Raw genomic sequence first — 1,153,433 nt, 5'->3', positions numbered from 1 at the left:
CTACATTAGGTATTTCTCCTAATGCTATCCCTCCCCTAGTCCCTCACCCCATGACAGGCCCCAGTGTGTGATGTTCCCCTCCCTGTGTCCATGTATTCTCATTGTTCAACACCCACTTATGAGTGAGAACATGCGGTGTTTGGTTTTCTGTTCCTCTGTTAGTTTGCTGAGAATGATGGTTTCCAGCTTCATCCATGTCCCTGCAAAGGACATGAACTCATCCTTTTTTATGGTTGTAGAGTATTCCATGGTGTATATGTGCCACATTTTCTTTATCCAGTCTATCATTGATGGGCATTTGGGTTGGTTCCAAGTCTTTGCTACTGTGAATAGTGCTGCAGTAAATATACATGTGCATGTGTCTTTATAGTAGAATGATTTATAATCCTTTGGGTGTATACCCAGTAATGGGATTGCTCGGTCAAATGGTATTTCTGGTTCTAGATCCTTGAGGAATCACTACATTGTCTTCCACAATGATTGAACTAATTTATACTCCCACCAACAGTGTAAAAGTATTCCTATTTCTCCATATCCTTTCCAGCATCTGTTATTTCCTGACTTTTTAATGATAGCTATTCTATCTGGTGTGAGATGGTATCTCATTGTGGTTTTGATTTTGTTGTTGTTGTTGTTGTTGTTTGATGGAGTCTCGCTCCGTCACCCAGGCTGGAGTGCACTGGTGTGATCTTGGCTCACTGCAAGCTCCCCTTCCCGGGTTCATGCCATTCTCCTGCCTCAGCGTCCCAAGTAGCTGGGACTACAGGCACCCACCACCATGCCCGGCTAATTTTTTGTATTTTTAGTAGAGATGGGGTTTCACCATGTTAGCCAGGATAGTCTCGATCTCCTGACCTCGTGATCTGCCCACCTCAGCCTCCCAAAGTGCTGGGATTACAGCCATGAGCCACCACACCCAGCCTGATTTGCATTTCTCTAACAACCAGTGATGATGAGCTTTTTTTCATATGTTTGTTGGCCACATAAATGTCTTCTTCTTTTGAGAAGTGTCTGTTCACATCCTTTGCCCACTTTTTGATGGGGTTGTTTTATTCTTGTAAATTTGTTTACGTTTCTTGTAGATTCTGGATATTAGCCCTTTGTCTGATGGATAGACTGCAAAAATTTTCTCCCATTCTGTAGGTCGCCTGTTCACTCTGGTGAGTTTCTTTTGCTCTTTAGTTTAATTAGATCCCATTTGTCAATTTTGGCTTTTGTTGCCATTACTTTTAGTGTTTTTGTCATGCAGAGGAGCTGGTAACATTCCTTCTGAAACTATTCCAAACAATAGGAAAAGAGGGACTCCTCCATAACTCATTTTACGAAGCCAGCATCACCCTGATACCAAAACCAAAAAAAGAAAATTTCAGGCCAATATCCCTGATGAACATCGATGTAAAAATCCTCTATAGAATACTGGCAAACTGAATCCAGAAACATATCAAAAAGCATATCCACCACGATCAAGTCGGCTTCATCCCTGGGAAGCAAGGCTGGTTCAACATATGCAAATCAGTAAACGTAATCCATCACATAAACAGAACCAATGACAAAAACCGCATGATTATCTCAATAGGCGCAGAAAAGGCCTTCAATACAATTCAACACCCCTTCATGCTAAAAACTCTCAATAAACTAGGTACTGATGGGATGTATCTCAAAATAATAAGAGCTATTTGCAACAAACCCACAGCTGGTATCATACTGAAAGGGCAAAAGCTGGAAGCATTCCCTTTGAAAACTGGCACAAGATAAGTATGCCCTCTCTCACCACTCCTATTCAACATAGTATTGGAAGTTCTGGTCAGGACAATCAGGCAAGAGAAAGAAATAAAGAGTATTCAAATAGGAAGAGAGGAAGTCAAATTTTTTCTGTTTGCAGATGACATGATTGTATATTTAGAAAACCCCATCCTCTCAGCCCAAAATCTCCTTCAGCTGATAAGCAACTTCCAGGATACAAAATCAATGTACAAAAATCACAAGCATTCCTATACACCAATAATAGACAGAGCCAAATCATGAGTGAACTCCCATTCACAATTGCTACAAAGAGAATAAAATACCTAGGAATACAACTTACAAGGGATGTGAAGGACCTCTTCAAGGAGAACTACAAACCACTGCTCAAGGAAATAACAGAGGACACAAACAAATGGAAAAACACTCCATGCTCATGGACAGGAAGAATCAATATCATCAAAATGGCCATACTGCCCAAAGTAAATTATAGATTCAATGTTATCTCCATCAAGCTACCACTGACTTTCTTCACAGAATTAGAAAAAACTACTTTAAATTTCATATGCAACCAAAAAAGAGCCTGTATAGCCAAGACAATCCTAAACAAAAAGAACAAAGCTGGAGGCATCACCCTACCTGACTTCAAACTATACTACAAGGCCACAGTAACCAAAACAGCATGGTACTGGTACCAAAACAGATATATAGAACAATGGAACAGAACAGAGGCCTCAGAAATAACACCACATATCTACAACCATATGATCTTTGAAAAACCTGACAAAAACAAGCAATGGGGAAAGGATTCCTTATTTAACAAATGGTGTTGGGAAAACTGGCTAGCCATATGCAGAAAATGGAAACTGGACTCCTTCCTTATACCTTATACAAAAATTAACTCAAGATGAATTAAAGAATTAAGTGTAAAACCTAAAACCATAAAAACCCTAGAAGAAACGTAGGCAATACTATTCAGGACATAGGCATGGGTGATATGCCTTTTAAAAGTATTTTTCTCTTTATTTTACTCTTAGAAATATTTATAGAGCTTTTTCCAAGACTACAGGGCTGATAAAAACCCAAAAACTCTTCCTGAATGTTAAATTGCACAAAATCCTTTGGCCATTACTTAAATGAGTCAGAGTATAGATCCTAAGAAGAAAAGTTATTTTATGTTACCACTGGCAATGCTGTTTAATGTTGCCCTTAACCATTTAAAAACCACATTAATGGTTTATCAGACTTCAGTGAAGAATGAAGGTAAATGTATTGAATGGCTACATTGCCTCCTTGTCACTTTCTAAAGTCTTCAAATGTAAATAAGGTATCTTTTTATTTTTAAATGAGTTTGGAAATGAAAAGTAACTTATAAATCACTTTAAAAAAATATGTTCCCCAAAAGAATCGCAAAGGAAAAAAACCTCAAACTTAACTTGTACAAAACAAAGAAATGTACAAATAACAAACAACACATTAGATACATGAGGCATTACTTCATCTGTTTCCGATAATGGACTCCCCAAAAAACATTTCTATGGTGTACAAATCCAGATTCATGCTTTGGCAGGCTCAGCCTTGAATAGGATGAGCAGCAACACATGCAGGCAACTTACAGGGTAAAACAAACTAGATTCCACCAGCTATTCCTAAAAAACAGTGAGACGGGTGCTTACATACAAACAAATGGCCCAAAACCCCAAGTCCTTTTTCCTTTGCATAAATTTCTCAGGTTGCCTCATGCCCTTCTACAGTTTCCCAATCACTTTCAACTCTGTTCATCATGTTCATTTTTGTCATGCTAATACCTGTTTCTAACATTGAATAGAATGGACTAAGCTATACATTATGATTTATCCCAAGCCCTGCACTCATCCAAAAATAATCCTATAACAAACTCCACTCATTCCTAAAAGTGATATGGCCAAGGAGAAGCATATTTTACTTTTATTCCAGAATACTGACTTCAAATCACCCACATCTGTTATTTCCCCATTTTTGAAATCAGTGGATTCATTTAAACTCTCTTTTCTGGCTGTTTAAAACCTGTGGGTAACAAGTTCTATGATAATATCTATTCATTCAACACTTAAGTATAAAAGACACTTAAAACTATAACTTGGGATTTTCCCTGCCGCTCCCCACTCAAAGGTGGACCATTCATGCGTTGGCTACAAATGTTTGCAGAAACATATGGTCAGATCATATGGTTCTAATAATGTTCCCTTTAGTACTTTGTAGCTTTGACCAATTTCAATATTTTTTCTGGAATTGGAAATTCTTTCTTGTGGTAATGTACTCATTCATCAAAAAATGAATATGTGGTTGTGAAGAATTTTTTGGCTTATTGCAATGTGGAAGACTCTAAGAAGTTTTTCTGAGAACTACAACGTTACATAGATTGATAGTCCTATTATTACACAAATGCTTCCTGTTTGAAGTGCTTTCCATGAGTTTGAAGTGGACACAGGTCATGTTGTTACTATTTTTCTGAGCTACCTCATCCAATATCTCCTCCATTCTGAGTTTCCACTCCTCTGTCTACTCGATGGACAGTGATTTCCATGCCCAAATGTAATTCCAGCCCAAATAAGACTGGGTGAGTGGGGGTGCGTAAGAGAGCTTCCGTCTTGCTCTGTTGTCTTCCCTCTGCCATGAGTACCTCTGTTGTACAGCACCATTAATTTCTACCAAAAGTAGCAAGCACTCATTTATGAATCACTATAAATCATTCAACACGTGGGGCTCTCAGTGCCTCCAGGAAAACTTGTAGTTTTGCTCACTTTATTCAAATGGCAGTCCAACATAAAGGAGGTTGTCCTTGGTATTTTAAAATTTGGATTGTTTGGTCGATTGTTCAACTGAAGAATCTAGAGAAACTTTTTGTCTTGAAACCAGATGTACAGCAGTGACACCTATTAGCATTGTGAATGTACTGTCAAAGGAACAATGCTACTCCCACAGATGTGGAGGCCTGGGAAAAATTACTTTGTTCTTTCCACATGCTGAGGAAATATTTGCATTTTTAAAGTTTCTTTTAAAATAGCCTTCTCTTAGAATAGGGATCTTCAGGATCTGTGTTTTTTCTGTTATAGCCTCTATCATGGGAAAGATTGCATTCTCATATTTTTATAGGATAACTGAAGTTCTGCTTTAAGACAAACTGGTGTTAACATTTTGAAAGGCGTCATTTCACATTTAATTAATATGGGTGGAAAATAACCCACAGAATTTTAGAATATGGAGATTTGTTAATAGCGTTCCCAGTTATACATAGTTTTATTTGAAAACAAGGAATTATGTTTTCTTTTGAAAATGTTTTGATTCTTAAGGAGGCATTAAACCAAAGGGATCTGAGCCTGAGATTTGAATTTGAACATTTTAAACCCCAGCCTACTGCTTTCTAACTTTAACTTATGCTCCCTAAAAGTTTCTTCATCTAGACAATGAGGACAGTAATACCTCACAGAGGTCTGTGAGGATAAAATTAAATAACAAATTTACATCATAAGCATTTGCAAATGTAAGCTGTTACTCTTTTTTTTTTTTAACTTATTGTCTATGCTTCTCTATACTATGTTAGACTCAAGATTCTTACATTTTCCCTTTGAATATGTTAAGCTAATGTTTTTAAAAACACGATCCAGTCTTAATATCCAATCCACTTTCTATCAGACCTTTACAAGTGAAATTGAGATGTTAAACCTGGTAGTTCAGGGTTTATGAAAGGCTTTTAAAAATTTTTGTAAGCATGGAGATAAGTTTATCTTTAAATACCATCTGCAATATGAAATAATGTTCTTTCAGCTACTTACAGTATAGAACAGATCAACCATTCTCTTTAATACGGGCTGAAATAACTGACTCTGGAGACACTGCTGAATCAAGGGTAAGTTTATGTCTGTTCTGTAGTTTAAGATAAGGCTGTGCATGCATAACTATACTTATGTAATAATGAAGATATATGAAGTATTGCTATGCTATAGATAAATCTGATTAATAAGGCCCATTTCTCTTATTGATTAAAAAATAGTATGATATGCTATTAAAGATTAACTATTCCCAAATGTAGTATTTTTGTACACTTAACATTAAACCATAAGTATCAAAGCCAAAACTGAAAAGGCATTTAGTATGGCAGCATAAAAATTTGGACACATTATGCTTCCACATTATACGTTAAAACTTGCATTGTTAAAGTAAGCCAGTCTTATCTCTTTGTGTGTTTTTAATCTGCTCATTTAAGCCTAATCAGGATTGAATATACATTGGAGACAAAGACATGACCCAAAGATTAGTCTTGTAAAATAAGGATCGGATTTCCAACTCAATGTAAACTCCTATTGCACATCCCTAAACCAAGCAGATTCAAAGTTATAGTAGTAATGTAAACAATTTGGTTATAAATTCAATTCCATCAGAGGATGGTAGTACTTTAGCAGATATTCATTCTATGGGTAAGACGAGGTATGTTCTTCAAGTGCTGTGAATAACACCACTTTAAAAAACAAATCTCAGATAACCAAATGTAGTTAAGATTTTTAAAAATGTTTTCTCAGTGTAATAGAGTGGTTAAGAATGTAAATGATGCAATGAGGTCATTTGGATATCAAATTCAACTTCTGCCTTTTTGTAAATTCTGTGATTCTGAGAAAGTTACTTAACTTCTCTGTGCTTTATTTTTGTGCAAAACGGGGAAATGATACCTAACTCATGGGGTTAGGGGTTAGTGGGTTAAATGAGTTAATTCATATCAACCACTTAAAATAGTGCCTGGCATGATGTAGTAGCTCCTTAAGTATTAACTAACAACAATAACCATAAAGATGATAAGGAAATATTATTAATGTAGATACTACTTTAAAATTAGTCCTTTATAAGAAAGTGCAGGATCGTGCATTATTCCAGCATTAAATAATGTAATTAGATGTTGAACATTTTCCCACTTCATTGTTTAAATTGTCCGATGATAGCTAGGCATATGAAATTTAAACTATAATATTCCTATTTTAACATCATGAAATACTGTGGTATCATAGTCCCTTAGCAACAAGAAATGCTGCACTGCTATGGATTTTATAAGGTGAGTTTCAATATACATTCAGAGGAAATGCCATTTATAAGCATACAGTTAATTCAGTGCTCACAGGAAGAACGTAGTTAAGTACTATTTCTTTGCGGGCTGGTGAATTACACCTTACAATTAATACTTCTCTACGGGAAAAAAATCGAGCTTATCTTTCTTCCAAGGAAGGTAAAATTGGCAGTATGGGAACCCTGAAAAGTTCTGGCAGGGATGTATATTTTATTATTTAAAATTTACTTTTCCCAATTGGAAATGTAATAAATATTTTGTAACAAGGTTTTGTTCCATTGTCTTGACTGATAAGAAATTTAGACAAGAGAGTAAGCATAATCTTATTTTGGTAGTGGAGACCAGATGATTTGAATTATTTTTCAAATATGGTTTTCTCTTTTATGGTTATGCCCTATCATATCCATTCATATTACACTCTTATATTAGTAAGTTAGGAAATTACCTCGTCACTTATTATATGTGTTAATTGAATATAACCATCACCCACATTCCTCAAAAATAGCTCACTTTGATTATTTTGTTCATTGTTATATAGCACACCAAAAATCAGATATTATTTTTAAACTTATTAAATGAAATGATTCTCTTAAACTATGAAGATGTTTGAGAATCTGAAGTCTGAAATGATTGTACGTGTACGTGCAAATGTGCTGTGTGCCAAACGGATTGTTTCTGATGTTTCTGGATTTACTGAAGGTGGTTTTTATAACTATTGTTGGCAGTCTTATTGATGAAAATGAGATATGTTCCAGAGATATTTTTAATCCAGATATATCACTTGTACCTGAGTAATCAACATCCCACAGCACAGTCAATACTTTGTTCCAACCTGCAGCTACCTGGGAAATCTCTGTTCCCAGGGTGTTGTAGCTATTTGATTTAACTGAGAGTTGAGGGGTGCGGCAGGGACAGTGGGCCTCCAGAACCCTATTGAAGCACTAACGGTCTTCTTCCGGCAACATCACAGCCACCTAAGGCTGTGCTTTCAGATGGGACAAACAAGAGTCCGGCTAGGAACTTAACGGGAAACCCTGGAGAAGTAGAAAGGCATAGGGAACTTTGAAAAGCTCTCATATACTCCTGGGGAATCTGAAAGGTTGCATGCATGAATAAGTTGCTATACATGCTCACAGAAGATAGGGAAGGGAGAAGGCCCCAGCCAATCACTCCGGCTGACTTTGAGGTCCTACACAAGTAAAAAGAAAAAGGCTGTCTCATGAACTGCTTAAAGTTTGAAGGTGGACCTTCAAAGGATATCCTTGAAAAATAATAGAAGACCATTTTAGGTAATCTGATGGTCCTTAGCTGATCACTAAGTTATAGTGACCCAGAGGGGACCACTAGAGACCCACGCTTAAAACCAAAAACAAGAATAAAACACACACACACACACACACACACACACACACACACACACACACACACACACATTCAGGAGAACTCAGTGGCAGGGAATAAAGAATCTATACAATCAGTTCAAGAAAACCTTGGGGAGAGATGGACCAAATACTGGAGTTGTTACAATGTATTATCTAAAATACCCAGTTTTCAACAACAAAAAAAATGACTAGCTATGTAAATAAACAGCAAAGTGTGCAAAATACACAGGGTAAAAAGCAGCCAAAGAAAATGGCTATGAGTGGGCCCAGATTTTTTATTTAATAGAACACAGTGATTTGCAGGGATTAAGGAGGGCGTACAGATAGAAGGGAAGAAGGTGTGGCTATAAAAGGGCAACATGAGAGATCTATGGGGTGATGGAAATGTTCAGCTTTTTGCTGTTTCATTGTTAACAGCCTGGTTGTGATATCATACTACAGTTTTGCAAGATATTACATTGGGGGAAACAAAAACAGATGCTAATTGAAATCTCCAGAGCAACCATTAAAAAATTTAAAAGTATGGTAAAAGAAACAACAAAGGAATTTGCATGGTACACTAGAAAATACCTAGGAGGAAGAAAGATCATAATTGATAAATAGAAGAACAAAAGATACTTAAGTCTTAGAATATAAATAGCAAAATGAGACACATAAATCCTACTTTATCAGTAACCACATAAAATGTAAATGGGCTAAATATGCCAATCAAGAAACAGATATTAGCAGAATAGATTTTTACAAAACAATCACATATGCCTTCTACAAGAGACACAGTTTAGATTCAAAAACACAAATAGATTGAAAGTAAGAGTATGGAAAAGGTAAGCTATGCAATCAGTAATCAAAAGAGTTCTTTCAAAACTTCAACAAAAGTTGACATTTAGCTATCTTGATTAAAACAAAGAGTCAAATTATTACCATCCTTAAAGACATAAAAATGATTATTACTGTGAGCAACTATATGACAAAAAAATAGATAACTTAGATGAGGTGGACAAATTCCTTGAAAGACACAAACTACTGAAACTGACTCAAGAAGAGATAATCAGAATAGGCCTACAACTAGTGAAGAGATTGAATTAAGAATTTAGAACCTTTCCTCAAAGAAAAGCCCAGGACCAGATGGTTTCACTGGTGAATTCTACATATAGTTAAAGAAGAATTAATATCAATCCTTCTCAAACTCTGCCAAAACACATAAAAGAAGGAAACATTTCCTGACTCATTCTAAGAAGACGGTATTACTCTGATCTCAAAATCAGACAAAGATAACACAAGAAAACTATAGACCAATATCCCTCATAAATTTAGACACAAAAATCTTCAATAAATACTAGAAAATTGAATCCAGCAACATAAAAAAGATTATATCCTATGACCAAGTGAGATTTATTCCAGGAATGCAAGCTTGCGATCATTTAATTCAGTAATCAATTAGTGTAATACACCACATCAATAGAATAAAGATTAAAACTACATGATTATTTCCATAGATGCAGAATAAGCATTTGACAAAATCTGGTATCTTTTCATGAAAAAACAATAAACTAGAACCAAAAGGAAACTTCCTCAAGCTGATAAAATGCATCTATGAAAACCACACAGTTTACATCATACTTAATGGAGAAAACTGAATGCTTTCCCCCCTAATATCAGGAACAAGATAAGGATGTCTGCTCTTGAAACTTGTATTCAACATTACTGGGGATTCTAACCAAGGCAGTTAAGCAAGACAAATAAATCATTGAGATTAGAAAAGAAGAAACGAGCCAAGCTTGGTAGTTAGTGCCTGCAATCTTGGCATTTTGGGAGGCTGAGGAGAGAGGATTGCTTGAGGCCAGGAGTTAGAGACCAGCCTGGGCAACATAGTGAGATCCTCATCTCTAAAAAAAAATTTGTTTTAGAAATGGGCAAAACCAAATAAATTTTCTTTAAGTGGCCAAGCATGCTGGTGTGGCCCATAGTCCCAGTTACTCGGGAGGCTGAAACAGAAGGATTACTTGAGTCCAGGAGTTCAAGGCTGCAGTGAGTGATGATCATGCCACTGCACTCCAGCCTGGGCAAGAGAGCATCTCTAAAAATAATAAATAAATAAATAAATAAATAAATAAAGTAAAACTTGCAGGTGACATGATCTTATATATAGAAAATCTTAAAGAATCCACTAAAAATTTAAAATCAATAAATACATCAATATGGAATATACAAGATCAATATACAAAATTCAGTTGTATTTCTGTAGAGTACCAATGAACAATTCAATAATGAAATTGAGAAAACAGTTTAATTTGCAAAGCATCAAAAAGTATAAAAATACCTAGAAAAGAATTTAACAAAAACATCTCACATTTATGGATCAAAAGATTTATTATTATTATTATTTATTATTATTATTTTTGAGACAGAGCTTTGCTCTTGCTGCCCAGGCTGGAGTGCAATGATGCAATCTCGGCTCACCACAACCTCTGCCTCCTGGGTTCAAGCGATTCTCCTGTCTTAGCTTCCCAAGTAGCTGGGATTACAGGCATGTGCCACCACGCCCAGCAAATTTTGTATTTTTACTAGAGACGGGGTTTCTACATGTTGGTTAGGCTGGTCATGAACTCCTGACCTCAGGTGATCCACCTGCCTTGGCCTCCCAAAGTGCTGGGATTATAGGCGTGAGCCACTGCACCCAGCCTAGATTTAATAATATTAAGATGGCAGCACTCCTCAAATTGATTTACAGATTCAACACAACTATCGCACTTTCCATTTCTAAACTTATTACACAACTACAGTAATCAAGACAGTATTGTACTGCCATAAGGATAGATATATAGACAATGGAATAGAGTCAAGAGTCCAGAAATAAACCCATACATTTATGGTCATTTGATTTTTGACAAGAGTGAATGACAATTCACTGGGGGAAATAGTTCAACACATGGTACTGGGACAAAAAGATATTCACATGCAAAATGAGGAAGGTTAGACTCCTACCTTATATATAAAAGTTAACTCAAAATGCATTCGAGACTGAATTTAGGAGTTAAAACTCTTTGAAGAAAACAGAGGTAAATCTTCTTGACTTTGGATTAGGCAATGGTTTTTAAAATACAGACTTTATTTTTTTTTAGAGCAGTTTTATGTTCACAGCAAAATTGAGAGGAAAGTACAGACAGTTCTCATATACTCCCTCCCATACACATGCAGTCTCCTTCACCATCAACATCCCACACCAGGGTGGTACATTGTTACAATCAATAAATCAACATTGACATCATTATCAACCAAAGTCTATAGTTTCCGTTAGGGTTCACTCTAGATGTTGTATGTTCTGAGTTTGGACAAATATATAGTTGCATATATCCATCATTATAGAATCATGTAGAATAGTTTTACTGTCCTAAAAATCCTCTATGCTCCACCTATTTGTACCTCCTTCCCTTATATTTATGACTAGTGTACATCCTCTTTCAAAAATCACTATACCACTTCATGGGTAGTGCACGTATAGCAACAGAGTATTCCCAATTTGTCCCTCCCACCACTTATCACATTGCTGTCATTCATTTCACTTATGCACAAGCTATAATCACTAAATATATTGCTGCTATTATTATTTTGAACAAGGATATGTTGGATCAATTAAGAAAAATAAAGATAAAAGATTTTGTTTTACCTTCATTTATTCCTTCTCTAATGCTTTTCCTTTCTTTATGTAGATCTGAGTTTCTGGCAGTTTGCTAGGGCTGTTAAAACAAAATACCACATACTGAATGGCTTAAACAACCAGAATTTATTTTCTCACACTTCTGGGAGCTAAAGGTCCATGATCAGAGTGTTAGCAGGTTTGATTTCTCTCTCCTTGGCTTGTAGATGGTAGCTTTCTCCCTGTGTCCTTACATGGTCATCCCTTGATTTAAGTGTGCATGTGCTTGGGGTCTCTGTCTGTCTGTATCTTAATTTCTTCTTATTATAATACTACTTGTCACAATCCATCAGAGTCCACACTAATGACCCAATTTTAACTTCATTACCACTTTAAAGGCTCTACGATGAATTTTGAATTTTGAAAAAAACCCAGGTTAGCCCACAACACTGATCTATATAATTTTCTGAAGAATTTCTTCCAATTTTTTTTTTTTTTTTTTTGAGACGAAGTCTAACTGTCACCCAGGCTGGAGTGCAGTGGCACGATCTTGGCTCACTGCAACCTCCACCTCATGGATTCAAGCAATTCTCCTGCCTTAGTCTCCCGAGTAGCTGGGATTACAGGCACACACCACCATGCCCAGCTAATTTTTGTATTTTAGTAGAGACAAGTTTTCACCATGTTGGCCAGGCTGGTCTCAAACTCCTGACCTCAAGTGATCCACCCGCCTCGGCCTCCCAAAGTGCTGGGATTATAGGCATGAGCCACCATGCCTGGCCAATATTTCTTAGAAGGTAGGTCTACTAGTGACAAATTCTCTCAATTTTTGTTTATCTGAGAAAGTCTTTATTTCTCCTTCACAAGAAGTGTAATTTAGCTGGATACAGAATTCTGGGTTAGTGGTTTTTTTCTTTCAATACTTTAAATATTTCACTTCACTGTCTTTTTGCTTGCATGTTTTCTGAGAAGTGCAGTGTAATTCTTATCCATGCTTCTCTATAGGTAACATGATTTTTTTCTCTGGCTTTCAAGATTTTCTCTTTGTCTTTGATTTTCTGAAATTTGAATATGGTAGGTATGCCTAGGCGTAGATCTTCTCAGGCTGGAGTGCAGTGGCGTGATTCTGGCCCACTGCAACCTCCGCCCCCTGGGTTCAAGCAATTCTTGTGCCTCAGGCTCCTGAGTAGCTGGGATTGCAGGCATGCACCACCATGCCTAGCTAATTTATTGTATTTTAGTAGAGATGGGGTTTCACCATGTTGCTCAAGCTGGTCTCTAATTCCTGAGCTTAGGCAATCCACCTGCCTCAGCCTCCCAAAGTGCTAGGATTACAGGCATGAGCCACCATGCCAAGCCCTAGGTATAGATCTTTTGGTATATATTCTGCTTGGTGTTCTCTGAGTTTTCTGGATCTGTGGTTTGTTGTCTATCATTAATTTTGGGAAATTATCAGTCATTATTGCTTCAAGTATTTCTTCTGGTTCTTTCTCTCTTCTCCTGGTATTCCCCATTACACATATGTTACACCTTTTGTAACTGCCCCACAGTTCTTGGATATTATGTTCTGTCTCTTTTTGTAATTTTTTTCTTTGCGTTTCAGTTTTGGAGATTTCAATTGACATTTCTTCAAGTCCACTGATTCTTTCTTCAGCTGTTTGTCCAGTATATTAATGAGTTTAACAAAGGCATTTTTCATTTCTGATACAGTGTTCTTGATTTCTAGCACTTCCTTTCCATTCTTTCTTAGGGTTTCCATCTCTGTTTACATTGTTCACCTATTCTTGCACATTGTACACTTTTTCTACCAGATCCTTTAGCATATTATAGTTGTTTTAAGTTCCCAGTCTGATAATTCTAATATCTCTGCCATATTTGAATCCTCTGCTGATGCTCGCTCTATGGTTATCAAATTTTATTTTGTCTTTTAATATGCCTTATAATTTTTTGTTAAAAGTTGGACATGATGTACTTGGTAAAAGGAACTGAATAAATAGCTTTATTGTGAGGTTTTATGTTTATCTGTCTAGAGGTTAGTTTGTGTTTACTATTTGCTGTACCTGCAGGTGTCGCAGGCTACAGTTTCCTCTGGTATCCTTGCTTTTGCCTCCTCTGCTATTTTTGGGTTTCCCTACAGACTTTTTCTTAAATAATGTCTGAGATGTGCAGTTCTTTAAGTTATATTCCCCTGTTATTATGTAGGTGATGTGGTAAGGTTTAGTGGGAGGGAAAGCATTCTATGCTCTTACAATTTGGTCTCAATTTTTTAGTAAGCCTATGTATCTGGCTTCTCAAATTCTTCTCAGTTTTATTTTGTATTGTCTTCTCTGTTAGGTGAACCAGGAAGGATTGAGGGGCCTATGGTTGGACATTTCCCTTCCCCCATGTGAAAGGCTAGAGGGAGCTGAATTTAGGTACTTCCCTTCCCACAAATTGGTTGGGCTCTAATAAAATCCCAGTTGGCTGGGCTCTGATAAAGTAGTTTCTCTTGAGGACAGGCCTTGTTAAGAACAGAATGTTCTGGACGTATTTTAAATTGGCTACTTTCCCGCTCCATCACCTGGAAGCACAAGGGGATATTTTTGTGATTTTAACAATGATAACCTAGTAGGGCTCTTGGAGGTAAAACTCACACAAGTGTGGGGATCCTCCTCCAACTGGCTCCCTGTGAAGTCTTTAACTCTCAAATCATCTATCCTGTGCCCCTGGCAATTTATCAATAACAGTTTAAGTTTTCTTACCCCAATGTGGTTCCCACAGAGATTTCTGCTGGTGTAAGTTGTGATTCTCTATATCTGCCCATCTCTCTCTCTCCAATTTTGGGGGCAACAGTTTGCATTATGATCTCAATTCTCTGTCAGCATTCCTTGTTGTCAGGATGGGAAAGATGACTTCCAAGATCTTTGGAGACAGAAGATCTGCTGTCTCTTTGGACACCAGATCTCACTTTCATTTTTGAATGAAATTTTCACTGGATATAAAATACTAGACTGGCAAGATTTTCCCCCCAAGAACTTTGAAGATGTTGTCTTCTGGCATCTGTTGTTATTAAATAAAGGTCTGCCATCATTCTTATCATTCCCCTGTGTATAACTTTTTGCTCTTATTGCTGTTAAGACTTTTTCTCTTTACCTCTAGTTTTTATCAGCTTAACTATGATGTTCCTAGGTATGATTTTCTTTGTAGTTATTTTTCTTGGTTTTGGCTGAGCTGCTTAGGTCTGAGGGTAGATCTTTTAAATAAAATGGAAACCATTTTAGCCAATACTTCTTCAAACTTTGCCCTATTTTCTCTCTCTCCAGTTGACCCCCCAGTTACATATATGTTCGACCACCTGATATTGTCTCACAGGTCACTGAGGTTCTACTCATTTCTCCTCAATGATTTTTTTCTTTGTACTTTAGTTCTTATAGTTTCCATTATTGTATCTTCCAATTTATTGATTGCTGTTTTTAATCTGCTGTCAAGCTCATCCAGTAAACATTGTATTTCAAGTATTGTATTATTCAGCTCTAAGAGTTCTGGTTTTGTTGTAGTTTTCAAATATCTCTTAAAATTCTCCCATGTCTTTACCCATTATATTTATCTTTTCCTGTAACATCTGTAACATGTTTATAATAGTGTATTTTTTTTTAAATTTATTTATTATTATTAAACTTCAAGTTGTAGGGTACATGTGCACAATGTGCAGGTTTGCTACATATGTATACTTGTGCCATGTTGGTGTGCTGCACCCATCAACCCGTCATTTACATAAGGTATAACTCCCAATGCAATCCCTCCCCCCTCCCCCCTCCCCATGATAGGCCCCGGTGTGTGATGTTCCCCTTCCCGAGTCCAAGTGATCTCATTGTTCAGTTCCCACCTATGAGTGAGAACATGCGGTGTTTGGTTTTCTGTTCTTGTGATAGTTTGCTAAGAATGATGGTTTCCAGCTGCATCCATGTCCCTACAAAGGACACAAACTCATCCTTTTTTATGGCTGCATAGTGTTCCATGGTGTATATGTGCCACATTTTCTTAATCCAATCTGTCACTGATGGACATTTGGGTTGATTCCAAGTCTTTGCTATTGTGAATAGTGCTGCAATAAACATACGTGTGCATGTGTCTTTATAGCAGCATAATTTATAATCCTTTGGGTATATACCTAGTAATGGGATGGCTGGGTCATATGGTACATCTAGTTCTAGATCCTTGAGGAATCGCCATACTGTTTTCCATAATGGTTGAACTAGTTTACAATCCCACCAACAGTGTAAAAGTGTTCCTATTTCTCCACATCCTCTCCAGCACCTGTTGTTTCCTGACTTTTGAATGATCGCCATTCTAACTGGTGTGAGATGGTATCTCATTGTGGTTTTGATTTGCATTTCTCTGATGGCCAGTGATGATGAGCATTTTTTCATGTGTCTGTTGGCTGTATGAATGTCTTCTTTTGAGAAATGTCTGTTCATATCCTTTGCCCACTTTTGGATGGGGTTGTTTGTTTTTTTCTTGTAAATTTGTTTGAGTTCTTTGTAGGTTCTGGATATTAGCCCTTTGTCAGATGAGTAGATTGCAAAAATTTTCTCCCATTCTGTAGGTTGCCTGCTCACTCTGATGGTAGTTTCTTTTGCTGTGCAGAAGCTCTTTAGTTTGATGAGATCCCATTTGTCAATTTTGGCTTTTGCTGCCGTTGCTTTTGGTGTTTTAGACATGAAGTCTTTGCCCATGCCTATGTCCTGAATGGTACTACCTAGGTTTTCCTCTAGGATTTTTATGGTATTAGGTCTAACATTTAAGTCTCTAATCCATCTTGAATTAATTTTCATATAAGGAGTAAGGAAAGGATCCAGTTTCAGCTTTCTACTTATGGCTAGCCAGTTTTCCCAGCACCATTTATTAAATAGGGAATCCTTTCCCCATTTCTTGTTTCTCTCAGGTTTGTCAAAGATCAGATGGCTGTAGATGTGTGGTATTATTTCTGAGGACTCTGTTCTGTTCCATTGGTCTATATCTCTGTTTTGGTACCAGTACCATGCTGTTTTGGTTACTGTAGCCTTGTAGTATAGTTTGAAGTCAGGTAGCGTGATGCCTCCAGCTTTGTTCTTTTGACTTAGGATTGTCTTGGAGATGCGGGCTCTTTTTTGGTTCCATATGAACTTTAAAGCAGTTTTTTCCAATTCTGTGAAGAAGCTCGTTGGTAGCTTGATGGGGATGGCATTGAATCTATAAATTACCTTGGGCAGTATGGCCATTTTCACAATATTGATTCTTCCTATCCATGAGCATGGTATGTTCTTCCATTTGTTTGTGTCTTCTTTGATTTCACTGAGCAGTGGTTTGTAGTTCTCCTTGAAGAGGTCCTTTACATCCCTTGTAAGTTGGATTCCTAGGTATTTTATTCTCTTTGAAGCAATTGTGAATGGAAGTTCATTCCTGATTTGGCTCTCTGTTTGACTGTCACTGGTGTATAAGAATGCTTGCGATTTTTGCACATTAATTTTGTATCCTGAGACTTTGCTGAAGTTGCTGATCAGCTTAAGGAGATTTTGGGCTGAGACAATGGGGTTTTCTAAATATACAATCATGTCGTCTGCAAACAGGGACAATTTGACTTCTTCTTTTCCTAACTGAATCCCCTTGATTTCTTTCTCTTGCCTGATTGCCCTAGCCAGAACTTCCAACACTATGTTGAATAGGAGTGGTGAGAGAGGGCATCCCTGTCTTGTGCCAGTTTTCAAAGGGAATTTTTCCAGTTTTTGCCCATTCAGTATGATATTGGCTGTGGGTTTGTCATAAATAGCTCTTATTATTTTGAGGTACGTTCCATCAATACCGAATTTATTGAGCGTTTTTAGCATGAAGGGCTGTTGAATTTTGTCAAAAGCCTTTTCTGCATCTATTGAGATAATGATGTGGTTCTTGTCTTTGGTTCTGTTTATATGCTGGATTATGTTTATTGATTTGCGAATGTTGAACCAGCCTTGCATCCCAGGGATGAAGCCCACTTGATCATGGTGGATAAGCTTTTTGATGTGCTGCTGAATCCGGTTTGCCAGTATTTTATTGAGGATTTTTGCATCGATGTTCATCAGGGATATTGGTCTAAAATTCTCTTTTTTTGTTGTGTCTCTGCCAGGCTTTGGTATCAGGATGATGTTGGCCTCATAAAATGAGTTAGGGAGGATTCCCTCTTTTTCTATTGATTGGAATAGTTTCAGAAGGAATGGTACCAGCTCCTCCTTGTACCTCTGGTAGAATTCAGCTGTGAATCCATCTGGTCCTGGACTTTTTTTGGTTGGTAGGCTATTAATTATTGCCTCAATTTCAGAGCCTACTATTGGTCTATTCAGGGATTCAACTTCTTCCTGGTTTAGTCTTGGAAGAGTGTAAGTGTCCAGGAAATTATCCATTTCTTCTAGATTTTCCAGTTTATTTGCGTAGAGGTGTTTATAGTATTCTCTGATGGTAGTTTGTATTTCTGTGGGGTCGGTGGTGATATCCCCTTTATCATTTTTAATTGCGTCGATTTGATTCTTCTCTCTTTTCTTCTTTATTAGTCTTGCTAGTGGTCTGTCAATTTTGTTGATCTTTTCGAAAAACCAACTCCTGGATTCATTGATTTTTTGGAGGGTTTTTTGTGTTCCTATCTCCTTCAGTTCTGCTCTGATCTTAATTATTTCTTGCCTTCTGCTAGCTTTCGAATGTGTTTGCTCTTGCTTCTCTAGTTCTTTTAATTGCGATGTTAGAGTGTCAATTTTAGATCTTTCCTGCTTTCTCTTGTGGGCATTTAGTGCTATAAATTTCCCTCTACACACTGCTTTAAATGTGTCCCAGAGATTCTGGTATGTTGTATCTTTGTTCTCATTGGTTTCAAAGAACATCTTTATTTCTGCCTTCATTTCGTTATGTACCCAGTAGTCATTCAGGAGCAGGTTGTTCAGTTTCCATGTAGTTGAGCGGTTTTGATTGAGTTTCTTAGTCCTGAGTTCTAATTTGATTGCACTGTGGTCTGAGAGACAGTTTGTTATAATTTCTGTTCTTGTACATTTGCTGAGGAGTGCTTTACTTCCAATTACGTGGTCAATTTTGGAGTAAGTACGATGTGGTGCTGAGAAGAATGTATATTCTGTTGATTTGGGGTGGAGAGTTCTATAGATGTCTATTAGGTCTGCTTGCTGCAGAGATGAGTTCAATTCCTGGATATCCTTGTTAACTTTCTGTCTCGTTGATCTGTCTAATGTTGACAGTGGAGTGTTGAAGTCTCCCATTATTATTGTAGGGGAGTCTAAGTCTCTTTGTAAGTCTCTAAGGACTTGCTTTATGAATCTGGGTGCCCCTGTATTGGGTGCATATATATTTAGGATAGTTAGCTCTTCCTGTTGAATTGATCCCTTTACCATTATGTAATGGCCTTCTTTGTCTCTTTTGATCTTTGATGGTTTAAAGTCTGTTTTATCAGAGACTAGTATTGCAACCCCCGCTTTTTTTTGTTCTCCATTTGCTTGGTAAATCTTCCTCCATCCATAATAGTGTATTTAATGTTCTTGCCCAATTCCAACATTTGGTTGTCTCAGGATCTCTTTCAATTGACTGTTTTTTCTCTTTAAGTCTAATTTTTATGTTTTTTTATACATCTCGTTTTTATTATATACTGAAAATTGTGAATAACATATTCTAGATTCTGTTACATTCCTCTGAAGAATTTTGAATTTTATTCTGGAAGGCAGTTAAATTACTGGAAAATAGCTCTAATCTTGTGAAGGCTTGATTTTCAACTTTGTTAAAATGGGTTTATTTTGATTTTGCTCTTAGTCCTGTGACAGAGTCCTTATGTGTAGAGTAGCCTTCCTGGGGTTTAATAGGAAAGCTCTAGTGTTCCTCTAACTTAGTAGAACTTGAACTCCAAACTCTATTTTCCCAGCAATAAGCAGATGCTGAAGTCTTCTCAGCTCTTTCTACCTTACAGCTACAGCTTTCCACTGGGCAGCTGGAGACATGCCTTACCCATGTACAGTAGTTCGAGAGTCAACCAAGGATTGGAAGGATATTTATACTTACATTTTGGGATTCCCTTCTTTGTGGCACAATCATGCTCAAGATTTCTTCCCTTCATTTCTCGTCATTCTAGCAGTCTCAAATTCAACCTGTGTTTCCTCATTCTAGTAAGACTGCAACTTTCTGCTTGAGCTTTATTCCCTGATACATTAACTGGGGCATTCACTGAAGGGAAAACTAATTAAAGAAAGATCTCTCCAAATGTGTTTCACATCTTTCAAGGATTGTGTCTCCTGAAGTTTCTGTTTTTGGTCGCTCTCTAGTACTTCAAAACTGGTTTTATTAAAAAAATTCAAAATTTATAATCGTTACTGGTAGGAGGAGTGATCTAATAGAAGCTACTTCACCATTATCAGAAATTGTCCTTTCATAAATAGTATGAAATCTTTAAGGTTTTAAAAATTTTTGAATTAATTAGGATTCTAATAAGGTACCTACATTGAGATTTGTTGGGGGGCCTTTTTTTTTTTTTTTTGAGATGGAATCTCACTTTTGTTGCCCAGGCTAGAGTATAATGGTGCAATCCTGGCCCACTGCAACCTCTGCCTCCTGGGTTCAAGCAATTCTTCTGCCTCAGCCTCCCGAGTAGCTGGAATTACAGATGCCTGCCACAACACCCAGCTAATTTTTTTGTATTTTTATTAAAGACAGGGTTTCACCATGTTGGCCAGGCTGGTCTCAAACTCCTGACCTCAGGTGATCTGCCTGCCTTGGCCTCCTAAAGTACTGGGATTACAGGTGTGAGCCACCATGCTTGGCCTTGATGTATCTTTTAAGTCTCTTTTAATCTATAGATTCCCCCTCCATCATCTGTTTTATTTTTTATTTTTGCAATTTATTTGATAAAAGCAAATCAAGGTATTTGTACTACAGAGTTTTCCAGAATCTGGATTGGGCTGTTTGCTGTCCTATGGTATAGTTTAACATACTCCTCTGACCTATATTTTCCATAAATTGACAGTTGCATCTAGAGGGTCGTCTAGATTCAGGTTTGACTTTGGCAAGACTACTTCATAGGTGTGTTCTTCCATCAAGAAGCATTAAAGAGTATCTCTTTTTTCATGATGTTAACAGCCATTGATTCTCAAAGCCTATGGCCATTAATTCATCAGAGTTGCAAAATAGTGATATTTTAATTCTGTCATCCCTTATGTAGCTATATAGAGTACTCCTAGAAGAGATTTTCCCTTTTCTACTATTTGGTTCCTCAGAGGTACAATTTAAATAGGAAAGTCAGGATAAATTCTTGATATCATCCTTTAACCTAATTACTATCATGAGTTTCTTCACTAGCTTGCAAAAAAGCTCAGAAATTTAAACATTTAGATGTACAGATGCTCCTCAACTTATGATGGAGTTACATTCTGATAAACTCATCATAAGTTGAAAATATCATAAATACAGAATTCATTTAATACACCTAACCTACAAAACACTATAGCTTGGCCTAGCTTACCGTAAGCTCAGAACACTTACATTAGCCTGTAGTTGGGCAAAATCATCTAACACAAAGCCTATTTTAGAGTAAAGTGTTGACTATCTAATGCAATTTATTAAATACAGTACTGAAAGTGAAAAACAGAATGGTGTATGGGCACTCCAAGTACAGTTTCTACTGAATGTGAATCACTTTCACACTGTCATAAAGTTGAAAATTTTTAAGTCAAACTACCGTAAGTCAGGGACCATCTATTTCAGTTTATGTCAGATTTCCAAAAATAGAATAAAAGCTCAGATTTTATTTACTTGCTGGTTAATATAACCACATTCAGAAGACATTACAGTTTGGCATGGAATACAAAATGTGGACCAAAGGCATGAATAGAACCTCACACAGAAAGGTGTCCTAAATGGCCAGTAAATGTGTGAACAGACACTCAACCTCAGTAGTCATCAGGAAAGTGCAAATTAAAACCATAATACCACACCACTATACAACCACCAGAATGGCTAAAATGAAAACAGAAAATGCTCAAGATTCACAAGAAGGTAGAACAGCCAGAATTCTCATTACACTGTTAATGGGAATATGGGTTGGTATAACCATTTTGAAATACCGTTTCATAGTAGCTACTAAAATTGAACATACATATGTCCTATGCCCCAGCAATATTCCTGGATATATACCCAACAGAAATGCATACATATGTTCACCAGAAGACATACAAATTTTTTGTGGCAGCACAATTCATAGTAGCTATAAAATAGAAACAGTCATAGAAAGGATAAATAATCCCAAATCTTCCACTAGCAGTAATTGAGTTTTGAGTAGATAGACTTAGATGGTTACCTTTCATATTTCCTGAAGGGAAGGGTATTTGTGATTTTATATTTTTCCAAGGTACTGGATCTTCTCAAATTCATACATTTAATGTTATACTAGGGATGAGCTATTGTCAAGCATTTTATAAATACTTATTATAGGTTATAAAAACTATTTCTATAATATGAATTTTATATAGACAGAGATACTCAATAAATGTTTGTCAAGTAAATGATACATCCCCCACAGCCATGAATGAAAATGAACTCCAACTACACTAAAAAATATTGAAGAATCTCACAAACATGTTGAAAGAAAAAAGTAGGCACAAGTTCAAAAACTAGCAAAAGGCTGGATGCAGTGTCTCAAGCCTGTAACCCCAGCACTTTGGGAGGCCAAGGCAGGTAGATCATGAGGTCAGGAGTTTGAGACCAGTCTGGCCAACATGGTGAAACCCCGTCTCTACTAAAAATACAAAAATTAGTCAGGCGTGGTGGCATGAGCCTATAATTCCAACTACGCGGAAAGCTGAGGCAGGAGAATTGTTTGAACCTGGGAGACGAAGGTTGCAGTGAGCCAACATCACACCACTGCACTCCAGCCTGAGCGACAGAGCAGGACTCCATAAAAAACAAACAAACAAACAAACAAAAACTAGCAAAATCAACGTTTGGTCTTTATAGTCAAGTTAGTGAGCTGGTAGGGAGGGATCTAGTGACTGCACTTCTGGGATGCTATTTCTTGATGTTCAGTTTTTTTCAATCTGGCTACAGATTAATGGGTATGTTCACTTAGTGAAAATCTATTGAGCTTTTAAGTTACTATTTGTGTACTTCTCTGTATGTTTGCTATACTCCAATAAAATGTCTTAAATATACAATATGTGGGTTTGGCGTGGTGGCTCATGCCTATAATCCTGGCACTTTGGGAAGCCGAGGAGGGTGATCACTTGAGGTCAAGAGTTCAAGACCACCATGGCCAACATGGTGAAATCCCATCTCCACTTAAAAATACAAAAAGTAGCCAGGTATGGTGCCGGGCATCTGTAATCCCAGCTACTAAGTAGGCTGAGGCAAGAGAATCGCTTGAATCTGGGAGGCGGAGTTTGCAGTGAGCCGAGATCGTGCCTCTACACTCCAGCCTGGGCAACAGAGCAAGACTCTGTCTCAAATAAAATAAAACAAAACAAAATAAAATAAAATAACATATGACATGATATGATATGTGATATCCTTGTCTGCTTCCATACTTTATTAAGAAATGCTTATTTGTTTGTTTTTTGTTTTTTGTTTTTTTTTTTTTTTTGAGACGGAGTCTTGCTCTGTCACCCGGGCTGGAGTGCAGTGGCCGGATCTCAGCTCACTGCAAGCTCCGCCTCCCGGGTTTATGCCATTCTCCTGCCTCAGCCTCCCGAGTAGCGGGGACTACAGGCGCCCGCCACCTTGCCCGGCTAGTTTTTTGTGTTTTTAGTAGAGACGGGGTTTCACTGTGTTAGCCAGGATGGTCTCGATCTCCTGACCTCGTGATCCGCCCGTCTCGGCCTCCCAAAGTGCTGGGATTACAGGCTTGAGCCACCGCGCCCGGCCAAGAAATGCTTATTTGTATAAGTAACAATTCTTGAACTCCATTGGATGCAAGGCATTTTAGGAATATGAGTGAAACAGATTCCTTTCAAGTTGCTCACATTGGATCATTGGTAGAAAAGCAATGGAACTGAACTCCTAAGTCTCCTGTGGCCCAATTTTATCACATTCCCAGTGTTTGGAGATCAAAGCAAATTAATTTAAAACCATTCTAAAAAATTAAACATATGCAACCCATGAAAAAGTTGAGTCTGTTTTTTCATAACTGATCAGACAAGTCAGCTGTTGCAAAGGAAGCCTTTGTATAATAGGGATTTTGTGGGTTTTTTAGGGGGATTCATGTTAACACATTTGATAAACTTTTATCTTAATGCGCCTTTCTGGAATACCAGTCTGACCTCAATCTGAACAAAGCCTTAGTTGATGATGTTTGCAGGAGGTAGCTTGGTCATTTTCTCAGCCTGTATGTTTATTATTGAATGTTAATCAGATTCATTATTAAAGATTTCATCTGCCACACAAATGCATAATTGGCTATGTCTGAGTGGCTACCTTTTGTCTTGAGCAGATTGCTAAAACTGCATTAAGCATCATTAGACCAAAATGATGACCTTATTAATTTGCCCTTTACTTGTTTTCCAACAGATTGGGCCTTATTATTATGCAAACACACTGTAAAGAACAGTCTTAGAAAAAGCTCATGAATTTCTCTTAATTCATAACAGGCTTTTATGCCTGAAGTATGTGTGAAATGATTGCCAATCATGTTTATTAAGTTGTTTTTTGGGTGTCTATTATAGAACACCATTCAGAAGCTGTGACTTAAAACTAGTACAAAAGTAAGAAAATTATAAATTAAGAATTGCCCTTCTACCTTGGTTTATTTTATCATCCACTTTTGTTAATAAAATGGTGCAGAGGAAATAAAGATTAAATATACTATTTAAACTTGCATGTTTTTTAAAAAATGAATCAATGACATAAACAGAAAATAATCGTGAAAGTATAATTTTTAAGCAATATATATATTACATCTTTTTTACAATATATATATTACACATTTTTATTACAACGTATTTTTTCTTAAACTCACATTTGTTGAACTTCTTGGTATGTGACTCACAGAATGTTAATATCCATCTACGTTTAAATATTCCAAAAGAATGATATGTAATAACATCTTTCATGTTCTACTATTATTGTTATGATTAGGTGAACTTGATGGAAACGAAATGCATGAAATTGGCTGTCAGCTGCAATCTGACAATTTCAGCATAATTGGTTTAAGCAGGATGTGCTTCATACTGATCTCCAGAATGTCTTTGGTAATCTGTCTGCTCTTGGAGCTGAGACTTGGCCACAAATGAAGTTATTGCAGCCTTAGAATGAAATCCTCACCCATTAAGGGTTCAGGTGGACTTAGCTTTGTAATCTGGTTGAAAAGTTTTGAGTAGATATATTGAGATGGTTACCTTTCATATTTCCTGACCAGTGAGTTTTAGGGAAGGATAGTTATGATTTTATATTTTATCAGGAACTGGAGCCTCTCAAATTCATACATTACACATTAATTTAGGGATAAGTTATTGTTAAGCATTTTATAAATGCTCATAATAGATTGTAAAAACTATTTCTATAGTATCTATTTAAGAGGGAAAATATTTGCCCTTTAATGGAAATATTTTTATAGTATCTGAACTAAACTTTTATACAGCACTATAAAACAGACTGGCTTATGGTACAGGTGAGTGATAGTCTAAGTGGACTTAGTTACTATAGTGCCAAAATAATTCTTATGAGTTGACAAATGGCACAACATAAATTTAATGAACTATCATTCATTTATAAAAGACAGCAAATATTAGTCAATATAGCTTAAATAAAACACTGCTTTAATAAAGATGATCAGTTGGTCAGTTTTGTTTCGATGCTAGATTTTTTTTGCAGAAGTTGTTTCTTGACCCTAAAACACTTCTTTCCATCATTTTGACTATCTTGCCTTTCCTATTTAGGACTCATCTCCATTGTGAAGCCTTCCCTTAACCTTGTGGCCACAGGAATCCCTCACTTTTCTGATAATGCTTCCTGTCTCTTGTACACATTTAACCACTGAATCATAAATAGCTTTTGACATCTGACTGGTGTAGATCTTCTATTCCCCTTGAGACATGTTCTTCACAAACAGCGACTCTAACCAGGAAGGAAGGAAGGAAGGGAGGGAGGAAGGGAGGAAGGGAGGAAGGGAGGGAGGGAGGAAGGGAGGGAGGGAGGGAGGGAGGGAGGAAGGGAGGAAGGAAGGGAGGAAGGGAGGAAGGGAGGAAGGGAGGAAGGGAGGGAGGGAGGAAGGGAGGAAGGGAGGAAGGGAGGAAGGGAGGAAGGGAGGAAGGGAGGGAGGGAGGAAGGGAGGGAGGGAGGGAGGGAGGAAGGGAGGAAGGGAGGGAGGGAGGGAGGGAGGGAGGGAGGAAGGGAGGGAGGGAGGGAGGGAGGAAGGGAGGAAGGGAGGAAGGGAGGAAGGGAGGGAGGGAGGAAGGGAGGAAGGGAGGGAGGGAGGGAGGAAGGGAGGAAGGGAGGAAGGGAGGAAGGGAGGAAGGGAGGGAGGAGGAAGGGAGGGGAAAGAAAGGAAAGGAAAGGAAAGAGAAAAGAAAACAAAGAGAAAAAGAAGAAAGGAAGGAAGGAAAAGAAAGAGAGAGAGGGAAAGAAAGATGCTCAATAAATGTTTGTCAAAGTGAACAATCTATTTTTCTTCAGCATCTCTAAGTTAGTCACACTTCTAGTCATTCCTCTCATTCCTGGTCCTACTACTTTTTTCTGCTTTTTAAAATAATTTGTCTAATTATAAATACATATCAGGTGTAGGTGGGAATGTGTATATACTATGTATACAGTGTATTCATACAATTTGAATTGGTCCTAACAATAGTGTAATTTTCTCAAAAGGCAAAGACTCCTTATATAACATTTAGCAGACAATTGGTAGGTGTTAAAAGAGTCTGATTTTTTTTTTTTTTTTTCTTTTTTTGGTGGGGACAGGATCTCACCTTTTTCTCGTGCGGACAGGATATCAGCCCATCATGTTATTTTCATCATTAGTGTAGTGATTATTTTTTACCTCATCATCTAAATCTTCTTAGAACTCAGTGGATCTTAACTCCTGGCCTGTATGTACTTGTACTGCTGAGTTAATACTCCGTTTGGGCATTAGAAAGAATACTGGATTAGGAATTTAAAAACCTGAGTACTAGTCTTAGCTTTACCTCTGTAATTCCCATAAAATCCAAATAAGAACAGCATGTGAAAGATTAATTCCTTTACCCAAGATTTCTGTGAATCTGGATGGTGGGATTGGTATGTTTTCTTCTTTACCATGAAGTTCAAGCTTATGCTTCTGTTGATTTTATTCAGATACAAATTATTTCTTCTTTCTCCATATGCTGTCCCTGTCTCACACTGTGCTAACCCAGATATGGAATTGAATAAATATTTTTTAAAAAAGAGAAGGAGAAAGAGAGAGAAAAAGGAAAAGGAAGGAAGAAGGAGAAGAAAAAGAACGAATAAAAAGATAGAAACTTACTTGAATTTATGTCTGTAAATACATAAACTACAAGGTTGACTGCACATTTGGAAAGAGGGAGATTTAAATGGGAAGAATTACACATCACAGTGTATATTACCTACTATTCTTTTTTTTTTTTTTTTTGAGACAGGGTCTTGCTCTGTTACCCAGGCTGGAGTGCAGTGTCATGATCTCAGTTCACTATAGCCTCAACCTCCAAGGCTCAAGCGATTCTCCCACCTTAGTGTGCTGAGTAGCTGGGACCACAGGAATGTGCTACCACGTCCAGCTTATCTTTTATTTTTGTGCAGAGACGAAATTTTGCCATGTTACATAGGCTCGTCTCAAACTCCTGGGCTCAAGGGATCCTCCCGCCTCGGCCTCTCAAAGTGCTGGGATTACAGGCATGAGCCACTACACCTAGCCAAATACTCCTCCCATTCTTTAAAGGTACTTCGGTGACCCCAAAGATTGCTAACCATCCTTTTCCTTCCTCACTCTGTTCTATTTTTAATTCTACACTATGCTAATGCCCGAATTCCCGCTCATTTAGAATGTGGAGCAGTTTATCTAGCTCTTACTTCCTGTCTCCAGGTGTCCATGTTCTCAGAATCTCACTTTTTATACCCCAGGGTCACATCGAAGTGTTTTTCTAAGCAAAATATGTTTCCGTTACCTCCCTAATAGAAAATAAATTCTTCTGATAACAGTAAAGACAATGATTTTGCTACAACAGGATGAATTTAGGCAAACTGCTGATACTCTCTAAACCTTAATTTTGTCATCTGTAATTGGAGGTGTTCTCTCTGCTCTTCCTGTGGCTCAAAGTAATAACTATCTATCTATCTATCTATCTACACACACACAGACACACACATAAAGTGTTATGTGAACTGTAAAGTTTGATGCACATTTAAGAGCAATCATGTGGGAGAAAGTATGGTGTAAGTAACACTGAATTTCAATTGGAAAGGATATAAGCTTACTCTATACATTATTGAATTTATTCCTGACAATAGTGAATAATCATTACCAAAGTTATTACAAAATTAAGACGTGAAGAAACTGAGACACAGAAATGCCAAGTAATTTGCCACTGTCAAATAGTTATTGAGTAGGAGAGCTAGGATTCAAATCCAAGTCTAATTGCTTACAAAGCCTGTGGACCTGTTTGTTTGTTTTTCATTATGTCTTACTGATGAATTTCAGTTACTACATGTACACTCTTTGAAATGGTCTATATTTTTGTTTTGCCTTTTAAGAAGCTCAAAGCTTTTCCAGATTTAGAGAAGGATGTCTCTCACTATATAGGTAACATCAACAGAAACTTAAAGGATTAGAAATCATTGATATAGCAAATGCTTACAATCATGAATGATATACATTGTACATTCCAAACATCAATGGTATATCTTAATCAACATTCTAAATTCTAACAAGGCTTTTTAATATTAACTCAATTCTGATGATATGTTACCAATTTGTTTGAGATTTGTAGGTAAGCAGATGAGCATTAAATAAATTTTATAAACATAAATGTATGTGCAATTTTTCTTTGGTTATATTCTGACTTAAGAAATTTACAAGAGTGTGCATACACTTTTTATTAGCTAATTGATACATAGTTGTATTTTGTGCTACTGGTGGGCTTCAGCCATCATAAATTCATTTATAAATAAATTTTCTGTAAACTGTATGAAAATAAAGATGATAAATTTTGCCATATAATAATATTTTTTAATTGTTGTTTTTTTTTTTAATTTTTGGAGGTGGGGTCTTGCTCTGCTGCCCAGGCTGGAGTGCAGTGGCATGATCATAGCTCACTGCAGCCTCAAACTCCTGGGCTCACGTGGTCCTCTTGCCTCAGCCTCCCAAGTTAGCTAGGACTACAGACATGCACCACCGTGCCTGGCTATACCTACTTTAGTTAAGGTACGATGCAATTTTTAAGGAAAAAACTCATTTAGTTTTGAAAATTTGTCACATGAGATTTGAAGGTTGCATGCATACTGCAAGAGTGCCCTAAAAGTTTTTTCTGCATACTGTCATTTTGTAAATGAATGTGTCTCTGCCTTCCTGAATTGAAACTTTAAGGTTGTATAGTCCTAAGCAGGAAATCAGAAGACAGCAAGAACAGCTTGAACAGTAAAAATAGGAATTAAAGATTGGATGTTGCATATTGTAATAGAGTCATTAAAGTAGGATTGTATTTTATGCTGATTGTGCTGCCACTGACCCTTCTTTTAGGAGTCACCAAACATAAATCACTTCTTTGTTATTGGCATGTTATTTGACTTTATAGGAGTGAATTCAAAACATCAATCAAAAAAGAGAAAAGATTATTGTACAATAATCTTTATTGTACAATATTGTACAACTTTTATAAATGATATAATTTAGTTGTTTGATTTCTCTGTGATCAGTTTTTCAAATATCAGCGGCATTAAATAAGCTTTTAGAAATTTTTAAGTTGCAGATAGATTTGTCCCAAGAATGTTAGTTATAGAGTATATGAGATAAATGAATAGCTTTAACAATAATTTGATTTACTAAATAAAACTCAATGTGTAAACATATAATAATATATTAAGAAAATTATAAAGTTATATGAAACTTGCTGACTTTTTAAAACTTTAAAATACTTTAATGACTTTTAAGTTCCTCCTTTAAGGTGGGCTGAGCATTTTCTAAGTAGTTGTATATGAGCACATCATCATTTTATCTCCTTTAAAGGAGGGTGTATTAGTTTGTTCTTGCATTGCTATAAAGAAATACCTGAGGCTGGGTAATTTATAAAGAAAAGAGGTCTAATTGGCTCACGGTTCTGTAGGCTGTACAGGAAGCACGATGCTGGCATCTGCTTGGCTTCTAGAAAGGCCTCAGGAAACTGACAATCATGGTAAAAGGCGAAGGGGGAGCTGGCACACATCACACGAACAAGAGCGAGAGGTGCGGGGAGATGCCACACGCTTTTAAACAACCACATCTCATGAGAACTCACTTACAAACTTAAGGACAGTACCCAGCGGACAGCACTAAACCACTCATGAGAAATCCACCCCCATGATCCAATCATCTCCCACCAGGCCCCACCTCCAACACTGGGGATCACAAATGAACATGAGATTTGGATAGGAACACAGATCCAAACCGTATCTGCGGATTTAGAGCTTTTATTCTTTTTTCAAACCTGTATCTTTAAAAAATGTTTTTCTGTGGGTACATAGTAGATGTATATATATGTATGTATGTATGTGTGTGTGTGTGTATGGATGGATGGATGGATAGATAGATAGATAGACAGATAGATAGATAGATAGATAGATAGATAGATAGATAAATTTTTTCGAGATGGAGTCTCACTCTTGTCGCCCAGGCTGGAGTGGAATAACATGATCTTGGCTCACTGTAACCTCTGCCTCCCAGGTTCAAGTGATTCTCCTGCCTCAGCCTCCTGAGTAGCTGGGATTACAGGTGTGCACCACTACTCCTGGCTAATTTTTGTATTTTAAGTAGAGATGGGGTTTCACCGTGTTGACCAGGCTGATCACGAACTCCTGACCTCAGGTGATCCACCCGTCTCAGCCTCCCAAAGTACTGGGATTACAGGTGTGAGCCACCGCACCCAGCCATTAGATGCATGTATTTACAGGGTACATGAGATATTCTCCTACAGGCATACACTGCATAATAACCACATCAGGGTAAATGGGGTATCCGTCACCTTAAGCATTTATCCTTTGTGTTACAAACAATCTAATTACACTCATTTTAAATGTAAAATAAATTATTGTTGTGCAGTCACCCTGTTGTAATGATCAAATACTACACTTTATTCATTCTATCTAATTATATTTTTGTTATTAGACCACCCTAACTCCCCTCTGCCCTCCCCTCCAACCCCCTCTACCCTTCCCAGCTTCTGGTAATCATCTACTCTCTATCTATGACTTCAATTGTTTAATTTTTTTTAGCTCTCATAAATAGAACGTGAGACGTTTGTCTTTCTCTGTTTGACTTATTTTCACCTAACATAAAGACCTCCAGTTCCACCCATGTTGTCGAAAATGACAAGATCTCATCCTTTTTTATAACTGAATAGTACTCCATTGTGTATATGTACCACATTTTTTTGATCCATTAGTCTGTTGTTGGACACTTAGGTTGCTTCCAAATCTTGGCTCCAGTGAATAGTGCTGCAATAAACATGGCACTGCAGATGTCTCTTTGGTATATTAATTACCTTTCTTTGGGGTATATATTTAGCAGTAGGGTTGCTGGATCATATGGCAGTTCTATTTTTAGTTTGTTGAGGAACCTCCAAACTGTTCCTTATAGTGGTTGTACTAATTTACATTCCCACCAACAGTGTATGAGTGTTCCCTTTTCTCCACATCCTTACCAGGATTTGTTACTGCCTGTCTTTTGGATATGTCATTTTAACTGGGGTAAGATGATACCTCATTGTAGTTTTGATTTGTATTTATCTGATGATCAGTGATGTTGAGCCCCTTTTCATATACCTGTTTGCCATTTGTATGTCTTCTTTTAAAAAATGTCTATTCAGGTCTTTTGCCTATTTTTAAATTCAATTATTAGATATTTTTCCTATTGAGTTGTTTGAGCTCCTTATATATTCTGGTTTCTAATCCCATGTCAGATGGGTAGTCTGCAAATATTTTCTCCATTCTGCGGGTTGTCTCTTCACTTTGCTGACTGTTTTCTTTGCTGTGCAGAAAGTTTTTAACTCGGTATGATCCCATTAGTCCATTTTTGCTTTGGTTGCCTGTGCTTGTGCAATATTACTCAGGAAATCTTTGCCCAGTCCAATGTCCTACAGAGTTTCCCCAATGTTTTATTGTAGTAGTTTCATAGTTTGAGGTCATAGATTAAAGCCTTTGATGCCTTTTGATTTGATTTTTCTATATGGCAAGAGATAAAAGTCTAGTTTCATTCCTAAGCATATGGATATCCAGTTTTCCCAGCATCACTTATTGAAGAAACTATCCTTTCCCCAGTATATATTCTTAGCACTTTTGTCAAATATGAGTTCACTGTAGGTGTATGGATTTATTTCTGGGTTCTCTGTTCTGTTCCATTGGTCTATGTGTCCATTTTTATGTCAGTACCATGCTGTTTTGGTTACTATAGTTCTGTAGTATAATTTGAAGTCAAGTAATGTGATTCCTCCAGTTTGTTCATTTTGCTCAGGATAGCTTGGGCTATCCTGGATATTTTGTGGTTCCAAATAAATTTTAGGATTGTTTTTTCTGTTTCTGTGAAGAATGTCATTGGTATTTTTATAAAGATTGCACTGAATCTGTAGATTGCTTTGGGTAATACAGACATTTTAACAATATTGATTCTTCCAATCCATGAACCTGGAATATCTTTCCTTTTTTTTTTTTTTTTTTTTTTTTTTTTTTTTTTTTTTTTTTTTGAGACAGAGTCTTGCTCTGTCACCCAGGCTGGAGTGCAGTGGTGCAATCTTGGCTCACTGCAAGCTCCACCTCCCGGGTTCCCGCCATTCTCCTGGCTCAGCCTCCCGAGTAGCTGGGACTACAGGCGCCCACAACCGCGCCCGGCTTATCTTTCCATTTTTTATGTGCCCTCCTCAATTTCTTTCATCAATGTTTTACAGTTTTCATTGTAAAGATTTTTCACATTTTTGGTTAAGTTTATTCCTAGGTATTTGATTTTATTTGTAGCTATTATAAATGGTATTATTTCCTGATTTCTTTTTTAGATCGTTTATTGTTGGCATACAGATTTTTACATTGATTTTGTATCCTGAAACTGTACTACATTTATTAGTTCTAATAGCTTTTTTGTGGAGTCTTTATGCTTTTCCAAATATAAGATCATATCATCATCTGCAAACAGGGATTTCCTTCCTTCCTTCTTTCCTTCTTCCCTTCTTCCCTTTCCTTCCCTTCCCTTTCTTTCTTCCCCCCCCCCACTTTTTTTTTTGAGACGGTGTCTCGCTCTGTCGCCCAGGCTGGAGTGCAGTGGCCGGATCTCAGCTCACTGCAAGCTCCGCCTCCCGGGTTCACGCCATTCTCCTGCCTCAGCCTCCCGAGTAGCTGGGACTATAGGTGCCCGCCACCTCGCCTGGCTAGTTTTTTGTATTTTTTAGTAGAGATGGGGTTTCACCGTGTTAGCCAGGATGGTCTCGATCTCCTGACCTCATGATCCACCCATCTCGGCCTCCCAAAGCGCTGGGATTGCAGGCTTGAGCCACCGTGCCCAGCCTCTTTCCCCTTTTTCTTTCTCTTGTCTGATTTCTCTGGCTAGGATTTCCAGTACTATGTTGAACAACAGTGGTAAACCTGGGTATCCTTGTCTTGTTTCAGATCTTAGAGAAAAGGCTTTCAGTTTTTCCCCATTCAGTATGATACTAGTTGTAGATCAGCCATATATGGCTTTTATTGTGTTGAAGTATCTTCCTTCTATACCCAGTTTTTTGAGGGTTTCTATTATGAAAGGATGTTGAATTTTGTCAAGTGCTTTTTCACCATCAATTGAAATTACCATATGATTTTTGTCCTTCATTCTGTTAATATGATGTATCACACTGACTGATTTTCATCTGTTGAACTATCTGTGCATCTTTTGAATGAATTCCCCCGATCATGGCTAATTATCTTTTTAGTCTGTTTTTGCATTTGGTTTGCCGATATTTTGTTGAGGAGTTTTGCATCAATGTTCAGCCGGGATATTGGCCTATAGTTCTCTTTTTTTAAATTTGCCTTTGTCTGGTTTTGGTATCAGAGTAATACTGGCCTCATAGAATAAGTTTGAAAGTATTCTCTCTTCCTCTGTTTTTTGGAATAGTTTCAGTAGGATTGATATTAGTTCTTCTTTAAATGTTTGGTAAAATTCAGCAGTGAAGTCATTGGGCCCTGAGCTTTTCTTTGCTGGGAGACTTTTTAATACAGCTTTGATCTCATTACTTGTTTTTCAGTTTGTTTGCTTTTGAGACAGAGTCTCACCCTGTCACTCAGGCTGGAGTGCAGTGGTGTGATCTCAGCTCACTTCAAATTCCACCTCCTGGATTCAAGCAATTCTTGTGCCTCAGCCTCCCAAGTAGCTGGGACTACAGGCATGTGCTACCACACCAGGCTGATTTTGGTATTTTTAGTAGAAGTGGGGTTTCACCATGTTGGCCAGGCTGGTCTCAAACTCCTGACCTCAAGTAATCCACCCGCTTGGCCTCTCAAAGTGCTGGGAATACAGGTGTGAGTCACCATACCTGGCCTGATCTCATTACTTGTTATGGGTCGGTTCAGGTTTTGGATTTCTTTATGGTTGAATCTTAGTAGGCTGTACGTGTCTAGGAATTTATCCGTTTCTTCTGAGTTTTCCAATTTATTGGCATATAGTTTCTCATAGTAGTCTCTAATGACCCTTTGAATTTCTGCAGTATCAGTTGTAATGTTTCCTTTTTTGTCTCTTGATTTATTTATTTGGATCTTCTCTCTTTTTTTCTTAGGCTAAAGGTCTTTCTATTTTGCTTATCTTTTTAGAAAAACAAATTTTTGTTTCATTGGTCTTTTGTATTTTTTCATGTAGATTTTATTTATGCTCTGATTTTTATTATTTTATTTCTTCTACTAATTTTGGCTTGTTCGCTCTTGCTTTTCTGGTTCTTTAAGACCCATCATTATGTTGTTTATTTGAAGTTTTTATACTTCTTTGATATAGGAGCTTATTGCTATAAACTTTCCTCTTATTACTACTTTTGTTGTATCCCATAGGTTTTGGTATGTTGTGTTTTCATTTCCATTTGTGCAACTTGCTAATTTTTAAATTAATTAATTCAACAAATAGTTTTTAAGTATACATTCTATAGCAAGGGCTGTACTGGGTCCTGGAAATACAAGGGAGAACAAAGCCAGATACTAAAGATCATAGTCCAGTGAAAGGAGCAGACAAATTTTTAAATTATGCAAATGGTTAATTAAATAAGTAATAAATGTAATCAAGGAAATGAAATATCTGTACATTGAAAACTATTAAACATTGATGAAAGAAATTGAAGAAGCCACAAATAAATGAAAAGAAATCTTACGTTCATGGATTGGAAGAATTAATATTGTTAAAACATTCATACTAGCCAAAGAATCTACAGATTCAATGCAATCCCTATTAAAAATTCAATGACTTTTTTCACAGGACTAGAAAAAAACAATACTAAACTTTAGGACCACAGAAGACCCATAATGGCCAAAGCAATTTTGAAAAAGGAGAACAAACTGAAGACATCACATCCCCTGATTTTAAACTATATTACAAAGCTATAGTAATTAAAACATTATGAAATGGCATTAAAAACACATCTACTAATGGAACAGAAAAGAGAGCAAAAAAAAAAAAAAAAAAAAAAAAAAATCAATGCATTTATGGTTAACAGACTTTGGGCAAAGATGCCAGTAATACAAAATGAGGAAAAGACAGTCCCTTCAATAATTGATGCTGGAAAAGTTGTATATCGACGTGTGGAAAAACAAAATTAGAATAATGAACGTTTGTGACAGTCAAGACAACCCTGGGCTTAAGGCGCCATCTAGTGCTGAAAATGAGGCAGCAATCTAGGAGTAAAGGGATTCAACAAACTGTAAAGAACTTCTTAGGAAACATAACCTAGAAAGACCAAAACAAGAGATCCAGTGAAGATTGGTATAAGTAACTAATCCTCAAAGCATAGTAACTAATCCTATGAAGCCATAGATGTACATCCACAAGAAACAACAGCAAACAGAACTGTGACTTCCCCAAGTGAACAAAGTAAGGAGCCAGTGATCAACCCTATCATAATGGCAGTGTGTGAGCTCTCAAGTCAAGCATTAAAAATAGCAGTTTTAAAGAAACTCAGAAAACTCCAGGGTAACATGAAAAAGCAATTCAGAAATTTATCAGAAAAATATAACAGAGATTGAACTAATAAAAACAATCAAATGGAAATCCTGGAACTGATAAATACATTTGCTGATTTGAAAAAATACAATAGAGGCTCTCAACAGCAGAATGAATTGAGCGAAAAAAAAGTGTCAGTAAGCTTAAAGATAGACTATTTGAAAATACACAGTCAGAGGAGAAAAAAGAAGAAAGAGTAAAAAAGAATGATGAATACCTACAGGATATACAGAATAACCTCAAAAGAGCAAATCTAGGAGTTGTTGGTGTTCAAGAGGGAGTTGAGAAAGAGCAAGGTGTAGAAAGCATATTCAAAGTAATAATAATAACAGAAAACTTTCCAAACCTAGATAAGGATACAAATATCCAGGTACAAGAAGTTCAGCGATCACCAAACAGATTCAATCCAAATAAGACTATCCCAAGGCATATAACAATCAGACTCTCAAAGATCAAGGACAAAGAGAAGATCCTAAAAGCAGCAAGAGAAAAGAAGCAAATAACACACAAAGGAGCTCTGATTCATCTAGCAACAGATTTCTCAGTGGAAACCATACAAGTCAGGAGGGAGTGGATGACATATTCAATGTGCTAAAGAAAAAAAACCGTCAACTGAGAGCACTGTACCCCACAAAGCTTTCCTTCAAACATAAAGATGAAAGTCTTTCCTAGATAAGCAAAAGCTGAGGGAATTTATCACCACTAGACCTATCTTACAAGAAGTGCTCAAAGGAGTTTTCAATATAACAGAAAGTGATGCTAATATGCAAAAAGAAAACATTTAAAGGTATAAAATTCACTGGTAAAAGTCAGTATATAGACAAATTTGGGATACTCTAATATTGTTAGAGTTGAAAGAGCTGAAAAAAAGATATGCTATGCAAATGGAAACCATAAAAGAGCAGAAGTAGCTAAGCAGAAGTAGCTATACTTATATTAGTTAAAATAGATTTCAAGTCAAAGACAGTAAAATAAACAGGGTATATATAATGGTAAAAGGATCAGTTCAGCAAGAGGATTCAGTAAAATATATGTACCCAACACAGGAGCACCCAAATATATAAAACAAACATTAATAGATCTGAAGGGAGAGATAAAACTATAATACAGTAATAGTAGGGGACTTCAACACCTCACTCTCAGGAACGAACAGATCATCCATACAGAATATCAAAAAAGAAACACTGGAGTTTCTACATTCTAGACTAAATAGACCTAACTGACATTTACAGAACATTTAATCTAACTGCTACAGAATACACATTCTTCTCATCAGCACATGGAATATTCTCTAGAATAGGCCATCTATGAGGCCACAAAACAAGTCTTAACAAATTCAAAAGAATTAAAATCATATCAAGTATTTTTTCTGACCCCAGTGGAATAAAACTAGAACTCAGTAACAAGAGGAACTGTGGAAAATATACAAACACATGGAAATTAACCAACATGATTTCATGAAGAAATTAAGAAGGAAATTTAAAAATTTCTTGAAACAAATGCAAATGGAAATGCAACATATCAAAATCTATGGGATACAACAAATGCAGTACTAAGAAGAAAGTTTACAGCAACAAACACCTGCATCAAAAGGGTAGAAAGCTTTCAAATAAACAGCCGAATGATGCACCTCAAGAAACAAGAAAAGCAAGAACAAACCAAACACAAAATTAGTAGTAGGAAAAAAATATTAAAAATCAGAGTAGAAATAAAATTGAGACTAAAAAATATTACCAAAAGTCAACAAAACAAGAAGCTGTTTTTTTGAAAAAGATAAACAAAATAGACAAAGCTTTTGCTAAATAGAAAAAAGAGAGAAAACACAAATAAAATCAGAAACAAGAAAGACATAAAAATTGATGCCACAGAAATACAAAGAATCATTAGAGACAATCATGAATGACTATGCCAACAAATTGAAAAACTCAGAAGAAATGGATAAATTACTGGACACCTACAAACAACCAAGATTGAACTATGAAGAAATAGAAAACCTAAATAGACCAATAATGAGTAACAAGATCAAAGCAGTAAGAACAATTTTCCCATCAGAGAAAAGCCTGGGCCCAGATAGCTTCACTGCTGAATTCTACCTAACATTTAAAGAAGAACCAATACTAATTCTGCTCAAACTATTCCAAAACATTAAAGAGGAGGGAGTACTTCCAAACTCATTCTATGAAGCCAGTGTTACACTGATACCAAAACTAGATAGGTAAGAACAAAACTAAAAAAAGAAATCTGCAGGCCAATATCCCTGATAAAAATAGATGCAAAAATCCTCAACAAAATAACAGAATACAACAACAATTTGAAAAGATCATCCACCATGATCAAGAGAGGTTCATCCCAGGATTGCAAAGATGGTTCAACATATGTCAATCAATAAATGCAATACATCACATTAAGAGGATAAAGAACAAAAACCATATGATCATTTAAATAGATGCTGAAAAAACAAGCAGCAAAATTCAATATCCCTTTATGATTAAAAAAAAAAAAAAAAAACTCTCAACAAACTGGATTTAGAAGGATCATACCTCAAAACAATAAAGGCCACACATGACAAAGCCACAGCTAACATTGTGCTAAATGAAGAAAAATGGAAAGTCCTTTAAGATATGGAACAAGACAAGAAAGCCCACTTTCACCACTTTTATTCAACACAGTGCTGGAAGTCCTAGCCTGAGAAATTAGCAAGAGAAAGAAGAGCCAGGTGCAGTGGCTCACGCCTGTAATCCTAGCACTTTGGGAGGCCGAGGCGGGCAGATCATGAGGTCAGGAGATGGAGACCATCCTGGCTAACACGGTGAAACCCCATCTCTACTAAAAATACAAAAAATAAGCAGGGCGTGGTGGCGGGCGTCTGTAGTCCCAGCTACTCGGTAGGCTGAGGCAGGAGAATGGCATGAACCCGGGAGGCGGAGCTTGCAGTGAGCCGAGATCATACCACTGCACTCCAGCCTGGGCTACAGAGTGAGACTCTGTCTCAAAAAAAAAAAAAAAAAAAAAATGAAAGAAGTAAAGAACCTTCAGTTGGAAAGGAAGAAGTCAAATTTCTTGTTTGCAGATTACATAATAGTACATTTGGAAAACCCTAAAGACTCCATACAAAAAAAAGTTTAGATTTGATAAATGAATTCAATAAAGTTACTGGATAGGAAATCAACATACAAAAATTAGTAGCATTTATGTATGCCAACAAAGAACAATATGAAAAAGAAGTCAAAAAACAATCCCATTTACAATAACTACAAAAAAAAATCTATTATTTAACTAAAGAAATAAAAAATCTCCACAAGGAAAACTGTAAAACATTGATGAGGCCATGCATGGTGGCTCATGCCTATAATCCCAGCACTTTGGGAGGCCAAGGATTGCTTACAGCCAAGAGTTCAAGACCAGCCTGATCAACATGGTTAGACACTGTCTCTACAAATAATAATAACAACAACAAAAATAAATTAACCAAGCATGGTGGTTCATGCTGTAGTCCCAGCAACTTGGGAGGCTTAAGAAGGAGGATCACTTGAGCCCAGGTGTTTGAGGCTGCAGTGACCTATGATCATGCCACTACATTCCAGCTTGGGTGACAGAACAGGATCCCATCTTAAAAACAAACAAATAAAAAACACTGTTGAAAGAAACTGAACAGGACACAAAAAATGGAAAGATACCCCATGCTCATGAGTTGGAAGAATTAATACTGGTAAAATGTCAATATTCCCCAAACTAATCTACAGATTCAATGTAATCTCTATCAAAATATCAACAGCATTCTTCACAGAAAGAAAAAAGAACCCTAAAATATGTATGAAACCATAAAAGACTTCAAGTAGCCAAAGCAATCTTGAGCAAAAAGAATAAAGCTGGAGGCATCACACTAACAAACTTTAAAATATACTACAAAGCCATAGTAACCAAAACAGCTTGGTACAAGTGTAAAATAAACACATGAGTCAACGGAACAGAGTAGAGAACCCAGAAATAAAATTGTGCATTTATGGCCAATCCATTTTCAATTGAGGCACTAAGAGTAGACATTGGGAAAAGGTATCTCTTCAATAAATGGTGCTGGAAAAACTGGATAATCATATGCAGAAAAATTAAACTAGATCACTGTCTCTCAGCACATACAAAGTCAAATCAAAATGCACCAAAGACTTAAACCTAAGACCTGAAACCATGAAACTAGTAGAAGAAAAACATGGAGGAAAAGCTTCAGGACATTGGTCTGGCAAAGATTTTTTTGTTTAGGACAGCAAAAACACATGCAACAAAAGCAAAAATAGACAAACGGCATTACATCAAGCTAAAAAACTTCTGCACAGCCAAGGAAACAATCACCAAAGTGAAGAGATGACCTGCAGAATGGAGAAAATATTTGCAAACTATCCAGTTGACAAGGGACTATATATAAGGAACTCAACAGCAAGAACAAAATAAAATTGGAAAAAACTCTAAAACTCCCAAATAATCTAATTAAAAAATGGGGAAAAGATCTGGGTAGACATTTTTCAAAAGAAGGCATACAAATGGCCTATAGGTATAGGAAAAAATGCTCAAAGCCACATTGAGATATTGTCTCACTCCAGTTAAAAAGGCTTTTATCAGAAAGATTAAAAATAACAAATGCTGGTGAGCATAAAGAGAAAGCTGAACACTTGTACAATGTTGGTGGGAATGTAAATTAGTATAGCCATGCAAGACAGTATGGAGGTTCCTCAAAAACTAAAAATAGAAATACTATATGATCCAGCAATCCCACTGCTGGGTATACATGCAAAAGAAAGAAAATTAGTATGTTGAAGAGATATCTGTACTCCCATTTTTATTTCAACACTATTCACAATAGCCAAGATATATAATCAACTTAAGTGTCTATCAATGGATGAATGGATAAAGAAAATGTGATGCAAATATACAATGGAATATTATTTGGCCATAAAAATGAAATCTTGTCATCTGTAGTAACACAGATGGAACTGGAGGTCATCATGTTAAGTGAAATAAACCAGGTACAGAAACACAAATAGTCCATGCTCTCACTCATATGTGGGAGCTAAAATGGCAGATCTCATGGAGGTAGAGAGATGACTGGTGGTTACCAGAGACTGGAAAATGTTGGAGGAGGTGGGATGTAAAGAGAGGGTGGTCAGTGTGTACAACAAACAGCTAGAAGCAATAAGATCTAGTGTTTGGTAGCACAGTAGGTTGACTATAGTTCACAATAATTTGTTTTATAGTTCCAAATAGCTGGAGGAGAGGAACTGGAATGTTCCCAACATAAAGAAGCGGTGAATGTTTGCGGTGATAGATATCCCAATAGCTCTGATTTGATCTTTACAATTATATGCATGAATCACAATATCACATGTATTACTAAAATATATACAACTATTATGTAGCTATTAAAAATTGTAAAAAAATAAGTAGGAGGTAGAAAAATATACCATGTTTTGCTTGATATAAGAAAAACCAATTTTTAAAAATGTTACCCTCATCACAATACAGAAAATTTCTGTGATCAAAATATGTAGGGATTTCTCCCCACAGCAAACAATTCTTCAGCAGACATTAACTGGGTGTCCTACAATTCAATTTACTTCTGACATTGTCTACCTGCAGTTAGAGTCAGGCCCAACGGGCTCATGGTTCAGTTCCACAAGCCTGCTCCACACTTCAAATAGCAATTGCAAGTAGTCGGTTGTCATCTATACTTCTGACTGACTAGCTATAAGCTGCAGTTCCCAAAATCCCCTCCTCAGATCTGATTAATTTGCTAAAATGGCTCACAAACCTCAGAAAAACACATTTACCAGTTTATTTTATTAATAAGAGATATGATAAAGGATACAGATGAACAGCCAGATGAAGAGATATATAGGGCAAATTCTAGAAGGGTTCCTAGTGCAGGAGCTTCTATCCCCATGGAGTTGGGGTGCACCACCCCTCCTGGTGCATGGATGTGTTCACAACTGGGAAGCCCCTTGAACCCTGTAGTTCAGGGATTTTTATGGTGGCTTCATCATGTAGACATGACTGATTATTAACTCAATCTCCAGCCTTTCTCCTATCCTAGGGAATGGGGGCTGAAAATTCCAAGCTTCTAATCATGGCTTGGTCTTTTAGGCATCTGCCCCCATCCAGCAGCCCACCAAGAGTCGCCTCATTAGAACAAAAGATGCTCCTGTCATCTGGACAATCACAAGAGTTCTAGGAACTCTGTGTCAGGAACTAGGGACAAATATGAAAATATGTGTTTTCTTATTATAAATCACAATATAAAACTTGCCAATAATAACCAAACAAACCTGAAATGTTATATTAATTCTAAATGAAGTAGATATCAGAGCAAAGGATATTACCATTGATAAATATGGTATTTTCATAATAATAGAGGGATCAATTCATCAAGAAGATGTAATAATGCTAAATGTTTTTACTCCTAGTAACAAAGGTTTCAAAATACATAAAGCAGAAACGTAAAGAACTTCAAGCAGAAATGGACAAGTTCACAATTATATTTGAAAATTTCAATACCTCATTTTCATTAATTTATAGAACAACTGGACAAAAAAACAAGCAAGATTTTAGAAGACTTGACTAATACTATCAGCCAACTTGACCTAGTTTAATTTATTTAAAAAACTCTAAGCTTTAGACAAAGGTGCACAACAATTAATTGGAAAAGAATAGTATTTTCAACAAGTGGTGCCATGACAACTGAGTTTCTGAATTTTGGTTGGACCCCTACTTCATACCGTGTGGAAAACATAATTCAAAATGGTTTGTACACCTAAATATAAAAGATTAAATTATAAAACTCTTAGAATAAAGTTATGGAGTTAATTTTCATAGCTTTGGATTAGGCAACAACTTTGTAAATACAACACCAAAAGCATAAGCAACATGAGAAAAATAAGTTGGTCTACATCACAATGAAAAACTTTGGTGCTGGCCGGGCACGGTGACTCATGCCTGTAATTCCAGCACTTTGGGAGGCCAAGGCAGGTGGATCACATGAGGTCAGGAGTTTGAGACCAGCCTGGTCAACATGGTGAAACCCCGTCTCTACTAAAAATACAAAAATTAGCTGGGTGTGGGTGGGCGCCTATAATCTCAGCTACGTGGGAAGCTGAGGCAGGAGAATTACTTGAACCGGCTGGGTGCAGTGGCTCATGCCTGTAATCCCAGCACTTTGGGAGGCCGAGGTGGGTAGATCACAAGGTCAGGAGGTCAAGACCAGCCTGGACAAGATGGTGAAACCCCATCTCTACTAAAAATACAAAAATTAGCTGGGCGTGGTGGTGGGCGCCTGTAATCCCAGCTACTCAGGAGGTTGAGGCAGAGAATTGCTTAAACCCGGGAGGTAGAGGCTGCAGTGAGTTGAAATCGCACTACTGCACTGCAGCCTGGGCGACAAAGCGCGAATCCATCTCGGAAAAACAAACAAACAAACAAAAAACAAAAAAGAAAAAAGAAAAGAAAAAGAAATAAAAACACAACCCACTTTTGTGCTACAAATGGCTGGGCACAGTGGCTCACAACTGTAATCTCAGCACTTTAAGAGGCCAAGGCAGGCGGATCACTTGAGGTCAGGAGTTTGAGACCAGCCTGTCCAACATGATGAAATCTTGTCTCTACTAAAAATATAAAACTTAGCCAGGCGTGGTGGCACATGCCTATAATCCCAGCTACTTGGGAGGTCGAGGCAGAAGAATCACTTGAGCTTGGGAAGCAGAGGCTGCAGTGAGCCAAGATCACACCGCTACACTCCAGCCTGGGTGACAGAGTGAGACTCCATCTCAAAAACAAAAAACAAACCCAAACTTTTGTGCTGCATACGGTATTATCATGAAATTTTAAAAGGCAACCCACAGAATACAATCAAATATTTGCTAATATCTATCTATTAAGAAATTCATATTCTGAATGTATAAAGAATTCTTACAATGTAATAATTAAAAAAAAAACCAATTTTAAATGGGTTAAATGATCCAAATGGACAGTTCTCCAGAGGAAATGTAAAAGTAGCCAATAAGCACATGGGAAGATACTAACATTACTATTTATTAGGGAAATGCAAAACCACAATGAGATAACACTTCACACCCACTGGGATGGCTGTAACTAAAAAGACAAACAAGTGTTGGTGAGGATGCAGAGTGACTGGAAACCTCCTACATTGTTGGTGGGAATGTAAACGGTGCAGCTGCTGTGGAACACAGTTCGGCAGTTCTCAAAAAAGTTAAACACAGAGTCCCTATGTGACTCAGCAATTCTATTCCTAGGTCAATACTCAGAAGACATAAAAACATGTCCACACAAAAACTTGTACATAAATGTCTGTAGCAATATTATGCATAATAGCAAAAATGGAAACAACTTAAATCTCCATCAACTAAAGAATATATAAATAAAATGTATATCAAAGTAATGGAATATTACTCAGCAATAAAAGGAAATAAAGTATCAATACGTGCTACAACACAGATGTTCCTTAAAAACATTATGCTAAGTGAAAAAGCCAGTTACAAAAGACCACACATTGTATTTCATTTATATGAAATGTCCAAAATAGGCAAATCCATAAAAACAGAAAGTAGTGATTGCCCAGGGCTGGGAGGATGAGAAGGAAATGGGAAGTGGCGGCAAGTGGCTGTGGGGTTTCTTTGGGGTGATGAAAATATTCTGAAATTAGATAGTGGTGACAGTTGCACCACCTTATGAATATACTAAAAACCACCAAATTGTACACTTTCAATGGGTAAATTTTGTTTTTGCATAATATGTGAATTATATGTCAATTTTTAAACTGCAGAAACAGAAGTTAAAATAGTGGTTGCTTAGGACTGGGATAGCCAAGGGAATTGGATGATAATGGGTATGGGATGTTGTTTAGACGGGAATGAAAATATTCTAAAAATTAAATTGTGCTGATGGTTACACAACTCTGAATATAAACATTAGACTCTAAATGTGTGATTTCTATTGTTTATGACTATACCTTAATAAAGGTATTTTAAAAAAACACTCACCAAGCAACAGCAGGATACACTTTTTTTTTTCTTTTTCAATTTCACATGGAATATTCACCACAGTCTAGACCATATTCTGGGCCATAAACAAATCTCAATAAATTTAAGATTTCAAATAATAAGTTTGTGCTTTGACTATAATGGAATTCTATTAGAAATCATTTTAAAAGATACTTTTATAATTCCAAGATGAAACACCTTTCTGAAAATGTATTCTAAAAAATAATGGCTGAAGAATTTCCAAATTTAGCAAAAGACATATACATTCATATTCAAGAAACAGTAACCCTCAAGCAGGATAAACCAAAGATCCATGAAGACATCATAGTAAAACTTCTGAAAACTAAAGAAAATAAAAGAATGAAATGTGTAAGAAATTATGCTTACTCCATAAGAAAAGCAATTCAAGTGAGAACAGATTTCTTATCAGAAATTACAGAGGCTAGAAGAAAGTGGAACAATATTTTTCAAGTACTGAAAGAAAAGAACTGCTGATTCAGAATTCTATATCCAGGACAATATTATTAAGAAAAGAAGGATAGCAGAAAAAATATAGCAATGTGCTATCAGACAAAGTAGACTTTAGAGTAAATGAAATTACCAGGAAAAAAGAGGGAAATTACACAATAATAAAAGGGTCAGCCCACCAAGAAGACAGAACAATTCTAAATGTGTATGCACAAAGCTATAGAAGGGCAAAATATGTGAAGACAAAACTGATAGAACTAAAAGGAAAAACAGACTCACAGTTATTGGTGATTTCAACATTACACTCAGCAGTTGATAGAATACCTAGACAGAAAATCAGCAAGGATATAGAAAAGCTAAAAAAAACATGAACCAGCAGGATAAGCATTTGTGGCAGAGAATGCATTTTCTTTTTCTTTTTTTTTTTTTTCATGAGATGATACTCTATGGCAAACTTTATGTACTTAGGAATTAATACCAACTCATTATTAGCAAGAAATAAACATCTTAACATCAAAAGTAGTTTTTCCTTTAATAAAAAAAGGTGCAATATGTATAATGGACAAGGGATAATCAAAATTTGCCAAATGAGGCTAGTAAGACAATCCCAACAATTCATAATCATTATTCACTGGTCCATTAATCACAGGACAATACATACAAATGAAACTTACCTGGCTGGGCGCGGTGGCTCATGCCTGTAATCCCAGCCCTTTGGGAGGCCGAAGCAGGCAAATCATGAGGTCAGGAGTCCAAGACCAGCCTAGCCAACATGGCGAAACCCTGTCTCTACCAAAAACACAAAGAATCAGCTGGACGTAGTGGCGGGTGCCTGCAGTCCCAGCCACTTGGGAGGCTGAGGCAGGAGAACCGCCTAAACCCAGGAGGTGGAGGCCGCAGTGAGCCGAGACTGCACCACTGCACTCCAGCCCGGGCAACAGAGTGAGACTCCATCTCAAAAAAAAAAAAAAAAATGAAATAAAAATATTACCTACATATTAGAAAAGCATCAAAATTCAACCATGAATCCAGCACATTATCAAATGAATGGACAAAAATTCTACCAACAAACTTAAGAAAATATCATTATCTATGAAATTCAAGTACTACTGCTTAAAGAGCATTTACAGAACTCTCACCTCAAGGTTTCCCTACAAAACAAGGTGAAATGCATACTCAAGACTCTTTAAGAATGAGCCACTGATAAAAACAATATACTTGTAACTTGTGTCACATTTCATACATTTTTTTCAAGCACTGCAGGATACTTAATTTGCATCAGGCTTTCCAAATTAGAAAAGTTTCACTGATAGAACTTCTTTCCAGTGGGAGTTTTCGTGACTTTTCAAGTAAATGTGAAAACTGAAAATATTCTTGCAGTTTCTAAACTATTAGAGTTTTAATCCTCTGTACGTTCTCGTATTTACAAGGTCCAGCCAGCTACAGTGTGCATGTTCATATGTCCTTGAGAGGGGATGAGAGAAATGAAACGTCCCACATTCTGGACATTCATAGGGTTTTTCTCAGGAGTGAGCTGATGTCTTCAAATGGAACTAACACAACTGAAGGCCTTACCACAAATTTAAATTCAAAAGGCTTTTCTCCACTCTGAGTCCTCCCAACTCTTCAAAAACAGGAACATCTGAAGGCTTGACCACCTTCCCTGCATTCTTAAGGTTTCTCTGCAGTGTGAGCTCTTTCATGTTTATGAAGGAATGGGAAAGCGTAAATGTTTCACCACGTTTCTTACATTCAAGGGGCTTTATGTATTTATTTATTTTATTGACATGGAGTCTCACTCTGTCGCCAGGCTGGAGTGCAGTGGCACAATCTCTGCCCACTGCAACCTCCGCCTCTGGGGTTCAAGCGACCCTCCCGCCCCAGCCTCCCGAGCAGCCAGGACCACAGAAGCATATGCCACCACACCCAGTTAATTTCTGTATTTTTAGCAGAGACAAGGCTTCACCATGTTGTCCAGGATGGTCTCGATCTCCTGACTTCGTGATCTGCACGCACAGGGTTTCTCCCCAACCCCCCGTGGCTTTTTATGTCCTTGAAAAAGAACTAAGACAACTGAAATGTGCCACCATGCCCAGCTAATTATTTTCTTTTCTTTTTTTTTTTTTTTTGAGATGGAGTCTTGCTCTGTCGCCCAGGCTGGAGTGCAGTGGTGCAATCTCAGCTCACTGCAAGCTCCGCCTCCTGGGTTCATGCCATTCCCCTGCCTCAGCCTCCCGAGCAGCTGGTGTGAGCCACTGCGCCCGGCATTATTTTATTTTTTGTAGAGACAGGGTTTCACCATGTTGCCCAGGTTGTTTCACATTGTTTTAATCCAGGCTGGCTATGAACTCCTGGGCTCAAGCAATACACACACCTTGGCCTCCCAAAGTGCTGGGACCACAGGCTGAGTCACTACACCCAGCCTCTATATCATGTCTTCTTTCATGGCGAGTAAGATGACTGGAATGAGTGTAGGCTTTACCGCATCTCTTATATTCATAGGGTTTTTCTCCAGTATGAATTCTTTGGTGGAGGTGAAGGGAACTGAGGCGGCTGAAGGTGTGGTCACATTGTTTACATTCATAGGGTTTCTCTCCAGTATGAGTACTTGTATGGTTACAAAGGGAACTCAAACGACTAAAGGCTTTGCCACATTGTTTACAATCATAGGGTCTCTCTCCAGGAAAATGCTTCCATGGTAATGAAGGGAAGTGGAACAGCTGAAGGCTTTATCACATTTGGTACATTTATAGGGTCTTTCTCCAGTGTGAGTCCTTTCATGGACTCACTGGAATTGAGGAATTTCAACCTTGGAGGTTGAAATTCCTCAACTGCACTCCAGCCTGCACAACAGAGCGAGACTCTGTCTCAAAAAAGAAAAAAAGAAAAAAAAAAAAAAGAAAAAGAAAAAAGAAAAAAAATCAAGAAGGAAAGTTTTTAAAGAAAGATCAATAAAACTGACAAAACTCTGGCACGACTGACAGAGAAAGAGAAGACACAGGTTACAAATGTCAATAATGAAACAGAGATATCACTACAGAGCCTGCAGGTGAAAATAAGAGAATACTAAAAACAACTCTACATATAAATTTGACAGATTGAAGGCACCAATTCTTTGAAGGGCACAAATTACTGCAACTCATCTAATATGGAATAAATAATTTGAATAGCTTTGTAAATATTAAGGAAATGGAATTTACAATTATAAGACTCCAGAAAAAGAAATCTTCAGGCCCAGATGGTTTCACTGGAGAGTTTTGCCAAATGTTTCAAGAACTAACATCAATTCTACATAATCTTTTCCATAAAATAGAAGAGAAATGAACACTTCTCAATTCATTTTATAGAGTTAATATACCCACTACCAAAACCACACAAAGTCCATCAAAAAAAAAAAAAACAGAAAACGACACATTAATATCTCTTATAAATATAGATGCAAATATACTCAACAAAATATCAGTAAGTCAAATCTAACAATATGTAAAAAGTGTTAACACCATAACTATGCAAGCCCAGTTCAACATTTGAAAATCAGTGTAATCCACAATATCAACAATCTAAAGAAGAAAAATCATAGTCATGTCAACTGGTGCATAAAAAAGATTTGATAAAATTTTATGCACATTCCATGATAAAAACTCTCTGTAAACTCCTCAACTTGATAAAGAACATCTAGGAAAAAACTCTTCAGCTAATATCATACCTCATAATGAGAAACTAGATACTTTTTCTCTGAAGACTGGAAGAAAGGTAAGGACATCTTCTCTTGCCATTTTATTCAAGTTCATACTGGACATTCTAGCTCTATAATAAGATAAGAAAAGGAAATAAAATCAACCTGCATACCTTTTATTAGAAAGGAAAAAACAAAACTGTCTTTATTAGCTAATGACATGAATATATAGCTATGTAGAAAATCCCAAGAATTGAAAAACATCTGCTGGAACTGATAAGTGAATATAGCAAAGTTGAAGGATTCAAAGTTAATGTACAATAGTTGATTGCTTTCCTATATGCCAGCAATGTACAATTGGAATTTGAAATTTTAAAAACCATTTATAATTGTGTCAATATAATGAATTACACAAGGATAAGTCTAACAAAGTATATATAAAATCTAAATGTGGAAAACAATGGAACTCTGATAAAAGAAATTAAAAATCGAAATAAATAGAGAGTTAGTCTATGTTCATGGATTGAAAGAGTCATACTGTTAAGATGTCAGATCTTCCCAGCATAATCTATAGATTAAGATGAAATCCTGGTCAATATCTCAGCAGGTATTTTGTGGTAACCAACAAACTGATTCTACAGTTTGTGTGGAAAATACAATACCATTTAAAATCACTTTAACAATGAAATACCTAGATGCAAATTTAATAAAACATGTACAGGACTTGTATGTCAAAAACTACAAAATACTGATGAAATAAATCAAAGAAGATCTACATAAAGGGTGAGACACATGTTCACAAGATAGGAAGACTAACCATAGTAAAGACGTCAGTTCTCCTCAAATTGATATATAAATTTACTGTGAATCCAGCAAGAGTTGTCATAGATATAGACAAAATTCTTCAAAAAGGCAACAGACTAGTAGCTTAACAAGAGCATAAAATGGGAAGAATCACTTTACCATACATTAAGACTTATTATATAACAATAATAAGACAAGACAATATCTCTCATCTCAGCAAGACAGAGAGATACTGCTGGAGGGATAGACACATAGATCAATAAAATGGAATGGAGAATTCAAAAATATATCCACAGAAATACATTTAACTGATTTTTGACAAAAGTGTTAGAGCAATTCAATGGAGGAAAGATAATCTCTTCAACAAACGATGCTGGAGCAATTGAACATCTTTAGGTAAAAATATAAACCTTGACCTAAATCTCATACAAAAATTGTACAAAATTAACTCAGAGTGAATCATGAACTCAAATGTAAAATAAAAAGCTACAAAACTTTAATGAAAAAACATAGGAGAAAACTTGGGATCTAGAGCTAGACAAAGAATTATTTGACACCAAAAGCAAAATCCATAATAAAAAAATCAATAAATTGTTTCTCTAAATTTGATTTCAATTAAAATAAGACTTTTGTTCTTTGAAAGCTCACATGAAGAGGATGGAAGAATTAGCTACAGCATACGGGGTTGGGGGATATTTGCAAACCATGTGTCTTTTAGAGGACAGGTATCTAGAATAAATAAAGAATTCTCAAAACTCAACAGTTAAAAAAATTGAACAACCCAATTAAAAAATGTGAAAAAGACATGAAGAGACATGTCCCCAAAGAAGATATACAGATGGCAAATAAGCACATGAAAAGATGTTCACCATCATGAGGAATTAGGGAAATGCAAATTAAACCACAATGAGATATCACTATACACCTATCAAAATGACTACAGTAAAAAATAATGACAATATCAAATGCTAGCAAGAATGCAGAGAAACTGAATCTATTATACATTGATGGAGAGGATGTAAAATGTTACAGCTACTTTGGCAAATATTTTGGCAATTTCTTTTTTTTTTTTTTTCTTTTTTTTTATTTTTTAATTTATTTATTATTATTAAACTTCAAGTTGTAGGGTACATGTGCACAACGTGCAGGTTTGCTACATATGTATACTTGTGCCATGTTGGTGTGCTGCACCCATCAACTCGTCATTTACATCAGGTATAACTCCCAATGCAATCCCTCCCCCCTCCCCCCTCCCCATGATAGGCCCCGGTGTGTGATGTTCCCCTTCCCGAGTCCAAGTGATCTCATTGTTCAGTTCCCACCTATGAGTGAGAACATGCGGTGTTTGGTTTTCTGTTCTTGTGATAGTTTGCTAAGAATGATGGTTTCCAGCTGCATCCATGTCCCTACAAAGGACACAAACTCATCCTTTTTTATGGCTGCATAGTATTCCATGGTGTATATGTGCCACATTTTCTTAATCCAATCTGTCACTGATGGACATTTGGGTTGATTCCAAGTCTTTGCTATTGTGAATAGTGCTGCAATAAACATACGTGTGCATGTGTCCTTATAGCAGCATAATTTATAATCCTTTGGGTATATACCCAGTAATGGGATGGCTGGGTCATATGGTACATCTAGTTCTAGATCCTTGAGGAATCGCCATACTGTTTTCCATAATGGTTGAACTAGTTTACAATCCCACCAACAGTGTAAAAGTGTTCCTATTTCTCCACATCCTCTCCAGCACCTGTTGTTTCCTGACTTTTTAATGATCGCCATTCTAACTGGTGTGAGATGGTATCTCATTGTGGTTTTGATTTGCATTTCTCTGATTTTTTGGCAATTTCTTAATAAAGCAAACATGTACTTACCATGCAGCCCAACAATTGCACTCCTGAGACTTATCTCAGAAAAATGATAACCTATGTCCACACAAAAACATATACACAATTGTTCATAACAGCTTTGTGTGTAATAGCCAAAACTAGAGGCAGCCAAAATGTTCTACAATAGGTAAATGGTTAAACAATGTGTGCTACCTACATACCATGGAATACTACTCAACAATAAAAAGGAATGAACTATTGATACATACCCAATTTGGATGGATCTCAATGGCATAAGCTGAGTGAAAAAGAAGCCAATGTCAAAAGGTCACATACTTTGATGATTAATTTTGAGTGTCAACTTAACTGGATTAAGGGATACCCAGATAGCTGGTAAAGCATTATTTATTCTCAGTGCTTCAGTAGGCACTGAGCCCATCTCTCTTCTGCAGAAAGGGAAACTAGGTGGTTTCGCTTTTAATTAGAATGATTGGGCTTATCCAAGTGTGTGTGTGAGATGTTTCCAAAAGAGATTGGCATGTGAGCTGGTGAACTGACTGAGAAAGATCCGCTCTCACTGTGGGCGGGCATAATTCAATCAGCTGGAGGCCGAGATGGAACAAAAAGGTGGAGGATTTCAGCAAATTTCCTCTCTCTCTTCTGGAGCCAAGATTCTCTTTTTCTCCTGCACTTGGACATCAGAACTCCACGTTGTCTGGCTGTTGGACTCTGAGGTTCACACCAGTGCCTCCCCCAGGCTCTTGGGCCTTTGGCCTTGGACCGAGAGTTATACTATTGGCTTATTTTGTTCTGAGTCTTTTAGACCTGGACTGAGCTGTACTACTAGCTTTCCTGCTTCTTCAGCTTGCAAACAGCATATTGTGGGATTTCTCTGCCTCCATAGTCAAGCAAGCCAATACCCTTAATAAATTTCTTTTCATATCTCTCTCTTTATATCCTATCACTTCTGTCTCTCTGGAGAACACATACTATGTGATGCCATTATATAACACTCTTCAAATGACAAAATTATAAAGATAAAAAACAATCAGTGGTCTCCAGAGGTGAGAAATGGTGGCAGGGAGGGAAATGGGTATAAAGAGGTAGCATGAGGAAGATCTTTATATTGATGGAATTGGAATCATTCTGTATCTTTATTGCAGTGGTGGTTACATGAATCTACATATGTTATAAAATGGCATAGAACTATACATACACTTCATGTCAATGTCAGTGTTCTGGTTTTGGTATTTTACTATAATTACATAAGATGTAACTCGGAATCAGTTTGTTAGTAACCACAAAATAGCTGCTGAGATACTGACTGGTATTTCATCTTAATCTATAGATTATGCTAGGAAGATCTGACATCTTAGGAGTATGACTCGTTCAATCCATGAACATGGACTCTCTCTCCATTTATTTAGATCTTTGATTTCTTTTATCAGATTTCTGTGGTTTTCCACATTTCATATTACAGATGAAACTGTAATAGAGGAATGTGGGATATACACGACCTCTGTGTATTATCTTTGCAAATTTCTGTGAATCTATCAGTTTTTTAAAAAATCTATGATTATTTAAAAACTAATCAATGTAATCATCCTATTAAATAGTCTAAAAAAGAAAAGTCATGCATCTATCTCAATAGATGCAGAAAAAGCACTCGGGCCAGTTGCAGTGGCTCATGCCTGTAATCCCAGCACTTTGGGAGGCTGAGGCAGGCAGATCACGAGGTCAGGAGATTGAGACCAACCTGATTAACACAATGAAACCCCATTTCTACTAAAAATACAAAAAATTAGCCAGGTGTGGTGGCAGGTACCTGTGGTCCCAGCTACTCGGGAGGCTGAGGCAGAAGAATGGCATGAACCTGGGAGGCAGAGCTTGCAGTGATCTGAGATCACACCGCTGCACTCCAGCCTGGGCAACAGAGCGAGACTCTGTCTCAAAAAAAAAGAAAAAAAGAAAGAAAAAAAAAAAGCACTTGGAAATTTCACCATCCATTTACTTTCAATAAACAAGGTGAAAAAGGGATTTATGAAAAACCTATAGCCACTAGCATGCTTAATTATGGTGAAAGATTAAATACTTTCCCCTTATATCAGAAACAAAGTAAGATATCTGCCATCATCACTTCTATTTAACATTGTAGTGGAAACCATAGCCAGTGCAACAAAGGAAGGGAAAAAAAGTCATACAGATTGGAAAGCAGTAAGTAAAACTATTTTTATTCATAGGCAACATGATCACCTATGTCAAAAATCCTAAGGAATCTGCCAAAAAGCTACTAGAACTAATCAGTGGGTTTAATAAGGGCTCATGATACACAGTCAATGTACAAAAATAAATTATGTTTTTTATATAGTATTTATTTCTGTGTTGGACTGCTGGTAATCAATTCTTCCAGTGTTTAATTGTCTAAAAATATTCTTTCACATTCATTTTTGAAAGATATTTTCACTGAGGATAGAATTCTAGGTTGGAGTTATCTTTAAGCACTTTGAAAATAACAATCTATTGTCTTCTGACTTCCATTGTTTACATTGAAATGTCATGTGTCCTTTCTTCTGACTACTTTTAGGATTTTCTCTTTGTCTTTGATTTTTAACACTTTACTATGATTTTACTAGAGTATCATTTTTTATGTTTATTGTTCCTGGGGTATGTAGCAGTTCCTGATTATGTGGCTTGATATAGTTTCTGAGTTTCTAAAATTCTCAGGCATTGTTTCTTCAAACATTGTTTGGGCCCATTCTTCCTCTCCTCTCCTTCTGGGACTCCAAAATGAGTCTGCAAATCTGTGTACCTGACTTATTCTTGTTCACTGGAAGAAACTGACTCCAAATACCCTTATCTCTCTATATTAATATTTTGTAGACCTTTATGCCGTAAATGTGCTCTATATCATAAAGAAATTAACTCCTTTCTTGAGGTTGGGCACTAAAGTTTCTGAATAGTTTTCAAAGAACAAGTATAACATTTCTTTATTTGATTTTTACTTTCTCATGAATTAAACAAATGCTTTTGCTTTAAAAGAAAAAGCATCAATCTCAAATACTGTTTTGGTACTTAAACTGTATTTTATAAGCATTAACTTCCATTCACCCACACTTATGGAAAAAGTCTGTATCCTTCATTTATTACTAACAGCCAGAGATATATGGTTGTGGATGCATATTTCTGTTTCAACTTTTGTTTGAGCAGCTTCCAAAACATCATCCTATAGGTTTTTAGAATCTGTGCCAAGTTCAGTTCAGATTAAGTTTCTTTGTTAGAATTGCTTTTTAAAGCATCTGGATCAGAAATCATATACTTCTGCTGCATAGCAAAGAAGCATTTGGAAATCATCAGGGACATTATAATAGAGGATGAATAGCATTGTATGTTTTTTCTCAGGATAGGTAAAGGCTACAAGAAAAAATAATTTTATTAAGAATTTAGAAAATGCTAGGTTGATATTGTTAAAATATTTTAAGCAGCTAATAGCTTGCTTTCAAAATAATACTGTACGTTTTAATTTTCCTAAAGCTACTACGGCATATTTCTGAGTAAAGGTAGTAATTTCTTCCCTTTACCTATTTTCAGTGCTACAGACACAGAGAGAGAGAGAGCCAGAGAGAGAGAGAGAGAGAGAGAGAGCGATTAAGAAGGTATATGCAGGTTAAACATTTTTAGCTTAACATGATAATTTTGCTTTTGTTTTTGTTTTTCTCCAAATTTGAAGCAGAGACCTAAATGATTCTTTATATCATTTCAACAAACAGCAGTTGTTTGAGTAAAGAGGTTGTCTTGGGTTTGGTTTATATTTCGCTGGACAACAATAATCTATGTATTTCTCTAAATAGAAAGACCTATCTTAAAAAAAAATCTCCAAGAGAAATCTTCAGTTTCTAAAATAGTAGTACATTGTGTCATATTCCTAAGTGGGCCAGAATTTCAAAATGAATCTCAGAACTGCTGTACTTACGAAATAAATCTGAATATATGGTTTTTAGGCTCTCTAATAGTTTCTAAAATGATTGATAGGTTTTGGAAGGATCATTTGATTATGCCATAGATAGCCATGAGAAGATACATTTAGGTTGTGGTCTAGAAACCCAAATGATTTAGTAAGCTCCAGACTGTAGAACTAGAAGAAAATATTTCTTTTTCTGATTGGAGGGTAACCTTTGTTATACTCCTTTCTGTGTTATTCTTAAGTTTAGAAATAACTTTCTCCTCCATGTTCACCTCAAAAGGTGAGCCTATGAAATCATCATGGTACAGCACAACCTAAATGTACCTTCTCTTGCCTATATGTGGGATAATAAAATGATCTTTCCAAATTTCATCAATCATAAAATCATACATTAACCATCTGGGTGCTAATTAAACTATTTGTAGCTTTCATAAACCAGATCCTTCATATTGGTAGAGCTGTTTTTCCAAAATCTCTAATATATATTTATTTCTCTTTATCTCGCTAGCAAGAAGATATTAAACGAATGGTGGACAGATTCTTTGAGGGGTAGGTAAGAAAATGCACTTTTGCTTCTTTATAGCCTATCTTATCTGCACGTTAAAGACAGAGCTAAAATGTGGTGTCTGAAATATATGTAGCAATGAAGTTTTTATTGATTGATATAAATATGTATGGCTTTGTGCAGCTGAATACTGCTGGTAGGAGTTACTGGCGTATGTAATACATTATCTTATTACACTCATTTTATGGAAGCTGATCCTGATGGGACAGTGGAAGGAGAGCTTACTCTGGCTTTCTGGAAAAGCAATTAATCCTACTGCTTATGTAGTAACCATGTCTTGGATCGCACTGGTGTGCTGGCACCCTTTCTCCTTTTATTAAAACAAAAATGCAGCTGCTGACCAGAAGTGCAGCTCTACAAGTGGGGCTTTCATCATGTTGGTAAGAGATTCATATCCAGGGTTGACATCATTTCAGTTATGGCCTTTTCATTATTAAAGTTTGGAATTTCAAGTTTGTTTATTAAAGATTTAAAGCTATAGGTTAAATCACCAAATTGAAATCCACTTATTTTCCTATACTATGATAAGTGGATAAGGTGTGCTGGAAAATATATTTTTCAGATTTTACCACCAGATGAATTATTTGAATTGTGAAATGCATTGTATCAGAAAGGAACTGACCTTTATTTTTTCCTGAATCTTCAGCATTTCTTCTTTATAAGTAACTTTCACATCCCTCAGTTTCTAGTAAGTGCATTTAGCAAATGTTTTAGAACTGCTGACTATTAAGTGTTAGTAAAAATAGTGGTGAGGACTTTTACTTAGTCCTTGTGGCAACTTTACTGTACATTTCATCTGTTTCTCATCCATCTTTAAAATTGATAATTATTTGAGACACGTGGAATTCACCAATGTTTATGATGATTTTTAACTCTCAGTACAGTCTTATGTTCAAGGGCTCTCTTAATTCGTAATCCGAACTTTTTCATGCTGGCACTGCATCTTTTATTGAAAAAACAAAAATTAGCAGAATGCTTTTTATCTAGGTGTCATGTAAATTCTATTTTAAATAGCAGAATTCACATTGTATAGTTGACAAAGACGATTTTATAAAGACATTCATGAAACAGAAAGTTCATATTCTAAAATTTCTAGTGTTTTGAGTTTTTGGCATTTTAGCTCTTGCTTTCCCATTAAATCATAGTCTGTTTGGTTTCACTTTTGACCTCTATAAAAATTATTGTAATAAAGACCTTTGAATAGGTACACAATGGCTTTTATTTTCATGCCCTGTGCATTCTGCATATATATTATTACTAGGTAATAATTTGGGTTTTTTAAATTTTGTTTTGTTAAAATGAAACTAACTTTAGAAAAAGCAATTGGTATAATGGCTGTGACATCACTGACATCTTTTCTTTAAAAACTATTTAAATTATTTAGTTACACATTGCGGGAAGCAGAGTAGAAATAAATCCAAAAGCTTACAATTCTTGAAATAAAAGTGTGTGTTGCTGTGTTTCCACACCCAGTTACCTGATGTCAACCAGGTGTCCTCCAGTTCAATTCAGTTCTAACACCAACTACCCAGAGTCACCATCAGACACCACAGGCTAAGGACAAAGTCCTTCACCGCCTCCACTTCAGGTTCCAGTCATAAGTTTTGGGTGTTACCAAAACTCCCACACTTCTGCCCAGCTGAGGCTTTCCACAGCTCCCTTGTGTTTTGTGGTTTGCCAGAATGACTCGCAGAACTCAGGAGATCACTGTCCTTGAAATAATTGTTTTATTATAAAGGATCTAAATGAACAGTTAGATGAAGAGACCTAGAATAAAGTCTGGAAGGATCCCAGGCACAGGAGCCTCTGTCTCTGTGGAGTCAGGGTGTGCCACTAGTATATGGATATGTTCACCAGCCAGGAAGCTCCCCTGAGCTGTCGTGTCCTTACATAGGCAGGACTGATTAAATCACTCACCTGATTGAACTCTCCAGCCTCCTCCCCTCTCTGAAAGTTGGGCTGGTCCAATGCTCCAATCTTTTAATCATGATGTTATTCCTTCTGATGACCAGCCCTCATCTTGAAACTATCTAGGCGCTTTGCCCAGTCATTTCATTAGCATAATAAAGACACTCCTATCACTCAGGAAATTCCATGGGTTTTTGTCTGTGCCAGGAATCCAGGACAAAGGTCAGATATACATTTTTTATTATATCACAGTTGCCTGTTATAATGGTTACAATGACAAATACTTGTCATTGGGGAAAAAAAACAAAGAGATAGTTGACAATTCTGATGGAATTTCACACACAGTGGTAATCAGTAAATTAATGACAGTCACTCTGGATAAATCTCATCGGGGAGTTACTTTTTTTTTCTTTCTGCACCTACCTTTAAAGTAAGTTTAAAGATTCATAATAACTAGTTACTTATTTGATACAGAATCATGGAAAGAATGTTCTGGCCTATTCTGGGCACACAGCCTATGGGGTAGTCCTACTCCTCAAGGAGCAGTTAAAAATAAATAAATAAATAAATAAAAGATAATTTTCTGGGCCCAGCATGGTGGCTCACACCTGTATTACCACTACTTTGGGAGGCTGAGGCAGGAGGACGGCTTGACTTCAGGAGTTTGGGATCAGCCTGGGCAGCATGGTGAAACCCTATCTCTAGAAAAAATACAAAAATTAGCCTGGTGTGATGGTGCGTGCCTGTGGTGCCAGCTACTCGGGAGGCTGAGGTGGGAGAATCTCTGGAGCCCAGGAGGTTGAGGCTGCAGTGAGCTGTGATCACACCACTGCACTTCAGCCTGGATGACAGAGCAAGACCGTCTCAAAAGTGATAAATAATAATAATAATAGTAATAATATTCTGATTCCAGTTTAGATTTTTTTAAAACCTTATATTTCACAAAGGCAATAAACACCATTCAGGTTAATTGACATAGGCAGTTTACGCCCATAGAAAACTATTACCATTAGCCAACTTGTATTTAAAATACCTATGTTACTGCAATTTACTAACACACAGATTAATTTATTTCTTCAGCCACACATTGTTAATGCCAAAATCTCAAATCTGAATATTGACTTTCCATAAGCCTTTGCTCAAAGTACCTATCCATAGTATAGTTCAAATTACAGAATAAAATTTTCTCTGAAATATTTGATGTTCAAATGGTAGTATAATAATTGCATTACATATATCATATTACTATATTTTATTTACCTTTTGTTAATATAACTCTAACTGGCACAATAAATTTCTTTATGAATAATGAATGAATGACACAGTTCAAATCTTACAGATATGGAAACTGAACCACCATTCTGTTTTTATTATGAGGGCAGGAATTGAATTTAGGTTTCCTACTAAGTTCTATACGTAGTATCAATTACTATCCTAGATGTACTTCTCTGTGTATCAATTATTATAGTAGATGTATTTCTCCCAAAATAATCAGAAATCTCAAAGCTTTATAACCTAGGAATGGCTGAGCATTGAGTGGAGATAGGATTGCTAACGCCACTATAAGAAATCAAGAATGATTTTTAAAAATCCTCTTTTGTCAGTAACAACCACTTTCTTCCAACGGAACTGGCAAATGCTGCAAAATACAGCTTTCAAGAAATTAGTAAAATTAAATATTTTAAGTAGAGAATGTGATACTTGATTGAAATTATTGCTGTATTTTGGGATAATGTAGACAAAGCATTAGAAGAAAGGATCAGTTATTTTAGGGAGAAAAATCAATTTAAGATAACCTAAAAAATCTTTATTTAGTTTTCTAGCATTCTTTTTTTTTCTTTCTTTTTTTTTGAGACAGGGTCTCACTCTGTTGCCCAGGTTGGAGTACAGTTGCGTGATCTTGGCTTACTGCACCCTTGACCTCCTGGGTTCAAGCAATCCTCCCACCTCAGCCTCCTGAGTAGCTGGGATTATAGGTGTGCACCACCGCCCACAGACTAATTTTTATATTTTTAGTAGAGACAGGATTTCACCATGTTGGCCAGGCTGGTTTCTAACTCCTGACCTCAAATGATCCACCCTCCCTGGCCTCCCAAAGAGATGGGATTACAGGCGTGAGCCACTGCACCCAGCCTGTTTTTTAGCTTTCTTTTAAACCAATAAGATAGGAACAAAGTATACTTATCGTTTATATATAAAACTCTAAATTATTAATATATAAAATTATATTACATAATTTTTAAAAGTACATTGCATATTTACAATTGTGTGTGTACATATATATGTACTTGGAAAAATATATGTACTTGGATATACATATGTGTATGTGTGTGCGCGCGTGTGTGTGTGCACGTGTGTGTGTCTATATATATATATATGTACTTGGACAGATAGTATCTCCTGGGAGTGGGAAGAGAGAAAAAGAGAAGTTCAGGGTGGTGGGGTGAGTAACAGATAAAATGAAGGAAAAATGAGACTCAGAACAAGTCATAAACAGAAAAGGCAGACAGACAGCTAATAAAATTGGACTATGAGGGTAAAACAAATACAGCTAGATTTTGCTAGATTTTTTTTTTTTTTCTTTTTGAGATGGAATATTTGCTCTTGTCCTCCAGGTTGGAGTGCAATGGCATGATCTTGACTCACTGCGACCTCTGCCTCTCGGGTTCAAGTGATTCTCCTGCCTCAGTCTTCTGAGTAGCTGGGACCACACTCTCCTGCCACCATGCCCGACTAATTTTTGTATTTTCAGTAGAGACGGGGTTTCACCATGTTGGCCAGGCTGGTCTCGAACTCTGACCTCAGGTGATCCACCTGCCTCGGCCTCCCAAAGTGCTGGGATTATGGGCATGAGCCACCCACGACCAGCCCAATACAGCTAGATTTTTAAAAACAGATAAACATTGCTAGAATTTCATGATCAGGTGTTTACTGAGTACACACTATTTGCTTAGCATTATGCTAATAAGGGAATAAAGAGGAAGTTTAAGCTATGGCCCCTGGTTTCAAGGAATATAAAATCCAGTTGGGATGACCAAATTAACATACATAAAAAACCTGGAGAAATAAGTTATATGGTTTTCGTGTGGAACGAGTTTGCTCTTCAAAGGAAGCAGAATTCACAGGTTTTAAACAAAAAGCATGTAAATTCCTTCCTAAAGTTTCATACAATCATTCCTGAAATCAGGTCTTTTGTGTTTCCACTAGGAAATTGTAACTTATTTGCTAAAAAGTATATAAGAAGCAGGTCAATGTAATGTTATAACATCACTGTTTTATTTTTTTCTAGAATGTAGCTACTAAAGATTTAAAGCCACAATTTTGCGACCCTTCCAGTTACTGCTCTAAGAGCCAGATAAAGTTAAGCTGCTGTTTTGACTCAAACCCCGATATCAGGCTGGAAGTTTTCTTTCTTCTTTTGTTCCTACCCTTTATGCACTATGTAAAGAAAAAAATATTAACACAAATGACCTACAGAATTCCTTAACTTATCAGTGAGGATAAATTTGCAAGACATAATTTTCTCATGTTATTTCAATACTATTAAAATTATTTCAGATACATCAAAATTTGATAAAGAATTTCAACTAAAATGAACCTCCATTTGGTAAATGGTGTTGCTACTAGCATTGTGTAGAGCAAGATTTTTTTTACAATAGAGAAGTCCTTTGTGGTCAGTGGGGTATAAAATATGGCTTTAAATGCCAAAGTGTAATGAAATTAAATTTATGTCACTCTATTTTTGCTTTCTTTTCTGTGAACTAATCATGAATCTACTGCGTCACTTGAGTTTGCTTAACAGCTGGTGTTGATGAAAAGATACTGGTCTTAATATATAGTAAGGATGGCTATAATAAACCCAGTACAATATGCTGAAAATTTTTATGAGTCAATTCATAACGTACATGCGAACTTGTCAGAAAAAATCAATACCTTGGTGAACAATAAAGTCGGGGGGGGGGATTCTGAGATCAGAGTTTTTAGACTATTCACCATTTAGGTTTGTAAAAGGTAGCTATTTTAAAATTATATGTGAATTGCATTTGCATATTTTAGCTAGTTATTTTGCCCCCAAAACAAATCAAAGATTTGTTTACTAATTTTTTTCCAATTTGATAGCTTCTGTTAGGAAAAATTGGATATGATGATATTAATTTGCTGTTAACTAATGTTGTACAACATTGCTAAATGACAGTCCATCTGTCAAATTAACGTCATGACATCCCACTTGTTATTTTAATATGTTATGAAGATGAAATGTGTTTTTTAGATATGTTTTACATTTGTACTAAGTAATGGAAAGTACGATATATTATGTGCCTGTGCCCTGAGGAAAGTTTTGAACAAAAATAATTGAAGGTAATAAATCTTACCCCCTTTCCCTCCTTGTTGCCCCTTTCCTGGTATACCTGCTGTATGACTGACTGTATCTCCTGTGTGTAGCAAGTCTTCTAGATAGCGGCAAAGACTGAGACCTATTGTGTGCATTATATAACAAAACCCAGCCTACTTCCCAAAAGTTTGCTTTGCCCTGGAACACAGACTTAATAAACATTCTCTAGGATCAGTTTCATGACTGGATTCCCTTTCCTAAGATTGAACTGTGCTCTTGAATGATGTTGCTATTGAACGTCAGACAAGTTTTTCGAATAATTAGGAACATCTACAAGCTAATAAATCTCTCCTACAGTTTTAATTTGATTGTATACTTGGTAGATGTTTTTGCTTAAGAGGGTGTGTAGGGGGGTGCATGATTTATAATGTGTTTGGGTGTTTTGTTTAAATTGTCATAGGCAGCTGTGTGGTAAAATTTGGTGCAGAGAAATGATGCCGTTCACATTTGATATATAACTTATTATTATCTTTAATAATGCCTTGATCTTGCCAACATTCCCCGGTGTGAATTTTTACAATTTGAAGATGATTCACCTTGAGACGCATCACTCTAACAACTAGCATTCCTTAGAGCGCTTTGTTTTCATGTGTAAGCATACAGCACAATTATTATACAGCATCCTTTCAAAAATGATTACAGTTTCACAACTTTTGTGTAACATTATCCAGAGTGTGTTCGATGTATATTTAAATATGACAATATCTCATGAAAGCAAATTTTTAAACTATTTAAATGGAATACTTTTCAACAAGAAATAATGATGTGAATATAAACTAATCCAATATATATGAATGTAGCCCAGGCTTGCAATATTGGTTTATCCATTAATTTTCGTAGCCCAGGTGTTTGTTTAGTGGGAAGTCATCTCACGAAGTGATGATAGATGTATTTTACTCAGAGCTGGTTATAGAAGCTCTTGTACTTTTCATGCTCAAAACTGTTTGGTTAGGAACCATTGCCTAGAAAGCAGGGAAAAAAATCACCATTCAGGAAAATTATTCCTGACTTTTCAATAGAAGCAGCACTTTCTAAAAGCTTTAATGAACAAATTAGAACATTAAAAAACCCAGGTAGAAATGAATTTTATTACAAAATTCTTTTTCTTTGAGATGAAGTTTCACTTTTGTTGCCCAGTCTGGAGTGCAGTGGTGCGATCTCAGCTCACTGCATCCTCCTCCTCCTGAGTTCAAGCTATTCTCCTGCCTCAGCCTCCCAAGTAGCTGGGAGTACAGGCATGTGCCACCACACCTGGCTAATTTTTGTATTTCTAGTAGAGACAGGGTTTCACCACATTGGTCAGGCTATTCTCAAACTCCTCACCTCAGGTGATTGACCTGCCTCGGCCTCCCAAAGTGCTGGGATTACAGTTGTGAGCCACCACGCCTGGCCATAAAATTCTTATTGAATAATTTTAGATCAGATTTTTTTTTCTCTAACATGGGGGATCTTTTACTATGCAGACTTTTTTTTTTTTTTTTTTGAGATGTGGTCTCCTTCTGTCGCCCAGGCTGGAGTACAGTGGAGTGATCTAGGCTTTGGGCTTACTGCAACCTCCTCCTCCTGGGTTCAAGAGATTCTCTTGCCTCAGCCTCCTAAGTTGCTGGGATTACAGGTGGCTGGACCACACGCAGCTAATTCTTAGTAGAGATGGGGTTTTGCCACGTTGGCCAGGCTGGTCTCAAACTCCTAAACTCAAGTGATCCGCCCGCCTTGACCTCCCAAAGTGCTGGGATTATAGGCGTGAGCCACCAGACCCAGAGAAAACCATTGTTATTAATAACACTCTGCGGTACATCCTTCCAGGATATTTTTTAAAAACTACTTTTTAAATTTAGTTATACTTATCCATAGTACTTTTTTCACTTAATAGATATCTTTCCAGGTCAATAATATAGCTCTTCATAATTTGTAATGATGACATGGCATTCTGGTCATAGTGAAACAACATAGAGGTAAACATGACAGTTGTTTCCAATTTGGAGTGATTATAAACAAAATGTTTGGTGATTTTGTTTTTTGGAGTAAATTCCTAAAAATTGAAATTATTGGATTTAAGTGTTGAGATATTTGATAATTTTATGTATCTTGCCAAATTGCTGTGAGAGTAATACGAATCAGTATGCAAATTTCCATGGCTACCAACAGTGTGCAAGAGTCCTCCACACTTTCACCTGCTCTGTGGACAATCTGTTTCCAATATTTGCCAGTTAGATAAAATACAAATTCTATTTTATTGTTACAAGTTAAATATCTTATGCCAGGTGTGGTGGCTCATGCCTGTAACTCCACCACTTTGGGAAGACGAGGTGGGTGGATCACCTGAGGTTAGGAGTTTGAGACCAGCCTGACCAATATGGTGAGACCCCATCTCTACTAAAAATAACAAAAATTAGCTGGGTGTGGTAGTGAGCGCCTGTAATCCCAGCTACTTGGGAGGCTGAGGCAGAAGAATTGCTTGAACCCAGGGGGTGGAGGTTGCAGTGAGTTGAGATCGTGCCACTGCACTCCAGCCTGGGTGACAGAGCAAGACTCTGTCCAAACAAACAAACAAACAAAAAAACCTTCTATTACTGATGGAGTAACACATCTTATACATTTAGTGACAACTGTAATTTTCTTCATTTGTGAATTACCAGGAAATGTATGCCTTTTCCCTGTTTTTCTATTTAAGTATTCATCTTTTAAAAATTAATTTGTAAGAGCCCTTTATATAGTGAAGATACTAGCCTTTTGCATATCATATGTTGAAGTTTATTCTTTTTTTTTTTTTTTTTAAGATGGAGTCTCACTCACTCTGTCTCCCAGGTTGGAGTTCAGTGGCGCGATCTCAGCTCACTGCAACCTCTGCCTCCTGGGTTCAAGTGATTCTTCTGCCTCAGCCTCCAGAGTAGCTGGGATTACAGATGTGTGCCACCACGCCTGGCTAATTTTTGTATTTTTAATACAGACGGGGTCTCATCATGTTGGCCAGGCTGGTCTCTATCTCCTGACCTCAAGTGATCTGCCCGCCTTGGCCTCTCAAAGTTCTGGCCTTGAAGTTTATCTTTTAACTTAGTTTATGTTATGTGGTAGATTTGTGGTCAATTATGTGGTGAATTATATTAGCCTTTTTACTGAGTTTCTAGCTTTAGTGAGTGCTAAGAAAGGTCATCTTCACCCAAGAATATGAAATAATATCTTTTCTTTTTTTCTTTTTTTTTTTTTTTTTGAGAGGGAGTCTCGCTCTGTCACCCAGGCTGGAGTGCAGTGGCGTGATCTCAGCTCACTGCAAGCTCTGCCTCCCTAGTTCACACCATTCTCCTGCCTCAGCCTCCCTAGTAGCTGGGACTATAGGCGCCTGCCACAACACCCAGCTAATTTTTTTTTTTTTTGTGTATTTTTAGTAGAGACGGGGTTTCACCATGTTAGCCAGGATGGTCTCGATCTCCTGACCTCGTGATCCACCCGCCTCGACCTCCCAAAGTGCTGGGATTACAGGCCCGAGCCACCGCGCCCAGCCATCTTTTATTTTCTTCTAGTGCTTCAATAGTTTTGTTCCATTAATTTTTTAAATTCATTTTAATTGATAAATAATTAAAAAAAAATTTTTTTGAGACAGAGTCTTGCTCTGTTGCCCAGGCTGGAGTGTAGTGGCATGATCTCGGCTCGCTGCAATCTCTACCTCCTGGGTTCAAGCGATTCTCCTGCTTCAGCCTCCTGAGTAGCTGGGACTATAGGTGCACACCACCATGCCCGGTTAAATTTTGTATTTTTAGTAGATATGGGGTTTCACCGTGTTGGCCAGGCTGGTCTTGAACTCCTGGCCTCAAGTGATCTGCCCATCTCGGCCTCCCAAAGTGCTGGAATTACAGGCATGAGCCACCGTACCCGGTCTGATATATAACTAACATACATTAAATTGTACATATTTAAACTATATAATTTGACAAGTTTTGACGTATTTGTAACCCATGAGGCCATTCATCATCTTAAAAAGTTGTCTCATGCCTCTTCATAGATATCCCCTCCCACCTCTTTTTCTGCAACCCCTTACCCCTAGGTCCCCAAACAACCACTGATCAGCTTTCTGTCACCATAGATTAGTTTGCATATTCTAGGATTTTATATGAATGGAGTCATACAGTCATACAATATGTATTCTTTTTTGTCTGGCTTCTTTCACTCAGCATAATTATTTTGAAATTTCAAGTTGCACATAACAATAGTTTACTTTCTTTTATTGCTCAGTATCATTCCATTGTACGGATATGCAAAATTTGTTTATTTGTTCACATGTTCATGGACATTTGGGTAATTTCCAGTTATTTGTTGTAACAAATAAAGCTGCTATGAACGATCATGTACAAATCTTTGCATGGATGGATCCTTTCATTTCCCTTGGGTAAATACCTAGGAGTGAAATGGCTGAATCATATGGTAGGCATATGTTTGACCCTTTTAGAAACTGTCAAACTGTTTTCCAAAGTGATTGTACCATTTTACATTCCTGTCAGCAAGATATAAAAGTTTAAGTTCCTCCACATTTTTGTCGACACTTGGTATGCACAGTCTTTTTGATTTGAGCCATTCTAGTGGGTATGCAGTAACATTTTATTGTGATTTTAATTTGCATTTCTCTAATGACTAATGATATCGAGCATCTTTTCATGTGTTTATAGATCATCCATAGATCTTATTTGGTGAAGGGTCTGTTCAAATCTTGTGCTCATTTAAAAAATTGGTTTGTTTGTTGTTGAGTTTTAAGAGTTCTTTATATATTCTGGATTCAAGTTCTTTATCAGATATACGCCTTGCACATATTTCCTTCCAGTTTGTGACCTTTCTTTCTATTAACAATGACTTTCAAAGAACAGAAGCTTTTAAGTTTGATGAATCAAATTTGTCAATATGGATCATACTTTTGGTATCATATCTAAGACATTTTTCCTTCACTCTAGGTTACAGAGATTTTTCTCCTGTATTTTTCTCCTGTATTTTCCTTTAAATTAAATGTAATTTAAAGTCTGTAATGCACTTTGGGGTAATTTTTGCATGCGATATGAGGTATGAGTCCAATTTTATTTATTTTTTAATCCAATTATTCCAGCAACATTTGTTGAAATTAGTATCCTTTCTCCACTGGATTGCTTTCGTGCCTTTGTCAAGAATAAGTTGTGCAGGCTGGGCATGGTGGCTCATGCCTTTAATCCCAGCACTTTGGGGGGCTGAGGCGGGAACATCGCTTGAGCCTAGGAGTTTGAGACCAGCCTGAGCAACATGGTGAAACTCTGTCTCTACAAAAAGTACAAAAAGTTAGCCAGGTATGGTGGTGTGTGCCTGTTGTAGTCCTAGCTACTCGGTAAGCTGCGGTGGGACAATAACCTGAGCTCAGGAGGTCAAGGCTGCAAAGTGAGACCCTGTCTCAAGATAAAAAAAAAAAAAAAGGTTGTCCTTGGCCGGGCGCGGTGTCTCAAGCCTGTAATCCCAGCACTTTGGGAGGCCGAGATGGGTGGATCACAAGGTCAGGATATCGAGACCATCCTGGCTAACACAGTGAAACCCTGTCTCTACTAAAAAATACAAAAAAACTAGCCGGGCAAGGTGGCGGGCGCCTGTAGTCCCAGCTACTCGGGAGGCTGAGGCAGGAGAATGGCGTAAACCCGGGAGGTGGAGCTTGCAGTGAGCTGAGATCTGGCCACTGCACTCCAGCCTGGGTGACAGAGCGAGACTCCGTCTCAAAAAAAAAAAAAAAAAAAAAAAAAAAAGGGTTGTCCATATATGTGTGGGTCTATTTCTGACTCTATGTGCTGTTCCACTTACTTGTCTATACTTACAATACTGCACTATCTTGACTATTATATCTTTTTAAGTCTTAAAATCAGATAAGTGTTAATCCTCCAATTTGTTCTTCTTTATAAAAATTGCATTGACCATTCTGGGTCCTTGACATTTCCTTATGAATTTTAGAATTTGTTTATCTATTAATACTAAAATGCTCACGGTAATTTTGATTAAGATAACATTGGGAAGATTGATATCTTTAAAATATTGGGTCATCCAATGTATGAGCAAAGTATATCTCTCCATTATTTGGGTCTTAATTTCTGTCAGCAACGTTTACTTTTATTTTTATTTTTTTGAGACAGGGGCTCACTCTGTTGCCCAGGCTGGAGTGCAGTGGCATGAACACGGCTCACTGCAGCCTCCATCTCCCAGGCTCAAGCAATCCTCCCACTTCAGCCTCCCAAGTAGCTGGGACTACAGGTATGCACCACCACACCTGGCTAGTTTTTTTTTTTTTTTTTAATTCTTAGTAGAGACGAGGTCTTGCTATGTTGTCCAAGCTGGTCTTGAATTTCTGGGCTCAAGCAATCCTCCTGGCTTAGCCTCCCAAAGTGCTGGGATTACAGGTGTGAGCCACTGCACCCAGCCCTCTCAACAATATTTTATAGTTTTAATAGTATAGGCTTTGTACATTTTTGTACACCTTTTGTCACATTTATTCTTAAATGTTCCATATTTTTATAAATATGCTGTATTTGTGTTACAAATATGTTGTTTTTCATCACAATTTCTGATTGTTATTAGTATACAGTAATACCATGGATTTTTGTATATTGCTTTTGTGTTCTGTCACCTTTCTAGACTCACGTTAGCTCCAGCAGAGCTGTGTATATTGCACTGGATATTCTACATGGATGATCATATCATCTGTGAACTTCCTTTCTAACTGGATGCTTTTTATTTCCTTTTCTTGTTTATCGCACTAGCTAAAACCACCAGTACAAATGTTAAATAGGCACGGTGAGAGGAGACAAACTCCTCTGGTTTTTAATTCTAGGGAGAAAGCATTCCATCATTCTTCATTAAGTATGATGTTAGAAGGATATTTTTTGTAAATGCCTTTTACCAAATTGAAGAAATTTTCTTCTATTCTCATTTGGTGAGAGTTTTTTTTTTTTTTTAAATCAGGAATGTGTGTTGGATTTTGTCAATTGCTTTTTCTGTGTCTATGAGACGATCTATGGTTCTTTTTCAGTTTGTTAATATGATGATTCACATTGATTTATTTTTTAATATTAAACCATTCTTGCATTCCTGGGATAAACCCAACTTTATTGTGATGTATTCTTCTTACATTGATGGATCTGACTTCCTAATACTTTGTTTAGAATTTTTACAACTTTGTTCATGAGGAATATTGGTCTGTAGTTTTCTTTTCTTTTCTTTTTTTTTTTTTTTTGAGATGGAGTCTTGCTCTGTGCCCCAGGCTGGAGTGCAGTGGCGCAATCTCGGCTCACTGCAAGCTCCGCCTCCCGGGTTCACGCCATTCTCCTGCCTCAGCCTCCCGAGTAACTGGGACTACAAGCGCCCGCCACCTCGCCCGGCTAATTTTCTTGTATTTTTAGTAGAGACGGGGTTTCACCGTGTTAGCCAGGATGGTCTCGATCTCCTGACCTCGTGATCCGCCCGTCTCGGCCTCCCAAAGTGCTGGGATTACAGGCTTGAGCCACCGCGCCCGGCCTAGTTTTCTTTTCTTATGGTATCTTTGATGGTTTTCATATCAAGGTAACACTAGCTTCATAGAACGAGTTGGGAAATATTCCCACTCTTCACTTTCCTGAAGAAATATGTATAGAATTGATATTATTTCTTCCTTAAGTGTTAAGTAGTATTTGCACTGGAGTTTTCATTATGAAATTATTTTTAACAGCTTCAGTTTTGTGGATAGATAGAGGGCTATTTAGATTACCTATTTCTTCTTGAATGAGCTTTTATAGTTTGAGTCTTTCAAGGGATTTTTTCACTTAATTTAAGCTGTAAAATTTATGGGCATAAAATTGCTCATAATATTCTCTTATTATTCTTCCAATGTCTGTAGGATCTTTAGTAATATATTCTCTTTTATTCGTGATTTTGGCAATTTGTATCTTTTATTTTCTTGATTAGAGTGGCTACAGGTTAATCAATCATATTGATTTTTATAAAGTACAAGCTTTTGGTTTTACGAATTTTCTTCATTACTCTCTTTCATTTTGTAGATTTCTATTCTCTTATTGTTTCCTGTCTTCTTCTTCCTTTGAGTTTAATCTGATCTTACCTTTCCAGTTTCTTAAGGTATGAGCTGAAGTCAATATTTTGAGATCTTTTTTCATTCCTAACATAGGCTATTAGTCCTAAAAAGTTCTCTCTAGTCAAAATAATTTCTAATTTCCTTTGTGATTTCTTCTTTGATTCACTGATTATTTAGAACAATATTGTATAATTTCTAAGTACCTAGGCATTTTAAATACCTTTTTCTATTACTGACTTCTAATTAAATTGCACTGTGGTCAGAAAACTTACCTTCTATGACTTAAATAATTTAAAATTAATTGAGACTTGTTTTATGGGCCAGAATATGGTCTCTCTTGATAAATGTTTCATGAGCACTTGAAAAGAATATTTATCCTGCTGTTGTTAGTCGGACTCTCCAAGTTGGTTGACAACGTTATTTCAGTCTTCAGTACATTTTCTGCTTTTCTGTCAACTTGTCATATTGGTTACTGATAGAAGGGTTTTGAAATATCTTATATAATTGTGGGTTTGTTTATTTCTCTTTTCAGTTTTATCAGGTTTTGGTTCATGTATTTTGAAGCTCTGTTATTAAAGGTATAAATTTTTAAGATTTTTATGTCTTCCTGATGAATGGAAATAATCTGGGCCTTGAAGAGTAAGAAGTCAGATAAGCAGAAGAAATCATGGGCTCACTGAGGTTAGGTTTATTCAGACACATTTGCTTTCCCCTCTACATCATTCCAAAAAGATTTAAGATGGGTAGTTATTTAGCTCCTTCCATATTCTAGATATTAGAATAATGTTCTTCAAAAAATAAACTTTTACTGTAATCTTATGGCAAAAATACATTGTACATAGGGACCTAGTGCATATGCTTATTTATATATATTTTATATATGTATGTGCATATGAAAAAGTTTCAGGCCAGACACAGCGGCTCACACCTGTAATCCCAGCACTTTGGGAGGCTGAGGTGGGTGGATCACTTGAGGTCAGAAGTTTGAGACCAGCCTGACCAACATGGTGAAACCCTGTCTCTACTAAAAATACAAATTTAGCCAAACCTGGTGGTGCATGTCTGTAAACCCAGTTACTCGGAAGGTTGAGGCAGGAGAATAGCTTGAACCTGGGAGGCAGAGGTTGCAGTGAGCTGAGATCGTGCCATTGCACTCCAGCCTGGGAGACAAGAACGAAACTCCTTTCTCGAAAAAGAAAAAAAAGTTTCACACATACACACCCACACACACACACACACACACACACACAATTACCCTTACTATATGTGGTATAGTCTGAGACTTTCTCTTCTCTTCCACATAATTTTTAAAAACTAATACTAGCCATAACTCACTAATTTGATTTAATGACCAATGACTAGATTGCAACTTGCAGGTTGAAAAAGGCCCTACAAGGATAATAGAAATATGAATAACGCATAGTTCATGTCCTCAAGGAACTTTCATTGTAATGACAGAGGCAGATACATAAACAGATACAGTTCAGCACAACATAATAAACTGTGCTAGGACACGGGGTGCTGTGGGATATTAGAGTTGGTGAGGTGAAGAACAGTGTCACTCGTGTCCTAGGCCAAGGGAACCACAAGGGAAAAGAAAGAGAGCTTCAAGTTAAAAGTAGAGAGTAATGGGGGAAAGAAGCTACAGATATATAGAGAACCAAGTCACTTAGGGCTTTGTATGAGGAATTTGGCCTTCATTCTGCAGGTGATGAAAAGCTATCAAAGCACTGTAAGTAAAGAGGTGATACAATCAGATTCGCGATTTCAGGAGATCACTCCAGCTGCAGTGTGAAACGTAAGAGAAGGACAAGACGGGGGACAAGAGGACTAGTTAGGAAGTTATTGCAAAGGCCCAGGGGAGAAATGATAAGAGTCTGAACTAAACTGTAGCAGTGATAAGAGAGGCATATTTTAGAGACTGAATGAAAGACTTGCTGATTGAGTAACTGATTTAGTATAGGAAGTAATGGTGAGGGTAGGAGAAGAAATTATGATGTGATGACTCCCATCCATTCATTCAGCCATCTGAATTGAGATGCTTCTTAAAGAACTTTTATAAGTCAGGCACCCTACTGGGTGCTAGCAATCCACCTAGTATGGAGTGGTGAGCAAAGCAGATGTGATTCCCATTCTCTTGAAGCTAACAAGCATTAGGACATCATCTGTACCTTGTCATGTACACGGACAGACATTATCTGAATAATTTTAAAAATAGGTATGTAAAAATTATAACTATTCCGAAGGAAAAGAGTAGTGTTTAGATTAGGAGATAAGAAAAGGCCTCTCTTTTTTTTTTCTTTTGAGATGGAGTCTCGCTCTGTCACCCAGGCTGGAGTGCAGTGGCTCAATCTTGGCTCACTGCAACTTCTGCCCTCCTGGTTCAAGTGATTCTCCTGCCTCAGCCCCCCAAGTAACTGGGACTACAGTCCCCACCAGCACACCCAGCTAATTTTTGTATTTTTAGTAGAGATGGGGTTTTGCCATGTTGGCCAGGCTGGTCTCCAACTCTTGACCTCAAGTGATTTGCCCACCTCAGCCTCCCAACGTGCCGAGATTACAGGCATGAGCCACCATGCCAGGCCAAAAAGGCCTCCCTTAGCAACACTGTAGGTGAGACGGGAAGAGTAGACAGGCAGGCAGATAATTGACAGGGTGGAAGTAGCCTGGGTGGAGGGAGTTGCATTTTTGAGGCCCCGAGATAAGAAAAAGCTTAGTGTGTTCAAGAAATGAAAAGGGGCCGGGCACGGTGGCTCATGCCTGTAATCCCAGCACTTTGGGAGGCCGAGGTGGACGGATCACAAGGTCAGGAGTTCGAGACCAGCCTGACCAACATGGTGAAACTCTGTCTCTACTAAAAATACAAAATTAGCCAGGCGTGGTGGCACGTGCCTGTAATCCCAGCTACTCAGGAGGCTGAGGCAGGAGAATCGCTTGAACCCAGGAGGTGGAGGTTGCAGTGAGCCGAGATCGCGCAACCGCACTCCAGCCTGGGCGACAGAGCGAGACTGTCTCAAAAAAAAAAAAAAAAAAAAAAGAGAGAGAGAGAATGAAATGAAAAGGAGGCCAGAGTTGCTGGAGCTCAGTGAGCAGGCAGGGAGAATATAGTAAAACAAGGCTGGAGGGATGACCAGAGCCAGATTATGAAATGTGTTACAGGCCTTCTTAAGGATTTTTAATTTTCTTCTAAAAGCAGTGGGAAGCAAGAGTTTTAGACTGAAGAATATCATGATTAGATTTGAATTTTAAAAGATTGATGTGTTTGCAATATGGAAAATGGGTTAGATTTGAGGATGACAACAGTGGAAGCATGAACGCTCTTGCAGTGGTCTGGGTAAGAAAAGATTGCATATTAAAAAAAAGCTTGGCAGCCGGGCACGGTGGCTCAAGCCTGTAATCCCAGCACTTTGGGAGGCTGAGACGGGCGGATCACGAGGTCAGGAGATCAAGACCATCCTGGCTAACACGGTGAAACCCCGTCTCTACTAAAAAGTACAAAAATCTAGCCGGGCGAGGTGGCGGGCGCCTGTAGTCCCAGCTACTCCGGAGACTGAGGCAGGAGAATGGCGTAAACCCGGGAGGCGGAGCTTGCAGTGAGCTGAGATCCGGCCACTGCACTCCAGCCTGGGCGACAGAGCCAGATTCCATCTCAAAAAAAAAAAAAAAAAAAAAAAAAGCTTGGCCAGGTGCAATGGCTCATGCCTGTTGTAACCCAGCACTTTGAGAAACTGAGGTGTGAGGACTGCTTGAGCCCAGGAGTTTAAGACCAGCTTGGACAACACAGTGAGATCCCGTATCTAAAACAAAACAAAACAAGAAACAAAAAACTGGTCGGGTTTGGTGACGCACGCCTATGGTCCCAGCTGCTTGAGAGGTTGAGGCGGGAAGATCACTTGAGCCCAGGAGCTGGAGGGTGCAGTGAGCTATAATTGTGCCACTGCACTCCAGGACCAGAGCGAGACCCTGTCTCAGAAAAAAAAAAAAAAAAAAAAAAAAAAGCTTGGCTTAGAGGTGATGTCAAAGTAGCTGTATACAAAGTAGAGTCAAGCTCTGTTCTAGATTAAAATACACAGGACTGAGTGAAGAGGAAAATGTGTGGGAAAAGGGATATTGAATTAGAGCTCTTTGGTTGCTAATAATAAAAATCAAATCTGACTGACTTAAACAAAAAGGGAATTTTAAAAATAAGCATATTGGACAACTAAAAAAACTGGGTGGAGAACTAGGCTTAGTAACGACAGGGGCCAAGTCAGTAGTAGCTAACTGACAGTTTCACTGGGCTACTGTCACTGGAATGAAATAGGTCCTACTGATTTTTCCTGTCTCACTGCACTTGTGACTCAAGTGGGAGGAAGGAAGAACCTTGTGTAGGAAGGAAAGAAGTTTAATATTGAGTTTGATGGGGCAGAAAACAGGAAACTACTGTCTAGACTTAGAGATTGCTGGGAAGCTGAAGTCAATTGCTTTGATAATAGGAGAACTAAAAAGAAGTCCCAGAAAAGGCACTCCCAGCTAGCTGAATTTAAGCCGTATGGTTGGCTTTTGATAACCAAGACAGTAAGAGTTATAGATCTTATGGAAGGAGCATATAATTGCATCTGAGAGCCCCATCAGCTTTCATAGAGCAAGGACAAGGTATCTTGATTTATAGTACTCAAAATTTAGTAAAGGAAATCCTCACCCCCCAAATGTTAAGGTGATGTTAGGGAGGAAGATTGAATTTGGGATAGCCAAAGAAACATCAGATGCCCAGTATAGAGGGGGAAGTCTAGGATGACTCCCTTTTTTTAATTTTTTATTTTTATTTATTTATTTATTTATTTATTTATTTGTTTGTTTGTTTATTTATTTGGAGATGGAGTCTCGCTCTGTCGCCCAGACTGGAGTGCAGTGGCACGATGTTGGCTCACTGCAAGCTCCGCCCCCTGGGTACCCGCCATCCTCCTGCCTCAGTCTCCTGAGTAGCTGGGACTATAGGCGCCCACCGCCACATCTGGCTAATTTTTTGTATATTTAGTAGAGATGCGGTTTCATTGTGTTAGCCAGGATGGTCTCGATCTCCCGACCTCGTGATCCGCCCGCCTCAGCCTCCCAAAGTGCTGTAGGGTGACTCCCTTTCTCAGACAATAGAGCTCTTGGACTTGACAAACACAAATATCTGGTTAACCCTCTTTAACAGTTAAGAGTCCGAATGACAGAAACATAAAAAACATCTTTACTCAAGGACCTGAGCTCTTGGCAGACTTTCTAGCTGAAAACAATTCAGCTATTGGGGGGCGCCCTTCTACAAATGAAAAATCAATTTTGGGACAAGATAAAGTATGGTTCCAAGTGCATACTAATGGGTTGGCGGCCAAGTACTTCTAACCTTCCGCACTTAGAGCCCTATTTAACTCTCTTAAAGACTGAAATACATCTTCTTTAGTTCTATGATCAAAACTATTAAATTCAGCTACTCAGCGACCTCTAAGTCTAGACAGCATTTCCCTGTTTGTTGTCTGCTCCACCAAACTCATTATTAAACTTCTTGCCTTCCTACACAATGTCCTCCCTCTCTCCCTTCCTTTCCTTCCTTCTCTGATCCAAGTAAGCAGTACTGTAGAAGTTGAGGTCTGAAGCATGTGGTATTGCATAGTGGTACACCATTGAGAGGGATAACTTTTAGACTTAAGGACCTGCCATCTGCAACCAAATAACATCTAGAGAGTTGTGCATCTAATGTTCCGCTTAGTGAGCATTAAGGGCGAATGCTATTGGTACTGTGGTCAAAAGCCCAACCATTAGGAGTTCCAGAGAACAAATTCAATGTGGGAAATCCTGTAGTGTTTAGAAAATTGGAATTGGTTCTCTAATTAAGTGATGATTAAATCTGTGATCCTTTTTGAAGACATAGCACTACTATCTTGACACAGCTCTGGAAGTTGAAGATTTGTGAAGATGAGCCTGGATACATGGGAATTATTCTAATAAGCTGAGATCTTTTAACAAACATCTTGGGACAAAACGAACGTGGAAAGACTTATCCTTCCTAGTTAAGAGACTATGATCTTTTGATCTCCGATCCCACAGTCACCTGTCAATGCAACACTTAGAAGCCATTTCAGATACCTTCTTAAGATTGCAGCTATCTGTGGATGGGGTCTGAACCATGCTTCAGCCTGCCCTATTCCCTTACCTTGTATTGATCTTGTCCCTAATTTTGTGCCCCAGTCTGCCTGCTGCTTTAGTGAGTTCCAATCTAAATCAATTCCATTGTTTGTACATTTTTTGATTTTGCTGTTTTGCAATTACCTTTTTTCTGGTCCCTGCCATTTGACCATGCCACTTGCTTAATTTTATCACAACCCCAATTTATCTACACCATAGAGAAACTAATTTAATGTCTCTTAGTATTTGTAGGCAGGACTAAGAGCGAAGCCTACACTGGTTAATAACTTCCCACCGGTTTTGAAGATCATCAGTGCAATTAAACCAATGAACACTTTTTAAAGGATGTAATGCCTGAAAGTAATATGACTGGCATTGAAGCGGAAGACAATACAAAGAAAAGCCATGGTTCTTGCCTTCAAATAGCTTACTGTCTAGTGAGGGAGACAGCAATAGAAGCAATTAAATACAATGTAAGTTTAAATTGGAAAACAAGTCCAAGAAGCACCTGGTTATACAGAGAGAGGAGTGCCCAGATGAGAATAGGGAAGACTTCATAAAGGAGTTGGAATGGGAGGCCAAGGCAGGAGGATTGCTTGAAGCCAGGAGTTCAAGACCAGCCTGGGCAATACAGTGAGACCCAGTTTCTTAAAACAAACTCGAAATAAGAGCAAATGTTTATATAGTATCATATACCAGGTACAGGTACTGCTCTGAGTGCTTTACATATATTAACTCATTCTAAACTATTTTAATATATAACTATAGAGGGAAGAGCATAAGTCAAACACAAAAGCCTAACTCATAAATTCTTTCTCATCTGTAAAAGGGGTTAGACAAATATTATCTCCTTCTCAAAACTGATCAGAAAACTATCTAGAGTAGACTGATTGGAGAAGTAAGCCAGGTGGCTGAATAGAGATACCCAGAAACAAGATCTTTTACTATGTTTATTCTCTGTACTACAAAAAGTTAGATTATGGATCCACTTTACCTACCTACAATTGTGCACTTACATTATTTTACTTATAAATCTCAACAAGTATACAGGATTTGTTTCCCATTCAAACACGATAAGTATTTGAGAGTGTGTTGCTATAGACACAAGGAAAGTATAAGAGAAAGAAAGGGCTACTTTCCCCAGCCACAAGCACAGGAAAAAGCCCTGAGCTCTTGGGTAGAGGCAACAAAAGCAGGAGTTTAGTATTTCATCACAGAATCCAAGAGAATAATCTCCAATTATATAGGTAGGGAAGACAAGACACTTACACCATTTGTCTAATGCTATGGAAGGAGCTGGTATTGAGCAATGGATTAAATCTAATTCAGCTAATATATTTGATCAGATGCAGTTAGAAGAACTTTTCAGGTTTAGACTGAGGGACTCAGGTTGCTAAATAAGCAGGAAGTAGAACGCTTGGCTCTGATAATTGTGGTTAATTTTGAACTACTGTATCCTGCCTATAACCAAGCAAGCTGTCATTTTGAAACCAGGGCCAGCCCTTCATTTCCATTCACAATGCTGTGAACCCCTGAGGCATACAAATTAAAGCTGGCCACTTATGGAGATCTCTTTGGGACCACTTATATGAAATGACGAACAGGGTTAAATTCTAAAAAATTAAATCCAAAGAGATTTCCCAGAAGTTATGCATAAACCATCATTAGGTACATTTTCCATTTTGAATTCTTGTGGATAGGAGCCAATAGGATGGTGAGGCCAGCATCGCATACTGCAATATGCTCGGTACTTAAATGCTTTGTATTTGAATCTTTCATATTTTTGGCTGGGCATAAAGCAGCATCTTTCAAGCCAAGTAAGAAGAACACCGAAAGAGAGAAAACTTAGGTTAAAAAAATGCCTATTTTATTTTTTATTATTTATTTCTTTATTTTTAGTAAAATCTTTAATTTCAAATTAGAGAAATTTTCTAGACAACGTGAAGGTTTAGCAATTTTCTAATGAAAATCAGAAATTCATTTGGGATAACTGAAACTTTAAAAAAATTCACCTAATTTGAGGATGGTGAAATATGACAATGTCAAATAAAACAATCCTCTTAACTTATGCTACATGCCAATGAGCCAGTTCTATGGAAGTCTGTTTGTTGGACTTTATTTTGTTAAAAGTTAGTTAGAACCTTCCTCTGATTATAGTTCTAAACAATTTTTAACATAATTATCTGAAATTGAGTAAGGCAGAGAGCTTTTGAGATCTTTTTTTTTCCCTGATGTTGTTGAATCTTAACAGATTATAAAAGATTTTCAAAAAAAATTTAAACAAAATAATCAAAGCAGAATACTCCGATCAACCAATTCAGTAGCCTTTGCCACCAGCTTTAAGTATGTGTCTCTTCTTCCAGGTAGACATAGCTGGCATTGAGAATGAAGAGAAACGCTACTGTCTATTCATGGAACTCCTGGGATCTAGAAAAATACCAATTTTAACAAGACACTAGAATCATGTGATGCTTTGACACCCATCCCCAATATTTTGTTGCTTGAGAAGAAAACATATGTCTCTTCTGCTTTGGAAGAAATATATATATTTCTATGCTTCAGACCTAAGCAGTTTTGCAAAGAGAGATGATATTAATACATACTTGCAATAGCTTAAAAGCCAGTTGAGAAAGTAATATAAATTGGAAGGGATGGAAGGGTGATGTGCCTTCTTTCTATGTTGCTTTGTTGTTGCTCACTCTGAGAAAGCGAGACCTACGTAACGTCCTTGGAAGGGTGATGAATTGAGAAAACTGTCTTCTGGTAGATTTCTGAATTTCAGTGTAATCATGCTGGGGTGGCGGGGAAGCTTTCCATCAGCAGTCACTTTACAGACCCAGTGAGTTATCAGGACACAGACTCTGGCATCTCCTTAGATAGACATCCAGGAAACAAACAAGGGATAAAGAAAAGCTCGCAAGCAAGCACTTCGGATGCTAGCTGCCCCGGTCCAGCCCTTATTCTATTTCTCCTCACTGGTTACGTTAAAGGAAAAATCGGATACCACTGAAAAACAAAATCCTCATGACCTTCATACATTCAGACTTCATAAACAGAGGTGGGGATTTCAGAGCAATGACAGGAGTTTTAATAAAGGAAAACAGAATACCAAACTAGGAATTTTAAAATCGAGGAAATGCTCAGTGTTGATGAAAGGTACGGCTGTGGAGATTTAAGGAACTGGAGGGAACTGATTTCCCATGGAGAGTCCTCGAGCCTCTGGAAGCATTCTTTCCCTGGCATCGATGTTGAACACGATCCCATTCTTTTTTTCCTTTCTTGAAATTCCTGGCAGAAATTCTGATTTGGCAATTGGGACTAATTACATTCTCTTGTTCATTGCAATTCAAAAACTGCGTTTCATTTTAAAACACAAAACTTATGCCTATCCAGAATTACTGTATTCCCACTATGAACCAATTTGCTGTCATTAGGTTTAAATCAAAAGATATCTGAGTCATATAATTTTAGTTCAAATAGAAATGTCGTGACTAAAGTTTAATTTCTCAAAAGATGATGATGCCAATCAGTTCTCAGCTCCTGGAATTCAAGAGACAGAAAATTCACTCGGCCTGGCTACAGCTCACTGGAAAACGCACAGGGATTTTGATTCGTTTTGTTTTCTTTACTTTCACATTTGCCCAGGTCAAGTTAGGCAACATGGGGTAGGAAGAAGAGAAAACAGGGAGTCAGGGAAATGTGGGCTTTCTTCCAAAGTTTCCAAAGTTTGTCACTTACTTAGCCAAGTGACATTGGACAAATTAACCTTACTGAGCCTCAGTTTTGAAGTTCATATAATGGAGATAATAATACTTATTCTACATTCTTCACAGGCTAATTGTGAGATCAAAACAAATCATGTGATGGAAAGTTCTATGTAAAGAATAAAGAAGAGTCAGGCTGGGCATAGTAGCTCATGCCTGTAATCCCAGCAGTCTGGGAAGCCAAGTCAGGAGGATCACTTGAGCTCGGGAGTTTGAGAACAGTCTGGGCAGCATAGTGAGACCTCCTAGCTACTTAAAAAAAAAAAAAAAAAAAAAAAAAAAAATTAGCTGTGCATGGTGGCTTGTGCCTCTAGTCTCAGCTTCTCAGGAGGCTGAGGAAGGAGGATTGCTTGAACCTAGGCGATTGAGGCTGCCGTGGGCCAAAATCAGTCCACTGTACTATGGCCTGGGTGACAGAGTGAGACTCTGTCTCAAAAAGGAAAGGAAAAAAAAAGAGAATAACGAAGAGTCCAGGTAAAAAGTCTACTCCCAGACACAAAGGTAGAGATGGCTATTAAATAATCACTGCCAGGAAAACAATCTATTAGTGCTGTTTCTTTACTTATTAATTTCCAATGACTTCTTTTTGACTAGAGGATAAGTTGGAAACACTTTATCAGGGCATAAAAAATCTTCAATAAATTTTATGGCTTATCTTTCACCTTTTTCACCTCCTACACAGATATTCATCAACCTTCTTAATCTTCCGCAAGCAAACCACACTCATTCGTGTTGCCAACTCTTTGCTCATGCCATTCCTTCTGCCTGCCAGGTATATTTTTACTGTCTGTGAAGACTCAGATGGAAGACTGGGTAAGAAAAGATGGCATTTTAAAAAGCCTGGCTAGGCACCGTGGTTCATGCTTGTAACCCCAGCACTTTAGGAGGCCAAAGCAGAAGGATCACTTGAGCCCAGGCACTCAAGACCAGCCTGGGCAACACAATGGGACCCCATCACTACAAAACCAAAATACAAAACATTAATTGGGCATGGTGGCAAGGGCTGGTAGTCCTAGCTACTTGAGAGGCTGAGGTGAGAGGATTGCTTGAGCTTGAGAAGTCAAGGCTGCAGTGGATCATAATGGCACCACTGCACTCCAGCCTGGGTGACAGAGTGAGAGTCTGTCTCCAAAAAGAAAAAACAAACAGACTCAAATGGAAGGCCATAGAGAGTAGTGGCTCCTCGTGGTTGGAGTAAACTAGAGGTATTTCAAATTTCTGATCTGTTTCTTGCTAGATTGCGCAAGTTAATTTATTTATCTGGACCTCAGTTTCTTTATCTGAAAAACTGGAAGTATAATGTCTAGCTCATAGGATTGTTGTAAAAATTATACGAAATGATATAAGAGCATATTATAATGTCCCATACATAGTAAGTGGTCAATAAATGCTAGCTATTTTTATTACTATATTGAAAGGTCTCCTTTTCTATGAAAACTTTCCTGATGCCCCCAGGCAGAGTTGTCTCTTTAGCTTCATAGCACTTTTTAAAAACATACTCTAATAACACGATGGGAACATCATATATGGCCCTTGAAATGCCATGCCTGTTCTTTTACTGATTGATTGACAGTCTTTTTATGAATTATAATAACTTCAGAAAAATGCTGAACTGTAAATGCACATTATCACAGATAATTATAAAGTGAAACTCCTGAGACCACCTGTGCTGGATCATTTTATTTCAAACTGATTAACCTGGGAACTGTGTTTCCCTGAGTCCCCTTCCAGGCATGGCCAAAAGAGCAGCTTGTGTGAGATCTGGGAGGCGGAGGTGAAGCAGCAGCCCTTCTCTCTGTAAGCTGCAGTGGCGGGTGTGGACACAGACAGACGCACAGGTCTCACAGGGTCCAGGTGTCCTTGCTCTTCTCTGTGCCACACGCAACTTTTCTTCCCAACAGCGGTCCCAGGCTCATGACCGGATGTTTGGTTGCAGACCCACAGAAGCAACAGCTGCCCACAGACTCCTTCGCTAGCCAAAGGAGTCTGTGCAGTCTCATTTCGGCAGCTGGATGCCCTTGGTTTCTCAGCTGGATCAATTGGTGACTCCACTGGTCCTCCAACTTCCTCTTGAGGTGTTACTTCCCCTGCTCCTCCCACAGTTGTGTAAGGTCTAATTCCTATAATAAATCCCTTATCCTATGACCCAAAGAGGTTCTGCTTCCCTGATTGAGCTGCAACTAAATACACCATTATCCAGGTCAAAAACTAGAACATCACTGGCACCCCAAAAGTCCCCTTTATGTCCCTTTCTGATCACACTCCTCTCTTTTCTCCTAGAGGTAATCATGATCTGACTTTTACGATAATCATTCTCACTTTTTCTTTCCTTCTCTCTTTTTAATTTTTTTTTTTAATTTTTTTTAATTTTTTTTTAAATTTATTATTATTAAACTTCAAGTAGTAGGGTACATGTGCACAACGTGCAGGTTTGCTACATATGTATACTTGTGCCATGTTGGTGTGCTGCACCCATCAACTCGTCATTTACATCAGGTATAACTCCCAATGCAATCCCTCCCCCCTCCCCCCTCCCCATGATAGGCCCCGGTGTGTGATGTTCCCCTTCCCGAGTCCAAGTGATCTCATTGTTCAGTTCCCACCTACGAGTGAGAATATGCGGTGTTTGGTTTTCTGTTCTTGTGATAGTTTGCTAAGAATGATGGTTTCCAGCTGCATCCATGTCCCTACAAAGGACACAAACTCATCCTTTTTTATGGCTGCATAGTATTCCATGGTGTATATGTGCCACATTTTCTTAATCCAATCTGTCACTGATGGACATTTGGGTTGATTCCAAGTCTTTGCTATTGTGAATAGTGCTGCAATAAACATACGTGTGCATGTGTCCTTATAGCAGCATAATTTATAATCCTTTGGGTATATACCCAGTAATGGGATGGCTGGGTCATATGGTACATCTAGTTCTAGATCCTTGAGGAATCGCCATACTGTTTTCCATAATGGTTGAACTAGTTGACAATCCCACCAACAGTGTAAAAGTGTTCCTATTTCTCCACATCCTCTCCAGCACCTGTTGTTTCCTGACTTTTGAATGATCGCCATTCTAACTGGTGTGAGATGGTATCTCATTGTGGTTTTGATTTGCATTTCTCTGATGGCCAGTGATGATGAGCATTTTTTCATGTGTCTGTTGGCTGTATGAATGTCTTCTTTTGAGAAATGTCTGTTCATATCCTTTGCCCACTTTTGGATGGGGTTGTTTGTTTTTTTCTTGTAAATTTGTTTGAGTTCTTTGTAGGTTCTGGATATTAGCCCTTTGTCAGATGAGTAGATTGCAAAAATTTTCTCCCATTCTGTAGGTTGCCTGCTCACTCTGATGGTAGTTTCTTTTGCTGTGCAGAAGCTCTTTAGTTTGATGAGATCCCATTTGTCAATTTTGGCTTTTGCTGCCGTTGCTTTTGGTGTTTTAGACATGAAGTCTTTGCCCATGCCTATGTCCTGAATGGTACTACCTAGGTTTTCCTCTAGGATTTTTATGGTATTAGGTCTAACATTTAAGTCTCTAATCCATCTTGAATTAATTTTCATATAAGGAGTAAGGAAAGGATCCAGTTTCAGCTTTCTACTTATGGCTAGCCAGTTTTCCCAGCACCATTTATTAAATAGGGAATCCTTTCCCCATTTCTTGTTTCTCTCAGGTTTGTCAAAGATCAGATGGCTGTAGATGTGTGGTATTATTTCTGAGGACTCTGTTCTGTTCCATTGGTCTATATCTCTGTTTTGGTACCAGTACCATGCTGTTTTGGTTACTGTAGCCTTGTAGTATAGTTTGAAGTCAGGTAGCGTGATGCCTCCAGCTTTGTTCTTTTGACTTAGGATTGTCTTGGAGATGCGGGCTCTTTTTTGGTTCCATATGAACTTTAAAGCAGTTTTTTCCAATTCTGTGAAGAAGCTCGTTGGTAGCTTGATGGGGATGGCATTGAATCTATAAATTACCTTGGGCAGTATGGCCATTTTCACAATATTGATTCTTCCTATCCATGAGCATGGTATGTTCTTCCATTTGTTTGTGTCTTCTTTGATTTCACTGAGCAGTGGTTTGTAGTTCTCCTTGAAGAGGTCCTTTACATCCCTTGTAAGTTGGATTCCTAGGTATTTTATTCTCTTTGAAGCAATTGTGAATGGAAGTTCATTCCTGATTTGGCTCTCTGTTTGACTGTCACTGGTGTATAAGAATGCTTGCGATTTTTGCACATTAATTTTGTATCCTGAGACTTTGCTGAAGTTGCTGATCAGCTTAAGGAGATTTTGGGCTGAGACAATGGGGTTTTCTAAATATACAATCATGTCGTCTGCAAACAGGGACAATTTGACTTCTTCTTTTCCTAACTGAATCCCCTTGATTTCTTTCTCTTGCCTGATTGCCCTAGCCAGAACTTCCAACACTATGTTGAATAGGAGTGGTGAGAGAGGGCATCCCTGTCTTGTGCCAGTTTTCAAAGGGAATTTTTCCAGTTTTTGCCCATTCAGTATGATATTGGCTGTGGGTTTGTCATAAATAGCTCTTATTATTTTGAGGTACGTTCCATCAATACCGAATTTATTGAGCGTTTTTAGCATGAAGGGCTGTTGAATTTTGTCAAAAGCCTTTTCTGCATCTATTGAGATAATGATGTGGTTCTTGTCTTTGGTTCTGTTTATATGCTGGATTATGTTTATTGATTTGCGAATGTTGAACCAGCCTTGCATCCCAGGGATGAAGCCCACTTGATCATGGTGGATAAGCTTTTTGATGTGCTGCTGAATCCGGTTTGCCAGTATTTTATTGAGGATTTTTGCATCGATGTTCATCAGGGATATTGGTCTAAAATTCTCTTTTTTTGTTGTGTCTCTGCCAGGCTTTGGTATCAGGATGATGTTGGCCTCATAAAATGAGTTAGGGAGGATTCCCTCTTTTTCTATTGATTGGAATAGTTTCAGAAGGAATGGTACCAGCTCCTCCTTGTACCTCTGGTAGAATTCAGCTGTGAATCCATCTGGTCCTGGACTTTTTTTGGTTGGTAGGCTATTAATTATTGCCTCAATTTCAGAGCCTACTATTGGTCTATTCAGGGATTCAACTTCTTCCTGGTTTAGTCTTGGAAGAGTGTAAGTGTCCAGGAAATTATCCATTTCTTCTAGATTTTCCAGTTTATTTGCGTAGAGGTGTTTATAGTATTCTCTGATGGTAGTTTGTATTTCTGTGGGGTCGGTGGTGATATCCCCTTTATCATTTTTAATTGCGTCGATTTGATTCTTCTCTCTTTTCTTCTTTATTAGTCTTGCTAGTGGTCTGTCAATTTTGTTGATCTTTTCAAAAAACCAACTCCTGGATTCATTGATTTTTTGGAGGGTTTTTTGTGTCTCTATCTCCTTCAGTTCTGCTCTGATCTTAGTTATTTCTTGCCTTCTGCTAGCTTTCGAATGTGTTTGCTCTTGCTTCTCTAGTTCTTTTAATTGCGATGTTAGAGTGTCAATTTTAGATCTTTCCTGCTTTCTCTTGTGGGCATTTAGTGCTATAAATTTCCCTCTACACACTGCTTTAAATGTGTCCCAGAGATTCTGGTATGTTGTATCTTTGTTCTCATTGGTTTCAAAGAACATCTTTATTTCTGCCTTCATTTCGTTATGTACCCAGTAGTCATTCAGGAGCAGGTTGTTCAGTTTCCATGTAGTTGAGCGGTTTTGATTGAGTTTCTTAGTCCTGAGTTCTAATTTGATTGCACTGTGGTCTGAGAGACAGTTTGTTATAATTTCTGTTCTTGTACATTTGCTGAGGAGTGCTTTACTTCCAATTACGTGGTCAATTTTGGAGTAAGTACGATGTGGTGCTGAGAAGAATGTATATTCTGTTGATTTGGGGTGGAGAGTTCTATAGATGTCTATTAGGTCTGCTTGCTGCAGAGATGAGTTCAATTCCTGGATATCCTTGTTAACTTTCTGTCTCGTTGATCTGTCTAATGTTGACAGTGGAGTGTTGAAGTCTCCCATTATTATTGTAGGGGAGTCTAAGTCTCTTTGTAAGTCTCTAAGGACTTGCTTTATGAATCTGGGTGCTCCTGTATTGGGTGCATATATATTTAGGATAGTTAGCTCTTCCTGTTGAATTGATCCCTTTACCATTATGTAATGGCCTTCTTTGTCTCTTTTGATCTTTGATGGTTTAAAGTCTGTTTTATCAGAGACTAGTATTGCAACCCCCGCTTTTTTGTGTTCTCCATTTGCTTGGTAAATCTTCCTCCATCCCTTTATTTTGAGCCTATGTATGTCTCTGCGTGTGAGATGGGTCTCCTGAATACAGCAGACTGATGGGTCTTGACTCTTTATCCAGTTTGCCAGTCTGTGTCTTTTAATTGGAGCATTTAGTCCATTTACATTTAAGGTTAAGATTGTTATGTGTGAACTTGATCCTGCCATTATGATATTAACTGGTTATTTTGCTCGTTAGTTGATGCAGTTTCTTCCTAGCCTTGATGGTCTTTACATTTTGGCATGTTTTTGCAATGGCTGGTACCGGTTGTTCCTTTCCATGTTTAGTGCTTCCTTCAGGGTCTCTTGTAAGGCAGGCCTAGTGGTGACAAAATCTCTAAGCATTTGCTTATCTGTAAAGGATTTTATTTCTCCTTCACTTATGAAACTTAGTTTGGCTGGATATAAAATTCTGGGTTTAAAATTCTTTTCTTTAAGAATGTTGAATATTGGCCCCCACTCTCTTCTGGCTTGAAGAGTTTCTGCCGAGAGATCTGCTGTTAGTCTGATGGGCTTCCCTTTGTGGGTAACCCGACCTTTCTCTCTGGCTGCCCTTAAGATTTTTTCCTTCATTTCAACTTTGGTGAATCTGGCAATTATGTGTCTTGGAGTTGCTCTTCTCGAGGAGTATCTTTGTGGCGTTCTCTGTATTTCCTGGATTTGAATGTTGGCCTGCCCTACTAGGTTGGGGAAGTTCTCCTGGATGATATCCTGAAGAGTGTTTTCCAACTTGGTTCCATTTTCCCCCTCACTTTCAGGCACCCCAATCAGACGTAGATTTGGTCTTTTTACATAATCCCATACTTCTTGCAGGCTTTGTTCATTTCTTTTTCTTCTTTTTTCTTTTGGTTTCTCTTCTCGCTTCATTTCATTCATTTGATCCTCCATCGCTGACATTCTTTCTTCCAGTTGATCGAGACGGTTACTGAAGCTTGTGCATTTGTCACGTATTTCTCGTGCCATGGTTTTCGTCTCTTTCATTTCGTTTGTGAGCTTCTCTGCATTAATTACTCTAGCCATCAATTCTTCCACTTTTTTTTCAAGATTTTTAGTTTCTTTGTGCTGGGTACGTAATTCCTCCTTTAGCTCTGAGAAATTTGATGGACTGAAGCCTTCTTCTCTCATCTCGTCGAAGTCATTCTCCGTCCAGCTTTGATCCGTTGCTGGCGATGAGCTGCGCTCCTTTGCCGGGGGAGATGCGCTCTTATTTTTTGAATTTCCAGCTTTTCTGCCCTGCTTTTTCCCCATCTTTGTGGTTTTATCTGCCTCTGGTCTTTGATGATGGTGATGTACTGATGGGGTTTTGGTGTAGGTGTCCTTCCTGTTTGATAGCTTTCCTTCTAACAGTCAGGAGCCTCAGCTGTAGGTTGTAGCTGTAGGAGATTGCTTGAGGTCCACTCCAGACCCTGTTTGCCTGGGTATCAGCAGCAGAGGCTGCAGAAGATAGAATATTTCTGAACAGCGAGTGTACCTGTCTGATTCTTGCTTTGGAATCTTCCTCTCAGGGGTGTACTCCACCCTGTGAGGTGTGGGGTGTCAGACTGCCCCTAGTGGGGGATGTCTCCCAGTTAGGCTACTCAGGGGTCAGGGACCCACTTGAGCAGGGAGTCTGTCCCTTCTCAGATCTCAACTCCCGTGTTGGGAGATCCACTGCTCTCTTCAAAGCTGTCAGACAGAGTCGTTTGCATCTGCAGAGCTGCTGCGTTTGTTATTATTTACTGTGCCCTGTCCCCAGAGGTGGAGTCTACAGAGACAGGCAGGTTTCCTTGAGCTGCTGTGAGCTCCACCCAGTTCGAGCTTCCCAGCAGCTTTGTTTAGCTACTTAAGCCTCAGCAATGGCAGGCGCCCCTCCCCCAGCCTCGCTGCTGCCTTGCCGGTAGATCACAGACTGCTGTGCTAGCAATTTGGGAGGCTCCGTGGGTGTGGGACACTCCCGGCCAGGTGTGGGATATGATCTCCTGGTGTGCCTGTCTGCTTAAAGCGCAGTAATGGGGTGGGAGTTACCCGATTTTCCAGGTGTTGTGTGTCTCAGTTCCCCTGGCTAGGAAAAGGGATTCCCTTCCCCCTTGCGCTTTCCAGGTGAGGCAATGCCTCGCCCTGCTTCAGCTCTCGCTGGTCGGGCTGCAGCAGCTGACCAGCACCGATCGTCTGGCACTCCCCAGTGAGATGAACCCAGTACCTCAGTTGAAAATGCAGAAATCGCCGGTCTTCTGTGTCGCTCGCGCTGGGAGTTGGAGACTGGAGCTGTTCCTATTCGGCCATCTTGCTCCGCCCCCCTCTTTTTAATTTTTTTTAAAGACAGAGTCTTGCTCTGTCACCCAGGCTGCAGTGCAGTGGCGTGATCTCAGCTCACTGCAACCTCTACCTCCTGGGTTCAAGCAATTCTCCTGCCTTAGCCTCTTGAGCAGCTGGGATTATAGGCAAGCCACCACACCCAGCTGATTTTTGTATTTTTTTTAGTAGAGGTGGGGTTTCACCATGTTGGTCAAGCTGGTCTTGAATTCCTGACCTTGTGATCCTCCTGCCCTGGCCTCCCAAAGTGCTGGGATTACAGGCGTGAGCCACCACACCTGACCAATAATAAGTTTTCTAAGATTTATTAATGTGGCTGTGTGCAACCTAGTTTACTAATTTTCACAATATGCCACAATTTATATCTTCTATTCTTTTTAAATGGTTTGTTTATATGTCTCTGTTTCTCATTTGATGAACAGAAACTGTGTCTTACCTATCTTTGCATGTTCCTCCCATTTAACCTGCTCAACCCAGCATATAGCACAGTATTTGCCTATCTCAGCTAGGACTTCAACACTGAATTACAACTCTATTGTGTTTCTTTAGTGAGCATTTTCTTCCTTCTATGCAGCACCTATTCCAAATCTTTTCCATCATACATAAACCTTTAACTCTCTTGCCTTCCCCTCACTGTCAGCAGACGGCTTCTCTAACCTCTTAGAAAAAAATAAATGTCACCAGATAGGAACTCCTTTGACTTTGTGCTACCAAACCTAAAAACCTACCTGCACCCAAATCCATATTTTTCTTCTTTCCTCCTATTACAATGAAAAGGATGTCTTTCTTGCTATTCAAGATTAATCGTTCTATATGTGCCATGGATTTCATTCTTGCGTCCTTGGAACCTTCACTGATCAACTTCCCTCTTTCATTTGTATTTAACTACTCCTTCTAGAATTTAAACATGCTCAGGTCTCTTCTTAGGAAGAATATATGTTTACCTATCTGCCAACTATAATTATGTCTTCAGCTACTGCACGGTCTCCTCCCGCACAGTTAAACTTCTTGTAAGAGTACTCTGATTTAATCCAATCTTTCCATTTCTTCAATTCCTACTTCTCAGCTCACTGCAATCTAACTGCCTTCTGAACCATCCCCTGTAACTGAAGCAAAAACTCTCTTAACGTATATTTAGCTAACATAATACAAATTGACTGATACTGTCTGTTGCCTTTATAAAACATATAGGCAGTAGCACTATAGCTAACGTGCTACTGCCTAGTACATACATGGATTTTTGTTTTTTGGTTTTCTTTTCTATGGATTTTTGTTTTCTCTATGTAGTTATAGGCTTACCAAGAATCAGTTGTGTTTATTTAACCTATTTATGCCGGGCATTCTTATTACTATAATTATGTAATTTAACTGATTATTACACATACTCATTATATAACTGTTATGTGAAATGTAAATAGAAAAAATAAAATAGTTGTTTCTGTACAAATTAAATTGAATGGTTTGGAAAGATTTACAATTTTCCACTGAATTGGGGTGAGCAAGAAAAGATGGAGGGAACATAAACATCTAGGATTCTGCATTCAGACTGCTTCATGAGCACCTTTGAGCTCTTGGTCTATTTAAAATAAACTATAAATATCTAGGATTCTGCATTCAGACTGCTTCATGAGCACCTTTGAGTTCTTGGTCTATTTTAAATAAACTAAAACAGGGAATGAGAGACACTACCTTTATGGATATGATTTATGTGAGAAAACCGAGGCTGAATTCCAATAAACAGATCATACTCAAAGAAAGGTTTAGGGCTCCTATCAAAAGATTGGCAAATAAAGGTACAGTGATATGTTTTCAGTTAAAATAGCATGTTAAATAAGGTAAATTTTAAAAAATGATTCCCCAATGTAGTCACTTTTTCAATGAACTGACCATTAAACAATTCCCAAGTGCCACTCACACCACACCACTCAGACCATGTAACTTACAGTTTCTAAATCCAATAGATCCTTTTCCATTCCAACTTGATTTGACCTCTTGGCAATATGTAACACCGTCGACAAATGTCTTTTTAAATGCTCTCTTTTCGCTTCCCTCTGCCACAGGCGCGGCTCACGCTCTTGCTCTCTCTCTTTCTGCCGCCATCTTACTTCCGCGTTCCCTGCACAAAATGCCGGGCGAAGTCACAGGAACCGTCCCTGCTACAGAGCAGGAGTTGCCGCAGCCCCAAGCTGAGACAGGGTCTGGAACAGCATCTGACAGTGGTGAATCAGTACCAGGGCTTGAAGAACAGGATTCCACCCAGACCATCACACAAAAAGCCCAGCTGGCGGGAGCGGCTGAAATTGATGAAAAACCAGTCAGTAAAGCAAAACAGAGTCGCAGTGAAAAGAAGGCACGGAAGGCTATGTCCAAACTGGGTCTTCTACAGGTTACAGGAGTGACTAGAATCAGTATCCGGAAATCTAAGAATATCCTCTTTGTCGTCACAAAACCAGATGTCTACAAGAGCCCTGCTTCTGATACCTGCATAGTTTTTGGGGAAACCAAGATCCAAGATTTATCTCAGCAAGCACAACTAGCAGCTGCTGAGAAATTCAAAGTTCAAGGTGAAGCTGTCTCAAACATTCAAGAAAACACACAGACTCCAACTGTACAAGAGGAGAGTGAAGAGGAAGAGGTCGATGAAACAGGTGTAGAAGTTAAGAACATAGAATTGGTCATGTCACAAGCAAATGTGTCGAAAGCGAAGGCAGTCCAAGCTCTGAAGAACAACAGTAATGATATTGTAAATGCAATTAAGAAAGCAACTTTTTTTGGTGTCTCAAAGGAGTAACTGCCGCTTGGTTTGAAATTTGTGCTGTTTCTATCATAAAGTTATGACTTCTTACTGGAAAAGAAAAGACAAGACAAGAAAAGAAAAGAAAAGGAAAGAAAAGCTCTCTTTTTTTGGTCTCCAAGCACCGTACTCTCCGGATCTACCTTCTTCCCTAGCTTATTCTTCAGTTTCCCTTGTGGTCATCTTTTCTCCTACCCAGTTCTTAAATATTAGTGCATCTCAGGGGTCTTTCCGAGGCCTTGTGTTCTTTTCACTCTGCACACCCAACATAGGTGATCAGATTCATTCCTCTTGCTGATGATCCTCAAATGGTTTCAGTCTCATCTTTGTCCCAAGACACAGACTTGGATATCCAGCCACCTACATACCATCTTTCCTTGGATACTCTCCCAGCACCTCAATCACAGCATAGCCAAAAGTATACTCATCATCTCTCCTCCACTGGATAACTAGAGCTCCTTCTGCAATGTCCCCAGCTCAGTGAAAGCCACCATCACACCCTTCATTCCCAAACCAGCTACTCAATACTCATCCTTAACTCTTCCCTATCCTTTAAAATCTCTGACATCCAATAAATCTTCAAGTCCTATTACTACTACCTCCTAAGCATTTCTCAGATTCATGCACTTCTCTGTATCTCTACTGCCATCATCCTCTCCCAGATTTTCCTAATAACCTTCTAAACCATCTCTCTACCTCCAGTCTCTTTTCTCTCTGATTCAATTTGCAACCAGAATTGCATATCCCTTCTTTAGTGTATGAGCAACTGAAATAGTCTGAACTCTTCATGTGGCTTATTAGACCTCGAATGGTCTGGCCTCTGCCAGTCTTCTGCTATTCCTGTAAATGCTCTGGTCATACTGAATGTCTTTCAGTTCCTGCAACATCATGCTCCCTTGCCCTCAAGCGTTTACACATGTTGTTCCCTCTACCTGGAACATTCCTAGTCATCTTTCAAATCTCAGCTTCAAAATAATTTCCTCAGGAAAGTTTACCCTAATCCCTAGACTAGGTTAGGTCTCTCTGAAATACGTTCTCATTATGCCTCTCTTTGCTGCAATTGCTTGTTTAGTATTTGTCTTCTTAATTGGATGAAGTCTCTACGAGAACAGTGGCCATGTCTTTCCTATTCGCTGCTGGATTCCTAGCCCAGTTCCTATCGAGTAATAGGGACTCAATAATTGTTGAGCAAATGAATGAAAGAACAAATCGACAATAGCTAGCCCTCAATAATTGTTTGTTGGATGAATAGTCTTAAAAACAAATATACTATTAAATATAACTTGCTGTCCAGAGGAGAGTTGTCCTCAGCAAACTCACTGCCATGAGATATGTTATTCCAGAATCTGAAATTCTAGAGTTCTTTTTGGAATTGCCTTCATAACATGTGATATGTTCTCCTAAATACTCTAGATAGTGGCAAATATTCACACTTTGAGATTGGATTTTATTTTGGAAGCAGCAAAATCATTCAGAGCCAAAATGGGTGATCAAGCTGGGTAACTCCACCAGAGGTGAAAAATTAATTATGTGTGACTATAAATTAATGAGTCTGAGTTTTCTATATGGCTCATAAACTAGGTCATAAGGCAATTCCAATAGAGAAGTTCCCAAAGTGTTTTGATCTAATGCAGGATTGTTACAATGTTTGTACAGCTTCCTAAGGGAACTCCTTTGTAGGGGGTATTGCTCATTTGATGTATACAGTCAGACATTTTTCAAAAATCTTGTTTCTTTTAGACACACTTTTATGTACATATGAGCTTTCTCCAAGCTTCAGCAAAAGCATAATATGGTAGAGCCCATAAAATAGAAGCAAATGTTACTTATCATCTTCATTATTGTGAATTCTTACAATAATATGCAAATTATTGATCATCAAAATTTGGCCACAGGTCACCACAAAACAAAGTTACTTTAGCCCACCTACTTCAAATACCTCCAACTAAATGTTATGAAATGTAGATAATCCTGTGCCAACTAAGATAGTTCTCCAGGGTACCAACCACTGTGAGATTGGGTTGGCACTGTTCACTGAAGTTAATGAGTGAGTCCAAGGTTCACAGCACTGATGATGCCCTCACACTCTGGTCAGAAGCCTCGAAATAATGTATTAATGGTCATAAGGGAAATCATGGGCAAGAACAGAACTAGAGAAATAAATCTACTAAAAGCAATAATAGATCTCATTTAGATCCCCCACTATGAGCAAGAAATTATGCTAAGCTAAGCACTTAATATGCAGGTGTTATTTTTCATTTTAGAACACAAAGCTAAGAGAGGTTGATGAAACTCATTATCATACATCTCTCAATTAGAAGAGCTAGACTGAGAACCCATGGTCTACATGATTCCAAAGCCCATGTTCTTTCCACTTCACTCAAATTATGTAATGAACTGGAACGAGGCCACTCTCATATGCAAAAATGGTACATTTTTAGATCCCACCTCTATCACTGTAATTCTTTTTGTGCCCATTTTTTCAGCAGTGTCTCAGTCTTCTGGCAGCTTTACCTTCTTCAAAATGAGCATCAAAGTTTTCTGTTGGGTACCTTTTCCTCAACTTTTTACTATAATGTTGAGCATTTTCTGGCCATGTTCTTGACTTTCCTTGAAGAGCTATGCCAACCTTCTAACTTCATTGCCCCCAAAGTTGTTACTCCCCATCCTTCTCAGATGATCTTCCCCATGGAAACCGATTTTCCATGATCTTTACTTCTTGTAGAATGGCAGGCACATTCTTGAAGGAAGGCACCAAGCCTTCCCTAAGGGGAATTTTTCTTGCCACTTAATAATTGAGTCTGTTATGGGGAAGGGTGGAGTGGGAATGAGGGCCGATGGAATATTTCTAGTTACTAAATCTGATGTCTGTATCTTGTTCAAGTACAGACTCCAGTGTGGATCTGGACCTTGCTACTGGACTCTGTCAGTCTCTAGGGAAGGCATCAGCTGCCATAACATTTTTATCATTTCTCTGTCTTGATTATGCCATTATGTAGATGGAACCAAATTCAGTTACCACTTTTAACTAGGTGCCCTCGATGAGGTTCTTGGAGAGAAACATGATTCATCTTGTGTAGGTAGGCTGGCACATTATCTCTGTTTTCTGGCTTAATAGTAGCAAAAAACTATGATGCAAGAGTCTTTAGTGCCCAGTGATAGGGAAGCATCCAGCTAAAGAAATTAGTAAGACCTTGTGTCATGAAACTCTGTGAATCCATTTTTTCTACCTGTTTACAAGTTAGCATGCTTTAACCTCATCTCCTTGTGCGTTGGACTTCATAGAGTTTATTTTAAGGTCCGTAGAGTCTGTTTCTAGCTCATCATTAATTTTAATCCTTTGTCTATCCCTTGCCATTCATCGTGATTTATTTAATTATGTATTATAAGCATCTCTTGAGTCACCTCTGCTCATACGGATCTTTTTTGGGCCCAAAAAATAATATATAATTTTACAAGCCATACTCTATTCTCAAAGATCCTCTTATATTGTAATGAGGAGGGTAAACACATGAAAAAAAAAAACTTACCTAAGATAAATATTTCAAAGGATATAAGAAATAATTAGAAAGAACACATCCAGGTGTGGTGGCTCACACCTCCAATCCCAGCTCTTTGAGAGGCTGGGTGGGAGGATCAGTTGAGCACAGGAGTTTGAGACAAGCCTGGGCAGCATGGCAAAACCCCATCTCTACAAAAAATATGAAAATTAGCTGGGGGTGGTGGCATGCACCTGTAGTCTCAGCTACTCGGGAGGCTGAAATAGGAGGACTCCTTGAGCCTGGGAGGTCGAGGCTGCAGTGAGCTGTGATTCAGCTGCACTCCAACCTGGGTTAAAAAAGTAATAATAAAATAAAGTAAAAATAAAAATAAAGAAAACATGCAAAGAAGAGAATTATTAGGAGCCTCAAATTGTTATTTTAGCAGACCTCTTTTTATCCATGTATTTATCTAACATTTTGCTCAGAGCAGCTTACACTATTATTAGTCTACTAGTACTAATTTTCCAAGGTTTCCGCAAAGTGATTTAGTAGCAGGAATAATTATTCTCATCAAATACACAAGGGAAATAATCAGAACAGGATTTGTACAAGGTCTCATGACAATTATAGAAAAGATATTTAGATGTCTTGACTCCTAGCAATTTACTAAAAATAAATAGATTTCTAGGGAGATTTGGCCACATGTTTCTTCATTATCTGTTAGTCTACACATTTCTTCCTTACATCTGTAAAGCTTTAAGTGTGGAAAACAAATTCCAGGATGTGATAATTAGTGATAAAAGGGCTAAGGATTATCAAGAAAGAAACCCAAGAAGAGAAACATGCACAAAATGTTGAAAAAAACTAGCAATGATTTTTATACTTGTTTTACTCTAAATCATCATTTTTTGAACTTTTAACCATGACTCACATTAATAAATACATTTGATCTTAAGACTCAAAGTTGCTATCTTCACTGTGTGAAATGTACCTTTGCCGTTATATCTATTTCAATTTTTAAAATTCTGGTCAGGACCCAATAAATGGGTCAAAATCCATAGATTGAAAATTCTTGCTTTAAATTGTCCACAGCTAAAAAAAAAAAAAAAAAAAAAAAAAAAAAAAGGATGAGTTAAATGATAATATAGGTTAGTCCAAGCCAACTTTAGTAACTTGACATGATCATTTCTATTCCTCACTGACAAATATATACTTTAAAAAACAGAGAAACCTAGTGTGCTTGAATAATTTTTTTCTTTTTTCTTTCTTTCTTTTTTTTTTTTTTGAAACGGAGTTTCACTCTTGTTGCCCAAGCTGGAGTGCAATGGTGTGATCTTGGCTCACCACAACCTCCGCCTCCTGGGTTCAAGTGATACTCCTGCCTCAGCCTCCCGAGTAGCTGGGATTACAGGCATGCGCCACCACACCTGGCTAATTTTGTATTTTTAGTAGAGATGGGGTTTCTCCATATTGGTCAGGCTGGTCTTGAACTCCTGACCTCAGGTGATCTGCCTGCCTCGGCCTCCCAACACGCTGGGATTACAAGCATGAGTCACCGTGCCTGGTCTAATATTTTCTTATAAGACTCATCTGGGAATGTAGAACATTTTGTTTGTCTTCTATGAATCATTACAAGAAATGCTTTTACTGAATTTTGCACCCATTTTTTAAATAAAGGAAATGATACAAATGGTATTCTAATTCCATTTTAAAAACTTTCAAAAGAAGGAAGTTATTAATAAATGTGTTCAACATTACATATTTTTAGGATATTGATGAGTTTTTGCTTAGGTTGCCTGTTCTTATTTTAATGTAATAGTCCAAAAAGAATAGACGGATGTATTTGTTGTTTTTGTTTTAAATCAACTAGTGTGAACTTTCAACAGAAGATTTCTGCATTCTCAAATAAATCATTTATATCAGATTCATCTGTTCCTTTTCATATGGTTTATCACAAGTGGGTTGCAGCTGGCAGCCTTACAAACTGGAATTTGGGTTCTATTAACAGCTCCAGTGAACGATTTCTCTCTGGTATCTGGGCTTCTTCATTGCTACACACGCTGAAGATGGCTTTAGCACAATTACTTAAAGCTCTCTCAATTAGAAATTGCAAGATAGCTGTCATCAAACTCATGTAACGTGGACCAGCCAAGTGTCTGGCAGAATTCATGTGTGCAACAGATTAAATACCTACATTGTTTTCTCATCTTGAAGCAAACACATCGCTTTTATAGCTAATGGAAAAATCAGAAGTGTTTCCATTATCTTAGTTTTAAAAATATATATACAACAAAGCAAATCTCAAAGTAAAATGCATGTTTTTAAAATATCACATTTAGGAAGTGGATAAAATAGCTTTCTTTTTCATCAGAGTGAAACTTTAGCATCATTTTTAAGATGTGAAATGTAAAAATAATGAGAGATTGGTAGCTTTTGAGTAAGTAGCATAGTTGCTAAACACAATGAATTTTACTGTCTGGAAAGTTCATTTAAAATTCACTCTACTTCTAAGCAATATTGTATCATACAGTAGAAAATGCATTAGGCTGTATAGAAGGCCTGGGATCTGGGCTTAACCATTTACTGACAGTGTAATTTTAGATCATTTGCTTAACCTTTCTAGGCCTCAATTTCCTAATTTTAAAAATGAAGGTGTTGAACCACATGGTTTCTAAACTCTATAGTATCTTGGGAATAGTTAGGGTTGAGTTATGTATTTAGTATATGAACATTAACAGACAAGAATTATGACTCTTTTCTTTCCACATTAATTAGTTGGTACCTAACATCACACATGTAGGAAGTAAAACAGTGTCTTTGTTTGAATGCCATAAAGTTTAATAAACATTAAAAAAAAAACTCTGACCCCTCTTGGAAACTAATAGAAAAGAGTTTTCTAAAAGTCTATTCTGGGCCATGCACAGTGGCTCAAGCCTGTGATCCTAGCACTTTGGGAGGCCGAGGTGGGAGGATCACTTGAGGCCAGGAGTTCAAGAGCAGCCTGGGCAACATAGCGAGACCCCATTGTTACAAAAAATAAAAATAAAAAAATTGTCTGGGTGACATGGTTTGGATGTTTGTCCCTGCCAAATCTCATGTTGAAATGTATTCCCCATTGTTGGAGATGGGGACTGGTAGCACGTGCCTGTAGTCCCAGCTACTTGGGAGACTTTGGCAGGAGGATCACTTGAGTCCAGGAGTTCAAGGTTGCAATGAGCTGTGAACATGTCACTGCACTCCAGCCTGGGCAACAGAGCAAGAGCCTGTCTCTCTCTAAAAAAAATTTAAAAGCCCATTCTTCTTATCTAGGCAAAGCTAGTGATTACTATCCTAAAACAATAAATGCTATAGAAAAACCATTAACGAAGGCTGAGAGAGTAATAAAACAGTGTGCTCATCCACTCATCTCAGTGAAGAAAGGCAGTGTGTTTTCATACAATTGAATTCAACAAAAATTATACTTACTTATGAATACCAGGGTTACCAGAGACGGGGAATGGTGACCATCTGGAGCTAAGAAGTTTCTTCTTCATGTAATCACAGTAATGACATCATTCATACGTGGCAGAACATAGTAAAGCATTTATCTTTCATTCGACAAGGTGGTGTGTTTTCTGTTTAGTTGGGTGTAGTATTTGTATTCTGAATCTAATGATGTGCTTTTTAAACCGTTTTCTTATTTTTGCCTTGTTTGTAGTACATCATTTAGAATCTTGCCTCTGGGTCTAACAAATTGCCCGATGTCAATGCAGATATGTATAGTTGTTCCCAAATGGATAACATATGCCAATATTTTCTGCTTTTCCCTCAATAAACACACTTCTGGGCATATTCTTGACCCTGATCCCGATGAGAAGTCTAAATGTATTCTCTCTCAGCAAGATCAGCTTCCCCTGTGGGTTTTCCCCTGTGGCTGTGATTTCAAAAATTAAATACACTTTAGAGAAATAATATGATCCTTTACCTGTAAATATTATTTGCATAAATATAGACCTGAATGAAGTTTGTGAAATAATATTAGAAGTTATTCAGAACAAAAAGTTAAGGATTATTGGCAATAAAGTCCACCAACTTTAAACTCTCTAAGTATCTACTTAGGGACATCCAAAAACCTGGGATTCTGCCTTTTTCTCTCTTCCACAATAACTTCTTCAACTGAGCCTACTCTCAAATACTTACTCTGAAATGAATTCTAAGGTTAGTTTCAAGGAATCCAGGTTAAAGATGTTTGATTTCTGATTATTTGTTTGCCTTCTAGATATTTGTTTCAAATACATCTGTAAACTGAACATCTGTGGTAAGCAAATGTTGGCCATTTAGCCATTCATTCATTTATTCTCTCGCTCATTTGTTAAATATTTATTGAGTGCCTTCATTGTTGTAGGCATTGTGTTAAGCATTGAGGATGCAAAAATGGAATGAACTCTCCCCTAAGAGTAATATTAATGATATCATTAAAGCTAATATTCAGCAAAGTAAATGAAATTTAATAACTTTTTATTTAAAAAATAATCCTTTATTTCAAGTGATTTTCTCTATTGTTTTCTATTATTGATTTGAAGTTATTATTTCACTTATTTTTTGCTTTCTTGTCTTCAAAACAGTTTGGCTAAGAGTTATTTATGGCTTTAACACCACATCTTGCCAGAAAAAAAAAAAAAAGATCAGTAAATGCATTTAAACATTTTATGAATTTTAGCTGGCTTCTAATTATTATTTGATTCTAATTTTTGCTTTAAAACAAATTTATATTTTCATTATATGCTTGGGTCCTGGAATGTTAGAAAAATGGCGGGAAATCTCTCCCAGCAGGTCTTTGGGGAATGGATCTCGAAGGTTATGTATTTAGAGAGGATTATAATAGGTCTGAGCTCAGAGATCAGGAGCCAGTACACACCACAAAAGCAAATATAATTATTAATAGGACACATAATGGAAAGTTTAACTGTGTATAAGAGAAATCAATAGTCTCTTTCCACTCTAGGAGGGGCTGACTGTCATGTTAAAGAGTGTCCTGGTTCAAATGCAAAACAAAACTCGTGATCGAATGCCTTCCCAAAATAGAGGATAAGTTCAGGTGTTTACCTTTAATAGTCTTTCTGCTCAGGGCATTAAAAATGGTGGATTAAAATGAAAAACATTCTGTATGTGGAGAGAAAAAAATACTGCTAAATGGTAAGGTAATTCTTATTCAAACTAAAAACATCTCTTTTTCTTTCACTCAAATTGAGTCATCAGAATGTGTAGTATTATGCTTAAGCCAATAAAAGGAAGAAAGAATAAAATACTCAGAAGTAAAACATGTCCATACGTACACAGTTTCAAGTTAGAAGTGGTTGGCTAATTATCTTACTAGGTTGCTATCCAACTACAATGCTTCGGGCTTTAAATCTCTAAAGTGCTGCGCAAATATTAATGAATTGATTCTTACAACACTTTTTAAAATGTGTGTGTTGTCATTGAGATTTCTAAGACAAAGAGAGAAATTTCAAGTCATTGCAGTGAGGGTACACTGGGCTGGAAGGACTGTGGCAAGTTTAAGATATCATTAAATAAGTTAGTCCTGTTCCAGAGGCAAGAGAGGTACTTCTGGAAAAATTAGGGAAGAATTCAAGATTGGACGTGATTACAGGCCAAAATAAACAATAATTGCTACAGATCAGAGCAGAGAGGTAAAAAGCCATATCAATCTTAGAGCAATGGGCTATTTTGCTTCTTAAGAAACGGGAGGCCTTAACAGACTATGATTTCATCTTACATCCATACGACTTCAGCACTGTAGCTGGTTTGAGATGAGAGGAGGAGTTGCTCTTCCTCGGCTAACTCTGAACACATATGTAACATTAACTATCCCTACACTCAAAGGCCATTTCGTCAGCATCTAAGATGAGTGCAATCTTGCTTGTCAAATATTCCCAAAACAAGAGGCAATAAAAACCAGGCATTCTCCAGGAGCAAATCTTAGAGAATGACCAGGAATGCGGAGGGTGGGCAAACATGATGCACTTTTCCCCATGAGTTCTCTCTACCCTGCCTTTCCCGCCCCCCCCCCCCCCCCCAATAAATGAGCTAATTCATGAGATTTCCAAATGCATTCTTTTGACATATGGTAAGAGTGTAAACATACTGAATTTATTTCAGAGGAAGAAGTAACCTGATTGATTCAAACAGTACCTCAGAATTTATTCAGTAATGTCAAAAGTCACAACTTCTTTTTATCACTTTGGATTCACAAAATTGCATCAGAGGAAGATATATGCTTGAGTGTGATTGCTCCCAGACATGCATTTTTCTTCCATTGAGGATCTGAAATAATACTAAAAGACCAGCTTGCACTCATGTGGGTCTTGGTGGCACCCCTCCAGCATGACTTCCCCTGAACACTATGCCAAAACCTGTAAAACCGTGAGGTTATATCCTGACACCAGTCATTTTCTCTCTGGCATTTAAATTGGGACTCTTCTGTTGATATAACTGTACTCCAGGTTTAACTAGCTATCTTGTATTGCTTTTTTGAGGGGAGGGCAGGAGTGATGAGCGGGCCAGTATGGGAGTGAACACGTGAAACATCAAAAGGATGTGAGAAGTTGCTAAATAATAGAAGAGCTCTAAAACTAGAGATAATGATATTCTTACACTTAGAAATGAGCAATGTGAAACTCAAAGCCCATTTTAATTGCATGTAGAGAAAGCACACACTGGAATGAAGTCAAGTCTGGCGGAGGATTAAGTCTTCATTCCTTTTCAGGAGGGAGAGCCCCTCCTACGCACGTGTGTCACCACGCTAACAGGCGGCAGGAGACACTGTTGCACTGTGCTCTCTTCCTCAAGCGAGAGGCCTGGGGATGAAATCAGAGATCACTTGCTTGTGAATATGGGGGAAAGAACCCATTTTTACTGCAAGGATTTAATGTGATGTTGATGGTAAGTGACATGATCACTGAAAACAGATGCCATATGGAGTCTTATTGATTGATGTGCAGATCTCTGACAGCAGAAGCACAGGTTGTCAGTTTGCCTTCATGGTTGTCTTCCTGAAATCTAGTCAGGAAAGGCTCATCTTCATTTCAAATGCTGGAACGTGAATCACGCTGACAGAGGAAGACAGGGTTCTTCTAGCTGGCCTTTTAATTTCTTTTTTTTTTTTTTTTTTTTTTGAGGCAGAGTCTCGCTCTGTGGCCCAGACTGGAGTGCAGTGGCCAGATCTCAGCTCACTGCAAGCTCCGCCTCCCGGATTTACGCCATTCTCCTGCCTCAGCCTCCCGAGTAGCTGGGACTACAGGCGCCCGCCACCTCGCCCGGCTAGTTTTTTGTATTTTTTAGTAGAGACGGGGTTTCACTGTGTTAGCCAGGATGGTCTCGATCTCCTGACCTCGTGATCCGCCCGTCTCGGCCTCCCAAAGTGCTGGGATTACAGGCTTGAGCCACCGCGCCCGGTCTGGCCTTTTTATTTCTAAGTGTAAGCAACAGGCGGAAATTTCTCTAAAGGTGAGACTGGAATTTTGAAATCCCCCTTCACAAAGTCTCATCTTTAAATGAAAATTTCCTCTTAATAGTTCACTAGGACCTGTTGTTTTCTTTTTGTTTTGTTTTGTTTTGCTCAAAACAATGTTTTATTATCCTTTTAGACAGTTGCTATTATCTTTAAAGAGTTGCCATCTTTCCAGATCTATGTGTGACAACTTTGGTTAACTTGGGGTTTTGTGGAATGAGGGATTACAGCCCCTTGTGCTTTTGTGTGAGTTTAGATGATTACATAGTCCAAAGAGATAACACAACTTCACCATGTGTAGTAAAACAGGGACTTAAATTAGGAAACCTCGCAGGAGGCAGCTAGAAGAGCCCCTTCCCCTGAACTAAGTTTGGGAGACATATGCAGTTTGCTTTTAATGGGTGTGGTCTGATCAAGCAAACCAATTGAATGAAATATATTCTTTAGACTCTCAAAGAATGATGTATATATTATTAGCTACTAATTGTGTGCGATTCTGTAAAAAAAAAAAAAAAAGCACTTGGCAACAACATCGGAAATTATGGCATTGGATAACATGATACAGAGTTAAGGCATCGGAAGCCAAAGCCCTTACATACTTTATTCCAATGATAGATTCTAATTATATTTTCTGGATTTGTTTTTGATCAATTAGCTCATATTATATTTGTTTTAACAATATGTATCATTTTAAATAATATTTATTAGATATTTTTCTACTATAAAAGCATACATATTTTTCATTAAATGCATGGATAATATAACAAAAACCACCCATATTTTTACACCCCAAAGACAACCAATAAATTTTTCTGTGCATGGGTTTTTATATTTTTAAAAAACGTACCACATATACAATTCTACATTCTGCTTTTTAAACTTCACACTGTCACATAAAAAATGTTTTGTGTTAAATTCTTCTCAGTTTCCTTTTGTTAGCCTACAGTGGTAATTATCAAACGAATATACTGTGGTATTGTTAGCTATTCCCTCGTTGATGTTTATCACTTTATCATGAGTACCATTGCAATGACCATTTCTTGGCAAACTTGTATCTCTGCATCTTGGTTTACGTTTGTATAATTGGCTACCAGACGTAGAATTATTAGATTATTTTATAAGAACATTTTAAAGGCTTTTGATAGAAATTGTGCATTTTCCAGGACTATTGTTTCAGTTTACACTCTCTAACAGAGCACGATCGTGTTCATTTCATGGCTCAATCACATGGCTGATTTTTGAAACTCTCTTGAGATTTCATGAGGTACAGTGGAATTTGGAAGGAGATGTGGCTGCTGTTTGACCTTTTCCATAACTCCCCTTAACTCTTCCCTGTCCAATTTTCTTCATTATGAGATTAATTACAAAATATCTCGCAAAACTGTTGTGTAAAAAAATCCAGTAAAAATAGATGGAAGATCATTCACAATTTTAAAATACTTCTTAAGCACCTGCTGTATGTGGGATTATGAAGAATACATTTTTTTTTGATTGGGGACACCTAACAAATTTTAATTTTCCCCAAATGATACTAGGGAATGAGAGGATGAAAAGTTTTGGTTAGGGAATTAGGAGACGTATTCTCGATCTGGCTCTTTCACTAACTTGCTGTGTGACCTTGGGTAAATTACTTAACTTCTTTGGGTCTCTATTACTTCATCAAGGACAGCATTGGATTTAACCAGAGTATCACTAAAGTGCTTCTGACTCTAAGATTCTTTGATACAATCGGAACCATTTTTCCAGAAAAGAATGAATCTTCTAACTACTCCTTCTTTCAAAATCCAAATGGAGAGTGCATACAATGTTTATTTCTGAAAATTTTCGGTGAGTGCAAATCTGTATTGCTGTACTGGGGTACCTTTCATGTTTCTATCCAGACTTTTTTTTAAAGAAATATCATGACCTTCACCCAATCTTTTTGTCAGTTAAACAAAAACAGATGAACGTTGTAACAAAGAATCCTTTAAAAATACAAATATACTGCAGAAAGTGCCAAATTATACCCTAAGCTATGCAGTGTAATGGTCACTGGTTTCAGTGGGAATTTCACACAAATCATTGAAATCAGAATTTGAGGCTTGTAAATACAGCACAAAAAACATCCTACTCTGAACAGATAGCATCACTTTATCTGGGCTGCAATGAACACTTTGTTTATTTCACTTTTGTGTCTACTCTAAAATACGGTGCTAGCAAGGAAAAAAATCATGTATTATTTCCTACAGAATATTTAGCTAGATGTGTTCTTTAAAATAAGTTTTGCGACTGAGTACAGTGACTCACGCCTGTAATCCCAACACTTTGGGAGACTAAGGCAGGCAGATCACGAGGTCAGGAGGTCAAGACCATCCTGGCTAACACGGTGAAACCCTGTCTCTACTAAAAATACAAAAAATTAGCCAGGCATGGTGGTGGACACCTGTAGTCCCAGCTACTTGGGAGGCTGAGGCAGGAGAATTGCTTGAACCCAGAAAGTGGAGATTGCAGTGAGCCCAGATCACGCCACTGCACTGCAGCCTGGGTAACAGAGCGAGACTCTGTCTCAAAAATAAATAAATAAATAAATAAATAAATAAATAAATAAATAAAATAAGTTTTATTGAGATATTATTCATATACCAAAAAAGGTATACAATTCAGTGGTTTTTAGCATGTTCAGAAATTATTACTGAATATCTCTACCACCATTACTAGAGATATGTGTTAAATACATAAAATGAAAATATCTGGACAGTGTAACCAGTGCTTGTTTCTGTTTTTGGATCTGGTATTATGTATAGGTCCTTTTTTTTGATTCAAGACCTTGTTCGATTGTAAACATTTAAACCATTCAGAGCTAATAAAACAATTGGATGTATGTTATAGGCACAGTTTTTATTTAATTTGAAATCTACCATCTACCAAATCCTACTTGGAAATATTTTGTTTACATGACAAAAACAATTTTAAAATGTGTGTTTGGTGATTTTATAATACAATGAAAGATAAGTAAGATGCTTGCAAAAGTTTATATGTTTCTGAATGTATTTTTAGTATTTAGAGTTATTTGAAATTTACGCTTCCCTCTATACACATAATTCTAATGGATGATTAAAAATATCATGCCTAGAGAAAAATACCTGAAGGTGATAGAAGGATAATAGTTGTCTTTTCTTTTCAAGGCAAGGGAAAAAACTTGCTTATATCTTGAGAAAGCATAGGTTTGATTCAAAGCAATAAGTAATAATAATTAAGATATTTCTATTTTATCCTGAGTATTTCAAATGATTGATTATGAGTTAACCAGATTTTTCTACTTAACCTTTTGCTTTGCAATAAAATTGCTACCAATTTTTTCTTAACTATTTTATAAACAAGTTGAATAACTTGCTTCTGTACTGAATGACTTTCTAGTAATATGTACCACCAAAGCTACAAAAACATAAAGCTACCGTTTTAAATTTAGATTTTCTCCTTAACGCTAAGTAAGCTTTCCAATTTGACATCTCATTTTTCTTCTCTAATCCATCTCTTAGGCGCTAAATGGGTTGTCACAAATTATTCTCCTACTATTCAATTTGAGAAATTGAGACCCATTTTACAGATGAAAAATTTGAAGTACACCTCTCACTAGAGAGGTAAAAAGAGGAGACTAGTGTTCTTGCAATGACCTCAGTACAGATCTGAACAATAAGAATCTCTAAGTGTCTGCACAGATTACTTGAGATGATTTCGAATAAGTCACTTAACCGTTACATACCTTATTTTTCTCATCTGCCAAATGAGAGAAAAGAGTGGTTTAGTTATATGGCTTATGATGACTGAAAGTAGTTGTATAACCTCAAGTAATTGTGTATGTTCTGTTGCTGGGAAGGGTATCAATATACTAATAGTTTTAATATAACCTATACATTTTCTGTGGTATTTTTATTCACATTTGGGAAACTAGTCAAACTCAATGTAAAATACACTGAGACGCTATGAAGGTATAAATAAGATAATTCAGATGATGATATTTTAAGGAGATTATGAACATTGATTTTTATTATTTTGTTCTTTGATGAGCATTGAGATATAGGAGGAGCAAACTTACCTTGCGGAACATAAGACGACTCATAATGAGACAAGAAACATTTTTTTAAAAATGTGGGACAGAAGAGATTAGATACTTAGCTGAAAGAAAACACATTTGGAAACAAGTTAAAGATGGAAATGGTAGGCATGAGTTTCACTTTTGTAAAATTGATTGCTTATTTCTGGAAGTGTTGCATGTTTTATAAATGCAGTTTATATATTAGTTGGATGCTAATTGTCCAACTGGAAAAAAAATTGTCTTCTAGAAAAAAGATCGATGCCCTCTGGTGTTATCTTATTTCCTTCTGCCTCTGTCAGAACAGAGGGAAAGGGCAAAACCCAAGGCAAAGTGGTCAGGGGGCAATCCTGTGAGTGACATTTGGAGCCAGCACCCCCGGGGGCTGAATTACCTGCCTATGAACGACTGTGCCACAGCTTCACCCAACCGCCCTCTGAAGTGAGTGCGTAGCATCATCCAAGTACACGAACATCATTCTTCTGAAAAAGTTCCTGTAGTAATACCGGGTTATGGAAACGTGTGCCATGGAACCTCAGGAAAACTCTATCAAGTGGAAGCAGCTTCTGTATGAAATTCCTCTTGAAGTGAAACGAAAATGGGTTCCTTTGTAACTGGGAGAAATGTCCGCCAAAAATTCTTTTGGAGCTAATGAGTACGTCCATCCTCAGGGAAGCAACTTGAAAGACCATTTAAAACGTATGCTGGCCGGCCGGGCCTGAATCAGTATTTGTTCATGTTATCAAAGCATATGGAAAGTCCTGGCTGCAGATGGCAGCATCGCACTAATGCATCCTTTCCAAAGCCTCCCAGGGCCGAGTCGTGAGAAAGAGCTATAAAAGCTCTTTGGTGCCCGGAGGACTACAGTTCACTCACTTTAAAAAATAGCCAGAATTTTTCTTTGTTGGGAGTAAAAACTTTCCTCGACTCTGCGAGCATCCATTTCTAAAGTCACTGTGATCAGACTTATTTGTGGGGCTTGGGAGACAGACACGATGAATGTGTATATTATTAGAGCTTCTGAAAATACCAATTGTAGGGCCCTTGAAAACACAGATTTGTCAGCGTTTCACATTAATAGGCTTTTTATTTGTTTGTTTTTCTTCCTGATTTATAGACAGCACCCCATTATAGAGGCAATATATCTTCATTTAAATAACTTTCAAGTTATTTATGACTGGCAAGGACTTTGAGGCTGGGGTGTTTTACTTTGTTTTATTTTTATTAAGAAGTTCATTCTGGTTCTCAGGATAACAGTAGAAATAAAAGCGATTTAACAGAGTTCCCTGGATGATTGGAATAGTCTGAGTTAATTGCATGACGGATCCAAATTTTTCAAGAGAATGTTTTCATTTCCAGCTATATTCTAACTTAAATTTATAATGAAAGTGATATGTAATCAATGAATTATGAAAAGTCATTATGTGACAGATACTATGTAAGATTACATTATGTCCTATTTCATTTAACTCTTGCTACAGATCCATAATTATTCTCACTTTGCATCTGAGGAAGCAAAGGTAAAGAGAATCAATGACTTGCCCAAGATCTCACATCTCATGATGGTGGAGCCAGGCTGAAACTCAGGAGTTTTCATAAGATCAGTTCCTTCAGAGCCATGCCAGCTTCTTCTCTGAGAAAGACAGGCTAGTAAGTAGGGCAGGAGAGCTTCAAGATGGGAAAGTGGATGTGACTTGTAAGCACTTGAAATGGGTGGTGGGTGATTTTTAAAATTTGTTTCTTTATTCAACAGATTTATCAAATGTTTTGTATGTACCAGGCCCAGGATAGGAATGGAAGAAACGCCAAGATCATCTATAATACACAGTTCTTGATCCTTTGTCATCCACAAGGGGAACCCAGCACACATACAGATCACTGAAATACGGTGCACTCTGTCACTGCATTTAGTACATTGTATTATACAACAACACGAGGACCCAGAGAAGGCAGACCTTACCTGGGGTAGAGGAGAAAAGAGGCTTCCTAAAGGAGATGAGGCTTCAGTTGAGCCTGGTGAGCTAACCTGGCCTATTGGAAGGGATGGAGTAAGAGCATTCCAAACAGAGGGGCAGCAGAAACCAAAGACAGCATGGCATGCACCTTAAATGTCAACCAGCTGCCACACTAAAGTGCACAATATAGAAAATAATTGTGTCAAGTTCAAAGGGAAGCATCAGAGTCACTATTCTCATCAACCCCTTAATTAACCTAAAAACTGTTATAATAATGCTAAATCTCAAGGTCAATTACACAGCACCCTCAACCATCAAAAGTATAGTGAAGAATCTGGGAGGGGGAGAAAAATACAAAAACTAACATTTATTGAATACCACTCATATTATCTCAATCACTGATTCCCATTAACCCTGTGATCTTAATATTAATGTACTTTGGCTGGGTGCTGTGGCTTGCGCCTGAAATCCCAGCACTTTGCAAGGCTGAAATGGGCGATCACTTGAGGTCAGGAGTTCGAGATCAGCCTGGCCAAAATGGTGAAAGCCCATCTCTACTAAAAGTACAAAAATTAGCTGGGGGTGGTGGCGCACACCTGTAATCCCAGCTACTCAGGAGGATGTTAGGGAGGAGAACTGCATGAATCTAGGAGACGGAAGTTGCAATGTACTTGTTCTATGATAGGTCTTTACAATGCTAAGGAACTTGCTCACAGTTGAGAAACTAAGAAATGGCAGGATCAGGGTTGAGACCCTGGTGACTCTAAAGCCCATGCTCTTTTAATGGTTTCTTTCCTCATAGGACCCCCCAAGATGAACATCTCAAAATCTGTGTACTATGACTTTCTTATGCACTTTATGCATCAGAAAGTGCCTCAAACTCTAACTCAGGTGCTTTACTTTTATAAATCACAAACCTATTCCCATTGCCGAGTACTCATCATCTCACATATTGATTAAAAATCAACCTCCCAGCTGGATGTAGTGGAAGTGGCTCATGCCTATAATCTCAGCACTTTGGGAGGCCCAGGCAGGCGGATCACTTGAACCCAGGAGTTCGAGACCAGCCTGGCCAACATTGTAGAAACCCCGTCTCTACAAAAAACACAAAAATGAGCCGGGCGTGGTGGCACGTGCCTGTGATCCCAGCTACTTGGGAGGCTGAGGTGGGAGGATTGGGAGCCAGTGGGAGGATTGCTGGAGCCTGGGAAGTTGAGGCTGCAGTAATCTGTGATCACACCACTGCACTCCAGCCTGGGTGACAGAGTGAGACCCTGTCTCAAAACAAGAAAAAAACCATTAACCTTTCAACTCCCTCTGGCCTCAGTCTCACCACTACCAGTTCAGTTTTTTCCTAAAATAGAACTAATCACATCATTTTCCAAATAAAAATCTTTACTGACTTCCAGTTGCCTTCATAATAAAGCTCAAACTTCTTAGCATAGTACTGTGCTCAAGGCTGTTTTCTTAACCCTGAGCTCATCTGTCTGTCTGTCTCTCTCCTTTTTATTTTTTATTTTTTTATTTGTTGAGACTGAGTCTCGCTCTGTCACCCAGGCAGTGCAGTGGTGCAATCTTGGCTTGTTGCAACCTCCGCCTCCCAGGTTCAAGCGATTCTCCTGCCTCAGCTTCCTGAGTAGCTGGGATTATAGACGTGTGCCGCCAGGCCCGGCTAATTTTTGTATTTTTAGTAGAGACGGGGTTTCACCATGTTGGCCAGGCTGGTCTGGAACTCCTGAGCTCAAGCGATCCACCCACCTCGGCCTCCCAAAGTACTGGGATGATAGGCTGAGCCACAATGCCTGTTTATCCCACTGCCTTTTACTATGACTGTAGTGACACTAGGCTACTTACTGTTGCCTGAATTACCATGACTGTAGTGACACTGGACTACTTACTGTTGCCTGAATACGGTATGTTTGCTTTCCCTAAAATGTACTTCCCATCCTTCTTAACCCGACAGGATCCGACAAAATCCAATTAATCTTTCAAGGCCTAGTTTAAATGTCACATCCTCTATGAAACCTTCTCCTATCTCTTTGCATTAAATGAATGCTTCCTTCTTTATACTCCCATGACATGATTCCCATCTTTATTAGTGTATTTATCATTTTGTTTTACAATGAGCTGTGTACATGTACACCTGTTGAATTGAGAGTGCTGTCATACTCACCATCCTGTATGAAAGTCACTTGCAATTCCTCATAAGCCAAAATAGTAGACACTCAAAGTTCTTATTGAATGAATAAAATTCAGTTATCTGAATTCACAGAGGCATTAAAGATAATGAATTAGGAAGGGAAAAATGAGATTGCAAGTATGACAGGCATGCTGATTGTAGGGCAACATACAACTCTCAGCAAGAGAAAGACAGCCACATAAAACATAATCAAACTCTATACCAGTTTGGTATTATTTGCTTTGAAGTTAAATAACCCATTTATTTTGGTAGACCCTGAGGTGGCATTATTACTGCACAATACAATTGATACTAACAGTAATGACCCAGTATCACTATGAAAGCATTTACAATTTGTTGTACAGGGTGTGTACATCCTTATTCATGGTGGCATGAGGATTATAGCTCAATGTAATAAAATTTAGAGTACAGAAATAAACCCATGTGTCTATAGTCAATGGACTTTTGAGAAAGGTGCCAAGAACACTCCAATGGGGAAAGAATAATCTTTTCAACAAATGGTGCTGGGACAACTGGATATCCACATGCAAGAGAAGTTGGGTCCCTACCTCACACCATATATTGAAACAAACTCAAAATTGATCAAAGGCCTAATTGTAGGATCTAAAACTATAAAACTCTTAGAAGAAAACTTAGGAGTCAATATTTATGACTTTGGATTTGGCAATGGATTCTTAGATATGACACCAAAAGCACAAGCAACAAACAAACAAAAAATAGATAAATTGGGCTTTATCAAAATTCAAAAACTTTGTACATCAAAGGACACAATTAAGAAAGTGAAAAGTCTGGGCATAGTGGCTTATGCTTGTAATCCCAACACTTTGGGAGACCACAACCTGGGCAACATAGGGAGCCCCCATTTCTATAAAAACTAAGAAATAAATTAGCTGGGTGTTGTGGTAACACATGCCTGCAGTTCTAGCTACTTGGGAGGCTGAGGCAGGAGGATCACTTGAGCCAGGTAGGTCAGGGCTGCAGTGAGCCATGATCACACCACTGCATTCCAGCCTGAGCAACAGAGCAAGACCTTGTCTGTCACACACAAAACAACAACAACAACAAAAGAGAGAGAAAAAAGAAAGAAAAAAAGAAAAAAAGTGAAAAGGCAACCTAAAGAATGAAAGGAAATATTCGCAAATCATGTATCTGATAAGGATCTAGTATTTAGAATATATATTTTTAAAAGTCTTAACACTCAACAACAACAATAAACCCAATTTAAAAACAGGCAAAGGACTTGAATAGGCAGTAGCCAATAAGCACATGAAAAATACTCAGCATCACTTGTCACTATGGAAACGCAAAGCAAAACCACAAGGAGGTACCACTTCACAGGTATGATTTTTAAAAAACAGAGAATACAAGGGCTAGTGAGGGTGTGGAGAAGTTGGAACTCTTGTGTATTGCTGCTGGGAATATAAAATGGTGCAGCCACTGGGGAAAGCAGTTTAGCATTTCCTCAGAAAGTTATAGAACTTCCATGTGATCCAGCAATTCTGCTCCTAAGTACCTACCCAAAAGAATTGAAAATATGTAATCAAACAAAAAAATTGTACACAGAAGTTCATAGCAACATTATTCATAATAGCCAAAAGGTGAAAACAACTCAAATGTCAATCAACCAATGAGTGGATTTTACAGATATTAACATTTGGGTATACTGGCTTCAGCAAATTTGGTGTGTATGAATCTGTCCCGTTTATTTTTATATATTTATAATATGTTTGAATTTATAAAAAATATTTAATATTGCTTTACATAATTTTAAAATTTTTGACTGGGTGCAGTGGCTCATGCCTGTAATCCCAGCACTTTGGCAGACCGAGGCAGGCTGATCACCTGAGGTCAGGAGTTTGAGACCAGACTGGGCAACATGGTGAAACTCCATCTTTACAAAAAATACAAAAATTAGCCAGGTGTGTTGGCTCGTTCCTGTGATCCTGGTTACTCAGGAGGCTGAGGTGGGAGGATCACTGGAGCCCAGGAAGTCAAAGATGCAGTGGGCATGATTGCACCACTGCATTCCAGACTGGGTGATAGAGCAAGACCCTGTCTCAAACAAACAAACAAAAAAAATTGTATGAAAGACATCATACCTATCTCACTATCTCACTGTATTTTGCTTTCTTCCCTCAATATTTTACATATATTGTAAAATTGTTATGTAATTGTAAGCCATCAAAAGACTTTCACAAATGTCTCCTACCTTGGTCTCCCTCCCTTGATTGCCCTGCCATCTCCTGTTTAACTGTTTGAGCAGTTGAAAATTCTAATAATCAAGATCATATATGACATAGTTCAAAAACATAGTCATAATGCCTTCTACATGTTTTTCTGTTACAACTAGGATTACAGAATTTAAGCTGTAAGACACAAAGCATTAAAAAGTATGGGCAGGATCATAAACATATTTAGTATGTACACACTAAATCTGTAGATATTTAGTATCATTAGGTCAGAACTTACAACAGTTGTATTCTCAGACCAGTCCTTAGCCTTCAACAATATTTGCTTGAGAAACTAATTTTATCAAGGGTAAGAGTAGGTGTTTGACAGTTTTATACATCCTTCAGGTACCCCCATTTCCCACCCCAGTATAGCTACTTTTCATAACCTGTGGACTTCACAAAGGCAACCTCTCTTTTGATGCAGGATGGACATTTGTTCTGTCCTCGAGCATGATGCATGTCCCTGATCCTCTCCCTTCCTACATTCCCACTTTTAGTGCTCAACATTGTCATTTACAAGGCCTCAAGATGGATTTGAGGTCTGGCTCCAATTAGTATTCGCTGGCACCTGAGCCATTAGATTAGCAATTCGTTTATGCATCTTTCAGGCTAAATGCGCCTCATGACCTCACTCGTAACAGTATTTCCCTGGGTGGTATTTCTGTTGTTGATCTTTATGCTTAAATATGGGTTATTATTTTTCTCTGTGAATCACTATGTCCACATAGGTGTGGTTAGTTAGGTAAACACAGAGGAGATACATGATCTAAAGCTGAACCTGTAGAAACATTCTATTTTCAGTGGTTGCAGTAATGACTTGCACATTTGTAATATCTCTTTCTGGCATCGTTTTGTGGTGGGTATTGAGTATGGAAGAAAAAAAAAAATGGAGATAGGTGGAGGTTGGTGAGGAATATTTCCCACCAACAGATCAAGTCATCTAAAGGCCTGGCATGGTGGGTGAACCCTGTCTTCCTAGCTCTTTGGGAGGTCCAGGCAGGAAGATTGCTTGAGCCTAGGAGTTCGAGACCAGCCTGGGCATTATAGTGAGACCTCCATCTCTACCAAAAAAAAAAAAAATAAATTAATTAACGGGGTATAGTGGCATGTGCTTGTAGTCCCAGCTACTTGAGAGGCTGGGGTAGGAGGATAGCTTGAGCCCAGGAGTTGAAGGCTGCAGTGAGCGGTGATGGTACCACTGCACTCCAGCCTGGACAACAGAACTAGACCCTGTCTTGGAAAAAAAAAAAAAGAAAAAAAGACATCTCAAGTATAGGTTTGCTTTTGCGTAACAAAAATGCACATGAAACACTTAAAAGAAAACAAAGTTACCCTCAAAGATAGTTCTCAGGTAGATTAGCAACCGTAACTTTGTAATACCTTCCAAAATGTGTTTCTTCTTTGAACTTCTAATTGAAATGAAACTTGACTTAATTAGTGTGTGGCTTCTTGTGTCAGAGATCAACACGTTTAAAAACCAGGTAGAGGAGTCAATTTCAATGTTAATCTAGGGTGTTTGAAATTATTTTTAGCTTTAAAATGCTTCAAAGTATCCAACCTATCAGATCTATAGAGAAAGAGATGTTTGTTAAGGAACTTTTCAGCTTGTTTGCACTTCATTTTCATTTTTAGTTTGCATAGACAAAATAGTTCCTAGTAACAATTGTTTCCAGTGAAAAGAAGTTCAAGGCAAATTGAAAATATTTTTTGAATGAGCTCAAGCGATTTACAATTTATATAGAATGCAGTATTGTTCATTCTGTACTCTTACTCATAAGTGATGTTGTTTGATCATTGTTAACATGTTAGGTATTAGATCAATGATTTTTGCTTGATAATACCTTGTACTGAAAAGTGTTTTTAGTGTTTATTTATCATCTGGTTTTAATGTGGTGGAGTCACAATACATAAAAGAGAATATTCACTAGACCCATCTTTTGGGTTACACCCATTAACACAAAAGTTGTAATGTTTTCTAAAATGCCTTCATTTAATTGCCAGCTATGCTGAACTTTTCACAAGTTGCATCAATAGTGAGTCACTTAAATAAAAATTCACCAGTGTGTACAATAGAACAAAAGAAAGACGCAAAAGAAGTTTCAGCCTCTAGACAGATGTAGAATTTTCAAAAGGCACAAAGAGATAACTTTTTGTCAACTTCTCATCCTATAGAAGAGCTGTAAGAAAAATACTAAAGAGTCTAATACCGTGTAAACATGAATAGAAAACTAATATTTCAGCAGGTGTGCGTGTTGCTTTTAAAACTGAACACGGTAATCCTTTGATCATGTCTCTGAAAAGGTTTTCTTTCCCAGAAATGTTGCAGCAACTTTTCTTAAAGGTATAGCTTCACTTTCTGGAAATTTCTTGATATCTTTGTTAGTTTTTGCTGTTTAAAAAATTCCATAAAAGTAATTTGGAAAGTAATTATTTGCCACTGTAAGAATAATTGTTTTGCTTTTAGAATTTCTCCTGTTTAGATACATTTACTAACATCTGTTATTAACTATATCATACACTAAGATTAAGCTTTATTATAGTCAGAATTACACTTTTTCTTATAAGATATTAATATAATAATTAAGCTTCACTAATCAACAAATATTTATAGTATGCCTATTACATACTCAAGACTGGGCCATGTACTGTGTTACATAAATATAAGAAAAGGTACTGCCTTCAAGGAGCTTACAGTTGATTTGAGTTAATATTTGCATCTATTATTATAGTATTAGGATTATACATGTGTTTGATGCCAAAATAATAGCCAGGTAAATTGTCTACAGTTGAAAAAGTTAGTTTTTAAAAAAGCTATTAAATTGGTGATATATTACTGTGTATTATTGTTGCAAACTGTGTGTGTGTGTGTGTGTGTGTGTGTGTGTGTGTGTATTTTTTTTTAAATTTTACTTTAGGTTCCGGGACACACGTGCAGAATGTGCAGGTTTGTTACATAGGTATACATGTGCCATGGTGGTTTGCTGCACCTATTGACCCGTCATCTAGGTTTTAAGCCTTGCATGCATTAGGTATTTATCCTGATGCTCTCCCTCCCCTTTCCCCCTACAGCCTGACAGGCCCTGGTGTGTGATGTTCCCCTCCCTGTATCCATATATTCTCATTGTTCAACTCTCACTTATGAGTGAGAACATGCAGTGTTTGGTTTTCTGTTCCTGTGTTAGTTTGCTGAGAATGATGGCTTCCAGCTTCATCCATGTCCCTGCAAAGGACATGCCACACATAGATACCATGGAATACTATGCAAACTGTTTTTAACAGTTTCACTTTTCACCAGGTTTCAATGCCCTGTAGACATAGCCTAAGGGCAAACCTCACCATCCCTACTACTAATGCTAATTCAAACGTGCATTCTAGTCTGCCTCCCAGCTGGGCTTCCTGTCGGTCTCTAACCTTGCCTTCTCTTACCTCTGTTACCCACAGTGTCCCAGAAAACAATCTGCCTAACACTTCCTGCTAAAAAGTCTTGGTGGCTTGTCATTACTAACTGAATAAAGTCCAAGCTCCTTAATGTGCATGTAAGAGCTCTCCCCCTCCCACTCCCGCGCCTTGCTCAATCTTATCTTCTGCATCTCTCCATCTGCTATAGAATTTGATGCTCTAGCAATATTGGATTTTTTTAAAAAAGACTGTAACGTACCCACAACATGCTGTTTCATACCTTTGGTGTCTTTTTTCCTCATGTGTTCCCTCTGCCAGTGTGGCCTTCCCATCTTTGCCTGAATAATTCTTCCTCATTCTTTAAGACCAATTCAGGCATCATTTTCTCTAGAGGTTCTAGGTTGAAGTTAAAAGTCCCGGCCAGGCGCGGTGGCTCATGCCTGTAATCCCAGCCCTTTGGGAGGCCGAAGCAGGTGGATCGGTTGAGCTCAGGAGTTGGAGACCAGCGCCACCAACATGATGAAACCCTGTGTCTACTAACAATACAAAAAATTAGCCGGGCGTGGTGGCGGGCGTCTGTAATCCCAGCTACTCAGGAGGATGAGGCAGGAGAATCACTTGAATCTGGGAAGGCAGAGGTTGCAGTGAGCCAAGATCATGCCATTGTACTCCAGCCTGGGCAACAAGAGTGAGACTCTGTCTCCAAAAAAACTCTCTATTGAGATTATGCATGTGTAAATAGAGGACATATCTTCATTTTTGTATCATCAGTGGAACTGAACAGAAAGCGTGCATTGGTAGGTATTTTTGAGTAAACATATATAGTTCGGTAGGTATATTTTCCTGTTTACAACTTTACTACTTTTCAGTGGAGAGCCATTGGGCAAATCTTTGAAACCGTTTCTTAAATCTTTTTTTTTGAGACGGAGTCTTGCTTTGCCGCCCAGGCTGGAGTCTGGAGTGCAGTGGTGCAATCTTGGCTCGCTGCAACTTCCGCCTCCCAGGTTCAAGGGATTCTCCTGCCTCAGCCTCTCAAGTAGCTGGGATTATAGGCACCCGCCACCATGACCGGCTAATTTTTGTATTTTAGTAGAGATTGGGTTTCACCATGTTGGCCAGGCTGGTTTTGAACTCCTGACCTCAGGTGATCTGCCTGCCTTGGCCTCCCAAAGTGCTGGGATTACAGGCATGAACCACTACGCCCGGTCTTTTTTCATCTTTAAAATGAAGGTAAAGGCACTTTGGGAGGTCAAGGTGGGCGGATCACCTGAGGTCAGGAGTTTGAGACCAGCCTGACCAACATGGTGAAACCCTGTCTCTACTAAAAATACAAAATTAGCCCGGCGTGGTGGCGCATGCCTCTAATCCCAGCTACACGGGAGATTGAGGCAGGAAAATTGCTTGAACCCAGGAAGTGAAGGTTGCAGTGAGCCGAGATTGTGCCATTGCACTACAGCCTGGGTGACAAGCAAAACTCCATTTCAAAAAAATAATAATAATAAAATAAAGGTAATAATAATATCTAACATTCATTAGTTAGAATACTATAGCAGTGCAAGTATTCTTCTAAGTAATTTGCATGTGCACGCAACAATCCTCTGAATGTTTATAGGAACATTATTCGTAAGTGCCAAAAATTGAAAGTAAGCAAGATTTTCAATGGGGGAATGGATAAACTGGGACATCCATAGAGAGGAATATTATTCAGCAATTACTGAAAAAGAACCAGGAGATATACGTATCTTCCACTCAATCTTACTGTGAAACTAAAACTACTGTAAAAAACAAACTCTGTTAAAAAAAAAAAGAAAGAAAGAACAGAAAAGAGCTATCAAGCCACCAAAAGACTTGGAGGTATCTTAAATGCGTATTGCTAAGTGAAAGAAGCCAGCTGAACGTGTGATTCAGCCAGCTGTATGATTTCCCACTATATCACATCTGGGAAGGCAAAACTGTAAGATGGTAAAAAGATCATTGGTTTCAGTTGAGGGAGGAAGGGGTTCACAGATGGAACACAGAGGATGTTTAGGTTAGTGAAACTATTGTGTGTGATACTGTAATGGTAAATGCATGACACTACGCATTTGTCAAAACCCAGAGAACTGTACAACAGAAAGAGTGAGCCCTAATGCAAACTATGAATTTTGGTAATAATGGTCAATATTGATTCATCAGTTTTAACAATGTGCCACACTGGGTGCAAAATGTTAATAATAGGAGAAGCTTTGTGCATCTGAGGCAAGGGGTGGTGGTGGTATACGGGACTCTGCACAGTTTTTCTGTAAACCACGATGCTATGCTGCCTCTCAAATATTATTATACGTATTGTGGCCTGGCATAGTGGTTCATGCCTGTAATCCCAGCACTTTGAGAGGCCGAGGTGGGCTGATCGCGAGGTCAAGAGTTCGAGACCAGCCTGGCCAACATGATGAAACCCTGTCTTTACTAAAAACACAAAAATTAGCTGGGCATGGTGGTGGGTGCCTGTAATCCCAGCTACTCAGGAGGCTGAGGCAGGAGAATCCCTTGAACTTGGCAGGCAGAAATTGCAGTGAGCCGAGAGCCTGGGTGACAGAGCAAGACTCCGTCTCAAAACAAACAAAAAAATATTGTTTCTGTGTCCTCGCTAGAGGTGAATTTTGTCACAAAAACCTTCCCACTTACATCATTTGTGTCTGAAACTGTATTTGGCTTAGTCAAAGTGGGTTTATTGGCTCACACCTGTAATCCCAGCACTTTGGGAGGCCGAGGAAGGAGGATCACTTGACACCAGAAGTTCAAGAACAGCCTGGACAACATAGGGAGACCCCATTTTTACAAAAAGTAAAAATCAGCTGGGCATGGTGGCCTGTGCCTGTGGTCCCAGCTACTCAGCAGTCGGAGGTAGAAAGGCTCACTTGAGGCTGGGAGAATGAGGCTACATTAACTTATGATTGCACCCCTGTACTTCAGCCTGGGCAACACAGCAAGACCTGGCTCAAAAAGAGAGAGAGAAGGAGAGGGAAACAACTCCTCCCACCACAAAAACAAACAAACAAACAAACAAAAAAAGTGGGTTTATTCCAGTTGGAACCAAAGGAAAGTGTTACAAAGCAAAATATACCTGTCATGCAAGTGAGGATGTTCAGGATTGGTACCTATAAATAACCTGGCAGCCTCCTTAATATGCATGTGTTTAACAATAGAAGCACACACATATACTGAGGGTACATGTGTACGTACATGAATGCTGTAATCAGTATAAGACACCAATGAAAAAATTGATTGTGATTTAGAAGTTGAAGCATCCAGTTTCTTATTAATTCATTACTTTTTAAAATAAGAAACCCCAGAATTACATCCTCTTCTGAAGAATTACGGCATGTGAATTACAGCCAGAGATATTTTTTTAAAATCTTAAATTGGGAACCACAGCTTAGCGGAAATAGAGAGATATGAGTTCCAAACACCCTGACTGTGGTGAGGTTAGGTGAGAAAATAGAGTGATTTCATTTTAGTGCTGGTTTGTAACATTTCATTTCCTTTTATAAAAGTAGTTTGACCTTTGTGGAACACGGGAAATGTAAAGGGACTGAAAAAAAGACCCAGGGGTTCTTTCCCACCCTTCCAGAACCATCTTCTCCAAAGGTCCTTAGAGCAGACCACCTGTTTTAGTATTACTCAGATGGATGGGCTTATATCTTCTAACAGCAAAAATGCTAAATGAGGGAACTGCAAGATAATTGTGTCATTAGCCGCTACGTACTTGGCATAATCTGGCGTGTTTACCTAACAGCTTGCTGTGTGCTTAATATGTGAAGTTCCTTTTCATGACTGTTTGTTTCTGTTGGACTGCATGTGTTAAAAATAATATAAGGTCAAATTCCATAGGAAAGCATGGTTCTGATTGAATTTCCAGTCCCCAAATCTGGACCTAAGCCAGTAGGATCTGGGAATGTGGCAAGGATGGTATGCCTTACATTGCAGCGCTCAAAAGTGACTACTTAGGGTGATTAACTAGCGGCGAGGATAGGTTTGGAGAGGTATTTCAACCAGACTGATTAGAAAATGGTCAGATGGGACAGGAGCGTGGGTAAAATACCTGCACCCTCTCTGGAAGGGAGCTAAAAGAATGCCGTGAAAAAAGATGAAAAAATAAATCAATATGTGTTCTTAAAAGTTATCTGAGTTAAAAAGTCCAAGCCTTAAATGTAAGTATTTAGCCATATAATTTGGGGGCAATTTATTATAAGGTAATGTTGCCTTTAAGCCTATTTTTGACTACCAACTAAGAATTAAAATCTGTTTTTTTATTTAAAAAAAAAAAAAAAAGCTCTATGATGTCCCTAATACTACATTAGTCTAACTTTGAGCTCTGAAAGGATCAGTTTTGTATCTTTTAAATTTCCTTTGTAAAATACCCCACAAAACACATGTCTGCATGCTGACACTTTTGGAATTAGTTATTGTATAAACAATCTGCCCAAGGATGTCACTCTTAAAAAATACATTGTGATTGTTAATGTGATTGTGAAGACGGTGGTTTCTCAAACAGTCAAGATTTCAACCATTGCTCGCTCACCCTCCTACTCAATTTTTATCTATGGGATTTTGGTTCTCACTTTTATTTCTATTCTCAAACACTTTCTTTCAGTCTTCTGCCTGGAGCTTTTCTTGCCTTTTGAGCTTAATGAAATCTTATTCATCTTTTAAGGTATAACTGACAAAAGATCTCCTACTGAAAATCTCCATTCTCCATCCTTCATTCTTCCCAAGCAAAATTATTCCCCCTATTTCATGGTTCTATAGGACCTAGTACTGTACCTACTAACCATACTTGTCACATTATATCATGGTTAACATGTTTTTATGATTCTTTCAAATTAATTATAAACTTCTTGAGTACAAGAATTGTCTTCTTTTTCCTGGAACACCTACTCCCCATGCTCAAGGAATCAGCATAAAGGCTGAGTACAGTGGCTCACGCCTGTAATCCCAGCATTTTGGGAGGCCAAGGAGGGCAAATCACTTGAGGCCAGGAGTTCAAGACCAGCCTGACCAGCATGGCGAAACCCTGTCTCTCCAAAAATATACAAAAATTAGCTGGGTGTGGTGGTGCGTGCCTGTAGTAGTCTTAGCTACTCTGGTGGCTGAGGTGGGAGGATCGCTTGAACCTGGGAGGTGGAGGTTTCAGTGAGCCAAGATCGTGCCTCTGTACTCCAGCCTTGGTGACAGAGAAAGACCCTGTCTGAAAACAAACAAACAAACAAACAAAAGAAATTAACGTAAAGTCTTACACGTGGTTCACACTTAAATTTTTTTTTTTTTTTTTTGAAACCAAAGAATCAAAAATAGAAATCTTTCTCTGAGGGGAAGAAGCATTTTTCCACATATTCTCTTGCTCTGTTATTGAACTGGGCTTCCTGTTTGCCCATGTTCCCCAACAATGTGGATATGAGCTTCCCCCCTTTATATCTGCAAATCTGTTTATCAGTTTTCTCATTGTGGAATTGGACATGTTCCTTTGAATCCATTTACTTATTTAAAAAGTATGTGTTGACCATCTACTATGGCGTGCTGAAATTTTCATCAACATTAACTCTTCGTTTTCTAAAAATGTTGATAAATAATATCTATTACTACCATCAATTGCATGGCATTTTATAGCTTATAAAACACTTTCAGCCAGGCGTGGTGGCTCATGTGTATAATCCCAGAACTTTGGGAGGCTGAGGTGGGCCGATCTCTTGAGTTCAGGAGTTCAAGACCAGCCTGGGCAACATGGCGAAACCCTGTCTTTACTAAAAAAGTACAAAAATGAGCCAGGTATGGTGGCACGTGCCTGTAGTCCCAGTTACTTGGGAGGCTGAGGTGGGAGGATCGCTTAAGCCTGGGAGGCTGAGGCTGCCATGAGCTGTGATCTCTCCACTGCACTCCAGCCTGGGTGATAGAGTGAGACCCTGTCTCAAAAACACAAAACAACAACAAAACCACTTTCACAGCCATCATTTCATCAAATCTTTTCAATATGTGTGAAGTGGATATCATTATTATGTCAACTTTTAAGGCATTTCTTAGATTCTCAGCTAACTTTACTGAAGAATGCTTTCATTTTACCATGTTGAATCATAAAATATAAGATCTCTAAGGGACCTTAAAGATCATTGAGTCCTATGCCTTCCTTTTACAGATAAACAAACAGAGACAGTCTTACCTTAACAGATGACTAAAATGAGATCTGGACTGGCGAAGTGACTTAAGCTGTGACATATTCTTAATAAATGTCAGAGTTTAAGTTGTAATAGAATCTGCCTTCTGAGTCCTAGTTTGATATTCTAGCCACTACCCGTAGTGCCTCTAGGACAAAAAGTGTGAGTAACCATCACCCTCATTTTTGAGGAATTCTATTTATTCACTTTTCAGAAGGGTCAGTTCTGACACCATTTTGCAAATCTCTTGTTCTTGTCATTGTCTTCTTCCTGATATGTATTCTTGTTTTCTCCTTTGCCTTCACTATCTGTAGTAAAACTTATGCATACCTACACCATGCACACAACTTTTACCATGTAATTTTTTCCTTCTGGAAGATTTCATCTATCTAGCTCACTAACCTTCATTTTTTCTAATTTCTTAACATTTACTTCTTGTTCTGAATATTCAGATAGTTAGTTGGATAGATTAATAACACTTACCCAGAGGTCTAATGAGAGTCCTGAGTAACATGATCATGTGAGCTTTGTCGTCCAGTACACCTCCTTTCCCAAGGATTCAGAGAATTTTAAACTGGAATGAATTCTTGAAGATACATGGTCTAATTCCATTGTCTGACAGATGAGGAAAATGATCTCCAGGGAAAAGAAACTTGCCTAAAGTGACTTGGATTCTTGATCAAAATCCAGGATTCTAACCACGGTCTTTCCACCACATTGTACTGCTTCTTTCCTGGAAATAAAATCTCTGGACAAGGGCAAGGGCATTGGCTGAATACAGAAAAGGGAAGCCAAAGCATTTAACTTGATATCATAATAATATCCACTTCATACATATTGAGAAGATTTGATGAAATGATGGCTGTGAAAGTGGTTTTGTTGTTGTTGTTGTTGTTGTTGTTTTGAGATGGAGCGTCACTCTGTCACCCAGGTTGGAGAGCAGTGGCACACTGCAACCTTTGCCTCCCAGGTTCAAGCAATTCTGCCTCAGCCTCCCAAGTAGCTGGGATTTCAGGTGCATGCCACATCTCCCAGCTAATTTTTGTATTTTTAGTAGAGATGGGGGTTTCACGATGTTGGCCAGACTGGTCTTGAACTCCTGACTTCAGGTGATGTGCCCGCCTCAGCCTCCACAGTGCTGGGATTACAGGCATGGGCCACTGTGCCCTGCCTGTTTTGTTTTTTTGAGACAGAGTCTCACTCTGTCACCCAAACTGGAGTGCAGTGATGAGGTCCCCAAATCAGACACTCCTAAACTGGTCAAAATTTTAAATAATTTGAAATTTCTGTTTATAAAAATTGACCTTAATTTGTAGCTAAACCTGGAGGAGTCTTCTGAGCAGCCTGGGAAACCTTATCTCCCTATTCCAATTTATCAAACTATTAGAAATACATATTTTATCTGAATGAAAAGTGATCATTATGTGACAATTTTCTAGCACTCCATGCTATTCTATCTCTAAATGCAAGCCCTATTATTCATTTCTTCGTACATTATAGGGAAATAATGATAGCGCCTCAGCTGAAACTACCTGAACTTAAAACATAGTATGTGAACCCTTTATAATTTATTAACGAGATTTGAGCATAGAGCCTGATTTTTGTAAAATTTGGTCCTGTGAAGCAGTCTTTTGCGTTGATTTAAGATATCTAGATTCAGAGTGAAACTTTCCAGACTTGAGAGTGTTCACATTTTCGTAGCTCAATTGTAAATCATCTTTCATTTAGAAGATTTAAAGACAGACTCAAGATCTAAATCTTTTCAGTCACCTTCCTAACTAGGAACAGCCTCTAGATGAGCCTTATTATGGTTTTTCCTAATGGATTAGAACAAACAGTTTGATAACGTTCAAATAGAACAAATACTATCACAAGGAAAACAACATTTTCCTCTAAGAGTTAAATGTAAAATTAGGTGTCATTATAGGGCATTTGGAAGATGTTTGAAAGCGCCCAGCCCGAGCAGGCCAAACCACTCCAATGTAATGGGCAGCAAATCAAAACCAGAGTGGTAGGCTTGTTTTTCCTGTATTTGTTTTGCTTCATCCTGCTTGATTATTTTGGCAAAGCCAAGCTGAAACGGCAATGCTCTGAAGTTCTGTAAATTTAAGCTTTTAATTAGGTAAAAGATTCTTTTGCAGCTCTTGTTGGGTGCTCATTTTGTGCTTGGAATGCTTTATTCTCCATACGTTGCTATGTTTTGCAAAGAGTTGTGGTGCTCCGAGCTGACTCGCTCCAAAAGCCCTGAAAACCCTCCTCCACGGAGCGTCCCTGAGTTTCACCGGCTTAGAGGTTGCTCTTGTAGGTGCGTGCTGCATTTGAACATCTCTGGAATTTTCTGTATAGTTGCGCTGTGAAAGCGAAACTCAACTCTGTTCCTTTGCTTAAAGTTAAATCTGATGAAAAGTTTTCTATTTAAAAATTATTTTAAAATGAAAAAACATTTTAAAATTATCATTACCTGTAAATAGTAGGTTTTTCCCAGAAGAGGGTCTTTTCTTCTTTCCTTTTTCACTAACATTTTCTCAAATGTTTAACTGATTTGCACATGTTTTTCTATCTGTGGTTGTAACTAAATAGAACAGAGGAGAAAAATAGTTATCAAATGATGGAACAAGAGTGTGGCTACATTTCTTTTTCTTTTAAGCAAAGCAAATTTTATAGTCTTTAAGTTGATATTTTTCATTTAGATAAAAAAAATCTTGAAATAATATTCTCACATACTAGGATTTTTAAAAGGTTAGAATCTGCCTTACAAACTATCCATTTAAACAATGTAGGTACAGTCCAAGTAATATAGAAATTAAAAAATTTTTAAAAATCAATATACGATTTGAGAGGGAAACCTTGATTAGAATCAAATTGGACAAGTGTGTGTAAGGAAATATATGTCATTTTTAGCATTTTGGGGTAGAGTTAAAGGAAATTCCTAAGCCAGTTTCTTTCTGAAGAGTAAATGTATTGTGTATAATTAGTAACCACAGTTAGAGGATACTCTGTTTGTTTTCAATTAGAATTGGGTCTGCTTTTTATCTGGAATATAACATTCATCTACATTATACAAAAAGCAGCCACTTTTATGAAAATGAATCCTAAAGTATGTGTGTCAATATTCAACGATTAAGGATGTCCACATGTTTTTCTATCTGTGTTTTTAACTAAAAAATGGAACAGGGAGAAAAACAGTTATCAAGTGATGGTACAGAAAAAAAAATTGCCACCCACAGATGATCTTATCGCACTGATTCTTGTGAAACAGGTGTCTGAACTGATTTGGGAGCTTTGGTTTTATTTTTGTCAGTATTTAATTTCCTGCCATGCAGCTGCAGTTGGTGTTATGAGATTTATGCGATTAAGTGTGCAAAATGACACACAAGGCTGTCTGGTGCTCGTCTTCCCTCTTTAGTCAACTAATCACCTTTGGATTCTGGGCTCTGTCAATGAGTGAGTCCCTCACATCAGTAAGCCGCATTTATCAATCTAAACATTTGATCTGCACTGACCGCATTAGTTGGAGGAGAGGTCTAAGATAAAAGTTGCAGTTTGGATTTAGGTAGGCGTTTTACAATCCCAGGTTGGAAGTAGTTTCCTTGGTTAAAGTAAGCATCTTTCTTTCTGATTACATTGACCCCACAGTCCTGCCCATGCGCTTTGGCTTTGGTGGGAATCATAGCAGTGCTGGCAAGATTTAAGGCCTCAAGAGTGGTAAACTGGTCAAGACCATCTCATCTTGCAGTAATGAGGTTACTTGGAATTCAGAATCATTTATGCTTGGAAGCAAAATGTTCACAGTGAAGGCTCAAGGCTTACACAAAATCACTCTGAGGTGGTTTGGGGGCAGTGGATCACACCTGTAATCCCAGCACTTGGGGAGAGCAAGGCAGGTGGATCGCTTGAGGTTGGGAGGAGTTCGAGACCAGTCTTGCCAACATGATGAAACTCTGTCTCTACAAAAACTACAAACATTAGCCGGGTGTGGTGGCATGCGTCTGTAATCTCAACTACTTGGGAGGCTGAGGTGGGACCTGGGAGGATTGCTTGAACCCAGGAGGCAGAGGTTGCAGTAAACTGAGATTGCACCACCACACTCCAGCCTGGGGGATAGAGTAGACTCCGTCTCTCACACACACACACACACACACACTGGGGGATAGAGCGAGACTCCATCTCAAACACACACACACACACACACACACACACACACACTGGGGGATAGAGCGAGACTCCATCTCAAACACACACACACACAACATACACACACACACACAACAGACACACACACACACACAAAACCACCATGACACCAGTACTGTAGTTTGCATATCTTTCCCTTGCCCTTTACTTGACACACTTGAGGGATTTGAGGTGATTAACAGCTCTCTGTGTTCAAGGTGATGCCTGCCTTCCTGCAGGTACTATCATCTTAGTGTATTAGTGTAGTAATGACTGGGATTTAGGTAACACTGTCTTAAGGAAGATTGCTATGCTTATTATCTCCTCCCCTTGAAGCACAAGCCAGGATTGTACTTTAGAGCATTCTGGTGGGGAAACTGAAACACTATTTAGAGGAGAGGACTTCGCCTCGGTCCCACAGATACACGGTGGGAGGTATTTTGGGTCTCTGATCTCTCAGTTGCTAACCTGCTATTTCTTCAACCCGATTATCATTTCCTCTTCTTTTTTCACAGTGAATAGGAGTCATTAGCTCTTACATTTCACTCCAAGATTTTGTTTTTTGCAACAACAAAATCTCTGGACAGTGGGAAAATGCATTTATGTGTGCCGGCTTGCATTTGTATCATAGTATATGGGTCTCTGCATATGGTTTGACTTTATTTTATTTATTTATTTATTTTTTGTGACAGAGTCTTGCTGTGTCACCCAGGCTGGAGTGAGGTGGCACGATCTTGGCTCACTGCAACCTCCACCTCCCGGGTTCAAGTGATTCTCCTGCATCAGCCTCTAGAGTAGCTTGGATTACAGGCGCCCAAAACCAGGCCTTACTAATTTTTATATTTTTAGTAGAGATTGGGTTTCACCATGTTGCCCAGGTTGGTCTTGAACTCCTGACCTCAAGTGATCCACTCGCAGCATTCCAAAGTGCTGGGATTATAGGCGCGGGCCACTGCTCCTAGCCAGTTTGGCATATCTTTTTAACAAAACGGCATGTGACAGGATAGCCTCACTCTGAGTCTTGGAAGGTAAGGCATAGGAGCTGCTGAATTTTATTCGTATGGAAGCCCAAATGCACAATACTGCTATGTTGCGAATGTGATTGGATAGTGTAGAGATGATGTGAGCCTTCTTTACAGTTAGGGCTTCGCTTTCTCTTGTTGTCAACTTTCATAGAATCCTTTCCTTCACTTGTCCCTGCACCAAACCTCACAACTCACATATGACTGTGGGAGTTGACTAAACTCTTTGTAATTCTTTAGAATTCCTTATGCAAAGCAGATTACGGCTTTGGCGCTTTGTGTACGACCAAGCCCTCTAACACCCAATTCCTTTTGTCAGCTTAAACCCTAATTTGAGAACCTTTCTTGTGGTAAAAACACAATCGGATGAAGACACCAATTTGGTCTGATTCACATTTGGCTTGGAAACATGTTGTTGATAAAGGATCCGCCTTAAGTGTATTTTTAAACGCAGATATTTCTCACTCTGAATTGATTTTTTATAAAGCGAAGGGAAAGGGAGAGAAGGGACATTAGGAACATTGAACATTCATTTTTGTATGTGTCTCTGTCTTACATGTTTTCACAAATCTAACTTGTTCAAACATTAAAAAGAAAAAAAAGTTATTTCTCCCATTCGAACAGAGGAGAAAATTGAGTGAGAGGTCAAGTAACTTGAACAAGTTCCTTGGTAATAAACTAATAAATAGCAGGACCTAAATTCAAGTCCTAGCATGCGGGACAGTTACTGGCCAAACCGTACCAGAGAGGCCCTTGGGTCAATTTAAACACTGACAATAAGTGTCATGGAAATACAGGAATTAAATCTCACTTAAGGATCAAGTGCACTACATACACAGCCATGGCCATCCAGATACTAAATATAAACAAAAAACAAATCTCTTCCAATCCTATAGCTTGTGGCATTTCAGATTACATCTATAATCCCAGCATTTTGGGAGGCTGAGGTGGGCAGATCACGAGGTCAGGAGATTGAGACCATCCTGGCCAACATGGTGAAATCCTGTCTTTACTAAAAATACAAAAATCGGCTGGGCTTGGTGGTGGGCGCCTGTAGTCCCATCTACTCAGGAGGCTGAGGCAGCAGAATCGCTTGAACCCCGGAGGCAGAGGCTGCAGTGAGCCAAGATTGGGTCACTGCACTCCAGCCTGGCGAGAGAGCAAGACTCCATCAGAGGAAAAAAAAAAAAAAAAAGCCAGGCACAGTGGCTCATGCCTGTAATCCTAGTACTTTGGGAGGCCAAGGCGGGCAGATCACGAAGTCAAGAGATCAAGACCAACCTGGCCAACATGGTGAAACCCTGTCTCTACTAAAAATTAAAAAAATTAGCTAGGCATGGTGATGCAAACCCATAGTCCCAGGTACTCAGGAGGCTGGGGCAAGAGAATGGCTCGAATCCGGGAGGCAGAGGTTGCACTGAGCCGAGGTCATACCACTGCACTGCAGCCTGGTGACAGAGAGAGATTCTGTCTCAAAAAAAAAAAAAAAAAAAAAAAAGAAAGAAAGATGGGAGAGAGGGAGGGAAGGAGAAAGAAAGAAAGAAAAAGAAAGAAAGAAAGAAAGAAAGAAAGAAAGAAAGAAAGAAAGAAAGAAAGAAAGAAAGAAAGAAAGAAAGAAAGGAAGAAGAAGAAGAAGAAGGAAGGAAGAAGGAAAGGAAGGAAGGAAGGAAGGAAAGAAAGAAAGAAAGAAAGAAAGAAAGGAAAGAAAGAAAGAAAGAAGGAAAGAAGAGAAAGAAAGAAAGAAAGAAAGAAAGAAAGAAAGAAAGAAAGAAAGAAAGAAAGAAAAGAAAGAAAGAAAGAAAGAAAGAAAGAAAGAAAGAAAGAAAGAAAGAAAAGAAAGAAAGAAAGAAAGAAAGAAAGAAAGAAAGAAAGAAAGAAAGAAAGAAAGAAAGAAAAGAAAGGAAGGAAGGAAGGAAGGAAGGAGCAACAAAGAAGAAAGAAACAGAGAAAGAAAAAAGAGAGCGGGAAAGAAAGAAGGAAGAAGGAAGGAAAAGAAAAGAAAGAAAAGAAAAAAGAACAAAACAAGAACAAGAAAAACCTGTAGTAATCAGGCCCAATACAGACTCAAGCCAGAAGACAGGGCTGGACCCTGGGCATACGGAGGTGGAGAAGTCCAGAAGGTGAGAGGAGACCTAAATTCTACCTCATACGCATTCCTGCGTAGGTTCCAGTGACACAACTCTCCGTGTGCATCTGCAAATAACTTAATGTACTTTGGGCAGGCTATAGATTGCCTATGCCTGGTTGATGTTTATTCTGAAAATTTAATCCTAGCAGTGAAGCCATTCATATTCTCAACAGTAGAGGTCCTCAGTACCATAGTTCTTCAGCAAAGAGGCTGAAAAAAATTCTCCAACCTTGAATTATTTGGCATTTATGGTTGCTTATGGAACTTAAGTCATTTTATGGATACAATTGTCTATTTTTTATGTCATTAATAAACAAAAAATGTAATCCTCATGGTCTGATCTTGGCTTAAAATTTCACAGTCTTTTGTAACACCTGAAATTATGCGTCAAAAATGAGTTGAGTCAACAAGTGAAATAATTGGGAAAAAAATACATAAAGCATTCTCTTAAAGTTTTGGGATAAAAAGACCATGAGAAAATGTTTGGAGAAGATGTTAAAATTTATCGTGATGAAAGAAAACAGTGATTTTTGGGGAAGGATGGGGGTGTTGGTTCTGTTTTTCTAAAAACTGTCAATTTACGTCTTGTCTATTGTGTTTAGAACTATAGAGCTATAAGATACTTAGGGTGTTTTGTTTGTTTTCTTCGTTTTTTGTTTTTGTCCCAGGGATTTTTATTTGAATTTTCTACCTGTAAACACAATTCGCTAAGAACAGCTCCATTTACCCTTTCTTTTCACCAAAACTTGACATTGTTTTTAATCTTCCCAATTCTTTATTCTCCATATAACAATCAGGAAATCTTATCAGTTCTACCTCCTATATATTGCATGTCCCATTTTCCATCTCTCTGGCCCCCATTGCCCTAGTTTGGGTCCTTAACTTGGTTGTTATAATTCTCTTCTATCTAGTCTTCCTATTTCTAGTTTCATATCTTTTTAAACCATTCATTGCATATTTATAAAACTGCCTTTCTAAAATGCCATTTCCCTGCTTAACACTTCCAGTGGTTTTCCATCACTATTGAACAAAGCACAAATTTCCTAGCATAGCCTACCAGTTCCTTTAAACCTTGTCCCTAACTACCTCTCCAGCTTTATTGTTTCCTTCCCTTTTTACCATAGCCCTCAAATCTATGTTCCAACCACACACTGAACTGAACTACTAAGAGTTTCTCAGATGCATCAAACTGTTTCAACCTTTCTGTCTTTGCATGCTGTTTTTCTCCTGAATATTACTATTCTTTCTTCTCTCATTCCTTGTTTACCTGACCAATACCTAACTCTTCCTTTAAGATCCAGGCCAAGTATCTTTTGCATTATAAAACATTTCCTGAACCTCAGGCAGGGTTAATAGTTACCTTCTTTGTACCAACATTCTGTATATTCTTCCACTCCCATAGACCCAGTAGTATACTAGCTATTTCTCCTGCTAAACCAATGATTCTCAGTGGTGACAGAGAGTGTGTTGGGGTCAGTGCAATTTTGCCCATCAGAGGACATTTGGCAATTACTGGTTCTATTTTTTATTATGACAGCAATGGGGTGGTGGTGGTGCTACTGGCATCTATTGGGTAGAGGCCAGAGATGCTGCTAAACATCTTCTAATGGCCAGGACAACCTCCCACAACAAAGAATTATCTAGTCAAATGTGAGTAGTACCAAGGTTGAGAAACTCTGTGTCAGACTATAAATTTGCATCTTTAGAAAAAACTTTGAATCTTTAGAACCTAGAACAATGCCAAGCAAAAATTAGGCACTAAATAAATATTGGTTGAAGGAGTGAAAACTTCCATAGGGTTATCTAAAGGGAATCCATTCAAGGATTTAAAAATATATATTATTTGGAAAAATAACGAGAGCCCAAATTCAATCACATTCAAAAGTATAATTTGACATTTACCTTAAAATTTCCTTAATAAGGCCGGGCGCGGTGGCTCAAGCCTGTAATCCCAGCACTTTGGGAGGCCGAGACGGGTGGATCACGAGGTCAGGAGATGGAGACCATCCTGGCTAACATGGTGAAACCCCGTCTCTGCTAAAAAATACAAAAAAAAACTAGCCAGGCGAGGTGGCGGGCGCCTGTAGTTCCAGCTACTCGGGAGGCTGAGGCAGGAGAATGGCGTGAACCCGGGAGGCAGAGCTTGCAGTGAGCTGAGATCCGGCCACTACACTCCAGCCTGGGCGACAGAGCGAGACTCCGTCTCAAAAAAACAAACAAACAAAAAATTTCCTTAATAATGCATAGAAAGACTAGATTAAAATTTTGATCTGATTATATGCCTGCTCCTCCCAAAAATGTCATAAAATGTCAAAAAACAAGAAAAAGTCCATCAGATTAGATATTTTGAAGAACTCCTGAAAGAGACCATAGCTGATGGAAGGGAGGAAATAATCAAAGAAATAATAGAAGAAAATTTCCCAGGTCTAAAGGAAGATTAAAAGGGCCTGCATCATGTGCTTATATCAAAATACCAAGAATAAAGAGAGGAAAAACCATCTACAAAAGGATAGATATCACATTGGCATTTCATGTCTAATTACTGGGTCTAGATACCAAAATTATATTGAGATGAAATAATATCTCAATATAATGAGGGAACATTATTTTAAAACTAAAATCTTATTCCTAGTTAATTAATATTTACATAGTGGGACAAAAATTAAGACATGTTCAGACACAGTAAGACTTAGAAGTTTATCACCCACAAATTTTCTCTTTAGAGAATTACTAAAAGACATAACCCACCTCAACCCCTGTCAAAAAAGGAATTCAGAGGAATATAAGAGATATCAGAAACAAATGATAAGCAAAGAAGTAAAACCTAAAATAAGTATGATGATATTAATGCATAATGAAAAATAGTTAACAACAACCTGGAACTAAGGTCATAATGACAAATAGTTAACAACAACCTGGAACTAAGGTACCAGATGACTTCAATGTGTGAGGTAGAAAAAGAAAGACAAAAGTACAAGAAAGAAAATGAATGTTTGCTAAGACTCATGTTGGGGTCAAGAGATGTCTGGATATATACACAAATGATTTTAAAAAGAGAAAAATTAGAAAACTTAATGTTAAAATGTAAAAGAATCCATTAAGAAAATGGAATATATAGTTTCCAAAACAATAAATAAAGGGAAAAAGAAGAAATAAATCAATCCAACAAAAGGCAATATAAAAAGAAATAATAGTAAATAGAAAACATAAAGTGAGATAGCAAGATTAAGTAAAAATATACCAGTATTCTTAATAAATGTAAGCCAGTTAAATTTTCCAATGAAAAAATAGAATATCCAATTAGGTTTTTTAAAAATCTTGTCATATGTTATTTGCAAGAGACATATATAATATAAAATGATGAAGAAAAGTTTAAAGTGAAGAAATTGAAAAAATCTATCCCAGATAAATGTTAAAATAAGGAAGCAGATATAGCAATATTAATTTCAGACAAAACACTAGTTTTAGTATAAAAGATTAAAAACGGCAAAAGGGACAAAGATTTTTCATTTTGATAAAAATACAATCCATCAAGAAGAAATAAGAATTTTGAACTTTTATGAACTAGAACATAGCTTTAAAATATACATTATTCAGTAACAACTGATAGAAATACAAAAAGAAATTCACAAATCCACAATTAAAGTGGAAGAGTCGAACAACTCTAAGAAATCAGATGCTCATGTATACAAAGTAAAGACATAAGGGATTTAAACTAACAATCAAACAAACAAACAAATCTAAACGATACACATAGAACATTATACCCAAGAAAAGCACAATACGTTTATCTTCAAACATCCATGGAAGATTCTGAAAATTCAGCCACATATTAAATTATAAGGGAAATTTTAACAAATATCAGAAAAACAGAAATCTTATGTGACATGAATTTCCAATCACAATTCAATAAAATTAGTGATTAGTAATTAATAAAGGATATTTCCCCAAAAATCTCTCTATTAGAAAAAAATTAAACTTCTTTAATGTTATTCTATCAAATTACAAGCTATTTGGAAATGAAAATCAAGAAAAGCACAATATACCAAAATCTACTGGATGCAAACAAAGTGATATTTGGAGGATACTTTTAGAGTACTAATAGAATCTAGAAAGATTCAAATGAATTAATTAAGCATTTGACTCAAATAATTAGGGGAAAAAACAATAAAATAAGCCCCCTAAGGAGTAATGAATTAATCAAGATGAAAGCAGAAACTAATGCAAAACTCAAACTATTTGAACCAATGAATAAAACAAAAAATTGAAGTTAAAACAATCAGTAAAATATACAAAGTTCTTGCAAATCTGATTAAGAACAAAGAAAGCACAAATAAATACATTTAAACTTTATCTACATACCAATAAATTTTAAAATCTAAAATAGAAGACCTTCTAGAAAAATATAACTTAACAAAATCTATTCCATAAGATAAACAATTTAATATATTTAAAAACATGTTAAGTGAGAAGTCTCCCTCTACAAAATCTATAAAATCTCAAGGAATAATTTTTTCTTTTACTAGATAAAATGTTCTAGAACACAGTGAGCTAAAACTTTCTATCTCAGCCTCATAGGTAGAAACCAAATCCAGACAAGGGCAGACTACACTTACATATAGACTAATGTCATTTATGAAAGATCAAAAATTTAAATAATATATTCACAAATCAAGTCCAGTGATATATTAAATAAATGTATTATATCAAACTAGGATATATGTCAGAAATGCAAAGATGATTTAATAGTCTATAAATTATTTAATTAACAGAGAAAAAAGATAATCTCAATAGCCTCCACTTTTAAAAAAATTTAATAAAACTTGGCACCCATTCCTTATGAAATAAACAACCATTTTTAGTAAATTAGAGATAAGGGTAAACTTCCTTAACTTGACAAAGTTTATCTATTAGAAATCTATAGCAAATATATAAGCATTTCTTTAAAAATCTGGAACCAGATAGGATGTCCTTTATAACCACTGTTTAATGTTATCCTGAAAGCCAATGCAATATGAAAAGGAAAGTAAATGAGAATAATAAATATTAGAAACAGACAAAAGTATCATTGTTTGCAAACCATGTGCTAGTCTAATTAGAAAAATCAACAGCTCTAAGAACTCATAAGGGAATCTTGCAAAGTAACTAACTAAAGATCAGTGTAGAAACATCAATAGATTTCTTATATCCCAGCAATTACAAGAAATAAATAAATTCCTAGGAATAAACTTAACAAGAAATGTGTATGAACTACATAAAATAAACTATTGAACCTCAGCGCAAGTTTTAAAAGAAGAATCAATGGAGATAAATACCATGTTATTGGATTGGAAGACCCAATATTGTAAAGATGGCAATTCTCCTCAAATTATTCATAAATTTAATGCAATCTCAAACAAAATCCTGATAAGTATTTTCATGGAACTTGACAAGCTGATTCTCAATTATTTACTAGAAAGAAACTGAATAAAACCATAACAGAACTACTTAATAAAGAACAATGAGGGAGTAATTACCTTACCATCTCCAAAAACTTGCTATAAAGATATAATAATTAAAGTATTGTTTAAAAGAATAGAAAGTATGCAATGTCTGCTCTAAGACTTCAACAGAATTAAACAAGAAATCAGTAACAGAAAGATAGCTGGAAAATACCAAAATACTTGGAGATTAAACTATACACTTCTAAATAACATATGTGTCAAAGAAGATATCTCAAGAGAAAATTTAAAATATTTCTGAATTAAATAAAAATAAAAATACAACTTATTAAAATTTGTGGGATGTGGCAAAACCAGTGCTTAGAGGAAAATCTATAACACTGTATGCATATACTGGAAAACAAAGATCTAAAATCAGTCATCTAAGTTTCCACTTTAGGAAGTTAGAAGAAGAAGAGCAACTTAAATCTGAAGTAAGTAGAAGAAAAGAAATAATAAAATCTGGAACAGAAATCAGTAAAATTGAAAATAAGTTATCAATAGAGAAAAATCAATGAAACCAAAAGCTGGTTCTTTGAAAAGATCAATAAAATTGATAAGTCCCTGACCAAGCTAACCAAAGAGAAAGGACACAAATTACTAATATCAGAAATGAAAGAGGAAACATCACTACAGACCCTATGGACATTACAAAGATAATATAGGAATACTATAAACTATTTTCTGCCCACAAATTTGATAACTTAGATGGAATGGACCAACTCCTTGAAAGATGCAATCTGCCAGAAGTCACATAAGAAGAAATGCTCTTGCCTAGATCTATTAAAGAAGTTGAATTAGTAATGAATGACTTTACAAAATAGAAAGTACCAAGCCCAAATGGGTTCATAGGTGAATTCTACCATATTTACTTTCAGAAGATAAAAGCATTACCCTAATGTCAATGCCAGACAAAGACATTACAAAGAAAGAAAACTACAGACAAATATTATTCATGAACACAGATATAAAAATCTTAAACAAAGTATTAGCAAATTGAATCCAAGAATGTATAAAAAACTCTACACCATTACCAAGTGATTAATGTAATTCATCACATCAAAAGAAGGCTAAAGAAGAAAAATCACTTTATTGTATTAATAAATGCAGAAAACAGCATTTGACAAAATGTAATGTCCATTAATGATAAAAACTCTCAGTAAATTAGAAACAGAGGGGAGCTTCTTCAACTTAATAAAGAACCTCTACAAAAACCTACAGCTAATATCATACTTAATGGTGAGAACTTCAAAGCTTTCCCACTAAGATTGGGAACAAGGCAAGATGTCCCCTCTCACCGCTGCTTTTTAGCATCAGACTAGAAGTTTTATTTCATGCAATAAGACAACAAAAGGAAATAAGAGAGGTATACAGACCATGAAGGAAGAAATAAAACTGTCTTTGTTTGCAGATGATGTGATCATCTATATAGAAAATCTGAAAGAATTGACAAAAAAGCTCCCAACACTAATAAGCAATTATAACAAGTTTGCAGGATATAAGGTTAACGTACAACAGTTAACCACTTCTCTATATACCAGCAATAAACAAGTAGAATTTGAAATTAAAATTCTACTTATTTTATTTAGCACCCAACAAAAATGAATTGCTTAAGTATAAATTTAACAAAATATTTACATGATCTCCAAAACTCTAATGAAAGAAATCAAGTAACTAAATAAATGGAGAGAGATTCCACATTTATGGATAGGAAGATCAATATTGTCAAGATGTCAGTTCTTCCCACACGACCTATAGATTCAATGCAATTCCGATCAAAATCCCAGCAAGTTATTTTGTGGATTTCTACAAACTGATTCTAAAGTTTATATGGAGAGGCAAAAGACCCAGAATAGCAAACACAATATTGAAGAAGAACAAAGTTAGAGGACTTCCACCACCCAATTTCAAGACTTACTACAAAGCTATATTAATCAAGATATTCTATTAATAGTATTGGTGAAAGAATAGACAAATAGATCAATGGAACAGAATAGAGAGCATAGAAATAGACCCACATAAACATACTCAACTGATCTTTGACAAAGGAACAAAGAAAATACAGTGGAGAAAAGTTAGTCTTTTCAACTAATGGTCCTGGAACAACTGGACATGCAGAAAAATACATCTGGATATAGGCCTTTCACTCTTCACAAAAATTAACTCAAACTTTATCACAGACCTAAATGTAAAACACAAAACTATAAAATTCCCAGAAGACAATATCAGGGAAAATCTTGATGACCTTTCGTTTGGCAAAGACTTTAAATATGACACCACTGCAGAAGTCTGAGGTAGGAGGATTGATTGCTTGAGCCCAGAAGTTTGAGAGTTTGAGAGCAGCCTGAGGAACATAGTAAAACCCCGTGTCTACAAAAAACACAAAAGCAATTAACCAATGCGGTGGCATATGCCTGTAGTCCCAGCTACTCAGAAGGCTGAGACAGGAGGATCACCTGAGCCTGGGAGGCAGAGGCTGCAGTGAGCTGAGATCATGCCACTGCACTCCAGCCTTGGCGTCAGAGTGAGACCCTATCTCAATAAATAAATAAATAAATAAGGCGGGCGTGGTAGCTCACACCTGTAATCCCAGCACTTTGGGAGGCCGAGACGGGCAGATCACGAGGTCAGGAGATCGAGACCATCCTGGCTAACATGGCGAAACTCCCATTTCTACTAAAAATACAAAAAATTAGCCGGGTTTGGTGGCCGACGCCTATAGTCCCAGCTACTCAGGAGGCTGAGGCAGGAGAATGGCAAGAACCTGGGAGGCGGAGCTTGCAGTGAGCTGAGATCCCGCCCCTGCACTCCAGCCTGGGCGACAGAGCAAGACTGTCTCATAAATAAAGAAATACACCAAAAGCATAGTCCGTGAAAGAAAGAACAGATAAGCTGGACTTTATTAAAGTTAAATTAGTCTGTGACAGACACTGTAAAAAAAGAAAAAAAAAAAAAAAAGGCAAGCCGCAGACTGGGAGAAAATAGTTGCAAAAGACATATCTGATAAAGTACTGTTTTCTAAACTATACGAAGAACTCTTAAAGCTCAAAAATAAGAAAAACAACTGATTTTTTTTTTTTTTTTTTGAGACAGAGTCTCACTCTTGTCGCCCAGGATGGAGTACAATGGTGTGATCTTGGCTCACTACAACCTCTTCCTCCCAGGTTCAAGCAATTCTCCTGCCTCACCCTCCCAAGTAGCTGGGATTACAGGCACCCGCCATCACGTGTAGCTAATTTTTGTATTTTTAGTAGATATGAGATTTCACCATGTTGACCAGGCTGGTCTCGAACTCCTGACCACAGGTGATCTGCCTGCCTTGGCCTCCCAAATTGCTGGGACTACAAGCATGAGCCACTGCACCTGGCTAAATTTTTAAAAGAACCAAAGACCTTAACAGACACCTCCCCAAAGAAGATATGCAGATGGAAAATGAGCATATGAAGAGATGCTCTACATAATATGTAATTAGGGAAATGCAGATTAAAACAGCAATGAGATACCACTGCAATTATTAGAATGGCCAAAGTCCAGAACACAGACAGCACCAAGTACTGACAAGGATGAAGTAATAGGAATTCTCATTCATTGCTGGTGGAAATGCAAAATGGTATAGCCACTTTGGGAGACAGTTTGGCAATTTCTTACAAAATTAAGCAAATGCTTACCATGCAATCCAGCAATTGCTCCTTGGTATTTACCTAAATTAGTTGAAAACTTACGTTCACACTAAAACCTACACACAGATATTTACAGCAACTTTATTCAAAGTGCCCAAACTTGGAAAATCAAAATGTCCTTCAGTAGGTGAATAGATAAACAAACTGCTACATCCATACAATAAAATATTATTCAATGCTAAAAATAAGTGCACTATCAGGCCATGAACAGATGTGGAAGAAACTTAAGCTGCATACTACTTAGTGAAAAAACCTAGTCTGTAAAGGCTGCATACTGTAGATATGCCCCAGAGAGATTGTGGGTTTAGTTCCAGACTACCACGATAAAACAAATATCACAATAAAGTGGGTCACACAAATGTTTTGGTTTCTTGATGCATATAAAAGTTACATTTGCACTGTACTGTAGTCTCTTAGGTGTGCAGTAGCATTATGTCTAAAAAACAGTGTGGCCAGGTGCAGTGGCTCACGCCTGTAATCCCAGCACTGGGAGGCCGAGGCGGGCGGATCACGAGGTAAAGAGATGGAGAGCATCCTGGCCAACATGGTGAAATCCTGTCTCTATTAAAAATATAAAAATTAGCCAGGTGTGATGGCGGGCGCCTGTAGTCCCAGCTACTCGGGAGTCTGAGGCAGGAGAATTGCTTGAACCCGGGAGGCGGAGCTTACAGTGAGCCGAGATCACGCCATTGCACTCCAGCCTGGGTGACAGAGTGAGACACTGTCTCAAAAACAAAAACAAAACAAAACAAAACAAAACAATGCACACACCTTAATTAAAAATATTTTATTTCTGGCTAGGTGCAGTGGCTCACGCTTGTAATCCCAGCAGTTTGGGACACTGAGGTGGGCGGATCACTTGAGGCCAGGAGTTTGAGACCAGCCTGTCCAACATGGTGAAACCCTGTCTCTACAAAAATTACCTGTGGTCCCAGCCACTCGGGAGGCTGAGACATGAGAATCGCTTGAGCCCAGGAGGCAGAGGTTGCATGAGCTGAGATCAAGCCACTGCACTCCAGCCTGGGTGACAGAGGAAGGCTCCATCTCAGAAAAAAAAAACCCCAAAAACTTTAATGCTAAAAATGCTAATAATCATCCAAGACTTCAGCAAGTCATCCAGTGAGGGTTGAAATTAACTTCTTCCAAACTCCTGTTAATATTGATGTTTTTATTTCCTCACATGAACCACAAATATGATTGCATCTAGAAGGGTGGGTCCTTTCCAGAAAGTTTTCAATGTGCTGTGCTCAGATCCATCACAGAAATCACTATCTATAGCAGCCATAGACTTACAAAATTTACTTCTTAAAAAATAACTTGAAAGTTGAAATTATTCCTTGATCCATGAAGTATAGAATGCATGTTGTTTTAGCAGGCATAAAAATAACAATAATCTCCTTGTACATCTCTATCAGAGTTCTTGACGACTAGGTTAATTGTCAATGAGCAGGAATATTTTGAAAGGAACTTTTTTTAATGACCAGTAGGTCTCAACACTGGGCTTAAAACATTCAATAAACCATGTATAAAAGTGAGTAACATTTCTATACACCAATAACATTCAAGCTGAGGGCCAAATCAAGAATGCATTTACAATAGACACACACACACAAACACCCAGGAATACATCAAAACAAAAAGAGGAAAGATTTCTACAAGAAGAACCACAAAACACTGCTGAAAGAAATCAAAGATGACACAAACAAACAGAAAAACATTTTATGCTCATGGATTAGAAGAATTGATATTGTTAAAATGGCCAAACTGCCCAAAGCAATCCACAGATTTGACTCTATTCCTATTAAACTACCTATGTCATTTTTCAGAGAATTAGAAAAAACTATTCTAAATTTCACACGGAACCAAAAAAGAAACTGAATAACCAACACAATCCTAAGCAAAAAGAACAAAGCTAAAATCATCACATTACCTGTCTTCAAACTATACTGTAAAGCTATAGTAACCAAAACAGCATGGTACTGGTGCAAAAAGAGACACATAGACGAACGGATCAGAATAGAGAACCCAGTGTATAGTCACACACCTACAACCATCATAGCTTTGATAAAGCTGTCAAAAATAACCAATGGGGAAAGGACTCCCTAGTCAATAAATGGTGCTGGGGTAACTGGCTAGCTATGTGTGGAAGAATAAAACTGAACCCCTACCTTTTATCATACACAAAAATTAACTCAAGATGGGTTAAAGATATAAGTGTAAGACCTCAAACTCTAAAATCCTAGAAGAAAATCCAGGAAATAGCATTTTAGACATCAGCCTTGCCAAAGAATTCACGACTAAGTCCTCAAAAGCAATGACAACGAAAATTGACAAGTGGGACCTAATTAAACTAGAGAGCTCCTGCACAGCAAAATAAACTATCAACAGAGCAAACAGACAGCCTACAGAATGGGAGAAAATATTTGCAAACTATGCATTCAACAAAGGTCTAATATCCAGAATATGTAAGGAACTTAAAACAATTCAACAAGCAAAAAACCAAATAGCCCCATTAACAAGTGAACAAAGGACAGACACTTCTCAAAAGAAGACATACATGCAGCCAACAAGCATATGAAAAAATGCTCAACATCACTAATCATCAGGGAAATGCAAATCAAAAACACAGTAAGATACCTATCTCACAGCAGTCAGAATGGCTATTATTAAAAAGTCAAAAATAACAAATGCTGGCAAGGCTACAAAGAAAAGGGAACATTTATACACTGTTGGTGGGAATATAAATTAGTGCAGCCACTGTGGAAAGCAGTTTGGAGATTTCTCAAAGAACTTAAAACAGAACTACCATTCAACCCAGCAATCCCATTACTGGGCAAAGGAAAATATCCAAAGGAAAATAAATCATTCTACCAAAAAGACACATGCACTTGTATGTTCATCACAGCCTATTCACAATAGCAAAGATGTGGAATCAATCTAGGTGCCCATCAACAGTGGACTGAATAAAGAAAATGTGTTACATAAACATCATGGAATACTATGCAACCGTAAAAAAGAATGAAATCAGGTCCTTTGCATCAATATGGATGGAGGCTATTATCCTAAGTGAATTAATGCAAGAACAGAAAACCAAATACCACCACATGTTCTCATTTATAAGTGGGGGCTAAATACTGGGTCCACATGGATATAAAGATGGGAACAACAGATGCTGGGGACTACTGGTAGGGGAGAGAGTTGAGAGGAAAGGGTTGAAAAACTACGTATTGGGTACTATGCTCACTACCTGGGTGATGGGATCATTCATACCGCAAACCTGTATTATGCAACATACCCATGTAACAAACCTGCACATATATGTACCCCCAAATCTATAATAAAAGTTGAAATTATTAAAACAAACAAAACAAAACAAAACAAAAAAAGCAATTCGGACAGGCAAAGTGGCTCATGCCTGTAATCCCAGCACTTTGGGAGGCCAAGGTGGGTGGATCACCTGAGGTCAGGAGTTTGAGGCCAGCCTGGCCAACATGGCGAAACCCTGTCTCTACTAAAAATGCAAAATTAGCCCAGTGTGGTGGCGCATGCCTGTAATCCCAGCTACTCGGGAGGCTGAGGCAGGAGAATCGCTTGAACCCGGGAGGTGGAGGTTGCAGTGAGCCGAGATCATGCCACTGCACTCCAGCCTGGGCAACAAGAGCGAAATTCTGTCTCAAAAAAAAAAAAGAAATTCACTAAACAATCTAAACAATGTTGTAAATAGATGTACGCTTAATTATTCCACCTATAGTACACAGGCAGGGTCGATTAAACACAGTTCTTAAGGGCCCCAGGATTTCCAGAATGGTAAAAGAGCATTGGCTTCAACTTAAAATCACCAGTGGGCAGGGCGCGGTGGCTCACGCCTGTAATCCCAGCACTTTGGGAGGCTGAGGTGAGTGGATCACCTGAGGTCAGGAGTTCAAGACCAGCCTGACTAACATGGTGAAACCCTGTCTCTACTAAAAATACAAAAATTAGCTGGGCATAGTGGCGGGTGCCTCTAATCCCAGCTACTCAGGAGGCTGAAGCAGGAGAATGGCTTGAACCCGGAGCGGAGGTTGCAGTGAGCCAGTCGTGCCACTGCACTCCAGCCGGGGCAACAGAGCGAGACTCCTTCTAAAAAAAAAAAAAAAAAAAAAGTCAACAGTGACATTAGCCTGTAACAAGAGAGTCAGCCTGTCCTGTGAAGCTGTAGTGCAGTCATGGACTTCTCCTCTCTAGCCATGAAAGTCTCAGATGGCATCTTCTTCCAACAGAAGGCTGTTTTGTCTACAGTGAAAATCTGTTGTAGTGTAGCCACTTTCATCAATGATCTTAGCTCGACTTCCAGATAACTTGCTGTAGCTTCTACATCAGCACTTGCTGCTTCACTTGCACTTTTATGTTATAGAGACTTCTCTCTTTAAACTTCATGAACCAACCTCCTATAGCTTCAAACTTTTCTTCTGCAGCTTCCTTACCTCCTTCAGCCTTCATAAAAGAGAATTAGGGCTTTGCTCTGGATTAGGCTTTGGCTTAAAGGAATGTTGTGGCTGGTTTGATCTTCTGTCCAGACCATTAAAACTCTCCATATCAGCAATAAGGGTGCTTTGCTTTCTTCTTTTCTTTTTTTTTTTTTTTTTGAGGCAGAGTCTCACTCTGTCACCCAGGCTGGAGTGCAGTGGCACAATCTCGGCTCACTGCAATCTCCGCCTCCCAGGTTCAAGCGATTCTCCTGTCTCAGCCTCTTGAGTAGCTGGGATTACAGGCCCCCGCCACCATGCCCAGCTAATTTTTGTATTTTTAGTAGAGAAGGGGTTTCACCATGTTGGCCAGGCTGGTCTCGAACTCCTGACCTCAGGTGATCCACTCACCTTGGCCTCCCACTTTCTTATTATTCATACATTTTTAGGAGTAGCACTTTTAATTATCTTCAAAAACTTTTCCTTTGCCTGAGGAGAAGGAGAGAGACGGGAATGACTGGTCAGTGGAGCAATCAGAACACATACAACATTTATTGATTAAATTTGCTCTGTTAAATGGGCATGGTTTTGGTTCCCCAAAACAATTACAATAGTAACATCAAAGAACACTGATCACAGATCACCATAACTGATACAATAATAATGCAAAAGTTAGAAATATTGTAAGAATTACCAAAACGTGACCCAGAGACACGAAGTGAGCACAAGCTGCTGGAAAAATGGTGCCGATAGACTTATGTGATGCAGGGTTGCCACAAACCTTCCATTTCTAAAAACCGCAATCTTGGTGAAGTGTAACTAAAAGAAGTATGCCTGTATATGATTTTAATCATATGACATTCCGGAAAAGGCACAGTGGAGAGAGTAAATCGATAAGTTGTTGCCAGGAGTGGAGGGGGAGGGAGGAACAAATAGGTGGAGCACAGGGGAATTTGGGGGCAGGGAAACTACTCTGTATGGTACTATAATGGTGGATACATGTCCTTATGTTTGTCCAGATGCGTAGAACGCACAACACCAAGAGTGAACACCAATGTAAACTATGGACTCTAGGCGTGTTGATATGTCAGTGTGGGCTCATCAGTTATAATAGATGTGCCATGCAGGCAGGGGATGTTAAAAGACGTTTTGAAAGGCAATTCGAAACACCCACTCTCATCAGCCTATTACTTAAGTTTCTTGGGTTTTATCCTAGATAAATACTTACACCTGTATACACTGACATACATATGAAGATGTTTAGTCCAGCATTGTTTATAATAGCAAAAAAAAAAAAAGAGAGAGATAAATAACATAAATATTCATGGAGCTAAGTAGACTATCATTCTATGGATTAAACAACATTTTAAAATCAAAATGGAAATATATTTATGCGCACATATATATACACACACAAAATATATAGAAAAATTATCAGAAAGGATAAACCAAACTATTAATAGCAGTCACATCTTGGAAAGGGTGTGGAATTGGGAATAGAGATGGGAAGGAAGTACTTTCAATATTTATGCTCCCTACTTAGATATTTTTTAAAACTTGGAGAATATATTTCTTGTATGAATAATTCAAAATTGCACAAGTATTTGAAATCATGTCCTTATTATCAAAGCAAAACATGTTTATTTTAGAAAATTTAGAAAATTAAGAGATGAAAATATGAAAATAAACATTAGCCTATAACCCAGAAATAGCCTCTATTAGCATTTTGATGTACAGATGGTCCCTGACTTATAACAGCTAGACTTTTGATATTTCACCTTTATGATGGTGCAAAAGCAATATCCATCCAGTAGAAACCATAGTTCGAATTTTGAATTTGGATCTTTCCCCAGGATAGGGATATGTAGTATGACACTCTCTCATGATGCTGGGCAGTGGCAGTGAAAGTGAACAACCAACACACCCACTCTAGCTTTCACTTTCAGTACAGTATTCAGTAAATTGCATGAGATATTCAGCACTTTATTAGAACATAGGCTTTGCGTTAGATTATTTTTCCCAGCAATAGGCTAATGTCAATGTTCTGAGCATGTTTAAGATAGGCTAAGGCTAAGCTATGATGTTCATAAGTCTAGAAGTATCTGTATAGCCTACCAATTTTTCTCCACATCTTTGCATTTTAAAAATAAAAATAGTGGCCGGGAGCAGTGGCTCACTCCTGTACTATCCCAGCACTTTGAGAGGCGGAGGTAGGTGGATCACTTGAGGTCATGAGTTCGAGACCAGCCTGGCCAATATTGTGAAATCCCATCTCTACTAAAAATGCAAAAATTAGCCGGGCATGGTGGCGGGTGCCTGTAATCCCAGCTGCTCAGGAGGCTGAGGCAGGAGAATTGCTTGAACCTGGGAGGCAGAGGTTGCGGTGAGCTGAGATTGCACCACTACCCTCCAACCTGAGTGACAGAGCAAGACTCCATCTCAAAAATAAATAAATAAATAAATAAAATTTTTTTTAAAAAAATGGTATTATATATTAAGACCATTTTCCCTAACACATTTGATTATCAGTAAAGTTTAAATTAGGGATATTAACCCATTGACAATATGTTTCAAATATACATAACACAATATTTGTGTACACCATCCTTTTAAAAGGGATATAGATATTGCTTTGTTTGTTCAATAGGTATGAGTGATACAATTGTGAGTACAAGTACAGTGTATATAACCAATCCTTTGTTGAGGTACTTTTAGTTTTTTTTCCCAATATTTCACTGTTAGAATCAGTGTTGAAGGATCTCCATAACTAAATCCTTACTATGATTGTTTCCTGAGACTAGACTCCTAAATTGCTAGAACTGTTATTGCTGGATCAGAGATAACGTACATTTTCTAGGCTTTTGATATATCTTTCCAAAAGCCCTTCAGAGAACTAGTATTTAATACCCACCGGCAGTGCATGAGAATACCAGTTTCCCAGTGCCCTGAACAATATTAGATATCAGAATTTTTTAAAGTTTGAATTTGATAAGTAAAACCTGGCATTTTGCTTTTATTTCTATTTATCAATTCTTAGATTCTAAATAAAGTTTAAATGAGGGATTTTAACCCTTTGACAATATGTTTCAAATATATGTAAACTTCTTAGCCCCCAAACCATAAACTGAGATTACATTTGATTGTCTTTAGAGGTCTCGGTTGCTTAGTTGCTTAGACATGATATTAAGCACATAGTTTATATTTTGTGTGTGTGTCTGAAAAGCATCACACTACATACCAAAAATAACATTACGATTTTGGCTTGTGATAGACTCTCATATTTCCTTATAGAAAAATAAATTTATTTTCAATCAATTAATGATGTTTTAAAAATGAAAATGTTTTCTGGAAAACTCCATTCTTTGAGAGAAAGCTTTCTTTATGCAAGATTAAAATCTGTTTTAGAGTTTTATGTGGATTAAGTTTTAAATTAACATAGAAGAATAACAATATGAATCAATTTGATCAAAGAAAAAGTGTCACTAATTATTTAAACAAGACACTTACAACGGGGATTTAAAGGCAAAGAAGCGGATTTCCCTTGCATGTGGATCAAATCAGAAGTATCCCATAATTGACTCTTTACAAGACCCTGCTTTAGTGTAATGGACTAGATATTAAAGCTCTAAGTATTTAAAGCTAGTTTCCGTCTTTCTCTAAATGGAGGCCCGCCACTAAGAGCTATTTTACAAGTCTGACACATTAGTTGCATCACGAGGCAAGACCCTGGTTCTGCTCCTATGGTCCGGAATTTCAAGTGCTTTCAATAGTTAAATGGTGTGAAATGGGTAACATTGAACCTGTGAGAAGCAATGAGCATCTTAAAAAATACATTCCAGATGGGAAGGGATATAGATACTGTAATGGTTCTTTTCAATGAATTAATTCCAAAAAGAGCTCACACATCTTTTGAATTTTCAGCCAACTTATTTGTGAATAACTTTGGGGGGAAAAATGACCATTATTTAACATTCTCTGGGAACAAAGGGGGTTTTGTAAACTTCTACTGTCAGATTAAACACAGTAGTAGAAGAAGAGGAGTCAGATACCGAATGTTTTATACCTTTCTTACAGCACTATAGTCAAAAGGGTCAGGTCAAGACCATGGATCTTCCTTAAAGTGCTATATTACACTAAGTAACCTTTTCGTATTTTAGTATTCCCACTACAAAATGGAGTTCTGGTACTTTCCACTATACAGTACGTCATTCAGAGAGACACAATGTGTTTTAACATACTCAAAGGTTTCCATTTCACAGCATCTTTAGTAGTTCACATACAAAATAACTCTGAAAAAGCATTACAGTGTATTGAAAAGGAGTTTATTGTTTGACCAGATGTGGACTCAAGTCCCAAATCTGCCACTTAGTAAAAGTGTGACTTGAATCAGGTTACTAAGTCTCTCAGGGCCTCAGTTTCCTCATTTATAAAACAAGGATAATAGTCATATCGTTAGGAATATTAGAAGGATTACGCAATTCAATGTCTGAAAAGTCCTTGGCAGAAGGCTAACTTATAATGCCTCAAAAATCATGGTTATCATTATTATTATTCATAGTGAATGCTTGTTGAATTAAATTTCTTGTAATTTTTCTTCTCCATAATCAAAATATAGTACTAGACTAACACTGGCCATTCTTTCTTTTGTATGGAATACAGACTATTGAAAAATACATGTCTGCTGCTACCATCCAATATAACACATGGAATAGGGCCAAAGCGATACCCTCAGAATGGGCCCCTGAAGTTCTAGCTTCATATCTTCCCACCACAACTGCGCCAACCAGCAGCTCCCAGGCACTACCGCGTCCCATTAGGGTGAGAGTCACATCAGCCCATATGAACGGGGACTCACTCTGCAACTTGCCAGTGCTCCGTTTGGCAGTAACTTCTTGTAAGTAGAAGGTGCTGGAAGAGACAGAATGGCAATCTGGCCCTGACTCTAGTAAAAGTTCTCCGTGTTTTCATTACCAACTCCATTTTTATGGTTTAGGTCTTGGCTATAGTAAACTCCAGATTGAATAGATGCCTCAAATATACATCTGAGACCAGCATTTTGCCTTAAATAGCAGTCGAGTTGCCTGCAGATGCATTGTTTTTTGAAATGGAGCATAGAAAGGGTTTTAAAAAAAATGTCAGGCGTCAAACGGCCTCACAAATCATTTTTATGTGGCTTCCTGGACCTTTGTTTTTAGCAAATCCCTTAACGGGGGATTGACTCATTTGTGTATTTCTTCAAAGGAAGGATTTTGCAGGTAGCTCTTCATGAGGCCTGCTGCCTTCTAGGATTTGGGAGAAAGAGTTTTAAAAGAGCAGATATGTTTATTTTTGAGAGGTCATTGTTTGGTACCTGCAGCCATTAGCTTGGTGACTAAAGCGCTGGCAATCTCTGGGGTAAACGGATCTGTGTACTCCTGTAACTCAGCACCACAGGCCTGAGATCCCAGGGCCGAGCTGGAGGCCAAACTGTGATGTTTCAGGATCTCATTAGCACAATGAATAAATAGACTTGATTGTATGCTAACCTAAGAACTGATTGGGTCTTATTTTATAAATAGAAATTCTATCATAGGATGTCTGTTTTTGAAGGCAAAACCACTTAAACATTATAAAATTGTTTTTTGTCCCTTTGTGTTGTGCTTTTGAAATGAAAATAAATATGTAATTTAGATGGCGTGTGCCTCTAACTAAGTTAAAACATAAGCAAATCTACTTAGCCAAAAAACCAAATTTATTCTCATTTTATTAGGCAGGTGGTGTACATATTAGATGATTTCCCTCTCGGGTTTTACATTTATTTCATGTGTTTTTCTCCAAAGAACAGGAGTTATTCTGTCAAAAGTGGGGAGGTGAAACCTCGGTTAAGGGGATACTGCAAATTCTGCCCTTTCAGCAGAAGTAATTTATAGTTTCATAATATTCCAGAGTTTCTCTTTGTCTTTTACATGACAATTTATGACCAAGGTATTTTCATGTTTCCCTTACTCCTTGCTACAAGCTTGAACAAATAAACTGCGGGCATACAGGGCCTGTTTCTCCATGCTATTTTCCAGATATGGTTATTTCTTTTTTCTTCCCTTGACCCCATGTGACATAAGCTAAATTCTGCACTGCATTATTTTAATCCAGAAGGCATATACTGTGAAACTTAACAGGCAAGAATGAGTTTTTCTGTTATTTTGTCTGAAACTATGCCTTAAAGTAATCCAACTGATAAAAAAAACAATATTCTGATAAAAAACCAATAGAAGAAAAAGGTTTGGCTGCCCAGAGAAGATATATATCCTTGAGATGCCTAAAAAAATATTTTTTAGACATTTGTCCTTGGGTTTAAAAAACATTATGTCGTAAAAAAAAAAAAAATGTAAAAAAGAGTGTGGCAAACACCTCTCTACCCACAGCCTAACTTAAGAAATTAAACATTAGTAATAAAATTGAAGCTGTCTGTGAGCACCCTTCCCTAGCTGCAGCTTCCTTCCAATCCGCTAGATGAGGGAATCTAGCATTTTATCATTTCCAGGCACTTTTGTATATTTTACTATATATGTATTGTATCTTTAAACAATATATAGTATTAATATCCATTTTTAAACACTTTATAGAAATGTTATCATCTGTGTGTATGCTTATGAAAATTGCTTTTTTTCTGTCAACGTTCTGTGTCTTACAGCGATCCACACTGACGCCTGGAGCTCTCACTCACTAATTTTCACTCCTCCACGTTATTGTATCGCATGGTTATACCACCATCTACTTACTGAATTTCCTGTGAATGGACATTTAACCTACCTATTATTTTTGACTATTATTAACATTGCTAGTGCGAACTTTTTTTTTTTTTTTTGAGACGGAGTCTCGCTCTGTTGCCCAGGCTGGAGTGCAGTGGTGCGATCCTGACTCACTGCAACCTCCGCCTCCCGGGTTCACGCCATTCTCCTGCCGAGTAGCTGGGACTACAGGCGCCCGCCAGAACACCTGGCTAATTTTTTGTGTGTTTGGTAGAGAGGGGGTTTCACCATGTTAGCCAGAATGGTCTCGATCTCCTGACCTCGTGATCTGCCCGCCTCGGCCTCCCAAAGTGCTGGGATTACAGGTGTGAGCCACTGCACCCGGCCTTGTGTGAACATTCTTGTGTGTATCTTTTTGTGCACATGAATAAGAACTTCTCTAGAGCATATCCCCAAAGTGGAACTGGTGAGCCGTGGCATGAATGCATAATCGCTTCTTCTATTTATTATCAATTTATTTTCCAAAATCATTGAGTCAAATGACATTCCAACCAGCAGGTTCTGTTTCCTTATCTTCCCAACACTTAGCATTAAAAGACTTTTTAATTTTTGTTAATCTGATGGATGGGAAAGATCTCATTTCTCTGCCTACTTAGAGAGGTTTGATATCTATTTATTTACCACCCATGCATGTTTCAGCTTCTGTGAAATATAATTTTCCATCTTTTATCCCTTTTTGAGGGATTATTTGTCTTTTTCATACAGATTTGTTGAAATATTTTGTGTATCCTGGGCACTTATCCTTTGTGGGTTCTCTAGATTTCAAATATCTTTTTCTAGCCTGTGTCTTGTCTTTCGTTTTTTCTATGGTACATCATTTGATAAACTTAAGTTTTAACTTCCAAAATAGTCAAATTCACCAATCTTTTTCTTTTTAGTTTATGATTTTTGTTTCTTAAGTACTATAACTTTATAGTATCAAATGTCAAAATGTTAGATTTCTTTTGCCAGGCGCGGTGGCTCACACCTGTAATCCCAGTACTTGGGGAGGCCAAGGCAGGAAGATCACTTGAGCCCAGGAGTTCGAGACCAGCCTGGGAAGTATAGTGAAACTCCTGTCTCTGCAAAAAAAAAAAAAAAAAAAAAATTACTCAGCACGTGTGTGTGGTGGTACGTGCCTGTAGTCCAAGCTACTCGGGAGGCTGAGGTGGGAGGTTCACCTGAGCCCAGGAGGCAGAGATTGCAGTGAGCTGAGATTGTGCCACTGCACTACAATCTGGGTGACAGAGTGAGACCCTGTCTCAAAAAACAAAACAATTAGATTTTTGGTGGGACAAAGTTCCCCACCTTGTTTTATTTTGTTTTTTAAGATTATGCCCTGTATGCTTACTCTTCTTTTCTAATAGTAAGACTTTGAATATCAATTTCTAGTCATCTGATGATTTCCACAAATGGGCTGAATGTCGTTTCAGAGTTTATACCATCACAGCCTCCTCACCCCCCAACCCGTCTCTGTCATAGCTTCTCTTCAGCCCTCTCTGATTTGCAGAGAAGTGTAAAAAATTATGGTTATCAATCTCGATATAGATTGCTGAATAATTGGTCAATATCTCAATAAAGAGCCAAGAATCATAAACTCTTAAAATTTTAACGTGCCGAAAGGAATCAGAGATCATTGACCTGAACCCGTTTATAAATATGAAGATAAGAGAAATCGTAACTAAATCAAATTTCCCTAAGCAATAGAAAACAAACCCATGATTGAGTACAAAGAGCTTTAGATACAAACAGTTCTTCTTACTACCTACATTTTTCACCCTCTCTAAACTATAAAATTAATTTGCACAGTTTTTGTAAGCATTAAATGTTAAGTATCCAGCATGATGCCTGAAATACAGTAGGCACTTAATGTTATTCTCCTCTCCCTTCTCTACTAATCCCTGCCCATGAAGATAAGCACAATGCAATGGGAATTTAGTCTTAGGGGATTTGAGAATGCTTCCCAGAAGAATGCACAGAATTAGGAGTAGGAGATGGCCAAGGGACCTTCTAGGCCCAGGAACAACATACGTTCGGGAGCAGTTCACAGAATCTAGGTTATTCTATTGTAGGCCACAGATATCTTTTCATAATTAATAAAGAAAAAGGCTTCCTTGCAGGTTTATACTATGGTGATGAGTTGGAATGAGAGAGTTATCCCTCTTAATGAGGTTTAGGCTTGAGTTTCTTGTTAAGCATTTCAGCTGGTTCTGAGGGTGTTAGAGCAAAGGTGGTATAGGGCAGTGGATCTTAAAGTGGGGTCCACAGACTCCTGAGTGTTCCCAAATCCTTTCAGGGGGTCCAAAGGGCAAAACTATTTTCTTAATAATCCTAAGGCATAATTTGTCTTTTGCACTATGTTGACAATTGTGCTGATGGTTGAAAATTAATGTTGGTGAAACTGCTATCACCAAACTGTACTAGTTAGTAGTCACTGCATTCTTCATCACAATGCACTCACATTAAAAACAGAAACAAAACAACGAGTAAAAATAGCCAGTTTCAGGCCGGGTGTGGTGGGATTACAAAGTGTTCATAATCTCAGCACTTTAGTAGGCCAAGGCAGGTGGATCACGAGGTCACTAGTTTGAGACCAGCTGGCCAACATGGTGAAACCCCCGTCTCTACTAAACATACAAAAATTAGCTGGGTGTGGTGGGCAACTGTAATCACAGCTACTCGGGAGAATGGCGTGAACCTGGGAGGTGGAGGTTGCAGTGAGCCGAGATCGCTCCACAGGACTCCAGCCTGGGCCACAGAGCGATACTCCATCTTGAAAAAAAAGAAAAAAAGAAAAGCCAGTTTCATTTGAAAATATCCTTGATGAAGCAACATTTATTTTTCTAAATCTCAACTCTTGGTACAGGACTTTTTAAGGATCACTGTGGCAAAATGAGAAGCATACATAGGCACTTCTGCTGCATACCGAAGGACAATGACCATTTCAAGGAAAACTATCTTGTAATCATTTGAGCGGCAAACTGAGTTTGCTGCTTTTTTCATGGCACCTTATTTTTACTTGAAAAATGACTGACAGACAAGTTTTGATTACTCAGATTTGGTAGACATTTTCTTGATGATGAGAAGACGAGCCTGCCACTTCAACAAAGCATATAGTATTTGTTGCCAACAATAAAATTCCAACTTCCAAACAAAAACGGAATTTTAGAAAACTTTCATTTTTGATCATGTGAATGATGACATTAACAAATATCATAAATATTAACAAATGTGATTTGTCGATAATGTATAAGGAAATGTGTCAACATTTGGAAGATCTGCATGACTTAGTGAACTAATGTTTTCCAAATTGCCAATGAATTATGTGACAAAATCATTCATGGGGAAGTAATCCACTCAAAGTACATGAGATGCCAATGATTTTAATATAAAGGAATACAAAAATTTTATTAATGAGGTTTTGCATTCTACACTGCAACTTATCATTAAGAAACTATCAATCTTTTCAAAGAAGTATCAATTTTTGAAAGAAATATCAACTTTTTGGTGTAACATTTAAAAATAGTCACAATGATCTCCAAAGGTGACTTGAAACACTCCTTCCTTTTTCAACCACATGTCTGTTTGAGACTACTTTTTCTTTTTCTTTTTTTCTTTTTTTTTTGAGACGAGTCTTGCTCTGTTGCCTAGGCTGGAGTGCAATGGCACCATCTCAGCTCACTGCATCCTCTGTCTCTCCGGTTCAAGTGATTCTCCTGCCTCAGCCTCCTGAGTAGCTGAGATTACAGACACCCACCATCACGCCTGGCTGATTTTTGTATTTTTAGTAGAGCTGGGGTTTCCTCATGTTGGCCAGGCTGGTCTCGAACTCCTGATCTGCCCACCTCAGCCTCCCAAAGTGCCCAGATTACAGGTGTGAACCACAGCACCTGGCTGAGGCTACTTTCTCTTCATACACTTCAACCAAAACAACATTTCACAACAGATCAAATGCAGAAGCAGATATCAGAATCCCCTGTCTTCTATTAAGACAGGCAATAAAGAGATTTTGCAAAAATAATAGATAATATCCATTACTACTCTTCTTGATATTTTTGTTTTGGAAAATATACTTTAAAAAATTAAATTTGTTATTTTCTTAACATGTAATGGGCTTATTTTTTCATGAATTAATAAAAAGATATTTAAATTTTTTCTCAATTGTAGTTTCTAGTACACTAAATACTGAGAGAGATAATTCACATACATAAAGAATTCTTTGGGGTCATCAATATTTTTTAAGAATAAAGGTTTCTGAGGCTAAAAAGTTTGATAACAGCCAGTATAGAGGGAGAATAAACTTCAGGATCTAAAGAGGAAAGTATCAGAATTAGGAACAATGAAATTAGAATTAGAGGTGGGCAGGTGATTGTAGATACCCAAGCTGTGAATTAGCATGGGTGATGAATTATATTGAATTAGAGCGGCACTATGATGCATTAAAAGGTAGCACAGTGTAGTAAAAAAAAGTTTACTGGACTCAGAACTGATTTCTCCTTCTAATTTTACTATTAAGCACAGTTACTTCAAGTCAAGTAACTAGAAGTCACTTCCTTTTAGAGTTGCCAGACTCAGCAAATAAAAATACAGGACGCCCTGTTAAATTTGAATTTGAGATAAACAACAAATTATTAGGGAGCATAAGTATGTCCAGAATATTGCATGGGATTCAAATTTAATAGGGTGTCCTGTGTTTTATCTGGCAGCCCTACTTCCTTTTCCAGGTCTTAATTTTCTCATAAGTAAAATAAAGGTGTAGGCTAAATTCCTATACGTCTGCCTGTCTACTGAAACTGGTCTATGATGATAAAAGGAGAAAAACTAGGGAAATATAGTGTGTTTGTGTTTGTGTGTGTGTTGATATAAAGTTGCAAATGGTTCTTTATTGAGGAGGACTACCGTGTATTTTGAGGTTGTTCTTCCTACCTCTTTGGCGTTATAATATCCCTGCTTTCATGGGATAACAAGTACTGTTTTTCTAATGTCCTTTTGGCCAAATGTATAGCTAATCCCTAAAATGGTTTTAAAATTTTACTTGTATATAAAACCACTGCACTAGATGGTATCTAAGTTTTCTCCCAGCTTTCACGTTCCATGGATTTTGTCTTTGCAAAGGCAAAAAGGCACACAACTCTTTCACCTAACATCTGATGTGACTCTAACATCGTTTTTTTTCTAGGACACTTTTCCTCAATAAGTAATATATAGAGAATAGCTCTGCTCTTCTCTCTCACACTGTTAGTTGCAGGGAGAGTAAATGAAGTCATGTCTGGAAAGTGCCCCGAGTTCTTCAGAGAAGAACCTAGAAGGGTAGGGAAGTGCCATTGCCCTGAATTTGGAGCAATCGTTGAGTTTTAAGAATGAACTGAAAAGCTGAGAGTATGTTTAAAGTATTGTTTTTGATTTGCACATCTTCAGTTTGATCCTTAACAACATGTTTGCTATGATTCCAGGAATTTTGTAATCTTAGTTCAGTGTTGACATTTTACATCCTTCCCAGGACTCTAAGTACTCTTTAAGGAATGTGTGGTTAATGTAGTAGAGAGAAAAATCCAAAATCACACTGCATCCGAGAGCCAAGAAGTCCAGCCTTTTTATTGGCCACCAATACTGGCCTTAAATAAACATGACTCGTTTTTCTGGAAACACCTGTTAACCTAAAACATGCAAGGACAAAGCCAGAATCTTCAAGGCTCACTGAATAGCTAAGACAGACATCATTTCTATTCTCCAAAGATTGTGATTGTTTGCTTATTTTTTCATACAATTTCTTAGACTAGGCTTTCACCAAAAATGAAAGTTAAATATGATGCATCATGGGCAGAGATTCTTAATCCAAAGCCCCAGAGATAACCTGACTTGATTATTCCACACACCCTGTATTCTCAACCAAAATAGACTTCTTTTTAAAGAGAATCCAATTTCCAATGGGTTTAACCTAGAAAAACAGCAAAAAGCTAATAAAAGCTCGGAGGCTCTTCCAAGGAAAGCACTGTGGCTGCTACACGTTTTGAGTCCTGGTCTAGTGGAGAGGTTTGGAAAAGCTGCCAATTCCTCTAGTGAATTTGCTGTTCTCTGGGATGTGGGATGGGGCATCTGGTAGACTCCTAGTAAATTCTTGACCAGGAATAAATTATCCTTGACTGCATTCCTGTATTGCCAAAACCTGGCCTAATGAAGATGGTGGAGTTGTTAACAGACTTAATCTTTGGAAAGAGAGAGAGCGTGAGTGTGGAGACAACTTCTCCAGCTTCCTCCTACTCACTCTTCACCACTCTTTGTGTTCCTATTTTGTGGCACAACTGAGAACCAACTTTCTTCAAAGAAACATAGCTTAAATGCCTGGAGTAATGCCTGCCATTTTCCCATTCATTCTCTACCATAGTATCCTATGCCAGGGATATTATACCAAGAGGTGCTTTACCCTGCAATCACTATTCACACCTGAGTTGATTCTTCAAGCATCAGTAGCTGGATAACCTCAGGAAGCATCAGATGACCTTCCTTTCCTTTTTCCACCCAAAAATGACCTTCCCTGTCCTCTCCCATATTTATAGATCTTTAAATTTGGTGCCGTGAGTTCTATTCTCAGATTTGGCCACTCCTATTTCCAGATATTGCATGGTCTTGATGGAGGACTGGCAAGCCCCCAAATCAAGGTTTAACCTGGGAGGGTCCTTGGCTTCACCCAGTAAAGAATTCAAGGGCAAGCTGGTGGTGTTAAACAGCAACTTTTATTGAAGATGCAGTGTACCAGTCCTTGCAGAGCAGGGCTACCCCACAGGCAATGTGCCCAGAGCAGCAGCTCAGAGGCAGGGCTGTACTATATTTATACCCACTTTTTAATTATATGCAAATTAAGGGGCAGCTTATGCAGAAATTTCTAGGATGAGGGTGGTAACTTCCAGGTTGTTGGGTGGTTGCCAGGGAAAGGGGTGGTAACGTCTGGGTGTTGCCATGGCAATGATAAACTGACATGGCACACTAGTGAGCATGTCTAATGGGAAGGTGCTTCTGTCCTGGACATTTTAGCTAGTCCTCAATTTGGTCCAGTGTCCAAACCCCACCTCCAGAGTAGAGTTCCACCTCCTACATCAGTCTGATGGAATTTCTTCTTTCTTCTTCCCTGCTGGGTTTCAAAATCGATCTTGTTTCCCTTATGTTCAGGTGGAGTGACTGAAGACAAGGAGCTCAAATAAATTAAAATGAGAGGGTTTATGGGACTGGATTTTTAGGACGTACCACGTCCTAATGCTTCCCCGAGACCCAAGTTTCTCTGGCTGCTTCTCCATATCTTAGAAAACTTGATTACACACCATGTAGGTGAGAAGTTCTACCTAGCATGGAATTATAAAGCAAATAGTTGTGAAATACCATGATCTCTGAAGAGGAAAGTAGACATCAAGTACAAAACAGAAAATGTCACTTACGTAAGAAGCCCCACTGAGGCTCAGATTGGTGCTAGGATGAAATGCCTCATTCTAGGGTATTATAAACACGGGATCCTAAAAGTGGATCACAAAAGTGGGCCAGCACAAGCCACATCAGTTGGTGGCTTTGGGGAGCAAATGCCAAACAGATAAGTTTTTGTATGAGGTGAACTTAGCCTGTTGTGTTATGGTGGGCCATAGGATAAACAGACAATTTTCATCATTGAAACAGCAACAAAACTCATTTATTGAAGGGCTACCATATGCCAGTTATTACGCATATGTTATTCTATTCTTAAAACAACTCAGGAAATTTAGGTATTATTATCCTCATTTTAGAGATAAGGAAACTTCACTTCAGAGAAATTAAAGGATTTATTCAGACTAGTGAGGGAATTGGGAATTGGATTTTTTTTTTTTTTTTTTTTTTTAGATGGAGTCTTGCTCTGTCACCCAACGTGGAGTGCAGTGGTACGTCCTCAGCTCACTGCAACCTCCACCTCCCAGGTTCAAGGGAGTATCCTGCCTCAGCCTCCCAAGTAGCTGGGATTATAGGGCTCACCACCACACCCAGCTAACTTTTATATTTTTAGTAGAAATGGGGTTTCACCATGTTGGCCAGGCTGGTCTCGAACTCCGGACCTTAAGTGATCTACCAGCCTCGGCCTCACAAAGTGCTGGGATTACAAGCGTGAGCCACTGCACCCAGCTAAGAATTGGAATTTAAAACCAGTCCTGTAGCCTTAGAAGTCTTCTAGTCTAAACTGGTCTTCTTTATACAAATAGGGACACTGAATCCCAGAGAGGGAAAATGGACATTCCAAAGCCATATTGTTGCTAAACAGAAAAGCTGGAGTTAAAACCCAGTTTGATGGTGCTTCTTTCTATCATATTCAGACTCTTCATGATCTAAGGAATCTGCAGCTATAGCTTAAGTGGACCAGCATAAACCGTATGCTAGACCAGGATAAACCATATGCTAGACCATAAAACAAGCCTCAATAAAAATAAAAGGATAAAAATAACACCAAGTTTGTTCTCTTACCACAATGAAATGAAATTAGAAATCAATAACACAAAGAACTTTGGAAAACTCTCAAGTATGGGGAAATTAACACACTCCTAAATAACCAGTGGGCCAAGGAAGAAATCCAAAGGGAAATTACAAAATGCTTTGAGATGAAGAAAATGAAGACATGACATACCAAAACTTATAGGATGCAGCTAGAATAATGTTTAGAGGGAAATTTATAGCTGTAAATGCCTATATTTTAAAAAAATAGAAATCTCAAGTTCATAAGCTAAGCTTCCACTTTAAGATATTGGAAAAAGAAGAGCAAATAAGCCTTAAGCAGGCAGAAGGAAGGAAATAAAAAGATCAAAGCAAAATTCATGAAATAAAGAACGGAAAACAGAAAATTAAATAAAACAAAAAAAACCTGGTTTTTGAAAAGATTAACAAAATTAGCAAACCTTTGGCTGGACTGACCAAAGAAGAAAGAGAGAAGATTCAGATTACTAGGATTGGAAATGAAAGTGGGGACTATAAAGGAATACTATGAACAATTGTATGCCATTACATTAGATAGCCTAAATAAAATGGAAAAATTCCTAGAAACACAAAAATTATCAAAACTGACTCAAGAAAAAATAGACAATCCGAATAAAGTGATAACAAGTAGGGACTGGATGAGTAATTAAAAAAAAAACTACCCACAAAGAAAAGCCCAGAAAGAGACGTCTTCATTGGTGAATTCTACCAACCATATAAAGAAAAATTATTACCCATTCCTGACCAACTCTTCCAAAAAATAGAAGATTAAAGAAGAAGTAAATCTATCCATATTTGCTGATGATATGATCTATGTAGAATGTTCTAAGAAATCACTAATTATTAGAACTAATAAATGAGTTTAGCAGGGTTTCAGGATACACAATTAATATACAAAAATGCATTTTTTTTTTTTTTTGAGATAGAGTCTCGCTCTGTCGTCCAGGCTGGAGTACAATGGGGAAATCTCAGCTCACTACAACCTCTGCCTCCTGGTTTCAAGCAATTCTGCCTCAGCCTCCGGAGTAGCTGGGACCAAAGGCACACGCAGGCATGCCCAGCTAATTTTTTGTATTTTAGTAGAGATGGGGTTTCACCGTGTTGCCCAGGCTGATCTTGAACTCCTGAGCTCAGACAATCTGCCCACCTGGGCCTGCTGGGATTACAGGCATGAGCCACCGCGCCTGGCCTAAAAATGTATTTCTATGAACATTTCTTGCAATGAACAATTTGACTAAAATTTGAAAAGAATTTCATTCACAATAGCATCAAAAATAATTCATATTTAGGAATGAATTAACAAAAGAATTATAAAACTATACTCTGGAAACTACAAAAATTTTTTGAAAGAAAAATTTAAAGATCTCAATAAACGAAAAAACATCTTGTATTTGTGGACCAGAAGACATATAGCTTAGATGGCAAGACGCAGCACAATCCCTATCAGAATCCCAGCTGGTTTCTTGGTAGAAATTGACAAGCTGATTCTAAAATTCATATAGAAAGTTGATGGACCCTGGAATAGCCAAAACAATCTTGAAAAAGAAGAACAAAGTTGAAGGATTCATGCTTCCCAATTCCAAAACTTATTACAAGGCAACATTAATCCAGACATCGTGGTACTGGCAACATTAATCCAGACAGCGTGGTACTGGCAACATTAATCCAGACAGAGTGGTACTGGCAACATTAATCCAGACAGAGTGGTACTGGCAACATTAATCCAGACAGTGGTACTGGCATAAAGATATACCAGGCTTCATAGGATTTCTAGATTTTCAATTATATTCCACTGATGTATATTCATGATGTAAATATTGATGTAAAATATTGTCTCATTTTATTCTCCCACAGAATGGGAGAATATCCTTGCAATCATATTTCTGATTAGGGATATATATCATAATAATAAAAACAGAACTCAAAAATGGGAAAAGGCGGCCAGGTGCAAGTGGCTCACGCTTGTAATCCCAGCACTTTGGGAGGCTGAGGCGGGTGGATCACGAGGTCAGGAGTTCAAGACCAGACTGGCCAACATGGTGAAACCCCATCTCTACTAAAAATACAAAAATTAGCTGGGCATGGTGGCACATTCCTGTAATCCCAGCTACTCAGGGGGCTGAGAGGAGAATTGCTTGAACTGGGACCCGGGAGGCAGAGGTTGCAGTGAACCGAGATTGTGCCACTGGACTCCAGCCTGGGCTACAGAGCAACACTCCATCTCAAAAAAACAAAAAAAGGGAAAAAGATCTGAATAGACATTTCTACAAAGAAGATATACAAAAATGGCCAATAAGCCCATGAAAAGATACTCAACATCATTAGTCATCAGGGAAATGCCAATCAAAACCACAATGAGATATCACTACATCCACTAGGACGGCTAGAATAAAAAAAGACCCAGGAGTGGAACTGCTGGGCCATTTGTTAACTACGATGACTGAGGAACTTCTAGACACTTTGCCAAAGCAGCTGCACCATTTTACATTCCAAACAGCAGTGTGTGAGGGTTCTAATTTCTCCACATCTTCAACAACCCAATACTTGTTATTGAATGTTTGTATCTGGTTTGTACTTGAATGTCTGTAACAATATTATTCATTATACCCCAAAAGCAGAAACAATGCAAATGTCTATTAACTGATGAATGTTTAAACAAAAGTAGTCTGTGCATACAATGGAATAGTATTTGGGTATAAAAAGGATGCAGCACTGATACATAGCACACCATGAACAAACCTGGAAAACATTACGCTAAGTGAAAAAAGCCCGTCACAAATCACATATTGTGTGATTGCATTTATACGAAATGTCCAAAATAGGCAAATTTATAGAGACAGGAAGTAGATTAGTGATTGCCTAGGGCTAGGAAGTGTGGGGGGAAAAGCGGGTGGGAGAGAGAGCTAAAGGGTATGGGGTTTATTTTTGAGGTGATAAAAATGCTCTAAAATTGATTGTGATGATAGTTGCACAACTCTGTGAATACACTAAAAATCATTGAATTGTACACTTTAAGTGGATGAATTGTATGGTATGTGAATTATATCTCAATAAAGCTGTTAAAAATGCATTAGTGACAGGCAGTATTATAATTAAAGCAATTACTCCTGTTGTTACAAAGTTAAACAAGGAAGCATCAAATAAAAGTTCTCCAAAGGTTTAAAAAAGAGAGAGAAAAGACAAAGCTTAATCCTAAAATAAATACATAAATAAAGTAAGTAAGGTGCAAATCTGAAAGCTCACTACATCAAGGATGGCTGAAATCAAATCACCTAACATAGGTTCTCACCCTCTGTGTTGAGACCTTTGTATATATCACAAGGGCTTCCTTTGTCAGTTTCAAGTCCTGTGTTTCTTCACACTTTAAGAGTTTTTGATCAGGAGTTAAGGAGTTTAGTTAGTGAAAACAATGAGAGAAGAGGGTGAATGTCTTCTCTGTGTAGCGGCAGAAGGCAGAAAGGGCAGTTAAAATCCACAAAGGTTTACCGAAAGCCTACTATGTATTTTTGTACTAGGCTTTGTAGGGAAAACAGGGATGTATAAAATACGATATCCTTGCTCATAAGGAGCTTACAGACTCTCTGAGAAATTCAATAGAGTAAGTGAACAAGCTATTTTGGCTGGAGAGATGGAGAGAGGAGAGAAGAATATCTACCCTGCAGGTTCCTGGCAAGTTTGCATGTTTCACAAGATTAAAAATACTGGAAAATACTAACCCAACTAGTTAGGTTCGCTACACTGCGTGACAGATGACCACTCTTCACTTCTCTGGTCAGGTCAATCTATAATTTTAGTATTTAGACTAGTCTTTTAGAAGATGACTACTTACTACTTACCTTTCAACCTTTAAGGGATTTGAAGGATGATTTATAACTACTTTCCCCTCTGACAAGATCATTAGAAAGATGTCACGAAAGATACTGCTCCTGCAGCCCACAGATTAGTATTCATAAAATGTGCTTTTATGAATAGTACTTCACAAATTCTGTGTATGTGCAGATTCTACTAATGAATGGTGGTTCAATAAAGGCATTGCCATGGAGGTGTGACAATGCACATTTCAATTGAAAATTGTACCATTCTCTTCTCTCTCATCTCCAACAAATGCAAAAATCTGTCTACACGATATGGTTTCTCCTTACCCCCCTCCCTTTTATTCTGCATTTTGTGGTGATCTCCCCACATCTCAAATGGAGGGCTCAGAGCAGAGTTCTGGAGCTTGATGCTATCCAGCCCTGTCTCCCAGGACAATCACAGTCTACTCATGGAGATATGCATTGTTGCATACAAGGTTTCTGTTGATTTTTTTTTTTTAATGGAGCCAGTAATGTTCTGGATGAATCTGAGCTTAAATCTAGTCTGACCCTGCACCTCAGTGGTTTTATTAGCTGTGTGTTTGGCTCTGGGAGCCTCTCTCTAGCTATTGTCATTATTGAGACTACTTGTGTCTCCAGAGAATCTCTCCTAAATCCCTGGCTGTTATCTGGACTGGGTATGTGTGTCTACGAACTGAGTGCATTCTTGTCTGCAGTATGTCCTGACTGTCTCAGATAGCAGCCATTGCTGACCTAACTTTACTAGGTACTCAGATTGATATGATTAAGATTAATGAGGCCCACTCTCAGTCATGAACCTATTCAAGGATAAACTTGTAAATCCAATGAGTTCTGAAGATGACTAGTTACTACTTACCTCTCAACCTCTAAGGGATTTGAAGGATGATTTATAACTGCTTTCCCCTCTGACAAGATCATTAGAAAGATGTCATGAAAGATACTGCTTCTGCAGCCCACAGATTATTATTCATAAAATGTGCTTTTATGAATAGTACTTTATAAATTATGTGTATGTGCAGATTCTATTAATGAATGGTGGTTCAATAAAGTCATTGCTATGAAGGTGTGATAATGCACATTCCAACTGAACATTGTATCATTCTCATGCTTACTAAGTAAGTACATCTTCAAGAAAGAGACATGAAAATTACAAAATTACACTCATATAAAGGTAAACTTGGGAAAGGTGTAACTCCCCTGTTATTATGTATCTGGACTTTCTAAAGAGCTCAGTTTCCCGGGTAGCTGGGTGCTTGCCATTTAAGTACACTTTTCCACCAGTTTAAGCAATGTAATTTCCCTGGCTTCTTAAACGGTTATAAGTTAACTTTTTTTAATGACTCAGCGCCATCCCTATAAATGTGGAGGCAGCATGACAGTGGAAAGAACACAGACTCCAAAGTCAGCAGATCTGTGTTGGAATATTGGCTCTGCTGTTAATAGTTACGTGACCTTGGGCAAATTTCTTAATGTTTTTCAGCTCCCATTTCTCATCTGTAAAATGGGAGTGCTAGAATCAAACTTCACAATGATGATTTGAGAATTATGTGATAAAAGGCAGTTGTTTTTTAAGTACTGTTTACCCCAAAATTCTTTTTACAAGTGAAATTAATGCAGAGGCCCATTGTGAACAAATGAAAGTGGAAATGCTCTGAGTTTTAAAAATCATTGCGTCTAGCACAGAGCCTGACACTTAGTAGGTACTATTTAAATGATAGCAGTTTTGAGTATTAATATCACTCAGTGTGAAGCTTTTGTTAATTTTTATGCTTTTATTCTTATATATGTTTTTTGGTTTTCTTCCTTTGGAAACAGAATCTCACTTTGTCACCCAGGCTAGAGTGCAAAGGCATGATCACAGCTCACTGCAGCCTCGACTTCCCCGGGTTTAAGCGATCCTCCCCCCTCAGCCTCCCTAGTAGCTGAGACTACAGGTGCATGCCACCATGCCCAGCTAATTTCTGTATTTTTTTTTTTTTTTTTTTTTTTGTAGAGACAGGGTTTTGCCATGTTGTCCAGGCTGGTCTCCAACTCCTGGACTCAAGCAATCTGCTCACCTTGGCCTCCCAAAGGGCTGGGATTACAGACGTGAGCCACCGTGCCCAGTCATATCTGCTTTTGAATGTGGTTTTTTCTTACTATCAAGTTGCCATCTGCCTCTTCTCACTGGAGTCAGTGCACTTGCTCACAAAATCCTCCCTCATCTTTTGATTTGCTACTTCTTTCTAATTAGCTCTAGGCTTAGGAACCAGACAACTGTGACTCACAAGTTCTATGTGAGGGTTTTAGATTACCTATATGAGTCAAATACATCATCATATACCTTGGGCTCGTACTTAGCAACACAAGTCTTGATTATTCAGAGAAAGTTTTGGAAAGCAATGTGGTGCAGTGGAAAGAACATTAGTGTTGGAATCAGACAGATCCAAATCTGTATCTTAACTCCTCTGCTGTTAGCTGTGTGACCTTGGGCAAGTTGTTTAATCTCTCTGAACCTCAGATTCATCATCTGATAAAGAAAATAAGACCGCTATCATAGAGTTACAAAGATTAAATGAGGAAATATATATAAAGTATATAACAGAGTTCTAGACACACAGCAGGTGATACATAAAGCTTCATTTTCTGTCTTTACTTAACCCTTCATTTTCCCTTTCTTCCTGGTTTATAGCTGTGTTTCTGGAGAGACTGAGCTCTAACTGGCTCAGGGGAGATATATGCCCTAAAATATGGGATGTATTAGGAAAGGAATAATGGTGAGACCATAGGAGTCTGAGATCATGAGAAGCTGAGAAATGGAGGATGGCTATAATTTCTTACCAATGAAAGAAAGAGGGGCCGGGCATGGTGGTCCACACCTGAAATCCCAGCACTTTGGGAGGCCGAGGCGGGTGGATCACCTGAGGTCAGGACCTCGAAACCAGCCTGGCCAATATGGCAAAACCCTGTCTCTACTAAAAATGCAAAAATTAGCCAGATGTGGTGGTGGGTGCCTGTAATCCCAGCTACTTGGGAGGCTGAGGCCAGAGAATGGCTTGAACCCAAGAGGCAGAGGTTGCAGTGAGCCAAGATTGCGCCCTTGCACTCCAACTTGGGCAACAGAGCAAGACTCCATCTAAAAAAAAAAAAAAGAAAGAAAGAGGGAAAATCCCAAGATGAGAGAGAAATGTTGTGAATGCCACAGCATAAAGAGTCATTAACACAAACCTGACCACATATATGCCATTGCAAGTATGGTTCATCCTTCATCAGGCACGATTCTCAGCTATTCTGTCTTTCCTGCCAATTTTTGGCATCAAAATCCCAACTATAGTTGCGAGCTGGAATCCACTTGGTTCGAGTATTATAAGTAGTTAAAAGGTTTTGTCTGTTTGAACTCAAGACTTCATAAAGACCTTTTTTTAAAAAAAATTATTATTTTTATTTATTTATTTTGGAGTGCGGTGGCGCGATATCTCACTGCAACCTCCTAGACTGGAGAGCAGTGACATGATCTCGGCTCACTGCAACCTCCGCCTCCCGGGTTCAAGCGATTCTCCTGCCTCAGCTTCCCAAGTAACTGGGACTACAGGAGTGCGCCACCATGCCCAGCTAACTTTTTTATTTTTAGTAGAGACGGGGTTTCACCATGTTGGCCAGGCTGGTCTCAAACTCCTGACCTCAGGTGATCCACCCGCCTCGGCCTCCCAAAGTGCTGGGATTACAGGTGTGAGCCACCACGCCCAGCACATAAAGACTTTTAAAAGGATCTCATTTATCCTTTTAAAGGCTTGACTAAATTTATATTATATAATAAAATGTGTGTTATAGGACAAAGTGTACATGGTAAAATAGGCTATATTTTATTATTTAATTTAAACATAAATCTCTAAACTCAACTATAATCATCAGTTCTTTTATACAATAATACAGCTTCAATATTAAGCACCAATCATTTTACACTAAAGAACTGGTGGGTTGTTTCTCTCCTAGTCCTACTCTTTCGCTGTGTACATTGTCTGCCGACTTCCTGAGCTCCATGCTGTCTTATATTCCTACTGGTCTACCTTGTCCAGATGCTTTTAACTATTTGCAGAAAATTCTCAGCTTCTCTGTCTGCATTTGCTGAGAGTTTGGTCTGTAATTGTAGTCCTTCGAACTGTATTTCCATAGCACTAGCAAAATTGTTCCCCATCTGCTCCTGAACAGAACCATTTAAAGCTCTTACAAATGAAAGTTCCCTTTCTTTCACTCTGCGCCCTGCAAAATACATGCCACAGCCACTCTCTCTCGCACAGCTTTGATATCTCTTGCTCTCTTGCTTTTTTGTCTTCTCTCCATTTCTCTGTTTCTTTCTTTCTTTCTTTTTTTTTTTTAGGAAGAGAACAGAACAACCTAAAAAAGTCTTCTCCAATATGCAGAAGAAATGATAGTTCTTGGGTTACAACACACCTTCCTTTGTGACTGTAGCAAACTAGAGTTTTGTTGCTTAATTATTTCATGCCCACATTTATGTGGGGGTCAGATATCTAAGCAAATTTTACCAAATTATGAAACACCTTCTTTTTTTTTTTGAGACGGAATCTCGCTTCTGTCGCCCAGGCTGGAGTGCAGTGGTGCGATCTAGGCTTACTGCAAGCTCCGCCTCCCGGGTTCACACCATTCTCCTGCCTCAGCCTCCCGAGTAGCTGGGGCTACAGGGGCCCACCATCACGCCTGGCTCATTTTTTTGTATTTTTAGTAGAGACGGGATTTCACCGTTAGCCAGGATGGTCTCGATCTCCTGACCTCACGATCTTCCCGTCTTGGCTTCCCAAAGTGCTGGAATTACAGGCATGAGCCACTGCGCCGGCCCCATGAAACACTTTCTTAAGCAGCTTCCATTATTTTTATGCTGTTTTACTCTATTGTTTTGCAAGTAAATTCTGACCATGGATGGAAAGGTATTATAAGAGTCTCCAAGGAAAAGAAAATTATTGAAGCTAAAATTGGAGAAAGTATAAAAGAAAGAGAAATTAAGTTAGAAAACTCAATTTAATTCCATTTTATGCTCAGCTGGCCATGGTGGATCACCTGGGGTCAGGAGTTCAAGACCAGTCTGGCCAACATGGTGAAACCCCGTCTCTACTAAAAATTCAAAAATTAGCCAAGCTTGGTGGTGGGCGTCTGTAATTCTGGCTACTCTGGAGGCTGAGGCAGAAGAATTGCTTGAACCTGGGAGAGGGAGGTTGCAGTGAGCTGAGGTTGCATGATTGCACTCCAGCCTGGGCGACAAAGAGTGAAACTCTGTCGCAAAGAAAAGAAAAAAAATGCTCATTGGAGCCTTATTTGTACTAATTCCAAGTTACATGTTCTGGAGTCCTTAGTGATAAAGAAATGGAATACACTTTCTTTAAATAATGAGTCATTTTTTGAAGGTATAAAATCAGTCTTTTTAAATTAAGAACCCATAAGGTAACGAGGACTCCACTTTTTTTTTTTTTTTTTTAAATATATACAGAGTCTTGCTCTGTCACCCAGGCTGGAGTGCAGTTGCGTAATCTTGACTCACTGCAACCTCAGTCTCCCAGGTTCAAGCAATTTTCGTGCCTCAGCCTCCCAAGTAGCTGGGATTACAGAGGTATGCCACCATGCCCAGCTAATTTTTGTACCTTTAGTAGAGACAAGGTTTCACCATATTGGCCAGGCTGGTCTTGAACTCCTGGCCTCAAGTGATCTGCCTGCTTCATCCTCCCAAAGTGCTGGGATTACAGGCATGCCCGGCCAAGGAATCCACTATTACTACCACTCCTTCTAGTTCCGTGAAATCTGTGAAACAGAAGAAATCTATGAAATCGTGGAAAGCCCACCAAACTTAGAATCAGGACATGGTTCAAGCCCTGGCTGTTCATTTACTGCCTGCATGACCTTGTCCAAGACACTTAACCTCTCTGAGACACAGTCTATAAAATTGAGATCATCTTCCCTAGAGGGGTGTTCTGATTAAATTATGAGATTATACACTAGGAAGCACTGCACAAATACAATTTTATTTTGAAATCATCAATTTCCATTCTTCTCTCCCTTATGTTCACTCATGTGCAGGCCTCCCAGACCCAGTCCTCTCAGTTCTGTACCCTGTCTCTTGCTTCAAGATAGAAGACTACTACCTTCACTCAATACTTGCCTAGGGCGTGTCACGTACTTTGCGTATATCACTTTTATTTGTTTATTTGTTTTTTTCAAGACAGAATCTTGCTCTGTCACCCAGGCTGGAGTGCAGTGGCATGATCTCGGCTCACTGGCTCACTGCAACCTCCACCTCCCGGGTTCAAGGGATTCTTGTGCCTCAGCCTCCTGAGTAGCTGGGATTACAGGCATCTGCCACCACACCTGGCTAATTTTTGTGTTTTTAGTAGAGACGGGGTTTACACCATGTTGGCCAGGCTGGTCTTGAATTCCTGATCTCAGGAGATCTGCCTGCTTTGGCCTCCCAAACTTCTGGGATTACAGGTGTGAGCCACCACTCCCAACCAACCACATTTAATCTTCAAATCAATCCTGTGAGGTAGGTACTTGGAAGATTTGAATCCAGGCACTCAGACTCAAAGTCTATATGCTTGAAGCCAAGCTGATCTAGAGTAACTTTCAGACAGCAATCACTATCTGTCACTTTACTGCCACGAAGAAAAAAGTTCTTAATAGAGATTTTCCTTTCAGGAGGATATAAACTCAGCACTCAGCAAAAGCCACTAGTAAATCCAGTAGCAGCCCTGGATGCCTCAGGAATGGTTCCATTCTGCAGTCATAGAAGGATTCACAGGAAGCTGGTGGCTGGCCCTAGAAGGAACATAGCCCCACGCAGTGCCTTTCAGGGGCACTTGGAAGGTTTGAGGCCAGGAGGGCCTGGTCAGCAGTCCAAGGCAGCAACAGAGAGCTTGAAACCAGTAAGGCTTCCCCAGGCTGGACTCCGCAGCCAGCTCAGAGCCTGACCCTGAACATCTGCAGATGGGCTTATATCTGAGCTGTGTTTTCTAGCCAGGCCAGAGGGAGGCTTGGAGAAGTCTAGAAGAGAAGCAGAGGCCCCAAAGTAAAGAAAACTGGACAGGAAGTTTCCTAGCCCAGCAGGGGCCAGCAGCAGTGAGCAGAGAGTGCTACCCCCACCAGCACTTGTTCTATGAAGTGCAAAGATTGTGTCAGCATTTCCATTTTAAACCCCTAATTTCATAGGTTTACAGCGCAAGTCGTAAAAATTCACTCTGGGCTGAAGTTTGGCATCCAGTGTCTTAGCTTTTTTTAAAGCTGTGTGCTCAGAAATGGAGACATGTCCCGTTTTAGACATTTTGGGGACTCCTATAAACATCCCCAAAGCCTTGTTTGGGAAAAATGGGCTTCTAAACTGTGATTCTATGATGCAGCAAAGCCCTGCCTCTGTGAGTCTGTAGAAAATGTGTTATGAAAAAGTAATATTGTTCCTCCAGAAATACAGATTCCCTACTCACTGAACTAGGGCAGTGAAAATAAGTAGAATCTAATGTTGTTGCATCTTCAGAGCAACATGTCACATGACCTTTACTGTTACCACCAGGGCCTGAAGCTGTTCTTGCTTGAAAAGACATTTCAATTTCCAACTGGAGGCGGCTTCCTAGAGGACTGGAATCAGCAGCTGATTCAGGTTTTTACAGGTTCTGTGACCTTGACCAATATGTATTTAAACCTCCATTTCCTTTGTTATTAAATTAGAGATAATTATACTCTCCTTGCAGGTTTTCTGTAAACAGGAGAGATCATATATGTCAACACATGTAATAGACTGATTTTATGGGTAGTAACATATAGGTAACTCAGAGACGTGAAGGTATCTACAGTGATCATTAGTGGAAAGCTCTCTAACCTCTTCATTTTAAGATTTCCACTCATTCCACATCCTCTAATACCGCTCACTGGCCACTGAGGCTGGTAAAGACATTCAAAATATGAGCTACATTAAAGAATAAATCCCCAGGGGAAAGCTCCCAAGAGTGACGTTATAAATCCCAATGTTTGCGTAATCGGATGTGGCAAGAAGCTGGTATTTAGTAATTCTGCAAGTATGGCAGGGGACCTTGAAAGTTGTGAGAGCTTGAACCACGTGACTTAGCTTGGGTAATTAATACTCAGGCAGCCTGGCACTCGTACCAGTCTGCTTGATCTGCAGGAAGTTCAAAGAGCCTCATCTTCCCAAGTGCTGGAGCTTTGACAATTTCAGGGAGAGAAGCAACAATAGTAGCTCAGGCGTATGTCCCCCAGAAGGAAAGGCAGAGCAGCAACAGGGCAACCACCCTATGGGACCTCCCTATTCCTGAGCAAGAGGTTGCCCCTAGATCCCAAATAGGCCAAGAGACTGGGGGAGTCGAGGCTTATCTCAAGGGAGCAAGGAAACGTCTGGTGCCGGCGCCTGGTTTGGGAGCAGGGAGAGGAATCCACAGCTCTGAGCCCAACCCCAGGCTGCCAACATGATTTCTATCTCTGGAAACAAGAATTCTGTTAACAGAGGGATTTTCAGAAACATCTTCATTAATACTGGTACCCCTGAAATGCCCATGGAACACTTAGGGGTCAGTCAAACCTGAGGTCTAACTTTTCCTTTTTAAATGTCAACAGCAAACTGCTGATCTACCAACAGTTAACAATTTTACATGCTGCTGTTTAATCCTTTAATCCACCACAAATCCATTCCAAAGGGAGTCAGTAAGGCAACATAAAATTGTTCGATGAATATTAACTGATTAGAAGGAGAAGTTAGTGAAGTTCCTCTTAAAGCCAGTACATTTCCAAGCTCTTAGTACTGTTTTGTTCTCCGTGTTTTAAAACTATACAAAGGAATAGAATAGATAGAGAGTAAATATTAGGCAAAAGAATAATAAGATAAACACTTATGCACCCAAAACACAGGCTAGGAAAAAAGTCACTCACACCACCAAATAATCTTATGCATTCCTCCCCAACTTCAAATTCTCCTCCTATACTTTGGAGGCTGCACTGTCCTTATGGGCATGTTTATTACATGTGGCTCACCTATGTAAGTCTACTTAAGTATGTAATCCTAAACTACACTGTTCAGTTTTTTGTTTTGAGCTTCATAGGCTGGGCGCAGTGGCTCACACTTGTAATCCCAGCACTTTGGGAGGCCAAGGAGGGTGGATCACCTGAGGTCAGGAGTTCAAGACCAGCCTGGCCAACATGGTGATACCTTGTCTCTACTAAAAATACAAAAATTAGCTGGGCGTGGTGGCAGGCGCATGTAATCCCAGTGACTCAAGAGGCTGAGGCAAGAGAATCACTTGAACCCGGGAGGTAGAGGTTGCAGTGAGCCAAGATCATGCCATTGCACTCCAGCCCGGGCGACAGTGCTAGACTACGTCTCCAAAAAAAAAAAAAAAAATGATATCATACTGTATGTACCCTTCCGCAACTTATTTCATTCAACATGTTTGCAACATTCACTCATGTTTAATATTCTATTGCTTGACTATACTAAAATGTATTTAACAAGTCTCCTCTTGATAGATACTTGGATTGATTCCAGTGTTTTGCTATTGCAAACAATACTGCTTTGAACATTACTGTATCTGCCCCCGGGCAATGTGGCAAGAATTTCTCCAGGGATTTCTTTCTGCTGGATTTAGAGTTTGTACATCTTCAACTTCCCAAATAATGCCAAATTGTTCTCCAAATGGTCGTATACAACCACCAACAGTGTGTATTTGTTTCAGTTGCTCTATGTTCTTTTAATTTTTGGTTTTATTTGACGTTTTAAGTTTTGGCAATCTAGTAAATGTGAAATGGTAACTCTTTGTGATTTTAATTTGCATTTTCCTGATTTTCAATGAGATTGAGCATCTTTTTCATACATTTATCAGTCAGTCCTATTTGTTCTTCTGTGAAGTACATATTTGATATGGTTTGGCTCTGTGTCCACACCCAAACCTCATCTAGAATTGTAATCCCCATGTGTTGAGGGAGGGACCTGGTGGAAGGTGATTGGATCATGGGGCGGTTTCCCCCATGCTGTTCTTGTGACAGTGAGTGAGTTCTCATGAGATCTAATGCTTTAAAAGTGACAGTTTCCCCATCCTCCCTCTGTCCTGCCACCATGTAAGACATGCCTTGCTTCATCTTCACCTTCCACCGTGATTGTAAGTTTCCTGAGGCCTCTCAGCCATGCAGAACTGTAAGTCAATTAAACCTCTTTTGTTTATAAATTACCCAGTTTCAGGTAGTGTCTTTATAGCAGTGTGAAAACAGACTAATACAATGTTCAAGCCTTTTGCCCAACTATTTTTTTGTTTTAGAGACAGGGTCTTGTTTGGTTGCCCAGGCTGAAGTGCAGTGCTATGACAGGCACGATCACAGTACACGGCAGCCTCAAGCTCCTGGGTTCAAATAAGACTCCCACCTCAATCTCTTGAGTAGCCAGGACTACAGGTGCATGCCACAGTGCCCATCTTTTACCTGGTTTTCTATGGAATTGTTTGTCTTTTTCTTATTAATTGATAGAAATTCTTTACATGTGGTATATCTTTGTTAGCTAATGTGTTGCAAATATATTACTAACTCATCTTTTCACTTACTTATGCTGATTTTTGATAAGCAGAAGTTTTAATATAGTTTGTAATTACTGTCTTCATTCTTTTCTTACATAATTGTTTCTCACAGGAGGAAAAATAAGCAGGGATTTAGTTCACCCTTAGTGAGTGCCTCCCCCGGTGCCTCTTGGGTAGTGTTGGTTGGGAGGAATCTGGAGTTGATTCAGTTTATTTCACACACATTTTTTTTCAAAGCAGGAGTCCGTCTCTAGAGGCCCCCAAAAAGCACAGGCTTTGGTTGATAACTTTCACCTGTTCTAGGGGAATTTTGCTTAGTGTCAAACAGCTATCAGAGTCGCAAAAAGATTATTTATTCCTGAGAGTCAGTACGAAATTGTAAAAAGAAACCCTTACCCTTGCTTAGGGTTCACTGTGGAGCTGAACAAAGCTGGTATCTAAACCAAGTTCCAATCCTTATCCACTATGTAAGTTCTCAGGCCCTCAGTCTCCTGTCTGCTAAATGACGATAATTGTACCTGCCTCAGTCGCTTGTGAGAATCTATAAGATGATCCAGATCAACTGCCTACAAGGCACACAGCTCTCAGCAAATGCTCCCTTTGCCTTAGGAAGCGTAGCCCTTTGCCAGCAGTCAAACTGCTCAGCCCATCTGTGATCTCTGCCACAAATCTGTCCTCCGCCAGTCTCCCCCAACTCACATCCACACATTTGGCCCGTGTGAAGACTGCAGCAGAGAAATAATTGTTGGCCCGGGGTCTGATTCTTTTCTTTAAATACTCAGAAATATTAGCACCCTGTGTTTAACCATTCTAACTCAACTCACCATGTTCCATGTATTTGTCAAATGAAAAGCCAATATTATTATTTACAAGCACAAAATTTTAGGCCAGGATTGTACAAAGTACAATTAGGCATCCCAATTTTTATTTTGTTAATCACAAAGTCTCATGCAAAAATGCCCCCTAGACCTTCATTCATATTATCCTTCCCCATCCCTGTTATAGCACACAGACCCAAACCCCAAACACACATGTGCGCACACACACACATACACACACACCCTCCTGCACAGGTTTTTCTCTGTTACTTTAATATACTCAGAGTAGCCAGCTATGATCAGAATGAATCAGGAGGCAGTTGTAGTGGTGTTTGGATTCACATCCTCCAATTCTATCTTTACTGCTCTTCAGTGCAGAATTTAAGAATTTTTCTAAGGTTTTTTCCCCTCGGTTGATCTTTTCATCAGTTGACCTTGGTCCGGCTAGCACTAGGTACATGATGTTGGTAAAGTAATTAGATGCCCTAGTGTTTATGCTGCTTATTTCTTCATTAGCCAAATTTATTTTTCAGTACACATACAAATTCAAGATCTCAAACATTCCTTGTAAGCCATTCATTCCTTTATTTTACAATCTTTCCCACCTGATCAGCAGCACTGGTTCATTTATCACTTTCCCATTCTGAATTACTTTAAACAGATTCTTCATTCATTCATTCAGTCAGCAAATGTTGAGCATTGTTTTACTTTTTAAAATGTGCTCTTAAAGTTGCCAAAGCCATTGTCATAGTGTTTAGTAACTCATAGCCCATTGATCTGTGTTTGTGTTGTTGGTGTGCACGTTGCTTTTGTTATTTATATTCAGATCATTGTTTTTATTTTATTTTATTTTTTAGAGATGGGGTCTCACCCTGTCACTCAGGCTGGAATGCAGTGGCGTGATCATAGCTCAGTGCAGCCTTGAACTCCTGGGCTCAAACAATCCTCCTCCCTCAGCCTCCTGAGTAGGTGAGATTGCAAGTGTGAGCCACTGCACCTGGCATTATTCAGATACTTCTATCTCATTCCATTTTCATTAATATCAAAGGCCTCCCTGCACCTGGTGATTTTCAGTGTTTCTGTTTTCCTCTAATGAACTCCAACTGTCTTTTGTATGTACCACTCTATGGCGCCTAGCTGACACTGATTTGTAACACAGTTACAAAATGCACTAGAGTGAAAGTGCATTCCAAGTGTTTCTGCCTGCCCCCTTTCAAATGTCACTTTTTTTTCCTGGTATCCTTGAGGAAAGGGGGTTTTGTTTCAAGGGCACAGTCCTAAACCGTCCTTCCTCACGCGGTGCTGCTACCAGCCACACTGGCCTCAGGGAGGGGTGATGTGGAGGAGGCTGTACTTCTTTTTATTGCCCTCACCCTTCGTTTCCTTCAACACCATCTACACAGGCTGTTAGGGATAGTATATTTTTATGGGAGTCACAGAAGGGCTAACAAGGTGGTAGAGCAAACAACTTGGGAGTGAACACGAGAGAGCAGGCTCCGAAAATCCCCAAGCCCTCCCCACGACAGAGAGTTTTTCCTAGAAAGAAAGAAAGAAATTCTTCTATCCTTTGGTTCTGGCTTACTGCCGTCTTCCTAAGCCCTCTTTTTTTCCCTAATTCTTCTCATATATCCTGACATCTCTGTCATCTGTGATGGCCACCCATCCCCTTCACACTGATTGTCTGCAGAAACTCAAGTCGTCTCACTTTATTCCACAGGGAAGTTCAGCTCTCTCTCTGTCTACTACATCTCAGCTGTGCCTTTCTCAGCCAAGAAGTTCCATCAGGTGTTTTCCTAAACAATAATGTTATCTACCCTGAAAATCAGTTTTGTAACTTTCCTACAGGAGTGTCTGCTATCAAATTTTTGTTTGAAATAGCAGTTTCATTTCTTACTACTACAAATGTGGGGACCATATCTTATTTCACATCATTCATAGCAACTTGCACATGAAAGCTTCTAATTTGCTGTTCCACTCTTTGGACCTTGTTCAACAAAAACTCTCGCATTCCAATCATATGTGAAAAGAAGAGGGAAGAAAAAGAGGAAGACAACATTGACTCTGAGGTTTCTCGCTTAGATGACCAGGTGAATCATCAACCTCTGCTTAAGACACACAAGAGGAGGACTTTTTTGTTTTTGTTTTTGGAAAAGAGTTCAGTTTAGAACACGTCAAGCTTGAGTTATCTAGAGGACATCAAATAACAATACCCAGAAGGCAACAGGAATACAGAGGTTGGTACTGGAGAGACAGAAAGACGTGGTTTGTCTCTTGATTTGTACATCCTTAGTGTCTAGGTTAACCTAAAAGAGAAACCACTCAGAATGCCAAGGGAAAAAAAAAATTAGGAATAAGATGATAGATGTAGAAATCAGTAAATAAATAATGTTCTTGAAGATCAAATGGAAACAGATGCAATCATCAAACATACAATGAAAGAAAATATAATAATAAAACACTAGAAGGATTTCCAGAAAAGAGTCAAGACAAGAAGGTCAACTATCATTGCATTTATTTATCACTAGCATTAAAGTAAGTTTCATCTGACAAAAAGATAGAAAGGAACAATGGAATGAAGAGGGGAAGAGAGGAAGGAAGGAAGCAGAGAGGTTGAAGTATCAATACAGTTGACATTTCAGTCAATGACCTACTACATATGCTACGAGGTGATCCCATGAGATTGTAATAGTGCTGCAAAATTCTACGTTAGGTAGCCACGCTAACGTCTGAGTGCAGCACATTACTCAGGTGTTTGTGGTGATGCTGGTGTAAACAAGCCCACTGTGGGGCCAGTCATATAAAAGCATAGCACATGCCATTATTCACAGTACATAACATTTGATAATGATCCGCTATGTTATCGGTTTATGCATTTACTACACTTTTTATCATTATTTTACAGTATAGTCCTTCTACTTACTAAAAAAGTTATTACAGAATAGCCTCAGGCAGGCCCTTCAGGGTTATTCCAGAAGGCATCGTTATCATAGGAGATGACAGCACCCTGTGTGTTACTGCCCCTGAAGACCTTCCAGTGGGACAAGACGTGAAAGTGGAAGACAGTGATGCTGATGATCCTGACCCTGTGTAGGCCTAGGCTAAGGTGTGTGTTTGTGTCTTCATTTTTAACCGAAAATGTTTTAAAAGCAAAATAAATAAATAATTTTAAAAATAGAAAAAAGCTTATAAAAATAGAATGAAATAAAATATTTTTGTACAGTTGTACAGTGGGTTTGTGTTTTAAGCTAAGTATTGTTTATTACAAAAGAGTCAAAAAGTTGAAAAAATTAAAAATTAAAATATCTACAAAATAAAAAGCTACAGTAAACTAAGGCTAATTTATTATTAAAGCTGGGCATGGTGGCCCACACCTGCAATCCCAGCACTTTGGGAGGCCGAGGTGGGCAGATCACTGGAGCCCAGGAATTCAAGACCAGCCTGGGCAACATGGCGAAACCCTGTCTCTACAAAAAATACAAAAATTAGCTGGGTGTGGTGGCATGTCCCTGTAGTCCCAGCTACCCAGGAGGCTAAGGTGGGAAGATCACCTGAGCCTGGGAGGTCAAGGCTGCAGTGAGCCATAATCTCGTCACTGCACTCCAGCCTGGGTGACAAAGCGAGACCCTGTCTCAAAAAACAAAATTATTATTAAAAAATAAATTTAGTGTTGCCTAAGTGTACAGCATTTATAAAGTCTACAGTAGCGTATAGTAATGTCCTAGGCCTTCACATTCACTCACCACTCACTCACCCAGACCAATTTGCAGTCTTGCAAGATCCATTCATGGTAAGCGCCCTACACAGGTGTACCATTTTTTAAATCTTTTATACTATATATTGACTACACCATTTCTATGTACAAATATGTTTAGATCCACAAATATTTACCATTATATTCCAATTGCTTATATTATACAGTACAGTAACATGCTATACGGGTTTGTAGCGTGGGAGCAACAGGCTGTTCCACACAGCCTGAGTGTGTAGTAGGCTATTCCATCTGGGTTTGTGTGAATGCAATCTCCAATGTTTGCATAACAACACCTTTCTCAGAATGTGTCCCATTGTTAACTGACATGTGACTATAATTTGAAAATGACAAGATTAACTAGACAATCTAAAGGAAACAAATAAAAACTTCTAGACTCAAGGAAGTCATAGTAGTCCTTTACAAAATAAAAACCGTTTTCCTACTACATCTCAGAAATAACCACTTAGAAAATAAAGTGGAAAAGTATTAAAATAAATACCATGCACCATAAAAACAAAGAATGAACTAAGTTTGGAGATGCAGAGGAAGGAAGTCAGGGGAATTTCTTTCATATGGCCAATGTTGTGAGTGGTAATTATACCCCTCATTGTTGCCATTACTGCTCACGTGCTACTTCTGAGTGCCCAGTTAAAGAACATGCTCCTAGACTACAGGACCATGTCCGCCGTCTGTTTCCCATATGAAATATACTAGAGAGCTCAGCACAGAGGCAGAGGCCTGAAACTACCTGATTCATCCTGTTTTTGGACATTTTTCTCAATTTGACTAAAACTTTAGAGGCTCAACAGAAAGAAATAATCACTTGGTGAACTAAAGAGAAAATATCTCTGTATCAATATTAATCTAACCCTCTCCCTGCCAACCTGAAGACTAACAGTTCCACAAGATTCTGTGTCCATATGCCTATTAAATTTATTTGCTCCATCTCAGCACATTTTATCATCAGACCTTTCAAAAATGGATCTGAACCAGCATTCTCAAACACACTATGGCCAAAAGACAGAGAAAGCAAACTCTTTCAAATCAGAGTTCCCTCTCTCCTATCATTACTTTCTCCCCACGTTTGGCTGACAGATAAAACAAGGAAGGCACTTGGCTCATCTGTGAGTCCTGGATGACGTTTAAAGAATCATTTGTGAACTGAAGACTATTCTAAATCACCAGTGTCTTTTGTCTCATGGTTGACTCAGCCTAGATCCCTGTTTCAGTTAGAACAGAGCCATTTGGGAAGTAAAAATGCTTATGGAAATTTTTAAAAACAGGGGTATAATGGTATGCATTGTGGCTATAATTTGTATTTCCCCGATGACTACTGAAGTTGAGCACCTTTTCATAGAAAACTTCTGATTTTGGCAATATTGTGACTTAGATAACCTAAAAATACTGCTCAGAAAACTCTTGGAAGATGGATTAAAAATATAGCAACGTTCACTTAAATACACAACTGAACTTGCAGGAAGGTAAAAGAAACCCTCAAAGACCAAAAATGTACAAACTAAAGGTGTTGTGCCTTTAAGCTGATGCTGTGACTACCTGGGGTAAGAGAACCTGTGTTATTAATAAAAGGGCTTAAATTCTGTTTTTCTGTTAATAATTGGTTAAAGATTATGGTTATTATTATTGCTATTATTTAGAGACAGGGTCTTGCTATCACTCAAGTTGGAGTGCAGTGGTGCAACCATAGCTCACTACAGCCTTGAACTCCTGGGCTCAAATGATCCTCCCACCTCAGCCTCCCAAGTAGCTAGGACAATAGGTGCGTGCCACTCCGACTGACTGTTTTTAAAAAAATTTTAGTAGACATGGGGTATCGCTATGTTACCCAGGCTGGGCTTAAATGATCCTCCTGCCTAGGCCTCTCAAAGTGCTGGGTTTACAGGGGTAAGCCACACCACCCAGAAGATTATTTTTTCAAAATAAACTTATTTTGAGTAAAGCTTTTTTTTTTTGTTTTGTTTTTTTTCCCCGAGACAGAGTCTTGCTGTGTCACCCAGGCTGGAGTGCAGTGGTGCGATCTCAGCTCACTGCAAGCTCCGCCTCCCGGGTTCACGCCATTCTCCTGCCTCAGCCTCCCAAGTAGCTGGGGCTACAGACACCTACCACCACGAACGGCTAATTTTTTGTATTTTTCGTAGACATAGGGTTTCACCATGTTAGCCAGGATGGTCTCGATCTCCTGACCTCATGATCCGCCTGCCTCGGACTTCCAAAGTGCTGGGATTACAGGCATGAGCCACCACGCCCGGCTTGAGTAAAGTTTTTTTAAGTGTAACAAGCATTCAAAAATTTGCTCAAGTTAAAGTTATACACCTGGATGTATTTTCACAAAGTGAACACAACCGTGTAATTAGTACCTATACCAAGAAACAGACTTTTACCACTACTCCAGAGCCCCCCGCTTGTAACCTATTCAGTCACTACTCATCCCTCCAAGGAAATCTCTATTCTAACTTCTAACAACATTGAAGGAGCTCTGCCTGTTTGGACTCTGTATAATGAAAACATGAGGTGTGTACTCATTTAAGCCTGGCTTCTGTTGCATAACATGATGTTTGTAAGATTTAGCTATGCTTTTGCATTTAGTTGTAACTGATTTCATTCCCACTGCTGTATGAATTCCACAATTTATTCTTTCTACTGCAGATAAACATTTGGGTTGTTTATACATACCTTTTGTAAAGAACATGTATGCATTTCTTTTGGATATAACTAAGAGGGAAGTTGCTTGGCCATAGGATATGTTCCTACTAAACATAGTTATAGGATACTGACAGTTTAGTAGATACTGACAAACAATTTTCCAAAGTGGTTGTACCGATTTACATTCCCACCAGCCGTGGATGAAAATTCCACTAACACTCAGTATTACCTTCTTTTATTAGCTATTCTGGTGGGAGTATAGCAGTATTGCAGTCATAATTTGCAATTTCCAGATGGCTATTGAAGTTGAGCACTTTTTCATATGTTTCTTGGCAAGTTGAGTATCCTCTTTTGCAAACAGCCCTTACAGGTCTTTTGCCCATTTTTCTATTGGGTTGTCTGCATTTTTCTTATTGATTTACAGAAGTTTTAAAAAATACGTTCTGCATTTGAGTCTTCAATATCTTCTATTCTGTGCTTTCTTGTTGTTATCATAGCGGATCTTTTGATACACACATATTTTTATTTCAATATAGACCAATCTGTCAGTTTTCCATTATGGTAGTGTTTTTTGTGTCCTCTTTAAGAAAGGTCTGCTTAGTCTAAGGTCATGGAGATATTATTTTATGTTTTCTTTTAAGTATTTTATTGTTTTCAGTTCATATATAGATCACAAACAATCTGGAAGTTATTTTTTGTGTATGGTATGAGTCAGGACTCAAACTTCATTTTGTTCTATAGGGATATCCGATTGACCCAGCACCACCTTTTTCCACTGCAATGCCACCCTTTTCCTAATTCAGGTATCATATGTGTATGCATCTGTTTCTGGACTTTCTGTTCTGTTCAGTGGCCCATTCATCTACCTTTGCACCAGCCTTAACTGCTATGGCTTTATGATAAGTCCTCTTGTAGTGTAAGACCCCTCCAGTTTTCTTCTTCTTCAAGATAGCCAGGAGCTTGAGTTTTAACTGACATATGGGGACAAGAAATTAAAGGAGTTGATACTGAGACTTATGAATAGCTGAAACCCCCCCAAAACTCCCACGGCAGCCAGGAGCAGTGGTTCACGCCTATAATCCCAGCACTTTGGGAGGCCAAGGTGGGCGGGTCACTTGAGGTCAGGAGTTGGAGACCAGCATGGGTGACATGTGGTGAAACCCTGTCTCTACTAAAAATACAAAAATTAGCTGGGCGTGGTGGTGCGAGCCTCTAGTACCAGCTACTTGGGAGTCTGCGGTATGAGAATCGCTTGAACCCAGGAGGCAGAGATTGCAGTGAGCCGAGATGGTGCCACTGCACTCCAGCCTGGGCAACAGTATGAGACTGTCTCAAATAAAAATAAAAAATACAAATAAAAAATAAAAATTAAAAAAACCCTCTCACTCAGCACAAGACAAAGAAATTTTGTCCTCTGTTGGTTTTCACATCTGAATTTATACTTCCTGCATAGTCTAACAATCTCCAAACTAAAAATCAACATAAGAGGTTAATCTTCAAAAGCAAACAAAACTTTTCTGAAGGAATCTGACAGGAGATAAAGCCTAGCTTAGGATGAATTCTCACAAAATTATAAAACAATAAAAGATAAATATCTGTTGTGAAATATCAGTAGACCCAATAAATGGCAGTTAGATTAGTCACCTCCTCCCCACAAGAACCTCAGAGAACAGAATTATCATCTAGAGATTATTTTAAAAAATTGTTTACGATAATTAAATGCAAAAAAGAAGAGATTGTGAACATCAGAAAAAGCAATACTTTTTAACACTAAGCTGACTTGAAAAAGAATCAAATAGAGTTTCAAGGAATGAAACATACAATTGTCCTTGAAATTGAGAGTATTCATTGATTCCATAAAAGTCTCAGTTAAGTAAATGACTGGTTCTAACCATAGAAGCATAAACATGACCCCTGGTTAATTGTCCTTTTGTATTGCAGCCATCAGACAACCCTCCATCTTGGGTTGGGATGTGCTTAACACCAGCAGACATGGAATAAGCAGGAATGTTCTGAATGGGCTGGACATCCCTACCAACTCCTTCCCAGGGTGTTTGTCTGTCTGCCTTAAATACTAAATGTGGCATTTTTAGTGAAATATCACCAAAAGGGAATGCTGAAAAATGACCCAGCAAAATAGAAATTCAGAGGGAGCTTCCTGGTGGCTACACAGTTACCATTGGAGGGTTTTTTAATGCCACCTACGCAAAATGAGCTCCATCTGGCTTGGTTCAGGCTGAGGCTGTGTTGCAGGCAGCTGGCATAATTCCCCATGTTTAATTTCAACACTTTCCCCAATCTGCATAGTGGAACCAGCCCTTGCAGATCTTGGAGTCAGATTGGAATTTAAATTCTAGTTTCATTGCCTACCGCTGTATCTGGCCCAGAGTTGACACTCAGTCTCTGAGACCTTCTTTCCCCTCCCACCTCCAGAATCCTTATCAAAGGCTCAGGACACACAGTGGCTGTGCTTCTGCCCATCTGAGTCCTAAGGACCCTCAGGAAATGGAGATAGTAGCTACTATTTACAATTACTCTTGCCAGTCATTGCCCTCGGTGCTTTATATACGTTATTTCATTTCTATTTCTTTTTCTTTTTCTTTTTTGAGACGGAGTCTTGCTCTGTTGCCCAGGCTGGAGTGCAGTGGCACGATCTTGGCTCACTGCAGCCTCCGTCTCTCAGGTTCAAGTGATTCTTCTGCCTCAGCCTCCCAAGTAGCTGGGATTACAGGTGCCTGCCACCAAGCCCAGCTAATTTTTGTATTTTTAGTAGAGATGGGATTTCGCCATGTTGGCCAGGCTGATCTCGAACTCCTGACCTTAGGTGATCCACCTGCCTCAGCCTTTCGAAGTGTTGGGATTACAGGCATGAGGCACCATGCCCAGCCACGTTACTTCACTTCAATTCTCATAACCACCCTGAGACATATACATATATAATTTCCCCCATTTTTTAAAATAAAGAACTTGGTACTATTTTTATTTTTTTTATTTTTTATTTTTATTTATACATTTTTTTTGAGACGGAGTCTCGCTCTGTCGCCCAGGCTGGAGCACAGTGGCCAGATCTCAGCTCACTGCAAGTTCCGCCTCCCGGGTTCACGCCATTCTCCTGCCTCAGCCTCCCCAGAGGCTGGGACTACAGGCACCCGCCACCACGCCCGGCTAGTTTTTTGTATTTTTTAGTAGAGACGGGGTTTCACCGTGTTAGCCAGGATGGTCTCAATATCCTGACCTTGTGATCCGCCCGTCTCGGCCTCCCAAAGTGCTGGGATTACAGGCGTGAGCCACCGCGCCCGGCCCAGAAAGGAGATTTGAATCCATGTCTGTTCTAGGCTTTTTCCATAACACTAAGTAGCCTGACTTGTGGCTTATGATAATATTTTCTAAATCCAGCTTCTTTCCGAAAAGACAATTCATTTTCATAAAGGTTTAAACACTGGCAAGGAAACAAAAGGAGCTGGCTCTGTGGTCTTCACGACAGCCATGTTCCCGCTACAGGCCTGGCTGCTCCCTTAGCTGGGAGCTGCTGCCCACTCTTATGGAAACCGCATCCAGGACAGGCTTTATTGATGCCGCCTTCAAAGCCAAGGCAGCCATCTGAGAGGATGGAAGAAACCAGTAAAGTATGGGCCGCTGGTGAGCCATCCCAGGTACAGTCGTGTTTTTATGCACCAGCACATTCGTGGAGCAAACTTGGTGTCCTCATAACGGCAGTTAATGAGTACAAGCGAGGTTCAGTTCTTTGTGTAAACAGGGGAGAACGCCTGTGTCTGAATATAATTCCGACTGCATCAAGGTCATTTTAGAGCTGGTGGAGCTCTATTTGTCTTAGGAAATCTCGAAAACTTTTATAGGGAATTCGGAAAATATTTTCGGCCAGCAGGAAAGATAAAATCCCTGCACACAAAGTGCAGGCATGGGCCCAGAGACTGAACAGACAGACTGCTGTAAAACCCCTGTTTAATAAGGCATTAAAATGCCATCGACCTGGACACATTTAAAAAAAAAAAAAAGAGCTATGAAAACAAATACCATTCAAATAATTAGGATCTTATGCCTGAGGCCAGCCTTGATGCCAAGCAGGGACTTCCCTGCAGGAATCGGAGCTGAGCCCGATTCCCAAAAGGAGGAATCAGCCAAGACAAAGGCAGCTCTGGGCCTGGGTTTTTCAGCCCCCTTCAACCGCCTGCCTCTAGATGCTGTAGGCAGGGTATCTGCAGTCGTTTCCCTCCCGACATCTTGGGTAACTTTCTAGTCCAGTAGTTCCAGTGGGGGTCGTGTGCCCCTGAGGCTGACTGACCTGCCTTCAGGAAGGCCCGCAGGGAAGGCCTTGAAGGCTGAGCTCTTGTACCTTTCTGCTCCATACAGGACAAGGAGGCATTTGAAGGCCTGCTCTGTTGGGAACTATGTGCCAAATGGGAGTGAAGGTTGGATAGTGAACATTTGTTTATGAACGTAGCTGTGAGGGGGAAAAAAGATGTCTTTTCATTAGCTCCTGCAAACACGGAAGCTGCCGCTGAGCTATTTCCTGCCACCGTAGCTTCTGAATAGTTGAAGGCCAGGTGCCCAGTGGCACATTGCTTTACCACCCCTAATACTGCCCCCCCAGGGTAGTTTCCAAAGGCTCAGCCTCAGAAATCTGAAAAATAAAGAACATGTCATTTTATTATTTCTGGAATGGTTGTTTGTTTGTTTGTTTGTTTGGGGGCACCGGTATTGCACAAGGTTGATGCTTAGCAGGTCTAATTGAAGGAGCTTTCTTTCATAAAATTGAATGTTAAGTCCAATTGTGTCTCCGGTACAATTTGAGAGGACCTCTTTATTTTTTTGCCTTTTCATTCTCTACTTTAAAAAATTATCATATGTGCTTGTATCAGTGATGGGTAACTCTGCTTAAGGAATCCCATAGGGAAAGCTGTAACTATCTGAATATGTTTCTCATGTTTGATTTCTTCTTCCTCCTGTACGTTTCCTTTTTTTCCAAGAGACTGTAACCACAGAAAAATTTCAAAATGAGAGAGCAGAGAAAGAGAGAGAGAAGAAGGGTGGGGGAAGAAAGAAATATAAAGCCTTCACATTTTCTGGGGTTAATTTGAATTGAACCAGTTGGTTTCATTTTGCGATACAAAAGAAAAATTCAGGCTTTAGGGCCTAAGACTTTCATTAAATTCAGCTTTGGCAAGTTCTAATAATACAGGGGTTTATTAAAAGCGTGAAAAATGTCATTGCCGAAGCCCTTCCTAAACCGCGGCCTCACCTCTCGAGTGTGACTCACGCTTCCTCCATGGCCGCCTGAGCTGTAAAGTTGGGGGCAGGATATCTGAGGTCCAGGGAACCGGCTCCTTGAATCTCTCTTGCCATTTGGCCGGGATCATGTCCCAATTAGCGACCTTGCCATACAGAGCAGTAGCTGGACAGCAAGAGTGAGAGAGGGGCTGAGTGCTCAGGGCTGTTGTAAGTGATTAGTCCAAAAGAGTAGCACAAAACTTAGAACCGCTGTCCCCGGCAGGAGGAAATGAAAGGATCAACACGAGAGGAGCACTGTGGCCAATTGTTCCCGGCCACAGCCACAGGCTTTTCTGTGTGTGCCGGAAATTGTCCTCCCCAAAAGCTGAGGATGCAGGCAGAGCAGGGAGATTGATAAGGCAGGTGATGCTAAATCATCCCCCTCTCAGAGCTAATGGGATTGGTCAGTGCCTTGCCAATCATTCCCCCTCCTTATCCTATAAAAAGCAGTGGGTCTTTTCATGAAGAAATGAGCATGGACTGGCACGGATTGGACCAACAAGAAGCTTACTCGTCACAATCCTTTTCATTTCTTACTATGTATTTTCATTCAGAAGCATCTCGTTTGGCCTGTGGACCAAGGCCAGGAGGTTGGCAACACAGCTATTACTCATCCCTCTTTATAACAGAGGACATTGAAGCCAAGAAAGATAGAGGGACTTGCCCAAGGCCTCCAAAAAGACAGCAACAAAGCTGGGACTTTCTTTCGACAATAGATGTATCCCCAGTGTCACCTAGTGTGACAACTGACTTGGAATGAGGGAGCAAAGCTCAAGCCATCCCGTCCTGGGGGCACTGGTGAGGATGACTGGCTGACCTGCTGGAGGCACACTCTTTTCTTGTCCTTGAATGTGTCCTTGAATGCTATCCTGCATCCTGGATGCGTCCCAAACCCCTGGCAGTGGGGGGCGCTCAGAGGGCTGGGAGGACCAGGCAGGATTCCTCCAGCGTCGCTCGCCTGCTGCTGGCCTTGTGCACCTAACCACACGTAGATCTGGACTTTGGCATCTGGTAAAGGAGGCTTAACTGTGAGACAGGAGACGCAATAAAGTCAATAAATAGAATTTCCCAGAAAAGAAAAATCTCACTCTTTTAGACATCTAAAATGAGTCCTGTGCAGACAGGCAAATTATGTGGGGGGAAGGGGACAACTTGAACTGAGCACACGTTTCATCTCTATCATCTCATTTAATCTTTTCTATAACCTTGAAAGATAGGGAGTATTTTATTGCCCCTAATTAACGTGGGGAGGCAGACTCACAGAGATTAGGCAGACATCTAATGAGGAGTGAAGCTCCAGGCCTCTTCTCTTTCTACTCCTGGGCCTGGTGTCTCCACCCAGAGCTCTGGTGATCCACCTCTGGGAGGACGGTGGAGAGCCCAGAGCATGACAGGAGTGGCAGAGGTCCCAGCCTGTGAGCAGAGCCTCATGGTGACTTCCCCATCCCTCTGTGGGTCTCCACACTTTTTTTAAACCTCCCCTCCCTTCAGCAAAAACCTTAAGGCTGGACGAAGTAGCTCACACCTGTAATCCCAGGACTTTGGGAGGCCGAGGCAGGCGCATCATGTGAGGCCAGGAGTTCAAGACCAGCCTGGCCAACATGGTGAAACCCCGTCTCTACTAAAAATTTAAAAATTCACTGAGTGTGGTGGTGCACACCTGTAGTCCCAGCTACCCAGGGGGCTGAGGCATGAGACTCGCTGGAACCTGGGAGGCAGAGGTTGCAGTGAGCCGAGATGGTGTCACTGCACTCCAGCCTGCTGGGCAACAGAGCGAAACTCCATCTCAAACAAACAAACAAACAAACCTTAAAGCACGAGCTACCAATATCTTATTTACAAATTGATTTACAAATTATACATATGTACTACTATACAAATATAGACATTCGATATTTGAACAGTGTGAGAATAAGTTTAAAATGTAAGATAAATAGAAAAAGAAGTTCTAGCTCCTCCATCCCTAATTCTGCTACAGAGAGGTCTGCTATAGATTCAGCAGAGCCCTGCCATGGCTGAGAAATTCGTGATTGTGAACGTGATTTGGGAATCATCGAACTTTAGTGCTGCAAGAGTTGTGAGGAGCTGTGTGGAAGAGGAAAAGGAGGCTCAGAGAGAGGGGAGACATGGCCAGCATGTGACAGATGCAACTAGGACTACATCTCCTCATGCTGAGTCCCCAGCTCTGTGTTCTCCTCTACACTGATAGAAAAAGAAGCCAAAGATTCATTTTTTTGGGTCAGAAAATTACATTTGGGTCTCTCATGGGACAGGCTGGAGCTTAATGCCTGAACCTCCTATGCTGTGTCCCGAGTACATTCAGGTCCATCGCTGCCCTAAAGAGACAGCCACTGTCTTTTCAGTCTGGGCCACAGAACATGTGGGCCAGGCTACCAGCACGTGGGGGCTAGGGAGAAGGAGGACTGTGCTGTGCCATATTTGATGCTATTAAAAGCAGCTCACATAGTTTCCATCATTCCTAATGGAGCTGCGTCATTTCACAGACCCAGCCCTTGCTTCAGGCACCCTGGTTAGGAATTCTGGAAGTTAAAGAAAAGTGATTCTCAAACAAATCTCTTCTAAGTCATCCCAAGGAAGCATATTTTGACCAAGAGTTGGAAAGGCAAGGAAAGGACACCCTAGCTTTGTTACCCATGCCAAGTGGGGCTTGGGGACATCCCCAAAACACTTTATTTTCCCCCAAACACTTTAAACAGTTGTTTTCGAGGTACCTGAACTATTTCCTGACTCTACCAGCTTGGGCCGAGCTGATTCACCCACATGGGGAGGGCGAGAGCTGGTGCAATGACAGCCTTCCTTTGATCAGCTCCTTCTCTGTGAAGTGGAGGGCAAAAGACAACACAACTTCATGGCCCAGTGGGGATGGGTGGTTGGAGTTGGTGGAGGTGACTGTAAATTATCATCCTCTAAAAGGGTAACTCTCTGCCATTTTGTACGCTTCATTGCGCAAGATTGATGCTTAGCGGGTCTAATTGAAGGAGCTTTCATAAAATTGAATGTTAAATCTGATTGTGTCTCCAGTACAATTTGAGAGGACCTCTTTATTTTTTTGTCTTTTCATTCTCTCCTTTAAAAAATTCTCGTATGAACTTGTATCAGTGACTATTTAAAAATAAGTCATAAACTTATTTTAAAACATGTTTGTTTCCTTTTTGTTAATAAGCTCAAAGTCACTAAAAATACACATCGATTGGGTCCAGTGGCCTCAGAGGAAAAGGGAAGAAGGCAAGACTGGCACAGAATACGCAGTGGTAGTGGTGGTAATGGCAGCAGTAGTGGCATCTTAGAGAATAAAGTGAATGCTTCGGGTTAGAGAGACCTGAGTTTGAAGCCAGTTCTGACCCTTAGCCCATAACCTCAAGCAAGTTTCTTCACCTCCTTGAGCCTCAGTTTCCTCCTCTGTGAGGTAGAGGTGATAATGCCTCTCCTACCAAGCTGTGGGGAGGATTAGAGATAATAATCCTAATATAGTAGTGCCAAGTCCAATGGCTGGTGGCTGATTACTAACAAACTCAATGTAAATGTCTTTTTCTTTTCTCATTTTATAGATGAGAAAACTAAAACTCCGTTCAGATTCAACCCTCCTTTTCTGAATCAGAAATCTAAAGCAATGCCCTTCCATAAGAGGGGAAGGAAGGAGGGTGGGAACCAGCATTTGTTGAGTTCCTGTTTAGTTTTGGAACATCAGGGACAGAGAATGTGCCAAGCCCTCTCACATATGTTATTTTAATCTCCATGATCCCAAGAAGCAGATGTTATTTGCAATATTATCTCCATTGCATTGACAGGCATAGAAGGAGTGGCTATGCCTACAGGCACAAACCAGAAAGTGACAGAGCCAAGTATTGAACCCAGGATTTCCGGCTCAAGAGGCAGAGTTGGTGCCACTACCTCACGGATGCTGAGACATCTACTTCAGTGAGATAGCATTTACTTCTCAGGGGAAAAGGGGAGATCAGAGTGCAAAATTCAGACCATGCCGGCCAAGTCATCAACTCTTAAGGCTGCAGGTAGCTAGCAGGCGTAAAGAATACCTGACCCACGGGCACAGCGGCTCACACCTGTAATACCAACACTTTGGGAGGCCGAGGTGGAAGGATCTTCTGAGGTCAGGAGTTCAAGACCAGCCTGGCCAACATGGTGAAACCCTGTCTCTACTAAAAATACAAAAACCATCTGGGGGTGGTGGAGCATGCCTGTAACCCCAGCTACTCAGGAGAATGAGAATCGTTTGAACCTGGGAAGTGGAGGTTGCAGTGAGCTGAGATGGTGCCACTGCACTCCAGCATGGGTGGCCGAGGGAGACCTTGTTTAAAAATAAATAATAAATAATACCTGACTCAGACTCTGTCAAACCTGATGCTGGAGGATCCTCTACAGAACTCACCAACCGAGCCTCCAAAGACCTTCTGGCCTTGGCCTCCTTATTTTTGATCAGCTCCCAATTCCAAAGAGCCCTACTTGGGACTGTCCTGCCTGGCCTGGAAAAGGAGGAGGCACACAAAGCTGCCTTACACCCTCAGAACCAAGGGGTCTCTGGTGGCTATTGCTGGGATGAGCATTTCTCCTGTTGAGGGTGTTTCTAAAAGAAGAAAGCATGACAGCTGGGAAGAGTCTGAGAGGAGCCTCCATGTGCTCAGTTATCAAATAGGAGTACACTTTCCACCTTCCCATTAGAGCGGTGCTCTCTAAATGCCACAGATGATTCGCTCAATTATATCTGGAGGAGTCTCACAAATCCTTACACCCGATGCCAAAGGTTTATATTAGCACATGCTGAGAGACTTGTCTTGCTCAATAGCTTATCTGCAGGCAGGTTGGCGAGTGGCTGGCTCCTCCTCTGCTGTCTGATGGTCCGTGCAGGTACCTGCTAGGGTTGGAGAGAGGGAGAGAGGTCAGGCTGTGAAGGGATGAAGGATGCAGGAGCACTGTTGTTTCCCAAGAGCGTGCCCTGTGCCAGGCCCTGGGCTGGAGGTTTTACACGAAGAGCCATATTTGGAGGCTTCTTGGCCTTAATTTGGTTTGTTTCAGGTTTTTTCTCTTCTTAAGAGAGAGGGAAGGCCCGTCCCATCTTGGCATAGACTGAGTGGCCTCCCATGGAAGGGTTTGAAGGAAGAGACCATTTGGAACCTTTGAAGGAGAAAGAGGTGTCGGGTCAGATGCTGGAAACCCCTGATCCAGTACTCCCAGGCCCACCTGCCCCTAGGAAGCAACAGGTCTTTCCAGCAGCCTGTGACTCTGGTGGATGGCTGTAGCAGTGCCCTGCTTCCTCACCACGCACAAGGTGGCAGCCAGAGTGCAAGATTCAGGTCACGCAGAGCTGAAAGCAGGGTCACCAATGAAAGCAGCAGTCTTCTCGTTGAGTGGCCTCCCATCTTGGGCCGTTCCCTGGCTCCACATGTCAGAAAACCATCACTCCATGAACAACAGCTTAGGGCCCAGGAAGACTATTCACAGCGGCCCCAAGCTCCATAGCCTCACACAGCTGACATCTTGGTCAGCCCAGACCCGGGGATTTGCCGTTATAGCAAACACTGCCAGGCCTGCTGGAAGAGAGGAAATGTGTAGAGATGTAGAGGATCTTTGGAGGTAGAATCTGCAGTTTGGTGAGCATTTGGGGTGGGCAGGTAGGGAGAGGAGGGAGTTGGCACTGAAGCCCAGGTTTCTGACTTGAGCAACTGGATGCTGGCTGGTGGTGCCATTACCAAAATGGAGGACATGAGGGAGACCTGGAGGGAGAGTCTGGGTTCCAGTCTGAATTGGAGGACTTAACATCTCTTTCTGGCAGAAACATCCAGAAGACGGTATCAGGAGAGAGAAATGAGATTGGAGTTGAGCTTCGTTGGCATATGTTGGTGAGAGAAGCCATGCGAACAGATGTCATCACCCAGGGAGAGGACCTAGGGAGGAGTGGAAAATGCTAAAGCTCTAGCCTGAACAACAGCAGCATTACAGGACTGGGCAGCAGCAAGGTGTCTGAAGGGGAGAGCCAGGGAGGGGAGGAAAACAAACACGGGGAGGAGGCCCAGAAGTCAACCTTCGTCCACCCAGGCAGCAATTCAGCAGATCCACCACTTCCTGAAGTTACTGCTGTTAGCACTGGACACAGTTTCTTTTAGCCTTTCTTCTTTTTCTTTTCTTCGGGTACTTCTATAATCACAATTTTTTTTTTTTTTTTTTTGGTTCAGTGAAATCTTTTAATTGCAGAAGTAATGCATGCTCATTGTAACAAGTTAAACAAAACAGAGATATATGAGGGAATCATCATAAGCAGTTTCTTCTAAATCGCGTCTGTGTCCCTAACACACACACAAATACACGTACACATACACCGTGCACGCATACATCATATACACACAAATGCACCCCATCTCCTGGACATTTCTGCTTAATCGATGTTAGGACCTCCAGAGTGGTTTTTGGTTTTGTGTTGCACACACATGGGAGACCACATGTCAGGAACTTTTTTTCGCATAGTATTTCATGTATATACAGAGATAGTTCATCTGCTTGTTCCCTGCTATTTAATGATCTATAGCTTGGCTACAGACCAATCTTTTTGTTTTCACTTCAAATGTTCTTGAAATTGTACTCTACATTAGGATCCTCTTTTTTCACTTAGTTTTAAATCAAGTCTCATATCATTAAGGGCCCTTTGTAAACATGATTTCAATGACAGCATCATATTCCAGAATGTGAGTATCTCATAATTTACCAATTTACTTTCAGCCAGTTTGGGGCTATTGAAAAGTAAAACCACAATGAATATCATACAGTATTAAACTATACCCATATTTCTGGTTATTTTCTTTAGGATATGAACACTTTTAGAGTCTTTGTCCACGCTACCAAATTGCTCTTTCCAGAAAAACCATATCAATCTGTATTCCCACTAGCAATGACTGAGAGAGGCTCCCAACACTTTTTCTTAAATGTTTACTAATCTGGTAGATCAAAGTGGCATGTTATCACTTCAATTTGCATTTTAGATGACTAGTGAGGTTAATTCTCCATTTGCAATTCTTCTAAGAATTATCTGAATATGCACCCATTGCTCTAGTTTTCCAAAGAGGAGGTGGTTGGCCTTCCTCCCTCCCCACCCGCCCAGTCCCAGCCCTGAACCCTCCTGCCTCAGAGGTTTGGATCCACCCTTGGCTCCAAAATGGCCCTTTTCCTCCTGGTTCTGCATCCCTTGCCATCTGTTCTCAGGCATCTTCCATCCCCTCCACATTCCCATGGCTGGCCTCTCTCTCTTGGCTTCTATGCTTGTGGGTGCCCCTTTCTCTGCACCCTAAAACCCTTGCACAGAACAACCAAACACAAGCCTAGAAAGCTCAAGCAGGCTGCCAGGGCCTGCCATCAGACTGGGACCAGTGCTGACAGGCCAGCAGACACAGCAGGGACCTCTGATGCCCCGACCTGGGCCAGGGAGAAATGGGCGGCCACCACTGGGACTTCCCCTGCAGGGACCGTGCACAATCCCCTCATCTTTTCCTTTTCCATTTTTCCTCCTCTCCCCATTATTCTGACTCAGGCTGTAACTTTCATAAATGATGCAGTGTGCTGGTTTGGGGTTTCTGCAGGAGAATTTCTGCACTCCTCGGGGCACTGGGGCCTGTTCGCCCTTGTTACAGAAGAGGAACCCTCGATGCTCTGCAGACCCCGTCAGGCTGCGGTGATAAGCAGGGCTGTTTGAGCTGCATCATGTAAACCTGGCCCTTCCGAGTGAGACTTCGCAGAAATCCCACTGGAGATTCTTCTGCCCCTGTGCTGTCTACTTTCCTTCATAATGATAAATGGCTGAAAAGAAAACTATCTAATCTCCAAACTGCTTGCTTTTTTTCCTCCTCTTTCTTCAAGGAGAGGAGGAAGAACACAGTCACATAAAACAGAGTCCTTCATCGCCTCCTTCTCGGGAGACGGTTCTTTCCCTTTTCATCCCAGGCCTGTTTCTGATCTGTGATGGGCTCGCATTGAAAGCTCCAGCCTGGCGCTCCCTAATCAGCTGCGACAGCCGCTGTGGTTGCTCGGATCGCCCATTGAAATTGAATTGATTACCCGGCCCCTTTGCCATTTTGTTTGGCGCACAATTGCTTAATAGCTGTCACCTTGGCTTTCAGTCCAGCCCGGCTTCAGGCTGACTGGTTCCCATTACTCGGGATGGCCAGTGCAAGTTCATCACCTTGACAGGATGTCCCTGATTGGTTCCGTATGCCTTGGAGACCTGTCATAGATTTGGCGGGGGGAGAGGGGGCTTGCGGGGGGACGGCATGGAAATCTCTTGGCTGCAGGAACAGTCAGGTTTCACTGCAGGGCTCACCACGTTTGAATCATTACCAGGTCTTCTTGTCAGGAGTGTGGCCTCTGCTGACATAGCTGCTAATGAATTTGTAAATTTTTTTAAAAATACAAAACAACCCAGCCTGTTCTAACCTTTGCTGTCGCCACCTGCCGCCTGGGTGGGGGTGGCAAGCAAGCAGTCGCTCCCCTTGCCCCACCCGTTTCCCCTGCCGGCTGAGCTGGAGACCCGGGCTGGGAGTGAGGCATCTTTCAAGTGAAATCCTTTGCGCTGGGAACTACTTCAATTAGACAGCAGGGGGAATGTTAACATGCCCTCCGGCCTTTTAAGTGGGTTTTAATTTTATGTTGTAAGATAAGACACTGCGAGGCTGGGCTGCTACTCCTCCAGCAGGCTCCATTAGTGGGGCGAGCCGAGGCCTCTTGACCCCCTGAGGCCCAGCCAAGGCTGGAAGTTGGTTTGGTTTTTTAACAATTTGTCAGTCTGACCCAGCTTCTCTTTCCCTTCTCCCTTTTGTTATTCCAGGCTCTTCTGCGGTTGAGGGCCAACTGTCGGTGGCTGAGTTGCTGCTGAGAGGCCTGCCCCAGCTTCCCCCCAGGGGCCTGGCCCTGGGCTGGAGAGCACAGCCCCCAAGGCTGCCTTCCCATGGACACGCAGCTGAATGTTAATTGGCTTTTGTTCCCTTCCCAGGCAGGGCACAGCAGAAGCAGACCCTTTTCATGTGGCAGGTTTCTGGCCGATGATGTATGACCTGTTGGCGCTCCTGAATGGTGCCCTTTGTTTCAGGATATCCCATGTGCCCCCTTTTTATTGAGCTGTTGATTCAGAGGGGCAGGAAAGTTCCACAAATCCCACTGCAGGCCCGGCTCTGGCCATGCCCAGGTGGGGAAGCCCAGGGACCTCAGGCTTCCCAGCAAGCTGGCAGGAAGCCGTGGGCTGCCTCGAGGCAAAATACCCCTTTAAGAAGTGGCTTTCTTCATGTCAGACTCAGCCAACCATGTGTTTGGAGAGAACCTGGGAACATCCGCATTGCCCCTAGCCCTCCGCCTGGGCTCTAGAAGGTGTGGAGTGTCCCAGATGTGCTGTCTTCAGCCAGAAAGAAAAGAGCACAGCAGGTGGGAGTTAGGAAGATTCCCCCCTTCCCTGTCCCCTGAGCCAAGCTCAGTTAACATCTTTCTCCATGACCAAGAAGCCCAAGGTGTGCACCAACAGCCAAGGGAGGATGGAGCTTGGCTTCCTCTTCTGCAGGAGGAAGTCCAGCCAGAGAGCAGCCTAGAGCCACAAAAGGACTCTGGGGAAATAGGAGACAAGGTTGACTCTTTACCCAGAAGGAAATCTCATCTCAGTCCTGACAGGGCAAGGATTCAAGGGCACACCTCCCTTGACTTCTCTTTTCCTGGGTTCCCAGACCAGCCTGCAGTGGAGATGGTGGATGCGGGTAAGCAGCTTTTGGGAAGGAGCCATGAGGGGCACGGCAGGTGGCAAGGTCATAAGGAGGGAGAGCCAGCAGCACCTTCCTATGCCTGCCTCTTCTAATCTAGGGTAAACCTGGGCTGGATTTCACCTCTTTTTTCCTCTCTCCATCTTGTGGCCGAGCTTCAGAGACCTGGCCAAGGTGTGGCGAATGGGTACTTTGCCAGGCCTTGACTCACCCTCTCTGGGGTGATGGTGGTGATGAGCTCATGCCCCTGACTGCTCCAGGAAACCCCCGGCACTGACTCGAGCCTGCTCTTCAGTTCCTTTTCTGAAGCAGCTGCATAAATCCCACCAGGAATTCCCTACTTATGAGACCGCTTCCCTCAAATGGCCAGCTTATGTGGTCACTGCTGAAAGGAGACAGATTCTTGCTCTGCTGCCTGGCCTGCCCTTCTGGGGTCTTTGTGGACCCTGGAATCCAGATTCATAACCCAGGGAGTAGCATGAGATCAAAGGTACAATTGCTCTGTTGGTCCTAAGTGACTTCACTCTGAGCTCAGAGGCTCCACGGTACAAATGTTCAGAGGCACTGAAGGCCTCACCTGACACTTGAGAAAAAAAAAATACCAGCGAAAAAGAGGCAGAGGCCATTGCAGAACCAAGAAATAACAAGTCAGTAATAAAGAGCATCCACACACTTCACAGTTGTAAAATGGCTTTATGTTCCGATATGCAAAATAAAACGTCCATGCTATATAACAAAACACTTGAAGTTCCATATCACCTGTTAGCTAATGTGTTTTCTAAAAAAGCTTTATCTGTAGTGTGTGTGTGTGTATATATATATATTTATTTATATGTTTTATCTAAACCATTCTTAGTTTTTAATATCAAACATGTAATAAAAATTTAAATAGATGTCTTTCCAAATACCTCCTCCAACGTTTATTTTTATTAAGTTCATTCATTTGTAAAAAGCAAAGCTGAATTTGACATGTGGCCTGCATTTGTGAGATATATATATATATAAAATATATTTATTTATTTATATAATATATAAATAGCTATTCAGCATGCAAAGTTTAGTGATTTCCCAAGTTTGATGGAGAGTTCACCCCAGCCACACGGATGGCCTGGTGGTGTTCAATGCTAAAACGCAGGGCTGAGGACTGTGTGAGTGCCACACTGGAGAATTTTCTTTGCTCCTCTGAGCTCACCAGCTGAGTTTACTGGAAGAAATGAATTTTTCTCAACTATCTTTATTTCTGTTGGGCTTTCTCGTTCCAGAAGCGTAGATGTTCTGCGAGCGGAACCGGCCCTGGAGATGCCAGACATCAGCTGCAGTGTGGCTTCCTGGGGATGATGCCAGCTGAGGCGTGTTTCATAATTGCCCGTCATAGGATGCAGATGGGATGATGCCTGGGAGGCCGACTCTCCGCACACCAGCGTGAGAGACTGTATGTTGGGGACCTAGGGGGAAGGGCTCTCTACTTTACTACAAAACCTGAATGATGACAGAGATGCTACTGGTTGCATTTTCCCTTCTCTTGAAGGAAAAAAAAAAAAACCTTTAAAAATACCCCTCAGGGGACATTTAGCACATGACCCTTTCCCAACGTCATCCCTCAGACCTCAGAGTTCCAGTCATCAACGTCTAGGCCACTAACTGGGCAGCCAGCTGTACTATCAAAGTACATGTTGTGGCTGAGCTGAGCCCACCTCTCAGGCAGTCTTACAGACTCTCCAGAAGCCCAAGGAATGGGCCTCCTGCTACCAAAACCAGATTCTCAGCTCCCCTTGCAAATAGAAGGCCAGGAACTCTAAGGTGTGCACAGAGCCGTCACACCCCAGCAGCAAGAATCTTCCTACCCCAGCAATGAGAATCTTTCCCCATGGGACAGACCTCCCCACCTGGCCCCTGAGTAAATCAACAATTATAAAACCCTTCCAATAACTCATAAGAACCCTCCACTCCCATCCCACCCACGGGCATGTCAAGAGATGTCAGATAACAATGGACCCAGGTCCTGCAGCCAAAATCACTTCTTAGATAAATGTGCTGTTTTTTTTTTCCTTGTCATGACCTCAGTTGTATGTCAGAAGATGGATGCTCTCCAAATACATACGTGCTCGCGTGCAGACACACACACACACACACACACACTCCCTCTGGAATACCTTCCTGTGTTTCTTGGTAGTGCAGGCCACCCACAGAGGTTAATACTGGAGCAACACGGTCCCGGGGCTGTGGAGGAGACGTGAGAGTCATCCATCAGTCCAGTTCTCCACAGTCCCCATTCCTGAATGGTACTGTAAGGAAGACTCTCGGGACAAGGAGAAGGTTTGAGAGTAGAGAAACTCATTGGCAGCATTTAGATGTGGTGAGGGTGGCTTCCTCTCACATCCTGGTGGAAGGCCGCGCTCTCTTGCGAATGAGGCGCTGGGCCCCCGCTCTCGGACCTGAGACTGGGAGAGCTGATTGTAGACGCTGAAGTGGGCGTTTCCTGGTGGCTGGGAGCTCTGAGCGGAGAGGGTGGGCAGCCGCGGCATCATGGTGGTGGCGGTGAAGTGGGTGGGGAAGGGCTGGTATGGCACAGTCTCCATCGTCTGCACGCTATAGCTGGTGTACGGCGACACTGAAGTCCACATGTTACAGCTCAGCGGAGGTGGGGGCAGGTCGTCCACCCCAGACACCCCGGCAATCTCAGGCCCTGAACCTGAGTACATACAGGCTTCTCTGGGGGTCACCTCACTGCAGTAGGAGGGGCTCAGCATCTGCTGGTCGTAGGGAGGGGGAGAACGGAAATAGTGATCCTCCCCCACCGAAGAGGGGGCTTCCAGATAGGATCGCTTGCAGGGTAAGTCCAGGTGTCGGGCACCGTCTGCTGAAAGACAAAGTAACACTCAGGGAGAACCATTTCCACCAGCCCAGGCCCCAGGGCACCCTGCTGGATGCTGGGACAGCCTGTCCTTTTCCCTCGGCGCCCGCCCTCCCCATGTTGCCATGGCACTCCCAGAGCCATTTCAATCAGCCACAGCTTTTATAGGGTGGCAGCCGCCAAGAAGTGGTCAGATTACGGACCCTACTCAGAGGCCACGGGGGACACCACATCACCGGACACTGAGGGCCGGGCTTAGCCAGGCAGCACTCGGCTTTGATCCTTCGCCAGCCTGACTCTTGAGAGACTAAGAAGCCTTGGTGTGCAGTGGCATTCTCAGGCTAGGCCCGCCCTGGCCAAGGAAAGTGGAGGCCCTTGCCAGGCCAGCCCAGGCCCAGAGGCCACATCTGTCTGAAGGAGCCAGAAAATGAAGGCCATGAGGTTTCTACCTCCATCCTCAGCTCCCAGGAAGACCTCAGGGAGCCAAAGCCGCTTGTAGGCATGTTTCTGTTGTTTTTAGAAGAGGAACTAACCTCACATGTGTTTAAAGAAGAGCCATCGGATTTTTACTACACAGATTCCAACATAACAGTGTCTACAAAATTAAGAAATAGAACTGATAATAAGTGAAAAAGGTGACACACTTCTCAGGCTAAGCAGATACTCTGGAGGAAGACGACATCGGATGCCACAAATCATGTATGTGCCTTTCGACATCCTCCACCAGGAGGGTCTAACTATCTGGAGTGGCGCGCCCTCCCCTGGGATCCAGGGCTGACCCAGGCCTGAGGGTTTGGGGAGCAGCCCACTGAGCCAATTTAAGAACACTCATCCGGGCTGGGCACGGTGGCTCACACCTGTAATTCCAGCACTCTGGGAGGCCAAGGTGGGCGGATCACTTGAGGTCAGGAGTTCAAGACAGCCTGACCAACATGGTGAAACCCCATCTCTACTAAAAATACACAACTTAGCTGGGCGTGGTGGCATGCACCTGTAATCCCAGCTACTGGGGAGGCTGAGGCAGAAGAATGACTTGAATTCGGGAGGCAGAGGTTGCAGTGAGCCCAGATTGCACCATTACACTCCAGCCTGGGAGACAGCGCGAGACTCCATCTCAAAAAAAAAAAAAAAAAAAAAAAAAAAAAAAAAAAAACCACACAAACCCCACCCATCCATGGCTCATCTTGGCCTCCCTCCTCTTGTTTTCTCCAGGGATTCATTCTGGGAGTTCTCTGTGTGTGCACACACAGGGCTGGAAGCAGAGGGGCTGAGTGGGTGTGAAGGCCTGTGCTCACCTCTCTCCTCTGCCCCTGCTGGTGGCATCTGCCCTTTCCAGGAAGACCTGCTTCTCTCCCTGGCCCAGCTCTCTCCTTTGCCCCTCACTCAGCTCTTCTCCCTGCGCTAAGCTCTTGATCCTGGCAGGTGGCCTACTCACTCTAGGTCAGGAGTTGGCAAACTTTTTCTGCAAAGGGCCAGATAGTAAATATCTTAGGCTTTGTGGGCCACAGGGTATCTGTTGCAACTACGAAACTCTGCTGTTGTCCCATGAAAGCAGCCATAGACAACCCGTAAGTAAATGAGTATGGCTGTGTTCCAGTAAAACTTTATGGACACTAAAACTTTAATTTCACATAATGCTCACATTTCATGAAATATTCTCCTTTTGATTTTTTTCAATTGTTTTGAAATGTAAAAACTATTTTGTACAGGTAGCAGGCTGGGTTAGGTCCGAAGGCCACAGTTTGACGACCCGTGGTCTAGGTCACTGAGTTCTGATGAGACTTATGCAGGGGATCTCGGAGCTCTGCCGGGCTAGTCCCTAGGAGCAGGGCTGAGGGAACATTCTGGATGGCAAGCAAAAGTCCCCAGGCTCATTCTGAAGGGAATTTCAGCGGCCCCGTGAGGTCTTCTGGTGGAGTAACATGAATCATCGCAATTCTATCCATGGAGGAATCAAAACCTGGCACAGAGCACAGACGTGATGGTGCCCAGCTCCGGGTTCCTCCTCTTTACAAAGAGGCCTGGCACCGAGGGTGCTGTGGCTTGTCTTCCCAGCTCCCATCTACATCCACAATAGCTCATCTCAACTCTCAAGCAGCCACTGCAGATCCTGGAAGGAATGATCGAATGGAAGGCCCTGCACGTGAGACACCAAGTCCTCCCTGTTCTGGAATTGAGGTTGCTTTGACAAATAACAGCTCCAATCCCAAAACCTCTGGACTGGGAAGTGTCAGCCTCTTCCTGCACTTCCAGGCAGAGCCCAGCTCACCCCATGAGGCTCTCAGAGCAGTGACTGCAAAGCAACACTTGGAAAGGCATCTGGGGACACCAGGGCTACAAGCTGTCTGTGAGGGTTCCAAAGGCAGCATTAAAGATGAGAACCAGCATCCCTGCACTGGAAAAGATGGCCCTGCGCCCAGCTGTGATCCCTAACCCTTCAGGCCCACTCTCCCAGGCCACACAAGCACCAGATGCGTGTGTGTGTTTTGGGAGGTCGGGGGGCTGCAGAGTGGTGTCGGGGAGAACCTCACCCCTTCTCTGACCCCCTAGGGCTTCTAGACCAGGAGAGCACTACCTCGTCTTTTCAGGCAGTGATAGAAGAGGCTTGAGTCCCTCTGGGCAGGAAAGGTGCTGAGGGGCAGGTCCTGCGGTTCTGCGAGCTGCGAGTGAGCACCGTTCTCGTGCTGGTAGTGCTGGAGCGCCTGGTGGGTGCCGAGCAGGGGGCCCACATCCGGTGTGGCCGAGAGTTGGGGGGAGATGAGCCTCTGCCTCATGATGCTTTTGGAAATCACAGGGTATTCTTTGCTGAAGGGGTGGGGAGGACAGGAGGAGAGACAGGAAGAGAGTGAAGATGCACTGAGGGTCACAGAGGCCATGTGCCTGAATCCCATCTGCCCGCCCCACCCCCCGGGCCGCGCGGCCCCACCTCTGCAGCCGGGCCACACGCAGGTCACTGTCATCACTGCCCCGGAATCCCTTGGCAAAAGGGTTGTTCTCAATTTTCAGCTGGGTGATCTGTGGGGGGAAACACACAGGGTCGCCGGGAGGAGGGCGAGACTGGGCTGACCTCTGGCCCTCCCTCCTCCCCAACCCCAGGCAAAGTCAGAACTAAGGCAGGTCTGGGGAAGTGGGCCTTGCCATTCCCACCTGGTTTGTTCCTGGCTCTGATCCCTTCTCCTTGCTCTCCACCCTCCGATTCTTTCTGCTGCTGCCCAGCCCTCTGCACTGCCGGGCTTCTGTCCCCACGGGTCTCTCCTGGGGACCTGTAACAGCTTCCCAGTGAGCATCCCAGGCCTGCCACCTGAGTCTGTGCAACTACCACATCAGGCTCTGAGTGACTGTTCTAGATGCAATTCCCACTCTGTCACTCTTCTGCCTAAAATCCACCACAGCCATGGGCCTTCCCCAGTGACCCCTGCCCACCTTGCCAGTCCCTGTGTGCATACTGTGGAAAGCAGATGGGTGGCAGAGCATGGCTGTCAGTGACTGGGACACAGTGGGGGTGGCTGGGCTGGGCAGGGCAGTAACCAGGGTGGGAGGTGGCCGACCACAGCCTGGGAAGTGCCTCTGCTCAGGCTCTACTTCCACACCCCAGCTGACAGCACCCCAGGGCTCCTCTCCCCATTCCCTACCCCTCTCTCTGAAGGCACCAGGAGATGAACCAAGAGAAAGAAGATTGTGGAATGAAAGGGTCCAACGCTCAAACCACAAGGCAGGCTCCAAGCTCCTGGTTTTTACAGTTGCCAATTTTCTCCATTCCGCAAAACACAGAGACCGTAACTCCTCTGCGCTGGAGATGGACGTGTCTAGGGTCCTTTTCTGTTCATCATTCGATTTGCTCATGGTTCTGAGGGACTCTAGGCTTCTGAGGGCCCTGCACTAGGCCTGCCCAAGCCCTGCTGGGACTCTGGCTTCATACTCTGCCTCTCTGCATGGTGGAAGGAATGCGGGATGGTTTTAAGCGGGGTCTGTGGGGCAGTGGCTGTACCTTGTGATTCTGGTAGGAGGTCACAGAGATGAAGGAGGTCTCTGGGAACACGTGGGTGCAGAAAGCGGTGTTTTTGGAGCCAAAAGCGTTGTTCTCATCAGCCTTAACGATGTGGAGCCGCGGCTGGTACTTGTGCATGGAGTTGAGGATGATCTGGAAGAGAAGGATCTCATGCTGAGCTCCAGGGCCCCATCTGCAAACCCCAGGCCCTTGACCTCATTCATCTGGCCCTGGCCTGGTTTTTCTCATTCTCCTCAAAGCACAGGATCCAGGGCCTGCGGACCAGGACTGGAGCTCCCAAGTGAAGAACCAAGCCCCTGGGCCCCAAACTCTCTCCACCCCGGCCCCACTTAGCCTCTCTGCACCAGCACTAATGCCCAGTCCCAGGCCCTCCCTGATGTGACCAATTGATTCACTGTGGTAATGGAGAACTCGAGTAAGCCCTTAACAGTGTAAAAGCCCACTGTGAACTCAGCACAGTGTAGCAGGTGGAATTCTGAGCTGTCAGCAAAAGTCCAGGGTGCCACCGACTCACTGTTTGATCTCAGACAAGTCACTGGGCTTCTCTGTGCCTCAGTTTCCACATTTGTAAATGGGATCATAACACGTAACCTCCCCTCAGGGGTCCCCCTCCAGCCTCACCTCTTCTCAATACCCTTCTTACACATGGCCTGCCTCTTCTAGAAATACTTGGTTTTGCAGGATGAGGGAGAGGGAGGAAGCTGAGGAAAATGTCCCACTGTAACTTTTTTTGTTACATTGCTCATTTGTTCTTTCTTTTCTTTTCTTCTTTTTTTTCTTTTTTTTTTTTTCTGACAGTATCTCACTCTTGTTGCCCAGGCTGGACTGCAGTACCCCAGTCTCGGCTCACTGCAACCTCCACCTCCTGGGGTCAAGCGATTCTCATACCTCAGCCTCCCAAGTAGCTGAAATTATAGGCGTGCTCCACCATTCCCAGGTAATTTTTTATATTTGTAGTAGAGACAGGGTTTCACCATGTTGGCCAGGCTGGTCTCGAACTCCTGACCTCAAGTATCGGCCCACCTCAGCCTCCCAAAGTGCTGGGATTACAGGCGTGAGCCACCGTGCCTAGCCTTGTTCATGCATTTCTCAATGTTCACAGAGGCTGGCTGAGGATGTGCTGGGAAGACCCAAATGTATCCTGCCTTCAGACCTGCCCAAGGCCACTCCCAGCCCTCAGGGAAGCTCTTCAAGTGTTCAAGGTGCCAAGGTAGGAGATGGCACAGTTCCTAAAATAATGCCATAGAAGGCAAGAGGCCCCCAATCCCAAGGGCCCTTGAGGATGCCATGGGCTGGGGGAGGTGGGTTGCCGTAGCTGGACAAAGCTTAGCAAAGCGCCCTGGAGGCGCGGCCGCCAGAGCCCCTGGGGCCGCTCACAGTAGTTGCTGCTCCAAACCTGCTTCATTTGGCTGCGCCCCACGGTAGCAGCTGCATCATGTGCCATTAAAATGTATTTTTTATCGTTGACATTTGCCAGACGCCCTCCCCATTGAAGGCAGGACCAGGAATTTGGGGCATTTTATCAGCCCTGCGGCTTCTGTTAACCCTTTGGTTTCTGTCCTGGCGGGGCCAGACGGATCCTCGGGTCCTCTTCCCCTCTGAGCTCCCTTCTCTGTAGCTGGGAGTGCCCTTTCCTTGGGTTGGTGGTTGGGCTGCCGCCGTTGTAGGTTTCCAGGGATGGGGCCTTGTGCTGACGCTTAATGAAAGGTTTAACCCATTAGTGACCAGAGTGCCACAAGAAAGGCCAGAGTCAGGCTCTTCCATGGCAAGTCTTGGCCAAAGTCTTAATCTGGGAAGGCTCTGCTCTCATCGTGCCCTGGGGCACCGGGATAACTTAGAGAGCCAGCTCAACTGAGGAACGGGTGGGCCAGGACCTGGCTTGTGGGTACCGGCCTTCCCTGGGCTCCTCGGTTGAGCTGGGTGACTCCATCCAGCAGGAACCACACTTTCTGCCTTCTGCACTGGCCACACCCCCACCAGCCCTCAGTGACAAACCTCTGGACCCTCACAAAGCGAGTACATAACTCCCCAAACCCCAAAGCAGGTCCTGCAGCTGGAGACCTGCCGTCCAACTGGGGGCCTGCCAGGTGAGGAACGCAGAGTGAGGCTACAGGACACAGGTCCCGCTTAGAGAGGCCTTGCTATTTGTCCCTTTCCAGGATGCTGGGGATGCTTCTGTGGTGAGAGGAACTGGGCCTGGAAAACACCTCCCAGCCCTTTTAGGTGACTCCATCACCCTGCACTATTCACAGAGCTGCAGGTACCCACAAAGGACCCACGTTCCCAGAAGATCCAGCAATGGAATACTTGGGAGGTGCCCCGATGGCTCCAGGAATGCCCAGTTTCTACCTGAGCACCTTTGCACATGCAGGTCCCTCTGCTGTCTTGATCTTCCTTTCACATTTTCTTCTCACCTTCTGGGCCTAACATCTCTTCTAGGAAGGCCCACCTCTTCCAGGAAGGCTCAGGTTCAAGGGCCTGCTCTGAACACCCAGTTCTGAAACTTGCTTCTCATGCGTTATCTACCTGGCTGTCATTCTGCATCCTAGTGGCTTCCTTTCCCTTCAGTTACACTCTAAACTCCTCAGGAGAAAGGGCCATACCTTTTATCCTTTTGTACCTCCGGGCTCCTTTGCCCCCAGACAGGATCTAGTGAGGGCAAGGTTGGGTTTGAGAGTGGGAAGATCTGGGCCACGGCCACAAACCCTCCATGGGAACGTGGGCAAGTCCCCTCCTCTCTGGTCTTTGCTTGCTCACTAAAGACGAGATCATCTCTAAGGCATTTTCCAGGTCAAAAGTGGTAATGAAACATGCACAGAGACGATCTCCCATGAGCTCTATGTTCCAGCTCCTTGGCATGAAGGCCTCTCCCAGTCACTCTAGCCCTCCAAAGGTGGCAGCACAAAGGGAGAACAGAAACTGGACTGAGAGAACCCAGGATAGAGCCATAGGCACCAGCACCTCATGAAGGTTGTGCAGGACACTAGGACACGTGGCAGCAGCCTCCCTGCTCCTGTGACACCTGGACAGTCATGAGCAGTCGTGGGCTGATCAAAGCACTGGGTATCATCATTAACTCCCTTTCTCCTCACTGTCATCCACCTCCAGGTGCACTCAGTGACTGATTCCTGTGACTCTATCTATAAAACAAAAGCCCCTCCATTCCCTTTGCACACCCCTGCTTCAGGCCCCACCATCTCTGACTGGGCTGCGGGGACAGCCTCCCCCTACTTCCGTGTACTTTCTCTTCATTTCATCCTGCAACACATCCCATCAGTTCACTCCCCTGCTCAGAATCTTCTGGGAAATTCAGGAAGATGTGCATTGCTTAAGAGCAGAGCCTTTTGTATTTCCTCCTCTTCCCCCAACATCCCCTCCTACGACTGCTGCCAGTATATAGGGCTCAATAAATGCCTTATATCCACAATCCACCTTTGATTGTTCCCGCTTGACTCTTGGAATAAAGGCCAAACTCCTTAGCCCATCAGACAAAGTCTCTGATGACTAAGGTGGAGAGACTGCCCAACACACCTTCCGAGGCAGGGAACCAACCAGGCTCACAGGGAAACTTGCAAAGAGGGAAGCTTCCAGTCCTACAGGGGCAGGTGGGAGCCACTAGGTGAGGGTAACCCCAGTCATAGAGAAGTCAAGAAGGGTGCAGACGCCTTCATGATCTCTGTTCACCAGCGTCAAGTCCTGAGCAAGCTCTTCTCCTTCTCCAACCATTGGGGTCCCCATCTATAAAGTGGGGACTTTGACTAAGTGGTCCCAAAAACCCCTCCTGACTCCGACAGTCTAGAACCTCAACAAGTATCTGGAAGAAAGTCCCACCCATTGAGCCAAGGCAAGTATAAACTAGAGCCTTAGTCCCATCAGCCGGGAGAATGTGAAACCAACTCAGTGACTCACACACCTGGCTTTGCTCGGAAGTTCCTCAGGCGCCACATTAAACTACTTTGCCAGAGTTTCACATTTATATTTGCTGCAGAGGATATGGGGCCAAATGGGCCAGCCACGTCAACAACCCCACTACATGACTGGTTCCGTCATCATCATCATTTCACAGAAATGGGATTCATTATGTTCTGGCCACAATTCAGAAGCCTGTTCTATTTTAACAACTGCAATTGCGCCAAACATCCCTCTCCTCAAGAGATCGCCATAGCGTGCTTGGCCAATAAAGCCCAGATCTATCTACATTGGAATCACAGAACATTAGGGCATGGAGAGGCAGGCCATTGAGATCATTCGTGTCCAGCTCTCTAATTTTACAGATGAGGAACAGAATGCTGGTAGTGGAGACGTGACTCGCCCAGGAACACACAGCTGGTTGGAGACACAGTCTGCAGCAGGATCCAGATGGCCTGTGAGAGAGCACACACCACTCTAAACAAGCTCAGAGTTCATGAGAAGGTGCCAATTAAACACTGTAAAGGACTTGGGTCAGCAGGCCCTACTGTCCATCACAGAACACACATTATGTGGATGCTAGCCCCTCAACAGTGTGGCTAATGTCCATTTTGTCAGATACTAAAACCAGATTTACCCTGTATCATAATTTTACTTTCTGTGACTACCTTCTCCATCATCCTTCTGATCCTCCCCAGCCCTACCAAGAGGTTAGGACAGTGACAGGATCTCAGCTTAAACACCAAAGAAGAAAAGAAAGAAAACTGAGACCAGAATGATAAGAGGTGCGTCCAAGGAAAATTCAAACTGGAACGAAATCAGGGAACCCATCAGCCCACTCCAGAGGCCTTGGCCAGAGGAACCTCAGGCCTCATGCCCAGGGAGCAACACTGGGGTGGTACCATGGGGCCTCCAAACCTTCCTGCCCTCTGCCACAGCAACAGCAATCACAGCTGGCACGTACTGAGCATAGCCTGTGTGCCAGGCCCTGTGCTAAGTCATTTACATGCACCATAAAATTAGTCTTTACATTATCCGTATAAAGTAGGCATTAATTATTATTGCCCTTATTTTAACGGGCTAAGGACTGAAGGTCAGGGAGGCACAGGCATTTGCCCAGCATCAGACAGCCAGTTTCAGGCACAGCCAGAATTGGTACTAGTTTCCAAGCCTGAGTTCATACCTCAACCTGGCTGGGGAGGGTAGGACCTGATCTGGAGCTCAGGGCTTGGCACATTGTCAGGGATCAGCAAATGTGGAAGGAAAGGAGGAAAGAGGGAGATAAATAGCTCTCGGTTCCCACTGGCAAATCTGCAGCATAAGCTTTGCGGGGACATCCAGCATAAGCTTTGGCAGGGGAAGTGGCTTTGCTGTCTAACTACCACCTCCTTCAGGAGTTTCTCATGCACTTACCATCCACCAGCACCCACTGGCTTGCCAGACACGATGGCTAGGCACTAGGATGTCACAGTGATTGGAAACCTCATGGTTTACTATCTGGTGGTGAAGTCACATAGTAACCCCGAAATTGAGCAGAAATAAGCAGTGAGAAAATGTAGTGAAAGAAAGGCTGCATTTATCATGGTAACAAATCAGGTGACACACCTAACGAGAAACGTGCAGGGTCACTTCAAGGAAACCTGAATACGCTTGAAGGACCAGAAAACCCTTCAGCAAATAGAAGAGGATTCCTATCAGTCTTCTCTAAGTAAATTTATAATTTAAAGCACATCCAATAAAAATACAAATAAAGTCCCTTTTTTTTTTTTTAAACACTACAAGCTTATTCTAAAGTTCATGTGAAAAAATAGACAAGACTAGCCAAGAAAACTCTGAAGAAGATCAGGGAGGCCCAGTCCTGCCAAACACTAAAACCTATTATCCAGTCTCAACAGTTACAAGACTGGCGTGTGAACAGGCACACATTCATATGGGGATTTAGTGTTCAGAAATAAGGCACCTCAACCAGGGGAGGAAAGTGGACGACTCAATTAGTGATCCTGGGACAACTGGATAGCTCTCTAGAAAAAAATAAAAATTGGATTCACACCTCAAATCAAGGCCAGGATAAATTCCAAAAGGATCAATGGTTTAAATGTAAAAATAAATCCATAAAATACTAGAAGAAAAGTCCCTTATAAGTAAAGAGGGGATTAGGGCTTTCAATAACTCAAAATCCAAAATCCAGAAGGAAAAGATTGATCAATTCAATCAAAAGCATTGGCGTGGGAATATCACTACAGGCAAAACCAAATGACAAATGATAAGCTGGACATGTGTAACTCATATCACAGATAAAAGCTACATCCTCCTAATTTATAAGAGTTCTTAGAAATTGATATCAAAAACCTACAAGAAAAATGAGCAAAGGATGAGAACAGCAGTTCACAGGAGAGGAAATTTATTAAAAGAAGATGCTTAACCTTACTCATAATAAAGGAAATGCAAATTAAAGCAAAACTGATATCCACTTTTCACCTGTCAAGCCGACAAAAATCCAGAAGTTTGTTCTCCCACCCTTATTGGTAAGGCCATAGTCAGTGGTGGAAATATATACATCAGTACAGCTCCCATGGAGGGGAATTTGGTGATAGTTTCAAAGTTACAAATCCGCGTACCCTTTGAACAGGCCATTTATCTCGCAGATATACTTGGCACAGTGTAAAATGGCATATGTACAAGCTTAATCAGAAGAGCAAAGAATAAAAAAAATCGAATTCCTTCAATAAGAGCTGGCTACATGATTTCTAAAACAATCATTCGATAAAATTCTATGCAGCTGCAGGCCGGGCGCGGTGGCACATGCCTGCAATCCCAGCACTTTGGGAGGCCAAGGCAGACAGATCACCTGAGGTCAGGCATTTGAGACCAGTCTGGTCAACATGGTGAAACCCTGTCTCTACTAAAAAAGGAAAAATACAAAAATTAGCTGGGCGTAGGGGCAGGCACCTGTAATCCCAGCTATTCAGGAGACTGAGGCAGGAGAACTGATTGAACCCGGGAGGTGAAGGTCGCAGTGAGCCAAGAGCACACCATTGCACTCCAGCCTGGGTAACAAGAGCGAAACTCCATCGCAAAAAAATTTTTAAATAATAATAATTCTGTGCAGCTGCAAAAGGGATGAGGAAGCTCTCTCTGAATGCACTATTCTCTAAGAGATATTATTAAGTTTACAGAGCAAGATGCAAAAAATGTTTCCATAGTATGCCACCTTTTGTGTGTAAAAGAGGGGATTCCAGATTACACGTTCTGTCTGTGTGCAAAAACAAAACAAAAATGCTGAAAGGAAATTAGTAACTGTGGTTGCCTGTACTGGGGGTTGAAACAAACAGTGGATCAGGAACAAGTAGAAAGAGATGTCGTATTGTAGACATTTTAATTTATTCAATGATTTATGTTTAAAGCTTGTGAAAGTACTTCCTATTCATAAATAAAATTTTAAGATGCAAATAGGTACAAAATTATAACTTTGGCAAGTACTAGCATGAAAAGTTGCATAGTGCTCTGACAGCATAGAATGAGGACCCCAACCTTTCTCTCTGAAGAAGGTGCATTTGAGCTTGGATCCGGCAGCTCAGGAGTAGCTACCTAGGCAAAGAGAGTGGGAAGATAGTCCCAGGGCTAAGGGTGGGGCAGTCAGGCCTATGCCAATTATGAAGCCCAGTGGCTAGAGGAGGAAGTCACATATTTATGTGGGGACTAATGAGTGCTACTTTGTGACTGAGGAACTGCAGTCCACACCTCTAGCCCAGGGACTAATGCAGCCCCTCCCACAGTTGAACTCACGGGGTCAGAAATCATAAACTGGCCCTCCCCTCCTCAGCAATCTGGGATACCCACATGCCACCATTTCCACATGGTGCTGCAGGATACAGGTCCCACCTAGGCCCCAGTGAGGCCGTCCCCGACTTCCTGAAGTCCAGGTATTTCTAGAAGCTTATTCAGAAGAGAAGAAGAAGAAAGCTGGGGGAAGCAGCTTCCCTTCCCATCTTATGGTTGCCTGGCACAGGACCCTGCTGGGTGTGGGAGGTAGTGGCAGGCAGGAAGGAACAGTGGGCACGCAGCTTCTGTGGCCAGAAGAACAGCAGAAGCAAAGCTGAATTCAGGCCACCTGGAGGCAGCGCAGCCAGCCTCAGCCCTATGGTCCTTTCTGCTCCTGCCTGGCCCATCCGCGGGACTGGAGCTGACTCCCTCTGCCCTCCTGAACCTGCCCTCCAAGGTTCAGACTGGAAAATTCCTTGTGGGCTTCTGCTGTGAAGGCTTTCCTAATCCCACAACAAAAACCCACAAGGAGTGTTCTAGTCAGAGCTCAGTCCTGTCTTTTAGGAGGTTCTGGCCATGTGGTCTGAGAGGTTCCTGTTCCAGGGCCCCATCTGCCACACAGGACAGGCTACTAGACCCAAGACTTCAACCTAAGGTCCTCAGACTTCAGAGAAGAGAAGCATTCATGGAAGAAGGGCATCTTGAATTACAGGAAAACCCAGATTATCCCAAAATGACTGTTCCACACCCCCGACCCCAACAGTCAGGGCTTCCTGCTCTTTGAGGCCTTAATGCACCCACAAGCAGACACATGGGCTCTCAGCCACCCTGCTCATCTCCGGGGATGAGGAAATGGGGTGGCTTGGGCCCAGGGATCTCCAGGCTAGAAGGACACTGAATCTACCTGTTGGACCCCAAGATGATACCGCAGCCACTCTCATGGGCTCTCAACTTGCCCTTTCGCGAGGAGAGAGCCCACCCCTTTGGGCAGGAGTTGGGGGTGAGGGCTGCTGATAGGAGGCAGCTGCTCAAGCTCCTGGGATACGATGAGGATCCCCAGGAAAAGTCCAAGCTCATGTGGCTGGAGAAAGTCCCTTGAGGCCTGGAAGCTTTCAGGGCAAGCTGAAAATATAGAAGTGGTTGTGCAGATGGAAGGGCCATTCCCAATACAACGCGGCTTTTCCCCAGCCTCTTGCACTGAGAAGCCAAGAAGGGTGACTCCTTTACCCTTCAATGGGAGCTCACCACTCCCACGGGCACGGGCCAAGGGGCAGAAGAAAGTCAACATCCAAATGGGTTGCTGTGCCCTGATATGTCCCTCCACAGCCTTTGTCTGAATGGCCAGAGGCTGTTCCCTCTTCAAGGGTGCTCTAAATAGGTGAAGATACCGCAGCAAGAGCCCTGGGTACGGAAAGGCAGTGGAGAAGCCCAGGACACTGGACCGGGAAGCAGAAGGCCTGGGTCCAAGACGGTACCTGGGCCCTGCCACACCCACAGGGCTGTTGTAGCCAATAAACTGCAAGTACTTGTAAGTGTGAGGATGAAGGGAGAAGGAAGATGCTCTGCGTCCCACTCGTCCAGGGAGAAAGCTGAGTTCCCGTGGGTAGTATCCCTGTGGCCAAAGCAAGGGAAGCCCCAGGCAGGCATGACAGGTGTAGCCAGGGGCACGTCCAGCATCACAAGCCCATCAAGCAGCCTCACTGGCCCTGACTTCTATGCAGGTTATCACCAACCACTCATAGACCCAGGGAGAGCCACTGAAGAGGTTAGCCAGGCTGTGAAAAGCTACTGCTAGGCTGTGAAGGCCAGACCACTCTCTCCCACTTCCTATAGAAGGCCCAGTTTTCCATCCCTTAACCCTCTCCCCTCTCACTTTCTAGAGGTTGGGGAAAAGAGGGGTCCTCTGAGACATCCCCACAGCTGGTAGCCCTGACAATAAGCTGGCGCATCCAAAACCTCTCCAGGCTTGGATCCCTAGGGACAAATGGCCACCCAAAGATGCAGCTCCCCCCAAGCTCTGTATTCGCCCCCCATGGGGTCTGTGTGTGTGTGTGCAGTCATGGGCCAGGTTCCCTAGCCTCCCAACACAGAGACCCTCCCTATCCTCTGAGGCTGGTGCCACAGCCTGGCCAAGCACAGGAAATTAGGTAGGAGTTGACTGGGAACAAAGTCTTGACCAGGATGGTGCCCTGGGAGACCCAGGAAGCCCCTCTGCCTCTAGGCTGAAATGCCCTGGGGCTCGGGGAGGTGGGAACTTGGCTGATCCTCCCCACTGGAAGTCTGCCCGCCCTGTATGGGAAACCCAGTATAGGGACTCACAAACCAGATAAGTCGGGAGTTGACGGCGTTAATTAAGCATTCTCCTAGCTGCTTGTTTATAGCTCACCAATGACTCAGAAGAGAACTGAACAGATTCTGAGAAATTAAAACTAGAAGTTCATTGCCAGTTACATACCCATCACTCAGAAAAGAAACATGGCTGGAGTTTTCCATAGGAACTATGCTTCAGAGCTGGGGCGTAAAAGCGGGACATACCTGCACACCTCGTAACCTCAGCAGCCACACCTGCATCTCGAAGCCTCCACTGCCCCTGCCCTGCACTTCCGCAGTAACCATGGGCAGTCTCGAGGGGTGGGGCCTGTGCCCTGGCGGATAGCACCAGGTCCCCAGACTTCTGTTTGCCACACACTAGAGCTAAAAATTTCCACATAAAAATCTCTTTTTTGTGGACTTGCCAGGGCCAGATGGGGAAAGAATGAGCTTGGGCAGCCTGGATGGGGCGTCAGCAGCATCCCTGGGGCTTCAGAACTCTTCTGTAAGGGCCAGGCCGAACCCAGCAGGAGCTAACACGGGAGCCAGAGCAAGGTCTTTCCTTCCAGGAGCAGGTGGCTGTCGGGCCAGGCAGATGGTACATACCAAAGAGGGGCTTCGGAATGCATCTGTGACTGTTGCTCGAAAAGGCTTACTCCTCTTGTGTTATGTTCCAGCAAGGGAAGATTTTGGGGAACTGAAGCTGAGACCTGACCTGTCACCTTTATCATCATAGCTGCCATTTATTTAGCACCTCCTATGTGCAAAGTGCTTCCTGTATACCCTCTCATTTATGTCTCACAACCACGAAAGGTACATATGGTCATCTCCATTTTCTACACAAGGAAAGTGAGGCTCAAACAGTCTGAAACAATTGCCCAGAGTTACCCAGCCAGTAAGTGGTGGGGAAGGAAGTCCAGCTCTCTGCACGCCTTAGAGGCTTGAGCTCCTTCCCTAAACTGGTCAGTGAGTGCCAAAGCCTGGAGCTGGACCCTGGAGTGGATTCTCCCCATCCCCATCCTGGCCTTTCCCACCCCTAATACTGCCCCAGACTTGCCTCCCGAGGCCAGGCAGCCCCCATCCTTACATGGCCAAAGGGGTCCAGGTGGTTGTTTGTCAGCTTCAGCTTCTGGAAGGAGACCAGCTGCCGCATCCAGTGGGCCCCTGTGGCAGGAGAATCTGGGTGGACATACAGCCTTCCTGGCATGGCGGGCTCAGCCTTCCCTGCCACCATCCTGCCAACAGAGCAGATAAGAGCAGGCGATTACTCCAGGGGTGGGTGAGGCCAGATTCCCTGTCCCCTCTTGGAGCAACCCCCATTGACCAGAGAAAAAAATAGCTGCTGGTCCCACCACATTGTCAAATTAGTACTTCAAGGGTAGGAGTGAGGGACAGAGGAGAGAATGCTGAGGAGGAGAGAGCAGTTCTGAATCTCCTTGATTTTACTGCAGTAGAAAAAAAAAGGGAGGTTACAGGGAAATGGGATCATTTAATTGAAGGACGGGGGCTAATCGCAAAGATATTGTGAGGAGATTTAGGCACTCCTATGTATATTTACACTTATGATTTAAAAATTTTTTTTCTTTTTAAGAGACAGGTTCCCACTCTGTCACCCATGCTAGTGGTATGATCATAGCTCCCTGCAGCCTCCAATTCCTGGGCTCAAGCAATCCTTCTGCCTCAGCCTCCCAAGTACCTGTGACTACAGGCGTAGAACCCATGCTCAGTTAACTTTTTAAAATTTTTGTGGCGACAGGGATCTTACTATATTACCCAGGCTGGTCTCAAACTCCTGACCTTCAAGTCTTCCTCCTGCGTCTGCCTCCAGAGTAGCTGGGATTACAGACATGAGCCACCACACCTCGTTTGATTCTGATTGTCACATGTTATAAATTATATTATTTAGAGGGAGCTTCTCAGAGGATCTAGACAACTCTCAAACGGCTAGTCCCCAAAACAATGGTAAGAACTTCATTGGTAGCTCTCCCCGCAGCCAGAGCCTGCTCTGAGTTCTAGCCCAGAGAGGTAGAAGAAACAGAAGCATGACCCTTGCCAGGACGTGGCCAACAAATCCTGACTCCTCAGTCCGATCTCTCCAGCTCTGTGGCTCACCTGCCACGGAGCGCAGTGTCCTGGCTGGCTGCTCGCTCCTGGAGCGCTGTTCTGAGCTCCCAGGCAGTCAGGGACTAAGGAGTTGTCCTCACGAAAGGTAGCCCAGCGTTTATTTACCTGGCCCCTTTTGGTTTTGTCCCTTCATCTCTCTATGTCTCCCAGTCCCTTGCCACAGGTTCCTATCCAGCAGCCCCCTGGTGGAGCCTCACTTTGTCTGGATGGCTGGAGGGGCCTGAAGCCAAGGGGAACATGGAGAAACAGGAGAGTGCCTCCACACACCGGGTAATGGCCCTGCTCTTAAAGTCCCCAAGAGAACTGCTCCCATCTTCCCCACAGTGAAGCACTGACAGAGTCTAAATCTGGCCAGTGTTAATGATTTGTCTGTCACCTGACAGCATAGTCACCAAGTCCTGACTGTCCATGGCCATAAGGAGAGTACAGACCCTTGCAATCCACCACGCTCCCAAACATGCAGCTGGTTTTCAGCCCAACCCCAGCCCCACCTGCAGCAGGCATGCAGACATTCGCTGACCACCTCAGCCTCTGCAAGGCCAGTTCCAGGCAGTGAACTCCAGCCTGCAGACCTGGGCAGTGACTCAGGTAGCTAAGAAATCCCCCAGACAAAACACTAGGTGGGGGCATGCGGCAAGTGGGCAGTTGAGGGAAGGCGGGCCATGCGGTAAGGGGCCACTTACCATTTGTTGTCACAGAACTTGTAGCGATGGTCATCAGCAGGGACGATGTCAATCAGCAAGATGTACTTGGTCTTGGGGTTCATGCCTGTGACTTTTACCTTGTAGCTGGGGAACATCCTCCTGGGGGAGCCGAGGGGTGAGGCGGAGCATGTGGACAGAGCACCAGGAGAGGTGGAACAAAGTGAGCAAGGGGGCAGAAGGCCACTAACAGGTGCTGCCCTTTTGGCCAGCGATCCTAGCATTGGTCACAGCTGTGTGACCTGCGCAACTCACTTCCCCCCTGCCCGCGCTGCACAGGGAAAAGGTGGCACTGGCTGCTGTCTCTGAGCCCCTGCAGCTCTCAGTCTGTGTCTAGCAGGAGAGTTTACCCCATTTCCCAAATTCACTTATCCCCTCCCCCATGATCCCCTAAGACTTGGGGCTAGTGCCTGTGAGCAGCTGAAGCACAGAGACCCCAGTCAGGATTGTGGGAGCAGATTCTGACGCCAACCTTGCTGCCGTAATTTCCCTCCTGTCCTTTGCCAGCCCAGACACAGCTGAAGTTCTGGGGTGCAATTATAGGGGACTGGAAACCCCCATCAGCTGCTTCCATAAATAATGGGCAGCCTCCTCTGGGTCATGCCTCTGTGGAAACCCTTAGACCTAAAACCAGCTCGCAGGAAAACAGGAGACTGCCGTCCAAAACCCTGTTAGGTTTGGGTTCTTTCGGTGTATCTGTCAGGGGTATTTCTCCCTGTGAACACCTCACCTGGACCTGTGCACCCTGAGTATCAGGGGAAAGTCGGTCCAGGAGCCTCATGGATAAGAAAGGGCAGGGATTCTGAAACCACTTGCCATGGTCACAGCCTGGACCCCATTGACAAGCCTTAGGCAACTTACTTGAACCTCTCTGTGCCTTGGTTTCCTTATCTCTAAAACAAGGATAACATTACCACCTATCTCATAGATTGCTGCGTGAATGACCACGGACCCCTGCTGCACTGCACCCTCAGCAAAGTAAATGGAGAAGTGGTGTGACCTACTTCTATGAAAATGGGTTCACCAAAACCCAGAAAGTTTGCCATTTCCTGCAGCCCATGCTGAGGCTGTCCAAGGCCTTGAGGTTCAGGGTACATTCCAGACGGGGCTTCCGCACACCCCTCAGCACATATGCACACACAACAGCACAGTGCATACACAAACGCGCTGGGCACAGCTCCCTCCCCTGGTCACTAGGTCCCTGACTTCAGCAGAGGGAAGAACGGAACTTCCTCACCATCCTCCTCAGACTCCATCCCCCACCCCCAGCTGATCTCCCACAAAGGTGTTCCCCAAGAGAAACAGGATCCAAACCTAGCTGAAGACACAATGAAGACACTAAGCCCCACTGAGCTGTGCCACTGCCCGGCTGGTCCACTCTGGGACAACCAGCAGGTGGTTCTCTGCCTCTTACTAACCCAAGACAGTATGGGACCCTGGAGAAGCTATCCAAGATGCCACAAACAGATTATCAGAGGCCCCTATTTTGTCACCAGGGGCACCAGCTTACCTGGACAGGACAGAGCTTCCAGAAAGGATCAAGGACTCTATACGCTGGCAGGCCCTAAGCCCAGGCCAGGACCCCGACTGAGGCAGAGGGTTCACTTCCTTGCCAGCCCACGCCCCGCCCAGCCCCACCTGTGCCCCTCTCTTGCTGGAGGAGAGGCCTGTGCAAGCACTGCAGGGCGGGGAGGCGGGGAGGTGGGGATGTGGGGTGTGTGTGCCCAGGCACATGTGAGCGGGTGTGCGAGTGCGCATGTGTGGCTGTGTGCGTGCCTGGAGGGAGGAGGGAAGTTCTAGCTGCAAGTCTAGGGACTTATAAACCGTGTGGAAGAATTTGTCTCAGATGTCAATTGAAAGCATTTTCAAATGTCCACCCCGCCCCCTCTCCAGGAATGGGGGAAGTGAGGGGCTCAGGAACCCAACCCTGCCTCCCACTTACCAGCCCCGCTATGGGGCCTGGGGGCGCAGCTGGAGCTTGCACCACCCTTTCCCGGCCCTGCCTCTCTCCTGGTGGGCCTACAGCTGAAGCAGGAAGGGCAGCAGCTGCCTCGCCTCCTCCTTCCCTGGGGTGAGGCCAAGAATCCTGCCCCCTCCAGGCCACCATTTTGTAACTGCCACAGAAACAGCCACAAAATGGGGCAGTTCTGGCCATACTTGGGCTGGTCTGGCACCTGGGGCCTGCACTCAGCTTGTCTCCTGTCATCATTCCAGGTGGCAACAGCAGAGGGCAGCCATGGCTTCCCTCCAGGGCCAGTGTCCACACAGGGGGCCGGGAGCGAAGGGCTCTCTGCCACTTTGGCAGGCATCATAGCCTAGGCTGAGAGGAGGCTAAGGGGCCCTGGCCTTCCCCTCTCCTTCTCCCTGCTGGGCTTCATCTCCACAGCCCAGGAAGCCAGGCTGACACTGACTGAGTGGTTTCGGCAAGGCCTTTGAGGAGGCTGCTCTCTGCAGCCCCAGCTGGTGTCTTGGGACCTGGCCTCTCCTGGAAGCTGATCATAGGCCAGATTCCTGACTGATAAGGAGATGTGGCATCCGTGCAGGGAAGGGGAGTACCTCCCAGCCTCGCCTCCCCTGTCCACCAGTTCCCCTCTATCTAAGGCAGCAGCGCTCAGGAGCTGAGGGACTAGGGTGTCTGGTCTGAGTGGGGAGTTCAAAAGCCCTCTGCTCGGGGCTGAACTGCCTCAGGCAGTTCCATTGCCTTCAATGCAACAGACGTCTAGGTCTTGGCACGGTCCAGTTGGGGGACTGCTTCTGAGCCATGCAGAACCCACTCTGGGGTGGGGTGGCGGGCCCTAAGCACTATCATTTCCCTGCCTAGGTGGCTCCAGAAGGAGGAAGGGTCCACCCAGGGTTGGGGAAGGGCTGCCTGTGAAGGTGAGGCCCCCTCTGTCCCCTCCATCGGCTTCCTGCCCAGGTCGAGGGGAGAATTCAAGGCCTCATGGGCATCTGCCCCTGGGTTCCTGAAGGGACTAAAGTTGGTGCCTAGATGCCTGACTTGGGGTGTTCACCAGCGTGTCATGCCTCAGGCGACAGAGGCCAGCTGGGTTTGGGAGCTGTGACTTCCTATGAGCTCTGCCTCTCTATTGAAAGGTTTGAAATGATGGAGTGAGATGTAAATTGTTTCTGTGATTTATGGCACAGAATGTACCTGAAAACCAACACCCTACGGTGGAAAGCAACGCCTCCCTGTTTGTGTGTTGGGGTGGGGGAGGTGACCAAGAAGGAAAGCACTGCGGGTGCAGCCTGTCTCCACACAGGCCCTGCCACCAGCGCTGGCGGTGACGCCCGCCTGTCCCCAGCACTCTGCGCTCTACCTCTGGGTCCGCCCCGGCGAGCCCTGTCCCTGCGCGTTCCTCCGCTCCCCTCCCTGCACCCTCTCTCTACGCCCCCCACCCTCTCCCTGCTCCCACCCCGTCCTCCTGTCCCTCCCTCTTCTCAGCCCCTAGCACCCTTTCCACTTGCCCGGCACCGTCTCTCCGCGCCCCAAGCGCCGTCTCCATGCTCCCCTAGTTCCCCGCGCCCCGTCGGGATCCCGCGCCCCCAGACAGATGGGGGCTCCCCCCGGCACACGCGGAAACGGCTCCGCCAGGGGAATAAACAAGCCGCCTGCTCGCCGGCCCGGGAGGAGATGAAAGCCCGGGGCTTCTCCTCTGATCATGAAACAGGCTCTGAAAGGGTGCGGGGCTGGAGCCTTTATCTATTCATACTCGGAAATGGCTTTAGAATGAACTGCTAAGATAAGCTTCCTCGGACATTTCTCGGTGTTGGAGGCGCGCGGGGCGCGGGGCAAGGGTTTGGGGCTTTTTTTGTTTTGTTTTGGTTTGGTTTTTTTTGAGAAGGAGTCTCGCTCTATCGCCCAGGCTGGAGTGCAGTGGCCGGATCTCAGCTCACTGCAAGCTCCGCCTCCTGGGTTTACGCCATTCTCCTGCCTCAGCCTCCCAAGTAGCTGGGACTACAGGCGCCCGCCACCTCGCCCGGCTAGTTGTTTGTTTGTTTGTTTGTTTGTTTGTTTGTTTGTTTAGTAGAGACGGGGTTTCACCGTGTTAGCCAGGATGGTCTCGATCTCCTGACCTCATGATCCACCCGTCTCGGCCTCCCAAAGTGCTGGGATTACAGGCTTGAGCCACCGGGCCCGGCCGGGGCTTTTTTAATTCTGGCAACAAACCCATAACTGCGAACTCACTGCTGAGAGGGAACACACAAGTTCTAGCTGCGCTCCGAGAGCCCCGGGAGCTCCCCGGCCAAAGCGGTGGCCAAATTCAAGGCGCTTATTCGCAGCGCGCTTCCTGGGGAGAGGGACAGAGACTACGGGATACCCCTAGATTCTCTCCACCTGGAGGGTCCCCCAATCCCCAACCCTCTGCAGCAGCCCCGACTTTCTCCGAGGTCCCTGGGGACTCCAGTAACAGCTACACGGACCCTCCCTTAATGTAGGGGAACACCAGCCGGAAGGGATCAGAAGTCTAGAGAGTGATTTCAAGGGTGGGGATGGCGCTGACTGGGTAGGCACACACGGATTCTGGGGCGGTGGTGGTGATCTATTTCTTTATCCGGATGAAGGTTACACGAGTGTGTTCATTTTGTGCAAGTCTGTAAAGCTGCATCCTTAAGACGCGTGGACTCTTCTGTAGGAATGTTCCACTTCAATACATTTAGGTTAAAAATTATATATGTGTGTACACATACATCGGCGCCTTGGAGCCCAGAGTCTGAAAAGAACCCTACAGCAGTAAAATGGCAGGGGTCCCCTGAAAACCCTTTGTTTCTCCAATCCTGATGTGGGGGCGGGGGCGGGGGCTCTTCAGGAGGAATCCTGGGTGTGCAGGGAAGAGCCCAGGGCCCAGCGTCCAAGGCTGGGGTTAGGAGTGGGGCTGCTGGTGCCACCTACACTGAGACCAAGCCTTGAAGCTAATAAATCGATTTCCACATTTCACACACACATACACAGAGGCATACACACACAGTTTTCTAATTCACCCAAAGCATATTTAAGAAATCTTTTCCCTGAGGGAGGGGCAGGGGTGAGAGTGTGTGGAATGGATGTTGTTTTGGAAGATCAGTTGCTTCTCTTAGATTTTTTTTTAAGGCACTTCCTTCTGATAGACTTTTGCTTTCAGAAAATACTTTAAAAAGAGATCAAAGCACTCTCTCCCCAACCCACTTTCCCAGTGTCTTCAACCCTTACTTCTCTTATCATCCACGCCACTGGGCTCTGACGCTCTGTATACAGAGTGAGGGCAATTGGCTTTGAAGCCCCGGATTAAGCTGGGCCAAATCCTTGCCTCAGAATAACAAACAATACAGGTTCAACAGGAGTTCTCATCGGTAGTTCATTTTTCAAACGCAAATTCACTGTCACTAACACAAGCAACATTGAACTCAACAGGCTATGAAGGCTGATAGTGGAGATTTATCTGGTGGCAAAACCATGACCTAGGAGTAGGGCAGTGAGACGGTTAGGCAATTTTCATTTCGGGGAGGTTTATATTTAAATTTTTTTGTGGAGCTCACTTTTATCTATGTTTGGGAGAAAATGCAGTTTCTCACATGTATCAAGCTTGGCAGGGATGTGGGGAGGCCGAGAGAGGGATCCGCTGTCTGCGGTTATCAGCACGAACCCTCTGGACACAGAGATCCAAGAGACTGAGACAGGCTGTGGAGGGCTGTGTCCCCCATTTCACACCTAACATGGAGGTTGCTGAGTATTCAGAAACTGGTGGCTCCCACTGTGGTTGGCATTTTATCCACCAGGCCAAATTGTTTGGCAGTTCAAAGTCACTATCCAGTGAGAGGGATTCTTCTCTCCATTGACCTTCAAGACTCTCAAGGACCCAAAGGGCTAAGGTAGGAAGAAAACTTGTGACCCGAGAACTCAACCTGGCTTGAGAGCATTCTGGCTCCCCTTCTCCAGGGCCTGCTCCTGCCCAGCCAGATGGCAGTTATCATGTCCCTAATCAGCCAGGGTCTCTAGGGCAGAGCCACAATCCACAGGGAATAGGACCCCGTAAAAAAGCAATCAAGGGAACTTATCAAAGTAGGGGTTGTGTTCTGGGGGTGGGGTGCCTCATCTGTTTTCCTGTGTAGACATGGTAACTGCCTCTTGGTTCTCTTGGTTCTCCTCCAGCTCTATCTATCTAGGAAGCTATGATTCCAGGTTTAGCAGCAAGGCCCAGACTGACAAATGGAAGTGTACCAAGAAGGGTTCCAGTAGAGGCACACAGAATTTGGGGAGCGGGGAGAGGCACTGGATGGGATGTTGAAGAACCACAGCTCAGTAAAGTAAATCAGAGTAAATCAGAGCAATACAGTGGTTGCTGAAGGAGGGGGCAGTTATGAAGGAGGAAATGGGGTCTGTGAGGGGTGAGGGGTTGGGGGCATGAGACTAGTGATTTTCTTAAGAACCAGACCCAATGCAAGGATAAGTTTCTGCCAGAGAAGTGAAAGGCTGTGATGGATCCATAATTGGCCAACATCATCACAGCCATTTTAAAAATATTATCATAATTCCCTAAGGTCCATCTCTAAGCCTCAACTAGGATCAAGCACAAACATCTGCCTGAAGCTGGCCACCTCTGGAAGTGTATGTATAAGTGTATGTGTTGAGAGAGGGAGGAGGAGGACCTATGCAGATGCAGGAAACACCACTGAGGAAAACCATAAAATACCTTTTGTTTAAAATGCCAGAGGCCAGACATTCCCGGAGAACATGCTGACCAGTTATTTTCAAGAGACAAGGTTATTTCTGCTGCCTAAAAATGGAAGTTCTGAACCTTTCTCTTTGTTACCTTCTTTCCACACCAGCAGGCACAAGGAATAGCCCCATTCCCCTTCACACTTGACCAAGTGGATTACCCATTTACCAACCATCATCCATGTGATTCCCTGGTTTGAGTCTCACGGTGATAGAAAAGGAAAGGACAGCAGATAGGTCTACAGTCACCGTTTCCCTGACACCACTGAGCTACAAGGAGACTGTGACTTGCCCAAGTGCACTCAGCCAGAAAGAGGCAGGGCTTGTGACACCTGGATTCCACTGTCCTCAATGCCTACTCCATGTGGCACCTCTGCCAGCCCCTTCATGAGTCTTCCTTCCCTATCTCCATCCCCAAAATGCAGCAAGCTCAGGCCCTAAAATAAACCTACTTTCTCCCTGATAGAGGCCCTGAGTGGTGATGCCACCTCCCTGGCTAAGACCTGAGGGTGGCCAAGTGCCCAGGCCTCCACCCTCAACAAAATAAAGGAAATTTTATAAGGCCTGCCAGTGAGCAGAGACAGGAAGGACCATAGCACCCCACACACTACACACAGCAAACCAACCGACTTTTTGTTTCCTTTGAATAGTCTATCATTCCCTAAGCGGTTCAGCAGAGCTGAGTTCTCTAAAAAGTAGAAGAAAATACTGAGTGGGATGCCAGACACTTCTCTAATTATTGCTAATGTTATTCACTAGCACTTCTTGTGTGCTTGAATGTGACAGGAACTCAGTGCTTTACATACAATGTATGAGGCAAGACCTGTTCTTCTACAGATGGAGTGGGGAGAGTACTTAAGCAGAGACCCTTAAGTACCTTGTCTGAGGCTGCACAGATGAAAGTAGCTGAGTTGGAACTGGATCCCTCACCCACTGTGTTCTGACTCCCAATTCCTGGCACTCGAGGCTTCATCATCTTATTCCTTCAAAATCTCAATTATGAGACACATCCAGGCAAAGGGACATTTTCACACCTAATCTGTCCCCAGGGACCGAAATCAAGTGTGTGTATGTGGAGGGGACAGAGTGGGTGGGGAGGGAGTTCCTGAACCTGAACTTGCCAGCGTCTCTGTCTACAGCAATCCGCCTTCACCTGATAACCGCTCTCCTCCACACTCCTGCCCCCTCCCCACCAGTCCCAGTGAATCTCTCACTTAACCCCCTGTGAGTCTTCCTCCTCTCATCCTCTCCTCCCTGTTCTCTCCCACAGACACCAGCGCATTTTAAAGATGTTTCCACTTTATAAATCATCCTTTTCTGGCAGCCACCGAGAGCCGCTCCCCCAACACACAGGGAGCCCAACGTGGTGCTTTCCCGTTGGCCAGAGATGGGGATGGAAACAGAAGAGCGGTGCCCCTGGGATGAGAAACTTGGGGTTCGAGTCACTCACGAAAATGTATGAAAACCGAAGGGCATAGTCTAGTTCCCTCTCCCCATCTGCCGAGAGGCATCTCTGGGTCCGCAATCAATGCATTCCTGAGAAACCTCCTCAGGTCCTCAAAGAAAGGAGAGCAGAGTAGCCCCCCAGGGGGCCAAAAGTGCTGGAGCTGGGACTCTGGGCGTCGCGATCCCTGTTTGGATTCATTTGCATAGCGCTGCCCCTCCCCCTCGGTCTTTCCCGCAAGCCCCGGGCGGCTGCGGTGGCCCCCTGCGGGCTTTGGCGGCCCAGTCCCAAGCTGCGGCGGGAGGTGGCACTGAGGCCCGAGGAGGCAGAGAGGACTCCCACAGGCCACCAGGCTGGGGCCGAGAGGACTTCTAAGGGACCCCCCGGTCCCCATTGCTCCCCACCGCCATCCCCGGAAGTAAATCTCGCAGCGCTGACCTGCCCGCCTTGGTGATGATCATCTCGGTGCCGGCCTCGTGGAACTTCTTCCAGAGCTCCTTCTCATGCAGCCCCACCTTGATGTTCTCGATGGTCTGGGGACGGGAGGGAGAGAAACTTGTGTCTGCCTGGCCCAGGGCTCCACGCGGAGCCTGAGGAAAGATGAACCAGACCCGAAGAGCTGTGCGGAACCCTGCCTGCCCGGAGCCCACGGCTCCAGATTTCGTTTCACAGAATGATTTTGAACTATTCGTGAATTTAAAAGAATTAATCGGTGGCTAAAACTCCCTCCTTTGAAGCTGCACCTACGGAGGAACCCGCAGAGGACACACATAGTGGCCAGCGCAGGTTAGACGACACTCTTGCACACTCATGAACATTTCCGTGGCGGGCCATCACCACAGGCTCCCCGGGCAGACACAGACAGGGAGAGGCGCACGCACCCTCGGCCAGGTGCGCGCCTGCAGATAGTGCACACAGATCCCCAGGCGGCATCCCGCGCGCTGTGATCGTCGGATTATCACTGTGAAGCCCTCGACGACGTCCCAGGGGCCTTGGAGCCCCGCAGCGGCTCCCGTGCGCACCGGCGGGGTCGCCTTCTCTTGCCCGCCGTTCGGTCCCAGGCCCTCTATGGGTTGTTGGAGCTGGACACTTGGTCAAGGCTCGCTCCGATGCTCCGGGGGTCTCCTTCGTTCTTACTGCCCCTCTCCTCTATCTCTAGCTCTAACTCTTGCTTGTCCCACAGTAACCCCGAGGGCTCAAAGTGGAGAAGGACCCAGAAGGCAGATAAAGCAAGCCCTGTTCAGTGGAGAACTAACAGGCAGACCGTCCTGAACGTAGCCAGGTCCCCCTGAAAGCGAGTCCTGTTGATGATCGGACGGAATGACGGACACAGGCGACCCCGCAGACAGACCGACGCCCGACTTCTACCCGACGGCTGGCGCAGCCCTACCTGCTCCGCGGCGGCGGCGGCGACGTCGGCCCCAGGGCCAGGGGTGCTGCCTAGCGCGGCTCCGCTGAGGCCGGGTGCTGCCAGCGCGGGCTCGGGGGCGTTGGCTGCGCTGGCCTCGCCGAGCGCTGGGCCCGGGGCCCGGAAGGCCTCCTCGCTCTCGGACAGGCCCTTATCCTGCAGCATCTCCTGCGGGCACAGCACACAACGAATCACTCGCCCAGGTCCACACTCGCCAGAGGCCCCGCAGCCCTCTCCAGCCGATCCCGGGACTTCGTGCGGGGCGCGGAGGCCGCCCTGGAGCACGTGGACCCCGCCCCCTCCTGAGCTGGAGGAGGGAGCCCGCACGGAGGGCAGGTCCCTCGCCTCCTCCCTTCAGGCTGTGGACCTGGGAGGGTCTGCGGCAGTTCAATGTCTGCCTGCCCCTGGGTGTGGGGTTCTGTGATGAGTAGGTCTAGCGGAGGGACCGCCCTCTCGGCATTGCCACAGCTGCACCCCGAGTCCCTCCCTCCTACTGGGCTCCAGTGGAGCCCGAGGCCTGGGTCTTCTCCGTTGTTCCCCAATAACTGGGGTCCAGGCCTCTCTGTGGGCCCAGGACAACCAGGACACTTCCTGGCCATGCAGGAAAGGAGAGCCAGGCTGGAGGGTAGGGCCCAGGCTCCTGCAGCTCCACACCTGTGTGCAGAGAGGGCCTCGGGCCCTCAGGCCCAGCTCACCCATCTGCCCTCACCCAACCCCTCAGACAGCACTGAGGTAGAGACTTCCTGAACCAAAGGCTTTCACTCCAACACAGTCCCCGTCCACACACATCCTCTTCCCATTCTGGCACAGACATGCTCACACCGAAACACAGCCCCTCACACAGCATCCCACCAGCCTGAGCAGCCACACTCTCCTGGGTGACTGATCAGGTTCTGCCCTCCGCCCAGGCCTCCCCTGCCTGGCCCTAGGGTTCAAATTCACAGGCTCACTCGGGCACACTTTAGCGCCACAGGGCTCTGCTTTGGGCCTAAAGACCCACACCCTTCCCAGCGAAGGACCAGGCCAGTAGGCTGGGCCCATTCACAGGAACCTCTTAGCCCTGCCTGGCACAGCTACATTTCTTCGGGTGTCTTGGCTGATTCTCTCGCCTAGGCAGATGGCTGCTCCCTGCCCGAAGCATCCCTTAGGGGTGTGCCCGGCTTGCTCCGCTTCGCCTTTCCACCTCCCTGCTCTTCCCCATCCTGCTGGACCTGGGCGCTCCAGCGGGGCTTTCTGTAGGTCTGGCGGCCCCTCTTGAGGTGGAATGCTCCGCCTTTCTCTTCCTACCTTCTTCCCGTTCTCCCGGGGCCCTCCTGGAGCATCCCCGGGCTCAGGCCTCTCGCCCATCCTGTTCAGAGGCCTCCTCATCCCGGGCTCAGACTTCGACTCCCAGGGCCTCGCAAAGTAAACAAGCCAAGTGCAACCGAGGAGATAAAAAGGGGCCGGGGCCACTCCGGGTTGGGAAAAACCCATAAAGATAAGGCTGACAGGCGGGCCGGTCTTCGGCCACAACCCGCAGAGAGTGAGACTTGCTGGACATGGCCAGCGCCAGCACCCGCCTAGGGCCACGTGCGAACGCGGGGCCGAGCCTCGGAAACCCAGGAGTCCCCACACAGGGGGCCGCTGCCCCAATAGGGTAGCTGCCCACTCTGGCCAGCGCGCTGGGTCCAACTATATCTAGGACCCCGGCGGGATCGGCGCCAGCGAGCGAGCGATCGGCTGGTCCCAGATGTGGTGGCCTGCGGGGTCGCAAGGAGGGGCCGTCTCGCGCTTGGCCCGCATGGCCAAGGGGTCCTCTGCTGGGCTCTCTCACACCCGGAGCCGTGCAGCGGAGCCCTGCGGCTCGCGCCCTGCGCTCTCAGTCCTACGCGCTCAGTCCTGCCGGGTGAGGAGCTGGTTCACGGCCCGCGTCCACTGACTCGGGCCCCACAGGTCGGACTAGGGACAAGGCCTGCGCGGTGTTCTCCTTCCGAGGCTCAGGGTTTGCCTCTTCCTTTTCTCTCCGCCACGAAGCCACATCCCGACCTCGCGACAGCTTGCCCCCTTCCCACCAATTTCCTTTTTTCCCCACCCGGCTGGCCCGGGGCGGCCGTCCCCGTGGTCCTCTCGGACCTCGAGCTTGGGCGCGCTCGGCCGCCCACACCGCGGGGTCCCGCACTCAGCCACGGGTAGCGGTCCGCGCTGGTCTTTCACATCCACCCCTCCGCGCCGCAGCCTCCGCTCCCTTTGCGATGGGGTCTATTGCTTTCAGTAGCCTCGTTTTCCAAAGACGACAGCATTTTTCTTTTCACTTTTAGGTTACTGGGGGTATGTTTCTTGCACTAGGGGAATTGTTAATATTTCGTACTTTTTAAAAATATTTTAATTGTCCTTATTGTAAGAGTAGTATTTTGGTCAGTAGTATTTTGGAACTTTGAGAATATCCTATCGCGTGGATTATTACTCCTTTGTATCTTTAATACTGTATGGTTAAAGTCCTGGTTTGATTCGTTAGCTTACTGTTACTAAATTTGTTGTTTTCCTGACACATTTCAGGGTCGCCTGGCACGTTCATAATACTATTACCAATATCTAGTTGACATAGTGTACAATAGGTCACGTTAATCTATTATCATTTTTTAATTTTTGCTTTATATCCCTAATACGTTTCCGTTGCTTGCTTTTCATTTTGTTTATACTTTGCCACGCTATTTCAATAACTTCTTGTTTACCATAACTTGTCATATAACTGTTCTGAAAATTCATGTTAATTTTCTTCACATCCTTATAATACTTCTTGTTATCTAACCACAATTTGTTTTGTTAGGCTTGCTCATAACACTCCAGGTATTATTCTTCAACACACCCTGACAGTATCTTGTTACTTTGTCATTATTTGTAATGTTACAGATCTTAACTCGCTAGTTATTTTTCATCACATCATTACTTCTTGCTGTTTTGTCATACTTTGTAATATTGCTGTAGCTCTTAATACTCTGATTATTTTTCATCACATTGGTACAATACTTCTTATTACTCAACCATTATTTATAATGTTCTTGTGACTATTAATACATTGGTCATAAATTGTCATATTACTCCAGCAATTCTTGTTAATGTGTCTTTATTTACATTACTATTGCTCCGAAGATTTTAGTTAATATGTTTTAATAGTTCGCTATAGTATCAATAATACATTATATTATTATATCACTACCACTAATAATATTTCCCCTAATAGTATTTTCATTGTTCATCTTTCTCCTACAGTTTGTTTCCTAGTTTCCAACAGTTCGGTAATTTGTTACACTATTACTATACGTTATATTAGTGCAATTGGCTTTAATACAACAGTCCTTACATTGTTCCTCCATTTAGAATTACTTTGCTTTAATCTTTTTAAAAATCGTGATTACTATTTTCACTTGATTCAGCTTGACTCTGAAAGTTACTACGATTGTATTATTTGAAAGTTCACGTGTTATATCAGTTATGCCATTAGCCCTTTCTTTGGTAATTATTCACATTCTAATAATATTTAATCATCGATCATTATTTATATATAATGTTCCTTGTTTTAATTTTAACTAGTCTTGCATCAAAGGCTCTGAGTCCAGTGTTCTGATCGCTCACATTTCTACATGAATTTTCGCTTCAGTACGGGGGCCCTCTTCCTTGGCCTTGCATATTCTGCAAACACCAATTTCCAGGCCACCGCTCCGCCTGTCACGGCCCTGTTCTTAGGGTGCTGGCGCTATCGATATTTCCACGCTCTTGGGTCCTTAGACCCAATTCGTTGCGTTACACAGAGAGGACGGCTCGTGCCCCAACAACTGGGTGTCTGGCCGAGGCGGCGGCCCGACCCAAGGCACTTCGCGCCGCCTTCCTGCAACTTTGACCGCCCCTGAAGTACTTCTCCGGGTCGCGAGACTCGCCCCTTTCCAGCTTCTCCTCCTGTCCGACACCGCAGCCTAACCCTGAGCCCCTGTGGACCTAGCCCCGCACGCCCAGCTGGTCCCCACTCGGCTGGAACCAACACTCACCCTAATTGCGGTGCCGCATGCGGAGGCGCCAGCGGCCCGAGGTCCCCTGCAGGTTCGGGTCCGAGGAGCGCGGGACGGCCGGGGCTCCGACTCCGCGCCGCTGGGTCAGGGTCCAGCTGCCCGCCGTGCCCTCGGGGCTGGACACATCCCGGCTCTGGAGCGGGCCCTTGATCTCCAAGGCTGCACTTTGGGGCCTCAGCTCCCTCCCCCTCCCTCCCTCCCTCTGGGGCCGCCCCCCCTCCGCGCTGACGTCGCCGCTGTCAATCAGTTCGCGCCCGCTGTCCCCCAGGGAGGGGGGCTCCAGGGTTCCCCGGCGTCGCGGTCCCCAGGACCTCGAGCCCCACGCGAGCAGCCGGCTCCTCCACTGCGCGGCCCAGTGCCCTCCTCTTGGCCCTCGGGCCCCGCGAGCCGGGTAGGGGCTGGGAGCCCCGCATGGTTTAGATTAGAGAGGCGGGAAGCAAGGGCGAGCAGCCCGGCTCAGCCGAGGCTCGACAACCAGGAGGGCTCGCCCGGCCCCGCCGTGCCCGAAGACTAGGGCGCACCACGACCAGGCCTGGCCACCCGCTGCCGGCGCCCGCTTCCAGGCAGCGGCCTCCACGGACCCCCGGCTGCGGGCTCCTCGCCCGCAGAGCCCGGCTCCCAGCCGTGCGCGCCGTTCATTTGGGAGCCCCGGTCCGGAGGTCGCAGGCGCACACGCGCCTCACAGGCCCACGCTCGGCTTCCCGACCATGCCCACCACGCGGCCTCGCACCTTCAGGTCCTGGGTACAGCCCCTCTGCTCATCCGCCCTCCTTGTCCTGGCCCAGGGGGCCGCGGGCGCTGGACCCGGCCTGGAGCGCCTCGAAGTCGGCCGCGGAGGTCAGGGGTGAGGACAGGGAGGAAGCCCGGTGGCCGGGTGCGGGGCGGCGGCGGCAGGGAAGTGTTGGGCCGGCCTCTGAGTTGGAGCCGAGTCCGGTTCGGGCCTTGACAGAGCCCAGGCTGGGCTGCAAGGTGCCAGGCTTGGCAGAGCCTCCCGGGGAAACTGCGGCCCAGGGCCAGGATTCCGCGGCAGCTCCTTGAGATCCTGGAGAGCTGAAGAGGAAGCCCAATGCTTGCCCTAGGCTAGGAAGTGGAGACTGGGGAGCGTCCTGCTCCGAGCCACCCAGTCCTTCCTGCCACAGAAAGGGAGGCCTGCTCAGCGCCCAGACCTCCCTGCCCAGCCTCTGAGCTCTCTGTCTCCACTTACCTCTGTTTCTCTCTGTACCTCCCACAGGACCCAGGCTTTCCACTGGCAGACAGACCCATGTGGACCCCAGCCTGTGCCCCAGGCTCCCGGCCTGTCACATGCCCAGAATCCTGGGGCAGGAACAGGCCTGCCCACCCATCTGCAAAGGCTGCAGAATCCTTATCAATAAGGATCCCCAGAGTGGTCCCTTAGTGCTTAGCATGGGCTGCATCCCTCCCTCCACCTGTGTCCTCTCTGTCCCTTTCCAGATTCTGACCTCCAAAATCAGCTTGAAGGGAAGAGGACAGGGAAATGCTTTTCCTGGATGGGTCTGTCCCTGTTCTAATGCTAGGAAATGGAAAGCCAGCATCAATGCCTCCTTTACCACTCTGCACTCAAAGGTGGAAGCAAAACACCAACTCAGAAAAGCCAGTCGCTGCTGCTGTCAGGAGCCTGAAATCCAGCCCAACAGTGGGCCGCTGCTCAAGTCCCTGTCACCCTTGCAGTACAAGATTCCACCACCCCATCACCATTCCTCTCACGGAGTCTCAAACCAGGGAGGAGAAATAATATCTAAGAGGAGTGGAGAAGTGGAATCCTTCCCCAATCCTGTGGACTCCTGGAATGGAGAAAGGGAAGGCCCTGGCATTTCAGGAGATGCCTTGGGAGTCATGTTTCCTGTGTTAGGGAGACCTGGATGACATGCTTCAGCTTCTGCTGGCAAGGCCCCTCCCATGACCCCTCCAACAGCCTGTAGGGAAATCCCTTGCAAATAAATAGTATACAGACTAAGCAACCAACTACTGTGCGGAATGATGAACAGGGAGGGCAGTGAATCAGCAGGTACTATGGGAAGACCAAAGTTAGGCCAGACTCTGGAAAGAATTTGTTGACAGTCATTGGAGGAAGTTCATACTTAGAGCTTATAGTATAATTCTTTAATTTAAAAAAAAAAAATCTTAGACTGGAACCTTCCTACAAGTGCAAGGCTTTCTGGAGACTCATGGCAGACAGTCTAAATTATTATCAACAGGTTCATGATGATGTGGAGAAATGAGATATGGAAGGGACAGGTAAGCTTTTGGCAGTGAAAAGGAAGGGACAAACCAGTCAGCAAGTGAGTAAACGAGAGAGGTTCTGAACGCACATTCCCCATTATTAGAATGGAATACCTCATTTAACTGACTCTGAGACACACATTTTTCACATTCTGATATCTCTGAAACTGAGATGCATCTGATAGTTAGTGGTGTGTCACAGCTTAATTAGCAGCGTTTTTTCTTCTTAGTCGTAAGTAAAGTAATAGAAAAGCTTATAATGGATGCTGCCTAGTATTGGCTGAAAAAGAGCCTGTGTAGAAGAGGAAAAGACCAATTTTTTTTTTCTCCAAAACTACTTTGAGGAGTTCAAAGTATGAAAACCCTCCTCAACTAGCTAAACAAATAACTGACTGTACCACGCATCTGTCACACTGATTTGAGTTGGCTTGGGGGAAAGTGCTCAGGTTTGGTAACAGGCTCATCTTGGTTTTGAAACCTGGCTCTGATTCCTGGCTCACCATTTTGCAGCTATGTGACCTTGGACAAGTCCCTTAATGCTGATATAAAATGGGGATAATTATATCAACCTACTAGCTTATTGTGAGGATTGCCTATATTAATGCATGGTTGATAAAGGCTAGCTCCCAAGTATTTAAAAAATTTATTCTACTTTTCTCTTTTCCCCAAAAGGCTTGAGGTGGTTTATAACCAAAATTAGCTCATAAAAGCACAAGTAGAAAAACACATTAGGATCAAGGAAAAAGGGGTAAGCATATATGCTATCACTAAGTGCTAACAAGGTTGCTATAATTGAGAATAAAATCTGGCTTATGAGCAGCAGAGCAACATGGTAGTTCTCTATATCAGAAATGTGGAAACAGTAACTCTTTGGTGAATGGTGAAGGAACAGACTTTGTCCTGGCCCTAAATTTTAAAAAGTAGTTTCTCAGCTGGGATTATAGGCACAGTGGCTCATGCCTATAATCCCAGGACTTTGGGAGGCCAAGGCAGGAGGATCAATTGAGGCCTGGAGTTCGAGACCAGCCTGGCCAACACAATGAAACCCTGTCTCTACTAAAAATACAAAAATTAGCCAGACATGGTGGGGCATGCCTGTAGTCCCAGCTGCTCGGGAGGCTGAGGCAGGGGAATAGCTTGAACCTGGGAGGCAGAGGTTTTGGTGAGCCAAAATAGTGCCATTGCACTCCAACCTGGGTGACAGAGTGAGACTCTGTCTCAAAAATAATAATAATACATAAAATAAAAAATAAAAGTAGTTTATCATATAAATGTTTATTGCTGTATTTGTACAGTGTTTTACCATTTACAAAGTGGTTTCACAGCTGCCATCTCATTTGATACTGTATTAACTCCATTTTTTTCTCTATTTTATGGATTCATTCATCCAAAGAAATATTAAATGCTTACTATGTGTTAGACACACAAACAGGAGGAAAGGCCAACTGACCATTCTGTTAGTTACCCAACCGCTTAACAAACCCGTCACTAACTGCAAATTCATTAATGAATGACCTGCAAACTGACTAATTAATCACCTAATCAGTCTCAGAGATAGCAAGGGCTACAGGATAAGTGGGGGACGCCTGTCAGCACAGTAGGGTGGCTCCCTAGAGCCTGGGGTGGCTTTGGTTGAGGATGACCTTTTGGTGGAGGATGAGCTGGCACCATAGTGTAGTGAAAAGCAATTACAATTTTTAAAAAAAAGGTTTTTGGAGCACTTAATAAATGCTAATGCCAAGCTCCAACCCAGACCAACTGAGTCAGAATCTCTGCTCGTAGAGCCAAAGCTGGACGTGGTGGTGCCGCTTGTAGCCCTAGCTACTCAGGGAACCAAGGTAGGAGGATAGCTTGAGCCCAGGAGTTCCAGGCAAGGCTGAGAACTACTGGTCTATGAAAATCCTGTTCTCTGCTTTCCTAGTCTCTCTTGTAGCTAGAGTTGTCCACGTAATCCAGTGTTGGCCAATGAGACCTAAACGGAAGACTGGCGGGGAGAAAGGTTGTGGGAAATATTTTGCTTTCTTGATAAAGGAGAAGATGTGGTCTTCCTTTCCCCGGCAGATGAGATCCTTGAAGTTCTCACCCTCTAGAGACCTTAAGGCCGGAAGGATGAAAGTCAATGTGTTAAGAATAGCCGAGGAAAAAAAGAAAGGGCCTGAGTTCCTATGGCATCATTGAGCACGTAAATCAGTGCCAGCCTGCTTCTTATAAATAAGAAAAATAAACCTTATTTCTTTTCATCATTGTTAGTCTGGATGGATCTCTGTTACTCAGAGCCAAATATGCTCCTGAAGTGTATGTAAAAGTTCCCAACTCAGTGTTTTTGTTTGTTTGTTTGTTTGTTTGTTTGTTTTTTTAAAGAAACAACATCTCACTCTGTTGCCCAGGCTGGCATGCAATCATAGCTCACTGCAGCCTCAAAGACTCCTGGGCTCAAGGCCATCCTCTTGCTTCACCAGTTCAGTGCTGAGTGCCTTCCTCCCTAATGAAAGATACCTACCTGAGAGTGCATGTGCTCGTGCCTTCCCATTCAAAACCAGGAAACAAAATCCCTCCTCAATTCTTTCCCAGCTACGTTTTTCCATGTATGCTGTGGTCTAAGGCCTGGGATCCTTATTAAGCTCCAAAAGGGAAAGGATGGATGAGGCAGCAGGGAATTGATCTGTCCCCTGTAGCTTTATTGTCACCCAGTAGCCCCAAGTCTTGGTTCCAGATTCCTCAGCCCACATCCCATTCAGATTAGCAAGCTCAGGAAAGCTGTGGGGCAGGAGCTTGAGCTCCCTCTGGGAGGTTGAAGAAGGACCAAGCAGGGGATAGGTAGAGGTGGCAGCTGCTGCTGCTGCAGGTGCTTCCCCTCCCACCACAGATGCAGGTCTGCTTACCTGACCTCTCACCCTGCTCTCCCAGGCCTTCTCCTATCAGGGAGAAACAGAAACTTCCAGGTAGAAGGAACTGAGGACTGGGCTGCCTTGATCTCTGAGCTGGCTAAGGCAGACTGGTCTGAGCCCCTTTGGGACTGAGGACAGAGACAGTGATTCACCAACAGCACGCAGGTGGATCCCTCCTTTAACTCTCATTTGAGACACTACGGAGGTAAGGAATGACTGATCAAGTCTGGGTTTTGCATAGCCTGAGCGATCTAGACCTACTGATTCAGAGACCTTTTTCTTCAGTGGATTTTCTGGAGGTCAGCTTCCCCCTCCCCCGTCCATACACTACGCTCCTGAAGCCTCACTTCCTTCCATTTCCTCCAGTAAGACTTCTCTGAAATATATGCTTATTTTACTACCAGAGGAAGGTATATCTGCTAGCGTTGTGCTAGGTGAAAAAAATTCCTAAATCAGAGATAATATTTAATTGTTCAACACCTCCCTTTTTTTCCTTTCTCTTTTGTATTCTTCCTAAGCATAGATAATCCAAATTTGGCTTTAAATTCGGCTTCTTGGGGATATTTCTGAATGAGGGCGCTAAAATAAATTAGAATTCAAGAATGGGAGAGTATCAGAAAACGCTTGCAATTTGAAGTTTAAAGGCCTGAACTCAGGTCTGCTTACAGAGGGATCTACAGCATGTTCTAGGTCAGAGTTTTAAGGCTAGAACAGAGTTTTAAGGCTCTGCTTCCTCATCGATAAATGAATTTAATAATAACAGCCACCTCATAGGGTAGTAGAAAGGATGAAGTGATAGCACATAGATAAAAGTGCTTTGAGGGCTCACAATTATAGCTAACATTTATCAAACACCTACAAAGTTCCTGGCAGAATTCTAAGAACTTTATGCACATTATCTCATTTCAGCCTCACTACCTTATCAGGTGGTTACTATCATAAACCCAGTTTTACAAATGAAGAAATTGAGGTCACATAATTTGCCCAATGTCATACAACCAGGAAATGAAGACAAGATTTAAAGCCAAACTAGTTCAAATCTTCAGTGCCTATGCTTTTAAGTAAACTGCTCTCCAGTCTCTTAACCTAAGCAGGTTTTATTTGTTAAACAGGGATAACACAACCTCCTTCACGTTGTTGTTGTAAGAGTGACATGTCTAGTGCCTGGCACATGGTAACACTCAAATACACATATCATTATAAATAGGACTTGACCAAGGTCTCACAGTAAGTAAAGAGGTCATTGGACCTATAGGGCTCGAGAACCCAAGATCATAACCTATTCGTTATGATTATTGTTCATTTGCTAAAAAATAAAATACTCACCCAGGGACCAAAAACTTAATCATCTCTCTCTTCAGATTTCCAAGAGAGGGCACTTCCGGTATCCCTGATGTTCCTAAGAACATCGTTCTCTGTCTCCTGCGGACTCCTACCACGTTAGCTACTGGAAGAAAGCCAGCAGGACCCCAGGAGCGGGCTGCTCATTCACCAGGACACATTGCTAATGGAATGAAGAGCGCTGTACACACAGACTCTGCTGCAAGCTTTTCATGTGCAAAGATGGTGTTGATGGCCCCTTCTAGCTGAGAACACAGCCTTGGCCAAGAAAGGCAAATTAGGCCAGGACAATGGCTCAGGCCTGTAATCCCAGCACTTTGGGAGGCCAACGTGGGAGAATTGCTTCAGCTCAGGAGTTCAAGACCAGCCTGAGTAATATATTTAATAGCAAGACCCTACCTCCACCAGGCGCGGTGGCTAACACGTGTAATACCAACACTTTGGGAGGCTGAGGTGGGTGGATCACTTGAGGTCAGGAGTTGGAGACCAGCCTCGCCAACATGGTGAAACCCTGTGTCTATTGAAAATATAAAAATTAGCCGGGTGTGGTGGCGCACGTCTGTAATCCCAGCTACTCGGGAGCTGAGGCAGGAGAATCGCTTAAATTAAATAAATCGCTTAAATCGCCTCGGGGAGGCGGAGGTTGCAGTGAGCTGAGATTGCGCCACTGCGCTCCAGCCTCGGTGACAGAGTGAGACTCTGTCTCAAAAGCCAAATGAACAAATAACAAACAACAACAACAAAAAGATCCTATCTCTACGAAATACAAATTTTTAAAAAGGGAAATTTTTGACTACATCAGAAACAAGTGACGATAAGGAAAATTGTGCTTTCATCTGGAATAAAATCCTTTATAACAGGCCACTGGGCAAAGAACCCTCTGCTCCTACCCCACACCCCACCTACTTGGCTGCAGACCTACTGCCCCAGAGGCAATTCAGCCCTGGGTATGGAGGGACACATCACAGGGTTGCATGGGGGGCTCAGAACACCATTCTCTCTCCTTCCTTGAGTCTGATGTATTACTATGAAGGCACTATATAAACACAAAGCCAAATGACTCATGGCAACAAAGCTGAATGAAACTCCAACAAAAGGCATGTCCTTGGTGCCTTCTGCTCCTTCCCCACATCACAGGGCCCTTCTATCAGTCTGTACCAAGCTCAAGTCTCTTTTCCAATCGCCGTCCCAAGAAGCTTCCTGAGTGCCCCTAACCCATGTCACCAAGGTCCTTTTCTCCCTGCTGCCCTCTTCCTCAAACGTCTCCCATCTGCTTCCGGCCCCACTCACCCAGAGTTGCTCTCTGTGCTTGAGTTTTTCAATTCCCAATTCTAAATAGACAGGCACAGTAGAAAAGGGAATGGAAGGAGGCTTGATGTGGGCATCACTGGGAAGATTTGGAAGAAATTGGAGAAGGGACTTTGCTCACTGCTCAGTCACCAAAACTGTTCTCTAGCAGATTTCATGAAGAAAAGACACTCAGCTGAAGGCCTATGGGAAATTTCCTTGCCTCCAAGGCCCAAAAGCTCTGTCCATCGATCTGTTTGGGAAGTGCCTCCTCACATCTAGCTTCAACCCTTCTTGCTGCAGTTGGTCCTTTCTCTAAGGAGTCAGAGGCACGCTGGGGCTCTGTTAACTGGTTAGGCCTCCACAGTAAGACTTTCCATTCCCTCATCCAGTCTCCAAAGCCGGGGGTATGCAGCTGTCCAAGGAGTGCTGTGCCCTGGAGCTATGCCAACACTGGCACGGAACAGGGTGCAGATCCGAGCCTGCAGGTTCGCGAGAGGCAGGCCCGGGGCTGTGGCTCCTCTGGGAGATTCAACAGGCCCCCTACGGGAGGACAGGAAGGAGTCCCTAGGCCCGACCACCACCCCCCCGCCTCCTGCGTCCTTGGGTTTTCTGATGTTTCTCCTTTGAACACGTTCCTTTATTTATTGGGCCTCGTTTAACCTCAGCCATGTCCTCCCAAGATCATTTATTTGGTAACTGTCACTCAGCCTGCTCTGGCATTAACCTTGTAATCCTATTGATTTCCTCCAAGGTAGTTGGAGGTTTTCCCGTCTTCTTGCTGGACAGGTAGGGACTGATTCTCAGTTCTATTATCGAGGAAGACGCCCCAGGCTGGTAAGGGGCCTGCCCAGAGGCCGTCTGGAGTTGCCTCTTTCTCACTGTGGCTCTCACCAGCCTGCGGGAGACCGATTCCTGAGGTCACCTCGGTTGCTTAAGTGTAAGGTAAGGTGACTGAGTACACACCACCATCACCAGCAGGAGCTCCCTGAGTGGCTACTGAGGCTGTCCTTCAGCTCAAAGATACTGCATTCCACCAATTGACGCTCTGATAGCCCTGGAAACCCGCCCCCCTCCACCATCTTGGATGCCGGAGGGGGAAGGGGCCCAATCAACAAGGGGGAAGCGGGTGAGGGTGGGGCCAAGGCCCAAGCTCGCGCCCACGTGGCCACCAGGCCTGCGCCTTCCCGCCACCTGTGGCTGGCAGCCTGGCCCCTGTTGAGCTGCAGCTGCAGCTCCCAGACACTAGCCCAGTCCGTCGCCAGGGGATTAGTGTCTGTCTGTCGGTTGGGACAGCCTCAGTGGGGGTTGTCCCGGCCCAGACAAGGGCCTCCACCTCGCCTTTACCCAGGACCACCCCCCCTGAGTCCAGCATGGGCAGAAGGGATTGTTTTGGGGGGTCTGACTGCCTGGAGTGCTGATCTCTCCCAGAGCTGAGGTGTGGGGTGACCAGAGTCCCCCTCCCTGCCAAGGCTGAGCCACATGTGCTGGGAAGTTCATTTCCCCTTGTTTTCCAGAACGGGCTCCGGGATTGACCCCGGGAGTGACCCCAGTGTCAGGAGGCATTAATGATCTCCATACGGGCAATAAACAGGCAGACCGGCTGGCTGGGTGTGGAGGTGCCCTGGAATGGGGCCGCCTTATTAGCTTCACATTCACTCGTGGGTAGAGGCTTAATTAGGAAGGGCTCCCTCCTCTGTCTCCCCCTCCCCCAAGCATCCCTGACCTCCCTGGGAACTGAAGTCTTCTCACTGGTTCCTCTGCTCCTCAAGGGCTTCCTCAAGAGGCAGCTTCTTCAGATGTCAGCTCAGTCATTTGTCCGCCTCTAACAGGACTTTCGACTCAGCCCTGATAATAAGGTCTATCTTGTTTGTTAAAGCCTCCAGAGGCAAAACGTGCACAAACGTTCTGAGTCAGCTCACTTTTTTGTCTACCAGAGCCAGGAACAAGAAGGTCTTTCTCTTCTTTAACTTAAATCCCTCTTGACCATTTAAGTTGGAGCCTGTTGAGCCTTATTTTCTCTAAGTGCAAAGGGAACTAGCTGGTGACCACCGTTTACTTCCAGTCTTTAGCAACTGCCTAGATGATTACAAAGCCCAATCTGATCACAACTATCTCTCCAACTTCATTGCCATTAGGGAGGCTGCTCATTCTAAGTGTGCAACTTGCTCTCTTTGGGCTTCAGTTTCCTCATCTGTACAACTCACTTAAAATTCATCAAGCACCACATGCTAGGCACAATGGTAAGCACTAGGGCAATAAAACCGAGGAAAACTCAGGGCCTACTTTAGGGGAGCTCCCAGTCCAGTGAAGGAGACAGACTTGTAAACAAATGCCATAATAAAATGTGCTCAGGGCTATAATCTTAAGTCCTTACTGAGTGTGAAGAGAATACAAAAGAGGGATTAACTAACTCATCCTGGCTTGTTTGAGGAAGTCTCCATGAGAGGTGACATCTGATGCTATCTATGAAAGACGAATATGAATGGGATCCCTTGAGACAGAGAATGTGGGAAAGGCATCCAGGAGAAAGGAAAAATACATATGCATAGAGGCCTGTTTGAGGAGTAGTGGGGCTGGAGTGGTAAATGAAGCTTGTGGAAAAATAAGGCTTGGGAAGGACCTTGTAAACCATATTAAGAACTTTAGTTAATGGCTATGGGGAACCATAAAGGGTTCTTTTTGCGGGAGGGGGAAGGGAAGGAGAAGCTTGGACTGATCAGATTTTATTTCATTTTATTTTATCTTTTTGAGATGCAGTCTCCTTCTGTTGCCCAGGCTGGAGTGCAGTGGCGCGATCTCTGCTCACTGCAATCTCCGCCTCTGAGGTTCAAGTGATTCTCCTGCCTCAGCCTCCTGAGTAGCTGGGATTACAGGCGTCCACCACTATGTCCAGCTAATTTTTGTATTTTTAGTAGAGACAGCATTTTACCATGTTGGCCAGGCTGGTCTCAAACTCCTGACCTCAAATGATCCGCCTACCTTGGCCTCCCAAAGTGCTGGGATTACAGGCGTGAGCCACTGCGCCCAGCCCAGTTTGTATTGTAGAAGATGACTGATAGTGGGGCAGATAGATTTGCAGGTAAGAGACTGGCAGCAAGGAGTTATGAAGGCAGGGAAGTTATTAGAAAGATATTTAGGAGAAGTGGAGTATGGAAGAGGCAGGAGTTAAAGATGTTTCTGGGCCAGAGTATGATGGACACTTGTGATTTGTTTACACACAGACTTCATACCCCCCTTTTCAGGTTCAGAATGTTGGTTGAGTTTTAGGAGAAAGAATCATTCTCTAGAGGCATTTAAAAACAAGATTGGCAATATCAGGATTGAGTACAGTTTGGTAGGACCATCACTGAAGGGGTTGTGCTTACCCCCAGCTAAGACTATGTGACCCTAGTTAGCGCATTCAGATGCTTTCTTCCTGTAATTCTAATCTCTAGCCTAATGGCAGAAAGAATGAAGGGATAGAAGTTGAATCGTCCTCTTTGGGTCTCGGCTTCCTTAACTGTACAGTTCATTTTAGATTCAACAAACACTACATGGTAGGTAATGTTCTTCTACTACATTCTTCAGTCTTCATTCCCTAGGGAAGCCATTTGCTTGTATCCACTGTTCAGCTTCCCAGAGCTGCTCTGGCCTTCATTATTTTTGAGGCTTGACCTTCAAGACTTTTCTTCATGTCAATGAATTGCCCCATGCTTCCAAAAAATCCCCTTTCTGCTAAAGCCAACCAGGTACATTGTCACAGCTTTGACACAGAACCTTTTGTGGTTGTGATGACATTAAGTGAGAAAAGAGGCAGTGGGTATGGGCAGAGATGAGTTTCATTTTAGTCATGATAAGAAATACAGGGTCTGGAGATCATGATTTGAGACACCTGAGTACACTGTGGGCCTTCATACTGGTAGTTGATGAGGCCACAGAGGGAGAATTCATTGAAAAAGAAAAGGAGACCAAGGATGGAATCTTGGAGGGTGTGGAAAAGAAAGGAAATCAGCAAAGGGGCCTGAGAAGAATCAGTTAAAAAATTGGCTGAGAGAGTACAATCCTGGCAGCAAAAGAACTTTTTCGGGGCAAGGGAGAGGTCAGCAATGTACAGTACTGGCAACTGTGTTAAGGAGGATTCAAGGAGGAGGAAGTTAGAGTCACTGGGGACATTAGGAAGAGCAGATTAGTGGAGGGAAGATAAGAGTTCATCTCCATTTCAAGCTGTTGGAGGATCAAATGAGCTGGCTACCATAAATTGGAAGGAGCCACCAAATGGGAGAGGCTCACACTCTGGTTTTCCTGGGCTCCGGAAAGAACCATAATGCTGGCCTCCTGTGCCAGCTTCCCTCTCATGGGCATTGACTAAAACTTGCCAGCAAGTCACTGTACACCACTGGAGGCCTCACCTGCCCAGAGGGCCTGTCCTGGGGAGCTCCCTCTCTCAGACTCACTCAGGAGTCAGGCCTAGTGGCCCAGCAGAGTGGCTGAAGACAATCCTGCAATCATGCTGTATTTTTGTGGTGGATGACCCTTCATAGCCCACCCTCCTTATTTCACTGTCAGTAACATCCCAATGCATCACCTGACATTAAAGGCCTCCAAGATTTAACACCAAACCTGTTTCTACCCCAGTCCCACTGCCCCTCCCCAGGAACCAAATTCCCTTTCACACAGCTCCCTCACAATGGCCTTCACAGTCCTTCTAACGCACCTTTGTTCACACGGCATCCCTTTGATATCTCTCCCTTGATTTCCTGCCTACCTGCATCCTTCACAGTTTATGTAACACTTTCACATATACCTGAGCTCATAACAACCCTGAGGAGTAGGAAAGAATACAGATGGTATCACACACATTTTACAAATAAGGAAACCAAGGCGTAGGGGAGGTAAGGGACTTTCCCAAAGTCACACAACTAAGAGGTGGCCTCTTCAGACTTTTGGAGTTTTATGGTTTCCAGATTCCAGGCTTCAGAGTCATAAAGCTTAGTGCAATTGTCACCTCCTTGTCAGCCTGGGACAGACTGTAAACTACATACAGTTTGGCCCAGAGGGTTTGGGGACAGCATGACATGGTGGTTGAGATTGGCCACTGGGTCCATACATCTCAGGTATTATCTTGGGTGATCTACTTAGCTTCTCTGGTCTTCAGTTTCTTCATCTGTAAAATGAGCAAAATAATACTGATTTACTTCATCAAGTTATTAAAGATTTGGGAAGCATTTACAACACTACAGAGTAAATAGATTTACTTGAAAGTGAAATGAACTTGGTTGAAAAAGATTAGACTTATTCATTGTCCATGGTATTACTACTGCTTTAGAGTAAAATGTCCTCATTGGAGAGAATCTGGTAATTATGGCAGAGTGCAAAGAAAACAAAAGAGATAACCACTTAACATTTTTACCAGAGTGATGACAGCAAGATGGTGGAATAGGAGATTCCAATCCTCATACTTCCATAGAAACATCAATTTTGACAACTATCCATGGACAAGAAGAGTACCTCAAGTAGGAAACCAGGAGTCCAGTGAAGCAATTATAAAACTCTGTTTAAGTCAAAAAAAAAAAAAAAAAAAAAAAGAAAGAAAGAAAAGAAAAAACAATTAAGACTAGATGCATTGATGAATGTAAGAATGTAGTGGCTCATGCCTGTAATCCCAGCACTTTAGGAGGCCAAGGTAGGCAGATCACCTGAGGTCAGGAGTTTCAGACCAGCCTCGCCAACATGCTGAAACCCTATCTCTACTAAAAATACAAAAAATTAGCCGGGCGTGATGGCATGCGCCCGTAATCCCAGCTACTCGAGAGGCTGAGGCAGGAGAATAACTTGAACCCGGGAGGCGGAGGTTGCAGTGAGCCGAGATCATGCCACTGCACTCCAGCCTGGGTGACAGAGTGAGACTCTACCTAAAAAAAAAAAAAAAAATTAGCCTGTCGTGGTGGCAGGCGCCTGTAGTCCCAGCTACTTGGGAGGCTGAGGCAGGAGAATCACTTGAACCTAGGAGGTGGAGGTTGCAGTGAGCTGAGATTGCACCACTGCACTCCAGCCCAGGCAACAAGAGTGAGACTCCATCTAAAAAAGAAAAGAAGAAGAAGAAGAACAGTTTCACTTAAGCCACAAAACCCCACTCTCAGGCCTCATGGTTCAGTGCCCAAGTCCACAGTTTCTTCTATGGGAGATAGTGAGAGTGAAGTGAGTGTCCAGCTTCCCCAACCTCATAGGTTGTTACCCAACAAGCTCACTTCTGCCTCACCCCACCCACATCACTGAGGAGATCACACAGCTAACAGTCTTGGGGGAACTAGGAGCAACCACAAAGTCTCAAAAACCAGCTGTAGACCCTATTAATTGGCTTGAGACTCCACTAGGAGTCTGAAAACCTTGAAAACCCTGTGGGATACCTCATCTCCAGCACCTTCAATTGGATGACTCACACCCTCAGCACTCTGCATGTGCCCCTGAAATGGCACATGCAAAAGTCCTCAGATGGCATTTGTGCACTCCTGAGACAGAGCACCTGAGCCTACACAGACAGTGAGTGCAAGCCACCACAGAGGACACATGCAAATCCCCACAGACAGCATGTAGATATCAGCGGCTATCTCAACTTTGCAGTGTTGAGAGAAGGTGCACAACCTTGAACACTTCAAGGCACTACCCTGGAGAAAATTAAGAGGAAGCCCTCAACACCTGTCCTGACTTTACGGGATTGAGAGTAGGCATACAATCCTAAGACTTACCCCCACAAGGGGGAATAAGAGAGTGGGGCAGGTGAATCCATAGAAAAGGCCTGAAAGACCTCAAACTCTTGATTGGTGAATGTCTTTCTCTTCCAAAGCCAGTTAGTAGAGACTGGAAGAGGAGACTGCTTTTTCAAAGACAGAAATGCAACAGTTCAAGGAACATGAAGAATTAAGAAAACATGACACCACCAAAGGAACAAAATAAAGCTCCTGTGGCTGATCCCAAAGAAATTGAGACCTATGAATTGCCAGATAAATAAGTCAAAATAAGTGACTTAAAGAAGCTCACTGAGGTACAGGAGAACACAGACAACTAAACAAAATCAGGAGAACAATACAAGAACAAAATGAGAAATTCAACCAAAAGATAGAAATCATAAAAAAGGACTAAACAGAAATTCTGGAGCTGTAGAATATGATGAATCAACTGAAAAATTCAATAGAGAGCTTCGACAGGAGACTCAAGCAGAAGAAAGAAGCAGTGGACTCAAAGACATATCATTTGAAATTATCCAATCAGAGCAACAATAACAAGAAGGGATGAAAAAGTCCTATGTGACTTACGGGACAACATGAAACAAAACAACATTTGCATTATGAGTTGATGTTGTAGCATATTCAAAGTGCTGAAACAACAAAAACAACTGCTAACCAAGAATACTCTACCCAGCAAATCTATTCTTAAAAAATGAAGGAGAGATAAAGACTTTTCCAGCTGAGGGAGTTCATTACTACTTACAAGAAATGCTAAAGAAAGTTATTCAGGTTGAAATGAAAGGACATCAGCCAGCACTGGAAAGAAGAAGAAGAAGGGACAAGGAAGAAGGAGAGGGAGAGGGAGAAAAGGAGAGAGAGAGGGAGAAAAGAAGAAGGAGAAGAAGAAGGAGGAGGAGGAATGAAAGGACAGTAAATATAAGAAACATATGAAAGTATAAAACTTGCTAGCAATGGTAAATGTATAGTCAGATTCAGAATAGTCTAATTCTGTAATGGTAGTATGTAAATTACTTTTACCACCAGTGTAAAAGTTAAAAGACAAAAGTATTAAAAATGACTATAGGGCTGGGCGTGGTAGCTCACACCTGTAATCCCAGGACTTTGGGAGGCTGAGGTGGGCAGATCATGAGGTCGGGAGATCAAGACCATCCTGGCTAACACGATGAAACCTCATCTGTACTAAAAATACAAAAAATTAGCTGGGTATGGTGGCTGGCACCTGTAGTCCGTGCTACATGGGAGGCTGAGGCAGGAGAATGGTGTGAACCCACGAGGTGGAGCATGCAGTGAACCAAGATCACGCCACTGCACTATAGCCTGGGCAACAGAGTGAAACTCCAACTCAAAAAAAAGAAAAAAAAAAGTATAGCTGCAATAATTTACTAATGAATGCACTTTATAAAAATGTAAACAGTCATATTAATAACATGAAATGTAGGGGAAAAGAAGTTAAAGTTTATGTCATCAAAGTTAAGTTTTTATCATGTTAAAATAGTCTATTATAACAATATAATGTTTTCTGTAATCCCAAGGTAATCACAAAAGAAAAATTCTGTAGTAGATACACAAAATACAAAGAGAAAGGAATCAAAACATAATACTATAAAAATTATTAAATCACAAAGGAAAACAGCAATAGAGAAAAGAGAAAAGGAATTGCAAAACAGAAAACAACTAAATGGCAATAGCAAGTCCTTACCTATCAATAATTACCTTAAATACAAATGACTTAATTTCACCAATCAAAAGACAGAATAGCTGAATGACTACAAAACAAGATCCTGCTATATGCTGCCTACAAGAGGCTCACTTTAGCTTTAAGACACTCACAGGCTGAAAGTAAAGGGGTGGGAAAAGATATTCCACTCAAATGGAAGCCAAAAGAGAGCAGAGGTAGCTATACTTGTATTAGGCACAATAGACTTTAAGTCAAAATCTGTCATAACAGTCAAGGAAGGTCATCATGTAATGAATGATAAAAGGGTCAGTTCACCAAGAATGTATTACAATTGTGAGTATACATACACCCAACATTGGAACACCTAAATATATGAAGCAAATAACAACAGAACTGAAAGGAGAAATAGACAGCAATATAGTAATGGAAGACTCCAGTATGCTACATTCAACCTTGGACGGATCATCCAGACAGAAAATCAATACACAAACAGCATTCAGTGAAATATTAGCAAGCTGAATTTAATAGCACATTAAAAGGATCATACACTATGATCAAGAGGAATTTATCCGTGGGATACAAGGACAGTTTGACATATACAAAACAATAAGTGAAGTACACCACATTAACAAACAAAGGATAAAAAATGTATGATGATTTTAATATATGCAGAAAAAACATCTGACAAAATTCAATATCCTTTCATGATTAAAAACTCTCAACAAATGAGTTATAAAGGATTGTACCTCAACATAATAAAAGTCATATATGACAGCCCACATCTAACATCATATTCAACGGAGAAAATCTGAAAACTGTTCCTCTAAAAACAGGAACAACACAAGTGTGCCCACTCTCACCACTTCTATTCAAAATAGTACTGGAAGTGTTTGCCAAAGCAATTAGGCAAGAAGAATAGATAAAAGAAATTCAAATTGGAAAGAAAGAAGTTAAGTTGTATGTTTGCAGACTATATGATCTTATGTAGTGAAAATCCTAAATACTGTTAGAACTAATACACATCTTCATTAAAGTTGCAGATTGAGTGTCAACATGTCACCACAAGTGGAAAATTCTACATCTAACCTCATATGATTGGTCATAATGAAAATGCAGGCACACAACACACAGTTTATTCAGCATCCCCAAGGGGGAAAACCACCCCAGCTCCCTGCAGCTGTGATATATCTTTTCTGCACATGTCCAGATTTCCCCATGTAAGCACATCCACCAAGGGTTATAAAATGGCGTAACCCATTTAAAAACCCATTTTTAAAATAGTGTGCAGGCCAGATGCACCAATTTCAGGCCCCACATGGAGCCAATACCTATGTGCATTACTTACTGTGGGATTTTTTTTGGCTTATTGTCTGCTCTGTGGTGTAACGATATTATTGAAAATGTCAAAAAGGACTACAGATACTCCTGTGGGTAACAGTGGTGAGAAAAAGAGGATGCAGTTATCTTTATCTATAGCACAGAAAATCAAGCTGTTGGAGAAGCTGGACAGCAGTATAAGTATGAAATGTCTTACAGAAGAGTATGGTGTTGGAATGACCACCATATATGACCTGAAGAAACAGAAGGATAAACTGTTGAAGTTCTATGCTGAAAGCAATGAACAGAAGTTAATTTAAAAAAAAAAAAAAAAAAAAAAAAAACAGAAAAACAGGCTGGGTGCAGTGGCTCATGCCTATAATCCCAGTACTTTGGGAGGCCAGGGCAGGCAGATTGCTTGAGCTCAGGAGTTCAAGACCAGCCTGGACCACAAGGCAAAACCCCATCTCTACAAAAAAATTTTAAAAATCAGCCAGGCATGGTGGCTCATTTGTGTAATCCCAGCACTTTGGGAGGCCAAGGTGGGTGGATCACTAGAGCTCCAGAGTTCAAGACCAGTCTGGCCAACATGGTGAAACCCCATCTTCACTAAAAACACAAAATTTAGCTGGGTGTGGTGGCATGTGCCTATAATCCCAGCTACTTGGGAGGCTGAGGCACGAAAATCACTTGAACCTGGGAGGGGAAGGTTGCAGTGAGCCATGATTGCACCACTGCACTCCAGCCTGGGCAACAGAGCAAGACTCTGTCTGAAAAAACAAAGTAACATGTGTGGTAACATGTGCTTATAGTGCCAGCTACTCAGGAGGCTGAAGTGGGAGGATCGCTTGGGCTGGAGAGGTGGAGGTTGCAGTGAGCCGAGATTAAGCTACTGCATTCCAGCCTGGGTGATATAAACACTGTCTCAAAACAAAACAACAACAGCAACAAAAAGAAAAACAGTGCATAAAGTTAATAATGAAGATCTCAGTAATGTATCAAAAGAATGGGTTCAAAAGTGTTGCAGTAAATACTGGCTACAGATCATGAAACAAGCAAAGATCTATCACAGTGAACTGAAAATTGAAGGGAACTGTGAATGTTCAATAGGCTGGTTTCAGAAATTTAAGAAAAGATAGCACTAAATTTTTAAAGATTTGTGGTAATAAAGCATCTGCTGATCATGAAGTAGCAAAGAAATTCATTGACAACTTTGCCCGAGTCATCACTAATAAAAATCTGATGCCAGAACTAGTCTATAATGCTGATGAAACTTCACTGTTTTGGCATTATTGCTCCAGAAAGACACTGACTACAGTTGATGAGACAGTAATCAAGGATGCCAAGGATAGACTGGGCATGGTGGCTCATGCCTGTAATCCCAGCATTTTGGGAGGCCAAGGCAGGCAGATCACTTGAGGTCAGGAGTTTGAGAACAGCCTGGCCAACATGGTGAAACTGTATCTCTACTAAAAATACAGAAAAAATAGTAGGACCTGGTGGCACACGCCTGTAGTCCCAGCTACTGGGGGAGGCTGAGGCACGAGAATCGCTTGAAGCTGGGTGGTAGAGGTTGGCAGTGAGCCGGGATCACGCCATTGCGCTCTAGCCTGGGCAACAGAGCAAGACACTGTGTCAAAAAAAAAAAAAAAAAAAAAGGCCGGGCGCGGTGGCTCAAGCCTGTAATCCCAGCACTTTGGGAGGCCGAGACGGGCGGATCACAAGGTCAGGAGATCGAGACCATCTTGGCTAACACGGTGAAACCCTGTCTCTACTAAAAAATACAAAAAACTAGCCGGGCGAGGTGGCGGGCGCCTGTAGTCACAGCTACTCGGGAGGCTGAGGCAGGAGAATGGCATAAACCGGGAGGCAGAGCTTGCAGTGAGCTGAGATCCGGCCACTGCACTCCAGTCTGGGCGACAGAGCAAGACTCCGTCTCAAAAAAAAAAAAAAAAAAAAAAAAAAAAAGATGCCAAGGATAGAGTAACCCTGCTGGGATGTGCTAATGTAGCAAGCATCTGTAAGTATAAACTTGCTGTGATTGGCAAAAGCTTGCATCCTCAGTTATCAAGGAGGAGATCTCTTTTTTTTTTTTGAGACAGAGTATCACTAGCTGCCCAGGCTGGAGTGCAGTGGCGTGATCTGGGTTCACTGCAAGCTCCGCCTCCCAGGTTCACGCCGTTCTCCTGCCTCAGCCTCCTGAGTAGCTGGGACTACAGGTGCCTGCCACCACGTCAGGCTAATTTTTTGTATTTTTAGTAGAGATGAGGTTTCTCCGTGTTAGCCAGGATGGTCTCGATCTCCTGACCTTGTGATCCGCCCGCCTTGGCCTCCCAAAGTGTTGGAATTACAGGCGTGAGCCACAATGCCTGGCCAAGGAGGAGATCTCTTACCAGTCTGCTACTATGCTAACAAAAATCATGGATCATCAGGGACATCTTTTATGATTGGTTTCACAAACATTTTGTACCAGTGGCTAGTGCTCACTGCAGGGAAGCTGGAATGCATGATGATGTAAGACTTTGTTATTCCTTGATTACTGTTCTGCTCATTCTCCAGCTGAAATTCTCACACACAAAAAATAATGTTTATGCCATGTACTTTCCCCCAGATGTGACTTCATTAATTCAATGTGACCAGGGTATCCCTAGGTCAATGAAAAGTAGATGTAAAAACACTTTATTGAACAGAATGCTAGCAGCAGTGAACAGAGGCATGAGTGCAGAAGGTTTTCAAAAGGAGGTGACTTGAAGGATGCCACATATACTGTTGCCAGTGCTTGGAACACAGTGACTGAAGACAGTTGTGCATGCCTGGTGTGACCTCTGGCCTTCGACTATGTTAAATGATGATGATGAACAAGGTGGTGACTTTGAAGAATTGTGTATCAAGTGAGAAAGAATTGGTGTCAAGTGAGAACAAAATGATATCTGACCTTCTTTCATGTGCAAAAAATATACCTTCAGAGTCTACCAATGAGTTAAAAGAACCAGATATCAAAGGGGTTTTTGACATTGATAATAGGGCTCCAGTTGTTTACTCATTGGCTGATGGTGAAATAGCCAAATGGCTCCAAATGAAAGTGATCATGATAATAGTGGCAATGAAGATGACATTGTTAACATTTTTTTGCAGAAAAAATGTCTATAGATGGCCTGGTGAAAATGTATGATGGGCTTATTGAAGGACTAAAGCAGCATACATTCATAACAGAACAAGAAATCATGTTCGTTTATAAAATCAAAAAGACACTTCGAAGACAAAATCTGTTGTTGGCTGGGTGTGGCAGCTCATGCCTCTAATCCCAGCACTTTGGGAGGCCAAAGCAGGAGGATTGCTTGAGCCAAGAGTTCGAGACCGGCCTGGGTAACATGCTGAGACTCTGTTGAATAAGAAATAATTTTAAAAATTAGCAGGTCATGGTGTTGTGTGCCTGTAATCTCAGCTACTTGGGAGGCTGAGGCGGGAGGATTGCTTGAGCCCAGGAAGTCAAGGCTGCATTGAGCCATGTTCACACCACTGCCTTTCAACCTGGGCGACACAGTAGTGAGACTCTGTCCCAAAAAAAAAAAAAAAAAAAGTATGTCATACTTTTACTGTTAAGTACTTATGTGTGAATAAATGTAAGAAAATGATTGTTTAATTAGTAGCATATAAATTCTGATTCAGGCATGATGGCAATGCCAAACAACCACAGATTATCCACATTGGTAGCAGAGATCATGGCACCTTTGCTTTCTGATGGTTCAGTGTACTTTGTTTCATGCACAAAATTATTTAAAACATTGTATAAAATTACCTTCAGGCTATGTGTATAAGGTATATACAAAACATAAACAAATTGTGTGTTTAGACTTGGGTTCCATTCCCAAGATACCTCATTATATATATGCAAATATTCCAAGCTTTAAAAAAAAAATCCAAAATATGCGGCCAGGTGCAGTGGCTCACGCCTGTAATCCCAGCACTTTGGGAGGCCGAGGCGGGTGGATCACGAGGTCAGGAGCTCAAGATCAGCCTGGCCAACATGGTGAAACCCCATCTCTACTAAAAATATGAAAATTAGTCAGACATGGTGGTGGGTGCCTGTAATCCCAACTACTCGGGAGGCTGAGGCAGAGAATTGCTTGAACCTGGGAGGTGGAGGTTGCAGTGAGCTGAGATGGCACGACTGCACTCCAGCCTGGGCAACAGAGCAAGACTCCAAATCAAAAAAAAAAAAAAAAAATCAAAAATACTTCTGGTCCTGAGCATTTCAGATAAGGGACACTCAACTTGTATTTAAAAAAAAAAAGATAAGTGTTGGTGAGTGTGTGAAGAAAAGGGAACCGTATGTATACTGTTGGTGGGGATATAAATTGGTATGGCCATTATGGAAAATAGTACGAAAGTTTCTCAAAAAATTAAAATAGAAGTACCATATAATCCAGCAATCCCACTTCTAGGTACTTGTCCAGAGGGATTGAAATCAAGGTCTTGAAAAGTTACCTGCACTCCTATTTTCAGTGCAGTATTATTCAAAATAGCAACGATATGAAAATAACCTAAATGTCCATGAACAATAAATGAATAAGGCTGGGCGCGGTGGCTCACTCCTGTAATCCCAGCACTTTGGGAGGCTGAGGCCGGTGGATCACTTAAAGTCAGGAGTTCGAGACCAGCCTGGCCAACATGGTGAAATCCCATCTCTACTAAAAATACAAAAATTAGCTGGGCATGGTGGTGGACGCCTATAATCCTAGCTACTCGGGAGGCTGAGGCAGGAGAATCACTTGAACTCAGGAGGCAGAGGTTGCAGGGAGCCAAGATTGTACCACTGCACTCCAGCCTGGGTAGTAGAGTGAGAATTAGTCTCAAAACAAAAATAAAAAATGAAAAAAATAATGAATGAATAAAGAAAATGTGGTGCATACATATACAATGAAATATTATCCTACCTTAAAAAAGAAAAAAAAAAATCTTGTCATTTGCAACAACCTGGATAGGCCTGAAGGACATTATGCTAAGTGAAATAGGCCAGACACAGAAACGCAAATCTGTAAGATCTCACTTGTATGTGGAATCTAAAATAGTCAAACTCATAGAAACAAAGAAGAGAATGGTAGTTACCAGGGGCTCGGGGAAGGGGAAGAGAAGAAGATGTTGGTCAAAGGGTGCAAAGTTTCAGTTATGCAAGATGAATGAGTTCTGGAGATTTAATATAAAGCCTGATGACTATAGGTAACAGTACTGTACCATATGCTTGAAATTTGCTAAGAAGGTAGATCCCAAGTTTTCTCACCATGTATACGAAAAGGTAACTATGTGAGGTGATGGATATGTCAGCGGTCTTTATGGCAGTGATTATTTCACAATGTATATCGAATCAAGTGGTACACCTTAAAATATACAATAAAAAGGATAAAATGATGCTCTCAAAATAGACAAATAAATACTTTTTAGAAAGAAAGCACAGGTAGGGATAAAATGCCTACACTAATCCATTGAGCAAATTTAGCTTTTTTTAAAAAAAATTATCATCATCATAAATAAAGTTTTTAAGCTCTAAAAACAAATTTTGCCAGGTAATCTTTCCCTCTTTACATTTAAAAAAAATTTTTTTAATTATGAAATAAAACAGATCTAGAAAAGAAAAGTCAGCCATCGGATTTTCTGATAAGGCCATTTGATTAACTACTGAGCATCCTCTGTGCTTATTTCAGCATTAGTGTCAGGTTTTTATAATTTTTCAGGGTTTTCGTTTTTCTTTCTAATTAATGCTTAGTCCATTATGTACTCTTGCCTATTTGTGAAAGCAAAGAGTTAGAACAACCTAAATATCAAATAATTTGTAGGTTACTTAAATAAATTATGACCATTTACTGAACTGTATGTATGGAGTGATCCAAGCTTTATAAAAAATAAAGACACCTCGGGAGGGATCCACAGCAAGGTGTGACCAGTGGTTGTCTCTGAGAGTGTAGGGTTGTGGTTGTTCTTCTTTGGCTTATGTTTTTCTTTGGCTCATTTGTGAATTTTTCTGTAATGAGTATACATTGCTATTGTAATAAGAAAAATAGAAATAAGAACAATAATGATAAATAATAGCTAACATTAAACACCATATATACCAGTGCACCAAATGCTTGATATAAATCACTTATTGAATGCAGCAACATAATGTAGACACTATTACTTACTTTTAAAAATAAACTCTTAATTTTAGAATAGATTTATAGAAAAGTTGCAAAAACAGCACATAGACTTCCCATATTCTGCCTCACACCCAGTTTCTTCTATTGTTAACATCTTACATTAATATGGTGTGTGTGTGTATTAGTCCGTTCTCACGCTGCTATGAAGAAATATCTGAGACTGGGTAATTTATAAAGTAAAGAAGTTTAATTGACTCACAGTTCTGCATAGCTGGGAAGGCCTCAGGAGACTTACAATCATGGTGGAAGGCACCTCTTCACAGGGCGGCAGGAGAGAGAATGAGTATAAGCAGGGGAAATACCAGATCCTTATAAAACCATCAGATCTCGTGAGATTTGCTCATTATCATGAGAAGAGTATGAAGAAAACTGCCCCCATGATTCAGTTACCTCCACCCGTTCCCTCCCACAACACATGGGAATTCAAGATGAGATTTGGGTGGGGATACAGCCAAATCATATCAGTTTCTTACAACTAACATCCATACTTCTTTCAGACTTGCTTAACTTCTTTTACTGAATGTCCTTTTTCTGTTCTAGGATTCCATCCAGGAGACCACATTGCATTTCATTATCATGTCTCCGTAGGCTCTTCTTGGCTGTGCCAGTTTCTCAGACATTCCTTGTGCTTGATGTCTTGAACAGTTTTAGGAAGTGCTGTCAGGCATTTGGTGGAATGTTCCTTGATTGGGGTTCGTTTGGTATTTTTCTTATGATTAGGCTGAAGTTATGGGTTTGGGGGAGGAAGGCCAGAGAAGTGGGATGTCCTTCTCATCAATCATATCGAAGACATGTTATGACTTCTCACTAATGATGCTAGCCTTGGTCACCAGAGTGAGGTAGTGTTTGCTAACTTTCCACTGTAAAGGGATTCCTTTTGCACCTTTCCATACTGTAGTAGCTGGAAGGAAATCACTGGCACAGCCCACGCTTCAGGAGTGGGGAGTTGCACTCCACCTTCTTGAGCAGGGAGTATCTATATCAATATTTGGAGTTCTTCTTCACAGATTTGTCTATTCTCTCCCATTGATTAACTTATTTTACTCAATCATTTATTTGTGTCAGTATAACTCCTGGATCTTTGTGTTATATGTTGGGTTACAATTCAGTAGTATGTTATGTATTTTGTTGTTGGAATTGTTCCAGCTTTGGCCACTGGGAGCTCTTTCAGTGGGCTCCTGCATTCTTTTGGCCCCATCATTATGATTCACCTTCTGTAAATGAGAAAACTGAAGTAGAGAAAAGCTGAATAACAGCCCAAGGGTCACACTGCTAGTCAGTGAGTGTCTCTTTCTAAGTTCTGGGCAGCAAGTGTGACCTCTGTTCTCCAATACCTCCTCTAAAAAAATTACACACCTGTAGTCCCAGCTACTCAGGAGGCTGAGGCAGGAGAATCGCTTGAACCCAGGAGCTGGAGGTGGCATTGAGCCGAGATTTTGCCACTGCACTCCAGTCTGGATGACAGCAAGACTCCGTCTCAAAAAACATTACAACAAAAATTTAAAAAAAAAAAAATTTAATTAAAAATTACACACACACACACGGATGCTTTTGGGACTTTCAAATCTTTCTAAGTTATCTTTTTTTTTTTTTTTTTTTTTAATGGTGTCTCGCTCTGTTGCCCAGGCTGGAGTGCAGTGGTGTGGCCTTGGCTCACTGCAACCTCGACCTCCTAGGCTCAAGTGATCCTTCTATCTCAGCCATTCCAGGCTGGGACTACAGGCGCATAACACCACACCCAGCTAATTAAAAAAAAATTTTTTTTTAAATAAATGGGGTCTTGCTATATTGTCCAGGCTGGACTCAAACTCCTGGGCTCAAAAGATCCTCCCACCTTAGCCTCCCAAAGTGTTGCGATTACAGGTGTGAACCATAGTGCCAACCTCAACCTGCTTTTGGCCAAATACACGGAGCCCACCTGCTCCAGCACATCGTTCCCTGCACTAACCTCCAGGCATGAGGCCTGGGTGCACATCCAGACTCAGGCAGGCCTCCTGCTCCCTCTGTCTGAGAGCTACAGGGGAAAGCAGCGCCGGCAAATGGGAGTCTCCACGTGCTGCCTGGCACTATCTTGCCAGCCAGTCCGTTTCTGTGCTCCAGGCACACCAGTTGTCTGCAGGTCACTGTAACTAGAGAGCACGCACTCCCAGCGTTCCACTCTACAGTCTCTCGGCCCAGCCCTACCCTCTCCCAACCTGCCAGCCCAGCTGGGGTCCTCCTAAGTCAGCATACACAGCGGGGACTCCACAAGTTGCTGCTGCCCAGCCTTAGTGCTTTCCACAACCCTGTCCCATCCTTCCACTCCCTAACCCTCACAATAACCCTGTTTAGAACCTGTGCCCAATGGGCAGAGGAGGAAACTGAGGCACAGAGGCTAAATGGCCAGGTTAGAGGCGGAGTCAGACAGAGCTGGAGCCCGCGCCTCTCCCTCTAAATCCAGTGCTCCTTCCCACCCTCTTGCTGCATCCAGTCTCTGCTCTCGTCTCCCCAGTGGGAGACGCTCACTCAAGACACCCCCTGCCCCTTGCCAGGCTTGGGTTGGTACCTGAGGTACCTCTTCAAAGGCAGTCATCTCCCTGCATCTGCCAACAAAAAAGGAAGCAGCAGAGAGTTGAGGGGTTCCAAGCCTCCACCCTCTGACAATAGTGTCACAGACAGGACCAAAAGTAGATATGAAGTATGAGGAAAAAATCAAGGCTGGGCTGACACCCTGGGGTGCACAGGCACAGCCCCAGAAAGCCGAGAGCAAGGTTTCCCAAACTTGACACTACTGACATTTGGGGCCTGAGAATTCCACGTTGTGGGGGCAGCCCTGTGCATTGTAGGATAGTTAGCAGCATCCCTGGCCTCTACCCACTAGATGCTGGTGACAGGTTGTGAAAACCAAATATGTCCCCAAACATTGCCAGATGTCCCTTGGGGTCCAAAATTGCCCCTGTTTAAGAACACCTGGCCTCACATTTCCAGGACAGAGTCACTTTAGCTGCATTCTTTTCAAGAAATGTATTCAATATGTAACTGATTTGACTTGGATACCTTTAAAGGACTTTACACATCAATCAATTCACAAATTATTTATCAGGTCTGCTGTCCTGATTTAGGATTTTAAAATACGATCCCAAGGCATATGCTCAACTAGAAGACAGCTACCCTCTTCTAGGTGGGGAAGAACAGCTGAGGCCTGAACTCTTGCCCTCTGCCCAAAGGCCTGGCATGCTGGGGACACCTAAGTCAGTGCCCAACCAGCCTTAGGGAGGGGTCTAGTGGCTGACCCCAAGGTGCCAGGTGATCTCTGGCTGAGACACAGACCTTCTCTCAATGTCTCTGCCTACTGTCCACATATGCCTTCCCCATTCCAGGGCTTGGCCCATGAAAACAAAATGGGTGCCCAAAGAGTAGCAGGTGCATGGTGACCTCAGCTCCTGAGGCCTGAGTGAGCAGAGGGCAGAACTTCCCCCACGCACCCCCACACCCACCATTCTCAACATGGGGGATGTGTTCGCTAGGGGTACTGGGTTAGCGTTGAGTTTTCAGGCCAGAGGAGCAGAAATGCCATCTACGCAAACGATCGGTACTTTGCCCAAGTGGCAGAAGTTTTTAATAACCCTTTATTCTTCTGAAAGATGGTGGGATGGAGAGGGTGGGAGAGCTGTTTTCTGTTTCTCCCAAGATGGACGCAAAGTCAGGAGCTTCTCCTGAAGGAGAGTTTTAGACAGGGCCACTTCTGGCAGCCAGGGCGTGAGGCTCTAGGAGCGGAGAAAACAAAGTTGGTGAATCCTCATTGGCCATGGGCAGGAAGGAAGCTGCGCGGCCCTTCTCACTCCCTCCTCGTTCAAGTCCTCTGGCTGTGGAATGAAGATCCAGCCGAGCACGTTCAGACGCAGTAGGTCAGGATAGAGCTCAGATGACTTTAATGCTTTTAATCAACGCCCTGGGCAGTTTGGAAACACTGAGGAGGCAAATTCACGTTCTTTGCTCCCAACATGTCCTTCTCATCCAGCTCCCCTCTCTCTCTGAGAACTTGGCAAGCTCTGCTGCAGTCCCAGGTCCCCTGAGGGCACAGCTGGGTCATGGACCACCCAGTGCCAACCAGATGCCTGCACTGAATGCTTGCTCAATACATATTTGTTGGAAAACAAATTGTCAAGTAGACCTATGTGCAAGATGCATATCCTTTCAAAATTTTTTAGAACAGTTTTGGCTTGACCGCAAAATTGAGAGAAAGGTATTTGTCTCTTCATACACATTTGTTCATTCATAAGAGGTTTTCCCATATTCCCTCTGCCCCCCAACACATGCACAGCCTCCCCCATTTTCAACATCCCCAACCAGAGGGGTACATTTGTTACGTTCATGTCCTATTTTAATTTGAACTTTATTATCATTATTTATTTTTTATTGATTTCACTCTGTCACCCAGGCAGGAGTACAGTGCAGTTGCTCACTGCAACCTCTGCATCCTGGGTTCAAGCGATTCTCCTGCCGCAGCCTCCCGAATAGCTGAGATTACAGGTAGCCACCACTACTCCTGGCTAGTTTTGTATTTATAGTGGAGATGGGGTTTCACCATATTGGCCAGGCTGGTCTCAAACACCTGACCTCAGGTCATCTGTCCGCCTCAGCCTCCCAAAAAGTGCTGGGATTACAGGTGTGAGCCACTGCGCCCAGCCCCTATATTTTTAAAGTTGGGACAAAATACACATATACAACATAAAATTTCCCATTTAAACCATTTTAGGTGTACGGTTTAGTGGCATTAAGTACACTCATATTGTTATGCAACTATCACCACAATCTGTTTCTGAAACTTCTTATCATTCCAAACAGAAACTCTGCACTCATTAAACAATAACTCCTCATTCCCCTCTCCTCCCAGCCCCTGGTAGCCTCTACTCTCCTTTCTGTTTCCATGATTTTCCTATTGTAGATATTTCAGTCAAGCACAATCATACAATATTTGTCCATTTGTGTCTAGCTTATTTCACTTTAGCATCATGATTTCAAGTTTTCTGTATATTTTATAGCATGTATATACAACATAGAGCAAATAGCACGTATCAGAACTTCACTCATTTGTATGGTTGAATAATATTCCATTGAATGTATGCACCACATTATGTACCACATTCATCTGTTAATGGACATTGAGATTGTATTCAACTTTCAGCTACTGAGGATAAGGCTGCAATATACATTGGTATACAAGTATCTGTTTGAGTGTCCGTTTTCAATTCCTTTGGGTGTATACCTAAGAGTGCAGTTGCTGGACCATGTGGTAACTCTGTTTGGCTTTGTGGAGAACCACCATACTGTTTTCCACAGAAACTTCACCATTTTACATTTTCAACAGAATGTACATGAGTTCAAATTGCTCCACATCCAGGGCTGGTGTGGTGGCTCACACCTGTAACCCCAGCATGTTGCAAGGCTGAGGCAAGAGGGTCACTTGAGTTCAGGAGTTTGAGATCAGCCTGGGCAACACAGTGAGAACTTGTCTACAAAAAAATCAAAAATTAGCCAGGAGTGGTAGTGCACACCTATAAAGCCAGCTATCTGGGAGGCTGAAGCAGAGGGTCACTTGAGTCCAGGAGATTATGGCTGTAGTGAGGTATAATAGTGCCACTGTCCTCCTGCCTGGGCGACAGAGAGACCTTGTCTCAAAAAAAAAAAAATCTTGCCAATTTGTTTCAAATTTCTTTCTTTCTTTCCTCCTTCCCTTCTCTTCCCTCCTCTTCCCTCCCTTTCCCTCTTCCTTCCTTCTTCCCTCCCTCCCTCTCTCTCTGTCTTTCTCTTTCTTTCCTCTTTCTAGTACAGATGGTGGTCTCACTATTTTGCCCAGACTAGATTATAAATCCTGAGCTTAAGTGATTTTCCCTCCTCAGCCTCCCAAGTAGATTGGATGACAGTTGTGTGCCTCCATTTCTGGCTTGCTCTCTCTCTCTTTAAATTCTAGCCATCCTGGTGAGTGTGGAGTGATATCTCGTGGTTTTGGTTTGCAGTTCCTTGATGACTAATGATGTTGAGCATCTTTTCATGTTCTTACTGGTCACTTGTGTATCCTCTTGGGAAAAAGTGTCTATTCAAGGTCCTCTGCCCATTTTGTAGTTGAGTTGTCTTTTTGTTGTTAAGTTGTAGAAATTATATGTATATATATATATATATATATATATATATATATTTTTTTTTTTTCCTTTTTGAGATGGAGTCTCGCTCTGTCGCCCAGGCTGGAGTGCAGTGGCCGGATCTCAGCTCACTGCAAGCTCCGCCTCCCGGGTTTATGCCATTCTTCTGCCTCAGCCTCCGGAGTAGCTGTGACTACAGGCGCCCGCCACCTCGCCCGGCTAGTTTTTTGTATTTTTCAGTAGAGACAGGGTTTCACCGTGTTAGCCAGGATGGTCTCGATCTCCTGACCTCGTGATCCACCTGTCTTGGCCTCCCAAAGTGCTGGGATTACAGGCTTGAGCCACCGCGCCCGGCCGAAATTATATATTTTTGATATTAAATTCTTATCCGATATATTATTTACAAATCCTTTTTTTTTCCGTTCTGTGAGTTGCGTTTCTACTTTCTTGATAGTGTCTTTTGGTGTACAAAAGTAATTTGATTTTGTGAAGTTCAATTTATCTATTTTTTCTTTTGTCATCTATGCTTTGAAAGTTATATTTTTTAAACTATTGCCAAATTCAAGGTCATAAAGATTTTCCCCTGTGATTTCTTCTAAGAGTTTTATAGCTTTAGCTGTTAAGTTTAGGTCTTTGATGCATTTGGGGGTTAATTTTGTATATCATGTAAGGTAGGGGTTCAACTTCATTCTTTTGCATGTGGACATCCAGTTTTTCCCACACCATTTGTTGAAAAGACTGTCCTTCCCTCACTGAATGGTCTTGGCACCCTTGCCAAAAATCAAACCTTGTTTGGATTGATGATTCAGTATGACACCTGGAGTCAATGACCAGAGACCCTTTCAACCACGGAGATCTGGTAAAGGATCTTGTCTGAGAGTGCGGCCAACCCCTCCTCCCAAGCAATCCTCTCTGCGGCAGTTGCTGCAAGGGGTGCTGGGAATGATATGGCTGTCAACAGGAATCTACTTCTTCAAGGGATGTTTTAACTCAGCACTTTAAAAGGAGGCAGGGTGGTTTTCTGGGAAGAGATGACAGAAGTGCGTTTGAATCCTGACTGTGTCTCTAGCTCTATGGTACTGGAAGTTACCTTATCTCTCCAAGCCTCATCTGTGCAATGGGAAAGTCATATAGCTGGTCACATCCAATCAGTCTGCCCTGTTCCTGCTCCGGTGGCATTACTCCTCACAGCTCTGTCTCATCCTCTTGCTGCAGGAGTAGGCACATGACCTGGCCTGGCCAAATATGGTTGTCTTTGTCCTGTGCCCTAAGTAGATATTGGACCCTATTGGGAATAAACCAGTCCCCCGAGATAGTTTGCTCTGTGCACAGAAAGCAGTCTCCCTCTTCCCCTGGGAATAATGGTTCTAAAGACCATCTGAGCCTAGGCTGCCCTAGTCATTTTTTCCTGCTGCTTGGGTAGGATGTACCTGAGAGCTGAGCCAATAGAGAGGGAAGTCCAGCTAAGAGCTGGAGCCAGTAAGAGCCCAGGCTTATTTGACTCCCTGGAACAAGCTATGCCTGAAGTCTACCCCTGCTTTTATCAATTATGTAGAGTAATACATTCCCTTTTCAGCTTAAGCTAATTTGAGTTGGGCTTTTGTCAGTAGGAGCTAAAAGAGCCCTGACCAGTATATATTTCTCCAGGGCAGTTGTGTGGATTAAGAGAAATGAGGCCAGGCGCAGTGGTTTATGGCTGTAATCCCAGCACTTTGGAAGGCCCAGGCAGGAAGATTGCTTAAGCCGAAGAGTTCGAGACTAACCTGGGAAACATGGCAAAAGCCCAGTCTCTACAAAAAAAAAAAAAAAAAAAAAAAAAAAAGGCTGGGCATAGTGGCATGTGCCGGTAGTCCCAGCTACTTGGGAGGCTGAGGTGGGAGGATCACCTGAGTCCAGGAGGTTGAGGCTGTGATGAGCTGTGATCATGCCACTGCACTCCAGTCTGGATGACTGAGTGAGACCCTGTCTCAAAGAAAAAAAGAGAGAAGAGATTGCGAAGTACTTGGCAGTCAGCACGCATTTTGAGAGAGAGAGAGAGACCAGCAAGCCTGGTTTTTTGGTGTAGCCACAACTGACAACAGTGGCAAAGGAGAATGGGTTGTTTGTATGGGTGGAGGAGGGAGGTGGGCATATGATCCCAGGGGGGCCAATCTGAGTGTTTCCCTGTGATTGTTCTAAGTAGAAGAGCAGAGTCATTTCCTTTCCTTTTAAGCCACTAAGCTGGATTTCTGTAACCCACAGCTGCCTGCAGCCAAGCTCCCTGTGGTAGAAGAGTGAAGAAGCCCATCTGTGGTAGGAGAGAGTGATGCCAACACACAGAGAAAAGAAATGAGAGAGAAAGCAGGCAGACAGAGACAGCGAGCATTCTGAAGGCCGGCTGCCCCTCCCCTGCACCTCCCAGGTCCTGTGCTTGCCAATAAACTGCCCTTTTTCTTCAGCTTGAGTTTGGATTTCTGTCCTTACGACTGAAGGATTCCTGACTAATATGTCCAGAGGCCAGCTGAGGTGAAGCCATAAAAGACCCACTGGATCGGCTGGACAGCCAGGACTGTGACCCTCACGCCTGGCATGGGGAAAGACCAGCGTCCTTCCCTGCTGAGCAGCTCTCACATCTGGGTCTCCAAGGCAGACTGAGACCTGGATGGGGACAGACAGGGCTGACGCAGGGCACTGACACACTTGAATACCCTCTCCACTTGCCGCCCTTCAAATCCTTTCACTCAGCGATGGCACTGTCTACAGTGTCCCAACAAATAGACAGAACTGTCATGACGACTACGCGGCTAACTAACCTGTTACCCCACCTCTTGCCTAGTTTGAGGGAGGAGGGCCAGTTCTTCTTCTCTGCTGGTCTGATGAGGGCGAGAGCATAGGTGGTCCTGAACCCCCATGGCCGACTCAATAGGTAAAGAAATGTCCAGGCAGGAGGCCTCGGTGACACACAGTTTACCTCCCTGTGGCCTCAGTAACACTTGGTCTATTTCCATGGGATCTCACCATGCTATGCCCTGTGTATCCAGCTTGGCACCCTACATTTCTTCACTCATGTTACTCAACAAACATTGATTGAACACCTATATGTGCCAGGCAATATTCTAGGAGCAATGTTAGAACAATGAACAAAGCTCCATTCTAGTGAGGGGAAGCAATAAACAAAATAAGTAAGTAAAATAGTCTCGGCACGTCCAATATCAACAAGCAAAGAGAGGGAGGAAGGGAGCGAGAGGGCGAAAATAGGCTCCTGTTTTACATCAGATGGCCAATGATGGCCTCTCCAAGAAAGAAGTCAGGGACCAAGGACAAGTGTGTCTGGCACATTCAAGAAATGGCAAGGAATTGCTGGTGGGAGGGTACCATGGTACAGGCACTTTGATAAACAGTTTGGTGGTTCCTCAAAAAGTTAGCATTAACTGCTGGTGGGGAAAAAAGTGAGAGTTATCATTTGATCCAGCAATTCCACTCCTAGACATACCCAAGAGAAATGAAGACGTATGTTCACACAAAGACTTGAACATCAATGTTCAGAGCAACATTATTCACAATAGTCAAAAGTGAAAACAATCTAAATGCCCATCAACTGACGGTGAATAAATAAAACGTGGTATCGCCATGTAATGGAATAGGATTCAGCTGTAAAAGGATGAAAACATCAGTATGTGCTACAGCCTTGAAAACATTAGGCTAAGTGGAAGAAGCCAGTCACCAAAAAACACGGACTATATGATTCCATTGATACGAAATGTCCAGAGTGGGCAAATCCACGGAGACAGAGAGTGGATTGGTGGTTGTCAAGGGCTGGGGAGTGACAGTGGCGATTGTTGCACAATCTTGTAAATATAGTAAAAACCAATTAATTGTATCCTTTAATAATACATTTTATGCAAATAATATCTCAAAAAAAATTTTTTTTGAGACGGAGTCTCACTCTTGTTGCACAGGCTGGAGTTCAATAGTGCAATCTCGGCTCACTGCAGCCTCCACCTCCCAGGTTAAAGTGATTCTCCTTCCTCAGCCTCCCGAGTAGCTGGGATTACAGGCACACACCACCATGCCGGCTAATTTTTGTATTTTTAGTAGAGACGGGGTTTCATCATATTAGTCAGGCTGGTCTCGAATTTCTGATCTCAGGTGATCCACCTGCCTTGTCCTCCCAAAGTGCTGGGATTACAGGCATGAGACACCGCTCCCGGCCTCCATTTTTAAAAAGAAAGAAAAAATGGCAAGGAGTCCAGAGCATGTGAGAGAAAGAGGGAGGATGCGAGGCACATGACACTGTGGCCATTGCTCAACACATACTTGTTGCAGTGATGTGAAAGCAAGAAGAGTTAACCCCTTCTAAACCTCTGTCTTTCCACCCTGGGGAAGAGACCTCTGGCTCCCAAAGGGATGAGAGTTGGCGAGGGCAGCTCCCTGTGGGCTTGGCAGGTTCTGGTGTCTGAACAGATGGGGACTGTCATACAAATCCCTCCTATGTCAGGGGAAAGATCAGTGACACATAGGAGAAGGGGACACCTGAACCAAGGTGACCAAGACCAAGACTGGTGACTTAGAAGGAACAACACTAACCTCCATGTTCCCTTTCCCTGGGCCAACCCTTCCTTTTTTCCCCACTGATAGAACCTGTCCTGGATTCTCTGAACCTCAGTTTTCCTGCCTGTGAATGGGAGAGAAGGGAAATTATCCCTCAGCCCTGGCCCAGAGCCTGATGGATGAAGAAGAGGCAGGGCCCTTGTGTGAAGGGCGTGGGAAGTGGGGCGGCGGGGGGACATCTGTGCCTCTGCAATGGTGCCCCTGGGACCCAGGCCAGAATCTGGTCCCCCACCCTGGCTCGGATGGAAGCTGCAAGCACAGCACCTGGAAAGGCAGTGCATTAAGTCAGATGGGCTCCTCTCTCCCAGCAAGGTCCCCAGGGAGGAGCCCTGGGACAGGTAAGTTTCTATCAGTGAGACAGGAGCACGAGGAAGTCTTGGAACACAGGCGCTGTCTGGGTTAGCTGTCCTATGTGAGGGCTTAGAGGACACAGAACGCTGTCCATTCCTCCCACTCTGGGTGGCGATCAGGGCAGCCATATTTCCTCCTGCCCTTTGCAGAATAAGTAGACGAGTCTATTTTAGAGATGAGGAAAGTGGAGGCCTAACGAGCCAAATCCCCAGAACTAAAGGTGCAGCTGGGATTTGAAACCAGGCCTCTCTGGCTGCACAGTCCGTGTTCTCATTCATTTCCCTCAATGTTATTCCCCGGCAGCAGGACCTAGCTAGAAATGAGAGTGGAGGCACAGGGCGCGGGCCAGCGCCGGTGAGGCGGCAGTCAGGCAGGCTGGGAAACCCTGGCTGGCGGCAAGAGGGCGAGGGGCTCCAGGCCTGAACCCAAGCAAGTCCCGGACTCCTGGTTTGAACGACTCCAGAGCCCCACCTAGTGGTAGGAGGGAGCCACTGCTCGCACAGCGCAGGCAGTCCACAGCTGACATTAATCCAGCCGGGTCACCAGCAACCATCCTGCGGCAAGAAGCGCCCCTCCCCAGGCCGCGCTTCCCTGGGAGAGGGAGGAGGTGTCACCAGCGCGCGTGCGCACGGAGGCTCATTGGCCTCAGGATTTCGTCGCCCTTCATCTGCAGACACCCAACATGCAGGCCTGTCGAGCACCCCTCTAGTCTAAACCCCCGAATTTAGGGCACATTCAGGCAGGGGAGTCTCCTTGGCCCGCGCCTGGCCTCCAGGGCAGGAAGGGGGCTTCTCTCTGGCAGGCCCAACCCTGGCCGCCGCACTGGGCTGAGGGGAATTTCCCCACTCGCAGAGCGCCCCCAGACCCCATCCTCAACCGCCCTTAGGGTCCCCCAAAGGAACGGGAACCATCACTCACTGGTCGAGGCTCCTCGCCGGCCCCACTGTGAACCACCGTGAGCTCTGCAGCAGTGATGGAGGAGAGGTAAAGTAACTTGCCCAAGTCCACATATTGGTTGACTACCAACAGGAAACAGGGTGTGCGTGGGCACCCAGCTCAGGAGGGAGAAGGCAGAGGAGCAGCTCCCTGAAGAAGGAGCCAGTGTGCTGAGTGTATCGGAGGAAGGCAGGAAGAGCACTCCAAGCCCAGGAAAAAGCATGTGCACATGCGGAGGAGGCCGAGGCAAGGCCAGCAAGATTAGCCTAGAGGTGGGTAGTGGGGGTGGAGTCCTGGGGAAGAGGGCGAGTAGGCAGGACTCACACAGGCCCCACTGCCAGGCTGAGGAGGCTGGGCTTGACCCCAAGAGCAAGGGAAACTTTGGGAGGCTTTAACCAGGGGCAGTGACTTCATCTCAGCTGCATTTCAGGAAGGCCTTCTGCTCCACAGGAAAGACTGGGGGGCAAACATGCTAGGAGCTTCCCCAAGGGACTCATATGGAGAGGTCTGCCCTGGCCATGGGGGACAAGGTTGTTGCTCCAGAGGCCAGAAGTTTCCAGAACTTAGGGAGCAGAGAATCCCTGGCACAGCTGGAGAGCAGGGTTTGAGGGCTTGGGAGTGTCTGTGGATGGCCTGGAACTTTCTCCTGCAGAGGCAAGTCCTCAGGCAAGACACACACACTCTCTGGGCCTTAGTTCCCCAGGAGACACAGGAGGCCCAGCTGGGGAGACCTGAAGCCCTCCAGAGCTCTCTGCAGGGGACTAAAGTGTACTTGGAGGAGGGGCCTCTGGCCCAGGACCTGGGGGTGGGGGCTATCCTGGAGGGACCAGGTGCACTTCATTCACTCATCCAGCAAGGGCTTTCTGCACACCTGCCATGTGTTACACACATACACCTACCACACACACACACACGAACACACAGAGACATGCCCATGTGAAGATGCTTGGTGGGGCAGTTTCCTTGGAGAAACCAGGCCAGTTGCCAGCTCCCCAAACCTCTCTAAGGCTCTGCCGCTCCTCTCTGCCCCCAGGTTGCTGGGGCTAAGCCTTTTCCCACCCCACCCCTATACACCACTCTGTCTTCTCTTGGGAGGGGATATATTCCTTGGATGTCTCTATCTTCTGCCAGATCATTGGCTCCCTCAATGGGGGTGCTGGTGTCTGTTTCACTCATTGCTGGGTCTCCCAGCCCAGTAGGGGTATGTCTGTGGGGATGGCAAGGTGACCTACTGGGTGACTTGCTCAGAACTGAGGGGTCTTCCAGAATTCAGGACGCCAGTACTCAAACCCGAACTGTCATGGGCAACGGGGACAGTTATGGGCAGGCAAAGCATGGAAGTGTGTGGACAGACCCCCGAGAAGGAAATAAATAAGACCCAAAGTGGGAGCAGGATGAAGGAACTGACTAGCCAGTCCAGGGCTAAATGAAAACCAGTCCCAGGATAGTCCGCCACAGGGCTGAGCCAAATGCCAGGGGGGACTCTGCGGCCCGGGGTGGTGGAGTAGGAACACCAGGCTCCAGGAAGGGACACAGGCCTGGGGTTGGCCACAGTCTGGTGTGGGCCTGTGACCTGCTTCTTAGATGCTCTATGACCTTGGGCCATTTTCTCCTCTGTAAAATGGAGATAATGATACCAACCGCCCAGTGCTGAGAATTAAATCAAATGTCTGCGTGTATGTTAAGCACACAGTGGCTATTCCACGGCTGCTCCTGTTGGGCTGAGGAGCAGGCACCATGGGGCCAGAGGACATCCTGCTTGTTCTCTTTGGGAGAGAAATAAATAATATTGAGAGGGAACATGAGCCACGCCCTAAGCTAAGCACAGGATGCACCCCCCTCCCCCGGGTAATCCTCTCAATGCCCCGTTAGTGTTTTACGCTGAAAAGCCCCTGCCCTGACCAGGGGTCCCCACAGGCCCAGCTGGGCTGACTGGAGCCATGAGGCCACCCTCCCCCCCTCCTGCTGGACTTGGGCTCTGAGCCAGGCTGCTTCTCCCACGGACACACCTCCTGGCCAGGACATCCGGGCACTCCTCCCCTGCCCTGTTTGCCCTTTTCCTGCTGCAAGCCTGACTCTCACCCATCATCACTTCATCAGTTTCCAAGGGCCAGGCCCAAGGGATTGCGAAAGAGCTTTGTCCTTTATTTACTGGATGGCCTCGGGCACCTCACTTCATTTCTCTGAAACCCAATGTCATGTCTGTGAAATGGGGACTCACGGTCTCCACCCCGCCAGTGAGGGCTGGGGAGAGGCCACATGTGAAAGTGCGCTGGCTGTCATGAAGGCTTCCTCACAAGAAAGAAATTAGCCTGGGGGACCCGCTTAAACATGGGTGCCTGAATGGCCTTCACTGGTATCCCTTTCTCTCTTTGGGGTCTCTCTTTAGGGAGAAGTTACACACAGTCAACAAATTGTGGTGCTGGGCAATAAAGTCACCCCCCAACCCCCGCCCACAACCCACTAGTCTGCGTCTCTCCAAAAGCAGCTTGCTTGAGGTAGAAGGCCAAGCTGTGAGTGACAACCACACCCCACAGGGAATGGAGGCAACTGGAACCTAGAATGCAATTTCCTAATTGAGAATTCATCCAGGCCACCAACCCAGTCCCCCACCCCAAGAATCTTGGCCAAGGTCCTCAAGGCCTGTGACTCTGCCTATCCCTCTGGCTCAGGTTCCTTAAGCATTAAATGGGAACATGGCTCTTGTCTAAAGCAGTTGAGGCTGGGGGTGGGACAGGGGTCACTGGAAACTGGACCCAGGTCAACTGGCCATTTGCAGATCAACTTGATTTTAGTCCAAACTACTTATTTTGCAGATGAGGATTCTGCAGCCCAGAGAATAAAGTCACATTTTTGGAGGGCACTCACAGCTCTAGAGGCAGAGTTCGACCTTGTACCTATCCAGTTTTCCTACCAAGCAGCTGCTTCAGCCATAGATGAGCGTGTAGATAATTATTAAATCACCAAAGATTTGGTCCTATTCTCTGCTACACTGTACTTTGAAAGAGAAAAGAGCTGAGAGCCCAGTGCAGGTACGACATCTGGCCTGGGTCCCATCATCCAGCCGGTGACTGTATCGCAGCGGAAATGACCCTCGACTGGTGTTAACCGGACTGCTTTCTAGCCGCGTGCCCTTAGGAAACCTGTGTAGGGTTAATCTCTGAGGGTGCCAGAGCTCATCTGGGGACATAAAGGGTCAGCTGGCTTCTAAGCTCCACCCCCTCCAACTCTGGCATTCCCCAGCCAACGGGTCTTACATCCCCTGCCCCGTATTCAGACCTGACCCAGAGCCTTAGTGGCTTTTAATCCAAGAGCGAGATTCTCAGGCTGACCCCTGGGCCCTCCCCAGTCCCCACCACCTCCCCAGTCCCCACCACCTCCCGCTGGAATAACGCAGCCCAAAGCCTCCCTTACGGAGGCAGGAACTTAGGTGAGCAGCTCCACAGGGCACATCCTGCCCTCAACCCTGAAGACCCCACCCTGAAGAAACGCCTGAGGGTGGTGAGGAGGGCGGGTTGGAGCCGAGGGGGTCCCTCTACGCGAGAGGAACGCCGGATCCCCGCCGATCCTTCCCCTATCCCGCCCCCAAGTCCTCACCGTGGAGTGGGCCCCGCGCTCCCAGGGCCGTGCGCCCCGCCCCCTGCGGATCTCAGCCACAGCCCCCTACGGAGGAGCCTGGGAGGCCGGAGGCCGGCAGCTCCCTCCCGGCAGAGAGAACGCGAGGGCCCAGCCCTGCCGGCGCGCAGAAGAGGACACGCCGGGATCTGCAGCAGCCTGGAAGGTCGCCGAGCTGGCGATGCCCGGCGGTCCCGGCAGCAGGGGAGAAGGCCCCACCCCGAGCCTCAAGCCCTCCGCTCCGCGTGTCCGCAGCCCCGGAGTCCCTCGGTCCCTCGGCGGCCTGTGCCGGGCTCCGGACCCGGCTCTGCGTGCGTCGGTGGCTGCTCCTTCGTGCCCCGCTTGCCGGGGTCCCCAGTCTACCTCCCGCTCTCGCCCCAGGCGGGCTGTGAGGCCGCGGCCGGGGCCCTGGCCTGCAGCGCCATCTCGTGGACCTGTGGAGAGTTGCCGAGGCCCGAGGCCTAGGCGGGCTCTGGGTTGGCTCCCACTCGTGCTCCCGGCGGGGAGCTGCGAGAGCTGCCAAGAGGACTCGCCGGGAAACGAGGCGCGGCCGTCAGCTCTGGAAATCCGTGCTTCCGGAGTGGGTTCGGGGTCCCCGGCCCCATCCAATAGGAGGAACAGATATGCGCCTCCGGGAGCCAAAAAGAAAGTCCAAGGGCAAAACCGCCCCGAGCGTGCTTGGACACATTCAGCGCCCCGCGACCAGCCTCCACCCCGAAGGCGCTCCGGGGAGGGTGCCCAGGGGACCCGGAGCTCGGGCTCCCTCCCAAGAGCGCGGGGGCTCCCTCCGCTGCCGCCCAGTCCTGCGAGCATGGAGCGCTCGGCCTCCTGCGGGCTCCCGCCTGACCGCCGGTGCTCCTCACCTGGGAGCCAAGGACAGCGAAGGAGGGGGAGGAAGCGGGACTGGATTTTGGGTCCTTCCCAGAGCGGAGGAAGGCAGGCTTGGGGTGTAAATCCAGGGCTCGTGGAGGCTGTCCCTCAAGAGGCCGTCCCATAATCGGGAAATAGGGGGTCGGGGCCTCGAGCTGGGGCGCTTGCGCTTGGGAGTCCCGGGGAGAGCGAGGCTTAGCGCGCCCCTCCCGCCCCAGGAGCATCCCGCGCGGGAGTTCGCGGTCAGCTGGGAAGGCGGGCCCGGGAGCTGCGCCCTTCGGAAGGGCAGGGCCAGGCCACACCGGTGGCTCGGGTTCTCCACAGCAGCGGCGGGGGCGTTGGGGAGGAAGGGCTTGAGGGCTCGGATTCCGATTAGCCCGAGAGGAAATGAGGTCCGCGGGGCCTTGGAATCCGTGCGGCTTCGCCGCTAGGGGGTCTCTCGGAGCCCCCGCACTCACACCCTCCGTCTTCGAGTTCCTCCGGGAATCGAACGCGCCACCCCACACCGACAAGCACAATTCCCTCTTAGATCTCACACGCCCTACACGCGGGGGCCCGCGGCGACAGGCTAGGCCGCCAGTAGGTATCGCCATTGCCCCAGCACAGGCCCTCCTGCCACGCGCGTGCCGGTGGCTCTGCCGTCCAAGGACCCCGAGCCAGGCCCTGAAGGGTTAAGGAGGCCTTGTGGCACCGGAGCCGCGGGTACGCGGGGCGCCTGGGCTAATTGGCGACCCTGGGGACAATGAGGGCTGGGAGGCCGGGGAGGAGGGTGGCTTAATTGGGCATGGGAGTGGCCTAGCCTTTGTCTAGGACAAGGCCCAGCCGCCGGCCGCGGGTTCCCGAAGTCGAACTCTGGCTACCAGCTGGGGCCCCGCGGAGCGCCGGGTGGGCGGGCGACTCGGAGGGGACCTGTGAGGCGGGAGGTGGCGGCTGGAGTGGAGTAGGGGATCTTGAGGCCCTGGAGTCCCACCCCACTCGGGTTGCTGCAGCAACGACGCGGCCCAAAAACGGCCGCGACGAGGCAGCCCCGCCTGGCCTTCGCAGCCACTAGCCTCCCCCGCGCCGGTGCCTGCGCCCGCGCCCCTCCTGCGACCCTAGGTCGGTGCTGCCCCCTGGTGTCCGCAGCCCTGTACGCAGGCCGCCGCGGGCCCGCAGCCGACTCTTGTCTCCCTCCTAGTGTCCTGCCGAAAGTGAGAAGCCGCGGGAAGCAAACGCGCCCCTGCTCTAGGAGTATGAGGCGTTTCAGCCCAAAGCGACCTCCAGCAAACGCGCTGCCCACGAGCTTCTATTTAGGCTGGAAAACGGGCTTCTCTGTCCCCATCTGGTTCCCGCAGGTCTGAGGTCTCAGCCGGAACCCACCCTCTGGGGTTAGGACACGTTCTACTGCAACCTCCCACTCGTGCACTGGCTGAGTCCTCTCCCCGCTCCAGCCGCATTCGGCGTGGCCTGGGGGCAGCCCCCTCCTGAAGAGGAGGGCCTGGTTCTCTCTCTCTCGTTCCTTGCAAAAGTATCGGCCCACGAAGGCGTCTAGGCGTCTGGGGGCCCAATTGTTCATTCCATCTTCATCATCGCCCTCCCGCCATCTCAACGTCCTTGGTGTTTTGGAAGCCAGCACCCTCCCCAAACCCCACAGTGCCCAAGGTGGGCAGCCTGTTGGGGCAGGGCATTCTGGGTCCCCAAGGCTTAAAGAGAACTGAGAAGGAGGTGGGGTGCTCGGTGACCGACCAGACCCAGGGCTGAAGGGGTGCCCGCCCAGTTCCCACCCCTTCCCCACCCCCACTGCTAGGAGTCGGTCTGGAGACACCCGCTAGCTGGGAGAGGAGGATGCGGCTCTGGGGAGCTCACCGGCGCGGGGCGGGAGGCAGATGTCCTTGTAGGAATGGGTCTCGGGGAAGGACCAGCCTAATGGAGACTGACACAGCGGGACCCCGGAGAGACCCCAGCCAAGCCCGTTATTATACAGGGGAAAGTGAGGCAGGAATGGAAATAGCCCACTGACCCCACTCCCCATTTTCCCAAGAGAGATTTAGATAGATGAGTTAAAGTAAGAACTTTAGTCCAGAGTTTGCCACTCTAGCCAACAGCCCTGACGCGGAGGAAATGTTTGTCTTTGAGGTTCAGGAGGCAGAGAGAGGGGAAAGAATTCTAGGCTAAGCGATATTTGGCGGGGCAGTACGGGTGGGACACAGCCAAACCCCTCCTCGGAAGGGAGAGGGCGGACAAGGAGCACCCATCCTCCCAGCCCACGCACCCAGAAGCATTGAAAGGAGATGCGTTTCCAGTGTGGTTTCCCGGAGAGGGAGTCAGAAGCCAGGAGTCCAGGCCGCTCGGCTGCTCACCTCCCGGCCCGGGTGGGTGCCCAGGCCAGTGGCGCGGAGCGGCGGGAGCGGCCGGCAGGGGGAGCCCGGCCCTGGCCTGGGACGCAGCGGGCGTCCGGCGCCGGCGCCGCCCTGCCTCGCGGCTCAGCCAGCGCCCCAGACGCCCTGCCGCTCTGCCGCTCCCGGGGTGCAGCTGTCGCTGAGCGAGGGGCGCGCAGCCTTTTGTCCCCGCCTTTCGTCCCTCCTTTCGCGCGTACAGCGCCCCAGCCCCGCGCGGCCCACAGAGCGCACAGCGCCGTTCACTTCGCTTTGTAGCGTTTTATTGTTTTCTCGCGTTTTTGTCGTTTCGTTCTCGCTCCGGAGCGAAAAGTGAAAACCTGAGGTGGAGCCCGCGGGCAGGGCGAGTCAAACCCGGGCGGAGGGGCCGAGGGGCCGGCGGGGTGGTGGCTCCTCTGGGGCTCAGGGCCTTCTCCCGCAGCTGAGGCCCCCCAAGCCCTGTACAATATAGATGCTCATGTAAAATGAAAAAAACTTTAAATGTATGAGTTAATCTCTAAATATATGTACACAGCAATGTACACCTTTGAATAAATTAATACCAATTTGCGTATTCTGGGAACCTTAAAGCTTATTTACACAAATTACCATTTATTTCATAAATATCTTTTTTTTTCCCCCTGGGGACTCAAGGCAGACGTGCCACTCCCTCCGCTGACCCAGGGCTGGGAGGGGTGCCTGTCTCTTGGGGAAGAGGTGGGGGGACTAACAGGTTCCCTCCCAGCTCAGGTCTACACTGACTTCAGTCGTGTAACTGGCTCCAGCATCCCTCAACCCAGTTTTCTCACGCGGTCCAGGCCCAAGGCCCAGGGCTCTGGGACTCCCTCCGATGCTCCCACCCCTGGCCCCTGCACCTTCTGGCTTCTGCCGGGACCGCTGGGCCCTGGATGAGGCCTCTCCCACCGCACTGGAAGACCAGAGTCACCCTCGGATGCCACCTTGACGCTGGAGCGATCTGGACCTAACCCAGCAGCTCCCAAGTGACTGTGTTTCCGGCAGCCTGATTCCTTGTTGAGGCCCAGGGAAGTGTCCCAGGCCCCGACTTGCCAGACGAGGCTCTATTCCGGCTGCTGCAGCCCACTTTTCTCCTTTATTTAAATAAATACCCATTCTGTGCTGTACACGTCCCAAGCAGCAGGGGCAGGCAGCCCGGGTGGCCTGCGTGGCAGGGGAGCAGCTGGGCAGCCCCTCACTTGGGCGACTCCCGGCCTGGGGAGAGGGCTCGCTGGCTCTCCAGCCCACTCACCAGTCTCTGGATGCTCTGCAGTTCATTGGCCGCCTCCTTGGCCGAGCCACTGGGCGACAGGGCACCGCGGGACGGGGCCCCTACTTTTCGGAGAGCCAGCTCGGGCAGGGGGCTGGGCTCCCGGCTGTTTCCGCCACCAGCCTTGGAGCCCTCGGAGGCCAGCCCGGTGGTGAGGAGGCTAGTGCTAGGCGGGATGGTGACCGGGATCTGATAGGGGCTGAAACGCAGTCGGGGCCGGGCACTGCCCAGGAAGGGGCTCCGAGATAGGGAGCCGGCAGCTGCAGCAGCGGCAGCTGCAGCACTAGTGGCGGGCAAAGCAGAGGCGGCTGCGGCTGCTGCTGCCATGTAGGTGTAAGGGTAGGGGAAGAGGCCTCCGAAAGTGGGCATTGGGATTCCCTGGAAGAAACAGAACAAGACAAGGGTTAGACATCTTGCCTGACGTGTTTCTGAAGGTGGGCTGGGTGCTGGGGTGGTGCTATCCCCTGGACACCTTGCCCTGCTGTTTTAGGGATGTAAAACAACAACGCACATAATTATAACCACAGGCAGCACAGGTGAGCATGAGCCAGTGTGCCTGTGGCCAAACCCACTTAGAAGGGCGAGATCACTTCAGGCTACCATGCAAAGGCCTGCCATCAAGTTCTGTGCTGGGCGTTACAGCAGGGGTAATGGAAAGGACATTCCAGGTGACTGCACTAGCATGGGTGAAGGCCTTGAGGGAGAAAACAGGGCAGGCATAGGGCCAGGTGGCAAACAGGCAGCTTTGGGTGTCTTGGAGGCTCTGCTCATTGAGAACAGTATCCTCACCACCGTCCTATCTACAGGCTCTGAAGGGCTGAGGGCACACACCCTGGGGAAGACACTTTGCAAAGTCCCTTTCTGCCTGCTCACCTGCTCAGGGTTCTCCTGCCTGGGCCAGGAGGAGGGCACAGGTGCCAACCAGTTCATAAACTGGCCTGAAAGTTCTACAGGGAACGCCTGGCAGCACCTCACTGGCAGCTGAGGAAGGAATGCAGTCTTTGCCTGTGAAGGGCACAGGAGCCAGGAACTCCTGGACAAGCACCTTCCTGAGTTCATGAGGTCTGGCTGGTGCACGGCCTGACCTTTGAGATAATGGCTTACTCCCCAGAGCCAGTGGGTATGGGGAGGAGGGCAGGGGGCTGATGACTGCGCTGGGCTCCCAGGGAGCCTCAGGCCTGGCTCAAGTAGGGAGAGGAAAAGGGGCAGCTTCATCAGGCCTGAGAAAACACCCTCCTGAGAGGGTCAGGTCCTACTGGGCATTTCAAACATGGCATCTCAGGTTGGGAGAAAGGGAGGCTTCAGATGTCTTGGGATTTGGCTCTACCTGATGTCTAGAATGGGCTGCACTGGCCTGGGAATGTTAACCACCAGCAGCCCTAAACACAGATGCCTCCCAGGTGCTGGTATTCTCACCCGGGTCATGCACCTGTTGGCCAGGCTGTGTCTAGAAGCCCTGACTTCCTCACGACCTCTGTGATGCTGGTGGCCATTACCAGTTTGTCTGGGGAGGAGGCATTCACATACACAAATAATCAGGGGTGCAGATTAAACCTCTGGCCCCTGAACTCCTTTCTCCAGAGGCTCCCCCTCCAGCCCAGAGCCCTAGATGAGTGATGGTGATACCTCAAACACCCCACACACCCTAACACTGAGCTGTGTGTAAAACTCATTTCAGAATCGCCTGCCCCACCCCCCACCCAACTTTTAAAATATTTGCTTCTGAACCAAAGGAGCTTTCTCAGACCTGAATTGCTATTTTCCTTCCCTTGAGATAAGATCTCAGGGGTTCAATTTGCCAGAAACCTCAGAGGAAAGAAAATGAATGAAGAGATTCCAAATCTTTCCACAGGGAATATTCCACCCAAGCAACCAAAGAGGCCACTGTCCCATCGGATCTCCTTACTGTGCCCCCAGCCACACTTTCATCAACACTCCCGTGGGAGCTGGGAATTTCAGTGGGGCCTGAGGAGCTGAGTCCTCACCCCTGACATGTGGCTGGGGGTGCTGGGAACTCAAGGTAGGGGAAAGACCAGCCTTGTCCTCCGCCAGGACAGAGGACTTCATTGAAGGTCTAGGAGGGGCCAGAGACCTCTGGGAGGGCTGGTGGTCAACTGTTCAGAAAATAATGCAAATGTTCCTCCTCCTTTTGTCTGGCCACCTTAGCCTTTCAGGATGGACAGGGAGCCAAGGGTCTTTGTTCCCAAGAAAAATGTCCTGAGGCCAGGAAAGAAGACTTCACAAAAGCCAGGGGTGGCCCTGGTCTGTGAGGGTCAGAAGAGCCTAGGTGGGCACCGCTCTTCTCGCTGGGACTATAGGGAAAGAAGCAGAGCCAGAGAGGGTCAGGGACTTGCCAAAGGTCACACGGGAGTCAGAAGCGGCGCCCTGGCCAGCCCCTGGACCTACAACACAGTCCTCGTCTCTCAGAACCCAGGTGTCCTAAAGGGCGTCCCGGGGCCTCCCCTGGATGAAGTTCTTGCCTGCCAGAGGCTCCCAGGGACCCTGGCACCCCTCGGGCCCTCCGCTGGCCTCCGCCTCCAGCTCCCTGGGCCTTCTCCCTCGCTGGCGCTGCCCTGGGGTCACAGGCCTTACCTGAGATGCCAGCATGTGCTGGGAGAGGTGGAAAGGGAAGGGCGCGGCGGTGCTTGCTGCGCTGGCCGCGGGACCCAGCCCGCCTGCGTCCAGCCCCGCGGCGGTCCCAGGCCCGCCGCCTCCGCTGTTGCCGCCGCCTGCCACCGAGGCCAGCAGGTGACCCATGCCCATGGCGGAGAAGGCGCCAGGGCCCATGGTGAACTGTCCAGGGTGCAGGAAGAGCGGCTGGCCGGCTCCCAGTGGCCCAAAGAACTGCTGCCCGTGCAAGTGGCTGGAAAAGGCCAGGCCGGGTAGGTGTCCGGCGCCCAGGGGGGACGCACTGTCTGTCTGCACCACCAGCGGCGCCAGGCCCGGCTCCTTCCCCTCAGCCGCCTCCTTGCGCCCCTCGTCCTTCCTCCGAGCTTCAGCACGCTCCTTCTCCAGGCTCCGTAGGCCGAACGGACCGTCCCCGCCGCTCTCGGCCGGTTCCTTGCCCCTCTCGGGACTGCGCCGCTCCCGGGCGCGCTCGGATTCGGTCAAGCGAGTGGGGCTGGCACTGTCTGGAGCCGGGCTGCGGCCTAGCGGCGCCCCCGCACGCTCCTCGCTCGGCCGCTCAGGCTCCAGGTCGCTGTCCGCGGCGCAGGACTTCTCATCAGCTGCGGGGAGAAGGCGCGCGGGTTACAGGGGCCCGGGCTGAGGCCGACGAGCAGGATCAGGGACATTCGGAAAGGGCTGCTCTCGGGGAGGCCGAGTCAGAGGAGCTGCTGCAGTCGGGCAAGGGGCGGCTGCAGGTCACCTAATGCAAGACCCCAGATTTACAGTGGAAGGAACCAAGCCCTGGAGAGGAAACCCTACAGCCATAGAATTACACGGCGCCCAAGGGGGCAGGCTCGGAGTCCGGCCGGATCTTCTGGCTACCGGCAACCGCCCTCGTAGGGGAGTCCCGGGACGGAAACCCCATCCCAGACACTCGCTGACGCTTCCTTCCTGGCCTTTCAGATTAGCGGGTGGCTCAGCAAAAGGTCAGCCCAGCGACCTGAGGACCACCCCCCCTCCTCCGGTCCGACTCTCACCTCGGGCCCGGTGCAGGCGCAGAGGACTGGGCGCTGCGCCTGGAGAGGTGGGTGGTTCCCGCGCTGGGGGAGGGTCGCATGACGAGGCGTCTGACTCCGCGCCATCGCGCTCGGGTTTGCAGTGCTCCTCGTACAAGCGCAGAGACGGCAGCGTCAGCTGCTTCCTGGGGATGAGCAGAGGGAGCTGGTCAGCGAGGAGCCCATCCCTCCATCCCTCCTGCTCGCTGCTCCCGCAGGCACCCGCCACAGGGCTGCTGTCCTCGCCCCTCACCTTTTCTCCCGCCGGCCGTTCCCGGTGTCCCGGAAGCCCTTGGCAAACGGGTTGTTGTCGATCTTCAGCTGCGTGATCTGCGGGGACCGAGGGGGCGGCGCTAAGTCAGGCCGTGGCTCTTCCAGCCTGGTCGGGGGCACCCCGAGGTCAGCGACTGCTGGCCGCAGAGGGAAGACCCGGGGAGCGTCCACTTGGCACCCACCCGCCTGGGATGGGACGCCCCGAGCTGAGGCCGGTGGGAGGGCCTCGCGGAAAGCGACGGGGTCTGTCCTCCAAAAACTTCATTCGAGGAATTATCCCTAGACAGGCCCACATAGGCCTAAAGCTGTGCCACGGTGTCGGAACCGGCCCAAGCATGCACACCCGCCCGCGGGCTTGCGCAAGTTAAACGACTCCGCACCCGAGCAGGGGTGCATAGAGACTGCAGCTCACACGCAAGGCTGCAGGTACACACCAAGCCAAATCACACTCACGAGCCCGCGCACACGCAAGTATGCACAGACAGAACAAGCGCCCACAGAACCAAACGAATTCACACGCCTCCACAGGTATCCAACACGCCCCAAACGGAGCACGCACAGCCCGGCGTACACCTTGGTTCACAAAGCCACAACGACCGGCACGGACACTCATACCCTCTCTTTCACTCGACAGTGGCGCACAAAGGCCCAGGCCTAGAGGGGTGATGCTCTGCCCCACTAGAACAAGGGTGGAGAAGCCGCAAGCAGGAAATTGGAAGGAAATTCTCTAAGCGCCTCCCAAGGGGCCTGGGGCCTGGACTGAGCTAGAGCAGTAGCCAGGGGTGCTTTGGGGGGCTATGTCACCTGTCCCACCCTCTGGCTCCCCCGAGAGAGCGAAAACTGGGCCCTGGGTTCCGAGCATCGGTAGAGCTTGGGCAGATTGCTTCGGGCGCCCTCTCTTCATTTACATTCTCATTCTTGAGCCAAGAAATAAACGAATAGAATATAAAAATGTCAGCGCGGGCCCGGAGTCTCAGCTAATTGCTAAGTAAACATCTCCACCCGAACGAGGGCCCAGCTGTTCGCTCGCCCCGGGGGAGCCTGTGTGTGCGCGCGGTGGGCTTGAGAGGGCGCCTTGAGGACTTCCGTGGGTGCTGCGCGTACGGATGCGAGGCTCCGTGCTCAGGGGCGGGCCGCAAGCGCGCGGATCCCGTGCAGGGGGCTTCAGGGGCAACGAACAGACGGTTGGGCCTGCATGTGTTGAGGGGCGTCAGTGCAAGGGCTGAGCCCACCGCCCGCCGCGCGCACCTTGTCATTCTGGTAAGCAGTGACGGCGATGAAGTCGGTCTCCGGGAACACGTAGGTACGGAAGGTGCTGTACGGCAGCTTCAGGATGTCGTTGGCTCGCACTATGTGGAAGCGCGGCTGGTACTTGTGCATGGAGTTCAGGATGGTCTGCGGGGAGGGCGGGGGTCAGCCGGCAGTCGCCGGCCCCCGCCTGAGCTTTTCTATTCTTTGGGTACCTGACCTCTCCCTCTCCATTTCCTTCTCTCTCTCTCTCTCTCTTTCTCTCTCTCTCGGTTCTTCCCCTTCCCCATTTTCTCCTGTCTGCTCTTTTCTCACCCTTAATTCTTTTTCTTCTACTTTTCCTCTCACTTTTCCTTTTCACAACTTCTCTTTCTCTTGCCATTAAAAATATTTTCCCGGTGGGAAACAGAAATGAGACATAGCAAAAACAAAACAAAAACTACAACAAACAAAAACCAAAACCAACCAAACAACAATCCCCCCCCCCGCAAAAAAAAAAATAAAAAAAATAAAAAAATTTAAAAACCCCAAAACCCTACAATTCCACTCTTAATACTCTCTTGCTTTCTGGCACTGCTAAGCCCCTAACCCCAAAGAGATGAGAGTCCAACCTTCTGGCGCTCACCAACTCCCCTACCTCAAGAATGGGCAGTTCCTTTTGTCCTATGAAACACCCCCCACCCCCGTTCGCTGGGGCCTTGCTCAGGCATAAATGGAGAGAACCCCCAAACCCTCTCCTCCTAGTTGGGCATCTGCCTATGGGAGGAGGGAAAGGTCTTAGGGAGGCTAGGGGGTGGGTGGGGAGGGTGGTTTAACTTTTAAATCCCCTAGTCTTGGGGGAGGGCCAGGGATGCGGGTCTTGGCGGAAGGGTGATGGACAAGTTGAGGTCATGGGCAGTTCTTCCAAGCAGGGCACCTACAGGCCAAGAGCAGGGTGACTTCCGTGGCCCAGCACTGCAGACCCAGTCGGGGCAGCACCTGCCTCCCTCTTGACCTTAGGAGGGGCCCTCCACGGCCTGATGAACTGAGATTGTGAGCTGCCAGCCACCGACCCCACAATTTCCCAGGCTTGCAGAGGAGAGCCCTGGGGCCCAGGCCCAGCCCATGTAGGCCACAGGGCAGTGAGCCGGGCAGGGGCACTCTGGGGGTTTGCCCAGCGCTTCCTTCTGGGAGATCCTGCCGCCCTGCTCTCCTGCTAAACTGCAGTGCTGGGTCAACAATCTCCCGTCCCGTCCCCACCCTGCCCCTACACTCACGAAGCCGTGCTTGTCAGAGATGTTGTTGGTCAGCTTCAGCTTGTGGAAGGCCACAGGCTTGGCCATCCACTGCTCCCCAGTGGCTGGGCTGTCTGGGTGGATGTACATGCGTTTGGGCATCTCAGGGTCGGCTTTGCCTGCCACCATCCAGCGCGAGTTGTGGAACTTATAGCGGCAATCGTCAGCGGCCACAATGTCCATCAGCAGGATGTACTTGGCCTTCTTGTCCAGGCCACTGACTCGCACCTTGAAGGGGGGGAACATCCGCCTGGGAGGGAGGTAAGGGAGGAGATCCCATTGGAACCAGTTGTTCTAGGTCCGAGGTTCCTTCTCCTCCTTTATTTATCCCTCCTCGCTGCGCACACCGCTGCCGCCTGGCTGTTTCCCCTGTGGTCGGCTGCTCTGCCCTCTCATCACTGCCTGGAATACCCCACCTGTGGCTGTTGCTCCCAGGAGATCCCATTTCTGCCTGTCAGACCCTCTCTTAAATGGCCTCCCTTAGGCCCTGTGCTCAGATCTGGGGACCCTCTTTCTCCCTGATCTGAGATGAAAGCCGATGCCCAGGAGAGAAGTCTAGGACCTCTAGAAATATTCTCGCTTCTCCTGAATCTCCCCGAAATTCGTTCAGGGGAAATACCCACTTGGGACGGAAGCTCCCAGAAATAAACTTGGAGGGTGTTTGTATTGGGAACTGGGTTACAGAGCCTGATCAGACATCCTAGCCGTGCCGTTCGGGGGAAGAGGGTGAACCCGAGGCCTGGATTCTCGGTGGCTGAGTCGAAGGGTGGAGGGGCTAGAGCTGTTGCTTTCTTCTGGCTTTAAGGCCTGCGGCGGCGTATGCGTCCGGGGCTCGGATCTCCGCGGTGGGGAAAGGGCTCTCAGCCCGGTGAGGCGGAGGGCTCGGCTGACCCGGGACTCACTGCCGGGAACCGAGCGACCGGTCTGGGGCTAGCGGGGCGCAGGTCCCACTAGGGGCTTCGGGATCGGAGCAGAGTCTGGGAGAGGTTGAATTTCTCCCGAGCTCGGAGACTGACCCGGACACAGAAGAGCGAGAGAGCGGGGCGGAGGAGACCGCCAGGGCCAACCCGCGGGGCCTCCTCCGCGCTGGGACTCAGAACTGTTGCGGCTATTCTTTAGCGGTGTGTTTTCGTTTTATTTCATTCGGAGGATTTCAGTGTTTTCGTTTAAAAAAAATCGCTCCGGTGCCAAACGAGAAAAGTCAACTTGGTTGTCCGTGGGAGCGAAGCGTGGCGCCAGGGCCAGAGCCTGGAGCCGGGAGCCAGGAGTCTCCGGCTCTGCTCTGATCCGTGAGGTCCGGTGCCGCAGCCCGCCCGCCCGCCCGCGCGCCCTCCAGCCGGCCGGCAGCCCTACCTCCCGGACTTGGTGATGACCATCTCCGTGCCTAGTTTGTGGAACTGGTCCCACAGCTCTTTGGCCTCCAGCGTCACCTTGGGGTCGTCCTCCACCTCGTCCTCGGGCTCCAGGCTCTTGAGCGAGCGCAGATGCGCGGCGGGCGGGTGCGGGCCCAGTGCCGAGACGTGCAGCCCCGCCTCGGCCGCTGCCGCCGCCGCCGCCGCCGCGGCCGCCGCCCCCGCCAGGCCCGGGTCGGGCAGCGGCTTGGCCAGCGCGCCAGGCGGCAGCGCGAGTGCCGGGAAGAAGGAGGGCTGCGCCGCCGCCAGAAAGGCGGACATGGGGAAGTCGGCGGGCCGTGGCGCGTGGAACGGGTGGTAAGCCATGGCGCTGGCCGCCAGCGCCGGCTCTCTCATCGGGACATCCGGCCCAGGCGCCCGGGGGCCAGGGCCGGGGGCGCGCGGCTCGGACCCCCGGCCCGGGCGGCGGCGCGCGCGGAGGACGGACGACCCGGGTGGCGGGCGCGGCAGCTGCTCCTCCGGGCTCCCAGTCCGGCGCACCGCAAGGGGCACTGGGCTCTGTGCGCGGGGGCGGCGGGGGCTCTGCGCGGGGCCGGGCTGGGCTGGGCTGGCCCGCTCCGGCGCCGGGAACCACGCGCGACTGGTTAGATCTTGTCGTGATCTCTGGAAAACTGTGACTATCTCACATGTCCTGCCCAGCTCGGATCCCCTGCGCTAACGAGCCAGGCCCCCCTTGATTGCTGATTTTACGCTTTTTGGACCAATTGTGGGTCTCCGGGGGCGGGGTTTTGACAGCTCAGGCCAAGCTCCGGCCGGGAGGGGGGGCCTGGGAGAAGGTGTCGGAAGCCTCAACAGTAAGAAAACATGTCAACAGAATAAAATATTAACCAATGACGGGCCGCCGGGCCCCGAGACCCCTCCTCCTGCCCCGGCCCCCACCGCCCGCCCGCGCCGGTGGCTGCCTGCGCGGGGCTGGAGAGCGCGGTGGGCCGACCTGACCCGCCGAAAGGGCCTGAGGCGAGGGGCGCCCGGGTCCCGGGGCCTTGGGGAAGGGCCCGCAGCCGCACGCCGGCCCCAAGTGCAAAGCATTGACACGGCCCCGTGAGGAGAGGGGGCGCCCTCCTTCTCCCGCGCCTGGAGGCCGGGCCGCTCTGGCCCGAGCCCCAGCCTGGCCTCCGACCCAGCTCCCGGTCGCGGCGCCGCCTGGGGGTCCCTGCACTCTGGAAAGAGACTGCAGGCGCTGGAAAGCGAGGCCGGTGGGCGGGCGAGTCGGGAGGCTCGGGCGGCCGAGGTCCGGGAGCGGATCCCAGGTGGCGGGAGCTGGTGAGTGGAGTCATGGCCGAGCCCTGCTGGGGCCGACGCGGGCGGGAGCTGGACGCGGCCTTGCGCTGGGGAAACGCGGGGACCCCCTACCCACGCCCGCCTTCACCGGAAGACTCGGAAGGAACCTGGAGTTCTCCGCAGACCCGGGCCGCGCCCTGAGCTTTCCAGCGGCCGGGAGGAGCGGGTCCTGGGGCTAGGAAGGTGAGCGCACCTTTCCCTAAGCACAGGGCGGCACTGCGCGGGCGAACCCCGGATTCTCCACCCGCGACCCAACGAATTTTCGCCCTATCCGGTACCGGAGACGAAAGTCTCCTTCATCCAAAATACCGGTATCTTCTCTTCGTTCTGTCAACCACTTTTTTAGAGTTTGTTCTTATCTCTCGGAAGTGCACGTCTCCTAAATTAAGGAGTGCTGAGTAACGCGTGCGGGAGTTGGGGTATCGGCTAGCACCTGTGATTGAAGCCCCCTCTTCCGTGATCAGTCTTCGTCTTCTGTTTCCGGCAGCCCCAGTATTTCCCCCCCATGAAGTGATGGTATGTGTATGTGTGTGTTTCGGGCCCCGTGTGGTGCCGTCTGTACGCAGCGAGAGCTGTAACTCAAGGTGTGCACTGGGAGAGTGAAGCGACCACGCACCTGCTTCCAATTGGGCTCGGGCGCGAACACTCAGGCTGATTCCTGAAGGTCGTGTTCCGAAGGAAAAGACAGAGCATGCACTAGCCACGGGTGACATTCCCACCCGTACAACCGCGTGGTGGGCGCGTACATCCCACATCCAACATTTCCCCATGCAGGCGCCCGCCCGCTGCGCACACCGGTCGCAGGGCACCTCGTTGTTGAACGTTGGGAGCGGCGTTTAAAGGTCGGATCTCTCCTGGCAGTGCGGAGTCGGGACTGACGGAAGCAGTTTGGCCTCTGCAACCGTTTTCCATACTTTTCGGTGCCGACCCCAGGGGCCTCACGACTCCTCATCACCGCACATGAGCGCCGCCCCCACAGGGTTTTCTCCACGACCTCGTTCTTGGCTGGGTGGCTCCTCTCTTAGTACCTCCTCTCTGGCCAGAACGAATCTTTGACTCCGTGCTGCGCAGTCTACGCAGTCGGGGCAGGAACCATTGCAGTTTTCCATAGGCAAATACCTGCCGGCTCCACCTTAGGCGAGATGTGGCCCCTCAGGGAGGGACCCGTTGTGGACACGTTTGCGCAGCTGGTGAAGTGACCAGATAATAACCAGGGCAGCTTTCCTTAGCCGGGAACCCAGGTACCAGCCTAGGAATCCGTGAATACATTTGCAAAGTCGTGTGTGTGTGTGTGTGTGTGTGTGTGTGTGTGTAGACACATACTTTTGTCCTTGTAAGAGTATGTGTACATCTAAATGTGTGCGCTTTAGACATTAGTACATTTCATTAGTCCATCCATAGCTGGTCCAGGGGTCCGAGGCCTGAAGAGTTTGAAACACTCAGGCCTGGGTTATTTGACCGAGAAACCTGGCGGCGACAGCGCAGCGCTGCATCTGGGGACGGCGACCCCACCTACAGTGGCACCGACCTTCCCTCTGGCTTTCCGGGGCCAGGATCCCACCGCTTGCCCCGCCCCAGGATCCCGCAATCACTCTGAGGTCCTGCTGCAGCCGCTCTGAAGAGTCTGTAGCAACCCCCAGCCAAACTCTCCAGCTCATCGAAAACTGGCGCTGGGGAGGCCTGGGCGACCCTGGAGCGGCGCCGTGCGGCTCCCGCTGGGCCCCTCCCCCGCCTAGGCTGGCCCCCTCCCCCTTCCCAGGAACCCGCGTCCCTGGCGGAGTCCCCGGGGCTGAGTGTGCGTGTTTCTTTAAGAGGCCCCGGGGGGCGCCTCGCGGGCCGCCCGGGGCTGGAGGGGGAGGGCGCGGGCGGGGGCGGCTGGCGCCAGGCGGCCGAGGCTCCACAACAAAGCTCCGGCCCCTGTCACTTCGCATCGGCCGGGTCCCGCAGACGGGCGGGGGACGCGCGCTCGGCCGCCCCTCCCTCTCGCAGGCGGTCTCCGGCCGGGGCGTCGGGCGGGCTCCGGCCGGTGGCGCGCGGTCAGTGTGCCCAGCGCTTCCCGCAACAGCGAAAGGGGGCGGGGGCGGGGACTGCCTGGGCCGGGTGGGGCCGCGGTCGGGAGCCTGGCGTGGTTGCCCTTACGTCCTCTGGCCCCGTCACCTCTCGCAGGGTTAAGGGGGATTGCTGGGGCCTTCCCCGGGTTGAGCCTCCGAGGTGGCAGGGGGTCCCCGCCGCTTCCTCCTCTGTGTGCAGGGCCGGAGTTAAGTGAGCCCGCGGGCAGTGGGCAGCAGGAAGCTCGGGCTGTGCGGCCGCGTGGCAGAGCCGGCTACGGACGTGCGTCCGAGTGTCGGGGCGCGGGCTGCAGACTGGGAGCCCTCGGTGGCAGACGAATGTGCCCAGTCTAAGCTCAGGGGACGTGTGTGGCCCGTGCTATGGGCCCGCTGGGAGGGTGCCGCCGGACGCGTCGGTCCTTGCCTGGACGTGGGGAGTGTGGGGGTGAAGGACACTCCCTGGACAGAGTCGCTTCCCATCACGGCTTCCCCGCCGGACCGCACCTCCCGGAGCCCTGGCGCCAGCCAGCCCCGTTTAGCGGCCGGGCCGGGCTCCCCCGCGGTCCCAGGTCTGGCTGGGGTGGGGGCCGCGGCCTCGGTGACCCCAGCCCGCAGCGGCCCGTCCCGTCCCGTCCACTTAAACAAATTGCCGCTGACAGGCGCGCAGTCTCTCTGGAGCCGCAGCCCGCCCGTCGCCTCCCTCCTGTCCCAATTATCCCGTGCAGGGTCGGGCCAACTGGCTAGGATGGGGAGGGGGACGCGGGGAGAGCCGGCGGCTCGACTCCCTCATGGTCGCGGGGTGGCCCCGGAAGCGCCTCTGCAGCCACGGCCTGTGTGGCCCGGTCCCTGGTCTTCCCCGGCGCATGCGATGGCAAGGCCCAGCCTGGCAGCTGTGGGCCCGGGAAGGGCGTCGTTCTGCACCTGAGGGCGAGATCACGCGGCCGAAAAACAAGGCCGCATCCCCGATGGACTTCGGGTAACTTTCCCAGAGTTCTGGGGAATCCCGTAACCCGGGGAGCTGCAGACGACTCACTGGCCCGGGGCCGCGGTTCCGCGGGTGGCGGCTGTACGCTTGGGACACCTGGTCCGCAGAAGTGAGTTGCGCGTCTGTGAACCTTCGTGCGTTGGATGTTTATGGAGGCGAGATCATGATTATGGGTGTCTGGGATCACGGGAGCGTGAACGGGGCGATCGACTGAGTGACTTGAGAGACGGGGTAGAGCGCAGGAAGGACCCCCTAGGACAGGCCCACCTGCGACAGAGGGGCGGGGCTTGCCGGCGCGCTCACAGGCTCTGGGTTCGCGTTCGCAAACGCTTTCGCTGGGAGCGGGTCGGGATTTCCTGGAGCAGCGTGGTTACGGCGTGCCACAATCCGGGCTCCCGTTGTGCCGCCTCCGCCCTCCCCATCCCTGCTAAGGGGCACCTGGCCTGGCTGTCAACTTCCCCTGGAACCATGGGTTTGCCTTCTGGATCCGCAGCTTCCCCTCTGCCTGCTTCCGCTCTGTCGCGCCCCCGGGAAGGGCATGCTGCTCTCTCCCCTCTACTCCCTCCTTTACACATGAGGACTCTGAACCCCAGAGGTGCAGTCATGTACCCAAGGCCACGTACCTGCCGGGGGCAGAGCTGGGATGGGACCCTGGGATCTTAAAGAGAGCAAGTCCAAACCCACTCCTAAGAAGCCGGTGCTGCTGAGCTGCCTACCCCTGCTCCTACAGCAAGGTGATCCTGAGATGCCAGGGCTGCCACCCTCCCCCTGGGCTCTTGCTCTGAATTCGAGACATACAGGATGCACTGTCCCTTTGCCTCTAGAGCCTCCAGTTCTAGGTCTGCAGTGTGGGGGCTGCCTTCCAACTACACAGGGGCAAGGGAGCAGCTGCAAATTCAGTCAGCCCGGACAGGAAGCCTGATGGAGTCCGCATGGGGGTCAGCAGGGTCAGCGTCCTGGATGGGATAGGGGCACAGGACAAGGTCAGCTCTGATTTGGGTCCCTCTAAGGGAACTGGCCAGGGTGTTAAGCAGCCAGGTGCAGACAGGGATCAGCTCACTAGGTGTGTGACTTTGTGACCTTGGGCAAGGCCCTGCCCTTTTCTAGGGCTCAGGCTTGCTTGTCATCTGCAAAAAATGAGGATCGAACAGAACTCTCAGGTACTTTCTAGTTTCATGAGTCCGTGAATTGTGAAAATAAAAAATTATCACTGAGAAACCATATCCACTTCCAGACTGGTGGCTGCCTGGCCTGGCCTCTGCTCGTTTACAGAGGGGCTGGCCCTGGTGTTGGAGCTTGTGTGCTTGAATTGGCCTCAGGCCTCCCGGGCCTTTTCTCATCCCAGACAGTACTCTTGCTCCTTCAGTTGCCACGCTGGCTCCCACCAGCCTCTTTCCAGATCATGAAGATATTTTTCCTTCATCAAATTGGAAGTCCGTAGTAAAGCTGCCTGTTGACCAGATAGTGCTGAGAGAATCGGGAGGTCACATGGATTCCTAAAGGTCCCCTGATCCAGCCACAGTTTGATTCATGTTCTGATGCCCTCCCAGGTGATGCCACCATGAGGTCTGCTGGGGCTGGGGGAGAGTCCCAGATTGCCCTGGATGTTATCTGTAGAGGATAGGAAGCGGCTGCTCTGGGGCCAGTGGCCAGTGAGGTCCCCCACCCTGGGGCCCAGCTCTCACTTCCAGCTGATTACAGGCTATGGCAGGCTTCATAACCTCCCCAATTAGCCGGAGGCCAGGCCCAGGGCCTTTCTGATAACCTGAGCTCCAGTGGCAGCCGCTGTGGGGCCAGCTTATCTGGTCTCTCTTATCCTCACCCTTCCCCCACATACTCAAAGAGTTGCCCTGGCTTCAAGCAGATGAATAACCAGATTGTCCTGCAAGCTCAGCCGGCAAGTCCAGCCCTACACCCACCACTTTCCCTGCCCGGGGGAGGCCACAGCTGTTTTGCCCCCGCTGGAGGGGAAGGGCCAGGCCAGGGAGGACTCCTGACTCTGTAAGCTGCCAGCCAGTTCCCTGAATGGCTGAGAGAGCCCCTGGCAGCAAGGTCTCTGCCACATTCATGTGTCCTGGGGTGGTTTACAGAGGGGCTCATGCTTCCTAGGGCAGCTGAAGCCATCCCTAGGAAGACAGGCCATGGGCAGCATGCACAGGTAGCCTGGTAGCACGCTCCTCCTCGTCCCCATGACTGAAACATGGCTGTAGCTGGGGTAGGGGCAGTGCCAGGCCCATCAATAATTCAGCAAGATGGGGAAAAGCTGCAGCTCCTCCAGCACCCCCTACTGTTGGGGCCAGGCTAGTGTTCCCAGCATGCCTTGGTCTGGCATGTGACTTCTTCCCTGCAGGTGCCCAGGCAGGAGGGACTGGCTCATGCCACCCCGTGCAGGATCATCTTTTTAGCTTACAGAGCCTAGTATGATTCAACAACCCTCCACCTCTGCCCTCAACATGCCCAACTGATCTGGTGAAGGGTACTGAAGACGAAGGCTTCTCAGGCACCATGGATGGGATGGGTGTGTGTGAAGCGGGCAGAGTCCCCAGGAGCTGCCCCAGCTCTGGCTGGACAGTTGCATGGGAAGGCCTGTTTGTGAACTCAACTTTTCTATGGCTGTTCCATTAAACTTCACCCAAACCACACCTGGCTCTGTGGGTTTCCTTCCATTCTCCAAGGCCTCCCTGGGGTCTCTGGGAAGTGTGGGCCAGGGAAGGGGACAAAGGACTAGCATTCCTCTCCTTCCTGCTCAATGCACCATTTGTTCTCCCTGTTCTTGTTTCCTTGTTGCCACTGACTTTAGGTCCAGAAGTAGTGGTGGTGGGGCAGGGGGACAAAATCAGGAACTTGCCATCTGAAGGTTCCAGCCAGGTTTCACGAGATACCCACCTTCACCTGACCACCCTTCCATCTTCTGAGTTTAAAAAGAGAAGCAATTACAAGGTACCCCCCAGGTAAGGCTTTGCCAGACTCTCCCCCCGACAACAACCCACCAGCACATGGCAAGCCCTGATCCCCAGGGAGGAGGGTCCAACCCTGTGGCACTCCAAGAACTGGTAACAGGCAAGATGCTTAGAGAATGGACTTAAATCAAGATGCTTGGAGAATGGGCTTAAATCAGGCCCCATCCAAATTCCAGGACAAAAGTTCTTCCCATTCCAACCCTCCACTGACTCCTTCTGCCCCCAAGCTGCACATGAAAGGGGGTGTTGGGATCCTGGGCACTCAGGCCAAAGGACTCTGCTCAGCGTTTGGAGAGGACCCTGACCCCAGCAACTCAGGGATAGACACCAATTGCAGCGTGATTTATTGGACAAGACGTGCACTTTTTGACAGGGCCTCAGTAACCACGGTTTCCTTCACTGATCAGTACAGGACCAGGGTAAAGGGGCTTAAAGATAAGAAAGACAAACTCTTCCCATGAACAGATGGGGAAAGAAAGGAGGAAGAAGAGGCGTCTCCTCCCTTCCTCCTTCCCTAGTACTCTGGGCCTCCGTTCACCCTGTGCTGGAGTGGGGCTGACCAGGGGAAGCTGGGGGCAGTGTGTCACAGACAGACGTGAGCTGAGGCTGTGACTATCCACTCAGGGTCAAGATGGCCGAGTGGACTATCAACTCTGTCCCCACTCAGGCCCCCAGATCTGGTCACTGTTCCAGGCCCCCCTCCCCGCCCCACCGTGGGTATGGTTAAAAAATACAAAAGCGGATCCAATGCAGGATGTCATATGCAAACATACACAGGGACCGAGCTTCTGCAGTCTCTCCTGGCCACAGCCTCCACTGACAGGTGTGGCAGAGGGTAGGTGCGCCGAGGTGCTTGGAGAAGGGTCTCTTCTCCATCCAGGTAGGACGGGTGGCTGCTGTCACTAAGCTTGGGGAAGGTGGTTGATGAAGGAGGAGCAGAAACTGGAGGGTAGGACCAGAGCGGGGCTCCTCCCCTCCTCCGGCAGGGGAGGGGGCTGGCCAGTCAGAAGCAGATTGCTGGTACCTACGGGAAGCCAGTCGGGAAGAGGCTGAGGGGCTGGCTCTCATTGGTGGGCAGCGGAGATCGGTAGCCATCAAAGTTTCTTGGTATGCTGCCACTGGTGGAGCCTGAGCTGTTACTCAGAGTCTCGATGCTTCCCTCTCGCTGAAGTTCTGCAAGACACAGGAGAGGGCCAGGCCTGGTTAGAGTTGGGCCTGGGGAGTGGGGGCACCATCTGGGCCAGGCTGCCTGCCTTGAGGCACCATTCTGGGTTCACTTGTGTCCTTCCACAGGCGGATCCCCACCTGCTCCCTGGATGGGCAGGGGGCAGCTCACGTCACAGGAAGGCTCAGCCAGGGGAGGGAAAGCCCCCTGGCTGGCAGACTCCGGTGTGAGAGCACGGTCTCCCTATCGCGGGAAGCCCTTTAGGCCCAAAGCACGGCCACCCTGACAATGTGTGTGGACGACACAGCTCTTCACGGGGCCTGTACCCGCACCTGCACACACTCATGCTCAGCCAGCATGCCCCCAACTCCACAGTGCCTCCTGTCCTGGCACTACAGGGGAGGCAGGTGGGGAGAAGCCAGGACACCAGAGGGCCTGCAGCGCCCTTGCCTGATCTGTCCCCACCTCTCTCCTACCCTGCCTGTGCCTGGAGCTTCTGCCTGGCTTTGCCACTCACTCGTTCACTCATGCTCACCCACACAGTCTGCCTGATGGCCAGGTCTTGGCTCATCTTTGGCACCTCCTGGCAAGTGTTCTGTTTCCCTGGGAGAGGATGCCTGGTTTAAGAGGGGGCTTCTTCAGTGAAGAGAGGGTCCCTGTTTGCCTGAGGTGCCTCCTTTCTCCTTTCCTCTTGGGCCCCAAGTCTCCTGGATGCCCCTCAGCATCAACCTGAAGGGCAGGCAGGGAGTCCTGCCCTCCTCCTCCTCCGCGTCCGTGGCCCTGCACATCCATATTGGCCCTGCATGCCATCTCAGATATGGCAGCTTGACCCATCTCATTCAGCTATGGGCCCCTCAACTGTCCTATCATCTCTGGACCCAAGTCAGGTCCTGGGGTAGGTGGATTGGTAACGGAATTCCCTGCTTGCTGAGTGTAAGGAAGAACCAATGACTTCTTGGCTTTCTGAAGGTGGCCAGTTCCGATTCCCTTTCAGGCTCCCCCGGGGGCTCTGACATGTGGGCACAGACATACTGGGCAGTCTCTGGTGTCTGCCCCAAGCCAAGATATGTAGACCTGCAACCTTCTCCAAGGAACGCCTGCCTGTGACTGAGGGGGTCTGGCCTGCCCAGGAGTGCAGGACCTCAAAGCAGTCATTTGAAAGAGCAAGATGTGCACAAACGTTGCACTCATCTGGTCTGGCTTGAGACCTTGGTCTTCAGCCTGCAACCACTCCCAGGCCTCCTGCCACCACACATGCAGTACAGCTGGCTCTGGTTAGGGAATGAAGGGGTCACGGCCTTCACTCCTGGGCCGGCCAGCACCAGCCAGCCAGGAACGAGCCACTGACCCCCACTCTCTGCAGGCCTGCAGTGGCCACAGAGTGGAGTGGGGAGGAGGCAGGCACCTGGGCCTTGTGGGGGGAAGGGGCCCTTGGGATCCATCAGCCGAGTCTGTGGCCTGGGTCTCGGTGGGACAGTTCACTGGGACACCAGGGCCTCTTGGCAAATTGGGGAAAGTAGGGGGATGGGACTGTGGACAGGGGCCAAGGGCCTGACTATGGTCCCTGACCTCCAAGGGACATTGGCTGCCTGGGAAAGTCAAGAGCTATCTGGATATGGATAGAAAACAAGGCAGGTAGGATCTTTTTTTCCTGCTCCTTCTTCAGTATCACCGTAATTTGGGGTGACAGGCCATCGTGCTATGAGATGGAGAGGGTGGTAAAGCCAAGAGTAGACCCTGGGGATTCTACGTGGAAGCTCCAGATTCCAAGAGCGGCCTCTGTTGCCTTCTTTCCCCACAAGCAAGCCGAGTTGTGGGTGATCTCTGAGGTACCACCGCCCTCATGCGCGGCCGGCCCGGCACTAGGGGGCGCTGACAGCAGGGCCAGGCGGGCGGGAGAAGAGCACTGGCAGGAGCAAGAAAAGCAGGGGCTTCCTTAGGATCGGGCCGCCAGGCCTAAGGAAGAAGGCCCCCGAGGAAGAAGCAGGCAGGGCCACCAGGATGGGGAAGGCTGGCCCCTTTTTACAGCTCAGGGACAGCTTCAACAGCCTTGATGCAAAATGCCTCTATGTCCACACTGCCAAGGAAGCCAGGAAATGGGAGCCCAGGCCCAGGCATGGCACCCTCACCGTCCCCTGGCATAGGCCCCCAGCAAATACCCCAGCAGCTTCGGTGGTCCCACCAATCAGTCTTCATGGACGCACTCCAGCCCATCACACCACAGTTCAGGGAAAGCCGCCCAGGGGCTTACAAGATGAATGTGCTGTTCTTGGGGGCCAGGGACTGCCCGAGTGCCTTGTTCGAACTTTCCCTTTGTCAGTTAGGCCTGGGTAAGATGGATGGGGGCAGCGTTCCTCCCTCGCCCCTGCATCCCAGGGTAACCAAGGCTCTGCTGAACTTCTCCCTCCTCTGCCTCTGCCCTGGCTAAGCCTGCACTGTGTGCCTCGGTCTCCTGACTCCAGGTCACCCGCCCTGTGCCAAAGCCAGAGTGGGCTGTCTACAGCACGGCCCTCATCTTGCTTTTCCTCTGCGTAAAAGCCTTCAACCACTCCTAACAGTTCCCAGGGCAAGCTCTGAACTCCCCAGCACTATGAAATGGCCTTCCCATGACCTGCTGCCAACCCCTCACTAGTGGTACCCGTTATTATGTCTGAGACATGAAAGTGATGAAGCTGTGCGGTGTTTGGACCCATCCAGGTGGTTCTAGGCCTCTGGGCCTGTGCTCATGTAAATTGCTCTAAAAAGCCCTACACTGGCTCCCTGGGCCCCACAGCACCTACTCATCTTCCAAAGCTTAGCACGAGTATCCACTCCTCTGTGAGCCCGTCCTGCCACCCCACAGAGCCTGCCAGACCCCACCCTGCGCTATGCTGACTCCTAGCCCAGGCCCCCTCGCCCTCCCATGTGTCTCCTCATCTAGAGGAGACCCCCTCAGGGGGGTTCTGTGCCTTATCTCTGTATCCCTAGTGGCCTGGAAAATCATGGGTGCCCTAAACATTTCTAGCATGAATGAATGAATGAATGAATGAATGAATGAATGAATGAATAAAAGATGTGGTAAGGGGAGGTGGGGGCCCATTCTTCAACACAGACTAACAGTGAAAGAAACGGTGGCTTGCTGGCCCCAGGGCAGCTTTGTGGGCGATTTTCTCCATGCCTCCTCTCAGACCCCTTCTGTTCCTCCCCCTGCAGGCAGGGGTGTGTGTGGGAAGTGGAGGGGAGGAAGGCTGCTCAGATTCCCCACTCCAAGTCATCCCGGCCGCCCAGCCCTAGGAGCAAGCGGCAAACGGAAATGTGTGGCCTTACCTTCCTCCATCCCGAACGCATGCTTTGTTACTGTTGGGTTGCTCACGGACGCTGGGCTGTTGGCATTGTTTTTTTTTTCCTTTTTTTTTCCCTTTTGAAAAGAAAAGCATTGAGGAATCTTTTTGGAAAAGATATGGACAACGATTGAGAAGTACACTGATCTCTGCAAGCAGGTGGAGAGGTGTCAGGAGGTGCGGGGGCACACCGTGAGGAGGGGAGCTTGCAGTCAAGGAGGACAGTGACATGCATGTGTAGGGGCTGGGGACCAGTCGGTCTTGGAGGTCGCAGAGATGGATCTGCTGTGACAGAGGGGGCCAAGACTCCGTTCAGTGTGGGGGAGGGGGAGAGGAGTCACAGGTTCAGCATGAGGAACAGTTTTAGGAAGTGGGAGGGTGGGGACCTACGGCCCATGCAGTGCCAGATGGGGTCCCATGCGGGTGGGTTGCCGGAAGAGGACAGGGAGACAGACTGCAGTTTTTAGGGGTGCCCTTGGACCTTCTGACTCAGTGGCCCAACTCCTGGCTGCTGCCCTCCTCCCCCACTCCCAAGACCCCCAGGTCTGGGCAGCTGTCCTGTGGCTGAGGTGGACCTGTGGGGGAAGTCCATGAGGAACTTGCCAGGGCCTGGAAGGGAGTGCTGGGGGCTCTGTGGCAGGAAATAAGGAAAGTGTCCCCAGCCGCCTCCCCACTTAGAGGTGTGGAGATTCTGGTCAGTGGGAAAAGCTCTAAAAGAGCTTGTTCTCCAGGCCCCGAAGTAGGGCAGGAGAGGAGGAGTGGCTCTCAGGCAAGCAGCTAGACCCAGTCACCTCATTGTGACCTTGCATTCTCCAGGGATGTGGTTTCCCTGGGCGGTGGGAGCTATATACCCACGCTGCAGAGAGCAAAACCAAGGAAGAGGAAGCAGCCACTAGCCCTGGTTCTTCACCCCCTTCCCCCATCCCCCAAGAAAGAACGGGTGCTGGTGTGGGCCACAGGGTGCTGGCAGCTCCGGCATCACTAAGACCAGCCCCCATGCCCATGCTGGAGAGCCATTCCTGTTGGCTCATATTGGAAATGGGCCTGTTACCCGCAGCTGCCCCTCTATGCCTTGGGCCAGGATAGACAGGCCCCAGGGGTAGGGGGATGATGAATGAGTAGCACCTGAAGGAAAGGTGCCTCTGCTCTCGTGAAACAAGTGAAGGATGAGACAGCTCGATCCTTGGCACTACTGTTCTCAGGGTGAAAAAAAAAAAAAAGCAAGCTGGATCCACATGCTGCCTCACTCCATATGGAGCCCGTCCAAACTCAGAGGTGTCAGAGGGGGCGGAGAGAGGGGGCTGGCCTTTTTAGAGAGAAGCAACCCTGGTCACCTGGGAGCGTGTGCCCAGGGAGATGGCGTGGGGTGGGGTCGCTCTCTGTCTGTGAGGAGGCAAGGGCACAGCTGCCCACACCTCACCCTACTGCTGAGCTGGGTCATGCAGCATGGCCCCTGCCCCCCCGCCCACAGTGCAGTGTTGTGGTCCCTTTGCCAGGCTGTGAGTTGATGGGCAGCAGACTCCCCGGGAGGGGTGAAATGCGGAGGGCACAGGGCCTGTGTGAGACGCAGGGAAAGCTGGAGAGGCCAAACCTGGGTGCTCAGCAGCAGGTTGGAGGTGAAGTCAGGCAGGGTGCAGTGGCTCACGCCTGTAATCCCACACTTTGGGAAGCCAAGGCAAGGGGATCACTTGAAGCCAAGAGTTCAAGATCATCTTGGGCAACACAGCAAAACCGTGTCCAAAAATTAAAAGATTAGCCAGGTGTGGTAGCATTGCCTGTAGTCCCAGCTACTCGGGAGGCAGGAAGATCCCTTGAGCCCAGGTGCTCCAGGCTGCAGTGGGCTATGGTTGTGCCACTACACTCCAGCCTAGCATCTCAAAAACCAAAACAAAACAAAAGAGTGAGGAAGTCCTGCTTCGGGCTTGGTGTCCTCTGGGTCTCCTCCAAGCTGGATGTCTGGCCAATCAAAGGCCCTGAGAAAAGCTCCTCTGGCTTCTGGAAGCAGGGGCACTGAGCCCTAGTCCAGGGACCTGAGTGGGGCCAGGGAGGGCAGTACTCTGTATGTGTTTAGGAAGAGGCTGCCTGGGGCCCCTGGTTCAGCCTTTGGGCAGCTCTGGCACTTCTGCCACCACAAAAGGAGCAGCGTCCACGGCTCTGTACATGAGCATTGATGCTGCCCACTGAAGGGACTGGCAGAGCACTGTGACTGAGCCCTGGCTGCATTTCTCCACCCACGCTGCCTGGTGGGAGTAGGATGAGACCTTAGGGTCCAGTCTGACCCTGCACCCACAGCTCTGCCTGCTTCCAGCAGTGAGCGGGAGGATGAGGATGTCTCCCCCAGCCAGTCCATCCCCCCAACTCGGAGAACCTGAGAAGGCAGAGGGGCAGTGTCTGCCCAGCTTGGTGGAGGCGTCTAGGGAAGTGGTTAAGAGCACAGCCCCCGGCCACCTGCTACCTGGGAGACTTTGGGAAAGCTACTCGAATCGTTGTGCCTCAGGTTCCCGAACATGAGGTTAACAATGTCTGTGTCATGGCCTGGTTCTAAGAATGAAATTAAATAATGCATGTAGAGTGCATCACAAAGTGCTTAACGCTTCCAGTCAGCAAATGTGAGTTACTATTATTGCTGCAATCGGATTAGTCATTGTGATGATCCACAGGACTACAGGGTCCCTCTCCAGCCTCCCTCCCCAGCAGGTGTCTCTGCCATCCAGGCCCTCATCAGCTTGGCTTCCACTGGAGTTTGGGAAGGATTCCTTCTTTTTAATCAAGAAATGGCCCAGGGAGGAAGATGGCAGATATGTGTTTACAGCTTTTCATTTCCCTCCTCGTCTCTTTGCAAATACCCTCTTCCAAGATGGAAAATAAATTTCCAACCCTGTTGACATGCATCGATTTTTCCCTTCTGCATCCACCTCTCAGCTCTCCCACATCAGCAGGGACTGTGATTAAGACCCTTGCTGGGGCTGGGCTTGCTGGTGGCCCAGGGGAGTGATGGCTTCGCGGCACACAGCAGCCAGCCGAGCTGCCCGCGCTTGCCCAGTGCCTGGCTTTGAGGAGGTTTGCAACCAACAGCTTCAGTCCCCTTCTGCCTGGGGGTTCCTGAATGGGGAGTGAGGTACATAGTTGGGGAGGTCCTCTCATTAGGAGGTCAGGCATTTTCTGCATTTTCCCTTGATGGGACATGTGAAGAGGAGACCAGCGGGTCAGGTGACTGCTCTAAGTTCAGTAAATGGACCACATGGGGTCTGCCCCAAGGGATCAACTTGGTCAGCAAGGGGCCTGCACACAGGGCCCTTATGTCCTGCAAACAGGACCGGCTATGCAAAATGGGGCTTGGAGAGAGAGAGGCTGAGTGGAGGGAAGACTTGAGCAACTTGTGTGGGGCTGAGCAGGGCTGGCAGCTTCCTGGTGCTGGCGCTGGCACCTGGAGAGGTGGTGGCCCAGGCAGACATGGCTCGGGGGGGGGCTGCTTGTCTTACACCAGTCCTGTGCCTGAAAACAACTGCTGTCTCTTCCAGAGGGTGGCTGAGGAGGCGGGGACCTGCTCTGTGAGACAGAGACGGAGTTGGCTGAGATTGGCTCTAAACCCCTGACAGCCTTGTCAGAGACCACACTCTGGGATGGAGCCAGCCGCAGCCCCCAGGGCACTTTTTAGGAGGTGAAAAGTGCAGCAGTTAAAGGCAGCCCTGCTTCCCACTGCACTCAGTATACCCACCTCCCAGGCTTCCTGGCTCCCCGGCGCTTTCCCTCTTCCCCACCACCCGCCCCGCCAGGCTTCACCCACCAGTGTGGGGCTCCCCTCCCCACCAGGTTCCTCCCTAAGGCTTCAGGGCTCACAGGCTGCCAGGCTGCCATGCCCACAGACCAGGAGTCCTCTTTGCCCACCAGCAGTGAGCGCTTGGGAGGATGGGGGGCTGGGCTAGCAGGGACTGAGAAGGGAGTCCCCTTTCTCCTCTGGCAGGGGTTTCTGTTCCCTTCCCAGGCATGCTGGAGGAAGGAAGGAGGGCAGCTTCTGGAAGCTGAGGATGAAAAGACTCCTCTGCTTCTGCTAACAGGAACCCTGGCTTGGGCTGCAGGCACCAGGGAGCCGGTGAGAAGCAGGGCTCACTCTGGCCTGCTGTTATCTCGGGGGCTTCATACCTAAGTTTGAGCACAGACCCCTGGCCCAGGCACCTCATGCACTGGTGCCTTCCCCACAACACAGCCTGGGCTCCTGAGAGCTCCTGCCTGAGTGCTGGGGCCTGGGGGCAGGCATGGCCTCCTTCCTGGCTGGAGTCTCTTGCCACACACAGGCTCCCAGGAACATGCTTTCTCTCCTCCTTGCCCAGCTTTTGTTTCTGACCCCACAGGTAGTGAGATCCAGAATGCTGTCACAGAATGAAACAGGACCGCATAGCGTATCCTGCGTCCAGCCCTCACCAGCTCCAAACACTGAAGGGAAATCTCTGGTGCTTTTGACTCAGGATGCCTGGAACTGCTGCCCTTGGCCACTGGGGCCAGGCACAGGTGCTTTAAAGCCTCAGCAGGGTTTGCTGGGAGACCTGAGGATGAGAGACCTCAGATGCCGCCAGACGTCCATTGCCCCAGAAGGTGAAAGTCATGACCAACACCTAGCTAGGGTGAGGGCTGAGGACACTGCAAGTCAGGTAGGCAGTGGGCCCTCTCTGTGCCTGAGCTTCCACCCGAGCAACGAGGGAGGGCACGGGCATGTCACCTTCCCCCAGCCATTCCCCTTCCCTCTAGGACCCACAGAGTAAAGCTTCTCAGGCCCCCGGAAGCCCCGTTCATGAGAGCAAGCCATTGCGGCCTTAACGCCATGAGCGGGGCTGAGAGATAGGTTAGAGCCCCAGACACCTGCGGGTGCCAGCAGGGACAGGGGCAGAAGCTGGGAGAGATGTGTATTGCAATGCTGGGGAAGGGAGAATGAAGATGGGAAAGGTTGGGGAGGAGAGAGCCCAGAGGACTTGGGAGGGGCCTGTCCCTTACTGCAGCCACGCCTCTCCTGCATAGCTGATGGTGCCTGTGTGTGTCGTGGGGAGGGCACTGGAGTTCCAGGCAGAGCTTCCAGCCCAGCGCGGGTTCTCCTCTGCAGCCTTTGAACGACTAAAGAGTGCTGGCCTGGTGGGGACTGGGGCTATTTCCCCCAAGAAGGCTGCCACACTTCACTCCCAGGAAAGCCACCTTACCCACACCTCCCCAAGTCTTGGCTTCAAAGGAGAAGATCACCCACCCAGACCACCTCGACTGCACCCCACATCCAGGGACCCTCTCAGTGCCCACTACGTTAGCGAAACCTGAAACCCTGACCAAGGCAGAGTACACGCGGTCACCACATGCTATATGAGGGGACAGAAAAGGCTGCGCTGACCCAGCTCCTATGTCCCTAGTTTGGATGTGTCTGAGGACTGGCCGGAGCCATGCCGAGGATCGGCCAGATGTGGGAGAAACCTTGCCCTGCTGCTCCCTGTGGACGGCCTGGGGAGGAGGACTGTGCTAAGAGACTGAGACTTCGCTCTGGCCTCAGTTCTGTCACAGATGTGCCAAATGACCTGAGTGAGTCACTTCACTTCTCATCTGCATCAGCATCTGTGGCACAGGAGGGGAGGGTCTGCTCTAGTGACCTCACTGGGCGTGTATGGCTCTAATGAGAAAAGCATGTGGGGGGCTTTAAGAAGCAGAACCTGCACTGGACACGCACGTGAGACCTCTGGGTAAAAAAATAAGCTTTGCTGCCTCTGCTGTCTCTAGCAGGCGGAGGGCCCCCCAGGAGGGGGGTTGAGATATCCCTCCTAGCTCCAGCTCCTCGGTGCCAACCTGGGGGCAGAGCCTTGGCCAATGCCATTTAGGGTGGACTCAGTGCTGAGGGGCATGGCAGGAGGGCTTGGGATGGAGAACGCCCATCCAGGTGCTGCCATGCCACCGCTCTGTGTGGATGCCAATGAGGGGCCTGGAGGAGTCTCAGGCACCGGCACACAGGCCTGCTCTGCCCGGCTATGAAGAGGGGACAGGGCTTGGAGACTGGTCCTTGGCACTAGGTGCTGGCAGCTGGCCTTGACCTGTCTGTGTCCTGAAGTCCAGCCCTGAAGCTTGGAAGACCCACCCTAGTTCCTGGGAAGGGGTCTCCCCGAGCTACCCTCCAGCGTGACGAGATAGCACTGAGCCCTGCAGACCACAGGACAGTGGCTGTCCTTTGAGAGCTGCTGGCCAGCAGGCCAGAGCCACATCTGCTTCTCATTCCAATGTCCAAATGTAATTAAATTCCCTACGACGCAGCGGAAGAGTTTGGTAAGATGTGGCTTTCCCCTTTTCCATCAAGGTTAAGAAATCAGTCTCTCATTCCACAGGCAGACGGGCGTTCCTCCCTGCCACTGGTCCATCCTGTTCTGCAAAGGCGAAGGCCTGTGCCCTTATCTGTTTTCTAGAGCTTATGGGGCTGGGGCCAGCATGGGATACACGGATCTCCCCCACCCCCGTGTTCCATTTACCCACCTGAGAGGATTAACAGCTGAGGTCAAAGCTGCGGGCTTGCAGCCGAGCAAGACAGTGTGCTGGGGGTTCATCGGGGGTGGGGGTGGGGAATTAGTGCCCTGACTCCTTCTGAAAGGGTCTCCGGACCCCGAGGAGAAAGCACTGTGCCCAGGCTCACTCAGTGACACACCAGTGTCCTTCCACTGCTGGGATGTGGTGCTGTCATAATACCCTGCTGAGGGGACCCCTGCTTGCTTCATAGCTCCTCACAGCAGGAGGTGCTTGAGGGTTACGATTCTGGAGTCTTTGGGACAAGGAGCTCTCGGTACCTGGGCCTGGTCCTACAGCCCAGGACAGGGTGAGGCCCTTCCCCCCCCTTACTTCTCACCTTGAGGCCCTGGGCCTGCTGCAAGGAGGCGCCCCTCTCCCTGCCCCCTCCCTGTACACGAAGGAGGAGAGGTATGAGAGATGGTGGAAGAATCCATCTAATAGACAAGGCCCTGAGTGGTGCCTGGCCCTCTCCAGGAATCTCCAGGACGTCCACGTCTCACAGGACTGTTTGCCACTTCCGGCCTGGAAGGGCTCTGGACAGCTGCAGGGACAGCAGGGTCCAAGGTGCAGTCCTCTGTGAGAGGGGGTGTCCTGTTTCAGGCTTCAGTGCCTCTGCCCCTCGGCCTCCTGCCCAGAACTTCCCCATATCCAAATCCAGGCAGAATGGTCCCTAGAGGGCTGCTTTTCCCCACTTCCCTTCCCACTAGAGGATCTTCTGTTCATGGCACTTATGACTTTCATGGTAATGGTTTCATTCTCCTTCCCCTATGCCAATTTTTCTAATCATTGTGGTACGGGCTTTTTGAGAGTTCCTTCTTTCCTTCCTTCCTTCCTCCCTCCCTCCCTCCTTTTTTTTTTTTTTTTTTTGAGACAGGGTCTTACTCTTTCACACAGGCTGGAGTGCAGTGTTGCGATCTCAGCTTACTGCAACCTCCACCTTCTGGGTTCAAACAATTCTCCTGGCCGGGCACGGTGGCTCAGGCCTGTAATCTCAACACTTTGGGAGGCTGAGGCAGGTGTATCACCTGAGGTCAGGAGTTCGAGACCAGGCTGACCAACGTGGTAAAACCCCCGTCTCTACAAAAAATGCAAAAAATTAGCCGGGCGTGGTGGTGGGTGACTGTAATCTCAGCTACTGGGGAGGCTGAGGCAGGAGAATCCCTTGAACCTGGGAGGCGGACGTTGCGGTGAGCTGAGGTTGCGCCGTTGCACTCCAACCTGGCAACAAGAGTGAAACTCTGTCTCCAAAAAAAAAAAAAAAAAAAAAGCCAAAAAACAAAAGCTGATTCTCCTGCCTCAGCCTCCTGAGTAGCTGGGATTACAGGTGCGTGCCACCACGTCTGGCTAATTTTTGTATTTTTAGTAGAGATGGGGTTTCACCATGTTGGCCAGGCTGGTCTCAAACTCCTGACCTAGGTGATCCACCCTCCTCAGCCTCCCAAAGTCCTGAGATTACAAGAGTGAGCCACTGTGCCCGGCACTAGGCTTTATGAGAGTTTCTTAATAAGTGGGAGTATTTTTCACTTTGAAACAAGCTGTCCTGAAAGTTAATGACTTACTGGGGCTGTGGCTGCTACCCAGAGACCAATGGGGGTTGGGGAGAGGATGACTAGGCTGGGGGTAGGAGAGAATTTTCTAGATGAATAATGCTGTGCTGAGGTTGAGGTCCCTTTAAGACTCCTGGCCAGCTCCCGTGTTGGAGTCCCACATGTTGCTCACAGCAACCCTACCAGAGAACCAGAACCATGTACAGGCACACATGGCATCTGCGTGCCGAAGAATGCTGGCCCTGGGCACAGGCGCACACACACAGGTTGGTGTGAACCAACCAATCCCAATGTCACTGACCTGGCTCTAAAGAGGAAGAGCTTTTTAGGTTTGTTTCCAAATGGTAAACCTGAGTTTAGTAATAGATTTAACTTCTTGGTGGCATTTAGCGTCTGGTAGCCTTGACATCAGTGAACCAGGTTTGAAGTTAACTAATCCAGTTCTTGATCTAGTGTTCTAGGCCAAGCCTAGCTAAAGGAATGGTGTTGGGGCATGGCCTCTGTTGCCCTCTTTGGGGTCCCAGCCTGTGTCTCAAGCCCACACGCCGTGGCTGGGAAAGGATCACGGTCTCAGCTAATTGTGGTGGTGCCGCCGCCCGTCCAGATGGAAAAGGCCGGGCTGATGCCGGTCTGCCTTTGTGCTGTGCTCGCAGACTGGCTGCTGGTGCCGGGGCTCTATTCATTATTCAATTCAGCTGGCTCAGGCGAGCCTTTCCATTTGCTCCTCCAGGAGGAATAACAAATCTAGAAATGCAATTCCACTTTGGTGTATTAAGATATTGATTTGCCTGTCGGGTGGAAGTGCATTTGTTCTGTCAGCCCTCCCGTGGGTAGGAAGGGGTTAACCAAATGTTTATCACAAGGCTGGCTTCAGAGTTGAAAGTAATGTGATCAGTAATGAATTTTGTGTTACATTAGGTTGTATAAATGGACAGACAAGCGCAGACAACAAGTGGCCAGGAGTCGGGGCTAATCTAATGATGTAAAAATAGAGACAGCACCAATTATACTAGGGGCCAGCTCCAGGCTCCTGCAGGGACTGCAAATGAATAGGTACAAATCAAATTACTCACTAATAGACGCACTACAAGAGGGGCAGTCAATGGTAAATGCATTAGAGCCTAGTGACCTCTCTGCTCTGCACAGCAGAGTCCGAAAATTTGACTTCCATCTTCAAAGTGGGGGGCAGGGAGTAGCGTTCTCAAAGAAACTCTTGTTGGGTGAAGGATGACAGCCGCTCCCCATCCCAAACCAGTCCCCTGCCAGAAGGGATCTCCCATCTGAGTTGACCCCTGCCCTCCCTAGAGTGCTCCTGGGCCTGGGCACGAGGGCTTAGGGAGAGCACCCTCTTGAGGAACAAAAGAAGCAATGGGATAACCCCTTCCACGTAGGCAAAGATAGGATGTTACATACCAAAACACTTCACAGCCACGTGTCTCTCGGGGGGGAAGGTTTTTACTGCTACATCAAGGGCTGTGTCTGTATTGAAAATAAAATATTCCTTTAAAGAGGATCACAAACTGGACCTTTAAGAGAGCAGGAAGAGGTGAGATCAAAGTGAGTCGATACCCAAATCTGGTTTGACCACTGAGAGCTTCGTGGGGGTGTTCCTGGTCTGTTCCCAGACACAGCACATCTAGGGTTTTACAGATTTGTCACTAGCCTAAACTGGTATCATCCTTCCTTCTCTCCCTCCTCCCCAGTCCAGCTGCCTGAGTTCCTACACTCCTGCCTGCCGCACAGGGCTGAGGTAGGGAAGGATGTAGAGACAAAGCCGGCATCTTGGGTAACCACTCAGATTTTCTTTCTCCTCTCAGCTTCTGTGGATTTGGAAACCAGGTCTGAACTTCAAAGCTGCATGGCAGTGTGTGATTGGGCTGCTTAGGGAAAGGTCACAAAGACCAGCTCAAGGGCGCTAACTGCATGCTCCTATTCAGCTCTCAGTGGTCGGGGATGGATAATGCACAAAACCAAGAAACTCCAGGCTTTCCAAGGACCCAGCCCAGGCTCATACTCCTCCAGCCCACCCCTTGGGTCAGCACCAAACCGTCACACACAACCGCGTGGAGATGGCATGCTGGCCCTGGCCAACGGGAGCCAGGAGATGATGGGAACATTCCAGGAAAACGAACACAGTGGGCACGGAATGGAAAAGTCATCCTGAACAAATGACACGACCGGATGGTGCTTCTCCCAAAACTCAATGAAGGGTGCAGAGGGGTGGAACTGCAAGCTAGCGGGCTATACCCCATAAAAAAATATGTGGGTAACGGGGGAGGGCTGCGAAGCCTGCTGCTGGGGGATTTTGCCAGCAAATTTAAAAATGTCTTATGCAGTGGGCTGGCAGGTCCCTGGGGGCGGGGTGGGGTGGAAGGAGGAGTGGGCAGGAAGAAATAAGTAGAAGGCCGAGGCTAGGAAGCTGTTTCCGGGATGGGTGCTCCAAAATGCCTTCTTCTGCTAGGGAACTTCACTTCTCTGTTAAGTTCAATCAGATTGGCTTGGCTTGGCTTTCTTACTACAGTGCTCAGTGGCTTCTAGGAGCCAAGACTCTGGATTCCTAAAGGGTCAGAGGGTCATAGCCAACTTTCATTTTCTGTGAGCAAGTGTGTCTCCTTCTCTTAGCAGCCACCACATCCAGGGGGTGGCCTCCACATCTCGGGCCATGTTTCGAGAAGGCAGAGGGCAGAGGCAGGGGCCGAAGGGAAAGGTGGGAATTTAACCATCCATGACCACGTTCAACTTTGTTCAGAATCTCACACCTCACAGAAAGGTCAGTGGTTAAAAGTCAATACTGTGGCAGAGGAGGAGGAACAGGGAGAAATCCTCCCTTTTGTTAACCATTTACCTCTGTTAATGCTTCCAGAGGAGAGCCCATGCTCTGGGGGTCCAACAGCCCTCCCCCAGCCCCTCAGTCCAAGCCTGTGCCTTTCCACAGTAATTCCTGCTTTCATGTTGGGGCAGCACCTGGAGAGGGGACTCTGAAGGGTCACAGAGGTCACACTGGCACTTCCTCCTTGTTGACAGGAATCACTGTGCCTTGGTGAAAGAGTTGAAAGGTGACTTTAGACAGCTAAGAAATATGCAGAGGACAGTCTCAGCCCAAACTCCCATTACAGCTCTGCCCCTGGTGGGGCCTCCAGTAGCCTTAGTGACAAAGGTGGGGTGGGGAAAATGATCAACCCAGAATCAGATTTGAGACCTGGCCGGAAACTAACAAGTGTGACTTTTAATCAATAATGATTCCCATTGCTTTGACTGGCTTTCATTTACCTCTCAGGGGCCACAGAAACCCATCCAGTCACTCAACAAACATTAACTGAGGCTCAGCCTGGCTCTCCTTCCAGTGCTGGTTGCTGGGCAGGGAGAAGGCTGGTGGTTGGGGATAACAAAGATGATTCAGACTCGGTTCAAAGAACCAGTAGTGGGCCAAGACACTCGTGGGAGTATGGGTGAGGGAGGGTCTGAAGGGACCACCAGGGCTGGACCTTTTCCAATGGCAGAACAAAGGGAACTGGTGAGCAAGTTAATGGAAAAGGCAGCATACACTCTTTGCCCAGGTCCAAGTATCCAGCGAGTAGGTGGTGCAGAAATTCAGAGACAGAGAGAGTTGCACACATTTGGCTTCACGGTCAGGGAAAGCAACACAGAGGAGGTGAGATTTGAGCTTGGCCTAAGATGACGACTGGGCAGGATGGGAGGGTAGCGGTCTCCTGAGGGTTGACTAACATGCACCAGGGCCAGGGGAACAGGGTGCGTGCTGGGGATGCTGGGATCCTATGTTTGCATGAAGGTGGAGGAGGTGAAATATGCAGAGGTTGCTGCAGAAGGGGAGGTGGGAGATCAGGCTGGAGGGGAAGGTGGGGAAGGCCTGTAAGAGACCAGAAACATGATGGCAAGGAGCCTGGGTGGTAATGTGCAGGCCTGGGCACTTTCTGAGCAGGGAAGTGAGACAGCAGTCAAGGCAGGGCCTGCCAGTGACAGTCCCCTTCCTCTGCTGGATCCTTGCTTATTCTGAATAAAAGGTGAGAATAACTGATAAAACTCCAACTCTTCAGACCAGGTGAGACCAGCAGGATCTTAATAACTGGAACCTCTTCCCAGATATCTTATTTTATTTATTTATTTCTTTCTTTCTTTCTTTCTTTATTTATTTATTTATTTTGAGATGGAGTCTCGCTCTGTCGCCCAGGCTGGAGTGCAGTGGCGCGATCTCGGCTCACTGCAAGCTCCGCCTCCCGGGTTCACGCCCTTCTCCTGCCTCAGCCTCCCGAGTAGCTGGGACTACAGGCGCCCGCCACCGCACCCGGCTAATTTTTTGTATTTTTAGTAGAGACGGGGTTTCACCGTGGTCTCGATCTCCTGACCTTGTGATCCGCCTGCCTTGGCCTCCCAAAGTGCTGGGATTACAGGCGTGAGCCACCGCGCCCGGCTAGGTATCTTATTTTAATCCCACATCTTTTAGTTGTAATGTCACTTCAAATCTTTCATTTCTCCCTTTGTAAACTGGAGAGGGGAAGGTCTACCTGGCAGTGCTCTGACAATTAGAGGACATTTATGTGGCAGGCAGAGTCTGAGGTGTACAAGTCCCATGGGAGGTGTGGCCACTGCTACCGTGGAGAGGAGTAAATGAGAGAGACCGAGTGCTCCTTACAGCAGCCAGGACATCAGAGTTACAGGGGGCCAACAATTACTACATTTACTAGCTCCTCCTCCCGACACTGTGTCACAGAGGAAGAAACTGGCCCAGAGAGGGAAAGGCACTTGCCCAGGGTCACAGGCTTCCCCCATTTCTTGATGAGGGCTTCAAATCCCAACAAAAAGGGGGAAACAAACCCCACCCCCCGCCGCCCACACACACATTCTTCCCAATAGTAGGAGCTTGGTGCTGGGAACTGAAAGGACTCTCAGATTTGGCCTCTTCTGCCAGTGGAAAATAGCTAGGAATAGGCAATCCGACACTGAATCGAGACACAAATAGCAACACCAACACCGCCACCCCTGCTGAGGCCACCGGCTATCCCACAGTCTCGCTGGTGCAGCTGCTCCCTCTTGTTCCAAGCAGGGACACCTGTGACCTGCTGCTGGGACTGGTCCCTCTATTTGGTGGCCCTGTGCCTCTGGGAACACTTTCTTTTCCCACCCTCAACAATCAGGGCATTAGGCACTGGGGAGTTCTAGCTTTGCCTCTGCATCCTAGAAAGACCATGCCCTGTGGGCAGGGGTGCACTCCTGACTTCCACTTGGTCCAGCTCAGCTAGGGAGGCCCAGTGGGAAGCTGGGGGTAGAAGTCAGAGAGAAACAGACCCACTGTTCAGTATGGTGGCCTCCTCTGGGGCTTTCATCTCTTTGAGGATAGGAAACATGTCTCTGATTTTTCTCCAGCCTATTGGGGAAGAAACTGGCAGATACCCACAGAGCCTGTCTGCCCCGCCCACAGAAAGAACACATTGGGCCACTGATGAGGTCATTAAGAGAAGACACTGAGAGAACTTCTGTAGATGCTATAGAAGGAGGAAAACTCCGGGGCCCAATTAGATAAGGCAGAGGAAAGGCCCTAGGTCCCGGCTAAGTTGCTTGGGTGACAGCATTTGCTGAGGAACTTGGCGTTGCAGAGAGAGGGGAAATTTTAGGAGCAGTGGGCAATCAGGGATATTACCCAGAGAAGCCTAGAGACTTTGGCAAGAGAGCCAGACAAAGCCAGAAGCTATGGCTTGCACCGATGAATCACCCTTGCCTGTCTTGAGAAGGGGACCCAGGAAGTTGGAGAGGTAAGGCTCGGAGGAAAAAATTAAAGACGAACACTGGGTCTCATGGGCGGCCTCACTGGGGATCCTGGAGAGGAGAGCAATTCGGACTTTCAGGAGGCCGAAAGACTGTAACCCTTCCTGGGTATCGGGTAAATACCAATTTACCTGATAGAGTGGCTGTAGGAAAATACCTGATAGAGCGGCTGTAGGAAAAGGAGAGAAGATGCTATGGAAAGATCAAAGCAGCTTGGTGGTTGTGTGTGGTAGGGAAGCAGGGAATGTGACCTATGGGGCTATGAGCCACGCTAGCCCTGTGAAGGTAGCATCTTCAGCTCACACGACCTCCGGGTTTGCTTAGGACAGGAACAGGGTGGCTAACCCAGGACCCATAAAGGAGGCTCACCTTTCACTGAGAATCAGAGAATCTCAAGTTTGGGAAAGGGACTTGGGAGGCCCGCACAACACATGTAAGTGTCACTTCTCCAGCTTCCTGGGGCAACATTGTCAGTTCCTATTTCCATGGCCTTGCAATGAGTTGGGTCAGTAGGGTGCATCCATCTACCCCAAGGGCTGGACTGCGTAAAGTTCTCTCTAAATTGCAGATTTAAAAAATATGTGGGATGCAGAACATTCTAACCAACACTACGTCTTCTGAAATGTCTGCCAAGTCCAATGTGGTCAACTACTTTCTATAGCGAACACTGATAAATCAATGATCTGCTTTTAAAATGAGACTGACCAGAGAGTAGGGATGGCTAAAAGACAAGAAAACTGGCCTAGTGCAGTGGCTCACACATGTAATCCCAGAACTTTGGGAGGCAGAGGTGGGTGGATCACCTGAGGTCAGGAGTTTGAGATCAGCCTGGCCAACATGGTGAAACCCCGTCTCTACTAAAAATACAAAAATTAGCTGGGCGTGGTGGCGCATGCCTGTAATCCATGCTACCCAGGAGGCTGAGGCAGGAGAATCACTGGAACCTGGGAGGTGGAGGCTGCAGTGGGCCGAGATTGTGCCATTGCCCTCTAGTCTGGGTGACAGAGTGAGACTTGGTCTCAAAAAAAAAAAAAGAAAAGAAAAAAGAAAAAAGATAATTCATGGCACTGGTGCCTGCAATTACTGTCATCTGATCATGTGGCACCCTGGGATGGGATGGGTCTAATATGACACCTACTAGAAATGTAGCCTTAGAATGAAAAAGTCCCCGGCCCTCCGTACTGACGCAGGCAGAAGTTCCAAGGTCCTATGGAAGAGCTGATTCTAGAGGCAGGAAAGGGGTCCAATATACTGAGTTATTTGGATTAGTTATTTGGTACATATCTGATCGACTCCAGTAAAAATATATCACATTTGTTGAGAGCTTACTTTTTTATGGTCCTAAAATGAAAGACTTTATTAGTACACGTTAGTGCGCATGCACACACACACACACACACACGAATAGTGCTTTTAGGTCATCTTTTGCAAAACATAGCAATCAACAAATATTTGTTATTAACTTGCTGAAACCATCCCGTGATCACTTAAAAACTGCCTAATGTTCAAAGTGTGCTTTTTATGTTAACAAGAGAAAAAGAAAGGCACAGCCCTTTCAATACATAAAAAGTAGCTCCTGACAGAAATCTTTAGAAAAGCTTTAGTTGAAAATAATCTTAAAGCCTTTTCTGCAGAGTAATTAATACATAAATGGGAAAACTCAGAGGATTTAGGTGAATAAGCTAGAGCACTGACTTTCAAAGCATAGATTGCCATTCACCAATGTATTATGAAATCACGTTAGTGGGTAATGAGTGCATTTTAAAAAAATGAAATAAAATAGAAAGTACAAGATAATTCTTAGAATAATAGAAGAAAAGAAAGTACTAGAATGCACTGGCTGTAATATGGTTTTGTGAAGGGTTACAGATGTGGGTGCACTAGGTCAGGGAGTAAAATGTATACATGACAGAGGGTAAGAGGCAAAGATTGAGCCCACTATGTGATCCCCAAGAATAACTGCTTCTGGCTAAAGCAGAGACTGTTAAAGAGACAGACGGCAGACAGGAAAAGATGAAACCTTTTCCTCTCTTTAATGCTGTCACTGTAAAGAAGAATCAGTGAGCCCGGGGCCGCAGGAAGGAACCGTCACCGGGAACAGACAGTCTCCCGGACCCTGAGAGCTCACTCTGTGAGCACTTAAGAGTCAACAGCAGGCCGGGCGCAGTGGCTCATGCCTGTAAGCCCAACACTTGGGGAAGCCGAGGCAGGCAGATCACTTGAGGTCAGGAGTTCGAGACCAGCCTGGCCAACATGGTGAAACCCTGTCTCTACTAAAAATACAAAAATTAGCCAGATGTGGTGGCATACGCCTGTAATCCTAGCCACTTGGGAGGCTGAGGCATAAGAATTGCTTGAACCCTGGAGGCAGAGGTTGCAGTGAGCCCAGATCGTGCCACTGCACTCCAGCCTGGGTGACAGAGCGAGAAAAAAAAAAAAAAAGAAGTTAATAGCAGCAAACAGATACTCAGCTACTCCTACTCCTGCAACAGAGATGTATCAAGAATACTTTAAATAGGGGCCGGGCACCGTGGTTCATGCCTGTAATTCCAGCACTTTGGGAGGCTGAGGCGGGCAGATCACTTGAGGCCAGGAGTTCGAGACCACCCTGGCCAACATGGTGAAACCCCATCTCTACTAAAAATACAAAAATTAGCTGGGCGTGGTGGCGTAGTCCTAGCCACTCAGGAAAGGGCCCCAGGAGAGGAGGCTGAGGCATGAGAATCGCTTGAACCCATGAGGTGGAGGTTGCAGTGAGCCGAGATCGTGCCACTGCACTCCAGTCTGGGTGACAGAGCGAAAAAAAAAAAAAGTTAACAGCAGCAAACAGATACTTCCTGCAATAGAGATGCATCAAGAATACTTTAAACAGGGGCCAGGCGCAGTGGCTCATGCCTGTAATCCCAGCACTTTGGAAGGCTGAGGTGGGCAGATCACTTGATGCCAGGAGTTCGAGACCAGTCTGGCTAACATGGTGAAACCCTGTCTCTATTAAAAAATACAAAAATTAGCCAGGCATGGTGGCAGGTACCTGAGTCCCAGTTACTTGGGCAGCTGAGGCAGAAGACTCACTTGAACCCGGAGACGGAGGTTGCAGTGAGCCGAGATCACACCACTGTACTCCAGCCTGGGCAACAGAGCGAGACTCTGTCTCAGAAACAAAACAAAACAAAACAAAACAAAACTTTACACAGGGATCTGGACCCATGCATAAGGCCTGGGCTTTTTATATCAGATGTGTGAGAGCACAAAAAACAAAGACAAGGTCCAGCTACAGTTATTGAAAGAGTTAAAGTTGAAAGAGAAAATGTACTTAATAGGTACACAGGTGTTTATTTAAAAAGCTTTTTCACTGGTATTAAGTTATATCTTTACCTAGACACAAAACAGTTGGAATAAGCCAATGTTTTGCTTACTTTAAAAATTTTATTTTTCTAGAAAAGGCAATATTGAAAGGAATGTCTGCTGAGCAGGAATTAGTCAAGTTATTTTGAGGGGGGGTAACAGAGAGAGGAGGGGGCTTTGAGACACAGCATTCCAGGCGAAAGGAAAAGTATGCACAGAAGCCTGGCAGGCAAGAGATTGCGTGTGCTCAGGGACCCTCTGGGATTTTAGCTTGGCTGGAGCTGGCCCAGGGCAGCAAGAGATGATTCTGGAGCGAGGGCAGTGGCTCATCTCAAAGGGCTTTGGACACTAGGATGGGGGAACTCGACAGAAGGAAAGGGCCCGAAGAGAGGAATTCAGTTTGTAGACATGTGGATATGTCAGTAGGTAGCTGAACAGATGGTTCTGGAGATCAGGAGAGAAAGCCAACTTGGAAATTATTTGGAAATCATCAGTTTATGGATGTAATTGGAGACATGGAAGCAGAGATTGCCAGGTACTAAGGGAGAAGAGACCAGGGCCAAGACAAGGCCTTGAGAAATAAGCCTAAGGACAACAGAAGAAAAGGACTGAGAAGTAGCCAGAGGCTGAGTAAGAATTCATCGTCTCTGCGTCTCTGCCGCAGACACTGCGCTAGGCACTGGCTTCGGCTGCAAAAGATGAGTGCAAACTGAGAATGGGGGCAGGGGCTATGAGGAAAATACCGAGCAGGCTCCAGTGGAAAGACCATGGATCGGTAGAGGCACCAATTGGAATAATATGTGCTCTTTCTTCAGGAACCCAGGTGTAAGGAATCCAACTCTTCAACCCAGAGTTGGATTGAGCTCGAATTGGAGTTTGCCAAATGGAAAGATGGAAGGGTGAGGGGGGCAAGGGGCAGAAGAATATTAGCAAGAATGCAATTCAACCAGTTATCTTAGAGCTGGGCTTGCAAATCACATAGGTGATTGAATTCAACTATTTGGTCAGCATCCATCACAGACCAAAAAACTGCCATCTGTCTTATGAGTTAACCATAATTTAAAATTGACCTTCTCAAACTTCAGCATGCACAGGGATCCTGCTGAAATGCAGACCTTGGCTGAGCAGGGCTGGGCGGGGCCTGAGGCTCTGCATTTCTCACCAGCGCCTGGCTACTGATGCTGTTGTGGGTCTGAAGACCACGCTTAAAAAAAAATTTTTTTTTAATTGACAAATAAAAATTATATATATTTATCATGTACAACTTGGTATTTTGAAATATGTATACATTTGGAATGGCTAAATCGAGCTAATTAACATGCATTACCTCACATACTTAACATTTTTTGTGTGGAGAACACTTCAGATCTACTCTCTGAGTGACTTTCAGGAATTCAGTTATTAACTAGAGTCACCATGCTGGACAATACATCTCTTGAACTTATTCTTCTCATCTAACTGAAACTGTGTATCCTTTGACCAAAGCTAACCCTCAACCCCCAGACTACTCTGAATAGTGAGGTTTGAAAAGGTTTTGCTTTACTTTGGGGGGAGGTGACCTGCCCTAGGGTACAGCTTACCAGCCAGGTGCTGGAGCGCACAGACTGTTACATCTCCAGAACCTCTGTTAGCTGGCTGACACCATGTGACAGGTTGAAATTGGCCATAATAGGAGTTTTTACATTACAGAAATCCATAAATCAAGGCTGGCTACACCTATATAACAGTGAGGTGTGCTATAGAATAGGCTTCTGCATCAGGGATCATGAAAGCAAGTTTTTAGTTGGTCTCTGTGCTTCATTCATACTTTGATAAAGAGGCCATCGGTCCCAATTGCTGTGTCACATGTGATGCTTGCTGGAAAGCATTCAGGGAACTGACTTAGCTCTGGTGCATCAGAGGACCTATCAGAGGCAAACACTTGCTGATACCTCGTTTGTCCTGTGAGCCACCTAGAGAAGTAGGGTTGTGGGAAGAAAGAGGGGGACTGAGAGGTTGCTATGGGCAAAGAGTGGCTTGCTGGAAATTCTTACCCATGCTGCACTACCAGGCTGATGCTTTACCTCTAGTTGGAAAATATGAAAAGTGATTCTCAACCATGGAAACTGGGTAACTTCCATAATATCTGCTTCGCTTACTGGCTTTTAAAATGGGGGTAGTTTTAGGCTGGGCGTGGTGGCTCATGCCTGTAATTTCAACACTCTGGGAGGCTGAGGCAGGAGGATCATGAGGTCTGGAGTTCAAGACAAGCCTGGCCAACATGGTGAAACCCCGTCTCTATTAAACATACAAAAATTAGCCGGATGTGGTAGTGGGCGCCCAGCTATTAGGGAGGCTGAGGCAGGAGAATTGTTTGAACCCGGGAGGTGGAGGTTGTAGTGAGCCGAGATCGCGCCACAGTACTCCAGCCTGGGTGACAGAGCAAGACTCTGTCTCAAAACAAACAAACAAACAAAAACAAGTAGTTTTTTTTCTTAAAAATAAAACACATCCAATATGGTCAGAGAAAACCAACTGAATTCCTTTTGGTGACAGTTTGGGGAGGACAATGAAATCCTTCTGCTAAAAAAAAAAAAAAGGGAGTCTCCTATTTTCTGACCTGTGGGTCATGCAGTTTTAATTTCCTCTACCTTTCTTTCTTTCTCTTTTTTTATTCTTTTTAATTTCATGAACCTGCTTAAGGCCACAAAGCCTCTCCTGAATCCCTCAGCTGTCTGGCAGATGCACCGCTGCCAGTGCTGTGCAGGTTACTATGCCAGGCTGAAGTTCCACAGCTGTGACTCAGTGCACCTTCAAATCCTCTTGCCGGGTGATGGTGAGATGCCCCAAGGGGCTCCTGAGAAGGCGGTGGGAGAGAATAGCCACCCAGGAGCTCTTCCGGCCCTTGGAAGAGGGAGGCTGCTGGGGAGTGGGTCCAGTGGCACCAGGATCTGGTTTATGTGAGCCGAGGCTGGCCAGGGACCCCAGAGATGCAGGCAAAAGGCTGTGCCATGAGCCACATTCCTCGCTTAGGCCCCCTTCCAGGGGAAGCAAAGTCAAGCCCTGGCAAATGGCAGAGCTGCTTCTCATCTCTGGGCCAGCTGTGAGAATAATGGCACGATGACATGCTACCCAGGTAGCCAAGCTCCCCCTCTTCCTCCCTTGCACCCATCGGTTCCATCCTGTTCATTTGCCAGTTATTACAGGAGCACCACGGGCAGGCCACATAGCTAGTGCTGTGGAGATGACAGGTCTTAGTGAAGGAACAGAGGGACTGGCATGGGGATGGGCGAGGGAAACACCTAACTATAAACCTAAACATCTAAAGATCTGGAGGAGCCGCGGGGAAGTGGGACTGTGTGATGATGTCCGACATTTCAAGCCATGCCTCAATGCTCTGACTCTAAATCTCGCTGGTCCTGATCAGTGCCTGCCCCAGGGTTGTAAGTGTCTCCTTACTGGGGTTCTCTTTCCAGGGAGGCATGTGGAGCGGGAATGGAGCCGTGCACAGCAGAGTGACAGAGTCTTGAGAGGACTCAGGCAAGCCGGAGAGAAAAGGCCTCCAGCCAGAGTCAGCTCCACCCAATAGAAAGTTCCCTCTGAAAGCTGGGAAGAGGCCTGCTGGGGCGGCCTCTGCCAGCACAAAAGCAGGGCTGGGGCAGTCACTAACAGCACAGATAGCTAGAACAAAGAACGGTTTTGGGAAAGGAGAGGCAGGCTGTATTACAGCTGTACTGGAGATGGATGACTGGGGGCTTTCCTGAGTGCATGTTGTGTGTGTGCATGTGTGTGCATGTGTGTGCATGTGTGTACACATGTACATGCGCTTGCCTGGGCCAGGGCTCAGTCATCATTTAAGGATGTCTTCTGATTGCTCTGGGATGCAGGAAGCCACCCAGACCCTAGTTGCTGGACTTGCTCAGAGGCAAGAACGCAAAGCCGAAGGCAGCACGAGGAGAAGCTGGTGGGGGCTGAAGCCAGCCCAGCCTGCTTCATGCTTACTCCGCTCGGGTGGTTGGCAGGCGCTACTGAGACTCGCCAATCTCTAAGTCTCCAGCGTGCCTGAAGACATGCAGCCTGAGGACTCAGTGCCCGAGCGCTGCTGGAAGACTTGGGGACACCCCCAAAGGAGGAAAATGTCCTTCTGGGAGCCACTTGCACAGTGGCGTTGATCGTGGCAGTCCTGCATGTGGTATGCCACGTGGGAGGGGCAGTTCCACTGGGAGCTCCCCTTTACACAGGGTTTCCCAGCACCAGAACTCCTCAAACGGAGAGCCGCCGGAGTGCTCACTACATAAACCAACAGCAAACACAAACATATGCTCACAAACGATTCCAAAGAAGCTCTGCACCAACAGGTGCTGGTCCTGACCAAGTCAAGCTACAAGTCTGATGCCACCTTTACCTGTTCCGGATCCCACGACGTCCCGGCTGGGTGACTCTGCCATGGCGTCGGCGAGTCGCTCCCGGAGGCCCTCCTCGGTGTGCTCCATGGAGGACATGTGCCGCAGCCCGAAGCCCTCAGGCCAGCTCCCGCACACCTCCAGCAGGGTCACGCTCCGGTCAAAGGTACCTGTGGCACACACGGGACATCTGACGTTGAGTCCACACCTTCAGGGAGCAGGCCGTTCTTGTCTACCTCCCACCCGCTCCTCTCCATACCCAGGGTCCATTTTAGCCTTCCTGCAGGAAGCAGGAGCAGGATGGAAGCACGCTGGGAAACCGACTGTGGAGCGCAGGAGAAACAGCTCAGGCCGCCGAGAGAGTGCAGACCTCTGGAGTGACTTCTGTGACACTGAGGCCAGTGGTTTTAAAACTGTTTCGGAGGAGCTACAGAGTTCCCCCGGTCTTCAGGGACCGCCTTAAGAACTGGGACAGGGAAGGCAATCCCCTTCCCAGGTTCAACCCAAACGGATCCCTACTTTCCTCTTTTTGATACAATGGGGCTCCACCTAAAATTTCATTTAGGGCGGGGAGTGGTGCTTTACACCTGCAATCCCAACACTTTGAGAGGCCAACACGGGAAGATTGCTTGAGGCCAGGAGTTTGAGACCAGCCTGGGCAACAGAGCGAGACCCTGTCTCTACAGACAAATAAACAAATAAATTTTCATTTAAAGAAGGGGTAGCTTAATGGTTTTAAAGCTTTCTTAACCATTACATTCTATAACCTATAACCAACCTCCTCATTTTACATTTCAGAGAAGTTATGGCCCAAGATGGAACAGCAAGTCTGTGGCAGACGAGGTCCAAGAACTTGCTCTCCTGATGCCTCAGTTGAGAACACGTTCTACTTTGCCACCTGGTCTCCCAGCTACCCAAGGGCATATGAACAACCAGGGAATTATTTTGGGGGATACCAGCAAAGAGGTGGGTGATAGCATCTTCGGCAAGGATCTGTCCTTAAGCCAAAGCTGCTCCCCAATTCCAAAAAGTCTGTGGTGTTCTGCTGAACGCTAAGATTAGATTTTACATGCGAGATCACTTCAAAGTCCGAATTTGAATTATTCTACTTTATTATACAGCAAGTCTTCTGTGAAAGCTTATTTCATCCACTTTCTCTTGGAAGGAGATTATAGTCATGCTCTGTTGCTTTAAGCACATACCATTTCCCTAGTGATTAGGTAACTGAATCCACTGCATTTATTGGGCTTGGTTCCTGCCAGCACCAGGAAGATGGGGAAAAAATGCAAATGCCAACGTTTCCCAAAGTTAAAAGTACACGAAACACACACTCTTTATCAGGCCTTGCTTCTCCTCTTTGATCAGCCGTCAGAAACTATCTTCCCCAGGCAGTCAGGACTGGACAGTGTCAGCACACACTCCCTGCCAATGACAGGTGGTAATAGAGAGGGTGCGAGCCCCAGCCTCGGCAGGCGGCCCTGCCTCTGATAATGGCCACAGCATTGAGGTGATAACCGTTCGTAAACACTCTGACAGCCAGTGACTCCATATATCAGCAAAGAGGACCAGATAATCCTGAACTCTCCTGGCCAGACAAAGGCCCTTGGCCAGCCTACTGCGATTTATATGTGTGGCAAGGGTCACTACTGGCTCCTGAATTTCATCAGCCAAGTTTGGCTTTGATTTATCTCGTACTTCATTGTAGGGAAGATTCCTGGCACTGCGAGAATGGGCAGCATCTATAAGGGCGTCTCCCCAAGAAGAGGCCCACCTTGGGAGTGGGTTGCTTGGGATCAGCTTGTCAGGTAGGACTTGTGAATGGGGAGCTCCCTATGCCACCTTTCTCCACCAAGTAGGGTCAGGCTGTAGATCTGGTAAGCTAGGCTCTGGAAATTGGGGGTGCGGGGCTGGGTGTCAGATGATTCTCCCAAGGCCTGAATTGTGCTAGAGCTGTGCACTGGTAGTGCCAATCTCAGAGCCAACACTCGACCACCCTTGGCAACAACTCCCAGGTGCCTAGCTCCCCAGGGACACACAGGGCTGCTGACATCCACTAAGCTCCTGATTCTGCTGCCTACTCACTGCATGATGCGTGGCCAGTCCTTGTAGCTCCTTTTCCATCTCTAAACTAGAATGAATAACCCTTTGCCCTGTCTCACGGGAGTGAAGAGATTAAGCAAAGTCCCCACTTCCAGCACTTCCCCCACTAGACCTTATTTGACAAGATCTAGTGCTACAGTGCTACAGCATCATCATTTTTCTGAAGGGTCTGCATGCGACACGGGGACTTAATCATAACAAGAAAATGTGGCCCTCCTCCTCCCTGTTCGCTCAGCTTTTTTTTTTTTTTTTTTTTTTTGAGACAGTCTTACTCTGTCACCCAGGCTGGAATGTAGCAGTGCAATCTCAGCTCACTGCAACCTCTGCCTCCCGGGTCCAGACAATTCTCGTGTCTCAGCCTCCCGACTAGCTGGGACTATAAGCACATACCACCACGCCTGGCTAATTTTTGTGTTTTCAGTAGAGATGGGATTTCACCATGTTGGCCAGGCTGGTCTTGAACTTCTGACCTCAAATGATGCACCTGTTGTGGCCTCCCAAAATCCCCTGCTGGGATTCCAGGTGTGAGCCACTGCACCTGGCTGCTATACACTCAGCTTTCTCATGGACAGAGATGTTTCAGAGCCTGGAAAATTGGGAAGAGAATGACCATTTGTTTTCTCACTTAATAAGAGTAGGAGGTCTATCTCTAGAAAGGAGCTCAGTTAATGTTTGCATATACTGTGTTCAGAGGTCAAGGCAGGGGAGCTGACAGCAGGACCAAGAGGAATATCAAAAGCCATAGCAGGAAGAAAACAAACAAAAGAAATTGAGCTAGTCATGGTGGCTCACGCCTGTAATCCCAGCACTTTGGGAGGCCGAGGTGAGCAGATCGCTGAGGCCAAGAGCTCCAGACCAGCCTGGACAACATGGTGAAATGCTATCTTGACTAAAAATACAAAAATTAGCTGGGCATGGTGGCGTGCACCTGCAATCCCAGATGCTTGGGAGGCTGAGGCAGGAGAATCATTTGAACCTGGGAGGCAGAGGTTGCAGTGAACTGAGATTGAGTCACTGCACTCCAGCCTGGGTGACAGAGTGAGACTCTGTCAGTCAGTCAATCAGTCAATCAATCAATGTTATAGCAAGAAAGGTTAGGGTAAGAGGGTGGGCCCAGTCCATAAGAGATGGTAAAGGCCAGAGGGGTATGTAATATTTTAAGGGATAAAGTAACAGTACACAGGAGAAAAGAATTACGAGCTAGTGTCATAGTGGAGGATGGAAATAGGCCTGGACTTCAGGAAAGACTAACGCATGTGAGCTGTATGATTCCAGGCATGCGTCTCTGATTCCTCATCCATAAAAATGGAAAAACAATACAACCACATAGGACTGTTGTGAGGACTGCAGTAGATAAATGTAAAAGACCTGACACACAGTGAGTGTTCTGTACGTAATAGGTGTGTTCACGTACATGTTCTTAATGACAAATATGTATGCCTTTATACCACTTGAGGCATCATCATAACTTTTGACTATCACAATGATCCTGAGAGGTCACAGAGGTACTATCCCCCATTTATGGTGGTGAAACTGGAAGCTCTGAGAAGTTAAGTGACATGTTCAAAGTCTCTGAGCAACAGATCTGGAACAAGGGTTTCTAATTCTTCGCTTGGAGCTCATTCTATCAGCTCACACATTGTTTCCCTCAGCAGCACCTGCAGTGGAGAACATTTTTTTTTTTTTTTTTTTGAGACAGGGTCTCACTCTTTAGCCCAGACTGAAGTGCAGTGGTGCAATCACAGCTCACTGCAGCCACAACCTCCTGGTTGAAATGATCCTACCACCTCAGCCTCCTGAGTAGCTGGGACTACAGGTGCGCACCACCATGCCCAGCTAATTTTTTGACAAGATGGGGTTTCGTCACGTTGCCCAGGCTGGTCTCAAACTCCTATGCTCAAGTGATCCACCCACCTTGGCCTCCCAAAGTGCCGGGATTACAGGCATGAGCCACTTTGCCTGGTCAAGAACTGTTATATGTGTAAACCACTTCTATCTTTCCTACCATTTTGAGAACTCCTGTCACCTTCAACCAATGGTATTTAAAAATCCTTCCCACTGCTTGGAGTTTGGTGGTGATGACGATGAGTCACCCTGTATACGGGATGGCACATGGGAGAAAAAAAAATTGATAGTAGGTCTATTCTCTCTTAGCATGGGCACAGCTAGGAACTCGAGGAGAGAAGATGGGAGATACCAGAAGTGTTCAGCAAAGAAGCACCTGATCATTTCTGCTATCCTGAGACGTCATACAGAGGATGCCATTGGTGGCCCTGCTTATCCTGCCAGAAGGAGTCCTATCAGAGGCTCTGTCAAACCCACTGTCTCTTTCCCTTCCACCCCTCGCAGTCTCTTTGCTGAGGACGGCAAAGGTGCTCCTGGAATCTGCCTGTCCCAGGGTGAGGGCAAGGCTGCAGGTGTGTTTCAGCAGGCACTGGGGTGAAGAGGCCAAGCCCTTGGAGGGTGCGGTCATCTCTGGGCTCTTAGGAAACTGCACATCTTGTCCATGTTGACAGCACAGCTATCATTCATCTGACCAGCCCAGGGATACCCCATCAGATGAGCTGGCCCTTTGAGTCCCATTACAGGGGAAAGCATCAGTTTCAAGCGAGGAGAAGATGCTCACTTAGCGCAGGCTGTTTGCAAAGGACAAAATACACACGCTTGGCAACAGAGATCTTCTGTTGAAGCAGTGCTCTGCTATTTACAAAGCCCTCTCACATTTGTTATTTCAGTTAACTCGCACATACCTCAAATATTGGTTAGTGTCCACTATGATATGTGTCAAGCACTGTACAAGGTTCAGAGTGAGTTTAAAAAAAAAAAAATAAAGAGGAGCTTATGTGACTTCACCAAACTATGGGAAGCAGCAATGATCACCATTGTATAGATTTCCATCTTACTGAGTTTCAGACACATGAGGCACCTGGTTCTAAGTGCAACTGTCTTCGCAGGCTATCTCCTGGGGATCTTTGCCTTCAGGGCTGCCTCCTGCCCTAAATACCATTTTCTAAGAATGAGTTCAAGTCTTACCTGCTCAACTACTGAAGGTATAAAGACTACTCTTGCTCAAACTCTACAGGCACAAAAGGTGCTCTATCTTTCCAGGTGAAGTTGTTGAAAGCTAAGCACTTACTCAAAAAATGTGTGCTTGCAGACACAAAATTATGCAAGCAATTTTGGGGCATCTATGGATGCCTCTGAAACCCACCTGTGGACCCCAGGTTAATTAGATAATTCCTGAGGCCTTATTTCCGTACTGCCTTACACTGTGCACATAAACCTTTTCTAACTAGTTTAAAAACTCCTGAGGGCATGGATTCCTCCATAATGAAAATAGGCACAGAACTTTGTACATCATGCTTGCTCAAAACAGGTTCGTTTATTGACTGATGACGAAATTTGACAGTCACTTTAGAGTCAACACCCTTTGGCTGGGGTACCAGAGCCTGAATATCTAGGGTCAGAGTAGGCAGAAAGTGGAGTTAAAATTAAAAGAGAGGAAGGAAGAAGAAGATAAGTGAGCAGAAAACAATGTCATGATTTTACTCTACTGCCTTCTGTGCACTTATTTTAGATTTGGAGATCCTGGAAATTGGAAAAAACAAAACAATCTGTCTAGGACGGCAGAGAGAGAGCTGGTCTCATTCAGGTGACCGTCCCGAATCCTGCTTCCCAGCTTGGCATCCTGTGTTATACTCTTTCCCCAGAGGAGAAATGGGTCAGGTTCTTGGATTTCACAAACCCATTAAAGGCATGCTGTGACAGCTGGCAAGCTGGTAGCTCCCAGGGAGGCTGGGGGAACATGTGCTTTGCCTTTGTATACCATTGTTAAAGGGGCAAGGAAGCCTAGGGACTGCAGGTGGAGGGGGACAGGTAGGATGCTCCTCTAAGCTGATAGCATCTAATCACACTCTAGCTATTTAAGAGGCTGTGGCACAGCCTCCGCTTTGCATTAATGAGGTTCTGCCCAGGTCTGGACTTTGCTGAGAGCCTGTTGATCAGATTTCTAACCACCAGGGAGGCCAGATACCAAAAGCAAAAACGGCATTAAGCAGTGCTTTGCAAGATGTAAGCTCTCCTGGGTGAGAGGTTGCGATGATGACGTCTACAATAGCTAAGAAATGATCCCAGGCATGATAAGGGGAACCAGTGTAGAGGGGAGCCTCCTTGGCAAGCTTACCAAACTGCTCACCAAACTGAGCTTAAGACTGCAGCTGCGGGGAGCACCCCTTTCTCCACACTACAAGCTGGTTCCTATAATGCACAGGCTGAGGACATTAGCTCTTCTTGGTGCAATGGTCAATTTCATATGTCAATTGACTGGGCTAAGGGATGCCCAGATAGTCAGTAAGGCTTATTTCTGGGTGTATCTGGGAGGGTGTTTCTGGAAGAGATTAGCATTCGAGTTGGTAGACTGAGGAAAGAAGATTGCCCTCACCATTGTGGGTCGGCATCATTCAACTGAGGGCCTAAATATATTAAAAAGGTGGAGGAAAGGCAAATTTATTCTTAGGACACTCACTCCTGCCCTTGGACGCTGGTACTCCTGGTTCTCAGGCCTCTGAACTTGGACCAGGACTTACGCCATCAGCTCCCCTGGTTATACACCACCAGCTTTCTTGGTTCTTCACCTTCAGACAGCAGACAGTGGGACTGCTTGACCTCCATTTCCAATTCCCAAAATAAATCTTCTTATATCTATGCATCTCTCTAGATATCTCTTTTATTAGTCGTTTCCTTGGAGAACCCTGACTCATATAATTAGCCATCAGATGTGTCCACAGGTATATTATATATACCACAGCTATATTATATATTATACCTGTGGACACATCTGATGGCCAATTATATGAGTCAGGGTTCTCCCACAGTGAGATAGATATAGATATAGATATATATCAGATATTGTATTATATTATATGTGTATCATATCGCATGGTCCTGAGCCAGGGAGGAGGAGTTCGGCAGCAATTGGACTAATAATTTATTTGCAATCTAACATAGTTTGACAAGGAAGCCATTTTCACAATTGCAATGTATGATTATAATGCACGCTTTAAATGTTAGAACATAGATTATAAATCAAGACATTTAGGTCATAACTAGAACTCTCTCATTAATTTTTCTGGTTACTCTGGGCAAGTCACTAATCCCTCTGGGTCTGATATGTATATATATATGTGTGTGTTTGTATATGTGTATATAAATATATATGTGTGTGTATACATGTGCATATATGTGTATATATACATATATATAAAATACACACATACATGTATGTAATATGTCATATGCATTATGTCATGACTAACAGATTAGTTCACTGTGGGAAGGCAGGTAGGGTGAGAGGATATGAGGACCCTATCTGTCCCTTTCAATCCTTTAGATTGGTTCCCAAGATAATAGCCCTCCCATATCCATAGGTAGAGCAAAGGGGCCTGAACTCCAGCAATCTTTTATGACTCCGATTATCTAATGCTCACCAAACTTGTGACAACCAGGGAACCATGTTTGTCCCATATGCATCCACTTGGCTGTGGGGTTTGAGTTTTGGGCATTAGGTTATTCTTAAAGGATACCACTCATGTTTAGAAGTGAACTGAACAGAGAAAGGAAAGGTACCAATACAGCAAAGAAATGCCTTCGCCAATGTTGAAAAGCCAGGAGACGCTGACGTGCCAGGTGTGGTGACAGCATGCACATCTGTTCTCACAGGCCCTCAAGGACCCCAGTGAGAAGGAGCTATTCCTTAGTCAGAAGTCTATGAGCAGACTGCCAGGTGTGGCCAACATGGTCCTGAGCCAGGGAAGAGGGGTTCAGCAGCAATGGAACTAAGAATTTCTTTGCAATCTAACACAGTTATTTTGGCAAGGAGGCCATTTTCACAATTGCAATGTATGCAGTTGCATAATGCACACTTTAACGCTTAGAACATAGATTACGTCTAGGTCATAACTGGAACGCTCCCATTAACTTTTCTGGTTACTCTGGGCAAGTCATTACTCCCTCTGGGTCTTTTTTAAAAAATTATTATTCTTTTTCTCTCTCAGCAGAATCATCCCTCTAGGTCTTAATTTCCCCATTTATGACACAGAAAATAAATAAATGATGCCCATCTAAGGGGTTCACATTGGCACTAATAGTTTCAATGTCATTAATAATAATATACTTCCAGAAAATGGTGTCTGATATTTGAGGTATCCTAGGGTAAAAGCTACCAATTTCGTTTTCTACAAACCAGGTAACAATCAGCAGTTATACCATAAGAGTCTTGTTTTTACCCAATTAAAGGCATATGTTAAGCAGAAGACCTGGGTTCAAATGCCAGCTCTTGCTACTTTCTCACTGCATGATCTTGGGAGAGTCATTTCCCCTCTTTGAACCTTGCTTTCCTCATCCACTGCAATGGGTAGAATGGTGCTCCAACCCACCCGACCTCCCAAAAGATATGTCCAGCAGGAGCCTCAGAATGCGGCCTTATTTGGAAGTGGGTCCTTGCAGATGTAACTCAGGATCTCGAGTTGAGATCATCCTGGATTTAGGGTGGGTCCTAAATCCAATGACTAGTGTCCTTAAAAGAGAAAAGAGGGGATCAGAGACACAGAAGGAAGAAGTCCATGTGAAGACAAAGACAGGTGTGAGTTATCCTGCCTAAGCCAAGGAATGCTAGGAGCGGTCAGAAGCCAGAGGCAAGGAAGGACACATGGCGCTGTTCACACCCTGATTTCAGAATGCTGGCCTCCAGAAATACAAGAAAACGCATCTGTTGTTTTAAGTCACCAAGTTTATGGTAATTCCTTAAAGCAGCCTAGGAAAATAATAAACCTATAAAACAGGGAAACAAATATTTGGCTTCCAGGGCTGCTGTGAGCATCAGATCAGATAGTATTAGGAAAGACTGTATTAAACAAAAGTTGGTCAGGCATGGTGGCTCACGCCTATAATTCCAGCACTTTGGGAGGCCGAGGCAGGTGGATAACCTGAGGTCAGTAGTTTGAGACCAGTCTGACCAATACAGTGAAACCCCATCTCTACTAAAAAATATAAAAATTAGCCGGGTGTGGTGGTGTGCATCTGTAGTCCCAGCTACTTGGGAAGCTGAGAAAGGAGATTTATTGAACCCAGGAGGCGGAGGTTGCAGTGAGCTGAGGCTGCGCCATTGCACTCCAGGCTGGGTGACAAAGTGAGACTCTGTCTCAAAAAAAAGAAAAGAAAAGAAAAGAAAAGAAAAGTTATGGGAGGCCACTGTTTTGAACTGAGCTTCTGCACTAGGCCCCACAGACCAGACCAATGGAATCACCCATATGCTAAATGTCACATAATCAAACGGAAACTTTAAGGAAGCAGACAGATCCCATAACAGACCAGCTATTCCTGAAAATAGGAGATTTCAGTCTAACTGAGTCAGGGTAGACTTTAATCCTCTACAAAAAAATAACCTGGCCAGGCGCGGTGGCTCACGTCTGTAATCCCAGCACTTTGGGAGGCCGAGGTGGGTGGATCACCTGAAGTCAGGAGTTTGAGATCAGCCTGGCCAACATGGTGAAACCCCATCTCTACTAAAAATACAAAAATAGCCGGGCATGGTGGCGCATGCCTGTAGTCCCAGCTACTCAGGAGGCTGAGGCAGGAGAATCGCTTGAACTTGGTGGGCAGAGGTTGCAGTGAGATCCGCGGCACTGCACTTCAGCCTGGGCAATAAAGAGAGAGTCCGTCTCAAAAAAAAAAAAAAAAAAAAAAAAAAAAAGAAAACCTTGAAGTAACCTGATGTTAACCAGCGAGCTTTTTTTTTGTTTCTTTGGTCTCACCTTATAAAACCCACTGTTGTCCCATTGCCCAGTGGGAGTTCTCATTTTATTTTGTAGAATGGAGGCTGCCCAGATTCATGAATCACTAATAAAAGCCAATTCGATCTATAATGAAGTTTGTTATAATTTTGTCTTTTGACAAGTGCTTTGTAAGCTATACAGGCCCATTCAAAATTGGAGGATTACCCCAGGGCTCTGTAAGCAGCTCTTCTTAGGGGCAGTGGGATTCTCTGAAAGGCTAAGAGAGTGACTGAGGGAACACTGGGCCAGAGGCAAGCAGCCAGAGGAGCAATACTGGAGCCTGGGCAACGCCACCGGTAAGGCTGACTGGTTATGCGTCAATTACATAGCAAAGGCCTTTGGTGGGGAGTGAAAGCATATGGTGAATATGTGCACCCCACTTTCTCTGAGGATGCCTGCAGGGGGCACAGAAGAGTAGGTGAAGCAGCCTCTTAGCTCTGATCTCCCCACATCTGAGGGTGGGGATAGAACTTTTTAGCTCCCTAAATTCTTCAATAAACAAGCAGAATTATACTCAACATGGGTAAGAATGGAATGAGATTGACTGTTTTGGGCAGGAACATCACTAGTATAAGCTATCTGAAGGGCAATTTGGCAATATGTATTAAGAATCAAGGCCAGACGCGGTGGCTCACATCTGTAATCCCAGCACTTTGGGAAGCTGAGGCAGGCGGATCACTTGAGGCTGGAAGTCCAAAATCAGCCTGGCCAACAGAGCAGAACTCTACTAAAAATACAAAAATTAGCCGGGCGTGGTGGTGTATGCCTGTAATCCCAGCTACTCAGGAGGATGAGGCAGGAGAATCACTTGAACCTAGGAGGTGGAAGTTGCAGTCTGCCGAGATGGCGGCACTGCACTTCAGCCTGGGTGATGGAGGGAGACACTGTATCAAAAAAAAAAAAAAAAAAAGTTAAAAACGTGCCCGACTACTACTGACCTAGGCAGGGATGCCACTTCCAGAAATCTAGCCGAAATAAATAACCTAGCAAGCAACAACTGTCATGCACAAAGACGCTCATTGCCATTTTAACACAGCCCTATACTACTGTACTTGTTAAGAAAATTACACTTCATTCTTGCAGTAGAATGTTAGGTAGTCATAAACATGATGTTTATAATTAGAAATTCTTTAAGATACAATATTAAATTAAAAAAAGACAAAAGTATACAGTTATTATTATTGAACCATGTAAAAGAAACATGGAAAAACATTCTAAATGATTCACCACAAAATGCTAACCATGCTGTCTCTGGGTAGTCAGGCTATAGGGGATTCTTCTGTTACTTTATACTTTTCCATATGTTTCCTACTTTTTTTTTTTTTTGGAGATGGAGTCTCACTCTGTTGCCCAGGCTGGAGTGCAGTGGCATCCTCTCAGCTCACTGTAACCTCTGCCCACCCCTGGGCTCAAGTGATTCTTGTGCCTTAGCCTCCCGAGGAGCTGGGATTACAGGCACGTGCCACCACGCCCGGCTAATTTTTGTATTTTTAGTAGAGATGAGGTTTCAACATGTTGGCCAGGCTGATCTGGAACTCCTTTTTTTTGAGACGGAGTTTTGCTCTGTCGCCCAGGCTGGAGTGCAGTGGCGCGATCTCGGCTCACTGCAAGCTCCGCCTCCTGGGTTGGCACCTTTCTCCTGCCTCAGCCTCCCAAGTAGCTGGGACTACAGGCGTCTGCCACCATGCCTGGCTAATTTTTTGCATTTTTAGTACAGATGGGGTTTCACCGTGTTGGCCAGGATGGTCTCCATCTCCTGACCTCGTGATCCACCCACCTCGGCCTCCCAAAGTGCTGAGATTACAGGTGTGAGCCACCGCGCCCGGCCTGGTCTGGAGCTCTTGACCTCAAGTGATCCACCTGTCTCGGCCTCCCAAAGTTCTGGGATTACAGGCTTGAGCCACTGTGCCCAGCTGTTTCCATTTTTTTTTTTTTTTTTTTGTATTTTATTTATATTTTTTATTTTATCATTATTTATTATTTAAAAATTTTTTTTTTAGAGATGGGGTCTCACTCTGTCACTCAGGCTGGAGTGCAGTGGTGCAGTCATAGCTCACTGCAGCCCTGAACTCTTGGGCTCAAGCAATCCTCCCACCTCTTCCAAGTAGCTGGAACCACAGGCACCTGTTAATTTTTTTTTTTTTTTTGGTAGATATAGAATCTTGTTTGTTGCCCAGGCTGGGTCTCAAACTGTTGGCTTCAAGTGATGATCCTGCCTTGGCCTCCCGAAGTGCTGGGATTACGGGCATGAGCCGCTGCACTTGGCCTACAGTTTTTGTAATCAGTTTTTTAAGAAAAAAAAAAAAAGAGAAGAAAAAGTTGAGAAAGAAAAAAATGCCTCTTGGGAGAAGCACTCATGCTGGGACCAGGTGGTGGGCCCACAAGAAGTGTGGAAACGGTGCGGCACACCAACATGGCACAAGTATACATATGTAACAAACCTGCACGTTATGCACATGCACCCTAGAACTTAAAGTATAATAATAATAAAAAAAAGAAGTGTGGAAGGTGCCTGACCCCTGACCTCGCTGCGAGCCTCCTCTGTCAAGTCCTGTGCTCAGTCCTTACTCAGCCGGGGGCAGGTGAGCCTGCAGCTCCATGGCCCATGTCTGACTCTTCTCCCAGTGGCCATGGCTGGCTGCACGCAATGTTGACTCATCCCTGTGTGTACACATGGCATATTTATTTTTAAATCATATTAGGAATGTGCACCAACTTGTGTGTGAAAAATGGCAGAAACGATTCCGCCTCTGTACAAATTTCATAATCAGATCAGAAAGGACTAGAAGAACAACTCTGGAAGCAGTTGATTTTAAAATCAAGTCCCTTTACCTGTCCTCTTTGTCTCCCCTCCCTACAACGAACCTCTGGATAAACAGGCCCGGCTTCCTAGGAGATACCTTTTCATGACTGTCAAGAAATGGCTGAGGCCCTCACACATCATGAGGTCATTGAGCAGGGCTGTGAGCCCAAGAGATCAGTCATCAGTGTAGGTCCCAGTAAGGGGAATCTTGACTGGCTGTACATTCAGAACAAACATGGAGGTGCTTCAGAGAACAAGGGAGCTTTCCACGTCAGGCCGAAACTGGCATTCCCAGACTGGACGCCAGAGACCCTTTACTCTTCTGTTTTAAACTTGGCATGCTCATGATTTCTCCCCTTCCAAGTGGGAAGAGAAGAATCATTTTGTAGCTGGGCTGCCATGACAATGTTTCCTGTCTGGTTGTAGTGGCCCACACCTGTAATCCCAGCACTCTGGGAGGCCGAGGCGGGTGGATTACCTGGGGTCAGGAGTTCGAGACCAGCACGGCCAATATAGTGAAACCCTGTCTCTACAAAAATACAAAAATCAACTGGGCATGATGGCAGGTGCCTGTAATCCCAGCTACTTGGGAGGCTGAGGTAGGAGAATCGCTTGAACCCGGAGGTGGAGGTTGCAGTGGTCCGAGATTGTGCCATTGCACTCCAGCCTGGGCCACAGAGTGAGACTCAGTCTCAAAAAAAAAAAGAAAGAAAATGTTTCCTGTAGGCTGCTCTGGCCTGCTTCTTTGGGTGGATAGAAAACATACACACAGCACTGTGATAGGATTCCTATGGCAGGGCTCAGAATACACTGCAAGACAAACTATCCTCGGAAACCTAACAATTCCTTCAATGGAAAAACAAGGAACTGAATCTCTCAAGACAGCAAGCATTCAAACTGAGTTTTCTAGGACAGTCCTCATTCCAAATAATTAAGTCTGTGGTCAGGTATCAGGAAAGGTAAGATAACTGACATTTGTCGGGTGTCCATTTTGCATCAGGCATAGCTAGTTACTTTATACACACTACTGCCTTTAAATCATCCCAATAACCTTATGAGGCAGATGTTACTGTTCCCATTTTTACAGTTCAAGAAACTATGCCAGAGAGAAGTCAAATTGCTGCTCAAGGTGACAAGGTCAAGGGTACAGTCAGGATTCGGATCCTAGGTTCATTTGGCTCCAAAGCCTGTCATTTCTCCACTAAAACTACCGTGCTGAGTTTTTATTTTGAAACTATGGCTGCAGTGCCAGTGAGGGAGTTTTCAGCTCAGTCTTTCTATTCCAGCATTTTTAAGTGGTTCTTGCAGTTGGGTGGTAGCGGGTGGAGGGAGCAACCCAGCTAAATCCTGTGATTTCTGTGCTCCACAAATAAGTCAAACATGAGGCTCTCAACTGAGAACTTTGAAGTCTGAAACCTGGGGCCAAGAAGTCTTCTGTTTTTATTAATCAAAGAAGATGTTTCAAAACCCAGATTTATCATGACTGGATTTCAGATGTGAAACCCAATATACACACAGACATGAGTGGCTTGTCCTCTTGGATTATTTCTGATCTTTGACTCTCCTCTGAGGATCTGCGTTTCCTCAGAGTGTGAACTGTCTGCCTCCCCAGCTGGCGGAGGTGTCTGGAGGCCCAGCTTGCAGGCCTGGGCCCCTGCTGGCCTTGGGAATTTCAAAGAGCAGGGAGGGATGGGTGGGCACACTGGCTCGGATCTGGAGCCAGCGGCTATTTGTTCCTCTAAGGCCCTGGAACAGTAGCCGTGGGGAAAGGAAAGGAGGAGTCCACCTGCCCTGAAGGGGAGGGTCCTGGACGTGCCTGCTGGTACTGGAGTTGACTAGTTTGATGCCTGACCCATTTGTAGCTTTGTTATTTTGGTAGTCTCCTAACCATGTGGGTTTTAAAATGGTGTTCCCAGCTTGGGCAATCAACGTGTATTTGGAGTGTGTGGTCAACCTTCCACCTCTCTCGACCACCTAAACCCAACAGCTCACTCCAAAGGACAAACCTGTACCAGCTTTTCAGGTGCAGGGGCCTCGGGATGAAGATCTGGGCCTGGCCTGCCATTCTGACTGGGGGCAAAGTATATTACAGAATCCAGACTTTCCCCGACCTTACACTGAAGCTGTTCAACAAAGACTCGGCCTGAGAAGAGCAGGCTAAGCAGCAGCACTGTTTTGGACAATGGAGGGGTCACTCGCTGGAGTGGCTGGGGATGGTTTCCATCAGGCCTGGAGGCTTCAGGTGGGCAGAGGACCTTGCATAAAGGGCTGATGGGCTGAGCATGGGTGTGAAGCCTGGATGTTCCCCACTCAAGGGCGGTGGTGGAAGAGTCCACAGGAACAGGAAGTCTCATGAATATCTCACATATTTTCACAGAACAAGTGCATATTTTCTCATAATTCTTTCTTTCCTTTTGCTTGTGGGATCACAGCAATTTTTACCACAGGCAGGACACATGCTGTCAACTCCATTTCATAGATAAGGAAGCCGAGGCTCAGGGTGGTTCAGTGACTTGCCTCAGTCACAATAGTTTCTCACCATCCAGGGTGGTTGTGCGACCCTCTGTGAAGGTCTCAGTGAACAAACTGGCACGCTGCAGAAGCATCATGGCTGCCAGAGGTGGGTGCGGAAGTGGAACCAGTGGGGTGGCCTGGTGAGTGACCTTGCTACAATCTGGCCAGTGCTTGCTCAGGGCCCTCATCTCACAGGGACTCCTCTGACTTTCAGCCTCAGGTCCTGGTCTTGCAGCCTTTGGGGGTGGGGGTAGAGCTCAGCTTGGTATCACTAGAATTTATCACACAAGGTGTGTTCGGAGCCTGTTCCACACCTGAAACAGAGGGCTGCCTGGGAACTGTCATTTCCTGCCTCAACATGTCAGAGTATTTGTTCAGCTTTGGCCAGCCTTGGCTGGTCCCCCTGACTCAGCAGCCCAGGCGTGGAAACCAGGGAGAAAGGAGGGAAAAGTTGAGAAGCTGCAGGAACACACAGGGTGAGCCACGAGGCGCAGACGTCTTAACAATGATAATAACCCCTCATGCCACACACTGCTCTACCCTTCACAAGGTGCTTTCGCAGCCATTTGCTCCCTTAATCCTCACAACACCCCTAGAGAGGAAGATAAGGCAATGATTACTATTCCCCATTTCACAGTTGAGGAGATCCGGGCAGGGAAGTGAAGGGCAGGGCAGAACTTAGACTGGAGAACCCAATTTTGTGCTCAATACCTTTGCTGTTCAAAGTGTGCTCCACCCACCAGCAGCAGCGGCATCACCTGGAAGCCTGTGAGAAAGGTGGCTGCTCAGGCCCCTCCCCAGACCTCCTGTGTCACCAGCTGCATTTTAATACGACCCTCAGGGGATCTGTGTGCATGGAAGCTGCAGAATCACTGCCCACACCCTACTTCCCTCCCCCTGACCTGTCCCCAAAAGCATTTTTTGACTGTTGGTCCCCTTAGAGTATATCTGGTTCTATTTCTTCTTTTAATGGAGACCCAGGGATGGGAGGGGACAGGACGTGGCCTGTGACAGAAGCAGGAGCAGACAGAACCTTGGTCTTGAACATCGGTCTTGGGCCCATTACATCCGGCTTGTTTATCCAGCAGACACTCAACTGGTGTCTCCCTTTCCTCTCCTCCCTCTCCCCACCCCATGAGGTCAATCCTCAAATTGCCTTCAGCTGCCAGTCCCTTGGCCTCTCCCTGCAGTTCCAGTCTTGTGTTAGGCATTAACATGAGTTCCAGGGACGGGGGTTAACACTCCATTAAAGCAAACAAGAGAAATTCATACCTCCTGCTAGCAGCCTAGGAGCCTAGCGGGAGTGCTGCGGCACCAGCCTTCTCTGCACAGCTGCAGAGGGCAAGCAAGGCTTGGGTCTGTCTCTGCCCTTTCCTCTTACAGGCCTTACTGCCTACAGGAGAGGGGTGGGGAGTCCAGGCTTGCCTGCAGAGAAGGCTCTGCTTAGGCCTTGTCAAAAGCCCACTTCGTTAGAAAGTGTGAAAAGTGCCCAAATCGCTGTGTTAATCTGGTTATGATTTCCCCTCAACTCACAGTCTCATTGTGTGCCAAGTGTGGCGCCTACGGGTAAAGAGATTCTGAGGCTGCGGCTGGAGCCTCGAGCGAGCGTGGGGTCAGGATCACCCCTCCTTCCCTCCACTTCTGCTCCACCGAGGCCAATCAGGATGTTATTCATTTCCCTAGCTGAGAAGTAAGTTCAAAAAGGCCAGTAGAGCCTCTCTCACCCCTTCCTTGTGCAAGAAATGCCAATTCCTCCCTTGAGGAGGAAGCAACTTATTTTGTTTCTGCTATACTCAGGCAAGGAGCAGATTTATAGTCAGCCCAGGGTGTGTTTGTGTGTGCAAAGAAACCTATCTTTTTATCTTTGGGCCTAAGGTACATACTGGATTAGAAGATTCAATTCATCCATAAGGAGGGAAAAAATAAAAAAGCCAAAGCACCAAGGGGCTCCCAGGAGGGGCCCAGAGACCTCTTGTTACTACGTCAGATGGACATGGACCTGCCATCTAACTCTGAATTAGGGCTAACAGTTGAACGAAGGAATTAATTTCTCACTGTTTCATTTTAGTTTTAGAAATGCCTTTAGGGTTGAAAAACTACTAGAATCGTTTTCTTATATCCCTCAGATTGGGGAAAAAATAGGTAAAGAAGTAAAAGCAGTGTTTGTTGTAGAAATACCTAACAAAAAGCTCAACAAGCTGGCAAAGTCAGTAGTCCTTTCCAGGCCTCCCTCTGAAGGGAAGAGGCCTAGAGATGAGCTGTATGTCCTCTGATGTAGGAGGTGGCTCTCCAGTTCTGAAGATCTGAAATGGGTGCTGGAGGATGAACCAGCCCTTCTCCTTCCATCCCTGCCCTCGGAGCTACCCTCGAGCAGCAGTTGCTTGTACCTTTTCACCTAGCTGCAATCTCTTCTCTTCACTTAGCACCTCCTTACATCTTCCTGGTTAAGCCATTCTGAGATGGGGAAGGGGGAGAGATGAGGTGGTTATAAGGCCATTGAGCTCTGTCAGCAGAAAGAGCGCTCAATCGAGAGTGGGAAACTAGTGTTCGATCTAGCTCTAGTATGTCCTAACCACGCGACCTTGTGCAAAGCACTTAACATCCCAGAACTTCAGCTTTCTCCATTGTATAAGAGGAATAATACTGCTAGTTATTATTGCTAATTTTAAGTTTCAAAATTGTGCTAAGAGTCAAATGATAGGCTATATGACAGATCATTCAAGAATCGAACGTGGAATCTGAATGTCAAGTACTGATTTTACTCCCAGAAGCCAGCTGGCCTTCGGTTGGTGCTTTCACCACTTTACACCAGGTACTTTGAGATGTAAGAATAATTCCCATGCTATTTGACTTCTTCAGGAAGGGAAACAATAGCTCAGGATGCAGCTAAACTGGAAATGGGAAGTCACCAGCAATGCCTTTACAATAGCTTTAATATTGCACGAGATACTCAACTCCTGTCCTCCAGGATCAAACTGAGCTCACCCTGAAGTTATTTTGATGTCTCAAAGATATCTAAGGACAAAGTGCCCAGCACAGATCTTGCCACATAACAGGTGCCCAATAATTGTTCACTGAATGAATGGAGGAAAGAACAAGACTTCACTATGTTTAGATCTGAAGTACGTATGATGGGTCTGAAAGGGATCACCAGACAGCACCATCCTTCAATCTCTCATTCTAAAATAACTCCGAGTTCTGGCAAATGGCAGGATCTCCTTCTTTTTTAAAACTGAAGGTTGGGCATGGTGGCTCACACCTGTAATCCTAGCACTTTGGGAGGCTGAGGCAGGAGAAGTGCTTGAGCTTGGGAGTTCAAGACTAGCCTTAGCAACATAGGGAGACCTTATCTCTACTAAAAATAGAAAAAAGGAGTCAGGTGTGGTAGCACATGCTTATAGTCCCAGCTACTTAGAAGGCTGAGATGGGAGGATCGCTTGAGCCTGGGAGGTTGAGGCTGCAGTGAGCCATGATTGTACCACTACACTGCCACCATGGCAACAGAGCAAGACTCTTTCTCAAAAAATAAATAAATAAATAAAATAAAAAGACTGAATAATATTCCATTGTATATGTACACCACAGTTTCTTTATCCATTCATCCACTGACAGATTGTTTCCATATCTTGGCTTTGTGAATAATGCTGCAGGAACATGGACACACAGGTTATCTTTATGAAGTGATGATTTAATTCCCTTTGGGCATACCTTAAATATATACAATAAAATTTATTTATTTATTTATCTATTTATTTATTTTTGAGACAGAGTCTTGCTCTGTCGCCCAGGCTGGAGTGCAGTGGCATGATCTCGGCTCACTGCAACCTCTGTCTCCTGGGTTCAAGTGATTCTCCTGCCTTAGCCTCCAGAGTAGCTGGGATTACAGATGTGCACCACCATGCCTTGCTAATTCTTGTATTTTTAGTAGAGACAGGGTTTTACCATGTTGGCCAGGCTGGTCTCAAACTCCTGAGCTCAGGTGATTCGCCTGCCTCGGCATCCCAGAGTGCTGGGGTTACAGCACTCTGTAATGCCATGACCCATGGCACCCAGCCAAAATTTATCTATTTTTTGATGAAATAACCCAAAAAAGGAGCAGCCCCTAAGCTCCTTAGAGGCACATTCCTCAGTTTTCTACTCAGTAGATCCCTTCTCTCTACAATCTTTAAGTGAGTATAATTTATGTTTCTATTTTTCCTAGAAAGACAATGTCCCAAAGCGAATTGTTTAGGAAAGATTAAGCATGCTTCATGAATTCCACTGCTGGGGACATGAAGCAGTGTTAGGTCTTAAATATATAAAAAAGTAGAGCCAGCTCTTTCCATGGCAATTGCCCAAAAATGTCGTCTTTGTCTACATATGGTACCTCTTCCACACTTCTTTAATAGTCAGCTTTGAAACATATGCTAGCTTTAAAAAACATGTTGGATTACAGTCAGGTCCATTATTCCACAAAATGGAGTAGGCAATCAGACCGTCTACACCAGGGGGCAGTGAGGGGCTCTGGTCTAAAACCTTTCCGAGAAGCAGAGCTGGACCAATAATCTAAGTGCAGAATTTCCACTGGAGTCCCAAATACTCAGTTGTTCAGAAACTCTGTTCAGTCAGTGGGTTAGTATTTCCATCCCCACACATCTGAGAGATTCATGACATGGTTCCATCAGTAACAGTGGCTCATGGTCATGGCTATTCTCAAGAACTTTAGGTTGGAGGGTGTTAGTGTGTAGGGTGGCAGAGTGGGGGTGTGATTTGTGCAGTTGGAAAGAACCTGTGGTCTGGAGTCATTCCCAGACTTCCCTCATGAGAAGAATCACCTGGAATGCTTACTGGGCAAATGAATTCTCAGGCCCTTCTGGATATTCCAACACAGTAGTTCTAGGGTAAGATTGGATTCTTATCCAAGGACTTTGGGAACCACTGCTCCAAAGCACAGGTCCTCAAATCCAGCCTTAAGAATCTTTGCCCAAGAGGGCCGGGCGCGGTGGCTCACGCCTGTAATCCCAGCACTTTGGGAGGCCAAGGTGGGTGGATCACCAGGTCAGGAGATCGAGACCATCCTGGCTAACATGGTGAAACCCCATCTCTACTAAAAATACAAAAAATGAGTTGATTTTGTGGTGGCGGGCACCTGTAGTCCCAGCTACTCGGGAGGCTGAGGCAGGAGAATGGCGTGAACCCGGGAGGCGGAGCTTGCAGTGAGCTGAGATTGCACCACTGCACTCCAGCCTGGGTGACAGAGCGAGACTGTCTCAAAAAAAAAAAAAAAAGACTCTTTACCAAGAGGTTGCAAAAGCACATGACTGTCCTCCCATAATCATGGCAGCTTAGGTACAACAATGTGGTCCCTTGTGGGCAACCCAGATTCTATAAAGCAAGTTGACTTCATTGGGAGATTGCTGACTACTCCTATCCTTAGCTTCCTCGGTTTTCCTCTTCCCTCTCTGACGACTCCCAAGTCTCTCCCAAGGCCTCGCTTTATTCTCCCTGCAACTCAATGCTGGTGCCCTCAGTCCTCTTCTCTTCTTTCTCTGTAAACTATCCTTCGGTGAGCTCAGCTACTCTAACCATAACAAATACCCTGTACTACCTATATGCCACTGACTTCCAAACCTGCACCTCTAACTCAGGTCTCTCCTGGGCTCCAAGTCCATCTGCGTTAAGACCAAACACCCTCACTTGGATGTTCCTCAGGCATCTCCAACTCAACATCTCCCAAACAAATTCGTTACCTTACTTCTCCAGCCCTCGCTCTTCCTTCTCTAGCCTTACTCAGGTGGCTGGCAACACCATCTTCTGATGGGCCCAAACATTGCCCCTCCATCCAGCTGACCAGTCAGTCTTGTGGATTTTACTTCCCAAGCCCTCTTGAATTTGTCTCCTACTTTTCTTAGCCACTGGGCTTAGGCTCTTCCCAGTTCTCATTGGGATTATTCCAGCAATCTTTAAACTGGTCTTTCTACCTATTCATGTGGTTTCCCTTCAATTCACTCTTCCTAGTGCCACCTGAGTGACATTTCTATAATGCGAATCTGAACATTTCACTCATCTGCCCTCAGGATTAAGCCCAATCTTCTTAGCACAACTGTCTATCATCTGGCCCCTAGCAGCTTTCCAGACTCTGAACACTACACCCCACCTTGCTCCCTGCCCCCTGTGCCTGCACATCTACTGCTCCCTCTGCCTGGAATGCCTTCCCTGGTGAAGTCCTATTCATCTTTGAGGACTTAGGTCAGCCAGAGAAGTCTACCACTCCCCTTCTGGGTCTGACTTAGGTCTTCCAACAGGCCCCCACAACACCCTAGGCTTACCTTCACATTGTACCTAGAGCCACCAGTTCCACAACAGACAAAATAGATGTCTACTATGTGCCAGCCGCTATGCTGGATGATGGGAAATTTGGTAAAGGAGATAGACAAAAGCAATAACATATTTTATGGCCCTATTCTTCCTACTAGTCTGTAAGTTCCTGATGGGCAACATCTGGCTTTTCATTTTTTAGATCTCTGTGTCCCCAATGCACAGCACAGTGCCTCAGTTCCTGGCACCTAGCAGGAAGAAGGGAAGGAAGAAATCAAGGTTGTTTAACTTGGGGAAGACAATAGGAAAGCTACAATTTCACTATTCAAACATCTGAAGAGTGATTCTGGCTGGGTGCAGTGGCTCAGGCCTGTAATCCCAGCACTCTGGGAGGCTGAGGCGAGCATATCGAGACCAGCCTGGCCAACATGGTGAAACCTCGTCTCTACTAAAAATGTAAAAATTAGCTGGGTGTAGTGGTGCACACCTGTAATCCCAGCTACTCGGGAGGCTGGGGCAGGAGGCAGGAGAATCGCTTGAACCCAGGAGGTGGAGGTTGTGGTTAGCTGAGATTGCACCACTGCACTCTAGCCTGGGTGACACGGCAAGACTCTGCCTTAAAAAAAAAAAAAAAAGAAAGAAAGAAAGAAAAAAATTGTTAAAACAAAAATCAAATATGTAAAGAGTGATTTTAAAGAAAAGGGAATCAATTTTTCTGTGGCCCCAAGGGGCAAAACAGGACACAGGGAGAGGACAGTGATCTGGCATATCTCAGACCAACATGAGAAGAGGTGCCAAGTGACCAAGTGACATGATGAGTTGACTTCTGCAGGTTTGAGACTTAGTCCAAGTGCGAGCTCCTCTGGGAAGCCTTCCTGGAGTCACCCTGGATGAGGAACCAGTCCCTCCACCACATCCCCACAGCACATGCTAACCCTCTAACATGGCGTAGATGAGACTGTGGTGAAGTGGCTTGCCTTCATGCCTTCTCCTACACTTGGCACTGATTGATTTATCTTATTTTTAGATTCGCAGAGCCTAACAGAGGCAGTAGAGGAAATGGTTAAAGGCTCAGGCTTCAAGGCCCTTGTTCTGTCATTTAATAGTTATATAGCCCTGGGTAAATTATTTACCTCTCTCGGCTCAATTTACACAGCCATAAAATGGGAATACTAAAAATAGTAAGGCTTCGATGAATGTGCTCAGCACAGCACCTGACACACAGTCAATGCTTGAATATGCTGCTATCCCACGGAGCCTCACCACAGCCCCATACAGCTCTTCTGTTTCAGAAAGAAGCTGAGGTATAAAGTGACCTTCTATTAGGCCACAGAGGGGGACCCGGAGGCCAGAACTTTAGACATCTCATATAACATTCCTTTCAGGTATTTAAAAAAGTTTTCTCCTGATTTTTCAATCATGCTAAAATGACCTGACAATAAAAGGAAGTACTTCTTCTCCAAAGGAATACAAATGCTCTTTGTGAATGACATCACCTCTTCCAAAGGAATGATCTTCCAGTCAGGAGAGAAGCTCAGAGCTCACAAAATCTGTCCCAAACATCCTTGTCACTGGACTCTGCAGGCCTTCTAAGTCAACTCTTCGACTTCAACAAGGATTATGGCACCTACCCCACTGTCACCTTCTCAACCACTGCTGCCAAACACTAAAAGTATGATGTCAGGTTCATGACCAAGCCAACACCCTTGGCCTTGAAATTCACTGACCTCCAGTCCGCACACAAATGACCTTCACCTTCACTCCAGCAACTCACTCAGCTGGCTCACGGCATCGTCTACAATGGGCCCTTCTAGGATTTTAAGCTTAGAAAGCCCACATATTCATCATGAAACTTCCTATTTGTCTCTCCCCCCACACTTCCTTATTCTAATCATGCTCTTTGACCTCAAGGAGCCTGCTCGCCCCCTATCATCCCAATCCACTGGCTTCCTCCTGGTGCTACTCCTTCACTGCCCATCCGCATGTTTGGAGCTCATAGGTCCTCTAATACCCTCACCAAGTCCGCCTCAAGTTCCCACCTCTGCTCTTCCTAGAGTATCTGCCACTTCTGCTTTGCCAAACCCATCAAGATGAACCATCCAGGTCGCTGAGCTGTGCTACACAAAAAGCACGTGCTGTGTCAAATGGCATCACGACAAATTTATCAGCTAGGCGCTCCCTGCTCCTCAGTCTACCCTCCTTCCTTCCCTTCCTCCCTCTCCCTCCTTCATTTTTCCATGGGTTCCTGGCGACTTCCCTCCTATATTTCTTCCTCTCCTCAAGTTCCCCAAGCCTGTCACAACTCTTTCCTCATTCTCAGCAAACAACCGGCCAACTAACTGCCTCTGAGATTCCCTTGCTCATTCTTTCCTTTAAAGATTCAGCAGTCCACACATCTTAAAAGTGACCCAGGGCAGGAGTGACAAGCACAAAACACAGCCCCCAAAGAATCACCCAGCCAGCCAGTCAGGCATAGCGGAAACGGAGTCTCCTCTGATGAGAGCAGGAAGGAGTGTGAGTGTTGGCTGGGAACAAGAGAACAGTTCTTCCCAGCTTTAGTTTCCCACTGAATACATTCTGGAGAGTTTTTGATTTTGCCCTTGTCACTTCTATTCTTCATCAGAGAGCTGGTGCTGTGTGAGGCTGAGTGGCATCCTGAGGCGGAGGAAGATGATGACAGCAGGCGAGCTCTGCCCCAGGCGGATGGTGTATAATCCAGATTACCCTGTGCTTCCTCTGCATGAGAAGGGACAGAGTGGCTATTTTTCTGTGAGGTGTGTGTGTGTGTGTGTGTGTGTGTGTGTATTTCAGATCCAGGAATCATAAAACACCTGTCCATGGTGGCAAAAAAGGGGCTGGAGTGACACTGCAACTCCTCGCCGTGGTTGTGCCTTACTTAATGACCTGGGCCCTGCTGGCTTCCCATGGCTCATCTCTCCCTCTCCCTTCCTTTTGGTAAGCCATGATGAACCTCCCTCAGTCCCTCCAACAACCTCCTTCCTTTCACCCCAGGGCCTTTACATCTTCTTCGCCTTGCTCATCCGTCAACTGCAGCTTAAATCGAACTTCTGGGGAAGTCTTTTCTGATCCTCTCCTAGGTTAGGTCAGGTGCCCTGAACCTGCCCTATCAGCATGTAACACACTCCTGCCACTGCTGGCTGTTTCCTCTTCTGGAATATAAGCCCCATGGGGGCAGAGATACCATCTGCTTTGCTCTCCGTGGTACCCTCAAAACTTGGGACCCACCTTCTTTAAAGTCTCTACAGTGGTCTCAGAGAATCAAGGACTTTAAATGACAATGGGACACTAACATCAGTGCACAGATGGAAGAAAGACCCCATAAAGATGAAGCTGGGCCTAAAAGGAAATTAGTCTTGACAAGAAGACCCAGAGTCGTGGCTGAAGAGGCTCATGTCTCTGATAAAAGAGAAGCAACTGGTAAGAGGTTGGCTCTTTAAAAGCAAGGGAATTTTTGTTTAATGTCAAAGGATGATTTTGGCAGGTGAACTCAGGTTCCCCTAAGCAAAGAGGGTTTGCATATTCCGCCTCCTTATGGGTATCAGTGAGGCCTCTCTTAGACTCAGCTGTGTGCTCTCTGGGATTGGGGGCTAGCCGGCATCCTTAGCCTGTCCCACGCTCCTGGCCCTAGTCTTCTACTCTCATCTTATTACTGACTCGTGCCTGTCTCAGCCCACTCAGGACCTTCTTGCCAACCATATTTCATCTGGCCAGCTCTACCCAAGCCTGCATCCAGCCAGGACCTCAGTCTTGCTGGGATGACCAGACTTCACCAACCAGGCACCTAACAAAGCACTGGACCATGTGGAAGGAAGAGAAAGGGGAGGAGGTGGTCCAAAGAGAGAGGGTGTCGCCATGGGGGCTACAGAGCAGAATTGAGCAAAGAACGCTGACACAGATTTGCTTCTCTCTCTCCAGGCAAAATGCCCAACTGGCACTGTTTTTAGAGGAATTAAGCTGCTTTTGACTTAGACAGAGGATAATCACAAGTTCCTGGAGGATAATATTGGGAAGGGAATCTGTCAGGAGAGACATCTGATCACACCAGAGGTGGCAGCAGAACGGCAGTGGGATGTTTGTTGCCTTGCCATCCAGTTGTTTGGCTGAAACCTCTGCATATGCTTCCTCAACCAGTACTTCTCCAAGGGGCCTCCCATCAACAAGTGAGCTTTTCAAATGCATGGAGCTGCAAGGCCCATTCCAGACTACAGTCAGAATTTCTGGGGCAAAAGATTGAAGCTGGCCGGGCGCGGTGGCTCACGCCTGCAATCCCAGCACTTTGGGAGGTCAAGGTGTGCAGATCACGAAGTCAGGGAATCGAGACCATCCTGCCTAACACGGTGAAACCCTGTCTCTACTAAAAATACAAAAAATTAGCCGGGCATGGTGGCGGGTGCCTGTAGTCCCAGCTACTCGGGAGGCTGAGGCAGGAGAATGGCGTGAACCTGGGAGGCAGAGCTTGCAGTGAGCCGAGATCGTGCCGCTGTACTCCAGCCTGGGCGACAGAGCAAGACTCCGTCTCAAAAAAAAAAAAAAAAAAAAAGAAAAGAAAAGAAAAGAAAAGAAAAGAAAAGAAAAGACTGGGGCCTGGCCATCTGTATCTTTAAAAAGCTCACCAGGTGATTCTGAGGCTCTCCCTGTTGCTATAAACCATGGCTGGATCACTGCTCCTGCCTGGGTCAGTGTGTCTGCCTGACCTGGTGTGTCTGCCTGACCATTGGTACTTAGATAACAGGATGCAGACCTGTGTAATTCTCTCCATTCAGAGGCTACTCTGGCACCATACACAACAGGGTGCACAATGGAAGGGCTTGTTCTGCTCCTCCACATGGCACCTTTAGAAACGTTACTGTTCCCACCCTGTGTGGCAACAGCCTTGGCCAACGTGCTTATGAAGAGCCATGGAAGAGAGGGATGATAGAGGCATTTGGTGCCACCACTCCATGAACTGACTCTCCTCAGTGGCCCAGGAGGCTGGGAAAATAGGATAAGGTGGCCAAGAACTTACTCTCTCACCTTCCTTTAAAAGAAAATCTTGGCAGGGCACGGTGGCTCACACCTGTAATCCCAGCACTTTGGGAGGCCGAGGTGCGTGGATCACCTGAGGTCAGGAGTTTGAGACCAGCCTGGCCAACCTGGTGAAACCCCGTCTCTGCTAAAAATACAAAAATATTAGCTGAGTGTGGTGGCACATGCCTGTAATCCCAGCTACTTGGGAGGCTGAGGTAGGAGAATCACTTGCACCCGGGAGGCGGGGGTTGCAGTGAGTTGAGATCCCACCACTGCACTGCACTCCAGCCTTCGCTACAGAGGGAGACTTCATCTCAAAAAAAAAAAAAAAAAAAAAGAAAAAAAGAAAAAAGAAAATATCTTCATATGGTACGTGATAGAAACCTCTAGCCCTTTACTGTGTTTATTTCTGTAGTGTGGTGCACATCCCTGTCTGCCCAGGATTGTAACAGGGGTCAGCACGTGCCCGCTGTGTGACTGAGCAGCTGAGACTGCCAGCCTGGGCTTGGGCTCTCTACCTGTGTAAGCATCTGCCCCAGCGAGGAAGGAGAGAGGATGTGTTCAGTGTTGGGAGGTCCTGGACTGCCACACCGCCTCACTCACTGGGCCTGAGGATCAAGAAGGGAATGGCATTCTTAAGAACCAGGGCCTAGGCTGGGTGTGGTGGCTCATGCCTATAATCCCAGCACTTAGGGAGGCTGATGTGGGTGGATCACCTGAGGTCAGGAGTTCAAGACCAGCCTGGCCAACATAGTGAAACCTCGTCTCTACTAAAAATACAAAAATTAGCCAGGTGTGGTGGTGCACACCTGTAGTCCCAGCTACTCAGAAGGCTGAGGCAGGAGAACTGCTTGAACCTGGGCGGGTGGAGGTTGCAGTGAGCTGAGATTGCGCCACTCTACTCCAGCCTGGGCGAAAGAGTGAGACTCCGTCTCAAAAGAACCAAGCCCTAAACCACTGTCCTAAGTTCATGATTGCCTCCACTGCCTGTTCACATCTCATAATCACCTTTCTGTCAATCATATCTAGAAAGCTGTGGCCTCGGAATTTTCTTAAAACCATGATTACCATTCAAAAATTGTTATTCAAATCATCCCTGAAAGGGAATACCCACTTGTGTCCTAGCACTGGCTACCAAGTTTCAGACATTTTGGGTATCGCAGAGAAAAGGCCGGATGATTGCCACTCCCTGAACCCACCTTTGGGGGCTGAATCTTACGTTATGGAAGCAGTGTGGTAACCACCATCGTGGCTTTGGACTGGGCGTCCTTTTCAGTTGCAACTGTGAATCAAGTGTGATTTTATGGGTTCTGTGGAGGGACTGCTGGCCTCCTAAAGGCAGGTGGGATGATGCTGTGGAAAGAGCACTGGACTTGGAGTCAGAAGACCAGGATCCATCAGCAGCTGGCTGAGTGCCACTGCACAAGTGTTCTGGCTCCACCAGCTTCAGGGTCTTTATGTGCATAACGGGGATAATGTACCTGCCTCTCCACTTGAAGGGTTACTGAAAGGATCAAATAGAACAGGAAGTGTCCATATGCTCGCTCTCCCTGTAAATTCTAAACTGCCACATTTGGGGAAATACCAGGCTCTCTGAGGACACCGCCTGTACCGGAGTCCTCTCCTGTGGTGGCTGACTTCTTTTTTTTCATCCCTTAGTCCGGGGTGGGAGCCGATGTTGTTTTTGTTCCTCATAGACGCAGACTTTTCTTTCTTTCATAAAACCCCCTACTTCGATTGTGTCGTAAGATTATTCCACCTACTGCCCCTTCTTGTTACAGTCTGTTCCTGTGCCCACCCCATGCCCCCAGCACACTCACACTCCCTATTCCTTAACGATTCCAGCTTCTGCTTCACTGCCACTCTAACAGTGTCACAACACTAACCCGATCAAAGTCACACAGATGACCCTGTCAACAACCTGGCCTCTCAGGCCCTCACCCTCCTCCCTTCCAGCACCCTTCTCCTTCCCCTCTGCGTTCACTGCCATGGCCCTTCCTGTGATGGAATTAACAATAACTGCAAACCCCATCACAATCCTAATCTCAAATATCCCACCACTGACTGCTGTCTCTTCTCTTTCTGGTTCTCTGCCTCTGCTAACCCAATTCCAAGCAGCCTTCAACCTCACCAGGGTCTATAATACATTGATCCCATGTGCTTTTCACTGTCCCCCCACCCCATGTCCTCTCTTCCCACCACATCCAATTGTTAGACTCAGTCCCCTGCACACACTCTCAGCTTCTGCGTCCCTCTTTTCCTTGGCCATACCAGCCTGGTGAAACCACAACCTTGTTAAAGCCAACTTTCCAGCCATTCCCTGTCCCCCGCAGGAACTCACAGCAGGGACGAAAGCACACCATGCGAACGGGTCTGAACCTGACCTGATGATCACTCACCTCAGATGAACCTTTCATGCTGCCCTCCAGCCCTATTTCCTGAGTGCATTCACACTTTCACCCTCCTAAAGGATTACTTCCTCATGTCTCCTTTACCCTCAAACTGCCAATACCTTCTCCACCATTCTCACTTTCAGTGGAGGGCTTAGATGACGGCTTCATCAAGAAAATGGAAGCCATCAGAAAGGGATTTAAAGTCCCGTCCTGGCAACCACCCACCCGCTGCATCTGTGTATACACAGTCGCCCCTCCTTCCACCAAGGTCAATCCCTCCATCTATGCACCAGCCCCCACCCCCTCTTGCCATCACTATTCTAGTATTTCTTCCATTAAAAAGAAAAAAATAAAGACCGTCTTGACCCCATTTCCTCTTCTAGTTACTGCCCTATTTCTCTCCTTCCCTTAATCAAAACTGCTTGAAAGAGATGTCTGGACTTGCTGTCTACAACTGCTTTCCTCCCTTTCTCTCTTTGAACCCACTCCAATGAGGATTTGCCCCCCTCTCTGTACTGAAACTGCTCTTCCAAAGTTAATGACATCCCCATTTCTTTTTCAACAAATCAATTAATGCAGAGACTCCCACATTATTGAATCCCACAGCCATTTCTCAGTTATTATCTGGCCTCATCTTTCAGCAGGTCAAGTGTGCTTTTGACATAGTTGATCCCTTTCTCTACTTGGTTTTCAGGACAGCACACTCACCTGGTTTTCCTCCCATCTTTCCGGTTGCTACTTTGCAGTCTCTTTTACTGACTCTTCCATTCATCTCCTTGGATTTTTTTTTTTTAAGATGGGGTCTCGCTCTGTTGCCCAGGCTGGAGTGCAGTGGCGTGATCTTAGCTCACTGCAACCTCCGCCTCCCAGGTTCTCAAGCGATTCTCCTGCCTCAGCCTCCCGAGTAACTGGGATTACAGATGCACACCACCATGCCCGGCTAATTTTTGTATTTTTAGTAGAGACGGGGTTTCACCATGTTGGCTAGGCTGGTCTTGAACTCCTGACCTCAGGTGATCCACTCACCTTGGCCTCCCAAACTACTGGGATTACGGGCGTGAAGCACTATGTGCAGCCTCCTCAGTCTTTAGATGCTGAGATTCCCTAGTTTACCTGCAAAGCCTTGGTCTGGTCAAGAAAGGATTAGAATGCCAAGGGAAGTCCAGTTTGAGCTCCTTTAGGCGGCTCTGTGGGTCTTCCCATTGTATCCTTATCCCCTAGATCTAAGGGAGCCAGTGCCTCAGGGCTCTCACTCACCAAACTAAAACCCTTTCTTCATTGGCTTTTGAGTGTGACCTGGGATGAAGGAGAGGTGGGCACTAGGGGCAGGGAGTAAAACAGACCAAGGACAAGGGGCGCCTGCCACTGTCAGAATCAGGGTTGACGCTGAGAGCTGGGAAGATGATTGCCAATCATCAGTTTCTGCATCCTCCGCAGAACAGCCTTCCCAGGGGGTCACATGTCACCGATTGAGTAATAGAGTTCAAAACAACATGAGAAAATGGGAGAAGCAGATGGGTCTTTGCAAATTTTTTTTCCCCCAAACCAAGATGTTAAACTTTGGCTCCCTGAGAAATGGGGTATGAAGTGGGATGTGACTGCCATGAAGCGGGAGAAAGAAGAGTTAATCTTATTTGCTATTTTTCCATTCTGGGTTTTTTTTTTTTTTTTTCGGTAAGGGCACCAGACAGGCTTCCCATTTGAGGACTGATAAGAATTTGCCTTGGGACACTGAAAAAAATAACTTTTCAGTGTCACAGGGGAAAATGTATTCTTCCTGGGAAATCGAAAAGGCATTAGTCAGGGTGAGGACACGAGGAGCTACGACTCCCACACGGGCCTGCACTGCCAGATCCAATGGTGACGGGCAGCCTCCCCCCATGGGACAGCCTTCTTCTTCCAGGCTGGCTTTGGCCTGACTCACAGCTCCAAAAGCCCCTACCTCCACTCGGCAAACAATGCCAGAACAACATCTGCTACCCCTAACCTTCTACTTCCCAAAAGAAATGATTAAAAAGTTAAAGAAACACTTCCATATGGAAGAATCCAATCCCAACAGGTCACCACAAAGATACTTCAAACACAATAAAACAGGAAGAGCTAAAAAAAGCAGAGAAGTTCACAGAACCCACACAATCTTTTATATAAGGGAAAAAAAAAAGCGACTCTGGTAACTTTACACAGTTCAGAACACCATTTGGCAGTTAAGTATGTCCTTAATCTGCTGAATTTGCTTATTATAGTAAAGGTTTAGAAGAATTTGAGAGTGGTGGCCAAAAATACTGCAATAATCTCTACTCCTAAAGTAAACTTACAAAGTGAATTAACTTCTTCAACTGAAATATTTCAAAGTTGAAAGTGTTTGTCCCCTACCGCCTCCGCAAGAGACTGGCCACAAGGATGACACAGTCACTTAAAATCAGAACCACTTGAGTGGATTTACGGTTATTCATCCAACAAATATTTATGGGGCACCTAACATAACATAAGCTGGGCCCAGTGTTAGTCACTGAGATACAACATTAAGCGTGACATTCAACCTACCTTTGAGGTGCTCACGACACAGAAGGGATGCTGCAGTTCCTAAGTCAGAATGCAGACTAACAATGCCCCAGAGCTGTGGGGTACTGGATGAGGTGCTTTACCTCACTAAGTCTTGGTTTCCTCAACTATAAAATGGGACAGAACTGTCTTCCTTGCAGGACTGGTGGAAATATTCACAGGCACACCACAAATTCTCCATACCAAGGAGGCTTTCTCTGTCTCTAACGCCTTGTGCAATGCTGAAAGGTTTCAGCCAAGAACCTGGTGGACACTTTAAGGCTAGAGGAGAGGGAGTAGATCAAAAAACGACCTTTAAGGGGTGAGCGCAAAAAGAAAAAGGAAAAAAAACAACAGTAATAAAAACAATCCCACCAATATTCAGTTTAGGTGTACTAGAAACCGGAATTTTCTTCGGAGAGTAACAGACACAGAGGCCGTTCACATGGAGTTTGGCAAATCAAAGGCGAGGGAAGCCTGGCAGGAACTTGGCAGGATCCCTGGGAGCATTCTGTTGCTCCAAGAGGAAGACCTGGGGCCGAGGGCTGTGGGCAAAGCCAAGCGTCTCTTCCTAGAGGCTGCGAGCTGACTTCTTTGGCCACCTCCCTTGGGCCTTAAATTGCTTCCTGAGGTGAGGCCCCCAGCTAATGGTTTATTTACAACAGGAAGAAGCACTGACCTGGGAGAACACTGAATCACGGACCCCACATTAGCCAGGAACACCAGTGCTCTCCACCAATAACTGCCCAAGGTACGCGAACCTGCAATCGCCTCTATTTATAGACACTGACGTGGCTCACGTTCCTGTTCCACTCAGGTGAGGCGATTTTAAATAAAGTATAAAAAAGGGAGCCTGAGCAGAAATATCAGGCTTGGAGTTCGGAAAGGATAAAGCTCTTTTTATTTTTTTTGAGATGGAGTCTTGCTCTGTCACCCAGGCTGGAGTGCAATGGTGCAATCTCGGCTCACTGCAACCTCCACCTCCCCGGTTCAAGTGATTCTCCTGCCTCAGCCTCCTGAGTAGCTGGGATTACAGGCACGTGCCACCACGCTCGGCTAATTTTTGTATTTTTAGGAGTGACGGGGTTTCACCATGTTGGCCAGGCTGGTCTCGAACTCCTGACCTCAGGTGATCTGCCCGCCTTGGCCTCCCAAAGTGCTGGGATTACACGTGTGAGCCACCACGCCTGACCAGAAAGGATAAAGTTCTGCTGCTGCCTTTTCTGTGTAACCTTGGGCAAGACTTTTCCTCTCTGGGCAAAATGACATGACACATTAATGCCCCCAAATCTAGCTTTCCCCAAAGAAAGTTGTCAGTAACATTAAGACAAACAAAAAATGGATACAGCACCCCGTGGATGAATGAAACGGAGCCCAGTGCAAAGTACAAAGGATTGTGACTGCGGGGAAGCCAGGCTTGGCATGAACATGGTGCACCTTCCAAACTAGAAAGTCATGTTATCTGTTATGTAAAAACTGGCAAGGCTGCTGCCAGGGTAGCTGGGCTCAGGTGGGTATAGGTGGATAAGGTTTCTAAAAAGACCCACAGAGAACAGGAAGAAAGCTCAAAGCTCGCTGTGGGAGAAGGCCGACAAAGACCAGGGGAAAGAAGCCTAAGAGAATGCAGGCTGTCTGTTCTGATATTTAATATCCAAGAACTAAAGACAGAAGAGGTGCAAAAAGCTTAATAGTATTTGTAGTCCAAATTAAAGTGTTCAAAGCCCCGTTATAGAGCAGGGTAATGTATGCAATGACATCTGGGACTGTAATCAGCAAAGCGCTTTCAAGAGCTGCCAAAGCAAACAGCCAAATAACAAATCCACTTTACAGATCATCAATCCGGTCCTGGACTTGCCAAGGTAAATAGTAAAAGGCTGAAGTTTGCTTTGCAAACCAGGGAGCTGGGAGTTTAGTGAGGCCTTGATCCAGAGCAGCATCACTGGGGCAGGGCCTCTGGAGCTGGAGGCGCGAAATGAAAGTTGACATGCCCTGTATCCGAAAAGTACAGAAAGGGGGCCGGGAGCGAGGGCTCTCCGAGGTAGGGGGCTGGCAGCCCCTTGGGGTGAGGTCTAAAGATAGCTGTCAATCTGGCGGGGAGCCAAGCTGCCAGGCTGGGCAGTGCCCTCTGAGGTGCCCACTCTCCAGCTCAGACTCTGGCACTTTGTGTTTCTGGCCAGATTGGAGTTTATAGATTTCTGAGAAGAAAATACAATCAGAAGCTGCTTTTTCTCCCTTGCTTCCAGTTTCTATGAAAGACAATTAATTCTCCAAGCCAGAAAGGCATTGCTTTTTTTCTGATTTTTTTCTAGAGATGGGGTCTTGCTTTGTTGCCCAGGCTGGTCTTGAACTTCTGGTCTCTAGTGATCCTCCTGCCTCAGCCTCCCATAGGGCTAGGATGAGCTATTGTACCTGGCCTAGAAGAGCATTTCTCAGAGAAGTCAGTCAGCACCCAGAGGAGCTGGCACAGTTCTAGGGAGTGGATGCTGTCCTGCAAAGCCCGACTCACAGGGACCCTGACTCCCCAGTGCTGTCAGCTGAGGAAACTGTAGAAGAGCAGTGGCTAAGAGGCATCTTGGCATCATTGCTGAGAGTCTTACAACTTGAAAAAGGCCCAGACCCTTTGATGAGAAAATAGTAGTTGTGAGTGAGAGGGGAAGAAGAGGCGGTCCCACAACATTAGGGACCTTGACTACAGACACATTGCGAGTGTGCCCTGGAAAGGAGGACTCAGCATGTTAGAGGGGAAAGTCCCCCTCCTAGCCCTGGGAAGAAATCGCTGCTGTGAACGTACAGAGCACACACAAGGCCTGCGGACTTTAGTGGAAGCACACTTGCCTAAAATGAGGCTCCCTAAGGGAGGTTTGCTGAGTCAACTTGGTGAGAAAAAGAAATGGGCTGAAAATGACACCAGGCTGAAAGTTGGGGCAGTGATGTGCCTGAGGAAGAACTCTGGTCTGTTCTGGGCGCCGACCACAGTGCCAGGTAACTGAGGTCCTATGCTCAGGTTCAGGACCTCAGTCAGGTTCTCAGGCAGGTTCAGTCCTCAGGCAGGTTCAGGCTCTCTCCATCCAGAGACCAACTTCTGCGAGGGGCCAGGTGCAGTAAAGGTCTCAGCCTTAGCTACTGGACCAAGGTCCATCAGTGGGTCAAGCATTTACTGGGCACTAATAAATACTAGATGCTGTCACAGTGAGCTGTTCCTATGACACTTAGGTTTCCCAAAAATACAATTCAACATTTGTTGTGGCTCCTTTGCCCTCTCAGGATCTATTATGTGTAAGACATTGGCTCAATACATCATTTGTTTTTGTTTTTTTTGAGATGGAATTTTGCTGTTGTTGCCTAGGCTGGAGTGCAATGGTGCATCTTGGCTCACCGCAACCTCCACCTCCTAGATTCAAGTGATTCTCCTGCCTCAGCCTCCTGAGTAGCTGGGATTAAGGGCAAGGCCACCACACCTGGCTAATTTTGTATTTTTAGTAGAGACCAGGTTTCTCCATGTTAGTCAGGCTGGTCTTGAACTCCCGACTCAGGTGATCTGTCCATCTTGGCCCCTCAAAGTGCTGGGATTACAGGTGTGAGCCACCGCACCTGGCCCATCATTCTTACAACATAACTCTGCAATGTAGGTTTTATTATCCTATCATATAGATGACAGATTTGAAACTCAGAGAAGTTACATAACTTGCCAAGGTCATCCAGCTCACCCTTGTCTCCTACGTGCTTTTCCATGACTTCTAAGGAAGTAATGATTGATCCCCACATCTTCCCTCTCTCATCCGTGTTCAAGGGAGATGGCTTTGACATGAGCTCGGAAGCTCTTTGTTGATACTTCTACTGTATTGTGATCATCTGTCTACATATCTGTCTCCCTTGCTAGGCTATGAAGGCCTGCGGGGGTGAGATTGTGTCTGATTACCTTTCTGAGTCTCTAGGGCTCTCTTACAGACTCATCAAATTGTATGTTGAATTAATATCTGAATGAATGAATGCATGAATGCTGACTCTCTCTCAATCAGAGAAGCAAATGACCAGAAAGGTTATAGAACTTGGCAGGGTACCGTGGCTCACGCCTGTAATCCCAACACTTTGGGAGGCCAAAATGGGCAGATTACGTGAGTTCGAGACCAGCCTGGCCAACACGGTGAAAGCCCATCTCTACTAAAAATATGAAAATGAGCTGGACACGGTGGTGGGTGCCTGTAATCCCAGCTACTCAGGAGGCTGAGGCCGGAGAATCACTTGAACCTGGGAGACAGAGGTTGCAGTGAGCCGAGATCGCACCACTACACTCCAGCCTAGGCGACACAGCGAGACTCTGTCTTAAAAAAAAAAAAAAAAGAAAGGTTCAAGAACTTGATAAAGCTCTAGTGCTAGTTTAGTGGGCAAGAAAGGGGCTGTTGGGCTTAGGATGGCAGTGAGCATTGGCAGACATTGCATGGTTTGCACAGGACTGGCAAGGGCCGGGGGCATCAGGATATGAGCACACAGGAGGGTGAGCTATTGGTGATGCTGAAGCAGAGGCCTGCCTGCCTCACAGAATGTCTCCACTTTGTCCTGGGCCTGGCTTGAGGTCATAGACAGCTATTGTCTGGTAAGAACTGGTGCCCTCTGAAGACTATAGGCAGAGATCAGCTGCTGGGCACAAACCCCTCTGAAGATGGAGCTTTTCCAAGACTGACAACCACCCGTGGAGGCAACTGGCAAGGTCTGAGGGGCCAGCTGCTCCCTACGCATAACTGCACTTGCTCCTCTCACCGGACTTCGTTTCTCTAATCACACGGGTGTCCTCTCTGACCCACCTGCCAATAAAAGTCCAGAAATAGGTGTGAGCGGGGTCCAGGGAGACAGGCAGGGTCTCAGAAAAGCACCTTGCTGGGGTCTATGAGAAAGGGCTTGTGGAATCTCCAGGCTGCAGCAGTGCAGGTTTGGGGAGGGCAGTATTCTAGAAAGGTTACTGAACTCAGAGTCAGGAAATCAGAATATAGTTCCAGCTCTGCCCTAGACTTGCAACATGACTTCTCTGAGCCTTAGCTGACTCCTTTTTAAGATGGGAATAGGCCGGGTGCTATGGCTTACACCTGTAATCCCAGCACTCTGGGAGGCCAAGGCGGGCAGATCACCTGAGATCAGGAGTTCGAGTCCAGCCTGGCCAACATGTTGAAATCCCATCTCTCCTAAAAATACAAAACTTAGCCAGGCGTGGTGGCAGACACCTATAATCCCAGCTGTTCGGGAGGCTGAGGCAGAAGAATGGCTTGAACCTCAGAGGTGGAGGCTGCCGTGAGCCAAGATCACGCCATTGCACTCCAGCCTGGGTGACAGAGCAAGACTCTGTCTCAAAAAATAAAAAAACAATAAAAAGATGGGGATAGTAATTCCTATGTCACAGGGTAGTATAGAGATTAATAGAGGCAAGCAATTGGAAAGAACTCTGTAAAACTGCAACAGTCTCTTCACAGGACATTCTTTTCTTGCTGTCAAATCATTTCCCTCCTTTCCATACGGAACCATAAGCCCTACCAACCAGTGAACTGTTTGCCCCTCACAAACATGGCAAGCAGGGGCTCCCACAGTGAAGGAAGCTGTCCTCTCGGGTGGTGGAGGGAGGGGAGGGGATGCTGCAGTCAGAGCAGGATGTTCAGGGCCGGAGGACTAGGTGTCTGAGTGCTAGGCATACCTTAAGCTTGCTATCCTAGTAAGACTGTTTTAGGTGGGTCACCAGGCAGCATCTGTTCTACGAATTCCTTCGTCTCATGTCCCCTAAACACAGAAGAGAAGCCATCCGAGTGCCTCTCCACAGAGCCTTTTCAGAGAGAGGAGCCCATGGCCCAGCTCCAGAGCCTGGCGGGCTGGGTGGCAACTCTCTGCACTTGTCTGAGGCAGCCTCACCCTGCTCATGGGAGGTCGAGACCCACATGCCAAACCAGACACACATATGGAGAAGATTAGCTCAAACATGCAAAAGAGACAGACCAGCACAGGATGATACAGGGAAAAAGGCCGGTTTGGTACAAACCCCAAAAAAGCATATCACTTGAGCCCATCATGGGCTCAGTTATGGGCAGATAAAGCTCTTGCCAGACCTGGTGATGGGCTGAGGATTCAGGCAGGTCATCGCCTCAGGCCAACAAGCACACCTGCCACGTGCTGAGTACACACTGAGAAGCCACGCTAGCCTGGAATGACACAAACTTGTTCTTTGTTCATGAGTTCTCGCCGCAAGAATTTTCCCTTCACTTTCCCTCACCGCTAGGAGTGGGATGTAGGAAGGATTATATTATTTGAACCTTTTTTCTTTTTTTCCTTGCATTTAAAAAAATTTAAAAATAAAAACTTAAAAACAGAGATGGGGTCTCACCCTGCTATCCAGGGTGGGTGTTGAACTCCTAGGCTCAAGCGATCCTCCCACTTCAGCCTCCCAAACTGCTGAGATTACAGGCATGAGCCACTACGCCTGGCCTGGACCTTTTTCTTGAGGCTAAAGTTGTTTTGAACTAGTTCTGGGCTTGAACCTGGTGACCTCCTCCTGTGCCAAGGTAGGCGGCCAGGATATACTAAAGGGATAGGGGCATCTGGCTGCTTGCCAACCCTCTCCCCACTCCCAAAGAAATTTCAGAAGCTCCAGTGAGCAGACCCTGTCAGAAACAGATCCAGAGAACAGAACGTCCTAGAATGCAACAAGGCAAAGCACTTGTCACATGCTTTATGAAAGGAAAAACTCTGAAGATCAGCAGGAACCTTTGGCTATTGTCCAGCCAAAGAGCCCCCGTCCCACTCCAGCCCCCATCTTCTCCACCCCTACCCCTGTGTGCTGAGGGTTCTAGGGCTGCTACTCTTTCATGTATATTTCTCTGACCTTTCTGGGAAAATTGGAAGCTTTTCTCACCTCTATAAAAAGCACCTATCGTAGTTTTCAACAAGGAGCTGCATTTGTTCAACAGCTCCCCGGGCACTGTGCTAGTGCACACTCACCACCAAGACAGGCCCTTTGGGAGGTGGTTTCACCGGACCCGGCAGGGAGATGGCAGAACTGTCGCACAATGATTGCAGGATGTCAGCGCTGGCAGAGACCATTCACCACTATTGGCTGATTTTGCAAATGAGGAAACTGAAGCCCAGAGAAACAAAGTTACTTGTTCCCAGTCATGCTATGGAGTACAGTGATAGTGCTGGGATTAGAACTCGGGTCTCCTCATTCCCCGGCCATTGCTGCCGGAGTCCTCTGCGCATTTCAGGTGTCCCCTGTGTCCACACTGGCGGGTGTTTCTGAGGAACAGCCAGATGGGCACGGGGTTCCTGGGGGCCTGTGGCTGTGGAGGTCTGAGAAACTATGGAGTCTACAGAGTGGGAATATGAGTCTCAGCTTCATCATGGACTTAGCCAATTGGCCACAGAGGCACATGCCGACCTCTTTCATAAAACCTTCCACTGAGAAGAATGGCCTGCTGCCCAGGGAATGAAGGCCTGCATTTGGGGGCCCAGGCCAATTCAAAGTGAACACCTGGGAAAGTAAGAAAGTACTGGTCGGGCATGGTGGCTCATGCCTGTAATCCCAGTGCTTTGGGAGGCTGAGTCTGGAGGATCACTTAAGGCCAGGAGTTTGAGGCTGCAGTGAGCCGTGATTGCGTCACTGTACTCCAGCCTGGGTGACAGAGCAAGACCCTGTCTCAAGAAAGAAAGGAAAGGAGGGAGGGAGGAGAGAGGAGGGGCGGGGAGAAAAGGGAAGGGAAGGAAGGCAGGAAGAAATGAAGAAATAACCTACTCTTAGCCTTTCTCTCAGCTTATGAATAGAACTAGAAATTTCAGAGACCATCTTCAGTGAATTGAAGGCTTTTCAACTCAGAAGAGACTTCCGGGCATCTAGACTAAATTCTGTACTGCAACCATTGGTTTACTTGGCAATTTCCCCCCTCAACAATGAGTTCTGTTAGGGCACGGACTGTGTCTTCTTCATTTTTGTATTTCCAGTGTCTAACAGTGTCTGCTAAAAGGAAATTCTCACTAAATGCTCATTAAACAGCCGCTCCGAACTTGATCATCAGGGACAGCTGCTCGAAGAGAGAGCATCTTCATGGATAAATTCAGCAAGGCGCTGCAGGTAAGCTTGGAGGAGGCGGTGAAGGTGAGCGGCGAGGACGAATATAGGATGGAACCCCTTTTCCTCCTCCTCACCCTCACCCGGAGCTATTCCATAGTCAGTCACCATTCCTGCCCTCTCACTTCTGTTCTCTTCAAAAGTCTTTACTGTTATTTCTGATTAGAAAAATAATAACATGGCCTGGATGTTTCTGCCCTCCCAAAGTTTATATTAAACCCTAACCCCTGATGTTTTGGTATTTGGTGGTGAGGCACATTTGGTCACAAGGGTGGAGTATGCATGATAGGATCGGTGCCCTTAGAAAAAGAGCCTGCTTTGGCCAGGCGTGCTGGCTCATGCCTGTAATCCCAGCACTTTCGGACGCCAAGGCAGGCGGATCACCTGAGGTCAGGAGTTCAAGACCAGCCTGGCCAACATGGTGAAACCCCGTCTGTACTAAAAATACAAAAAACTAGCTGGGCGTGGTGGCAGGTGCCTGTAGTCCCAGCTATTCGGGAGGCTAAGACAGGAGAATTGCTTGAACCCGGGAGGCGGAGGTTGCAGTGAGCCAAGATTGCGCCACTGCACTCCAGCCTGGGCGACAGAGCAAGACTCTGTCTCAAAAAAAAAAAAAAAAAAAAAAAAAAAAGCTGCTTCTTCATGCTGTGTCATGTGAAGACACAGAAAGACGATGGCTACCTGCAAACCAGGGAGTGGGGCCTCACCACACACCAGATGTGCTGGCATTTTGTTTTTTGTTGTCTTGTCTTTTGAGACAGGATCTCACTCTGTCATCCAGGCTGGAGTGCAATGGCACAATCAGGGCTCACTGCAGCCTTGACCACCCCGGCGCAGGTAATCCTCCCACCTCAGCCTCCTGAGTAGCTGGGGCTACAGGCACACACCACCATGCCTGACTAATTTTATATTTTTTGTAGGGACCGGGTTTCACCATGTTGCCAGGCTGGTTTTGAACTCCTGGGTTCAAGCGATCTGCCAGCCTTGGCCTTACAAAGTGTTGGGATTACAGGTGTGAGCCACTGTGCCCAGGTTTGCTGGCACTTTGATCTTGGACTATGGCTTCCAGAACTGTAAGAAATAAACTTCTGTTGTTTAAGCCACCTAGTCTATGGTATTCTGTTATAGCAGCCTGAATTAACTGACAATGGTAATTGTAAACTATTTGAACTATATAAAACCACAAAACAGAGCGAGAATTCCCTGTTTGTTTTTGTTGTTTACTTCCCCAGAGACAAACACTGCTAGTGGAGCTTTATGCTTCTACTAGTTTTTTTTTCTCTATAGGATCATATCATACACATTGTTTTTCACCTGCTTTTTTAAAACTTAAAAATGTTCTTAAGGTTTTTTTAAAAAGCTATAGGTTATTCCATGATATATGCATACCAGAATGTATTGTTACTCTCTCTGCAGACCAACAATTAAATTATTTTGTTTTTTTCCTTTGCCATTACAACAGTGCTTTTGTCTATATCTTAATACTTTTACCTATATTTTTGTAGAATAAATTCCGAGAAGATAAATTGCTGGGTGAGAGAGAATAAACTATTAATGTATAATGGTTACTATCAAACTGCCTTCCAAAAAGTGTGCACCAATTTACACTCCCACTGCCAGTGTCTCATCAACCATTCCAGACCTTAAAGTCACACCTACCACTAAGTTCCTTGAAATGGACGTCACCTTTGTGTTATTCAGTCAGACCTTGGGCGGGGTGCAGTGGCTCATGCCATAATTCCACCACTTTGGGAGGCTGAGGCAGCTGGACAACTTGAGGCCAGGTGTTCGAGACCAGCCTGGCCAACATGGTGAAACTCCATCTCCACCAAAAATACAAAACTTAGTGGGGTATGGTGGCACCTGCCTGTAATCCCAGCTACTCGGGAGGCTGAGGCAGGAGAATGTCTTGAACCCAGGAGGCGGAGGTTGCAGTGAGCTGAGACTGCAATACTATACTCCAGCCTGGGTGACAGAGTGAGACTCCATCTAAAAAAAAAAAAATTCTGCTTCATTTTCTATTTGCTCCCTCATTTCCACATACTTGCCTGTTATCTAACCCTCAATATAGTCTCACTACACTTCTATGACATCATAAACATTTACATTTATTGTATTAACTTGTAAATGTCTCCTTGACTCTGTAGTCCAATTGCCTCTAAAATTTTTTAAAATTTTGTTTATTTTTATTTTTATTTTATTTTATTTTTGAGACGGAGTTTCACTCTGTTGCCAGGCTGGAGTGCAATGGCGCGATCTCAGCTCACTGCAACCTCCACCTCCTGAGTTCAAGTGATTCTCCTGCCTCAGCCTTTCTAGTAGCTGGGACTACAGGCACACGCCACCATGCCCGGCTAATTTTTGTATTTTTAGTAGAGACAGGGTTTCACCATGTTGGCCAGATAGTCTCGATCTCTTGACCTCGTGATCTGCCCACCTCGGCCTCCCAAAGTGCTGGGATTACAGGCGTGAGCTACCGTGCCTGGCCTGTTTTGTTTTTTAATTAAAAATTTTATTGCCCTTTTATATTTCCTTTAAAAATATTTTTCCTTCTACTATTTGTCATTTCTTTTTACTTTTTTTCCTCTAACAACAAATACAAATAGATTTTGAGTTGCCTAAAGGGAGAGATGGTGTCCAATACATCTTTTTCTCACCTCCCATTCTTCTCTCCCCATTCTTTCCTAAAGAAACACCTAGACCAAACACCTCTTCTGTGCTGAAGACCCATAGATCCGAATGTGGGTTTCACATCTTCACATCTCCACTGGAAATGCAATGTAGCCAAGCCTCCTCCTCCATGTGACTAGGAGCTCTTAGTGAATGACATCAAATGAGTGAAATAAGCCAGAAAACTGGGGAGCATCCTCAACATCTGTTCCTCTCCACCCACCCATGTCCACTCCACAACAAAGCTCCGTGGAATCTACCTCCTAAATAACACTCATTACTGTCCACTTCTATTTGCTACTGGGCCAGCCTAATCCATTCCATCATCTTCTACTCGACTTCTCTAACAGTCTCCTGTCTTCCACAGTGAGGCCAGAGTGATCCTTTAAAAACTCACCCTCTGCTGAAAACATGCTTCTCATTTAGGATAAACTAAAGTCCACATGAGCAGCAAGACCCCACAGTCACCCCAGGCTATTCTCCGGCTTAGGTGCTGAGCTCCAGTCACCCAGGCCCTCTTTCAGCTCCTTAAGCATTTCTTTTTCCTCTTCCCTTCTTACTCCCTTTGCTGATTTATCTCACCCATTAGAGCCAAGCTTCAATGGGACCTCCTTAGGGAAACTATCTCTGCATACCCTTTTCAGATGCTCTCATACCACATGGAATTTTTCCTTCATTATACTTCACACAATTTGTAATTATGTTAATTTGTGAGATTATTTGATTAATGTCTTTTCCCCTCCTAGACCACAAACTTCACAAGCTCCACTGTGTCCGGGCAGAGTGCATGTAACAGCACACACAGTGAGCATTTATAGAGATTTGATGGATGCCAAACAAATGAATGGTGGGCGCTTAGTAACGTATGACAACATGATTTTTCACTCTTTTTTCTGCTGAGGCTTCCCTGCGGCATATTTTAGCCAGATTTAATGTGGATACAGATACTGTGAGTCTCTACTGAGAGAAACATTCGGCATGACTGGGTCCCAGATGACAGTCCCCAGGGACCACCCTATCCTGTTTATCTTGCCACCAAGACCAGGAAAGATGGAGACACTCATTTCAAAAACACCTCCCTAAAAAAGCCCCTGCTTTGTGGAGTTGGCCCATCTCTCTCCTGCTGGTCATCATCAGGCCTGTTACTCCTGGAAACCAGCCAGTTATTCTTTGAAAACAGGGCCCTGTCACTTTAAGATTTTAGTCCCTTGCTTGGGCCATATATCAATGCTCCCTGCGGCAGTGGCTGTGCTGCCTGCTGTTCAAATTTGTCCAATTAGACACAGCCCCATGGGGTGGAATTCAGTGTGAAATGTGCCTGCCACTGACCAAGAATGAATTGGTGTGGAAAGCCCTCAGGGAGAGCCAGTGCAGGTCTTCCCAGGAAAGGCTCACCACCCTCTGGGCAGTGCCCATATCCCTGGGGCAGAGGGTCACCCTGCAAGCCCTGTGAGCCCTAATAACTGCTCAGGGCAGGGTGGGGAGAGGCCAGCCCGAGTATGTGCGGGACAGGGCGGAGGTTGAGAATCAGCCCCCACAGATATGAAAAGGTCAGGGGCTATTTGTACAGTTGTTAGTTACTTGCAATGGTCTCTATCAGCCACACAAATGCGATTCTGTCACTCCATAATGTTAGTTAAATGCTAGCCTGTGGTCCTGTTGTGGTCCACAGAGACACAGAGTCAAACATTAAAAAATTCCCACCAGCAACTCATTTGGCAGTGCGGGGAGGGCGCTTTAAAGCACAGGCTAACTGTGCATGGCGGGATGGTCTCTAGTGGAAACGGTTTTGAGAGAAGAACTTTCAGCGTCTCTAACAAAAAAATCTCCTTTGCAAGAACTCTCTAACTTAATTTTTAAAATGTTTCCTCCTTCTCCTCTAGCAGCTCAAGCTTTTCTTCTAAAACTCTTGGAAGTCTTAGAAGGTCAGACTTTTGAACACGGAGAAATTTCAGAGATCACATAGTCTACATCCTCTTTTTTTTTTTAAATTTTTTAATTTTAATTTTATTTTTTTTCATAGCGATGAGGTCTCACTAGGTTGCCCAGGCTGGTCTTGAACTCCTGAGCTCAACGGATCCTCCTCCCTTCTGAGATTATAGGAGTGAGCTACCACCCCTGGCTGGATACCATTTTATAAACAAGGTAAATGAGATGAGGGACAGGAAATGACTCAGCCAAGGTCAAACAGCCAGTGGCTGGCAGGGCTGCAAGCCAGGCTGGTGACTCCAGGCCCAGCTCTTACTTTACTGTCATTCAGTGCTGCCTTCCTTTTGGAGGCGATTTCAGTTTGATTTTTTAACACACAGCCAACCCAGGGTCAGGATATATATAGATATACCACAGTCAGGATATACTAGAACTGGGATTAAACACACACAAATATGACATGTACATATATTAATACTACCACGCATACTTGGGGCAGCCTCTCCCTGCCCTGCCCTGACAGTGATCAGCCTTGCAGGGGTCAAACGGGTGAATCTCTGCCTTAGTCTAATCCTAGTTCTAGCATCCTCTGTGTGATCACCTCACATACTAGCTCTGGGCTTCAGTTTCATCAATGTGTATGATAAAGGAGGTGGTGTCTCTCCCGCCTCTAATTCACTCACTGATTGAAACATTTCTCGAGTGCTTAGCATATGTCTGGCACTGGGGATACAGAGAATCAGAAGGGTGGGGTCCCTGCCTCTGGAGAAGTTCGCAGCCTGATGGGAAGAGTCCCAGTATGTCCCATGTGCTAAGTGATCTAGCAGAGGCTTACAAGAGCACACCGAGAACACAGAGGAAGGCGGCTCCAGCCGAAGAAGTGTGAGGATTCCAGCTGGAAATCCCCAAACATCTCACAGACACTTACCTCGTCTCCCGCCCAGCCTTTTGACAATGAGCTATCATTTTCCTCCAGGAAGAACGTGCAAACAAGAAGGGAAGCAGCATCTGGGAAAAAGGAGAAACACGGAGCCAAGGAACCTACACAAGGGCCAAGGGGCCATGGATAAGCGAGGGCTGCCTGCTTCTGCTGGATCGCTTACCAGCAGCTGAGCACCGCAGCAGGCCACTGACCTCCTGGGGACTAGGCACCACGGGTGATGAATGGTCCCTGAATCCTTGGAGGGAAGTGGCCTATTAAGGAAACAGAGGCTCAGCTTTTGACAGAGATGCCACATGGAGGAAGGAACTGGAGACCTTGGTCACCAATTTCTCTCCAAATTCACCAACCCCCTCCAAACCCCCAAGTTTATAATTTTGAGAACAGCTAAGATATTTCTCAAAGCCTTTTTACATTATCAACAACTTTTCTCTTCCAAATCAATCCTCCCAGGTAGGAAGAATTAGCTTCAGTTCCCAGAGTAGAAAACCAAATCCTAAGTCAGTTCAGGGCCACTCCCGTTATTACACAGCTTACCAGGGAGGGTCAAAGCTGAGACTAGAATCCAGGGCTGGAACTCCCTTATGCTAATCGCTCACTGCACTACTTATTTCCATGTTGTAGCTGAGTGTGCCACATAAATTCATATTTAACCAGTGAGATTTAAGAGGAGAAGAATAATCAGAATGGGTTATAAATGAGTCCTTCCCCCTGGGGAAGTCTGGGCTCTAGACAAAAGTCTTCTCATTTTTAAAAGGCTCCCCTTTGTGAAATGAACAATCTGGCCCATGGTCATCAGCTGCCTAAAAGACCGCTGGGTTACAGTGAATTTCCCATGTGATGCTAAATCCATGTGACCATTCTCCTTTTTCTTTCTTTCCCTTTTTTTTTTTTTTAAACCAGCTGCTTAGCAGCTCAATCAAATTAATTGTGGCACTTTCAAAAGCCATCAAAATAGCCACAACACTCCTTTAAAAAAAAGGAAGGCGCCTTGTTTTCAGAAAAAGATGTAAAGTCCTCACCCCAGGGTACTCAAACAGATATTTATTCCATGACAATTTGCCCCTTTCTCCCAGAGGACCGCCCCCCACCCCACCTCTCTCTCTCTCTCTCTCTCTCTCTCTCTCTCTCTCTCAAGAAAGGCTTAAAAATATCAACACCAATGAGACTATACTTTTGGCTTACTTCTGCCAAATTTTATTTTCAGCTTTAGGTAACTGGGAGTTCTTTATGGTCAAGGACAAAAAAAGAGGCTGGAAAAACCTCATTAAAAAACCAACTAACACAACTCACTTGTTTGAAATGAAGTGAAGGCAGGAGAAAGGAAGGAAAAAGGAAAGAAGGGTGGGAGGGAGAGTGAGGCCATGTTCTTGGCTGTGCCTCAGATGTGAAGAAATGTCAGAGCCGAATAGTGGCTGATTACAATCTCACTCCTTAGAGGAGGGTGGAAGGCTAGGAGGGATGGGTGTAACCCTGGCAGGCAATGCTGGTCCTCACTAAGGGTGAGGAGAGAAAACAATTCTTTCTGATCTTTAAAAACTGCTCAGTTTGACAGGTCCCCTAAAACAGTCTCCCAGAGCCTAGCCCCTTCCTTCAGAGCAGGTCCCTTGCATTTGAGCAAAGAACCTTCACACATGAGCTCACTCATGCCTCCCAATGCTAATCCGAGGAAACAAGTGGGGCCGGGTGCAGTGGCTCACACCTGTAATCTCATCACTTTGGGAGGCCAAGGCAGGTGGATCACCTGAGGTTGGGAGTTTGAGAAACCCCGTCTCTACTAAAAATACAAAAAGTAGCTGGGCGTGGTGGTGCATGCCTGTAACCTCAACTACACAGGGAGGCTGAGGCAGGAGAATCACTTGAACTTGGGAGGCGGAGGTTGCAGTGAGCTGAGATTGTGCCACTGCACTCCAGCCTAGGCAACAAGAAGGAAACTCTGTCTCAAAAAAAAAAAAAAAAGTGGGGATAAGTGTTAGTATCCACAATTTACTTAAAAAGGAACTAAGCTGAAGCTCGGAGATCAATAACTTGCCCAAGTTCATACAGACTGCCAGGATTAAAATCCAGCCCTCCAGCATTCTCCCCATGATCCCCCCATTTCCCAGTAGAAGCATGGCCAGATCGGAGAGCACCAGGTCAGTTTCGTTCTCAGACACTAGAACCATTTGCTGCTGGCCTTCTTAGGGCTTGCACTATTGTGAAGAATCCCTGATGATAAAGACCAAATGCCAATCCAACTGTCAGTCAACAAAGCAAGGTTCCCTGAGGGTGAAGGGATAAGGGCACAAGCAGCCTGGCGGCCTGCAGGGGCATCCAGATGGCCCAGGGAGGAAAGTGCTTCCTGACCACAGCCTCTTACCACCCGACACAAAACGGCCTCTTCTTGAGGTCATCAGCCACTCCCCATTGCTGCTTTTGCTCCTGCATTTCCTCATGGCCCAGGACTACAATCAAGCTCTTTGAAACAGGTCATGAGCTTCCCCAAGAAGCCACAGTATGAATGGTGAAGGGAGATGGGAGGTGGGGTAGGAGGAATGTGAGTCTCTCGGTCAAATTAAATCAGGATCTTTCTTCTTTTGCTAACGCTCTGTCCTTACTTGGGTTAAAAAGGTGTTACCATTTTATTTCATGGCACATCTATTCAGAGGATGGGATGCTACAGCAAAATGAAGAGCCTGCCTTAAACAAATGAAGAGCTCAGGGAAGCTGGAGATACATTTTTAGTTATGTTTGTAAAGCTCATTAGGAAAAAAAAAAAAAAAGGAGGCCAAAAGACACTAGATTAAGGATTCAGAAAACATGAGTTCTAGTCTCAGCTTTATTATTTCTTAGCTGGATGATATGGAAAATCTTAAATTCTCTGGGTCTTTTTAAAAAGAATCCATTAAATGAACTAATAGTAATAATCTTTGCCTGTATCACAGCATGCTTTAATGCTCATCTGAGATAATGTATTTGAAAACCCTTTGTAAAACATTACGTATGTGCTATATTATTATTATGACTGAAGAGCTGATTACATGTGTTTCGGGCAGACTGAAGAAACCCTCTATGTTACTTAAGAATATATATGAAACATATATCCAAAGCAAGTATTAGAAAAGGTTTAATTATACTCTCTGGGTAAAGTAGGTAAATGTTTTGTGACTCAAGCAGAAGAGAAATAGGCTGAGAAAATTTGTAGTTGAATATATTCCTTTTTTTTTTTTTTGAGACAGAGTCTCGCTCTGTTGCCCAGGCTGGAGTGCAGTGGTGTGATCTAGGCTCACTGCAAGCTCCACCTCCTGGCTTCATGCCATTCTCTTCCCTCAGCCTCCCAAGTAGCTGGGACTACAGGCGCCCGCCACCACGCCTGGCTAATTTTTTTGTATTTTTTGTAGAGATGGGGTTTCACCATGTTAGCCAGGATGGTCTCGATCTCCTGGACCTTGTGATCCACCCACCTCAGCCTCCCAAAGTGCTGGGATTACAGGTGTGAGCCACCACACCCAGCCTACAGTTGAATATATTCTTTCACCATATTCCTTAGCTAAGAGTCCAAGGGATGATTGAGGAACCCCAATCTTTTGGTTCATAGTGCCACTGTCTAGGAATGGACCATCTGATGCAGAAGGAAAAACTGGGCTGTGGAGTAAAAGAGACTTGAGTTCAAATTCCACTTGAAAAGTTCTCATAATAAATGCATAGAAAAAGACTATTCTGGCCAGGCGCCATGGCTCACACCTGTAATCCCAGTACTTCGGGAGGCCGAGGTGGGCGGATCACCTGAGGGGAGGACTTTGAGACCAGCCTGGTAAACATGGCAAAACCCAGTCTCTACTAAAAATAGAAAAATTAGCTGGGTGTGGTGGCAGAAGCCTGTAATCCCAGCTACTTGAGAGGCTGAGGTAGGAGAATGCCTGAACCCAGGAGGCAGAGGTTGCAGTGAGCTGAGATTGTGCCACTACACTCCAGCCTGGGCAACAGAGCAAGACTCTATCTCAAAAAAAAAAAAAAAAAAAAAAGAAAAAAAAAGAAAGAAGGAAAAAGAAAAAAGACTACTCTATGAAAAATTGTGAGTTTATGCACAAAGGAAATTTAAAGTCTAACCTCAAAGATACATACTACTTCTTAGTCTAATGTCATTATAGCTACTGAGTCTGACCAAAAGCTAAAAGAGATACAGTTCTGCACTAAGGAGAAAAGAAATTACTTTAGTTGATGTCAAAATGACAAGTCATCAAAAAATTGTGGTTTATTCAGGAAAAAAAAAATCTCTTAAACAGACCTAGATGTCCTGGCAAACTTTTGAATTTAATCTCGTGATATATTATAAAAAAAGAAAAGAAAAGAAAAGTCTTTATAGCATATCAAGCAAATTTTATAAAAATATGATCAATACATTTGACATATTATTTAATTATAATTTTCAGTGACAGAGACAATATGAAAATCTAGAGTCAACATTCTGACAGTGGAATAAATAAATAGATATAATTATTCCTCATACTAATCCCAATAGAATTGTAAATTATCAAGCTAGACTGTCCATCTGAGTTCTAAGGTTTCCTTAATATAATGGAGTTTAATGTAGGGGGTGTCATATCACCAAGATTATGCCCTTTTATTAGAATAGAAAGCTCTCTGAGGATTTCAAATTCAAAGGGTCAGAATGACCCTGAGCTCTCTACATACTGCTAGTATTCCCCGACCCTGGCTGCCTACTGGGATCAGCATGTGGAGAAGCACTGTAGCGAGGGGCCTAGGCCCAGGGCAGAGGGAGAAAAAGGAGTTACGAATAACTGTGCATTCTCCCAATCTTGGAATCACAGACTTAGAAGTGGAAGAGCTTCAGAAATCCTCTAGCCCGGCCGGGCCCGGTGGCTCAAGCCTGCAATCCCAGCACTTTGGGAGGCCGAGACAGGCGGATCACGAGGTCAGGAGATTGAGACCATCCTGGCTAACACGTTGAAACCCCGTCTCTACTAAAAAAATACAAAAAAACTAGCCGGGCGAGGTGGCGGGCGCCTGCAGTCCCAGCTACTCGGGAGGCTGAGGCAGGAGAATGGTGTAAACCCGGGAGGCGGAGCTTGCAGTGAGCTGAGATCCGGCCGCTGCACTCCAGCCTGGGTGACAGAGCGAGACTCCATCTCAAAACAAAACAAAACAAAACAAAAAAACAAAAAAAAGAAATCCTCTAGCCCTTACCCAGATTTGTACAGAGCAGAAAAATGAGGATCAGAGAAGAGAATGAACTTGCTCAAGATCACATGGCATCCTGGCAGAACCAGGTCAAAACCCAAGTTTCACGATGCACAGTACAAAGCTCCTTCTATGTTACTCCGGGAGTGAAAGCATGTGCTGAGGTGGTCAGCTAGCACATGGCCAACATAGCTGCGGCTATTACCATACCAACGGGAAGGAAAGCACTCTCCAGCAAGGGCCAAGAGATATTACAGTTAACATTTAACAGGATGGGACCTACTTCAAAGACACTCCAGCTGGACTCTAATAATGGGAGACGAAACTGCTAACCCTAGCAGAAAGTTGCAGGGGGACAACTCTGGTTGGAAATAGCACATGTCCTGAGAGCAGGAATGCTCTTCAGAAACCCCAACACAAGGTTGCTGCCTCACTGCGGGGTGGGGAGGAACACGGGAAATAACCCTTCATCGGTTGGCAGTTCCACCCGCGATTAAGTGGTGCGTCCCTTGTTAATGCCATGAGACACTTCAAAATGCCCACATTTGTCAATTAGGGGGAGGGGAGGAGGGGCTGCTGGTGTCACTGGGAGAGGGAGATGGTGCCGTCTTCAAGAAAGACTACATTTGCTTCTAACAGTAGGCAGGGAAGACAGGAGAGGAGAGGGCTGCTGCGCCATCACCACCAAGGAGTGCAGACAGGACACTGTAGATTCTGGAGCTGACAAGAAAGTTTCCAATTGAATCAAGTCAGTTAATTCTGGAACTTCTATTCCTGCCTAGATGGACGTCACCTGTAGAACCCTCAGTAACTTCTGGCCACAGTTTACATCTTAAATGAAGAGCTGATTCCACCTTGCAGAGAAACAGTCCTAGCCATCCTTTTTTGGTGTGTTCTAGTCACCTCCCAGGGCCCTGACTCCTGGTGTGATGGTGGCGGGGAGGAGCCGAGGAGCGGGCACGTAGCTCTAGCAGCAGAGGCAGCCTCTGGCCCTGCTTCCTGCACAGCCTGGACACCTGCAGCACAAACCCTGTTCTTGCTGTGCCTTCACCGTTGGTCCTACACACTAGGCCTGCCAGAACAGCCTTGCGCATGGCATTCGTTCAGGCTCTTCCTGGATCCCCACCCACAGACCTCACCAGGGACCTCTGTTCAAGTCTGCCCTTAGGTGGCTAATGGGGAGGAGATTCCACATCAGGCCTCCCACAGCAGGGCCCTTGGCTGGCTCTGACACTGTGTCTCTGCTCTAATTACTAGGCTTCTGTCCTATCCCTGAGGACAAGTTCCCCAATCTGGGTATTGGACCCCTGCCTTGATGGGCTTCAGTTCTTAGGAACAACAGTGCCCTACTTACCCTGCCAACTGCTACTCTCTCATCCTACCCAAAGGGGTCTCGCGGGATTCTCAAGGTGCTATTGAGGCCTCACTGCCAGTTGCCCCAATGGTGCTACTACCTCACTGACCCAGGTCACTATGCCGAGCCCTCTCCTAGAGTGACTTCACCCCACTGTCAATGAAGCCCTGCGTGTTGCCATGAGCTGTATGTTCCTGGTCCATGCCCCAAACACCAGGAATTGTCTGGTTCACCCGGCCTGACTCAGCCCAGCCCTACAAAGCAGGTGTTTGGGAAAAGCCTTTTTCCCAATAAAGGCAATACACTACCAGTAGATGAAATAATGAAAGCATATGACCTGTTACTTAGGAAGCGTGCCTTTACATTGTTTTATCCTATCATACTGTATATTGTGTGTCGCGGGTGGGCTCTGGAGGAGTCCCCTCTCTCTCCCTAGCCTTTCCACTTTGTCTCAAGCCAGTGAAGATAGCAAGAAGACACGGAGCAGGGGTCTCTTAAAAGCCTGGCAATGAAATGCTCAAATTGATCAAATACCTAGGGCATAAGAGCTAAATATAATATAATGGATATAATATATAAGTATACTAAATTTGGAGAGAAGACACTACTCTTTAGGACCCTACACTTTTAAAACAAAGCAGTGAATGGAATTTTTGTATATGCTACACCTATCTCAGAACTGTTTAAGCCTCCCAAACTCTAATGGTACCATCAGTGTCTGAGGTGAGAGGGAATTCTGGATCATATAGTAGCCATTTTACAGAAGGACTGGCAATGGCTGGAGTTAGCGTCTCACACAAATTGATCAAATACACGAGGAATTCCTTAGTGGGGAAACAGCTAAACATGATTTAAATTGAAACTGCTAATTTAATAAACCTACATGGCAGGAATTATTGTACATGACCCCGAGGAATCTAGCACAGCACACACAGTCAAGCAGATGTTTGACTAAAAAGAGAAGGGGCCACATCATTCCGAGGGTGTGGATTTCTTTTCCGAAGAACATACCTCTTCTTTCCCTTTTATTTCACCCTTCTCCTTCCCGCTCTCCCTCCCTCTAGCCTTTCCTTCATTTTATCAGGTACCAGTTGCGGGCCCCTCTGAGCCTGCCTAGGAGCCAAGAGGAAAGCTGTGCAGAGGCGTGCTACTGCAGGGAGCCATGGAGGGGAAGCAGCGGTATGTGGAGGCAGATGGGAGGGCAGAGGTGCTGGGTGAGGGGCATGTCAGGGGAAATCTCAGGGACCAGTACCAACAAAGGCATAGGGCATGAAAATTATCTCTTCTGCTGCTCTAAGAATGACATATTAGGCTTTCCTTAAAAAATACCCACATCAGGCCGGGCACGGCGGCTTAAGCCTGTAATCCCAGCACTTTGGGAGGCCAAGACAGGCGGATCATAAGGTCAGGAGATCGAGACCATCCTGGCTAACACGGTGAAACCCCGTCTTTACTAAAAAATACAAAAAACTAGCCGGGTGTGGTGGCGGGCGCCTGTAGTCCCAGCTACTCAGGAGGCTGAGGCAGGAGAATGGCATAAACCCGGGAGATGGAGCTTGCAGTGAGCTGAGATCCGGCCCCTGCACTCCAGCCTGGGCGACAGAGCGAGACTCCGTCTCAAAAAAAAAAAAAAACAAAAAACAAAAAACACAAAACCCACATTCAGCACACATTTACTAAGTACCTGCTATATTACTATTACTATTATTATTATTATTTGGGATGGAGTCTCACGCTATCACCCACGCTGGAGTGCAGTGGCGTGATCCCAGCTCACTGCAACCTCCACCTCCTGGGCTCAGGTGATTCTCCTGCCACAGCCTCCTGAGTAGCTGGCATGACAGGTACATGCCACCATGCCCGGCTAATTTTGTAATTTTTAGTACAGATGGGGTTTCACCATGTTGGCCGGGCTGGTCTCGAACTCCTGACCTCAGGTGATCCACCCGCCTCCACCTCCCAAAATGCTGGAATTAAAGGCGTGAGCCACCACGCCTGGCCAGCACCTGCTATAGATGGTCACTATCCTAGACACTGGAGAACACAAATGAAAAGGGAAAATCCTGGTCCTAAAGAGGTTTACTGAGATAGAGAAGTAGGTGGGTGGACAATGGAGGTGACTTTAGGGTGTCAGTTGCGGGTCCCTCTGAGCCTGGCTAGGAGTAAAGAGGAAAACTGTGCAGAGGCGTGCTACTGCAGGGGAGCCGTGAAGGGGAAGCAGCAGCATGTGGAGGCAGATGGGAGGGCAGAGGTGCTGGGTGAGGGACATGTCAGGGGACATCTCAGGGATCAGTACCAGCAAAGGCATGGGGCATGAAACAGGGGTCAGTCAGCCTGGTCAGATTCCACCCACATGGGGAAGCACTGAGGGGTGAGGCTGAGGCTGCAGAGTCCTTGGGACAGGAAGAAGCACCCCAGCATCACTGGGGCTCACTGGCCCATACCTGGGCTTTGCCAATTAACCATGCTGTGCAGCCTTTTCCATGGGCTTCTTTGCTCTAGGAAGCCTGAGGCAAGAGCAATGGCACCACTGCCAGCTAGCGTCCACTCTGAGACTGCTCTGCGTGCTCTCCCACGTCTCAGAACAGGAGTGCATTGGCTGGCCGCTGTGGCTCACACCTGTGATCTCAGCACTCTGGGAGGCTGAGGCAGGTGGATCACCTGAGGTCAGGAGTTCAAGACCATCCGGGCCAACATGGTGAAACCCTGTCTCTACTAAAAATACAAAATTAACCGGGCGTGGTGGTGGGTGCTTGTAATCCCAGCTACCCGGGAGACTGAGGCACAAGAATCACTTAAACCTCGAGGTGGAGGTTGCAGTGGGCTGAGATCGCACCACTGCACTCTAGCCTAGGTGACAGAGCGAGACTCCATCTCAAAAAAAAAAAAAAAAAAAAAAAAAAAAAGAAAAGGGAGTGCATGCTGAGCAGTGTGGTGTGTGGAGGGGCCTGCCGCTGGAATGCTGGGGAGAAGATTCAAGCATTTTCCAGGCACACTGTTCCTCAGATGGGTGAAGAGGAGTTCCAACATCAGACAAGCGCGGCAACTGCTAAGAGCATTCAAATTTGGAATTCCCTCTGGTGGCTGAAATCAACACTTCTCACAAAGGAAACCTGGACAAGTCCGATCTGTAAAGAGCATTATCCACTCCCCATGTATAGTTTATTGGCCCACAATATCAGGTTAGCAAGCTGAAGTAATTAAACATCAAGCCAGCTGTTTTAGGCAATTAGGTAACATTTTTCATTTAGGAGACCACACAACAGAGGGGAGAGAATAGGGAGATAAGACCTGTGTTTTGATTTACTAAAGTCTCTGTTGCAGATAAAGCCCAGCTTTTTGGAACCCTTCAGGCAATTACTATTTCAGGCTTGGCAAGCACTTGAGTCTGAAAGTAACTATTGGGCTTGTCTTGGCAAGACTCAAAGTCACTGTAGCTGTAAGGTTGTCCCAGGCAGCAGTGGAGGGGAAAGTCGGTGGCAAGAGGAAGCCAGGAACTGTAGAGTCATTAGGAGGGCTGTTGCAGGCTTAGAGCTCAAAGGAGGCCAAATTCAGTCCTCCCACAACATGTTCTTAGAGAGGGAATGCGGTCAGATGGTGAAGGCCCAGGCCTGCTGGGCGGGATTCTGCGGTTCCCTTTCTGGCATCTGTACTTGTCAGCTCTGTGGGCGCTGTTTACACTCCCTGCCTCAGTATCTTTTCCTGTAAAAGAGAAGGACCAAGGGCTTTTAGGTTTGTGGGAGCAAAAGGAAGAGGTGCAACCGGCAGGCTGCTAATGGTGCCAGCTTAGTACAAAGGGAGGAGAAGACAATGTGGACATTAGAAGATCAAAACGTGAACCTCCTCCCTGCCACGAACTGACAAGGTGACTCTGTTCAAGTCACTTCCCCTGTGTGTGCCTCGGTTTCTAAAGCATCAAACCAGGGAGCTGGACTAGGCTAGATGATCCCTAAGCCCCTTCCAGTTCTGGCATTCTACTATCCGAAGATGCCAAGCAAGATAAACTGTTGGGCAGAAGGGAAGTAAGATTTTCTTTGAATGGAGAAGCCTGTGTGCTGCCAGCCGGCTTCCCCCACGAGACTCTGGAGCCAGCACTAAGTATGGGGCCGGGCGAGTGGGGCTGGCGGAGGAGACAGCAGGCCCGCGTGTGGTCACTGGCTCCACAGCATTGAAACATCTCTTGCTTGAGCTCTTCCACTTAATTGGGAGCTTGCCTTTCCAGTTGTGTATTTTTATCCTGTGCCCTGGAACCCAAACCATTAGGTTTGTAGCCAAAGGCTGCTTCTTGTTTAATCGTTAACTGCCTGGGCCCTGAGGAGCTGTACCCTGGCCGGAAAGTCCTCCTCCAGATGCTGTACCTCTTCAGTGAGCCGGACCCGAGGGAGGACGCTGAGCTGGACCCGAGTCCAAGCTCTGTCCTCCAGCCTTGGAAATAAATCCCCTACGTTGTCTGGCCCACACAAATCCCAGTTCAGCCAGGCCTCTCCTGTGGGGTTATTCTGGTAACAAAATGCTTGAGATCAGCAATTCTTTTCTACTCTTACCCGCTCTTAGAGAGGAACCAACTGGGCTATTCCTTAGGCTCCACTTTGTGTGTCTGAAATGTGGTTGAAAACTAATATTCCAGATGTTTCCTCATATTTTAAGTAGAACCGCAGATTAAGCTTCCTATAGGAAGGTAGTAGGGCACGGTGGAGGGAGGGCAGTCTTTGGAGTAAATCGTGGCGTTGAAATCGTGGCCACACCCTTTACCAGTTGTATGGCATTGAGAAAGTGTTGGTTCTTTGAACCTTAGTTTCCTCTCCAAGTGAAATAACAGCATTCGCTTTCTCTACCTGGCAGTAATCGCCATGAATCCAAAGACTGTTTTGGTCATCGCTATGTTATAGTCTAAGCCTAACACGGAGTAGGTTTCTCTATCAATGCTATTGAGTCAGTGATTAAAAACCTCATGGGATTTTGAGAAGATCAACGAGGTGAAAGATGGGAAATGTCTAACTTTGTACCTGGCACTTGGAAAGTGCTTATTCACAGGCTGGCAGTCCTTGGAGACACATTTCCTCCACCTGAGTGAGGTGGATGCTCAAAGGGGAATGCAAGTGTTTGGCTATGCCCGCTTAAGTTGTGAAGAGGCCATCCTGTGGGAGAAAGGGCAGGTACTCAGCAAGCTCTTTGATTGTAACCAGTCCTGACCCCGAGGCTACTGCTGAAGCTCAAGCTCTGGCAATCAGATACAGAGCCACTGATGTCCCTGAAGAAATACCGATGGCTTCCTGGCCTTTAGGGTCTTCCAAGGAGATTCATAAAACTAGACCAGGGCATGGAAACCAGCATCCCGAGGGCCCCTGGTACACTAGACTATTGTTCCAGGACAGAAGCAACTCAGATCAAAATGGTGAGTAGGATTTTTCCTTGCATTGGCCACAATACATATGTTTGTTCAAGAAGAAAAAGTTGGAGCAAGAAGACATGAACGTCTGCTGCTAAAGAAAAGCCTGTTTGTGCCAGCCACAGTGGCAAGATTGTTCAGGGAGTCCATCCTGAAAGTCCAATTACTCCAACAGCATGGCCAAGGTCAGTGTCAATTTGCGGTGTGCCAAGTGCTCCAGCCACTTCAGTACCAGATGTGAGTCACACAGGGGACCTGTCTTTCGGGAGAACTGGCATCTACTGGACTTGCTAGTCCCTCTGAGCCTATACCCCCGCTACTCCTTGCTCCTTTTCCCTTCCTTGGAGAGACCTGTCTAATAGACCCCTCTATAGACAACAAATAACCACAACATGCAGAATCCCAGACTCGCTTATGGAGAGTTGGATCCACTGTCACCTAGCGGGTGAATGAGGGAGAACGCTGGGACTCGGCAAGGGCCAGCACCTCTTCCTGACAGCCTAGGGCCCACATTTTAGGATCAAGAGATCAAATGATTCTCCCTTCTTGCTTTGTTTCTAACAGGACACCCAGAAGCCACAACAATCTGCAGAAGTACAGCCTTATGAGGCTGAGATGTAGCGTGACCTACTTACGTTACACCTGACTTAAAAATGTATCTCTTCAACACAGGGTGCCAAGATCCCTTCTGCCATATATATATATATATACACACACACACACACACACATACACACACACATATATATACACACACACATATATATACACATTTTTTTTTTTTTTTTTTTGAGACGGAGTCTCGCTCTGTCGCCCAGGCTGGAGTGCAGTGGCCGGATCTCAGCTCACTGCAAGCTCCGCCTCCCGGGTTCCCGCCATTCTCCTGCCTCAGCCTCCCGAGTAGCTGGGACTACAGGCGCCGCCACCGCGCCCGGCTAATTTTTTGTATTTTTAGTAGAGTCGGGGTTTCACCGTGTTAGCCAGGATGGTCTCGATCTCCTGACCTTGTGATCCGCCTGCCTCGGCCTCCCAAAGTGCTGGAATTACAGGCGTGAGCCACCGCGCCCGGCCACATTTTTTTATTTTTTAAACAGAGTCTTGCTCTGTCGCCCAGGCTGGAGTGCAGTGGCGTGATCTCAACTCACTGCAACCTCTATCTCCCAGGTTCAAGCGATTCTCCTGCCTCAGCCTCCTGAGCAGCTGGGACTACAGGCGCCTGCCACCACACCAAGTTAATTTTTTGTATTTTTAGTAGAGACAGGGTTTTACTGTGTTAGTCAGGATGGTCTCGATCTCCTGACCTCGTGATCTGCCCGCCTTGACCTCCCAAAGTGCTAGGATTACAGGCGTGAGCCACCGCACCCGGTCTCTGCCCTATATTTTAAGGGGATTTAAGAGCAACAATTTACCCCCCAAGTTCTTCAAGCAGCCTAGAAATTAGTACATACTAATTTCTCCAAACACTGAATAACATGTCCTAATATGGATTTAAAAAACAAATATCCGAATGTTTCACAGACCAAACAGCCTGACTAGAGATCTTTAATTTGGACTGTGCTATGAAGGATGTAACTCCATCAACCACAGCAAGATCCAATCTTGGAGAGGTGCCCTCACATAGACTCTCCAATCTCTGATGAGGGTGGAAAGTTTTTCAAAAGAAAGATGGTTTTAAATTAGTCTTAAGGTACACCTACATGTGCTGACATGGAGAGTAAGTTGGGCTCTCTGTATAGTATGATCTCAAATTTTTAAAAGGAAAAATATATACATATCACATTTAGGCACATTCACACAAGATATGTGAAAAATAATAATAATTTTAAAGTAACATCTACATAGCATTTACTGCCAAGCAGTAATTTTCGGGGCAGGCAGTATTCTAAGTGTTCCACACATATTAACTCATTGAATTCTCGCAGGAACCCGAGGATGTAGGTATACTATTTTACACATGAAGAAACCGAGGCACAGAGAGGTAAGTAACTTGCTCAAAGTGACACAGCTATTAAGAGACAGGGTTGGGATTTAAAGTTGAAGTGAACTGCTCCAGCTCCAAATTCTTATCTCCTGAGCTCAGCAGCTATTCATGTCATAGAAGATCCTCACTGGTACTCTACCTGCCTCCCAGAGCCTCCCCTACACACACACGCCAAAAGAACTGGTCTTCCTTTTTCTATCATGGTTTTTATCACTATGATAATCTGTTTACACATCAGTCTCTAGCACCAGACGGTGAGCTCTAGGAGGGCAGGGCACAGAGGCCTGCCCCCTTCATGTCTCTCACGCCTCTAATTTTTGGTTCATAGCTTGGCTTAATACTGGGCTCAGGGGGACAGATTAGTTTCTGGGAGATGATTTGCATGCAGGCTAAAGAGAGATTTGAGAGTTCTTTTTTCTTTTCTTTTCTTTCTTTCTTTTTTTTTTTTTGGAGACAGAGTCTCACTCTGTCACCCAGGCTAGAGTGCAATGGCACGATCTCGGCTCACTGCAACCTCCACCTCTCGGGTTCAAGCGATTCTCCTGCCTCAGCCTCCCAAGTAGCTGGGATTACAGGTGTGCGCCACCACGCCTGGCTAATTTTTGTATTTTTAGTAGAGTCGGGGTTTCACCATGTTGGCCAGGCTGGTCTCCAACTCCTGACCTCAGGTGATCCACCTGCCGCGGCCTCCCAGAGTGCTGGGATTACAGGTGTGAGCCACTGTACCCGGCCAGAGTTCTTTAGATGGTCTCCTTCCAGATTATTCAAAGGATCCTTCAAAATAGGGGTTAGTGGGCCAGAGATGGAAGCTCACAAGCATAAAAGCATAGCAGGAGGAAAGGACTAGAAAGATGGAAGCAGGGAGAAAGAAGGGATCACCTTTGATTCATTCACCCAGCAAACCCATACCAACTCCCACTGATTCATTAGCCTCTAAATTCTTACATTTATTATTACTAACCATATGGAAGGCAATGACTAATTCTTGCCACATGGCTGGGATATGGCTTCCTATTAAGGAAACACAACCTGGTAGCCTAAATGCTGTAGTTTTTCAAAGGAAAACTGCTTTAAGCATAAGCGTTTCCCTTCATTTTAACCCTTCATCTTTAACTACATTTGCTAGTTCACGGCTTCCTTAAACAAGCTGCCATTTGACTTCATGGGCGTCTTCTCAAAAGCGTGCAGATTCACGGGAGGCTCTCAGGCTCCCTCTTGTCACCCTGTCCTGCCTCCTCAGCCCATAAACAGGCCACTACTTTTCCACAGTGGCTGTTCTGCAATCCCAAAGACCCTGGGCCATCTGTCCAGTTCCAGGCTTTGCTCAGAGTACCTTCTGGATGTGTGTGTTTTCCCTGGGAAGGAGAACACACTTCTGGAAAGGAGGTAATACCCAAGACAGACACTGTTCTTTCTCAGGGAAAACAAACAAACCAAAATATTCTTCCCAGCTATGGTGAAGCTGGGAAGCAGAAGGCAAGTGAGGCAGCGAAGGATCAGGGCCGCACTGCCACGACCCCCCTGATGTCCACTTCAGGTCCACAGTTACGCCCTTGTCGATAGCTTCCTGTACGCTCTTCTACAGCATGGCAACATGGGGAGTGACACTGTAGTGTAAAGTACTCAGGCATGCTCATCTGCCCATACCAGTTCTGTCAAAAAATGGACACCGCCTCTCCACCAGCCCTTATTACCCTAGAATGAATGGGGAGGACAAAAGGGGACTATGGGTCTCTTTTCCGTATTGACAATTTTGAGGTGTTTGCAAATAAGTAGAGAGTTATTTAATTCCCTTATGCACAGCCTCAGATGAGCTAAGGTTCTTTTTCCCCTGTCACTAAACCCAAGACTGAAAGAAGGATTGCTCCTTGAGGGGCATGGGGGTAGGGAACTAACCCTTGTTTCAGTCAAGAATCAAGGACTCCTGAAAGAAAGAGGATTACATGCCAAAGACACTCAGAGGAGGGGACAGATAGGTCCTCAGAGCCTCTGCTGGGTGGAGGAGACACATGTAATATTCTCCCAACCTACTTACACTTTGGTACATAAACTTTGTAAGTATAATGTTGGCAGATTCCAGTGCATAAAAAAGTAGCTGAAAAAACTCAAACCATAAATAATGCCAAGTAATAAAGAAGGTGAATGTTTCTGTTATGAGATTCTTTCATTGTATAAATCTGTTTAATAAGCTGGCTAGGAATCACTGATAGAAAACAGACTTAGTATGGTGTTACAGACCAATCCGTTCTAAAAGGCCAGTATGGGAACTCGTGCCAAGTTATATTTTTCTGTTCTTAACCAATGCAACTTAATATGTAATTGTTGTCTTCCTCCTGCCTTCTCTTAACCACCCCCACCCGCCCTGCCTCTGCAGACTCATCGTTTCAAGGCACTTTACCATATTTATAGATCATGCTGCCTTTTGTCTTACTCACCGAGAAGGGTTGGGGTCTGTGTATGACTCCTGCTTTTTAGAGTGCTATTTCTCAACATTTGTATGCATGTGTTTAGAAAAATTCCTCTAAATATCCTCCTTTGACCCAAGACCCATGGCAACCACTTTGGCTGCAGAAATTCACTGAACACTAGAGGGGGCGGTGAGGGGGATGGGATGGGTGTGGGATGGGAGTTGGGGGGTGGAATGGAGGTCGCTGGGGTCACATTCATCTTCCAACACTATGGCTGCTAATGCTTGCTGATGTTTTTCTGGGGTTGGTTACTGTCATCATGATGGGCTGTAAAATGAAATGCTGTAAACTAGCTGAAGGTTTGGGTAGAAATATTTGCCAGACGCCATAAACAACAACATCAGGAGTCCCCACACACTTGGCCGCACTTCCAGGGCTTGGCCAGTTGTGCCCACGCTGTTGTTTACAGCGCTGGGATGCATGAACTCCATCGCCTGGCTGGTCTAGTTTCCAACCCGAATTCCCAGGTCCCTTTTTAGGAGGTCCACATACAGCTCTCTGATAAAGGTTTTCTACATACATAAAACAAAAGGTTATTGGATGAAATAGATTATTTCTCTGCTCAATTTAATGAGTGCTTGGAAAATCTGAGTCTCCACATTGTCAAGGTGTACTGTTTGGGGTTGCTCACATAACATTATTTGTGTTAGGTCTATAATCATATATCAGATGTTTTGCTGTGCATTTGACATAGGTCATATGGAAGTGTCTAACAGAAGGTATTACCAAAAAAATGAATTAAAAGTATGAATTAAATACACTTAACTTGATTATTTCTTGAACTGGCCATTAAGACCTTTACTCAGGAATGTAACTCTTTCTAGAACACTTGGGAAAAAGTAATTTTATGTAGAGCACTTGGATATAAAATTAGTTAGAGGCCTCTCTACAGTGTCTCAGATTTATATAGCTCCTTTTATTTCTGAACACTAATTTATTTTGGTAAAATCTCATTGAGAAGATTGGGATTATTCCTATTTTACACAGAGACACCGAACACAGAAGACAGAGTTTAAAGGGGAGTAACTTACATGTTGGCTAAAAGCTAGAGAAAGTTAATTCAACATTTATTATTGTTGTAACTGTAGTAAATGCAATGGGAAAAAGAAAACATGGGTTAGATTCTTCTCTGAGATTACACTCAAGAAGCTTGAGGAAAACTCTAGTAAACTCTAGTAAAAGTAGACAGGAAAAATTACAGGTAGTTTTTTTCGTTCCTCAAAAAGTAAATTAAAATTGGCAGAAAAATATCCTTCTGGGGAACAGTCCCAGAGGAACCACAGCTGAGGTGTAACTGTGGGGTATTCTGGGGCCACAGGGCTGGAAACCAATGTTCAGCAAGTCCCATCTTGGGCTGGCACTAGGTGAGGCTCTTCACCTCAATCATCCTTTCCTCCTTCTGCGGTTGGTGGGGAAGCAGTAAAAGAAAACGTGAAGGACTCAGTGGGAATGACTCTCTGGTCAATACTGAAAGACCTCTGATAGAATCACAGAAGCTGGGGACAAAGGCCCAGAGCCCTGATGCCAAATGGCCCAAGGGACCCAGAGCTGTTCCTAGAAAGATCTGAAGCCAGGAAAATCACAAAGAATTAGAAATAACCAGTGTAGTTAAGCCTAGGGAAAAATCCAAAGCTCTATTAAGGAATGATTAATAATAGTGATCAAAAGGTAATAGTACCTCTGGGCTTAGTTTTGAAGAAATATTTTAAAGAAAAGAGCTTTGTTTTTTTCTCTTTTGAGACAGAGTCTCACTCTGTCACCTATGCTGGAGTGCGGTGCTGTGATCACAGCTCACTGCAGCCTTGAGCTCCTGGGCTCAAGCGATCCTCCTGCCTCAGCCTCCCAAGTAGGATCTACAAGCATGTACCACCATGCCCAGCTAATTTATTACTTTTTGTAGAGACGGGGTTTCTTCACATTGCCCAGGCTTGTCTTGAACTCTTGCGCTAATGCGATCCTCCCACCTCAGCCCCTCAAAGTGCTGGGATTACAGGCATCAGCTTGGCGTGCCCAGCTAGGCTTCTTGAATAATAATTGGTGCTGTTGAGTTCTTTCCACTTCTTAAGGTGAACTGTTTTTTCCTTTAAAAACAAAACAAAGTGTGCTATTCTCTAACTGCTATACTTAAGCCTGCAGTCTAGGTAATAAATAGTAATAACCAAATCACCATTATAATACCAAAGTACTTTAATTTGTAAGCAAAGTGTTGATGAGGAAATACAAATAGCTCATGGGATCTTTACAGATCAGATGCAGAGATTCAAAGGAATGTACTCAAGATCACACTGTTGCCAACAAATGACTCAGGTGTACATCATTCTTCACACCGCACTGCTTTTCCACATACACAATCTGGGGCTTTATCATGTTTTCCTCAACTGTTGGAAAACTGGAAACATACTAGGGTGTTTGAGGCTTCCTAAGTCAGAAGTGTTCCAGAACTCTGGTTAAGGGCATTCAGGTAGACGTGGGGCCAAATTCAGTGAAACAAGAAGGAAGCACACAGACCTCCAGGATTATCTCTTGTTTCCACTGCACAATGACCATCCACCAGGGGATCAAGACAGGGAAAGAATGACAAATGCAGCCACTATTATTATTATTTGAGATGGAGCTCGCTCTGTTGCCCAGGCTGGAGCGCAGCGGCATGATCTCAGCTCACTGCAACCTCCGCCTCCCAGGTTCAAGTGATTCTCATGCCTCAGCCTCCTGAGTAGCTGGGATTATAGGTGTCTGCCACCACACCCATTTTTAGTAGAGATGGGGTTTCACCATGTTGGCCAGGCTGGTCTCGAACTCCTGACCTCAGGTGATCTGCCCGCTTCAGCCTCCCAAAGTGCTGTGATTACAGGCATGAGCCACTGTGCCTGGGTGCAGCCATCATTATTGATCACTTTTCATGAGCTAGTGGCTCTTCTGAGCACATAACATATATTACCTCATTTAATCCTTATCACAATTCAGTGTGATTATGCACATTAAACAGATGAGCACAGAGCTTAATGAACGTGCTCAAGTTCACACAGTAAAGAGGCAAACAGTGGATTTGAACCCAGGCTGACCAATCTTTCAAAGGCCATGCTCTTTCTAGTATGCTAGGCTTTTCTTCTGACTGGGCTCACCACTGCTTTGGGCTCACTGGGCAGGCTGTGAGTGGTGCTCTGCTGCCTTCGCCACTCCTCACACCATACTGGTGTAAAGGAAACTGCTAACCCAGCTAAGCAGCTGAATCAGAGGTTTGGCTGACTGACTATACACCAGGGTCATCTGGCAACCCCAAGAGATGTTGCTTCATTCATTGACTAAGGCCAGTATTCTATCTTCAGAGGGATACAGCCCTATACAAATGGTAATCCTCCTTAAAAAGGTCACATTTACTTGTTAGTTCTATCCCAATATGAATAAATACTTTAGAAAAGGACTGGGGGCCAGGCGCGGTGGCTCATGCCTGTAATCCCAGCACAGTGGAAGGCTGAGGTGGGTGGATCATCTGAGGTCAGGAATTAAAGACCAGCCTGCCCAACATGGTGAAACTCCATCTCTACTAATAATACAAAAAAATTAGCCGGGCGTGGTGGTGTACCCCTGTAATCCCAGCTATTCGGGAGGCTGGGGCAGGAGAATCACTTGAACCTGGGAGGCAGAGGTTGCAGTGAGCCGAGATCGTGCTACTGCACTCCAACCTGAGCGACAAGAGCGAAACTCTGTCTCAGAAGAAGAAGAAGAAAAAAAGATTGGGAAGGAAAATAGAATTCAAGGGTATTAGGGAACTGCAAAGCCATGTTGGATGTTCAGTCCACTATGGAGGTGACTACCTATCAGGGACGTTGAGGCTTGTACAGAGCTCTATGAAAGTCCAAAGGAGATGTACCTTAACCCTTCTTCCTTCCTCCCTCCCTTCCTTTCATGGGGTAAATAAGGTCAGATGAGGCTTCCCAGATTAGGTGATGTATGTGCTGAGTCTCACAGTATGAATGGGAATGGAAAAAACAAGAGCAAGAAGGACACTCTAGGCATGAAATAGTATGACTCATATGGGTAACTACAAGAAATCTGGTGACACTGGAACATAAAACTCAAGGCAGCAAGTGGTCAGAGCTGTGGATACAGGGGCAGGCAGAAGCCAGACCAAGGAAAGGCTTTGCAGGCCTTGCTAAGAAGCTTGAGTTTCTTACTGTGGGCAAATGCAGCCTCTCGATGACTTTAGACAGGTAGTGACATGGCCAGAGTAGTGGCGTCACAGGGTGACAGATGAGTGGAGGCCAAAGTGAAGGTGGGAAGACCAGATAATTACAACAGTGAGGCAATGAACTTGGGGTGGTGATAGGAATGAAAAGGATAAAGAGCAAATCTGAGAACTATCTGGAGAGAAACAATCAGCAGGAACTGGTGACTGGTGTGTGTGAAGTGAAGGAGACAGTGTAAGGATGACTCCCCCATTTCTAGTTTTGTTGATAGGGTGGATGGTGGTGTTACAGACTGGGATTCAGAAAATAATGACAAATGGCACTGCTGGGAATGGAGGATGATTGGGATGGGTTAGGCTAGGAACAGTATGCCTACTCTTCATCCATCTCTCCAAGAAATGCTGTTGAACACCTACCAAGTGCCAGGCACAAGACTTGGTGCTGGGGTCACAGAGATGCATTTGCAGCCTCTGCTTTTCAGGACCTCACAGTCCAGAAGAAGGTCAGAAATGTCAGCAGAAAACCACAGTGCAGCATGGTACGTGCTTGCTGTAAGGGAACAAAAGGGATCGGGAAATATCAACTCTGCCTCAAGCCATGTAGAGCCAGAAATAGGCAAAAGAAGAGAGGGTGCACACTGCCGTGTACCTGTGTCCTCTTCCTGGAGGCTGGTCACTCCCCACTGTACCCACTCTTCTAGAAGGAAGTCAAGGGCAGTAATAAGAAATGACAGCAGGAGAAGAAAGTGCCAAAGTCCAGTGGACCACAGGTGGTAAGACTGTCAGTTCAAAACACCGTCCCGGAAGCTGAGTGGTGATGGAGCTGAGTCTAGATCAGTACTCAAACTCTATTAAACCTACAGCACTAATTGCTTGGTGAAGCCCATGTGTTCCTTCCCACTCACTGGATGTTTCTCTGGCAGTTCAGAAGTTCCAGGCTGCTGCTGTATCCTCAAACACAGGTGCTTGTTTACATTTTTCCCCACGCTCACAGATGAGGGACTATTTTACTCTTGTTTTAGGCAGCTCAGAAGATGCCCATAGACTGGGCCTCCTGCAGCAGCGTGCGGCTCTGGCTACACATAAATCCTCTTCATTCTGTCTCAATAAGATGACATGCTAATATTATCTGGAAAATCAATACTATCTCTCAGCTTTGCTGTATCAGCAGAGCTGCTCAGAGCACAGGATGAGGGCTGAAGTGCTTCGGGTCCATCTCAGAGGTCCCATTGTCAGGCAGGCCTTTCCCTTCCACGGCCAGTCTGAAAGGCAGATGGGGGAGCTCGTTACAAGTTGAGTTGCCTTAACTATCCTTTGCTTTGAATATCCTAGAGCCATGGATGGTCAGATGGCACTTAGAGATGGTCTTCTCTCTCAAAACCCATATTTCATGGAAAAGAGATTTAGAAAGTGATCTAGACCCTACATCCCGTATGGCCAGAATAGTTCCGTCTCACTGCCTTTCTCTACAAAGTCTGAACTACTGTAGGGTTCTCTTAGATAAAAACACATCCAGCAGCCGTAGCTGATACTTAAATGATCAGATAAAGTGTTCTTTCAAAGCCGAAAAAAATACATGAATTCTAGAATTCTGTCACTCATCTATGTAACCTAAATCTTAGTTTTCTTAGCAAGAAAATGGGAGTAATAATGATATGCACCTTGTAATTATATTGTCAGGATTAAACAAGATAGCCTAGGACTCCAGATAAGGAGACTATCTAAAAATAGTGTAAGAATACGCCACATCTTAATTTTCCAGTTCTTCATTCATAATAAAGAGGGTATTTCATTCCTCAAGAATCTAAAAATGACCATAGTCAAAGGCAGGAAAATTTGCATTTCATTTTTGGAATGGTGTGGTTAGCATGTTGAAGATTCTATTAGATGGTACCAATTTTCACATTAAGTGGACATGAGTTATTGCTGAATACTTGAAGTTGTCTCTGGAGAATAAGACATCACAGCCACATAAATGGCCAAGTCAGATCCCGCGGTACATTCTGATGCAACATTAAGAGACAAGATGAGGAAAGTCAAGTAATACACCAGAGAGAACAGGAGAACCCTGGGAGTGGGGGGAGGGGGGAATTTTTGGCTCTTTCTCCTGGCATCACAAGAGTGGGATGGGGAGGTGGTAATGAGCTGACTGTATGTGTAGAGAATCTCAACTTTTTCTTAGGACTAGCTGACAGAACTAGCCTTTCCTCAGCAAAACACTGGGTCTCTGCAAGATGGGAATAAGAGTTCAAAGTGGCTGTGCTTCACCTAATTCTAGAGATGATCTGAGGTCTTTTTCATGGATATGGAAATATGCAGACATTTGTGAGGGGGCGGAAAGGGTGCAGATTCTTCACACTGTAAAGAAAGTATTTCTTTGTGCTGAAAGGCCCTTTAAACTGTAATCCCGTTTGGTGATTACTAACCTGGGGTCCACAGGCCTCCATGGGGTCCACGAACAGAATTCAGGTGGTCCTTGAATTTGGATTGGGAAAAAAATCATTTCTATGTTTTTGTTAACTTCTAACTGAAATTTAGCATTTATATCCATTATAATGTAGGCATAAAACAGTAGTTAGCAACCTGTGGCTGTAACCAAGAGAAATCAGTCTTTTTTTTTTTTTTGGAGATGGAGTCTCGCACTGTCATCCGGGCTGCAATGGTGTGATCTCGGCTCATTGCAACCTCCTCCTCCCGGGTTCAAGCAATTCTCCTGAGTAGCTGGGATTCCAGGTGCCTGCCACCACGTCCAGCTAATTTTTTTGTATTTTTTTCCAGTAGCGATGGGGTTTCAGTATGTTGCCCAGGCTGGTCTTGAACCCCTGACCTCGTGATCCACCCACCTCGGCCTCACAAAGTGCTGGGATTACAGGTGTGAGTCACTGCGCCCGGCCGAAATCAGTCTTTTCATTGCACATTACTATTGTTGCAGTTTACACCAGGGATTGGGAAACTTTTTCTGAAAGGGGCCAGATGGCAAATATCTTAGACTTTGAGGGCCATATGACATGAGGCCAGCTATTCAATTCTGCTGTAGTGTGAAAGTAGGTATGGACAATATGTACATGAATGAGCACGGCTATGTTCCAATAAAACTTTATCTACAAAAACAGTCTGTGGGCTGCAGTTTGCTGACCCCTGGTGCACACACATTATGGCTTTGAAAGTATAGCCATGATGAATTCTGTTTAGTTAATATGTTAAAAATAAGTACATATATTACTATATCATAAATGTGTGGACGTTTAAAATACTTTGGTAATTATGTTCCTACACACTATATTTATTTAAAAATATTCTGAGAAAGGGTCTGCAGGCTTGACCAGATTGCCAGTGGTCTGTGGCACAAAGATGAAGATGTCCTGTCACAAATATTTGTGTTTGCCTACAAATGATTCCTGCGCAGAAGCTGAAAGAGACAGGGAGGGGGAAAGCTGGTGAAACAAAATCAGAGTGTAGAAACTTTGTCAATTGAAGCTAATCAGATATGAAATAAAGACTTCTCTGAACTTTCTGCGGCAGGTGATGAGGAAAAAAGGTATTCTTTTCCCTATTTTCAGCGAATGCATAGAGTTCCACATTTTGTACATTTCTTCTCTCGCTGTTCGAGTGTTCACTGTTCCCAGCTTGCCCTCCCATGGCATTACTTCTTACGGCCATACATTTCCCTTTCCCTTTCCTTTCTTTTCTTTTCTGCCAGGAACACTGTGTCGAGATGCCATACATTTTTTTCTGAAGAGTCTGCAATGAAATCTGGTACTTAAGCACAATGGGTTTAAATGCCCTAAATTAAAACTTGCCCTACTGATGATTTCCTTCCCCAAATGTCACCTGAGTAATGCCTTCTGGGAGCTTAGGGAGCAAGTTTTCTCTTTAGAAATCTGACATTGAAGGGGCAGGTGAGGAGTTGAAGGGGAGGAGGGTGGCATGGGGACCAGACGCTTCTCTGGGCTTCATCAAGGTCAAAGCTCTATGAAAACATCCTTAGGGTCTCGGGACAGTGAAACCAACTGGGACTGTATGTGGCAAGTGACATCTTCTCATAGAAGACTGGCTGTTTTGTCCTTTCAGTATAAGCTGTATTTACTTCTAATAACGCGACAGCAAAATGTAACGTGAGGAGAAAGCACCTTCTGCCTAGTACTGTACTAAACAGCTCTGGGTTACATTTACAATTTTAATAAACTGATTTGTCAAAACTGTCAGAATCAAGGGAGATCATCTGGATACCAGATGAACGAAAATATCTGCAATTATAAGTTGTCCATTTTTCTCTTTCATCTTCTATACATGTATCTGTGAGCAGCCACATATTTTCATGCACATACATACACATAAATTTGAAATCATTTTTAAAAACCTGTCATACTAGAATTCAGGAAAGTAGAAAATACAGTTCTCCTGGGATAACAATGGGACTCCAAGGCTCAGCTGCACTCCCTGTCCTACGACCAGCATCCTTTGGCTGAACTATGCTGTCAGAACCAAAACATTTCAGTTTCATTACCACCTGAATTGTTCCCAGTCCTTGCTCATCACTCACTTGCTGTGTGACCACAGGTAAGCAACTAAACCTGCCTGACTCTCTAATAGCTGTGTGTGAAGCAAATATTTTGATACTTATTAACTGCCCCACATTAATAGCACAAATATTAATGAGATTCTTTGGGCAATGAACGCCAAACCCTCTAAAGAATGCTATGAAATGGCCATGAGTTGGCATGAATTTATTTAAATACCTTATCCCAAGTTTACTCAGAATCTCATCTTTTTTTTTTTTTTTGAGATGGAGTCTCGCTCTGTCGCCCAGGCTGGAGTGCAGTGGTGCGATCTCGGTTCACTGAAAGCTCCGCCTCCCAGGTTCATGCCATTCTCCTGCCTCAGCCTCCCAAGTAGCTGGGACTACAGGCACCTGCCACCATGCCCAGCTAATTTTTTGTAGTTTTAGTAGAGATGGGGTTTCACCGTGTTAGCCAGGATGGTCTCGATCTCCTGACCTCGTGATCTGCCTGCCTCAGCCTCCCAAAGTGCTGGGATTACAGGCATGAGCCACTGCGCCCAGCCCTCAGAATCCCATCTTTTGCTATGTAAATTTTAAATTATAGGCCAGGCACGCCTGTAATCCCAGCACTTTGGGAGGCTGAGGTGGGCGGATCACCTAAGGTCAGGAGTTTGAGACCAGCCTGGCCACCATGGCAAAACCCCATCTCTACTAAAAATACAAATAGTAGCCGGGTGTGGTGGAGGGTGCCTGCCATCCCAGCCACTCGGGAGGCTGAGGCAGGAGAATTGCTTGAACCCGGGAGGCGGAGATGGCAGTGAGCCGAGATCACACCACTGTACTCTAGCCTGGGCGACAGGGCGAGACTCTGTCTCAAAGAATAATAATAATAATAAAAAAATAAATAAATTATGGCACATGACTACTTTGAACTGGAAGGCAGCCCACACTTGAGGGCACTGAACTCTCGGTTGCCAGAGAAGGGTAAGAAGGATCACTGGAAAGGTGGAGGATGCGGGGTGTGGAACATCCCCTTTGGGGGCTTGGATGCTGGCTTCCTTTCAGAAGTAGATTGGAAAGGCACTGGGCTGTCCCGAGGATCTCTCATCATTATTCTCAGGCCAGAGAACGTGAGCTAGAGGATCAACTCTCACGGAGAGTGAAGATGCTCAAGAGAGCCAGCCTTCGCATAGTCACAAAGACCAGGGCATCTGAAAGAGGTTTCACATGCTAGAGCCAAAGTCCTTTTCATTTTCCTTCCTTTTCTATTTTAAGATCAATAAGAAATGCAGTTTCCAGATGAGGCTAGCCTAGGGAGCTGACTTTGGGTGGGGCGGGGCCTGATTTTTAAACCTGACGTTCTAAATGACCCTAATGGGTTAAGGGCCGTAGTGAGTGTCTCTGTGGCAGTTTTCCAGCCCTGTTACACACCAGGCATAAAGTGTGCTGGGGACTATAATTTCCTGAAGTGTTTTGCTGATGTCCAGGCCTATGTCTTTGGTGAGTGAGAAGAAGCTGTGATTCTAAGCGAGACTCGTGGCCTTTTCAAATCAGGAAGGAACACAGATATAGAAGGATAATGCTGAAAGTGACTCTAGCAACCTGCTAGGATAGGTTCCTTAACTTTATGGGGAAGAAAGCTAAGGTCCAGAGAGAAACCTGTGACGTGCCCAAGGCCCCACAAAAAGCTACTGATGAAGCTGAAGGGAGACCCAAGTTAGCTGCTCAGCTGCTAGTTCATTTGGCTACAACAAAATACTAATTGGTAGTCCTTTGACACTATTCTCTTTGGACAATGTGGAAATGGTCTTTTTAAGGGACGACATCCCTTAGAGAAAGAAAAATACTTGGCTACAGAGAAAAGTAGAATGTGCTATCAACAATGGATGGAATAAAAATATCATTGACAGCATAGCTGTTAGGTAGAAGTTATTCTCACAGTGAACACGAACACCTGTGCTTTTCCTAGATTTCTGATTTCACCCTGTCCACCACACTCAGCTTGCTTCATTTTGACTCTGCCCATCAACTACTGAGGACCCCCATCACACTGACCTCCCTTCTAGCAAGAACACCTGGGCTGGGCTTTCTCTGTAGTTTTGCTCCTTCGCTTATTTCCACAGGGGTCTAGGTCCCCGCTGACTGCTGCTTTAATCATTTGTTAATTTGCTTAAACATCCGGTCAAATTTTGGAAATAATCTCAACAGGAGGGTTTAGGTGAACTTCTCTTGGATGCTGAGAGTTTCCACGTGCCCATCTCTGCCCTCCCCCAGCATACACACACACCACTAGATCACTAGACAGTCTAAGCCAATAAAGAAAAAGTCAACGAGCATGACTTTGGCTTCCCTTTCTCTCGGCTGTTCTTTAGGCTCCTTAACTCAGTATGTTCCAAAGTGAACACACTTTCTCTCCTCCATCCCCAGCTTCTTCCTCTTTGACTGGTACTGCTTTCTACTTAGTTATCAAGCCAGAATTGAGTGGCATCTTAGACTCCCACGTCTCTATTGCATTCTAGATCCCACATGCATTGACTGTCATGGAGCCCCTGAATTTCCTTTCCCATGTTGGCACCTCCTCTCCATTCCTCCTACCCCTACCGTACGGAAGGCATTCATCACTCCTCACTTCGATTAATAATTGGTACCTGACGGTTTCCTGGATCCAGTCTCACTCCACTTCAATCAATTTTCCACACTGTAGCCTAAGTGGGTTTTCCGAAACACGTGTTGATCATATTACCTTGTTTAAAATTCCAGGGGGGCTCCCCAAACCCTTCAGGCTCTCTACCATGATACCTAACCTCCTCACGATCAGCCCTTTATCTCTCCTACAACTCCAAGCATTTATGTCTTATGTCCTGGCCGTCCTGAACTAAACGTAGCTCCTTGTTTGTGCTGTCCCCTCTTGTCAATGGACCTTGCAAGTGCTATTCCTTCTTCACCACTGCCTGGATAATTCTGATTCCTTCTTCAGGGCTTAGTTTAGTCAATAATTTTTCCAGGATGCCTCCTCTGCAATGTGGTTGGTGCTTAATAAATTTCCATTGAATAAATAAACCAATAAAATGGTAGAAATATGTTCTAGTAAATACATCTTTTCCTACAGGAAAACATACTCATAACTGCAAGAGGGACAGGAAAGAATTCACACTGTGGAATGAGAACTTTGGCTGGAGATGATGTCAATATTAGGGCTCTGTTTCATGCACCTTCATCAAAATCACCTTTTTCAAAAAGACGCAGAATCCTGAAGAACAGTCTCTCCACAGAGAACCTGAAGTTTGGAAAAATATTATTACTGTCTGCCTTAGAACCACTGTGTTCCCTCAAACCCATTGGATGGGCCTTTGGGACCATCAACTCATAGTGACCGTGTTAGTTGCCTTTGCTGATTTTACCAGCAACTGTTCCATCAAATTGTCATTAGGGCTAACTCAAGGTAACCACCAGGAACTTGGAGAACGCATATGACCTCTGTGTAAAGGCTGTTTAACCTGACTGGAAGAATGAGAGAGTATGGAAACAGACATCTGTCTCTTATGGTAATGATACACATTTATATTCTATGTCGCTGGGAAGACATTTTGGAAATATTTTTCTAAATATCACTGGCAAAATCAAACTCATTTTCAGGGAAGAAAGAAACTTTTCATGTCCCTTTTGGGCTGATGCAGGAGCTGTCTAAGCAACTGTTGTGTTGAAAATTCTGATGACCTACAGAAATTTCTTTTTTTTTTTGAGACAGAGTCTTGCTCTGTCACCCAACCTGGAGTGCAATGGCACAATCTCGGCTCACTGCAACCTCTGCCTCCTGGGTTCAAGCGATTCTCCTGCCTTAGCGTCCTGAGTAGCTGGGATTACAGGCATGCACTACCACGCCCAGCTAATTTTTGTATTTTTTTTTTTTTTAGTGGAGACAGGGTTTCACCATGTTGGTCAGGCTGGTCTCGAACTCCTGACCTCGTGATCTGCCCACCTTGGCCTCCCAAAGTGCTTGGCCTCCCAAAGGCATGAGCCACCGCACCCGGCCTGACCTACAGAAATTTCAAATGGCAACCACGGACATCCCGACAAGACAGTTTTTTGACTTGAGTGGTATCAGAAATAGGCTTTACTATAACCAAGTAAATACCTGGACAAAGGAACTTTCCTCAGGAAGGCAGTGCCACTCTTGGCAGCACCAATCCCACAGCAAAGGAGCTCGCCTGGCAGAGACAGAGAGACAGCTACTCATCTGGCGAAACTCTCTGTCTGTCCTTTGCCTTGGGGATTACGCCAGGCATTGTTAGTCTCAGAGAGAGGGGTTCTCTGCCCATCCTCCACAGGAGCCAGGCTGCTCTCCAGCAGAAGCCTCCATCACCAGCGCCTCCTTGCGTATCACCTGCTCCTTATGAACCACTTCTCTTGAGAATAAAGTTTAAGGAAGGATGAAAACGTTGCTGCCCAGGCTCCCTAGTAATCCAGCACAATCATTCCAGATGTTGTGACCCACCACTTAAAGGGAATTCCTTGTCTGGACTGCCTCTCTGGGGCAGCTTATTAGGGAGCATACCTTCCAAGCGCTTAGAGAGAAGCCTCAGGACCGCACATCTCTAATCAAGACTTCAGCACTTAGCAGGGACTGTTTAGAAGGTGTGATTCTCAGCTTGTCTCCTTCATAAAGTGACACCAAGCCCTTCCTGCCGGCTACAGTCTTGAGTAGTGATGTCATCAGAGGCTTGGAGGCTGTCTGTTTCCTGAATTACTAAGGATGTTTAACTGACCTGCCATACTGAAAGCACCATAGGGGAAGAGAGGGCTGACTTCGGGGCAAAGATCTCAGGAGTAGCAATGAACCAGAAGTCTCAAGAGAAACTGTCTTACGATCTTCGGAGAAGACCGAGCTCATCCCAAAGACTAGCTGCATCAAATACAGACTAAATCCCAGCAACTGAGACTGGACGGAGCCTGTCTTATTGTTTTTAAGTGACAATACAATGTTTTGAGAAGCCTGACAAATACAGGGACAGGAGAGATGAAACAGAAGTACTCAATGAGGTGGGGCATTTCTGCTACCCAACCTGGGCCTGAGACTCAACTGCGTTAAGAACTCAAGGCCTTTCAAGGCCAGTTTGCCCACCAACACCTGAAGCAGTGTGTTAAAATAGCACTAGACAAAAGGTCTATTTCTTATCCCTCCTCAGGCTTCCTGAACTCATACAACCAGCGTGGAATTTTTTAATAACAAAAGGAATTCCAAATACCACGCAGTGGCTAGCATAACTCTGCTTGCTCCTTGTATGACTAAATCAAATGTTTAAAGATACTTAGGATGGATGACTTTCTCTAGGCTGGTGGGAAGTTCCTTGTTCCTCAAATAAAGAGGGAAAGGACCCGTGAGTAGGGATGTCATAGTACTACCACCTATTTGTGGGCCTGGAATAAAAACATGTGATGTTATATTGCAAGACTTTTTTCAAACATGATAAGTAACTCCATTATAAGTTCAACTACAGTAGTCGGGATCTGTTCTACACATTTATTGTATTTTAAAATAACAACTTATTTTGGAGACTGGAAAATACAAGGATGAAATACTTTATTGCTTAACTATTTAACTAGAGATACAACAACCTATTTTGCAGCGAAATGATGCCGTGGCTCATGCCTGTAATCCCAGTACTTTGGGAGGCCAAGGAGGGTGGATCCCTTGAGGTCAGGAGTTCGAGACCAGCCTGGCCAACATGGTGAAATCTCACCTGTACTGAAAGAATACAAAAATCAGCCGGGTGCGGTGGCGTACACCTGTAGTCCCAGACACCTGGGAGGCTGAAGTGGGAGGATCGCTTGAACCCGGAAGGCAGAGGTTGCTGTGAGCTGAGATTGTGCCACTGCACTTCAGGCTGGGTGACAGAGTGATACCCTGTCTAAAATATAAGAATGAGGTCCTATTTCCACTAGATCTACTGAATCCTGCACATAATGGAACTTAAGGATATGACCATATATAGTTCCTCATAGCACCAGCCCTACAGTGTTCTTGCTTTCATACTTGACAGTGTTGATCCCTGGTCATGTGGCAACAGCATGAGGGCTGTGATTTAATGTCTTAGAAATGCCTGGGTCCGGGCTGGGCGCGGTGGCTCAAGCCTGTAATCCCAGCACTTTGGGAGGCCGAGATGGGTGGATCATGAGGTCAGGAGATCGAGACCATCCTGGCTAACACGGTGAAACCCCGTCTCTACTAAAAAATACAAAAAACTAGCCGGGCGAGGTGGCGGGCGTCTGCAGTTTCAGCTACTCGGGAGGCTAAGGCAGGAGAATGGCATAAACCCGGGAGGCGGAGCTTGCAGTGAGCTGAGATCTGGCCACAGCACTCCAGCCTGGGCGACAAAGCGAGACTCCGTCTCAAAAAAAAGAAAAAAAAGAAATGCCTGGGTCCATATAGCTGTCACTTCCAAGTGACAGAATACAAAGACCTTGTTCTGCTGTCCTCTATGGGACTTCTCTGGGCCCTAGTAGTCTTGTCTTAAAAACGAGCCAGGGGGGTTAAATATGCAGTTCTTAACTTTTTTTCCACCATCTCAACAAATCTGATGATAGGCAGCTCTCCCATTAGTAAGAGTGGGAATAATTTTCAAATTGGGGTGAGGGAGGTAAGGCAGGAGAGAAATGATCAGAATCTCTTGGAGTGGAGGGGCAGGAGGATTTTCTCAAGCTATAAGTGAGATTTCCAACCTACACGATTTCTAATATCCCTTCTAAAGATGAAACTATGACTATTTCCAAAGCTACCCTTTAATTTTCCCTCCATTTGTTCCCCAGTGAAGTTGGGGGCCACCTCCTATTTAAGATTACATCAGTAATAATTTTTACTAACATACTGGTGGTCTCTGAGCTTGCTCACAGAATATGAGTTCACAGAAGAAACACACTGGTTGCCAAATTTCAGCAGTTATTGGCATTTATATTTTGAGAAAACTTCCCCCAAAATTTTATACATATGTCAAATGATACACTTGTCAAGAATAAACCCCATAAATAACCTTCTTCTGCCTTATTTGAACACTGGTTATTACTTACGTTTATATGATTTAATTGGAGATTTTTAAAGTTGAAGGGTTCAACTTTGCAAATATTCTGTATATATTGATGAAAAACAGACATCCCAGGCAGATTTTTTAAAAATGAAATTCACGTACTTTGTTACTTGCATGACATCATGTAAGTGATAGTTTGCAAGGTTCTGGCCATCTGTTTATCAAGTACACATATGGGCACAGGAATAGGCGACCCTCTGTATTCTCCCAACCTGGCCACACCTCCCTGACCCCAAGCATAAAGGACCCCTCACTCCTCATTTCTTTTTTCTTGTTTTTTGAGACCGAGCTTCACTCTGTCACCCAGACTGGAGTGCAGTGATGTGATCTTGGCTCACTGCAACCTCCACCTCCTGGGTTCAAGCGATTCTCATGTCTCAGCCTCCTGAGTAGCTGGAATTACAGGCACACACCACCACGTCTGGCTAATTTTTGTATTTTTAGTAGAGATGGGGTTTTGCCATGTTGCTCAGGCTAGTCTCGAATTCCTGAGCTCAAAGTGATCTGCCCGCCTTGGCCTCCCAAAGTGCTGGGATTACAGGCGTGAACCACCATGCCTGGCCCCTCATTTCTTTTCAAATCAAACTAGGGGACTATCCTTTTCTCTTAATTCTCTGCAAAACTACCTGGAATAAAAAAGAAAAATACAAGAACTGCTGTGAGAATGTTCAGTGGCAAGGAAAGTGGGGGTGGGGTGGGGTTGGAACTCATCTAAAGAAAACATTGGGGTGATCCTAGAATCTATCCCCTGCAGGGATGGGTGGGTGCCAAGTTCTGCATTTCTTCTAAATGATCCCAGCAGCTGCTGCACGTTATATGTGGCAAGTCTTCTAGGATCTCAAAGGGTTTTCAAAGTCATGCTGGCAGCTGCCTCCTGTCGCCCCACTCTATAATGATTGAACCTCTTGTTCCTTTTATAGAGTTGTTCTCTCCTAATAAAACACTAAATGCTGGTCTGAGCAACTGTTCCAGGATCACTAGGATGCAATCCTCCCTCCCTCTTCCTCCTCACCCTACATGCCTTATATTTTCTATCACAATGGACCCCTGTGTAAACTGCTCCGGACTGACTCACAGCAGCATGGTGTGCACACGGGCAAGCAAGCATGCATACACCGACACACGCACAGCCACCATCAGCCCCCTTTCAACCAAACCTGAACTCAAAATCCGTTTCCAGCTATTTTAAGAGTTGCTACTTTAAAACTGGGCAACCATCCTAAACACATGAAAGTGTACACGAAGCACAAACTGCCATAAATGAAGAACCGCAATTCATTGTGTCAGGAGCCTGCAGAGGTGATACCTTCAAGCTGTTTGTCAGAATAAAAAGCTGTGACTTGTCAGCTCTTGGATGGGAAGCACGGCAAAACAAGCCATTTTTTTGCCGGCAAATATGAACCACATTTTAAAGGTGTGAACTCTTTCCAAACTTCAAAATGCAAATGGAAAAACACCATACCAATCTAGCAGTTGGCTTGAAAATGGTTCCTAGCTCATCTGAAATCTCACAATCCTTCTCTAAGTCATAATCCTGGAGCTACAGAGAGCAAGCTCCATTCCCTTCCCCAAGTGGCCTCTATTTTTAAGGTTTCATGCTACTTTATATGTAATCATTTTAAAAATACTTCCTTTTAAGATGTTAAGTTTCTCCAGAGTTGGAGCCTGGGTTATTTGGTTGTTTATTTGTTTAAGTCACCAATAGCTAGCAAAGTACCTGGTAGGCTGTAGTTGTTCATCAAATGTTTGCTGAATAAACAAGTGAAACCCTAAACACAAAACGGACTTGGCTTGCTGGTGCTTGGCTAAAATAGGCCGGGCACCGGTGGCTCACGCCTGTAATCGCAGCACTTTGGGAGGCTGAGGCGGGCAGATCATGAGGTCAGGAGATCGAGACCATCCTGACTGACATGGTGAAACCCTGACTCTACTAAAGATACAAAAAATTAGCCAGGCGAGGTGGCGGGTGCCTGTAGTCCCAGCTACTCACGAGGCTGAGGTAGGAGAATGGCGTAAACCCGGGAGGCAGAGCTTGCAGTGAGCTGAGATCGCACCACTGTACTCCAGCCTGGGCGACAGGGCGAGACTCCGAACCACAAAAAAAAAAAAAAAAAAACAACAACAAAAAAGCAAACTAAAAAGTCCCTTGACCACATTTACTCCCAAGATTTTCAAGGCTTTTTTCTGGGCTTTTAATGATGGAATCCTACCTTCCTGGAACAATTCTGTTGAAGTAATGGGCATTTGACTATAAAGGAATAAACACGAAGAAGCTTCAAGCCCTAATGGGTAGTAAACAAATTAGAGGCACCCAAATTCTCTGTGTCATTTTTCTTTATCTAGAGATCTCTCTGAAAGTATAAATTAAAATGCTATAATTGGTGGTTTAATATTTTGGCTCACGTTGGTTTACTTTTGGTTACTAAGTGCTAAGCATTTTATTTAAACTGATTTATTTTTCTATTATGAACATTTAAAAAAATATATAAGCAGAGAGAATGGTATAATAAACCCCACTGGCAGCATTAACAATTACCAATCCATGCCACTTTTCATCTATATAAGTTAATTTTTAACTTACGTTTTGTGACAATCAGACTTCTGCTTACTGCTCCTCAATTAGCTTATAATTACTACCAACTTCTTAGTTTGAGAAACCTCCCACCCAGAAGGTGGACGTTTTGAGCCAAAATATGACATCTGACATGGGTGCAGCTGCTTAAAATATGTCTTCATTAAAGTCAGATGAAGGAGATAAACTTAGTCTCGGCCTCCAAAGGAACACAAAGTTTGCATTTTTTCTTTTAAGTATAAGAGTAGAACTCTTGCCACCACACACTCCCTTCCCATGCTCTCTTTACACACACGAACCCAAGTAAACACCCTAATTTCTGAACAACTTAGTGTCCCAGACCTTTCGGCTATCAGCACGCACATCAGTTTCCCAGTTGCTTTGCTCACACTTGGAAGGAAACCTGGAGGCAAGGACACGGGGCAAAATAAACACTCAAACAAATTGATTCTAAGGAACAGACCTTTATACCTCTTTTCGTTTTTATGGCTTAAGATGGTGCAAAAATGTTACTTACTCCCTAAACAGTTATTAGTCTCTGTAATGTAACATAGCAGATACTTTCTAAATCCTTTTAGCCTTCTCCCCCTTACTGGAAAGATCATCTTTTTTTTTTTTTTTTTTTTTTTTTTTTTTTATTTCAAAGTGGATTTAATAAAGAAAAGGAGTGCTGTTAAAGTAATACGTGAGGCTTTGACATTAAGCAGTGCAACCCTGTGGAGTCGGCAAGAACAGGGTCTCTAATCTCCAGTGATTTATAGAGGCTCTTCCTTCATCTCTGTAGTTGGGGAGGGCCAAAAAGTTTAGAGACAGGCTGGCGTCCCTCTTACTCCACACCACTAACTCCTGCTGGCCAGTCTGCCTGCTCAAACTTTTAACCCTTTAGCTGTTACTTGACAGCACACCCATGAAAGCCAGTTTATTCGCTCTCAGTGGACAGAGTGGTTTCACATGGCAGTAATGTAAATGGAGGTAAACAGCCATGTCTGATGTTGAGATATTATAAGCGAAGAGCAAAAAGGAAGCTAAAAATCAAACTGAGATCATGTGAAGAATGTCTGGAAGTGGTCAGAAGAGAGACCCCTTTCCATGAGTGACTGAGACTCTGTTGGGCCAGCACCCCCACCACACCCTACCACTCTGAGTGAGCCCGCTGAGTCATGGGGGTACACTCTCTCCCAAGTAATGCTTAGTACTTGGAACTATAACTCAAGGTCAAAGTCAAAGTTCCAGAATATGGTTAGAAGGATTAGACAAAATTAAGAGTTTGAAACAGGTTATTCCGGCCGGGCGCGGTGGCTCAAGCCTGTAATCCCAGCACTTTGGGAGGCCGAGGTGGGTGGATCACGAGGTCAGGAGATCGAGACCATCCTGGCTAACACGATGAAACCCCATCTCTACTAAAAATACAAAAAAATTAGCCGGGCGTGGTGGCAGGTGCCTGTAGTCCCAGCTACTCGGGAGGCTGAGGCAGGAGAATGGCGTGAACCCAGGAGGCGGAGCTTGCAGTGAGCCGAGATAGTGCCACTGCACTCCAGCCTGGGCGACAGAGCAAGACTCCGCCTCAAAAAAAAAAAAAAAAAAAAAAAAAAGAAACAGGTTGTTCCAACAAGTGGACTAAGGGGTGGGAAGCAGGGTGCACTTGTGTTGAGCCTTGCCCAAGAAGCAATATGCAGAGGGGCCATCAGGCCTGCGTGGCCCTTCCCGAATGGGACGGGTCATTTTAAACATTGTATTGGTTATAGATAAATACTATGAGCATGTTTTCATGCTCCACCCCCATCCTCCGAAACCAAAATCTTCTGTTCTAAGGCTTTTTTGAATACCAGCATACCTGCAAAACACCAGCCATCATCCTGGCCTAGCCAGGATTTGGTGGTTCTCAGTATAGCACTTTCGCTCATGGCTGGGTACAAGGCCTGCTCGGAGGATTGGCACATGGGGCGGTAGCTTCTTTCTAGGCATCTCTGCATTAAAAACTGTCCAGAAAATTTCCAGTCCTCTAGTCCACCATATCTTGTGGTTGCTGCCGATTTGGCTCCTTGTCTCTATCAGTCAGACAAGAAAGCACTCCTCCTAAGCCACTGGGAATGAAGGAGAACTTGACCTTGGTCAAGGTCTTGGACTAAACTTCATCTTTTAAAAGATCAAAGCACCACATTTGCCAACAAGGACTGATTGGGGATCTGAAGTAGAAAGTGCATGCCGACCTAAAGCTAGGACAATCTGTAGCAGAGATGGCTCTGGGACAAAGCCCTTGTACTTGATAACCTTGGGCCCTTGCTGCCTGGGTCCACTCCTGACAAAGAAAGATACAGAGCCCTACTTTAAGAGGCTTTCTGGAATCAAGCACCCAGGTCAAGAAGTAAGACTAAGATCAATACTACATACTTTAGGGCCAGCAGATGACAAGTCAAGGTCACAAAATTCACAACCGATAGTAGCACAGCAAGCCGTCAAAGACCTTACACTTTCCCTCCCCACAGCCCATGTAATTTCTTTGATTCAAGCTGATTGAGTGCCTCATTTAATGGAGTGGTTAAGGAAGGAACCAAGGCAGAGACAGGGAGTGACTTGCTGAAGAGCACACAGCCAGCTGGTAAGAAAGTCAGCAACAGAGCCCAGCTCTTCTGACTCACAGTCTTTTACACCTTGATGTAGAGTAACAAGCTAAAGTTGTAAAGATATCAGACCCAAGTTCGAGTCCCGATTCCTCCGCAAGTTACTTAATCCCTCCAAGCTTCCGCTTGCTCCTCTTAAAATAGAAATAATGGTACTTTTTCAATGCTGTGACGATTACATGAGAAAATGAACAAAAATATTTAGAACAATACTTGGCACATAGTATGTACTGGACAAATGTTAATATCCTATTGTTATTACTGCTTTTTCTTCAGAAAGTCAATAATACATGTACTTTTTTGGCTTTTTTTTTTTTTTTTTTTTGAGACGGAGTCTCGCTGTGTCGCCCAGGCTGGAGTGCAGTGGCCGGATCTCAGGGCTTTTTTTTTTTTTGACACAGGGTCTCACTCTGTCACCCAGGCTGGAGTGCAGTGATGCCATTTGGCACATTGTAGCCGCCACCTCCTGGGCTCAAGTGATCCTCCCGCCTCAGCCTCAGTAGTAGCTGGGACTACAGGTGCCCATCACCATGCCTGGCTAATTTTTGGATTTTTCATAGAGACGCGGTCTCACTATGTTGCTTAGGCTGTTCTCGAACTCCTGGGCTCAAGTGATCCTCCTGCCTCAGCCTCCTAAAGTGCTGGGATTAGAGGTGTGAGCCACCACGCCCTGGAAAATGTACTTTCTTGGAACAGGATGTGGCCCTCAAGCTGACTCCAAGCTGCTCTGAACAAATGCAGTATGGCACACAATTTTCCCCAAGAGAGCCCTTACCACAGGCTTCCTCCTCTCTGCTGCAGCATCTACCACATCTGGCTGCCATTTATCTCTATAGAGATCTGTTCCCCAACTCCATAGAGCTCTTTAGGTGTAAAGACCATGGCATCTTCCTAGTTGCATCTCTGGTGTCTGGCTCAGTAAGTGGCCCATAAAGTTTCAGAGAATGAATAAATGAATGAATGCAGTATAAAGGGCCTAGAAAGCATTCTCTGTCTTTCCTCGCCCTGGCCAGGATCTCTGTAGTGTAATTTGTCTAAATAGGATACCTTCTCACTCTGGTAAGCCCGTGGCTGAGTTTAGAGACCACCATGTTTACAGTCCAACCTTCTCTGAAGGTGACATGCTTCTCTGGCTGCCCTGGGAGCCGCCTTCACAAGGGTGTGAAGTGAGTATTTAACTTAACCCTGCTAACAGCATGCCCACAGATCCTGGCACACTGTTAGCACTCTCTGCTGGTGTGAAAATCCCTATTCTGACATGTATTTTTCGGTCTCGCACCAAGCAGCAGCATGCTAATGTGAGAAAATCTGGAGGAACCCTTCTAGGTCCAGTCATCGGCGGCCTCCAGGGTCATAAACACCATGTCGCATTCCTATCCTGCTGGCCATTTACCAGCCTCCCAATAACCAGAGGCCTCTCCACACGCCAGACTTCACCACACGCCAGACTTCACCAGCACAGGAGTGGGCACAGACATCAGTATAAACCCAGCAACCTCTGCTTCATCTGCTCACAATAACTTTCAAATGCAGATTCAGAGAATTCAGAAGCAAGAGGAAATGCCTCACAGACCCTCCCCACCCCACCCTGCAGGCTCCCCAAGGGATGGTTGCAAAGATCTACCCTTTGAAAGCTGCAAAGAAATCCCAGAGGAAGATGTGTGTAGAGTTTAAGCTACTTTGTAGCAGTCTGTTGACTCACACCCACACACTGGGAACTCTCTGGAAAAAACTTCCCACCAGTTGTTTCCTTTATGAAATGTTTCTAGTCCATGACTAAAAAGGTGTCATGATATTGACAGTCAAAGCCTGGGGCTGGTTTTAGGTCTGAGGTTTCACAAGACAAACTGCAATATTCATGTATTCACGTAACGTACGTGTGTGTGTGTGTGTGTGTGTGTGTATGTGTAAGCTAAGTCTTGAAAATAAAAAAACAATTGGTAAAACTTTAGAATTTAGAGGACTAAAGCTGATTGGCCTAAAGTAGGGACTGGAGATGGGAGGGAAGACATCAGAAACTCAAATCTCAGCTGCAGGCTCCTTTACCTTTGGGAAACTGCAGATCCCCAGCTCCTAGTCTCTTGTCTCCTGGATAAACAAGCCTTATCGGCCACCCACGGTACTTCAGTTAGTAAAAGGGCTTAGGAATGTAAATCACACTGGAGTGAAGTGTGATTCTAATTTGCACTTAATCAAAGCCAATTAGAAGTACATTATTTACACAAAGTCCATGCATCTCAATTATGCCTAGCACAGCTCAAGACAGTTTTGAGCCCAGACCTTAATTCTGCTTAATTAGAGGAGTAAACATTTTCACTGAGTCAATCCTCTAGTCTAGTCTAGATCCTATGGATAAACCAAACCAAGCATGTAGAGCTTTTCGCTTTAAGGCCAAGTAAAGTGTAACTGACACCTGTTGAAAATCTGCAGAAAACCAAGTATTCAGACTTGGAAGTTACGTTGCAGAAGCAGCACTCAGTTCCCTCTTTTATATACATTTATTAGCAGGCACTCTGCCACGCACTAACTGTTATATTTGTTTCTTTCCTCTTCCTTTGCTGCATTTTAGCAAGAAAAAACAAAAAAATAAAATAACAAAAATGCGCAACCTAGGAGGATGGGAAAAGCAAAGCACCCCAATTTAGTTCTCAAGTGATACTTTTCATTTACTCTGGTTCCTGTGGTCTCTGGTCTGCCCAGGTGGAGGCTATTTCAGGATAGTTGGTTTGAATCACTATGGGACAGAAGAGACGCCGAGGTTAGCATCAGTCACTAGGTATGGTCCCAACAGAGACCAAGGACAGGAATTTAGGGCAGCAAAGCTTTCAGAAGCCTACAGACAGGAGAACCAGGAGAGGACCTTGATGACACTTGCTTGAGAACTTCACTTATCCATTCATTCAACAACAGGCATTAGCTAGGTGCTGGGGAAGCTTCTGCTGTTCCTTCTGAGGTGGCATCAGGTCACTGTGCTATGCCGTGGCATGCCTGAGCAAATCTCCTCACTTACTGGTGAGTGGAGGCTCTCCTAAGCAGAGACCCTGACAGCTCAGCTCTTCTCTTCACCTTTGCAACAACTGGCATGGCCTTAAGGGAACAAATAAATGCCCAGATAGACTGAAAAGCCAGTTAGAATGAAGCCTAAACAGCAGGAGGAAAAAAAAAAAGAGCAGAGGAAAAAAAAAAATGCAGCTGTAGGCTGCACTGCTAATTGCAAGGAGCCCAGAAGCAGCAACAGAGGTGAACAAGCCTTCAGATTGTGTCCGGAATTGGCTCCTTCTGGTGGGTTCCTGGTCTCGCTGACTTCAAGAATGAAGCTGCGGACCCTTGCCCTGATAGTTGCAGTTCTTAAAGATGGTGTGTCCAGAGTTTGTTCCTTCAGATGTGTCCGGCGTTTCTTTCTTCCAGTGGGTTCGTGGTCTCGCTGACTTCAGGAATGAAGCCACAGACCCTCATGGTGAGTGTTATAGCTCATAAAGGTAGTGTGGACCCAAAGACTGAGCAGCAGCAAGATTTACTGTGAAGAGCAAAAGAACACACCTTCCATGGCCTGGAAAGAGACCCCAGTGTGTTGCCGCTGCTGGCTGTGGTGGCCAGTTTTTATTCCCTTATTTGGCCCCGCCCACATCCTGCTGATTGGTCCACTTTACAGAGTGCTGATTGGTCCATTTTTACAGCGTGCTGACTGGTGCATTTACAAACCTTTAGGTAGATACAGAGCACTAATTGGTGCGTTTACAATCCTTTAGCTAGACAGAAAAGTTGTCCAAGTCCCCACCTGACCCAGAAGCCTAGTCAGCTTCACATCTCAAGATCATAATACCAAAGGTACAACTAAAGCTGCCCAAAGCTGCCTGGGTGAGTCAGTTCAAGTTCTGCTTAAAAATCAATTTACAACTGGGTATGGTGCTCTGCTGTCTCAGCTGCTTGGGAGGCTGAGGCAGGAGGATTGAGCCCAGGAGGTTGAGGCTGCAGTGAGCTATGACTACCTCACTGTATTCCAACCTGCGTGACAGAGCAAAACCGTGTCTCTAATTTGTTTTTTTTTTTTTAATCAATTTACGGCCAGACACAGTGGCTCATGCCTGTAATCCCAGCACTGTGGGAGACTGAGGAAGGCGGATCACGAGGTCAGAAGATCCAGACCATCCTGGCAAACACAGTGAAACCCTGTCTCCACTAAAAATACAAAAAATTAGCTGGGCGTGGCGGTGGGCGCCTGTAGTCCCAGCTACTCAGGAGGCTGAGGCAGGAGAATGGCATGAATCCAGGAGGCGGAGCTTGCAGTGAGCTGAGATTGTGCCACTGCACTCCAGCCTGGATGACAGAACAAGACTCTGTCTCAAAAAAAATCAATCACTTTACTTTTTCAACCTCATTTTGGTACAAATGCCCTCTAAACTCACTTGGTCATCCCTTCATCATCTCTGTTGAACTAAAGAGGAGAGTTAACTAAATATAATAGGGATAATGAACTAAACATAATATAAAGTACCAGCGTAGAGTGGGTGCTTAATGGCTGGTGGATGAAGCTAACTAGTTTGAATGTGTTATATAGTCCTCCAAACCAAGACTAGTTGAATTCATTGGTACTTTTCCAGTAAAAATGGTCACCTTTGTATTAAAACAAATAAAACGGTAAAATCTCTGAAGGAACTAGGCAGCACCATTGAATGTCATGGCTGCTCAATTGTTTTCAATACATAAAGGAGCAACGTGGAGCAAAAAAACCAACACAAGTTTTAGTATTACAACATCATGACATCATAGTATTATTTAAATAAAAGATGCCGGCCGGGCGTGGTGGCTCACGCCTGTAATCCCAGCACTTTGGGAGGCCGAGGCGGGTGGATCACGAGGTCATGAGATCAAGACCATCCTGGCGAACATGGTGAAACCCCGTCTCTACTAAAAATACAAAAAAATTAGCCAGGCGTGGTGGCGGGCGCCTGTAGTTCCAGCCTCTGGGGAGGCATGAACCCAGGAGGCAAGGGAGCTTGCGGTGAGCGGAGATTGCGCCACTGCACTCCAGCTTGGGAGACAGAGCGAGACTCCATCTCAAAAAAAAAATAATAATAATAATAAAGATGCCATGGGCTGATTTATTTTTAAGGGGGAAAATCACAGTGAAAAAAATTTATGTATAAAAATATAAAATGTGTATTACATATAACATACAAATATATTAAAAAATATATTTTTACTGTGATTTCTCCCCTTCATTAAAACTCATTTGATTACTTACACATTTAAGCTCTGCACATTTCACTCTGTGAAAAAATTATCTCGATAAAAAAATTGTTAAAATTCACATTTTAGGTAGATAAAGGGATGATGCAATGTGACCAACTCATTAAACCAAAATAGAAATTCTCTCAAAGTGAGGTATAGAGACCATGGAAGGGTCTGGTTCATAAAACTCTGTGTTGATGGGCTTCCTTCTTTTTCAAACACCCCAGATACTCTCTTTTCTTAACAAGGACCAATCCAAACATAACTTTCTATAACTCGGGCATTCAACTTGTCCTTGGAGCCTCCCTCGCTGACACAGGAAGTCACATCTATCTAAGAGTAAGCCAACGAAACCAACTTTAGTTCCCAGAAGACTTTGCCTTTGAACTCTTTCAGCCCAATAAAACTGAACTCTCTGTCCTGGAATATTATGCAAATGTCCTGCCCACTTTTTCCAACCATCCAACTCTTAAAAGTTACTAGCCTGGACACTTGGGGAGAACCTCTCACCAGAGGCCCAATTTGCCCCTTCTCATTCAGCTCCCAACCAAGGCTCAGGAAAGCGTTCTCATTGGTAAGGTATTCCCAAAGAAGCAATAAAGAAAACCCCACATTTATGAGCTTTGCTTTTTCCTAGAGACAAATTTTATTTCAAACCTGAGACCAATTAGGGAGAAAAATAATAAAAGCATATATGAATGTGTTCACTGAAAAACTGTCCCAAATAATTTCTTTATACTTTTAAAAAGGACTTTCTCATACATTAATTCACTTGATTTTATTAGATATTCACAAAAACACAGAAGGCAGGTACCTAGTAACTAACTAGTTTGAATGTGTTATAGTTAGTTGTCAATGAGGTCTTCTGAATCCAAATTCAGTCTTCCTCTCATTACATGAAACAGCCTAAATTGAAATAGCTTAGAAAAAAGTCTCGAACATCTATTATGTGCACAACAGTCTTGTAAAAGGGAAGTAGCAGAAAAGAAAGTAAAAATGTACCATAAAACAAATAATTTTTTTTAAATAGAGAAATGAGAAAACTATACTCAGTATGATACAAACCCCAGAAATTTTGATAAACACATAAAATTTTAAAATTTGTATGGCAAAGATACAAACTTGGAAAATATTTATAATATATATGATAGAGTGCTAATTTGCTTAGTATACAGAAAGCTCCTCCAAATCAATATGAATAAGATAAGAAACCCAATATAAAGATGGGTAAAGACCATGAACAATGAAAGAACTAAATACGGCATTTAAATTTGTGAAAATGTGTTCAATGCCAGTCTAAGAGAAATGCACATTTAAATTACAATAAAATAACACATTGAATCTGATTTGCAGAGACCAAAAAATCTGATAACACACTGTACTGGCAAGGTGTAGAGAAATAAGTACTCTCATACATTGGGGGTGGGAGTATAACTTAGTATGGTGACTATGATGGAAAATTTGACATCAAATAATGAAATTACAAAAAATTCCTAGGTCACTTATCCTTTGACCTGAGAATTCTACTTCTAAGAACTATTTATACAGATGAAATTACACAAATGTCCTAAGATGTAAAATATTTACTTTAACACTGTTTATAATGACAAAAGATTTAAGGCCTTGTATAAGTCCAACAATAGGCGTTGTGAAATAAATTGTGGAAAACTATGTTGTCTCTAAGGAAATTCTAAAAATAGTAAAAAAGGAAAAATCTCCAAGATGTATTGATATATGTAAAGAGTATGCATAGTAGGGTACCTTTTTGATGCAAAGAAAAAAGGATGCACAGAATATCTTTGGAATGATACACAGTAAACTGCTGACAGTGATTATTTCCTCTGGGCAGGGATTGGGAGATAAGAGTAGGTATTTTATTTTTTCTTCTGAGACGGAGTCTCATTCTGTCGCCCAGGCTGGAGTGCAGTGGTGCGATCTCGGCTCACTGCAAGCTCCGTCCTCTGGGTTCACGCCATTCTCCTGCCTCAGCCTCCTGAGTAGCTGGGACTACAGGTGCCAGCCACCACTTCCGGCTAATTTTTTGTATACTTAGTAGAGACGGGGTTTCACCGTGTTAGCCAGGATGGTCTCGATCTCCTGACCTCGTGATCTGCCTGCCTTGGCCTTCCAAAGTGCTGGGATTACAGGTGTGAGCCACCATGCCTGGCCAAGAGTAGGTATCTTTTTATACCATTTTGTGCCTGATTTTCTTCTTAAACCACATAGTATGTAATACCTTTTTAGAAGGCTGAGATACTATGGGAATACAACAGGCCAATCAGTTGGGACTTGCTGGAGAAAGCCTTCAACCTGTTAAGGGTCGAGACATGCCGAGATAGCTCCATCTTTGCTGCCCAAATGATCAGGCATGTGTGAAGAGAACTGGCAGAACCTTTGGCTCTGGCACTGCCCACTTTAAGCACTAATCTGTCATAAGATACAGTTGGAGGGGGTCACTTCTTGCTGAACACACACACACAATGCCAGTCTTTTTGTGTGAATACACCTTTGGTTTCAAGTTAAAATAAGCTTTTACTTTCATTGTTTTATCAAATCTATACAACCACACTCCAAGGTAGGTATTGTTACTCCTGCTATATAGATCTATATGTTGAAGTGCAGAAAACAAATTACTCATGCAAGATGTGAAATCTTTAAGTGGCAAAGTTGTGACTCAAACCTGGATCCTGATTCCAAATTAGACATTCTTTCAACCAGGTCAACTACCTCACATTCCCTTCCAAAGACCAATCTGATGACTTCCCCAAGCTGGACTCAGTGATAACCAATAGCCTCTTGGACTTTAAGAAACATTAACTGTCTTTGAGGTGGACTACTGTTGATCCTATGTCTGTATCTATCACAAAGATAATTGCGAGTGGTTGGAATTTGCTCAGAATCCTGCTTCTTTCTGCAATGTGTGTCCTTCGTTCAAAAATGGAAAAAGTATGGAACCATGAGTGAGGAGATAATGGTACCAAATCCCAGGCCTAGCCTAACTTGGTGGGTAACTTTGGCATAGTATTTCCTCTCTCTGGGCACCAGGGTCTTCGAGTGTAAAGGAAGGGGCTTAGAGTAGAAGAGTTCTGAGGTCACTTACAACTCTACTCTTTGTTCAGCTAGAGGATTTCTTGAGTTCTGTTGACAGTAGGGAGAGAATTACCCAAGAGATAAATACTTGACTAAAGGAAAGTACTTACAGCTCTGGAGCCAAGCTAAACAAAGAGTTAATGTAGACTCAGAAGGAGCAGGATTGAGAGAGAAAAAAAAGAAAGATGTAGAGACATGGAGAGGGAGAAAAAGTGAGCCAAAGGAGGTTTAGCAAATCTGGTACTGCCACAGTCATCCAATCAGCCTGCAGCAGCCAAGCCCAACTTGGCTTGTGGTTACCTGCCTAGCTTTTTTTTTTTTTTTTCTTCACTCAAGCAGAGGGCCCAGTGCCACCTCACCATGGAGGCCCAGTGGCTTAGCCCACTATTTTAAACATGGTTTGTGGTCTATACCAGGATGGACTGAACAACTCTGTGTCCTCCAAGGGATTAAGACTGAATGTAATATATGCTTATCCCAAAGGCAGTGATGAGGCCTGGTGAACAGTCATTGGGCCACATCAAAATTAGACCCACAGCTGTTCTAAAAATATCCTCTGCTAAGGCCCCAAAGGAAAGTTTGCAAAATGCAAAGTGGCTTGTGAATCTCTTAACCACCACAGACTACACAGAAGCTGCTCTTCAAGAACCCAAATAATAAGGAATGGAATGGAAACCCTGACCTATGCCCAAACCTGCCCACAAAGGTCATCACTGACCAATGAAAAGAGAAGAAAGCAGCAAGAGCTTCTGTTCTATTAGGTGTGTCAGAACTATGCTGCCTTAAAAAAAAAAAGATTTACTGATATGTAATTCACCTATCATACAATTCACCCATTTAAAGTATGTAATTCAGGCTGGGTGCAGTGGCTCATGCCTGTAATCCCAACACTTTGGGAGGCCGAGGTGGGGGGATCTCTTGAGGTCAGGAGTTCGAGACCAGCCTGGCCAACATGGTAAAACCCCGTCTCTACTAAAAATACAAAAATTAGCCAGACATGGTGGCACATGCCTGTAATCCCAGCTACTCAAGAGGCTGAGGCAGGAGAATCACTTGAATCTGGGAGGAGGAGGTTGCAGTGAGTCCAGACATGCCACTGTACTCCAGCCTGGGTGACAGAGCAAGATTCCATCTTAAAAAAAAAGAAAAGTATATAATTCAATGGCTTTTAGTGTATTTACAGAATTGTGCAACCATCACCACAATCTATTTTAGAAGATTTTGATTGCTCTGAAAAGAAACCCTGTGCCCCTTAGCCATTATCTCCCAATCTCCCCATGTCCCCAGTCCTAGGCAACCACTACTAATCTACTTTCTGTCTCTATAGATTTTCCTATTCTGGACATGTCATATAAGTGGAACCATACTGGCTGGTTCTTCCAGTCACAAATAGTTTCAAGGCTGATCTGTGCTGTAGTATGTATGAAAACTTCATTCCTTTTTATGGAATATTTTGTGTTCCATTGTAGGAACACACCACATTTTGTATATCCATTAATCTGTTGAACGCTTAGGGTATTGGCATCTTTGGGCTATAGTGAATAATGCCGCAAGGAACACAGAAGCATCTGTTCCTGTTCCTGCATTCAATTCCTTTGGGTATATCCATCCAACAGTTGATAGAGGCTGGGCATGGTGGCACACACCTGTAAACCCAGCACTGTGGGAGGCCAAGGTGGGCGGATCATGTGAGCCCAGGAGTTTGAGACAAGCCTGGGAACATGGCAAAACCCTGTCTCTACAAAAACCACAAAAATTGTCCGGGCACGGTGGCTCACGCCTGTAATCCCAGCACTTTGGGAGGCCGAGGTGGGCAGATCACAAGGTCAGGAGTTCAAGACCAGACTGGCCAACATGGTGAAACCCTGTCTCTACTAAAAATACCAAAATTAGCTGGGCATAGTGGCACATGTCTGTAATCCCAGCTACTCGGGAGGCTGAGGCAGAATTGCTTGAACCAGGACCCAGGAGGCAGAGGTTGCAGTAAGCCAAGATCGCACCACCTTACTCCAGCCTGGGCTAGAGTGAGACTCCGTCTCAAATTCATTTTTTGTGTGGATACGTTTTCATTTCTTTTGGGTATACACCTGGGTGTGGAATTGTTGGATAATATGGTAACTCTGTTAACCATTTGAGAAACTGCCAGTTTGCTAAAGGAGCTGCACCATTTTATATTCCTGCCAGCAGTGTATGAGGGTTACAACTTCTCCACATCATTATCAACACTTGTTATTATCTATCTTTTTGATCATAGTCATCCTAGTGGGTGCCAAGTAGTATCTCCTTGTGGTTTTGGGTTGAATATCCCTGATGGTTAATGATGTTGAGCATCTTTTCACATGATTATTGGCCATTATATATCTTCTTTGGAGAACTGTCTATTCAGACCTTTGCCCATTTTTAATTGGGTTATTTGTCATTATTGTGTTGTAGTTGTTCTTATACATTCTTATGTATTCTAGATATAAGTCCCTTATCAGATATATGATTTGCAAAAATTTTCTCCCATTTTGTGAGTCATTTTTTCACTTTCCTGATGTTATTCTTAGAAGCCTGAACATTTTCTAGTTTGATAGTGTCCAGTTTATTGTCTACTTTTCTCTTGTGGTTTGTGTTTTTGGTGTCATATATAAGACACTATTGCCTAATCTATGGTCACAAAGATTTACTCATATGTTTTCTTCTAAGAGTTTTATAGCTTCACCTCTTACATTTAGGTCTTTGATCCATTTTGAGTTAATTTTTGTGTATGGTATGAGGTAGGGTCATGTGGATATTCAGTTGTCTCACCACCTTTTTATTTATTTTTTTCTGATACAGGGTCTTGCTCTGTCACTCAGGCTGGAGTACACTGACATGATCACAGCTCACTGTAACCTTGAACTCCTAGAAAAAGTGATCCTCCTGCCTCAGCCTTTCGAGTTACTAGGGCTATAGGTACATGCCACCATACCTCTCTAAATTTTTTTTTTCCATAAGAGACAAGGTCTCACTATGTTTCCCAGGCTGGTCTCAAACTCCTGGCCTCCAGTGACCCTCCTGCCTTGGCCTCCCAAAGCATTGTGATTACAGGTGTGAGCCACCATGCCTAGCCTACCACTTGTTGAAAATACTATTCTTTCCTCATAGAAAATGTCTTGACATCCATGTTTAAAATTTAATTGACTGTAAATGTGAGGGTTATTTTTGGACTCTCAATTCTATTCCATTATGGTGTGTGTCTATCCTTACACCAGTACCACACTGTCTTGATTATTGTAGCTTAGAAGTATATTTTGAAATTGAAAAGTCGAGGCCTTCAGAACTTTGTTCTTTTTCAAGATTATTTTGGCTTTTCTGCACCCTTGAATTTATATGTAAATTTTAGGATCAGCTTGTCAATTTCTGCAAATAAGTCAGTTTATTTGATAGAGATTTTGATAGAGATTATTTTGATAGAGATTGCATTGAATCTGTAGATCAATTTGGGGAGCACTGCCATCTTAACAATTTTGTCTTCTGATCTATGAACATGGAGTATCTTTCCATTTATTTAGTTCTTCTGTAATTTCTCCCAGTGTTTTGTAGTTTATAAAGTTTTTACTTCTATTAAATTTATTCCCGAGTACTTTATTCTTTTTGATGCTACTGTAAATGAAATAGCTTTCCTAATTTCATTTGCGGTTTGCTCATTGCTACTGTATAGAAACACAAGTGATTTTTTTTTTTTTTTTTTTTTTGAGATGGAGTCTCGTCCTGTCGCCCAGGCTGCAGTGTAATGGTGCAATCTCAGCTCACTGCAACCTCTGCCTCCCAGGTTCAAGCGATTCTCCTATCTCAGCCTCCCAAGTGGCTGGGATTACAGGTGCTCACCACCATGCCCAGCTAATTTTTTAATGTATCTTTAGTAGAGATGGGGTTTCACCATGTTGGCCAGCCTGGTCTCAAACTCCTGACCTCGTGATCCACCCACCTCAGCCTCCCAAAGTGCTGGGATTACAGGCGTGAGCCACTGTGCCCAGCCAACACAAGTGATTTTTATATATTGATAATATATCCTACAACCTTGCAAAATAGGTTGCTGTTTATAAGGTTTTGTACCTAACGCTATCAAAAAACTATTAAGTATTATAATGACTTTGTACTGTATCAATTTAGCTAATCTGTAACTATAATTCAGAAAATTCTCTTCCATGTATGATTATGAGTTAGGGTTAATTATAAGAAAAATTTCCATGAGATTTGGAAGGTGGAAGACAGCAGCAATCATCATGCTCTGAAGGTTAAATGTAGGGCACATGGTGCTGTGGCAGCTTGTGCTTACTGTCACTGACGTGCTGGCCAGCCTGCCGGGCTACATATCCCCCAGCTCTCATGAGATAGTCTCCTTCAAATTCTCTGACTCCTGGGCCAAGTGCATGTGCAGCTCTGTAGTGAAGAGCTCCTTCTGCAGGTCAGTCAGCCATTTTATCAAGGCTAAAGGCACTGACAAGGCTGCAGTGAGCCACTACTCACTGTGATTGTGCCACTGCACTCCAGCCTGGGCGACAAGGTGAGATCTTGTCTGAGAAATGCACTTGGGTTCCAATTTGCCTTTTCTCTCTGCTGCTAAACATTGAGCTTTCTTCCCAGCTTCAGCCCTACTCGACATTCAGGCCCACCAAGAGACTCAATGGCAACAGACTCTTCAACAGCACCAGCAATCACATAAGACCCTGTATAGACCTCATCCCTATAGTGAATCCTTTATTCTACATACTCCATTCAAGATGTATGATATTTACTTATATACTATAAATGGTATTGCTTTAAAATTTCAATTTCAGATTATTTGTTGATAGCATATAGACAATTCAGTCAATTTTTACATATCCTTCTTATATTCTGATGCCATTAGACTCCTTACTAGTTCCAGTAGCTTTTCAAAAGCAGATTTCAGGGCTGGGTGCAGTGGCTAATGCCCATAATCCTCGTACTTTGGGAGGTTGAGGTGAGAGGATTGCTTGAGCCCAGGAGTTTGAGACTAGCCTGGGCAGCATGGTGAGACCCCGTCTCTACAAAAAAATTTAAAAATTAGTCAAGTATGGTGGCATTCACCTGTGGTCCCAGCTACTCAAAGGCTGATCATTACTTGAGACCAGGAGATAGAAGCTGAAGTGAGCCATGTTCGCACTACTGCACTCCATCCTGAGTGACCCTGAAAGACCCTGTCTCCAAATAAATTACTAAAATTAGATTTCATAGGTTTTTCTACACAGACAATTATGTTTCCTAGGAATAGAAACAGTTTTACTTCTTCTCTTCCAATTGAGATGCTTTCGGCTTCTTTATTTTTCCTTAGTGCACTAGCTAGAACCTCCTGTACTTGAGTGAACAGCAGTGGTGACAGTAGACATCCCTTGCTGTGTTCCTGATCTTAGGAGACAGCTTTCAATCTTCATTATGTCTGGTGTTGGCTGTAGGTTTTTAATAGAAGGAAGTTCAAACAGCTATTAAAACATGTTCAGGCCGGTGCGGTGGCTCACACCTGTAATCCCAGCACTTTGGGGGGCCGCAGCAGGTGGATCACCTGAGGTCAGGAGTTTGAGACCAGCCTGGCCAACATGGTGAAACCCCATCTCTACTAAAAATACAAAAATTAGGGGGGTGTGGTGGCACGTGCCTGTGATCCCAGCTACTCAGGAGGCTGAAGCAGGAGAATTGCTTGAACCCAGGAGGCAGAGGATGCAGTGAGCAGAGATTGTGTCACTGCACTCCAGCCTGGGTAACAAAGTGAGACCTTGTCTCAAAAAAAAAAAAAAAAAAAAAAAAATTCAAAGATTTTAAAGAAAATATGAATATAATTAAGATAGGAAATGGGAGATTAAAAAAAGATAGTTTCTAAACATAACTTCTAAACATAAACATAACTTCTAAAAATAAAAAATTCACTAAACTGACTTGACAAAAGATGAAACACTACAGAGCCTATAAACTTGAAGATACAGCAATAGAAACTAAACTGTAGCACAGAGAAAAAGAAAACTTACAAGAAAAAAAAAAAGAACAGAGCCACAGTGACTTATGCAACAATATTAGTGGTCTGATATATGAAACCGGAGTCTCAGAGAAAGGGTTAGGCCTTAAAAATTTTTGGAAAAAATAATCAGAAAATTTTCAAATTTGATAAAAATGATAAACTCATAGAACCAAGAAACTCAACAAACTATAAAACAGGATATACATAAATAAAACCAATCCAGAACACATCATCATCAAAATGATGAAAAATAGATAGACAAATCTTACAAGTAGCCAGAGGTAAAAGACATATGACACACAGAACAAAGAATAACTGCTAATTTCTTGTCAGAATCCACACAAGCCAGAATGACATCTGGCTTTTTTTTTTAAATGGTATTTTTTAAATGCAGCATTATATTCAGCAAAATATCTCTTAAAATAAAGGCAGTCAGCCTGGGAAACATGGCAAAACCCCATCTCTACAAAAAATACAAAAAATTAGCCGGCTGTGGTGGTGCGCACCTGTTGTCCCAGCTACTTGGGGGACTGAGGTGGGAAGATCGCTTGAGCCCAGGACGTTGAGGCTGCCAGTGAGCCATGATCATGCCACTGCGCTCCAACCTGGGTGACAAAAGTGAGACCATGTCTCAGAAAAAGTAAATAAAATAAAGGTAAAACAGACATTTTTAGACAAAAGCTAAGAGAATTCTAGCTAGCATACTGGTATTTCAAGAAACATTAATGGAAATCTGGGTGAAGGAAAATCGAAACTAGATCTACATAGAGGAATTACCGAAGTGAGGAAGTAAGCCAACAAAGAACACAGGATGTAGGAGGGCGCAGGAGATCTAATGCAGGAGTGAGCGAAAGGGACTCCCCAGAGTGACAGTGAACAGAGACCACAGATGATGCTGTTTCAGGTATGAAGGTCAACACGTTTAGACTGGGGCAGATATCAAGAGATAAAAAGGCAAAATTGATACAAAATGTGATGTATTGGAACAGGAGTAGATCTAGTTATGGATAGCCGGAAACTTACACAATACAACTTATATATGAAAGTAATTTTTACTTAGAATGAGGAGAGATGATCAAAATAACTTTTTTTTTTGAGACAGGGTTTCACTCTGTAACCGGGGCTCTCGGCTCACTGCAACCTTGACCTCCTGGGCTCAAGCAGTCCTCCCACCTCAGCCTCCCGAGTAGCTGAGACCACAGGTGTGGTCTCATGAGACCATGCCTGGCTAATTTTTGTATTTTTTTGTAGAGACAGGATTTTGCCATGTTGCTGAGGCTAGTCTCGAGTTCCTGAGCTCAAGCAATCTGCCCGCCTCAGCCTCCCAAAGTGCTGGGATTACAGGCATGAGCCTCTGTGTCCAGGTAAAATTACATGTTTTTATACACTGACAAACACCATAAATATCACCAAATCCTAAAAAACAACCTAGTATTTTTCATTAAGTACCCAAAAAGATTCTAAAATTCTAATTTTCTTATATTTTGGCTGCATACTCATTGATTGCTTCTGCATACAATATATTTGAAGCACTTTTCTATAGAAGGAATATATTTCAGTTTTTTCTTTAAAACGTAATTTGAAGATAGTCTCTTCAATTAATGGTAGCCAGGTATGATGGCTTACATCTCTAATTCCAGCATTTTTGGAGGCCCAGGTGGGAAGACGGCTTGAGGCCAGGAGTTCAAGACCAGCCTGGGCAACAGAATGATACGTCATTTCTACAAAAAATAAAAAAATTAGCTGGGCATGGTGGTGTGTGCCTGTACTCCCAGCAACTTGAGAAGCTGAGGCAGGAGGACTGCTTGGGCTCAGGAGTGTGAGGCTGCAGTGAGGTACGATTGCACCATTGCACTCCTGTCTGGGCAACAGAGAGAGACCCTGTTCAAACAAAACAAACAAACCCCCAAATGGTTCTAGGAAAACTGGTTAACTACATGCGAAAGAATAAAGTTGGGGCCGAGCACGGTGGCTCACGCCCGTAATCCTAGCACTTTGGGAGGCTGAGGCAGGTGGATTACTTGAGGTCGGGAGTTTGAAACCAGCCTGGTCAACATGGTGAAACCCCATCTCTACTGAACACACACACACACACACACACACACACACACACACACACACACACACACAATTAGCTGGGCGTGATGGCAGGCGCCTGTAATCCCAGCTACTCAGGAGGCTGAGGCAGGAGAATCGCTTGAACCCAGGAGGCGGAGGTTGCAGTGAGCCAAGATCACACCACTGCACTCCAGCCTGGGTAACAGAGCGAGACTCCACCTAAGTAAAAAAAAAAGCTGGGCGCAGTGGCTCACGCCTGTAATCCCAGCACTTTGGGAGGCTGAGGCGGGTGGATCACGAGGTCAGGAGATCGAGACCATCCTGGCTAACACGGTGAAACCCTGTCTCTACTAAAAATACAAAAAAAATAGCCAGGCGTGGTGGTACACGCCTGTAATCCCAGCTACCTGGGAGGCTGAAGCAGGAGAATCACTTGAACCCAGGAGGCAGAGGGTGCAGTGAGCCGAGATGGTGCCATGCACTCCAGCATGGGCGACAGAGCAAGATTCTGTCTCAGAAAAAATAATAATAATAATAATAAAAGTTGGATCCTTCCCTTATACCATGTACAAAAAACTCAAAATGTGTTAAAGACCTAAACATAACCAGGCGTGGTGGCTCATGCCTGTAATCCCAGCACTTTGGGAGGCCGAGGCAGGCAGATCACGAGGTCAGGAGTTCGAGACCAGACTGACCAACATGGAGAAACCCTGTCTCTACTAAAATACAAAATAAGCCTAGTATGGTGGCGCATGCCTGTAATCCCAGCTACTTGGGAGGCTGAGGCAGCAGAATCGCTTGAACCCTGTAATCCCAGCTACTCGGGAGGCAGAGGTTGTGGTGAGCCGAGATTGTGCCATTGCACTCCAGCCTGGGCAACAAGAGCGAAACTTCATCTCAAAACAAACAAACAAAACAAAACAAAAATAAACCTGAAATATAAAACTACCTGAAGAAAACATAGGGGAGAAGTTTCATTACATTGGATTTAGCAATGATTTGTAACACATGACAACAAAAGTACAGGCAATGAAAGCAAAAGTAGACAAATAGGATGACATCAGACTTAAAAACCGTCACAAAGGAGACAACAGTGTGAAAAGGCAGTCTACAAAGTGGAAGGAAATATCTGCAAACTGTATATCTGATAGGGGGGTAGCATCCAGAATGTATAAAGAGCTCCTACTACTCAACAATGAAACAATCTGATTAAAAAATGGGCAAAAGGGCCAGGTGTGGTGGCTCACGCCTGTAATCCCAGCACTTTGGGAGGCCAAGGCAGGCAGATGATATGAGGCCAGGAGTTCGAGACTAGCCTGGCCAACATGGTGAAACCCCATCTCTACTAAAAAAAATACAAAAATTGGCCGGGCGCGGTGGCTCAAGCCTGTAATCCCAGCACTTTGGGAGGCCGAGACGGGCGGATCACGAGGTCAGGAGATCGAGACCATCCTGGCTAACCCGGTGAAACCCCGTCTCTAGTAAAAAATACAAAAAACTAGCCGGGCGAGGTGGCGAGCGTCTGTAGTCCCAGCTACTCGGGAGGCTGAGGCAGGAAAATGGCGTAAACCCGGGAGGCAGAGCTTGCAGTGAGCCGAGATCCGGCCACTGCACTCCAGCCTGGGCGACAGAGCCAGACTCCGTCTCAAAAAAAAAAAAAAAAAAAAAATTAGCTGGGCGCAGAGGCGGGTGCCTGTAATCCCAGCTACTCAGGAGGCTGAGGCCGGAGAATCGCTTGAACCCGGGAGGTGGAGGTTGTGGTGAGCCAGGATCGCACCATTGCACTCTAGCCTGGGCAACAGCCAGAGTCCATCTCCGGGAAAAAAAAAAAGGGCAAAAGGCTAGGCCTGGTGGCTCACGCCTATAATCCCAGCACTTTGGGAGGTGGAGGCGGGTGGATCACATAAGGCAAGGAGTTTGAGACCAGCCTGGAAAACATGGCAAAACCCTGTCTACCAAAAATACAAAAATTTAGCCAGGCGTGGTGGCATGTGCCTATCATTTCAGCTACCTGGGGAATGAGGCACAAGAATCGTTTGAACCTGGGAGGCAGAGGTTGCAGTGAGTCAAGGTCATGCCACTGCACTCCAGCCTGGGCAACAACAGAGCAAGACCTTGTCTTAATTAAAAAAAAAAAAAAACATAAAAAGGCCAAAGGAATTGAATAGACATTAATCCAAGAATAACTGCAAATTGCCAACAAGTTGTATGAAAAGTTGCTAGCAGAACATTACTATCATCAGAGAAATGCAAATCAAAAACACAATGGTAGATCACCTCACACCCATTAAGTTGGCCACTATCAAAACAAACAAACAAACAAACAAACAAATGTAAGAGAGTAACAAGTGCTGGTAAGGATGTGGAGAAATTGTGCAAAACCCTTGTGCATTGTTGGTGGGAATGTAAATGGTGTAGCCACTATGGAAAACAGCATGGAGACTCCTCAGAACATTAAAAATAGAATTACCGTATATAATCCAGCAATCCCACTTCTTGATATATATTCAAAAGAATTGAAAATATAATGGCCGGGCCTGGTGGCTCATGCCTGTAATCCCAGCACTTTGGGAGGCCAAGGCGGGCGGATTACCTGAGGTCGGGAGTTCAACACCAGCCTGACCAACATGGAGAAACCCCATCTCTACTAAAAACACAAAATTACCCGGGCGTGGTGATGCATGCTTGTAATCCCAGCTACTTGGGAGGCTGAGATAGGAGAATCGCTTGAACCCAGGAGGCAGAGGTTGTGGTGAGCCGAGATCACGCCATTGCACTCCAGGCTGGGCAACAAGAGCGAAACTCCGTCTCAAAAAAAAAAAAAAAGAAGAAAATAAAATATAATTTCTAAGAGATGCTTGCACACCTGTGTTCACTGCAGCATTAGTCACAATAGTCAAAGAGACGGAGGCAACCTAAATGTCCACTGATGGATAAATGGATAAAGAAAATGTGGTATATACATATATACAGGGGGATATTATTCAGCCTTAAAAAAGAAGGAAATCCCGCCATATGCTACAACATGGATGACCCTTGAGGACATTATGCTAGGTGAAATAAGCAAATCATAAAAAGACAATTACTGGCTGGATGTGGTGGCTCACGCCTGTAATCCTAGCACTTTGGGAGGCTGAGGCGGGCGGATCATCTGAGGTCAGGAGTTCAAAACTGTCCTGGTCAAAATGGTGAAACCCCATCTCTACTAAAAATACAAAAATTAGCTGGGTGTGGTGGTGCATGCCTGTAATCTCAGGTACTCAAGAGGCTGAGGAATAAGAACTGCTTGAACCCAGGAGCCGAGACTGTACTCCAGCCTGGGCGATAGAATGAGGCTCTGTCTCAAAAACAAAACAAAACAAAACAAAAAACAAAACAAAACAAAAAGACAATTACTGGTGGGGATGGGAATCATTTAATGGGTATAGAGTTTCAGTTTTGTATGATGAAAAATTCTAGTGAGCTATTATACAATAATATGCATATGTATTACTGTAGTGGACACTTAAGATGATAATGTTATGTTTTCTTTTATACTACAATGAAAAAATAATTTGAATCTGGCAAATGGAAAGCAAAAGAAAATGAAAAAATTGTGGTAGTGGTGGGGGTTGGTGGTAGTGATTCAAAAACAGCGGGATAGACAGACAGAAACATTATCATTGACTGTAAAATTCTACTTTCCCAACTAGATTGAGGAATATACATTAAACATAGACTCTATGTCTTATTCATTTGCAAGTCTGAGTAGTCAATCAATCCTTAGCTAATAGAAAATACTGAATGAATAAACAACAAATGCAAAACAGACAAAGTTGGAAGTAGAGGTGCAAAGAGTCCCTAAGATCAAATATGACTAAGGATACTGTATCTTCAGTGAATGACAGTCTATCTGTGGCTTGAGTGACATCTACGAGTGAGTAACAGTTTCTCTCTGGGCACCAAATGTAGGACATTACGTTAAATATTCAAGAGATATGTGACCCAGTTTTTTCGGGGAGGGGTGAGTATGGGTTTTCAGTGAGCTTTGTGCACACAAAGACCTATATAGGACAGGTTCTTGGACGTGGATGAGAATAAAACAAAGGAGGGCAGAGTCTTCCCTATGGTCATGTTGCAGATCACACAGTCCTTTCTTACACAGCACTTCCTGGCTTTGCTCTGGAAAATTCCATGTTTCACCTTCTTGCCACCTCTTTTTTTTTTTTTTTTGAGACGGAGTCCTGCTCTGTCGCCCAGGTTGGAGTGCAGTGGCACGATGTTGGTTCAGTGCAACCTCTGCCTCCTGGATTCCAGTGATTCTCCTGCCTCAGCCTCCCGAGTAGCTGGGATTACAGGCACGCACCACCACATCCAGCTAATTTTTGTATTTTAGTAGAGACAGAGTTTCACCAAGTTGGCCAGGCTGGTCTCGAACTCCTGACCTCAAGCAATCCGCCCACCTTGGCTTCCCAAAGTGCTGGGATAACAGGTGTGAGCCACCGCACCCAATCTAAATTAGTTTTTTCTTTTCAAAAAATAAAAGCCTTGACATCATGACTTAATATCTTTTAATTTACCAACCACTGTGGCAATTTAAAAATTAACTTTCCAGCCGGGCGCAGTGGCTCACGCCTGCAATCCCAGTACTTTGGAAGGCCGAGGGGGGTGGATCACGAGGTCAGGAGATCGAGACCATCCTGGCGAACACAGTGAAACCCTATCTCTACTAAAAATACAAAAAATTAGCCGGGTGTGGTCGTGGGTGCCTGTAGTCCCAGCTACTTGGGAGGCTGAGGCAGGAGAATGGCATGAACCTGGGAGGCGCAGCTTGCAGTGAGCCGAGACCACACCACTGTACTCCAGCCTGGGAGACAGAGCGAGACTCCGTCTCAAACAAACAAACAAACAAACAAAAACAACCAACAACAAAAAATTAACTTTCCTATCATAGTAGAAAGGGGTCAAGAAGCAAAGAATCTCACTTTGGATTCCGGTGCTATAAAAAAAGAATGGAGGGTCCACTTTTGACTATATCTCTGGCCAGAGATAGTGCATGTCTGGCAATGGATAAGTGTGCGTGTGTGAGGACACTGTTTATTCTAGCCTTTCTGAAATTTACAAATTGAAACAAATAATGGTGGAGACATTTGCAACTATGGAAAAAGGTTGTTTACAAAGTGGGAGAAAATAGACTAAATAGGCTTACATTACAGAAAATTTCTAACACGAAATGGGATGGACTCCATAACAACAGAAGGTGCAAAGGGCTGTGAGTCATACTAATTGTAGCAATTAGATATTTTTAAAGATTTCCTAAATATGTCAGTTTTGGAAAACAGTACCTACATGTAAGGTCATCTGGGTAAACCTTGAGGACACTAGGCAGGAAAATTTTCCTAAGCCTCTTGTTTCATCTCTCCACTCTTAGATACAGCTTCTCAGATACCAAGTCTTAGTTCAGTGTTAAATCATTCAGGTCCAAGGCGCTTCTCATACGTTCCTTTGGAAACTAATTCCCCTTTCCCAAGCCTTGCCTGAAATGAAATTGCTCAGGATGAATTTTCTTGTGAGAAGCATGCAAGAAAGAAGATCATCCTTTTAATTTCCACATACTGGCCGTTTTCTCTGTCTACTAATGGTCATGTGTGTGTACGGTGTGTGTCTCATTCTCTTTAAGCCATTTGTCTCCTTTACCCATTGCACAGTCTCTTCTTAGCATTGCTTGTTTTACTCTAAACTCCCAAGTATTAGGTAAAAATAAGATCAAATCCTAAAGCACAAGGCTATATTTGCTAATTTGGTTGTTACAGAAATATTCATAAGAAAAGTATTCAGTTGCTTGTTAATGATCAAAAGAGGTATGCCCAGAAGAGATACCATTTTAATGAACATGAGGACGGGTTTCCCCCTTGGAATAACTGACCCTGACCACAAGAGCTTTCATATGGATTTCATATCTTTATAAAAACAATAACCAAACAGGAAGTCTCATTAGACATGAAGAAACGAAGTATTTTAGTATCTATGAAAGGTGACACTGGATTTTCCACAAGATAAAGACATTTGTCTTTTATATAGAGAAAAAAAAAGAGCAACTGTTCTCCTGCTCAGTTAGCAAGAAAAGGTGTGAGTTTGCAAGTGTTTATTATAAAAATGGTATAGTCAAAGATTTTTTTTTAGAACAAAGTTAAGGTCCATGGTCATTAAATCTTTGCTATACAGAGTCCAGGAGAGCATGATACACACAAACCCAGGCATATATAGTACTTGATGGGGGAAAAAAAAAGAATGATGGTGTTATATAGTGAAATCCTGAAGTTCAATTCTTTATCAAGTAAGCTTGCTTCACTAAGTTTGGGCATGAATTGGCAATCCTTACTTAAAGTCAACATGAATTACAGCCAAACAAACAAGATTGTAGAAACCAGGCCCACAGAAGCAGAAATTTGGTCTAGAGTATTTTCCAAGGGACATGCTGATTCGTCTTTTTTCTTCCTTGTATAAGAGTAGAAGGAATGGAACAATTATTGAATATCTACTATGTATCAGGTACTGTGCTTTTAATTTTTTCTTGAGACAGAGTTTCACTCTTGTTACCCAGGCTAGAATGCAATGGTGCAATCTTGGCTCACCGCAACCTCTGCCTCTCGGGTTCAAGCGATTCTCCTGCCTCAACCTCCCGAGTAGCTAGGATTACAGGCATGCGCCACCACGCCGGCTAATTTTGTATTTTTAGTAGAGACAGGGTTTCTCCATGTTGGTCAGGCTGGTCTTGAACTCCCAACCTTAGGTGATCTGCCCGCCTCCGGCTCTCAAAGTGCTGGGATTACAGGCGTGAGCCACTGTGCCCGGCTGGTACTGTGCTTTCTTATATATAGTACACCATGTAATTGTCAAACTAACCTGGTGAGGTAACTAATGTTAAATAATTTATATAAGATTACACAGCTAATAAAAATAAACAGTGGAATTGAATACAGGGCTGTCTGCCTCCAAAGACCACACAGGGCAATTTCTCTGTAGGGCGATTTCTCTGTATCATACTTTTTTTTTTTTTTTTGAGACAGAGTCACGCCCTGTCCCCCAGGCTGGAGTGCAGTGGTGCGATCTCGGCTCACTGCAAGCTCTGCCTCCCGGGTTCATGCCATTCTCCTGCCTCAGCCTCCTGAGTAGCTGGGACTATACAGGCGCCCGCCACCGCGCCTGGCTAATTTTTGTATTTTTAGTAGAGACGGAGTTTCACCGTGGTCTCGATCTCCTGACCTTGTGATCTGCCACCTCGGCCTCCCAAAGTGCTGGGATCACAGGCGTGAGCCACTGAGCCCGGCCTCTATCATACTTCTAATATCCCTTTTATATTTCTAAAACCTGACCCTAATTAACAGATCAGTTCCCTTTTTGGATCAGATTTTAGAAAATGTTTGAAAAGTATGAAATATTAGAGACAGGGCTGAAATCTCTCTGTGCCATTCCCCATTCTCATGTCTCCTGCCTTCTCAATATCAGACTATTCATATTCCTCTGCAATCTGGTTTTATTTCACTCTCAACATGTTTTTCAGGCTTATCTATGAGGCTGGGTGTGGTGGCTCACACCTGTAATCCCAGCACTTTGGGAGGACAAGGTGGGTGGATCATCTGAGGTCAGGAGTCTGAGACCAGCCTGGCCAACATGGTGAAACTCTGTCTCTACTGAAATATAAAAATTAGCTGAATGTGGTGGCGCACTCCTGTAATCCCAGCTGTGTGGGAGGCTGAAACATGAGAATCACTTGCACCAGGAGAGGGAGGTTGCAGTTAGCCAAGATCACGCTACTGCACTCCAGCCTGGTCAACAGAGTGAGACTCTCTCAAAACAAAAACAAAACAAAACAAACAAACAAAAAAGACTTATCTATGTTACCACATACAGTTTAATTTATTCATTCTTATTGCTATACAATGAATATATCATGATTTTTTTCAGCTACTTTTTTGTTCATTTGAAATAAACATTATCGAATAAGTCTTCTTTTTTTTTGAGACAGAGTCTCTCACTCTATCGCCCAGGCTGGAGTACAGTGATGCGATCTCGGCTCACTGCAAGCTCTGCCTCCAGGTTCACGCCATTCTCCTGCCTCAGTCTCCCAAGTAGCTGGGACTACAGGCACCCGCCACCACACCTGGCTAATTTTTTTTTGGATTTTTAGTAGAGATGGGGTTTCACCATGTTAGCCAGGATGGTCTCGATCTCCTGACCTCATGATTTGCCTGCCTCGGCCTCCCAAAGTGATGGGATTACAGGTGTGAGCCACTGCGCCTGGCCTGAATGAGTCTTCTTTTATACACAAGTCAGAATTTTCTCTGGATTACATACCTAGAAGTAGAACTGCAAGATCTAGAAATAACAACAATAATGACACATTTAAATAGAGCTTATTTTGTAGTAACCATTGTTCCAAGCATTATATCTATATAATTTTATATAGATATGTATATATAAACTCATTTAATCTTCACAATAATCTTCTGAGGATCACTTGTTAACCCCATTTTACAGACGGGGAATAGTCTGGCTCTAGAATCCATAAAACTTTACTAGATGTTGTAAATTACCCTCTGATAGGATTATGTCAATTAATACTTCTACCAACAGTATATGAGTATCCAACCCTTGTCAACACGTATGGTCAGAATTTTTTATTTTTGCTATCCTAATATGAAGTCCTAAGTTTTTCCTATGTGGATAATCATTTGTCTCAGCACAATTTACTGAACAGTCCAATTTTCAGCACTGGTTTGTCATATATCAAGTTTCTACATATATGTAGATTGTGTTCCACTGTCTGTCTTTCTCTGAAACAATACCATTCTGCTTTAATTATTACAGCTTTGTAATACATGTTAATATCTGGCAGGAAAGAAATTGAGATTTTAAATAAAAGTTATAATAGGTCTGTTGCTTCAAAAACTTTCCTTGCTGGTTTTAATCCTCCGATCTTCCACGTGAAGTTCAAGATCACCTTGAAAAACACTATGAAAAACACCTGCACTGGATGGTCTCTGATTGCTCCTTCAGAATCACTTTCCACTCTTCACCTTGTTCTGTGTCCCATGAGGCTGACCTCTAGATGGGCAGCATCCACTGGGTCTCTCCTTCTTATATTCAGCTAATGAGAGTCAATGGAAAGAGAATGAAGGGCAAAAGGAGGAACAGGTCAATGTATTTCTCTCCTTAGCTCCCTCGCACCTATGTCCAGGTTAGTAGCAGCTGTTCCTCTACTGAAGGCCTACCAGGTGGGCCTCTCTACAGCTAAAGCTTCAGCACTGTCTGGGTTCTGGGAACGGTTCCATCCGCTTGCAGCTTCAGGCCCAGGGGTGCTAACAGTGCTTCTTTGCTTTTGCTAGCTCAGGGTGCCTCACTTTCCCCTGTTGGTTTCTTGGTTTCCTTAAGCTTTGTCCACACCTTTGTAAACAAGTCCTTCATTGACTCCCCTCGGTGAACACTTCTGTGTGTGCCATTGGTTTCCTGCTAAGACTTCGAGTAATTCAAAACTTCTTAGGGTGTTCATTTGAATTTCATTTAATTTCTAGATTAACTTGGGGATAATTGACAGCCTTTAAATATTAAGTCTCCCAGGCCGGGTGCTGTGGCTCACGCCTGTAATTCCAGCACGTTGGGAGGCCAAGGCGGGTGGATCACCTGAGGTCAGGAGTTTCAGACCAGCCTGACCAACATGGAGAAACCCCATCTCTACTAAAAATACAAAATTAGCCGGATGTGGTGGCACATGCCTGTAATCCCAGCTACTCGGGTGGCTGAGGCAGGAGAATTGCTTGAACCTTGGGAGGCGGAAGTTGCAGTGAGTGGATATCGCGCCATTGCACTCCAGCCTGGGCAACAAGAGCAAACTCTGTCTCAAAACAAAAACAAAACAAAACAAAACAAAACAACAATTAAGCAGCCCGGCTGGGCGAGGTGTCTCATGCCTGTAATCCCAACACTTTGGGAGGCTGAGGCAGGTGGGTCACCTGAGGTCAGGAGTTCAAGACCAGCCTGGTCAACATGGCGAAACCTCACCTCTACTAACAATACAAAAATTAGCTGGGCGCAGTGGTGCGTGCCTGTAATCCCAGCTACTCGGGAGGCTGAGGCAGGGGAATTGCTTGAATCCAAGTGGTGGAGGTTGTGGTGAGCGGAGATCGTGTCACTACACTCCAGCCTGGGTGAAAGAGTAAGAATTCTATCTCAATAAATAAATAAATAAATAAATAAGTCTCCCTATCTATGAATATGTTATGTCCATTTATGTGGATCTTGTTTCATTCCTTCAACTTTGCTTTATACATTTCCTGTAAAGGTTTTGCATATGTTTTCTAAGAATTATTCCTAGCTTCTTTGTGCTTTTGATTATTATTGCAAATAGGATCTTTTTCTTTCTAATTGGTTATTACTATCATGAAGGAACATCATCAAATTCTGTATCCAGCAATGTTGCCGAATTATTTTATTAATTCTAACAGTTTGTTCATTCTTCTGGATTGTCTTTGAAGCAAATAATATAATCTGCAAATAAGGTCAGCTGTGTCTATTTTCTTCCATTTCTTATTCCTCGAATCTGCTGTTCTCATTTCATTGCTCTGGGTAGTAGTTCTAGTATAACATTGAATAGAAACGGTATTTGTGGTCATCCTTGTCTCATCTCTCTTAGCTTTCTCTTCACTAAGTAAAACCATCCTAAATTCCAAAGCTCTGCCTCCAGCTTCCATGTGTCTTTAAATAATTATATTCAAATTAAAGTGCGCAGGAGTCATACTAGACAAACAATTCACGTTATCGCTATGCACCCTGGAGCGAATGATATAACCATTCTGATACAGAAATGAGAAGTCTTGACAATCTCAGTCTACAGTGAAACAGCCTCATATGAGTTGTGAGCTTTGGCTGGGGTATAGCTAATTTAAACAATAAGGTTCAACCAATTCCTGTATATGCAACCACCAATTTGTATACTAGAAATCGTGGAGATGGTCACATCAAACACCACATGATTTACCATTTTAGCTTTTGAAACTAGGGGGAAAACATGCAGAAAAGAAATAAACAGCTCTTTTTTCTAATGAATGTAATAACAGAAGAGTAATGAGGTTGGAAAACAGATGTGGACAAAATGCTACAGTGTGGCCCACACAATCTGGAAAGGAATGATAAAAAAAACTTTACAAGCTGTTTTGAGCCTTGAATTAAAAGGAGTAATCAGGCTAGGCTGACTTATAAAGGGTCAGGGGGTAGCATCCTGCAGCAGAGAATAAGCAGAACTCTTTTTACTTAACTGTCCCTTGCCCAGCTAAGACTGGGAAGGAGGATTTCCCTGGGTCGCAGCTCCTCTAAACATGTTCTCGAATCAGTGTTTAGTAATTGCCATCAAACCTCCTTTCCCTGCCCACCCGCTCCCCAGGGAGGTACTTCCCTAATGGGTTGACTCTTTTTAGTCTGGTTTTAGTTTCTGACTCTTTATATTCTGATGGGGGCACCTCAGTCTATTTCTATGACTACCAGGCAAAATGTGTCAAATTAGGTAAATGCGTTTGATGATCGTTTGGGAGAGTATTCACCCTCTAAATAATTTCTTCCCATACCCTTTTCACCATGTCTGCCTCCTAGAGTCAATTATAATGCATGTAATAAAATAGTTCCAACTAAATCCTCATCTAGAGTGTGGCTTTTCAACTGTAACAGTACACTAGAGTAGAGCAACATCAAGAGGTAAAGGAAGCATGTTGGTAAAAAGAAGATGAAGCCTGATTCTGTTTCCAAGATTAACCACACAAAGATCATTTTCTTCTGCTCCTATAGGCGTTGTTATTAATGGCGCTTTATGGCAAAATTGCCAGACACTCATCGGTTTACTAAACTATGTTAGTCTGTACAAAGTGTCTCTCAAAGTGGTACTGTGAGAAAGCAGTCTGCTGCCGTTGTCTGACTTGGCCTCTGAAAGATTTCAAACTCAACTACTGAAGTCCAGCCAGCATCTAATTTTACCCGTGAGTTCCAGGAGAGAATAAAGCTGGTGGGAAGATTACAGAGTTCCTTGAAGCTCTGACCTACAACAGGAAGAGAGTTGTCAGCCTTCATGTCTCTCACTCTAAATCCCAAGGAAAACAACAGTGGCAGGGCATTTTATAACACGTTCCCATTGTAAAATTGCATATTTCAGAAACATCATGCCAACTCTCTCATTTTCTACAGACCTTGTGTCAGTATAAACAGATGACCTTAAAATGAATATTTTTTTACTTAAGCTTTTCAATTCCAATTTGTCTAATGTACTATGGGTTTCTCTGGGTTTTATCATAAAACTGTGGAACCCTACTGTTTTCATATTAGGTAATGCTCTACACACTCAACTCAGATCACTGAATTAATGTCCTGGGAATTTGATTTCAGAGTTTCAGGGGCATTTTGAGCTTTCTGTAAATAAAGTGTAAACAGGGCTTTGAAGTTAAGTCTCAGCTTCGGCATTTAGTAGCTGTTTAAACCTTGGGCAAGTGATTTAACTTCTCCAGTACTTATCTGTAACATGGGCATAAGAACACCTGCCTTAATGCCTACCTTGAAGGACTGTTGTGAGGATTAATAAAAGTCTATGTTAGGCAGCCTGTACAACGCCTACCTCACACAGCAATTCAATAAATAGTGGCTATCAGTATTATTATCACTAGGTCAGTCCCAAATAATAAAAAGCATATCCTGTTCAGTAAGATGCCACAGAGTGACATGCCTTACGGCAAAAAGTGACCTCAGGTGCCCCTAAAAGCACTTGGAGGATCAGCCAACAAGAGAACAGAAATGATAGCAAGTGTCTGATGTCCAGGGAGATCTCCAATATGATTGTCCTAGGCCAGAAATGAACGACTGCCCACTCTAAGGCTGGTGCCCTGGAACCAGAACATGAGCCTCTTCTTGAAAGTAGGCTGATGGAAGGGGGAAAAAAACAAAAACAAAAACAAACAAACAAACAAAACAAAACAAAAAAACCAAAGAGAACCAGCTCCAGTGGCTGGAAAACTTAAATGGCTTCATTAAAATTCTTCTGTTGACCAACTTGCTTTCTGGAGTAGCAGTTCACATACCAGCCAGTAACCTAAGAACAGACCACGACTTAGGCAACCTCAGCATCTCCAGTATTAAACTATCATCCAATGATGTTCTCAACCCCCATGGATAGGAACTGGCAGTTACTGTGCTATTAAAGTTGGAACTAGACTCCAAGAAGAAGGAACAAAAGCACAAACCATACTGGAACACTGACCATAACCCTGGGTCATTATCTGGCTGAATTTCAGTGTTCTCAAATTCTGTGTGCCCTCAAGAAGAAGAGAGATCAACACAGATTAGTTCTGTGAGCTCTGCTTACGCTCCCCATGCTCCTTCAAAATAAAAATGTAAATACAAGTAATGATCATACTAACTACTGTTTACTAAGCAGCTACCAACTACCAGGTACTATGCTAAACAATTCCCACTCTTCTGCCTCCTAGAAGGAAACATGTTTAGAAGGGGCTTAGACACTGAAAAGCTTCTTTAGCATCCAATAGAGAATAACAAGTTTACTTCTGGCATTTAAGCAAGCTGTTTGGGAGAGAAGGGCACTGATACTTAGACCCTTGGGTTTAAGAAGGAAACTCATCTTTTAATCAGAAACAAAACAAGAATCCCCAAGAGCTCAAAGCTCACTGCAACATCTGTCAGTTTAGAATGGATTAATAAAATTAAGAGGGACGGTAAAATCTTATCTTGGGGAATTACAAATACAAATCCATATGCTGGAATAAGATGGCATAGTCAGTTGTCAATATTTAGCTAGTGTTCTGTGGCTCTTCCACAGACTGATGCCTGGCTTCCCAAATCAACGACAGAGGGTGTATACCAGTCCCTGTTCTATCAAATGAGTCTACTGAAATTTATTATCCAGAATTCTCCACTTTAGAAAATCATGCAATAAGGAGTGAACGTCAATCTACTTACTTAATCAATGTTGTATTATGATCAAGGGGAATAGTCTAACATTTATTAAGCACCTGTTTTGTGCCAGGCACTCTACATGCGATTTCATTTACTCCATACAATGATACCATGAAGTAGGTATGATTATTCACATTTTACAGAGGCTCAGAGGGTGAAGCAACTTTTCTAAGGTCAACAGCTAGCGAAGAAGTGGCAGACCCACAATTCAAACCTAGATAAACCTGCCTCTAAAAACCTGTGTTCTTTTGATCATACCATGCAGCCTCCTAGGAACTACGCTACACATTACAGTGGATATCTAGAGGCAAGAAGTAACAACCCCTTTCCACAATGAATTTAAACTCTGATAGGAAAGAAAATAGAGTTACATACTTAAAGACAGTATCAGGCGAAACATGGTAAGTCCCATAAGAGGGCGGTGACTATTAAAGACAAAGATATTCAGAGAAAAGAGGATAATTTTTGATTGGAATAATCAGAAAGTTTGCAAGGAAGAGCACTATTTTCTCTAAACTTTGAAAGATGAGTAGAAATCCTGTAGGTGGTTAACCAGGAGTGTATGAAGGACACTGAGAAGAGCAGGGCTCTTCAGAGGAAGGAACAGTGTGCACAAAAATAAGAAGCTGGGAAGAGAAAATCTATGCTCAACAGATGATAAACAATTACATTTCCCTTGAGCAAAGAATTGATCTAAGAAAGAAGTGGGAGGTAAGAAAGAAAAGCTCAGTTTGAACCAGAGTGAAAATGGGAAGGGAAACGTCTGTTTATTGGATTCCTACTAATATTAAGCACTGTCTTTGTGTTTAATTTAATACTTGCAAGACCCCTTTGAGCTGGTTTGTCATTCACATTTGTCTAGATGAAGAAACAAGCTAAATGTAAGTCACACATTTATCACAGAGAAGAATCATATTTTGAATTATTTGATTGATCTCAAATTCCATGTTCCTCCCTCTACATGTTACCTTAACAAGACAATAATGAATTCAGATTTCTATTATTTGAGGATGCAGCACATCAAAGTCTTTGAGAAGAAAAGTATTTTAACATAACCAAAATATTTGCTATTTTGATATAAAGGAAGACTCTCTTGGGACTGCTAAAGTATTCCATTCAAAGGAAGGTGGCTTGGTAAAAGTATTCTTGAAGAAATGACTAAAGACACGGGTGGAATGCCAGAGTTCTGCCTTTTTTTTGGAGATGGAGTCTTGCTCTGTCCCTCAGGCTGGAGTGCAGTGGTGCAATCTTGGCTCACTGCAACCTCTGCCTCCCAGGTTCAAGTGATTCTTCTGCCTTAGCCTCCTGTGTAGCTGGGACTATGGGCGCGTGGCCACCACACCCGACTAATTTCTGTATTATTAGTAGAGATGGAGTTTCACCATATTGGCCAGGCTGGTCTCAAACTCCTGACCTCGTGATCTGCCTGCCTTGGCCTCCCAAAGTGTTGGGATTATAGGCATGAGCCACCATGACTGGCCAGTTCTGCCCTTTATTAGCAATGCAATTTTAGAGTTCCTTTCCCTAAGCCTTATCAGCAAAATGGGCATGACAACACCAATCTCAAAGATTGAGATTTAAAAGAAAATCATGTGAGTGGAAATGCTGTATAAATACAAAGCATAATGTAAATTTTTTTTTTAATCCAAAAATCTTGATTTTGATAGAGAAGATACCTCAAAGAGAACCTAGGTTCACCCCAAGGAATTAATCAGAGACTTATTTATATGCAGTACTAAGGTTCACCTTTACTTGTAGGTGGCTCAGATACCATCTGCATGGGCTGGGGTTGAGGCCCGAGAAGATCACTTTGGGTCCTGTGCCATGGCATACCAACAACCCTGACAGCCTCAGGTTTCTTTTGAAATGATTATTTTTGTGTGACTCTGTCTCCAGTTTACCTCTGTATCCCAGGCTCTCTGGTGACACCATGCACTGGTTTCAAAGGCAGGAAGTGGGCAATAATCCCAGACACATAGCACTCCATGGACAAAGACACCTAAACAAAACCAAACAGCCAGGCATGTTGGCTCACGCCTGTAACCTCAGCACTTTGGGAGGCCCAGGTGGGAGGATCACTTGAGGCCAGGAGTTTGAGACCGGCCTGGCCAACATGGCAAAACCCTGTCTCTACTAAAAATACAAAAATTAGCCAAATGTGGTGGCACACGCCTGTAATCCCAGCTACTCAGGAGGCTGAGGCAGGAGAATCACTTGAACCCCAGAGGTGGAGGTTGCACTGAGCCTTGATCACGCCACTGCACTCCAGCCTGGGCGACGGAGTGAGACTGCCTCAAAAAATAAAAATAAAATAAATAAAAATAAAATAAACCAAAAAAACAAAAACAAAACAAAAAACAAAAAACCCAACTACCTCTTGGCTTGAAGATGGAAGGCTTGACAACCCCAGGTAGTCTGATCTAAGTGAGGGTCATTTTGAAGGTAAATATAGTACTTTCATGTTAAAACAGAAACCTCAGTTACATAAAGCCATTGGCCCATTTCTCCTGATTACCAGTAGAGGCTGACAGGGGCTGAGAAACATTTATTAACTGAAAGGTTAAAAAAAAAAAAAAATCAGAAAATAAATATGGTACAATTATGACTTGGAGTTTCAGAAAATAACTTGTCAATTTGACCAGACTCAATTTTCAGGGGAAAAAAGAGCAGCATTTCCCATCCCTAAAGTCTAGGAGCAAATCTCTTCATAGTACTTGGTAAAAAAAAACATCAAGACCCCAAACCACCTCAAAGTCCAGCCCCATCCACTTCTATTAGGTGTCGCTCACTGAACATCTAAACAAACTGCCAGGACTTTACCACAAATAACTTAGGGAAAAGAAAGCTGTGATAAGGTTCTCCACATAAGCAGCTACATTGGGAACCCTTCAGTATTAAAACCCTGCACAGTGTGGTCAAATGAAGAAATAGTCTAGGCTTCCAAAAGAATATGAATTCTGATGGAAAAGCGTCATTCAATACAGACACAGCACTTAAGCCAACTACCCAGATAGAAGTACAAAGCCAAGTCTACTCTGATTTCAGGACTAACCCTGATTCCACAGGGTGCAAAGATGTGCCCGTTGTATTTCTGGACAAGGATGGACAGACTTAGGGGTACCAATGCACTACAAAAGCCTCTGTCCCCTTGGTAGTCATACCAGTTTCCTGTGATCTTTCTAGACATCATCTAATTAACAAAAAATGTAGGAAAGTGTGATGTGGAAACTAAAGAAGGTATATTCTGGAGATCTGGAGGCTATAAGGGAAAGAAACTTCGGCACATTCGTTTAATCTCTCTTCTTACCTTGTCAGGTGACCTGGAGATGAGGAGTTATGTTTGGTTTCTTTTCTTTGGCAACTGGGAATGAAATTAGCTGGGAGAAATACTTTTGACAAGCACTGGAGAAGGGAAAACTTTGATATTTTCATCCAACTCTCGGATAGAGATGTGGAAGGAGAATTGGTTCCCATCTCTAGTAGTTCCAGAAAGAGCAACATGTGAAACTTCAATAAGTCATTGTGCTCTCACTGTGACAATTACAGCTCTTTGAAAATCTGCCTTAGTGCTTTCAGAACAGATTGAGATTAATGAAACCAAAGTCCCAAAGGGGAAAATACCAGGAAAAAGAAAGTAGGATGACACAACAGGGCTGTTTCAACGTAACCAGGCAATGTCAGAATTTTAAAAATTTTAAAGAAAAAAGCTAAAATGTTCTCACTGAATTTCTAGTTGATTTTTCTAGGTAATGGTTTTGTTGTTATAGTGTTATTGGTAAGGATGAACGACTTTTCCAGCAATCTCATGCTCACTGGGTATTTAAAGCACTATAAATTTTCTAATCTTTTTTTTTTTTTTTTTTTTTTTTTGAGATGGAGTCTCACTCTGTCACTAGGCTGGAGTGCAGTGGCGCAATCTCGGCTCACTGCAACCTCCACCTCCCAGATTCAAGTGATTCTCCTACCTCAGTCTCCTGAATAGCTGGGACTACAGGCGCCCACCACCACGCCCAGCTAATTTTTGTATTTTTAGTAGAGAAGTGGTTTCACCATGTCGGCCAGGTTAGTCTCCATCTCTTGACCCTGTGATCCACTCACCACAGCCTCCCAAAGTGCTGGGATTACAGGCGTGGGCCACCACACCCTGCCATAAAGTTTCTAATCTTAAAGTTCATCAAACATTTTAGCAAAACAGGAAAACTGACTTGACACTAGGGCAAAGGAAAGATAAGAACTCAAAGGAAAAAACAATTGAGGCATCAATTAAGAAAGTAATTTTACTTTCTAAATCAGTGAGCCTTGTATTAAGCAAAGAAATGTGCATGTCAGAGTTGTTTAAGCATTCTGAAAGCAAGCCCTCTTTACAGCAGAAGTGTTATGTGAGGCCTGAAGGGACATTGCTGTGGGCAGGAGCAGCCCAGCAGGGTTAAATCTCCTGAAGGTTTTAAATAAAAAACAAACATCCACTTAACTTTTATAGGGGATTGCTCTCTAATAATACCTAAGGAAGGAGGCCGGCTCTCTTGAGTTTTTTCCTCAGGCTTGTCTCCATGCTGACTAAGGAACCAGGTCAAAATGAGGGTTTTAAGTAGGGTCCCAGCGGGCCTGATGTAGAAGAAAAGCTGAAGGATTTTTCGATCTTATGGGTATTATCCGAAGGCTCTTTCTCCTCCAGTTTTCCTTTTATATGTAAATTAGACAAGAGCTCTATTCAATTACCAAGTAAGGCTAGCAAGACATAAGGCAAGCCACTTTTTCTTTCTGAGCTTCAGTTTCTCCCCATGTAAACTGTGGAGGCTGAACTGTAATGTATACGTGATCATCTCTAAAGTCTCTTTCAACTAAAACTGTACAACAAAAATGGAAAGGCAAAACAGAGCAAAGACAACAATAACATTAAAACCCACCTCTGCACCTCAGTTCCACAGCTGGAATCTGAGCACAGGACTTTATGAAGCACTGGCCCAGAGGCATCCAAGACTCATCTTCCCCTCTACTTGGCTCCCCCACCTCCAATCCTGGATCTGACTGTCTACTACCATAGAGCTCATACGCCATGCCTAGGCTCCAGGCCAAATTCCTGCGACTGCTAATGTAGCAACTGTAGAAATAGTAGTAGCAATAAGACAAATGATAGTATAATGCTAATGATATTATTATTAATGGGAATAGATAACATTATTGAGCCCTTATTCCATACCAGGCACCGTAAATGTTATACATGTTTCTTCTATCAATCCTTGTAACTCTGTGAAGCAGATATTGATTTTATATATACATATATCTCCAACTCCTGACCTTAGGTGATCCACACGCCTCAGCCTCCCAAAGTGTTGGGATTACAGGCGTGAGCCACTGGGCCCACCCCAGACATTGATATTATCTCCATTTTGTAGATGAGGAAACTGAGACTGAGACATAGAGCAGTTAGGCAAGTAGTAGGAACAAATGGTATAGCAACAGAATGGGCTCAGTGGCTCATGCCTGTAATCCCAGCCCTTTGGGAGGCTGAGGCAAGTGGATCACCTGAGGTCAGGAGTTTGAGACCAGCCTGGTCAACATGGTGGAACCCCATCTCTACTAAAAAATACAAAATTAGCCAGGCTTGGTGGCACATGCCTGTGATCCCAGCTACTTGGGAGGCTGAGGCAGGAGAATCGCTTGAACCCGGGAAGCAGAGGTTGCAGTGAGCTGAGATCATACCACTGCACTCCAGCCTGGGCAACAGAGTAAGACTCCATCTCAAAAAAAAAAAAAAAAAAAAAAAAAAAAGGGTACAGCAACAGATTACTGGATTACTGGACAGCTTTCTAGAGCCAAAATCCAAGGAAGAAAGGGCAGCTTAGCCACAGTGGGTTTAGCAGACTAAGAGCTGACAGATATGGATTCCACAATTGGTTCTATCACTGTGGTTGTAAGCAGGTCAATGTCCTTGTTTATAAGCAGAGGCCAGAGGATGAGATAACCTTTAAGGCCCTTTTCACCTCTGCCACTCTACATGAGGAACCATGTTCCATAAGGACTCAAGGACTCAGCAACTTCTTAATTCCCAGGCTTTTTTTTTTTTTAAGTCCTTCACTTCTATTTTAAAAACTTGCATGTTCCCGTGGCCCTGGAATGCCTGCCTCCGGCCCCTCTGGAGCCCTGGGTTATGTGAAAGCAGCCGTGCCAAGCTGGCCCATGGGCGGGGCTGAGTCTTCCTGGCTGGCTTGTGACATGTTCCTGACGTACTGTGTGGTCAAGAAGCTGGAACTGGGGGGGCTGAACAAGGGCCAAGCCTTGCACTTCAGCTTCCTGACCTGGCAGCCATTCAGAGAGACCCTGCTAAGTGCTATTTCCTAAATACACTCTCTTTTCATAACAATCTTACCACATTGCTTTCCTTTACAAGCGCTCTTAAAAAAGGGAACTGGACTCCTTCTGGTTAATCTACACAGACTACATTTGGAAACCATCAGAAACTGAACTCTAAACAAAACGTTATTAATGTGTTGTAATCTGCCCTCTATGTTGCAGATGAAAAGAAAATGTTTTATAGTTTTGGAGCATACGTTTTAATTGCCTTTTAAGAGTGCATATACTTTTAGTACTTCGTGTTATAAAACTGTAGTATCTGTTTCTTGATAACTGTTGAGTGATCTCAGCTATTTTTATTAGTTTTTTTCTTTATCCTTTTCTCTCTTTTTCTTCTAAACTGCCACCCATGTAAAGTTCCTTTAGATCAAGCTTGATAGAAGGCTCACATATTTGGGATCTTCACTGTAAAGAGCTTCTTTACAACCTCTACCTCACTATAAAACACTTGTTCCTGAAAATGAGTTCTATAAACAAAGATGGAGTGGGTGGCTTTGTCTAATAATCCAGTATAGTTGGGAACCTAGCAGTCTAGTCTTTTCCCAGTTGCTATTGCTTTTTTATGGGGGCCAGATGACCTGCAGAGATCTGATGTTCTTGCTACTTTTCTCAACTGTACAGCCTTGTCCCAAGAGACCAACATATCAGTCATCAACCCAGAGGTTGCAAGGGCAGCATCTTGGATGGACCAGGATCCAATCTTTCTTTTTTTTTTTTTTTCTGAGGTGGAATTTCGCTCTTGTTGCCCAGGCTGGAATGGAATGGCGCAATCTCGGCTCACTGCAACCTCTGCCTGCTAGGTTCAAGTGATTCTCCTGCCTCAGCCTCCTGAGTAGTTGGGATTATAGGCACCCACCACCAGGCCCGGTTAATTTTTTGTATTTTTAGTAGAGACAGGGTTTTACCATATTGGCCAGGATGGTCTGAACTCCCAACCTCAGATGATCCGCCCCACCTCAGCCTCCCAAAGTGCTGGGATTACAGGCATGAGCCACCACACTCAGCCCAGTCTTTTTTTCAGCAAGGAATCCCAAATTCATTAGAATCAGGCCTTGAGTTAACAGACTCTCCACCAGCTTATCATCAGCCTGACAAATACTGTCTGGGATACTAGGCTGAGGCCTCCAATGTCTCAACTTCCAGCTGGGCAAGCACTGCCCAATTCTTGCACCAGTGATGTAAGACTGGCTTACAGGAAATGAAATGACCTTTTTGAATTAAGGGCTTCCCGGGGGCAGGGCTGGAGGGATGAGGGTGTTTCACCATCTGAATTCTTGGTGAGGGGGAAGTAGTAGAATTAGACACTGGTCTCCCAAGGGGTCCATAGTCTCAAGACCTCCCACTCACATGAAGTACCACAAAGGCACCCACAAGTCATAAAACCTTTCTGAGATTGTCCAATGTAGGATAATGTTCAAAAACCAGACTGATAGACTCCTTGGGCCAGAGGGGCCCCATAGAGATTATGGGGTTGATCACTCACTTTCAGGTGAGGAAGCTGAAGCCAAGGTGTGCAGTAACTCGCCCAAGGTCTCAGTCTACAAGTATGCAGAGCTCAGCTTACAAGCCTGGTTTCTAGTTCGAATACTCACAGCATGTACGTGAGTTAGCAAAGGAGAGATCACTGAAAAGAATGCCTTTTAGCTGTCCGAAAACGGAAGACTGTGCCCTTTAATTTCAGTTTCTTTTTAGAGATAATCATCTTCCTTATCTCAAACATTAACTCAAATGTTTCTTATGATGTCTCCAGTGCTTCCCTAATGCCTTCATGACTCACTGGATATTATGGCTTGATACAGCACAGAGCAGTGCTCAGTTACAACCTTGGTTTCTAAAGCAATTCTTTACAATGAAAAACAAACCTTTCTCTTGGTCCTCTTTCCGTCTCACACAATATATTGAGAATCCTTTCAATGGCTTAGCAGGCCCTATTTTCACAACATGTCAGACCTCACGAATGTACGAAGAAGCCGTTGTTTATATCTTCTCATGTTTAAAATTACCGGGATTGGTAATTAGGTTTTCTTCCCTATCCTCCCTTTGGTAACCTTTTACTTCATATTTAGCACACATTGCTGAGGGGGATAAATGATCCAGGAACACTGAGGTTTTATGTTTGTCAAATCATATGCAGACAATTATGAAGGCAAAGCGCTCTACCAGGCCCAGGGTATGAACTTTCCTTAAACTTCCACCAGACAAACCCAGGGCAAGGGGCCTAGTGTCTTTGACCTTCCTTGTAGAAAAGCAGGGCCATTTTGTAACCTCTAGTTTTACAATGGCTGCTCTTATTTGGCATCTTGTTTTTTGATCCTCTTTAAGCCTGCCTCATTCAATTTCTGATTTGTAAACTCTGGGGTGGGTGATATTTTAGTACCCCAAGAAATCATCTCAAAAGGGAGCTTTAAAAGCTTTAAATGTGACTGGGTCATCACAGTTTTCTTTTTTTTTTTTTTGTACTCCATGGGTCTATCAGGTAGATACAGAAAGTTTTTTCCCTTTTGACAGATAACGGATTTAGGTGTAGTAATTATAAAAATAATGGGCAGACAGCAGCTACTTTAACATCCTTGGAAATAACTCCTGCGACCATGATTTCACAAATATTTCTAAATAATTCTCTTCTGAATTTCCTAAAACAACATGAGAAAAAGAAGTTTCCCTCAGATGAGTTAAGGGAAAACGCTTCCATTCTGTACATTCTGTAGCTTTTGTATTGGCATTCCTAAAACAAACTATGGCTTCAGCCAGAGACACAATTCTATGTTGGGACACTAGAGTCCATCTCTGCTGTTGAGATCTCTCTCCTTCAGATTTTAGCAATATAGTTTTGGGTGTGTTTCATGACCTTTTGTGCTAGCAAATAAGCCTTTGGAGGATTAAAATTAACTTTTCTCATCCTAGTTTAAGGAGTGCTCTGCTCTGGGAACATAAAAAAAAAGGCACAGGCCTGAACTGAGCCAAATACCCACTCTAGCAGTGCTGGTATTATTTTCAAGTTTCTATTTTATTTTATTTATTCATTTTTGAGATGGAGTTTTACTCTTGTTGCCCAGACTGGAGTGCAGTGGTGTGATCTCAGCTCACTGCAGCCTCCGCCTCCCGGGTTCAAGTGATTCTCCTGCCTCAGCCTCCCAAGGAGCTGGGATTACAGGCACCCGCCCCCATTCCCGGCTAATTTTTTGTATTTTTAGTAGAGATGGGGTTTCACCATGTTGGCCAGGATGGTTTCAAACTCCTGACCTCAGGTGATCCACTTGCCTCGGCCTCCCAAAGTGCTGGGATTACAGGCATGAGCCACCACACCCAGCCAAGTTTCTTATTTTAAAAACAAATTTTTACAGGAATAGTAGAATACATAGGAAAAGAATATATATTCATCTAAACAATGTCTTATCTTTAAGAGCAAAGAAGGAAGTTTTATAAGTATTTGACAGTATACTACTTCTTTAAGTTACTCCAAGTGGTTTGAAGTGTAAAGGTGAATATACTGCTTCAAACCTCTTGACCTGTAGCTCTAAAATAGTCACTCATCTTGTCCTACATGTTCTAGTACAGACTAAATAGAATATTCAAAGAAGTCCTGGTATCATTTATGTTAGGGGCCTTAAAAATCAAGCTATCGGGGTTGGTCATCTGCCACAAAGCTGGCTAAATTCCCACCATGATACACTTCTGAAATGACCATTCAGGACTGAGGTCACTGCTATTTCCTCCCTGCTGAGGAAGCACAAACCAGACAAATTCTCACCAGATGGACTTTGCACTCCAATCCTATATTTTACCCCTCCTCCCAAGGCCCAAGGCTCTCTGGGAATTCATGCCAGGCTGGGACTTAGACCTTCAACTGCCAGTATCTTTATGAGTTGTTTTCTTTGAAAGACATGAGAAATGGGTTGCAATAATCATAGGAATGATTTTAATTTTTTTGAAGTAGTATCAGCCACAACTCACAAATATATTCCTTTACCCAGGACAAAAAACATAGAGACAAATTATGTTAAACCATCCAATCCAACTCAGAAAAAAAAAAATCAGGCCTTTATGTGCTCCAGTCTTCAGAAGGACTCAAATAGGGTACCGTCTACAAAAGAGAGAGCATCAGAAGTTCCCTTGGTGGCTTTGATGGGGAAAGGATTCAAGAAGTGCTCAGGAAAAGCAGAAAGCTCTCCAAAAGAAGCTAATTCAAAAGAGATTTCCAAGTCAACATCCAAACCAAAGAGATACGGAAAAATTCAGAAAAGCATCCTAACAAAACATCCCAACAAAGTACCCCAACTCCTTTTTGTAAACCCATAACTGGTAGGAGCAAAGTTCTAATGTGACAGCCTTTTAATGCCGCAAGTTGTAACCACAAGTGAGGCTGCTCTTCTAACATTATTTTCTTTGGGAAAATTACATGGGTGGGTAGGGAAGCAAACCCAAGAGGACTGCAGTTTACAAGGCCTGAGGCCTGGTTGGTGAGATGCAAGGAACCTAGAGGTGGGGGGCTGATGGTAGATAGGAGAAATCTAAGCTGACTGCACAAAAGGGCTAAGATCTCCAGCCACTCGTCAGGTACAGTATGCTGCTCTCTACTTGGAAAACTGCTTAATAAAATTTTACTGCCAAGGCAAAAGGAGAAACATCTGCTGTAGTCAAGAGCAGCTGTGGTCAGCAATAAGGGACTTGGCACATGGTCAATGCTGCTCTTGCTGGTAGGTGGTATTGTGGTCACCAGTAATTACTTTGGAGAATTTCATGGAGTCAAGGATAACTAAATGCACAAAGAACATTTTATTTTACTTTCTATCTTTAGCCCAAGAGCAGAAATCGTGACATGTTGTACAGAATTCAGAAGCCCAATGAATCCATACTTTTGGTGGCAGAACTTTTTACCTCAAAGACTAGAAATACCTAAACAAAAGGATTTTAAACAGTATGTGTTTGATAAGTGACCGCTCCACTCATTATTTCTGATTGAACAGTTCCTGGAGATTATATTAGTTTTCAAGTGTTTTCCTTCTGAAAGATGTATTATAGAATACTATAAGGAAAATGTGAAAATTATATTTAGCAAATCAATAAATGGTTCAGGTTTTTAAAAACCTCATCTTTATCAAATTTGCATGCAATCATCAAAGTTAAATAACTTTACATTGAGTAGGAATTGGAGTGTAAATAAAAGTCTGATGTATTCATTTGTGATAATTTTTCGTGGAATGATGAATGTCAGAAAGTAGCAGTGAAATTAATATATACTGTATTTAAAAAATTAAACACTTGGGAAATAACCTTTTGAGCCACTGGAAAATGATAAAGTCTAAGACATTTCAATCAAGTTAATTTCGTTACTAAAGCAATGCATTTTTCCCACCAGAAACTATATGAAAAAACAAATTAAACAAAATGGGTCTCCGAATGATGGGATAACATCAGGCTCAAGGAAAACATCATGATTGCTTGTCAATTAGGTTATTACACAGACACACACACACACACACACTCTCACTCACTCAAAGGCAAAACTAGCCACATTCATTTTAAATCATGTCAAGGTTGAATGGCTGATATTGTATTAAAACAAAAGCATGACTTGCATTTTAATAAAGAAAAGGAAATTCCCTTGACAACCAACAGAGCTAACCTGTAGCAACTGGTCTAATTCCGGTACACAGGCTCCAATGAGGCCGTGTCAGGTGCCACCCCTAGCCTACACCTAACACCAAGGCTCCTACATTGACTTCTGGTTAGTCGTGGAAGTAAAAGGAGAGACCTGGGGGACTGGGGGAAACAACATAAATCTTTTTTTTTTTTTCTTTTTCTGAGACAGTCTTGCTCTATTACCTAGGCTGGAGTGCAGTAGCACCATCTCAACTCTAGCAACCTCTGCTTCTGTGGTCCTCTTGCCTCAGCCTCCTGAATAGCTGGGACTACAGGCACACGCCACCACACCTGGCTAATTTTTTGTAGAGATGGGGTTTCATCATGTTGCCCAGGCTGGTGTTGAACTCCTGAACTCAAGCCATCCGCCTGCCTCGGCCTCCCAAAGTGCTGGGATTACAAGCGTGAGCCACTGTACCTGGCCATAGCAACCTATTTAAAAGCTATTCCTGACTTGACCATCTCCAGAAAGCCATCGTAGATCAGTTATGAGGTCATGATAGTTGTAAGACTCTCCAGGACAGAAGAGAATTCCTGCCAGTGTGTGAGGCAGGCCAAATCTGGGTGTTAGAAAGGCAGAAAGTCTTTCTAAAATCTCAGCCCTCTCAATCACTGTGGAACCCTGGGTGGATCACCTGAACCCTCACAGCTTCAGTTTTTTTCATGTTAGAGGATGTGACCTTCCAGCTTCAGCCTCATGCTGAGTTCACCAATAATGGACCCCTGGATTCTAAAGAGCTGCCCATCAGCTCCACAGCCTTCCTGACTTTGCACTAGGCAGTAGGTACCTCCACTCAACAATCTCTTTATTTTTTCTTACAATGAGACAGAACTTCATTAACATGACAAAGAAGTACTAAATGTAGGTGTTCCCTTAGGAACTGCTTTTTCTGAGAGCCCATCTTGTTATGTTAAAGCCTACCATCTGAAACCACTTGAATGTTAGGCAGGGAGGTACTCCTACAACTTTGATTTGTACATATACAATTTTTCTACCAAAGAGAAAAACTAATTGACACATTGTTTGGAAAGAACTTTTCACTTTTTAAAATGAACAATTGTATACAGATCAATAATATTTGCTTAAATACTTCCTAAAATTAAGCCCAGTGTGGTAGCACATGCCTGTAGTACCAGCTTCTCAGGGGGCTGAGGTGGGAGATCACTTGAGCCCAGGAGTTGAATCCAGCCTTGGCAACATAACAAGACCCTGTCTCTAAAAAATAAATATAAATAAATAGTTACTGATATGGTTTGGCTGTGTCTCCACCCAAATCTCATCTTGAATTGTAGTTCCCATAATCCCCATGGGTCCTGGGAGGGACCAGGTGGAGATAATTGAATCATGGGGGTGGTTTCCCCCATCCAGTTCTTGTTTTAGTGACTTGGTTCTCAGGAGATCTGATGGTTTTCTAAGGGGCTTCCCCCTTCACTGAGCACTCATTCTTTCTACAACCATGTGAAGAAGGACGTGTTTGCTTCCCTTCCACCATGATTGTAAGTTTCCTGAGGCCTCCCCAGCCGTGCAGAACAGTGAGTCAATTAAACCTCTTTCCTTTATAAATTACCCAGTCTCGGCTATGTCCTTATGGCAGCGTGAGAATGGACTGATACACTTGCTAAAATTATAGTCTATTACATCACATTTATAAAGATAATAATGAAATCACAAAATACTATGCAATTGCAGTTAAATCTTTTAAAAAATTGCTCCTTCCCTATATATCCAATTTTTAAAAACATAGACTGAATAAAGTATGTGAGATTTGGATAATTTTAACACTAAATTAAAATAATACTCTGAATTTTACCTATTGTTATTCTTTCATAACACATATTTTTTTTGACTTCTAGTCACCCTGTTTCCAAACTGTCTTTGTTCATGATAGTCACAATACAGTGCTAAGTAAAAAAGCAAAGGAAAACACATTCATTACCGGACAGGTAAGACTCATTACTTACTGGTAAATAAGCTCAGTGTGATTTCATTTTACAAAAAATAGTGTGTATATATGTGTGTATACAAATGCATATTTTAAGAATTCTGTTTGGAAGAAATTGGGGTTAATTCATGAAGGCAGTGAAGGAGGCAATAATCTTTAGAGAACTGTGATAAGCTGTGATCACTATTACTTCAATTCAACAGTGGCTCAGAAAAAGAATAAATTTATCTGAGCAAAAACAAAGCTGACTGGTAGAAGATAGGCTCTGGACATATATTTTCCCTTAGCTTCTTAAATTCCAGGCTCTTTGCCTCTCATAACCATAGGTTCTGCCATAGCTTTTTGCAAATTTGCATTCAGTGATGTCCTTCTAAATAGAGGAAGGGGTCTAGGCATCACAGGCGGGTCTTGTCAGGTCTAAAGGATCTCACATGAAGGGAGGAGGGCTACATTCTCTCTATGCCTAGCAAAATTAACCAAACATGCATTTGGTCTAAAATAGACTTCCAAGTTACTCAAACATCACTATAAATGTCTTTTTGTGTTTTAAGGTATCGTGATTTGTCAAAGTGCTAACCAGCACACATCTAAAGGTCTCCTTTAGGTCAGACCCTGATATTTATACTGTCTTCCTGCTGTTTGGATTTTTTTTTTTTTTTTTTTTTGAGATGGAGTCTCACTCTGTTGCCCAGGCTGGAGTGCAGTGGCGTGATCTTGGCTCACTGCAAGCTCCGCCTCCTGGGTTTACGCCATTCTCCTGCCTCAGCCTCCTGAGTAGCTGGGACTACAGGCACTGGCCACCACACCCGGTTAAATTTTTGTTTTGCTTTTTTTTTTTTTTTAGTAGAGACGGGATTTCACTGTGTTAGCTAGGATGGTCTTGATCTCCTGACCTCGTGATCTGCCCACCTCGGCCTCCCAAAGTGCTGAGATTACAGGCGTGAGCCACCGTGCAGGCCCAAACTATTATTTAATTAAGCTTATTTACTTTGACTTCTCTTACATCATTAGCATAAACAGTTGGCTAAGGTGTGTGTGGGTAAGTCACAGGATGAAACAAGTAGAGAACAACAAAGCCAACGGGAGATGTGGGCACTTGGTGGTAAACAGGCTCACTCACTAGCTTCACCACTTGCTAAGCTAAATACCAACCTACAAATTCGTAGTAATAACAGAGTCCTCATTGACTTCTGCAATCACATTCAAATAGTCAAGCCTCTAATATTAAATCCAAAGATTCAGTGTGCCCACTATATTAGGGTCCCCCAAAGAAAGCCTAACTGTATTGTAATTGCTATTCAGTCTTTTGAAGGGTAAGTGACAGGGAGTGAGAACTGAGGGGGTGGAAGCAGAAGGTTTCTCATGGCAAAAATCCTGTCATGCCCAAACAAGAGAAAGCTCCCTAGTAAGAGTGGCATATTGAAATCTAATCAAAAGCCTAAACTATTTTTGTCTTTGACTTCATCAAATCATTCTAAGAATAACAGCCCTTGGTACCTTTTAAAAATGCTTCTTTTCAGGAAGAAAGTTTTAGTTAAGATATACTTCTGTGTATCTGAGATTAATTTAAAAGAAATGGACCCTTTAGTTATAGGGCTCAATGATACAAGTAAATGAATCTGTTCTAGTGAATAACATAAAATCTGTTTTAAACTTTTCAGTGTATGTGTGCTAAGGCTGATAAGTCTCAGATAAATGTCAGCTACACTTGTTCGTTTATATTATTTATTTATTTATTGAGATGGAGTCTCACTCTGTTGCCCAGGCTGGAGTGCAGTGGCACGATCTCAGCTCACTGCAACCTCTGCTTCCCGGGTTCAAGTGATTCTCCTGCCTCAGCCTCCAGAGTAGCTGGGATTACAGGCGTGTACCACCACGCCTGGCCTTTTTTTTTTTTTTTTTTTTTGTATTTTTAGTAGAGATGGGGTTTCACTAGGTTGGCCAGGCTGGTCTCGAACTCCTGGCCTCAAGTGATCTGCCCGCCTTAGCCTCCCAAAGTGCTGGGGTTACAGGCGTGAGCCACCGTGCTTGGCCCCATTGGTTCCTTTTTAATATCATGGTATAGTGAAAAGAATATGGACTTTGGAATCAGAGAAACCTGAGTTCATAGCCTGTCCCTACCACTTATCTTCTCTCAGGCTGTTTTTGAATCTGTGAAATAAAAATACTATTCTACCTGCCAGGATGTTTGTAAGGAGATGAAATTATGTCTATAGAATGCCTATAGGAGTGCCTATGATAGAGCAGGCATTCAGTAAATGGTAGCTCCTGCTGCTGCTGCTGCTGTTGCTGCTGCTGCTGCTGTTTGAGGCAGCATGGTTACAGATCCCAAACATCTACAAGATGCTTTTCTCTTCACCAAAACACCTGTCACCAGGAGAACGTAAATGCCCACACAGAAAACCCCAATCAAAATATTTTTATCACACACATATTTAACATTCAAGTGCAGAACTTTTAGGGCTGAGAATTTCCAACACAACAGTTATGACTTCACATACCTGAGTGTTCTTTTAAAAAAATATATTCACATTTAAAAGGTCAAGTTGTAAAGCCATTTGATTAAAATAGTAATAAAAAAGTAAACATTAACTCACAATTTCTCCTTTGGTCTTTACTATTCCAACTGGTATCACCTCCATAATAAGTTGCACCTTAAGACATTTTAGGATTATCTTGATTAAAATCTTTAAGTTCTTAATTTTAAGTAGGAAAAAGCTAATCTCTGAAAGCCAACTTTAATACTTTTAGCATGATCTAGATCTTAACAGTTGCATGTTATCCTCTGCTACTCCTAAAACATTAACACATTGAAACATGATCACTCAGAGTAAATGAAGTTCCCTTTTTATATTAATCTTGGAGCCACTGATAAAATGCAAATGATTAACGTCAGAAAGAAAGAATTACTCATCACTAGACCAAATTTCCAAAAGCTTCATTACTTACAGAAAGCATTCACAAAGGTTTCAGAACTATCTGCTAGAGGCTTTGCAAATTGAATTAAAAACAAAAACAAAACAAAACAAAAAACCCCAAAACAAAACTGAAAATCTGTAGGGCTAATCATTATTTCAAACTCAGGCTTCCTCTTGGATATATAACTATCTTTGATGGTACTGCTATAAAAACTAGGATCTCCTCTTCAAATCTGATATGCACAGAATCTGTTCTAACCCAAGCTAAATAAAGACGTTGGTGCCAATCAACTCCTACTATCTATACTATGGTAACCTGCTATTTTATTCATTTTTGCTTTTGCATTTCAAAAATGAGCTCACTAAATCAGTACCTGATTATCTCCTGACAACTGGGAACACTAACCTACCTGGCACACCTAGGAAAAACTGGCTCAAAGGTATGCTATATTGCTTCTATTGCTAAAAATATACATGAACAAATTAAAAAATCTTAAGTACCCAAGCATTTGGTCTTCTGTTTGCTTGTCTGGACTATCTGCAATATCCATTTCAATTTTTGCTATTTCTAGCCATGAAGCCATCACAGGAGGTTGGCCTCAGGGCCCTGAGAGGAAATCTGGCTTCCACCTCTGGGACACACGTTTCAGTGCTTATGTCTGACTGACCCTGCCAATCACCCCTCCCAGAAGCCACAAGCCTGGCTTACAATAACAGAGTATATCAAAGAGGACAGGAAAGAAAACAAGACAGTGGCAGGGTCAGCAGAGGATAAGAATATGGTGAAGATACCCCATGGAAACTGGGAAATGGAAAGCCATACACCAATGGTAACAACTGTGTCGCTCAGAAAAAATAAGGCCATAAAGACATAAGACCTGCCAAAGCCAGCTCTGCACTATCATAAATCACTGTAAGAAATAGCTATGAGGGCAGATTATCTCATTATGATCGAATTGGTCAAGCAGAAATACTCTTGTGCCTGGGTGCAGTGGCTCACGCCTGTAATCCCAGCACTTTGGGAGGCCGAGGCGGGTGGATCATGAGGTCTAGAGTTCGAGACCAGCCTGGCCAATGTGGTGAAACCCCGTCTCTACTAAAAATACAAAAATTAGCCAGGCGTGGTGGCAGGCACCTGTAATCCCAGTTACTCGGGAGGCTGAGGCAGGGACTCGCTTGAAACTGGAAGGCAGAGGTTGCAGTGAGCCGAGATCACACCACTGCACTCCAGCCTGAGCAACAAGAGCAAAACTCCGTCTCAAAACAAAACAAAACAAAAGCCAGGTGTGGTGCCGGGTGCCTGTAATCCCAGCTACTCAGGAGGCTGAGGCAGGAGAATCGCTTGAACCTAGGAGGTGCAGTTTGCAGTGAGCCAAGATTGTGCCACTGTGCTCCAGCCTGGGCAACAAGAGTGAAACTCTTTCTCCCCCGCCACCCCCCCAAAAAAAAACCTCTTGTTCACACAAAGTTATAACCCATATGTTTAAACCAACTCAAGATGGTGATCATGGTAACTATTATCTTCTCAAATATAAAAATCATCCCTGTAAAGCAATTCTCTTTACCATAATCATCCAATTCAGGAATATGGGTGATCCATTAGAGTCAAGCTTCCTGCCTCCATATAAAAATATGGCTAATCTATTTTGCATTATCATCATAAAGTCAGCCAATTTAAAAGGAATAGAGAGTAATACAGAAAAGCAATTAAGAGCTGGGGGTCTGTGGTCAGTCTGGATTTCAGTCGTGACTCTGCTGCTTATGGACTGAGCAGTCTTGGGAAAGTTACTTCATTTCTCTGAGTCTCTATTTTCTTCCAGAATTATTTTGAGTATTCAACATCCTGGGTATTGTGTCCGGAGGTGGTTCCTGCCAGTGGGTTCGGGGTCTGGCTGACTTCAAGAATGAAGCTGCGGACCTTCGAGGTGAGTGTTACAGCTCTTATAGGTGGCAAGGACCCAAAGAGTGAGCAGCCACAAGATTTACTGTGAAGAGCAAATGAACTCAGCTTCCACATCGTGGAAAGGGACCTGAGAGGGTTGCTGCTGCTGGCTGGAGTGGTCAGCTTTTATTTCCTTATTTGTCCCCCACGCATGTTCTGTTTCTGTCCTATCAGAATGCTCTTTTTTCAATCTTCCTTGTGATTGGCTACTTTTGGGACCCTGATTGGTGCATTTTACAGAGCGCTGATTGGTGCGTTTTACAGAGTGCTGATTGGTGTGTTTTACAGAGTGCTGATTGGTGCATTTTACAATCCTCTTGCTAGCTACAGAGTGCTGATTGGTACATTTTACAATCCCCTTACCTAGCTACAGAGCGCTGATTGGTGCATTTTACAATCATAGCTACGGAGAGCTGATTGGTGTGTTTTACAATCCTCTTGTAAGACAGAAAATTTCTCCAAGTCCCCACTCGACCCAGGAAGTCCAGCTGGCTTCACCTCTCAGTATGGTAACCTTTCAATACATGTTAACTGATTATTTGACAGCTGTGTAAAAAAAGATAACTTTTTAATGGCTTTCTCTTGCTTTACCAAAGGAAGTCCACTCTCAGGCCTGGCATCCTAAGTCCGCTATGCAGAGGCTATTCTACTTTTTCAGTCTTCTCTTTTATTACCTCTCTTCACGTCCAGGATCCAACTTTCCTGCCTTCAATTTTTCCTTTGTGCTGTTCCTGCTGCATAAAATCACTTTTAGAGCCACATTTAAAGATTCAATCCTACTTTCCCACAAAGTCAGCTCAAATCATACTTTCTCCAAAAAGCCTCTTTTTTTTTTTTTTTTTTTACCTTCTCCATTATCCCTCCACTAAATTACTCACAATATTTTGAAACCTATTTACAATTGACTATACTATCTTTTTATAGCCATTTGTATATAAGTAGAGCACTAACACAGGGCTTTGTCCATAGTAACATTTAATAAATGTTGTTAAAGTAATGAATGAATAAAAATTATCATCTCCAACATAAGATCTAAGAAGAAGCGCAACTTGCCTCTGTCCTCCCACTTTCCTACAGAACACTATGAAAATGCCACTGCCTCATGAACTCGGACAGGAGGGAGACAGGAGTTGCCAGGATTCTGCGGTATGATAGCTGGCACTTTTCTCTTTGTACCCAAGGAGTTAAACTGAGTCCTGGGGAGATAAAAATCTCTGGTTTTATTGTGCAGTAAGGCTGCCTGACAAACGAAGATCCAGCTGCAATTGTAACATTCCAAGCTCACAAGGCACCAAGTTTTACTAACTATAATTTAACTGGTCCGACTGCTGCAGTCCAAATTCTTGTTTGGATAATCAGCCTTTGTTTGAATATGTTCAAAAACAGCACAGGCTAGCATTCGCCTCTGGGTATGTCATGTGAGCTGATTACCCTGTGGCTCCCAGTAGCAGAAACTCCTAGACAAGAGGAGGATTATTTTCCTGGTATTACTGTTAAGCTAACATATAATCATTCCTTTTCCCCCAGTCTCCACATCTCTTTTGCAGCCTCCCTAACCTTTTTTCCCCTTGTCTTTCTTTCTCCTCCTTCTACTTTTTTTTTTTTTAAACAATTCAAAAGTCTTCTTTCCAAGTTCAAACAAAGTTTAAAGGTGAAAAGGTCGAGAGCTTCATGGCTGGAGCTGTTTAGAAAGAGGTAGGACTAACGGGGGTCTCCAGCTCAGCATCCACTAAAGGCTGAGGAATCTCATATTTCATTGTACTTCTGTACTGCATAGTCACCTTTACACAGTCTGTTTGGAATGAAATTAAGCCCTTGTTAATAAATTTGAACATAAGAGAATAATAACTCTACCTGCTAAACAAGCACATTCATACATAAGCAACTTGAGCGGCTCAATCATTTGTCAAATATCTAAATTCTCAAAACTGTACGTTTAAATTGAAGGTTCCTTGTCTGAGATCTTCCCAGGCTGCCTGTCTGCAAGTCTTAGGCTATAACTAGCCAAGAAGGGTTCTGGAAACTGCACTTATCCCATCCTTTAGCCTTCACCTGGCCACTCTTTTCAAAGAGAACAAATGGGTTGACACATTTAAAGTGCTTAGGACAGGCTGGGTGCGGACAGCCAGGCGTAGGGCTCACGCCTGTAATCCCAGCACTTTGGAAGACCGAGGTGGGTGGATCATCTGAGGTCAGGAGTTTGAGACCAGCTTGGCCAACATGGTGAAATCCTGTCTCTAGTAAAATATAAAAATTAGCCAGGCGTGGTGGCGTGCACCTATAGTCCCAGCTGCTTGGGAGGCTGAGAGGAGAATTGCTTGAACCCGGAAGGTGGAAGTTGCAGTGAGCCAAAATCATGCCACTGCACTCCTCCCTGGGTGACAGAGCGAGACTCTGTCTCAGTAAATAAATAAAGTGCTTAGGACAAGGCCTAGCACTTTGCGAGAAAATGCGAACCAATACTATGTTTTTGTTTTTGTTTTTGTTTTTGTTTTTGTGGGGAAAGCCTGAGCCAGAGGGTATAGTTCTAACAGTCAGCGGGAAGACTGCTGGCTGGGAAAGGCCCTGGCGCAGGACAGGCAGGAATGACTAGCCATAGGTCCACGGGTTGCTGAAATGCTGCACAGTGGGAAATGAAGTGAGCTCTAAGCTGGTCTGGAACTGTAGGTGTTAATCTGCTTCTAGCAGCTCCTGAATTGCTAGAGGGAGGCCCACCAAAGGAGAAGGAAACTCCTCTCCCTGGGAGGGAGGTCTGTTGATTTTGCAATCAACAACAGCAAAAAAACATATTCTGAAACTTCTAGAAGGCTCAGAATTTAATCCCATACAATGGTTTAGTATTGAATCTTCAAGGTCTTGGCTGAGATGACAGGTGGAAAACAGAGTACTTCAGACCTGACTCCAGTCAGAGAGAGGGACAGGAGTAAGCAGGAGTAATCACTCTAGGCCAAAATTGCAACCTGCTCAGCAATGTAGGAATGTAGGATTTGAGGAAGGAGAGGAAGGAATAAGAGAGAGCTGTATCCTAGTACTCAGTGGGAAGCTTAGAAAGTGAGCCCTAATGGTTGCAGATTTATCATTTACGTCCCTATTCTGCATTATTGCTCCATGCATTCTGGGACAGAGGAAGGGGGTTTCTACTGTGAATTTTTTAACTTCTAATAGTGCTATGTTTAGACCAGTACCAGTCTTAATGTCAATGAATGACACCCTCTACTAGCTTAAATCATTCTGCAATTTAAAACCACTTTTTTTTTTTTTTTTGCTCCATGATGTGGCTACTAAGTGAAAACAACAATAACAACAACAAAAAACCCAAACCTGATATTAGTAATACTCAATTCACATTAATTAGAATCATGGATGGAATGCCACAGCTGGAAGAGCTCTTAAAGAAAGCTCGACTAGACAGGAAAGTGCCTCAGGGGCCAGAACTGAAGCCAGAGAGAGATTCTCCCTGTGCCCTCCATTAACCAAAGCATGTCCTTTTGTATCTGTTTTATAGACTGGGGTCCTGCATAAAATTTTATTAGAAAAAGAGTTCTGTGATTAGGAAGGTGAATTGAGAAGGGAGGTTTGACAAAGAGCTAGCCTAATCCATGCTTTCATTTTTAAGTAAAAGAAACATGAGACAGGAAGATTGTGACTTATCCAAGGTCCCTCAGTGAATAAGAGACAGGGTTAAGGCAAGAATATCTCTCCAGTCTTCGAGTTCGGCATATGCTTCATCTCCAAATCAAGTCTACTGGCTCCACCTTTCAGGGAAGCCCTTCATTTACTGTGTTTTGATCAAAAGACTGCAACTTAAAAAGAAGCATTTCTTAGAAACATTTAGCACAATAACTCAAATTAACAATCATTTTTAGATCTGGACGATGAACCAATACAAGCTTAGTTGATGGGCATTTTTAGTTGTAGAATCACTTCTGCAAAAGCCATTAGCCACAGAGTGTTGTGGGCAGCTCAGATTTTACTACAAACCTGTAAAAGCTTGGGGTCCAAACTCTTCCCTGGGGCTCAAAGGTGTGAAGTTTCCTAAATGAAACTTGGACATTCAGAACCTTCCCAATCAGTTCCAATCTTTATCACCTCCTTTCCATTATCCCTCAAAGAGTGTTGCTAGATAATATGGAGAGGGGCTTTAAAAAAAGAAGTATTTTTAGCCCCTTTTTAAGTGGTAACAAAGTTTATCACCCTCCTACTCAAATTAGTCACACAGGTTAGTCCCAAGAGACAGCAGTCTAGCTACAGATCACTGCAAAGGAATGACTTCATGGAGGCCCAAAACAAACACTTCGGCACATGGTTCCATCTGGAAATACAGTCAAATAGAAGCAAATTCCATGAAATTCCCAACTGATGCCGGCAACATAATTTTGCATCTTACAATACTAGCTCAAGGCTAATGCAGTGGCCTGCTAATAGATAAGCAACTCTGAAAAGAAAATAGTTAACATAAAGAAAATAATTAAAATAGACAAAGAAAGTAGTTGTTTTAATACTGATAATAAGTATTATTTCTAATACACACAGTCAGAAGGGTTGAGGAGGCCAATAAAGAGCAATGAGAAGAGAGATCAATCAAGACTACAATAGGATTTGCAAAGAATTTTCCACCATTGTGATTCTTTTTCCTCAAGAAAGAGAACACCGGTCCTGGATCCTCAGGATGAAACCCAGAGATGGGTTTTTGAATATTTTCTTTACTCAAAAGAGGGTTCTCAAGGCAAGACTAGAACATGGACCATGAAAAAGGTTATATTCCAAGGGTCTGCCAAACTGCCACGAATACAACAAATATTCCTACCTGGGACTCTGTTTCTCTGTATACAAAAGAAAAACCACCTCCCACCCTGCCAGATAATGATTTTGAGGAAAATTACTCCCCATCCCCCACTTTTTTTTGGCCAAAATAAAACATTACCATCAGTATCTGTCATTACATACAACACACGTCTATCCAGAATTAACTGCTTCTAAACTATCTGGGAAACAAAGCACACTACACAAATTAACATATAACCACTGACTTTGTGGAATGCTTTTAAACTCTCCTTCTCATCTTTCTTTTTTTTTGGACGGACTCTTTCTCTGTCACCCAGGCTGGAGTGCAGTGGTGTAATCTGGCTCACTGCAAGCTCTGCCTCCAGGTTCACGCCATTCTCCTGCCTCAGCCTCCCGAGTAGCTGGGACTACAGGTGCCCGCCACCATGCCCAGCTAATTTTTGTATTTTTAGTAGAGACGGGGTTTCACCGTATTGGCCAGGCTGGTCTTGAACTCCTGACCTTATGATCCACCCCCACCCCCCCGCCCCGCCTCTCAAAGTGCTGGGATTACAGATGTGAGCCACTGTGTCAGGCCACTTCTCTTTCTTTTCCTTTCTTTTTTTTTTTTTTTTTTTTTTTTTTTTTTTTGAGACAGGGTCTCTCCCAGGCTTGAATGCAGTGGTGCAATCACGGTTCACTGTAGCTTCGATCTCCCAGGCTCAAATGATCCTCCCACCTCAGGCTCCTGAGTAGCTGGGACTACAGGTGTGTGTCACCACACCCGGCTAATGTTAAAATTATTTTGTAGAGACGGGGTCTTGCTATGTTACCCAGGCTGATCTCAGACTCCTGGGCTCAAGTGATCTTCCTGCCTCACCCTCCTAAAGTGCTTACAGATGTGATTACAGGTATGAGCCACTGTCTCTGGCTTTTTCATTTCTTTTGAAGGTGAGATTCCTTAATGCCCAGCATGGTTTCTGCATTATGGGTTTGGAACTTAAGAAAGGCATGGTTAAAAACAGCTTTGTACTTCACGGTATGACTTTGAGCAAATATCTGAAACTTCTAGAACCTGTTTCTTATCTGTAAAATGGAGATAAAGCAATAAAAAGACACTATCAAGAGAGTAAACAGGCAACCTAAAGAATGAGAGAAAATATTCTCAAACTATGCATCTGACAAAGATCTAATATCCAGAATCTATAATCAGAAACTTAACAGCAAAAAAAATTTTAAAAACCACTAAAAAATGGGCAAAGGACATGCATAGACACGTCTCAAAACAAGACATACGAGCAACCAACAAACACATGAAAAAATGCTCATCATCACTCTCATCTGAGAAAAATGCAAATCAAAAACCACAGTCAGATATAATCTCACAACAGTCAGAATGGCTATTATTAAAAAGTCAGGTCAGGCATAGCAGCTCACGCCTATAATCCCAGCACTCTGGGAGGCCGAGGTGGGAGGAGGATTGCTTGAGTCCGGGAGTTTGAGACTAGCCTGGGCAACATAGTGAGACCTCATCTCTTTAAAAAAAAAAAAAAAAAAAAAGTGAAAAATAGATGCTGGTGAGGCTGCAGAGAAAAGGGAATGCTTATACACTGTTGGTGGGAATATAAACTCGTTCCGCCGTTGTGGAAAGCAGTTTGGAGAATTCTCAAAGAACTCAAAACAGAGCTACCATTTGACCCAGCAACCCCATTATGGGTATATATATCCAAAGGAAAATAGATCATTATATCAAAAAGACACCTGCACTCCTGTGTTCACTGCCACACTATTCACAATAGCAAAGCCATGGAATCAGCCTTGCTGCCCATCTAAAGTAGATTGGATAGAGCAAATGTGCTACATATACACCATGGAATAAACGAATGAAGTCCTTTGTAGTAACATGGATGGAGCTGGAGGTCATTATCTTAAGCAAATTAGTGCAGGGACAGAAAACCAAATACCATGTGTTCTCACTTTTAAGTGGGAGTGAAACATTGAACATCCATGGGCATAAACACGGGAACAACAGATACTGTGAACTACTAGATGGGGAGGGGAGACAGGGCATGCGCTGAAAAACTATTGGGTGCTATGCTTACTACCTGAGTGCAAGATGCCCATGTAATAAACATGCACATGTGCCCCCTGTATGTAAAAGTTGAGAAAAAAACAAAAACAAAAACATAACCTCTATCAATGTTTTTATGTTATTGCAGTGTTTCTGGGGGGTATGTAATGGTGGACCAGGGAGAGCTGTTTTGCTTAAAATTTTATGAAAAAGTAATTTGGCAGACAAATAGCTTACATATTAAAACAAAGTCTACATATATGCACGTATCAACACTATATATGTGTGTGTATATATGTACTTTTTTTGGGGGGATGGAATCTCACTCTGTCACCCAGACTGGAGTGCAATGGCATGATCTCAGTTCACTGCTACTTCGGCCTCCTGGGTTCAACCAATTCTCCTGGCTCAGCCTCTTGAGTAGCTGGGAATATAGGCACATGCCATCATGTCCAGCTAATTTTTGTATTTTCGGTAGAGACCGGGTTTTGCTATATTGGCCAGGCTGGTCTTGAACTCCTGACCTCAGGTGATCCACCTGCCTTGGCCTCCCAAAGTGCTGGGATTACAGGCGTGAGCCACCGTGCCCGGCCAACACTATCTTATAATTTGAAGATAAAAGCCTAGCTTCAGGAGAATTTTCAGCTGGTAGCAGGCAAGGTTGTGGCTCCATATCTAGAGACTGGGTAAGAGGGATGCATAAGGCATCCCTCTACTATTAGAGCTATGTAAATGGAGAAGCACAAGAATGTGGCTCATGAACGTGGACTGAGGCTGCCTGGAAGGAAAACTATTGTATTTAGACAAAGAAAATTGGTCTGTGCTATAGTTTGAGCATCCCCTTCAAAACTAATGTTGAGATTTAATTGCCATTGTGTATCAGCCTGTCCTTCAACTGAAGCTTTGAAGCCAGGCATTGACTCCTACTCTCTAGCTATGAAAGTCCTCTTCTTCCAACAGAAGGCTGTTTCGTCTACATCGAATATCTGTTGTTTAGCATAGCCACCTTCATCAATGATCTTAGCTAGATCTTCTAGATAACTTGCTGGAGCTTCTCCATCAGCACTTGCTGCTTCATCTTGCCCTTTTATATTATGCAAATAGCTTCTTTCCTTAAACCTCAGGAACCAACCTCTGTTAGCTTCAAACTTCTCTTCTGCAGCTTCCTCATCTCTCTCAGCTTCATCGAATTGAACAGAGGTACGGCTTTGCTCTGGATTAGGGTTTGGCTTAAAGGAATGTGGTGGTTCCAGGTGTGGTGGCTCACATCAGTAATCCCAGCACTTTGGGAGGCCGAGGCAGGAGGATTGCTTGAGGCCAACAGTTTGAGAAATGTTGTGGTTGGTTTTATCTTCCATCCAGACAACTAAAACTTTCTTCAACTCAGCAGCAAGGCTGTTTTACTTTCTTATCATTTCTGTGTTCACTGGAGTGGTACTTTTAATTCCCTTCAAGAACTTTTCCTTTACATTAACAACTCGGCTAACTGGTGCAAGAGGACTAGCTTTCAGCCTGTCTCGGCTTTTGACATGCTTTTCTCACTAAGCTTAATCATTTCTAGCTTTTGATTTAAAGTGAGAGGTGAACCTCTTTCTTACACTTGAACACTTAGAGGCCACTGTAGGGGTATTAATTGGCCCAATTTCAATATTACTGTGGCTCATGGAATCGGGAGGCCTGAGAAAAGGCAGAGAGGTGGAGGAACAACTGGTCAGCGGAGCAGTCAGAACGTAAAACATTTATTAAGTTTGCTGTTTCACATGGGCGTGGTTTGAGGGTGCCCCCAAACAATTACAATAGTAATGTCAAAGGTCACTGATCACAGATACAGTAATAATACAAAAGTTTGAAATCTGGTGACAATTACCATAGTGTGACACAGAGACATGCAGTGAGCACATACGCTATTAGAAAAATTTTGTCTACACACTTAACACAGTTGCCACAAACCTTCAATTTGTAAAAAATGCAATATCTGTGAAGCACAATAGAGCAAAGTGCAATAAAATGAGGTGTGCCTACACTTTTGGGCTTTTAAATCCTTTTAAAATACATCATACCTCATTTAAAGGTGTCCTTCCCACCTTTAAAAAAAAAACTACACTATAAATTACAGTTTCCTGTTAAAGCAACTGTTTTGGTAATAGATTTCGATGTGTGTATAGTCTCCTTCCTAATTTCTCAACTGGGGCTTAGAAGAATCTCAAAGCAAAATAACAAATAATTTTCCCATCTTTGAAACTGTTCAAGACTTCAATTAAGAGCCAGGTACTGGTCCTTCAAATAAGGGGTCCTACTTGCTGAAAAATGAGGAAGGTCCTACTGCTGGTTTCTACTGGGCCTTGAGGGTAAAGCAGGAGTATGCAGGAATGTGTGTAAAGGAAGTGCCCTTCTTAGGAAAACCAGATGCAAAACTCTTCTGTGCTGGAAATCAGCAAGGATAGTCTCCAGGTGGAAAGGGATTCTATGGCTACACCTGTGGCTAAGCCTTTATTTCCCTGAGGGTTCACTCCCAAGTAATAGGAAAAGTGCTGCCAACCCCACTGCATCACCTATTCTTCCCTTTTGACAGGCTCAGATATTTGCAAAATTCCCTTTCAGTGTTTGACCTTAGTACAAGTTCTACATAAAATCAAGCAGAGAGCAAAAGACAATCATTACAGAAAATATAAATGATACAAAAAGTTATGTTTCTCAAGTACAGGTTTCTGATTCTAAAAATCGCCTTCAGAGTAGCAAGAACTTTCCCGAGTGTGCTCTAACCTGATGGGCTGGTGTAAATTAACAAGACCTATGCCCAATTTCTTCTTCCTTGGCTTCCCACCTCTCGGCCATGTGGCCTTAGGGCACAGAAGGTCTCCCCAGCACACAGGCCTGGTTCTACTGTCTACCTGGTCATTTCACTTCATTCATGGGCAAACACAAATTCCTCCCGAAAGCTAAAGAAAGCCCTTTTCTGTTTCAAACTTCCTACAGTCCCTAGAGTTCCTCTGTTCTTAATTATAATTTCTGGTCTTAGGGACATGTTTAGGTTATAACAGCATTAGTGATTAACATCCACCCACAGAGGCCAAATGAATTACCTTAATCTGGGATCCCAGGATGGATTTTAGAGGGGTTCTGAAACCCCTGAAATCACATGCAACATTGTATACGTATGAGTATCTGCATTTTTTCAGAAGAGGACTCATAATTTCACTAGCTTCTCAGAGCAGTCTGTGGCCCCTCTAGGACAGTCTGTGGAAACTCATTCAGGTAATTCCGCCATTCCTAGACAAGAAAAGGGTCTAGCCAAAATCAGTTCATTCTGGCTAACCGCGTAACATTAGCTTAAATATGGAGTAAGCATAACCGATGGGAAAGGGGCATTGCACCCAGTTAACCACCTCATATACCCCAACCTGGAACTCCTCTCCCGGTCTTCATCCTCTCCTCCCTCGAGGGTCCCATCAGGAAAGCCCACCAGAGCATATTTTATTTACCTGGATTTCTGGTCCTCAGGACTAGAAGCAACAAATTAAAAACGAAAGGGATATCACAGGATATAGGCAGGCAAACTGACAATAGTCAGAACAAATGTGATCTCTCTGAAGCTCAGTTCCCTAATACGTAAATGTGATACAGTAACAGCTATCTCATATGGCTGCTGTGAGGATTAAATGAGATATCCCATGTAAAGCTGTGGGTATCTGGCACATACTAGGTAGTCGATTAAAGGTTTCTAAGAGATAAGGTTCTCAGCTTTGATGGCAGAAAAGGAAAAAATACAGAAATTACATGAGTACTGGAGCTATTTTGCATCTGAGCAAAAAAATCACACTGAAAAAATTCTAACCCTTAAAATCTAAGATCTAGTAAATACTGGATGCTCATAACAGTGAGTCATTCAACACAATTCAAATAAGAACTGCATGCCTATTATGGGCTAGGCCCTGTCCTACAGCAAAGTGTATTCAATATATTTTAAGAAGCAAGCATAAAATCCACTTAACAAAGATCTCCAAACAAAAGTTTGAAATGTCTTAACTCTTTCTTCAACTGTACAAACAAGAAAAACTTTTAATATAATTTAAATGTTTCAAATATCGCCAATCTTTCTAGACCAGCTGGGCTTACCTGAAAATTAGGTATCACAAAACAATTATTTCCTGAATTTTTTAATAGAGAATTTTGGACATGACAAGAATGTGAAAATGCATTTGATAGACACTATTATGGTCAGCAGATATTTTAGGAAACACTTTTTAATTTTTAGAGATAGGGTCTTGCTATATTGCCCAGGCTGGTCTCAAACTCCTGGGCTCAAATGATCCTCCCACCTTAGCCCCCTGAGCAGCTGGGACTCTAGACAGGCACCATGACAGCTTGCTCATGCTGTATTTTTGAACACAGAACAGTATCAAATCGGAATTAGCAGATGATAGGGGAAAAGCAGGCAATTTACAAAAGTATAATCAAATACTATATTCTGTAGCTGGAAATAATATTGTTTCCATAGCATATGTAAAGAAAATAGTTCTTCTGAATAATCACCAATAATGAAGCCTTCCCTACCTTGGTTGTATCCTTTTAAAACAGGAATAAAGATCCCCTTTACTACTGTACTACATCACTAAGATTTTAGGTAGAAAAAGGGGCTTGGAGAGTAAACTGATTACACGTACATCAAATACAAGACACCTAAGTGTTTCTGGATTGTAGGGATAATATGCCCTGGGCTTACTACTGCTTCTTGATCCAAAGAGATTTAAGGATCTGGTTTCAATTAGATGCTTTAAGCAGTAAAGCAACATCCACAGAGACACACTTATAGAAGAACTTAAAACTGAGATCATTAAGATGTTGAGGAAACTGAATTCCATTCCTTTTCCTTCTTCTTTGTCCCTCACTCGCTATGCATTTGAAAGAAGAAAAAGGTCTTATGATTTTGTGAATTAACCAACCGCGGCAAAATTAAATAAACTAATCTAGAGAGATCTTGACAAACTGGGCACTGATACTGTGAATCTTTGGAGAGGAAGTGTACAAGTTCACGACCTTTGACATAGTATCCACTGGCTAAAACCAACACAAGTGTAAAAGGTAAACTTCAGAAGCAACTGGAATTAGATCTGTGCTGGGAATGCAAAGGGCTGCGTCTAATGTGAAAAGGGGTAATTATTGTATTTACCACATAATCTGTGTCCTTCCAAGGCTGTCAGGAATACAAAGGCAGGCATGGTCAGGAAAGAATAAAGGAGAGATGAGTCTTATTTCTCTTTAAAAAAAAAAAAAAAAAAAAAAAAAAAAAAGGCAAAGCAATACTTGTTTGTCCAAAAGGACGGACTTGCTAGCAGTTACTGCTTTCATTCTATGTAACTGCTGACAAGTCTCCAGTGGCCAACTGAGACCAAAATGTATTTGGATTAACTTCTGGCATCTCAGCAACATCTGTAAGTGGTAGCTATGCATATCAGCATGAAACGGCTTGCATTCAATCCTAATGTTTCTCTCTTTGTGTACAGAAAACCAAAGACAGGAGAACAGAAGAATGGGTTCCAAATGTTCTAGAACTGTGCAGTTCAATGTGGTAGCCACTAGCAACATGTGGCTTACTGAGCACTGGAAATATGGCCAGGCTGAAGCCAAATGTGCTAAAAGTACGTCAATCTATATTTAGATTGATTAAATCTTGAAGCAACGATATTTTAGATTTACTGCATTAAATGAAACATATTCTTAGAATTCATTTCACCTGTTAGTTTTCACAGACCAAGAAACTGAAGTACAGAGATGATGAGGAATATGCCCGAGGTCACAGAGGTAAGAAGTGGAGACGCAAAGATGCAAATCCCAGTGAATCACCTGACTCCAGATGTATATGAAACACTGCAAAGTATTCAGAGGACTACACTCTATAGTCTTATTTCTCAGACTTGATCTCCTTTTGCTGTCCTTGCCACACTGATAGGCAAACCAAACCACCTGCTCATCCCCATATGTACACCCTGTTTTCTGAGCACTGTTTGGGATGACTTTCCTTTCTTATTTCCATATAACAAATCTCTGCTCAAATGATACCTCTTCCATGAAATCTCTCTTGAATTTCAAGAGGAAATTGATTTCCCTTCCCTTTGAATGTTGCCACAACTTCACCCGTACTTTTGATATCACTTTATGGTCATACATATACTCAGTCCATCTTCCTGCTAACAAGAACTTTACTTTGTATATCTTCCCATCATCCATAGTACAGAGATGCACATAACAGATGCTCAAAGATTTCTCTTATAAATCAATGGGAAAATAATAAACATACAGGATAAAAATAACTGCTTTCTATAATCAAATATAGGAGAAAAGATGGACTATCAAATTGATATAAAGCAAATGCTTTTCTACTCTCAATTCGAGGTGGTTGAAAAACACTGCAGATTAACAACTTCACTCTGACCCACCTTCTATTCAAACGTGAACACATGATATTTAGCAGACACCCTTCAGACATGATCACTACAACTGGGTTCTAGCTCTGCTGCATGGTTGACAACTTCAGGCACAACTCTACACACCATAAGGTATCCAAGTGTAATAAATCAGCTGTTTTGAAAACACTTGAGCTGAGTGTTTCATTAAATGGCCACCTCATCAAAGGCCCTCAGAGGTGCAAATATAAGTTGTTCTCTATGATATCTAAGAAATCAAGATATTCTTCCTTTCAAATGTATCCTAATTGCCAGTTTAAAATTTTAAAAAAGCATACATCATGAAAAGAACCTTGCAACCTTTCTAATGATTCCGGGTTACAGATATCTTTTAGCTAGTGAAAGCACCTGAGCATGGAGACGGTACCCAAGGGCAGACAGGAGAATGACCAGGTCAGACAATTTACAAGCTCTCTAGGACTGCATTAGAGGTATCTCTATTAACTTTTAAAATGTTTTGAATATTTATTAAAAAACAGCTCTGTGACTGGGGGCGGTGGCTCACACCTGTAATCCCAACACTTTGGGAGGCCAAGGTGGGCAGATCACCTGAGGTAAGGAGTTCGAGACCAGCTTGACCAACATGGTGAAACCCCATCTCTACTAAATACAAAAAGATTAGCCAGGCGTGGTGGCACATGCCTGTAATCTCAGCTACTTGAGGGGCTGAGGCAGGAGAATCGCTTGAACCCAGGAGGCAGAGGCTGCGGTGAGCCAAGGTCGCGCCACTGCACTCCAGCCTGGGCGACAGAGTGAAACTCCGTCTCAAAAAAAAAAAAAAAACAAAAAACAAAAAAAAGGCTCTGCATCCTGTCACATATTGAAAGTAAAATTAATATTTGTAGGAAATGCATTCCACAATTACCAACTGCAGTTGTGATTAAGGAAAGTGAGATATTACATTGGTGTTCTTCAAATACAGAGAATTAAACTAGTGATTTTGGGAACAACCTTGGTATTCTTTAAATACAGAGAATTAAAATAGTGATTTTGGGAACAACCAGACTGGAAAAGAAGAAAAGTCCAGTGTGGCAGGCAGGATGCTATCACTGAAAGGAAGCTGAAGGGCTGGCTCCTAAACAGCAAACAAATTACAACCCCCATCTTTCAGAAAGGGAACAAACATGAAAGCAAAGGAAATCACAAGCCCAGAGCAGCAGCAGATAATTTCATTCAAGGCAGCTGACTGAGGCAAAAGGAAACTTCAAAGCAAAAATAAAAAAAGCCAACAGGCAGACGAATTGACCTGGAGTCGCAGAGTGACCATGGCCCACCTTGACTGAGACCACTAGTTGCTGAATGAAAATTAACAAAAAAACCCATATACCACGTGACATAAATCACCCAATCGGCAATAAACCAGAACAAATTAACCATGTTCAGTTATTACTAAGCTGCAGAGACATGAGGCAGAGCCTGAGATTTCACAGAAAAATGTATCGGGGAGATCCACAAAACATTTGTACCTCAGGCACTACCGCCGAGCAACAGCAGAAAGAGGAATGCTATGACTCCTTTTCAAGTAGACTTACAGAATTTTAGATCAGAGGCTACCTTGCAGACCATCTACTCCACCTATCCCAGTTTACAGAGAAAACTGAGGCCTCGAGAAAGGAAGGACCACACCAAGACCATACTCGTTAGTCAAGCCTAAGTTTCTTGCTTTTCGACTGTAAAAGAGAATAGAGGTTTTCAAAATTGAAGCCTATGGTTTGACAAGCCTATGGAGGCCCTTTCTTTCAAAGGTTTATGCTGAGTCCTTATTTTTATCATTTCTTTACAGTTCCCCATTATTATTTCATATCTTGGCTTATTTATTCTGCCACTATATGTTCTCTATATTTGTATCTATGTCAGTATGACTTAACAAACTCCCTAAAATTAAGCACTTTGAACACACAGAGGGATCATATGTACAATTAGAGAGCAGCAGACATGTATTCTCAATAGTATGAGTAATATCAGCCCCTGTTAAGCACGTCACCATGTGGCAGGCACTGTGCCATACTGCATTATCTTATTTAATCCCCAACCAACTATGAGGTAAGTTAGAATTCTCACCGTAATTTTCATTTTACAAATGAGGAAACTGTGGCAGAGGCAGGCAAACCCATTTCCTAGTTAGTGAGGTGGTTAGCGTTCTGGGTAACTCTAGGGTTTATACTTTTCACATTGTACTCTCCTGTAGCCCACATTCTTGTGGTTTTTTCCTTCATCATATGTAGCCTTCTGCAGGTTTCTTTTCTTGGTGCCTTGCAGAGCACCCCAACCACAGGCACATCTAAGCCTTTTTTTAGGATCTTGGTTGGGGTGACAGTCCCAATAGCACACAGCAACAGCAGCTTTAGGAGAGATGCCCAGCTCTAAGAAAGTGAAGGGGAAACAGGCTTGGGCCTTCCCAAGGATCCATGCCATAATGTGTCCCAGAGGTGTACTGGCTTTTTCTTCCAATCATGATAATCAGATTTATCCCTTAATAGCTAAAGTCATGCCTCTGCTGGTGACAAGAAGAATCTTAAATCTCTAAAGGACAGATGATGACCCGGCGCTATCAGTGTGGTTTGGGAAGAGGAAGCTGTGAAATGGCTTTAAGTGTCTGATAGGAGATTTTTTCAGGCAGCCTGCAACACTGGATGGTGATAATGATAAAAACCAATTGTAAGTAGGTAGGGCTTGAAGTAAAGGAAGTCTCTCTCTCTCTCTAACATTAGAAGGAAGTATTCTGAGATCTTTTTTAGAATGAGCCAGGCAAACTACTGTTTCCATGTCCCTGAAAGGGAAAGTGACGTAGAGAAACGATTATAGCAGCTGATATCTGCACTGACACTTTGCAACACTGGGATCCTACTAGGAACTACACTTTCTAGTTGGAACACAGACATCTTTTCCCCAGCTCCTTTCCTGATTAGATCAAGTTCTTGTATCACACCAATAACTTAGTTAATCTGGCCACTTTGTTTTTTCTTCCATTCTTACCACTACCCTGCTGTCACTGGGTGCAGAGATCAAGACTGTCTTCGGTGCCACAGGGAGGAAATCAATGTAGTGTCATTGTATTACCTCACCGAACTACCTCACTGTTTTCGCAAAGAGAATTCCAGGTGGAGTGGATATCCATTCCGTTTAATCCTAAAATTTGAAGTTTTAAGTCATTAGTTGAGAATTCAGCTACTTTGTTGAATCTGAAGATCAAATAATGGAACCAAGTTGACACGGAGCATTAATTAACTGTAAACTCTAAAATGTGGGTAAGCTATTAAATAGAAAATAGAAGCTTTGGGCCTGATATTCTCCAAATAGTTTATCGTGACTCCATCAAATGAGAAAACTTGAGTTTAGTTTTGTTTTGTTTTGTTTGAGACGGAGTCTCACTCTGTTGCCCAGGCTGGAGTGCAATGGCACGATCTCAGCTCACTGCAACCTCTGCCTCCCAAGTTCAAGTGATTCTCCTGCCTCAGCCTCCTGAGTAGCTGGGATTACAGGCACCCGCCACCACACCTGGCTAATTTTTGTATTATTAGTAGAGATGGGGTTTTACCATATTGGTCAGGCTGGTCTCGAACTCCTGACCCTGTGATCTGCCCGCCTCAACCTCCCAAAGTGCTGGGATCACAGGCATGAGCAACCGTGCCCAGCCGAAAACTTTAGTTTCAATAGCACACCAGAATTTTCCTCTGAAAGGTTCTGGGAATGGCAAACTTATGTCTGGTTAGACCCTCTTTCTTGCCCTACTCCTCTCCCCCCACAACCTGCCTTGTTTTTCCTACCCCAAACAGGATGGGAAGAAAACGTCCTTAAAAGACCTTTCCTTTTTTATGTTACACAATCTCATCTCTGGAATTCAAGTCCTAGTACTGCTCAGCCCAAATAAGAAGTGCTTGTCACCAGGAAGGCGGCCATCTAAACAAGCAGCAGCTGGATGAGAAAAGAGGGCATGTCAGCCCAGAGCAGCAGAGAGGGTTTCTCACGGCAGCTATTTGCAACCCTCCAAGGAGCTACAGAGGCTGCCCATTAAAACCCTGTTAAAACACTTCTGATGTTGTCAGCAGCAGAAAGCTGAAATAGCACAGTGATCGCTGAGATGCTATCTGCCTCAAGCAATTCAGTGGTACTGTCAATACTATGAGCAAGAAGGTACAAGATAAGCAACAATCTAATTTCTACATCAAAATTTCATAAACTCCCTGAGCTGGCAGCACCAGTAATGTGGGCACACAGAGACCAAGTCAATGGGCCACCTATGAGAAAGGAAGACTCTTGTATGTTGAGATCTGCTCCAAAAGTCCTGAACCTGATCACTGAATGACTCCCAAAACTCCCTAGGAAATATGCCCAGAAAGCAATCACTGGAATGTTCCTCTCCGGGTATCACTGGGTACCACTGAGACATAGGATTTCTGGACAGGGATCTTTCTCAGAGATTGTATGTTTAGAGGACAACCTATTCTACCATCATCTACTCACCTTCATCCCCTATAAGAAGAGTGAACACTTCTTGAAAAGGCTATAGACCTATTTGCTTTTGGACTTTACTGCTTTGTTTCATATTTCCTATAAAAATATTAGTTACGAAGCTCAGAATCCTAATTCTAGAGAGCCATCCTTTATTAGCAAATAGAAAATAAGGAGGGAGATCACGTTTTTTGGATTCAAGTGACACTACTTGTGTTGAAAACAATGGGACACACAGGCTAATTCTAATTACTTTAGAAGCACAGATTCTGGTATCACTCAATTTAGTAGCTCTTTCTTTTGGTTTTCCTATGCTTAACATAGAGTGATAAATAAGGTGACTATCATCCAAACTGGTACACTTTTGGGTGACATAAGCGGCAATGATAATTAAACTGGTACAAGTAAAGCTGGGACCTAGGCAAATTTGGACCTGCAGTAACCCTAGCTAAGTCTCTGTCCTCACAGCAAATTGAGAACTGAAAAGTTATGTGACAATACAGGAAATGAGTAAGTGGCTATTTAATCACAAAGCTAAACAGCAGGATGGAATGGAGACGTTCAGTCCATCGGCTGGATGTCTTGCTTGCTTAAACAACAAATATCAGCTACTTGAACCACAATGTTCATAGCAGGCAACTGTGCAGATCCATCCCTGTGCCTCTTGGTGAGAGGAAGGGAGTCATTACCAAAATAATTAAAATGCAGTTGTAATTACCTACTATAGCTTTACATACAGGATTGTAGGACCTCTAGGAACATGATATTTAACTGATGCTAACAGCATGTATGTCTCAGGGTCCTTTTCCCTGGCTCTAAGGACAGACAGACTGGGGTTTGGGCATTTTCCATTTTAATAGAATAATTTAAGGTAAGCCCAATAATCTTAGGAGAATCCAGTCTTCAGTCTTCTGGCTAGGAAAAGGGGCATTACCTAACCTCTGCATGCTACTACTCACTGTGATAATGGGCTCACAGCAGCCTTGGAATGCGGCAGTAGAGAGGGGACTTCGGACTGAGAAAGTCAGTGTAGGCAGCTCCAGGAGGAACAAGTTGTAAGATGCCCAATTTAATCTCTCATGACCCAACATTTAGGAGTTTTTCCTTTAACCATCTCAGTTCTTGTTCTGGCTGGATCAAGATTGTGATATAATAACCAGATGGTAAACACAGCAATATTGAATGGAGAGCTACTTAGGGAAGATCAGATAATCCCAAGGATTCTGGTGGTAGCCCGTCCACTAAATTATCAGTGATCTAGTATAACAGTACTCATTCAAAATGAAGGCCTCTCAGAGGAGCAACAAAGCCAGCCACCAAGACTGCTGTTATAGAGAAGTCCCACACTTCTCTAGTTTATTCTGTGCGTGGCACTAGGAATTTCTGTAAAAAATTACTTTTAGGAAGGGAGGGGAAAAAAGGCTTAGAGGAGTAGAAGCAAAGCAGTGTGGCATGTTACAGGATCAAGAATAATGTTTCTCAAGAAAATCAACTAGTCAGAGGAAGCTGCCTAATGGTATCAGGTCTGGAAAACCTAACAGGATAAAAATGCAGACTTTCGGAGTGTCTAGGTCCTGGGAATATGCCCTTCATTTATTTGCCCACTCCTTTAATAGCTCCAAATAACCATGAGGGGAGGTTGGGGTGGGGGTGGGGGGAAGCATTTCTGCTCTTAGTTCCTGTTTATCTTTTTTCAAGAAAGATTTCCTATAATTTACATTACTGGGGCAAGCCAAACTAAGCCAAAATGATTTTGGGGTCACAATATGCCTACCAAATGCTTCCAAACCATTGTAAGGACTGGAAATCATCCAGCTGGGAAAATAATCTATTCTTTTCAGGAATCTAGATTTTCACTATCACAAAAAATGGAGGATACTTTAAAACTAGTGCTAATTTTATTTTTATTTATTTTTTAATTTTTTTGAGATGGAGTCTTGCTCTGTCACTCAGGCTGGAGTGCAGTGGCGCGATCTCAGCTCACTGCAACCTCTGCCTCCTGGGTTCAAGCAATTCTCCTGCCTCAGCCTCCTGAGTAGCTGGGACTGCTGGGAGTGTGCCACCACACCTGGCTAATTTTTTGTATTTTTTAGTAGAGATGGGGTTTCACCGTGTTAGCCAGGATGGTCTCGATCTCCTGACCTCGTGATCCACCCGCCTCAGCCTCCCAAAGTGCTGGGATTACAGGTGTCAGCCACCCCACCAGGCCAAAACTAGTGCTAACTTTAAACTACACATGGTAAGCAAACAACTTTGCAGACTGACTACCTATATGAAGGTATTTAGATTCAAGCAGATTCACATTTAAATCCTTTTAATTCTATTTAATTCCATTAAATCCATTAATTCCATTTTCATGGAATAGTCTATTTGAAAATCATCTCACATCACATAAAATCAACATATAGGCTGGGTGCGGTGGTTTACACCTGTAATCCCAGCACTTTGGGAGGCTGAGGTGGGTGGATCACGAGGTCAGGAGTTCAAGACCTGCGTGACTAACATGGTGAAACTCTGTCTCTACTAAAAATACAAAAATTAACCAGGCGTAGTGGCAGGTGCCTGTAATCCCAGCTACTCAGGAGGCTGAGGCAGGAGAATCGCTTGAACCTGGGACATGGAGGTTGCAGTGAGCCGAGATTGCCACTGCACTTCACCCTGGGCAACAGAGCAAGACTCCATATCAAAAATAAATAAATAAATAAAATAAACAAATACTTATTGACCTGCCTAGTTCATAGGTACAAGGATATATACTATAATCCTACACGTTTCAATTTGATATGTCCATTTGAGCTGTTGAGTATTTTTACTTTATACTTCTGTTTTAGCTAGAGCAGACTGCTGAAAGAAAAAAGCTTCCCCTTCAATACCTTGTAGACTTAAGAAAAATCTGACAAAATGGTGATGTAATCCCACTAGGAGCAGCACCTGGTGTTATAAATAAACACACATCAACACCACCCTAAATCCTCTCATCTGTCTCAGGCCATCCTGAACTTCTGGACATCCCACGATACTCTAAGGCATCTCCCTGCTAGCTTAACATTTAATCTTAGGAAATGGGAATAGAAAATTCACATTGTGCCACCTAATCTGAAACAGTGCTATCTCTCCAAAGGAAGTGATATGACTATCAGAGAAATTAGTATGGAATAAAATATATGGTCAATAAAATATTCAGCAGAGAGTTCTGAAATATCAGCGGTCTACTACTGGGAGAACCAACCAAAATATATATTTGAATATACTAGAAAAGTGGATTTACCTATTATATCCTGAAAAGCACAGAGATCTGACTAAGACAAAGGTTTTCAAATCTGGCTGTACACTGGAATCACTCAGGGAGTCTGAAAAATACTGATGCCTAAGCTCCAAATTCAACTGGAATTTTATTTAAAAGGTCTCCAAGGAATTCTAACGTATAGTCAAGGCTGAGAACTACCGCACCAAGAGACGTTAGTGTTCACATAATGGAGCCCGGATATCAAGAACTGAGGGGTTAGCAAATTAAGGAGGTAAATGTGAAAAGAGATGGAAATTGGGAGAGGTTAATGTTTCTAATAATTTTAGTTTGAGCTTAAGTGGCTTAAAAAGTATGTTCCTCTGTATTTTACAGTCAGTGGCATAATGTATGTTGGTTCCCACTTTATGGAGATGTTGGAATGCAGGTGTTTGGAAATTTACATTTAAATGTTGCCTGTATTCTTCAAGTAATATATCAATAGAATTACTACAGATCTAGAGGGAGGTCAGGAAACATCTAGTGCAGATGCTTCACAAAATACGAAACTGAAGAACAGAGAGGTGAAGGGTCAGAAGGACAGAGAGCTAGTTACTGACAAAGATGAGTAAAAACCCAGATCTCTAGATTCTCCATCCAGAGCAAAAAGAATCAACTAAGAAAGTACTTTTCTTTTGCTAGTGACCCTAAAATATCTTCTTTAGCAAATGAGTTTCAAAAGAGATTTGTTCCTCTCTAAAAACAGTTGAAGCATAAGGCATAGGTGAAATGTACCCTCGTCCTCCATTTTCAGGAAGCTCCCCGAACTGAAAAGAATTAGGTTAAGTCAAGGAGTAGATTAGGAAAAACTATAATAATAGATAATATGAAATTAATCCTGGTTAGTTATATTTCCTGCTTATCTACTCCAGTTATCAAAAGAGATCCTGATTAGTTCTATCTAGTGGGTGTAAGAGGTATATAGAGGCTGTATTTCTTTTTCTTTTTCTTGAGGGTAAACAAATGCAGTAAGTACATGCAAGTGGTAAATTTTCTGCAGTGAAACCAACAACAAGCTTGTTATTGGTAGCTACTGGTTACCACCTGAATAGTACACCCTTAGCTAGAACATACTCTTCTGAATAGTTAGCTTTCAGTATTTTCCAGAAAGGCCACTGGCTTATGGACCTGTTAATTCCAAAGAACAGTCCATCAAAATATTCCTATAGTTCATTAAAATTTTTTTTTTTTTTTGAGATGAAGTCTTGCTCTGTCACCCATGCTGGAGTGCAGTGGCATGATCTCGGCTCACTGCAAGCTCCACCTCCCAGGTTCATGCCATTCTCCTGCCTCAGCCTCCCGAGTAGCTGGGACTACAGGTGCCCGCCACCACACCCAGCTAATTTTTTTTTTTGTATTTTTAGTAGAGACGAAGTTTCACTGTGTTAGCCAGGATGATCTCGATCTCCTGACCTCATGATCCACCTGCTTCGGCCTCCCAAAGCGCTGGGATTACAGGCATGAGTCACCGCGCCCGGCCTAAAATATTTATTTATCTATTTATTTTTGAGATAGGGTCTTGCTCTGTGGCCCAGGCTGGAGTGCAATGACATGATCTTAGCCCACTGCAACCTCCGCCTCCCGAAGGTTCAAACAATTCTCCCTGCCTTGGCCTCCCGAGTAGCTGGGATAACAGGTGCCTGCCATGACACCTGGCTAATTTTTGTATTTTTTAGTAGAGATGGGGTTTCGCCATGTTGGACAGGCTGGTCTTAAAGTCCTGATCTCATGTGATCCTCGTGAGGTCTCCCAAAATGTTGGGATTACAGGTGTGAGCCACTGTGCCTGGCCTATTCCTATAGCTCAAATGAGCTTTGAAACCAGCCATGCTAGGAGCCCTGTGAGGTTAGGTAGAATCTCCAGCGTACTGTGCAGTGAAGCAATCACATGCAGCCACCATTCTTCTTGTCTTTCACTTTGGGAGACACTTGGCTGCCATAATTCCTCACTTGTCTTCCCTCTGCACTACATTGCTATAGTCCCTTCTGTGCCACCCTCAGACAAATAAAAAACGGCCGAAGGCAAAGTTTAAGATTTCATGAAATTCTTCCCTGCCTGCTCCCCTTATAATCACATGTTGGGAGCTGTCATTTGGTAATCATGATATACTAAACCACATCCAGAAAATTCTGAATGTGTGAGTTCTAATCCATCGCTGCAGTTAAATGTACATCTATCCATCTGTACATTCCTCCTCCAACCTTCTTTCACTACTTAAAAAAAACATGCAAATATAAGACCATTAAAGACAGTTAAAGGTCAGGAAGGCAGAAGAGCTAAAATGAAAGGAGCGGGAAAGATTATTCTAGGAATTTGAAGTAGGATGGTTATAGCACTACTTTTGCTTTAAATTTCCTGTCAACTAAACAAATAATAAGACTCTTTCATAAAAAATATATGAATAGGCTGGGCGCGGTGGCTCACACCTGTAATCCCAGCACTTTGGGAAGCCGAGGCAGGTAGATCACGAGGTCAGGAGTTCAACACCAGCCTGGCCAAGCTGGTGAAACCCCATTTCTACTAAAAATACAAAAATTAGCCAGGCATGGTGGCAGGAGCCTGTAATCCCAGCTACTTGAGAAGTTGAGGCAAGAGAATCGCTTGAACCTGGGGGCCAGAGGTTGCAGTCAGCCAAGATCGCACCACTGCACTCCAGCCTGGGTGGCAGAGTAAGACTCAATCTCAAAAAGAAAAAAAACAAAAACAAACAAACAAACAAAAAACCAACCATATATACATATATATAGATAGATAGATAGAACAATTTAACAAGGAAAGGAAACTAACACTTACATGCTAAATAGTGTGCTTGGTTCTGAGGAATACAGAAAAAGTGTGACATGGGTCCTGCCCCCAAAGAACTATCCCAAATTATCTGGTTGGGATTCAAATCTAAAACATAAAAGCACTTATGTACAATATAATGAAAAAGGTATTAACGGAATAAGGGATAAAGTGTAAGCAAAGGCTTTTGAAAGGAAGGACTTGGGAGTTATATAGATACAGGCAAATTTTCCAAAAGGAGCCTACGGGAACGATGCTAACCAAGCGCTATGGCCTAAGAATAGGGTATCCACAAAGGCCAATTCATTTTCTAATGAATGATTCTAATGAATTGTGATTCCAAAGAGAAGCTGAGAAATGGAAATTGGAAACTAGCATCACTGAATCTAATAAAGTTACAGTTAAGGCTAGCATAATCTCATTGCCTAAAGGCAAAAATGAAGGCATCTTGGGTAACTCTACTGACTTGAATACACAGAAATAATTATATATTTATATGTATATATCTTTATTTATACATGTATATGTTATTTTTACTATATTATAAATATACAATATAGTTATATATATATAAACACTTTATTCCATACCTTTTCTTTTGTTAATACAGCAGAATTTAGGTAGCTCTTTGAACATAGACACATTTTCTATAGACAAAGAATTATGCTTTATTACATATATCATCTTATATTTTAAACCTATTTGAGCTTCAAGACTGGGCGTGGTGGCCCACACTAGTAATCTCAGTGCTTTGGGAGGCTGAGGATGGAGGATCACTTGAGCCCAGGATTCGAGGCTGCAATGAGCTATGATTACGCTGGGTGACAGAGGGAGACCCTATTTCTGAAAATAAATATATAAATAAAAATAAAACTATTTGAGCTTCAAAACAGGATATACTTCCAGTAGAACAGATCTTTTCACAGGTATGCTTTTTGTATAATCTTTAAGGAGCAACAAGTTGAGGATATAAATCTGTAAAGACCAGAATATTCCTATTTAGTTTTACAAATGACAGAAAACAATCGTGTACCAGTTCTTTCTAACATTAGCTGCTTTGTTTCTCCTCATAGCCTTACAGAAAAGATTATTTGCAACTCTTCACATCCTCACAAAATATTCAGACTCTTCAATGAAATGAGTTTCCCACATTGTAGAAACACCCACACAGCAAACTGCAACAGTGAATGAAATGGATTATAGTCAGATCTTTGACGATATTAACTTTATGCTAAGGCCCTGCCCTGGTGGGCAGCTTTCTGTCCAAGTCTATGCCTGAAATATTTTACCCAGTAAACATACTCTGGACCTTCAGATGAGCTGTTGAGCGGTTATTTGAAGTATAACATTTCATGTGTGGGAACAGACTGGTGTAAGTACAATGATGGTTCCTTGGCTGAAATGTCAGTGGCTTTTTTTTTTTTTTTTTTTTTTTTTGATGGAGAAATGACCTGGATGCAAACATAAGAATCTCAGTCTAATGATGCATAATTCCTACTAGACCAATTCTAATCTGCAAAACCAGCCTCAGGAGAGCCTGTCTGCCTTTCTCGGCCACCTCTGCTGCTGTAGATAGTGCTTTTTTCAGCCAACAGCTCTTAGGTGGAGCAACACTCACTTTAAATCAGCTTTCAAAGAGCTACTCATCCAAGGGAGGTCAACTCAAAAGGGCTCAAATTGGGCAGCTGGGAAATCTGCACTAGAGACATGACAAAAGAAGTCAAAGGGACACAGTGGGAGAATGGCTCTCAAAGAGGCAGTAGTCTCTGGATGTTTAAACCCGTGTTTGAAAAGTCTTACAGATCACGAATACAGTCAGCAAGGAAGCATAACCCCTTGGTGGCCAACTGGATTATCATCTGAACACACCAGACAATGATTACTGATTACTGATTACAGAGTGGGGAAAGGGAAGCAGAGGTGGTTCCAACCTTTTTTGGGAGAATTTTAACGTCATTCCATTTCTTCTGAATAACTGAGAATGCCTCCAAACATTACTCTCTACAACTGAGAATGCCTCCAAACATTACTCTCTACAACTGCCTTTTCTCCCCTGTGCCCCAGGCCTTTTCTCCTGTCCCCCACCCAGTGCTGGTACCCTAGCTTAGGGAAGGCTATGGGAGCTAAGGCTTTGGCTCTTCATCTCCGTGGGTATGGATTAAGCTGACCTCAGATAGATTGGTGATAGAATCTTTTCAGGCTCTATCTGAAAAGACTGCTAAATGAGGTTTATGCATGCCTTTATTTCCCCATGATAACCCATACGTATCTGCAAAAAAAGAAAAATGTCCATGAAAAGTGGCTTCTCTGTGGTTTTGTCTGCAGCACAACTGGCTATGAGATGAGACAGACAGTGTGCTAGTAGTTGAAAAGGTCCCTTCCTTCTCTCCCCTCATTCATGTATGTTATTACTCAGAGTCAGGGAAACACTTTGTGATCCTATTTAATAGTTACCCCTAAAATTACTTCTGCCAAGCAGTTCACTATTACTGACAACACAAGGCCATTCTTACCACCTGGTCACAGAGCAATTTCAGTGACAGGTCCTACATGAAAACTTAGTGAATCTCAGGCTTTTATTGATGTTATCTTACTCTTATCCACTAGGCATGAGTTGGGGAAGAAATTCAGAACCCTTACTTCTCACTGCTGGCTCTTTCAAGACTTGTCTCCAATATTTACTTCTTTAGGAGTTCTGGATATCATCTAATAAACTATAAAGGTAAATTTCTAAATGGTCCAAAGGAAGCCTGCCTTCAGAGTTAACAAGCCACTGTATTAGAAAAACTGTGAATTTCCTTTGTGTACAACAGGATCAAACCCACCAGGTTACTTCACCCCTCAGGAGGTAAGTTACTCCTGTGCATGACAGGATGACATTAACATCCACCACAGTGACGATGCGAGCACACATCAGCTCAATAGGTGCTAATAATTCTGAGCTATGGATAAATTTTAATCTTCCTATTCTATATTTTTGTGAAATCTGACACAGTCCCTCTACAACTGATGGAATCAACTCCCAAATGTGGTGAACTTCGTGTCTAATTAAAGCACTCTGCAGAACTTCCCTGCATGGGCTGAAGACTGGACCACATTCAACTGGGTTTCTGTTCAGCCTCTTTAAGAAGCAGTGGCAGCAGCTCTCCTACAAAATGATCCAGGGAAGCCACCTAAAAGGGTGGGTGATCTTCATAAATGGACAGGAAACAGAAAAGACGAATATTGGGCGGATGACAGATCCCTTAACTGGCCTTCAAGATACAAGCTGTTCTATTAAACATAGGGCCATTATGCTGGCCGGCCATCCACTTTAAACCCCAGAGTGATTAAAATGCTGGCAGGAAATGAAAGCTCTCTATTGAAGGTCCTTCCCTGAGGTCCTAATTTCAAACCAAATTTTACAGCACCGCACAGGAACAAAGGAAGCCCAGTCTTCCAAGTCTTCTTTTTGTCACTTTGGACAAAGACACCCCCTCATACTCCTCAAAGAACAATGGCCTCTGTACAGCCACAGCCACGCCAAGAATGGGCACAAACCATACAGAAACACATTTTAAAAATACATTTTACACTGCCCTTGACATTTCGGATAAATAGAAACCACTGCACTGAAATTCCAAATATTTCATCCTTTCCCTCCTCCCCTTGCCTTTATAATGAGAATTTTCCTATTCTCCCAATCTACTTGATCTTTGACATTTTGGCCTCTGTGAATGGAGGACACAGTAGAGTAGTCAAATAAATTAATTATTCAGATAATTGCATTGTATTAAAATAATCACTGGAACCAAGACAGTCATGATTTTCGCCAACAGAAGACGACAGCAAGTTTGCCTACAAATCTTTTTAAAATGAAACAGCTCTAGAGTCGTTCCTACTCCACAGTCCACTCTAAGCAAGCCAGGGAAAAGACGTTATCAGAACAAGATTTTTTTTTTTTTTCCACTAGCTGTTGTTTCGGGGTGGCCTTTTTTTCTTCTTCTTCTTCAGCAAAAACAGCTTTTATGTTTTTACTGAACCACTTCAGATTCACTCTTCCACACAGTGGATGTTTACTTGGATTTGGCAGGCTGAGAACAGCTGGTTGTTTCCTAACAAATGGAACATGAGACCATATGTTTCAACATTTAAGCAATTTTGAACCAACCAGAGGTATAATTCTGAGTGTCTTTTGCTGAAACTGTACATTAAATACCCAAAGGATCTGAGCTATACAAGAGATACAGGCCCTCCTTTTTTTTTCTTTTTTAGCACTTTTCTCTTAGCAACAAAACCACTCTACACCACTTATATCATAGACTTGCACCGCAAGTATGCAGAGAGCACCGGCGAGCTGACAAGGGCTCTACTGCAGGGGCAGCTGTATTTTAAACAGGAAAAGACAGCTAAGCAGACCTTTTCCTTCTAATTCTGTTTGGGAACAAAATGTGTCTGAGGCTCTCTCTGGGGAGCATCAACAACATGGATACCTGCTTTCTTCATAGAAACATGGACCTAGTAGCTTTAAAAGGGAGTCTCGGATATTAGCATTTGGGATGACCACGTGCTTTGTTTCTCCCTCTTTCTTTTTAGAATATCCTCAAATTAAGCTGGGTTAATGAGATTCGAGTTAAACTCAAGCTGAGGATAAGAAATGTCCATAACAGAAGAAAAACTCTCAGTTTTTTTAAATGACGCTTACTAGCACATTTCTTTTCTTTGGTGCTTCAATATTAACCATTAATGTTAGAAAATGAAACTATGGATTTAAAGTCAGGCTGAGTCAGAGCTCAGCAAGGCTTTAACAGAACATCAAGAAGAAAATTCTCTGGTCCCTGGGAGGAGAAGAGTCCAGCTTTAGACAAAATGAAATACAGTGAAAAGTCAAATATATGAGTAGGCAATACAATAACTAAAAGGCCAAGCCTAGGAAAGTGGAAGAGGAAGTTACCAGCCTCTGGAAAGTTCGTGAAACCTTCCCATCCTGAATTTAGATTTGAAATCCTAAGTAGAAATCAATACATCTTTTATAAACCACTTTCTAAAAGATTAAATAAGTTACTTAAGATATAATAAAAAAGGGTTTGTGATCAACATTATCTCCTAAGTTTTTTGTTATTTCCATATTCAAGACTAATAGTAATTTTCCCCTCTAATTCTATTTAAGAGCAAGAATCTGACCGAGAATTTTGCAAAGCCAATGTTTTTAGCCATGTTACTAATAAGATCTCAGCAAAAACAGAAAAATTATTCCTACTCACCACTTCTCACTAAGCAATACACAAATATATATGTACCTTATTTCTCTTAGTTTATATCTCACAACTCTAAGGAAACTGAAAAATGGGTTCTCTGTGAGCATATTTCCTTGAGCCATGTGAGACGGTGGATTTTCTCCTCTGGATTCTAAAGCAACATAGAAATTTGGGTGGGAGGCTGAGAAGCAGATATATTCATGCTTCTAAGATGCTAACAAGGAAATATGTATAAAGATGTTCACTGCAGTTTTGTTTGTAAATGCAAAAAATGTTAGACAACATCCACAGGGAAGCCATCAACTAGATTATAATACCTTCACAGAATAGAATGCCATGGGAAAGAGCTTGGTGATTAGGAGCACAGCCTTAGGAGCCAGGGCATCTTGGTTTGAATCTAGTCATGCATTTACTGTCTTGGTAACCTTGGACACATTTGGGATCTTTCTTGAACTTAGTTTCCTCATCTATCAAAGAATAATAACAGTATCTGCACCCTAAAGTTATAATGAAGATTAAATGAATTAATATATATCTTCATCTAGAAATATTAATACACAGACAGTAAGAAGAACAAGACAGATGTATTAGTATCATAGTTATCAACAAGAAAATGATGTCAATCACTTGTACTACAGAAAGAAAAACATAGGCTGGAGAACAGGTGATATGGTAATATGAGGACAGAGAAGAAAAACTGGAATTTCTGTTCTTTTATGTGTGTAGCCAATAAACGTTTAAAAAACATCTCTGCTATCCTTGGCACACTGCAAGAGTTCATGTGAAGAAAACTTCAAAAAGGTGCTAAGAACAAATACTAATATTGCATCTTCAAATAAAGATGTGCTTGAAAAATATACTGTTGTAGCTTATGTGTCACTTGTTCCCCTGACATATCTGTTCTTTCCAAAGAAAATTATTTTGAATCCATGTAGAAATCAAATTAAAAACAAAAACAAAAACAAAAAAACAACCAAACCACACAAAACAACTTGATTGGATCAAAGTAAAAACTGGTACATTCATAGGGGATCCCCTCTCACAATTTCTTTTTTCTTTCTTTTTTTTTTTTTTTTTTTTTTGAGAAGGAGTTTCACTCTTGTTGCCCAGGCTGGAGTGCAATGGCGTGATCTTGGCTCACTGCAACCTCTGTTCCCAGGTTCAAGCAATTCTCCTGCCTCAGCCTCCCAAGTAGCTGAGATTACAGGTGTGCACCACCACACCCGGTTAATTTCTGTATTTTTAGTAGAGATGGGGGTTTCACCATGTTGGTCAGGCTGGTCTTGAATTCCTGACCTCAGGTGATCCGCCTGCCTTGGCCTCCCAAAGTGCTGGGATTACAGGTGTGAGCCACTGCACTTGGTCCCCCCTCACAATTTTCTAATCTAAAAATGCAGTTTAGTTAGTATTATAGTCATTCACAGTGCCACAAAGGAACTACCAACATTTATAGATATATTAATACATACAAACCAAGTTAAGTATGACCTTACTGATGATAAAATATAAAGAAAGTTACCCTCCGCACTGAAAAAGCATCTGGACATCTCTGCTTCGGAATTTGGGGACCACTGCGGATATGATGAACAGAGATTGCCTGAGGTTGCCCTGTGCATAAGGCAATGGTTCAACTGTGTTTAATTAGGGTTTTACCAGGATTATGACGTATCTCATACATCTCAATCTGTCCAGGAATCACTTATTCATTCATTCACTCAAGAAACATGTAGTAAGTGCCTATAACTAGAGTGCAAGAAACAGAGGGGCCTATACAAACTTTCACTGGCTACAACTTGTGTTCTCCATAGAAATGAAAAAACCTACAGACATAAAAGAAAATCAGAAGTGAGGAGTGTGCTAATTACTCATCTCAGTTGACTCTTTAGTTGGGAAAAAAGTTCAAATTCTACTGGTCTGATGGGTACAGATCACTGAAAGAGCTTTGGGGACATAAATTATCTTCCTAACTAAGCAGAAAGGCTGTCTTTTTGGTTGTGTTTGCCTCATCTTTTGCTCCTGAAACAGTTTCACACCCTAAGAACACAATGACTATTCACCTATTCAGTCCTTGCTTGGCAAAACTAGGTACACTCTGTGGCTCCTACGAAACTTCAGAAACTTTAAATTAGCCATTTTAAGACTAAACAGAGTGGGAAAAGCACGCTGGGCAAGGGTCTAAGGAACATAAAAGAAGGATATCCTCTGATGAGGAGCTCTTTCTCCTGCCCCGCTTCACTCCAGACCAATGGCAGGGTTAGGAGGCGCTACAGCATGTGGTAGCAATCACAAAGACCAATTTGTTCTGAGTATGTCAAGGTCAATGACATTATGGCTGAGGAGACTGTCTTCAGTCCTGGAAGTCTGCAATAGTTCCTGAATGTCACACAGGATCACCTATGGTGTTTGTTTGCCATTTCCTTCATACTAGCTCTCTCAACAGCTATCTTTCTTGTAGAATTAGAAGTATGCAGAAATGAAAATACCTCATTCTGGTGGTCTTCTGTTGGTCAACAAATAAATGGTACTGATGTTGACAATGTGGGAGGCCCACCAGGAAGTCCAGCTGGATATGCTGAAATGTAACCATTTTTCCTTCCTAAAACATATTTTATCAGGAAACTGTTCTCTGGCTGTATCCAATTTAGGATATATACTGTCTGTTCTGGCTCTAGAAGACAGAAAAGGAAGACAGAAATAATGCCTTTTTTTTCCTTCCTTTTAGTTACAACCTTTTTTTGATAGGTAGAAATGAGAAAAATAATACTTCTTACTTAGTGTGGACCAAAAGTTAGCCTTTGATTGCAAATGGAATCAGCCTTCCTAAATTTTTATCCTGACATTTAAAAATTTTTTTTGAGACAAGGTCTCCCTCTGTCACACAGGCTGAAGTGCAGTGGCACAATCACGGCTCACTGCAGCCTCAACCTCTCTGGGTTCAGGTGATCCTTCCACTTCAGCCTCCTGAGTAGCTGGGACTACAGGTATATGCTGCCACGCCAAGCTAATTTCTATATTTTTTGTAGAAAAGGGGGTTCGCCATGTTGCCCAGGCTGGTCTCGAACTCCTGGCCTCAATTGATCCGCGTGCCTCAGCCTCCTAAAGTGCTTGGATTACAGACATGAGTCACCATGCCAGGCCAACTCTTTAATTTTTCTTCAAGTTCTTCTAAATGTTTAATAAGTTCCAAGGCAGTTTTTCATTCTCAGCCAAGGTAAAGACTGAGCAATTAATGGGAATGAGATTTAAAGAAAAACAAAAACAAAAAAACCCTGGTACTGTGTTTTCAGAGGGAATTATATTCTAGAAATATTTAATAAAGGGGCTATAAATTCTGTTTTTCAGAAAGTTACAATGATGAAGCAACAACGCATTTTGTTATTTTTAACATGGGTATTTCGGCTTAAAAAATATTCCACTCAATGTTTCCCAAATTCAATTTTTCACATAATGCGCAGTCTAATATGAATGTGGGAAAAAAAGACAAATCCAAACATAGAATATTATTTTCAAAAAATAGTGAACTAAATGTAAAGGTCCCGTAAAATGTGATATCTAGAATCTTCTGAACTCGTTCACATGACCTTCATTCTATTTATAGAAATGCAGCAATTCCCATTTGAATACAGAGCAATACCTTGTAGGAGAATTTGGTTTAGCACAAATAAACTTGAGAAAAGTGTTGACTTAAAAATAAAACACAGAAAGAGGAGGGAGAGTTTCCCTCCCTCTGTGAAAATTTCCGGAAAAGTTGTAAACAAAGGCAGGTTTGGCTCAGAGACTGAGTGACTCTGGTGAGCTGAGGAGGATGAAGAGTATATGAAACCTCCCAGAGTGAGGAAACGTTTGTAAAACAGTTAGTAAATCACAGGCAGCTAGGGTCACCAGGCTGAACAACCCGAGGACAGGCTGCCAAAACCCCAGCTGTGAAAGAAGGGGGCCGGGCACTGCCTCCCAGCTTGAACCCCATTTTGAATGATCTCTTGGTTCTATTCTCTGCCCTCTGCCTCTGTCACTTCAGAGCTCTGATGGCAATGCAGTTAATTAGCTCTGGGGCAGGGGCAGTGCTGACTGTCCCAAATGAGTGCCAAGGAGAGGACACTCGTACACTGAAAACATTCTTTGCAGAGTGACACTGATTGAGCCTTTGGTCTCGGGGACAAGCCTGAAAGTTCCAGCTGGGAAGAAAGAATCACACTCAACCTGAAAAAAAAAAAAATGGTTACAAAGATGAACGGAAGGCAAAATATGTAGCTCAAACTTGCCACGAATTTAAAAATATCAAGTGTTTTTTGATCACTTTTCTCCCTAACTAGTCTGTAATACATCTGTTATTCTTTTCCTGATTTTGCAGAAATGGCAATGTGGAAACTGTTAAGTTCCTCATAAACTATCTTTTTGGTTCCCCTCTTATCCCCCAGAAATCAGGAAGACAAAATAAAAACTGTAATGAAGGCCAGGCGTGGTAGCTCACACCTGTGATCCTAGCACTTTGGGAGGCCGAGGCAGGCAGATCACGAGGTCAGGAGTTTGAGACCAGCCTGCCCAACATGGCGAAACCCTGTTTCTACTAATAGTACAAAAATTAGCCAGGTGTGGTGTCCGGCACCTGTAATCCCAGCAACTTGGGAGGTTGAGGCAGGAGAATAGTTTGAACCTATGAGGTGGAGGCTGCAGTGAGCCAAGATTGCGCCACTGTACTCCAGCCTGAGTGACAAGAGTGAAACTTTGTCCCGAAAAAAAGAAGAATAAAAGAGAAGTCTGGAAATTGTGAGGGAAAAAACTATTCCCTTTTAGATCTAGGAGCTACAAATGAATAAATAAAATTTAATGTAACTTAAATAATTTTTATGAAGAGCAAGCTAGTGCACAGTAAACTTCTTCAGCAACCACACAAAATTTAATATTAGCCCTAATTCACAGCAGAGGAAGATTACTTTCATCACTATGCTGATACTACAACCTGTCTAGAGAAAATTCAGTACCTTGATTACCTACATTAAAATAGGGCAGACACATAAGGGGAATCTCTACTTAACTGACTTAATCTATGAGTTATTTAGGCTATTTATTTCTACAATTTACTCATCACCTTTTCTCTTCTGAAAACTCAGACCATCTGAGAACAAGAAGACGTGCTTTTGAGTTGTTTTTTTGGTTGGCATTGAGTCAGACATACTCAGCTCATCTCATATTCTTCTGACAATGGCAGGCTAATGGTGATGCCACATAATTCTCAGCTTTTCTTTGTAAAATATTAACTTGGCCTATTCTGAGATCAAACAAGATTTTGGGCTCAAAGGCATCATATTCTAACCAATGGAGTAGTTAGCCCAGACAGCTCCTTTAGAAGAAAAACAAGTAAAATAAGAAGAAAAGTAAACTCAACCATTAAAAATTAAATAAGTATTTTTTTAAAAAAAGAAAATGAGGGGGGGAAAAGGAAAGTAAACTCTTTGTTGAGAGTGTTAAGGCTTCAAGGGAGTTAAGAAAAGTATGGGCATTGGAGCCAGATCTTGGGTTAAAATCCTCATCCCAACCTTATTAAGCTGTGATAGATTGTGCAAATCATTTCAGATTTCATCAGTTTCTTCATCTGCAAAATGGTGATAAAAATCACCACCTTTCTGAAAGTACCTGGAATAGTGTCTGGCACATAAAAATTACAAAAAAAAAAAAAAAAAAAAAAGAGGTCGGGCACAGTGGCTTACGCCTGTAATCCCAGACTTTGGGAGGCCGAGGCGAGAGGATCATGAGTTCAGGAGTTTGAGACCAGCTTGATCAACATGGTGAAACCTGGTCTCTACTAAAAATACAAAACTAGCCAAGTGTGGTGGCACACGCCTGTAATCCCAGCTACTTAGTAGGCTGAGACAGGAGAATCACTTGAACTCGGGAGGCGGAGGTTGCAGTGAGCCGAGATCGCACCACTGCACTCCAGCCTGGGCTGGAGCGAGACCCTGTCTCAAAAAAAAAAAAAAAAAAAAAAAGTTAGCTTCCTTTCCCTTACCTTTCTCACTCACTGGAAAGTAAAGGCTTTTTTAAAAGCCCATGGATTTTTCAGATTGAACATGGAATGTACTTCCCAAAGAGGGTCACAGTATTCTCTCTTACTATTAACCATAACCTGAGCAAAGTCGCTATAGGTCTTCCAGTCTCTCACCTCCTCCAGCACCACATTTGTTATATCTAAGTCAGAAGGACTCTTTCAGCCTCAAAGAAGAGAGTGATCCCCCAAAATAAATGAACATGACTCAAACTTTGGATATTTAGCTATTTAAACATGTTGCTCACAGCTCATGTTCCCAGCTTGAGGAATTCCTCTTGGATCCTTTTTCCAGTGGCAATGGATGGTTTCCACATTACATTCTTTGCCCGCTTATGCAGCTGGCAAGCCTGATAAAATCAAAACAAATTCAGAACAAATACACATATAAACACACACACTTCAGTGCTCTTGTGAGTCAGGCAAGTGGGTGGTTTCCAGGGGATGGAAGTATGATTACTGTCTGCAGGTCTCCTCGTTCTGACTTTGCCACTAGCAGATACCTGTGAATGCAAGGTAGTCTGCATTTAAGGAGAAATATTCCTGTCATTGTTTGGTTTTAGGTTTGGGTTAAAATGTATTATTTAAACATTATCTGAATGTTTTAAAAGAGACCTCCTAATTTTTATGGAATGAAAAGACAACTGTATGACCTATAATCTTTTGTTGTTGGTGTTTTTTTTTTTTTTACTATTTGTCCTTTTTTTGCTCTGTCTGGTAAATGGGTAAACAATGCTTTGTGAGTATGAATTAAAAATAAAAACTGATTCAGGGCTGCTAACTTGGCTTTAAAATCCTATGAGGGTTTTTATTATTTCTAATGGAGACTGGCTGAGGCAGGAAAGAGGAAAGGTAACCCATCAAAAAAGCACATTTTCCAATTCTATTTGGAATTTCAGTACAATACTTGATTATTAGGCTCAAACAGGTTAACAGTACCTGATCCTATGGGTGTGGCAAAGAAACAAAATCCAAATTTCGGCTGAAACAAAAGCAAGATAATAGTAAAAAGATACTAATATAATAAGAGAGCCAACCAAACAACTGAGGATACCTTACCACCACCCGCATTGATAATATGCTCCAGGCCTAATGCCTCTTCAGGAGGAATGTTTGGGAGGCTGAACGGATCGAGATCCAGGAGGCTAACATTCCACACCGGCTTGGTCATTGATTTACCATATGGCCTTCGGCAAGCTGAGGGCCCTTTCTGAAGCTCAGTTTCCTTTATTATGAAATAAGGATAATAATCTCTCCTTTACCAAGCTGCTATGGCTATAAAATAATAAATAATGCTTTGTCAATAGTAAGTGCCAAATTGATGTTAGTTGTCACTATTATCAAACAGTGTACTGCCCAGTAAGGCAAGAATAATAAGCTAACCAACTAATTGTATCAATAGTAATTCTCATTCACTCAGACCACTCTGACTCCTTCTGATGTCTCAAGCAAGCTGCCTTTGGGATCTGAATAAAAACTTTATCACTAAGTCAACAGTAAGTTCTAAGTTGGTTTTGTTTTGTTTTTTATAAATTGGATAAGAAACGAAGGGGGGCAACTTCAAACTGGCTTAAACAGGATGCTGTAGTTTTGCTAAATTTTTCCCAAGCATGTTTCTATTTAAAATCATCTTTTTGGATTATTCTGGAAGAAAGGGTAACTTATCTCATCCAAAATTGGTGTTTCCAATTTCCTTATATAACAAGGCTTGAATGTTGTGGAGGAAGTAGGCAAAAACTAAAGAACCAAGAAAGATCAAAAAGCAAGAGACCTATAACCCGTAAGGTTAAGAGGTTATGACCCTAGGGCCCTGAAGTAAGGTGGATGTCTAGAAAGATATTTTCAGGTAGTTTTAAGCAAACTAACTTTACCGGGCTTTTGGAAAAGGGATAGAGATAGGATCTATTGCTGAGGACAACGTTCCTGGCATGAATACGCTTACAAAGATCATAGGGATCCTATCAAAATTAAGCTGTCACTGCTGTTTGAGAAGAGAACTATGGTATTAGTAATTCATTACCCTTTGTATTCACTGTTTAAAGTTAACATTGTCTACCTTGAAAGTATTTTCTGAATAACTTGTTCATCATAGTTATTATACCAGTTCTAACCTTTCAGAAGGTACAGTCAGGACACAAATTAGAAGGAAAAAAAATGTGATTAAATAATCAAAATGAATCACATACACCTAAACAATGGTGTCACATTCTAAATTTGGTTGTGATAGCTACTATTAGCCTTTAAATTAGGGGAGGGAATTTGTAGTCAGTATGATGTCAAGTTGTCTTTACTGTAACACCATGCACTGGGTTCCTACCTGTGTTTTTCTAATGTTTGACAGAGAAGCAGTTGTAGCTATGGCAGTGTAGAGAGGAAAGAGTAAGGCTGGCTGGCAGCATACACATTCTATACAACAGAACAGATAAAAACATGCGTTTTGTTCTACATGGTATACAGATAGCTAAAAAGAGGGAGAAGAAATGGAAGAAATTTCTTCCTGGTACACCCCAGTAAGACCACAAATGTATTAAGAATTGGAAAAGGTTAAAAAATATAAAATAAGATACAAGAATTGCTTTAACTAAGCTCAGGAAGGACAGACTGTACTGGACACTTTTTTTTCCAGGATAGAGAAATGCTGGTTTCATTTATATATTTCTAGTAATCAGAGTATGGTAAGATGCATTAAAAGTTTTGGAGCTTGTAAACATACATTAAAGGCATTCATCATCAGGGAACAATCAGTGATTTCTAAGTATCATTATCTTAAAAGTTTTAGAAACATGTACCTTTCAAACTTCCAATTACGTTAAACCAATCCGCATCAATCTAAGAAAACATTTGGACTCTCAGAGTCAGGAAATTAAACCACTAGTTCTAAAATTCTGAGGACACCTCTAAGCCTCTGTCTCATTTTTACACTTAAGGTTTGAAGATAAATGCTAAGAAAGTGTTTGAGAATAACTGAACAGTATATTCAAATCAAACGTATTAACTAAAAGTAAATGCACAGAAGCTAAAAATGGGTCAGAATCAAAGATGGCAGGAATAGCAATAACAACTTGTCAAAAACATGTCTGTCTACTTTCACCTTCTTGCAAAACGTAATTGATCTATTGTGTAAATTAAGGTAATGGCCCTTCTCCCCAAAAGTTTTAGTATAAAATGGTTGTAGCTATTATAGAGGAAAATATTTAAATTAATGAATTATTTGAAAATCAACATATCGCCCCGGGCGCGGTGGCTCATGCCTGTAATCCCAGCACTTTGGGAGGCCGAGGCGGGCGGATCATGAGGTCAGGAGATTGAGACCATCCTGGCTAACATGGTAAAACCCTGTCTCTACTAAAAATGCAAAAAATTAGCTGGGCGTGGTGGTGGGCGCCTGTAGTCCCAGCTACTCGGGAGGCTGAGGCAGGAGAATTGCTTGAACCCAGCAGGTGGAGCTTGCAGTGAGCCAAGATCGCGCCACTGCACTTCAGCCCTGGGTGACAGAGCGAGACTCCAACTCGGGAAAAAAAAAAAAAAAAAATTCAACATATCCTGCACTTTATCTTAATCGCATATCAGCAAACATCCACTAAGTACTCATAGGTGCCAGACTCAGTGGATATAAACATGAAGATGATCTAGATTTCTTGGCCCCAACAAGCTTAAAATCTAATATTCATTACTATATAGATAGATGGGATGGACTTTCAGAGCCAACACCTAACACACTCATCTTATTACTTATCTATGGAAATGACTAAAATCACATCTAGAAGTCATGAGAATTTCTAATAAAGTGTTGATGCTTGAGCAACATTTGTTTTGATACTATAGCGCCACAGAACAAAGTGAGTTTACTTTACACAATTACACAGTAAATCTGTGTGTTTGGGGATCAGCAGATAGCTTTGATAATTCAGGTCTCCTGGGGGTCTTCATCCAGTCTGACTTGGCACTGTTCTTTCTCAGTATGGGGTCCTCTGTGTGTATAGAGTTGGAAGATGTATACCTGATTGAGGGGTCCACAGCATCCTCCCTCTGCACATTCTAACTTTCTGATCTCTACTACTCATTAGAGGAGGTATCTGAGATGATCACTACAGTTCCTTCTAATTTTGACATTTCATGAGTAAGGCGAAATGTTTGTTTCAGGCAGATTGTTACAAGGAAAATGCATTACCCAACTTCTATGTCAAAGCAGAAGATTCTCTAAGAAAATGCCTCAATGTTGGCAAGAGCCTAATTTATATATCTTTATGGATTCTGATATCATGAGCTCGTCCTACACCTATAAATATATTCATTATGTAAGCTTTTTCCTTAAGCAAATATAAGACTGGAGAGGAGGAAAGTGCTGCCTGCCATTCAATTTGGCTTCAGCAGAACTCTCCATTATTAGGAAGAAGCGGCCCATTTCTAGATAATGAGAACAAATTTTTTCTTCATCACTGTGGTGTCTTTTATGTCACTCTTGGAAGAGTTTGAAAGTCATATACTCTCCACCTTTGCCTCTTGAAGCATCAACAGGTTACAAAAATAATACTTTGCCTCATGGTACGCAACCTTAAGATGAACCCAGGAAAATGGTACTCGTTATTCTGTTGGATATATTAGATGTGCAATAACGATATATTATAAAGTAAATCAAATTACAAAAATGAACCCTATCCCTTGGATAAAATTCTGGGAGTGAGCCAACACCACAATTATTATCTTCTCTAGCATTGAATGTTCTACATAAGTGTTTGGGAGATGTAAACAGGACATAAATCTGAGACTGGTTCTTCAATCTGTCTACAAATAACCATGACATTATATATAAACTATACTTTAGAGTATATATGCTTTTTGTTTCAGCGGTTAAAAAGTGTATTAGACACTATGATAAACAGAAAAAACGGAGCGTGAATGCCGATAAATGCAAGCCTTCCGTCTCGGAAAGTCTTCACTTATTTGATTAAGTTAGGTGAAAAACAGAGCAGTCATGCTTGTAGCCTTTCTTCCTTTTCCCTTTCCTCTCCTCTTTTCATTTCTAATTCGAATCGGAAGTCTATGTGGAGCAGTCTGGCTAGCCCCAGTCTAACCTCCCCATCTGGAAGGGGACTAACCAGCCTTGGGGCTACTTCCAACCCTTCCCAGCTGTTGGGTTGGGGTTTTTTGTTTTTGTGGGCTTGAGAAAGCATATTTATATAAATGATTGCCATATCCTTTGCCAGCTGTTGACCCTGTTCTTGTCCCGGCTGGGGCATGGTTTTCATTTTTAGCGGCCACAGACTGGAAATGACCCTGATAGAGTTAGCACGCTATGCAAACAGCTTTACGCGCTATTGCTGTGACAGTTCAGACAATGGATGCACAGTGTAATCCAAGGGACCGGTGTTTCCCTTTGGGCAAATGTCACAGAATCCAGAGCTGGAAGTATCAGTTGAAAAAATAAATTCTGAGATTCACTGTGTTATGGAGTAACTTCTCTCCAGTAGTTCAGACTACACTGATTTCAGATAGGGTCAGAGCAAGAATTTAGAGCAGCAACAAATGAGACTTGAATAAACCTCAGAAGTTGTCCAGATAGATCTGCAAAGGTGACTGTGGTCTCCAAAGTTAGATGAGAGGTAAAAATAAGATATATTTTCAGTTTTAAAACTACATATATGTGCTTCTGACATCGATGTCCATAAATAAAAATTCTAGATCCTTGTACTTTAACAGCACAAAAAGATAAAAATCAGTTTGGATTTTTCATCTTTACTACAGTCTACAAACAATCATTCCCAAAGACAGTCAATCAGATCATTCTTTTTTTTTTTTTTTTTTTTTTTTTTTGAGATGGAGTCTCACTCTGTCACCCAGGCTGGAGTGCAGTGGTATGATCTCGGCTCACTGCAAGCTCCGCCTCCTGGGTCCATGCCATTCTCCTGCCTCAGCCTCCCGAGTAGGTGGGACTACAGGTGCCCGCCACCACGCCTGGCTAATTTTTTGTATTTTTACTAGAGACGGGGTTTGTTTCACCGTGTTAGCTAGTATGGTCTCGATCTCCTGACCTCGTGATCCGCCCGCCTTGGCCTCCCAAAGTGCTGGGATTACAGGTGTGAGCCACCGTGCCCGGCCTCAGATCATTCTTTATGATCAATACCAACCAGAATAAATCTATGCTTAATCTGTGCATAACTGTAGTCACAATTAACTGGAAAGTTTATAAATAAGTCTCAGCTACTTGGGATGCTGAGGTGAGAGGATAGCTTTTAGTCTAGGAGTCTGAGTCCAGCCTGAGAAACAGAGAGAAATTCCATCTTTAAAAAAAATGAGGGTGGCCAGATGCAGTGGCTCACACCTGTAATCCCAGCACTTTGGGAAGCCAAGGTGGGCAGATCACTTGAGCCCAGGAGTTTGAGACAAGCCTGGGCAACATGGCAAAAACCCTGTCTCTACACACAAAAAAAGATAAAAGTTTAGCCGGGCATGGTGGCTCATGCCTATAGTCCCAGCTACTTGGGAGGCTGAGGTAGGAGGATCACCTGAGCCCAGGAGGTTGAGGCTGCAGTGATCCATGACTGCACCACTGCACACCAGCCTAGGCAACAGAATAAGACCTTGTCTGGGGAAAAAAAAAAAAAGGGAGAGTATGGCTGGTGGAGAGACGCACAGTGTTTGGAGGAAAGAGTATAAATATCCCATTAAGGATGATTTATCCTGGACAACCAATATTTCATCTGCAGTTAAATGAGGAGAAGAGAATGAACAGCAAATTTTTACAACTTTCACGTACTGTATCAAGTCCTTCTGGGCATAAGCACAACTGGTATATGTAAAGAATAAAAAAATGTAATTAAAAATAAATTGTTAATGCTTAAAGTGACACATCTACCTGAACATTTGTAATAAGTGATCATTTACAGGACACTTCAGTCATTGCAACAGATTATTAGAGTCTTAACTGTGAAAGCTCCATGGAAGCTTGTCAGAAAGAAGGCAGTATTAGCCTCTCCTTCATTCTCTTCAAGCCTGCAGGCTGGCTGGCTATGGCAGATGGAGACTGCCATACATATCTGTAATTAAAACTTGAACCACATCTTAGGGGTCAGAATAGAAGAACTGACAAACAGGGGAGCTGGAGATGGACAGTGAAGATACTTCCTAATATAGGCATTTTCAGTCTTTGAAAAACAATTCCAAAAGGAAATTTAGCCTATGAATCTAAGAGTCACATAGTTAGTATATCTTATTTATTTATTTATTTATTTTTTTGGAGACGAGACTCTTGCTCTTGTTGCCCAGGCCAGAGTACAATGGTATGATCTCAGCTCACTGCAACCTCTACCTCTTGGATTCAAGTGATTCTCCTGTCTCGGCCTTCTGAGTAGCTGGGATTACAGGTGCCCACCACCATGCCCGGCTAATTTTTGTATGTTTTAGTAGAGATAGGGTTTCACCATATTGGCCAGGCTGATCTCAAACTCCTGACCTCAGGTGATCCACCTGCCTCAGCCTCCCAAAGTGCTAGGATTACAGGTGTGAGCCACCGTGCCTGGCTTAGTAAGTATATCTTTATAACTCCTCACAAGCTTGAGGGCTAGAATTGCTTTAAAGGCAGCTCAGAATTTCAGTCAGCTTTCACTTGCTGGTGGAATTAACTGATGTGATCTGGAAGCCTCTCTGAACTCGGGTTAACCAATGACAAAGTCTGTGACATTACAAGGCAATATTTTCTCTCTGTCTTGCATTTGTAATAGTGAGGAAAGAATGAAGCCATTTGGTGTTTACAGCAGAATCTGACTTAAAATTTGACACCACTAATACAAGCTAATAGCACAATCTGCAGCCTCCCCTCCGCTCCCCTCCCCTCCCCTCCCCTCTCCTTTCCTTTCCTTTTCTTTTCTTTTTTTGAGACAGGGTCTCGCTTTGTCACCCAGGCTGGAGTGCAGTGGCACGATCTTGGCTCACCGCAACCTGTGCCTCCTGGGTTCAAGTGATTCCCCTGCCTCAGCCTCCCAAATAGTTGGGATTACAGGTGACCACCACGAGGCCTGGCAAATTTTTGTGTTTTTAGTATAGATGGGGTTTCAAGATGTTGGCCACGTTGGTCTCCAACTCCTGACCTCAAGCAATCTGCCCACCTCAGCCTCCCAAAGTGCTGGAATTACAGGTGTAAGCCACCACGCCTGACCTGTACTTTTCTTATAAGCAGAATATGACTAGGTTTTCAAAAATTCAATTTTTTTTTTTTTTTTAAGACAGAGTTCGCTCTTGTTGCCCAGGCTGGAGTGCAATGGCACAATCTCGGCTCACAGCAACCTCCGCCTCCTAGGTTTAAGCCATTCTCCTGCCTCAGCCTCCCGAGTAGCTGAGATTACAGGCATGCGTCACCATGCCTGGCTAATTTTGTATTTTTAGTAGAGACGGGGTTTCTCCATGTTGGTCAGGCTGGCCTTGAACTCTGGATCTCAGGTGATCCTCCCACCTCGGTCTTCCAAAGTGCTGGGATTACAGGCGTAAGCCACCATGCCCAGCCAAAAATTCAATCTTATGTCCCCTGTCATTGAAGTTTGGTTATTGACATATTGGGGCTTATTTCTACTATCCTATTTTGTATGATCTGTTCTCTCCTGACTTGTATTGCACTGATAGTTTTCTATAGTAATTTTTTCTCTACATGTTTGGAAGCTATACATTATATTGCTATTATGGTTTGTCCTTAAATTTTTATTTATTTATTTATTGTTTTTGAGACAGAGTCTCCCTCTGTTGCCCAGGCTGGAACGCAGTGCCATGATCTCAGCTCACTGCAACCTCTACGTTCTGGGTTCAAGTGATTCTTCCACTTCAGCCTCCTGACTAGCTGGGATTACAGGCATGTGCCACCACACCCGGCTAATTTTTGCATTTTTAGTAGAGAAGGGGTTTTGCCATGCTGACCAGGGTGGTCTTAAACACCTGAGCTCAGGTGATCCACCTGCCTCAATCTCCCAAAGTTCTGGGATTATAGGTGTGAGTCACTGTGCCTGGTAGCGTCCTTAAATTTTTATACCATACTTTTTCTGGGTTACTCGGGATCTCAATATTTGTCTTGAATATGCTTTAATTGCCAGTAAACAACTCCATATCATCCTTGTCATTCCTGTCTGAGTTTTTCATTCCATGTAAGTAAATTATAATATGAAAGGTATTGCTATTCTATTATTATTATAAAATTCAAAGTTAACTACCATCGTAATTATGAATCTTGCATATCACTCCTACCTCTACATTTATATTTTGTTGGTGAAGCACATTTTTAAAGGATTTTCTTTTTCAACAAAAGCATGACAGTGGTAAATTCCTGCCCCTGTGTAAAAGTATTGAATTTTAGCTGGGTATAGAATTGTAAGATAAAAGTAATATCTTTTTTATCAGCTCAGCACTCTGGTATAGTACTCCATTGCCTTCTGCCATCTACTGTCGCCAAATTAGAAGTCTGTCACCAACCTAATTTTCACATTTATGTAGAAAAGATGTCTTTTCTCTCAGCTAGCCTTTTAAAAATCAATGGTCTTCAATTATACTATAAAGTACTTAAATACAAATTTATTTTTATTTACTCTGCTCAACACTCAAGTTATACTTTCAATCTGAGGACTACAATTCTGGAAAATTCTTAGTAGTTATGTGAACATCGCTTCTCCCTATCATATTATTTTGGAACTCTTATTATATAAAGATGGTTCTAAACTCTATGTTCCTTTTTTTTTTTTTTTTTTTGTGACACAGCCTTGCCCTGTTGCCCAGGCTGGAATGCAGTGGTGCAATCTTGGCTCACTACAACTTCTGCCACCTGGGTTCAAGTGATTCTCATGCCTCAGCCTCCTGAGTAGCTGGGATTACAGGCACCCGCCACCACGCCCGGCTAATTTTTGTATGTTTTAATAGAGACAGGGTTTTACCAGGTTGGCCAGGCTGGTGTCGAACTTCTGACCTCAGGTGATCCCCCTGCCTCAGCCTCCCAAAGTGCTGGGATTACAGGTGTGAGTGTCCATGTTCAGACTCTAAACTGTATGTTTCTCAACTAACTAATCTTTCACATTTTTCTACCTCTGTGCTTCTTTCTGAGTGAGCTATTGTTCAAATATACAGTCTAAAATTGTTACTGAGTTACATTTCAATGTGTATTATTTTACTGCTGATATTTTGAAGTAATTATTTTTCTTTCTTTTTTTTTTTTTTTTTTTGAGATGGAGTCTCACTCTGTCGCCCAAGCTGGAGTGCAGTGGCGCAATCTCGGCTCACTGCAAGCTCTGCCTCCCAGGTTCACGCCATTCTCCTGCCTCAACCTCCCGAGTAGCTGGGACTACAGGCGCCCATCACCACACCTGGCTAATTTTTTGTATTTTTAGTAGATGGGGTTTCACCGTGTTAGCCAGGACGGTCTCGATCTCCTGACCTCATGATCTGCCCAACTTGGCCTCCCAAAGTGCGGGGATTACAGGTGTGAGCCACCACACCCAGCCTGAAGTGATTATTTTTCATATCCACTTGTTCTTATCTTGCTTCATTTCTGCAAGCTTTTGCTATACAATTTCTTGTTTTGTAAAGTTATTACTTTGTCCTTTTCAGAATCTTAAATTTTTAAATTGTTTTATTCTTTTCCTATCACCTGAGTGAATTCATCTCCTACTTGCTCACTTTATAATTTGTCTTTATTCATATTAAAAGTATTACTTCACTTTATGGATTTTGTTTTGGAAACAGGGTCTCACTCTGACAAGCAGGCTGGAGTGCAGTGGTACAATCAGAGCTCACTGTAGTCTCAACCTCCCGGGCTCAAGCAGTCCTCCCACATCAGCCTCCTGAGTAGATGCGTAATTGTTTTAAATTATTTTTTTGTAGAGACTGAGTCTTCCTATGTTCCCCAGGCTGATTTATTATTATTATTATTATTATTTTGACAGTATCTTGCTCTATCACGCAGGCTGGAGTACAGCGGTGATGCAGAGCTCACTGTAACCTCAAACTCCTGGGCTCAAGCGATCATCCTGCCTCAGTCTTTTGAGTAGCTGGGGCCACAGGAATGTGCCACCACACCCAGCTACTTAAAAATTTTTTTTGTAGGCCAGATGCGGTGGCTCACATCTGTAACCCAAGCACTTTGGGAGGCTGAGGTGGGTGGAACACTTGAGGTCAGGAGTTCGACATCAGCCTGACCAAGATAGTGAAACCCCGTCTCTACTAAAAATACAAAATTAGCCAGGTGTGGTGGTGCATGCCTATAATCCCAGCTACTTGGGAGGCTGAGCTGAGATCACGCCATTGCATTCCAGCCTGGGCAACAAGAGCAAAATTCCATCTCAAAAAATAAAAATAAATAAATTTTTTTGTAGAGATGAGGTCTCACTATGTAGCCCAGGTTAGTCTTTTTTTTGTTTTTTTTTTTTTTTGAGACGAAGTCTCACCCATAGCCCAGGCTGGAGTGCACTGTTGTGATCTCAGCTCACCGCAACCTCTGCCTCCTGGGTTCAAGCGATTCTCCTGCCTCAGCCTCCAGAGTAGCTGGGATTACAGGTGCGCACAACTGCACCCAACTAATTTTTGTATTTTTACTAGAGATGGGGTTTCACCATGTTGGCCAGGCTGGTCTTGAACTCCCAACCTCAGGTAATCCACTTGCCTCGGCCTCCCAAAGTGCTAGGATTACAGGGGTGAGTCACTGCACCCGGCTAGGCTAGTCATTTCTATTCATGCTATAATTTGTGGTAATGTGGCTTTCCTCTTTTCTGCTATATTCAAACTGCTCTTGCCTCTGATAATTTGCTTATTGTTATAAAACAATAACTACTTCTGTCCTCATCATCGGGAACCACTGTACTATTCTATAAGGAATGACACTGCTAATTGAAGCTCACTCCCCTATGACTCCTGTTGGCACTGCACTTTTTAGGTTCTCTTCTTGCTTCTTTGACAGTTCATTCTGTACAAATCATCCTATACAAGTCTGTAATATTTTGCTGATTTTCAGGGCGTGTCCTTAGGCCAACGATTTTTCTCACTCTGCGTATTTTCCCTTTCACATAGCTATATGTTGATAACTCCCATATTTTTACTAAGGGTCAGCTGACGTGCCTTTTGTCATCTCATAGGCGCATCAAGGTCAAATTCCTAAAAGGATTGAGTTCCTCTTTAAACTGCTTCTCTTATATTCTCTCTTCCATTTAATTAGCATAGACAGAAATCTGGGATTTATATTAAACTCTTCCCCCTTCTCCTCATGACTGATATCCAGTCACCATGCCTGACAATTTTTACTTGTAGCTATTTTTCAACTTTCTGTTCCTCTCCATTCTTCTCCTTTCAATTCCATTTACCCTTGCCCTAGGTGTCGGGCCAACAGTTTAAGTGGTCTCCCTGACTTCATTTTAAACCTTTCTTCAAATCTGCTCTCTCTACAGCTCCCAAACTACATTTAAAATGCAAGCCTGACTCTGTCACTCCTCTTCTGCCTAAGACCATTCTCCATTCTTATAGGATGAAGTCCAAGTTCCTTAACTAAAATACACACTGCTCTGGATTAATATCTTATGACTACCTGCTAGGCCTTTATATGATGGAAAGGTCAACCTCCTTATGAGCCCTCTGAATACACTACGCTATCTCTTGCCGCTGTACCTTCACTTATGCTCATCTTCTCTACCTGGATTGCTATTACACTTCTCCCGGGTATACTTCTACAGAAAGCTTTCCTTAAATATTCTCCACCTTCCTCAACTCCAAGCACATAAAGGAGCGTAGCAATAAAAACCATACCCTTTGAAGTGTGCTGTTCTCTCTCTCTCTTTTTTTTTTTTTTAAGGCAGGGTCTTGTTTTGTCACCCAGGCTGGAGTGTAGTGGCATGATAGCAGCTCACTGCAGCCTCAACCTCCTGGCCTCAAGCAATTCTCCTGCTTTAACCTCCCAAGTAGCTGGGACTATAGGCATGCACCATCAAGCCCGGCTGATTTTTTGATGTTTTGTAGAAATGAGGTCTCACTATGTTGCCCGGACTAGTCTCAACCTCCCAGGCTCCTCCCACCTCTGCCTCCCAACATGCTGGGATTATAGGCATGAGCCACCACGCCCGGCAAGTATGCCATTCTTTACTGAATAATATGATTTGAAATCCAGTTGATTTTTAATTTGTATCTTATCATAGGTTTAACATATTTAAAATTTGTATGTATACAGTTTACTTTCTTCTCCTTCTTTATACCCATTAAGCTCGACACAGCACTCTGAGCAGCTGCATGCAGGACCTCTCCTTGCTTGTTGTACTTGCATCCACAGTGGACTCTATATGCTTAGCACAAGCTAAGACCTACTGCTAAGGTTTAGAGAAAAAGAGAATCACCAATAACAATAAAGTTGTTTAAAGGTAAGCAAAATCTTCTTCTAGTAATCAAATGAGCCAGATTTAAGATAAACGACTTTGATATAAAACACCTAAAATCCACTTGGCTCCCAAACTTGTGGTCTGTACCAGAATATAAAATAGGAATCGAGTGGGAGCTCTCTTATTGAAAAATTCCATGGAGAACACATTTCTTATTATACAAGCACTCTCTTCATATTTCAAAGATGACTGATGAAACTACATCATAATAGGTAATACTTTTGGCTGAAGAGAAAAGAGAAATAAGAGGTTTCAGGTATCAGGGTACCAACTCAATAGATCCTTAAAGTTAAACAACAACAAAACTTGCTAGTTTAAGAGTTGGAGACTGTTCAATAGCAAGAATAGCAAGGAGAGATTGTTTTAGGGGTGACGACATCCCTGAAATCCTACAATTCTGCCATGTATTTGTTTTTCCCTCAAAAGTTCAAGAGCAGAGAAAATATTAGCTGCATTTGTACATTGGAAGATGAATGTTAAAGATAGGAAAATTTTTAAATTTTAGAAAAAGTTAACATTGTTTTGAGGACTAGGATGGGGGCTAGAAAGAAATCTGGATAGAAAAAAAATACCTTAATGATAAATTTAAGCAAATAAAATGCAGGTCGGAAAGGAGAAATTCTTCTAAAATTGGGCAAGATTAATTTGGCATGTTATACAAATGGAGGAAATCTGTTAAAAAGAAAGAAAGAAAAAAAAATCTTAGCTGCTAATCTTAGGTTAATAGCAAATGACCCTATCCACTCTTAACCTCAAAGACTGACCTCTTGACTCACAGCCAGTGGCCCTGTTCAGACACATGTTGCCACCAGAGAAAATAAAAAGAGAACATAACGTGGTGAAATTGTTACTGCTAATGACGAGTGACATAAACTTTATACTGCCAATGAGCAAAGTCATCAATAAATAACCCTATACACAGTTGCCAACGTTTTTCTGGAATGTAGCTTTCTGTTCTGTGTTGTTAAATTCTATTTATTTATTACGAAGGTAAGGGGGTAAAACTGTCATTCTCAGCTCTAGATGTTTTAGAAGGAAAACATTTTAAGTATAGACTATAAGGGAAAAGCAACATGGGTAACTGTGTTAGTCATCAGTGCTACTCAATAATTCATATCCATGCTCTCTTTTACTGGCTTTGTCCATGACTAAAAGACGAATGATAAGAAAGGAGTTTCACAGACATACCAGAAATCTAGGCGAGAACGCATATCAGCAACGTAAAGTCCAAAGATAGGAAACTCTAAAAGCCTCATGCTGAGAGTATTTTGAGGGAGTTCTTAAAATCTCTTAGTGAAGGGTCTATCTTGATGTCCTCGATAACACTTACAGTCTCGGTTTATGTTGGTTTGTGTTGCCAAGTTGACTCAATAAAAATAACACGTAGAAACCAATGGCACTTTAATACTCTTGAAATTTTGAATAAATAAGGGTTACTTCATTTTTTCCCCTACTCAAATGTATACTGCATAAAACACTGTTGGCCAGGCGCAGTGGCTCACGCCTGTAATCCCAGCACTTTGGGAGGCCGAGGTGGGCGGATCACAAGGTCAGGGGATCGAGACCATCCTGGCTCACATGGTGAAACCCCGTCTCTACTAAAAATACAAAAACTTAGCCGGGCTTGGTGGCGGGCGCCTGTAGTCCCAGCTACTCGGGAGGCTGAGGCAGGAGAATGGCGTGAACCCGGGAGGCGGAGCTTGCAGTGAGCCGAGATCGTGCCACTGCACTCCAGCCTGGGCAACAGAGCAAGACTCCGTCTCAAAACAACAAAAAAAAGAAACTGTTCATATTGGTGGCCTCTAAACAGAGAAACTGGGTGGCTAGGGGCAGGGAAGGGAGAAAGGATTTTTCATTATGTATTCTTTTATGTTTCGAATTTTGAACTGATTGAAAATTTAAAATAATATTAAGACAAAAATTGAAATGAACAATTAAAATAAGTTATGAGCATATTTATGACCAAATTTAGAAAGCAGGAAAAAACATATTCAAGTATGAAAAAGTAAGAAAGACAAGCTGGAAGCAGGCTCTCTGAGTTACGCAGCATAAATTTACAAGTGTATACTACTGAAAACAGAGCTAAGGATATAAGGATAGATAACTAATAAAATCAACACACAGGTTAAAAATGTTTTCATTAAGCAGTATACATTTACATATATACTAGTGAAAACAGAGCTAAGATATAGGGATGGATAACTAACTGTAATAAAGACAACCTTAACATACAGGTTAAAATTGTTTTATAGAATGTGTATGAATATATAAATAAGCTATCATATGTTAAATAGCAATTTAAGGCACTAGAAAGAGAAGACGCACTATATTTTTCAAAGCAACTGGCTACTAGACAAAAAAATAAAAATTATATTTCACCCTCCATTCTAATGTTACATCCCTCCCAAGGAACTATTTAGTAAAGGTACAGATGAAACTAAATTGTATGTATACAAGTGTGACTTGTGTATTTTCTTATATTTTGTATTTTCTTAGTTGGTATTTCCAACTTGAAGAGGAAAAATGAAGACTTTCTTAGCACAAAGTTATAATTTTTAGCCAAACATGAGGATATAAAATAATTCACAATTCTCAGAGATAACATTAAATTATGTTTAACTGTATAAGGCAACCAATTTCTCACTCAAATTTTTTAATAAATGTTTTCTGCATTAAAGTTGTTCAACAGTAAAAGATGCTTTGACATGCTTTTAATTGATTCGTTTTACACTCAGAGAGGGGATAACAGTGATTTGTGAAAGGATTTTTTTTTTTCTGTCTTGCACACATCTCTCATTTGTCCATCTTAATTCAATTAAAGGAAATAAGGACAGTTTGACCGATGAATGAACCATATTTTAACCGAGGACCTCTCTATTTAAACTGGAGTGTATCAACCACTGTAATTGTCAGTTGGTTACTTCCGATCTCTAACTTTCGTTTTGAGAGGTCACAGCATGGTCATGGAAGACAATATAGTAGAATATGGGTAAGCATTTAAACCATTAGACTAGTAGCCACTTGAAGAAAGAAAAATTTTAATTATTACTACTGTATATGGAGACAGCCCAACACACCAGGAGCTTTGGCTGAAGTAGAGACTTATACATTCAAATACATTTTTTTTTAAGTTGGAAAAATAGGTACTAATTTTATTATTTATTTTGAGTGAGTTCTTAAAATCTCTTAGTGAAGGATCTATCTTGAATGTCCCTGATAACAAAGTCTTGGTTTGTGTTGGCAAAGTTGATTCTGGCAAGTCAACCAAACAGGTTTTGGTAGAGTTTCTGTCACTGTTGTTTTAACCAGCTTTGTAAGGGCTTTAATTTACCCTCAGTTAAACTCACCCATTTTAAGTGTTGAGATTGATAAAGGGTTTTTTTTTTTTCTTAAACGCATATAGAATGTAATCAGCACCATAATCAAGATATAGAATATTTCCATCACTCCAAAAAGTCCCCTTATCCCTCTTCAGAGTCCATCCCTTTCCCCCATCTCCTGGCCCCTGGCAATCACTGATCAGCATTCTACCTCTATAGTTCTGCTTTTTCTAGAACTTCATAAATAGAATCACAGATGATATATTCTTTTGTGTCTGTCTTTTTTCACTTAGCACAATGCTTTGAAATTCATCTATGTTGCTGTGTACTTCCTTCTTTTTATTGCTAAGTAGGGAGGTAACATGATTTGTTTGTCCCTTTGCCAGTTGATGAACATTTGGTTTGCTTTTAGTTTTTGGCTATTGCGAATGAAGCTGCAATGAACATTTACATACAATCTTTTTTTAATAAACACTGATTTTCATTCTCCTGAGTAAATTCCTATTCATAGAATGGTTAGATGAGATGGCAAGTGTATATTTAACTTTACAAGAAACCACCAAACTATTTTAAAAAGTGGACATACCATTTTGCATTCCCCAAAACAATGTACAGTGTAAGAGTTCTGCAGTTTCTTTACATCCTTACCAGCTCTTGGTATTGTCAGTCTTTTAATTTCAGCCATTCTAGTTGTACACAGTATCCTTTCCCCAATGACTAATGACAGAGCAACTCTTCATGTACTTTTTTTTTTTATCATTTAAAAATCTTCTGTGGTGTTTGTCCAAATGCCCACTTTTTGAGTTTTTTTCTCATTTTTGAGTTATAAGAGTTCTTTACGTATTTTGCACACAATTACTTTACCAATGACAATCTATTCTCATTACTCAAGGTACTTAGGAAGTCAGTATGAACACTGAATTAGTGAATACTGAAATTTCTACGGGAAAAACAGGGTTAGGTTCCTGCAAAACCCTGGTCACAACATTTTCATCAACTAAAATGTCATTTATTACACATAACATCGGTTCACTTGTCAATGTCTCCTCAATCGAAAACAAGCCAGTCCCAACAGTGTTGAAAACCGGCTTTTCCACATAACCCTTTTCCTATGTAACACTTAAGCTGGTACTTTAAAAATTCTTCTGCATTTGTAGACCATACCTTGCCTGAAAGTTTAATATTCTTCACACCATATTGCCTTTTGAAACGTCCAGCCAGCACTAGCTGAGAAGGGCATAACATCTTCCTGACTCTGGGTAACGTAAATTTCTTTGGCTTTCAGCCTATCAACAGTTCATTTTCTCATAAATCCACAAATTTAGCCACCTTTCTATCTTTTCCATAGTTTCAATCAAGCACTATAGGTACTATCCCAGCATTTTCCCAAGAAGCTTTATACAGGTTGGTGAACGCCTTCTTTCTTTTTCTGGACATACCATATTGTAGATTCACTAACATTAAACTCACAGCAAACTGCACTATAACATTTACCTAAATAAAGCTTAGGAACAACAGATACATAGCACTTTAGCACCATGCTTAGGGGACATTTTGAACATCTTAAACTTCATGTAGAAAAATATAACAAACATGTTTATGAGTCCTTTGTACAATACTTAGCTTGAGGCATCATATGAATTAAAACGTATATTAACTAAAAATATATTACATTGAATATAATTAGATAAAAATATATTTTGAACTACAGAGATAAGGGAAAATTTCTTTTTTTTTTTTTTTTTTTTGAGACGGAGTCTGGCTCTGTCGCCCAGGCTGGGGTGCAGTGGCCGGATCTCAGCTCACTGCAAGCTCCGCCTCCCGGGTTTACGCCATTCTCCTGCCTCATCCTGCCGAGTAGCTGGGTCTACAGGCGCCCGCCACCTCGCCCGGCTAGTTTTTTGTATTTTTTAGTAGAGACGGGGTTTCACCGTGTTAGCCAGGATGGTCTCGATCTCCTGACCTCGTGATCCGCCCGTCTCGGCCTCCCAAAGTGCTGGGATTACAGGCTTGAGCCACCGCGCCCGGCCAAGGGAAAATTTCTAATTTGAGACAACATGGAGTTCAAAACATGTTTGTCTAAAAACCATACTTAAGATGGTGCTTTTTGTTCCTATGAGTTCTTGACAATAAATTTTCCTAGAGTGAACAATATGGCAACTGACACATGAAATGGCAAATTTTAAAGTAATGTTTTCTTTTCTAAAAGCAAGAAACTATAGATTTTTAAATGAAAGGGAGTTTCTTCAGGAAAAACTGTAATGGCAAATTTTTAAAAATGATATTCAATATTGGGAGGAAGAATAGGAGGATCCTGAAAGAAGGTTTTTCCATTAAGGAAATATTTTCTTAAACAACTTAAGAATCAGTATGGACACACAGGAGATATTATTTTATTAAAACAAAGACAAAACAACACTGTCCTTTCCTCTAAAACAACACTGAAAGTAATAGGGAAGTTACTCAGCAGATAGCCCACAAATTCAAGTCAAGATAAAGGCCAAGAAAGCTCAGTAAAAAGGGGCCCAATACCACAAGAACAAAGTACTGACTTGGTCCACAACATTCTACATTCAACAACATGGATAAATCTCAAAAACATTAGGCCAGCAAGCCAGCCTCAAAAGACTACATATTGTATGTTTCCATTTACATGACATGTCCAGAATAATAAATACATAGAGACAGAAATTAGATCAATGACTGCCTAGGGTTGGGGAGTGTGAGCTCCTATTAAGGAGCATATGGGAACATGGGGTAATAGAAATATTCTAAAACTCCATTGTGGTATTGGATGCATAACTCTGTCAATTTACTAAAAAATCATTAAATTGTACACTTAATATGGATGAATTTTATTGTATGTAAATTATACCTAAATAAAGCTGTTAAAATAAGAATAACCAGCAAAGAGCAGGGTTAGGGAGATAAGGATGAAATAAGCTTGGTTATTTATTGATAATTATTGAAGACAGGTTGATGGCTAGTGGGGATTTTTTAGGCTATTCTTTCTCTTTCTGCCGATGTTTAAAATTTTTCAAAATAAGAAGTTAAAAAAAAAAAAAACGCTATCACAAACTCATAGTTCACACTCTTCCACTCCTGTTAATAAACAACTAGCTAAAAATGGTTTAGATGCCTCTCAAAAATGGTGGGATGCTTTCACAAAATTTAGAATATCTGGATACTATGAGACAGCATTTTTAATCTCAAGCATAAAGCAATGGCCACATGTGGTGGCTCATGCCTATAATCCCAACACCTTGAGAAGCCAAAGTGGGAGCATCACTTGAGGCCAGGAGTTTGAGACCATCAGGGCAAAATAGTAGGACCTCATCTAAACAAAAATTTTTAAAAATTAGCCAGGTGTAGTGGTGCACACCTGTAGTCCCAGCTACAAGGCAGGCTGAGGAGGGAAGATCCCTTGAGCCCGAGGTTGAGGCTGCAATGAGCTAGAATCATGCCACTGTACTCCAGCCTGGGCAGCAGAGTGAGGCCCTGTCTCAAGATTTAAAAAAAAAGGAAAAAGCAAGACTTTTGGTATTAGAAATAAAATATTAAGCAACTAAAAAGTTTCCAACCTCTGCTGTCATATCATGTACTTCAACTCAAGAATAAAGGCAAACTTAGTTACAGCAGACAATGAAAAATATCATGGTGGAGCTTCTATTTATTTTGATTTAAGAGTTGACTCTTATCATCCAGTGTGTCTCTATATGTAGATGATCAGAGTAACAGAAGCAAAATATCTTCACTACATCAATTACTGTCTGCTTTCTCAGCATTTGGCAACTCAGAAAGAAACACCAAATAGTAGATATTTTCTTCCAAAGACAAAAGAAATGACCAGACTATCAAAGGGAAATGATTAAAATAGTTAAGCTCTTTGGCTGGGTTACTACACAAAAGACTGTTTCTGGGTGTATTGGTCCATAAATGGTCAAGCAAAGGTTCAAAGATAATATCACTTACAGCAATAAATCACTTCTCAGTTCTCTGAGAGGCTATCAGAATTATTTAATGGCAACTCTATACTTTGCTCTGATCTGATTACAATCCTACGTTTAACCACTACCAGTGGGTCTTCACAGTTTCAGCCCTTAGCATATAAGCATGGGCTTAGGCAAGGAACTAATCATCTTGTCCCTCACCAGTCATACCAATTAATTAATTAAACTGTTTGTTTGCTCTTTTGCCTAGGATGGAGTGCAGTGGTGCTATTACAGCTCAATGCAGCCTTGAGTTCCTAGGGTCAAGTGATTCTCCCACCTCAGTCTCCTGAGTAGCTGGGACTATAGGCGTGTGCCACCATGCTGGGCTAATTTTTTTTTTTATTTTAATATTTTGTAGAGACAGGTTCTCACTTTGTTGCTCTGGCTGGTTTCGAACTCCTGGGCTCAAGTGATCCCCCCACCCCAGCCTCCCAAAATGCTAGGATTACAGGTGTGAGTCATTGTGCCTGACCTTAGATTCTTTTTAAATCAAACTGCTATAATCCATCAGGGACTATTCCAACTAGGGACGCAATGACAGAAGATAAGACCCTGTCCTCATGGCGCTTATATTCTATTCTCAGGCTCTACATGGTTGTCTTATTTCCCCTTCATTTCAAGTGCTACATGGCTAGGATAACTTTATTCTGTGCCTACAGCACCAAGCCTACTGCAGACAGTGCCATATGCCATCTGTGCTGCTGCTTTATGTTCCACTGTGCAGACAGAAGCATGGGACTGATGCTCCTGAGAAAGGTAGCAAGCTTCAGCCATCACATGCTATCGAAGTGCCTCACTCGCTATTGGGTGCTCTGAGTTGTTTCCTCATATTTTCTAGGGCACCTGTCCTTTAGGTGACCTGACGGTCAAGTCTGGATGTGCAGTCTAGTACTTACCCTGAGGCAAGGGAGAATTTTCATTATTTCTTTCATATCCTCTGACAACACTGGGCCAGAATTTTAGCCAAATTATTTCTACCCAGTGGCTCCCAGTTTAACAGTACATTGGCTTAGAGTTTATTTATTACAGCTTGTTGGCTGAATAGTTTAATCTCTTATCTGTGGCCATAATCATTTTCCTGTCTTGGTTTATCTTCCAAGATTTTTTAAAGTGAAATGATACATCATTATCTGAGACTTCTCATTAGAACGAGAAAAGAGAATATTAGAAAGCTCTTGGGATTAATATAAACATGTACGACAGCTTCTCTGAGCTTTTAATCGGTCCTTCACAACAAGTCCCTTACACTAATGACTTAATGATGTTTGGCAAAACGGTGCACTCAATCTGGTCTTGGACTCCAAAATATCTCAATACCAGGAATTAATTACATAGAAACTCTGTGTATGTGTCTCTAACAAAAAAATCCCAGGTCGCTACAGCTTGCAGATATATTTTTATGAAACAGCTCAGAGAATACAAAGGACACTCCATTATAAACCTGAATATCCTGCTGAAAATGTCTCAAGTGAGTGCTTCTAGATGATGCCACTAGGCCTATAACAAATTGGGCTGCCAAAAAAAAAAGAAAAAAAAAAAAACCAAAAAAAAAACAGTGACATTTTACCTGTAGTTTTCTAGTAAGGACAGATATCCCCTCCTCCCTCTGGAGTTCATAAGGTTATCCTTGTGTTAATGACCACACACAGCAGACAGATTCAGTCTTTCTGCTTTTCTTTCTTGTAGAATGATTTCCCTAAAGCCAATGTTGGGCAAAATGCCACTAATACCGCCATAAAGCCCCTGCAGTGCTTGAAGGGAGAGGCAAGAGATAGAGGGTTAGGAGGTAATCAAGCTTACAGATTAAACCTTAGTAAAGCTACAAGATGAGCACAGCTCTTGGTGTTTATTAACTCTTCCAGTACTGAACACTACTCCTCCCCCACCTCATGGCACAAAACACAAAGGTCTTTTCATCAATGGGCCTGAAAGGCAGGCCTGTAAGCACCAAGAATAGCCTGTCTACTGGGGCTCTTTGGTGTCCAATACAGTCAGGCAACAGTTCCTACTTTTCCACATGATGTTAAAATTATCCATGACTGCAGACAATGAAATTTTTCTGTCCATGCACTGACATCTGTGAGGGCCAAGTATTGTAGGTACTGTATTGTAGATTAAAAAAAAAAAGAAAGAAAAAGAAAAAGTCTTTTTCTCTGACCATAGGAGTCTGGAATAGGAATCTGTTCTTATTTTAAGGAAAAACTTAAAATAAGAACAAAAACAAAAATTCAATTTTAAGGGCAAACAAAAACAAGTTTGATTAAAATTAAATAGCTGTTTCTAGCAAGATCTTCTCTACTAATCTACCTGGGTGGAAGTTTTCTAAGGATTGAGTATTTTTTTTTAAATAAAAAATGCTAATGTTAGGCTAACAGCCCAATTTACCTAGCAATGGCATTTCTAGTCACTTGGTGCATTAAACTAGATCCAATAACTCCTTTCCACCTCCTGAATTCCTCAACCCAAGCCCAGGAAAACATTGTATCATTTTTTAGACTGCAATAATTAATTACAGAATTTCTGTAATAAACTGATGCTCATTACTTTGCAAAGCTCCAGTGTCTTCATATACGGTGCATAAACTTCATTTGTTCTTTCCACATTTTGACATTCTTAAAGGCTATACCCAGGATGTTAAATTTGGGGGTACTAATTCCTGAGGAATATTTATTTGATTTTAAGACATGAAAAATTTCCCACCTCTATTTGATAAATTATATTCCTTTACCCTCACAACTTAAAAGTTATGTCAATTACCCAGCTGAACAAAAACAATTTTATATTATACATTTGTATTGTAACATTGTTAAATGAATTAGATAACAATGACTACGGCTTTCCAATCATAATTTGAGACAGATAAATCTGTACTTTATTGATAGCAGAAGCAGATAGCCCTAATCACTAAACACCAGCACGATCTGGTTTCTGTAGGATAATGACCCATCTCTATATTCATAACAACAATCTCATTCATCATAATTCACATTAAAAAAAGAAGAATAACTCTAGTCAACCTAATGGAAGAAACGTGTGAAAAGTGATTGGATGGGTAAAACTCTGTATGCAGCTGGAGAGTCCTAATTGATTATATTGTGCTGCAACTAAGCCTTCTGCTTGTACATCAGATCTTTATCTAACTACATTTCAATTGATTTTCACTGATAGTCTTCTTTTTTATGTCTAAGGTTTAAAGTACTAAACTAATAAAAGGATAAAAGACTGTAATACAGATTTCAAAATATAATGTCCAAGCAGGACTTCCATGGAATAAGAGTGCAGATTGAGTGTATACAGCCCAACAAACCAGAATCTGTGAATTTTAATTTAAAATAAAAAAAGAGATTGGGATTAAAGTCTGTATTTGAAGAGTCTGAAGCAAAATACCAACTCAAACATTCAAAGATACAAGTGTCTAATTTTTTATGATAGAATGTAGAGATATAGGACAAAAGATTACCCATTTAGTAGCTATAATATATAGTCTTATGTACATATTCAATGTGTAGTCCAAAATCAAAATGCCATGAATTTAGCTCTTTCATTAAATAATGATGGGTTTGGAAACAAGTCAGGTGCAAAAGATAGACACTATATAACTTCCACTTAAAAGACCTACTAAATTAATTGGTATACTAAATAAAAAATCTCAAAATAGCACTGCTGAACAGAATATAGAATAAGGGTATGAACCACCATCCTTGAGAATATATTTTGATGGTTTAATTGCATACATTGAGTTAGACATATTTAAAGTGCAACATTTACAAGTTTTAACATATGTATACACTCATGAAATCATCACCACAATCAAGATAATAAACATAGTATAGTGATCACAGCCAAGGGTTAAATCATGCCCCTTTGTAATCTATCTCTCTTCTTGCCTCATTTGTATATCCAGGAAACGACTTCTTGCTTTCAATTACCACAGATTAGTTAGCATCTTCTAGCATATTATAAAAATGAAACCATACAGTATGTATTCATTTGTTCTGGCTCCTTTTGCTTAATTATTTGAGATCCACCCATATTATTCCATTTATCAAGAATTCATTCCTATTCATTGCCAAGTAGTGTTCCATTTTATAGATAAATACCAATTGGTTTCTCCGTTTACCTGTCAAGGGACATTGGGTTATTTCCAGATCTTGACTACTACAAGTATATATAGCTGATACTAACCTTTCATGTACGGTTCTTATATGGACAAATGCCTTCATTTCTCTTGGTTAAATATTTAGGAATGGAATGGCTAGATCATATGATAAGTGCATGTTTAATGTTTTAAGAAACTACCAAGGAGTTTTCCAAAACATTTGTATAATTTTCTCTTTCCAAAAGCAATGTACAAGAGCTCCAGTTGCTCTGTGTCCTTGCTCCAAGACTAGGTATGTTCAGCATTTTAAATTTTGGGATATCTAATAAGCATGTAGTGGGATCTCATTTTTGTTTTAATTTGCAGATCTCTAAGGACTAATGATACTAAACATTTTTGCATATACTTCTTTGCCATCTATATATCTTCTTTGGTGAAATCAGTTCAAATCATTTGCCCATTTTTACAAATAAAAGATTGAGGCCAGAGTACAGTGGCTCATGCTGATAATCCTGGCACTTTGGGAGGCTGAGGCAGGAGGATCACTGGAGCCCAGGAGTTCAAGACCAGCCTGGGCACTATATACAGTGGGACCTTGTCTCTACAAAACATTTCAAAAATTGTTGGGGCATGTTGACACATGAGTAGTCCCAGCTACTTGGGAGACTGAGGTGGGAGGATCACTTGAGCCAAGGGGGTAGAGGCTGCAGTGAACCATGATGGCACCACTGCACTCCAGCCTGGGTGACAGAGCAAGACCCTATCTCTAAATAAATAAATAAGTAGACATTACACAATTTTCAACCTGTCAGAAAAAACAAAACACTGACAATAGGGGGACAGGGCCTCGGCCTTTTGAGGGTTGGGTTCATTTTTTCTTTTACTATCAGGAAATAAGAATAAAAATTATATCAATGAGTAAAATGAAAACAAAAATAGGAAGAAAAAAATTTTCTGGTTAATGGCTTTTCTGGTTTTATATCTATATATAAAGCCAGAAAAATAAATATATTAGCCATATATTAAATATACATACACATAATATATTAAACAACTGTATCTTACCTTATAAATAAGGTTGACAGTTTAGGGAAAATATTTCCTCTACATTTTAAATTTGTCCAAATTTTTTTTTTTTTTTTTTTTTTTTTTTTTTGAGACAGGGTCTTGCTCTGTCTCCCAGGCTGGAGTGCAGTGGCACAATCATAGCTCACTGCAGCCTTCCCCTCCCAGGCTTAAGTGATCCTCCCACCTCAGCCTCCTACAGTAGCTGGGACTACAGGCCATACTGCCACATCCAGCTAATTTTCTGTTATTTTTTGTAGAGCTAGGGTCTCACTCTGTTGCCCAGGCTGGATTCTAACTCCTAGACTCAAGCAACCCTTCTGCCTCAGTCTCCCAAAGTGCTAGGATTACAGGCGTGAGCCACCACGCCTAGTCTCAAACTTACCTATTTTTTAATTCAGTTGTTAGCTTTCCTATTCCTGAGTTCTGAGTTTTTTATATTTATATATTCTGGATACAAGCCCTTTATCAGTTGGGTGATCAGAAAATACTTTCTCCCAATATGTAGCTTCCATTAATATTTTCTCCCAGTGAACCATAGTGTATTGTTGGTGGGAATGTGAATTAGTACAGCCATTATGGAAAACAGTATTGAGGTTTCCCCAAAAATTAAAAATAGAGCTATCATATAATCTAGCTGGGACAGCTTTGAAATGATCCCAAACTTTCACATAATTTGCTACATTGGTGACATGTTTGGCTAAGATAAAAACATGGAGTATAATGCCCTTCCCCATGACAATGTTACGTCACCCCTTATCAGACCTCATATGTGAGTTATTGGTCTCAACCACTGGACTCCAAAACACATGTAAACCCAAGAGCTTTTTTTCCCCACTGTGTCATCCAGGCTGTAGCACAGTGACACAATCATAGCTCACTGCATCCTCGAACTCAAGTGATCCTCCTGCCTCAGTCTCCTGAGTAGCTGGGACCATGGCCATGCACCACCACACCCAGCTAATTTTTATATTTTTTACAGAGATGGGGGTCTCACTAAGTTGCTCAGGTTGGTCTCAAACTCCTGCCGACAAGTGATCTTCCTGCTTTGGCCTCCGAAAGTGCTGGGATTACAGGAGTGAACCACCCACGCCTGGCCTAACCCCAGGACTTTGACAAGACACACTGAGACCTCAGGATGCAGCAGGCCTACTCTTTGTCAGCCTTCAAGCTATTCTCCAAAGTCTCACCCGCCAATACCTGCGCCACTCACTAGTGTAGAAGGACTTGTGTGTGGTCAAACCATCTCTCCTGAGAAGCTCTCATAGAAAAGTACATATCGAACTGTGATTAGACTGTACTTCCACTGAGGCCTGATTCTATCTTAATTGAGCTACCAGAATTCATCAATTGGACTCTAGATAAAAAGGAATTCGCTGTGTCTATCGAGTGTACTCCCTACGAGATTTTTTTCTCATTTTTTCCCCCTGTTTGAGCATTGTAGGGGGGCAGGGAAGATAATCTCTTTGTATGATAATACACCATGTGATTATTGAATCACACTTTGGCCATCTCCTTATTTCAACCATACAAACCAAAAGCAATCCTAAAATTGGGTATATACACAGAGGAAAGGAAATTAGTGTGGTGAAGAGATATCTGTGCGCTCATGTTCATTACAGCACTAGTCACAGAAGTCAAGTTATAGAATCAACCTAAATGTCCATCAACAGATGAACAGATGAAAGAAAATGTGGTACATATGCACAATGGAATATTATTCAGCCTTAAAAAACAAGGAAATCCTGTCATTTGTGACAACAGGGATGAGCTTGGAGGACATTATGCTAAATGAAAAGAACCAGGCATGTAAGGACAAATGACCTATGATCTCAATTATAGGCATATTTGATAAAAAATCAAGTTCACAGAAGCAGAGAGTAGAACGGTGGTTATGAGAGGCTGGGGTGAGGGAAATGGTGAGATGTAGGTCAAACGGCACAAAGTTTTAATAAGGAGTCTCTTGAGATCTGTTTGACAGAATGGTGACTACAGTTAATAATTTACTATTCATACAGTTAATATACTGTACATTTCAAAATTGCTGAGAGTAAATTTCAAATGTTCTTACCACACACAAAAACAATCATGTTGTACATCACAAATATATACAATTTTTATTTGTAAATTTAAAAATATTCAACTATTTTCTTCTGGTGTGTAGCAACCTATTAATAGTATCATTAGAGGAACTGACTTTCTTGATTTTGATGATGTCCAATTTCCATTTTAAAAAATGGATTATACTATTGGTGTTAAAATGAAGAACTAAGGTTTCATTTTTCTCTGTTTTTCTGTTTTTATTTAATTAATTTCCACTTTGATCTGCATTATAGTTTTTGGGTTTTTTTGTTTGTTTGTTTCAGATAGGGTCTCACTCTGTCACCTAGGTTGGAGTGCAGCAGCATGATCATAGCTCACTGTAACCTCCAACTACTGGGCTCAAGTGATCTCCCATCTCAACCTCCTGAGTAGCTAGGACTACAGACCTGCGCCACCATGCCCAGCTAATTTTCTAAAATCATTTTATAGCGGTAGGGTCTTGCTATGTTGCCCAGGCTGGTCTCAAACCTCTGGCCTCTAGTGATCCTTCAGCCTCAGTCTCCCAAAGCACTGGGCCATATTATATAGTATTTTAAGATGAGAGGTGAGGCCACTGATTTGAGACCATTTTTCTTTTCTAATATTGGCATTTTGTGTTATAAATTTCCCTCTAACTACTGTTTTAGCATGTCTCATGAATTTTGATATGTTTTAATTTTCATTTAGTTCAAAACTTTTTTTTTTTTTTTTTTTGAGACAGAATCTTGCTCTGTCACCCAGGCTGGAGTGCAGTGGTGCTATCTCAGCTCACTGTAACCTCTGCCTCTCGGGTTCAAATGATTCTCATGCCTCAGCCTCCCAAGTAGCTGGGAATACAGGTGTGTACCACCACGCCCGGCTAATTTTTTCTATTTTTAATAGAGATGGGATTTCAGTGTTGGCCAGGCTGGTGTCGAAATCTTGGCTTCAACTGATCCTTCTGCCTTGGCCTCCCAAAGTGCTGGGAATACAGGCATGAGCCACTGTGCCTGGCCTCAAAACAATTTCTAATTTTTTATTTCTTAAATCTATGAGCTACTTAGATGTGTTAGGTTCCAAATATTTGGTGATTTTTGCAAATCCCTTGTGGCTACTGATTTCTAATTTAATTCCATTGTGCTCAGAAGACACTTTGTATAACTTAAATCCTTTAGCTTTACTGAGGCTTGCTTTAGGACTCAGAATATGAATTACTATTATTATTATTTTTTGAGACGGAGTCTCGCTCTGTCGCCCAGGCTGGAGTGCAGTGGTGCGATCTCGGCTCACTGCAAGCTCTACTTCCCGGGTTCATGCCATTCTCCTTCCTCAGCCTCCCAAGTAGCTGGGACTGTAGGTGCCTGTCACCAAGTCCGGCTTTTTTTTTTTTTTTTTTTTTTTTTTTTGTATTTTTAGTAGAGACGGGGTTTCACTGCGTTAGCCAGGATGGTCTTGATCTTCTGACCTCATGATCCGCCCGCCTTGGCCTCCCAAAGTGCTAGCATTACAGGCATGAGCCACCGCACCCAGCCAGAATATGAATTATTATAGTAAATACTTTTTGTGCACTTGTAAAGAAGGTGGTTCTGCTGCTGGTAGTGTTTTTTTGTTTTTCAATAAATGTCAACCAGATTAAGTTGGTGATTAGTGCTATTCTAAATATTCTATCTCCTTCTTGCTGATTCTTTGTCTATTCTATTGAGAACTAAGAAAGAGATGTTTAATCTCCAACTATAATTGTGTGTTTACCTAATTCTACATGCAGTTCTATAAGTTTTGTTTCATGTGTTTTGAAGCTCTGTAAAGAGGCAAACATTCAGAATTGATATGTTCTCTTCATGAACTGACCCCTTTGTAATTACAAAATATTTCCTTATTCTGTGATAATATTCTTTGTTCTGAAGTCTACTTTGTCTATTCATATAGCCATTCCTGCTTTCTAAAGCTTAGTGTTTGCTGGGTGTAGTGGCTCACGCTGGTAATCACAACACTTTGGAAGGCAAAGGTGAGAGAATCAAAGTCCAGGAGTTCAAGAACAGCCTGAGCAACACAGTGAGACTCCATTTCTTTCTTTCTTTTTTTTTTTTTTTTTTTTGATACGGAGTCTCGCTCTGTCGCCCAGGCTGGAGTGCAGTGGTACAATCTCAGCTCACTGCAAGCTCTGCCTCCCAGGTTCACACCATTCTCCTGCCTCAGCCTCCTAAGTAGCTGGGACTACAGGTGCCTGCCACCACGCCCGGCTAATTTTTATGTATTTTTAGTAGGGACGGGATTTCACTGTGTTAGCCAGGATGGTCTCGATCTCCTGACCTCATGATCTGCCCGCCTCGGCCTCCTAAAGTGGTAGGATTGCAGGTTTGAGCCACCGTGCCTGGCCGAGACTCCATTTCTACCAAAAAAAAAAAATTTTTTTTTTCAATTAGCAGGGCATGGTGGCACATGCCTGAAATCCCAGCTACTCAGGAGGCTGTAGCAGGAGGATGGCTTGAGCCCAGGAGTTTGAGGCTGCAGTGAGCTGTAATCGTGTCACTGCATACCAGCCTTGGCAACAGAGACAGATGCTATTTCAAAAAAATAAAAATAAAACAAAATTAGTGTTAGCATAATATATCATTATTTCTATCCTTTTACTTTTATCCTATTCATGTCTTTATATTTAGGTGAGATTTTTATGGGCAGAATACAGTTGATTCTTGCCTTTTTTATCCAATCTAACATTTCCTGTCTTTTAATTGAGTGTTTAGAGCATTTACATTCAATATGACTTTTGATATGGCCAAGTTTAAATCTACCACCTTGCTAAATGTTTTCTATTAGTTCATATATTTATTCTTTGTTCCATTTTTTCTTTTTTGTTCCCATGTATTCTTTTGGATCTACTTAATATTTAAGATGCCACTTTATCTCATTTGTTAACTGATTAGCTACACTTACGTTATTTCAGAGGCTGCTTTAGAATGTATAGCATATATTTGTAACTTATCCAAGTCTACACATTTAGGATGTATTATACCACTTCATGTACAGTGTAAGAACCTTACAACATTTTTCTCTTTATCACTGATTATAAACAACTTAATTAGGAGGTGCCGTGGGTCTTGCTTTTAAGCAAGGAAGGCTAGAGGAATTTAGAGGAAATTTTGTCCCACTTTTGACACAAAAATCTTGTATCTGTTTACATGCAAATTATGAGATTTTCCAATCTGGCTAACGGAAACAGAAATTACTCCCAGCCCTGCATAAGCTCCAGTGAATGTTCCCTCTGATCTTTTTAAGTGGCTCTTTCCTGGGCCTTGGGTAGTTTCCCATGTGCTCAGCTGAAGGCTTGCAGGATGTCCTCTGTAGATCTCTAGAATGTTCTCTTTCTGTGTGCAGCTCTTTCCTCTCGGGGACTCTGCCCTGTAAAGTGTAGCCACCTTGGCCTCCCCAACCTCCCACATCTATCTCTTCCACTCAGGAAGACTGCTGCACTCCACCTGGATTTCCCCTTCCTTCAATACGTACTGGCGACAAGCTCTGACAATTGCAGGGCTCACTTCATTTGTTTCCCATCTTTCAGGGATCACTATCCTTAACTGCCTGTTACCCAAGACCTTGAAAACCATTACATTGTATTGGCCGGGCGGCTCACACCCGTAATCCCAGTACTTTGGGAAGCTGGGGTGGGCAGATCACGAGGTCAGGAGATCAAGACCATCCTGGCTAACACGGTGATACCCCGTCTCTACTAAAAACACAAAAAATTAGCTGGGCGTGGTGGTGGGCACCCGTAGTCCCAGCCACTCGGAAGGCTGAGGCAGGAGAGTGGTGTGAACCCTTGAGGCAGAGCTTGCAGTGAGCCGAGATCGCGTCGCTGCCCTCCAGCCTGGGTGACAGAGCGAGACTCCGTCTCAAAAAACAAAAACAAAAACCATTACATCATATCATTGTTCAGTTTGTTTCAAGCGGAAGGGTCAGTCTGGTGCCTGCATTTACTGAAGGCCTTGTACAATCCGATGTGTGGAATACCCAATTAATGATTAGAAAGTGAATGTTGGCCAGGCGCGGTGGTTCATACCTCTAATCCCAGCAGTTTGGGAGGCTGAGGTGGCGGATCACCTGAGGTCAGGAGCTTGAGACCAGCCTGGCCAACGTGGTAAAACCCCGTTTCTATTCAAAATATAAAAATTAGCCAGGCGTGGTGGCACGCATCTGTAATCCCAGCTACCCGGGAGGCTGAGGCACAAGAATTGCTTGAACCCAGGAGGTGGAGGTTGCAGGGAGATAAGATCACACCACTGCACTACAACCTGGGCGATAGTGCAAGACTCTGTCTCAAAAGAAAAGAAAAGAAAGGAAAGTTAATTATTTTATTTGCAGAAAAATCAACTCACAGAAATTGGATCAAAATCTATTTTAAATGAGATAAGTAAAAATGGTCTCATATCCATAGATATTCTTGGCTTAAAAACAACCTCAATACATTATCTTATCACCACCACCACTGTCTGAAAATCAAATGGTCTTTAAAATATGTTTAACAAATGAAAAAGTATAACAATTTTTCTGACTCTGTGTTTATTTATAAAGGTTGGTGTGGAGTGCTTCTAAAATACACTGAGGAATCCTTAAACGAAACAATTCTATCTCAGCCGGGCTCACACCTGTAATCCTAGCACTTTGGGAGATCGCTTAAGGCCAGGAGTTAGAGACCAGCGTGGTCAACACAGTAAAACTCCATCTCAATTTTTTTTTTTAAATAAAAAGGAAAAAGAATCCTATCTCATTGCACAGCTAGGTTATCCATATACAAAAATCTCAAACCAAGTTATTATACTTCTATGTAAAGGACTGGGCACATAAAATGTTACCTTCATTCTAGACCTCTTAAAAACTGTTAAGCTTAATATGATTTGCCATTTTGTTTCAAGTGGCATATATTAAACATTATTTAAAAGTGGGTTTAAGGGTAGCAATTTACAGTTAAAAAGAGTTACAGTATTGTCTGAACATAAGAATGACATAGGTATTAGAACTGTTGAGAAAACATCTTTCTTGATGGTGAGATATTAATAATATGAAATATATTCTAATGTTAAATAATGCATTGGCTGGAAGTACAAGAAGAATCCCTGTATATTGCTCCTCAAAATAAATAATGATTTTTGGATGATTCATTTAAAAGCAGGCCCCTGTCTGATCTCAGCACATGTGAGAGGATTTATCCACACTTATGCCTTGAGAGGTGAGACTTTTCCATTTGTGGGCTTTAGGAAACTAGGCAAAATGGTCAGAAATCAGTTTATACTACTCTAGACATTTCAGCATCCTTCTATTACTCTAGGACACATCTGAGGCGAACATAAGTCATTCCAAAACCATACTATATAATGATAACATAAGGCACGAGCAGTTATATTTACAATGACTATAAGCCTTCAGAAGAAGTTAATGAACTGAGACTGACCTTGATCGCTGACTCAGATCCTGCAGCACAGGGCAGAACCTGCTCCTTCTCCCACATTTGCCAACCTTTGCTACAACAGTAATCAATTTGCTGTCTTGATCTCTCAAGCATATCATACATTTTTTGATCTACCATTAAGCCTCAAACTTGTGGCCTAATTAAATTACTGGGGAAAAACACTCTGGAATTCTAGACTTTGGCAGGAGGGAAAATTAGAGATAAATATTTGAAAAGGTGAGAAAATTATGACCTAATCTCCAGGCATTCAAAGTCCCTGTTAAAAATAAATTAGCTTTCATTTGATTGCATTTATTTTTTACACAAAAAGGAGTCAGCCCATTTTGCAGGATGGTAATTCAATGCCAAATACAAAATATAGGAGAAGGGAGAAATAGAAAAGGCTCAAGGAACAAGAGAGGTCCACACGATAGATATGAATACAGAGTTGGATCAAAGAGTCATTAAAAAGATCTTCCAGAGAGTGGGAGTTAACAGAGGGGAAATTGTGGAAGGGTAGAAAAAACCCTAGAGTTAGAGAAATCAAAAACAGACAGAAGGAGACAGATGGGAAAAAAGAAAAGTCAAACCTGACCCAGCAAATGAAATAAGCCAATGCTTAATTTTGTCAATGGGCATAAATTTCCTTTGTTTCCAATGAGTGATAAAAGCCAATGAAGAAATAAAATGGTGTCTATCATCAGGAGGCAGGCAGTGCTGTATCATACCAAAGAGGAGAGAAGTAAACCTATAGTTACAGCAAATATCGAAATGTAGGTTTTAGCAGTGAGGCCCGTGTACAGGTGTCTAAGACGGTGAGAAGTAGGCATGGGGAACACAGATGAGACCAGAAAGAGTAGAAGAAAATAGCAATCATGAAAGCACAACAAACAAAATGCAAATCACAGCCCTTCCCTTTGTATGAAATGCCCTTCCAAATACTGCCACCTGTTCAAAGGCAATCCCTACAAGAAGCACCAGTCCTAATAAACAGGGTTTCTCCTCTGATGTCTGGGCTCTCACAGCATATGTATGTAAAGCTCTTCTGTGTCATTTCCTTGTTTACCTTGTAGTCCAGTTTTTTAGAGGTCTACCCTATCACACTGTAAACTACTTGAGTCAGAGGACCATCTGTTCTAATACCTACTGCCTAATGCCCAGGGTATAGCACACAGTTTCACAGACATCTGCTGGATCACATCAGAAGCTTAAAAGTATCTATAGTGGCCAGGCGCGGTGGCTCAAGCCTGTAATCCCAGCACTTTGGGAGGCCGAGATGGGTGGATCACGAGGTCAGGAGACCGAGACCATCCTGGCTAACACGTTGAAACCCCGTCTCTACTAAAAAAAAAAATACAAAAAACTAGCCGGATGAGGTGGCGGGCGCCTGTAGTCCCAGCTACTCGGGAGGCTGAGGCAGGAGAATGGCGTAAAAAACCCGGGAGGCGGAGCTTGCAGTGAGCTAAGATCTGGCCACTGCACTCCAGCCTGGGCAACAGAGCCAGACTCCGTCTCAAAAAAAAAAAAAAAAAAAAAGTATCTATAGTGAGATTTTATTTCCCTCTCAAAAATCTAAGTATCTATAGTTCAAGGAGAGGGTGTAGTTCAGGTGAGAGACTGGTAGTCAAAAGATCTGAATTCTAGATCTGGCAATATCTTGCTGTATAATTTTAAGCCTGTATTGCTAATCTTTCTGAGTTTTATCTTCTTTTAAGGAAGTGGGACTAGATAAGGACTTTATCAGTGTTACAATTCTAATATTATGATAAGCATTTACTCTCTGTGCCATTAATTTTGCAATTACTCATATAGTGCCTTGTGGTATTTCTTTTAAGTAACTGAAATGCACTTACACCTCATCTTTCCTAACAAAGGCTCCTTGAATTAGGAAAAGTTTTCTCACCTCCCACACTGCTAAAAACACAATAAGCATTCAATAAATATTTACCTATTTCACAAAATAAATAGATTCTTTAAGGAAGTGCTCGGCTGGGGGTGGTAGCTCATGCCTGTAATCCCAGCACTTTGGAAGGCCAAGGCGGGGAGGATTGCTTGAGCCCAGGAGTTGGAGACCAACCTGGCTCTCCATGTTGTTCTAGAGATGGAGTAGTGAGTAGTGAGACTCCATCTCTACAACAACAACAACAACAACAACAACAACAAAATTCACCAGTCATGGTGGCACACACCTGTAGTCCCAACTAATCAGGAGGCTGAAGTGGGAGGATGACCCCACCCCAGGAATTGAAGGTCACAGTGATCTATGATTGTGCCACTACACTTCAGCCTGTGTGACAGAGTGAGATGATGTCTCTAAAAATGAAAATTAAAAAATAATAAAAAGTTCAGGCTGGGTGAGCCTGTAATCCCAGCACTTTCAGAGGGCAAGGCAGGCGGATCACTTGAGGTCAGGAGTTCGAGACCAGCCTGGCCAGCATGGTGAAACCCCATCTCCACTAAAAACACAAAAATCAGCCAGGTATGGTGGCACATGCCTGTAATCCCAGCTACTTGGGAAGCAGAGGCAAGAGAATTGCTTGAACCCAGGAGATGCAGGTTGCAGTGAGCTGAGCTCACACCATTGCATTTCAACCTGGGAAACAGAGTAAGATTCCATCCAAAAAAAAAAAAAAAAAAAAAAAAGAAAAAGAGAGAGAGAGAGAGAGAGAGAGAGAGAGAGAGAGAGAGAGAGTAATAATAATAAAATGTTTAGGAAAAAAAAAAAGGAAATGCTTTATGGAGCTACTTGCTATTAGAAGGGCCTGATGTAAACTGCCTTTTAACTAGTAAGTAGTTTGGAGGGAAGACCATGATGAAGCTACAGTTAAATAAGATACTTTATAGGACAAAAAATATGCCATGAGGGAATTCAAGGATTTTGCTTGTTGATAATCCGCCAAAAGGAATCCTGGGAAAGGTGTTTGTTTTGCAAAGACTAAACTAGCAATTACAAGGAAAAACTTATGAGATTCAGTTTCCTTCATTCATCAAGAAGCTGAAGCAGGAATTACCTACTTCAGCTATATCCTTACCATCATAAGAATTATGTAGTGACACTTGGTGGAAAGACAAAATTTAGATTTACAAAACCTCAGTTTGACTTCCAGCTCTGTCACTTAGTAACTATGCTGAGATAACCTAACATCTCTAAGCCTCCATTTACTCATCTATAAAATATAAAATAGTAATTCCTGCCTCTTTGAGTTCTTTCAAGAATTAATCCAGGTAATGTAAGTGAACAGTACTCTATATATTATGACTTTTTAAAAACAGAGAATAACTTTTTAAAAAAGAGAATAACTTTTTTAAATAGTTTTTTTTTAATAGTTTTAAAAATAGTTTTTAAAAGTTTTTTTTTTTTTTTTTTTTTTTTTGAGATGGAGTTTCACTCTTATTGCCCAGACTGGAGTGCAATGGTGTAATTTTGGCTCACTACAACCTCTGCCTCCTGGGTTCAAGCAATTCTCCTGCCTCAGCCTCCCAAGTAGCTGGGATTACAGGCATGTGCCACCATGCCCAGCTAATTTTGTATTTTTAGTGGAGATGGGGGTTTCTCCATGTTGGTCAGGCTGGTTTTGAACTCCCGACCTCAGGTAATCCACTCGCCCTAGCCTCCCAAAGTGCTGGGATTTCAGGCGTGAGCCACTGCACCCGGCCTAAAATGTTTTTTTAAAAAAACTCTTTTTAAAAAAAGTAGAATAACTTTTAAAAAATAATGTAAATGTACTCAGAGTGCATAATACTACTGAAAATACATGTGGCCAAGATAAATATTGGTGGGCACTAAGGTTAAGTGCCCTTTTAGGAGAGGATCTGGCTTCTTTGATGAGTTCATTCTAATTTCTTTGGATCCCAAGGCTCCTTTTGGGAGAAAAGTATCTAATTACACGCTGTTGGTTCTAACAGAGCTTCCTTTGAAATACATCAGATAACTAGGGAAATTATTAGGTAAGGAAAGGGCATAAAAAAGGAGTAAGAATTGAATGGGTAGAAACTGTTACTGCTTGCCTTCTCCCAGGCAGGCATGTCAAGCACTCTGCTTCTTTAACAGCCACCTGCCTGGAGAACCAACTAAGGATCATCACTGTTCAATCCAAATGCCCATGTGGGGTTTGTTTGTTCACCTTTCCATAATGGACCCAGGAAAGTGATCCAATCAGGAAATGAATACCATATTGGGGTTCACAGAATATTCTTCTGAATGAACAGGTATCTTATCCATCATTTGTGGATACTAACTCATAAGGAACTAGAAGATTATGAAGCATGCTATCTTAGTCCATTTTCTGCTGCTATAACAATACCACAGACTGGACAATTTATAAAGAACAAAGGTTTATTTGGCTCAGTTTTGGAGGCTGGGAAGTCCAAGGGCATGACACCAGCCTCTGGTGAGGGTCATTCTATGGTGGAAGATGGAAGGCAGAAGCAAGCATGTGACAGAGCAAGCAAATTGGGCTGAACTCACCCTTTAGTCAGAATCCCACTCTGTGATAACCAGACCACTCCTGCAATAACTAACCTACTCCTGCAATAACAGCATTAATTCATTCATGGGGGTGGAATCCTCATGACCTAATTGACTCTTTTTTGGTAGGGATGGGGTCTCACCATGTTGTCCAGGCTGGTCCCTAACTCCTGTCCTCAAATGTCCTCCTGCTTTGGCCACTCAAAGTGCTGGGATTACAGGTGTGAGCTGCTGTGCCCAGACCTAATCACCTCTTAAAGGCCCCACTTCTTAACACCTTTTCATTGGAGATTAAACTTCCAACACATGAACTTTGGGGACATATTGAAACCATAGCACATGTTTAATACAAAAACTACACTGAACATAATTTAATATTTCTTTACAAATTTAGAAGATAATTCAACATCTTGCCATTGATTCAGAATTACTACACACATGATTCCACAGTACTTTCATCGCTTTCTATTAGGGGCTTTATAAATTTCCCAATATTGATGTTTCAAAAAAAAAAAGAAAAGTCATCTCTTTATCATTGATTTCAGTGTCCAAAAATCTGGTAATTTCAAATAAATCTTTGATTTATTCGAGTTGTTTTGTTTTTTTTGAGATGGAGTTTCGTTCTTGTTGCCCAGGCTGGAGTGCAATGGCGCAATCTCGGCTCACTGCAACCTCTGCCTCCTGGGTTCAAGTGATTCTCCTGCCTCAGACTCCTGAGTAGCTGGGATTACAGGCATGTGCCACCACACCTGGCTAATTTTGTATTTTTAGTAGAGACAGGGTTTCTCCATGTTGGTCAGGCTGGTCTCAAACTCTCGACCTCAGGTGATCCTCCCACCTCAGCCTCCCAAAGTGCTGGGATTATAGGCGTGAGCCTGGCTATTTGAGTTTTTAAAAAATTTGTTTGTTTGACTTTTGGGTAGATGGAATATTACTACTTCTTAATTTACATTCCATAAAGGACTCTGAAATGAAACCTTTAAACTAATAAAGACTCTGGGAAGCTCTGCCCTGGAAAAACATACTATAATTATACTTCAAATCTAAAGTATCTTGGTCATTCAAGTGTTAAGAGAATAGAAACCGGCCGGGCGCGGTGGCTCAAGCCTGTAATCCCAGCACTTTGGGAGGCCGAGACGGGCGGATCACGAGGTCAGGAGATCGAGACCATCCTGGTTAACATGGTGAAACCCCGTCTCTACTAAAAAATACAAAAAACTAGCCGGGCGAGGTGGCGGGCGCCTGTAGTCCCAGCTACTCGGGAGGTGGAGGCAGGAGAATGGCGTGAACCCGGGAGGCGGAGCTTGCAGTGAGCTGAGATCCGGCCACTGCACTCCAGCCTGGGCGGCAGAGCGAGACTCCGTCTCAAAAAAAAAAAAAAAAAAAAAAAGAGAATAGAAACCATCCCATTTCCTAATAGTTGAGAATTGATCTGCTAAATTTTAGTGTAGAAAAAAACCTTTTTTTTTTTTTTGGAGATGGAGTCTTGCTCTGTTGCTCAGGTTGGAGTACAGTGGTGTGATCTCGGCTCATTGCAAGTTCCACCTCCTAGGTTCACGCCATTCTCCTGCCTCAGCCCCCTGAGTAGCTGGGACTGCAGGTACCCGCCACCACACTTGGCACGGGGTTTCACCATGTTAGCCAGGATGGTCTCGATCTTCTGACCTCATGATCCGCCCACCTCGGCCTCCCAAAGTGCTGGGATTACAGGCGTGAGCCACCACACCCAGCCTAAAACCACTTTTTAAAAATAATATTTATCATGTGTGCTGCAGGGTTTTACTCATTTAATAGGAACATCTCCTCTGGTAAATGTATTCTAGGCACTCACTATTATGACATATAATCGGTGCTGAACAAATATTTGCTGAATGAATGTGAACAGAACGTTGCCTTGATCTTTTCCCAAAGTAAGACTAAACTTCCAGGATTACCTATAAAACTTACACAAGATATATATGTATATAATTTATTAAGTAAAAAGTTCTCACATCGTGTTGGTCCTCTTGAGTGTCCCAAATAATAACAAAAAGCAAAACATTAAGAATGTAAATAATACACTTTTCTTTCTCATATTCCATCAGGAATGGTTCCTCGGGTTGCAGCCTTGGCTGGAGACGTTGCCCCTCCCCAAGGAGGGCATTATGACATGGAATCAGTTTCAGAAAGAGAAATATATCCCTGAACTGGTTTACTTATTATTTTTGTTTTCAACAACTAAAAGCTGAAAACTGCAAAATGTTATTGGAGAAGTCTGCTAAAATAAATGCAGAGTCCAAAAAAATCAGTGAACCATACCAATAAGGCTTATTACTGGAATCATCTTGGTCTTGCTGCTGTACAACAGACTGTAGCAGGAAAAAAGATAGGCAGAAATTCTGTCAGGATATCTCCGAATAAAATACGGTGTGTATACCTATCCTTTCTCTATATCTATGGTATGAGAAAATTCATACCATATGAAATGGCAAATGATATGAAACATTCTTCTGTTGGGAATGCAAAGAAACCCAGCTGGCAGGAACACCCCTTCCATTTGCAAGCTCTCCTTCTCCTGTGAAATGATTCCCTACCTATTCCATCCCACAGAGAATCGGAATCTTAACTAGGCTCCCACTTCCTATGTGAACCATACCCACTCCTGTAAGAACCGTGGCTCCATACACATTGCAATCACTGTTTACTTACCCAGGATATTTTCCAATAAAAGATCTTCAATTTTTACTGAAGAAAAACATGGTGCAGGACCAGGATATGTACATTTCATTTGGGGTAGTAAAACCATCCACATACAGATCAAACTTTATATTCTATCAACCAAATCTACAACCAGCCTATAAATATAAATCAGCTCTACATTTAGCTGGCTATTAAACACGAATTTAGGATTTCTTAGTAGAAGGAATCCAATTTAGTTATGGCATTAAATGTGTGCTTTTTGCCTCAGAGAGAGTAATATAATTGAATTCTGACCACCGCAGCAGATCCGTGCTGCTCATCTTTGTCCAGCAATCATATTCATAAAGGCCAGAGAAGGCAGTACTACTACTTTTCCAGAACAAGCGATGAGTTAAATATAAGCTGAGGAGAATGAGTTCAACCAACCAGACAGCAACTCAGGCACCATGAAACTGGAATTGCGGGGGCTGGTATGTGTGCTGAGGGGAGGGGCGCTGGCTACTCCCCTCCACCAGCAACCACTCTACCCTCCGTTGACATCACCTTTCCAGATGGCCTCTTCAACCACCACTAGACTGTTCAAAATAAAGACTTCGTCTATCTTTTCATTCAGAAATGTGTACATTGAGGCAAAATAAAAGAAAAAAAGATAGTGATATAATCACATGAGTAATCAAATATTGCTTAAACCCATAGCACATTTTGTGCCACTATCTCTGTCTTTTAAAGAATAAATTTTAAAACACTGTGCTCTGTGGTAATGAAATTGGAACAACTGCTTTAAATTAAATGCAACAAGTGGACCTTGTAACATGATCAAAATCCATCCCAGGCCTTTTCTAAATTCCAAATGTAACCAGAATACCTCTTTAACAATATTTGATAAGAAATATTTAACACTTTTCATATATTTCCTGTAATTATACATTTATAACAAAATGTGGATTTACTTGGCAGCCAAACCAAAATGTTTCATATTACTCTCAGATTGCAACTCTTGCTGCTGAAATACAGTATACTAAAAATGAAATAACTTTTCCATTTTAATGTGGTTATAAGCTTCCTGCTAGGCTGCAACCTAATTGAGACTTTTATGTTAGCTTTTTTAAGACATGCTATCCTTCATCATCTGCAGAGTATTTTAACTATAGATCTCTTGTAGTCGTCCCAAAGTTGACACAGGGAAGGGGGATGGGATGGGAAGAGGAAGGCCACTTTATCAAAGTCAATGGAAATACAAGGTATTAATTATGTTAAATGAAGAAATATGGGCATTTAGTTACATTTGTGGGTCAGAAATATTTTAATCTGTCGCTGCCAGCCAGCTGCCTCTCCCTGACACCCCCTCCTTGCATTTACATCAGCTGCAGGAACACATCAAAGCTCCAAAATGTGGAGGAAAGCCACCACAAGTAGGGCCTTCCTCACCCAACCCCCGCTTCAAGGTCGCTGTTTTAACTAGAGAGACCATAGTGTGGTCCACTACAATCAGTAATAAAACCATGACCTTTTTTTATGTTTTGGAGGCATAGATGGTAGAAAAGTTGGTAAACCATCAGCCCTAGGCATTTTTTCTTAAAAGGCCCTAGTAAATGGAAAATACAATTTTTGTGATATTTAGAAAAGAAAACAAATGGTGTACTCAATTGCTCCCAGTCAAAGCAAAGTTGGATCACACAGATGCAGCTGACTTTTAAGCTTTGCTAAGCTTGCCAAGCATACCATGCAGGAGCACAGTCACAGGGAGGGGAGACATACTCGTCTGCCATGATGCCCCAGCCAGTTTTATTAGATCAGTGCTCGGAAATTCCGTATATGAACCATCAAGCACGGCAATGGCAATTACCTAAATGCGACATATTCACTATATGACTAGTGGAGGGACTTTTACAAGGTTATCCAGGAAATTAAAAAAAAAATTAACTCAGACTATTTTTATACAGTTTTTCTGATCAAGGAATCAGATAATATGTTAGGAAGTCACGTCACTATTAACAAGCAAAAATTCTGCAAAAAAACAAAAAACAAACAAACAAAAAAACCCACCACACTTTAAATGATAAAAAGCAACTTTTTAGTGAATGGTACTTCCTTGCACTTAATTTGTATCTTTGAATTTAATAGCATATAAAGATTTTGGACAATTGTATTTATAGATTGTTCTATTTTCAATATATATTTTCATTTAAATCAAAGATACCAGCGAGACTCTGTCACTACAAAAAAAAAAAAAAAAAAAAATCAAAGATACCAACCACATATTTTTTTCTTTTACTTCAGTTGCAGAAAATTCTCAAAGGTATTAACTTAACTTGTGCATATAAATTTAAAGAAACTAATCTTTTGCATAGAATACACAGGCAAACACAACTTATCTGTTCCAGGATTGGATTTTGAGAGTTCTTATGGTAGATTTTTTAAAATAGGAATTAATCAGGATGAGGCACAAATAAACCAGATTTTTCTTGAATGTTACATTACAGGTAGAAAGGAACATCTTTTAGGCAAAAACAAAACAAAACACAAAAACAAAGAAAGGAGGACTCCAGTGAAAAGACAAAGGGCCTCCCTCTCCAGGCCTCTGAAAAGATGAAGGCAAGGGTGTTCTCACTACTGTGGAGTCATTCCAACCCTAATCAAATGTCTGCACTTCAACATAGCTCTCCCACCTCCTCGAGGATGTCAGAAATGCACAAGGTTACTATCTGAAGAGATGTGTGAAGATAGCTGCCTGGAGTTTTTGTAATCTTCAGAATTCAATAAAAATCCACATATCTCGGGTCAGACTTACCAAATGGTTTTAAGTCAGGAATAAAAGGATTTAGAAAGATGTTCACCTGAAATCATCTCACAATTTTCTTCTTCATTTCACACACTACTTCTTGGGGGAAAAAAATGAACATTTTACTTTTACTGAGAGTTAATTGTTGTCAGAGGTAATATCCACCCACACAGGGAATTTTAAACTAAAACCAAACAAAATCTCTGAAAGCTGATACTGGATATACCGCCTTCGATATCAAACCACAGCAACATTCAATTTTGAAAATAAGCAGAGGTAAACATATTGATTTTCTGCTCCTATGTGTAATTCTTATTGAGTAATCAAAGGCAAAAGGAAAAAAAAAAAGAAAAACCTAGCTGAGACAGTGAAGACTATAGCTCTATTCTCACACTTATTAAAGGATAAAATTTATGAATATATATAAATTCACAAGTTTGTGCTTGAAATGAGAAAAAATATGGTTATGTATTTTGAGTTATTGATGTTAAATTGTGTCAAGGAAATACGCAAGCTGATATATAATTTCCTTTTATATAACAAAAAGGATCTATTTCTGACAAAACATGAACTTCTAATCAAATTTCTGATTAGAAGTTTTGTTATTAGAAGTTCACTTTTGTTATTTGCTAATTTTTGTATTTCAGTTAGTATTTTTAAAGACCTTCATTTTAAATAAATGTAGTCAGACTAGTCTGGCTTTCCAATGAAATCTAAATCAAATTCCTTTATCAGAGCTGCCTTACTGTCTCATGTACTATCCCTCTTTCCCTTTAAGCAAATATCATTATCAGTTAACCCGCTATTTGTGCAACTGGGATTTTATTGTTAAGGCATAGGTATTGAAATTATTTAAAAGCCTGGATGAAGATAGCATGATATGTGATGCAAGAGTAATGCAATCTGCCTAATCTCAGTTAAAGATTCACTACCAAAATTCCCAACAATTATAATAGCTACATGAATTCAGTAAAATACTTCTTAAAAAGGTATCAGCAAAGTTGGTCCAACTTGATTTTTAGAATGACCTAGAGATTTAGTTTAGCTACATTAAAGCAGCTGATTTTGAGTTAAAGCAAAAAGCAAATACCAGCCACAAGTCATGCACATTATTCTATCCCTTTTCCTAAAAAAATGACTGAAACACTTGAGAAAAACATGGCATAAAGGCACAAGTACTAACATTACAAGACATCTGATGGGTCATGTAAAGAATAAGAAATCATCTCCCAGATGTTTGAAAGACAACAAAATAAATCTTTCCATGAATGTAGAAAAAATGTCAGAGTATAAACAAAATATCCACGATTAAATAAAACTTGAGGTGATCCAAACTGACTAGCATTTTACAATATTAATGCTAATGGTTAAGTCTTTTTGAAGGTTTAACAAGTCTCATAAAAAAAATAGTTGCATATAGGAAGGAGAAGCAAACAGAAAACTAGTCATACATGGTAAGGAATAAGGAAAGAAGAGATATTTCAGTCAGAAATATACAATAGCAGTTTTCAATATTGCGTCAGGAAATAAGGTAGTTAGAGAAAAGTTGCAATCTAAAACAGAAAACACTTTTAGGAAATGGCAAAATTAAAACAGAAGTAGATATGTAAAATAGATGAATGAAGACAAGGTCTTCCTGCACCAAGGGAGTTGTTTAGGAGAAACAGTGTCCGTTTGTGGCCAGCGATAATACTTTCCATTCAATAGAGTTTGCAGCTTGCTGATTCATATGATTGCAGGCTGGCGCCCTGCTGGCGAGCCTCTCCACTGAAATTAAATCCACTCTCTTCAGTTATAAATTATAATGCTCTATAAACAACACTCCCATTGGGAATGGGGAGGGGGGAAGAGAGAGAGAGAAAGAAAGAGAGAAAGAGAGGAAGAGAAGGAGAGGCAAGAGTGAAAAAAAAAAGAGGCAGGGAGGGAGAAAAGAGCTGGAGAGGGAGAGCGTTTCTGCATAGTCCACTCACTGTTTAATGTTCTGCTCTTCTGCAACAAACAAGGGGAGTAAGTCTTCCACAGATAGCACTCCTGCTGTAATTCCTACACTGTTTGATATAGAGCCCAGAAAGGAAAGTGGGATAGTAATACGAGTCTAAGAGGAAAAGTACTTAGAAATCAAGGAGTATATAAGATGAATAAAAGATAAAAGAGATTTTTATACCTGGATTTTTCAAATATATTATTGAATACATCTTTGGAGTCTCAAGGGAGAGCCAAAACGAATAAAATTATTCAATTCTATTTAGATAAATTAAATCTTCACATTGTACATCTTTTGATACCCAAATCAACCAGAGTTATTTCCCCCAGATGCACTGGGAAAGCAAAGAAACGGGAAAGAAAAGTTAAAATTAATCCATCCCAAACAGCCTCAGATGAGGAGTCCAGAGCAAAGAGAAAGTTCAATGATTTCGAGATTAACCACATTTGCTTTTTAAAACACATATGTATTTAGAAATTCAATACTAAATTTATAGGAGAGTGATGCCTCAACTGTTTAAATGTCGTAGAATTTGTTTTTAAGTGTTGTTTCAAAGGAAAAATAATTACAAATATTAAATTGTGTCAATTACCTAAATAATTCATAAAGGAGTCCATCGTTGAGTTGGTTTGTACGTAACAGCTTCAGGGCATTAACTTATATCCACACTGCAGATTTTTTGAGTGCATGTGAATTTTTTTAGGAGTTATTTATGCTTTATAGCAGGATAGAAGCAATTATTGTTATGTGCCAATTAGTATTCCAAGGATTCACATCCATAGGTTACTCATCAACTACAAAAAGACAGTTTCATATTTAAAAATCACTCTGAAATTTCTTACCAAATGATGAAACTCGACATAAAAATAAAAGGGGAGACAGGGTAGGGAGAAGTTGGGAGAGAGAAGCAAGCCCGTTCCAACCTCAGTCTGAACCTACGAAACCAAAGAGACCATTTCAGGTAAGGAAACTCAAGGAAAACAGGATCCTCCACAAAGCACGTATTTCCATTTCTCTATCTCATTTTGGCAGACCAAATATTACTCTAAGTTTCCCCCAAAAGAAACAAGATAAAACAAAACTCTGCCTTTCTCCTGAACTCAGAGAATGAAGAGGGAAAGAGAAGGTGCCTGAGATTTCAGTTTTAGACCTAAGGAATTTTACCAGGCTCAATTCCAATCCCTGAAAAGAAGACTAAAATGAATACATTGACCCAAACTTTAACCAAAGAATTAGGCTTAGTAACAACTCAGATTTTACTTTTTTTTTTTTTTTTTTTTTTTTTAATGTGTCTGGCTGACTGTCTTTCTCTGTCTCTCTGCGTTTGTTTGTGGTGCATACCGAGTAAATTATTTGCTGATAGGTGAATCTCAGCAAATGCTTTTCTTCCTTTGAATGCCTGGTGAGCTTGTTGGGAAAAGTCATTTAAGTCACTTAAAACAATCCCTTGAAAAGTAAAACTCAATTCTGAAATAAAAGTATAACTTAGAGCTTAAAAATAAATTAAATAAAGGAAGCATTAAAAGATAAATGGAGCAGGATGCTCTGTGGCTGAGGTAATCTGAGTGGAGAGGGAAGAAGGAGGGTTACGTTAATAAATGATTAAAAGGCCTTAACAAGGGCCTATCAGGTTGACCAGGAAAGCATTCTTCTTCTCTGCTCCTCCCTGAGACCACCTTTTTTACATTTGTTCTCAATGCTGATCAATATGGTTTTCATTTGCTGATTTCCATAATGCCATATGTGATCTGCCAGGCGGACATAATGAAGCTAGAAAGAGCTGAAGTCATTTTAACATTCTCGCTTGTATGACTGTCGCCAGTTTACCAAATGCCTGTTATCTGGGAGCCTGTATCTCTCTCTTGTTTATTGACAAATACCAGAGAGGTTTGCTCCTAGAGAGAGCAGCTCTGGGTGGCAAATTTCAGATTCAAACTAAATATTAGACTTTTTTTTTTTTTTTTGCTACCACTCTAACCTGTAATTTAAACTTGATTAAATAAAAACAAGATTTAAGTGTGAATTATCCTTTTCTGAACACAAGTGCTCACTTCTGTTGATAAAACAATAAATCAGAAAAAATAAAGCACCAATACTTTATGATGCCACCAAAGCCTCAGGACATATTTATTGCCCCAATTCAAATTTTCCTATAAATAGAGTGTTTTCATTGGCCCACTAGTATTTGTCTCTGATAACTTTCATCAAAATTCATATCAAACTGCGTGTTTTAAAATTTTTTACTCTTTACTAAAGTTTCTTTAGTCCATGCTCTGGCAGGAAGAAACTTAAAAAAAAAATCATATGTAAGCTTCGTACACTTTTTTCACTGTATAATAAAATGGGTTTGTTGAGGTCATGGCATAAGTGACACAGGCAAGAGCCTTCCATGATGCCTGAGATATCTCATTAAAAATTCTCTGTATTGTTTGTTGATCGCTTTTCCATACTCAAAATTTCAAGAAAAAGTGCAAATAGGAAAACATTTCTGAAATGATTTATCTTTTGCAAGCCGAATACCCCCCACCAAAAAAAAAACAAAACAAACAAACCAGTTGCATTTGATCAAAAGAATACTTCAACATTGTAATTTAAGAATAAAAATATATTTAGTGCCTTCATGTACAATAAATTTAATTCCCTTTTACATTAAACACCTTAAATAATAAATATTCTGATGATTAACAGAAGTCATGTTTTAGTTCTCAAGAACAAAATCCATCTGAGGCTGGGCGCGGTGGCTCATGCCTGTAATCCCAGTACTTCAGGAGACCCATGGCGGGAGGGTCGCTTAAGCTCAGGAGTTTGAGACCAGCCTGGGCAATGTAGGGAGACCTCATCTATAGAAAAAAATGAAAAGTAAAAATTTAGTCAGGTGTGGTGGTGCACACCTGTGGTCCCAGCTACTGGGGAGGCTGAGTTGGGAGGACTGCTTGAGCCTAGCTTGTGATCCCACCACTGCACTCCAGCGGAAAAAAAAAAAACTGTGCTGACGATTTAGTCCTGGAACTATGAAAACTGAAATCATAGAATTTTGCAAAGAAAATCCCTCCGAGCTGTTCTAAAAAATGGTGACAGTGTCAAGGCTGGGTCAGCACACAAAGGTTTAGAAATAGTTGCATCACCAAATATTGCATTTGCCTCAACTCTCAGTTCACAATCTTTGCTGTATTACGTGAGTTTTCTTTTCTCCTCCTTTCCTTATTCCTTCCTTCCCTCCTTCCTTTCCTTCCTCAAAGGACACACTGGTTCAAAACAAAACAAGGGAAAAGAAAACAAACTGAAGGAAGGCAGTGCGACAAATATCTAAAGGAAAGGTCCTTCAGGAGAACAAAGTGGCACTGGGGGGATGAACATCACATTTACTCCCTCAACCTTCGCTTCCCTTCACTAAGCCAATGGATTGTTGTTTTCTCCATTCTCTTAATTTCTTTAGCAACAGTGAAAGGATACTAAAACAATGAGACCTTCAAGCTGGCTGGTGTCAGAACATGAATTATTCCTGTTGTGTGTGTGGTTGTTGGTTGGTTGTTAATTTGTTTGGAAAACAGTAGCAGATTCCACCCCCAAATGGGGAGATAAAAGTGCACACATCACTGTGTTACTAAAGAATCCTAATATGACTGCTGTTGAGTTCTGATATAAAAGTCGATAATGAGGTAAACAGCAACGTTTAGCAAAACAAACCAAAAAACAAGAAAAAAAATGATACATGATACAAGGATTCTAATGGCATACAATGGTAGAGAGAATTCATCTTAAGGACTTTCCTCTGGGGTTCTGAAATTTTTGGATTATGGTAAAGCAGATGATAAAGAACCTGTAGTCCATTTAAAAGTAACAAGCTAACTTCTCTTATGAATTCCAAATTAAATAGGAGATGTTACCTTACACTGGGCGTTTGGTGAGGTTGGAGAGATTATGTGGTTAGCATCTTTTAAATGCAAAGTCATCTCTTTCCTTCTGATATTCATAGTAAAAACAATTATTAAAATGGTAAGAAAACAGAGAAAAAGAAGCAATCTTGCCTAGACATGAACCAGGAAGAAAGGCAGGAATGATATTCTCAAAGTCTAGTGCAACTGGTGGCAGAGTACCCCACTGAAGACTCAGCAACTAACATTTTACTTTACTTGGCCCATAATTACCACACCGAAGGACAAGTCAGATTAGCATTGTCCTACAACATTGTATTATGGGAACAACAGGTTAGTTACAATAGTTGAAAACACTCTCATAAAAGGTGAGATTACCACCAGAATAGACTTCTAAAGTGAGGTAATGGGAGAGAGGCAGGAAAAGTCCACTCCTCTTATTTACAGAAGCTATGGGAAGAGAAAGGGAGTTCCAGCTTCAACTGACAGACAGGGGAGTAAATTATGAAGGTTCTTTTGAGCTGCAGTAAGCTCAGGAGGACAAGAAAAACTGTGAGTTAGTATAGGATGATAGAAAATTTCTTTCAAAAGAAGGAAGTAGAAAACGCATTATATCCAAGTTCAGGCAGTAAAAAAATAACAGTTTAACAATAAGGGATTCCCTTACAGAAAAATCAATCTCCGGGAGGCTGTTTTAGATCCTTTGCCCCAGTTGCGGTAAGCATACCTTTCGCTGCTTTGTGGAAAGAGGTACACTCACCAAACTAAAGGGTCCTTTGAGGAAAGAGAATGACCAGGAATCTGCAGTATTGGGTTATTTTTTTTTTTTAGAAGATAATTACTTTTTTTTAGAAGATAATTATCTTTTTTAGAAGATAATTTTTTAGAAGAGATGACTTTGCATTTAAGACTTTATTATCTTTATAATAATATTAATATTAATGATTGAAACGTAGAACTGGATTATTTGGCCCTTTCTTCTCTTCTTACCTCCTCCACAAGCATTCTCTTAGATCTGAGGTTGGGCTCAACATATTCAAGCCTTAGCACTATTTTCTTCCTAGTTTTAACCCTTTTCTAGAAAAATAGGCTCAGTCTGCCTACTGAGAGGTGAAGTCAGCTGGACTTCCTGGGTCAAGTGGGGACTTGGAGAACTTTTCTGTCTTACAAGCGGTTGTAAAATGCACCAATCAGCGCTCTGTAAAAACGCACCAATCAGCACTCTGTAGCTAGCAAGGGGATTGCAAAATGCACCAATCAGCGCTCTGTAAAACATATCAAACAGCAGGATCCTAAAAGTAGCTAATTGCAAGGAGGATTGAAAAAAGGGCACTCCAATAGGACAAAAACGGAACATGGGAGGGGACAAATAAGGGAACAAAAGCTGGCCACCCCAGCCAGCAGCGGCAACCTGCTCGGGTCCCCTTCCACGCTGTGAAAGCTTTGTTCTTTAGCTATTCACAATAAACCTTGCTACCGCTCACTCTTTGGGTCTGTGCCATCTTTAAGAGCTGGAACATTCACTGCAAAGGTCCACAGCTTCATTCTTGAAGTCAGCGAGACCATGAACCCACTGAAGGAACCAACTCCGGACACACTACTATAAGCCACTCTCCTTCCTATCATAAAACCACTTTCCCTGGGCACACAGAGAATCCTTGCCCTTTTGGTACTGTGTCACTATGTGGAGCTGGTGCTTGCCATACTTCTTACAGTAAGTCTGGTGCATTTTAGGAACATTCATGTTTGCGGGAGGAGTACTGGCATGAAAAGCCTGTGGTCTATCTCATCATCACTGTATCCAGAGACCTTGCCAAGAGCGCCTGGCATACAGTAGTCATTCAAAACATAGATGTTGGCCAGGTGCAGTGGCTCACGCTTGTAATCCCAGCAATTTGGGAGGCCAAAGCAGGAGGCTCACTTGAGCCCAGGAATTCAAGACCAGTCTGGGTAACATGGCAAGAACTTGTCTCTGCCAAAAATTTAAAAATCTGCTGGGCATGCTAGTCAGTCTCAGCTACTTGGGAGACTGAAGTGGAAGGAATGCTTGAGCCAGGGAGGTTGAGGCTGCAGTGAGTCAAATGCACCACTGTACTCCAGTCTGGGTGACAGAGTGAAACCCTATCTCAAAAAAAAAAAAAAAAATTGAATGAAAGAGATGTTTAGATTAGAAGCAATGCAGGAATTTGCAGAAGTCCTTAACAGTTAAAGGAAAAAAAAAAAAAAGTAGGTAAAAACAGGAGGAGGAGGTAGTGGTATAGGTTGATTATCCCTTATCCGAAATGCTTGGGGCCAGGAGTGCTTTGAATTTTGAATTTTTCAGATTTTAGAATATTTGCATTATAGACTTACTGGTTGAGAATCCCTAATCTGAAGATCGAAAATCCTCCAATGAACATTTCCTTAGAGTGTAATATTGGCACTCAAAAAAGTTTTGAATTTTGGAGTATTCCAGATTTCAGATTTTTGGATTTGGGATGGTCAACCTGTAATAGCAGTAGTAGTAGCAATAACAGTAATTGCAGTAGTTGTGGTCATTGTAGCTTTAAATGAGAAGTTGGAAGTGTAAGTGAAATTCAGTTGTCTAGATGTGGCTATACAGAAATCTGTGGCTCCAGGGCTTTATCAGCATTAAAGATTTACTCCCCTTCAACTGGACTCCCAGGGAACTACAAAAGAAGGTTTGCACAAGTGTGGAAAACCAAGATCTTGAGTAACAGGAGGATTTATAGTCACGTTCCGTAAGTGAGAAACAAAATGATGAGGTAAGTACCTTATTAGTAATGCTAAGGTCAAGACCAGGTCAGGATGGGTTAAGTTAGAAGAGCCCTGTCACAAGTTCCAAAAGCAGTCTGGGGGTTAAAGACATTTACAACTTGGCCTCAGTTTCCTAACTCTAACATACCAGCAACCAAATCTAATTATGAGAAGTTATACGAAAGCAAATCTAAGTGTAATCAATTAGCAGGAATTAATGAGGAGAGTTGGGAAACATGTCTGTTGAAGACAGAGAAAGGAAGGGCAGTATTATTTTATGGCCTGGTCTTTTGTAAACTCTGTACTGGTAGCAGAATCTCTATTTCTTGAACAAGCAGAGCTCTGTCACACATCTTGTAGGATTGTTCCCGCTTTTCAGTGCACGTGGGTGGTGGTTATTATTTTTAATGTATTCCTACTTCAGTAAGTCATAAATAAGCTTACCTATTCAAATGACCACAAAAAATGATGAGAAAGAGCACACTGACCCACAAGCAGCAAAGACCCAGAAGGCAACACTTAAAACATAAACTGCCAACAGCAACCTGATCGGGTTTCATAAATCAGAGCAGCCATGGCCCTAAAGAGTGGGAATGAGAGCTCCAGTAATTGCAGTCTTCTGTCTGGGAGCATACTGTAAAAATAGCCACAGTAAGCAATCTTCCTGACCAATCAATAGACTCCTATTAACCTCCTGGCCAATTACAGGATGATTGGCTAAGCAAACAAAGAATTATTGGCTGTTTAGTTGGGACTTTATTCAGGCCTCTCTCTTCCCCTGTTTCTCATTCTGTTCCGCCTCTCCTCCCCACCCCCTTTCCTGTTAGGAAAAAACATCTGCAAACACCTGATATTCATCTAAGTCTCTGCAGTTGTACAGTCTTGTTAAATTGTTACCACCTTTTCCACAAGCAGTTTTGGCAATTAACCTCATGGCCAGAGACTTCAAAGAAAACAACTGTTGAGTTTAACCTCTCTGAGCTACCATAGATTCTTTTATGATTTTTCCTGAAACACTTTCATCCAGAGAGGAAAAATGCAGACTGATAAAAGTAATGTTTATTTTAATATTTGGTTAATTTATTAAGAAGACAAACGCCTCAGACATTTGCCATAACAGGGTGCACTCACTTTTCAAAGCCTTCACAAAGTGGGGTTTTATTTTAATTTACATTCCCAACACATGTGTGCTTCTCTGCTCTTCCACAAATCCTACATTTGCTGGAATCCAAGGATTTGATACATTTGACCCTCCCTTGCCCCTGTTCACAAATCTCTCATATGTTTCTCAAAACTGTTTAAAAGTCCAGAATGAAAAATGCATTTAAAATTAATGCTAAGAACCAAAGTTGCCATTAAAAATCTATTTTCATTTTCTATTTTTACCCTCACAGATATACTTTTTACATTAAAAGCAAGGTTAATCCCCAACTCTCATGAGAAAAAAACTACTAGCAATAAAGATCAAAATATATAACCGAACAAGCAATACAATTCTTCTCGAGTAATCTTCTGGCCTAAGTATTTCGCAATTTATGCTATGGAACCAGCTTTTTACAGCTGTACATAATAATAATAATGGGCCTGATCTTACTAGCTGAAAGCAGGTTTGTGGAAGTGCATTAACTCCTTCAGGCGTCTAAGTTCATTTGGAATTTTAATAAAAGTGATTAAATATTTAGTAGACCCTGAGAACTACTGATATCCCTTTCTGGCAAGGTCAGGCTTTGTAAAATTGCCACTAATACTTTTGCCACTCTTTGAGAAACCTGAAGAACCCTGTCAACGATTTAGAGTATTTGTGTGCCTTTTCTAGAAGTACCATAGGGTTGAAATAAAAAATCTGTAGCAAAGTCAACAGAGCTTTTGCTTGATATTTGCAGTTATCATTATCTTCATGTTATAATTAATTCTCCCAAAGCCATAAATAACTGTTTTCTAGAAAATGGCACTCCGTGGTACAGTACCATGCCATTTGATAATTTCGTTAAGGGCCTGGCTTTAACCAAACAGCACATTTTTTGCCAACACCACCACCTTCATGAGTTTAGGGAAGCAGAGGAGGAAGCACAATGACAACATAGTTTTTGGAGGGAGACAGACCTGCAGTAGATTTCTACTTTTGCTCTGTATTAGCTGTGTTGAGAATAGGCAAATACGAATAATTATACCTATCTTGTAGGGATGTTATGAGGATAAAATGGAGTGGAACATACAATGCAAAAGTCACAAACTGTTTCGGTTAGCCTGTAGTGTTTAAAAAATCAGGAAATATCCATAAAAATGTGAACTTCCTGTCTCTTTTGACTAAATGGAAGGTCTGGCAACACCGAGCCCACATTTCTGTAGTTGGTAACATGGAATGAAATGGCAGCAGTAACCTTAAATGTAGGTAATTTGCTGTATAAGCCCCATCACTTAAATCTGGCCAGCGTAGCCTCTGAGTTTTTGAACCTCGTACAAAGTGGTTTAACAGAGTGTTTGGAACAGTGTCCGGCACGTAATGTTTGGTACATAGTAAGTACTCAATAAAAGGTAACTATTATGTGAGATACTACACCAAATAAAATGAGTTGGCTCGAAATTTGAGGGAGGTTTCACAGACATATCAGCTAAACATTTTATGGGCAGATAATATATTAAGCTCTGGAAATAATACAAAAACGTGTGTGTGCGCGTGAGAGATGTGTTAATATCAATTACACATACATAGTTTTCTAAACCTTCTGAGTGTCTCTACTTATCTAAAATTCCTATAGCACTTACTTTTAACAATATTCCTTGTGGAATTTAGCACATACTGTATCTTGTACTGGTATTTGCATTCCCAACCAACTTTCACATTTCTTTCTTTCTTTCTTTTTTTTCTTTGAGACAGAGTTTCACTCTTGTTTCCTAGGCTGGAGTGCAATGGCGCGATCTCAGCTCACTGCAACCTCTACCTCTCAGGTTCAAGGGATTCTCCTCCCTCAGCCTCCTGAGTAGCTGGGATTACAGGCATGCACCACCACACCTGGCTAATTTTGTATTTTTAGTACAGATGGGGTTTCTCCATGTTGATCAGACTGGTCTTGAACTCCCGACCTCAGGTGATCCACCCGCCTCGGCCTCCCGAAGTGCTGGGATTACAGACGTGAGCCACCGTGCCCTGCCCCAACTTAGACATTTCTAAGGTATGTATTCCCCAAAGCTTTATTGAGAATATAAAAACACCTCTAATTCAGGCAATTAGGGAAATGGCCAGTCTGAAACAAGGAAGCAGGTGAGTTATACTTGAGAACACTTTCTGAGAAACAGAAATCTATTAGCACTACTTTGATATAAGAAACACCTGTTGGCCCAGGTGCGATGGTGCACACCTGTAATCCCAGCACCTTGGGAGGCCAAGGTGGATAGATTGATTATGCTCAGGAGTTCAATACCAGCCTGGGCAACCTGGTGAAACCCCCGTCTCTACAAAAACAAAACCAAAAATCAGCCCGGCATGGCCGGGCGCGGTGGTTCATGCCTGTAATCCCAGCACTTTGGGAGGCTGAGGCGGGAGGATCACCTGAGGTCAGGAGTTCGAGACCAGCCTGACAAATATGGAGAAACCCCATCTCTACTAAAAACACAAAAAATTAGCTGGGTGTGGTGGCACATGCCTGTAGTCCCAGGCCCTCAGAAGACTGAGGCATGAGAATCACTTGGACCTGGGAGGTGGAGGTTGCAGTGAGCTGAGATCATGCCACTGCACTCCAGCTTGGGCAACAGAGAGAGACTCTGTCTCAAAACAAAACAAACAAAAAAAATAGCCAGGCATGGTGGTGTGCACCTATAATCCCAGCTACTCGGGAGGCTGAGGCGGGAGGGTTGCTTGAGCCTGGGAGGTCAAGGCTGCAGTGAGCCATGATCACGCCACTGCACTCCAGCCTGGGCAACAGAGCAAGACCCTGTCTCAAAAAAAAAAAAAAAAAAAAAAAGAAACATCTGTCATTACAACAAACCAAGTGGGTTTGAAATATTTTCATTTTCTCTGCAAATGCATGTTCCCCTCTGAAATATTATTTAAACTACTAATTTGCATAACATTTTACTCACACTTAAAGATCAACCTCAATTCAGCAAAGTCATACTTTCTGAATGGATTGTGTTATCACCTACAATCTCATCCTTTTACTCTGATTATGAGAGTCACAAGGAAAGAAAATGAACATCATCAGTGGACCAGCAAAGCCTAGAATTCCAATCTGTCACTCTAGCTCAAGATTCTCTCATTTTTACTTTAATTTTAGTTCCATTTTGAAAGGCATGAAAACAACCTACCAATTTGATTAGGCTGTTCTAGATATTTGGGGGTTGTGGGGAGAGGGCAGAAACACTCCTAAGAGCTCAGTCATTTTAAACAGTAAGTCTTTCAAAGCAATTTTCAGAGTGACCCAAACTGGTACACAAATAAACGACCTTGGCTGGATGCAGTGGCTCACATCTGTAATCTGGGCACTTTGGGAGGCTGAGGGGGATGGATCCCTGAACCCAGGAGTTCGAGACCAGCCTGGGCAACATGGCAAAACCCTGTCTCTACAAAAAATAATAATAATAATAAATAAATCAGCTGGGTGTAGTGGCTTCCGCCTGTAATCCCAGCTACTCAGGAGACTTGAGGTGGGAGGATCGCCTGAGCCCAGGAGGTAGAGGTTGCAGTGAGCTGTGATCACATCCCTACATTCCAGCCTGGGCCACAGCGTGAAACTGTCTCAAAAAAAAAAAAAAAAGGTAAGTAACCTTGTGCTATGGAACAGGACTGTGTCAGCTATCTGGGGGTAGATCAGGCATAGGGGGATGAGTCCTCCCTAGCAAAGCAGAAGAGCTTCAGGGAAAAGGACAAAAATAACAACATGGTCCATCAAGAGGATAAAAGGTAATCTCAGATTCCAGGAGTATCTTGGAAGCAGCTATGGAAGGTCTGGTCGTCTCTGCAAACAAGTGGCCTGGGTGGAAATTTGTGAGGGAAGAAAAAAAAATGAAATATGTCATGTACATGAAGTTCAAATCAAACCTAAAACTTCCTCTGTCCACGCTTGTTAAGAGGACTTTCATATTAAACAGGAACTCTCCAGAGAGGAAAATGATTTCTGGTCATTCTCACTGCAAGACTTAGATTTTCAATTTCCCTTTAATTTTTATATTCTTTTTCAGCTTAAGTAAAAAAGGGGAGGGATATTTGTGCTGAACATTTAAGAATAATTTTTTAAAGTAACATTAAATGACACAAGGGTCTGGTGCTATGCTGTACAGTTCAATGAACTCCTGCACAGATCAGCAAGATGGTTGGAAATGCCTCTCTCCGTCTGTTTTTCATCTCCAAAGTCTGTGTACTCAGTAGAGTGTGAAGAGAGCCTCTCTTCTCCTCAGAACATTCTCCCAATGGTCCTCCCCCAACCCCCACTCCCTCTCCGTAGCCCCTGCAGCAGAGAACAGGAACTAGAGCAAATGCTTTTGTGAATTAAGAGATCTTGTGAGCGTAAATTTGGTCAGGCTGCTCCTTTCTGCAGGCCAGACCCCGCTGCTGCCCCAGGATGTGAACTGTCAGTTTGCATAGCTGGTGATGAGTTGCAGAACCATCAGCAAAGGTGAAGACGGCAGAAACAAGAAAGATTCAAGACTGGTGGAAATCATTTCACAAGGAAAATTTCAGCCATCAGTGGGAGGAAGCTTTGAAAAATGCTGCCATTTCCGAGTCAGAATGAAGGAAAAATTAAATTACTGCCGGTGAGGCGAGCCAAAGTTGCATCTCCCTCCAGGGAGAGTTTTGATAATGGTAAACATTTGACAGCTGGCCTGGAGTTGTTATCTTGTTCTAACAGTTGTTATGGTCTAAATGAATATTTCTGATAAGGAAACAGAAAGAAAATTTTAAGCACTTTTGTATTTTTATGTTTTAAACCTTATGGTGGTGAGCCAAACAGGTTTAGAGCAATTTGTCACCGAGGGCCTACTCAAATGCTATAATGATCTTAATCTGGGAATCTTAGCAGTATCTTTATTTCAGTTAATCTACATGCAGTAATTCTTTGAGGTAAATCAACTGACTAAGAAAATATCTCTGACCTCTAGCTTCCTCAGCAACCCGTAAACACAATTCTAAGAGCTGACACGAAGAAGTCCAGAAAATAAAGGGTTAATTAAAGCTAACTTAAATACACTCTGCTCAAGAACACGCAGAGAAATATTGTGTTGTTAAATGACTAGTTTTTTGACTATTGAGGATCAACAATTATAAATTTTCAAACTTTCACAGATTTTATAAAAAATATTAGGCCAAACATTTCAGAAAATAACAGAGATAAAGTAGTTAACATTTTAGACCTAAAAAGGGCTGCTTAGTTTTGCATTACCAGAAGATAGAGAATGCTTGGAGGGACACTTCATTAGAAAACACTTGCTTAATTCTTATATATAGCATAAGAAAACATCTGTGGGTTGTCTGAAATGTTCCAGGTCTTCACAGGCACTGGATCTGTCGTAGTATCTAGACATACATGTAGAAGGCTCAGAAGAGATGGTAGGGAGTCCCTTGCCTTACACGGATTTGCTGATAGTTGTGTCTTCAGAGAAAGAAACGAAGTCCTCGGGCTACTATAACCCTCCTTAAAAAAAAAATCTACACTCCAAAGTTTATTCTGCCTCTGGCATTCCTCTAGGCAAGAGTTTACCAGTGGCAAAAAATAGGGAAAACTGCAAAAAAAAAAAAAAAGAGTAGAAAGGAGTCAACTGTCCTCCTATAAAATGAACAAAAACTTAAAACTTATTTTCAGAACACTTATAGAAAATTTGAGCATTACTTGCCTAAAATGTAATTTGCATAAGTTACGGGAATTTAGTATTTCCGGAAAAAAATCTGATTTCATGAATAATCACCATCTACTTGGTGCTTCACACTGATTCGGTCTCTATCCCAAAGTGATGGTAGGACACCAGCACCCCTAATTTGTAGGTGTCCTATGTTTCTGTGACTTATACTTTATTTATTTTATTTTATTGAGACAGAGTCTTGCTCTGTCACCCAGGATAGAGTGCAGTGGCACAATCTCGGCTCACTACAGCTTCCGCCTCCCAGGTTTCGGTGATTCCCCTGCCTCAGCCTCCCTAGTACCTGGGATTACATGCATGCACCACCATGCCCGGCTAATTTTTATATTTTTAGTAGAGGCAGGGTTTCGCCATATTGGCCAGTTGGTCTCAAACTCCTGACCTCAGGTGATCCACCCGCTTCAGGCTCCCAAAGTGCTGGGATTACAGGCATGAGTCACCATGCCTGGCCGACTTACAACCTTAGAATGTATTTGCAAGCATTATGTCCTGACCAAAGAAAAATTTTAAAGTCTTTATACCTCTATTTTTCTTTAAAAAACAAAATCAGAATTTCTACCTTTATTCTACATTTGTGGGAAGTAAAAATTTCATTATTTTTTTTCCCCAGGGACTCAGCCCTGCCTTAATATGAAAGTATATAAATTGATATTAAAGCATGGTATTTTGAGAATGTTTCAAAGTAAGGTCAAACTGGTGTTAAAAACCCTACTAGTGAAGGCTAAAATAACAGTCTGGCCGAACAGTCTTAAGTGCAGCTGACTCCAATTACTAAGTACATCCTAGCGATGTTTTTTACTAACAAGAACAATGCAAGCAAGTTGAGTTCAAAAATAAAGTCAAAGAGAACTTACTCATAAAAAAAAATTAGATAAATTATCCCAATACTGTAGCTATATGGGCATTTGACAGTTAACTTCTCCTTCAGCACTGAAAAATTGAGTTCTTTTAATAAATAATCAGAAAGAGAGGTGAGAGAGATTCTAAAAGGGAACAAATGCTAGAAGAAAAAGCTTCTTTTGAGAAAAACCAAGAGAATTTTGGATAAGAAAACATATACATAATCTAACCACTATAAAATCATGGAAACAGTACTTCCAAATAACTTTTAAAAACATTTTATTATGGAGAATTTTGAACATACATCAAAATAGAAAAATATAATAAAACCCATGCATCCATCATACAACCCGAACAACCCTCAAACCAGGCCAATCCCGCCCGATCCACATCCAAATCCACTTCCCTCCTCCTCTGTTATTTTGAAGCAAATCCCAGATGTCATCAAATCCATTTTTGTCAGATGCAGTACATGAAAAGGCAGAGATCTTCCAAGCACATCATTCTATATGACTGCCTCTTCCTGCCTTCACCTCTATATCCCCAAATCCATTTTTTCTGATGATACATTCCCCCACCCTCCCCTGCCCCAGAATGTTGTTACTAATGCTAACTAGCACTCCCCGGGCACTATACAAACCTAGTTAAACAGAGAACATTTATCAGATACACAGGACTTTTGTTTTACATGAGGGCTGATGGCTTCCATGTACCCTTTCATTCTTAAAATTCTCTGATTCCTCCACGCAAAACATCCACTTTGGATTGGATCAGTATTCCTCCATTACCAAAACTGGGGTCACATCACCTAGCATCAAGGAAGCCACTGTACTACAGTAGTTAAGACAGCTTCAATTGTACAGATCTGGGTTTAAATTTGGCTCTCACAATTACTAACTGGCCAAATAACCTTTCTAAGTCTTTGTCTCCTCATCTCTAAAACGGACATAATAACAACCACCTAACAGACTGTCAACAAGATTGATTGAGATAAGGTATATACAGCACATAGCCAAGTACCTTAATAATAAATTTAGCTCATTAAAAAAAATAAAATGTGAATCTTACATGTAATAAACACCAATAATGAGAAGCTGTATATATCTGGGGAAAAGAGAAAATGAGACTAGAAATAGGAGTAAAACTATTCTATTTAAATAAATCTTATCCTCAACAAACTTCTTTCAAGAACTTGAGGATCTGTGCATAATTGTTTACTTTTTTTTTTTTTTTTGAGATAGGGTCTCGCTCTGTCACCAGGCTGGAGTGCAGTGGCACGATCTCTGCTCACTGCAACCTCTGCCTCCTGGGTTCAAGCAATTCTTCTGCCTCAGCCTCCTGAGTAGTTGGGACTACAGGCGGCCACCACCACGCTCGGCTAATTTTTGTATTTTTAGTAGAGATGGGGTTTCACCATGTTGGCCAGGATGGTCTTGATCTCTTGACCTCGTGATCCGCCCGCCTCAACCTCCCAAAGTACTGGGATTACAGGTGTGAGCCACCGCGCCCAGCCTGTTTAACTTTTAATAAGCTCATAATCTAAAACATGGGTGATTCAATTTTTATTTTATTTTTTGAGACAGAGTTTTGCTCTGTCGCCCAGGCTGGAGTGCTGTGGTGTGATCATAACTTATTGCAGTCTCAAACTCCTGGGCTCAAGGAATCCTCCCACCTCAGCCTCCAAAGTAGCTGGGACTATGGGCTCCTGCTACTATAACTGGTTACTTTTAACAGTTTTTTTTTTTTGTAGACAGAGTCTTGGTATGTTGCCCAGGCTGGTCTCAAATTCCTGGCCTCAAGTGGTCCTCCCACTTTGGCCTCCCAACGTGCTGGGATTACAGGCATGAACCCCCATGCCCAGCCTAATTCAACTTCTTTATCATTGTTTCAACATTTAAGTAATCAAATGCCCTACATATGAATGTAAAGGCCCCTCATTGAAGAATGTAACATTTATGTACTGGTGTAAGTTCTGAGGGCAATAGAGGGTAAATACTCATTACTGTGTTGAAATGAACCAGCCCAGTCCCACTGTACAGGTGAACCAGGATAAACAGACATGATAATGAAAAGTAGAAGTGGTAGCAATGATCTCCCACAGGGTTCATGCCTGCCCCATTTCACTATTATACTTTTGGGGGGGGAAAAACACTCAAATGGACAAAGAGCACAGGGAGGCACGCTTTTTCCTTACTTTACATTTTTCAGGATACTTGCAGATTAGTACAAGATTTCTCTTAAATCATGTACCATCAATCCACTACATTACAATCTGTAATGTGCCCAAAGTCATAGAGTCATTTCATAAGGAAAAGAACATGAAAGCTTTAAGTAAGAACTATAAACTATGTAAATATATATTTATTAACTTAAAAAAATCACAATTAGCTTTTAATTGACTTTACAAAGAGAGTTTTCTCTTTTCTTTTGCATTCCAAAGTTATATAGAGGCCATACTAAGATGGCCAAACGCCAGAGTGCTGTTTCTCCCGAAAAAAAAAAAAAAAAAAAAAGTGGAGAGATAAGCAACTTTTATGTGACTTTACAAATTGAATTCACTTGCTGTGATTATTTGGTAAATGTTTCATTGTGATAATCACTTAACAGGGTTACTTTTTTTTAGTGTTTCAGTCCTGCTGCCAGAATACTTTTCCCCAACTCAAAACCTTCCATCTCTTGTCCCCTGTTCCACATCTCCCACCAGCACTCCACCTTCAGAGTCTGGTCCTAACCTCCCTTGATAGTTGGATCTTCCACAGCTATCCCTCACATATCCTTTGCTATATATCCAAAGCAAACTTCCGTACTTTCCCAAATTGGTCCAGTATGTGTATGCCTTGGTGACTCTGTCACCCAGGCTGGAGTGCATTGGTATGACCCTGACTCACTGCAACCTCTGCCTTCTGGTTTCCAGCGATTCTCCTGCCTCAGCCTCCTGAGTAGCTGGGATTACAGGCATGCACCACCATGCCCGGCTAATTTTTTGTATTTTTAGTAGAGATGGGGTTTCACTCTATTGGCCAGGCTGATCTTGAACTCCTGACCTCAAGCGATCCACTCACCTCGGCCTCCCGAAGTGCTGGGATTACAAGTGTGAGCCACTGTGCCCAGCCATATGACCTTGTGTCTTGACAGCAGGTATCCCTTTCTTCAATCTTCACCTGTCAAAATTCCATGTATTCCTCAAATTCTAGCTCAAACGGCATTTTTTCTATAAAACTTTCTCTGATCACCCATTACAAAGAATTATACCTTTCTTTGCGTTCTGAGAGAACTCCATCTGCTTTGTTCTACGGTCACTAGGGTTGTATTTTTATCAACTGAATTCCATGTTTCTGGGGGCCAGGGAACATGCCTTCTTCATTTTTTATATTCCCTAAATCATGTAGCATGATGACTTTTAATCACACTGAACTATGCTGCATGCATGAGTTCTAGGAAACAGAAAATGATAGCATTTACACTTTTTCTGATAAGCAGTCCACACAAGGAATCCTTCAAAGGGAGTTTCTTATGTAGCTCACCCTCTCCTGAACATTATACATTATGGCTTCTGCTATAAACAAGCCCGCACTGAGCCCAGATGATGTGTGCCCAGAATGCAAAGGGTGCAGCCATGCTCTCTCGACAGAGTGAGAAACTGAAGAAGGAAGACACATGTGTAAGAGGAAACACCAAAACCACAAATATGAAAACAGCATTTGTGAACCTCGTTTGGCCAGATCACAGACATCTTTAACCTTCTCACACTTCCTTAAAGGAGCAAATCAGGAAATGAAGAAAAAAAATCTTGACACTTTTTTTTTTTTAAGTCCTCCAACTTTTTAGATTAGATCATCTATAACTCTAAGGGAAAAAATGTGTACGCTTTAAGCCTAAGAATGTATCCATAATTCAGAACTTCTATCACTAGCAATACAAGTACGGGGGGGAAAGAAGTAAAAATAAAAAGATAATAATTCTTGAAAATCCAATAATAAAAAAATTCATATCTGTCTCTAATTGTTTTTTTCCAGTCTAATAGATTTAATAAACAAATGTAAGCAAAAGCATACAGTGGGTTTAAAAATAACTTGTTGAAGATTACAGCTAATTTAGGATAGCATTTGAAATAAGATATTTTTCTTCTTTTTAAGAATGTACTGCTGATGAAAACCTATCAACATTTTATAATTTTCTTATCTTTACAATTCAAATCTTATGGGTATGAAAAAAATATTCCAAGACATGGAATCCTCTGAATTTCAAAGTAAATAATCAGAAGAAAAAAAAAAAAAATCTTCCCAAAGAAGACGAATTGTTACTTTTCTGCTGAATTCCTAAATTCAGCTGTCATTTGGATCAAGAGCCATAAAACAAATGTTCTAGTAAAAAATTATAGGACTTCAATAAAGCAAAAGTCTCTTATTCCAATAATAGTTCTTAAACACCGAAAACAATCAAATATACCACATTTATCCATTTATTCCTCAATGCTTCAACATTGCCCCCTAAATGGATACTTCATTTTGTAATTACTACAACAATCAAGGCAATAAAAAATGCAACACTGCTTACAAAAAGATGTTCAGAAATGTTGAAGTAACACTGGAGTATGAATTTACCCCCAGCAGAGTAATTTGGTCTGTGTGTAAGTCACAAAGCCAAGGTACAACAGTAATCTCTGAATCTGCACTGTGTAAGTAGGAATTCCCACGTAGATACTCAACATGGATAATTTATTCAATCCAAATGTGCCGTCTCTGGCACCTAAGATGTTTGCTGGGGATAAACTTAAGTTTGTGGTTTTGTCAAAGCTAAGATGTGCTATTCAAAATGATAGCCACTAGCCATATAAGCTATTTACATTTAAATTAATCAAAATTAAATGAAATTTAAAAATTCAGTTCCTTGGTTATAATAGCCACATTCCCAGCACTCAGCAGCCACACATGACTGTTATATTGGACAGCACAGATATGCCACATTTCCATTATCACAGAAAGTTTTGCCATACAGTGCCATACCAAAGATTACCAGCCTCACAGGTGCTATCTGTTTTAGTGCCATTGCTCCAAGGTTCTACCTGAAAGGTGAGAACTGATGCCCTATGAATTTTCTTTTGTTTTTGCAGGCTGAAAATTCAATCTTTATGATGATTCAAAATAGATTGTGCATGTCCTACCATATCAGGATCTAAAGATACGGAAGAAAACAGTGGCTCCTCAGTGCACTCAAAGAAAACACCGAATCAACCAAAACAACAACTCCCACAAAAGAAAAACCCATCACCATCCATAGAGTACATGGGCTGTTCTAATGATAACTCAGTTTTTAGCTTTTTAGGTTTTTTTTTTCTTTTTGAGATGGAGTCTTGCTCTGTCGCCCAGGCTGGAATGCACTGGTGCGATCTCGGCTCTGCAATCTCCGCCTTCTGGGTTCAAGTGATTTTCCTGCCTCAGCCTCCAGCGTAGCTAAGATTACAGGTGTGCGCCACCACGCCCAGCTAATGTTTGTATTTTTAGTAGAGACAGGGTTTCATTATGTTGGCCAGGCTGGTCTCAAACTCCTGACCTCAGGTGATCCGCCCACCTTGGCCTCCCAAAGTGCTGGGATTACAGGCGTGCGCCACCATGCCTGGCCCCAATTTTTAGCATTTTGAACAAAAATAATGCTGCCATTATTTAGAAATTGCTCATATTTGCTATATACACACACTATCTTTGGTAGGTACATGCATTTTCTTCTAATCAAGAAGTTCATTAGGTGGCTGGCATGTGACTTATGGAAGCAACATGGTCAGATGGAATAAGCACAGGCTTTGAAACTAGACAAGAGCTGAGTCATGTATCCCTTTATACATGCTTGCTAGTTATCTCGGTTTTAAGCAATTTGCTGAATCTCTTTGTGTCTGCATTTCCAAAAAGTCAAGAAGAGATAATCAAATCAACTTCCTAGGTTTGAAGTCAGCATTAAATAAGATATATATATCTGGCATCAATGAGTACAGTGTATGACAAAATCAGTTGCACTGGTGGCCACTGTGGAAAACAAATGGAAACCACCATAATAATGCCACTAATAATAGCTAATAGTAAACCAATACTTTTTAAAAAATGTTTTATTGAAATGTAATTCACAATTCATACATTTGATATATACAATTCAATGTGAATCAAGTATCTGAATAATTCAACATTTTCTCAGCATCCACTAGAGTCTGGTTACTGCTGGTTTCCAGGGCAGTGGTTCTTAAATGGGGACAATTGGCTGAGCACATTGGCTCACACCTGTAATCACAGGACTTTGGGAGGCCGAGGTGGGTAGATCACTTGAGGCCAGGAGTTTGAGACCAGCCTGCGCCACATGGCAAAACCCCATCTCTACCAAAAATACAAAATTAGCTGAATGTGGTGGCACACACCTGTAATCCCAGCTACTTGGGAGGCTGAGGTACAAGAATCGCTTGAACTTGGGAGGCAGAGGTTGCAGCGAGCTGAGATCGCACCACTGCACTCCAGCCTGGGCGACAACATCGAGTCTCCATCTCTAAATAAATAAATGGGACAATTTTGTCCACAAGGGGACATTTGGCAATATTCGGAGGCAATCTGAGGGAAGGGGGCATGCCACTATCTAATGGGTAGAGGCCAGGGATGCTGCTAAACATCCTATGATGCATAAAACAGCTGCAAACAAAGAATTGTGCAGTCCAAAATACCTTCAGTACTTAGGCTGAGAAACCCTGTTCTACGGATATAAAGATGAAGAGGAGACAGTATCTGTATTGAAAAATCTTACTGTCTAGTGAGTGAATGCAAGGTGGAAACAACACTATGTCCAAGATGCTCCAGGTGCAGAGAAGAAGAGGGGATGCTTAAGTAAAAATATTGGAAGATAGGAGCTTGCCAGGGGTACTCAGGATGGAAAGAAATGATTTTATGTAGGGGGAAGAGCACGGGACAACATTTAAATAGGTGCAAAGCATTTTGGAGTCTAAGAGGTGCTAGTAGTTGAGAATTGTTAGCGCTCAGGCTGCTGGTCACGGGGAAGGTGGGTGAGAGGGGGTGCAGGGAAGAAGGAGGGGGAGGGAGCAGTGGCGGTGGCTGTGGCAAAAGCAGAAACAGGAGCAGGAGCAGCAGCAGCAGCAGTAGCAGCAGCAGCACCAGAGGCACACAGGAGCCAGATCCTAAAGGCTTTGTATGCCACATTAGGAAAGAGTTTGGAATACAGCTTCTGGTTGGAAAACATTTTCTGTAACCAACCCGACAGTAAGTATCTTTAGGCCACACAGTCTCTGTTACAGCTGCTCAACTCTGCCATCACAGGCAGAGCAGCCATAGACAATACATAAGGGAACAGACATGACTTTGTTGCATTAAGATTTATTTATGAGCCTGACATTTGAATTTCATATGATTTTCAGGTTTCATAAAATCTTCTTTTGATGTTTTTCCTCCCATTAAAAAATGTGAGAACGGTTCTTAGCCCGTGGGCTGCATATAGACAGGGGGTGGCAGTAGTCTGCTAAGCCCTGCTATGATGTATACACAGGACCTCAAGGTGACAAGTTAGCTAGTTGATCAGTTAAAAAATGAAGCAGGGCATTTTCCTACAGATCTTTGGATGTACTGACTGTCTTCTAGCTATTTCCAAACAGCTAAATAACAAATGCACGTGGGCCTAAATTTGGTCAGTAGCTTGTTTGTAATACTTACAATGAAATGGTATGCTAACTCAAAGGAATAAAAAGCTTATTTCAGGCCACTGTGGTGAAATGACATTTACCTAATGCAGATATAAATTTTGTGTTAATTAGTGAGCACTTGACACTGATGTAATTTGATTAGTGTGGCAGAGTCAGTCTTAGACTTGCTCCCTAGTACTAACAGAATATGTCCTTGAAATAAGAAAATTAGGGCTAAGTGACAAAAAGTACCAGATAATAAGAAACCAACTCTGTACCATTTATAATCATCTGTTATAATAAAGATAATACTAATGGCCTTATTGTGTCATTATGAGAAGCATGAAACAGGGCACCTCATACTTCGCAGTTTAGGTGACCTCACTGTCTCAGATAGTCCTGATTTGATCTCAAGTCAGATTCTAAAGCCTTCAAACTACTGGAAGCCTCATATGTTTAATTTGGAACTATTTTCAAGCAAGAACTCTAATAACATTCCAGTTTGAAGAACATTCCAGTTTTGTATATCACTTTTACTAACTTGTAAAAATGCTTTATTTCAAAAAAACAAAACAAAACAAAAAACAATCTAAGAAAAGTAGAGTATTAACCATTTGAAATCTTAAAAACTGTCTTTTGGATCTTTGATGTGTCTGACTCTTCATGAATAATTCTGGTTCTGTGATTTGGAGATGTTACTTAACCTTTCTTAGGAACAAAAAACTGGTGTCGAAAAGGATTGTTTTGAAGATTAAATTAGGTGTTTGTAAATTTAATTACATAATTATTTAGTACAGGCTCCCTCAGTGCTAACTATCATTAAATTGAAATGTCATTACAATCACTATTTCAGTTTGTCTCTAAATGTCCCACCATAACACAGTTCTCTCAACTTTACAATACTTTTCTATAATTCTAGAACCAAAAGGATCTAGAAATTGCCCAGTACAATACTCTCATTTTATAAATGGATTAACTGACCAGAGTCACACAGGGAGGTAGTAGAGGCTGGTGTAAAAAGCAAGGGCTCTGGAGTCAGACATGCATGGTTCCGAATCCTCATTCCACCAGCTTACTGTGTCAATCCAGGCACGTTACTTTCACAACCTCAATTTCCTAATTTATAAAACGATGAAAAATGAGATAATGCTCATAAAGTCTGAGCACAGTGCCTAACAGTTGATTTTTTAAAAATCAGTAAGTGTTCACTATTATTATTGATCCTCATCTTCTTATTATGAAATGGTATTTCTTTCCTTTCTTTTTGGGATGTGTAAATTGCTCCAGTGTTTGTTCTGAATGTGACTTTTATCTAATCATACTGGCCAGACTATAGCAGACTATATGAAATATTTATTTTCCACATCACACCAACTCTACCTCCTCTCCCTTTTTGTATGTGACTCCTATGTTAGTATATCCCTCAATTTAAAATTACTTTGCAGTCTTCAAATGCTTTCATCTCTCCAACTCTGCTACATGGCTCCTGAGAATACATATGTGAAAATCACATGCTAAGTATGTTTGCAAAAATACTTTGTTAAAAGATTACACAGTAAGGAATCAAAGATTTTTTTTGGGTTTCCTTTTTTCTTTTTCTTTTTTTTTTTTTTTTTTTTGAGATTCCAGGCAGTCGCTGGCCAACGAAAGTCACAGAAAGCACCCTTCCAATTCATTTGCTTCAGGAGGCTAAGGAAATAACCTATTTCCTCTTCCCTCTTTTCTATCTGGTTTTTCTGATGTGTTCCCAGATCCTCAAAGAAAGATTCAGAGATCCATGAAATCTTAATATGCCTGTTTGAAGTCAGGAAACATAAAGAACAGTATGCCAGTATTTCAGACCGGGAAGAGACTGCATCAATACTTGACAGGGAATTTGGTTCAGTCCTGAAAATTACTAAGTCTTTCTTCCCTACTTAACAGGGAAGTAATGTCAAATGGTTGAAATTTGCATGGAATTCTACTAGCCTGGAGGGTGCTCCTGAAGTAATCTTACAAACTTGGCAATTAGTCCAGCAGCCTAAATCTTTGTCTCTTAGCAGATGAGTGGCAGCAATTTTTGTTTTTTGCTACAGAACTTGTACTTGACATCTGTTAGCCTAACTCAGACCCTGACCTTGCCTTTGTATTTGGGGAAGAGTTTAATTTTCAAGATGGACCCAACCTCAATAGAAACAAAGTAAGTGTGAAAGTTGTTACCCAACCCTTTTCTCAGTGTGTTCTATTTCATCTTTAATGCAAATCTTTAATCTCAGATGTTCATCAGAAAGGGGTAACATCAAATACTCCAAATCTGAGCAACATTCAACTCATCTGTTGTTGTTCTGGGTTTTTGTTTTTGTTTTGCTTGAGACAGAGGTAAAAATCCCAGAAAAGCCATAAAGATAATTTTAAATGCTGCTCTCACACTAATGGTTCCACCTTTTTATCAGCTTTTTCATCTGATTGGATTAGATTTAAAATTTTCCTTTAGCCTTGGATATTTGACAAGATTCTTTAAGTACAGTGAGACTTTCTCCAAAAAAGGAATCCACTTGATTGGATCAGAAACCACAACCTGCTTCTGAAAGTTTGACCTTTCAGTAGGTCAGGTCATGAATCAGGGGTGGTGGCATTTTATGAACCTTCCTTGATTCTTTGATCTTGCCCCATGACCCACACAGACCTGGTAAGGAGCTTTTTCCCACTGTCGGGGATAGGGGAGTGGACTCTATCTTCCATTTCTCTTGTCTTTCCTTCTCTCCACCTTGCCTCCTCCACATTTAACGAAGTCTGCAGCACACTAACCAGGAGCATGCGCAGTGGTGTGCTCTTGCTCCCTAGAATGTTTCACGGCTTCCGAGGCATTTTATCTTTCTTTCTCCCTCCCTAAGTATTCTGAATGTGGCGTTCTGACCACTCAATATAGTTTAGAGACCCACTGTATAAGCCTGGCACAATCTATATTCCTGCCATTTATTCCAATGTTAGGGAATCTTCTGAAAGAAAACAGAATTTTGGTTAAGTTTGACCAGGGCAGTAGATTATAGCTCACATGGCTACAGGTAGTGGGACTACCATTAAGATTTGGTAGATGCCCCAAGACCCACGTCAAGCAACCATAATTATCTGTCAAGTTCTCACCTATACTCAAGTAATTTTGGAATGGTGCCTTCAGTTACGGATTTAACACTAGATTTGAAACTTTTGACCCGGTTGTGTTTAAAATTACCAAGTGAACAGGATTTTTTTTTTTTTTTTTTTTTTTCCTGCTGGCATTCTGTCTTATAAAAATAAGAAGAAGGGAAGGTGATTATAGGCACCTAACATCAAATTTAGTAAAAATCACTGGAAAAAACCAGAAGTGTGATTTAATGATCTGAGAAATTAGGCAAGTGTCAAGTCTGAAGAATTCTAAAATGGTTATAGGTCAAAGCATTAAAAACTTCTTTGGGGACAGAGTGGCTATAAGGAGAACATGGTGAGGTATCTGCCAGGGGTTAATTGCAACCCTGCATGAAAAGCAGTTAACAAGTGAGAATTAGAACACCCAAGAGGAAAAGAAAAATGTTTCCAGTGCCATGAGAAATAAACAACAAAGAAGAAATATTTCCTTTGGCTACCACTACCTCCTTTTCAAAAGCTCAGAGGAGCTACGGGGAATGCCAAGGACTGGTTTTCTCTCAACTCCCTCTGAAACATTTGTCTTCATTACCACTCTTTTTAATCAGGGCTCCTTCATGAGTGTTTCTGCTCGGCCCCTTAGGGGCAGCTCTGGTCTGCGATAAATCAGAATCCACACCGCAAGTCACTAATCAGCACTCTCAGGGAAAGAAAAACAGAGAAGTGCAGACCACTACAGGCTGCGAAGGCCTGGAGGCTCACAGGCCTCAAGGAAGAAAGGCCTTTACGCAGAAATAAATTAGTGAAGAAGGAAGGGACTACCATGTTTAGGCTTTATTTTAAAATCTCAAATGCAAGTTGTTCACAATTATAAGAGTTTGGAATATAATTTCATTGTAATAGTATAAAATAGATTATGAATTTATTAATGAATTGTAATTTATACCCCTGGCTTAATACTTTTCATACCTAATTCAAAACTTAATAAGCCCAAGGCAGAGGAACAGAAGATAAATTAAGATAAGTAAAACTATCAAAGTTAGCGAACCCTCTATCATACCTGCTGTTTCAGTGATGTCATTAGGAAATGAAACTTTCCAGGTAAGGACTCTCTAATGTCCACAATACGACTGTTATTTTTGTTATTTTACTTAAATGGAATTACAATCATAAAATTACAAACACATAGTATTTTTTTTTTTTTTCATTTCCAAAGTATCTTAGAAATAACCTATGAAAAAGTTAAATAGACTTGTTACAGGTCAACCTAGCTAGGTAGTGGCAGAGTTTACTCTAGAACCTAGGTCTCCAACATCTTTTTTTTTTTTTTTTTTTTTCGTTTTTGAGACAGAGTCTTGCTCTGTCTCCCAGGCTGGAGTGCAGAGGCGCAATCTTGGCTCACTGCAACCTCCGCCTCCCAGGTTTAAGTTATTCTCCCACCTCAGCCTCTCAAGTAGCTGGAATTACAGGCACGTGCCACCAAGCTCAGCTAATTTTTGTATCTTTAGCAGAGACGAGGTATTGCATGTTGGCCAGGCTGGTCTCGAACTCCTGACCTCAAGTGGTCAGTCCGCCTTGGCCTCCCAAAGTGCTGGGATTACAGGTGTGAGGCACTGCTCCTGGTCAAGACAAATATTTCTTGACACTGACTTCAGGAGCTAGATTCAGAACTGGTTGGAGTCCAGCTAAACAAACAAGGTCAATTTGATTAGAATGGGGGTGCTCCTAGAGGGGATGTACAAGAAGCAGGGTTAGACTTTTAAAATCTCCATTCAAAACATTTGAACTTCATGTTGTAAAACGGGATACAACCAAAGGTTCTTGAGAACAGGAGTGATAGGATAAAAATTATTTGAGGAAGAAGATTCTCACCATATTATGTAAGAAAAACTGGGGGAGGTGGCAGGGTTAGAGAGGCTTATGTTTGTGGGACCGATTTGGTTACTTCTGCAGTGTCTCAGGCAAGAGGTAATTAAGAATCAGTTTTGTGGTTATTCTAATGATTGGGGTCCTTGGGTTGTACTGGTGGTTCTTTTGGATCTGAGAATTAATAAGAAAATTATACAGAAGAATTTCTCATAATTAACTGGGAAGATATTTTGCCAGTTTTTATGGTGCTCTGGGGTTTAGAATTGAAAGAAATACCTGTGGAATTATTATTAAGTATTAATAAGCATGAGACATATAAAAAAGTGTTTACAGTAAATTTAAAATTAGTCACAAAAACTCAGTTAAGGTGAAAGCGGGTCTTTCAGCTGTACACCAAATATGTGATTACAACAACTGGACAGATGTCATTAGAGCGTCATCCATATGCTCTGTCTTGGACCTGCCAGCTGTTCTAGTCACAGAAGCAGAGTGTGTGTAATGACGCTGTGGAATACAACATTGCCTTTATAAACAAAAAGCTACAAAACAAGAATCATTGGTGGTCTACAGAAAAGTGTTGGCAGCCTTTGTTAAGTACAGATAAAGATTTTATTTTTCTTTGAAATTCTGTAATTAAGACAGAAATAATTAAATGATCTGCTGTGAGAAATCACAGATTTATAAATAAAAATGACTTCTGCAGACCTTGAAGAATAGCTCAATAGAAGGAATACTCAGATTGTAAGTTCTAAACTATGGACAAAGAAGGACATAAAGAAGTCCACGGGGGGAACTAAAGGTGTCAAACAATGGTTCTGAGACTGAAGATCAGCACCTCCCTAAACAGGATACTCTCCTTTTCTCCAACCGCACAGCCAAGGGCAGCAAAGCCTTCTGTGTTTCCAGAGCCAAAAGGATGCCGAAGGCCCTGGAAGTTGAAAATCAAGACTGGCTGCTATAAAGCAGACATCTCAGACATATTCTCATTCCTGACAAATACCCACCCACAAGCAGGACTGGGAGACACATGGCAACCAGAGCAAGTTGTCAAAACTTATCATTATAAAACGTCCATCTTCCAAAAGTACAAACTTTGCTCAATGCAGTGTTTTCCTTGGAAGACAGCTCTTTTGAGAGCTATAAAAAGGTGGTTCGAATGGATGAGGTTAGCTCTTGTAGTCTAAGCTAACAATCATGTGAAAAATGTAAAGGTGAATAATGATGGTAGAATGTTTTATAAACAAACAATCAACAACAACAAAGGAATTCATTAATTATGTTCCTCCACTTCAAAGAAATTCATAATTTTTAGCACTGCTCTTTTGAGAAAAGAAAATTGCCTGTAAGATCTCTGGCCCTTCTTTAATTTCCTTTCTTACTCCATACCCTCAGGTGGCTAGCCTAGTGCTACATGGCCTAGGCTACATATAAAGTTCACAGCTCTTTGCCTGATCTCATGATCCTCTATCAAAACAGCACTTTCAAAAGTGTTTCCTGTCTAGCTCTGCCCTTGCGTGAGCGTTTCCGTGACTGGATCAGCTGCCAAACTAAATCCCTTTGGTAGAAAACTGTGGAGAACTCAATATAGCCCTGTCCCCCTCTCCACCTTAGGCCTGACATCCGGAAGTGACTTAGGAAGTACTCTAATGGTTACCAAATTTTGGGGAACTGATTTAACATTTCTGTGCTAACCATGTGTTTAGGAGAGACTGCATCACTAATCATCACTTGACCTTGTGACAGACCAGAAGTTGCCGATTTTTTTTTCCTGGGGGAAAAAAATTCTACCAGCTAGCACAATGATGTAAATGCAAAATCATGCTGTAAGACGACTGCCAATATGCTGGTTTCCAGATGTTTGACAGGACAGTGCAGAAACAATACAAAGGAGGGCTAACAGTTTCTGTCACAAACTCTGCTGGGTTACTTGCTTTCTCTCTCCCCGTGCTTTTTTTCTTTTATTTTACAAGCGCTGGGGATTGTATACAGCTGTCAAATGATTCAAATGATTTGGGATAGAGAAGAATGGAAAGTTTGTCCATTACTTGTCAAACTCTGTCTTTGAAAACACGGAACATTCTCCAAATCTATTATTATTACTCTGTTCAGCAATAACTGCAGGGTGATTTGTCTGAATGTATACCTATTGGTGTCCCACCTTTCAATTAAATAAGCCTGTACATCAAACAAATAAGAAATGAACTTGAATGGAGCTCTGCACATTTCACTAAGTATCTCCTCTGCGTCTCAGCCGTAGATGAAATCTGATTTAAGTCAAAGCCTAACACGGCCCAGGCTGTCCTCACTGCATGGGCTTCATCTTTATGTACTCATCCTTGACTCACACTATTCCTGGCGGAAGGCTTCCTAAAAGAAAACCAGATTGAGCTGTCAGGTTTACAGTATCAAGGAATCTCTAAAATGAATGGGTTCTTTAAAAGAAAAGCCAAACTTTGGGTAATTACATTCAAACTCCTTAATCACATTTTCTGAGCTCAAGGGAAATTGTGGTGTTCTTTGCTGAATGTCTTCCCCAAAGCCACACAAATGCAATACAGAGTCTTCCTTCAAAGGAAGGCATCGAACAGAATGACTCCCGCTTGGCAGAATGTTAATTTCAAGTATGTACTCCTTAAGTTTTCTTTTTTCACACAGAAGCAGTATGTATGCATTCGTGTGTATATGTATTATTTATTTTTTTATATCACCCAACTCACTTTGTAGCCCCCTTCCTCCCTATTCCACTCCCCAAAAAAGGGAAAAACAGGATATAGAGGATCTGAGGAGTAATTTTCAAGCATACAGTTTACCAATGATGACAGACATTATTGAAGTTTGGTAATATTTCCTTCTTTCCCACCTCTGGACATACAAGATAACTGTACTTCCCTATCCTCTTAAAGTTCTAGCCTAGTAGTCTGCAACAGAACTTTCTATGATGATAAAAATTTTCTAAACCTTGTACTATCTAATATGATAATGTGGCTAGTGCAACTGAGAAAATGAATTACAAATTTTATTTAATCTACATTATTTTAAATCTAAATTAAAAAAAAAAAACACAGCTAGTGGCTATTGGATTGGACAGCACAGTTATAGCTCATGAGTTGTAAACAGAAGTGACCACCATGAGATGTCCAGTGTCCCCTTACCCCTGCCATGGTCACCTAGAATAACTCAGTGGTGAAGCCTTCACTAACCTGGCTCCTTGAATGGAGATAACACGGAACAGAGACCCCTCAATCTGCGACGGACAATGTTTAGCAATAATTTAGCCAGAAAAGTCACTAAATTTACAAGAAAGAAAACAGAGAAGTACTGATCTTCGCAAAGACCAAATATTACCCATGAAAATGTCAAGAAGCTCCTACTGCATGTGTGTAGCTGGCAGTGAAGAGGAAGAGATGCAGCTGCTGGAGATGCATCCTTTTTTTTCTCTCTTTTTTGTTTATGTTTTGAGATGTATCCTGATTTAAATGCAATCTAAAACTTAAGTGCCTGTGATGAAGGTTGGATAACCTTGGGTGTTCTACTACCTGCTTGGAAAAATAACCCAGAAAGAAATCTTAACACATTTTGTATTCTTGTTACCATGTAAGACATTCCTGTATTCAAAGTAGTAATGATATGGTTGTAATATTTTTCCCACAAAGAAAAATCCCCTAGTCGTGAAAGAGTTAAGAGAGACCAAAATTAGACACAGTTCATGTTAAAGGTTAGAAGAATAATCAGTCATTTGAAAAACACTACATAAACATTTTTCCGGATGCAATTTTCAGTCCAAGGATACATTTCCCAGTAGAAATCAGCAGCTAAAAAGGAAATCATTTCGTCTCCATAAGTGCCAAATTGTATCCTGATTTTTCCTGGTCTGGCTCAACTTTCAAAACTAGTGGTTCAACTTCTGCAATCTTTCACCCAATGACTATATAAACACATCTTTACAAGACAGACATAATCCTTGGGTGGGCCAATTTATGTTGGATTATGAAAATACTTAAAATACAAAATCATATAATGACTATTGTCCTTCGGTTTTTCACTAAAAGGAAAGAAAAATCTATTTAACATAGGCAGTGGTTCATGTGAGATAACATGACACATATACACTGCTGTCTTTTTTTCTAATGTCTCTGAAAATAAATATTACTGCCAATTCAGTAAAGGATTGCCTCACATTTTGGCAAGGTGATATGTAAATTCAGATTTTGCAAATATTCCTCTGATGTACCCACATGCCACAATGCACACACAATTGTAATGAATTAAACTGCTCACAACAGGCAAGGAAAAAGTCTCACCCTTGGAAGTATTTTGGATCTTCTGTATTCGGTCAGAGGTTATAGAAACATTAGTTTTAAGGATAAAGTAATCTTAAGTAAAAAGCAAAAGATTCATTCACAATTTATTACTGCTTCCAATTCATATATATTTCACATTACTCAGAATTCCCAATAACACAATTCAAGGAGAATCTCAACTGCATAGCTAGGAGAAATCGTAAATTTTAAATCTTTGTGGGAAGGTAAACTCTGTTTTTTCACTTCTTCCTTGAAATTCTACAGCTTTTATAGTCAACTACAAAAGGTATCATGAAAAGCCTATGTTCAGCATTTAGCACGAAGAGGGGAAGAATTTTAACTTTTCCTCTAATGGATAAAGTTATGTAAAAGAAGACATTTTGGAAGTCTTTGGAGAATGCAGTATAAATCATAGCTGTAAGATCTGGAAAAGTCTGGTTGAACATTAAGAGATTTCCACATCTGTATCTATACATTCCCATCTTGGGAATAATGTACGTCCAAAACCATTCACAGAAAAATGTTGTAAAGTACTCTGTTGGTGAGCAAAACTTAAGAGTTGCAATCACGAACATTTCATTTTCATCATAGATTACTGATAATTATACAATCCAATATCCATAAAATTATATTGGTAAAAATGTTTTTTTGTCAATATTCTAAAAGTCATAACAAAGCAATGAATTTAAAATAGCTTCTTTCTAGGAACTTTTTATAGTTTATAGTATAACTCTATGAATAATTTTCTGATGCCTAGATTAGTCCTTCATCCTTGCTCTGAGAAAGCAAATACGTCATTGAAGCAATATGACCACACTATAAGAAAAGACACAGAATAATGCACATTTTTCTTTCACATGCTGAGAGAGGCTGATGAATGTTACACTTCTCTAATTCACAAAATTTATCTGAGTACAAGGACATATTAGGAAAGCATTTTCGTGTTCAAGTGAGTAGCTCTGCCCAAACCAGTATGAAGTATTTAATTAAATATTTTTGTTTAACGCTAATGGCAACATAAAACTTTTAAGTATTTGCCAAAATTAGAAAATCTCTAGTTCTCCTGAAAAATATACATATACATAGACATTCAAAACTTTTAAAAATTAAAGGTTGATTATTTAAATCTATCTTTTTAGTTCAAATATTTTACATTCCTTTCTGATTTAAAACACTCTCCTATGAAAGCCACCATTATTTATAAGTGAAGAAAGAAAAGGGAATTTGTCTTACATCTCCCCACTCCTCACTTTGCCATTGTCACCTGTATCTGTTTCCAGGAAGCCAATATTCATTAGGGTTAATCTGCCTACTAAATGAATAAACAAAGGATTTCTCTGTCACTAAGAGGCCAGGTGAGCCGATAGCATCTTCTAACACAGAAAATCATCTGTACCATACAGCTCAGGAAATTACCTGCTGCAACCCCACACCTGGGATCACTTGGCAGGCAGATCCATAATGTTGAGTAATATATGGAAAATGAACTATAACCATTTTTTCAAAGGGCTGACAAATCTCTCATATTTCAAAACTGAAGAACATTTTAATATGATTAACTACATAACTCACTAGGGAAAAACAGTGAAAAAATATCAAGAAACGCTTCCACATTTTTCCCCTAAACAATAACAGGGTATGTAAGAAATGATGCCAAAATACTAACATACAATGAAATATGAATAACTGGTACAAGAATGCCAATATTTCTATGGATCTCTGTGATCTTAAAAATAAGAACAGTTCTACAATAGAATGTAGTTAACAAACTAAATAAGAAGACGCACTGCTATATTATAATCCCTACTTTTACAGACTGACAAATTCAGATCAAGTAAAAGCTACACCTTGGTGGCTCAAGATACCAGGAAAAGAACCCAAGAGCAATTATTTGTTAATAGATTAATGATATTATCACATCATGTTTCATTTTGTGAAGCAGAATCCCAGGTTATATTGCCCTGTAGAAATAATTTTTCCAGCTAAAGAAGCCAATAGGAAACCATTGGTGTTAAATAAACATAAAATGAGTAAAAGAAATGAGGTCAAAGATATCTGACTTCCCTCCAAATGTTAAATAATAAAAAAGTATATATATATATATATTCTAGATGCAAGTTTGAAATAACATTTGATAGCTGAAAACCATGTGGTATAAGCACATAAAAGAACTGGTTTGATTAGAACTGGTTTGAAGATCTATTTGATTAGACACATGAGACTATGACAACAAAACTCATTCACAAAATATGAAAACAAATAGTGATTAGTGGTCATTCTCCTCTCAAAGTTATGTTCAGTCCTACAGAAGGTCTTGGGTGTAACAGAGAATGAAATAAAACTAAGTATGTCAGCATATATGCCAATGAGAATCAACCAATATGCTATCCTTGACACACGGGCCATTAAGTTGCTGACACAGGTTCTATTTCTTTATTCAACTTTTAATAATATGTTTGCAGAGAAAAAGGAGCCAAACTATTAATACTGGGCAGATTACATATCACTTTATAGAGGGACCACAAGTAGAGAATTAAAAGACATAGGTCTTCTGGGACTGAGTCCCTCCCACCTCCCCCCACCCACCCAATAAAAATTAAAATAGGAAAAAAAAAAAAAGACTTAGAAAAAGGGTTAGTCAACATTTAATGACTCCCCACTCTATGTCAGGTCCCATATCAAATAGGGCTGGGTTTGCTCAAGGGTGATTAAAAACAGATAGGGTCTTTGTCTATAGTATATATCATCATTATTATTTTGGAAAACAGTTTTTTAGCTTCACAGGGGTTCCCTGGTTGTTGTTATACTGAATATGTCAGAGTTATATCAAATACTACAAAACTATTGAGAGTTGTATCCATCTGGGGTAACAGTGATATTGGCAGGGAAGCAGTGGAGGTGTGGGGCACCAGGTCACATATATGCTGCACCTAAGGAGATGTAGTGTAGAGAGAAATTAAAGAAGACTTACCCAGTGGCTGGGTGTGGTGGCTCATGCCTGTAATTCTAGCACTTTGGGAGGAAGGTGGGTGGGTCACCTAAGGTCAGGAGTTCGAGACCAGCCTAGCCAACACAGTGAAACCCCATCTTTACCAAAAATACAAAAAATCATTTGGACGTGGTGGCAGGTGCCTGTAGTCCCAGCTACTTGGGAGGTTGAAGCAGGAGAATCACTTAAACTGGGGAGGTGGAGGTTGCAGTGAGCCGAGATCGCACGATTGCACTCCAGCCTGGGCAACAAGAGCAAAACTCCGTTTCAAAAAAAAAAAAAAAAAAAGAGTTACCCATAATGTGGAATCTTTCACAGTCTTTATCTGTTGGGTCAGGTTTTCTGAGATAAGCCATTTAAACATAAATCAAAGTAAATGCAAACTGTATGTGAATTCCAATAGCCGTCAGCTTACATTGCTGTATTGACAACAGATGCTAAATATATGAACATCATATATACATATTCTTGAATTTATTTTTGCTGAGATTTTTTTTTTTTTTTTTTTTGGTCTATGTGGGAAAATTCAGCATGTGAGTTAAAGGAAATGTATATGATTTCCCTTTCAAGATCCTACAAAAACATATGGGAGCAAGATAATGTTTGTTCTGACCTGCCAAAATCCTGTGGAGATCATCTCGAATCCACATCACATTCCTGAGTACTAATGCTCACACGGGGCTTTTGCATTAGCAGATGTGTGAAAATGCATGTACTCAGAGAATTCCCTCATGGCTTCCTATCTAAAGAAGCTCCTCTACAACAGCTCTTCCAGCCAAATGCTGAAATGACATCTCCAAGTTCAGTATACCTTCATTTAAGCCAGTGTCTGGACGGAAAAAATTCAACTGAAGGGTTTGTTATCTGGCTCAAAACCAAGGGGAGCCTCAGTGAATGTGAGACAGATTTTCAGAAGGCCTCCTATATTCTACTTCTAATCCTTAAGTCATATCAGAGACTCCAGTAAATTTTTACTTATTCACGTCACAATTTCTAGCAATCAGATTTCACCATTTCAAATGCATCACTGGAAGATGCATGTGTATGATTTTAGCTGTGATTAAAACTGGGGGAAGGGAGACTGTTCAATACTGTTCTTATTTCAGCTGTGGCAAAACTATGCTAAAAATATTAAGAGAATCAATCCATCTTTGCATACTTTCTCCTAAATTTTCTTTTGTAAAAATAATATGTTTTTGGCTGGGCATGGTGGCTCATGCCTGTAATCCCAGCACTTTGGGAGGCTGAGGCGGGTGGTTCACAAGGTCAGGAGTTCAAGACCAGCCTGACCAAGATGTTGAAACCCTGTCTCTACTAAAAATCCAAAAATTAGCCAGGCGTGGTGTCGGGTGCCTGTAATCCCACCCACTTGGGAGGCTGAGGCAGAGAACTGCTTGAACCCGGGAGGCGGAAATTGTAGCGAGCTGAGATCGTGCCACGGCACTCCAGCCTGGGTGACAAAGCAGGACTCTGTCTCACGCACACACACACAAAATAGATGTTTTTGAGCCTTCTAACACAGGCTCACCAAAGAAAACTTTGGAAAAACTTTAAAGAAGAAAATTCAAACTGTTCATAATCCTATCACTTGGAGGTTAAACACTATTTACAATTTGATCTGTTTCCTTCGTGTCATCCATGAATGAATACCATAAAGTTATATAAATCCATAACTACATAATTTTTCATAATACTTTTTGTACAGTTTTATACTCTTCTAAGTTCATTAAAATGCAAAGCAGTGGTTACAATCTTAAATAGACAAAAGCATTAAAGAAGGGGGAAAAGAGGACACCTAGAAATGTTAAAAGGTATATTTTATTCCATGATGATACTCTAACAATTATGACTATCTATATATCAAATAACACAACATTGATATCATATAGCAAAACCATAGAATATAAGGAAAAATACAGAAAAATACTAGTAGCATGAGATTTTAACGTCACCATTTTTAACTCCATAACAGCTTATATGTCTATATCTACATCTATAGCTCTCTCTCTCAGAAAGCATATAATGTAACTAATGAGGTAAATCTAACTGATGAAATTGCAACTCTGTATGCTGAAAACAGAAAATAAACCCTTTTTTTCAAGTGCCCATGAAACCTTTACAAAAATCATGAAATATTTTTGCTAAAATATAAAATTTGATCAAACCAATCTCCCAGACCTAATGAACAATTTATGGGGAATTTTAGGAACAAAAGGACACCAAGAGATCGCCAAAATGCAGTCTGTGGGAAACGCTACAAGGTAAATGGCCTGGTTTCCTCAATAAAAAAACTATAAAGCAGTAAAGGAGGTGGAGGATAAAACTACATATCAAAAAAGTCTTATGAGATGTATCAACCAATTGCAATATATAGGTCTTATGTGAAACATGATTTTTAAAATGAGATGGAGAAATTTAACACGAATTGAAAATTTGATATTACATTATCATTGTTAATCTCCTCAGGCATGATAATACTTTGTTTTTTTAAAAAGTCCTTATTTTTAGAGATATGTACTAAAATACTTACAAATGAAATATCATGACATCTGGATTTGCTTCAAAATAATATGGTAGAGTAGAGGGGTAGCATATAAAACTAGTTTGGTGATGGGTTGCTAAGTGTCAAAACTACCTGATTTTCAGGGATACATCAGGCTATTCATTCAATATTTGCACATATTTGAAATGTTTCATAACAAGGAGTTAAAGAGAAAAGCAAGCATGAATGTGTGTATGCACACACACATAAAAAAACTGTTCATACGGGCGGATCACGAGGTCAGGAGATCGAAACCATCCTAGCTAACTCGGTGAAACGCCGTCTCTACTAAAAAATACAAAAAACTGGCCGGGCGTGGTGGCGGGCGTCTGTAGTCCCAGCTACTCGGGAGGCTGAGGCAGGAGAATGGCGAGAACCCGGGAGGCGGAGCTTGCAGTGAGCTGAGATCCGGCCACTGCACTCCAGCCTGGGCGACAGAGCGAGACTCCGTCTCAAAAAAAAAAAAAAAAAAAAAAAAAAAAACTGTTCATAGCAAGTATAGTTATTCTTTTGAGGAGGTGTTTTAAGGGAAAGGAAAGATACAGGTTTGTAGCTGATATCACATTTACAACAGAACACCATTTATTCATTTTTATTTAAATTTCTCTTTTGTGTACGGAGATGTCACATAATGTTAGCAATTGTTGAATCTAGTGAGAATGTTTATATATTCACTGTACTATATTTAGAATTTTCTGTAAGTTTGAAATTTTTCATAAGAAAGGGTTCTGAAATTCCTACTTACTGTCAAGTTAAAAAGTTATCTTAGCAATTCTTGCCTGTATACTTTCAGATATACTAAATAATAATTTTATCAATATTGTAAATCTAGTGGTATTTTGACTGGGATTGCATAAAAGTTCTGAATTAATTTCAAAATATCTTCAATTGTTAAAATAATCAGTCTCCTTATCCAGAACATGATATATTGTTAATTTATGTAAATAATTCTTTAATCACTGTAGAATTTCTTTATATAGGCTCTATATCTTTCTTCTTAGGGTTATTCCTAAGTATTTTATATTTTCTGGTATTATGAGGAGTGACATATTCTAAAGAATTCGCCCATCTAATTAGCTTTTACTTGTTTATAGAAATAGTATGAATGTTTTACACATTTACCAAGTCTCTGTTCTGTTGATAAGTTCCAAGATAATGCTCTTAAATTTTGTAAGTGAAAAAATTATATTGTCTGTAAATGGTGATTTTGTAGTTATAGCTCTTCTTTATTTTTTACATATTCCTGTCTTGTCTGGAATATCTACATCTAGAGTAATTGTATAATGGTTTTACCATGATTGCCTCTTTCATGATTTTAGGAGGAATGCCAAGAGTATTTTATATTAAATACGATGTTGGTTTTTGGTTTAAGATAGCTATTATTTATTATTTGAAGAAGACATCTTTCTATTTCTAGTTATCTCAGAATAAATCTTATAAATAAATGCTGAATTTTGTCAAATGCCCTTTCAGCATCTAATGACACTATCGTGTTTTCTTAGTGGACCAACAAATACTATACATTACAATAATATATAATATGGGATAAATCATATTTGGTCATGGTAGGTGATTCTTTTATTGTAACATTCAATTTGGTTTGTTGGTATTTTATTTGGTATTTCTGAATCTAAATTCATATGTAAGATTGCTACCTAGCTCTCTTTTATGTATGTTATGTTTGTTAGGTTTTAGTCATTCATTTTTAAAAGCCTCTCTGAGAGGGGATTAGAAAAACCCTGTCCTCAATAGGTGTTAAAAAGTTCCTCAATGCTAATGCTATTTATTATGAAGTAGGAAAAGGCAAGAGGCCACAGCCTGCAAGCACAAAGGTGAGATAATGGCTTCTGCATCACTTAACTGTCAGCCTTGCTTAGTGTGAAGTGTCGTGTCTAGAGACTCCCAACCAACCATCCATTTAAAAATATATAGAATATTAAAGTAATTGACAAACACAGAAACTGTCAACTTTTTGTAAGATAATTTAAAAACCATGCATTTTTGGGGTAGTGTTAATATGGAGTAAGAAACAAACAAACAAAAAAACAGATTAGGAAAAAAACAGTATCTATTTCAAATATCAGCACCAGAATCTTGCGAAGTTAGTCCCCATATCGGTAAAGGTTACTGAACATTTCTACACTTCAAGGTCTATCTATGCTTTTGTCACAACAAAAGGCTGCTCTCCCTTGCCAAAAATACAGGAATGTGCAGCCTAGCAAGACAGACACTTTTAGACAATAATTGCTTTACTCGACCCAAACGCCATACAAAAACTTGCAGCACCCCAACCACCCACACTGGGAAAGGCCAAGGAGAGAGCCCAGACTCCACCCTTGAGAGGTTATGACAAGGTGCCCAACACCTCCATGGGGGTGGTGTTGGAGAAGGCTAAGTACAGTCAGGACTTTCATCCCTATCTGCTGTTAACAAGAACCACCTCCTAACACACACGTGCAGTTTTGGTGCAGGACAAATGCGGAGCCTGGATTTTCACCCCTGCTTGGTAGTAAGGAGGCACCACTCCTTCTCTACACTGGGGTGCTTATGAAAGAGGTCTAGGGAAGAATCCCTTTCTGGACTTTGACCATATCATCCAGCACTAATGCACTGTCACTGGAGACTACACTGGGAGCTGGGACTTCCATCTCTCCCCATTAGTAACCTGACTGAGTGGTAACAGTAGTGTGGTAAGGAACCTGGGTTTCTACCTCTACCTGGCAGAAATGAGGTAGAACATACTACTTCCTCTGCCATTGTGATACCACAGAAAGGCCCTTAAAACAGAAGGCTTAAGTACAATTCATATCATAAGGAAATGCCCAGCTTTCAACTGAAAATGATTCAACATACTTCCAGCCAGTAAGATATCATAACAAACGAAAAAAAGACAATCAATAGATATGAACACCAAGATGACAGACATCCCAAAATTATTTGACAAAGACTTTTAAAGCAGCCATGATAAAAATGTTTCAATGAGTAATTATGAACATGCTAGAAACATATAAAAAATGAAAATTAAAGAAATGTAAACTTTGGGTGATAATAATACATCAATTGTCAATGCAGGTTCATCAGTTATAGCAAATATACTACTCTGGTGGGGGATCTTGATAATAGGCGAGGCTATGCATGTTGGGGGTATCAGGGAGTATATGGAAATCTCCGCACTTTCTGCTTAATGTTGCTGGGAACCTAACTAAAATTGCTCTAAAAAACCTTAAAGCCTCATCAAAGAAATAGAAAGTCTTAGCAAAGAAGTAAAAGATATAAAAAAGACTGAAGAGGAATTTTTACTTACTTATTTACTTACTCATTTTTGAGGCAGGGTCTTGCTGTGTCACTCAAGCTGGAGTGCAGTGGTGTGATCATAGCTCACTACAGCCTCAAACTCTGGGCTCAAGCAATTCTCCTTCCCTCGGCCTCCCTAGTAGTTGGGTCTACAGGTGCAGGCCATTGCACCCAGTTTATTTTTCATTTTTTCTTGTAGAGACAGGGCCTTGCTTTGTTGCCCTAGCTGGTCTCCAACTCCTGGCTTCAAGCGATTCTCCTGCCTCAGTCTTCCAGAGTGCTTGGATTACAGGTGTGAGCCATCATATGTGGCCTCAAATGAAAACTTTAGAACTGAGAAATACAATAACCAAAATAAAAAGCTAGGTTGGTGGGTTTAATAGCAGAATGAAGAGCCACAGAAAGAATTAGTAAACTGTAACACAGAACAATAGCAATTACCCAGTCTGAATAACAAGGGCTCAGGGATCTGTGAGATTATAATGAAATATGTGGCAGTTCTACCATTTTAAGCCCGAAAGGAGGGGAGGAAGGGTGTGGGTTGGAAAAGTATTTGAAAAATAATGGTTGAGTCATATCCACATTTTGTAAGAGACATAAATTGACACATTAAAGAAGCTAAATCATGAACCTCAAACAGGAGACTTCCAAAGAAACCCACTGGAAGAGACATCATAGTTAAACTTCTGAAAATGAAAGACAAAGAAAAAATCTTGAAGGCAGTGAGAGAAAAATGACACTTTACATATATAGGAAAAAAACTTCAATTAACATCACATTTGTCATCAGAAAACAGGGAGGCTCAAAGAAAGTAACACACTATTTTTTTTCTGAGTATGGAAAGAAAAGAACTATCAACCTTGAACGCTATACCCAGCCATAATATCACTCAGTATTAAAGGGGAAATCAAAACATTTTCACATGAAGGAAGACTAAGAATTTGTTGCCAGTGGACTTCCTCTGAAAGAAGATCTTTTAACAAAAGGAAAACAAATGAAGAAGTAACTGTGGAACAGTAGGAAGGAAGAAAAAACATAGTAAGCAAAAATATGGTTAAATACTATAAGCTTTCCTTCTCCTCTTGAGTTTTCTAAATTATGTTTGAGAGCTGAGGCAAAAACAACACTCTTTGGTGTGGTTCTAAATGCATGTAAGAGAATGTTGAAGATAATTTTATTATAAATCGGGATGGTAAAGGAACATATGGGGAAGAAAGGTTACACTCAAATTGGTGAAGTAATGATACCAGTAGACTGTGATAAGTTAGGTATACATAATGCAATATACATATATTGGCCACTAGTAAAGATACATAAAGGACCACAATTTTTAAAACTGTATACATAATAACTTTTCAACAAATGGTGCTAGGATAATTGGCAAGCCACATGTAGAAGAATGAAACTCATCTCTCACCTTATATTTAATACAAAAATCAACTCAAGATGGATTAAAGACTTAAATCTAAGACCTGAAACCATAAAGATTCTAGAAGATAACATCAGAAAAAACCCTTCTAGACATTAGCTTAGGCAAACACTTTGTGACCAAGAACCCAAAAGTAAATGCAACAAAAACAAAGATAAATAGATGGGACTTAATGAAATTACAAAGCTTCTGCACAGCAAAAGAAATAATTAGCAGAGTTAACATACAACCCACAGAATGGGAGAAAATCTTCACAATCTATATATCCGACAAAGGACTAATTTCCAGAATATACAAAGAACTCCAACAAATCAGCAAAATAAACCCAAACAATCACATCAAAAAGTGGGTTAAGGACATGAATAGACAATTCTCAAAAGAAGATATACAAATGGCCAACAAGCGTTTGGAAAAATGCTCAATGTCACTATGGAAATGCAAATCAAAATCACAGTGCAATACCACCTCACTTCTGCAAGAAGAGCCGTAATCAAAAAATAACAGATGTTGGCATGGATGCAGTGAAAAGGAAACTTTTACATTGTTGGTGGGAATGTAAACTTCTACAACCAGTATGGAAAACGGTGTGGCGATTCCTTAAAGAACTAAAAGTAGATCTACCATTTGTTCCAGCAATCCCACTACTAGGAAACTACTAAGAGGAAAAGAAGTCATTATGCAAAAAAGATACTTGCACATACATGTTTATAGCACCACAATTTGCAAGTCAAAAATATGGAACCAACCCAAATTCCCGTTAATCAGCGAGTAAAGAAAATGTGGTGTACACACACACACGAATACTACTTGGCCATAACAAGGAATGAAATAATGGCATTTGTAGCAAGCTAGATGGAATTGGAGACTATTACTCCTTTTCTTTTTTTTTTTTTTTTTTTTTTAGATGGAATCTCACTCTGTCATGAGGCTGGAGAGCAGTGGCGTGATCTCAGCTCACTGCAACCTCCGCCTCCTGGGTTCAAGTGATTCTCATGCTCAGCCTCCCGAGTAACTGGGACTACAGACATGTGCTACCACACCCAGCTCATTTTTGTATTTTTAGTAGATACAGGGTTTCACCATGTTGGCCAGGATGGTCTTGATCTCTAGACCTCATGATCCACCTGCCTGAGCCACCCAAAGTGTTGGGATTACAGGCGTGAGCCACTGTGCCCAGCCGGAGACTATTACTCTAAGTGGAGTAACTCAGGAATGGAAAACTAAACTTCATATGTTCTCACTCATAAGAGGGAGCTAAGCTAAGAGGACGCCAAGGCATAAGAATGATACATTGGACTATCAGGACTCAGGGGAAAGAGTGAGAGGTGGCAAAAGATAAAAAACTACACATTGGGTACAGTGTACACTGCTTGGGTGATGGGTGCACCAAAAATCTCAGAAATCACCACTAAAGAACTTATTCTTGTAACCAAACACCACCTATCCCCAAAAGCCTATTGAAATTAAAAAAAAAAAAACCACTACAGATAAATCAAGATAGAATTTTAGAAAATGTTCCACAACCTACAGCAAGACAACCAAAAAAACAAAAAAACAAAACAAAAAAAACAAGCCAAAACAAAACAACAGAGAAAGAAAAAGCAGAGAACAGAAAATAAAAAATAAAATGGTAGACTTAAGCCCTGACAGATAAATAATTATATTGATTACATTCAATGTAAATGGTCTACAAACACCAATTAAGACAGATATTGGAAGAATGGACTAAAAAACATGACTCAACTATATATTTTTTTTTTACAAGAAATTCATTTAAAACATATCAAATATAATGATACAGACACACTGAAACTAAAATGTTAGAAAAAGATATATCATGTAAACGTTACAGGAAGGAAAGCGGGGGTGGCTACCTTAATACAAGATAAAGTAGACTTTAGAGAAAAGAAAATTACCAGATAAGAGAAGGACATTATATAATGATAAAAAGTTACACAAAGAAAACACAGCAACCCTAGATGTGCATGCACTAAACAACAGAGCTACAAAACATATGAAGCAAACCCTGAGAGAACTGAAGGAAAAAATAGACATATCTACCGTTATAGCTGGAGACTTCAATAAGTCTTTCCCAACAGGTAGATTTCTCATATATTGATGGTGGGATTATAAAATAATACAGACAGTATGGAAAATAGTTTGGAAGTTTCTTGAAAAATTAAACATATTCTTACAATGTGACCCAGCAACTGTGCTTGTGGGCCTTTAGCTCAGTGAAATGAAACTTCTTTTATCTACATGAAAACCTTTGCATGATTGTTCAAGGCAGTTTTACTTGAAAGAGCCATAAACTGGAAACAGCCAAAATGTTGTATAATAGGTGAATAGTTAACTAAACTGTGTGACATCCACACCATGCAATACTACTTAGCAATTAAAGGGAACAGACTATTGATACATGCAATAACTTGGATGGACCTCAAAGGCATTATAATTCATTTTAAAAACAGGCAATATCAAAAGGTCACATACCGTAAAATTCCATTTTGTCATTCTCAAAATGACAAAATTATAGAGATGAATAGATTAGTAGCTGGCAGGGGTCAGAGATGGTGGTGGGATGGGAACTGAGTGTGGCTATAATGGAGCAGGAAAAAATGAGCAAGATATTTGTGGTGATGGAATAGTTTGTATCTTGATGATGGTAGTAGTTACATGAATCTGTGCACATGATAAAATGACACAGAAGTGGCCAGGTGCTGTGGCTCACGCCTGTAATCCCAGCACTTTGGGAGGCCAAGGCAGGTAGAAAATGAGGTCAGGAGTTCAAGACCAGCCTGGCCAAGACGGTGAAACCCCGTCTCTACTAAAAATACAAAAATTAGCTGGGTGTGGTGGTGCACACCTGTAATCCCAGCTACTCAGGGGGCTAAGGCAGAAGAATCGCTGGAACCTGGGAGGCGGAGGTTGCAGTGAGCTGAGATCGTGCCACTGCACTCCAGCCTGGGCTACAGAGCAAGCTCCATCTCAAAAAAAAAAGACACAGAAGTATATGTACACTTTAGACCAATGTCAATTTTCTTTCACGTCTGTAAAATGTAGGGAGTAATAAATCTGCTGGGAGATGTACTCTATATAGTGGCATCATTAGGCAGGATTAGAGACTTCCTAGATGAAGTCTAGGACTACATCTAGAGACATCAGCTTGTAAGTGCAAATAGCCACCTTCTGAAAAGCAGTCTGACATCACTAAAAGAGCTTGAGCTTCATGCTGAAGGAACTGGGAATCTAAATCCCAGTTTTCCAGTTACTAAATGTGAGACCTAGTAGAGGAGGGAAGAATACACGGGGACAGGTCTTAGCTTCCTGTGTTTAAGAGTATTTTTGTCAGAAGGGAAACACCTAACTCTGCAGCCCTTCCAACTCAAGTTGGACATCACTTTGTGTTTTTTTGTTTGTTTTTGTTTTTTGGAGACGGAGTCTTGTTCTGTGGCCAGGCTGGAGTGCAATGGCGTGATCTTGGCTCACTGCAACCTCCGCCTCCCAGGGTTCACACTATTCTCCTGCCTCAGCCCCCCTCCCAGGTAGCTGAGACTACAGGCACGCACCACCACACCTTTTTGTATTTTTAGTAGAGACGGGGTTTCACAAAGTTGGCCAGGATGATCTCGATCTCTTGATCTCATGATCTGCCCGCCTCAGCCTTCAAAAGTGCTGGGATTGCAGGCATGAAGCACCGCGCCCAGCCAACATCACCTCTTCTGAGAACTCTAAGACTTCCCCGAAGACTGGTGAGGTACTCCCATGGTACTATTGTCTTCTGCATGAATTAAACTTTAAACAGAGAGATGATTAATTAAAATAGAAGGCTGATTACATAATTTAAGAAACAGGCACACAATGGAAAACAATAAAGTTGTGAAAAACTGACCTGGACCCAGAATAGCCAAAGCTATCCAAAGCAACAGGAACAAAACTGGAGGTATCACATTACCTGACTTCAAATTATACTACAAAGCTATAGTAACCAAAAGAGCATGGTACTGGAATAAAAGTAGATATATAGACCAACGGAACACAATAGAGAATCCAGAAATAAATCTTTTTTTTTTTTTTTTTGAGATGGAGTTTCCTTCTTGTCATCCAGGCTGGAGTGCAGTGGTGTAATCTCAGCTCACTGTAACCTCTGCCTCCCAGGTTCAAGCAATTCTCCTGCCTCAGCCTCCCGAGTAGCTGGGGTTACAGGCACCCACCACCATGCCCAGTTAATTTTTGTATTTTTAGTAGAGACGGGGTTTCACCATGTTGGTCAGGCTGGTCTCGAACTTCCGACCTCAGGTAATCTACCCTCCTCAGACTCCCAAAGTGCTGGGATTAAAGGCATGAGCCACTGCACCTGGCTGAGAACCCAGAAACAAATCTATCCACCTACAATGAACTCAATTTTGACAAACGTGTCAAGAACATACACTGGGGAAAAGACAATCTCTTCAATAAATGGTGCTGGGAAAACTGGAAATCCATAAGCAGAAGAATGAAACTAGACCCCTATCTCTCACTATATACAAAAATCAAATGAAAAATGGATTAAAGCAGGGGGCCCAACCCCCACATCATGGACCAGTACTGGTCATAGCCTGGGTCACACAGCAGGAGGTGAGTGGCAGGTGGCTGAGCATTACTGCCTGAGCTCCAGCTCCTATGAGATCAGTGGTGGCATTAGATTCTCATAGGAGCACGAACCCTATTGTGAACTATGCATGTGAGGGATCTAGGTTGCATGCTCCTTATGAGAATCTAACTAACGCCTGATGATCTGGGGTAGAACAGTTTCATCCAGAAACCATCCTCTCCCCTACCCTGGTCCATGGAAAAATTGGCTTCCATGAAACTGGTCCCTGGTTCCAAAAAGGTTGGAGATCACTTGATTAAAGCCTGAAATCTAAGACCTCAAACTATGAAACTACTACAAGAAAACATGGGGAAATGCTCCAGGACATTGGTCTGGACGAAAATTAATTGAGTAATACCCCATAAGCACAGGCAACCAAAGCAAAAATGGACAAATGGGATCACATAAAGTTTAAAAGCTTCAGCACAGCAAAGGAAACAATCAACAAAGTGAAGAAACAACCCACAGAATGGGAGGAAATATTTGCAAACTACCCATCTGACAAGGAATTAATAACCAGAATATATAAGGAGCTCAAACAACTCTATAGGAAAAGATCTAATAATACCATTTTAAAAAGGGCAAAAGATTTGAATAGACATTTCTCAGAAAAAGATATAAAAATGGCAAACAAGCGTATGAAAAAGTGCTCAACATCATTGATCATCAGAGAAATGCAAATAGAAACTACAATGAGATATCAGCTCATCCTCGTTAAAATGGCTTACATCCGAAGGACAGGCAATAACAAATGCTGGCAAGGATGTGGAGGAAAAACCTCATACACTTTTGGTGGGAATGTAAATTAGTACAACCATTATGAGGAATAGTTTGGAGGTTCCTCAAAAACTACAACTAGAGCTACCATACAATCCAGCAATCCCACCGCTAGGTATATACCCAAAAGAAAAGAAATCAGCATATTGAAGAGACACCTGCATTCCATGTTTGTTGCAGTACTACTGTTCACAACATCCAAAATTTGAAAGCAAACTAAGTGTCCCATCAATAGATGAATGGATAAAGAAAATGTGGTACTTACACAATGGAGTACTATTCAGCCATAAAAAAGAATGAGATCCTGTCATTTGCAACAGCATGGATGAAACTGGAGGTCACTATGCTAAGTGAAATAATCCTGGCACAGAAAGACAAACATCACATGTTCTCACACATTTGTAGGATCTAAAAATCAAAACAATTGAATTCATGGAGATAGAGAGCAGAAGGATGATTACCCAAGGCTGGGAAGGGTGGTGGGAGGGTAGCGGGGAGGTGGAGAGGATTAATGGGTACAAAAAAACGGAATTAATAATAAGACCCAGTATTTGATAGCACAACAGGGTGACTGTAGTCATAATAATTACACATTTTAAAATAACTAAAAGAGTATAATTAGATTGTTTGTAACACAAAGGATAAATACTTGAGGGAATAGATACCCCATTTTACATGACGTGACTATTACGTATTACATGTCTGTATCAAAACATCATATATATACGATGTAATACCCCAGGTATGTGTGTGTGTGTGTATATATGTGTGTGTGTATATATATGATGTAATACCCCAGGTGTGTGTGTATATATATATACACACACACGGCCGGGCACGGTGGCTCAAGCCTGTAATCCCAGTACTTTGGGAGGCCGAGACAGGCGGATCACGAGGTCAGGAAATTGAGACCATCCTGGCTAACACAGTGAAACCCCGTCTCTACTAAAAAATACAAAAAACTAGCCAGGCGAGGTGGCAGGCACCTATAGTCCCAGCTACTGGGGAGGCTGAGGCAGGAGAATGGCATAAACCCGGGAGGCGGAGCTTGCAGTGAGCTGAGATCCGGCCACTGCACTCCAGCCTGGGCGACAGAGAGAGACTCCGTCTCAAAAAAAAAAAAAAAAAAATATATATATATATATATATATACACACACACACACACACACACACACACACACTCCTACTATGTACCCACAAAAATCAAATTTTTAAATTAAAAAAAAACTGACATGGAGGCTGGGCAAGGTGGTGCATGCTTATAGTCCTAGTTACATGGCAGGCTGAGGTGGGAGGATCTGTTGAACCCAGGAGTTCAAGACCAGCCTGGCAATATAGCAAGAACCTGTCTCTTAAACCAACAAACAAAATTGACATGGAAGGATATTCGTGATATACACAGAGTAAAAGAATTTGGAAGTATATATACCAAAGGTTTATCTTTAGATGACTCTGAACTCCCTCTCTCCCTTCCCTCCCTGCTTACCTTCCTTCTTATGTATTCTAATGTTTTTAAAACAACCATGGTTTATCTGCAACATATGAAATGTGCAATACAAATATAAAAGATTAATCATCCTCATATATGAGATCTGAAAATCAATGAGGGCCGGGTGCAGTGACTCACACCTGTAATCCCAGCACTTTGGGAGGCCAAGGTGGGTGGACTACTTGAGGTCAGGGGTTCGAGAGCAACCTGGCCAACAACGGTGAAACCCCATTTCTACTAAAAGTACAAAATTAGTTGGGTGTGGTGGCATGCACCTGTAATCCCAGCTACTCGGAAGGCTGAGGCAGGAGAATTGCTTGAACCTGGGAGGCAGAGATTGTGGTGAGCTGAGATCCTGCCACTGCACTCCAGCCTGAGCAACAGAGTGAGACTCCGTCTCAAAAAATCAAATCAAACCAATAAGAATAGAAAAACTTCAAGATGGTCAGTGGCCAATTAACACTTCTGTTCAATGTTCAACCTCAACAGTAATCAAATAAACATAAATTAAAACTGCTTTTCTTCAAATAAAACTTATTATTGTTCTTTTTTTTGTTTGTGGTCACAGTATATAAAACAAAATTTACCATTTTAACTATTTTTAGGAATACAATTCAGTGGCACTAATGACATTCACAGTGTGGTACAACCATCACCTCTTCCTATTCCCAAAACTTTTTTTGTTTTTATGAGATGGAGTCTCACTCTGTTGCCCAGGCTGGAGTGCAGTGGTGCAATCTCAGCTCACTGCAACCTCCGCCTCCTGGGTTCAAGCGCTTCTCCTGCCTCAGCCTCCTGAGTAGCTAGGACTACAGGCATGTGCCACCACATTTGACTATTTTTTTTTTTTTTTTTGTAGTTTTAGTAGAGATGGGGTTTCAACATGTTGGCCAGGCTGGTCTCAAACTGCTGACTTCAAGTGATCCACCTGCCTCAGCCTCCCAACCCAAACTTTTTATCTTTTTAATCTTTTTAATCACTTCCCAGACCCTGTAACTAGTAAGCAATAACTCTCCATTCCCCTATTTTCCCCAGTCCCTGGTAACCTCGAGTCTACTTTCTACGTCTACAGATGTGCCTATTGTATAGTTTCCATATAAGTAGAATCATACCCTGTTTGTCCTTTTGTTTCTGGCTTAATTTAGCAGAATGTTTCCAAAGTTCATCTATGTTACAGCATGTATCATAGTTCCATTCTTTTTTGTGACTGAATAATGTTCCTTTTTTCTTTCCTTTTTTTTTTTTTTTTTTTTTTGAGACAGAGTCTCGCTCTGTCACCCACGCTGGAGTGCAGTGGTGCGATCTCAGCTCACTGCAAGCTCCACCTCCCAGGTTCACGCCATTCTCCTGTCTCAGCCTCCCAAGTAGCTGGGATTACAGGCATCTGCCACCACGCCCGGCTAATTTTTGTATTTTTAGTAGAGAAGAGGTTTCACCATGATAGCCAGGCTGGTCTTGATCTCCTGACCTCGTGATCCACCCGCCTCGGCCTCCCAAAGTGCTGGGATTACAGGCGTGAGCCACCGCGCCCAGTTCTTTTTCTTTTTTTTGAGATACAGTCTCTTTCTGCCCCCCAGGCTGGAGTGCAGAGGCGCAATCTCAGCTCCCTGCAATCTCCGCCTCCCAGGTTCAAGCGATTCTCATGCTTCAGTCTCCCAAGTAGCTGGGATTACAACTGCCTGCCACTACCCCTGGCTAATTTTTGTATTTTCAGTAGAAATGGGGTTTTGCCATGCTGGCTAGGCTGGTCTCAAAACTCCTGACCTCAGGTGATCCACCCACCTCAGCCTCCCAAATTGCTGGGATTGCAGGCGTGAGCCACCGCGCCGGCCTGAATAATGGTTCATTGTATGGACAGTCCACATTTGGTTTATTCTGTTCTTCTTTTGGTGGATACTTGGGTTGTTTCCACATTTTGGCTATTGTGAATAATGCTGCAATGAACGTTATCATACAAGCTTACTGTTTTCATTTTGGTGGTGTTGTTGTTGTTATTTTATTTTATTTTATTTTTTTGAGACGGAGTCTTGCTCTGTCACCCGGGCTGGAGTGCAGTGGCCGAATGTCAGCTCACTGCAAGCTCCGCCTCCCGGGTTTACGCCATTCTCTTGCCTCAGCCTCCCGAGTAGCTGGGACTACAGGCGCCCGCCACCTCGCCCGGCTAATTTTTTGTATTTTTAGTAGAGACGGGGTTTCACCGTGTTAGCCAGGATGGTCTCGATCTCCTGACCTTGTGATCCGCCCATCTCGGCCTCCCAAAGTGCTGGGATTACAGGCTTGAGCCACCGCGCCCGGCCTGTTGTTGTTATTTACCTAGGAGTTCAATGGCTGGATAATATGGGAATTCTAGATTTTGGTTTTTGAGGAAATGCCAAACTGTTTTCCACAGTGACTATACCATTTTACATTCCTACCAGCAATGTAAGAGAGAGAATTATTGTTTTCAGTCTACCAAATTGAAGTCCTTAAAAAAAGTGAGCCTAGTGTTAGCAAAGCAAGACTAAAGGAAGGAAATGAGGAACATCAAACTTAGCTGAATGAAGCACAAATTGATAGAACTTTACTTAGGGCAACCTGGCAATAGGTAAACATAAAGTGACTTAAAAATACACATATTCTGGAGCCAGAATTTCCACTTCTGGGAATTTATCCTAAACAAATAATCACAGATAACAACAAAGATTTATATATAGGAATGTATTTATTCTAAATTATATGGGAAAAAATTCTAAGCAATCTAAAAATTTAACGATAGAAAATCAGACAAATAAATGATCCAGCCACCATTAAAATATCTATGTCTTCAAAAATATTTAATGACTTGAAGGAAATCTGCTGACAATAAATCAAGCAAGTTTCAAAATATAATTTTTTCCACAAATGTCCTCCACTCCTTATCCATGAGGATATGTTCCAAGATCCCCAGTGGATGCCTGAAACCATGGACAGTACCAACACTATACACCCATGCGTTGCTTAACAACAAAGATGTGTTCTGAGAAAGTGTCTTATTAGGTGATTTCATCACTGTGCAAACATCATAGAGTATACTTGTATAAACCTAGATGGAATAGCTTACAACACACCTAAGCTATATGCTATAACTTCTTTTATTACTCCTAGGTGAAAAATCTATACAGTGTGTTACTGTACCAAATACTGTAGACGACTGTAACACAATGGTAAGTATTTGTGTATCTAAACATAGAAAAGGTACAGTAAAAATCTGGTATTATAATTTTACCGGAACACTGTTGCATGAGCATGTAAGGTCCACTGTTGACTGAAAGGTCATTATGCCATACATGACTGAATACACCATGTTTTTTCCTATATGTGCAGACCTATGATACAGTTTAATTTATAAGCTAGGCACAAAGATTAACAACATAACTGGTAATAAAATAGAACAATTATAACAATATGCCAGCATCAACCCTTGTGCTTTGGGGTCATTAAGTAAAATAAAGGTTACCTGAATACAAGCACTGTAATACTGCAACCAAGACGGCTGCCAAGTGACTAAAGGGTAGGTAGCATAGACAGCCTGGAGATGCCAGACAAAGGGATGATTCACAGTCTGGGAGGGACGCTGTAAGATTTCACCAGGCTACTCAGAAAGGCACAAAATTGAACATGTATGAATTGTTTATTTCTGGACAATATTTGAAATAAAACATCAATATGAGACAAATGAATTTAACCAAACATCCCTAGCTGCCTTTCTTTCCCAAAGTGTACCAGTACTAAAGCTCTTTCACTTTTTTTTTTTTTTCTTTCCATTTTTCCCCAACACTGAAATCAAGAGGTATAAGAATTCTGTGGGTTTAGGCCAGGCACGGTGGCTCACACCTGTAATCCCAGCACTTTGGGAGGCCGAGGCAGATGGATCACCTGAGGTTGGGAGTTCAAGATCAGTCTGACCAACATGGAGAAACCCCATCTATACTAAAAAAACACAAAATTAGCCGGGCGTGGTGGCGCATGCCTGTAACCCCAGCTACTCGTGGGGCTGAGGCAGGAGAATCGCTTGAATCCAGGAGACAGAGGTTGCTTTGAGCCAAGATCGTGCTATTGCACTCCAGTCTAGGCAACAAGAGCAAAACTCCGTCTCAAAAAAATAAAAAAAAAATTATGTGGGTTTTTCCTCTAGTGTCAGCATAGTAGTCATGGCCTTTCATGGGTCTGTTTTTCTAGCCGCATTCCACTTAAGTTTTATTGAAAACCTCACAAATGAAACTAGCTCCTCCTAGGTTTTTCTGTGATCACTTAGTTTAAAGAAATTAAAGGTCTGAGGAAAGCAAAGGCCAGGTTTTGGGGTAAACCACCTGAGTGGAAAACTGGGCTGGTACGAGGCAGTTTTCCAATGTGCTGTGCCCTGCGGCAGGGCAGTTTTCAATAAATGTAAGTAGTGTATATTTAAATAGCACCCAATTCACTTTTTATTCTCATAAAAAGAGAGGGATGAAAGAGATGGAAATGCAGATATGGTTCCATAAAAAGCCACAGCTGAGCCAATAGCAGTAAGGAAACCCACGGAGGTTACCTGAAGTATGTATTACACAGCTTGTGATGAGAAAAAGCCTCATGACTTTTCCTATCCTCAGCTATTCCTAGTTTTATTAAACAACCTGGTATCCTAGCAAAAGACACTACTTACTTCCACCAGGAAATCTTTTTTTGCAGTGGTTACTTGCAGAACCATCCAACACTTAGGTTTACTGGGCTTACTTTTAAGAATGCTGTGCTCCAGGGCTGGGCAAAGTTACTCTGCTAAGTAAAATGTTGTAAAGTTGTAAGTATTTTTTTTATGGAGAGGGCAAATATTTTTCATTTCTTTAAAGCTTTAAAATGACCATCTTTAAGATGACCAGTCCTTTAATGAAGCAGAATTGATGGGGGTAACGCAGAGAATCTCTCACAAGGTGACATGTGATACCCAGTTTGGAGCTCAGGGTGTTGACACAGATCCTAAGTAAATGAGACTGTTATTTGATCCAATAAATGATGAAGTATGAGATGAAGTGCAGATCTGAAAGGCATATATCTCAATCCCCAAAGTTTGCCTCGAATAGTAACTACTGATGTTCCAAGGCATTTGCCCTATGTTCTACAATGAAACAAACACTTTAAAGCCATCCTGTGGTATTTCCTTACTTTAATTTCAATCGGAAAAGTTTCTTTATACAGTTATACAAGATGAAAAAGTCATAGAGATCTGCTTTTTTTAAAAAAAAGTTTTTAAAAAATAAAAGCAGAAAAATATGTCTTAGTTACTCCTTGGTCAAGGTCTTGCCTCCTAAAACACTGGAATAAACCTCTCAGCATCTTTGCTGACATGAGTCTGTGGGTGGGGAGGTGGAATGGGAGAGAGGACATCAAGCCCACCCAACTTCTGGAATTTTTACAGAAAAGACAAAACTTTCCAAGTGAAATAGTCATTTTGGTAAACGAAACCATTTGTAACTTTAGAGAAGTTTTTTCTTTTATTCCAACATATCATAAGAAAAATCCACACTGTGCTTCTAATAGGCTATAAAGCTTTGGTTTAAAGACGGGTCAACAAGAGCTAAAACCACTAATGTCATACTTGGAGAAGCAAGAGTGGAGGGCAGTGACGTCCCAACACTTCCAGGATCCCAGTGAAAAGTCTCACCCAGGCGAAAAGACTATCTGCCAAATTTATGCCAAGAACAAAGTTTTATAGCCAAGTTAAAATCTTTTCTGTATTTAGGGACTGTTATAAAAATAGTAACATTTTCTGCATCCTCGAGAGAGCCTTTTCCTTATAGAGATGAAACAGGATTATCAAAATAGGAAGATAGTTGCTGTGAGGGAGAGACAGAAACAGGACAAACTGAAACAGAAAAAAGAACATGAAAGACAAAGACAGAGTAAGACGGAGTAAAAAACACATATAAACAGTCAGTCTGACATGCTCAGGACAGTCATCTGTTCCTCTGCAAACCAAATAGCTTTTCTTTGCCTTTTTAGGCTGAGCAAAACGTATTTGCATGTAAAAAAATATATAACTAAAGTTAAATCTATTTGGGCAGCAGTATTTTGAGGTTCTTTTTTTTAAGAAGAGGGGACTTAGGGAGTTAATTTCATTCCTTAGTCCCAGCCAAAAACCTCCATGAACTGGTTAATTTCAGGTCAGTAGGAGTTCCTGGAGTTAAAGAGTAAAAATGTCAACATACTCCTTACTAAAGCCACAGTGATGAATACTTTTCCCTTAAAGGATTCTCAGAGCTGCCTCAGACTACTGCAAATGTATCCAAATGACAGAGGATCACAGATTTTAGAATAAGAAGGGTGTTTGAGCATTTAATATACAAACTTACTACAAGAGTCAACTGAGGATTAGGAGACACACTGTTACACCAGCATAACCTAAGATGGGAAAAACTGAATGGCAGGGATGCGGGTATAAGAGAATGATTTCTAGGATTTAGATTCTTCTCTGAAGTATCAGAATATAATCTGTTATTGGAACATATCTTCATACCAAAGCACATTATAGCTAAAAACACAGGCTCTGGAATCAGACTGCTATGGGGATTCAACCTGGAACCTATCACATTTCAGTCTGTTTGCTCAACTGTAAAATGGGGACAATAGTATAACCTATCTTCTTAGGATGCTCATCATAAATTATAATACACATGAAGAGTAAAACTAAAACTTTGGGACAGACAAAAAGGAACTATTTTATGGAAAGAAGGTAAGGTGGTGACAACTGACATTTAATGAGTCCTTGTTATGTACCTGAACTATGGCCAGAAGATTTACAAATGCTGTATCTATTAATTTTTACAACAGCAGAGACAGATGTTCCTATACTCTCTACACCTAACCACAAAGTTTACACACTTGCATTACACACGTCTATTCAAAAAATTTCTCAAAAATGGACTTTAACAACGAGCTACGTAAAACATGTTCACGACAAAAAAATTCAGATGACACTGTCAAAGGTGGGAGGTAGTATACACTGAATTTCTCTGAATCACAACTTCTTCTGAAAAAATGGAAATTGTAACAGTGCTTTTACCTCATAATATTTTGTGAATACAGGTGATAATGCATGTGAAATGCTTAGCATAGTATATTCAGCAACCAAATGTTACCTAAAACCACTAATAGTTCATTATACACAATTTAATATGCATATAGGAGAGAAACTCTATGAGCTGCATATAATTCAAGAGTTAAATACAGATGTTAAGTATCCCATTTAACTTTTAATTCCATAACTTTTCAAGAATGAACCTCTCCAAATAGGTTTCCTTCATGAAAACAGATGCATACAATTCAAAATTATATCAGCTTACGTTAATTTTCATGATCATAACCTCAAAATAGTTTTATCTCAGCTAAGGACATCTACTAATTTGCATATAGCTATTTTTGTGAATGTTAATAGTTTTGCATTCAGGAGGTTCCTTAGTAATTTCTTATTTTTATTCTTGAAACCATATACGCTAAAGTAAGCTACAGTGAAAATTACACCATCCATAGAAGGAACTGATAAAGGTATCATCCCACAGCCTTTCAATTTATTAGTATTTTTATCATATCAACTAACTAGAAGGCAAAACCTAGTTACCATTTTGCAGATGAATAAACTGAGGCCAAAGATGAGCCAGCTAAAGGCGCTGCAGTACCCACGCATCAATGGGTACACTTTCATATCTGCACTTCCTTAAATTTCTTAAAAAGCCAAATATTATTCTGAAATTGAGGTAGGGAGGTACTTCTGAATACATCACACAAAACAAACCAGAATTTTAAAATGTGAAACCACAAGTCAAGAGGATGAGAGCTGAACAGCTCTTATAAGTTTAAAAGTGGCTAAGAGCTCTTAGATCTTTACAGTAATAAATATTGTAGTGTACAATGGTCCATTGGGAATCCCCACTCATATGTTAGTCCATGATTGAAGATCAAGGCGTCAGGTCCATTTAGAATCAGTATATTTTGGGTATGTTTTAAGCTTTAATCCATATTTTGAAAAAACAGTTAACAACATTTCTAAGGGAAATATAATCACCTTGATTACCTCGCAGTCCTCCACCGCTCACTACAGAGTGAACTGTGAGTTTCAAACACTGGTATTCCTTTATTTTGAATTTTCCCGTAAGTAGATGGAAAGGGGATGTGACCTTGGCCAATCACCATTCTTAAGTGGAAAGCCTTTTTCAGCTTAAGAAACCATTACCTGATTGACAGTGGCTTTCCTAGCTGAAAATAACTGTTCACTACTTAAAGGTAGTGTCTGTGAGATGCAGGTATAGTTAGGACAGCCTTGATTGTAACAGTCTTCCATCATCAAAATCTCATTGGAGAGGTTTTGCCAGTGGTCTCTTAAAATAGAGGTGCCATTCCAGGGTGGAGGTGATACATTTTGTGTCCTCTATGATACAACAGTATATGATAAAAAGAATAAATATAAATAGTTCCCCGGTCACATACACGCCCTGATGATTATATGAATGAAATCAAGGTTGGCTGAGAGATGCTGTTCAAGATCCTGGAAAAAGTGAAGGTTTCACAGATTCACACCTTTGCTCTACCATCTACTAGCTCTGTGACAGTAGACAAGTTATTTAAATCTCTTAACCTCAGCGTCGTCAATCGTTGAAAAAAATTCTAAAAAGTATGTTGTTAAAAACAGAGGTTAATTTATGCTTGCATGGATAGTGTATGGCCGTGTTGTAAAGGACTCTAGTGGAAAGATGGTCTCCTTGTCACTTCTGCTCCCTAGCCACACAGTTTCTCTTTGAAGAGGTAATTACTGTTTCCAGGCAAATGCAAGAACTTGGTTTCAATGTTCCATGATGAAATGTCGAATTCATTAACATTTGTTGAGTGCCTATTATGTGTCAGAACCATTCAGGGAGCTACGGGGAGTAAAAAGATGAGTTCATAATCTAGAATGAAAAACAATACCCAACTAATTTTAATATGAGATGGTACACATAACAGTAAAAGTTTAAGAACAGAAGAGAACATAAATTAATTTATTCAAGGGGGTGGGTTGTCATAAAGAGTAAGATTAAGAACACGTTTCAAGAGAAATGAAAAGTTTCAGGCACCATAGTAAGTTCTCTCTGGCTTAAGTCATCTGATTAAGGAACTGGGCCCCTCTCATGGCTATAAAAACTCTAATTTGAGGTACTGACTCATGGCTATGAATTTCTAACATAGGAAAAGGAAAAGGTAGCCCAAATAGAAGGTCAAAAGGTTCGCTATTTCCTCTTTAGGTAGAGAGAAACAGAAGAGTAAATGGGTTCTGTTCCCGATCTTACAAGCATTCATTTGAGAACTACATAAACTCATCTAAAGAAGGGATAACTAACTAGAAAGTTCAACTTTCTAGTGTCAAGTATAACTTAGTGTTCTCTACAATCTTAACATTGAGCATTTATAGAACAACTGTTGCCTTTCCAAATATTGTAGAACACCAAAGTAAAATAGGTTTAAGACTCAAGACGCCATTTCATACAACAGAAGTCAATTCTACCATGTTTCTTGTAGCTGTCTAGAACATAAGTACAAGTAACTAAACTGCAATGACACAACTAAAATTTTGGAAATTCTTCAACAAAATGTTTTGGCTTAATGGAACTTAGGGTCAGTTCTCCATATGCCAATATCCTGTGTCCAAAATGGGCTAGCTTCAAAAGCAGCCCAAAATATCCCTAAAATTATGTCTGAAAGTTAGCCTAGTAAGAGCAGAAAGCAAAAGCATGTCCATTCTTTTCAGCAGATGTTTAACAGTCTTGACCACAGATCCCAGAAAGCAAGACTTTGCTAGAGTTAATGCTTTATAAGGATAACCTAAAAACAAGTATCTCCATGCTAAGCCTAATAGAACGAAAGCTTGTATCAAAGAAATATTCTGTTTAAACATAATGCTGCTTTAAAAGAATAACGTAAAAGATAATTTGAAATGCTTTGTCAAATATTTCATTTGATTACACAATTGACCATAGGCCCAAACAAAGGAATAGTGACCATAACATAAGGGCAAACCTAATTGAGGACCAGGTTTAAGTCAAGTAACGAAGATAAAGACTCAGCATTACCAACTTTTAATCATGTTATGATATTTAAAGCCTTATGTTTTATAAGAAATCAACAATAGTTATCATTGTTGATTATCACTATCATTATTAATCAGATATCGAGAAATATTGATTACCTGCTCTGTGGAAGGTACCAATACCAGGCAAAGGGAGATACGAAGACAGCCCTTGTTCTCAAAGAGTCCTTTATTATAAGCCATTACTTTTCCCCATCTGTTCCAAGCATGCTACATATAGGGTAATCCAATAATAATGCCATCCAGGGTTATCTTTTTTTCTTTTTTCTTTTTTTGAGACGGAGTCTCACTCTGTCGCCCAGGCTGGAGTGCAGTGGCCGGATCTCAGCTCACTGCAAGCTCTGCCTCCCAGGTTTACGCCATTCTCCTGCCTCAGCCTCCCGAGTAGCTGGGACTATAGGTGCCCGCCATCATGCCTGGCTAATTTTTTGTGTTTTTAGTAGAGACAGGGTTTCACCGTATTAGCCAGGATGGTCTCGATCTCCTGACCTGGTGATCCGCCCGTCTCGGCCTCCCAAAGTGCTGGGATTACAGGCGTGAGCCACCGTCCCCGGCCCATCCAGGGGTATCTTAAGCCAAGCAGTAACAGAACAATCAGCATCCACACCTACTATTAAGGTGTTTCATGCTTCCACTTTTACCATTTTCATTTGGCAAGGAAATCCTGATCACATAACCTAAAAACATTTAGAGACTTAAGAACTGCTATCAGTATCACCTCCTTCTACTCACTCTTGTCCATGGATCATGGATGCCATAAAATCTGCTAACCTAATTCCTTTTTGCAGCATACCACTTAATTGCAGGAAAAGCTCAAACTCAAATGTGTTATTATTTAAAGCTAAGCCTCACTTCAAATTGAGGTATTTAGGTTTTGAAAAATTCCTCCCCAAAATTCTACTCTGGTATTAGAAAAATCACAATTACAAGCTACAGAATATTAAAGTCACAACTTTGGCAAAATATCAGGATCACTTCAGGGGTGAGATTTGAACTTCAGCACCCAAAAACAAAAGTACAATATTCTAATCCTATAATATCACTCTCTTCTGTGATGATTATTAAGGCCCCTTAAATACTAAGAACAGAAAGAGGGACAAAGCCTCTATTTTTCTCCTCTCCATGCACAACTCAGTCCCAGTGTTATGAATATATGCATGTTCTATAACAACAAGCTACCTTCAAAATGTCCAAGTAACTACAGGTTCAGGTCAAGAACTCCAGACCATATTGATTACATCTCTATGCAAGAAGGACCCTCCAGCACCATTTGTATCCACTATGACAGCTTTTAAGGATCTGTGACATTAAGAATTTTCAGTACTATCAATGCCAGGAATGGAAAGCCAATGACCAGTCAGGCCTGTCAGTTGTTGCCTAAAGCAATAAGGACAAGCTGGGAAGTCATCACACTGGAACTTCATCTGCCAGCTGCATTCACACATTTTCACCACCTGAATAGTTGATTCTCTTCAACTCCCATGTGGCTCATTTCAGCATACAGTGTTTTGAAATGAATATTTGATTAGGCAGGGTAGAAAGAGGTTTGAACTTATCTGAGGTGTCACCATAATGCACTTTAAGTAATTTTAAGTATCAGGAGCTAGGTGTCCTAGGTCCTGTTCTTTTGCTATTGCTGAAATGGACCTGTGATCCTAATTAAACAAGATTAAATGAGATGAGACATGTGGCAAGACCTAGCACAGTGTTGGGCACCTAACTGTTTATAAATTAATACTGGTTTCCCATCTCTTTTACTTCTGTCTATTGAAAAATATCCTGAAGATTCCTCATAGAGCCTCCTGATTCAGAGACAGGGATCTCACACTGCCAAGGAAACTTAAAAATCACCCTGCTACTTTTCCAATTTCTCTTTTTATCAAAGGTCCAAACCATCACTTACATATAAACCTAAGAAATAAAGAGGCCGGGCATGGTGGCTCATGCCTGTAATCCCAGCACTTTGGGAGGCCGAGGCGGGTGGACCACGAGGTCAGGAGATCGAGATCATCCTGGCTAACATGGTGAAACTCCGTCCCTACTAAAAATATAAAAAATTAGCAGGGCATGGTGGCGGGTGCCTGTAGTCCCAGCTACTCAGGAGGTTGAGGCAGGAGAATGGCATGAACCTGGGAGGCAGAGCTTGCAGTGAGCCGAGATCTCGCCACTGCATTCCAGCCTGGGCAACAGTGTGAGACTCCATTTCATACAAGAAAAAAGAAAAAAAAAAAGAAATAAACAGAATAGGCTTCTTAAAATTCCTTCCTTATGTTTAGATCTGAAGAGTTTGATTATGATATGCCTAGGTATGGTTTTCTTTGTGTTTATTAATATCTCAGCATATAATGAGTTTCTTAAAACTTTGACTTATGTCTTTCATTAATTTTGGAACATTCTCAACCCTTCATGTATTTCTTTTGCCATATTCTCTTCTTTTCTTTCATATATGTGAAATAATTACACAGCTGTTAGTTTGATATTGCTATAGTTTGATATACCACTCACACTGAGTTCTGTTTTACTTCAGTATTTTTCTCTTTCTGCTTCAGTTCTGATAAATTTTTACTTATCGAACATTATACTTAATAGTGAAATAATAAACCCTTCCTCCTAGGGTTGAGAAGTGTTGCAGGAAGTCAGGGAGCCTGAACAGAGGGACCGGCTGGAGCCACGGCAGAGGAACATAAATTGTGAAGATTTCATGGACATTTATCAGTTCCCAAACAATACTTTTATAATTTCTTATGCCTGTCTTTAATCTCTTAATCCTGTTATCTTTGTAAGCTGAGGACGTACATCACCTCAGGACCACTGTGATAACTGTGTTAACTGTACAAATTGATTGTAAAACATGTATGTTTGAACAATATGGAATCAGTGCATCTTGAAAAAGAATAGAATAACAGCAATGTTTAGGGAACAAGGGAAGACAACCATAAGGTCTGACTGCCTGCAAAAAGAGCCATATTTTTCTTCTTGCAGAGAGCCTATAAGTGGACGTGCAAGTAGGGAAGATATCACTAAATTCTTTTCCTAGCAAGGAATATTAATATTAATACCCTGGAAAGGAATGCATTCCTGGGGGAGGTCCACAAACAGCGCTCTAGGAATGTCTGTCTTACGTGGTTGAGATAAGGACTGAGATACGCCCTGGTCTCCTGCAGTGCCCTCAGGCTTACTAGGGTGGGAGAAAAACTCCGCCCTGGTAAATATGAGGTCAGACCAGTTCTCTGCTCTCGAACCCTGTTTTCTATCGTTTAAGATGTTTATCAAGACAATACGTGCACCGCTGAACATAGGCCCTTATCAGTGGTTCTGCTTTTGCCCTTTGCCTTGTGATCTTTGTTGGACCCTTATCAGTAGTTCTGCTTTTGCCCTTTGTCCTGTTCCCTCAGAAGCATGTGATCTTTGTTAGACCCTTATTAGTAGTTCTGCTTTTTGGCCTTTGAAGCATGTGATCTTTGTACCTACTCCCTGTTCTTACACTCCCTCCCCTTTTGAAACCCTTAATAAAAACTTGCTGGTTTTGAGGCTCAGGTGGGCATCACGGTCCTACTGATATGTGATGTCACCCCAGTGGCCCAGCTGTAAAATTCCTCTCTTTGTACTGTCTCTCTTTATTTCTCAGCCGGCCAACACTTATGGAAAATAGAAAGAACCTATGTTGAAATACTGGGGGGCAGGTTCCCCCAATAGAGAAGAAAACAAGAATATTCAATACCGTCATTTCTATTCAACATCGTAGTGGAGGTTTAAGCAAGTGGAGAAAGATAAATATAAAGATTAAAAAGAAATAAAACCATCTTTATTTGCAGACGACATGATTACACAGTAGAAAATCCAAGAGATTCTACTATTAGAATGAATAAATGAATTTGGAAAAGTTGCTGGATACAAGTTCAGTTTTTGTTTTGAGGCAGGGTCTCTCCTCTGTCACCCAGGCTAGAGTGCAGTGGTGCAGCCTTGGCTCACTGTAGCCTCGACCTCCTGGGCTCAAGCAATCCTCCCACCTCAGCCTCCCAGGTAGCTTGGACTACAGGTGTATGCCACCACACTCAGCTAATTTTTAAATTTTTTTGTAGAGACGAGGTCCCACTATATTGCCCAGGCTGGGATACGAGTTTATTATACAGAAAAGTATTTTATTCTATATGCCATAAAGAAAACTGACAAGTGAAATAAATACGTGCTATAGTTATTATCATAAAAATGTAATAACAGAACAAAATTTTATATAAGATGTATAAGACTCCTACATTGAAACTTACTAAGGAGAAATTAAAGAAGGCTTAAATAAGTGAATAGTTATAAAAGTTTATGTTTTGCCTGTAATCTTAGCTACTCAGGAGGCTGAGGCACAAGAATCGCTTGAACCCTGGAGACGGAGGTTGCAGTGAACCTATATCACACCACTGCATTCCAGCCTGGGCAACAGGGTAAGTCTCCACCTCAAAAAATAAAAAAAGTTTATGTTTTGAAAGATTTAGTATTTTTAAGATGTCAGTACTTCCAAATTTGATATACAGATTCAATGAAATCCCAACTAAATCTCATCTGAATTTCTGTAGAAATAAACAAGCTGGTAATTTAATGTGTGTGTGTGTGTGTGTGTGTGTGTGTGTGTACACAAGAATATGCATACCAGTGGTTTTCAAACATTTTCAAATTCAGGATCCCAGTGTCCCAGTGTGCTTTAAAAAACTCAGGACGGGGGGGGAGGGGGGAGGGATGGCATTGGGAGTTATACCTGATGTAAATGACGAGTTGATGGGTGCTGACGAGTTGATGGGTGCAGCACACCAACATGGCACAAGTATACATATGTAACAAACCTGCAGGTAATGCACATGTACCCTAAAACTTAAAGTATAATAATAATAAAAAATAAATTTAAAAAACAAACAAACAAAAAAAACAACTCAGGACTCCAGCTGGGTGTGGTGGCTAATACCTGTAATTCCAGCACTTTGGGAAGCCAAGGCGGGCAGATCACTTGAGCTCAGAAGTTCAAGACCAGCCTGGCCAACATGGTGAAACCTTGTCTCTACTGAAAAAACAAAAATTAGCCGGGCATGGTAGTGCATGCCTGTAGTCCCAGCTACTCAGGAGGCTGAGGCAAGAGAATCGCTTGAACCCAGGAGGCAGGAGTTGCAATGAACCGATATTGCACCACCGCACTCCAAACTGGGTGACAGAGCGAGATTCTGTCTCAAAAAAACAAACAACAAAAAACCCAAGACTCCAAAGATCTTTGGTTTATATGTACTATATCTATCAACATTTAATACAATTATGTATCAGCTAATTTAAAAACAAGGATAAAGCCTCTATGTAGAAACATAAATTACATTCTACATAAAAATATTTTCTAAACAAAAAACAGTGAGAAAAGTAACATTTTTACGAGAAAACCCTCTAATAGACAACAGCTAGATTCTCATACATCTGCTATAGAATTCTATCTGTTCTGATATGCTGTTTTGGTTGACGTACATGAAGAAAAGTTGGTTCAACTCAAATATGTAACTGCTAAAAGATAAAGTATATTAATAGCATTTTCAGGTTCTGGGGATGTTCTTCCTCGATATGACCCTTAACAAATTAGTTGCAATGTGGAATCTGAAAGCATATCAATTAACTTTCATATTCTATTACATTAAAATCCTTTGTCCTATCTTGCATTTGGAATGAGTCCTCTTGTATGATTTTGTAGCAACATGAAACTGGTCATTTGGAAAATATTGCAGATGTTTCGAATGCTGATGTATTTCATTATCTATTATGTAAAAAATCATATTAGTTAATATCACTACTTATTTCACGAGAATTTTTTTTTTTTTTTTTTAAGACAGAGTTTCACTCTTGTTGCCCAGGCTGGAGTGCAATGGCGCGATCTTGGCTCACTGCAACCTCTGCCTCCTGGGTTCAAGCAATTCTCCTGCCTCAGTCTCCCAAGTAGCTGGGTTTACAGGCATGCACCACCACACCCAGGTAATTTTTTGTATTTAGTAGAGACAGGGTTTCACCATGTTGGTCAGGCTGGTCTCGAACTCCTGACCTCAGGCGATCCACCCGCCTTGGCATCCCAAAGTGCTGGGATTATAGGTGTGTGCCATCATGCCCGGCCAAGAAATGTCTTTAAATATGGGGACTCTGTTAAGCAGATAGTGGTGGATACAAGGTTTTCAAATTTCTAATTTTCAATTGAAAGCTAGAATGTTATTGTTGGTAATAAATATTATTAGTTGTTTTCTTCAAAGTGACAGGGTTTGTTTATTTTTGAGAAAATTTCTGCCAAATGCCCATGTCTGAATAAACATAGTTTGTTTTATTGAGATAAAATGGTATTCCATGAAAACAGTTGCTAGTTCAGTTTACAAATCACAATGGCTTTCCCTCAAGACAACTATTGTGCATTCATTCCCACTTGATATATAGAATATTAAGAAGTTACACAAGGATCAAAACTTAATAAAATTAAAGTTGATGATTTTTACTGCTTCAAAGATATTCTTAGGTGAATACAGCTTAAAAAAGAACTCTAAGTAGGTAGCAGAGGCCACTAGCATAGTTAGGTGCCATTGCCTTTACTATGGTAAGAGGCCACTAGTTTTATCCATAATTGCTTCTGCACCATCTGTACTAAATTTCACCATAGTAGAAAAAACAAAGGCAAATAATAACTTAGTACTAGTACAAAAATAATTTTGACTTAATAGACCACTTGAAAGTATCTTGGGAATTCCCAGAGTTCTGTGGACCACACTTTGAAAAACCACTGGCATGTTCATACAAATGCACATGTGTGGAAATGCAAAGGCCCTAGAATAGCCAAGATAACCAGAAAGAAAAACAAAGGTGGAGGCCTTAGAATATGAGACTTCAAAACTTACTAAACAGCTACAGTATTTAAGATAGTACAATATGGGTAAAAAGACAGTTATATAAATCAATGTAACAGAATAAAGAACCCAAGAAAAAATAAAATTTTAAAAAAGGCATCAGTGCAATTCATTAAAGGAAAGGTGTATCTTTTTGATAATCAGTGTGGGAGCAACTGGAAGAAACTAAACACCTTGATCCCTGCCCTACATAAAAATAAAATTTTTAATTTTTTTAGACAAGGTCTGGCTCTGCCACCTAGGCTGGAGTGCAGTGGCGCGATCACAGCTCACTGCAGCCTCAACATCCCAGGCTTAAGTGATCCTCCCATCTCAGCCTCCTAAGTAGCTGGGACAACAGGTGGGCACCACCATGACTGGCTAAATTTTGTATTTTTTGTACAGACAGGGTTTCACTGTGTTGCCCAGGCTGGTCTCAAACTCCTAAGCTCATGCAATCTGCCCACCTGGGCCTCTCAAAGTAGGATTATAGGCATCAGCCACCACGCCTGACCACTCACAATAAAAAATTAATTTGAAGGCCGGGCGCAGTGGCTCAAGCTGTAATCCTAGCACTTTTGGAGGCCGAGATGGGCGGATCACGAGGTCAGGAGATCGAGACCATCCTGGCTAACAGGCTGAAACCCCGTCTCTACTGAAAAAATACAAAAAACTAGCCGGGTGAGGTGGCAGGCGCCTGTAGTCCCAGCTACTCGGGAGGCTGAGGCAGGAGAATGGTGTAAACCTGGGAGGCGGAGCTTGCAGTGAGCTGAGATCTGGCCACTGCACCCAGCCTGGGCGACAGAGCAAGACTCTGTCTCAAAAAAAAAAAAAAAAATTAATTAATTAATTAATTAATTAATTTGAAAAGGATCATAGTCCTAAATGTGAAGGCTAAAACTATACAATTTCTAGAAAAGAGTTATCTCTTCAAGACTGGAGGGGCTGGGCACAGTGTAATCCCATCACTATGGGAGGTCGAGGCAGGCAGATCACCTGAGGTCAGGAGTTCAAGACCGGCCTGGCCAACATGGTGAAACCTCGTCTCTACTAAAAGCACAAAAATTAGCTGAGCGTGGTAGTGGGCACCTGTAGTCCCAGCTACTCAGGAGGCTGAGGCAGGATAATCACTTTGAATCTGGGAGATGGAAGTTGCAGTGAGCCAAGATCACGCCACTGCACTCCAGCTTTGGTGACAGAGTAAGACTCTGTCTCAAAAAAAAAAAAAAAAAAAAAGAAGACTGGACAAAAGATAATTTTTTGTTTTGAAAACATAAAAGGGAAAAACAATGAAAAAAATTAGACTTTTGCTTGTCAAAAGATACCATTAAGAAAGTGAAAAGGCAATTAACTGAAAGAAAATATTTGCAATGCACATATCTCATGAAAGGCATATATCCAGAATATTTAAAGAACACATATTTAATAAAGACAACATATCTAATAAAAATCAGCACATTAACCAGGACATTACAAAAGATGATATCCAAATGGCCAATGAGTATATTAAAGATGCTCAATATCATTACTCAGCAGAGAAAAGCAAATTCAAACCATAGTTCACATCCACTGGAATGGTTAAAATAAAGATCAATAATATCAAGTGTTGATGAGAATGTGGAGCAACTGGAATGCTCATGCATTGCTGATAAGAATGCAAAATGGTACAGTCATTTTGGAAGACGTGTTGGCAGTTCCTAATAGAGTTAAACATATGCCTATTTTGTGATCCAGCAATTCCAGTACTAGGGATATGCCCAAAGGAAATATATGCATATATTGATGAGAGAGAGAGAGACAGAGAGAGAGAGACAGAGAGAGAGAGAGAGAACTTGAAAAAAAATGTTTAGAGGAGCTTTATTCCTAATAGCCAAAAGCCTGAAATGACAGAATAATGGATATATAAACTGTGGTATATTTGCAGAATGGAACACTACACTGCAATATTAAAAATGAACTAGTGACACATGTAATACCTGGATGAATCTCAAACAAATTAAGCTGAGCAAAAGAGGTTAGATACAAAAGCACAGACACAAGATAATTCCAATCATAGGAAGTTTAATATAGGCAAAGCTAATCTGTGATGATAAAAGTGGTTACCTCTAGGTCACAGGTAGTATTAACTGGAAGGGGCATAAGAAACTTTCTGGGTTAATGGAAATATTCTATGTTTTTATGTGAGTGGTGGCTAACTGAATATAAAAATTCATCAAGCTGTATGATTAAAATATGTGCATTTTTGCTATACCCAAATTATACCTTAATTTTAAAAACATCTTCAGAGGTGCTTGAAAACACAGGTTCATGCATGTTTCAAGCTGAAAGGGACTCTGCTGAGACTAGAACTAATAAAGATCCATAAATTATTGGTCATTATTCCTTCCTTAACACCAAGCTTCCAGAACAAGACTTTTCTCTGGAACAACTATTTTCATTTTGATTATTTACTTTAGCCTTTCTGTGACAGTTCTCAACAATATCCAGAGGGAATATCAGGAGCTCTGGTTCTGACTAGCTGACCAAATGGGGTCCCAAGCTGCTCTTTAATTGCCCACTGGGCTTACTATTCAATGGAGAGGGGCTCTTTGTTTGTTTCTAAGTTTATAGATGGCACCTATAAGCATAAGCCTCTCAGGCTCTTGCGCACAGTTTAAAATAGTGTTGCACTAACAGTTTGACACTCATGTCACTAAGACAAATGGAATTCCCGGTTCAGACTTAAACAAATTCTAATAGTGACCCCAACCTTGTCCCTCTGCCACCATAGTCTGATGCAACAGACTACATAAATAGTCCAGCCCTGTATAAGAGGCGAAGTAAACGTACAAAAGTGAAAAGTTGGGTCTTTGGTCAAAAAGTCCCATGTAAATATGTGGAACCCCATGATATCAACAGTGAGAAGCATTGCATCAATTCCTTCTCAAAACGCTTAGGAAAGATTTAAAGCCATGTCAAGGACCTGGTGCTTGCAATACAGAAAGCATAGGCAAGGTTTTAGTTGACACAAAGATTTATTCAAAGAAGCATGTGTCATCAGAAGACACTTTCCCAACAGCTTCTTCTACTTCTGTTTACTGTTTCTTCATCTTCCAATGGGGCTATCATTTTTTCTTAATTGTGCTGAACTAAAATTTTCCTCATTGTTAACTTGACTTTGGTCTTCTAACATCCTATAAATATTGAAAGAAGAAAGGGCCAGGCGCAGTGGCTCACGCCTGTAATCCCAGTACTTTGGGAGGCTGAGGCAGGCGGATCGCAAGGTCAGGATTTGAGACCAGCCTGACCAACATGGTGAAACCTCGTCTCTACTAAAATACAAAAGCTAGCCAGGCATGGTGGCATGCGCCTGTAGTCCCAGCTACTCAGGAGGCTAAGGCAGGAGAATCGCTTGAACCCGGGAAGCAGAGGCTGCAGTGAGCCAAGATCACGCCACTACACTCCAGCCTGGGCAACACAGCGAGGCTCCATCTCAAAAAAAAAAAAAAAAAGAAAAAAAGAAAAAAGAATAAGAGGAATGTTTAAATCAGAAGAGGAGAGATGCAGCTGAGCATTTTCCTTATGGGCAAATAAGGTCTTTTCCCTACGTTCTTAATCTCTAAAACTTACTTTTGATTTTATACAGACAGTAGATAATTGAAAGATTAGAATTAATTTAATGTATACACTTCCTCATTTCTAATATAAAAGCCAATCTTAATATTTGAGTTGGAATATTTTTTCCCCTCTGAGGGATTGTTCACAGGTCAGGGCGGAGCCTTCTTTTACTTTCACTCTTATCCTTAATCCTCTTACTGATCCCACACAAGTTTTTAGTACCCAAGGTACATGCCTAGAGTTTTTATCACTTTATAATCATCAAGAATATCTGAAACTCTATTAATTGAAAATCACATCATTTATTCAAAGAAATTGTAATATTTCTGAAGAACTTGGTATTCAGGAGTTACTTTAGGAAATAATTTGAGCACACCCCTTCCAAAAAAGGTGGTAAAAACAGTTTTGCAAAGGGACTCTTAATCTTCTTTTACTGATGTAGAAGTGAATGGCATAGTAGGAGAATGACTTGAAGGTTTTAGCAAAAGTTCAAGACCATGATTATAAAGTCATGGCTTTTTTCACTCAGTTCTAGCTTTAAGACCATGGAGCTATGTGGCCACACCATTGTAGAATGAATGATGTCTCTCACTAATCTCTTTATTTTTACCATCAGCGTCTCTGTGCCTCTGACAGCCTTTAAGATATAGTATCTAAGTCGGCCTTAGACTGGAATGGCAACTGTTGATACAGTGAAATATAATCTTAGAACACTCTTCCCCCAGGCTGGGCGCGGTGGCTCACGCCTGTAATCCCAGCACTTTGGGAGGCCAAGGTGGGGGGATCACCTGAGGTCAGAAGTTCGAGACTAGCCTAGCCAACATGGTGAAACCCCGTCTCTACTAAAAATACAAAAAATTAGCTGGGTGGGATGGCGGCGCGTGCCTGTAATTCCAGCTACTTGGGAGGCTGAGGCAGGAGAATCGCTTGAACCTGGGAGGCGGAGGTTGCAGTGAGCTGAGATCATGCCATTGAACTCCAGCCTGGGCAACAAGAGTGAAACTCTGTCTCAAAAACAAAAACACTCTTCCCCCAGTCCATGAACAGAATCTCTATATGATAAAAGAAAGTCTCTATAAGAAGGTCCTTCCAGCACAGATTTGACTGCAAGACAAAATAAAAACTGCTCAGATAACCTCCTTGGTACCCATCTAATTGCACTTCTCTATTAATGAGTATTATTTGTTTTTTTGAAGGTGATGTACCAAATGCCAAATACATAAAGTAGGCATAAATGATCATTATAAAATCAATCAAATCAAACTAGTTTGGGATTTTAAGTGTATAATTTTCTTCAGTAAACAAGTTATTTTGATAGTTGGAAAAATTAGGTGCTCAAAAGGTATATCCTAAATTAATTATTTTTATTACTTCAATTGTACAACAAAAGTAGTATTTCTCTTGAGTCAAGAACAATAAAAAACCCCAAGTCTGCAACTTTATCCCTATTTACTGAAATGCTTGATGTAACACTAATACCTTATGATCTAAGCCTGCTCAGAAGGATAAAAAGTCATTTTTCTTATCTGTCACATTGTCCCTTCACACTACCATCTTCCTCAGGCATGTACACAAACACCGCTTCCACCACACCTCATAACTTTATAAAATGTTTTCTTTAATAGAGTTTGATAAAGATGTCTGCTCTGCATATGAGTCACACATAAGTTTGTCCTTCGATCTCAATTATCTGAGTTCTTTGTTAGCAAACATCCATCTCCATAGTAAAACCACAAATCAAGACAAACAAACTCAGGGTGAACCAGATCTTTCTAGGCTCTTTGATTTGATGACTCAGAAGCAAGGAAAGGTTATCTATTAGGTACAGCCTTCAAGTTTTGGATCAAGAATAGTCAGCAATCTGGAAAACAAAGTTCCAACAAGACACTGACAGCTGTCTTTCTGCTTTCTCTTTAGAGGCCCTACACCTTTATCAAAAGAAGGGCACATGTTATAAGGTACAAAGGATGGGAAGAAATTCTTAGCTATCTAGCCAAAATGAACATACAGAAAAATGAATAAATTGATGCAGTGCTTTGGCTAGAAATACTATCAATGATTCATAGACATTGTTGTTCATCAGCAGGACATGGGAAAAAGTGAGCAACTGCCCCAAATCCCATTTGTTCTGGGTAGCCTGTGTCTTAGGTTAAAATCCTATAATGTGTCCATTTCCAAAATTATCTCCTCAGCCAAGAGGAGGACATCTTACAATTATTTAACTCCCACAAATTTTAGGTAGGATGGTTTTGTTTTGAGACAGAGCCTTGCTTGGTCACCCAGGCTGGAGTGCACTGGCGCAATCTCAACTCACTGCAACCTCTGCCTCCCGGTTCAAGCGATTCTTGTGCCTCAGCCTCCTGAGTAGCTGGGATTACAGGCATGCGAAACCACGCCCAGCTAATTTTTGTATTTTTAGTAGGGACGGGGTTTCGCCAGGCTGGTCTCAAACACCTGACCTCAAGTGATCCACCACTTCAGCCTCCCAAAGTGCTAGAATTATAGGTGTGACCCACTGCACCCAGCTGGTATGGTGTCGCTTGAATCACCAAAGCCAAGATGAGACTGATGTTATGGGAATAACATCTACTGATGAAGCAGTTAAGGAACTGCGGAAAATCGAAAATACTCTACACTTATTTTATAGAGAGACAGTAAGAATCTAGTTCATAGGTGTCTAAAGGCATAGAATTTACCCTGTGCTTAAATCACTGAAGCTAATAATTTAAAAATATGTATTTTAGGCAATATGTTTCTTTGCAAAAGCATGAACCTGAGATTACCAGATGATTAAGAAATTGTGAAAAAAATCATTACGTGGCAAAAGTGGCACACTCTGCACACCTCTTTTAGTTTCAATGGAATAACGCTGTTAGATTAATACATAGGTATCTAGAAAATAAACTGCAGACCCGAGATTTAAATAAAATATTTTCACTTTAAAAACTGTTACAATTGTCAAAGGATTTAATTCTATCACATTAAATTCTATATCTGTGAATAAAGTAATTACATGAAAAATAATTATACCGCCACAAGGTTAGACAGAGCAAGAGCTGTCACTAAAATAGAGGGGTAAGTGTAACATGTGCCATAAGAATAATTCAAAAGATAACCCATGAAGTCATATAAAATGCTTGAAGGTAATATGAGGCAATGAAGACCAACAGAAGAGGTGCCACACTGGCCGTATCTCTAAGTAAGAGGCAATGAAACCTCCAGATAAGCATCTTCCTAATGTGCAGCTGACCCCAAGGCATGGATCATAATCAGAGGTGCACTTCCTGGTGCAGGAGCAATTATAAAAATTTATTAGATTCTTTTTAACAGAAGAATCTATAACAAAATTTTCCCATAAATATGTTTCCATAAAGAACTCAAATCATTTAGCCTCAGTTTTGTTAAGACTTGCTACCTTGACTTTTGTCAGCCTAGATGTTGTTTTCCACAGATGTAGAAAGTAATTCTGTTAACAACAGTTGGTCCTACTAAAGTAGATGGACATTCCACAACAAAACATTATTAGCTCAAAAAATGCATTAACATATATTTCTCATTCAAAAGGGATCCGAACCAACTGAGAGGCAGCTGAAGAGAGAATTACTCATAAAAGTCCAATTCCTTATCTATGAGGCTTCTTTAGCTCAAAGTTAAAGAAAGCAGCACACACGTTTCATTGTTTTGGTTGTCTTTCAGAAAGGTACCATGGCTTCCTGGAATGAAAACAGGCCTAGAAAAATAATAATAAAGCTTAGCCACCAAGAAGTTCTCTCCTACTCAAAAGATTGGTACTTTCAGGCAGAGAAGGTCAATGCTATAGAACAGTATTTTAGAAACTCATACAGCGTATAGCTGATGCAAATTAAGTAATCTTAGGACTACTTACATATCAGATTATTTACATGTAGGATCTAATTCCTTATTCAAAAAATCAACTTAAAAACTCTTCTTGCAAAAGGAAGAACTGCTAAATAACAGTTCACTGAAGCTCCGCCCTTGTTGCATGAGATGACTTTACATACAGCTAAGATTGGTACATGATAAATATGGAATGTTGGCCAGGCGTGGTGGTTAACGCCCATAATCTCAACACTTTGGGAGGCCGAGGTGGGTGGATCACCTGAGGTCAGGAGTTCAAGACCAGCCTGACCAACAAGGTGAAACCCCGTCCCTACTAAAAATACAAAACTTAGCTGGGTGTGGTGGCAGGTGCCTGTAGTCCCAGCTACTCGGGAAGCCAAGATAGGAGAACTGCTTGGACCTGGGAGGCAGAGGTTGCAGTGAGCCAAGATGGTGCCACTGCACTCCAGCATGGGTGACGGTGCGAGACTCTGTCTCAAAAAAAAATACATATATATTTCTTATATATACATTTATATATATATATACACATATATATATATATATATATGGAGTGCTACTCAGAATCTAGTATTGAATATGTCTACTTTTAATAACACAAGGTAACTGCTTTGGCAGCATGTGTTCCTAGTAGCTAGTCACTCGACAATAAAACATCAGTAATCTGGTAGTTTAAGAAGGTCTAAAAAGCCCAATTAAGGACTACTCTTGTAATCTTGAATAAAATGCTTCAGGTTAAAATATGTAACATTTCCAGGGTTCAAAATTGTAAATGATCATTCCAAATGGGCACAAAGTCTAGCATTCTCAGAATGTGACTATAAAAAAGATTTATTGTTTAAGTTCCCTATCTCGATATCTCATTCAATGCAGGGAAGCAATGATAGCGACTCTACACATTTCCATGCTCATTTCCAGGGGACAACCATGGTTGCCAAGTTAAAGCAGTAGGAACAAGCATGAGTCCTCTAAAGTAATAGTCTACATTAAAAATGACAGCATAGCCCTAGATGGGGCAGTTCAGCAAGATGCAAGGTACAATCCACTAACCAAAAAATCAGAAAGCTAAGAATACGTATAAAACTCATTAGCTTTGACACTTAAAAATATATCCACAGACAGAAGCTTTGGTCTTTTTAAAGTGACCTTCACAAATCAGTTTCATGTTTGTTTCCATTTTCTTTCACAGTTTAAGCCTCAATCAAATCAGCAGTCTCTAGGGATTTTGAAATCGCTATAGATTAAAATCCTCTCTGACTCAACTGTTTGACTAATGCTGAGTATTTAATAATTCTACTTGAGAGAGAATTTTTGGACAAAATCCTGCCATGCACTGTCTTCAGATGCTCCCCAGCTGCATGACAAAGCAAGGCATCACTGTCCTTATTTTATCACTTGACTTAGAGACGAGAAAATATATCACTACAGACACTTCTACCATTTAGTAGGCCTGGCTGAAAACAGTTTTATAATACTAATAGAGCAATCATCACATATAAAGGCAAAGATCTCCTCCGTACTAATGATATATATTCATAGCTTGTTTCCAAGGATAGGAAATTAATAACTGTGATAGGCCAGAGTTAAGTAAATGAATTTCTAAACTTGATGCTTTTCATAATAAAATCATTCAAGCTATAGCATTTGGACTCTTCTCTACTTCCACAGATTAGGCACTTTGATACTCAACAGGTTGAGTAAATTGAATCCATATATTGTATTTACGTTCTCTGTCAAGGTTACCTCTCCACATTTCAGTGATCAAAGGCAAAACAGTCATCAACCCTGTAGCCTTCAATACTATGTTCGTTACATTTAATCAAGTGCCAACTCCACGACATCATTCACCAACCTTAGGAATGGGTAAAAGCAGGCATTGTTGAGCAACAAATATAGGCATAGTACTGTATTAAAACACACACACACCACAAAACAAAAAAACAAGGAAGAAAGCAAATAAATGTCATCCTCTACATTGTGCGAGAAAATTAGTTAAAAATGCACAGGACTGCCCAATAAACATTTCAGAGGTGGTTTTCTACCTGAGGCAGCATCAATCACTGTGGAAACTCCCCTTCGATCAGAGACTGGACGGGATGACCCTGGCATGCTGACTGGGTCAGAGCGGACTGGCTGGATCCTGCAATGCAATTTAATTTAATTCACATATGTTACTGGCATCAAAACTGTCACTTGCTACAACAGACCTTAAATCAGGAATGCTGGAGTAGCACAATTCATTAAAGAACCATCCATTCTAAAGACAAACAGGGGAGCGGCAGTCCCTAATTGCTGCCCGAGGATAAAGCACTACAAACATTCTCTACACGCCAGACCCCTTCTAACTTATCTTTGTGTGTTATTCCATAGATTTTTAAGGAAGGGACTGAAAAGCTGACATTAATTCAAAGGGATACAGTAAGTAGAATGGGAGAGGAAATGAAACACTGAAAATGTTTATACTGAAACCTTTGGGATTTCCAAGGGACACATATGAAGAGTTTTGAGAATCCTGAAATTCACTAATAGCACCATAGCTATTAATGTGTTCCATAAAAGGCAGCAATATGTAATTCAAAATTTTGAGATGATCCATTAAAATCCTTTATGAAAGTTACTTTATATCTGACAGTAAGCATAGGATAACAAAGATGTACTGTGGCTGGGGTGGGTCACTACTAACTGAGCTACCTTTATAAAATTACCAACTAGCATACAAGAATCAATTAGAACCTCAGTAAACGTGCAAATTACCACATACGATTTAAAGCTGCTTAAGAACAATAAACATCCATCCAGGATAACACAGTGAAGCCCCATATCTACTAAAAATGCAAAAATTAGCCGGGTGTGGTAGCATGCACCTGTAGTCCCAGCTACTCAGAAGGCTGAGGCAGGAGAACTGCTTGAACCCAGGGGGCAGAGGTTTCAGTGAGCCGAGATTGTACCACTGCACTCCAGCCTGGGTGACAGAGTGAGACTCCGTCTCAGGAAAAAAAAAAAAAAAGAATAAACAACATATAAATGCCAAATGCCGAATGTTCTTTCTAGCTGCATTAGAATAAACACTATTAACATAAAAGTATCTAGAAGATTAAAAGATCTGAAAGTCCCAGGCAACTCAGTGAAACAAAAACTTATTACAACAATGTATGTATGCATTCTGGTAATTCTTTCATACTGTAAGTATTTACTGAATATTAATTGCATGTAGGCATTACTCTGGGAACAAGTAGAAACAAAACATAAAATACAGACCAATGTGTATATATATGACATAGCACATGAACATTCATGACAATGCAAAATAAAACTAAAGTGTAAATATGAATGACATAAATAATAGAAGCTCAGATTGAGGAGATGGGGGAAGACATGCAGGGTCCACATCAGAGAGAGATATTGTAGAGCTGGAACAGGGATTAGGTCTGGATATAGTAATAGTATATATGCATAATGAAGAGGAGCAAGAAATGCCCTTTAAGCACAGGACTGCAACATGCAGAAACTTAGATTAGTGACTGAATACAATAGATTCAGGGCATCTTGAAGTGCATGATTTGGCTAAAGTATAGAGTTCATAAAGACTATTGGTGGAAGATAAAAAGTTGATAAGAAACGTGCGACAGATGACAGAAGCCTGAAATGCCAAGTGTGTACTGCAAACTAGTTATGAAATGCATGCATTTGTTGTGAGAAAGATAAAAAAGGAGGGAGGTATAGGATGATCTAGTACTGGAAGGTGAAAATACTGATTAACAAATATTGATCACTGCTACCCATCACTGCTATGTAGAACTACCCAATATTCATTCCATCCCAGCTAATTTTTCTAAGCCAATCATGGTAATCTCATGTCTTGGCAGTGGTTAGTTAGGAGATAGGTAAGCCTAAGCTAATGTGGGCCAGTTAGAAAAGAGAAATTTATTTAAAGTGTCTGGAAAAGAAGTTTCCTTGTTCTTGAGAGCAACAAAAAGCTAGCCTCTTAGATATGGTCAGTTCATTCAGTTATGCCCCTTTCTAGTCTAAACAACTTCCTATGTGGGCTAATACATTTCCTATAGTTAAGTCAATTTATATTGGGGTTTCTGAATAATCCAGAGTTGGAGGTAGGGTGTGAATGAGGCTACAGATGAAGCAAGATTGGCCATGAGTTGATAGCTGAAGCTGGACAACAGATACATGGGGGCTTATTCTAGTTTTCTTTTTATTTTAGACATGTTTGAACTTTCTTCATAAAAAAAGAGAAAAACTGATTGGGATGATGGAAACGTTCTGAAATTAGTGGGATGGATGCCAAACATAGTGAATATACTAAAACCCACTGAATTGTACACTTTAAAATCAGAGAATTTCATATTAAGTGAATTATATCTCAGTTAAATAAAATAAAATAAATAGTAACCAATTTTTGAGGAGGTTCATCTTAAGTGGAAACAGAGGCTTTGGATACTCAACATCTTTTACATTATATGTTTCTCAGATCTGTTAGCAAATATTTAATTGCCCATTCTTTTTAAACACCTGCTCTGGGTAGGGAGCTTGCCTGATTCCCTTATGGATGAGAGTCAACGCTATGCCTGCCTGTTTCCTATTTTGGTTAGAGGGCAGGGAGGAAGATTATCACTGCACTATATATTATTATTGATATCCTATGGGGTACAGGACAGTGTACTAGGTGTTAAGGATCAGGTGAGCCCCCAAAAATCTAAATAAGGACTTCACAATTTAAAAGAGAAAGTAAAGCCAATGGTCGGTCATAGGCCACCATGCACAGACGTGTAGAAATTAGATGAGAGAAAAGAAGTTGGGCTAGAGTGATCATAAACGAGAATGAGGAGAATCTCAATAGTCGGGTTTCTAATTGAATGCTGGGTGGAAAACAGTGGTACTAAAAAGGACTTAAAATTGATGTGAGTTAAATCTAAATTTCCCATAAAAACTGCTGTAGGGTCTTAGCCAAGGTCCCAACTAAGCTTACCTGCTGAAAGTTTAAAATATAAATTACAAATGCAGTTAATAGAAATGTATAAACCTGTTGCTCAGTATAAAGGTTTCTAAAGGTTATATGTGTCCAGTAAAAAGGTTAATATTCTAATCAAACATAAACAATTTAAAGTCATTTAGTGTTAAACAAAATGTGGGGAGTTATTCAGTATTATTAACAAAGGTCAAGTCTCTGAGGAAGACTCTTAAGGACTTGGAAAAGTGGCTATATCTACTTTTAAAAGAAGCGAGTTAGAACTGTCTTAATAGAAGGGCTATACCTGAGGAAAAGAGTAACAAAGACAGCTGGAGGAGGCCACTAAACAATGGGGCAGCCGGGTGCGGTGGCTCAAGCCTGTAATCCCAGCACTTTGGGAGGCCGAGACGGGCGGATCACGAGGTCAGGAGATCAAGACCATCCTGGCTAACACGGTGAAACCCCGTCTCTACTAAAAAAAAATACAAAAAAACTAGCCGGGCGAGGTGGCGGGCGCCTGTAGTCCCAGCTACTTGGGAGGCTGAGGCAGGAGAATGGCGTAAACCCGGGAGGCGGAGCTTGCAGTGAGCTGAGATCCGGCCACTGTACTCCAGCCTGGGCGACAGAGCGAGACTCCGTCTCAAAAAAAAAAAAAAAAAAGAAAAGAAACAATGGGGCAAAGACCACCTAAGAAAAAGCGCAGGGTTTTATAAATAGCAGCTGGTCAATCACCAGAAAAAAACGAGACAGTGTCTTGCGCGCCGTTTAGCAAAAAAACTAAATGTGTTACATAGTTGTTTAAGAGAATAAATTGGGTTACTTACTTTAAATGCTTTATTATTAACATTTAAACAACAAAATGACTGCTGTAAACACGAGTACACTGAATCACTAAGTTGAGGACTGAAAAGAATTGACTCCCTGACCATGGCTTGAGATCCTTATCTAGACCATATGTGATCATTAGCATCACTGAAAATTGGTCTTACACTCTCACTGTATTCTGTCATTATTACCTGACATCTTGGTCAAAAAATGTCACTTTTAGAAAGCTAGAGGAATCATGCTGGAACAAAAAAACAAAAATGTAGAGAAGAAAAAAACAAAATACAAAGCAGACTAAACAAACGAAAAATTCTAAACAAGGTATTGAAAGGAGATACATTCTTCTTTATGAATCATTCTTTTGTTTGTTTGTTTGTTTGTTTTTTGTTTCGAGACGGAGTCTCACTCTGTTACCCAGGCTAGAGTGCAGTGGCACGATCTCGGCTCACTGCAACTTCTGCCTCCCGGGTTCAAGCAATTCTCCTGCCACAGCCTCCCGAGTAGCTGGGATCACAGGCGCGCACCACCATGCCCGGCTAATTTTTTGTACTTTTTTAACAGAGATAGGATTTCACCATGCTGGCCAGGCTGGTCTCGAACTCCTGACCTCGTGATCCCTGCTCCTCGGCCTCCCAAAGTGCTAGAATTACAGGCGTGAACCGCCGTGCCCTGACCGAATCATTTTTTTAAGAAGATACATCAGTCAGGGGAAAGCAAAAATGTAAAAAGAGACAGCAGTTAGGAGTCTGTGAGATGTTGCTAGGGTGCTGGCATTCGGAATGGAGAGGAGTGGAAGGTTTCTAGATGTATTTTGAATAGAAATGATATAAATTGGTGAAGAATTAGATGCAGCATGTGTGAAAGGAGAGATTTCAAGGATAACCTCTAGATTCTGTCTTGAGTAGGTAGTTTGTGGAGTCATTTAAAGAGATGGGGCCAGGCGCAGTGGCTCACGCTTGTTATCCCCACACTTTGGGAGGCAGAGGCGGGCAGATCACCTGAGGTTAGGAGTTCAAGACCAGCCTGGCCAACACAGTGAAACTCCATCTCTACTAGAAACACAAAAACCAGCCAGGCATGGTGCCGCGTACCTGTAATACCAGTTACCCAGGAGGCTTGGGTAGGAGAATTGCTTGAATCCAGCAGGCAGACGTTGCAGTGAACTGAGATCATACCACAGCACTCCAGCCCGGGTGACAGAGTGGGACTCAGTCACACAAACACACACAAATACTCACGCCTATAATCCCAGCACTTTGGGAGTCCAAGGTGGGAGGATCACTTGAGGTCATGAGTTCGAGACCAGCCTGGCCAACATGTTGAAACCCCGGCTCTACTAATAATACAAAAAGTTCCTGGGTCTGGTGGCGGGCACCTGTCACCCCAGCTACTCAGGAGGCTGAGGCAGGAGAATTGCTTGAACCCAGGAGACAGAGGTTGCAGTGAGCCAAGATCACACCACTGCACTCCAGCCTGGGTGACACAGCGAGACTCCGTCTCAAAAAATAAAATAAAAAATAAATGAAATAAAGAGCTGAGAAAGAATAGGGGTGAGAGCAGGATTAGCGAGTGAGATGAAGAGTTGCAATTCAGACCCAAGTAGGCAGCTGGCTGTACTCTAGGTATATCTCCTGGCACCTCCTGGCAGGTACTCAGTAAATATGTGTCATATTTTCTAAACAGATACATCAGGCATAATCCAAGTTTGCAGAAGTTTTCATTTTGTTATACAATTTTTTATTGATACTGACAAAGAGAAGACAAAAACATATTTCCACTATGTAACTGGAACATATTTTCTCACTATTTTTTAAAAGGTGTGCAAGAAAAAGGTCAGAGGGTTGTTTTATATTCAAGATACACTATAGAATTTTTGGGTTTTTTTTACTTGGAATATATTGGTTTATGTTTTATTGTGTCAAAAATCACTTTTAGTTTAACCACCAATCTTTTTTTTTTTTTTGAGACGGAGTCTTACTCTGTTGCCCAGGCTGGAGTGCAGTGGCCGGATCTCAGCTCACTGCAAGCTCCACCTCCCGGGTTCCCGCCATTCTCCTGCCTCAGCCTCCCAAGTAGCTGGGACTACAGGCGCCCGCCACCTCGCCCGGCTAGTTTTTTGTATTTTTTAGTAGAGATGGGGTTTCACCGTGTTAGCCAGGATGGTCTCAATCTCCTGACCTCGTGATCCACCCGTCTCGGCCTCCCAAAGTGCTGGGATTACAGGCTTGAGCCACCGCGCCCGGCTTAACCACCAATCTTACTTTAAAATGCTTTTAAATATTGAAAAGCTGTCAAGGCTACAGTAGAAGAAACAAGTTTTTTTCTTTTCTTTTCTTTCTTTTTTTTTTTTAAATTATACTTTAAGTTCTAGGATACATGTGCACAACGTGCAGGTTTGTTACATATGTATACATGTGCCATGTTGGTGTGCTGCACCCATTAACTTGTCATTTACATTAGGTATATCTCCTAATGCTATCCCTCCCCCCTTCCCCCAACCCACAATAGGCCCTGGTGTGTGATGTCCCCCTTCCTGTGTCCAAGTGATCTCATTGATTAATTCCCACCTATGAGTGAGAACACGCGGTGTTTGGTTTTCTGTTCTTGCGATAGTTTGCTAAGAACGATGGTTTCCACTTGCATCCATGTCCCTACAAAGGACATGAACTCATCCTTTTTTACAGCTGCATAGTATTCCATGGTATATATGTGCCACATTTTCTTAATCCAGTCTGTCACTGATGGACATTTGGGTTGATTCCATGTCTTTGCTATTGTGAATAGTGCCACAATAAACATATGTGTGCATGTGTCTTTGCAGCAGCCTGATTTATAATCCGTTGGGTATATCCCCAGTAATGGGATGGTTGGGTCAAATGGTATTTCTAGTTCTAGATCCTTGAGGAATCACCACACTGTTTTCCACAATGGTTGAACTAGTTTACAGTCCCATCAACAGTGTAAAAGTGTTCCTATTTCTCCACATCCTCTCCAGCACCTGTTGTTATATTTTAATGATTGTCATTCTAACTGGTGTGAGATGGTATCTCATTGTGGTTTTGATTTGCATTTCTCTGATGGCGAGTGATGATGAGCATTTTTTCATGTGTCTGTTGGCTGTATGAATGTCTTCTTTTGAGAAGTGTTTGTTCATATCCTTTGCCCACTTTGTGATGGGGTTGTTTGTTTTAAAGAGAAGACAAGAAAAGGGAGATTATATTACATTACACTGAGTCCTTCATTATCTGTTGCACCCTAATGTGTCAAGTCTTGGTATAACAAACTGCTAAGCAAACTTGAGACTGCAAGTCAAAACTGTCTTGAGTTGCAATAAAAAAATAAGCTAATAATAAAAAGTATAATTTGTACACCTGTACTAGGATTCCTAAAAATAAGGATGAGAGAACATGTATTATAAAAATATAAATGATAAACTATAGCTGAATGTATACCAATGTTTTTCCATCCAAAAACTTTATATAATCTAAAAGAAGAGAGATACAGGTTAGATTAAAATCACAGATGAAATTTAATTGAAAGGTGGTGCCAACTTCAGAAAGATCAGGAAAAGAATACATAATCAGATTCAAGTAGTTAGAAATATAAGCAAAGCATCAAAAGGTGGAATTGCTTGAAAAGTGCAGTAAGTATTAGGTTTAGGGAGAATATAATCTGAAAAACAAGTATTTATTGCATGTAATGTGATCCCACATGAGACCCTACATACAATCCCAAGTAATGACAGTGAATTACATGCAACAGTACATGTAGTCCCCCCCAAAAGGGGAAACCTAAATATTACATATGATGCTCATTCCACATGAACATATTAATCTTTCATTCAAATCACTCCCTAGTTCTCATTTCCTACCTGAGACTGTTGAGATCAAGATCATCTGTATCAAAATCCAAAAGAGGCTGTGGCGTGTCACTCGGACCATGAGACTGCAACACAGATGAACTGGATGAGATGACTGTGGTTTGGCCTGAGGGATGGATGGTTTTGAACTGGAACTGTGGACCCATCCACAGACGTCTGTGGGGTCCAGTGTGTGTTACAATTTCAACCTGGAACAGAGTAGCAATGATGATTTAAATGGTTTGTGATCCTGATTTGAGAGACTTCACAATCCCCCATTCTTCCTCTCAACACCCGCATTCTTCAAGAAGCCCATGTTAAAATGGGAAAGGGATAGGGCACCCATAATTAAAAGGTGATGATAGTCACAGCTGATGCAGACATTCAAAATATCCCTCTACTGCTTTTCATCAACAAAAACAAAAAATACACTTTGTGTACATACACATACACAGACACACAAGCACACCTCACACACATATACAACACAAAAATCACATGAAAGTAAAAGGACCAGTTTCTTGCCTCATATAACTAGTGTCAGCTCCCTAGGGTCTACCTTTTCGTTCACTCTAGACAGTACTTACCATGTTGTGGGCATGCACTGAATATTACACCTATTAATCCACAGATTAAAAGTAAATCCTTCACTGAGGATCAAGCTTATGACAAATGTGAAGTTGTTCTTGAACTATGCAAGGAAAAGTAAAGGTCTGAAAAAAAGTCACTTTCTTTCTACAATAAAATATTATAATATTTACTATACTGCCCTAATATTACTCCAATCCACTTTTAAATGAAAAAATTATTTTATACTTTCTCTCAAACTAGATTTTTGTCTTCCAAATACCATTAATTAGTGTGTTTTCTCAACTGCCACAAATATCAACACAGGCATTTTATGTGCTACAAAACAGAAATACCAAAATGCTTTATGAATTTAATGCTCAATGGAGGGCATAGGGAATGTTGCCAATATTTTATTAAACATTATAAAGTCAAAGAAGTGGGTAGAAAACACTTGGAAAAACTTGAAAATATATATATTATATGATTTTTTTTTAACAAATAATCAACTCGAATGAGAAACTAAATATGCAAATTAGTTTAAATGTCTTATCATTGGTACATCCACGCCTGTGCAAGTCAATGTAATTGACTTCCCACGTGCCTTATTTTTGTCCTGAGTTCTTTTATGTTTAATCACATTTCTCTGATTCTGGTGATTAATTCTTAACAAAACATAACTGAAAAGGTTCACAGAGTGTAGCCCTGTGTTTGTGAGTCCAAAAGGGCAAAAGCATCATGGTCTTTGGAACAATATTCACATTCCCACTAATCACAGGGAGAAAAATGCTCAGATTGAGGACAGTGATTTCTGATTCAAGTAGTTGTATTCAGCAATGTAAATTAGGCCACAGATAAAGCATTCTGTGTATTTTAAGCTCAAAACCATCAGTGTCACAGAGCCGAGAGGTAAACAGATGCCTGTGCAATTTCACCGAGGCGATGGCCAGATGTTCCTATTCACTCTCCTGTTGTGTGCCGGACAAACATATTGTATATACTTTCACACTGACAGCACACATTATCCCTTTTCCTAATTGAAAAGTTGAAGTGAAGGACAGTGGTTTCTCTGCCAGCATTCCTTGGACAACATTTTGATTCTGGAAAAAACACACGCATTTTGGGTTTACTTTATCTTCCTATCATTAAGAAACGATGGACCACCACATGTCAGGAACTGAAAAACTTCCTGTGAATATTTTTGGTGTGATGAAATAAATACATGTTACCTAGACACTGTTTGATTTTCTAGTTTACTTTACTTTTGATTTTCCAGACTTTAGTTTTCAGGTTACCCTCCTTGAGAAAGAAATGAAACTACAAATGGCCTCCACATTTTCTGAGGCACCTGTCCGATGAAAAGCTGCCAGGTTGGTAATCTGAGATAGGTCATTAGCTTCACAAAATGATGTCAGGCTTGAGGAAGACATAACAGCATTTGTAACAAAGTCATTTGTAATCCTATCATTTTGAAATCTTCCCAAGTATCTTTTATTTCAAAGCCCTTGAGATGAAGACAGCTTCACCTGGCAAGGGGAGGGATGGTCAGTGAAGCTGTTGGAGACTGGGCATGGTGGCTCTTGCCTGTAATCCCAGCACTTTGGGAGGCCAACACAGGAGGATTGCTTGAGCCTCGGAGTTCAAGATCAGCCTAAGCAACAGAGGGAGATCCTATCTCTACATTAAAAAACAAACAAACAAACAAACAAACAAATTAGCCAGCATGGTGATGCATGCCTGCAGTCCCAGCAATGTTGTAGGGCTGGTTTAGAGACCACTAAAAGCAGCATCACAAGTGCTTAGGAAAGGAAACCCAGAGGGCAGCATCAGAACTTCTGTAGGGTAGAATGTTATATTTCCAATAGTGAAAGTATGAACTCAATCTTCGGAAAATGCCGGCTCCACAAGACAAATCCCAAAGACTGTTGAGTGGCTTCACTGTTTCATCAAGGTCAACTTTTATTTTAAACCTGATGAAAATGTGCTCCAAAGAGCCTATTTAAATTCCAAAGTCCTAGCTGGTCACAGTGGCTCACGCCTATAATCCCAGCACTTTCGGAGGCCAAGATGGGTGGATCGCTTGAAGTCAGGAGTTCAAGACCAACCTGGCCAATATGACGAAACCCTGTCTCTACTAAAAATACAAAAACTAGCCACGCAGGGTGGCACATGCCTGTAATCCCAGCTACTCAAGAAGCTGAGGCACGAAAATCACTTGAAACCAGGAATTAGAGGTTGCAGTGAGCCAAGGTCATGTCACTGTACTCCAGCCTGGGTGACAGAGCAAGACTCTGCCTCAAAAATTAATTAATTACTTTCAAGGCCCTAAGGCTTTAAATGGATTGGATTGTGTGAAAAATACATAGATTTTATGCCATGTGTATGGAAGCTAACATACATATACATACATACACACACAAATATGTATAATGTATATATAATATGTATATGTACACCTGCAGCAGTATTTGTGGAGTAATTTGTAATATGGAAAGACAACTAATTCTTGATAATCCAACAAAGAGTTACCAATTCTCCCCATTTACCTCTAAGAAAAAGAATAAAAACAGTAAAGTTGTTTTATTTTACTTTAATACTCTCAATATTTCAGAGTTTTACCTGGGAAAGCCATTCTTCATCTTCCTGTCCACTATGGTCAGAAGCTAAACTGTCATAAGACCCATGTCGAGTAATGGGCCCAGGACTTCCAGGGGGAACCACTAAAGGAGAAAGAAAATAGATTTAAACCACTTTATTCCATGCAGTGGAAAAACAGACATGGGCACAACCATTTTGGATACTATGGTAATCTATAAGATAAAATATAATACTTTAAAGCACAGAGGCAATTCAAACAATTATTGAACAAGTAAGAATGAAGTTCTTAGGAATAAGATACTTTAAAAAATATCTGCAGGAATTTAGTAATGACATCTTCTTGCAATAAAAGAAATAAACAACTAACTACATGCTAATAGCAAAAGTACACTGAAGAGCAGTGACAAATCTGTTCATTGGGGGATGATATTAGGATTCTTTAAAAGAGTTTATTTAGTAGCTTCATATAAATGCTCGGCATAAAAAAGCACATTTAATTGAAAAAATGCTTTCAGTCCTGAAAAAATTCATTTATCCAGAGAAATACATCATCTTTCTTAGATACCTGGGTAGTTTTCATGATTCTTAAGTGGTATGACATAGTCAAATTATAAACAGCCTACTTTTTCACTCAAATAGGAACATTTGCTTAGTAAAACAATACAATGATTCAAAAACATTTACTGAGTTCCTAATATGAACCAGACATTATCTTCTCAAAATCTTAGTCTCTTCTTTGGAAGCTACGACTCACCCACTCTGTCTCTATATCTCTAAAGGTATTTTTTTCTTTTTCTTTTCTTTTCTTTTTTTTTTTAAACAGCAGTTTTAGGTTCACAGCAAAGTAGAGCTAAAGATACAGATATTTCCCATATAACCCCCCAACCTCATACATGATTTTATTTAATCTTTTTTTTTTTTTTTTTTTTTCCTTAAGAGATAGGATCTTGCTATGTCACCCAGGCTGGAGTGCAGTGGCATGATCATAGCTCACTGTAACCTCAAACTTCTGGGCTCAAACCATCTTCTCACCTCAGTCTAATAAGTAGCTGAGACTACAGGCGTGAGCTACCATGCCTGTCCAAAATTTTCTTTTTTGTAGAGACAGGATCTCACAATGTTGACCAGGCTGGTGTCAAACTCCTGGCCTCAAGTGATCCTCTGGCTTTGGCTCTCAGAGTCCTGGGATTATAGGCATGAACTACCACGCCTGGCCTACCATTTTAATACCCAGAGAAATCAAGCAATGAAGTACTGGGAGGAATACAGAAAAACAGGGGAGGTAAGTAGGAAGAAAAGTAAGAAAGTAAGAGATGATCATTAAAGAAGTGTAGAAGAAATAGAGAAGAATGAGAAGCTGAAAACAACCTTCATAATTTCCACCACCCAGAGACATTTATATATACACATCAACATACAAAAAGTTCCTTGAGTTAGATTCCCCCATATGAAATCAGAGGATGTAAATATACAAATTTCTTAATATGTATTCCCAGAGTTATACACTTACCCAAGCAGTGAAAGAGAATGCCAGCCTCACTGAGTTCTTGCTAGAACAAGGTAGTATTTTGAAAAACTATATCTTAGTGAAACAGATACAAATAAAGTAGACAAAGCATAACCTAGGGCAATATTTTAAAAGACACACTCACAAAAAGCTTATCTTAACTTGCTGCAAGAGGAGAAATGCTAATTCAGTGAATTACTCAACAGAGGCATACATAGTATTAAAATGTAAGATCTGCAGTAGTCAAAACTTTTAGTTGCTAGTTCTTCAAAATCATAGTTCTACAGCCAACAGGCATGGTGGCATTTGTACAAAACACAAATGATCACAAAAGCATACACCTACATTCTTGTGATGACAAATGATATCAAGAAGAAAAGAATACCACAATATCTATTATTTCAGCATCCTTTTGGAAATAATTGATACACATTGAAAGGCTGATAAGTAATGATGTTTTCAAAAGGTTATCTTCACACCACTAAATTCTATATTAATTCTTACTACAGAAGAGAACAAGAGGATCCTTGAAATTCCCACCCTTTAAATACTAGTGAAAAATGTGAATATGGACAAATATGTAGAGGCTGGAAAGCAGATGAGGGCAGAGAAGATTTTAAAGAGGTGAGGTAATATGTTATACAAATATCTGAAGGAAAGGTGTGACAAAGGGAATGTTAAGTACAAAGATTTTGAGAAATAAAGGGAATCAGTAAGAGTTAGGAAGCCACTGTGGTTGGGTGGGGTAAGCCATGCTGTGAGTGCAAGATGAGTCAGTAAGGCAAAGGAGGTAGGACCAGCAGATTACTGTGGGCTTTTCCTTTCTTTTTTTTTTTTTTTTTTTTTTTTTTTTTTAGTAATAAAGCTCGAGTAATATGATGGAAAGCAATTGGAAATTTTTAAGTAGAAGTGAGCAACCACACCTTACGTAACTAGCTGGTACCTAACGTGAATTTCTCCAAAAGTTTATGTTGTGTTTTATATATGCTGAGCCTAGACTAGTACACGTCACAGAATAAGCACTCAATAAGTATTTACGGGGTGGTTGGAGTTTAAGATTCTGTACTAAGTAAGCAATGGCACTAGAATGGCTGGACACTTGTTTATCCATCAACAAAATAGGGATAATGTATTATAACATCTGGGATTAACTTCAAAATAACCCAGTGGCAGGGATAGAGGTGGGAAGTAGAATTACAGATGAAAACAAGATTGGTCATTAGTTGATCATTGTCATAGCTGACTCATAGGTACATGGAGGCTCATTATACTATTATTTTCTAGTTTTGTATATGTTTGGAATTTTCCACAGTGAGAAGGGAGAAAGATCCTCTCTGCCCTCATTAACTTTCCAAGGGAAGTAATAAAGATTCCAAATATACATCTAGAAATAGTATCATAAATATGCATCCCAAAATCCTAAAGAGATTGTAAGAATTTCCATCCCCTCTTTTCACTAAAAATAGTTTTCTAATTAAGCATGCTTGGAAGCCATCAGAAGACGGGCAATATAAAAAAATAAATCTGGTAGGATAATATTTTTCAACATTAAATAAATATCCTTCCTTGGCCCCACCATTTTTTCCATGTTTGATACATTTTTATTACTAAATTGGGTAAAAGCACAAACATCAGAACAGGAGAAGCTTAAAACTAGAAGCTAACTATAATCCAAATAATTTTGAAAAGTCTGAAAGAAGAGTGCAATAAGGGAACATATTTTTTCACAATAAATTAATCATTACTTGGCACTGTGGTGTTAAACATACAACTAGACATATGACTGTTCATAATTGGTAATGTAATATATTTATTAAAATCTGTTGGTCTTCCTATTATATTCAGTATTGGATTCTCTACACGGTTTTAGGAATTACAATATGTAGCATGGAATACCTTAGAACAGTCCCAACAGTATACTGAGCCAGAACCTGCTTCATCCAAATGTGGTCCTTAGACCATCAACATTGACTTCCCTGGCAGAGCTTGTTAGAAATAAATGATTTCAGGCTCCACCCACCCAGCCCTACTGAATGACAATCTGTATTTCAACAAGATCCCTAGGTAATTTCATTACACATTAGAATTTCAGAGCTGTGTTATACAGGAGTAGACTCACTGCCATTCCTCTAAAATAGATCAGTAGTAAAAGTTTGGAGAATCTACATTATTCTTTAAAAGGAAAAATACGAAAAACTGGTTTTCATTTGAGAGCTTAGGAGGAAAATAATTAGCTACTTATTACCATTTCTAAAATCTAGACAAGAACATTCTGAAATAAGCATGGTTATTATGAGATTAAGTTAGCTATAAATTATTAGAAAATTTAAAATAGAAAGATACTATCATTTTCATAGGATTTACTTTTTTGTCCACCTGTTATCCTTCTAAACTCTTCACTATAACCTCGAATTTCAGTATAAATGGCCATGATAGCAGAAAAGCCAAGCTCTGTTTGCCATGGCTGATGTTGGGGGACATCTCAAGCCAGTACGTGCATAAGTTAAAGTGACAGATCTAAAATGTTCAGCTTACCAGTATTTAATACTTTTCTTAGTTTTTGTTGTAGTTGTTGTTGTTTTAGTCAAAGGTGGTTGAGTGTTTAGAAATGCCCTTAGGTGGCTTTTGTTTTACAGATATGACCTGCCAGCATCACAAAACTTTTGGACAAAGAAATCAGTAAGTCTCTTGATTTTAGTCAGTCTACATATAGTACTGAAAAGCTTTGTGACAAGTAATTCTTTCTAATGTTACCAGGCTGCCTGTGTAAATACAGAAGGCCAGCCTAGGAGACAGGATAAATTATCTGTGGGAAGGGCTCATAGTCAATAGCCAATATTCTAGTTTAAAATTTGTTCTCAAATGCTTTGGGCACAAAAAGATAAAAATAAACTAAGTTTTTGCTCTTTTCATATAGCATAAATTTTCTTAGTTTGTACTAACACATTCTCATACTACAAAGGTAATTTCGTGGAAGAAAGTTCCTTCTGATATTGAATGATCTGAAATTACACAAATAGAACTATACATTCAAAAAAATTCTCGTGTGAATAACAAAAAAGACAAGTTCAACAACAACAAAAAAGTTTCCTTTCTTTTTTTTTTTTTTTTGACACAGGGTCTCACTCTGTCACCCATGCTGGAGTGCAGTGGCATGATCTCGGCTCACTGCAACCTCCACCTGGTGTTCAAGCGATCCTCCCACCTCAGCCTCCCGAGTAGCTGGAATTACAGGTGTGCGCCACCATGCCCGGCTAATTTTTGTATTTTGAGTAGAGACGGGGTTTTGCCATGTTGGCCAGGCTGGTCTTGAACTCCTAACCTCAAGTGATCCACCCGCCTCAGCCTCCCAAAGTGCTGAGATTACAGGCATGAGCCACCACACCTGGCCTGAAAGTTTTGCTTTCTTGCAGGTGGACACTGAATAGTAGGCCTAATTTGGTTTTTGTTTTAAAAGTCCCAAAACAAAAGCAGCTTAAAACCTAATTAAAATGAATTTTAAAATCTGTGCACTAAACTACCAATCTCTGGCACCATTTTCTGTTTTCTGTCCTTGTGGTGCAGGTTCTTCTCTGTTTCTTCTTTTGTTCTTTTCACTGGCTCAGCTGCACTATTCTCCATCACATTCATCATCACTACCAAATTCAGTTTACCTGCCCTGAAACTGTACTTTCCCTTTCGCAAACCCAGGCTGGGCAGCTTTATTACTCTTTCCTTTTCCTGTAAATCTGCAACTTTTGACTTCCATTTATTTGGGGATTCTTGTTGATCTTGCATGATTTTTTTCAATGCTTCTTTTTCATCTCTCCTTCTACTATTTCCCAAGTCACTTCTTTGGTTTTTTTAATTGTGGGTTACCATTATTTGTGTCTTTGGCTTTACTTAATGCTTCTTTGGCTTTTTCTTTAAATAGAATTATCCTCTCTTTTGCTCCTCTGCCAAAGTCTATCCCTTTTATTTCACCACTTGCATTTATTTATGTTAAAAATTTTCTCCCAATCCAGGTAGGAAGAACATTCTATGTTTACTGCCTTGGGAAGGAATGACATACCAGTTCATATGGAAAAAAGAATTTACAACCATGATAAAAGGAAAGTATGATAAGAGCAAAGTTTCCATGCTTCTAACCACTCAAATACTAGGAATGATACCCTGAGATTGGAGCAAGATTCGCAGAGACAGAAAGGGGAAAAAAGAGAGTCACAAATAGGAGTGGGAAACAACAGAATCCCAGAAAGAGTTTTAGGGACCAATGACTGTGAAAACTTATGTCTTTATTCTTGGGCAGAGTTAAGGGAAGTGGCAAGAGATCCCACATGGTACAAGAGTAGAAACGGTGTGCACATAGTGTGTCTGTACAGCCAGGTCTGTGACAACCTTATCATGTTCCCCATAGCTTGGAGGAGAATAATGTTTCATACATATACAAGAATAATACAGACATAGTCCAGAGAACTGACAGGAACTGGATGAGAAACAACAATGGATGCTGCAGAGATCTATATGAACCAATGATCAATGATCTGGTGGGGAAATGGGACATGTCAGTGGTGGCAATTAGGGCAAAATGTCCCCAAATCCCTTACCTCATACTTTTATACCCTGTAAACCCTAGAGAATTTAGATGTAACTTTGGAGGCGGTATAGTTGATTGAGATTAATTTTTCCACCTTTCTTCAAATGGAGGTACTAAAAAAACCTAATAGAGTTTATTTAAAGAAAAATAAAGTTACATATCTTGCGAATCCAAGTTCAATGGACTAAGATACAAAATAGCTACCCTAAAGAAAAATGTTTAGTATCTTTTATATTTACCAACTGTCCTTAGATAATTAATAAACTTGGTACAAGGATATAAATCTTGCCATGTTCTTAGCAGAGTAATTTTCAAACACACCTTATCTGCCAAACTGAAAAGGAAATACTATCAATTTACTTTAGAGAGTACAACTTCAAAAGTACCGCCTCTACTAGACACAGGCATTTGTTAAATATAGATCAAGAAGCAAGGGCAGGTTGAGTAGATCATTATGAGGTAACTGTGAGCCTGTCTGTTTTTAGTGTTTATAAGCAAATCATGTTTACAGTAAGTAAATAAGAGCTTAAAAAAATCACTAATGGTATTTTTCTTATAGGAATATATGGGCTTCTGTGTATTATGTGTGTGTGTCTATACACACACACACGCGCACACACACACACACACACACACATATATATATATATATTTTTTTTTTTTTTTGAGATGGAGTCTTGCTCTGTCACCAGGCTGGTATACAGCAGCGCGATCTCTGCTCACTACAGCCTCCGCCTCCCGGGTTCAAGTGATTCTCCTGCCTCAGTCTCCCAAGTAGCTGGGATTACAGGTGCATACCACCATGCCCAGCTAATTTTTGTATTTTTAGTGGAGACAGGGTTCCACCACGTTGGCCAGGATGGTTTTGATCTTTTGACCTCATGATCTGCCCACCTCAGCCTCCCAAAATGCTGGAATTACAGGTGTGAGCCACCATGCCCAGCCTATTTATATATTTTCATATGTGAGTATGTGTAAAGCAAACAAAAGCCAATCTGCTTTAGGGCTGACTTTTGAAAATCAGTCCTGTTAATCTAAACCAAAAATACTGCCAAGTCTGCAAAACAACATAAATAAAGTTATGAAAAGAAAGATTAATGGCCCCTTAATAACGTCCTTAGGTCTGAATCCTATATAATAAAATTCACGATATTCCAAAAAGTCAATTAATAATACATACAACTTTTCAAATCAAAATCTTGGAAGAGTTCTATTTTTGAATTTTTAGATGCCCTCTGCAACTTAATACAAGAATCAATGTATAAAGAAGTTTTGAAAATTATCCACAGAAAATATGGTATTTATCAGTTAGAGGAAGTTAAAAGTATTGCTTTACATACTGCTAAACTATAGGTACAAAGTATTAAAGTATGCAAATAATAATTGCAAGATTAAAGGTATACGCATTATATTAACAGACATCTAAGTTGACATCATTAAGTTTCTTCAAATATCTAGTTCTTTAACACTACTTAATATAGGTTAGGATAGGTGAATTTGAACCAAGATTCCGAGAATGAGTTATTACCATTCCTAGAAAAATTTAAACCTAACATTTCAATTTTTCCCCCAAAAGAATGAGAAGATAAACTCAATTTTATGGAATCAAATTCTTTCTAAAATATTCCCAAAGAAACAGCTAGATATCAAAAAAGTTCATCTGCAACTAATCTAGTCTTCTACTTAGAATACAAAAGGTCAGATCTTTATCATTAACATATTAAATATACTGTACATTAGAGCAGGTAATTAATAACTCTCATTGTATTGGACATGGTTTTACATACTCAGGAAAAAATACCAGACCTTCTAAAAATGAAGTTTATAAGATGTAAATATTTCTTACAAAGAAAGAATAAAAATAAAAATATCTGTATCCAGTACTATTTCATTTAAAGCAATGAAAAACAACTGTCAATGCTTGTAAAAGTGAAAAGACTACACACAGCTTGTAAGCATCCTCTTTATCTAAACAAGCACAAAGCATAATAGTGAACATCGAGCAGTACTTATTTACGAAAGTAATGAAGGAAAAGTCTATTTGGTTTGGTTTTGTTCTGTTCTTGTTCTACCTTTTCCTATATTTCTTGAATTTCCAGTAATAAATTATCTTAGCTGTAGCTCTGGAAGCTTTAGAGGACATAGCTGATCAACTACAGGTACCACTGTTTGTAAACTCCAGCCTCCCAACTCTAGCAGATAAGAAGCTGTTCTACTCCTTGACATTAATTGCGATGCTATCACTATCAGAGAAATCTGCTTCTCAAATTGAGGATAAAAATGCTGATGCTAATGGTACCTAGTTTTATATGTGAGATAATCATATAGTTACCTGGTTTAAGATTTTGTTGGACAGTTAAAATATGATAATAGGCTGAATATATAGAAATTTTTAAATTTTTTAATTCAAAAATTCACACTCTGATCTATAAATGAAGATTAAATGCATTTGTAAGTTTAATTATAAATTTAAAATTCACATTCTGATTTATAAGTGAAAAATCAAAGATGGACCCAAAAGCTCTCATCTGGACAAGTGAGTTTACTGGGTCCTACTGGCAGCGGACTTTTATATGGACAGTGGAATTCTTCAGATTCAGGACCAGACACAGTTTCTGTTTTCTCCTACTCTTTACCATATCCCCACCCTTCCTCCGCAAACAATGAAACTCTCACCATGTTAAAGTTTTTAGTGGCGACCTGAGAGATGAATAATGTTGTGCCAGCATTTTTCAGTCATTTAGGTTATTTAGAGGAACAACATTCCTTTTTCTAGCAACAGAGAAATTTGCAGTTAAATGACATCATGCTGCCTTGAATGAAACAGCTCAAGCTCAAAGTTCACCCAAAGGCCAACAGTGATAAACTCTCTCCCAAGGACAAACCTCAATATATTTTTGGTGCTTATTAAAAACAGCATTTATGTAGCAGCCACACAATAAGCAAGGGCTCTTTACCAAACTCTGTTTCTGATCAGAAAGCACTCAGGATATACGGATGAAATTCTGCTTGGGAATGTAGTCTCTTAGTACAGAAACTAAAATTTGCCATTTTAAAACAAAGGTTCAGAAGACAAATAATCCAAAAGCAAAATGAACAAAGGCAGTTCCCAATGAACAAGCAATTCACAGAGGAGGAATTATAATATCCAACAAACACATTTAAATTGTAGGCCGGGCGCGGTGGCTCTAGCCTGTAATCCCAGCACTTTGGGAGGCCAAGATGGGTGGATCACGAGGTCAGGAGATCGAGACCATCCTGGCTAACACGGTGAAACCCCATCTCTACTAAAAATACAAAAAAATTAGCCGGGTGTGGTGGCAGGCGCCTGTAGTCCCAGCTACTCGGGAGGCTGAGGCAGGAGAATGGCGTGAACCCAGGAGGCGGAGCTTGCAGTGAGCCGAGATAGTGCCACTGCACTCCAGCCTGGGCGACAGAGCAAGACTCCGCCTCAAAAAAAAAAATTAAATAAATAAATAAATAAATAAATAAATTGTAGTAATTGGAGATTTACTGACTCAAGTTATCATTGCATACATATCAAAGTGGGAAAAATTAAAGTGTGACTTTTTAAATGACTAAAAAAAGGGAGAACCCTCTCAGATTAAAAATAACACACACAACTACTTGAAAATGGGTAGTATTAAATTCACACTGATTTATAAGTGTGACAATTTAAATGTAGAGGAATTCACTAAATCTAATACACAGAGCAGTAAAGCAATTCCACAAAATATCACTGGTTTTTCTGTTGATTAGCTGCCGTCTATACCAATGCAACAATAATACATAAAGGGAAACAAGCTGTATCTACGTTATATATTATACGGATCAATGATCTTCCTTGCACCCTGACCCTGTAGTACCATAGATGTTCTCTAATTAATTATTAAAGTTTTCTAACAGTCAGTATTGTACATCTCTGGTTTCACTTTCTTTTTATTCCACATTCCCAGAAGAACAGTCACAGACAATATATAATCAGAAAAAGTATGTATCTTCTCTGTCTATAAGCTAATAGATTTCACTGAAAAACTGACAACTCTGGGTACATCGTTTCCCCCCATCTCCTTTTCTGTACCCCCACAGTATCATAATATTACAACAGAAGATAAACTAAGGAGCTTTCATTTATTGTTCCTGCTACCAAAAGGTTGCTTGACATTCAGCATCTGGACAAATTACACCTGGAGGTAGTCTGGCTGGGCTCACAATTTAGTTTTACTTCTTAGTGGCCCTAAATATCTCATAAAATGGAGAGAAAGAATAAAGCATAATGGGTTCATGCTATCAGCCAGATCAGCTACTCTACTAAGGAAAAATTTCAAACTGTGCAAGTATACCTTTTTTTTTTTTTTTTTTTTTAAGAGATAGGTATCGCTATGCTGACCAAGTTGGCATTCACAGGCATGATAATCATACTGCACTACAGCCTAGGCCTCAAGTGATTCTCCTCTCTCAGCCTCCTGAGGAGCTGCAACTACAGGTGTATACCATGACACCCAGCCTCTAATATACTTCTAAGAAGTGAATAGACTATAACAATTCCCTCAAAACATTTGCAAGGTCAAACCATTTTAAGGACAAGGTGGAGTTTATGAGGGGTCTTCAAAAAGTTCATGGAAAACTGAAGTAAGAACAAATGTCAAACTTACAGTCAAGCTTGGGTAGAAGAATGGTGAAATTACCGATTCTTTACCAAAAGTTTATGGAGACAATGCCCCAGAGAAATCAGCAGTTTACAAATGGATAGTTCGCTTTAAGAAGGGATAAGATGGTACTGAAGATGAAGTCCTCAGTGGCCAGGCCATCCATATCAATTTGATAGGAAAAAATTCATTTTCTTTGTGCCTTAATCGAAGAGACCAATGACTAACAGCAGAAACTACAGCCAGTGCCAAAGACATCTCAATTGGTTCCACTTCCCCAATTCTGATTGAAAAATTAAAGGTGAGCAAACTTTTCACTTAATGGGTGCCTAAAGCATTGCAACCAGATCAATTTTTTGCTGCAAACTACAGCAAAGCTTTCAATGGAAATTTCAATGGAAATTTTAATCAAGTGGGAACAAGATTCTGAAGCATTTCTTCAAAGAACTGTAACAGGAGGCTGAGTATGGTGGCTCATGCCTATAATTCCAGCACTTTGGGAGGCCAAGGCGGCAGATCACAAGGTCAAGAGATTGAGACCATCCTGGCCAACATGGTGAAACTCTATTTCTACTAAAAACATAAAAAATTAGCCAGCGTGGTGGCAGGCGCCTGTAGTCTCAGCTACCTGGGAGGCTGAGGCATGAGAATCGCTTGAACCCGGGAGGCGGAGGCTGCAGTGAGCAGAGATCATGCCACTGCATTCCAGCCTGGGTGCCAGAGCAAGATTCTGTCTCAAAAAAAAAAAAAAAAAAAACTGTAACAGGAAATAAACCACAGCTTTACTGTTACAGTATGATCCAAGAGACGAAGCACAATCAAAGCAATGGCTACCGAAAGGCGGAAGTGGTGTAGTCAAAGCAAAAGTGGGCAAGAGCAAAGGCCACGGCAACAGTTTTTTAGGATGCTTGAGGCAGTTTGTTTGTTGACTTTCTGGAGGGCCAAAGAAAATAATAACATCTGTTAATTATGAGAATCTTTGAGAAAATCAGCCAAAGCTTTGGTGGAAAAATGCCCAGGAAAGCTTCATCAGAGAGTTCTCTCCACCACCACAATATTCTTGCTCATTCCTCCTAGCAAATTCTGTGAGAGTTTCGATGGGAAATCATTAGGCATCTACCTCACAGTCCTCATATGGCTCCTTCAGACTTCTTTTTGCTTCTAATCTTAAAAAAATCATTAAAGGGCATCATTTTTCTTTAGTTAATGTAAAAAAGACAGTATTGACATAATTAAATTCCCAGGACCTTCCGTTTTTTAGGATGGACTAAATGGCTAGTGTCATTGCTTACAAAAGTATCTTTAACTTGATGGGGCTTATCTTGAGAAATAAAGTTTATATTTTTAATTTTTATCTTCTAATTCCCTTTTTCCACAAACTTTTTGAAGTCCCCTCATATTTACCTGGAAAGACACACACAATACTTAATGTGTTCTACTAGAATTCATATCAGTGCAACTCATTTGACAGTACAGCTGCACTATGTGTACATTAAATCACCAACAGTAGGATAGCTGGAAAAGTCAGTCCACACTATTTTAAACAATTGTATCACAACTATGTATTACTTTGCTTACAGCTTATGAATAAACAACTGTTGTCTTATCATGGGTTATATAATCTGGCCAGACTCAGATGTAACAATAAAAGCATTCTTATTAAAGTTCACCTTTACAGGAGTAGAGAATACAATACATTACTAATAGTAAGTGCCTCCTGGGAGGCGATGAGGTTGACGGGGGTATACGGAGGATTTATTTTCCACTGGATATTTCTTGTTATCTTTTAAACTGTGTATATCATGTAGTTGTTTAAAAATTCATATTTAATTAAAAGCTGTGGAATAAGAACAATACAATTGATAGTGCAGTATACCATAGTCAATATATGCAAACAAACAAATCAGATATATATCAACAGAAGTTGGAAAATGATAAACAAAATAAAAGTTGACCTTATTGCATAGTGGGCCATGTGTTTTTCTTTCTATTTTTAGGTTCAGTAACTTTTTAAAGGGGGTGTGCTACTTCTAACTTGCTTATGCATAATATCTCCATATCCGTTTATCATTATCTCTGTATTTACACATACAAATATCAAACATAGGACCACATTTATCAACTGCTCAAACACGTTGTTTTTTTGTTCAGAAAACTGATTATTTGCTGAAAGCATCCTAAGCTAAATTCTGCGTAGAATTATGAGTTGTATTGCTTCAACAGTAGCAACTGTATTCTCACAGTCAAACCTGAATGTTAGATGCATTTCTTTCAGGAATAATCAATTCTCCATTCCAAATTCAAGGAACACACTAAAATATACTCTATAAGATACTAGGATGAGTACAGCATATATGGAACCTACTGTAAATTGATGTTGTAAAGGTAAATAATCACTATTTCTGGTCATTAAATTGTGTGTAGTAATCGATGTACCAATTTGTACATATAGGCAACAGGACAGTGATTGAAAGCTTACTGTTCTTGATTCCATCTACAATGGCATAGTTGAAGAGCAAAGACTCTAATGTAGTATTTGGTCTAGCATCTACACTAAGCCCTGACAAACAAAAAAAGCAGGTGGGGTTGGGGGGTGATTCTTGTAAATGTAAAAATGGCAAAAATAATTTTTTTGCAAAGAGTTAATGCAGTTTCTTTCATGTCTCATTTATTTATTATTTAGTTACATACTACAAAGATCCATATCATTATGCAGCAAGAAGAATTACATACAGATTTTCTCTTGCCTAAGCAAAAGAAGCAAAGTTGTCTTGGCATGGAGAGATAAAAGCTTTTAGACCTGGAAGGCACCAAACATTTTCACCCTATAGTTAGGAACATAATCTAAAATCTTTTTAAATGATCATTAAGCATTCATGATGTTTTCCATATTTTATCTCTAAATTAATCAGAAAATTCTCAAAACCGAGAGGACAGGGGAAAGCATGAGATAGAGAACACAAGTCCACAACTACTGCAGGGTTTTCCTTAACTTTCCAAAAGTGAGAGCATTTTCCAGGCTTGATCTTCCTCTTCTGCTCCACAACATCACACTACTAAACAGAGATCTCCACAAATCACCACCCTGCCTCACTCGTTTTATGTAATGGTGGGGAGTTGTGACCTTTAAAAAGTCTTTCTTAGGATACTTTATGGCAGAATGTTGTAAATTGTTGAAACTTGGTAATCGGTAGATTCCTTATACAACTAACTGTGTACTATATACGTCTAACGTTTCTCTAATAATTTTTTTAAAAACTATTTTATGAATGTTTCAAAAGATTGAACAACCATTTCTTGACCTGCAGACTGACAGTCATCTTGACTCTTCTTGGCTAGGGTATGGAATACATGAAGCATTCAGGATCATTCAGTGAGTGACAATTTAAACAATCATAGTAAACTTTTTCACATAACACTATATGTGTCATCCATGTTAATACATTTAGGTCTGGTGGCCAGGTGTAGTGGTTCACGCCTGTAATCCCAGCACTTTTGGGAGGCCAAGGCAGGCGGATCACTAAGTCAAGAGATTGAGACCATCCTGGCTAACACAGTGAAACCCTGTCTCTACTAAAAACAACAACAACAAAAAATTAGCCAGGCGTGGTGGCGGGTGTCTGTAGTCCCAGCTAGTCAGGAGGCTGAGGCAGGAGAACGGCGTGAACCTGGGAGGCAGAGCTTGCAGTGAGCCGAGATAGAGCCACTGCACTCCAGCCTAGGCAACAGAGCAAGACTCTGTCTCAAAAAAAATAAAAATAAAAATAAAAAATAATAAAAAAAAAATTTAGGTCTGGTTTACTTTCATTACTGTATACCATTTTATTTTTATCTTGTATAACAAAGTGAGGTAGTCCTTTTCCCCTGCATTTTCTTCCTTCCTCATTCCCTTCTTTCTTTCATTTTCACTTTCTCTCTTTCCCATTCATTTTTTCCTTCCTTCCTAAATATTTTTTTTTTTTTTGGAAAATGGACTACTAATATTACATGAACATATGCTAATTGCAAACTTCAAAGAACATGGAATAAAAAATAAAAGTCCCTCTTATCCTCCTCAATCACTGCAATAGTGAACACTGATTGCAATGATAATCTCAGAAAATCAAATATTTTGCCAGCATTTCAGAAGTTTTAATATTAAGAGTCTAACCTTTTTAGGGAAAAGTGTCAGGGTCTTAACACAACTGTCAAAAGGAACTTCCAGAGTACAGCCTTTCAAGATATACAGGATGCCAAGAAAAATCTCACTCTCTATAAATTACTAAGGGAAGGAAGATGCTCAAAGAAAACAGGTCTAATAGAAAACTTCAATTTGCATTAATAAATTAGAACTGCTGAATAAGCATTCTTTTTTTAATTTTTAATCTTTTTTTTTTTTTTTTTTTTTTAGATAGAGTCTTGCTCTGTCACCCAGGCTGGAGTGCAGTGGCATGATCTCAGCTCACTACAACCTCCACCTCCCAGGTTCAAGAGATTCTCCTGCCTCAGCCTTCTCAAGTAGCTGGGACTACAGGTGTGCACCACTACGCCCGGCTAATTTTTGTGTTTTTAGTAGAGATGGGGTTTCACCATGTTGGCCAGGCTGGTCTAGAAGTCCTGGACTCAAGTGATCTGCCCACCTCGGCTTCCCAAAGTGCTGGGATTACTGGCATGAGCCATCATGCCCAGCCAGTAAAATTTCTTTCTATAGCTTCGAAAATGCACCCAATATCAGAGCCATACTTGTCCAGCTGACCACTGAAGATCAGAGGAGATATAATACAAATGCTTTCTCTTTACAACAAAGTATGTTCACCTGTGCCACCTGGAGGTATCTGTCATAAAGTAGGTGGAATCATGAGAAGCAGGAAAGACCTCATGGGAGAAGAAGGATATTCATTCTCACACAACTAGTTACAACCACCAGCTATCATTAGTGAGTTTCTTTCTTCTATCCAAGCTATTGGGTAAGTTTTTTGGATCAATTATCTCATATTATCTAACAATGATCCTGTAAGGTAGGTATTATTAATACCCATTTTAAAGACAGGGAGAGGCTGGGCGTGGTGGCTCACGCCTGTAATCCCAGCACTTTGGGAGGCCGGGACAGGCGGATCACAAGGTCAGGAGATTGAGACCATCCTGACTAACACGGTGAAACTCCATCTCTACTAAAAATACAAAAAATTAGCTGGGCGTGGTGGCGGGCGCCTGTAGTCCCAGCTACTCAGGAAGCTGAGGCAGGAGAATGGTGTGAACCCGGGAGGCGGAGCTTGCAATGAGCCGAGATCCAGCCACTGCACTCTAGCCTGGGCGACAGAGCGAGACACTGCCTCAAAAAAAAAAAAAAAAAAAAAAAAGACGGAGAGAAAAAAGTTCGGGGAGGTTATCTGCCTAAAGTTGTCCAGAGAGCAAGCAAGTAGCAGAGATACAGTTCAAATTCAGGACTGCAGACTCTAAAGATCACATTCTTCACCTTAAGCAAAATCACCTCACCTCAATTTATCACTTCATTACCTACTAAGTTCATTATTTTAAATTATATTTACAATATAAAACATGTAAGAGATTTTTATCCCCAAACATCAATTATATCATTGATTGAGAGTCTGTTGTCTGTCTATTCAATGTCTGCTTAACTTAATATAATCTTTTCTATAATCATAATAAACATCTATGTATCCTGATCAGAGATACCTATACTGTGATCAAACAATGTGGAAAAATTACTTTAACCAGAAGTCACAACAGAGGTTACAGACATTGAAGGAAGCTTCACATGCAGTGAGAGAAACAATCAAAGTGCTACTTTACATACACCATAATACCTGTGATTAAAATATTTCATCTTAGAAAATACTGGTTTGTTGGTTTCATATTTAAAGGTGTACATGATGCAACCACGGATGACATGCTAGCATCTAAAAAAGAGCACAGAAGTCAGCCAAGTGACCAAGAAAAGAAAAAAACACGATCCTCAAAAAAATCCCCAAATCTCAGCTTTGACCAGATTTCACATCATATAGGGTGGTTACAGATGTTCTTCACGAAGTCATAAAATACGAAGAAGGCATAGTATAAAAGACAAGAAACTGATGGTATAAAGGCAATGAAGGCAATACAGTGTTTCTGGTCTCTCTGCCAAGTTCCACAGACTCACATGGCCAAAAGTCTTCTGCCCTGTGACAACAATAAGGGGAAGAAGAGACTGAAGCTGCAGAAAGACAATCTGTGGCACTCACCCACCTCCCTTATGCCTCGGTTACTGGGTTGGCTACCTTCAGTAAGAAAAATCAAGAGAGAAAAATTTTTTCAAAGAAAGAGAAACTCAGTAATGATAAGAGCTTATACACTATCAAAGCAAAATTAAAACTTTTGATAAATGGAACAGTCAGAACTCCAGAAACAAAAACAATATTAAATATGTTAGCTTCATAATCAGCAGCTGAAAGAGTCTTCAATATAAAAAAAGCAGCTACGCTAAAGACACAAGACTATAATTTAAAACAAAGTATTAAAGCATATAGAAAAACTAAAATTATATATACATTAATTTGGAGAAAGAAGGGATTTCTAGGTATTCCTAGAAATAAGGAATAATTCAAAAAGATCGAATTCAAAAAGATCGCTTAAAAATGTTTATGAAACACAAATCTTTCATAAAGAAAATTGTTTCTTTATTTTATAACCTTTGCTTTGTTTCTACTATTTTATAACCAGGAATTATTTGCAAACTATTAGAAAATCCTGTCGCTACATAAAATGTGAAAAAAAAAAAGTAACAAGACAAAGACCTTGACTTCGGGTATCCTAGCTGCTTGTTTCCTTCTGTTTTAACATGTCTTGGGTCTGAATTTTCATGAGTTTCTGGACAAGTTATGAGATTCTAGGGCAGGGATCTCCCCAAATCTGAAAGTTGAAAAAGATTTTCACATCCTTAATAATAAAGATGAGAAACCTGAGGCGTAGAAGGCAATGACTCACTCAAGGTAACAATGTGAAGGAAGTCAAAACCATCAGTGTCTGAATTTCCTGTTTCCTAAGTAAAAGCCCTGTCATATATAAACTTACACTGGAGCAGTCACAAATCTGTAAGGTTATCTGGGAAATCAATGAACATAGAAGTACAAGATGGACAAACAGGTGCAATTGAAAACTGAGCAGAAAGGCTGAGCTACAGGGTTTCCCTGATATTTTCTGGAATATTTAAAAAATTATTATCTAGTCAGGAGAGGGTAGAACACACTTTTCAACACCACAGAAATCAATTTTTTATTATTTAAAAGATGGTAGGTAAGCACATGCCTTCTATCAATGGCAAAGAGATGTAGATATACATATAAACAACACTACCATAAAGAAGACATTTTTGTTTTAACAAAATCCATATTTATATGATTACATTTCCTATGGTCAAGAGCAGCTGTAATTAATGGATTTCCCTCCTTCTCCTAATGCAGTCATTTGTCAATTCAAATAAAGAAGGTCCAATCAATTTTGATGTATTTAGTAAGCAATTTGTCAAACAGTGCCATAATCCAGTTAATATATTAATTCTTGTCATGGAGAGAGTTCTAACAACTATGAGGTTTTCCATAACTGGAGAGAAAAAAACCTGTGCATGGATGCAATGGGTATTCTTATGGAGATAACACCTCTGTGTCCCAATATCTGAGAGCACGCAGTAGTACATCAGCTAACAGGAAAACCATTTCATTATAATAAAAGCCCTGGGTCTCCTGGACAGGGTGGCAGCTAATTCATTGTACTAAACTGAGTTTCTTCAAATATCTGTGTAGCTCATGTATTTTTAATAAAATAAACAAGCCGGTATATATAACAATAAATACAACATCAGTAAGTTCTAAGGGGAATAGGGCTTTGTTAATACAAACCTTGCATCTTAAACTTTAAAAAATACTCTATAAAAGAATTTTTATACTTTACAAATTTGTTTTAAATGCTTTAATTAAAATAAAGTGTAAGTTAAAATTTTAATTTGCCTCTTAACGTTTCTTCATATGACTTGCAAACTAAGTGGTTCTCAGTCTTTTATTTTTCCTGTCCCAACAAATTTCAAGTAAGTTACTGACTTCTATCTGTATGTAACATGGGCACCGTGCTAAGGCCACACAGTTCGTCACTGGTGGTCAAGACTCCAACTCGTGGAAGGCTGTCCTTCAGTTGACACCATGTAAAGTTCTGGACATGACAGTTTTCTTACTTTCCATCTTTATTTCAGCCACTAATCAAATTCTATCTCCATCTCTTCCCAAGTCTGTCTATACTCTGGGAGCTGGAGATAGAACAAGTAGATACGCAGAACTTTCTGGCAGGTGGTTCACAAAAGAAATCTGGACTGCAGTGACCAAGGAAGAGTCAAATCCTTTTCCAACATGGTCACTACCAGTTTGGGCAGAACAGAGGGCTAGAAGAAGACAGGTTTTGAGCATGTCACAGATAACCTTCAGAGTCATCCTGAGCAGATTTGGCAAACACTTTCGAAAGACGATGACTCTCTCCATTCACTATATCTAAGGCTTTCTATAGTTCTCTATTAGGAAATGCAAAATCAGAGATGAAGGCAAATCATTTCTAGAAAATAAAATGGAAAAACACGGCAATATTACTAGAAGAATAAGAAAGAAAAGAGATAAGGAATACATTTATTTTCCAGACATTAGGATCCCCCTGGCCCATTTATAAGCCATGTAAGAGCAGAGAAAAAAAAAATTAGAAGAGTAATTTGGCACAAGGCTGTGTATTTATTTAAAAACCTGCAATGTATACCAGTTCTCCAGACTACCAGACGTCCCATTGTTTCATATGTCTGCTGAGAAAGGTGCCCTATGTGTCAGAAAAGCACACTGAATATTTTTCAATGACCCAGGGGGCAGAGGTCACTTATTATAAATGGATAATGAGACTAATGCAGTGCTCTGAGTGTGGACAAAGAAAGGGTCTATCCATAGCCCCTGGTGGATTGGTCATTCAGGCTTTTACTTCCTCTGCACACTTAATGGAGTCAAACAATTGACAGAAATTCTATAGAGAAGGCTGAAACTGAGAGAAACAACTGTATTCTAACTCTGATAGACAAACACAAATAGTGACCCTGAAACGGCATCAGAATTCCTGTTACCACTAACGCAGCAGACAGTTGTAGCATTCCTCCTAAATTCCCAGTCGTTTATTAGCAATTAACCGTAGTGATGGAAGTGATGCCACATCAACCCACAAGCTCCTGCCAATATCAACCCATTATATTACCACAGGTAAGCAGAGACAGACCATTCTATTCTAGCCCCTCATTTTTTGGAGAAGAGGGCAAACATATCCAAATCCTGCATCCTCTATCCCCACTACCCAATCATCAAAATGCACATTCAGGGATATCAGTATCTGCATGTAAAGAACCTTAAACTTAGGTGAGATAGCATAAATGACATCGGGAGCAGAGTTCTGACAGCCTACAGGCTTTACGACCAATAGATGCTTTTTCTTTAATCTATCAGAATCAATGTCCTAGCCCAGTCAAATCTGTCAATCCAGGGCAAAATATGGCTAGCTTCAGTGGAAAAAATGCTTACTGAAAAATAGCAAGTCATATAACAATCTGAAGGAACATTGAGATACCACTATCACATAGAATTTTGTAAAATAAAAACATTAAGAAGCAAAAAGCAGCCCTGTATAGAGACATTCCTTTTGTTTCACTTTGATATTAAGAACAATTATGACAGGGCTGGGTATGGTGGCTCATGCCTGTAGTCCCAGCACTTTGGGAGGTCGAGGTGGGTGGATTGACCCTGGCCTTGAGCCCAGGAGTTTGAGACCAGTCTAGGAAACATGGCAAAACCCCATCTCTACAAAAATACAAAAATTAGCCAGGTATGGTGGCACACACCTGTAGTCCCAGCTACTTAGGAGGCTGAAGCAGGAGAATTGCCTGAGCCTGGGAGGTTGAGGCTGCAGTGATCTGTGATCATGCCACGGCACTCCAGCCTGGGAGCAACAGAGCGAGACCCTGTCTCTCCCTGGCCAAAAAAAGAATTATCACAGGATGGTGGTATGACATGCACACTTTTTTTTCCCAACTGGTAAATACTGAAGTAAATGACAGAAAATGCCAAGATTTGCTTCAGAATAGGGTATGGATCATTAGGTTGTAACGGAAAGAACTTTTAATGTTGAAACATGTTGAGACCAGCAATGACAGAAAAACTCAATGAACCCTATTCCACAGGTCTGAAGATCTATGTGAAGACATGGAGAAGTAGGTAACCAACGAACACAAAGGCTAAAAGAGAAATCTAATACAAACTGTAAGTCCATCATTTATAAAGTTTGCAGATTGTTGCTGGTACTTTCATTTAACTATTTGACATCTTTTCACTGAACAAGAAACGTTTATTTCATAATATTACGCAAGCTATGAAACATACATGTGGCTAAATTCAGGGTCTAAATGTCTCAAATGTTTAGTTTCTTAAAGAAAAACACCGTTTCACTGAAATCATTTCTCTATGGAAGGATATGTCAACTGAGAAGTTTAAGTATAAATAAGTGAAATTTTAACTATCCCAGATTTTCAAACCTGGATAGAGCAGTATGACACACCCTATGGACAACAATGGACTATAAACACTCTTTAAATAAGTCCTACATTACAAGTTTCCTCTACAAGAGAAAAACATTTCTTTCTTCCCCTTCCACCCCTACCCAGTCTTGGGCAAATATTTATTATGGACAATGCAAGGAAATATTGTTGAGTACCTCCACCATGAACAGTACACATACCACAACAGCAATGCAATCCAGGATGTTAGGTTAAATCTAATGTGACATTTGAAAGGGAGCAGCTCATAAGAAAACTGCTGTATATTTAATTGCTTTTCCAGGGCACTGACAATATCCATGGTAGAAAACACCAATAATTTCTTTCACTTTTTGTATCGCTGTCCTTTTTATAGGCAGCAGGGAGTGGAGTTGATAACAGCAATATGCACAAAACATATCAGCATTGGACTCAAAACTCATGAAACAACAGGATAGTAAAATCTTTTAAAATAACTTCATTCTAAACCCAAATGCATGGCTTTATATTAGAATGAAAAATATTGGCTCTTTCTAGTCTCAATGTTGCGGTTTGTATGCCAACAGCACAGAATTTGGTGGGAAATCAAGATCCCTAGAATTTAACCTTAATCATGTTGCTGACTTCTGATTTTAGTACTCCTCTACTAAAGCTCAATACTACTTTTAAGTCCTATCTACTTTATTGTATGTAAATGCCAAAAAAAAAAAAAATGTAAGTGAAGTCCAAGAGATTAGTAAAGCAATCATATATTTTTAAAGCCTATAAATCAATAGACAGCCCGGCTATTCAAAAGAAACTCACCACAGGCCAGGCGTGGTGGCTCGCGCCTGGAATCCCAGCACTTTAGGAGGCCAAGGCGGGCAGATCATTTGAGGTTAGGAATTCAAGACCAGCCTAGCCAACATGGTGAAACCCCGTCTCTACTAAAAATAAAAAAATTATCCAGGCATGGTGGCACACACCTGGAGTCCCAGCTACTTGGGAGGCTGAGGCAGGAGGAACACTTGACTCGGGAGGCAGAGGTTGTAGTGAGCCAAGAGCACGCCACTGCACTCCAGCCTGGGCAATGGGAGAGAAACCCTGTCTCAAAAAAGAAAGAAACTCACAACAGACTTAATTGTCTTTAGTATAATAAAAACTAAGATTTTGTCAAAGGAACACAACTACTTCAAAGTCAGGTTCCAGTAAGACTTTTTATAGTTATTAATTCAACTCATGATCCTGTTTTCTATTTCTAAAGCATTGTTTTATGACTTCCAGGACACCAAATTCTGTACTAGTTGCTTTTACTTCTAATCACTTGCTTTTATTTCTCATCTGCTGCCTTCTAACATGTCGTGCTATCTATGGTTCCATAATATTCCATATGGTCAAACATGTAGATAAGGAAGAGGAAAATAAAATATACAAAGAAGATCCAATTGGAACTGCAAGAGATAAAAAATATGATATCCGAAATGTAAGATACATTGAATGAAATTAACACAAAGAAAAGGAATTAATATACTTATAGATACAGAATTTAAAACTATATACAACCAAACAGAGAGGAAAACAAGAATAAGAAAATCTTAACAAAGATTCAGTGAGCTGGGAAAGTATCAAGTGGTCGACATAAATAAAACTGAAGTCCAAAAAAGGGGAAGTGACAGAGAGAGTGAAAGAAAAAATATTTGAAGACATAATTGTATAAAAATTTCCAAATTTGATGAAAAGTATAAACCTACAGATCCAAGAATCCCAAAAACCCCAAGCAGAAGAAAAGTACAGCACAGTTTCATAGCTTTTTCTCTATTGTTTGTATGTGTTCTGTTTCACTGATTCACACTCTGATCTTTTTCTCTTTTTCCTATATTTTCTGTTTTGCATTAATTTGCTCTACTTTGTCTAGTTTCTTAATGTGGAAGCTGAGGTCACTGACTTCAGATCTTTTCCCTTTATAATATAAACATTAGCCCTATAATTTTTCCCTTGAGTATGGATTTAGTGCCATCCCACAAAATTTCCTATTTTTCTTTAAGGTTTTTATTTTGAATTAGCCAAGCATGATGGTGAGAGCCTGTAGTCCTCGGTACTCAGGAGGCTGAGGCAGGAGGATCACTCAAATTCAGGAATGCAGGCCACAGTGAGCCATGACTGAGATACTGCACTCCACTCCAAGTGACAGACTGAGACCCTGTCACCATTAAAAAGAAAACAAGTTTTTATTTTGAAATGATTAAAGAGTCACAAAAAATTGCAAAATAGTACAGTGATGCTCTGTGTACCCTTCACTCAGTTGTAAAATCAGAAAATCACCATTGACACAATCCAGAAACTTTATTCAGATATAATGAAATTTACATACATAGTTTTATACTCATTTTATGTGTGTGAGGGTCTATTCAATTTTATCACATGTGTAAATTGGTGTAACCTCCGCTAAATCAAGATACAGAACTGTCCTATCACCACAAAGACCAACCTTCTAATAATTCTATATAGGTATATTCACCCGCTTCTCTCCCACCCCATTCCTAAGCCCTGGGCACCACTAATCTATTATCTATCTCTCTAATTTTGTCATTTTGAGAATGTTATATAACTGAAATCATGCAGTGTGGAAACTTCAGAGATGGGCTTTTCTTCACTCAAAATGATTGTCTTGGGGATCATCAAACATGTCCCAAGTATTAATAGCTCAATCCACTTTTTCAAAAAAACTGAGTAGTTGTCAAAGATATGAATATATCTGATTTCAATGTCCCTATTCAGTTAAAAATAATTTCTTAATTCCCTTTAGATTTCTTCTGTGAACCATGGACTATTTAAAAGTGTGTTAGTTTCCAAATATTTGTGCACTTTCCAAAGATCTTTCTGTAATTCATTTCTTACTTAACTCCCTTGTGGTCAGAGAATATACATTGTATGACTAGAAAGCTTTTTTTTTTTTTTTTTTTTTTTTTTTTTAATTGAGACGGAGTCTTGCTCTATTGCCCAGGCTGGAGTGCACTGGCACAACCTTGGCTCACTGCAAGCTCCGCCTCCCGGGTTCACGCCATTCTCCTGCCTCAGTCTCCCGAGTAGCTGGGACTACAGGTGCCCACCACCACGACCAGCTAATTTTTGTATTTTTAGTAGAGACGGGGTTTCACCGTGTTAGCCAGGACGGTCTCGATCTCCTGACCTCATGATCCGCCCGCCTCAGGACTTGAAACCTTTTAAACTTATTAGGATTTGTTTTAGAGCTGAGAAGATTCCCTGTATTGGTCAATGTTCCCTGCACACTTGAAAAGAATGTGTATTCTGCTGTTGAGTGAAGTGTCCTACTTAGTCTGATATTAATGTAGCAATTCCACGTGTAAAGTGTGTTTAAGTAGCATATAGTTAGAACTTCCTTTTTAAATCTAATTTGACAATCTCATTTTTTACTAGAATGGCCATGTATAACTAATGAGTATTGATATGGTTAGAATTACATCCTCTTGCTTGTTTCCATTTTATTTCCTCTGTTGGCATATTAGATACAACATTTTGTTTTTGTTGTTTTAGTAGTTGCTTTTGAGTTCATTATGTACATCTCTAACTTATCACAGTTTACCTTCAGGTAATAGTATACCACTCACATATGTTACAAAAATCTTAAAATAGTATAGTTCCATTTCTCAACCCCTGGCCTTTATGCTACTGTGTACACACATACATATACACACATGCGTGTGTACACACATATATATATTAAGAATATGCCATTTTGTTTCTGTTAACAGTCAATATTTTAAAATAAGTAAACTATATTTTAAATTTTAATTATTTATGTTTTTACAAATTAGAAAAATATCTCATCCATTTACCTATGTTTTTCACCATTCCCAGTGCTCTTAATTCCTTTTGTGCTGATATAGTTTTCTTCTGCTTTAAGGACTCCCTTTAACGTTTCATATGAAGCTGAAAACTTCTTTGAGCTTTCACGTATCTAAAATTTTTAATATTTTGACTTCATCTTCAGATATTTAAGGGGCAAAGGCAGTATATAATTCTGTGTTGATGGTTATTTTCTTTCCATACTTAAAAGGTATCTGCTGGCCGGGCGCAGTGGCTCACGTCTGTAATCCTAACACTTTGTGAGGCTGAGGTAGGTGATCACCTGAGGTCGGGAGTTTGAGACCAGCCTGACCAACATGGAGAAACCTCATCTCTACTAAAAATACAAACAATTAGCCAGGCGTGGTGGTGCATTCCTGTAGTCCCAGCTACTTGGGAGGCTGAGGCAGGAGAATTGCTTGAACCCAGGAGACAGAGGTTGCAGTGAACGGAGATCATGCCATTGGACTCCAGCCTGGGCAACAAGAGTGAAACTCCATTTCAAAAAAAAAAAAAAAAAAAAAAAAATTCTGCTTATCTTTGCTTCTTGGTGTGTAACATATCTTTTCCTCTGGCTGCTTTTAAGATTTTTTTCTCTTTGTCAATGATGTTGAGCAAACTGATTATAATACACTTAGTTATGCCTTTCTTAAGGTGTCCTGTACTTGGGATTTACTGACCTTTTTCTATCTGCATTTTTATGGTTTACCTCAAATTTGGAAATATTTTGGCTATTATTTCTTCTGTCCCACCACACTTCTTCAGAAACTCTGTTTACTAGTATATCTTTTCCCACAGTTCAGTGATACTCTTTTAAAATTATTTTCTTTGTGTTTTTTTGTGTGTTTATCTTGCTCTATCTTCGAGTTCACTAATCTTTTCTTCTGCAATTTATTTATTAATTTTATTATTATTATTATTGAGAAAAGGTCTTGCTCTGTTGTCCAGGCTGGAGTGTAGTGACAGAATCACAGTTCACTGCAGTCTTGACCTCCTGGCCTCAAGCAATGTTCCCACCTCAGCTCCTGAGTAGCTGGGATTAAGGGCATGCACCATCACACATGGCTAATTTTTCAAATTTTTTCTGTAGAGACTCGGTCTCACTCTATTGCCAGGCTGGTATTGAACTCCTGGCCTCAAGCGATCCTTCCACTTTGGCATCCCAAAGTGCTGGGATTACTTTTTTGCAGTTTATAATCAATCTTCAATATTATGCAATGAAGCTTTCTCCTACTGTGGTTTTCACATCTACAAGATTTTTATATTTAGGTCTAAGTAATTTAGGGGTCTACTTAACTTTTTGAACATATGGAATACACAGTAACTGTTAGTGTCACTAGTCCTGACTCTGTGTGGCCACCATGCCCTCTAAGACACTCAGATGGTTGTTTTCTAGGTTGCAGTTTCCTCACAGGCACCAATATTCTGTTGAATACTAGAAAAGGACCCTCTGCAGTCTTCAGCATTTTTTCTCTGTGAAGATCTCCCCTGATATCCTGTCTAACAATTTCTAGGTCAGGGTTTGAAAACAGTAAATATTTTGGGCTTTGTGGGTCATATGGTCTCAGTAACTATTACTTGACTCTGTGAGTATAGCTTAAAAGTGGCCACAGACGGCCGGGCGCGGTGGCTCAAGCCTGTAATCCCAGCACTTTGGGAGGCCACGACGGGCGGATCACAAGGTCAGGAGATCGAGACCATCCTGGCTAACACGGTGAAACCCCGTCTCTACTAAAAAATACAAAAAACTAGCCAGGCGAGGTGGCAGCGCCTGTAGTCCCAGCTACTCAGGAGGCTGAGGCAGGAGAATGGCGTAAACCCGGGAGGCGGAGCTTGCAGTGAGCTGAGATCCGGCCACTGCACTCCAGCCTGGGCAACAGAGCAAGACTCCATCTCAAAAAAAAAAAAAAAAAAAAAAAAAAAGTGGCCACAGACAAGATAAAAATGAAACGGGGTGGCTGTGTTCCAATAAAACTTTATTTACAATAAAAGCACATGGTAATTTGCCGACACCCGCTCTTCTTTGGTCTGACTGGACTCTCAGCTCTGTCTCCTCAACTCAGGGAGTCCCCTGGGTTTCACCTGCTTTCTCCCTGACTGTGACACAGCCTAGATACTCCAAAGACAATAAACTGAGGCAATTGCAGGGCTTGTCTCATTTGTTTCCCATCTCTCAGGGATCACTGTCCTTCACTCCCTAATCTCAGATGACTTGAAAACAATTGTTTCATAGATGATTTCTGTTGTTGTTCCATGCAGGAAAGTAAGTCTGACCCCTGTTAGTCCATCTTGTTGGGAAGCTACTACTCAACTGGAACCTCAAGAAATGGTCAATGAAACCAAGAGAACACTAAATCTCCCCAAAATTTGAGGTCAAATTGAAACATATAAAATATTCTCTCCATCTTTCTCATATTCCTTTTAAAGTTAGAAGGAACCAAGTATACACCCAATAACACACAGGGAAGTACTGTGGACCCCAGTCACCTTTCTATTGTCTAACAAAGCTATATTTCTGTTGAATGAATGTATATTTCTATTACAAATAAAACTCAGTAAGTTTACAGAGGAACTTTTCACACACTCACAGGCTGATTTAGAAAGAAGTCCAAACTCTGAAACCCACTCTGCCACAAAGCTAATGTCAGCAACTTAAAAACACTGTTGCTGCCAAATTACCTGAAAGAAAGGAGGAAACATTATTTTTCCCTTAAACAAGGCTTTCCTAAGGCAACTCAGTAAGCTGTTTTTAATTTACAAATTGGAAACGCTACAGCAGACTGAAGAAAAAGTTATTGTCTATTTTGGGATCATATTCAAAGCTCGGTGGTATTTACTGATATGTTCTATGGTTTATCTTTGTTTTTGGCAAAGGAACACACTGAAATATAATGCCTATGTTAGAAGGCAATATAGTATGTAATTTTTATTTTAAAGGACGTAAATACAGTGCTAACACAGAAATCACTAATGTCCTCTGCTGTCATCCTTTTATAAACTATTCCCAAAATTTCCTCCACCAAGGCAAAACATCTTTTGGATTATAAATTGACTTTTACCTTTACTGAGTTAAACAGAAAGATTAGATTACCATCTATATATTTAGTTGGCGTATATAAATTAATCTATGAAACTGCAGAAATATCAGCCTTTTAAAAAACTTATTAAAAATGCCAGTTTCATATGGTTCCACCTAATAACAGAGAAGTCATCTGTGCCTTTACAGTGACCTCTGTATGGAGCACTCCAGTATGATCTAGTTTACAATACATCAAAATTCCTCAACTTGGGGTATCAATTTGTGGTACAGCAAAATTCTTCAATAAAAATAAAAATTCATTAATTTTGGTCATTCCATTCAATTTATAGAGGTAGGAAATGTTACTATAATTTAAGAATACAGATTTTGGAGTTTTTACCTACTTTATATTAAGGTTACATAAGAAGTGTTTAGTGTTTGGGGCTGGTTCCCCTTTCCTTCCACCACAAGTCACCCTTTTTGCCACATACACAGAACTTCGTTTATTAACCAGCAGTGTATTTATTATGATTACCGGACTGGAAGGGGAGTGGAGATACCTTGCTAAACATCCTGCTCTCCTACTCTCTTCTCACTGAGACAAAGTCTCTTTCCCATTTACATCATTCTTTGTCTACTATTATTATAATTTCCGGAGTTTGTACAAGTCTGCTTCACTTGATTCACAGATCCAAATAAAAAAAAAAAGCTTACAACATTTCTGAAGTTTGTATTAGCGTTTACTAAAAAGTATACAGTCAGCCTTCTGTATCCTTGGTTCTGCATATATGGGTTCAACCAACCACAGGTTGAAACTATTCCGTGAAAAAAAAAAAAGGATGGTTGCGTCTGTAGTGAACATGTCTAGACTTTTTTCTTGTCATGATTCCCAAACAATACAGTGTAACAACTATTTATATAGCACTTATATTGTACTGGGTATTATAAGTAATCTAAAGATGGCTTGAAGCATACAGGGGGATGTGCGTGGGTCACATGCAAATAATAATACCAGCATCAGGGACTTGAGCATCTGTGGATTTTGTTATCTGAGGTAGGTTCTGGAACCAATTTCCCATGACACCAAGGAATGACTATATTTGAAAATTCTTTGAGAACAACATTTATTAAAGTCTTCAAGTTGGGAAATAAGAGGTAATTTCCAATATAGTTAAGAAAAACAAAAAACTTTCTGGCACCAGGTATAATATACTTGTGTTTTAAAAGGTATAATATCCTTCCAAATGGCTTCAGTAAGGGAAATCTGGGAGAAAGCGAGAGTAATAAAGTCCGCTTTACTGGCTCTAACTTGCAGAAAGGGTGCAACAGATGGGTGGGCATTCTCTTGAAACTGGCGCCAGTATTGCTTTTTATATATATATATATATATATATATATATATATATATATATATATATATATTTTTTTTTTTTTTGAGATGAAGTCTCACTCACTCTGTTGCCCAGGCAGGAGTGCAGTAGTGTCATCTTGGCTCACTGCAACCTCCATCTCCTGGGTTCAAGTGATTCTCCTGCCTCAGCCTTCCAAGTAGCTGGAATTGCAGGTGTGTGCCATTACACCTGGCTAATTTTTATATTTTTAGTAGAGATGAGGCTTCCTCATGTTGGCCAGGTTGGTCTCAAATTCCTGGCCTCAAGTAATCCTCCCGCCTCGGCCTCCCAAAGTGCTGGGATTATAGGCGTGAGCCACTGAGCCTGGTCTTTTATTTTCTTAAGAGACAGAATCTTGCTCTGTCACTCAGGCTAGTGTGCTGTGGTGTAATCACAGCCCACTGTAACCTCAAATTCCTGGGCTCAAGCAATCCTCCTACCTCAGCCTGCTGAGCAACTGGGACTACAGGTGTGTATCACCATGCCCAGCTAATTTTAAAAATTTTTTTGTAGAGACAGGTTCTCTCTATGTTTCCCAGGATGGTCTTGAACTTCTGGTCTCAAACAATCCTCCTACCTTGGCCTCCCAAAGTACTGGGATTACAAGCATGAGCCGCCATGCCCAGGCCAGGTATTCCACTGTAAACACTGACTACAAAAAAGGCTTTTAAATTGTACCAAAAGTCCCAGAAGTCTATCATTTGAAAATATATTCTTCTGAGATAAGAAACAAAAGCTTATAATAATGCTTAAATGTATAAACTATTTTACAGTTTTAAAAAGGACTTTATGCTGGGTACAGTGGCTCATGCCTATAATCCCAGCACTTTGGGAGGCCGAGGTGGGTGGATCACAAGGTCAGGAGATCAAGACCATCTTGGCCAACATGGTGAAACCCCGTCTCTACTAAAACACAAAAAAATTAGTCGGGCATGGTGGCACGTGCCTGTAATCCCAGCCACTTGGGAGGCTGAGGCAGGGGAATCGCTTGAACCTGGCGGGGCAGAGGTTGCATTGAGCTGAGATCCTGCCACTGCACTCCGGCCTGGTGACAGAGCAAGACTCCATCTCAAAAAAAAAAAACAAAAAAGGACTTTAGCATCACTTCATTGATCATCATAATCCCTCTATAAGAGCAAGTATAATAATTAATATCTACATTTATCAAGTTATTGCTGGATTTAGAACTAGAACCCAGGTCTTTTCATCTTTATCCCAATATTAGTCCATCTGGAACTCAAAAGGTCTAAAATGAAATGCATTATACAATAAGTCCTATTTAACATCATTGATAAGTTCATGGAAACTGTGACTTTAAGCAAAATGATGTATTACAAAACCAATTTTACCACTGACTAATTAATATAAACAAGAGTTAAGTTCTTTTATATATATATATATATATTTGAGACAGAGTCTCGCTCTGTCGCCCAGGCTGGAGCACAGTGGCGCGGCTCACTGCAAGCTCCGCCTCCCGGGTTCACGCCATCCTCCTGCCTCAGCCTCCCGAGTAGCTGGGACTACAAGCGCCCGCCACCACGCCCGGCTAATTTTTTGTATTTTTAGTAGAGACGGGGTTTCACCGCGTTAGCCAGGACGGTCTTGATCTCCTGACCTAGTGATCTGCTCGTCTCGGCCTCCCAAAGTGCCAGGATTACAGGCGTGAGCTACCGCGCCCGGCCTCTTAAGGCATATTTTTTTCTGGTCAAAAACATCAGTAAACTTCTGAATAAAGAACCCAAATGCTGGCCGGGCGCGGTGGCTCAAGCCTGTAATCCCAGCACTTTGCGAGGCCGAGACGGGCGGATCACGAGGTCAGGAGATCGAGACCATCCTGGCTAACACGGTGAAAACCTGTCTCTACTAAAAATACAAAAAAAAAAAAACTAGCCGGGCGAGGTGGCGGGCGCCTGTAGTCCCAGCTACTCGGGAGGCTGAGGCAGGAGAATGGCGTGAACCCGGGAGGCGGAGCTTGCAGTGAGCTGAGATCCGGCCACTGCACTCCAGCCTGGGTGACAGAGCAAGACTCCGTCTCAAAAAAAAAAAAAAAAAAAAAAAAAAAAAGAACCCAAATGCTTTAATATTAAACATCAAAATAAACGTGAGCTACATATACATTTAAGAAAGATTAATGACAACAAGTAATAAAATTATTTACTTATTTTCTAGTGAATCACTGAGTAGTGAAGCTTGAAGTGCTGGTGAGTTAAATCAAGGAATAAATGTTTGCAAAGCGAAAATTTTAATGGGCACCTTCTACTACCACGAAGTTAAAAAACAAAAAGTAACCAATATGCTGGGCTTGCTGAGCACTTTCATATAGCATCATTCATTGTTGTGCATTTGTGTGATTTACCGTCTATTTTAAGAAATTTTATTTTACAATAATTTGTATTCACTCATTCAGAGTTGTGGGTGGACAGAGTCTGTATCGTGGCAGCTCAGGGTGCAAGGCAGGACCTAACCCTAGACAGGACACCATTCGATTGCAGGGCACTCTCTCACACACAGGCCCATATTTACTCAGCCTGGGACACAATTTAGCCATGCCAATTAACCTAACATGCATACCTTTAGTATCAGGGAGAACACCTGTGTACCCACTGAAAACCCATGCAGACATGGGGAGAACATGAAAACTCCACACAGGCAATGGCCCCCGGCAGGGAGCGATTATTTTTTCTCATCAGTCTTATAAGGTGAAACCCCGTCTCTACTAAAAAATAGAAAAAAATTAGCCGGGCGCAGTGGCGGGCGCCTGTAGTCCCAGCTACTCGGGAGGCTGAGGTAGGAGAATGGCGTGAACCCGGGAGGCGGAGCTTGCAGTGAGCCGAGATTGCGCCACTGCACTCCAGCCTGGGCGACAGAGTGAGACTCCGTCTCAAAAAAAAAAAAAAAAAAAAAAAAAGAATTGATGTTAAACAAAATGACATTATTCAAGGACTTGCTGTATTCCATATTAGAAACCACAAAATTACTAGTAACTACTTAGTTTCAAATTGTCTCTCTCTTTTTTGAGACAGAGTTTCACTTTGTCGCCCAGGCTGGAGTGTAGCGACACCATCTCGGCTCACTCCAACCTTCACCTCCCAGGTTCAAGCAATTCTCCTGCCTCAGCCTCCTGAGTAGCTGGGACTACAGGTGCATGCCACCACGCCTGGGTGACTTTTTTGTGTGTTTTAGTAGAGAGACGGGGTTTCACCATGTTGCCCAGGCTGGTCTCGAACTCCTGAGCTCAGGCGATCTGCCTGCCTTGGCCTCCCAAAGTGCTAGTATTACAGGTGTGAGCCACCGTGCCCAGCCTCTAATTCCTTTCTATGCCAATTCTTAAACATCTCACAGGTCTGTCCTGTCTTCTCTTTAATACAGCATTAATTTAAGGTCTCATCTTGCTCTAGGATCACCTAGCCTCCACTGCCTTCCTCTGAATTTCCCGCTGCAACGCTGCCAGAATGATCTTTTTTTTTTTTTGAGATGGAGTCTTGCTCGGTCGCCCAGGCTGCAGTGCAATGGCGCGATCTCGGCTTACTGCAACCTCTGCCTCCCAGGTTCAAGTCATTCTCCTGCCTCAGCCTCCCAGGTAGCTGGGATTACAGGCATGCACTACCATGTCTGGCTAATTTTTTGTATTTTTAGTAGAGATGGGGTTTCATCATGATGGCCAGGCTGGTCTCGAACTCCTGACCTCAAGTGATCCACCCGCTTCAGCCTCTCAAAGTGCTGGAATTACAGACGTGAGCCACTGCACCCAGCCCAGAATGATCTTTCTAAAATACAATTTTGATGGTGTCATTCCTATGCTTGAAAACAGGTGATGGCTTACTACTGCCAACAGTGGTGGTTCTTAAATTATGCAACTGAGGATTTTTGTTGTTCTGAGAATTAGACAAAGGTGTTTAGGGCAGCTAAAATCAAGCAGAGTGTAATGTCAATAAGGTCAATCACTGGAACAAAAAACAATTAAGAGATAGATATAGCTATATCTTTTCCCCTGTATGTTTTGTAAATATTTCAGACTTGTTATTGCATATCTGTTAAACAGACTTAATAGTTATCAAAATAACAACACAAAACACAATAGTAACTCTGAAAGAGTCAACTATGCTTAATTCAACGATTAGTTAGTTTTGCTCCTTGAGAGGTAATGAAAAATGTACTCATGATTCTTACTTCATATCATATTCATGTCATGTATTTTTCCAGTTCATATGATAGTTAAATATATGCTTAAAAAATCTAGAAACTAACAACTTCCGTATGCACTGCTTCTTGAATCAATCTGAAAACCACTTAAATATCACCCGTCTGTGATGCTGTAGGCAACACACGTCACTGCTCTCACAGTTCAATTTATAACCCTCCACTGATACACCTACCCCATTTTATTTTCTTTTTTATTAAACATCTGTCTCCTGAATTAGGGAATTCATTGAGGAGAGAAGCAATATACTATTCACCTTTAAATCACAACTGCCTCACACATAGTAAGCACTCAATAAAAAAACACTAGAAAAAGCAGAGAGTTCAACAATTATATGAGAGAGCAAGACTGCCAAATATTGATTACAGTTATGGAGTCTCATAACTTGAGAGCAAAGTCTATAAAATATTTCTGTTTCCAGTATAATACATAACACATTATAAAGATAAAATAAAATCATTCAACAACCATTTTCATTCATGCTTTCTAATATACCAGGCAGGATAATGTGTTAAATACAACAAAGTTTCATTAAAAACATGTCAATGTTGATTTTTAAGAATTTTCTGTAAAACATGCACTACTCAGAGCCATCAAATTAAGAATTCCATCTATATCTACAAAACTGAATCATAATTGTAAATAATTTTGAATTCTATAAACACAAACTGGATAATAAATACTAAATTGCCTTTAAATGCCTCCCATATTAAAAGGCTGTATCTAGGTCAATGAACTTGGTTCAGTCTCTACAAATGCTAATGTTTAAACATAAAAGTAAACAAACAAACAAATATAGTTGAAATCTTTACCTCATTATTGCAAGTAAAATTCTACCAAAAGAAAAGCCTGCTGGCATAGTTTTCACAGTTGCACTTTTAACTGTACTAGGTTTGGGTTTTTTTTTTTCTTCATGTTAGAAACAGATTCCAAGCTTTATGAAACTGTTTATTACATCCTAGTATTTTCAGGTAGTTGTTTTTGTGTTTGTTTGAATTTTTGAGCCCTCCAGATATTCCCTATCAACTTAACTTTTATTACAGGAATATATTTCATAGGTACAGAATATAAGCAGTCAGAGACATAATTATACTAAGGCTTACGGTTTATATTCGTATTAAATATCTTATTTGCCTCAGACTGATTCTTTAAGGCCTATGGCCTATGGACTAATGGTAATGTTTGCTTTAAAAGCTAGCATTTTAAGATGAAATCTGAATAGACCATACAAAAGGAAAAAAAAAAATCTAAACTACTTACGGCCAGCAAGCAGGAACTGATAATACTGTACTGCATCTGCAGCGAGGAGCAGAGGATGGTTCGCATTAAATGGTGGCTGCAATTCATTCCATTGAGGGGTTCTAAGGAAACAGCAGAAGAATATTAATATTTAAGCTTAATGGATGGGATGTAAATCACCATGACTGTCATCACTGATGAACGCTGACTTAAACTCACACTATTTTTGTGATCATTAAAATGAACTTGTAATCATTAAAATGAATGTGCTGAAACCTGAAACACAAGGCCATCTGCTTAGAAAAAACAAAAAGGTGGCAGTCTTTCATACAAATAACATGCAGTCAATATAAGCTTAACAGCAGAAGACCCCTCAACAGGATAGGCAAGACATTCAAAAGATTAAACAGGTGTAAAATTCAAATGTTACAACTAACTAGTTCTAATTTATGTAATTTCTGACCTCTCCATTCTTAAAATATGTGTATATTTTAAAATAAAATGAAGAGGTAAAAATGGTTAATAAAACACAGCTGTGTAAATGGATGACTTATTATAGATCAAATTAGTATCTAAGTTCTGAAATAAGTTACTATTTCCACAATGATAGTGTAGTAATTTTAATTAGATCTGCCCACTCCTAAATAAGCTTGATAAATCAGATATTGATCAGATCAGGCCAGCATAGTCAAGTAGTAGTAAAGAATGCTGGAGCCTCCAAAAATCAATACAAGAATATTTTAAAATGTCAAAAGGACAGGGATCATTTTCATATCCATTTTTGTCTGTTTCCTTCCATACATGTCAGGAGCAATTTTTTCTCTCCTGGACAATGAACTATATTAAAGAGGTTTTATTACAGGTTTTCTTCCTTTTGGTTATAGCTTATAAAGATTCTAATCATTATGCACGTTTGAGATGGACTCTGATTCCTAATAAACATTCCTACAAGGTTTAACCACTGCATCTTGGAGAATTACTTTCAGAGAAGCCTTTGAATCTTATCTATATTAGTTTCTACTCCCCTTAATGGCTATCTCAATGTTACTCTCTATTTTCAGTGAGCATGAGATTGCAAATAGAGGAAGCATAAGTCCAAGAAAATTTAACACAGAAGTGCAAGGAGAAATAAGTTCAAACAGAGGTATTCTCCAAGGTACATAGGGAAGACAATTAAAAAAATACATTCACACAAAAATCTGTACATGAATGTTCACAGCAACATTATTTAATAACAGCTTAAAAAGTAGAAATATCCATCAACTAATAAATGGATAAACAAAATGCAGTATAACCATATAATGGAGTATTACGTAGCCATAAAAAGGAGTGAAGTTCTGACACATGCTACTACATGGATAGATCCTGAAAATACACTAAGTGAAAGAAGTCAGACACAAAAGGTCACATATTGTATGATCCCACTTACATGAAATGACCAGAGTAGCAAAATCCATAGAGAAAGAAAGTAAACTGGCTGCTGCCTAGGTCTGAAGGGTTGGAGAAAAATAAGAAGTGACTGCTAATGAGAATGAGGTTTCTTTTTAGGGTGATGAGAATTGATTGCAGTGATAACTGCACAACTTTGTAAAAAGTCACTTTTAATGGGTTAATTTTATTGTATGTAAATTATGTCAAATGAAAAAGTAATGAAGGGCCAGGTACTCATGCCTGTAATCCCAGCACTTTGGAAGGCCAAGGCGGGTGGATCACCTGAGATCAAGAGTATGAGACCAACCTCGCCAATATGGTGAAACCCTGTCTCAACCAAAAATTAGCTGGATGGGATGGCGGTCACCTGTGATCCCAGCTACTCAGGAGGCTGAGGCAGGAGAATCGCTTGAACATGGGAGGTGGAGGCTGCACTGAGCTGAGATCGTGCCACTGCTCTCCAGCCTGGGCAACAGAGTGAGACTCTGTCTCCAAAAAAAAAAAAAAAAAAAGGTAATGAAGTATTGTTTGTTTTGCTAGATGAAAGTGAGATTTAAAAAATTACATACTGTATGATTCCATTTATATAAAATTCTAGAAACCGGGCCAGCGCAGTTGCTCACGCCTATAATCCCAGCACTTTGGGAGGCTGAGGTGGGCGGATCACAAGGTCAGGAGATCGAGACCATCCTGGTCAACATGATGAAACCTCATCTCTACTAAAAATACAAAAAAATTAGCTGGGCGTGGTGGCATGCCCCTGTAGTCCTGGCTACTCGAGAAGCTGAGGCAGGAGAACCGCTTGAGCTGAGATTGAGCCACTGCACTCTAGCCTGCGCGACACGGCGAGACTCTGCCTCCAAAAAAAAAAAAAAAAAAAAAAAAATCCTAGAAACTGTAAACTAATCTATAGAGACAAAGAGGGGTGAAAGAAGGAGAGATTCCAAACGGTCATAAAGAAACATTTGGGAGTGATGAATATGTTTAACATGTTCATTGTGGTGATGATTTTGTAGCTGTATGCATGTCAAAACTTACCAAATTATACACGTTTAATCTTCTATACCTTAATGAAGCTGTTAAAAAGGAAAAAAGAAAGGAGGTACTACCTAACCAGAGTCCAGCTGGCTCGAGGCGATGTCATCATTTCCAGTGGCGTGTCATCACTAATCTTGGGGGCAGTGCTGAGGGGCCGCGGCTCCATCATGTGCTCCACTAAGGTGCCATAGCAACTGATAATGTACAGGGACTCAACTACAACTTGTTTGGACTGATCTACAAACAGAGAAACAGAACCCGATGTGTTATGATTGCATAAAAGAAGCACAGAATAATCTTTACAGTTGATGATCTTATCAGTCTGCTCCTGAGGCTGCTCAGAGAAAATGAAAAGACAGGAATTTTTCCTTTTTCTTTTTTTCTTTTTTTTTGAGATGGAGTTTTGCTCTTGGTGCTCAGGCTGCTGCCTCCCTGGTTCAAGCGGTTCTCCGGCCTCAGCCTCCCGAGTAGCTGGGATTACAGGCTCCCGTCACCACGCCCGGCTAATTTTTGTATTCTTAGTAGAGACAGGGTTTCGTCGTGTTGGTCAGGCTGGTCTCGAACTCCTGACCTCAGGTGATCTGTGCACCTCAGCCTCTCAAAGTGCTGGGATTACAGGCGTGAGCCACCATGCTCGGACGACAGGAATTTTTTCATATGGTGCTTGTTCCTTGCCTAAAGGTTGCCTTGTATAAGTACATGCTAGTGAATATGAAAATGTCTATGATATCAGAGTATTTTCAATCTTAAGCAACTTATTTCAAGAATGATACGACTATGCCCCAAAACCTAATATAGTAAAATACTTTATAGACTTTTGTACTCGTCTACAATGTAATTTGTCCCACATTATGAAAAATGAATGACATCAGGGAACGGACTAACTGAAAAGGAATAACGTATGGACTGGGATTTAGTTACCCTGGATGTACCAAATGACTCGCATGAAAGGTTACTTGTATGCCTAAATCAGCTTAATGTCTCATTTATATTTTTTTTCTCAGAAAACTTAAATGTAGAACTTGAATTTGGATCAAAACAAAAAAAAAAACATTTGATGTGTCAATGTAGGTTCATCAATTCAAACACACGTATCACTCTGGCGGGGGATACTGATAATAAGAGGCTTTGCATGTGTGGAGACAGAAGGTATATACGGAAAAATCTCTGGACCTTCTGCTCATTTGGCTGTGAACCTAAAGCTCCTTTAGAAAATAAAGTCTATTCAACACACATACACATGCATGCATGTGCATCCCCTTCCTAAAATCCTCTTCTTTCTCCCCATGGGATCACTGGCCCCATGGTAAACGGAGATTAGCCATACTTTGAGCACTTAGGTGCTGACCAAATCCTCTTCTTTCTCCCCATAGGATTACTGGCCCCATGGTAAATAGAGATTAGCCATACTTTGAGCACTTAGGTGCTGAATATGGATCTAATCAACTGACTTTATAAGGAATACACATGTACTCACTAGCAAAACAGGTTTAGTCCTCTCTCTCGGGTTTTACAGTAAACCTAGGAGCATATACAATCACTCATGAATGCTGGGTGGGTCATCTTATCTCTGTGTCAGGCGAATCAATTACAGCTGATTTGAGAAAATGGCTAATGATCAGCCAGCGGGACATAAAAGAGTAGCAAGTTAAAAAGGTAATTAGAACAGAAGGGAGAAGCATTTGAAATTGAGCTTCTCAGAAGGTTTTTACTAGTAACAAAAAGTCCTTTCGATAGCATCATTACACCTAAGGAGGTAACAAAAAAAATAAAGATGGGATAAGGAAATGGAAGGCTTGCATACTTAACAGTATCCTCTCCCACTTAGGTAAGGAACCTGCTGCGCCTGAGATCCTATTACCAAGGAAAGGGTCACTGAAAGGCGATAACAGAGAAAGGGCTCATGTCTGACTGCCAGTGTTAGCATAAAGGAGAGCCATTTTGCCAAGAACAATACAGCCTGTGGAACTCACCAGAGAAGTGCCCCAGTAACAACCCACTTTGTGACCTACTTTAATAATACTAAAATATTAAGGGGAAAATCATAACATTCAAAATTATATACTTTGTTTATGAATGTAGGCATTCTCTACTAAACAGAAGCAATAAGGATTCACATGCTATAAAGCATTAATCCTATAAACATTTTAGGTATAGACTCTAGTGACCAAAGCAGGGATTAAAAAGATAATAACCACAGTAGTCCCTCCTTAGGTGCGAGTTCAGTTACCCAGGGTCAACTGCGGTCCAAAAATATTAAATGGAAAATTCCAGAAATAAACAATTCATAAGCTTCAAATGGCAGACTGAGTAGCGTGGTGAAATCTCTTGTCCCATCTGTCCTGCCTAGGACATGAATCATCCTTTGTCCAGCATATCCACGCTGTATATGCTACCAGCCCATTAGTCCCATAGTACCTGTCTCAGTTATTAGACTGAAAAGCATTGTACCATATAGGGCTCCGTACCATCCAAGGTTTCAGCCATCCACTGGGGGTCTTGGATATATCCTCCACAGATAAGGAGGGACTACTATATATTAATTCAAAGGAGCAATGGTAACCACAAAAACTGAGCCTTATTTCTCAGTAGTAGGCTGTTTCCTTTTTTGGTTTGTTTGTTTGTTTGTTTTTGAGATGGAGTCTTGTTCTGTCGCCAGGCTGGAGTACAGTGGTGCAATCTTGGCTCACTGCAACCTCCGCCTCCTGAGTTCAAGCCATTCTCCTGCCTCAGCCTCCCGAGTAGCTCGGATTACAAGCGTGCACCACCACACCCAGCTAATTTTTGTATTTTTAGTAGAGACGGGGTTTTACCATGTTGGCCATGTTGGTCTCGATCTCCTGACCTTGTGATCCGCCCACCTCAGCCTCCCAAAGTGCTGGGATTACAGGCATGAGCCACTGCACCTGGCCTTACTTGTGTTTTTAAAACATGGCAGAGTTGTTGCTTTTTTTAATGTGAAGATTTTTAACATGAGAAAATCTGGTTTCAAACTCTGATTCCACTGCCTAACTAACCAGTGCTTTTAGCTAAGATATTTAAACTTGCTGGTCTCAAGTTCTTCATCTCTAAAACAGGGACAACGAGGCTCTTCCTCTCCATCCTTCATAGACAAGGGGTGAAACTAGCTTGTAAAAATGTAAAAGGTATAAAATGGGTATAGAATTGACAGCACTGAGATCACCTGTAGACTGTCACCAACAAAACAAAACAAAATCACTCAGTGGGCAATTCACTTAACGTTCATACTGAGAGGATACTTTTTCTTCTTGACTAGGCTTGAGCAGTTGAGGAGTGACATGCTAATTACATAAAAAAAATTGGTTTCCAGACTACTGGGTACAAGATTATTCTAGGGGAACTGCTAACAATTTTCCTTAAGAAGCAAAAATTACAAACACAACATTCATTTTTCAGTCAAAATACATACCTTTTTCTCTTTTCAGACCTGCATTATTTGCAAACCATGACCTGGATGTTCCGAAGATAGCAGCCACACAAAATTCTCCGCCCATCGATTTGCTGGGTGAAATTTGTGGAGGAGGTTTAACTTTGCTTAAAAAATAAAATAACAGTAAAAAACAATTATCATGATGAAATGACACTCCTTTAGGTAATGACAGTTTTTTCTTTAAATTCCACCCCTATTCAAATCCTCCAATATGAACATGCATTTTGCCTTAAGTAATAAATGGTGATGTGAGACTATGTTCTGGAGTAAAAGTAGAATTATTTCAAAGTTCCAGAGTTTTATAAAGAGAGCAATATTTATAAAACCAATAAAAATCAACTCCTTTTTGAAGTATGTGCTGGCAAAATCCAAGTCACTTCTTTTCAGATGAATAACACTTCCCTAGAAATTTCAAAGTGAAGCAATAATACCAGCATGAACATCTCACAATAATAAAATGGTTTATCACTTCATTTATATATATATTAGGTTGATGCAAAAGTAATTGCGGTTTTTGCCACTGCCTTTAGTGGCAAAAAGTGCAATTACTTTTGCACCAATCTATAAGATGCAGGATTAACAGTACAAATGAATGCAGACAGCATGGATGAAAATGAGGTGATATAGAATGAAGCCTTGAAAATGCTCTCTCAGCCACAATGCTATAGAGAGTTAGACAGTGTAAGGGGAGAATACCTAATCATCTAACGCAATTAGATTCACTGATCTTCCTGTTGTCTCTTTTTCTTCTTGGATTTGTGAAAATGATGTGTCTATTTTTGTCAGTGAAAAAGACCAAGGTGGAGTTATATATCAGTAGCTTCTCAAACCTCAGTTTTTTCTGTTGCTCATATGTCTGAGGACACATTTCGTAACTGCCATTACTTCCTGTCACTGCCATTAAAAAGAAGTTGCTCTCCTCTGCTTCCACAAATAAGTTTTCATACTCAGCTTCTACTATTGACCTCACATCTTTTCAGTCCCTTATTTCTGTTCTCTTTTGGTTTATGAAGGGCTTCCCAAAGCAATTTTGCCAACCACCTTTGATAAATTATTTTCTCTAATTCATAAACCAGTAGCCTCATTGTGCACTGCTCAAGATGACAGCCCAGGTAGGAGACAATAAAAACTAGAGCTCTGATGTTCCCCTCTGCTAGTCAGCCTCCAACAGCAAACATTGCTTCCACTTTATTTTGCTCAATTTTTGATTCCCCTTCATCCTTTACTAAAGTATGGTGGGATGGAAAGAGATGGTTTTGGAGTCAGGAAGAAACATGTAGTTGAATCCCAGTGCTGTCACCTCTGAGCTGTGTGACTTTTGGTTATTTAACCTCTCAGAGCTCAGACTACTAATATGTAAAATAGAAATAGTAATGCCTACTTCATAGGATTATTTTAATGATTATATTGTCTCAAAGCACTGTCCCCAGCTCATAGTACCACCTGAGGACTTCTTAGGAGTGCAAGCAAATACTCATAGACCCCATCCCAGACCTACTAAATCAGAAACTCTGGGAATGGAGCCCAACAATCTGTGTTTTGAAGCAAATCCTCCAGATGATTCTGATGCATGCTCAACTCTGAGAACCACTATATTAGACAAAGCAGGCAAAGTTCCCAGGGCAAATATACTTTCCTATATCACAGTACTCAGCAAATACTAACTCTTCTATATGGCCCTCAGTCCTAACCTAATCTTCAAAAAAAATCAGACTTTGCTTTGGTAATCTCAGTTTCCCAGTTCCTATGACATTTTAAATAGTCTCTCAGACATCTTATTTCCTGAGACTTGTTTTAACATCTTCCTCTAAGGAAGGCTAAGTGTGGATCAGAGGCAAATATGATTGGTCCCTTTGTCTCCCCACTTTGAACAAAATCCATAGAAATGCATATTACTATATATGAAAGAAACCTCTTCTACCATTAATATTTCTTAAAACACTTCTCATTATTCCTGCAACAAAAAACATCCACGCCTAAAATGTCAACCAGTCACAGTGAGACTTCCAGTGACAGGGAATAAAGACATCGTTTTTAAATAAAAAGTTTCTGTGGGGAAATGAATCTGGCTCTATAAACTGTTTCACCTCTTCATACTTGCATCTGTCACAACTACAATAAGCTGCCTCCAGAAAGGAAGACTCTCCTCTGCCCTATACCTGAACAAATATGCACCCTCCCGTGATATCTGGGTCACGGACATCAGAATTGTTCTTTCTGGTTATGATGCTCTCTGTTGCATTACCTGAGAATATAAGGTTTCTTTCAAAGTTTTTATTTCCATCACTAAACTACTATCATTGAACTGACAAATTCCTCTAACTGGTATCTTAGAGGTACCACTGGTTATTTTTTAACCCTTAGGAGTTTTGGGAGAATGGCGCTAGGGGAATGGGAGAGAGAAAAGTATTGTAGAATTTTTTTGAAAGCAGTCTGCAATTGTGCGACTATGTGCTTTTACTAGAATCACCATCAGAGAACAAAGCTACTACAATGTACCAACAAGCTTCAATGGACAAACTCAAAGCTCTTTGCAAATTACTGGATGTCATTGTTGTTGTTTTTAAATCATGTGGTAACAAGTGAGCATGCCTCTTCTTAAGAGAAAATATGGTCCCTCTGAAGTATGCATCCTAAACAGACTTAAAAGTAGTTGCTTCCAGGCCAGATGGCAAACTTTCTAACATGATAATAAACAGTAGAAAAATAGGCTGGGCACAGTGGCTCATGCCTGTAATTCCAGCACTTTGGGAGGCCGAGGCAGGAGGATCACAAGGTCAGGAGATTGAGACCATCCTGGCTAACACAGTGAAACCCCGTCTTTACTAAAAATACAGAAAAAAAAAAAATTAGCCGGGCATGGTGGCAGGCGCCTGTAGTCCCAGCTACTCGGGAGGCTGAGGCAGGAGAATGGCGTGAACCCAGGAGGCGGAGCGTGCAGTGAGCCGAGATCGCGCCACTGCACTCCAGTCTGGGCGACAGAGCGAGACTCCGTCTCAAAAAAAAAAAAGAGAGAGGACATCAATTTAGTTTCTTGACATACAAACAATATTCTTTGTATGTTTACTAGCTTACAGTCTAATCAGCTCATGTCAAAAGCTAAAATCTCTTATACATCTATAAGTTACATACAATTCTGTTTTGGAACACACAAGTAAAAAGCATCAACACAGTGTTATTTTTACATAAGCTCAGTATCTCCTACAGAGAATAAGTATTTTACAGTAAAACTATGCTTAATTTCAGTAAAGAATTATCATTTTTATTCTTATATTTCATCATTTCTTTTTTCCTCTCATAGGGCCTTAAATTCCATTAGTAAAAGTCTGTGTTTATTAAGGCATCAAAGGAGTTTTCACCCTGAAAATAACTTGCTATCTGCTACATAACATAGTGTTGTGTGTTGGGTATGAAGCATATTGGGTAAACACATTCATATCAAGTTATTTCTATCATCAATCTATAATCTGGAATGATCGTGGTATTTCAGCAAAATAAAAGCATAAAAATATGTGCGTGTCTTTAAGATTTGCAGAGGAATAAAAAGGAGAAATAATCTAATAAAAAGAGCATTATGAATAAAATATCTTCTATGGGATACATTCAAAGCTAGAAATTTTAACTTGGGTTCAATCTGCCCTTCATCCTAAGTTTTTAAAAGTCCAAGAAAGCTTGGCAGAAGTAGAAGGGCTTTTCTAGCAATATGCCAGTGACATACCACGTATGAACTTTTCCACAATGACCTAGAATATTTCTATCACAAAATAACCTTTTGTTGATGGAAAGATAAAACATTGAAAAATGATACATATGTGAATGTATTAGAAAAGTGCTAGCTTTGTATATTATGTAAATTTACAGATAGGTGACCCAATCCTCATAGGAAAGAACTCCAATGCTAACTTTTTTTCTGTCTTATTCTCAACATCTCCCTTTCTCCTCCAAAAGGGGTCTTTAAAAAATCTCATTACAGAACATTTGCAAGTTTAGAAAGAATTTCTCTGGGTGTCTGGATGCCTTCTCTCATTTATTTAATTATTTATTAAGTTAATAATAAAATTATATAAAAATATTTAAATTTATATTGGTGCCCAAAAGTTTAACTGTATTGATTATGTGGACTCATCCATTTTTTAAAAATGGTTATACATGACAACAAGACATACTCCTGATGGACTCCTTTCTACTGATAATTCATGCTCCTTTAACTATCCTTAGCTTTTCATACATAACCCCATGTTCAATAATTTTTAAAAATTTGACTTAACTTCTGAGCAAAAAATAAAAGAAAAATGGAATGAATCCAACTTTCCGCATCTCAGAAAAAATGACAATCATAAAACATCATATTTACTAAGCCTGATACGAATCAATGTAATCAAAAGAAAAACAAACACACAAGCAAACAAAAAAAACCAAATAACCAAATCAACAAATAAGATGCTAAATTAAAAATCAGGGGTTTAATTCTTTGTCATTTCTTGTGAGGAAACGCTTAACTGTCTAACCATAGAACGAGAATCATTTTCACTGCAATCAGAAGAAGTTGTAGGGTTATTAACATTACTAGGACTTCAAAAATATTTGCAAAGGCTACTGAAGTTCCCCATTTTTCTTCCCTTGGGCTTTATACGTAATCCAGCCAGGTCAACATATTGAATTTCTCTGGCCTATTTTTTCTCCACATTCAACTGCAAAGAGAAAAAAAAAAAAGAGTACAAAATTCTAACGATATCTGCTTAAAAACTACAGGACAATGATCTCCATCTGAATAGGACAGATGTGAAGTATCTGTGGACAGCATGATAAGCAGCAATGTGCTCCAGTGCCTTGTGTAGAAGGACACAAGCATGGAAGGAGCTAACATGAGACGGAAGCACCGTTTCTTTTCATTTTTAAAACATAAAAGAATAGCCAATGTTTCAGTTTAAATGTAAGACCCAATATTGATCTAAGTATTACAAGTGGTACAACAGCTTTCTATAAAAGAAGAAAAAATATTCTTTATATTCTTTTAGAAGTTTTCTCTCATTCTCAATCTTAGTTTCTAAAATAAGACCTAAATGGGAAAACTGGAAGCATTTTATTTCAAAGAACTAAAGATATTAATAATCTGTCTAAAATTATTCTATTCTTTCATAAATTTTTCTTAAAGGTCTAGCAGATTTGTGTAAATGTGGCAGGTAAGAATAAATTCTCCTCTCCATACAAATTGTACCTTTCAAAAAATAAAATCATAAAATTTTAAAATAATTAAGAGAACAAGATTAGTTTTACATGAACTGTTTATATCTTGAACAAAACTCTTAGAAAATGCTAGTTAAAACTTTATAAAATAATATGAAAATTGTAATTCTTTAAAATTTACCCCTATAAAATATGAAGACATTTTAGGAGGAAGAAATATACTCATATGGACTACCCATTGTCTACCTGTCATGTATATTTTTTGATAAGCAATTCAAAAATAACAGTAGCTTAAATACTGCATGCAGATTCGGAGCTTGATACATTCCTATTTATTTGTAATATTGAAAGCAAAATTCAGATTCAAAAATTCACACTGGAATTATTTATCTTAAATTCCTATGTTAAAAAAAGTATGTTACATGTGTAATTCTTTTGTACTAGGATATTTGAGTTTGGATGATTATTTTATATAGTCATCCAAACTCAAATATCCTAGTTAAACTAACCTAGACGACACATAATACCAGGGAAGTCCAAAGTGACTAAAATGTTGAAGACGCATAGTTTACTTTTGAACAAGCTTATGTTATTACCAAAGGGAACAACTTTATTTTATAACTGACTCATCTGAAAGTACATGAATGTAAAGGACTAAACCTGTTTAATGGAGAATAAAGAACTGGCAGAAATTGGGATATACCAAAAGCAAATTCTTAGCTAAGTGTTAACATTGCAACTTGAAACTAATAAAAAGTTTGTAGAAAATTTACATTTCATTTAAAAATCTCATTTTTCATCCAAAATACCTATATTACCCTATAACTGGATATACTAAAAACATATATATTTAGCATAATGTTTTATTTCAGAACAGTAAATAAAAACATTCTCAGATTGAATGCTAAATAACATGGAAAAATAGCAAAAACTATTAAAACAAAGGAGCTCTTATAAACAACATGGAAGAAGTTGTCAAATTTATATTCATTTGCTGCCTTAATTTGAGGTTTCATTAAGATCTTAATGGAAAAAACATGCACCACTGAGAAAGTAACATTTTAAAGAAGGACCTTTTAGTCTAGTATAAGTGACTAAAAATGAGTTTCTTGTGAGCTAACGATGGCATCAAACAAACCACAAAGCAGTCTTCTAAAAGACAGGCAATGATTTAAAAGTCTACTATATTTCATATATCCCTTTCTTTAATCTGGCTCTTTTAATCTTGTTTCAACCTCAAATCATTTCTGGTTGACAAGTGCTTTTGCTTAAATGTGAGGAGCACACAAGCTGTTGGAGGAATGAGCTTTACTTACTTAACATACAACAGTTGTTATTCCATCTTTTACTTCTATGCAAAACTTCAATCTTTATTAACATACTAAAACTCCTTGCTTTGTACTTAGAAGAATTTATCCTAAAATGGAATTTAATTCTAAGTTTACTCTACAAAGAAATTCTGTCATATGTTGAATGTGGCATTTAAAATTCACTGATCACTGGAAGGCTCATAAGTAAGATCTGTGTATCTTATTTGTTTTTAGAAGACATCTGGTTAACAAAATGAATAAAGATTGACTTTCATGAGATTTATATTCATATATATCCTGAATTTGTTTAGAATAGTTTTGAAAACTGTGCCTAATTATAGTTTTCAAGGAGGAAAATTTTATGTTGATTTGTTTTATGTCACCTATTCTTAAGTGATAACAAAATTTTCCGATCTTCCTATGGCATATAAACATTGAAATAAGTTTGTGTCAAATAATAATTAACCTTAAAGAACTATTTAAGCTATTTTCTGTCCAAGAGAAAAAAATATTGGATAGTTGAGTTTGGATGACTATATAAAATAATATAAAACAATACTTTTTTTAACATAGGAATTTAGGATAAATAATTTCAGTGTGAATTTTTGAATCTGAATTTTGCTTTCAATATTACAAATAAATAGGAATATATCAACAATGAATGTTTTTTCTAGTGTAATAGAACAGTATGAACAATCCCCAGTCAACAGTTATGAGAACTACACATATTATGTGCAGAACTCTTTTCAGTATTCTGACTAAATTAATAAAATTAATATAGCTTACATTTCTCAAAACTTCACACTGGTTAACATATCCTTAAAAGTGAAAAACATAATCTAATTTAAAGAAGCTTCTTTTGAAACATGGTATTTTTCCCTGAAACTGGAAAAGAAACAGTGGTAGCAGCTAATATTTACCGCACATTTACTATGTGAGGTGCCAGGCACTGTTACATACTAACACATACTGAGATATGTATCAGTTTATTTAACACTCATAGAGAGTCCATTACGTAGGTACATTTAATACATAAGGAAATAAAAAATAGAAAGGTTTTAGAAAATTCCCCTTAAATCATATAGCTAGTAAGTGTGTGAATTGGGATCTAAGACCCACGCGGTCTGACTCTTAACCATTAAACAATTTATACCATTCTTAACACATTCTACTTCCCATCTTTACATGAAAGTATTAAACATATTCTAATTCTTTTCTATGACCTTCCTGTCTAAGACTGATAAAGCTGTATTCTATGCATTGGTATGAAATAATTTATTAAATAATTAAGCTACGATGAGTATGGGCTAATAATTCAAAATAATAAATTATTTACGAGGTTTTATGTAAAATATATATTTTGTCATTACGTAGCTTCTTAAATACCTAAACTATTCAAAAACACAAAACAAAATGCAACAAAAACTTTATAAGGCACTTTTGGTATACCTTAAATATATTTATATTTCAAAGTAAGTCATGTCCTCAAATGCTATGCATGATATGTAGGGAACTTCTAACGCCATAATACTCAAAGCTTTAAACTTGGGTATTAGCCTTGTCTTGTAATATTTATGAGCATTATGAGAGAATTCTTCTATTTAAAAACAATTCAACTGTTTTTTTTTTTTTTTATTACTTTTTAAAGAATGAAGTGAAACCAAGAAAACCACTTTTCTAAAGCTTAAATATCAACATTCATGTTCCGTCTACAAATTATTCAGTAACTTGGTGCATCTATCTGTGATCAGGCCATGCAACTGGAAATAAAACTACAAAACAAATTACTTTTTGAGAGTACAGCAAATGAATGAGGCATGCGGGACTGAACTGGAACTCACCATGGAGCTTTTATGGAAAAACACCCCGCTCCAAAGAGATAAGGCCTTCATGGAAAAGGGGGAAAAATGCAAAAAAATTAGAGAAAAACTCATTTAACATTAGCAAATACATGTATATCATACTGTTATAGAGTATGGATAAAAATAACTAAAAAATTAGTAATCATTTACAATTCTGCTGTACATACTGTCTGATATAACCAATGAACAAAATGATGTGTAGTAACAACGCCCTTAATTTTCAGAGTTAGGGATTCAAAATTTTCTATTTCTCCCCCTTTTCTGGAGTACCCCTGTAGTATTTCTAAGTCAAAATAAAATAAAATTCACTGCTGAAGCCCTTTAAAACAAAGCATAAGTTAAATGGGATAACCAGATGGAGAAGAGTGAGATCAATAGCAACCAATGTGTGGCTGTGTGACACAAAATGGTTAAAATTAGCTAAAAAAGACTAGATAAAAAATTTGACATGACATTGTCCACTTTTCACTGGTTCCAGTCCCAGAACCACAGAAAGAGGCACATATTTTGCAAGTTGCTTATTTATTATGTGTTGAATTGTATATTGTTGGTCAAAGGAAAAAACACTAAGTACAACTAGTATAATTTTTCTCTATTTTTGATCATAATCCAGGAAATTAGGATGTCTCTTAATAGTGGTATAAGAGGTTAGCTTCCTTTACCTGGTCTGCACTAGGTTAGGTTAGTACACAGTAAACTAAAGCTACAATCACGTGTTTTAAATATAACTGGGATATAAAGTAAGACTTCAATGTTATACATATTTATTCTCAAAATTCTGTTCCCAGCATTTAAGATATGCCATGCATATCTGCACATAAAGAAAACTGAGTGATTTAATGGCATCCAAACCAAATGGCACTGTAACATTTGACATTTGGAAGCCATAACAAATGGAGGAGAAAAGTGCATTGGTAAAATGTGGGTATTTCCTTCTTCAAAATTGGTTCTAGAATTTAAAAAAAAAAAAAAAATCCTGCTGATTAGCCTTAACTTTTTCCCAGTAAACTGAGTATATTTGACCAGAAAGCAAAACTTGAGAAAAATGTTTTCACGACAGTGAGTACAATTTTGAGGCTTGAAGCGCACTGTATACAAAGAAAGGAATACAGACAGAAGAAACTGAGGTAGAAGGAAAAATGGGACAGATAAAACATAAAACAAAATTTTAGAGATGATGCTAGTGCCAAGCAAGGATAGCTCTCTCTCAGTTAGTAATAAGAACATATCCAGCAATACGATGGCAGCATCCACATTTAAAATACTAGATTTTAAACTTTTTTGACTGTGAACCCATAGAAATACATTTTAAGATATAAGCTGGTATGTGCATGAGTACACATAAACAAGACTGAAGCAATAATTTAATGAGTGTGTTATTTGTAATAAACACTATTACTTAATAAATAATTTAATGAATGCATTATTTGTAATAAACATTACTATTTTTTATTTCAGTGTTTTATAAACATTAATGTTGGGATTATGTTACAATGCAGATAAATGCATATTCTAACACAGTGCATCTGGCTGGGATCTGAGATTCTGTATTTCCAATAAGCTCCTAGGTAACAGTAATGCTGCTGGTCCGCAGAACCAGTGGCAGAATTGCATTTTATTCTATTCTACTTCATTAAAGAAAAAAAAAATGTTGGCCATAATCTTCTTATATGATTTCATGACTAATTACCTCCAAACCAAAATGTTACTAGAGCTCAGCTTGCAGTTTGACAAACACAGATTTAAATAACTAAAACTACTTGAAGAGTACAATCTCTCAACTGAACAGTGAGCCCGTTCTGAAACGACAGGAAAAGGAATGGTTCAAGCTATTCCTATATGCCTACAAATACCTCTAACACGAAAGGTTTTTGTTGTCACACAGTATACAACTTCTCTTAATTTTACCTAATTAGGAAAGACGCCTGAAATAACCAAATTGTCCAAACGATTCTGACAAAAGTGACTGTAAGCTGGAACATCCAGGCTTCCGTTGCTCTTTAGTGTACATGGTACCTACTCAGGGTAGTCTCCCATCTCATCCAGGACATCAGCATACTGATTTATCATAAAGAATTTAGAAGTTTACCTTAGTCCTTATTACTTAAAAGGTTTCTCCATTGATTGCAAAAACCAAACAAGCAAAAATGAAACAAAAACTTCAAGTGTCTAAATACTCAAAAGACCATCTGATATTCCCTACCTGTAGCGTCAGTAAATACCTTTCTTCCAGGTTTAGGTTTCCTTTTATGTAAAAAGGAAATATATGTTAGCCAAAGAAAAATACAGAAACTTAAAAAAAACAAAACAAAACAAAAAAAACTCTAGATTTTCCTTTCCAGGCAGTAACATGTTGCCAACAAGATTTCTCCAGTGACTTCCTTGTCCCATGACCCTAAAATGCACCGTAAAACTCCAGACACTGTAGTTTGCAGGCCTGTACTAAATAAATAACATCATTGTTAAGTTTGAAGACAATAAGGTTCACTATTCACAATTTGACCCACTTGTATTAGTTTAAAGTTGTCCTACTTCAATCAAACTAGGATTCACTGGCTAACAGAACTCATGGAGAAAGGGGGCTGGAGAGACAAGGTGAGAACCTGGTTTAGCATGCACACTTGGCATGTATAAAATCTATACTCACCCACCTCTGGCCTAGTCCTACAAGCTAGACTTCTGCCATATACACGTAAAAGAAGATCCACAAACTCCAAAGAATTATAGTGACTGATGTAATTACTATCTTTGTAAGGGTAGTGTCAGCTGTTCTTTTGAAATGTGCCTGCTTCATCTTTCCTCAGCAACAAAGGAATGAAAATATAAAGTCACGAAGTACAAATCCATGATCCAGCTGTCTTCACCTATGACTTCCCTCTCCCCTCCCAAAAGTTCACAGCTGTAGTATTGTATTAAAGCGAGATGAGGGTGGAAAGAAAAAAGATAATATGAGTGGGAGTGTATACTGAATGAAATATTCTCTGTATTAACACAGGCAACCCAAATTACTATATTCAAATCTGAATAATTGGTGTTTTCCAATCACCACTAAATTTTAGCAGGCTTAACAATTCTGCCATATAAAACCTACTCAATTTGTCATAATTATACCCCTTCTGAGCTGAATTCTGATTTTTAAATCTCAGGAAAATGTGGTAAAGAGACTAAAAATCCAGAAATATTATAGACTTATGTATAGGCCACCGTGAAATGACCTAGCCATTAGTTCTCAAAGGGTTTCTTCAGGAGACTCCCAGAAGATAGGAAAGAATTATGTTTTATAATATACCATAACACCATGTAAGTCATTCAACTGACTCATTTTGTTGAATGCCACATGGTACCACAAAGTCTTCAATCTTACTAGCTGAAAACAAGGCAAATATGAATAATTTTTTTAATACGAGAAAAAAGTAAAACTAGATTTGATTTGAAATCCTCCAATCCCCTATAATCTGTTCAAGTTCAATTAATCATGTCCTAAGACAATTCAGGCACTGCCACAGAACAGACATCAGAATAAGCCTATATAAATATTAAAAGTAATAAACAGAGATGAAGCAGAGAAAAAGCTATACAACATTGTCAAATATTGAAACAGAGCCATATTTCTCTAAAAATAAATTCTAGGGACGCTAATGACTTCTAAATTCTGTGTGCCTTCTGTTAAAACAACAACTGAAGTAAACTCGCATTTCCCACGTGCATCTCAGTAAATTATTCCTAATATCATTTTTAAGTTCTACTTTGAATTTTTCATTAATTTTAATTGCTCCCTACCAAAGAGACCTATGGTATTATTGGTAGTCAACTATTGATCTGCAGGGGAAACCGAAGCTAAAACAGACAAGTGTCTAATTTGAGACACACATGATACCCAATTTTAAATGATAAACTCAAGATTTAGAAGATTTTCATTAGCAGGCTGAGCAGGGTAGCTCATGCCTATAATTCCAGCACTTTGGGAGGCTAAGACAGGACTGATTGAGGGTAGGAGTTCAAGACTAGCCTGGGCAATATAGCAAGACCTCATCTCTACAAAACATTTAAAAAAATTAGCCGGGTGCGGTGACATTTGCCTGTAGTGCCAGCTACTCAGGAGGTTGAAGCAGGATGATCACTTGAGCCCAGGAGTTTGAAGATACAGCAAACTACAATCACACTACTACACTTGAGCCTGGGTGACTTTTCATAGGATTAGGAAAAAAAAACATTGATAATGTTAAAATTCTGTTATATGTGGCAAAAAAAGAGATTAACACAACATAAATAATGTCAAACTTCTGTAGAAATTTATGCCTGCTGACTTTTAAAACTATGTATAGGCCGGGTACGGTGGCTCACGCCTGTAATCCCAACACTTTGGGAGGCTGAGGCAGGTGTATCACGAGGTCAAGAGATTGAGACCATCCTGGCTAACATGGTGAAACCCCATCTCTACTAAAAATACAAAAAAATTAGTCGGGCATGGTGGCGGGTGCCTATAGTCCCAGCTACTTGGGAGGCTGAGGCAGGAGAATGGCGTGAACCTGGGAGGTGGAGCTTGCAGTGAGCTGAGATCATGCTACTGCTTTCCAGCCTGGGCTACAGAGCAAGGAAACTCCATATCAAAAAAAAAAAAAAAGAGAGAGAGAGAGAGAGAGATACACACACACACATATATAGTATATAGTAGACATCATCCAAAAAACATTCCCAGATTTATGATAACACGCAATGAACTATAGTGTGGTTTAAGTACTCCACTGATTTAGCAGAAAAATTGGAACTCAAACTATGTTAAATATACTGCATATGTAGTCACATCCATATATATTCCAATGAAAATACGTGGTCCATTATTTAATATCTGGAACCGAACATACATTGCTTAGTTATGAAGAATTGGTAGTTACATAAGGCAGAGACATGAGGTGGGGAATTACCCAAGCTATTATATCTCTATCTGGTGGGTCTTTCTCCAAATATTTCCAATTTAATTCTCCAAACTTTGTCTATAAAGTTTAGGGCTCAGGCCAAACTGTAAATAAGCCAAGGTGTACCTAATTGAATTAAAATAAGGAATAGAACTTCTGCAAGGCCTAGTATATGCCAATATCATTTACTTGCATAGCCAAGTCTGATGGTAGATTTGGTCTACAAATATCAACTGGATGTGTCTGATTAAATGCTATTTAATGCTTCCATTTAATATCATTTAAAAGCATCTATGCTTTCTAAGTGGGGCCTGTGCTCATCAGCACTGGCTTACAGCTACTCAACAGTCCTGAGACTCAGAAATGGGATCGAAGAACTGGTAGAAACTCATACATGATAAGAATAAAAGATTATAATCCATATATATAAACTTTTTTTTCAGGTGAAGAAATTTACCTAGGACACACTAGCAAATAGGTGGTAGAACCCAGATGAGAAGAAGCCAGGGCCTCAGACTCCTAATTCAATATTTTTTCCACTACATTACTTAACCTACTTCTACAGGGTGCATCTCAAGGTTCCTAATAACCGCCTAAATCGTCACAAAGAAATGAATAATCATAGCCGGGCGTGGTGGTTCATGCCTATAATCCCAGCACTTTGGAAGGGTGAGGCAGTTGGATCACTTGAGACCAGGAGTTCAAGACCAGTTTGGGCAACATAGAGAAACCCAATCTCCACAAAAAATACAAAAATTAGCCAGGCATGGTGGTGCACACCCACCTGTAGTCCCAGCTACTTGGGAGGCTGAGGCAAGAGAATCACTTGAGCCCAGGAGGCAGAGGTTGCAGTGGGCAGAGATCACACACCACTGCACTCCAGCCTGGCTGACAGAGCAAGACTCTGTCTCAAAAAAAAAAAAAAAAGAAAAGAAAAGAAAAGAAATGAGTAAATATAAAGATGGGGAGGGGGAAAGAAATTAGGAGCTACTTCCATTTAAGGAAAAGGAAACCTACAAGAGAGCAAATCATCCCATGTTTACTTCACAAAAAGTGGTCTACCTACTACGAGCAAGGAAGTAACTTCATTTTCAATTTTAATATTTTTTATTCCCATAGAACTACCTATCATGACTTTCTTTTGAAATTTACTGTTCTTTGCCTGTGTCCATAAAATAATTTGTATATATAAATAATTTTAGATCTAAGCAGATAAAAGTAAGCTCATTGATGAACTTTTTTTGTGAATTGTTACATAGAAAATATTTTTTAAAACTTGATCACTCACTTGATAATGCCAAACATCTATGAAATGCTGCTAATAAATCCCTACTACAAAAACCTAACATCCAAGATATGGAGCAACCTCTTAGCACCTAATTTCACTTGTAAAAGATTAGGAGAACTATTCTTACTTATATATGATAAGAACATGATGGATGTGATAACCTGGTCTTTTTAAACCTCCAGTCTTAAACTGAAAGAAAACAGAGTCTGTTTGAATGGGTGATTATTGGAGCCAAATAATTTCCAACACTTCTTTTACCTCCATCAATGTATACTGTCACAGAGTTAAGCAGCAGCTGTTGCCAAAACAGGCCTTATTACCTCCAAGTGCTGCTTCAAGGTACTGAACAAGAAGGTGTAAATACATCTGTCTTCTGCTATTTGTAGCTCTACTGGCTTCATGTACGTCTTGCAGTGAGACAGATGGTCCCTGACACTGCACAGGCTTTTAGGCATATGTATTTGCAAACATAAGAAAGCAGATGTTGAATATGGTAAACACACGATTTGTCCCCTTAAGGTTTAAGTTGAGGCTTCTATCTCAATTTGGATATTTAATTACTAGATCCTAGAAATCTTTAGAAATCTCTACTTTAGAAATATAACACTTTATGGTTATTTTATGACTATGTGCAAAATACCTCGGACATAGACCAAGTGGAAACTTATCTAACCTAAGTACATAATTTTACCAACTACATTATCAGGTATATTGAAAACAGAATATAATTTACCTGTCTATAAGTGGGTCACTCTGGGTTCTCTTTCTACATAAGCCATGTCACATACTTCTTGTTGATTTTATTTTAAAAATACTGGGAAAAGAATTTTATAAAATCAAAGCTTGAGGAAATGAGAATTTACAGAATAAAAAGAGACACGGAAAATGAAAACTCTCATGTGCTCATCACCCTGGTGACGTTAATGGAGCCATCAGATTTCTCAGCAAATACAATAAAATTTAATGTCAATAATTAATGGAAATTAGCTAACTCCAGTCTTAAGAATTTGTCATAGTAAAAAAAAATTTAATAAAATAAATATAGCCTTTAAAATCTAATACGATAAAAGCTAATGGGATGAAATATTGTCTGAGATCTGCTTCAAAACTCAGCATGTGGCAAAAATGAAAATTCACAGAATATATTTGGTTCTCACAAATCAAATATTACTTTTAACAAGGCAAAATACATGTATTTTAGTGAAAATGTTAAATTTTAAGATAATAAAATCATATATTATATTCTGAAAACTTTATGATTAAATGTTTGGATAACTTATAGTAAAAGAATGATCAGAAAAGTCAATAGTAGTTTCCAAGTATAATCAACAAACTCTTCAGAGAGTGGCTTAAGGAGCGTTCCCCAACCTTTGTGACACCAGGAACAGGTTTCATGGAAGTGTCACCTCAGATCATGAGGCATTAGATTCTCATAAGGAGCGTGCAGCCTACGTTCCTTGCATGTGTAGTTCACAACAATAGGGTTTGCACTCTTATGAGAATCTAAAGCTGCCACTGATCTGACAGGAGGCAGAGCTCAGGCGGTGATGCTCACTCACCTGCTGTTCACCCCATGCTGTGCGGCTCAGTTCCTAACAGGCCAGGGACTGGTACCAGTCTGTGGCCCAGGGGTTGGGGACCTCTGGCTTAAGGATATTGAATTTTGTCATCTAGCAACAGTCAAGTATAAGTTATGATTGACCACTATCATCAAAGTCTTATCAGTTACTGCACTCTATATTAATAGGAAGGGATAAAAAATGGTAGATGGCGAGAGAAAAAAGGAATAGTAGGTTGGGTAATTTGTAGTACACTAAAGCTACGCTACAAGTAGAAAATTCATTGTAGACAATTATGTGGAATTAAAAACACTAATCAAATACGTTCAAGATCACTTCTTCTGATAAATGTACTACAGTTATATAAGAGAATGTCCATGCCTTTAGAAATTACACATTGAAGTATGTAGGGATAAGGGTATACTAAGTCTGCAACTTATTGTAAGACAATTAGGAAAAACGTAACATGTTAGTGTATACACAGGCAGAGGGAGAGAACGTGAATGACATGTTAGTGTACATTCAGGCAGAGGGAGAGAATATGAATGATAAAGCAAATAAGTTGATCTATTAACATTTGGGGCCGGGCGTGGTGGCTCATGCCTGTAAAACTAGCACTTTGGGAAGCCAAGGCAGGTGGATCACTTGAGGTCAGGAATTCAAGACCAGCCTGGCCAACATGGCAAAACCCCGTCTGTACTAAAAATACAAAAATGAGCTGGGTGTGGTGGTGCACACCTGTAATCCCAGCTACTAGGGAGGCTGAAGCAGGGGAATTGCTTGAACCAGGGAAGCAGAGGAGGTTGCAGTGAGCCGAGATCACACTACTGCATTCCAGCCTGGGAGACAGAGCAAGACTATGTCAAAAAAAAAAAAAAAAAATTGGGGAATTTGAGTATACAAGAATTCCTTTGGATAGTCTTGGAACATTTCTGTAAGTCTGAAACTATGTCACAAATAAATTAAAACCTAGTACTCATTGTGTGACAAGTATCAATTATTCTCTCTGAACACTTCAATACAAGGCATGCTAAAAAGAATTTGAAACCATGGCAGAAATGAAATGGTATGAATTGAGATATAAAGCCTAGTAAATAATATGATACAAGTATCTTAACTAACATTTGTTTCAAAGCATTATAAAATAACTCAAATTGATAACACTTCCCTTATAAATAATTAAATTGTTCATAATACAACAGAATGCTCCAAAAATCTGAGAACAGAGAGCAAACTTTTATAAGAAAAGAAAACATAAGAATTTTATCTAAATTCATAATGTGTGGTAACACAGGAGGACACCAAATGACTAACAATTTCTATTCATCTTAGTGTAGAGAGAAATGCAGTAGTAAGAGGGAGACAGAGAGAAAGACAGCAAGAGATTTTATCTTCTTATGGAAAATTTCAAATACTACTTAAAAAAGTAGACTCACTTCCTATCCCTCTCCATAAATATTATGAATTAAATTCTAACATCATATCATTTTATGCACTAAACTTCAGTTACTATTTCAGAGATATATTTGGAGAAGCTCATTAGAAAAAGAGAGCTAATTCTTTGCATTATAAAACAGGACAGCTCTTATGTTAAAATTAAATAAACACACACCAGAAACAAAGCACCAGAATATGCTTTTATGACTCCAGGAGCCTTTCGAACCTTCTTAAATTTCCCTCACTCTGAATATAAAATTAATATACAGAGAAACAATTTTGAGGATGGTATCACTTAGATTCAGGAAAGACAGGCTAAAATCTGTAAGTACTTTGGAGAACTGTACAATGCTGGAGTGAATCAAGATGATACAGTTATGTACTGACTAACTTCAGTAAGTAAAAAAGAAACTTTAAAGTTATGATTCCAGATTTAGTCCCATTTTTTATTCTACATCACAGGAATGTAATATACAATGAAAAAATAACCTAATTGTCAATATAAAGGACATAACCTCTTCACTATTCACAGCCATTATTCTTAACTTATTTTAAAATAAACTAACAGAGGAAGAGAAAGTTGAAATCCAACTTAAGATTATACTTTTGCTGGACCCAAGAAGTTAAAAAGTTGAAAAAAATTAAAAAGATATACAGGCCAAATTATTGGTGCCTTAACATGTCTGATTTGGGATGAAGTTTTGCTAAAAAATACAGCAAATGCCACAGACTCAATTTTATGTCTGCATGCAGCAACAGGATCTCCCTATACACAAACACCACTCCACCTAGCTACAGGGTCAGTTTCTATGTTATGGTGATACCTGGAGCTCAAAGGCCTTATCCCTGAGACTACTGAGTATTTCTTCTCACAAAAGTGACCTCTGTAAACACATTAATACTGAACACAACAAAATTAAGATATATTGACATAGCAGCCAAATAATTTAATATATTCCTTTCATTGGAAAGAACTTGAGGACTGTTTGAGGCCAGACAGGGTTTTTGCCTGACTACTTTAATACAGAAATGTAAAAACATTGTTCCATTTCAAATTAGGTTAAACTTTAGCATTGCTCACTATGGAAAACAAGTAATTTGCCTATAAACATACACATTTTCTGATATAAAATGGATTTCCAGTGTTAACATACAATTGAATATCTAATAATGTCTTAGACCTAGCAGTTTATTTTCAAGAACCTAATGAAGTGATAATCTTATATTCCTAAGGAGTAGCAAATTGCTAAAATAAGCACAAATAAATCAAGTGAGTCATCAAAAGTCTTTAAGGAAGTTAATGTCCAATCTTAATAAAGCCAAAATCTTAGTGCACTGGCTTTGAAAACTACCAATAACATCACATTGTCCTAACACTAACGACAGATTATTATATGTAAATTATATCTCAATAGAGATGATTTTTTTCAAAGCATTAAAAAGACGGTTGTCATCTAAGGTTCTCTCCGTATTTGTATCTGTCAAAATTTGGGAGTCATTTCAAATCCCGAAAGAGCCAGGAAAATGAAACTGTACTTGCAGGCAAAGCCACAAGGCAGTAAGGGTAAGACAAAGTAGATGGATCTGTTTTTGATTAGTCAATACTAGTTTTCACAGCTTGTCACTGCTTTGTTTTCTCGATGGATGTGTGTATACATGGTTGTGTGCAAGTATGTTTGTGCAAGTTTTATGCTTTGTACTTAATCTGATGCCATTAAGTCTCATTTGAGCTGGAAATGAAGAACATAATAAAAACCACACAAAGAAAAAGTATGTTTTATTTTTATTCATTCAACCCTATAAAACAGCTGTTAAGAAAGCACCAAGCCTGAAGCCTTACCCTGTTCGTTTGGTGATGGTCCCCAATGTCATTGGCTGCTTGATTTGTGCAAGAGGCATCACTACCATCAAGCTGGGGAGAGGAGAGAGTCGAGGGTTGCCAGGGTTGTTGTTGGTAAAATTGTTATAGGAGTCTTGGCTGTTCAGTTTTCCTACAAAGAGAAAAATAAAGAAAAGCATCACCGAGGGAAGTTTCCTAACTCTGATAGGGTTTTCACTGACTCCAGTAATCATTTAAGAAAGGCATCAAAGGGGCTGGGTGCGGTGGCTCACATCTGTAATCCCAGCACTTTGGGAGGCCGAGACGGGCAGATCACGAGGTCAGGAGATCAAGACCATCCTGGTTAACATGGTGAAACCCCGTCTCTACTAAAAATACAAAACTTAGCCGGGCACAGTGGCGGGTGCCTGTAGTCCCAGCTACTCAGGAGGCTGAGGCAGGAGAATGGTGTGAACCCGGGAGGCAGAGCTTGCAGTGAGTGGAGATCGCGCCACTGCACTCCAGCCTGGTCAGCACAGCGAGACTCCGTCTCAAAAGAAAAAAAAAAGAAAGAAAAAAAAAAGAAAGGCATCAAAGGTAGAATTGATGCCAAGAGAATTACAATTATGTGGATGAGAAGAAACCAAACTATTCTTGGAGAGCTGGATGGCTCATGCCTGCAATCCCAGCACTTTGGGAGGCCAAGGCAGGAGGCCAGGAGTTTGAGGCCAGCCTGGGCAACATAGTGAGATCCCATCTCTACAAAAAATATCAAAAATTAGCTGAGTATTGTGGTACACGCCTGTCATCCTAGCTGCTCAAGACTGAGGCAAGAGGATTACTTGAGTCCCAGAAATTCAAGGTTACAGTGAAATATGACAGCACCCCTGCACTCCAAGCCCAGGTGGCATACAGAGACCCTGTCTCTAAACAAACAAACAAAAAAGAAGTATTCTGGTAATACCAAGTGTGACTTAATTATTAACATATTTCAGTCTTTGGGAATTAGGGCTGAATTCCTTATCTTTCTAAAGACAGTTAAGGTGGTTTGTTGCCCTGCTTAGGTCCTCACATCCAACACAATCTGCTAGTTCCCCCATACCTTGTCAATTTCTAAACAAAAGCCAGCTGGGCTTTTCATAGGGATTACATTTAATCTGGAGATCAATTTGGGGAATACTGCCATTTTAACAATAATATGTCTTTTAATCCAAGAACTTAGGATGCCTTTCCATTTACCTAGGTATTCTCAAATTTCTTTCAATGTTGCTCTGTAGTTTTCAGGGTACAAGTTTTATACTTCTTTGGTTAACTTACTACTAATTATTTCATTCTTTTTCATGCAATTTGAAAATGGAATTGTTTTCTTAATTTCATGTTTCAGATTATTCATTGCTAATGTACAGAAATATAGGTAACTTTTGTATACTGATCTTGTATCCTACAACTTTGCTGACTGAACTCATTTCTTAGTTCTAGTAATTTCTTCTGGATTCCTGAGGATTTTCCACACACATAATTACATCATCCTCAAAAAAGAGATAGTTTTACTTCTTTCTTTCCAGTCTAGATGACTTTTTTTTTTTTTTTTTTTGCCTCACTGACCTACCTAGAACTTTCAGTGCAATGTTGATTTGACAGAGGAAAAGCAAACTTTGATTTATTTTTCGCTCATTTTTGTGTATGTAGTGAGAGTTGAGGTTCATTGTGTTCTTTTTTTTAAAACATAGATGTGTAATTGTTCCATCACCATTTGCTAAGAAGATTATCCTTTCTCCTTTAATTGCCTTTCCATGTTTGTCAAAAACCAACTGACCATATACGTGTGGGTCTATTTCTGGATTGATCTATGTGCTCCATTGATCTATGTAGCCTTTCAGTAATACCACATTTTCTCAATTACTGTAGTTTTCTAGTGAGTCTTATTAATTGATGGTTTATAGAGAAAGTATAAAAATTACCTCATTTTCTGTGTTACGGAGTAAGCCAGTGCCTGTAAGCCAACAACTCTTTCATGCAAAAAACTTCTTATTGATCTAATGTTCGTTTTATATCACTGTTCTTGACTGTTGATAAAAATTATCAACTCCATTTATGTGGTTAGCAATAGATAAGGCATTTAAAAAATGATAACCACAGTAAACACACATATAATTGTTTTTACTAATTCGAATTAAGTTGACAAATTTATGCACACAACAAAAGAATCCCCCCCAAAAGTCCTAATTAATATCTTATTTCTGAAACACATCCTAAAAGACATCTGCTTTAAAAATAGCATGGATTCAGGATAGAGGGAGAACTACCACACAGAATCTAATGGTAGCCTGAGAGGTAGTAAAAAGTCAAAAGTGCCTTTCTAAAAAATCATAACAAGATGACGGTGGCTTCAGAATTAGGATAATGGTTTAACCAAACGTTACTTCTTCCTTGGACACAAATCTATCTTTTTATATTACTCTATAGAATTATCAAGTTAAACTCTGATAAATGTCTCTTTTGTAAAATACAGGGAAAGATAAGAAATTCACGCAAATAAAATAAATCGTTCTCTATCTCCTCAATTTCCAATTCAGAATACACATTAAAGTTAACAGAAGCCATCTATACCTGTTGCAGGAATAACAAAAGACAGAATTCACAATACATACAAGATGATTTAGGCTACAACATAGAATCTTGTAGAAAATATGAAGAGGGAAATCACATTAAAATACCATATTTGTGGAAGAATATGAGAATAACTGCTTTATAGTCAAGCCATTCAAAGTAATTTATTATCACACTCTCAAGGCCAAAATAGATGTAGATAATTATAAAATTACTATTAGACAACTATGCTAATATTAATTTGAATTTGAAATCGGACTGCAACTTTATGTCACAAGCTGGTGAAAATTAAGGTATATCATATATATTTCACAACTAGTAAACAAATATTTGTTGAGTGCCTTAGCCTAAGATAACACTGTAAGGGACTGTTTTCCTTGTTACCGTGAAGCTTACAGTCTAACAGGCACCAACAGGAATCATTAAGTGCTAATTGCCTAGAACTAAAGATAAGGAGACGTGGGAACACCTTTATTTGGAAAAGGGCTAAAGGAAAAGGGCAAATGGGATATGATCTAGACTTTGAAAATCGGACAAAATATGGATAAGGGTAAGAGAGAAGGAATATTCTGGGCATCAAGGATAGTATGAGGGAAGCGTGGTCTAAAGGGATGCCATTATGGGAGGAGTAGTGAGGAATCTCTAACGATCGCAGATAAAATACTTCAGTTTTAGGAGGACCTCTCAACCGAGCCAGAGGAGTAGGAACTTAGGTTAAGTTCTTCAGAAAGGGAACAGTATAGATGTTGAAGTCATTGAATTTGACAGATAAAAGGAGTGGTCTAGGAAAATGAAGTGATTCATTAAGAAGTTCCAAATCTGTGGTTTAGCTAGGCACGACTTAAAATGTTTCACTCTCTCACCAGGATAAAGGACAACCTCAGGATAGCAAACAAAGAACTGTAGATCTATCCTTCTCAACCTGTGTTTATGCTGCAGAGTCCATTTGAAACCAGCACATCTGAGAGGGTAAAATAAGTTGTATAGGTTTTACATTCATGTTCATGTTCACAGGGGTGGTATCTGTCTTACATATTAATGGATATGGCTAGCAACTTATAAACACAGCTTTAATGAAACAATGGGTATATTAATAAAATGGTCAGTAAGGCCAAGATCTAAGAAGACAAAACTCAGAGAAAAAGCTACTAACTCTAATAGTCTTCAATAGCGTAGTTTCAGTAGTGAGGTGGAAAAGTCAGAGTTTAAGGAATAAGCAAAGGGACTGCTGATAGGATAAAAATCAAGGTAACAGACAGAAAACAAAGATTTAAAGACTGACACTGAAAAGAAGACATTAACAACGATGACATAATGCGCCAAGCAAAAGTTTCATTCAACCTTCGCTCTGTCACTTCACACTTTTGGAGGCTTATTGGTATCAGGCCCTGTTCTAGATTCTGAAGAAGTAAGTCCAAGGGACTTTCAAAGAGTTCATAATATAATGGTACGGAAAGACATATTAACAAAAAGTGAAAAATGGGAGAAAACAATGCTAATAAATACATCTGAAAAATGACTCAGGAACAAAAAGGAAGGAGTCACTTTTATTACTGTTTTAAAGGACAACTTAAAAAGGGAGAAAAAGTATACAAATTTTGAGCATAAAGGAGAGAATCTCTATCTTCTTATTTTGCTTTTCTAGTAGAAAATAAGGGAGGAGAGATGTATAAATAACATCAGAAGTTAGTAAAATCAAAGAGCTAGCTTAGACAAGAAATCTCAATAGCTGACACAGACATATAAATAATACACATTAAAGAAACAAATGAAATAACTACACAAAACAGCCTAACAATCCTTTATTCCAGGACCTATTGTTAAAATCTTTGGTTATAAATGATTTTACACTATTTATTCTGTCTTGGATTTTCTTTGAAAATGCAGCTAGAATCTAACAAACCTCCAGATTTATCCTTCACAATACTGAAGACTCCACCAAGATGCCTGGACTCCTGAGGATAGTGTCTTACAAGTCATCAATAGCAAATAGCTCAATAAATGTTTGCCGAATGAAGGAAATGTATTTATTTCCATATCCAGGACATAGAGAAAAATATGGCCCTATGATCTATAGAAAAAATAATTCTGGAGGGGACTCAGTACTTCAGAAGGTTGCCAGATGACTGGAGTCTGCAGCTTTCACTATTCTGCTCAGTCTCATGTTCACTGGACTAGGAGGTTAGACTTGATAACTTTAAAAATAGATCTTTAGACATTTCCATGTGGTTATATCAAGCCTAAATTTTCAAGCCAGAATTCTTCATTAAATCTCAAGCCTCTTAGTATAAACAAGTTCCGCAGGAAGAAACCTGCAGTGTCGGCCTTGGACCTGGATGAAGTCTATCGTTATTCTTTTACTTTGCTCCACCTCTCAGAAATACATAAGATACAAATAATATTTCTGAGATCTATGAAGAGAGTTACAAGGTATCACCTTCACTAACCCTTCTTTACTATACTCTTCTATTTTTTCCTTTATTGCACGAGTACAGTGAAAAAGAACAGAGGTTATTTAAGTGCAGTTTTGGTAGTGGACTGCATGAAGTCTTGAGATACATAAAATATTTCACACACCATTATACTTTCAAATTCCAGCTAAGAGGAGACCTGTAAGTGACAAATGCCATGGGAATGAATATTCTCACAGTATTTCTGGCACAAGCAGACAGAGGAAGTCCCAAAAATCTCATGAGAAAATAAGCTCATCTAAGACTCTCATCCCAGTTTTTTGGGCTTACTCTATATAGATAAACTTGCATAAGCCTCAGGCTTTTGGGTCTTTATCCAAATCCACTAGAGCTTTGATCCTTTAGAGGTTTACCAGTCCCCACGATAGACAGAGTTCTCTTGGGGGGAAGAAATTCCAAGTTCCAATAAAATGGTTTCTCAATAAGTTAAAGCAGGAATTCTATTTGGGGACATAAAATTATTTAAAAATCAGAATTTTTAAAACATCCCTTGATGTTAAAGCTATGATGTCTTGTTTTGTTCTGTTTTCAGTTTTTTGTTTACTGCTATTATTGTTTTTAATGTTATAATACAAAGCCATTAAACCAGAACCATTCACTTTGGGATTCAACCACTGACTTTCTGTGTTTATCTTCTAAAAGTTTGCAATTAAAAAAAAAAAAAAAAAAGGAATTATGAAAACAACTTGTTGTGCTCTTTTTTTTTCTGTTATCTTTTGGATAAAGGATATCTATAGGCACGTTGTACTTTGGGGGACACAAACTCTCCATCTCCATACTAACACATAGTTCCACTGTCTGCATATATGAGAATGACATGGTGTGATCTGTTTACTAAAAGTTTTGCTAACTTCAAAATGCCACCTTACTTAAGCTTTGTCCTATATTATGTTTTCCCAGACATTTTATACTATAAAAACACAGAGGAAAAATGGATTAAGTTGAGGATAAAAGTGAACAGAGAAAATAACAATGGGCTTTGTTGCCGCGCTGGAGGAACAGCTTGTCAGGTCAGCTTTGCAGAGAGGCATATTCCCAAACCAGTCATCATTAACAGACTCACTTCCACAGGAAAAAAAAAAAAGACAGAGTCTGAAAACTCCGGACAAAAGAAATCCCTGCAGACAAAGTAAAAACAAATTAAAAGACCCATTATAAAACACAGATGCTACAAGGAAAATAAACTTTCTAAGATTTACTGGGCTTTGACAAACTTGGACATTTGTGGAAAAGACATCAGCAGCAACTCCCAGGTAATGTAGCTGCAAAGTTAGACTCCTTTCTGTTTTATCTTTACCCTCTGTGCAGAAGCTGCCAGGTTGGTATTCTTAGCTTCTGAATGCAGTGATGTGAGAACATGTGAATGTGGCAAACTGCCAACTCCAAGAACTCTCTAAAGCTAGCAAAACTGAAATTGTTGAACATTTCAGATTATGTTAAATATTAAAGTTACTATCAGTGTATCTGTGTGTACATATGTATAGTTGTCTTTCTTCTGAAATGCAAACAAGAAGAGGGGAAATAAAGAATGAATGTATATGCATCCTTTCTACCTTTAAAAAATTTCCATATCTTACCATACTGTGAACAAAAGGACATAAAATCAGTTAAAAAATCATTAAGGAATCATATGATAATAGTTGTAGATCAGAAAGTACCTTAAAGGAGTGTCATGCCAGGGAGAGAGAAATTTTTGTTACAGGTTTCTAAAAGTTATTGTTAATGGAGGACAAAGAAAGATTCTTCAGGAATAGAAGGTACGAGAAACTAAGACCTACAATGGAATAAAGTGGGTCAAGTGAAACATTTGGAGGATAAAAAGAGCACTGTGCTTTTGTTGTCATTAGAGATATGAGGTAAACAAGTATAGAAATGGCAAAACTTCATTTGCAAAAAGAGCTAAAGGACACTAAGCAATGGTGCCCTATGAAAGAGCAGTGTTACTAGGAGATCCACATATCATTTCACTTATTCTTATCACCAACACAGACCTTATCCACTTTAGGCACTCCACTTTTCTGAAGGTTTACAATAGACATCTTCCTACAACTCAGTACTCTAGACTCCTACGACTATATTAAATTCTGTTCTCATCACCTCTCCATACACTTATCTACAAGACCCACTATGGTTCTAGGATATAAGCTCCTCACCTAGTGTCTTTGGTCTCCTATTTTGAACTCTCGCATTTTGAAATCGGATTACTGAGCCACAATGAAGGCCAAGGTCAATGTGACTCTCTGGCACTCCTCAGAAGACAATTCTACGAAACAACCCTAGTCCCAAATATCTCCTTTATTTTTGCCCTCTTTGCAACACTTTACCTATTCTAAGACATCATGTAGATGTTCTATTCCCTATAAAGTATGTTTCAAAAATAAAAACTAGAAGATGAGTTCTCCTGGGCAATTTTTTTTTCTTTTTTTTTTTTTTTTTGGTAAACTTTTGTCTTCTACAGAAGAGCAAAGCTTTTGGTCTGTTTTTAATATCCTGCTGTGGAATTGACAGGGATAAAAATCTAAAATATACCAAGGAGTTTAACTAAGTTAATTCTGTAGTTGAAAAGCTCTGACTTCTTGACTCTGTCCAAGAATACAATGGTAGCTTGTTTTGAAATAGTCACTGGAAATCTGGGCTCTGAAAAGTTAAAAACACTGCTTAGTTCTTGCTTGCCATCCAATCTAACATTAAAGCTTTTTCAACCAAACTCTCAATTATTTAATAAAAAAATACCCTGTATAAACGAGAATTTCCTGCAGGTAGGTTAATTTTGGTTGGGATGGGAGTGTGTGTGTCTCTCTCTCCACCTCTCTCTTCTCCCCTCTCCTAGATGAGAATGTCAAGCTTCCCAGCTGCAGTTCCAGGACTTTCACCCTCCTTTATGACCTTTTCTCAGGCATGTTCCAGTATAATCTGTAATCTACTCAAGTCGGAAAAGGAAACAGCAGCACCCTGGTGAGAAACAGTGCCTTCTGACCCACATACCAAACTGGGCGGAAGCAATGCTTGTTCACAGGAGCCAAGGAGAGTAGAACGCACAACTAAAAGAAAATGAATTTTGTGTGTGTTTGTGTGTGTGTGTGTGAACATAAACACAACAGTTTAGGTGACAATTAAAGACAGAAAATGCTGAAAGACAATCCTGTCTGGGCACTGATTTATTTTGCCTATAACTTTTTTTTTTGGAGGCAATCGATGGTGAAGTAAAAACACTGCAATTTTTGATGCATTTCAAGCAAAAACACTTGTTGCTTTCTTTGAGTAAAAAGTTCATGTCACCATAGACATCACTGTAGGTACTTTGAGAAAGGGTGGGAAGGTAGGAAGATGAGAGAAATCTCCCACAAAATGGACTTGGAAACAAGAATCCAATCTTTTTTTCTTTTTTAACGGGATGGGGATTGAGATTATTAATGATATTGTCATCACTTCTCCCCACTACATACAAAGTAGCCTGCATGGAACTTTGCCTAGGGCTTATTAAATGTCACTAGAATTAAAAGTGTACTTTCAGGAGAACTGAAACTGTATATATTTATGTATGAATACTCCAATAAATAATTTGCTAGGTAGTTTCCCTTTTCTATTGTGAATCCATTATCACCTGTTAATTATTATCTGAATGTGCTGGTTACTATAACATACAAATTTAAGTATTTTTCTTCTCTTAAAGCTAAACTAAACCCAATAAACTTAGAAATTTGATGCCTAAAAATTAAAAGTCATAAAGAAATAATTACTGTTGCTAAAATTCTAAGTAGAGCAAGTATAGTCGACACTACTCCAAAAGGTAACAAGGTGGGCCTAGAACAAGGAATATGGAAAACTTAGGAGGCAAAAAATTACCCTAGAAAAGAAGATGAAATCAATAGTTAGAAACAATGTTTATAAAATGCAAGAACACAGAAGGAAAAATAATAGAACTAGCTGTGAGGAAATCTACTGAAATATAAAAAATCTGTCTGAAAAGTTTCATGCAATTAAGTCTCAATCACAGAGTCAACCCAAACTTGTAAGTTAAATGAACAAAATATCCTCCCTCAAAGTGGTAAGTTCATTACTTATTATTCTTAGAGCACTCCAAGATTTTAGAATGAAGAAAATTTATTAAGAGTTGGTGCTCTTCATATTTAAGAAGGGTTAGCAATTTTTAATTCATTTTAAGTATTAGGATTGTAATCTGACACTCTTTCAACAATGAAAAATCAAACAAAACAGTAAAAAGACTATATTTAACATGAGAGGGAGGAAAGTAAATTCTTCATATGTATAAATAAAAATTAAAAAAAAACAGATCTTTGACCGTAAGCCTCAACCTATTTCTAAATGTATCATATTAAAGCACCCTCAAAATTTCCCACTCCTCTGAATCAAATTCGAATATAGTACTGAAACTAAGTTCTCAAAAGTGAGGAGTTTTAGCCTAATGAAAAATCCCCAGAATTAAAACTCCATAATCTAACATCCCTTAGAACAAGTCTGAGGTGAAATGTGCTCCCCAAAGTATAAGACCTCATTAAATTATTTCTTGAAAATACTCTATACTCAACTCTCCCATCTTTATCTCACAATGAATTTTCAGTATCAACAGAGTAAACAGAAATTCTTTACTGTAGATGGAAAAAATATGGAATCCTATCTTCTTGTTTCAACAAATGTGACTTTATTACTTAAACTGCTAAACATGCAAGATGTAGAAGTATCAGAAGTTGGTTCTGAGATAAACACTTTGTAATAAGATGAAATATAGAATTAGTTGCAAGATTTAAAGTGTATTTTCTTAGATCTGGAGAACTCAAAACTATTTAATTTTACATTTGCAGAACTTATCTTTATATACTTTGTATACCTATACATTAAAGAATGTACACTTAAGGAACAATTTAATATAAAATCAAAGTATTTCCTCTTGAATAAAAAGTATAGCCACAAAATGTAAGTAACTTTCCTAACAATCAAAACGATGTAAACTGAAAGAGCAAAGACTCTCTTCTCTCCACAGTCCCCTATTCTCCCGCCCCATCCTACAGACGCCTTCCTTCTTTTTACCCATGACTGTTAAGGATATTTTCTGGCTCTATTTCAGCATCATGACTCAGGTCATGAGAAGTGTCAAAGATGCATTTCCTTCAGATGGGAAAGAGCAACAGATTATAACAACCATACAAAGATGGGAGTACAGTACGAAAGGGCCAAATCAGCATTTTTGACAACAGGGCAGATAAAACCTTTTCTATTCACATATACTTTATTTCCAGTTTTAAAACATTTAAATATCTATCAAAATATGCTTACATATTTTACTCAAGATGAAAACAGGAAACCAATACTCCATTTAGCTGCCTAAATTATCAACTATTTGTGGAACAGTTTACCAAAAAAAAAAGAAAAAGAAAGAAAAAAAATCAAACTAAGCACACCACACGAATACTACTAGTTCAAGCCCTTCTCTTCTAAATTTACTTTTCCAAAAGTATGCCTATGACTTTACCTATGTACGTAAAACCTACTTTTACAACAGATCCTTGACAGTAAGAATCACAAAGAGGAGTGATACCACCACAATCCTCAGTTGAGACATAATGACTCTTCTTTCCCTGTAATTCCCTGCGAAGCCGAAACACTTTCTTAATCAGCTGGAGCACTGCCGGAAAACTATATTCTTTTATCAGTACTGTCATGCTATTTTTTCCCTCATCTATGGTTTTATCAAATACAGACACATTTCAATCTGCTCCAAAACTAGACCAGAGTGAAACACTATTGAACATTAATTAAGCATTCTTTACTAGAGATGGCTCTTAATACAGAAAATGGAACGCTCTATTTCTTCTGAAGCCAACAACAACAGTGCCCACGTTAATTCCACCTTGGTCCATTCTGAAATAGTAATTTCCCTCTTGTGCCTCATTCTAGCTTCAATATTCTCACCTGCAAAAACACATCATCCAATGTTAATAACTCTTTCGATGAACCTTAAATCCTTTTCCTTTTCTCATCCTCCTCCAAATTCAAAATGTCATTTACCTTATCATGGTAAGAACGTCATAATTTCTATTTCTATGCATAATCTTGGTATAGCCCTGATCCCAGTCTTGTTGTCCTTTTGTAGTTTACAACCATCAACTAGCAGATTTCTAGTTCCTGCTCAGATTTCAACCTCAGGACTATTCATGTCTGTTACTCTCAAGTCTGATAATTTCTAAATCTGTTCATATGGGTCAATCATTCAAACTCTGGCTATTACAAATCCTAAGAAGCCTACTCATTCTCTTCTCCCTCTCCAATTTTTCTCCAAATTAAAACACACACACACACACACACACACACATACATACACACACATATTTCAGATCTTCCTTTTGATAAGTACCTAAGGAAATGAACATTCACTTCTTTTCCCAAAATTTGTTGTTCTACTGATTTGCACTTCTTTATCTGAATAAGTAGTTTTTACATTTATTCACTTCAGCAACTAAAAATTCCATCTCCAGATTTCCATAGAAATATTTTTATTTCAGTGGAAAGAGACCAGAATTTTGACTTAACTGTCCTCCTAACTAGGGAAGTAAGACAATAATCAAATGCAAACAGGTTCTCCAAATCCTCTTTTTGTTATTCTAATCACTAGATAAAAATAATGTTAACTCCTTCAACTCCTTGAAAGCTAACTTCTAAGTTTATTGCCAGAAACTCTTCATTACCCGAACCCCATCCTAAACAGAGGATAGAAGAATTTCTTTGTGGGAGAACTGACCAGTGTACGTGAAAAGACCTATGGATAGTGACTATTTGAGGTATGATAATAAAATGGCATTCCTATCTGATAGACCACTGATACCTGTAAGGTGGTATGCCCTTCCCACATTCAAAAAGCTTCCAATCAGTTCCTGTATTGATTTGTTGATTAGCTGAATAAAAATTAAATAATTAATTAAAAATGAATTATCAAAAAATAAAATTTAAAAATAAAAATAATCAGTTAATGATCCATCAAGGATTCCTCATCACTGAGGTCAGTGTTTTGGTTCAATCGGTCTGATGGAGTCTAGGCCTCAGTATTTCTCAAATCTATCCAGCTGAAGTATAACGGACAGTTAAGGGTTGAAAACCACTACTGCAGATGGGCTTGGTGGCTCACACCTGTAATGCCCAGCACTTTGGGAGGCTGAGGCAGGCAGATTGCTTGAGCCCAGGAGATCAAGACTAGACTGTGCAAAATGGCAAAACCTTGTCTCTATTTAAAAACAGACAGAAAAGAAGATAAGAAAGAAAAGAAAGGAAAGAAGAAAAAGGAAGGAAAAGAAAGGAAAGGAAAGAAGAAAAAGGAAGGAAAAGAAAGGAAAGGAAAGGAAAAAAGAAAGTAGGAAAAGAAAGAAAATTGCTGCTTCGACATTAAAGATAAAGAAAACAAAAAAATTTGAAAAAGGAACTCAGAGGAAATGGAGATAATAAAAGGAGCACAAAAAAAGCTTCAAAATTTATAACTATCTCTTAAAGAGGTAAAAATATTACACATCTAAAATGAGAAAAGGCTATGATAATAAAAGAAATGTTCAAAGAAAATCATATTAAAAAGATTGCAGAAATAAAAATGCAACAAGAAGCTGGAAGATACGTTGGGGAAATTCTCATAAAGTTAAAAAAAAAAAAAGATAGAAAATAGACAAGACAGTTAGGGGCTCAATGTAGGAGATACATTATTCAAGTAATAGGATTTCCAGGAAAGGGCCAAAAAAAACCAACTGAGAAAAAAACTGAAGAGTTGAAAGAAGAGGCCTCTGGGGAATGACATGCGAGAGTGGGGAGGATAGGACAAAAAGTGCCTTCTTTCATTATAAAATTATATTTTTGACTTTTATAATAAATGCATGTATTTCTTTGATAAAAAATAAAAATTATATTTAAAGAGTAAACAACAACAGTAAGTGTCCAATCAATGTTAATAGAAAAGAGTAGATAACTATTAGCCCTTATAATGCCTCAATGCCTCAAAAATGAAGTTTAATCACTCTGATATTATAAAGTATACAGATAACAAGTCCCTGAATAGCAACAATAGAGAATTTAAAAATTTAGCATAATGACCCCACATACTCAAATGATATAACTAAAAAATTTGCCTCTATTCAATCAATGGTATTCACTCATAGGAACTGGGTATCTGCATGTAGTACTCAGAAAGGACATTAATTGATAGTAATATATTTCCAAAGTCGAATTTTCTAAGAAGACGTTGAAGAATAAATCACAGAAAACATAATAAAAAGGAAGAGAGGCTATTTAAGATCTGATAAGACATTAACATCCCTAGTACCTTAGGGTTCATGCCAGGGTTGCCTTGATTACAATTAGAAAAGTTGAGAAAATATTGCCCTCTAGAGGCATGTCTCATTAACCATTTAAAAATAAAACTATTTTCAAATCTGGAGTTATGATTTTTGCCCATGTAAAAAATACATAGAAAAGTAAAAATATTTCCACAAGCAGTAAAAAGCAAAGAAGAAATTCTGGATTAGTTTCAAGGGGTAACTACATTATCTGGCATTTATTTAAAGGCAAACTTACAGAGAAAAGAAATGTGTTATATCCAAAATGAAATACACAAAAAGATAAAATGTCTAAATAGAGTTTATTTGGTTTTAAACTATTTTTAAATTAATTTTCATAGCACTAAATTTTAAAGTATAATTTAGAGGCAATATAATATCGGGTTTCCTTTAAAAGATATCCCACTGGTAATTTTATTTCCCTCAAAAACTAAGCTATCTATACCTTTCTCTCAATTTTACTGAGAACCTAAAACTTCTCTTTAAAACCCTATTTAAAAACAACAACTGTACAATCTTCATTTCATAGCTTCTCCCATTAATTATTCTGAAATGAAAGCATCTTGTTTTCAGGAAGGTATTACAAGGTCACTCTTTTCTATCCACTTTCCCTAACAAACTCATCTGCTCTGTCTTGAGAAAATAGTAAATGTCAAAACTAGCATAGTGTTATGGCAACATTTTTTTAAAAAAGATGATAAAAGAACTTGAGAAAGCAAATTCACCAGGATTACTTTAAATTTGAAAACAACAAATGAAAAACAAAACTGCATTTGAGTTAAAACAATAAAGTACACGTAATCAGTAAAAACCCAGGTACTAAACTAAGATATACCCCCACAAGATTTTTCTCCATTTAACATGTTTATACTATTTATATACTCTATGTCATATGAGGCATAAAATTTAAAGCAGAGCTACAGTGCACTTGATTGATTTTTCTTGGCAAAAATTAAAACATGCACATGGAAACTTCAATCCACAAGTAAACAGTGATGTGGAAAGAAAAGTCAAGAAACATCACATTATCATTGATTCTCTTAAGTAGGTGAAACTATATAAGGCTGACATGTGCGGTTGCTTTGTATTTACAATTGTGATGTGGGCTGTATCAAGAAAACTACTGATCAACAAAAGTTAAAATTACAATAAACCATCAAATGAAAGCTATAAACAGAGTTTCTGAGTGGTAAAAGGAATGCCTCATGCAGTTGCTAAAAAGAAAAGTGATACTTCCAGTTTTGTAAAAGCACTTTACTGAAATATGGAGGCTCCAAGTCCAAGAAATGAGAGGCTTTGTACAAAGGTCTCCGAGTCTCATCAACCACTTCCATTTAGAAAAAGCAGAATCTAGAATTCAGATGCCAAAATCTATGACTCAAAGATGACTACCCCTCTGAGGATGAACAAGTTAATAGGAAAGGAGACACTTCCAGGAACTCTAGAGAACTGCAGAAGTGAATCCAAGATCTGTTTGTTAACTCAATGGAAATTGCAGGAAGAAAACAAATTCCTTAAAAGTCCCATGACACAGTGAGCTCTATATTTCTGAACCTAAAATGGAAAACTAATTTGTAAAATAAAGAAATGGCAAAGGCTCAAGAATAGGTGTATTAATTTATAAAACCATATTTCCTGGTGTATACAATTAAAATGAGCTAAAACCAATTAAAATGATAATACTGCCATCACTTTTGGTTTTATATTGGTGTAGCAATGTAGCAACTCAACTGATCAATATTGAGCCCCATATTGTTCTAAAAGCCTTTAAAGAATAAGTCCAAAATTATTATATTTAATTTACTCATTATTTAGTGAATTACTTATTTATTCTGTTTTCTGGATAACAGGTACTGTACCAAAAATATGAAAAATGAATCAGTGCTACAGACTCTCACATTAATAGCAGTATCAATAATGATACTAATGATAGCAACTACAGTAATCCTCCACTGAATATTTGATATGTGCCAAACACTATTTAAAGGGCTCTGATTCTCATAGTTACTCTATAAGATTGGTAATATTATTATTCCAATTTTACAGAAAGAAAAGTAAGGTGCAGATAGAATCAATAATTTGTCTATGGTTACAGAGTTAGGAAACCATGGAACATAGATTCTACCACCAGGGAGTCTGATTCCAGGTCCTCTAATTTCCTGACCAAGGAAGTTTTAACTTAGTCATCAACAGTATCAAAAATAAAAGTAGACTCAAAATAGTAAGAGCCATCTATAACAAACCCATAGCCAACATCATACTGAATGGGCAGAAGCTGGAAGTATTCCTCCTTAAAAACTGGAACAAGACAAAGATGTCTACTCTCACCACTCCTATTCAACACAGTACTGGAAGTCATAGCTAAAGTGATTAGGTAAGAGAAAGAAACTGAGGGCAACAAAATGGGAAAAGAGGAAATCAAATTATCTCTCTTCACCAACAATATGATTCTATACCTAGAAAACTCTAAAGATTCTGCCAAAGACTCCTTAACCTGATAAATTACTTCAGTAAAGTTTCAGCATACAAAAATCAGAAGCATTTCTATACAACAATAATATTCAAGCTGAAAACCAAATAAAGAATGCAATCCCTTTAAGAAAGGCCACCAAAACATCCCATAAAATACCTAGAAATACATCTAAGCAAGAAGGTGAAAGACCTCTACAAGGACAACTACAAAACACTGCTGAAAGAAATCACACATGACACAAACAAATGGAAAAGTATTCCATGCCCATGGATTGGAAGAATCAATATTGTTAAAATGTCCATTATCACCCAAAGTAATCTAAATATTCAATACTATTCCTATCAAATTACAGAATTTCACAGAATTAGAAAAAACTATTCTAAAATTCATGTGGAACCAAAAAAGAGCCCAAATAGCCAAAGCAATCCTAAGCCAAAAGAACAAAGCCTGAGACATCGCATTTCTTTTTTTTTTCTTTTTTCTGAGACAGAGTCTTGCCCTGTCACCCAGGCTGGAGTACAATGGCGTGATCTCAGCTCACTGCAACCTTCAGCTCTGGGTTCAAGTGATTCTCCTGCCTTAGCCTCCCAAGTAGCTGAGATTACAGGTGCACGCCACCACGCCCAGCTAATTTTTTTTGTATCTTTAGTAGAGACGGGGTTTCACCATGTTGGCCAGGATAGTCTCGAACTTCTGACCTCATGATCCATCCGTCTTGGCCTCCCAAAGTGCTGGGATTACAGGTGTGAGCCATTGCGCCTGACCTGAGACATCACATTTCAAACTGTACTACAAGGCTATGGTAACAAAAACAGGACAGTACTGGTGCAAAAATAAGACACATAGACTAATGAAAAAGAACACAGAACTCTGAAATAAAGCTGCACTCCTAAAACCACCTGATAATCTTCAACAAAGTTGACAAAAATAAACAACGAGGAAAAGATATAACTATTCAATAAATTATGTGGAGAAACCGGCTAACTACATACATACAGAAGAATTAAGCTGGGCTCCTACCTCTCACTACATACAAAAATTAATGCAAGATGGATTAGAGACCTAAATGTAAGACCTGAAACTATAAAAATTCTAGAAGAAAACCCAGGAAAAACTCTTCTGGACACTGGCTTGGGGAAAGAATTTATGACTAAGCCCTCAAAAGCAAATGCAACAAAAAAATTGACAATTGGGACCTAATTAAACTAAAGAGCTTCTGACTATCAACAGAGTAAACAGACAACCTACAGAATGGGAAAAAATACTACAAACTATGTATGTGAACAAAGGACTAATATCCAGAATCTATAAGAAACTTAAATCAACAAGCAAAAAACAAATGACCCCATTGAAAGGGGCATTTAGACATGAACAGACACTTCTCAAAAGAAGACATACAATGGCCAAGAAACATATAAAAATGCTTATCATTAATCATCAGAGAGATGCCACAATGAGGTACCATCTCACACCAGTCAGAATGACTATTAGTAAAAAGTCAAAACAACAGATGTTGGTGAGGCTGCAGAGAAAATAGAACACTTACACACTGTTGGTGGGAATGTAAACTAGTTCAGTCCCTGTGGAAAGCAATTTGGAGATTCCACAAAGAACTAAAAATAGAATTACCATTTGACCCAGAAATCCCACTACTGGGTATACGCCCAAAAGAAAATAAATCATTCTTAAAAAAAAAAAAAAATGCACTTACATGTTCATCACAGTTCTATTCACAATAGCAAAGACATGCAATCAACCAAAGTGCCCATCAATGGTAGATCAGATTTTTTAAATGTGCTACATATGTACCACGGAATACTATGCAGCCATAAAAAAAAAAAAAAAAAGAATAAAATCGTGTCCTTTGCAGCAACATAGGTGCTGCTGGAGGTCATTATCCTAAGTGAATTAACATAGAAACAGAAAACCAAAAATGTCATGTTTTCACTGATAAGGGAGAGCTAAACGTTGGGTGCATACAGACACAAAGATTGGAACAATAGACACTAGGGATTCAAAAACAGAGAGGAAAAGGGTGGGGAGGTTGAAAAACTACCTATTGGGTACTATGTTCACTATTTGGGTGATGGAATCAATAGAAGTCCAAACCTCAGCATCAAGCAATATACCCATGTAACAAATCTGCACATGTACACCCTTAATCTAAAAATTTTTAAATAGTAATAATAGGTAGAAAGTGGAAAACAATCAGTACAGATAAAGGGTTTACAGAAGGAGTAAATATATGAAATTCAACACTACTTTTAGAGGGAGAAAGTACATCACAAGCTGGCCTTGAAAGATGGGGTTGAATGTGTACCTGAAGAAGTAGGGAGAAAGTAATTCAGGTGTAGAAACATGGTATTGAAGCTGGAAAACAAAGACATGTGATTAAATTTACTTAGGGCACAAATAATGATGGAAGATATGCTTTATTCATTCAAAAAAAAAATTTACTAACAGGTGAAAGGAATGCCTATTCTCCTAGAGGACTATTTCTTACCTTTGCCTTTCTCCTCAAAGCTCCGATACCTGCACCCATCCTCACTATGGGTGCAGGTATCGGAGCTTTGAGGAGAAAGGCAAAGGTAAGAAATAGTCACTTCCATTTCCCTATGAAAAAGGAAGCAACATCCTCTGTCCCCTCTACATTTTCCTCATTTTCCTGCTTCCCCTTACATTAATGCCCTCTGAAACACTTGTCAACACTGTCTTTTCCTATTCTTACTAAAATCCACTGGGACCAGGCACCTACCATCCCACCAAAAGTGTTCTTATCAAAGATACATGTCTTTTACACAAGGGGTTCCCAACTCCTAGGCGGTGGACTGGTACCGGTCTGTGGCCTGTAAGGAACTGGGCTGCAGAGCAGGAGGTAAGTGGCTGGCAAGTGGGCATTACCACCTGAGCTCACCTCCTATCAGATCAGCAGCAGCATTAGATTCTCATCGGAGCACAAACCCTATTGTGAACTGCACATGCAAGGATCTAGGTTGCACACTCCTTATGAGAATCTAACTAATGCCTGTTGATCTCAGATGCAACCATTTCATCCCCAAACCTCCCACCCCTCCCAGCACTGGCCCATGGAAAAACTGTCTTCCACGAAATGAGTCCTTGGTGCCAAAAAGGTTGGGAGCCACACTTCTACATTACTAATTTTAATGGCCTTCTGTCTTTTTCTCAGTTCTTGTCTTCATTGATCTATCAGTAGAATTTAACACATTAATCATTTCCTTCTTTCTAAAAAAATTAATTCACTTGGCCTCTAGGATTTCTCATATATAGTTTTCCTTTGTATGTCACTGGCTACTTAATGTCGGAGGGCCCCAGGGCTCAGTCCTGGGACATCTCTTTTTTATACTCACTTACCTACAAGGTAATTTCATCTCGTTTTTGTTTCAGCTATCATCTATGTGTTGCAAACATTTATCCCTATATAAATGACTGCTTTCCACTGAACTCCAGACTCATATAACCAACTACCTACTTAACATCAGTAGGAGGTCAAAGAGACATCATATTAAACTTAACATGTCCAAAATTCCTGATCCTGTCCCCATCCCAAAACCTGCTTTATCCACAGCATTCTCCATTTCAACTGACACCAACCCTATCCTTCTCGACACTTAGGTTAAAAGTCTTACTCGTTATCTTGACTCATCTCTTCTTTCATACTTTACATAAAATGTACCAGAAATTCTGATGGCCATACCATAAAAAATATATCAATAATCCAATGACTTCTCACAATCTTCACTATAAACAACTTACTCCAAACCTCATCTTTTCTTGCCAGAATTTTTGCAATACTCTCCTAACTGGTCTCAACTAAGTTTCCACCCATGTCCATGTACAGACTGTGTGTTCTCAACACAGATCTCCAATCTAGTCTTGCCAAAACACAGTATTATCATGTCACTCTTATTCTCAATGCCCTCCAGAGCCCCCCTCCGCCCTGTCCCACATCTCATGCTGCGTGAAAGGCTGACAATGATCTGCCCTCGTTACCTCTCTGATCTCATCACCTATTATACACCTTACACCATGTGCTTCAGCCACACTGGTCTCTTTATCATTCCTTGAACATTCCAGGCACACTCCCACCTCAGGATTTTACACAGGCTGTTCTACACGAATTTCTCTCTTACTTCCATCAGATCTTTGCTCAGATGTCATCATCTCAGTAAGGCCTATGGGAAGCATACTAATTTCAAATTGCAATCCTCCCTAGGCATTCCCTATTCTTCTTCCCTCACTTTTCTCTGTAGCTCCATGGGAACACGGACATGTTTCTCTCTTGTTCAATGCTAAATTCCTGTAACTCAGAACAGTGCCTGGACACAATAAACACTAATTAATGTTGTTGATCAAATGACTACATCTTAGAGATGTTGATTTTTTTAAGTTGTTACTATGAAAAAAAAGCTCTTCATTCTAGCAAGTAATTATTTAAATCTAAATTGTTCTTCTTAGAACAACTTCTAAAGATGTTTTAAAACTCTTGTTTAAAGCCTTAGAATCTGGTCGGGCGCGGTGGCTTACGCTTGTAATCCCAGCACATTGGGAGGCCAAGGCAGGTGGATCACTTGAGGTCAGGAGTTTGAGACTAGCCTAGTCAACATGGCAAAACCCAGTCTCTACTAAAAATACAAAAATTCGGCTGGGCATGGTGGTTCATGTCTCATCCCAGCACTTTGGGAGGCCAAAGTGGGCAGATCACTTGAGGTCAGGAGTCCGAGACCAGCCTGGCCAACATAGTGATACCCTGTCTCTACTAAATGTACAAAAATTAGCCAGGCGTGGTGGTGGGCACCTGTAATCCCAGCTACTCAGGAGACTGAAGCAGAAGAATCGCTTGAACCCGGGAGGTGGAGGTTGCAGTGAGCCAAGATAGTGCCACTGCACTCCAGCCTGGGAGACAGAGCAAAACTCTGTCTCAAAGCAAAGAAAAAAGAAAAGAAAAAAAAAAATTAGCTGGGCATGGTGGCATGCACCTATAATCCCAGCTACTCAGGAGGCTGAGCAGGGAAATTGCTTGAACCCAGGAAGCGGAGAATGTAGTGAGCTGAGATGGCACCACTGCACTCCAGCCTGGGTGATAGAGCAAGACCCCATCTCAAAAAATAAATAAAGCCTTAGAATCTATATCAATTGCCAAGATACAAATAGAAACACCAAAAAGACTTTGTGCTCATGGAGGTCAATCTAATAGGAAGCCTAGACATGTCAATGAATAACCTGCATATTATAATACGATAGAAGTATGCAGAACATACCAATATCAAGGTTGACAAAGACTACAAAAAGCAAAAGAAGGCTTAAGAGAGGCAGTAATATTTTAGCTTGCTTAGTAGGCATTCAAAGAGGTAATAATAGTGTCAAATAAAGAAAAGCTGCAAATGGAAAGTTATCAAAAAATAAATACATGTGGCATATTCAAGGAAGGGTACAGAAATCTAGGTATGGTTAGACAAGAAGCTGGAAATAAGACAGGACATTTTCTAACCTTCTAGGAATATGGTGAGACACAAAGATCTTAAGCAGAAAATTGGCAGATCATATTTATGGTTAACAAAGGAAGTGCTTATGATAGTAAAAATTTGTTAGAGATTACTGATATAGATGAGGGAAAAAATGATGATCAGGGATTCTTAATCATTTTTGTGCCACAAACTCTTTGGACCATCTGGGGAAGCCTGAGGAATATTTCCCAGAATAGTACTTACAAGGCATGGGGAAAAGACATATAATTACAAAGAAAATGAACTATATTAAAGTACAGTAATCAATATACTAAAAATAAAGTGTTACAGTAATGTATATAATCAATTAATACTAAAATATTATATAATCATAATAATTTCACAGTAGTGATGAGTAAAAACAATATTTTAAAATATATTCAATAATGCAAGGCACTTCGAGATATATATTTCAGATATAAAGTGATATGAGTATCTCTGCATTTTCTATTGGTAACAGTCTCACAAGCATGGTTAATATTTTTGTCATGTATTTTCCATGTTCATAATAAAAATGAAATGCTTACTTTTGGTTAAAGGATAGTGAATATAAAGATGTAAATTTTCTTCCTATCCTGTTCATGGATCACAAGAACTCCTCAACTAGACAGAGTGGATGTTCGGGCAACAAGATAGGAAATGGAAGAGATATTTATAAAGAATATATTTCAAATAAATAAACATCCTCTGGAAAGTTAAAAAAAATTGGCAAATAGATAAAATAATCCTAACCTAAACTGGATTGGGTCCAAAGAGTAAAAAGGAAATACCCCTACATCAACTGTTATTTAACAGTTTCCTTTACTTGGCTAAAAAGAGCACAGACAAACAACGGTAATACCGCCAAAACATGATTCATTTTCAAGATGAATCCCTCCCTGTTCAATGGTTTACATTGTTTTTGACCAGCATCAGACTGTTTACCCACACAAACTGTAAATACATCATTTTTAGAACTAACCAACAACAATGCCCATTTTGTTATGACATGTAAGATACAAAAAAACATGAAGAAAAATGACCATCACTGTAAGGTCCATGCTTCAAAAATGAGAAAAACTACACAGAGAAATAGACGGAAATAAAATTTTAAAACGTGTTATCTATCAGGAGGAATAGGTTGTCTGAAATTCCTTGCTTTCCAAAGGAAATCTTAAGTACAGCAGCATAGTCAAACAGTGTAGATTCTCCTCTCTGAGATTTCTGCAAAAAACATGAGGAGAGACATGAAAGCAATAAAGCTCAGCGAAAACAGTATATTTTGACTTGGAAATCTAGTATTGCTCTTTAAGTACTGTCCTTTTACAAATGACAAAATCCCTCATTGGAACTTTGCAACCTTCAGCAAAAGTATATTGAAAGATATTTGTTCGCAGTCATTTAATATATGTCTTTTCCTATGGAATAGAAGATCCATGAGGGTAGGAATGACCATAATCTTTTGTGCATATTATGCTCGAAGCCTAACACAGAAACCTCTTATGTGGTTTGCCAAATAAAGAAGCAAGAATAAGAACAAAAAAGAAGCTCAAGGGAATATTTTCTGAAGACATATAAATGTAGGGATCACAAGTTCTTCTTAATTTACTAATACATCTGTGGCTTCTCTTATTGACCTAGCTGCCCCATGTGTACAGTGAATCGCTTTGCCAAAAGATTTTGGTAAAATTTTATGTTAAGAAAAACATTTAACACAAAAAGAAAAGCCCCCAAAGAACCTATACTACACATCTATATAGAGAACACAATTTTAACACTAACACCAAAACATGTAACTAGTTAAGTCTGAAACAAAACGTCTTACAAATAGCTGAAAATATCAATATCTCACAGCTTTCTAAATTTTATTTTATAAAAATTCTATTTTTTAAAAATATAAGCATTGTTTTTTCAATTTTTATTTTATGTTCGGGGGCACATGTGCAAGTTTGTTACATGGGTAAAACGGCATGTTGCTGAGGTTTGGTGTACAAATGATCTTGTCACACAGGTAGTGAGCATAGTACCCAACAGGTAGTTTTTCAACCTTCACCCCCTCCCACTCTCCTCCTCCAGGAGTCCCCAGTGTCTACTATTCCCATCTTTATGTCCATGTATACTCAATGTTTAGTTCCCAATGACCTTTTGCATCTAGGACTGATTCTAAAAACTTTCAACCTTAAATATCATGGGTCACTAGTTAAGTTAAATACACATGAATAACAATCATTCTCATTAAAAATAATAGAACAAAAGCATAAAGTATGATCTCAGGAGTAGAGAGGTCCCAGTTTTTTGAGTTACAAAAGTCCCAAGGATAACATTTACCTATATTTTTTCAGTCTATCTTAAAGCTTCCTACAGTATGTATGTGTGTGTATATACACACACACACATCTGGAATTCATCAGATACTACAAAAGAATGTGTAATGTGGTCAGTATAAAAGCTGAAACAAATTAAGAAAGGTACATACTCAAAAGAATTACAAAGAAGTACTCAAATACGTGAACACACATATTCATAACAGACTATTCACAATAACCAAAAGGTAGAAACAACCCAAATGTACATCAGTGGATGAATGGATCAATTGTGTTATATTCCTACGATGGAATATAATTTACCCACAAAAAGGAATGAGGTGTTAATATATACTACAACGTGGATAAACTTCAAAAACATTATACTAAATGAAAGAAGGCAGAAACAAAAGGTCATATATTCTATAATTAAATTTATATAAAATACACAGAACAAGTAAATTTAACAATCTACAAAGCAGAGAGTGGTGTTTGCTAGGGGTTTAGGGGAAAGAAGAATGAGGAGTAAGTGCTTAAAGAATATGTGGTTTCCTTTTGGAGTGAGGAAAATGCTTTGTAAACAGAGGTTGTGGTGGCACAACATTATGAATGTACCATCACGTTTACATGGCGAACATTATGTTATGTAAATTTCAGGTCAATTAATAACAATGACTTTCTGTGGTAACCATAATCTCTCTATATAAGATTCCCCAATCTTGAAAACCTAATATGGTCACCCATCAAGGGAAATCTGCAATGCTCCAGAAAAGCCAACGTTTTCTATCATTCTAGTGAGAATGAAATGGTACAACCACTCCCGTGTTATTTATCAAGGTTAAGATTCATCTACGTTATGATCAAGAATTTCCACTCAAAAATTAGTATACATATTATCCCCAAACCTGAAACCATGCAATGTACATCAGCAGTAGTAGAAAGGATAAATAAATAGAAGTACAATGGAATAAATGAGAGCTGTAAATAAATGAACTAAACCTACCTGCAACAACAAAACTTAATCTCACAAATATGTTAAAGAAGCCAAAGATATCAAAATATACACACTCTATAATTTCATTTACATAAAATGGAAACAACAGTGTTTAAGGACACATGCTTAGGAGTAGAACTATTTTAAAAAGTAAAGAAGTGGTTGCCATAAAAATGAGAATTGTGGTTTAATGTTATGCAGAAGGTATGCAAAAGAGAGATTCCAATAATGTTCCATTTATTGATTGGGATGATGGTTACACAGCTACTTGCTCTAAGATAAATTACTGAGATACACTATTTTTTGTTTGTTTTTCCTGTGACACACTAGCAGAAATCCCACCAATCCCATTTTAAAATGAAATGCAGCCGGGCTCGCACCTGTAACCCCAGAACTTTGGGAGGCCGAGGTGGGCGGATCACAAGGTCAGGAGTTCAAGACCAGCCTCGCCAACATAGTGAAACCCCATCTCTACTAAAAATACAGAAAATCAGCCAGTCGTGGTGGCAGGCACCTGTAATCCCAGCTACTCAGGAGGCTGAGGCAGGAGAATCACTTGAACCTGGGAGGCAGAGGTTGCAGTTAGCCGAGATTGCGCCATTGCATTCCAGCCCAGGCTACAGTGCAAGACACCATTTAAAAAAAAAAAAAAAAAAAAAGCAAATGGTGCTCTATCTAAAATACACATTACCCATGACTATTTCTTTCCAACAATAAATACTTCTTAATAAACTACAGTGTCCCATTGAACACAGTGTTCTGAAAGAGAAAAGTAAAAAGGAGGTTCAGTTCCCTGAAGTTATAAAAATAGTTCCAAGTTTTATATTCCATAAATATGATACCAAATATCCCTTATATATTGAAACAGGGAGTTAAAATAGCATGGTAAAGATCATCATTACTATATTGGCTCCAATTTATTAAATGATTTAATAATTAAGAATTTCATATAAGCCTAAGATCTTCTTTTTATATGAACAGACTATAACAAGTTTAGTTTTACCCCAGATCTGTAAAAATAAGGACAAAGGGAAGGAAGATTCAAGACAACAGTGGAGACAGAAAATTACCATGCAAGGGTGACCCAGAAGGGCTGCTTGATAGACCTGGAACAGGGCTACAGCGACCTCCTTGCTTAGACGTCAGTTCTTGTTCAATCTCTTCCAGTCCAGCACTTTTCTGGAAACGGCTCATGCGATTCACTACTCGTGGTGACATATGTGTACGAACACAAGGCTGGCCACCATAAGGGTTGATGGGGAAAACGTGGGAAGTACCCCGGAGAGTACTGACCACAACCCAGCGACAGTCATGGCTGAAGCAGATGTCTTGTACCTAGAAATGAGATAAGAAAAGATATAAAAATGTCTCAAACTACTTGGATTTATCTAAGAGTATCACACATCACCAAATATGAATATAAATGATTGCCTCATTATCAAATGTACCTAAGATCAGGTAATAAATAAAAATTTATTCTACAGATGAGTTTCACAATGACTGCTGACCAAAACTCCATTAGGTAGAATGTTACTCCAATAGTCAGGGATACAGCATCCTGAAGAGAGGTGAAATGCAAAGAAATTAAGATCTTAAAACACTCAATGCCCTTTGCCCCCCAACACACACACATAACTGATAACAATAATAACTCATGTATCAGCAGTGGCTCATGTATTTGCAAGCTTTTTCTATAAGAGGCCATATGGCCTTATAGGGTGTAAAAGCTCTACTGTCTGTTGCAATTACTCAGCTCTACTCTTGGACTGTCAAAGCAGTCATAGAACATATGTAAATGAATGAGTGCAGTTATGTTAAAAAAGCAAAACAAAACTTTATTTACAAAAACAAGTGGTGAGCCACAGACCTAAGCCAGGGAAAGTTAATTGGTATGACACATCATACAGTGAATAAAGAATCTCCAGTATTTTTGAATTAGCAAATTGAATTTACTACCTTTATCTCAATATCAATCAACTGGTGACAACTTGAGCAAAAATATCTCCATTTTACTTGTTTGAGAAAAAAATTAAAGAAAGCTAAGGAAAATTTGATACTGTTATAAGCATTTTTAAGCATAGCCTCTAACAGGAAAGCAGGTCACAGATACTTAAGTTTTCTACACTGACTAAATTAATTTTCCACCACCTAAAACAATTGTCAAATAGTGTTTTTAAAAATCCAGACAAGAGAAAAAGCACGGTAGAATAAAGATATTTGTGAATGAAACTTAACATGAAAAAATATACGGATACAGTGAAAGCAGTACCAAGAGTGAAGTTCATAATTATAAGCACATAAATAAAAAAAAGGAAAACTTCAAATAAACAATCTAACAATGCATCTTAAAGAACTAGAAAAGCAAGAGGAACCCAAACCCAAAATTAGTAGAAGATAAATAATAAAGATCAAAGCAGAAATAAATAAAATTGAAATGAAGAATACAAAAGATTAACAAAACGATAAGTTGGTTTTTTGGAAAAATAAACAAAATTGACAAATCTTTAGCTGAACTAAGAAAAAAAGAGAGAAGATTCAAATAAATAAAATCAGAGATGAAAAAGGAGACATTATGACTGATACTACAGAAATTCAAAGGATCATTAGAGGCTACTATGAGCAATTATATGCCAATATGTTGGAAAATCTTGAAGAAATGGATAAATTCCCAGGCACATACAACCTAACAAGATTGAACGATGAAAAAATCCAAAACCTGAACAAACCAGTAACAAGCAATGAGACTGAAGATGTAATAAGTCTCCCAGCAAAGAAAAACCCAGGACCAATGGCTTCACTGCTTAATTTTAGATGTTTTACCAAACATCTAAAGAAGAACTAATATCAATCCTACTCCAACTATTGAGAAGAATAGAGGAGGAAGGAATACTTTCAACCTCATTCTACAAAGCTAGTACTACTCTGATACCAAAACCAAATACATACATCAAGAAAGGAAAGGAAAAAGGAAAGGAAAAAAGAAAGGAAAAAGGAAAGGAAAAAGGAAAGGAAAAAGGAAAGGAAAAAGGAAAGGAAAAAGGAAAGGAAAGGAAAGGAAAGGAAAGGAAAGGAAAGGAAAGGAAAGAAAAGGAAAGGAAAGGAAAGGAAAGGAAAGGCAAGGCAAAACAAGAAAGAGGGAAGGGAGGGGAGGGGAGGGGAGGGGAGGGGAGGGGAGGGAAGGGAAGAGGAGAGGAGGGGAGGGAAGGGGAGGGGAGGGAAGGGGAGGGAAGGGGAGGGAAGGGGAGGGGAGGGAAGGGAAAGAAACCTACAGGCCAATATCCCAGGTGAACACTAATGTAAAAATCCTCAACAAAATACTAGTAAACCAAATTCAACAACACATTAAAAAAAATCATTTATCACGACCAAGTGGAATTTATCCCAGGTATGCAAGGACAGCTCAACATACACAAATCAATGTGACATGTTATATCAAGAGAATAATGGATAAAAACAATACAATCATTTCAATTGATGCTGGAAATACATTTGATAAAAATTCAACATTACTTTGTAATAAAAACTCTCAAAAAACTGAGTATAGAAGGAAAATACCTCCACACAAGAAAAGCCATGTACAATAGACCCACAGCTAGCATCTTACTGAACAGGGAAAAACAGACAGCCTTTCTGCCAAGATTTGGAACAAGACAAGGATGCCTACTTTTATCACTCTTATTCAACAAAGTACTGAAGTCCTAGCCAGAGCAATCAGACAGGAAATAAAAGGTATCCACATTGGAAAAGAAAAAGTCAAATGAGCCTTGTTTGCAGAACATATGATCTTATATTCAGAAAAGCCTAAAGACTCCACCAAAAAAACTATCAGAACTGATAAATTCAGCTAGGTTGCAGGATACAAAATCAACATACAACAATCAGCATTTCTACATGCCAAATGTGAACAATCTGAAAAAGAAATTTACAAAATAATCCCACTTACAATAGCTACAAATAAATCACTAGCAATTAACCAAAGAAGTGAAAGTTCTCTACAATGCAAACTGCAAAACACTGATAAAAAGTAACTGAAGAGGACACAAGAAAATGGAAAGATATTCCATGTTTATGGATTGGTAGAATCAATATTGTTAAAATGTCCATACTACCCTAAGCAATCTACAGATTGAAGGCAATCCCTATCAAAATGCCAATGACATTCTTTACAGAAACAGAAAAAACAATCCTAAAATGTATACAGAGCCACAAAGGACTCGGAATAACCAAAGCGATCCTGAGCAAAAACAAAACAAAACAAAACAAAACAAAACAAACTGGAGGAATCACATTACCTGACTTTAAATTATACTACAGAGCTACAGTAACTGGAACAGCATGGTACTGGCATAAAAGCAGACACATAGACCAATGGAACAAAACAGAGAACCAAAAAACAAATCTACATACTACAGTGAACTTACTTTCAACAAAGATGTCAAGAACATATATTGGGGAAAACACAGTCTCTTCAATAATTAGTGCTGGGCAAACTGGATATACATATGCAGAAGAATAAAAATAGATCCCTATCTCTCACCATACACATAAATAAAAATGGATTAAAAACTTAAATAAATCTAAGACCTCAAACTATGAAACTACTACAAGAAAACATTTTGGGAAACTCCTGAATATTGAACTGGGCAAAGATTTCTTGAGTATTACCCTACAAGCACAGACAGCCAAAGCAAAAATAGACAAATGGGATCACATCAAGTTAAAAAAGATTTTGAACAGCAAAGGAAACAATCAACAAAGTGATAACCCACAGATTAGGAGAAAATATTTGTAAACTGTCCATCTGACAAGAGATTAATAACTAGAAAATACAAGAGCTGAAACAACTCAAAAGAAAAAACATCTAACAATCCTATTTTAAAATGGGCACAAGATATGAATAGATTTTCTCAAAAGACATACAAATGGCAAACAAGTATACGAGAAGGTGCTCAACATCAATAATCATTACAGAAATGAAAATCAAAACTACAATGAGATATCATCTCCCTCAAGTTTTAAAAAAGGGCTTTTATCCAAAAAACAGGTAATAGCAAATGATGGCAAGGATGTGGAGAAAAGGGAACCCTCATACACTATTGGTGGGAATGTAAATTAATACAACCCATATGGAGAACAATTTGGAGGTTCCTGAAAAAACTACAACTAGAGCTACTGTATGATCCAGCAATCCCCCTGCTAGGTATATACCCCAAAGAAAGGAAATCAGTATATCAAAGAGATATCTGCACTCTCATGTTTATTGCAGCATTATTCACAATAGCCAAGATGTGGAAGCAACCCAAGGACCCATCAACAGATGAACGGATAAAGAAAACGTGGTATATATACACAATAGAGTACTATTTGCCATAAAAAGAATAATATCCTGTCACTTGCAACAACATGGACAGAACTGGAGGTTATTATGTTAAGTGAAATAAGCCACTTGCAGAAAGACAAACTTTGCATGTTCTCACTTATTTGTGGGATTTAAAACTTAAAACAATGAACTCGGCCAGGCACGGTGGCTCATGCCTGTAATCCCAACACTTTGGGAGGCCGAGGCAGGCAGATCACTTGAGGTCAGGAGTTTAAGACCAGCCTGGTCAACATGGTGAAACCTCGTTTCTACTAAAAATACAAAAATTAGCCTGGTATGGTGGCGTGCGCCTGTAATTCCAGCTACTCCGGAGACTGAGGTGGGAGAAACTCTTGAACCCAGGAGGTGGAGGTTGCAGTAAGCTGAGATCGCGCCATTGCACTCCAGGCTAGGTAACAGAGCGAAACTCCCTCTCAATCAATCAATCAATAAAACAAAATAATGAACTCATGGAGATAGAGAGTAGAAGGATGTTTACAGAGGCTGGAAAGGGTAGTGGAGGGAGGAGGGGGGAGAGGGGATGGCTAATGGGTACAAAACATAGAAAAAAATGGATAATATCTGGTATTTGATAGTACAACAGGGTGACTGGAGTCAATAATTTAATTTTACATTTTTAAATAAATAGAATGAATAAGACCTACTATTTGATAGCACAATAGGGTGACTACAGTCAATAATAACTTAATCATATATTTTAAAATAACTTAAAGAATATAATTGGGGCCAGGTGTTGTAGCTCACACCTATAATCCCAGAACTTTGGGAGGCCAAGATCAGGAGTTTGAGACCAGCCTGGCCAATGTGGTGAAACCCCGTCTCTACTAAAAATACAAAAAATTAGCCAGGCATGGTGGCGCACGCCTGTACTTCCAGCTACTGGGGAGGCTGAGGCAGGAGAATCACTTGAACTCTGGAGGCGGAGGTTGCAGTGAACTGAGATTATGCCACTACATCCCCGCCTGGGTGGCAAGAGTGAAACTCTGTCTCAAAAAGAAATATATATATATATATATATATATATGTATGTATATATATATAATTGTTTATAACTCAAAGGATAAATGCTTGAGGGGATGAGTACCCCATTCTTCACTATGCACTTATTCGACTTTGTATGCCTGTATTACAACAAAACATTTCTTTTTTTTTTTTTTTTTTTTTGAGATGGAGTCTCACTCTGTCACCCAGGCTAGAGTGCAGTGGTGCAGTCTCGGCTCACTGCAACTTCTGTCTCCTGGGTTCAAGTGATTCTCCTGCCTCAGCCTCCCAAATAGCTGGGATTACAGGCATGGACCACCACGCCCATCTAATTTTTGTATTCTTAGTAGAGAAGGGGTTTCACCATGTTGCCCAGGCTGGTCTCGAACTCCTGACCTCAGGTAATCCGCCCACTCTGGACTCCCAAAATGCTGGGATTACAGGCGTGAGTCACAGCACCTGGATAAAACAAAACATTTCATGTACTCTATAAATATATACACCTACCTACTATGTATTCACAAAAAATTTTTTAAATAATTAAAAAATATTTTTAAAATAACTAAAAGAGTATAATTGGATTGTTTGTAACACAGAGGACACATGCTTGAGGTGATGGATACCCCAATTACCCTGATGTGATTACCATGTACTATATGCCTGTATCAAAATATCTCAAGTACCCCATAAATATACATATCTACTATGTACCCACAAAAATTAAAAATTAAAAAATAGCTGTATATATACCTATCTATGTGTATGAGGTATATTCGCTTCATTGTAATAACATGAATTAGGTAAAAGTCCCCAAGTGGTCAGAGAAGCACTTTTCAATGTACTAGATCTTCAAATAAGACTACATATTTCAGAAATGCACCATGAACGAAAGCTATAGGTAGCCATTAAAGCACAAGTTTCTAATAGAGCCTGGAATCTTATAAATAAAAAAGAAATTTTAGTCTTATGTATCAAGACAAGATACTTCATTGCTAGAAAGCTGCTAGATAAACATTATCAATAAATGAACAAACTCAAAATTCAACCACATGCCTACTAAACTCGACTACTGTGACACATCCAAATGACACCTTAATGATATAATTAAAGACTGTCCTGAAAGCTGAGAAATTTAACTGCCAATAATTCCAGTATTTCGGATAAATAGTTGTTCCAGAAGTGTTTAACCTCTGTAGCTTGCTTACGATTATGTTCAGCTTAACTGACTTTTCTGAATAGATCAGGGATCCTATCAAAAGAAAGAATGAAAGTAGTAGAAAAGCAAGAGAAAGGAAAAAGCAGGACAAAGTAGGTGTAAACAGAAGAAGCAAGAGAAGAGAAATACAGTACCCGAATAAATTAATATAATATGAAATGCATTTTCATATCACAGAGTCAACTATATAAAGAAAGGTATCTTTAGATTTATCATTGAGCAATTTATGTTCCAGCCACAGTGAACTGAACTACGTTATCTAACATCGTTTTCCAAAACACTTATAATCAAGACCACTTCCTGGTCTACCAATAAAAAGGAGTTTCTTTCTTTCATTTTAAGAATACTCAGGATATAGAGGTGGTGTTAACAATCAGTATCAAGGCAGGAAGACAGAATTCCATCTAATGCTTTTTTAGAAAACTGCTATTAGAGAAGTGATTCTGCTCTATGACCTTGAAGACATATCAGCATATATAAATGAGCAGAGAAGGACTGCTAAAGATACTAGCTGTCAAAATAAGTAGGGAAAGTGTAATCCTTTCAATAACATTACAGAGGATAACAAGTTGCCTATCCACGAAATGTAAAATAATATAACTGTTGCTATTAGTTAACTAGCTGGATGGTTTTTCAGACATTATTAAAAATGGAAAAATCCTGTAAAAATGGAAAACTAGTAATAAGATGATGACATTATCTGCGTGATTTTTGGACCTCAATTACGGAACGTTATTTCTAATTAACATTTTCTCGTTATAAAAAGAAGAGCTAGATAGGAGTCGAGTCACATTACTGATTGAATTCTATAGCACTAAATATCATGAATATCATGACAAATAATATTTACCATGTACAGATTAGGCAACTGTGATAACAAATATTAAACAAGTCCAGGTACCACTCACTATCCAAACCTCTGCTCTGAAATTTAGGACACAAACATATTTATATGATTATTTCTTTAAGACACTCACTAGTCAGTATTTTGAACTCAGGTACTAAGCAGCTGTGAAGAGCAAGAGATAAACTATTTGTACTCCTGGTTGGCCACATTTCAAAATCCTATAAAACCAACACAGAAAATGTTTGTGGACATGAGAGAAGTGGAGGTTTCTTTTAGAACTGGGGTCAGTAAACTTTTTCTGTAAAGGACCAGATAATAAATTTTAGGCCTTGAAGACAAGAAAGCAAAATCAAGAGTACTATGTAGTTGTTTATAACAAGAGAAAAACCAAATTTTGACAAAAATTTTGGTTGATGCAATTCAAAATATAATATTTCAATATAGTTTTTTTGTAATATAGATCTACAATGAGAAGAATGGCATTCTTTTTATTGGAATAATCTTTTGCTCAGTTGAAATTCAAAGTTAGTGTTATTAGATTCTCCACAGTACAGAGAGGAAAAACTAAAGAAAGTCTTCCCTTAAGAAAAATCCATACAAGACATGAGTTAAGAACATGAGACCAATGAAATTAAGGTACTTTATTTTTAAGGTACTTAAAAACATTTAATAGCAAGCCAGGTGCAGTGGTGCACTTGTAGCCCCAGCTACTCAGGCTAAGGTAGAAGGATCGCTTAAGCCCAGGAGTTATGTGGCTGCAGTGAGCTATGATTGTGCCACTGCACTCTAGCTTGGGCAATAGAGTGAGACCCCAATTTGTAAAATAAATTAATTAATTTTAAAAAATACGGATTATCTGCTTGAAGAAAAATGACATTCAATAGCAAGCAGACATTTTGTTTGTTTTCAAGGTAGAATATAGCTATATATAATAAAATAATAAAACATGAACACAGAAAATCACTTTAGTGTTTAAAAAAAAAATCACACACACACAAATCCCACAACTATTTTTCATTATCTTGGAACACATCCTTCTTTCAGGCAACTATTAATGCAAAAATACAGTATATCTATCCATTTATATATATCACATAACTACATATACACGTTTGTGCATACACATACAATTTCTTTTCAGATTAGATTTAAAATACCAATTTGAAATGAAAAATAATCTACAAAGTTTGATATTATAGAAGATTACGAAAACACATGGAAACAGTACTATAAATATAAAGCCATATATATTTTAAGCTTTACCTAGAGGCAATATATCATAGTAAATATATTTACCACTTACAAGCTATATGGCCATATGAAAGTTAATTACCAGCTCTGTGCCTTGAGATTCTTCATTTGCAAAATAGGAATAATTATGCCAGTTTCATAGGGTTGTTGGGTATGAGTTATTACATACAGCACTTAGAAGAGTGTCTAGCACTTAATAAGCACTATACAAAGATGTTTGCTATTATTATTGTCATCATAAAAATATATTCCAACTCTGTACAAATGTCTGCTTTCATTGCTATCAACATACTACTATCACTCTTGTGGCCAGGCATAGTGGCTCACACCTGTAATCCCAGCACTTTGGAAAGCCAAGGCAGGCAGATCACTTGAGGTAAGGGGTTCCAGACCAGCCTAGCCAACATGGTGAAACCCTGTCTCTACTAAAAATACAAAAATTAGCTGGGTGTGGTGGCCAGCGCCTGTAATCCCAGCTACTCGGGAGGCTGAGGCAGGAGAATTGATTGAACCTGAGAGGCAGAGGCTGCAGTGAGCTGAGATCATGCCACTGCATTCCAGCCTGGGTGACAGACCGAGACTCCATCTCAAGAAAAAACAAAACAAACAAACAAAAAAACACTTAAAACACTATCATCTACCAGGTTACTGTATTAGTCTCTTACTTGGACTCTTAATCGAGATCACCTATAAGCAACCCAAGTCAAAGTAAACAAATCATACCTCTTCAACATTAAAAACTTTTTGTGTACAAAGAATACATTGGCTGGGCATGGTAGCTCATGCCTATAATCCCAGCGCCTTGGGAGGTGGAAGTGGGAGGACTGCTGGAGGCCAGGAGTTCAAGGCTAGCCTGTGCAACATAGCAAGGACCTGTCTCTACAAAAAATAAAAACAAATTAGCCTGGCATGGTGGCACATGCCTGTAGTTCCAGCTACTCAAGAGGCTGGGGTGGGAGAATCACTTCAGCCCAGGAGCTTGAAGCTTCAGTGGGCCATACTGGCGTCACTGCATGCCAGCAGTGTGAAAACCCGTCTCAAAAGAACAACAACAACAAAAATCAGGTACGGTTGCTCCTGTCTATAATCCCAACATTTTGGGAGGCTGAGGTGGGCAGATCACTTGACCCCACAAGTTCAAGACTAGACTGGGCAACATGGTAAAACCCCACCTCTACAAAAAAAATAGAAAAATTAGCTGGGCATAGTGGTGTGCGCCTGTCGTCCCAGCTACCTGTAGTCCCAGCTACTCAGGAAGTTGAGGTGGGAGTATTGCTTGAGTCCAGGGAGGTCAAGACTGGTGTGGGCTGTGATCACACCACTATATTTTACCCTGGGCAACAGAGTGAGACCCTGTTTAAAAAAAAAAAAAAAAAAAAAAAAAAAAAAAAAGAATACCATTAAGAAAGTAAAAAATGCCATAAAATGAATGGGAGAAAGTATCTGCAAATAATACTTCCGATAAAGATCTAGTATCTAGAATACATAAATAACTTAATTCAACAGCATAAAGACAACCCAATTAAAAGTAAGCAAAAGACTGGGAAAAATATTTCTCCAAAGAAGATAAATAAATGGCCAATAGCATATGAAAAGACTCTCAACATTATTAGTCATTAAGGAAATGCAAATAAAAACCACAACGAGATACCACTTCATACCCAAAAGAATGGCTAAAATAAAAAAGATGAAAACAAGTTTTGGTGAGGATGTGTAGAAACTGAAACCCTCAAATTTCCATAGGGGAAATATAAATGGTGTAGCCACTTGGAAAGTGCTTCCGCCAAGTGCAATGGCTCACGCCTGTAATCCCAGTACTTTGGCAGCCTGAAGTGGAAAGCACCTGAAGCCAGAGAGATAAGCCTGGGCAATACAGTGGAATTTTGTGTCTACAAAAAGAAAAAAGAAAAATAGCCAGGTGTGGTGGCATGTGCTTGTAGTCCCAATCACTTGGGAGGCTGAGACAGGAGGATCGCTGGTGCCCAGGAATTCGAGGCTGCAGTGAGCTATGATTGAGCTACTGCACTCCAGCCTGTGCAACAGAGGACTCCATCTCTAAAAAATAAAAGCTTAAAAAAAATTGTTTCCAAAACTTTAACATAAAGTTACCATATGACCCAGCATTTTCACTCCTAGATATCTAAGAGAACTAAAAACATATGTTCATACAAAAACCTATAAACAGGCTGGGCGAGGTGGCTCATGCCTGTAATTCCAGCACTTTGGGAGGCCAAGTCCAGCGGATCATGAGGTCAGGAGATCGAGACCATCCTGGCTAACACAGTGAAACCCCATATCTACTAAAAATACAAAAAATTAGCTGGGCATGGTGGCAGGCGCCTGTAGTCCCAGTTACTTGGGAGGTTGAGGCAGGAGAATGGCGTGAACCTGGGAGGTGGAGCTTGCAGTGAGCCGAGATTGCGCCACTGCACTCCAGCCTGGGTGACAGAGCAAGACTCTGTCTCAAAAAAAAGAAAAAAAAAAAAAACTATATACAAATGTTCACAGCTGGATTCCTAAGCCCAAACATGCAAATAACTTAAATGTCTATCAATTGATAAATGAATAAACAAAATGTGATATATCCATATAATGAAATAGTATTCATTCATGAATAGGAATGAACTTTCTGATGCATATTTAAAAATGGATGAACTTTGAAGCATTATGCAAAGTGAAAGAAACCAGACATAAAAGTCCACATATTGTATGATTCCATTTTATATGAAATGTATGAAATAAGCAAATCCATAGACACAGAAAATAGATCAGTAATTGCAAAGGATCAGGGAGAATTGGATGGAGAGTGACTTGATAGATACTAGGTTCGTTTTGGGGTGATGAAAAATGTTCTCGAATTGAATGATAGTGATCAACGTATAACTCTGTGAATATACTAAAAAGACATTGTACGTTATAAAATGGTGAACTTTATGTATGTGAATTATACCTCAATAAATCTGTCATAAAAAAATGAAAGGAACACTAACTAACTAGTTTGCTGAAAGTGAAGTTCTATAGCCTCTTTTTATAGTTTGTGGTTTCACTTAATAGCCCCCTTAGTTCTTAGAGATGCCATTGCTGTCCTATGCTCAAAGGAAGATAAGCAGCTGCTGAGAAGCCTAAACTAGCATTTTTATCTGTGCCTATCTTGGCTCATTTCACATCTGGGGTTGGGTTAAACCAGTGGCTTGAATATAATATGGGTAAAAGGTATAACCAGATGTTCTTGTTAAGTTTCCTTCCATTCAGCATAAAAGTGTGCCATGAGAAGAAAAACTCAAGCAAACAGCACCTAACTTAATCTGGGAATCCTCATTAGGGCACTCATTATTACCAGTTTGGAGTTTTTAAGTATACAAATATCAGTTCTTAACTAATGAGATACAAATACAGTATTACAGTGTTTAATTAAATGTTTTGCAAATTTATGTTAGGTTATGTAATTTACCATTCATTAAATGTTTCCTGTATTATTTAGCATAATATCTCACATTTATTTCTCATTATAATGATATAAAATCTGGCTAATCAGAAACCAATTAGGCCTCTAAAAAGCTAATATATTTGCTCTTTAAAATGTACTATAGTCATAGTCCAGTAATTCTGATTTATATAAATACTTTGAGTAATGTAAGTTATTCATTTTTAAATATTTCATTGATTTGAGAATTCAAAACTGTAGTATTTGGGGCAACCAATATCTAATGCAGTAGATATACACACATGGAACATAAAATTTCTCAAGGGGGTTTTTCAATTATGTTCAACATTTTATCAAAACTTAAAAAAATTAATTCAAAAAATGGGTTGAGGTCAAAGCACATATGAAACAAGAGGACTGGGTACTAGAACTAAATGTTACTACATTTCAGCATCTAAGATGTAGAAATCAGCATTTTATAAAGCTGTGAATTCACCACCAAAAACTCAACAACAACCTCAATTTATAAGAGTGATAACATTTTGGGATTATTTAACAAACTAAAATCTAAAGCAGAGATTGTTATACTTTAGTGTGATAAGAAACACTTAGATTATCTGTACAAAATGCAGATCCTGTGGTCCCACCTTCGGAATTATGATTCAGTAGGTATTTGGGTAGGAGGGGGGATGACCAAGAAATATGCATTTTCAGAATACTTAAATAATAACTCTGGTATTGATCAGCAATACCAGGCTAGAAAATAAAGTGACCAACAATAGCATTCCCTCCAACCCCATATCAAACCTTGGAAATTATAGAAAAAATACTTTTAGGCTGGGTGCAGTAGCTCACGCCTGTAATCCTAGCACTATGGGAGGCCAAGGCAGGCGGATCGGATCACTTGAGGTCAGGAGTTCGAGACCAGCCTGGTCAACATGGTGAAACCCTGACCCTACTAGAAACACAAAAATTAGCCAGGCATGGTGGCATGCACCCGTAATCCCAGCCACTCGGGAGGCTGAGGCAAGAGAATCGCTTGAACCCAGGAGGTGGAGGTTGCAGGGAGCTGAAATTACACCACTGCCTTCCAGCCTGGGGGAACACAGCAAAACTCCTTCTAAAAAAAAAAATACATATATATATATATAAATATATACACGCGCACGCGCACACACACACACACACACACACACACACTTTTTTTAATAATGAGGGAATAGCAATGGTTGTCTAGGGCAGCAGCAGGGCAGAGAGCACTGACCAAAAAGGGCAGGAGGAAAGTTGTTTCTGAGACAAGAAAAATATTCTATATCTTAATTGTGGTGATGATTATACAGATTTAACTGCTGAGAGGCAAACCCAACATCCATCTCCAACATTCACTCCTTCACTGGATGCCACCACAGACACTTAATATGTGATTACCTAGCCTCTTTTATAACAAGTGGTGACACAGTTATGATCACGCAAAGGCAGGTGGCTATTGCAGGATTCTAAAACAGTATCCGCTTTCCTGATAAAGGAGATTAACATGACCGATGCTGCCCCTTCTCCCCATCTTATTGCCTTGAAGTCTGAAATGATGCCCAGGGAAGTGATATTTATAACGGAATCACGAGGGAAAGAGCAAAAAATGTCACAAAGACATCATTGAGCCACGACCAGCAGCAAACTTTTTATAATGTGATAAAAATAAACTCTGGTTTTAAAAAACCATTGTTAAATGTGGTTTTCTTTCTATGTTCAAAAGTATGCCTAATGATTCAAATAACAACGCCTTTTCTAACCCTACTAGAAAAGAAAGAAAACCCAAGAGCAGAGAGTGCTTGGATAAAAAGTCTCAAGACCAAGAGTACTAAACTTTCAGTTGCCTACGAAAATGGCATTCAAATCATAAAAATACCTGCATATAGCAACAACCACCTTGCCAAAATCCAAGCCATTTGATGAGGTTATGTTTAATGAAAACACATAAAAATATAAAAAATGGAATTAAAATACAAGTTCTAGAGACATTCCCAGCCATGTACTTCAACATTTTGTATCCGTCGGAACTGATAAAAACACTTGCACTTCCAGGCTGGGCACAGTGGCTCATGCCTGGAATCTCAGCGCTTTAGGAGGCCAAAGCGGGAGGATCTCTTGAGGCCAGGGATTCAAGACCAGCCTGGGCAACACAGCAACACCCTCTCTAAAAAACTTTTATAAAAATTTTCTGGGCATGGTGGTATGCACCTGTATGTAGTCCCAGCTACTCGGGAGGCTGAGGTGGAGGATCGCTTGAGCCCAGGAGTTCAAGGCTGCAGTGAGCAATGATGGCACCACTACAGTAGAACAATCTGGATCACATTCTAGCCTGTGTGACAGAGCAAGCAACACTCTGTCTCAAAAAAAAAAAAAAAAAAAGGAAAAAAAAAAAGGCCAAGTGAGATAAAAGCCCAACATCCTAGCGGTCCCACCTTATCCAAAGGGCAGCTTCCCCTGCCATGCACACAGGGGATACATTACCAAAGGGCAATTGTCACTGGAGCAACTGGCATGTGCACATTAAACACACTAGTCCATGCTTTTCATTGGGGAAAGATGCACTGGAATGGGATGCAAAATGGTGGGACCCTTTAGTCCGATTCAATGTACTATCATTGTGACTTATGTTGATGAATATATAACTGGTATTAACGGCTTACATGACTGTACTTAAATGCTTGTGCCAGAGGATACCATCGAACATGTACACTGAGGTGATAGTGGGACAACTGCACCACAGACCACCTACTAGACTTCCAGTTCCTTCCCATATTATACACCAGAAACAACATAGGATTCCAAGAGTAAAATGTTTAGGTAAAGACTTAATGGCTGCTGAAGTAGTCAGAGGTGTTATCTCAGTACAACATCGCCACCTGCCTGATGCAGCCACCAAGTACACTCCCTTTTTGAGAAGGCAGCTATTAACCAGCTACAAAGTTCTAACTGTAATTGACAACTGACCCACGGAGGCCTCCTGACTTTCTAGACCCATTGCGGATGGGTCAACTCAAACTTGAAAATGAACAAGGTGGGAAGAGCCCAACCAACAGGGACCGCTATTCAAATAGAAATGGTATATTCCAGAGTACAGCCAGCCTGGTTGAGCAGAACCTTGGGTATTACAGCCACTTTATCTTTTACTCCACTGTCTGAAGCATGCCACTGGCTCAAGAGGCACTGGACTCATAGAGCTTCCTTTAAATACCTGGGCCTGATTCACTGATGGCTCAGCTAAGATGAAATCTGATGATGCCCACTGGGCCTTGACAGCTGGATAACCCCAAAAACGCTGGAAGACTGATTGAAATAAGGAGCAAACAGCATGGCAGAATAATGCAAAGCCATCACTCCAGCTTTAATTCAAGGGTAGGCAAAAACTATGACGGTGGGCCAACCATGCCCATTCATTTATGTACTGTCTATGGATGCTTTTGTAGACAGCAGGAGAGCTGAGTATAGAGACCGCAAGGAATGCAGAGTCAAAGATACTTATTATCTGGTCCTTTAAAGAAAAAGTTTGCTGACTCCTAATTCTGAAAATCCTCTAGAAGTTTTATTTTTACTGACTTTTCTTCAGTTGGCAATGGCCTGGCCAGTGGTCTCATCTGCCAGAAGGAAGACTAAACACTCGCAGATTACAGATGCACCTCTTTGGGGACATGAGTTCTGCAAACAAATCATGGCTGCTAATTGAACAATCTGGATCACTCATGGCCAAGGTAAGGTTCTATTCACTGATGGAAACGACTGGAATCAAGCTGCTTATCAAGCCTACGGTACCCTGCACTGCACTGTGATTGCCATCCAAACCCATCAATAATAAATGTTTTGCCTCTGGCTTAAGTACCATCTATTATCCACTGTTTCATATCCATTCAAACTATGCATGACGTCATAACTGAAAATAATATGTATTCTGCAGTTGTTGCATTTGGTTATCTATGTAGCTAACAGTGTTATTCTAATAATTTATGTCTCTTTTCTCTATTCTATCAAACATCAATAAAGTGGTATTAAAATCAACAATGCTGATTGTAGAATTATTCATCCTATTAATTCTGATTTTATTTAATGTATTTTAAAACTCAGTTTTGGATGTATATATTTATTTTCTTTTTTATCACCCAGCCCAAAATGTCAAGGTGCATTTAAATTATGTGCATTTAAAACTGAGTTTAGGTGCATACACTTAAATGTTCCCGATAATTTGACTTTTGAACAGTACAAAATATCTCTGGTAATAGGCTTTGTCTTAAATTCTATTTTACTTGATACTAATATAGTTGAATTTCCAGTATTCTTATGTTTCTTATTTGCATGATGTATCTTTTAACATACATTTACTATCATATTAATGTCTCTATATTCAACATTATCTTATAGGCAATTTCTTCCTTTATATTGGAGCACATTAATATTTAATTTCTATATCGTTGAATTTTGATATACCACTTAATATTTGTTTTCTGTTTATCCCTCTTTTTCTTGTGCTTCTGCATTTCCTTTCCTGTCTTTTGCATTAACTGAACAATTTTTAGTATGCCATTTTTGTTGAAGTACTGATCTTTTATGTATAGCAACGTTGAATCTTGCAATAGTACAGCTCTATATACCTGCCTCCACCCTAGCATCCTCTATCTTTGTGCTATAGTTGTCATATGCATTACATGTATATACAATACAATACCGCCACACTAATTCAATCATACCCATATATTAGACACAAATTTTTAAAAGGGAAAAATTATCCTTTCTATTCAACAATAAATGACCACATTTTTCATTATTTCTTAAATATGTTACTTTGCTTCCAGTATTATGTGCCATTAGCATAATTTCTAGTGTGGATGTCCTGGCTTTACTGCTCCTTCATCCTTGAGAGATATTGTTATTTGATGGAAAACTTCAGGTGGCCAATATTTTATTCTTGGAGTCCTTCAGACATGTTATTCCACTGTCTTCTGACTTCCATGGTTTCCAATGAGAAGTCAACAGTGTGTTAAAATGTACTTTCTCTGTGTGCAATGCATTACTTTCATCTGCCTACTTTCAAGATTTCCTCCTTACTTTGGTTTTCAGAAAAATGACTATGATGTCCTTTGACATGGTTTTTGTTGTATTTAATCTGATGTGTTGTTTGCTTATCTTTTTGAAGTTGTAAATGTATGTCTTTTGACAAAAGTGGAAAGTTTTCCACTTTTAGACTTTTTTTTGCCTCCCTTACTCTCCTCACCTTCTGCAATAACTACAGATATGATGCCTCTGATATTGTACCACATGTTGCTAAGGCTTTACTTATTTTCTATTTTTTCACTCATTCAGTTTGGAAATTTCTAGTGCTCTATCTTCAAATTCATTTACTCAATCAAATTCTGCTGTTAACACACCCATTTCATTTTTATTTTTCATATTGTATTTTTAAGTTATAGACTTTTCACTAGGTTATTTCCTGTATTTTCTCTTTCTCTGCTGACATTTCCTACCCTTTTATTTAAAAGAAGCATATTTTCCTTCATATCACTGAGCATAGTAATAATAGATGCTTTAAAATAATTTCTACTAGAAGATGGAGACTTCCAGTTCCAAAATGGTGGTATAGAAGCTACCTGGATTCACTACCCCTGCAGAAAACCAAAAACAAATATATAGTATCCAGATTTTAATAGCAACACTCAGAACTCAAATATGAGGATGAGACAATCTTGAGGCCACAGAGAAGAGAAAAAAAACCTCAGAGTGAATGGTGAGAGATTCAGACTTCCAGATCTGTGATGCCCCTCCCCTGATTCTGCCTGGCATCAAGAGCACAGAAAATCTCCCCCCAACTCATGGTCACTATACTGGAAAAAGTGAGATTGAGGTGGTAAACCAGGTTCCCCACCATCTTGGATGCTCTGGCAGGAAAACTGTCCTTGCCTTAACTGGGAAGTACCGTGGCTGCCTGATGGGAGAAACAACCCTGAGGACAGGCAAAGACAAAGTGGGGAGGCTAGACTACCATCCCTAGCCCTGGAAACTCTGTTCCGTTACTTGGCCAAAGGAGACACCAAATTAGAGTGACTGTTCAGCAGCACCATGCAGTAGGAGATACATTACAAAGGTCCCTGGGCACAAACTCCCAGCCAGACTTGACACACTATGGGGATAACCACTTTGGGATGCTCCCAAAACAGAATAGGCAGCATTGCAATAATTTAGCAGAGCCAAGGTGAACCTGGGCTTTAGGTACCACCTACATCCCAAAAAAAGGGCAACAACTTAGCTGTAAAGATTCACTAACAGGCCAGACATGCTGCCTCATGCTTGTAATTCCAGTGCCTTGAAAGGCCAAGGCAGGTGAGAGGATCACTTGAGGCCAGGAGTTTGTGACAGGCCAGGGCAACACAATGAGAGTCTGTCTCTTAAAAAAAAAAAAAAAAAAAAAAAAAAAAAAAAAAAAAAAAAAAAATTCTTTTTAAAGTAGCCAGGTAGGGTGTCATGTGCCTGTAGTCCTAGCTACTCAGGAGGCTGAGGTTAGAGGATTGCTCCAGCTGGAGTTCAAGATTACAGTGAGCAATGACTGCACCACTGTACTCCAGCCTGGGCAACAAAATGTGCCCTGACTCTAAAAGGATTATAAAAAAATGCACTAAGCAAAATGTACCCAATAAAAACAAAATAAGGTAGACAGATAAAACTGAAATAAAGTATCAATGCAAAGATACAGACATACACATGAAAAAAACAACAGCAAGTAGGGAATTATGACCTCCCCAATGGACAAAGCAAAACTCCAGTGACAGACCCTAATGAGAGAGTGATCTGTGAGCCCTCTGACCAAGAATTCAAAATATCAGTTTAAGGAAACTGAGTGATCTCCAAAGAAAACACAGAAAATCAATTCAGAAATTTATCAGAGAAATTTAACAAAGAGATTGGGAAAAAAATGTGGAAATTTTGGAACTGAGAAACATACTTGCTAAACTGAAGAAGTCATTAGAGACTCTCAACAGTGGAATGGACCAAGTGAAGGAAAGAATCAGTGACCTAAAATACTGGCTATTTGAACATACAATCGGTCGGGGCAGTGTGGGGAGAACAAAAAGGAATGAATACCACCAACAGGATGCAGACAATTACCTCAAAGGACCAAATCTAAGAATTATTGGTGTTCAAGAGGGAGGTAAGAGTAAAGGGTAGAAAATGCAGCCAAAGAAATAATAATGGAAAACTTTCCAAAACTTAAGAACGATATAAATATCCAGTTATGGGAAGGACTGAGAACAACAAACAGTCAACACACAAAAAAATACTCTAACACATATAATAATAAAACACTCAAAGGTCAAGGACAAAGAGAAGATCCTAAAAGCAGCATGGGTAAAGAAGCAAATACTGTATCTCCAATTTGTCTGGCAACAGACTTCCCAATGTAAATCATATAAGCCAGGAGGGAGCATAACAACATTTTCAAAGTGCTCAAGGAGAAAACACTGCCATTCAAGAACACTGTATTCAGCAAAATTATATTGAAATATGAAGGGAAAATAAAATATTTCTGAGACAAACAAAAGCAGATAATTCGCCATCACTAGACCCACCTAACAAGAAATGCTAACAAGAATAATTCAATCTGAACCAATAAAACTCTGATGTGCAAAAGAAAGCTCTTCAAGGTATAAAACTCACTGGTAAAAAGTACGTGGTGAAACACAAACTACCCTATAACTGAAATGGTGGTGTGCAATCTGCTCATAACTCTAGTATGAAACCCAAAAGACAAATCTATCAAAAAAAATCGCTATTAGCAACCTGTTAAGACATAGATGATACAAAAAATATAAACTGATACAACCAAAGTCAAGATGCTGGGGGTACCAGGCATGGTATCTCACACCTGTAATCCCAGCACTTTTGGAGGGCAGATCATTTGAGGTCAGGAGATCAAGACCAGCGTGGCCAACGTGGTAAAACCCTGTCTCTAGGCATGGTGGCACATGTCTGTAATCCCAGCTGCTCAGGAGGCTGAGGCAGGAGAATCATTTGAACCCAGGAGATGGAGGTTGCAATGAGCCGAGATCGTGCCACTGGGTAACAGAGTAAGACTTTGTCTCAAAAACAAAACAAAACAAAAAAAAGATGCTGGGTGATTGAGTAAAAGTATAAATTATTTTTACACGTTCTTTTGCCTGCCTTTGTTTCTACTCTTCTCTTTGTGATCTAAGATAAGTTGTAGTCTCTTTAAAATAACTTTTTATATCTATTATAAGATGTTTCTGTAAGCCTCCTGGTAACCACAACACAAAAACTTGTAACACAAAATCCTGTAACAGACTCACTAAAAAGAAATAGCAACAAATTAACAGCATACTACCAGAGAAAATAACTTATCCACAAAGGAAGGCACTAAGAAAGAAACAACCAGAAAACAAGCAAAAGAATGGCAGTAGTAACTTCTTACTTATCAATAATAACACTGAATGTAAATGGTCCCAATTATCCAACTAAAAGTCACAGACTAGGCTGAATGGAAAAAGAAACAAGACCAAATTTTATGTTGCCTTCAAGAAATCCACTTCACCCATAAAGACACACATAGACTGAAAGTGAAGGGGTGAGAAAAGATACTGCACGTATCTGGAAACCAAAACAGAGCAGGAATAGCTATACTTATATGAGAAAACAGACAATCTAAGATTATAAAAAGAGCAGAGAAGGGCACTATACAATGATAAAGGGGCCAATTAAGCAAGCATATGTAACAATTATAAATATTCAATCAATACTGGATATCTCAAGTCTATAAAGAAAATATTAATAGAACTAAAACAGAGATAGACTGTAATACAATTAAAGAAGGAGACCCTATTCCAGTAATGCACAGATCATTCAAACATAAAATCAACAATGCAACAGCAGAGTTAAACTACACACTAGATCCAACAAGCCTTACTGATGTTTAGAGAACATTTTATCCAACTGCTGCAGCATACAGTTTCTTTACCAGCACATGGGACATTCTCTAGAAGAGACCATATCTGAGGTCATAAAACAAATTTGAACAAAACTTTTAAAATAAAAATCATATCAAATATCTTTTCTGGCCACAATGGACTAAAACTAGAACTTAACAAGAAGAACTGGGGAAAATATATAAACACATAGAAATTAAAAAACATGCTCCTGAGTGACCAATGGGTCAATGAAGAAATAAAGAAATTTTAAAATGTCTTGAAACAAATGAAAATGGAAAAAATGGAAATGCAATATACAGGCCAGGCGTGGTGGCTCATGCCTGTAATCCCAGCACTTTGGGAGGCTGAGGGGGCAGATCACTTGTGGTCAGAAGTTCGAGACCAGCCTGGCCAACATGGTGAAATTCCGTCTCTACTAAAAATACAAAAATTAGCCAGGAGTGGTGGCGGGTACCTGCACTCCCAGTTACTCTGGAGGCTGAGGCAGGAGAATCACTTGAACTCAGGAGATAGAGCCTGCAGTGACTCAAGATTGTGCCATTGCACTCCAGTCTGGGCAAGAGAGCGAGACTCGATTTCAAAAAAAAAAAGGATGAGTTTGTGTCCTTTGTAGGGACATGGATGCAGCTGGAAACCATCATTCTTAGCAAACTATCACAAGAACAGAAAACCAAACACCGCATGTTCTCACTCATAGGCGGGAACTGAACAATGAGATCACTTGGACTCGGGAAGGGGAACATCACACACCGGGGCCTATCATGGGGAGGGGGGAGGGGGGAGGGATTGCATTGGGAGTTATACCTGATGTAAATGACGAGTTGATGGGTGCAGCACACCAACATGGCACAAGTATACATATTTAGCAAACCTGCACGTTGTGCACATGTACCCTACAACTTAAAGTTTAATAATAATAAATAAATTTTAAAAAAAAATCCAATATACCAAAACCTATGGAATACAGCAAAAGCAGTACTAAGAGGCAAGTTTATAGCAATAAATGCCTACATGAGAAAAATGAAAAGCTTCAAATAAACAACCTAACGAATATACCTCAAGGAACTAGAAGCAAGAACAAACCAAAGCCAAAAATAGTAGAAGGACAGAAATAATAAAGATCAGAGCAGAAACGAATGAAATTGAAGCTAAAAAGAAATACAGATCAATAGAACAAAACATTGGTTTCCAAAATGTAAACAAAATCAACAAGTCTTGAGCTAGACTAAGAAAAAAGAGAGAAGACCTAAATAAATAAAATCAGAAACAAAGAAAGGACACATAACAACTGAGACCTCAGAAACACAAAAAAATCATTAGAGACTACTGTGAACAATTATACTCCAACAAATTGGAAAACCTAGACGAAATGGATAAATTTCTGGAAACATACAACCTCCAAGATTGAATCATGAAGAAATAGAAAACCTCAACAAACCAATAAAAAGTAACAAAACTGAAGCTATAATAAAAAGCCTCCATAAAAAGCAAAAAAAGCCCAGGACTTGACAACTTCACTGCCGAATTCTACCAGACATGTAAAGAAGAATTAATACCAATTGTACTTAAACTCTTCAAAAAAATTGAAGAGGAGGACATACTTCCAAACTCATCCTACAAGGCCAGCATTACTTTGATACTAAAATCAGATAAGGAAACAACAACAAGAAAAGAAAACTACAGGCCAATATCCCTGATGAACATAAATGTGAAAATCCTCAACAAAATACTAGTAAACAGAATTCAACAACACACTAAAAAGATCATTTATAATGATCAAATGGGATTCATTCCAGGGATGCGAGGATGGTTCAGCATAAGCAAATGAATAAATATGATATAGCATATTAACAGAATCAAGAACAAAAACCACATATTTCAACAGATACTGAAAAAGTATTTTACAAAATTCAACATCCTTTATGATAGGAAAAAACCCCTCATCAAAATGGGTATAGAAGCAACATACTTCAAAATAATAAAACCATTTATGACAAATCCACAGCTACCATCATACTGAACAGGGAAAAAAATGAAGGTTTTTCCTCTGAAGACTAGAACAAGACAAGGATGCCCACTCTCACTACTATTACTCAGTGTAATACTGCCAGTCCTGGCCAGAGTAATTAGGCAAGAGAAAGAAATAAAGGGCAACCAAATTGGAAAGGAAGAATTCAAATTAGCCTTGTTTGCATACAACATGATCTTAAACCCAGAAAAGGTTACAGAACTCACCAAAAAGTTGTTAGAGCTGATCAGTGAATTCAGTCAAGTTGCAAGTTACAAAATGAACATATAAAAATCATCAGCATTTATATACATCAACAGAGAACAATCTGAAAAATCAAGAAAGCAATCAATCCCATTTGCAACAGCTACAGAAATATAAAACTCCTAGGTCTCAATCTAACTAAAGAAGTGAAAGATCTATAAAAACTATGAAATATGAAAGAAATTGAAGAAGGCACAAAAAATGGAAAGATATTCCATGCTTATGGATCAGAAGAATACTGTTAAAACCACAATACTATCCAAAGTAGTTTACAGATTCAATGCAATCCCTATCAAAATTCCAATGACATTCTTTACAGAAATAGGAAAAAAAACTTAACATTTATATGGAACCACAAAAGACCACAAATAGCCAAAGCAATCCTGAGCCAAAGGAACTGAAGGCATCACACTTCCTGACTTCAAAATTTACTACAAGTCTATAATAATCAAAACAGTATGGTGCTGGCATAAAAATAGATACATAGACCAATGGAACGGTCTAGAGAAACTAAACATAAATCCATACATTTACAGCCAATTCATCTTTGACAAAGATGCCAAGAACATAAAAAGGTGAAAGAACAGTCTTTTCAATAAGTGGTACTGTAATAACTGGATAGTTATGCAGAATAATGAAACTAGACCTCTCTCACCACAACAAAAGTCAAACAAAAATGGATTAAAAACATAAATCTAAGACCTCAAACTATGAAACTACTAAAAGAAAATTTTGGGGAAACAGTCCAGGACATTGGTCTGGGCAAAGCCTTTTTGTGTAAAACCTCAAAACATAGACAACCAAAGCAAAATAGACAAATGAGATTACCTGAAGCAAACAAGCTTCTACACAGCAAAAGAAATAATCAACAAAGTGAAGAAACAACCCACAAAATGGGAGGAAATATTTGCAAACTATTCATCTGACAAAGAATTTGTAACTACAATATATAAAGAGCTCAAGTAACTCAACAGCAAAAAACCCCAAATAATCTGATTTTACAATGGGCAAAATCCAACCCAATTAGAAACAAAAGAAAAAATAAGAAAATTTAAAATAGGCAAAGGTCTGAACACATATTTCTCAAAAGAAGACATACAAATGGCCAATAGGTATATGAAAAAAAAAATGCTCAACATCACTAGTCATCAGAGAAACACAAATCAAAACCACAATGAGGTATCATCTCACCCTAGTAAAAACGGCTTGTGTCAAAAGGACAATCAATAAAAGATGCTGGTGAGAATGCGGAGAAAAGAGACCCTTGCACACTGCTGGTGGAAACGTAAATTAGTGCAGCCACTTATGGAGCACAGTATGGAGGTTCCTCAGAAAACTAAAAATAGAATTACCATATGATCCAGCAATTCTACTACCATGTATATAGCCAAAAGAAAGAAAATCAATGCATCTAAGGGATATCTGTACTTCCATGTTTGCTGCAGCACTGTTCACAACAGCCAAAATATGGAATCACTCTAAGTGTTCATCAACAGATGAAAGAATAAAGCATATATGGTATATACAGCAATGAAATATTCAGCTATTAAAAAAAGAATGAAATCCTGTCATTTGCAGCAACATAGCTGAAACTGGAGGCCACTATGTTAAGAGAAATAAGCCAGGTACAGTGAAATGTTGCATGATCTCACTCCTAGGTGGGAACTACAAAAGTGGATCTTTGATCCTTTTGCAGTTCATAAGCATGATGATTGGGTTTTCACACTGCTGTGTGAGATGTGCCTCCCTTAAGTCTCGTTACAACGTCAGCACATTACCCATCTGATGTGGAAAAAAAAAAACAGTGGGTCTCATGAAGATAGAAAGTAGAATGGCCCAGCACTTTGGGAGGCCAAGACGGGTGGATCACGAGGTCAGGAGATCGAGACCATCCTGGCTAACATGGTGAAACCCCGTCTCTACTAAAAAATACAAAAAATTAGCCGGGCGCGGTGGTGGGCGCCTGTAGTCCCAGCTACTTGGGAGGCTGAGGCAGGAGAATGGCGTAAACCTGGGAGGCGGAGCTTGCAGTGAGCTGAGATCCGGCCACTGCACTCCAGCCTGGGCAACAGAGCGAGACTCCGTCTCAAAAAAAAAAAAAAAAAAGTAGAATGGCAGTTATCAGAGGCCAGGAAGTGTGGGGCAGGTGGCAATGAAGGGAAAGAAAATGAATATAAATGTATTTATTACCACTGAACTGTACACTTAAAAATGGTAAAGATGGTAAATTTTATATGTATATTTTAATCTCAATTTTTTGAAGTATAAAAAAGGAGAAAATTGATATGGAATATATAGAAACTTTCTATACTATCTTCCCAACTTTTCTGTAACCCTAAAATGATTCCAAAATTGAAAATTTATTTTATAAATAAAATCATTTTTATAATTTACTACATCTGGGTAATCTTGGGGTTCATTCTGCTGATGTGACTATTGTGATCCTAGAGATTGAAGCAGCAGCCTGAGAGTTTCCTCCTGGACATTCCTTCTGTGCAGCCCTACTGATTTCAGAGTAGCCTAGCCAGCCCCCAGAATCATGTATGCCGATGTAATCATGTAAACCTCTTTAATGCCCTACTGATTCTGTTTCTCTGGTCGAATCTTAACTGACACAGAGGTTTAATTCAATTCCTATCATTCCATCATGGCTAAATGGTGGAAATGATTTCAAATGATTTCAAATTTTATGATATGAAGTTTTTCAAAATTTCTCCCTGACCTCAAATATCTCCCTTACTGCCATTCAGAGTGCTTCTAATTTTACCATTAAATAATACTTCCTTTGGATCTTCTGGTATTTGAATATCCTACCAAGGAGAAAGAGATGCTACTATGAGGAGTTTCATGGTTAGGAAAATGTGCTCTGAAAGCCAAGAGTATAGCTTGGCAACATTCTGCTGAAGACATTAGGCGTGCGTTTCATGGATCCACTCAATCAGCAGAAGCCAGGAATAGACAGGGAAATCCAAGAAAGATCTGTGGAGTGTTCCCTTGTCTGATGGCATGGATCCCCATGACATACACAAGAGATACACAAGGTTTTTGAGAATGTAGTATCTGCAGAAACACTGCCATCTTGGACTGAAAGGCACAAAGGCATGATTTAAAAGAGGAGGAGGAGGAGGAGGAGGAGGAGGAGGAAGAAGAAGGAAGAGGAGGAGAAGGAGGAGAAGGAGAAGGAGAGGAAGAGGAAGAAAGAAGAAGAGGAAGAAAGGAAGAAGAAGGAGGAGGAGGAGGGGGAGGAAGGGGAGGAGGGGGAGGAGGAGGAGGAGGAGGAGGGGGAGGAGGAGAAGGCGGCGGCAGTGGCTGCTGCACTTACAAAACTCTACAAGCAGGAAACAGGCTGATAGAGCTACCAAAGTGCAAACCTGTGCTACCCAATAAAATGTATGAATGACTCCAAGGGCAGAGATGTGCGCTTAGAAGGCCTAAGCTGTGTGTACAAAGGCATGAATGGGCAGAGCCACAGGCCCAGAAAATGAAGCCACAGTCCAGGAGGGCAGCGCCTCAAGCCAGATGGGAAACTCTGGCCTTGAAACACAATGGAATTTGTCCTGCTAGATTTTAAACATGTTTGAAACCAGTGACTCCTTCATTCTTTTCCACTTCTCCCTTTTGAAATGTCTATCCTATGCACATCCTACATAGTTTCATAGCTCCACAGAGGCACAGGAATTTTGCCCCAGGATGAATTCCAGAGTCTCAACCATACCAGAGTCAGATGACTGAGATGATAAGATTGGACCTTTGAGCTGATAATAATTTAGACTTAGAGTTGATGCTGTAATGGGTTGTGACTTTGGGGGATGTTGGTAGGGAAAAGAGGTAATACTTAGCATATGGCATGAACATGAATACTGGGGGGCAGAGGATGGCATACAGAGAAGTGAATTATAGCCACCAAAAGACATGTCCACATCCCTCAAAAGATCAAAGAGTTACTCTTTGGCAAAGTAAATCATTAGGTTATAGATCCTAAAAGAAGGGGCTTATCCTGGGTTATCCAGGTTGGTACTTAAAACAATCACATGTATGTTTACAAGAAATACAGAAGAGGAGCAGACTCAGAAATGAGGAGGATGTAATACAATCAGAGAGACAGAGACTGAGTGATGTGGCTATAACTCAAAGAATGCTAAAGGCCACCAGAGGCTAGAAAAGGCAAAGAACAAATTTTTCCTCAGAATTTCCAAAGGAAGTGCAGCCTTGCTTACATTTTGATTTTATATTTTTGCCCTCCAAAACTGTAAGAGAATAAAATTTTGATATTTTAGGCTCCCAAGTTCATGGCAATTTGTTATGGTAGCCACAGGAAAAAAACCATTGAGTAATTCTGGACATTATCCTGAACAACGTGAATTTTATAATATGAACAATCTGCCCAGGACTGAAATTGCTGGGTTCTATGGTAAGTACATATTAATATTTTAAGTAAATGCAAAATTATTTCCCAGAGAAGTTGTACCAACAGCAATGTATGAAATATGAGAAATTTAATTCCTCTATTCACTGACTGAAGGGAGTTAGTTCTTTAAAGATATCGTGGACATAAGACATACAACTTGTGTCTTTTCATTCTCTTAATGGTTTTGTTCAAAGAGCAGATGTGTTTCATTTTGATGAAATCTACTTTATCAATTTTTCTTTAATGGACTTTGGAATAGAAAATTTTGCAAGGCAAAAACAAAAAAACTTTTTTTGTTTGAGACGGGGTTTGCTCTGTTTCCCAGGCTGGAGTGTAGTGGTGTGATCATGACTCACTGCAACCTTGACCTCCCAGGCTCAAGCAATCCTCCCACCTCAGCCTCCCAAGGAGCTGGGACTACAGACATGCACCACCAGGCCTGGCTAATTATTTTTTGCTTTTGTAGAGACAGAGTCTCCCTGTGTTTCCCAGTCTGGTCTTGAACTCCTGGACTCAATCGATCCTCCCACCTTAGCCTCCCAAAGTACTGGAATTACAACTGTGTCCAACCTTGGTGTCACATTTTGAATGTCTGTCCCTAACCCAAGTCACAAAGGTTCTTTCGGTGCTCTTATAACTTTATAGTTGTAGGTTCTACATTTAAGTCTATGATCTAATTTGAGTTAATTTGTTGAAAAGACTAACCTTTCTCCACTTCACATCTTTGCACCTTTGTCAAAAATAAGTTGTCTCCACATGTGTGGGAATGGTCACAAGATCCCTACTGATTATTGTAGTTTTAGTAAGTCTTGATACAGGTAGTAACATTCCTCCAACTTTTTCTTTTTCAAAATTATTTTGCTCATAAGTGCTATTCATTTTCGTGTGAATTTATCTTGTTAATGTCTACCAAAAGAAAACCCTGCTGGGATACTGATGCAGATTACGTCGAGTCTATGGATAAATCTGGAGAGAACTGACATTTAAATGATGGTAAGTATTCTAGCACAAGAAAATGGTTTAATTCTCCATTTATTTAGGTCTTTACTCTCAGCAATATTTTCTACTTTTCAGAGTACAAGTCTTGCTTATTGAATGTCAGTAGTACACACTTTTGGATTTTTTTAAATGATCAATTCATTGTTGTTAGTATATAGAAGTGCAACTGATTTTTGTATATTGATCTAATATCCTGTAACCTTGTTAAAATCATTTATTAGTTCTTTTTTAAAAAATAAAATAAAATCCTTTAGTTTTTCAACATAGACAATCATGTCACTTTTGAATAAAAGATAGTTTTACTCTTGCCTTTCTGATCTGATGGTAGTTCTTTCTTTGTTCTCATATCTCCTCTACAGATCTCCAGGATTCTCTCTCTCTGCAGCTCCCAAGTCTCTGGTGCACTATATTGAGAATCTATGATCTTGGCCTCCCGGGACTCTTAGCAATATCTCATCAATTCAGGGAAACTACCAGGCTCCATTAGGGTTCCCCCTTCCTGCACCATGACTGGAAACTCTTTCAAAGCAATAAATTGGGGCAACCATAGGCATCCTCTCGTGTGTTCTTCATCTCTCAGGGATCACCATCTTTCAATGACTGATGTACAGTAACTAGAAAACCACTGTTCGTTGTTTAGTGGTTTCAGGTAGGAGGGTTAATCCAGTTCTTAACTCTATATTGGCCAAAAGTAGAGGTCCTAATAATGACTCTTTATTTGGCATTTACTGTGCAAGGTGCTTTGCTAAGCATTTTGCATATAGTATTTCGGATATTCCTGCAATAAACTCTGAAATTGGTATTGCCCCCATTTTACAGAAGAGTAACTTGAAGATTAGAGGAAGTATTTTGCCTGTCCTTAGTTATATAATTACTAATCAGCATCCAAGTATATAGGGGAGCTGGGAAAATAGGAATGAGGAGTGACTGCTAATGGATAAGGGGTTTAAGGATTATAAAAATGTCCTGAAATTAGATACTAGTGATGATATGCAAACTCCAAAAACATAACAAAAACCACTGAATTACACTTCTAAAAATGAATTTTATAGTATATAAATTATATCTCAGGAAAAATGATGTTTTTGGGGAAAAACTGAAGAGTTATATGACCATATATAGGGTCATGGACAGGGTTGCTAGATTCACAAAAAAAAATACATGAAGTCCAGTTAAATTTGAGTATTAGTATAAGCATAACTAGGAAATATTTGGAACATGTTCACACTAAAAACAAATATTTGCATTTATCTAAAATGACCATCAAATAGTTACCAGTTAATAATACTGAATAACTAGATGATTTTCCCCTTGACAATTGAAGATACTAACCATATTATTTTGCAGTATTATTCTAGTATGGTAAAATTAACACTTTTCTGATTTACAGATGTTTCAAAAGCAAGTTTGCCATTCGCCAAAATTAGCATGCTAAGTACAAAAATGACTTGAGTCTGTTTGAGAAAGTATGTTAACAAAATATGTGTAAGGTTAATAATGTTGAAAACAAGGACTATTTTTCTTACTACATATGAGCTTTATGAGGAAAATTACTGTCAGATGCAAAGGATATCCTAAGTCATAGACCACAAAACAACTTAATTCAGTATAATTAGATTCACACACTGAATTCTTTTCCTTGCCTGATTAAAGTACCATCACAGTTCTTGGAAGAATCCAGAAAAACATGCTTTTGTAGTACTCAAAGAGGGCCAAATCATGTGAAATATAGATTTCACGACTGGTGTTAAATTTTATATATCAGTTCAAAATAATTTTCTGTAGAACCTCATAAAATTAATTTTATGGTCACTGAGGTCCTGGTATTTGGGGTTTAGAAATTCCCAGTCTCCCATACAGAGTGTGTTCTAGAGCATAATCATTTGAATAATTTCTATTTGATTTTCCTACCTGTTAAGTAGGAACATCACTGGCATTGGCAAACATTTGCACTACAATATGCTAGGCTCCATTCTATGCATGAGAGATGCCAAAAAGCTTAAGCAAAATTTCTATTTCCATATTGAACTTATAGATAAATGGCAAATAACTTTAATACAAAGAGGTATCAAAAATAGATGTTAAGTGCTTAAAATATCCAAATTCTAAAAGGTCAGAGATGAGAGAGAGCATCTCAGTGACTAGAACAGAGTGGACGGGGTTTGAAAAAGAGGTAAGAAATAAAATGTGCCCAGCAGCACACTGAAATATTAACTCTAGATAAAATGCTCATCAAATTTAAAACTTCCATATGAAAGAGACAAAAACGAATGATAACTAAACTTAACGGTAAGCAAGTTAGTTGTGCCAGAAAGTAAGGACAAGCTCAAAGAGTGATGAAGATATGTCAAAAGGACACAGACACTAAGTTATTGGGCTCCCACTGGCCAAATGTGGGACATTTTGTGCACTCTAATAAGTAATTATTGAGCAAATATAATCCATTGAATAAAATAGGAATCTATGAGACCAAAATGATAGGTAAATAAAGGAATGAATTGAAAGTTCAATGTAGAATGGCATAGTTACATAGTTTTTTAAATTACTGCCCCAAAAACCTATAAATTTTTGTAAGTACAAAAGAGTAACTGCATAGTGAGGAAGACCAGCAGACACCATCTCAGTCATGTGATTAAACTGATCATCATCAATAACAACTCAAAATCATATACCACCTGATAGGATGCAATAAGAACCAGCACCTACTCTGTGACATTCTTGTCAAAGATGAGTAAGCTAAATCTAACCATAACGAAACATCAGATAAAAAATTGAGGCATTTTTCACAAAAAATAAATGACTTGTAATATTTAAATGTGCTGAGAGCATAAATGGCAAAGAAATAATAATGACCTGTTCCAGAATGAAGATTAAAGAGATATAAAAATTCAGTTTCCAGCCGGGCGCAGTGGCTCACGCCTATAATCCTGGCACTTTGGGAGGCCGAGGAGGGTGGATCACGAGGTCAGGAGATCCAGACCATCCTGGCCAACGTGGTGAAACCCCGTCTCTACTAAAATTACAAAACAAAATTAGCTGGGCGTGGTGGCATCTGCCTGTAATCCCAGCTACTTGGGAGGCTGAGGCAGGAGAATCGCTTGAACCAGGCAGTTGGGAGGTTGCAGTGAGCCGAGATCTCACCACTGCACTGCAGCCTGGTGACAGAGCAAGACTCCATCTCAAAAAACAAAACAAAAAAGTATAGTTTCCCCTAACTAGATCCTTCTGCTAGTTCCTGGGACAATCAGTGAAACTAAAACGGAGTTTCAAAATTAGATGGTGAAAATTTATTGATTTGACTTTTTTATGGTTATATAGAAGAACGTTCTCATTTGTAGAAAACACACATTCAAGCATTGAGGGTAATAGGGCATCATGTCATGTTGGCAATCTACTTTCAAATGATCCAAGGAAAAAATGTATCTGCCTTGGTGGAAGGCCTGTGCATATAAAAATAAATCAGGTACAATTTATTTTTAAAAGAAACCCCAGTATTAGTGGAGACAGACAAGTAGACAACCAGTCAAAATACAAAATAACAAGTACTATAATGGGGCGTAAAATGAGTAACACAAGAAAAGAATTGACTCCACCTAGAAAAGTAGGAGAAGAAATAAGGTAATTTTTAACATGAATATTGCATGAATGAAAAATACAAATCATGATCCAATGAATATACTTCTAAAATGAAATCTTAATAAGAAGAATCAATTTCATTAAACTCAGTAGGAACTTCAAAAGTATGCACTGTAGGAATTTTTGGTGAAGAATAAAGCAGATATAATAATCCTTACCCTCAAGAAGGTAAAAATATTTTAACTATTTAATCTAGGAGAAAGAAATTGGGCATTATATGTATGAGATGTTAACTATTCCCATATTTATTCATGAATGAATTAAAATTTCATAAATAATAATAATTTATTTGCCTGAAATAAATTTGCCTGATGGGAACATTAAATAAATAATGTTTTATTATATAAATAATAATAATTTGCCTGATGGGAACATTAGAAGAAATGAAAAGATACTGTGTTAATGACTAAAATTCCATTTGCTAGTTTTTCTGTAATCAAGGAACTAACTGGTATGGGTAAAATGTTAAACGGTGATAGCTTAGAAAAGTCATTCAATGCTAAAGGCTAAGATTACCTAGATGATGGTGATGGATGCATAACAGTGTGAATTAGTACCATTGAACTGTATGCTTTAAAATGGTAACAATGATGGATTTTTTTTTTTTTTTTTTGCATTTCACCACAATTTTCTAAAATGATAAGATTTCCAAACTATTCTAAAATTCATATAAAACCAAAAAAGAGCCCAAATAGCCAAGGTAATCCTAAGCAAAAAGAACAAGCTGGAGGCATCATGTTACCCGACTTCTAACTATACTACAGGACTGTGATAAGCAAAACAGCATGGTACTGATACAAAAACAGACACACAGACCAATGGAACAAACTAGAGAGCCCAGAAATAAGGCCACATACCTACAACCATCTGATCTTCAACAAAATTGACAAAAACAAGCAATGGGGAAAGGACTCCCTATTCAGTAAATGGTTCTGGGATAACTGGCTAGCCATATGCAGAAGGTTGAAACTGAACCCCCTTCCTTACATCATATAAAAAATCAACTCTGGTGGCTCATGCCTGTAATCCCAGCACTTTGGGAGGCTGAGGCAGGTGGATTGCCTAAGGTCAGGAATTCGAGACGAGCCTAGCCAACATAGTGAAACTCCATCTCTACTAAAAATACAAAAATTAGCTGGATGTGGTGGCAGGTACCCCTAAGCCCAGCTACTTGGGAGGCTGAGGCAGGAGAATCACCTGAACTGGGGAGGCGGAGGTTGCAGTGAGCCAAGATGGCGTCATTGCACTCCAGCCTGGGCGACAAGAGCGAGACTTTGTCTCAAAAAAAAAAAAAAAAAAAAAAAAAAAAAAATCTACTCAAGATGAATTAAAGACTCAAATACAAAACTCAAAACTATAAAAATTCCAGAAGACAACCTAGGCAATACCATTCTGGACACAGGAACTGGCAAAGATTTCATGACAAAGACACCAAAAGCAATCAGAACAAAAGCAAAAATTGACAAATCGGCTCCAATTAAACTAAAGAGCTTCTGCACAGTAAAACAAACCATCAACATAGTAAACAGACAATTTATAGAATGGGAGAAAATATCTGCAAACTATGCATCTGTCAAAAGTCTAATATCCAGCATCTATAAGAACCTTAAACAAATCTACGAGGAAAAAAAAACCCATTATATAGTGGGCAAAGGACATGAACAGACACTTTTCAAAAGACTGTTACTAGAGAAATGTAAACCAAAACCAGGATAAACCATCTCACACCAGCCAGAATGGCTATTTTTAAAGAGTCAAAAAATAACAGATGCTGGTGAGGTTGTGGAGAAAAGGGAACGCTTCTCACACTTGTAATCCCAGCACTTTGGGAGGCCGGGGTGGGCGGATCACGAGGTCAGGAGATGGAGACCATCCTGTCTAACACGGTGAAACCCCATCTCTACTAAAAATACAAAAAAATTAGCTGGACATGGTGGCAGGCACCTGTAGCCCCAGCTACTTCGGAGGCTGAGGCAGGAGAATGGCGTGAACCCAGGAGGCAGTTTGCAGTGAGCCAAGGTTGCGCCACCGCACTCCAGCCTGGGCGACAGAGCGAGACTCCATTTCAAAAAAAAAAGAAAGAAAAGGGAACGCTTATAAACTCCTAGAGTGTAAGTTAGTTCCATCACTGGGGAATGCAGTGTGTGTATTCCTCAAAGAGCTAAAAACAGTACCGCCATTCAACCCAGCACAATCCCGTTTCTGGGTATATACACAAGGGGATATCAATCATTCTACCATAAAGATACATGCATGCATATGTTCACTGCAGTACTATTCCTAATAGCAAAGACATGGAATCTACCTAAATGCCTATCAATGCCAGACTGGATAAAGAAAATGTGGTACATAGACATCATGGAATAATATGCAGTCACAAAAAAGAATGAGATCATGTCTTTTGCAAGAACATGGATGGAGCTGGAGACCATTATCCTTAGCAAACTAATACAGGAACAGAAAACCAAATACTGCATGTTCTCACTTATAAGTGGAAGCTAAACGATGAGAACACATGGATACACAGAGGGAACAACAGACACTGGGGCCTGCTTGACGGTGGAGGATGGGAGGAGGGAGAGGATCAGAAAAAAATAACTATTGGGTACTAGGACTAATACCTGAATGGCAAAATAATCTGTACAACAAACCCCCATGACACGAATATACCTACATAAACCTGCAAATGTACCCTTGAATTTAAAATAAAAGTTTAGGCCAGGCATGGTGGCTCATGCCTGTAATCCCAGCACTTTGGGAGGCCAAGGCAGGTGGATCACCCGAGATCAGGAGTTTGAGACCAGCTCACCAACATAGTGGAACCCCATCTCTACTAAAAACACAAAAAATTAACTGGGCATGCTATTGGGCACCTGTAATCCCAGCTACTCGGGAGGCTATGACAGGAGAATCGCCTGAACCCAGGAGGCAGAGGTTTCAGTGAATTGAGATCTGGACACTGCACTCCAGCCTGGACAACAGAGCAAGACTCTGTCTCAAAAGAAAAAACAAAAAGTTTAAAAATAATTTTTAAAAAATTAAAAAGATAAGACTTCCCAGTTTAGCCTGAGAGTAAAAAAACAGAGATAAAGAAAAATGTGCAAACCCATTTCCTGTCTTTAGTCTTTTCTAAACTGTAGTAACAAGAACACAAAAAGCAGGAAAAATATAAATAAGGGATACAAATTCAAGATTTTAACATTTTAATTAAAGCTGATGAATTAATTCAAATAGAACTTGGACTATGAAAATGCCAAGACCCGGCCAGGTGTGGTGGCTCACGTCTATAATGCCAGCACTTTGGGAGGCCGAGGCGGGTGAACCACCTGAGGTCAGGAGTTCAAGACCAGCCTGGCCAATATGGTGAAACCTTGTCTCTACTAAAAATACAAAAATTAGCCAGGTGTGGTGGCAGGTGCCTATAGTCCCAGCTACTCGGGGGTGCTGAGACAGGAGAATTGCTTGAACCCAGGGGACAGAAGCTACAGTGAGCCAAGATCGCGCCACTACACTCCAGCCTGGGTGACTAAGTGAGACTCCGTCTCAAAAAAAAGAAAATAAAAGAAAATGCCAAGACCCTGTCAATCAGTAAGTTGGATTTTCCTCTAGATATTAATTAGAAATAAACATATATAGCTTTTAAGAACTATTGATCTTTAAATGCTAGAACTTAACTTAGAAAAGTTAAGTAAAATCATTTTTTTAAATTCGCAGATCTCTAGTGCTAGGGTAATAACTGAAAAAGATATAATACCACCGCACTGTTAAGAACAATTTCATCTACATAAATATTATGGGGATCTTAAGAAGGCACAACAGACCGACAAGCAAAGCAGCTCTGGGTGCCAAGGTTAATGGGTCAGGTAACTTTGATGTTTTTGTTCCATGTATTCCAAGATTGTCTAAAATTTACCTCCAAAATGTTATTATGTATTACTTATATCATGAAAAAAATGCAAGACATAAAGCAAAACAATGAAGTCAAACAAAATAAAAGATATTATTCAAAAAGCAAAGAATATAGCTATCACTAATATAGTTGCATATTTTAGAATTCCTAGCCAATATAAGAGAAAAATTTTAAAAAGATGTTAATTTTCAGAAAATGTATTCCACTTAGAAATTCCAAGAAAATTTACTGAAAAACTACTTGATCTTACAAGAGCACCTAGCAAAGCAGGCAGACACAAATTCAATACAAAATTATCAATAGGTTTGCAATACCACAGGAATGACAAACTTTAAAATGTTACAATTCCTAGCTGCAAAACTTCCACAACATAAAGATGTCAGTTCTAATTGTATTAAAATGTAATTTCAATGCAGTTTAAATAAAAATCTCCACAGGATTCACTATGTAACGCAATAAGGTCACTCTAAAACACAACAGCTGGGAAAGCTTTTGAAAATGAACAATAAATCAAGTCATAAAGCTAAAGTAAGTAAAAAAGTTGGTGAAGGGTGTTGTTTTTGCTTCCTATTAGAGAAATTTCCAAACATACACAAAAGTATAGAGAATGTTAACATGACCCACCTACGTGGACATCATTCAACTTCAATAATTAACACTCTGCAAATCTGTTGACTCTATCTCATTGTTTGTTTTGCTAGAATATTTTAAAGCACATTAGAGATATCACATTTGTTCACCTGTAAATAATTCAGAATATATGCCTAATAAATAGTGACTTTAAAAAAATTAGTTACAAGGCAATATGCAGTGGCTTATGCCAACACTTTGGAAGACCGAGGTGGGAACCCAAGAGTTCAAGACCAGCCTGGGCAACATGGTGAGACTCTGTCTCTACAAAACAGATATACAATTACATACACAGCAAACTAGTTATACTTGATAAATGTCATATAATACCTCGTTTGGGCCGGGTGCGGTGGCTCACGCCTGTAATCCCAGCACTCTAGGAGGCTGAGGTGGGTGGATCAAGAGGTCAGGAGTTCAGGACCTGCCTGACCAACATGGTGAAACCCCGTCTCTAATAAAAATACAAAAATTAGCCGGGTCTGTTGGCGCATGCCTGTAATCCCAGCTACTTGGGAGGCTGAGGCAGGAGAATTGCTTGAACCCGGGAGGTGGAGGTTGCAGTGAGCCAAGATCACACCATTGCACTCCAGTCTGGGCAACAGAGTGAGGCTCCGTCTCAAAAAAAAAAAAAAAAAACCTCGTTCATGGTCAATTTTCTCCAACTGTCTCAAAAAATGTCTCTTTATACTTTATTTAGATCAGGGTCCAAACAAAATTTTCGCAATGCATTTACTCAATGTGTATTTTAAGTCTCTTATAATCAACGTAACCATCCCTCTATTTTCTACTGTCACTTATTTGTCCTATTATCTAACCAACCCTCCCCTCCCCTACTGCTAGATCATTTCAAAGCAAATTCCAGACATCTGTAAATACTTTTGCATCACTAAAAAATAAAGACTTTAAATTCTTGAATATCTAATAATATTATCTACATAATATCTAATAATAAACAATATCTAGTAAGTCAAATGTAAAAAGCTCACCACTTCTCTGAAAAATATCTTTCTATATTTGGTTTGTGTCAAAGAGGATTTAAATAAGGTCCACGCTTTGTGCTTAGACGATACTCTTCAAAGCCTCCTTTAAATTTTAACAGTTCACCTTTCCCCCACCACACATCACTTTTATTTTCCCGTTAAATTATTTGTTAAAGAAATCAAATCATATTTGTAATGTAGAACTTCCCATATTTTAGAGTTGGCTAGTTGCATTTTCATGATGTTGTTTACCTTATCCCTCTATTTCTGTATTTTCTCCAAAGTGCTAACTATATCTAGAAGCTGATTTGTTAGTTTGGTGCAAAAGTAACCATAGTTTACAATACTTTATTGTATATTTCAAAATAATTAGAAGAGTGGATTTAGAATGTTCCCAACACAAAGAAACAATAAATGTTTGAGGTGATGGATATCCCAATTAGTCAGACGAGATCATTACATATTGTATGCCTGTATCAAAATATCACAAGTACCCCATAAATTTGTACAACTATTATGTACCCACAAAAATTAAGAATAGGCCAGGGTGGTGACTCACACCTGCAATTCCAGCATTTTGGGAGGCTGAGGCAGGAGGATCACTTGAGCTCAGGAGGTTGAGACTGGCCTGGGCAACACAGTGAGACAACACAGTGTCATCTCTACAAAAAAAGAGAACAAACTGAAAAAATTGCCAGATGTGATGGCATGTACCTGTAGTCTCAGCTACTTGGGAGGCTGAGACAGGAGGATCACTTGAGCCCAGGAGGTAAAGGCTGTACTCAGCTATGATCCTGCCACTGCACTCCAGCCTAAGCAAGACCCTGTCCTCAAAATAATATTATAATCATAATAATAATTGCACAAGAAACTTTAAAAATAATTTTTTAAATTTTACTTAAGCTCGTTTTACATTAGAATATTTCAGTGAGGCTGGGCACAGTGGCTCACGCCTGTAATCCCAGCACTTTGGGAGGCCCAGGCGGGTGGATCACGAGGTCAGGAGTTCAAGACCAGTCTGGCCAACATGGTGAAACCCCTTCTCTGCTAAAAATACAAAAATTAGCTGGACATGGTGATACATGCCTGTAATCCCAGCTACTTGGGATGCTGAGGTAGGAGAACTGCTTGAACCCAGGAGGTGAAGGTTGCAGTGAGCCAAGATCGTGCCACTGCACTCCAGTCTGGGCAACAGAGCAAGACTCCATCTTGAGGAAAAAAAAAGGAAAAAGAATATTTCAATGGAAAAACTTTCCCTCATCAACTACTTATCTTATTAAATTGATACAAGAAAAGCAGGGTAAACACTGTATGTTTTTGGTTTATCAGTTTTCAGAGTGAGTTAGTAAACAAGCAACCTAGAGTAATGCCTAATGCTTTTTCAAACATATTCTTATAAACTGTTAGTGTTTAAGTTCCCTAAATTTAAGACGTTTCAATCCATTATAGTCATTTATTTTGGTGGGAATTCAAGAGAAATATCACTTTAGACAGCTGGAAAATGATAGGCTAGTCAATAAATAGAGTAGGGTCAAATGGCTATCCTGTAGAATAACATATATACAGTGTTATACTGGCTAGTGCATATAAGGTATGAAGCAAAAGGTATTTGAGATTTTAAGCTATTAAGACAACACACAGTATCTACCATGTGATATTAACAATATTAAATATATGTGGGCCAGGCACAGTGGCTCATGCCTATAATCCTAGCACTTTGGGAGGCCGAGGCAGGCAGATCACGAGGTCAGGAGTTTGAGACCAGCCTGGTCAAGAGATCATCCTGGCCAATACGGTGAAACACCGTCTCTACTAAAAACACAGAAATTAGCCAGGTGTGGTGGCAGGTGCCTGTAATCCTAGCTAGTCAGGAGGCTGAGGCAGGAAAATTTCTTGAACCTGGGAGGTGGAGGTTGAAGGGAGGCGAAGATCGTGGCATCACTGCAATGCACACTGAGCAACACAGCAAGGCTCCAACTCAAGAAATAAAAATAAAAATAAATGAAAATTAAAAATTAAAAAAGAATATTAAATACATGTGAAGCACTTAGCATGGTGCCTGATACAAGTGCTCAGCAAATGATGCATATGAACATATGCATACCCATGCACGTGCACATGATAATCGGCTGGTAAATGTTTAAAATCTAGCTCTCTGAGGAAAAAAATAGCCCTGATTTGTAATGTTTGCAAATTTTCATGATCAAATAGTCCCAACATGGGTGATTTCACGCAATCAATATAACATCACTAAACACCATGCCAAGGAGGGATGTGCATCACCAGTTCTCACTAGCCTCCACTGTATCCATACACCCATATTCATCATTAAACTATTTTTGTATAGATGAGTATGTCCATGTTTACATGTATGTGTGTGTATGTATGCACATATTTATGTACACAGAATCCAAATGCCTGGTAAAAGGTCTGGAGAGACAGTAAATGAATGACAGGAGTTTTCTCTGGGGCAAGAAATGGTCTCAGGTTGGGAAGAGCAGGATAAACAGCACTACTGTTTTATCAAAATTCGTTGAATTTTTAAACAAAAAAATATTCATCTAGTGCTTATGTATTTACTGGGTCAAAATGGAATTTTTCCCTAATTATCTAACCCATGCTATCATAGAGAGCAATATTTTCTCACAAACATCAACATTAAGCTGCAATGTGATATAAATGACCAGCCAGAGTAGATGTCATATTACACCAAGAAATCGCCTTCTGAAAAATTATACAGCTTACTTTGGCTTCAGTTTCTCCCCTGTGAAGAGTATACAGATGGTGGACAGCACATTGTGATGAGGACCAAGGATGAGTCAGAATTTGGAAGACATGAAAGTCATGGCCAAGGGTGTCTGTTGTGACTAGAAGCATTCCTGGAAGACAAAAAACAAAGGGTAAAAATAAAAATGATTATGTATGTGGATGAAATATTCTAAAAAGCTACTCATAATATTTAAAATATTACCAAAGGGAAAAAAATTACCAAGGCTATAAGAAACTTTACAAAAGAAAAAAATAAACCAAAATATCTTTTTCATGAGAATACCAAGCTTAATGCCACATCAGTATATCAGCAAGGTACAAACACTACATGTGCAATTATTACGGTATTCCTGTAAAACCAGCAGAGAGAAGTTTGATATTCCTGGATTTACAGAATTCATAACTGTATTTTATTTTTTTCCTGAGGCAGAATCTCACTCTGTTGCCCAGGCTGGGATGCAGGTTCCTGATCACAGCTCACTGCAGCTGCAAATTCCTGGGCTCAGGTGATCCTCCTGCCTCAGCCTCCCAAGTAGCTGGGACTATAAGCACATGCCACCATGCCTGGCTAGTTTTCTTTTATTTTTGTAGAGACAGGGTCTCACCATGTTGTCCAGGCTGGTCTCGAACTCTGGGCCTCAAGCAATCCTTCTGTCGAGGCCTCCCAAAGCTCTGAGATTACAGGCATGAGCCACCATGCCCAGCCACAATTATTTTTTAAAACAAAGAATGTGAAAATGGCATACCCCCATGGAACTCCCACTTTTGCAATTTCTACAAACTTTAATTCTACGCTCCAATTTATCTACTGATCCAACTACTACTTCCTATACTTAATTCACCATGATATTTATTGAAAATGCCAATAGAGCCTATTACAGGGAAAGTTCTTAATTTTGATGAGATGTCATAGCTAAGAATTCTTTGCCTAACCCAAGGTCACAAAGATCTTCTGTTTCCTCGTAAAAGTTTCATAACTTTATGTTTGACATTTAGGCCTGTCATCATTTTAATATTTGTATAAGGTGTGAGGACCTTATACAACAAGTTACATGGCGAGGATCCTATACAAAACATGGACAAGGTTAACTTTTTTGCAGAAGATGTTCAATTGTTCCAGAAAGACTTCTTGAAGACACTGTCCCTTCTCCATTGAAGTAACACTGTCAACTTGCCAAGGATCAACTGACTATATTTGTGTAGGCCCATTTTTTTTTTTTTGAGACAGAGTCTCGCTCTGTTGCCCAGGCTGGAGTGCAGTGGCGAAATCACGGCTCACTGCAAGCTCCGCCTCCCAGGTTCATGCCACTCTCCTGCCTCAGTCTCCCAAGTAGCTGGCACTACAGGCGCCCGCCACCACGCCCAGCTAATTTTTTGTATTTTTGGTAGAGACGGGGTTTCACCATGTTAGCCAGGATGGTCTCGATCCCCTGACCTCGTGATCCACTGGACTCAGCCTCCCAAAGTGCTGGGATTACAGGCATGAGCCACCATACCCGACTTTTTTTTTTTTTTTTTTTTTTTGAGACAGTCTCACTCTGTCACTCAGCCTGGAGTGCAGTAATGCATTCTTGGCTCACTGCAACATCCACTTCCTGTGTTCAACTGATTCTCCTGCCTCAGCCTCCCAAGTAGCTGGGGCTACAGGTGTGCACCACCATGCCTGGCTATTTTTGTATTTTTAGTAGAGATGGAGTTTTGCCATGTTGGCCAGGCTGGTCTCAAATTTCTGGTCTCAAGAGATCCACCCACCTCAGCCTCCCAAAGTGCTGGGAATACAGGTGTGAACTACCATGCCAGGCCAAGGCCTATTTTTTGAAGTTCTATTAATTCAATTTCTGTGTCTATACATTCACTAATACCACACTCTTGGTTACTGAAACTTCACAGAAAATGTTGAAATCAGGTAAAATGAGCCTTTTCCTGCCTTTTTCAACATTATTTTAGTCATTCTTGTTTAGGATTTTGAGGGAACTGTATTGAGTGTAATAATTTGGGGACAACTGATATTCTAATATTGTGTCTTTTCATCTATTAACACAGCATATTTCTTGATTTAGATCTATTTTGACTTCTTTTTCTTTTTGTTTTTGATTTAGATTTATTTTGACTTATTTTTCTTTTTGTTTGACACTCAGATTCTGAAAATATTGTCTTTTAGAGTTATTATAAATGGTATTATTTTTAAAATTTCAATGATCAATTTTTGCTTACTAGTACATAGAGATAAAATTGATGATTTTTTATCTTGACAATATATGTTTCCTGCAAGTTCTAGGGGTTTATACAGTATGCGAATTTTCTTTGATGACAATTATGTAGTTTAGGAACGGGCACAGTTTCATTTCTTCCTTTCTGATCTACATGCCTTTTCTTCAATTTTCTTGACTTACTGCATTTGCGGAGGCAAGCAGAAATAGTGAGGAGAGATTTCTGTGTTACAGGAGGAAAGCATTCAATCTTTAAGTATGACATTAAGTATAGGTTTTTTGTAAAAGCCCTTTGTGAAATATGCTAAGAGTTTTTATAATGAAAGAAAATCGAATTTTTCAAGTGCTTTCCTGCATCTATTGAAATGGTTATGTGGCTTCTCTTTTTAAATCTATTAATATAGTGAATTCTAACAATAATTGATTATCAAATGTTGAACATGTCTTGCATTCTTGGGATAAGTCTCATTTGGTCACAATGCAGCTAGATTCAATTTTCTAATATTTTCTTGAATATTTTCATATCTGTGTCCCTGAGAAATACTGGTTTGTAGTTTTCTTTTCTAACAGTGTGTTTGGCTGATTTTGCTATTTAGGACAATCCAGGCCTCAAAGAATCAAATGGGAATGCTCCCTACTCTGCTGTTTACTAGAAAAAAAATATGCAGGATTGCTATTATTTCTTCATTAAACGTTCAATGGAATTTTCAAGTAAAAATATTTGGGCCTATTTTCGAAGATTTTTAACTACCATTAAATATTTTGTTAATTTTTTTAATTTAAAATTTCTTCTTGATGAATTACTTTCTGTAATTCAAGGAATGCATCTTTTTTAATATCTGTAGAGACATTAATGATATTCACTTTTTCATTCACGATATTGGTAATTTGTGTCTTCTCTGTTTTTTTCTTCACCAGTCTGCGAAGGTCTTTTTAAGGTTAACCTATTTGGTTTCATAACTTTCTGTTTTTCTCTTTTCAATTTCACTGATTTCTGTTACTATATTTATTATTTCCTTTATTCTCCTTGTTTTGGGTTCATTTGCTCTTCCTTTTTTTGAGTTTCTTACGGGAGCAGCTTAGATTATTGTTCAGGAACTTTCTTCTTTTCTGGAGTAAGCACATATAGGAATGAATGTCCCTCTAAGCCTGCTTAGCTAAATGTAACAGATTTTGATATGCTGCAATTTCATTTACATTCAGTTTTAAATGTTTCCTAGTTGCTTCCTCTTTTGCTCGTGGGTTATTTAAAGGTATATTGTTTTGTTACTAAATATTTGGATATTTTCCAGATATCTTTCAGATATTATTGCCAGTATAATTTCACTATGACAAGAAGTTACTTCTTTTACATTTGTTAAAGTTTGTTTTATGGTTCAAATTATGATCCTCGTTCCATATACACTTGAACACCCAGAATATATTCTAGAAAGGAATAGAATTGGTAGTGATGTTTGCATCTTCAATTTCCTTACTGACTGACTGCTTTCTGTTCCATTACTGAGTAGGAGTTACAGTCTCCAAGTATAATTGTGGACATAAGTAGTTTTCCTAAGTTATATCAGCTTCCTAAATTTTAGAGCAGGTTCATGCACATTTAGGATTCTATGACGTCTTGGTCAATTAACCCTTTTAACGTGATTTAACGCTGGTTATTTTCCTTGCTCTGAAGTCTACTTTTTTCCAATATGAATTTCACCACTCCAACTTTGTTTTGATTGGTACTTGCACGGTATATATTTTCCATTCTTCTACTCTATATCTATCAATCTAGGCTTCTTTTAGATAACAGTTGGGTACTCTCAGACTTGCTAACTCTCTTTCAATCAAATCACTGCCTTTTAATTGGTGTTTGTAGTTTATTCATATTTAGTACTTACTGATAGGGCTGGATTTAGGTCTACCAATTTATTATTATTTCTGCTTGTCTTGTTTCTGTTTTTTATTTCTTTTTTCATGTTTTCTTGCTGTTTTGGGACTATTTACTTGTAATATTCAATTTTCATGACATGCTAATTTCAACATTTTATTCAGTTTTGTTTATTTCTCTTATCGTGTTTTCTTGCTGTTTTGAGACTACTTATTTTTAACAATATTTAGTGTTGAATGTTAAAAATAAATAATTTATCTATGGGCTTTTGAGCTATATCTCTTTATATTAAAATTTTACTGGTTGTTCCAGAGATTATAATACACATATCTAACTTTATGTGCCTGTTCAGTTGTATTTTGTCCAGGTTTCATGATTGTTTTCTATGGAAAGGATGGTTTGTACATTTACCTTGCTATTCCGAGAAGTAGAATCACATTAGTATAAGCATTTAAACTAATGTTTTGTTGAACCAAAAGGCATGAAAGAATATTAAGCATCTGTGGGAAGACAAGGTAGTCATTTCAGTGAAAAGATGAAGTATATTTGAGTTTGCTATTTCTTTGGCAAATATAAGGTACAGCTCTCGTCACTATATTAAAATATCCTACTAGATGCCACTGTCCTGCCTATTTCCAAGAGAATATATTTTAGAAAATGAAAGGTGCCATTTATTACAAATAATTTAATAAATTATTAAACCTATAACTATATATATAACCTTACCTCTCATTATATATCTAGCTATGATCATGAGGTTATTTACATAGCTTATATTCTTTACTTATTGTTATTCAAACAACAAATTTGTTTCGTTTTGTTTTGTTGTGTTTGGAGATGGAATCTTGCTCTGTTACCCAGGCTGGAGTGCAGTGGCACAATGTCGGCTCACGGCAACCTCCGCCTCCCGGGTTCAAGCAATTCTGCCGCAGCCTCCCGAGTAGCTGGGACTACAGGCCACCGCTGCCACGCCTGGCTAGTTTTTTGTATTTTAGTAGAGAGGGGGTTTCAACCATGTTGCCCAGACTGGTCTCAAACTCCTGAGCTCAGGCAATCCACCCACCTTGGCCTCCCAAAGTGTTGGCATGAGCCACCGTACCCGGCCTCAAACAATGAATTTCTAAGTTTAGGCAGGAATGCTTTGTTGTCCATTGGTAGACAGTGTTTTGCCACTCCTCCTACCTTTTTGCTGAGTTATAGTAAGTTTGAATGATCATAAATCCACCACTATCTTCTGATTCCACCTCTCTGTAACAAATTTTCTGCACTTGACAAACAATTCAATAGAAACATCATTCTATCAGGAAATAAGATGCATTTGCATTTGTAACATATATTTCTCACCTACTATATAAACTTCATTAAATTTCATTTTAAACCACACCGCTTTATGTAGAATGAGCATTCAAATAAAGGTCCTCATTTGCCAAATCAAGACTATTATTGTTTTACATGTGAATGAAAATCACAAATGAACACTTTCCCATATGTTCCTAGCTTTTCAAACTGGCATTCGTCTACGTTTAGCTGTGATTATGTAAAACAAATTCAAATTTTCAGGAAAATGTCCACTAAAAACTTATGCCTGTTATCTTCTGTGTATCCTATCTCAAACACTTTTATTCCACTCCTCCATGTAAATGTGGCTTCTACAGTCCACCAATAAGTTTATTTTCACAAAATTTTAAAAATAATATAAAAAATGTAAAGAGCAGAAAGGAGAAAAATAGCTAGTATAAGACCACATAATCACATGCTTTCTTTCCATTTACAATTTCCTCTTTTGCACACATTCTGCCAGGGAAATAGCAAGCTTTTTTTTTCCTCTAGAAAACAAGTTAAAATGCACATATACATAAAAGGAAAAACTTGTACAGAGTAGACTGTGGCTTGAGAACTATTTATGCTGCATCAGAAGACTAAACCAGACTCTGGCCTGGCCATAAACTAAACCCACGCCCCAAATGAGGTGCCAAGCCACAAAAAGCATTTGCGTCATCTGGGAATACAAGGAAAAAGAAGGACTTCTAATTATAGGGCCTGGAAGCGGAAGCCTAGAGTGATTAGCTGTTTAGGCACTTCTGTATGTTTATCTGGAAGCTTCCTCTCCCTCACTCTTAGCCTCAAGTTTGATAGATGAGCATTAGCGTTAGAGGGTGGGGATTGACGATGCTGATGGTACACAGCGTTCTCCAAAATCCGAGGTAGCTGGAGACTGAACATTAAGGCTTTTGTGGCCTCACACGAACATAAGTCTTTTCAACTGGGCGTCAGCTGGTTAACCCAAAAAGCAAAATTAAAGAGTAGCAAAATTTCACCAGGCCTATGCTATAAAATCTTGGAAACATGAGTAGGTTTGCCTTTTTTGCCATATCCTATTTATAACACCTACCTAATTGTATGGTTCTTTATCATATACACACATGTGAACTAGAAGACAAACTACCAGCTAGTCATACTCTTTTCCAAAAAGACACATAAACATGATTATGCTGAATCAAATAGAAATCTTTACAGGAATTCAGATTATATCACTCATAAAAGAATTTTATACTTTGGCATTAATGCTTGTACATGTAATACCTTTCAATTAACACCTGTATAGATACAAAATTACAAATTATCTAATTATATAGAAAAGTTAACAGCCAAATTTGTAAACACAAAAGCAAAGAAACAGAATCCCAGCACTGAGAGAAAGCTTTAACCTCCTCAGCTTACACAAATCCAAAATATCATAGCTCATTAAAGTCGGATTAATAAAACTTTCAAGCTGGACATGAATACGGGAAAACAATGGTCCCAAAGTCTCCATATGGGCAGCATACATTTCTTAAGCAGCTTATAGCAGCATATTTTTAAAGCTACTTACAGACACTAATAATCAAACTCATCAATGTATTATTCTACTTTAGTAGCCTAAAATATAGTATATCTTTATCAAATCTGCTACATAACACTCTGTTAAAGGCACTGAAGTAAACACTACCAAACAAAGCAGATTGATTTAGCTGATCCCTTACAAAAGTTGCATATATCCATAACCAACATAAATTAGAAGAAATCAGTGATATTGCCCTTATTTGTTTCATGTGGAAAAGCCTATATAAAGTGAACAACTGATTTTCTAGCTCACTTTATTATATAACTTGTTATATTCGTCCTCCTGCGTTTTTAGCAGTTCAAAGTGTCTTATCATTCTTCAAATATTTAATTATTTTCTTTCGCTTTGAATTGTAAAATGTTCAGGCTTATGAAAACATCTCTGGTCATTTCCAGTGAGTTTTCATATTAAGCATTCTAATGTTCATTATTTTTAACAGGTTTCTTTACCAAACAGATATTTAGGAAAGTGGTATATGCCTATGTACATGTGTTCTCATTTTTGGGGGTAGTTGAGAATATTTGTCCATTGCCAGAATATTTTTTAAAACTTTAACCTTTATTAATATACAATTTATATATAATAGATTCATTTTAGATGTACAGTATGATGAATCTGACAAATACATATACCTATGTAACTACTACCATAGTCAAGAGAGAGAGCATTCAAAAAAAGTTCCCTTGTGTTCACTTGCAAACCATCCTCTCCCCATCCACCTGGCCCCAAGCAGCCACTCATCAGCTTTCTATGATGCGGGATTAATACTGCCTGTTTTAGAATTTAATGAAATGTAATCACACGATATTTTCTCAGTCTATTTGCTGCAAGTAACAGTACATCATTCATTGATTTATATTGCTGACTAGTGTTCCATTTTAAGCACATACCACAATTTATATATCCATTCTGTAGCTGTTTCTAGTTTTTTTGTTTTTTGTGGGTTTTTTTTTTGTTTTGTTTGTTTTTTTGAGATAGAGTCTTGCTCTGTCACCCAGGCTAGAGTGCAGTGGCACCATCTCAGCTCACTGCAACCTCTGCCTCCAGGTTCAAGTGATTCTCCTGCCTCAGCCTCCTGAGTAGCTGGGATTACAGGGGTTTGTCACCACACCTGGCTAATTTGTTTTTCATTTTTAGTAGAGACAGGGTTTCACCATGTTAGCAAGGCTGGTCTCAAACTCCTGGCCTCAAGTGATCTACCCACCTCGGCCTCCCAAAGTGCTGGAATTATAGGCATGAGCCACCGCACCCGACCTGCTTCAAGATTTTTAATATTGTGACTCAAACTGCTATGAACATTCAAATACTAGTCTCCAGGTGGACATGTTTTTCTTTTTCATGGGTGAATATTTAGGAGTGGAACTGCAGGGTCACATATTAAATATTCATAAGAAACTGCCAAACTATTTTTCATCGTGGCTGTATAATTTTACATTCCCACAAGCTCCATAACCTCAACATTTGATACTGTCAGTCTTTTTAATAACTTCAATTGGTATTCTCACAGTTTTAATTTGCCAATATTCCTTGATGATCAGTGATGTTGATCAGTTTTTCATGTGCTTACTGGCTTTTAAATATTTTCTTTTGTGACATGATTGTTTAAAATATTTTCCTCATTTTAAATTGTGTGCTTTCAATACCTACCTATCTAGCTATCTATCTATCTGTCTGTCTGTCTGTCTATCATCTATCAGAAATGTTCTCCTAGTCTGTGGCATGCCTTTTCACTAACATTTTCCCAAGAGATTTCCGATTTTGATGAAAATTTTGTGGTTTGGGTGTTTAAGAAATCTTTTTCTATCCCAAGATTAAAGGATATAACCTTTTTTTTTTTTTAAGTTTCATAGTTTTAGTGTTTATGCTAAACCTATTACCCATATAGAGTTAATTTTATGCATGATGTTAGTAAAGATTTATTTTTCCACCAAAAAATATCTCAGTTGTTCTAGCACCATTTGTTGAAAAAACTATATTTCACCTATTTAATTACCTGCCACTTTTGTCAAAAATCAAATAACTGTTTCTGGACATTATTCCATTCACTCATCTATGTCTATACTCACTCCCTAAAAATCCTTTTTTGGTGAGCTTAGATTAATTTAGAAATTTAGGTAGTTTAAGTCTTTAAAATTTACTCATCTTTTTCAAGATTGATTTGGCTATTTTAGGTTCTTTGAAATTCCATATAAATTTTGGCCAGGCGCCATGGCTCACACCTGTAATCCCAGCACTTTGGGAGGCTGAGGTGGACAGATCATGAGGTCAGGAGATCGAGACCATCCTGGCCAACATGGTGAAATCCCACCTTTATGGAAATTGCAGTGAGCCGAGATCGTGTCACTGCACTCCAGCTCTGTCACCACACACAAAAAAAGTGAGAAATATGATTGGAAAAGTCTAAGGATAAAAGAGTGTTAGCTTCTGGTGTATATTATGTTCCAACACAAAGTTTAGTACTCAAGATCTATATGTATCTACATGGCAGTATCAGACTGTAACCAACCTCAAGGAAAAATTACAAATACAGATACAGTGAACTAACGCTAAATTCATGTCATGGACAATAATTGCTGGAAGTGCGTAATAAAGTACACCTTGAATGGAGGTTAATAGGAATTTGGTAGACAGAAGGGATAGTAAAGTGAAATAATTATGAACAGCATAAGACAGGAAGCAGAAATAAACAAGAGGATTTCATAGAGACCAATCTGTATCAAGCAGATTCTTTATGTGTTAGGACTACAAAATAATTTGAAAGGTAAATTTGGAAATGTAGGAATTTCTAAACGTAGGACGAGCATTCCGTGTATTTCAGAGATGTGTGAAACAGATCTTTCAAACTCTATGGACGTTGCTTAGAGAGGTATATACATAAATAAAATTCAATAAACCGTATACTTAAAATTGGTACAACTTATATTATTACATAAGTTACAATTCAATAAAAATGAAGACAGACAAAAACAAAAATAAACGTAAGGACAAGATAAACTTGTTGGCTTTATATGGAGTGAACGGAGAGAGGTAAAATACAATATGTTAAACAGACCAGTTAGAAAGTTAAAACACTTGAGCAGCCACCCCACCCCCATGGAAGAAAAAAAAGAGAGAGAAAAACTCAAAACACAGCATTCAGAGGAGGATATATTAAAAAAACAGATATATAGGGAGGGGCAAAAAAAAGAGGTCAGTGAGTCTCAGCTTGGCTAAATGGGTGCACAAAGAACCATGTATCACAGTACTGAAATGAAAATATAACAGACGTGAATCAGGGTTCTGGCTCAAATGTTCAGAAACTAAGTAACAAATGATAATGATTAGATGAAAGATAAAGTTTCAAAGATAGTCATCAAGTGTGCTGTATCAAATTGTACATCAGTTAACACATTTTGGGTATATAAGCATATGATGAAAATATTACCAAATGACCAAGTGTCTCTGGAAATTAGGTTTGATTACCTACAGGAACAGTATCAAAGCACGACTCTGTGACTATGTCACAGAACAAGTATATACAAGAACAATGGCTGATCCACAAAAAAGATGACTGGGTAGGCAGGCATTGTGTGCACAACCACATTACATACTTATTCAATGTCTTCTTAGAAACAATCAAAGAAACAAAGCGAAAACTATAAAATCAGTTCATTTTTAATTATTATATCAATAATTATAGTATAAATTATTTAAATAACTAAATTATATTTAATATTATTTTACATTGTTGTACTCTTAAAACTATATTAACACTACATTTATTAATTCTCAATTCTAATTGATAAACACTACCTCCACTTTCTTAGCCTTCTAGATATCCTTTTTAGACTTCATATGCATGGAAGAATTAATCAGATTTTTCATTTCGTCTATGTTAGTAAGTCCATACATAAACCTTCTCTTGCTATTTGTTTTGCATTGCATTGCATTGCATTGCATTCCTCCACCTCCTGGGTTCAAACGACTCTAATGCCTCAGCCTCCCAAGTAGCTGGGATTACAGGTACGGGCACAAGCCACCACACCCGGCTGATTTTTGTATTTTTAGTAGAGACAGGGTTTCACCATGTTGGACAAGCTGGTCTCAAACTCCTGACCTCAAGTGATCCGCTGGCCTCGGCCTCCCAAAGTGCTGAGATTACAGACATGAGTCACTGCACTCAGCCTCTTACTGTTTTTACATTTTCTCTTTGCTCCTCCATTCCTGCACCCACTCTTCATTTCTCACTGCCCCTGACCACAGGTACCCACCTTACTATATATAATAAATCTCTCTGAAATTAATATATATCTTTGAGAAATATTTAGGCTGTTTTCACAGCAATGTTCAAAATATGTAATGTATGGCAAGATACAGGCCAATCTGAGTAAGAATAGTGAAACAAAGTGCCCACCACCCCCGGAGGCCCAGAGGCAAGTGGGAGGGGCAAGAAGTATTCAAGTACTTCAGTGTTTAACAACCAGTAAGGGTGTACTGATAAACGAAAAGTTGAAATCAATGGCTGCTTTGCATGTATGTACCTGACTATATAGATCCTTCTTTACCGTTTGCAAATTAAATATTATGTTTATATTACTGTAAGTATTTATATCTGTTGTAGACAGGTCTATTTTTACAGGTATATATGTCGACTTCACATTTTTTACATAGTATCCCAATGTATGCATTCACATCTCCCATGAGTTCATTCACTATTAACTGAGCACCTTTACTGAATTAAGTGGTAGTGCTGTGGCAGTGGTGATGAAGAACGGGCAAGGCTCTTCACTTACTGGTGGAACCCAGGGCTACATTAGGACTTTAGGTGGGACCTGGGCATTTTTGTCTTCATGGGCCCTCTCCTCCATGAAAAAACATTTAAAGTTATATTTTTTTACTCTATTCTATTAACTGAAAACCATGTGTTTTTTTGTGCTTTTAAAATAAATCAGAAGATTATAGTGAGGTTCTATAGGTATTGTGGTCCCTAGACACTGTACCTACTATACCTAGTGGTAAGTCACCCCTGCAAAGATCCCTCTCTTACACAACTACAGTGCCACAATGAACAGAGAGCAAACAGAACTAATTCTTCAGGGAGTAAATCCATTACATGAGTAAAGGACACCACTTTACAAGATGATGAAACAAGAGAGTAAGTACAAACCTACCATGGAAACATCCTCTTCTAATGAAAAAAGGAAATAAATTCTTCAAGTTGCCTTTGCATTGTGAATGAAATAATATAGGTGTCTGACAGTGATAAACCAGAAGCTGTCAGATTAAAAATCTCAAGCTATGTTATGCTGTAGATCTGTGATGCATCATAGATGTTAAAAACAAATCACGATACGGTATTTCTCTAACCGCTTGCTAGAATCAATGGGACAACTTTTATGTCCAAAAAGAAAAACCTAAACTGCTTTAACGATTTATCCAAGACCACAATCACCTTTTAATATATATCATTTAAGTAACCAGAAGAATTTCACATCTGTTAAAGATGCAGCCAAGCATCTAAAGGGGTACATATTTACTCTATTTCGCTAGAGATTCAACACTCATTTTCCTCTTATTAATGGATGGAAAAGCATTTTCCCTGCCAAGGAGGGGTAATTATTTAAAATGTAGATGTGTTGTACTTTACAGTTCTCAGTTGCTCAGCTGGCAGAAGTAATGCCTCTGGAAAGCAAATCAATTATTTACTAAATTCAAGGTGGCAAGTCTGTTTATGTCAGGCTTATTGCACAGAATTGAGGATTTCTTCCTTATGCTTCTAACAGACAGTTTGATAAATAAGAATATTCCTTTTTTGTTGTCCAAAAATATAACAGTATACTAATCTATTGTTCTGATTACATAAAAATGTCATTTCCATGGGGTCCTTTTTTTATTTTCCAAGCTGGAGTACAGTGGCACCATCTCGGCAACCTCTGCCTCCTGGCTCAAGCGATTCTCCTGCCTTAGCCTCCCCAGTAGCTGGGATTACAGGCATGTGCCACTACACCCAGCTAATTTTTTTATTTTTAGTAGAGATGAGGTTTCGCCATGATGGTCAGGCTGGTCTCGAACTCCTGACCTCAAGTAATCCACCCACCTTGGCCTCCCAAAGTGCTAGGATTATTGGGATGAGCCACCGCTTCCAGGTAAAAATACCTCCAGGTATTTTTAATTAGTATCTATTACATATTTCAGTTTTAGTTACCTGTGATATGTATCTGCAGGTATTATAATTTGCAATCATGGATCACTCCCACAATACAGAGATGGAGACAATTCTTCAAACCACAATTTAGACGTAAGTTGATTTTATTCAACAAATGAATAACAACATTGAATAGATGTTTTAATTTTGCCCTGCTATATTTTTTCCATGATTACAATTATGAAACAATCCAATGGAATTATTATAATTATTCAATGTACATTTACTCAGTATCAAGTATGTGAAAGATACTGGGCTAATACTTGGGGACAAAGTATTAACAAAAGCTTACCTCTAACAGAGAACACATTGAAAAGATACTCTGATGGATGTAAATAATTTTAAAACTAGGATGAAGGTGATTGATAATAATGAAAACAGAAACAACTAATATTTATTGAGGTCACTCTATTTGTTAGATATTATTTTATTTTATTTTATTTTATTTTATTTTATTTTATTTTATTTTATTTTATTTTTTGAGACGGAGTCTTGCTCTGTTGCCCAGGCTGGAGTGCAGTGGCCGGATCTCAGCTCACTGCAAGCTCCGCCTCCCGGGTTCACGCCATTCTCCTGCCTCAGCCTCCCAAGTAGCTGGGACTACAGGCGCCCGCCACCTCGTCCGGCTAGTTTTTTGTATTTTTTTTTTTAGTAGAGACGGGGTTTCACCGTCTTAGCCAGGATGGTCTCGGCCTCCCAAAGTTCTGGGATTACAGGCTTGAGCCACCGCGCCCGGCCTTTATTTTCTATTTTTTTTAGACAGGGTCTTGCTCTGTCACCCAGGCTGGAGCGCAGTGGCGCGATCTCAGCTCACTGCAACTTCTGCCTCCCAGGCTTAAGCAATCCTGCCTCAGCCTCCCAAGTAGCTAGACCTACAGGCGTGCACCACTACACCTAGCTAATTTTTGTATTTTTTATAGAGACAGGGTTTCACCATGTTACCTAGGCTGGTCTCTAACTCCTGAGCTCAAGCTATCCACCTGCCTTGGCCTCCCAAACTATTGGGATTAAAGGTGTGAGCCAGTGCAGCTGGCCAGATTTATTTTAGATACCATTACTAGCCCCCATTTTATTGATTAGGAAACTGAGGCATTGAGTGTGACAAGCAGATTAACTACCTTGCCCAATTAGGTGACAAGGTGAAGGAGGAAGGGGAACATGACATTTTATGTAGACTCAGGGAAGACTTCTCAGATGATATTTAAGATAGGAATCAGTGTAAGAGTTAGCCAGGCCAAAGAAGATTCCAGCCGGGCGTGGTGGCTCACGCCTGTAATCCTAGTACTTTGGGAAGCCGAGGTGGGCAGATTGCCTGAGCTCAGGAGTTTGAGACCAGCCTGTGTGCAACATGGTGAAATGCCATCTCTACTAAAAATACAAAAAATTAGCAGGATGTGGTGGCACGTGCCTGTAATCCCAGCTACTCAGGAGCCTGAGGCAGGAAAATCACTTGAACCCAGGAGGTGGAGGTTGCAGTGAGCTGAGATTGTACCACTGCACTCCAGCCTAGGCAACAGAGCGAGGCTCCATCTCAACAAAATAAAAATAAAAAACAAACAAAGTTTATTAAATTTTTTTAAAAGTTCCATGGAAAATGTTATTCACTTTGTCCCTGAGAGCAACAAATTTACACTGTCCATATTGAATCTGCCCAGATCTAAGCATGGGGATCAATCTGGTACTTCTAAACAAATCATAAATGCTGCCACTAAAATATTTGTTTTAATTCTGGCCTCAAAGTCACAGCTAATAAATAAGAATGGGAATTTAAAAATTGAAAAATAAACTGAATACAGCTGCTGAACTAGAAGTTTCACAGATCTATTTAATAGCATCACTTCATGTCTTTTCTGAATAGGTCCCATACAAGACAGAAATGTATGCCACCCAGTCCACCAACCTACATGGTCTCCTAAATTCATTTTGCAGTGTTACTCCATCATGTACATTTTATAGTATTTTTAATGTTTCTCAGTAAGTGGCTATGGGCCTGGTTTGTTCTTAGATTTTGTTGTCCAGGACATGTTTATAGTACTGTCATCTAAAAATATGTCTCTCTTTTAAAAAAACTAAAAGGGCTGGGCGCAGTGGCTCAGGTCTGTAATCCCAACACTTTGGGAGGCCGAGGTAGGCGGATTACCTGAGGTCAGGAGTTCAAGACCAGCCTAGCCAACATGGCAAAACCCCATCTCTCCTAAAAATAATGCAAAAATTAGCTGGGTGCAGTGGCACACACCTGTAATCCCAGCTACTCGGGAGGCTGGGGCAGGAGAATCGCTTGAACCTGGGAGGCAGATTGTGGTGAGCCGAGATCACACCACTGCACTCCAGCCTGGGCAACAGAGCAAGACTCTGTCTCAAAAAATGAATGAATGAATGAATGAATGAATGAACGAATGAACGAATGGATGGAGACTAAAAGGAATTTATTTATATTCTTAAGTGTAACAGTGACAAACACAGGTAAACTGGTTTGAGTAAGATCAGCTTTAAAAACAAAAATCACGCAATCAACTTTTTGGCATGTTTTGTTTGTTGTACATAAACTTCCCTAAACTAGTAAGAAGTATTCTAACAAGCAATACTGTTATTAGCCATATTACATGCCCCATGAAAATGCCTTTAACCAAATTAGAGAATTATTAGAGGGTTAAAACTTCCTAATATAAATTTAAAAACATATATGGTTACATGTACGGGTAAAGAAGGACTGGAGTATGTCATTGGAGGATCTATTAGTTACATTTTTGAAAAAGCCAATTTAAATTAAAAACGTTACTACTGCATTAAGGCCTATTGAAATTACGTGTCTTTGTACAAAATGCCAATTAATAAAAGTTCAGAACCTAACAAACATAATTCAGCCAGTGTGCAGAGAACCACCTCAATTTACTTAATTTTTTATTTTTTATTTTTCCAGGCAGGCTCTTACTCTGTAACCCGGGCTAGAGTGCAATGGTGGTATCAGAGCTCACTGCAGCCTTAACTTCTTGGTTCAAGCAAGTCTTCCATCTCAGCCTCCCAATTAAGTAGCTGGGACTACAGGCATGTGCCACTGTGCCCAGCTAATTTAAAACAATTTTTTTTTAGAGACAGGATCTTGGTATGTTGCCCAGGCTGGTCTCAAACTCCTGGCCTCGAGTGTTGGTCCCCGCATCTCAGCCTCCTGGGTCACTGGGATTACGGGCAATGTGCCCAGCTCCTACCTCATTTTATAATGTTGCACTTCTGAATCACATTAGTAAATTTATGATTTACTAGTGGGGAGGACTTAAATGAAGAGTGCTAGAAAACACATCATTTTATCTCACAAAAACATTTTTTAAACTATAAGACAAATAATAATTTAAGGGAAAAAACCCAGCTACTGAGGTATCTATGTATTTACAAATAGCAGTGCAGTTTCCTCACTAAAGCATGTCCTCTATGAGTGTGTGTGTATATGTATGTATACCAATCAGAAGGGTTAGAAGAGTAAATATGAACCAGAAACTAGCAAAGCAAAATAAAATGTCACCTAATGATACAAGCTGATTAATGGTTAGAAGCCATGGCTAACCCCAATGACTTTTTGTACAAAGCTAGGTAGCTACTGACTAGCACTTGCTAATTAAAAAAAGAAAGAAAAAAATCCAGACTTCCAAATCATTGAGAATTGAGCATTTTCTGCATCCTTGCTCATAATCAAGTAATAAGTCAATATTCAGAACAGCAAAAATACTCAAAGTTGAAAGTAAATAATTAAGATGAATTGTAAGTAATTGCTTACCAGCTACTATAAAGCATTGTGCAAATCAATTGTATGAGTGGCTGCTGAGTTATAAACCCTCCACTGAATATAGATATCTAAACAGGTATGAAGGATTTATAAAATGTTGCAGAAATGAGGACACATTGAAAAACATATCTGTGCACAACAAACTAATGAGTCCACTATACAGACTATGGTTCACAACCTATTTCAAATGTGCCATATTTTTCTTGCCTCTTTCACTCAAATAATATTTATGGTGCCAGGCACTGAATTATTATTTTCTAATTAAATATCTTTTAGGTCCCAGCTTGGAACTGATTTCTTTTTGAAGAACTATCTCTAGTACCTCAAAACCAGGCTAATATTTATCTGCTAGTGTGCTGTCATTACTCCACAAAGGGTTTTCCTTCCTTAAGACCCTATTTGTGCATTTGTAACTAACCAGCAAACAGACTCTATGCATAGGGACTATCTCTTATTAAGTGAATTACCAAGACTTAGCCAGACAAGGTGAATAGAGTTACTAGTGAAAGAGGCATCTTCCAATGTGTTAGGTGAAATCACACCAGCAAGCTTCAACCTTTTTAATAAAAGCTTCTAAAACATTTGTGTAGTGTGGATCCTTTTAGCAATATGATGAAGCCTAAGAACCACTTTCTCAGAATGAAATTAAAACACAAAATAAAATACTTAAGATTTTTAAAAATTAAAATATAAGTAGTATAAGTGCTTTCTTGTTAATGTATTAAATTATAGGGTCTATCATAATTTTGAAGCATAAGCAATATTTAGAGAATCATATATAAATGTGAAATGATATAAAAATAACCATTATTTTCATCACTCACAAGTTCACAGGTACAGTTAACTAATTAGCATCTCCATATGGGAATATTTCCAATGATACTAACAGGCTTCATAGATTGCTATATGAAACAATTATGTAATACCAGAACAAGGAAACTCTATACACCATGAACGATTTCAAAGTGAATAAATTCCAGAAGAACTTTAGTAGACTCTCACCAGAAAGTTCTATAGAAAAATAAGGAAAGGATCGGGCGCAGTGGCTCATGCCTGTAATCCCAGCACTTTGGTAGACTAAGGCAGGTGGATCATGAGGTCAAGAGATCGAGACCATACTAGCCAACATGGTGAAACCTCGTCTCTACAAAGAATACAAAAAAAAAAAAAAAATAGCTGGGTGTGGTACACGCCTGTAGTCCCAGCTACTCAGGAGGCTGAGGCAGAAGGATCGCTTGAACCTGGAAGACGGAGGTTGCAGTGAGCTGAGATCATGCCACTGCACTCCAGCCTGGCAACAGAGCGAGACCCCATCTCAAAAACACGAAAGAAAGAAAGGAAAGAAAGAAAGGAAAGAAAGGAAAGAAAGGAGGGAGGGAGGGAGGGAGGGAGGGAGGGAGGGAGGGAGGGAGGGAGGGAGGGAGGGAGGGAGGAAGGAAGGAAGGAAGGAAGGAAGGAAGGAAGGAAGGAAGGAAGGAAGGAAGGGAGGATTAAAAAGTACTGAACTGAACTATCACTTTCATTGTCAAAATAGAGACTACCATGCCTAATACAATGCCATATATACACAGTGGGGAACAGTTCAAAATAATTCATTAAGTTTCCTATTACTCTGAGACACCATGCCAAGCACTAGAGACACAAAGATTAATGACATCTGATCCCTTTGTAGGAGGAACAGAGAAGTTAGCAAGGGAAACAAATATGTAAACAAATGATTGTCACAAAATAAATTACATCATAGAGTTATAAACCTAGTGTCCCAGCAACACAGAAAAATAGGTATAAATATTGCTATTTTTAACCTTATTGTATAAACACAAATGTGCGAGGTCACAGAAATCAAATGGCAAATGTAGATCAAAATTATGAAACCATTTTATGATAGCAAATTAATTGTGGATGACGATAAGAGACAACTGCAACACTCTTTATATTATATGTTCTTCTTAGAATGCAAAGTCATAGGAAGAAAATATAGCTGCCAGTGTCAGAAGCACTGTAGCATTATATGAAATATACAGTAACACAAAGGAGATTTGACATAACAGATGGAATATCAATATGAGTCATACTGGTTATTCCAAGTGGACTGCTACAAGTGACACAACTTCCAGGCTGTTTTTTCACATTTAACTTAATTCCCACAACACTCAGAGAATTTCAATAAATCTTGCCTTTATTAATTAAATCAATCCTACTGATTACCAATCACTATATCACCCTTAATCAAAGATGACTTATTAAGAGATTAGAGGGTAGATTATTCAAAGTGCTTTATAAAATAATATCTCTATATAATGATAATCTCTTACTATCATTCTTTATTTGAAAAGATGAAAAGAAGGGGAAAAGGATGGGCTTTTCCCATCAATTTTCAGTGATATAATCATTTCTGAAAACTAAGATTAAAAATAGCATGCTCCTTAGATACATCAACCAAATGGATAAGATCTGAAAAGACTGCAAGTTTATGATGACTATACCAGCTCTGAAAACAAAAGAGCAATTTTATTTACGAAGTATTTTTAAAATACAGATTGAGCATTCCTAATCTGAAAAACCAAAATCCTCACAAAAATTTATGTTCTTCTTATAACGCAAACCAAAATGCTCTGAAATGCTCCAAAACTGGAGCACTGACATGATGCCACAACTGGAGAATCCACACCTGACCTCATGTACAAAGTCTCAGTTAAAATGCAGTCAAAACTATGTTTCATGCACAAATCACTTAAAATATTGTATAAAATCACCTTCAGGCTGTGTGTATAGGGTATACATGAAACATAAATTTTGTGTTTAGACTTGGGTTCCACTGAAGATAACTCATTATACACGCAAATATTCCAAAAAAAAAAAAAAAAATCTAAAGTCAGAAAGACTTCTGGCCCAAGCATTTCAGATATAAAGTACTCAACCTGTAACTTGTTTCCTACCACTGGAAGTATTACACCAACTCCTTACTGTGAAAATTGGTCATTTAAAACAAAAAGAGAGAGAGCGAATTAGGCATTTATACCACTTTTGATATACAGGAGAAATGGTGTTTACTCCTGGCTGATGACAGAAAACGTTTTCTATAGAAGAATAACAGCCAACAAATGCAGAGACCAGGACAGAATTAACAAAACCCACCATTCTACAACCTTCAATGTAACAAAATTATTAATTTAAAAGTTGCGTCAGAAATAATGTCAAAATGACATACTGTAGAGTACTTGCTAATATCCATAAGAAAAACCTATTTCCAAATATGTAGATACTTGATAGTCATTACCTTACTCCTGTGATCAAATATAGCACCACAAACAGGGAGACAACCTAAAATAATGTGTCTCCTATTGGGATGAAATGATGTAGACAGCAATACTTACAACGTTTAGAAACAAACAAACATACACAGACTCCTTAGCCTGAATGGGTTTATACCTCTAGACTTAACTTCCAGTTAAACAGACAGATATCCAGGGAACGGAGAAATACAAAAACATTATCATAATGAAAAAATCTGGCCAAGCATGGTGGCAATACTTTGGGAGGCTAAGGCAGGAGAATTGCTTGAGGCCAGGAGTTCACGATCAGCCTGGGCAGCATAGTGAGACTCTGTCTTTATCTTCTTTTAAAAAATAGTAAAATTAAATAAAAATTTAAAAATCTTGCAAATGCAGAATTTAAATAAGACAATTACTCTGGATATTGTGAAAAGAAAATTAAGAGTACAAATCCTATACTATATTAAAAGGAACTAAAAAGATACAACAAAATGTAAGGAGTAAACCTTAAGAAGAAACAGAAAAAGAGCACCACTAAAAAAAAGAAACGAGAAAATTAAATTAGCTTACAAAGTGTTGTAAGTTACACAGAAACTTCAAGTTGCAAAAAAAAACACTGCTCGTATGTATTAATATTCTAGTTTGGAATACTGAAGTTCTTGGAGTAATTATAAACAGAAATTAATGTAACTCAACAGCATTGCTTACATGGCTGCTGTTTAATAGCTACTTTATTGAGAACAAAACTAATTTTAGCAGGATTTTAGAGGGGTAGTAAATTTTTATTATAAATTCACTTATTCAGTATAATGACTTAATAACTTTTCTGATATACACTGATACATGAAGAAAAGTCACATTCTATATTCCATATTTGGCTGGAAAACCCAGTGTATAAATGGTCTACAAAAAAAAAAAGAGCGAGAACTTACCACTTGTATTAAAAGCCATGCAGCACACTGGCTTCTCATGGGCAGGGAAGTGGGCCACAATGCCATCACTGTCAGAATCCTCACTCACAAGCACCTCCACAAAAGAAATAAAGACAAATGGAGGTAAATATTTTCTCACCAATAACCAAGCTTGAAGACTGTAAGAAGGTACATCACAATACCACTGACCAAATAACATGTTTCCACTCTAGTAGATTATTCTTGCCAATATAAGGAGAGAATTCCACTTTAGAATTGAGGAAGAGATATAACATGCCCCCAAGCACATCAGTCATATAAACTCTGAAAAGAGTCAGCTGACTTGACTGTAGATGACAGAAACAATTACTTCTTCAAGTATAGGTTCAGAGGAAGGAAAAAAAAAAGATACAATCAACTATTTTCAATTCTTTACAAAATGTAATCACTTAGAGCTTTATCCAAGGACAGGAAATACAGGTCTTACTGTGTTATGAGATCTGCTGGAAAATCACAATTTTTTGCCCATTATTGAAATATAAGAACAGGGGGAAAACAACATAATTTGTTAACCATAAACAAACAGGTGTATAGATAAATCATCCAGTAACATTTTCATACTATAGAATGAAAGTTGTGTTCTTCAACGCCTAGTTTATAGAGAGAAATAGAACTTATTTGAAACGACTATCAAATCTTAAAAGCAGAGGTACATTAGAATAGGTACCTCTGTATCTCAAATGGAGTTTCTTTTACTCACTCCTCTTTTTAAGGCTATACTGAAATATAATTTACAGTCCATATAATTTCCCATTGTAAGTCCAAAAACTTTTTAAAAATTATTTTACTTATCTAATATTTCAGAAAGCAAACCTATTACACCAATTTTGGATCATAGTATTTAGACACAGAGAAATTTGATTTTAAGTAACCTTGGACGTTGTCCTACAATGGCGATGCTATTTTTTTTCTTTCAAAAATACATGTTAGACTAAAGTCCTACTATGTGTAAAATACTCTGCTAAGAGCTCAGACTATAAACCAAAAGTTATTCCTGCCCTGAAAGATACACAGTAAATGACTAGAACAGTTATTTTATCAGTTACAACACATTTGCAAATATAGCCCAAAAAAACAATGTACTTAAGCACCGAGATTTGTGTGGGTGAAATTTGTGTGTGAAAGCTTTACAAAGATACAACTCGCATACCATAAAAGCTACCCATTTTAACTTTACGGTTCAATCATGCTATACAGTATCAAAACCACAACAAGCCACCATAAAAATGTCTGGAACGTTATCCTCTCCGATCTTTATGCCTTATTGCTCTAGCTAGAACCTCCAATTCAATCTAGCTACAAATACATTGATTATATTGATCTTTTCAAATAACCAATTTTAGACTTTTCCAATATTTCACTGCTTGCTGTTCCATCAACTCTATCCAAATCTTTATTATCTGCTTCATTTGTCTTACATTGGTTATAATTTGCTCTTCTTTTTATCATCTTTTAAGGGAAACACTTAGATTATTAATTTCAGGCCACTTTCTTTTCCTAATATAAGCATTTAAAGCTATAAATTTTCTTCCATATAATACCATAGTTTAGTTATACTCCATAAATTTTTATATGTTGTTTTCATTTTCATTCAATTCAAAATATTTTCTAATGTCCCTAAGCTTCTTTCTTTGACCCATGAGTTATTTACAAGTGCGTTTTATTTCCAAATATTTGGAGATTCCCCAAATTGAATTTTGTTATTGATTTCCACTGTCCTTAGAGAAATACTCCGCATGACTTTAATCCTTTTAAAGTTATTAAAGTTCATGGTCAAGCATCTGTTCTATCATGTACAATTAATGTCCCAGATGTTTTTGAAAATAATGTGCATTCTGCATTTTGGGGTGGTCAAGTTAGCAAATAGTGTTAAACATGTCTTCTAAGTCTTTTCTAATTTTCTATCTAATTGTTCTATCAATTATTTTTTAATAGAGAAATAGTCGTACATGTTTACTAACATGCATGGGGAAAATTACAGAGAGCTTACTCCTATCAACTAATGAGGAATAAATTATTGAAATCTTGAGCTGTAATATAGAGCTAAAATTGGGCCAGATACGGTGGCTCACGCCTGTAATCTCAGCATTTTGGGAGGCTGAGGCGGGCAGATCACGAGGTCAGGAGTTCGAGACTAGCCTGGCCAACATGGTGAAACCCTGTCTCTACTAGAAATACAAAAATCAGTCAGGCCTGGTGGCACGTGCCTGTAATCCCACTTACTCAGGAGGCTGAGTCAGGAGAATCGCTTGAACCTAGGAGGTGGAGGTTGCAGTGAGCTGAGATCGCACCATTGCACTCCAGCCTGGGAAACAGAGTGAGACAGTCTCAAAAAAAAAAAAAAAAAAAAAAACAGAGCTACAATTTCTTCTTTCAATTTTGTCAGATTTTGTTCAATGTTTTTAGGGGCTGTGTTGTTAGGTATTTATATGCTAATAATTGTTTTTATTAATTATACATATTAATAGTGTTTTTCCAGAACAAGTATCACCGAGAAAAAAAAAAAAATTTTTATCTGTGTTGTGTATTAACAATTGTTTTATTATATTGACCCTTTATCGTGAATGAAATGTCTCTCTTTTACTCTAGTAATACTTCTTGATGTAAAGTCTTTAATATTACCACTATTATTAAAGTCTTTAATATTACCACTATTATTATTAATATGGCCACTCTAATTCTATTATGGTTATTGTTTACATGACATATTTTTTAAATTTCAACTTTCAGATACAAGGGGTGCATGTGCAGGTTTGTTACATGGGCATATTGCACCCAGGTAGTGAGCATGGTACCCAGTAGGAACCCATACTCCTACTTCTTCCCTCTCCATTCAAGTAGTCCGCAGTGTCTGTTAAATAGTTTCCATGTTTATGTCCGTGTGTGGTCAATGTTTAGCTCCCACTTATAAGTGAGAATGTGGGGTATTTGGTTTTTCACTTCTCCATTAATTTGCTTAAGATTTTGGCTTCCAGCTCCATACACGTTGCTGTAAAGGACGTGATTTCATTCTTTTTATGACTGTGTAGTATTCCATGGTGTATATATAACACATTTCCTTTATTCAATCCACTGCTGGTGGGGAGTTAGGCTGATTCCATATTTTTGCTATTGTTAACAGCATGGTGATTAATATATAAGTACATGTCTCTTTTCGGTAGAGCCATTTATTTTCCTGTGGGTATATACCCATTAGTGGGATTGCTGGGTCAAATGGTAGCTCTGTTTAAGTTCTTTGAGAAATCTCCAAACTGCTTTCCACAGTGGCTGAACTAATTCAGACACTCACCAGCAGTTTATACGTGTTCCCTTTTCTCCACAGTCCCACCAGCAGCTGTTGTTGTTGCTGTTGTTGTTTGAGATGGAGTCTTGCTCTGTCGCCCAGGCTGGAGTACAGTGGCATGATCTCGGCTCACTGCAACCTCTGCCTCCGGGGTTCAAACGATTCTCCTGCCTCAGCCTTCTGAGTAGCTGGGACTATGGGCACCCGCCACCATGCCCAGCTAATTTTTTGTGTTTTTAGTAGAGAGGGGATTTCACTGTGTTAGCCAGGATGGTCTCGATCTCCTGACCTCGTGATCTGCCCGCCTTGGCCTCCCAAAGTGCTGCGATTACAGGCATGAACCACCAGGCCCAGATGGTTTTTGACTTTTTAATAACAGCCATTCTGACTGGTGTTAAGATGGCATCTCATGTGGTTTTGATTAGCATTTCTCTGATGGTGAGAGATGATGAGCATTTTTCCATATGTTTGTTGGCCCACACGTATGTCTTCTTTTAACAAGTGTCTGCCTATGTCCTTTGCCCATTTTTAATGGAGTTACTTGTTCTTTACTTGTTGATTTAAGTTCCTTATAGATGCTGGATATTAGACCTTTATCAGATAAATCATTTGTAAATATTTTCTCCCATTCAGTAGTTGTCTGTCTGCTCTGTTGATAGTTTCTTTTGCTGTGCAGAATCTCTTTAGTTTAATCAGGTGTCACTTGTCAATATTTGTTTTTTGTTGCAATTGCTTTTGGGAACTCAGCCAAAAATTCTTTACCAAAGCAGATGTCAAAAAGGGTATTTCCTAGGTTTTCTACTATGATTTTTACAGTTTGAGGTCATACATTAAAATTTTTAAAGCACGTGACATATTTTTTACCATCCTTTTATTTTCAAACAAGTGGTCTTTGAATCTGAAGCAATTTGGGTCTGACACATTTACCATTAACATATTGTTGGTATAATTGGATTTTAAGTTTGCCATTTTGCTATGTATGTTTATATGTCTTAGGTGTTTGTTGTTCCTCTAGTCTTCTTCTTCTGTGTTTAGAAAATATTTTTAGCATTAATATTTTAAGTCCTCTGTTACTTTTTCTGAGTAATTTCTTAGTGGTAGTTGGAGGGACTACAATATGCATATTAACTTATCATCTATTTCAGGTTAATATTGATTAAATTCCAGTAAAATACAGCTCATTGACTGAATATACCTCCATCTGCTGCCTACTCCTTTGATTTATCATCTTCCTATGTATTACCAATTTAAAAATAACTTCTCATTATTTCCTCAAAAAAACAAAAAACAAAAAAACAGGAAAAAGCCTTCCCCTGTGAAAGCCAATTTTAAAAATTAGAAGTGAGCAATCCCAGCAATTTGGGAGGCCGAGGTGGGTGGATCAGGAGCTCAAGAGATCGAGACCATCCTGGCCAACACGGTGAAATCTCGTCTCTACTAAAAATACAAAAATTAGCTGGGCGTGGTGGCGCACACCTGTAGTCCCAGATTCTTGCGAGGCTGAGGCCAGAGAATCGCTTGAACCCAGGAGGCGGAGGTTGCAGTGAACTGAGATTGCACCACTGCACCACTCCAACCTGGCAACAGAGTGAGACTTCGTCTCACGAAAGAAAAAATTAGAAGTGTTACACCTGATGCACAGATAGCAATGAAAAGATACAAGAAACATGAAAAAGCAAGGAAATACGACACCTCCAAAGAAACACAATTCTCCAACAATAGGTTTTAACCTCCCTAAAAAATGTATAAAATGCCTGAAAAAGAATTCAAAAATACTGATATTAAAGAAGCCCAGTGAGATACAAGCAGACACAGACAACATTTACAAAGAAATAAGAAAAATGATTCAGGATATGAAAAAGAAATTCACCAAAGAGATAGATCTCATAAGAAAGAACCAAACAGAAATCCTGAAACTGAATAACTCAATGAATGACATAAAAATACAAGTGAGGCTGGGCACGGTGGCTCACGCCTGTAATCCCAGCACTTTGGGAGGCCAGGGTGAGTGGATCACGAGGTCAGAAGATCAAGACCATCCTGGCTAACACAGTGAAACCCCGTCTCTACTAAAAAATACACAAAATTAGCTGGGCATGGTGGCAGGCACCTGTAGTCCCAGCTACTCAGGAGGCTGAGGCAGGAGAATAGCATGAATCTGGAAGGCAGAGCTTGCAGTGAGCTGAGATCGTGCCACTGCACCGCAGCCTGGGTGACAGAGCAGGACTCCATCTCAAAATAAAAAAGAAACAAATTGAGAAGCTTCAACCATAGACTAGACAAAACAGAAGAAAGAGATTTCAGTTTGACAGACAGGCCTTTCAAACTAATCCAGTCAGATAAAAGAAAAAGAAAAAAGAATGAAGACAGACAGGTAGAGTACAAATGCACACTTAGATAAAAGGAATAAGTTCTAACATTCCATAGTAGAGTGACAATAGTTAACAACAACACATGGTACATTTAAAAACAGTTAGTAGTGAGGGCTTGAAACGTTCTCCACACATAGAAATGCTAAGTGCTTATGGTGATATATATCCTAAATACCCTGATTTGATGATTACACATTCTATGCATATAACAAAATATCACATGTACCCCAAAAATATGTACAAATATTATGCATCAATTTTTTAAAAATAACCAAATGGCCAATAAGCAAATGAAAAGAGGCTTAACATCACTATTCCTTAGGTAAATGCAAATTAAAACCATGATGAGATACTACTTTACACTCATTAGGATGGTCATTATTTTAAAAAAGAAAAATAACTAGTGTTGGGGTAAGGATACACAAGAAATTGAGACCCTTATCCATCATTGGACATTCACTGGTGGGAATGTAAAATGGTCCAGCCACTGTGAAAAATAGTTTGGTAATTCCTCAAAAAATTAAATATAGAATTACCATATGATCCAGCAATTTGATTTTTAGGTACATAACCAAAAGTACTACAAGTAGAGACTCAATTAGAAACATGTATACCAATGTTCACATAAGCATTATTCAAGGTGGCAGGACACGAGTGCTCATGCTTGTAATGCCAGCACTTTGGGAGACCCAGGCAGGCAGATCACTTGAGGTTAGGAGTTCGAGACCAGTCTAGCCAACATGGCAAAACTGTATCTCTACAAAAAAATACAAGAATTAGCCAGACATGGTGATAGGTGCCTATGATCCAGCTACTTGGGAGGCTGGGGCAAGAGAATCGCTTGAACCCAGGAGGCAGCAGTTGCAGTGGGCCAACATTGCGCCACTGCACTCCAGCCTTGGTAACAGAGTGAGACTCCATCTCAAAAAAAAAAAAAAAATTGGCAAAAGGTAGAAGTAAGCCAAATGTCCATCAATTAATAAATAGATAAACAAAATGCAGTATACACATTCAATGGAATATTATGGAGCCTTTAAAAAGTATGAAATTCTGATATATGTTATGACAGGTATGAACCTTGAAAATATTATGCTAAGTGAAATAAACCAGACACAAAAGGAGGAATATTTTAGGATTGCACTATGTGATGCACCTAGAAACAGGCAAATTCAAACACAGAAAGTAGAATGCTGGTTACCAGGGCCTGGGAAACAGAGTACTGGGAAGTTACTGTTTAACGGGCAGAGACTTTCAGTTTCAGATGGTGAAAAAGTTTTGGAAAGGGATAGTACCTGTACTGATAATTACATAACATTACAAATGTACTTAATGCCACTAAAATGTATATTTTATATTGCTAAATAATATTATATTGTTTGCATATATCACATTTTATTTATCCACCCATTCATCAGTTCATGAATATTTAGATTGTTTCTACTTTTTGGCTATTGCAAACAATGCTGCAAATATTCAGAGTTTTATCGTGGATATATATTAGTCATATAACTCTGTTTAACATTTTGGGAAGAACTTTGAAACTCTTTTACAAAGCGAATGCACAATTCTGACCAGTAGGTTAGAAGGGTCCCAATTTCTGCTTATCAGCCACAGGTATATCTTTTTCAAAGAAATGTTTATTCAAATCCATTGCTCATTGAAAATTAGGTAGTCTTCCTATTTTTGAGTTATAAGAGTTCTTTATATATTGTGAATACTGGTACCTTATCAAAAATACAATTTACAAACATTTTCTCCCCTTCTGTGAGTTGTCTTTTCATTTTCTTGATCATGTCCACTGTAGCACAAATTTTGATTTTTAAAAGGATCAATTTATGTCCCCATTTTTAAAAATATAAAAATATTAAGTATTTCTTACACATACATCGATCACTACACATCAGATGATGTTACAATTTCTAATGCAATCATCAAATATAATCTTATAAATTCATTAAGGATATCTTACATATACCTTTATTTTTACCCACCCCATTGTTGTTCTTTCATTTTTGAAGTTGTAAGCCTTCTTTTATTGTCATTTCCTTGGAAAACTTCTTTTTGCCATTTTTAAGAGTTGATCTGTGAGTGATAGGTTCTCTTAATTTTCCTTTTTTCTAAGAATGCCTTTATTTCCCTTTCATTTCTGAAGTGTACTTTCACTACAAATGGAATTTGGGGCTGCCAGTTCATTTATTTCAGTACTTTAAAGATATTGTACCACTTTCTTCAGCTTCCACGGATTCAGCTGGGTAATCTGCTATCTATCATACAGTGCTGGTGGGAATATAAAACAGCACAGGCACTTTGGAAAACAGTTGCACATTTCCTTTCTAAAAGTGCACTTATACAACTCAGTAATACTCTTGGGCATTTACAGAGAAATGAAAACATATCCACATTAAAAACCTTTACACAAATGATCATGACAGCTTTATTCATAATAGAAAAATGCCAGAAACAATGCAAATGTCCTTCAAGGGGTGAATAATTGAACAAATTGACATATTTGTACAATGGAATACAACAGAGTGATTGAAAAGTACAAACTATGGCCAGGCGCAGTGGCTCACACCTGTAATCCCAGCACTTTGGGAGGCCGAGGTGGGCAGATCACAAGATCATGAGATTGAGACCATCCTGGCTAACATGGTGAAACCCTGTCTCTACTAAAAAATACACAAAATTAGCCAGGTGTGGTGGCGGGCACCTGTAGTCCCAGCTACTCAGGAGGCTGAGGCAGGAGAATGGCATGAACCCAGAAGGCAGAGCTTGCGGTGAGGCAAGATCGTGCCACTGCACTCCAGCCTGGGCGACAGAGTGAGACTCCATTTCAAAAAAAAAAAAAAAGAAAAGAAAAAAAGAACGAATTACATGCTGCAACCTGAATGGACTTCCAAGACAATACATTTAGTGTAAAAAGTCCATCTTAAAATATTACATAATATATGATTCAATTTGCATAACATTGTCAGAGTCATAAAACCATACAGATGGAAAACAGATTAGTGGTTATCAGGAAAAAGGGATGGGGTGGGATGAGGGATGGTCATGAAATACAAAGAAGTTATGTGTTGATGAAACAGTTTAGAACAGTCCAGTATCTTAACTGTGGTGGGGGTTACGTGAATGTACACATGGGATAAAATTTCGCACACCTACACATGCCCACATAAACACACCAATGAATGCAGGTTAAACAAATAGAGAAAACTGAATAAGACTTGTAGCCTAGTTATCAGAGTGTATCATTGTCCATTTTCTGAGTTTTTTTTTTTTTTCCCTTAACCCACATCACTCAGAAAATTTTCTTGTTTTGGTACTATACTATAGCTACAAAATACATCATCATTCAGGTTAAGCTGAAGGAAGTAAGATGAAAGGCATGTGTAACTCACTGTGAGTCTATAATTACTTCTAAATTAAAAGTTAAAAATATAGAATATATTGCAAGCTTTTGAGTGGCTCAGTTTCTGATAAGTAAAAAACTGTATCTCAGTTTTAATTTGCAGCTCTCTTACATTAATCACAAGTGAAGTTATGGGTATATTTTATAACATTTATATGCATAGTTGACCTTTGAACAACTCATGTTTACAAGTGCTGACCCCCTGAATAGCTGAAAATCTGCATATGACTTTTGCTCCTCCAATACTTAACTATTAATAGCCTACTACTGACTGGAAGCCTAACTGATGGCCAAAATTGTCAATTACCACATATTTCATATATGTATTATAGATTATATTCTTAAAGTAAGAGAAAATATATTTACTGTTCATTAAGTGGAAGTGAATCAATTATAAAGGTCTTCATCTTCATTGTCTTCACCATGAGTAGGCTGAGGAGGAGGAGGAAAGGGAGGAAGAGAAGGAGCTGGTCTTGCTGTCTAAGGGCTGGTAGTGACAGAGAAAATCCACATATAAGTAGACCTGCGCAGTTCAAACCCATGTTGTTCAATGGTCAACTGTATTTTAATTTTTCTATGAAATATTTATTTCTATCTTTTGCCCGTTTTTCTACTTTAAACTTTATCTACAAGATTCCCTTTCTTTTTGTATATTATAACCCTACACCCTGTATGTTTCTTTCCAACACAGTTAGCATTGAGTAATCCGTTTGATGGCAATAATAAAGACAGAAGCCATCCAGCAAAAAGACACATTAATCTTACCACTACATAAGATTCTTTAAATGTTCTCTTTAGGGACTTCATAAATATAAACAACCAGATACTTTTGGAAGAATCTTCTCCATTACATCATCACCTAGCCTAAAACATTAAACCATTAATGTCAGAGATATTCCAGTATAATTTTCCTAAAACATATAATCTTTACTCACCACTTATCAAAGTAGGATGAACTCTTAAGTCTGTATTAACAACCTGACTACATTAAACAAAGCAGAGTACAAGAATTGATACAAGGTGGATAAGCCTTCATCACATGAACAAAACATCTCAGAAGCTATTACATTACTATTATTAACACCTTGTTCCCCAGGCAAGAAATAGCTCAGATTTATGTCATCATTCTGAAGCATTTTATTTCCATTAGAGATTTTGCCACATTGCTAACTTCAATTATATAAATGTGTAAAAAGCAAATTATACCACTTAACTTATTCTGGTCAAGAAATGCTTTTAAATAAAACATGAAAGTAACACAGATAAAAATGGATGCAAAGTCAACCAAATCCATTCCTCCTTAATGCAGTTAACACACAATGATCCCATCACCATAAAATCAAACTAATCAATATGGCAACAGAAGGATGGTGAATCCGATTTTGTATACTAACATTGTAAATACAAAAAATATATCATTATTAAAGGCTCAAGGGATTTAAACAGCAAAAGTCAATGTATTGTCAGCTTTTCATATAAAATCTGAGTTGTATTTGGAAAAGGAAAAACATTACAGTTTAGGCTAAACATCAGCGGAAGGGGCTAAAAGCGATAAATCTAAGACATTAACCACTGCAGTTTTAATACAATCCAGCATAATCTAAAAACAGCCTGTACTCAAACTGAACTATATATCAGAGACAAAAACATTTTATTGACAAAAAACAGATTCATGTTAATTAAAAGAAAGACAGTATTATACTGCATACATCTTGTTGCTTTAAAAATTGTAATTTTTTTAAAAATGTACATACTAATTTACCTTTTATTGAAAATCAGTTTCTTTCCTGTCCTCTAACAGAATTTTTTAATCAAGTTAAAATTTCAGAATATGCCATAAGTGGAAGATTGGGGCTACCAACCATAAACAGAAAAGGTAGAATGTTCCATGTTGAACAATATTTAAGATTCTTAACTTTTAAAAGTTAACATTTCTATGATTCTTCTTAATAAACATATTTGTTTCAAGTGTTATCAATGCATTTATCATAGACAAATGAACTTTTGCAACTCTCCAACCTACAGTACATTTCCATACTACAAAACTAAGACTTCCTTTTTAAAGGTCATAAAAAGTTAATGAACTTGAAGAAAAAATTAAACCACATTTTAAAACATAAGGCCTAAATGCTTTGTTTTTATATAATTATATGTCCCCATACTTCCATTTAACAAAATAAATATATGAATTACACCTCTATTCATATATTTAAAAATACCGAGGTAACAGTTTCTATTTTGAAATAACCCCAAATCGCTCCATCAACAAATGCTAGATCTTTAACAGATGTATGGTCCTAGACAATGTTGAGGAGACTTGTTACTACCCAATAAATGTGGGTGGCCTTGAAGGTGAATTAATTAAAAATCAAAAAATCAAAGAACAAAAGGAATTTTTTTACTCTAACACAACACTAAAGGTTTATACTTTTCATTTCAATTAAAAAAGAGAACATTTGTGTGTATCCACATCAACTAATTAACACAAGGTCATTACAGTCAACTGAAAAGTTTTCTAGCACTTCATTAAAAAAATACAACTCTGTAACATATTTGGCTAACCACAAAGTTAAGACAGGAGAGGCAGAGAATTAGTATTCAGATTTCAGGTAAAATACAAGAGCCAAATTTAATAATCCAGAATTTCAAAGTTTTTTTGTTTCCATTGCAGAAAAATGTTCTTGAAATGCTGTTAATCTTACTATAGGAACTAGCACATAAGCAGCTGCCAAGTGCAATTTTTCATCAAGATGTCAACCCATATATACTGGAAACAGATTTTCTCAAAACATATGCAATATTTAAGGCTAATACCTTAACAGCTCACACAGTTTCTAAGCATTGTGTTCTGAATACAGAATTAAATATCTATTCTATATAAAAACTAAAAAGAATTTTATTTCACCAATACTGTCCTACTCCTATCTCATTCTAGGAATTGATTCTAGATTGTATTTTTATATCAGTGATCACACACTATCTATCAGAATAAAAAAAATTACCTTCCTTTAAGAAACATATATTTAAAGTGAAGACTATGACACAAAAGAAAATAGAGTTCATGAGTGCATGGGGGAAAAACAACCCAAATGCTATCTTACCAGCAAGATTTATATGCAAATGTAACATGTATTTCCATGCTTATAATCACTCATTGTAAATGTTTCTAAAGCTAGATTGTTAACATGACAGTACATTGTATCTGAAGATACAAGATTTTATAATAAGCTATTGCCACATATGTATTCTGATATGCCACTTTAAGATTTCACATATTTTATATTGATAAGAAAACATCTGTTATAAATTCTCATACTACTCAGTAAATTATGTAAGTTGCAATTATTAATTAATATTTTTAAATAAATTCCTCCAAATAGGTATGGTCCTGCCTTTAAAAAGAAATTTATATGGCTGGGAGCAGTGGCTCATGCCTGTAATCCCAGCATTTTGGGAGGCCAAGGCGGGCATATCACCTGAGCCAGGAGATCAAGACCAGCCAGGCCAACACAGTGAAACCGCGTCACGTCTCTACTAAAAATACAAAAATTAAGGCTGGGCATGGTGGCTCACACCTGTAATCCCAGCACTTTGGGAGGCTAAGACGGGCCGATCACTTGAGGTCAGGAGTTCGAGACCAGCCTGGCCAACATGGAGAAACCCGACTCTACTAAAAAAATACAAAAATTAGCTGGGCATGGTGGCGCACACCTATATCCCAGCTACTCAGAAGTCTGAGGTAGGAGAATTGCTTGAACCCAGGAGGTGGACGTTGCAGTGAGCCAAAATCGTGCCACTGCACTCTAGCCTGGGCAACAGAGCCAGACTCTGTCTCAATAAATAAATAATAAAAATACAAAAATTAGCTGGGCGTGGTGGCACGTGCCTATAATCCCAGCTACTCGGGAGGTTGAAGCAGGAGAATCGGTTGAACCCAAGAGGCAGAGGTTGCAGCGAGCCGAGATCGCACCATCACACTCCAGCCTGGGTGACATCTCAGAAAAAAAAAAAAAAAAAAGAAAAAAGAAAGAAAAAGTAATTTATTAATCTTATAATTTGGGTTATGACAAATGTTATTACATACACAAAAAAGAAACAATAATTGAGTCTCTGGGGTGGCAAGTTAAGAAAAAAAGAATATTATGAACAGAACACTATTAAATGTTACATAATTATTTATTTATGAAACAAATGTCCTCACAGATGAGAGAATCTCTTAGAACCTGGACTTTACCTTCAGATTAGATACATTAATAATGTTCAAAACAGCAGGTTCTAACATGTTACTAATCATTTTTAAAGAAAAACTTCATTTGAAATAATCTCAATTCCTCAAATTCCAAATTGATAATCTCCTAAACCAAACACATTTTGACTAATCTTGATCTCAGCCCCATCTTTGCAAGTAACACACATTGTGCGCACCAAAAGTTCTTCTTACCTGGCCCTCTCCAACAGTTTCGGTGTCAATAACTGTGATGATGCCTGGGACCAAAGGACTCCGCCGCGAATTACTGTGGATGGCAACATCATCTTCTGTCACACCTGAAGGTAGCGTGCCTGTCAGCTGAGTCACCACTTTCCCCACCATTGTCAGGCCACTTTTCAGTGTCTGTACAATGAAAGGTAAAATGTATGACTTCACATCAGTATTTGGATTCTACATAGAAATATGCATTTTATTAATTTTCCTAATCATTATGTTAAATTCTTTATTCTCTTACAATCTTTTATATAGCAGTAAACTGTCACAGACATTCAGTATGACTGTTAATGATCTTGAATTTTAATTAGAATATCAGTATTAGTTTGAGGGAATGGCATCAGTAAAGTCTCTAAAGTCATCATGGCAGGGATAAAGCCATAGTTAAAAAAATTAAAGAGCTCTGTTTTACATAAGGGTGCAATTACATTTTTACAAAAGATATTTCTTTCATTCCCTCCTCTTAATGTATACACCTTAAAATCAATGACATAGAAAGAAGCAGAAACTATGAAATGATCAATTTTTTGAAATATTATAAATCTAATTGTATATCTGTTTTCTAGTATGAAACAGACTGAGACATTGGTAGAATACCCATGTGGAAAAGAATGTGCTTCCAAAGCAAATATATAAATATGCTGGTACATAATACTGTATACCAAGATTTGGTATATGGGAAACACAGTCTCTGTCTAAGATATTAATTACTGGATGAATGAAGTATCATACTAAATTAGTTAAGAGAGTTCTTTTCTATCTGATAACAGAAAACAATTAAATGTGGTGCTCCTACTATATTATTTCAATTAACGATAACTTAAAATGTTTATAATTATATTTTAGCTCCATTTCATTCAAAACATGTAAGTAAAACTAACTCATGAAATATTTTTTCTTCTATGTAAATATCCTCTGATTATCCTCATATGCATTAACAGAAACATTTTTCTAAATAACAAGTTTTTTCATCTGAAAGGAAGAAAGCTTCAAGTTTGAGTCTATAGAAAAAAAAATGAAAGGAAGAAAACTAAAATAAAGACAAATATATGGGAGTCACACATTGCTGAAGAAGGCTATCATCAGTAGAACCAAAACAGGCACCCTAGAATACTTAAATAAATCAAAAACTACATTTTAAATAATATAGGTACATTTTTCCAATTCTCGTGTTGTTAGAAAAAAGGTTTCATTAAAATATTTCAAATTAATCTTCAATGAGTTGACTATCTTTTCTAAAACAATTATGAAAAAATAATTCTCACCTAATTCTGGCACATGCTATGGCTAAATTTGAAAATATAAACTATTATATACATGGTATTTCAAATTTTAATTCATAAATAGTACACAAAGACAGTTGTGTATAGAGGTCCAAACGTGATTTAATTAGATTAAAATTGAAAAGGGGAGAAGTGTTTTCCAAAGAAATGTTCTATTAAAATACCATAAAACTAGCACTAATAATAGATGCATTATTTTATTTTGCTATGTTTCATGGTGGTTTTTCTATGGACTAGGGACTGGTGAAGGCACTTAATATAAACTACATTGATAGATTTCCTCAGATACTTCAATTTTATGAAAGAGAAAATCAAGGCTAGGGAAGTTAAGTAAAATGGAAGCTCAAACAGTTACCCAACGACAAAGTCAGAATTCAAAACTGGGACCATCTGTCTCCAGGGCCTGATTTTTACACTCTCTTGTACTGCCTTGTAATCTATTTCTGTTACTACTTGTGATCTCACAGTTAATGAATACAAAACACAGATGTCTGATGGGTAGAAAAGAGGAAAAATTAAAATCCGTAATAATGTACTAATAAATACTTAAATAAAAATGACCAGCAAAGCCATCTGCTGAATTCAAACAAAAAGATATAACTTAACAGCAGACTAAAACCAAGAGAAAGCCACAAATCAATTGTAACTGTTTTGTTTAGTGCTAAAAACTCAAACTCCAGTGATTATAAAACACATTAGCGTTCCTCAATTAGCAGCCAAACGTTTCTTTCAATAATTCACAAGAAATGACTTACACAAATTCTGTTAGACTGTTGTCAAGTAAGCCTCTGAAGGACCAACAGAATGAGGCGCCACAGTGTATTGATGTCAAGAGCAGGCCAGGAAGCCTGATTAACCTCTGAGATGCCTCAGTTGATGTACTCACTCCATTAATGCTAATGGAGATGCTCCCACTTAAACGCAGCTATCCCTTTATCAAAGGAATGCCTTTTAGTTTTAAAGTCTTTGGTTGTATATCCTCCCCATTTGCCCCTGAGCCTATTATTTCATGCTCTTATACCAATGAAAAGGAATAAAACTAAAAGAACTGGTGGAGCACATAAAAAGTGGAAAGTAATGTGTATCAAAGCAAACCACAACAGTAAAAGTTAACATAAGACAACCAGGAAAAGAATCCACAAAGGGAAGACGGCAGTATATTTCATAGTCAATGGCTCATATTACACGAAGAGTGTTTGATATTTCCCTGGGGAAAAAAAAAAAAAAAAAACCATGACTATTGATGGAGTTGTCTTAGTAGTGGACAAAAATTTAAACTAAAAATTTAAGTCATCACATCTGCAATCTGCATAGCAAGTTACAAGATACTACTATTTATCATAATCCATTAACCATGCAGGGAGTCGGGGGGTTAGAGAAAAGTGCTGAAAGTTTTCTGCATTTGTAAAGACCCTTGCTTTTAGGGTAAATTTGTTTCCATGTTAGCATCAAGCACAACTATGGGCATTAGTGTCCAGAAGTTACCTGATAATGTTATTGAACAGAAATCTAAATCACCTCACAGTAATTTGTCTCTCCAATTAATTTTAGTAGACAGAGTATGTATGTATCTGTTTTCTCAAATATATATGAAAAATTATAAAGCCTCAGCAAAAATTAGGAATAGAAAAGTATAACCTGGCCAAAAGGAGATGAAAAATTAGACTGAGTGTCCTCACAATCTGAGTTAGCTACATAAAAATGTTCATTAAATCACTGATGAATCTTCACACGAGTACTCACATAACTAAACTGGAGCTGGAAGACAGCTGAACATCAGAGACTATAACAAAAGTGTGAGAAAATCCGTTATGACCTATAATTCAAATGAGCACGGTACTTACTCTGTTCTGCTGCAAGCAGATTTGCCAAGGGGTCACTAGTCATCTTTAACCTTTCCCATGCCATATCAGGTGGCCTCCCTATCCATTAGTGCTAATGGTGCTGCTCTCACAAAAGCTGTTAGTTGTCATTAAGAAGTTATCAGATAACAAGAGAAAACAGGGGCATTTTTATTAAATCAATTGACCACACTGGGGTTAACACACATGAAAATAAGACTGTAATGAGGGAACTAGAAAATATGGACCAAGATTTTATAAATGTGTCAAATAATCTCATTTGAACAATTTCAATATTAATTTTTTTCCTTTTTCACTACCATAAAAAATTAATGGTTCTGATATTCTTTATGAGGAAAGTCAAATTACTTGGAAAATCAAAGGAAAAAACGTTAATATTGTGCAAGTTGTATTTGGAAATGCAGAAAATGTAAAAAAGATTATTTCCTCTAAGGAGCTCCAAGTGCATATGCAATGAATATATTTGTCCTCACAATTGCAGTGAGACAAAAAATTTAAGACAAAAAAATTAATAATCCTTCTATATAACAAAGTAGTTAATAACCTCTATGAAGCCACAAGCGAAGTTGTCATCAGAAAGAGTAAAAGAGTAATGATTACACTTTCAGAGAAAGTGACTTAATGAAATAACTATAAAATTACTTTAAGATAAGTACTTTTCTTATGCAGCACATACAACATGGCTTTTTAACATACTCTCCGTGTTATATCTCAAAAAATGTATCACCTAGAAATGGTTAAAAAAGAAATAAGGAAACGTATTTTCTATTTTCAATAATGGCAGGCTGGGGAAATCAGATCAATCTGATTTCCACTAATGAAAACAACTAGGAAAATCGAAGAGAGTATTTTTGTAAAATGCTGCTTGAAGGTACTGAGTTACAAAGTCAGAATCCGAAATAATAAGGAAATTCAGACATTTCAGCTGGGCATTTAGGCCGAGAGGTATCTGGTGATTCTCGGAAGCAAGAGGTAGGGTGCTAAGAAACTAAGTGGTGTTTTTGATAGATGGAACTAGAAAATCATCTATGAAAGTCAAAGCCCTGCCAAATGGGTCTACTTGGTGACATTCCCTCCAAGTTTGGTTCTGAACATAAAGAAATATACAATAGAAGAGTCCACCGACAGCAATAAGGCAAGCACAGCTATTGCAGGTGAACTTCATTTAAATAATCTTAATCCCTGAAATTGGATTATTACTCAAGACTGATACTATCCCAGAACTCCACTGTCATCCCAAACTCAAAACTATTTCTAAAAAGTTTTGAAATAAATTCTGGCAAACAAGTGATAATAGGAGTTAAAAAGAAATTATGTAGGCAGTTAGTGAGAGTAAGGGAGTCCTCAGCAAGGTTTTCCTTTAAATAAAAATCAGCCCCGAAATTATTTCTTTTCTAACAAAAAGCAGCCTGAAAGATCAAGCTGCAAGCATAGGTGAATGCCAGCAGCTATGCCAATAGAAAAGGGATATCTGGAAGTCAGGTATATTCAACATAGAGGTTCCCTCTTCCCTTTTCGTTGTCACCACATGTGCAGGCAACAGGGCACCAGCCAGATAGAGACTCCATTTGCATAACAAAAGATTATGGTGGGATAGCCAGCCTCTACACGTTATGTAAATGGCACACCTGGTCCAACCAATCCACTACACCCTATGTAAATCAAACACCACCTCCTCAAGCTCATCTATAAAACCAATCACATCTCACCCCAATCCCAGAAACCTGCTTGGGCCCCCTCCCTCTACAGGAGGAAGCTCTCTTCTTTCTTTCGCCTGTTAAACTTCTGCTCTTAAACCCACTCCTTGTGTGTCCTCATCTTCAATTTCCTTGGCATGAGACAACAAACCTCAGGTACTACCCTAGACAAACGACACCGCTTCACAAGGACTCAAGTCATCATAAATGAGAACCAGCAGAAACAACACACAACAAAAATGGACCCAAAAGGGAACCAGACATTAGAGTTATCAGAAACAGACTTCAATATGACCAGGTTTACTGTGTTTAAACAAGTTTGATAATTTGAGAAAAATTTAAAAATCCAAAGAACCAGAAACTACTAAGATATTATCAATGAATATATGTTCAATTTTATCAAATACTTTTTGTTCATCAATTGTGGTAAGTATATAATTTTCTCCTGTTAAATGTGCAAATTATGTTCATTGATCTTGAGTGATAAACCCGCCTTATATTGTGGATTATCTCAAACGGATTGTGATACAATACATAGCGTCCTATATATTGAAGAATTGTGTTCTATATATTCTTATCCCAAGTGGGTTGTGACACAGCAAATATTGTGTCCTACATATTATACTATAATTATGTCCATATATTCTTATCCCAAATGGACTGTGATACAATATATATGGTATCTTATATAATGTTGTTTTTCTGCAAATATTTTATTTAGGATTTTTCACATCTATGTAGTGTTCTTGTATTATAATGTTCTTCTGAAGTTTTAGTATTAAGGTGATCTGGCTTCATCAAACCAGATTAGGCATAATCTGACTTTGCTTATTCTCTGGAAGAGTCTTTGTAATATCACCATTGTTTATTCTTAAATATTAAAAAGAATTCTCTTGAGAAGGTTTCTAGGTCTGGAGACATCCTTGTGAGTTTTTTTAAAGTAACCCTTATATTCTCCCAAACAGAAAAGTAAACAGATTGCAGTGGCGCAATCATGGCTCACTGTAGCCTCGGCCTCCAATGCTCAAGCAATCTTCCCACCTTAGCCTCTGGAGTAGCTGGGACAACAGGCATGCACCACCAATTTTTAAATCTTTTTGTAGAGACAGGGTCTCACTATGTTGCCTAAACTGGTTTTAAATTTCTGAGCTCATGTGATCCTCCCACCTCAGCCTCCCAAAATGCTGGGATTATAGGCATGAGGCACAGCATCCAGCCCTAAGGTGTTATATCAAACATAATTTCCTAGTCTTAAATGTGGAAGACATGAGTATAAGCCTCACAGTTCCCAATATTGAGGTATGAGAAAATGGGGAGTTTGCACTGTTTTTTTTTCGTTTGTTTGTTTTGTTTTGTTTTGAGACAGACTTTTGCTGCGTCGCCCAGGCTGGAGTACAGTGGCACAATCTCGGCTCCCTGAAACCTCTGCCTTCTGGGTTCAAGCAATTCTCCTGCTTCAGCCTCCCAAGTAGCTGAGACTACAGGCACCACCACCATGCCCCGCTAGGATTCATATTTTTAGTAGAGATGGGGTTTCACTATGTTGGCCAGGCTGATCTTGAACTCCTGACCTCGTGATCCACCCACCTCAGCCTCCCAAAGTGCTGGGATTACAGGCATGAGCCACCGCACCCAGCCCTGCACTTATTTTTAAAACATCTTAAGTCCAGCCTCACTTACTCCAGCATGTCCACAGCAAAACATGGAATGAAGATCACTTTATTTTTATTAAAGCACATAAACACATAAGAATAGCAAACAGGAGCTGAAAAGTTATCCTCCATTCCATAACTAAAAATTACTGAAAATGATCATAAGCTAAACTATCGTGATCCATGTGTATAAGACAGACAAGACTAAAAGGAATCTAATACTTGAGAAAAAGATCTCATTGTTGTATTTTGTGGATAAATTAGTAGACTAATACGGAAGATGGTTTTCTAAACACTCTCTCTCAGCTCTTCATTGAAATAACCATCATAATTTTTGTATACACAGTGGAGAAAAGTGAGCAATCTTTATTAAGATTTCTGCAATTGCTGGGTGCAGCGATGCACACCTGTAACCCCAGCACTTTGGGAGGCTGAGGTGGGTGGATTGTTTGAGCTCAGAAGTTCAAGACTAGCCTGGGTAACATGGCAAAACCCTGTCTCTACAAACTATATGAAAATTTTGCCAGGCGTGGTGGCATGCGCCTGTAGTCCCAGCTAATTGGGAGCTGAGGTGGGTGTTCACTCCAGCCTGAGCAACAGAGCAAGACCCTGTCTTAAGGGAGAAAAAAAAAAAGATTTCTGAAGTCTAAAATTCACAGTGCTATAGGCATAAAGACCTAATGGTTAATTCTCTTTTGGGTGCAAAATACGTAATGCTTCTCTCATCAAACCAAGGACCACATTCTGAAGCACATCATGTAAGCGTCTGTGATCAAATATGAAGTATTTTTGTTTTGTTTTACATAAAACAGTGTGACCTTTGATTCCCACTCTGTGGTTTGCCTTAAACTGTTGTTCTTTTCTGAATGGTTGTGCTTTCTATTATATGCTGTCATTTAGATTCACTCTGTCATTCCTATTATTAGAATTGTTTTGTTGTATACTTCACAATTCAAAAGGATAGTGGTTACAAGAATACCTTATAATCAGCATAAAGTTTACCAGACATCATCAAAATTAACCCTCACGCACATGAAAAAAAGAGCTCACTTGACGAACATGAAGGGGCAGCCCCTTGATATGAAAGAATCTTTGAATATGACGAGGGACTGACTCAAGTTTTCAGAGGGAATAATATTCTTTTCATGAGAAGAAGACTCTGAAATGTTCAAAGATGCAAAGGGATGTCAGTGTAGGTAGAACAATGAAAATCACAGAGAATCCAGAAGTCACTGTTTAAACATGGAAAGCTTCTTCCAAATGTGGTATTAATGAGATAATAGTCTTGAAGCTAGCTAACAGGCTTAAAATATTTAAAACTGGATAAGTACAAACACTACAATCATTACAATAGAAAATATAATTCAGGAGAGAAATCTGAACAATTACTACACATAATCACAACTCTCCAAGATTTCGGAGGTACTCACTTTAGCAGCACTAATGACTGTGGCAGTATAAGACTGAATGTTGTCTCCACAGGCTCCACCACGGGACTGATGACATCGAATCAACTGAGAAAAAGAGAGATAGAGAGGCAGAAAGTCATTTCTATTAATCTGTTTAACTCTACAGGCTATTAGGATAGAGCTTATTTACCGTGCACAGTGATGGTGATGGGTGGGAATGTTTGCATGAGCGTATTTCAGACAAACAGCTAAAAGCTCTGCCGAGACACTTTTACCCCTTTTTATAATCTACTGGTGCCACTCAAGCAGTTTCATGCTCAACTACAGTTTTCATTACAAGATGAATAGTCTTTAAGAATCCATAAACTCTGAAATGGTAGGAGGTCTGGTGGCCTTTCCACAAATAAATTTTAAAAACATAATCAAAGGACTTACACATGACTTCCTAACTTAAATATCTGACATGCTAACAAATTAGATGTTTTATCCTGTTAATTCCTCCATAAAGATTATAAAATAAAACATAAAAAGTAGACAAAAGATTTTGCCATATTTGCATTTTCAATTGTGTCAGTGGAAAAGTGTTACAAATTATGCATAAATCAACTATGACATATATACTAGCTGTCCATATCAGAGAGCTTAAACTTTTACCATTAGGAATGAAAAAGATATATCCTTATTTGTGACTGACGTAAATAAAGCAAACTACCAATTTTCAAAGTGAATCACTACTTTGATATGCATGATTATTTCACATGCTAAGAAATAAACCAGGATAAAACTCTCCACTGGTCGTCTACTTCCTATATTTAGCAAAAAATGTCATTAGCCAGATTTGTATGTTTAACATTTTTAAAAAACAAAATGACAAGGGTAGAGTATTAGAACCGTACACATTATGAGTTTTTTAAAACCTCTGGAATTCACAAAGAATCTATATCTCACAAAACATAAAAATTAAAAATGCTTTACATCATTTAAAACCAGGTCCTCTGATGAAGACTGATATGTAAACCTTTTATTCTTAATTCAAAATTTTCTTCGTCACTGACACTGTTATTTTAAACATCCCTGAAAGCAATAGTAATATATTATAATAGAATGGAACACCCTTAAAAGTATGATATGCAAAGTCAAGATTTTTTTTAGGCAATCTCTGTTATGTCACACTGAATGACTGCTTAAGTAGATTTCAAAGAGAAGTAAGGAACTTGCCAAATGATAGCTGTTCATCAAATGTGGTTTCACATAGAGTAAGATAAAGAATTTGAAAAGTGATCATTTTAGCAAATAAAAAGAATCTCTCTCTTGCTCACTCATTCATCCACAAATACACATTCAAAGAATTATGAAAATTATTCCTCTGCTGCCTCCTGCTGCATGAGCAAGGAAAGAAAGGCTATTACTTATTCCCTACTTCTGGTAATTAAAATACTCAAGGACAAATATGTAAAACTAAACAACACTCTTATCTTTTTTTTTTTTTTTTTTAAGAGACAGAGTCTCACTCCGTCACCCAGGCTGGAGTACAATGGTATGATTTCAGCTCACTGCAAACTCTGCCTGTTGGGTTCAGCAATTCTCTTGCCTCAGCCTCCCAAGCAGCTGGGATTACAGGCACGTGCCACCATGCCTGGATTTTTTTGCGTATATTTTTAGTAGAGACAAGGTTTCCCCATGTTGGCCAGGCTGGTCTCAAACTCCTGGCCTCAAGTGATCCACCAGTCTTAGCCTCCCAAAGTGCTAGGATTACAGGTGTAAGCCACCATGCCCAGCCCTATTCTTACCTTTCAAATTCAACTACAACTGAGTCAGCAGTTCTACATAAAAGTAACTAAGTCAGAAATTTTGGTCTATGATTTAGAATCATCAGAAAATTACGTTTGTATCTTGGTTCAACAAAATGAAAGATGAGTCAGAGTTTTCTACAGTGCAAAATCCTATCAAATGAACTAATTTCCAGGAAATATTATTAAGCACAAGAAAAAAAGGCAGTGTGCCAAAGAGCATATATACTATGTTATCTTTTGTGAACGAAAGGGATAGAGACTTTGGTCAAAAGCCATTTGATGCTCATCCCCTCCACTTAGAAGAACCAAAATAGTGCATAGAGAATCACACTTCAAATGCACTGTCCCAGGTAAAACACTAGAACTCAACAGAGAACTAACAGGAAACACCAAACGTGGGTAGGAGAAGGAAGGCAGGTAGCCTGCTTGGCTAGGATAGGCTGGGAGCTGGGAGTGGCTTCCCAACACAAGGCAAAGGTAAGTAAGAGAATTCCAGCGGCCCACATCCCCCACCATGGAGCCATGCAATCTCAGCCAGGAGAGAGACCCTCAACCCTCCCAAGCCCTGAAACTTAACACAGGGAGCTGCCAGGAGACTCTCAAACAGAACTGCTCCAGGGAGGTAACCTGTACTGGGTCCCATACACTTTCTGATACCTAAGTGGCTATAGCAAGACAACATTTTCTTTTTCTTTTCTTTTCAAGAGACAGGTCTCACTATTTTGCACAGGCTGCAGTGCAGTGGCTATTCATAGGTGTGATGCCACTACTGATCAGCATGGGAATTTTGGCCTGCTCTATTTCCAACCTGCGCTGGTTCACCTCTCCTTAGGCAACCTGGTGGTCCCCTGCCCTGCGAGGCCACCATATTGATGCTGAACTTAGTGCAGATACCCGATTGGCATAGTGCACTACAGCCCAGAACTCCTGAACTCAAGCAATCTTCCTACCTCTGCCTCCCAAGTAGCTGGAACTACAGGCACAAGCCACCGTGCCCAGCAAGACATCATTTTCAAACCTGGTTTTGGCAGATGGCATGCTGCTCTGGGGCCTAGAAGCACTGGGACTGAGGCGTTTAAAAAAAAAAAAAAAAAACTCAGGAGTCTGGAGTGGTGGCTCACACCTGTAATCCCAACACTTTGGGACGCTGAGGTGGGCGGATCACCAGGTCAGGAGTTCAAGACCAGCCTGGCCAACATGGTGAAACCCTGTCTCTACTAAAAATAGAAAAATTAGCCGGGCATGGTGGCACACGCCTGTAATCCTAGCTACTCAGGAGGCTGAAGCAGGAGAATTGCTTGAATCCAGGAAATGGAGGTTTCAGTGAGCCAAGATCACGCCACTACACTCCAGCCTGGGCAACAGAGTGAGACTCTGTCTCAGGGGGGAAAAAAAACTCAGGCTGTCACTGCTAGGACTAGGGTGTGATCTGGGCACATTCCCGCAGTAGGGGCTGAGAATCGAGTAAAGCACTGGCTGTAGCAGCTACCAATGCAGGGAAGCAAGTGCTGCCAGGACAGAGACTGAGACACGAGCAGGCATGAGTTGCCACTAAGACTTGGTTGCAAGCTGGGCAGAGGCTCCTGCAGCCAGGGATGGGGGTGAGACAGGTATATGCCATTGCCACCAGGACTGGGAGGTGAGCCCCACTAGAACTGGGGTGTGAAAGAGACACATTTTCCCCACCTACCAGCCTAGCTGTGGCCACTGAGGCCAGACCTACCCTCTCCAGAGGCAGCTTCAGGGCCCCTCACCCAAGAACTGATCCTAGGACTACCCTGTCCCCACCTACCATGGCTGGTATCTGCTCTCACCGTTGGGGAGCCTGAGAACAAGCCCATCCAGCCTAGTTCTGCCCTCAACCCCCCAAAAAAGAACATATAACCCAGGGTCCTTGGGACTGCCCAACCCAATCCACTTCTTTGGGTACATAAGCATTCCTCCAGGGGGTCTGAGGCTGGGTCTTATCTTCCTGCCACTGCCTCAACAGCTGGCATCTATCTGCAAATTCCAACTACAGGCCTGGAGACTACCTCCTGAACCCCCAGACCACTGCAGCCACTACCAACATCAACACACACCACTAGGAACAAAAAGAATTATCTTGCCACTGCTACTGTCATCACTCATGTCATACTGGCTGCCCAGGGACCCAGGAACCAGCCTGCCCACATCGTTCACCACTGCCACTACCAGCATCCAAGCAAGCTACCTGGAAGACCAAGAATCAGCCCACTTGTAACCATCAATATAGGTGCCAGTGTACACTACTCTGGGGCACAAGGATAGGCACACTCAGCCCAATGCTGCCACCACTGCATACTGATAACCAGCCGACCTGATATCCCAGTCTCCAGCAAAACTTCACCACAGCCACCACGAATAATCACACCCGAATTCATTAAGTAAATAATAAATACCCCTAATGATGTATACAGAAAAAAAAATCAGACTACATCACTGCACATACCCAGAATCAAGACCAAAGTGTCCTATCCAACCAGTACTATAGTTACATCTTCATTCATAAAAAAAGTCCTCTACGGGGCCGGGCACAGTGGCTCACGCCTGTAATCCCAGCACTTTGGGAGGCCGAGACGGGCGGATCACGAGGTCAGGAGATCGAGACCACCCTGGCTAACACGGTGAAACCCCGTCTCTACTAAAAATACAAAAAAATTAGCCGGGCGTGGTAGCGGGCGCCTGTAGTCCCAGCTACTCGGGAGGCTGAGGCAGGAGAATGGTGTGAATCCAGGAGGCGGAGCTTGCAGTGAGCTGAGATCCAGCCACTGCACTCCAGCCCGGGCGACAGAGCGAGACTTCGTCTCAAAAAAAAAAAAAAAAGGTCCTCTACAAAAGTAAATGTAAAAATATGAAGTAACTGTTGCACCAGATGTGCAAATATCAATGTAAAGACAGAGGAAACATGAAAAATAAAATACGATGCCTCCAAAGAACACAATAACTCTCCAGCCAGATTCCAATCAAAACAAAATTTATGAGAGCCCATATATAGGACTCAAAATAATAATTTTAAACAATCTTGTGAGATACAAGAGAACTCTGAAAAACAATACCAAAAAATCAGAAAAACAATTCAGAATATAAATGAGAAATTTACCAAAGAGATAGATAATTTTTAAAAGAGTCAAACAGAAATTCTGGCCAGGTACAGTGGCTCATGCCTGTAATCCCAGCACTTAGGGAGGTCGAGGCAGGAAGATTGCTTGAGCCCCAGAAGTTCAAGACCAGTTTGGGCAACATGGCAAGACCCTATCTCTACCAAAAAAAAAAAAAAAATTCTTAGCCTGGCGTGGTGGCACACACCTGTAGACCCAGCTACTCAGGAAGCTTAGGCAAAAGGATCACCTGAGCCCTGGGAGTCTAGGCTGCAGTGAGCTGTGATTGCACCAGTGAACTTTAGCCTGGATGACAGAGTAAGATCAGTGAGATCCTGTCTCTAAATAAATAAATAAATAAATCTGACTACATCAGGCAAAAGGGAGAATCTCAGAACTTGAAGACAGATCTTTTGAAACAATCCAATCAGATAAAAATAAAGAAAAAATAATTTTAAAAATGAGCAAAGACATTATGACATCTGGGGAAACATAAAGTGTCAAAACATTACAATTATCAGTATTCCTGACATTGAAGAGAGAAAGAAAAAATTTGAAAGCACATTTAATGAAATAACAGATGAAAACTTGCCAAGTCTAACAAAAGTTTGGACATTCAGATACGACAGGCTTAGGAATCCCCAGGCAGATACAATGGAAAAAGGTCTTCTCTAAGGCACATTATAGTCATTGTCTAAAATCAAAGATAAAGAGTGAATCCTAAAAGCAGCAAGAAAAAATAGTGTCTAGTCACATATAAAGGAAACTTCACATTAACCGTAGATTTCTTAGCAGAAACCTTACGAGCCAGAAAAGAATGGAATTACATACTAAAGTGTTGAAAGAAAAAAGCATGTCAGCCAAGAATACTGTATCCAGCAAAATTACCCTTCATAAATGAAGGAGAAATAAGGTTTTTTCCAACACGTAAATTCTAAGAATATTCATTATCACTATATTGGCCCTACAAGACATGCTCAAAGTAGTCCTAAACCTGGAAGTGAAAGGACAACATTTAGTATCACAAAAACACACCAAACTATGAAACTCACTGGTAAAGCAAAGACACAAAGGAGAAAGAGAAAGAACTCAAAGAGTACCACTGCAGAAATCCACCAAACCATAATACCAAATAATAGAAAAAGAATGAAACCAAAAATACATGAAACAAGCAGAAAACAATCAACAATACGATAAGAACAAAGCTCCACATATTAATAATGACTTTGAATGTAAATAAAACAAATAATCCACTTAAAAGATACAGAATAGCTAAATGGATTTTTTAAAATGACCCAACTATACGCTCCTTACAAGAAACTCACCTTACCATAAAGACATATGTAGACTAAAAGTAAAGGGGAAAAAAAAGAGAGAGATACTCCACATAAATAAAAGTGAACAGGAGTAGTTATACTTGTATTAGATAAAACAGACTCTAAAGACAAAAACAGTTGGGGAAAAAAAAAGACAAAGAAGGTCATTGTATAATGATAAAGGGATCACTTCAGCAAAAGGATATAATAGTTCTTAATATATATGCACTCAACACTGGAGTACACAGATTCGTAAAGCAAATTATAGATACTATATCTAAAGAGAGAGATAAACTGAAACACAGTACTAGTGAGAGACTTCAAAACTCCTCTCAGCATTAAACAGATCATCTAGCCAGAAAATCAACAAAGAAACACTGGATTTAAACTGGACTTTATTTATTTACTTACTTATTGAGACAGAGTCTCGCTCTGTCACCCAGGCTGGAGTGCAGCAATCTCAGCTCAACACAACTTCCACCTCCTGTGTTCAAGTGGTTCTCTTGCCTTAGCCTCCCAAGTGGTTGGGATTACAGGCACACACCACCATGCCTGGCTATTTTTGTATTTTTAGTAGAGATGGGGTTTTGCCACATTGGCCATGCTGGTCTTCAACTCCTGACCTCAAGTAATTCACCCACCTTGGCCTCCCAAAGTGCTGGGATTACAGGCATGTGCCACTGTGCCTGGCCTAAAACTGGACTTTAGACCCAATGGATTTAACGGACACTTATAGAGCATTCTATCCAACAACTGCAGAATATGCATTCTTAGCCAATAGAACATTCTCCATGATAGACCATATGTTAGGCCACAAGTCTCAATACATTTTTAAAAACTGAATCATATCAAGTATCTTCTCAGACCACAATGGACTAAAATGAGAAATAAATACCAAAAGGGACTCTGGAAATTTTACAAACACATGGAAATCAAATAACATGCCCCTGAACACTACTGAGTCAATTCTTTAAAATCTTGAAACAAATGATGATCTTGAAACACAACATACCAAAACTGGGGAATCCAGCAAAAGCCATACTGATGGAAGTTTACAACAATAAATGCCTACATCAGAAAAGCACAAAGATTACAAATTAACAATCTAACAATGCACCCAAAGGAGCTAAAAAAGAACAAACCAAATCCATAATTAGCAGAAGAAATAAAGTAATAAACAGCAGAACTAAGCAAAATAGACTAAAGAAACAATACAAAATATCAATGAATAAAAAATTGGTTCTTCGAAAAGATAAACAATATTGATAAACACTAGCCAGATTAACCAAGAAAGGAAAGACCCAGATAAACAAAATGAGAAATGAAAAAAAGAACATTACAAGTGATACCACAGAAATACAATAGATCAGCAAACTATTATAAAAAGCTATACACTGAAAATCTGAAAAATCTAAAGGAAATGGATAAATTCCTGGAAACATACCACCTAACCTAACAAGACTGAATCAGGAAAAAACAGAAATCTGAGCAGACCAATAATGAATAAGGAGAATGAGTAGGTAATAAAGTCTCCCAAAAAGCAAGCCCAGGACTAGACAGATTCACAGTTGGATCCTACCAAATGTACAAAAGAGAACACCAATTTTCCTGAAACTAATCCAAAAAAATAAAAAAGGAAGAAACTCTCCCTAACTCATTCTATGAAGCCAACATCATCTGATACCAAAACCAGACAAGGACACCATAAAAAAGAAAACTATAGGCCAAGATCCCTGATGAACACAGACACAAAAATCTTCAAGAAAATGCCAGAAAACAGAAAACAACAGCACATCAAAAGTATAATACACCACAATCAAGGGGGATTTATTCCAGAGACACGGGGATGGTTCAACATACGTAAATCAATAAGCAATAATCACATCAACAGAATGAAGAACAAAAACCATACGATCATCTCAATAGATACAAGAAAAGCATTTGATAAAATTCAACATCCCTTCATGATAAAAACTCTTAACAAACTAGGCACAGAAGGAAATTACCTCAAAATAATAAAGACCATATATGACAAAACCACAACTAATATCAGGCTGACTGGGGAAAAGTTAAAGGCCTTTCCTCTAAGATTTAGTAGAAGACAAGGATGCCCACTTCACCACTCCTATTCGACACAGTACTGGAAGTCCTAGCCAAAGCAATCAGGCAATAGAAAGAAAGAAAAGGCATCCAAATTGGGAAAGAAGTCATCACATTGCCCCTCTTTGCTGATGACATGATCTTGTATCTAGAAAAACCTAATGATTTCACACACACACACACACAAATCTTAGATTTGCTAAATGAATTCAGTAAAGTTGCAGGATATAAAATTAACATACAAAATTTAATAGCATGTCTATACACCAATAATGATCTAGCAGAGAGGCAATCACATTTACAAAAGCTACAGAAAAAATACATAAGAAGAAATTTAACCAAGGAGGTGAAAGATCTCTACAAGAAAAACTATAAAACACTGATGAAAAAAATTGCAAACACCAACAAATGGAAAACCATCCCAAGTTCATGAATTGAAAGAATCGATATGATTTAAATGACCATACTGCCCAGAGAAATCTACAGATTCAGCATAATTCTTATCAAATTATTAATGTTTAATTAATTGGAAAAAAACAATCCTAAAGTTCATAAGGAAGCAAAAAAAAAAAAAAAAAAAAATAGCCAAAGCAGTCCTAAGCAAAAATAAAAACTCAGGAAGCATCACACTGCCTAATTTCAAACTATACTACAAGCCTGCAGTAACTAAAACAGCATGGTACTGGTACAAAAATAGACACATAGGCTGGGCATGGTATAATCCCAGCACTTTGGGAGGCCAAGGTGAGTGAATCACTTGAGGTCAGGAGTTCGAGACCAGCCTGGCCAACATGATAAAACTCCATTTCTACTAAAAATACAAAAATCAGCCAGGTGTGGTAGCATACGCCTATAGTACCAGCTACTCAGGAGTCTGAGGTGAGAGAATCACTTGAACCCAGCAGGTGGGGGTTGCAAACGAGCAGAGATTACACCAGCCTGGGCAACAGAGCTAGACTCTGTTGGGAAAAAAAAAAGATACATAGGTCAACAGAACTGAACAGAGAACTAAATAACATCAGATACTTACAACCAACCGATCTTTTTTGTTAACAAAGTTGACAAAAATACACAATGGAGAATGGACACCCTATTCAATAAATGGCGCTGGGAAAATTGGCTAGCCATATGCAGAAGAATGAAACCAGACCCCTATCTCTTACCATATACAAAAATTAACTCAAGATGGATTAAAGACCTACATGTAAGACCTGAAACTATAGAAATCCTAGAAGAAAACCTAGGGAAAAACTCTCCTAGACATTGTCTTAGGCAAGGAATTTATGACAAAGACATCAAAAACAAAGGCAACAAAAATAGATAAATGAGACTTAATTAAACTAAAAAGTTCCTGCACAGCAAGAGAAATAATCGACAGAGTAAACAGATAAACTACACAATGGGAGAAAATATTTGTAAATTATGCATTCAACTAAGAATCTACAAGAAACTCAAACAACTGAACCAGAAAAAAAGAAACTCCAAAAGAACAGAAACAGACATTTCTCAAAAGGAACGTAAATGGCCAACAAACAAATGAAAAAAAATGTTCAACATCACTAATATTCAGAGAAAAGCAACTTAAAACCACACCAAGATATCATCTTACACCAGTGAAAACGGCTTTCTTTTTTTATTTTTATTTTTATTTTTATTTTTGAGACAGTTTCATTCTTGTTGGCCAGACTGGAGTGCGACGGCACAATCTTGGCTCACCGCAACCTCCACCTCCCAGGTTCAAGTGATTCTCCTGCCTCACCCTCCCGAGTAGCTGGGACTACAGGTGCACGCCATCACGTCCGGCTAATTTTTTGTATTTTTAGTAGAGACAGGGTTTCACTATGTTGGCCAGGTTGGTCTCAAACCCCTGGCCTCACGTGATCCGCCCACCTTGGCCTCCCAAAGTGCTGGGATTATAAGCATGAGCCACCATGCCGGGCCAAAAATGGCTATTCTTAAAAAGTCAAAAACGGCCAGACACTGGGGCTCACGCCTATAATCCCAGCACTCTGGGAAGCCGAGGTGGGCAGATCACCTGAGATTGGAAGTTCAGGACCAGCCTGACCAACACAGAGAAACTCCGTCTCTACTAAAAATACAAAATTAGCCAGGCATGGTGGCACATGTCTGTACTCCCAGCTACTTGGGAGGCTGAGACAGAAGAATCACTTGAACCCAGGAGGCAGAGGTTGCGGTGAGCCGAGAGCATGCCATTGCACTCCAGCCTGGGCAACAAAAGCCAAACTCCATCTCAAAAAATCCCAGTCAAAAACAACAGATGTTGACACGAATATGGAGAAAAGGGGATGCTTATACACTGTTGGTGGGAATGTAAATTAGTCCAATCTCTATGGAAAAGAGTATAGAGATTTCTCAAAGAACTAAAAATAGAACTACCATTTGACCCAGCAATCCCACCACTGGGTATCTATCCAAAGGAAAAGAAATCATTAATTTAAAAAGGACATGCACTTGTATGTTCATCACAGTACTAGTCACAATAGCAAAGTCATGGAACCAAACTAAGTGTCTATCAGCAGTTGATTATTTGAATAAAGAAAATATGGTTATACACACCATGGAACACTATGCAGCCACAGAAAGAATGAAATCGTGTCCTTTGTGGCAACACGCATGGAGCTGGAGGCCATTACCCTAAGTGAACTAACTCAGAAACAGAAAATCAAAAATAGCATGTTCTCACTGACAAATGGGAGCTAAACAATGGGTACACATGATGATGAAAATTAAAATACACAGTGGGGACTCCAAAAGCGGGAGGGAGGAGGCAGCAGAGGGTTGAAAAGTCACTTATCGGGTACAATGTTCAATATCTGGATGATGGATACATTAGAAGCCCAATCACCACCCTTATACAATATACCTATGTAACAAACATGCACGTGTACCCTGTGAATCTTAAAACAAAACAAAGATATATGGCTTCTTAAGATTTTATAGTCAAAGAGCATTTTCACTGAAAGAGACTGGTACCCCCAAAATTTTAATTCAATTTTACAATTCCATACTCAGCCCCAAAGCTAAAACAATTAGAAACTAATAAATGCTAGCTCTTATGAAAATACTATGTAAGGACATTTATCTAGAAATATTTCAAGATGAAAGCACAACATTTGATTCACAAACTCCTTGTGAAGGCCACTATGCTGTCTGGTCTCTGTACATGACACCAGATATTAACATATATTCCTGAAGAGGGAAAACTGGTGCATATTCAGGCTATGCATCTATGAAGAGAGGTATTTCCCCTCAAAGGCAATATATAACTATTTACATATTACCTCCACTTCCAAATGGGCAGTCCACCACATGAGAATACATCCACAAGACCCAAGGGACAATTTATACATCTTTGTCTTGAATGTTTCCAGCACTCAAGGGAAATGCTTTACAGATAGAAACATTAGAAGACACCATTGTGTCACTACACTTACTTGTATGCCTCTTGTTTTGTTTGAAAAGAATTAATTTGAAAGAGTTATTTTTATAAGATATACTGGAAAATCAAGAGAAAGAACAAAAGGGAATGTAAATACAGAATTCAGTAAGATGTAACATATCTAGTAGTTACAGACAGACTTAAGGATAAGATCTCAAAGAATTTATCCAAAAAAATAATTTTCTTCAGTAGTTTCTTGATTTTTGTACATTCCAGAGGCTAGAGATTTAGTAGATTTAGCTTTACCAAATAGCTACTTCAGTTACCACATCCTAATTTTGTCAAGAACCATCTCATATTAATTCATATTAATCTCAAGATACAATAACTATGCAACCATCAAAAACAAAACCAAAAATAGCAATCTTCTTTTAGAAGATTTCTTTCTATATTCACATGCAGGGTACTAAATGGAATTAAAATAATTTTACCTTTCTTTTTGAAGATTCAAATTTACCTTTTTCCTTAGACATAAATAAAATTGCTAGTGCAAACAGTATCTTCACTTACTATGATGACCTTAATAAATAAATTGATAAATAACTGAAAGTCAACAAAATGTGAAATGTGTGATTTAATTATTAAAACAAATGGCTGAACCCTTGTTTCGATATAATTGTTAGCATATCGTTAATGTCAATTAAATTATTCTTTTTTTTTTTTTCTTTTTTTGAGACAGGATCTCACTCTGTTGCCCAGACTGGAGTGCAGTGGTGCAATCTCAGCTCACTACAACTTCTGCCTCACAGGCTCAAGTGATTCTCCTGCCTCAGCTTCCTGAGTAGCTGGGATTACAGGTGCGTGCCACCAGGCCTGACTAATTTTTGTATTTTTAGTAGAGATGGGGTTTCACCATGTTAGTCAGGCTGGTCTCGAACTCCTGACCTTAAATGATCCACCTGCCTCAGCCTCCCAAAGTGCTGGGATTACAGGTGTGAGCTATCACACCCAGCCCTGTCAATTAAATTATTCTATGCCCAGGTCTCTAATCTACCAATGAAAACAGAAGTTACTCCTGCCTCCTGATTTCTAAAAAGTCAGAAACTACTTTCCCTAATACCACTACTGTGGTCATCTCAATGCTGTACTTTAATAGGATGAAGCTCTTTATATAAAACCAAGCTTAAACAATTAACGTTCTACAGACTCTGGACTTAATGACAACTGCCAAACATTTATAAATCCTTAAAAGAGTTCAATTATTAGTTGCACAATTAAAACCAAACCAAAGCAAATGAACTAGTAAGTTAAACATTTATTACTGGTAATCACCTATGGAGCATAGTTATTACGGAAAATCCTTCAACACTTGCTCCATTACAAATAATCCAAACACAGGCCCCGTCTTACCTTGTTTTCTGCATAAGCAAGCCAGCGGCTCCCAAGAGCAATAGGATTCATGTTTGGCCCTGGACATGGATAGCAGCCTGAAAAATTTCAAATGGCACTATTGAGAAATTTCTTAATAACCTTTCTGTTGGTGCATCATGTCGATGACAGAAAAACAGAAAAATCAAATGCTTATATTTTTTCAAGTCTCACATAAAATTCCCATAACACTAGTAATTATTTTGTTAGCTAAGCATTTTTCGCCCTCTATTTAGTTTCCTTTTGGCTTAATTCTTTCCCAATAAGAAACAAATCTGGAAAGAACTGGTCATCACTTTCAGCAAACACTGGGCATTTTATATAGTTATTCCTAAACAAGAGAATGAAGTTAAGAGGGGTCATTTTAAGTCTAACACTCATAAATCAAGGAAGAATTTTGGGAGAGGAGAGAGAAATTATATGATGGGTTCAGGAATTTAAAGGCAAAAGAAAATGAGACTATCAGACATGCTACCACAATGGGGAGAGAAAAAGAATGAGTATTTGACCTCATTGAGGCCAATGAGGACAAGTAACTCTGAAAGGCTGCCTCCACAGAAAGATGTTGGGGAACTGCATAATCCTTTGTATTTACATTTCACTCAATATCATTCTTCTTGTTTGCAGTTCTAGCCAATAACAACATAATTAACATAATTGTTCTATGACATAACATAATTGTTCTACGACATATATTTACTGTTTATTTTCTATCTTCCTCCAACTTGATTAGAGGGATATGTAAATTGAAGAATCTGTTTTCTTCACCACTGGCCCTCCCCTGCCACCACTCCCTGCTCATTCTGACTATGTTCCTATTGCTATGCTCAAAAGCACTAAAGAAGCACACCTTACTGTCACTTCCAGTACACAGCCATTTTTAGCCCAGCTCCCTAAACTGCCATCTATCTTGAATTTTTGTCTTGAAAAGAAAATAATAAACTTATAGAGAAGAGACAGACCCTAAAACAAAGTCCACATAAATAAAATAAAAGCTTTCTCATTTTATTGCTCACTTTTTAAAAAACTGTTCATTTATGCTACTGTTTGAAGGAATATATTCGCAATACTTTGGGTTTCTGGAAAACTGACCTCAGGTTAACTATAATATTACTATTATCTATTAAATGCATATTATGGAAACATATATAGGACAAAAACGCACTAAAATTGTACAAAGACAACATACTCTAATATAAATTATGTAGTATTTACACAATAGATTAGATTCTTATTGAATAAATTAATCTTATTCATTAAAATATAATTTTATATGAGTATGTATACATGTATTCCATTGACAATTTCAGAGCTGAAGAAATGAGGATAAATATGATCTATAACAAAGTTTTTCCCCTTTTAAAATTTGTCATGAAAAACAGAACCAAGTACCTGTGACCTGTGGTGTCACATTAGACATAGCTAATCTCCTGAATTAGCTTTAAAACTAAATAATCTAACTCTCAGTCAATTCTGATAACCACTTTAACCTTACAAATACAAAAGGATCCTAAGGAAAAACAGTTTACAATTCTTCATTTCATCTTTTGAGTCCATATTTTTAGAGTTCAGTGGACCTCAAGAATTACAGTATATTGTAATGAAAACAACCATTTTCCTGCTTGCCAAAAGAATGCTTTATAGCTGGAATCAGAGAACATAAGCCACTTAGCACCATCCCAACCTTATAAGCATGACTTCTTTAAAGATTAACCTTTGCCTCTAGGTAAACTCCGAAAACAAGTGAAGGGGTTGGGGGAACATGAATGTCTATAATACTAGGCCTAACTCTAACATATTTACAATGTTTTTGGACAAAGAAAGAGAACTGGATGTTAAAAGAACTCATTTCCCAATTTAAATGAAGGTAAAAAATTTTTAGAGGCACACTATATTTTTCCATTACTAAAAAAGTGATTAAGAAGGGTACACAAGCATGATGCAATTTTAGATGGCATCCTCCCAGAAAGTGATCCTAATGGAGAGGTGACCCGAACTCATTTCAAAAAACAAAAAACTGAACTGTGATACTTTGCCTTATTTTTCGTGGCAAGGACAAATAAAAAGTCTGAGCTCTTTTTTTTAAGAAAACAGGTATTTACATTTATAAGTCAACTGATTTTCAACAAGAATACCAAGACAAGTCAATGGTAAAAGAAGTCTTTTCAACAAATGGTGCTGGGACTACTGGATATCCAAATGCAAAAGCATTTAGACTGGAATGAAGGTGGACCCCTAGCTCACACCACATACAAAAATGGATCAAAGGCTTAAATATAAAAGTTCTTAGAACAAAATATTGCAAATTTTCATGACCTTGGATTAGGCAATGGTTTCTTACATAGGACAAAAGAAAAATACATAAATTGGACTTCATCAAAACAAATGCAAATTTAACATGCTTTAAAGGACACCATCAGGAAAGTGAAAACACCAGGCCAGGTGCGGTGGCTCATGTCTGTAATCCCAGCACCTTGGGAGGCCGAGGCAGGCAAATCATGAGGTCAGGAGATCGAGACCATCCTGGCTAACACGGTGAAATCCCGTCTCTACTAAAAATACAAAAAATTAGCTGGGTGTGGTGGCGGGCGCCTGTAGTCCCAGCTACCTGGGAGGCTGAGGCAGGAGAATGACATGAACCCAGGAGGCAAAGCTTGCAGTGAGCCAAGATTGCGCCACTGCACTCCAGCCTGGGAGACAGCAAGACTCTGTTTCAAAAACAAACAAACAAAAACAAAAAACAAAATAAAGAAAAAAGAAGTGAAAAGACAATCTAAAGAATGAGGGAATATTTTTTGCAAAAAATATATCTGATAAGTGACTTATATCTATAATATAAAAATTACTATTACCACTCAGTATTGAAAAGACAAATAATTTTAAAATGGACAAAGATATACAAATGGCAAATAAGCACATTAAAAATGGTCAGTGTCATTAGCCATTAGGGAAATTCAAATTTCAAAATTACAAAAACTTGTAGCTAAATGTTCATACCCAAGAGAACATATGTCCACTGAAAAACTTGTGCACTGGTGTTCATACAAGCATTATCGACAACAGCCCAAAAGTAGAAACAAATCAAATATCTGTTAACTAATGATCAGATAAAATGTGGCATATGGCTGGGCGCAGTGGCTCATGCCTGTAATCCCAGCACTTTCGGAGGCCGAGGCAGGTGGATCACAAGGTCAAGAGATCAAGACCATCCTGGCCAATATGATGAAACCCCATCGCTACTAAAAATACAAAAATTAGCTGGGTGTGGTGGTGGGCGCCTGTAATCCCAGCTACTTGAGAGGCTGAGGCAGGAGAATCATCTGAACCTAGGAGGCAGAGGTTGCAGTGAGCTGAGATTGTGCCACAGCACTCCAGCCTGGCGACAGAGCGAGACTCCATCTCAAAAAAAAAAAAACAAAAAACAACAACAAAAAAAAATGTGAACATCCTCCCCAGAAAAACTCATAAGCATATAAAACATTAAATACCATTTCACAGATTTGTTTAACCATCATACAGCTGATTAACAACTCTCATAAGTTTTTATGAGTTTTGAGTTTAAAACTCCTGTTTTATTTTCGGTTTACTTTTCATGTATATGAAGCATACCATGAATTTCAGAGTACTGCCATTCTAAGACTCAATGGATGAGAACTATGTGCAGAGAATGAAAAAGTCACAAGTTAGTTCATTGCATACATATTCACTGAGTGTCCACTATGTATCTGGCACCAGCACATGCCCTAAAAACATCATAGTGACCTTGTCCATCTTATGGAGAACCCAGAAAAACAAACATAGGTTTAACTTTTAATGTAAGCTGAACTTAGAACTCACACTAACCTATTGATGAATTATCATAAATATTACAAACCTGTTTCTTCATATAAAAGCAAAGCTCCTCTTTCAAAACTTAAAGATAATTTTGCATTTTAAAGTAAAATTTCCATTCCCATTTGTTCTATTTGTTATCAATCATTAACATAAATGAAGAACACATTAAAACCAAGAAATAACACTAAGATTATAAGAAATAAGTTTTCTCCTCCAAGTAAAAATAGAGGCCAATGGAACAAGATTGCTTACTGAACATTCCTTTGATCTCTCTGGAGACTTCATATCTACCTTTCAATTTAAGAACACTGAAAATGACTGCTAATGACATCTATTGATCTTTGTCTTTTGTTTTCCTAATCATACATGGGTTTTGGATTTCCACATCAGACAGCTGCCCAAGGCGACTTTTTCTTTATATCCAAATACAAAGGTGTCTCCTTTCTCATCATATTGGATGCGTTCCATTAACAGTCCTCTATCAGCTCTCTTTACCTGTTCCTTCCACCCTTTGGCACAAATTCCCATGATGCTTGCTCTGATGGACACAGCTGTCTCTACTTATTTTACAGTCCCTTCATTGTATTCGTATATAACCAATGCACTAAAAAGGTATTATACAAAACCTTTTCAAACTATTTTAGAAGATAACTGCTTGCATGATCAAAACAACATCTTCATTAAGTGGAGATCTTGTCATTTGACATGGGCTATGTAGTCCTACTTTAAGAACTAGGTACCAATAAACGGAGAAAAACTATGTGCTACAGGCAAATGAACTACTACAAATGCTATCTCAGTGTACCCTGTCCCACCTGCTCCCTACATCCCAGTATCCTGTGCTCCGATCTCTATATCCTATACCTTTCAGTCTGAACAGGCAAAACCAGCTTACAGGCATGGGATTCACCTGACAAAAGTTTCAGTCTGTAGAAAGGAACAGGGAGAAGATGCAGAAACTGGAGGAAAATAAGATTCTTTCAACTTATGAAGTGGCACCCTTTGTTCTTTAATTTTAAAAATCTGGTCATGGTAAATTTTGCTCTAAATATTGATATAAACCACGTTAGAGGAAGCTGTAATTTCAAAGAAAATTGGCCAAATTCCTTCATTCAAATATTTGCAGAATATCATCAATCTTACCAACCTAAAATCATATGTCATATGCATAAATTCGACCCCACTAAGAATGACATACTTCCTAAGAGAAATATGAAATAAAATACATTACTAGTATTGGTAAGGGTATTTGTAGATGAACAGGTAAGGGGGACCCATAGTGAAAGGCTACATCAAATTGTATCCAGAGTACAAAGAAAGAAATCATAAACATATGTTACTGTTGCTTTCTGAACTTTTTCATATTAAGTGTGTATTGAAATATAATATACATGCAGCATTACCCAAATCAACAAAGTGAACACATATTGAACACATAAATAACAACCAGACCAAAAAAAGGACATTATAGATTCCCCAAAGCACCCTCTTATACTCCCTTTCAGTCACTATTCTTCCCATGGAGATGCACTATCCTACCTTCTGACAACTATATTAAAATTAAAAACATCTTTCCTCACTAAGACATTACTGGCCAGGCACGGAGGCTCATGCCTGTAATTCTAGCACTTTGGAAGGCCAAGGAGGGCAGATCACCTGAGCTCAGGAGTTCGAGACCAGCCTGGACAACATGGTAAAACCACATCTCTACTAAAAATACAAAAATTAGCCAGGCATGGTGGTGCAAGCCTGTAGTCCCAGCTACTCAGGAAGCTGAGGCACGAGAATTGCTTGAGCCCAGGAGGTGGAGGCTGCAGTGAGCCGAGAACATGCCACTATACTCCAGCCTGGGCAAAAGAGTGAGACTCCATCTCAAAAAAAGAAAAAAGACATTACTGGGCTTACATACATAGTTAATTACACTTATTTCCAACATTTATTCCCAGAAATGACAGAATGTACTTTTATTTACTACTCTTTTTTCAACATTTTAACCATTTAAGTAACATACATTTCAGATTTTATGAAATCCACACTAAATAGATTTTAAGGAATGCCCAACCCATGGGAACCATTATGCAAACATTACTCTGAAAGAATAAGTGATAATATTTATGGGTCAGGAATTACTAAAACTTCATCACTGTGGACCTCCAGCCACTTGACCAGGACTTAACTAAAAGCTGTATTTCACTTTTAAAGTACCTTTCTACGGTACCACAAACACTGTTGACCCCTCTAGATCTCTTCTTCCTGTAGTGAAGAATTCACAGAATACAAGAGAGACTAATGTTTTAACAAAACTTGTTGTATCTATTCAGTGGTCCAGCAATTCAGGGGGAAGTATTCAGGAATACATGGCAAAGATGTCCCAAAAAGACATTAAGGAAAAAGGAAAGCATGAAAGGCATTAAGAAAGACTGCTAACAACTCAGTCAGTCTCCTGTTCGCTTTTATCAAATTTGACTTATGTTTCATGCTTACTAAAAGTTTGCAGAACAGAAGATCCCATTTTCAAAGAGGAAATCCTTTAGAGACAGACAGGAGAGGTACTGCAGATACGACACAGATACTTAAGAGCTGACGCCTATGAAGACATAATTTTCTAACAAACTCATCCTTTCCAAAATTTCTGGATTTACCCCAATGTGACTTGTAAGAGAGAAATTTCATTTATCTCTATATATACTGTGTGTGTGTGTGTGTGTGTGTGTGTATTCATTTCTTAAAATATTCACCACTTACTTTTAATTTCCAACTCAGACCTATAAAGATCTGTACTGATCCTATATAAATAACTTTATTCCTCATCTGATAACTGTTGGCAGATAAACACTACATTTTAAGACATACTATTATCACAAACATTTTTGTTAACTAAACATCCTGAAAAAAAAAAACTTGTGCTTTGAAACCAGAACATAATTTTGATAAATGTATTCATCTTTAGTGAATACATTAAAAGAACAAAAAAAATCATTAATATTTTTATGTTGGCAAGGACATAATAGACACACTATGCCTTCCATGGTAAAACTTTATTTCCTCAATCCAAAACAAACTGAGTAACTCTCCTCTCAGTGAGATTACTGTCTAGCGGGAAACCGACAGAAAATGTATACAAGATAGAATGTAAGTGCCTTAAGAGAGGCAGAGATGACATACTACAAAAGCATTCCCAACGGGTGTTGGGTAACAAATGAGGTCTGTTATCAAATAAATATGGGAAATAAAGAAATACATTAAATAAATTTAAACAGACAAAATACTAATCACCATTGCCAGTCTCAACAGAAGGTAGTATTTTCTAAGCATATTTGATCAGGGAATCCTGATCTGCAAAGTATGTTGAAAATCTAATACTCTGCCAACAGACAGCGGGAAATGTTATCTTTAGGGGATTTAGAAGGAGAAGTTGCTGTAAGCTAAAGGGGTCAACAAAGACTTCATATAAGAATTACTATCTACACTGGGCCCAGAAAGATATATAGGATTAAAACATCATAAGGAGAAGAGGTATTAGTGAAAAGGCCATTCCAGTCACGAAGACAAAGGAAAAATATACCTCCAACAAAATGAGAATAATGAGTGATTCAAATTACATGGGACATAAGAAGCATGAAAATTGAGTTGCAGAAAAGATTTAGCAAGGATGCTAAACTTTCATAAAGTAGGTTTTGGTGTACCAAAAACCTTGGGAGTTTCATTGGTAGTAAATGGACAAGATAACCATATATCTGTGCTCACTCAGGACTTTACAAGTTTACATATGTTGATCAGAGTTAAATCCAGTATGGCAACTGTGCAAATCAAAAGACTGCAGTTTGGATAATTATATACTCACTTGGTAATTTTTCAAGTTCTTATCCTTCAGACGTAGATAATAAATATGTACAAATTAAATTCTATAATGCCTGCAATATGCTTCAAAATAATTGGGGAAGGGGTATAAATGAAAAAGACTGTCCATTATTTGATAGTTGTTGAAACTAGATAATAAATGCATGGGTGTTTATCATACTACTACTCTAATTATATACATGTATATATTTCCCAAAATAAAAAGTTATTGCTTGTGGCCTTTACAGGAAAAGAAATGGCATATCTGTGGCACTAGAAATTTAATTAAGATACAGTATTTTTGCCATAGCACTATATTATTACATGTTTACATAATAGGCCAAATTATTGAAAATTGAAGACATTTATATATTTAAGATACATTTAACCATTTCAAATAGCAATAAAAACTAAGAAGAATACATACTGTATTCTCCCTTCTGAGTAAAAGGTTTTTCCACTCTTATCTCTGTCATATATGGTTTAAATTGAGAAATTATAGTAAAATTGGTAATATGAAATTGCTAAATTGCTTTCTTTGAAAATGTGCCAACTTCTATACTGATTCTGCCAATATATTTTCCAAGGCTTTACATGTTTACATTTTTTTCCATCATACAGAAAATCTGTAAGTTGACCCAAATGAGGACTCACCACAAATTCTCCCATTACAAAATCTCAAGCTGCCAAATACTCCCATAGAAAAGCTGCAAATATTATCAATTTACAAACACAAACAAAACTTTTAAAGGAAATTGTGCTTACAGCCTTATAAGTACATAAGTTTATTTAACAGTATGGAAGGTTTTTAAACACTCTTTTAAAATATAAGTAATTATTTGAAAAATATGGTTTTTTAACCTTTTGGTTAAATGACAGATACTAATGTTAGTAGAAACAAATTTTGCTCATATGTAAAGGTATAATGTATAAAAATACGGTATGTTAAGCAATTTAACAATTGCTTTGAAAGTATGAAACAGCTACATGAAACTAAATCACAATTACTCAAGGAGAGTACGTAGGGAGAAAGTGAGGTAACCTACAACAAAGCTTGCTTAGTAATATAAAGAAAACGTGTTGGAAAGTTGAAAATATATATCATACAATTATATTACTCAATGAGAACAACCACAGAATCACAAGAAAATCATCAAAACTGAAAACATTAAATACTGTTGAGAAAATTACAGTTAGTTTTCTGATTGTGTCAAGTAATTAGTATAAACCCAAAGGCATAAGGGAAAAAAAATTGGTACATACTTGTGACAAAGAATTTCTTCGTGAAAGTACAGCTATCAAAGGCAGCAATTTTCTCCTGCAAGACTACGACAAGGATCCTAAAATTAGAGGGGGGAAAAAAAGAAAGAAAAAAGTGAATGTGAAATTCTGTAAGTGGAATCAGAAATGCATTATATCATCTAGATGAAAACAAGTGCCTACTAATACAATTTTAAAATTAAACATTTCCTATAATATTTAGGCTAGAAACTTCTGCCTCTTAAAATGTGTAAAAATATAAACCACAAAATCCTATATACAAGTAAGATACAGATGACTAGAAGAAAAGTGATGGAAGGAAAAACTACCACCTCAAAAAATATTTGTCTTTTAATAAAGTTTTGTTTTGGCCAGGCATGGTGGCTCATGCCTACAATCCCAACATTCCTGGAGGCCAAGGCAGAAGGATCACTTGGGCCCAGGAGGTCGAGACCAGCCTGGGCAACACAGGAAGACCCTGTCTCTATAAGAAATAACAAAAATAAATTAGCCAGGTGTGGTGGTGTGAGCCTGTAGTCCTAGCTACTCAGGAGGCTCAGGCAGGAGGATCACTTGAGCCCAGGAGGTCGAGGCTGCAGGGAGTTGTTATCGCGCCACTGCACTCCAGCCTAGGCAACAGCAAGATCTCATCTCTAAAAATAAAAATACATAAAATAAAGTTTTGTTTTCATTTATTTTTGAATCCAATAAGTCTACATTAAAGATGGATAAGATCAAGCCCAGCACAGTGTTGCACATCTGTGATCCCAGCTACTCAAGAGGCTGAGGCAGGAGAAACACTTGAGCCCAGGAGATTAAGACCAGCCTAGGCAACATAGTGAGATGCTGTCTCAAAAGGAAACGAAAAAAAAGAAAAAAAAAGAATGGAGAAGATAATACATTGTTGGCTATCTACTAAAAGTGTTTTTCCAATGATGTTTTAGTCATGGTATTAAAGATAAAATGGATTTATGTAACCTATCACTTTAAGTTGAAATGGCAGATGAATTTCCCAACACATACAAATCTAAGACAACTGCTACTCATAAATAAGTTATTTCTGATTGACTCAATATAGTAAAATTCACTAAGAATCTGTAAAAGCAATATTCTTCTCAATGCCCAAGATTTAGAAATAATTAGAAAATAATTTAGTTATAAACAATTTTTTAAAGCAAAATTCCTAAAATACATCCAAAGCCACTACTTTATGTTGTGCTATTCCTTCCAGGATATTAATATAAATAGCCAAGCTTAATATTTACCTCAAAAAATCAAATAAAGATTATAATTGTTACTAAATATCTAACAAACTAATAGCTTATTTTCCAAAATTGGAGGCTGGTAAATCTGAGCAACAGATGCTAATATGAGTAGAAAAAAGGAAAATGTATTATTTCATATGCATGCTTTATTAATTTTATTCATCTTTAAAAACAACAATTTCATTTACTGATGCAGAATAATTCTAACAAGTGACTACCGTTAGATCCTTGTGATTTTTTTTTCTAGCTGGGCCTGTTAAAAACTTTTCTATATATATTTTACTGGGTTGTTTGCTATTAATAAATGACAATTTGCTATACATGTGTATGTGTACTCTGAATATACAAAAAGATAGAGACAATATCCTTATAAAGGAGATAATATGAAATTTTAGAAATAATTGTAAATTCCATTTCTGTTCTGTTACTATACTAAAGGCTCAAACCACCTCATCTACATATTATATCAACTTAATACCCTTTTAATGCCTTGATAGAAGAAAAGGCATTTCCATGTTTAAAATATTAATTACCAACATCTGTACTATACCTTTACACACAGTGTTTGACAGAAAATATCAAATAATGGAACACACAAAAAAAAACATGCACTACTATGAAGAGTCAATGGAACCAAAGAGAAAGTATTTATGTGTGTGTATACATAAAGATATATACATACAGATATATATGGGGTAGTATATATACATACAGATGTATACATACAGATATATATGAGGTGTGTATGTGTGCATACACATACAGATACATACATACAGATATATATGGGGTGTGTGTGTATGTGTGTATATACATAAAGATAAATACATACAGACATATATGGGGTGTGTGTATATACATACAGGTATATACATACAGACATATATGTGGTGGGTATGTGTTTATATACATACAGGTATATACATATAGATATATATGGGGTGTGTGTATATATACATACAGATATACACATACAGATATATATGGGGTATGTGTGTGTTGTATGTATATACATACAGATATATACATACAGATATATACGGGTGTGTGTGTATATGTGTATATACATACAGATATATATGGGTGTGTGTATATACATACAGATATATATGGGGTGTGTGTGTACGTGTGTATATACATACAGACATATATGGGGTGTGTGTGTATATATATAGGTATATACATACCGACATATATGTGGTGGGTGTGTATGTGTTTATATACATACAGGCATATACATACAGATATATATGGGGCGTGTATATATACATACAGATATATATGGGGTGTGTGTGTATATACATACAGATATATACATACAGATATATATGGGGTGTGTATGTGTGTATATACATATAGATATATATGGGGTGTGTATATACATACAGATATATATGGGGTATGTGTGTATGGGTGTATATACATACAGATATATACATACAGATAGACATGGGGTGTGTGTGTATGTATATATATACAGATATATACATACAGATATATATGGGGTGTGTGTATGTATATACATACAGATATATACATACAGATATATATGGGTGTGTGTGTACGTGTGTATATACATACAGATATACCATACTATATTTAAGTGTATATACACACGTACACACACATGCACATATTATATTAACACATATATATACACATATACACACACACGCACATAATCTCATTCCTTCTCATAATGTATAAACATAGAATATTTAAAACTAGAAACTGTCAGACTGGATAATGATACTATATTATGTCTACACCAACGAATTCAAACACACAACTAACTTAAAACTGAAAAATGGAAAAATACGTACCATACGTATAGTAACAAAAGAGCTGAAATGGATATATTATTATCAGATAAACATTAAGAACAAGAATATCACTATTAACAAAGGATGGTTCATAAAGGGTCATAATAACCATAAATGTATATGAATCCAATAACAGAAACTCGAAAGATTTAAGAAAAATATAATTACAATCCTATACAAATTATCATAGAAAATTCCAAAAAAAGAAATACCTTCCTAAGTGTCTAATGAATGAAACAAAACAACAGACAAGGCATAACAAGAAAAAGAAAATATACACGAATCTCCCTCATGAACATAGATGCAAAAATTAAATCCAGGAATATATAAAAAGGATTATAGATAATTACCCCAGGGTGAAACCCAGGGTGTAAGAACAGTTTAACACTGGGAAATCATCCAATATAATTTATTCTTTTAACAAATTGAAAAGGAAATACATAAACATCTTCATATTGACTTCACTAAATACAATGCCAGGTTATGAAAAAAAAAAAAAAAAAACCATTGGCAAACTGGAAAATAAACTGCTGAACTTGCTAATCAACACATACCTCACACTACTTCCCTATAAATAAACCTACAGCTAGAAATAAAACCAAATATCTAGGTAGACTGATTAAGAAAATAGAGAGACTGGGCACAGTGGCTCATGCCTCTAATCCCAACCCTTTGGGAGGCCAAGACAGGAGGACCACCTGAACTCAGGAGTTCTAGATCAGCCTGGACAACATAGTGAGGCCTTGTCTCTACAAAAAAAATGTTAAAAAAAAATTAGCCAGGCACAGTGGCACAAGCCTGCAGTTCCAGATACAGGAAGGCTGAGGCAAGAGGACTGCTTGAGCTTGGGAGTTTAAGGATGCAGTTAGCCGTGATGGTGCCACTGCACTCCAGCCTGGGTGACAGAGTGAGATCCGGTCCTCCCAACCCCCAGAAAAGAAAACAAAATAGAATTCACAAATTACCGACATCACTAGATATCCTACAGCCATTAAATTAACAATGTAGGAATTTACAAACAACTTAATTTGTTACAAACAAATTAAGGAATTTGTTACAATGTTACAAACAACTTAATTCCAATAAATTAGAAAACTTAATGGACAAATGACTGGAAAGACCATTGTCAAAACTATTGATAAATTATCAAGACAAATTATCAAAACTTGTGCTAGAAAGAACTTTAAAATCTTAACAGACTTGTAAATATAAAATAAATTGAATTTGTAATTCAAAATGTTCCTACAAATAAATGGTATTATCTTTCATGGTTAGAGTTAGAATTCACATGGCATTGTTTTTTGTTTAGGAGTCAAGACTTGAGCTTTTTCTGTATCAATATCTGAGTGCTGGAGCAATAATTACTGAAAAAACTTACCTGCAGCGGAAACTTTGTAAGTCACATGTCCAACGAGGGTTGTGTGTGTCTAATCTGAGATTCTATTCTGTTGCACTGGTACACTTATCTATCTTTTCATTAGCATCAGACCTTATAAATTACTGTTTTATTGGGGGGTTGTAACGGGGGAGCGGTAAATGTTCTGAGTCAGTGTTGCCACCTTGTTTCAGTAAAGCTTACATCATATCTTCTCTTTATTACATTTATTTATTTGAAGACTTACTACCCTTAAAATTGCCTGCCATACTGCCAGAAGGAATTTTCAAGGATACATCTGTTCCTGCACGCTTCCCCAGACCCTTTTGATCCCTTAGTGCTTTAAACTACCAGGTCTCCAACACAGCCTATGCTTCTGGGAGTGAACCATAGTTTACTTATGTCCCTTCTGCACCAATAAATTCCCAACATAGTCTCCTTTCTGCCACATCATGCACTCTGTCATATCACCTCTTGCAAGGACTCCTGAATAAGCTCTACCATCCTCAAATTTAAAATTTCTAGTTGTAGTATTCACTCTTGTGTAGTTATATGAATTAAGCATGGGCTACAGGTGATTTTATATGTATATGCAGCCTCACCTCTATTTGATTCCATTTATTGATATATATGCTTTTTGGAGAATGAGGAACAATTCAGATATAGGTGACTACATTTATCTGTGGGGGACCTGAAACTTTTAAATAAAGTACCTAAGCAACTGAGCAACTATATCTTGCTATTAATTCTCAGATGATATACAATTACAGTTTTGATTTCCTCTTTAAAATGGAGCAAACATTTTAAATTAAGGACGAAAGCAAATAAGAGAAAGAGTTTTGTGTTGTTGTTTTTTGATTTCTAGTATATTTATGTAATTGACATACAGGGAAGCTGTGGTCTAAGAATCTTCTCTGTACTTTTTGTATGTGTTCACATTATTTTTTGACCAAATAATATGTAATCAAGTTCGTGACAGCACAAAGGACAGTTCAGGGTTAAATATGTCTGCAGGATCTACCCATTCAATAATGTTGTTTAACACTTCTATACCCTTCTGACCAACCTGATATGTCATGGGACAATCATTTCCTTCTAGCAATAATATATTGGGTATTTTTCCTACATCCTATAATTTTCATCTTTCTATACTTGAATTCAAATATTTCTCTTATTAGTATGAAAACCCACCTGCCTTTTATTTGTATTTGTTAAATATGTCTTTGCCCTCCCTTCTACATTCAACCTTACCAAGTCAATTTTCAAAACATCTCTTTAAAATCTAACCTGTGAGTCTTTTGCTTCACTTAAATTTACTGAAATGGCAGAAAACAATTTATTTTCTATATTTCATGTGTTTAGCTTTATGATGGCATGGAAGATTTATACAAGGCACGTAAGAGCTAATGATCAAGATATTCACCATCCCAGGGCTTCAGTTTGCTTAAATGGAAAAGGAAAGTGCTGGGTGATAGAAGATTCCTAAGGTTCCTTTCTCCTCTAATGTTCTGTGATTAATTTGTCATTAGCAATAGAGGTCACATAGAAGTTCAAGATAGATCTGAATATTTTCCCAGCAATTAAATAAATTTTAAAGGATACAAATTAGTCTAGTCCCTATTTTAGCTCCACTGTGAAGTGTGAAGGAATAAAAATATTTTTAAACTTTTTTTTATAGTTCAGGAACATGCTTTTCAAAAATGTTGGTGGGTTCTCACAACAAAACTACATTTCACCATCATAAATCAGCATACATAAAATACATATAAAAAGCTACATTAAAAGATTTCTCAAAACAATACTTAACATTTTTAAGTTTGCTCAGATACTTTCTATTCGTTTCCATTTTGTTTTACAAATGCTCACTATACCCCACTAAACTGAATTTACAGTTCTCTAGTGGATCAAGACTAGAAGTCTCAATATATTCATCAAGAAATCTTAGAGCTATTCCACTGAACAGAATTCAGAAAGTGTTTCCTTGAGATTTTTAAAAATAAACCTAAGTTAGTCACTGAAATTGGTAGAGTTCTCCATGCCCAGGAGAGCATGTTTCTTATTTTACACAAGAAACATATGAAAAGATCCTTACCGTTTATTGCAATGGAGATCATAAATAGGGGTCTTAAATTGAATGGACTTGACCATCTCCCCGGTACGAAGTGAATACAGATCCACACAACAGTACGGTGGGCTTGTGCTAAAAAAGAAAAAAGGAAGAAAAATGTCATTTTTTTAAAAAGAAGAAACACCAATAATCTCTATACTTTCTCATTAACATAATATTCAAATCTCTGATTAACAAGATATTAGTAAATTGATTCAAAACTTATCCCAAAAATGATCATAATACATCCCTTACTCTATGTCAACTTAGGAATGCAAAATTTGGCGAAGAAAAAAATATCACTCACCAAATTAGTACTACACAGAAGAAAAGTGATATGATTAGGCCAGCGCAGTTGCTCACGCCTGTAATCCCAGCACTTTGGGAGGCCGAGGCGGGTGGATCACGAGGTCAGGAGTTTGAGACCAGCCTGACCAATATGGTGAAACCCTGTTCCCACTAAAAAAACACAAAAATTAGGCAGGCGTGGTGGCACGTGCCTGTAGTCCCAGCTACTCGGGAGGCTGAGGCAGGAGAATCACTTGAACCTAGGAGGCGGAGGTTGCAGTGAGCCAAGATTGCAGCACTACACTCCAGCCTGGGTGACAGACCAAGAATCCATCAAAAAAAAAAAAAAAAAGAAGAAAAGAAAGAAAGGAAGGAAGGAAGGAAGGAAGGAAGGAAGGAAGGAAGGAAGGAAGGAAGGAAGGAAGGAAGATGACATGATTACACCAACAGATACAGAAAATAATCTAATAAACCTCAAAGCCTATTCATGATAAGAAACATTTCCTTAATATGATAAAGGGTACCAACCTTAAAACTAATGAACAAAAACTAGCAAACACCCATAAAATATGAAAAGGTTTGACCCTAAAATCAGGATGTAGGAAAAAAATGCTCATTATCATAACTTCTATTCAACACAGTATAGAAGGTCTTATGTATAAGCCAAGAAAAGTAATTATTACAAGGAAGAAATAAAGCTGTCATTGTTTGCTAAAAACTCGATTGTATAAAAGCAAAAAATACCAATCTGTACATAGAAATATATATCATCTGTGCACACACACACAGAGGCAAATTCACAATAAAGTCCAGCTGTTAGAATATATGGATTTACCAAGCATACAAATATCAGGTATATTTTTATAAATTGAGAACAATTAGTAAAAATTTTTTAAAAATCATACAAAATGACATTAAATATCAAACCCATTGACTATCTTGGAACAAATCTAAGGAAAGATTCATAATATATTTACACAAGAAAGAATAAAATGGTTTTTAAAAAACCTATGTAGGCTGGGCATGATGGCTCACGCCCGTAACCCCAGCACTTTAGGAGGCCAAGGCGGGTAGATCACTTGAGGTCAGGAGTTTCAGACCAGCCTGGCCAACGCAGTGACATCCCATCTCTACTAGAAATACAAAAATTATCCGGGCATGGTGGCAAGCACCTGTAATCCCAGCTACTTGGGAGGCTGAAGCAGGAGAATTGCTTGAACCTGGGAGGCGGAGTTGCAGTGAGCCAAGAATGTGCCACTGAACTCCAGCCTGGGTGACAGAGTGAAATAGTCTCAAAAACAAAAACAAAAACACCTATGTAAAAGAAAATAACATGGCCTAAAAGTCTCTCTAAATTGATAGTTTAAAACCTCATCAAAAATATACCAGAAATGAGATCTCATTCTAGAATGTATATGGAAATGCATTCCACATAATAAGACTTATTGTAAAGGTACAATAAAGAAAAAACTGTGTTTTAGACAGAGGGACAGATAAAGAAATCAATGTTTCAACTAAAGAAAGTTTTTAAAAAGGAGCTAGTTAAATTCAATAAAAGGAAATAAAGGAATAAGGAATAAGGAAATAAAAATGCAACAAGAATTCGATAAAATAAGATGAGTAAGCAGGGGGGAATCAATAAAACAAAAACTTTGTTATTTTTAAAGATAATAGAATCAATAACTCTAGTCAAAGTGTTCAAAAAAGTAACAAGGAACAAACAAATAACATAATGAAGGAAATAGGAAATATTCTGATGACACAGACAAATGCCTTAAAATGTAGAGTGCCAAAACCAATCTACACATAAAGATAATTTGAATAGCCCACGATCTAAAAAGAAATTGAATTTGTAACTTCTTGCAAAGAAAATTCTTAAAAATGCCTTCATCTGTAATCTCTATCAATTATTCAAACAAAAAATTATACCTATCATACACAAACTCTTTCATAAGGTAGAAGAGTCACTTTCCAACCTATTTTACAATGTCAGTAGCACATATCCAAAAACTAAATAAATATATTGCAAGAAAATAAAACATATGCTTGTATATCTATATGTCTCATAAATATATGCCCAAAACTCATTAAGAAAATATTAGCAAATAGCTGGGCACAGTGGCTCATGCCTGTAATCTCAGCACTTTGGAAGGCCAAGGTGGGTGGATCACCTGAGGTCGGGAGTTCAAGACCAGCCTGACCAACATGGAAAACCCCTGTTTCTACTAAAAATACAAAAATTAGCCAAGGGTGGTGGTGCGTGCCTGTAATCCCAGCCACTCGGGAGGCTGAGACAGGAGAATCACTTGAAACTCGGAGGCGGAGGTTGTGGTGAGCCAAGATTGCATCATTGTACTCCAGCCTGGGTAACAAGAGCGAAACCCCATCTCAAAAAAAAAAAAAAAAATAGCAAATAAAATCTAGCAATACAATACCAGTTGCACTTTATTGCAGGAATGAAAGGCTGGTGTACTACAGAATATCTATTAATGTAATTCACCATATTCATAGAAAAAAGGGGGGAACCACTACGATTATTACATTAGAAAGATGCAGTATGGCATTTTTAGGAATAAAAATGCAACACCCTTTTCAAGATAAAAACACTCAACAGACCATAATTAGAATTTCTTCTACCTTATAAAGTGCATCTATAAAAAAATCTACAGATATAAGAATAAACACCTTCCCCATAAGGTCAAGAATGAGGCAAAATTGTCTGCTTTTATCACTCCTACTCAACATTGTATAAGAAATCTTACCCAGTGCAGTAAGTACAGATAAATAAATCTAAAGCATCCAGATTGTCAAGGTAGAAATAAAACCATCACAGATAACATAATCTATTTACAGATAACATTATGTACATAAAAAATCCCAAAGAATCTCTTTAAAAAGCTACTAGAACTTTACCAAGGTTGCAGAATTCAAGGTCTACATATACAATCATGTTTCTATAGAAATGAACAATTTGAAACTGAAAGTATTTGCAATCACATGAAAATATGAAATAATTCTATGTAAGTCTAACAAAATACATGCAAGATTTGTATACTAAAAACTATAGCATGCAGATAAAATAAATCAAAGACCTAAATAAATAATAGTAAATACCATGTTCTTGGATTGGGAGTTATAATATTCTTAAGATGGCAAGTCTCCCCAAACTGATCTATATATTTAATAATCACAATCAAAATCCTACCAGGCCTTTTTAAAGACAATGACAAGCTAACTTTAAAATCTTTATGTAAATTAACATGATTCTTACATATGAGCATACCTAATTTACTGCACTTCACTTTACTGTGCTTTACAGATGTTGCATTTTTTTTTTTTTTTTTTTTTTTTTTTTTTTTTTACAAATTGAAGGTTTGTGGGAACCCTGTGTCAAGCAAGTCTACTGAAGCTGTTTTTACAATACCACGTGCTCAACTGGTATCTCTCCACCACATTTTGGTAATTCTCATAGTACTTCAAACTCTTTCATTTATTACTGTATCTGTTAGAATGATCTGTGATCAGTGATCTTTGATGTTACTATTGTAATTGTTTTGGGGCACCACAAACTGGACCCATAGAAGATGGTAAATTTAATCAATAAATGAGTATGTTCTGAAGGCTCCACCTACCAGCTGTTCTCCTGTACTCTCTCCCTCTCCTCAGGCCTCCTTCATCACTGAGACACAGCAATATTGAAAGTAGATCAATTAATAATCCTACAATAGCCTCTAAGTGTTCATTTGAAATAAAGAGTTGCACATCTCTCATTTCAAATCAAAGGCTACAAATGATTAAGCTTAGCAAGGAAGACGTACTGAAAGCTGATACAGGCAGAAAACCAGACCTCTTACACCACATAACCAAGTCATGAACACAAAGAAAAAGTTCTTGAAAAAATTAAAAGTGCTACTCCAGTGAACACATGAATGAGAAGAAAGTGAAAGGCTTATTGCCGATATGGAGAAAATTTTAGTGGTTTAGACAGAAGATTAAACTAAACACAACATTCCCTTAAGCCAAAGCCTAATCCAGAGCAAGGCCCTAATACTACCCATTGCAGTGCTTAAATGACTTAGCTGGATCCCTACCCCATTTTTATTGGCCAATGCAATGCCTATGTGATATGGCTAAATTCCTAGTCAGGTTTAACTCCATTTATTTTTAGGAAACAGGATGTCAGTGGTCAGAAGTTTCTTCTTAGGTCTAAACCAGCTAAAGCTGATGAAATCCACAATGGCAGCTTACTCGACCTCTGAAGAACCTCTAGCTTCATTATAATCCAATTTCCATGCTAAGTGACACTCCCATCAGCACCATGACAGTTGACAATCACCGTGACAATGACCAGAAGAGACCAGGAAAGCATAGGAAAGAGGTGGCTCCTTGATTCCAGGAAAATCTCCATCCCTTTCCAAGAAAAACATATTCCTCTCCTGGCTCTTAATGCCCAAACCCTTCATTAAAGATGCACTATATCTGTAACTTCCAGGTTTCTCAGGAGCTGAGAAGTTAAGCTAAGTTCCCACTTCTCCAATTCCAAGACCACTGAATAAAGCCTGCACTGCCTGACACTCAGTTTCAGTTTGGTGTGTTGGTTTCATGACACTGAACAGGAAAGAGCCCCGTATGGGGTAACCTGGACTCTCCATCAGCAAAAAGATTATGATTCACTGAAGTATCAGATCATCAGCATTTTTTAGCAATGAAGTATTTTTTAATTAAGGTATGTACTTTTTTTTTTTTTTAGACATAACGTCATTACACACTTAAGAGACTACAGTACAGTGTAAACATATCTTTTTTGGTTTCGTTTTTGTTTCAGATACAGGGCCTCACTCTGTCACCTGAAATGGAATTCACTGTAGCCTCTGATTCCTGATCTCAAGCAATCCTCTAGTCTCTGCATCCTGAGGAGCTGGGGCTACAGGCACGCACCACCACGTTCAGCTAATTTTTTTATTTTGTTTTATTTTTTTAGACAGAGTCTTGCTTTGTTGCCCAAGCTGGTCTTAAACTCCTGGCTTCAAGCAAGCCTCCCACCTTACCTCCCCAAAGTGCTGAGATTACAGGAATGTGCCACTGAGTCTAACCAAACATAACTTTTATATGCACTAGGAAACCAAAAAATTCATGTGACTTGCTTTATTATGGAATCTGCTTTATCGCAGTCATCTTGAACTGAACCTACATTATATAATATCTCTGAGGTATGGATGTATACAAATGATACACATGTATAAGACGTATAAAGCTACAATAATCAGGATAGTATGGTACTGGTATAGGTGTACACAAATATTTCAAGGAAACAGAATAGTGAGTCGAGAAATAAGCTCACATTTGTATGGCCAACTGATTTTCATGATAAAAAGATCGTTTTTGGAACAAATGGTGTCAAAAGAACCAGATTTCTATATTAAAAAAATCAAACTGCTCCAAAAACAAACTCAAAACGGATCATAAGTCTAAAAATATAATAGCAAAAACTATGCGTCAAGGACAAACTACAGGAGAAAAATCTTTGTAACCCATTTCTTAAACAGAAAAAAGAATGCATGAAAATAGATATAATTGACAAAACACAATTTATCAAAATGTGAAACTTTTACTCTTTAACAGACAGAAATTAAAAAGGAAAAAGCAAGTGCCATATTATGAGAAAATATATGCAAAACATATATCTGAGAAAGGTTTTGTATCCAAAATATTTTTTAAATTCTGCATGCACCTGTAGTCTCAGCTACTAGGAAGGCTGAGGCAGGAGCAATTTGAGGATGCAGTGAGCTCTGATCATACCGCTACACTCCAGCATGGGCAACAGAGTAAGACCCTGTCTCAAAAAAAGAAAAAGAAAAGAAAATCTTATGACTCAACAGTGATGATGCATGCAACACATTTTTTTTTACCACCTCTATGCACAGAAACTAGAAAACATAGGAAAAATGGATAAATTTCTAGAAACATAACAACCTCCCAAAATTGAATTAGGAAGAAATTAAAACCCTGAACGCACCAATAATGAATTCCGAAATTTAATCGGTCATTTTTTAAAACCTAGTAATGAGAAAAAGCCCTGAATCAAATGAATTCACAGCCAAATTTTACCAGATGTATAAAGAAAAGCTGGAACCAATCCTCCTGAAATTATTATAAAAAGTTGAGCATGAGGGACTCCCCCTAACTCATTCAATGAAGCCAGTCTCATTCTGCTTGTTTGTTTGTTTGTTTGTTTGTTTGTTTGTTTGTTTGTTGAGACAGAGTCTCGCTGTCTCCCAGGCTGGAGTGCGGTGGCACAATCTTGGCTCACTGCAAGCTCCGCCTCCCGGGTTCACACCACTCTCCTGCCTCAGCCTCCTGAGTAGCTGGGACTACAGGTGCTCGCCACCACGCCCAGCTAATTTTTTGTATTTTTAGTATAGACGGGGTTTCACCATGTTAGCCGGGATGGTCTCAATCTCCTGACCTCGTGATCCGCCTGCCTTGGCCTCCCAAAGTGCTGGGATTACAGGCGTGAGCCACCGTGCCTGGCCGAAGCCAGCCTCATTCTGATACCAAAACCTGGCAGAGACATTAACAAATAAAGAAAACTTCAGGCAAATATCCCTAATGAACACAGATGCAAGCTCCTCAACAAAATACTAGCAAATCAAATCCAGCAGCACATAGAAAAGCTAATCCACCATGATCAAGTAAGCTTTATTCCTGGGATGCAAGTTTGATTCAACATATGCAAAACAATAAATGTGATTCATCACATAAGCAGAACTAAAAACACACAAAAAAATGATCATCTCAATGGATGCAGAAAATACTTTCAATAAAATTCAATATTCCTTCATGTTAAAAACCTTCAACAAACTAGATATTGAAGGAACATACCTCAAAATAATAAGAGCCATCTATGACAAACCCACAGCCAACATGATACCGAACAGGCAAAAACTAGAAACATTCCCCTTGAGAACCGAAACAAGACAAAGACGCCTACTCTCACCAATCCTATTCAACACAGTTCTGGAAGTCCCAGCCAGAGCAATCAGGCAAGAGAAAGAAATAAAAGGCATCCAAATAGTAAGACAGGAAGTTAAACCACCTCTAGTCACAGATGATATGATTCAATACCTAGAAAACTCTTAGTCTCTGTCCAAAGACTCTTAGATTTGTTAAACAACTCCAGCAAGGTTTCAGGATATAAAATCAATGTATAAAAATCAATAGCATGTCTATACACCGATAATATCCCAGTTGAAAGCTGAATCAAGAAAGTAATCTCATTCACAATAGCCATAAATACAATACCTAGGAATACTGCTAACCAGAAAGGTAAAAGACTTCTAAAATGAGAATTATAAAATGCTGCTGAAAAAAGTCAGAGATGACACAAGCAAATAGAAAAACATTCCATGCTCATGGATAGGAAGACTCAATATCATTAAAATGTCCATACTACCCAAAGCAACCTACAGTTTCAATGCTATTCCTATCAAACTACCAATGGCATTTTTCACAGAATTAGAAAAAAAAAAAGTATTCTAAAATTCATATGAGACCAAAAAAGAGCCTGAATAGTAAAAGCAATCCTAGGCAAAAAGAACAAAGCTAGAGGCATTACACTACTTGACTTCAACTACAGTACAAGACTACAGTAACCAAAACAGCATGGTACTGATACAAAAACAGACACATAGACCAATGGAAGAGGCTGGAGAACCTAGAAATAAAGCCACACACCTACAACCATCTAATATTTGACAAAGTTGATGATAACAAGCAACAGGGAAAAAACTCCCTATTCAATAAATGGTGGTGGGATTACTGGCAAACCATATGCAGAAGATTGAAACTGGGCTCTGTATACGAAAATCCTTCCACCATATACAAAAATCAACTCAAGGTGAATTAAAGACTGAAATGTAAAACATAATGCTATAAAAACTCTAGAAAAAAAAAACCTAGGAAATACTATTCTGGACACATGCCCTGGCAAAGATTTTATGAGGCAGACTCCAAAAGCAATCCCAACAATTGCAACTAAAACTGACAAGTGGTACTTAATTAAAGAGCTTTGGCACAGCACAAGAAACTATCAACAGCAAACAGACAACCTACAGAAGGACAGAAAAATATCTGTGAACTATGCATCTAACAAAGGTCTAATATACAGAATGTATAAGTCAACAAGCAAGAAACAACCCAATTTAAAAAATGGGCAAAGGACATGAACAGATACTTCTCAACAGAAGACATACACATGGCCAACAAGCATATGAAAAATATGCTCAACATCACTAATCATTAGAGAGGTGCAAATCAAAACCACAATCAGATGCCTTCTCACACCAGTCAGAATGGCTATTAAAAAGCCAAAAAATAATAGATGCTGGCGAGGTTGTGGAGAAACGGGAATGCTTATACACCGCTGGTGGGAATGTAAATTAGTTCAGCCACTGTGGAAAGCAGTTTGGAGGTTTCTCAAGAACTTAGAATTACCATTTGACACAGGACAATCCCATTATTGGATATATAAAGAATATCAATCATTCTACCATAAAGACACATGCATTCATATGTTCTTCGCAGCACTAGTCACAGTATCAAATTCATGGAATCAACCTATATGCCCATCAACAGAGGACTGAATTTTTAAAATGTGGTACATAGGCCGGACATGGTGGCTCATGCTTGTAATCCCAGCACTTTGGGAGGCCAAGGCAGGTGGATCACCTGAGGTCAGGAGTTTGAGACCAGCCTGGCCAACATGGTGAAATCCCGTCTCTACTAAAAATACAAAAATTAGCTGGGCGTGGTCGTGCACACCTGTAATCCCAGCTACTCAGGAGGCTGAGGAAGGAGAATTGCTTGAACCTGGGAGGTGGAGGGTGCAGTGAGCTGAGATCACACCACTGCATTCCAGTCTGTGTGACAGGAGCAAAACTCTATCTCAAAAAAAAAAAAAAAAAAAAAATGTTGTACATATACACCACAGAACACTATGCAGCATAAAAAAAGAACAAAATCATGTTCTTTGCAGCAACATGAATGCAACTGGAGGCCATTATCCTAAGTAAATTAATGCAGGAATAGAAAACCAAACAGAATGCTCTCACTTATAAGTGGGAGCTAAACAATGAATACACATGGACACAAGGAAGGGGACAACAGACACGGGGGCCTACTTGAGGGAGGAGGGTGGAAGTAGGGTGAGGATCAAAAAACTACCCATCGGGTACTATGCTCAGTACCTGGGTGACAAAATAATCTGTACACTGAACTCCAGTGACACGCAATTTACTCATGTAACAAACCTGAACATGTACTCCCAGAACCTAAAAGTTGGAAAAAAATTCTTGATCAAGTTTTTCCTAACTCTTTTGTACATATTAAGTCATATTTTCATTTTCTGTATCAATGCTGTTTTAATGTTTAATTTCAATGTTAGCATTAAAATTAATGTTATAACATTATAATGTGGACTAAGCTTACATTAGCTCTAAAATAAATTTCATGCATGAAAAACAAAAAATAAAGGTGTTCATAATAAATAAAATGGCCATAATTCTATAACTGTTGTAGAAGCAAAAAGCATACAATTTTTAATGGCCATAATACGTTTAAAGACACTTGATTAAAGAAGATATGCAGATAGCAAGTAAGCACATGAAAAGATGTTCAACATATTTAATTATCAGGGAATGCAAGTTGAAACCACTAACAGATACCACTACACCCAATAGAATAACTAAAATTTTAAAAACTAGTAGTACGAAGTTATGGCAAGAATGCAAACTTAATGAAGCCCTCAAACATTACTGCTGGAGATGCAAAATGGTACAGTCACTCTGAAAAATAGTTCACCAGTTTGTAAAAAAAAATTAAACATACATTTTCCATATGTCACAAGTAGGTATTTTATTATCTATAATAAAAAGCCTAGAAACAATTAAATGTCCATCAATAGGTGAATGGACAGTTATATATTAATGCAATGAAAAGTATTCAGCATTTAAAAAGAACAAATTATCTATAAAACAACAAAAATGAATCTCAATACCATGATTGTGGGGTTAGGGAGGCTAGATATAAAAGTCTACACACTATATGAGTCCCTTCTATGAAAAGTTAAAAAAAAAAAAAAACCAACCACAACTATAATAATAGGAAGGAAATCAGTGTTGCGAGAGAGAGGGAAAGAAGGAAGGTATAGAGCACAAAGTAGCATGAGAAAGTTTTGGGGTGACAGAAATGTTAGTGTATCATTATTATGATGGTAGTTACACAAATGCATACAATTGGAACAGCTGCAGGTGAGAATCTTGTATAAGCCTGAACTTCAATCTCTAAAATTGACACAAAGCAAAAATTATTTACGTTCCCTACAAATTAATCCAGTCCTCTGCTGATAAGGAATGAGTTAATAATGAATGTAATCTAACATTTTGCCTGACCAACTAGGAGGGGAAAAAAAGCAGCCTGTCGCCTTCAATTAGAAGCTCATTATGGCTACAACACACTAGATACTGGAATTCTGATCACTTCACTGGCATCATCCATACAATGTCACAACTGAGATTCTTCCTGCAACAAGTCTTCATTAGAAACAGACAAAACAAATGTTATGAAAGCTCACTTTATAGATAACCAAACAAAATTTGTCAGAACTAGAAACTATTTATATATGAGAAAAACCCTTCATTCAACAACTAATAGGAAAAGATAATTCTTTGAAATAAGGGTCTTCACGAATTCACACATTCACAAAGGAGTCAGCACGTTTCCTGCCAATAACACAGTTGTGTGCACGCCCGACATATTCTTTTGTTCTCTGTTTTCTCTTTTGAAAAGCCTTGACCATTTCCATGGAACACAGCAAGACAATCTTAATTTTCCTCATGGGCAGGCTGATGAGAGTGCTTTCCATAAAATAATCAGTATGCATGCCCCATAAGGTGTTATACTAAAATAGACAGACATGAAACAAGCTTTTATTTTCTATCGTACAAGCCAAAAATGGTGTAGAAAACAGTGCCACAAGAAAGTTTTGCAAAGAATACAGTCTTCATGTGACTTCTACAGAGCTCTAATGGATTATTTTCAAAGGTTTGTGTTTGACATTTAAACATGGAGCTATGACTTTAAAGATAAACCTAATAGCATAAAGCGGGGGAAGTTCCTAGAAGAAATTTTTAGAGCCAAGTTTAGAATGTAACTGAATCTACTGTAAGCAAATATCAGAGGCTGTAGGAAAGGCAGGAAGGATGCAATTTTTATTACTAAATGTTTCCTTAAAAATCTGTAATTTGTGCCCAGGATCCCATACATACATATAAAAATGAATAGTAAAGGCATTTTACACTATTCATGATAAATGTAAAATAGAAATGAGTGCAAATTCTCTTTAACTGATCTTTTCTTTATCTAAGTAACTTGTTTTACAGTGAGTTACTAAGCATGTGTATTGAAATTTTTTATCAGAACAATCTGTTACCTACTGTACATTTGACCCATACCCATAAAGGAAGTTATTAAGATTTTATTAGGGAGGAAAAAGTCCCCATTTTTATATATTACAACAGCCAAACGTATGGAATTTACACAGTGAATTCATTGCAGTGAAGAGGGTTAATTAAAACTTTTTCAAGAACAAATTTCAAAACATGCTTCCTTTATTGAAAATTAAAAGGTTAAGTAATTACGAACTATAAAACAAAATATTTAAACTAGATTTCTTAAAAGGAAAAATATTATAAACATGGAAGACAAAAATCAACAAGAAATCACTAAATATTTTCTCTAAATGAATCTATAATTTTTCTAAAATTTTTTTGGAGACAGTCTCACTCTATTGCCCAGGCTGGATGCAGTGGCTCGATCTTGGCTCACTGCTACCTCTGCCTCCCAGGTTCAAGTGATTCTTATGCCTCAGCCTCCCATGTAGCTGGAACCACAGATGCATGCCACCACACCTGAAAATAATTTTTTCTATTTTCAGTAGAGACAAAGTTTCACAATGTTGGCCAGGCTAGTCTCGAACTACTGGCCTCACGTAATCCACCTGCCTAGGTCCCCAAAAGTGCTGGGAATACAGGCATGAGCCACTGCACCCAGCCTCTATCTATAATTTTGGAATGCACAGGACAAACCAAAATAATTATACTTAGCTACAACTTTTTTGGATTTTCATATCATATGTCTTAAATTCAGGCCCTAATTCTGAAAACCTATAAACCTATTCTCCACACAATTTCTTACTCCTTCTCCCATTAATAAAAAACCAGGAGGTGAGTCTTCATTATAATTTATATAATCAAATATTGAGTCATAGGCATTTGCTTTAAAAGGCAATGGAAAAGATGGTAGTTGTTGCAAACAGCATCATTAAGTAATTATCCCAGGAGAACCAGAAGTATTTTCAGCTGACCTCGGGCATGGCCTTCTTGATGGCCTTCTTTTAACAAAGTAAATAAGCAGAAATACTTCATGAAAGAGATTCTACAAATGCATGATTAGCCATAAAGAAAATACAAAACAGCCCAGGCCACGGCGGCTCACACCTGTAATCCCAGCGCTGTAGGAGGCCAAGGCAGGCAGGATCGCTTGAGCTCAGGAGTTCAAGACCAGCCTTGGCAACATGGTGAAACCCTGTTTACAAAAAAAATACAAAAAGTAGCTAGGCATAGTGGTATGCACCTGCGGTCCCAGCTACTTTGGGGGCTGAAGTGGGAGGATCACTTGAGGCCAGAGGGTTGAGGCTGCAGTGAGCAGTGATTATGCCACTGCACTCCAGGCTGGGTGACAAAGTGAGACCCTGTCTCAAAGGAAAAAAAGAAAGAAAATACAAAACCACTAACAGATACCACTACCCATCTATCAAAACTGAAAAAAATTTTAAAATAGTGACAACAAATGCTGGAAAAGATAAAGACAAATGAGATCACTCACACATTGCTGGTGGGAATATAAAATGGAACAGTCGCCTGGACAACAGTTTAGCAGTTTCTTATAAAACTACACGTGCAACTAGCACACGAACCACCAGAGTAAAAAGGTAGGAAAATTTAAAAAAAAAAAAAAAAAGCTCTGAGCACAGTGGCTCACGCCTGTAATCCCAGCGTTTTGGGAGGCCAAGGTGGGTGGATCACGAGATCAGGAGTTCGAGACCAACCTGACCAACATGGTGAAACCCTGTCTCTACTAAAAGTACAAAAATTAGCCAGGCATGATGGCGCACATCTGTAATCAAAGCTACTCAGCAGGCTGAGGCAGAACAATCACTTGAACCTGGGAGGCGGAGATTGCAGTGAGCCGAGATCGCACCACTGCACTCCAGCCTGGGCAACAGAGTGAGACTCCTCTCACTCACACACACACACACACACACACACACACACACACACACACACACAAACTCACTGAAAATAAATAAGAATAATAAGAATAATATTCCATCTTATGAATATACCACAGTTCGTTAATCCATTCATCTACTGAAGGGCAACTTCCTGCAGGTTTTGGCAATTATAAATAAAGCTGCTATACACATTCATGTGCAGGCTGTGTGGACATAAATTTTCAACTTAATGTCTCCACAGTTTCATCATATAGTTAGAATCATACAGTTTGACTATCAGATTGACTTCTTTTACAGAGGAATATGCATTCAAGGTTCCTCCATGTCTTTTATGGCTTGATTCCTCATTTCTTTTTAGCACTGAATGACATTCCACTCACAGGATGTACCAACGTTTACCCATTTGCATGGTGAAGGACATCTTGCTTGTATTCAAGTTCTGGCCATTATGAATAAAGTTGCTATATGCATCTTTGTGCAGGTTTTTGTGAGGATATAAGTTTCAACTCATTGGAGTAAACACCAAGGAGAGCAACTGGTTAATCTTACAGTATGAGGATGTTTAGTTTTGTAAGAAACTGCCAAATTGTATTTGAAAGTAGCTGTACAATTTTGCAGTCCCACGAGCAATAAATGAGCATTCCTGTTATTTCACATCTTCTCAGCATTTGGTATTGTCAATATTAGAGCTTTTAGCCCTTTAAAACTGTGGTATCCAACTTATTTTTATGCAATTCCCCAATCACATACATTATTGAGCATCTTTCATATGCTTATTTGCCATGTGTATCTTCTTTGGTCAGGTTTTTGCTCTATTTTTCTTTCATAATTGAGATTTTATTGGTTGAGGATCAGTACAGACATTTTAATTTGTACACAATTCTTAACATACATAACAAATATCTAAAAAGCCATGTATTGTAATTCTTTTTTAAAGTTATTCCAGTGACTTTCCAGCTTAAATTTGGAAGCAAATTTTCCTTAAGAGGCTATCTTCACAATTTGATAAGCTGTTACATACATCCCACCAATTCACAACTGAATAGCATGTACACTACATATTCAAATTTTTAATCTTTCACAGGACAGCAACAAAGTTATTAGGAAAACAGGACACCCACAACCAAAGGTGTTACAGAATGGACACAATTTTGACAGGGAGAGCCATAATCAAAGAGTGGTTTTCTTTAGGAAACAATTCTACTAAAAAACAACATGGGAAAAGAAGTAATTTCAAATGTTCAAGACATTAAATGCAGGACTGACTCCATATTGCCATTTAATATGCTTTGTATTACAGGATATGAAAACTAACCCATCTATGGAATGTTAAGCTGACACCTGAGACAAAGTTTCCCAGAATTCAATATCCCACACTATTTTCTGGTTGTACCAAAAAATAACCAGCAAACGATTTCACCTCTCAAAAAAAAGCATTTACACTTAAAAAAATGGGATGAGGTGAGATTCCCTCCTTCTTAAAAATGTTTCTAGAGCTACTAAGAAAACTTGCATTTACAAAATAGTTGATAAGAATATTCCTCTGGATTGTACAAGAAGGGAGACAGGGACCACTGATGAGACATGGTATATGGTATTAATCAGACTTGGCTTCTTTCTCTCCTGCTTCATCAGAGGCTGGACTCCCCTTAGTTTTCATTTCCCCCTTTTCTGCAGGTAAACCTTCTTTAGTTTCTTTCAGCCTGTTTTCCTTTTGCTCCCCTTTTCCCTTTTGTTTGCACTTTTTTGTTTGAAGCTTTAACCTAAGTTTTGGGTAGAAATTAATCACCTCGTGAAGACCATGCAGAGCTTTATAGATTGTGGTTTCAATGCTTTGCTGCTGCCTTTTTCGGCTTCGCTTCCACTTTTGCAGGAGCAAGTTTAGCTGACAACCGTGCCTATCTCCTCTTGGCCTCTTCCTTGGCAGCCCCTTCGGCGGAGCTGACCTTCCTTTTGGGCATCCTGGCGGCGGGGAGGGCGCGTGCCAAGTACCTGTGGACTGCAGCCTGCCGAGAGCCTTCGCGAAGATGGGCTGCCTGGCCGCTGCCACTCCTCCTGCAGCCCAAGCTGCTGAGATCCTTTCGCTCATTTTTTAATACAATTGCTCATTTTCTTACTGTTCAGTTTTAAGAGTTCTTTAGTCAGACTTGTCTTTCACCAATATTTCCTAACCATCTTCAGCCCATCTTCTCACTCTCTTAAAATAATCTTTCACAGAGCAAAAGTTTTTAATTTTAATAAAGCCCAACTTACTGATTTTTTCATTTATAATTGTGCTTTCAGGGTTGTACTTAAGAGGTCATCGCCAAAACTCAAGATCACCTAGATTTTCTACGTTATCTTCTAGGAGCATTGCCTTTCCATACAAACTTTAAAATTACTTAGTACATATCCACAAAATAACTTGCTTGTATTTTTATAGGAATTGCACTGAATGTGTAGATCAACTTAGGAAAAGATGACATTTACATTTTTTTATTTCACGTATCAGTATTTTGTTGTTTTACTCATACAGATCTTTTGCTTGTTTTACACTTAAGTATTCCATTCTTTGTTGCTAGTAAAAATATTATTCAGCAATAAAAAGAAATGAGCCATCAAGTCAGAAAAAGAAATGAGGGGACTCTGAATGCATATCGCTAAGTAAAAGAAGCCTGTCAGAAAAGGTCTAAAATTGGCCAGGCGCAGTGGCTCACAATTCTAAACCCACCACTTTGGGAGGCCGAGGCAGGCAAATCACTTGCGGTCTGGAGTTCGAGACCAGCCTGACCAATATGATGAAACCCCGTCTCTACTAAAAATACAAAAATTAGCTGGGTGTGGTGGCAGGTGCCTGTAATCCCAGCTTCTCAGGAGGCTAGGACAGACGAATCACTTTAATCGGGGAGGCAGAGGTTGCAGCGAGCCGAGATGGTGCCATTGCACTCCAGCCTGGGCAACAAGAGCAAAAACTCAATCTCAAAAAAAAAAAAAAATTCAGTGGTGCCAGGAGTTAGGGGGAGGGAAAAAAGGATGAACAAGCAGAGTGCAGGGGATTCTCAGGACAGGGGAACTATCTTTATGATACTGTAATAGTTGGTACATAGCACCACATATTTCTCAAATGCCATACAATGTACAATTCAACAGGTGAAACTTAATATAAACTATGGATATTAGTTGTATCAATATCAGCACATCAACTGAAACAAATGTACTAGACACACTAATTTAATGTGTTAATGATGGGAGAAAGTGGATGTATCAAAGAATAAGGGAGTCCAGGCACCAAGTGCAGTGGGTTCCGTCTCTAATCCCAGCACTCTTGGAGGCCAAGGTGAGACGATTGCTTAAGCCCAGAAGTTCAAGACCATCCTGGGCAATGTAGCAAGACCCCATCTCTACAAAAGTAAAAAATCAGCGTGGCATGGTAGCACGCCTGTAGTCCCAGCTAGTTGGGAGGTTGAGGCAGAAGGATCACTTCAGTCCAGGAGTTCAAAACTGCAATTAGCTACGATTGTGCCACCAGTGACAGAGTGAGAACTGGTCAAGGAGAAAGAAGAAAGGAGGAACAGGAGAAGGAAAAAGAAGAAGAAAGGACACTGTACTTTTCACTCAATTCTTCTATACACCTAAAACTGCCCAATAAAAGTCTACTAATTTTAAAAATAATAAAAAACAAAATTTCATAAACATTTCCTTTCTTCCTTCCCAATCTGTGTGGCTTTTATTTCCCTTTCTTGTCTTAATGCACTAGCTAGGACTTCCACTAGGAAGTGAGAGTGGACATCCTCGCCTTGTTCTTGATCTTAGCAGGAAAGCATAGCTTGTAACCCTAAGTATGATGTTAGCTACATATTTTCTGTACATATTCTTTATCAAATTGAGGAAGCTCCCTACTATTCTTTGTTTGCCGAGAGTTTGCATCATGAAAGGGTGTTGAATTTTGTCAAAATCCAGCAAGTTATTTTTTGAGTGTTGACAAACTGATTCTAAAGCTTACATGGAAAGGCCAAAGACTGAAAATAGCCAACACAATATTGAAGGAGAAGAGATGAATTGAAAACTGATGCTACCTGACATCCAAGACTTACTATAAAGATACAATAATCAAGATAGTGTGGTATCGGTGGAAGAATAGAGAAATATAAAGGAACAGAACAGAGAAGCCAGAAATAGACCCACACAAATATAGGCAATGGATCACTGACAAAGAAGCAAAGGCAATCCAATGGAAACAGGATAGTCTTTTCAACTGAAACAACTGGATTTTCACAAACAAAAACAAAACAAAAGGCATTAGGCCTTTGTGTGAGCCACATGACTACCAAACTGAGCAACTGCTGCAGGCAGTGTGATTATCCAACCCAAGGAGCACACTGGCCAGTTTGTCTTTGCCCAGCATGTGAGGCAGCAATAGCTAGTCATGTGATAAATAAATTAGTTACAAATAAATTTAATGTATGGAATAACATTTGTTTGAAAGAACTGCAAAAAGAAAATCAGTTCTTGCAAATGACTCACTGAATCCATACAACTACAACTTGAATCTTTGTTTGTTTGTTTCCTGAGACAGAGTTTCACTCTTGTTGCCCAGGCTGGAGTGCAGTGGCGCGATCTTGGCTCACTGCAACCTCCGCCTCCCAGGTTCAAGTGATTCTCCTGCCTCAGCCTCACAAGTAGCTGGGATTACAAATGTGTGCCACCACACCCAGCTAATTTTTGTATTTTTAGTAGTGACAGGGTTTCGCCATGTTGGCCAGGCTGGTCTCAAACTCCTGACCTCAGGTGATCCACCCACCTTGGCCTCCCAAAGTGCTGGGATTACAAGCATGAGCCACTGTGCCCGGCCTGATATTTGTTAAAAAACCAGTACTATGCACCACTCGCTGTTGAACCTGAGCTACAAGTTAGAATAATAGCTTCCCTTGAGAGAAAATCTCTTTATAAACTTTTTTTAATTTTGGGAGAAAAAACAAACCTTATTTTCTTCATAAGAATACAGAAAACATACCATCCTCAAGCAAATAATAAACACCCAACCAAGTCCATTACTCTCCTCAGCACACTACCCCTCCACAAAAAAAGTAGTAAAAACAGAAAGTGTACATTGAGCTATAGACTAGTTCATGCAGAAAACTGAATTTGTGTAGTACATACATTTTCCAGAATGAAAAGGAAATGAATAAAGATATTTAAAAGGAAGATAGCAGATTAAAAAAAAAAAAAAAAGAACTGAACACGGAGATTCAATTTGTGAAATTACATGTTATTTCAAAAAAATTCTGTCTCAAGACTGCAGCATCAGTTCTTCTCTGACAGTTTCTAGCCTCCCAGCTTGCTAGCCTGGCCTAGTTCTTACTTGCTGTACACCAAAATCACACAAACCAATTCCTTAAAATGAATATTTTGTGTGTATCTATGTGTCTATCTTTGCTGATATATGCTGGCTAAAATACTGAGGAATAAAAACTAAAACACTCATACACAGGGCCAAACGTTTGCTCGAAGAAAAACAGCAAGGACTCCCGTTTTGCATCTCTGGCTGAGCCTCTGGCTCATCTCAAGCAGGAAGTGAAGACTAAGGCAGAATTGTAGATGGCATTACAACACATCCAAGGACTGTCCCGGTTTAAAGCCAACCTGCAAATACCAGAGTAATTTTTTTTTTCTTTTTGTAGTCCCAGCTACTCAGGGGGCTGAAGCTAGAAGTCTGCTTGATCCTGGGAAGTCAAGGCTGCAATCAGCTATGATCATGCCACTGCACTCCAACCTGGGTGACAGAGCGAGACCCTGACTTAAAAAAAAATAAAGAAGGAAACTTGAAAACATAATAAAGGGCTCATGAAAAACCCACAGCTAACACCATATTCAATAAAGAAAAACTGAAAGTTTTCCCCTAACATCAGGAACAAGACAAGGATACCCACTATTATTCAACACTGTACTGAAAGATCTATGCAAAGCAATTAGGCAATACAAAGAAATAAAAGGTATCTATTCATAGACAACATATTCTTATAGAGAGAGAAAATTCCCGATAATCTATAAAAGCACTAGAACTGATAAATTCAACAAAGTTGCAGGATCAACATGCAAAACCTAGCAATAAACAATCCAAAAGACAAATGAAGAAAACAGTTCCATTTATAACAGCAATACAATATCTATAGAAATTCCAATGGCCTTTTATGCAGAAATGAGAAATCCAATCCTAAACGCAAATATAAGTACAAGTGGCACCAAACAGCCAAAACAAAGTTGGAAAAGAACAAATTTGGAGGACTCACATTTTGAAACTTACAACAGAACTACGGTTATTAAAACACTGTGAAACTGGCCTAGTATTAGACATACAAATGTCTAATGTCTAGCATTAGACATTCCAAAAATGAATTAGAATTCAGAGTCCAGAAACAAATTAATGATGAATTAACTTTTGAAAAAGCTGCCAAATCTATTCAACGGGGAAAGGACAGGCTCTTCACTAAATTATGTTGAGACAAGTAGAAATCACTCTGCAAAAGAATGAAGTGAAACCCTAGCCCCCAATTCGAAATAGTTCTAATGACCCAAATATAAGACTATAAAACTCTTAGGAGCAAACAAATAGGTAAATCTTCCTGACCTTGAATTTGGCAATTGATTCTTAGATATGATACCAAAAGTATAAGCAACAAATGAATGAACCGATAAATCAGATTATATCAATATTTTAAAACATCTGTGGAACAAAGGACATTATTAAGAAAGTAAAAAGAAAACCACAAAATGTGAGAAAACATTTGTGAATAATATATCAGACAAGGGTCTAATATCCCGAATATATTGTTAATTTTTATAATTCAACAAGAAGACAAACATTCCAATGGGGAAAAGAAACGTGGGTAAAGGAATTGAACAGACATTTTTCCAAAGAAGATACACAAATGGTCAACACATGTATAAAGGATGCTCAACATCATTAGTCATTACAATAATGCAAATCAAATTCACAATGAAATATAACTTTACAGCCACTAGCTTGGTCATAATTTAACAATTAAAATCAGACAATAAATGTGAAGAAATTGGAACTCTGGTCCACTGCTGGTAGGAATATAAAATGGTACATCTCCTGCAGAAAACAGCTTGGCAGTTCCTCAAAAAGTTAAACACAGAATCATCATATGACCCAGCAATTCTACTCCTGTACCCAAGAGGAAGCAGCATACGTTCACACAAAAACTTGCACATGAATGTTCATAGCAGCATTTTCATCATAACCACAAAGTAGAAACACCCGTATGTCTCTCAACAGATGAATGGATAAACAAATTGTAGTGTACGCATACAATGTAATATTATTCGCCCATAAAAAGGGATGAAGTACTGACACATGCTACAGCATGGATGAACCTCCCAAACATTATGCTAAGTGAAAGAAGTCAGAAACAAATGGTCACACATTGTATAAATCCAGTTATATGAAATGACCAGAACAAGTCAATCCACAGAGACAGAAGGCAGATTGTTGGTTGCCAGTGGCTGGAGGAAGGGGGAAACAGGGAGGGGCTGCTTAGTGGATATGGGGTTTTCTTTCGATGTCAATAAAATGTTCTGAACTAGTGGCTGTGGTGATACAACACGGTAAATGTACTAAATGCTGCTGAACTGTATACTCTAAAATGTTAACTTTTATATTATGTAAAGTCACCTCAACAAAAAGAAAGAGAAAGGGAGGGAGGGAGGGAAGAAGAAAAGAAGGAAAGAAGGAATGAAGGAAGGGAGGGGGGAGGGAGGCTGTCAAGATTAGTATCGGATAAAGTAGACTTTGGAGCTAAGAAAATAAGCAGAGACAGAGAGGAAAATAAAGATAGAAGGGTCAATACATCAAGAAGACACAGCAACCCTAAATGTATATATATTGAACGACAGAGCTGGAAGTTATCTGAAGTAAAAATGGGTAGAGTGGAAAGGAAAAATAGACAAATCCACAATTATAATAGGAAAGACTTCAACATACTTCTCTCAACAACTGATAGGAAGACTAGACAAAAAACCATATACAACAACTCACAAACACCATCAGCTAACAGGAACTTGACATTTATATAATACCCAATAACAGCGGAGTACAGATTATTTCAACATTGAGGTTTTGAGCCACTCTGAATGAGAACTTGGTGATGCTTTTTTTTTTTTTTTTTTTTTTTTTTTTTTTTTTTTGAGACGGAGTCTTGCTCTGTCACCCAGGCTGGAGTGCAGTGGCCGGATGTCTGCTCACCGCAAGCTCCTCCTCCCGGGTTTACGCCATTCTCCTGCCTCAGCCTCCGGAGTAGCTGGGACTACAGGCGCCCGCCACCTCGCCCGGCTAGTTTTTTGTACTTTTTAGTAGAGACGGGGTTTCACCGTGTTAGCCAGGATGGTCTCGATCTCCTGACCTCGTGATCCGCCCGTCTCGGCCTCCCAAAGTGCTGGGATTACAGGCTTGAGCCACCGCGCCCGGCCTGGTGATGCTTTTAAACAAGACAGGAAGTAAGTGGGGATGCCCGTGTATACATATTCAACCATACTAATAAAAAAGGACTTTTGACGTAAGAAATATACCTTATCCTGACTGAAAAAGATAAAGCAGCAGAACGGGGCTAGGTGTGGTGGCTCATGCCTGTAATCCCAACACTTTAGGAGATCAAGGCAGGAGGATCACTTGAGCCCAGGAGTTCGAGACCAGTCTGTGCAACAAAGCAAGACACCCTTTCTACAAAAAAATTTAACAATTAGTTGGGCATGGTGGTGCACATCTGTGGTCCCAGCTACTCAGGAGACTGAGGTGGGAGGATCGCTTGAGCCTGGAAGGTTGGGGCTGCAGTGAGCCGAGATGTCACCACTGCACTCCAGCCTGGGTGACAGACTGAGACTATGTCTCAAAAAAAAAATAAAAAAAAATAAAAATAAAAAATAAATCAGGAGACTGAGGTGGGAGGATCGCTTGAGCCTGGAAGGTTGGGGCTGCAGTGAGCCGAGATGTCACCACTGCACTCCAGCCTGGGTGACAGACTGAGACTATGTCTCAAAAAAAAAAAAAAAAAAAAAAAAAAAATTAGCCAGGTGCAGTGGTACATACCTGTGGGCCCAGTTTCTCAGAAGGCTGAGGTGAGAGAATCACTTGAGCCCAGGAGTTCAAGGTTGCAGTGAGCTATGACAAAGTGAGACTTTGTGAAAGAGAGAGAGAGGAAAAAAAAAGGAAAAAGAAAAGAGAAAGAAAGAAGTAGAAAGGGAGTGTGTAACCAAGAGAATAGAACACAAGGAGGAACCTTCAGGAAAAATAATATTTTCAAAATGTTTTTATACTTTGTGTTTAAGTTTCCATCAGATTGTGATCTTGTTTAAGCCAATAATAGTATATTATTAATTTTGCATGCCCAGGCATGTGCTTAGACATAGTTTACCATCAATAAATGTTTTAGAATGAAGCAGAAACCAGCAGAACTGAAGGGAAAACAAGACGTTCGGAAATAGAGTGTAATAAGCAGTGGCCACTGTTAAGGATCATAAGCAAGGGGAATTTATCCCTTGTGATCTGTTTTATTATATCACACTCAAACATTACAAACTTAAAAATCCACCTGGTCACAGTAATCTCCCTAAACAATTCTCTCTAATAATTTAATTCCTGTTTCTAAAGCCTTCAATGACACACCACTGCCATGAAGTTCAAACTTTTATCTATGCAAATAAAGACCTTCACCAGATGGACTCAGGTTTTTGTTTGTTTGTTGGGGTTATTTATTTATTTATTTAGAGACGGAGTCTCCCTCTTGCTGCCCAGGCAGGAGTGCAATGGCGCAATCTTGGCTCACTGCAACCTCTGCCTCCTGGGTTCAAGTGATTCTCCTGCCTCAGCCTCCTGAGAAGCTGAGATTACAGTCATGCGCCATCTCGCCCGGCTAATTTTTGTATTTTTAGTAGAGACGGGGTTTCAACATGTTGGTCAGTCTGGTCTGGAACTCCTGACCTCAGGTGCTCCACCCGCCTCGGCCTACCATAGTGCTGGGATTATAGGCATGAGCTACCGTGCCCAGCCTTGTTGGAGCACTTTTAAACCATTAGTTTAAATTCTCCCCTTTCAGAAAACTTGTACTGCAGCCTTTAAACCTTTATTAACTTTTTTACTCATGGTATTCTATCTACTTGGCTCTATTCCATCCTCACGTCTACTCACTGACTATAATGATACCCTCCCAGTTTGAGATGCTTGCTTCTTCCTTTGCAAATTTATGATACTTGTATCCATCAGGTCAATTAAAAGATCTGCCAGCCACAATTGACATAAAGAGAACTGTCCTACTCAGCATCCCATGATAAGCCAGTAGTCTTAGATGGTCATGCTTGATACTACAAGCACCCTCCCCCTTACTTAGACCAACGAATGTATCTGAACCAAGGGCAAGCAAAATTTACAGGCTGGCATGAAGTGAAAACCTCTACCTCTGCAGATACAGACCATAGCACCTTTAAAAAAAAGAAAACAGAAAACTGAAGTTTTCCATACAAATATACTGGGAAGATAGGGAATTATATGTGATGCTGGTATATCCTAACACCTTATCTAAAATGGGTTAGTAAATACCAATGAAATTATTTTGAGCAATATGGAAGTAACAATGAATCTAAAGTCAAAATTAGGCCTTAATCTCAGAATGGTAGAGGGAATTACTGCCTTTTATATTCTCATTAATTTATTCATTTGATAAATTTATATTAGTTGTGGCTGGGCATGGTGGCTCATGCCTGTAATCCCAGCACTTTGGGAGGCCGAGGCGGGCAGATCAGCTGAAGTCCGGAGTTTGAGACCAGCCTGAGCAACATGAAGAAACCCCATCTCTACTAAAAAAACAAAATGAGCCGGGTGTGGTGACACACGCCTGTAATCCCAGCTACTCAGGAGGCTGAGGCAGGAGAATCCCTCGAACCCAGGAGGCAGAGGTTGCGGTGAGCCAAGATCACACCATTGCACTCCAGCCTGGGCAACAAGAGAGAAACTCCATCTCAAAAAAAAAAAAAAAAAATTATATACTTTGTGCCAGGCACTATGACTGCAAAACAAGGCAAAATCCTTCCCACTGTTGAACATATTCTAGTAGGTAAAGACACCTACTGAACACAATATAAACACATAAATGAGTAAAATAAATCAAATGTTAGAGATTAATAAGTAATACGCATAAAGAAAAACACAGAGTAGGGAAAAGGGATCAGTGCAGATGATAAAAGGATATGCAGCACTGTCCATACAGCCATGTGAAGATCAGAAAGTAAGAATTAGAAATGACCTGGGAGTCCTCATTTCTTTAAATAGCTGATATAAGCCTATATTGTAAAAAGAATGCAATCTGTCATACTGGTCACAAGGTAGATAAATGGCAGTATGACTGAATTTGGGGAGAGGACAAGAGGGCACATCTTGCCAAAAATATGGAGATGGGATATTTTCTTAACTTCAACAAATAGTATGGCCAGGTGCAGTGGCTCACGCCTGTAATCCCAGCACTGTGGGAGGCCAAGGCAGGTGGATCACCTGAGATCACCAGTTTGAGACCAGCCTGACCAACATGGTGAAACCCCATCTCTACTAAAAATTGCAAAAATTAGCCCAGGTGTGGTGGTGTGTGCCTGTAATCTCCAGCTACTCAGTGGGGTGAGGTAGGAGAATCACTTGAACACGGGAAGCAGAGGTTGCAGTGAGCCGAGATTGCACCACTGCACTCCAGCCTGGACGACAGAGCAAGACTCTGTCTCAAAAAAAAAAATTAACAAACAACAACAAAATATTAACAGAGACACTAGGAAAAGGGCACATATAAATTTTTTAGCCAATTTTTAAAAATATATACCAATACTATGTAAAATAACAAAAAAAATTTAAAAACAAAAATCAATCTTAGTAGCATATCAAAACCCTGTCTCTACAAAAAAAAGTTAAAAATTAGCTGGATGTGATGTTGTACACCTACATTCCTAGCTGCTCAGGAGGCTGAGAGAAGATACGTTGAGCCCAGGAGTTCAAGACTGCAGTGAGCTATAATTGGGCCACTGCACCGCAGTCTGGGCAACAGACTGTCTTTAAAAAAAAAAAAGCAAAAAAAAAAAAAAAAAAAAAAAAAAAAAAAAGGCTAAGAGAATGCAAAACCCAAACAAAGTGAGTTATCATTAGGAAATAATTGTCTTTCAAATGAAAGCCAGCCTGTAGATACGGAGGAATTTATTTTCAATACAATGGTGGAATCCAAGGATATAAAAGAAAGAGCTTAGAAACTGAACATCACAAAAAGGAGAGATAGCACACTCAGCAGTAAGCAAATGTGAACATTACTTACTTAGATGAGAGTATAAATAAATGGAGAAAGGAACTATAACCCGCAATGCGGAATCACAGAAGATCATGTCCCATAGAGTATGCAGAATATTGGCAGAGGAAAAGGATGTGGAACTAGCTACAGTCAGGGTTCTAAATAGAAAATTGAAAAAAAAAAAATTGTTCTAGTATACTTCCTTTTTTTTAATCACCATATAGGCAGGTGGTATATTGGTGCCAGAAGTTAACCTGAGTATAAGAAGTTCATGCCACTATTTTTTGATATGTTATGTAGTAGTAACCTTACATTTTTAATGATTGTAAGTCTCCTAATTAATTCACCAAATGTATAAGGTTGTCCACTACCAAAACATAAAGCTGAAATTCCATTGCAATCAAAGATCTCCTATTTTAAAAGGTTATTATCCAATGATCTGGTTAAAGCAGTGATAGGATATACCTATCATTTACTTTTGTTGAGTCATATTAATTAAAAAATTAGTTCCAAAGTAGAAAGGGACATCAAAAAATCTAAAAGTAATGCAGCTATTTATTAAAGTATGTTTTACAATTACTTTTAAATAAAGATATATAGAAGTAAAACATACCTAAAAATGAGTGTAAAAATCTAAAGTGTACACCTTGGTAAATTTTCATAAAGTCCATATATCCCTTATAACTCCACACAAAGAGAAAAATACATTTCCAGCACCTCGAAAGGCTGCCTCATGCCATCTTCCATTTCTTGGTCCCCAGTCTCCCCAAAGGCCATCACTAGAGACTCTTTTTGGGAGCCTGATTATGTAAGCAGCCATGTGGGGAAGCCCTATGCCAAGGAACTGCAGACAGCCTTTAAGAATTGCCCCTAGGAAGGCTAGAAGTGGAATCTCCCCCAGTCAAGCCCTCAGAGGAGACCTTTACTCCAGCCTGTAAGACCTAAGTTAATGAACCAGTTAAATTGTGCCTGGACTCCTAACCCATATAAACTATGAGAAGACAAATGTTGTTCTAATATGCTAAACATGTTCTAATATGTTATATACCAATAGATAACCCATCCGGTCTCTCTCTTTTGCAACAAAATGATCTTTAGATTTAGTGTGACCTCAAAGATACAGAAGGGTTTTTTAATAGACACATAATAAAGTTTCAGTCCTTCTGCCATTATACTACTTTAAAATGACATTGATGGGCCGGGCGCAGTGGCTCATGCCTGTAATTCCAGCACTTGGGGAGGCCTAGGCGGGTGGATCACAAGGTCAGGAGATGGAGACCATCCTGGTTAACTTGGTGAAACCCCGTCTCTACTAAAAATACAAACAATTAGCCGGGCGTGGTGGCGGGCACCTGTAGTCCCAGCTACTGGGGAGGCTGAGGCAGGAGAATGGCGTGAACCCAGGAGGCGGAGCTTGCAGTGAGCCGAGATCATGCCACTGCACTCCAGCCTGGGCGACAGAGCAAGACTCCGTCTCAAACAAAAAAAAAAAATGACATTGATTAAATTTCAGCAGTATAAGTAAAATTATGACTTTATATGTGCTACATTTAAATCTACTAAATTAAGTTCCTTACTTAAAGTAGTATATGAAAAATTATTATACACATTTTATTTATTTAAGTATTTTTTAAAATTGCAGCAATATAATCTATTCTGAAACAAATTTAACCAAATGAGCCTCCATTGTTCAAGTTCTGTAACACACTAACATTTCTGGAATTCTAGCTCACTTTTATTGAGACAATAGGGAGAGTTTTTGAAATGATAAAACAGAGAAGCCTACTAAGCATCAAGCAATTTTAATCAAAAGTTACTTTAATTTTCACAAGTTATATCAGTAATTTGTTCTTAATTAATTGAGGTTAACCTGTTAAAAGATTTGACCAAATGTACATAACCACATCACATGGTTAAGTAATCATTAGAATTCTCAACCCATAACTTAGGAATCTTTTTATATATAAATACTACCATACATGTTATAAATACAGGGAAACCTTCTGACAATCTGTTTCAGATCCAACAGTTTCTACATTAGACAAAAGTCAAGAATGCAGTGAGGACTAGTCAAATGAACCACTAAAGGAGCCAAAACATGAAGAGGTCAAAAAACAGGAATTAAATAAGATTTTTAGCTATGCACAACTAAGTATTCCTGTGTAATTATATCTTTATGTAATAGGATCAACAATTCATTTTCTTTGTCACAAACTAGGTTTTTTGCATCTATAGAATGAGAAATGAGCTAAGTGCCTTGAGCTTTTTGTGAAGACTAAGTTTGATGCTGAATACTTGAGCTTTTAAAAAATTATAATGCACGAGAGATGGTAGCCTCACACTGTACCTTCTGCATCTTTAAAATTTAAATACCTCCCGAAAATGGTATAGTAGACAGATGCAAAGGGATCTTTTATGCTTGATGAAAAACAAGAATTATAAATAATACAATATTGAATTCAATTCCAAAAGTCAAGTTTCATAAATCCCTAACAAAAATATTTAAATTTTGTCTCTCGTCTATTTTTAATTATTTGTAACAGTATGTTTCTTTACATTTGTGTATTTTATTAGAATCATAGCCATTCTTAACCTGGACAATGTTTTCAAAATAGAGGGGTTTTTTTAATGCAATACAATGAACATCACTTTAAAGCAATGTGAAATATGGCTTTTATGATTTCAAAATTCTAAACATTAATATCATTTTCCTTTACAAAGACCTTTATTATTTTCATTCATGATATTTAACAGATTGAAACAAAATTAGGAAAAGCGGAACAAAGTATTTGAGAAAGTGACATTTTCCAAGAATGTGCATGTATAAGTGAAACACAAAATAGCAAAGACATTTAAAATCTACCACAAATTGCAAGAAGCATGGAAACACTTATTTTTAAATGGGAAAAAGCTGCACAACCTTCAACATGTGTTATTGAATCTAATGCTTTAAATTTAAGAGGAAAATTTTTGATAGTATTACATTATTTGTATTCTTATTCGGCTCCTAAAGAACAAAAGCCAGTTGGTCTTGTTTTTAATAATTAAAAAGAAAAAGCAAAGAAAATGGAAACTTAACCATATTAAAAGGTAAACCTGTGATAAGCCTAGTTAATAATAACTGTATTCTGCATTTTTCTTCTGCAGAGTTCTCAATAAACACTGGGTTATGAAACCTTCCAACACTCGCACAGCTTACGGAGAGGTAACCAGGCACAAAGGGGTAAGCAACATCTCCACACAAAAACAGGAGGTAATATTACAATTGGGATTGGAATCAGACATTTTTCTTCAATAGAGATCTAACAGACAACATAAGACGCAAAGACATAATACATTATATTGAAAAAAGAAAGTAAGTTTTCTTTATTTGTGATTAAACACAAAGATGTGTTAGAAAGACTCTGTCTTCAAGGAGCTTTCAAAATAATTAGCTGAGTTTTCTTGTAAGGATTGGAAATTAAGTTATAATACAAAGAAATATGTTTAATATTCCACAATGATAAACAAATACAATGAAAATTCAAATTATGAAAGAAATGTTACAAGAAACAGATATGGGCTGCCAGTTTATTTACATATATATGTAATATACATATAATATAAATACATACATTATCTATTTATACAATACTATTTTCTACTATGCCCACACAATCTTCCTCCACTAAAAACCACGCATAAGACAGGCACAGTGGCGTACTCCTGTAGTCCCAGCTACTCCGGAGGCAGGAGGATCACTTGAGCCCATTTGAAGCCAGGAGTTTGAGGCTGCAGGGTGCCATGAACCATGCCTGTGAATAGTCACTGCACTTCAGCCTGAGCAACATAATGAAACCCTGTCTCTAATAAAAACAACAAAAACCATGCATAAGTACAGCATGATTAATATTTTTTTAGATTTTTGTACAGAAAAAAATATCCAGAATGGTGGTGTAGAGAAGTCAGCAAACTACGCCCAAAATCCTGCCCTACTGCTATTTTTGTAAATAATGTTTTATTGAAACACAGCCACACCTATTCATTTCTTTATTGTCTATAGTTTAGCTGCCACAGAGAACATATCATCCACTGAGCCTAAAATATTTCTTGCAGGAGAAAATTTGCCAACCTCTGACCTATACCTTTTTATTTCAAGTGAATTTGGGCTGCTTTTCACTCTTTCTCGGGGGTCTTATAGTATTTGCTGTAGTTCTTGTGGGGAAATACGAGATCAGCCTAATCCCCACCACTCCCTCTTCGCTCCCTACAGCCCCCTCACCACTTCCCAGTTATTAAAGCTCCTGAAATTCAGAAACTTTACAATGATATATATTGGAATTGACCATTCTGAGTCAATTATCCTTGGTACACACTGTGCTATTTCATTACATCAAATGAAGTCGTTTCATTTCCATTAAGGTTTCTTAACTTTTACCTTAAATATTTCCTCAATCACAATGTTTTGCTGTTCTTACTTGGAAACTATGCACATGTTGTGATTTTCTTCCCATTTTGTTCAGTCTCTCATTTAATTCCATTTTCTATCTATTCTCCCTTCCATGCCTTACAATTCGTCAATTCTGTGATCAGTTTGTGAGGTTTATCTCACCATGTCTTCCTTGAGTTCTTGTATCACTGTTTTATGGCCTTCATTCATGGAAAAAAAATAAGCTTTAAAATTTTTTAATTTAAAGGTTAAATTTTATTTAAAATTGAACTTTTTAAAAGTATTGTGTGGCCAGGCATGGTGGCTCACACCTGTAATCCCAGCACATTGGGAGGCCAAGGGGGGTGGATCATCTGAGGTCAGAAGTTTGAGACCAGCCTGGCCAACATGGTGAAACCCCTCCTCTACTAAAAATACAAAAATTAGCCAAGCATGGTGGCATGCACCTGTTCCCAGCTACTTGGGAGGCTGACACAGGAGAATCACTTGAAGCCAGGAGTTGGAGGTTGCAGTGAGCTGAAATTGCACCACTGCACTCCAGCTTGGGCAACAAGAGCAAAACTCCATCTCAAAAAAAAACAAGTATTGTGAAATATTTGCTTACAATTTTAAACTGCTCCCCAGGAACATTATTCTACTGATTGTTCTTCCCTTGTCAAAAACTTTCCAATGACTTAGGTTTTTCATTTCATGAAAGTTAACACATTTATTGGCATAAAAGTTGTATACTACCTTATTATCTTTTATTGATCATAAGATCTGTAGTGATGCCCCTTCTTTCATTCCTGATATCAGTACTTTGTGTCTCCTGTTTCTCTTAATTCGTCTCATTAAAGGGTTATCGATTTTACTGATGCTACCAAATAATCAGTTTTTGGCTTAATTGAAAGAATCAGGAAATTCCAAATAAAGTTCTAGTGAATCAGGAGGTATGATAGATAATCTGCTGAATATAAAAGAGCTTAAACAAGGTTGTGGATGTTTACAACAGCTAGTTTGCCATCTTTTGTTACACCTATTTATTGAATATACACCTATGAGTTTTGCCATACAAATCTACAGTTCAACTACTCTGATCTCAAAAAAGGAAAGTAAAATTTCTACTAGATATAAGGTTAAAGTGCAATCATTTGACAATACAGCAAAATCTTCCAAGCCTCCAAGAAATAATCAGGTCCCATTTCCTGATAACACAATGTACAAGTTTGTCAGTCTTTTAAGTGTCATCTTCCCTAAACTGAAATCCAGGATCTGCCTTCACCAAACAGATAAATCAACAAGTGTCAAAAAGAATTAGCATATTTTAAAACTTATAAACTGGTTTTAATCTACTGAGGTGCAAGTGAAACACTTTCTAATTACTTTTCTACATAACTTGATCTAACATGAAGTAGTATATAACTATGTTTAGGTTATTATAACTAAAACACTAACACACAGGAAACATTTTACTTTTTCTGCTAGCCTCAAAGGAGATGACTCCATCTAAAAGTACTATATGACAACTCATAATTCAATATACATGTGAGATATCTGTAAATAATATTAATAATCCATATTAATGAAAAATTCCGACATTTCCAAGGCCAATGACAACAGAGTTCAAACCAAACAACAGTTTGTTCTAATAAAGAAAATAACTGCCTACTAAACCTTCCAGGATATTTTCCATGTTTTTTTTTCTTTTACTATGTGGAGATATTAAAACATTATTAACGAAGGAACGAAAACAACAGAACTAAACACTCTAGTTAATGCCATCTGTACATTTTTCAGACTTATAAGCTCTTTCACTAAAAAGAAGTACTGTATAAGCTTTTGGAGGGCAGAGATTAAGTCTCGCTCACTGTTGTATGTTGAGCATTAGTACTACTTGTTAAAAGAATTAATTAAAAATTAAGAAAAGAATTAAGAGAATTCATGTTAACTATCTGTTAAAAGATTTAATCACTCTGTCTGATACAATTATCCAACCCCACAGAATGTATAACACCAAGAGTGAGCCTTAATGTGAACGATGGACTCTGGGTGATAATGATGTGTCAACGTGTCAACATAGGTTCATCAACTATAACAAATGTACCACTCTAGTGGGGACCGTTGATAATGGCAGAGGCTATAAATATATGCAGGCAGGAGATATGTGGGAACTTTCTGTATCTTCCACTCAATTTTGCTGTGACCCTAAAAACTCCTCTAAAAATCTCCCAAAAAAGCTGAGAGGATAAAATTTAGAGAATCCATTTTTTAGAATCCATTTAAAAGTCTAAACAATTAATCACTAAATGAAAAATTAAGGAGACATACTTGGGAAAATTCCATTTCTGAAACAAATATCCTAAAATGTTTGACATTCTACCTTTTGTGAATCTTGCTTTTCTAATAAGGCTCATATCTGTTACTGTTGTATAATATCTATAATTTCATCATGAGAATATGAATATCGTACATTTGATAAATACCACCCATTGTTATAAAGGCTTTACAAGTATTATTTCATTTAACCTTTACAATAACCCTATGATGTAGGTAAAACTTTATACGGGAAAGCTTCTCTTTCTTTTATTGCAGCAACCATGGCCTGATAAGAAAAGCTTTTCTTTAAACATTTGATTTAATCTTCAAATTTAAAAAAAGGAACACTTTAATCTTTAATATTTAGCAATAAACTACCAGTGGAAATGTTTCTAACAATAGCAAAGATTTTGGTTGCTAAATATGTAATATTTAAGTTGATATTCATTTACTGGTTGATTAGGAAATCCATTTATAGACGAAGAAGAGAAGTAAAAGAAGACTGAAGTTTCAACCTTGAGTTCAGTAACATCAGGTTTCTAAATAACCAAAGAAAAAACCAACAAATCTGCCTTTGGTATTCGTGTAGGAGACAGTATAAGCAGCCATAATAATAGTATAACTGTTACAGTATACTGTTCAAAAGTAGTAATTCAACATACTACAAATCTCATACTGTAAATTCCCATGTAAAAGAAAAATGTATTTATATCTTTAATAGCAAAAATATTAATAAACTGTTCATTATTTTTTAATGTTGGAAGATATATTAATTTAATGAGTCTATTAGAAGGTTCTATTGTACTTTCCTATTTTATCGCTTTCTTCTGATAGATAACAAAATCACAGAAACTGCTGGCAGAGGAATACAGAAGAAGGGAAAGGCAAAACAGAGCAGTTAAAAATTAAACATTAAAATGTTAGTTAATGATAAAGAAATACATCATAAAGTTCCCTAAAAATCATGTACAGTTAGTTTTGAGTCATACTATTATAAGGAACTTCTGAAAGCTAAAAGAATATACTAGGGAAAATTTATAAGTTTGTTATGGTAGAAGCACTAACACCAACAAAAAGCAGTATGTTGCTGGGATTTACTTCCCTAAAAGCAATATAACTTATAACTGCTTATCAGGTATGATAAATAAAAAAAAAAACAGAGTCATTTTTCATATCAACAGATATACATAACCATACCTAACAAAAAAACATAGGGTACTTGAAATGAGGACACTAAAGACTGGCTCAACTTATAAAAAGATGTTAATGATACCATCTTCTGCCAAGCAGGCACAGTGAGGCCAAATATACTACTATACTGTGAAAGAGTACGCCCAGTTTTATTACTCTAGTATCATCTTAAAACTTGATAATCTACCAATGTGTATTAGTTTGAGTACAAATATGAAATCAATAGAAACCACTTTATTAAACATTTCAAAGAAACCAAAGTTCATCACAGCATTTGAAACACGCTGAGAAATGAAGTAAGGCCAAAATTAACAGATTTTGCTTAAAGTCTAATTCTCAAAATCAAGGAATAATCTGTTATATCAAAACAGAACAAGAAACATTTCAGAGAAGGATACGTGTAAAAAATTATAGTCAATTATTTTCCTTGTCAACTCTTAAAATGAGAGCAGAAAATCTGAGCTTTTGTTTATCTTTATTAAGAAGACAATAAAATATCCTATTCTAAATGAATACTTCTAAGAAATTTGACATATTATTGAAATACAACAAAATTATTCTTATACCATAAAATAAGGTTTTTTGTTTGAAAACTAGTAAGACTATTTACATTCATTTTACATAAATGTTATATAATTTGTGATAAAGCTACATCAGTGTAATTTATCTTTCCTGTGTTATTAGAATCAGAAAAAAATCACATGATTGTTTAAATCCTTCTAATGATAATATGCAAGGTTATTTCATAGTGAAATATAACTTAAATTGCACCAGATACCTTCAGATATAAATTTGGCTTTTAAAAGTAGTTTCACATTTTGACAAATTACTTTTCATAGTAGACAGAGAAGTAAAATGTTTCCTTATTTGGCTTTTCTTGTAAAGACGGTTGGAATTGAGGGGAAAATGAAGGGGAGTCAAATGACAAAGCCAAATGTTGTGAAATACATCTATTATATCAAATGTGGATAATTACAATTTTGAAAGAGTATGTGAAGTGAAAATATGTAAGTGCCTTACCACTGATTAAAAGTTTTGCAAACATTTGTACTGAACAAAATAAAAATAAATTATTTGTAACATAATTTTGAAACTTGGTAGTTCAAACAAATAGCCCTCATTCACATTTCACAAAACTACTACATGAATGAATGGTCACAGATGCAATGCAAAAGTATAAGTGTGCAAAAGGCAAAATACTAAGGTTATACTGAAGCAATTTGTAACCACAGCAAGCTGTGAGTTTCTGACACAATCTTGAAAGAAATTTGGGATTTCATTAAAATTCTTATTGCCCAGGATCAAGAAAACCCACAGCAATCTGCTTTTAAAAATTAAAACTATTTATTCAGGATATCCAACTAAAAGACTGCCAAAATAAATTTTTACCAACATAAAAACATGATTTTATTTGCATTACAAAAAAACAGTGCTATTAGTGCTTTTCAAGAATTATATAAAAGGTATTTCAAGAAGATTAGATAAGGGCTGGAGCTGGAGACACAAGACAGCACAGGCACACAAAGGCAGACTGTTTGAAAATTTGATTCTTTTAGAATATATAAAATGGGCCAGGCACGGTGGCTCGCACCTGTAATCCCAGCACTTTGGCAGTCTGAGGTGGGAGGATCGCTTGAGCTCAGGAGTTTGAGACCAGCCTGGGCAGTATCGTGAGACCCCTATCTCTATTTTTTTAAAATAGAGTATATAAAATGACTTGTCATGGTACTTGTATTTTATATTGTATAGAAACACTGCCTTTAAAGGCAGAGGTTGAAAAACAGGTGCTTTTAGGGAAATAATTCTTTTTATTTCAAAAATGCATACATGGCCAAACCTTTTGTGACACATAAATGGAATGACATAAACTTTCACAAAGATTAGAGAAATGTCTTTTAGGTTCTAGTCTCAGATGGAGAACTAATAATAGAAACTGGAAATTCCCACCTTTTCCAGGATTAAGCCATTTAATAGTTATCAATTTGATACTACAAAAGTTATCAGAATTCATTTTGAAAAGCACACTTTAAGATCCAAATTCTCCTTAAAATGCATAGAATGTTTCTTCTAAATTATGAAAAATAACCTCTTTACATTTGGAATCTAAATTTTCAATTAAAGGAGAAACTTAAAAAAAAAAAAAATCCTACCTCGGGCAAGCCTCAGTTCACTGGATCTATGTCACATTGATTTATAACAGTTATTTCTTAGGGGGGGGTAAAAAAGCATACACAGATGCAAACAATTACTCTATTTTTGTAGGCAACAAGTGAGGTGGGTGGTAACTGAGAATTTTTTTTTAAATCCTGTCACAATATTCTGCTTTTTCTTAAGAAACCCTCCTCACACAACAAACGTTTGCCACATCAGAGAATTTCCAGGGCCTGAAGCACCACTTTGATTCCAGCCCGCTGCAGGCATTAGCAGGAGGTAATTAGGGTAAAAAGTTCAGCCACAGTTCCATGTCTAGAGTCCTGCCAGAAATAAATTTCCTCTCTATTCACTGGTTTCTACTGTACCCTCCCCTAACAATCATATTGAAAACACATTTATCTTTGTAGAGTTTGTTCCTCTTTTAATTAACTTTATGGCATTTACAGTGTTTAATAATTTAAAACGGCACCAATTGCAACAGTTTTATACTTAATAGTGGAGCAGTGTGTTATCATCTTTCCTCTAGTGCTGCTTCGTTTGACAAATGACTCTGAGAAGTATGCACTGCAGCTGTTTTCATCATCGTAAACGTACATTTTATTTCCTTGTCTGAGAAAGGTGCACGGACAAAACTGACAAACAGATGCAATCAGAATGTTTTCTTCTGAATTTTTCAAGAAAGTGAAAAAGACTAATCAAAAAATTAAAAATGACACTACTTTACAATATACAAATTATTGTATTTTATATTTTCCAGAGAGAAATGTGACTACATCTAAATAACTCATAAGATTTAAACATACCACATATTTGAGGGTTTGTAATTTAAAAAAAAAAACCCCACCGCCAAAGGGGCACTCAGAATACTGTCCCTTGTTCTGCATTAGTCTCTCCAAAAGCACATTCACCCACACCCACACCCACAAAGGGAGACTCTAATTAACATGCCAGTCATCTCACAATAACTGTTTTAACCTTCTTTGTACATTGTGTTTAGAAAACAAGATGTTAATAAAATTATATAAATGAAGAGAAAAACACTTGTCACAACAATTGTTTTCTAACAAAGGATAAAATCAGTTAACTTTTATAAAAAAGACATAACATAGGTCGGCGCGGTGAATCATGCCTGTAACCCTAGCACTTTGGGAGGCTAAGGCGGGTGGATCACCTGAGGTCAGGAGTTTGAGACTAGCCTGGCCAACATGGTGAAACCCTGTCTCAACCAAAAATACAAAAATTAGCCGGGTGTGGTGGCACGCGCCTGTAGTCCCAGCTACTCGGGAGGCTGAGGCAGGAGAATCGTTTGAGCCTGGGAGGCAGAGGTTGTAGTGAGCCAAGATCGCACCGCTACACTCCAGCCTGGTTGACAGAGTGAGACTCGGTCTTAAAACAAACAAACAAACAAACAAGACAAAACATATAATTCAATCAAAAGACACTTATTGGCCAGATGCAGTGGCTCATGCCTGTAATTGCAGCACTTAGGGAGGCCAAGGCAGGAGGATCACTTGAGCTCAGGAGTTCCAGACCAGCCTAGGCAATACCACAAAACCCCGTCTAGCCGAGTGTGGTGGCACACACCTGTAGTCCCAGCTACCAGGGAGGCTGAAGTGGGAAAACTGTTTGAGCCTGAGGGTCGAATGCTGCAGTGAGCCAAGAGTGTACCGCTGCACTACAGCATGGGTCACAGAGTACGAGCTTGGCTCAAAAAAACAAAAAGGTATTGATATTAAAAAAACAAAAACAAAAATTAAATCTTGGCTTGGCTCTAGGATATTATAGTAGTTGTGACAAACACTTTATTGAGCCAGAAAATTTATTTTTTAAATAATAATAATCTGTTCATGGACATAAAACAGTTATTTCAAAGTTTGCAACTTTTTCAAGTTTTTCAGCCAGGTTTATAATTTAAACTCCTTTTGTGTAAAAGGAGTTTATCTAAATCTTTCCAAATTATCTTCAAATATTTGGTCCCCAGTATCCTAAAAGTATGGCCAACAGCTTTACACAAAGAAATAAAGAAAAAAAGCATGGTCCTTGTACCGTCCTGAACAAAACACAACTGAGGATCATACAGCATTTTAAAAAATGTCCTGTAACATTTCAGTCAGCATGACCTTTCCTATGAAGTTAACTATTCAGAACTTATGTTTGTCCCATTTTTCCCCTTTATGATCTAGATGACATCAAGGATTTCTGTCATTTTCCAGGTAAGTTTTCCAACTACACCTGTGCGACCATCATGTTTTGTATTGTAACAGTTAGTTTTACATTTCTCAAACATAAAGAAACACTATTTAAAAGTGTTCAGGCTGGGCGCAGTGGCTCACACCTATAATCCCAGGACTTTGGGAGGCTGAGGAGGGTGGATCATGAGGTCAGGAGTTCAAGACCAGCCTGGCCAACATGGTGAAACCCCATCTCTACTAAAAATACAAATTAGCTGGGTGCGGTGGTGTTCACCTGTAATCGCAGTTATTCAGGAGGCTGAGGCAGGATAATCGCTTGAACCCAGGAAGTCGAGGTTGCAGTGAGCTAAGATCGCGTAATTGCACTCCAGCCTGGGCAACAGAATGAGACTGCATCTCAAAATAAATAAATAAATAAAAATTTTTAAAAAGTGTTCAATATTTGAATACTAGGAAGAGAAATTAAGAGACAAAAGGATATTTACAATAGCTACCAGTGGAGAAAAAGCACATCCAGAATTTCAAATCCCAATTATATAAAGCAATCTCATAAGACTCCTGACATCATCAACACGGGAAATGATGCACATTTACTACATTGTTCTAATTATATCATTTCATATACTGGCAATAAATAAAGGTTCATGGAATAATAAAAACTGCTTGGAAATATCTAACAAGATATAAGACGATAATAAGATAGTAAGAAGATAGTAAGAAACTTATGATCCACTCCTAGTTATATATACCAAACAGAAATGTACAACAAAAGCAATATAGAAATGTTCACATCTACACTATTCATCAAACCGCCAATGGCAAACAATCCAAATATCCATCAACAACAAACACCACTGTCCTGTCCAACTTTATCTAACTAACTTCTCTACTATTTTTTTTTTCTTTTTGAGACATAGTCTCGCTCTATTGCCCAGGCTGGAGTGCAGTGGCGTGATCTTGGCTCACTGCGACCTCTGCCTCCCAGGTTCAAGTGATTCTCCTGCCTCAGCCTCCCGAATAGCTGGGATTACAGGCACGTACCACCACGCCCAGCTAATTTTCTGTATTTTTAGTAGAGGCAGGGTTTCACCATGTTGGCCAGGCTGATCTCGAACTGCTGACCTCATGATCCACCCCCACCCCCCCAGCTTCCCAAAGTGCTGGGATTACAGGTGTGAGCCACTGCACCCGACCCTCTACCGTTTTCATACATTATATCACCATACTATATATTTTACTTATTTTTTTACTGTTTCTCTCTTCTTGTTATAATGTCAACTCTAGCAATAAATGTCCAGCAATGTCAGCTCTAGACATACAGATTTTTGTCTTCTTGTATCAGGGTTTCTCAAACTTGACCCTATCGATATTATGGGCTAGATAATTCTTTGCTGTCAAGGGCTGATCTGCAAAATACAGGATGTACAGTATAGCAGGTTCTTTGACTCTACACACAAGATACCAACAGTACCTTCCACTCCATGATGTGGCAACCAAAAAATGTCCCCCAGACACTGCTAAATGTCCCCTGGGGATCAAAATCATCTCTACCTTTTTCCCCTCAGTTAAGAAATGATGTCCTGGATTATTTAACAGTAGCTGACACATAATAGATACCCATAAACATGTCTTGAAAGAACATAAGGAAGCCCCTTCTCAGAATAAAAGGGAAAAAAAATCAAATAAAGCAGTTCTTAAGATTCCTATCTAAATGGCAGGAGAGGTGTTTGGAAAACATCTTAAAATCATATACACAATGTATGATTAGCCCAATGCAGACAAGGATTCCTTACATCTCACTGAGACTGTGTTGTCATTTACAGAATAAATTATATCCATATAGCCTCTGATTATAAACAATTTAAAAACCTTAGTTATAGCAAATTACCTTTTTCAAATCCCAATACTTTGATACCAGAAAATCAAGTAACACACTTAGTGAGATTTAGCAAGGTTTTATTCTGGCAAAATAACGTATCATTGTATCAACAAAAGATTTTCCCCAAAAAAACATGGTTAAAAATACTTGACTTAGAAACTGTCATGGTTCTCCATAATGAACTGCCTAATTATCTCCTTCAACTTTTATCTTTAACATAATCACAACACAACAGTGATCTCTTTTCAGGCTTATTCACTATGCACATGGCCTGTTTCACCAGAAGCAGAGTAAGCATGCCTGTATGGAATTCCACAAAGGCAGAATCTATGCAGATGTTCTTTCCCTTTTGGTTTTCCTCTAATTTGCAAATCTTGTAATCTAAGCCTGAAGTTGACTGGACCAACATTTAAACCAGTGTAGCAATATCAGCCAAAAACTCAATCTGTTTTCTATTTATGTGTCAAGACTGCATCCTTCTTGGTGGCTGAAAAAAACTATTGTTTTGAAATGATTACACAGAGAAACTGCAAGCCTTTTAGTTGTTTTATGAACTGGTTCTAGATGGAAACCTTTACTTTTTGGTTAAGTTGTAGAGCAGAAGAAAAAACAACTTTGAACTCAATACTTTTACCTTTATATTTTTAACTGTATACCAAAGTCACTTTGAACTATGTGACAGTGAAGTATTTCCCAAAAAACGTCATTACAAAGTGAAGATGGCACCGCTACTCAAGAAGACTTATTACATAGAAACACGCTTCTTCTACGGAGGGAGGGACAGGAAGGGTGCGTTACAAAGAAACATGAGAAAACTATTGTGGTTGATGGATATGCTCGTTATCTTGATTGGAGTGTGATGGTTTCGTGGACATATACAGATGTCAACATTTATCAAACTGTACACTTTAAATATATGCAGTTCATCATATTTCCGTATACCTCAATAAAGACACACACAAAAACACACACACGTAGCTTTATACTATATGAGCTTCTGTAGGGAATATGAACACATTACCATTTTCCAATGAAAGTAAAGACCTCTAGATGCAGTACACAGTTAGGCCATGAAGACTGAGAAATCTGTAGCACAAACACCAGATAAGCTAGGTACAGCCCTATGTCTCGAACAGCCATAGAGGCAAAACTCCCACTCAAAGAAAGTACATAAATACATATGAAAAGAAATCCCTGGTGAAGAGTGATACCTAACTATCCTTAATACCTTCCTGACCCAAATAGTATGAGGCACACCCAACATGTATCAGGATGTAAACAATAATTGAAAACAGTGCCTCATTGAATTCACACGAGAATCAATCACAGCAGTTACATATAAGCATTACTTTACAAATAAGGAAAGTGAGCCTAAGAACTGTTGAGTAATTTAGTTTACACAGCTAGTAACTCACAGCTAGGTCTGTGTGACTCCAAAACCCTTGTTAGTTCCATTATTCTATATTTTCATCCATGGATTCAGGAATATCAAAAAATATTATGGACTACAAACCTTAGGTTAAACCTACATATGAAAAAAATTATCAAATACAAAATTAAATTTGGATCCATTAAACAGAAATCTCACTACAAGTAGAGTTCCTGTTAAATTGCAAAAGCTGCCACTGAAGGCCTAATATCATCCACAATATCATTATGCCAGTATTTGTTTTGTGGGCTTCTTTCTTCAGATATACGTTATAGACTACTATCTTCTGGTGATCTTTCTTTTTTTTTTTTTTTTTTTTTTTTTTGAGACAGAGTCTCGCTCTATCACCCAGGCTGGAGTGCAGTGGCCGGATCTCAGCTCACTGCAAGCGCCGCCTCCCGGATTCACGCCATTCTCCTGCCTCAGCCTCCCAAGTAGCTGGGACTACAGGCGCCCGCCACCTCGCCCGGCTAGTTTTTTGTATTTTTTAGTAGAGACGGGGTTTCACCGGGTTAGCCAGGATGGTCTCGATCTCCTGACCTCATGATCGGCCCGTCTCGGCCTCCCAAAGTGCTAGGATTACAGGCGTGAGCCACCACGCCTGGCCGGTGATCTTTCTTTATGTCACATTTCTAAGGACACCTGTCAAATTTCCAGACAAATAGCTCAGGAGAGATGAGAAGAAAGACAAGAATTAGATGTAGATCATGGAAAACATACCTTCTTTGCAACACTGCTACATGAAATATATGGCAGTAAAATGGTTAGGGAGATAATCCTATTTTAATAAATATGTGGCCAATTTTTATTCTTAAGTTTAGAATCAGACAGTATAGAAGCAAACCTTTCACAAATACTTTCTTCTTTTTTACCTTACCAGCTGCAGTGGTCTGTGTCCCCCAAAATTCATATGCTAAATTTTTGAATCGGACCGGCCATGGTGCCTCATGCCTGTAATCCAAGCACTTTCAGAGGCTGACTCAGGAGAATCACTTGAACCCAGGAGTTTGAGGCAACATTGCAAAACCCCATCCCTACTAAAAATACAAAAAATTAGCTGGGTGTGGTGGTGCACTCATGTAATCCAAGCTACTCAGGAGGCTGAGGCTCAAGAATTGTTTGAAACCGGGAGGCGAAGGCTGCAGTAAGCCGAGATCACACTCCAGCCTGGGCAACAGAGCAACACTCTGTCTCAAAATTAATTAATTAATCAAAAATAAAACTAGCCGGACACGGTGGCTCCCGCCTATAATCTCAATGCTTTGGGAGGCCAAGGAAGGAGGATCATAAGGTCAGGAGTTCAAGACCAACCTGGCCAACATAGTGAAACCCCATCTCTACTAAAAATACAAAAAAAATTAGCCAGGCGCAGTGGCGGGCTCCTGTAATCCCAGCTACTCGGGAGGCTGAGGCAGGATAATCGCTTGAACCCAGGAGACAGAGGTTGCAGAGAGCCAAGGTCATGCCACTGCACTACAGCCCGGGTGACAGTGCAAGACTCCATCTCAAAAAAAAAAAAAACTGAAATCCCCAGAGATAGTATTAAGAAGTGGGGCCTTTAGGAGGTGATTAAGTCATCAGGGCAGAGCTTTCCCAATCTGGTGAATTGGATTAGCAATCTTATAAAACAGGTTGCAGAAAGCACCCTAGGCCCTTTTTTGCCCTTCCACCATGTGAGGACATGGAGTTCAAGGTGCAACCTTGGAAGCAGAGACAGCCTTCTTCACCAGACAACAAATCTGTCACTGCCTTGATCACAGATTTTCCAGCACCCAGAACTCTTATTTATAAATTATTATAGTTATTATTTATAAATTACCCAGTTTGTGGTATTTTGTTATAGTATAAGGAACAAACTAGGACACCAGCATACTCTGACACAAAATCTTATAAAGCCACACATGAGATTCGGAGATGTGGGGAAAGCACAAGATGGCCTATGTTAAGCTTTAAGTTCTTTTAAACTATGATCTATATTTTCAAAATGTATATTACTAAGATATGTATATAATGAAATAATGTGCAAAGGTAGGATCAATATTCAACGTTAAATAAAACCACACTGTAATACATTAAACACAACCCAATTTTTTTTTTTTTTTTTTTTTTTTTTTGAGACAGGGTCTCAGTCTGTCATCCAGGCTGCAGTGCAGTGGTGTGATCTCAACTCACTGCAACCTCCACCTCCTGGGCTCCAGCAATCCTCCCGCCTCAGCCTCCCAGGTAGCTAGGACTATAGACACACACCACCACACCCAGCTCATTTTTGTATTTTTTGTGAGACAAGGTTTCACCATGTTGCCTAGGATGGTCTCGAATTCCTGGGCTGAAGTGATCCTCCTGCCTTGGCTTCCCAAAGTGTTGGGGTTATGGGCAAGAGCCACTGCGCCTGGCCCAACCCATGTATTTTCACAAATATGTTTGTGCATGTGTATATGACCACCTAACTCCAAATATCTTCCAAAAAACAACACATCAACAAGGGAAACAAATGAAATCACCCCTAAACCACAATACAGCATAACTAGAAAACAGAAACACCACCAATTTTAAATAACAATTATGTAGGGGGATTATAAATATTCAAAATTGGCCAAGATGACTCCTGAGCTGGCATCAGAGCTGAGCAAGAATTGCTTGCAAAACAGAAGAATGGAATGGACCTACTGGTGACAGAATACAGAAAAACGTAATGTAGGATTCAGTCTGAGAAGCAAGCAGTCAACCTGAGCAGGGAAATGCTGAAAACAGGATTAAGACCTGTTGCAGCAAAGCCTGGGCTATTAGGGAATCACAAGGAAGGAGACGAGAACGAGAACATGTGCTGGACAAGAGATACCAGTCAAAGGGAAAGAATCAGAGAAGGTAAGCATCAGATATGAGACGTTTCCCTTGGGAATTTTGTGATAAATGCAAAAAAGAAGAAAGGAGGTGAAGGTAAAGGTTTCATCAAAAAATCCACTGATTTTCTAACTAAAGCCTAAACTAAAAGCCGTTACCCCACGGTACCATTTATTAAATAAATCCTATGTTTCAATATGCCTACAGAAAAAAAAATACATACTCCCACGAGGAAACCAGTTAAAACACCCACCATCCAACCAGAACCCCAACCTCTCTAAAATTGAATGCTAAGGCCATCACCAAAAAATTATGCTGAATTTATCATGACCAGAAATGGAATAACAACATTTCACATAAAGCTACCAGAATAAAAGCCAGAATTTCATCTTAATAAAAATATCTTCCCCAAATCCCACAAAACAGAAACCTAAAACAAAACAGCACAACATAAATTATACATACACGTATGCCTACTTAGTGACTAGAATTTCTTCCTGAGAACTCTGCCACTAAAAGAAAAAGGCATTAAATGGAAAATCATTTCCATTACTTTTAATGGGAAAAACCGTAATGAATTATACACATACTTACTCAAGAGAAAGAAATATGAATTGAATACTAACACATAATTAAAGTTTATTATACTAGTCAAAGTGAGACGTGACTTGATTGTAAGGGGCTGTTGATAAGAAAGATTGCCAGGGAGTCATATTTTGGAAGGTAGCAGTCAGGTGATCCACTTCCAGGGGGACATTCAGTATCAGAATCAGACATGTTTTAATGAGAATTTTCTTTTCCTCAACACTATGGTACTAGAATTAAAACAAAAACCTGGCAATAGTCATAAAAGAAGAATCTCTGTGTGAAAAAAAAGCACAAGATGGAAGACTGCCTTCTCTCACAGTTTGACAATATTAACCCGCCATTGGCTTTCATTCTCCATGTAGTATATTACATACAATTTACGTTTCTCAAACACCATGACTATTTTTGGAGATGATGAAACTTCCTAGAACATACAACCAGTTCAGTGACTGACCTAACTCTAAAGAGAATTAGGCCAGGCATGGTGGCTCACGCCTGTAATCTCAGCACTTTGGGAGGCCGAGGTGGGCGGATCATTACGTCAGGAGATTGAGATCATCCTGGCTAACATGGTGAAACTCCATCTCTACTAAAAATACAAAAAATTAGCCAGGCGTGGTGGTGGGCGCCTGTAGTCCCAGCTACTCGGGAGGCTGAGGCAGCAGAATGGAGTGAACCCGGGAGGCGGAGTTCACAGTGAGCCAAGATTGTGCCACTGCACTCCAGCCTGGGCAACACAGCGAGACTCTGTCTCAAAAAAAAAAAAAAACAAAAAAACGAGAGAGAATTAACTTCTTTTATTGTACATCCATTTTCAATTCTCTCCCTTTCTGTCTTTGTTTTGTTTTGTTTTGTTTGTAAGAGACAGAGTCTCACTCTGTTACTCAGGCTAGAGTGCAGTGGTACAATCACAACTCACCGCCGCCTTGAACTCCTGGGCTCAAATGATGTTCCCACCTCAGCCTCCCAAAGTCTTGGGATTACAGGCATGAGACACTTTGCCAGGCCTCAATCCTCTCCATAAAGCCATCTTTTGAAAAATGATTAAAGTTTTTTCCCCTTTGCTTCCCCTGTATCTGTACCACTCCCCTCACCCTTTTTTCAACCTTTCTGGGACTCACTATTCCCTTGCTCTAAAATCAAACGACAACTTAGGACAAAATAAAAACTAAAATCAAGGGTGCTCCAAAACACAGGGAAACATGGCAAACTACAAATTAAAGAGTTGTGACAGTACTACCACATCTACCCTCTAACTAGGCATATATAAACAAAGCAAAACTTTTTGTTTTAATACAAATATGGCTACTATGGTTCATGTATCTATTGCTGTATGACAAACCACTAGAAACTATACTGGCTCAGGTGAATAATCACTTTATTTCTCAGATTTTGTGAATTAGATGGGTTGTTTTTCTGATAGTCTCTCCTGGGCTCATTCGTATAGCTATCTTCTACTTCTGAGTTGGCTGCAAGTTGAGTGAGTGAGGATCGTTGAATCTCTTTTCCCATGTGGTATTTCACCCTCATATGATACTTATAATGGTGGTTTAACAGAGCAAATTCCAATATAAAAACATTTATCAAGCTTGCATTTCTGGTATGTCTACTGACATGTTATTGGTTAAAGCAAGTCTCACAAAGAAGCTCAGATTCAAGTGAGAGGGGACACCGCAAGAACATTGATAGGTCTGACCTGGAAGTGTAATTCCTTGAAAGGCATTTCTGCTATAACTGGAAACTACATTTCAAAGTAGTCTGATACAATATTCTTTGACTAGACACTGTTGTTTTGACTAGAAACTGGCAATAGTGTCTCTGCCTGAAATTACACATAGAAATATTACTTCTTAACACATACTTATTTAAAACTGTATTTTGTGCAAAAACCATTATGCCAAAAAAAAAAAAGGTGTATGTAAAGTAGTATAGGCATAGCTTTTCAAGAGCTTACGTGAGGTAAGTCTGTAGCCAAATAAGCAATTTACTGGTAAACGATATTATAAATGAGAAATTCACAAACTCAAAATGGCCAAATAACAGGGAGATATGAATGAAGAGGTAACTGAATTAAGGACTGAAAATGAAGAACAACTTGTAAAAATCCAAATTGGTGCCATAATAACACACCATTGCATATTTATTAAAACGGCTAAAATCAAAAAGACTTAATAAAATAGACGGACAATGTCAAATGTTTCTCAAGTGGCAGAAAAATTGGAAATTTCATTCACTACTTGTAGATGTAAAATTGTACAACCACTTTGAAAAGCATGCATCTAACATGTGATCTAACCATTCTACTTGTAGGTATCTGCTCAAGAGAAAAGGAAGTATGTATGTCTATACAAAGACTTGAATACAATGTTCATAGCAGCATTATTTGTGAAGGCCAAATTCTAAAAACAACCAAAATATCCACCAACAGGTGAGAGCATAATCACACTCTACTAAACTAAACCAATGTAGTAATATTTCACAATAAAAATGAATGCACTACTTTGGCAGACCAAAGGAGGTGGACCACATGAGCTCAGGAGTTCAAGACCAGCCTGGGCAACGTGGTGAAACCCCGTTTCTACAAAAAACACAAAAATCAGCCAGGCACGGTGGGGCGCACCTATAGTCCCAACTCCTCAATGGGAGGATCATTTGGGCCCAGGAGGCAAAGGTTTCAGTGAGCCGAGATCGCACCACAGTACTCCAGCCTAGGAGACAGAGGGAGACTCTGTCTCTCACACACACACACACACACACACACACAAACTACTGATACATGTAGTATCATGGCTGAATCTCAAAAGATTAAGCCATGAGTAACCAAAGCTAGACAAAAAAAAGTACACACTATATGATTCCACTGATATAAAACTTTAGAAAACACAAACTAATCTATAGTAACAGAAAATAGAACATTGGCTATCTCGAAGAAAAGAGCTGGGAGGAGCAGAAGGAAGAATTACAAAGAGACATGAGGAAACTTTGGGGAATAACATGTTCATTGTCTTGTTTGTAGAAACAGTTTCAAAGTTATATACACATCAAACACATAAAATTGTACACTTTATGTATAGCTCATTGAATTTCAATTATACCTCAATAATTAGATGTTAAAAGTATGTATGACCCACACACTGCAGTCTTTCCTGCTACAATTATGATTCTCAATAGGGAATAATGTCAGTACATCAAAGAAGTTGTATTATGGCCAGGTGCGGTGGTACACGCCTGTAATCCCAACGCTTTGGAAGGCTGAGGCAGGTGGATCCCCTGAGGTCAGGAGTTCAAGACCAGTCTGGCCAACATGGTGAAATCCCATCTCTACTAAAAATACAAATATTAGCCAGGCATGGTGGCGAGCACCTGTAATCCCAGCTACTTGGGAGGTTGAGGCAGGAGAATCACTGAACCTGGGAGGCAGAGGCTGCAGTGAGCTGAGATCGCGCCACTGCACTCCAGCCTGGATGACAAGAGCAAAACTCCGTCTCAAAAAAAAAAAAAAAAAAAGGAAGTTTTATTAATAAATAAAATTCATACCACTTTACTTTTTTGTACTATAATCTAACAGCAACTGAATACAAAGTACATTAGATCAACTGAATGCAGAAAACCAGGAGAAATGTTTTTCATGGCCCAGTTTAACCATGTCCTCTGTTTTGAAAGTGCTTAAAGAGTGTTACTCCCAGGCCTTTGTCCATTTTGTTCTTTTCTCCATAACTTAACAGTCTCATCTCTTTCTTATACCCCCATTCCATCAGGGCATCTTCGTCTTTTTTAGGTAAAATCTTTTACTTTTTAAATTTTTTTATTAGCATTAAAACAACTTTTAAATGTTCTAATTTTGTACTCAAATTATTGTTCAGAAAACAATGTTGCATACATTTTCACCAAGCCTATTTCTATCCATTTTAGTGTGAAATTCTGTAGAATTAAGTGTACTGCCCCTCCAAATACACAGTGCATTCTCTATATCTTGTTCCTTGCCTTGGGAGACTGACCCATATCCTATGAATTGCATCAGTGGGTTCTCTGGACCTTCAGAATCCAGCCTCTAGTGTCTGATTGGGTTGACCCTGTAGGAAGCCTCTGGGGAAACAAGATACCCCACTGTCAGCAGGGCACAGTGGCACACACCTGTAATCCCAGCACTTTGGGAGGCGGAGGCGGGCAGATCACAAGGTCAGGAGATTGAGACCATCCTGGCTACTAAAAATATAAAAAATTAGCCGGGCATGGTGGCGGGCGCCTGTAGTCCCAGACACTTGGGAGACTGAGGCAGGAGAATGGCATGAACCCGGGACGCAGAGCTTGCAGCGAGCCAAGATCATGCCACTGCACTCCAGCCTGGGCGAAAGAGCGAAACTCTGACTCAAAAAAAAAAAGAAAAGAAAGAAAGAAAAAAAGATGTCTCACTGTCAAGTTACTGAAGATAGGCTAAATCCATCCACCAGAGGCCACAGTTCCTGCTGCTAACCCTCTTCATGTCGCTTTCTCTGCAGGCTTTATTAAGGGTTATCTCCTCTTGCTTAGAAATGATAATAAACCAGGCATGGTGGCTCATGCCTGTAGTCCTAGCTTTTCAGGAGTTAATAAGGTGTGAGGCTTGTTTGAGTCCAGGAATTTGAGGCTGCAGTGAGCTAGGATCAAGCCATTGCACCTCAGGCTGGGTACAGAGTGAGATCCTGTCTCAGAAAGAGAGGAGGGAGAAAGGAAGGGAAAGGAAGGGGAGGGAAGGCAGGGAAGGGGAGGGAAAGTGAAGGGAGGGGGACAGTAGGAGGGAAGAGAAGGGGAGGGAAAGGGAGGACGGATAATGAGTCTCAGCTCCCACATGTGTTATTTTATTTAAACTCTCTTTGAATTACCCAATTTGAGTATGCTATCTGTTTCCAGCAAGGGCCCTAACAGCACAGATTTTCAGGAATACATATATCAAACAGCAAGTAAGACAATTCTGTAAGAAATTAAACCAGTATTCCTTTGGTTTGGTCACCTGCAAATAACCATTTTGGTAAAACCATTTGAGATCTGTACCAATTTCAGTATCACGAGAAAATATACAAAGTCTGCAAATATAATCTCACACAGTCTTTTTTTTTTTTTTAAGACGGAGTCTCGCTCTGTCTCCCAGGCTGGAGTGCAGTGGCCGGATCTCAGCTCACTGCAAGCTCCGCCTCCCGGGTTTACGCCATTCTCCTGCCTCAGCCTCCCGAGTAGCTGGGACTACAGGCGCCCGCCACCTCGCCCGGCTAATTTTTTGTATTTTTAGTAGAGACGGGGTTTCACCGTGTTCGCCAGGATGGTCTCGATCTCCTGACCTCGTGATCCGCCCGTCTCGGCCTCCCAAAGTGCTGGGATTACAGGCTTGAGCCACCGCGCCCGGCTCACACAGTCTTTAGATGTGTCCATAGTTTAAATATTATAGTTTAAAATAAATACATAAACAACTAGCCCATTGTTACAATTTTACAATATAATATGTGTATTCGTTGACACTGACAGACTACTCTCAACCTCCCACTAAGATCTGTTCAGCATGTGTTTTAAAACTGTATTAAGTGTGAGTCAGATGTATAATGTTCTGGGCCCTTTGCCTTACCACCACACAAAACTAAAAATTTGCTTTAAGTAATTAAGTGGACTGAGGTCATGAAAAATGTACACAATTAGCATTTAAACTAGTGACTCCTGTTTATCAAAGACAAAGTTAACATTTTAAGACATATTACAAAAAAATCCCTAAACCACATGAGAAAGAGTAATTAAATCGAAGTAACAGTAAAGTCATCTTATTTCCCTAAGATTTCCTACATCCATAATCAGATAAACAGAGATCATATCTAGCAGGCACTGAGGTCTTAGTTGTTCTAAGCTAATACTAAAACCCAGAGCACCACAAATCATCTCTGTTATTGGATCGCCTAGTATGCTAACTCATCCCATTAAAAAGGTCTCTATGCCAGTGCGGCAGCTGTCAGCATAAATGGTATACCAAAGATGTAAAGCCCTTTCTTTGAGCAGTAAAGAGAGCCACAGAGCCATGGCAGAGAGCTAGAAGAAAATCCAGATACCCACAGAAAGCCTGAAAAATGCCAGAGAGATGGGCAAATGAAAGACTTGGTGTCTGGATTTGGTGCCAAGGAACTGTTGGAAGAGCCCATGTCTACAAGCAGCAAAGACTGGAAAAATGGCATAAATCTTCTTTGCTGCCTATGCAAATAATATCAGTCAGACCTCGCAAACACAACTGACAAAAATCAGTCAAATTGAAAACATCAGGTATCATATATAAGGGCTCTGGGATTTTTCACGACAAAAAGAAGAGTCACATACCTATTATCCCAAGCAATATGCCTCTACTTCTAATTATTTAATAACATAACCCTTATTTACATTAGACAAATGTTGAAATAAAGCCACTGCAGTACCACTTCAGGATGGTGACACCACGCTTAACCTCCACCTAACAACCACAGCTTTAGGAAACTGGTTTCTACATACCACTCCATTGACTTCTGCCAATCCAAGATGACGCTTTTGCCAGTTTGTAATAATGAGAGAAAAATATTAACATTGTGAATTAACTGTATTATATTTAATGAACAGTTAATTTTGAAATTAAGTCATTCCTCCTATTTAGCTATTAAGATTATTTTGTTTTTCTCAGCCGTGTGCAATGGCTCACGTCTGTAATTCCAGCACTTTGGGAGGCCAAGGCGGGCAGATCACTTGAGTTCAGGAGTTTGAAACCAGCCTGGTCAACATGGGGAAACCCCATCTCCACTAAAAATACAAAAATTAGCAGGGCACAGTGGTGCACACCTGTAGTCCTAGCTACTTGGGAGGCTGTGGCAGGAGAATTTCTTGAACCCAGGAGGTGGAGGTTGCAGTGAGCCAAGATCACACCACTGCATTCCAGCCTGGGCGACAGAGTGAGACTCCATCTCAAAAAAAGAAAAAGAAAAATTGTTTTGCTTTTCTCAAAGTAAATTCAAAGTAATAACTGATAGTCAACTGTAACTTTTTCACATGTCCTTGCTTGGCAAAAGACTTAAATTTTTCTGATTATTGAAAGCCTGTCTTGGAAACAACAGCCATAGAATGCCTATATAACAAGAGATAAGGGATTCCTAACCAATTGAGATGAAGACATTTTTGCTTACTGTTAGAAGAATTTTTTCCCATCACAGTGATGCGTGATGGGAGCCTCTGGACAAACACTTAACCTCTTTTCTTCATTTACAACACAAGGCAGTTAAATGACATGATCTCCAAGGTTCTTTCCACTTCCAATAGTCTATGATTCTCCCTACATAAACATCATATTTTCACATAATGTGTGTAATGTGATCATAATATATTGGATTAAACATTCTTCAAGGTCTGCAGTCAGCTCTTGAATAATGTTACTCATTTGCTGTTACTCATAGTAGCCAACAAGATTCTAACCATAAACAGCTACATTCTGGGAACTGTTTAGCATATCACACACAATAAACTTTGGTTTCCTCCCTGTCTCACATTATTACACAAGACACTGCCTTAGTTTCTGGATCAGTGGCACAATAAATATTATCCCTTTCCAAGAGCTTAAATGACTTATCTGGAATTATTATGGTATGATCTCTCAAAACACAACAAAACAAAACACTAGAATACCTAAATAAATGGCACTTTAATGACTGTCATCATGCAGTAAGAGACAGTATGTTAAATTTTGGGCTAGGTGCAATGTATTTACTACTAAAGGATAAAATATGCACAACTGGGATTATCTAGTGAGAGCTAATCATACAAATTAGGTCATTTTTGTCTTACCCAACTAAATCAGAGTTGAGGGGCCAGTGGGGGAAAGCACTTGGGGCACATAGCACCTGCTCCAAAAATTAGCCATAAAGCCCAGCTGCTGAAACTGCCTGCTGTAACCCTAAGATCAGTTATAACTGGTAACTGCTGAAACGAACTGGCATGACTCCACCGTTGTCACTCTAGCGCCAATGAGCTTTCTTCTACAACAGTATGTTGCATTTCTCTAATTTCCCAAGCTTTTGTTTGTTCTTCAGACATAACAAAACCACCCCAATTTGTATGTGCCCCAAATTGCAATTCTGTTTTACATACGTTCTCAAATAAAATGTTTTGCCTAGAGATTCATCTCTGTATTTTTATTTTGACTTTGAATGACACTTTCCATAGCAATTCCCCTTTTTTTAAAAAAGGCACTATGAATTTATAAAAATGAAAAGCTGGCCAGCCCGGTCGCACTCGCCTGTAATCTCAGCACTTTAGGGGGCCGAGGCAGGTGGATCACAAGGTCAGGAGATCGGGACCATCCTGGCCAAAATGGTGAAACCCCATCTCTACTAAAAATACAAAAATTAGCTGGGCGTGGTGGCACGTGCCTGTGGTCCCAGCTACTCAGGAAGCTGAGGCAGGAGAATCGCTTGAACCCGGGAGGTGGAGGTTGCAGTGAGCCAAGATCATGCCACTGCACTCCAGTCTGGTGACAAAGCCAAGACTCTGTCTCAAAAAATAAAAAAATAAATAAAAGTTATACATCAAAAGAAAATCTTCGTGAATTTTCCCAAGAATAATTTAGTAGGCAGTATTAATTGTGAATATAAGCAACTTGACAAAGTCTAAACTACATGGGTGCTCAATAAAGCATGTGCCAGGGAGATGGAGAGCAACCTGCACATCCCATTCCTCTCCAAATGGAGGGATGTCCTTAGGTTTTGTACCCAACTGGGTATGAAAATGAAAACCTAGGCACAGTACATATGATTCCTTAGATTAAGAGATATTCTCAATCATAAAAAAGTGATACTAAAAAATAAAGGACGAGTGTAACTACTTGTATAGCAAGCTTCCTAAAATTCACTTAGGCAAAAAATATATATATATGAGGGTCTACTAGATACAGGGCACTGTGCTGATACCAAGAAAGAAATAAAGATGGGCAAGATAAAGAAAACATTCTCAAGGTATATGTGAAATTGGAGAACGTCTCTAAGCAGACACTTCATGATTATGTGTGGCTTTCTCCATCAGACTTCATTGGTTCCCTGAATGGTTCCTCGTATCACCTATATTTATGCCTATAAACGGAGTCTCATTAACTTAAATTATTTTGGAAGCACTTACATCTGTTCTACATCATCAGTTACCTGCTGTTTTTTGTTACTTTATTTAAAAAACTGGAAGCAGGTGAAGGAATCTACCCATTCTTGCAATTACTTTGTATTGGACATAAGTTGGCACTGGACTTTTAAATAATAGTGTTCCTGAAATTAGCGGCCACAATTTTCTAATAGCCATGTTCTTCTTACATGATTGCTATCATGTAAAGGAGACTTCCTTTGAGTTCATTAAACGATGTGTTTACATGAAGAAAAAATAATAATAAAATAAAATCGGGGAAGTCCTTTTCCACACTGAAAAATTCTAAGTAACTAAATGGTATACGTCAAACATACTAAAATAACAAAAGTATCCTTTGCTTATGCAGAGACACTGCATCAAAATATACGCCTAACATAAAAACTCTCTTAAGAAGCTACTGTTTGCCAGAGCAATCAGGCAAGAGAAAGAAATAAAAGGCATTCAAACAGGAAAAAAGAAAAAAGTCAAACTATCTCTCTTCACTGGCAATATGATTGTATACCTAGAAGACCCGAAAGACTCCACCCAAAAGCTTCTAGATCTAATAAACAGCTTCAGTAAGTTTCAGGATAAAAAAATCAATGTAGAAAAATCAGTAACATTCCTATATATGAATAACATCCAAACTGAGAGCTAAATCAAGAATGCAATCCCATTTGCAATGGGCACGCGCGCGCGCGCACACACACACACACACACACACACACACACACATAATACCTAGAAATACATCTAACCAATGAGGTTAAAGATATAAGGAGAACTACAAGACACTGCTGAAAGAAAGCAGAGATGATACAAACAAATGGAAAAACATTCTATGCTCATGGATTGGAAGAATAAATAATGTTAAAAAGGTCAAACTATCCAAAGCAATCTATAGATTTAATACCATTCCTATTAAACTACCAATGTCACTTTTCAGAAAATTGGAAAAACTACTCTAAAACTCATATAGAACAAAAAAGAGCCTGAATAACCGAAGCAATCCCAGGCAAAAAGAACAAAGCTAAGGCATCATATTACCTGACTTCAAACTATACTATAAGGCTACAGTAACCAAAACAGCATGATGCCAGCACAAAAACAGACACAGAGACCAATGGAACAGAAAAGAGAACCCAGAAATAAAACTGCATGTATCTACAGCCATCTGATCTTCAACAAAGTCGACAATGACAAGCAATGGGGAAAGGACTCCCTAAACTATAAAAATCCTAGAAGAAAACCTAGGAAATACCATTCTGGACACCGGCCTTGGCAAAAGTCCTCAAAAGCAACTGCAACAAAAACAAAATTGACAATTGGGAACTAATTAAAGACCTTCTGCACAGCAAAAGAGACTATCAACACAGCAAACAATCTATAGACCTTTGTTGGATGTACAGTTTGTGAATATTTGTAGTGAATATTTTTGTGAATATTTATAGATTCACAAATATGCATAAATTATGCATCCAAAAAATATCTAATAAGGAATTTAAACAGTTCAACAAGCAAAAAACAACACCATTAAAAAGTGGGCAAAAGACATTAACAGACACTTCTCAAAAGAAGACATACAAAGATTAGCCCAGCAAGGGGGCACACACCTGTAGTCCTAGGTACTCTGGAAGAGATAAACAAACTGCTTAATTGCTCCTAACATAACCTCCCACCTTTTTTTTTTTTTTTTTTTAAAGAAATCTTTGTTACCTCTGAAAATAACTGGTCAGAAAGGTGTAAATATATAAATCTGAGGCTAGGGCACCCTTAATAGAGTTCATAGACAGAATATGCCTGTGTATGTATGGAGGAATGCCCTCCATAATGACAAATAATACGGTTCCTGGAAAGAACATAGCTTGAGGATCAAGCAGAAGCCTGGGTCCATGACTCACTGTGTGACTGAACCTCTATTAGCTTCTTCATGCATAAAATGAGAATAATACGATTGGGCCAGATGTGGTGGTTCATACTTGTAATTCCAACATTTTGGGAGGCTGGGATGGGACGATTGCTTGAAGCCAGGAGTTCAAGACCAACCTGGGTAACATAGTGAGATCTTTTCTCTTCAAAAAAAAAATTTTTGTTTTAATTAGCCAAACATAGTGGCATGACTTATAGTCCCAGCTACTCAGGAGGCTGAGATGGGAGGATCTCTTAAGCCCAGGAGTTCAAGATTATAGTGAGCTATGATTGGACCACTGCACCTGGGCCTGGGTGAAGAGGGAGACTCTGTCTCTAAAATAAATAAATGAACACACAAACTCAATTGTCATAAACTCAACTGTATGTATGCATGTATGTATGTATGTATGTATGCATGTATGTATCGACTCATGGATTGCTGATGGCACTCATGTTCCCAGTATCCTTTATCTATCTAAAAGCAGAGCAGAGCCCTCCAAAAAACCTCATTTGTCATAAATCTCCTCCCCTGGGGCAACTTAATCTCTTCTAGGATCACACCCAAACAGATATTGTTACAAAACTATCGCATCTCCTGTCTTTTCTCCTAAGGACCACCTTAATTTTCTAAAAAGTCACAAGTGCCCTTTCTTCCGTTCCCATTCTAAGAAGTCATTTGACCTATAAAATGTGCCCTTGTGTCCCTCTCCATCCCCATCTCCTATTGAGATGATATATAAACCACCCACCCTAAGTCACTTTTTTTTTTTTTTTGGCAAACTCCTATATGTACATATGTAATTAAATCTGATTTTTGGTCCTCTTGCTAATCTGCCTTTCATCAGTTTAAATTGCAGCCCTCTCCCCAAAGAATCTGAGAGGAGAGAAAATTATTCCTCCCCAATGGTAGCTACTAAAGAGTCTACTCTATTCAACATCACCATATGCTTACCCACTACAAACATTTAGACAAAAACTTAACAAGACATATTAGATCTACAACCATAAAACCACTTATGAACTTTTTTTTTTTTTATTTTTTTGGAGACTGGGTCTCATTCTGTCACTCAGGTTGGAGTGCAGTGGTGAGATCTGGGTTCACTGCAACCTCTGCCTCCCAGGCTCAAGCAATTCTCCCACCTCAGCCTCCCAAGTAGCTGGGACCACAGGCGTGTGCCACCAGGCCCAGCTAATTTTTTTGTATTTTTTTGGTAGAGACATGGTTTCACCATGTTGCCCAGGCTGTCCTTGAACTTCTGAGCTCAAGCGATCCACCCACCTTGGCCTCCCAAAGTGCTGGGATTATAGGTGTGAGCCACTGCATCCAGACCTATTTCACTTTCTGTATCTTTTATATCCTTTCAACAGCAGAAGTTCCACTTGAGTTTTACATAAATTCTAACTCCTTGTTGAGATTCTCTATTTGTTGAGTTATTGCTATACCCCTTTCCTTTAACTCTTTATACACAGTTCATTTAGTTCTTAGAACATATTTATAATAGCTGCTTTAAAATCCTTATCTGTAAAATTTAACATCTGGAGATAATCAGGTATGATTTCTTTCTTTTTTTTTCTTTTTGACCTCTGAACTTTTTATTGGCCTCCTGCTCCCCAAAGGGTACCCTGCTTCTGCTGGCTTAATATTTCAGAACTTTGATGTTGTTGGTCTCAGACACCACTCTGCCATCCACTATCCTGCGGGAGGTGGTCTTCTGGATGGTTTGCCTGGAGTTGCTGCTGTCCAGGGCATCACCAAGACTGAAGTCCTCGCCATCTTCCAGCAGGTGACTGTAGGTGACGATCTCAGTCGCCAGCCTGACCTTGATGTTCAGCAGGGCCTCCTACTCCTGTCCCTCTGCCGGGTCTATTGCAGTTCTGACTGTAGATGCAGCAGGATCCGGTTGAGCTGCTCCATCTGCAGGGTATAGCGGGCCTCCACCACCCCACTCAGGCTGTTCTCCAAGCTGGCCTTCAGATTCCTCATGGAGTCCAGGTCAATATCCAAGGACTGGACTGTACATCTCAGCTCCATGAGCATCAGCTCAGCAGCTCCAACCTCGGCAGACTGCATGGTGACCACTGTGGTGCTCTCCTCAGTCTGCTGAGACCAGTACTTGTCCAGCTCCTCTTGGTTCTTCTGAGCCAGCTCGTCATATTGGGCCCAGATGTCTGCCATGATCTTGGTGAGATCCTGAGATTTGAGGGCATCTACCTCCACGATCAACCCAGAGCTGGCAATCTGTGCTTGCAGGCCTTTTACTTTCTCTTCATGGTTTTTCTTCATGAAGAGCAGCCGCTCCTTGAGAGCCTCGATCTTTGTCTCCAGCTGCAGCCGTTGACACTGGTGTCATCAGTGACCTTGCAGAGCCCATGGATGTCACTCTCCACAGACTAGGGCATGGCCAGCTCTGTCTCATACTTGACTCTGAAGTCATCAGCAGCAAGATGGGCATTGTTGCTCTGCAGAATGATGCAGGCATTATCCACAGTATTTGGGAAGATCTGAACCCTCAGGTCCTCAACGGTCTTGAAGTAAATGGCTCCAGTCTCTGACCTGGGGTCCCTTCTTCTCCAGGTGCTCCTGGATTTTGCTCTCCAGCTTCTGGTTTCCAGTCTCCACACTCCTCACTCTGTCCAGTAGGAGGCCAGGCAGTCATCCAGGCTTTGCATGGTCTCTTTCTCGTTCTGGATGCCCCCCGGTCCTGCCAGGCCCCTGGCCATCCACACAGCCAGGCCCCTGGACCCCATGCTGCCCCGGAAGCTGGTGGAGTGGGACCCGCAGATCCGGGAACCGGAGCCCCCAGTGCCTGCAGAGATGCTGGCCACACTGCTGACTGGCTGGGTGCCATAGCTGGGCACTTGGACAAAGCCCAGAGACCAGTAGTTGGTGGAGAACGTGGAGCTAGTGGTGAAGCTCATGCTGTCCAGAAGGGAGAGCGAGAGGACAGGACTCAGGCTTTGCCGAAGACCAATCAGGTATGATTTCTATTGTCTGCCTTTTTCTCACTGCCACAATTTCCTGTTTCTTGGCATGTGTCATAATTTTATATTTAAAAATAGACATTTTATATAATACAGTATAACATTACTCTGGATTCTATGAAATCTGTCTTCTTCCACAATTTGCAATTGCTGATTTCTCTGTTCAGTTTTACCATTTCTTTTATTCTTGCATTACTTTAAAGCCTGACTTTCAGGGTCTGGCCATGTTATCTATGTATCTTAGTGGGCAGCCAACTATTCAACAGAGGATTCACTCAAATACCCCAGGTCAACAAAAGTTGTTTTCCTTTGCCAAAGGATCTGCACATCTACCCAGATTTTTCTTCCCCCTCGACCCTTTTTCATGGCTCCTCTGCATATGCATGAAGCCTCAGCTAGCCATTATCTGAGGCTGAAAGAGCCACTGGCTCTCAAAGCACACATGCCATCAAGACAGTAATTTCCGCAGACAGTGCTGGCAGGCATATGCAATAACTGCCACTCAGAGATGAGTGAAAATTTTCCAAGCACAGCAGGTAAGGTACTAGTCCTCAAAACCCTTCTCACCCTGGAATACCCTCTATAACCAACCAACCAACCAAACTTGGAAGAGAGAAAGTGTGGAGTGGGATGGGAGCAGCTGCAGGCATGAATGCCACAGATTCCCACTGCTGTTGTGCGAGATTAGCAGTTTCTCAAGCTTAAACACTTTTCAGATTATTATATGTTTTTGGTTGAGTTTCAGAGCACTGCAATAGTTGTTTTCACTTGTTGTGCAGATGGCATTAAATCTAAGTCACAAACTCTTTTTTTTTTTTTTTTTTTTTTTTTTTTTTTTTGAGACAGAGTCTCACTGTCACCCAGGCTGGAGTACAGTGATGCACCACAACCTCTGCCTCCCGGGTGGTTCAAGCAATTCTCGTGCCTCAGCCTTCCGAGTAGTTAGGATTACAGGCACATGCCACCACACTGGGCTAATTTTTAGTAGAGACAGGATTTCGCCTTGTTGGCAAAGCTGGTCTCGATCTCCTGACCTCAAGTGATCTGCCTGCCTCAGCCTCCCAAAAGTGCTGGGATTATAGGCGTGAGCCACCATGCCCAGCCCACAAACTCTTAGCATTCTTAAATGTATTTATTTCAGTTTCTCTTTCACTACTATATTATAACCTACTCTGGCAGTCCTTCTCATAAGCTGCAATATTTCTCATTCCTTAAGATCTAACCTATGCTGCTCCTTCTCCAGAAGGCTTTTTCTCATTAATTCATGCACATTGATCTGTCCCTTCTCTGAATTCCTGTCATACATCATTATTTCATAATTATTTTGCATGTGTTGTACTTTTTCTTTTCAGCCACATTCATAAGTCTCTGGGGAAAGAAATTAGGCTTTCATGATTTTGTATCCTTATCTTATACCTGGCAAAGTGCTGAGTATACAGTAAATTCTCAAAGGCTGTGTGTCTTCTTCAATCCAAAAATTTACACTTGAAGAAATTTGTCTTGTAGCCTATGAGGTCAAACTCTACCATTAGGAAACAATAATCAAGACTCCAAGACCTAACCATGTTATATTATTAACACGTTCTTCCCTTCTCCAATGCCACATGATCTGAAGTGCACACTATTTACTGAAAGCATGGGGCAGAGACTGCTAGTAGCCAACCTAATATCCATTTTGATCATTTTCCTTACTAACAAAACCATAATCCTAGCTTTCCTTGCAGCCAGAAGTTCAATTAGAGGGAATGCACTAACTGGAAAGATATTTGTATCTGTTCACAGTGTTGTGGTAAGAAACAAAAAAGAAAATTCATGCAACACCTTTAGAACAGTATCAGATACATGCTATAGCATCAATAAATGTCATTTACTGTTAGAAACCCTAACTATGTTTTACTTCCTTCTTCTTCTCTCCTATGAGAGCTTAGTCTTATGGTTACAAAGGTTTTATAACATCAAAGTTCTCCGTCTGGAATAATACAAATTTGTAATAGGTGATGCAAAGAATTTTTAAAATTTCCTTACCCAGAAGATCCAATGCTCTTACAAACACCAAGGAGGGGTCTTTTTTCAGCAAAGTTATCACATTTTTGAGCACCTGACAGGGAGGATAAAATAAATTGTAAGCTTTGAGGAATATTATTGTATAATTCCCACTATTTTCATGCTTTCAAAATACTTGAGAAGTATTCATTAAAAGTTGATGTAATTTATACAATTGAATAAAAAGAAGAAAAGTTACTATATAAAATCATTATATATTATATATAGGTACTCATTTTAAAAATTGAACCAGCAAAATTTTTTTTTTTTTTTTTTGAGACAGAGTATCACTCTGTCACCCAGGCTGGAGTGCAATGGCGTGATCTCAGCTCACTGCAACCTCTGCCTCCTGGGATCAAATGATTCTCCTGCCTCAGCCTTCTGAGCAGTTGGGACTACAGTCACGTACCACCAAACCTGGCTAATTTTTGTATTTTTAGTAGAGACACGGTTTCACCATGTTGGCCAGCCTGGTCTCATACTCCTGACCTCAGGTGATCCACCCACCTCAACCTCCCAAAGTGCTACAATTACAGGCATAAGCCACCATAGCTGGCCTGAATCAGCAATTTTTTAATGTTTTATTGGCACCAATTTCAATCTTATACACCTTCCCCATGAGATCAGAAAACCATCCCATACCCCACCAACTATTTACATAAAACTAGTATAATATTGATGTCCAAACTAAATAAAGGTAGTTCAAGACAAGAAAATTATAAAATTATAGGTCATTCCCATTGATACACATAGTTGCAAAAATCCTAAACAAAGTATCAGCAAACTAAATAGCAACATATATGAAAAAAATAAACTCTCATAACCGAATTAGATTTACCCAAGCAACAGTAATAGTTTGGCATTATAAAATATATTAACGTAATTAATCATGTTAATATTTCAGCAGACGCAGAAAAAGCATTCAATTAGACTCTACACCTAATCATAAGAATAAAAAATATAACAAAAATACCTTTTTTAACCTAATAATGATCATCTACAAAAGATCTACAGCAAATGTCACAGGTAATGGTTCAGAGTTTTCCTAGTAACAGCAGTAACAACACAAGAATATCCATAGTTGCAGCTCCCATCAAGTCCTAAGTCCACATAATAATAATAATAAGTGAACTCAACAATATTACAGGATACAAGACCAATATAATACGAACAAGAAGCAAAAAAAGTAAAGTCAGGAAATATAAATGGTTCTGAATCATATGAAAAGGTGCTCTGTGTCTGCTCACGCCTGTACTCCCAACACTTTGGGAGGCTGAGGCAGAAGGATCACTTGAGACAGGGCAAAACTCTGTATCTACAAAAAATAAAAACAAAAAATTAGTTGGGTATGGTGGCACACACCTGTAGCCCTAGCTACTCAGGAGGCTGAAGTAAGAGGACCTTACTACAATTGTGCCACTGCATTCCAGCCTGGATGACAGAGCAAGAATCTGTCTCATAAAAAAAAAAAAAAAAGATAAAGAAGGAAAAATGTTCAACCTCACACACGACAGAGGTTCCTTAAAACTATATTGATAATGAAAACTATAATGATGATATTGATTATGATAATGATATAATGATAACTATATTGATAATAATAAGGAGTTCAGGACAAATCACCCCAAAATATGCCTCTTTGGCATATTGATTATTTTGAGCTAAAGGCATTTGAAAAACAGTAGATGTAAGAAAGACACTCTGACTGGCTCTTTGATTCCTGAAAGGAAGCCCCCAAGTGAAAGATGACCTTCCTACACACCAGGAAGGAATATTTTAACCACCAGAGATGTGAAAGCCAGGATGAAAGAAATCTGTATAAATGAACATTGTTAAACTAGCCCTTATCTTCCCAGATACTTTTCCATAAATGTCATTCTTTGTTCAACCTAGCATGTAAGAACTTAGGCCGAAGCTGGGCACGATGGCTCATGCCTGTAATCCCAGCACTTTGGGAGGCCGAGGCGGGTGGATCACTTTGGGAGGCCAAGGTCAGGAGTGCGAGATCAGTCTGGCCAACATGGTGAAACCCCATCTCTAGTTTAAAAAAAAAAAAAAAAAAATATATATATATATATATATATATATATATATATATATATATATATGCCAGGCGTGGTGGCGGGCGCTGTAATCCCAGCCCCTCGGGAGGCTGAGGCAGGAGAATAGCTTGAATCCGGGAGGCAGAGGTTACAGTGAGCCAAGATCATGCCAACGCTTGCACTCCGTCCTGGGGGACAGAGCAAGAGCAAGGCTCCATCTCAAAAAACAAAAACAAAAAAAAGAGCTTAGGCTGAGCCACTTCTCTTTTTTTTTTTTTTGAGATGGAGTCTTGCTCTGTCACCCAGGCTGGAGTGCCATGGCAGATCTGGCTCTCTGCAACCTCCGCCTCCCAGGTTCGAACTATTCTCCTGCCTCAGCCTCCCGAGTAGCTGGGATTACAAGCGCATGCCGCCACGCCCAGCTAATTTTTTGTATTTTAGTAGAGCCGGGGTTTCACCATGTTGCCCAGGCTGGTCTCGAACTCCTGAGTTCAGGCAATCTGCCCACCTCGGGCTCCCAAAGTGCTGGGATTACAGGTGTGAGCCACGGTGCCTGGCCGCCACTTCCTTAAGTCTTCATTTCTCTGTTCGGACACATATGTACATGTAAATTTTAAGAAATAAAAATTTGTATGCTTTTCTCCTGTTAATTTCTCTTATGTCAGTTTAATTTTTTGGCCCAGCCAGAAACCCTAAGAGGTTAGAGAAGTTTTCCTCCCCTACAATACTATGGTTACATTTTTAAGATACCTAATCTTTTAGAAATAAGTAAGGAAATGTTAACCAATAAACTGATATGACATCTGGGAAGGGTTCAAAATAATCTGGAGGGAAGGAAATAAATGCTAATGAAACAAGAATAGTCATAAAATGATGACTGGTGGGTTCCTTAGGGATCATCACACTATTCACACTGTCTTTAAATAAGTCAGAAATTTTCTACTTAAAAATTTATAACTACATATATTTATATACATATATTTATATATTATAACTATATATCTTTAAAACTGTGTGTGTGTGTGTGTGTGTGTGTATTCACTTAAGCCTGCTAAGTCAGACTGATGACTGATTTAGCAGTCCTAAGTAAAAGTGCAAGGTAGTGCTTAGGGGAAAAAAAAAACTGACACTCAAATTAGTTTACATCACAGGATCTTTAAAAGCCACAATAATTGATAATACCAGGTACTAAATGTGACAGGAGATGAAGCTAAAATAAAAAGGACTATATAACTAAATTTAACTATGTACATTGACACTTATTTAAGAGCTCCTCAAAAAAATCCAAAAATTTGATAAAATTTTCTCACCATAGTAATCAAAATTGAAATACAAATACCCCTTAATCCGATAAGTCACTGCTAGAAGTTCATCCCACACATATATTCAGACATGAGAGAAATAACTTGTATATAAGATTATTCACAACGGCATTGTTTATAGTAGCAAGAATGGAAAACTTCAAGTTATAATGGAATATTTCCTATCGCTGCAAAACAAGAGAATGAATTACTCTGTAAAAACATGGAATGGGAAAGAAGATATAAAGTGGAAAAAAGGAATACATACAACAATAGGACGATACAGAATAATAAACTACCTTTTGTGTGTGTGTGTGGGGGGGTTGTTTTTTTTTTTTTGAGATAGAGTCTCCCCAAGGCTGGAGTGGAATGGCATGATCTCAGCTCACTGCAACCTCTGCCTCCCAGATTCAAATGATTCTCCTGCCTCAGCCTCCAGAGTAGCTGGGATTACAGGCACCTGCCACCATGCCCAACTATTTTTTGTATTTTCAGTAGAGATGGGGTTTCACCATGTTGGCCAGGCTGGTCTCGAACTCCTGGCCTCATGATCCACCCGCCTTGGCCTCCCAAAGTGCTGGGATTACAGGCATGAGCCACCAGGCCCAGCCGATATACTACCTTTTTTTAATAAAGAAGAGAAAAAAAGACCTGCATATATGTACACACACATATACAAACTCTAGTAGGATACATAAAAATCCTAATAGTGGTCGGGCACGGTGGTTCATGCCTGTAATCCCAACACTCTGGGAGGCTGTGGTGGGTGGATCAGGAGTTTGAGACCAGCTTGACCAACATGGAGAAATCCTGTCTCTACTAAAAATACAAAAAATTAGCCAGTGGTGGTGCATGCCTGTAATCCCAGCTACTCGGGAGGCTGAGGCAGCAGAATCGCTTAAACCCGGGAGGCAGAGGTTGTGGTGAGCCGAGATCATGCCATTGCACCCCAGCCTGGGCAACAAGAGTGAAACTCCGTCTCAAAAACAAAAAAACCTTAATAGCCACTTATGAGAGGAAAAATGAAAAAAAAATGAAAGATATAAAAAACTTTTCATTATATACTTTATGCTTTTTCATTTTCAAACCATGTGAATATACAAATTTCCCCCAAAATTTTTCCCTTGTTTTTAAATAAGAAGGCAAATGCCAGAAGAAATAAGTAAATGGTTGTTTCAACTTCTGAGTTAAGATGGTAGACTGCAGCACTTTGGGAGGCCGAGACAGGCGGATCACGAGGTCAGGAGATCAAGACCATCCTGGCTAAGACGGTGAAATCCCGTTTCTACTAAAAAATACAAAAAATCTAGCCAGGCAAGGTGGCGGGTGCCTGTAGTCCCAGCTACTCGGGAGGCTGAGGCAGGAGAATGGCGCAAACCCGGGAGGCGGAGCTTGCAGTAAGCTGAGATACGGCCACTGCACTCCAGCCTGGGCAACAGAGCGAGACTCCATCTCAAAAAAAAAAAAAAAAAAAAAGGTGGTAGACTGAAGACATGAATTCCATTTTATACCTTCAGAAAATGCTAGGAAAAAAAATTAAATTAAATGTACTTTAAAAACATATAATCCCAACAAGTTTTGGAAACAGATGACTGATGACTGACTTAGCAATCTTAAGTAAAAGTTCAAGGTAGTGCATGGGGGGAAAACCTGACACCCGAATTACTTTACATCAAAGAATCTTTAAAAGGCACAATAACTGATAATACCAGGTACTGGATTTGATGGGAGACGAAGCTAAAATAAAGAAGACTAGATTTGATATTGGCTATCTGAAAAACACACTGATGTAAGACTTTTACCCTGTCAGGCAACTCACCTTCCCCATTGCCAGCACAAGGCTGAAAGGTTACTCTCTAGAGACAGACAGAAGGACACTGGGTAAAGGTGAATGCCAAACAAAAAAGTGAAGAAGATTAAATGACAACATTAATACGTAATATTGAAATAGCCCTTCATCATCCTTCCTGTCACCCTTCCCATGGTGCTTCCAGGACGCTAGCACCAGAACCTTATCCTTTAGGTGGGCACTTGTAAGTCTTCCCTGGGACATGTTAACAAGTCTAAGAGGAAAGACGAAAATATACCATCCATCAGAGGGTTCCAACAAACAAACAACACAACCAAAGCACCTCACAATAAAGTTAAAAGTCAACAAATAGACCGGGCACAGTGGCTCACACCTCTAATTTCAGCACTTTAAGAGGCCGAGGCGGAGGTCAGGAGTTCAAGACCAGCCTGGCCAACATGCTGAAACTCCGTCTCTACTAAAAATACAAAATTAGCCAGGTGTCTGTAATCCCAGCTACTCAGGAGGCTGAGGCAGGAGAATCGCTTGAACCTAGAAGGCAGAGTTTGCAGTGAGCCCAGACGGCACCACTGTACTCCAGCCTGGGCAACAGGAATAAAACTCCATCTCAAAAAAACAAAAAGTCGACAAACAGATATGCAGTGTTTTCAATTAGCTTTTCAGTTTGCCACTGACAATTATGTGCAAAGAGCCAAGGATTAACAGTCATCTGGAAAGTATCTAATACTACACAGGAAGAACACAATAAAAATTAAAAATTGTCATTAATCATTTCCATGATGTAAGAGAAGATACTGCAGACATAGAACAAAATAAGAACTAAAAAAAAGATGCTTTGAGAATAAAAGAGAGCTCTTGAAGAATGACAAAAACAAGGATGTGTGTGTGTGTGTCTTTATATTTACATAAATATATAAATATATATATAGATTTTTTGTTTTTTGAGACAGAGTCTCACTCTGTTGCACAGGCTGGAGTGTGGTGGTGCGATTTTGGCTCACTGCATCTTCCGCCTCCCAGATTCAAGCGATTCTCCTGACTCAGCCTCCCAAGCACCTGAGATTACAGGCACGTGCCACCATGCCAGGCTAATTTTTGTATTTTTAGTAGAGGCTGGTCTCAAACTCCTGACCTCAGGTGATCTGCTTGCTTTGGCCTCCCAAAGTGCTAGGATTACAGGCAGGAAAATATTGTTTTTATTTTTTATTATTATCATTATAACTTTAAGTTCTATGGTACAAGTACACAACATATGTATACTTGTGCCATGTTGGTGCACTGCACCCATTAATTCGTCATTTACATTAGGTATATCTCCTAATGCTATCCCTCCCCCCTTCTCCCCACACCACAATAGGCCCCGCTGTGTGATGTTCCCCTTCCTGTGTCCACGTGTTCTCATTGTTCAATTTCCACCTATAAGTGAAAACATGCAGTGTTTGGTTTTCTGTCCTTGTGATAGTTTGCTCGGAATGATGGTTTCTAGCTTCATCTACGTCCCTACAAAGGACATGAACTCATCCCTTTTTATGGCTGCATAGTATTCCATGGTATATAAGTGCCACATTTTCTTAATCCAGTCTATCATTAATGGACATTTGGGTTGGTTCCAAATCTTTGCTACTGTGAATAATGCCGCAATAAACATACGTGTGCATGTGTCTTTATAAAGCAGCATGATTTATAATCTTTGGGGTAAGGTACATACTGTTTTTAAACTCAACACAAGAATCAGAGGCAAATTTAAGAAAATTTCGCAGAGAGAAGAGCAAAAACACAAGAGAAGAAAAGAGCATGTTTACATACACACAAGAAATTGAAAGGGATGGACTCAAATAGCCAATATATAGATGACAGACGTTCCAAAGAGAGAACAGAGAAAACAGGAGAAAATCACCCATGAAATAATTCAAAAACTTTCCCCAAAACAAAAAACTATGACTTAATCAGCTTCTTCAGGTTCTAGCACAGTACATGAAACAGACCAGTATCAGAGTACATTGTTTCAAGACAGTGATAACAAACAAATGCTTCTACAAGCTACCAGAGAAGAAACAGATTGTTATAGGATCAGGAATTCAAGTGGTTGCTCCAGGTATTAAATGATATAACTTAACACAAAAACTTTTAGCTAACATCATACAAACTGAACGCTTTTCCTCTGAGGTCAGATATAAAGAAAGCGTGTCCACTCTCACCACTGTTGTTCAATAGAGTACTGGAAGTTGTATCCAGTACAATAAGGCAGCAAACAAAGTAAAAGTCATACAGATCAGAAAGGAAGAAATAAAACTCCCCATTTACAGATAACATGATTGGTTACATAAAAATTACAGAGGAATCAACAAAAAAAAATTTTTTAAAAACTAGAATAAGTTAGTTCAGCAAGTCACAAGCTATAAGATCAGCATACAAAAATATATACTATCATGAACAAATGAAAATTGAAATTTAAAGTACAGTAGCACTTATACTTGTTCAAAAGAATTGTAAATACTGAAGTATAAATCGATGAAACATGTACAGGACTTCTGTATTGAAAACTACTAAATGCTGATAAAAGAAACAAAAGACAACCTAAATACATGGAGATACATAACTGATATGAAGTTTAATGTAATTCCTACCAAAAATCCGGCAGAATTTTTTGCAATTAGAAACACGAGTATTCTAAAATTTTGTGGAAAGGTAAGGGAGTTAGAATAGCTAAAACAACTTTAACAAAAGAAGAAAATGGAGGAAATCTGTTGTTATGGAATTATAGACTAAAACAATGAGGTACCACTGCACATTTACTAGAACGACCAAATTCCAGAACACTGACAACACCAAATGCTGAAGAGGATGCAAGTAGCACCTTTCACAGACTGCTAATGGGAATGCCGAATAGCACAGCCACGTTGGAGGAGTTTGGCAGTTTCTTACGAAACTAAACATACTCTTACCACACAAGGCTGAAATCACACTCCTTGGTAATTACCAAAATGAACTGAAGATGTTTGTCCACACAAAAACCTACACATGATGTTTATGACAGCTTTATTTATAATTGCCAAAACTTGGATGCCACCAACATGTTCTTCAGCAGATGAATGGATAAATAAACTGTAATATATCCAAACAACAGACTAAAAGGAAATGAGCTATCAAGCCATAAAATGAAGTGAAGGAATGTTAGATGCATATTGCTCATTGAAAGAAGTCAATATAAAAAGGCTACATATACATACTGTATGTTACCAACTACATGACATTTTGGGAAAGACAAAACCATGGGGACAGTAAAAAGATCAATGGTTGCAGGAATTAGGAGGAAAACATGAATAGAGCACAGAGGAATTTTAAGGACTTCTAAGTTTTAAGTTTTAACTGAAACTTTTCTGTATGATGCTAAAATGGTGGATTATTATTTCATTATACATTTGTGAAATATATCATTATACATTTGTGAAAATTTCTAGAATGTAGACCAAGAGAATCCTAATGTCAATTAGGGACTCTGGGGAATAATAATGTGTCAGTGTAGGATCATCACTTGTAACAAATGTACCACTATGATGCAAAAAGTGGGAAGTGGGTAGTGCCTGGGTAGGGTCGGGGTATACAGAAACTCTATGTGTTCTTGTTTGTTTGAGACAGGCTCTCCCACTATCGCCCAAGCAGGAGAGCAGTGGTGCAATCTCAGCTCACTGAAACTTCCACCTCCCGGCTCAAGTGATTCTCCCACTTCAGCCTCCTGAGTAGCTGGGACGACAGGCACACGCCACCATGCCTGGCTACTTTTTGTATTTTTTGCAGAAATGGGGTTTCGCCGTGTTGCCCAGGCTGGCAAACTCTATTTTCTGCTTAATTTTTCTGTGAATCTAAAACTGCTCTAAGAAATAAAGCTTATTAATTAAAACACCACATGTTCTCACTCGTAAGTGTGAGTTGAACAATAAGAACACACAGACGGCCGGGCACGGTGGCTCAAGCCTGTAATCCCAGCACTTTGGGAGGCCGAGACGGGTGGATCACGAGGTCAGGAGATCGAGACCATCCTGGCTAACACATGAAACCCCGTCTCTACTAAAAAAATACAAAAATTAGCCGGGAGCAGTGGCGGGCGCCTGTAGTCCCAGCTACTTGGGAGGCTAAGGCAGGAGAATGGTGTGAACCCGGGAGGCGGAGCTTGCAGTGAGCTGAGATCCGGCCACTGCACTCCAGCCTGGGGGACAGAGTGAGACTCCGGCTCAAAAAAAAAAAAAAAAAAAAAAAAAAAGAACACACAGACACAGAGAGGGGAACATCACACGCCAGGGTCTGTCGGGGGTGGGGGGCTAGGAGAGGGATAGCATTAGGAGAAATACTTAATGTAGATGACGGGTTGACCGGCACAGCAAACCACCATGGCATGTGTATACTTATGTAACAAACGTGCACATTCTGCACATGAATCCCAGAACTTAAAGTATAATAAATTAAAAGTAAATAAATAAATATATGTAGTCAGATGTAGTGCTATACACCTGCAGTCCCAGCTACTCAGGAGGCTGGGCAGGAGAATTGCTTGGGCCCAGGAGCTCAAGGCCAGCCTGGATAACATGGCAAGATCTTGTTTCCCACCCCACCAAAAAAAAAAAAAAAAAAAATTAAAAGTAAAAACAAATGTAGCAAACTCTTGCACAACTCTGTTCACTGCAGCATTATTCATAATAGCCAACAGATGGAAGCAACCCTAAAGTCTACTGATAGATGAATGGATAAAGAAAAGGTGGTACATTGAAATGGATTATGCAGCCTTAAAAAAGAAGGAAAATGGTCGGGCATGGTGGCTCACGCCTGTAATCCCAGCACTTTGGGAGGTCAAGGTGGGTGGATCAGTTGAGGCCAGAAGCTCAAGACCAGCCTGGCCAAGGTGGCAAAACCTCATCTCTACTAAAAATACAAAAAATTAGCTGGGCATGGTGGCACACACCTTTAATCCTAGCCACTCAGGAGGCTAAAGCAGGAGAATCGCTCAAACCTGGTATGTGGAAGCTGCAGTGAGCAGAGATCACGCCTCAGCACTGCAGCCTGGTAAACAGAGTGCGACTCTGTCTCAAAAAAATAAAATAAAAACAAAAACAAAACGTCTGGGATAGCAAAGGTGGTGCTAAGAGGAAAGTTGATAGCCCTAAATGCCTACATCAAAAAGCCTGAAAGAGCACAAACTGACATTCTAAGGTCACACCTCAAGGAACTAGAGAAACAAGAACAAACCAAACCGAAACCCAGCAGAAGAAGGAAATAACCAAGATCAGAGCAGAACTAAATGAAATTGAAAAAAAAAAAAATTCAAAAGATAAAAGAAACAAAAAGCTGGTTCTTAGAAAAGATAAATAAAATTGATAGAGCATTAGCAAGATTAACCAAGAAAACAAGAGAGAAAATCCAAATAACCTATCTAAGAAATGAAACAGGAGGTATTACAACTGACACGAAATACAAATGATCATCCAAGACTAGTATGAACACCTTTATGCAAGTAAACTAGAAAACCTAGAAGAGAAGGATAAATTCCTGGAAAAATAGAACCTAGCTGAAACCAGGAAGACTTAGATACCCTGAACAGACCAATAACAAGCCGTGAGACTGAAATGGTAATTTTATAAATTACCAACAAAAAAAAGTCCAGGACCAGACAGATTTACAGAAGAATTCCAGTAGACATTCAAAGAAGAACTGGTACCAATTGTTCTGACACTATTCCACAAGAGAAAGAAAGGAGGAACCCTCCCTAATTCATTCTACAAAGCCAGCATTACCCCAATACCAAAACCAGGAAAGGATATAACCAAACAAGAAAATTACAGACCCATATTCTTGATGAACACAGATGCTAAAATCCTTAACAAAATATTAGCTAACCGAATCCAACAACATATCAAAAAGATAATTCACCATGATCGAGTGGGTTTCATATCAGGGATGCAGGGATGGTTTAACATACGCAAGTTAACAAATGTGATACACCACATAGACCAAATTAAAAATGAAAATCACGGCAGGGAGTGGTGGCTCACACCTATAATCCCAACACTTTGGGAGGCCGAGGTGAGTGGATCACTTGAGGTCAGGAGTTCAAGAGCAGCCTGGCCAACATGGTGAAACTCTGTCTCTACTAAAAATACAAAAATTAGCCAGGTGTGGTGGCGCATGCCTGTAATCCCAGCTACTCAGAAGGCTGAGGCACAAGAATTGCTTGAACCCGGCAGGCAGAGGCTACAGGGAGCCAAGATCACAGCACTGCACTCCAACCTGGGCAACAGAGCAAGACTCCGCCAAACAAACAAACAAACAAACGAAATCACATGATCATCTCAACAGATGCAGAAAAAGCATGACAAAATCTAGCACCCCTTTATGATTAAAACTCTGAGCAAAATCATCATACAAGGGACATACCTTAATCTAATTCAAGCCAACTATAACAAACCCACAGTCAACACAATACTGAATGAGGAAAAGTTGAAAGGATTCCCTCTGAGAATTGGAACAAGACAAGGATGCCCACTCTCACCACTCCTCTTCAACACAGTACTGGAAGTCCTAGCCAGAGCAATCAGACAAGAGAAAAAAATAAAGAGCATTCAAATCGGTGAAGAGGAAGTCAAATTGTCACTGTTTGCTGACAACATGATCGTTTACCTTGAAAACCCTAATGACTCCTCCAGAAAGCTCCTAGAACTGATAAAAGAATTCAGCAATGTTTCTGGATATAAAATTCATGTACACAAATCAGTAGTTCTTCTATACACCAACAGCGACCAAGAGGAGAAAGAAATCAAGAACTCAAGCCCCTTTACAATAGATGCAAAAAAAATAAAATAAAATACTTAGGAATATACATAACCAAGGAGTCAAAAGACCTCTACAAGGAAAACTACAAAACACTGCTGAAGGAAATCACAGATGACAAAAACAAATGGAAACATATCCCGTGCTCACCTTAATAGATGGGTAGAATCAAATTGTGAAAACCACCATACTGCCAAAAGCAATCTACAAATTCAAAACAATCCCCATCAAAATACCACCACCATTCTTCACAGAATTAGAAAAAACAATTCTAAAATTCATATGGAACGAAAAAAGAGTTCATATAGCCAAAGCAAGACTAAGCAAAAAGGACAAATCTGGAGGCCTCATACTACCTAATTTCAAACCATACTGTAAGGCCACAGTCACCAAAACAGCATGGTACTGGTATAAAAATAGGCAGACAGACCAATGGAACAGAGTAGAGAATCCAGAAATAAACCCAAATACTTACAGTCAACTGATTTTCAACGAAGCAAACAAAAACATACAGAGGGGAAAGGACACCCTTTTCAACAAATGGTACTGGGATAATTGGATAGCCACGTGTAGGAGAATGAAACTGGATCCTCATCTCTCACCTTACACAAAAATCAACTCAAAATGGATTAAGGACTTAAACCTAAGACCTGAAACTATAAAAATTCTAGAATATAACATTGGAAAAACCCTTCTAGACATTGGCTTAGGCAAGATTTCATGACCAAGAACCCAAAAGCAAATGCAATAAAAACACAGGTAAGTAGCTAGGACATAATTAAACTAAAGCGCTTTTGCCCAGCAAAAGGAACAGTCAGCAGAGCAAACAGGCAATCCACATAGTGGGAGAAAATCTTCACAATCTACACATCTGACAAAGGACTAATATCCAGAATCTACAATGAACTCAAATCAATCATTAAGAATAAAACAATCCCATCAAAAAGTGGGCTAAGGACATGAATAGACAATTCTCAAAAGAAGACAGACAAATGGCCAACAAACATATGAAAAAATGCTCAACATCACTAATGATCAGGGAAATGCAAATCAAAACCACAATGCAATACCACCTTACTCCAGCAAGAATGGCCATCATCAAAGAATCAAAAAACAGTAGATGTTGGCGTGGATGCAGCGATCAGGGAATACTTCTACACTGCTAGTGGGAATGTAAACTAGTACACCCACTGTGGAAAACAGTGTGGAGATTCCTTAAAGAACTAAAAGTAGAACTACCATTTGATCCAGCAATCTCACTACTGGGTATCTAACCAGAAGAAAAGAAATAATTATTCAAAAAAGATACTTGCACACGCATGTTTATAGCAGTACAATTCACAACTGCAAAATCATGGAGCCAACCCAAATGCCCATCAATGAGTGGATAAAGAAACTCTCGTGTGTGTGTATATATATATGTATGATGGAATACTACTCAGCCATAAAAAGGAATGAATTAACAGTATTTGCAGTGACCTGGATGAGACTGGAGACTTTTATTCTAAGTGAAGTAACTTAGGAATGGAAACCCAACCATCATATGTTCTCACTAATATCTGGGAGCTAGGCTATGAGGATGTGAAGGCATACAAATGATGCAGTGAACTTTGGGGACTTGAAGGGGAAGTGAGATGGGGGCGAGGGATAACAGACTGCAAATGTGGTACAATGTATACTGCTTAGGTGACAGATGCATCAAAACTCACAAATCACCACTAAAGAACTTACTCATGTAACCAAATACCACCTGTACCCCCAATAACTTATGGAAAAATAAAAAATAAAAATAAAGGTCAAGTACAGTGGCTCAAGTCTGTAATCCCAGCACTTTGGGAGGCATGAGGTCAGGAGTTCAACACCAGCCTGGCCAAGATGGTGAAACCACATCTCTACTAAAAACACAAAAATTAGCCGGGCATGGTGGCAGGCGCCTGTAATCCCAGCTAGTCAGGAAGCTGAGGCAGAGAACTGCTTGAACCTGGGAGGCGGAGGCTGCAGTGAGCCAAGATCGTGCCACTGCACTCCAGCCTGGGCGACAGAATAAGACTCCATCTTAAAAAAGTAAATTAATTAATTAAAAATTAAAAATAAAAATAAAGAGGGAAATTCTGTCACATGCTACCACATGGATGAACCTTGAGAACATTATAAGTGAAATATGCCAATCACAAAAAGATAAATATTACATGATTCCACTGAGATGAGATATCTAACACAGTCACATTAGGGTAGCAGATGGGAAAAAATAAACATAAAAAAATAAAGCAGTCACACACATTATTTCAGTCCAGTTAGTGTTGTCATAACAGTATACCTGAGACTGGGTAGTCTAAAGAAAAGGGGTTTACTTGGCTCACACTTCTGGTGGCTGGAAAGTTCAATACTGAGCATCTGATGAAGGCCTCAGGCTGCTTCAACTCATAACACAAAGCAGAAGTGAGCCAGCATTTGCAGAGATCACATCCCAAATGGCTGGGCAGGGTCTTTTTAACAGCCAGCTCTTCTGGAAACTAATAGAGTGAGAACTCACTCACTCCCTAGGGAGAGCACTAATCTATTCATGAGGGATCATGAGGGATTGCTTCGGCCTCTCAGAGTGCTGGGATTACAGGCGTGAGCCACCGCGCCCAGCCTTTTTTTTTTTTTTTGAGATGGAGTCTAGCTCTGTCGCCCAGGATGGAGTGCAGTGGCAAGATCTCGGCTCACTGCAACCTCCACTTCCCAGGTTCAAGCAATTCTCCTGCCTCAGCCTCCTGAGTAGCTGTGATAACAGGCACCTGTCACCACATCCAGCTAATTTTTGTATTTTCAGTAGAGACCGGGTTTCACTGTGTTGGCCAGGCTGGTCTCAAACTCCTAACCTCATGATTCGCCCAACTCATTCCCCCAAAGTGCTGGGATTAAAAGCGTGAGCCACTGCGCCCAGCCAGGGATGGTATTTCAACATGACAAATATCCATGGAGACATGGATACATAAATACATAAGAAAGATAAACACTAATTTCAGGATAGGGATTTAACTCTTACGGGTTTAGGAAGAAAAAAATATTTGGAAGATGTAGCCAGAGGACTTCAAAACTCTTTGTTTTATTTCTTAGGCTGGGTGATAAAAAGCATTTTTTGTGTCTGTTTTTTAGAGATGGGGTCTTGCTCTGTCACCTAGGCTGCAGTACAGTGGTGACATCATAGCTCACTCCAGTCACTAACTCTTGGGCTCAAATGATCCTTCCTCATCAGCCTCCCTGGTAGCTAGTCCTACAGGCATGCGCCACCATGCCCAGCTAATTCTTTAATATTTTGTAGAGATGGAGGTCTCTCTCTGTGCCCAGGCTAGTCTTAAACTCCTGCTCAAATGAGTCTCCCATTTCAGCCTCCCAGAGAGCTAGGATACAGACATGAGTCACCCCACCTGGTTAGTAAAAAGCATTTGTAACATTAACAATCCATGTTAATTGATTCCTCCAAAAATAATGAGGTTTAATCCAAAGAAAGAAAGGTTAATGGTAATACACTGAGATTGTGACTTGACATAATATAATACTTTTTAATTGTGATTATAAGACTGAAAATTAAGTTAAGACAAGTTCTATCATTTCTTAGACACCAGACTACAGTATCTACAATGGATGTTTGAGCACAGCAGTTTGAGGCAATAGTGCTCTATGATTATACCTGTGAATAGCCACTGTACTCCAGCCTGGGCAATACAGCAAGATCTTCACCTCTAAAAGAAAAACAAAACTAAGGCCGAGTGCGGTGGCTCATGCCTGTAATCCCAGCACTTTGGGAGGCCAAGGCAGGTGGATCACCTGAGGTCAGGAGTTCAAGATCAGCCTGGCCAAAATAGTGAAACCCTGCCTCTAGTAAAAATACAAAAATTAGCCAGGCGTGGTGGTGCGTGCCTGTAATCCCAGCTACTTGGGAGTCTGAAGTAGAATTGCTTGAACCAGGAAGCCAGAGGCTGCAATGAGCCAAGATCACGCCACTGTGCTCCAACCTGGACGACAGAGCAAGACTCCATCTCAAAAAACAAACAAAAAACTACAAACACAACTAATGTTTATGAATAAAACTATAGTTATTGAAATATTTTATAATTATATAATAATCAGTGCCTACATCTTTTAAACAAATCTGTGATTATGTATTGAGAAAGCATCAAGAATAGATCTGTTCAAACATAATTTACTGTACATTGTGTACCATTACTCCTGCTAAACAAATCAGATTTCACAGTTAACAATATTACCTTTGATCCAAGCATAAGTTAAAAATTAACAGGCCCACAGTCCATAATATTTATGTTCCAAATTAATTATAACTGAACTTCATCTATACAGAGCCAATTCTTCACTCCTACATATTTTGCCTTCACCTTTAACAATACCTATTTTCCTTCTACTTACTGGTCCTTCCAACGTCTTTACAGTTTGTACCTGTATTATACATACCAATTTGATATTTTGATGAATGAAACATCAAGTTTTTAAAATGCAAATAATACTGGCAAGAATGTTGTGATTGTTTTTCTCAAACCTGAACTGAAGAACTCCAGTGGTTTTCACTCACCTATTGAAGTATATCAGTTCAGCAAACTTTGCTCTCTAGATTAGGCCTGTAATACTTACTAAAAATTTATAAAGTTTATGGATAATCAAAGAAGCTAAAATTTTAAACTACAAAATAAAAGCCCTATACTGAGAATGGCAATAACCCCCAACACAGTTACTAGACAGTCCACGCAAGTAGAAAAGACCAGAATCTACAAGAAACAGATACTAACTAAACTTCCAACTTTATATAAGGCAGACCATCCAGTAAAAAAAATTCTCATTTCAGAGTTAGAAAACAATGTAACAAAATCTTAATTTTCATTTAAATAATTTTATTGTGGATATCTTGAATAAAAGTGTCCACATAAAAATTCTACATCTCATGAACACTGTAGCTATTAACTTGTTTTTTCATGCAGTATAAATAGCATGTACTCTTCATTCTTCATGATGCCTAATGCAGTCATCACCCTCCCATAACATAATCCTCCAAATTGCAACGGATTAACTTTTTATATATAAAATTGTGTGTTTATTTGCATGTACCGTAGAGAGAATGACGTTACACACACCTGTTCTACAGCATTTAACAGAATGTACCATGATGATTGAAATGAAAAGCGGCTAGCCAAATCCATCAAATATAAAAACTATTGCAATCCTGTTGCAAAGTCCTTTTGTTAAACTCCTTTTATTCTAAATCCTTTTAATTCTGTCCCATAACACTAAAACATTTATAAAAAGCTTAAAATCCTAATAAATCGCACAATTAAAGTAATGAAAATGGGCTTGACTACCAAGTCACCAACTCCTCTTCTCCCACGCAACAAAATTCAAAAGCGTTTGCCTGTCAGAAAATGTTAAATAATATCCCCCACCACACACACCATTGTAAACTCATTTAAACCACAGGATTTAAGCTCAGAAATCAGCCTTAAGGATTTTTCAAGACATAAAACAGAAACAGCTTCTGCCTGGGTCCAAAAATAGACCCAGAGGCAAATAAAAATCCAACTGATAAAGAAATTACTCTTTTGATGTTAAGGATTATGTCTTGAACGTGAAGATTTTATGCAAAAGTATACTAAAACTGATCATTTTCTCTGAGAAAAATATTTTCTAGAAGGATTCCATTGAACAACTAAATTTACCCTTTAAACTATTTCCAAGTCTTCTGCTTCATTTTTTATTTTACTGAAACCATTTTTAAGATAGATTTGATTCAATCAGTTTGTCCTTGTTGAGTTTAACTTACATATTCACTCAACGTGAGCTTTCAAGGTATAGTCAAATTTTACAAATCTAAATTTTATCCATAAAGTTCGATTCTATTGCCAATACATATTATATGTAAATTTTTAGATTCTGTCAAGGTTGTTGTGTGCTACAAAATTCTATTTTCTTAGCAAATTTTCTATAATCTGCATTATGAATTGAGTAATACTCTCATTTATCTAAACAGGAAATTGTGAGCAATTTTTTGAGACAGAGAAGAGAGACGAAGTGGAAGATGAGATAAAGAAGGAGAAATAGGAAAACAGATGGAGAGGCTCCAGGCACCATCAACAAACCCACAAAAAAGGAGAAACAAGACATAAATTGTATTACGTTGAATTGTTTCAACTAAATACGATCACCAAAGACATCTTTGCCATTTGCCTCAAATATCTAAAATATGTGTGCACATTTTAGCCTCCACAGTGACTTCAAAAAGTTCACTAAACTATATTAAAGACAGTATTTTTTAAATGTTAAATATATGAGGTATCCCTTAACCTTTAATGGTAACTTCTATTTCACTTTGATAATCAGCTCCCTGTGCTCTTTCACAGATTAGGCTCATCAGACCTTAAAAAGCACCAAACGCAAATCTTCTATTTTATAGAGGAGTAAAGTGATCTTAAGAGAGGTTAAAAAACTTGTCCAAATTCTTGTAGTACTAAATGCCATGTATGAACCTCAAAGCTAGACAAGAATTATTTTCTGTTAGTTACCCTTACTCACTGAAAAAGCTACTGTCAAAAAAAATACATGGTCAACTCATCTGCTGAAAATTGTAAACAAAATTATTGATAAAGGCTACTGCATTTAATCCCTTCGTGTTTTAATCCTTTCATCTGTAAAATGGGGATAAGTGCCAATACGCCACATAGTACTGTTGTAAAAAGATAACATACGCAAAGCACTAAGCATGGTGCTGCAACATATGAGAACTCACACTTTATATAATTTTTGTTGTTTTGGGCAACTCTACTATGGTGAATCATTCATCTACTTTTCTAGTTTTAAAAAAAAAAGATACTATTCATGTCCTTGACTCCTGTCTTGCTCTTCTTACCACAGTGCCAATATCTCCTTAACATTTCCCCACATTGCTCATTCTGCACTCATACTGGCGTATGTCAAACACACTCCTGCCTCAGTAATGCTGCACTTTCTCCTCTCTGGTTGGAAATACACAGTTTCTCCTAGTGATCTGCATAGTCCACTTGTATACTTTTCTGGGTCTTTGCTAAAGTATCTCTTAATCAGGAAGTTGTTTCTGGAGACCATCCTCCATCCTACTCTATCTCCTTACCCTGATTTGTTTCTTCACAGCACTTAACAGAACCTCATATTGTGCACATTACATACTGTTGATTTACTTAGTTGCTCAGCATACTCAAATGTTAACTCTATGATGCAAAAAGACTTGTATGAGAATGTTCATAATAGCTTTACTCATAATAACTCAAAGCAATATCCAACCCAAATTCAATCAGCAGAAAAAATGATAACTTGTTATAATCATATTCAATGAAATATACTTAGCAATAAAAAGGAAAGATATATTGATGTATGCAACAACATCAAAAGCAGGGAACACTCTCTAAAACAAAAGAAAACAGAATAGTAGAAGCTACTGGTAGAGATGAGGGTGACTGGGAAATCACACGTGAGAACTTCCTGGGGTGACAGAAATGCTATCTTTACAGGGGTATAGATTACGACTGTACATACATTTGTCAAAACTCAAACTATAACACATAATTCTGTGTATTCATCTACCATAAATTGTGCTTTCATTTAAAAATTTTAAGCAAATAAGAAATATGTTTAGTGGCAAAGAATATAAACTGCATGACATTAACAGTGGCTGATTAGAGTAGTGAGAAAAAAGGTGAGCTTTTGCTCCTTTTTTATCCAAAATAAAACAAAATATTAATAATCAGTTTAGGTGAAGGATATGTAGGGTTTATTATCCTACACTTTCTACCTTTATGAAAGTTTGAACTATTTGAAAATAAAAAGTTGGAAAACACACAAATTAGAATAAAAAGTAATCCAATTCACTCCAAATGTTAACTACTTCAACTTTAAAAGGGATTGCCAATAATAAAACATAAAGCTTTTATAATTTGTAGTCTGGTCTTTTCAGAGAAACGTTAACTGAAAAACAAGTAACCTCAGAATAAGCACTTGGAACAACTGGTCTCTTTTTCACTTCAGTTGCTGAACTGCAAACATGGGCACAATCATGCAGGCTCCCATACCAATTAATGTTCATGAGTCTTGCCAATGAGCCTACTAAAATGTTTACATATTTATAGTAATACACATAGATTTTATACTTCAGATTGCCACTGACACACAGTGTGTGTGTGTGTATATATATATGTGTGTGTATATATATACACACACACACATACATACATACATATTTGCAGGGGGTGGGGAAAGTTGAGACAGAGTCTTGCTCTGTAGCTTAGGCTGGAGTGCAGAGGCACAATCTTGGCTCATTGTAGCCTTAACCTCCCAGGCTCAAGCGATCCTCCTACCTTAGCCTCCTGAGTATCTGGGACGACAGATGTGCACCACCATGCCAAGCTAAAACAATACTTTCTTTCTTTCTTTCGTTTTCAAAGGCGGAATCAGAATTAGGTGTCAAAAGCTGCAGGACACACCCAAACAGGGACTTGAACCCTGGACCCTCTGATTAAGTCTGATGCTCTACCAACTGAACTATCCAGGCTCCCTCATACTATATATATTTTCACATTCTGCCAGTATGTCCAAGTAAACAATATTAATACCCTGAAATTACTTGCATAATTTTATCCGTGGTAACACAATCCTGAATAAAACATAAACAGTTGTCTCTTGGTATCTGTGGGGGATTGGTTCCAGGACCTCCCTCAGATACCAAAATCTGCAGATGCTCAAGTGTCTGGCATAAAATTGCATCATACTTGTATACAACCTATGCGAATCCTCCTGTGTACTTTAAATCATCTCTAGGTTATTTATAATATCTAATATAAGGTGAATGCTATGTAAATGGTTATTATACTATATTGTATAGGCAATAATGAAAAGGGGGAAAGTCTGTACGTGTTTAGTTCAGACATAACTTTTTTTCTAAGTGTTTTTGATCCATAGTTGGTTGAATCCACAGATGTGGAAACTACAGATACTGAGAGCTGACTGTTGTTAAATACAGCAGAGATTTTTTACTTTTTAGATAACTTTTACCAAATGAGATCACAGTATACACATTGCTCTGTATCTTATTGTTCTCACTCAATACCTCATGTAAATCCCTTCAGGTCAACAAATATACACCTAACTCAGTATTTAATCATTTCATAATATTGCATAATATGGTTGTAACAATTTATTTGACCATTCCTACTGATGTACATTCAGGCTGTCTGACTATAAATATCCTGGTAAAAACAGTCTGCTCTGGTAATATACGAGTACTTTTGTTCATATGAAACAGACTTTCAAAAGTGAAACTACCAGCTGGGCGCAGTGGCTCTCATGCCTGTAATCCCAGCACTTTGGGAGGCCAAGGTGGGCAGACTGCTTAAGGCCAGGAGTTAGAGACCAGCCTGGCCAACACGGTGAAACCCCATTTCTACTAAAGTTACAAAAATTAGCTGGTGGCACACACCTGTAATCGCAGCTACTCAAGAGGCTGAGACACAAGAATCACTTGACCCTGGGAGGCAGAGGCTTCAGTGAGCCGAGATCGCACCGCTGCACTCCAGCCTGGGGGACAGTGAGACTCTGTCTCAAAAAATCAAAAACTAAGAAAAAAAGTAAAAACTCCTAAGTTAAAGGGCATGTTTGGGATTGACAGATACCCTTTTTTTTTTTTTGAGACAGATCTCGCTCTCTTGCCCAGGCTGGAGTGCAATGGCACAATCTCAGCTCATTGAAACCTCTGACTCCCCAGGTTCAAGTGATTGTCTCTGCCTCAGACTCCCAAGCGGCTGGGATTACAGGCACCTGCCACCATGCCTAGCTAATTTTTTTGTAGACCGGGTTTTGCCATGTTGGCCAGGTTAGTCTCAAACTTCTGACCTCAGGTGCTCCGCCCACCTCAGCCTCCCAAAGTACTGAGATTACAGGCATGAGCCACTGCGCCCAGCCTAGCTACATTTAATTTAGTAAATATTGCTTGCTGAGTTACTTTCCAGAAATACTTTTAAAATTCACATTCCTCTCATAACCAGGCACAGTAGCATGTATCTGTAATCCCAGTTACTTGAAGGAATGAGGTGGGAGGATTGCAAACCCAGGAGTTCAAGACCAGCCTGAGCAACACAGTGAGACTCCACCTCATTTTAAAAATTTTTTTGTTTCATTTTTTAGAAAGAATACATGCCATCATCACTAAGTACTTTCACCTTTTTTTTTTTCAATTTGGTAATTTTACATATAGACCCTTTCTTTCCTCTGTATTCCCAAATTATAAATGCTGCACTCCTTTAGGTAAGATGCCTAACATCTTCAATACAAGAGTTTTTTAACTTGGACATACTACATGCTTGCACTGCATTATTTAATATAGAATTCTGACCATATTCCAGATGTTTAGATACTCTCCTGGCAGCAGTTCTACAATGGAGTGCTGCTTTATATTATACTTCATTTCTATGTTTGCCCAGCCACATCTCATTTACCTTCCAATATTTAAGGAAACTTTATGTGGCCAATTCTCATTGTTCACTACATCTGCCCATAAAGAACTCTAGAGAAGTCAAAGAGAATATTATAACATGAGAAACAAACAAAAAGAGTCTCAAATCATACCTGTAGCATTATCTCATAGTTTGTACTAATGTGGAAACTCTATATATAACTGGGAGGTGGAGTACATTTAGTTTAGAACAAATATGCCCAGGAAAAAAATGCAAATAAGAAGTTAATGATGGGAAAACTGTTATGTAGCTATAATGAGGAATACTGTATTATGAAAAATGTTAAGATGCTTAAAATAGATGTTTTTGTTTGTTTTTAAGGACTTTATTTTCATCAGGGCAGTTTTAAGTTCACAGCAAAATAAAGAGCAAAATACAGACATCTCTCATATATCCCCTGCCACACATAGACATAGTCTACCACATTATCAGTATTTGTTGATTGCCAGGCACAGTGGCTCATGCCTATAATCCCAGCAGTTTGGGAGCCCAAGGTAGGCAGACTGCCTGAGCCCAGGAGTTTGAGACCAGCCTGGGCAACATGACGAAACTCCATCTCTACAAAAAACACAAAAATTAACCTGGCATGGTGGTGTATGCCTGTAGTTCCAGCTACTCAGGAGACTGAGGTGGGAGGATCGCTTGAGCCTGGGAGTTCAAGGCTGCAGTGAGCTATGACTGCACCACTGCACTCCAACCTGGGCAAAAGAGCAAGACTGTCTCAAAAATAAATAAATAAATAAACGAACAAACTGTTGACTGAAAAATTGATGAACCTATATTAACACATCATTATCACCCAAAGTCCATAGTTTAGGGTTCATTCTTGGGGTTGCATACATTCTATGGGTTTGAAAAAATATATAATGACATGTATCAGCGTATCAAATATTTTCACTGCCCAAAAAATCCTGTGTGCTCTGGCACTCCCTAGAAAGACCTATATTTATGTACACAAATATGTAAATATACATGTGCATGCATTTGAGGTCCCAAATTTAATTGTCATGACAGACTAAGCCTTAATTTAGAATGTCTAAAGACCAGCTGGGTGCAGTGGCTCACACCTGTACTCCCAGTACTTTGGGAGGCCGAGCCAGGCGGATTAGCTGAGGTCAAGAAATTGAGACCATCCTGGCCAACATGGTGAAACCCCGTCTCTACTAAAAATAAAAAAATTAGCTGGGCATGGTGGTGCGCATGTATAGTCCCAGCTACTCTGGAGGCTGAGACAGGCGAATTGCTTGAACCCAGGAGGCAGAGGCTGCGGTGAGCCGAGATCACACCACTGCACTCCAGTCTGGCAACAGAGCACGACTCCATCTCAAAATAATAACAATAACAATAATAATAATAATAATAATAATAATAATAATTTCTAAAGACCAACTAACATGGTTTCTGGTCACAACATTTGATCTGAACAGAAGTAACACAGAAAATAGAAAGGGCATGGAATTTTAAATCAGATAGGCATGAATTTCCAAACTGGCTTTCATAATTAATTGGTTTGTAGCCTACATTCTGAAGGTCAACTGCCACATCTGTAAACTGGAGATGCTACCTACTCAAGCATACTAAGTCCTCAAAAAATAGTGGCTGTTATCATAAACTAAGATAAAATGAAGGAATTTTTAAAACGATGTTTAAAAGTTGGTAAAATAACATAAAATCTTTATAAACTCAATACAGCAGGCAATTATTAAGCAGCCATTATTAGGTATCACACTGTGCTGCAAGCTATTGGAAAGAATGCAACAGATAAACAAAAGTAATTTTTAAAGTCGTATCTCCTCAGTAATAACGGGACTCCTCATATGTGGTCATCCTTAATTTTCAGTCTTTAAGGTAAAATGGCTATGTAGCAGATATAGGTTTCTTTTGCTTTTGTGAAAGTTAATCTGATTTCTAGCTCAGTTGTTCATCTGGTGTGCTGAATTTCTGACAGAAATTCTAGGTGGAGGATGGTGAGGACAATGACATAAGGAAGACAGAAAGAACTTAAAACATGATATTCAAAGAGATAAATGACAGAGAATTTTCCAGAATTATAAAAGAAAGAACCAGAAAGCTTGGTAAGTCTCCAGAGAATAAAAAGAAATTCACACCTAGAAATAGGTCTAGAAGCATATAGTAACTGTTATTAACTAATGTAGGAAAAAATGGAATTACGTAAATAAGTAAAGAAATACACATAATTGTATAATTCATTTTTATAAAAATTTCTTTTTAAATTTGTTTTAAGGGGTAGAGGAAAAAACATGGAAATAAGACAAAAACAATAAGAGGAAATGTGATCCAAATAAGTATAACGTAGTCTAGTTTGAAGAAGAAAAACAAGGAGAAAGAAGAAAAGGTCTCACTCTGTCATCCAGGCTGGAGTACAGTGGCACAATCACAGCTCACTGAAACCTCTGCCTCCTGAGTTCGAGAGATTCTTGTGCCTCAGCCTCCCAAGTAACAGAGACTACAGGCATGCACCAACATGCCCGGCTAATTTTTGTGTTTTTAGTAGAGATGGGGTTTCACTGCGTTGTCCAGGCTGGTCTCAAACTCCTAATCTCAAGTGATCCTTCTACCTTGGCCTCTGTAAGGGCTGGGATTACAGATGTGAACCACCATGGCCAACTGGAAAATTCTTTATTTGAGAAAGATGGCAAAAAAAAAAAAAAAAAGCTGAGCACAGTGGCTCACACCTGTAAACCCAGCACTTTGGGAGGCCGAGGTGGGTGGATCACTTGAGGTCAGGAGTTCGAGACCAGTGTAGCCAACATGGTGAGACCCCATCTCTACTAAAAATACAAAAATTAGCCAGGCATGGTGGCACACACCTGTAACCCCAACCTACTCCAGAGGTTGGGGCACAAGAATTGCTTGAACCCAGGAGTTGGAGGCTGCAGTGAGCCGAGATCGTGCCACTGCACTTCAGCCTGGGTGACAGAGTGAGACTCCATCTCAAAAAAAAAAGATGGCAAAAAAGACAAAAAAAAAAAAACAGAACCATGGTGGCAAATTACCTTAAAGGGTCAAAATTTAAACATCTGTATGTACATCTAACAAAATATCTACAGATATTCTGTAATTAACTTAGGAAAGTATTTCAAAAAAATAAGGTACCAGATGATTCTAATTTCCGAAAATAATTTAGGCAAGTAAAATACCAAATAGGAGAGAGATCTAAGAAGTCTAAAGGAAGTGAGTGATAAATGTAACTGAACTGAAAGCTAGCTTATTAAACAGTAATAATTTAAAAAAAAAAAAATAAGGCTATGTTAGCCATAACTCAATGAAAGATATAAAGGACCTCAGCCTGGAAATTAGAAGGAAGAAAGCTATAATATAATTTATAATAGGAAGCTCTGCAACACAGCTTAGATAGAACTATTTTCCAAACAAGTTATCAAAAATTCATATCAAGAGGTCTATCTTTTACACCAATAAATCTCTGTGTATGACAAGTTACCTAAAGTACTAATATGACAAAAAAGTTTTTTAGGGCTGGACATGGTGGCTCATGCCTGTAATCCCAGCACTTTGGGAGGCTAAGGCAGATGGATCACTTGAGGTCAAGAGTTCAAGATCAGCCTGGCCAACACAGTGAAACCCCATCTCTACTAAAAATAGACAAATTAGCCAGGCATGGTGGCGGGTGCCTGTAATCCCAGCTACTCAGGAGGTTGAAGCGGGAGAATTGCTTAAAGCCAGGAGTTGGAGTTTGCAGTAAGACAAGATCACGAGATCGCTCTACTGCACTCCAGCCTGGGCAACAGAGTGACACTGTCTCAAAAAATTATAAAAAAATAAAAATAAAAAATAGGCTGGTCACGGTGGCTCACGCCTGTAATCCCAGCACTTTGGGAGGCTGAGGCAGGTGGATCACGAGGTCAGGAGTTTGAGACCAACTTAGCCAATATGGTGAAACCCGTCTCTACTAAAAATACAAAAATTAGCTGGGTGTGGTACCACATGCCTGAAGTTCCAGCTACTCAGGGGGCTGAGGCAGAAGAATCGCTTGAACCCGAGAGGTGGAGCTCACAGTGAGCCAAGATCACACCACTGGCCGGGCGCGGTGGCTCAAGCCTGTAATCCCAGCACTTTGGGAGGCCAAGACGGGCGGATCACGAGGTCAGGAGATCGAAACCATCCTTGCTAACCCGGTGAAACCCCGTCTCTACTAAAAAATACAAAAAAACTAGCCGGGCGAGGTGGCGGGCGCCTGTAGTCCCAGCTGCTCAGGAGGCTGAGGCAGGAGAATGGCGTGAACCCGGGAGGCGGAGCTTGCAGTGAGCTGAGATCGCGCCACTGCACTCCAGCCTGGGCGACAGAGCGAGACTCCGTCTCAAAAAAAAAAAAAAAAAAAAAGGTTAACACCACTGCACTCCAGCCTGGGTGACAGAGCAAGACTCTGTCTCAAAAAAAAAATTTTTTTTTAAATTTAAAATAGTAAAGTTTTTTAGACATTTGAATATTTTCCCAAAAATACTGTAATAGACACCAAGCTCCAGAGATCATATCAGAACCTTATCTCCTGTTTTTCAAAGCTCTACATATTAAATAGCACCAATAATATTTTGAATATATCTATATCTATATATCTATATGACTATATCTATAGCTATATATCTATATATAGAATATATCTATATATTTTCAAAGCTCTCTATATATTAAATAGCACCAATAATATTTCTCAAACAGAATCATACCGTTCTTGCATGATTTAGAAAAACTCAGAGAGTGGTGTAGGTCGAGTACCCCTTATCTGAAATGCTTGGGAACAGGAGCATTTCAGATTTCAGACTTCTTTGGTTATTTGAATATTTGCATATACATAATAAGCTATCTTGATAGGAACCAAGTCTAAACATGAAATTCTGCCAGGCGCGATGGCTCACGCCTGTAATCCCACACTTTGGGAGGCCAAGACGGGTGGATCACCTGAGGTCAGGAGTTCGAGACCAGCCTGACCAACATGGAGAAACCCCGTCTCTACTAAAAATACAAAATTAGCTGGGCATGGTGGCACATGCCTGTAATCCCAGCTACTTGGGAGGCTGACACAGGAGAATCGCTTGAACTCAGGAGGCGGAGGTTGCAGTGAACTGAGATTGCACCACTGCACTCCAGCCTGGGCAATAAGAGTGAAGCTCTGTCTCAAAAAAAAAAAAAAAAAGAAAAACATGAAATTAACTTATGTTTCATATGCATCTTACACATCTAGCCTGAAGGTAATTTGATACAGTATTTTTTTTAATTTTGTGCATGAAACAGTTTGTGTTATTTATGTGTGGAATTTTCCACTTGTGGCATCATTACTTGAAAAGTTCTGAATTTTGTTTTGGGGGTTTTATTTGGGGGTGGGGAGAGCAGGCAACCTCCAGAGCTACAGTAAGGTCAAACAGCCTCCAAGTTTTAGATTTTGGAGTATTTTGGATTTTGGATTTTCGGATTAGGAATGCTCAACCTATCATATAATGCAGTTAGAAGCAAGGCTACATTAAGACAAATTAAGAACGCTAATGCCATATTCACCCAAAGTGTACTGCAAAAAAAAGACTGTTTAGATGTTTATTCAAATATCTGCCTAGAAAAAAAATTACTTCAGACACAAGGAAATTTTACTATAAAAATGTGTTAATATGTACACAAACTATACCTTTATCATCCCACAAAATCATATGCTACTTATAGCATATGCCCAACACACATGAATAAAACATTCAACCAAAAGAATACTACTACAGGGTCAAAGGCTAGGGCTGATCTTTTTACATAGTAGATATATAATCTTATAAAGAGATTTAAAGCCACTTATGCCACTCAGATATCAAATACGTCCACTTCTAAATTTTGGGAATCTGTGTAGTTCCTTTAAAGTTTTATAGACTGTAGGAAAATAAGTCTTGCTGAGTAACACAAACTGCTTGCTGAGTAAGCACCAATTTCCCAAGAACGACAATACCTGACAAATGAGAACTAAAAGAGACCATCAAAGTTAATAATGTGTGCACGGATCTCCACTACTTTGTGGCAAATTATTCCTGGGGGAATAATCTTATCTCTATTCTCATTTGAAAATAAGAATTTATTCCATTACAGAAGACAATTTTATTAATTTAAAATTTTGCTCCACCACAAAATGAAACAAGCATATGAATGAATTCCATAAAATAGAACCTATCTTAATAATCTCTCATAAAGTTAACTAAAAATATATTCTGTTCAGAGGAGATGAAACGAGTTTGAGAAGGGAAGAGAGAGATAAACAGGAAAATCACAACTTCTAGACAAGAGACGCTAAAGACCATAGTGTTACAGACTTAGTAAGTTCTCAGATATGACATGAAAGGCACAACTGATAAAATTTTTAAAAATGATAATTGGACCTCATCCAAACTGAGAGGATTAAAGGATAAGCCATGGACGAAATGAAAATACTTGAAAATCATATATCCAACAAATGACTTGCATCCAGAGCATGTAAAGAACTATCTTAACTCAACAGTAATTAGCAAAAGACATAAGGGACATTTCACCAAAGAAGACGTAGGGATTTCAAACGAACACATAAAAATATGTTCATTTTTAGGAATTGTGAAAGGAGTGGTACTAAAGAAAACTATGAGATAAAAATCTAATCTCCAAAAACTGAAAGGTAGTAACTAAAAAGAAAAGTAGTAACAAAGTGAAAGGAAGTAACATTCCAAAAAGAGGATGAGGACATAGGGGATTTAGCAGATGATGGATAGTGACTTCCAAGGGGGCCCTGTCAAAAAGTTTCTGGAGTTGGAGTAGATATTTGAGAGAGTGGGGGAATGAAGAGAGAGATGGAGTTTGAAAAGTGAATGCCATATGGAGAGGGTGAGAATGAGAAATAACCTGTGAGTTTTTAAGTTTCTTTTTTTTTTTGGAGACAAGAGTCTTGCTCTGTCACCCAGGCTAGAGTGCAGTGGCATGATCTCAGCTCACTGCTAACCACCTCCTGGATTCAAGCTATTTTCGTGCCTCAGCTTCCCAAGTAGCTGGGATACAGGTGCCCACCACCATGCCCGGCTCATTTTTTGCAATTTTAGTAGAGATGGGGTTTTGCCACGTTGGCCAGGCTGGTCTCCAACTCCTGGCCTCAAGTGATTTGTCTGCCTTGTCCTCCCAAAGTGCTGGGATTAGAGGCATGAGGCACCACGCCTGGCCAAGTTTTTGAGTTTGTTGTGGTGACTGAGGAAAACAAGAGTAAAGAACATAAGGAACTTAGTGGCCATAGTCTCATAACAGTAGTGGCAATGCTTTTTTTTAGTATAGTAGGAGAGGAAGAGAATAAGGTGGTGATGGGAAAGACACCAAGAGTTCTGGAGCCATTTTTTCCCTACTGTCAGTGGTAGCATGGAAGTCACGGAGCTCCCTCCTGATACTTGCTGATCTTAGCCATTTCATCAGTGAAATATATATATACATATATATACACGCACACACACATATATATGTATATACTTTACTTCATTTGTTCTTTTTTTTTTTTTGAGACAGAGTTTCGCTCTTGTTGCCCAGGCTAGAGTGCAGTGGCACAATCTCAGCTCACCGCAACCTCCGCCTCCTGGGTTCAAGCAATTCTCCTGCCTCAGCCTCCCGAGTAGCTGGGATTACAGTCATGCAACATCACACCCAGCTAATTTTGTATTTTTAGTAGAGATGGGTTTTCACCATGTTCATCAGGCTGGTCTTGAAATCCTGACCTTGTGACCCGCCAGCCTCAGTCTCCCAAAGCGCTGGGATTACAGGCGTGAGCCACCGCGCCCAGCCATTTGTTCTTATATTGTTATAAGATAGGTTAAAGAAGGACGTTAGTTACATGTGGAAAACTAATATTAATGTATAAAGGTTAAACAACTAATGTGAGACATTACAGTGGCATTTTCAAAACTATGAATAAAAATACCGAGAGCAGATATTGGCTCTATATATGGAGTCATTCTGATTTGAAAGTATACATATACATCTATACACACACACACAGATTACTTTAAAAGTGCAAAACTGAGTCAATACTGTTATGATGAATTTAAAACATTAAGAAACTGTGGAGCACAACTTCATACAAAGAAAATTGCTCAGGGCAAAATACTGTATATATTTCCCATACAGAGGGAAATAAGTCTCTCTTTAAATTCTTCACTCAAAACTTTGCTTTTAATCTCTAATTCACAATTCTAGTTTTTTATTTCCAATCCAATAAAGACTGCATATTCCATTTCTCTCATTTGCATCTTTCTCCTCTCCACCTTGAGCACTGAGTACAACGAATTAGACCATTCATAATTCTTGGTTCATTTCTTCTCAATGAAAGCATGGACCTCTTCTTTATATTTTAATAATAAACACCTATGACTCCCCCTCATCCATAAGAAGTAAAACACTGCCAAACACTTTCATTTACTTATGTAGACTCATACATCCCAAACCATATTACCCACTGGCAGGTAGTCAGTATCCTATAACTTGTGCGGATCATTCCTTTGCATACACACACAGTTTTTGTTTTCCTTCTTTTAAAATAAGAAGGTTTTTATTAGTGTGTCTGGCTGTTACTAACTATAAAATTACATAAGTTAACTTGGCCTCAAATTAGATTATTTCCATGTTCTACAAATGAAAAAAAAAAAAAGAAATTCTGAAATATTCCCAAGGTAAACCTATATATACATAAAAACTGCAAAGTACAGTAACAACAACAAGAGAAAAAAATTCAGTGAAAACTAGGTTAAACAGTAGGTGCCAAAGAGATAGTTTAAATGATAACATGGAGGCCCACAATTCTTGTTGTTAAGACTAAAAGCATCATGGGGAAAGAAAAAAATGATGCCAGTCTCTGAAAGGCAAGAATCATAGTAGTCCCTTGTTGATAGTTAAGAGGAGAAGGAAAGTTTAAGACTCCTTTACCTATTCATGAGATCAAAAGAAATAAAGGAATCCCTTGGTGTTTTTATCACTTTCTTTTGCTACTGCATCTAGCACCCGAGAGAGAAAAAAAAAAAAAAAAAAAAACAATTAATGCTATGATACCTCCAGAAATTTCTCTATAATGCCTGCATCTTTCAAAGTGTTTGAAACTTAACTTCTCCAAAGATACACTAAAATTTTTAAACTGTCTTAAACTGTTTTATAAATGAAATTCAATTCCAAATTTATTTTTTTCTTTATTTATAAAAACTCACAGAGAACTTTTACTACATGCCAAGCACTATCCTAAGCACTCTTAAGTCATCCAAAACAAGGAACTAAGGCAAAATGCTGAACCTCTGCAGCAGATCAGATTTGCCCTCCTGCCAGGAAAACTTAAGAAACAGATAAAATGTATAAAAAACAGTTTCAGACATCCAACAACAGGCAGCCCAGGACAGTGATCCTCGAGACAAGGAAAACAATTGATGTGGGCCCTATGAATGCCCCAACTCACCACTCATTCATTTAAGTATTGTCAATGGCTGCTTTCGCCCAAGATGGCAGAGATGAATAGTGGAATAGTCAGGACAGATGGCCCACAAGCCTAACATACTATCTAGACCTCTTAAGAAAATGTCTATAGACTCCTGCTCTAGACTAATGGCTACTCTAGGAATACCTAACAAAGAGTAAGAGAAAGTATTGAAAGAATTATTGCCAAGTAGTTTAACTGTGTCCCAAGACAAAGCCAAAAATATTTAAAGGAATACAAAATAGCACTGAGCAACATAAAATTCAAAATGTGTGGCATCCAAACAAAAATTTTAAGTCATGCAAAGAAGTAGGAATCCATACAACCCATAATAAGGAGAAAAATCAATCAATAGAATCAAATTAGATAACCACATTAAAATTCCTATGATAAACACACTCCATTTATTCAAGGAGAGGAAAGTGAGCATGTTAGAGATGCATGGAAGATCTACGTTTCTACACACACACGCATGTGTACATGCAAATTATAAGTGAAAAATGCAATGTCTGAGAGAAAAAAAAATACACTGGATAGGTTAACAACATTAGATACTGCAGAAAAAAAAAAACATGAAGAAACATGAAGAGGCAGCAATAGAAACTACTGGAACAAGAGGGGAGAGAAAGACTTCAAAAGTGAACAGAGCATCAGTGAGTTGTGAAATGACATCAAGTGAGCTAAAATCCATGCAGAGGAAGGAAAGAAAATATTTTAATACGGTTTGTAAAAGGCACTGTAAAGAAAAGAAGAAGACAAGCCATAGGTAGAAGAGATTTCCAAAAGCCTTATCTGATAAAGTACTATTAACTAAAACACACAAAGAACACAACAGTAAGACCAGGCAAAGTGGCTCACACACCTGTAATCCCAGCATTTTGGGAGACCAAGGCAGGCCGATCACTTAAGTGCAGGTGTTCAAGACCAGCCTGGGAAATATGGTGAGACCCTGTCTCCACAAAAAATACAAAAATTAGCCAGGCATGGTGGCATGTGCCTGTGGTCCCAGCTACTCGGGACACTGAGGTAGGAGGATCACATGAACCTGGGAGGCAGAGGCAACTGTAAGCCATGATCATACCACTGCTCTCCAGCCTGGGCGACAAGCTAAGACTCTGTCTCAAAAATAAATAAAATAAAACTCAACAATAAGAAAAAAACCTGATGGAAAAATAGGCAAAAGACCTGAACAGTCGACTGGGTGTGGTGGCTCATGCCTGTAATTCCAATACTTTATGAGACTGAGATAAGTAGATGGTTTGAGTCCGGGAATTAAAGACCAGCCTGAGTGACATGACAAAACCCCATCTTTACAAAAAACACAAAAATTAGCCAGATGTGGCAGTGCTTGCCTATAGTTTCAGCTACTTGGGAGGCTGAGTTGGGAAGACTGCCTGAGCCTAGGAGGTCAAGGCTGCGGTAAGCCATGATCACACCTCTGCATTTCAGCCCTGGTGACAGAGTGGCATCCTGTCTCAAAAAAAAAAAAAGGACTTGAAGAGTCAGATAATACAAGATAAAAGAGACAATACACGACAAATAAGCATATTTAAAGATATTCCACATCATATGTCATTAGAGAATTGCAAGTTTAAACAATAAGATACCAATGCACAGCTATTAGAATAGTCAAATTTCAGAACACTGACACCACCAAATGGTGGCAAAGATGCAAGCTACACAACTCTTGTTCATTGCTGGTGGAAATACTAAACGATACAGCCACTCTGGAAGATAGCTTTGCAGTATCTTACAAAACTAAACATACTTTTACCATACAATGCCAAAAGCATGCTCCTTGATGTTTACACAAATGAGTTGAAGACGCATTTTCATATTTGGGTCAGAATCATTAAGCTTACATGGAACTTACTTGCTTCACATTAAGCCTTTTTTTTTTTTTTTTTTGAGACTGAGTCTCATTCCGTTGCCCAGGCTGGAGTGCAGTGGTACGATCTCAGCTCACTGCAACCTCCACCTCCCAGGTTCAAGCAATTCTCCTGCCTCAGTCTCCTGAGTAGCTACAACACACACCACTATGCCCAGTTAATTTTTGTATTTTTACTAGACACAGGGTTTTGCCATGTTGGCTAGGCTGGTCTCGAACTCCTGACCTCAAGTGATCCACCAACCTCAGCCACCTAAAGTGCTGGGATTACAGGTGTGAGCCACTGCGTCCAGCCTATGTTAAGCCTTTTGAAAGATATCTGTCACTTAAATGGGATCTAGTTGAACTAAAGAGTTTCTGCACGGCAAAAGAAACTACCATCAGAGTGAAAAGGCAATCTACAGAATGGGAGAAAGTTTTTATAATCTACCCATCTGACAAAGGCCTAATATCCAGAATCTACAAAGAACTTACACAAATTTACAAGAAAAAAATCAAACAACCCCATCAAAAAGTGGGTGAAGAATATGAACAGACACTTTTCTTTTTTTTTTTTTTTTTTTTTTTTTTTTTTTTTGAGACGGAGTCTGGCTCTGTCGCCCAGGCTGGAGTGCAGCGGCCGGATCTCAGCTCACTGCAAGCTCCGCCTCCCGGGTTCACGCCATTCTCCTGCCTCAGCCTCCGGAGTAGCTGGGACTACAGGCGCCCACCACCTCGCCCGGCTAGTTTTTTTTTTGTATTTTTAGTAGAGACGGGGTTTCACCGTGTTCGCCAGGATGGTCTCGATCTCCTGACCTCGTGATCCGCCCGTCTCGGCCTCCCAAAGTGCTGGGATTACAGGCTTGAGCCACCGCGCCCGGCCTAGACACTTTTCAAAAGAAGACATTTATGCAGCCAACACATGAAACAATGCTCATTATCATTCGCCATCAGAGAAATACAAAGCAAGACCACAGTGAGATACCATCTCACACCAGTTAGAATGTCAATCATTAAAAAGTCAGGACAGGTGCTGGAGAGGATCTGGAGAAATAGGAACACTTTTTACACTGTTGGTGGGACTACAAACTAGTTCAACCATTGTGGAAGACAGTGTGGCAATTCCTCAAGGATCTAGAAGTAGAAATACCATTTGAACCCACCATCCCATTACTGGGTATATACCCAGAGGATTATAAATCATGCTGCCATAAAGACACATGCACACATATGTTTATTACGGTACTATTCACAATAGCAAAGACTTGGAACCAACCCAAATGACCATCAATGATAGACTGGATTAAGAAAATGTGGTACATATACACCATGGAATACTATGCAGCCATAAAAAAGGATGAGTTCATGTCCTTTGTAGGGACATGGATGAAGCTGGAAACCATCACTCTGAGCAAACTATCACAAGGACAGAAAACCAAACACCACCATGTTCTCACTCATAGGTGGGAATTGAACAATGAGAACACTTGGACACAGGGTGGGGAACATCACACACCCGGGCCTGTCGTGGGGTAGGGGGATGGGGGAGGGACAGCATTAGGAGATATACCTAATGTAAATGACAAGTTAATGGGTGCAGCACACCAACATGGCACATGTATACGTATGTAACAAACCTGCACATTGTGCACATGTACCCTAGAACTTGAAGTGTAATTAAAAAAAAAAAAAGATATCCATCACTAATCCTTTTGATGTACTTTTAATAGCTTATCCCAAGTTGTATGAAAGGGAACCAACATTTCTTTTAAAAGTTTGATTTGATTTAAGGTAGAGGAAATTTAAGTAGACTATTGCTGCCTTTGCAACATACTTTATCCTGACAACTTAAAATTAAAATGTAGTAATGTAAGAGAACGGCTTTTCTATTTATTGGTCCCCATACCAGCAATTTCCATTGCACTTCACCCTTAGACTGGACAACTCAAATATAATAATGACACTGAAATAACTGAAGCTATTTTAGACCTTAAATATGAAAAAAAAAATAGAAACAAAGCTACTTTTTACATCATGTGATGTGGTAAACGTGTTTCTCAGTTGTAACGTAAAAACCATATACTGGGAGACCGTGAGACCTAAGTGAGGTGAGCTTTCAAATACAAATTTCAGTTTGGGGACTCGGTGTGGTGGTTTACGCCTGTAACCCCAGCACTTTGGGAGGCCAAGGCAGGCAGATCACCTGAAGTCAGAAGTTCAAGACCAGCCATGGCAAAACCCTGTCTCTACTAATGATACAAAAATTAGGTGGGCGTGGTGGCACACACCTGTAATCCTAGCTACTTGGGAGGCTGAGGCTTGAACTTCAGAGGCAGAGGTTGTAGTGAGCCAAGATTGTGCCACTGCACTCCAGCCTGGGTGACAGTGAAACCCTGTCTCAAAAAATAAATAAATAAATTTCAGTTTTAGGTTCAAGATCACTGACTACTGCAGATAGTATGCACCTCCTCCACAGAGAGGAACCAAAATAGCAAGTAGATATTCACACTTCAAATAGACCATCTAAGAGAGAACACGGGTCAAGTTTGGTGGCTCATGCCTGTCACTTTGGGAGGCCAAGGCAGGCGGATCACGAGATCAGGAGATCTAGACCATCCTGGCCAACACAGTGAAACCTCGTCTCTACCAAAAATACAAAAATTAGCTGGCAGTGGTGGCAGATGCCTGTAATCTCAGCTACTCAGGAGGCTAAGGCAAGAAAATCACTTGAACCAGGGAGTCGGAGGTTGCAGTGAGCCGAGATCGCACCGCTGCACTTCAGCCTGGTGACAGAGCAAGACTCTGTCTCAAAAAAAAAAAAAAAAAAGAGGGAACACTGGGATTCAAGAGGTGATGGCAAGGACTAAAAGCAAGTAACAAGTAAGGAGAGAGAAGCTGGGATGGACTATGAACTGGGGAAAGCTCATGGACAGAGAAAAAGGGTGAGACAAACCCCCAAGGCTCCACATGCCCACCACAGTGTTTCACGATCCTAACTACACGAGAACCCCATGACCCATACAGGCCTCGAGACTAACATAGGGAAGTGCCTATAGAATACACAGAGGCATTGCTGCAGAGAGGGAACTCGGACTCCTACAGGCTTCCAAGTCCTGAAAAGCTGCAGCTTGGCACCATTCCAAGAACCAAAACCTGGACTGGGCACGGTGGCTCACACCTGTAATCCCAGCACTTTGGGAGGCCAAGGTGGCTGGATCACCTGAGGTCAGGAGTTGGAGACCAGCCTGGCCAACATGATGAAACCCTGTCTCTGCTAAAAATACAAAAATTAGCCGGGCATGGTGGCAGGCACCTGTAGTCCCAGCTACTCAGGAGGCTGAATGGGGAGAATCACTTGAACCTGGGAGGTGGAGGTTGCAGTGAGCTGAGATCACACCACTGCACTCCAGCCCGGGTGACAGGGTGAAACTTCATCTCAAAAAAAAAAAAAACAAAAAAAAACACCAAAGGCCCATGGTCTTCCCTGAGGTCACTGGGCCAAGGTGAGAGAGGGGAGGCAGGGCACCTTCACGCACCCCAAGGACAAATCCCACTGCCACTGCTACAGGCTGCTGTGGGCCCACAGCACAAGCAAACTACATTCCCCACAACTACCTGGCTAGGCTGCTCCAGCTGAGGGGGGCCCTCCCCCTTCCCCCATGGCAGGCCCACAGCCAGCCTCCAAAGGTCTTTGACCTCCCCTGTGGCTGGAGTTGGGACTAGGGTTAGGGCTAATGCTGCCTCCAGCACCAGGTCAAGGAGGAAAATGAAGCTAGGCACTTATATGTGCTTCGAAAACAAAGCCCACCTCCGCTACTGCAGGCTGTTGTATGATCAGAGCACAGGAAAACCGCACATCCCACAGCTACTTTCCTACACTGTTCCCACTAAGAGTGGCCTCACTCTCCCCAGTGGCAGGACTGCAGCACAGACACCACTGCCAACACCTGAGCATTCCACCAGTGGGCTAGGGACCATCCTGCCCCTGCCTATTACAGACATCACCTGAATACACTACCAAGGGGCCCAAGGACAAGTCTACTGATCCAGCCAGTCCAGTCCCCACAGTAACTGTGCATGTCATCCACAGGCCTGGAAATTGCCCAGATCAGTACATCACCATTGGCACCTGACCACTCCTCCTGTGGTCTCCAGTTGGGCCAACACAACCTGCCAATACCACCAGAGCTGGCACTCACCACTATGCACCACCATCAAGCCAAAGGACAGGCCTGCCTAACTTGTCACAGCCAACACCAGCATAAACCACTGGGGTTCCAGCGCATTGCTCCACCCCTGCTATTGCCACTCCCCACATCATACCAGCTGTCCAGGGGCCTGAGAAGCTGCCCACATGCCTGACCACCACAGCTAAACAAGCCATCTAGAGGCCCAAGAATCAGACCACCTAGGCCTGCTGACACTGGTGCCAGCGCAAGCTGCCCTGAGGCAGAAAGACAGGCACAATCACGGCCACCCCTGGAACACAAATGACCCACCTGGTGTCCTATTGCCCAGCAAAACTTCACCACAGCCTCCACTAATAACTGTACTCAAAGCTACTATATTGGTCAGGGTTCTCCAGCAGGACAGAACTAATAAGAGATAGATATATATTAAAAGGGGAGTTTACTAAGTGTTAACTCACAGGATCACAAGGTCCCACAATAGGCCGTCTGCAAGGTGAGGAGCAAGGAGAGCCAGTCTGAGTGCCAAAACTGAAGAACTTGGAGTACGATGTTCAACAGCAGGAAGCATCCAGCATGGACCAGCATGGGAGGATGATGTAGGCTGGGAGGCTAGGCCTGTCTAGCCTTTTCAGGTATTTCTGCCTGCTTTATATTCTAGCTATGCTGGCAGCTAATTAGATGGTGCCCATCCAGATTAAGGGTGGGTCTGCCTTTCCCAGCCCACTGACTCAAATGTTAATCTCCTTTGGCAACACCCTCCCAGATACACCCCTGATCAATACTTCACATCCTTCAATCCAATCAAGTTGACACTCACTATTAACCATCACAGCTACCAAGGAAATCACAGATACCACTCACATTGTTTACAACCAAAGAAATCGTACAGTGCTCTCACTAATATATGCACCTAAAATCAAAGCAAAAGTGCCCTACCCACAGAAGATGGCAAGCTGTCTCACACCTCTCATCTCAGCACTATGGAAGGCCGAGGCAGGATTGCTCGAGGCCAGTAATTTGAGACCAGGCTGGGCAACATAGTGAGATCCTGTCCCTGCAAAAAATTCAAAATTAGCCAGGCACTGTGGCACATGCCTGTAGTTCCAGTTACTCAGAAGGCTGAGGTAGGAGGATCCCTTGAGCCCAGAAGGTCAAAGCTGCAGTGAGCCATGATCATGCCACTGAACTCCAGCCTGGGCAACAGAGTGAGACCCCCATCTCTAAAAAATGTAAATAAATAAATAATTGGAAGAAGCAACTTGACCATTCAACCAGATGAGCAGATACCAATGTAAAGACACTGGACACATGGAAAAGCAAGCAAATAAGAAACCTCCAAAGGAAAATAATAATTTTCCAAAACAGAGTCCAATAAAAAAAGATTCATGGTTGGGCACAGTGGCTCACATCTGTAATCCCAGCACTTTGGGAGGCTGAGGCAGGTGGATCACTTGAGGTAAGGAGTTCGAGACCTGCCTGGCCAGCATGATGAAACCCCATCTCTAATAAAAATAAAAAAAAATTAGCCGGTGGTGGTGGCGCACGCCTGTAGTCCCTGCTACCTAGGAAGCTAAGGCAGGAGAATGGCTTGAACACAGGAGACAGAGGTTGCAGTGAGCCAAAATTACACTCTAGCCTGGGCGACAGAGCAAGACTCCAACTCAAAAAAAAAAAAAAAAAAAAGGACTTCTGGGTTCCAAGATGGCCAAAAAGGAACAGCTCTGGTCTGCAGCTCCCAGCATGATCAACGCAGAACATGGGTGATTTCTGCATTTCCAACTGAGGTACCTGGTTCATCTCATTGGGACTGGTTGGACAGTAGGTGCAGCTCACAGAGGGCAAGCCGAAGCAGGACGGGACATTGTTTCATCCGGGAACCACAAGGGATCAGGGGATTTTTCCTAGCCAAGTGAAGCCGTGACAGACTGTACTGGGAAAATCAGGACACTGCCACGTAAATACTGCGCTTTTCCAACAGTCTTAGCAAACGGCACACCAGAAGATAATATCCCGTGCATGGCTCAGTGGGTCCCATGCCCATGGAGCCTTGCTCACTGCTAGCGCAGCAGTTCGAGAGCAAACTGCAAGGCAGAAAACCTGACTGGGGAAGGGGCGTCCACCATTGCTGAGGCTAGAGTAGGTAAACAAAGCAGACAGGAAGCTCCACCTGGGTGAAGCCCATGGTAGCTCAACAAGGACTGCCTGCCTATGGAGACTCCGCCTCTGGGGGCAGGGCATAGCTGAACAAAAGGCAGCAGAAACTTCTGCAGACTTAAACATCCCTGTCTGACAGCTCCAAAGAGAGCAGTGGTTCTCACAGCACAGTGTTTGAGCTCTGAGAACAGACAGACTGCCTCCTCAAGTGGGTCCCTGACCCCCGTGTAGCTTAACTTTGAGACATCTCCCAGTAGGGGCCAACTGACACCTCATACAGCCAGGTGTCACTCTGAGACGAAGCTTCCAGAGGAAGGATCAGGCAGCAATATTTGCTGTTCTGCAATATTTACTGTTCTGCAGCCTCTGCTGGTGATACCCAGGCAAACAGGATCTGGAGTGGACCTCCAGCAAACTCCAACAGACCTGCAGCTAAGGAACCTGACTGTTAGAAGGAAAACTAGCCAACAGAAAGGAATCGTATCAACATCAACAAAAAGGACATCCACACCAAAACCCCATCTGTAGGTCACCATCATCAAAGACCATCAAAGGTAGATAAAACCACAAAGATGGGGAGAAACCAGAGCAGACAAGCTGAAAATTCAACCAGACTCTTCTCTGCCAAAGGATCGCAGCTACTCGCCAGCAACACAACAAAGCAGGACGGAGAATGACTTTGATGAGTTGACATAAGTAGGCTTCAGAAAGCCAGTAATAACAAACCTATCTGAGCTAAAGGAGGATGTTCGAACCCATCACAAGGAAGCTAAAAACCTTGAAAAAAGATTAGATGAATGGCTAACTAGAATAAACAGTGTAGAGAAGACCTTAAATGACCTGAGGGAGCTGAAAACCATGGCACAAGAACTACGTGATGCATTCACAAGCTTCACTAGCCGATTCGATCCAATGGAAGAAAGGGTATCAGTGATTGAAGATCAAATTAATGAAATGAAGTGAGAAGTTTCGAGAAAAAAGAGTAAAAAGGAACTAACAAAGCCTCCAAGAAATATGGGACTATGTGAAAAGACAAAATCTACATTTGATCGGTGTACCTGAAAGTGACAGGGAGAATGGAACCAAGCTGGAAAACACTCTTCAGGATATGATCCAGGAGAACTCCCCCAACATAGCAAGGCAGGCCAACATTCAAATTCAGGAAATACAGAGAACACCAGAAAGATACTCCTCGAGAAGAGCAACCCCAAGACACATAATTGTCAGATTCACCAAGGCTGAAATGAAGGAAAAAATCTTAAGGGCAGCCAGAGAGAAAGGTCAGATTACCCACAAAGGGAAGCCCACGAGACTAACAGGAGATCTCTCGGCAGAAACTCTACAAGACAAAAAAGACTGGGGGCCAATATTCAACATTCTTAAAGAAAAGAATTTTCAACCCAGAATTTCATATCCAGCCAAACTAAGCTTCATAAGTGAAGGACAAATAAAATCCTTTACAGACAGACAAATGCTGAGATTTTGTCACCACCAGGCCTGCCTTACAAGAGCTCCTGAAGGAAGCACTAAACATGGAAAGGAACAACCGATACCAGCCACTGCAAAAACATGCCAAATTGTAAAGATCATTGGTGCTAGGAAGAAATGGCATCAACTAATGGGCAAAATAACCAGCTAACATCATAATGACAGGATCAGATTCACACATAACAATATTAACCTTAAATGTAAATGGGCTAAATGCCCCAATTAAAAGACACAGACTGACAAATTGGATAAAGAGTCAAGACCCATTAGTGTGCTGTATTCAGGAGACCCAGCTCACGTGCAGAGACACACATAGGCTCAAAATAAAGGGATGGAGGAAGATCTACCAAGCAAATGGAAAGCAAAAAAAAAAACAGGGGTTGCAATCCTAGTCTCTGATAAAACAGACTTTAAATCAACAAAATCAAAAAAGACAAGGCCATTACATAATGGTAAAGGGATCAATTCAACAAGAAGAACTAACTATCCTAAATATATATGCACCCAATACAGGAGTGCCCAGATTCATAAAGCAAGTCCTTAGAGACCTACAAAGAGACTTAGACTCCCACACAATAATAATGGGAGATTTTAACACCCACTGTCAATATCAGACAGATCAATGAGAGAGAAGGTTAAGAAGGATATCCAGGACTTGAACTCAGCTCTGCACCAAGCAGACCTAACAGACATCTATAGAACTCTCCACCCTGAATCAACAGAATATACATTCTTCTCAGCACCACATCGCACTTATTCCAAAATTGACCACATAATTGGAAGTAAAGCACTCCTCAGCAAATGTACAAGAACAGAAATCACAACAAACTGTCTCAAAGACCACGGTGCAATCAAATTAGAACTCAGGATTAAAAAACTCACTCAAAACCACACAACTACATGGAAACTGAACAACCTGCTCCTGAATGGGTACATAATTAAATGAAGGCAGAAATAAAGATGTTCTTTGAAACCAATGAGAACAAAGACACAACATACCACAATCTATGGGACACATTTAAAGCAGTGTGTAGAAGCAAATTTATTGCACTAAATGCCCACAAGAGAAAGCAGGAAAGATCTAAAATTTACACCCTAACATCATAATTAAAAGAACTAGAGAAGCAAGAGCAAACAAATTCAAAAGCTAGCAGAAGGCAAGAAATAACTAACATCAGAGCAGAACTGAAGGAGATAGAGACACAAAAAAAGTTCAAAAAAGTCAATGAATCCAGAATCTGGTTTTTTGAAAAGATCAACAAAATTGATAGACCGCTAGCAAGACTAATAAAGAGGAAAAGAGAGAAGAATCAAATAGACACAATAAAAAATGATAAAGGGGATATCACCACTGATCCCACAGAAATACAAACTACCATCAGAGAATACTATAAATACCTTTACACAAATAAACTAGAAAATATAGAAGAAATGGATAAATTCCTGGACACATACACCCTCCCAAGACTAAACCAGGAAGAACCTGAATCTCTACATAGACCAATAACAGGCTCTGAAATTGAGGCAATAATTAATAGTCTACTAACCAAAAAAAGTCCAGGACCAGACGGCTTCACAGCCAAATTCTACCAAAGGTACAAAGAGGAGCTGGTACCATTCCTTCTGAAACTATTCCAATCAACAGAAAAAGAGAGAACCCTCCCTAATTCATTTTATGAGGCCAGCATCATCCCGATACCAAAGCCTGGCAGAGACACAACAAAAAAAGAGAATTTTAGACCAATATCCCTGATGGACATCGAGGACTCAATAAAATACTGGCAAACTGAATCCAGCAGCACATCCAAAAGCTTATCCACCAAGATCAACTTGGCTTCATCCCTGGGATGCAAAGCCGGTTCAACATACGCAAATCAATAAACATAATCCATCAAATAAACAGAACCAAAGACAAAAACCACACGATTATCTCAATAGATGCAGAAAAGGCCTTTGACAAAATTTAACAGCCCTTTGTGCTAAAAACTCTCAATAAACTAGGTATTGATGGAACGTATCTCAAAACAATAAGAACTATTTAAGACAAACCCACAGCCAGTATCATACTGAATAGTCAAAAACTGGAAGCATTCCCTTTGAAAACTGGAACAAGAGAGGGATGCCCTTTCTCATCACTCCTATTCAACATAGTTTTGGAAGTTCTGGCCAGGGCAATCAGGCAAGAGAAAGAAATCAAGGGTATTCAATTAGGAAAAGAGGAAGTCAAATTGTCCCTGTTTGCAGAGGACATGATTGTATATTTAAAAACCCCATTGTCTCAGCCCAAAGTCTCCTTAAGCTGATAAGCAACTTCAGCAAAGTCTTGGGATATAAAATCAGTGTGCAAAAATCACAAGCATTCTTATAAACCAATAACAGACAAACAGAAAGCCAAATCAAGTGAACTCCCATTCACAATTGCTACAAAGAAAATAAAATAACTAGCAACCCAACTTACAAGGGATGTAAAGGACCTCTTCAAGGAGAACTACAAACCACTGTTCAACGAACTAAAAGAGGACATAAACAAATGGAAGAACATTCCATGCTCATGGATAGAAGAATCAATATTGTGAAAATGGCCATACTGCCCAAGGTAATTTATAGATTCAATGCCATCCCCATCAAGCTACCAATGACTTTCTTCACAGAATTGGAAAAAACTACTTTAAAGTTCATATGGAACCAAAGAAGAGTCCGCATTGCCAAGACAATCCTAAGCAAAAAGAACAAAGCTGGAAGCATCACACTACCTGACTTCAAACTATACTACAAGTCTACAGTAACCAAAACAGCATAGTACTGGTACCAAAACAGAGATATAGACCAATGGAACAGAACAGAGCCCTCAGAAATAATACCACACATCTACAACCACCTGATCTTTGACAAATCTGACAAAAACAAGAAATGGGGAAAGGATTCCCTATTCAATAAATGGTGCTGAGAAAACTGGCTGGTCATATGTAGAAAGATGAAACTGGATCCCTTCCTTACACCTTATACAAAAATTAATTCAAAATGGACTAAAGCCTTAAACATTAGACCTAAAACAATAAAAACCGTAGAGGAAAACCGAAGAAAACCTAGGCAACACCATTCAAGACATACTCATGGGGAAGGACTTCATGACTAAAACACCAAAAGCAATGGCAACAAAAGCCGAAATTGACAAATGGGACCTAATTAAACTAAAGAGCTTCTGCACAGCAAAAGAAACTACCATCAGAGTGAAAAGGCAACCTACAGAATGGGAGAAAGTTTTTGCAATCTACCCATCTGACAAAGGGTTAATATCTAGAATCTACAAAGAACTTAAACAAGTTTACAAAAAAAAAAATCAAACAACCCCATCAAAAAGTGGGCAAAGGATATGAACAGACACTTTTCAAAAGAAGACATTTATGCAGCCAATAGACACATGAAAAAATGCTCATCATCACTGGTGATCAGAGAAATGCAAATCAAAACCACAATGAGATACCATCTCACACCAGTTAGAACGGCAATCAGGCAATCACTAAAAAGTCAGGAAACAACAGGTGCTGCAGAGGATGTGGAGAAACAGGAATGCTTTTACACTGTTGGTGGGAGTGTAAACTGGTTCAACCATTGTGAAAGACAGTGTGGCAATTCCTCAAGGATCTAGAAGTGGAAATACCATTTGACCCCGCCATCCCATTACTGGGTACATACCCCAAGGATTATAAATCATGCTGCCATAAAGACACATGCACACGTATGTTTATTGCGACACTATTCGCAATAGCAAATACGTGGAACCAACCCAAATGTCCATCAATGATAGACTGGATTAAGAAAATGTGGCACATATACACCATGGAATAGTATACAGCCATAAAAAGGATGAGTTCATGTCCTTTCTAGGGACACGGATGAAGCTGGAAACCATCATTCTGAGCAAACTATTGCAAGGACAGAAAATCAAACACTGCCACGTTCTCACTCTTAGGTGGGAATTGAACAATGAGAACACTTGGACACAGGGTGGGGAACATCACACACCAGGGCCTGTCATGGGGTGGGGGGGATGGGGAGGGATAGCATTAGGAGAAATATCTAATGTAAATGATAAGTTAATAGATGCAGCAAACCAACATGGCACATGTACACATATGCAACAAACCTGCACTTTGTGCACATGTACCCTAGAACTTAAAGTATAACAATAAAAAAAAAATCATAAAATCCCAGAGAAACAATTCAAAATACTGATTTTAAAGAAGCTCAATGAGATACAACAGAGTTCTGAAAAATAATACAGAAAAACAGGAAAAACAATTCAGGAATGACTGAGACATTCACAAAAGAAACAGGTATTTTTAAAAAGAACAAAACAGAAATTCTAGAACATAAGAATTCTATGAATAAAATGCAAAATATATTCAAAAGCAACAATAGATAAAATCAAGCAGAAGGAAGAATCTCAGAACTTGAAGACAGTTCTTTTGAAATAATCCAGTCAGGCAAAAATAAAGAAAAAAGGATGAAAAAGAATGAGCAAAGCCTTCGTGACATTTGGGACAACATAAAGTGACCAAATATTTGAAATGCTGGTATCCACAAGGATGAAGATAGAACGAAAGGGTTAGAAAACCTATTTAACAAAATGTTAGATGAAAATTTCCCAAGTCTAGCAAGAGAAAGACCTAGACTTTCACAAATAAGAGGTCCAAAAATCCGCAGATATAATGTAAAAAGGTCTTCTTCCATGGCACTTTATAGCCAAACTATAGCCAAGCAAAAGAGAAGATATTAAGGGTAGCAAGTGGAAGCATTTAGTCATCTATAAAGGAGCTCCCATGAAACTAACAGTGGATTTCTCAGCAGAAAGCTACAGGCCTGGAGAGAATTGAATGACATATTGCAAGTGCTAAAATTTAAAAACAAAAAACAAAAAAAACCTGTCACCCAAGGATACTATATCCAGCAAAATTATCCTTCATGAATGAAGGAGAAATAAAGTCTTTCCAAGATAAGCAAAAGCTGGGGGAATTCATCACCATTAGACTAGGCCGACAAGAGATGCTCAAAGGAGTCCTAAACATGAAAGCGGAAGAATAACATATACCCCCATCATGAAAACGCACAAAAGTATAAAACTCACCGGTAAACCAAACACACAAATAAGGAAGAGAAAGGAACAAAGAATATACAAACCAAACAGATAACAAATTATATGACAGTAACAAAATCTCACATATCAATAATAACCTTAAATGTAAATTGATTAAAGTATCTGCTTAAAAGACAAGGACTGGCTGAATGTATAAAAGAAACATGATCCAATTTTGATGGCTACGAGAAATGCACTTCACCTACAGACATATATAGGCTCAAAGTAAAGGGATGGAAAAAAGGTACTCCATCCAAATAGAAACTAAAAGTGAGCAAGACTAGCTATACTGATATCAGATAAAACAGAATTTGGCTGGGCATGCTGGCCACACCTGTAATCTCAGAGTTTTGGGAGGCCAAGGTGGGAGAACCACTTTAAGCCAGAAGTTCAAGACCAGCCTGGGCAACACAGAGAAACCCTCATCTCTACAATATTTTTTAAAAATTAGCCAGGCATGATGGTGCCCACCTGTACTCCCAGCTACTCAGGAGGCTGTGGTGGAAGGACTGCTTCAGCTTAGGAGCTCAAGGTGGCACTGAGCTACAATCACTCCTCTGCACTTTAGCCCAGGTAAGACAGTGAGGCCCTATCTTTAAAAATAAACAAAATGAAACAAAAACAGTAAAAAAAAAAAAAAAAAAAAAAAAAGGCACTATGTAATGATAAAGGAGTCAATCCAACAAGAGAATATAATAATTCTAAATATATATGCACCCAATACTGGAGCATCCAGATTCATAAAGCAAATATTAGTAGATCTAAAGAGAGCGATAAACTGAAATATAGTAATAGTAGGGGGCTTCAACTCCCCACTCTCAGCATTAAACAGATCATTCAGACAGAAAATCAACAATGAAACATTGGATTTAAACTGGACTTCAGATCCAACAGACCTAACAGGCATGTATAGAACATTCTACCCAACAACTACAGAATACATATTCTGCGAATTTTTTTTTTATAGAGATGGGGACTTGCTATGTCGCCAGGCTGGTTATACATTCTTTTCAACACACAGAACATTCTCTATGACAGACTATACGTTAGCCCACAAAATAAGTTTCAACAAATTTTTAGAAACTGAAATCTTCCAGCCTGGCCAACATGACAAAATCCCATCTCTACTAAAAATACAAAAATTAGCCGGGTGTGGTGGCATGTGCCTATAGTCCCAGCTACTCAGGAGGCTAAGGCAGAAGAATTTATCGAACCCAGGAGGCAGAGGTTGCAGTGAGCCGACATCATGCCACTGCACTCCAGTCTGGGCAAAAGAGGGAGACTCTGTGTCAAAAATAAATAAATAAAAATTTAAAAAATTTTAAAAAATCTTCTCAGACTACAGTGGAATAAAACTAAGTATCAACATGAAGATGAATTTTGTAAACTACACAAATACATGGAAATTACATAGGATACTCTTGAACAACCATTGTGTCAATGAAGAAATTATGAGAGAAATCAAAATATTTCTTGAAACAAATTTAAATGGAAACACATTATACTAAAACCATTTGGGATACAACTAAAGCCGTGCTAAAAGAGAAGTTTATAGCAATAAACACATCAAAAAAGTAAAAAACTTTCAAATAAGCAACCTAATGACGCACCTCAAGAAACTAGAAAAGCAGCCAGGCATGGTGGCTCACGCCTGTAACCCCAGCACTTTGGGAAGCCGAGGCAGGTGAATTACCTGAGGTCAGGAGTTTGAGACCAGCCTGGCCAACATGGCAAAACTCCGTCTCTACCAAAAAATACAAAAATTAGCCGGGTGTGGTGGTGGGCGCCTGTAATCCCAGCTACTTGGGAGGCTGAGGCAGAAAAATCGTTTGAACCAGTAGGCGGAGGTTGCAGTGAGCCAAGAACAAACCAAACTCAAAATTAGCAGAATAAAAGAAAGAATAAAGATCAGGGCAAACTAAATAAAATAGAACGGGACTCCTTTTTTTCTTTTCCTTGAGACAGAGTCTCACTCCGTCACTAGGCTGGAGTGCAGTAGTGCGATCTTGGCTCATTGCAAAATCCACCTCCTGGGTTCAAGGGATTCCACTGCCTCAGCCTCACGAGTAGCTGGAACTACAGGCGTGTGCCAATGCACCCGGCTAATTTTTGTATTTTTAGTAGAAATGGGGTTACACCATGTTGGCCAGGATTGTCGTGATCTCTTGACCTCGTGATCCGCCCGCCTCAGCCTCCCAAAGTGCCGGGATTACAGGCGTGAGCCACCACGCCTGGCCAAGAAGGGAACTCTTATATGCTGTTGGTGGGAATGTAAACTGATATAACCACTGTGGAAAACAATATGGAGGTTCCCCAAAAATTTAAAAATAGAACTATCATATGATCCAGCAATCCCCATTACCTGGTATTTATCCAAAGGAAAAGAAATCTGTATAACCTGCACTCACATGTTTATCGCAGCACTATTCACAGCAGCAAAGATACGGAATCAACCTAAGTGTCCATCCATGGATGAATGAATAAAGAAAATGTGGTATATATACAGAGTGAAATATTATGTGGCCATAAAAAAAAATAAAATCATGCCATTGCAGCACAGGGATGGAACTGGAGGTAATCACATTAAGTGAAATAAGCCAGGCACAGAAATTCAGATGTCACAAGTTCTCACTCACATGTGGAAGCTAAAGAAACTGATTTCATGGAGATAGAGAATAGGATGATACATACCAGAGCCTGGGAAGAATGTGTGGATGGAAGGGGGGTGGATAAAGAGAGGTTGGTTAATGGGTACAAACACACAGTTAGAACAGAGGTCCCCAACTCCTGGGCCGCAGACTGGTACCAGTTCATGGCATGTGGGTGAGCATTAGGAGAGCAAGCATTATGGTCTGTGCTCCACCTCCTGTCAGATCAGTGGTGGCATTAAATTCTCACAGGAGCACCAACCCCATTACGAACTGTGCATGTAGGGGATCTGGGTTGTGCACTCCTTATGAGAATCTAACTAATGTCTGATGATCTGAGGTGGAAGTTTCATCCTGAAATAATCCCCCTACCAAGCCCCCCATCCATGGAAAAACTGGCTTCCACAAAACCAGTTCCTGGTGTCAAAAAGGTTGGGGCCGCTGAGTTAGAACAAGTAAGCCTCAATATTCAATAGCAGAGTAGGATGACTACAGTTAGCAACAATGTATTATCTATTTCAAAGAAGCTACAAGAAAGGACTTGAAATGTTACCAGCACATAGAAAAGATAAATACTTCAGGTGATGGATACCTAAAATACCCTAACTTGATCATTACACATTCTGTGCACCTAAGAAATACAAGTACCGCACAACATGCAAAACATTTGTATCAATTTTTAAAATTGAAAAAATAGGAGAAAAATGAAAACAAATGTTAAGGTTGCTTAAATAAGAATCACAAATCCACATGATGAAAAGTCATGCAGTTATTGAAAAGCATATTAAAGGAGAATATCTACTATCAGGAAAATGCTCAACTAATAATGTTAAATTAATAAAAGGCTACAAAATATATTACATAGTAATCCCAAGTTTTAAAACACATCATGTACATGGAGTGTGTGTATAAAGAGGCTTAAATGATATAAAACAATAGATTAACAGAGGGTATCTTCAGAGAACAGGGTTTTGAAATACTTTTTCTTTTTTATACTTTGTGCTATATAACCAAATAATAATTGATATTACAAGTTTCAGTTTCACCATTTACCAACTGTCAATTTCTTTGAGCATTAAGTCTCCTCACCTGTGAATTAGGATAATGGTACTCACCCTGAGGAATAGTGGAAAAGTGGTAACAATGTATACAATCAACCTAAAATGTTATCTGAAAAGCATCAAACATTATATAGTTCGCTTAATTCACCTGTCTTTTCTGTTCAGTACATTTCCCTCTATAGCTTTTATGGAAAAATGCCCTAATTACAGGGTTCAGCTAGGTATAAACTGAGAATCCAATTTCTTATACCTAAAACCATGAAATCACCAAACTAAAAAAGCAGCACCTCTAAAGCAGACATTCTCCCCTAGAAACACTGTTCTCTAACCAAAATCATTAAAGAAACTTAAGATGAACACAACATATGTTCTCAAGTTACAATTTACCTAAATCACACCACAGGCTTAGCAAAATATTACAAAAACCTAAAAGATCACAAGCAGTAAGACCTCAATAATAACGACGAAGTATTATTTTTAAAAATACACAATACACAAGGCAAACTGAGCAGTAATTAGAGCAGAAAACATTAGAGAAGCCCTAAATCTCATAGTTTAGCCATTTAAAATGTCAATAAGCCTGTTTCCTCATCTTTGCAGTAGACTGGTGAGGAATATAAACAAATGTCAGTTGGCCTACTTTTGGAGGCTTGCTAGTGTTTTGGCTGAACAGAGTGTGTGTGCGTGTGTGTGTGTGTGTGTGTGTGTATTTTAAAATTTACATCTGCATTTCTAAGAAATTATTCAAGGCTAAGGCTAAAATGATTGTCTTTCTCCAAGAGCAGGAAGGAAACAGAACATGCACAAGACTACTATAATTCTTATGAGTTATAAACTCTATTAATGTAAAAAACAGCATCAGGCCAGGCACGGAGGCTTACACCCGTAGTCCTTGTACTTTGGGAGGCCAAAGCAGGAGGATCACCTGAGGCCAGTGGTTCAAGACCAGCCGGTGCATCACAGTGGGACCCCATCTATGACCACACCATTCCACTACAGCCTGGGCGACAGAGAGGACTCCGTAATTAGCCAGGATCACTTGAGCCCAGGAGGTCAAGACTGAAGTGAGCCATGACTGTGCCATTGTTCTCCAGCTTGGGCAACAAAGCAAAATTCTATCCCAGAGAAATAAAAAAAAAAAGGTCAGGTGTGGCAGCTCACACTGTAATCCCAGTGCTTTGGGAGGCTAAGGCAGGAGGATCACTTGAGCCCAGGAGGTCAAGGGCTGCAGTGAGAAATGATTGTGCCACTGCACTCCAGCTTGGGCAAGAGAGAGACAGACCCTGTTTCAAAATAAAATAAATAAAATAAAATACATCATTTGATCATAAATTGATAATTTAGGAACAACACTATAAAAAGTAGCATTCTAGATTATTCTCTATAAAATATTGAATAAATTCATTATGGGGTACCCCTTCTATGGCACATATTATTATTATGCAAGTCATTGCATAGAATGCAAATATTAGAAAAACACAGCTCCTGTCATTCCCAAAAGATAACATTATAGTAAGAGAAACTCCATAATAAAACAGAAATTTTGTGCAAAATCTATGAAAATCAGAGACTGGCAAAGAAGAACTACTTCCTGACCATGAACAACATGGAAAATGTAATAAAATAAGAAGACGAGGCTGGGCGCGGTGGCTCACGTCTCTAATCCCAGCACTCTGGGAGGCCAAGGCAGGCATATCACAAGGTCAGGAGATCGAGACCATCCTGGCTAACAAGGTGAAACGCTGTCTCTACTGAAAATACAAAAAATTAGCTCAGCATGGTGGTGGGCGCCTGTAGTCCCAGCTACTCAGGAGGCTGAGGCAGGAGAATGGCGTGAACCCAGAAGGCAGAGCCTGCAGTGAGTGGAGATCGCGCCACTGAACCCCAGCCTGGGTGACAGAGCAAGACTCCATCTCTAAATAAATAAATAAATAAATAAATAAATAAATAAGAAGACAAATAATAACAAAATAAAATTTTAATTAAACTTTCAAGAAAAGTCATGATTTAAAGTTAGGCATAGTAAAATACAGAAGGATTTTCTTAGTATGAAACTAAAGATTAATAATAACCTAGTAAAGGGCTCAAATCAATGAAAAAGAATATAAACAAGTATGATATTAATGAATATAAATAGCAAAAATATGAGGATTTTCTATCCTCCCTAGTAATCAAGGATCAAAAAATTACATATGGGTACAGTGGGTCACATCTATAATCCCAGCACTGGGAGGCTGAGATGGGAGAATTGTTTGAGGCCAGGGGTTCAAGACTAGCCTGGGCAACATGGCAAGACCTCATCTCTACAAAAAATTTAAAAATTAGGCATGTTGACGTGTGCCTGTAGTCCTAGCTATTCAGGAGGCTGTGGTGGGAGGATTGCTTGAGCCTAGGAGTTTCAGGCTTCAGTGAGCTAGGATCACACCACTGCATTCCAGCCCGGGCCACAAAGTGAGACTGTCTCCAAAAATAAAAATTTTTAAGTTACATATGAATAGGATTTTCTGCCATCCAGACCGGCAACGATTGAAGAGATTCATAATAGCCAGCATAGGAGAGAATAAGGAGAAATGGGATTCTCATGTATAAATGTTGGTAGACTGTCTCTAAGAGGAAATTTTACAGCATGCATCAAAATTGAAATACACAAGGCCAAGATGGGTGGATCACACAGTCAGGAGATCAAGACCATCCTGGCTAACATGGTGAAACCCTGTCTCTACTAAAAATACAAAAAATTAGCCGGGTGTCGTGGCAGGCGCCTTTAGTCCCAGCTACTTGGGAGGCTGAGGCAGGAGAATGGCGTGAACCCGGGAGGTGGAGCTTGCAGTGAGCCAAGATCACGCCACTGCACTCCAGCCTGGGCAACAGAGTGAGACTCTGTCTCAAAAAAAAAAAAAAAGAAAGAAAGAAATATACAGATCCTTTGAGCAATTCCCCATTAGGAGTTATCCTTAAAAAAAATTCCGTGTATTTTTTTTAAATGTACATATATGGAAGTAATAATATAACCAATAGGAAAAAAAACAATAAAAATGCCCATACAACATCAATGTTAATTTTTAGCAATAATAAAATAAATACCTAAGTTCTGAAATAAAACAATGTTCACTATATATCGTTATGAAAAATATTATACACACACACACACACACACCCTTCAGCCAATACATGTAATACATATAAAGAACTTGAATCAGTCCTGGGACATAATTATATAAGTTAGTGTTATGCATGTGTGAATAGTTAAGGGGAAAAAAACTAGAAATATATACTGTTAATATGGGCCTTCAGTACACGCTCAATATCTGAGGAAGGATGAAAAGGAAGAAGCAGTCAGGTTTACCTTTGCTAACATAGACTCACATAAATTTTCACTTCCCACATTTCAGTATTACTTCATTTTTTTAAATAAAAGTATTGTCAGTGGTTAGAATTACATGGTCCTTACTTTAAGAAATTAAAAACAGGCTGGGCACAGTGGCTCATGCCTGTAATCCCAGCACTTTGGGAGGCCGAGGCGAGTGGATCACCTGAGGTCAGGAGTTCGAGACCAGCCTAACAAATATAGAGAAACCCTGTCTCTACCAAAATTACAAAAACTAGCCGGGCGTGGTGGTGCATGCCTGTTATCCCAGCTAATCAGGAGGCTGAAGCAGGAGAATCACTTGAACCCAGAAGACGGAGGTTGTGGTGAGTCAAGATAGCGCCATTGCACTCCAGCCTGGGCAACAAAAGGGAAACTCCATCCCAAAAAAAAAAAGAAAGAAATTAAAAACATATTAAAGGAAGTGAAAGTCTCTTTTTTACTTGTATATTAAAATATACATACTGATATATTTTATTACAAAAGTCAGGTACTAAAAGCCAAAATGGCTACTTAAAGTAATGAATAAGAAAAATTTATTACTTGGAATTAATTCTAGAAGGACAGATTTGAAAGATAATTAGTAACAGTTTTTATCTGAGATAATACCAATTAATTATTCATAGCTTTCTGGAATATTGCATTGAAAAAAATCCTAAGGCAGATCTAGGTTCATTAAGAAAATAATCAATTATTATTGATAGTGGCCATGAAGAAGCAGGGATGCATAAGCTATGTTGATATGAGTAAATGCCCATTAAATACAAAGATGGTCTTCTGTGGGATACAAAGACATCCAAATCCTTCAGTTTCTCACTTTTAGTTAGGGGACAGACTTTCTACAGAAATATCTTTAGAAAGAGAACTCACTTTTTCTTCCAGGTCTTCACTTGCAAAGTATTACACAATCCAGCAACATTCAACAAGTATTTATTAATACCTTGTATAAAGCACTCTGTGAGACACTGAATACATAAAAACAGTCTGCAAATGTAGCAAACAAGAGGCAAATGAACAACTGAAGAACATTAAGTCCATGGGAGCACGCACTACTGACAGTAGAGAAGGAGCAAGAAGGGTTAGAAGGACATGAGTATTCTAGAAGAGGAAATAACAAATGCAGACCGGAAAGCAGGACAATGGACCTTTTGAGGAAATAAAAGAAATTCAGTACAACTACCACAAGGGAATGTTGTTGTAATGACTAGTGAAGGGGACAGGGTAAAGATGGCAGAACGTGATGCTGGAAAAATGCACAGGAAGGGATTCAGTTCACAAAAGATTTATAGAACCTTGTATGCAGCAGCTCTGCTAAATTCACTGATTAATTCTAACCATTTGTTGGTTCTATTACATTTTCTATGTACACAATCATGTTATCGATGAATAAAGACACTTTCATATCCTTCTTTCTAATCTTTATGTCTTTTTTGTTTTTCTTGCCTTATTGTAATGGCTAGGAACTACAATAAATAGAAGTGGTGACAGAAGTCATCCTGAACTCAGCAAGAAAGCATTCAATATACCAACATTGAGTATGACACTTGGTATACATTTTTAAAATAGATAACTTTTATCATATTCAGAACTTTTTTCTATTCCTAGTTTGCTAAAATTTTTTTTTTTTAATCATAAATGGCTACTGAGATTTGGCAAAGTTTTTTTCCTACTTCTATTGAGATGATCATACAGGTTTTCTTCTTCACTCTAATACAGTAAATTACATGCATTTTCTTTTTTTTTTTTTTTTTTTTTTTGAGATGGAGTCTCACACTGTCACCCTGACTGGAATGCAATGGCGCTATCTCAGCTCACTACAACCTCCATCTCCTGAGTTCAAACAATTCTCCTGCTTCACCCTCCCAAGTAGCGGGGATTACAGGCGCCAGCCACCATGTTTGGCTAATTTTCTGTATTTTCAGTAGAGACGAGGTTTCACTATGTTGGCCATGCTGGTCTCGAACTCCTGACTTCATGATCCACCTGCCTCAGCCTCCCAAAGTGCTGGGATTACAGGCGTGAGCCACCAAGCCCAGCCCATTAATTTTCAAATGTTAGCCAACATTGTATTCCTGGAATAAATCTTACTTTGTCCTGATGTATAATTATTTTCATATGTCATTGGATTCTATTTGCTACCTATTCATATGTAAAGTATACCAAGAAAGAAGAAAGGAAGGCAAAGAAGAAGGAAGGAAGGAAGGTATTAGATATGAGAGGTATAGGGTAAGAAAAACATAACAGCAGAAAATAATTTTTCAAGAGAAGTATTAGTAAGCCACAGTGGAACTATCTCAAAAAAAGAATAAGAAATTAATTTTAAAAAATTAACCAGTATAAGGGATTTAGCATCCAGATAATACAAGTTATAGAAAGAGTGAACAATGAAAACTTAATGGAAGAAATCAACAACAAAAATTGAAGCCATTTCGTCAAAATACCAGACTTGCATTTTCAAATTAAAAGGGTCCAAGAAAATGTGTGAATCAAGACACAAGGCTGCAAAGTTTCAGAATATCAGGAACAAAGCCAACATTGTATAAATTTCCGGAAAGCAAAACAAGCCACAAAGAAAAAGGTATCAAAATGGCCTTAGACTCTTCAACATAATGTTACACCAATGCCTTTGAAATTCTGAAGTAACTTTCTTATAAACATGTATTTGTTATCCAGCCAAATAATCAATCAAGAGTGAAGGAAGAATAAAGACAGACAATACCTCCCACACATCCTTTTTCAGAAAGCTACATATTCCACCACAACAAATTAAAGCAAAATGGGTAAAAGAGAAAAGTGGGTATTACTCTTTTCCATTACAAGTTTTATGTGATCATTTGCATGTATGACTTTGCGGGAAAAAATCTAAAAGGCTGCTCCAATGGTAGTGAGTTCTCGATTGTTTACAGTCAGTTACGGATGGAACTCCTTGTTCTACTTTTTCCCCCCTTCTCACTACTGCACTTGACTAGTCTTTTTCAAAAATCTAAAAAATTAATCAAATACAATAAAAGCTACACAAGTAATTTGCTTAACTCATAACAGAAAACTTACCCATGTAAAATTATATTTTAAATCTAACAATATATTTTTAAATAAGTACATTATAGTAAAGAAATCTTTTTTTAAAAAGGAAAGTAAATCTACTTCTAAAGAAAATATTAGCAATATTAATTAGATATTTTCATGACATATTTCTGCCTTAAAAGTTGAGAAAAGATGAACATTGATAATACTCATAAACAAAATAACTTCACAAATAACAAGAAGAGGGAAAAGTCTGCATCTGTGAATTACCCACAAACAAACAGAGCAGAGTCCTTTAGTAATAAAGTCCTCCTTGATTCCAACCATCCAGAGAGAAAGCTGGCTATTCCAAAAACCTTCTAGAAAAGGATGGTCTAGAATCTTCATTGTCAAAATATTTCACCAAATTACAAATGCAACAAAAAACAGAACAAAAGAGAGAGTGACATGGCATGAGAGAGCAAGAGAGAGCACGATCAACAGTGTGAGAAAGAAACAGACAGTGAAAGAGCTGAAATCAGAATATGCCATAGAGTTGAATAGCAAGGGAGAAAATCTACACGTGACTGCAAGACACTGTTGCCTTGTTTCCTCCACCCTCCTCATTTCATTTAGGCAGATTTAGTTGCTAAATTAATCCCTATATTATTTACGCACAATCACAATGTTGTAAGTTTTCGAAAACATCAATCTCACAAATTTAGAGAATTAGCTGCTACAAGAAGTCTTATAAGACTTTTTTCACTTCAGGTAACTTTTTAAAATATAATAGAACTAAAATATCTTAATATCCTATTTTTAAAAAGATTTTAAAGTATCCAAACATGATTATGATTATGTTTTCAGTGCACATGTAAAAATATTCTTGAGTGAACACAGGAAATGTAATGAGAGAATAACACCTTTGGAAAACTCAAAGTATTAAGGAGTCAGGAGTTATTTAGCCATCTAAAAGCAGGTTTAATACAAACACATATTTGAATTTTTTTAATAAATACAAAACATATATACTATTTAAACACAACATTAAGAAGTATTCTCTATTACAGCAGAATTGCAAGCTTAAAAGCCCAAAACTCCACTTCTGACATAGCTGTAGATGCAGACAGCAAAGTCATCTACAACCCAGATAAAAGTGAAAACCAAGCTCTCCACGGCATAAGTATAACTGAGAAGGAGGGCAAAGGCAGGAGAACAACAGAGACTTGAGGAATACCCACAGAAGAAAGCTAAGCCAGAAACATAACAAAGGCGGCACAGTCAGCCAGGAAGGGATATGGGAAGGAGGATGCCATGAAAACCAAGAGAGAAAAGGACTTCAAGAAAGAGCCAGCAAAGGCAGAGGCTAAATCGAGATCAAAGAGGATGAAGATAAATCAAAACCACAGCAGAAAGTGAATGGCCATATTGAATTGGTTAAGATTACCTATTTCCATCTCAACTGACAGAACTAAGTTTATCTTTGGGGGAGGTGGGGAAGGGGAATGGACACTTGGAGGAAAACACACTTTAGTTATCATTCTTGCTTTCTGTAGTCCAAGACCAACAAAAGAGAAACTCTTTTCTGAATGATTTTCTTAAGGACTACACTCACCAAACTGTGGAGCAGGCAAGATTCTAGCCGCTCGAATTGGGCCATGTCGAACAGAGAAGAGCTCTTGTGCTTCCCCACTGATCTGCATGAGAGAAGAAAGAAAATATTTCGGTGGGAAAATGAAGGTCACAACAGTATTATATAAAAACAAGATCTTTCAAATTTTATAACAATATTTTGTCTGAAATATATACACTTATACCCACACACATTTATTGTTGCTCATACACGATTGTTGGTCACATTACTGCAAGTAATTTTAGAAAACTGTAAAAGCACACACTTGATATGAACAGAAAAAAAGGGTGTGTTCTGGAAATCTATATTTTTTATCTTATTAAACCATTAGAAATCTGTACAGTTCCTGCACAACTGCCTTCTCTTTTGAGAACAAAACTGTACTACTACTCTGAAAATCTCACCTTAAATATTGTAGCAACTTTAACAAATATGTTGTAAATGAGAAAAAGCAATACATATTCACTTAAGTGAAATGTGAATAATTTAGGTATACTTACGGTTAGGCAACTAATTGTCTGTTAACATTGAGTAAATCATGTAACCTCAATAAGCCTATATTCTTAAAACAATCATAAAATGAAAAGGAAAAGCTGCTAAAAAAGCCCCCAGGATACTTCTAATTTCAATATTCTGTGAACAAAAAATTCTTTATATACACAACTTTTAAAAGTCATCATTTTTATTATACACTTAAATATAAACATAGCTCAAACACTATGAATATCCAAGCAATTTGAGTCATTCATTCTATTAATTCAAAAGAGAAAGGGTATGTTCAGGACATTTTGTGGGGGATAAAAATTTTTTAAAAAGAAGAACAAAAGGTAAAGGGGTATGGTAATATGTGTCAAGTGTGAAAACAACTGCTTTTCAAACTGCTGATTGAAGCACTGAGCAGATTAAATTATAGTTAAGAATAGCTTTCCTATTTCCATCTCAACTGACAGAACTGAGTTTATCTTTGGGGGAGATGGGGAAGGGAGAGAGATTAAATTACTATACATGGTACTGTAGTTCTCAAACCATTTTCATAATTGCCTAGTGTTTGATGAAATATGCAATATCAGAGAAAATGGCAAACATTATAAAACTAGTTCAAGATACAAAAGAACTTACAACCAATGTAATAAAGATATAAATTCAACAGAGGAAACATACTGATGGTGTTTCTTTAAAAATAGGCCTGCCATACAAGCAGTTTAAAATATCAAAGATGTATACATTATAAAATTAGAAGTGTATAAATCTTACAATATTACTATAAATCTACAGAGCTCTCTTTTAGAGTAACTACTTTTTTAGATTTTTCAGCTTCTATCTGAATTTAAGAGCTGCAAACTATAAATATTTTTGTTTCTTATAAATGTTAAGTTGTGATAATGCCTAAATAACCATCATATTCATTTTGCTTATGATAATTACTACAAATTATTTATTAGCAAGAAATCCTTCTGTAGCACTTGGGATGCAGATGTGAAGAATGCGAGGACTAACTGTGCAACAATAGCACCACCTATCACCAATGAAACACATGAAAGCTATAAACACATTATACCAAACTATAAGAACTTATTTACTCTACAAATTCCTTTGTAACTTTTAATTTTCAGAACAAAAACCATGGCCATTATAGTCCACATTTTATTACTACAGAACAAAGTTTAAAATTTAGAAAAAGTCTTAAAAGGTTATTTGTTCAACTTGCCTGCAATGTAGTATCACACATTCTCTGAAATCTAAAAACTACAGTCTTTTTTATTTTAAGTATATGTATGCTAAAAAGTGTAACACTAATGTAATCTAATTATATTACAGATTTGTTATTGGCTATTTCCACCTACCTTTTAAAATTTTAACAATAGCCAAAAGAATAAAAACACTGCCAAGCCATTTACATTTTAAAAATAAATTATTGTAACAGGTAAGTGTTACCCAATATACGTGCGATTTCTATTAATAAAATAAACAATATATTTTAAAATAATACCACAGAACTTACATTGAAATTATATTTCAAGTAATGAAAAATACTTCTCATTTTACACTTACAATAAATGATAGTATTCTAAAACAAAATCCACCACTCTATACTATTATTTCCATATGCCAGAGTTCTAGTATTTAGCTTTTGGTCCTATCAAATAAAATCTTTATGTTAAAGAAGTGTAACCATATTTAAAGGAGCTGCTATACTCAATTATTCAAAAAAAAGAATAAAACAAATCTGTCTTAGCATACTTACAATATGATAAAAGTTTGCTATCACTGTATTTAATACACATTTTGACATATACATAATACATATTTTGACATCAAAAAACATTTTGAAACCTGAATACACAATACTTTTCAGCAAAACAGCTTTGAAAACGAACCTAAATGCCCCATTCTAAGCTTCTATCTTAAATCCCTCCTTACACATAAGGCAACAGGTGAGGGGGAGAAAAAACATTTGGACTGATTATAAAATGCATCCCCACATTCACTGTCCATTCTTCATTACCTCTAAGGTCCCAGGATCTGTGTTTAATTATAACTCGGGGGTGGGGGTGGGGGAAGCAGAGGAAACATTGTGTCACATTTGTAGATATTTCTGAATATATTAAAATCAGGATTGTACAACCTACTAAAATTAGAAACATAATTCTAAACTATCCTATGTGAATCACAAAACGTCAAACTTCCTCGAGGAGAGAACTCTCCAAATAGTCTGTGGGAATTCTACATTAGAGTACCATTTCAGAACAGAAACAGTGTTAACCAAGCTTTTACAGATATGATGCATACATTTCAGAAAGGACACACAGAGGACGGTTAGTCTTTACAGATTCTGCTTTAGCTATCTTTCTGAATAATAATTTTATACATTATGTTCACTGATAATTTTGCCTTCAAATAAGTGCCAAAACTGATTTTTTTAATAGGCTGTCAAGAGTGATTTTTTAGGTTTTAAGAAGAGACCTCATTAAAAATGGCAAGGAATCTCAAAGATAAGGATTTTATAGATCCTGAAAAGACGTATACTAAACTGTAAGTTCACTTTTAAACCAACAATAGCAATAAATACAAGAGTAGAACTACGAGGAAGGCGAGTACCAAGCAGTATTCCAGCTTCCTGGCAACTGTGGTAACTTGGGGAGAGGAGCGAACAGGGAGAAAGCCTCTCCAAGAGCTCCTCATGGTCTCTGCCTTTGTTCTTACTGGCATTTTAATTTCTGATGACAGACTTTTGTTGTTTGGGGCATAAACCGGACGTACCAGTTTGGAGGCACAATAAGGAGAACAAAGAATGATTTGTTCACACTGTAGGAAAAAAAATCTTTTCCAACCATAGAAAATAGCTTTCGCATGGTGAAAATATGCAAATTACATACCAAACCAAAAAAGGGGTGGGGGTAGTACAAGTTTAGAATCTCACAACTCAGTCTAAGGCAAAAGGAAATTACAACAGCTAAGACAATAATATAGACACAGAAAAGGCTACACAAGTTCTGGGAGAGCTGTAGAAGTGTTTTTAGAGAATTCTAAAAGCAAATGAAGGTTTTCTTGCCCTCAGAATCAAACTTATTTCTAAACTTCTGATGACTTTTCATAGACTATCTAACTATAACATAGAAAATTCAAATACCAAAGACAATAAAAATACTGCTTTATAATGCTGCATTATTAGGACAAGAGTACACATTCACATCCCTACTTTTCCCTATAGATACTGGTTAAATGGATGTTTGTGATCTGCAAATGATATTTTTTTTAGCAAACTTTATCAAAAGGTAACAAACATAGAAAAAATACACACATCCTAAGTATATGTATAATATGAATTTGAAATGTTAACACCTCTGAACCAAGAGACATCAAGAAACAGAATATTACGGCTACTCAGAAGGTCCTGCTACATCTCTTTTCAGTCATAATCCCAACTCATAACTACAATCCTGATTTCTATTACTTTAAGTTCTACTTGTTCATCTTAATGTAAATGGGTTCCCACAATATGTACCCTTGGGAATGGTTTCTTTCACACATTACTATGCTTATGAAATTAATTCATGTTGTTGCATGGAATCGTAGTTTTATTCCTATTGCTATGTAGATTTCCATTGTATGAAAATATTATAAATTTTTTTTTTTTTGAGACGGAGTCTTGCTGTCACCGAGGCTGGAGTGCAGAGGTGTGATCTCAGCTCACTGCAAGCTCTGCTCCTGGGTTCACGCCATTCTCATGCCTCAGCCCCCCGAGTAGCTGGGACTACAGGCACCCACCACCATGCCCGGATAATTTTTTGCATTTTTAGTAGAGATGGGGTTTCACCGTGTCAGCCAGGATGGTCTCAATCTCCTGACCTTGTGATCCGCCCGCCTTGGCCTCCCAAAGTGCTGGGATTACAGGCATGAGCCAGTGTGCCTGGCCAAAAATATTACAATTTTATCCATCGTACTGTTCATGGACCTCTGAGTTGTTTTTACTTTTTTACTTCTAGTTTTTAGCTCGTAAGATGTCAAGGAAGTCAGGCACAGTAGCTCATGCCTATAATCCCAGCACTTTGGGAGGCCAAGGTGGGTGGATCACCTGAGGTCATGAGTTCAAGACCAGCCTGGCCAACATGGTGAAAAGCCGTCTCTACTAAAAATACAAAAATTAGCCAGGCAAGGTGGCACACACCTGTAGTCCAGCTACTCGGGAGGCTGAGGTAGGAGGATTGCTTGAACCCAGGAGGCAGAGGTTGCAGTGAGCTGAGATTGTACCATTGCACTCCAGCCTAGGCAACAGAGCAAGACTCAGTCTCCAAAAAAAAAAAAAGATGTCAAGGAAAATTGTGAAAGATTTTGAAATGCTGAACAGAATACTTTGTGTTCTGTGTGTTTTTACTATGGATTACTGCTCTCTAGCAGACCCTTTGGGGTTATCTGATTCCATAGGGGATCCACACTTTGTTTTTGACTGGGCTACTGTACAATACTCTGAGCCGTCGAAAACTGATAGTAATGCAATTGATTCTTGTGCACAGAAATGCAAATGAATTTTGTCTGGTAGAGACACAAGTGAATTCCACTCTGTAGAAAAGATTCCAAACAGTACATTTTAGTGCCAACAGAATATTAACCAAGCTTGTAGCTATTAGAAAATTTATTTCAGTATTCCTAATTGCTTCTCTGCGATATTCACCTTCTCCTTTGAACCAGCTATAATAACATCCCAAATCCCTAATCAATGAGTTAAAAAATGCAGGATATCTGTCCCTTATACAGTTGTATGAGAATCACTGTTTTACCATTTTGAAAACAACATAATAAAGAATACTGATATAAACATTCTCACAAATGTATTTTAGTAAACATGTATATGTATTTCTCTTGGACATACATCTAGTAGAGTAACTACTTCTGTATATTAGGGCAGGCACATGTGTATCTTTCGTAGATTTTAACAAAATTGTTTTCCAATGTGATTGTACCAATTTACACTTCCACCAGCAATGTACAAGAGTTCTATCTGCTCCACATCCTAGCCAATATTTAGTGTCAGCCATTCTGGTAGGTGTCCAGAAATTATGGCTTTAAATCAATAGACATATGGTAACTGAAACAAATAAATCTGTCTCCAATGGATATGTAATGCTGCCTCAAAGTAAATATATAAATAGTCTATTATAATGGCCCTCCATGAGGGAGATGATGTAAGACTTTTGTCCTGAAGGACCACAGATAGGTATGATAGTACAGAATATTAATGAGATTCAAGGACTCAATTAAGCAGCTCTTGGAATAAGTAGAGTTTTTTTGTACATAATGAAATTCATATCTTAATTCCAAATACAATAATGACCAATCCTTCCCTCAAACTAAGGTGCAATGATTAGGTTCTAGCAACACAATGTCCTTCAAAGCTGAAATGCACTGATTTGTAAAAATTCAGACTTCCAGTTTCCAGGCCAAAACATGGAGCTCAGAAGACTTCACTTAGATCTGACCACAAGTAAAAAGCTGAACAGCTCTTCTTACATCCGTCAGAAAAATGACATCATAGAGCAAACGGCTACCCCAAAAATTGGAGAGACAGACAGGCAGATACAGAGAATCACAATTTATCAGGGCAGAAATCCACAAGCAAGAACCTTCTCAGGAATCAGTACTAAGGTAGGAACACATAAACTGTGATTCACAAATTTCTAGAGGCTCAATGTAGACAAGACATTGTAAAATGTAAAAATTAAAAATTGTAAAAAGTAAAAATTCCAGGGGGACCCAGACCTGGGGGCCCTCACACTGATGTGTTTTACCTCCAGGAGCTCCACCAGGCCCTAACAGCCAATACTGAATAAAAATCCCCTAGAAACTCTGGCAGTGGGTGTGAACATGGAACCATCTTGAAATATGCCAGACCAGATCTTTTTGTTCTTAACAAAGTCTGCCCTCAACAGAAACTACTTTATGAGAGCCTAACTTGCTGGGGTTATATCAGAGTTTAACCTACCTGGGGAAAAATACCCAACTCCAATCTCCTCTTACCCTTCTGTCTCACCCAAGGGTGTTAAAAAACACACCACACACACTCAAAAAAATAATGAGAAACAAAGGACTAAAACTTACCCACAGGACTGTAGAATGCTTTCCCTCCCCACACACTGCCACTCAGTTACTAACATCCCATTTACCATAGTTCCTTTTACCCAATATATCATACCTTTTTTTTTTTTTTTTTTTTTTTTGAGACAGGGTCTCACTCTGTCACCCAGGCTGGAGTGTAGTAGCATGATCTCAGCTCACTGCTACCTCGGCCCCCCTGGGCTCAAGTGATTCTCCCACCTCAGCTTCTCAAGTAGCTGGGACTACCAGTGCCCACCACCATGCCCAGCTGAATTTTTTGGTATGTTTTTGTAGAGACGAGGTTTTACCATATTGCCCAGGCTAGTCTTGAACTCCTGGCCTCAGTGATCCACCCGCCTCACCCTCCCAAACTGCTGGGATTATAGGTGTGAGCCACCACACATGGACCATATCTTCCTTTTAACAAAAAATTAGAAAGCATACTAAAAAGCAAACAATACAATCTGAAGAGACTAAATAAGCATCAGAACCAGAATCAGAACTGATAAGCTCAGAGAATAGCAGGTGGGATAAATGCCCCAAAAAACCCTCACCAAGGCATACCATTTTCAAATTTCAAACAAATCAAAGATAAAGAAAAAATATTGAAAGAAGCCAGAGGAAAAAATCCCTACTTATAGAAGAGCAAGGATAAGAATTACATTGCCTTCTCATAAACGATGCAAGCAAGAAGAGAATGAAGTACTTAGAGTGTTAGTGAAAAAACAAACAAACAAAAAAAAAAACAGCAACCTCTAATTCTGTATCCTGAAAAATCACCCTTCAAAAAAAAAAGACAAAAACTTTCTCAGACAAACAGGAACCAAGGGAATTTGTTGCTGGCAGACCTGCCTTGCAAGAAATGTTAAAAGATGTTCTGCAGAGAAAAAGGAAACAATATAGGTCAGAAACTCACATTTACATAAGGAAAGAAAAACATCAGAGAAGAATAAGTGAAGGTAAAATAAAACTTATTTTTCTTTCCTATTTTTTTTCAGACAGAGTTTTGCTCTTGCCGCCCAGGCTACAGTACAACGGCACGATCTCAGCTCACTGCAACCTCTGCCTCCCGAGTTCAAGCGATTCTCCTGCCTCAGCCTCCTAAGTAGCAGGTATTACAGGCGACTGCCACTATGCCTGGCTGATTTTTGTAGTTTCGGTAGAGACAGGGTTTCACCACATTGACCAGACTGGTCTCGAACTCCTGACCTCAAGTGATCCACCCACCTCAGCCTCCCAAAGTGCTGGGATTATAGGCGTGAGCCACCATGCCCAGCTGAAAATTTATTTTTCTTATTAATTTTTTTACAGATAACAGTTTGTTCAAATTAATAGCAATAATGTACTCAATTATGTATGTGTATGTATATATGTTTGGTATTGTGTGTATATATATGCGCTTATACATACGTGAAATAAATGACAGCAATGATACAAGAAACAAGAGAGAATTAGGAATAGTTTGTGAATATTAGGTATTGCACTATCCATGAAGCAGTATAGTGTTATATGAAAGCGGACTTGCATTGGTTGTAAATGTATTGCAAACTCCAGGACAATCACTAAAAACAGTTTAAAATGTAGTAAAAATGATATGCTAAGAAAGGTAAGAAACAACACCATATAAAATGCTCAATTAAACTAAAAAGACAGCAAAAGTATGGAAGATTAAAAAAAAAAAAAGCAACAATAAAAAAATAAAATTTGCCAACCATGATGGCTTGCTACATGGAAGGCTGAGGCAGGAGGATCAATTAAGCCCAGGAGTTCAAGGCTACAGTGAGCTACATTCATGCCACTGCACTCCAGCCTGGGCAGAAGACCAAGACCCTTTCACTAGAAAAAAATTTTTAAAATACAAAAAAAAAAATAAAAACAAGGGCAACAAATAGGAACAAATATGGTAGTTATCCATCTATATCAATAATCACGTTAAACATCAATAGTCTAAATATGTCAATTAAACAACAGAGATTGTGAAAATGTGTTAAAACACAAGACCCAACTGTATGTTGTATAGAAGAAATCCACTTTAAATATAAAGACAGGGATTAAAAGTAACAGGATGTAGGAAGAAATACCATGCTAACGCTAATCGAAAGAAAGCAACCACAGTTACATTAACTTCAGAAAGAACAGATTTCAGGGCAAAGAAGGTTGTCAGGGAAAAAGAGGGATATTACATCATAATGATAAAGGGGTCAATACACCAAGAAGACTTAACTGGTGCTTACTACATATGTGCCTAACAACACAGCACCAAAATACATGAAGCAAAAATTGATAGAATTGTAAAGAGAAAGAGATGAATCCACTATTAAAGACTCTAACATCCCTCTATCTGAAATGAACAGATCCAGCAGCCAGAAAAGCACAAAAGGACATAGTTGAACTCAACAGCACCATCGGTAAACTGGATCTAATTGACATCTATAAACTACTTCTGAACAGTAACACAATAAACATTCTTCAGGCAGACATGGAACATTCACTAAGACAGGGCATCTTCTGGACCACAAACACACCTTAACAAATTTAAAAGAACAAGCTGGGCACAGTGGCTGACGCCTGTAATCCCAGCACTTTGGGAGGCCGAGGCAGGCTGATTACCTGAGGTCAGGAGTTTGAGACCAGCCTGGCCAACACGGTGAAACCCCATCTCAACTAAAAATGCAAAAAGTAGCCAGGTGTGTTGATGCATGCCTGTAATCCCAGCTACATGGGAGGCTGAGGCAGGAGAATCGCTTGAACCCAAGAGGCAGGGGTTGTAGTGAGCCAAGATTGCGCCATTGCACTCCAGCCTGGGCAACAAGAGTGAGACTCCATCTCAAAAAATATATATATAATAAAATAAATAAAAAATAAAAGAACAGAAATCATTCAATGACCACAATAGAATTATCAAAGTAGAAATTAAAAATAGAAAGATAGCTGGAAAATAACCAAGTATTTGAAGATTAAACAACATAATTCTAAATAGCACACAGGTAAAAGAAGAAAGCTCCAGAGAAATGTTTAAATATGTTTAACTAATGAAAATGAAAATACAATTTATCAAAATTTGTGAAATGCAGTGAAAGCAGTGCATAGAGGGAAATCTGTAACACTGACTGAATATATTAGAAAACAAGAAAGAGCTAAAATTAAAAATCTAATCTTCCACCTTAAAAACCTAGAAAAAGAAGAGCAAATTGAATCCAAAGTAAGTGGAAGAAAATAAATAATATAAAATAGAGCAGAAATCAATGAAATTGAAAACAGAAAATCAACAGAGAAAACCAATGAAACCAAAAACTGGTTCTTTGAAATGATGAATAAAATTAAGACTCTAGCCAAGCTAATTGAAAAAGAAACAGAGAAGGCACAAACTACTAATATTAGAAATAAAAGAGGGGAGGTTGAGCGCAGTGCCTCATGCCTGTAATCCCAGCACTCTGGGAGGCCGAGGCAGGTGAATCATGTGAGGTCAGGAGTTCAAGACCAGCCTGGCCAACATGGCAAAACCCTATCTCTACCAAAAATACAAAAATCAGCCAGGCGTGGTGATGCGTGCCTGTAATCCCAGCTACTCAGGAGTCTGAAGCAAGAGAATCGCTTCAACCTGGGAGGCAGCGGTTGCAATGAGACAAGATCGCACCATTGCACTCCAGCCTGAGCAACAGAGGGAGACTCGGTCTCAAAAATGGGGAGGGGACGGGGGAGGGGAGGGGAGGGGAGGGGAGGGGAGGGGAGGGGAGGGGGAGGGGGAAGGGAGAGGAAGGGGGGACGGGAGGAGAGGGTAGGGAAAGGGAAAGGGAAAGGGAAAGGGAAAGGAAGGAAGGAATGAAAGAGGGGAGATCACTAAAGATCCCATGGACATTAAAAGGATAACACGGGAACATTACAAATAACTCTATGCCCACGAGTTTGATAACCTAGATGAAATGGACCAACCCCTTGAAAGACACAATCTGCCAAACGCACACAACAATAAAGACAACCTGAATAGGTCTACACCTATTAAAGATATTGACCCAGTAATTAATAACCTTCCAAAATAGAAAGCACCCAGGACCAGATGAATTCACTGGTGAATTCTACCATACATTTAAGAAAGAAATAATACCAATTCTTTATCATCTCTTTGGAAGACAGAAGCATAGAGAATGCTTCCTAAATCATTTTAGGAGACCTGTATTACTCTAACACCAGAACCACAAAAAAGACGTTAGGTTGGGTGTGGTGGGTCACTCCTGTAATCCCAGCACTTCGGGAGGCTGCGGTGGGTGGATCACTTGAAGCCAGAAGTGCGAGACCAGCCTGGCCAACGTGGAGAAACCCTGTCTCTACTAAAAACACAAAAAATTTAGCTGGGCATGGTGGCACACGCCTGTAAGAAAAAAAAAAAAAAATTACAAGAAACCTACAGATCAATATCTCTCATGAACATAGATGTGAAAATCCTCAACAAAATACTAGCAAATCAAACCCAACAATGTATAGTAAGAATTATAGGCTGGGCACGGTGGCTCACAACTGTAATCCAAGCACTTTGGGAGGCGAAGGCAGGAGGATCGCTTGAGTCCAGGAGTTTAACAGTGAGCTATGATTGCAACACTGCACTCCAGCCTGGGTGACGAAGTGAGACCCTGTCTCTGAAAATAAAATAAAATAAAGAACCAAGTGGAATTCATACCAGGTATGCAAAGCTGGTTCAACATTCAAAAAATGTTGAATGGCTCACTTAATGTAGTAGCTCACTTACCCTCATTTAATGGCTCACTTATCATAAGCTATCACATCAATAAGCTACACGGTAAAAATCACATGGTCAAATAATAGATGTAGAAAAAGTATATGACAAAATCCAACACCTATTTATGAAAAAAAAGAAAAAAACTCCTCAGAAACTAGAAGGGAACTTCCTCAACCTGATTAAAGAACATCTACAAAAAAAGTCCAGCTAATATCACTTACTGGTAATCCCAGCACTTTAGGAAGCAGAGGTGAGTGGATTGCTTGAGCCCAGGAGTTTGAGACAAGCCTAGGCAACATGGCAAAACCCTGTCTCTATAAAAACTACAAAAATTAGTGCTGCATGGTGGCATGCACCTGTGCCCAGCTACTCAGGAGGCTGAGGTGGGAGGATAACCTGAGCCCAGAAAGCAGGGGTGTAGTGAGCTGAGATCGTGCCACTGCACTCAAGCCTGGGTGACAGAGTGAGACCCTGTCTCAAAAATAAAATAATAAATAAAAGAAAATTTAAAAATCATACTTAATGAGGAGAAACTCGAAGCTGTTCCACTAAGATCAGGAACAAGGCAAGGATATCCCCTCTCACCAAGTTTTTTAACATAACCCTAGCTAATACAGTAAGACAAGAAAAGGAAATAAAAGGTATAAAAATGGGAAAGAAAGAAATAAAACTGGCTTTGTTCACAGAAGACATGATCGTCTACGTATAAAATACAAATGATTCAACAAAAAACTGGAACTGCTAAGCAATTACAGCAAGGTTGCAGAACACAAGGTTAGCATGCAAAAGTCACTTTCTTACATACAAGCATTAAACAAGTGGAATTTGAAATTTAAAAATACATTACCATGCACATTAGTGCCACCAAAAATGAAATACCTAGGTATAAATCTAATAAAATATGTACACAATCTATATGAGGAAAACTATAAAACTGATGAAACATATCAAAAGAGAAGTAAATAAATGAAGAGACATTCCATATTCATGGATAGGAAGACTCAATATTGTCAAGATGTCAGTTCTTTCCAACTTAATATATACATTCAATGTAGTCCCAATCAAAATCAAAGCAAGTTATTCCGTAGCTACTGACAAATCAATTCTAAAGTTTCTATGGAGAGGTAAAAAAATTCAGAATAGCCAACTAAATACTGAAGGAGAAAACAAAGTCAGAACACTGATGCTGTCTGATTTCAAGACTTACTTTAAAGCTACAGTAACCAAAACAGTGTAGTATTGGTGAAAGACTAGATAATTAGATCCGTGGGACAGAACAAAGAGTTCATAAATAGACCCATGTAAATACAGTCAATTGATCTTTGACATAATAGCACAGATAATACAATGGAGCCAAGACAGTCTTTTCAACAAACAGTGCTGAAAAAACTGGACATCCACATGCAATAAAACGAATGTAGATACAGACCTTACACCCTTCACAAAAATTAACTCCAAATGGATTACAGACCTAAATGTGAAACATGAAACTCTAAAACTCAAAAAATAATATAGGAGTCTGGGCACAGTGGTTCACACTTGTAATCCCAGCACTTTGGGAGGCTGAAGTGGGAGGACTGCTTGAGGCCGAGTTCAAGACCAGTCTGGGCAACATAGCAAGACTCCATCTATAGTAAAAATTTAAAAATTAACTGGGGGTGGTAGTGTGCACCTGTCACCCTAGCTACTCAGGAAGCTGAGGCAGGAGGATCACGTGAGCCCGGAGTTTAAAGCTGTAGTGAGCTAGGATCGCATTACTGGGTAATAGAAGCCTGGGTAGTAGAACAAAACTCTAGCCTGGGGATTAGAGCAAGACTTTGTCTCTAAAACTAAATAAATAACAAAGGAGAAAACCTAGATGATACTGGGTATAGCGATGACTTTTTTGATACACCAAAAACACCATCCATGTAAGAAAAAAATAAGCTAGACTTGGTTAAAATTTAAAACTTCTACACTCCAAAAGACATTGTCAAGAGAATAAGCCAAGCCATAAACTGAGAAAACATTTGCAAAAGACACATCTGATAAAATACTGTTATATAAAATATACAAAGAACTTTTAAAACTCAACAATAAGAAAATCTGATTTTTTTTTTTTTTTTTTTTTTTTTTTTGAGACAGGGTCTGGTTCTGTCACCCAGGCTGGAGTGTAGTAGAGTGATCAATGCTTACTACAGCCTCAACTTCCTGGGCTCAAGCATTTCTCCTACCTCAGCCTCCCAAGTAGCTGGGACCACGGGTACATGCCACCATGCCCAGCTAACTTTTCTAAAATTTTTTTGTAGAGGCGGGGGTCTCACAAAGTTGCCCAGGCTAGTCTCAAACTCCTGGGCTCAAGCAATCATCTCACCTCAGCCTCTTAAAGTACTAGGAATAGAGACATGAGCTACCACACTCAAGCAAACATACAGTATTTAAAATTGGCCACTATACATGGAAGATGATAGGAAAAGAATGCCTCGTGTTTATCTTGAGTGCATTTTGCCTTTCTGTCAAAAATACCTTTCATGTCAAGAGTCTTCTGAATTAGTAACTGCTCTAATTTCACCTAGGAAGACAGAGAGCAAGAGCAGCTAATACCTGAGACCCTGGACATTTTAGTCTTATTCCAAAAATCATGTCCTATCACAATGCAAAATATGAAAAATACACCAGATCAACTGTTATAAATTTTACCAATCAACAAAATCAAAGATTCTAACAGTTCAGTAGAAAAGAAAATGGACTATGTTTATTAGCTATATAAATATGCTATATCTGTGTTTGGTTTTAAAGTAAGGTTAATAACATATTTATCTAACCAGGCAACAATAAATACTTGTATATTTGTATATATATAAATGTATAGTTGTATATTTCATAGTATGTAATAATTGGCACTCAATAAATGATAGTTAATCCAAAGAGATGCTTGTTGAATGAACTGATGAATGATTCAGTCTATATTGGTCTCACTATTCTACCTCAATGTTATTCGGCATAATATGCCTTTACTCTCTTGTTCTCAAAGCATGCTATTAATATTTAACACATAGAAATCTGTTAAAATACCATACTGAAGAATACATTTTGGTACAGCTCAGTGCTCAGGTCTTATTTATTTATTTGTTTATTTATTTATTTATTTATTTTTGAGATTATGCCTCCCTCTGTCGCCAGGCTGGAGTGCAGTGGCGCGATCTTGGCTCACTGCGACTTCCCCCTCCCGGATTCAAGCAATTCTCCTGCCTCAGTCTCCTGAGTAGCTGAGATTACAGGCATGCACCACCACGCCCAGCTAATTTTTGTATTTTCAGTAGACACGGGGTTTCACCATGTTGGCCAGGATGGTCTTGATCTCTTGACCTCGTGATCCGCCTGCCTTGGCCTCCCAAAGTGCTGGGATTACAGGTGTGAGCCACCGTACCAGCCCAGTTCTTGAACTCACTAATACTTTACTTCCTATGATTTTCAGCCTTAAGAAAAGAACTACTACCAAGGTGGTAAGCAGCATCTCATCTATGCAACAGGTTTTATCACACCAGTCATAATCCCATTCAAGATCAAGCCAGTCTCCACCCACTCTAACTTTTATGTATTTATATGTTTTTACTTGCAACTTGTTTTCTTTGCTACCAGCAATCTAAAAATAGCCCATTTAAACATACAAATGTAGAGCTACCAATCTTTTCTAATTGTTTCACATGTACTAACCATATGGACACAATTGAAGATCTGTAGTTAAAAAGATCAGTAGTTTTAAAAGCTAAAAAGTAACACCAATAAAATTCTATTGGGGAGAAAAAGTTAATCTAAGGACTACAGTTACTAATAATGTGTCAATATAAGCTCATCAATTGTACTAAATGTACTACACTAATGCAAATGTTAATAGTTGAAAATAGGAGGGCTGGCCGGGCGCGGTGGTTCACGCACTTTGGGAGGCCGAGGTGGGCAGATCACCTGAGGTTAGGAGTTTGAGACCAGCCTGGCCAACATAGTGAAACCCCATCTCTACTAAAAATACAAAAATTAGCAGGGCGTGGTGGCAAGCACCTGTAATCCCAGCTACTGGGGAGGCTGAGGTGGAAGAATCGCTTGAACCTGGAAGGTGGTGGTTGCAGTGAGCCAAGATTGTACCACTGCACTCCAGCCTGGGGGAGAGAGAGAGACTGCCTCAAAAAAAAAAAAAAAAAAAAAAAAAAAAAAAAAAAGGAGGGTGATAAGCGGATACATGAGAAGTGTCTGTATTTTCACCTCCATTTTTTTGTAAACCTAAAACTACTCAAAAAAAATAAAGCCTATTAATTTAAACATATATAGAAAATGTAAAAATCCCACAAATAAATGTTAATTTTCCCTAATAGGAAGAAAAAAGAAAACAAGGATAAAAGGTAAAAATATAGAGATTAGAGAAAGGAAGTCTTCTACTAAGGAATTCAGTTCCTAAAGCAACAAAAATACCTCACGTAACCCATTTAAACATACACATGAAGGCCAAGAGTGGTGGCTCATGCCTGTAATCCCAGCACTTTGGGAAGGCGAGGTGGGCAGATCACCTGAAGTCAGGAGTTTGAGACCAGCCTGGCCAACATGGCGAAACCCCATCTCTACTAAAAATAGAAAACTTAGCTGGGCATGATGTCACATGCCTGTAATCCCAGCTACTCGGGAGGCTGAGGCACAAGAATTGCTTGAACTGGGAGGCAGAGGTTGCAGTAAGCCAGGATTATGCCACTGCAGTCAAGCCTAGGCGACAGAGCAAGACTTTGCCTCAATAAATATATCAATAAACAAGCAAGCAAACATATATGTATAGTTATCAATTTGCTAATTATTTCACATGTGCTAAGCATACAGATACAACTGGAAGGAATGAAGTTCCTTAAAAACTTCTTTTTATAGTTTTTGTAACTTAAAAATTAATAACAATAATTTACTTTTAATTAGGGAGAAATTGTAAAAACGTAAAGGAGAATGTCGGAGGCATGGTAGGTATCATCTTATACTAAGGAATTCAGTTAAGAAACAACAAAAAGAACTCACCTAGTTACATGAGTGGCCATAGTAACTACAGAGCCAGCTCTACTGAAAGCTGAGAGTCTCTCCCTCAAATCACCCTGTAAGCCAATTTGATAATATATTTTCATTTTATAGATAAGGAAACAAAAAAAATGCTGCCAAAAATAACCAGCCCAAAGAGGCATCAGAATCTCCTATAAATACACTATATGCAAAATAGTTCTTAAACTCAGGACTTTTTTTCTCTAACAAGTCATTGTCAGTGTTATTTTATTGTATAAAATTGCCTCCACAATTTTAAAAACTTAAGATAGTACAGTTTTCCTAATAGTAAAGAGTAGTCCTTTTGAAAGCTCCTAAATTTAGGAGGAAGACGGGAACAAGTTTTTGTTTTGTTTTGTTTTTGCCTGCCTAATCATAAAAGATTCAGTTAATATCAGAGTGTCAGTATTTCTGTAACCTACTGTATATACCATCAAGAAAAAAAAAATGCAAGCCACAAAAATCACCTAAAATGCATATTTGTGAGGACTAACAACTTACAGAACAGATATTTGCCGACCACATAAAGAAAAGAGCAACCTGGTCTGTATTTTGGTCTTGACACTAAATTCATAATACAAAACTTCAGGCAGGAAGGAAGTAAATTTCAAGAACAATATAAAAACCACAGAACACAAATAATGAATGGAACTTGTAATCATATTTTCATACTTCCAGATTTTTGCACACATAGAAAGAGGTGTTTTAAGGCAACTTTAACCTTTCCCCTTCAGCCTGATTTTCTAAAGGAAGATCAAAGAAAAGCGGTTTGAACTCACACGTTCCTTCGGTTATGCAACACTGATTTAGACATTACACTTCAAAACTCTAGCCATTACTTCAGCATGCACCAATCCAAATATCATTCCAGTCCTTTGAAGCCGCCTTAATGGTATCTTCCATTTGCAACTAACACTTTGGTAGTCAAAAGATCTTACTCAGGGTAGATGTTAATGTAAAACCACTCAGACTACACTGACACACACGCCTGGAGGCAGACGAGAAGGTGTTCAGAAGTCAATGTAACACCATTATAGAGAGTGTCGGCCTAGTGGCTGTCATAAACACTTCCTAATCACTCAGACATAAAAACTGGATTCTCTTTATTATTTTATTACAAGCTGGTAGGTGTTCAACTGAAAAGTGAAGAGAGAAAACAGTGTAACAGATAAACCAATTTTGGCTCATCGTCTCTTTCCACTTTTAAAAGACTGAATTTGTTACATTTTAATGGTATTGTAAACCTATCTTGATTTAATCCATTGATTAAAGAAGATAGATTTGCAATAGATAGTTAACCAAGGAGAAACTGTTTATATTAAATAGAAGTCTAAAAGATTTTTCCATAAAATAGGTATCATATTAACTTGTAAGATTAACAAGATGATTTTTTTTTAATGACTGACAACATCAATGGCAGCAGTAAGTGGAACAACTATAACTCCCAGATACTGCAAATGGAAATACACAATAATACAGCCTATTTGGAAAACCCTTGGGCAATTTCTTTTTTTCTTGGGAGGGGCGCAATTTCTAATAAAGTTAAATATATGCCACCTACCCTGTGACTAAGCAATTCCGCTAGATATCTTAACAAAAAAAAAAAGAATCCATATATCTATAAGAATGTTCATAGACACTTTATTCATTATAGGCAAAGGCCAGAAACACAAAGCCCATCAAAAAGAAAATAACTAAACAGATTATGGTATATATATTAGTAAAATAAAACACAATAATAAAAACAAACAAACAAAATAAAACACAATAATAAAAACAAACAAAAAATGCAAACTACTATGATATAGCAACAACACAGATGAATCTAAAAAATATATTTAGCAAAAGAGGACAGATGCAAAAGAGCACATACTGTGTGCCTCTATTTATATGAAGTTCAATGCATGTAAAACTAATATGGGGTCAGAATAGTGGTTATCTTATCCTGGAAGGAGGAGAAATATTGACTGCAAAATTTTATGAGTACAAAATGTTTTACATTTTCTCCCCAATGGTGGTTTCATGCACTTGTATATGTAAACACACAAGCATGCATACAGACATATATAAACACACATATATACAAACACATACACACAGGTAAAAATCATCAAACGATAGACCTGAGATTTGTGCATTTCATAGTACGTACATTATCTTTATTTTTTAAAAGATATTATCAGGTGTGGTGGCTCATGCCTGTAATCCCAGCACTTTGGGTAGCTGAGGCGGTAGACTGCTTGAGGTCAGGAGTCTGAGACCAGCCTGACCAACATGGTGAAACCCCATCTCTACTAAAAGTACAAAAGTTAGCTAAACGTGGTGGCGGGCACCTATCATTCCAGCTACTTGGGAGGCTGAGGCAGGAGAATCATTTGAACCCAGGAGGTGGAAGTTGCAGTGAGCCAAGATCGCCCCACTGTACTACAGCCTAGGTGACAAAGTGAGACTCCATCTCAAAAATAAAATAAAATAAAATAAAATAAAATAAAATAAAAAGATAACTGTCATAAACAAATTGTGGTATTCCATACAATGAAATATTATTCAGCATTTGAATAAGCTATCAAGTCATGAAAAGACATGAAAGAACCTTAAATGCATACTACTAAGTGAAAGAAACCAATCTGAAATGGCTACCTACTGTGTGATTCCAACTACGTGGAAAAGGCAAAAGAATAGACGCAGTAAAAAGATGAGTGGTGCCCAGGGCTTATCAGGGAGGGAGGGATGAATACATAGAGAACAGAGGATGTGTAGGGCAGTGAGACTATTCTGTGTGATATTACAATGGTGGATACCTGTCAAAACACATAGACAGTATACCACCAAAAACCAGGCCAGGTATGGCGGCTCACACCTGTAACCCCAGCACTTTGGGAGGCCAAGGTGGGCAGATCACTTGAGGTCAGGAGTTCCAGATCAGTCTGGGTAACATGGCGAAACCCCATTTCTACAAAAAAATAGAAAAATTAGCCAGGCATGGTGGCATGCACCTGTAGTTCCAGCTACCCAGGAGGCTGAGGTGGGAGGATCACTTGAGCCCAGAAGCCAAAGGCTACAGTGAGCCGAGATCGCACCACTGTACTCCAGCATGGCCAACAGAGCAAGACCCTGTGTCAAAAAAAAAAAAAAAAGGAAAAAAGTATACCACCAAAAATGAATCCTACTGTAAGCTATGGACTGTGGGTGACAATAATGTATCAATGCATGTTCATGGATTGTAACAATTTTACCACTCTGGTGCTGGGGGTGTTGACAGTGGGAGAGGCTGTGCACAATGTGGAGGCAGGAGTTTTATGGGACCTCCCTATACTTTCTACTCAATTTTGCTGTGAACCTAAAACTGCCCTTAAAAATAAAGTCTGTCTTTTTTTTTCTTTTCCTGTCAGGCAAGAGATGCACGAGGTGAGGGTCTCAGACACCGTTTCTCGTTTTCATCACAAAGACAGAACAGCCCCGCTGCAGAGATGGTCAACGTACCTAAAACCCGAAGAACCTCCTGTAAGGAGTGTGGCAAGCATCAGCCTCACAAAGTACCACAGTATAAGATGGGCAAGGATACTTTGTATGCCCAGGGAAAGAGGCGCTATGATCGGAAGCAGAGTGGCTATGGTGGGCAGACAAAGCCAATTTTCTGAAGAAGGCTAAGACCACAGAGGATGTGTAGGGCAGTAAGACTATTCTGTGTGATATTAGATTGTGCTAAGGCTGGAATGTGCTGAGCCTAATTGCAGATCCAAGAGGATGCTGGCCATTAAGAGATGCAAGCATTTTGAACTGGGAGGAGATAAGAAGAGAAAGGGCCAAGTGATCCAGTTCTAAACTTTGGGATATTTTTCTTTTAATTTTGAAGAGACAATGTTGAAGCCATAGAAAAATTACCTGAGGGAAAAGAAATACAGTGATATGCTTTAAAAATAAATAAATAAAATTTTTTTTTAAAGTCTGTTTTTTAAAAGGTATCTATTAAAGAACTTGACCTAGTTAAATATAACCCTTAATTTTTTCAAGTGTAAAATAAGACTAACACTAACTAGTAAAATTGACAGGATAATACATAATATATGCAATATGCCTAAAATAATGTATGGTGCATTCTGAATATTCCAGTTATAACTATTTTTTTTTATATTCTACAAAATTTTACTAGGCAGCACAAGGGTTAAAACTTCTCCCTCTGGCCGGGCGCGGTGGCTCAAGCCTGTAATCCCAGCACTTTGGGAGGCCGAGACGGGCGGATCATGAGGTCAGGAGATCAAGACCATCCTGGCTAACACGGTGAAACCCCATCTCTACTAAAAAATACAAAAATCTAGCCAGGCGAGGTGGCGGGCGCCTGTAGTCCCAGCTACTGGGGAGGCTGAGGCAGGAGCATGGCGGGAACCCGGGAGGCGGAGCTTGCAGTGAGCTGAGATCCGGCCACTGCACTCCAGCCTGGGCGACAGAGCGAGACTCCGCCTTAAAAAAAAAACAAAAAAACAAAAAAACAAAAAAAAACTCCTCCCTCTTGGCCGGTAGCAGTGGCTCACGCCTGTAATCCCAGCGCTCTGGGAGGCCGAGGCGGGCGGATCACGAGTTCAGGAGATCAAGACCATCCTGGCTAACATGGTGAAACCCCATGTCTACTAAAAATACAAAAAATTAGCCGGGCATGGTGGCGGGCACCTGTAGTCCCAACTACTCGGGAGGCTGAGGCAGGAGAATGGCGTGAACCCGGCAGGCGGAGCTTACAGTGAGCCGAGGTTGCGCCACTGCACTCCACCCTGGGCTAACAAGAGCTAAACTCCGTCTCAAAAACAACAACAGCAGCAACAAAACTCCCTCAGGTCTGATCCTGGGTTTAAAAAGAAAAAAAGAAAGAAAAAAAAAAAACCCTCCCCCAGGCATCCCGTCATTCTTTGGGGGCTCTACAGCCATTCATTTATACTTCTATCCTAATACTGATCAAACACATCAAGATTTTTCAACCTCAGCACTACCGATGTTTTGGACTCAACAATTCTTAGTTCGGGGACGCTGTCCCGTACATTATAGGATGTGTAGCAGTATCTCTGGCTTCTATCTACCACATGCCAGCTGCAATCTCCAGTCATGACAATGAAAAAAAATAGCCAAATGGCCCCTTGGAGAACAAAATTACTCCTGGTTGGGAACCACTGACACAGACTGCAAATATTTAGTGACATTTCCCCCAAGTAAGAAATTATCTCCTCAAGACAGTGCTCAGGTCTTAGTTTATCTGTATCTCATAATACTTGACAAAGACCCGAACATTTCAATGTGGCTGAATGGAAAAATTATGGTACTATTCTAATAAAAATATAGATGTTAGCAGGAAGGGCTAGAGGGGAAATAAAATAGATTTAAAGGAAAGAGCAAGAAATTGTTAAGTTTATTTTGGGACTTTCTCAGATTTGAGTCTCTAGTATACTTAGAATTCAAAAGCAGACAATGAAACCAATGAAAAAATAGAGTATAAGAATTACCCACACATCTATGGTATTATTCCAATTAATAGGGTAAAGAATGGTCTTTTCAGGAAATGGTGCTGAATCAATTGGGTATCATTATTCTAAAAATAGAGATAAATAAGAAATAAGGCTTAGGCAGATGGACTGCTTTGGGCCAGGAGTTCAAGGCCAGACTGCACAACATAATGAGAGCCCCTCGCTACAAAAAAAAAAAAAAAAAAAAAAAAAATTTTAAGTAGCCGGACATGATGGCACATGCTTATAGTACTAGCTGCTCAGGAGTCTGAAGCAGGAAGATCACCTGAGTCCAGGACTTGGAGGCTGCAGTGAGCTATAAGGGCACCACTGCACTCCAGCCTTGGCAACAGAATTAGACTGTCTCTAAAAAATAAGGAAACAAAATGAAAAAGAAATAACCCTGACCCCATCTCATACCATACACATACAAAGTTTTGTTTTTTTTGTTTGTTTTTTGTTTTTTTAATGAATCTTAAACCTAAAGGTAAATACAACCCTCTAAAAGAAAAGGAATTTTTTTTTTTTTGAGAAAAAGTCTCACTCTGTCACCAGGCTGGAGTGCAGTGGTTATCTTGGCTCACTGCAACCTCCGACTCCCGGGTTCAAGTGATTCTCCTGCCTCAGCCTCCCAAGTAGCTGGGCTAACAGGTGTGTGCCATCACGCCCAGCTAATTTTTGTATTTTTAGTAGAGATGGGGTTTCACTGTGTTGGCCAAGATGGTCTCGATCTCCTGACCTCAGGTGATAAGCCCGCCTCGGTCTCCCAAAGTGCTGAAATTACAGGCATGAGCCACCATACCCAGCCTTTTTTTTTTTTTGAGACAGAGTCTCACTCTGTCACCCAGGCTGGAGTACACTGGCGCGATCTCGGCTCACTGCAATCTGTGCCTCCCGGGTTCAAGCAATTCTCATGCCTCAGCTACCCAAGTAGCTGGGATTACAGGCACATACCATCATGCCCAGCTAATTTTTATATTTTAGTAGCAATGGGTTTCACCATGTTGGCCAGGCTAGTCTTGAACTCCTGACCTGAAGTGGTCCGCCTGCCTTGGCCTCTCAAAGTGCTGGGATTACAGGCATGAGCCACCACACCCAGCCTAAAAGAATATTTTCATGTCCTTGGAGTAAACAAAGATACAAAAAGAAATAATAATAGAGTAAAAGATAAAAAATCTGAACCACAATACTACTGCATCAAATTTAAATGACCTGGGTTTGATGACAGTGCTATGGCTATATATTCATTCTTAAGAAATTATACTAAATAATTTATGAAAACAGGCCAGGCACGATGGCTCACGCCTGTAATCCCAGTACTTTGGGAGGCCGAGGTGACTGGATCACTTGAGGCCAGGAGTTCGAGAAGAGGCTGGCTAACATGCCAAAATCCCATCTCTACTAAAAATACAAAAAACTACCTGGGCATGGCGGCCCATGCCTGTTGTCCCAGCTATTCAGGAGGCTGAGGCAGGAGAATTGCTTGAACCCAGGAGGCGGAGGTTGCAGTGGGTGAAATCACGCCACTGCACTCCAGCCTGGGTGACAGAGTGAGACTCCATCTCAAAAACAATAATAATAATTTATGGAAATTATAGTTCAGAAAAGATACGCATAGATAAACGGACTGAGAGAATGACAAACAAATAAGGCAAAATCCATGATTGGTGAATCTCCATGATGGGCAACAGGAATACCTTGTATATATTATAAAGTTTTCTGGAAGTTTGAAATTTATTGCAAAATAAAAAGCATTTTTTGAAATAGGGTCTTACTGTGTATTGTGATGCCCAGGCTGGAGGGCAGTAACATGATCATAGCTCACTGTAGCCTTGATCTCCCGGACTCAAGTGATCCTCTCCCCTCAACCTCCTGAGTTGCTGGAACCACAGGCACACGCCATGAGGCCCAGCTAATGTTTTATTTTTGGTCGAGACGGGGTCTCACTATGGTGCCCAGGCTGGTCTCAAACTTCTAATCTCAAAGGCTCCTCCCACCTCAGCCTCCCAAAGTGCTAGGATTACAGGCATGAGCCACTGTGCCCAGCCTAAAAAGCATTTTTTTTTTTTTTTTTGAGACGGAGTCTTGCTCTGTCACCAGGTTGGAGTGCACTGGTACAATCTCGGCTCACTGCAACCTCCACCTCCCAGGTTCAAGTGATTCTCCTGCCTCAGCCTCCCGAGTAGCTGGGACTACAGGCACCCGCCACCACGCCCGGCTAATTTTTGTATTTTTAATAGAGACGGGGTTTCACCATGTTGGCCAGGATGGTCTCGATCTCTTAACCTTGTGATCCACCCACCTCGGCCTCCCAAAGTGCTGGGATTACAGGCATGAGCCACCATGCCAAGCCCCCTCAAAAAGCATTTTTAAAATCTCACAGCCTCACAGAAGATATCAACACATCCACAACAGAATGGCCAAAACTGAAAAGACTGACAATACCAAGTGCTGCTGAGAATGCAGGACAGACAGAAATTCCAAATACTTCTGGTGAGAGTACAAAGTTGGCAAAACCACTTTTGAAAACTATGTGGGAGTATCTACTAAAGGTAAACATGTACTTATCCTGTGACACAATAAATCTACTCCTAGATCAATACCCAAGACAAATGAGTGTCTACATACAGCAAAAATTACCATTTTTTGTTTATGTCCATGAAAAATTGCCATATACAAGAATTTTCAGAGCAACTTTATTAATACTCAAAAACTGGAAACAACAAAAATGTCTATCAGTCATATAATGGATTTTTTAAAAAATTATTGTATTCACATGATAGATACTACACAGCAAAATTAATGTTACACACAATAGCATAAAAACAAATCTTACACTCATAATGTTAAGAGACAAGCCAGACATAAACGTATACTTTTTAAATCTATGACCGTATTTTTTAGACATTCAAGAACAGAAAAAAACAAATCTATGGTGATAGAAGTCAGAATAGCAGAATAATGGTTACTTGGAGGTGGAAAGAGGGTAGTATTGCCAAGGAAGTGGCACAAGGGATTCTTTTGAGGTACTGGAAATGTTCTAGACCTTAATTCAGGATGATAGTTAGAATGTTTTTTTTATATATATATAATGTATATATATTCAATCTATGCACTTAAGATTTGTGCATTTTACTGTATGTATACTCAATAACATTTATCAGAAAAAAATTGCATTCCACAGACTTATAAATCAGCTTAGGTCCAAATAATATACTGTTTTAGAGTAGAAAATCATCAAAAAGATCTCAAATAAGAAAGAGTCAAACTTACAAAGATAAATTTCAAACTCACAGTAATGTCTACTGCCTACGTCAAATCAACAAGAGTCACGCCACTATTCGCACACAGGGAAAAATTAAGTTTCAGATGCAAGACTTCTCTGAAGTGATACTTTAAGAAACATACTACAGGAAAAGATATTTTAATCCACCAATATGGGTAAATTCCAGAGGTTTCTTCAGTATTATTCTTCATTTCTGCTTTTATTCATCCTTAACAATCAATTCCCTCCCACTGCAGATGTCTAAGGATCCACCTATTACTTCTCTTTCCAGGAAGAAGATAATGCACCAAAGAAAATAAGGTCCTATTCTCAACAAAGGCAATTTTTTTCGCTGGACTCCATCCATATTCAACCTCTCTCTGCTTGCCAGTGTACCCAAATCACTAACTTTATATTACTCCCAAATGAAAGCCATAAAAACTATTTCCTGGCTAACAATCTTAACATGGCAAGGTCTATTGGCACCTAACCTCTAATAAATAGTAGACTAATTGGTATTTACCTCAAGAATGCCCTCGCATGTTTGCTCTAAAGCTTTTAGTGTATAAAAACTACACAAAAGCTTTAGGGCAAAAATTTCCTTTCAAGGAGCAGATGCACTTTCTTAGATCAATGTGGTAGTGACACCTAGTGTTAGGTCATTGAAGTACCGCATATACACAGCTCCAAGAAAACACTACAAATACTAACTTTTGAAAAGAAAATACAGTCATCCCTCTGTATCCGCATGGGATGGGTTCCAGAATCCCTGTGGACACCAAAACCTCCAATGCTCAAGTCCCTTTTATAAAATGGCATGGTATCTGCACATAAACTATGAATATATAACCTATGCACATCCTCCTATATACTTTAAATCATCTCTAAATTACTTATAATACCTAATACAATGTAAGTGCTATGTAAATAGCTATATTGTCAATTTTATTTGTGTTATTTTTTATTGTTGAATTATTTTTTACATTTTTCCCAAATATTTTCTATCCATATTGACTGAATCCACGTATTCAGAATCCATGGATACCCAGGGCCAACTGTATACTGTTTCACACAGTACAACTGCCATATTTTAGGTGCTGTAATAAATATATTCTCCATTTTTTTAGAAAAAATTAAGCATTTCAAAAGAAGACGCTGGGCGCAGTGGCTCATGCTATAATCACAGCACTGTGGGAGGCCAAGGCAGGAGGATCACTTGAGCTCAAGAGTTCATGATCAGCCTGGGCAACATGGCAAAACCCCACCTCTACAAAAAAAAACAAAAACAAAAACAAAAACGCAAAAATTAGTTGGGCATGGTGGTGCATGCCTGTGGTCCCAGCTACTCGGGAGGCTGAGGTGAGGGAATCACTTGAGCCCAGGAGGTTGAAGCCATGATTGCACCACTGCACTCCAGCCTGGGTGACAGAGCAAGACTATGTCTCAAAAAGAAAAGAAAAGAAGAGAAAATTAAGTAGGCATTTAAACAGATCGCAAAAATTATAGGAAAATATCAGAAGACTTTTACCACTGAAACTTTAAGTGAGAACCCTTTATTACTTGTAAGACAAGATGCTATACAATTTTCACTTTACATGATTTTTAACATAGTCTAAGTCTAATAATCAAATTCTATTTCTGCTAAAATGATGCCATCTTTCATACTAAGCAGCACCAGTCCCCAGGTCAAGACTCTGGAAACATCTTTGACTTTCTTCTCTTCTAAATGTCTAACCACTTACCAAGGTTTTTGGTAATCCTCTCACAGCAACAAACTTACTTCAGGCTCTGAACATCTAACATTTAGACAGTGTTGAAATTCACTACTAACTAGCCTTATAACCTTTTCTTTTCTCCTGCTATTCATCCCACTGCAACCACAAAATCAATATTACAGACAGCTTTTGGAATGTGTGTTACCAAAAGCTTCTCAATGAGTCCAAACTATCATGGCTGAAAGAGTAAGTCCAACTCCTCATTCTGCAATTCAAATCTCCTCCTTGAAAATTCTGTATCTTATTCTCATGACTACAAAGGATGTATAATGCTAAAATGAACGCTAATAATCACAGAAATGTTATTTGTGTGAAATAAAATAATACATGATTGCATGTCTAAACATACTTATCAAAAACAAGTCCTTCTCCAACTGGATGCGTTGATGATAGTGTTTTTCAAACCATTGTCATAAAAGACCAATTTCCTTTTATTTTTCTAAAAATTGGCACAAATGATACTTCTGTAAACTATATACATATGTTTGGAGAGTATGCACTGGCAAATACTATAGGTTTCTAAAAGCTTACTCTCATTGTCTGCCCTTTACCCTTTTGCTGCCAATAACAAATGATTCACTATCACCAGTTCATGGACCAACAACAATCTATGGTTCACACATTTAAAACCAAATTCACTACCTTTCCACACAAATCTGCTCTTCACATACCTTTCTTATTTTTAAAAGTGGTATTACCTCTATTCAAAATCCTCCAATGGCTTCTACAACTAAGTGTTGTTGTTATTGTTGTTGTTGTTGTTGTTGTTTTTGAGACGGAGTCTTGCTCGGTAGCCCAGGCTGGAGTGAAATGGTGCGATCTCGGCTCACTGAAAGCTCCACCTCCTGGGTTCACGCCATTCTCGTGCCTCAGCCTCCCAAGTAGCTGGGACTACAGGCGCCCGCCACCACGCCGGGCTAATTTTTTTTATTTTTTGTATTTTTAGTAGAGATGGCATTTCACCATGTTAGCCAGGATGGTCTCGATCTCCTGACCTTGTGATCTGCCCACCTCAGCCTCCCAAAGTGCTGGGATTACAGGTTTAGCCACCACACGCGGCAACTAAAATTTTTAATGGGCAACAAAATTATACAAATAATTGCTAAAATATATACAAATGGCCAAGAAACATGAAAAAGTACTCCACATTATTGGTCATCAGGGAAATGCTAATGCTAAGTAAATCCTCAAGGTATAACCTACCAAAATAGCTAAAATTTAAAAGATCACAAAAATTAGCCAGGCATGGTGGCATGTGCCTGTAATCCCAGCTACTCTGGAGGCTGAGACATGAGAATCGATTGAACCCATCTCTGCTGCAGTGAGCAGAGATCGCACCACTGCCCTCCAGCCTGGGAAATAGAGCGAGGCTCTGTCTAAAAAAATTAAAAAACTAACCAAATATTGAACTCTAGTTAATTATATGCATGCAAAAGTAGTTAGGGGAAAGCATATTGATGTTTGCATTCCTCTGAAATGCACCGAATAAGATGGACATGAGACAAAGTACAGTAGGCAGCTCTATGAACCCGTTCCAGTTCTGAGGGTTGCCTGAAGAAAAAAAAAAAAAAAAAACTGGGAAAAAAAGAAAGTATAGGTAAATTTTAAGGGTATACTCTAGTTGAGGGGTCCGCAATCCCTGGGCCAGGCACTGGTTAGGAACCAGGCCTCACAGCAGGAGGTGAGAAGCAGGCAAGCAAAAGCAAAGCTTCATCTGCATTTACAGCTGCTCTCCAATCATGCACGTTACTGCCTAAGCTCTGCCTCTCGTCAGGTCAGCAGCATTAGATTCTCATAGGCATGTGAACCCTATTATCAACTCCGCATGCCAGGGATCTAGACTGCGTGCTCCTTATGAGAATCTAATGCCTGATGACCTGTCACTGTCTCCCATCACCCCCAGATGGGACCATCTAGTTGTGGGAAAACAAGCTCAGAGCTCCCACTGGTTCTACATTATGGTGAGTTGTATAACTATTTCATTATCTATTACAATGTAATTATAATAGAAATAAACTGAACAATACATTTACTGTGCTTGAATCATACTGAAACTATTCCCACCCTGTGGAAAAACTATCTTCCACAAAACCAGTCCCTGGTGCCAAAAACGTTGGGGACTGCTGCTCTAGATGGTGGGTATAAGTATTTTCACTGTAAAATTCCAACTTTGCTCTATATTTGAAATTTTAGATGTCCTTACAAGGGCTAAAACAAAGCCCTAGCCAACTGCCACCTCTTGGACATAATCTCTTACTCTTTGCTTTGCTCCCCTAACTCCAGCTAAACTGTCTCCTTACTGTTCTTAAATATAAGAAACATATTCTGCACCATAGAGTGTTTGTACTGGCTTGGAGTGTTCCTCCCTCAAATACCCATATGGATAACTTCACACCACTCTACTATGTCACTGGATCTTTGAGAGGCTTTCCCAGACCATCCTATATAGAAGAGCAACCCACGACAACACCAACCCCCCTACCATACATAACATCTATCACCATCTAACATGGTACACATTTATTAAATCTATCTTCCCCACCAACCAGAATGAAAATTCCACAAGGAGAATGACTTTGTTTTGTTCAGTGTTGTCTCAGCACCTTCAACACAGTCTGGCATGTAATAGACAATTAATAAATCTTTGCTGAGTGAATGAATTAATAAATGTATGGGATAAGTACAAATGACATGGCTGTAAAAGAATGTAATTTGGAAAATCTATCAGGAGCCTTACTTTTATTGATCTCTCCAAATTATATGACCATAAAGATATTTATCTCAATATTATTCTTTCTTCTTTTTTTTTTGAGAGGGTCTTGCTCTGTCACCCAGGCTGGCGTGCAGTGGTGCAATCACAGCTCACTGCAGACTCGACCTCCTAGGTTCAAGTGATCCTCCTGTTTCAGCCTGAATTTTTGTGGTTTTTGGTTAGATGGGATCTCATCATGTTGCCCAAGCTGCTCTTAAACTGCTGGCCTCAAGCAATACACCACCCTCAGCCTCCCAAAGTGTTGGGATTATAGGCGTGAGCCACCATGCCCGGCCTCAATACTCTTTAAAGAGAAAAAATTTGAGAAATCTAAATCAATATCTAACTATAGAGAAAAGAACCCTTTCATCTCAGAACCTCTGTTTACTGTTTATTGTTCCAGTCTTACCCTAAGTATTTTTTAGCTTATATGCCACTTCCTTGTCATAATATGTCATCCTTTTTCTCATATTACAACTTAAGTTGTATATGCATTTATTTTTATTTAAATCTCTCTCTCCTACTAGCTCCATGACAGCAAAGACCACATCTATTGTGCTCACCACTGTACATCCCAGATATGTGCTGAATAAATGAACACCATTTAAATCTTCATAGTTCGTGGCCACACATGTTGGCTCATGCCTGTAATCCTAGCACTTTGGGAGGCTGAGGCAGGCAGTTCACGAGGTCAGGAGCTCGAGACCAGCCTCACCAACACGGTGAAACCCTGTCTCTACTAAAAATACAAAAATGAGCACGACGTGATGGCGCGTGCCCATAATCCCAGCTACTCAGCAGGGTGAGGCAGGAGAATCGCTTGAACCTGGGAGGCAGAGCCTGCAGTGAGCCGAGATTATGCTACTGCACTCCAGCCTGGGTGACAGAACGAGACTCCATATCAAAAATAAAAAATAAAATAAAAAAATAACTTTGTAGTTCATGGCACCAATCTTTCTAAAACTGGGAGAAGAAAACTTCAAAAAGTATGATATTTTGAGGTCAGGTGTGGTGGCTCACGCCTGTAATCCCAGCACTTTGGGAGGCTGAGGCAGGTGGATCACAAGAGGTCAGGAGTTTGAGACCAGCCTGGCCAACATGGTGAAACCCCATCTCTACTAAAAATACAAAAATTACCTGGGTGTGGTGACACATGCCTATAATCTCAGCTACTCGGGAGGCTCAGGCAGGAGAACTGCTTGAACCCCGGAGGTGGAGGTTGCAGTGAGCCAAGATTGCACCACCGCACTCCAGTCTGGGCGACAGAGCAAGAGTCTCCAAAACAAAAAAAAAAAGAAAGGCAGCATATAGAACTTCGTTTTTTTCATATTTGAATCTCACACCACTATTTGGTTTTTAAAATATATACAAAGATAATTTTGATTTTTTTAATTAAGAATTTTAAGCAAGAGGCCGGGTGCGGTGGCTCAAGCCTGTAATCCCAGCACTTTGGGAGGCCGAGACGGGTGGATCACGAGGTCAGGAGATCGAGACCATCCTGGCTAACACGGTGAAACCCCGTCTCTACTAAAAAATACAAAAAACTAGCCAGGCGAGGTGGCAGGCGCCTGTAGTCCCAGCTACTTGGGAGGCTGAGGCAGGAGAATGGCGTGAACCCAGGAGGCGGAGCTTGCAGTGAGCTGAGATCCGGCCACTGCACTCCAGCCTGGGCGACAGAGCGAGACTCCGTCTCAAAAAAAAAAAACAAACAAACAAACAAGAATTTTAAGCAAGAAAGCTTATACTTACCTCACCAAAAAAGAGTCAATAACATTGTTAGGGATGGTTGGAAAAAGGGGTTGTTTATCTGGAACGCCAACATAACAATCTTTCTATGTCAAATCTGGTGTGTTGAAAGAAGGGATCTGACAGCTCAGGAAAGCTAGGAAAGCTGGTGTCATATACAAAGCGGCAGAGATTGGGGAGTAAACTACTGCACAGTTCTGCTTTTGAGCTGACTCTAATTAACAATATTCCTAGACATCATCTAAGCTCCATTCACATCTATGCACTTCAATAGACAATTTTTTTAAATGTTTAACCAGGATATGCTTATTTTCTTAACCTGAGACTCCCAGGTGGGACAGTTTTGTCTTTCTTTTTGAGACACAGTCTCACTCTGTTACCCAGGCAAGAGCGCAGTGGCGCAATCTCGGCTCACTGCAACTTCCGCCTCCTGGGCTCAAGCAATTTTCTTGCCTCAGCCTCCCGAGTAGCTGGGATTACAGGTGCCCACTACCATCCCTGGCTAATTTTTGTACTTTTAGTAAAGATAGAGTTTCACCATGTCGGCCAGGATGGTCTCAAACTCTTGACCTCAAGTAACCTGCTTGCCTTGGCCTCCAAAGTGCTGGGATTACAGACATGAGCCACCATGGGACAGTTATATTATACTCAACAAGAGGGAGTCCTGAGCATATACTAGAAGCAAAAACTAAGCTAAGGTTTGGACAGGGGTTGATTTTCTGCCCACCTATACTTACTCAAAAGCAAAGACATAGCCAGGCATGATGGCTCACATCTGTAATCCCAGTGGTTTGGGAAGTCACAGCAGGAGGATGGCCTGAGGCCAGGAGTTCAAGACCAATCTGGGCAACATAGTGAGATACCATCTCTATTTTTAAAAAGCAGGCCAGGCACGGTTGCTCATACCTGTAATCCCAGCACTCTGGGAGGCCGAAGCAGGTCAATCACTTGAGGTCAGGCGTTCAAAACCAACCTGGCCAACATGGTGAAACCCCGTCTCTACTAAAAAAAAAAAGTACAAAAATTAGCCTGGCGTGGTGGCTCACACCTGTAGTCCCAGCTACTCAGGGGGCTGAGACATGAAAATCACTTGAACCCGGGAGGCAGAGGTTGCAGTGAGCTGAGATCACCCCCACTGCACTCCAAAAAAAAAAAAAAAAAAAAAAGCAAATGCAAATACAATTGTCCCTCAGCATCTGTGGGGGATTGGTTCCACAAACCACCCATGGATACCAAAGTCCATGATGCTCAAGTACTTTACATAAAATGGCACAGTATTTGCATACAACCTTTACACATCCTCTCATATACTTTAAATCATCTCTTAATTAGTTATAAAACCTAGTACAATGTAAATGCTATGTAAATAATTGTTATACTGTATTGTTTAGGAAATAATGACAAGAAAGAAAACTCTATATGTGTTCAGTACAGACACAACCATCCTTTTTTTTAATTCCAAATATTTTTAATCCATAGTTGGTCAAATCTGCAGATGTGCAAAACACATACATAGAGGGCCAACTGTATGAATTACAGACTATAAAGATCCATGAGAGTCATTTTTTTTCAGGTTGGCAAACAGGCTCCCCACTGTCTAGCATATGCTCATTGAATGAATAATGGTTATAAGTTTCAGAAGGGTTCCAACACAATAATGGCTTACAGAGTAAAACATAAAAGATAATTATGAGTATTTGAAGGTACATCCTAATCTTTTACAAATGAAAACACTGGGGTTCAAAAAACGATATTCCAAATTCTGGCATTTTGGCATGCGGAGCATTTTGAGCTAAAGGAAATTAAAAGGCCTCAGAAGCCCTCAGAACCAAGGACTTTCTGATGTTCTCCTGCTTCTCCCTCACAAGCACAAGGTGGAACTCTCTAAAGTTCCCTTTCCTGAAGCTCTTCTAGAAGGAACACAATTGCCTCCCTCTCCCCTCTTTGAAATTTCTTCAACCAGAGAAGATTAATCTCAAATTGCAGGACGGAAAACTGAGAAATGACATCACACCTAGACAGACTTTGTCACAGGCTATCATCTCTGCTCAGGTCCCATTTCCAAGAGAATCACTTAGAAATGATTTTCTGCTCTTTGGGCCTCTTCAACTTTCTTGAGAATGACTTACTAACTCTCAAAATTGACTACATTCCTCCTTCTCCTTCTCCCCTGTGAAGACAGCACTATGTAAGCTTCAGCCATCTGGCCCTTCTTTGAGTCTCATTTTATGTGGCTCTCGTGCATGTGTATGCTTTTTCCTCCTGTTAATCTACTGTCAATTTATTTCAGAGGGAGAAGGGAAAATTCCCTTCACCTCCACAAAAACTGAACCTAAACTACAAAACTACTCGCATGTCGTATCTTTAGCAATCACATTTGAAAAGTGATGAAGTATAGCTCATAGACCATGGGCTTTGAATTTGAATTCAGACATAACTAGGTTAAAATTCTAGTTCCACCTCTTAAAAGCAGTGTGACCTTACCACCTGTAAAACAAGGTAACTTCTACATTAGATGAGATAATATGGATATAAACCTCTTTGACCATAATGAGAGCTCAATCAATGAAACATAAGAAGCTTATTTTCCCAGATTGTCTTTTTTTTTTTTTTTTTCCCCTGAGACAAAGTTTCACTTTGTCACCCAGGCTGGAGTGCAGTGGCATAATCATGGCTCACTGTAGCTTCAACCTCCCAGACTCAGGCAATCCTCCTGCCTCATCCTCCTGAGGAGCTGGAACCGCAGGTGCATGCCACTACACTTGGCTAATTTTCAAAATTCTTTGTAGAGACAAGGTCTCACTATGTGTTTTTGTTTGTTTGTTTGTTTTGTTCTATTTTGTTTTGAGACAGAGTCTCGCTCTGTCGCCCAGGCTGGAGTGCAGTGGTGCAATCTTGGCTCACTGTAATCACCACCTCCCGGGTTCAAGCAATTCTCCTGCCTCAGCCTCCTGAGTAGCTGGGAGTACAGACATGCGCCATCACGCCCGACTAATTTTTTTTGTATTTTTAGTAGAGATGAGGTTTCACCATGTTAGTCAGGCTGGTCTCAAACTCCTGAACTCAAATGATCTGCCTGCCTTGGCCTCCCAAAGTACTGGGATTACAGGTATGAGCCACCGTGCCCAGCTGGTCTCACTATGTTGCCCAGGTTAGTCTCGAACTGCTGGCCTCAAGTGATCCTCCTGCCTCAGCCTCCCAAAGTGCTGGGATTACAAGCGTGAGCCTCTACACCAGGCCCTAATTCATGAAGTAGCAGTACTACAATATACAAATGGACAAAGAAAATTCCATCAAAAAATTTATGCCGGGTGCAGTGGCTCACACCTGTAATCCCAGCACTCTGGGAGGCCGAGGCAGAAAGATCACAAGTTCAGGAGATGGAGACCATCCTGGCTAACACAGTGAAACCCCATCTCTACTAAAAATACAAAAAATTAGCCAGGCATGGTGGCAGGCGCATGTAGTCCCAGCTACTCGGGAGGCTGAGGCAGGAAAATGGCACGAACCCGGGAGGCAGAGCTTGCAGTGAGCCAAGATCGCACCACTGCACTCTAGCCTGGGCGACAGAGCAAGATTCTGTCTCAAAAAAAAAAAATATTCAAGCCTCTCAAAATACAATCTAGGCATAAGGAGGAGTAAAGACTAAAGACCTTAAGCACTCAAAGATAAACAGAAATTAACTTTAAACTATTAAAAGTAATACCTCTAATTTTTTTTTTTTTTTTTTTTTTTTTTTTGAGACGGAGTCTCGCTCTGTCGCCCAGGCTGGAGTGCAGTGGCCGGATCTCAGCTCACTGCAAGCTCCGCCTCCCAGGTTCAGGCCATTCTCCTGCCTCAGCCTCCCGAGTAGCAGGGACTACAGGCGCCCGCAGCCTCGCCCAGCTAGTTTTTTGTATTTTTTAGTAGAGACAGGTTTCACCGTTTTAGCCAGGATGGTCTCGATCTCCTGACTTTGTGATCCGCCCATCTCGGCCTCCCAAAGTGCTGGGATTACAGGCTTGAGCCACCGTGCCCAGCCTCAATACCTCTAATTATAACCAAAACAAGTGAGCAGTTAAAGCAACCTGAGTACCACCAAAGGAATGTGTTCAATCCAGTCAACACCCCTAATCACACAGGCTCAACCCTCTTGTTAAATGTATAGCTTCCTCTTTGTCTTCAATTCTGTCAACAAACAGCATAATGAAGCAAAATGTAGTCTCTATTAATAAGAAAAATTTACATTTACAAAACCCTTTTGTTTTATCACAACCTAGAAATATTCCTCTCAGTAAGAAAAAAAAAAACTACCAAATTTTAAGTACTTTCTCCATGCCTTTGGAACAATACCAAAATTACAAAGAACATTGCAAGACCCTGAAACATGTCAACTACACTTCCCAAAAGGCAAAAGAAAAAGAACACTTCTAATTTCGTGACATAACAGCATGATTCTTCTACCTCTGCAAAGTAAAGCCAAGTTAAAAAAAAAAAAATCCCGCATCTTAGATACTTAATAATATGATAATTATAAAAACAGAATTGGCCAGGCACAGTGGCTCATGCCTGTAACGCCCACACTTTAGGAGGCCAAGTAGGAGGATTACTTGAGCCCAGGAGTTCAAGACCAGCCTGGGCAACACAGTAGGCCCCTGTGTCCATTTAAAAGTATTAAAAATTAGCTGGGCATGGTAGCACGTGCCTGTAGTCCCAACTACTCCAGAGAGACTGAGGCGGGAGGATCACTAGAGGACAGACTGAGTTACAATCATGCCACTGCCCTCGAGCCTGGGTGACAGAGACCCTGTCTCAAAAAAAAAAACAGAACAGAATGGAAGACCAAACTTCATCAGAAGTGATTTATCAAAAAATAAACATTTTTTTAACTTAAAAAATGTTGGCCAGGCGCAGTGGCTCATGCCTGTAATCCCAGCACTTTGGGAGGCAGGGGTGAGCGGATGACAAAGTCAGGAGATCGAGACCATCCTGGCTAACAAGGTGAAACCCCATCTCTACTAAAAATACAAAAAATTAGCCAGGCATGGTGGTGGGTACCTGTAATCCCAGCTACACGGGAGGCTGAGGCAGGAGAATGGCGCAAACCCGGGAGGCAGAGCTTGCAGTGAGCCGAGATCGCGCCACGGCACTCCAGTCTGGGCAACAGAATGAGACTCTGTCTCCCAAAAAAAAAAGTATCTACAGATTTCACATAAGCTAACACGCTGGGAAGTATGTTTTAGGTATTCAACCACATGTGTACTTACAGGGACACTCCAGACCTGCATTCCATCACTGTAGCCAATCATAATCAGCAAAGGCGGTTCATTCCCAGTGCTATGTATTTCATGAAATTCCAGATTTCTTGATGTATCTGCAATACAATTAAGTAACAAAGAAGCTAACTTAAAAGACATAATGTCAGTCAAGAAAACAACGGTATTTCTTTAATGCCTGATTCAATCTTTACACCTCTCCAGTGACTATCCTCTCTTCTCTTAATAGACAGAATTCTCAAAGTTGTCCATCCTGGCTATCTATTTCCTTATATATCTGTCATTCATTGGCCAATTTCAACATAGCTTCTAGCCACACCATTTAAATAATATCAAACATTTAAGGGGAAAAAAAAAAAAAAAGACAGGGCTGGGCATGGTGGCTTATACCTATAATCCCAGTATTTTGAGAGGCCAAAGTAGAAGGATAACCTGAGACCAGGAGTTCAAGATTAGCCTAGGCAAAACAGCAAGATCTTGTCTCTATTTTTTAAAAAATAATAATAATAGTCCAGGCCTGGTGGCTCATACCTGTAATCCCAGCACTTTGGGAGGCTGAGGTGGGCGGATCATGAGATCAGGAGTTCGAGACCAGCCTGGCCAACATGGTGAAACCCCGTCTCCACTAAAAAATACAAAAATTAGCCGGGTGTGGTGCCGCGCCTGTAATCCCAACTACTGGGGAAGTTGAGGCACAAGAATCACTTGAATCCAGGAGGCGGCGGTTGCAGTGAACCGAGATCACACCACTGCACTCCAGCCTGGGCAACAGAACAAGACTCCATCTCAAAAATAATGACAATATTATTATTATTAGCTGGGCTTGGTGGCACACACTTATAGTCCTAGATACTCTGGAGACTGAAGTGGAAGGAGCCTTTAAACAAAATAATTCAAGACTGCGGAGAGCTATGATGGCACCACTGCATTCTAGCTTGGGTGACAGAGCGAGGCCCTGGCTCTAAAAATAATAATAACATCAATTCTACACAAACTTTTTTTTTTTGAGACAGAATCTCACTCTTTCATGCAAGCTGGAGTAGAGTGGAGCCATCATAGCTCACTGCGGCCTTGACCTTCTATGCTCAGGTGATCCTCCCACCTCAGCCTCCCAAGCAGCTGGGACTACAGGCATATGCCATAATGCCCAGCTAATTTTTTGTATTTTTTGTGGAGACAGGGTTTCGTCATGTTGCCCAGGCTGGTCTCAAACTCCTGAGTTCAAGCAGTCCACCTGCCTCAGCTTCCCGAAGTACAGGTATGAGCTATCACGTCCGGCCTTACACGCTTTTCTAAAAAACAGAAGAGAAGGCAATAAGTACCAACTCATTCCGAGGCAATCAAAACTAGACTAAGAAATTACAAGAAAACTATAAATTAATCCTCCTCAGGAATGTACATATAAAAATACTTTACAAAGAAAAAAAAAAATACAAAGACTAGCAAATTGGATTCCACAATATAGAAAGGATAATCAACCACTAAAATACAGGGTTTATCCCACAAATGTAAGATGGTTTAACAATGGAAAAATCAATTATAACTTGCCAACATTAACAGAATAAAGGCGAAAAATCATATGATCATGTCAACGTATGTTAAAAAAGCATTTGCTAAAATGCAATAACTATTTTATTTTTAAAACTCAGCAAATCAAGAATAAAGGATGTCTATGAAAATACTGTAGCTAATTATGGTAAAAGACTGAATGCTTCCTCCCTATGAAGCAGAACAAGGCAAAAATGCCCAAACTTAAAACTTATATTCAACACTGTACTAGAGGTCCTAGACAGTGCAATTAGGAAAGAAAAATAAACGACATAAAGATTGAAAGGAGAAAAGTACAGCTGACCCTTGAACAATGTGGAGGGTAGGGGTGCTGAGTCCCCCGTCCCCCAATGAAGTCAAAATCCACATATAGACTGAGTAATCCCAGCACTTTGGGAGGTCAAGGTGGGCATACCACTTGAGCCCAGGAGTTTGAGACCAGCCTGGGCAACATGGCAAAACCTCGTCTCTACAAAAAATACCAAAATTGGCCAGGCGCAGTGGCTCACACCTATAATCTCAGTACTTTGGGAGGCCGAGGCAGGCGGATCACCTGAGGTCGGGCATTTGAGACCAGCCTAACCAACATGGAGAAATCCTGTCTCTACTGAAAATACAAAATTAGCTGGGTGTGGTGGTGCATGCCTGTAATCCCAGCTACTTGGGAGGCTGCAGCAGAATTGCTTGAACCTGGGAGGCAGAGGTTGCAGTGAGCCAAGATCAAGCCATTGCACTCAAGCAACAAGAGCAAAATTCTGTCTTAAAAATAATAATAATAATAATACAAAAATTAACTGGGCTTGGTGAAAAGCACCTGTAGTCCCAGTTGCTGGGGAGACTGAAATGGGAAGATAGCTTGAGCCCAGGAGGTCAAGGATGCTGTCAGTTGTGATCACACCACTGCACTCCACTCCAGCCTGGGTGACAAAGTAAGACCCTATCTCCACCAAAACAAAAACAAAAAACAAAAAAATGTATAGTATGAGTTTTGGGGGTTGTTTTGTTTTGTTTTTGACAGAGTCTCGCTCTGTTGTCCAGGCTGGAGTACAGTGGCACAATCTCAGCTCACTGCAGTCTCCACCACACCTGGTTAATTTTTGTATATTTAGTAGAGATGGGGTTTTGCCATGTTGCCCAGGCTGGTCTTGCATGCCTGCCCTCAAGAGATCCGTCTGTCTTGGCCTCCCAAACTGCTGGGAGGGAATACAGGCATGAGCCACCATTTACAACTTTTGACTCACCCAAAAACTTAACTGCTAATAGCTTACTGCTGGCCAGAAGGCTTACTGTTAAAATAAACAGTCAGTTAACACATATTTTGTATGTTATATGTTTTATATACTATATTCTCAGAATACACAGAAGAGAAAATATATTTACTATCCATTAATGGAAGTGGATCATCAAAAAAGTCTTCATCCTGCTGGGCGCGGCACTTTAATCAGGCCTGTAATCCCAGCACTTTGGGAGGCTGAGGCGGGTGAATCACCTGAGGTCAGGAGTTCTAGACCAGCCTGGCCAACATGGTGAAACCCCATCTCTACTAAAAATACAAAAAATTAGCCAGGAGTGGTGGTGGGCACCTGTAATCCCAGCTACTGGGGAGGCTGAGGCAGAAGAATTGCTTAAACCCGGGAGGTGGAGGTTGCAGTGAGCCAAGATCACACCACTGCACTCCAGCCTGGGCAACAACAGTGAAATTCTGTCTCCAAAACAAAAAAAGTTTTCATCCTTGTCTTCACAGTGAGTAGGCTAAGGAAGAAGAAGAATAGGAGGGGTTGGTCATCTCCCTCAGGGGTAACAGAGACAGAAAAGGTGGAGGAGGTGGAAGGGAAGGCAATAGAGGCAGGCATGCTCAGTATAACTTTATGGAAATATACTGTACTTTCTCTCTGACATTTTTGCAAATTTCTCTAAAAATGTTTCTATACAGTACCAATCCTTCTTCCACCATTTGCTTTCATTTCAGTGCCAGTATTATAGAAAGATCTATGTTTAAAAGAAGTCAAAAGCAGTCTTAAACAATTGGAAGCTTTCTGGCAGACTGTCTAACATCAATCTTCTGGCATTGTTTCTTCTATATCTTCTTCCTCATCATCTAGCACTGGTTTGGAAGCACTGAGCTCCATCAATCTGTCTTCTCTTAACTTCTCTGCTGTGGTATCTATTAATTCTTGAATTTCTCCAAAATCGGTATCTTGAAATGCTTCACTTCTCATCTTTTTTGCCATATCTACAACTTATTTCATGATTTTTTTTTTTTTTTTTTCTGAGACAAGTCTCACTCTGTTGCCCAAGATGGAATGCAGTGGCATGATCTCGGCTCACTGAAACTCTGCCTCCCAGGCTCAAGCGATTCTCATGCCTCAGCCTCCCAAGTAGCTGGGATTACAGGCATCACCACTTCTGGATAATTTTTGTATTTTTAGTAGAGACAGGGTTTCACCATGTTGGCCAGGCTGGTCTCGAACTCCTGACCTAAGGTGATCTGCCAGCCTGGGTCTCCCAAAGTGCTGGGATTACAGGGATGAGCCACCATGCCCAGCCCTCTTTCATGACTTTCTTGATGGTACCTATCATAAATCCTGTAAGTCATGCAAAACATCTGGACAGTTTTCCCCAGCAGGAATTTATTGTTTCAAGCTTGCTGACTTTCATGGTTATTTCTATAACACTGACGGCACCTTCAAGGGTGTGATCCTTCCAGACTTGCCTGATTTCTATCAGCGTTCTCTTTCACAGAGCTGACAATCCTTTCCATAGAGTACCATGTGTGGTGAGCCTTAAAAGTTGTGTGTGACCCTTTGATCTAGAGGCCTATGTCAAGATAGAGACACTGTGTCTGGGGGCAAGTAGACCACTTCCATACCTTTGGTGTTGAATTCATGAGATTTCACGTGGCCACGGGCAATGTGGTTTGTTTTTTTTTTTTTTTTTTTGGCTCAATCTCAGCTAACTGTAACCTCTGCCTCCCGGGTTCAAGCGATTCTCCTGCCTCAGCCTCCTGAGTAGCCAGGATTATAGGCATGCACCACCATGCCTGGCTAATTTTTGTACTAGTAGAGATGGGGCATCACCATGTCGGCCAGGCTGGTCTTGAACTCCTGACCTCAAGTGATCCACCCGTCTCGGCCCCCCAAAGTGCTGGGATTACAGGCATGAAGCACTGCACCTAGCTTCAAAAAAAAACTTTAAAAGGCAGTCTCTTACTGGTCAGCTACTTCCTGACTTTGGGAACAAGCATCAATGGAGCCAATCCAGAAAAAGGGTTCCCACTATCTAGTCTTCTTGTTATACAAGGAAAAGACTAGCAGCTGCTGTTTATCTTTTCCCTCCAAGGCTGGGGGTTAGCAGCATTATAGATAAGGACAGTCCTGATTATAAACTTGACTGCATTTGCACAAAACAATCGAGTTAGTCTATCCCTTCCTGGCCTTAATTCCGGGTGCACACTTCTCTTCCTTACTAATAAATGTCTTCTGTGGCATTTTTTTCCCAGAATAGGGCACTTCTGTCAGCATTAAAAACTCGTTCAGGCAGATAACCTTTCTCCTCAATGATTTTCTTAATGGCATCTGGGAACTCCCCTGCTGCCTCTTGGTTGGCAGAAGCTGCTTCTTTTTATCTTGACATTTTTTAAACCAAACTTCTTCCTACAATTATCAAACCACCCTTTTCTGGCATTACATTCTCCAGTTTTAGATTTTTCACCACCTTCCTTTTGCTTTAAGTTGTCATATAATGACTTCACTTTTTCTCAAATCATATTAGAGTCTATAGGTAACTCTTTCTTACAGCATCCTGCACCCCTGTAAAAGCTGCATTTATCTTAATTTTTTTTTTTTTTTTTTTTGAGACAAGGTTTCACTCCCATTGCCTAGGCTGAAGTGTAATGTGCTCTCAGCTCACTGCAACCTCTGCCTTCCAAGCTCAAGCAGTCTCCTGCCTGGGACTATAAGCACACGCCACCACATTCAGCTAATTTTTATAGAGACAGGGTTTTGCCATGGTGCCCAGGCTGGTCTCTACAAAAAAATACAAAAGTTAGCCAGGCGCTGTGGCGCACGCCTAGAGTCCCAGTTACTTGGGAGGCTGAGTTGGGAGGACTGCTTGAGCCCCAGAGATGGAGGCTGCAGTGAGCTGAGACTGTACCACTGCACTCCAGCTTGGGTGACAGAGGAAGACGCTGTCTCGAAGAAAAAAAAAAATTCCTTTTCTTTTTTAACAATAGTCCTTAGGCCAGATTCCTTTATCTTGAAATGGTGGGCACAGCTGCAGACTTCAATCTACAGTACATATCAATCAATTCAACTTTTTATCATGATGTCATGACTTCTCTCTGTTTCTTGGGAGAATCTCCAGCATCACTAGTGGGCACTTCATATGGGACCCATTGTGCTATTCAAGGTTTATAGTGTTACAATTAACATGATGCAAAATAGGTGAGAATCCAAAGAGATCACTTTCTACTGTGACACAGCAATTTACTGGAAACATCAACTGCTCACCAGAGATGATTTTAAGTGGATACTTGCAATTCTTGAGCTCCCTGCGACAGCAGCAGGAGGTCACTATAAAATTATTACAGTAGTACAGTATGTACTACAGTTAATTTTATGCAGTTAAAATTCAATACTGCATCTATACATTTGTTTACATGATTATAGATGGCACGACATACTGTTAAGTGTGTGTGCACATTTCGATACATCTTAACTTTTTATAATAGATTTGTGTGTGTATATCTATACATACATATATACATAGAGAGAAAGAGAGACAGAGATACATCCTTTTTTTTTTTTTTTTTTTTTTTTTTGGGACAGAGTCTCCCTCTGTCACCCAGGCTGGAGTGCACTGGCGCAATCTTGGCACACTGCAACCTCCACCTCCTGGGCTCTAGCACATCTCCTGCCTCAGCCTCCCAGGAAGCTGGGATTACAGGCGTGTGCCACCACGCCCAGCTAATGGTTTTTTGTGGGTTTTTTTGGTTTTTGGGCGGTTTTTTTGTATTTTTAGTAGAGATGGAGTGTCACTATGTTGGCCAGGCTGAACTCCTGACCTCAAATAATCCACCCGCCTTGGCCTCCCAAAGTGCTGGGATTACAGACGTGAGCCACTGTGCCCAGCCTAGATTTGTGTGTATTTTATAGTAAATGATAAAATAGGTTAGTATCTATACATCTTATGCATTCATATCTTTTTCTTAATTTTTTTGATGTTTCTAGGCTACGTGGTTCATCTGCAAGTTTTTTCAAAGTGTCACACAAATCTCCAAAAAATTTTCCAACGTATTTATTCCAAAAAGTCTGGGTATAACTCAAGTGGACCTGCATGGTTCAAAGCTATGTTATTAAAGGGTCAACTGTGGTCTATTTTTTAGGTGTTGTTTACATAAGCATTGGATTTGTAAAAACTCATTCACTAATCTAGACTTTTGCGTTATTTGCCATATTTTGTACAATAAATGTTTTTAAAAATCATAAAGCAATAAACATTCCTCTTCCTTGACTTGATTTCATCAATCTTCTGACTTTTTTTTTTTTTTTTTGGAGACAGACTCTGACTCCATCACCCAGGCTGGAGTGCAGTTGTATGATCTCAGCTCACTGCAAACTCCATCTCTAGTGCCTCAGCCTCCTGAGTAGCTGGAATTACAGATGTGCGTCACCACGCCTAGCTAATTTTTGTATTTTTAGTAGAGGCAAGGTCTTGCCATGTTAGCCAGGCTGGTCTCAAACTCCTGACGTCAAGTGATCTGCCCACCTAGGCCTCCCAAAGTGCTGGGATTATAGGCGTGAGCCACTGCACCCGGCCTCCCCTCTCCTAGAAGCTAAATTCCTTAATTGGGTTATTCACAACTGTCATCATTTTTCATCTAACATTTACCCCAAACCCACTTCAGAATGTCCCTAACACTCCTCCCAAGTGATTTTTGGTCACCACTAATGGTGACCAATAATCTCTAAGTTGTTCAATCCAATAGATAATTTTCAAGCACATCTTTTTTTTTTTTTTTTTTTTTTTTGAGACGGAGTCTTGCTCTGTCTCCCAGGCTGTAGTGCAGTGGCGAGATCTCGGCTCACTGCAAGCTCCGCCCCACCAGGTTCATGCCATTCTCCTGCCTCGGCCTCCCAAGTAGCTGGGACTACAGGCGCCCGCCACCACGCCCGGAATTTTTTGTATTTTTTTAGTAGAGACGGGGTTTCACCGTGTTAGCCAGGATGGTCTCGATCTCCTGACCTCGTGATCCACCTGCCTTGGCCTCCAAAAGTGCTGGGATTACAGGCATGAGCCACCATGCCTGTAAGCACATCTTTTTAGACTACACAGCAACTATAACCAATGGTCACCATCTATTCCTTAAAATACTCTCCCTTGGTCTTTCAGGGATAATCCTCTAACTTTTCTCCACTTTCTCTAGTCACTCCTTCACCATTCTCTCTGCTGTGGCATTCTTTTCTACCTAGTCTCTAAATACTGGAGTTACTCAAAACCAATTTCTAAATTTCCATTTCTTACCATATATCCTCTCCTAGGTTAACTCATTCCACCCATTGCTTCAATTAGTATCTGCTAGTGACTTCCTCAATATGGAGTTTGGATGTCTCAACAGAAGTGCGAATTCCACTCAAAGATCATGATTTCCTCACCAAGCCTGATTTTCCTCCAGGGTTCCTTATTTTGGTGAAAAGCATCACTATCCCATTGGCAAAGCCAGGAACCACTTTCTCCCTCACCTATAACAGTAAATCTATCCCAAGTCCCCGTGTCTTCCTAAACTGTTCTCTTCATTCCTCTTACACCACCACCACCCTGTCCCAGCTACAACAGCTACTCCAAAAGCATACATGGCTTCCTGCATCCACCACTGCTCACCAAACTTCACATTAGAGTTGAACTGCTGTTTTTTGTTTTTGTTTTTGAGACAGTGTCTCACTCTGTTGTGCAAACTGGAGTACAATGATACAAACAAGACTCATCACAGCCTTAACCTCCTCAGCTCAAGCAATCCTCTTGCCTCAGCCTCCCATGTAGCTGGGACCACAGGTATGCGCCACCATGCCTGGCTAATTTTTTTATTTTTTTGTAGAGATGGGATTTCACTCTGTTGCCCAGGCTGGTCTCAAATTTCTGACCTCAAGCAGTCCTCCACCTTGGTCTCCCAAAGTGCTGAGATTACTGGTGTGAACCACCATGCCCAGCCAAAACTGCTCTTTTTTTTTTTGAGATGGAGTCTTTCTCTGTCACCCAGGCTGGAGTGCAGTGGCTCGATCTTGGCTCACTGCAACCCCCACCTCCCAGCAGCAAACTGCTCTTTTAAAAACACAAATAATGACATATCTCTTTACCTCCATCTCCTGCATTAGTGACTTCCTATTCTTAAAGATAAAAATCAAAACCAGCCGGGCGCGGTGGTTCACGCCTGTAATCCCAGCACTGTGGGAGGCCGAGGCGGGTGGATCACGAGGTCAGGAGATCGAGACCATCCTGGCGAACACGGTGAAACCCCATCTCTATTAAAAATTCAAAAAAATTAGCCGGGTATGGTGGCGGGCGCCTGTAGTCCCAGCTTCTAGGGAGGCTGAGGCAGGAGAATGGCGTGAACCCGGGAGGCGGCAGAGCTTGCAGTGAGTGGAGATCACGCCACTGCACTCCAGCCTAGGCGACAGAGTGAGACTCCGTTTCAAAAAAAAAAAATCAAAACCATTAAATGGCTAATACATCAGTAATTCTTTAATGCCCATTTCCTTTCAACAGGAATTCACTGTTGCAATGTTAATAGCACATGATTCCACACCCAGCAAAATTCAGCATTATAAAATTATGTAACTAGGGCATAATTATTTTTATACCTGACATTTAAATGGTGTTTTTGGCCAGGCATGGTGGTTCACGCCTGTAATCCCAACACCTTGGGAGGCCGAGGCGGGCAGATCACTTGAGGTCAGGAGTTCAAGACCAGCCAGGCCAACATGCTGAAACTAAAATACAAAAATTACTAAAAATACAAAAATTAGCTGGGCATGATGGTGCATGCTTGTAATCCTAGCTACTTGGGAAGCTGAGGCCGGAGGACTGCTTGAACCCAGGAGGCAGAGGTTGCAGTGAGTCAAGTTTGTGCCACTATACCCCAGCCTAAGGGACAGAGTGAGACTCCATCTCATAAACAAATAAATAAATGTTGTTTATAAGTTTCTATGTGCTTTTGTGTACATCATCAAATCTGATATATCAATTGTGTTTTATTTATTTATTTTTGAGACGGAATCCTGTTTTGTTGTTGTTGTTGTTTGCTTTTTGGTTTTTTTTTTGAGACGGAGTCTCGCTCTGTCCCCAAGGCTGGAGTGCAGTTATGTAATCTCGGCTCACTGCAACCTCTGCCTCCCAGGTTCAAGCAATTCTCTCTGCCTTGGCCTCCCAAGCAACTGGGATTACAGGTGCCCACCACCACACCCAGCTAATTTTTGTATTATTTAGTAGAGATGGGGTTTCACCACGTTGGCCAGGCTGGTCTTGAACTCCTGACCTCAGGTGATCCACTCGCCTCAACCTTCCAAAGTGCTAGGATTACAGGTGTGAGCCACTGCACCCCGCCTATTTTCTTTACTGGTTTCTTTTTTCCTATTCTACCTCTAAATCTGAACTTTACGGTCTTTCCTATAGAGACATCTAGCATTTTTGCATGGTTTCAGCCAACTACAATGTCCTCCCTTCCTTTGATTAACCCATCCTTCAAAGACTTGTCCAGTCTTAACTTACCTGTGAATCTTCCATGACTGCACTCAGTATACGCTCTCTCCTTAGAAAACTGTTTGCAATTGGTGGGAGGATAGGGACACTGGATTTCTACTCACACCTCAAAAGTCAAGATGTAAAGTGAAACCGAACCTTTTTTTTTTTTTTTGAGACAGAGGTCTCACTCCGTCACCCAGGCTGGAGTGCAGTGGTGCGATCTCGGCTCACTGCAACCTCCACCTCCTGGGTTCAAGCAATTTTCCCGCCTCAGCCTCCCAAGTAGCTGGGATTACGGGCACCCGCCACCATGCCCAGCTTTTTTTTTTTTTTTTTGTATTTTTAGTGGAGACGAGGTTTCACCATGTTGGCCAGGCTGGTCTCGAACTCTTGACCTCAGGTCAGGAGATCCACCTGCCAAAATGCTGGGATTACAGGCATGAGCCACCAAGCCCGGCCAAAACTGAATCTTTCTTCTCAAACCTGCTTCTTTCTTTTCCTTCCTCCCTTCCCTCTTTCCCTCCCTGATTTATTCATTCATTCATTCAGAGATAGGGTCTTGCCCTGTCACCCAGTCTGAAGTGCACTGACACAAACACAGGTCACTGAAGCCTCGACCTCCTGGACTGAAGCAATCCTCCCACCTCAGCCTCTCGAGTAGCTAGGACTACAGAGACATACCACCACACCCAGCTAATTTTTTTCGTATTTTTTTTGGTAGAGATGGGGTTTTGCCATGTTGCCCAGGCTGGTCTTGAACTCCTGGGTTCAAGTGATCTACCCGTCTTGGCCTCCCAAAGTTCTGGGATTATAGGCATGAGCCACTGCGCCCAGCCTGTCCAGTCATTTTTGTACACTCTAAAAGATAAATGATGATAGAAGCAGAAAATAATGCTTCACCTAGAGGCTCCCCTATGCAAAGATCCTGAGGCATGAAAAGTTCTGTGGCTTTAATGACCTGAAAGGTAAGTAGGGTCAGTGCACAGCTGCTAAGGAGAGACAATTAGATGGGAAAAGAAATCAGAGTTTGAGGCATCTGTGGGATACCTACTTGAGGATGTCTAGAAGGCATCTTCATGTAGCTGTCCCAGAGATCTAAGGGACCCAAGCTTCTAGAGCAATAGAAGCTTATAAGCATTTTCTTTTAGAGATGGGGTCTCACTATGTTGCCCAGGTTGGACTGCAGTGGCTATTCATAGATGCAATCTCACTACTGATCAGCATGGGAGTTTTAACTATTTCTGAACTGGGCTGGTTCACCCCTCCTTAGGCAACCTGGTGGTTCCCCACTCCTGGGAAGTCACCATACTGATGCGGAATTTAGTGCAGACACCCAATCGGCATAGCACATTATAGCCCAGAACTCCTGGACTCAAGCGATTCTCCTACCTCAATCTCCTGAGCTGCTGGGACTACAGGAGTGTGCCACTGCACTCCAGCCTGGGTAAAAAAGTGAGACTCTTGTCAAAAAAAAAAAAAAACTGGCTAAGTATGAAGTATGGGATTAGGGGATGGAAAGAATTTCACTGCACAGGTTAGAAAGCGATTCCCATTATACTAGAGTAAACCAGCATCAATTTGATCTGATGTAGTCTGGGATTCAAACTATATTCTCACCTTTAGAGAATCTGACAGAAAAATGTCAGAATGTTAATGTGGGCAAGCTGTAGCAACTATTACCTTTGCGTACCTCACACACTTCCTACTCTGTAACTCCCTCTTTTCTGGTAACTAATCTTATCCTCCATCGAGCACAGGGATAGGCACATGACCAGCTGAGCAATTCTAGTACTACATCCTTGGCCCCACCAACTATTCCAATAATGGGAGAGTGACTCAGACTGAGCCATCCGGATCTCCTAATGAATACTTTTTCCTCTTTGATTGTATCATATAATCATAAAGTTATGAATAAAGAGCTTTGAGTAACCACTGCACCAACTCTCTCTTTGTTAAAGAAGTCAAAGAAGAGATGCAAAATTCAGAAAGAAGTAGTGACAAGAAGTGGACAAAGATTAAAAGTGTGAAGCTCCCATCCTTCCCAGATCCATGAGTAGATTATTTTTAAATCCCCTATGAGCCCAAGTATAGTGGCTCATGCCTGTATCCCAGCACTTTAGGAAACTGAGGCAGGAGGATTCCTTGAGGCCAGTAGTTCAAGATCAGCCTGGGTAGCATAGCAAGACCTCATCTTTACAAAAAAATTTAAAAATAAGCTGGGCATGGAGGCATGTGCCTATAGTGCTAGTTACTTGGGAGGCTGTTAGGAGGATCACATGAGCCCAGCAGTTGAAAGTTGCAGTGAGCTGTGATCATTTCACTGCATTCTAGCCTGAATGACACAGGGAGACCCTGTCTCTAAAAATAAAATTTAAAATCCCCTAAGGAACACAGTATAGTGGTTCCTCAAAAAATTTAAAAAAGAATTACGATATGATACAATTCCACTAGAAGAGATATTTGTACACCCATGTTCATTATAGCATTGTTCACAAAGCCAAAAGGTAGAAGCAATGCAAATGTCTTTCAATAAATGAATGAATAAAATAAAATGCGGTATAGGCTGGGCATGGTGGCTCACACCTGTAACCCCAACACTTTGGGAGGCCGAGGCGGACAGACCACAAGGTCAAGAGACCATCCTGGCTAACATAGTGAAACCCCGTCTCTACTAAAAATACAAAAGTCAGCTGGGTGTGCTGGCAAACCCCTACAGTCCCAGATGCTAATGAGGCCGAGGCAGAATCGTTTAAACCCAGGAGGTGGAGGCTGCAGTGAGCTGAGATTGCGCCACTGCACTCCAGGCTGGGTGGCAGAGCGAGACTCCATCTCAAAAAAAAAAAGTCGTATATACATACAATGAAGCATGATTCAGCCTTAAAAAGGAACAAAATTCTGACACACGCTACAACATGAATGAGCCTTGAGAAAATTATGTTAAGTGAAATAAGGCAATCACAAAAAGGCAAATAATCTATTATTCTACCTAGGTGAGGTCCCTAAAGTAGTTAAAAATCATAGAAATGGAAAGTAGAGGCCGGGCGCGGTGGCTCAAGCCTGTAATCCCAGCACTTTAGGAGGCCGAGATGGGCGGATCATAAGGTCAGGAGATCGAAATCATCCTGGTTAACACGGTGAAACCCCATCTCTACTAAAAAATACGAAAAACTAGCCGGGCGAGGTGGCGCGTGCCTGTAGTCCCAGCAACTTGGGAGGGTGAATGGCGTAAACCCGGGAGGCGGAGCTTGCAGTGAGCCAAGATCACGCCACTGCACTCCAGGCTGGGTGACAGAGCGAGACTTCGTCTCAAAAAAAAAAAAAAAAGAAATGGAAAGTAGAGTGGTGGGTGCCAGGGGCTGGGAGGAGGTGGAGACTGTGGAGTTGTTGTGCAATGGGTACAGAGTTTCAGTTTTGCACAATGAAGAATTCTGAAGATTGGTTGTACAACAATGTAAATTACTTAATAATACTGACTATATACTTTAAAATGATTATGGCCATTGTTGCCCACACGTGCAATCCCAGCACTTTGGGACACCGAGGTGGGAGGATGACTTGAGTTAAAGATTGGCCTGGGCAACATAGCAACACCTCATCTCTACTAAAAAAAAAAAAATTAAGACCATGCACAGTGGCTCACACCTATAATCCCAACACTTTGGGAGGCTGAGACAGGAGGATAGCGTGAGCCCAGGAGTTTGAGACCTGGGCAACACAGTGAGACGTCTCAATTTTTAATGATCAATAATTTTTTTTTTTTTTGAGACGGAGTCTCACTCTGTCACCAGACTGGAGTGTAGTGGCACAATTTTGGCTTGCTGCAACCTCCACCTCCTGTGTTCAAGCGATTCTCCTGCCTCAGCCTCCCGAGTAGCTGTGACTACAGCACACGCCACCATGCCCAGCTAATTTTTGTATTTTTAGTAAAGACAGGGTTTCACCACATTGGCCAGGATGGTCCCGATATCTTGACCTCGTGATCTGCTCGCCTCAGCCTCCCAAAGTGCTGGGATTACAAGCTTGAGCCACCGTGCCTGGCCAATAATCAATAAATGTTTTAAAAATTAAAATTTTTAATAGTTAAAATGGTAAATTTTATGCTGTTTATTTTTCCAAAATTAAAAAAAAATTAATTCCCTTTCTTACTTAAAACAATTACTTGCAACTGAAAAAAAGGGGCCTGTTGAACATGAAATCCAACACTCAAATATAGTACTGACCTTGATACTAGAACTGGCCATGCTGGGCATAGTAGCTCACACCTGTAATCCCAGTACTTTAGGAGACCAAGGTAGGAGGACTGCTTGAGTCCAGGAGTTTGAGACCAGTTTAGGTCTCAAATAGTGAGATCCCATCTACAAAAAGTCAAAAAATTAGCCAGGCATAGTGGTACATGCCTGTGGTCCAAGTTACTAAGAAGGCTGAGGTGGGAGGATTGCACAAGCCCAGAAGGTCAGGGTTGCAGTGAGCCAAGTTCAAGTTCAGGCCACTGCACTCCAGCCTGGGTGAAAAAGTGAGATTCTTGTTAAAAAAAAAAAAAAAAAAAAAAAAACTTGCCAAGTATGAAGTGTGGGTTAGGGGATGGTAAGAATTTCACTGCACAGGTTAGAAAGCGATTCCCATTATACTAGAGTAAACCAGCATCAATTTGATCTGATGTAGTCTGGGATTCAAACTATATTCTCACCTTTAGAGAATCTGACAGAAAAATGTCAGAATATTAAACTGTTTTGGCTACTTATACCTTTCTCCATTGTAGTGTCTTGAGAGAAATAAGCCTGGGTATAAATCAAACCAGTGGCTCACACCTGTAATCCCAGCACTTTGGGAGGCCAAAGCGGGTGGATCACCTGAGGTCAGGAGTTCAAGATCAGCCTGGCCAACATGGTGAAACCCTATCTCTTCTAAAAATACCGAAAGTTAGCCTGGCAACCTCCACCTCCTGGGTTCAAGTGATTCTCCTTGGAAAACTGGCTGTTACCTCTCTTTTCTGATTTCTCCTAAGGTCAGATAACAACTTAGTATCAGTTTGGTGACATGTAACTTTTCTTTTCTTTTCTTTTTTTTTTTTTTTGAGAAAGGATGTCTCTCTGTCACCCAGGCTGGAATACAGTGCTGCGATCTTGGCTCACTGCAGCCTCCACCTCCTGGGTTCAAGCGATTCTCCTGCCTCAGTCTCCCAAATGGCTGGGATTACAGATGTACTCCAGTTAATTTTTTTTTTTTTTGAGACGGAGTCTCACTGTATTGCCCAGGCTGAAGTGCAGTGGTGTCATCTCAGCCCACTACAACCTCCGCCTCCTGGATTAAAGTTATTCTCCTGCCTCAGCCTCCTGAGTAGCTGGGACTACAGGTGAGCACCTGGCCAAGGAGGCCTGTTTCAATCTTCAACCTGCATGATAATAAAGTTCCCTCTGTTTGGCTGGGCATGGTGGCTCACGCCTGTAATCCCAGCACTTTGGGAGGCTGAGGCAGGTGGATCATGAGGTCAGGAGATTAAGACCATCCTGGCAAACATGGTGAAACCCTGTCTCTACTAAAAATACAAAAAAAAAAAATTAGCCAGGCATGGTGGCGGGCGCCTGTAGTACCAGCTACTCGGGAGGCTGAGGCAGAAGAACAGCGTGAACCCGGGAGGTGAAGCTCATGATGAGCAGAGATTGTGCCACTGCACTCCAGCCTGGGCAACAGAGCAAGACTCCGTCTCAAAAATAAATAAATAAATAAATAAAACAAAGTAAAGTTCCCTCTGTTTTAATCTTTAGACCAAAAGATAACCTGAAGTAACCTGATGTTAACCAATCAGTTATTTCTCTATTGTTTTGTTTCTTTGTTCACAGCTAGTAAGGGAAAGAACTTTGAAAAGACCAATCCACTTTTTCTTCTGTGTTTCTCCCTTTCTTTTTTTTTTTTTTTTTTGAGATGGAGTTTCACTCTTGTTGCCCCCAAGCTGGAGTGCAACCGCGTGATCTCGGCTCACTGCAAACTCCACCTCCTGGATTCAAGCAATTCTCCTGCCTCAGCCTCCGGGGTAGCTGGGATTATAGGCGTGTGCCACCACACCCAGCTAATTTTTTGTATTTTTAGTAGAAACCGGGTTTCACCATGTTAGCCAGGCTGGTCTCGAACTCCTGATCTCAGGTGATCTACCTGCCTTGGCCTCCCAAAGTGCTGGGATTACAGGCATGAGCCACTGTACCCGGCCTGTTTCTCCTTTCTTCAGGCCGTCTCCATCTATAAAACCAACCCCTTCTGCTTAGCTCGTTGGAACACATTTTATTTTATGAAATGAAGTATTCCAGATTGCAAATAAAACTAAATTGTAATTTTGTCTTTTGACTGTATAATTTACTGCCTTAAAATATGCACAGATTCGCACAGGCAGGCACATGCACACATAGGTATAAATATATACACAGACACACATGCACACCTAGGGCCAGAGAAAATAAAAAGTATATCCATTAAAAAACCAGGGCCACAATATCACACAATACCAGTATACTATAGAAAGGAGAGACCAGCCAGGTGCGGTGGATCACGTCTGTAATCCCAGCACTTTGGAAGGCTGAGGCAGGTGGATCATGAAGTCAGGAGTTCGAGACCAGCCTGGCCAACATAGCGAAACCCTGTTTCTACTAAAAATACAAAAGTTAGCCGGGCATGGTGGTGCACACCTGTAGTCCCAGCTACTTGGGAGGCTGAGGCAGACAGAATCACTTGAACACAGGAGGCGGAGGTTGCCGTGAGCAGAGATCACACCACTGCACTCCAGCCTAGCAACGGAGTGAGATTCCAGCTCAAAAAAAAAAAAATAAAATAAAGAGAGACCAAAAGACATGACTGTGCTAAAGTATTTGAGAAAAATATACAAATCTAAGATAAAGAAGTCAATTGAGCTATGGACACTAAGTTAAGGAAAATTAAGTTCAATAGGACACATAGTACTAAATAATTTTTAAGTAGGATGCATCTACATTTCCAAATGCATTTTTACTTCAATAAAGCAAAGTATTTAAGGAACATTGCCCCAACAATTCTTATTTGCCATTAAAAAACAAATAAGCAAAGAGAAAATCTTGCCTGGGTAAGAATTATTTTGATAATACTTTTAACATTTTAATTATATGATCTTAAAATTGTTTTAACTTTTACTGCTGATCTGAACCATGCTTTCCAAAATCAGTTTTCAACATTCTGTGTATGTTGTATAACAAGCTTTTGGGACTAATATTTTTCAGACTAACACCACTTTTTCTTTGTTATTAAAGCAAGAAAGTCCTCTAACACGTTTTAACATCACCAAGTAAAAATATATTTCCAGGATGGAAAGAGTCTGAAATCAAGAACAAAAGATGAGCCAGACGCAGTGGCTCATGCCTGTAATCCCAGCACTTTGGGAGGCCAAGGCGGGTGGACCACCTGAGGACAGGAGTTTAAAACCAGCCTGGCCAACATGGCAAAACCCTGTTTCTACTGAAAATACAAAAATTAGCTGGGTGCAGTGGTGGGCACCTGTAATCCCAGCTACTCGGGAGGCTGACGCAGGAGAATTGCTTGAACCCGGGAGACAGAGGTTGCAGTGAGCCAAGATCGTGCCATTGTACTCCAGCCTGGGCGACAGAGCAAGACTCCATCTCAAAAAAAGAAAAAAAATTAGCCAGATAGGGTGACATACACCTGCAGTCCCAGCTACTTGGAAGGCTGAAGTGGGAGGACTGCTTGAGCCCAGAAGGTCAAAGTTTCAGTGAGCCGTTATCATGCTACATGCCTGGCTGACAGAGCGAGACCCTGTTTCTCAGGGAAAGAAAAAAAGAAAAGAAAAGAAAGAAAGAAAATTTAGGCTGGGCGCGGTGGCTCAAGCCTGTAATCCCAGCACTTTGGGAGGCCGAGACGGGCGGATCACGAGGTCAGGAGATCGAGACCATCCTGGCTAACACGGTGAAACCCCGTCTCTACTAAAAATACAAAAAAATTAGCCAGGCGTGGTGGCAGGTGCCTGCAGTCCCAGCTACTAGTGAGGCTGAGGCAGGAGAATGGCGTAAACCCGGGAGGCGGAGCTTGCAGTGAGCCGAGATCCGGCCGCTGCACTCCAGCCTGGGCGACAGAGCGAGACTCCATCTCAAAAAAAAAAAAAGAAATTAATGTTTTACTCTCCATAAAGAGGGCCCAACAAATTGTTATTATTTGAAAGAATAAGCTAACAGAGAGTCCCAAATTCATATGAAACCAATCTGTAAAAGTGACACTCAGACTTTCTCATCCTGGACAGTGGCTCTAAAAAAAAAAAAAAAAAAAAGGCTTCATATTTGAAAAGTCTTTGAGGAAAAGGCAACTCACAGAATAGGAGAAAATGTTTTCAAATCTTATATCTAATAAGGAATTAATACCGAGAATATTTAGAAAACTCCTAAAACTAAACAAACAAAACCACACAATTCAAAAATGGGCAACGGACTTGAAGAGGCATTTCTCCAAAGAAGCTAAACGAATTCCAATAAGCACATAAAAAGATGCTCAACATTACTAATCATTAGGGAAATCCAAATCAAAACCACAACCCAGTCCCAGTAGGATGGCTACTATCAAAAAAAAAAAAAAGAGAGAGAGAGGAAACTTCGGGACCCTTGTACATTGTTGGTGGGAATGAAAAATGGTACATTCACTGAGGAAAACCATGGTGGTTCCTCAAAACATTAAAAACAAAATTACTATATAAGCCAGCAATTCTCAAAAGTACAGTCTCAAAGAGAGAGGAGGCTGGGCGCAGTGGCTCACACCTGTAATCCCAATACTTTGGGAGGCCGAGGCGGGTGAATCATCTGAGGTCAGGAGTACGAGACCAGCCTGGCCAACATGGTGAAACCTGGTCTCTACTAAAAATACAAAAAGTAGCTGGGCGTGATGGCGAGCGCCTTTAATCCCATCTACTCAGGGAACTGAGACAGGAGAATCACTTGAACCCATGAGGCTCAGGTTGCAGTAAGCCAAGATCATGCCACTGCACTCCAGCCTGGGCGACAGAGTGAGACTCCGGTGTTTTTTTTTTTTTTGCTTTTTGTTTTGTTTTGTTTTGTTTTTTGTTTTTTTGAGATGAAGTCTCGCTCTGTCGCACAGGCTGGAGTGCAGTGGCATGATTTTGGCTCACTCCACCTCCTGGGTTCAAGTGATTCTCCTGCCTCAGCTTCCCAAGTAGCTGGGACTGTAGGAGCGTGCTACTACGCCCGGCTAATTTTGTATTTTTAGTAGAGATGAGGTTTCGCCATGTTGGCCGGGCTGGTCTTGAACTCCTGACCTCATGTGATCCTCCCACCTCAGCCTCCCAAAGTGCTGGGACAGCAAGCATGAGCCACAGTGCTCAGCCCATCCAGCCTTTTATAAATGATTGTTTTTATTTACTTATTTAAGTTTATTTATTTATTTATTTTTAGACAGGGTTGCACTCCATCACCCAGGCTAGAGTGCAGTGGCACAATCTCGGCTCACTGCAGCCTAGACCTCCCAGGCTCAAGCAATCCTCCCACCTCAGCCTCTTAAGTAGCTGAAACTACAGGCACACACCACCAAGCCTAGTTAATTTTTTAATTTTTTGTAGAGACAGGGTTGGGCTATGTTGCCCAGGCTGGTCTTGAACTCCTAAGATCAAGCGACCCTCCTGCCTCAACCTCCCAAAGTGCTGGGATTACTGGTATGAGCCACTGCGCCCTGCCTCATTCAGCCTTTAAAAGGAACGAAATTCTGACCCATGCTACAACATAGATGAAAGTTGAGGACATTACGCTAAGTGAAATATGCCAGTTACAAAAAGGCAAATACTGTATGATTCCATTTATATGAGGTACTTAGACTAGCATAAAATTCTGTTCAGAGAAAAACAATTTTCAAGCCTAGAAAGTTCAACACTAATGATGATTTTGCAGTTATAAATCCTATACAACTGACCAAACTTGAAAAACTCCTTTTTTAAGAAAACCATTTTTCTGCCTAAGAAAATTTTAACTCACTTTAACTTCATCAAAGTTTAACACTTACACACTGTGTTACAGTTACTTTAAGACTTATTACACAATATTAGTTCTAAAGTTTCTGTACTGTAGTTATGCTACCTTTTATTTTGAAAACTGAAAAATTACTATAAGAGAAAGTAATCTGACTAAAGTAGAGGCTCTCTTTTTGGAATCAGGTACTCCAAACAAACAATTCATATGTCCCAAAAAAGTTAAAACCATACCATTTAAATCTGCATTTTCAAATCTGACCCAGACTATTTTCTCCTTTTCTTCTGTTAGAGGTGTTCCACTGTAAGCCTGCATAGTAAACAAAAACATTTGAATAAACATATTTTACAGCTTTAGTATTAATGATGTTCAAAACAAAGAGTGACTTAAAGCCAACACTATACCTCTCCAACTTCACCAACCTTACATCTTGGTAACTAGAACATTTTAGAACATTATTACCCCCAGAGAATATTATCCACGTGTCTGATAACCTTGGTCAAAAGAGTTTTTAACTTATTAAAAGAACTGCAGGCTAGGCACCTGTAATCTCAGAACTTTGGGAGGCCAAGGCAGGCAGACCACTTGAGGCCAGGAGTTCAAGACCAGTCTGGCCAACATGGCGAAACTCTCTCTCTACTAAAAACACAAAAATAAGCTGGGTAGGGTGTGGTGCACGCCTGTAATTCCAGCTACTGGGGAGGCTGAGACACGAGAATCACTTAAACCTGGAAGGCAGAGATTACAGTGAACAGAGATCGCACCACTGCACTCCAGCCTAGATGACTGAGCAAGACTCTGTCCCCTCCACAAAAAAAAGAACTGCAGAAACCTAAAATACAATGATGACAATCTATTATGAAGCATTACTATAATTCAAAGGCAAATGAAAAACTAACCATCCCCTATACTGGTCAACAAATAAGGCTTAGAAAACAACAAAACTACTACCTTTTATCTATTAAGTTTCTGAGTGTTTGTGGCTATTATACTGTACCTATACTTTTTAAGAGTATTACTGTACTTTTTTAGTCTCTTATCAAGCTTCTAGACCCAGCCTATCATCTGCTTCCTGGAAGCCTGCAAGGGTCAAAAGATAAGCATTAACAGCATGATGTATCAACAGTACTCAACAGTATTCAAAAGGAGACATCTCCCGTAAAGCATGTTTTTTCTTTTACTTTTTTTTTTTTTTTTTGGAGACAGAATCTCACTCTATCATCCAAGCTGGAGTGCAGTGGCATGATCTCAGCTCACTGCACCCTCTGCCTCCGGGGTTCAAGTGATTCTCCTGCCTCAGCGTCCCAAGTAGCTGGGACTACAGGCATGTGCCACCATGCCCAGCTAGTTTTTTGTATTTTTAGTAGATACGGGGTTTCACCATGTTGGCCAGGCTGGTCTTGAACTCCTGACCTCAGGTGATCTGCCCCACCTAGGCCTCCCAAAGTGCTGGGATTACATGGGTGAGCCACCAGGTCCTGCCTAACATACCTTTTTTTTTTTTTTTTTTTTTTGAGGTGAAGTCTCGCTCTGTCACCCAGGCTGGAGTGCAATGGCCGGATCTCAGCTCACTGCAAGCTCCGCCTCCCGGGTTTATGCCATTCTCCTGCCTCAGCCTCCCGAGCAGCTGGGACTACAGGCGCCCGCCACCACGCCCAGCTAGTTTTTTTTGTATTTTTTAGTAGAGACGGGGTTTCACCGGGTTAGCCAGGATGGTTTCGATCTCCTGACCTCGTGATCCGCCCGCCTCGGCCTCCCAAAGTGCTGGGATTACAGGCTTGAGCCACCGCGCCCGGCCCTAACATACCTTTTTTAAAAAACACCAGCTTGAGCAACATGGAGAAACCTCATCTCTACAAAAAAAAAATCTGGGCATGGTGGCATGCACCTGTAGTCCCAGCTACCCGGGAGGCTGAGATGAGAGGATCACCTGAATCTAGGAAATTGAGGCTGCAGTGAGCCATGATAGTGCCACTGCACTCCAGCCTGGGTGAGAGCAAGACTGTCTCAAAAAAAAAAAAAAAAAAAAAAAATTTATTCCCTAATATTAATTAATCTAATCAAATCTTACATTTGCATTTCTCAAAACTACAAAACTAACACTGGTGCATTACTATTAAACCCCGGACATTATTTGGATTTCACAAGCTTTCCCACTAATGCCCTTTCTCTGCTCCAGGATCCAATCCAGGATGCCACACTGCATTTAGCACAACTTCCTTTTTTCCCTGCATCAGGCTTTCCTTTCCTTTAACATGGTGAAGCACTAACACTTTCAAATTCTTCTTCAGCTTAGCAGACTTACTCCTTTGCAACGTTTGATTTTTGAGTGATATGCAGAACAAAACAAGGTTGAAGAAGGTCTTTCAGTGTATTGGGATTCTTGAACCTCTTTTTGCTTTACCTGTGAGGGGCAAATAAGTCTTGCAAAATGAGGCTTATACGCTTTTACTATGTCTTCAAGTTTTCCTCTCTCCTTAGTAGACATGGTGTTTTTTATTCAGCATTTTTGAAAAAATTCTGGGAAGCTAACTGAAGCACCTGAGCTCTGCTTTGTGTGTTCCTTACTACAGCTTTGCACAAAGGTGTATCCCGTCCTTTTTTGCCTCTTATGATCTCCTTTTCCCATGCTTAGATATTTTATTCTCAGTAAGACACAGACTCACCCATTGCCCTTTCTAGCTTTCACCTGATGTCTTTATAATAAAAAAAATAAAAAAAAAAAAGTTTGTTTTGGAGTTTGTCTGTTTGTTTGTTTTTTGAGACACCCTGTCACCCTGGCTGGAGTGCAGTCGTATGATCTCAGCTCACTGCAACCTCCGCCTCCTGGGCTCAAGCAATCCTCCCATGTCAGCTTCCCAAATAGCTGGGACTACAGGTGTGTACCACTAAACCTAGCTAATTTTTGTATTTTTTGTAGAGATAGGGTTTTACCATGTTGCTCAGGCTGGTCTGGTACTCCTGGGCACAGGCCATCTGCCCGCCTAGGCCTCCCAAAGTGCTGGGATTACAGGTGTGAGCCACCGCGCCCAGCACCACCTGATGTCTTTATAGAGGTCAATGTACTGCCACACATTTTTTTCCTTTTCCCCTAGCACTGATTAAAAGCCCTTCTTCAAACAAGAGCAACTGATTTAGCCCTCTTATTTAGAGTCAAAACTTTCACTTCACTACTGAAAAGATTTATTTACTTCTTCTTTTATACTTCAACACTGGTTTCTAACACACGTAAACACACTCATAAGTACAAAGTTATTTTTGAATGTTATATAACATAGCTATAATCATTGTGTCAGTCTGTATGCTCTTATTTGTTCACTGTAGAGAAAATAATTTTCACAGTGTACTATTGCCATAAGTATAATTTTTATTTACAGCAAATTATTCTATAGGGACCATGATATGTCATTTGCTTAACTGACATTTAAGCTGGTTACAAGTTTTTACACTGAAAATGTAAAAATTTCATATATACTGAAAAGTTCTAAGCTTTAACTTTTTCTTTGTTGAATTTTTTTTTAAATAAATTTTTGGCCAGGTGCAGTGGCTTACGCCTGGAATCCTAGCACTTTGGGAAGCCAAGGCTGGAGGATCACCTGAGGTCAGGAATTCAAGACCAGCCTGGCTAACATGGTGAAACCTCATTTCTACTAAAAATACAAAAATTAGCCAGGCATGGTGACACATGCCTGTAATCCCAGCTACTCAGGAGGCTGAGGCAGGAGAATCCCTTGAACCTGGTAGGCAGAGGTTGCAGTGAGCTCAGATCACGCCTTTGCACTCCAGCCTGAGCAACAAGAGTGAAACTTCATCTCAAAAAAAAAAAAAAAAAAATTCAAATTTTCATAAGTGAAATCATTAGATCAAGACACAACCAAGGGCAACCTCCGGCCATCAATGCTATCATAACTAGAATTCAATGGGTGATAATTAAAGAAGCTGCTACCAGTCCAACAATACATGTTCTCTCTTTAGGAGGATATTTGCAGACCCAGAGAATACCTAGGCTCCATGAATTTGATGATACCCAGAATAGAGCAGGAGGCAGAACACAATATTGGCAGAAGACATTATTTTTTAATGTCTGACCACAAAGTACCAACACAGGACTCTGAATTAAATGTGGGGAAAAAAATGTTAGAAAGCACTGTTCTCATGTCAACCAAACAGTAGAAAAAATGTCTAATACGAGACGGGAGCGGTGGCTCATGCCTGTAATCCCAGCACTTTGGGAGGCCAAGGCAGGCAGATCACAAGGTCAGGAGATCAAGACCATCGGTGAAACCCCGTCTCTACTAAAAATACAAAAATTAGCCGGACATGGCGGCAGGCACCTGTAAGTCCCAGCTACTCGGGAGGCTGAGGTAGGAGAATGGTGTGAACCCAGGAGGCAGAGCTTGCAGTGAGCCAAGATCACGCCACTACACTCCAGCCTGGGTGACACAGTGAGACTCTGTCTCAAAACAAAAAAAAAAGAAAAAAAAAAGTCTAATATAACAAAAAGTTACTCCTATTATTGCTTTCCTAAGCAAACTATCATCAGTAGGTGCTAAAATGATGACGTTTCACCATTACAATTAGAAACTGTAATGTCTCTGGCTCATCTGATTATTTTGACTACTGATTGTATGCCAGAAATCTACATCTCTACCCTGGATCTCCAATCTCAAGCTCCCTCCAGGAAAGACTACTTACTATTTGCTTTGCTTTATTTTATGCTTTATATAGATGACACCCTTTAAGCCTCAAAACAAACCTACGATGAATAAGATGATTAACCTGAGTTTACACATAAGGATACTGATGTTTAGAAAGGTTCAGTAACTTGTCTAGAACTAGTAAGATACAGAGCTGAAATATAAAGTCAGATCTAATATCAAAGTCTATGTTCTTTTTTTTTTTTCTTTTTTTGAGACGGAGTTTCACTCCTGTTGCCCAGGCTGGAGTGCAATCGTGTGATCTCGGCTCACCGCAACCTCTGCCTCCTCGGTTCAAGCAATTCTCCTGCCTCAGGCTTCCTGAGTAGCTGGGATTACAGGCGTGCACCACCACGCCGAGCAAATTTTTGTATTTTTAGTACAGACGGGGTTTCTCCATGTTGGTCAGGCTGGTCTGGAACTCCTGACCTCAGGTGATCCACCCGCCTCAGCCTCCCAAAGTGCTGGGATTACAGATATGAGCCACCATACCCGGCCCAAAGTGTATGTTCTTAATCACTAAGCTACACTAAGCCTAATGTGCAAAATGTTAAGTTATAACTTCTCTGCCAAATAAAGCAAACAGCTACTAGGATCCTATTGTCCCCACTACATTCTTACTCCATTTATCACTGTTGGATTTTATTCCACTCTGTTCCTCAATTCAAATGGCATCGCATTCACTAAGCCTTATTTGATGTCATTCAAGTGAATTTAATTATCCTTCTACTATATTACCATAACACTCTGTTTACTTTCTCCTTTTTTTCCCACCCAGCTTTTCAGGTTGAAGGCACTTTGTTTCCTAGGATCCTCTCATAAAGCTGGGACGCTGGATCTATGAATGTCCTTTTTGAACACTCCAGTTACAGATACCCATGGTAGTCAAGGAAGACTACAAAACCATAAGGAGGAAGTATGGAAACCTCTCCCTTCAGTTGTCCCACTAGAACAGTGCTTCCCAAAGGTACCATTTCACAAGAATCACCTGAGATTCTCACTATCCCTACAAGTTACCAGTTACCATCCCAAATCAATTGTGTTAAGACTCTGAGAGGGCAAATTATTACTTTTAATAAGTATGCCAAGTGATAACTAAGTTTGGCAATAGTATAAATAGCATACTAGATAATCCCAGTAAGGCAATTCTCATTCTTTATTCTCATATTTATATAAAAGGAACAGTAAAAGACTTATCAGTTAGAGTAACAGGATACCCTAGTTGGCACAAAAGTGCTTCTCAAGATAAAAGAGATGTAGATTTGTGTTCACGTATAATATTTAGCTGTTATCTAGTTAAGGAGTGCAGAGTGTATATTGCTTTTCTCCCTTCTGACAGGCAACACTTAAATAGGACAAGAAAATATAAACCTGCGAGAGTCCCAAATCTCTACTAACAATTCACCTTGATTCTTCTTAGGAGGGCAAAGTCCTGAGGAATAACATTTACGCCACGGTCATCACAACACTGCAGCACATCTAAACAATAATGTAGTCCCACACTACCAATGCTCAGGATGCTAAAACACCAAAAACCTTTCTGAAGTTGCTGGTACTAGCGTCAAGTTTAGGAAACCAAACATTTCAGAGCTCTCCTGACCAAAGGGAAGCTGAAAGCACATATAGACACTTACCTGCGGCACAACATCCTGCAGAAAAGTCACAACACTTTCCATGTAGGACTGCTCTCTGGAAAAGGGTGAAATGGACAACACTGGTCAGGAGAGCTTAACATAGACCATGAAAAAAGCTCTATTTACAAGCCTTAATAAAGTCACTCGTTTTTTGTTGTTGTTGTTTGTGGTTTTGATTTTTTTTTTTGGTTTTTTTTTTTTTTTTTTTTTTGAGACATGGTCTCACTCTGTCACCCAGGTTGGAGTGCAGTGGTGTGATCTCGGCTCACTGCTGCCTCGACCTCTGGGGCTTAAGCAATCCTCCCACCTCAGGATCCCAAGTAGCTGGAACTACAGACATGCGCCACCACGCCCAGCTAATTTTTGTATTTTTTGTAGAGATGGGGTTTCACCATGTTGCCCAGGCTGGTCTCAAACTTCTGAGCTCAAGCAGATCCTCCTGCCTCAGTCTTCCAAAGTGCTGGGATTACAGGCATCACTCATCATAATCAAATAAGGCAAAAAAAAAAAGAAAAAAGGCTAACTCTTATCACCTGATATTTCTGCTAAACTACTTTCTGGTTTCAAGGGTCTTTATATATGTTATTAAATGTAAATGAGCTTTTAACATTTTTAAACATTATCTCTTTTTAAAAGTCATGCTCTCCTAATTTGATAGAGATAGCTTCTAAGTCATATTTGAAGGAGTGATGACAAAGACCTAAGGTAGGACCTTGCTCTTGAGTCAGAGCAGAAGAATGCCCTAATTAGAGCAAGTAAAACAATTGCTGATGACTCACTATCTAGTGACCTTCTCTTTAAATTGGTTATGAACCTAGTCCCTTACCTGTATATAGCAGGTGAGTCTACATTTTCTGGCAGATACGGGCATTAGAAGAAGCTATTAAGCCTTCACAGAACTTTTGGTATAGAAAAGACATAGAAAAAAATTAAAATGCATAAAAATGAGAGAAAGCTGGGTGCAATAGCATGTGCCTGTAGTCCCAGCTATTTATGAAGCTGAGGTGGGAGCATCACTTGAACCCAGGAGTTGGCAGCCAGGCTAGGCAACATAGAAAGACCCCATCTCTAAAAAACAAACAAAAAAAAAAAGGGGGGAAAATAACATTGTTAATTAAGTAAGGACACTAAATTAATGCATTTTAAATATAAAGTACATAAACTTCAGCAAGGGGAAAAAATAATTTCTTCAAGACACTATTTTAGGCCAGGCATAGTGGCTCATGCCTATAATCCCAGCACTTTGGGAAGCCGAGGTGGGTGGATCACTTGAGGTCAGGAGTTCAAGACAAGCCTGGCCAACATGCTGAAACCCCATCTCCACTAAATATACAAAAATTCGCTGGGTCTAGTGGTGCACCCTGTAATTCCAGCTGCTCAGGAGGCTGAAGCAGTAGAATCACTTGAACCCAGGAGGTGGAGGTTGCAGTGAGTCAAGATTGCACCACTGCACTCCAGCTTGGGCAAAAAAGCAAGACTCCGTCTCAAAAAAACAACAAAAAAAAAATCAAAATACTAATTCAAATCCATTTCAAGAGAGATGTGAAAAATCACACTTGAAAATAATATGATTTATCATAAATCCTATTTAAAAAGTAATATGCCCTAGAGACTTACAAAAATTGATTAGGCCTAAAAAAAAAATTAGGCTACCTTTCCAACCTCATTTTTTGCCACTCTCCTTATTCTGATTCAGCCATATGCAACTTCAATTCCTAGCACACACCAAGTTCTTCTTTGAATCAAGACCTTTACACCACCTTTCTATCTGGATTCCTTCCCACCCCCTTCTCTTCCTTTTAGATCTCCAGGTTAAGTGTTGCCTCCTCTGAGAGAGCTTCCGTGACACCCTTATATATATTCTCCTTTGTCATTCTCCATTGTAGTACACTGTGCACAATCACAGCCTATAATTGTTTTACTTATTTACTTGTTTGCTTCAGCCTAGACAATTTGACAAAACCCCATCTCTACCAAAAATTAGGCCTGGAGCAGTAGCTCACACCCGTAATCCCAGAATTTTGGGAGGCCGAGGCAGGCAGATCACCTGAGGTCAGGAGTTTGAGACCAGCCTGGCCAACATGGAGAAACGCTGTCTCTACTAAAAAATACAAAATTAGCCAGGTATGGTGGCACATGCCTATAATCCCAGCTAATCGGGAGGCTGAGGCAGGAGAATCGCTTGAACCCAGGATGCAGAGGTTGCGGTGAGCCAAGATCACGCCATTGCACTCCAGCCTGAGCAAAGTGAGCAAAACTCCGTCTAAAAAAAAAAACAAAAAACAATTAGCCAGGCATGGTGATCCACGTTTGTAATTCCAGCTACTTCGGAGGCTGAGGCAAAAGAATCATTTGAACCCAGAAGGCGGAGGTTGCAGTGAGCCAAGATCATCCCACTGCACTCCAGCCTGGGCATCGGAGCGAGACTCCATCTCAAAAAAAGGAAAAAAAAAAAGAATTTTATATATACACACACACACACAACACATATATATTGATTGATTGATTGATTTTATTTTTTTGGAGACAAAGTCTTGCTCTTGTCTCCCAGGCTGGAGTGCGATGGCACGATCTCAGTTCACTGCAACCTCTGCCTCCCGGGTTCAAGCAATTCTCCTGCCCCAGACTCCCAAGTAGCTAGGATTACAGGCTCCTGCCACCATGCCTGGCTAATTTTTGTAGTTTTAGTAGAGACAGGGTTTCTCCATGTTGGTTGGGCTGGTCTCAAACTCCCGACCTCAGGTGATCCGCCCACTGCCTCAGCTTCCCAAAGTGCTGGAATTACAGGTGTGAGCCACCGCGCCCAGCCATATATTTTTTTTAAGACACAGTCTCACTCTGTCACCCAGGCTGGAGCGTAATGGCACAATCACAGCTTACCACAGCCTCAAGCTCCTGGGCCCAAGTGATCCTACCATCTCAGCCTCGTGAGTAGCTAAGGCTCCAGGCGCCTGACACAACACCTGGCTAATTTTTGTATTTTTTTTAACACATGAGGGTCTCGGGATGTTGTTCAGGCTGGTGTCAAACTCCTGGGTTCAAGCAATCCTCCCACCTCAGCCTTCAAGTATACATATCTTTGGTGGGGCACAGTGGCTCACACATGTAATTCTAGCACTTTGGGAGGCCAAGGCAGGCAGATCACCTGAGGTCAGGAGTTTAAGACCAGCCTGGCCAACATGGCAAAACCCCATCTCTGCTAAAAATACAAAATTTGGCCAGGCGTGGTGGCACTCGCCTGTAATCCCAGCTACTTGGGAGGCTGAGGCAGGAGAATTGCTTGAATCTGGGAGGCAGGGGAGGAAATGGAGGCTGCAGTGAGCCGAGATGGCGCCACTGCACTCCAGCCTGGGTGACAGAGTGAGACTCCATCTTAAAAAAAACAAAAAAGTATACATATCTTCAAACCATATTAGATTATAAGCTCCTAGTAAGTATAAACATTCTTTGTCAAAGAATGCCAAAAACACAGAAACGTACTATGACACTTACTTTGAAACTTTCTGACACAGACCTAGACTAAGAGATACTTTTTACAGATAACACATGGTTACATAGACAGGAACAACACACACTGGGGCCTATCAGACTTGGGTGGGAACAGGGAGAGGATCAGCAAAAATAACTAATGGGGACTATGCTTAATACCTGGGTGATGAAACAATCTGTACAACAAACCCCTGTGACATGAGTTTCCCTCTATAAGGAACCTGCACATGTACCCTTGAACTTAAAAGTTAAAAGAGATACATTTTACATCACTCTCTGGTAAATACATACATACACATCTATGTGCATGTCATGAAACAATACAAACTCCCAGCTATATTTTCTATTATATTCTATTTCATTTTTTTTTTTTCTTTGAAATGGAGTCTTGCTCTGTCGCCCAGGCTGGAGTGCAGTGGCATGATCTCAGCTCACTGCAAGCTCCGCCTCCCGGGTTCACACCATTCTCCCGCCTCAGCCTCCAAAGTAGCTGGGACTACAGGCGCCCGCCACCACGCCCAGCTAACTTTTTGTATTTTTAGTAGAGACGGGGTTTCACCATGTTAGCCAGGATGGTCTCAATCTCCTGACCTCGTGATCCGCCCGCCCCGGCCTCCCAAAGGGCTGAGATTACAGGCATAAGTCACCGCGCCTGGCCACTATTTCATTTTCTACTACAACTCCTGACCCACTAAACTGATTTTGACAATCCACTAACTTGTTAAACTTGGAGTTTGAAAACACTGCTCTTCGGGATTTAGCATAGTGTTCTTCATGTACTTTGTAAATGTGCTGAATATATCAACTTAACTCTCCAAATTCTTCATTTGGCCTTGGCAATTATTATTATTCATCCCATAAAGCCAACATTTAAAAGATTTTTACAAAAGTAACCGCTGTTCATAAAGAAAACCTAAATGTTAGCTACTATTCTGACTAATATTTTCTTCAGCTATTGGGTTTATCTGAAATGTGCTTACGTGACAGCCTGGGGACGAACCACAACTCCACCAGTACAACGACTGGGTCTTCTTGGGGAATCTGTAGCCATAGCTTCATTCATAAAACCTGTTTCCAGAACAAAAAAACAGAAAAACATGGATCATTGTTGGGGGTAGGAAGGAAGATTTATGATTACTCACTAGAGATCCTTTGTCAAAAATGCCTCAAATGTAGAAACTTTCCCAGAAATTCCTGTTACACCAGAAAGGGGAAAAAAGATGAAGTAGGTTTTTAATTATTTTCAAATTATAATAAGGCGTTTGGGGGGTTATTATTATTTTTGAGATAAGAGTCTCGCTCTGTCGCCCAGGCTGAAGTTCAGTGGCACGATCTCTGCTCAACGCAATCTCTGCTTCCCAGGATCAAATAATTCTCCTGTCTAAGCCTCCAGAGTAGCTGAGATTACAGGCAAGCGCCACCATGCCAAGCTAAATTTTATATTTTTTTGTAGAGACGGGGTTTCACCATGTATCCCAGGCTGGTCTCGAACTCCTGAGCTCAAGCGATCCATCAGCCTTAGCCTCCCAAAGTGCTGAGATTACAGGCTTGAGCCACCGCGCCCATCCTGTTTTGTTTTTTAATAGGACCAGGTCTCAGAACCACAAAACAATTTAAGGAAGACTCTTGCTGTACCCCCTTGGTCTGTCGTTAACATAAATTACAAGGGTAAAAGAACCAGATCATGGGATGGGAATTTACTTAAATTTTATGTTGAGATAGTGAAAATACACACGGTACAATATTTCAAGACCAAACGGAACAAGTGACATGATACCACTCTACCTTCCAATTAAACCTGTTGGGAATCTATGAGTAAAGACTGCATGGCCACAATTTCAATCACATTGGTAACACCTTGCTACTGCAACCTAATCACCAGAGTTTAATAAGTAACAAACAAGTCAAGCAATTATTTATTTGACTAGTAGTAAGTAGTCAAATAAGTAACATAAACTTATATGCTGTTACAGTCCTTTACCCTTTCCCGTCACATCAGTAAATCCTAATCCTAGAATGTTTCATGACCCTCTGAATCAGAGATTTTAAGAGCATGGAGTCGGCTTGGTTAAGGTTAAAAGAGGACTGACAGCAGTATCAAAGATCTCTTACAGGACTCAGGGAAGCCCACAGCCTGGAACTCATCTTGAAGGCACCTAAAACCATCATTTGTAAGTAGGGAGCATTCACACCTGACGTGAAAACTCCAAACCTGTGCGCCCCACCTCCTACAACCAAAACACCCTCTGCCCCAACGAGCAGAGCCACCACCTCCTCAGAGGGTACCTGCACCTCCAGCCCCTCATCCCTCTCATTCTCATCCCATTCTTGCTTTCTCGAACCACAGTCTCCCAAGCCCTGTCCTTTAAGGGCCCTGTCTCCTGGGGACGACCCTCGCCAGCCCCTCAGGCCCCAGTCTCCTGAAAGACACTCGCACGGCACTGCCCACTTAACCTCCAACACGGAGCCACCGCTGCCCCCGGCCGCCCTCCGGCCCCCTGCACTGCTCCCCTCCCCCTCCAGTATCGACACCTCTCTCCTGTCGAATTCCTGCCAGCCCGACCCAGTCCCCTCACGCCGCCAGTCCCTCGTCCCCCCAAAGCCTCCCCAGAGCCAAAGCCCCGCCAGCCCTCTCACCGGCCGCCCCGCCGGTTAACGCTGTTCTCCAGCTCTAGGCTCACTGTTTGGAGTCTCCCCGCGTGATTGACGGCAGTCACTTCCTACCACGCCTCAGCGGAACCACCCCTCTAGCCAATCCCAGAAGCAAACCGGCTATGGCCGGGCACCGCCCTTGGAGGTCAGTTTCGCCAACCAGCAAGTAGGAAAGAGGCGGACCCGCCTCCTGAATGTGTCCAATCCGCTGGAGCTGGAGGGAAAACACAACAGCATGTAAGTTCGGGTGAAGCCGAGGTGTCAGGTTCGGTTGCGAACGCAGGCAGCCGGGGAATAATTACGAACATGTACATTTTTTTTGGAAGACAGAACCTTCGTGGCTTTGAAAAGAAAATCAACATGTTCCAGACTCCTGTACCGCTCACGTGAGCGTCTCAAGTTGGAGCCGGAGGACAGGGAGACTGGTCTGTTTACATCGAATTCTCGCGACAGCTGGTTCGAAGCTCAGAGCACGTGGACATGGCAGCTGCCAATCACTTTTAGCTGGCCAGTCACTCGTCCCACACTCGCCTTCTGCCCAGCCCTTGGCGATGTGTTTACCTTCCGGGAGCCTAGGCTGGCTCGTGCCGGTGATGAGCAGAGAAGGGGTTGATCTGAATAAGGGGCGCGGCCGATAATCTCAACCATTTGAGCTAGGTTTGTAGACCACGCCTGACCCCTTCCTTGCCTCAGTTTCCATCTCCCTTATTGTTGAGTATCAAGATCTCGCCATTGTGATTTCATCAGTTACATTTATTAATATAAGTAGAGTAATACTGACTGATTTCTTGAACACTCAGCACAGGCCTTCGTATATTTCATATACAGTACTCTTTATGTATTATCAAATTTAATGTCAACGACAGGTCCGTGAGGGTGTAGCTTAGGCATGGTGAGCTGGGGGCGGTGGATCACGCCTGTAATCCCAACATTTTGGGAGGCCAAGGCGGGAAGATCGCTTGAGGCCAGGAGTTCTAGAACAGCCTAGACAAAATGAAGAAACCCCGTCTCTACTAAAAATAGCCAGGTGTGGTGGCGGTTGCCTGTAATCCCAGCTACTCGGGAGGCAGAAGAATTGCTTGAACCGGAGAGGCGGAGGTTGCAGTGAGCCTAGATCGCGCCATTGCACTCCAGCACTTTAGCCTGGGTGATAGAGTGAGAGTCCCTCTCTAAATAAATAAATTAATTAATTAATTAAAATTTTCAAAAATTAAAAAAAAAATTAAAGAAAAGGCCGGGTGCGGTGGCTCACGCCTGTAATCCCAGCCCTTTGGGAGGCTAAGACGGGCAGATCACTTGAGGTCAGGAGGTCAAGACCAGCCTGGCCAACACTGTGAAACTCTGTCTCTACTAAAAATACAAAAATTAGCCGGGTGTGGTGGTGCACGCTTGTAATCCCAAGTACTGAAGAGGCTGAGGCGGAATCGCTTGAATCCGAGACATGGAGGTTGCAGTGAGCCGAGATCGCGCAATTGCACTCCTGCCTCTGGGCGACAGAGCGAGACTCTCGCTCAAAAAAAACAGAAGAATATATTTGGATATATTGAAATAACTTGAAAATGTGGGATTGAAATAATTTGATAATGTGGAATTGTAACATTGAAAAGGAGGCCTAGCATGACTAATTCCATTTTGCTCCTAAACTCCCCACTCCCACCCCTCGGTGATATCTAAGTTAACCGCTTTTGCTTATCTCTGCACATAGACCAAGCTAACTATGGGAGGAATTTATAGTTTAACTTTAAAGCAAGGATGATAACAGTCCCTTCCCGAAACTAACCCCCAAGGAGATAAGGAGGGTGTATACACAAGTAACAATGTTGAGAGTTTGAGAAAGTGTTGTGACCTGACCAGTAACAGAGAGGCTTCAGGCCTCGAGGAACCCTCACTGGTGCCCAGATGTCTACAGTCATCAGTCACCCCTTGATTTCAACCCCCTCTTCTTCCCCCTGCCCTTAACACAGAAAGAGCCTGAAATGTGTATTAACTTAAGATGGTTATTTAGGCTGGGCGTGGTGGCTCACACCTGTGATCCCAGCACTTTGGGAGGCCAAGATGGGTGGATCACCTGAGGTCAGGAGTTCAAGACGAGTCTGACCAACATGAAGAAACCCCTTCTCTACTAAAAATACAAAAATTAGCTGGGTGTGGAGGTGTGCGCCTATAGTCCCAGCTACTCGGGAGGCTGAGACAGGAGAATTACATAAACCCGGGAGGTGGAGGTTGCAGTGAGCCGAGATCAAGACACTGCACTCCAGCCTGGGCAACGCAGCAGGACTCCGTCTCTCTCTTTTTTTTTTTTTTTTTTTTTTTTTTTTTTGAGACGGAGTCTCACTCTGTCACCAGGCTGGAGTACAGTGTCTCGATTTCAGCTCACTGCAACCTCTGCCTCCCTGGTTTAAGTGATTCTCCTGTCCCAGCCTCCTGAGTAGCTGGGATTACAGGCATCCACCACCATGCCCAGCTAATTCTTTGTATTTTTAGTAGAGACAGGGTTGCACCATTTTGGCCAGGAAGGTCTTGAACTCCTGACCTCATGATCCAGCCACTCTGGCCTCCCAAAGTGCTGGGATTACAGTCGTGAGCCACCATGCCCAGCCAAAAAGATGGTTCTTTAATACATTATTCTGTAACTTTCTGGGTTTGCTAGCTCTCAGAAATAAAGTTACTACCCTTGCTCTAACTCCTTGACTCTTCACCCGTTGGCTGTCATGCAGTGAGCAGAACAAGTTTGGACTTGGTTACAGGATGAGAGTGAGAGGTGAAGCCAGCTGGACTTCCTGGGTGAAGTGGGAACTTGGAGAACTTTTCTGTCTTACAAGAGGATTGTAAAATGCACCAATCAGCACTCTGTAGCTAGGACTGGAAAACGCACCAATCAGCACTCTGTAGCTAGGACTGGAAAACGCACCAATCAGCACTCTGTAGCTAGCAAGGGGATTGTAAAGTGCCCCAATCAGCACTCGGTAAAAACACACCAATCAGCGCTCTGTAGCTAGCAAGGGGATTGTAAAATGTACCAATCAACGCTCTGTAAAAACGCACCAATCAGTGCTCTGTAGCTAGCAGGAGGATTGTAAAACGCACCAATCAGTGCTCTGTAAAATGCACCAATCAGTGCTCTGTAAAACTTACCAATCAGCAGGAGTCTAAAAGCCAATCACGGGGAAGATTGAAAAAAGGACACTCTGATAGGACAGAAACGGAACATGGGAGGGAACGATAAGGGAATAAAAGCTGACCACCCCCAACCCCCAACCTTGTGGCAGAGGCAACCTGCTCCATGCCTTTTGTGCTCTGTGGTACACTAAAAGATTTGCTCGAAAGCTCTTCACAATAAATCTTGCTGCTGCTCACTCTTTGGGTCTGTGCCACCTTTAAAAGCTGTAACACTCACCGGGAAGGTCCTTGGCTTCATTCTTGGAAGTCAGAGAGACCACAAACCCACTGGAAGCAACAAACTCCGGACACAAAGGGAAAGAATCAAAGATGTTCAAATCCAACAAACTTTAAAGGTGCTAGGAAAAGGCCGGGCGCGGTGGCTCACGCCTGTAATCCCAGCACTTTGGGAGGCCGAGATGGGTGGATCACGAGGTCAGGAGATCAAGACCATCCTGACTAACACGGTGAAACCCCGTCTCTACTAAAAATACAAAAATTAGCCGGGCGTGGTGGCGGGCGTCTGTAGTCCCAGCCACACGGGAGGCTGAGGCAGGAGAATGGCGTGAACCCGGGAGGCGGAGCTTGCAGTGAGTGGAGATTGCGCCACCGCACTCCAGCCTGGGTGACAGAGCGAGACTCCGTCTCAAAAAAAAAAAAAAAAAAAAAAAAAAAGGTGCTAGAAAAAAAAAAAAAAAACAAAACCGGATGTTTTCTGTGTTTTGGGCTCCATCAGCTGAGTAGTCCCATTTACAAATAGGATGAACACTAGCTGAGTTATTCATTTCTTAGTAAATTTCTGTGCCTTCATTGTTTCATCCTTTGCAAATTGTAGAAGGAATATTATGGGCTGGGTGTGGTGGCTCAGGCCTGTAATCTCAACACTTTAGGAGGCCAAGGCAGGAGGATCATGAGGTCAGGAGATCGAAACCATCCTGACTAACATGGTGAAATCCCATCTCTACTAGAAATACAAAAAATTAGCCGATCATGGTGGCGGGCACCTGTAGTCCCAGCTACTCTGGAGGCTGAGGCAGGAGAATGGAGAGAACTCGGGAGGTGGAGCTTGCACTGAGCCGAGATCGCACCACTGCACCACTGCACTCCAGCCTGGGCAACAGAGAGAGACTCCATCTCAAATAAAAAAAATAAAAAAATAAAAAATTATTATGAGCCTCATAGGCTTTCTTTTTAGCAGGGGCATGGGAGGGAGTCAGTTTTGCTGTCACCCAGGCTGGAGTGCAATGGTGCAATCATAGCTTACTGCAACCTCCAACTCCTGGGCTCATGTGATCCTCCCACCTCAGCCTCCTAAGTAGCTGTATTTACAGGCACACACCAACATGCCTGGCTAATTAAAAAAATTTTTTTTGTAGAGACAGGGCCTCCCTATGTTGCCCAGGCTGATCTTGAACTCCGGGGCTCAAGTGATTCTCCCATCTCAGCCTCCCAAAGTGCTGGGATTACAGGTGTGAACCACTGCAGCCGACCCATAGGCTTTTTGTGAGTAAATAAGGTTTTTTTTTCTTTTCTTTTTTTTGTTTGTTCTTTTGAGACAGAGTCTCACTCTGTCGTCTAAGCTGGAGTGCAGTGGTGTGGTCTTGGCTCACTGCAACATCCACCTCCTGAGTTCAAGCAATTCTTCTGCCTCAGCCTCCCAAATAGCTGGGACTACAGGCACGTGCCACCATGCCTGGCAAATTTTTGTATTTTTGGTAGAGACGGGGTTTCACCATATTGGCCAAGCTGGTCTGGAACTCCTGACCTCGTGATCTGCCTGCCTCGGCCTCCCAAAGTGCTGGGATTACAGGCGTGAGCCACCACTGCGCCTGGCCATTTTTTCTTTTTTCTTTTTTCTTTTTTTTTTCTTTTTTTCTTTTTTTTTTTTTTGAGACAGTGTCACTCTGTCTCCCAGGCTGGAGTGCAGTGATGCAATCATAGCTCACTGCTACCTTGACCTCCCAGACTCGAGTGATCCTCCCACCTCAGCCTCCTGACTAGCTGGGATGGCAGACCTGCACCACCACTCGTGGCTAATTTTTGCATTTTTTATTTTCTTGTTTTCTTTTTCTTTCTTTCTTTTTTTTTTTTTTTTTTTTTTTAATGGAGACAGAGTCTTTGCACTGTCACCCAGGCTAGAGTGCAGTGGCACTATCTCAGTTCACTGCAACCTCCGTGTCCTGAGTTCAAGCAATTCTTCTGCCTCAGCCTCCCGAGTAGCTGGGATTACAGGCGCCCACCACCACCCGGCCATTTTTATATTTTTTCTAGAGATGGAGTTTCACCATGTTGCCCAGGCTGGTCTTGAACTCTTGAGCTCGAGTGATGTGCCCGCCTCAGCCTCCCAAAGTGCTGGGATTACAGGCCTGAGTCATCCGCCCGGCCCAAACTTAAAATTCTTAGATCAAAGTAGAAATTTCTCCAAATGCACTGGGCGCAGTGGTTTATGCCTGTAATCCCAGCACTTTGGGAGGCGGAGGCAGGCGGATCACCTCAAGTCGGGAGTTTGAGACCAGCCTGACCAACATGGAGAAACCCCATCTCTAAGGGCCTGGCGCAGTGGCTCATACCTCTAATCCCAGCACTTTGAGAGGCCAAGGCAGGCGGATGATGAGGTCAGGAGATCGAGACCATCCTGACCAGCACCGTGAAACCCCGTCTCTACTAAAAATAAAAAACATTAGCCAGGTGTGGTGGCAGGCGCCTGTAGTCCCAGCTACTTGGGAGGCTGAGGCGGGAGAATGGCGTGAACCTGGGAGTTGGAGCTTGCAGTGAGCCGAGATGGCGCCACTGCACTCCAGCCTGGGCAACAGAGCGAGACTCCATCTCAGAAACAAAAAAAAAAGAAATTTCTCCAAATGAACTACCAACCAGTTCTAATTACCCCGTTTTATTATCCACAAAGATGGTTTGAGATTCTCTTATGAGCCTTCACTGGAGATAAAACGTGTGGTGATCATATTTTTTAATGGAAGTAACTAGTGGGTGCTTTGTACATATTGCCAGCTCATGAGTCACATCAAAGTACAGAGACATGGAGAAACTCGTCAGTGAACTATTTGTTCTTGATACCTAGCAATCCCAGCTACGAAACTCATTTTTAGTGGAAAAAAGTAACTTTAAGCAAGAGTTCTTTGTTCTTCCAATTGCTACCTTGGCCCAGTATAATAAATTACTAATGACCAAGATTGCCTCTCCTATGGCCCTACAGAACAAAAAAACAAAATCTCTAGAGAATAATCAGAGCTGTCCTTATGCAAACCAAATTTCAAGATCAGTGTGTACTTTCTGGTGTGTTTTTGTTTTGGTTAGGATTCTTCTTTTGGTTTGTTTGTTTTTTAAGCCTTAAGCTATTGCCTCACTGACCCAGGCCACCAAAAACACTTGAATAATGATCCTATGATTTCAGCAGCAGGGAAATAACCTGTTTTCACACAAAACTGTGGTGAACATTAGTATTTTAATTTTCAGCTAAGTAAAATTTTAAAACGTTTAAAAAATAAAACCCCATCACTTTTCTGTAAAATCCTCTAGCTACTAGATAAAAACACATTGATTACTCACGATATTGACTTTTTGTGATGCATTCCTTAGGTCACAATTTTTAAACACTACCTTTTGTATTAATCTCCTAAAAAGTAGAATCCCAAAATTCATAGAATAGCAAAACCAACATAATCCAAAATCCTATCACCTCACCTCTATTAATTACAATTAGTGCCTGCCATTTGTCCATCCTGAATACTAGGTACTAGGTAATTATGCTTTCTAACACAGCATTTCCTCATAATTTCTATTTAAAATTTTAAGTCTTTGCAGTTGTTTATTATGCTGGATCCCTCTGCTCATTCCCAAGTCCAGCAAATAACCTGAAGATGGCCAGTAGTGGTGGCTCATGCCTGTAATCCCAGCACTTTGGGAGGCCAAGCCAGGTGGATCGCCTGAGGTCAGGAGTTCCAGACCAGCCTGGCCAACATGGTGAAATCCCTTCTCTACTAAAAGTACAAAAATTAGCTGGGCGCAGTGCATGCCTGTAATCTTAGCTACTCGAGAGGCTGAGGCAGGAGAATTGCTTGAACCCAGGACGGGGAAGTTGCAGTGAGCCAAGACTGCGTCACTGCACTCTAGTCTGGGCAATAGAGCAAGACTCCATCTCAAACAAACAAACAAACAAACAAATCCTGAAGACATGGTGATTATTTTCCTTTAGTTTTTCATTCTTTTGAAACCAACTGGTATCTATAAAGTAGTCATAGAATTTATCGTCTTGTCAGGACACTTTTGTGAAATGAGGCTCTTCTAATAATTACACACACACACAGTAAACTAGGACTGTCCCAGGCAAACTATTAAGTGCGGTCATCCTTCATCTCTTTTTCTTTTTTTTTTTTTAGAGACAGGGTCTTGCTCTGTCACTCAGGCTAGAGTACAGTGGTGCAATCAGAATTCACTGCACCCTCAACCTTCTCGGTTCAAGGGATCCTCCTGCCTCAGCCCAGGTGCGTACCACCACACCCAGCTAATTTTTTAATTTTTTGTAGAGACAGGGTCTCACTTTGTTACCCAGGCTGGTCTCAAACTCCTGGGTTCAACCAATCCGCCTGCCTTTGCCTCCCAAAGTGTTGGGATTACATGAGTGAGTCACAGCCAGGCCAAGTATGGTCATTCTTTATCTTTGACACATCAGTGCTGCTTTGTAACTGCTTATAATTCTATTGCCTGTAACTAAAATGTAACAAAATCTCTTTACCAGAAACCATTATTTGTTTCATTTATTCTCCATGATGCTCTATTCATTAACAGGAACAATTAAATGTCGGAGCTCCTACTATTGGCCAGGCACGATGGTGTCAGAGACCTTTGAACCGGAGCAACTCCATCTTGAATAGGGGTGTGTAAAATGAGGCTGAGACCTACTGGGTTGCACTCCCAGGAGGTTAGGCCTTCTAAGTCACAGGATTAGAGAGGACGTCAGCACAAGATACAGGTTATAAAGACCTTAACTAATAAAACACGTTGCAGGAAAGAAGCCTGCCAAAACCCACCAAAACCAAGATGGCAACAAGAGTGACTTCCTCACTGCTCATTATACATGAATTATAATACATTAGCATGCTAAAAGATACTCCTACCAGGGCCAGGACAGTTTACAAATACCATGGCAATGTCAGGGGGTTACCATATATTGTCTAAAAAGGGGAGGAACCCTCAGTTTCGAGAATTGCCCACCCCTTTCCCAGAAAACTCATGAATAATCCACCCCTTCTTTAGCATATAATCAAGAAATAACCATAAAAATGGCCAACTAGCAGCTCATCCTGCTGTTCTGTCTATGGAATAGGCATTCTTTTTTTTGAGACGGAGTCTTGCTGTCTCCCAGGCTGGAGTGCAGTAGCTGGATTCCAGCTCACTGCAAGCTCCGCCTCCCGGGTTCACACCATTTTCCTGCCTCAGCCTCCCGAGTAGCTGGGACTACAGGCACCCGCCACCACGCCCGGCTAATTTTTTGTATTTTTAGTAGAGATGGGGTTTCACCGTGTTAGCCAGGATGGTCTCGATCTCCTGACCTCGTGATCCGCCCAACCTCGGCCTCCCAAAGTGCTGGGATTACAGGCTTGAGCCACCATGCCTGGCCTGGAATAGGCATTCTTTATTCCTTTACTTTACTAATGAACTTGCTTTCACTTTATGGGCTCACCCCAAATTTTTTCTTGTGCAAGAGCCAAGAACCCTATCTTGGGGTCTGGATCAGGACCCCTTTCCAGTAACGGTAGTTCAGGTCTGAAATCCCAACACTTTGGGTGGCTGAGGTGGGAGGATTGCTTGAGCCTAGGAGTTTGAGACCAGCCTGGTCAACACAGTGAAACCCCATCTCTACTAAAAATACAAAAATTAGCTGGGCGTGGTGGCCCATGCCTGTAGTCCTAGCTGCTGGAGAGGCTGAGGCAGCGGGATCGCAGGAGTCCAAGAATTCGAAGCTGCAGTGAGTTGTGATTGCGCCACTGCACTCCACACTGGGCAACCAAATGAGACCCTGTCTCTCCAAAAAAAAAAAAACAAACCATAGACAGTTATGAAGATACAGCAAAGTGAAACTGCTGACAAGGACCAAATCTTGTTTTTGTTGTTGTTTCGTTTTGTTTTGAAACAGAGTCTTGCTTGGTCACCCAGGCTGGAGTGCAGTGACTCAATCTCAGCTCACTGCAACCTCTGTCCCCTGGGTTCAAGTGATTCTCCTGCCTCAGCCTCCTGAGTAGCTGGGATTACAGGGGTGCACCACCACGTGTGTGCCACCATGCCGAGCTAATTTTTGTATTTTTAGTGGAAATGTGTTTTCACCATGTTGGCCGAGCTGGTCTCATACTCCTGAGCTCAGGTGATCCGTTTCTACTAAAAGTAGAAAAAGGCCGGGCGCAGTGGCTCACGCCTGTAATCCCAGCACTTTGGGAGGCCGAGGTGGGCGGATCACAAGGTCAGGAGATCGAGACCACGGTGAAACCCCATCTCTACTAAAAATACAAAAAATTAGCCAGGCACGGTGGCGGGCGCCTGTAGTCCCAGCTACTCAGGAGGCTGAGGCAGGAGAATGGCGTGAACCCGGGAGGCGGAGCTTACAGTGCAGCCGAGATCCCGCCACTGCACTCCAGCCTGGGCGACAGAGCGAGACTCTGTCCCCCTAAAAAAAAAAAAAAAAAAAGTAGAAAAATTAGCCAGGCATGGTGGTGCACAGCTGTAGTCCCAGCTACTCAGGAGGCTGAGGCAGTAGAATCACTTGAACCCATGAGGCAGAGGTTGCAGTGAGCCGAGACTGAGCCACTGTACTCCAGCTTGGGCATGACAGAGCAAAACTCTGTCTCAAAAAAATAAAAAAGCCACTTCCTCTGGTCTTCATGTTTTCTTTTTTCTCTGTCTTCTTTTGTTGTTGTTGTTGTTGTTGTTGTTGTTGTTGAGACGGAGTCTTCCTTTGTCTTGACTCACTGCAACCTCCACCTCCTGGGTTCATGCAATTCTCCTGCCTCAGCCTCCTGAGTAGCTGGGATTACAGGCATGTGCCACCACGCCTGGCTAATTTTTTTATTTTTAGTAGAGACAAGGTTTCACCACGTTGGCCAGGCTGGTCTCAAACTCCTGACCTCAAGTGATCCACCCACCTCGGCCTCCCAAAGTACTGGGATTACAGGTGTGAGCTACCATGCCTGGCCCTATCATGGTTTCTGAAAAGAAATATGCAGTCATTTAAATTAGTCCTGTGTAGGTCAGTGTGCATTATATTTTTCCTCTGGTGGCTTTCAAGATTGTTTTCTCTTTACTTTTTAGCAATTTGCTTGTGTCAGGATTTCTTAATGTTTTCTGTTTGGGGATTTGCTGAGCTTGAATTTGTAGGTTTATGACTTTCACTAGACTTAGGATGTTTTAAAGCTATATTTATTATTATTATTATTATTATTATTATTATTATATTATTTTTTTGAGTCAGGGCGTCACTCTGTTGCGAAGGCTCGAGTGTAGTGGCCTGATCTCAGCTCAATATAACCTCTGCCTCCCAGGTTCAGGTGGTTCTCCTGCCTCAGCCTCCTGAGTAGCTGGAACTGCAAGTGTCCACCACCATGCCTGGGTAATTTTTGTATTTTTAGTACAGACAGGATTTCACCATGTTGGCCAGAATGGTCTCAAACTCCTAACCTTAAGTGATCCACCCACCTTGGCCTCACAAAGTGCTGGGAATACAGGCGTATTCCATGCCCAGCCTCTCTCTCTCTCTCTCTCTCTCTCTCTATATATATATATATATATATATATATATATATTTTAGTACCACATTCTTTTCTGTTTCCATTTGTTTTTTTGTTTTGTTTTGTTTTTGTTTTTGCAACAAAGTCTCACTTTGTCACCCAGGCTGGAGTGCAATGGTACATTCTTGGCTTGCTGCAAACTCTGCCTCCTGGGTTCAAGCGATTCTCCTGCCTCAGCCTCCCGAGGAGCTGGGATTACAGGCACCTGCCACAACACCCAGCTGATTTTTGTATTTTTAGTAGAGATGGGGTTTCACCATGTTGGCCAGGCTGGTCTTGAACTCCTGACCTCAGGTGATTCCCCCGCCTCAGCCTCCCAAACTGCTGAGATTACAGGCACGAGCCACTGCACCCAACCAGTTTTCATTTTGTTACTTTGTGTTTTGTGTAAGAGACAGGGCCTAGCTATGCTGTCCAGGCTGGAGTTCAATAGCTATTCACAGATGTCATCATGGAACACTATAGTCCGCAACTCTTGGGCTCAAGCAATCCTCCCACCTCAGCTTCCTGAGTAGCTCGGATTACAGGAATGCACCACCATACCCAGCTTGCTTTAACTCTCTTTTTCCTTTTGCTAAAACTTTTGTTACTTTTATTATTTATTTTTGAGACAGAGTCTCACTCTGTTGCCCAGGCTGGTGTGCAGTGGTGTGATCACGGCTCACTGAAGCCTCAACCCCCTGGGGCCAAGTGATCCTCCTACCTTAGACTCCAGAGTAGCTGGGACTACAGGCACATGCCACCACACCTGGCTAGTAACGTTTCTACATTCCACTTTTGGTCATAGAACATTGATTCTAAGTAGACTGTAAGTGTATGTACATTGTAATCCCTAATGCAACCACTAATATTGCCTAAATATTTTGTCTCAAAGATTAAAATTTGCCTAGCACTTTGGGAGGCTGAGGCAGGAGGATCACTTGAGGCCAGGAATTTAAGAGCAGCCTGTGCAACACAGTGTGAGACCTCGTCTCTAAGGAAATTTTAAAAATCTACCAGGTGTGGTGATATGCACCTGCAGTCCCAGCTACTCGGGAAGCTGACATGGGAGGATCACTTGAAGCCAGGAGTTAAACATTACAGTGAGCTATGATTGTGCCACTGCACTCCACATCAGCCTGGAGACAGAGCGAGACCCTGTCAAAAAAAAAAAAAAAAATTATTCTCAACTTTGTTAGTGAGACAGTTTATTTAGTGGCAAAATACATTAAGATGCTTTACTCCACTAGAGCAATCTTCCAGACGTCTGGAAGATGAAAATAACATTGCTCGTTAATGCTATTACCAAAACATAGCTAGCGCACACCTTACTAACACAATATTATACATGCTATATTTCAAAATATCAATGCTTTTAACTTCTAGGTTGTGATAGCTTCCTTCCAGATGACACTCCCTAGAATGACACTTCCTAGAAAATGCCCACCTCCTGGAATTCATGCCTTGTGTAGGAGTCTCCCACGTTGTAGCTGACTCGGTCTGTGTGACCAACAAAATACAGAATTGATATGACACTTTCAGAGGCTAGGTTACAAAAAGCATCGTGGTTTCTGCCATGCCGTCTGGTGCGGCTTGTTCTGGGGGCAAATAACTGCCATGTTGTGAGAAGCCCTCTGGAGGGGAACATGTGACAACAAACTGAGGTTTCCTGCCAACAGCTGTGAGTCTCGCGGAAAGCAGATCTTCTAGCCCCAGTGACACCTTCGAAAGATTGTAGCGCTGGTTGGTAGCTTGACCAAAACCACGAGACTATCACCCAGCTAAACCACTCTCAGATTTCTGAGGCTCAGAAACTGGAGATAATATTTGTTGTTTGTTTTGTTTTTTTGAGACGGAGTCTTGCTCTGTCGCCCAGGCTGGAGTACAGTGGCGGGATCTCGGCTTACTGCAAGCTCCGCCTCCCGGGTTCACGCCATTCTCCTGCCTCAGCCTCCCGAGTAGCTGGGACCACAGGCGCCCGCCACCACACCCAGCTAATTTTTTGTATGTTTAGTAGAGACGGGGTTTCACCGTGTTAGCCAGGATGGTCTTGATCTCCTGACCTCAGGTGATCCGCCTGCCTCGGCCTCCCAAAGTGCTGGAATTACAGGCGTGAGCCATCGCACCCGGCCAGTATTTATTGTTTTAAACTGCTAAACTTTGAGATAGTTTTGTAGCAATGAATACACATTTTAATCCTTGTGGCATAAGACACAGATCAAGAATTATCTTCTGCAAAATATTTAAAATAACCAGAATGTGTGGACATGGTTAAATAATGGCATAGTTGGCTGGGTGCAGTGGCTCACACCTATAATCCCAGCACTTTGGGAGGCCTAGATTGATGGATCACGAGGTCAAGAGATCGAGACCATCCTGGCCAACATGGTGAAACCCCGTCTCTACTAAAAATACAAAACTTAGCCGGGGATGCGTGGCATGCACCTGTAGTCCCAGCTACTCAGGAGGCTGAGGCAGGAGAATCGCTTGAACCCGGGAGGCGGAGGTTGCAGTGAGCCGAGATTGCACCACTGCACTCCAGACTGGGCAACAAGAGCGAAACTCCGTCTCAAAAAAAAAAGGAAAAAAAAAATGGCATAGTTAACTTACATCTGTAGACTGAAATACTAAATAATGAAGCTCTTTGATGTACTGATATAGAAAAATCTTTAAGAAATAAGGTTGAGATAAACACATAATCCTTGTATGTCTATGCAAACTATTGCTGAAAGAATACACACAAAAAATAGGGGGAAATGTTGACTGTCTTGGGGACTGAGGTAGGGGACTTTTCATTATGTATCATTTCATACATCATGAACTTTCCATTACTACTGATCTATGTGTTACATAGACAAATAAAATTTAAGAAACACAAACATTAAAGCATTATTTGTGATGGCAAAACATCATTGATTCCCTTAAAGAGTAGGCCTAACCACGGCCCTAGGAACACATACAAAAAAATAAGTAATTTTAACATGTACAGTTGTGTCTCAAAAAGGTTTTCGATATTAGACAGCTACTAATATGGTATGGAATTAGATCCATTGCACTAAAAAATAATGTGATGTAGGAAATAATGCTGTGACACTTTTTACATTAAACGATTGATTTGAAAAATACAGATTACATAATCTATTTTACAACCACTGGCAAAAAAGAAAAAACAAGTAAAAAGTAGCTACTTTTTTTTTTTTTTTTAATTTTGAGACAGGGTCTCACTTTGTTGCCCAGGCTGGAGTGCAGTGGCATGATCATGGCTCACTGCAGCCTCCACCTCACAGGCTCGAGCGATCCTCCCATCTCAGCTTCCTGGGTAGCTGGGACCACAGGCACACACCACCACATCCAGTTAATTATTTTTTTTTGTAGAGATGGGGTATCCCTATGTTGTCCAGGCTGGTCTCAAACTCCTGGGCTCAAGCAATTCTCCCACCTTAGCCTCCCAAAGTGTTAGGAATACAGGCAGGAGACGTCGCACCTGTCCTAAATGGATTTTCCTTTTTTTTTGAGATGGAGTTGCACTTTGTCACCCAGGCTGGAGTGCACTGGCTCAACCTTTTTTTTTTTTTTTTTTGAGACAGAGTCTCACTCTGTCGCCCAGGCTGGAGTGCAGTGCCGCGATCTCGGCTCACTGCAAGCTCCGCCTCCCAGGTTCACGCCATTCTCCTGCCTCAGCCTTCCGAGTAGCTGGGACTACAGGCACCCGCCACCATGCCCAGCTAATTTTTTGTATTTTTAGTAGAGACGGGGTTTCACAGTGTTAGCCAGGATGGTCTTGATCTGACCTCGTGATCCGCCCCCCTCGGCCTCCCAAAGTGCTGGGATTACAGGCGTGAGCCACCGCGCCCGGCCTGGCTCAATCTTGGCTCACTGCAACCTCTGCCTCCCAGGTTCAAGCGATTGTCCTGCCTCAGTCTCCCAAGTAGCTGGGATTACAGGCACACGCCACCACGCCTAGTTAATTTTTGTATTTTTAGTAGAAATGGGGTTTCACCATGTTGGCCAGGCTGGTCTCAATCTCACCTCGTGATCCACCCACCTCGGTCTCCCAAAGTGCTGGGATTACAGGTATAAGCCACCATGCCCGGTCTGGATTTCAGTATGTATTTAGATTTGCTGGTGTTTTTCTTGTTATTTTGTTTAGACAGGGTCTTACTCTGTCACCCAAGCTGGAGTGCAGTGGCATGAGCCTATCTCATTGCAGCCTAAATCTCCCAGGCTCAGGTGATCATCCCACCTCAGCCTCCCAAGTGGCTGGGACTACAGGCATGTGACATCACACCTGGCTTGCTGGATTTTCACGTGGTGCAGCCACGATGGTATTACATGTGTACCAGATGGAAAAGACTTTCACAATGAACAGACTCCAGAAGTGTCTGCTAGTTGCTATCTCTCTCTTGGAAAGAGCTGAAAAAAACTCTTAGATTTCCTATGGAAAATCGGTATGTTTCCAACAACACAGTTTGTAGCATATTGTAGGTGCATGACATTGAATTCATGAATTAACTCTTGAATCTCTCAATGACAGATCTTGTTCCAAATTGATAAACTAAAAAATTATCTCACTGTACAAGTCACATCAAAATTACATACTTAGTGTTTAATATTAATTCCCTTTAGATTTTTTCCTGTATTACTGAAGTTGGCAGTTTTTTATTCATCTTAAATCGCTACATATTTTACATAATGCTTATAAGCCATAACTGACTTAATCACATTCTTATTATTTCATTGTTTTTTTTTGTTTTTTTGAGATGGAATCTCACTCTGTTGCCAGGCTGGAGTGTAGTGGCACGATCTCAGCTCACTGCAACCTCCACCTCCTGGGCTCAAGCGATTCCCCTGCCTCAGCCTCATGAGTAGCTGAGACTACAGGTGTGCACCACTACGCCTGGCTAATTTTTTGTATTTTAGTAGAGACGGGGTTTCCCCATGTTGGCCAGGATGGTCTCAATCTCCTGACCTCGTGATCTGCCCTCCTCAGCCTCCCAAAGTGCTGGGATTATAGGCATGAGCCACCGCGCCTGACCTATTTCAATATATTTGATATTAAAATAAAAAATTCAGTGTGCAAAAATGAAGACTTTAAGTTGTATTTAAACTCACTCTAAGCCGGGCACAGTGGCTCACATCTATAATCCCAGCACTTTGGGAGACCAAGGCGGGCAGATCACAAGGTCAGGAGTTCGAGACCAGACTGGCCAATATGGTGAAACCCCATCTCTACTAAAAATACAAAAATTGGCTGAGCGTGGTGGCTCACACCTGTAATCCCAGCATTGTAGGAGGCCGAGGCGGGTGGATCACGAGGTCAGGAGATCGAGACCAGCCTGACCGACATGTGAAACCCTACCTCTACTAAAAATACAAAAATTAGCTGGGCATGGTGGCACGTGCCTGTAATCTAAACTATTCAGGAGGCTGAGGCAGGAGAACTGCATGAACCCAGGAGGCAGAAGTTGCAGGGAGCCAAGATTGCACCACTGCACTCCAGCCTGGGCGACAGAGCAAGACACCGTCTCAAAAAAAAAAAATTAGCCAGGCGTGGTGGTGCGCGCCTGTAGTCCCAGTTTCTGGGGAGAGAGACTGAGGCAGGAGAATCACTTGAACCCGGGAGGCAGAGGTTGCAGTGAGCTGAGATTGCGCCACTGCACTCTAGCCTGGATGACAGAGTGAGACTCTATCTCAGACAAACAAACAAAATAATAAATAAATAAAATAAACTCACTCTAAAGCATGAAGCATGATCATGGCACAACAGAATGTTAATCCAGGTTAAGTATCCTTAATCTGAAAATCCAAAATCCAAAATACTCCAGAATCAGAAACTTTTTCAGAGCAGGCATTGATGCTCACAGGAAATGCTCATTAGAGCATTCTGAATTTCAGATTAGGAACACTCAAAAGCTAAGTGTAAAGCAAATATTGCAAAATTTTAAAAAATCTGTAACACTTCTGGTCCCAAGCATTTTGGATAAGCAATACTCAAACTGTACATACCATTAAAATAAATCAACAACTACAAATCCAGCAACATGAGGAACAGTTCACTGATTTATTAGATGAATATATACCCATATAATCAATGAAAACTGTATGATATAAAATAATTTAAGAAATGTTGGGAATTAGCAGCACCATCTGTTATTGAAATAGCAAGGAAAACTTCACATATGTTAAGCAAACACGAGAAGGGAGTAACTACTTTAAGACCTAATAATGCCATTGGTCTGGGATGAAAAAGAAGGGAATTGTTTTAGGCAAACATACTTCCTTCTATGCCGAAGATTTAGTAAGCATATCTGATGACTAAGGTTTTAGAATGCTACTGATGTAAGAGATACTGCATAGTATTTTAATTGGGACCAGACTAACTGTAGCATGGCTCAACACTTCTATGAAAAATTTAGTTCTGAATTATGAAATCAGAAATAAAAAATAATGATTAAAAGACACCTGTCTCTAAGAAACATTAAGTGAAACACAGGTCACTATGAAAATACATCACTTTTCCAGTCTGCTTAATAATTTACTTTAAAAAGTTGCGCAGTTTTCAAGACAAGTGGCTTATACAAATTTTTTAATAAGTATTTTAAAAAGCTTAAATGTTTTTCTAAAATCTAATAGATTCTTTTGATTTCTTTAAACATTTAGCCCTGTTGTCACAATTACTGTGTATCAGAGTAAGAGACTGAATTTGTGTGGATACAAATTTACACAAATTTTACAGCAACTTATACCCTAACATCTATAAAATCCACATTTATAATACAAGCAAGTACAAGGCCAGGATAAAACTGCTGAATTCCAAAAAGTCAAACTGTATATTCTTTTAATTTTGTCTCCTTAAAAAAAGTCCAACTTCGGCACCAAATTTAAAAAGCCCTCTCCTAAGTTTGGAAAAACCTCATTTCCCAGATGCACTTCAGCAAACACAAACAGTTTTCCTGTGTTGATGAAGTAAAGGATTTCCAATTTTCTTCTGGCCCCTAAGTCTGCGTCGCATGGTGAGTTTAACAGAGTTCTTTCGCTGTGAGGTTGTGGGGAGACTTGCAGGCTGAGCACCACTACTTCGACTTAAGCCATTTCGTCTATGTTTCTTCATCAGGGGGCCAGAATTGGACTCTTCTAGTGTCCTTTTAAAGTTTGTTGGAGGTGTTCTTTCAATTTCTTGGGCTTTCATTTGGCCAGGAGTTGACATCTTCAAATTTTTTTGGTCTATGACAGTGTTTGTTGAGTTAGTAGGCACAAGGCCAACTGGAAGGCTATTATTCAAAGAATCATGTATCCTTAAAGTCAGGGCTTTAGCGCAATTTTCTTCAAGTGGCTCTGGATCTTTTGAGGGTATGACTACACCCTGGACATTCCCTCGAGCTATCTCAGCTGAAACCTCTAAAAAATTCTCTGAGAAGGCATTGCTACGAACCAGGGCAGGTATATGGTCCTTAGAGTTCAGCCTTGGCCATGGATCCTCCTCCAGGGACTGAAAAATAAGAAGGTAAAACAAATAAGAAAAAATTTATCCTAGAACTCAACAAACCTATGTATGTGATGTTAGGCTTGTTATGAAGCTAGTAGGATGGCAAAAACATGTTATATGCATTCACTAATTCATTCACCATATATTTACTGAACTATGTGTAAGGTTTAATGGGAGGAACCAGAGTGAGAAGACAATATAAAGGTAAGAATGACACTGAATTCTGTCTTCAGGGTAATAGATGAAATTATAAAATAATCTACTCAAGTGGGTGAAAATTCACGTGGTCACATGTATTTTCTATCCACTGGCAGGTAACCAAAAATAAGATACATTAAGGAACAAAATTTCAAAACAAACCCTCAAAATTAACCATAGGCACACATTCACTCTTCCACTATTCTGTACCCAAACATGGAGAAGATTAAAAGTATCGCATTCTCTGTGTGCGTTTTAATTTTACTTTTGACAATAACATAATGTTGATGAAATCGCTCTATTTTTCATGAAAGTCTTATATTTTTCCATAAGAACCATCAAAAAATTGCTTTAAGATGCCATTAAGTGCTTACTACAGCAGCATATATACTAAAATTGGAATAACACAAAGAAGATTAGCATGGCCCCTGTGCAAAGATGACACAAAATTCACGAAGTGTTCCCTATTTCAAAAAAGAAAAAAAAGCTTTTAAAAATCTCAATTTTTGGCTGGGCACAGTGGCTAACCCTGTAATCTCAGCACTTTGGGAGGTTGAGGCGGGTGGATCATTTGAGGTCAGGAGTTCAAAACCAGCCTGGCCAACATGGTGAAACAGCATCTCTACTAAAAATATAAAAATTAGCCAGGCATGGTGGTGCGCACCTGTAATCCCAGCTACTCTGGAGGCTGAGATGGGAGAACTGCTTGAGCCCAGGAGGTGGAGGCTGCAGAGAGCAGAGATCGCACCACTGCACTCCAGCCTGGGTGACAGAGTGAGACCCCGTCTCACAATAAATAAATAAATAAATAAATAAATAAATAAATAAATAAAAACAAAAACCTCAATTTTATAGTAATGAAAACTAGTGTAACCACTGGGGGGGATGGTAGCATCTCCGTAGGATAAGCAACAAATTTGTGGTTTTTTGGTTTATTTCCTATCTCCTAAATTCTAATTTCTGAGTACGTAGCGTGGAAAGCATTACAACATTAAAACACATTATTAAAGCAAAGTACGACATTAAAGCAACTATGCCATAATGGTCATAATGAAAACTCAGATGAATGCTGCTTTGCACCCATCCTGCAAACACTAGATACTGCTCTGTGATTTGAGAAAAGTAGTACACATGGGACCCTACTGAGAATGGTTAGGGAAATTCCCAATTGAAACAAATCAGAATTATCCAAGGCACTTTATTGTTTTTAAAAATGCTGTTTTTAAAACGCTTCATGTCAATCTAGATATGCACCACTACTTTGAGTGTAGTGCTCTAAATCTACATATACTCAGAATATCCGCTCACCTCCAGATAAGAACATTCTTACTGTCAAACCCAGCTCTTCCAAAGCAATAATATTTCATAAAATCATTGTCTTAATACTTTATCAAGGTCCAGAGTTAAAGCATAAACACTCTCTCCCCCAAACATGTAAAATTTCCTCAAGTGGACTCTCAATCAAAATTTATTAAAATACTAATAGATTCTGAAAAGTCCACGCAAATCCTTTTGTAAAGCAGTAAATGAAGACATATTTATCTGATCTTTCTCTGAAATAAAATCTCCTATAAAATAAACACCTTTCCTTTTTTTCCCCCCCCAAAGACGGAGTCTTGCTCTGTCACCCAGGCTGGAGTGCAGTGACGCAATCTCGGCTCACGGCAAGCTCTGCCTCCCGGGTTCACGCCATTCTCCCGCCTCAGCCTCCTGAGTAGCTGGGACTACAGGCAACCGCCACCACGCCCGGCTAATTTTTTGTATTTTTAGTAGAGATGGGGTTTCACCATGTTAGCCAGGATGGTCTTGATCTCCTGACCTCAGCTGATCTGCCCACCTTGACCTCCCAAAGTGCTGGGATTACAGGTGTGAGCCACCGCGCCCAGCCACCTTTCCTTTTTTTTTTTTTTTTTTTGAGATGGAGTTTCACTCTTGTTGCCCAGGCTGGAGTGCAACCTCCACCTCCCGTGTTCAAGCAATTCTCCTGCCTCAGCCTTCCGAGTAGTTAGGACTACAGGTATGCACCACCCACACCTGGCTAAATTTTTATTTTTGTATTTTTAGTAGAGACGGGGTTTCTCCATATTGGTCAGGCTGATCTCAAACTTGCGACCTCAGGTGATCTGCCCACCTCGGCCTCTCAAAGTGCTGTGATAACAGGCATGAGCCACTGCACCCAGCCTGAATATACAACTTTCTTTAAAGTGCTATATAAAAGTATACTTATAATAGGAATGTTTCCTTTAATTTGTCTAGAGTTAAAAGGGAAATAAGGGAGGCAGGGAGGTTCAAAAAATAAAATGAAAGGGAAATTGAAGGCATCCAGAAGCTTCTTTTTTAGTTGGTTTGAGACCGAGTCTTGCTCTGTCATCCAGGCTGGAGTGCAGTGGCGTGATCTCTGCTCACTGTAACCTCTGCCTCCCAGGTTCAAGCGATTCTCCCACCTCACCCTCACGAGTAGCTGGGGTTAGAGGCACCTGCCACCATGCCTGGCTAATTTTTGTATTTTCAGTAGAGATGGGTTTTCACCACACTGGCCAGGCTGGTCTCAAATTCCTGACCTTAAGTGGTCCACCCTCCTTGTCCTCCCAAAGTGCTGGGATTACAGGGGTGAGCCACCACACTCAGCCCAGAAACCTGTTTCTAAAATGACCTCAATCTAATCATAGATAAGAATATGCTTTACTGAAAAACATATTGACTTTAGGACCAATGGACATTGAAGAAAAGGACAAAGAATTTCTAGTTACTAATCTGTTACTGCCCCAAATACATCACTTCTCTGTTCTTTTTTTTTTTTTTTTTTTTTTTTTTTGAGACAGAGTTTCGCTCTTGTTGCCCAGGCTGGAGTGCAATGGCACAGTCTTGGCTCACTGCAACCTCCACCTCCTGGGCTCAAGTGATTCTCCTGCCTCAGCCTCCCAAGTAGCTGGGATCACAGGCACCCACCACCACACCCAGTTAATTTTTCTATTTTTAGTAAAGACAGGATTTCACCATGTTGGCCAGGCTGGTCTCAAATTCCTGACCTCAGGTGGTCTGCCTGCCTCGGCTTCCCAAAGTGCTAGGATTACAGGCATGAGACACCGTGCCCGGCCCACTTCTCTTTTTTATTAAAAATATACTCTTTCTGGAGCCATTGCTCCATTTATTTTTTATTTATGTTTTGAGACAGAGTCTCACTGTCGCCCAGGCTGGAGTACAGTGTTGCGATATCGGGCTCACTGCAAGCTCCGCCTCCCGGGTTCACGCCATTCTCCTGCCTCAGCCTCCTGAGTGGCTGGGACTACAAGTGCCCGCCACCACGCCCAGCTAATTTTTTTGTATTTTTTGGAGAGACGGGGTTTCACCATGTTAGTCAGGATGGTCTCGATCTCCTGACCTCATGATCTGCCCGCCTCAGCCTCCCAAAGTGCTGGGATTACAGGCATGAGCCACTGCGCCCGGTCTATTTATTTATTATGTATTTTATTTATTTATGTTTTTGAGATGGAATCTCACTCTATCACAAGACTGGAGTGCAGTGGTGTGATCTTGGCTCACTGCAACCTCTGCCTCTCAGGTTCAAGTGATTCTCCTGCCTCAGCCTCCCGAGAAGCTGGGACTACAGGCGCACACCACCACACCCAGCTAATTTTTGTATCTGTGGTAGAGACGGGGTATCACCATGTTGGCCACGATGGTCTCAATCTCTTGACCTCGTGATCCACCCACCTTGGGCTCCCAAAGTGCTGGGTTTACAGAAATGAGCCACTGCACCCGGCCAGCTGTGTCTTTTTAAATGCACAGATTATTATTCTGACCCTACAGGGGTGCTGGCTTTCCTTCCCCAACTTTCTCCTTGAACGTTTCTTTTTCCTTCTCTTTTTATTGGCATTCTGTGGGAATACATTGCATCTGTTAGCACAGGCAACTATTTAGACTTCTCAGATGTACCCCAGATTAATTTGTATTGCTAAGGCCTGCACGTTCGTAAAACAGTGATGTAATGTTGAGGTTACCCCCTAAAAATACATAGTTTAAAAAAGTTCACTGCTTCAGAGATCAACTTTCTCCTCCCACCTATCCTGTAATCCGATATTAAACAATTACAAACTGTGCCTAAAACATAACTAAGTTTTAATTTTCTGAAACTCTTTGCTCTCTTCCCCATTCCTTTTTTATAGATCTTAGCTTGTAAAACATAGCTAAATTTAGTTTTGCCCTAAACAAAGGACAGAGAAAGAAATGTGTGTCATAGTAAACTACCTTAAACAAAGGCTTTCCACTATCTCCATCCCAAAACAAAGACTAATTTATGTGAGAATTCAAATAGAAGTTGACATGTTTATAGACAAATCTAGTCTCACATGCCTTGTCTAAATGTAAGTCTCTGAAACTATTCAATATTAATCAAATTCTCATTAAATTTATCTCTATGTTACTAAACATGAGATAACTTTAATAATGATGTAAATCAAACATAGTTGGGAGTACTCACCTTTATGTCAATTAAGGTAAATAAAACAAACCAAAAACAATTTCTTGGGCAGAAATTTGTCTTTGTTAGTTGTTAGATCAGAGCCAACAATACTAATTATTTTGAATTAATCTAAATATTTTCCCATATTTGGGCAGGGCCAATGGGTTAACAAATAACTATACCTGCATATGGCATACATACGTCTTCTTATCTTTAGTAGTATTATTAGGTCATTATCAGAATTATTATTACTATGTTTTTTGAGGCAGAGTCTTGCTCCGTCACCAGGCTGGAGTGCAGTGGCACAATCTCAGTTCACTGCAACCTCCACCTCCCAGGTTCAAGCGATTCCCCTGCCTCTGCCTCCCAAGTAGCTGGGATTACAGGCACGAGCCACCATGCCCACTAATTTTTTGTATTTTAGTACAGATCGGGTTTCACCATGTTGGCTAAGATGGTCTCAATCTCCTGACCTCCTGATCCGCGTGCCTTGGCCTCCCAAAGTGCTGGGATTACAGGCGTGAGCCACCGCGCCCAGTCCAGAATTTAATTTTTTTCTTTTCTTTTCTTTTCTTTTGAGATGGAGTTTCGCTGATGTTGCCCAGGCTGGAGTGCAATGGCGTGATTTTGGCTCACTGCAACCTCCACTCCTGGGTTCAAGTGATTCTCCTGCCTCAGCCTCCCAAGTAGCTGGGATTATAGGCATGCACCACCACACCTGGCTAATTTTGTATTTTTAGTAGAAATGGGGTTTCTCCATGTTGGTCAAGCTGGTTTCTAACTCCTGACCTCAGGTGATCCGCCCAATTCGGCCTCTCAAGGTGCTGGAATTACAGGCATGAGCCACCGTGCCTGGCTTAAGTAATTTTTTAAACATATTTTATGTATGGGTTTACTAATGCCAGTCAGCAGACTGCAATAATTTTTATTTGAGGTCAGTATTAAGAATGCCCCTTTGTCCCTCACACTATTCCCCACTCTAATGTCTCCTCCTCCTCTATACTGCCTAAAGGTCAGTTATCGGGGAACATGAAAGTAATAATTACATACAAATATTCAGACATACGCAAATATACAAACACAAGCTCCTTCGCAGCTTCGAAGAGAGAATAAAGAGGCTTTAAAGGGTTTCAACCTACATTACCATTCATGGTTTTCAAAGAAAAGAAAACTTTTGTAAATGAAAATACTTCATTTTGGCTGGACCTGTAATCCCAGCACTTTGGGAGGCCAACGCGGGTGGATCACCTGAGGTCAGGAGTTCAAGACCAGCCTGGCTAACATGATGAAACCCTATCTCCACTAAAAATACAAAAAATTAGCAGGGCATAGTGGCAGGCACCTGTAATCCCAACTACTCGGGAGGCTGAGGCAGGAGAATCACCTGAACTTGGGAGGTGGAAGTTGCAGTGAGCCAAGATCGTGCCACTGCACTCTAGCCTGGGCAACAAGAGTGAAACTCTGTCTCAAAAACAAAAAAAGAAAAAGAAATGAAAAGATTCCATTTTATCTGGCCATATGTGGTTTTTGCCATATGTATGTAAAGTGAAAGAAAGCAAAGCAGTAATAACCCATTTCCAAGTATGGACTATAGGATTACAATGCCCAAAATTAAAGCCCTTGACACTTTAAAAAACTGCCTAAATAGATGACGTTAGATTTCGCTATATTTCCCATTTTAATGGTCAGTCTACTGAAAACACATTCTCAGAAAGCCAGGTTAGCCATACTATGTATTAAAGCATTTATCAATCAATATTGCTAATTTTTGGTGGGAAAAATTAGTATGAAAACACAACCAAGTATTTGAGTTCTTAGTAAATCAAAAAAGGAAAGTATGATATCTACTTAAAATTTGCTTATGTCAAAGCATACCTTAAACTCACTCAATATTAACGTGGATAAGAAACAGGAATAAAGTTTCTTAGACGAGTTAACAGACAACCAGTTGTAATGTCTGCTGTCCTCAGGTCCAGCTCAATTTTGATTCTCTATGACCTCGTTTAGACAGTTTAATCTCTCAGGCTTATTACTGATAAAATGAAATAATAACATTAGCTCTACTTCTGGGCTATGAGATTCAAACAAAATATATTTAAGTGCTTCACAAACTTCTAAATGCTTTAAAAATAATATTCATAGCATTTGATGGCAAACGATAATATTCTTAAGAGTCCACAATCACCTTTTTATTAGTGCTGTATACATGGCTGGCATTGAGATTAGTATTGATATAAAGATGGCTCTCTGATAATAAGTTATACCACTTTCTTGAACCAAGTTCAAATCCAAAATCCTGTAAGAATTTAAAAATTGTTTCCAGGTGACGGTAACCAAACTTGTGACTATTAAAACATAACTTAAAAACTATGGAACTATATACCTTGACTGGTGGTGTAGAACATGGGGAAGGAGTCATCACACAGGTTTCTTGACTATTATAGGAAGGGCTATCAGTCAGGTTCAGGTACAACTCATCTTCATTGGTAAAGTTTCCCTGATTGTCCACTTCTGGAGAGATGCAGATTACTATGGCACTAGTGTTATCTGCTCGGAGCATACGCTGCCTCCAGCGGCCCAATGCTCGATTCACAAGCATTTTGGCACAAGATTGTCCGTGCTCACCCTGTATTCAAAAGAACAAGGAGAAGGAAAGTAACTCAGATTTAGCTGCCACAACATCTATATCAAATTAAATATCTGGTGTTCACTGTGGCCCAAATAAACCTCCCAAATTGTCTTTTTTTTGAGATGGAGTCTCGTTCTGTCGCCCAGGCTGGAGAGCAGTGGCACGATCTTGGCTCACTGCAAGCTCCACCTCCCAGGTTCACGCCATTCTTCTGCCTCAGCCTCCCCAGTAGCTGGGACTACAGGCACCCGCCACGACATCTGTCTAATTTTTTGTATTTTTAGTATAGACGGGGTTTCACCACGTTAGCCAGGATGGTCTCGATCTCCTGACTTCGTAATCCGCCTGCCTCCGCCTCCCAAAGTGCTGGGATTATAGGCGTGAGCCACTGCGCCCAGCCAAAGCTCCCAAATTTTCAAACATTATCCCCAGTCTCCTTAGCTATGTTAAAATAGTACTTCTCTAAATTAAAAAAATACTAATAAAACAAGGTTTTATCCTGTCATTAAATTTCACTATTTTTATTTTTATCAAGAAACTCAGCCTTCACTGTAACTTTAATTAGAAAATGTTGGGGAGGCTGAGGCAGGCGGATCACGAGGTCAGGAGATCCAGACCATCCTGGCAAACACTGTGAAACTCTGTCTCTACTAAAAACACAAAAAAATTAGCCAGGCGTGGTGTTGGGTGCCTGTAGTATCAGCTACTTGGGAGGCTGAGGCAGGAGAATGGCATGAACCCGGATGCGGAGCCTGAAGTGAGTGGAGATCACGCCACCGCACACCAGCCTGAGCAACAGAGCAAGACTCTGTCAGAAAAGAAAAGGAAAAGGAAAAGAAAATAGAAAAGAAGAAAAGAAAAAGTTGGCCAGGCGCAATGGCTCATGCCTGTAATTCCAGCACTTTGAGAGGTTGAGGTGGGTGGATCATGAGGTCAGGAGATCAAGACTATCCTGGCTAACATGGTGAAATTCCGTCTCTACCTAAAAAAACAAAAAATTAACCGGGCGCGATGCCTGTGGTCCCAGCTACTGGGGAGGCTGAGGCAGGAGAATCGCTTGAACCCAGGAGGCGGAAGTTGCAGTGAGCCGAGATCACGCCACTGCATTCCAGCCTAGGCAACACAGCAAGACTCCGTCTCCAAAAAAGAAAAAGAGAAAAAAAACAAAAAAAAAAAAAGAAAAGAAAAGAAAAGAAAAGAAAAAGTTATAAAGAAGTTACTTAAAAAGAAAAGTAGCCAGGCACGGTGGCTCACGCCTGTAATCCCAGAACTTTGGGAGGTGGAGGCAGGTGGATTGCAAGGTCAGGAGTTCAAGACCAGCCTGACCAATACGGTGAAACCCTGTCTCTACTAAAAATACAAAAATTAGCCAGGCATGGTGGCACGCGCCTGTAATACCAGCTACTTGGGAGGCTGAGGTAGAAGAATGGCATGAACCTGGGAGACGGAGGTTGCAGTGAGCAGAGATCATGCCACGCGGTCCCGCCTGGGTGACAGAGTGAGACTCCATCTCAAATTCCTCCCAACATAAGAGATTCTGCAAATTGAAGACAATGACTCAACATAAAAATTGTCAAAGAATATAAACAAAATCCAGAGAAAAGGAAATATAAACAGCTCATATACACACACACACAGTCAATGTCACTCATATGAGGAAAAAATAATACAGTAACTGCTTATAGAATAAAGAAGAAATATATACCAATTGAACGAGTAAAGAAAACAAAACCAAAAGGATCTCATTTTATGCAAATAAATGTGGCTTGGAATAAAACTTCCAGTGTCATATATGAATTTGTAATCTGCTAAGTTTCACAGAAGTGAAAATGATGTACTCCAGGAAAGAAGCCTACATTTTTTTTTTTTTTTTTTTTGAGACAGAGTTTTGCTCTTGTCACCCAGGCTGAAGTGCAATGGCACGACCTCTCGCTGCAACCTCCACCTCCCAGGTTCAAGTGATTCTTCCACCTCAGCTTCCCAAGTAGCTGGGATTACAGGCACCTGCCGCCATGCCCAGCTAATTTTTTTTTTTTTTTTTTGTACTTTTAGTAGAGACAGGGTTTCACCACATTGGCCAGGCTGGTCTCGAACGCCTAACCTCAGGTGATCTGCCCGCCTCGGCCTCCCAAAGTTCTGGGATTACAGGCACGAGTCGCTGCACCCGGCTGCCTACATGTATTAAAAGTACCCGTAGAAATAAATGAATGATGAAAATGAGTGGAAAATTTTTTTGTTTGTTTGTTTGTTGTTTTTTGAGACAGGGTCTCACTCTGTCACCCAGGTTGGAGTGCCGTGGTATGACCTCAGCTTACTGCAGTCTCAACCTCCTGGGCTCAAGTGATCCTCCCACCTCAGTTACTCAGGAAGCTGAGGCAGAAGAATCAGTTGAACCCAGAAGGCGGAGGCTGCAGTGAGCCAGGATGGCACCACTGTACTCCCAGCCTGGGTGACAGAGTAAGACTCTCTCTCTCAAAAAAAAAAAGAATATTATTTCAATAGACGCTGAAAAAGCATTTCATAAAACTGAACATCACTTTATGATTAAAAAAAAAACCCTCATCAAAAATGGGTATAGTAGAAATATACCTCAAAATGACAAACTCACAGCTAACATCATACTGAATGGGGAAAAAATTAAAGGTCTTTCCTCTAAGGACTGAAATAGACAAGGATGCCCCACTCTCAGTACTGTTATTCAATGCAATACTGGAAGTCCTGGCCAGAGCAATTAGGCAAGAGAAAGAAATAAAGGGCATCCAAACCGGAAACAAATAAGTCAAATGAGCCTTATTTGCAGATAACATGATCTCATACCTGCAAAAACCTAAAGACGCCACCAAAAAAACTGTTAGAATTGATAAATTCAGTGAAACTGCAGGATACAAGATGAACATACAAAAATCAGCAGCATTTACATATACCAACAGCAAACAATCTGAAAAAGAACTCAAGTGGCCGGACGTGGTGGCTCATGCCTGTAATCCCAGCACTTTGGGAGGCCGAAACGGGTGAATCACGAGGTCAGGACATCGAGACCATCCTGGCTAACACAGTGAAACCCGGTCTCTATTAAAAATAGAAAAAATTAGCTGGGCGTGGTGGCGGGCGCCTGCAGTCCCAGCTACTCGGGAGGCTGAGGCAGGAGAATGGCGTGAACCCAGGAGGGACAGCTTGCAGTGAGCCAAGACTGTGCCACTGCACTTCAGCCTGGGCAACAGAGCAAGACTCCGTATCAAAAAAAAAAAAAGAAATCAAGAAAGCAATCCCATTTCCAATAGGTATACAAATTATAAAATGCCTAGTAATCAGTGTAACCAAAGATGTGAAAGATCTATAAACGAAAACTAGAAAATACTGATGATAGAAATTGAAGAGGACACAAAAAAATACAAAGATAGTCCATGCTTACGGATTGGATGGATTAATATTGTTAATATGACAATACTACCCAAAGCAATTTAAAGATTCAATCCCTATCAAAATTGAAATAACATTATTCACATAATTTTTTCTTTAAGCTCAGAATTTTTATGAAACTACAAAAGATCCTGAATAGCCAAAGCAATTCTAAGCCAAAAGAACAAAGCTGGAGGCATCACACTACCTGACTTCAAACTATGCTAGAGGCCTACAGTAACCAAAATAGCACAGTACTGCTACAAAAACAGACACATAGACCCATAGAACAGAATAGAAAACCTATATATAAATCCATGCAATTTGCAGCCAGCTCATCTTGAACAAAGGTGCCAAAAGCAACAATAAATGGTAGTGGGAAAACTGGATAACTATATGCTGAAGAATGAAACTATACCCCTCTCTCTCATCATACACAAAAATCAAATCAAAATGGATTAATGACTTAAATCTAAGATCTCAATTGGTAAAATTGGTAACCACAATTCTATTCTCTCTCTTTGTGAGATCTACTTTGATCTCACAAACTATGAAACTATTAGAAGAAAACATTGGAAAAATGCTCCAGGACATGGCTCTGGGCAAATAATTTTTGCATGAGACCTCAAAAGCACTGGCAACCAAAACAAAATTAGACAAATTAAAATACAAGCTAAAATGCAAAGGAAACAATCAACAAAGTGAATAGACAATCCACAGAATGGGATAAAACATCTGCAAACTATCCATCTGACAAGGAATTAACAACCACAATATTTAAGGAGCTCAAATCAGTAGCAACGGAACAAAACAAACCCCAAATAATCCAATTTTAAAATGGGCAAAAGATCTAAAACACATATTTCTCAAAAGACATACAAATGATTAACAGATAATGAAAAAAATGCTCAACATCACTAATCATCAGAGAAATGCAAATCAAAACCACAGTGAGTTATCTCACCCCAGTTAAAATGGCTTGTATCAAAAAGATAGGCAACTACAGATGCTGGTGAGGATGTGCAGAAAGGGGAGCCCTCAGTGTTAGTGGGAATGTAAATTAGTGCAGCCACTATGAAGAAGACTATGAAGGTTCCTCAAAAAAAAAAAAAAAGACAGAAGCAAACTACCATATGATCCAACAATTCCACTACTATACATATATCCAACAGAAAGAAAATCAACACACTGAAGGTGTATCTGCACTGCCATGTTTATTGCAGCACTATTCACAATAGTCCAAATACAGAATCATCCTACGTCACTTCCATTTAACACATGAATGGATAAAGAAAATGTGGTGTATACATATATACACACATAATGAAATAGTATTTGGCCATAGAAAAGAATGAAATCCTGTCATTTGCAGCAACATGGATGGAACTGGAGATCATTATGCTAAATAAAATAATCCAGGCACAGAAAGACACGATCTCACTCATATGTAGCAGCTAAAAGAGAAGATCTCACAAAGACAGAGAGTAGAATTGTGGTTATGAGAAGTCAGGAAGGGTAGTAGGGAGGAAGGGATGAAGGATGAGAAAAAAGAATACAAATGTATTTATTACTATTGAATTGTACACTTTCAAGTAGTACAAATGGTAAATTTTATATGTATAGTATACTCTGAATTTTTTAAAGTGTGTTTTAAAAATCTCTATTTTTAAGTGTAGTTATGTCCACTCAAACTTTTTTGTGTTTTCTTGAACTAGAAACAATCAATCATGCCTTATTTGTCTTCTTAAAGGACTGCCCTTCTGGGTTTTGTGAATCTCCCTAAATAATTTCCGCTCTATTATTTTCATCCTCCTATTTTGAAGGGTTTTACTCTGGTGCTCTTTTTTCTAACTCTCTGACTGGATCACTTAGACTGTTTTCTTCATGTAGAATACCATGAGCCTGGTGTTATGGATGCATCATTTTATGTGCCACAAAAGAAATAAAATACATTGTCGGCTGGGCGTGGTGGCTCAACGCCTGTAATGCCAGCACTTTGGGAGGCCAAGGTGGGTGGATCATGAGGTCAGGAGATGGAGATCATCCTGGCCAACGTGGTGAAAGCCCGTCTCCACTAAAATAAAAAAAATTAGCTGGGCCGGGCGCGGTGGCTCACGCCTGTAATCCCAGCACTTTGGGAGGCCGAGGCAGGCAGATCACGAGGTCAGGAGATCGAGACCATCCTGGCTAACACAGTGAAACCCCGTCTCTACTAAAAATACAAAAAAAAAATTAGCCGGGCATGGTGGCGGGCGCCTGTAGACTCAGGTACTCGGGAGGCTGAGGCAGGAGAATGGCGTGAATCCGGGAGGCGGAGCTTGCAGTGAGCCGAGATCGCGCCACTGCACTCCAGCCTGGGGGACGGAGCGAGACTCCATCTCAAAAAAAAAAAAAAAAAAAAAAAATTAGCCAGGCATGGTGACACGTGCCTGTAGTCCCCGCTACTTGGGAGGCTGAGGCAGGGGAATCGCTTGAACCCGAGAGGCAGAGGTTGCAGCGAGCTGAGATCGCACCACCGCACTCCAGCCTGGTGAGAGAGCAAGACTCCGTCTCAAACAAAACAAAACAAAACAAAACAAAACACTGTTAATTGAACTATGATATACTATTTGTAAAAAGTGTTCCAATTTCGTAGATATTAAAAGAAAATATGCACCTCAGAATTGCTTAAAGGCAGCATTACTCTCTAATTCATGAATCTATCACATTCCCCACGGCACGTGGTTCATCACTCTCCAAGAGCCCTTACCTCTCACTTTTTCAGTGTGCCCGTTTCCCTTCCCATCAATGCTCCATGAAAACAATTATATAAACCATTTTCCTCTACCTTACCTGTATTTCTTTCCCTCAGCTCACTAGAATTCTGCTGACTTGAGTCCCCCTAATATTGTGTGCTCTTAAACCACACAGTCTCTCTAAGTGCATATATTGCCACAATTTACACAACTCTTGTTAACTGTCAAATTAGTATTTCCAGGCTTCCTTCCCAAGTTTTTATTTTTAAAGAGATGAGGGTCTCACTGTGTTGTCCAGGCTGGAGTGCAGTGGCTATTCACAAGCACAATCATAGCGCCCTACAGCCCTGAACTCCTGGGGTCAAGCAACCCTCCCACATCAGTCTCCTGAGTAGCTGGGACCACAGGAGCATGCCACCCCTCTGTCTCAAATATTTATAACTGCCTACTGAAGATATCTATCTAGATGAACCACAGGTACCTCCAACTCAACATGCCTATGTCTGAAATAATTACCTTCCCCATCTCTCCCTAAATGATGTTTCTTCTTTATAACAGCTTACTAGTCACCAGAGTTAGAAATTTAGGTGTCATCATATTCTTCTTCCTTAAAAACATACGAGCTGTCAATTCTAGTACTCATGTATTTCTTTGTGGGTTTTTTGTTGTTGTTGTTGCTTGTTCTGAGATGGAGTCTCACTCTGATACCAGGCTGGAGTGCAGTGGCACAATCTCAGCTCACTGCAACCTCTGCCTCCGGGGTTCAAGCAATTCTCCTGCCTCAACCTCCCGAGTAACTGGGATTACAGGTGTGAGTCACCACGCCTTGCTAATTTTTGTATTTTTAGTAGAGATGGGGTTTTACCATGTTGGCCAGGCTGGTCTCAAACTCCTGACCTCAAGTGATCCACCTGCCTTGGCCTCCCAAAGTGCTGGGATTACAGGGTTGAGCCACTGCACCTGGCATACATGTATTTCTTTGTGTTTTTTCCAAAAACCACTGCTGCTCAGATCAAGCCTGCAAAATTTCTTGCTCAAATATCACTCTCTTCCATGAAGCCTCCATGCAATCTTGTGATATTTTCTATTGTCTCACTCTCCCAGGTCTCATAAGACTTGTTCTAATTATGTATTATACGGATGCTTCCTTCAATACTCATCTTAAAACACTTTAGGGTTCATAAATAGGTTCTTCCAACCCACTACAAACTGGCTTTTGTCTTTATGCCATTGAAATGATCTCTCTCAGATCATTAAAGAATTCTAAATCCATTAGACACAACAGTCTTTATGTTACTCTTTGATATCTGATAATCTCCGACTAAATGCAACACACCAGGCCCTGAAATTGTAAAACTGAATCAAGATGACTCTCACCTTAAAAAAAACTCATGATTTAATGGGATTGTTAGTTTTTTATATATTCTATTTATAATAATATGGTAAGTGCTGAGGAAGGACCATATTCTATTTACCTTTGCAATCCCTGTACCTAATACCTCGTGTTAGTTGAGTGAATGAATGGAGGCAATTTTTTTTTTTTTTTTTGAGACACAATTTCATTGTTATTGCTCAGGTTGGAGTGCAACGGCATGATCTTGGCTCACTGAAACCTCTGCCTCCCAGGTTTAAGCGATTCTCCAGCCTCAGCCTCCTAGGTAGCTGGGACTATAGACGAGTGCCACCACACCCAGCTAATTCTGTATTTTTAATACAGGTGGGGTTTCACCATGTTGGCCAGGCTGGTCTCTCAACTCCTGACCTTGGGTGATCCACCCGTCTCAGCCTCCCAAAGTGCTGGGATTACAGGTGTGAGCTACTGCGCCTGTACTGAATGGAGGCAATTTAACAAAAATTCAATCAATTTGCCCCTCCTTCCACCTCAAAATACAGCTTTACTATTCCTCCCATCTGAGAGAAAGATCATCTTTTCTAAGGATAACCCATCTTTGGGTCTTTGATTCCAGATACTTCCATGTGCTCTGTTAGGGGATGATGATGAAAATGTTTTGAGATTAGGAGCTGGGCACAGCACCACAGTAGTCCCAGCTGCTCAGGAAGCTGAGGTGAGAGGACTGCTTAAGCCTAGGAGTTCTAAACCAGCCTGGGCAACGTAGTGAGACCTCATCTCTTGGGAGGAAAAAAAAAAAAGTAGTAGAAGTAGTGGTGACGGAGGCCAGGCACAGTGGCTCATGCCTTAAATCCCAGCACTTTGTGGGGCCGAGGCAGGTGGATCACCTGAGGTCAGGAGTTCAAGACCTGCCTGGCCAACATGATGAAACCCCATCTACTAAAAATACAAAAAAATTAGCTGGGTAGAGGTAGCGCATGCCTGTAATCCCAGCTACTCGGGAGGCTGAGGTGGGAGGGAAATCGCTTGACGCCAGGAGGCGGAGGTTAGGTGAGCTGAGATCATGCCACTGCACTCCAGCCTGGGTGACAGAGCAAGACTCTGTCTCAAAAAAAAAAGAAGTAGTGGTGATGGTTGTACAACTTTGTGAACTACACTAAGAATCACTGAATTATATACTTTAAAAGGATAAATTTTATGGTATGCGAATTATATGTCATTTAAAAAAATAAGGAATTAGCAGTGTTCCATAGGCCAATTTATACTGAAGTCAGTGGTTGTGTGTTTTGTTATTAGGTTTCACTTATATATTTCTTGTCTCATTCCTCTAATGATTAGGAGCTACAAAGCCTATGTTTTACCCACTAGCAGATCCAGGCAAATGCAAAAATCTACCCAAGGTCTATGTCCTTAGTTCATATTCAAGATTCTGACAGAAGTACCAAAACAATGTTTAGACAACAATATCAAATTATTGAATCACTTCTCACCATCAGGTATTTTTTCTCCTCTTGGTCCTGGCACATTGAGATGGCATCTTGTGGTGGAATCATATTCCAAAGCCCATCACTCCCCAATATAATATACTTGTGCTTCTGAGGGTCAAGAGTGTGGACACTTGTGTCTGGTTCAGGTGACACCACAAACTCACCACTGAAGAAATCATAGCTCCACAAATCACCTGGGGGAAGGCAGCAGAAAAAGCAAGAAGTATTACTTGAAAGCTAATAGTACAACAGCAACAGATTAAAAGAGAAAATCGACACAGTTCATCTCAACAGATGCAGAAAAGCATTTGATAACATTCAAACTCCTTTCACGGTAAGATTTCCTAGCAAACTAAGAATAAAAGAGACCTCCCTTAACCTGATAAAATATATCCACCAGAATTCTGTAATCAGCTTACTTAAAGGTAAAATGTTAAAAGTATTCCCTTTAAAATGTAGAAATAAGAAAACTATGCCTCGTACCATTGTTTCTCTTCTGATACTATACTGAGTCCTTCCCAGCAGAGAAAGATAATAAAAATAAAGGATATAAAAATGGAAAGGAGAAAATAATACTATTATTATTTACAGATAATTTCATTTCTACATGGAAAGCCAAAAAGAAATTATTACAATAGGAAAGTTTAGCAAAGTTGTTAAATACAAACTCAATATATAAGTCAACAGCATTTCTATATAATAGCAATACATAGAAAATATAAATTTTTAAATAATCTAATTTTAACAATGAACCAAATGTAAGGTACTTAGGAACAACTTTAACAAATGGTATACATACCTGTTATGAAGATTATAGATTCTATTTTGAAACATTAAAAAGATAATCTAAATAAATGAAGAAACCAATCAGATTCACAGATAGGAATACTTATCATAATAAAGATGTCAATTCTTCCCAAAATAATCTACAAAGTCAATATAATTCTAACCAAAATCCCAAAAAGATTGTTGTAGAATTTGACAGGCTAAGCGCAAAGGGCCAGGAATAATCAAGTTAATTTTGAAGAAAAAGGACAAGATGAGAACTTATCCTACAAACAGAAGTACCAATGGCTGTTTGCAAACTTCCTGTTAATCTCTAGATCAGTAAAGTACCTACATCAAAACTTACAGAACAAGTACCAGTCACTTGGAAGAAAATTCAAAATATAAAAACCAGCATTTTAATGCTGTTTACCAACCATATGACCAATCTTTGGAGAGCAACAGTTCTCTCTTTCACTGAGCTGGAAAAAGAAAGTTCTTACACATTTCTCCTTCTCCTTGATTAGCTCCACATAAAAACAATGCCTAAACTTCTGCCTTTAAACCTATTAGATACAAACATCAAAATGCTCAAGAGAAAAGAACTTTCAGTCGACCTAAGCCATCAAAAAGATCAAAAAAACTAAAACAGAAGAAAATAAAAGTGATTTACAGAAACCATCTACTTTTCTGTAATACATAAGACAACATAAATGAAACAATATAAATTTTTCTTTTGTTTCCAATAAACGTGGAAGAGGAGACAGAAAGAAGAAAACATTAATTTCTGCCTCTTTTGTTTATTGTGAACTACTTAGGGGAAAGGCCTAAATTAAAAGCAAAAGATTTTCAGACAAGAGGTTAAACAATTTTTGTCCCCTTTCAGTAGGTCTGTTTTTTTTTTTTTTTTTTTTTTTTTTTTTTGTTAAATAAGAGGAAGAGCTTTGTCCTTTTCCTTATTTAAACTTCCTCACTAGCTCCCATCAGAAATACTGGCAATTCAAACATACTGGGAGTCCAAGGAAAGAATAATTCAAATCAATTACTCCCACTCGAAAGTAGCAAAATCATTGCTAACCAGACTCTTCAAAGAGCAATTCAGCCCTCTCGGCAGCAAAACAGAATACACGCAACCACTAAAAGCTAATTATAATCCAGATAAGCTCACAAAGACACACTTACCTCATTATACCAGCGAAACAAAGCTCCCTGGTTGATGAAATAATAAAAATGAACATGGAGACAGTGGCACAATCATGGCTCACTGCAGGATCGATCTCCTGGGCTCAAGTGATCCTCCTACGTCAACCTCTCAAGTAGCTGGGATTATAGGTGTATACCAACAGGCCCAACTAATTTATTTTTTGTAGAGATGGGGTTCCCACTATGTTGTCCACGCTGGTCTCCAAGTCCTGGACTCAAGCAATCCTCCCACCTCAGTCTCCCAAAGTGGTGGGATTACAGGTATGAGCCACGGTACTGGGTCTACCTTTTTATTTTATAATATTATGTAATACACCCACATAGTACGAAAACCAAAAGATACAAAAGGGTATATATACAGTGAAAATTCTCCTTTCTCATCACTGCCCTTCCAGTTTTCCCTGTAAGGACTATTATTATTATATTCTTATCTTTCTGGAGATACCTATCTATCTACCTACCTACATATATATATGTGTGCGTATGTATACACACACACACACACACCCACACACACACATATATTTACATTGCTTTGGTGAAACTGTCCTTTCAAGTTTCCAACTCTTTTACTGACAACTTCCAAATCACTAGTCTCCAATATCTTGCCAATATCTACTTCTTTTTTTTTGAGATAGAGTTTCGCTCTTGTTGCCCAGGCTGGAGTGCAATGGCGTGATCTTGGCTCACTGCAACCTCCGACTCCTGGTTTCAAGTGATTCTCCTGCCTCAGCCTCCTGAGTAGCTGGGATTACAGGTGCCCACGACCACACCTGGCTAATTTTTGTATTTTTAGTAGAGACACGTTTCACCATGTTGGCTAGGCTGGTCTGGAACTCCTGACCTCAGGTGATCTGTACTCCTAGACTTCCCAAAGTGCTGGGATTACAGGCATTAGCCACCACGCCCGACCTCAATCTCTCTTTCTCGATAAACCACAATACGTTTTCAGAAGAACGGATTGTTTCTTCTAACTTAAATTTTTAAACTGTGGGTTTTGACTAAGATATATGGTCTATTTCTATTTCTTTGATTTCTTTCATCATTTTGTAGTTTCCCGCATATAAATCTTAAACATAGTTTGTTACAATTATACCTAATTGTATTTCATGGGTTTTTTTTGGGTGCAATTATAGATGATACTTATTTAAATTTCATTATGAACTGTTCATTTTTAGTACATAAAAATATGATAGACTGTGTAGGCTGAATCTGGGTCCTGTGAACTTGCTGAATCCACTTATTAATTCCAGTAGTTCTTCTGAAGATTATTTGGGATTTTTTTATGCAGACAATGTTGGAATCTGTGGATAGAACTGGTTTTAGTTATTTGCTGAACCATCTGAGATTAGATTACAGGCTCAAAACACTTCACCTCCAAATAGTAATACTTCAACATTTATCTCCTAAGCATGAGGATGCTATTCTACCACACTCAGGCAATTTTCTTTTTGTAACTGCTGAGTAGTCTGTAGGGTGAAAGTTTGAGGCTCTGTGAAATATCCTGTTGTGTACCAAAATATGCCATATTTTAGCTTCTACTGATGATTCCTGAATGAATCAATTATCATAATGGTTATAAACTGATGATAGAATTGGGATATTCTAACTACATTTATTAGCTGACAGTTTATTTTACTTTACTTTGGTTCTTTTCTTCTTTCCCAACCCCAGAAAGTTTTTGTTTTGTTTTGTTTTGTTTGAGACATGGTCTTACTCTGTTGCCCAGGATGGAGTGCAGTGGTGCGATCATGGCTCCTTGCAGCTTCCGCCTCCCAGGCTCAAGCAGTTCTCTCATCTGTCTTCCAAGTAGCTGGGACTATAGGGGTGTGCCACCGTGCCCAGCTAATTTTTTTGTATTTTTTTCTACAGATGGGGTTTTGCCATGTCGGTCAGGTTGATCTCGAACTCCTGAGCTCAAGCGATCCACCCGCCTCGGCCTCTCAGAGTGCTAGGATTACAGGCTGCTGGGATTACAGGCATAAGCCACTGTGCCCAGGCCTGAAAGTTTCTGTTTTGTTTTGTTTGAGATGGAGTCTTGCTCTGTCGCCCAGGCTGGAGTGCAGTGGTGTGACCTTGGCTCACTGCAAGCTCCGCCTCCTGGGTTCACACCATTCTCCTGCCTCAGCCTCCCGAGTAGCTGGGAATACAGGTGCCCGCCACCGCACTGGGCTAATTTTTTTGCATTTTTAGTAGAGATGGGGGTTTCACCATGTTAGCCAGGATGGTCTCAATCTCCTGACCTCATGATCCACCTGCCTCAGCCTCCCAAAGTACTGGGATTACAGGCGTGAGCCACCACGCCCGGCTGAAAGTCTTTTTTAAAGAATTTTCTGGCCGGACACAGTGGCTCACGCCTGTAATCCCAACACTTTGGGAGGCTGAGGCTGGTAGATCACGAGGTCAAGAGATCGAGACCATCCTGGCCAACATGGTGAAACCCTGTCTCTACTAGAAATACAAAAATTAGCTGGGGGGGGGGGGTGCACACCTATAGTCCCAGCTACTTGAGAGGCTGAGGCAGGAGAATTGCTTGAACCCAGGAGACAGAGGTTGCAGTGAGCCGAGATGGTACCACTGCACTCCAGCCTGATGACAGAGCGAGACACCATCTCGGAAAAAAAAAAAAAGAGTTTTCTTTGGAGTCTCTCTGAATCTACTATGGGAGGGTGGCTACCCAATTCACAAATTGGCTACCCAAATCACAAAAATATAATCCATCTCTATATAGACTTACAGATTCTTTTTTATTCAATATTTTAAAACTTATTCCTGTTATAATTTGTTTTGATGCTCAAGTTGCTTCAAATTTGCTAGTAAAAGTCTCTAGAATCTGACCTTTTAACAAACTCACCAGATGATTCATACTCAGAGCCACTTTCCTTTGTTTTATCAGTTCAAAGAGTCTGTGTGATTCTATATAATATCAAATAACTGGTAAGGATCAGAATTGGGCCTTTAACTAAGGATTTTTATTACTGATCTAGTGTTTGTACACCAAAGTAGGATCACAGAACATTTCTGCAGGTCCTGAGAGGTGCCTTGGACATTGGCAGACAGCCAATTCCCTTTTTTCCTCAGTAGAGGGTGCTGAAGGGACACACACCAGAAGAGAGGAGGCCTGCTTTCTGGTTCCAGTATATTTTCTGCTTGCTCTTGTGGCACATGGCAGCCAGCAGTACACAAGACACTCAGTGGTCCTTACACCTAGCAAATTTCAGCACCCCTCTGAGTGGTTTCCCATGGAGAACTTCCAACAATGTTTACACTTCTAATCCATTCTCAAAATTGCAATTAAAATTCTCTCTTTAAAACACAAACCTAGTAGATTAAAGATTTAAATGTAAGACCTCAAACTGTAAGACTCCTGGATGGACATCAGCCTTGGGAAAGAATCTGTGACTAAATCCTCAAAAGCAACTGCAACAAAAACAAAAATTGACAAGTGGGACCTAATGAAAGAGCTTCTGCACAGCAAAAGAAACTATCAGCAGAGTAAACAGACAACCTACAGAAAGGGAGAAAATATTCGCAAACATGTATCTGACAAAGAACTAATTATCTAGAATCTGTAAGGAACTTAAACAATTCAACAAGTTTAAAAACAAATAACCCCATTAAAAAGTAGGCAGAAGGCATCAACAGTTTTCAAAAGAAGACATGCAAATGGCCAAGAATCATAAAAAGCTCCACATTAGTAATCATTAGAGAATGCATATGAAAACCGCAATGAGATACCATCTCATACCTGTCAGAATGACTATTATTAAAAAGTCAAAAAATGACAGATGCTGGCAAAGCTGCAGAGAAAAGGGAATGCTTATACACTGTTGGTGGGAATATAAATTAATTCAGCCACTGTGGAAAGCAGTATGGAGATACCTCAAAGAACTTAAAACAGAACTACCATTCGATCTAGCAATCCTGTTACTGGGTATACATCCAAAGGAAAATAAATTGCTCTACCAAAAAGACATATGCACTCAAATGTTCATCAGAGCACTATTCACAATAGCAAAGACAAGGAATCTACTTAGGTGCCCATCAAAAGTGAAATGGATAAAGAAAATATGGTACATACACACTACGGAATAATACATAGCCACAAAAAAAATGAAATTATGTCCTTTGCAGCAACACAGATGCAGCTGGAGGCCACTATCCTAAGCAAATTAATGTAGGAAAAGAAAGCCAAATACCACATGTTCTCACTCATAAATGGGAGCTAAACATTGGGTACACATGAACATACAGATGGCAACAACAGACACTGAGGATCACTAGAGGGAGAAGGGAGAGAAAGAGAAGACGTGAAAAACTAACAATTGGGTACCATGCTCCCTACCTGGATGACGGAATCAACCGTACCCCAAACCTCAGCACCATGCAATATACCCATGTAACAAACCTGTACATGTACTTCCTGAATCTAAAAGTTGAAATTACAAAAACAAAAAAACCCCACAAATCTAGGATAAATGGTGGATGATGGTTGCAAAACAGTATAACTGTACTTAACATCAATGAACCACGTGCTTACAACAGTAAGTTGTGTGTATGCTAAGTATATATTACCACAATTAAAAACACACAAATCTGGTTGTTTCCCATTCCAACTCTGTTATAGTTCACAACTGTTTTTAAGATAAAGACACAATTCTTTTGTTTTTTTTTGAAACGGGGTCTTGCTCTGTCGCCCAAGCTGGAGTGCAGTGACACAATCTTGGCTCACTGCAGCCTCCTGGGCTCAAGCAATCCTCCCGACCAAAGCCTCCTGAGTAACTGGGACTACAAGCACGTGCAACCACACCCAGCCAATTATTTGTAGAGGGGAGATTTCGCCATGTTGTCCAGCTGGTCTTGAACTGAAGCAATCCACCTGCCTTGACCTCCCAAAGTGTTGGAATTATGGGCATGAGCCACCACATCCAGCCAAATACAATTCTTTACCACTGCCTATAAAATGCAGTATTTTCTCATTTTAACCAAATCTCTTATTTCCTTATCCCTGTTCCAGCTACAATGGCCTTCACCAGAGTTCCTATGTCACTATGCTTCTTCCTGTCACTGAACTTTTCGAAAATGCTGTTTTCTATGCCTAAAACACACTTTCTTCCTCCTTAACCTCCAGTAATTCTTCAAAACTCAGTTCAAATATCACTTTTCCGGCCTCTCTGGTTAAGTGAAATATCCTTATTTTAGGTTTTCATTAGTACATACAAGAAGAATAGGCTGGGTGCGGTGGCTCACGCCTATAATCCCAACACTTTGGGAAGCTGAGGCGGGCAGATCACCTGAGGTCAGGAGTTCAAGACCAGCCTGGCCAACATGGTGAAATCCCGTCTCTACTAAAAATACGAAAAGTAGCTGGGTGCAGTGGCGCTCGCCTGTAGTCCCAGCTACTTAGGAGGCGGAGGCAGAAGAATCACTTGAACCTGGGAGGCAGAGGCTGCAGTGAGCCGAGATCGTGTCACTGCACTCCAGCCTGAGCAACAGAGTGAGACTCCCTCTCAAAAAAAAAGAGAAAAATTAAAAATTCTCAGTTTTAGCTGGACGCCATGGCTCACATTTGTAATCCCAGCACTTTAGGCGGCTGAGGCAGGTAGATCACCTGAGGTCAGGAGTTAGAGACCAAACTAGCCAACATGGCGAAACTGCTGTATTTTTGTATTTTGTAAAAATACAAAAATTAGCTGAGTGTGGTGGCGGGTGCCTGTAATTCCAGCTACATGGGAGGCTGAGGCAGGAGAATTGCTTGAACCTGGGAAGTAAAGGTTACAGTGAGCCGAGATCGTCCCACTGCACTTCAGCCTGGGTGACAAGAATGAAACTCAGTTTCCAAAAAAAAAAAAAAGTTTTTTTTTTGTTTTTGTTTTTCAGTTTTTGTTATCATCTAATGAATGCTTTTCAATCCTCTCCTAGACTGCAAGCTCCATGAGGGCAAAGATGATGTGTTTGTACATACAGCAGAGTGCTTCATACACACTGTACTCAAAAATTGATCTCCCCAGTGAATAAAATGATTTGCAAGACTCAAATGCAATTCCAGCAGGCAGCCACTAGAAGGCACCTTTGTTACATTTGTACTTGGGTAATTACCATCAGTGTCTATAGGGCACCAATGTTGACAAGGAGACATCTATTAACACTCCTTCCCCCGCCAAAAAAAAAAAATGTAAGAAAAATGGCTGTAAACCATAACGGTGTGCGTGTGCAAAATACTAGCATTTAATTTACTTTTGGCCAATAAGTATTTCCATGCAACAAGCTAAACTCAGAAAATCAGTAACACAGCTCTTTCAAAAATATTATTTCCGGGTCGGTCACAGTGGCTCATGCTTGCAATCCCAGTGCTTTGGGAAGCGGAGGTGGGCATATCAACTGAGGTCAGGAGTTCGAGACCAGCCTGGCCAACATGGTAAGACCCCATCTCTACTAAAAATACAAACATCAGCCAGGTGTGGTGGCATGTGCCTGTAATCCCAGCTACTTGGAAGACTGAGGCAGGAGAATCGTCTGAACCTGGGAGGCAGAGGTTGCAGTGAGCTGAGATCGTGCCACTGCATTTCAGCCTGGGCAACAGAGTAAGATTCCATCTCCAAAAACAACAAAAAAAAATTTTTTTCCACGTGTCAGAATAATGGTTTGAAAAGTAATATAGCAGGCCGGGCGTGGTGGCTCACGCCTGTAATCCCAGCAATTTGGAAGGCCGAGGAGGGCAGATCACGAGGTCAGGAGATCGACACCATCCTGGCTAACACAGTGAAATCCGGTCTCCACTAAAAAATATATACAAAAAATTAGCCGGGCATGGTGGCAGGCGCCTGTAGTCGCAACTACTCGGGAGGCTGAGGCAGGAGAATGGCGTGAACCCGGCAGGCGAAGCTGACAGTGAGCCAAGGTCGTGCCACTGTACTCTAGCCTGGGCGACAGAGTGAGACTCCATCTCAAAAAACAAACAAACAAACAAACAAAAAGTAATACAGCAAAGCCTTTTTAGCTTAAATATTAAAATCTAAAAGGTACCATTATTTTTGAAAAGAAAATATTTATGTGACAAGAGAAATCAAGAGGAAAAAAGTTTATCACTAAAACGATTTTGTCTCTTATAAGAAAGCCCTTTTACCAAAATATTAATTCATTTCTGTATGTGTTTACAAAATTATGTTGAAGTAAAGCAACTTCTACAAAAAACTGTCTAAACTTGCTGTATCAAATTTTATTCCTCCCACTCAAGAAGATGGTTCTTTCAATAACCCCAATTATGGTTGTGGTCTCACTATTCCACTAAAAGCTACTTTCTTTTTCAAGGTCACCAATGACCCCCACATTCCTAAATCCCATGGTCATTTTTCAATCCTCCCTCCACCTAATGACAACAGCATTTGAAACTCTTTCTTTCTAGAAACACTTTCTTCACTTAGCTTCCAGGGTACTCTCTCCCAAATTTCCTATTTGACTTACAGCTCTTAGTTGTTCTAACTTTGTTCTTCCATTCATATCCCCCAACTTTTTTTTTTTTTTTTTAATTTTAATCCAACCCTCAAATGGAACCAGAGCACATCCCCCGAGTCTTAACAGTGAGAGTATCTCAGGGCTCAGCCACTAGACCTTCCCCCCTTTTCTATCTGCACTCAATCCCTACATGACCTCAAGACTTTGTATACTATCTATATGCTACTGGCTCCCCCAAATTGAAATCTCCATCCTAGACATCACCTGAAATCAATTCTTACAATGGGAAGCCAAATAGGTATCACCATCTTAATGTCTAAAACGTGCTGAAAGGGTAATGTGTCCAAAACTGAACTTCCGACCTCTCCTTTTCACTGATGTTCCAGTCATTTCTTTATCAGTTAGTGGCAACTCCATTTTTCCAGCTTCTCAGTTAAAAATAACGAGTAGGAGCAGGGCATGGTGGCTCATGCCTGTAATCCCAGTACTCTGGGAGGCCGAGGTGGGTAGATCACTTGAGGTTAGAGTTCGAGACCAGCCTGACCAACATGGTGAAATCCCTGTGGCACAGAGTGAGACCTCATCTCAAAAAAAAAACAAAAAAAGGAAGAAAAAAGAGAAAAATTCATAAGCAATGAGAACCCTTACATTTGTTACTTCTGCCCAAATTCTGTGGCCCCAGACACTCACAGGTCTTTTTTTTTTTTTTTTTTTTTTTTTTGAGATGGAGTCTCGCTCTGTCTCCCAGGCTGGACTGCAGTGGCCCGATCTCAACTCACTGCAAGCTCCGCCTCCCGGGTTCCTGCCATTCTCCTGCCTCAGCCTCCCGAGTAGCTGGGACTACAGGCGCCCGCCACCTCGCCCGGCTAGTTTTTTTTTTGTATTTTTTAGTAGAGATGGGGTTTCACCGTGTTAGCCAGGATGGTCTCGATCTCCTGACCTCGTGATCTGCCCGTCTCGGCCTCCCAAAGTGCTGGGATTACAGGCTTGAGCCACCGCGCCCGGCCAAGTCTTTACTAAAAATATAAAATTAGCCAGGCGTGGTGGCACACGCCTATAATCCCAGCTACTTGGGAGGCTGAGGCAGCAGAATCACTTGAATCCAGGAGGTAGAGATTGAAGTGAGCTGAGATCATGCCATTGCACCCCAACCTGGGCAATAAGAGCGAAATTCTGTCTCAAAAAAAAAAAAAAAATCATGAGTAGGCTGAGCGCTGTGGCACACACCTATAGTCCAAGTACTTTGCGAGGCTGAGGTGGGCAGATCGCTTGAAGTCAGGAATTTGAGACCAACCTAGGCAAAGCAAGACATCTCTACAAAAAATTTTAAAAAATTAGTTGGGTGTGGTGGCGTGCACCTGTAACCCCAGCTACCTGGCAGGCTGAGGCTGTGGGGAACACTTGAGCCCAGGACTTTGGGGGCTGCAATGAGCTCTAGCCTAGGGCCTAGGGCACAGAGTGAGACCTCATCTCAAAAAAAAAAAAAAAAAGAAAAGAAAAGAAAAGAAAAATTTGTGAGTAATAAGAACCCTTACATGTTACTTCTGCCTAAATTCTGTGGCCCCAGACACTCACAAGTCTCACTGCCTCATCTCTTTACTTACACTTTACTTACATACCATCTTAGCGAGACCCCCTCTGACCATCCCATTTATAATTATTATACAGGCCCCACCCCCATAGCATTCCCTGCTTTATTTTTCTTGGTTGCATTTCTAATACAACATATGTCCTACTTAGTTATTTTAGTTTATCATGTTTTCCCCTAACCTAGAAAGTAAGCTCCATGGGTGCAGGAATTTTTGTTTCATTCACGGCTGAATCCTCAGCACCTGGAACAGTACCTAGCACATAGCAGGTATTTAATAAATATTTGGTGGATAAAGAACAATCATGAAGAAGTAGGAACTGTATGCTTTTAAAATACAACCACAAATTATTTGATATACTTGAGGGAGGGCTGGACTTAGTGATTCAGGGCCAACAAAATACAAAGCTGGATTCCCTACAGCAAGTGATCAAGAAAGCAAGATAGAAGTCAAAATGTCTTTTTATGATCACTTGCTCTAAGGAAGCCAGCTGCCATGTGATGAAGGCACATTCAAGCAACCCTATGTAGAGGCCGGCAAAGCAAGAAACTGAAGCCTACTGCCAAGCCTGCTTACTCAGTGAGTTGTCTTACAAGTAGATGCTCCAACCCCACTGAAGGCTTCAGATGATTAATGACATCTTGATTACAGCTACACAAGAGACCCTGAGCCAGAACTACCCAATTAAGTCACCCCTGGGTTATGAGCCAGAGAAGCTGTGTACATAAAAAATGTTTTAAACTCCTAAGTGTGGGAGTATTTGATTACACAGCAATAGATAACTAATATAGCAGGACTGTAATAACCTGGGATAATCACTTTGGGAAGAAATTTAGCAATACCTAATAAAACTAAACATGTAGATATCTCTGACCTGAGTCTCCCAACTGGTATTCCTTGGATGAGTATGGCCTAGGGGCAGCAGGGTGGGTCCTCAGTGGCTAGAGCATCCAAGTTAGTTACCTCAGTCTCAAGTAGCCTCCTCTACTTACTGTAGAAATATTATCATCTTGTGTGAGTGTCGACACAAAAACAGTTGGTAAGTAACATACTATGACCCAGAAATTCCATTTCTAGTTATGTATCTTAAAGAAATCTTGCCAGGTACAGTGGCTCACACCTGTAATCCCAGTACTTTGGGAGGCCGAGGCGGGCAGATCACCTGAGGTCAGGAGTTCAAGACCAGTCTGACCAACATACAGAAACCCCGTCTCTACTGAAAATACAAAATTAGCCGGGCATGGTGCCGCATGTCTGTAATCCCAGCTACTCAGGAGGCTGAGGCAGAAGAATCGCTTGAACCCAGGAGGCAAAGGTTACAGTGAGCCAAGATCGTACCAGTGCACTCTAGCCTGGGTAACAAGAAAAAAACTCTGTCTAAAAAAAAAAAAAAAAAAAAGAAAAGAAAGAAATCTCATATGTGTATATAAGGAAATATTTATTGCAGTATTTTTCATAATAGCAAATGCTTGGATATAACATAAAAGTCCACCAGTCAGGGTGTAGAAGAAGAAAATTAGTTTCACATTGGAAACAAATTATTAATACATATAGTAGTTGTGCTGGGTGTGGTGGCTCATGCCTATAATCCCAGCACTTTGGGAGGCCGAGGTAGGAGGATGGCTTAAGCCCAGCACCAGCTTGGGCAACAGAGTGAGACTCCGTCTCCTCAAAAAAGAAGAAATTAGCTAGGCGTGGTGGCTCACGCCTGTAGTCCCAGTTACTTGGGAGGCTGAGGTGGGAGGATCGCTTGAGCCTGGGAGGTAGAGGTTGTAGTGAGCCGTCATCATGCCACTGCAACCCAGCCTGAATAACAGAACAAGATCCTGTCTCATAAAATAAAAATAATCAAATGTGCGTTTTCTCCGAGACATTTTCTTTGGAAAAACTACCCCCATCTAGCATAGCCAAGGTAAGACACCTTACTAGGTATAATTCTCTAGCCTTCTTTCCAAAGCCAAGTAGACCAGAAATATAACTATTTTTTTTCATACTTATTTTACTTTGCTAACTAAAGAAAAAAGAGGTTTTGAAGGCTCTCAGGAGGACTTAAAGGGCTAAAGTAGAATGCAATATTTAAAAATAGTTTCAAGGGTAACATTAAGCCTAGACATGCATATACTTCCCTAAACACAGATAGAAATTAGCAAAACACTGAACATGACTCATGAACAAAGGGCAACTGTCAGTGAAATATATACCTAAACCTTCCTTTCAATTAGGCTTTTTTTTTTTTGAGTCTTGCTCTGTCACCCAGGCTGGAGTGCAGTGGTGCGATCACTGCAACCTCTGCCTCCTGGGTTCAAGCAATTCTCCTGCCTCAGCCTCCTGAGTAGCTGGGACTACAAGTACACGTCACTATGCCCAGCTAATTTTTGTATTTTTAGTGAGGATGCAGTTTCACCATGTTGACTAAGCTGGTCTCAAACTCCTGACCTCAAGTGATCTGCCTATCTGAGCCTCCCAAAGTGCTGGGATTATAAGCATGAGCCACCATGCATGGCTTCTACTAGGTTCTAAAGCATTTAATAGAATATCATGATATCTCTACCCTCACTATATGCCATGTAAGGGTTCTCAGTTTCCTTTTTTATTTTGCCACCATACATTGTACAAAATTCAATATAATTTCACCAAATTAAGTCCTACTTACCAAGTGCTCTTGCTACTGCCAGAAAAGGAATCTGGTCAATAACTGTGCTTCTTCTAACAGGTCCATTGTGAGTGAGCCGAGGTCGTTTCCAAACTACACGATTCACCCCAGACTTGTTCATCACACTAAAAATAAAGAGTTCACATAAATAATCTAAATGATTAAAATACAACAATAAGGTAGCTCAGTATATTAAATCACTAATAAAAGAAGACTACATTATTACGAAATAATGTCTTATGTGTTTCAAATACAAAGATAACATAAGCCAAAATTCCTGTTCAGAGAGGAATTAGGGTGGATTCAAAGCAGAAAATGTTGAGATTACTGGAACAGGCAGTATAACCAAATGAATGTAATGTGAAGAAAAGTGAGTATAAATACCATGTCAAGAAAAAAGCAAAATTACCTAATTAGTAAACAATTGGGGGATGACAGAAGATCTTATCTAAGTGGAGAGAGAATTGCTTGAACATGGGAGGCAGAGGCTGCAGTGAGCCAAGATCGCAGCACTGCACTCCAGCCTGGATGACAGAGCGAGACTCTGTCTCAATAAATAAATAAATAAATAAATAGGGATTAAATCGTGATATAAGCAATTAAAAAGGAAAGGTTATAGAGTTCTGAGTGTTTATGTTGAGGATGGGGGAAACATAGCAGAACTTCAGTTTTAATTTTTGTTATTGTTGGTTGGTTGCTTTTTTATTTTTTCTTTTTTTTTTTTTTTTTTGAGACGGAGTCTCACTCTGTTGCCCAGGCTGGAGCACAATGGCGTGATCTCAGCTCACCGCAACCTCTGCCTCCTGGGTTTAAGCAATTCTCCTGCCTCAGCCTCCCAAGTAGCTTGGATTACAGGCATACACTACCATGCCTGGCTAATTTTTGTATTTTTAGCAGAGATGGGGTTTCAACATGTTGGCCAGGCTGGTCTGGAACTCCCGACCACATCAGCCTCCCAAAGTGATGGGACTATAGGCATGAGCCACCGTGCCCGGCCAGTTTTTTTATTTTTACTTATTTATTTATTTAATTTATTTTGAGATGGAGTTTTGCTCTTGTTGTCCAGGCTGGAGTACAGTGGCACGACCTCAGCTCACTGCGACCTCTGCCTCCTGGGTTCAAGTGATTCTTCTGCCTCAGGCTCCTGAGTAGCTGGAACTACAGGCACGCGCTACCACACCTGCTAATTTTTGTATTTTCAGTAGAGATGGGGTTTCACCATGTTGGCCAGGCTGGTCTCGAACTCCTGACCTCAGCCTCCCAAAGTGCTGGGAGCCACCACGAGCCACCATGCCTGGCTAATTTTTTCTTTTTTGAGGAGACGGGGTCTCACTATGTTGCCCGGGCTGGTCCTGGGCTTAAGCCATCCTCCCACCTCAGCCTTCAAAGTGCTGGGATTATAGGCATGAGCAACGGCGCCCGGCCTGTTTTTTGTTTTTTGATACAGGGTCTCACTCTTGTCGCCCAGGGTGGAGTGCAGTGGTGCACTCATGGTTTACTGCAGCCTTGACCTCCTCTTGTGCTATACTGATCCTCCCACCTTAATCTCCTAAGTAGCCGAGACTACAGGCATGTACCACCAGGCCCAACTAATTGTTGTGGGTTTTGTGGGGGGGGGGGTTGTTTTTGTTTGTAGACACGGATTTTCACCTTGTTGCCCAGGCTGGCAGTTTTAATATGACTTCAGCAATATACAGAAAATACTATATATTTAGGTATTTCTGTAATTCAAAGTGTGAGACTAGACTTTGGGAAATAGATCAACTGTAGACATACAGATTTGGGAGTTACAAGAGTAAGAAAATCCTCCTAAAAATGTGTCATAGGAGCAACAGAAATGCCTAAAACTTGGAAATATGATTAGTTCTTTAGGAACTCAAACTCTGCCCGGCATGACCGAAATGAGCTTTACTTCAAATGGGAATTGATTTTTTAAATTTAATTTTTATTAATTTAAACAGCCATTTGTAGGTAGTGTTGAGTATACTGAACAGTCCAGAGGAGAACTGAAACAAGTAGAGAATGACCAGAAAACACTGTGGGTATTAACAAAGAATACAAATTCCAGAAAGTGGCTCATTTACCATCCCCCCCTCCTTTTTTTTTTTTTTTTTTTTTTTTTTTTGGAGACAGTCTCGCTCTGTTACCCAGGCTGTAGTGCAGTGGCATGATCTTGACTCACTGCAGCCTCAGCCTCCTGAGTAGCTAGGATTACAGGCACCTACCACCATGCCTGGTTAAGTTTTTAATTTTTAGTAGAGATGGGGTTTAACCATGTTGGCCAGGCTAGTCTCAAACTTCTGGCCTCAAGTGATGTGCCTGCCTCAGCCTCCCAAAGTGTTGGTCTTACAGGCATGAGCCACCATGCCCAGCCTACCATCCCTTTTAAGAACTAGTTTTCATTTTGTTTTGAGACAGGGTGTCTGTCATTCTGTCACCCAGGCTTCAGTGCAGTGGTATGATCGTGGTTCCCCACAGCTTTGATTTCTTGGGCTCAAGTGATCCTCCCACCTCAGCTTCCCAAACAGCAGGGACCACAGGCATGTAATTTTTTTGTAGAGAACGGATCTCACTATGTTTGCCAGGCTGGTCTCAAGCCATCCTCCCATTCGGGCCTCCCAACGTGCTGGGATTATAAGCATGAGCCACCATGCCCAGCCAATAACTAGTTTAAATAAGTTCTGATATCAACAGGTTGATCATAACAAGAGTTAAAATATCAAAGGCATTCATTTTGTTACATTAAGCTTTCTTCAATGATGATCCTCAAAAGTCAACAGCAGAGTAAAGACTAAATTTGCCATTCACAAGAATCCATGAAACACAAGAGTTATAAGATGCCAACATTCTGTCTTAATACCATCTTAAAGCTCTATTATTCTTTGCTAAACCTTCTCCCTACCAGGTAAGGCTTAGTACCTAAGTAATTTACAGTAGCTACTTCCAACATAACTAGAGGAGCAGCTCTCTTGACACTAAATATTCAAAGATACTATGATCTGTGTTTCTGAGAAACAAAAAGACAAATAATGACACTGGTTAAAACATAGAAGTTTTAAGATCTAGTAACAAAAAACCAAAGCAACGTTATAAAAGATGCTTTTACTGCACTCCCTGTTGTTGTCCTATATGATTAAAAGGCATGTAAAAAGGAACAGCCTGACATGCAGAGAACTGACTGAGCAGCAACAGAAGTCTGGAAAAACAAAATGCTGGCCTGTTGCCTAGGCCGGGACAGAGGGAAGCAATGAAATAACTTATAATAAAATAGCTCAATTTTTGCAAAAAGTTACCTGCTCCAAAATAGCAGAGTATCTGCCCAACTGTCCAGATGGTGTTTTTGGTAATAAAGCCAAAAAACTCTTTCTAAAAATGTTATTAAAATCAAATAAAATATAATTTTAAAATTCAAGTAAAAAAACAAAGAATAGTCAAGAAAGATATTTTTAAAACACAAAAGGGTAATTTCTTCCGTAGAAAATAATTATTTCCTTTTTTGTTCATTTATTTATAGTTATAAAAAAATTTTTTTACATAGAGATGGAGGTCCCGCTATGTTGAACAGACTGGTCTCAAACTTCTAACCCCAAGTGATCCTCCCATCCTGGCCTCCAAAGCGCTAGGATTACAGGCGCCACAGCCAGCTGCTTTATTTCTTTTTTTTTGAGACAGAGTTTTCACTCTTGTTGGGCAGACTGGAGTGCAGTGGCATGATCTTGGATCACTGCAACCTCCACCTCCCAGGTTCAAGAGATTCTCCTGCCTCAGCCTCCCAAGTAGCTGGGATTACAGGTACGTGCCACTATGCCTGGATAGTTTTTTTGTATTTTTAGTAGAGATGGGGTATTGCCATGATGGCCAGGCTGCTCTCAAGCTTCTGATCTCCGGTGATCTGCCCACCTCAGGCTCCCACAGTGCTGGGATTACAGGTGTAAGTCACTGTGCCCAGCCCCAAGAAAAGTATTTTTTAAAAGGAAGATTAATGAGAAGGAATCAGGCCTACCAATATTTAAAATTATAATAAAGTCTCCGTTTTAAAAATTATAATACTGGTAAATAAGCAGGAAAAAAATTATAGCCCAGAAAAGACCCAAATATGTGGACAAATTCTGTTTATAATCTGCAAAGCCCACTTAGCATGACAACGAGCAGAGGTATCAGATATATTCTGACCTTCACAGTGACAGGATCAAATAGAATATAGCTTGAAAGGCGGTTCATCTAACTTTGCAGGATACTGGGCAGGAAATACAGTATGCCACCATAGCGACTTCAAGGATGTTGTCTTCAGCAGTGATTCAGACAGCCAGAAGCCATTTTTTCATCTCCCAAGTGATGGCTCAGTTATAAGCAAGGCGACAGGGTCTAGCTTAGGTAAGCTTCATGTGCCACAGAAACCAATGTAATAAATAGCACATGACTATAGTTTCTTTGTCCCTACACAAGACAAACTGCATGCATACAAGGAAGCCAAGGTCGGTGCTTCCGAAGAGAAATGTATACTCCATTCAACGACTTCCCTACCAAGATGCAATTCCATTCAGGGATCATTCTACAATAAGCAATGCTGTCTAATAACAGAGGTGATATTTCACATTTATCTTAACTAGAGAAATACAAGGAGAGGGTAAATTCAAGGTCATCTTCCCACTGAAGAAGGGTCTTAAGCCTGGTCACCCTGCTACTCAGTAATGAAAAGATGTATAATTATTCAAGTGGCTACTAGTAGTCATCTAGAAAAAAAGTTAATTTGTCTATTTACTACATAGCTTAGATCTTAAAATTCCAGAAGGATTAAAGATTAAAATATAAAAGATGATGAAACCATATGAGAACTGGCAAAGTGGTTCTCAAAATGTGGTTTAGGGGACCCTGGCAGGTTGCTAAAGACTTTTTCAGGGTGTCTCCAAGGTCTATATATATATTTTTTTCATAATACTACTAAGACTGCATGTATACGGTGGAGTTTTTTGAGAGGCTGCATGACTGGATATGATATAGTATAATAAAAAGTGTCAATATTTGCAAGATCTGTATAACTCAGTGTACCAGTATATTACAAACAATAAATGCATATATTAAAAAGTCATGCATAGGGGCTACATACTATATGATTCCAACTATATGACATTCTGGAAAAAGCAAAATTATGAAGGCAGTAAAAAGAGTGCGGTTACCAGGAGTAAGTGGGGGAGGGATGAATAGGCATAATACAGAGGACTCTTAGGGTGATGAAACTAATCTGCATGATACTATAATGGTGGATACATGTGGTGACATATTTGTCAAAATCCATAAAATGTGTAACACCCAGAGTGAACCCTAATGTAAACTATGGACACTGGGTGATAATGGTATGTCAATGTAGTTATGTCAATGTAGGTCAATGTAGGTATGTCATTGACAATGTATGTCAATGTAGGCATGTCAATGTAGGCATGTCAATGTAGGTATGTCAATGGTATGTCAATTGATTGATTATAACAAACACTCTGGAGAAGGATGTCGATAGTCGGGAAGCCTGGGAGGTGGGGGGTAGGGCAGAGCATATATGAGAATTCTGTGCTTCCCACTCAATTTTGGAGTGAATCTAAAAGTACTCTTAAAATTAAAGTCTATTAATTTTTTAAATTATGCAGGGATTTTTAAAAAGTATTCAATTCAGGGCCCGGCATGGTGGCTCGTGCCTGTAATCCCAGCACTTTGGGAGGTCAAGGCAGGCGGATTGCCTGAGGTCGGGAGTTCGTGAAACCCTGCATCTACTAAAAATACAAAATGAGCTGGGTGTGGTGGTACATGCCTGTAATCCAGCTACTCGGGAGGCTGAGGCAGGAGACTCATTTGAACCCGGAGGCAGAGGTTGCAGTGAGTCAAGATCACGCCACTGCATTCCAGCCTGGGCAACAAGAGCAAAACTCAGTCTCAAAAAACAAAAATCAATCCAACCAATGTCTTCATTAACTGACTAATAGATGTTAATGTAAGAATATGCAAAGTTCATTAATAAAGTTTCAGATATCATACTACAATCCTTAAAGAAACTATCATTTCTTGTGTTTCAAACAACATCAAAGACAAACATTTATATATTTATTTTATTTGTTTATTTATGTTTTTTAGACAGAGTCTTGCTCAGTTGCCCAGGCTGGAGTGCAGTGGTATGATTTCAGCTCACTGCGACCTCCACCTCCTGGGCTCACACCATTCTCCTGCCTCAGCCTCCCGAGTAGCTGGGACTACAGACGCCCGCCACCATGCACGGCTAATTTTTTTTGTATTTCAGTAGAGACAGGGTTTTTTAGTAGAAACGGGGTTTCACCATTTTGGTCAGGCTGGTCTTGAACTCCTGACCTCGTGATCTGCCTGCCTGTGCCTCCCAAAGTGCTAGGATTACAGGTGTGAGCCAGGGCGCCAGGGAGGAGTACTTTGCTCACTTCTCTATAAATGTTTGTCTTTATGCCGGGCGCAGTGGCTCATGCCTGTAATCCCAGCACTTTGGGAGGCCACGGCAGGTCGGTCACAAGGTTAGGAGATCGAGACCATCCTGGCTAACATGGTGAAACCCTGTCTCTACTGAATTAACAAGGCAAGAGGAGTGTTTGAGACCAGCCTAGGCAACATAGTGAGACCTTGTCTCTCCAAAAAAGACTTTTTTTCTTTTTTTGAGATGGAGTCTCACCGTGTTGCCCAGGTTGGAGTGCAATGGTGTGATCTCGGCTCACTGCAACCTCTGCCTCCCGGGTTCAAGAGATTCTACTGCCCAAACCTCCCAAGTAGCTGGGATTACAGACACATGCCACTACGCCCGGCTAATTTTTTGTATCTTTAGTAGAGACTAGGTTTCACAATGTTGTCCAGGCTGGTCTCGAACTCCTGACCTCATGATCCACCCACCTCAGCCTCCCAAAGTGCTGGGATAACATGCGGGAGCCACTACGCCCGGCCGAATTTTTTTTTTTTTTTTTTAAGAAAAAGAGGCCGGGTGCAGAGGCTTGTGCCTGTAATCCCAGCACTTTGGGAGGCCGAGGCAGGCGGATCACCTGAGGTCAGGTGTTCGAGACCAGCTTGGCCGACATGATGAAATCCTGTCTTCATACTGAAGCTAAGCCGTGGTGGCAGGCGCCTATAATTCCAGCTACTCAGGAGGCTGGGGCAGGAGAATCGCTTGAACCTGGGAGGCAGAGGTTACAGTGAGTGGAGATCGCACCATTGCACTCCAGCCTGGGCAACAGGGCAAGACTCTGTCTCAAAAAAAAGAAAAAAAAAATTAGCTGGCATGGTGGCACACATGCACCTGTAGTCCCAGCTCTCAAGAGACTGACATGGGAAGATCACTTGAGGTTGCAGTGAGTCATGATTGTGCTACTGCACTGCAGCCTGGGCAACAGAGTGAGATCATGTTTCAAAAACGAAAAAACAAACAGAATGAACAAACAGAATTTCTAAGACCAAAAATATTCCTGCTGTACTAAAAGAAAATATATATAGCAGACTTTATTAAAAAGCTTCACTGTGTGTATAGCATAAAACCCAAAAAGTTGTAACAGAAGAGACTAATACATTTAACTGCATTAAAAGAAACTTCCATGTGGAAAACGTTCCAGGAGCATAATCAAAGACAAACTGTGGAAACAATATCTAAAATTCACATCACATACATTAGACTAATTTCTTTAATGTACAGCTAGCCCCTACACATTAATGTGGGGGAAAAAATGGCTAACAACAATCCCCCAAAATGAATAAAAAGAAATACAGAGGAAAAATATAAATGGCTCTTAAATATATAAAAAGATTCAACATTTCTCATAAGATAAATTCAAATTAAAACATGACTGAAGCCAGACGATCCTATCTAACACGGTGAAACCCCGTCTCTACTAAAAATACAAAAAAATTAGCCGGGCGCCGTGGCGGGCACCTGTAGTCCCAGCTACTCGGGAGGCTAAGGTAGGAGAATGGCGTGAACCCTGGAGGCGGAGCTTGCAGTGAGCCAAGATCGCGCCACTGCACTCCAGCTGGGCGACAGAGTGAGACTCTGTCTCAAAAAAATAAATAAATAAAATAAAATAAAATAAAATAAAAAAATAAAAATGACCGGGTGCGGTAGCTCACGTCTGTAATCCCAGCACTTTGGGAGGCCGAGGCAGGCGGATCACCTCAGGTCAGGAGTTTGAGACCAGCCTGACCAATATGGAGAATCCCCGTCTCTAGTAAAAATACAAAATTAGACGGGCATGGAAGCGCATGAGGCAGGATAATTGTCTGAACCCGGGAGGCAAAGGTTGCAGTGAGCCGAGATGACGCCATTGCAGTCCAGCCTGGATAACAAGAGCAAAACTCTCCATCTCTAAATAAATAAATAAATAAATAAATAAATAAGACCCTGCGCAGTGGCTCACACCTATAATCCCAGCACTTTGGGAGGCCGAGGCGGGCAGATCACGAGGTCAGGAGATCGAGACCATCCTGGCTAACACGGTGAAACCCCGTCTCTACTAAAAACACAAAAAATTAGCCGGGCGTGGTGGCGGGAGCCTGTAGTCCCAGCTACTCGCGAGGCTGAGGCAGGAGAATGGCGTGAAACGGCGGGCAGAGCTTGCAGTCAGCCGAGATCGCGCCACTGCACTGCAGCCTGGGCGACAGTGTGAGACTCCGTCTCAAAAAAAATAAACAAATAAAAATAAAAATAAACGTGTGGTACAAAATCTCATCACTCACTTATAAAAATTTAGAATATTTATCTTATTCCCATGTCTCTGCATTGCTGAGGTAACACCAGAAATGTAATTTTATATCCTGCTTTTTTGTGACCATAAACATTTTCCCATATCATTAAACCTTCCCCATATACATGGGAGTTCATATTACTCTCTCTACCTTTACTTGGAAAAATTTCAAAACACCATGAGTTTTATAAACTTATCTATAAACGTTATTTTTAATTATGAATTAATTTATTAAAAATTTAATTAATAATATTTTAATATTATGAATATGTTGCTAAATATACTTAACTATTCTCTAGATGTTGGGCCTTCAAGTTACTTCTGGCCTTTAACAGTCATTAAAAATGCTGCAATCAATAACTCTATTCAGATATTTTTGTCCACAGTTCAGATTTCTTTAGAATAGATTCCCGAAACATTTAAAGCTACTGGTATGTATTACTTTCTATATAGGTAGTACCAATTTATTTTTTTTTAAGACGAAGTCTGGCTCTGTCGCCCAGGCTGGAGTGCGGTGGCGCAATCTCGGCTCACTGCAAGCTCCGCCTCCTGGGTTCACGCCATTCTCCTGCCTCAGCCTCCCAAGTAGCTGGGACTACAGGCGCCACAACCACTAAAAAATTAGCCCGGCTAATTTTTTGTATTTTTTGGTAGAGACGGCATTTCACCATGTTAGTCAGGATGGTCTCGAACTCCTGACCTCGTGATCCGCCCACTTCGGCCTCCCAAAGTGCTGGGATTACAGGCATGAGCCACCGCGCCCGGGGGGTAGTACCAATTTATAATCTTATCAAGAGGGTAACCATTTCAACAAAAATATTGAGAGGAATCTTTGGTTTTTTTTTTTTTTTTAATTTTGCTAATCTAACAACAGGAAATGGAGTTTCATTTTAATGTTTAACTTTTATTTCCCCAAATGTTTACTACTGTTTTGCATTTTTTTGTTGTTCAAACTTTCTCTCCTTTATCCACCTATCCAGGGTGCCATGCACTTTAGTACTTTATTTTATTTATTATTATTATTTTTTTAAGAGACGGAGTCTCACTCTGTCGCCCAGGCTGGAGTGCAGTGGCAAGATCTCGGCTCACTGCAACCTCCATCTCCTGGGTTCAAGCAATTCTCTTGCCTCAGTCTCCCAAGTAGTTGGGACTACAGGCGCACGCTGCCACGCCTGGCTAATTTCTTTTGTACTTTAGCAGAGATGGGGTTTCACCGTGGTCCCCAGGCTGGTTTCGAACTCCTGAGCTCAGGCAATCTACCTGCCTTGGTCTCCCAAAGTGCTAGGATTGTAGGTGTGAGCCACCGCGCCCGGCCTCATACTTTAGTACTGTATTAATTTGTTGAACTCCTTATAGTTTAAGGATGCTAATTCTTTTCTTTTCTTTTGTGAGATGGCGTTCTGCTCTTGTTGCCCAGGCTGGAGTGCAATGGTGCAATCTCAGCTCACCACAACCTCCGCCTGCTGGGTTCAAGTGATTCTCCTGCCTCAGTCTCTGGGATTACAGGCATGCGCCACCACACTCAGCTAATTTTGTATTTTTAGTAGAGATGGGGTTTCTCCATGTTGGTCAGGCTGGTCTTGAACTCCCGACCTCTGGTGATCCACCCGCCTCAGCCTCCCAAAGTGCTGGGATTACAGGCGTGAGCCACAGTGACTGGCCAGATGCTAATTATTTTCTTTAGTTTGTCATTTCTCTGCAAAAGACCAATTTTGATTTAATAAAAGCAAAAAAGAGGAGGCAAGTAATGATATCATGGGAAGGCTTCAGTTACAACGATTATTTAGAAAACACTGGATTCTACTCAACTTGCCTCATACCCTCAATTTTTAAAAATTAGTATTGAGATAATTTTTAAATTTTCTCATGTTATTCACTCTCTTGATTTTTAGAATAATCTTTCATTTAAGTTTGAATTATAAAAATATAATACTGAAATCAATTTCAGTTCCTAGTTTACAAATTACCTACACATTGAAACACTAAGTTCAAACAAAAAAAAATAATTGGGCCGGGCACGGTGGCTCACGCCTGTAATCCCAGCACTTTGGGAGGCTGAGGCGGGCGGATCACACGAGGTCAGGAGATCGAGACCATCCTGGCTAACACGGTGAAATCCCATCTCTACTAAAAATGCAAAAAATTAGCTGGGCGTGACGGTGGGCGCCTGTAGTCCCAGCTACTTGGGAGGCTGAGGCAGGAGAATGGCGTGAACCCGGGAGGCGGAGCTTGCAGTGAGCCGAGATTGCGCCACTGCACTCCAGCCTGGGCGACTGAGTGAGACTCCGTCTCAAAAAATAAATAAATAAATAAATAATTAGAAAGGTTTGCAGTAAATCTGAAATCAATGAAAAAAGCTGAAGGTTAATTCTAACTTAATCTTTTTCCCTTAGCCAGATTCAAAGTGTTCTACTCTGGAACTCCAAGAGCTGTCCTGTCTAGATTCTGAAAGTCATGTGAAAAGTTTTCAGTAAAACCTTGTATTGTGTTGTTTCCTTGAGGCCCACTGAGATATTATTTCCTATTAGAGTCATTATCAGAAATAAAACAGTCAATTCATAATAATGAGAAAAACATGAATGCACATACATGGGTACTACATCAGACAAACTAAAAAACCTGTAATACTAAGAAAGTAACTTCAATAAAAGGGAGAGAAGTAGGTCAATTTCATTAGTAAAGTATAAAAGGACCAAATTAGAACCAAGACAGGAAAGAGAAAACAACAGAATGTTACCTCCCGCCAAGTCCTTCGATTCGTTCTCTTTCCTTGGGAAGTTCTGGCTTATGGTCCTGTGTCACCTCCACAGCTCTGACAAAGTCATCCTTTGGGTCATCCTGAATTCCAAGAACCACCCCTGAGTCACCTACGTGAGCTACATACATCTTCATGCCCCGTATGATGACCACACTGGCAGTTGTTCCTGATGTGCTGGGAAGACCTGTCATAGTCTTTGGCCATTCCGCTGTAATAAGAAATACAATATTTTACTCTTAAAAGTATAAACAGTAATACACTGTCAGGATACAAATGGCAACAAACCCTAAATTAGCATGTTAAACTAATTGATAAACTCGAATTGACATAAGAAAAAATTTGAGAAAAATATTCTGAAAACTACTAAAGGAGTTAGGTTAATTAATGAATACACTAATAAATTAATTTTATAAATAATACAATTATAATACAACTATCAAACCAATCCTAAGAGAAATCTATTACAGGATAGGTTTATTACTGCTACATAACTCTTAGTCCTAACTAAACTGAGAGGAAAGAATGTGTTAAGAGGTATTTTTAATCAGAATCAGTATTTTTTGGTTTTGTTTTTGTTTTTGTTTTGAGATGGAGTCTCGCTCTGCATTCCAGCTCCAGGCTGGAATGCAGTGGTGCGATCTCGGCTCGCTGCAAGCTCTGCCTCCTGGGTTCACACCATTCTCCTGCCTCAGCCTCCTGAGTAGCTGGGACTACAGGCGCCTGCCACCATGCCCGGCTAATTTTTTTGTATTTTTAGTAGAGACGGGGTTTCACCGTGTTAGCCAGGATGGTCTCGATCTCCTGACCTCATATCCGCCCGTCTCGGCCTCCCAAAGTGCTAGGGTTATAGGCGTGAGCCACTGCGCCCGGCCCAGAATCAGTCTTGATTCAAGAGTTTTGATATGGTTTAGCCAGCCACTTAGCATCTGTTTACTAATATCTCTTCTAAAAGGCTTTCTGAAAAAGTTCCTTATTTTTTTTGTTTTGTTTTTTAGACTGAGTCTTACTCTGTCATCCAGGCGGGAGGGCAACCTCTGCCTCCTGGGTTCAAGCGATTCTTCTGACTCAGCCTCCCAAGTAGCTGTTATTACAGGCGCCTGACACCAAGCCCAGCTAATTTTTGTATTTTTAGTAGAGATGGGGTTTCACCATGTTGGTCAGGCTGGTCTCAAACTCCTGACCTTGGGTGATCCACCCACCTCGGCCTCCCAAAGTGCTGGGATCATGGGCATGAGACACCGCACCCGGCTTGATTTGTTTTTTAGATAACTATTTTGAATAGTCACTACTTAACAAATAACATTTACTGAGTATACTCACTGTATACCAGGTTCTATACTAAGAGCTTTACATGTATCATCTCAAATAATGCTTGTGACCAACTTATGAGACAGATGTGATTATTCCCTTTATTTATTTTATTTACCTATTCCTCATCTTGCAGATAAGGATATCAATACTTTGAGTAATTAAGAAACTTGCTTGCGATAACTCAAATAGTGGCAGAATCCCTGTATATTAAATTACAAACTATATTGTTTAATTAAATTCACTGTCATTCAACAATTCTGAAGCATTCTCTAACACTAAACAAACTGCAACTTATAGTTCATGATGGCAAAATGAGTCCAAACAATGACATTCTCCCCATCAAAATCCCACTGAAAGGACAGAATATAAATATTAGAAAAAGTCCACAGGAGTCATAAAACACATAGAAAGGTCATAAGGAAAGACGAAGAATTCCTGGAAGTTTAAACAAATAAAATCACGTTAAGAAAAAAAATAAAAATGCGGTCTTGTAATCCAACATAAGCAAAAAGAACAATCAGTAATAAAGACAGTAAATGAGTGTTCCCCTTTTTTTTTTTTTTTTTTGAGACAGAGTCTTGCTCTGTTGCCCAGACTGGAGTGCAGTGGCACAATCTCAGCTCACTGCAAGCTCCACCTCCCAGGTTCACACCATTCTCCTGCCTCAGCCTCCCAAGTAGCTGGGACTACAGGCGCCTGCCACCACGCCTGGCTAATTTTTTTGTTTTTTTTTTTAGTAGAGATGGGATTCCACCGTGTTAGCCAGGATGGTCTCGATCTCCTGACCTCGTGATCCACCTGCCTTGGCCTCCTAAAGTGCTGGCATTACAGGCGTGAGCCACTGCGCCTGGCCAGGCAGATAAATTTTTACACTGCAGAAGCCAGGTCAGTGCCTAAACTCTCTACACAGTAAGGTGAAATGTTAAGTCCTCAAGGTACCACTAACTGTAACACCTCTCTTTTAAGGAAAGTGGTAGATCTGTTAATGGGTTTAATAGATTCTCAAAAACAGGTAGAAGAACAAATAGGGCCTAATAAAACAAGGAAGGGTGGGCCGGGCACGGTGGCTCATGCCTATAATCCCAGTACTTTGGGAGGCCGAGGTGAGCAGATTACTTGAGGTCAGGAATTCGAGACCAGTCTAGCCAATGTGGTGATCCTGTCTCTACTAAAAATTAGCCAGGTGTGGTGGCTCACGCTTGTAATCCCAGCTACTTGGGAGGCTGAGGTGGGCGGATCATGAGGTCAGGAGATCGAGACCATCCTGACTGGTGAAACCCCGTCTCTACTAAAAATACAAAAAAATTAGCTGGGCATGGTGGCGGGTGCCTATAGTCCCAGCTACTCAGGAGGCTGAGGCAGGAGAATGGCACAAACCCAGGAGGCGGAGCTTGCAGTGAGCCGCAATCACGCCACTGCACTCCAGCCTAGGCGACAGTGCGAGACTGCGAGACTCTGTTTCAAAAAAAAAAAAAAGAAAAGAGAGAAAATACCCTAACTCAACCAAACTACTGTTAGAATAAGCAAATATAACAAAGTTGTAGAATACAACATCAACATGCTAAAATCAGTTGCATTTCTATTCACTAACTATCCAAAAAAAAGTTAAGAAAACAATCCTATTTACAATAACATCAAAAAGAATAAAATACTTAGGAATAAATTTAACAAAGGAGGTGAAAGATCTGTACATTTAAACTGTAAGACACTGATGAAAACAACTAGAGAAGACAAAAATAAACATTAAAAATCTGTGTCCATGGATGGTAAGAATATTGTTAAAATGTCCATACTACCTAAAGAAATCTACAGATTTAATGCAATCTCCATCAAAATTCCAATGACATTTTCCACAAAAACAGAAAAAAAATCCTAAAATTCACACAGAACCACAAAAGACCCCAAATAGATAAAGCAATCTTGAGAAAGAAGAACAAAGCTTAAAAGGCATCACATTTCCTGATTTGAAAGTATAGTACAAAGCTATAGTAATCAAAACAGCATGGTATAGACATAAAAATACATCAAGGGAATAGAAAAGAGAGCCTAGAAATAAACCCATGCATATATGGTCAACTAATCTTTTGACAAGAGTTCCAAAAATACACCCTGAAGCAGCCTGGCCAAAATGGTGAAACCCGATCTCTATCAAAAAATACAAAAAATAGCCAGGCACATGTGCCTGTAGTCCCAGTTACTCAGGAGGCTGAAGTGGGAGAACTGCTTGAACCCAGGAGGTGGAGGTTGCAGTGAGTGGAGATGGCGCCACTGCACTCCAGCCTGGCCAACAGAGCAAGACCCTGCCTCAAAAAACAAAAACAAAAACACTGAGGTAAGGATAGTCTTCAATAAATGGCATTGGAAAACCTGGACATCCACATGCAAAAGAATGAAATTGTACCCTTGTCTTATACTATACACAAAAATTAACTGGAAAGAGACTAAAAATCGAAATGTAAGAAATACACTGAAAGCATAAAACTCAGGCCGGGTGCGGTGGCTCACACCTGTAATCCCAGCACTTTGGGAGGCTGAGGTGGGCAGATTACCTGAGGTCAGGAGTTCGAGACCAACCTGGCCAACATGGTGAAACCCCATCTCTACTGAAAATACAAAAATTAGCCAGGTGTGGTGGTGTGCACCTATAATCCCAGCTACTGAGGCAGGAGAATCACTTGAACCTTAGAGGGAGAAGTCGCAGAGAGCCAAGATCATGCCACTGCACTCCAGTCTGGGCAACACAGCGAGAATCCGCCTCAAAAAAAAAAAAACATTTTGAATATGACACCAAAAGAAAAGGCAACAGGCTGGGTGAGGTGGCTCATGCCTGTAATCCCAGCACTTTGGGAGGCCAAGGTAGGTGGATCATGAGGTCAGGAGTTCTAGATCAGCCTGACCAACATGGTGAAAGCCTGTCCCTATTACAAATACAAAAATTAGCCAGGCGTGGTGGCGCACGCCTGCATTCCCAGCTCAGGAGGGATCCCAACCTCAGAAGGTGGAGTCTGCAGTGAGCTGAGATCGCACCACAGCACTCCAGCCTGTGTTAACAGAGTGAGACTCTGTATCCAAAAAAAAAAAGCAACAAAAGCAGAAATAAACAGGTGGGCTACATCAAACTAAAAGGCTTCTGCACAGGAAAGGAAACCATCAACAAAATGAAGTGGCAACCTTCAGGAGAAAATGCTTACAAACTTTACACTATGTGGTAAGAGATTAATATCCAAAATACATAAGGAACTCATACAACTCAATAGCAAAACAAACAAACAAAAGCACAGTTAAAAACTGGGCAGGCCAGGTGCGGTGGCTCATGCCTGTATTCCCAGCACTTTGGGAGGCCGAGGTGGGCGGATCATGAGGTCAGGAGTTTGAGACCAGCCTGGCCAACATGATGAAACCCCGTCTCTAGGAAAAATACAAAAATTAGCCAGGCAACGTGGCTGGCGTCTGTAATCCTAGCTACTTTGGAGGCTGAGACAGGAGAATCGTTTGAACCCAGGAGGTGGAGGCTGCAGTGGGCCGACATCGTGCCATTGCACTCCAGCTTGGGAGACATGGCCAGACTCTGTATCAAAAAAAAAAAAAAAAAAAAAAAAGCTGGGCAAATGACCTGAATAGACATTTGTCAAAGAAGTCAGACAAATGGACAAGTATATGAACAGAAGCTCAACATCACTCATGATGAGGGAAATTCAAATCAAAGCCACAATGAGGCAGGAAGATCGCTTGAGGCCAGGAATTTATCACCACCCTAGACAACATAGCGAGACCCATCCCCACTAAAAATTTAAAAATTAGCCGGGGCCGGGCGCAGTGGCTCACGCCAGCACTTTGGGAGGTGGATACAGGCGGATCACGAGGTCTGAAAATCAAGACCATCCTGGCTAACGCGGTGAAACCCTGTCTCTACTAAAAGTACAAAAAAAAAAAAAAAAAAAATTAGCCGGGAGTGGTGGCGGGCGCCTGTAGTCCCAGCTACACGGGAGGCTGAGGCAGGAGAATGGCGAGAACCCCGGGGGCGGAGCTTGCAGTAAGCCGAGATCGCGCCACTGCACTCCCGCCTGGGCGACAGAGCGAGACTCCGTCTCAAAAAAAAAAAAAAAAAAAAAAATTAGCCGGGCATGGTAGCACACACCTGTAGTACTAGCTACTCAGGAGGCTGAGACAGGTGGATCCATTGAGCCTAGGAGTCTGGGGTTACAGTGAGCTAGGATCACACCACTGCACTCCAGCCTGAGCAACAGAACAAGAAGACCCATCTCAAAAAAAAAAAAAAAAAAAAAAAAAGATATAACCTCACACATATTAGGATGGCTATTATCAAAAAGATAACAGTAAACAGTAAACAAGTGCTGGCCAGGATGTGAAGAAGGGAGAACACCTGTACACTGCTGATGGAAATGTAAACTGGCATAGCTATTATGGAAAATATTATAGAATTAAAAATATAACTAAAAATAGAAGTACCATATGACTCAGGAATTGCACCTCTGAATTTATATCCAAAGAAAATGAAATCAGTCTCTCAGAGAGATACGTGTACCTCAACGCTCCCTGCGGAATTATTCAAAATATCCAAGATATGTAGACAATCTAATATCCAGCAAAAGATAAAGAAAATGTATGTATACACGATGCAATATAAAAAAAGGAAATCCTGCCATGTGCAACACAAGGATGCTAAGTGAAATATGCCAAACACAGAAAAAATAAATACCATATGATCTTACTTATACGTGGAATCTAAAGAAAAAGTCACAGAAGGAAAGAGCAGAAGGATGGTTGCCAGGGATTAGGAGTTGCGAGAAGTGGGGAGATGTTGGTCAAATGGCACAAACTTTCCATTATGAGTAAGTTGTTAGTATCTAATGTACAACACAGAGACTATAGTTAATACTATTTTGTATACTTGAAATTTGCTGAAAACAAATCTTGAGTGTTCTCACCACCAAAAAAAGGCAACTATGTGAGGTGACAGATGTGTTAATTAACTTGACTGTCACAATCATTTCACAATGTATAGATATATAAAACCATCAATCACATTGTACATCTTTTTTAAAAGCCACTAAAAAAAATCTGTTCTTCAGAAGATACCATTATTGGAATGAAAAAACAACTCACAGAAGGGAAGAGGATACACACACATATGCACCAAAGGAAAAGCATCCAGAATATATACAATTTTCCTACAAATCAAATCAATGAGACAGACTACCCAAATGGGAGAATGGACAAAAAGCTTAAACAAGCCTTTTACAAAACAGGAAATCCAAACAGCCACAAAATATGCAAAGGTATTCAGCTTCTTTAATCATTAGGGAAATACTAATTTAAAACCACAATGAGATAGCACTGCATAACTACAAGACTAGTCTGACAATAGCAACCGAACTGTGGTCAAGAAAATGAAGCAACATGTACTATCATCAACTACTGTGAAACTGTACATTTCAGGTAACATTTAGGCTCTACTTATTAAAGGTAAAGATACGTACACTCTTTGACTACCTCCTAGGTATATACCACAAATTAACATACATATACAACAAACATGAGTCAACCATGGTAGTACGTGCCTGTAGTACCAGCTGCTCAGGAGGGTGAGGCAGGAGGATCGCTTGAGACCAGGAGTTTATAGTCTGGGAAATACAGCCAGACCCTGTCTCTAAAACAATAATTAAAAATTACATATGAATGTTCAAAGCACCATCGTTAATAAGGGCTAAAAATGGGCAACAGCCCAAGTTGTTCAGCATGAAAATGGACAATACTCCATAAAACACATAAGAATCTCACAAGAAGCACATGATAAAAGAATACAAGCAGCATGATTTTCTTCAAAAACAACCATCATGTTTAGAGAAAAGTGGTAAAACTATTAAGAAAAACAAGTACACCATTACAGAACTCTAATCATGAAAGTCAGGAAGGTCTTTTTAAGGGGAGATAGAAATATGAGATTAGAAAAGACATACAGGGCCAGGCGCGGTGGCTCAAGCCTGTAATCCCAGCGCTTTGGGAGGCCGAGGCGGGTGGATCACGAGGTCGGGAGATCGAGACCATCCTGGCTAACATGGTGAAACCCCGTCTCTACTAAAAATACAAAAAAACTAGCTGGGCGTGGTGGCGGGTGCCTGTAGTCCCAGCTACTCGGAAGCTGAGGCAGGAGAATGGCGTAAACCCGGGAGGCGGAGCTTGCAGTGAGCCGAGATTGCGCCACTGCACTCCAGCCTGGGTGACACAGTGAGACTCTGTCTCAAAAAAAAAAAAAAAGAAAAAAGAAAAGAAAAGACATACAGATATCTGCAGTGCAGACAATGTTCTCTTTCCTAACTGGATGGTGTTCAGTTTACAATTATTCATTAAAGTGTACATTTATGTTTTATGACCTTTTCTATACATATGCTATATTTTACAATATTTAAAATTAAAAAAAAAAAACCAGAGAGAAGGTATCAATTTTGCCAGCAGAAATCACAGCAAGGACAGCTCCATCGCCCATCCAGTTTGCAATCTGGTTACAGACGTTATTCCTAGAAGCTCAGCCTAGAGTATATTGTATGTTTCTTCAACCCTTTCAAGTATTTTAGGTGTTTACTAGCTTTTGATAAAACCCTTTCTTCTATTTTTTTTTTTTTAATGACAGGGTCTCAATACGTTGCCCAGGCTGGAGTGCAGGCTATTGACAGGTGTGATCATCGCATATACAGCCTTGACCTCCTGGGCTCAAGCAATCCTCCTGCCTCAGCCTCCCAAGCAGCTGGAACTATAAGCATGTGCTACTGTGCCTGGCTATACCCTTTCTTTTTAAACAAACTGAAGTAAATTTAAAAGGAAAAAAGTCTACTACAATAAATGTGAATGAATAAATGAGGTGAACTCTCAGAAAGAGATCTAAAGCACATTCAAAAACCAAAATTTGGCAGGGTACAGTGGCTCATGCCTACATTCACAGTGCTTTGGGAGGCCAAGGCGGGAGGACCACTTGAGGCCAGGAGCTCGAGACCAGCTTGGGAAACACAGACACATTCTGTCTCTACAAAAAAAAGAAAAACAAACAAACAAACAACTTTTTAAGTTAACCAAGTGTGGTGGCATGCATCTGTTAGTTTTAACTTCTTCAGAGGAGGAAGCAGGAGGATCACTTGAGCTCAGGAGTTCAAGGCTGCTGTGAGCTATAATCATGCCACTGCACTCCAGCCTGGGCAACAGAGCAAGACTCAGTCTCTTAAAGAAAAAAAAGGGTAAAAGAAAGAAAATGAAACAAAATTTACCTACAGTACACAAATAATTTTGGAATGACCTAAAAATGACTAATTCCTACTTTCCCTATTCATTTCAAATGTCACCTTTATTACATGCTACATTTTACCTTACATCTATTTCTGAATTCATCCTACTAATCTATTTATAGTACTTTTTAATAATTGGTAGTTTAAGTATCCCTCAATTCTTTCTCTCTTTTTTTTTTTTGAGACAGAGTCTCACTCTGTCACCCAGACTGGAGTGCAGTGGCATGATCCTGGCACACTGCAACCTCTGCCTCCTGGGTTCAAGTGATTCTCCTGTCTCAGCCTCCTGAGTAGCTGGGATTATAGGCATGTGCCACCACACTGGGCTAATATTTTTGTATTTTTAGTAGAGACAGGGTTTCACTATGTTGGCCAGGCTGGTCTCCAACTCCTGACCTCCAGAAATCTGCTCGCCTTGGCCTCCCGAAGTGCTAGGATTACAGGCATGAGCCACTGCACCTGGCCTTCTTTTTCTTTTTAGTTGCTTTTTTTGTTTGTTTTTTAAAGACAGAGCCTTGTTCTGTTACCCAGGCTAGAGTACAGTGGCTCAATCTCAGCTCACTGCAACCTCCGCCACCCAGGTTAAAGCAATTCTCATGCCTCAGCCTCTGGAGTAGCTGGGATTACAGTTGTGTGCCACCACACCCATAATCCCAGTTACAGGAGGCTGAGGCTGGAGAATCACTTGAGCCTGGGAGGCAGAAGCTGCAGTGAGCCGAGATCATGACATTGCACTCCAGCCTGGGTGACAGAGCAAAACTCTGCCTCCAAAAAAAACAAAAACAAAAAAATTAATCTTTACAAAGCTGGGTGCAGTCGCTCATGCCTGCAGTCCCAGCTAGTTGGGAGGCTGAGGCAGGAGGATGCTTGAACCCAGGAGTTAGAAGCTATACTGTACTGATTGAACCTGTGAATAGCTACTATACGCCAGCCTGGACAACATAGAAAGATCTTATCTCTTAAAAAAGAGGGAGCGAGGTGCAGGTACGGTGGCTCACACCTGTAATCCCAGCACTTTGGGAGCCAAGGCAAGAGGTGATAGCTTGAGCCCAGGAGTTCAAAACCAGTCTAAGACCCTGTCTCTACAAATAATAATAATAATAATAATAATAATAATAATACTAAGTAAAAAGAAAATTCTCCCACATACTTTTCCAAAGGAACTTTAGTAGCAACTTGCAAAATTAAAAAACAAACCTTCTTGAGATTCTGATAGAAACTGCACTAAATTTATATATTAAGGAACTGATATTTTATGTTGTCTTCCTTAACTATGGTATTTGTTTTCTATTTTCTATTTTAATTTTTTTAATGACATAAAACTAGGAGTGCATTAAAAGACAGCATCATCTAGTATATTAACTCTCACTTAAGTATTCTTTTCTTTTTTTCCTGAGACAGAGTCTCACTCTGTCACCCAGACTGCAGTGCAGTAGTGCAATCTTGGCTCACTGCAACCTCTGCCTCCTGGGCTCAAGCAATCCTCCCACCTCAGCCTCCCAAGTAGCTGGGTTTGCTGGGGCTGGCTACAGGTTCACGCCACCACGTCCAGCTAATTTTTGTATTTTTTGTAGAGACGGGGTTCCACTATGTTGCCCAGGCTGGTCTTGAGTTCCTGGGCTCAAGTAATCTGCCCACCTCAGCCTCCCAAAGTGTTGGGATTAGAGGTGTGAGCCACCATACCCCATACGCAGCCTAAGGAAAATTTTCTTAAGAAAATACATGTCATAAAGGCAGAAACCAATACATTGTTATAACATCTCTATTTTATAGGTAAGGATACCGTGGTGCAAATAGTTTTACTCAAGGTCACAAAGGTAGTAAGTGGAGAAGCTGGAATTCGAACATAGGCAGTACAACTCTAGGGCACATACTCTCAATCACTTAAGAGTTCTTACAGAATTCGTATTCCAAAGTAGTATGGAGATGTAAAGCCTTCGGGGAAGTAATTTGAAAATACTTATTGGCAACCATCAAAAGGTATACATTGTTTAAGCAAATAATTCAGTTTTGAGAATTTTTTTTCTGAAGAAATAGTCCAAATGAAAAAAAAGGCTACACTGCTTTCACTTTAGCCGTTATTTAAAGGACTTATTTAAACAGTAATACTATTTAGTATTAAATAGTACACACTTCCCCCATATCCACAGACTGTATGGAATATCAACTAGCTGGACAAAAACTAATAGCTTCTCCTCAAAGCTCTTAAGGGATAGGTTAGGAAGCCTATTATGGTAGAAAAGGCCAAGTGCAAGACTTTGGAGCACCCCAACAATAAGACTCTACTCCAAAATAGTAATTTAAAAGCATTATTGCATCCTTCAAAGAATAACAAAGATTCCTGCCACCAGTAAAACACGAAAGAAGAAGGGGTGGTAAATCCTATCTATTCCTATTATATAGTCTGACCACTGCAAAAGTCTGATAGCTACTGGAAAATGACAGTGAATTATCATAACCAAATGGTGACTCCAAATGCTGCTATTTCTGATTTATTCTCTTCATTGAAAAAAATAGACTGTTATCTGGTACACATCGAGCAGCAGGACCCTGATGAAACTGCTACCTAGATTCCTAAAAGTACCCAGGTTTCTGATCTTCTTATATCTTCAGCTTTACCTTTCCTTTTTTGTAAGAATAATTCTATTTTCTTTTTCTTTAAGCAATAGTGTATAAACCACTAAATCACATCAATTTTAAATATTTTAGTATTTAATTCCTACACACAAGGAGATTCTCCTACATAACTACGATCCCATCAAAATCAGAAAGTTAACAATGATACTATACCGCCTGCATACAGGTTTGCAGCCTAGGAGCAATCTAGGTGTGCAGTAGACTATACCATAGCTAGGTTTGTGTCAGTACACTCTGATATTCACACACCAACACGAAATCACCTAAGATACATTTCTCAGAACATATCCCTGTTGTTAAGCAACATATGACTGTATATAAAATTACAGAAAAAATAATGTACAGGACAGAAAATGGCTCAGTGGTTACCTAGAAATGGAGATTGGAGAATATGGGATAATTACAAATGGTCACAAGGAAAGTTTTGGGCATGATAGATGTTTATTGCTTTGACTGTGATCACGGTTTGACATGCACATATGTCAAAAATTATCAAAGAGTGGCCGGGCGCGGTGGCTCAAGCCTGTAATCCCAGCACTTTGGGAGGCCGAGATGGGCGGATCACGCGGTCAGGAGATCGAGACCATGCTGGCTAACATGGTGAAACCCCATCTCTACTAAAAAATACAAAAAATTAGCCGGGTGAGGTTGCGGGCGCCTGTAGTCCCAGCTACACGGGAGGCTGAGGCAGGAGAATGATGTGAACCCGGGAGGCGGAGCTTGCAGTGAGCTGAGATCCGGCCACTGCACTCCAGCCTGGGTGACAGAGTGAGACTCCGTCTCAAAAAAAAAAAAACAAACAAACAAAAAAAAAAAAATTATCAAAGAGTATACTTTAAATGTGTACCATTTATTGTATGTCAATTATACCTCTATAAATCTGTTTTTTTGTTGTTTTGTTTTGTTTTTCTTGAGACAAGAGTCTTGCTCAGTCGCCGGGCTGGAGTGCAGTGGCACGATCTCAGCTCACTGCAAGCTCTGCCTCCCCGGTTCATGCCATTCTCCTGCCTCAGCCTCCCAAGTAGCCGGGACTAAAGGCACCCGCCACTACGCCCGGCTAATTTTTTTTTGTATTTTTAGTAGAGACGGGTTTCACCATGTTGGCCAGGATGGTCTCAATCTCCTGACCTCATGATCCACCCGTCTCGGCCTCCCAAAGTGCTGGGATTACAGGCATGAGCCACCGCGTCCGACCTGTTTTTTTTTTTAAATAGCCACATGTAACCACTGACTACATGTGTACTGCAGTCAATTGGACAGCACATATGTAAAGGACAAAAACAAAAATGAGAGGAGGACTTAATTGTGAAAGCAGAGCTGTATACCTCTTAGAAGAGAACACAATAGCATCTTTAAAAACATGAGATATTAAGAAAATGATTAATAAAATTACATAAGTTTAAGATCTTCTGTTCATTAATAAACATCACGAAGTGAAGAGACACACTAAAAACTGGAAGATACCTGCTATGTCTGTAATGAAGAATTAGTATCCAAAATACATAAACAATTATGGGCCAGGCGCGGTAGCTCACGCCTATAATCCCAACATTTTGGGAGGCCGAGGCAGTTGGATCACTTGAGGCCAGGAGTTCGAGACCAGCCTGGCCAACATGGTGAAACCCCATTTCTACAAAAAACACAAAAATTAGTCAGGCATTGTAGCACATGCCTGTAATCCCAACTACTCAAGTGGCTGACGCAGGAGGATCACTTGAAACTGGGAGGCAGAGCCAAGATCGCCACTGCACTCCAGCCTGGGTGACAGAGCAAGATCCTGTCTCAAAAAAAAAAAAAAAAACTCAAAAAACAAAACAAAAAACCCCCACAAAATACATAAAGAAATTTTCTACAAATCAGCAAGAAAACAATTCAATGTTAACATGGGCAAAAAAATTAAAAAGTATTTCATAAAAAGAAAACATGGCCAGGCATGTGGTTTACACCTGTAATGTCAGCACTTTAGGAGGCCGAGGTGTGCAGATCACTTGAGGTCAGGAGTTCGAGACTAGCCTGGCCAACATGGTGAAACCCTGACTCTACTAAAAATAGAAAAATTAGCTGGGGTGGCAGTGCATGCCTGTAATCCCAGCTACTTGGGAGGCTGAGGCAGGAGGATCACATGAACCTGGGAGGCAGAGGTTGCAGTGAGCTGAGATCGAGGCACTGCACTCCAGCCTGGGCAACAGGGGAACAGAGCGAGACTCCTTCTCAAAAAATAAAAAGGTGCTCAATCTTATGAATAATCAGAGAAATGATAATCAAAACCACAATAAGATACAATTTCACCACCATAAAATGCAGACCACTTCAAGTATCGGCAAGAAGGTGAAAGAATGATACTCTCCTACACTTCTTCAGGGGAATAAACAGGTATAAACACTTTGGAAGGCAATTTGGCAATATCTAGTGAGGTCCAAGATATACATACCCCATGACCCAGCAATTGTTCCCCTAGTACACTAGAGCAGGGTCAGCAAACCTTTTCTATAAAAGACCAGAGAAATATTTTTGGCTTTGCAAAACATATGGTATCTGTCACAACTATTCAACTCTGCTGTTGAAGTGTGAAAGCAGTTAGACATTGTATAAACAAATGATCTTGGCAGTGCTCCAATAAAAAAAAATTTATCTACCAAAATTGGTGGTAGCCCAATGTGGCCTGTAGGCTTTAGTTTGCCAAACTTGGACTCTCAGAGAACCCCTCAGATATTTGAACAACCACCAAAGACATGTACAGAAATATTCCAAACATCATTGTTTTTAATTATAAATAGTTGTAAAACTAAATATCCTTCAAGGATACAATGGATGAGCACAATATTGGTATATTTATACTATCCATAAGTGAAAATGAACAAACTAGAGCTACGTGTGTCAACATGAAGAAATCACATACAATACTGAACCAAAAAAGAAAGACCCAGAAGACTAGAGTAGTACCCCCTTATCCCAGGGGCATATGTTCCAAAACCCACAAAGGATGCCTGAAACTTTGGATAGTACCAAACCCTATATATACTATGTTTTTTCCTATACATACATACATCTTTTTTTTTTTTTTTTTTTTTTTTGAGACAGAGTCTCACTCTGTTGCCAGGCTGGAGTGCAGTGGTGTGATCTCAGCTCACTGCAGTCTCTACCTCCTGGGTTCAAGCAATTCCCCTGCCTCAGCCTCCAGAGTAGCTGGGACTACAGGTGCGCACCACCCTGCCCAGCTAGTTTTTTGTATTTTAGTACAGACAGTATTTCACCATGTTGGCCAGAATGGTCTTGATCTCCTGACCTCATGATCCACCCACCTCTGCCTCCCAAAGTGCTGGGATTACAGGTGTGAGCTACTGTGCCCGGCTCCTATACGTACATATCTATGATAAAATGCAATTTATAAATTAGGCACAGTAAGAGGTTAACAACATAAATAAAATAAAACAAGTATAACAATGTGCCAGCATTACTACTCTTGCTCTTTGGGTCCGTTATTAAGTAAAATAAGGGTCACTTGAACATAAACACTGCAATACCATAAGAGTTGATCTGATAACCAACACCCAAGATGGCTACTAAGTGACTAACAAGCTACTAACAGGTAGGCAGCATATACAGCGTAGATATGCTGGACGAAGAAATGATTAACATCCAGGGTTGACACAGTGGGATGGCACAAGATTTCATCATGCTACTCCCAACAGCACACAAGTTAAACTTACGAATTGTTTATTTCTAGAATTTTATATTTAATATTTCAACACTGAACAAGGGTAACAAACTGCAGAAAGTGAAACCACACATAAGGGGTGACGATACTGTACATATAGTAAGATGTCATATATAAGTTATAAAAACCATGCAGGTTGGGCACGGTGGCTCACGCCTGTATCCTGTAATCCCAGAACTCTGGGAGGCCAAGGCGGGTGGATCACGAGGTCAGGGGTTCGAGACCAGCCTGGCCAATACAGTGAAACCCCGTCTCTATTAAATATACAAAAAATTAGCTGGGCGTGGTGGTGCGCGCCTGTAATCCAGCTACTGGGGAGGCTGAGGTAGGAGAATCACTTGAATCCAGGAGGCAGAGGTTGCGGTGAGCTGAGATCACGCCATTGCACTCCAGCCTGGGAGACAGAGCAAGACTCCGTCTTAAAAAACAAACAAAATACAAAATGTACTGTATATTGGTTAAAGATATACATAATAAAATTATAAAGAAAATAGTGAGGATGATAAACACTGAATATAGAAGCAGTTGCCCCTCATGGAGACTGAAAAAGATGTAATACAAAACAGAGAGAAGGGGCTTTAACTATATTGGTAATGTTTTATTATTTTATTTATTTATTTATTTATTTAAGACAGAATCTCGCTCTGTTGCCAGGCTGGAGTGCAGTGGCGCGATCTCAGCTCACTGCAACCTCTGCCTCCCAGGTTTAAGCAATTCTCCTGCTTCAGCCTCCCAAGTAGCTGGGACTACAGGCGTGTACATCCAGCTAATTTTTTGTATTTTTAGTAGAGACTGGGTTTCATCATGTTCTTGACCTCATGATCCGCCTGCCTCAGTCTCCCAAAGTGCTGGGATTACAGCAGTGAGCCACCATGCCCGGCCTGGTAATGTTTTATTTTTTAAGCTGAGTTATGGATGGGTGTTTATTATATCATTTTACACCTTTTTGAATATTTCATAATATAAAGATTCAAAGAAATCTAGTTTTACCTGCATAATATAGAAACTAATTAGAATTTAAATTGCTTCTTTTTTCTCTAAGTGATATCAATTCTGGAGACTACCTAATACGGATCAAAGTAATGACTGATGAAAAAATAAATTTGAACTTGGTAAGTTAATATGGCACACAACTCTTTCAGAACGTATAATTTATGAGAAGGTGAAGATCCTTAACAGTGAAAAAATGGGAACAACCAACCTAAAACAAGATAAACGTTTAAAATTCTATGGTTTAAGAGGTTTCTCCAAATTCAATTATTTCTCTCTCCCCACTTTGATTTCTTTCCATTTTAAATTAAAGTAATACCAAATCTAGAACCAACAATTTAGGTTAAGATTAACTTCTTCATGATTTCCTGGGTCATACTCTTTTAAAATGAATGCTCTAAATCTTCAGTCCAAGTTAACAAATGAAACTTTTGTATTTCATCTTCCTTTACAAATACTGTGGCTAATTCCCTGTAATCACACCAGAGATTACCCTTCTCTTATTTCAACAGAATGTCATCTTTCTATTGACTCGCTGGGTAAGACTATGATACACAGCTAAAAACTGCACTTCGTTCACCATCTTCATTAAACTATCAAAAGAAGGGACAAGGAAAACATTATTTCCAATAAGTAAATCTAAAAAAGCCTATACAAACTTTAAAACTTATTTCTGCCAGGCACGGTGGCTCACACTGGTAATCCCAGCCCCTTGGGAGGCTGAGGCGAGTGGATCACCTGAGGTCGGGCGTTCAAGACCAGCCTGACCAACATGGAGAAACCCCGTCTCTACTAAAAATACAAAATTAGCCGCGTGTGGTGGCACATGCATGTAATCCCAGTTATTTGGGAGGCTGAAACAGAAGAATCACTTGAACCCGGGAGGCGGAGGTTACAGTGAGCCGAGATCGCGCCATTGCACTCCGGCCTGGGCAACAAGAGCGAAGCTCCATCTCAGAAACAAAACAAAACAAAAAGACTTATTTCTACTTTTTTCTTGAGACAGAGTCTCGCTCTGTCACCCAGGTTAGAGTGTAGTGGTGCGATCTCGGCTCACTGCCAACTCCACCTCCCAGGTTCACACCATTCTCCTGCCTCGGCCTCCCGAGTAGCTGGGACTACAGGCACTCACCACCATGCCTGGCTAATTTTTTGTATTTTTAGTAGAGACAGGATTTCACTGGGTTAGCCAGGATGGTCTCGATCTCCTGACCTCGTGATCCGCCCACCTCGGCCTCCCAAGGGGCTTGGGATTACAGGCGTGAGCCACCGTGACCAGCCAAAAAAACTTATTTCTTAGAAGGCAAGCATAATAAAAGGGCAGTAAACATACATACGTGAATAAACATAAATTAGGCATAACCTTAAACTTATGATCATGAATAAAGATAAAATAAAAATAATGACTTTTTAATAAAGAATATATTCAGGCCTGGATGTGGCGGCTTATGCCTGTAATAACAGCACTTTGGGGCTGGGTGCGGTGGTTCAAGCCTGTAATCCCAGCACTTTGGGAGGCCGAGATGGGTGGATCACGAGGTCAGGAGATCGAGACTATCCTGGCTAACACGGTGAAACCCCATCTCTACTAAAAAATACAAAACACTAGCCGGGCGAGGTGGCGGGCGCCTGTAGTCCTAGCTACTCGGGAGGCTGAGGCAGGAGAATGGCGTGAACCTGGGAGGCGGAGCTTGAAGTGAGCCGAGATCCGGCCACTGCACTCCAGCCTGGGTGACAGAGCAAGACTCCATCTCAAAAAATAAATAAATAAATAAAAATAACAGCATTTTGGGAGGCCAAGCTGGGAAGACTTCTTGAACCCAGGGTAAGGAACCAGCCTGGGCAATACGGCAAGACCCTGTCTCTATTTAAAAAAAAAAAAAAAAATTAGCTGGGCGCATGCCTGTAGTCTCAGCTACTTCAGAGGCAGGAGGATTCCTCGAGTCAAGGAAGTCAAGGCTGCAGGGACCTTTGATCATGCCATTACATTCCAGCCTGGGCAACAGAGCAAGACCCTATCACCAAAAAAAAAAAAAAAAATTATATATATATATATTTTCATACATTCTTTCATTCCATACTGTATTTACCAAATCGCTACCTCAAGACAAAAATAAGCCATTTTTAAAATTTTCCTTTATAAATCTGGGAGGGGTACACATGATTAGAAAGACAGAGAGGTCAAGCTTAACACTAATCAAATAATTCAAGAAGGGCTCAGTAACATAGAAAAGGTATAATTTTAAAATGTAAGATAGTCCACATTCATTAGAATGCTTTTTTTTTTAATGGAAAAGTTAACAAGTGTTAGAATATGGGGAAATCGGAACCTTTATACATTGCTGGTAGGAATGTAAAATGGTACAGCTGCTGTGTAAACAGTTTGGCAAGTACTTAAAATGTTAAACATAGGGGCTAGGCAGGGTGGCTCACGCCTGTAATCCCAGCACTTTGGGAGGCTGAGGTGGGTGGACCATGAGGTCAGTAGATCCAGACCATCCTGACTAACATGGGGAAATCCCGTATCTACTAAAAAAAAATACAAAAAATTAGCCGGGTATGGTGGCAGGTGCCTGAGGTCCCAGCTACTCGGGAGGCTGAGGCAGGAGAATGGCGTGAACCTGGGAGGCAGAGCTTGCAGTGAGCCGAGATCGTGCCATTGCACTCCAGCCTGGGCAACAGAGCGAGACTCCGTCTCAAAAAAAAAAAAAAAAAAGCCGGGCGCGGTGGCTCAAGCCTGTAATCCCAGCGCTTTGGGAGGCCGAGGCGGGCGGATCACGAGGTCAGGAGATCGAGACCATCCTGGCTAACCCGGTGAAACCTCGTCTCTACTAAAAAATACAAAAAAACTAGCCGGGCGTGGTGGCGGGCGCCTGTAGTCCCAGCTGCTCGGGAGGCTGAGGCAGGAGAATGGCGTAAACCCGGGAGGCGGAGCTTGCAGTGAGCTGAGATCCGGCCACTGCACTCCAGCCTGGGTGACAGAGCGAGACTCCGTCTCAAAAAAAAAAAAAAAAAAAAAAAAAAAAAAAAAAAAAAAAAAAATCAAAAAAAAAAGTTAAACATAGAATTACCATATGATCCAGCAATTCCACTTACAGGTTCATAAACAAAAGAACTGAAAAACTGGGATGCGAACAAATGCTTATACACCAATGTTCACAGCAGCACTAGTCACAATAGCCAAAAAGTGGAAACAACCCAAATGTCCATCAACAGAAAACTGGATAAACAAAATGTGGCATGCACACATCTATATGATGGCATATTATTCAGCCCTAAAAAGGAAAGAAATTGACTCATGGTACAACGTGGATGAGCTCTAAAGATACGCTAAGTAAAATAAGTCAGACACAAAAGAACACTTTTCTACTTAAATGGAGTATTGGAATAGTCAAATTCATAGCAGTACAAAGTAGAATGGGGAGTTTACCAGAGCTGGGAAAGGGTTCACAATGAGATATTATTTAATGGGCACAGAGTTTCTATTTGGGCTGATGAAGAAGTTTGAAAATTGATAGTGGTGATGGTAGTACAACATTATGAATACACTTAATGCCACTAAATTATATACCTAAAAATGGCTAAAATGGTATAAATTTTATTTATGTATTTATTTTTGAGACAGAGTCTCGCTTCTTCTCCCAGGATGGAGTGCAATGGCATGATTTCACTTCACTGCAACCTCTGCCTTCCGGGTTCAAATGATTCTCCCACCTCAGCCTCCCCGGTAGCTGGGATTACAGGCACATGCCACCACGTGCGGCTAATTTTTTTGTATTTTTAATAGAGACGGGGTTTCACCATATTGGCCAGGCTGGTCTCAAACTCCTGACCTCGGGTGATCAGCCCGCCTCGGCCTCCCAAAGTGCTGGGATTACAGGTGTGAGCCACCACGCCCAACTTGGTATAAATTTTATGTTATCTGTATTTTAGCACAATTTTTTAAAGGGAGAAATTTTAATTTAAAAAAGGAAGAAAGTCCATTTGTTTGTTTACACTCAACAGAAATTCAACTAAACTCAACTAGTTGTTGAGCAGTTACTTTGGGCAAGGTATTATGTGGTCAATCCTAAAACGATTAAAGATGAGTAAGGCAGTATCTCTGGCCCCAAAGACCTCAAGATTTAGCTGACAGGCAGATACTATAGCAGACTAGAATCTCCCAGTGGTCTGTGTAATCTTTATAGGGATTCTATAAGGCCAAAACTATTTTCATAATAATTCTAAGAGTTTATTTGCCCTTTTCACTGTGCTGACACTTGTACTGATGGTAGAAAGCAATGGCTGGTAAACTGCTGGTGCCTTGGCAGGAGTCAAGGCAGTGGCACCAGACTGAGCTATTAGTCACTGCATTCTTCACAGCTACCTATTTACAGTCCAAAAAAAGCAAGCTAATTTCACTTAAGAATATTCCTGGCCAGGCGTGGTGGCTCGCGCCTGTGGGAGGCCGAGGCAGATGGATCACTTGAGGTCAAGAGTTCGAGACCAGCCTGGCCAACATGGCAAAACCCCATCTTTACTTAAAAACAAAAAAAAAACAAAACAAAAACAAAAAAAAATTAGCCAGGTATGATGGCACACGCCTGTAGTCCCAGCTACTTGGAGGCTGAGGCACGAGAATCGCTTGAACCTGAGAGGCAGGGGTTGCAGTGAGCTGAAATCGCGCCACAGCACTCCTGCCTGGGTGACATAGTGAGACTGTCTCAAAAAAACAAAAATCAAAATTAAAAAAAGAATATCCTTGATGACACAACAAAAACTAATTTTATTAATTCTCAACCCATGAATATCTACTTTTTTTTTCTGTTGCCCAGGCTGAGTGCACAGGCTCCATCATGGTTCACTGTAACCCAACCTCCCAGGCTCAAGCGATCCTTCCATCTCTGCCTCCTGAGTAGCAGAGACTACAGGCACATGCTACCATGCTAGGCTCATTTTTTATTTTTATAGCAACAGTGTCTTGCCATGTACATCTTTCTAATATTCTACATGACAAAAACGAGACTATATAAAAACAAGCTTTTGTTACATACTACAGGAAAAGCACCTGTGATTGTCTGAGTCATGTAATGAACAAGCCACACTATTCATCGACCATCATCTTTACTTGAGAGACTGATATACTGTGTTAATAAGACTTGGGCATTTGGTGTACATGTTCAACATGAACAAAGTGAGCTTTTCACTTCAAGAAAAACTGACAGTATTTGTTGTCAATGATACAATTCTAATTGTTGCTTGAAAAATACATTTTGGAAAATGTGTATCCACAACAGTGAACTAGATAGCTTCCCAATATTTAAAGACTTTTCTGATGAGATCAGTGATATTAACAAACATGATTTTCTTTGATATTGTATAATGAAATGTGTTACTATTCAGAGGATGTTCTTAACTGAGTGAACCATTACTTTCCAAATAGCTAATGCACTATGTCACAAAAATCACACATGGATGAGACTTATTCAAAGTACAAAACAGACCAATGAATCTTAATGTATTAAGTATGAAATTCATTACTAAGGTTTCAAATTCCAATTCAACTAACTTTAAGAAACTACTTTTCTTCCACCTCTCTCTGGGGGAAAAAAAAGCTATTTTAGTGCAGAATATCCACAATTATCTGAAAAGACTAATACAATATTTCTCCTTTTTCCTACTACATATGTGTGTGGGGCTGCTTTTTCTTTAGACACGTCAACCAAATAGCACAAGAGATTGAGTGCAGAAGTGGATATAATTCAGCCTTTTTTTTTATTTTTTTTTTTTGAGACAGTGTCTCACTCCGTTACCCAGACTGGAGTGCAGTGGCGCGATCCCAGCTCAAAGTAACTTCCGTCTCCCGGGTTCAAGCAATTCTCTCTGCCTCAGGATTCTGAGTAACTAAGATCACAGGGATGCACCACCACACCCGGCTAATTTCTGTATTTTTAGTAGAGACAGGGTTTCACCACGTTGGCCAGGCTGGTCTCAAACTTCTGACCTCAGGTGACTTGCCTGCCTTGGTGTCCCAAAGTGCTGGGATTACAAGCGTGAGCCACCCCGCCCAGACATTCAGCTGTCTTCTATTAAGCTAGACATTAAAAGAGGTTTGCAAAAATGTAAAACAATCCCACTCCTCCCACCACTATTTCTTATTTGGGGAAAAAAGTGGTATTTCTTTAAAACATATAAAAATATAAGTTTGTTTTTAAAGAAATATTTTTAAATTGTCTAAGTTTAAATTTCTCATGTAGTAAATATTGGAAGATGTAGCCCACATAAACAAAAACTCTTTGGAATACTCAATAAGAGTATAAAGGGTTCTGAGAGCAAAAAGTTTGAGAACTACTACTACAATCCAGTGAGCACTACAAAAGTAGAAAAAACGGTGCTCGATTCCAAAAGGAAGAAGTCTTCACAGAAGAAAACATACTGACTGGGAATTTACATGATGGATATATTTTTGTTCGAGTTTCCCTTGTTGGGGGGTCGGGGTGAGAGAGGCACAATCCAAGAAAATGGAAATGGAGAATTTCGATGTGCCCTGAAAAAGGATGAGTAGAGACTAATGTAATGGAAATTCGTGTAACAGATATAATTTACTAGAAAGGCTGAATCTGTACAGGAAAGGGGTTGGCCTACAGATTACAAACTACAGTTTATTTTCTAGAAAATGTGGAGCCATCCAAGAATTTGTACTGAAAAAAAAAATTTAAACCTTCATTTCCTTTGTCAAGACTCCCAAAATAATTAGCATACTTCTTTTTTTTTCAAGTTTTGAGGACGAAGTCTGAGGTCTAGCTGTGTTACAAAACAAACTTTAACATTTTTCTGGAGTATAAGGCTCTAAACTTTATGCATCATAAGAGTGAAAGCTTAATTCGAGAAGTCTGTGTATGTAAAACTAAACCATACATATTTACATTTAACAGCATGGTCCCTGCTTTATTAAAAAATGCTGCTGAAGGTCCGGCAGGGTGGCTCACGCCTGTAATTCCAGCACTTTCGGAGACCGAGGAGGGAGGATTGCTTGAGCCCAGGATCGCTTGTTGCCCAGCCTGGGCAACAAAGTGAGACCGCCCACACCAATTCCCCGCCCCCTCTCGTCACTTAAAAAAAAAAAATTTAAATACTAATGTAATGGAGTTTATATCTTAAAGACTTTTTATCCTTAAAGTTCAAACATGGCAAATTCATGTTACTCCAAGTACACTGCAAAAAAAACAGAACTCTAAATAGTTCCTTGTGTCTAGTCTTCCTCTCGTGCTGCTGTCGACTTCTCGTTGCCCTGCAGTCAATGATATGACATATTTCTACAATACCTACAGCGCTTTCAGTTCTACGGTGCCTACACAAAAACAAAATATATTCATAAAGAGGGGCCCCTGGATGGATGGGAAACGCCTCCAACAAGCCTAGTGGTTGGTCTTTGAGTCAATCAACTAATTCTTGGCAGAAAGCCAAGCAAATGGAAAACAGACTTTGAAACCGGCTAAATCTACAACTCTATGACAATACTTTTCTAAAAATGTTCTGTATTTGCTAAATCTAACTCTTTTCTCTATGTCTCTATCCCTCTGCTGAAAATAAAGCAACTTTATTATGCTGCCATAAACAAGGTTTTTTTCCCCACCACTGGAGAGTATTGTCTTCTTTGCTCTAACAAAGATGCATGCCATTTATTCACTGCAACAGATAAGCAATTATAATCCTGTAAGATTATTCTGTATATGTCGGGCACAGAAATCCTGCCTGCTTTACAAACATTTAAAACTTAGATGAAACTACAACTCCACCGAAATTTTTAGACATTCAAGACCTTTATTTCCCTCTAGCATACAGTAATTCCTCGCCTTTTCCTATTTTGATGGGCATTTACAATTTAAAAGTACTATTTAAACTAGGCACTGTTGAAAACTACCTGAAAGCAATCAGCTAAGGCAATCTGCAAAAAGAAAGCCCAAGCACAATTTAACGCACACCCTTAACACGGGGCCAGTTTAAGAGGTAACAACACGTTCCGCGTTTTTATTTTTCATAAGCAGTACGCGTTTATAATCCTAAAAACATCTCACCATCATTACAACGGAATTCCTTCCAAAACTTTAAGTTGCCGGATGGTTACATTTCAGCCCTTCTAAACTAGCTTACGCTTTACTCCAGCAACCAACCCCAGCAATCCCGGGTCAGTCTGGAGAACTGACACCACCGGTAGGCGGCAACCGAGAGGGACAAGACTTTCAGGAGCAGAATTATGACAGATTCTCTAAGGAAACACTACAATTTTTCCTTCGCCTGGCCCAGGTGCAACACCGATTTATCTTTTGGCCAAAATCTGGCGCCAGGTTTCAAACACGTTTTCATTGGTTGCCACCACAGCGAAGCAGGGAAGGGAGAGGGCTGCTTCCCATTGATCCTTGGAGGATGGAAATAAAGCAAGAAGAGGTTGCAGGGAGACAGCAATCCTATCTTCCCCAAGGCCACTTGGTTTGCCCGGACCTCCACCCAGCAAAGCGCTATTCCACCGTTTGGTAACTTCCATCAATGTACACTTTGGTTGCGCTCTGGGTGCCGGGGGCCCACGCGGGGCTAGTGCCATAAAAGCCCTGAACTGCCTGAAAAAGGGGCGGGCGCCAAACAAACCAGGGAACGTACCCAGTTTCTTCCACATGGCGAGGTGACAAGCGAGAAAGCCTTTGCGGATGGCAGCGCAAACCTTAGCCGGCTCGGATGAGGTGAAACCCTTCTGCTTCTTGATAAAACCCCACAAGTGCTCCCGGGCAAACTGTGCCGCCTCCCGCCCGCCGTGCCCGTCGCACACGGCGAAAAAGGCCACGGAGGAACGGCGGCGGCAGCAGCGGCTGGGTGCAGGCGAGGCCCCGGCGTCCGGGGGAGGGTCGCGAGCCTCTCGGGCTGCCACCGCTGGGCCTTTCCCCGAGACTTCGCCGCCGGGAGGGGCGGGCGGCGACGGCCGCGGAGACAACGGCTGAGACAGCGACCGCCGCGGCGAGCGCTTTTCTTCAGCCGTCGGTTCGGGCTCCACAACGATCTGAGTAACGTCCTCCATGTACTTCCTCCCGCCCTGGTCGGAGAAGACGCTCACTCCCAGCGAGTACAGCCCCGCCATGGCCGGCTGGCCAGGATCCCGCCGGTCCCACGCAGCCCGCCGAATCCGGCGGCGGGAGACACACTAGGCGCTCGCCGGCCAACTATTGTTTATCTTCGACGACGCCGAGAGGGGGGAAGGGGCGGTCCCGGAGAGGGGGGGGCGCGCGATGTCTGGACTTGTCCGCGAGAGCTGGGCCGGAGCGCCGGAGAGAGCGAAGCCAAGCAGTTGCGCCTGCGCACTGTGCTTCCCCCGCCCGCCCGCGCCCACCACACAAATCAGGCGTTCTCCCCCGCTGACGTCACCCGGCTCTCTGAGCCCGACCAATCCGGAGTCGAGTGGAGCGAGCCCGCCCTCCGTCCCCGCCTTCGCTCCCGCCCGCGACAGCTGCTCTCCCTCCTCCCGCCGCTGGCGCTGGGCCCGCGCACCTACCAATTTGCTTCACCTACGCCGCGGGCTTTTTCGCCCTCTGGGTTGTCGGCAGTTGCTGATCCTTTTCCGAGCGGCTTGGTCTGTGTAGGCTTTTGGCTCCGTCCAGGGTTCTTAATGCGGCCTGCTGGCTTTGGCGTCCCGCTGCTCCCTTTGCCGGGAAGGTGGTGTGGACTCGGGCACGCAGCGAGTGGAGAATGAAAGGAGAAGAGTTCACCCTCTTCCTAAGCGAAATGGCGGGAAACCTCCCTTCCGAGGGGCGATTGTGAGCTGGCCGGAACAAGTGCGGCACCCTTAAACTGGATCTGGGTGGGACGTATCCGACTGGGAATGGAGGAGGGAGGCAGTCCAGTTGTGTTTTTAAAAAGCATTTGGGAAATTTCCACCGTCAGCTGCACAGTCTCGGTTCACATAACTAGGTATTGTCAGAGACGAAAGAGGGCTGTATTCTAACTAATTCCTAGCGGATCTTTTCAGCTTTTGTTAAAGGTAGTGCTTGTTCCGACCAGCTCTGGATACAGCATTTTATTCCTGCGGTATCACTTCAAGTTATCACTTGAAAATAACTGACAAAAACTGCCAAGAGCCCTAGTGTTCTAACGGTTTGGTGATCGTCCTGTCTCTTCACCGAGTCGGTCACAATCCCAACGCTAAAACCTTTGCACTGATTTTCACGGAATTAAGCCGCAGAGCGAGGAATATACTAGTATTTGCTCAGTAGCATACGTTTTGTAGTTGAATCACTTTAAAGTTCACTTTTCCCGTTTTTGGCCACTTCATCATGAATCTGTACTTTCCTGTACAACCTTTGAGAACTTCAAATGGCCTGAAAACAGTATGGAAACGGGAATGGGGGGAATGTACATACAGTTGGCACAAGAAATACAAATAGAAAAGATCTTTATACCAATAAAAATATAAATAAGAAAAAGCAGCTCAAGAAAATGTAGAAAATCTGAATAGATCAACTAAATAAAAATAAATATAATCGAAGATATTCATTACCCCAAAAAGCACTAGACCAGATGGTTCCAGGGCATGGAAACGCTTGAAAAAGAAAAAAATCCCAGCTTGTTTGGAGAGGTGATCATAACCCTGTTAATAAAACCTAAGTGTTATGAACACTAAAAGGAAACCTACGGACCCTGTTTTGTAACGATGAATACAAAAATCCTAAATGAAATATTAGCATTGTAATAAATCCATATCACAAGACCTGCAACAAGAATGGTTTGTGTAGCTCTATATTATTCATCTTAACCGTTCACCACGTTTGACCTAAGAGATTACCAAAAGATAATTCCATCATGCTTTATAATCCTTTCCACTTCAATCACAACCAATGGGATCTGCGTCATCCCTTTATTGCTCTGGTATCTCCATGCTACTCTACTTCAGCCACTCTGATTCCATATCTCACTCTTCACCAAACATCCTAACCATTTCACTTCACACTTTGGATTTCAACATCTGCCATCAGCCACTTCCCCTTTATTCTTAGCCTCTTCTGTAAGTGTTCCCATCAACTTCCCATTCCAACTGAAACCCGGTTTATCACTTAGCAAAACTACCTCCCTTGCAACTTTTCAAGTACAGGAGGTTATTTTTCCTCTCACAGGTATTCTTATCTGTGGCCTACTCCTCATATTACCTCCAAACCACTTCTCTTCCTTCCTCCCTCAGAAACTCAAGTTCTTTTAAAATTTATGCAGACTGCTACTACTGTGAGATGCTGTCAGCGACTGATCCCTGGTGTCTCCCCGTCATTTTTCATAGCCCACTGTCTTCGTTTCTTCCACTATTCATGTCACTTCTCATCCACTTTATTTTTCAAGATACTATCCATATCTTCCATACTGTCTCCTTTTCAAGAGCTTTGCTGCTCCAACAGTTATCCTCCTTGCTTGTGCCTCGTCAATCTCTCCGTTCTCTTTCTAAATCTTAAAGACGGGGACTTGCTATGATGCCCAGGCTGGGGTGCAGTGATTATTCACAGGCACAATTATAGCTCACTGCAGCCTCAAACTCCTGACCTCAAGTGATCCTCTAACTCTAGCCCCCAAGTAGCTGAGATTAAAGCGTGTGTCACCACACCCAGACTAATTTCTCCTCTTCTGGGTCATTTCCATTTGTGTAGAAATATGTTCTGTTTTCTTTCTTTTTTTGAGGCAGAGTCTCCCTCCATCACCCAGGCTGGAGTGCAGTGACTTTATCTCGGCTCACTAGCAACCTCTGCCTCCTGGGATCAAGGAAATCTCGTGCCTCGGCCTCCCTAGTAGCTGGGACTACAGGTGTGAGCCACCATATCTGGCCACTATTACCTCTTACCTGGACAACTACACTCGCCTCCTCACAAATCTTTCTTTCACTCTTGGCCTTCTGCAATTCTTTTTCCTGTAGCTACTATAGCAATCTTTCAAAAACCATAAATCAGATCAAGTCATTCTTTTACTCAATACACTCATGGCTTCCATCACATTTAAAATAATATGGGCCAGGCGCAGTGGCTAACACCTGTAATTCCAGCACTTTGGGAGGCCAAGGCGGGCAGATCACTTAAGGCCAGGAGTTGGAGACCAGCCTGGCCAAGATGGTGAAACCCTGTCTCTACTAAAAATACAAAAATTAGCCAGGCATGGTGGCGTGCACTTGTAGTTCCAGCTCCTCCGGGGAGAGGCTGAGGCAGGAGAATCACCTGAACCTGGGAGGCAGAAGCTGCAGTGAGCTCAGGTCACACCACTGCCCTGAAGCCTGGACAACAGAGACTTTGTCTCAAAAAAAATAAAATAATATGCAAACTCCTTATGAAGTCCTGAATCATCTGTTTGGCCCCTAAATGTTTGTCTGACATCTTTTCATAACACTTTCCCCTTCGCCACTAACTGCTAGCCTCACTGGCCTTTTTTCTGTTCCTTGAACAGAAAATATCAAACTATTAGGAGACTTAGTGATTTTTTTTTTTCATTAGCAGTTCCCTCTCCTTGAAATGCCATCCCTGCTCCCAGCAGCTTTACAAAGCTGGATTCTTCTTGCTACTCAGATCTCAGTTGAAATATTGAGGCCAGGCGTGGTGGCTCACGCCTGTAATCCCAGCACTCTGGGAGGCCGAGGCGGGCGGATCACAAGGTCAGGAGATTGAGACCTTCCTGGCTAACACAGTGAAACCCCGTCTCTACTAAAAAATACAAAAAATTAGCTGGGCGTGGTGGCGGGCGCCTGTAGTCCCAGCTAATCGGGAGGCTGAGGCAGGAGAATGGCATGAACCCAGGAGGCGGAGGTTGCAGTGAGCCGAGATGGCGCCACTGCACTCTAGCCTGGGCGACAGAGTGAGACTCCGCCTCAAAAAAAAAAAAAAAAAAAGAAAGAAAGAAATATTGAGGGACTTTCTTAACTACCCAATCTAACGTAGCCACCCAATATCTTTGTTTCACATAACCCTATTTTAATTATCTGCAGAGGACTACTCACTAGCTGATCTTTTTTATTTGTCCCAATTAGACTACAGGCTCCATGAGAACAGGGAACTTGTCTTGTTCATTGCTGTACACTCTGAGCCTCGGACAAAGAGTTGTTGAGTGAGTAAATTAATTAATTTACTTAGCAAGAAATGTATAAAATTAATATGAGGAAAACCAGGAAAATTTGCTAAAGAAAAAAAGTCCTAAATAATGTAAAAAGATACCATGTTTCTAGATGAGAAAACAATTGGTCTCAAATTAATCTACAAATTTATTATAACTTTAATCAGAATTCCAACTGGATTCTTTTTTTGTAACTTGACAAGTTGATTCCAACATTTATTTGGAAGAGAAAATGGATAAGAATAGCCAAGACGTTGTTGAAAAAGAAGGTGATTAGTTGTTCTACAGATATTAGAATATTCTTTTTTATTTTTATGAATTTTTTTTTTTAGACAGACTCTCACTCTGTTACCCAGGCTGGAGTGCAGTGGCACAATTTCAGCTCACTGCAACCTCCGCCTCCCGGGTTAAAGCAATTCTCATGCTTCAGCCTGCCGAGTAGCTGGGATTACAGGCATGCACCACTACACCAGGCTAGTTTTTGTATTTTTAGTAGAGACGGGTTTTCACCATGTTAGCCAGGATGGGCTCAATCTCTTGACCTCTTGATCCACCCGCCTCCACCTCCCAAAGAGCTGGAATTACAGGCATGAGCCACCGTGACCGGCCATATATATATTTTTAAATACTAAAAGAAAACATGGGATAAAAATATCCTTAAAAATCTTTTTAAGTTTCCTTTGTTATATTTCCAGTGGTTTTAAGCTTAAAATGTCCTCAGTGTCCTTTTAAGCTAGGTATTGTGGCTCATGCCTGTAATTCCAGCACTTGGGAGGCCAAAGTGGAAGGGTTGTTTGAGGCCACGAGTTCCAGACTAGCAAAGGTAACATAGCAAAACCAGAACCTCGTATCTTAAAAAACAGCAACAACAAAAACCCAGAAAATAAAATGGTCTTTTTACTTCTAAGATTACTTAAACTTATGACTAAAATTTTATGTTTTCTTCTAGTATTTTTCTGGCTAAAATGTGTTTTTACATTCAAATTTATCTGGAATTATTTTGGCATAAAGTGAATTTGAGTTTCTTGCAAACAAGTGTGTTTCCCAATTGGTTACTGATACTCCCTTTATTAGTAAGTTTTTATATATGCTTGGATCTGTTTCAGGGTTAACTGTTGTCATCCACTGATTTGTTCATTTTAGGAGTCATGTCTTTAATTACAGAGTTCAAAATCTTCAAACATACACTCTGAGAATTAATTTTAGGCCAGGCACAGTGGCTCACGTCTGTAATCCCAGCACTTTGGGAGGCCAAAGTGGATGGATTGCTTGAGCTCACAGTTCAAGACCAGCCTGGCCAATATGGCAAAACCCCGTCTCAACTAAAAATACAAAAATTAGCTGGGCATGGTGGTGCCTGCGTGTAATAATCCCAGCTACTCGGGAGGCTGAGGCACAAGAATCACTTGAGCCTGGGAGATGGAAGTTGCAGTGAGCCGAGATCACACCACTGCATGCCAGCCTGGGTGACACAGCAAGGCTCTGTCTCAAAAAAAAAAAAAAAAAGAAAGAAAGAGAAAATTAATTTTAGAAACAAAATAAAAATCTAATTAATTTGCTATTGTTTCTTCTCATAGCTAGAAAATATCAGTGACGTCTACCAAGTAGAGTAGTAGTCCTTTGTCCATCTATTAGAGTCACTTTGTGTATTTACAGCTGTGAGATGACATGTCTCAAGAGGTTAAATTCTGTACACCTGCCTTTACTCTGACCCTGTTGCTTTCATAACTCAGTATTTAACAAAATAATCACTCTAATCTGACTACCACTGTCACATTCATTATGTGTGAATGTAAATTGGTGGGAGACGCAAAATTAGAATCACAGCTGCCAGAGTCGCAAAAGTGTCAAACCTGTATATGTTCTTAATTAGCCATGGAAATTCAATCTGTCATGTTTCTGCAGATAAGTGGTTTCTGAGTCAATAATGGGGAAAGAACATTTGTACCTTTGTCTCTTCAGATAGTTCTACTGATACACTTGGCCTTTTTTTTCTTTTTCTAAAGAGATGTGGCCTAGTCTTTATTGCGTCATTGCTTTTCCTTTATGCAAAGTTCCTTTTTTTCCATTTTATGAAAAGTTAAATAAAAGCTATTTGTTTAAATAACTTAGAAAAAGCATCTTTTTCCTTGAGGTAATTACTGTATGGTTTAGTTTTATTCAGCAGTACTATTTACTATACATCTACTGCAGAAGATTGTATGCCCTTAATAGTGTACCATCCAGAATTTGAGACGAAATTAGAGAAACCACCTTTAAGGTAGAAACTAGGAGGCCTAGGTGGGCGGATCACGAGGTCAGCAGTTTGAGACCAGCCTGACCAACATGGTGAAACCCCATCTCTACTAAAAATACAAAAATTAGCCAAGCATGGTGATGCCTGCCTGTAGTTGCAGCTACCTGGGAGGCTGAGGCAGGAGAGTTGCTGGAACCCGGGGAGCAGAGGCAGCAGTGAACCGAGATGGCACCACTGCACTCCAGCCTGGGTGACAGAGCGAAACTCTGTCAAAGAAAAAAAAAAAAATAGAAACTAAAGTTAAACATTCCATTTGTTTGCTGATGTTAACGAAATTTTGGTTTCTGAGCTAGCACAGGAGCAGTTTATCTTAAAATACTCACTGTTCCTTTGTGTTAAATAGGCACTTTTTTTTCCCCACATTTTCCTGCCTCTATCCAGTATGTGGGACTTAACTGAACTTAGAAGGGACTTCAGAACTATTTATTTATTTATTTATTGAGACAGAGTTTTGCTCTTGTTGCCCAGGCTGGAGTGTAATGGCGTGATCTCAACTCACTGCAACCTCTGCCTCACGGGTTCAAGCGATTCTCCTGAGTAGCTGGGATTATAGGCACACACCACCACGCCCGGTTAATTTTTTGTATTTTTAGTAGAGACAGGGTTTCTCCATGTTGGTCAGGCTGGTCTCGAACTCCCGACCTCAGGTGATCCGCCTGCCTCGGCCTCCCAAACTCCTGGGATTACAGGCACAAGCCACCGCGCCCGGCCCAGAGCTATTTATTTAGAAACAGAGTCTTGGCCTGTTGCCCAGGCTGGAGTGCAGTGGCGTGATCATAGCTCGCTGTAACCTTGAACTCCTAAATCACCTATTTAAAAAGAGGAAGCTTGGTCCAGGTTGGGTGGCTCAAACCTATAATCCCAACACTTTGGGAGGCTGATCACCTGAGGTCAGGAGTTCAAGACCAGCCTGCTCAACATGGTGAAACCTTGTCTCTACTGAAAATATAGAAATTAGCCGGGTGTGGTGGTGGGTGCCTGTAATCCCAGCTACTTGGGAGGCTGAGGCAGGAGAATCGCTTAAACCCAGGAGGCGGATGTTGCAGTGAGTGGAGATTGTGCCACTGCACTCCAGCCTGGACAACAGAGCGAGAGAAGTTATTTCTCCTCCACTCTTATTTCATCATGTAATGTAACATTTACTTAAATATGTAATTAAAGCAAGAACAACTGGAACAAACAGGTTAGTGAACAAGCATTAACTCAACAGTGGGAGCAGCAGTGTGTGGATGTATCAGAGGATCAGAGGGTTGAAGTCTATCTCCAAGAGTTCAGCACACACTGGGCTTCTATATCTTTTTTTTTCCTGAGACAGGGTCTTGCTGTATTGTCCAGGCTGGAGTGCAGTGGCACATTCATAGCCAACTGGAGCCTCAAAATCCTGGGCTCAAGTGATCCTCCCACATCAACCTCTCACATAGCTGGACTACAGGGGTATGCCACCACATCTAGCTAATTTTTGGATTTTTGTGTGTAGAGACAGAGTCTTGCTATATTGCCCAGGCTGGTCTCGAACTCCTGGTCTCAAGTGATCCTCCTACCTCAGCCTACTAAACTACTGGGATTATAGGCATGAGCCACTGTGCCTAGCTCAATATCTTTTTTTTACAGGGCACTGATTTAGCTTTATCATTTAATGAATAGGCTTATCTTTTAAGTGGTGATTGGTGGAAAGCGCTTCTGGCCCCTAATTATTCTTGGATGGGTTTAATGAAAAATGAGGTAAATAAGTCAAAGGATTTATGGATAATGACAGACCGTCTTTGTAATGAGATTAATATGGCTTATTCTACCTGCTTACATATAATTAACTAAAAATCATATAAAGTGTGTTCTGATACTTTAGTGGACATTTTGTTTTTTCCTTTCCAGTATCCATAACATCCATTCACCCTTCTTTTTTCTTTTTCAACTTTTATTTTAGAATTAGAGAGTACATATGCAGATTTGTTACAAAGGTATATTGCATGATGCAGAGGTTTGGGGTATGAGTGAACCCATTACCCAGGTAGTCAGCATAGTACCCAATGGGTAGATTTTCAGCTCTTGCCCTCCACCCCCCCTTCCCCCTTTAGTCCCTAGTGTCATTGTTCTCATCTTTATGCCCATGTGTATCCAATGTTTAGTTCCCACTTATAAGTGAGAACATGAGGTATTTGCTTTTCTGTTCCTGTGTTAATTTGCTTACAATAATGGCCTATACTCTATCCATGTTTCTGTAAAGGGCATGATTTTGTTCTTTCTTATAGCTGCATAGTATTCTGTGGTGTATGCGTACCACATTTTTTAAATCTAGTTCACCATTGAGGACACCTAGGTTGACTCTGTTGTCAACAGCACTGCAATGAACATATGGATGCATGTGTCCTTTTGGTAGAATGATTTATTTTCCTTTGGGTCTATACCCAGTAACGAGATCGCTGGGTTGAACACCCTTCTTTTGGTGAAACAATACAAAGATTTTATCCTGGGTAATCACGCCCTCACCTACTCTCAAGCTATGTGATTTGGTAGAATTGGTCTCAGCCTCAGCTCTGAGAGAGCTCAGACTGGGTTAGGCCAGTCAACATATTCCATCTCCATGGCCTTACTGAAGGTTCATTAATGAACTCATGACCTAGTCAGAAGCCCAGTGAGATATGAGGACATTTGTTGGAGCTTCTGGGAAAGAAAAACTTCTCCCTAATAAAATGAAGCTACTGGAAGATAAGCTAATTCTTCTTCAGGATCCTGTATCCTATAAATGTGAAGTTGAGACTGCTACAGTCATTCTGTTACCAGGAACGGAACTTGCCTGAAGATGAAGCTGACACTCAGAGGAAGAGGACCTGGGAGCTAGGTCCTACTAACATGATTTGAACTTTGGATAAAGTCATGACCATCACTGGACTTAGCAATAGACTTTTCTGTTTCCTCTTCTAATGAAAGCAGTTTGCCTTGGATTTTTCTTCACTTGCAATATGAAGAATCTTTACTGACACAGATAAAAATCTCCTGTTCCTCGTGGCTAGGGAATTGAGGATACCCTGTAACTAGTATGATTGGTCTTGTTTGTTTGAGCTCCTAACTATACCAAATTCTTGTGTTGCAGTGTTCTTTTCATCCTGTATGGTCTGTTCTGAGATTTCTGCTTCTTTGTGAGTCTTTTTGATGTCCCAGTTTTTGTTTATGTACTAATTCAGAATACGATTTTTAACATATTAAGACTTTATTCATTTCTCTGTAGCAGGAAATTATTTTTATAATGTTCACTAGCTTTCCACCCCTAGACATCCCTACTCCCTCTTGATCCTTCCCTCACTGAAGGACATTTGGGTTTGTGCCTCAGGAACATGATGTTATAGAGGAAAAAAAGTTAAACATTCAGCTTTTTTGTTTCAAAAACATATTCTGGTATACAAAAATATACAATTTAGCAGAGCCAGGTTTTTGTGCAATGGAGGTGATAAAGATTTTACAAACTCACAAGAAGACACATACAAGGTTGTTCATTGCATCATTGCTTGATATAGCAAACATTGGCAACATCCATCAATAGTGGAATAAGTAAGAAAATCCCCATAACTGTGATAGCAGTCACAAGAAATATTCTTTTAGGAATGATATACTAGACATTGACTGACTGTCAGCAACCATTCCTGACTCTTTTCTCCATTTGCCACCTTCTCTATGGGGCTGAAAAGACTAATTATCCCGTTTCCTAAGCTCCATTGCACGTAGGCCATGGGAAAATAATGATCAATGAGAGGTTTTTTTTTCTTTTTTTTGAGAAGGGGTATCATTATTTTGCTCAGGCTGGTCTCAAACTCTTGGGCTCAGCCTTTTGAGTAGCTGGGACCACAGGTGCACCACTGTGCCCAGCTGATCAGAGATATAAATGGAAGTTTGTTGAGGGATTCTAGAGACAAATGCAGCTGGCACTGCAGTTTCCCCCTGCATACAGCTGTGAAGAAAGTGCCAGAAGTACAGAGATTCTGTCCCTGACATAACTGAGTTATGGAAAAAATGCCACAGCTATTGACCTCCAGAATATCTGTATGTGAGAGAAAAAAGTTCATTTGTTTAAATCACTCTTGGTTGGGTTTTGTGTTATCTTTAGCCAGAAGCATTCCTAACTGGTACACTGTGTCAACATGGAAACATCTCAAAAATAATATTACAAGATATTAAAGGAATAATTGCTTTTTTTTTTTTTTTTTACAGTGTCTCTCTCGTCACCCAACCTGAAGTACAGTGCTGCAATCTTGGCTCACTGCAACCTCCACCTCCCAGGTTCAAGCAATTCTCCTGCCTCAGCCTCCTGAGTAGCTAGGATTACAGACGCCCACCACCACGCCCGGCTAATTTTTTATACTTTTAGTAGAGATGGGCTTTCACCATGTTGGCCAGGTTGGTCTCAAACTCCTGACCTCAGGTGATCCACCCACCTCAGCCTCCCAAAGTGCTGGGATTACAGGTATGAGCCACCACACCCAGCCAAATAATTGCATTTTTATAATTCTTTTTTGAGATGGGGTCTTGCTCTGTTGTCCAGGTTGGAGTACAGTGGCAGGCTCATAGCTCACTGTAACCTTTAACTCCTGGACTCAAGTGATCCTCCCACCTCAGCCTCCTCAGTAGCTGGGACTACAGGTGTACATAATTACACCTAGCTAATTTTTGTATTGTTTGTAGAGACAGGGTCTGACTATGTTGCCCAGGCTGGTCTTAAAATCCTGGCCTCAAGCAATCCTCCTGCGTTGGCCTCCCAGAGTGCTGGGATTACAGGCATGAGCCATACACCAGCCTAAATGTATTATTTTATTTTTAATGTTTTAATTTAATTTAATTTAATTATTATTATTTGAGATGGAGTCACACTCTGTGGCCCAGGCTGGAGTGCAGTGGTGTGATCTAGGTTCACTGCAATCTCTGCCTCCCGGGTTCAAGCAATTCTCCTGACTCAGCCTCCCGAGTAGCTGGGATTACAGGTGTCTGCCACCATGTCCAGCTAATTTTTGTATTTTCAGTAGAGATGGGGTTTCACCATGTTTGCCAGGTTGGTCTCGAACTCCTGACCTCAAGTGATCTGCCCACCTTGGCCTCCCAAAGTGCTGGAATTACAGGCGTGAGCCACCGTTTCCAGCCAGTATTTTAATTTAATAAAATAGAAATGGGGTCTCACTATGTTGGCCAGTCTGGTCTCAAATTCCTGGCCTCAAGCAATCCTCCCATCTTGGCCTCCCAAAGTACTGGGATTACAGGTGTAAGGTACCATGCCCAGCCCTAAGAGGACGATTTGTTTTTTTATTTTTTTATTTTTATTTCTATTTTTTTTTGAGACGGAATCTTGCTCTGTTGCCCAGGTTGGAGTGCAGTGGGGTGATCTTGGCTCACTGCAAGCTCTGCTTCCCGGGTTCACGCCATTCTCCTGCCTCAGCCTCTTGAGTAGCTGGGACTACAGGCGCCCACCACCACGTCTGGCTAATTTTTTGTATTTTTAGTAGAGACGGAGTTTCACCTTGTTAGCCAGGATGGTCTCGATCTCCTGACTTTGTGATCCACCCACCTCGGCCTTCCAAAGTGCTGGGATGACAGGTGTGAGCCACTGTGCCCGGCTGAGGATAATTTAAAATGAATACACAAATTGATATGGCATAGCATATTTATATACACTTCATACACATTCAAGACATTATTATAGGCCAGGTGCGGTGGCTCATGCCTGTAATCCTGATACTTTGGGAGGCCAAGGTGGGTGGATTACTTGAGGTCAGGAGTTCAAGACCAGCCTGACCCACATGGTGAAACCCCGTCTCTACTAAAAATACAAAAATTAGCTGGCCATGGTGGCACATGCCTAATCACAGCTACTCAGGAGGCTGAGGCAGGAGAATTGCGTGAACCCAGGAGGTGGAGGTTGCAGTGAGCCGAGATCGCGCCACTGCACTCCAGCCTGGGTGACAGAGCAAGACTTCATCTCAAAAAAAAAAAAAGACATTATTATATATTGCTAAAGTAAAATAATTTGTGTAATATATATAGTAGAAAGTAACCTAATGTACGTAAAATCTAAAAATTGTACTGGAAAAATACAAACAAATATGGTAGTTGTTACCCTTGAGGGGAGGACATGGTTAATGGGACTCTGGGGTGCACAGCAAGAGGTAAAAAGAATATAAAATTTATCTGTAATTTTTGTATTTCTTTAAAATAGGGCAGAAATATGACAAAATGTTAATAATCTTTGATCCTTGGTAGTGACGACACATGTTCATTTTATTATTCTCCATATTTTTCTGTATTTAATAAAAAAAGACTGAACTCAGTGGCTCAGTGCTTTGGGAGACTGAGGTGGGAGGATCGCTTGAGGACAGGCATTTGAGACAACAAAGCAAGACCCCCATCTCTACAAAAGAAAAATTTAAAAATCAACTAGGCATGGTGACACGCACCTGTAGTCCCAGCTACTTGGGAGGCTGAGGCAGGAGGATCACTTGAGCGTAGGAGTTGGAGGCTGCAGTAAACTATGATCTGCACTCCAGCCTAGGTGACATCAAGACCCTGTCTCACAAAACAAAACAAAGCAAAATAAAATGTTTTAAAGTTCTCAGGAAAAAAAAAAAATCTACAGGCTATAAGGGGAGGAGAACCAGATAAAAAAAATTAAATAAATTAGATAGTGGCGTGTTCAAAAGTAAGTTATCCTCTTCCTGGCCCTCTTCACATGCAAGGGCCTGGTTGGGGGAGTCAACTGAATTCCCCCAGATGGTTTGGGACTCAGTTGCAACAGAGTATGTGCCTCATTTTCTTGGACCAACCTGGGAAAGCAGGCACCAGTTTTTAAGCCTTACCTCTATCTTGCCCAGCATGGAGAGGTTGTAGGATAGTAGAAATTGTGCTCCTGGGATTTGGGAGATGCACCCAAGGAACATCATGGTCTTCACAGGGGCCAGTGTGTCAAGAGAAGTAGCAGAAAAAGCTATCTTAGCTGATCCCAAAGCATAGGAACAATTATTTATTAACGTTTGCCCCTTTCACTCTTCAAATTAAGTAAAGCTCCATATATGGGACCCCCTGAATGGAATCAGCCCATCTGAATTATTTAAAAGAATGTTCAGGGCCAGGTGTGGTGGCTCATGCCTGTAATCCTAATGCTTTCGGCAGGTGGATCACCTGAGGCTGGGAGTTCGAGACGACCCTGACCAACACGGAGAAACCCCGTCTCTACTAAAAATACAAAATTAGCCAGCTATTTTGGCACATGCCTGTAATCCCAGCTACTCGGGAGGCTGAGGCAGGAGAATCACTTGAACCTGGGAGGCGGAGGTTGCATTGAGCCAGAGATCATGCCATTGCACTCCTGCCTGGGCAGCAAGAGCGAAACTCCGTCTCAAAAAAAAAAAAAAAGAATGTTCAGTTTATTGGCTAGGCTTGTTGGCTCACGCCTGTAATTCCAATGCTTTGGGAGGCGAAAGTGGGAGGATCACTTGAACCTAGGAGTTCAAGACCAGCCTAGGGCTGGTCACAGTGGCCCACATCTGTAATCTCAGCTACTTGGGAGGCTGAGGTGGAAGGATCACCCGAGCCTGGAAAGTTGAGGCTGCAGTGAGTCATGATGGTGCTACTGCATTCCAGCCTGGGTGACAGAGCAAGACCCTGTTTGAAAATAAAAAGAAAAATAAAAAAAAAGACTGGCAATCTATGCCTGAAGCCCTCAATATAATACAAGAAAAAAATGATTTGTTGCACAGATATAAGGATATCTCATAGAACCAGAGGGCACGAAGCCTACATAAGCCTGATTGAGGACCTTGGACAGGGACTTGTCAGGAACCAAGGCAATTGTTCTCTGCATCTTTCTAGGAACATAAGGGTCTCCACTATATCTTTCACAGCAGAACAGCCTTTTGCTTGCTCATCAGCACAAATATTTACTGAGCACTTACCATGGACTAGAACTGCTCGAAACACTGGGAATAGAGAAGGGAATCAAACAGACAAAAAACATATTCAACTCTCTCAAATCTACGTGTCCTATCAATTCCAAGGACTCATCATTTTTGTATTTTCTATTTCTCTTTTCCTATTCTTCAACATGAGAAAGCAGAGGTCTTAAAACCCTGCTCCAAGTTTCAAGTTGGAACTGTGCAGCCTCCCGACCTAGCGTCAGCAGAGGGCACGATTGAGCCTCAGGTGCAGTGAAAGACTTTTCTTGATCCCAGCCAGTTATCTTCCTAACTTCTATGTCCCGGGTGCCCCTCAGCTGTACAAAGAGAGTTGCTTCTGAGATTCCAGGTTGAGGCCTGGGAGCTGGCAGTCATTGTGACAATGGTGAGATGCTAGCCTCCATGTAAAATGTGGGAAAAAGATAGAGGAAAAGTTAGTATCTATTGGGAAAAATAAATTAGAAAACCAAACTGCAAATAAAATGTCAATCTGAAGGGGACGGGCTGAGAGACAAAGAGGTAGAAGGAAATGGGACAACAGGAGACCAGATGAGTAAGTGAGTTTGAAAGGTGTATTAGTCAGGACTAAATCCAGAGGAAGGGCTGACATCAGAACTGGTTGATCCAGCAATGTCATCAGAAACCACCTCATTCTTCATCCAGAGCTATAGGATGGCTACCTGTGGCAATCAATACTACATGCTTCCCCATGTGACGGGAGAGAAAGAATAACATCCCATAGCTTTTTCTCAAGTCAAGAACTTTCCTAGCAGGCCAGGTGTTGTAGCTCTCACCTGTAATCCCAGCACTTTGAGAGGCCAAGGTGGGAGAATCACTTGAGGTCAGGAGTTCGAGACCAGCCTGGCCAACATGATGAAACCCCATCTCTATTAAAAATACAAAAATTAGCTGGGTGTGGTAGCACACACTTGTAATCCCAGCTATTCGGGAGGCTGAGGCAGGAGAATCACTTGAACCCAAGAGGTAGAGGTTGCAGTGTGCCAAGATCGTGCCACTGCACTCCAGCCTGGGTGACAGAGTAAGACTCCATCTGGAAAAAAAAAAAAAAAAAAAAAAAGAACTTTCCTAGAAATCTTCAGCAAGGCTCTCTTACTGTTTACCAGAACCAGGTCACATCTGATCTGATTGCTTTTAGACCCGTTCTTCTCACCATGGGCAATTTTTCCTCTGATGGGACGTTTGGTAATATCTGGACACATTTTCGATTGTCACAACTTGAGGAGAGAAAATGGTACTAGCATCTAGTGGGTAGAGGTCAAGGATGTTACCACCAAACATCCTTCAATGCACATAAGGACACGCCCACCCCGGAGTCCTCCCCCTGCCACCCTCCTATCCCCTGCAACAAAGAGTCAAGAGTGCTGAGACTGGGAAACTCTGTTTCAGATCAAGTAGGCCCACCCCCTGGCCGTACCCAGGCTAGGTGTAGGAGCAGGGGACACCAAAGAAAGGTGATAATGAGTGGTCAGAGAGGCAGAAGAAGATGGAAAGAATGTCCTATTCAAAAATCTAAGGAGACTTTTAAGAAGGCCAAACATGGCCAGTATCGTCAAATGCTGTAGAGAGGTCAAGTGAGTTTACAACTGAAAATCATCCAGTGGATTTATCCATAAGGGGTTTCTTGTTACCCTTGCTCAAGAAGTTCTAGTAGGGTGGCAGGGACAAGTCAGGCTGATAGGGATTGAGGAGTGAGTGAGGTGATGAGAAAAAGACTCTGGTTACAGTATAGGTAAGTCACTTAAGGAGCTTGTCTGTGAATAGGAGAGAGAAGTAGCTAAAAAGTAAATAGAATAATGACTTTTTTCTCTTTTCATTAAAACTTTTTTTTTTTTTTTTTTGAGATAGGGTCTCACTCTGTCAACCAGGCTGAAGTGCAGTGGCTTGATATCGGCTCACTGCAACCTCTGCCTCCTGGGCTCAAGTGATTCTCCCTCCTCAGCCTGCTGAGTAATTGGGATTACAGGCGCACAGTACAAAACCTGGCCAATGTTCTGTATTTTGGGTAGAGACAGAGTTTTACCATGTTGCCCAGGCTGGTCTCTAACTCTTGGGCTCAAGTGATCTGCCCTCCTCAACCTCCCAAAGTGCTGGGATTATAGGTGTGAGCCACTGCGCCCACCCAGAATAATGATTTTTTATTATTAAAAAGACATACTCATTTTAAAAATGCTGACAGGGGCCAGGCGCAGTGGCTCACGCTTGTAACCTCAACACTTTGGGAGGCCAAGGCAGGTGGATCACCTGAGGTCAGGAGTTCAAGAGCAGCCTGGCCAACATGACAAAACCCCCGTCTCCACAAAAAAAATGCAAAAAATTACCCAGGTGTGGTGGCACATGCCTATAATCCCAGCTACTTGGGAGGCTGAGACAGGAGAATCGCTTGAACCCAGGAGGTGGAGGTTGCAGTGAGCCAAGATCACACCACTGCACTCCATCCAGCCTGGGCAACAAAAGCAAAACTCCATCTCAAAAAAATAAAAATAAAAAAATAAAATGCTGACAGGAAAAATTCAAAACAGTGGAAAAAGTAAAAGAGAGAGGGAAAAATGAGGAACATCCCTGAGAAGAGATTGTTATTTAGAGCAGAGCTTCTCAAACTTTAACATGCACATGAACCATCTGGGGATCCTGGAATCATCTGGAGGATCCTATTAAATGCAGATTCAGCTCCATTAGGTCTCGGTGGTGCCCAAGAATCTACAGTTCCAATATGCTGTCAGGTGGTACCAAAGTTGCCAGTCCATGGGCCCGACTTTGAATAATAAGGATTTAGAACAATTGTTCTCAAACTTTAGCATGCATCAGAATCACCTGATAGGCTGGATAGCTTGATGAAAGCAGGACAGACTTTAAATGAAAACTTTCCCTGTAGAGATATAGAAGACTTGAGAAGAACCATGTTTAAGAATGAGCGGCCGGGCGCGGTAGCTCATGCCTGTAATCCCAGCTACTCTGGAGGCTGAGGCAGGAGAATGGTGTGAACCCGGGAGGTGGAGCTTGCAGTGGGCCAAGATGGCGCCACTGCACTCCAGCCTGGGCGACAGAGAGAGACTCTGTCTCAAAAAAAAAAAAAAAAAAAAAAAAAAAAAAAAAAAGCTGAGCGCGGTGGCTCAAGCCTGTAATCCCAGCACTTTGGGAGGCCGAGGCGGGCGGATCCCAAGGTCAGAAGATAGACACCATCCTGGCTAACACGGTGAAACCCTGTCTCTACTAAAAATACAAAATAATTAGCCGGGCGTGTTGTCCAGCTACTTGGGAGGCGGAGGCAGGAGAACGGTGTGAACCCTGTAGGCGGAGCTTGCAATGAGCCGATATCGCGCCACTGCACTCCAGCCTGAGTGACAATGCGGAGCTCCATCTCAAAAATAAATAAATAAATAAATAAAAAGAATAAGCTTGCCCTGCCTGGAGCGGTAGCTCACGTCTGTAATCCCAGCACTTTGGGAGGCCGAGGCGGGTGGATCATCTGAGGTCAGGAGTTTGATACCAGCCCGACCAATATGGTGAAACCCTGTCTCTACTAAAAAATACAAAAGTTAGCCAGGCGTGGTGGCAGGGGAGGAGGCTGAGACAGGAGAATTGGTTGAACCCGGGAGGGGGAGGTTGCAGTGAGCTGAGATCGCGCCACTGCACTCCTGCCTGGGTGGTAGAGTGAGATTCCTTCTCATTAAAAAAAAAAAAAAAAAAAAAAAGAATGAACTTGCTTGGAGATTAACTTCCAGAATAGTTCACCTTCGGTGAACTTGCTCTCCCACAAAAACAATGAAAACTCCTGCAAAACCACTAAGACCAACCATTTCAGAACTCTAGAAAGAGAAGCTATTAAACTTTGCTAAGACAGTGTGATCTGTGATATCTTAACTTGTGGCTGGGATGCTATTCCCATCCACCCTCCCTCATCAGCTCAGTAGAGGTAGCTGTGAGCAGCAGTCTCAGCCAATGGCAAGGGCTGACCTCTCGTGGAGCTCAGTTAAAAGAAAGATCTCCCGAGTACAGCCAATATTTAGTTCAAAATTGCAGCTCTCTGGAAAATCTCTATTCCTAGGGAGTTGTAATTACTTGGTGACTTAGAACTCAGCTCATCAGAAAAAATGCCCGACTCCCAAGGCATTAACAAAACAAGAGCCATCTGCTAGCAATGTTGAGGCTGACTAAGACTGCACTTTCAGTTGGGGTAAGCAAGAGACAGGTTGGGAATCTAAAAGTACATCATGGAGAATTAGACAATATAGGGAACTAGAAAAGGGAACTAGACATAGGGAACTTTGAAAAGTTCCAGCATATTCCAGGGGATCTAAAAGGCTGCATGCATGCACAAAGCTGTGCACTGACCCAGGAGAGAGATGGGAATGAAGAAGTTTCCAGTCACTCGCTTCTGGCTGACCTTAAGGCTCGTAGCAAGCAGAAAACGAAAGCTAAGTCTGTCTTGTAAACTGCCTGAAGTATGAAGGCATGCCTTCTCACACAGATTCCCTTGGCAAAGAAGAGAGGACAGAAAGACAAAGCATTAAAGGAATTCTGACTGATCATTAGTTGATCACTAAATTATATTGACCCAGGGATCACACCTAGGAATTCTGGCTTATAATTTTTTTTTAAGCTAGCAGAGAACTCAATTGCCACACAATGCAGAGAATACAGAATCTACAGAATTATTCGAAGAAAGTCACCAAAGAAGCAGCAACAACAACAAAAAAACAACCACCACCACCACCTCTGGAAGGTATGCCACATATGCAAAACAAAAAGCAGAAAACAGAAAATGTCGGCCAGTCATGGTGGCTCACGCCTGTAATCCCAGCACTTTGGGAGACCGAGGCGGGTGGATCACCTGAGGTCAGGAGTTCGAGACCAGACTGGCCAACATGGTGAAACCCTGTCTCTACTAAAAATACAAAAATTAGCTGGGCGTGGTGGCAGACACCTGTAATCCCAGCTACTCAGGAGGCTAAGGCAGGAGAATCGCTTGAACCCAGGAGGCGGAGGTTGCAGTGAGCCGAGATCGCGCCATTGCACTCCAGCCTGGGTGACAAGAGCGAGACTTCGTCTCCAAAAAAAAAAAAAAAGGAAAAGAAAAAGAAAATGAAAATGTCCCTGGGTGCATCCAGATTTTGACCTTAGCAGACAAAGACTTTAAATCAGCTATTATAAATATGTTCAAAGAACTAAAGGAAAATGAGTTTAAAGAACTAAAGGAGAGGGCTGGACACAAGGGCTCACGCCTGTAATCCCAGCACTTTGGGAGGCCAAGGCCAGTGGATCACCTGAGGTTGGGAGTTCAAGACCAGCCTGACCAACAGGGAGAAACCCCGTCTCTACTAAAAATACAAAATTAGCTGGGTGTGGTGGTACGTGCCTGTAATCCCAGCTACTCAGGAGGCTGAGGCAGGAGAATCGCTTGAACCCGGGAGGCAGAGGTTATGGTGAGCTGAGATCACGCCATTGCACTCCAGCCTGGGCAACGAGAGTGAAACGCCATCTCAAAAAAAAAAAAAAAAGAACTAAAGGAGAGTATGACAAACATCTCGCCAATAGAGGATATCAATAAAGGATATAAATTAGCTCACAATAGAAATTTTGGAATTGAAACATGTAAGAACTGAAATGAAAAATTAACTAGAGGTGCTCAATGGTGGATTCGAACTGACAAAGAATGACCAAACCTGGGACTGGGTGCAGTGGCTCACACCTATAATCCCAGCTTTGGGAGACTGAGGAGGGAGGACTGCTAAAGGTCAGGAGTTTAAGACCAGCCTGGGGAACATAGTGAGACCCCATCTCTACAAAAAAATTTAAAAATGAGCCACGCATGATAGCATATACCTGTAGTCCTAGCTCTCAGGAGGCTGAGGTGCGAGGATCACTTGAACCCACGGGTTTGAAGCTGCAGTGAGCTATGATTGTGCCACTGCACTCCAGCCTGGGAGACACAGTGAGACCTCATCTTGAAAACGAACACACAAAAGCAGCTTGGTGTGGTAGCTCACACCTGTAATCCCAGCACTTTGGGAGACTGAGGCAGGAGGATCACTTGAGCCCAGGAGTTCAAGATCAGCCTGGGCAATATAGAGACCCTATCTCTAAAAAAAATAAAAATTAGCTGGGCATGGTGGCTGAGGTGGAGGCTGAGCTAGGAGGATCACTCAAACCCAGGAGTTCGAGGCTGCAGTGGACCATGATTGTGCCACTGTACTCATCCTGAGTGACAGAGCAAGATCCTGTCTCAGATTTATCTTCAGCAAATCTCAAGACAAGTCCACTGACAGCCAATCTGGGGGACAGCAAGAAAATAAGAATAAAGGCCTTAGAGAATTGTGGGAAACCTGCAGGTGTACCAAAATACCAACAATAGGAGTTCCAGAAGGAGAGGAGAGAGAGAAAAGGGTGGAAATAATATTTGAAGAAATAATGGCTGAAAACTTCTCGAATTTGAAGAAAGCACAATACATTCAAGAATGCAGTCAACATCAAGTGGAATAAACTAAAAAACCTTAGCTAAACACTTCACAGTCAAATGGCCTCTGCTAGCTTCTGGTGGATGCTAGCCCACCTTGGCTTGTGGCCACATCCCTCCAGTCTCCACCTCCATGGTCACATTGCCTTTTCCTCTTCTGTCTGTGTTAAATCTCCTTCTGCTTTCCTCTTATAAAGATACATGTGATTTTATTTAGGAGTGCCCTAGATAATCCAAGATAATATGCCCATCTCAAGATATTTAACTTAGTAACATCTGCAAAGTTCTTTTTTTTTCCCCACATAAGATAACATTCACAGATTCCAGGGATTAGGATATAAATATTTTATTTTAGGGAGGATCATTATTCAGCCTACCACACTTAGTATTAATCTGAACTACACATAAATTTTTGTACTTTCTGAGTTTTATAACTTATACAGGTATAACATATTCAAAATATATTTGAGAGGGAGAGAGAAGAGTGGGGAAAGAGGGAGGAGAGAAGAGAAAAGATGGTGGGTAGGAAACTTCTTTAAAGTCATGTATCCTCTTCCTCATGCAGGGACAGTTTCTCAACTCTGGGAAGCAGTGTGTGTGTGTGTGTGTGTGTGTGTGTGACAGAGTCTCACTCTTGTCACCCAGGCTGGAGTACAATGGGGCAATCTCGGCTCATTGCAGCCTTTGCCTCCCAGATTCAAGCAATCCTCCTGCCTCAGCCTCCTGAGTAACTGGGATTACAGGCGCCCGCCACCACGCCTGGCTAATTTTTTTTGTATTTTTAGTAGAGGCAGGGTTTTGCCATATTGGCCAGTCTGGTCTCGAACTCCTGACCTCAGGTGATCCGCCCACTTTGGCCTCCGAAAGTGCTGGGATTACAGGTGTGAGCCACCACACCTGGGCTGGGAAGCACTTTTGATTCTGTGATAAGGTGGCAAAGTCTTTCAAAGCTGGATTCTGGGAATGGCCTACCTTAGTGTTATATCTATTCTATTTTTTCATAGTTACTTTTTTCTTTTTTTAAAGAAATGACAATCTTTATTTAGATCTTATCAGTTTTTTTTACTAATATCCTTTTTCTGTTCCGGGATCCAATCCAGGATCCCACATTGCATTTAGTCGTCATGTCTCCTTATGTTACTGACCATGGGTTCTTGGGCTCTCAATGCAAAAGAAATTGACATGAGGCCAAAAGAGTTTTCCCAGACAAGGCTTCATTGGAGCTTATGCTGAGACATAAGGGAGGCAGCACAAGAGAAAGAATTCCCTGAAGAGCTGGTAGGGCTTTTTTAGTAGGCAAAGCATGAGAATTGACATCAAGGGTAGGTTATGCAGGCTGGGCTGGACAAAACACGTGAGGGGTAGGGTATGCAGGTCAGTGTAGCTGATTGTGATGGTTTTCTTCAGTAATGGGCCACCTGGTGGTCTGGCCAGGGCAACCAGGCTGTAAATCAGTTGTTCAGCATTCCTTCCTGAGGGGGAACACTTTGCGACCTTGATCATCTCCAAGGCCAGTTCCTGGAATTCTTTAAGTAAAAGGACTATTAGCAGTGACGTCGTCGTGTGAGCATCTCAATGGGAATGCTGTAGTGGGGGGTGTGCCGAAGCCAAGCCCCAACTCTACTCTGTCTTGCTTGTACTCCTCCAATCTGTGACAAACCTAGACTTTGTAAAAACGAAACAAAAAATTCCACATCTATGACAAATTTAGACCTTGCCAAAGAGGTCAAGAAGCCGTTGGAGTAAGGTAATGCAAGCCTAACCAAGTACTGAAGGTGAAACAAATTCTTCAGTGGGGAGCTAAATTCTAAGCTCCTCATAAGGCAAATGGAATGTTCATAGAGATTTTCCTTCAGAAGTTTCTACTTAGATCATTCTTTGGAATGCTCTATTTCAACCCTTTGATATATGTAGAGATAGAGGCCCTTTCCCAGACACTGGTGAGCTGAGCAGTCTCTGTTAAAAACCCGTATTTATTTTTGCACACAAGTCCAAGAAAACATTTTCAATTCTTTACAGGCAAAAGGAGATGTATTGGGTTTATTATTATTATTTTTTGAGACAGAGTCTTGCTCTATAATCCAGGGTGGGGTGTAGTAGTACGATCTTGGCTTATGGCAACCTCTGCCTTCTGGGCTCAAGAGATCCTCCTATCTCTCCCTCCCCAGTAGCTGGAACCAAAGGCATGTGCCACCATCCCCAGATTATTTTTTAATTTTTATTTTTTGTAGAGACAGGGTTTTGCCATGTTGTCCAGGCTGGTCTCAAAGTCCTGGGCTGAAGCAATCTGCCCACTTAGGCTCCCAAAGTGCTGGGGTTACAGGCATGAGCCACCATGCCTGGCCCAGGAGATTTATTGATCAGCAAATGTATGTTGAGTACCTACTTGTATTTGGATCTTAGGTTTTGAGGTGGAAATAGGTGACCAATAAACAATTGAACAAATTAACCAGATAAATTTATACCAGCTATGAAGAAAATAAATCAAAGTGATATGGTAGGGTGTTGGGAGTCTGTGTATGGTGGCTACTTTTGGTGGTCAAGGACGTTTTCTTTGAGAAAGTGACAATTGAATTAAGATTTGAATGACAAGATACGTGAAGCCACGTGAAGCCACAGAAGGAAAGTGTTCCAGGCAGAAGAGACAACTCCTCCACACACCTTAAGACAGGAATAGGCTGGTTTGTTTGAGAAACAGAAAGGCAGCCAGTGTGGCAATAGCATAATAAGCATAGAGAGATGAAAAATGGGAATAGACGTCACCCCACTTAACCAAATAAAACATCGGGAGTGAATAAGTATACTTTTCTTTTTACTTTTTTTGAGATGGAATCTCACTCTACTGCCCAGACTGGAGTGCAGTAGTATGATCTCAGCTCACTGCAAGCTCCTCCTCCCAAGTGTAAGCAATTCTTCCGGCTCAGTCTCCTGAGTAACTGGGATGACAGGTATCCACCACCACGCCCAGCTAATTTTTGTATTTTTAGTAGAGACAGGTTTTCACCATGTTGGCCAAGCTGGTTTCAAACTCCCGACCTCAAGTGATCTGCCCACCTCGGCCTCCCAAAGTGCTGGGATTACAGGCATGAGCCACTGCACCTGGCTCAGAATAAGTATACTCTTCTTAACTTACTAAGAGCAAAAATGGACTTCAGAATACTTTCTCGCTTGTCTCCTAGTGAACACAGATTGGGTTCCCTTGAAAGCAGAGGCTGAGACAAGGAATTGAATTAAGGTAGTTTATTTGGAAAGTGATCACAGGAGAGATGGAGGAGAATGAAATAGAAGAGTAAAAGATCATATAAAAATAATTATCCAGGTTGCGACTGTGGAGATCCAGGACTCCAGTCAGCCAGGGCCTCCTAGAATGATTGTTCCGAAGGAAAGGAGGCTGGATCATCACTTATTCCCATCCCCCTCTGCCTGAGGGTTGCCTTGGACTGCACTTGTCCATGGGTCTAGCAGGCTCCTGTGGCACTAAAGAATGTCCTGGGCATTGAACAAGATGCACACATGTACTCATGAGCACCATCAGTGCTAGGTGCATCTGAACTTGCATGGAACTATTCAGCACAGCTGTGTCTAAAAGCAGAGAAATGTGGAGGGGACATTATATAAGACCCTAGGGGCCGGGCGTGGTGGCTCAAGCCTGTAATCCCAGCACTTTGGGAGGCCGAGACGGGCGGATCACGAGGTCAGGAGATCGAGACCATCCTGGCTAACACGGTGAAACCCCGTCTCTACTAAAAAATACAAAAAACTAGCTGGGCGAGGTGGCAGGCGCCTGTAGTTCCAGCTACTCGGGAGGCTGAGGCAGGAGAATGGCGTAAACCCGGGAGGCGGAGCTTGCTGTGAGCCGGGATCCGGCCACTGCACTCCAGCCTGGGTGACAGAGCGAGACTCCGTCTCAAAAAAAAAAATTAAAAAAAAAAAAAAAAAAAAAGACCCTAGGGGGTCTCTCATAGGCCCCTCTCATGATTTTTGAAACTTTCTCATCCAAAAAATTATTCCACCCCATAATTTCTAATAGGTATTTATTTGTGTCCCTTCCTCTAGCTGAAATTGAAATGTGAAATTGCTAGTGGGCAGAGAGGAGGAAATGCACCATTTCCCAAACCTAGGATGGAGCAACACAAAGGAAGAAACAGAAAGGGCTGTAATGGGCTGCTGTGTGACTCAGTAAAGGTGGAGTCACAGGTAATTTGAAGTTCCAAGTACTCTCAAAAGTTTCAGTAATTTTCCGTCTAAACTCAGAAACTGGATCTCAGTTTTGCCCTGACATTTCTCAAAAGAAGATTTCAGGGATCTTAGCTGCAAGTACTCTATATCTGAAACAAAGGAATGCATCCTATCTTTGTTTAAAAGATTTCCAGAGTTTTCAATTACTACTCTTAGGGGTGGGGAGAAACAGTCATTATTTATATGTTTTTTTCAAACAATAAAGTACCTATTGAATTCTCCTATTATGTTTGGAATTTTAGTTTGGTGATTTTCCTGCTGAGTGTAAACTATTCTATGCAGTTGGAGAGTGGACATACTAATTACTAACTTCCCATCACTGCCCAGCACATGAACCTTTGTTCCATATACTTTCCCCAAATATTTTGCCATTACAATAGCTAGCAACTTGGACGTCATAACAACATGAATTGGAACAACCAACATTTTCTTCTTGATGTTAATTATTTTGTTTTTTTTTTCAGACAGAGTCTTGCTCTGTTGCCCAGGCCAGAGTATAGTGGCACAATCTCAGCTCACTGCAACCTCCTCCTCCCTGGTTCAAGTGATCCTTCTGCCTCAGCCTCCTGACTAGCTGCAATTACAGGCATGAACCACCTTGCCCAGCTGATTTTTGTATTTTTAGTAGAGATGGGGTTTCACCATGTTGGCCAGATTGGTCTTGAACTCCTGACCTCAAGTGATCCGCCCACCTCAGCCTCCCAAAGTGCTGGGATTACAGGTGCGAGCCACCATGCCTGCCCCCCAATATTTTCTTTTTAATTATTATGTCATGATTAATTTGGAGGGAAGCAGAAAAGACAGGAGAAAAGTCCTCACAGGGCAGGATGCGGTGGCTTATGCCTGTAATCCCAGCACTTTGGGAGGCCAAGGCGGGTGGATCCCCTGAGGTCGAGAGTTCGAGACCAGCCTGACCAACATGGAGAAACCCCATTTATACTAAAAATACAAAATTAGCCAGGTGTGGTGGTGCATGCCTGTAATCCCAGCTACTCTGGAGGCTGAAGCTGGAGAATTGCTTGAACCGAGGAGGCAGAGGTTGTGGTGAGCAGAGATCGTGCCATTGCACTCCAGCCTGGGCAATGAGAGCAAAACTCCATCTCAAAAAAAAAAAAAAAAGAAAGAAAAAAAAGAAAAAGAAAAGTCATCACAGGTCATTTGTCTGGTTTGCATGCTGAAGTGGACCCAGCCGGAGGGTTTGTTAAACCCCTGGGCTCACTCTAGCGATTATCCCATGACTGGTTGTTATCATGAAAACCTTACTAGTTCTGTCCACTAGGTGGCATTTTCAAAATTGAAAGTATAAAATTATTTTGCAAGATATGCTTTTGCCTAATTAGAGAATGATTCAAAGTTATAAGGTTGATGTCTAGTTTCAGAGAGGGTGCGTCCTTTATGAAGAAACTAGACCCTTTAAGGACTCTCATTACTAGACGAGAAAGGTAGTATATTACATATTGCCAGGATATAAGAGAGATTTCTGTTGCCAGCCCTCTGTTAGCTACAGAGAATCAGATGTCATCTGGGCTCATGTGCGACTTTTAATACAAATTTGGCAGAGGGTAGAATAGGGGTTTATCAGGATGCAAGGGAGAAAAGAGAGGGGCCTGTCATGAAGAAAGGCTGTGACCATATAAGTCTAAAGGATACATGAAAAAACCTTTTCTCAGCTGTAACAGTCCTGAAAATTTTTCTTTTTTCTTTTTTTGAGATGGAGTCTCACTCTTTTGCCCAGTGCAATGGCACCGTCTCGGCTCACTGCAACCTCCATCTTCCAGGTTCAAGCGTTTATCCTGCCCCAGCCTCCCGAGCAGCTGGGATTACAGGCACGTGCCACCACACCAACTGATTTTTGTATTTTTAGTAGAGATGGGGTTTCACCATGTTGGCCAGGCTGGTCTTGAACTCTTGACCTCAGGTGGTCCACACACCTCAGCCTCCCAAAGTGCTGGAATTACAGGCGTAAGCTACCGTGCCCGGCCAAAAATATTCTTAAGAAATAGGGAGGCTGTCTGGGACCCGAAAGGATTTTGTAAACGAGCAGTTAGTGATTTCAGAAACTGCTGGATCTCCCTCAGAGAAGGTCCAAGTTCAGGAAAATGTTGAAAGATACCCTCTGAAAGCAGCAAATGAAGAGCAGGGCTAAGGCGAGGCAAGTGAAGGAACTGGTCGTGCACAGATGCTCACCCACAGGATCCTCCAAGTGCAGATATATAGAAAATACAACTTTTTAATCGGGAGCAATGGCTCACACCTATAATCTCAGCGCTTTGGGAGGCCAAGAGAGGATCATTTAAGCCCAGGAGTTCAAGACCAGCCTGGGCAACATAGTGAGACCCCATCTCTACCAAAAATATTTAAAAATTAGCAGGGTGTGGTGGTGTGGGCCTGTGGTCCCAGCTGCTTGGGAGACTGAGGTGGGAGGATCACGTGAGTCCAGAAGGTCACGGTCACAGTGACCTGAGCTGACGCCAACTGCATTACAGGCTGGGTGACACAGCAAGACCTGTCTCAAAAAAAAGAAAGAAAAGAAAGGTTATATTTAATTTAGTTAATTGGGTTTTTTGAAATGAGGGTCTCTCTCTGTTACCCAGGTTGCACAGTGGCATGATCAAAGTTCACTGCATCCTTAACCTCCTGGGCTCAATTGATCCCCCCGAGCAACTGGGACCACAGGTATGTGCCACCATGTCTGGCTAATTTTTATATTTTTTGGTAGAGTCAGAGGTCTCACTATATTGCCCAGGCTGGTCTTGAACTTCTGGCCTCAAATCATCCTCCTTTCTTGGCCTTCCAAAGTTCTAGGATTACAGACATGAGCCACCATGCCCAGCCAAATAGAACTTTCCTACAATTTAGTCTTAATTTATGACCTTGAGTCCCCATCCTGCCTGAAGCAGAAAACAATCTTGTTAATCTAAGGCAAACTAAATCAAATTCAATTATATCTCAATTCATGTTTAAAATACTTTAGTTCACATTTCTTTCTACTTGATCTTTCTTCCTTTTGGAGTTAATACTCCTGGGAAGGGGGTTAAAAATGCTACCAGGGTGGTTGTAAGAGTAAGCAGAGGTTGTGACATTCTCAGTCTCTACCTATCTGGTCATCTCTGCTGACTGATTTTATCTTCTTTCTTAATATTTTTGCTTTATGAGACATAAACTGCTTTTGAACTTACAAACCAAAATTTACTGACTTTCATTTCTGACATTCCACAGTGATGCCCCCACCCTCCACTGTTGTTTTCTCAAAGCAAGGGGAGATTCAGAACTAACTTTAGGTTGTGGAAAAATCTCTTCTGGAAGAAACAACAACAACAAAAATGTGATGATGATCTAGAGGGTAAGGAACTGCACATTAATATTTGAAATATTATAGCCCATTCCACACGCAGAGAAAGACACATGCTACAAGCAGCCTGTGTAAGGGGGTTTGTGAAGCTGGGCATCTGAAAGAACCCACAGGCATTGGAGCCCCTCAATGGGAGCCAGACAGCATCTGTGTAAGAGCAGGCTGGATGCGGGCTCACTAGAAAGCGAGTTCCCTGAGAACTCCACCAAGGAGGTACAAGGTGAAGAGGAAGTTTTTCAGATCTCAAGCTCATTGACTTCATATCTGACTATAAAACATCTCCATAGGGCAAGAGCATATTATGAAAATAATTCCTTTTTTTTTTTGTGAGACGGAGTCTCGCTCTGTCACCCAGGCTGGAGTGCAGTGGGGACATCTGGGCTCAGTGCAAGCTCCTCCTGGGTTCAGCCATTCTCCTGCCTCAGCTTCCTGAGTAGCTGGGACTACAGGCGCCCGCCACAACGCCTGGCTTTTTTTTTTTTTTTTTTTTTTTGTATTTTTAGTAGAGACAGGGTTTCACTGTATTAGCCAGGACGGTCTCAATCTCCTGATCTCGTGATCTGTCCGCCTCAGCCTCCCAAAGTGCTGGGATTACAGGCATGAGCCACCACGCCTGGCTTATGAAAACAATTCTAAGTGTCTGTGTTAGATTCCTAGGCTCTGTAGCAAATTATCACAAACTGGATGTCTTTTTTTTCTTCTCTCTCCCTCCCTCAAAGTGTCTTTACACTTTTTGTTTTTTGTTTTTCTGGGAAACAGTCTCACAGTGTCACCCAGACTGGAGTGCACTGCTGTGATCACAGCTCACTGCAGCCTCCACCTCCCGGCCTCAAGCAATCTTCCCACCTCAGCCTCCTGAGAAGCTGAGATTACAGGCATGTACCAACATGCCCTGTTAATTTTTAAATTATTATTATTTTTTACTTTTTTTGAGACAGTCTAGCTCTATCACCCAGGCTGGAGTGCAGTGGTGGGATCTTTGCTCACTGCAACCTACATCTCCTGGGTTCAAGTGATTCTCCTGCCTCAGCCATCCGAGTAGCTGGGACTATAGGGGCACACCACCTTGCCTGGCTAATTCTTGTATTTTTTTTGGTAGAGACGGGGTTTTGCCATGGTAGCCAGGCTGGTCTCGAATTCCTGACCTCAAGCGGCCCACCCGCCTCAGCCTCTAATTTTTTTTTTTGTTTGCTTGTTTTTATGGAGACAGGGTCTGCTTATGTTGTCCAGGTTGGTCTTGAACACCTAGCCTCAAGCAATTTCTCCCATCTTGGCCTCCCAAAGTGCTGGGATTATAGGCATGAACCACCAGGCCCGGCCCTGGGTGTCTTTAAACATCAGACATTTGTTCCCTCACAGTTCCGGAGGCTAGAAGTCCAAAATTGAGGGGTCATGCTCTCTCTGAAGGTCCTAGGGGAAGAAACTTACTTTACTTTTTTTTTTCTTTTTGACTTAAACAACATTTATTTCCCATAGTTTTGGAGGCTGGGAAGTCCAGGATCAAGATGCCAGCAAATCTGGGGTCTGGGGAGGGCACTCTTCCTGGTTTGCAGACAGCAGTTGCCTCATTGTATCCTCATTTGGTGGAGAGCTGAGAGAGCAGTAAAATCCCTCCTTGATTCTTCCCAGTTTTTGGTAGTTGTTGGCAATCTTTGGCATTGTTTTGTGGACGCATGACTCCAGTCTCTGCCTCCTTTAGCGTTCTTCGGCTGGGCACGGTGGCTCACTCCTCTAATCCCAGCACTTTGGGAGGTCGAGATGGACGGATGACGAGGTCAGGAGATCGAGACCATCCTGGTTAACACGGTGAAACCCCGTCTCTCCTAAAAATAAAAAAAATCAGTCAGGCGTGGAGGCATGCACCTGTAGTCCCAGCTACTAGATAGGGCGAGACAGGAGAATCACTTGAACCTGGGAGGTGGAGGTTGCAGTGAGCCGAGATCACGCCACTGCACTCCAGCTTGGGCGACAGAGCGAGACTCAGTCTCAAAAAAAGAAACCAAAAAAACTACATAGTGTTCTTCCCATGTGTCTGTGTCTCTGTGTCCAAATTTTCTCTTCTTATTTCAACAGTCTCTGGATTAGGGCCCAGTTAATCCAGTATGACCTCATCTTGACTTGCTTGTACCTGCAACCACCCTGTTTCTAAGTAAGGTCACATTCTGAGATAGTTGGGATAAGATTTCAACATATCATTTGGGGGACACAGTTCAACCTTAACAGCTTAACAGTGTCTGAAAAATAAAGAAAAAGTGAGGTAGTTTGGTTCCAGCATTTAAAAAATTCAGCTTCATTGGCTGGGCGCGGTGGCTCATGCTTGTAATCTCAGCACTTTGGGAGGCCAAGGCGGGCAGGTCACCTGTGGTCAGGAGTTCGAGACCACCCTGGCCAACATGGAGAACCCCCCCCAATGTCTACTAAAAATACAAAAATTAGCCAGGCATGGTGGTGGCCGCCTATAATCCCGGCTTCTCAGGAGGCTGAGACAGGAGAATTACTTGAAACCAGGAGGTGGAGGTTGCAGTGAGGTGAGATTGTGCCACTGCACTGGCTTGGGTGACAGAGTAAGACTCCATCTAAAAAAAAAAAAAATCACCTTCATTAAGATGTAATTTGTATATGATAAAATGTACTCATTTTAGCCAGGCATTGTGGCTCATGTTTGTAATTCCAGAGACTGAAGGGCTGAGTGGGGAGGATTGCTTGAGGCCAGGAATTCGAGATGAGCCTAGGCCACATAGTCAGGCCTTGCCTCCAAAAAAAAAAAATTAAACAATTACCCAGGCATGGTGGCACATGGAGTGCAGTGGCTCAATCTCAGCTCACTGCAACCTCCGCCTCCTGGGTTCAAGCGATTCATGTGTCTCAGCCTCCTGAGTAGCCGGGATTGCAGACATGCACCACTATGCCTGGCTAATTTTTGTATTTTCAGTAGAGACAGGGTTTCATCATGATGGCCAGGCTGGTCTTGAACTCCTGGCCTCATGTGATCTGCCCGCTTTGGCCTCCTAAAGTGCTGGGATTACAGGTGTGAGTCACCCTGCCCAGTCTTAACTTTTTTTTTTTTTTTTTTGAGGCTGGAACATTTTTATGGGACCTTCTAAAAGTCAGGAAAAGTACAGAATTGGGTTGGAACGTCCTGGGAGGAGCTGGAGGAACCACAGTGGCTCTAGTGGAAGATGGCTAGAGCTACACTTGTCAACAGGAGAGCCCTGACACCGAGCTGGTCCGTGAGTGAGACCCTTCCAGCTAGAACCCTGCAAAAGCAGAATTGGGAGAGGGGAAATCTGGAGACTCTAATGCTTCTTTGGGAGTAAAGGATGGGTGATTCATTTTATGAACATCATTTTCTCTTAAACCATAAGGGAAAGGGAACATACTGTTACATTTCAAATGTTATGACTTTAAAAAATAACTGGCACAGGATCATTGGGGTGATAACATCTAATAACCTCAATTTGAAAATGTAACTGAGTAGTGAATAAGCTGTGATTTCTCTTGTAGCGTATAATGCAACTCTTGGATAAAAAGTAAATGTTCTGCCTTGACCCATTTCAAAGGCTTCAGAGGCCAGTATCAAAGAGCCATTCATAAAAGCCTTGAGGAGCTAGACCGCTTGTCTTATCTGCCCCAGTCCAGTGTCTGGGAGGCCAGCCCGGGATGTGTGGGCAGGAATTGTCTGATATTACCTTGATCTCCTCCCTTGGAACATGCAAAGGGTACACTGTGTTCCAGGAAAAACCTGACACAAAATGTCAGCATGGGGACAAATTCCGAAAAACTTGCTTACTGGCCTTCCAGTCTTAAGAAGATACTAGAAAACATTGAAAGCCTAAAACAGAACACATAAAAATTTAAACTACTTTTTCTTAGGTCAAAAATTACCAATAATGAAGACAAATTCCAAATGATACCCAGAAAACATATTTTGTACCACTTTATAAAGGATTGGTATTCTCTCTCTCCTCTTTTTTTTGTTTGTTTTTTTTGGAGACAGGGTCTTACTGTCGCCCATGCTAGAGTGTTCACTGCAGCCTTGACCTCCCGGGCTCCAGTGAGAAATTTCCAGGAATTTATTTATTGGAATTCCAGTAATTAATTTAATTTCCAGTAAAAATTACCACACTTGGCTAATTTTTAAATTCTTTGGTAGAGACAGGTCTCACTGTGTTGCCCAGGCTGGTCTCAAACTTCTGAGCTCAAGCGATCCGCCCACCTCGGCCTCCCAAAGTGGTGGGATTACAGGCATGAGCCACCGCGCCTGGCCAGGATTAGTATTCTTAATATATATTAGAAGCAAACAACTCCCTAGAGGGGAAAAAAGGAGAACAACGTAAATAAGAAACCCATAACAAATAACAAACAGCTAATAACATTAAAAATTTTCAATTCAGCCAGGCGCAGTGGCTCAAGCCTGTAATCCCAGCACTTTGGGAGGTCGAGGCAGGCGGATCACGAGGTCAGAAGATAGACACCATCCTGGCTAACACGATGAAACCCCATCTCTACTAAAAATATATAAAAATTAGCCAGGCATGGTGGTGGGCGCCTGTAGTCCCAGCTACTCAGGAGGCTGAGGCAGGAGAATGGCGTGAATTCGGGAGAGGGAGCTTGAAGTGAGCCAAGATCGCACCACTGCACCCCAGCCTGGGCAACAGAGCAAGACTCCATCTCAAAAAAAAAAAAAAAAAAATTTCAATTCACCAATAATTTAAAAATACGAATGAGAAGCCAGGCACAGTGGCGAGTGCCTGTAGTTCTGGCTATTCAGGAGGCTGAGGCAGGAGGATCACTTGAGCCCAGGAGTTAGAGGTTACAATGAGCTATGATTGCACCACTGCACTCCAGCCTGGGCGACAGAGCAAGAACTTGTCAAAGAAAAAAAGAAAAAGAGAAAGAGAGAGAGAGAAATCAAGGAGGGAGGGAGTGAGGAAGAGAAGAAAAGACAGAAAGAAAAGAGAAAGAAAGAAAGAATGAAAGAAAAGAAAAGAGAAAGAAAGAAAAAACCCAGAATGAATGCAGTAGTGAGAAAATGCTTTCACCTACTAAAGGCAGCAACGTAAAACACCAACACTACTCAGTGAATTTTCAGATTATGGAAATTAGGCAACCATGTCCTGTGTGAAAATGCAAATTGTTACAGTTTTTTTTCTGCAGGGTTTTATGACAATATCTAACAACATTTACAGCACGTATTTCTTGTAAAGCATCAGTTTCTCTATTTAGAAATATATCTTACAGATATATTCATAAAAATGGAAGAAGTTATACAAGGTTGTTCATCACAGCATTATTATAGGAATAACAACCTAAAAACCTAACGTAAATGTGCAATCAATAGAGAGATGGTTAACTAAATTAGTAAACATCCATCCAATGGAAGACTCTGGAGCCATTAAAAATAATGAGATCAATATCTTTTTACTGCATCAGTGTTCAGCTCAATAAATTATCACAATGCAATCACACCCATTAATAGCCCAAATGCCTTCTTATACATCCTCGTAGTCACAGCCATCTCCCCAAAGGTAACTACTTGCTGATTTCTACCATTATGGATTGTTTTGAACTTTACAGAAATGTAATCATACAGCATATTTTCTTTTGTCTGGCTTCTCTGGTCATTATTGTTTATGAGATATATTCAAGTTGAATATACCACAATTTATTTATTTCCACTTTGGGGCTACTAAGAAATCATGCTTATATGAACATTACTTTTATTTTTTTTTTAGTTCACAGATGTCTACATTTCTGCAGAATATATGCCTAGGAGTGAGACTATTGTGTCTATGTATATATTTAGTTTTAGTAGATAGTGCCAAACAGTTTTCCAAAATAGTGTGCCAATTTATATTCCCACCAGCAATGTGTGAGATTTATCAGCTGCTTATATGAAAAATCTGGAAGCATATATATTAAGCTTAACTAGGTACTTCTGGGCAGTGGAGTTAGGGAAGAATGTGTGACTGTATAGTTTATACACTTGAGTACTTTTTCTTTTTTAACAACTGCATGTATTTCTTTAAAAAAAAAAAAAAAATAGGCGTGGTGGCTCATGCCTGTAATCCCAGCACTTTGGAAGGCTGAGGCAGGCGGATCACTCGAGGTCAGGAGTTCAAGACCAGCCTGGCCAACATGGTGAAATCTTGTTTCTACTAAAAATACAAAAATTAGCCAGGTGTGGTGGCACGCACTGTAGTCCCAGCTACTTGGAATGCTGAGGCAGGAGAATTGCTTGAACCCGGGATACAGAGGCTGCAGTGAGCCTAGATTGTGCCACTGCACTTCAGCCTGGGCGACTGAGAGAGACTCTCTCAAAAATAAATAAATAAATAAATAAAATTTTAAAATAACATTTCAAAATATTTTTCTTCTTTTCTATATCTCACTTATTTTATCATTTAAAGAAGTAGTCTTAAATATAACAACAAAAATATGGTCCAAAGAAATAGAAAAGTTAATTAGGCTACTAAGAGTTAGTAATAAGAGTTAGTGAGTAGGCACTAAATTTAATTATAAAAGCTAGGTGCAGTGGCATGTGCCCATAGTCCCAGCTATTCTGGTCACTGACATGAGAGGATCACTAGAGTCCAGGAGTCTAAGGCTGTAATACACCATGATAGCACCTGTGAATAGCCACTGCACTCAAACCTGGGTGACATAGCAAGATCCTGTCTCTCTCGGTTTTTTATTGAGACAGGGTCTCACTCTGTCATGCACGTTGGAGTGCAGTGGCATGATCATAGCTCACTGCAGCCTTGACTTCCCGGACTCAGGTGATCCTCCCACCTCGGCCTCCTGAGTAGCTGGAACGACAGGCATGCACCACCACATCCAGCTAATTTTTGTATTTTTTGGTAAAGATGGGGGTTTTATCATGTTGCCCAGGCTGGTCTTGAACTCCTGGACTCGAGCAATCTGCCTGCCTCGTTTTCCCAAAGTGCTGGGATTACAGGCATGAGCCACCACACCTGGCCATGTCTCTTATAATAAAAAATAAAAATTTAACTTTGAGCTGCCTGACAGCCCAGGCAGGATATAGTCTGAGTAATCAGAGTCAACAGGTATTCCCAATATTGGTAGGCTACTTCAGGAGCCTGGAGAGTGTGATTCATCATGTCTTACCTGATTAGGCAATGACCAGTTTTTTAGCATGGTTGGAGACCAAATTTCAAGAAATAGGCTGGGCATGGTGGCTCATACCTGTAATCCCAGCACTTTGAGAGGCTGAGGTGGGAGGATCACTTGAGCTCAGAAGTTCAAGGCCAGCCAGGAGAACACATCGAGATGCCATCTCTATTTAAAAAAAAAAAGAAAAAACAACAACCCAAATTTCAAGAAATAGGGGAGTGACATCAGAGGTAGGGTGGGAATAAGGAAAGAGGCTGAAGAGTAGGTTTAGATTAGATTGTGAAGGGCTGTGAGAGCCATATTATGAAATATACACTTTATGATTTGGGCAATGATGAATCATCAGAAGTTTTCAATCAGGGAAGTAAAATGGTATATTTATACCTTATAAACATACCCTGGCATCAATAACTATGTAACGGTGAGCCAATATCCCATCTTTGTAGCTACATACTTCAAGGAATATGGTTTAATATGTATAACCATTGGCAACAGTGGTCTGGCCTGACTTCCTTATCTACCAAGGGGACCAGAAGATCAACAATGAAGTACGGGCCGGGTGTGATGGCTCATGCCTGTAATCCCAGCACTTTGGGAAGTCGAGGTGGGTGGATCACCTGAAGTCAAGACTTTGAGACCAGCCTGGCCAACATGGTGAAACCCCATCTCTACTAAAAATATAAAAATTAACCGGGCATGGCCGGGCGCGGTGGCTCAAGCCTGTAATTCCAGCACTTTGGGAGGCCGAGATGGGTGGATCATGAGGTCAGGAGATCGAGACCATCCTGGCTAACACAGTGAAACCCCGTCTCTACTAAAAAATACAAAAAACTAGCCGGGCGAGGTGGCGGGTGCCTGTAGTCTCAGCTACTCGGGAGGCTGAGGCAGGAGAATGGTGTGAACCTGGGAGGCGGAGCTTGCAGTGAGCTGAGATCCGGCCACTGCACTCCAGCCTGGGCGAGAGAGCGAGACTCCGTCTCAAAAAAAAAAAAATTAGCCGGGCATGGTGGCACTTGTCTGTAATCCCAGCTACTTGGGAGGCTGAGGCACGAGAATCACTTGAACCCAGGAGGTGAAAGTTGCAGTGAGCCAAGATTGCACCACTGCACTCCGGCCTGGGTGACAGAGCCAGACTCCCTCTCAAACAAACACACAAAAAAACAGTGACGTAGACATGAACTCTTTCAGTCCCCAATCAATTCTTTTTCAAACCATGTCTGAGCAACAGGGTATATTTCTAAAGTGAGATTTAGCTACTGTTTTTGGAAACCAGACTCATCAGGCCAAATAAAAATTGGGGCTAGACGGGCACAGTGGCTCATGCCTGTAATCCCAGCACTTTGGGAGGCCAAGGCGGGCGGATCATGAGGTCAGGAGTTTGAGACCAACCTGGTCAACATGGTGAAACCCTGTCTCTACTAAAAATGCAAAAATTAACCGGGCGTGGTGGCACATGCCGATAATCCCAGCTACTCGGGAGGCTGAGGCAGAAGAATTGCTTGAACCCGGGAGGTGGAGGTTTCAGTGAGCCGAGATCATGCCACTGCACTCCAGCCTGGGTGACAGAGTGAGACTCCGTCTCAAAAAAAAAAAAAAAAAGAAAGAAAAATTACTGGCCGGGAGCAGTAGCTCATGTCTGTAATCCCAGCACTTTGGGAGGCCGAGGCAGGCAAATCACGAGGTCAGGAGTTTGAGACCAGCCTGACCAGCATGGTGAAACCCTGTCTCTATTAAAAATACAAAAATTAGCCAGGTGTGGTGACATGCATCTGTAATCCCTGCTACTCAGGAGGCTGAGGCAGGAGAATTGCTTGAACCTGGGAAGTGGAGGTTGCAGTGAGCCAAGACTGCCACTACACTGCAGCCTGGGGAACAGAGTGAGACTCCTATCTCAAAAAAAAAAAAAAAAAGGCCAGGTGCAATGGCTCACGCCTGTAATCCCAGCAGTTTGGGAGGCTGAGGTGGGCAGATGACCTGAGGTCGGGAGTTTGAGACCAGCCTGGCCAACATGGAGAAACCCTGTCTCTACTAAAAAATACAAAATTAGCCAGGCATGGTGACACATGCCAGTAATCCCAGCTATTCAAGAGGCTGAGGCAGGAGAGTCGCTTGAACCCAGGAGGCAGAGGTTGTGGTGAGCCAAGATCGTGCCATTGCACTCCAGCCTGGGCAAAAAGAGCAAAACTCTGTCTCAAAAAAAAAAAAGGCCGGGCGCGGTGGCTCAAGCCTGTAATCCCAGCACTTTGGGAGGCCGAGACGGGCAGATCACGAGGTCAGGAGATCGAGACCATCCTGGCTAACACGGTGAAACCCCGTCTCCACTAAAAAATGCAAAAAACTAGCCGGGCGAGGTGGTGGGCGTCTGTAGTCCCAGCTACTTGGGAGACTGAGGCAGGAGAATGGTGTAAACCCAGGAAGCAGAGCTTGCAGTGAGCTGAGATCCGGCCACTGCACTCCAGCCCGGGCGACAGAGCGAGACTCCGTCTCAAAAAAAAAAAAAAAAAAAATTGAAAATAATCAAATATGGGACTTTAACTTATAAGAAGAAGGAAATTGCATTTTGTTTTTACTGATTTATCTGCAAGAATGCATGATTGTGTGGGTCATAAGATCTGGAGTCACACTGGAAGTAAGATGCCCAATTGTAACCTCAGACCTAAGGTAAGCTACAATTCAGGAGTACTAGAGTTTTGTGCATATTAACAGAACTGTATATCAGTTCCCATTTGACCATTTTTTAAATATGTATTCTTCATTAATCAGAACTGGAGTGAAAGTGAGGAAAGGAGCATCCAAAGTCTCCAACAACACTATTCACGAAGGTGTACATCCGTATGACTTTTTTTTTTTTTTTTTTTTTGGCAGGGAAATTTTGTGATATTCATCAAATCTTTAAATGTACATACTCCCTCAGTAATTTCTTTCTTTCTTTCTTTTTTGAGACAGAGTCTTGTTCTGTCACCCAGGCTTGAGTGCAGTGGCGCAATCTCTGCTCACTGCAACCTCCGCCTCCTGGGTTCAAGTGATTCTCCTCCTCGGCCTCCTGAGTAGCTGCAATTACAGGTGTGCACCATCATGCCTGGCTAATTTTTGTATTTTTAGTGGAGATGGGTTTTCACTGTGTTGGCCAGGCTGGTCTCAAACTCCTGACCTCAAATGATCCGCCTGCCTCAGCCTCCCAAAGTGCTGGGATTACAGGCATGAGCCACCGTGCCCAGCCCTCTCAGTAATTTCATCTCTAGTATGTTGGGACTACAAGTGTGCACCACCATGCTTGGCTAATTTTTGTATTTTTAGTAGAGACAGGGTTTCACCATGTTGGCCAGGATGGTCTCGATCTCTTGACCTCGTGATCCGCCCACTTTGGTCTCCCAAAGTGCTGGGATTACAGGCGTGAGCCACGGCGCCTAGTCTAATTTTTATATTTTTAATAGAGATGGGGTTTCACCATGCTGGGCAGGCTGGTCTCGAACTCCTGACCTCAGGTGATCCACCCGCCTTGGCCTCCCAAAGTGCTGGGATTACAGGCATGAACCACTGCGCTGGGCCATCCGAACACACGTTCGTCTTAGGCCATAGGGTCATTCTCAGGGTATGCTTAAATTATTGCTGTTAGGCACATCTGCCATACAGTAGCCTCCAAGATGGCCTCCAGTGATCCCTGCCTCCTGGTGTTTACCCTTTTGTAGTCCCCTCTCATATTATACCAGATTTGCTCTGTGTGACTACTAGAAAATTGCAACAGTAATGGTATGTCCCTTCAAAAGCAAGTGTATAGAAAGACCTTGTGGCTTTTGCCTTGCTGTCTCTTGGATCAGTCACTAGCTGCTATGGTGTGAAGACATTCAAACAGCCCTATGGAGAGGTACTTGTAGTGAGGAACTGAGGCCCTCAGCCAAGAGCCAACAAGAAACTGAGGCCTCCTGCTAACAGTCATGTGAGTGAGCCATCCTGAAGGTGGATTCTCTAGCCCCAGTCAAGTCTTAAGAGATTGTAATGAGCCTAGATCTCACCACTGCACTCCAGCCTCCGTCTCAAAAAAAAGAAGAATGTGTGTTCGGAACTCTGAGCTAAAGAATCTCAATTGCTCAATTAAAGTTCAATTGCTGATCGGTTCACTCCTGGAACCTTCACTAACCAGATCCAGGCAGCCTTCTGGGAGCCACAGCTTCTGGTGGTTATTGATTCCAACAATGATCACCAGCCTGTCACAGAGGCAACTTATATTAATCTATCTACCATTGCTCTGTGCAACACAGATTCTCCTCTGTGCTATGGGGACATTGCCATCCCATGCAACAACAAAGGATTTAACTTATGGGTTTGATATGATGGATTCTGGTTTGGGAACTTCTGTGCATGCATGGCACCATCTCCTGTGAACACTCATGGGAGCTCAGGCCTGCTCTCTGCTTCTACAGAGATCCTCAAGAGGTTGAAAAGGAAGGCCAGGTGCAGTGATTCATGCCTGTAATCCCAGCACTTTGGGAGGCCAAGGTGGGTGAATCACCTGAGGTCAGGAGTTCAAAACCAGCCTGGCCAACATGGTGAAACCCAGTCTCCACTAAAAATACAAAAATTAGCTGGGCGTGGTGGCACGTGCCTGCAGTCCCAGCTACTTGGGAGGCTGAGGCAGGAGAATCACTTGAACCCAGAAGGCAGAGGCTGCAGTGAGCTGAGACAGCACCATTGCACTGTAGCTTGGGCAACAGAGTGAGACTCTGTCTCAAAAAAAAAAAAAAAAAAAAAAAAAAAAAAAAAGATGAAAAGGAAGAGCAGGCTGTTGCTGAAAAAAATCTGTGACCAAGGAGGAATTTCAGGGTAAGTGGACGGCTCTGGCTCCTGAGTTCACTGCTCCTCCGCCTGAGGGTGCAGACTGATCTGAAGGTGGCAGGTGCCCTCTGTGCCTATTCAGCAATTCCTTACTGAAGACTGGAGAGCTCAGCCTGCCACAGAAGCCTGGTCTGCAGCTCCCACTGCTCAGGCCACTTGAATGGGTAGGAACAACCACCAAGTTGTCTTACAGGCTCATAAGCCACATGGAAATAAGTTTGACAGAAAATAAACATGTTTCTTAAAACAAAAACAAACAAACAAAAGGAACCTGGGAGTTGCCAATCAGGAGATTCATTCCTTACCTATGAGGAACATAGGAAGCCCCATCTCATCCCATGGAATGCGGGCCATACAGGGGATCGAGGCCCTTTGTTTTGGGTTAAATCAAGGTTGCCAGGTGGAGGTTGCTAGGGTGAGAATGCTAAGTGAAAATGCTGTATAACCAGTATGCTTTTTTTTTTTTTTTTTGAGATGGAGTCTTGCTCTGTCGCCCAGGCTGGAGTGCAGTGGCACGATCTCAGCTCACTGAAACCTCCACCTCCCAGGTTCAAGCAATTCTCCTGCCTCAGCCTCCCAAGTAGCTGGGATTACAGGCACGCACCACCATGCCCAGCTAATTTTTGAATTTTTAATAGAGACAGGGTTTCACCATGATGGCCAAGCTGGTTTCCAACTCCTGACCTCAAGTGATCCACTTGCCTTGGCCTCCTAAAGTGCTAGGAGTACAGGTGTGAGCCACCGCGCCCAGTCAGTAGGCTTTTTATAAGCAAATGCAGTTCTCCTGTCCAGCCTGCCACCACAGGATTGCCCTGTATGTAAGTCTCCTCAATAAACCCTATGTCTCAGCCTGGGAAACATAGTGAGGCCTCACCTCTATAATTTTTTTTTTTTTTTTAATTAGCCAGAACTAATGCCTGTAGTCCCAGCTTCTCAGGAGTCTGAGGCAGGAGGATTGCTTGTGTCCAGGTGGCTGAGACTGCAGTGAGCCATGAATACACTACTGTATTCCAGCCTGGGTGACAGAGTGAGACCCCGTCTCAAAAAGTAAATAAATTAATTAAATAAACCGTGTGTCTCATTCACTGGCTCTGCATCTCGTCTTCAGCCTCTCAAACATGGTGCCATTCCTGTTGAAGTCAATAGGGGTCCAGCATGACAGCTGCCTACCAACATAACATTTTGGTTGCCTCTAGGGAGGGGAGATAGATGGTTTGTGCCTGGCAGGAAAGGAAGATTTTCACTGTGTATGTTTTTGTACTTTTTGAATTTTGAACCCTGTTAAATGTATTAGTTAGCAAAGAAAAACCAGTTCCCCATAATTTAGGCTGCCGATTGTGAAATTTAACATGTCATCAGAATCACCTGAAAGGCTTGTTAAACCACAGGTTGCTGAGCCCAGCTATCTGAGTTTCTGATTCAGTAAGTAGGTCTGGGGTGGAACCTGAGAATTTGTATTTCTAACAAGTTTTAGGGTGATGCTGATCCTGCTGCTCCAGGGACCACATTTTGGGAACCACTGACTTAGACCTGCTTGTCCAATATGGTAGCCACATGTGGCTATTAAGAACTTCAAATGTGTCTAGTTCAAATTAAGATGTGCTGTAAGTATAAAACATACACCGGATTTTAAAGACTTAGTACAAAAAAAAATGCAAAATATCTCTTTAATAAATTTTATATTGATTTATGTTTAAAAATGTTTTAGATATATTGGGTTAACAAAAAATATGTTATTAAAAATAATTTCACCTTGGAAGAGGAGGAAGTAAAAAAAAAGAAAAAAATTCACCTGTTTCTTTTTACTTGCTAATTACTAGAAAATTTCAACTTATATGGCTCATATTATATTTCTGTTGGACAGTGCAGACTTAGACAATTCTTTCTGCTCTCCTGTTTCTGTGCTATTTAACAACAGTATTTTGCTACAAGTCTAGTTGATAAATCTGATAAGCTGATAGTCTAAATTATTAATAGGTGATGATAACTTAATAGGTTTAAACTGTTTTCATTTTAACAACAATAGCTAATGTCCACGTATAAAAGAGTATCTACCAGGGAGAATTTTCTGACATCTTGGAAGTCAGGTGGAAACAATACCTTTGGTCAGGCAGTTCTTTTCCCGGCTTCTCAGTCCCTACTAAACTCCAAACACGTATGCTGCTGCCTCTTCAGCTCATGGTAGGACAGGGCCTGAAAGCAAAAGAACAACTCATTTCTCACGCTTTTTTCTCATAAAGTAGACATGTTGAGAGAGAAAAGCTAAATTAATTTGGAGCTACAGAACAGCTGTTTTAAAGTTATTAAGTTACTATTTCATGAATGTCACATGTTCTGTTTAAGTGGGTCAAAGGAATTCAGTGAATCCACATACCAGGAAACACTTTCACAACATTTAATCATTTGCTAGTTACTTTATCAAGGAGAAAAATTCGCTTTTAATATCCATTTAAGGGCAATAATTAACCAGCTTAGTCACTATGAGTTATTTAATTTTTTTATCTAATACCCTAAATAGAATGATATAAAATATTTTGTAATTAGTTTTTTCAGGTTATACAATCATATAATCTAGAGTCAAATAGTTCCATAAGTTGAATAATGTAAAATACTATTTTTTTTTCAGCTTTCTTTACTAATTTTATTTAAAAATTTGATAGTCAATAAAATGCTATTTTTTATTTATAAAATATTTTAATTTGTGCACATTAAAATTCATTGCCATTATATTTATGATAAAATGAATGTTAATGACTTGCTTCCAATAGGGATGAAAATAGAGCTATGAGAAAAGTGTTATAAAGGTGTTTGCATTTTCTCGTGTGTTTAGTGTACATATCACTTTGCATTTCAGAGGTCTTGAAACTGAACAGAACATCAATATTTCATAGCCCTTTTGGATTTCTTGATCTCCACACAATCCTGCTGGATGAATGTCAAGAGCGGCTTTTCGTGGGAGGCAGTGACCTTGTGTATTCCCTCAGCTTGGAGAGAATCAGTGACAGCAGTTTTCAACAGTTCACATTGTTTTGGTTTTCTAATTGAAGGTATACTCCATGCTCCAATTGTCCTGCTGGAGCTTAGCTTCACTATCACCTGGAGCATCCTCTCAGCCCCTGATGTGTATAGAAATTCAGTTTCTCAGGCCCGCCATTGATTATCTGCCATGTTGTGCAGGCATATCCTCTCCTAGCTTAATCACGGTGGAAGGAAAAGGGGAAGCAAAGCACCTTCTTCACAAAGTGGCAGGAAGTAGAAGTAAAAAATGCTATATATATATATTTTTAGATGGAATTTCGCTCTTGTCACCCAGGTTGGAGTGCAATGGCACGATCTTGGCTCACTGCAACCTCCACCTCCAGGGTTCAAGCGATTCTCCTGCCTCAGCCTCCTGAGTAGCGGGGATTACAGGTGCCCGCCACCACAGCTAATTTATGTATTTTTTTTTTACTAGAGATGGGGTTTCACCATGTTGGCCAGGCTAGTCTCGAACTCCTGACCTTAGGTGATCCACTGACGTCGGCCTCCTAAAGTGTTGGGATTACAGGTGTGAGCCACAACACCCAGCTGAAAAACGCTATTTTTATCCATGCTAATATTATAGTATGATTACTTTCCCTTTTATATTTTTGTTTTTCCGGGGGTTATTGTTTGTTCATTTATTTGTCTTTTTAATTATTTATTATTAATTTAACCCCAAACTTACTCCAGTTATATAAATCTGCTCTTGATACATTAAAAACAGTGGTGTAAGGTATATGGATGTGCTGTGGTTGATAGGCCCAGGTGGATATCCAGGCCTGCATAACTCAGTGAGTTTGGCCCACAGGCACACACCTCCACTTGTTATATATATAACCTTTTTGTGTAAGTTCATACTTGGCTCTGAGCCACTATTGTCTGTAAAAGGTGTAATTGCCCTGCTAACGCTATACAGGGGCTCTGGGCTCGGCTCAATATGGTTTGACATGGAGAGTGTGCTGGCGCCCAGAGAAAGAGACAGAGCCAAAGCTGTCTGTCTTGCAGACGGACAGGAGGGAGCCATGACACAGCTCAGCTTGCTCCTGCCCAGAGAGAAAAAGAGTTAAGCTACTGACCCTAAAGGCAAGGCAGAGCTGGCCACACAGGTGTGTGTGGGAGTCGCCAGACTAAGCAGCCAAGACAGGGTGGACAGTTTAAAAGAGCTAGTTTGAGTAAGCTGTGTGAGACAGCTGCTGCTAAACAGAACCAAATTCACCTGCCTATGGCTGGCCACCCAAGTGTTCTTTCTGCTCATCCACCCACTGCCCTTAGACTTCAGCATGGGCTGGACCCAGACCCCAGGATATAACAATTGGTGACGAGGAAGGAATGAGGTGAGTGGGTCTTCAGCCCCTGAGGGCTCCCGGGTGGGCTATGTAGCCACAGCATGAGCTGTGGTACCTGGTCCTAGTGGTGCTGCTTGGATAAGCCCCAATGGAAACATGGGAGGCAGTGGCCATATCCCCCATGAGTGTGGAGAAGGCGCTGAAGCACCTGCAAATGCACAGCATTGAAAGGAACATACCTTTGCCAGCAGAGTCAGATGGGCATTTGCGACTGTGCTGAGGGAAATGAATGCCCAGTCCCAGCAGGATGCAGCGCAGGGAGGAGAAACCTCCGTTGCAGGCCCGCCCGGTAGTCCGTCCGAAAATAGAGCATGAACAGCTGTTGGGCCCCAAGAGGAGGCCCAGAGACTCCCCCATTGTGGTGGAACACATTTCCTATGATGCCCGTGTCCCCGCTGAGTTGCGGGAGTTAAGCAACTAATGTCTGCAGTTGTGTACAGACTTAGCGCAAGTCATTTGCGAGAAGGATCATTGCTGCGCAACCCAGTCCTGCCCGCGCATTCCAGTTCAAAGAGTACCTGCTGCAGTTGGCGGAAGGGTAAAGCCTTTTCTGCTTGATAAGAGATCTGGCCAAGGTGCCCGGCTTGCGGGGCACTGGACAACCAGAGCCACATGTGGATTTGGCAATCCACTGGTCTCTGAACCCGGATAAGTTTCTGGGCAGAGCTGCATAAACAGCTATGAAAGTTGGTCAGTGAAAGCAAAATCTGGGTCTTTGCATCTTGGCATCGGCTGCTTGGCTCTCCACTTATGCACTGTGTATGTGTCTCCCATACCTGAAGACATTCTGAGGGTGGATGTTTTGTAGGGCTTGGCAGCTGTACCGTCTGTCACGGACTTGCTGGACCACTTGACAACAGAACTGGGACTTCTTGTCCAGAGAGCCAGGAACAGTTTGCCTTCATGGGAGGGCAACAGTGGACTTTTTTTTTCTTTTCTTTTTCTTTTTTTTTTTTTTTTTGAGGTGGAGTCTTGCTCTGTCAGCCAGGCTGGAGTGCAGTGGCACGATCTCAGCTTCTGCAACCTCTGCCACCTGGGTTCAAGCAATTCTCCTGTCTCAGCCTCCTGAGTAGCTAAGACTATAGGCACCCGCCACCACGCCCAGCTAATTATTATTATTATTATTTTGAGACAGTCTCGCTCTGTCACCAGGCTGGAGTGCAGTGGCACGATCTCGGCTCACTGCAACCTCCGCCTCCTGGGTTCAAGCGATTCTCCTGCCCCAGCCTCCCAAGTAGCTGGGACTACAGGCACGTGCCACCACACCCAGTTAATTTTTGTATTTTTAGTAGAGACAGGGTTTCACCATTTGGCCGGGATGGTCTCAATCTCCTGACCTCGTGATCCGCCCACCTTGGCCTCCCAAAGTGCTGGGATTACAGGTGTGAGCCACCATGCCCAGCCAATTTTTGTATTTTTAGTAGAGATGGGGTTTCACCATATTGGCCAGGCTGGTCTCAAACTCCTGACTTTGTGATCTGCCCGCCTCGGTCTCCCAAAGTGCTGAGATTACAGGCATGAGCCACCGCGCTAGGCCCGACAATGGACTTTCATAGTGTTGCTGATGGGCTATTGTATAGCCCCGCCATATGCTGTGGTTTTGTTAATAATGTTCTGTTAACCTCTGATTCTCTTGCAGGTTTAAAAGTGGCAGCACTCCTCTTGCCTGGGACTGGGATGATGAGGCTGAGACAGCCTTTCTGGGTAGTAAACCAAGGGTGCCCATTTACACTAGATGTACATGTAACCACAGATAGTTTTGGCTAGGGACTGTATCAGTGCATGAGCGCTTGGAAGCAGCTGTGGAAGAGAGCTGACCTCCAGTGTTCATTAACAGAGAAGCAGTTAGTAATAGTTAGTAATAGTAAAAGCATCCCACAGTTAGTAATAGTGGGATGGGTGTGTTCATGCGTAACCACCACCCCAGACTGGAAAGCAGTTAGTAACTGCATATTCTGCCCTTCAGGCTCATAAGAGCATGGCAGTACGGGCTACAGTCGTTGTGCTGACAACTAACCCAATAGCGGGATGGGTGTGTTCATGGATAATGATCCCTGGACAGGGACAGTGAAGACATCCATTTTGGCGAAGTGCAGCGCCTACTTACTTAGAGCAGCAGAGTATGCTGAATGCAAGTTCCTTAACAGCAGAGTTACAAGAGGTTTTGGGACCTGAAGTCCTAATGCAAGATGAGGCCATGGGGCCCGAGGCACCTCTAGACCCTAAGCCTTCACTATTAGGAAGGGCCTCCCCCATTCCTAATAGGGTATCATGTACAAGTGGGTCCAGCTGGGGTGCTACTGCTGGTGCAGTCCGAGCTAGTACTGACACCATATAGTTTGAAAGCAGGTATGGGCAAAGTAGTTAATAAGCTAAAGTTAAGGCAATGTGAATGGTAATCACCAAGGAGGTGACACCTAAGGTAATCTGCGCCAATAGCTGGGCAGTTTATCATAGCTTATGTATGCAAGGGGCCTGCATGCCCAGAAGCTTATGTATGTATTGGGCTTGTGTGCCCAAGGCTTGTGTGTCAGGCTTATGTGTCAAGCCTGTATATGTATCGGACCTGCATGCCCAAAGTTTATATGTCAGGCCTGTGTGCCAAACCTGTGTATCAAACCTGTGTGTCCAAGGCCTATGTCTCCCTCAGCCTAGGGGGTGGAGTGTAAGGTACATATGGATGTGCTTTGGCCAAGGAATAGGCCGAGGTGGATATCCAAGGCCTGTGTAACTCAGTGAGTTTGGTGCATAGGTGCACACGTCCACTTGTTATATAACCTATTTGTGTAAGTTCATACTTGGCTCTGAGCCACTATTGTCTGCCCTGCTAATGCTGTACGGGGGATCTGGGGGCTTGGCTCAGCTCAACATGGCTTGACATGGAGGACATACTGGTACCCAGAGAAAGAGAGAGAGCCAAAGCTGTCTATTTTACAGATGGACAGGAGGGAGCCAGGACACAGCTTGGCTTGCTCATGCCCAGAGAGAAAAAGAGTTAAGCTGCTGACCCTGAAGACAAGGGAGAGCTGGCTGCACAGGTATGTGGGAGGTACCAGACTAAGCAGCCGAGACAGGGTGGACAATGTAAAAGAGCTAGTTTGAGTAAACCATGTAAGACAGCTGCTGCTAAATAAAAGCATATTCACCTGCCTACAGCCCATCAAGTGTTCTTTCTGCTCACCTACCCACTCCCCTCGGACTTCAGCATGGCTGGACCCAGACACCGGGATCTAACAAGTGTTTTTCTAGCAATCGTAATCTATTAATTGAATCTTTCTTTGGAAATTTATTCCAGACCCTTCTGGCCTGCTCCAATCTGTATTCATTCCTCTCTAGGCCTATACCACTGTCTCATTGGTATCTCCCTTTACCACCATCCTAGTGGTTTACTTTATACCTCTCTTTTGGTTGTACCCTTCATTTTGTGCCATATTTTTCCTCCTTCTTGGTTTGCTTCTTATTTTGGAGGATTCCATCCCTAGTAGCTTCCTAAATTTTAAAAATATGTTAATTTTTTTTTTTTTTTTTTAAGCGACAGGCTTCTGCTATGTTCCCTGGGCTGGCCTCAAACTCCTGGGCTCAAGGGATCCTCCTGTGTAAGGAACATGGCTGCAATGCAGCAAGGGAGGCATGGGCCAAGGTAAACATCCTGCATGACTCAGCAAGTTTGGAGTGCAGGTGCATAACTTTACTTGTTATATAATCACAGCTACATAGCCATAACATGGGAAGGCTCATCACTTGGCTCAGAGCCACAATTGTCTGTAAAAGGTATAACTGCCCTGCTGATGCTGTACAGGCATGCTTGTGCCCAGAGAAAGTGTTAAGCTGCTGACCTGTAGGGAAAGCTGGCTGTGCAGCTGTGTGTGGGAGTGGCAGGAGTCACAGAGCCAGAAGAGGTAGCCGAGACAGAGACACACAGTGTAAGAGAGCTGCTGAATGAAACCATCTTTCACGTGCCTATGGCCCATTAAGTGTTCTTTCAGCTATATAAGATGAGGGTATCACCATGTGCCCAGGCTGGTCTCAAACTCTTGGGCTCAGGCGATCCTCCCACCTTGGCATCCCAAAGTGTTGGCACTACAGGTATGAGCCACCATGCCTGACCTCCATATTGAAGGTAGAACTAACAAGATTTACTGATAGGTAGAAGGTGGTGGGGTGTGACAAAGAGAGGAATAAAGAGAATTCCGAGTCTGGTGACTTTTCCGTATTCCAAAGATAAAAAGAAACTCATAACTTTTCATGTTTTCTCATATGCAGCAGTAGATACAAAATGACAGTGGAGCAGGGTTTACTATTTTAGGGAAAAAGGATAATTTTACACTGGTATGCTTGACTCTCTTTGAAATAGCAATTTACCTAGGCAGCCAGAGAGATTGGCTAGCTGAGCTCCAACTAATTTTAGGCAACTACAACAAACAAGAAGAGAGAGAACTGGGGACAAAAAGAGAAAGACTCAGCACAACAGTCAAATCACATCAGCAAAGTCCCTTAAGCCTCCACTACTTCCCTTGCTTTCTTGTTCCAGCAGGGTCTTAGCTCGTCAGCCAGTTCCATGGCCACTCATCATACTCAGGGTGAAGCCGGCCAGCAGAATGCTGCAACCTTGGGGTGGGAGGCCTAGCTCAGGGGAAACTGAATAGCCCAGTAACTGACACAAGTTTTGAGGGAGTGCAAACCATCTATCAACAGAGATTTCTTTTTTTTCCCTTAAGGAAGCACTGTAGCAAAATGACAGATGAATTACAATAAAAAGCTCAAAAAAGGGCAGGGGTGATATATAAGAAACAGTGATGAGTAGGCTGGGTGCGGTGGCTCACGCCTGTAATCCCAGCACTTTGGGAGGCAGAGGCGGGCAGATCATGAGGTCAGGAGATAGGGACCATCCTGGCCAACATGGTGAAACCCTATCTCTACTAAAAATACAAAAATTAGCTGGATGTGGTGGCACGTGACTGTAATTCCAGCTACTCGGGAGACTGAGGCAGAAGAATCGCTTGAACCAGGGAGTCGGAGGTTGCAGTGAGCCAACATCATGCCACTGCACTCCAGCCTGGTGATACAGCAAGACTGTCTCAAACAAACAAACAAATACCAGGCACAGTGGCTCATGCCTATAATTCCAGCACTTTGGGAGGCCGAGGCAGGCAGATCATGAGGTCAGGAGTCTGAGACCAGCCTGACCAAAATGGCGAAACACCATCTCTACTAAAAATACAAAGATTAGCCGGGTGTGGTGGCAAGCGCCTGTAATTCCAGCTACTGGGGAGGCTGAGGCAGGAGAATTGCTTGAAGCCAGGAGGCGGAGGTTGCAGTGAGCCAAGACTGTGCCATTGCATTCCAGCCTAGGTGACAAGAGCAAGACTCTGTCTCAAAAAAAAAAAGAAAAAAAGAAAAAGAAACTGACAACGTTTACAGCTGTATAGGTTAAATAGTTGTTGATAGTGGTTTTTATGTTTAGTGCAATTTGTCAGAAAAAATTCTTAGAAGAGACATAATAAGAAAGATGAATAACAATCTTGAACTAAATCACAACAAAAGTAGAAGTGAGGTATAAGGCAGAGGAGAAAGAAAATCTTGCTAAAGATTTTCTGTAGCAAGCAAAATTATAGGGGAGCAAAATTATAGATACTGTTTCTTGATGGTCATTAAAAATATTGGGCAGAGTGTGGTGGCTCACGCCTATAATCCCAGCACTTTGGGAGGTGGAGGGAGGAGGATCACTTGAGCCCAGGAGTTCGAGACCAGCCTGGGCAACACGGCGAAACTGTCACTACAAAAAATACAAACATTAGCTGGGTGTGGTGACATGTGCCTGTAGTCCCAGCTACTAGGGAGGCTGAGGTAGAAGGATCACCTGTGCCCAGGAGGCAGAGGTTGCAGTGAGCTGTGATCGCGCCACTATACTCCAGCCTGAGTGACAGAGCCTGATCCTGTCTCAAAAAAAAAAAAAAAAAAAAGAAAGAAATAAAAAAAAGAAAAGAAAAAAAGTAAAAAAAAAAAAGAAGAAACCAGTGACTCATAACATAATTGTTAACAAATTATATGTAACCAATTGTAAAAGAGAAACAGAATTAAGACAGAAAATGCACACCCAAATGACCACAGGGGCCAGAAGGGTAATGCAGAAGTGGATATTTTTACTTTCGTTTCTTGAAATACGGCTCTTTTGGGTCTTCAATAAAAGTAAGAGAGTCATGGAAACAGATATTCTTACCATAAAAAAAAACAGTGCAAGGAGAGATCATAAATATAAACTAAAATTCTCTCCACTTTGGAAAAATGACACAGAATGGGGGGCACTGTGGTGAACCAGAGGGTACATACCCCATCTGGAAGGGCCAGCCACCACTCAGTGATGTGAGATTAGGGGACTTCACATTATAGAGCCTCTAATTTTTAAAGTGTGGATACGCAACTGAATTTCTACATGAAAGATCCAGATTTTAAAATGTTGGATGAGCCAGGCATGGTGGTGCATGCCTATATTCCCAGCTACTCAGGAAGCCAAGGTGGGAAGGATCCTTTGAGCTTAGGAGTCAGAGGCTGCAGTGAGCTATGATCACGTAGTAAATTCTCCCAAAGTCAAAGTCATGTTGAGAAAATAAAACAATCCCAGCTATTTACAACTTACGTAAGATATACCTAAAACAACACGACTAAAAGAGTTTGATAATACTGGGAAGTGTTTCCATCAAAGCAAATGCTAACATAAAGAAGGCTATTGTGACTAATATGATAAGGAAATGTATTGGTTCATATAACCAGAAGGTTAAAGTTAAGGAAGGGTTTATGGTTATTTATTTCAGTAGCTCAATAATTTCATCAAGGACCCAATTTATTAGGTCCATCTGATTTGCTATCTACAATATTATATTCATCCTAAAGTTGGCTTTCTTTTATTTTTTTGGAGACAGGGTCTTGCTCTGTAGCTCAGGCTGGAATGCAGGGGTGCAATCACGGCTTGCTGCAGCCTTGACCTCCCAGGCTCAAGCGATCCTCTTACCTCAGCCTCCTGAGTAGCTGCCACCACAGGCGTGTGCCACTATGCCCAGCTAATTTTCGTATTTTTTGTGGAGACGAGGTTTCCCCATGTTTCCCAGGCTGATTTCAAACTCCTGGGCTCAAGTTATCTGCCTGCCATGGCCTTCCCAAGTGCTGGGATTACAGGAATTAGCCACCACACCCAGCCACTTTCTTTCTTAAGACTCATCAAGTACACTAGTGAGGGCTTTATTTATAATGAGATGGCTGCCAGCTACACTCTGAACATAGGTTTTCAGGTTTCTGGGTTGTAGAAGAGAGCTATTTACCCAACTGTTTATAAGTCTGTCCCTGGGTCTAACTGAGACAATTTAGTAACATATCTATTCTTTTTTTTTTTTTTTTTTTTTTTGAGACGGAGTCTCGCTCTGTCACCCAGGCTGGAGTGCAGTGGCCGGATCTCAGCTCACTGCAAGCTCCGCCTCCCGGGTTTACGCCATTCTCCTGCCTCAGCCTCCTGTGTAGCTGGGACTACAGGCGCCTGCCACCTCGCCCGGCTAGTTTTTTGTATTTTTTAGTAGAGACGGGGTTTCACCATGTTAACCAGGATGGTCTTGATCTCCTGACCTCGTCATCCGCCCGTCTCGGCCTCCCAAAGTGCTGGGATTACAGGCTTGAGCCACCGCGCCCGGCCCATATCTATTCTTGAACCAGCAAAGTTCACAGGGGAATGCCACGTGCTGATTGGCTTAGGTTTGGATTCCTAAACTAACCTTGTATTAGTTATCTATTGCCACACAACAAATTACCTCAAAACTTAGTGGCTTATGGCTGAGCATGGTGGCTCACACCTGTAATGTCAGCATTTTGAGAGGCCAAGGCAGGTGGATCACTTGAGGTCAGGAGTTCAAGATCAGCCTGACCAACATGATTAAACTCTATCTCTACTAAAAATACACAACTTAGCTGGGCATAGTGGTGCACTCCTGTAGTCCCAGCTACTTGGGAGGCTGAGTTGGGAGAATTGCTTGAGCCAGGTAGGTGGAGGTTTTAGTGAGCAGAGATTGCGCCACTGCACTCCAGCCCAGGCAATGGAATGAGACTCTATCTCAAAAAATAAAAACAAAACAAAAAAATAAAAAAACTTAGTGGCTTAAAATAACAACAAACATTTATTATCTCTCAAAGTTTCTGTGGTCAGGAACAGATTAGCTGAGCAGTTCTGGCTCAGGATCACTCATGAGGATGCAATAAAGATGTCATCTGAAGGCTTGACTGAGGCTGGAGTATCCACTGTCAAAGTGGCTAACTCTGGCCAGGCACAGTGGCTTATGCCTATAATCTCAGCACTTTGGGAGACTGAGGTGGGTGGATTGCTTGAGTCTAGGAGTTTGAGACCAGCCTGGGCAACATGGCAAAACCCTGTTTCTACAAAAAATGCAAAAACTAGCCAGATGTGGTGATGTGCACCTGTCCCAGCTACTTGGAAGGCTGAGTTGAGAGGATCACCTGAGCCTGGGAGGTGGAGATTACAGTGAGTGGAGATCATGCCATTGTACTCCAGCCTGGGTGACAGAACCCAGGTGACAAAACAAACAAACAAACAACCCCAAAGTGGTTCACTCACATGGCTGATGCCCTAGTTCTTCTTCACAGGGTCCTCTCCTCAAGGTTGCTTGGGTGGCCTCACAATATGGTGGCTGCCTTCCCCCAGAGTAAGTGATTCAAGAAAGGGGGTACTGAATAGACGCTATGTCCTTGGAAGTCACACAGCATCACTTCCACCATATTCTATTTGTTAGGTGTCAGTCACAGTAGAGAAAGGGAACCTCTCTTTCCCAATAGTTTCAACTAAAGTTCCAGAATTGATTTCCATTAGCCTTGCCAGGTTCATCATCACTCTGGCCAAGCCTGGGTCTTGGCTAGTCTCTGGAGCTCAGAGGTGGGCTCAGTCCCATCTGAAACACATGAATGGAAAGTGGAAGAGAGATAGTTCCTCAAAGGGAAATCAGGTGGTGTTACCAGAAGAGAGAATAGATACTAGATGAGCAAAAATAAAAGATGTCCTCTATAATGCCTCAATGTGATTGCAAATCTTTACAGCAATTGTGCATTACTTCATGAAAATTTTTTTTTTTTTTTTTTTTTTTTTTTTTTTTTTTTTTTTTTTTTGAGACGGAGTCTGGCTCTGTCACCCAGGCTGGAGTGCAGTGGCCGGATCTCTGCTCACCGCAAGCTCCTCCTCCCGGGTTTACACCATTCTCCTGCCTCAGCCTCCGGAGTAGCTGGGACTACAGGCGCCCGCCACCTCGCCCGGCTAGTTTTTTGTACTTTTTAGTAGAGACGGGGTTTCACCGTGTTAGCCAGGATGGTCTTGATCTCCTGACCTCGTGATCCGCCCGTCTCGGCCTCCCAAAGTGCTGGGATTACAGGCTTGAGCCACCGCGCCCGGCCGAAAAAATTTAAGAATACAAAAAATTAAAGATATTAATAGTGATTATCTCTGCATGGCACTTTCCTTTCAGTTTGCTATTTATTCCAAATTTCCGTTCATGAGTATGTATTACTTTTATAATCAGAAAATAAAAAATAACTATTATTTTCTAAAAGGTAAAATTCACCACCATGAGAGTGGAAACAGGATACAGTACTTCTGGCCGGGTGTGGTGGCTCATGTCTGTAATTCTAACACTTTGGGAGGCCAAGGCAGGCAGATCACCTGAGGTCAGGAGTTCAAGACCACCCTGGCCAACATGATGAAACACTGTCTCTACTAAAAATACAAAAATTAGGCCAGGCGCGGTAGCTCACGCCTGTAATCCCAGCACTTTGTGAGGCCAAGGCGGGCAGATCATGAGGTCAGGAGATCGAGACCATCCTGGCTAACACGGTGAAACCATGTCTCTACTAAAAATACAAAAACTTAGCCAGGCATGGTGGCACACACCTGTGGTCCCAGCTACTCGGGAGGCTGAGGCAGGAGAATCGCTTGAACCCGGGAAGCAGAGGTTGCAGAGAGCAGAGATCATGCCACTGCTCTCCAGCCTGGTTGACAGAGCAAGACTCTGTCTTGAAAACACAAAACAAAATGAAAACAAAAATTGGCTGGGCATGGTAGTGTGCACCTGTAATCCCAGCTACTCAGGAGGCTGAAGCAAGGAGAATCACTTGAACCTGGGAGGCGGAGGTTGCAGTGAGCCAAGATCGCACCTCCAGCCTGGGTGACAGTGTGAGACTCCGTCTGGGAAAAAAAAAAAAAAAAAGGAATACAGTACTTCTAATCCCAACATTTTGGGAGGCTGAGGCAGGAGGATCACTTGAGGTCAGGAGTTCCAGGCTGCAATGAGTTGTTTTGTTTCGTTTTCTTGAGACAGGGTCTCCCTCTGTCACCAAGGCTAGAGAGCAAAGGCACAATCTTGGTTCACTGCAACCTTTGCCTTCTGGGCTCAAGTGTTCCTCTCGTCTTAGCCTCCCAAGTAGCTGGGACTACAGGCATATGCCACCACACCTGGCTAATTTTTTTGGTATTTTTTGTAGAGATGGGGTTTTGCCATATTGCCCAGGCTGGTCTCGAACTCCTGAGTTCAAGCGATCCGCCTGCCTTGGTCTCTCAAAGTGCTGGGATTACAGGCGTGAGCCACCATGCCTGGCCTTGAAGTGAGCTCTGATAGTGCCATTGCAGTCTAGCATGGGCGACAGAGCAAGACCCTCTCTCTTTAAAAAAAGAAAACAAAATCCATTTAGCCAAAGTCAAAGACTTTTCTTTCCAGGGAAAAGAAAGAAAGCAAGAATATACAATGAGTGGAAAGTGTAAACCATGATGGCTGAAAGTATAAACATGATGGCTGAAGCAAAATCAGATACACCAATTATTAATATATGAGTTTAATTCTTATATTAAAGGGCAACAACTGTCAGATTTAGCATTTACCAAAAAAAGATACATTACAACGATACGCTGTTTTGACTAGAAAAATGAGTGAAATTGTTGAGAGTAGAATTCTCAACAAATAGAAGTCAAAATTTCACAATATTGTCTTTCTGGGAACAAAGCACGTCCCTCCTTTCATTAAAATCCTCTTTTACCTCCCCCTATTGTCTTGTAGCTTTTTCACACAGGTCCATTGCATTTTTTTGTTGACTTTATTCTTCCATATTTTATGTTTTTATTGCTCTTATAATCTTTCCTTCCATTATAGTTTTAACTTACCTATATGTTTTATATATAGTGTATATATACTGTGTGCTTATGTATGGATGTATTTGTATATAGGAAAATTACTGCCACTACTGGAAGAAATATAAATGAGTACAATATACTAAGATAAAAATTTTGTCAAAAATAATTGTATCTTTCCATATAATTAGATCTATAGGAAGAAAGGTAAGAGTATCAATTGTTGAAAATAATTGCTAAGGCTGGGCATGGTGGCGGTGGCTCACGCCTGTAATTGTAGCACTTTGGGAGGCTGAGGCGGGCGGATCACCTGAGGTCAGGAGTTCCAGACAAACCTGGCCAACATCGTGAAACCCCGTCTCTACTAAAAATAAAAATTAGGTGGGTGTGGTGGTGCACGCCTGTAATCCCAGCTTCTCAAGAGGTTGAGGCAGGAGAATAACTTGAACCTCAGAGATGGAGGTTGCAGTGAGTCAAGATCGTGCCATTGCTCTCCAGCCTGGGTGACAAGCCTCCATCTAACAACAACAACAAAAAAAAAAAAAAAAAAAAAAAAAAAGAAAAAAGAACAGAAAAGAAAGAAAGAAAAAAGAAAAGAAAATTGCTAAACATACGAGATTCTGTGGCAGGGCGTGGTGGCTCACGCCTGTAATCCCAGCACTTTGGGAGGCTGAGGCGGGTAGATCACTTGAGGTCAGGAGTTCAGAACCAGCCTGACCAACATGGCAAAACTCTATCTCTACTAAAAAAATACAAAATTAGCCGGGCATGGTGGCACACACTTGTAATTCCAGCTACTTGGGAGGCTGAGGCAGGAGAATTGCTTGAACCCGGGAGGTAGAGGTTGCTGAGATCGTGCCATTGCACTCCAGGCTGGGCAACAAGAGCAAAACTCTGTCTCAAAAACAAAACAAAACAAAACAACACTATCACATCTTTACTTGCAGATAATTTTCTGGGAAGAAAAACAAAAACCCAACAAACTATTACATCTCTGACACTGTAAGTCCACGTGGTGAACTCAGATATTTGCAGGTTTTGCTTGCCAGACATTTCTGACCCCATCTTTTGGTAACATCCCCTGATTGTTTTCTTAGGTTATTACCCTTTTTCTAGTTGATGTAATTTTGGTGAACAATTACATTGACCTGTCCTCTGGCCAAAGGTGGACATGTGACCAAGAGAGCCAATCAGCCTTTCTATCCCTGGAATTTTAATTTTGAGTCGTGTGATCTAAGGACCAAAAAATGCTTAGAGCTGTTTCATCCTGCTAGTGATCAGCATCTGCAAGATGGCCAATGTGTGCCCATCACTGCTGTGCTTTCCTCCTGCTGCTGGATCATAGAGCTTCTTGAGAGGCAGATTTCTCTCTCCTTTCTCCAGGGCACCTTGGAATTGTCAACCCCTGTGACAGGCTGCCAGTGGCCAGTTCGGGAGGCTGCCTAAAGTTCCTAAACACACAGAAATCGTTCTGTTTTTCTAAGCAACTCTTGAGTCATCCAAAACACTTCACAGATGCTAGTTACTACCAGATAATTCAAAAGCATCATTGTATGACTCCCATATCAAGCTGGGGGGCCGGGAGATGTTGTCTAAGGCCTATCAGCCTGGGCATATCAGGCAGCTGTTCCACTTTGGGTTCCTACTGCCTTTCTCACATCTTCCTGTGAAAGTAGGTCCTATGTACTCAGACACCACAGATCTTTAGTTTTTGATTTCTACTCTGGGATCCATGGGGTGGAGGTAGTGGTGGGGTGGTGAGGGGACAGGGTGCAGGGTACTTTCTACATAATAAGATTCCTATGCTTTCTACTTTGGGCTTTCCCTCCTTTTCCTTTCTCTTCTCCAGGGAAACTGGCTGGTCTAAGGGATGCAGAAGCTCTATTCATCAAGTTGCTCCCAAATCTACTGCTGTGTCTATGCATATTAGCTCTTTCTATTTCCCTGCAGGGGCTAGACTTTCAAACAAAAGGCTCCTGTTTCTCTCTTCTGTGTCCTCTCACTTAAAACAAGTAAACATAGAACCACAATAGCTGCTGCCTCAATGCAGGGGAGGGGTTGCAGAGTAACTTCAGTTCACATATTAAAACGGTTCTGCTAGTTGGGCATGGTGGTGCACGCCTGTGGTCCCAGCTCCTCAGGAGGCTGAGGTGGGAGGATCACCTGAGCCCAGGGAGGTTGAGGCTACAGTGGGCTGTTATTGTGCCACTGTGCTCCAGCCTGGGCAACAGTGTGAGACCCTGTCTCAAAAACAAACAAACAAACATACAAACTGATATCTTACCACATAAACAAACTGTATAAACATCCTCATACATAATCTCCTTGAAGATGGGAGGAAACATTTATAAAACCAGTTGGAATTGAACATTTTTAAGGCTCCTAATACGTTTGCCTAAACATTTTCTAATGTAACTTTAGTGTCTTCAATTCTAAACTTAATATTCTTTTCTTATCAGGCTAGCTCACCCTTCTGTGGATTTTATGAGACAAAAATTTTAAAGTGTATTTTAATTAATTAGAGCATTTTGCTCTGTCACCCTGGCTGAAGTGCTGTGGGGCAATCATCACTCACAAGTGCAGTCTTGACCTCCCGGGCTCAAGCGATCCTCTCACCTCAGCCTCCCAAGTAGCTGGGATCAAAAGCATGCACTACCACAACTGGCTACTTTTTTAAATTTTTAAAAAAATTTTGTAGAGACAGGGTCTCACTATGTTGCCCAGGCTGGTCTTCAACTCCTGGGTTCAAGTGATCAGGAGCCACCACCCAGCCTTTTTTTTAAGAGACAGAGTCTCTGTTGCCCAGTTGCCCAGGTTGGAGCACAGTGGTGCCATTCTAGCTCACTGCTGCCCTGAACTTCTGGGCTCAAGTGATCCTCTCTCATTGGCCTCCAAAAGTGCTGGGATTACAGGCATGAGCCACTGCACTTGGCTACAAAAATATTTTAATACCATTTCACACCCATTAGAATGACTATTATTTTATTTATTTTTATTTTAAATTTATTTTTATTTTATTTTTATTTATTTATTTTTGAGACAGAGTCTTGCTCTGTTGTCCAGGCTGGAGTGTAGTGGCCTGATCTCAGCCTACTGCAACGTGTGCCTCCTAGGTTCCAGTGATTCCCCTGCTTCAGCCTCCTGAGTAGCTGGGATTATAGGCATGCACCCACATGCCTGGCTAATTTTTTAATTTTTAGTAGAGACAGGGTTTCACCATGTTGGGCAGGCTGGTTTTGAACTCCTGACCTCAAGTGATCCACCTGCCTCAGCCTCCCAAAGTGCTGGGATTACAGGCATGAGCCACGGACCCAACCTTTTTTTTTTTTTTTTTGAGATGGAGTCTCACTCTGTTGCCAGGCTGGCGTGATCTTGGCTCACTGCAACCTCCACCTCCAGGGATCAAGAGATTCTCCTGTCTCAGCCTCCCAAGCAGCTGGGATTACAGGCGCTTGCCACCACACTCAGCTAATTTTTGTATTTTTAGTAGAGACAAGATTTCACCATGTTGGCCAGGCAGGTCTCAAACTTCTGACCTCCAGTGATCCACCTGCCTTGGCCTCCCAAAGTGATGGGATTACAGGCGCGAGCCATCGTTCCCAGCCAGAATGACTATTACTTTAAAAAAGGAAAATAACAAGTGTTGGTGATAATGCTGAGGAACTGGAACCTTTGTACATTGCTAGGGGGAATATAAAATGGTGCACATGCTGTGGAAAACAGTTGCCAGTTCCTTAAAAAGTTAAAACATAGAATTACCATATGGTCCAGCAATTCTACTCCTGGATATATTCCCCAAACAATTAAAAACAGCGACACAAATGAGTACTGTACACTGATGTTCACTGCAGCATTATTCACATCTGCCAAAAGGCAAAAATAACCCAAAAGTCCATTGACCAATGAATGAATAAATGAAATGTGGTATGTACATACAATGGAATATTAAGCCTTAAAAAGGAATGCAATTCTGATACATGCTACAGCATGGATGAACTTGAAAACATTATGCTAAGCGAAATAAGCCAGACACAAAAGGGCAAATATTGTATAATTCCACTATATTGGATATCTAAAATAGGCAAATTCAGAGACAGACAGTCAAAAGGTGGCTGCCAGGGCCTGACTGTGGGGACAGGAGAATAAGGCTTTTTGTTTGGGATGATGAAAATTTTCTGGAAATAGATAGTGGTGATGGTTGCACAACATTGCAAATATACTTAATGGCAATGAATTGTACATTTAAAAATGGTTAAAATGAGTTGGATGTGGTGGCTCATACGTACAATTTCAGCACTTTGGGAGGCCGAGGCGGGTGGATTACTTGAGGCCAGGAGTGGATCACTTTGAAACCAGCCTGGCCAACATGACGAAACCCCATCTCTACTAAAAATACAAAAATTATCCGGGTGCAGTGGCGCACACCTGTAGACCCAGCTACTCAGGAGGGCTGAGGCACAAGAATTGCTTGAGCCTGGAAGGCAGAGGTTGCAGTGAGCCATGATTGTACCACTGCATTCCAGTCTGGGTGACAGAGCAAGACTCTGTCTCAAAAAAAAAAAAAAAAAAAAAAAATTAAAATGGTACATTTTATGTTATAGCACAATTTTTTTTAAAAAAGGAAGAAAATTTTTCTTTTTTTTTCTTTTCTTTTTTTTTTTTTTAGACATGGGGTCTTGCTATGTTACCCAGGCCAGAGTACAGTGGCTATTCACAGGTGAGATCACAACTCACTGGAGCCTCAAACTCTTAGACTCAAGTGATCCTCCTACCTCAGCTTCCTGAGTGGCAGGGATTATTGTTGTGCACCACCACACCAAGCATGAAATAATATTTTAAAGTGTATGTTTTTGCTACTTTGGGTTTTAAAGAAAGTAAATGTTTTGCGATGCAGCAAACACCTACATAAACACCTATGTACAAAATGTGCTTTTCCCCCCTAGAGAAAAATAGGAAGGATCTTTCCTTTTCATCCAGTTATTAAATACTCATCCTATATCTGCACTATGCTTGGTACCTGAAATACATATTTATGTTTCTGTCCTCAAGATGCTTATGAGGGCCGGGCACGGTGGCTCATGCCTGTAATCCCAGAACTTTGGGAGGCCAAGGCAGGCAGATCACTGAGGTCAGGAGTTCAAGACCAGCCTAGCAAACATGGAGAAACCCCATCTCCACTAAAAATACAAAAATTTGTTGGGCATGGTGGCACATGCCTGTAATCCCAGCTACTCAGAAGGCTGAGGCAGGAAAATTGTTTGAACCTGGGAGGCGGAGAGTGCAGTGAGCCAAGATTGTGCCACTGCACTCCATCCTGGGGGACAGAGCCAGGCTCAATCTCAAAAAAAAAAAAAAAAAAAAATATTACGGACCAGTTTGGGAGATAAGGCACCATATACAGCAGTCCCTCCTTTTCTGTAGTGGATATATTCCAAGACTCCCAGTGGGTGCCTGAAACCTCAGATAGCATCAAACCCTATATATAGCATATTTTTTCATATACAGTAATGGGTATATACAATGTAGATATACTGTACAAAAAGATGATTCATGTCCTGGGCAGGACAGAGCAGAATGGAGTGGGACCATGTGAGATTTTTTTCACACTACTCAGAATGATGGGCAATTTAAAAGTTATGAATTTATTTCTGGAATTTTCCATTTAATACTTTTGGACCCCAGTTGACTGTGAGTAACTGAAACTGCAGAAAGTGAAATAGCAGATAAGGGGTGACTACTGTATATTACACTATAATATAAATTATAACAAATCATTCTAAGAGATCTTAGAAGGCAGATTATAATGTGATCTCTTTTTCTTTTCTCTTGAATTACACATTTGTCTTAGTCCATTTCTGTTGCTACAACTGAATATCTGAGATGGGGTAATTTATAAGAAAAATAAATTTACTTCAAACAGCTCTGGAGGCTGGGAAGTCCAAGGTTGAAGGCTACATCTGGTGGGGATCTTCTTGCTGGTGGGGGCTCTCTGCAGAGTCCTGAGGCAGCACAGGACATCACATGGCTAGGGAGCTCAGGAGAGAGAGTCAACCTGGCTTTTTATAACAGATCCACTCTCACAATAACTAACCCATTCCTATGATAATTCATTAATCCATTAACACATGAGTAGATTAATCTATTCATGAGGTCAGAGCCTTCATGACCCAATCACCTTTTAAAAGCACCACCTCCCAACACTGTTACACTATGGATCAAGGTTCTTTTCATTTTTTTTTCCTTTGAGACAGTCACTCTATCATTCAGGCTGGAGTGCAATGGCATGATCACAGCTCACTGCAGCTGCAAACTCTTGGGCTCAGGTGATTCTCTCACCTCAGGCTTCCAAGTAGCTGGGACTACAGGTTTGTGCCACCACACTCAGCAAATTTTAAAATTTTTTTGTAGAGACAGAGTCTCACTATGCTGCCTAGGCTGATCTTGAACTCCTGGCTCAAGAGATCCTCTCACTTCAGCCTTCCAAAGTACTGAGATTACAGGCATGAGCCACTGTGCCCAGCCTAAGTTTCAACATGAGTTTCAGAGGAGACAAACATTCAAACCATAGCAATATTCCTTCTCTCTTTTGATATACTATACTCTCTTATCTTTACCTATCATCAACAATTACCATGTTATTTCCCTAATCTTAAAGCTTTTTCCCAGTCTTCCTGAACATATATGTGTGTGGTTTGATGTATACATAACATATATTTTGTATATAATATATATTATAATGTATTATACGTAATATATAAATATATATTTTAATATTATATAGTATTGTTATATGTTGTATGTGATATATAATATTGTTATATATCATATAATATATATGTAAAATCCATATTATATATCATATGCATATATACATATTGTATAATACATTATATATTATGTATTATAATGTATTATATATAATGTATACATTATGTATTATACTGTATTTTACATTATATACACTATATTGTATAGATACATTATGTATGATACATATTATATATTATATGCATACACACATGTATATTATGTATATTATGTACATACACATATATGATGTATATCATATATAATGTATCATATATAATATATGTGTGTGTGTGTATATGTATTTTCTTTTAAGAGATGGGATCTTGCTATGTTTCCCAGGCTGGATTAAAACACCTCAGCTCAAGAAATTCTCCTACTTCTGCCCAGCTTCCAGAGTAGCTGGGACTATAGCTGCCTGAACATCTTATAGATACATCAACCTTAATATAATAAAAAGCTGGGCCCAAATTCCTCAGTATCTGTTAAGCTCAGTAGATGGTCTCACCATATATGTTGTATTCTAAGTTAAAAATGTGTCATTTGCACATTTTAACTAAAATGTTTGGTGGGAGGTTGGAGGTATATGGGATAACTTAGGATAATGGTATTTCTACCAGATGGCTCAAGAGTTATCATTATTATACGACTATGTTATATTGCCTATAGTTTTCCTTGTTCCTATTTTTTCTTTTCTTTTCTTTTTTTTTTTTTTTGGAAGACAAGGTCTCACTCTGCTGCTCAGGCTGGAGTACAGTGGCACAATTATGGCTCAGTGCAGCCTTGAACTCCTGGGCCAAGCAATCCTTCTGCCTCAGCCTTCCAAGTAGCTGGGACTACAGGTGCACACTACCATGCCTGGCTAATTTTATTTTTCTTTTGTAGAGATAGGGTATCACTATGTCGGCCAGGCTCATTTTGAACTCCTTTTAAATTTTTTTCCTGATCCATGATCTTTGCTATTTTCTATCTCATTAAAGAAGTCATATTGCCATCACAAATAAAGAACTACAATTTTTTGTTGTTGTTTTGGAGACAAGGACTCACTGTGTCACCCAGGCTGGAGTGCAGTGGCGTGGTTTTGGCTCACGGCAATCTCTGCCTCCCAGTTTCAAGGGATTCTCCCCTCAGCCTCCTGAATGGCTGGGACCACAGGTGCATGCCACCATGCCTGGTTGATTTTTAAAAAATTTTTCATAGAGACAGGGTTTCAATATGTTGCCCAGGCTGGTCTCAAACTCCTGAGCTCAAGCAATCCAGTCACCTCAGCCTTCCAAAGTGTTGAGATTACAGGTGTGGGCTGCCACAGCCAGTCAAGAACCACAACTTTTATTCACAAACTTATATGTATTTTATACATTCTGATAATTAGAAAAGATTCCAGAAAATTTTACTAGGTGCAATGTCAAGGTGAAAATGAACCCACATTAAAAAAAAAAAGAAAGAAAGAAAGAAAATGAACACACTTAGAATTGCCCAAGTAAAACTGTTCCAGTATTATTTTCCTATGAGTTTCACTGCAACTAAAAATACTTGAGTATTGACCTATATTGGAACTATTACAGCATTATTACAACCCAAATCAAGTCATTATCTCCTCCTCCGTGTTCCCATAAAATTTTGTGCAAACCCTACCACAGACTTTTGACAATGAATTATCATCGGTTACATGTCTGTCTTTCCACATATATGATCCTTAAGCTTTTATTCTACACATTAAACCAGCCTTCGCAGCACAAATCCAGAACTACTCAGTCCTTCTATGCTGGGTTTCTACTTCGGATTGTCAAGTAGGCAGACTGTATGTGCACAATCTGACCTCCCAGGCTCAAGCAATCCTCCTTGCTTCAGCCTCAGGTGGGCTTCTTCAAAATAAGGACTGGCCTAATCAGAGGTTATACCGTGTTTTGCTTCTTAGAGCCAAATAGGGATGATGTTTTTTGGGTTTTTTTGTTTTTTTGGAGATGGAGTCTTGTTCTGCCGCCTAGGCTGGAGTGCAATGACACGATCTCAGCTCACTGCAACCTCCGACTCCTGAGTTCAAGCGATTCTCCTGTCTCAGCCTCCCAAGTAGCTGGGATTACAGGGGTGCACAACCATACCCAGTTAATTTTTGTATTTTTAGTAGAGCCAGGGTTTCGCCATGTTGGCCAGGCTGGCCTCAAACTTCTGACCTCAAGTGATCCACCCTCCTTAGACTCCCAAAGTGCTGGGATTACAGGTATGAGTCACAGTGCCTGGCCGGTTTTTTTTTTTTTTTTTTTTTCTGAGGCAGGTCTTGCTCCATCACCCAGGCTGCAGTGCAATGGTGCAATCACAGCTCGCTATAGCCTTGAACTGCTGGGCTCAGGTGATCCTCCCATCTCAGTCTCCCAAGTAGCTGAGACTACAGGTACGCCACCATGCCCAGTAGATTTTTGTATTTTTTTGTAGAGATGGGGGGGTTTCACCATTTTGCCCAGGCTGGTCTCGAACTCTGGAGCTCAAGCAATAACCCTTTCCTCTGCCTCCCAAAGTGGTGCAATTACAGGTGTGTGCCACGGCGGCTGGCAGGGATAGCATTTTTCTGAGACAGATTCACTCTCTGTTGCCCAGGATGGAAAGAAATGGTGTGAACACTGCAGCTCTGATCTCCCGGGCTCTAGCAATCCTCCTGCATCAGCCTCAGCAAACCAGCTGGATGCACCCCACCATACTTGCGTAATGTTTTAAAAAAATTTTTGTAGAGATTGTGTCTTGCCATGTTGCCCAGGCTGGTCTCCAACTCTTGGGCTCAAGTGATCCTCCTGCCTCAGCCTCCCAAAATGCTGGGACTACAGGTGTGAGCCACCACACCCAGCAGGGAGATGTTTATGTTAGTGGCGACAGTAAAGATCAAGAACAAGGGAACAGCCTAGCAGGTAGCGATTTGGATTAATTTTGGCCATAGGATCTATGTCTAACAAGCAGGGTGAATTTAAAAGGACTAAGACAAGATGGATGGTAACTATGAACATGTTCAGAAAACTCTTTAGTTTTCTGCAAATACGGGTGATGAGGGATGATGATAATTAGGCTGGATTTAGGCCAGGTGTGGTGTTTCACAGCTGTCATCCCAAGACTTTGGGAGGCTGGCGGATTGAGACTAGGAGTTTGAAATCAATCTGGGAAACACAGCAAAACCTTGTGCCTACAAATATACATATTTAGCTGGGTGAGTGTCGTATGCCTGTAGTCCTAGCTACTCAGGAGGCTGAGGTGGGAGGATCACTTGAGCCCAGGAGATCAAGGCTGCAGTGAGCTGTGATGGCGCCACTACACTCCAGTCTGGGAAACAGAGCAAGACCTTGTTTCAAGACGAGCAAACAAAAAAAGAATTAGGCTGGATTTCTTATCTACATTGTTTTCTCAGGTGACCAGAACTTGTTGACAAAGACTTGCTTTGATTTTTGGTAGTTTCAAGTTACATGGGTCATTACAAAATGACCTAGTCATTTAGCTTATATTATGTGTGGTGCCATAGGTATGCCACAACAAGAACTTATTTATTTGATGGGCAATGAATACATGCATTTTAGACTTGGAGGGCTCTCAAAAAGACTTTAGATTTAGGACAAAAATCGTTGTCTCTATCATGACACTCTGTGACTAGGCAGTTCACTTTTTTTTGTTTTTTGTTTTTTTGAGACACTCTCACTGTCGCCCAGGCTGGAGTGCAGTGGCACAATCTTGGCTCACTGCAAGCTCCACCTCCCAGGTTCACGCCATTCTCCTGCCTCAGCCTCCCGAGTAGCTGGGACTACAGGCACCCACCACCATGCCCAGCTAATTATTTTGTATTTTTAGTAGAGATGGGGGTTTCGCTGTGTTAACCAGGATGTTCTTGATCTCCTGACCTCATGATCCGCCCGCCTAGGCCTCCCAAAGTGCTGAGATTACAGGCATGAGCCACTGTGCCCAGCCCAGTTCACTCTTTTAAGTGTAGCACAGAGTCCGTAAATTATGAAAGTTCTCTAGTATAGCATATGGATCCTATCATTTTCTTTTTTTCTTTTTTCTTTTTTGAGATGGAGTCTCACTCTGTTACCCAGGCTGGAGTGCAGTGGTGCAATCTCAACTCACTGCAACCTCTGCCTCCCAGGTTCAAGTAATTCTTGTCCCTCAGACCCCGAAGCACCTGGGATTACAGGCATGCGCCACCATGACCAGCTGATTTTTGTACTTTTAGTAGAGACAGGGTCTCACCATGTTGGCCAAGCTGGTCTTGAACTCCTGACCTTGAATGATCCACCCCCCTCAGCCTCCCAAAGTGCTGGGATCACAGATGTAAGCCACTGCACCCAGCTTGAATTTTCATTTTCATGAATGTATCCACATGCTTAGTGATACATATCCCTGAAAAGGAATAGGTTTATTATGGAGTCTAAGATAGTGAGTTCCTGGGAACTTCAGAGGATTGGGATGGGGTGTTCCAGTTATCTATTTTGGCATAACAGACCACCCACAACATTAGTGATATAAATGAACAACCATTTTATTATGCTTTTGTGAGCAAGGAATTCAGAGTACAGCAGGGATGCTTGTTTCAGCTCCATGATGCTGGGCCCTCATCTAGGAAGACTGAAGGGATAGGGTCTCCCAGTTTCCCCCACTTTCTGTGTCCTGACCAAAAATCAGAGCGCCTGGACGGCTCTGTGACTCTGCCAGATGTATGTTTTTCCCAGCAAGCTTGAATTCAAACTGGGGCCTTGAACATCCCCAGGCCCTGATAAAGGTATTTAGGTTTACTACAAAGAAACCGGCCCCAGCACTGAGTCAAATTCCTTAAACCCTCATGTAAACTCTCTGCTTTGACCCCTTTGCTGTAGACATACCCAGGTAGAACATTCTTTTTCTCTCGCCCTCTGTCAGGAGGATATGAGGCAGCCCTCTGCATCTAAGTTCCACTAATACATGCTTTGGACTAATCAGCCTGGCATTTTGTGCTTCTTTCTTGTGAATCCCAACCAGCCTCATCTTGAGATAGTTTGGAGCACTTCATGGGAACATTCTTGCCTCCACTTTTGGGGTGACCCAAGCTACAGGTTCAGTGGGATAAAATAAAGGGTGATTCAAATATCTTAGAGTTGGAATCGTCTGAAGGTTCTTCACCTAAACATCTGGTAGCTGGGCTGGGATGACTCAAGGGCTGTACGCTGGGGCTGTAGACCAGAGTGCTTATGTGTAGCCTTCCATGAGGCTTGGGCTTTGTCAGGGTATGTATGAGTAGAAAAACAAACTCAGTTTCTCCTACTGTACCCTCATAACAGGCCCGTGACACCAGCTGTGTGGACTTTTTCCCTCTACACATCAAGCAATCAATCAATCCTGCAGCAGACAGCAGCTGGGTATCCTCTAGTTCAATTCAGACACTATCTACTTGGAGAAAGCATCAGATCCCACAGGTTGAGGGCTCAGTCCCACAAGACTGCCCCTAACTTTTGATGCCAACAAATGCCAATTGCAAGCCCCAGGCTGTTTTACTTGTGCTTCTGACAGACTGGCTATAAATCAGGGTTCTCATGTCGTTCTTCTTGGGTTTGATTAATTTGCTACGTGGAATACTTACTTACATTGACCAGTTTATTATAAATGAATTTTTTTTTTTTAAAATTGAGACAGAGTCTCACTCTTGTTGCCCAGGCTGGAGTACAGTGGCACGATCTTGGTTCACTGCAACCTCTGCCTCCCTGGTTCAAGTGATTCTCCCACCTCAGCCTCCCAAGTAGCTGGGATTACAGGCGCCTGCCACCATGCCCAGCTAATTTTTGTATTTTTTTAGTAGAGATTGGGTTTCACCATGTTGGTCAGGATGGTCTCAAACTCCTGACCTCAAGTGATCCACCCACCTCGGCCTCCCAAAGTGCTAGGAATACAGGTATGAGTCACCGTGCTTGGCCAGGATATTTTAAAGGATACATATTGTAAAAGAAAATAAAAACAGGACCCTCTAAATTTATTATGCCACATAAGAAGTTAAGCCCTGGAGACCGAGTCAAATAGCATGTTTGCAAGTTCTGGTTCTTACAGATTAACTCGCTTCCTCATTGTTCTTGTTTTATAAATGACTAAGGGAGACCACAGCTCCTCCCCTTCCAATCACTCAACTTTGTTGTAGATTAACTGCCTCCTTTATTGTTGTGTACCTAACTCAGACCAGAGGGCACAAAAGACCCCACGACTGCTACCTCTTCAGTGTGTAATGTTAAATATACCTTTCCTGAAAGAAAAAGACCACCTGACTAATCAGATTGTTGTAACTATGCATTAAGCCTTATATAGAGCTGGATGCAGTGGTTGGCGCCTATAATCCCAGATACTCAGGAGGCTGAGGCGGGAAGATCCCTTGAGCACGGCAGTTAGAAGCTGCAATGAGCTATGATTGTACCACTAGACTACAGCCTACACAACAAATAAGACCCCAGAGAGAGAGATGTTGAAATTCTGTTAAGCTTCCCCAATTTCTGTCTGTATAAACAATCCAAATTTCACATTCACAAAACACTGACTTCCATCCTTTGGAATCTGTATTTCCCAGGAGGCTGTTCTCAAACTGTGCTGGAATAAACTCTCTTTAAACCAGACTCTGGCTGGGTAAGGTGGGTCACATCTGTAATCCCAGTGCTTTGGGAGGTCAAAGTGGGAGGATTGCTTGAGAACTCCAGCCTGGATGATACAGCAAGACCCTGTCTCAATAAATAAATAAATAAATAAACTAGATTCTCACCCTTTTGACTATTTTAGGTTGACAAAACGAACAGCCAGATTAAGAGATACATAGGGTGAGGAAGTCTGGAAGGGTCCCAAGTGTAAAAACTTCCATCCTCATCAAGTTGGGATGAACTGCCTTTTAGGCATGTAGATGGATTTTTCTTCAACTTCTTGGAAGCCCCCTGCACTCAATCCTTCTGGTTTTTATGGAGGCCTCATTACACAGTCACGACTGATTAAGTCATTGGTCATTGGTGGCCTTCAGTCTCTCTTTCCTCCCTGGAGGTGGAGGGTGGGGTTATGAGTTCCAACTCTCTGAGCACTCGGTTCACGTTTGGTTTATA

At 41.2% G+C, this 1,153,433-nt stretch overlaps 6 protein-coding genes, 2 long non-coding RNA genes, 2 other non-coding genes and 1 pseudogene across 15 annotated transcripts; 5 read left to right on the top strand and 6 right to left on the bottom strand.

The window, feature by feature from the left end:
- The first annotated feature begins 91,457 nt into the window (after positions 1 to 91,457).
- On the top strand, positions 91,458 to 92,177 carry NACA2 (nascent polypeptide associated complex subunit alpha 2). The gene has a single exon (XM_008011222.3). The coding sequence runs from the start codon at positions 91,497 to 91,499 to the stop codon at positions 92,160 to 92,162; it is 666 nt and encodes a 221-aa protein (XP_008009413.3). The 5' UTR covers positions 91,458 to 91,496; the 3' UTR covers positions 92,163 to 92,177.
- A 104,516-nt stretch (positions 92,178 to 196,693) lies between these two features.
- On the bottom strand, positions 196,694 to 229,413 carry TBX4 (T-box transcription factor 4). 2 transcript variants are annotated; one of them, XM_037993280.2, is made up of 9 exons: positions 229,258 to 229,413; positions 225,218 to 225,403; positions 224,266 to 224,360; positions 215,672 to 215,791; positions 213,952 to 214,099; positions 202,863 to 203,015; positions 201,801 to 201,889; positions 201,450 to 201,679; positions 196,694 to 198,880 (listed from the first exon to the last, which is right to left on the bottom strand). In XM_037993280.2, the coding sequence occupies exons 2-9, from the start codon at positions 225,398 to 225,400 to the stop codon at positions 198,261 to 198,263; spliced, it is 1,638 nt and encodes a 545-aa protein (XP_037849208.1). In that variant the 5' UTR covers positions 225,401 to 225,403; positions 229,258 to 229,413; the 3' UTR covers positions 196,694 to 198,260. The 2 variants fall into 2 exon arrangements, with proteins under 2 accessions (XP_037849208.1, XP_008009412.2); XM_008011221.3 differs by lacking the exon at positions 229,258 to 229,413 and having other exon boundaries at positions 196,694 to 198,877.
- Positions 229,414 to 267,884: 38,471 nt separating this feature from the next.
- Positions 267,885 to 269,889, bottom strand: LINC02875 (long intergenic non-protein coding RNA 2875). The gene has a single exon (XM_073004882.1). It carries the CDS (start codon positions 269,377 to 269,379, stop codon positions 268,615 to 268,617), a length of 765 nt encoding a protein of 254 aa, XP_072860983.1. The 5' UTR covers positions 269,380 to 269,889; the 3' UTR covers positions 267,885 to 268,614.
- Positions 269,890 to 272,872: 2,983 nt separating this feature from the next.
- Positions 272,873 to 281,604, bottom strand: TBX2 (T-box transcription factor 2). Its single transcript, XM_008011204.3, has 7 exons — positions 280,886 to 281,604; positions 279,515 to 279,782; positions 278,259 to 278,405; positions 276,991 to 277,067; positions 276,720 to 276,883; positions 275,668 to 276,302; positions 272,873 to 273,453 (listed from the first exon to the last, which is right to left on the bottom strand). Exons 1-7 carry the CDS (start codon positions 281,278 to 281,280, stop codon positions 273,001 to 273,003), a joined length of 2,139 nt encoding a protein of 712 aa, XP_008009395.2. The 5' UTR covers positions 281,281 to 281,604; the 3' UTR covers positions 272,873 to 273,000.
- Positions 281,605 to 281,771: 167 nt separating this feature from the next.
- LOC140708649 (uncharacterized) lies at positions 281,772 to 287,900 on the top strand. Its single transcript, XR_012088800.1, has 2 exons — positions 281,772 to 282,408; positions 287,609 to 287,900. It is a non-coding gene; the product is annotated as an uncharacterized lncRNA (long non-coding RNA).
- Positions 287,901 to 288,539: 639 nt separating this feature from the next.
- On the bottom strand, positions 288,540 to 998,972 carry BCAS3 (BCAS3 microtubule associated cell migration factor). 5 transcript variants are annotated; one of them, XM_008011209.3, is made up of 26 exons: positions 998,869 to 998,972; positions 997,212 to 997,299; positions 992,743 to 992,797; positions 986,645 to 986,720; positions 966,121 to 966,227; positions 929,455 to 929,536; positions 870,940 to 871,012; positions 809,921 to 810,028; positions 803,369 to 803,445; positions 794,414 to 794,490; positions 781,297 to 781,380; positions 773,331 to 773,501; positions 759,787 to 759,880; positions 738,630 to 738,763; positions 698,034 to 698,298; positions 672,300 to 672,450; positions 661,239 to 661,283; positions 652,880 to 653,004; positions 649,521 to 649,686; positions 647,002 to 647,102; positions 611,998 to 612,098; positions 608,824 to 609,020; positions 601,207 to 601,304; positions 314,283 to 314,450; positions 302,186 to 302,251; positions 288,540 to 289,391 (listed from the first exon to the last, which is right to left on the bottom strand). In XM_008011209.3, the coding sequence occupies exons 2-26, from the start codon at positions 997,292 to 997,294 to the stop codon at positions 289,243 to 289,245; spliced, it is 2,853 nt and encodes a 950-aa protein (XP_008009400.2). In that variant the 5' UTR covers positions 997,295 to 997,299; positions 998,869 to 998,972; the 3' UTR covers positions 288,540 to 289,242. The 5 variants fall into 5 exon arrangements, with proteins under 5 accessions (XP_008009400.2, XP_037849572.1, XP_037849571.1 ...); XM_037993644.2 differs by lacking the exon at positions 302,186 to 302,251 and adding an exon at positions 292,690 to 292,780; XM_037993643.2 differs by lacking the exon at positions 661,239 to 661,283 and adding an exon at positions 292,690 to 292,780.
- Positions 723,006 to 723,109, top strand: LOC119622231 (small nucleolar RNA U13). Its single transcript, XR_005238901.1, has one exon. It is a non-coding gene; the product is annotated as a small nucleolar RNA U13 (small nucleolar RNA).
- LOC140708768 (large ribosomal subunit protein eL42-like) lies at positions 948,984 to 949,759 on the top strand (annotated as a pseudogene).
- Positions 998,973 to 1,015,856: 16,884 nt separating the features above from the next.
- PPM1D (protein phosphatase, Mg2+/Mn2+ dependent 1D) lies at positions 1,015,857 to 1,083,959 on the bottom strand. Its single transcript, XM_008011203.3, has 6 exons — positions 1,083,305 to 1,083,959; positions 1,058,693 to 1,058,921; positions 1,047,227 to 1,047,351; positions 1,033,565 to 1,033,755; positions 1,024,344 to 1,024,586; positions 1,015,857 to 1,017,303 (listed from the first exon to the last, which is right to left on the bottom strand). The coding sequence occupies exons 1-6, from the start codon at positions 1,083,774 to 1,083,776 to the stop codon at positions 1,016,746 to 1,016,748; spliced, it is 1,818 nt and encodes a 605-aa protein (XP_008009394.2). The 5' UTR covers positions 1,083,777 to 1,083,959; the 3' UTR covers positions 1,015,857 to 1,016,745.
- On the top strand, positions 1,017,865 to 1,017,970 carry LOC119622263 (U6 spliceosomal RNA). The gene has a single exon (XR_005238926.1). It is a non-coding gene; the product is annotated as a U6 spliceosomal RNA (small nuclear RNA).
- Positions 1,083,960 to 1,113,230: 29,271 nt separating the features above from the next.
- LOC140708648 (uncharacterized) lies at positions 1,113,231 to 1,126,218 on the bottom strand. The gene is made up of 3 exons (XR_012088799.1): positions 1,126,123 to 1,126,218; positions 1,119,262 to 1,119,354; positions 1,113,231 to 1,113,878 (listed from the first exon to the last, which is right to left on the bottom strand). It is a non-coding gene; the product is annotated as an uncharacterized lncRNA (long non-coding RNA).
- Positions 1,126,219 to 1,153,433: the final 27,215 nt, after the last annotated feature.

The sequence above is a fragment of the Chlorocebus sabaeus genome, chromosome 16 (genome assembly GCF_047675955.1).
Source record: "Chlorocebus sabaeus isolate Y175 chromosome 16, mChlSab1.0.hap1, whole genome shotgun sequence".
NCBI lineage: Eukaryota > Metazoa > Chordata > Mammalia > Primates > Cercopithecidae > Chlorocebus > Chlorocebus sabaeus.
The sequence above is the reverse complement of the archived record's forward strand: the minus strand, read 5'-3'. Positions and strand labels throughout refer to the sequence as shown.

What these genes read in the sequence shown, in the direction of transcription:
- TBX2 (XM_008011204.3), bottom strand. Translation starts at nt 281,280, where the DNA reads ATGAGAGAGCCGGCGCTGGCGGCCAGCGCCATGGCTTACCACCCGTTC. An exon ending in GTCATCACCAAGTCCGGGAG is followed by an intron (nt 279,783 to 280,885) that starts GTAGGGCTGCCG and finishes CCTCCCTCCCAG; the next exon opens with GCGGATGTTCCCCCCCTTCA. An exon ending in GCGCCTGCACCGGGCCCGAG is followed by an intron (nt 276,303 to 276,719) that starts GTGAGAGTCGGA and finishes TTCTCCCCGCAG; the next exon opens with CTGATGAGAAGTCCTGCGCC.
- NACA2 (XM_008011222.3), top strand. Translation starts at nt 91,497, where the DNA reads ATGCCGGGCGAAGTCACAGGAACCGTCCCTGCTACAGAGCAGGAGTTG.
- BCAS3 (XM_008011209.3), bottom strand. Translation starts at nt 997,294, where the DNA reads ATGAATGAAGCTATGGCTACAGATTCCCCAAGAAGACCCAGTCGTTGT. An exon ending in CAGTCATTAGTGCTGCTAAA is followed by an intron (nt 773,502 to 781,296) that starts GTGAGTACCTCC and finishes TTCATTGTACAG; the next exon opens with ACACTGAAAAGTGGCCTGAC. An exon ending in AAACTGTTGGAGAGGGCCAG is followed by an intron (nt 759,881 to 773,330) that starts GTAAGAAGAACT and finishes TCTTTTGTGGAG; the next exon opens with GTGCTTGTGAGTGAGGATTC.
- LINC02875 (XM_073004882.1), bottom strand. Translation starts at nt 269,379, where the DNA reads ATGCTCGCAGGACTGGGCGGCAGCGGAGGGAGCCCCCGCGCTCTTGGG.
- PPM1D (XM_008011203.3), bottom strand. Translation starts at nt 1,083,776, where the DNA reads ATGGCGGGGCTGTACTCGCTGGGAGTGAGCGTCTTCTCCGACCAGGGC. An exon ending in CGCCATGTGGAAGAAACTGG is followed by an intron (nt 1,058,922 to 1,083,304) that starts GTACGTTCCCTG and finishes TTCTTATTACAG; the next exon opens with CGGAATGGCCAAAGACTATG. An exon ending in AGGAGAAAAAATACCTGATG is followed by an intron (nt 1,024,587 to 1,033,564) that starts GTGAGAAGTGAT and finishes TTTTGAATACAG; the next exon opens with GGTGAGCACGGACAATCTTG.
- TBX4 (XM_037993280.2), bottom strand. Translation starts at nt 225,400, where the DNA reads ATGCTGCAGGATAAGGGCCTGTCCGAGAGCGAGGAGGCCTTCCGGGCC. An exon ending in AAGTTCTGTGACAACAAATG is followed by an intron (nt 214,100 to 215,671) that starts GTAAGTGGCCCC and finishes CTCTGTTGGCAG; the next exon opens with GATGGTGGCAGGGAAGGCTG. An exon ending in ACCTGGACCCCTTTGGCCAT is followed by an intron (nt 203,016 to 213,951) that starts GTAAGGATGGGG and finishes CTTCTCTTCCAG; the next exon opens with ATCATCCTCAACTCCATGCA.